The sequence below is a fragment of the Triturus cristatus genome, chromosome 6 (genome assembly GCF_964204655.1).
Source record: "Triturus cristatus chromosome 6, aTriCri1.1, whole genome shotgun sequence".
NCBI classification, from domain to species: Eukaryota; Metazoa; Chordata; class Amphibia; order Caudata; family Salamandridae; genus Triturus; species Triturus cristatus.
Window position 1 is genome coordinate 424,227,889 of NC_140589.1, and position 1,153,433 is coordinate 425,381,321.

The 1,153,433-nt window shown below is 46.9% G+C and overlaps 3 protein-coding genes across 5 annotated transcripts; all 3 read left to right on the forward strand.

The window, feature by feature from the left end:
* Positions 1–298,619: 298,619 nt before the first annotated feature.
* Positions 298,620–936,880, forward strand: AGPAT5 (1-acylglycerol-3-phosphate O-acyltransferase 5). The gene is made up of 8 exons (XM_085610831.1): positions 298,620–299,118; positions 444,084–444,153; positions 521,036–521,151; positions 553,540–553,629; positions 669,527–669,617; positions 725,750–725,911; positions 829,821–829,944; positions 930,035–936,880. Exons 1-8 carry the CDS (start codon positions 298,900–298,902, stop codon positions 930,258–930,260), a joined length of 1,098 nt encoding a protein of 365 aa, XP_085466957.1. The 5' UTR covers positions 298,620–298,899; the 3' UTR covers positions 930,261–936,880.
* On the forward strand, positions 670,200–676,170 carry LOC146817237 (uncharacterized). 3 transcript variants are annotated; one of them, XM_085610828.1, is made up of 2 exons: positions 670,200–670,967; positions 671,795–676,170. In XM_085610828.1, exon 2 carries the CDS (start codon positions 674,835–674,837, stop codon positions 676,140–676,142), a length of 1,308 nt encoding a protein of 435 aa, XP_085466954.1. In that variant the 5' UTR covers positions 670,200–670,967; positions 671,795–674,834; the 3' UTR covers positions 676,143–676,170. The 3 variants fall into 3 exon arrangements, with proteins under 3 accessions (XP_085466954.1, XP_085466956.1, XP_085466955.1); XM_085610830.1 differs by having other exon boundaries at positions 671,795–672,376; XM_085610829.1 differs by lacking the exon at positions 671,795–676,170 and adding an exon at positions 671,084–671,775.
* On the forward strand, positions 678,320–686,872 carry LOC146817238 (uncharacterized). The gene is made up of 2 exons (XM_085610827.1): positions 678,320–678,457; positions 678,722–686,872. Exon 2 carries the CDS (start codon positions 680,196–680,198, stop codon positions 684,120–684,122), a length of 3,927 nt encoding a protein of 1,308 aa, XP_085466953.1. The 5' UTR covers positions 678,320–678,457; positions 678,722–680,195; the 3' UTR covers positions 684,123–686,872.
* Positions 936,881–1,153,433: the final 216,553 nt, after the last annotated feature.

Consider the following 1,153,433-nt stretch of genomic DNA (forward strand, 5'->3'; position numbering starts at 1 on the left):
AGGAAACCTATTGTCCAGCTGTCCCCTGCTAGAATTTCGTCCAGCAGCAGGAGGGCAGACTCATTTCTGTGGCTGACAGCATCCATTTTGTGATGCCAGGGCCTGTAAAGCTGGTATCGGGTGTATCAGTGCTGTTATATTTCTACCTCTAGTAGGGTGAAATCATAGCTCCCACACCAGTTACTAGTGTTGAGGTATGATTCCAGGGTGTTTGACACCAAACACAACATGTTTCCATGCAGCCGTTTTAAAGTTAGCATTTACCGCGAGGTTATAATGCACTTAGTGTATAAGGTAGGCTGCATCACAAACAGCCCCGGAATAGAGGTCCCAAAGGCGGCCGAGGGGCTCTGCTCATGTAGTTGCACCCTCTCACATAAAACCCAGCACCCTGCCTTCAGGATTGATGAGGCCTGCCATAGGGGTGACTGATAGGTTTATATGTGCAGTGATATGGATAGATATAGTGAACCTATAACTAAGTAAGGGGTGCATGCACCACCTTACACAGGCTGCTGTAGCAGACCTGTTGTGTCATTTTGAATGGACTCCCAGGGGTGGCATAATACATCCTGCAGCCCCTGAGAGGCCTCTGGGATACCTACGCCCTCTGTATTTAGTATACCATATACTAGGGACTTAAAAGGGTACCCCAGAATCCAATCTGAACTGTACCTAAAGTACATGCAACCAATTTAGAGAGAAAACAGCTAGGCTGGGTTCCTGGATAGCAGGATCCCAGCCAGACTAAGTCGAAAACAGTCAAACATCAGCAAAAAGTGGGGGTAACTATAAGAAGCAGATCCTACTATCTTACACAACCCCCCAAACGTAAGGACATTAAACTAACCTAGACCTGTTGAGTCTTCATGTTCTAAGTGGAAATATCTGGAGAGTCCATCTGCATTTGCATGGTTACTCCCAGGTCTATGTTCCACTGTATAGTCCATCCCCTGTAGGGAAATGGACCACCTCAAAAGTTTGGGGTTTTCACCCTTCATCTGTTTTAGCCATAAGAGGGGCTTGCTTATGGTGTGTCTGAACAATGAAGTGAGTGCCAAACAAGTATGGCCTCAGCTTCTTCGGAGCCCAAACCACAGCAAAGGCCTCCCTCTCAATAGCTGACCAAAGTTTCTCTCTGGGGGTCAGCCTTCTGCTAATAAAAGCTACTGGCTGATCCGGACCCTCATCATTCAGATGTGATAACAGAGGAAAGTGGGGTTGCCCGGAGCCAGGCGGTGGCATCGGGCAATCATCCTGTACACTGGAACCCCTGTGTTGGGCCTGGACCACGTGCCCATAAGGACGGCCTCATTAAACGCAGCAAGGGCTCACAGCCAGTTGAAGCACCTCTGTCAGGAGGTTAGTCCTGGCCACCACCGTAGGAAGCTCGAGATTGAGAGCCTCGGCTGCCTGTATGACGCTCCCTCCACTGTAGCCACGGTAGGAGGATACAGCATGCCAAGCTCAGGGGAGGTGTTGAGAGCAATGGCATCCCCCAGTTCCTCTCTCCAGTCCTGTTCATCCAACTGGTCAGTCAGAGGTTCACCTGACCCCTCTCAGTCTTCCTACTAATCGTGAACAGGTGCACAAAATTGCCACTCGGCGCCGTCCCGGGGGGGAGGGAGGGGGGCAGGGGGGCAACCAGCGTCGAACACGGTAGTGGTGCAGGAGAAATTGGCACCAGTGGAGGCGTAATCAGGTCAACCGGAGCCGATCTGGGTCCAGGCCTGGATCTAAGGGGGCCCTGCGGCACCGGGGCTGGAACCGTCGGCAAAGGCCTAGGCCCCCCAACACAGTCCGCGGGGCCCGAAGGCAAGCCGCCAGGTTTGGGATGCCCAAAGATGGCCTGCGTCGCCTCGTAGAATGTACGAAGTTGGGCGGAAGTCACTCCAGGTCCCGGGAAGGGAGGGAAACACTGAGTCGACTCTTCAGGCTCCATTCGCGGAGCTGCAGGAGGGGCACCACCCGCATCCCTCGTCAGGTTGTCGACCAGTGAGGAGAAGTCGAAGAGCAGCGATGCTTCTTCGACTTCTTATGCTTCGACTCACCCGACCCCAAGTGCGAAGACTTTGAAGACTTGGACGAATGGTGGTGGCTCCGCGACCGGTCCCTCAACCTCCCTCACGACCGGGACCTCGAACGGCGTGGAGCAGACTGCCGGTGCTCAAGCAACTTTCTGGAGCGCTCCCGCAAAGCCTTGGGCTCCATCGACCAGCAGCCAGAGCATGACTTGGGGTCGTTGTCGCGCTCCAGGCAAAAGAGGCACACGCAGTGCGAATCAGTCACAGACATCATCTGATGACAGGAACCGCATGGGTTGAAGCCGGGCATCCCTCTTGCACCAGGAGTTGAAGTCTCGAAAAAGAGGTCGACAAAAGTCAAGAAAACACTCAGTGAAAAAGTGACTGGAGGTACTGCTCCTCCCGTATCTGCGCTGGCCGGCGCAGAAAAAGAAAGAACTGACGTCAGCACGAGAGGTCAGCATCTAATTAGCTGCCACAATGTCATCCCGGCGGCCACAACGCCAACGACAGACGCAAAGCCTACCAATGCCACCTTCCGACGCACAGAGGTACTGCTGGCGAAAAAGCTTTCCGGATTCAGTCTGATGCCTGGGGGTAATTCTACAGCAAGGAATCTATAACTAACGTGTTTCTTTCAGATAGTACATTTTACTTACCTGTACCAAGTCCTGCTTGGTTCTAGAAATAAAACCCAAGTATACTTTATTTTCTACTTGCACTCAGAGACAGAATGCAGAACAACTGGGTGTGTAATCAGTCCTTGAGTGAGTGAATACAATAAATGCCTAAAATGCCCTCTGGATAAGCCTAACTGTTGCCCACACTACCACAAAGAGAGCTGTTAGTACTGACCTAATTTAGCCTCAGCTATACCTTTGTGGACTCCCTGAACTCTGTATATTCTATACCAAAGTATGGTGTAGTGTGCACAGAGCCAGCTTCCTACACTTAATGCAAGAGTGAGTCTGTGGGTGGATGAAATAATGCGTGAATGCGTGACAGAGTGCATATATGATGACATTAAGTGCCTAAATTGATCAATGACTAGAGAAGACCTCTCAGTTACAAGCCAAACTTATTGAAATTGCCAAATTAAGGTGTTTTGACCAAAAGTCATCTTAACTTCATTTTAACTGTGTTTTTTTAGATGGGAGATAAAGGTGTTTTACTGCTGAATGTGTGGATCCATTTTGGGTTGGGTAGCGGTAGGTGTGGTTGATACAGAGGCATTATTGTATACATCTTGCTGGTTAACCACCCCTGTTTCCCACTGTCTGATGTCCAGAAACCACAATGTCACAGCAAATGCTGTTTCCAGAAGCTATGATATCACTTAACACTGCAATATGTGGTGGGCAAGTGCCCACAAGAGGCTGCTACCTTCTAAGGAGGAAAGATTCAAAGACATAAAAACCTCCTTTCTGGATGAAGACTTCAAAGGATTGAAGAATACCAGGAATCCAGAACCCAATAGTGGGATACTTCAGGAGGGACGAGTCAGGATCAGCAAGTGGAGGGAGCATGAAAATTTCCCACAACAAGAAACTCAAAGGATTGGATAAACTAGAAAGGAATCCAGGAATGATGAAAGAGGGAAGGAAACGGGAATGAGAGCTGAATCTGACTGCTGCTGCCTTTTAAAGATGTTCTGCAGCTAAACTCCTCAGGCAGGCTCCAGGGGATTGAAACGCAGCCCACAGCTGTGGGCTTCATGCAGCATTTCCTGAGATGTGGTAAATATGGGACCACGTAAGGTACTGTGGGTCTTTGGTGTCTTAGCGACCTGGGTGCCCAAGTCGTTGCAAGAACCTGAATGAACCCTCTTGGTGCAAAGCATTTTTCTCACGCAACCTTCGGTCATATGTATTGGTGTAATTATTAGGTCTGGGCAGAGTTCGTGGTGTTCCGCGTACAAAACAATCTGCTGCACTACGTGGAGTTCTGCAAGTGGGGTAATGCGTTTGGTCGCATCATTCGTGCTGATTTTTACCACCGGGTTTGTCCTGTGCTGGAAAATAAGAGCAAAATGCACTATGTGCAGCGTAAGAGGGCGCTGCTTCTTTCTGCTGCTCAAGTGGATGTTCTCACAGCAGGGTTGGAAAAAAGGCATGTGCTCCAATTTAGTATCAGAGTGGCAAATGAGGCCGCTCAGACCAATCCTGGTGCTGGTCTCATGTGAGAATACCATCTGGATTGGGTTGGAGACCTGTGTCCTGAGGGCGCATCCCTTTCTGGCCCAATGGCAACGAGAGGAACAGCAAGGCAGCAGTGGTAGAGGAGCCCAACAGCAGAAAAGTCTTATTTTTTTTCTTTTATATTATTTAAAACACCTTAGCGGAGGAGTCGCCAATGGTTTCAATCACATTTCAGGTTTTCTTTTGACAATAATTACCTGTAAAGGTCTTGCATGTGTGGTCTTCGTTGCATCAATAAGCCATGTCGATTAGTGGTTGATCCATGGGTTTTTGGTTATTGAGAACGGAGGCAAGATGGCGGCCGCGTAGCTGTGGTCGGCAGCAGAAGATCACAATGAGGATGCTGTCCAAGTTTTAGTTCGGTGCACACAGGGGGGGACAAGACAGTATGTAACGCGGTTCTACAAGAGGATTAAACTACCGCCAACGAAGGAATGATCCTTCTGCTTACCTGCAGCCGCTCCGAAAGACCATTTCTCCGGGCTCTGGCGTTGGTTGTTACGGCTCTCGCTTCCTGCTGCCGGCGTGCAGAGATTGCCGGTGGGCGGGGCGTCCGTGCGAAGCAGCGGAGTAGGGCGGAGATCCGCGTAGAGCTGAAGCTGAAGCTGAAGCTCAGGAGCAGAGCTAGAATCCGCGACCTGGATCCGGGCCCTAGCAATCCCTGGAACTCCATGACAAGGAGAAGAGGCTGCCAGCTGAGATCAGTTGCAATGGCCCCAAAAATAATTAATACCAAGACGGTGGCCCCTAAGAAGAAAGGAGGGGGTGAGGGGAGAACGGTGACATTGGATGGAGCTGATGTACGGCCGAAACAACAATCGCCCTCACTGTGGAAACAGCAGCTGCAGCTGGCCATTAACACACGTCAGACACGTCAGGCCACCGCCTCGATTGCAGATTTGTTTTCAAAGGGTGGAAAGGAGAAAGGGGCAAAGGAGAATTCATCGCAGGCGTCTGCTGGGGCAACACAGGAAGGTGGGGTTCAATCTGCGTTACCCACCAGATCTGCTGGCATCGAAGAAGGGGCGGATGCTGGAACTGCCCAGCAAGTTCCTGATGAAACTATGGTCAAAGCTCCTCCAGCCAGTAGCGGGCAAGTGAATAATTCTACCCAGGCAATTGCAGTAGGAAGAACACCCAAGAGTCAAGAGACCCTGGTCATCAATGTAGGTGCTAGCCCTAAGGCAGCCCAATATTTCAGCAATGGCTCTCCCCACGGGAAAGAGGGTGAGCAGCCCAAGACAGGGGTTGCCCAGGGGGATAGCAGCTATGACCCAGCTTTGAGCGAAGCAATCCCAGGTGTAATGGTGGGGGGTCAGATGGAAAAGGTCCCAAGTGAATGTTTCTTCTCAGTGTCTGGGAACGCAGAGTCGACAGACGAGGATGAACACAGCTCCTTTCTGGAAGGCAGCATGCAAGATACAGAAAGTGATCTGGAGCAGGAGCCCCCTTCCACAGCTGTCAGGCCTGCGGCAGGTCTGAAGGAGCAAGCACACTATGAGCTGAGCTGGGATCATTCATCAGCCATGCCATTGCAAGGGAGTCCTATCACGGAGGCATCTCAGATGTCGCTCCTGGAATTGATACATCAGGAAATTATCGCTCATCGGGAGGAGACTCGCCAAGACAGCAGGAAATCACAAGCTGCTATGAGGAAAATTCAGGGGGGTCGTGAGGAAGCTGTCTAAGGCGTGTACGACTCTGGGTGACAGGGTTTCGAACCTGGAGGAGAGGGTTGTCTCAACTGAGGCCGAGGCAGCAGCGGCAGTAACTAAAGTGGATGCCCATTGCTCACAGGTGGTAGATATCCAATGGAAGCTCGAGGACATGGAGAACAGACTGAGACGGAATAATCTCAGGGTCCTTGGGATCCCGGAGGGGGTTGAAGGCTCAGACATTAGAGCGTACATCATCAAGTTATTCGACTTGGCATTCCCAGAGCTATCTAGCTGGAACTGGTCCTGCGAAATTCAGAGGGTACATCGTACTCCTTTTAACGTACGGAAAAATGCAAGGGAAGGAGATAAGCCAAGGGCTATTCTAATCTTTTTTGGCAATTTCGTACTGAGGCAATTAATTGCAGAGAAGGCAAGACAGGATGCGAGGAGGTCTAGTGAGGGGGTTTCCTTCTTCGTTCGGCCAGATTTCTGCCATGCCACGGTAGAAAGGAGATGGAGACTTCGGCAGCTCATTAAACCCTTCCAGGAAAGGAAATTACAGGCTTACCTGATAAACCTTGCTCAGCTAAAGGTTATCAATGAGGGGAAGACCAACTATTTTGCTTCCGAGATAAAGGCGAAGGAGTATCTTGACTCTCTGGGCAATTAGGCTATCGCGGAACTGGCGAACTACCTGGCCATTATGTTTTGTTGGGGTATTTAGGTCTCAGTATCTTCCTTGTTACATATGTGGACTTTCCCTAGCAAGGATGTTAGGTTATAGGTTATAGGTGACGGGTGTTTCTATGATTCCTCATGGTGATCACTGCTTCACATCATATGCACAGACAAGGTCTATGTGCCTCGATTGAGGGGGTGTTGGGGAGGGTGTGGGGGGGTCCGGGAGTTGGGGGGTTGGAGGGGGTGTGGGGGGAGCGGGGTGGGGTAATGGGGTGTGGGGGGAAAAAGGGGAAAAAAATGAGATAATCTGGTGCTGTATGGTTGTATGGTGTTGTATGGAGATTGGTAGGTACGAACCCGGCTGGCTCAGAGTTGCAATCGTGTTAGTAGGGATGATGATGATGATGATGTATGAATATTTCGAGACTAACAGGGCATACAGTGGCAAGGATAATCAGAAAATTAAATAATGTCGAACATTAGGATTTGTACAGTCAATGTAAGTGGATTGAATGATTGGAAGAAACGTCAAAAGCTGGATTATTTTGTTAATTATAATGGGATTGATGTACTGTGTCTGCAAGAGACCCACCTGCCGTGGGCCAGACGGAACCTACTTTGCATTAGGGGTTTTGACCTGTTAGCCTGTACATCACAGACATCTATAACCAGGGGGGTTGCAATTCTAGGCAGATCATCATTAGGGGGGTCGAAGCGGGTTAAAAGCGATAGTCTGGGTAGGTGGGTCATTGCAGAGATGAGATTAGGATATACAATCTGTTCAATCTATGGGCCAAATTGTGATGATCCTGATGTTTTTGACTTCCTGGAAGAAGAGTTAGCTGGCTGGTCAACCCCTATGATTGTTTGTGGCGATCTGAATATATCCACTGGCTGGCATAATGTCCCTAATTACATAGGACGGAAACCAAAGGTTTTTCGGGCTATGTCCTCCCTAATGAACTCACACGGGCTAAAGTATGTTTGGGGTGAAAAGGAGCCGCAGAACCCCGGGTATACGTATTTTTCACACCCGTTTCAAAAATATTCTAAATTAGACTATTTTTTTATCTCGACATCAGAATTGAGCAGGGTCAGTATAAAGAAAGCTCCAAGAATAATCTCTGACCATAATCCGCCGATCTTATCTTGTAGAATAGATTTAGTAGCGAAAAGTCATACCAGTTGGACCTTTCAAAGAAGGCTACTATCAGACCAAAGATTTTTGGAACATATTAAAAAATGGTCAGGGGAGTTTTTCGACGCAAACCGCTATAGCACATCCAGGAACAATGTCTGGGATACTTTTAAGGCGGCTCTTAGGGGGGAAACCATTAGCTGCTCAGCGAGATTAAGGAAGGCGGACAGGGGAGAGCTAGATAAGCTTATGGGAGATTTAACTAAGGCAGAGGAATTGCATATTAGGGACATTGGGAGCGGAGAGGATGGGAAGGAGAGCCAAAGAAGTTTGGCGATTATTAAAGCCGAACTCCAAAAACTGGTTACACAGAAGGCAGTGGGGGATTATCAGGCATCAAGAGCCAAGCGGTATGAGACAGGGGAGCAGGCAGGCAGGGCACTAGCACTCCGCATCAGACAGGATAGAACGAGGACTATCATATCGAGTATACAAGAGGATGGTAAGAATTACTCGGAGTCAACAGATATCTTAAAGGTTTTTAAAAACTTCTACCAAAAACTGTACGATGAAGAGAGCCGTCAAGGACAACAAATGCCGGAGAATGGTAATAGTGGCCCAATGCTGGATGAACTATCCAGAGAAGAGTTAGATAGGGATATGACTGGAAGCGAGATTCAGGCCGCCCTACGGGAACTTGCTGCCGGTAAGGCAGCGGGTCCCGACGGAATCCCCCTGGAAGTCTACAAAAGCATCGAATCTGAGATAGCCCCTATCCTGTTGGATCTTTTTAACGGCATACTGAGCACTGGGGATATTCCAGATTCTTGGAAAGAGACCAACATAATTATCTTTCACAAGAAGGGCAAACCCAAGGAGAACCCAGGCTCTTACCGGCCTATTTCGCTCATTAATGCGGATACCAAACTTTATTCAAAAATCTGGGCCAAAAGGCTGGGGAGGGTCATCAGCGGTCTTGTCTCTCCCTGGCAGCATGGGTTTGTGCCAGGGCGTGGCACGACGGACCATACTTGCCGAGCTATAGCACTGTTTGATGCCCATGCTGCCGGGGGGGGAGAGATGGCCATGATCCTACTCGATGCGGAGAAAGCATTTGATCGCGTGGTCTGGGAGTATCTGTGGGGTATCCTCGCAAGTAGGGGATTCGGCCCCAAGGCTATGGGAGCCCTTAGAGCCATGTATAAAGATCCGGTGGCCAGGGTGTCAGTAATGGGAGAGAGATCGGAGAAAATTGTTATCAAGAGAGGAACACGTCAGGGCTGCCCCTGTTCCCCGATCCTCTTCTCACTTTATATAGACCCCCTGATTCAAAGAATATTGGGCTGCCCTCAGATTAGTCCAGTGACGGTGAATGGGTATAAAAATAAACTGCTAGCATATGCCGATGATTTGGCGGTTCTCACTACTGATCCGCAGCAGGCGATGCCTGTACTTGCAGAGCTGGCGAAGGACTTCGGCAGTAGGTCTGGGTATCTTCTAAATGAGGGGAAAACCCAGATTATCTGTACGAAGAACATTATTAAATCGGACAGCAGATATGTAGACTCAGCGGTTTATTTAGGGGTAAGAATTAACGCTTCAGTGGATAAGATTATTACAGAAAACTACTGCCCCCTTATGGGATCGATTGAAGCAGAATTAAAAAGGTTGGATGTATTACACCTCTCTCTGGTAGGGAGGGTAAACGTTCTCAAAATGTCAATGTTCCCAAAGGTCCTTTATTTGTTTCGGGCTATCCCATTACTGCTGGAGGAAAAAGTATTAAATAAGCTGGAATCAATATTCAACCGGTTTATCTGGCAATACGGGAAGACCAGGCGCTCCATGAACCTTATGTCGCTCCCGCATGAAAGGGGGGGCATGGCTCTACCAAATATTCGTTTATACCATTTATCCTGCCTACTGGCTCAAATGTCAATACTTTTTCATTCAATCCCTAGCCCGGAAGCGGCCCAGGGAAAGAGTCAGGATCCCCCATCTATTTTTGAGCTTTTATTGGGGAAGAAGGCTGTTGGGCTACTTTTAAGTGAGGTGGACCGGAGATATTATGAGAAGGCCCGGTTTAAGATTCTGGGTGGGGTTTGGGGGACTTGGAAAGCCATCCAAAAGTTGCTGGGAATCCCTAAAATCAATGCGCATCTCCTCCTCTGGAATTCTAATCTGTTCCCTCATTTGGGTATGGATAGGAACTGCCTGTTTTGGAAAGAACAGGGAATTAGAAACATAGGGGACATTATGGAGGGGGGGGGAGGTCCTCAGGTTTGAAATGATTCAGCATAAGTTTGGGATTCCGTCTAATCATTGGTTTCTGTACGGACAGTTAGTCCAAACGCTGATGGCATTTAGACCAAGGATTTCCGTAACAAGTTGCTTCCCCCTGATTGAATATTTAGGGAATGGGGGTAATAAAATCAAATTTGTTTATAACCATCTATTGGTAGGTTTGCAGGACGATTTGGAGAAAACAGAATCTGCAATTGCAGGGAAATTAGGTGATCCCGATGTGGATGTAGATCTAGCACTCGCATTAAATAAGAGACTATTTCGATCCTCTAATCTACGGGCTCAGCACTACAAAACGGTGTTTAATCTGTATTTTACTCCGGCAAAGTTGTATGTCTGGGGCCTGGTGGAGAATGATAATTGTCCTAGATGTGAAAATGGTCCTGCGGATCTAATCCACATGTTCTACCAGTGTGATAAGCTTGCTATGATATTAAGGGAAATTTCTAATTTTCTGGAGGGGCTGCTAGAATGTAGGATTGTTTTATCCCCTACCCTGATGCTGCTAGGCGTTGATAGGAAATCGGAGTTGGGCAGTGCTGCCGAAGCCTTGGTTTTTATATCTACGGCTGTGCTGCGCATTCTTATTTCAGCAGGCTGGAAAGATTCCTCCCCTCCTACCTTTCAAATGTGGATTACAAGGCTGCTTGGTATGCACAATATAGAATCATGTCTATATGAGTTAAAAGGTAAAAAATTAAGGGAATTAGGTAGGAACATCTGGGCACCACTTGCAATTTGGAGGAGCTCGAACGTCTAATTTTTGCTTCATTTATTTCTTGATCAAGTACGGTTTAGAACCAGCTTGGTTCGTATCATATGTTTCTATTATGGTTTGTCATTTATAACGTGTTTTTCTTCTTGGTTTAAAAGGAATATTTATATAATGAATTTGTATATATTTTTGTATGACACCAGTAAATCTCAAATAAAAAATAATAAAAAATAAATAAATAAATAAGCCATGTCGATAGCATGGTGTGTACTGTAATACAGCCTTATAGCCTGCTGTAGCAGGCTATACCGGCCATTAAAGGCCCGCTCCAGAGTTAAAGGCCAAGTCGAAGACAACTTTAATGTTGGTATAGCTCAGCTACGGAGGGCTATAAGAACATTCTGCCCTCTAGTGGTGGAATATTCTAACAAATAAAACAAAGGCCGCAGGGATTTAAATCCCCTCAGGCTCCATGAGTCCTTTGTTCACAGCAACAGCTCTGAACCACAGACATTGAAATGTTAGCGCTCTGGGCTTTTACCAGCCATTAGAAGCCCGCAGCACTCTATTGTTTTCAATGGTGCGCTCAACATTCCAATGCTCTAAATCTAATGTCATTAAGAACAAAGTGACCCAATAACCCACAAAGAACAAGGTAAGGTTATCAAAAAAACAATGTTCCATATAGGATTTGTTTTTTAGGTCAAGCCTAGCGCAGCGCGAATGTGCTGCTCTAGGAGAGGGCCTCTTGGAATCACTCCAGACTTTCCAGAGACTTCTCTGTGTGGGTCGGACTCCTCCCACATATTCCATTGGCCTTTGTGTGTGGCTTTCAATAATGAAAGTACGCAAATGGCCAAAGAACGGTGCATGTCCCACCTTTCCTCTAAACGTTCACTCCCATGGCCTATGGGTCTCGGAAGTGAGCAGCGGCGCGCAGGCTGGCAGCTGGTCGTGGATCAGGTGACTAATTTATAGCGCAGTCGCTTTCACTTTCGCAGCTGTGCTGGTTTCCTTTCTTCTTCCTGTGGGCGTGCCTGGCATGTTTCTCCTGACTTGTTTGTTTAATTCTAAGGGGGAGAATCTCCCTCCCCAACCCTCCTTAGTGGTAGGGGGCTTGCTTGCTGCGCTTACGCATTATCTAAATTGGTGGTACGACACACTTAGCTAGTGGCGGTTTTGGTTCCTTGTCTGGCCCTGTCACTGGAATCCAACGGTTTGCCCCAGAGCAGTCCAACAGCTCACAGCTCCTTTTGAACATGTCGCCCCTCCCAGGCAGGGAACAAGGATTTATGTATATTTTCGAAATTCCTTAAATAGTGCCTACTGCTTAACTACCATGAGACTGGCTGCCTCTCTGTGACCGTAATTGGGTACTCTTTATCGTACGTGTAACAGTTGGCGCACCAGCTTTTCCCCGCTGGTGCGCTCACGGTGGCTGGCGTGAGTGCGTGTATATAATAAAGAAAGCGGAGCTGCCGCAGCAGTCGGTGTACCACCACACACGCGAGTCGGCATCTTATTTCACCGCTGCGCGCACCTAAGCAATTACCGCGCCACACAGCGGAAGAGCAGCCCCCACCCGCACTGGAACACTGGCAACGAGGGTGGGAGGCCCAGGCATGCTTTTGGTCCACAAAGCGCGAAAAGGAGTGTAGCTGGCAGCACCGGCGCCACTGCAACCACGAGACCAGCACCTGCTCTGCTGAAACCACGAGGCTCTTCCAGACCTCTGCAGGCTCACCACACGTGCCCCACCTGGCATGGCCCCAACACTGTAGAAGCAGTTTCCTGGCGACAGATGCGACATCCCCGACGGCTCCCTGCTGCATTTGCCAGGTGGGCCACTGGTGCCACGTGCAAGAGAAGGGTGAAGCACACACACCTCAAGGAGTGCCACAGAGACACCCTGGTACCATTCCCCAGCCTGAGTGAGTACCCCACACTTATGCACACGCAGGCTTGCATGGCACTGAGTGCGGTTGCGCCACCTCCCGTGCCAGAAGACCGCCCGCCAGCAGCAAGACTTTTCGCTAAGCTGCCAACCTGCGCCCACGCCACACAAGATGGGCGATCAGGACAACGCCACCCAAGCCCCGGTGCCGGCAGTACCGCATCACCCTCCCTCTGACATACTGCCTCCTTTCAGTGAGTCAGCGGACCCTTCAACGGCCGCGACACGATGGCAGACATGGCTTGGCCGCCTAGAGAACTATTTCATCGCTATGCGCGAAAAGGATGGAGCAGTGAAACGCTCACTTCTACTCCACTATGCAGGAGAAGAGATCTACCTCCTGTTCAAGCATTTACCAGACACGGGCCCCCCCAACGATTATGCCGCGGCGGTCACGGCCCTGAACGCCCATTTTGTTCCCCAAATGAACCCTGACTTTGAGCACTTTAAACTAAGACAGGCAAAGCAACGGGAAGGCGAGTCTGTTGACGCTTTTCACGCATGGCTGAGGGAGCTAGCCACAACGCACCTCGTGGGCGACCGAGCCGCGGAAGAAATCAGAGCCCAGTTGATCCTTGGGATACGCAGCAAGACCCTACGTGGCCTCATATTAAAGCAGCCGAACATACTAATGAATGATATCCTGGTGCCAGCGAGATCCCATGACCTGTTGGCGGCGTGTGCAGAAGAGATGGACATAGCTCTGATGAGAGGACCAGAAAAGAGCGTCACGGTAAAGTCGGAAAAGGCGGACGCAGTTAGGACAAAAGACAGGACCCACAGGCCGCGAGATCGTCAGACACAGACCCCAAAGAACCGCTGTGGATACTGTGGGTACGAAGAACACCCCTCACAGTCGTGCCCGGCACAAGGGAAGACATGCACCAACTGCGGCATCGCAAATCACTTAGCATCAGTGTGCAGGAGAAAGACGCAGCGTAAAGAAGGGAACAGGCCTAAACCGATGAGACGGATGGTCCGCCAGCTGTCGCAGGTCTCGCTGACATCTCAATCTGGGAGCAAGAAAAGAGAACAGACAGCCTACCAAGAGGATGCGTCCACGTTGGACGACGAGGGAGAAACATGTCTAGTCTCGTTCACCCGAGCCCTTAACAGCAGAAGGCGACCCCAACCTCGCTGCATGGTCCAGGTCGCTGGGTCCGATGTCAATGCGGTGATAGACACTGGTGCATCGGTGACTGTGATGGGGATCCAGCAGTACAACAAGCTGAGGCCCAAATCAGAACTCAGGCCATCAAAGGGCAAGATATTCGCATACGGCAGCGACACATCGTTACCACTCAAAGGCAAGATGACTGTGCCAGTACACTCAGGAAGTGTCGAAATCCCCATCGACATCCACGTGATAAACCAAGAGGTGGACACGCTACTCAGCAGACACGCAGCCGAAGATCTGGGACTAATAATGGAAGGTGCAGATGGACCAGACGTCAGAACTGCTGAGCCAGTTCAAGGACTTATTTAAAGGGCTAGGCAAAATAAAGAGAGCCCCAATAAAGCTACATATCAACACCACCGTCCCACCGACAGCCCTAAGACACAGAAGGAACTCGTTTCCCCTCCGACCGCTGGTAGAAGAGGAACTACAAAAACTCAATGGTATAACATTTCAGTATATCATCTGCTGCGGAGATCTTCCAAAATGCTGTTAAAGAAATCCTGGTCGGGCTCCCTGGTGTCTTAAACGCGAGTGACGACATCCTCATTCACTCGAAGATGGTGGAAGAACACTACCAACACGTGAAAGCGACGCTGAAGGAACTGTCAGAACACGGGGTCACCCTTCACAAGCAGAAGTGCCTGCTGTTCCAACAGACTATTGAATTCTTCGGATACACGGTCACGCAAGAAGGCATACAGGTCGACCCACGGAAATCCAAAGCTATCAAGACAGCCGTTTCATCCCCAACCTAGCCACCCTTGCAGAACCTCTCTGAAGCCTCACTCGAGCGGACGCCATGTGAAAATGGGGTCCGGCGGAAGAAACAGCATTCCAAGCAGTCAAAAAAGTGCTCCTCGACCACACCACCCTGCGAAGGGAACTGAGATACTCGTAGACGCCAGTCCTGTGGGTCTAGGAGCAGTCCTTACACAGGAGCAAGAACCGGGGAGATGGGCTGCCCTAGCCTTTGCCAGCAAAGTGCTACGCCAACAGAGAAGCGATACTCGCAGATTGAAAGGGAAGACCTGGCAATCCGATGGGGCTGCAGACACTTTTACCTATACATCTGCGGACACCCATTCACCGTCGTCACAGACCACCGTCCCCTAGTGCCGCTTTTCAAAGGATCAGCGCCTCACCCTCCACCATGCATTGAGAGGTGGGCCATCGGGCTCCAACACTATGACATGGATGTGATCTACCGGCCTGGCACCAAGAACCCAGCCGACTTCCTATCAAGGCACCAGGACATGACCAAGGAGGAGAGGGAAGAGCAAAACAGTGATGACACAGAAGCACACTTGGACATGCTAGCAGCCCTGACGTGCCCCCGAGCGCTGACAATTGAAGAAATAATCACCGCGCCCAAAGAAGAGCCTGTGATGGTCAAAGTCCAGGACCCTATCCAAGAAGGGCTGTGGTGACAGTTCCTTCAGTCAGCAAACACGTGGTCAAGCCCAGAAAAGGAAAGTCCGGTGCACATGTGGCGAGTAAGCAACGAGCTGAGCCTCACCCAAAATGGACTTCTCCTGAGAGCGACCCGCATCGTCATTCCAGCATCCCTGCAACTGCGGGCAACACAACTAGCCCACGGAGGACACCAGGGAATGGAAAGGATGAAAGCCCGCATGAGAGAGGAGGTCTGGTTCCCAGAGATGGATACCTGGATAGAGGAACTAATCCGCAAGTGCCCATCATGCCAGATCACAAGCGGACCCGAGAGACCAGCGCCTGTCCACACCGAAGAACATGGTCAGAGCCACTGGGAGAAAGTGAGTGTGGACTTCGGAAGGTTTACGGATGGGGGAGTCACGTTGGCCCTCATTGACAGTTACTCCAAATACCCAATAGTAGAAGTGGTAACCTCAACAGCGTTCCTGCATGACGGCCCAACTCTGGAGAAAATATTTGGAATGTTCGGATGTCCGAAAGAACTCCGCAGCGACAACGGACCCCCATTCCAAGGACACGATTTTTGTGTATTCATGCACCACCATGGCATCCAGCACCGGCGCATCACCCCCCAATGGCCCCAAGCTAACGGGGAGATCGGGTGTTTCATGCGAACGATAAACAAGTCCATTCGCATTGTCGTGGCGGAACAGAGTGACCTCGAACAAGAACTCCAAAAGTTCCTACAAGAATATTGGAGCACGCCACACTGTTCAACACGCCAAGCCCCCTGGACGCTCATGTTCTCCGGCACCTGCCGAGATGGTATCCCTGTTGCCCTCGGCTGGTCTCCCCCTCCATTTGACGAGGAAGGGGCACTCAGAAGAAGAGAGAACTGTAACAACCAGGCCAGTCGGACCCAGAGAGCAGCAGTCCGCCCGCTCCAGCCAGGAGATACCGTTATCCTGAAAGACAGAAGACCGGGAGGCAAGTTCCGTACTTGCTACGAACAAGGACACTGGACAGTAATCGGCAGACAAGGAACAATGGTGACCGTCGAGAAAGGCGGAGAAAGGGTGACCCGCAACATCTGCTGGTTCAAACAGGTAGACCAACCTGTCTCCCTCCCCACCATCGAGAACCACACTGAGGAGACTGAAGGTCATCAGAGCGAGCCCTCGAGGGCCGATGATCGGCAATCCAAAGGACTCCCTGCTCCAGAGAGTCCAGGAGTCACCGAGACCAACCTAGACCTGGTCCCCACCCCAGGCACCCCGGTCCACACACCCCCAATCAGCAGAGGGGCTACCAGGTATGCGCTGAGAGCAAATCCACTGCCAAGCACCCGCCTGAGAGACTTTGCCTGCCAAGTAAGTGAACAATGAGACGTTTCATACTCCTGTCAAGGACTGAGTTTAGATGGGATGCAACAGTTGGCGCAACAGTTTTTCCCCGCCGGTCCGCATTCCGCAGCCCCGCCCCTGCGCTCACGCCGGCTGGTGTGAGCGCGTGTAGATAATAAAGAATGCGGAGCTGCCGTGGCAGTCGGTGTACCACCACACATGCGAGTCAGCGTCTTATTTCACTGCTGCGCACACCTAAGCAATTAGCGCGCCACACAGCGGCAGGGCAACCCCACCCGCACTGGAACAGTATGCAGTGAATTCCGATCCCTGTGGTTTCAGAGTATGTTGGTTTGATAAATATCACACTATTTTCCTTTTTGACTATGATCGGAGCTCAGCTGGTAGCTAGACACAAGCATTGGCAAAGCAATTCTTGTATGCGAGTTAGTGCACGTCAGTGTGTACCAACGAGCCTGTTGGCTTTGCTAATGCTTGTTTGTCCGGCAGCATAGGTGTTCCATAATGTTCCTCTCCCACTTACCATGTACGTGAGCCCCTACTTACTGCATCAGTACCCTCAATGTGAATCTGTGCTCCTGCTCAAGAGCTCGTCTACCTCTTCCCTCCCCTCCCTGAGTAGAGTACCTGAGCGCACTGCCCCAGTTCTCTCCCTGCATGACTAACCACTTATAAGGTCCCAAAGGCAAGACCTATTGGCTATGCCAATGCTTGTTATAATTCTTGCTGGCAAAATCACAACTGCACAGCAAACAAATGATGAGGTAGCCTTGAATGTCTATAATTGCTTTTTTAGTTTTATTTATAGAATAGTTGCAATATAGTTATGTAAAGGATGTTTGTATTAAAAGGTAAATAGCGTCACTCCCTTCATTTGAAATGAAGCAAAGGTCTTCCACTCATTGTTTAAACATTATATAATTTTTTACCTAAACTTTATGAGAAACATTATTTGATATATCGTTAGCATAATATACATGGTGATTCTGGATCATTAAATTCCGCAGGTTGCAGTACATGGTTCATGTTATCTATTGGAAACATTCATAATTGCAACTTACAATCTGGAAAGGGTTATGTTCACCACTATACGGACAGCTTTTTCGTTTTAACTGCTGGACACATGAAGCTTTATTCAAACTGCATTCTAGCTTTGGCGTCTTAACCTTGTGGGCAGTTATAAATAGATGCCTTCGTCTGGGATTTCCACAACCAAAAGCTCTAGCTATAAATAATTGCAAACATGTTCCCACTTTCTGTTTTCTCAAACAACGTTTGTCATTTCCTTTCGTGGAGAACCCCTGGGAACGAATGCTAGAGAAAACTCAGAAGTCGGGAATCTAGTTGATTCCGAGATATTATTTCCGGGCACAATCAAAGGAAAGCCACATTTTGAGTAGAAGTTTGCAAACAAAGGTATAGTCTATCTTTGTCAAGTGCACATAAATCATCGAGTGCACATAATATATCAAGGGCACATGAAACTCTGTGCAGTGGGATATTTGGCACTTTCCCAAATACAAGTTCCCACCATCCTCACCTTCACACTTTCGCTTCTGCCATCCTGTCGCACCCGCACTCAATACATCATACTTTTCTGTTTACTTTGGTCAAACGAGTAATAACTATCCCCATGTATTGTGTAAGAAGACACATTGAACGTGAAAGTCCCTGCACTGTCCCTGGTTCCTGTCCATTTAATTTACAAGGGCTTCTGTCCCTTCAATGTGATTAAGCATTCCTTGTTTGGGAATGCATAGGCAGAGGCGGAGGTCTGCAGTCCTTTTCAGGCCACCATCCCTGTATTTACAGCCTATCCGCGGGAGGGTGAGGGGGATGCGGTCGCAAATAGCAACCTAATTAATAGTCATCAAGCAGGTTGTTGCGACCTCCTGGGAATGGACAGTTTGCAATAGAAACTAGCCCTGGCGAAGAACGACTGATGCAATTGTTGAGAGTCTGGAACGAACTCAGCGCTCCCTCAGGCTGTCCCGTACTAGGGAGGCACGGAATAGTCATCGGTGAAAAGTCTGAGGAGGCGGGTGGCAGTGCTTGTTTATGGAGTGCACCAAGAAACTGCAAACACCCAGCTGCAAGGGAAAGTGTCACTCCCTAGATTGGAGGCAATAGTGGATGACCTTGTACCACAGTATGCAAGTCACCAGTTGCCCAGAAGCAGCTGCACCGATAACGTAAGAAACCTGTGAAGCTCCGTGGAAGGTGGTCAGCCTCCATTTTGACAGCTTCCCAGATGGGACGACCACCATTATACTAGTGGACAGCCCTTCTATATACCCCATAGTGAGGCTCATTGAATAGACTGCATTCTCAAACGTCGGCTCGGCAATGGAGGTGGTCTTGGCCCTGTCCGGCCCCCACAAGAAATCGGGACTGTCAACAGTGCACCATTTCAAGGCTCTGAAATTATAGGATTGTGCCACCGCCTTGTGTATAAGCAGGGCTTCAAGTGGGATAAAAAAAAACTGAGGGCCTCTCAAAGGGGCGTGGCCAATGTAATTAAGGGCGTGGCTTAATAACAAGCCAAAAATCTGTGATTAGTGCAATGATCCTGATGGGGGGTGCCCTTCCGCTGTGTGGTTCACGTGGGGCCCTTGCAGCACGCTGCGCAATAACGAGGCTTACACTCAGCTTTACACTTTGGAGCGAACTGCCGTGCAGCTCCGCCCATCTTTATTTATGGACGCGCTCACGCCAGACGGCGTGAGCGCAGGAGTGGCAAACTCTCGGCGCGCGCCAGCAGTAAACGCTAGTGCGCTGACCATCACATCCCATCTTAACTCAGTCCATGACTGGATCTCAAAAGTCTCATGGTTCACTTACTTGACAGGAAGTCTCTCAGGCGAGTGCTTGGCAGAGGATTCTCTCTGAGGGCGTACCTGGAGAGGCCCCCGCTGGTGGTTGAGGCAGGAACCGGGGTGCAGGGTCCTGGAGGCAGACCGGGGGCTTCACAGGTGGTGCCAGGGCTTGCCGTCGGGGGGGTTGTTCCTGGATGGTGGTCGCCCGCTTCTTGGGACTCCCCTTGACTGGCCTTGGCATCCTCGGCGTGATCCGCAGCAGCATTGGGTCTGTCCACTTGTTTGAACCACGATATGTTGAGGGTCACTGTTTCTCCCTCCTTCTCGACAGTCACCATGGTTCCTTATCTATTGACCACTGTCCAGTACCCCTGCTCGTACTGAGTCCGAAACTTTGCTCCGGGCCTCCGGTCTTTCATGATGACCGTGTCTCCTTGCTGCCACTGGCGTAAGACCGCTCTCCGAGCTTGGCTGGCGGTGTTATTGCACGTCTCTCTCCTCCTGAGGGCTCCTTCTTCGTCAAATAGCAGGGAAGACCATCCCGGCGTTGTGGGAAGACCATCTCGGCGGGTGCCATTGAACATTAGCGCCCAGGGTGTTTGGCAGGTGGAACAGTGTGGCGTGCTCAGATACTCCAGCAGGAACTTCTGCAATTCTTGTTCTGGGTTGCTTTGCTCTGCCACGGCTATGCAGAGGGTTTTGTTTATTGTTCTCATGAGATGTTCAATTTCCCCATTGGCCTGGGGCCATTGTGGGGTGATCCGCCAGTGCCGGATGCCATGGTGGTGCATGAACTCGCAGAATTTGAGTCCCCGGAATAGGGGCCCATTGTCGCTGCGGAGTTCATTCGGACATGCTGAATATCTTATCTAGGGCAGGGCCAACATGCAGGAAAGCGGTTGACTGCACGACTTCTACCACTGGGTATTTTGAGTAGCTGTCGATAAGGGCTAGTGTGACACGCCCATCAGGGAAACGCCCAAAATCCACGCTCACTTTTTCCCAGTGGTTTTGGCCGTGTTCTTCTGTGAGGATGGGTACTAGTCTCTAAGGCCCGTTCGTTAGTTGGCAGGACGGACACTTCCGGACTATCTCTTCTACTCAAGCATCCATCCCTGGGAACCAGACTTTCTCTCTCATGTGGGCCTTCATCTTCTCCACTCCCTGGTGCCTGCCGTGGCTGAGTTGCGTCGCCCATAGCTGCAGTGATGCCGGGATAACTATTCGGGGGTCCTCTGAGGAGAATGCCTCCTTGGGTGAGGCTTAGTTTGTTCCGGACTCTCCACATGTGCATCAGGTTCTCCTTCTCTGTGACCATGTGTTGGCAGACTGTAGGAATTGATGCCATAGCCCACCTTGGATGGTGTCTCGAACCTTGATCATGACTGGGTCTTGCTCAGCCGCAGTAGCCACATCTTGGAGCGTCAGTGCTCCGGGGCATGTCAGTGCCGCGATCATGTCTAGGTGGGCCTCAGTGTCCTTACTGCAGGGTTCTTCACTGCCTTCTCCGGTTGTGTCTGGGTGTCATGACAGGAGGTCAGCTGGGTTCTTGGAGCCGGGCCGGTAGACCACATCCATGTCATAGTGTTGAAGCCCAATGGCCCACCTTTCGATGCGTGGCGGTGGGTGAGGCACTGACCCTTTGAATAGCGGCACCAGTGGTTGGTGATCTGTGACTACCGTGAACGGGTGTCCCCATATGTACAGGTGGAAGTGTCTGCAGCCCCAATGGATGGCTAGGGCTTCTCTCTCGATTTGAGAGTATAGCTTCTCGGTCGGGGATAGCGCTTTGCTGGCGTATGCTAAGGCGGCCCATCGTCCCGGCTCTTGTTCCTGAGTGAGGACGGCCCCTAGGCGCACAGGGCTGGCGTCTACCTATATTTCCATTTTCTTCGTTGGGTTGAAGTACACCATCGTGGTATGGTCGAGGAGGACTTTCTTGATGACTTGGAATGCAGTCTCTTCGGCTGGACCCCACTGCCACATGGCGTCGGCCCTAGTGAGGTTTCGGAGGGGCTCTGCAAGGGTTGCCAGGTCCGGAATGAAACAGCCACAGTACGTGGCCATACCCAGGAAACTGCGCACTTCTGCCACGGAGAGTGGGGCAGCTGCGGTCTTGATGGCTTGGGATTTCCATGGATCGACTTGTATGCCTTCTTGGGTAAACGTGTATCCGAAGAATTCTATCTTTCGTTGGAACAGTAGGCATTTCTCTTTGTGGAGGGTGACTCCGTGTTCTAGGAGTCTCTCCAGCGTGGCTCTCATGTGCCTGTAGTGTTCTTCCGCTGTGTTGGAGTGAATGAGGAGGTCATCACTCACATTTAGGACGCCAGGTAATCCTACCAGGATTTCTTTGACAGCATTCTGAAATATTTTCGCGGCAGAGGATATTCCGAAATTCAGCCGTTTATACCTCTGGAGACCTAGGTGCGTGCTAAAAGTTGTTATGTAATTACCGTCTTTGGCAAGGGCTAGTTGGCGATAGCCCGCATTCAGATCCAGCTTCGAAAAAAATCAGGATACATTCAGATAAGCCACGATGTCATCCATGGTCGGCGTTATGAGGCGTTCGAGCCAAATGGGCTTGTTGGGAAGGCGCATGTCAATGCAGAGCCTGATCTTCCATGGTTGGCGAAGCTTTTCTGCAATCACCATGGGTGATACTCATGCCGTGGGCCTGGATACTTTCTCTATGACCCCTTGGTCTTCGAGTTTTTGCAATTCCTCTTCTACCAGAGGCCGTAGGTGGAACGGGATCCTCCGGTGTCGTAGGGCCATTGGCGGGACAGTTGGGTCTATGTGTAGTCGGATGGGGGCTCTTTTTATCTTCCCTAGACCCTTGAACAGGTCTTTAAACTGGCTCAGTAATTCTTCCGTCCGTTAGGCTTGTAATCTCTTGGCGAACATCACTAGACCCAGGTCTTCAGCAGCATGGCTACTGAGTAGCGTGTCCACTTCCTGGTTAATTACATGGATATCGATGGTGATCTCAATGTTTTCTGACCACACTGGCACAGTCATTTTGCCACGGAGGGGCTGTGGCAAATCGCTCCCATACGCGAAGATTTGGGCCTTCGACGGTCTGAGCTCCGGTGTGGGCCTTAGCTTGTTGTACGGCTGGACCCCCATTACTGTCACTGAGGCTCCGGTGTCGATTACCGCATAGACGTCTGTCCCTGCGATCTGTACTGTGCAGCGAGGTTGGGGTCGCCTCCGGCTCTTTAGGGCCCGGGTGAACGAGATTAGGTACGTCTCTCCTTCGTCATCCGATGTGGACTTGTCTTGTCGGTAGGCTGTCGGCTCTTTCTTCTTCCCTCCAGGGTGCGATGCTAGCGAGACCTACGACAGTTGTCGGACCATCCTTCTCATGTGTTTTGGTCGGTTCCCTTCTTTGCGCTGTGTTTTCCTTCTACATACTGACGCAAAGTGGTTCGCGATGCCGCAGTTAGTGCAGGTCTTCCCTTGCACCGCGCATGCCTGTGCAGGATGTTCTTTATATCCACAGTACCCACAGTGGTTCTTTGGGATCTGCGGCTGGCGATCTCGTGGTCTGTAGGTCTTGACTCGTGTTCGGTCTCAGTTTTCTCTGTTTTGACAGTGACGCCTTTTTCTGCCCCTCGTAGTAACGCCATGTCCATTTCCTCCGCCTGCACCCCCCGACAGATCGTGAGATCGCGCCAGTACGAGGATGTCGTTCATCAGTATGTTTCGCTGCCTAAGTATGAGGCCTTGTAGGACTTTGCTGCGTATCCCAAGGATTAGCTGGGTTCTGATCTTTTCCGCGGCTCTGTCTCCCACAAGGTGAGTGGCCGCTAGTTCCCTGAGCCGCGTGTGAAAAGCGTCTACTGACTCGCCTTCTCTTTGCTTGACCTGCCTCAGCTTGAAGCGTTCGAAGTCCGGGTTCATTTGGGGATCAAAATGGGCATTTAGGGCTGTGACTGCCACCGCGTAGTTGTCAGGGTGCCCTGTATTTGGTAGATGCTTGAACAAAAGGTAGATTTCCTCCCCTGCGTAGTGGAGTAGCAGCGAGCATTTCACTGCTCCATCCTTTTCCCTCGTGGCGATGAAGTAGTGCTCCAGGCGGCCAAGCCAGGTCTGCTGACTCACTGAACAGAGGCAGGACTCCAGAGGGAGGGTGATGGAGAGTTGCTGGCGCAGGGGCCTGGGCGGCGTCATCTTGGTCTCCCATTGTGCTAGTCGTGGGTGCTGACGTGCTGCCTAGCGAGGATGCTGGCTCCTCGTGGTGGGCCTAGGCATGCAGGTGCAAAGACACTGGGCGTTGTGTGGTCCCACGTGTGTTCTGGCGTGTGGCACTCACCAGGCTGGCGTGGGCCGATACTGTGTCCCTTTGGCATCCCCTGGGCCATTCAAGGCTTACCCTCGTAGCGTGGAGCTAATGGTCTCCTGGGTGGATGCAGAAGTAGGGGAGAACAGCTGCGTTCATTGCTGTCACCCGATAGCAGCCTATGCAGGAGCCGAGGCAATGGCAGGGATACTTGGTGTCGCCTGGTGGGGCCTGCTGCGCTCTGGAGGTGCCCTCGTGGCTCCGGGTAGACTGCAAACACCTGGCAGGGCAGGCGCAGGCGTGTGTCGCTCCGCTCCTCGTCGCCAATGTAATGATCCTGATGGGGGTGGTGCCCTCCCGCTGTGTGGTGCGCGTGGGGCCCTCGCAGCGCGCCGCGCAATAACGAGGCTTACACTCAGCTTAACACTTTGGCAATCTTTATTTATAGGTGCGCTCACGCCAGCCGGCATGAGCACAGGGGCGGCAAACTCTTGGCACGCGCCAGCGGTAAACACTGGAGCACTGACCGTCACAATTAGCATAGTGTGTCGACCGACTTGTATTTTGCTGGTTCTGTCATTGCCTCCACATATGTGATAGAACAAGTAACATCATACCTACAAGTCAGGACTATTGGCTTTGTCAATAGTTGTTAGTTGCATACGATAAATAAGCAGAAACTGTGGCTTGTATATAATATTGAAAAAGCTTCCACTTAAAGCCCTGGTGACACCAGGACAATGTTACTGCTCCTGAGTCTCAAAAAGAGAAGGGAAATCCAGAGAGAAAATAAATGACTCTCTAAAGGATTTCCCTTCCCCTACAACGCTCACCTGGCATGAGGTCACGCATGCCGTAACTTATACACTAGTGAGAGGTGAGCAGCGTGAGCACGCGCACAGCGATGTGCCTGGTGTCACTACCGTGCGGGCAGGAAAAACAAGCATTTGCAATGCAATAGGTCTCGCATTATAAAAGTGTGAGCAGTTGGTATTGCCAATAATAATGCAACACTAGCTATTGGCATTGTAAATGATAATGGCATTTATTTATGTGTTTTTTTAATAAAATAGATAAAGGCATTGTCATGAACAATGCCAATAGCTTACACTTTTGCAAATGCGAGACCTATTGCATTGCAAATGCAATAGGTCTCGCATTTATAGGAGTTTGAGCTATTGGCATTGTAAATGACAATGCTTTTTATTTAAGTTTTTTTTTTTAAAACATAAATAAAAGGCACTGTCATTTATAATGCCAATAGCTCAAACTCGTATAACTGCGAGACCTATTGCATTGCAAATGCTTGTTAGAGGGGGAGTCTTAGGCTGTGGTGCGCATGTTTGAAGTTACTGTGAGCAGCCACCTCGAAGGTGCAGGCTGCAGACTCCTCTTCTGGTGTATATGTAAACGTAGTGGGGCCGCTGCCCCTCTTTACATTATTGAAAGTTGACCATGTTTTCTGTCCCCCACATACAGATCTTCGGTGCGGTTCGCAACAATTTATCTGAAACAACCATGCTAAAAGTACATGCAAGAATCAGTTTGCTCCATGAAATGGGAACCCTGCAGCCCCAGGCAGAGAAGAATGCCTGGTCTAATTAGATGAAACGCGCAGCTCAGATTACCGCGGAACTTTGAACTCAGCCAGAGACCCAATTCTCACCTCTCTGACAATACCGTGGTATCGTCTGAATGGCTGGCGGACCAGAGATCACTTAAAAACTCTGTTCAGTCCCACTGGCAAATGCCCACAAGAGAGATACCCTGTTTGGTGTGAGAGATGCAGGCAGGAGTGGGCTTAAGTAGCAGAATGCCAGAAATGAAGACAGGGAGAAAGAGAGAGTGTGAGAAAAACACAGCGACAAAAGGAGACCCAGAGAGACTCAGTGAGAAAGAGAAACTAGGAAATTGTCAGAGAAAAGGGGAGAGGAGGAGAGGAAAACAAACAGAGAGAATGACAGAGACAGAGAGAGAGAAAATATATTAAGAGAAAGGAAGGAGGGGCACAGGGAAACTCAGAGACACAGAGTAAGAGGCAGACAGAGACAGACAGAGGGAGCGAGAGAGAAATAGGTTCAGCGATATAGAGACAGAGAAAGACTGAGATAGATATTATACATATCGAGAGAACTAGATATATATATATATAGAGAGGTGAAAAGAAACAGAGGGAGAAATAAGAAAGAGACAGAGAGGAAGGCAGAGTAGTAGAAAGAGAGATAAAGAGATGGGAACAGGGAGAGTGCAAGAGAGAGAGCGAGGCTCAAGGGAATGGGAAGAGAAATACAGAAATAGAGTAGAGCAAAGAGAGAAATAGATGAAAGAGACAGGGAGGGAGAAAGAGGGAGACACAGAGGGAAAGGGGTGAAACCGAAAGAGAAAGAGAGTCAGATAGAGAGATGGACATAGAGAAAGTGAAAGGGAGAGACTCAGAAAGACAGAGAGGTAGAACATTTCATGCAATTTGGTGTGTGCTGCTTGAAAAAACTGTTTAATCGGGAAAATAAGATTTTATCTGACTGACTCATTGTATGACTAAACCCACCCAAAGGGGAATGGCGTCAGAAGTGATTGTTCTGTCATCTTGTCAGCTCAGCATTAGGCAAAGATAAGGGTGTTTGTCCTCTACGAGAGGGTCTGGAGGTTGCACGAGTCTCTCAAAAACAACTACGGCATCTTGAATTTAAATCAGATAGCTGGGTAGACAACAGAAAATGTGCCGGGGAGGCAAGGCTATGATGTCGCTGTAGGTAATGCATGAGAAAGGGGATTGCAAGTAGTTGGGCGTTGATACACAGGAAAACAAGCATTAGCCGCATGCGCGCCTCGCGCTTAAAGTTTTTTTAAAAAACGACAAAAAAAGAAAAGCCCGGCGGAGCGTGGCGCGCGCGCTTGGGGGCGGGGGAGCGCATTCCAGGATGACACAGATGGTTTCCATCGAGTTCTGGTTCGCATGGCTGAAACAGTCTAAGTTAGAAAGGGGGAACAAAAAAAGAGAAACAGAACACACAAAATATGAAGCAAAAAAACGTACAAAGCGCACAAACAATGGGAGATGAAAAGAAATAGTACGTAGAACTAAAGATGGAAGAGAGCTTGATAAGAACAGACAATTATACCGCAAGAGGAAAGGGGTGAACACGAGACATTAATACGAAAATAGAGGAGATAAAAGAAGAAAACGACAATGATTGAAAGAAAACTGCATAAACACGAACACACTGTGGTGGATTATAAATCCTGCAGACAAAAGTCACCTTGTGCACAGTTATGCGTTCACCAAGCACGGATCTGAACTCGGTAACTCGAGAAGCACCCTAAGTGATGAAAACAGTGTGCGTAATGTCTGGCGCGTAGCTTGGTCAATACGTTTGGGTGAGGGGGGTTGGGAGCTTCTTTTCAATATAGCCTCAAATAATGTCTCAAAAACACCCGCCGCCTTGCTTTGCAGACATAGATATAAATGCGATTTACTCAGCAGCATGTACATTTTCTAGTGAAAAGAAATAGAACGTAGAACTAAAGATGGAAGAGAGCTGGATAAGAACAGACAATTATACCGCGAGAGGAAAGGGGTGAACACTAGACATTAATACGAAAATAGAGGAGATAAAAGAAGAAAACGACAATGATTGAAAGAAAACTGCATAAACACGAACACACTGTGGTGGATTATAAATCCTGCAGACAAAGTCACCTTGTGCACGGTTATGCGTTCACCAAGCACGGATCTGAACTCGGTAACTCGAGCAGCACCCTAAGTGATGAAAACAGTGTGCGTAATGTCTGGCGCGTAGCTTGGTCAATACGTTTGGGGGAGGGGGGTTGGGAGCTTCTTTTCAATATAGCCTCAAATAATGTCTCAAAAACACCCGCCGCCTTGCTTTGCAGACAGATATAAATGCGATTTACTCAGCAGCATGTACATTTTCTAGTTACTTTAAAACGTGTATGAGCACAGCAAGTCTAGAAGCAGCTAAACTATTTGTGTAGAAATCTACGGGCGTTGTCGAAATTGGTTCCTTGCTGGAAGGAAAAACGTATATAAAATTCACTCTGCAACAAGACTACAACTGAATATTAAGACTCAATGAGTAAAGGAGAGGCATTCATGGAGGGAGGAAGGGAGGCGGCCGTGCGGCCGCGAATGTGAAAGTGATCGCGATCAAACATCAAAGCGGCCGTGCGGGTGCGAAAGTGAAAGAAAACGAGTGCTTTCAGGCTGCCAAATGGTGCGCGCGCCCGGCGCACATGCACTGTATTTGGAGGCCTGAAAGCACTCGTTTGCACTTCCAAAACTCGCTTACTATAAGTCTCGCCAGAGCAGCGCTAAAGCGCTGTCTCAGGCGAGACCTAAAAACGGACCGCCTGTGCCAGGGCACAAAACAGAGCCCAATTGAGACCCGTTTCGAGACCTCCTTGACAAAACTGCCAGTGCTCTGACCCGGGTATACGACATCGAAGAATTACCCTGCAGTGGCCGCAGGCTAATGACGAGGGCTGAGAGCTTTATCCATACAGTAAATAAGGCCCTAACAATCGCTGTACATGAGGGCGTGAACCCAGAGACCAGCTTACACTGGTTCCTGGGGGAATACTGAGGCACCTCTGCATTGCACAACTCAATGCCCTCCTTGGGCTCTCATGCTGAAGGGTTACCGGTACAACAGCTCCGTACTATGCATATACCTCACTGCAGGCCCACGCACAGGCACGTTGCAAAAAACTTGTGAACATTTGCACCCACGGTTTTTAACCTGCCTCTCCATGCATCAGCCCCAAGATGCTTTCACAGGGGTCAGCAAGGGATGAGTGAGTGACTGTTCATCGGCTGTATAATACTGTGTGTGTTCTTCCCTTGGTGTTTACGAATTTTCTGCTTTCCCTCCTTACTCACATTTGGCAGTTTATTCTGAATTTACCACCTCTACTGTCCTAATAACCATTTAACTAGTAAGAGTTCGATTTCTTTGCCCTCTATGTGACCTGTACATTATATTTGGATGATAAACAGCGTCCAGATCCTCTATAGCATCCACAAGGGTAATATTTTTTTTTTTTATCGTGCCCAGACCCCCACTGTTGTAGGGTCCACAGCCTTGGGTTTGTGTCCACAGAACCGAAGTGGTATATGGGAGCAGAAGAACAAGTTACTTACCTTCGGTAACGATGTATCTGTTCCGATCCACAGGAGGTACTGTGGAGGGCTTGGACCAGGTGCCCTGCAGAACGTCTACGAGTGCCTCATTGAACTGCAGCAGAGGCTCTGTGGAGCTTGCTGACGGTCGAAGCACTTCTGTGAGGACGTTAGTCCTCACGGCTACAGCAGGCAACTCCAGCCCAAGGGCATCGGCCGCCTTGCGCAGCACCACTGAAAAAGCTGCACCTTCCTCCGAGGCCACAGTCGGAGGAGAGATGAAACCAGCGTTCGGGGAGGTGTCCAGACCACTGGCATCCCCCAGTTCGTCTGCCCAGTCCTGTGAAAGGTCGGCCTGTCTGGCCATAGGGTCCTCAGACCCCTCCCAGTCGCCCCAGTCATCCGATTCCTGATAAACAGGAGGAATAACCGGAGCCGGGCGGTAGATGAAATGCTCATGCATCGGCGTCGGATGCGGCGTCGAGCGGCGCCGGGCCCGGACCGGGGCTAAACCGGGGAACGGCGTCGTCCGGGGACGGCGCCGGGGGTAGACCGGTGTCGGCGCCGGCGGAGGAGGCGTTGTGAGGTCGACCGGTGCCGGCAGAGAACCAGGCCTGGATCCCTTGGGGACCTGCGGCGTCGGGACTGGAGTAGTCGACGGCGCCGGGGACGGGGCTGGAGCCGCCGGCTCGCGAGGTCGCCCAGTCGAGCCCGCGGGGCCCGAAGTCGCACCGGCAGGCGTCGACGGCGGAGCCAGGCCCCTCATGGCCAAGAGGAAGGTGCTGATCTCCGCCGGAGTCGCGTCAGTCCCAGGGACCGGCGGGTATGGAGACGGACGTGGATCCTGCGGCTCCGACGGAGCCACGGGGGTGGGACCACCCTGACCCTCGACCGAGTCGAGCGACCGGCGAGGGGAGTCCGAAGAGCGGTGTCGCCTCTTGGACTTCGAGTGCTTTGACTTACCCGAAGACTTCGAGCCCGACGAGCGATGGTGACTGCGGCTCCGCGACTGGTCCTTGGACCTCCTCCTGGAACGGGAACGGCGCGGAGCCGAGTGCCGAAGCTCGAGAAGCTTACGGAACCGCTCCCGCCTTGCCTTCGAGGTCAAGGCCTGACAGTCGAGGCACGACTCCGCCTCGTGGTCGGGCCCCAGGCAGTAAAGGCACCAGCGATGGTGGTCCGTCACCGACATCAGTCGATGACAGGAGTCACAGGCCTTAAAACCAGGCATCCTACCGGCACCAGAGTCTAGTCGACAGAAGACCAAAAAGAGTCAAAAAGGTTTAGTCAAAAAGTGACTAAGGGGTAAGCTCTTCCCGGATCGGCGCGGGCTGGCGCGGAAAAAAGAAGAACTGACGTCAGCGCGTGAGGGCGGCGTCTAAGTCCTCCTCCGATGTCATTCCGGCGCACGACGCCGACGACGGACGCGGAGCCGCAGATGACGCCTAGGGGTATTGCTGACGAAAAATCTTTCCGGATCCAGCCTGGCGCCTGGGGATATTCTAAGGTGAGGAATCTAACTAACGTGTTTCTTTCAGATTAAAAGAATCCCATCAAAGGGCAGGTCAACAAGACACTCGCGAATATTCTCCGGAAAGACGCTATCCCACAACCAAGTGCGGCAGCGGAGGGCCACAGAACTCGCCATAGCGCGGGGAGAGAATCAGAGACATCCAAGGCCGAACGGAGAATAAATGCAGCTAACTCCTGACCATCCAGCACATGGTGCCGCAGATCAGCGCGGGCACCTTTGTGGGAGGCGTGAGACAGAAGGGACTCCGTGGAATCCCGTAGGTTGGAGGTAGCCCTGGCCAACACACAAAGCGTGTTGAGCGTGTGCAGAGCAGCACTAGTGGAAGCGAAAATGTTACGCCCTCAGGAGTCCATCCACCGGGCCTCCCATGATGGAGGGAGCAACAATGAAGGCAAGAAAGGAAAAGCAGACTGTAAGACAGGGCCCTGGGCAGAGGGGTGGGAAAATAGTTAGACTGGATCCTGCGGGGCAGGGCAGTGGAGGAGCAGCTGAGGCACCGGATCCCCCGGAGCAAGGCGCCCCCAGAAGAGAGTTGTGGAGCGAAGCCTCAAATGGAAGAAGCGGCTCCCCTCCACCAGAGCCCAGGTGGAGAACCTCCAACAAGTGCTCCGTTGGCAGTCGAGCGACCAGGTTGCCCATTTGCAAAATGCCGGCGGCCGTGGAGATGGCCCGGACAAAGGCCACACTCGCCTCTGTAGGACGACATGGGGAAGAGGGCAACTCTTCCGTGGCCGAGGGATGCAAACTAAGCCGCCCGTGCCCTGCTGGAGGAAGAAACGGCCAGCCCCAGTAGGACGGAAGACCCATGGACGAGTGAGGGGCCTGAGGGGTCACCGCAGAAGCCTGCGGTGCAACCATCGGCAAGGCCTGTGGACACGGAGATGGCATAGAACCTCCCTTGGAAGTCGCCGGGGAAAAGGGAACAACGCGGCATCTAGTCTCCGGTGAAGAGGAGACAAGGAGACGACAATCCGCTGGAGTAGAAGGGGCATCCAGAGAAGAGTCGACGATCCGACATCGGTACGGCGCCGGGGAGTCCGCCATGGGCACCGGTGTATCCTTGATCGGCCCTGAAGTGTCCACCAGGGGTGCCGAGTCGACCACCACCACGTGCCTCATAGGAGAAAAGGGCGGGGTCGGAGCCGAAGCGGCCAATGCACATCGCCGAAAAGGCACCGGCTCGACCTCCGACAAGGCGGTACAAAAGGGGTTGGTGATGGACGGAGCATCAGAAACAATCAAACACTCACACCCAGTTCAGACATGGCCATATGCAAATCAGTCTGACCCTGTGCCTCATGGGAACAGTCCAGCCCGAACTGCCATCACCACACCCTTTTGTACCGCTTTGTTCGCCATAAGTTGGCAGGGTATGCTCAGACGTGAGTCCCTTGCTCACTTTGCCCCTGGATTCAAGCAAGCCTGGCTGAAGACGGCTGAAATGCCAGAAACCGGTCCTAGGAGGCTTGTTTCCGGTCCAGGGACGGCATGGCTTGGCAGTTCGGGCTGGACTGCTCCCATGAGGCACAGGGTCAGACTGATTTGCATATGGCCATGTCTGAACTGGGGTGGCAGAGTGGGCTAAAGAACGGTGATGGATCAAACCCAGATCTGTTTACTTGGTGTGAGTGTTTGATTGGTTCTGGTGCTCCGTCCATCACCACCCTCTTTTGTACCGCCTCGACCTCCGACAAGGCAGCCGCGTGCGCAGAGGATGGAGAGGGACTCGAGGAGGCGCCTCAGGTCCCGGACACCGCCTGTGGCGCCTCCAGGGCTGGGGGGGAAAGCCATCGGCACTGGAAAGGCATCAGCTCGGCCTCCGGTAAGACACCGCCTACCCAGAGGACCGAGGGGGACTCAGGGACATGCCGAGAGTCCCAGCGACCTCCTGCGACACCACAGGGAACCCCGCGGGGTTTTGCTGTGAGGAAGGGACGCTGTGGGTCGAAAAGGGGAACCCCGTAGGGCCATGCCTCGACAACACCACACCTCCAGCACCTGAAGCTGAACTCGTCGGCGCCGGGGGCAAAGCTGCCGGTGAGTCCTCAGAAGGCCCCGCACATGGCGAGGGATCTGCAGATGACACAGGAAGAGGAGGGGAGCCCAAAGAAGCCTGCAGAGACGTAGCATAGGCCTTCATATGGCCCGTTAGAAATGGGATTTCTGGCTGGCTAAGGCATGCGTCAAAGCCAGGCAGAAACCACCACTCTAGTCAGGGCAAGGAAGTTACAAGCCAAAGATAACCCCTGCTCACCCCCTTGGTAGCTTGGCACGAGCAGTCAGGCTTATCCCGGAGGCAGAGTGTAAAGCATTTGCGCACGCACCCAGCAACATCATCCCAGGCCCACCACAAAAGAAACTCCACACAAGTTTATATTAAAATAGCCTTTGTATTATCATAATACCTTGTAGGACCAGGGGTCACCAGGCCCTAAGGGGGTAACGTGACTCGAGCGGGTGGGCACCCGAAGGCTTAAGTGTAAAGCGACCATACAACACACACATCCCCTGAAGCAGGAAACGCATGCAATAATAGACACCACACAGTAAGTTCAATGGAAATCAGTCGGTTTTATCTAATCACGTTAGATTCAAACGTAGTTCATTAGAGTGCAATAGGCATTACCTGAATACATTAGTGTCAGATTCAAGAGCAGTTCATTATGGTTCACTTGGCAATACCTGAATGCATTAACATCAGATTCAAAAGCAATTCCTTATGGTTCAATTGGCAATACCTGAATACATTAAAGCGTCACCTGGTGATCCTGAGGAAGCGTCAAACACAGCGGTTGACCCTAGCGCTGCGCACCTCCCACTACTAGTGCCTCAAAGCAGGGCTTACGAACATAGCGCTCCACATAGCAATCTAATAACGCTTCATCGTATGGCTTGAGAACATAGCGCTACACAGGCCAACTATTAACACTTCAAAGCAGGGCTTGCAAACATAGCGCTCCACATGGCAAACTAATAGCGCTTCAGGGCAGGGCTTACGAATATAGCGCTACACAGTCAACGCATCGAACGGACGGTCCCCTTTGGCCAGGACTGGTCTTCACCCTTGATGTGGGTAGTACTCGGTAATCTATGCAAGCGGGAGGGGTTGTCCCGCGCAGTGATGCCGGAGTCTCTGTCGGGCCCAAAGGGAAGCGGACGCCAGTTGGTGCGGTGCCGCTCCCGAACGAAAGGGGGCGCACCGGATCCTGCACGGGCCTCCCCGGGGAGCAGGGCGAGTCCCAGGCCTCAGCGCGGCCGTCCACCACCCTCCCCCGGAGGTTACCTTGATCACGGAGTCCTCGGGCTGCAGCAGACACTCCGGGGCTCCCGGTCGGGCCATACGTGGCCGGGGAGCTCTGCGAGAACTCCAGGGTGCTTCTGGGGTCCGCACCCGCAGTCGCCAATGGCAGTGCGACCTGCGGGGGCGCGGCCCAGCCGACGAATCCTTCAACGGCGGGGGCGGCGTCACGCAGTCCGGCCCAGGCACGTGGGTGTGGAGGGCAGCTTCACGGCCTCCCCAGGCCTTCCGCAATCTCCCGCAGCAGGCTGCAATGGCAGCGGCGGGGCCCCGGGCTTCTCCGCGGGCCCCGATTACGGTGGAGGCAGGCTTCTTGGCCCTGGGCTGCGGCGGTGAGTGCGCCTCTGGTCCCCACGCCGGGGGGGGGGGGCAGAAATGAAGGGGGGTGACAGGCATGTCGGCGCCCAGCGCCTGGGGTAGGACTGACGGGGGATCCCAGGCCAGGTCGGGGAGCGCAGGGGTCACAGCGCTAGTACCTGGTTGATCCCCCAGCAGTCCAGCAGGGAGATTTGAGTAGTAAGTTCCAGCATTTAGTTTCAGCAGTAGTTTCAGCAATACTTTCAGCAATACTTTCAGCAATACTTTCAGCAATACTTTCAGCAATACTTTCAGCAGTCTTGGTGGCGCAGTTGGCTCTGGCGCCCATAGAAGTTCTGTTGCTTGGGGGGGCGGGTTTGAGTTGGTGACTAGTTCACTCCTAGTCAAGCTTGGCAGATGGCTCCTGGGTTCCCCTCCTGCTGGGCTAGATCAGTGGGCTAGTACAGGATCCCTCACTCACTTAAAAGGCAGCACCTAAGCCCTGTCACTTTCAGAGGCATAGGTCCCTGTCTAGGCCCTACCGCCTAAAACTCCTGCGTGGGTTCCCCAGGTCTGCGTTACTCCAACTGCCTAGAAAAAGTTCCCTCCCTCTGTTAAGTAGCCCTAGGTCAGGTGACCACCTTCTAAGGTGGCAAAAGTAAAACCCCACCTCCCTTCTAGAAGGTTCCAGCACATTCCAGGAGCTTCCCCATTCTAACTATAGGACAAAAAAGGAGGGCTGGTGTTGCAACATTGTTGTGGGGTTCCAGCCAGCTCCTGGCAGCTAGGGTGCTACTAGAAAGGCCACTCCGCAGTAGCAGGGGCCTGTGGCAGCCATCTTAGGGGAAGGGAGCACCTGCACCTTAACACTGATTGGCAATGAAAAGGCGCCCGGAGACCTAAGACCAACACAAAAATGAGGGTGGAAAAATGAGGCACGGTCAAAAATACAGGGGGAGACCACCCTAGGGCTGACAGGTCTAACATACCTCATAATAGTAAGCACATGTTATACACTGTGCCAACTGGCACTGGGCAATATTTACAAGGGATTATTTACACCTGACAGGGCCAACTGGACCACTGTCAGTACCATCACAAAGTGAACTTAGTAAATGTAGAACTTATCATAAACAGAGAACACAACCAGTAACTACTGGTAACCACTGTACTTAGCATCAGCCTGTAACATAAACCACATTATGCACAGTATCACATTAGGCGCCAAACGCATTGTACGCCAACCTCATCAGCATAAACACATTATGCAATTCCCTCACAAGTCTAAACACATTAGACCCTAACCTCCTAAGCATAACTAGATCAGGGAATAACTCTCACTAGCACAAACCTTCATATGTGAACCAACCTCATAATCAAACATATTTAGAGGTATCAATACAGGTGCATAAATCATTCTACATACATTACATTTCCTAGCACCCCACTCACATTAGAAGTCTAACGCATTAGACACTAACATCTTAATCATATCTCACATTAGGCATAATCACATGAACATAAATCACATTAGGGCCTGACGGCCTACACAACTCACAGTCCCCCCCCAGGCCAACTGGCCATCTCAAACAGGGGCTCAAAGGCCCTTTGTCCCAAGAGTCAGGGTTGCTGCCTAGGCAGCGAAGGTCAAGGGTGCGCCACTGCGCAAAACCTAAACGTTGCAGCTGCCCACTACTTGCTGGGCAGCTGTGAGCAATAGTCTGGGGGCCTAAACGGTGCAGCTGCCCACTACTTGCTGGGCAGCTGTGAGAGTTAATGAGGCATGGGCTTTCAGTAGCCCTTAAAACAATTGTGTAAATGTTGGAGCCACCTAGGCTCTAAAAATGATAGGGGCAAACGTAGGGAAGAACACGGGCTCCTCTGGCCCTTTTTACCATTGTGGCCCTTTGAAGTAAATATGCCCCCAGCGTTGGAGCGTACTGGCGCTCCAAAAAAACATATCTGCCCCCAAGTTGGAGCGGCACTCTCCAGGCGGGGCCACTCATGAACTGGTCCACCAACACTGTGCCCCGACCACACTGTGCCTTGATCAGGCACCAGCACTTGGCCTCACGGAGCCCCCCCAGCCCTTCCTCACTCACCGGGCTGCTCTCGGGGGACTCCGCTCCTCCGGCCTCCTCTTCACCCGGTCCCTCTTCCGGGACCGGACTTCCACCAGCGCTGCTCGTCTCGCTCTTCCCCCTGGGCTCCTGAGGCTCCCAGCCGCTCAAGGGAGCCCCGCTGGGACACGAGGCAACTTCTGTTTACTGGCTTGGCTTTGCCCGGTCCCCCGTCTCGGGACCGGGCCTCTCACTGTGGGGTGGGCTCCCGCCTGCAACCTGGGGACCCAGGACTCCTCTCTGCTTTTGGCCGCTACCGCGGGGCTCCCTCGAGCATCGAAGCCCCGCGTCACTCACTCTCGCCGGCCTCTTCCGGGTCGGATGCAGGCCCCGCCCATGTCACGGCGGGCCTGCCTGACTTCCGGGCTTCTCCTTCTTCGGAGGCCATGAGGGGTGGGCTCCCTCAGATACGCAACACTGCGGGATGGGCACCCACCAATTAAATAAAGATAAAGCGGGGTGGGCACCCGCGTTGGTCATAAAATAAAAGCGAAGACGCACCTGCGCAATGATAGAGAAAAATAAGCGGGGTGGGCTCCCGCCTCTCTCCCCTCCAGCAGGGGGGAATCCCACGTCGGGGTTCCCCCGCGAAAAGTTGCAGCGCCGCGCTGCAGAGCCCTCGTGCTCCCCCTCAGCTGGGCAAATCACCAGCAATAGCAAGCGCTCCTCCTCAGGATCGCATAGGCTTCATCAAGCCATGGCAAAGGAAAGGAGAAGCTAAAAACAAAAGGTCCAAGAAGTCCTGGGCATCAGGGATGGAGCACAACAGCTCCCAGCAAAGGAAAGTCCTCCAGGAATCCAGGAGCAGGGCAGGGCCCAGGGAGGCAAGATTTCCCCTGAGCCCCAGCAGCAGCACGCCCCTGGTAGATTCAAGTCCACAAACAAGAACATTTTCATGGGGTCACAGCCCCTTCTTTTATACCGCATTTTCCTTTGTTCTGCAACTGTAGGGCAAGGGGAGAACCAGATACAACCGGTTCAGGAGCACTTTGTTTTGCCCAGCTCCCCTCTCTATTCACAGGACAGACCAGGGACATCAGACGCACCACAGGAGGTGGAGCCAGCATTGGGAAGGGAAGGCCCAGCCCTATTCAGGTCCCAGGTGCAACTCCTCCCTCCCATCTACATGCAGATCTCTCCATTCACCACCGGGCAGACTCACCCTGGCTCCTGGATTTCCCCAGCCCTCTCTGCTCCTGTCAATCACAAGCCAGGCAGGCAATTCACATCACACAGCACACAGACATATCAACTTCTAGAAGTGGCACTTCCCCACCAGTCACCATAAATCTGCGCACACCATTGCGCAGTGTTAGAAGGCGACCTCAGAGGGGCCCGGAGGGGGCCCTGACTGCCCTGAGACCCACCCTCGAGCAAATCTTTATCAGATTGAAGTAGAAGGATCTTTATGATCAGCACAGCAAATATATACAAGCAGAGCGTGGGCTCTCAAAGTCTTGGAGGGAAGTAGGAGGTAGCGGGACAGTCTTTGGGGATGTGGATCAAATGCAGGAGCGTACCAGTCGCACAGCTCACAATCCTCGAGCTGGGGGATACGGTTGTCGTCGTGGGGTCCGGCGGGACCAAGAGAGTCTGTGGGAGCCGCGAGTCACTCAGCAGGGCTCGGTTACAAGTTCGGTGGTCTTACGATCTTCGAGGAGCCGCGAGTCACTCAGCAAGGCTCAAGCACAAGTTCGGAGGTCTTACGATCTTCAGGGAGCCGCGAGTCACTAAGCAGGGCTCAAGCACAAGTTCGGAGGTCTTACGGTCTTCAGGGAGCCGCGAGTCACTCAGCAGGGCTCAAGCACAAGTTCGGAGGTCGTACGATCTTCAGGGAGCCGTGAGTCACTCAGCAGGGCTCAGGTGTTCCAAGGCGAATCTGCCGGACAGTCCCAGGGCACTCCTTGTTATAGGGCGACCCCTCTTTGATGTCCGGAGCCTGTGCAGGCAGGGGTCTTGTCACCTGGGGGTCGCTTGTTGGGGGTTTCCTGCCATTGTCTTTTGATCCTTTCAGGGCCGGGTCGGGAGGAGTCCCAGACACCCAGCAGGCGTGGAGCCAGCCCTCGGGGAGGCCGGCAGGTCGATCGAAACCCACCGTCCCAGGGAAGCGCAGAGGTGTGATAGAAACTGCTCCTCCCTTTCTCATTCCAAGGGGAGCGTGATGTCCTCCAGCCGGAGTGGCGCCTCTAGGCCAGGGTCGCGCTGGGGCCGGGCGGCCATCTTGTTGCATGAAGTGGGCACGCGGGCCCGGTGTGGCCGAAGGGCAGAAGGCCACGGACGGGGAAGTCCGGGTTGGGTGCGTGCGAGTTCTGGTGGGAAGGATCGGCTAGGCCGTGGGTTTGGGGGCTGGTGTGAGGTGCAGGGGTCAGGTCTAGCTATGTTACGAGGGCCGGGTCTAACATGCGTCCCCCCCAGCTGAAAGCCGGAGAGAACTACCCATCTTCTTGGGGGTTCTCTTCGCTGAGGCGGAAGAACCGGGAGAGGCCATCGGCGTTGGCGTGGTCAGTCCCAGGGCGATGTTCCACGGTGAAATCCATCCCCTGGAGGGAGATTGACCACCGCAGTAGCTTGGGGTTTTCTCCTCGCATCTGCATGAGCCATCGCAAGGGGCGATGGTCGGTTTGGACCTTAAAATGGGTGCCGAACAAGTAAAGGGCGTAGTTTCTTGAGGGCCCAGACTACGGCGAATGCCTCTCGCTCGATGGTGCTCCATCTCTGTTCCCTGGGCAATAGCCTTCGGCTGAGGAAGGCTACGGGCTGGTCTAGGCCTTGGTCATTCACCTGGGAGAGGACTGCCCCGATGCCATGCTCGGAGGCATCAGTTTGTACCACAAATTCTTTGGAGTAGTCGGGGGCCTGGAGGACGGGGGCAGTACACATGGCCGCTTTCAGGGCCTCGAACGCCTCTTGGCAGGCAGGGGACCATTGCACCTTCTTGGGCTGCTTTTTGGACGTGAGTCCCGTGAGGGGACCGACCAGGCTGCCATAATTCCGGATGAACCTCCGGTAGTAGCCGGTGAGGCCCAGAAAGGCTCGGACCTCCGTTTGGGTAGTGGGGGGTTCCCAGGCTAGGATGGCGTCGATTTTGGGCTGTAGAGGGGCGACCTGCCCGCTTCCGACCTGGTGCCCCAGGTAGGTTACCGAACCTTGCCCAATCTGGCACTTGCTGGCTTTCACGGTGAGGCCTGCCTGGCGCAGGGCGGTCAGCACCCTCCGAAGGTGCTGGAGGTGCTCACTCCACTCAGAGCTAAAAACTGCGATATCGTCGAGATATGCGGCACTGAATTTTTCCAGCCCGGCCAGGACTCTATTTACCAGTCGCTGAAAGGTGGCCGGGGCATTTTTCATCCCGAAGGGCATCACGCGAAAGCGATAGTGCCCATCCGGGGTGGAGAAGGCGGACCGTTCCTTGGCTCCTTCTGTGAGCGCAATTTGCCAGTAGCCGCAGGTGAGATCGAAGGTGCTGAGGAACCGAGCAGCCCCGAGCCGGTCAATGAGCTCGTTGGCTCGGGGAATGGGGTGGGCATCGGCTCGGGTGACTTCATTGAGTCCCCGGTAGTCCACGCAGAAGCGGAGTTCTGGCGCGACCACGGGGGCAGCTGCTTTTGGGACCAGGACCACGGGGCTGGCCCAGGGGCTGTCCGAGGGTTCGATCACGCCGAGGGTCAACATTTTCGAGACTTCGGCTTGGATACAGGACCGGACCCGATCAGGGACTCGGTAGGCTCGGTGTCTCACTGGTGGGCTGTCCCCGGTATCCACATCATGGACTCACCAGTCGGTGACCTTGGGGACCAGGGAGAAAAGGTCCGGAAACTGCCCTAGGAGCTGGCGGCAATCCTCCCGCTGCTGGGGAGTGAGAGACGGGGAGAGGTTCACTCCCTCTACGGAGCCGTCCTTCTCTGTGGTGCACAGGAGGTCGGGGAGAGGATCTGACTCCTCCTCGGACCCATCATCAGTGGCCAGCAGGAGGCTCAGCTCCGTTCGCACAAAGTGGGGCTTGAGGCGGTTCACGTGGAGGACCCGGAGGGGGTCCCGTGGGGACTGGACGTCCACCAAGTACGTGACCTGGCTCTTCCGCTCAACCACTTTGAAGGGCCCGGTCCATTTATCCTGGAGGGCGCAGGGTTTCACGGGGGCCATGACCCATACCAGCTGGCCCGGCTGAAACTCGACCAGAGTGGCGTTCTGGTCGTACCAGCGCTTCATCTCCTCCTAACTCGCCTCCAGGTTGGCCTCGGCCATCTCTCGGAACCTTCTAGTCTGATTTCGGAGGGTCAGGACGTAACTGAACACATCTCGGGGGGTGCCTCGAGGCGCCGCCTCCCAGCCTTCCTTGACCAGGCTGAGGGGCCCCCTGACGGGGTGCCCGTAGAGTAACTCAAAGGGGCTGAACCCCAACGATTTCTGGGGAACTTCGCGGTATGCGAATAGGAGGCAGGGGAGCAGGATGTCCCACTTACGCTGGAGGGGCTCTTCCAGGCCCGCGATCATCCCCTTCAGAGTTCGGTTAAACCGCTCTACCAGGCCGTTCCCTTGGGGGTGGTACGGGGTGGTGAACTTATAGGACACCCCGCATTGTTGCCATAAGGACTTCATGTACCGGGAGATAAAGTTGGTACCGCGATCGCTCACGACCTCGCGGGGGAAACCCATGCGGGAGAAGATTCCCATCAACGCCCGGCCCACCACGGGGGCTGTGACGGTGCGCAGGGGGATGGCCTCAGGGTAACGGGTGGCATGGTCCACCAGGACGAGGATGAACCGGTGCCCTTGGGAAGTTGGGGGGTCCAGGGGCCCTACAATGTCGATCCCGACCCGCTCAAAAGGGGTACTGACGACAGGGAAGGGTTGGAGGGGAGCCTTGCTCTTCCCTCCGCTTTTTCCACTGGCCTGGCACGTGGGACAGGACTTGCAGTGGGCTCCTACATCCGCTCTCATTCTGGGCCAGTAAAAGTGGGTCACGAGGCGACTGTACGTTTTGTCCTGGCCCAAGTGGCCTGCGAGGGGGACATCGTGGGCCAAGCCCAGGAGGAGGCTTCGGAAGCGTAGGGGCACCACCAGCACCCGGCCGGACCCTAGCTCCACCGACTTCTGTTCGCTGTACAGGAGGCCATTCTCCCAATACACCCGGTGCGTCCCCGTCTGGTCGCCTGCGGCCTGGGCCTCTGCCTGTTGCCGGGGCCCGTCCAGGGAGGGACAGGTAGCCTGCTCTCGGCAGAACTCTTCTCGGGAGGGGCCCCCCTCGTGGCGCCACTGGGCTAATTCGGGCAGATTGCCGAACTCGGTGACTGGGGTGGAGTCGGAAGGTGGGGGTTCGTCACTGGCGATCGACTCTTCTGGCGGGGACATGGGGGGACCCTCGGCTAGGACCATCCTATCCTCAGGGGTCGGGGCATCGTCGACTTCCCTCAGGGGGGTCAGTCGAGCCACCATGGATCGAGTGGTGGCGCACACCCACTCAGGGAGGCCCATCATCCCTAGGTGGGTCTTGCGCTCAACTTGTCCCCAGGGGGAACTTTCCAGGTCGTTCCCCAGGAGACAATCGACGGGTTGGGAGGTTCTCACTGCAACCTTCAGTTTACCGGCCACCCCTCCCCACTCAAAGGGCACCAGGGCTACCTTACATAGGCTTTCTGTGTTGTCGGCTGAAATGACAGGACAAAAGACGTTGGGGAGGACCTGGTCTTCGTGTACTAAATGGCTAAGGACACCGGTGATGCTGGCCCCGGTGTCACGGAGGGCTTCTACTTGGTGGCCATTGATCGTGACTAGCTGCCCATACTTCTTTGTGTTAGAGGGCAGGAGGCTCCCTCTAACACAAAGGGCCATAGCGGCGGGTTCCCACTCCTTGGCCTCCTCAACCTCCTCCCCTAGGGCTACATTGGCTATCTGTCTAGCAGGGGGTGCTGCCTGGGTGGTGCGTGGGGCCATGGGGCATTCAGGGTCGTTGGCGTAATGCCCGGGCTTTGGGCAACGGAAACAAGTGATGGTTACCCGGTGCCCCCGTCTAAGGGGGGGGCCGGATACAGCTGGTGGGGGTGCCGGGAAAGGTGGAGGCTGGGACTTCGGGGGACTAGCCTGGGACTCTCTCTGCCCTCCCTGGTTTCCCCCCCCTCTCTGGCGGGGTGGTCCCTGACTGGCTCGGGGGTACCCTCCTACAGGGCCCCGGGAGACCCGGGTGTTGGTCCAGCGATCTGCCTCGACAGCCAGCTTCCTCGGGTCCGTGAGCTTGCTGTCGAGCAGATGCTGGCGCAGTTCTACAAAGCAGTTCGCAGCCAGGTGTTCCCACAACATAAGGTCGGTTAGTTCTTCCAGGGTGGTTACCTTGCTGCCCTTGATCCACCCATCGAAGGCGCGGCTGAAGAAATTCACATATTCCACCCAGGTGGTACCCGGGATCTTCCTGCAGTCCCGGAACCGCTGGCGGTACATCTCCGGGGTGAGGCCGTACCTTGTGAGGAGGGCCATTTTCATGTGTTCATAGGATGTTTGCATGGAGGTGGGTAGGTCGAGCAGGGTGTCTCACCCTTCGCTCAGGAATCGTCCCCACAACCCGGCCCCCCAATCCTTCTGTGGGACCCGATGGGAGGTCATGGCGACCTCGTAGGCCCGGAACCACTGCTGAATGTCATCATTCTTGTAATATTCTTTGACCACATCCTTGGGGATGTGGACCTTCTGTTCCGTTGGGGCGGCCGCCTCCCGGTTCCCCGGGGGCCGAGTTTCTTCGTTTCTCGCTCTCAGTTCTATTTCCTTCAGGCTGCGTTCATGTTCCAGTTGAAGTCTCTTTCCCTCGTGTTCTCGTTGGAGTTTCTTCTCTTCCAGTTCTCCTTGTACTCGCAATTGTTCTACTGCTAGCTTTTTCTCGACTAATTTCAGCTCGCCCTCGATTTTGAGTTTGGCTAATTCGAGCTCATGATGTCTACTTTTTTCTCTGTCTGCGAGTTCCTCCGGGGATAGGCCCCCGTCTGGTACGAAGCCTCGCACCTGGTTGCTGCTGCGTTCTCCTTGGGAGGGTCCAGTTTCGTCGTGGGGCTCCCCCGCCCCTTCTGGCCGGGAGGCTCCAGAATCCACCCAAGCTTTCAGTGCCTTTTGCATATCTTCTTTGGTGTTGAGACCAGTGGTAGCGATTCTGAGTTCCTTACAGAATTGTTTTAGTTCTTTGTGAGTGTACTCCTCCAGCTGTTCCACCTGGAACACGGTACTGGCGTTGTTTTCTACGAGAACCCCGGTGTTTCCTTCTGCCATCTTTGTCGGTAGTGCGTCAGCCGTTCACGGTACGATCTCTAGATTATGGACCCGAATCCCGTCGCTTGCCACCAATGTTAGAAGGCGACCTCAGAGGGGCCCGGAGGGGGCCCTGACTGCCCTGAGACCCACCCTCGAGGTATCGTAGCCGGGCACTGGCGGGAGACTCTTCAGGGGAGGAACCTCGTATCTAGGATCGCACACTCGGCACCACACGACAGAGAGACACCACACGAGGAGTTCTTACGAGCAAATCTTTATCAGATTGGAGTAGAAGGATCTTTATGATCAGCACAGCAAATATATACAAGCAGAGCGTGGGCTCTCAAAGTCTTGGAGGGGAGTAGGAGGTAGCGGGACAGTCTTTGGGGATGTGGATCAAATGCAGGAGCGTACCCGTCGCACAGCTCACAATCCTCGAGCTGGGGGATACGGTTGTCGTCGTGGAGTCCGGCGGGACCAAGAGAGTCTGTGGGAGCCGCGAGTCACTCAGCAGGGCTCGTTTACAAGTTCGGTGGTCTTACCATCTTCGAGGAGCCGCGAGTCACTCAGCAAGGCTCAAGCACAAGTTCGGAGGTCTTACGATCTTCAGGGAGCCGCGAGTCACTCAGCAGGGCTCAAGCACAAGTTCGGAGGTCTTACGATCTTCAGGGAGCCGCGAGTCACTCAGCAGGGCTCAAGCACAAGTTCGGAGGTCTTACGATCTTCAGGGAGCCGCGAGTCACTCAGCAGGGCTCAAGCACAAGTTCGGAGGTCTTACGATCTTCAGGGAGCCGCGAGTCACTCAGCAGGGCTCAGGTGTTCCAAGGCGAATCTGCCGGACAGTCCCAGGGCACTCCTTGTTATAGGGCGACCCCTCTTTGATGTCCGGAGCCTGTGCAGGCAGGGGTCTTGTCACCTGGGGGTCGCTTGTTGGGGGTTTCCTGCCATTGTCTTTTGATCCTTTCAGGGCCGGGTCGGGAGGAGTCCCAGACACCCAGCAGGCGTGGAGCCAGCCCTCGGGGAGGCCGGCAGGTCGATCGAAACCCACCGTCCCAGGGAAGCGCAGAGGTGTGATAGAAACTGCTCCTCCCTTTCTCATCCCAAGGGGAGCGTGATGTCCTCCAGCCGGAGTGGCGCCTCTAGGCCAGGGTCGTGCTGGGGCCGGGCGGCCATCTTGTTGCATGAAGTGGGCACGCGGGCCCGGTGTGGCCGAAGGGCAGAAGGCCACGGACGGGGAAGTCCGGGTTGGGTGCGTGCGAGTTCTGGTGGGAAGGATCGGCTAGGCCGTGGGTTTGGGGGCTGGTGTGAGGTGCAGGGGTCAGGTCTAGCTATGTTACGAGGGCCGGGTCTAACACGCAGCATTTATTCCCAAGAGTTCGCACATACCAAACTCGCCCCTGCACTCCTCTCACCTCAGGAACTACCACGGACACACATATCCCCAATGCATTCCTATGGGAGGGCAGGCCAGTCTCACTACATGTAACACAGAGCGCATGCACTTTACACTGGGACACAGTGCCAAAAGTGCCTATAGGCCTAAAACTACTAACACTACATAGGGAAAAAGGCCAGGATAAATGCAAAAAGTTTGGGGGTGAACCTACCAAAAGGGCCAGGTCCAACAGGCCCTTGGTGCCTCAATGCCAGGAAACGGCAGATAGGGTGGCGACGGGCGAGGGCGCACATCCCTAGAGGAACCCGCGCCCTCGGCAGAAGGAGGACAAGGCCTCGGAGGCAAGCGGCAGGACTTACCGTCGGGCGAATGATGCCCATGGGGCCTCGGCGAAGGACGATGCTGCAGCCGGAATCTGCGGCCTCGGCACTCTTCCGAGGTAGGAGACGGACGCTGTGACGAGACCGATCTGGACAAGCGGGCCGAAAGCTATTTCATCCGGCGCTCCCACTGGGACTTCAGCTTGAGATGCTGACAAGTGTCGCAGTCCGTAGAATCATGGTGCTCGGCCAAACACCACAAACAAATAGGGTGAGGGTCCGTCGCCGACATCTGACGCGCACAAGAAGCGCACGTCTTGAAACCCGAAGGCATTGCACACTGTTACCAATGCAAAGGCATTAAAAGAGGCCTGAAAACAGGTCAAGGGAATTCACTCCTGATCCGTGTTGCACGTGGAAAAGAAGGAAACTGACGTCAGTGCGCCAGGGTGGGGCTTATGTGACTTGGCTGACGTCACGCCCGCAGACAACATCGGGGCAGAGTCGCGTGGTGCCGCCCCCAGCGTGTAGAGATGCTGTGGCAAAAATTTTCTGGATCCAGTCTCACGCCTGGGGATAATTCTACGTTAAGGAATCTGCGGTTAGTAGTCTCTGTCAGATGAGTAACGACAAATCACCCCAAGACAACACCATCAAGGAGTGTCGTATCCCCTGTAAAGAGCTAAGGGCTGAGGCACAGCCAAGAGACCCCAACCCAGAGGCCTACAGAGGAGTGAGAAACCCTAAGTAATGAAAAAAGGGAGAAGATTATGTGTAGGCCCCACACTGGAATAACCAGGGTGTAGGGATGCAGAAGTACACATGAACCTACCGTCCAAATACCAGAAAAGAAGGAGTGGAGCAAATAAACAGAACAAAGCATCCTGCCAGGGAGGAAGTGAAAGAGGGCACCCGCAGAAGACAAAGCCACCCGGAGCTAGGCGAGTGCAGAAGACCAAGCTGAAGGATCCTCGCAGAATGGGGAGGAAGGGCAGGCCGTGAAGGAATCTGCAGCTAGAATCGTCTCTACCAGATACATCGTTACCGAAGGTAAGTAACTTGTACATCTGATAGAGACTACTAGCTGCAGATTCCTTAATGTAGAATAGATACCCTAGCCATACACAGAGGGGAGGAGGGTCTGAGAGAGAACCTCACCAGCTTAGAAGAACACAGGGCCCCAACAGGGGATGTGTCATGGGGACAGGAAGGTCGGCCCAGCCCCCACCAAGCAGAAGTAAGCAAGAATTTGGAGAAGGGAAGTCCAGGATACCACAAACCTACCCAAGGGTCAATGGGCATACACCAGAAAACCCGGAGGGACAGATGGCACCAAGTGAGTACCAAAGGAAGAAAAGAACCGCCCGCAAATTCAAAGGAGAAGAGGTGGAACGGAGGCAGAGCCCGCCTCAGGAGACACACACAGCGAAGGGGACAGTTAAATGGGTATCAGCCCGAGGCAGGGGACAAGGCAGGAACGGTCCCACAGCCGATAAGCGCATACGTGAGAAGGAAGACCATAACTACCAGGTGTGCGCATCAGGCAGCTGGTAAATACTAAGAAGTAGTGTGCCAAGAACAAGACGAAGACAGAGGCATGGGAACCCCAGAACAAGCCCCAGAGAAGGACCGTACCAGTGGCACAACCCAGCCCACGAAGAGAAGTGGGACGGTCCAGAAGATAAAGAGGAGGAGAACCCCCCAAGAAGCAGCCGGGGGGGGACATGAAACGACCCCCAGGAAGCGAGAAATATGTAGCACAGATCTAAAGCAGTCAACCAGAATACAGGAGAACACCAGGAATAACCTAGCTCCCCTGGAACACAAGGCAGAGGACCAGGCGAAATATCAGATAATAAGGTGGAAACACCAAGACACGACGCCGTAGACAGCATGACAAAAGTCGGTCTGAAGGAGGAAGGCAAAACGCACAGAAGCAGATATCCCGCAGGAACAAAGGGCAAAATGTACGACTGGCAAGCCCTGTAGAACTAGGATAAAAACACCATCGGATACTGAGCGGGACAGAACCTGGAGCAGCGCAAGCTGCGCTAAGGCGGAAGAAAAAAAAGAGAGACCAAGCGGTATACAGTGAAGCCAGGAAATGCAAGGAACCCGAGAAGGTATCCACACCCGCACAGATTAGGACAGAGCTATACAATAGCCTACAAGTACCCCACCTAGGGTATGACACGTCCCAAAACAAAACAGGAGAACGCCTCTTAGGGAAACCCGCAGCAGAGGTCAAGAACATAAAAGACCTGTGGGTATCACCGCAGGCGGCTTACCAATCAGTCAAAAAATACACAGATGGTCAAACCTGAGGACCTATACGGGTGCGCTAACAGCCAAAAATCACACACCACAAAAGTTGAAGGGCTGTACCCGCAGCCAAGAGTACAGAGGGGCCAACGTAAGGACCCTGAAGGCATTCCAAGCCACACACCGCACACAGACGGGCCAACTGAAACACTAGGCCCAAAGAGAAAGGTGGGATACACGCCTCCCATAAGACACCTGAGAACCGACAAGCCGAAGATTACAGAGGGGGAGGAGGACAGAGCCCCGCAAGGAGTCGTTGAATAGCGGGGTCCGCGTGGGTGTTAAATAAAAGAATCCCATCCAAAGGGAGGTAAACAAGACGCTCCCGAATATTCTCCGGAAAGACGCTATCCCGCAACCAAGCATGGCGGCGGAGGGCCACAGAAGTCGCCATAGTGTGGGCGAGAGAATCAGAGACATCCAAGGCCGAACGGAGAATAAATGCATCTAACACCTGACCATCCAGCACATGGTGCCGCAGATCAGCACTGGCACCTTGGTGGGAGGTGCGAGACAGAAGGGACTCCGCGGAATCCCATAGGTCGGAGGTAGCCCTGGCGAACACACAAAGTGTGTTGAGCACGCGCAGAGCAGCACTAGTGGAAGCGAAAATGTTACGCCCCCAGGAATCCAACCACCGGGCCTCCTGTGATGGAGGGAGCAACACTGAAGGCAAGGAAGGAAAAGCAGTCTGCAGGACAGGGCCCTGGGCAGATGGGTGAGATAAAAGGCAGACTGGATCATGCGGGGCAGGACGGTGGCGGAGCAGCTGAGGCACCAGATCCCCCATAGCAGGACACCCCCATAAGAGTGTTGTGGAGCGAAGCTTCAAATGGAAGAAGCGGCTCCCCTCCACCAGAGCCCTGGTGGAGAACCTCCAACAAGTGGTCCGTTGGGAGTGGAGTGACCAGGTTTCCCATTTGCAAAATGCCGGTAGGGCGTGGAGATGTCCCGGACAAAGGCTACACTCGGCTCCATTGGGTGTCGTGGGGGAGTGAGCAACTCTTCCGTGGGCGAAGGCTGCAAACTGAGGCGCCCATCCCCGTGCCCTGCTGGAGGAAGAAACAGCCAGCCCCTGTAGGATGGAAGACCCTTGGACAAGTGAGGGGCCTGAGGGGTCTCCGGAGAAGGCGGTGAAGCCGGCCAGGCAATCAACTGCAAGGTGCGGAAGAGCAGGTCCGGGGGCCGTGGACGCAGAGACGGTGTAGAACCCGCCCTGGAAGCCCCCAGGGAAAAGGCAACGATGCGGTGTCCAGTCTCCGGTGAAGAGGAGACAAGGACATGACAATCCTCCGGAGAGGAAGGGACATCCGGAGAAGAGTTGACGATCCGACGTCGGGCAGTCCGCCATGGGCACTAGTGTGTCCTCGAGCGGCGCCAAAGTGTCCACTAGGGGTGCCGAGTCGACCTCCACCATCACGTGCTTCATAGGAGAAAGAGGCAGGGTCGGAGCCAAAGCTGCCAATGAACGGCGCCGAAAAGGCGCCGGCTCCACCTCCCACGAGGCAGCCACCTTTGCAGAGGACTGAGAGGGACTCGGGGAGGCGCCCTGGGTCCCGGCCTCCACCCACGGCACCGCCAGGGCCAAGGAGGAAAGCCGTCGTGCCGGAAATGCGTCGGCTCGGCCTCCGGTAAGACAGCTGCCTGCCCAGAGGACCGAGGGGGGCTGTGGGACGAGCCGTGAGTCCCGGCAACCTCCTGCGACATCATAGGCAACCCCGCGGGGTTTTGCGGCGAGGCAGGGATGCTGTGGGTCGAAGAGAGGGGAACCCTGTAGGGCCGCACATTGATGACACCACACCTCCAAAACCTGAAGCCGAACTCATCGGCGCCGGGGGTTAAGCCGCCGGCGAATCCGCAGAAGGCACCGCACATGGCGAAGGATCCACGGACGTCTCAGGGAGAGGAGGGGGGCCCAAAGAAGCCTGCAGAGCCATAACGTAGGCCTTCATTTGGGCCCTTGTCTTCCCAATGCCAGGAAATGGCAGATAGGGTGGCGACGGGCGAAGGCGCACGTCCCGAGAGGAACCCGCACCCTCTGCAGAATGAGGACATGGTCTCAGTGGCAAGCTGCAGGACTTACCGGCGGGCAAGTGACGCCCATGGGGCCTCAGTGAAGGATGATGCCGCAGCCGGAAACGGCGGCTTCTGGACCCTTCCGAGGTAGGGGACCGACGCTGTGATGAGACCGATCTGGACAAGCAGACCAATACCAATTTCATCCGGCACTCCCGTCGGGACTTCGGCTTGAGATGCTGACAAGCGTCGCAGTCCGCAGAATAATGGTGCTCGATCAAACACCACAAATAGGGTGAGGGTCCGTTGCCGACATCTGACGCGTACAAGAAGCGCACGTCTTGAAACCCGAAGACATTGCACACTGTTCCCAACGCAAAGGCCTTAAAAGAGGCCTGAAAACAGGTCAAGGGAACTCACTCCGGATCTGTGTTGCACACGAAAAAGAAGGAAACTGACGTCAGCGCGCCGGGGTGGGACTTATGTGACCTCGCTGACGTCACGCCTGTGGACAATGTCAGGGCGGAGTCACGTGATGACGCCCCCCGGCGCCCAGGGATGCTGTGGCAAAAAAAATTCCAGATCCAGTCTCACGCCTGGGGATAATTCTACTTTAACGAATCTGCAGCTAGTAGTGTCTATCAGATAGGTCTGACTAGGAAGGGTTGGAGGCTGCTGCAGAGGGGGCACTGGAGGACTGGCCCACCCTGTTGGCCCCCAGACCCACGTCGCAAGGTCCCACGTGCCCGGACGCACAGAGGCTGGGTAGCTTGCTCCGGCCTGTGGCTCTGGGCTGAACATGGTAGGGCACCCTTTCAGTAGCCACGAAAGGGGTGAAAGGCAGACTACATGGGGTGTAAGGTGGTAGCAAGGCCCAGGGATCTTGCCGAAGCCCTAGAGTTCTTGAAATGCCTGAGTGCGTTGTTTACCTTGTCACCAAACAGGCGACTGCCATCAAAAGGGCATGTCCAAAAGTGTCGATGGGACATCGTCCAAAAAGCCAGTGGACCTCAGCCAGGCCTAGCATCTCAAGGCTACTGACATTGAAATTGTCCTGCCTAGCGAGTCAGTGGTGTCCAGCCCACAGCGGATGGGGAACTTTTCTGCATCCCTCCCTTCAACAAGCACACAGGAGAGTTCAGTCCGGGCCTCCTCCGGGCACTGTAGCAGCACTTGCGTGACCGAATCCTACATGGAGTGGGAATACCGGCCGAACAGACATGCGGTGTTCAACTACCACAGTCCTAAGCTGGCGGAAGAAAACATTTTCTTCCCAAGATGGTCTAGATTCTTGGATTCCCTATCTGGGAGAGCAGTAGGGAACGCACCTCTGGATGTTGAGGCTTGGACCACCAAGCTCTCAGGGGTAGGTGTTGGGAGAGGAAAAGTGGGTCACCCAGAGCCAGGCGGTGGCATCCAGCAATCATCCTATCTACAGGAGCCCATGCTGGGCTTGGACCAAGTGCCCAGTAGGATGTCTGTGAGGGCTTCGTTAAAAGGCATCAGGGGCTCTGAATGAGGCTGCCGCTGGCTGAAGCACCTTAATGAGGAGGTTAGTCCTGACCGTCACCGTAGGAAGCTCAAGGTCTAAGGCCTCATCTGCCCTACACAACACCACAGCGTAGCAAGCCCCCTCCTGAGTAGCCACGGTAGGGGGAGAAAGCATACCAGGGTCCGGTGACGTGTCAAGACCACTGGCATCACCCAACTCCTCTCTCCAGTCCGGCTCTTGTAGCTAGTCTGTTAACGGGTCCCCAGACCTATCCCAGTCCTCCTCCTCGTCGACCTCTGGCCGCCACTCAAAAGGGAATACCAGGATAGAAAATAGGCACAAAATTGTCTGTCGATGCCAGTCCAGCTACGTTTCTGAGTCGAGGGAGGGTCAGGGGCGAGGCCGGCGTTGCCACGCTTCGGTACCGGAGGAGGTGTCATGAGGTCAACCGGCACCGATCCAAATCCAGGCCTGGATACTCAGGGGCCCTTCGGCGCCGGGACCATAGCCACCGGAATCGAAGGCCTAGAGCCCCCAACCAAGTCCACGGGCCCAAAGACACGCCGACGGAATCAGGCAGAGTGGAGGGCTCCGTGAAATGTACGAAGTTGGGCAGGGGTCGCTCAGGCTCCTGGAAAGAGGGGGGAGGGACTCTGAGCCGACCGGCCAGGCTCCGCGGGCAAAGCTGCAGGACGACTATTTTCCACATCCTGCATCGCGTCTGCTGAGAGACAGGGAGAAAGCAAAGAGCGACAGAGCTTCTTCGACTTCTTGTGCTTAAACTTACCCAAAGACTTCGATGAAGAGTGGTGGTGGTGGCTCCGTGACCGGTCCTGCAACCTCCCTCTCAACCTGGACCTCGAGCGGCATGGAGCAGACTGCCAGAAGCTTTCTGGACCCTCTGCCACAAAGACTTCGGGACATGGCCTGACAGTCTGAGCACAACTTCCAGTCGTGGTCAGGCTCGGCCTCCGGTAAGACAGCTGCCTGCCCAGAGGACCGAGGGGGGCTGTGGGACGAGCCGTGAGTCCCGGCAACCTCCTGCGACATCATAGGCAACCCCGCGGGGTTTTGCGGCGAGGCAGGGATGCTGTGGGTCGAAGAGAGGGGAACCCTGTAGGGCCGCACATTGATGACACCACACCTCCAAAACCTGAAGCCGAACTCATCGGCGCCGGGGGTTAAGCCGCCGGCGAATCCGCAGAAGGCACCGCACATGGCGAAGGATCCACGGACGTCTCAGGGAGAGGAGGGGGGCCCAAAGAAGCCTGCAGAGCCATAACGTAGGCCTTCATTTGGGCCCTTGTCTTCCCAATGCCAGGAAATGGCAGATAGGGTGGCGACGGGCGAAGGCGCACGTCCCGAGAGGAACCCGCACCCTCTGCAGAATGAGGACATGGTCTCAGTGGCAAGCTGCAGGACTTACCGGCGGGCAAGTGACGCCCATGGGGCCTCAGTGAAGGATGATGCCGCAGCCGGAAACGGCGGCTTCTGGACCCTTCCGAGGTAGGGGACCGACGCTGTGATGAGACCGATCTGGACAAGCAGACCAATACCAATTTCATCCGGCACTCCCGTCGGGACTTCGGCTTGAGATGCTGACAAGCGTCGCAGTCCGCAGAATAATGGTGCTCGATCAAACACCACAAATAGGGTGAGGGTCCGTTGCCGACATCTGACGCGTACAAGAAGCGCACGTCTTGAAACCCGAAGACATTGCACACTGTTCCCAACGCAAAGGCCTTAAAAGAGGCCTGAAAACAGGTCAAGGGAACTCACTCCGGATCTGTGTTGCACACGAAAAAGAAGGAAACTGACGTCAGCGCGCCGGGGTGGGACTTATGTGACCTCGCTGACGTCACGCCTGTGGACAATGTCAGGGCGGAGTCACGTGATGACGCCCCCCGGCGCCCAGGGATGCTGTGGCAAAAAAAATTCCAGATCCAGTCTCACGCCTGGGGATAATTCTACTTTAACGAATCTGCAGCTAGTAGTGTCTATCAGATAGGTCTGACTAGGAAGGGTTGGAGGCTGCTGCAGAGGGGGCACTGGAGGACTGGCCCACCCTGTTGGCCCCCAGACCCACGTCGCAAGGTCCCACGTGCCCGGACGCACAGAGGCTGGGTAGCTTGCTCCGGCCTGTGGCTCTGGGCTGAACATGGTAGGGCACCCTTTCAGTAGCCACGAAAGGGGTGAAAGGCAGACTACATGGGGTGTAAGGTGGTAGCAAGGCCCAGGGATCTTGCCGAAGCCCTAGAGTTCTTGAAATGCCTGAGTGCGTTGTTTACCTTGTCACCAAACAGGCGACTGCCATCAAAAGGGCATGTCCAAAAGTGTCGATGGGACATCGTCCAAAAAGCCAGTGGACCTCAGCCAGGCCTAGCATCTCAAGGCTACTGACATTGAAATTGTCCTGCCTAGCGAGTCAGTGGTGTCCAGCCCACAGCGGATGGGGAACTTTTCTGCATCCCTCCCTTCAACAAGCACACAGGAGAGTTCAGTCCGGGCCTCCTCCGGGCACTGTGGCAGCACTTGCGTGACCGAATCCTACATGGAGTGGGAATACCGGCCGAACAGACATGCGGTGTTCAACTACCACAGTCCTAAGCTGGCGGAAGAAAACATTTTCTTCCCAAGATGGTCTAGCTTCTTGGATTCCCTATCTGGGAGAGCAGTAGGGAACGCACCTCTGGATGTTGAGGCTTGGACCACCAAGCTCTCAGGGGTAGGTGTTGGGAGAGGAAAAGTGGGTCACCCAGAGCCAGGCGGTGGCATCCAGCAATCATCCTATCTACAGGAGCCCATGCTGGGCTTGGACCAAGTGCCCAGTAGGATGTCTGTGAGGGCTTCGTTAAAAGGCATCAGGGGCTCTGAATGAGGCTGCCGCTGGCTGAAGCACCTTAATGAGGAGGTTAGTCCTGACCGTCACCGTAGGAAGCTCAAGGTCTAAGGCCTCATCTGCCCTACACAACACCACAGCGTAGCAAGCCCCCTCCTGAGTAGCCACGGTAGGGGGAGAAAGCATACCAGGGTCCGGTGACGTGTCAAGACCACTGGCATCACCCAACTCCTCTCTCCAGTCCGGCTCTTGTAGCTAGTCTGTTAACGGGTCCCCAGACCTATCCCAGTCCTCCTCCTCGTCGACCTCTGGCCGCCACTCAAAAGGGAATACCAGGATAGAAAATAGGCACAAAATTGTCTGTCGATGCCAGTCCAGCTACGTTTCTGAGTCGAGGGAGGGTCAGGGGCGAGGCCGGCGTCGCCACGCTTCGGTACCGGAGGAGGTGTCATGAGGTCAACCGGCACCGATCCAAATCCAGGCCTGGATACTCAGGGGCCCTTCGGCGCCGGGACCATAGCCACCGGAATCGAAGGCCTAGAGCCCCCAACCAAGTCCACGGGCCCAAAGACACGCCGACGGAATCAGGCAGAGTGGAGGGCTCCGTGAAATGTACGAAGTTGGGCAGGGGTCGCTCAGGCTCCTGGAAAGAGGGGGGAGGGACTCTGAGCCGACCGGCCAGGCTCCGCGGGCAAAGCTGCAGGACGACTATTTTCCACATCCCGCATCGCGTCTGCTGAGAGACAGGGAGAAAGCAAAGAGCGACAGAGCTTCTTCGACTTCTTGTGCTTAAACTTACCCAAAGACTTCGATGAAGAGTGGTGGTGGTGGCTCCGTGACCGGTCCTGCAACCTCCCTCTCAACCTGGACCTCGAGCGGCATGGAGCAGACTGCCAGAAGCTTTCTGGACCCTCTGCCACAAAGACTTCGGGACATGGCCTGACAGTCTGAGCACAACTTCCAGTCGTGGTCAGGCTCTGGGTGCCAGGCACCAGAGGCACATGAGGTGCGGATCCATGACAGACATCGATTTGTGACAGGAGTCACAAGGCTTGAAGCCGGTCCCAGGACGAGACATCCCTACATGCACCAGGAGACGGATGACTCGAAAAAAGAGGTTAACAAAAGTCAAAAAAGATTTAGTCAAAAAGTGATTAAGGGTACCGCTCTCCCCGGATCTTCGCTGGCTGGTGAGGAAAAAAGAAAACTGATGTCAGCGTACAAGTGCGGCGTATAAGTAGATACCGCAATGTCATGACTGAGACCACAACTCCATCGACGAACACGGAGTCGACCGACACCACCTACTGACGTGCAGGGGTACTGCACAGAAAAAATTCTACAGATCCAGTCTGATGCCTGGGGGTAATTCTAAGATAAGGAATCCATAACTAATAGTCTCTTCCGGATCTCTGGTCTGTCCACAAACATCTTCAACCACCTCGCACCAAGAGCTCTATGGCCTGTTTTGTGAAGCTGCTCGAGGTCCTCTCGCGACTCCTGTCCCTCTGGCCTGTGGGTCCAATCGAGGGTCAACTTTGCTTTTCCTGGGCTCCACTGGGTGCTCAAGGCTTGCCCCTACTCCCCTGGCTGTGGCGAGTTTCCTGGACCTTGCTGGTCCGAACTGTACACTTCTTTGACCTTCTGCGTGGGTTGCTGTTGCCAAGGCTTGTTGGTGCTCCCGCCGGACACCAACCCCTCTGCACTCGACATCCTTCAAGGGACAGCTTGCATACGGCTCCTGGTTGTCCTCAACATCACCGAGTTCTCGCTGCTGCATAGTCCAGGTCACAGTCAACTATCCTGAAGCACCCAATATCAGTGAACATTCCTCTACTGAGCCCCTGGTCACTCCCAAGTGACCCAGACTCTGTCCCCTCTGCTTTCAGGTACTCCGTCAAGAAACTATGTTTGGATTCCAACGGACATTCTTCTCCCTTCCAGCACTGGCACTTTCTCGAAGTCCTCCCTTGAGTTTGACAGCGGTTTCCGATGCCACTTCACACCAATGCACCCAGCTTCCCTGGGATAGGTAACTTGGGTACTTTAGTATCCACTGGTGGGGTGGTTCTCAGACCTTCTGTCTTCCAAGGGGTTTCTTCGGACTCCACTGAAAAGGGTCCTTAATCTCTAAAATTCCAACGCAACTTGCACATAGACTTGTACGGAGCACGTGGTTGTGTTCCCACACTGCGTATGCACTCTGTGGGGTCCCTATCTACACACCTTGGGTGGTTTCTTGGGGTCGCAGCAATTATACATCTGCTCGACATTGTCCAGACTCGAGCCGTGGTTCTTATACCAATTTCTTAGTATATGATTGTCACCTCCTGGAGCCCACTGTGTATTAGTGCTATTTACTGTCACTCCTTTGCTTAAGTCTTGTGTGCTTTGTGTATATTTCTGTGTAGGAAATACTGTAACATACTAGATAGTGTTATATAATAAATACTTTTTTTATAACTATTGTGTGGTTCTCTATTCATTTAATCTGTACAATAAGATTGCAGGCTGGTAAAACAAGCTGCTTTACACTACCTCAAGACATAGCTGTGGAGAGCAGCCTCCAGGGTACCACTTGGATAGCTTTATAAGGATGTCTGAGACCTCTTAAATCACCATAAGGGCTGACTGGACTTGTGCAAGGTGCCCACTTTAATTACTGGATATCATATACCAGGCCAGCTTCTCACAACATCCCAATCAGTTAAGTAATAGTAAAGTCAAGAATATTATGATCAACCACACCTTCAACCAAATTTGTGAGTTTCCAGTAATGCTCTAGTTCTTTTCATCTCACTATTCAGCTGGGTGGTCGGTCTACCCTGCTACCCATTTCAATACCATGATAAATGTATCCTATTGCTTGCTAGGCAACTTATTGGCCTTCGTGTCATATGACATCCTGCAGTAGCTTTCTGATGTCAGGGCATCAACTTGACCAGTTGCTCTGGGTGAAGATGACACACAGGGGGATGAGACACCAGGAATTATGCTCTGGACAACTGTATGAAATTACGACTGTAAGGCAAATAGGTGGAGTAATGGGAAAGTACTGTGAACCATTGAAAGCATTGGCTCCTTTATCAGAGTGGAATGGAGTTACAAGAACACAGAGTATCCTATACAATAATCTATCTTGACTATCAGACTTCCACATACAGAGCACAGGGAAACTCGTTAAATGAGCTTCTCTCCATGAGAAATTAATTAAATCGCTTTAACTAAAGAGGACAACTCCTCCTTCCAGCTTCAAATGCAGTAATGTCCTCTGATTACATATAGCTAGAATAAATATTTCAAGCAGGCTTTGTCAGCCTTGGAAACAAAGTCTTTGACAAACTATCAGAAGCATCATAATGTCATCCATATTGCTACCGTCTAGACAGATTATGTTTATGCTGAAGCCCCCATTACAAGGTACAGAAAACGATCAAATGCTTTGCACTGTTTAATGAAAAGCAAAATGATAATATGTGAATTTGACTTGCCATATAAAGTGATGAAGGAATCTAGAATGCTGATTTTGTTTTTTTGTCTCAGCAAAGCAGAGAAATAATCTTCTGCAACAGTGCCACTGCTGATCATTCAGTATATTCTGCAGATGCAAAAGTCCACTGTTAGTCCAATTATTAGAACTTGTATATTTTCAAACTAATGCCTACGTCTCTGAATCCTATGCCTCATTTGCTACTTCTCTGTACACAAATCTGGCACCTGTATTAGGATGTAGATCTAAATATCTGATTGTCAGCCAGGTGACAGCGTACCCTCCGCACTGCAATTCTATTAGGTTGTGGGACACCAATATCAATTAAGACATCTGATAAGTTGGGGGAGGAAGATTTATGCTACAATTAATTGGGAGTATAAAAATTAACAGATTCTAACATCTTAATTTTATCACATCCCTAACAGTTAAGTGAAGTCGAGAATATCATGATCAACCATACCTTCAACCAACTTTGTAAGTTTTAAAGCACAAGTTACTACTTGTGTAACAATATATCTGTAAGAGAGATTAGTTAGTGATTCCTAACCATAGAATATCCCACAGGTTTCAGACTGGATCCGGAAAGTTTTCGTCAGCAGTACCCATGCGCATCGTAAAGTGGCGTCGTGCGGTTCCGCGTCCGTCGTTGGCACTGTAATCGCGGAGACGACGTCACGGAGACTACTTAGGCGCCACCCATGCGCTCTGACGTCAGTTCTGTACACGACTTTCCACGCTAGGAATGCAGAGCCATGCAAGAAACTGACCACTGGTGCTATGAAACTAGGGCCCTGAAAGGGATGACCTTAACCCTAGAAATCAGTTCGCAGAACGTGGAGGATGGGTTGGGCGGTAAGGAATCTATCACTAACTAATGTCTCTTACAGATATATCGTTACACAAGTAGTAACTTGTGCATCTGAAAGAGACATGTTAGTGATAGATTCCTTACCTTAGAATAAATACCCCAGCAATACCTACCCCGGAGGTGGGTCTGAGAACCAAAATTACACCAGAAAGTCCCGGAGAACCGAACGGCCAAAGAAGCAGTCTCTCCGGACTCGGGCTGTCTAGGCAGTAGTGCTTGGTAAAAGTGTGCAGCGAGGCCCACATAGCTGCCTGACAGATGTCCTGCAAGGGAACGCCGTGTCCCAAAGCAGTAGTGGCTGCCGTTGCGCTGGTAGAATGGGCATGCATCCCCACTGGAGGCTCCTTCTAGCCAACGAGTAACAGGCTGTGATGCAGAAAATGACCCACTGAGAGATGGTCCGTTTGTGCATGGCCCGACCTTATTGGGCGCCCACGTAGCCAACCAAAAGTTGGTCAACCACCCGGAACCATTGTGTGCGCTTCAGATAGAACGAGAGCGCACATTTTGGGTCCAGACGATAAAGCCTGTCTTCTTCTTTTGAAGGATGCGGCGGAGGCGGAAAGAAGGTGGGCAAAGTGATGGTCTCCCCGATGTGGAAGGGCGTGACAACCTCGGCAAGAAAGAAGGACGAGTCCTTAAAACCACTCTGTCCGGATGAACGGAGAGAAAAGGAGGTTTAGAAGAAAGAGCCTGGAGCTCACTCACTCTTCTGGCAGAGACGATAGCTACCAGGAAAGCCGTCTTCATAGTGAAAAGACGTAAAGGACAGTTATGAAGTGGCTCAAAGGGAGCACACTTCAGATAAGTCAAAACAAGATTTAACTCCCATTGAGGCATTAGGACGGGCACGGGAGGAAACATGTGTGTAATGCCTTTCAGGAAGCGATTAACAATTGGGGACTTAAAAAGAGAAGGCTGATCTGGAAGCCGTAGAATGGCGGAAATGGCCGAGAGATAACCTTTGATAGTGCCCAGAGCAGAGCTTTGCCGGGCCAAAGAGAGAAGTAACAGAAGGACCTCGGAAAGAGGGGCAGCAAGGAAATCCACAGCCTTTGCTGTGCACCATGCAATAATTTTTTTCCCCACCTGCAGGCGTATACCATCTCAGTGGAAGGAAGTCTGGCTGCCAGAACAATGTCACAGACTTCGGAAGGAAGGTTGAACGCTGTCAACTGTCACCGCTCAACCTCCACGCATGGAGGTGGAGGCTGGACAGGTTCGGGTGGAGGACCGTCGTACGAGTTACTTATCTTCGGTAACGATGTATCTGGTAGAGACGCTGTCTAGCCGCTGATTCCTTAACTTAGAATATCCCCAGGCGTCAGACTGGATCCGGAAAAAACTTTGCAGCAGCACCTCTGCGTGCCGTGGTGACAGCGCCACACGACCCCGCCCTGACGTAGTCCACGTACGTGACATCAGCGAGGTCATATAAGTCCCTTCTGGCGCGCAGAGTTTCTTCAGAGAAACTTTTCCACAACAACGCGGAGCCACCAATAAAAAAAAACTGTGAAAGTATGGGAACAGTGTGCGATGGATGAAAATTTGTGAATGAACAAAGTGGATGGGACCACCGTCAATGACAGAATTAGACACTACCTATAGCTGTGAGAAAGAACCTCGCAAGCTAAGCGAAGACCCTTCCCAAGTGCAACAAGGGAAGAATATCTCAGACAGAAATAGACATTACTATGGAGAACAACAGGCAAAAATAGACTGTCAGTACCATGTAGAACTGTGCCGTCCAGCAAGAACGGAGCACAGAAAGACAACAGTCCACCGTAGGAATGAAGTACCAGTTACTTACCTTCGCTAACGATGTATCTGGTCGACGATTCTAGAAGCAGATTCCTTCACGTAGAATTAACCCCAGGCATGAGACTGGATCTTGAAACTTTTTTTTTTGCCACAGCATCCCTGCGTACTGGGGACAGGGCAACATCACGCGACTCCGCCCAGGCGTCGTCCGCGCATTTGACATCAGCGAGGTCACATAAGACCCGCCCCGGCGCGCCTACGTCAGTTTTCTTCTGAGAACTTTTCCGCACCACAACGCAGAACCACCAGATAAACTGTGGAAGCATGGGAACAGTGTGCGAAGAGCAGAAAAATTGCAAAGAAAGGGTGACTTACAACACCACCAGAGTAGTGCCAACACCGCAGAACCCAAGGGCAGGGAAAGAAGAAAGAGAAAGAAGAACAAGCAGAAACCTGCGCAGTCACCCTGCCAGCACATAGACAACCTTCCATCCCTGTGCCCCGGAGGCAAGAACATGCGTAAAAGTCATGGCACACGTAGGAAACCCACCCCCCCCCATCCTGAGTAAGGAATGGGACCAGTCCCAAGACAGGCACGGACAACAAACCTCCAAGCCACCCCAACCTAGAGGGCAACCACCCACAAGGGACAAGGACAAGACAAGGCCAGATGACCCTCAAGCAGAGGATAGCAATGGAAGGAAGGGAGGGGAGGGAGGACAGGGATAGAAAGCAATCCCCCCCCAAACCTGGAGTAGCCAGAGCAGCAGGGCACTGGAGCATCGGAACCCCATCTCCAAAGGAGGAATGAACCGCCCCCAGACAGAGCCACCGGTCAAGAACAAGGAAGGCACTCACTGGAGACACAGCCTCCCACCGGGAGGTGAGTACCGAAGACCAACCCAAGGGTCCTCGCAGAATAGGGGAGGAAGGGCGGGCCGTGAAGGAATCTGCGGCTAGAATCGTCTCTACCAGATACATTGTTACCAAAGGTAAGTAACTCGTACATCTGATAGAAACTACTAGCCACAGATTCCTTCACGTAGAATAGATACCCTAGCAATACCCCCTGGGAAGGAGGGTCTGCGAAAGGACCCCACCAGCCAATGCAGAACAGAGGGCCCCACAGGGGACCAGATCTGTGTACCAGGTAGAACCTCGCCCCTGCCAGGCCAAGGGAACCCCCACAAGCAGGACCCTACCGACCCCAAGGGGATGTAGGAGGGAAAGAAGGCTGAAGAGGCTTGTACACTCAAAGCAGAGGAATCAAGGACATGGACTGAGAGGCCGAAGCACCCCACTCCCCCACAAGGAAACATAGCTTCCGCCCAATGCCGAGAGGAAAAGCAGAAGAAAAAGGAAGAAGAAGCCTAGAGGGCCCAAGGAAACTAGGGAAAAGAAGGCGAACCCACTCCAGATGGAGAGCAGCCTGCCAACCAGAACAGTGCCGGCAGACAAAGCCAGAAGAACAGCCCGAGGCCCCAGGAAGACAGAGTAGGCGGCGCCCGGCAAGGGAGACACAGGATCATCCCAGACCTCAGGACAGGAGCAGGGAGAGGAGGAGATGCCCGGGCCACCAGTACGAGTGGCCGCGCACACAACCTCAGGAAGCAAAATCAACCCACCTAAACGCCATGGAGAACCGGCACCCGAAGGTGACCAGAACCCTCCAGCAGAGCGCAAGCCATATGACAGCTACCACTACCCCACATAGGGTACGTTAAGTCCCAAGATAAGGGAACCCTCTCTGGAAAAACTTCCGCAGCAGAGGAAAAAACAAAAGAGACACTGGGAAAAAAACACCCCAGCTGAAGGCTTGACAAGCAGCCCAAGCATGCAGAAGGCCCAATCTCAGGGCCAAGCCTGCGCAACAACTCCTTCAGAACCACACACAATCAAAACAAGGGCCGTCCAGCAGCCAACAATGCCAAAGTCCCAAGTAAGGACGTAAACCGCCAGAAAACACACTGCACAGCCAGAACAGCCAGCTTAGGAAGGCCCAGAATCAACCCAACTCATAAGTCACTGAGGAGGGGACGGAGGAGGAGGAGGAGGATAAGGCAGAGGAAGAGGAGAAGGACGGAGCCCTGCCAAGAGCCTTTGGATGGCAGTGTCGGCCGGGGCATGGAACAACAGGCTGCCATCAAATGGAAGGTCGATGAGTCGCTCCCGAATATTCTCAGAGAATACTTAGTCCCTAAACCAAGCATGGCGACGGAGAGCGACTGAGGAAGCCATGGCCCGGCCCAGCACCTCTGAGATGTCCAGAGCGCAGAATAAACGCGCAAGCTCCCGGCCATCCAATGCATGATGCCGTAAGTCCACCAGGCCAGACTCCTGGGAAGCTGCAGATCCCAGAGACTCAGCAGAGTCCCACAAACAGGAGGAGGCCCTAGCCAGCACACACAATGTGTTAAGGGCCCCCCAGAGCCGCGCAGGGAGGGAAACGCAGTCCGCAAAAGGTGGCTAGCGGATGAGGGGTGAAGGGAAAGAGACGCCGGGTCACATGGCGCTGGGGGGTGCCGGTGCAAAAGATGCTGAGGCACCGGGTCCCCTGAGGCAGGACGCCTCCAACCCCCGTCAAGGAAGAAAGGAGTGAACCTTCAGAGGGAAGTAAGATTTCCCTTGCACCAGAGCCCTACTGGAGGACCTCCAATAGATGGACTGCCGGAAAGTGAGCCACCGGGTCACCCATGCGCAGAATGCCCACAGCCATGGAGACTGCATGAGCGAAGGCCGCACCTGCCTCCGTAGGGCCCTGCGGTGGAGAATACATTAACAAAATGGGGTGACCCTGTGTCCCTAGGAACCTGGGTATTTGATATATAAAGAACAATGGTTCCCTTGGGTAGAAACAATGCGTACTGTGGTTAGCCGTAGTTACTTCAGCATAACATATGATTCATTTCTGAAAACCAGAACATGTCTTAAGCAAATGGGGGAAGGAACAAGAACACAGAAAAAGGGTTTTACATTAATTTATGTATCAGAATTGATAGCATTCGTTATGCGAACCAAATTACATACAACAAAAATACATTGCAGAATTTTTGCACTTCAAAATTCATACAGTGATACACAATGGTGAGATAGTAGTGCTCAGTGGTGATATAGATACACAGTGCAGTGAGGTGGTAGTGGGAGGATGTGGTTTGTTTTGGAGGGCCAAATTCAAGAAGCAGTGACAAGTACGTTAAACAAATTATATAGTTGATAGCGACTATGTCCTGCAATCTGTGCCAAAATAGATAGTCGACGTTTCAACCCTATGGGCGCTTGGTGGAGTGCCACAAGCGGGTCTTCATCAGGACTGTGGAAGAGGAAAGGCCGCCTATGGGAAGGAGTATTATAATAATGAGTGTTCAAGTTCCCATTGTTCGAAAGTAATTAAATCAAGGAATTGTATTATAGACTCACCCTAGAATTTCAAGGGCGGTCAAGGCAATTGATTGAAGGGGTTGATTTATTCTAGCAACATGTCTGTGAAAAATAAGGTATTTGTAAGTGCTAACTCAGATGTGAGTAAAACACAATAGCTTGGAATAATTCTAAAATCTTACCAACTGTGATATGAATTGCACAGAAGATCTAAAAGAAAACAAGAGAAAGGGGAAAATTAATCCCTAAGAAACCGAAAGTTGATTTGAGAGTGGTATAATCAGGGGACAATGGTAAAACTCACCAAAAAATGATTGTATTCTGGTAAAACGGAGTCCTCATGAAACACTGCTTACTGGTTGCAGACCAAGTGAGAAATGAGCTCTTAAGTACTCTAGGCCAAAGCTCCAGCTGGGAGCTTGATGATGATTGACAGGTGTGATCAAGGACAGCATCACAAGGCCTCACTGCCGAGTCAAAGGGCATTTTTATAGAACAAGGGAACCCAAAAAGGTAATTGAGGTCCTTGGGTAATCGTACAATACAAGCAACAATGATCCTCAAATGGATAGAATGATGTACAGATAAATATAGTTCAGAATCGATACTATATTCTGGAAGTCCAGCTGGACAACCGATTTAATTATTCAAATTGAAAATACATATACAATTTACAATACGTGTGGGACACAGTCCTGTATCCAGAGTAAACATTGACATTAACAAAACAAACAAGGCATTTCAGGCAAGACAAAAAATGGAGCTTTTTTAGATTATTCAGTGTGAAAAGCTTTTTCAAAACAGCGAATGCACTTTCTTAACACAATGGGATAACGTGCATGTTATTTAAAGGGGTCGACGACGTTTCGATCCTTTTAAAGGAATAACAGGATCATCATCAGGACTTAGATGTGTACATGCCTGATTGTGAACGAAATTGCCTGTACTCTTTGGAGAACGAGAACCGTACAATGACGGGGGCAGCTGCGGAGGCTCGAGAGTCTGAGCCGGGCAGAATTAATTATAAAACCAGGTTGCAGTCACACGAAGTGAGTCCTGTCGGTGAGCGACCACTGGATGATGCCAGTACGAATAATCTTCCAAGTGAAAACTGTCGATAATCGAGGTGGCGTGACAATGCACGTGATCCAGCCTGCTCCTTCGGGTTACAGTGAACCGAGTGGCTGAACTGTAGCTAAAACAATCAATCAATTAAATTCTGCCGGGTAAATGTGTGCAGACGAAGTGAAGGGAAAAATGCCGATTTGGATAGTTAAACCCGAATCGCTTTGGCGAATGTATTGGGTAAGGGAAAAATAATATACATGGTGATACTACCTTGCATGGAAACAATTGATTGATTCATAGAGGAGGGGCCTACGCAGGCAAGCAGGGTTGGGCTCCCACCATGAGCTTGATGATGATTGATACGAGTGTTCAAAGAAAACAACCAAAGTGTTTCACTAGCGCTGGGTAGGATTGATGCTGAAAATATCCAGCTGAAAGAGGCTGTAAGAAATCAATTGAACTTCTGCAAAGCAGATAAATGTATTCAGGGAAAAGCAGTATTATAAAAATACACTTCATGAATTCTGGATGTGGGTGCTGATCATGCAATCTTGCCTAAATTTAGAGGCTTAGAAAGGTATTCGGTCTCCATGAAAAAAGTGTGTTTTATGTAATGGAAACACAGTGATTCATGCAGGAGTAACAAGAATATCATGAAAGAGCACAATAAATGATAGAGACAACCGATCTAAAGCACTCCGAAAATACAATGGTATTAATAGTCATTAAATAATAATTTTTGTAAACAACGCTGTGGTTTTTGGATATGTAAAAAGAAACATTAAGTGCTAAAATCAGGTTAACATAACAAAGACATGTTATTTTAAAGGACATTCGTACTGTTGGGGGTTACCACATGTAGATGGTTGAAAACAAACAGTAAAAGTGCCCTTATGTAATGTGTGCAATTGTCCTTGAAAAGGGGGAGGGGTGGGGGGCAGGGGACTGGGGAGAACTAAAGTTGGCCCATCTGTCTCGAAGTCTCTTCTTGTTCATTGAGCCCCTCGGTTACTGAATTAAGTGAATGTATCCATTTGCACTCTTTATACCTGAGAGCTTGAACAATGGAACCACCCCTGGGACTGGGCAGTATCCTCTCAAGTATAAGCCATTTGAGACTTGTAGCTGTGTGCATTTTGTTCGAAAAATGTTCGACTAGGGGTGCTCCTGGGACATTGCATCTCACCCTGCTCATATGTTGCAGTATCCTCGTTTTTGCCTTCTCAGTTGTTTGACCCACGTAAACTTTTTCACAGGGACATATAATGGCATACACAACATTCATGCTGTTGCAATTGGTGAATGCTGGAAGTTTGTGGGTTTTGTGGTTGTGTGTAAAAGACACACCTTCGATGGTAAGGGGGCAGGCTTTGCAACTCCTGCATTTGTGATGTCCTATCAGTGGCGGTAATCCCAGCTGGTCCCTGATGTCTGGTGCTTTTGGAGTCTCCAAATAGGCTTTTACTAGATTGTCTTTCAAGTTTCTGCCCCTCTTAAAAGCAAAAACCGGTTCAGAATTGGTAGGTAGATCACTGGCAACCAAATTCCAATACTTCTTCACAATTTTCTTGATGGCATTGCTTTTGGAGTTGAAAGTGGTAACACACACCAGGCCCTTTGACGTCTTCTCCTTGTCGCCAGGTCTTAGCAGCTCATCTCGCGGACAATACCAGGCTCGTTTCCGTGCTCTCCTGAGTAATCCAAGAGGGTAACCTCTTTCTTTTAGTCGTGTGGTCAGGATATCCGTTTCCCTGAAGAAGTCCACCCTGCGTGTGCAATTCCTCCGGAGTCTCAGGTATTGCCCAAAGGGGAGGTTGTCCCTTAAATTCCGGGGGTGATGGGACTGGTATTTGAGGAGCGTATTTCTTTCAGCTCGTTTCCGGTCCAAATCACAAAAGATAAGGTCATCCTCGACTTTCAGAGTGAGGTCTAGAAAATCAATGCTGGCATTGTTTAGAAATGGTAAACTGGATATCCATAGTCCTCTGATTGACCCAGGCTAAAAACTCATCTAGTGCCATTGTTGATCCGGTCCAGACCATGATAACATCGTCCATATATTGCTTCCAGACCTCAATATTCTCCAGAAAAGGGTTGGTCAAGCTGTATAGATGTTCTTCTTCATAGGAATCCATGAAAATATTCGCTAGACTCGGTGCATATGTAGCACCCATGGCGATTCCTTTGCATTGAAAGTCAAATTGTTTAAGGAAAACAAAATAGTTCTTCCTCATGGCTATTTCCAACATGGTTGTCAATAATTCTGTAGGGATCTGTAGGGATCCAATGTGGTCTAGGGCGCCTGTCAAGCGAGTCCCTTACCACCCTTAATGCAGCTTCTTGTGGTATGGACGTATAAAGTGAGGCTATGTCCAAAGTGACCAGCCACTGGGTGTTGGCATCAAATGGCTGTCCCTCCAAGAGTTGGATCACGTGGGTCGTGTCACGCACATATGACTTGGTATCTAGTACAAAAGGCTGAAGAAAGTGATCCAGAAATTGATTCAGGGGTTCCAGGATTGAACCGCAGCCAGAAACTATCGGTCTAGCTGGTGGTTTGTTGAGGCGCTTGTGAACCTTGGGTAGAGTATAGATAGTTGGTAACCTAGGTTCCTTCTGGATGAGGAATTCTGCTTCTTGTTTGCTTAGAAATCCTTGATGTATGCCATCCTCTACCAAAGCTTGTATGAGGTTCCTGATCTCACCCGTGGGATCTCTACGGATGTGGAGATAGCTATCTTGGACACTCAGTTGTTGTTTGATTTTGTCCACATAATCAGTAGTATTCTGTACCACCACGGCGCCACCTTTGTCTGCACTCTTAATCACAATATCCCGGTTGTTGCTGAGGGATGTCAAGGAAAGTCTCTCTTCTTTCGTAATGTTATAATTGATATCGTTCTTATTCTCAATCAAGTCCATGGTTTCTTGTAGTACCACTTGTTCATATGCCAAAATTCTTTGGTTCATTAGATAGGCCGCTGGGGTAAATGTGGATGCTGGTTTGAAATGGGTGGCTGTTGGCAAAGGGTCATACGTATGTCTGTTGAAGTAGTATTTGAGTCTAATCTTCCTAAAGAATCTTTGTAACTCAAGTTTTGTCTTGAAAGCATCAGGTCGATTCGTAGGTACAAATGAAAGTCCCTTTTCAAGTAATTGTCTTTCAACTCTAGAGATCTGATGACTGGATAAATTGATGATGGGGTCCAGTTTTTCAAGTTGAGTGGGAGGGGTCGCCTTTACCATCTGTAGGTCTGTCTGCGAGTGGATATCTCTCCGTGTGTCTCTGGACCAAAACGGACCCTGGGGTTGCCCTGCTGGTTGGGCTGTGGGTTCTGGGGATTGAACTGGGGGTTGAACTGTGGATTGAATTTAATGACTATTAATACCATTGTATTTTCGGAGTGCTTTAGATCGGTTGTCTCTATCATTTATTGTGCTCTTTCATGATATTCTTGTTACTCCTGCATGAATCACTGTTTCCATTACATAAAACACACTTTTTTCATGGAGACCGAATACCTTTCTAAGCCTCTAAATTTAGGCAAGATTGCATGATCAGCACCCACATCCAGAATTCATGAAGTGTATTTTTATAATACTGCTTTTCCCTGAATACATTTATCTGCTTTGCAGAAGTTCAATTGATTTCTTACAGCCTCTTTCAGCTGGATTTTTTCAGCCTCAATCCTACCCAGCGCTAGTGAAACCCTTTGGTTGTTTTCTTTGAACACTCATGTCAATCATCATCAAGCTCATGGTGGGAGCCCAACCCAGCTTGCCTGCGTAGTCCCCTCCTCTATGAATCAATCAATTGTTTCCATGCAAGGTAGTATCACCATGAATATTCTTTTTCCCTTACCCAATACATTCGCCAAAGCGATTCAGGTTTAACTATCCAAATCGGCATTTTTCCCTTCACTTCGTCTGCACACATTTACCCGGCAGAATTTAATGGATTGATTGTTTTAGCTACAGTTCAGCTGTAGCCCTTTGACTCGGCAGTGAGGCCTTGTGATGCTGTCCTTGAACACACCTGTCAATCATCATCAAGCTCCCAGCTGGAGCTTTGGCCTAGAGTACTTAAGAGCTCCTTTCTCACTAGCTCTGCAACCAGTAAGCAGTGTTTCGTGAGGACTCCGTTTTACCAGAATACAATCATTTTTTGGTGAGTTTTACCATTGTCCCCTGATTATACCACTCTCAAATCAACTTTCGGTTTCTTAGGGATTAATTTTCCCCTTTATCTTGTTTTCCTTTAGATCTTCTGTGCAATACATATCACAGTTGGTAAGATTTTAGAATTATTCCAAGCTATTGTGTTTTACTCACATCTGAGTTAGCACTTACAAATACCTTATTTTTCACAGACATGTTGCTAGAATAAACCAACCCCTTCAATCAATTGCCTTGACCGCCCTTGAAATTCTAGGGTGAGTCTATAATACAATTCCTTGATTTAATTACTTTCGAACAATGGGAACTTGAACACTCATTCTTATAATACTCCTTCCCATAGGCGGCCTTTCCTCCTCCACAGTCCTGATGAAGACCCGCTTGTGACACTCCACCAAGCGCCCATAGGGTTGAAACGTTGACGATCTATTTTGGCACAGATTGCAGGACATAGTCGCTATCAACTATATAATTTGTTTAACGTACTTGTCACTGCTTCTTGAATTTGGCCCTCCAAAACAAACCACATCCCCCCACTACCACCTCACTGCACTGTGTATCTATATCACCACTGAGCACTACTATCTCACCATTGTGTATCACTGTATGAACTTTGAAGTGCAAAAATTCTGCAATGTATTTTTGTTGTATGTAATTTGGTTCGCATAACGAATGCTATCAATTCTGATACATAAATTAATGTAAAACCCTTTTTCTGTGTTCTTGTTCCTTCCCCCATTTGCTTAAGAAATATTCTGGCTTTCAGAAATGTATCATATGTTATGCTGAAGTAACTATGGCTAACCGCAATATGCATTGTTTCTACCCAAGGGAACCATTGTTCTTTATATACCTGCGGTGGAGAAAGCAGCTCCTCAATGAGCGACAGCTGCAAACTAAGGCAGCTGTCCCTGAGGCCAAGCGAACACCTCTGCCTCAGGAAGGGCAGGGAGCCACCCTTCAACGCCGGTGAAAAAGACACCACACAGCGACCAGTCTCCGGGGAAGATGACACCAATATACAGCCTGCCTCCTGAGAAGGTGCGTCCGAAGACTAATCCGCGGTATGACCCCTGCGTGGAGCCGTATAGTCCGCTGCTTGAGGTAGGACATCGGCACCAGCTGGCAACACCGGACAAGGTACCTCCAAGTCACGCCACACCGGGGACCGGAGCGGAGACCGGAGTAGAGCTTGAGCCGCACCGGCCCCAGGGCGGCGCCGGAGTGATGCCGACCCAACCCCCACCAAGGCAGCCACCTGCGTGGGGGAACGAGATGGGCCTGGGGAGTGGCACAAAGCCCTCCGCCAGCCGCGGCCCAGAATGAGGCGAAGATCGCTCGGCAACCCATGTGGCGGCACCAGGGACGATTCAACCTCCGACTCGCCCTCTGATGAGGCAGCCGCCTGTGGGGAGGGACGAGAGGGGCCCGGAGAGGGATGAGGGGTCTTCCCTTGGCCTCGAACGGGAGCGGGACGAGGAGGGTCCACCGACCCCTGGGGCTCCGTACGGTCTAGCTGCTGCCGGCGCCGTAGCAGCGTCACCTTGGCCTTAGACAGGACCACCTTGTAAAAGGACCGAGAGGGGCTCCGGGATGCGACCCGAGCCCCGGCGACCTCCCGCAACACCACAGGGACCCCTGTGGGAGTTTACGGCAAGGCAGAGACGCCGTGGTCTGAAGGAGGTGCCCCAGAGGAGACGCACCCCAACAGTACCACATCCTCCAAGCCTGGATCCAAACCAGTCAGTGCCGGAGCCACTGGCGGCACCACAGAGGGCCCTGCACAGAGCGAGGGATCCGCCGACACCCCAGGAGGGGAAGGAGGAGGAGACGCCAGCAAGGCCTGCAAAGCTGCCGCGTATGTCTCCATTTGGACTCTCGACGCCCCAAAACCGGGAAACAGCGGATAGGACGACACGCGGGGCCGCATCACCTGCGGAGAGTCCATGCCCCCGGTAGGCCGGAAACCAGCCCCTGGGGACAAACTACGACACTTACCCACCGGGGAGCGACGCTCACGTGACATCGGAGAAGGGCAAGGACGACGACCACAGCCGTATCTGAAGCCGTCCGCCGAAGCAGACCGAGGGGAGGAAGTCGACCTGGAGAGACGCGCCGAGAGAAGTTTCATCCAGCGCTCCCGCCACGACTTCGGCTTCAACTGTTGGCACGCCGTACAATCTGTGGTGCCGTGATCCTCCCACAAACACCACATACAAATGAGGTGAGGGTCGTTAGATGACATAAGATGCACACAAGACGTGCAAGTCTTAAAGCCCGAAGGCATTCGCACACTGTTCCACCAAGAGAAATGGAAGAAAAAAGTGGGCCCTAATAGGCCCGTAGCAAGGATCGGATCCGTGTTGCACGCGGAAAAGGAAAAAACTGACATAGGTGCGCCAGGGCGGGTCTTATGTGACCTCGCTGACGTCACGTGCGCGACAACACCTGGGCGAAGTCGTGTGATGTCGCCCCATCCCCGGCGCGCAGGGATGCTGTGGCAAAAAAAAAAAAGTTTCCGGATCCAGTCTCACGCCTGCGGAGAATTCTACGTGTAGGAATCTGCAGCTAGTAGTCTCCATCAGATAAGTCTAGCACCGCTCTATGGGATTGGAGGTCTGAAACAGAGGCGAACAGAGCCCCCAAGAAGACTACCGTAGAGGAGCCCAGAACCCTGAGCCAACAGAGAAGGTGGAAAGACAGCAGGAGAAGAAGAAAATGAAGAGAAATCTCCTGGTGAAGGACAATGGAAAAGGCCTAATTTTACAGATATGTGGTAAATATTTCGTTACTGGTACTATTTTTTATGCGGTAAAGTCTTAGTGAGAATAACTCAGTAAAAATAAGAGGCAGAATCCGTGGTATTAGAGGTTTTAAAAGGCTTTATTCCTATACAAAGGAATACAATTCGAATTGTAGGCATTCTATTCCATCACCACGAAAGTTCAGGAAGGAAGGGCATATATTATTGACAGATAAGCAGTTTTATAGAAAATGCATTACAGTGAAACAGATGCAAGAGGCGTAACAGCTGATAATACAGATAAACTGTGCATACGTAACTAATAGAGGCGTATTCATGGGTGTAACTAAAATACGTCATTAAACATGATGTCACAAGTGGGTGGATCCACAGAAGAATCCTGCAATGTCAGCAGAAATATTTGGCAGAGATGCGCGCGCAGCCGCATGACGTGTGATTGACGTGCAACTAGAAGGTGAAGGGGACTTGACATTTAGCTCTACATGTGGAGACAGAAGTCTGGGGGTTATGTCAACCTAATCCCAAATCATATCTAATATCCTATATTTAAAGAACTGTGTTATCCAAAAGGAAAGGTCTCTAGGATAGAATCTATTCTATACTGACTGTTAGTGCGTGTACAAGCGTCTAAGTGTCTACACTAGATGCGAGGGGGTAGGAATATTCCATGGTAACGGGGCTATGAATTACTTGCATGAGGACAGCGAGGCCTGGCCCCTTTGCACGGTAGCTGGAGGAATGTTTACCTAAACTGCTAGACAGGAATGCATCGGATGAGGAACGGAGTAGATAATCTTGAAGGTGAAATACAGTTTTTGGCAGGCAATATGCTGGATCAGGCACCGTTAGCCGCGCAGGGAGTAGGACAAAGTTCATGGATACAGATGCAGGCTCAGACTGGAGCTTTCAGAGGCAGAAGGCAGGAAAAGGCTTGATGACAGAATTCAGGGCCTACTCGCCTGAATCTGTAAAATGTGGAAAGTGAACCACATAAAGTCGGTGGCCTTTCATACTTAGGAATGGAATATCTGACCCATTCATGGCGGATCTGAAAGAGGACATGTTGACGGTGGACGCACATATATTTGCGTCTTCAAAACTGGAGCAGGAGGGAACATACATGTACTTATAGCATGTACATGGAGCCGTTGGGGTCTACGATAGGGGACATAACTGATCACAAAATTCATATTTCCTCATTCCCTCCTTGTCCCCTACGGACCCTCAGGAGATATCGATCTTCATCAATCCATCGATCTGTTCATATAGCATCATTTGTTCTTCTTTCTTCTTCCGGGATCTTGAATGAAAACGTGGATGTGGGATACACGATGTGGCACACAGACCACAAATCGCTGGCCCGCATTGTAGACATAAGCAGCAACTGAATAGTATGAGAAAGCCAATACCTAGGAAGGATAGAATTCTCCATCCCCAGGCTGACAACACGCCCCAGAACCAACCGGACCAAGTCCAGGTGCCTGGACTCTGGTGTATCTGGCTTATATCTTATGAAGGCGGGTTATGGCTTTATATACTGACGGCGAATTTTCTGGTATGAAAATGCAGCAACTTGATCCGATGACCCTACAAGCTCCGCCCCTATCGGCCAGGATGACGTCAAGGACAAGACGATTTTGAAGCACAACAATCCGCATAGCAGACTGCTCTTCTGTTAAATTGCCTAAGGCGGAAATAGTCTCATTCACTACTGCTTCAAGGGTTCTGGTTAATCTACGTATCAGCTTACTATTAGTGACTGTACCTATATAGGGAAAGAATCCTTTATTGAAATCTGTGTATTTTTCCCATGCTGTTTCAGTGTAATCGACAATTGGGAGATCTCTCTGCTGTCTATTGTGTACTAAATGGGTATTTCTATGATAATCAGGAGGAGCTAGGAAAACAGGTGGCAGAAGGAATGCTATGTAACAAGTACCATCCCAATCTAGAGGTAGACATATATATGCGGTCTGGCCACATATGAAGTAAGAATGATGGGAAGCTCTAAATGTAGACTTGCCTTGATCACTGAATTTTATTACAGTGGTGCATTTACTATGGCCCATGTGTATGGAACCATTCTTTCTTATACATAATTCCCCTTTTACTGGGAATACTGACATGGCGGGCAAGATTGGTGTAGCTTCAGATTCAACGTTCAGGATCATGAGGTTAAGTGTAAAATTACCTAATCCATATACTTCATTTTCTAGATCAGTTCCTGTTCTTTTGGGGAGTCCCTCCTTGTTAGGGTAGCAGACTTTAAGTAAAACTAGGTTCAGGTTTCCCCAAACCCAGTTGTCTTGATAAACTGCGGAATTTGAATCTAGGGAATTAATCAAACTAAACCATGCTCCACAGGAGCCATTGTGTGTGAACGGATATGGAAAGAGGGGCAAAACTCCCTTATAGTTTTGATAGGGAGGGAGTCGGCCACATATCCAACAATTTGTGGCATTGCTGGTCTGATGGGAATGATGTAACATACTAATGAATGTGTTGTTGCGCAGCGCAAATCTATATGACAACTCATGCGGAGGTAATTCGCTAAAAGAATGCTCTGCAGTTACATTGTAAGCACGCTTAAGAATAGGGTAATACATATGCAATAGTATGCTAAAAATAATGATCAGAAGACTTAGAAAAAACAAAATTAAGAATGTTACTGTGCAGTGACTACGAAGTGATTTACAATACGCATGCTTTTTCAGCTGCATTCGCTGATTTCTTTCTCTATTCCGGTCTAGAGGATACATGTCAGAAACACATTCAACCGATTCACCTTGGAGAGGACTTAAACAATCAAATTGTCTGACTTGCTAGACCTTAGTTTTAGTTTGTAAAGTTCTGGTTTTGTTAATTCAGCCAAGGGAAGCTTTGAGTCTGTCTGTGAGGGAATACAGGGTTGAGTATTCACACTGGATGGTAGTCCATAAAATTTCTTGATATGACTCGAGTGCAACCACCCTTTGCGACCCTCAATCTTCACGGCAGTCCTTGTAGTCAGTAGAAACAACTTAGGCGACTTCCACCTAGGATCCACTTGGGTCTTCCGGTCGAAATTCCTGACCAAAACCAGGTCACCAGGAACCACGTCATGGGGCTTCACCTCAGTATTATCGGGAAAAGCTGCGGTTACCTGTGAACGACAAGATTGTAGTGCAGACATCAAGGAAGCCAGGTAATCTGTCAGCATATTACAGTCAACATCAGTTATTTTGCGAGGTATAGGCGTCCCCCACATATTTGGTGGTCTACCGAAGATCACCTCGTACGGGGATAGCCCAGTTCGAGAATGTGCTACCATTCTCATGTAAAAGAGCGCAACTGGTAAGGCTACTATCCAGTCGACACCTTTTTCCCTACATATTTTGGACAATCTAATTTTCAGAGTTTGATTATGGCGTTCCACGAGACCTGCTGCCTCAGGATGTCGGACACAGTGGAATTTCCATTGGTAGCCTAGCAAAAGGGAAACGTGTTTCATTAGTTCGGATGAGAACGGCTGGCCGTTATCTGAGTAGACAACACGTGGTAAACCGTACCGTGGGAAGAATTCTCGAACTAACTGTTTGGCAGTAGTCGGAGCAGTGTAATCTGAAACCGGGTATGCTTCTGTCCAACGGGAAAGAGCACAGACAACTACGAGAGCATATTTGAATCCTCGACATCGTTCCATCTGGATATAATCCATCTGGAGGACTTCAAAAGCATGATTAGGAGGTTGAAATCCACCCTGCTCTATGGGGATGCTTTTACCTGGATTAAACTGACAACATATCATACAGGTACGAACTTTTTGTTTAGCTGCTGCTCGCAAGTGTTTGTTGAACCAAATGTGTTGAATGCTGTCTAGCATAGCTTTTTCTCCTAGGTGCGCTGGACTATGTATTGTGTTAATGATGACTTGAACCATAGAGTCGGGAAGAAACCATATAGATTTTTCCTTCGTCATCCATCCTTGATCCGTTTGGATCCCTCCTAATTCAGTCCATTTCTTTATTTCTTCTGGTGTAGCATGTGTCTGTATGTCAATTACATCAAGGGCGGGATCCTTAACTGTCATGCAATGTGTTAGTGTCGGAACTATTGTCTTTGTCATGTCAGTTGTGAGAGTCTGATTCTGAGCAGTCTGTTTAGCTGTTCTGTCAGCTAGGTCATTACCCTGAGAAATGATATCGGTAACTTTTGTATGGGCTTTGCATTTCATAATCGATATTGCAGTGGGTAGATGAATCGCGTCTAATAGGGTTTGAATGAGGGGTCCGTGCTGGATGTGGGCACCGTGAGAAGTTAAATAACCTCTCTCTTGCCACAGTACGCCGAAGTCATGGACGACTCCGAATGCATAACGTGAATCTGTGTATATGTTGACTTTCTTATTTTTGGCTTGAATACAGGCTTGTGTCAGAGCGATGAGCTCTGCTGCTTGAGCTGACAAAGTGTTAATACGATATGTTTCAATGACTTCAGTGTCTGTTGTGACTGCGTAAGCAGCCACTAACTCTCCTGTACTTGTTCTCATACATGACCCATCTACATACAATGTCAAGTCTGGATCTGACAAAGGGATATCTGTCAAGTCTTGTCTGGGTTTCGTCGTGATAGTAATGACTTCGACACAATCATGTGCCAATGGATCTGTTCCGCCCACTGGTAACAGTGTGGCAGGATTTAACGTATTGCAACGTCTGATTTCTGTGTGGCTGAAACAATGTCAGTTCGTAACCGGTGAGTCTCGCTATAGTCAAGTGTTGTGTTTGTGTGCGGTTCAAGAGAACCTCTACTGCATGTGGTACTTGTACTGTCAATTGATGTCCTAACACTATGGCATCGCTTTGTCTGATTGCTAAAGCTGTTGCTGCCACCGATTTCAGGCACGCAGGAAGAGCCTGAGCTACTGGATCTAATGTACTGGAGAAATAAGCACATGGTTTGTGTGATCCTGCTTGTTCCTGAGTGAGTACTGACAAGGCAGTACCTTCGCGTTCTGTAACAAAGAGTGTAAACTGTTTACTGTAACATGGTGTTGCTAAAACAGGTGCTTGGCATAAAGCTTTCTTTAAACTTTCAAAGGCGTGTGTATGTTCTTGAGTCCAAGGGAGGACAGTCGATGTGGCTGCCTCCTGTGTTGTCAACTGGATGAGTGGTTTTGCTAGAAATGCATATTGAGGGATCCACTGCCTACAGTATGAAGTGAGGCCTATGAAAGCCCGCACCTCCTTTTGTGTCTTGGGTGGTGGCATGTTAGCGATTAACTGGATGCGGTCGAGTGTAAGCTGCCTTCCCTCCTTGGACAGCGAGTGCCCAAGGTAAACAACTCGCTGGACACAGAATTGCAGCTTAGAAGGGGACACCTTGTGTCCCTTGTTAGCCAAAAATTTTAAAACCGTCAGTGACGCTGTTTCACATTCATGTTCGCTTCGGGCGGTGATCAGCAGATCATCGACATATTGAAGCAAGGCAGTGTTAACTGGCATGTGGATACTGTCAAGTTCTCGTTTCAGTGCTTGGCTATAGATGCTGGGGCTTTCTGTAAATCCTTGAGGTGCGCGTGTGAATTTAAAACTTCGTCCATTTAAACTGAATCCGAACAAATATTGACTTTCCGGATCGATTGGGACACTAAAGAAAGCATTCTTGAGATCAATTACAGTGAAGAACGTTGCTTCTGAGTCAATAGCTGTTAGTAATGAAGAGATATCTGGGACCACGGGGTATTGTGGTACAATACATTTATTTAATTCGTGCAGATCAATAACTAATCGATATACTGGTGGTGCTTTTGGATCCGTTCTTTTAAGAATCGGAATTATCGGGGAATTACATACATTGGAGTCGGTTTCGACAACCACTCCTTGTGCAATGAGCTCGTCAATAATTTGCAGTAAAGCCACAACAGCATCGGGTGGTAACTTGTATTGTCGCATTCGTGGTAGTATTACTCCTGTTTTTAGTGTGACACGATATGGTGTAATATTCATGCAACCAACATCAGTGGGGCCTTGTGCCCATAAATGTGTAGGTAAATTCTGCAGTCGGTGATCCATGTCTCTGGACACGTAGTGACCTTTAAAGTCACGTAAAAATAGTCGTACTCCTTCCGGAGAACAACATATTATAGCTCCTAGAGCTTTCAATGTTTTTATACCTAACAAGTTTTCTGGACATGATTTAGTAAGCAATAAATCTGTAGTACGTGTCAATGGACCAATCGTAAGTGGAAGAGGTTGTGTTACGTCATTTATTATAGGTTTTCCTGAGAATCCAAGGGAAATATTCTGTGAGCCTGAGAGGGGTGCCCCTGGAACTTCACTGCGTCTTATAGTTGTTCTGCTTGCCCCTGTATCAAGTAAAAACTTTCTGTCTTCCCCTAATAGTTCACTATGTACATAAGGTCCCTCTTGGTCTACAGGAACCTCAAAAAGGGGTAAGCCAACTTCCCTCTCTAGGCTATCTCATGAGTATCGCTGATAATCGGGATAATCTGCTTGTGCATACTGATACATCTGTTGTGTTGTTGCTTGTGTTGCAGCCATAGGCTGCGCTTGTGGTGGTGCTATGGTCTGTTGTGGAGCTCCCTGTTGTGGAGCTAGTTGTTGCGGAGCTAACCTAGGTTGTGCATGCTGAGGAATTTGTTGTTGATTCTGATCCTGTCTAGGTGGACGTGGTCTCTCCTGGGTTCTACCTGTAGCAATATTATGTTTCAGGACTGGACAATCGTGTATATAATGACCTTGTTGTTTACAATAGTTACATGTCCCTTTCGTAGGACCTGCGGAATTACCCTTTTGATGACCATCAGCTGGAACTGACTGTGCAACAAGCATTTTCATTTTTGTATCTTTCATACGTCTTTGTTCGTGTTCTTGTTCTTCTCTAATTCTATTGTGATGATATTGTAACATCTGTAACATCTGTGATGGGGTGTTACCTTGCCAGGTACTTTCGAATTTCAATACTCTATTCTTAACTTGTAGCAGAGAATTTTCAACTAATTTTGTCACGAACAGATGTGGATATGACTCACTACTCGCTTTTATACCACTATTTATACCAAAACATTTTTCAAATCGGGAATAGAAATCACTAGTGTCTTCATCTGGTTTTTGTTTACAGGCTGATATTGCACCCCAGTCTTCCTTTTTCGTAGTTAATAAACGTGGCAGTACCTGTACTAGTAGTCCTGCTAGTGCTGTAGTCTTTTCCCCAAGTCCTGCTCCTGCAGCTCGGGCCCTTTCTTCGTTTTCTAATGCTGTCCAATCTATCTTTTGGTCTCCCACCTCCCATTCCTTTTCTTTGAGTTTCTCATAAACACCGGCGGGTAATAGGACTTTTAATATTTTTATAATATCGGGGTAGGTATACTCTCCCATGAGTAACATGTCTTTTATCTCGCGGTGGAAACCTGCTGGGTCCTTGTCATGGCTGGGTACTACTTTCTTCATTTCTAATAATTCCAGTTTAGTTATAGGCGTGTACACAAATACGCGTGTAAAGTTATTACCGTCACCTCTGATTGGGTGTACTTCGCGTAACGGGTTCTGTCTATCTATGTGATACATTTTTCTTCCTATGATGGGAACTGGAACGTGTTCTGGGCATACGAAATTTAAATATTGGTTTCGGAATTCTAGAATTTCTTTGATCAAATCAGTGCTTGACCCTCTCCATATGTTCGTGAGTAGTTCTGTCAATATGTCAGGTAAGGGTCCTGGATCGGAGTGTTGACTTTTATATAATATAAGGAGGTGTTGAATCATGTATATACTAGCTAAACGCTGTTCGTATGGGTCAAGATTCAGAAACGTGTGTGCAAGTACATCATCATTGTATTCGCTGGGACTGTCAGCCCATTGTACTGCTGACCTGGCTAATTCTTATTCGTCCATGGAATCGAGCATATGGTACCCTCTTCGATCTCGGAGTATTTTATCAGCGGCTTGGAATAGGTGTTCGGGGGATTTTGTATTTAACATAGGATTTGGAAAATGTCTATTATATTCTGGACGTATTGGACGTATCGGGTCGTTAAAGTCTCTAGTATTATTATGGGGTCTTCCTCTACCTACATAAGCTATTGTTTCGACTTGTTCTGATTCTTGCTCCTCCTCCTCTTCTGATTCTACTCTGTCTGTTTCTCGTCTTTCTTTATGTATTCGTTCTACTTCCTTGCGGATCTTTCGACTCATGGCGATTATACACGCCTGTCTATCGTGTTTCTCTTCTGATATGTTCTGACCCCATTTGACAAGTCTTTGCATGGTATCGTGATCTGCCCCGGGCCTGTCTTGATTCCTAATTACACAATTTACGAAAAAACGTAGTAGTTGTCTTTGGACATCCACTTTCTGATATTCCATAGCTTCGTTAATACTTTCTGGACCTCGCCCTGTTTGGACAAAGCGATATATTTCGTCTAGGTGTTCACCCATTCCTGGTATCGTCATTAAATATAATGTAGCTCGTCTTATACGTAGTGATGATATGAGCAATTTATCCTGTCTACCTGGTACTGGGTCGTATCTACAATCCACAAGCTGTTCTTTAAACATGTCGGATGTCGCTAATTGGGGTGTACGTTGGAGTGCTAAATCTCTAAGGGTCTGTTTATTTCGCGGCGGGGTGGCAAACATGTCTGTCGTACCTCCGGTAGCACCGTCTGAGGTGCTAGGCACGAAAGGATTCGTTGGGCGTAGGATAGAGATTGTAGATGTAGGAAAAACTGCAGAAACGGACGGACCTGTGGGAACTTGTGTAGGAGTTTGTAGTTGCGGGGATACAGACGGATGCTCTTGGTGTTGAACACCATCGGCAAGCGGTATGTGCGGTATGGCATTAGCATACTCGGGAGCTACGTCATCTAAATAGGAGGAAAGGAAAACGTCCTTTGCTGTTTTGGGATGTGTTTTGGGATGTGCTTTTATCGGGAGTAATGGAGGAGTTAAATCTTTTGGTATTTCCGGGGTAGCCTTAGGTAACCCTTCGGCCAGAAGAGGATACATACCATTCATAAGAGTGTTTCTTTGTCTATCTACTTGTTCTGAGTTTACTCGGGTACCTTCCTCAAGTAATAGATTTTCTCGGGTTTTATTTGAATTCTCTCTACCTTTCTCGTCCTGTCTGAGTGCTTTTTCTGTACGTCTATATGATTCTTTACGCCATAATTCAATGGCATCTTTCTGTGACTGTCTGGCTTTCTTTTTCCATAATTCTTCTTCTACTCTCATGATGCAATCTGCATCCCAGGTTCCCGCTGCGGGCCATCTCTGACTCTCTGGTAATTCTTTGGTGTAGTCCACCCATAAATCAAGAAATAATACGGCATCTAGACCATGCTTATGATACATAAAGTATCCTGGAGTATCCCTAGGTGGAATGGGAACAGCTTCTTCGAGTACACCTTTTCTAGTTTTGATCTGTCTTAGTTTCGAAAAGAGCGGCATTTTTAGATTTTGTTTCTAGAACACACTTTATACGATGAACACAATAATGAACAGTCATTCACACCACAATGTATAGAACGTATTAAAACATTTAACATTTAACAGTTTTAACGAACAATGATAACTAATAGAAAACTAGTTACTGACATAATACTGACACTAGATAATATTTATTTATATGCAAGACATACTATATATACTGCTAAACAGTACAGATACACTGCTGAAACAGTGCAGACCGGACTTGTGTACCCAAACCCGTCTTGACCGGCACAGACTATGTGCACGTTAAATGCCTCCCCGGTAATGGTACTCACCGGGTAGCTCGGAACGGAAGGCCTCGGAACGGAACTGAAACTGGACCGGACTGGACTCGACTCGACTGGACTCGGAACTTCGGAACCTGGTGGGCCTCTGTATACCTCGGATCTTGCTCTCTCAGCTAGGCTCTGGTCGGGATACTTCGCACTTCTCACCGCCTCGTCTGGGTGTTGATCGCAGCCTCAGTCACCCCCGCTCGGCCGGAGGGAGATACAGGAAATCCTGCGGGTACGCGTAGTTGTCCGTTCAGCTGTGGCAGGAGACCGGGCCTGCAATGCACCGCCGGCGCGTGAGATGAGAAAGTGTCCCTGTTCGGGCGCCAATTTATGTGGTAAATATTTCGTTACCGGTACTATTTTTTATGCGGTAAAGTCTTAGTGAGAATAACTCAGTAAAAATAAGAGGCAGAATCCGTGGTATTAGAGGTTTTAAAAGGCTTTATTCCTATACAAAGGAATACAATTCGAATTGTAGGCATTCTATTCCATCACCACGAAAGTTAAGGAAGGAAGGGCATATATTATTGACAGATAAGCAGTTTTATAGAAAATGCATTACAGTGAAACAGATGCAAGAGGCGTAACAGCTGATAATACAGATAAACTGTGCATACGTAACTAATAGAGGCGTATTCATGGGTGTAACTAAAATACGTCATTAAACATGATGTCACAAGTGGGTGGATCCACAGAAGAATCCTGCAATGTCAGCAGAAATATTTGGCAGAGATGCGCGCGCAGCCGCATGACGTGTGATTGACGTGCAACTAGAAGGTGAAGGGGACTTGACATTTAGCTCTACATGTGGAGACAGAAGTCTGGGGGTTATGTCAACCTAATCCCAAATCATATCTAATATCCTATGTTTAAAGAACTGTGTTATCCAAAAGGAAAGGTCTCTAGGATAGAATCTATTCTATACTGACTGTTAGTGCGTGTACAAGCGTCTAAGTGTCTACACTAGATGCGAGGGGGTAGGAATATTCCATGGTAACGGGGCTATGAATCACTTGCATGAGGACAGCGAGGCCTGGCCCCTTTGCACGGTAGCTGGAGGAATGTTTACCTAAACTGCTAGACAGGAATGCATCGGATGAGGAACGGAGTAGATAATCTTGAAGGTGAAATACAGTTTTTGGCAGGCAATATGCTGGATCAGGCACCGTTAGCCGCGCAGGGAGTAGGACAAAGTTCATGGATACAGATGCAGGCTCAGACTGGAGCTTTCAGAGGCAGAAGGCAGGAAAAGGCTTGATGACAGAATTCAGGGCCTACTCGCCTGAATCTGTAAAATGTGGAAAGTGAACCACATAAAGTCGGTGGCCTTTCATACTTAGGAATGGAATATCTGACCCATTCATGGCGGATCTGAAAGAGGACATGTTGACGGTGGACGCACATATATTTGCGTCTTCAAAACTGGAGCAGGAGGGAACATACATGTACTTATAGCATGTACATGGAGCCGTTGGGGTCTACGATAGGGGACATAACTGATCACAAAATTCATATTTCCTCAGATAAGAAACCCTGGAGAGGGAGCCAACGGTATTATTGTGACAGAAACCCCTGAGAGGGAGTCAGTGGGTATTATGGGAAGCCTCAAAGGGACGCAACAATGTGAGCACCCATGAGAGAAAAAAAGAATGCCAACTGTAACTGGGGGGCCAGCGGACCCCACTTGGCAAGGTCCTCGCAGAACGGTGAGGCTGGGTGGGCGTTAAGGAATCTGTGGCTAGACAACGTCTCTACCAGATACATCATTGCCGAAGGTAAGTAACTCGTACATCTGATAGACATCTAGCCGCAGATTCCTCAACTTAGAATAGATACCACAGCCATACCCCAAACAGTTGGTGGGTCTGCGACAGACAGAAACCGCCAAGCATCCGATCCGGGAAAAGAGTGATGGATAAAGGGGAGGGGGGAGGGGAGGCTGTGGCGGAACAGCCATACAACAACCAAACCGCCCGGAAGAGCAGAATTAACAGGATAGCAGATACCCTAAAAATGTCAGAATGGCGCTACACCATACCGGTATTAAAAAATGACAGGTAGAATGGTATGAGCCCCATACCAGAGCAAAGAAGAGAGAGAGAGGAAGCAAGACCACTCTCCGCGTAATGGCGCACGATGAGGACAGCAACCCAAGCTCGAAAAGAACCGAAAGAGATGCAACCAGGGCCTAACAGACTAGCCTATAGAAGGAAGGCTGAAGGAGCCCATGCCAAGAGCCCCAAAGGCAAGAGCTAGAATCTGAGCAATGCGTTTGAAACAGCTGGCGGGACAATTAACACGCCAAGAGCACATTCAATCCCAAAATGGGAAAATAGGGGCGAATAGCATCAAGTTTAAACCCGCTGAAGCAGGTAGAAACACGCAGCAGGCAAAACGGCCACAGAGACCTTAAAGTGGCTTACACAAGAAGCATAAGAGTGCCTGACCGGGCAGTATGAAGCCAACGTGAGAAACAACCCACAATATAGACTTGCAGGCAGTAGCACATCCGACGGATGTGGCCAAAAACACGAAGGTAACCAATCGTGGAAAGAGCCTCAGAATCCATGACCAAACACTCTAGAAAAGACATACAGTGTTGAACATTAAAAAAAAAGAAGCATTTGTCAAATTGGGAAATCTCCTTAGGAAGCGGAAGCAAGGAGGAACCTATGGGCAGCTTGCAACAACTCAGAAAAGCTCCCACACACATGGAGATATCGGCTTTACCTTGCAGCCTCGAAAAGAGGTGGCGACGTAGGAAAAGGAATTACAAGGCAAGCGGCACGCATACATAAATGTATAAACATATAAATATGTAGAGACAGAACAAGCCAGGAGCCTGAACATGTCCATACCGGTACATACCTAGTACAGTAAGGGCAGGTAGGAGCTGCTTCTGAAGTGGAGATCAAACAACCTCCCAAGGAGGTGGAACAGGCAGAATGACCATGGTGTAAGAAGATGGCACCGGGAAAAACAGAGCACCGTATAACGGACCACCAAGCGACGCATGGAACCCACAGAATCTCCAGGCCCAGGTGAGATAAGCAATGCTATATAATAGCATGCAAGTACCCCACATGGAGTATGCATACCCTAAACAACGGGTACCACCTCTTAAGGCAATAAGCCAAGCTAAAAGATCGCAGTAATGAACTGAACCCATGTACATGAGTTCCGAGCCATATGACATTACCGAGCTGAGCCACCGGCTCAATACCACAGTCAGAGGATCAGACACAGCAATCTGTGGAACACGGCCAGAGCAGGCCAACAGGCTCTCAAAGCAAAATGCATCCAAGGGATGCAAATAAAAGGGTAATCACCCTTGACTACAGAAAAAGACGACGCAAGGCTCACCGCCCATGTTAAACACAGAGCTCATCTAAAGGATGCAAAATGAAAAAGTACCACCACAGAAGATAGGCCTAAGAAGACCTAAGTGGGAGGACGAAAGCACGCAAGGAGCCGGTGAACCGCCGACTAGGCATGAGCATCAAACAGCAAAACCCCATCAAAGGGTAAGTCAACCAGTCGCTCCCAGATATTATCCGGGGAAGACACTATCACGCAACCAAGTGTGATGCCTTAAGGCAACAGGGCTCGCCATAGCACGTCCCAAAGAATCCGAAGTATCTAAGGCTGAGAGGATTGTGATTTGGCAAGGTCGCGGCCATCCCAGAGAAGGAGATCAACCCGAGCACCTTCAGAGGTGGCTGAAAGTAAAGACTCTGCGGAGTCCCACAGGACAGAGGTAGCCTGCGCCAAAACACACATAGTATTTAAGGATCATGGGGCCGCACTAGTGGAGGCAAAGACGTTCCTGCCCCATGACTCTAGCCATCTGGACTCCCGGGAGGGAGGAAGCGTTAGAGGGGGCAGGGAGGGGAAAGCAGTCTGCAACACAAACCCTTGCACATCAGGATGTACAAAAAGACAAACAGGATCATGCGGAGCTGGACGATGGCGGTGCAAAACTGAACGAGCCACGGGGTCACCTGAAGCAGGCCGGACCCAGGTACCTAAAAGGGTATCATAAAGGGAAGCCTCAAAGGGTAGAAGCGGCTCCACATTTCCAGACCCCCGATGAAGGACCTCAAGCAAGGGGTCGACATACAAGGGGGCAGAAGGGGGTTGCATGCTTAAAATTTGGGTGGCCAATGAGACCACCCTCAAAAAAGCCGCACCGGCCTCGGTAGCCCTCTGTGGAGGAGACAACAACTCATCAGTGGGGGAGGGTTGTAAACTGACCCTCCTCAGACAGTGAGGGTGCGACCAATGTTCCACAGAAGGGAGTCCCATTGAAGAATGAGGATCCTGATGTTGCTCCTGGGGAGGCGAAGAGCCTGCCGGAACTGGGAGCTCCCGAGGAAGCTCAACAAACTCCAAGTGGGGCACAGGCAACAGTACATCTGGTGATGGTGATCGAGAAGACGGCGCCAAACTCCCTCCCGAAGCCTCTGGAGAAGAGTCCATAATTTTGCACCGACACGGCGCTGAAGCGACGCGCGTCAGTGCCAACATAAGTATCATTATACGCCGACACGGCTGACTCGGCGCCGTCCGGCACCGAGACTATGATAAGCTCCCCTTCCGAGGAAGGAGCAGATGCCGAAGCCGGCGAGGCAGGCTTTCGGCGCCGGCCCGTCACCGACTCCACCTTATCCATGCTAGGCTCCAACTCCAGGGAAAGGAGCGGGGGCGGAGCCGAGGAGGCGAGCCTGACCGGGAGCTTGGGGTGTGCTCAGGGCAGGGCTATGAGAATCGGCAACCACCTGCGGTGCCGCAGGAAGCCCAGTGGGGCTATGCGGCATGGCGGAGCCGTCGTGGGTCGTAGAGGGGGACTCCGGTTGGCCGCGCCTGAACGACTCCACGTGGACCGTAGAGGGGGGTGAACCCACCGGCGAGTCCGTCAGAGAACCCACAAGAAACAGAGGCCGCGAGGACGCCCCAGGGACGGGAGATGGCCCAAGGAAGGCCTGCAAGGCTGCGGCATTTGCCGCCATTTGGGCCCCGAGTTGCCCCCACACCCGGAAAGGGTGGGTAGGTCGACTGCTGGGAGCACACATCCGGAATGTTCCGGGAACTAGAGCTCCTGACAACAGAAGAAGGGGAGGTCGAAGACCTTGGCGACAAGCGCCTCGACTTACCAAGTGGTGAACGGCGGCCCCGAATCCCGGAGGGCAAACGACGGCGGGACCGGACAGTAGAGGGACCTGCCATTGAAGAAGCGGGGGGCGAGATGACTCCAACCTGGATAGCCGCGCCGAGAGAAGCTTCATACGGCGCTCGCGCCGAGACTTGGGCTTCAGGTCTTGGCATGCCTCGCAGTCTGTGGAGTCATTGTGCTCGCCCAGACACCACATACAAATAAGATGCGGGTCTGAAGGCATCGCACACTGTTCCCCGACGCGAAGGCTTGAAAACAGGTCAGAGGAACCGCTCACTCCAGATCCGCGTTGCACCCGGAAAAGAAGGAAACTGATGTCAGTGCGCCGGGAGGGACTTATATGACCTCGCTGATGTCACGTATGTAGACGACGTCATGGCGGCGTCGTGTGGCGCTGTCCACCGGTGCGCAGAGGTGCTGCTGCAAAGCTTTTTCCGGATCCAGTCTGATGCCTGGGGATATTTTAAGTTAAGGAACCTGCGGCTAGATGTCTCTATCAGATACCTGTTGCTGCAACAGAAGATCATCCCGAAGAGGCAGTCGAATCGGGGGAGCGATCGCCATGCTGAGTCGCACGGGATACCAGTATCTTCATGCCCAATCCGGAGCCACAAGGATGACTTTGGCCCGGTTGCGCCGAATCTACCTCAGCACTTTGGGCAGAAGTGGTATAGGCGAAAAGGCGTACATCAGACCGCAGCTCCACTCGTGATGAAAAGCGTCGCCAGGCGAGTGCCGCCTCGGAAATTTCAACACGCAGAATTGATAACATTGCACATTCTCTTAGATGGCAAAGAGATCTAACCAAGGCTCTCCCCACTGTAGAAAGAGGCTGTGTGCCACCTTCATGCACTAGAGGCCGAGTTCGTCCGGTCTGGTGTTTATAGTACCTGTCAGGTGGTGAATGCCTTGATGTTCCAGCCATGTCCAGAGGCGGAGAGCCTCCGGACATAGGTTCCATGACACCACCTCGCCCAGTTTGTTGCAATACCACATGGCGGTGGTGTTGTCTGAACACCTGCACTACACTTCCCCGGACAGAGGAACGGGCCAATGACCCAATCGCGATACGTGAGCCACCATTGCAATTGACGAGCAGCGCACTCCGAGATCTGGACGTGATCGGCCAGGTTGCCCTGATGCTGTGCCCACTGGAACTTCAGGTCCCACTGCAGAGCCCGCATATGCCACCTGGCATGGTGCACAAGCAGGATACAGGAGGCCAATAGGCCCAGGAACCAGAAGGTCATCCTGACTGAAGCCCGGGATGGAGGCCGAAAGATTGGAATCATAGCCTGAATATCCTGGGCTCGCTGTGCGGGAGGATAAACCTGAAACTGCGTCGAATCCAGAACCGCTCCGATGAAGGGGAGCATCTGAGAGGAACTCAGGTGCGACTTCGGCAGTATGATGGAGAACCCCAGCAAAAGCAGGAGGTCCTTCAACAACCAGTCATCGAGATAGGTGGAAGACTGGAACCCCTGAGCTGCGCAGATGGGCTGCGACCACCGCTATCCCTTTCGTGAATACCTGAGGGGCACTGGTAAGGCAGAAGGGGAGCACGGCAAACTGAAAGTGCTCTAGGCCTACCATGAACCGCAGGGAATGCCGGTGGGCCGGCAGGACGGGGATATGAAAATATGCGTCCTGCAAGTGCAACGCTATGATCCAGTCTCCAGGGTCGAGGGCAGCCAAGACCTGAGCCAGAGTCAACATCTTGAACTGCTCCTTCCGGAGGAAGCCAGTGACGTTCCTGTGGTCCAAGATGGGACGCAGGCCCCATGTGTCCTCCTTGGGGACCAGAAAGTAGTGGGAATAACAACTATGTCCCACTTCTGGACCAGGAACACGCTCAATGACCCCCTTGGCCAGGATGGCCGTGACTTCTTGCTGGAGAAGCGCAAAAAGGCAGCGGTCCCTGCGGCGCAAATGGGCCAGAGCCGTCAGCGGAGGTCACTGCGGTGGCGGTCCAAAGCCGACGGCGGAGGTCCCTGTGGTGCTGGGGCCGGAGTCGCCGGCAGCGGAGCCGGCTGCACGGGAGGGCCCTCAACGGGGACTGTGGGGCCTGAAGGCGCGCCGGCTGGAACCAGATGCAAGGGAGGGCCCTCAACTGGGACCACGGGGCCCAAAGGCGAGCCGGCAGGAGCACGAGGTCTGAAGAGGCGGTTCATGGCTGTAAGAAATTCTTGCACCTGTGCAGGAGTCCCCAACGGACCCGGATAAGGTGGGTAGGTCGCGGGACTCACAGGCTCCAAAGGAGCCGCAGGGGTGGTACCCCCGGTCCCCTCGTCCGCGTCCGATGACCGATGAGGGGACATCAGAGAACGGAATCGCTTCTTCGACTTTTTCTTATGACGTCTCTAACCCAAATCTGAGTGGGAAGACGTCGATCCCGGGGAGCGATGACCATGGCTCCGCAAGCGATTTCCCGAGCGACCCCTGGACCTTGAACGGCACAGAGACTACTGCCGGGCCTCCTGTATCTTACGGGACCGCCCCCGCAAGGGCTTAGGAGTGATGGCCAGACAGTCAGAACAGGACCACGAGTCATGGTCGCGCTCCAGACATCAGAGACAGACACCATGGGGGTCGGCCACTGACATCGTACGGCGACAGGCCCCGCAGGATTCAAATTCAGACATCTCTACATGGCACCAGGAGTCAAAGACTCAAAAATGGAAGACATAGTCTCAAAAGCTTAGTCAAAAGCGACTAGGGCACATGCTCTAACCGGATCTGCGCTTGCTGACGTGGAAAAAAAAAAGAACTGACGTCAGCGCGCATGGGTGGAGCCTAAGTAGTTTACATGAAGTCATCTCGGCGCTTACGAAGCCAGCGATGGACGCGGAGCTGCACAACTCCACCTTCTGACGCGCAGGGGTACTGCTGGCAAAAACTTTCCATGTCCAGTCTGATGCCTGGGGATATTCTAAGGTAAGGAATCTATCACTAACGTGTCTCTTTCAGATTAATGCCCTAGTTCTTTTCATCTCACTATTCAGCTGGGTGGTCTGACTACCCTGCTACCCATTTCAATACCATGATAAATATATCCTATTGCTTGCTAGGCAACTGATTGGCCTTCATGTCAGATGACATCCTGCGATAGCTTTAGGATGTCAGGGCACCAACTTGACCATTTGCCCTGGGTGAAGATGACACAGGAAGATGAGACATCAGGAATTATGCTCTAGACAACTATATAAAATTATGACTGTAAGGCAAGTAGGTGGAGTAATGGGGAAGTACTCTGAACCATTGAAAGCATTGGCACCTTTATAAGAGTGGAATGGAGTTACAAGAACACAGAGTATCCTGTTCAACAATCTATCTTGACTATTAGACTTCTACATACAGAGCACAGGGAAACTGGTTAAATGAGCTTCTCTAAATGAGAAAGTAATTAAATCGATTTAACTGAAGACAACAACTCCTTCCAGCCTCAAAGGCAATAATATCCTCTGATGATATATAGCTAGAACAAATATTTAAAGCAGGCTTTGTCAGCCTTGGAAACACATTCTTTGATAAACTATCAGAAGCACCATAATGTCATCCATATTGCGACCATCTAGACAGATTATGTTTATGCTGAAGACCCTATTACAAGGTACAGAGGACAATCAGATGCTTTGCACTTTTTAATGAAAAGCAAAATGATAAAATGTGAGTTTGATTTCCCATATAAATTGATGAAGGAATTTAGAATGCAGATGTATTTATTGTCTCAGCAAAGCAGAGAAATAATCTTCTGCAACAGTGCCACTGCTGATCATTCAGTATATTCTGCAGATGGAAAAGTCCACTGTTAGTCCAATTATTAGAACTTGTATATTTTCAAACAAATGCAATACAACAAAATACAGATTTTTATAAAGCGTTAATAATCAGTACCATGGCACCTAAACTGTTGAGAATCCACAGCTCCCTAAAATTTTTAATCTCAATTTTTATTTTCAACCTAGCCTACATCTCTCAATCCTATTCCTTCTTTGCTACTACTCTCTACACGAATCTGACACCTATTTTAGGATGTAGATCTAAAGTTTTGATTGTCAGCCAGGTGACAGCGTACCCTCCCCACTGCAATTCTATTGGGTTGTAGTACACCAATATCAATTATAACAACTGATAAAATGGGGAGGAAGGTTTATGCTACACTTAGGGGTCCATTAGGATGTAGGGTGGTGTGGGACCACAGCCGCGCTGGCGGTGCGGAAAAATGCCTTTTTCCGCCCGCTAGCAGCGGACATCACGTCCGCCATATTAGTATGGTCAAACATAGGCCAATTCCCGACTGCCGCGGTGCGACGCGCGCCGCCTTCAAAGTGCGCCCACCACCGCGGCAGTGGGAGCCAATGGAGACCCTGCGCCGTGCGGAATGATGTCCGCCCGGTCCACAAATTAGGATGACTCAAGCAAGCAGACGCACCGCAGCGGAGACACCACCCAACCAGAGACAGCGGTAACTCGACAGCGGAGCGTGAAACGAGAGTCCCGATCCACACCACCCGGACACAACCGCAATGGACCCAGCTCTACATGTCCTTCTGGTGCTGTACCTGCTACATCACCAGGAACTCATCGACACATAACACAACACAACCCACGGCCTGACACAGGGTCCGAATCCCCTAGGGGGAACAGGGATACATGCCCAAGGGCACCCGCACATCACCCACCTGCCACAAATTCACCCCGCTGCATCCTGGACACACAGCTACCGCCACCATGCAGCAATGTCCCGGTCACGTCACCGCAGCGGCGAACACAAGCAAATACATGCACAATGCAGAAAGCAGGGCCAGTGCCAGGCATGGGCAGGGCACAAAGACCACGGGGCCACACCCACACACTAGCACACCCCATGAAGGCCCATGGCATGTGCCCCCCCTGTACACCCCATGCACAACAACAAGCCAGGGCAATACATACCCTGCACCACACAACAAACAATCATGGAGACACACAATGCAGGAGTGGCTGCACAGAAACACACAGCACAGTAGCACAGGGTCAGGGAAAACACACACTACACCACACTCAGGGAAAAAGCAATGAGGGCAAGCAACAAATGAACACACACAAGGAATCAACATCCAAATGGACACACAGCCTGCACAGTCACACATACATATCACAGACTGACACACACACACACACCCCACATGCCAACAGCAATGGAGCGCAACAAATAGGGAAACCAAAGTGGGCTGCACACAAATGGAATGCCATGGAGACACACAACAAGCATGTGTACATCAAATCAATAAGGAACAGAGCACAACACCCTCACACCATCAAAGCACACATGGCTGGCACAGTCAGTGAAATCAAACCACAGGCAGCTCAGTGCAACCACACAGGGAGACAGCAAGGCAAACCATGTATAGGCACAAGGATGAAAGGAAGGCCCTGAACTCAAACTGGGAACAGCCACACATACATACAACTACTTCACAGGAATACACAAGCAGCACTATACACAGGGACCATCTACACACCTCAGGACTGACAAACATCAGAAAGAATCTACACACATACCCCCCTCACACCAGCAGCTCACAACACCAGTGCCAAACATACTGAAGGCTGCCAATACTGGAGAGGCAATACACACAACCACAGACCCTGGGCTCAGCCACAAACATCACACAGTGTGAGACTGGCCGCGTGGCGTGGGCCCTCCCGACCAGCAAGTCACACTACAAACACGCCGAACCTCGTGAGCACGGCCTTCCGGCTTCCGTGGACCAACATCCCGAGGGCCGACCAGATCCCCAACACGCATGCCCGGCCGATGGAGAACGAAACCCCCACCCCAAACCAGACCGAGAGGCGCCGACCCTGTCACACCTCTGGTCTCTCCCCCGAAGGAGGTTTCGATCGACCACCAGGCCCCCGGTGAGCGGGCGCCTCGCCTGCTGGTTGTCTGGAGTCCCTCCCAGACCCACCTGAACAGATCAAAGGGCCGAGCGACAGGAAACCCCGACACACCGCCCCCCAGGCACCAGACCCCTCTCCGCGAGGACTCCGGACTTCAAAGAGGAGGGGGGAGTATAACAAGGGGTGCTGAAGGGACGAGAGGCAGAGAAGACCTGGACTGACGAGAGCCTGCTGACCTGGTCACGGCTCGATCACTCACCGAACAGAAGAACGCTACCCGAACTCTGAACCACCTGAGCCCTGCTGACGCTGTCGCGGCTCCCCGAACTCTGAACCATCTGAGCCCTGCTGACGCTGTCGCGGCTCCCCGAACTCTGAACCATCTGAGCCCTGCTGACGCCGTCGCGGCTCCCCGAACTCTGAACCACCTGAGCCCTGCTTACGCCATCGCGGCTCCCCGAATTCCGAACCATCTGAGCCCTGTTGACGCCGTCGTGGCTCCCTGAACTACGACCCTCCGGTGCCTGCTGAGTGACTCGCGGCCCGCTCCTCCAAGAGAATCGGCAGAGATTGTCGAGAGAAGCAACATCCCCTCAGCTCGAGGATTGAGAGCTGTGCGCCGGATACCTCGCAGAGACACTGACTGAAAGACTGTCCCGCTACCCCTTTTCTCTCATCACGAGATCGCTGCCGCTTGTGGCATTAATTTTGCACCTGCCTGCCGGATCATAAAGATCCCTGACAACTACCGATAAAAGCTTATTGCCTTATAACGACCTACTGTGTGGTGTCCCTCTATCCGAAGAGAGAGTAAGCGCAGCGCGTGCGATCCTAGGTGCGAGACCCTTCCAGGAAGGGCCTCCCTGCTCTTGCTCGGCCTAATTCTGGGAAAGGTGGGCCTCAGGGTGGTCGGGAACTCATTCCGCAGCCCCCCCGGGGAACGCCTTCCAACACACAGACACACACACACAGTGATGCCACCACAAATGTGGAAACAAATACAACAGACAAACACATAACCCAACTGAAACACACAGAGCCACAACAACAACAGACATGCCCTGTTCAGCTAAACTGGGGAAAGGCAATGGGAGCACAGACACAACAGGAGTGCACAACCTCATCACTCAGGAACAATGCACAGACAACATCCCACAACACACACACGTGCACCATCACAGAACACAGCAAACAAACAGATGCACAGGCAGAACAATCACATAGCACAACATCATGGGATGCACAACAGGCAATCACAAGGCAACATACGCACAGCACAGCAAGCACAACAAGCTGTGTGTGCACACCAAGCATACCAGACACACACAGACATCAGTGACAGAACAGCAACCCACACAACACCATACAGCACAACATACAGACATCAGCACACCCAGGAAGGGAAGCAATAACACAAACAACACACATACATCCAACACAACACCCAATAGATGCACAAGTCTGGGACACAAAGGTGGAAACAACTTGACCACAGGACTGGGCAGCACACACAGCTGAACTGCATAGCAGCAACCATGACTGACAAACAGCACCAGAACATAACACATGACCCATTGGGGAAATGCACATTGACCCTGGACAAAGTACTGCACCACAAAGCACAGTGGCACAAATGAAGTCATGGGGAGGCACACACACATACAAACCAAGGGGACAGCTCACACCAAAGTGAAGTGTACTGCATGTCAGTAGGGGACATGGCAGGAGTGTACCATACACAAAGAAAGGGAGTGCAGACCCACAATGGGTAGGCAGCTGAAGCACAGATAGGGGAAGGCATGACAACGCACACAACATGTCACTCTGGAGGAAAGAAGGCACCATGGGACAGCAAGGCATGACCACAATGGCAGTGTGGAGCAGCAGGTCTGCACAGACCCCACAAACAGCCACCAGACACAGGGATGTGCAACAAAACACTGAATTGCCAGTTACACCCTCTGCATACTCACAAGTGACAAAAACAAGTAGGGGTCAGACAGAACTGCAAGGACACACCAACACACTGCACAGTGCACAACATACAGCTCACACATGGGAATACAACCACATCCACAGGGATGAACAATCAAAACAACAGGCACACAACTCCTGGGTGACATGTGTGTAGTGGACATTGCAGAGGCATGCACACATCAACACTCCCCACGAACTCACCCCCTTCACACTGCACAATATCTGGCCATCCAAGAGCACACATGGAAAGTAAGCCATGGGACTACGATGACTGGCCATCACAAGATGACCACACACATACACCACTGGGCACACATATAGGAAGAACACACACATGATGACCCTGGACAGCTTGCCTGCAATACTGTGTGCAGAAACCCACCCTGTGCTGGCAGTGCCCCCCAACCTGACATGTGTACAAAAGAGCCAACATGAACTAATCAAGTAAATGACTACTGCTAAACATTCGAAATTGACACCATTGCCACCACAAGTATCTGGGCCAAGAAGAACTGAAGACCCTGTCACCCCTGAAACAAAGAGGGCAAGTGAGCCCAAACATTAAACATTTTGAAGTGCCACACAGACCATGTGGCACAGTAAACCATTTACACACAGCAAAATAACTTTATTCAGTAAGGACACTGACAAAATAGACAACTGGAGCAACTGTTTTTATTCACAAATTGCACGGATAGGCACCATGAGAAGAGTAAGGCACAAAATGTAGAGCATGTCCATGAGAAGCTGCACAGGCAAGGGCAAAACAGCAGTGAACAACAAGGCCAGTGGGCAGGGCAGAGTGCAGAGTATGTCCATGAGAAGCTGCACAGGCAAGGGCAAAACAGCAGTGAACAACAAGGCCAGAGGGAAGGGCAGAGTGCAGAGTATGTCCATGAGAAGCTGCATAGGCAAGGGCAAAACAGCAGTGAACAAGGCCAGTGGGCAGTGCAGTGTGTGTCCATGATAAGCTGCACAGGCAAGGGCAAAATAGCAGTGAACAACAAGGCCAGTGGGCAGTGCAGAACATGTCCATGAGAAGCTGCACAGGGAATGTGTGCGACTGTATCTTTCCATGGCCAGCAACACAGTCAGTGGGCAACAATGTGCAGTACAGGCCCTCCTGTGTGAGACACAGGTGTGTGAGGGTGACTTCCACTCAGACTTGGCTGTCAGGCAGACTGGGAGCTGGCAGTGCCTCGGGGACTGACTGGGCACTTAAAGGGGGAGAGAGCGGAACAGCTGAGGTAGAGCGATCAGTGTTTTGGCAGGCTGGAGGGCTGCTTGGACCAGGTGGTGTAGTGGCACATGGAGGTGGAGTCATGCAGACGGGAGTCACGGTGTGGCTGGGAGATTGAGGAGGGGTGCCCACTTGGGGATCCTAAATGGCTTGACTGACTGTGGATCAATGGGAAGTGGTGTGGGCACAACAGGCACACTCACCAACACTGCTGCAGCAGGTGCAGGTGCTGGCAGCCCCTCTGGTGATGTGCTGAACCCAGCGGAACACTTTGCCTTGCTTCGTCTCTGCCCCCCCTTCCCCTGTTTACTAGGTGTCACCCCTACAGTCCCCTCTGGGCCCTACTTCAACGGGCTTGGAATGGTGGTTGGTGATACTGCCTTTGAGCCCTTCCCAGGTGTACCCTTGACATGCACCACCTCCTTGGTGGGCACAGACACTGTACGATGAGGGGCAGGAGAGTCCTTGGATGGGGATGGCACTGAGGCATGTGTGCCTGAGGTCTGCTGCTTTGCTAATTGTCCCCTGGTGTCACCTGACGGGCTTTTCTCCCTGCGCTCTGGGGTGCCTTTGGTCTTCTGTGGGGATGGTGTCTGCGCACAGGACCGCTTGGGTTGTTGCTGCTGTGTGCTCCGTGTGCTGTATCGTGACTTTGATGAATGTGGACCGTGGTCACTATCGTCAGACGTGGCCACTGCCTGGGTGGTGGACAAAGGGACTGGAGCTGGACTGTGAGAATGTGCCTGTTGCAGGGCAGACGTCACTGTTGATGACAAAGCCTGGACTGCCCGGTGCAGCCCACCCATGTTGGAATGTATGCCCTCCATGAAAGCAACCACCTGGGCCAATTTCTTGTTGTGGTCAATGAAGGCATTTAGGAGAGCTGTCTGGCCTACACACAGCTGGCGCAAAAGGTCCACAGACTCAGCACTGATGGCAGCAGGGCGGACAGGGGCAGAAGTGCCAGGGGTGAAGGACACTCTTCCCCTCTTACTGAGGCGGACATGGGCAGCACCAGAGGAAGTGGCTGGGAGGGTGGGCAATGGCCGCTGTGTGGTGGAAGTCGATCCAGAGTCCCCGTTCCCTGTGCCCTCTGACATGGATGCATCCCCGCTGGCATCGGATGATGTGGTGCTTTGCGTCTCAGGCTGGGACTCCTCCAGCAGACTCCTGTCCCCCTCTGATGCGCTGGTGACATCTGTGTCACTGGGCTCCTGGGCAGTTGTGGTGCTAGTTTCACCCCCACTGGTGTCCGTCTCGTATCCTTCAGTAACCACAGGTGATGCTGCACGGGTGAGAGATGTAGGGTCAGGTCAGTGGCAAAAACAGAACAAACATATGCAAGCAATGCATGACAAAATTTGAGCAAATCTACATGTTGCACACCACCCTGTGCAATCACATCATGCCAACTCACTACATAGACTCAAGCAGTGCATGGAAACTGGAAACTCAGGCATGAGTGAGCCATGTGATGACCACACAGCACAACACCCTGCTTGTGGCTCTGTTCAAACAGACACAACTAGTTCTGAGCACACCTAGGGACATGGTGGGGGCACACTACTTGTTGCCAATGACAGAACTGCAAAGAACAGGAGGGGACAACACAGACCCAGACTACAACATGACAGCCCACAATGGACATTAGCCCAATCCACCCACCATGTCGTACCTTGGGGGCAATAGAATGCTGCACATTGCTGTAAGATATCTAGCCCTCCCCAATATGGGTGCATGCAATGGACGCATTGATGTACGCACAGTCAGAGTGGGCACACTGCCGTCCCCTCCCATGGGATTCCCAAGACTACACCAATGCAGAAGAAACCTGAAGAGCACAACTCAGAATGTAATGTGAAGGCACAGCTTCCAAATCAACTTTGTAAGTACAGGTAGGGCAAATGCATGCCAAAGGCACCCAGGTCAGCAGCCACTTACATGCCACAGCATCACACTCCCAACATCACAGAGGACAGCGCTGGCACAGGCTCTGTACACATGCAGCCACTCCCATCCAAAGTCAGACTCCCCAAATGCTCACCCCTGGCTTGCTGCTGATGCGACTTCAAACGTGCATCCAGCTCAGGCTGTGTCACTGCCAAGATATGCCCCATTAGTGGTGTCATGCTGCGCTGTGCCAGACGCCCAGTGCGAGGAAGCAGCCCCAGGGTCATCTCCGCCACATTCTTTGCCAGCTGGCTGATGTCATCCCATCTATTGTGGCAGTGTGTGCGCCGTCGGTTTGAGACCCCCAGGGCTTGCACCTTCGCTGCAATGGCCCTCCACACGGCCTTACGCAGGTGTACCTTGAGCTGCAGGCATGGGAGACAAGAGGGAGAAATGATCAGGTATACAGTAGCAAGATACAACCAAATCACATATCCAACGATAGATTAATCAGAGACTATTGTACAGCCCACATGTGACCCCTGCATGGGAAAAGCGGATGTTAAAGCATGCAGGTGTGAGGGGGAAACACAGTCCCTGCACATCTCACACATGCAGGATGCCAGCACTGAAACCTGAGTGCCCACATCTCCAGTCAATTGTTGGGTTGAGCAACACATACATCACATATCAACCTGTGTTTGGGGGGTGACCCACTGTGTCCAAGACTGTGCAGCCCTCAATGTCCCTGCCCTGTGAATAGATAACTGTGTCATGGATGTCACATTGAGGGACATGATCTTACAAATAAAAAATGCCCTTCACAAGGGTGGTTGTGTGCAATCTACAGTGCTGAGATGGGCCACAGCTGGAGTGCAATGTGAAAAGACTGATGTCATACTCTGTAAGTGAAGTGATGTGTCTTTGTAGACGGGGACTGCTGTCCAGCTGGACTCACACTGAGATGGACAACAGGGGCACACACAGCCATCCAGCCAAGCAATCACTGTCCTGACTACAGCATGAACACCCTTCTGTGTCACTGTATGGCTCACAACACAGGTCACGCATACTTACAAGTGCAGGGAGGTAAAGCTGTGGCAATGGGTACACACCCTCCCACTGGAGACAGCATGTCAAGCAGTGCATTACACTACCCCACACTCCCAGGTACATACTGCATTAGTCTACTACATGTGTGGCCCCCCTGCCCTACCACAACACTGATTAAGACTCACCACGACATTTGGGGCACCATATAGCCTTGGGTACTGTGTGAACACCTCGTCCACCAGGACCTCCAGCTCCTCGTTCGTGAAGGGACTGGCACGGATCTTCTCTGTCCTTGCCATCACTGTGGACGTGAGACAACAGCAGGGGATTTTGGTGGCGAGGGTCCCCAGGCAGCAGTCCCTGGAGGCGGCAGCAGCAGGTGAGGGGTGTCAGGCAGCAGTCCCTGGAGGCAGCAGCAGCAGGTGAGGAGTGTCAGGCAGCAGTCCCTGGAGGCAGCAGCGGGTGAGGGGTCTCAGGCAGCAGGCTCCGTGAGCAGTGGCAATGTGAGGCTCACTCCCACATATATAGCCCCCTGGGGTCGTTTCAAAGGTGCCAAGCTGCAGCAATTGGTGGTCCATGTCTGCCTCTTTCAAATGCATCCAATGACCGCCTCAGCGGTGGCGGAGCCCGCCTACTGCGACCTTCAAAATTGCATCGTGGCACCGCTATCGAGCTTTGCATTGGCTCTAGGGCGAGCTCCATGGCGGTGTAACACCGCTGGGGCCCGGGGTGCGCTACCGCAATTTTAGTGGCGGAGCATGACAACCGCCATTTCCACATGTCTCCATGCCTATGAATACTGCACTGGTGTGAATGGGGGTGCTGGTGACACACCACCGGTGCCAGGCGGTAGCTACCGCGATATGGGTGCCATGCAATGGCGATGTCCATCTGTCACACATCAACAGTGCATAGTGCCAACATGTTCAATGGCACATCATTGTGCACACTATGCCAATGTTCAATTTACTCCACTGATGGCTACACATGCCATGTTTGTGTGTGTGTAACGTACATTTGTCTGTACCCACTCATATGTCACTTGAGGATTTGATGTTGGTGTAGGCAGGACAGTGTAGTCCTGGACTGTACAATGTGTACACATGTCAATGTGTTGAGGTCCAGTGACAATCACAGCAATGCTCTTTTCGATGAATGTTGATCTACTTAACATTGCCTCTAATGTCTGCTCATGAACACATTCATCATTCCAGCGCCGACTGTGGTCATTGTGTGGTGGATGTGTGCCAGGTTGTAATGACGCATCAAGGTGTGACCGGTACAGCAGCTGGGTAGGAGGCAGTGGTTTTGATTAGTTACACATATGCTGGATGCTAGACTCCCAGGCGTGCACATGTGTACTGTGGCCATATCCCTATGTGCATTCACATAGCCAAAGGTGGTGTTTGAGGTACTTGTCTTGTGTAAGTTGACACGTGTGCCCTTTATGTAGCTGAAGGTGTCCCTCCATGTAAGCTGGTCTGTTAGTCACTCTAGATGTCAGTCATTGTTGTTGTTGTGTCATCCAGAACGTGACATGCCGTGCACATCTCTTGGTGTATTGTATTGACATATGTCTACTATCAACTCCAATAGGAGGAGGCCAAATTTGATTTGTCACTTGACGGTGCTGGAGGACATGGAGGATGTTGCGATCATACGTAAATGCTGCCTGGACAGAGCCACCCTGAAGACCCTTTGTGATCTGTTGGAGCCCCACCTGCAGCCACGCAGGACATATCCAACAGCTTTCACCCCTACTTATAAGGTGATGGCAGTCTTGCATTTTTGTGCCACAGGATCATTCCAGGAGACTGTGGCCAGCACTGGTGGGATGCCACAACCGATGTTCAGCATGGTGCTGCGTGATGAACTGTCCGCCATGATGCTATACAAGGACAGATACATCCATTTCCCCAGGGGTGCTGAATTGCCAGCTGTGAAGGGAGACTTCCATCCCCTTGGACACATCCCCAATGTTGTTGGGGCCATTGATTGCACCCATATCGCTCGTGCCACCACAGGCAAGTGAGCACATTTACCGCAATCGTAAGCATTACCACTCCATCAATGTGCAGATGGTATGCCTGACAGATATGACCATCTCGCAGGTGTGTGCCAAATTCCCAGGCTCGGCCCACGACTCCTACATCCTGAGGAACAGCATAGTGCCCCAGCTGATGGCTAATCTTATTCCAAAGCGTGCATGGATTGTGGGTGAGTATGCCTAGTCGTGTGGCGTGCTGTGTGTGTAACCTGCTCCCCTGAGACTCTGCGACATTGCAATGTCTATTTGTGTTTGTTATACCTAGATGACTCTGCATATCCCAGCCGTCCCTGGTTGCTGAGCCCAATGCGGAATCCCAGGTCCCCGGCTGAAGTCCGCTACAATGAGGCCCATAGGAGGACACGTCGTGTAGTGGAGCGCACTTTTGGCCTGCTCAAGTCACGTTTCGGTGCCTGGACAAGACCGGAGGTGCACTGGCATACTCATCCGGGAAGGTGTGTCAGATTGTTGTTGCATGCTGCATGCTCCACAACCTAGCCATTCGCAGGGAGATTCCCCTGCTCCTGGATGATGGTGAGGACCCAAGGCCCCAGCCTGCAAACCAAGCCATGTCCAGTGATGAGGACAGTGGAGAGGAGGAAGGAGTTGACCTGCGTGAACAGCTCATCACCCTTCACTTGACGGTGGGTGGCAATATGCAACATACCCATTGTCTGATGAGATTGCTGTTGTCGTGAAGGGGCATGTGAGAATTGTAGCATCAGCCAGTTGTAGGCTCAGTGGTGGTTGGAAATGTTTCTAGTTAAGAAGGGGGACCCCGAGGGAGGAGCCTAGCGCGCAACCAAGATGGCCGCGTAGGTGCGAGGCTCCCGAGGACCTCCGCGACCTCCTGAATTAATCCTGGCGATATCCTGTCCTTGTTGAGGGGACTGTGTTGGGGAACCGGAGCTGAGGCGCCACCCGTTTTTTGGGCTCGAATCGGACCCCGAACGCCGGTGGGAGCATCGATCGAAGGTTGCGGCCTTCTCCTCGCCGGCCCCCCGGATTGGAGTAGTGGGGCGATCCGGGGACAAAGTGAATAACAGCGGCGAGCGGGGCTGGGCGACTGGCGTACCCCGCACTTTCACTTTCGCTTTTGCGCCCTCCTAGCTCTCAAGCCGGGTCGGGCTGCGGAGCGGGGTGCGGTGGTGTGGCCTTGTCCAGGAGCCCGGCTGACCCGCCGGCGGTGGGTTGACCCGCGGTTCGGTGGTCGCCCCTGTCCCCCCCCTGGCACCCGTGACTTGGTATAGCGGCCCGTTTGGGGAGCTTGGCACGACGGTGGAAGAGCCAGCATGTCCACCAAACAAGATGGCGACCGGGCGAAGGTGAAGACGACCCGCCGTGGCACGGCGCACCAGGCCAACAGTATGGACCGCTACACGCTTCAGAAGGGTTCTCCGGAGACATCGCGTGCATCCCCGGTGGGCCCGACGGAGGCATCTGCTCATCCGGTGGATCTGACCCTCCGGGACGTCATGGGCGCCATCGCAGAGATGAAGGCCTCGGTGGACCAGCGTTTCGACACCTTAGCGCAGAAAATAGACTCGGTCCTCGTGGATGTGAGCCTTGTGAGGGCAGACTTGTCCAAAACAAACGACCGAGTCGACTCCCTGGCCCACACCACAACGAGCCTCACGACAGACGTGGTGGCCCTCCAGAAGGAGGTGCGCCGGCTTGGCCAGGCGAGCGCCCTGATGGACCGGCGATTGGAGGACTCCGAGGGTCGGGCCCGGAGGAATAATGTCCGTATTGTGGGGGTGCCGGAGGGACGAGAGGCGGAGGCGGCGGATCTTTTCGTGGAAGATTTGATCCTGACCCATCTCCAGCCCCGGGGGCTGAGTAAGCTTTTTGCGGTGGAGCGTGCTCACCGGGTCCCCGGGGGCAGACCTAAGACTGGTGCCCCGCCGCGGCCGCTCATTGCCCGGATTTTTAATTTTCGGGACAGAGATGCTATCCTCCAGACCTCCAGGCAACAGGGACCGGTCAAGCTTGACAACATGGAGGTACATTTCTACCCAGACTTTACTCCGGCGGTCCAGAAGCAGCGACAGAGCTTTCTTGGTGTTAAACGTCGCCTAAGGGACCTGAACCTCAAGTACTCAATGCTCTTTCCGGCCAAGCTGAGGGTAGAGGTGGATGGTCGCACGCACTTCTTCGACCGGCCCGAGGCGGCTGGGGACTGGCTGGACACTCTGCCTGGAGATCGGGGCCGGGGGGGCGGGGGGGGCGCGGCTGGCGAGGAGGGCCCGCCGGATCAGAATTGAGGGGTGACTGAATAGGCCTTGCTCTGGACGTTGTTCCTTCACCATTTATTGATTGCGTATGTTCCCCTCCTATGGAGGTCGCGTGGGGTCTGTTGGGGGCTTCCCTCCTCCTCTGGGGGACTAGTTAGTATTTTAGCTATGGGGCGACAGGCACACTGCACTTTGGGGGGGCTGTCTGGGCTCATGCAGGGGTGCAGGGAGGGGGGAGTTCTGTTGGGACCGGGGGGTGGGGGGGGTGTGTTGTTTGTTAGCACCGCAGGGCAAACCCGCTACTATGTTGTTGTTTTTAGGATGCTCGATGGGGGACGACCGATTGATTCGACGTATGATGGGGGGTAGGGATTTGACTGTGTTGTCATGGAATGTTAACGGCCTGGGGGATAGGATTAAGCGTGGTGTGGTCCTGCAGTACTTAAAACGTATTTCACCAGATGTTGTCTTCCTGCAGGAGACGCACCTTATAGGTAACTCCTTTCATGCAATGAATCGGCGGGGATATCGTTTGGTGGCCCATTCCGGCTTCACCTCGGGCTCGCGGGGGTGGGTATTATGATCAAGAACTCGCTCCCGTTGGAGATTGATGAGGTGCGCCATGATGAGAGGGGACGCTACACGGTTCTGGTGGGAAGAATGGAGGGTAGAGTGTTTATCTTTATATCAGTGTACGTCCCGCCTGGGTTACAAGCCACCACATTCGCGGACCTGGGGCGCCTCCTTCTGGACCTTCCGAGTGGCCTGCTGGTGGTTGGAGGGGACTTTAATGCGGTAGCCTCTGGGTCTATGGATCGCCATCCCCCTAGGGACCTCCCCCGGGCACAGGCGTGGCTGCCCGGCCTTCTGGACACGCTGGGCCTGGTGGATTGCTGGCGATTAAAGCATCCCGCATTGCGACAGTACACCTTCCACTCGGGTGCCCATGGTAGCCTCTCGCGGCTTGATTACATCCTTGTCCCGGCGGCCCATGCAGGGAGGGTGGGGGAGGTGCGCCATCTAGCGCGGGGTATCTCAGACCACTCCCCATTGTTGTTGCATTTCGATGTCTTCCCGAGGGGGGATGGCAGGGTGGCCCCAATCAATGCATGGTATTTGCGCGACCCCACCATTCGTGCCGCTTTGATCAAATCCTTACAGCGATATTTCGACGAGAATGTGGGGTCGGTCTCTTCGGCCATCTCCATTTGGGAGGCTTTCAAGGTAGTCCTTAGAGGGGAGGCCCTCTCCTTTATCTCCCATGCCCGGCGGCTCGAGCGGGAGGAGGTGACCCGGGTAGAGGCCGAGATTGCAGAACTGGAGGGTGACCTGGGGAGCGGGGTAACAGACGCCAAGTTGCATGTTCTACACCTAAAGCAGGCGGCCTATCGGGCCCTCGTCACGGAGGCGGCCAGGGGCCTCAGTAGAGAGCAGCAGGGGCGATTGTATGATGTGGGTGATAAGGCTGGCAAATTGATTGCGTGGTTGGATAAGAGGGAGAGAGCGAGCCGCGTGGTGCCTTTGATTGAGAGTGTTGATGGTGCATGTGTCACCGAGCCGGAAGCCATTGTCTCCTGCTTCGCGGATTATTTCCGCGAAGTCTACTCCCCGGTTTCCCCCTGCTCGGAGGAAGATTCCCATGCCCTGCTTCGGGACATCGCACTGCCCTCCCTAGCGGTGGAGGACAGGGACTCGCTGGACGCCCCTCCCACCTCGGACGAAATTGCCTTGGCTATTCGCTCGGTTGCATCCGGCAAGGCCATGGGCCCCAATGGTATTCCCATCGAGCTCTATAAGCTACGCCCGGATGTGTTGGCGCCCCACCTGCGCGCGATGTTCCTGGCGGCCCACTCGCAGGGTTCCCTCCCGCCGGACCAGCGTCTGGCCACAATTGTGGTGATCCACAAGGAGGGGAAGCCCCGTGAACGGGTCACATCCTATAGGCCGATTTCGCTTTTGAACGCGGAGCCCAAAATCCTTGCCAAGGTGTTGGCCAACCGGTTGGTTGGCGTGGTGGGCGACTTGGTCCACCAAGACCAATCTGGCTTTATACCGCACCGCAACACGGCGCTCAATCTGCGGCGCTTGCACGGGGTGCTCGCGCGTGTCCCGTTTGTGCGGGAGCCGGCCATCTTGGCGTCCTTGGACGCCACCATGGCGTTTGATACGCTTGAATGGCCATACATCTGGGCGATGCTGGCGAAATTCGGGTTCGGCCCGGGTTTCATTAGCTGGGTCAAATTACTATATTCGGGCCCATTGGCGCAGGTGGTGGTGAATGGGCGAGTCTCGGCCCCATTCGCGCTGGGGAGGGGTACACGACAGGGTTGCCCCCTGTCGCCTCTCCTGTTTGCCCTGGCCCTGGAGCCCCTGGCGGAGTGGCTGAGGTGGCACCCTTCTATCCGTGGTCTCCGCTGGACCCCCGAGCATGAGGACCGTGTGTCCCTCTATGCTGACGACATCCTTCTGTATCTCGCCTCCCCGCGTAAATCACTGATCGTCCTGGTTGATGTTTTGCGCTCATTCGGTCGCAACTCAGGCCTGGTCATCAACTGGGCGAAATCCTGTGTCTATGTGCTTTCCGGGGAGGCTCCGGCCCTACCACGGGACTGTCCGATCCAGATTGCCTCCCAAGGTTTTCGGTACCTGGGTATCTATATCACACTTGACCCGGAGGCCCGCTATGAGCGGAATTTGCTACCCCCCCTCCAGCGCTTGAAGGAGGACGTGGTGCGCTGGCGGCGTCTGCCACTCTCGCCGCTCGGCCGAGCGGCTTTGTTCAAAATGATGTCCCTGCCGCGATTCCTCTACGCCCTCCAGAATACTATGGACTTGGTCCCGGCACGCTATTTCCGTGAGGTGGAGGGCCTCCAGCGGCGCCTGTTCTGGGACGGGAGGCCGCGCATTGCTCTGGCTAAATTGACGCTCCCGTGGTACGATGGGGGGATCGCCCTCCCGGACATTAAACGGTATTACTGGGCCTCCCAACTAGCTGCAATTAATCATGGCCTTTATGGGCCCGCCTTGAACCCGGCATTTGAGATGGATAAGATGCTCCTACCCGGTGGCGATTACAATCGCGCGCTCTACTCTGGCGCGCCCGACTCCCGTTTGACGGGACCGACGCGTGTCATGGTGCGTGTCTGGCACGCGGCTAATGCAGCTATGGGGTGGAAGGACCGTTTGACCCGGGCGTCACCGCTGTATGCGTCTGAGAGGTTGGGCTCCCTGTGGACGTCGAAGGGCTTCGAGAAGTGGGACACGATCGGAATCAGCACGGTGGGAGATCTCTGGACGAGGGGGGGATTCAAAACTTTTGAGACGCTGCAGGCGGAGTTTCAGCTGCAGGGCAGTGAGTACTTTCGGTACCTACAAGTCCGCCATGCGCTGGGCTCCGTCTTCCCGGATGTCGCATCCATTCCGGAGTCTTCCCCCCTGGAGGACAGAGTGCTAGATGGCCATGTCCCGGACAGCACGATCTCCCTCATATACAAAAAACTGATTAACGATAGATCGTGCCTGCTGACTAGTCTCCGCGAGGCTTGGGTTGCCGACGGGCTGGAGCTGGACGACGAGGATTGGATTTCCGCGGTGGCCTCTCCGAAAGAGGTGGCCATCCCGGCTTGCCTTCGTTTCGTCCAGCTCAAGATCCTTCACCGGGTTTACGTGACGGGGCCAAGGCTTCTGCGTATGGGTTTTGCTGGTGACGGAATGTGTAAGCGTGGCTGTGGTGCGTTGGCGACTTTCATGCATATATTGTGGGAGTGCCCGAAGGTGGAGCGATTCTGGCGTGGTGTGCATGAGGTCCTGCGTGTGGTTACGCGTGTCGCGCTGCTGCCTGAAGCGAGGAGATGCTTGCTGAATTTATGGGAACCGAATGACTATTCGGTCCCGCAGACGCGGTGGGTGACTCTGGGATACATGATAGCCAAGCGTGATATTGCTCAATTGTGGGGATCCCAGAGGCCCCCTGCGGTGTCGGCCTGGAAAGAGCATATGGATTGGTGTATGTTTCGTGAAAAGGTGGTGTATGTGGCGAGGGGTAAGCCTGGGGCGTGGGTGAAACTCTGGGGCCCCTGGAACGCCTACCGCGGGGGTATTTGTGAGCCACCACTGCTACCGGCTGCCTCGCCTGCTCCGTCTCCCTAGACGGCCCCCCTCCCTCGGCCGCGGGCGCGCGGTCCCCCAGTCCCTGATCTACTCCCATTCCCCTCCTCAGAGTTCTACTGCTGGTTTGGATCCCCCACTTATGGAGCACGTGCTGTCACTTTGGATCGCGGGTTGCCTTGCGGGTGTGGTTTTTTGGTGTTGTTTTGTTTCAAGAAAAGGGAACCGTACTGTGGGCTTGGAGCTGTGTGGCCTGCACCATTGATTACTCCTGTTTCACTGCTCTGCACTGCCGAGAGACTTTTACTGTATGTATGCAATATGCTTTTGTCATTCTAGCGGCCGGCCGGGTGGTTGTAGGCCCATACCTGTAACTTTTACAACCTGCAATAAACGGTTTCAAAAAAAAAAAAAAAAAAAAAAAAGAAGGGGGACCCCAAAGGACAGATAGAGGGCGGGAAAGGTGGGGTATGAAAATCAAAATGAATCAAGAAAAGAAACCCACCCTCACACATATATGGAAGGGCCTACAACATAGGTCCCTCTGTCAAAGACACTAAATACGAACTGAAACCACAATCTGACTTGCATAAAGAATTAAACAGAACAAAGAGTTAGACAATATGACTGGATGCAAAAATATACATTTCTGATTTATTTTATTCTTTTTTAGTTTACATATAATACAAAGTTTATATAAGCGGATGCTTTTTGTACTTTTTTTTAAATTTGAAAACAATTAATGCCATTCAACGAATGGGAAAAACAATACACAGTATTGATATATCAGAAATAGCAACATGTACCGCTCAACATTCAACACACACATACCCACAATCATTCATCACAACTCAATTAACATAAAACAGTAGGAGTGGCAAAATTCCAATGCGATGGTTGTATGGGCGGGTGGTTGTTTTCCGCTTCCATGGCGGTCTGGGTGTTTTCCCGTCCTACATCCTAATGGACCTTAGTTGGGCATATAAAAATTATTAACAGATACTAACATTCTAACATCCTAATTTTAGCACATCCCTAACATAAGTGAAGTTGAGAATCTCGCGATCAACCACTCCTTCACACAAATTTGTAAGTTTTAATAACGGCCTAGTTCTTTTCATCTCACTATTCAGCTGGGTGGTCCGTCTACCCTGCTACCCATTTTAATACCATGATAAATGTATCCTATTGCTTGCTAGGCAACTGATTGGAAATAATCTTCTGCAACTGTGCCACTGCTGGTCATTCAGTACATTCTGCAGATGGAAAAGTCCGCTGTTAGTCCAATTATTAGAATTTGTATATTTTCAAACTAATGCAATACAACATAATAAAGATTTTTATAAAGCTTTAATAATCAGTACCATGGCACCTAAACTGTTGAGAATCCACAGCTCACTAAAACTTTTTATCTCAATTTTTATTTTCAATCTAGCCCTCTTGTAGATGTAAAGATTTGATTGTCAGCCAGGTGACAGCGTACCCTCGGCACTCCAATTCTATTAGGTTGTGGTACACCAATATCAATTATAACATCTGATAAGATGGGGAGGAAGGTTTATGCTACAGTTAGTGGTCGATTCCGATCTGGGTCTGACGGCTCTCGGAAAGCTGTTCGTAGCCTTACCTTGCGACCGACACGTACCCGTAGCCGGTCCGTCCTGTTGATGAAGTACGATGCGCATAACTGCCAAAAACCCGACCGACATGTAGGCTGTGATTCAAGCTTCAGTCTCTGTCCGAGCCGTAACTCCTAACGCCGAACCGAGTCGCCCGGAAGCAGTATCCATAGCAGTTTCCGCCCTGACAAGTACGATGCATACTTCCTACGCGCCGGACGGGTCTCCACGTACGGCACGTCACAGCATCCGGAAAAGAAGCACATCAGCTACGATTTGCGACACAACTCAATCCATGGCTATGAGGCGGACCAGCTTGCAACGGGTACGAGACGGAGCAACAAGCAGCGTGTACGAGACAAACACATCATGAATTCCATTGCGCATGTAATACCAGTACTCTACATCTATGACCGGATCAGGAACAGATGCGGACGACGCAGACGGTAAGTCAGACACCTACCACACAAACAAACAACACGTACCCGCAAAATGGCACACACACACAGGGGCTCTGTCGGACTCGGCCCTTCTGGCAGGTTCACCCCTGAAACTTTTTGCTTTTTACTGTGACCTGGTGTTAGTGATTTTTGGCTTCTGCGCACTTTACCACTGTGTCCCAGGGTAAAGTGCGTGCGTGTAGTGAGGTTGGCCTGTCCTCCCATAGGAATGCATGGGGGAATGTATGTGTCCCTGGTAGTTCCTGATGCGTGGGGAGTGCAGGTGCGAGTTTGGTATGTGCGGACTCGTGTGATGAAATGCTGCGCGATGATGTGTGCGGCGTCAATGTACCTAGTGTAGAAGTGCCACTTCTAGAAGTTGGCATTTCTGTGTGCAGTGTGAGATGAGTGCCTTGTCTGGCGATTGGCTGGCTGAGGTCATGTGATGGGCTAGGGAATCCCCAGAGTCAGGAGGAGTCATCCAGTGGTGAATGGGGAGATCAGCAGCCAGATGGGTGGGAGGAGTGCACCTGGGACCTGAATAGGGCTGGGCTTTCCCCCACACAATGCTGGCTCCGCCCCCTGTGGTGCGACTGATGACCCTGGCCTGTTCTGTGAATGGGGAGAGGGGCTGAGCAAAACAAAGTGCTCAGGAACCAGTTGTAACTGGTTCGCCCCTTCCCTGCACCTTGAGACAAAGGAACTTGTGTATAAGAAGGGGCTGTGACCCCGTGTAAAATGCTCTTTGCTGATCCTAACTGGGGGGCCTGTTGCTGCTGCTGGGCGCCAGGAGAGACCGCCACTGGGGACTGCCTCCCTGCCTGGAGGGCCCTGTGAGCTAGCCCCTGGGCCCAGCCCTTGCCCCCCTGCCGCCTAGAAAACTTTGTTCCTGGACTTTTTGCCTCCAGCACCCTGGGAGCGCTTTTGTATACTTTACTAGGGCGCTTGTTTAACCGCCGAGGAAGAAGCGCATCCCGTGGCTGCCGCAGCACGAAGTGGCCGGTTTCCCTGAGCAAATCCCGACGTGGGGATTGCTCTGAGTGAGGAGAGCTACGCGGGAGCCCACCCCCCATTGTGTGCTGTTTTTATATCCCTAGCGGGTGCCCACCCAGCCAGGGACTTTGTGCCATTTTAATACCCTTAGCGGGTGCCCACCCCGCCCGGGGACTTTATGTAGTAATAACTCGAGGGAGCCTACCCCTCAGTTGCCCTGTTTCACCGCTGCCGGCCCGAGCCATCACGAACGCAGAAAACCCGGAAGTCAGGCAGCCTTGGAAGGGACGGGGGCGTGGCCCAGCACAGGAAGCGGACTGGAGCCTACCCTGCGCTCCTGCAACGAAGAGACAGTAGCAGGAAGCAGTCCGGCCGCCTCGCCGGGTCCAGAGCGAAGTCCCGGTCCCGAGACGAGTGACCGGGGGAAGCCAGGCGGAGAAGAGAGCCCCGCGCACACACCGGAGGAGGCGTCCCCCGCAGCGAGGAGGCCCCCGCGTCAGTCTGGTGAGTGGGGGCTCTCGCCTGCAGGGTGACCGGGGCCAGCATTGTTTGCTTTAGGGCGCTAGTGCGCTCCAACGTACGGGGGCATATTTGCTTAAGAGCCTAGAAGGCTCCAACGTACGGGGGCATATTTGCTTAAGAGCCTAGAAGGCTCCAACGAAGGGGGGCAATAATAATCACGAGCCCAGTGAGGCTCCAGCTACGGGGGCATTTTCGTTGTGGTGATAAGAGCGGCCCCGGAAGGCAGCGGGCCGCTCCAACGTTGTCCCGGGGCATATTTGTTAAAGAGCCCACGAGGCTCCACGTGACTGGGGCACATTTCTTTTTCATTTGATCATCTAGAGCCCACGAGGCTCCAACGTGGTCCCAGGGCATATTTGTGTTCTAGAGCCCACGAGGCTCCCACGTTGTTTTGGGGCATTCCAGAGCCCAGAGAGGGCTCAAAAGGCACAGTGGTGCCCAGGCTCATTTCCCCAGCTGCCCAGCACTTAGTGGGCAGCTGCAACGTTTAGGTTGTGGCCCTTTGCGCTTTGCCTTGACTGCGTGCGCAGTCCAGCCCTGACTCTATGGACAAAGGGCGTTTGAGCCCCTGAGAGGCCAAGTTGGCCTGCGGACGGTTTCCCTGTGTTGTGCCCTCCCCTAGGGTGCATGGTTATTTTAACGTGTATACTTTTGCGCCTGCGCAATGCCTTTATGCTATTTTCATTCCTAAACTGTGTTTATGCATTGGAGATTGTTTTTCCTAGTATAGATTATACTAGTGTGTTCAGGGTTCCCTGCGTGATGTGTACCTAAGGTGTTTTAGCTGTTGCCAGTGGTAACTGGTTGTACGCTACATTTATTATTTGTTCTACATGTCTACATTTACAATTTGGTGATTTGTGAGAATTCTGACAGTAGTCCATGTGGCCCTGTCTAATGTAGATAATTCCCCTGTAAATTCTGCCCGTGCCAGTGGCACATTGTAAAGTGTGTATTTATTATCTAATGTGTTTGGTATAATACAAAGGCTATTTTTATATATAACCTTGTGTGGAGTTTCCTTTGTGGTGGGCCTTGGGTGTTGTTGCTGGGTGCGCGCGCAAACGCTTTACACATTGTCTCCGAGATAAGCCTGACTGCTCGTGCCAAGCTACCAAGGGGGTGAGCAGGGGTTATCTTTGGCGTGTACCTCCCCAGCCCTGACTAGAGTGGTGGCTTCTGCCTGGCTTTGGCGCAAGCCATAGCCAACCAGAAATCCCATTTCTAACAGGATCCATATCCTGGCCACTAACAACAGGCCACCATAGGGGTTGTATGGCCAGCACCACTACCACCCCCACCCATAGGGCTCATGTTGACCATCACTACTGCCACCCCCACCCATAGGGGACCTGTTGCCCAGCACTACTGCCAACCCCACCCATAGGGACTATGTTGCCCAGCACGCCTGCCACCCCCACCCATAGGGGACCTGTTGCCCATCACTACTGCTACCCCCACCCATAGGGCTCATGTTGCCCATCACTACTGCCACCACCACCCATAGGGCTGTTGCCCAGCACTACTGCCACCCCCACCCATAGGGCTCATGTTGCCCATCAATCCTGCCACCCCCATCCAGAGGGCTCATGGTGCCCAGCACTCCTGCGACCCCCACCCATAGTGCTTATGTTGCCCAGCACTCCTGCCACCCCCACCCATAGGGACTATGTTGCCCAGCACTCCTGCCTCCCCCACCCTTAGGGGACCTGTTGCCCATCACTACTGCCACCCCCACTCATAGGGCTTATGTTGCCCATCACTACTGCCACCCCCACTCATAGGGAACCTGTTGCCCTGCACTACTGCCACCCCCACCCCTAGGGACTATGTTGCCCAGCACTCCTGCCACCCCCACCCATAGGGGACCTGTTGCCCATCCCTACTGCCAACCCCACCCATAGGGTCTATGTTGCCCATCACTACTGCCACCCCCACTCATAGGGGACCTGTTGCCCAGCACTACTGCCACCCCCACCCATAGGGACTATGTTGCCCAGCACACCTGCCACCCCCACCCATCGGGGACCTGTTGCCCATCACTACTGCTACCCCCACCCATAGGGCTCATGTTGCACATCACTACTGCCACCCCCACCCATAGGGCTGTAGCCCAGCACTACTGCCACCCCCACCCATAGGGCTCATGTTGCCCATCAATCCTGCCACCCCCACCCATAGAGCTCATGTTGCCCAGCACTCCTGCCACCCCCACCCATAGTGCTTATGTTGCCCAGCACTCCTGCCACCCCCACCCATAGGGACTATGTTGCCCAGCACTGCTACCTCCCCCACTCATAGGGGACCTGTTGCCCAGCACTCCTGCCACCCCCACCCATAGGGACTAGGTTGCCCAGCACTCCTGCCACCCCCACCCATAGGGGACCTGTTGCCCAGCACTACTGCCACCCCCACCCCTAGGGCTTATGTTGCCCATCACTACTGTCACTCCCACTCATAGGGGACCTGTTGACCAGCCCTACTGCCACCCCCACCCATAGGGCTCATGTTGCCCATCACTACTGCCACCCCCACCCATAGGGCTCATGTTGCCCATCACTACTGCCACCCCCACCCATAGGTACTATGTTGCCCAGCACTCCTGCCACCCCCACCCATAGGGCTCATGTTGCCCATCACTACTGCCACCCCCACCCATAGGGCTTATGTTGCCCAGCACTCCTGCCAACCCCGCCCATAGGGACTATGTTGCCCAGCACTCCTGCCACCCCCGCCCATAGGGGACATGTTGCTCATCACTACTGCCACCCCCACTCATAGGGCTTATGTTGCCCATCACTACTGCCACCCCCACTCATAGGGCTTATGTTGCCCATCACTACTGCCACCCCCACTCATAGGGCTTATGTTGCCCATCACTACTGCCACCCCCACTCATAGGGGACCTGTTGCCCAGCACTACTGCCACCCCCACCCCTAGGGACTATGTTGCCCAGCACTCCTGCCACCCCCACCCATAGGGGACCTGTTGCCCATCACTCCTGCCACCCCCACCCATAGGGCTCATGTTGCCCATCTGTACTTGCACCCCCACCCATAGGGGACCTGTTGCCCATCACTACTGCCACCCCCACTCATAGGGCTTATGTTGCCCATCACTACTGCCACCCCCACTCATAGGGAACCTGTTGCCCTGCACTACTGCCACCCCCACCCCTAGGGACTATGTTGCCCAGCACTCCTGCCACCCCCACCCATAGGGGACCTGTTGCCCATCCCTACTGCCAACCCCACCCATAGGGTCTATGTTGCCCATCACTACTGCCACCCCCACTCATAGGGGACCTGTTGCCCAGCACTACTGCCACCCCCACCCATAGGGACTATGTTGCCCAGCACACCTGCAACCCCCACCCATCGGGGACCTGTTGCCCATCACTACTGCTACCCCCACCCATAGGGCTCATGTTGCACATCACTACTGCCACCCCCACCCATAGGGCTGTAGCCCAGCACTACTGCCACCCCCACCCATAGGGCTCATGTTGCCCATCAATCCTGCCACCCCCACCCATAGAGCTCATGTTGCCCAGCACTCCTGCCAACCCCACCCATAGTGCTTATGTTGCCCAGCACTCCTGCCACCCCCACCCATAGGGACTATGTTGCCCAGCACTGCTACCTCCCCCACTCATAGGGGACCTGTTGCCCAGCACTCCTGCCACCCCCACCCATAGGGGACCTGTTGCCCAGCACTACTGCCACCCCCACCCCTAGGGCTTATGTTGCCCATCACTACTGCCACTCCCACTCATAGGGGACCTGTTGACCAGCACTACTGCCACCCCCACCCATAGGGCTCATGTTGCCCATCACTACTGCCACCCCCACCCATAGGGCTCATGTTGCCCATCACTACTGCCACCCCCACCCATAGGGCTTATGTTGCCCAGCAATCCTGCCACCCCCACCCATAGGTACTATGTTGCCCAGCACTCCTGCCACCCCCACCCATAGGGCTCATGTTGCCCATCACTACTGCCACCCCCACCCATAGGGCTTATGTTGCCCAGCACTCCTGCCAACCCCGCCCATAGGGACTATGTTGCCCAGCACTCCTGCCACCCCGCCCATAGGGGACATGTTGCTCATCACTACTGCCACCCCCACTCATAGGGCTTATGTTGCCCATCACTACTGCCACCCCCACTCATAGGGCTTATGTTGCCCATCACTACTGCCACCCCCACTCATAGGGGACCTGTTGCCCAGCACTACTGCCACCCCCACCCCTAGGGACTATGTTGCCCAGCACTCCTGCCACCCCCACCCATAGGGGACCTGTTGCCCATCACTCCTGCCACCCCCACCCATAGGGCTCATGTTGCCCATCAGTACTTGCACCCCCACCCATAGGGGACCTGTTGCCCATCACTAATGCCACCCCCACTCATAGGATGTGTGATGCGCCACACATCCATCATACACCAACACCATGTAAGTCAGCAAAATACATCCCCCCTAACATCATGACAACAGTGTGTAGTCTATGACAAATGCCCACAACAGTGATCATGACTTCGAACATACAATGTAACTACCATCACATGTGTGACCAAAAAATGAGTGTGGCCTACACAAGGCAAGCATCACTAGCACTGTGGCAATATAAAAATAACACCTCCTCACTGTGTAGAACAAAAGTTAAGTGTGGGGTTCCAAACTGCAGCAGATTTTGAGCATTGTGGTGATGGGGTCTAAAACCCCCCTCATCACAGTGACCAAAAGATAAGTGTCATCATGGACAAAGCTGCAAATGCCAAACAGCATGTATGATTCCCGGTCCCAACACATGAAACACTTTTGGGCCAAAGTAGTGGTTGTGTCCCATACCCACAGAGATGTGGTGAGGCTAACAGTGCTGTGATAACCTAACATACTCCCGGCCATGTACAGACAAGCACCACCCATGGGGGCGGACAATGCATACACTGTACAATGACACAAAAGCAGAAGTGACCATCACAAAGCATACACACATCTCAAAAATAGACACCCAAATAAAACAACCTGTGTAGACTGTAGGTGTCAGGTCACAAACTCCCATTGTATGCCAGCAATGGCACCTAACAACCAGGATGAATTTGCAGAATGACGTGATATGACTCACAGGGACAGCAGGGTAAATCACAAACACAACATCCAGACAATGGGCCACAACAGCAAAACCAATGCACTGGTGCAGATGCACAAACAGGCAACCTCACACTGCACATCTGACACAACATGTGTGTGTGTGTCTCAGTATCCCCAGGCAACTACGCAACACATGAGGGGGGCTGAACCACAGTGACACAGATGTGGACACAGTACCATATAAAAGTAACCCATCAATGGGCCCCCCTTAGTGGGCAATCAGGCATTGTGAGATGAGAGGGAGCACAAAAGACATGTGGCAAGCTGGAATGAACACAAATTAACACAGCAAGAGACTGACACACAACAGCACTACCAGACATTGGGGTGACACAAGCATGCATGACACCACTGTGCTGACAAAGGTAGATGTCGTACATACTGAGAAACCCAGACATGTGTCCTGTGCTACAAACGTACATCACACCTACACAAACACATATCACTCTGCATGGCCCATCATCCATGGACAAACGGGAGCTAGGGGCACATCCATGGAAACATTTACATCAGTCCACCCTCAACACCACACACCCTGAACTGCACCAATGTGCATCTGTGAAGCTCACATGGACAGGTGACATTGCACCCATGACAAACACAGTAATTTTGGGAGGAACTAAGGTGCACAGACTCATCACACAAGGACAGTTCACAACCCTGGTGAATGACAGACATACTGCACAGTATGCAGTACATGGCCATGACATCAAAGCTCACGTAGCCTGCGGAATACCTGCCATAGTCCCAGGACAATGCAGAAACCAAGAAGAACCACAAGGCACACATGCTGACACCTGCAAACATTGCAGCCCTGAACCGGACAAGTGGTAGCAGTCACACACACATACACGTCTCCAACACTGAAAGGTACCACCTAGGGACAACCACAGGATTTTGCGAACAAACAAGTGCCTTGGGGAACCCCGACTTTGTCCCATCTGCGTTTGACATCATCATCACCACCACTCAGAACTGACAAATCCTAATGATGAAACACCAATTAACAGTAGTGTGTCATGCACCCACACATCTGGTAACCAATGGCAAAGTTGTGGGATGAACACAGTACCACTCAGCAAGCATCAACAAAAGGAACATATAAAGGGAACACTGCCTGTGTATGAAAAGTGATGTGGACACACACACATGCTCACACAACACACACCATGGGCCCAGGCAATGTCACGGAACAACACACTTACCTGAGGGGGCTCAACTCCTGTGTAAACTCAGCTGTGCCAAACATAGTCCCAGCAGGTCTCAGTCATGTCAGCAGAACACTTGGTCACTCAGCCATCAGTTACCACACAATGAAGACTCTGGTCACAACAGCCTGGGTACGGGAGTCTCCCTTAAGTCATCTGCACATACTCAATACATATGTCCAGCAAGTTGCACAGAGGACCCAGTTGCTCCTACACCAATGATGCCCACACCTGTAGATCCAGTGGAGATGCGCCCACAGTCAGGGAAATAGACAAATTGGACAATGGGAAGCATATCATATGTGCATGTGTGCAAGCCACAGATGTGACCATGCAAATGAAATGTTCAAAGAGATGTTCACAAATTGTTCATCATGACACACCCAGTTAGCTGCAAAGGATGACATGGATACCGACCAGAATAGGATACATATCTCATGGACCACACAGAGTACCTCACATCAACACCTCAGTATTCAACATTTGAAATCCAGCATTACAACTGCAAGGTCATGGTAAACATCCTCAACATAATGTACAGCTAAATCAAATTCACAAGGATAAAGAAAAAAGCTTTATTCAGCAGATGAAAAATTAAACGTCTGTTCAAAACAAAGGCCAATGGCCAGTCCATTATCAAATGGCAAGACGTGAACTTGAGTGACAACTGTCACACGTTGCTTGCCTGCACTGCTAAGGACAGGGTACATCCCCTCGGAGTGGCATACATGGGGGCAGGGCAGGCACCGCAGGGACAGGATCAGGGCGCAACAGAAGGAGGCAGTGAAGGGGTGGTGGATGCAGGCGAGACACTAGCAACTGCAGTGGAGCTGACTGAAGTAGTGGGTGCAGTCACAACTGTGGGGCACAACTCAGATAGGGTGGGTGCCAGCACAACTTGAGTGGGCAGGTCAGATGGAGTGGATTGGGTCCCCACTGCAGTGCCCAAGTCAGATGGGGTGGTCATGGACTCCACTGCAGTGCCTAACTCAATGTGAGCAGAATGGGGTTCAGGTGAGGTCGGCAGGACAGAGGGGGGGGCAGGGGGGGAGAGACTCGGTCCCCACATCAGTGGCACTAACCGTCTGACCGGGGGTGGAAGAGCAAGTGGTAGGGGGGAGGGCCTCAGCATTTTGGGGATGGTGTATCTGTGGGTGGGGGAACCTGGGGCAGGGTGTGGTAAGGGGAACCTTTGGTGTGGTGGCCTGGGGGATGGAGGATGGAGACTTCGCCGTGGAGCTGCAGGGTGGGGTCTTGCGTCTTGCTCTTCTGGCTCCAGGGGGACTTTCGGGTGGGGGCCTCAGTCTGACTGCATCTGGGGGAGGGTGTCCGGGTGTGAGGGGCACTCCCCTCTGTGTGTGGGGACTTCCTCTTCCCCTTGTAATCTGGATCTGCTGGGTCGGTAGGGAAGAGGCCAAGGTCACAGAGGAAGAGCTTCTGTGGAGATGGGGTTGCAGGTGAGGCAAGGGAACAGTGCTGGGAGGGAGAGGTATCAGAGGACTGCGGAGTGGTTGTCGATGACTGTCTGCAAACCATCCCATGTGAGTGTATCAGTCCCCTGCGCTTGCTTGTGTGCACGTCTAGACCTTGTTTTGGGTGTTTGTGTGCTGCCCGTGTCTATGGCTTTGTGAGAATGTGCAGGTGTGTGTGTGCGCTTGGGACAGGTAGGGTGCTAGGAATCGTGAGTGGTGCAGGGATTGGAGGGGTGCGGGACTGTTGGAGGAGGGACACTGCTGCCGTCAGGGAGGAGGCCATCGACTGATTGGTCCTCTGTAGGGCAGACATGCCCGATGAAATGCCCTCCATGAATGACACCAGTTGCGTTAACAGACTGGTGTGTGCATGGAGGACACTCAGCATTGATGTCTGCCTTACATGGATCTGTCTAAGTAAGTCCACAGACTCCTCACTCAGGGCAGCAGGGGACACAGGGGCAGGGGGTGCGGTGCCTGGCACAAAGGAGACATGCTCCCGAACACGGGAGCCTCCACGGACCTCTGGGATGGGAGCCGATGGGAGGGTGGTGATGGTGGTGGTGGTGGTGGTGGCGGTGGTGGCGGCAGGGACAGCATCACTAGCTGGGGTTTGGTGGCTGCTGACACCCGCCTCCACAAGGGAGTAATCCTCAGAGCTGCTGTGGCCCTCAGCTGGGGTGGATGGTGCTGAGGACTCCACGGTGTGGCCCCACTCGACCTCCATGCCACTGGGTCCCCCCACTCCTCTACTTCTGTCCCAGTCAGGCTCTGTGGCTCCTCCTGGTCCGTGGAGCTGTCCCCTCCTGTGGCCATGGATGTATCTGGATAGAAATAGAAAGAAAGAGAACAACATCAGTCACCTGCACTGACTGCACACACCACAGTGAGTACATCACAGGGCAAGGCCTGGCATCATCAGCTGAACACTGCTCAAAGTGCTCACACTGTTTAGAATAAGCCAATTGTCAGTCTCACCATGGACCATGGCACACATATCCCTCCTGGACTTGCACATGCATGTTGAATGCTAATACCCCAATGTGCCGACATGCACCACCCACACATTTTTTGGACATGCAAGTGAACATGTAGGAGTATGTCACTATACAGACAGCACATCTCTTGCCACTGACTCAGTACAGGTGTTCAGATGAAGGGATGGCCAGAGACTCATTTCACATGCTTGTGATGCATGCCAGCAACACACACTATGATGTTCTCATGTCCTGATAGTCAATGCAACAATGGGGTGCATGGAGCACACTTGAACACAATGCAGGATCACTCATAGCAAGTGTTAGATGGACCGGGAGGGTCGGCCGAGGACAAGGGGAGAGGTCTCCGGGGAGAGCCGTCTCCAGCGATCGTACAGATGAATAACTTCCCCCCCCACAGATATACACCACACAAGGATAAGATTTAGCGTTCTTTATAGGTGATTTCTTAAGGTACGATGAAATGGTACAAGGAGGTCTGGACTCAGGGGTCCCCTCGATTCGAGTCTCTTGGTTTGGGGAAAAGGGGGTAGCGGGACAGTCTGGTTACCAGTCTGGTAGCTGAGATGGTATGGTGGGTAGCTCACAATCCTCGAGCTCGGTGTTCTAGCTTGGACTGGCCGCGGCAGCGCCAGCAGGTCCCGGTGAAGATGGTCGTTACACGGTCCGCGGCAGCACCAGCAGGTCCCGGTGAAGATGGTCGTTACACGGTCCGCGGCAGCGCCAGCAGGTCCCGGTGGAGATGGTCGTTACACGGTCCGCGGCAGCGCCAGCAGGTCCCGATGAAGGTGGTCGTTACAACGGTCCGCGGCAGCGCCAGCAGGTCCCGACGAGGATGGATGTTGCAGAAGGCCGCGGCAGCGCCAGCAGGCAGGACGATAGTTCACAAGGCAGGGCTACGGCAGCGCCAGTAGTCCGTCAAGGATGAGTTCTCTCGGTGTCTCTCGACTCCAGGATACAACTGCCTTCCTGCTCTGGAGCTGCCCTAGTTATAGGTCTGGCGCCCTTTGATGTCCGGACCCTCGCACTTGGAGGTCGGGGGGTCCGGGATGAGGGAGTCCAGACACCCAGCAGGGGGTGGAGCCAGCGCCTGGGGGAGCTGGAGGGTGATCGGCACCTGGCGGGGGAGAGCCCTCGACGCTTCTTTCTCCCATTGACCTGCCAAGTGGTCCGTTCACCTCCTGGGTGGATGGTGGTGCCGGGATGTCGGGGCCAGCCAGGCCCAGGGTTAGGGTCGGGCTGAGGCCGCGCGGCCTCGTGGCGCATCGTCCAAGATGGCGGCTGATCCGGCCGGGGGAGCCGGTAGTGGTTCGGCCCCATGATACATGGATGTCCGGGGGCAGGAGTTCCGTTGGGAGACGGGGTGCGGGTTGCCCTTGGGGGTAACACCTGGGAGTCCGGGGTTTGGGCCCTGTCGTGCGGGGAGGGAGCAAGCCCTTCATGTGGCCTGTCCAACAGCAAGTTAAATGCCATGGCACTGGCATGCCTGGAAAGTCAGTCAACACTGTCTCCTGTCACAGGGGCAGGGCATCCAGACAACAACAGTATGCACTGTGTCACAATTATAGCTCAGGGGTAAAGCAAACTCTGCAGCTGACATGTGCACTTGCCCATCCCCTGCAAACAACATATCCCGGACCCAGAAGACCCCTCATCATACAAATCAGACATATGAATCTCTGCGAACACAACTCCCTGTACATCAGCACATCACAGTCTGCTGTGCATGTAACCCAGCTGCCTGAAGTGCACAGTTGCATACACCATTGTGCGCTGTCAAATGATCACACACCTATATGTCCCACAGGTCTTGTCTCTCATCGTCACATCTCAGATGTCCTGCTGACCCTCAAACTCATTAAAACCCCAGATGTACGTAACAGGAAGCCACACCACAATGACACAGAGGCAGACACCTGGAGGCACATGTCACTAAGCACAACCTGTAAGTAGATACATAGGAGTGGGATTACAGAGTGTTTGTAAATGCTCTTGAGTAGGCATGACTGCCCAGGTCTACGTGAAACAGTGTGTGGTCCTGGACAGTAGTCAGGTGGCTAAGCAAGTGTGACATACGTTATATACGTACTCCTGAGGCCCACAAATTGGAGTCCCCTGCTGCATGGGTTTGTTTGAAATACCCCAGCCACATGTGGAGACTCAGACCAGCAATTGGAACACATATCAAGGGCACACACGTCAGATCTCAGGCATTGGGTAAACAATTGACCCACCCATGAAATACACAACAGAGTCACAGGAACAGATACTGTCCGGAAGCTGAAGAATAGCTGACTGCAGGGACACAGTGCCCAAGTGACACAAGCAACAGACTGTAGGGGCCACACTTGCGGATCAGATGAGGAGGGTGCATCACACAATTGAGGGTCCTGAGCATTGGACTACAAGACCTACATAATGTGGAAGTGTGACCAGGCCAAAAGACTGCAATTAGCATGTCAGACATAGTAAACAGATTAGGCATGGACTTACTCCCTCCTTGCTGCTGTCTGGCCTTCAGCTGCCTATCCAGGTCCGGGAAGACCACCGCCTGTAACCGGAGCATGTGGGGGGTCAGGGTCCGGTGTCCACCCCTCCTGCGAGGAGGTGACAGCTTCAGCTGGACCCTTGTGATCCTCCGGGTCCAGCCCCAAAGGTCCTGCCACCTCTTCTGGCAGTTGTGGATCCGGCGCTTGTAGACCCCCCTGAACGAACTGCCCGGGCGATGGTCAGCCATATCTCCTGATTCTGGTGGGCATCAACCTGTGAGGATGACAAAGTTAAGTACATTAACACACATGCCCCATATTTGTGCAGCACACATTTGGATATACATGTCATCATCACAAAGGGAAATGAGTTACGAAGGTAGTGCACCCATGGGGAAGGACAAATGACCTGCCTGTTTGACATGTTAACAATGCCTGGGAAGTTTAAGCTTTCACAAATGCACTTTAGCTGCAGAACACCTGTTCATTACATGTACCTACACACTTTGGGGGATGAAAGTACTCAGTAAGTATGATTGCCACTGGTGTACACACTGCTAGTCAGACAACATGCACAATTAGGAAGGCAGTGGACTGCATACTCACCTGCTCCCCTGGTTTCCCCATACAGCTTGCTGTACTGTGGAAGGAGCCCACCCAGAAGAGCCTGGTTCTCCTCCTCAGTGAAGGCTGGGGCCCTCTCCAGAGTACGTGCCATAGCAGAAGCCAAAGGATGCAGGGACAGCAGCAGTGGTAGCAAGGATGTGGTTTAGTAGCATGTAGTGCAGGCAAGTGAGCTCCCTGGGGTCCAGCCAGCCTTATATCTGTGCTGCAGAGGCAGACTCTGTGCCATGTGTCCCCAGCGATAGGTCCAACACGGTTGCATTCTATGAATCTGGCCAATCCATGGAAATGTACGACTCGTACACGTCTTCCGCATAGTTCAAATCCTCACCTTCATAAAACCCTAGTAATTGCAACATTGTTGTAGGCATGCAACTGAATTTCCAGCGCACAACTCGTACAAGTTTTGAATCGGCATCAGTCTCCCTGACAGTCCAGAGCCAATGGGTGCGCACGGCTCGGTCAACTGACTGTACAACGCGTATTTTGAAAATACACATGCACCCGTCTCCATACTATCCAATGGCCAATGCGTACGCCTGTCTCGGAACATGCCGACGCGCATGCATGATAGTCACCTGCGTCGGACCTCATTGCAGTCAATGGCAAAGCGTACGCACGGCTCGGTCATGAACCGTGCATTGCGTACGCATTGTCACCCGCGTTGGACCTCATTGCAGTCAATAGCAAAGCGTACGCACGGCTTGGTCATGAACTGTGCAATGCGTACGCATTGTCACCCGTGTCGTAGCTCATTGGTGTGACTTTTTGACGGCTTCAACACACGATTACTTGCCAGGGACACATGTGCACACCTACCACACTACAGCATTGGCCACACAGTGTCGCATGGCATGAAAGGCTGCATTCCCTGTGTGTTGGGGGGGCAACATTTGATTTGTTGTGTGGCACTTTTGTTCTGCCACTCCCAGTCTGTGCACGTGTTCATGGGGGCAGAATCCTTTGTGTGTTGTGCACATTACCAATGTAATGTGCAACTGTACAGTTATGGGCATGAGTCATGGACACAGTTGCAGGTTGGATATGTTTAGGACATGTCACATACACCCCGAGTCCTGGGGGTGATGGCATGTACGTCACAGTGAGACCTGTAGCCACAATTCTGATGTGCACCCACAGTCTGTGTGCATGTTGTGTCTCAGATGTGGATGATCAAATGTGCCCAATGGGAGACAGTCTCCACATCCATGTGGTATATGCAGCAACCTTGATGGGGTGTGTGTGTGTGTCTAAGAGATGTCCATGTAGGGCCTGCAGAGACAACAGTGGCCACTACCTGTGGGACTCACACATGCCTTGTGGCATGTACGTGATACGCCATGTCAGGGTAGTGTCGATTGGCAATACAGGGACCCTGGGTATCTGCATGGCAACGATCTGTGATGCCTGGGAGACATCAGGCCTCACTTGTCACTGTGGTGTGTTTGTAACGTCACAGCAGTACATAGGTCGGGTGACACAGCCAGATGATTGGCCATTGCACTACATGGGACTCATGTGGACATGTGGAATTGAGATGTGAGGTGATGGTCATGTAGGTGACATATGTGTCCATGCCCAACAGCACACACCTCAGTACATTGTGTAATGTCATGATGTATCATGTGATATTGAGCCTGGTCATGGCCACATAGGTGGATGAACCGACAATCTTCCTTTGTGCATCTCTGTTCTGCAGGGCACCAGCTGTCCATCAACCGTTCCCAGACTTTGAAACCATGCAGGAACGCGACTGCATCCGACGGTACCGCTTCACCAGACCACTGATTGAGGAGTTGGCGGAGCAGTTGGCGTCACATCTGCTACCTGGCCAGACATACCCTACAGCACTGACCTCAGAGGTGAAGGTGATGGCAGCCTTCCAGTACACTGTGGCTACTGCTGGTGGTATGTCGCAAACTATGTTTAGTCATCTGCTACGTGATGTCTTGGAGGGGATGTTGCATTTCCTTGACCTGTACATCAAGTTCCCTAGCCCAGCTCAACTCCCTGAAATAAAGGATGCCTTTTATACACTGGGGAGGATGCCGAACATCATCGGATCTATTGATGGGACACATGTGGCCCTGATACCACCACAGGCAGATGAGCAGGCATACCGGAAAAGGAAACATTTCCACTCTATCAATGCTCTGGTGGTATGTCTTGCAGACATGTGTATCACACTGTGTGCACGGTTCCCCGGTTCTGTGCACGATGACTACATAATGAGGAGTAGTCGCATTGCAACGCTGATGTCACAGATGCCAGACCAGCGTGCCTGGCTTGTCGGTGTGTACTGACTGTTTACCATTGTGTGTGTTTGGCAATGTTGTATTCCGCACTCCTACAAAACTCAGCTAATTGTTCAATTGTTTGTGTGTAGGTGACTCCAGATACCCCAACATGCCGTGGTTGCTGACACCCCTCAGGAACCCTGTGACACCAGCCGAGATGCACTACAATGAGGCACATGGTCGGAGCAGGAGGGTGACTGAGCGGACATTTGGCCTCCTGAAAAGGCGCTTTCGCTGCCTGGACAAGACCGGAGGGGCCCTCCCATATGACCCTGCAAAGGTGTGCAAAATTATCCTTGTATGCTGCATGCTACACAACATGGAAGTGCGGAAGAAGGTGCCTCTCATCCAGGATGACGATGACCGACCTCCGCCACCTGTGGAGGATCCCGGCCTGGGCCACGATGCCAGTGATGATGAAGATGAGGGTAACGTCCGCACACGCTCATCAACAACTTCTTCATCTGAATGTGAGTTTACAGGGTTGTTATGTCAATGTATGGAGTTAGCCTGAAATGTGTTGTGGCTGCTCGGTTGCTGTCTGAGTGTGTCTGTGTGCCACTTGACTGGATAGCGTGCAGTGATGTGTCCATTGAGGTGGTCTGTACTCCACAATAGGTAGTACTGCTAACTTGTTTCTGTGTAGGTTTCTTGTGACATGTTTTGTGCATGTGTATTGCATTTTGCAAAGACCTTAAAACCTGGCTCTTCTCTCAATAACAACTGCGATGCGTAATCATTAACTCTACTGGCGCCGGGAGACCCCTTGTGGGTAGCTGCGCGCCCTATAAATTCAATTACAAATACAAATACAAATTTCTCTCCTATTCTGCTGTGCTTTTGACTGTGTCTTGTGTCTGTCCTTCCCAGGGTACTTTGCCTGTTTGGTCAACACTGACCCCCAACACCCAGAATCCAACACCAGTGTGCGAGTAGTCAATTGCCATCAAGTGATGTGCCACACACCCCTGGACTTCAATTCTCAGACACTCTGTGACCGTGTGTCCACCATAACATACAATTGCCTTGCAACTATTTTAGAATAAACATGTTGCTGATGTGTAATGAACCTGTGCTATGCTTTGTTAGGTGCATTGTCTGTCTTCCCACATCGGAGTGACATTTGCTTACCTCACCTGTGGACTTGTTACCACTGACTGTGAATAAGTGTTGTGTCTGCATACCAATGTGTTTCAGGTCAACATCATTGTGTGGGATGAGTAACATGGCCATGGTGAGTATGTGTTGTGTTGCCATAGTGGAGTGTCTCCCTCACATGTGTCACATCACCATGACTCACCTAACGGTGGTCACATTGTTGTAGTATTTGGCATGCATTGTGTTTAGCAGATCAACATCTTCATGACACATGACAAGTTGGAATCACAACAGAGGCAAGTATGGTGTACTGGTGAGTTTATTTTCGAACATGTGTGAGGAAAGTGCACAGGATGGTGGGTGCTGTACATTGGGTTTTGAATCCAAAGTTCACAGTAGAGTTGGAAGTGTTGGTAGATGAAATGTCCAGAGTAAAGTCCACAGTCATCTGCTACATTGGACCAACATGAGCCCTCCATGTCATGTGGGCAAGTTGTGTGCGATTGGACAAGGTGAACGGTTTGCACACAAGGAACATTGTCCAGAACAGGTTTAGAGGCCCTGGGGGATGTGCAGGGACATTGGCGTCTCACAAGTCCTTCTTCGGACGACCCCTCTTCTTCTTGGGTGGGGGATCCTCAGGTGCAGGCTTCTGCAGTGCAGGGGACTCTCCGCCAGAGTCCTCCTCCCTCCCTGTGGCACTGGCAGATGGTGTAGCAACAGATGTTGTGGCCACACAGGTAGGTGTGGACATGTTTGTGGTGATCTGGCGGAGGCATTGGAGTATGTCCTGATGCACCGCAGTAAGGGCATCCCACTTTGCCTCCATGCGGGCATGGTAGGCAGCCTGCTCCTGTTGTATGTCCTTGAGGATCCCCACTACCTGGTCAAATCCTCTGGTGCTATCCTGGTACGCATCTATGATGCGTGGAGTTGGGGGGTCATTATGCAGTCCAGACCCCTCTGCAAGGCGCGCCCTCTGCCTCCCACCCCTCCCAGCTCCCCTATCCACACGGGCAGGACCAGCCGCGGCATGCACAGGTGACACTGGGACCCCTTGGGTGGTGTTGGCTGCAGCTTCCGGGGGGTCCTGTGTCCCTGTGCTGTGGGTGTTCTGTGGCCTTGGTCTGGCCATGTTGGCAGGGGTGCCCTGTCTGTTTCCAGATGCTGGAGGCATGGGTACAGGGGGTGCAGATGTTGGTGCTGCTGGTGCTGCATGATGACTCACATCGGAGGTGCCAGGTTGTTCTTCGTCATCCGAAGAGGACAGAGACAGAGTCAACCCATAGAGCTGAGTGTCCACCAGAGTCTGGGACTGGGAATCCTCTTCATTTGGTGCTGTGTCCCTAGCACCACCTTTGTTTGGAAGAGACACACAATGTAAGTTATGTTTCTACAGGCATCAATTGTTCACAAACATGACATATTCTACTGTATAACGGATGCCTGCCTGTACACTGCTTTGTTCCGGGTTGTCACGGACAGAGATTGATGTACATGTCGAAGTTTGTGCATGCTCAGCTCATGGATAGATTTGTCTGTACATGACCATTACAACTCAAGGGCCATCACATTGCTGATACAGGTGTGTCATCCCTGTACACATGTGAGATTTAACAAGGACATACATGCTATTCCACTTGGGATATGTTGTACTATTGGGGCATGTGTGGTAGCAGAGTTTGCTAGTCTGTGTGCCACATTGGTGTATTAGTACGTCCCGGTCACAGTCCGGTATGCCTGTGATCTCTTTGGAGAAAGTGTTTTTTTTCCAGTGTCCCTAGTTCCCATCTCATTTCATACAAGTGATGATGACACCATCGTTAATGAATCTGGTGCTGAGTTTTGTACGTGCATATGTGATTTGACTTGTGAATGTTCTCCATGGTGACATGGATTGGGTACAGTAGCACTCTGGCTTTTCAATGCTCATGACAGTGAGGGCTGGTGGTGTGTGTGTTGCAGTTTGGCTGCTGTGAGTAGCATGTCTCCTCCAATGCTGTCCAGGTTTGACCTTGTATCTACAGTGTCTATGTCAGTGAGTGGTGTGTTGTGTGAAGGATGCCTATGTTTCAGCACGATGTAGGAGTGGGATGCAGCGCACAACAGCACCGAGTGTGAACGCAAACATGCTATGGTGTCGGCTAGATTGGTGTGTCCATTCCAATCACTGTCAGATGTCCCCTGTCAATGATGTATATGTGAGTTCCTGTGTGTTTTGTGGAATGTACCATATATGGGTCTCCACATTTGTCATCTGCAAGACACCTCCCCTGCCCGGCCAGGGGGAACCCCTGGACACTGCATCCCCAGACAAGGATTTAGAACATATGGTTGCAATGGCTGTGTTCTTCGACCGGGTTTTGTTTGGCCAGTGCATATGTGTGATCGTCAGCCACATCATTCCTCAGGCCCAGTGTCCGACATCTTATCAGTCCATTCCCACTCCCTGTGAGGTGAGCATGGTTCAGTGTGAGCTTGCTGGGCCATGTGGGTGGGTGGGGATTGTCTGTGACTGAAACTCCCATCATGCTCTTGGCTACACCCCCTTCCCAGCATGCCCATACTTCCTTCCTCTTGACTCTGCTTCCCTGTGAGGGAGTGTGACAGCAATGGCAAGATAGCTGACTGTGAAATCCTGGTGTTTGTTTGGCTACAAGTCCAAAGAGAGCCCCTGTGCTTCACACAGCAGCACCCAGTACAGGGTATCTTTTGCTGATATTTCACTAAGGTGTGGGTCAATGCATTCTACCCGGTGAGTTGGGTGGAGTTTGTGTTGGGGGGGTGTCTCCACATGCTGGTAAGTATGGTCAGAGCGGTCAGTCCTCCTTCCCACGCGTACAGACATCCCACCATGAAACCCGCTTCCATTGGAGGGCGTGCAAGTTGTCTTTCAGGATGTCAGTCAGTGGTGGCCTGCTTCTGATTTGCACACAACCCCTAACCAGGGCCTTGTGCTCCCCACAGCAGGACCCTGCCAATGTCAGCTATCTTGTCAGTCATGTTCTACTCCCTGTGATGTGGGCTTGTTTCAGAGAGGTCTTGATGGGCCAATTTTGAGGAGGAGCATTATCTGTGACTACAAACCCCATCATGCTTTTGGATATACTCACTTCACCTGCATACCCACTATTCCTTCCTGTCAGTCAGCTGCACTGTGAGGTAGTGTGTTTGTGGTGGCAGACTGACAGTGTTTATTTGGCTTTGTGCCACTGCCTTGCTCTATTTGTTGCCAGGTTTGTACATGTCATGAAACAGTTCCAAGTCACTATGAGATAGCAGGTATTGTGTTTGTCTGACTAGCATACACATCTTGGGATGATTATGTATTGGTTACTGTTGCTTTGCTTACGTTGCATGGTTTCACTGTCCCCTTGCCACACAATATTGAGTATGTTGTTTGTGTACTCACCAGGCTCTGGTATGTCTGTTAGACCATGGACGCTCTCTGGTGGTAGGATGTCCCGCACATTCTCCTCCCAGGTCCTGAAGTAGACTGGTTTGGCAGGAGGGCCACTGCCGGTGCGCTGACTCAAGGTGTGATCTTTCTCGAGGAGTTTCTTGACCCTCCTGCGCACGTCACACCACCTGTTCTGGATATTGTCCTTTGTGCGCAATGTTGGTGCTTGTGCATTCACCTTGTCAACAATCCTCGCCCACATCTTGGTTTTCTGTGACATGGGAGTCCTTTGGACCAATGTATCAAACAAACGTGGCTCTACTCTGATGATCTTGTCTACCAGCACTTCTAACTCATCATCTATGAACTTTGGATTCTTCTTTGGGGGCATGGTGGTGGTGGTGAGTGATGTGCGTGTGAGGGTGCAAGTGAGGGTGGGTTAGTGTTGGTTTAGCTAGCTGTATGTGTGGGTGCTTTTGATGAGGTGCTAATGATGTGTGAGTTGTGTGATGGGTGAGTTGTGAGTGTGTCTGGGGTTGCTGTGTGATGGTGTTTGCTGTTGGCTGTGTCTCCTATTTGCAAAGGATCATGGTAGTGATTGATGTTCTTTATATAGGTGCACTTGTGGGTGTGTCTTTGTCCCAGGTTTTTTGGGGGGATATTTATTGGCTTTGTCATTGCTTGTTTGGTCCTTTTTTCCTTTGGGTTTTCTAGGCATGGAGGAGACATTCATCTGATGGGAACGGACGTTGGCTCGTGCACGCTTCTCCACCTCGTTCACGCTGACTTTCTTCTGTGTTTTATACGCGTCGGTCACAGTGATCTCTATTACTTGTGGGCCCTGTTTTCTGTGCATGTCGGTCATGCGGCTTGGGCTCCATGCGAGTCGGTCTGGGATTACACGCATTGCATCGTACTGCGCAGATCGGACATCGCGGGTACGTGTCGGTCGGGTTCATTCCGGGTTCGTGTCGGTTTTCCAGCCGGATCACTATTTTCCATATGGCTCGGTCGTACGGCTTGTTTTCCCTACGTGTCGGTTGTAATTCACACGCGTTGCATCGTACTGCACAGGTCGTATGGCGCCAGTCCGTGTCGGTCGGTCTCCGGTCTGGGTCCATGTCGGTCGGTACGTTTTGCGGCCGGAATCGGAATAGGCCCCTTGGTTGGGAGTATATATTTTTTTAACAGATTCTAACATTCTAACATCCTAATTTTAGCACATCCCTAACAGTTAAGTGAAGTCGAGAATATCACTATCAACCACTCCTTCAGACAAGTTTGTATGTTTTAATAACGGCCTAGTCCTTTTCATCTCACTATTCAGCTGGGTGGTCCGTCTACCCTGCTACCCATTTTAATAACATGATAAATGTATCCTATTGCTTGCTAGGCAACTGATTGGCCCTCATGTCAGATCACATCCTGCGGTAGCTTTAGGATGTCAGGGCACCAACTTGACCATTTGCCCTGGGTGAAGATGACACAGGAGGATGAGACATCAGGAATTATGCTCTGGACAACTATATGAAATTAGACTGCAAGGCAAGTAGGTGGAGTAATGGGAAAGTACTCTGAATCATTGAAAGCATTGGCTCCTTTACCAGAGTGGAATGGAGTTACAAGAACACAGAGTATCCTGTACAACAGACTATCTTGACTAGGAGACTTCTACAAACAGAGCGCAGGGTAACTGGTTAAATGAGCTTCTCTCCATGAGAAAGTAATTAAATCGATTTAACTGTAGAATGCAGATTTGTATTTGTTTTGTCTCAGCAAAGCAGAGAAATAATCTTCTGCAACAGTGCCACTGCTGGTCATTCAGTATATTCTGCAGATGGAAAAGTCCACTGTTAGTCCAATTGTTAGAACTTGTATATTTTCAAACTAATGCAATACAACAAAATACAGATTTTTATAAAGCGTTAATAATCAGTACCATGGTACCTAAACTGTTGAGAATACACAGCTCACTAACATTTTTGATCTCAATTTTTATTTTCAACCTTGATTACATCTCTCAATCCTATGCCTCCTTTGGTACTACTCTCTACACGAATCTGGCACCTATTTAAGGATGTAGATCTAAGGATTTTATTGTCAGCCAGGTGACTGCGTACCCTCCGCACTGCAATTCTATTAGGTTTTATTACAAAAATATCAATTATAACATCTGTTAAGATGGGGAGGAAGGTTTATGCTACAGTCAGTTGGGAGTATAAAAATTATTAACAGATGCTAACATTCTAACATCCTAATTTTAGCACATCCCTAACAGTGAAGAGAAGTCAAGAATATCACGATCAACCACTCCTTCAAACAAATTTGTACGTTTTAATAACGGCCTAGTTCTTTTCATCTCACTATTCAGCTGGGTGGTCCGTCTACCCTGCTACCCATTTTATTAACATGATAAATGTATCCTATTGCTTGCTAGGCAACTGATTGGCCCTCATGTCAGATGACATCCTGCGGTAGCTTGAGGATGTCAGGGCACCAACTTGACCATTTGCCCTGGGTGAAGATGACACAGGAGGATGAGACATCAGGAATTATGCTCTAGACAACTATATGAAATTATGACTGTAAGGCAAGTAGGTGGAGTAGTGGAGTAATGGTAACGTACTCTGAACCATTGAAAGCATTGGCTCCTTTATCAGAGTGGAATGGAGTTACAAGAACACAGAGTATCGTGTACAACAATCTATGTTGACCATCAGACTTCCACATACAGAGTGCAGAGAAACTAGCTTAATGAGCTTCTCTCCATGAGAAAGTAAGCACATTGCTTTAACTGAAGACGACAACTCCTCCTTCCAGCCTCAAAAGCAGTAATGTCCTCTGATGACATATAGCTAGAACAAATATTTAAAGCAGGCCTTTCCAGCCTTGGAAACAAAGTCTTTTATAAACTATCAGGAGCACCATAATGTCATCCATATTGCTATCGTCTGGACAGATTATGTTTATGCTGAAGACAACCTGAAATGGCCAAAACCAAGGTTTGCGAATAAGAGGACAAGAAACCTGAAAGACCTTCTGGTACATATTCGACCTGCACTTAAGGTGAAAACAGAAAGCATTACTACAGCTTGGAACCTGAGCCGATCACAGGACACTATCCATGCAGTTCCTGCGTAGTCTGCAAAATAACGACTGCAACAAAAACCCTGTCTTTATCTGATAATTTAGTATGGACACAGCAATAACATACTAATTGAAATTCCACGCACGTGAGCTACATGATCACGTGCCCATGTGGGCTCAGATACATTCGGATGACGTGTCAAAAATTAAAACTGCGGATAGGAGAACATAAAAGTAACATCATATGTAAAAAAGCAACGACCAAAATGAGCAAACATTACATAGACTCCAACGATACAGTTGAGGACCTTCACTGGACAATCAGAGATGCTAACCAACAAAAATCAGAATGCAGAACGTCTTTTGTTTGAGAAAGAACAGCGTTGGGTTCACCGTTTAAAAACTAATGTGCACGGACTGAAAGACGACATACCGTGGCACCAGTTTGACAATATTCCCTGTCTAAATTCCCATAATTTAAAATTAGCCTATTTACAAGCGACTAAATACATTCTCTAAATAGGCTAAAATACAGATTCAGGTGTATTTAGAAAACTCACTAATTAATCGCAACCAAAAGAATGAGTGCACTGAACTTTTAAGCCACACCTTAGTCACTTAAATGAATCACTATGTCACAAAATCATTAATTATATACTGTTCATACTAATGTTTAAGATCCGCAAATTAATTTTTTAAATTTCTCAATATTATATTTGCGCGCAAATACGATATATTACACCAATAAAACTTTGACACCATGTCGCGAAAACACTCACTGAACACAAGTCATGGAGTATTTTTTCTATGTCTATTGAGACAATGAAACAAAAGAAGGCTCCAAGAACAACCTGCACCACCCGAGGACAGAGCAAACACAAGCAGAGAACATCCCACGCTGCAGGTGAGAGAAGACGCCGAAGGACCGCGCTTGACATAATCAAAGTAAGGCCTTTATTAAATACTGTTTTCCCTTTACAGCAAGCTGGGACATACTTGCAGAGCCCCGAAGATGCCATAACAAGTGTCTTTACAGTGCTCGCCTTCATAGTCTTGCAGCAGCGGTTGGACCTTGCCCAGCTTACTCTGGAGGAGCGTACACTCCGGCTGTGCTGGAACAGGTGCCAGAGGAGGGATGCGATAACTCGCCCCTATGCCCCGGAGATCCCTTTGGGAATGTGTACGGCGTTCCCGCATGGGGGCGATTGGTCTGGGCTGGCCGTTTGGGAGGAGCTGGGCATGCAGATGGTGGGCGATTTATTCAGAGAGGGGGTGCTGCTGCCCTTCCAGGACTTGCAGGACTCTTACGGGCTTCCACGTGGGGACTTTTTACTCCACGTGGCCCTGGTAGCGAGCCTCCAGAGACATTGGAATATGGGGCTCTCGGAGCCGCCGATCGCTGCAGGTTGCCAATATGTAGTGATGGCGGCGGGGACGTCCAAGGCCATTACTTGTCTCTACCGCAGACTATCGACGGAAGGCCTGCCGCCCCTTGCCGCCTTGAGGGGTAAGTGGGAATTGGACCTTGAGAAACCGATCCCCGAGACTACATGGACCACGCTGGTGCGGCGGGCCTGGAAGGGAACACGCAATGCCCGGTTTCAGCTGGTTCAATTTTTTTACGTTGCACAGGGCGTATTTGACGCCGCTTAAGATATTGCAATATTTTGGGGGTGCGCACTCTCAATGCCCGCGGTGCGGGGGAGAGGGTGCTGATTTTCGTCACATGTTTTGGTCCTGTGCCCAGTTGGGTGACTATTGGGCAGAGGTTATGGATTGCCTGAATCAGGTGACGGACCGCATTATTGGCCCGGAACTGGGGGCCTGCTTGCTACTTTGGTTTCCCCACACCCGCCGGACGAAGGTTACTAGCAAGTTTTACGACTTAGGGTTGATTATGGCCAAGAGGGAACTGACTATGCACTGGAAGTCCCGAGCAGGGCCTAGCTTCTTGCGGTGGAGGGCGGCGTTTGCGCGATGGGCGGGGGCAGAGGGTACGCTCCGGTTGCAATTAGCCCTTCGGAGGGATGACGAGAAGGCGCTGGCGACGGCCCGAGCGTGGGAGGCGCTGGTGGTGGAACTTCAGGGGCTGATGTCTGACGCCGAGAGAGAGGGGGACACCTCTGACAGGCAGGAGGAGGCGTTGACCGGGGAGTAGGAGGGGAGCAGTGGCGAGCACTGGAAGCAAGAACGTGGCTAGGCATGAGGGAAAGCCTTGGTTCCCTAGAGGAGGTTGAGCACCCGTGCATGATTTATTGTAGGGGAGGGGCACATCAGGAGAGGGGAAGGCGGAGGGGGGCACACTGACATGGGGTGGGGAGGGAGGGGGGGGGGCCCGCATGTGATGGATGATTATTCTCCTGGATATTGGATGGCAACGATGTATGTAAAGTATCCCTTTTGGAGGGGGGGGGGGGTAGCGGGGCTTGTATTGAGTTGATGCTATGAAAACAGTAAAAAATGTTTCAGAAAAAAATAAACAAGTGTCTTTACAGGTAAACCAGCAACTGCATTGGGGTCTCTTTCCTGAGCCATAATCGGCACCTCTTTAAGAACCCAACTTAGTTATTCACGAGGACTATGCCTCACTACTTTACGTGGCAATATGGATTAAGAAGTACTCTTACGACTATAATCTAAACTAATATTATGAGACCTTACGTGCCTTACAACCAACACACGACCATCGGAAGTAATACCATAATTTCTATGATGTGTATTTGAATAACTAAATGCACCAGATGGCATAAAATATGAGCCTTAATTTTCTTACTATTCTTATAATATTCTGAATGTAAAGATGAAAACCTGGAATGTATCATAGAGACGTACTGACTTTTTCTCCCCTCCTCCCTTTTTTCTCAAATTACAGGTACTGTTGACCTAATCCTCACAGCGGGCTAATATTTACTCAGCTGAGAAGTGCAATAGAAATTGTAATTGCACAGATGTACTCTCTCTGGTCCTGAAGGAAGCCCCCTAGACCCGGCTGGGCAAACGGGGCTGAAACATGTCGACCGTATAAATGGACATTTTCAGTGTGTCAGACATAGTAACATGGTCTAAAAGCACACGCTCACCATTTTAATTTCTTTAAACTCCCACCCACCGATAAATATTTTCACTCAAGTGATGATGTTTGAAAAATGTTAATTACCTTACCACAATCATTTTTGTAACTTTTTTTGTCTCTGGACACTACTGTGAATACCAGTGTTTAACCTCCGGGTGGAGGTCAGCATACCCAACAAACCCTATGACTAGGCTGTCACGCTACGTATAGACGGAGAACCAAGATATACCGCCCCTTTCCATTTCCAGTTACATACGTGTATGAGGGTATTTAAGAAGGAACCACTAACTAACAAACCCTGGTAGAGTGGTTATAAGTGATCCCATTCCCCTATTGATTTTTTTCATGACTTTTGGAACTTGAATAGATCGCTTCCCTTCCCTCTCCCTCCCCTTTACATGATTGAATCAATGTTGAAGACCCCACTACCAGGTACAGAGGACGATCAGATGCTTTGCACTTTTTTAATGAAAAGCAAAATGATAAAAAGTGAGTTTGACTTACCATATAAATTGATGAAGAAATGTAGAATGCTGATTTTTCTTTTTTTTGACTCAGCAAAGCAGATAATCTTCTGCAACAGTGCCACTGCTGTTCATTCAGTATATTTTGCAGATGCAAAAGTCCAATGTTAGTCCAATTATTAGAACTTGTATATTTTCAAACTATTACAATGCAACAAAATACTGATTTTTATAAAGCGTTAATAATCAGTACCATGGCGCCTAAACTGTTGAGAATCCACAGCTCACTAAAATTTTAATCTCAATTTTTATTTTCAACCTAGCCTACATCTCTCGAACCTATGCCTCATTTGCTACTACTCTCTACACAAATCTGGTACCTATATTTGGATGGAGATCTAAAGGCCTGATTGTCAGCAAAGTGACAGCGTACCCTTCACACTGCAATTCTATTAGGCTGTGGTCCACCAATATCAATTAAGATATCTGATAAGTTGGGGTGAGGAAGGTTTATGCTACAGTTAGTTGGAAGCTTAAAAATAAATTATGAACAACAGATTCTAACATGTGGAAAAGTAGGTCGCACACTGCTCGTCACACCAGCAAGTTGCGACCTACTTTTCCTCAATTTAAACGGCTTCCTTAAGCTAACGGGCTGACGAGCCTTGAGTCTGCACCTGCGCGCCAGGAGAGGTACTTGACCTGCTTTTAATTACATTTGGCAGTCCACACGGCACCCCTTTACACTGACCTGCTCCCTGCTGACGAGAGGCAACTACCTCGAAACACGTGTCCAGGGATGGCTAACGCAACACATACTGTTCTATTTACATTTTGTGGCATAGGCGTACCCGCCGTCGCCACTACATTTCCCACAGTCCTTTGGGGCAACTTGCTGGTGTGACGAGCAGTGTGCGACCTACTTTTCCTCAATTTAAACGGCTTCCTTAAGCTAACGGGCTGACGAGCCTTGAGTCTGCACCTGCGCGCCAGGAGAGGTACTTGACCTGCTTTTAATTACATTTGGCAGTCCACACGCCACCCCTTTACACTGACCTGCTCCCTGCTGACGAGAGGCAACTACCTCGAAACACGTGTCCAGGGATGGCTAACGCAACACATACTGTTCTATTTACATTTTGTGGCATAGGCGTACCCGCCGTCGCCACTACATTTCCCACAGTCCTTTGGGGCAACTTGCTGGTGTGACGAGCAGTGTGCGACCTACTTTTCCTCAATTTAAACGGCTTCCTTAAGCTAACGGGCTGACGAGCCTTGAGTCTGCACCTGCTCGCCAGGAGAGGTACTTGACCTGCTTTTAATTACATTTGGCAGTCCACACGGCACCCCTTTACACTGACCTGCTCCCTGCTGACGAGAGGCAACTACCTCGAAACACGTGTCCAGGGATGGCTAACGCAACACATACTGTTCTATTTACATTTTGTGGCATAGGCGTACCCGCCGTCGCCACTACATTTCCCACAGTCCTTTGGGGCAACTTGCTGGTGTGACGAGCAGTGTGCGACCTACTTTTCCTCAATTTAAACGGCTTCCTTAAGCTAACGGGCTGACGAGCCTTGAGTCTGCACCTGCGCGCCAGGAGAGGTACTTGACCTGCTTTTAATTACATTTGGCAGTCCACACGGCACCCCTTTACACTGACCTGCTCCCTGCTGACGAGAGGCAACTACCTCGAAACACGTGTCCAGGGATGGCTAACGCAACACATACTGTTCTATTTACATTTTGTGGCATAGGCGTACCCGCCGTCGCCACTACATTTCCCACAGTCCTTTGGGGCAACTTGCTGGTGTGACGAGCAGTGTGCGACCTACTTTTCCTCAATTTAAACGGCATCCTTAAGCTAACGGGCTGACGAGCCTTGAGTCTGCACCTGCGCGCCAGGAGAGGTACTTGACCTGCTTTTAATTACATTTGGCAGTCCACACGGCACCCCTTTACACTGACCTGCTCCCTGCTGACGAGAGGCAACTACCTCGAAACACGTGTCCAGGGATGGCTAACGCAACACATACTGTTCTATTTACATTTTGTGGCATAGGCGTACCCGCCGTCGCCACTACATTTCCCACAGTCCTTTGGGGCAACTTGCTGGTGTGACGAGCAGTGTGCGACCTACTTTTCCTCAATTTAAACGGCTTCCTTAAGCTAACGGGCTGACGAGCCTTGAGTCTGCACCTGCGCACCAGGAGAGGTACTTGACCTGCTTTTAATTACATTTGGCAGTCCACACGGCACCCCTTTACACTGACCTGCTCCCTGCTGACGAGAGGCAACTACCTCGAAACACGTGTCCAGGGATGGCTAACGCAACACATACTGTTCTATTTACATTTTGTGGCATAGGCGTACCCGCCGTCGCCACTACATTTCCCACAGTCCTTTGGGGCAACTTGCTGGTGTGACGAGCAGTGTGCGACCTACTTTTCCTCAATTTAAACGGCTTCCTTAAGCTAACGGGCTGACGAGCCTTGAGTCTGCACCTGCGCGCCAGGAGAGGTACTTGACCTGCTTTTAATTACATTTGGCAGTCCACACGGCACCCCTTTACACTGACCTGCTCCCTGCTGACGAGAGGCAACTACCTCGAAACACGTGTCCAGGGATGGCTAACGCAACACATACTGTTCTATTTACATTTTGTGGCATAGGCGTACCCGCCGTCGCCACTACATTTCCCACAGTCCTTTGGGGCAACTTGCTGGTGTGACGAGCAGTGTGCGACCTACTTTTCCTCAATTTAAACGGCTTCCTTAAGCTAACGGGCTGACGAGCCTTGAGTCTGCACATGCGCGCCAGGAGAGGTACTTGACCTGCTTTTAATTACATTTGGCAGTCCACACGGCACCCCTTTACACTGACCTGCTCCCTGCTGACGAGAGGCAACTACCTCGAAACACGTGTCCAGGGATGGCTAACGCAACACATACTGTTCTATTTACATTTTGTGGCATAGGCGTACCCGCCGTCGCCACTACATTTCCCACAGTCCTTTGGGGCAACTTGCTGGTGTGACGAGCAGTGTGCGACCTACTTTTCCTCAATTTAAACGGCTTCCTTAAGCTAACGGGCTGACGAGCCTTGAGTCTGCACCTGCGCGCCAGGAGAGGTACTTGACCTGCTTTTAATTACATTTGGCAGTCCACACGGCACCCCTTTACACTGACCTGCTCCCTGCTGACGAGACGCAACTACCTCGAAACACGTGTCCAGGGATGGCTAACGCAACACATACTGTTCTATTTGCATTTTGTGGCATAGGCGTACCCGCCGTCGCCACTACATTTCCCACAGTCCTTTGGGGCAACTTGCTGGTGTGACGAGCAGTGTGCGACCTACTTTTCCTCAATTTAAACGGCTTCCTTAAGCTAACGGGCTGACGAGCCTTGAGTCTGCACCTGCGCGCCAGGAGAGGTACTTGACCTGCTTTTAATTACATTTGGCAGTCCACACGGCACCCCTTTACACTGACCTGCTCCCTGCTGACGAGACGCAACTACCTCGAAACACGTGTCCAGGGATGGCTAACGCAACACATACTGTTCTATTTGCATTTTGTGGCATAGGCGTACCCGCCGTCGCCACTACATTTCCCACAGTCCTTTGGGGCAACTTGCTGGTGTGACGAGCAGTGTGCGACCTACTTTTCCTCAATTTAAACGGCTTCCTTAAGCTAACGGGCTGACGAGCCTTGAGTCTGCACCTGCGCGCCAGGAGAGGTACTTGACCTGCTTTTAATTACATTTGGCAGTCCACACGGCACCCCTTTACACTGACCTGCTCCCTGCTGACGAGAGGCAACTACCTCGAAACACGTGTCCAGGGATGGCTAACGCAACACATACTGTTCTATTTACATTTTGTGGCATAGGCGTACCCGCCGTCGCCACTACATTTCCCACAGTCCTTTGGGGCAACTTGCTGGTGTGACGAGCAGTGTGCGACCTACTTTTCCTCAATTTAAACGGCTTCCTTAAGCTAACGGGCTGACGAGCCTTGAGTCTGCACCTGCGTGCCAGGAGAGGTACTTGACCTGCTTTTAATTACATTTGGCAGTCCACACGGCACCCCTTTACACTGACCTGCTCCCTGCTGACGAGAGGCAACTACCTCGAAACACGTGTCCAGGGATGGCTAACGCAAAACATACTGTTCTATTTACATTTTGTGGCATAGGCTTACCCGCCGTCGCCACTACATTTCCCACAGTCCTTTGGTGCAACTTGCTGGTGTGACGAGCAGTGTGCGACCTACTTTTCCTCAATTTAAACGGCTTCCTTAAGCTAACGGGCTGACGAGCCTCGAGTCTGCACCTGCGCGCCAGGAGAGGTACTTGACCTGCTTTTAATTACATTTGGCAGTCCACACGGCACCCCTTTACACTGACCTGCTCCCTGCTGACGAGAGGCAACTACCTCGAAACACGTGTCCAGGGATGGCTAACGCAACACATACTGTTCTATTTACATTTTGTGGCATAGGCGTACCCGCCGTCGCCACTACATTTCCCACAGTCCTTTGGGGCAACTTGCTGGTGTGACTAGCAGTGTGCGACCTACTTTTCCTCAATTTAAACGGCTTCCTTAAGCTAACGGGCTGACGAGCCTTGAGTCTGCACCTGCGCGCCAGGAGAGGTACTTGACCTGCTTTTAATTACATTTGGCAGTCCACACGGCACCCCTTTACACTGACCTGCTCCCTGCTGACGAGAGGCAACTACCTCGAAACACGTGTCATGGGATGGCTAACGCAACACATACTGTTCTATTTACATTTTGTGGCATAGGCGTACCCGCCGTCGCCACTACATTTCCCACAGTCCTTTGGGGCAACTTGCTGGTGTGACGAGCAGTGTGCGACCTACTTTTCCTCAATTTAAACGGCTTCCTTAAGCTAACGGGCTGACGAGCCTTGAGTCTGCACCTGCGCGCCAGGAAAGGTACTTGACCTGCTTTTAATTACATTTGGCAGTCCACACGGCACCCCTTTACACTGATCTGCTCCCTGCTGACGAGAGGCAACTACCTCGAAACACGTGTCCAGGGATGGCTAACGCAACACATACTGTTCTATTTACATTTTGTGGCATAGGCGTACCCGCCGTCGCCACTACATTTCCCACAGTCCTTTGGGGCAACTTGCTGGTGTGACGAGCAGTGTGCGACCTACTTTTCCTCAATTTAAACGGCTTCCTTAAGCTAACGGGCTGACGAGCCTTGAGTCTGCACCTGCGCGCCAGGAGAGGTATGTGAGAAGTTGGCCTGATATGTAGTGCTCACTATTCTAGTGATCACTGTGTATCATTCCAAACGACCCTTATTGATGATTGGTTGTAAGTCAACCTTATAGACCAGCTATCCTAGTAGCGTGGATACGACCAGTTTTAGGCTAAACTATAGAGGGCGTGTTAAGCCAGCTGTTTTACCACCACAGTTACCCCTTGAACACCACGTGAAAGGACACCACACAAGTTGTTATGAAAATAAAGGATATTTATTTATAACAAGACTACCCTGGCTCTTTATGAGTCAGTGAGCTAAGCACACTACAAAACTCTTACGAAAATACTTCAAGTTGCACAATTTACACAAATGCCCGAGGGGCACAAGAAACAATCTACACTACCAGTGAAATGCGAATGGTTAGTCTGGAGTTACTGATTCCGGAGTGATCCGATCAGTGGGACTAAACGAAAAAGGAACTGGACACTTGTAGAGCGAACCTGCGATGGAGCACCGAAATGCTCGAGTTACCTAGCCCAGAGGCTGCGGCTGCGGGAGGTTCGGCAAGATGTCGGGAGTCCTCGTTGTAGTCTCAGGAGCCTGAAAGAAGAAGTTGCTGGCAGGCGACCAGTGACGATGTTCAGCGCGATCCAAGCCTGGATCGGGGATGAAGGAAACCTGAAAGCAGAGGGGACTCAGTTCTCAATCGCTAGCCAGCGATCGTGTGGGCACCAGGAGGGTACCGGCTGAAGTCACCTCGACCAGGTGAGTGGATGACGTCGGACTCGGCTGTTCCTCGGACCAGGAGGCGCGGCGGCGACCAGGATGGAGGGCGAGCTGTCCCACGAAGGTGTCTGCTGTCGATGATGCTGGGCCCAGGAGTGGGGCAGCAGGTCTTGGCAGTGGCGAGCCTACGCGGTGGAGTCAAGATGGCGTCTGGAGTGGACCAGGAGGGTCCGTGGTACTCCTCTGTTGAAGGGGAGCAAGAGCCAGTCTGGAGCAACCAGACTAGTGATGAGACAATCGTGGTGCGTCGTGAAGAGGGACACAAGCCGGTCGGCAAGTGGTCGGACAACGTGGTGAACAGCAAGGAGCGGAAGGGCCCCCACGCAGATCTCGTGGATGCTGGGGAGGCAGACTTCGGTGCTGGAGCTGCTCAGGGTTAGGGCTTCTCAAACCCTAGGTGCACTCACTCGAGGGTCCCTCGGTGGGCGTGCTAGATAAGCGTCGTGCAGGTTCTGAAGATGGCCGGTCCCGCAGGTCTCGTCACACCTACGACTCTCAGCTGGGCTGATGATGTAGGTAGAGGTCAGAGATGGCAGGGAACTCGGGTCTCGTCGAGCTGGGCAGTCTTGATCCGTAGAAGAGACTTACAGCAAACCGCAAGCGCTTAGGTGGTGCCTGCTGGTGCAGGGTGGCTACTCCTTAGCCACAAGGGAGAGTCTTCAGAAATAGTCAAGAGTTCCTTTCGTGGAAAGTAGTTCAAGATTCAGAATTATCCAATTTGGGAAGGGGACTCGCTCCTACCTTTATTCTAAGAAAAGGGGCTGGCCCGTGACTAGGTCCTACCTATGGGTGGGGCCAGGAGGGGGGTGGTGACACCCCTATCCTTTGTCCGGCTTCGCCCCGGCTCAGGGGCAGGGTTGCCCCCGAAACTGGTTTGAGCCGGGCTATGCACAGTGAGCACCGGGGTGCCACTTGCAATCACCTTCCTTTCAGCCCTGCCTACCTGGGATACACAAACCCTGTCTGGGATGGTGCTAACACCGCCCTCGACAGGAAACCCTTTGTCCAAGCTCCCCTCGCTGGAAGGTCTCCCAGCAGCAGGAGGTCAGACTTGTGTCTGGTGGCAGCATCCATTTTGTGATGCTGAGGCTTGAGTCAACTTTAACCGGGGTTCAAGGTTACTTCCATGTCGTGCCCCTCTAAAAGGGGGGAATGCTAACCCCGTCGCCAGGACTGGCGAGGGGTTCGTATTCCAATTCGTATGACACCTTACTCGACATGTGTAGGTGATGCGATGCCAAAGTTAGCAAATAACCGCAAGGATTATAATGCATTTTAAAGTAGTTGGCCCGCGTCACCATGGAGCGGCTATTAGGACTTGGTTCCGCAAGCCGTCGACGGGCTCAGCTCGTGCCAGAGCACCGTCCCACATGATTCCCTGCACTCTGCCTTCAGGACTGATAAGGCCTGCCATAGGAGTGACTGATAGGAATCCATGTGTCCATTTTAGGGTTAGGTGTAGGAATACTACACCTACAGCAACGGGTGATTACACCACTTTGCCCCAGCTGTCGTGCAGCCAGTTGTGTCAGATTTGGGCGGCCATCCAGGGGTGGCATAATACATGCTGCAGCCCCTGGTAGGCCCTGGGTACACCGATGCCCTGGATACCTGTGGTATGCTGAGACAGGGACTGACAAGGCGGCCCAGTTCCAATTAGTGGATGCACCTAATGTACATGTGTGTTAATTTCGAGAGAGAACAGCTAAGCTGTGGGTCTGATTGGCAGGCCCACAGCCAGGGAAAGTCGTAAACCAATGAAGCAAAAGCAAAAAATCTGGGTGATCATAGGATTGCAGACCCTACTCTCCTACAAGGTACTTGACCTGCTTTTAATTACATTTGGCAGTCCACACGGCACCCCTTTACACTGACCTGCTCCCTGCTGACGAGAGGCAACTACCTCGAAACACGTGTCCAGGGATGGCTAACGCAACACATACTGTTCTATTTACATTTTGTGGCATAGGCGTACCCGCCGTCGCCACTACATTTCCCACAGTCCTTTGGGGCAACTTGCTGGTGTGACGAGCAGTGTGCGACCTACTTTTCCTCAATTTAAATGGCTTCCTTAAGCTAACGGGCTGACGAGCCTTGAGTCTGCACCTGCGCGCCAGGAGAGGTACTTGACCTGCTTTTAATTACATTTGGCAGTCCACACGGCACCCCTTTACACTGACCTGCTCCCTGCTGACGAGAGGCAACTACCTCGAAACACGTGTCCAGGGATGGCTAACGCAACACATACTGTTCTATTTACATTTTGTGGCATAGGCGTACCCGCCGTCGCCACTACATTTCCCACAGTCCTTTAGGGCAACTTGCTGGTGTGAAGAGCAGTGTGCGACCTACTTTTCCTCAACAGATTCTAACATCTTAATTTGAGCACATCCCTAACAGTTAAGTAAAGTTGAGAATATTATGATCAACCACACCTTCAACCAAATTTGTATGTTTCAAATAATGCCCTAGTTCTTTTCATCTCACTGTTCAGCTGTGTGGTCTGTCTACCTTGCTACCCATTTCAATACCATTATAAATGTATCCGTTTGCTTGCTAGGCAACTGATTGGCCCTCATGTCAGATGACATCCTGCGGCAGCTTTATGATGTCAGGGCACCAACTTGACCAATTGCCCTGGGTGAAGAATTGTTTAGGATAATCTGGGTTCTTGTAACTCCATCCCATTTACAAACGGAGCCCAATGGTTCAGGATACTTTCCCATTACACTTACTACTTGCCTTACAGTCATAATTTGATATAGTTGTCTAGAGCATAATTCCGGGTGTCTCATCCTCCTGTGTGTCATCATCTAGAGTATTAAAGTCCCACAAACAGAGTGCCGGAGAACAAGTTAAATGAGCTTCCCTCCATGATAAAGTAAGTGAATTGATCTAGAACTCATTCTTCCAGCCTCAAAGTCAGTAATTTCTTCTGATGACATATTGCTAGCACAAGTATCTAAAGCAGCCTTTCTCAGCCTAGGAGGCAGTGTAGGAAGCTGGCACTGTATATACAATACCAAAGTAAGGTATAGTGTGCAAAGAGTCCAGGGAGTCCCCAGAGGTATAGTAGAGGCTAAATTAGTTAAGTACTAACAGCTCTCTTCGTCGTAGTGTGGGCGAGCAGTTAGGCCTATCAGGTGGGTTTTTAAGCATTTATTGTATTCACTCAATCAAGGACTGATTATACACACAGACAATATCCAGACCAATTAGGTAAGTATAAAATAAAGGTATACTTAAGCTCTTAATTTTAGAACCAAGCAGACTTGGTACAGGGAGGTAGAATATACTTGCAATTGTAAAACTTTATAAGGTAAAGGAATTGGGAAAGTATTTGCAATTGTTACATGTTTGTAAATGCTTTAAAAACAGTTTAAAGCACATAGAAATTACTTTTGGATTACATGGACTACTCGGGTGGTATGCCTAGATACCGCAAGGTGGACCCTACAATACAGGGTAAGTAAGACTTTTTCAGATTTGCAATATAGTTACTTTTTTTTCCTATACAAAAGTTCAAGTCAACCGTTAAAATATTTTTAGGAACAATACATCACAACATTGGTTACTATGGGCTAAAGAAGGTTATATGTTGGCAGATTAGTAAATGACTTGCAAGAAAGGTTTTTGGGGGATAGAACTGAGGTACCCTAAAGTTCAGGTAGGCACTCAAATTGCACTACCAGCGGCACTAAGGCAGCTGTGTGCAGAGGCCAGGAGCCCAATGTTAACCAGTGGGGGTAAGGAGAGCCTTCAGTCACAGGCTGCTTACGAGCAGGCCACTTGGCTGGGGCAACAAATCTCCTGGGGTTAAGATCAGCACTGCAGGAACCAACAATCAGCACAGGACCTGCCCCACTAGTGGCACAGGGGCTGCCGGCTGTAAGCTGCCAAGGTGACATTAGGGACCCTGTGAATTCCAATTGAGCTCTTCGGTTCGGCAAAGATGCTCCAGGTTCAGGCAGGGAGGCTTCCTGAAGGAGACCGCCAGATGGAGAGGTACTTTGGGTTCTTGGGGGATGGCTGGACACAGTCTGTTCAGCCACCCAAGGCCGTAGGGCGTTGGGTGCAGGGGTGTCTTTCGGCATCAGGTTCTTCTTAGCAGCTCCAGTTGCGGTCAGTGGGAACCCTTCAGGTTGATGTTGCAGGCATCTGCTTGAAGCTGGAAAAGGTCGGGGGATCACGAGATCCCCGGTCAGGATCACTGGAGAGAACGCCTTGCGGTGTTGGGCCACTCGTACTCAAGCCCTGAGCATCGGGTTCATAGTGGTGCAAAATCGCGGAGTTGTCTGGAACCAGATGTGGGTGAGTCTTTGTTGAGCAAATCTGGTGCTCAGGGAGACAGTCTACAAGGTGAGTGTAGGGCAGGTCCTCCAGGCTCTGGGGGCTGCTGGCTATTAGACATGCCAGGGTTTCACTGAAGTCAGGTCTGAGTCAGGACAAGCTGGTAGGGCTGGGGCCAAAGCAGTTGGTGTCTTCTTCCTAGGTGAGCATGGCTCATCAGTCCTCCTTTCTTCCTCAAATCTTATGCAGCAAGGTTCAAGGATGCCCTAAATACAAACTTTAAGGACGTTCAAGGGGTGTGTAGGTTGGGACCAATGGGTCCCTTACTTAGGGTGGGTACACCCTCTATTATGCCACCCTCAAGGGGGAGGGAGGCGTGAGCCTCTTCCTAATTGGCTGGGTCCCCTCATCTTCAAGATGGAGGTGACTGGTGTGTGCTTGACCTCGCCTCCCCCACCTGAGGGGTGAGGTTGGCAAAGGTGGGCACACCTCTCCTCCTAACTTGGTTTTCCCGTCAATTCTCCTGCCTAAAGTGGGGGGGGCAGAACCGGCGGGAGCCAGTTGCTGGAGGCAGCGTCAGCTTGCAACGGTAGCCAGCCTTTGTAGCTTCCCCTTTGTGAATGCAGCCCATTCTGTACCCAGAGAGTGGAGGCTCTCTACTAAGGGGTCCAAAATCAGAAGCAAAATAAAGGACAGATCGGCACAGCAAGCCCCAGTGATGGGTAACTGTCAGAAGCCATTTGGTGACTGTACCACTAATTTTAATGTTAAAGACCTTGCTCACATGTTGCAGATTATGATTGAGTTTGTGGTTGATAAATGTAGAGACAAATGCATGGGTAAACTCTAATCAACTAAGCGAACTTAAACAATTTATTGCATTTCTGGGCAAGAGGGCTAAATTGTGAGGGAGCTGGCATTATGCCTGGCAGGCACACACAACCTACCCAAAAGTTGCCCTCCTTCATGTTCCACCAATCTGGTAGGCAATCGGGCTCACCCAGTAAACCAGTTCACAAGCTTTGGTACTCATAGGTATCCGGAGACACTGGTGCTTCCCAAGGGTCCAAATGGTGGGACTGGAGAGGCCTCCTTTGGGAGGGGAGGACAATAGCAAAAAATAGCAATGATGGCACCACTTCCAAATTTGTTTCACTCAATCTTCCTCACTTTGGCCCCTTACTCACTGGAGTCCCTACAACAAGAAAATGGCTTCAGGGAAGATTACCACACCCTAAGGAACAGAGTGACCCACTGGTTGTGCCTCCTGGGCAATGAAGGCCACCCTCCGGGAAACAGGCTCATTATGGCTAGGTGGGTTGACAGGGATAAAACGTCTCCCAAAATCTCTGTTGGGGACTGTCAATTCATTTTGACAGTTTTGATTGTCAGGGCATTGCCCCCACAGTTTTAACCTTGCCACTTTGATGGCCAGTGCTTACCCCTGTTCTTTTTTGTTTTTTAATCAGCATTCTATCACCCCAATGTCGTTACAACCTAGTCAGAGCTCTACATGCTACCAGAATAGTAATAAGGCAATCTGGGGCCAATGTGTTCACAATAAAAATGACAAATAGGTTAGAAGCTTTGGGCACGGATGCATTAGATTGGCTCTCGACCCTCAGATGCAATTACCCTGGTTCAGTACAGCCAGTATTAAGGTCAGATAGAATGTCATCTGAGTTTTCAAAATCTGGGGTTTTGTTGTCTGAGGTCCATGGTACCCCTGATATGGGGTATAATGTGTCTCCTAATGTTAGTCCTGAGGGGGTGGGAGCATTGAATAGCAATGAAGTAATTCTGCCTATTGTTATGACAGGTAGCTGCACATTATTTAATGCTAGCATGGTTTCTGGAGTACTCAGTCTAGCTTCCTGGAATTTGGGTGGAGTAAGGAGTAAAAGAATTCCACCCAGGCTGGCTTGCATATCTTAAAACATTTGGGTTCCTTTTTTTGTGGATGTTTAAAAGTCCTTTTGGATCCTGCTGTAACCTCTACAAGGGGACTGCCTAAAGGTGGTCTGCTAACCCTTGTCTCTGTCATCCGATTGAAAGGTTGAGCAATTGGTTACAACTTCTCCCAACGTGCAAGCCATTTCATAATCTTCAACAGTAGTTGGTGGCTTTATGCCACTGAATTTTTATAACTCAACCAATGGTTCCACCTTTTGAGATATTCTTTTGGCACTCAGGGCCTAACTATTGGATATTGAACACAAGGATGATGTTAGCGCTGATTTTATTCTAGTGGGATGCTTTAACGTACACCATTGCCTACGCTCTTTCACCTTGTGTAATCATACCGTACAATGAGGACATTTTACATCTAGAGCAGAGCCAGATTATTTGAACAACATCTTGGTTGAGTTTAATGTGGAATGTGTCAGGACCAAAACATTCCCAAATCATAATGGTAATTTTTCCCTGACTTTTTAACATATGGAACAAATTCCACACTAGATTTTATCATTGGCATCGCCTCATTGTGGAATCGGCTAGGCTCTTTTGGTGCAAGTATCGCTGCTTTTAGCCATCATTATTGTATTTTTGTTGACATTAGTAGCTTGTTTGCACCCTTGCACAAAATATCACATTTCAGTTGGATGTCAAAGTAACAGATCAGGAAACAAGATTAAAATGGTAAAGAAGTGTCCCCAAAGACTCTTTCAAGAGCTAAGTAGTTCAAAAGGCAAGGAATTCGAATTATGCCTGGGAGACCTGCCTGAGTGCATATCCGGGGATCCAAGTGGATTTGAGACCCAGATTATCTCTTACTCATAAAAAAAGACTAACAATTTTATAGCGAAATGGTTTAATAAAGACTGCACCTATTCCCACATTTCACAGGAGAAAAAGATTGAGCATCGAGGGCATTTACGGCTCAGAGGACGGTGCTGGTACGAATGAGCCCTTAACCATAGCTTCAGTAGCAGAGTAGTTTAACATTCGAAGTGAAGGTGGTCGAGTTAGCTACCGAATGTATGACAAGCCATAAAGCCTTTTGCCGGAATCCCGCAACCTGTTTAAGATTTTAACCAGTTTATGGGCCCCGATTTTAGCCCTTAGCCTGGTAATTTGTAAGAGGTTACCACACTCTTGGTCCGAGTCTATCATTATTCCTGTCTACATGAAGGGTTTCAGAGATTTCCCCAGCTGTTATAGGCCTATTTCTTCGATAGTCTCGGTCGTGAAGGTAATGGGCAGGGGGATCCTTGAAAGGGCCATGATTTGGGCTGAGTATCGGTCTACCTTATCTGACTTGCAGTGTGGTTTTCGACCAGCTTTGGGGACCTGCAATCAGTGTCTAAATTTATATATGCTGGTCAATGAATATACAGTTGCCAAACCAGGTTCACTTTTTTTTAATGCATATATGGACTTATCCTCCGCCTTCGACAAGGTAAACAGATCTAAATTGTGGCAGCTTTTGTTGGATATGGGTATGGACACATGTTAGATCCATGGAACTTCAAGTGGTTGAAAATGGATTCTGTAGGTGCTTACTAGCAGTTGCCGCCTCTACCCCGGCGCATATGGTTCACGAAGAGTTAGGGCTATCGTTCTTGTCGGACATTTTTGCCATACGCCCTTTGATTACTTAGCGGACATCTGAGTACAAAATAAAAACCACTTTGATAAAGAGATAATTAAGCATTGTTTGGAGCTCGACAGGGGGAGATCAGTTAGTTGGCTGAAGTATACCAGGGACACATTTGTCAAACAAGGAAGACCAGCGCCGAATCACCACTTTCCACAACAAAGGCAGATATTGTATGGACCCGGGACAAGTTTCTGTTGTGGAGGAAAACAGAGGGAGACAATTGAGTTTAAGAAACCTTTGGTTTGTCGACACGCTTTGATTGTAACTGGTCCTGCCACTGAACCATACATGCTTAGTAGTCAACGTTCACCATTGCTTTCTCCTCACCAGATTCAGGTTTAATCAGTATCATATGCTGTTGGCATACCCAAATCCTGTTGCATGGAGTGGAAAGCTACTTCCCTGTGATAATCTTTTCCCACAGAATCTCTTACACTTGATTGTTTCTGCAGTCTTTGAGATCCCTTTTAATGCCTCTATTGACATTTTTGCATTTTTTACAGGTTAAGCCCACCCTCATGTTTTTACAGCTACTTTTAAATGTTTGCTCAACCTACAGTGATGCTCGTTTTCTTGCCTAATCACTTCGGGTGAAAAGCTTGCTGGAAAGTGTGAAGAATCCCATTTTAGTGTCTCTCTTACCTGACTTTTTCACAATGCACATTATGTTACTGCTTTAGTTAGTATCATTTTTTACTGCTTTTAAATAGATTAATTGACCAATCTTAACCATTGCCTGTATATTGTCACAATAACCTATGTAATGTAGGCTATTTTTTCATGCAACTATTGTCTCATGTAGACCAAATAAAGTAATTCTTGACTTAGGTGCTATAGGTTCCATGGATTAACTGACCAATCCCAGTTTAGACACCTTATCATTGTCCTCTATTATAACAAGGTCTACAAAGGGATGGCTGAGGCCCTACTGCACGATCCACCTTCTCCACCTTTGCAGATTCTCCTGCTAAGTTGGAACATTGCAGGAATAAAGGGTAAATTAGGGAACCCTGATTAGGGCATCTTAGTTAATCACAACATCTGTCTATTTCAGGAAACATGGGCACTAAAGCACATGAATAGATGTAGCTACAGAAGTTTTAATGTCCCAGCAATTAAATCAAGAACTGGGTGCCCTTCTGGAGACCTATTAGTTTTGGTTAGAGCAGCCCTATCCTATTTTATCATGCTCCTCTACCTGGATTCCCCTGATGTCAAAGGGTTATGATTTGTTCAGGGAACAATTCACCACCCCTCATGATTGTCAGTATCTTTAATAGGTGCAGTGGCTATAGACAGGAATCCAAACTGCTGCAACTGGACAGAGTATTAGATGAGCATGCAGGCACTCACAATGTGCTTGTAGCAGGGGACTTCAGTCTTACTTTTGAGCCAAAAAGTTTGGAAAGCTACTTGTCTAGAGACAAGAACCCGACATGGGGGCCCCCGGACATAGCCCCCTCTAAAAAGGGGCTTTTTTTCAAGAGCAGTGCTGCAGCGTGTGGATCTCACCATCACTTATGGCATACAGGCACGTAATGGGTACCTTCTCTCAGACAAACTCTGATTAGTTGGCCTGCTATGTGCTGTCCACTAATTAAAGTGGTTGGTTACCACCAACAGGGGCAGCCCAAAGACCTGAACCTGGGGCCAAATAAAGACTAGAATCCTAACAAAGGTTCAAGTTAAATCTCATATGTAATGTAATATACAAAGTAACACTACCAAAGAATTAAACCGAAAAATGTTAAAATCAAGAACAAAAACTGAAAAGAAAAGAAAAAGGAAAAGAGTAAAGTAATATGACAAAATTACAGGAATTATTTTAACAAAACAAATTGGAAACTAACAAAAGTGCCTAAAAACTTTTAAACAAGCACTACCCCTACACAGATTCAATTCTATATATGTAGAAAAAATGTATTAAGACAATGATAATAGCAACAGTAAACAATGATGGCGCTCAACAAGTTACCCAACCATAAAGACAATATACCGTGTAAACATAAAAAGGTGGCCGAGGAAAGAATACATTTATGTGGTTTGAACAAGACAAAAACACATAGCAGAAAGGAGTCCTCTTCAATCCAGGCCACATGTAGGCGTCAACAGCGTTTCAACCATATTAGAATTGGATGGTCATCAGGACAAACAATAAATACCAGAGCGTCCAATTGGAAATTCAATAGAAGTCTATGGATGATAAATCCGCAGCATGGAAATAAATGAATTCCAAAACTCCTAATCAGGGTGCTTCAATCTAGAGATACTAACGCAAGTTGAGCAGAATTCTAACCAAAGAGGCCAGGGATCGCTCAATGCAGCCAAGGGGATGGTTTAATGTTCAGTGCAAAAAAGGCAAAGATAAACCTTCAAGTTATAAAAAGGGGGGGGGGGAGAAGACATCCAAGCTATAAAGTTGTTTATGCGAGTTACCTGGCTAGTATAAGAGCTGCAAACATGGGAGGACGATATGTGGGCTGATTTACTAGACGCCGCTGTAAATAATGACCACAAGAGGTTCTGGTCCTTGGTCTGTAGGTGTTAAAGAAGACCAAGAAATCCTGCAGCAACATCTGTCCTACCCTGTGACTGGTTGGCACATTTTGGGAGCTTGTACTCCCCCCATCTCTGTACTGGAGGGCTTCTCTGGGCACAGGGGCGCCCCTAGTACAAGGAGCTAGATTCCTCCCCACCCCCCAGAAATCTTCTCCCTTGAGCAAACTGAATAAACGATGGTCTCTTTGAATCCCGGGAAGGCCCCCGGTCTTGACAAAGTCCCCAGATCTCTTTAAAACTGACACAAGGGGTTGGGTGCCCTATAATAATGTGGTCTCCAATGCCATTTCAGCATAAGGGGCAATTGCCCAATCCTGGAAAGTGACAGCGATTGTACCAATCTTTTAAAAAGGGGGACCCTAGTGTGCCCTCTAACTACCACCCTATCAGCTTATTAGACAATCTCCAAAACATCTTCTGCAAGCAGATCCTTCAGCGGTTGTTGGAGTAGTCTGAAGACCAGCAGATTCTTACAGGTCTTCAGGCAGGATAGTGCCGTTGACCAGGCCTTCCGGTTCCTCCTGGTCAAATGGAAGTTGTGGACCTTGCAAAGGGCAATATTTACATGGTGATCATTGACTTGTACGCTGCATTCGATTTGGTACCCAGAATGAAGTTATGGGAGGTGCTTATGGTGACTCCACCGGACCACCTCCAATTGATTAGATTACTCCACTAGGGGAATTTTACCAAAGTAATGTGTGGCATGAGAGGACAACTAACTGAAGCCTTTCCTGTAAACCAAGGTGTACGCCTGCGATGTGTCCTTGCCCATACTCTCCTTTCTCTATAAATTCACAACTGCATTTCTTATCTATCAAACTGTGTCAATGATTCCCCTACCTTGGCGGGAACAAAAGAAAATCTCAGGCCTCCTTTTTGGGGATGGCATGCTATTGTCCAAAACCAGGAGGAGTCTGCAAAATCTGATCAATAGTTTTAATGAGTATTGCAGAGAGTCTGGTCTTGAAATCAACACCTCCAAGACCAAATATATGACTTACACCCAGAATGGCAGGGCGAGAGGGGTTATCAAGGTGGGACATGAAGTACTGAAAAGAGTCTAGGTGTCGATTATTTGAGCATCAGGTTAGACTAGTACTGAACCTGGGACTCGCAGATTTTAAAGAGCACCCTAATTGTGAAGCAAAGGGCTGCGGCCATGCAAAAGTTTTCTAAAAAAAAGCAGTATGGCACCTGGTATGACCAACAGTGGAAATCTAGAAGGCCCAAGTTAGGTGGTCTTCCCTCTACGGGGTGGAAATATGCAGCCATTACAACACCAGTGCCCTGAGCATAGCAGAAAAAAAATGTCTTAGAAGCCATGGGGCCTAGGGAAGGGCATGCCACTAGATCTGTTCCGCTTGGATGTGGGGATCCATGAGATATGGTCACTGAAGGCGTTAAGAACCTCACTGTATTGGAATCTAATCTGGAGCACTGATGGGATTGCATCATCTCAAGGAAGACTGGCAGGATGTCATTTATGGCCAATGGGATGGGGGGGGGAGAAAAAAAAATCAGATGGCTAGGCGCGTTCAAGAAGGGATAGATGAATGTGGGTTTAGGGTAATTCCAGGGTGAGCCACAGTCCACCTAGAGAGGGGATGGCAACCTAGTCAGAAGAAATGGCAAAAGAGAGAGACATTAGGTGAGGGACCATTCACCCTCAGTAGGAAGTTTAACAAGAGCCTTTCTTCATCAAATCTGTGTGAAAAGCTGTGGAATTCCTGAGTCTTACCCTCCCGGCATGTGCTCTGTTCCGCCAATTAAGTATGGATCACTCCCTGCAGCAACCTTTACCATCAACTGGAGGAAGAGGACTCCGGAATTGGACTGCTGTTTTTATTGCAAAAATGCATGTGAAAGTGGTGAGCATGTTCTGTTTTCTGTCCCCTCTATGCAAAATCAAGGTCCAAATGGATTGTTCCCATGTGCAGATCCCTTAGCCTATCAACTAGAGAAGGATAAAGAGTATTTAAAGCAACACCTCCTCTACTGTGGCAGTTTCTAAATTTTTGCACACAGCTTGGTTAATTAGATATAAAGAGCTAGACACTGCATACATTATGCTCCGGGTGTCCTTTCTGCTTTATGTGATTGTAATTGTCTGGTAATTTTTTATGCAATTCTTTTTTAAACATTTATCGGCTTAATCATTTTTGAGGTTGCAATTGTTTTAAATAGGTTTATGGATTTATTTTTGATGATGGAATATAACGTTTTGAACCATCAATAAACAAAAGTGTGCATATTATATGCTCTAAATTCCTGTGCCAAGAGTTAATGACAAAGCATTACCCTTGGATGCAAAATGGGAGAGAGAGATAAAACCATGTAGTGGCTAAATAAACCTCAAAATCTGTGGCGAATCCCTGCTTCGCTGCATGACAAAACCTTGTGATCTAACACAAATATTTGATTTCAGCAAACCCCTGTTTTCTTCATTACCACAAATAACAGCAACTTGAAGTACCACCGTACAAAATCCTCTTGTGTGTTTCAATAGGCTATAATGTTGTGCCATGTTTTAAAGTAATCTAGGTCACATATAAGGTACTCATGACCACCAACTTGCCTCTGATTTACTAGCGGCATTGTCATCAGAGTGGTGGAATTAGGACAGCAAAATCATATTTAAAAATTATCACTTTAAATAGATGCTTCTCAATTTAGTGATACAATGTGATGTACTAAGGTGAGAGGCTTCCGCATGAGAAACACACTTGTATTAATTATAAAAACACTTTATTTATTTTTTACTTATTTTTATTGAACAATAGTCAGCTTTAACATACATGGCCCTATGCTTACAACAGGTTGTATGTAGTTTCATTAGTGTACACATTCTGTTAAACAAGACTCGATCATGCTTTATTGGGCAGAATCTCCCGATCATGGAGCCCACCCCCCCTAACTGCCCAGTGTCTCCCCAGACCCCCTATAGTCTACCCATCGTTGCCAGACTTTTTCCCATTTCTTGGGGCATCCCCAGCTATCATAAATTGTCTTTTCTGCCGCACAGCACCAGTCCATGTCTCGTTTCCACTGAGAGACTTTGGGCGGCTGGCTCGCCCCCTATGCCCCAGCAACATAACTTTTACCAACCATGGCAGCTACCTGTAACAAAATCTGCTGATATTTGGGCCAATTCAGTTCTCCAGACACACACAATAAATGCTATCTAGCATCCAAAGTTATTTCCTGTTCCCACACCTGACATGATGCGGACCACCCTTATCCACTATGTTTGTATAACCGGGCAATCCCACAGGATATGAAAAAATGTTCCCTTCTGAGTAGACCCCCTCTGGCACTCCTCGGTCGAAATACGCCCTAATCTGAACATAAGGATGCTGGTGCAGTAGGATCTAGGCAATATTCGCAATTGTACTAGACGAAACCGAGCCCTAATTGCCACCTCCCTGGGACTTTACACTCCTTCCTCCCAGTCATACACTTTTATTTTTACATGATGTTTGCTGCATGATTTACATGTCAAGCAGTTGAACATGTCCATGGCTCGGTTTGTCTATGCGCTCCTAGAGCCATGCCAGAACCTTGGATTGGCTACTGTTAAACATGGGCCTTTTGACAGGTTTATATCCAAACTTATTGCCTTTTGCCTCTTATTTTTCTGACCCTATTTTTAGAATTCTGAGCACTTTACCACCGTATAAATTATAGGATTGGTTATCCATGATTGGCATATTTGATTTACTGGTAAGTCCCTAGTAGAGTGCACAGTGTGTGCCAGCACCTGTAACTCAAATGCTAATAGTGGGCTTTCAGCACTGGTTGTTCCACCCATATTAAGTTACATCAGATTGGTCGCACACTGCTACACCTACCAGTCGTGTTCCCCCAATGAAAATGGTCCCTGAAGGTCAGCGTCGGCGGATACACCTATGCTCAAGAGTGCGTGCAAGTATGCGTGGCGTGTGCCATCCCTGGACACGTGTTTCGAGGTAGTTGCCTCTCGTCAGCAGGGAGTAGGAAAATGAGAGTGGGGTTGCTGTGTAAGCTGCTAAAAACATAATCAGGTCTAGTACCTCTCTTAGCGCGCAGGTGCGTAACCATGAGTCCGTCGACTCCACCGGCTCAAGGGAGCCTGAATATAAAGTTACATCAGATTGGTCGCACACTGCTACACCTACCAGTCGTGTTCCCCCAATGAAAATGGTCCCTGAAGGTCAGCGTCGGCGGATACACCTATGCTCAAGAGTGCGTGCAAGTATGCGTGGCGTGTGCCATCCCTGGACACGTGTTTCGAGGTAGTTGCCTCTCGTCAGCAGGGAGTAGGAAAATGAGAGTGGGGTTGCTGTGTAAGCTGCTAAAAACATAATCAGGTCTAGTACCTCTCTTAGCGCGCAGGTGCGTAACCATGAGTCCGTCGACTCCACCGGCTCAAGGGAGCCTGAATATAAAGTTACATCAGATTGGTCGCACACTGCTACACCTACCAGTCGTGTTCCCCCAATGAAAATGGTCCCTGAAGGTCAGCGTCGGCGGATACACCTATGCTCAAGAGTGCGTGCAAGTATGCGTGGCGTGTGCCATCCCTGGACACGTGTTTCGAGGTAGTTGCCTCTCGTCAGCAGGGAGTAGGAAAATGAGAGTGGGGTTGCTGTGTAAGCTGCTAAAAACATAATCAGGTCTAGTACCTCTCTTAGCGCGCAGGTGCGTAACCATGAGTCCGTCGACTCCACCGGCTCAAGGGAGCCTGAATATAAAGTTACATCAGATTGGTCGCACACTGCTACACCTACCAGTCGTGTTCCCCCAATGAAAATGGTCCCTGAAGGTCAGCGTCGGCGGATACACCTATGCTCAAGAGTGCGTGCAAGTATGCGTGGCGTGTGCCATCCCTCGACACGTGTTTCGAGGTAGTTGCCTCTCGTCAGCAGGGAGTAGGAAAATGAGAGTGGGGTTGCTGTGTAAGCTGCTAAAAACATAATCAGGTCTAGTACCTCTCTTAGCGCGCAGGTGCGTAACCATGAGTCCGTCGACTCCACCGGCTCAAGGGAGCCTGAATATAAAGTTACATCAGATTGGTCGCACACTGCTACACCTACCAGTCGTGTTCCCCCAATGAAAATGGTCCCTGAAGGTCAGCGTCGGCGGATACACCTATGCTCAAGAGTGCGTGCAAGTATGTTCTTTATACATCGTGGCATAGGCGTACTCGCCGTCGCCACTACATTTACCACAGTTCCTTGGGGCAACTTGCTGGTGTGACGAGCAGTGTGCGACCTACCTTTGCACAATTTATTACGGCTCCCTTGAGCCAACGGGCTGACGAGCCTTGGATCTGCACCTGCGCGCCATGAGAGGTACTTGACCTGTTTTAATTACATTTTGGCAGTCCACGCGGCACCCCTTACACTGACCTGCTCCCTGCTGACGAGAGGCAACTACCTCGAAACACGTGTCCAGGGATGGCTAATGCAACACATACTGTTCTTTATACATCGTGGCATAGGCGTACTCGCCGTCGCCACGACATTTACCACAGTTCCTTGGGGCAACTTGCTGGTGTGACGAGCAGTGTGCGACCTACCTTTGCACAATTTATTACGGCTCCCTTGAGCCAACGGGCTGACGAGCCTTGGATCTGCACCTGCGCGCCATGAGAGGTACTTGACCTGTTTTAATTACATTTTGGCAGTCCACGCGGCACCCCTTACACTGACCTGCTCCCTGCTGACGAGAGGCAACTACCTCGAAACACGTGTCCAGGGATGGCTAATGCAACACATACTGTTCTTTATACATCGTGGCATAGGCGTACTCGCCGTCGCCACTACATTTACCACAGTTCCTTGGGGCAACTTGCTGGTGTGACGAGCAGTGTGCGACCTACCTTTGCACAATTTATTACGGCTCCCTTGAGCCAACGGGCTGACGAGCCTTGGATCTGCACCTGCGCGCCATGAGAGGTACTTGACCTGTTTTAATTACATTTTGGCAGTCCACGCGGCACCCCTTACACTGACCTGCTCCCTGCTGACGAGAGGCAACTACCTCGAAACACGTGTCCAGGGATGGCTAATGCAACACATACTGTTCTTTATACATCGTGGCATAGGCGTACTCGCCGTCGCCACTACATTTACCACAGTTCCTTGGGGCAACTTGCTGGTGTGACGAGCAGTGTGCGACCTACCTTTGCACAATTTATTACGGCTCCCTTGAGCCAACGGGCTGACGAGCCTTGGATCTGCACCTGCGCGCCATGAGAGGTACTTGACCTGTTTTAATTACATTTTGGCAGTCCACGCGGCACCCCTTACACTGACCTGCTCCCTGCTGACGAGAGGCAACTACCTCGAAACACGTGTCCAGGGATGGCTAATGCAACACATACTGTTCTTTATACATCGTGGCATAGGCGTACTCGCCGTCGCCACTACATTTACCACAGTTCCTTGGGGCAACTTGCTGGTGTGACGAGCAGTGTGCGACCTACCTTTGCACAATTTATTACGGCTCCCTTGAGCCAACGGGCTGACGAGCCTTGGATCTGCACCTGCGCGCCATGAGAGGTACTTGACCTGTTTTAATTACATTTTGGCAGTCCACGCGGCACCCCTTACACTGACCTGCTCCCTGCTGACGAGAGGCAACTACCTCGAAACACGTGTCCAGGGATGGCTAATGCAACACATACTGTTCTTTATACATCGTGGCATAGGCGTACTCGCCGTCGCCACTACATTTACCACAGTTCCTTGGGGCAACTTGCTGGTGTGACGAGCAGTGTGCGACCTACCTTTGCACAATTTATTACGGCTCCCTTGAGCCAACGGGCTGACGAGCCTTGGATCTGCACCTGCGCGCCATGAGAGGTACTTGACCTGTTTTAATTACATTTTGGCAGTCCACGCGGCACCCCTTACACTGACCTGCTCCCTGCTGACGAGAGGCAACTACCTCGAAACACGTGTCCAGGGATGGCTAATGCAACACATACTGTTCTTTATACATCGTGGCATAGGCGTACTCGCCGTCGCCACTACATTTACCACAGTTCCTTGGGGCAACTTGCTGGTGTGACGAGCAGTGTGCGACCTACCTTTGCACAATTTATTACGGCTCCCTTGAGCCAACGGGCTGACGAGCCTTGGATCTGCACCTGCGCGCCATGAGAGGTACTTGACCTGTTTTAATTACATTTTGGCAGTCCACGCGGCACCCCTTACACTGACCTGCTCCCTGCTGACGAGAGGCAACTACCTCGAAACACGTGTCCAGGGATGGCTAATGCAACACATACTGTTCTTTATACATCGTGGCATAGGCGTACTCGCCGTCGCCACTACATTTACCACAGTTCCTTGGGGCAACTTGCTGGTGTGACGAGCAGTGTGCGACCTACCTTTGCACAATTTATTACGGCTCCCTTGAGCCAACGGGCTGACGAGCCTTGGATCTGCACCTGCGCGCCATGAGAGGTACTTGACCTGTTTTAATTACATTTTGGCAGTCCACGCGGCACCCCTTACACTGACCTGCTCCCTGCTGACGAGAGGCAACTACCTCGAAACACGTGTCCAGGGATGGCTAATGCAACACATACTGTTCTTTATACATCGTGGCATAGGCGTACTCGCCGTCGCCACTACATTTACCACAGTTCCTTGGGGCAACTTGCTGGTGTGACGAGCAGTGTGCGACCTACCTTTGCACAATTTATTACGGCTCCCTTGAGCCAACGGGCTGACGAGCCTTGGATCTGCACCTGCGCGCCATGAGAGGTACTTGACCTGTTTTAATTACATTTTGGCAGTCCACGCGGCACCCCTTACACTGACCTGCTCCCTGCTGACGAGAGGCAACTACCTCGAAACACGTGTCCAGGGATGGCTAATGCAACACATACTGTTCTTTATACATCGTGGCATAGGCGTACTCGCCGTCGCCACTACATTTACCACAGTTCCTTGGGGCAACTTGCTGGTGTGACGAGCAGTGTGCGACCTACCTTTGCACAGTTCCACCCATATTAGTATCCCTGTAAATTTATCTCAGACCTGCCTCTGCGGTGTCTGCGCGCGCATTTGTAAACTGCCATGTTGACCTGGCAAGTGCACCCACTTGCCAGGCCCAAACCGTCCCTTTCCTTTCTTTACTTGTAAGGCACCACATGGTAGGCCAAAGGTACTCCCATGGGCAGGATGTAGTGTATGTGAAAGGTAAGACATGTACTGGTGTGTGTGACATGTCTTGAAAGTGAAATACTGTGCATTTCGTTTTTCACTATTGAAAGGCTATCTGTCCCGTAGGCTTATCATTGGGGCTGCGCTCTAACATTTTACACGTGTAGTGTTCAATGGGGACAAGATAGGAAAATTGAGTTTATGCTCTCTGAACTCGGAATTTAATAACGCACCTTTTGGTAAAGGTGGTTTTTAACTTCTTTGTTTGGAAATGCCACTTTTAGAAACTTTGCCTCTGGATTCAAGCTAGCCTGGCTAATGGGGGCTGTTAGCCCGATACCGGTCCCAGGATGCTAATTTCCGGTCTAGGTAAGACATGGATTAGCAGTTCGGGCTGGACTGGTCCCATGAGGCACAGGGTCAAGACTGATTTTCATATAGCTGTGTCTGAACTGGGGTGGTGAAGTGAGCTAAAGAACGGTGATGGATTCAACCCAGATCTGTGACGGGGGTGAGTGTCTGAAAAGTTTCAGTGCTCCTTCAATCATCTCCTTGTTTGCTTTGTTCACTTTTAGCAAGTGGGCATTTTCTTGCTTTACCATCCCATGTGCCTCTGGCTGTTTGTGTATGCAGCATCTGGTGTTTGAGTGACAGGAGCTGGGTATGTGCATTCACTCTAGACAGTCACTAGGGGGGTTGAAGGATGTCCTGCTTTGCCTGGTTGTCTCAACACTGGGCTACATAGATCTGGTCTGCTTTTAGAGTTGTGGGAGGTGTTTTGCTTGCACCTGAATAGGCAGTCTCCTTTTTCACAATGCGGTCTCTGCCCCCTGTGGTCATGCTGCACCAGGGAGGACAGGACTGGGTTCAGAGAGATTACAGCAAAGAGAACAATGACAAAATGGGATTGCCTCAAAAACCCCAGGACTTTAGATTACTTCAAGGAACAAAAGGACCCTGCCAAGAAGAGCGGAAAGACTGAGGAGCACTGCCTTTTCTGAGTGAGGGGTGGGTTGGCTTGCAAGTGCTGCTTCAGTCTGTGGTGGAGGAAAAGGATTGACTCTCTTTACCCTGTTGTAGTATCCTGCTTGTGAAGAACTCTCCAAGGGCTTGTATGTACTGGCCTCCTGTTTCAGAAGACTCTGGGACATCAAAGTTTTCATTGTGCTATGCTCTATTTTTGAATTTCTGTTGCTTCACAAGATCTGGTGGCTTTTGTGCTGCTGGGGGGTTCTGTGCTTTTCCAGAAATCACAAGCTCTTTATTCTATAGATCGGCGCATTGGGAGCTCTGACCCTGCCCCTTGATGTATCTCGCACCTGGTGAGTGAATCCCGCCTTGTAACAGGAAAGTGAGGTTGGAGCACTTCTACTGTAGAGGAGCAGCTGGGATCAGCAGGCATTGGGCATGCTTTGTTTTCCAGTTTGGGGGCCAACAACAGCTGTGGGTGGTGCGAGAGGTTCTGCTTCCCCACAGTGCTTGCACAGGAATCTCGGCACGTTAGTCAGAAAGCAGAGCCCTTAAGTCCGGGAAGCTGCGCTGGGCCGGAAGATACAGCCCCACCCCCCGCCCAAGGAAAATACAACAGAATTCTGGTAAATGCAGACAAAGCCGCACACAAAGCAGTTGCCGAAACAACGTCCGGGTGGGGGATGTGCTGCCCCTAAAGGGAGACAGCACTGAGGATCACCTTTCCCCACTGGGGCCCCGAAGAGAAAAGCAGAGAAGCTCCACTGCCATCCTGCTGGCCGTGTGTTGCCGCCAGGAGCCCTGCGGGGCTCAGGGACAGACTGACTACCCATGCCCGACCTGGTAGGCAGCTGCGCCGCAATCTCGCAGGCAGCTGCTGGTAAAAGTGGATCGCGAGGACAGGGCGAGGTAACTCGCATGGTCCAGAGACATCCCTGGGCTCACATGTTCACCTAGGCTATCTCTTGTAAGAAGGGGGGTGGAGGGAAGACACTGGTTCTGCAGTGGCCATATAGGAGTGATCCAGTGATGAGGCCCCTGTTCCTGAACTACTCATCTCCGATGAGCGTTAAGGGAGGAATCACCATAATGCCAATATTAGGCTCGCAGGTGTTCCTGGGGCCTACATTCCGGGCTCGATTTACATGGAGGCTTCCTGGCCCGGATGATGATTCATGGGGGTTATGGCATCCCGTGCCCAGGTGGAATGTTCTATGTCGTTATAATCCTTGTGAGGGCAAAACAAAAAGTATCCATTTTAGGACCGGCGCATTATGTGCAGTAACGTTTTTGCCAATGTTTTCCTGACTTGTGCAATTAAGTAAGAAGTATTTCGTTTATTGTACTAATGGTGATATAGGCATAATGTGTTATAACATGGGCAATATATATGTCTATTTGTTAGTGCCCTACTTGCGATATTATGACAATTGCCTAGTTGGCAAAGTGAATTAAGTGATTGTGGTCTAATGTGTTTTTGGTATTTTTGATAGAACCTTATGTAGAGTTCCTAATTGTGGTGTATGTTGTGTCACTGGTGTGTGTGTGTTGCGCAAACACTTTATACATTGCCTCTGAGATAAGCCTGACTGCTCTGCCAAGCTACCAAGGGGATGAGCAGGGGTTATCTTGTGTGAGTAACTCCCTTGTCCTGACTAGAGTTGTGGGTTCTGCCTGACTTAGGTGCATACCCGAGCCAACCAGAAGCCCCATTTCTAACAGCTACTTATTACTTTTTTGGTTCACCTAACTAAAAAAATGTATGTATGTCCTCCAGATGAGGAGGAGATATAAATAGTGATTGGATCCTGTAAGATCATAGAGTAATATGTATAACAAGTAGTAGTAGAATAAGTAGTAGTAATCTATGCCCGAGGCAAAAAGGCTGGTTCCAATGGGTGTGGAGAAATGTGTGCTCTCATTAACACTAATCGATCTTTTAAAGCTGCCTTGTGGCTGTAAACTTGGTTTCTATAACAAGAACAAATCCTATGGATCTGGTCACTTTTGTTTCTCAAATCTTTTAACAAACAGATTTTCCAATTCTAAAATGATATGACCACCAACTCTTCTGCCTTCCCACATTACATATGGGTGTTCTTCAATAGCGACCGGGCAGTACTTTTCGCTTGCCACATCAGGGCTGGTGCTGGCCAGCTACCCATTTCAATTTCTTCACAGCATCCTTTGCAACAAACAACAGTGCATACTTCCACAAAGATTACAAAGTGTTTTCATTGTATAGGGTCACCCATTGAAAAGTGGGTGTATTGAGTTTGACCACATTCAAGATGTGTGGTAATACATAAAACCAGTTAGCAAGTGGGGGTGGACACTTATTGAAAAGGATGCTGAGGGCATAGATGTACATGTAAGTGTAAATATATAAATATGTGGAAAACGCATTCCAACAGGCCTAAAGATAGATTCAGGAACTGGAATACATGTTCAATTAAAGTGACTCATACTTTAAACAAATTACAAAGTGTAAAATGAACGTCAAATTACTGTAAATTAATAAAACTAACGAAATGTGGTGCAAATACACTGCTAAAAGCTCAATATTGTGCCATCAAATTTCACAGTGTCACTGAATTTCTTTGTCTATGCCGCAATATTCTGGTAGGTCTGTTTAATCATAGACTCATTGCACTGGCCATTTCACCACATAGCCTCAACAAGTACCACCAAGGTAAAAAGTTACACAAAGCTTTAATGTTGCACATACGCAGCAACATTTACATTGTGTCAACATGGAGCATGTAGCAAATTTCATCTATCACCGTCATATAAAAGACTTTAAATATAAAAAGCAATACACAGCTTAACCACCACAATACATAACATAAAACCCACAAATACATATAAAATATTAAAAACAAATTGGAGAACCCCACAGAACAGTACTGTTAGACCTGGCACCATTGGCGTGGGTTTTCTCTGCATTTGTGCCTTTGCCGCCTGTGTTTTTGCTGTGCATTAGACTTCGTTTTTGCTGGTCTATGTGCTTTGGGCACTTTGCCACTGCTGTTCAGTGCCAAAGTGCAAGTCCTCCCTTTGTAAAGTATTGTTATGGATTAGTTATTCCCCGATTGGCATATTTGATTCACTAGTCAGTCCCTAGTACAGTGCACTGTGTGTGTCCAGGGCCTGTAAATCAAATGCTGCTAGTGGGCTTGCAGCACTGATTGTGCCACCCACAAAAGCAACCTGTAAATGTAACTCAGACCTGCCATTGCAGAGCCTTTGGGCAGTCAAGGGCTGCCATGTCCACTTGGCAAGTGCACCCTCTTGCCAGGCCCTAACCTTCCCTTTTCTTACTTGTTAGTCACCACTAGGGTAGGCCCAAAGTACCCCTGTGGGCAGGATGCAGTGTATGTAAAAGGTAGGACATGCCCTGGTGTGTGTGGCATGTCCTGATAGTAAAATGCTGCCAATTTAGTTTTTCACTATTGTAAGGCTACCTGCTCCTATACAATCAAATAGGGAGTTTGCTGATAACATCTTATATACATAACTAGCCCTAGGAACAATGTAGGGAAATTAAGTTTAGTATGCCTGAACTCAGAATGTTAAAATGCATCTTTTAGTTAAGGTGAGGTTTACATTCTGTATTTAAAAATACCACTTTTAGAAAGTATGTATTTTCTTGCTTAGCCATCCAGTGTGCCTCTGCTAGGATGTGTATTGACTGTGTCTTTGGAGTGACAGGGGCTGGGGATGAGTGAGCAGTGGCTCCAGAGAGTCTGATGGGTCAGGGCTGGGCTGAAAATACCTGGGCTGCATTTACAGTAGGGGCAGATTTCCTTTCACCTGAATGGGCTTGGTCTGCCGGACACAGTGCGGAGTCTACTTCCTGCCAGGAAGCTGCACCAGAGAGGGCAGAACTGGTTTTGACTGAGCACAGGGCTTCTCTGCCACCAGTGAACACAGGATTTTGCTGTATAAAAAGAGGGGCCCAGACTTTTAGATCACTTCTAGGAAATCAAGAGGAACCTTTACCAAGGAGAAGAGCTGAAGAAACTGGAGGAGGAGTGCTGCCCCTTTGCTGTGTGCTGTCTGGGGTTGGCCTGCAGTGGCTGTTTCTGCCAAGGAAAGGAGAAGGACGTTGCTGTGTGCTGTGTCCCCTGCTTGAGGAAGATCTCCAACAGCTTGAAGTGGAGCTTGCCCCCTGTTCACTAAGTCTCAGGAACGGAGAGCGCTAGGTGGCGCTAGCCAAGATGGCCGCACCGCGGTGAGGCTCCTGGATGGTGGACCCCTCCCATCCGCCCGGCGTCCGATCTAGCTGTCCTGGCTGCACTCTGTCGACTGTCGCCTGGTGCTGGGCTGCCACCCTACCCTCGATGCAAATTCTGGCTGGATCGGAGCCGTGGGGACCGAGATACGCTGTTCGGAGGCGGCGCCGCTGAACGGGACGCGCCCGGCTGGTTCCTCGCCCGGTGGTGCCTTCTACCAGCGCCCGCGGCGCAACACGAGGGGTAAAGGCCGCGAAGCTGCCTGCGGCCGGCCTGTGGTTGGGGGCGCCGGCGGCGTGGAGCCGGTGCCCGTCTTCAGCCTCGGGTGAGTTGGGGGGGGCGGTGGAGGCTGAGCGCCCCCCCGGAGGTGACACGGGGTGCTCCCTGGGTTCTCGGCGGTGGAGCCTGTCCGACGGGCGGATCGGCCCGAGCTGCGCAGACCCACCTGAGGCGATCGCCCCCTTCCTGCGCTGCAGCCCACGGACTGGCGCCACCTGTGCAGCGGCTTCCTACTGGCCCCCCTGCCCTCCAGCCTCGGGAGCCCGACGGGGGATCCGCTGCTGTTGGGGGGATCCCCGAGGCTGCGCTGTCCTGCTTGACCCTGGGGCCGGCCTCCGGGCGTGAGGCCACAACATCAGCCTGCCACCCACGGCGACGGCCTGTGAGGGACGCTGGGCCGGACTGCTCTCGCCCTACGCCAGTGCCTGAGAGGTATTGCCCCCCTCCCATCAACCGGACATCCTTAGTGGAGGCTTGTGGAGACGCCGCGCCGGACTGCTCCGATTCGGCGTCAGTGCCTGGATTGTGTTGCCCCCCCCCTTTTTCTTGCCCCTTGGACATCTGGCCCGGCGCGGTCACCCACGGCGCTGTGTTTGGGCTGACGGGGGCTCCCTCTGACCCCTGCGCCGAAGGGGAGACCAGCTGCTGGCCTTGAACCGGGGTGGCTGCGGTGCTCCCCCATCGACTGGGTCGGCCCTGCCAACGGGGGCGGGAGGCGGCAGTTCAGCGGCCCGTGTGCTGCGACTCGGCTAGTGGCCCATCGGGCGCTGCCAACAGTGCGGGGCCTGCAGCGGGGCGGTGGCGCCTTGGCCCTGATCCGGCGGGTGAAGCCCGGGTCGCATTCGCCGCCCTCCATTGACGGGGACAGGACGTGCTCCCTGGGCCCAATATGGGCAAGGAAAAAGGCCCCAGGCCGCCGGCGGCGTCCCATCAGACGAAGATTGACCGCTTTGCGAGCTCGGAGCCGCCGGGCGCAGGCGGGGGGGAGGCGCCGCCCCAGAATAAGGACTTGGCTACCATCCTCCAGGCCATCGATGCCTCCCGCACCTCTTTGGAGGGGATGGTTGGGGAAGTGAAGGTGGACGTTACTCTCCTGCGGCAAGACCTCCGCAATGCCACGGCCCGCATCACGGAAACGGAGTCCCGGATCTCCACGGCGGAGGATGACATTCGCCTCCTACAGGACCAGGTACGGGAGCTCACGACCCACTCCAAAGAACTGCATAGACGGGCGGAGGATGCCGAAAATCGCGCCCGCCGCAACAACCTTCGCCTGGTGGGCTTTCCGGAGGGGGTCGAGTCAGGCCGAGCGGACGACTTCCTGGAAGCATGGTTTAAGTCCTGGATGCCGGCGGCCGGCTTGTCTACCTGGTTCGTGGTGGAGAGGGCGCACCGGTCGATGGCGGCCAAACCTCCGGTGGGAGCCCCCCCGCGCCCCTTCATTCTTCGGATCCTCAATTTTCGGGATCGAGACGCTATCCTGCGGGAGGCACGAGTGAGCGGCCCTTTGACTTTTAAGAATCACACCATCATGATCTTCCCGGACTACACCCGGGAGGTCCAGGAACAACGCCGCTCCTACACGGAGGTTAAGCAAAAGCTGCGCTCCCTGGGCCTCCAGTACCAGCTCCAGTTCCCGGCCCGCCTGCGCATCGTCTTCCAGGGTAAGACACTGTTCTTCGACACCCCCAGGGCAGCCTGGGCCTGGCTTACCGAGGAACAACCTCTGCGCCAACCCGGTGTGGTGTCGGCCACCACTGGACCCCGGGACCGCAGCGCGGTTGGGCCCCAGCTACCACGGCGCAGGAAGCGCACGCGCTCCCGGCAACGATGCGGCGCAGCGGTGGTCAAGACCCGATCCGCGAGTGTCTCTGGCGGACTGGTGAGGGACTCCTCTGCTTCGTCCGGTGCCTCCTCTCAAGCGGCTGGGGGGTCCCGGCACCGACTGTCGCCTGGGCCGGAGGGGTCTCTTACCCCTCTTAACGCACACATTGACCTGTCAGACCTCTCCCGCAGCCCCGCTATATGACTTTCTGTTTGATTCCCATATCCAGGGGGGGCGGCGACCTTGCCTGGTGGTGGGGGGCTCTCCAGTCTCGCACTCCCCTGTAGCAGCCTAGGACAAGACATTGGAATCCGTACTCCAGGAGGGGTCCACCTTGCTCTTTATACCCGAGCGACCAAGCTTGGGGTCTTGTGACTGTTGGTTCTGTTCGGGCGACAGATGCTTCCGTTCTCGAAGTGTAGGGTGGGGGGTTGGGGTTTGGGGGTTGTTGGTTGTTCCTCCTTGTGAGAATGTTCTTTTTGGTTTGGGTTTGTTTTTCACTGAGCCTCTCATGCTGCACCACACCGCGCGTGTCGTCTCACCACTTCATGCAGCCACACATGCACGCTCCGCCGTCGCTCACCTTCTGCCGCCGTCCGCTGCCTTCCCCTAACGTGGGGTCCGTGGTCCCCCGGGGCCCGCGTGCTCCTTGCCCACTCTTACACACACCCGCGTCATGGGGTGCCTTCCCGGCGTCCCCTGGCTTTCTCGTCCCCAGTGCGCTCCCTTCCCGCCGCCGTCATGGATGACCTAGCTCCCAAAGCCCAGGTGCGCATCCTGTACTGGAATGTGAATGGATTGCTAGACAGGCTTAAGCGCACCGCCGTCCTTAAATATGCCCAGCGCGCGGGAGCGGACGTGCTCCTACTTCAGGAAACCCATCTGCTCGACGAGAAATGTCCCTTTCTGGCGCGCTTCGGGTATGACCGGGTGTGGCATTCCGGGTTCTCGCGCGGGTCGCGGGGGGTCGCCGTCCTGATGCGCCGTTCACTCCCTTTTGTGTCGACTCGGGTGATACATGACCCCCACGGGAGGGGGATCACCGTTAGCGGCCTGCTTGAGGGCCGGCCGCTCCACCTCTTGTCGCTTTATGCGCCGCCCTCCGGTCTGTCTCCAACATTATCTCAGGTCGCGTCCTGGCTGGCGACTCTTCCGCCGGGCACTATCGTTATTGGGGGAGATTTCAATGCCGTTTCTGCCCCACAGCTCGACTCCTCGGGTCCGGTCTCAGACTCCCGCACCGTGAGGGCGAGGCAACTGGCGAGTTGGGCGGAGGCACAGGGCCTGTGCGACGTATGGCGGCTCTGGCACGCGCGGCAATATACTCACACGTCGGCTGCACATCACACCCACGCACGCATTGACGCGATCTTTGTCCCCCCCGCCGACTGTGTAGGCATCCAGGACATTCGCATCCTCCCTAGGGGGATATCGGATCATTCTCCGCTCCTGCTAGGCCTGGGCCCCCCTCCCCGTGCGGCCCGCCAGATGTGGCGCTTCAACGCATGGTTCCTCCAGGACGGGACGCTCCGTAAGGAGGTGGGGTCCGCATTGGTGCATTACTTTGGTGACAATGACGGGTCGGTCTCCTCGGCGGGTACCCTTTGGGAGGCTTGCAAGGCCACAGTTAGGGGAGCCGCGAAGGCACATGTGGTAAAGTATCGCCAGACGCAGTTGCGGCAGCTTACCGTCTGTGAGGCCCGGGCGCTGCGCCTTGAACAAACTATTTCCGACTCTGGTGATCCGGCCGAGACCCGGCAGCTGCGACTCCTGCGTGAGGAGATTCGCCAACGGTCGCTTGACGCAGCCAAGCTCCTCTGGCACTCCTCAGTGGCGAGGGTATTACGGATGGGGCGATAAGAATGGTGCACTTCTGCATCGGTTGGCCACTTACCCCAGGGCATCTCGCATCATCCCGGCGGTGACCGACTCCGGTGGCGCGCTCCAGTCTTCCTCCGTGGCTATAGCAGATGCCTTTGCTCAGTACTATTCCCAGCTGTACCAAGCCCGGGCGTCGGACCTGTCCCTGGCCTCCCTGCTTGCCCCTAGCGACGTACGACTTCCCCGACTTCGGTCGGGTGATTGGGAGAGTCTGGAGGGGCCCATTTCTCCTGAGGAGATCGGGGACGCGATAGGGCGCACGTCCGCCGGGAAGACCCCAGGCCCGGACGGCTTCCCCCAGGAGTTTTATGCCACCTACAGGGACCATCTGGTCCCAAGGTTGGGTGCCCTCTATGCGGAGGCGGTCAAGAGAGGCTCCTTCCCTCCGGAGGCTGACATAGCCACGATTGTGGCTCTGCCCAAGTCCACACCGCCGCCCACTGACAGGTCGGCCTATCGACCTATCTCCCTTATCAACACCGATATCAAGCTTTACGCAGCGGTCCTGGCCCAGCGGCTCCGGCCCTTTTTGTCGTGCTTGGTGCACCCGGACCAGTGCGGCTTCATGCCGGACCGAGGCACTCGCCACTGTCTCCGTCGCCTTCATGTGGCCTTGGCGCACCGTCATCGCATATCTCCTTATCTCGCCCTCCTGCTTGCCGATTTCGAGAAAGCCTTCGACTCGGTGGGGTGGCCCTACCTGTTCGATGTCCTGACTCACATGGGTTTCGGCCCCAAGTTTGCTGCAATGGTGCGGGTCCTTTATGCGCGTCCCCGCGCCAGGGTGTTGGTTAACGGGGCACTGTCGAGGCCGTTTCGGATCGGCCGGGGTACGCGGCAGGGGTGTCCTCTCTCGCCCCTTCTCTTTGCGCTAGCCATGGAGCCCCTTGCTGCCCTGATCCGAGCGGACCTGCTCCTTCGGGGCTGGGAATGGCCGGGCCTCGCGGCAGACAAAATCGCCCTCTACGCCGATGACGTCCTATTGTATCTTGGTGACCCGGCGCGCTCGGGTCCCCGTGCACTCCACATCTTGGGCCGCTTTGCTCGCGCCTCTGGCCTCCGCTTGAACTCGCGAAAATCGGTCCTTGTGCCTCTGCACCCCTCCCGGGAGTGTTTTGACTGGCAGGACACTATTCCCCTCCGCCGGTTGTCCTTTAAATACCTGGGCATCTGGGTCTCCCTTTTCCCGGAATTGAGCTGGGCACTCAACGTTACCCCCCTGGTCAAAAAAGCCAAAGCGGATCTGGCGCGCTGGCAATCCCTCCCGCTCAATCCGCTGGGGAAGGTGGCACTCTACAAGATGATGATTCTCCCCCGGTTCCTCTATGTATTGCAAAACACGCCTGTGTTCTTTCCAAGGCCGTGGTTTCGCGAACTGGATGGGATGGCCACCAGATTTCTCTGGGGCGGGGGCAGGCCACGGTTGGCCCTGTCCATATGTCGCCTGCCCACCTTTGATGGGGGGCTAGGCATGACCAACCTTTATCTTTAGTACTTGGCCACCCGCCTTCTGGTCCTTCATGATTGGTTCGGGGGGGGGTGGTCTGATCCGGCCTACAGAGTGGAATTGGAAGACCTGGGTTTCTCCAGTATTCAGGATCCAACTGCGACACACTATACACACGTACACTCCGCTGGACATTAGGCTGCCGGACCACAGCCCCCCGGAGGCTCAGGTTGTGCTGGGTAACCTGGGGAGGGGGGGTATATCCAGGATATATCGCTCTCTCATTAACAATACCCCCGCCCCCGGGAAGGGCTGAAGGAGCGCTGGGAGGAGTGGGTGGGTCCTCTGGACGAGAGCGATTGGCGGGACACCCTTATGGCCCCCAGGCTGGTGACGGCCTCCGCCAAACTGAGGCTTATTCAAATTGACTACCTCCACACGGCCTACCTCACGCCGGCCCGCCTGTGCCGTGCGGGCCTCTCAACCGACGCCGCCTGCCCCCGCTGTGGCTTCGACCTGGCCGATTTCATCCATATGGTGTGGTCTTGCCCGGAGCTGGGGGGATACTGGAGGGGCATAGAAGCCGACCTCACGGAGGTCTTGGGGTGGGAAGTGCCCCATGACCCTAAGCACACCCTACTGGGCATCACTGACGGCCTAGACGGCACACGAGCTGAGAAACTGTTTCTCACAACAGCATTGATGGTGGCAAAAAGGGATATTGCAGCGGCCTGGAAACAAACACAACCGCCTAGTTTGGCCAGGTGGAGCGCGGGGGTGGACTGGTGTGCGGCACAGGAGCGGACTTTATACCAGGCGCGGGGCTGTCACAAAAAGTACCGAAGGGTCTGGGGGAAGTGGTTAGGCAATGTATTATAGACAAGTGGTCCGGGGCGGGAGGGCGGGGGGGGGGGGGGTGTCCGGGAGGGGGGCGGAGGGGTGGCGCGCTCTCAAGTGGTGCTATTGTATGTTGACAGTTCGACAGGCTCACTGTTTTTCTGTTGTATCAAGTAAACTAATAAAAACTTGTTTATCAAAAAAAAAAAAAGTCTCAGGAACACAAAGACCTCGCCAAGCTTCTGTAACCACTAGTTTCAGTTGCCTGGAGAAGAAAAGGGTAAACAACTGTCACCAAGTCAGTCGCAGGATTCCGTGTCCTGAAGGCCCCGTAGAGACCACCGCCTCGTTTCGCAACGCAACCCTGGTCTCACCGACTCAGCGAATGTGCCACTGCTTGCACTACGTCCTGTGGGCATCACACTCACACCGCTTCGCTACATGCTGCACTGATGTCATCGACTCCATCACTGCCCGACTTGAACATCGGCCAGCTCCGTCGCCGCATCGTGACCTGCCATTACCGCATTGAGCACCGTCTCATCCTGCAATGCAAGTGTTGGTCTCACTGACTCCATTAACAAGACGCTGCCTGCACCAAGCCGTGAGGACACCCCACGCTGCAACGCTTCCATCTCACATCGCAACCACGACGGTTGCCCTGGATCGGCTGTACCATCGTGTCGGCCGCAACAACAAAAGGTACTGTCTCAAAGTCTGTTGGCGCTTTAGCTAACCTGTATCGATGCGGTTAGCTGGAATTGTTAGACTATCGGATTCCGTATCGCGGTCACCCCGGACGCAGCTAAGAGTCGGAGTAACTGTAGTTTCATGTTTTTACTGCAATTTAAAGGTTATTTTGCACAATAAATATTTATGTTGGATTTTTGCTGTTTTGGTCTTGTTGGCTTAGATAAAGTTAGCTTATTTTTCTAAACTGCTGTGGTGTCCATTTGTAGTGTTTTCACCGTGTTACGGTATGCATGCACAGATGCTTTACACACTGCCTCTAAGATAAGCCTGAGCAGGGGTTATTTTAGGAGTGTATCCCCTTTACACTGACTAGGAAGAAATGTCCCTACTTGGACAAAGTTGCAAACCTCTGCCAACTAGAGACCCCCATTTCTAACAAGTACTAATATATGTGTTGCATTTGCTGATCTGATATATATAGATATATAGGTATATATTAAACACAAGTCCTTATGGAGTAGATATTCTTAATATACGGAGGAACCTAGTCAAAGGTTTTAAGGCCATGGGTCCCCACAGAGAACTTTGCAGGGGTCTCCTCTAGTTCTGTTACGCCACTGTCTGCTTCCTACTCTTTCCACCTCTCTAGGACCATACTTTCTATTCCAGCCTGTCGGACATCCCTTTTTCTGCTCCTCCCACCCCTTGTGTGCCTCTTTCAAATGCTTTTACCTCGGTTGTGCATTGAGAGGGTAGCGCCGGCTCGCTGACTGCCGATAATGCACAAAGCCTCCCAAACACTTCCTGAACATTTTCACCTGGGTCCCAGATGCATCAGCTGTAAGATTAGCTTGTTGTCGCTGCATTACACTTCTAAGCAAGAACAGACACAGAATGATGAATAGATCGTGAAATGTAAAATGAAAGGCAAAATGAAAGGGGAACCTCAATGCAAAGAGGGAGACAGAGAAATTGGTAGCACTCAATAACTAACCCGTTTCACCAACCTCTATATAAAACAACTGCTTTAAAACAATTATAGAATTGCCTTCACAGGGCAAAGGAAGTGGGGTTGAACTTAGGATGGTAGGACACGCCCTTCTTAGATGAGAACTTAAATGAACCTCTGTAGTCCCTATGATGGCTATGAGTTGGGTGGACTAAGGCTGACTAACCTGTAGCAGATCGTGTTAATAGATGTTTGCCCTTCAGCTCTCCCTTAGTTCTAGCGCCACAACACTTCCACAAAGGCATTCTTGGCACTGTAGCAAGCTTAAAAACACAATCGATTTTGGGGAATACAACATTTTGTGAACAAAAAGTGACTGGAATTAGGTTTTATGAACAAGGAAGCGTGGGAGTTATCGGTAAGAATGCAGTGGGTATGAAGAGAGCACTACACTCTGTGGTAGAGATAAGAAAAGAGGATTGAAAAAAATGACAGTAGGTGGAGCAAAACCGGGGCACATAGACGAGGATGAGTACAGAGGAAGGAGTCTGGGAGCACAGAGGAAACAGGAGTATGGTATATGGAACAAGCCTAGGGCCGCAGCAAATGTGTAGACTGAAGCCACAGAAGAGAGGCTGCGAACCCAGAGAAATAATGGTAACTTCTAAACTCCAGTGCTGGTTTGCTTATTTATAAACAGAGTCCTGGCCATTACATTTGACGTTCCATTAGCAGCATACTTCATTGCTGCTGAAATCATTACTTACGGTCAGTATCTTATCTGAGGCCTGCAGTACTGCTGCAACACACGACATTCTTGTTTCTGTCAAAATTCTAGAGTTGCAAGATTTTGCAACCTGTCCCAAGTCCAAAGCTGTCAGAGTTAAAGCCCAAATTCAGCTCAACACAGACTAGTATCAGCCCAAAAACCAGCCTGAAGTTGCAACCCTCAAAGCAAAAATAGCCTTCAGGAAACATTCTGATCATAATTCTAATTTCTTTTCAATATAGGTATAATGGGAGATTCAATGGGCACCTACGCACGTCTGCATTCATGTCCAAATTCTATTAATTCATGATTTTGAAGATTGGTCCCCTCTATGACCTAACTGGCACTTCCGGCACCACAAATCGCAGCCTGAAAGCAGTACGAGTTTCTCATAGTGCCTGCCAGTGTACCATTAAGGGGTTTGGACTACATCCACATCCAATCCTTGCCCTCTCCACGCACACACACACAGAATGGCAGTCAAATGTAAATTGCACCCATGCAGCTTGACGCTGACTCGCAGTGATTTTCATATGAACATCTTCCTGGACATAGTGAGTCTAGGGCTATGGGACCTGCTTTCCTCTCAACATCCTTCTGAAATCCCCTGTCTGCATACCTCATGCTACTGCTTCCCTCTTCTGGACCACCATTTCACTCTGTTCTTTATGTATACACCCTTTCACTAGATAAGAATAGGATTGGGACCCAACCAGTTCCTGCAGCAAATGTAGACCTGGATCTGGGCCAGCATCAGTAAAATATGATGAATATGTCCATTGTAAAGTGCTGATACTAGGACTCATTCAGCAATACCCACAACCTGTTTGCTTTCCTTTCAAAGCAGCAACTTGTAGAGCAGGGGAGTTCTTATTGTCACTTCCAGCAGGACCAACATAAAGATCGCTTAAAAGGCCTTCAGCCTTCCTTTTGCTGGCATCTCCTCCGGGCTGGGAGTTATCTGGAGCCTAAAATCTAGATGCCAATGCAATGAAGAGAAAAAAGAACTAGTCTTGTTATCACTTCACAAGTGCTTAACAGAAACTATGCTTTGAAGGCACGTTTTTGAGTTTGTTCAATCCCTGTATATAAGAGATAGCCATGAAGAACGTCAAATGTATCTCCAAATTCCAAATGAATTTGATAGTTTGAAACATTTGGTTCATCGTCAAAACATACATACGAACATTGCCATTCCATTAGAAACAGACAACAGTACAATTTAAAATACAAAAGAATACAATAAAATGGATCCCTATATTTAAAAAATGTGAAAACACATAAACCCCCTGAAATAACTGCCACTGTACATTCAATTGCCCCAACAATGTAAAACCTACAAACAGCAGCCACCTCACCCACTGATCTCAACCACGCATCGCAGACTTGGGCAACCCTGGGGATCACGCTGGCAAAACAGAATATTGCACAACACTGGGGGGTGCCCACTGCCCTGCTGCACCAGCACTGGTGTCAAGACTTAGATAGGGCGATGGTGGCAGAGCGGACGGTATACACTCACAGAGGCTGTCCCCATAAATGGGCACGAATATGGGGCAGATGGAACACATTCCGAGGCAATATATGCCCCCCCCCCCCCAGCTGAGGCTTCAGAACCCTGACTTAAGCAATTAAACTGCACGCCCTGCCGCAGGAAGGAACACATAGGAGGCTTTGAAGTCATATTTGTTACTGTACTGCTATGAAGGTTGGGGCACATTACAAACTTGCATTTACTGTCAAGCTTCATGATACCTTGTCAATTGTATAATGTGAGATTACTAATAACATCTGCTGTCAGTAACTCTGTTTTGGTAAAAATAAATATTTCCCCCCCAAAAAAACAGCAGCCACCTCCACATGTATCATTTTATGAGAAATGACAGTAGCATTAATTTAAATAGTACTTTTTATTTAATTTCTTTTGTAGTGCTACTCATCCCTGGACGAGGCTGTAAGAGTGCTTTATGTCTCACACACATGATGCAATAAATCATGAAAGTGTGTAAATTAATGTTCAAGGAATGTAATCAAAGACAATGAGGGTTACAAGGTGTAGGAGTCACATATCATCCACACTGGTACTCGTTATATGTTTAGAGTGTTTAGTCTGAAGAAATAGAATATGCGAAATGAACACATAATGCAGCAATTAGCCTTAGTAGTAAGTCAGAATACCATTCCTCCTCAAACTAAAAGTGACATGTCCCACGCCCTAGAAAGTGAACTAAAAGTGAAAGGTGCTATGCCCTAGAAATGAACTAAAAGTGACAGGTCCCAACACTTGCCCCAAAGGGGGCAGGATGTCATGGGGGCTGTCTGTTTTGGAGACCACAGCCTACCACAACCCAATGATGACCTGTGTCATAGTTGTGATGTAGATATGTACGCCTCTTTTAGGGGCTGCTTAGAATACACTTAAGGCGTCCTCAAGAGCCGTGTACAGCAAGCAAGAGCCTGAATACAGAAAGTGGACCATATCAATATGAAGAGATACAGCCCAATCATCAAATGGATCCCGCTGAAGGGTGGAGACTCCACGCTCTATGATTATAATTGGAACATATCAGAGAGCATGGACGAGAATGCTCAACAGGCAGCTCCAAAAGATATGGGCTGCGACGTCACTGGTTTTGACATGGACTTGTGCCGTCGTATGGAAGGGCTTAGTCTCAAGGACTGGCCTCACCTGATGGCACGGATTAAGGTTGATAACAGCGACAGTAAGGGCTCTACTAGCGGCTAAGTGCCTACTGGAGGAAACTTTTTCGAGATGGAGGAGAATGAAGAAGTTGTAGCGCCTCCTAACTCACCAGTCTATGAAGATACGGCTTCTATGGAGGAAGCAGTTCCCGAGACTGTTGTTGTGCAACAGCCGGGTACAAGCTCCGAAGACTGTTGTGTATCTATGGACATCAGTGACTAGAGACTTCAGTGGCACCGCTGAGGGCTACGAAAATGCTGAGGTTAGTAAAAAACATTATAAACAGTTAACGTGTATAATGGTGTATTTTATTTTTAACTAATGGGTTGTCTTTCTCCTTTTGAACTGTAGAACGCACCCTCAAAAAGAACAGGTGCAGAGGGCCAGCCATCAAAAGTGAATGACCTAAATTTCTACTGTCTGTGGTGTTTAAAGCAGACAAAGTTCCACATGCCAAAATGAAGATGGCCACAGGAATTGTGTCAGTGCATCTAGGAGCTGCGCCTGTGAAAATGCAACTCCAGCGGTGCACCAAGATGCTCTGTTGTCTGTTAAAGGTTTTGCTGTAGCAGTTGTACTAGCATGTGTCAAACGTGACTATTACATCTTTTGTTATGGACATCAAATGAAGGATCCTCAACAAACGGCGCATGAATGCCTAAGTGACTCATATAGAGCAAGAACAATCTGTTATATATGTAGTTTGTTAGACTCCTACAAGGTGTATAAACTGCTAAGGGTTGTGTATGGGCTGTCCTCTGAAAAGAAAAATGTACACCCTGATATGATGAACACATTGTCGATGGCACTCAATGAGATCCAATACGCCAGTGACCCAAGCTCAAAACTACAGGGTATGCCAGGGCTGTGTACGGGCTTTGATACAAAGATGATAAAAAGGCTTTCAGAAAGGTGTATATGTAATATGTATTTAAAAATTAGAAGAACAGGTTCTTTAGCCCCCAGAAGACTGTTTTAACCCCTTCGATGCTCATGACGGAACGGTTCCGTCATGAGCATCGGTTGGGCTGTGCTCATGACGGAACCGTTCCGTCATGAGCACAGCCCCCGGGGGAAGCGCTGGCGCTCCCCCCCTGGGGCATCGATCGTGCCCCTACAGAGGGGGATGGCAGCGGAAGAGATTCTGCTGCTACCCCCGAGCCCCCCCACGCTTCCTGAGGACGTCAGCGCGCACAGCGCGCGCCAACGTAATCAGGAAGTGTTGGGCGCGCTGGAATTCATTTCTTCCAGCGCGTCCAACGGATCAGGTAGGTGTTTGGCAGGGGGGGGCGGAATTGCGAGGCCTTGAGGCATCGGGGGAGAGGAAAGAGTATTTCCTCTCCCCTGATGTCTCAATGCTGGGCATTCCTGCTCCACGATCGCGCACAGCGTCGCGATCGTGGAGCAGTGATGCCCCACTAGACACCAGGGATGTCTTTTTCATAATTTAGGAAGCGATCCCTTGGGCAAGGGTCGCTTCCTTGGCTGCCAAATTATTTCGAAGACTTTTCTGCCCCCCCTGGGGGCAGATCGGTCGTCTTTCTGCCCCAGGGGTGGCAGAAAAGCCCACTAGACACCAGGGATGTCTTTTTCCTAATTTAGGAAGCGACCCCTTGGGCAAGGGTCGCTTCCTTTGGGGCATAAATAATGGGAAGACTTTTCTGCCCCCCCTGGGGGCAGATCGGTCATCTTTCTGTCCGTTTCTGCTCCCAGGGGGGCAGAAAAGCCCACTAGACACCAGGGATGTATTTTTCTGCATGAGGAAGTGACCCCTTGGCAAAAACTGTTTGCATTTGTGCTCGATGTGTATTTTGTTGTCTTGTGAGTAATTTGTTTGTTTTTTTCTTCTTTCTAGTTGGATATCGTTCGTTTTTGCTGTGTCACTGCAGAGTAGGTTCTGGTGAGTGTAGCTGTCTCTTGTAATTGAATTCTATTGTTTTTGAGTACATTGATCATTGTGATAAAGGTACACATTTCTTTACTTACTTGGTTTGCACATTGTTGGTTGTTGTTGACTTGTTTGTGCAGTCTTCAATCTTAGTAAGTATAATGGCTAGCCGCAAGATTACTGCTCAGCAGGTTGTTGGTTTGCTGTTTGAGTCTTCCTCTGATATTGGTTCAGAGACTGACTCTGCATCTGAGGGAGAGGAGGCAGGGGACGATTCTGGCAGTGATTTGTCGCTCCGTATGGAGTCATCGGATGATGAAGATACTCTTAGTGCGGATGAAGTGCTTGTGGTAGAGGAGTAGACTGATGTGCCGATAGTGCGGCAAGAGGCATCTGGGCTGCAGCCTGGGGCTGCAAGGCTTCCCGTTGGTGTAGTGCGGCAAGAGGCATCTGGGCTGCAGGCTGGGGCTGCATGGCTTCCCTTTGAAAGTGATGACCTCTGGGTTGCCCCTGGCATGGTGCAGCTGGCATTGCCAGAGTTTACTGGTGTTCCAGGGTCTAGAGTGAATACTGAAAACTTTTTGCTGGTAATTTTTTTTAGTTGTTTATGGACGATGTGTTTTTGGCAGAGATTGTTGAGCAGACTAATTTGTATGCCGAACAGTTTTTGAGGGACAACAGTGCCAGACTTAGGCCCTACTCTAGAGCTACCCGGTGGACTCCCACAAATGTTGAAGAGATGAAGAAGTTCTTGGGTTTAACCCTTTTGATGGGCTTGCTAAGGAAGCCATCAATGTCTTCATATTGGTCTAGCAGTCCCTTGATGGCAACGTCTATTTTTCCGGCAGTCATGAGTCGTGACAGGTATTTGCTTCTGCTTCGGATGATGCATTTTGTTGATAATGGTTTAGCGTTGCCACGAGATCACCCTGATTGTGACCGTCTTTTTAAGATTAGGCCTGTCCTTGATCACTTTGTTGATCGATTTTCAGAGATTTATGCCCCTGGGAAAGAAATTGCAGTGGATGAGTCTTTGGTGTTGATCAAGGGCCGCTTGGTTTTTAGGCAATACATTCCTAGTAAGAGGGCACGCTATGGAATAAAGCTGTATATGCTGTGTGACAGTAGGACTGGATATGCGTCTAATTTCAGGGTGTACACCGGTAAGGAATCTAGGATTAACCTCCCTGGTTGTCCGTCCACTTTTGGAGTGACTGAGAAACTTGTTTGGGAACTTGGTAGAGGATTTTTCAACAAAGGCCACCATTTATATGTAGATAACTTCTACACTGGTGTGCGGTTGTTCAGGGAATTGGCCAAAGTGGACACTTTTGCTTGTGGCACAATCCGCTCTAACCGTAAAGGTTTCCCGAAAGAACTTGTTTGTCAAAAGCTTGTGCGGGGACAGTGCAGTGCGTTGCGTTGCCAGGAGCTTCTTGCTGTGAAGTTTTCAGACAGGAGAGATGTCTACATGCTGACTACCATCCATGATGAAAGCACTGCACCTGTGACTTTTTGGGGTCAGGTCGCTGAAGCGCGCAAACCTGTGTGCATTTTAGACTATAATAGGCACATGGGTGGTGTTGACAGAGTAGATTGGAACCTTACACTGCTCTTCGTAAGGCTTACATTTGGTACAAGAAGTTGGCTATCCATCTTTTCCACTTGGCAATGTTTAATGCTTTTGTTGTGTTCCAGGATTCTTGCCCTGAGTCAAAGATTACTTTTGCTAAGTTTCAGGAGTCTGTAATAGGCAGCCTTGTTGTAGTGGAACAGGCAAGTGTTCCTAGAGTTGGAGTGGTGGAGGATGTTGCTAGATTGAAAGATCGCCACTTTCCAGATCACATTCCTCCCACACCCTCAAAAGATTTTCCCAGTAGGAGATGTAGAGTCTGTTGGCGAAGAGGTACGCGGAAGGAGAGTCGTATGTACTGCCCCGACTGTCCTTCTCATCCTGCACTGTGTCTTCCTGCTTGTTTTAGAGTGTACCACACGCGAAAGAATTATTGGGAGCATTCATGAGTGGTAAAGTGAACTGCCTGGTCTGTATTCTTTGGATAATTTGATTCTGTTTCAAGGTTGGTGTTAGTGCAATGTATTTAGTTGCTGATTTTCTGTTAGAAGATTTGTATCTATTTGCGATTTGTTTGTGTTTTTTTATTTTTTTCTAAAAAAATCCTAAATGTGATGGCGGTGTATGTAGGCTTGTGCTTGGCTGTTGGTGTGTGTGGACTGGCACTTGGTTGGTGGTGTGCGTGGAATGGTGCTTGGCTGGCGGTGAGCGTGGACTGGCGGTGTGCATGGACTGGCGGTGTGCGTGGACTGGTGCGTGGCTGGTGGTGTGCCTGGACTGGAGCTTGGCTGGCGGTGTGCGTGGAATGGTGCTTGTCTGGCGGTGTGCGTGGACTGGTACTTGGCTGGTGGTGTGCATGGACTGGTGGTGTGTGCGGACTGGTGCTTGGCTGGTGGTGTGTGCAGACTGGTGCTTGGCTGGTGGTGTCCGTGGACTGGAGCTTGGCTGGTGGTGTGCGTGGACTGGAGCTTGGCTGGCGGTGTGCGTGGAATGGTGCTTGGCTGGCGGTGTGCGTGGACTGGTACTTGGCTGGCGGTGTGCGTGGACTGGTGGTGTGTGCGGACTGGTGCTTGGCTGGAGGTGTCAGTGGACTGGAGCTTGGCTGGCGGTGTGCGTGGATTGGCGATTGGCTGCCGGTGTGCCTGGACTAGCGATTGGCTGGCGGTGTGCCTGGACTGGCGCTTGGCTGGCGGTGTGCCTGGACTGGCGCTTGGCTGGCGGTGTGCGTGGACTGGCACTCTGCTAGCTGTGTGTGTGGACTGGCGCTCTGCTAGCGGTGTGTGTGGACTGGAGCTCGGCTGGCTGTGTGTGAGTAGTGACTTTCTGCTGGTCACTACACACACTGCTAGCTGAGTGCCACTCCACGCAATCCATCAGCATGGGTAGTTGCTGTGTCTGGATTGTGGGCGTGTGAAAGTGATGGGCCCTTGAATGGCGCTGTGTGCTGGTGTGAGTTTTGTTATGTGATGGTGTACTGCTCGATTTTCCCGGCCCTATTGTGTTGATGGGTGATTAGGGTGACTTCAGTCTCTCTACCATTCAAGCCTAAGGGTTAGAGTAGTGAATGAAGTCTATTTACTAGGCACTTCGACATGATCCTGTGTTCTTCCCCATAGATTAGGGCTTGCACACATATCCTAGGGGATAGATTCGTTAGTATTAGGAATAACCTGCCCTGTAGTGAGGGTATTTCATGGAGCCGTGCTGAATTCAGGCCTGGTAGGCCTCAAACGGGGGAGACTCCATCTTTCTTTCTGCTCCGGCAGCTTGAGGTGCTTCTAGGTTAAAGGGGATGTTTTAGTTATGAGGTGTTATTCGCTTGGAGAGAACCGGCTCAGACCGGCCCTTATCGAAGGATTGTATTTTTCTTCATGCCGAAGACGCTACATCAGGCCGGCCGGCTGGGAAAGTGTCCTTGGCACGGGGAGGTACAAGAATTTGGTGGGCGGCAGGTTACGGGCCGGAATTTTCCATGAGGAAATGCACCTCTATATTAGTAAAAGTCTGAGGCAGTTACGAGGCACTTACTTCAGTCCGTAGGCGGCATCTAGCCGTTAGCAGTAAAGCTACTACTTATTCCAGGGAAGACAGATGACAAACTTGAAGGCGGAGAAAAACCGAGAGACAGATACTCTTGCCAGAGAGGAGAGAGTAGCCGATGAGGAAGAGGTCCCAGTGACTCGGAGAAGGGAGCTACGGAGGTGTGATCTCCAGGCGAGCCGAGGCACAGACGAGAAGGGAACCTAGATGACCATTGAGTGCAGGCTACACACGACTAAGGTGATGTCGACCCCTTTCTTATTAGAGTGTACAACCTAATCTTTCACTTTTCTTTGCAGGTTATGTGTTACACAGTAATGTTATGTGATTGCGTATATAATAAATAATAAAGTATTCAGTTTGTAGTGAATCAACATGTGCTGCGTGTTCTTGTATAAGAGGGTAGCCTATTCTTCTAGTCAGCTGTGACTTGACATGAACAGATCAGATACTGATCAGGTAAGTGGTAACTGAATAAGGGAGAGAGGAACCCCTCGAACCAGAGAACAGGTTGTGCTCAAATTGGCAGTTCTTGTGTGATCTGGTAAATAGTAGAACTGATTCCCCTGCTGTATGTTATGGTAATCATAGGATGAACTTGTGCTGAGGCTGCCGTCTGGGTAGGAAGTCCTGGGTCCGTCTGGGACCGCGAGGCTGAGGCTGCCGTCTGGGTAGGAAGTCCTGGGTCCGTCTGGGACCGCGAGGCTGAGGCTGCCGTCTGGGTAGGAAGTCCTGGGTCCGTCTGGGACCGCGAGGCTGAGGCTGCCGTCTGGGTAGGAAGTCCTGGGTCCATTTGGGACCGCGAGACTGAGGCTGCCGTCTGGGTAGGAAGTCCTGGGTCCGTCTGGGACCGCGAGGCTGAGGCTGCCGTCTGGGTAGGAAGTCCTGGGTCCGTTTGGGACCGCGAGGCTGAGGCTGCCGTCTGGGTAGGAAGTCCTGGGTCCGTCTGGGACCGCGAGGCTGAGGCTGCCGTCTGGGTAGGAAGTCCTGGGTCCGTCTGGGACCGCGAGGCTGAGGCTGCCGTCTGGGTAGGAAGTCCTGGGTCCGTCTGGGATCGCGAGGCCGCCACTCGTATTATAAAAGGTCTAGATATATATATATATATATTAGGAATTCCCTGTCCTTAGGTGGTATATATCGGTGGTCACTTGTTGTGAATAGGCCCTAGGGAGAGGGTAACGTTCTGGCTGGGTTAGAGAGGCTCTGATGAGCGGGTTCTATCTGATCCGAAAACCCAAGCAGAACATTTGGCGTCACGAACCGTTTTCGAAACCTGTGTGCGTCGTGTTGTCTCGTGTTTGCTTTCGGCGTGTGCGTGGTTTTGTTTGTATATTATTTGTGGTATAATTGTGTGTATAGTTTTTCTTCTTCTTTCTTTTCTTTTTCTTTCTTTTCTTCTTTCTTTTTCACGATGTTTTCTAGAAAGTCAAAATCTACTTTTAAGTTGCCCGTTGATATTCCCGGATGGGATTCAACGCCTTATGAAGCCTTAGCCCGTGAGTGGGCTGATTCTACTGGTTTGAGTGAGAATTGGAATTCTTCTTTGGAGCTGGTGGAGCCGGCTAATGTGATTACTTGTTTACAGAAGGCACCCATCTCGAAGGGTGAGGAGATTCCCATTTTGGGGCGCAGAGGTTGGATTGTTCTGTCTGCGTACAGGATTCTGCATGAGAGGTTGTTGAAGTTACAGATATCTCTTAAGGATGTGGAAGCGCACTTTGTTGAGATTCAGAATTCTCATACTTTGTTGCGGTGTCAAAATAAGTTGCTTGCTGACAAACTTGAGACTTACCAGACTATTGCCGAGAGGGCGGCTGTGCGAATTGCCCGTTATAAATACAAGAATCGGCGTGGTCGGGTTTCGACGCGAAAGGTGCGTCTGGTCGTGGCGAAAGCCGGACTGGATTGGAATCCTGATGAATGGGATGGTAATATCTGGAATTCGAGTGATTCTTGTTCCTCGGGTGAGGAATCTGTCAAGCGCGAGTCCTCCCGCTCCCGCCATGATTGTAAGCCTGCTTCTCGCACCCCTGATGGTGCACCCCGTGATTGCGCTCGTCCTTCGAGTGGGGTTGATGCTTCTTCCACTGATTGTTCCTCTACGTGTACTGGTCGAGCTCCTTGTGATGCTCATCCCGCGGTCTCGGTGCATCCAGTTTTTCGTCGGAAATTGCAGCAGTCTCCCGCTGCTCTGCAGGGTGTTTCTTTAGACTCTTTAGAGGACTTTACTCAACAGGAAATTAGTGATATTTTGCAGCGATTTCGGCAGCGAGCTGGTGAGACCTTACTCACATGGATGGTGCGCCTTTATGAACTGGGCGCTGCTGGCATTATGTTAGATAATGGCGATTGTTTGAAGTTTTGTTCCTTGAGTTCGGATTCTACTGTACAGGATCATTTTCGTAACTATAATGGTGGTGGTCAAATTTCTTTACTTCAATTGGCGACTGAGGGTTGTAATATAAAGTACCCTACTGAGTCTGATTGGCCTGTGAATGACAAACCGTGGTATACTTTGCGCGACGCTGCACAACGTCTCAAAGAGGAGGTGATGAAAACAGCAATTTTTCTGGGTACTGCTGACAGGTTGCTTGATGGTTCGTTGACATCTTCTGTGCGGTATCGTATTATTCGTTCTTCCCCTGTTGCTTATAAGCAGGTCATGATGACTTTATTGATTAATCAAACTGGTAACGTGTTATCTACGGTACTGGAATCGGTACGCCAACTCGGTGAGTTAGGCGAGTGGTTTAAACCTGAACGTCAGTCTCGGCCTGACACTCGTACTCCTGGTGACAATAAACTTACTAGACGTGATATCTTTTCTGGTCTTCTGGCCGATGGTGTGCGGAGGGAGGACATTGACGGTGAGACTACTGCTCGTTTGTGGGAGTTGTTTCGCAAACGTGGCTTGGATCGGAAGGAGGGTGCCCGGCGTGTTCGGATGTCTGAGTGTGATCGTGGTGGTTCTGACGGTAGCGGTGATGACGACCGCCGTGGGCGCTCTGTTCGTCGTGATGACCGACGTTATGTACGTGATATGTCCCCCCGTCGAGAGAGAGACAGAGAGAGAGAAGAGGAAAGAGAGAGGGGAAAAATGATTATATTTACAGCAGACGTAGAGATGATAGGGATCAATCCCCTGAGTTGAGGAGGAGAGAGGATCGTCATAATTTGGCCGATCGAAACCAGCTGTGTACTGCAGAAGACACGAATCCATTTCGTACTGGGAATGGATATGAACAGGAGGTACCGATACCTAAGAAACGTGAGAGTCTTTATCCTGATTTATCCTGGTACACAGAATGCAGTAAACATGACTAGGAAATAGGTCAAGCTCCAGTACACAGATGGGCTCACAGAGATAATAGACCCTATGTAGATATTGAAATTTATTGGAGACATCGTAATATCCAAAGGGCCCGAGCATTGGTAGATACAGGAGCGGAGGCCACTCTTATTCATGGAAAATCAAAGAAGTTTAAAGGTCAGCCTTTTACAATTACCGGATTAGGTGGAAAGGAAACTCCCGCAGTTCAAACCTTACTTGAAATGAGAATAGGTAGAATCCCTAGAAAAGAATACTCTGTACTAGTGGTGCCTCTCTTGGAATTCATAATTGGAATTGATATTTTGAAAGGAATGACTTTGCATTTAGATGATGGATGTTACCAATTTGGAACTACGCATTATATATCGTCCAGGCCTATACGGGTTGGTCGTTTACGAATGCCCCCCATAAAAGTTCCTCAGGCGACGAAAGTGGTTTGTCAGAAGCAGTATCGTATTCCAGGTGGTCATGAGGAGATTAGTACCACTATTCAGGAGTTGGTGGATGCAGGTGTTATAGCCCCAGTTACTTCTGCTTGGAATAATCCTGTTTGGCCTGTACGTAAGAGTGATAATTCTTGGCGTATGACTGTTGATTATCGAGAATTGAACAAACACACACCCTCTTTGACCGTTGCAGTACCGGATGTCATTACTCTACTTGAAAGAATCCAAAAACATCCAGGTACATGGTATGCGTCAATTGATATTGCTAATGCTTTCTTTTCGATTCCGATTGCCCCTGAGTGTCAGGAACAGTTCAGTTTTACGTGGAATGGGCGTCAGATGACGTTTAGAAGTCTTCCTCAGGGCTATGTGCATAGCCCTACGATATGTCACCGGCTGGTGGCAGAGCATTTGGCTGAGGTACCGGTTCATCCGCAAGTCCAGATGTGTCATTATATTGATGATGTTTTGATCCAAGGCGAAACACAAGAGGAAGTTCAGACCCAATTGGACAGAGTCATTGGGTGCCTGCGTGAGAAAGGTTGGGAAATCAATCCGGATAAACTACAAGGCCCGTCCCAGGCTGTAAAATTTTTGGGTATTAATTGGCATGAAGGGCACCGTGAAGTGATCCCTCAGGTTAAACAGAAAATTCTTGATTTTGCAGTTCCAAGGAATAGGAAAGAAGCCCAAAGCTTCATTGGTTTATTTGGTTTTTGGCGTCAGCATATTCCTCATTTGAGTCAAATATTGGCCCCCTTGTACCGTGTCACCCGTAAAAAGAATGCATTTGATTGGGATAAACCACAGCAAGATGCGTTCAACCTAGCAAAAGAGGCAATTCAACATGCTTTGGATTTATGGCCAGTACGTGATGGTGAGGTAGATTTGAATGTGTCTGTACAGGGCCTTTATGCGAATTGGAGTTTGTGGCAGAAGCAAGGCAGGAGTAGAGTGCCGTTGGGTTTCTGGACCAAAAAGTTACCTGATGCTGGTGAGCGTTATACACCTTTTGAGAAACAGTTACTTGCATGTTATTGGGCTCTGGTGGATACCGAGCAATTGACTTTGGGACATGATATAGTTTTGCGACCTGAGATTCCTATTATGCAGTGGGTTATGAGTTCGCCGAAAACTCACCGAATTGGACACGCTCAAGAGGCGAGTGTGATTAAATGGAAATGGTATATACAAGACAGGGCACGTGTGGGACAAAAAGGAGTTGCATCTTTACATGAGCAGGTGGCGCGAGCGCCATCGACTGAGACTGAGAGTGTATGTTCCGTACCTTTAGTACAGGAGTCTCCTGTCAAGTGGGGTAGACCTTTTGATGATTTGTCCGCGGAGGACAGGAACCATGTCTGGTTTACGGATGGTTCAGCAAGGTTCATAGGGCCGAAACGGCACTGGAAAGCGGTGTCCTATAATCCGATCACACGAAAACTGCTGAGCACAACTGGTGAAGGTAAGAGCAGTCAATATGCTGAACTGTATGCTGTTTATCAAGTCCTGAAACAAGAATTACCCGGCACATGTCATATTTTCACCGACTCTTGGTCTACTGCCAATGGACTGGCAGTTTGGTTACCGACTTGGCATTCCCATAATTGGGAATTGCATTCAAAACAGTTGTGGGGAAAAGAATTATGGCAGGAGATTTGGGAGATGCTCCCACAGAGTACTGTTACAATCTTCCATGTGGATGCTCACACCCCTATAGATTCTCTTGACAAATTTTTTCATAACATTGCAGATGAGAAATCTAAAATTGCTGAGGCAGTGGTGGACAGGCAGGATTCTGATATTGCGGGATTGGCGAAATGGGCCCACCAGAAGGCAGGACATTTCGGAGAGAAAGCCACTAGCAGGTGGGCTGCTGATCGAGGAATTTATATTCCCTTAGATTTGATCAAGAATGTTATTTTACATTGTCCCATTTGTCAGCATATCAGACAGCGCAAAGTGCCCCAAATTGTTAAAGGTCATTTACATCGCGGGAAACTGCCCGCTCAAATTTGGCAAATTGATTACATCGGTCCACTTCCCATGAGTAGGAATTGTCAATATGTTTGCACTATTGTTGATACATACAGTGGCCTGTTGGTAGCCCTTCCCTGTAAGCAAGCTACCCAATTGAATACCATTAAAACATTGAAATTGATTATCATGTATTATGGTGTGCCATTCCAAATTCAATCTGATAATGCATCCCATTTTCGTGGAAGATTGGTACAGGAATTCTGTGTGGAAAACAATATTGACTGGGTGTTTCATGTCCCATACTATCCACAGGCCTCGGGTCTTGTGGAGAGATTGAATGGTCTGCTGAAGGGGCAGCTGCGTAAATTAACTGATGACAAATATAAGAATTGGCGAGACTTTTTGTCCCAAGCGCTATTAATTTTGAATAATCGTCCTTTTCTAAATGCTGAATCTCCACTTATGCGTTTGTTCCCCCCGAATGCTAATGCACAGCCAAATGAAATCAGAGAGACTGTGATGTACTGGGAGATTACTCCCGGAGCTTTGGCTCCATGTAGAGCGACCCCAGGGTCGGCAGGTTTAGACTTGCATGCCATGGATGACACCGTTATAAAAGGTAAAGATCGGGTCATCATCGCGACCGGTGTTGGTGTTCATATACCACCCGGGTATTTTGGATTAATCGCCCCTAGATCGGGGCTGGCTGTAAAAGGCATTCAGGTACTTGGAGGGGTCATTGACAGTGATTATCAGGGAGAGATTAAGGTGCTCCTGCTAAATAGCAGTGAGGCTGATTTGCTGATCCATCGAACTGACCGAGTGGCTCAATTACTCATAATGCCTGTCTTCAGTGGTGGGATGGTAAAAGGCACTGCCCCAACTTTGCTAACTGTACGAGGCCAGAAAGGTTTTGGCTCCACAGATAACCCTGGGGCCAGGGTTTGGGTGCAGTCGCCTAAGACTCCCCCTGAACAGGCAGAGGTCATCGCCACCGGTCATGATAACACCATTTTAGTTATGAGACCAGGGAAAGATAGCTGGGAAGCGGTCCCGGCTGACAAATGTTACTTACGAGAATGATTAATGCCTGTATTTGATTCTCTTTCAGATCATTCTTTGGACTGTTGCTGCAGGATGTGTCGTCGCCGGACTATTTTCAGGTTGGTTCGACGAGAGAGGAGGACTCCCGTCAACCCCGGATGAGCTACGCGCCCGAGTGTCGCGTTCCCTCGCTGCGTGGGATTCGTCATCAAACTTTTGGACCCTACTGGCGAAAAGGGTGACCGATGCCCCTCACTTTTGTTTGATGCCGATGAGATCTGTACACGACATCTTAGCGACCTGTCTGGTTGCTGTCCCTGCTTCGCTGGAAACTCTAACTAATATTTTTAACATCTCAAAGGCTCGCCCCAATGTTCTTCTGGGCGATTTTGCCACCCATGCGTATTGCCCCTTATGTACTGAACTACCGGACCAGATACCCCCCGTCCAGTCCCAAATAGTTACCTATAATATCACACAAGGAGATATGTGTTTTTTCCTTACATGTAATCCTAGTGCAATTTCTGAATGTCTACGTCTGAAATTGAAAGGTGCTACTTCCTTCACCTTTCATGAGCGAACTTTGTGCTTTCAAAGGACACCGAAAACATGTGCTTCGGTCCTGAACAATATGACTTGCAAGAGTTTGGTAGTTACCCCTAGTCATTATCGCACGATGCTGCTACCTGCCGGATGGCTTTTCTCATGTGGTAATACTTCTTGGCCATATGTCCCCGCAAATATTTCTGGTGGCCCCTGTGCCATTACGAGACTCAGCTTACTGATGTTCTCGTCACATCCGAATGCCAATTCTCGTGTGATTCGAGATACAGTGATGTTACAGGAGGATTGTGACTCATCTTTGCATTTATATTCCAAGTCTGAATACCTTAGCCTGGCTATTTCAATTATTGGTGTTCCTGCTTTGGCGGTTTATAATGCTAAATCTATTGAGAAAATGGCCTGCTGGATGGTAAAATCCATTAATCATACTTCTACAGTCCTATCTGACATGCTGTTAGACGCCCAGGGTGAACGGAGAGCCATCTTGCAAAATCGAGCGGCCATTGATTATCTTTTGCTTAAACATGGACACGACTGCTCCGATTTTGAGGGTCTTTGTTGTCTGATCATACACAATCTATTCGCGCTCACATTGACAGGCTACATGACTTGACGGAGGAAGTTAGAAAACACATTGACCAGGGCTGGTTTGACTGGCTCTTTAATTGGTTACCTGACCTGTATCTGTTACGTCGAATATTAGGAGGTATTCTAATTACCATCGCTGTTTTGATTTCTATTTGTTGCTTTATTCAGTGTATTCCTTCACTACTTCAATTTTGCACATTTGGTACTAGACATAGATCAGTTAGCTTTGTTTCATATTATTCCTCCACAGATGTTAGTTCTGTTTAATGAATGTATAATAGACTGAAGTCAAGGGTGAAATGTACTGCTCGATTTTCCCGGCCCTATTGTGTTGATGGGTGATTAGGGTGACTTCAGTCTCTCTACCATTCAAGCCTAAGGGTTAGAGTAGTGAATGAAGTCTATTTACTAGGCACTTCGACATGATCCTGTGTTCTTCCCCATAGATTAGGGCTTGCACACATATCCTAGGGGATAGATTCGTTAGTATTAGGGATAACCTGCCCTGTAGTGAGGGTATTTCATGGAGCCGTGCTGAATTCAGGCCTGGTAGGCCTCAAACGGGGGAGACTCCATCTTTCTTTCTGCTCTGGCAGCTTGAGATGCTTCTAGGTTAAAGGGGATGTTTTAGTTATGAGGTGTTATTCGCTTGGAGAGAACCGGCTCAGACCGGCCCTTATCGAAGGATTGTATTTTTCTTCATGCCGAAGACGCTACATCAGGCCGGCCGGCTGGGAAAGTGTCCTTGGCACGGGGAGGTACAAGAATTTGGTGGGCGGCAGGTTACGGGCCGGAATTTTCCATGAGGAAATGCACCTCTATATTAGTAAAAGTCTGAGGCAGTTACGAGGCACTTACTTCAGTCCGTAGGCGGCATCTAGCCGTTAGCAGTAAAGCTACTACTTATTCCAGGGAAGACAGATGACAAACTTGAAGGCGGAGAAAAACCGAGAGACAGATACTCTTCTAGCAGAATTGCCAGAGAGGAGAGAGTAGCCGATGAGGAAGAGGTCCCAGTGACTCGGAGAAGGGAGCTACGGAGGTGTGATCTCCAGGCGAGCCGAGGCACAGACGAGAAGGGAACCTAGATGACCATTGAGTGCAGGCTACACACGACTAAGGTGATGTCGACCCCTTTCTTATTAGAGTGTACAACCTAATCTTTCACTTTTCTTTGCAGGTTATGTGTTACACAGTAATGTTATGTGATTGCGTATATAATAAATAATAAAGTATTCAGTTTGTAGTGAATCAACATGTGCTGCGTGTTCTTGTATAAGAGGGTAGCCTATTCTTCTAGTCAGCTGTGACTTGACATGAACAGATGTTAACCCTGATCAGGTAAGTGGTAACTGAATAAGGGAGAGGGGAACCCCTCGAACCAGAGAACAGGTTGTGCTCAAATTGGCAGTTCTTGTGTGATCTGGTAAATAGTAGAACTGATTCCCCTGCTGTATGTTATGGTAATCATAGGATGAACTTGTGCTGAGGCTGCCGTCTGGGTAGGAAGTCCTGGGCCCGTCTTGGACCGCGAGGCTGAGGCTGCCGTCTGGGTAGGAAGTCCTGGGTCCGTCTGGGACCGCGAGGCTGAGGCTGCCGTCTGGGTAGGAAGTCCTGGGTCCGTCTGGGACCGCGAGGCTGAGGCTGCCGTCTGGGTAGGAAGTCCTGGGTCCGTTTGGGACCGCGAGACTGAGGCTGCCGTCTGGGTAGGAAGTCCTGGGTCCGTCTGGGACCGCGAGGCTGAGGCTGCCGTCTGGGTAGGAAGTCCTGGGTCCGTTTGGGACCGCGAGGCTGAGGCTGCCGTCTGGGTAGGAAGTCCTGGGTCCGTCTGGGACCGCGAGGCTGAGGCTGCCGTCTGGGTAGGAAGTCCTGGGTCCGTTTGGGACCGCGAGACTGAGGCTGCCGTCTGGGTAGGAAGTCCTGGGTCCGTTTGGGACCGCGAGACTGAGGCTGCCGTCTGGGTAGGAAGTCCTGGGTCCGTCTGGGACCGCGAGGCTGAGGCTGCCGTCTGGGTAGGAAGTCCTGGGTCCGTCTGGGACCGCGAGGCTGAGGCTGCCGTCTGGGTAGGAAGTCCTGGGTCCGTCTGGGATCGCGAGGCCGCCACTCGTATTATAAAAGGTCTAGATATATATATATATATATATATATTAGGAATTCCCTGTCCTTAGGTGGTATATATCGGTGGTCACTTGTTGTGAATAGGCCCTAGGGAGAGGGTAACGTTCTGGCTGGGTTAGAGAGGCTCTGATGAGCGGGTTCTATCTGATCCGAAAACCCAAGCAGAACAGATGGGCCCGCGGCTGGCGGTGTGAATGGTTTTGTATGTCTCACACGTATGAAAGGTGTATGAATGGCCTGTAAAGAGGTTGGTGCCTTGTCGTGGCTTTACAGCTCACGAGCTGTGAGTCAATGGTTCAGTTTCTCGCCCTTTCAATTATTACCAGTGCATTTCATGTTTTGTGAAATCACTTGCTAATACAATTGTATCTACTGAACCATCACTCACCCTCGTGCCAAATCCAACCAGTATGTGTATGTGCTTGCGGATTAGATGGCTGTGCAGTAATATTTGTCTTTCTGAAGCAGGGTGTACCTTGTCCCTTTTTGGTGAATTTTGTACTGTGTTGCTTTTGTACCTGGTGGTGCGAATGGTCTTGTTTGTATCATGTATGAAAGGTGTGTAAATGGCCTGTAAAGTGGTTGGTGCCTTGACGTGGCTTTACAGCTCACGAGCTGCGAGTCATTGGTTTGGTTTTTTGTGAATTTAATTATTGACAGTGCATTTCATTTTTGTGAAATCTCTAGTTAATAAAATTTAATACACTGAACCATGACTCGCCCTCGTGCCAAATCCAACCAGTATGTGTGTGTGTTTGAGGAACAGGTGGTTGTGCAGCACTGTTTGTCTTTAGTTTCTCTGCCAAGGTACACTTTCCATGTAAGAATAACCCACCAACTGTAGATATTTTGGAAAACCCATGGGAGTTCATGGTGATGTCTCTCTTGTGAATTCCCAAAAAAAATTCTATCCCCAATGTCCTGCAAACCTCAAAATGTCTGCCACATTTTCTTTGCAATTTTACTCCAAAATTCTCACGCTGTAGGAACAATAGTTAATCTGGTTTTGCAAGGGGGGTCACTTTGGTTTTTGACCCGGTGCTCGGCAGCCATCTAGGGAAACCTACCAAACCCACACATTTCTGAAAAATAGACACCCGGCGGCTTCCAGGGAGGTATGGCTTGCGTGGATCCCCCAACGTTTCCTTACCCAGAATCCCCTGCAAACCTCAATTTTAGCTGAAAAAATCACTTTTTTCACACATTTTGGGGTGGGAAAGTTGTGGCATCACCGGGCTCACACAAATTTACCACCACCCAGTGTTCCCCCAGGTCTCCCGGTAAAAATGGTGCCTCACTTGTGTGGGAGGCCCAAGTACCCGCGGCAGGCAAGGGCCCAAAACGTAGTGAGGTGACATCAAAATGGCCTATCACAAAACCACCTGGTTTTGCAAGGGGGGTCACTTTGGTTTTTGACCCGGTGCTCGGCGGCCATCTAGGGAAACCTACCAAACCCATGCATTTCTGAAAACTAGACACCCGGCGGCTTCCAGGGAGGTATGGCTTGCGTGGATCACCCAACGTTTCCTTACCCAGAATCCCCTGCAAACCTCAATTTCAGCTGAAAAAAACACTTTTTTCACACATTTTGGGGTGGGAAAGTTGTGGCATCACCGGGCTCACACAAATTTACCACCACCCAGTGTTCCCCCAGGTCTCCCGGTAAAAATGGTGCCTCACTTGTGTGGGAGGCCCAAGTACCCGCGGCAGGCAAGGGCCCAAAACGTAGTGAGGCGACATCAAAATGGCCGATCGCAAAACCACCTGGTTTTGCAAGGGGGGTCACTTTGGTTTTTGACCCGGTGCTCGGCGGCCATCTAGGGAAACCTACCAAACCCACGCATTTCTGAAAACTAGACACCCGGCGGCTTCCAGGGAGGTATGTCTTGCGTGGATCCCCCAACGTTTCCTTACCCAGAATACCCTGCAAACCTCAATTTTAGCTGAAAAAAATCACTTTTTTCACACATTTTGGGGTGGGAAAGTTGTGGCATTACCGGGCTCACACAAATCTACCACCACCCAGCGTTCCCCCACGTCTCCCGGTAAAAATGGTGCCTCACTTGTGTGGGAGGCCCAAGTACCAGCGGCAGGCAAGGGCCCAAAACATAGTGAGGCGACATCAAAATGGCCTATCGCAAAACCACCTGGTTTTGCAAGGGGGGTCACTTGGGTTTTTGGCCCGGTGCTTGGCGGCCATCTAGGGAAACCTACCAAACCCACGCATTTCTGAAAACTAGTAAGGAAACGTTGGGGGATCCACGCAAGCCATACCTCCCTGGAAGCCGCCGGGTGTCTAGTTTTCAGAAATGCGTGGGTTTGGTAGGTTTCCCTAGATGGCCGCCGAGCACCGGGTCAGAAACCAAAGTGACCCCCCTTGCAAAACCAGGTGGTTTTGTGATAGGCCATTTTGATGTCACCTCACTTCGTTTTGGGCCCTTGCCTGCCGCGGGTACTTGGGCCTCCCACACAAGTGAGGCACCATTTTTACCGGGAGACCAGGGGGAACGCTGGGTGGTGGTAAATTTGTGTGAGCCCGGTAATGCCACAACTTTCCCACCCCAAAATGTGTGAAAAAAGTGATTTTTTCTGCTAAAATTGAGGTTTGCAGGGGATTCTGGGTAAGGAAACTTTGGGGAATCCACGCAAGCCATACCTCCCTGGAAGCCGCCGGGTGTCTAGTTTTCAGAAATGCGTGGGTTTGGTAGGTTTCCCTAGATGGCCGCCGAGCACCGGGCCAAAAACCAAAGTGACCCCCCCTTGCAAAACCAGGTAGTTTTGTGATAGGCCACTTTGATGTCGTCTCACTACGTTTTGGGCCCTTGCCTGCCGCGGGTACTTGGGCCTCCCACACAAGTGAGGCACCATTTTTACCGGGACACCTGGGGGAACGCTGGGTGGTGGTAGATTTGTGTGAGCCCGGTGATACCACAACTTTCCCACCCCAAAATGTGTAAAAAAAGTGATTTTTTCAGCTAAAATTGAGGTTTGCAGGGGATTCTGGGTAAGGAAACGTTGGGGGATCCACGCAAGCCATACCTCCCTTGAAGCCGCCGGGTATCTATTTTTCAGAAATGCGTGGGTTTGGTAGGTTTCCCTAGATGGCCGCCGAGCACCGGGCCAAAAACCCAAGTGACCCCCCTTGCAAAACCAGGTGGTTTTGCGATAGGCCATTTTGATGTCGCCTCACTACGTTTTGGGCCCTTGCCTGCCGTGGGTACTTGGGCCTCCCACACAAGTGAGGCACCATTTTTACCAAGAGACCTGGGGGAACACTGGGTGGTGGTAAATTTGTGTGAGCCCGGTGATGCCACAACTTTCCCACCTCAAAATGTGTGAAAAAAGTGTTTTTTTCTGCCAAAATTGAGGTTTGCAGGGGATTCTGGGTAAGGAAACGTTGGGGGATACATGCAAGTCATACCTCCCTGGAAGCCGCCGGGTGTCTAGTTTTCAGAAATGCATGGGTTTGGTAGGTTTCCCTAGATGGCCGCTGAGCACAGAGCCAAAAACCAAAGTGACCCCCCTTGCAAAACCAGGTGGTTTTGCAATAGGCCACTTTGATGTCGCCTCACTACGTTTTGGGCCCTTGCCTGCCGCGGGTACTTGGGCCTCCCACACAAGTGAGGCACCATTTTTACCGGGACACCTGGGGGAACGCTGGATGGTGGTAGATTTGTGTGAGCCCGGTGATGCCACAACTTTCCCACCCCAAAATGTGTGAAAAAAGTGATTTTTTTCAGCTAAAATTGAGGTTTGCAGGGGATTTTGGGTAAGGAAACTTTGGGGGATGCACGCAAGCCATACCTCCCTGAAAGCCGCCGGGTGTCTAGTTTTCAGAAATGCGTGGGTTTGGTAGTTTTCCCTAGATGGCCGCCGAGCACCGGGCGAAAAAACCCAAGTGACCCCCCCTTGCAAAACCAGGTGGTTTTGCGGTAGGCCATTTTGATGTCGCCTCACTACGTTTTGGGCCCTTGCCTGCCGTGGGTACTTGGGCCTCCCACACAAGTGAGGCACCATTTTTACCAAGAGACCTGGGGGAACACTGGGTGGTGGTAAATTTGTGTGAGCCCGGTGATGCCACAACTTTCCCACCTCAAAATGTGTGAAAAAAGTGTTTTTTTCTGCCAAAATTGAGGTTTGCAGGGGATTCTGGGTAAGGAAACGTTGGGGGATACATGCAAGTCATACCTCCCTGGAAGCCGCCGGGTGTCTAGTTTTCAGAAATGCATGGGTTTGGTAGGTTTCCCTAGATGGCCGCTGAGCACAGAGCCAAAAACCAAAGTGACCCCCCTTGCAAAACCAGGTGGTTTTGCAATAGGCCACTTTGATGTCGCCTCACTACGTTTTGGGCCCTTGCCTGCCGCGGGTACTTGGGCCTCCCACACAAGTGAGGCACCATTTTTACCGGGACACCTGGGGGAACGCTGGGTGGTGGTAGATTTGTGTGAGCCCGGTGATGCCACAACTTTCCCACCCCAAAATGTGTGAAAAAAGTGATTTTTTTCAGCTAAAATTGAGGTTTGCAGGGGATTTTGGGTAAGGAAACTTTGGGGGATGCACGCAAGCCATACCTCCCTGAAAGCCGCCGGGTGTCTAGTTTTCAGAAATGCGTGGGTTTGGTAGTTTTCCCTAGATGGCCGCCGAGCACCGGGCGAAAAAACCCAAGTGACCCCCCCTTGCAAAACCAGGTGGTTTTGCGGTAGGCCATTTTGATGTCGCCTCACTACGTTTTGGGCCCTTGCCTGCCGCGGGTACTTGGGCCTCCCACACAAGTGAGGCACCATTTTTACCGGGAGACCTGGGGGAACGCTGGGTGATGGTAAATTTGTGTGAGCCCGGTTATGCCACAACTTTCCCACCCCAAAATGTGTGAAGAAAGTGATTTTTTCTGCTAAAATTGAGGTTTGCAGGGGATTCTGGGTAAGGAAACGTTGGGGGATCCATGCAAGCCATACCTCCCTGGAAGCCGCCGGGTGTCTAGTTTTCAGAAATGCATGGGTTTGGTAGGTTTCCCTAGATGGCCGCCGAGCACCAGGCCAGAAACCCAAGTGACCCCCCTTGCAAAACCAGGTGGTTTTGCGATAGGCCATTTTGATGTCGTCTCACTACGTTTTGGGCCCTTGCCTGCCGCGGGTACTTGGGCCTCCCACACAAGTGAGGCACCATTTTTACCGGGAGACCTGGGGGAACGCTGGGTGGTGGTAAATTTGTGTGAGCCCGGTGATGCCACAACTTTTCAACCCCAAAATGTGTGAAAAAAAGTGATTTTTTCAGCAAAAATTTAGGTTTGCAGGGGATTCTGGGTAAGGAAACGTTGGGGGATCCACGCAAGCCATACCTCCCTGGAAGCCGCCGGGTGTCTAGTTTTCAGAAATGCGTGGGTTTGGTAGGTTTCCCTAGGTGCCGGCAGAGCTAGGGTTCAAAAACTACAGCTCGTCACTTTGCCAAAAAAGGGTCATTTTTCACTGCAAAATTGAGGTGTGACCACGTTGCGTTTTGCGCCGTTTCCTGTCGCGGGCACTATGCCGACCCGCACAAGTGAGGTACCATTTTTCTCGTAGGACTTTGGGGAACGCGGGGTGGGTGGAAATTTGTGGATCCACGCAGATTCCAGAACTTTCCATCACAGAAATGTGGAGAAAATGTGTTTTTTTGTCAATTTTTTACGTTTGCAAGGGATTCTGGGTAGCAGACCATGGTGGGAGGCACTCAAGTCACCCCATCCTGGATTCCCCTGGGTGTCTAGTTTTCAAAAATGTATAGGTTTGCTAGGTTTCCCTAGGTGCCGGCAGGGCTAGGGTTCAAAAACTACAGCTAGTCACTTTGCCAAAAAAGGGTCATTTTTCACAGCAAAATTGAGGTGTGACCACGTTGCGTTTTGCGCCGTTTCCTGTCGCGGGCACTATGCCGACCCGCACAAGTGAGGTACCATTTTTCTCGTAGGACTTTGGGGAACGCGGGGTGGGTGGAAATTTGTGGATCCACGTAGATTCCAGAACTTTCCATCACAGAAATGTGGAGAAAATGTGTTTTTTTGTCAATTTTTTACGTTTGCAAGGAATTCTGGGTAACAGACCCTGGTGGGAGGCACTCAAGTCACCCCATCCTGGATTCCCCTGGGTGTCTAGTTTTCAAAAATGTATAGGTTTGCTAGGTTTCCCTAGGTGCCGGCAGGGCTAGGGTTCAAAAACTACAGCTAGTCACTTTGCCAAAAAAGGGTCATTTTTCACTGCAAAATTGAGGTGTGACCACGTTGCGTTTTGCGCCGTTTACTGTTGCGGGCACTATGCTGACCCGCACAAGTGAGGTACCATTTTTCTCGTAGGACTTTGGGGACTTTGGGGAACGCGGGGTGGGTGGAAATTTGTGGATCCACGCAGATTCAAGAACTTTCCATCACAGAAATATCGGGAAAATGTGTTTTTTTTCGTCAATTTTTTACGTTTGCAAGGGATTCTGGGTAGCAGACCATGGTGGGAGGCAGTCAAGTCACCCCATCCTGGATTCCCCTGGGTGTCTAGTTTTCAAAAATGTATAGGTTTGCTAGGTTTCCCTAGGTGCCGGCAGGGCTAGGGTTCAAAAACTACAGCTAGTCACTTTGCCAAAAAAGGGTCATTTTTCACAGCAAAATTGAGGTGTGACCACGTTGCGTTTTGCGCCGTTTCCTGTCGCGGGCACTATGCCGACCCGCACAAGTGAGGTACCATTTTTCTCGTAGGACTTTGGGGAACGCGGGGTGGGTGGAAATTTGTGGATCCACGCAGATTCCAGAACTTTCCATCACAGAAATGTGGAGAAAATGTGTTTTTTTGTCAATTTTTTACGTTTGCAAGGGATTCTGGGTAACAGACCCTGGTGGGAGGCACTCAAGTCACCCCATCCTGGATTCCCCTGGGTGTCTAGTTTTCAAAAATGTATAGGTTTGCTAGGTTTCCCTAGGTGCCGGCAGGGCTAGGGTTCAAAAACTACAGCTAGTCACTTTGCCAAAAAAGGGTCATTTTTCACTGCAAAATTGAGGTGTGACCACGTTGCGTTTTGCGCCGTTTCCTGTCGCGGCCACTATGCCGACCCGCACAAGTGAGGTACCATTTTTCTTGTAGGACTTTGGGGAACGCGGGGTGGGTGGAAATTTGTGGATCCACGCAGATTCCAGAACTTTCCAACACAGAAATGTGGTGAAAATGTGTTTTTTTTGTAAAATGTTTACGTTTGCAAGGGATTCTGGGTAACAGACCATGGTGGGAGGCAGTCAAGTCACCCCATCCTGGATTCCCCTGGGTGTCTAGTTTTCAAAAATGTATAGGTTTGCTAGGTTTCCCTAGGTGCCGGCAGGGCTAGGGTTCAAAAACTACAGCTCGTCACTTTGCCAAAAAAGGGTCATTTTTCACTGCAAAATTGAGGTGTGACCACGTTGCGTTTTGTGCCGTTTCCTGTCGCGAGCACTAGGCCGACCCGCACAAGTGAGGTACCATTTTTCTCGTAGGACTTTGGGGAACGCGGGGTGGGTGGAAATTGGTTATTTTGGACACAGTTTTAAGTTTGCAATGGATTCTGGGTAACAGAACCTGGTGAGAGCCAGTCAAGTCACCCCATCCGGGATTCCCCTCGGTGTCTAGTTTTAAAAAATGTACAGGTTTGCTAGGTTTGCCTACGTGCCAACTGCGCTAGGGCCCAAAATCCACAGGTATGCACATCGCTAAAAAAAAGCCGGAGCCCAGTGGGCTTTCTGCCGCCCTGGGGGGAAATCGGGGAAGGGGGTTTCATCCCGATATGCCCCTCGGAAGGTGTGTCTGGAGTCTTTTACAAGGAAGAGTTACAAATGGTACCGAACTATCCGCATAAGGTGTATAGGGTTGAAAAGGTTCTCAAAGGAAAGGTAGCGGGGCTAACAGACAAGCATTTGTCGGGTGGCGAGAGAAATTGAACAGTTGGGTGTTGGCCAGCTCTCTAAAGGGTGTGTGAGTTTGGGGCGGTCTAAAGCTCAAAATAAGATGGAGACAGTGCCCTTTTATATTACCCTCCCGTCCAACGATTCCAAGGACATGTTCCCCGACAACAAGCTTTCTAATTACACCGTGAAATTGGCTAACCAAGTGGACCTGAAAGGAAAGGGGATTGGGAAGTAGCCCTAGCAGAAATCCAATATACCCGCAGGTTTCTCATACGGATACTACCCAACCATTACAAGTGTCATCAAAGCCATCAGCAAATCCATATCCAACATTGACACCTTTGCGAATATTCATCTAATGCTAGATAATGTTGTTAGAAGGAAGGTCTTTCTGAAAGCCCCTGGTCGCAATATAACGTTTAACTGCTCTGGTAAATGGAGAAGGGTTTTAGGCACAGTGCAACATGCGAGAAGTCCTGTTGAACCAGACTGCTCATTTCCTGATATTAACGGAGGCTTCTATACACTCTACATGTACAGCGATATTGCAGAGGTGTAGCGGATTGGGGATAGTAATTCACCTTTGTTAAGATGGGACCATGTGAAAGGCGAAAATACGATGGTCAGTATTCAAATTAACAAGCCCAACTTCGCAGTTTCTAAAAACCATTTTGACACTATTTCAATTATGATCTTTGATGACCAGTCTGCGCTGGTGGCCTTTAAATACAGGAAAGTTACAGGGACTATTAAAACAACAGCATGGGGGTCGTGAAAACATACGGTGATCCATCTATGTACAGGTACTATTACAGAAACCAGGCTGGCTATGGAGGGCCAACATACTTTCAAGGGTCCCCCGTAATTTACGGGGCCAGCTTAGGAGGTTTCTTTTGTAGTTTGCTTAGAAGAGCTATACCAATCTTTTGAAGAGGTTATGAGATTGCAAAGCCACATGTTAAAGCTGCGGCTACAAACATAGCCCAAGAGGTGATTGGGTCTGTCACATCAGCTGTCGCAGAGCGCATGAACAAGCAGCCACAAGAAGGAGGGGGGCTGGTATACAGACACCGCATAAGTGTTAAAAAGAAACGTCGTGCTTCGAGTCGTAAGGGACCACCAGCCCCTATAAAAAAAAAAAGAAGTTCTTCAAAAGGCGATCACAAAAGAAGAACCCCAAGACGGAAGAGAGCTACGAAGAAGCTGAGAAACGTCTCTAAAGTAAATAATTTCTAAAGCAACGCAAACTAAAGCATGGCCATTGTGCATCGGGCGAGTGCACCAAATCAGAGTTAGACTTTTTTACTCTAAAACCTACGCAGACCAGTAACGAAAACAGCTTTTGGATGGAGGCATCACCTTTAGCTGCTTTGACGCCGTTGGCCCTGCTAGAGTTTTTTGTGTCGGGGTCCACAGATATGTATCTGGATCTCAACAACCCGATGCTGCATCTTATGTGTAAAATCGTAAAAGCGGATGGTTCCAACATGGCAGCAGATGCTAAAGTGGCGATGATCGCTTACCCCCTAGCAACCATGTTTTATCAGGTGGACATCACCCTGGGCAATCGTCTCATCACACAGAGCGATAACATGTATGCCTACAGAGCCTACCTTGAGAGCATTCTAAATTACAGTAGCGAAGCCCTTGACATACAGCTTTCAGCCGGGCTCTTTCACAAGGACACGTACGCCCACTTTGAAGTCAAGGAGCTGGACGGTGACAATCAGGGTTTCGGAAAAAGAGCGGTGTTTGCAGCAGGCAGTCGCCACTTTGACCTCCTGGGACGCATACATTCAGACCTCTTCTTCCAAGATAAACTTCTCGTCAATGGAATTGATCTTAAGAACAGGCTTACCGGCAACAAGTACTCATTCTGCCTCATCAGCAGGGATGTGGAGCAGTACAAGCTGGACATACTATCCGCAAGCCTGTTTGTAAAGAGAGTGAAAGTGTCCGAGCGTCAGACTAGCTCACACTGACTAGCTCACACCGACACTTTGCAAATATCAAAGGCCAAGTACGCAGTGGAAAGAGTAGCCCTGAAGGTATTCAGCATCCCTGCAGGTGCCCGACTAACCCAGCAGCAGAATTTATTTCTGGGACAACTACCCGAACCTATTACCCTTGGGTTTGTGGACAATATAGCTTTTAGCCACGCCTACACCTCAAACCCCTTCCATTTCAAGCACCACGACATCAACTATGCTGCGCTGGTCCATGAGGGCTCTGTGATTCCTACAAAACCCTACACGCTCAGTTTTGGAACCTACAACTTTATCAGGAAATATCTGGGTCTGGTTTCAATAACAGGGAAGCAGCTAAGGGACTGCGGGGTAGTCGTGTCAAGAGAAGGCTATGGAGACAGATACACACTGTGCGCATTCGATCTGACCCCTGACATGGAAGACAGCAATCATTATAACTTGGTCAAAAACAGAATTCTAAAAAAGTGAAATACATTTTAGTAACCCCCCTGCCTGTGAATGTGAACATGGTCGTATTCTCTGTATTCGACAGCGTCATTCAGGTAAACCACGCCAGACAGATTCTGTTCGACTATCTTTAAAACATTGTGAAATGGACACTGTGCAGATAAGGGAGTTCTTAAGCAGACAAAAACGCTAGGAAATACTTTTTAGGTGTTTTCCCTAGCGATGGGTTACCAGCTGAAATAGGGGCAGAAAGACCCCAAACCCTGGTCTTTAACACAGATCCGCATTACAAGGCCGGAACACATTGGGCTGCCCTGTTTATGGATAGTGACAAGATTACAGTGTTCGACAGTACTGCAGAGTTCCCTGAACACAGCATCTATACAAAGCCCATATTCAAATATGTGAAAAAAACTGCAGTGAGGGCGGAGTATAACAAGATGAGGAGCCAGGATTCGCTAGCAATCACATGCGGTGAATATTGTATACATTTTATTAGTAAAATGTCAGAGGGTATGACGTTTAGAAATTTCTTAAATCTATATTCGAATGATCTTGTTAACAATGACCGTATAGTTGTGAAATATATCAAAGAAAACACAGGTGCTATGGTCCGTTCTGTTAAAACGAAATACCCCATATGTCAAAATTGTAAGGTCGTGTAGCGGCTGCCTGATAAATGATTGTCTAAAATATAGGAATTATAAAACCCAAATACGGCCTGTGTATTTTTATTCTGATACATACAACATAATTACAGTAGATGACCGAGAAAGAATGAAAAGTTCAAAGTTTTTATTACAAACATTTTTGCAGGGAAAGGTATTACAGTGATGAACTTGATAAAGAAATATAAGATGAATAAAATCAGACATTTTTTAGCAGGTGTATAACTATACATGGTACAATTATTCAAAAAGTCTAGAGAAACATTAGTTTGTAATCCATGAGGGGGGTTTGGCCAGTGGCTTTTTTCAAGGTACAGATATCGTAACTGGTGTGGTCCAAGCAGGGGATAGCCGCGGAATGGCTGGGGGGTGACGTCAGCATGGGTCCCTTCAGAATTTCAAGTAGGCGCCGATGGTCGCCATTACCCATGAGCGTTGTAGGGATATTGAGTTCAGCAGTGGCTCGCAGAAACTGCTCCCAACCTCTAGGAGCATTTTGGCTTGTTAAGGGTCTGGCATGCGCAAGACCTTTTACTAGATCGTACATGTGTGATCCAACAATCGGCTGCCCTTGTAGAGGAATTTGCCCCGCTCATTCCACGCCCTTAGGTCTTTAGAAGCTGCAAGCTTACTCAACATCTGTGCCGCCCCTCAGTACCTTGGACTTATTAGGTCTCGCCTACACAGCGCGCATGCGCTGCATAGGAAAAAGACCTTTAGCAATCGCTACACTTTTGCAAACAAAAACGTGCACGCGTTGCATTGCTTTCAATAGCAACGTGTGCACGTTTGGCGATTCCCTTGCAGGAGCGAGCACAGGTGATTTTAAAGCTCACTCCTGCAAGGGAAAGGTCTCGGGAAGTTTTTACATCGCGTACGTCACGCCGTTTGCACACTGATTGGCTGCTTCGTTCTTGAATCCCACCCGCAGAGGAGGCAGTCTTTCTCCTCAGTCGGCACCCTTGTTATGTCTGTGTGCCATATTCGTTGGGAGTGCTCATGTGAAACACTGCTAACCGCGCTCTGGCGGGGAAATGAAAAATGTTTACAGGCGCTGGTAATACAATTATTCACGGTGATAAACGTACCAGTATGGCTGCTGTTGTCTTCGCTGACGGCCACCGCCTTCTGCTGCGTGGTCTCGTCGGTGGAGGTGTCCTCTGGGTGTGCTTGTTTTCAGTCACCACCAGCCCTTCCTGTTATTTCTGGAAGTTAATTTTGAACTGCAAGAAAAAGAAACAAAAGAAAGCATGTGGACGACAAATGGCAGCAAACTGAGACCGCCACGACCAGGGTCGCCCATCTTTAGAGGACAGGCTCGGAAATGTAACCTAATTCTGAGCTCCCGGGGGCAAAAACCTACAGGGAGAAGTTAGCACTTCTTTTTATACTCATTGACTACATTGTGTGTGGTGCCTTTACATTTGATTGTGAATACTTTCTGATAAGTGCCGGTACTCGCAAATTAAAAGTATTACGTTTTTCTTGAGAAGTGCAGGTACTCACTCTCAAAATAAAGTGCCGGCACGTTTAAAGCACTGGATACTCTCCCAGAAGGAGCACACCTCTGTACTTCGGGGCTTCAAATTTACAAAACATTTTGCACTCCTATGTGGCACCGAGGTGCCTTTAAAAAAAAAAAAAAAAAAAAAGAACATTTACGTCTCTAAATCTGCTGCTCTGCCACTTTCATAGCGCCCGCGCATACCCGACATGCATTTTGTAACACCCACCCACGCACCCCCACAGCCACCCGATCATGCCCATCCTCCCCAACTGCACATCCTCTCCAGCCCATTGCTCCACTCCCGCTGCTATACGAAACCTGCACACGCAGCCCCCACCCGAAGGACCGCGTTCCCTTAGAACGCCTACAACATCCCTCGCCACCCCACCAAAACGAAATACTCCAATTCAACCATACCCAAATCTTTCCCTGTCCTCACCCGCCCTACAAGGCCCGGGTAGAGGAGTGCACTCACTCCCCCTCTCGAGGCCCCGCCTTTGCTACTCCGCATGTCCCACCTGCTGGTAGTGTCCCACACCGTGCCCGTTGTCCCAATCCCATCGGCCTCAGAAGGATGAAAGGCCGAGGGCATGACGACCGAGTCCCTAACCCCCACCCATGACTTGAGCAGCTTCCTGCATCCTCTCCTTAAGCATGAGATCTACACCAAAACCAGCAATCCTGGAGGGCAAAGGACCGACGACTCCCTCCCCCCCCCCCCCGTTCCACCGGTGTGTCCCACAGTGATCCGGGCTGCCCCATCCCAAGTCCACGCCTTCCATCAACTCCAGGACACGTCTGTCTGCTCACAGAAGCCTGCTATGGCGAGTACAGTGTATCAACCGCAATGAGGCCGTGGCAGCCTCAAAGTGCCTCCCTTCCAGGTGAGTGCAATGGTTTAGCGCCTAGAAGCCATGAGGCTTTGCAAGCGCTGCCCCATCGGAGGGGGGGTTGACCGAGCCAACACAGTGCTATTGTTTCTGGTTAATGAACCCAGGGCCGGAGGCTATCCGAGTTCTATTCGTGGTGCACGCTGAGACCCTCCCCAGAGAGAGACCGAGAAAGCCTCTATGTGCTGCCCTGCCAGGTGAGGGCCAGGAAGCACCACCAACACTCTGCGGTGCCTGTTGAAGCAACCCCTCCCCCACACAGACCAGATTGAGGAACCAGCCCAGTCGCTGATAGCCAGCCCCCCCTCCCCGTGTTCTCCTTATCTTCAAATTCCTTCTCCTGGCCGACCACGCTCCAACTTGTACCTAAACCTTAATGCTGCCCCTTCCCCCACTGTGGTGCTCTTACGTCTCTCTCTAACCCTGGCCACCCGCACCCTCCCCAGCGAGCCTCCAGCCGTCCGAGAAACCGTCTCCAAAAATCGGCGGGAGGGTGCTACTTCTATCCGACATGGTGCCGCTATCCCCTGCGTGCCACCCCTGTGTGCTAATGACTCCTGGTATTGTAGGAATGGCGCCAACTCATTAATTCTGGGAGCCACGCCCCCTGTAGTGCCTGGCATCGCAACTCCCCATGCCCCCCCACCAGATGTGAGGGAACACCCAATGGATCCATGGCATGCCCCACCCTGTCCTCCTTATCTTAAATTCTTCCTCCTGGGCTGGCTAATACCACCCCCCCCTCCATTAACTTTAACGTGCCTGTCTCCCCCATAACCCGACTCCAGTATTGCTGCGCTTTTACCTGAGGACCCATTGGGTCACACATGGTCAAGAGCCTTTTTAAGGTACTCAGAGGAGATTAATTACTCTGCCCAGGATCAAAGGATGTTGAACCACGCCAAGATCCAAACCGAATTCCCCCGCTCCAAACTCGGCAGCTGTGAGCATGAGCTCCCTCCCCTATTGCCTACTGTTTTCTCACGTTATACCTTGTACCCACGAGCCCCATTTACGAGCATCCAGCAGCCCGAGACACCGTTACCCTTCCCAAGCGTTATCCCCGAGCCCAAGCCTTCCTGCTCAGGGGGGGTGAACATTCCCCACCTCCATCCCACATTTGTACCCAATCAATCAATCAATCAGGGTACTTGTAAAGCGCGCTACTTACCCATGAGGGTCTCAAGGCGCTGAGGGGGGGGGGGGACTCATATAACCTCACTGTAGTCTTCCTCATTCCTTCTGCCACACTTCATCCCTCACAGATTGTAACCTATTAGTGGACTGAGTCATGCAACTATCCATCGCCTCTGAATGGTACTTGCAACTTCACTATGCCATCTCCCAGCATTTGTGCGCAACCCAATAGTGCCTACCTTCTGTAATTCACCTCACTGTGCCTATTCCAATCCCCCTGTTGCCTACCAAAACTCTAGGCTTGTGGCAAGCACCACAACTCTCGCACTCCACTCCTCAAGGATGTGCTCTTCCCCACCCATTGTCTCAGTCTTGCTGTCGGATGACTTTGCACAGGTGGTAGTGCAGTCCTCAAGCTTTGGTATAGCCAATAGGTCTCACCTTTGGGACCTTATAAATATTTAGCCATGCAACACTTGATGTTGTTGCACCAAGGATATTGTGCTGGATAACTAAACACTTACAAGGTCCCAACTATTGGCTATGCCAATGCTGGGTTTTTTAAGAGGTCATCAACAAAGATATCGGAGGGTGGTGCGGGTCCCTGAGGCGGCTGTTGTGGTTGCTGCAGGGTTTGCTGGTTGTTGTTCAGAGTCTGGGGCATATAGAGTTAGATTATTTTTTTCTGTATTCCATTGTTTGTAATAATCTCAAAAAATGTTTTAGGTTGCTGGTGTAAAGGTTTGCTTTGCAATATGGATCTAGATCAGTCCGGTTCCGTATTTCTTTAATTTCAGCATCCAGCCTCAGAGTCTCATTTTTCCTTATATCCCAGGCATTGTCCGTAGATGGGCCCAAATGTTCCAGCTGATTTCTAGGCACCAAATACATCATTGAGGAATGCTCCATCACTGCCTTTAGAGCATACTTGTAATTAGGGGTATAGTTGTGCCCAACAGCTAACCTATAAACCCACCAGACTGTTTTACCAGTTTTCTTAGTTATGAGGGACGCCTTTTTATTACTGAGCTTCTTGATAAGGTGTCGCTTCTTCAGCACCTTTAACTGGCGCTTTGACATGGGACGTTACCTTTTAGGGGGTTTAGGGCTATTTCTGAAATGGCAGCCACTAAATCATCTAAAGCCGAGCACAGGATGGCCTTTGTGTTGGGGGCTGGCTGTAACCAGCAGTTTTAGGAGAGCTAAACTATGCCGCAAGCGGACAGACCTAGTTACCACCTTATATTATAAGATCTTGATTGTAAATGTCACTAAAGCGCGTTCAATGCTTCTTTTTAGAGGCTCTGGGCTTTGCCTTAGGTGTGTAAGCGATGGGGGATCAGGGGGTAAAATATCAGCCCTGAGCCTGTAGTCTTCTTGAGTATTACTTTTTAAGTCAACCAGCAAATAGCCGTGGGGTTTTGCAGTAGCGTCGTTAAAGGCCTCCATGAAAAAAGTGTTTTTCCAGGGTACATCTGTTTAGCTATGATGGATATTTGTTGTTTGTCACCGGGGGTTTAAATAAAATGAGGTATGAGGCATTGAGAGCTAAAGAACGACTGTTCTTATCCTTGTAAAACTGGTTCGACACGATGTAGCATATGCTTAGATTGCGATGGTGTGAATATGGAGTAAAAGCTTTCTCTAGGTAGGATGATCCCCCACCTTTGCGCACAAGTTCATCTACAATTACAAGGTTTGGCGGTAGTAGCTCATCATCGAGATTATCAGGTATACCTTCTATAAACCTGATATGAGGAAACATTTGGATAGTTCAATATACAGATCTTGCCAGCAAGAATAAAGCCACACAATGTTGTTGGGTGTTTGGGATAAAGCCTCTGCAGCATTTTCTAAGAGCTTTTTTATAAAGTAGCTTTTACCACACTTTGAGGGACCTGCTAAAACGCAGGAGAATGGATGCTGTAATCGGGTGTCAATAGTGTACGAGTCAGTTTCTCTAATGGGACTAATAGCCATACGGCAGTGTTTTATAGTCTTCGGTCAGGACCCTTTTATCAAACACAACGCTCAAGGTTTTATGTAGGGGCCAAGTTGTAATTTTCCACTTCTTTTTGGATCTGACTATGCCGGGCTGAGTAACAACTATGGTTTTATCATTTGCATGGTCGTCCGATGAAGAGTATCCGTGCACCAGATCCTTCAGACTGTCAAAATTGATTTTTAGGGTATTGCTGACATTTAATGTTATACCTTTGACCTTCATACATACTTTGTTGTTTGTTTTGTAAGAATAGGTCTACGGTCCGGATGAGGCGAATTAGACTATATACTCATCCTTATCAAGGTCACTGGTCAAATTACCTAGATAATATCCAAGAGGAGGGTCTTCATCCCCTGGTTTACTCACAAAAATAATTGAGTCGGTGTCATGATATAAACACCCGTCCTGGAGTTTATCCATAATCCCATAAAGCTTTAAACGAGCGTGAGTGGTAATGAAGCATGCTTTGAAGATGTTTATGTTGTTACACGTTGTGGGGTACTCTTTTGTGTATTTCTAGCACAAAGCCACGGACTCGTCATCAATAACCTCACGGCTTGACACCTCGTAACAAGAGGCAAAAAGGTACTTAAACAGCTCATCAGGATATGTTATGATGGTCATATTTGACATGTTTGTATGCTGTGTGACTTTGCCCCATAACGAGTTCATACAGAGCTTGGCTAACTGTCGTCTGTCAGGGTTGACCGCCATCAGACGGGGTCATAAGCGTATGCCCTTGTGAGTGTAGTAGTCATCGATGTATTTTTGCTTTGCATCCTGGCTAGTACACAATTTGGGATATCCTGAGGCCTCCTGTTTGTCTCTGAGAAACAAATTAATATACAGGGAAAAGAGGAGTGCTGTGGTCCTCTTAAAATGCCACACTTTATGCACTCCACCGAGCCTGTAGCCTTTCTCTAAGGCCGCCTGGACCTCTATGTTACACCATGTCCCTGTGAGCATCCTTTGTTCTTCAGTGTGTGTACACACACTGACCTCTTTACTCACAGCACATGTTCGACAGAGGGGAAACATTAGCTTACCGTCGACTTTGTATGGTAGCATCGGAAAGTAAAGATGCCTTGGAGGGTAGATTTGGCATTTACCTAACCCCAAGTATTCGGATATGGGTTTAAAATATCTATATATATGATGGTGGGGTGACCCAAGGGGTATACCTTCATCTTGTTCACAAAGGGGTAGAGACTAGTGAAATTGTTGTGGTTTATTTTCTCACCTTCACCAGTGGCCCTATACAGCTGTATAGAATTTGTACGCCCCCCAAATAAGGCATCATGGGGCTCCAGAGGCTCTGGTAAATCACACCTCTTAAGGAAAGAGCAGAGTTTCGTATCGGATGTTAGCATATCTAACCACTCATGCTCCCAAAAGGCCCTCATTGCAAAGCCACATTTTTCAACATACTAGGCCTTCATCAGAGTACGTCTGTGTAAGTGTTCAAATTTGGCATGCAGCAGTCTGTTAAACTTGTGGCGTTTGTAACACTGAGGGCAGCCGTGGTAAAATCAGCCATTGTATTCAAAGGCCGTTGACACTCCCTAATTACAGCGTACCCATCCAGGTAATAGGGACCCAGGCGGTATTCACCACCCTGTAAGGTGTGTTGAATATGTAGGTCTTCCTTCTCAGAGACGTACATGAGCCATTGGATAGAGTGGGTTGAATAACGTTTCTGTTTACAGTTATAGAGGTCTAGCGGAACTAGAGCAATACTTTTCGGTCTTAAAAACATGTGTTTGTAAATGGACGTACACATGGAAGCCAAAGTGATATTTTGAAAAGGGTCTATGTATTCAACTGTCTTTGTCATTGGAGGGGTCTTGAACTTCAAAACCCTTATGTTCTTAGTCATAGACACCACAACATCTCTGAAGAGGTCGCAGGCTTTTCGTAGGATCATAACATCAGCCTGATAATAAGCTTTCAACTCTGTTTGAAAATGAAACTCCTTTTCACCGTTTTCATCGTACCATTGTAGAAAGCTCTCTCTCACCAGGCATCATATACTTAGCCCCATAGCTGTCGGTAGGTAGCATGGGCCCCACATAATTCTGGTTCACCCAGGTGTTAAAAAAAGTGTGGAAAATAACCTTTACATCCTGGAAAACCAAAGGCTTTTGGCAGCTTGCTCAATTTCACGGGTAGGAAATTCAGGGTGTCTATGAACCTTATTTGTAACTGGCCAGCCGTTAACAACATCAGCTTGGAACCCTAAGTGACGAGTTCTACTTGTACCTTTACACGAATCATATTTTGGAAAATAAAGAATGAGTCATGCTTTTGAGTTATGGGCCAGTATGGTACATACCCTTTGAATTTGGTTTGATTTAAAGTGTTAAAGAAATCACCAACGCACGCTTGCCCTTCAAACTCCCAGCTGTCATCAGAAGTTAGATGGTGTGCATAAGTATAGTTAGGTTGGTGCACCCCATCTCCTGTGTACACTCTATATCAAACACTATGTAGTCTTCGGTTTTGGTCTGGTGCCTCCCTATAATCATGTAGCACCTGTGTATAGTTCCTGCCCTAAAAGGAGTATGACACTTTGGGCATTTCATGCCTTTGCATTTGTGATCACATACCTGCAATACTCATGGCAATCCATTTTAGGGATGCATTTAACAGCTTTGTTGTGTATGCTCAAGCGTCCCTTTGACACATCTTACAATGCATTTCACACTGATGATTTTCCTTAGTGTTGTAGATGTGATCGCAGTGGGTGCACACATACTTGGCTCCTAGAAAACATTTAAGATTCACTATCCGTAAAAGTGATTTTCGTGGTGGAGGACATATAAGGACTTGTTTTCACACGTTCCCCGGTTGTAAAGTACTTCCAAGAACCGTTGTGATAAAGAACTTTCACCGTAACTGCGAAATAGTTCTCAAAAAGACCTATGTCGCTAAAGCCGACCATGCGGTCTGGAGGTATTTCAAGCACCTCATGGGCTTCAGCCGCTCTAGACATGACAGCATCTGGGGTTTTGCAAACCTCCAGCAACCCCACTATGCTGGTCACCAGACAGGTGTTGGCTAGTCCATTCTTAAAGTTGAGCAGCCAACGTTGTTTCTTACCAATGATCTTGCTGTACAGCACACTCTTTAAAGGCCTGGAAACACCCCCCTCACGACCCCGTACAATGAGGGCTAGGATGCTGAAAGTACCATAGGCGACTAGTTCCACCTTACTCTGTAAAAGCTTCAAGAGGTTTTCTAGAAATTCCACAGCGTCAAAGACATCGCAGGACCTTTGTTTGGTGAACAATGGACTGTCAAGGCCCTGGAAGCATAGCTGGAAGAAATTGTTAGGACCCACATTGTGTAACAACCTTTCTATACGCGTTTGCACAGCCTGATGCATGGCTAAAACCGCATGATCAGAGGACCTTATGTGGTGTAGGTTAACAAACCTAAATTCCTCATAGTGTTCTGTAGCGCTAAATCTCTCTACAGTAAGACTAACTTCAAACGCTCTCTAAAAACACAGGCTCTGAATCCTGAGCTTGAGGAATTGGGCTTGCTAAACTCTCTGCTGCATCATTTTGGGGGTTCGGACTTAACCCCGACCCTGGTGTATTTTTAAGCTGCCGTGTAGCGCATATTCTGGCTTTCGTTAGTTTACTTATTAGAAGCCGCCGCTGCTTAGAGCTATTAATCCACATTTGTTGTTTACTGGACCACCCTTTTTTAGGCAACAGCCCCCAGACGATTTGTAAAGTCAGGTTTGTACTTGTAGTACGAGTTACTTACCTTCAGTAACGATGTATCTGGTAGAGACGTTGTCTAGCCGTAGATTCCTTAACTTAGAATTATCCCCAGGCGTCAGACTGGATCCGGAATTTATTTTTGCAGCAGCACCTCTGCGCGCCGGGGTATGGCTCCACATGACCCCGCCCTGACGTCGTCCACGGACGTGACATCAGCGAGGTCCCATAAGTCCCTCCCGGCGCGCTGACGTCAGTTTTCTTCAGAGAAACTTTTCCGCGGCACAACGCCGAGCCACCAACAAAACTGTGAAAGTATGGGAGCAGTGTGCCAAGAAGGGAAAATCTGTAAAAACAAAAATCGGATGATGCATAACATCATCATAAAGGACAGGGTCAGACACTGTATACCAAGAGACCAAGAAGTAACGGCAAAGCAACGCTCTGAGAAACAACCCTGCGAAGCGGAGACCCTCCCCAAAGGTTAAGTAACAAGGGAAGAATATCCCGAGAGACAACAGAAAGACTGCCACTACAACGCAGAACTGTGCCGGCCAACAAGGGTGGAGCACAGGAAGAACAACAATCCACTGCGAGATGACATTACAAGGAATGGCGCTTTCTCATGTAGAGTTAGAAAGGCCGAGACACAGCCCAACAGATCCCAAGGAAGGCGACTGCAGCGGAGACAAGAAACCCTAAACCGAAGTAGGAGGCGGGAGGGAAAGAATAGGAGAAGACCCCACACTGGAAGGACCAGAGGAAACAAAGACCGAGAAAGGGAAAAAATAATTCCCCTGTGAAGGCGAAGCGAAAAGCGCCGCTCCACCGGAAGAGAAGCCACCCAGAGGGAGGCGGCTGTAGAAGGCAAAGTCTGAGAGGCTCGCACCAACTTGAGCACTCTGGATGGAGACCAGCTCCAACTGAAAGGAGGCAAGGTGGAGAATCCCACCTGTAAAGGTACTCGCAGAACGGGGAGGATGGGTGGGCGTTGAGAAATCTGCGGCTAAACAACGTCCCTACCAGATACATCATTACGAAGGTAAGTAACTCGTACATCTGATAGAGACATCTAGCCGCAGATTCCTTAACTTAGAATAGATACCACAGCCATACCCCAAGGGGGGAGGTGGGTCGGTGACAGAACAACAAAAAGTGCAAGAGAGCACGGAGCCGGCGACAGTGTGATGGACAATAAGGAAAGCTGTGGCGGAGCAGCCAATCAGCAGACCAAGCAGCTCGGTAGAGCAAAAGACAACGGAAGTCAAAGGCACCACAAGACCCGAAGGGCGCGAGACCACACCCGTGTGAATACGGGATGGAATAACAGCACTAGGCCATATCCCAGAATGGAAGAGAGAGTTCATAATGAAGGAAGGAAGGAAGGAAGAAGAACTACTCCCAGTGCCCAATGGTGCGCTAAGTTGGCACCAACCAAAAACTAAAGGACAATATGGAGTGACATAATTAGAGCCTACCCGGTGGGCCTACGCAAGGGAGGCTGGACAGGCAGCAGCCAGGAGGCGAAGGGCAAGAGGCAGGAACCGAGCAACGTCCCAGAAGCACAGGCGTGAAAAATAAGACACGCCGAGGGCAAAACTCAGTCACAAGAAAATTTAGTTAAGACGAGTACGGGACTGCCCTACAAGGCAACTGGAAGGCCAAGGGGAAGAACGCACCCAAAGGGAAACAGAGATGCAGGGTGCAGCACACAGGACGACCCTCAGAAGAGGAACTGTCCCGCAGGCACACCAGACACTGATAAGGGTGACACCCGAAGGAAAAGAATACACATCTGAAGGGTGTCATCCGAGGCACCGAAGGTGCCTATAGGCACTGTGAATAAGTGCACGCAGAGCTGTGGAGAACAACATCAGATCCCCGGAACCACCTCCTCCGACTGGGAGGAGAAATGCACCTCCACAGAAGAGAGGGACTGTTTAGTACATGAACAGGACAGACAAGACCCCCTAGAAGAAGAGCATCCAGAAGAGGAGGCTAACCCCAGGGAGTGGAAGCATGGGAACCGTTGTTGCCGAAGCAGCATGAATAGGCACCGAAGGGTACTATAAAACGTGCAAAGGAAAACGCCGCTGTGCAGAAGGACGGCAAACCTGAATACAAGGCACCCACCGTGCAGAACGACGGCAAACCAGAGTACAAGGCACCCAACTGCTCCCTCAAAAACGGGGATACTGGACCTCGACAGATAGGTGAAGACGTATAAAAAGGGTACCCATTGGTCAGTAACGTCCTACAGGGGGTCGATAAGCAGGGGAACTGAAGGGGGCTGCATACGCAGAATGCGGGCAGCCATGGAAACAACCCTCGTAAACGCCAAACCAGCCTCAGTAGCCCTCCAAGGAAGGGATAGTAACTCATGCGTGAGCGAGGGCTGTAAGCTGAGCCGCCCACTCCAAGGGGATTATCCGGTGAACGGAGGATTAGATCAATGTCCAAAGGGGGGAAACCCCATGGACGAATGAGGGTCCTGAAGGGGCTCGTGAGGAGGCGGAGAATCCGCTGGAGCCACAAATTCCAAGGGAGGAAGAGGCAAGGACGGATCCGGCATTGACGGACGTCGGGGTGACGTCGAACCGCCTCCGGAGAGGAGTCAATGATCCGGCGTCGAGGCGGCGTCAGGGCGTCCTCGGTCGGCACCGACTCGGCCTCGTCAAGCGCCGAATCGGCCTCAACCACAACAGGCTCCGGTTCCGAAGTAAGGAACCGAGCCGGAGCGGCAAGTCTACAGTGCCGGACCGGTGCCGGCTCGGCCTCCGAAGAGACAGCCACCTGTCCGGAGGGCCGAGGGGGACTCGGAGACAAGCTGCGAGTACCAGCAACCACCTGCGATGCCACAGGGAGCCCCACTGTACTATGTGGTGCGGTAGGGGTGTTACGGGCCGAAGAGGGCACCCGGACGATGCCATACCTCCATCATCCCTAGAGGCAAGGGGCTCAGTCAGAGCCGGGGGCGAACCCACCGGCATGCCCACCGGAGACCCCTCACGCAGCGGAGGGTCCGAGGCCGCCCCAGGGACAGGAGGAGACCCAAGAGAGGCCTGCAGGGTGGCGGCATACGCCACGATTGGAGTCAGAGTCGCCCCCATGCCAGAAAATGGCAGATAGGGGAGGGCCGACTCTCGGGGGCTCTTTAGGGGACGCCATGGGCCTAGTCACGCCTGTATAACATCTATGTCTGTCGCTGCCGATTAACATGTCTGTAGGATTATACTTTTACACAGCTCAACCCTTTGCAGGATCTTCAGCTGTGCATCCGTCATGACTGTCACCTCTTCCCCCATTACCCAGTTTGAAGGTAGCGACGTTCACCTGTTTTAGTTTTTGGAACGCCAACTGTTTATCTTTCACCAGAGTCCCTAGTACCTCTTTTGGGTCTACAGAATCATATTGTGGAGGATTAGGGATGAACACAAGGATGTTTTGTACATTACCCTGAAGTACCTCTGGGGTCATTCTCAGATGGTCCTCCACAATGCCATTCTGTAACGTGGGGCCTGTAGGGATCAAAGCAATAGGGCCCCAATGTGAACATCTTGGGGATCCCATGGCTGGTTCCTCACTAGACACGACATCCAAACTTATTTGGGCAGTCGGTCCATCCTATACAGCTATCTGGGTATGTTGAGGTTGGTGATGGGGGTTTACACTGGACAAGGAGCTGGTTCGGTTGTACGCTCCTGGTGGGGTGATAGGAGACATAGGGTATGGGGAATTTAAATGCCGATCAAAATACTCAATGGACCCGGAAATGTAAGACTCGTCAGTTATGCTCAGGTGTGTCTAGCCATCGCCTGCAACCCTCCAGCCACCACATTAGAAGACCCTCTGTGCACGGCTTCTGTGGGTCTGTCAATAGTGTTCACCAACTCTGCCAGGGCCTTGAGAGACCCTAGGCCAGTGGTATAAGTTGTTTCTATGGGTTGATCAATTACAAGAGGTGAGTTCCTATGCCAATAAAGAATGATTATAGATGGCTTTGGGGGGTGGCCTCTGGGGGAGCGCCTCTACAGGAGCCCTCAGCTTTTTTGAAAGTGCTTCAGGTTGTGGGAAGGGGGCTGTGGTGTAACAGGCTTATTTAAGTTCCCTTTTACGAGAAACTCAGGGACCCCTTGCTGCTTCTTAAGATTTTTCCTTGAGAGGCGATTCACTTTTGGGGGTTGGGAGTTGCACCAGATCTTCTGCAACAGCCGTCGTAGCCAATGGCCCTTTAGAGCTCAGGGGAGTAATGGGTTCATTCAATGGTGTAACAACCTTTTTTAATTCGAGATCTAAAGGCGCCGTTTGGGGTTCTTGGACCATCTGCCTCTTCTTGAGGTTTAAAGGAGTTGTTTGGCACTCTGGGACCACCTGCTTCTTCTTCGGGAGGTTTAAAGGAGCTATTTGGCACTCAGGGACCACTCGCTTCTTTTTATGGTTCAAAGGAACGGATTGGCGCTCTGGGACCACCTGCTTCTTCTTAAGGGCTGGTCCTCCTCGAGAGTCTCCCTCCCTGTGCAGAATAGGCATTCCTGTAGGAGTGTTCAACAGGCTGGAGGGTGGCTTGACTTGACATTTCATGTCTGTGCCGGTTCTCTGCTGGATGTGTGCATAGTAAGAGCATAGTTTGTCCTGGCGTACACGCCTACTCACACATTTTGCTATAGGCTTGATGTTCTGGACTGTCTTTGTGATGTCGCTTAACAGAGCCATTATCTTCTTAGCCATACAGGACTTCTCCAGTGCGCTTTTGAGTGGCTCCTAGATTGTAACAAATATATATATCAGAACAAAATAAATAAGGAACCCGTATAAACTGCTTACACTAACCACAGATACACTGATGGGCTATAACTTCTACACAATGTTATAGACCCACTACTACAATTTGGTGGTCCTTTCTGTTTGAGAGAATAAAACCTGAGAGTTTTTTTACACCCTTTTGAAAAGAAAAAAAAAATCATCACACACTTGTTAGAGATCTTTTCCAAGCTCCTTTTTTTGGCACAGGTCCAACTTCAGATGCTGAAACCTTCCTTTTCAGGGCCCTTTTTTTGCTCGCTGAGCTGGCTCTTGCACAACTGAGCCATCCGGGCACGACTCCATGGACCCTGTAAAAAATGGATAAAAAAGTCACATTGGCAGTATAAACCATGCCTTAGCAGTCCCTTCTGAGGAGACCTCCTACAGTTCACAGCTGTGCTTTTTGGACTAACACAGCGTAAGTCAGACAGTTTAAAGAACACGGGCATTTTTGATTTACCTGTAATAACTGTGTTTTAGAAGTTGTGCGCGTGGTCTTGACACTCCAGAAACCATTGTAGAACGTCAACCGCAAGTTGTAGTTCGGTGTCATAACCTGTAAAATCATACATGCAGGGGAACACCATTAGAAAAGCAGAGTTTGAGACACCAGTGTACAAAAACTACGCAGAACTACAGAACGCTAAATCCCTATATCTTGCTGAAAGGTAAGCAGGTCTTCGTCACTGTTATTTCCTGGAGTTCCTGTGGTAGGGTAGATCAAACAGGGGCGGTTTTAAAACTAACGCTCATAAACATGGCATTACTACTTGGAAACTAAGAAAACGCAAATTCCTATTACATAGTGACATACAGCCATACATATGACAGATTCAAATCAACGTCTAGGAAAATGTTACATAAGCCAGAGGTGTATGATTTGTAACAACAGGTCGGAACCACTGGTACACAACCGGGTTAGAGTTTGGAGAAGCATAAACGCACAATTGAAAGTGGTACCACATCGCTGCTGATACATTTTAATAATTAATTTTGATTTCTACCCACAAGCCCCACCTTATGTACAACAATAATCTACGTTCTAATCTATACTATACATTGGGCAAGATGTTCTTTAAAGCCCTTAAATAACAGCAGTACTATGGCAGGGGTTTTATCTTATAAACTGCATGTAACAAAGGGATATCTGCTTACTATGCACTAAATGTACTTTGTAGTCTACAGGGTACACATTTCTATGTAGCTGGCATATTAACCCTCTGTGTTAATTTTATGAACCGTCAAAAGCAGCCACTAGACAAAATCACATATTTCAGCCCCCAAAGAACATTAATCATAGGAGTTATTTCGACATTTATTTCTTTATTCTTTCTTTGCCTGGAAGCTGGGGCAACAATGATGTTGGCAGCAATCATAATAAAAAATAAACATCACCCCGCAATCCGGTGCCCCTTGAAAGGCACCATCCGGCTTATAGGTGCAGGGAGAGGGTGAGCTACAGCATGAGAACACTCTTCCCCCTCTCCCTGCACAGCTGTATGCTGCCCTTCACTTTTCTTTTTTCTTTAACATTTTTATTTTACTTTATTTATAGCCAGGGGCTCTGCTTACAAGGTCCCTGCCTGAAAGAGGCCCAATAGTCTCTACTTGAGACTCCCTTTTGGGAGCTCCCCATCATGCACTGCCCCTGAATCAAGGCAGTCATTGTCCTCTCTGCAAGGAAGCCTTTGGCAGTGTTGCAAAGGCTGGTCCCGCCCCGCCCGTGATGTCATCATTGGGGGGGGGACACCCCTGATGTCACGGAAGGGGCGTGACCGGTCTTTGCAACACTGTGGAAGGCTTCCCTGCAACCAGGATGTCGCCATCATGACCCTCGTGGGTCCACGGAAGAGCCTCCAGCTGCCCCCAGCCCACAGAGAAGTACCCTAAGTAAGCGGACTCTGTGGGCCTCATTTATTACACCGGGGGCCTCAAGCCCCAGGCCTCACATAGCCCAAGAGCCCGCCCGGATCTCAGAGGGCTCTGGGGATGCCCCCAGCATGTTTGCCCTCACACCAGACCCGGCCACACGCCCCCAGAGCAGCGCCCATGGTAAGCGGGCTCTTGGGGGCTTATTTATTACATATTGGTGACTCAAGTCCCAGACCACCCAGAGCCCTCACTGTCCGCACAGGGCTCTGGGGAAGCCTAAGCAAGCTGCCACCGGACCCGCCCACACATGGCCGCAGAGCGCTGCCCAGAACACTACGGGCTCTGGGGCTTGTATTTAAAAATCAGTTGGAGCCCGCAGGGACAGCCCGAACCCCGCCGTACTGATGCCATCACGACTCCACGTGTGTCCCCCAACAGCATAGCCGCAAACTACCGCCGCTCATGACCCTGTCAACCTAGAAGACCGTTTGAATAAAACGGCCTCTGAGGTCTTAATTGACCAGCACCACAGCCAAACCTTGGACACACCCCCAGAGCACCGCACTATGGAAAAGGGTTTGGGTCAGAACCAACAGCTTCGGGCCTCTCCATCCCTTGCAGCCCACACCATATACCAGGACAATCCCCAGAGACCTGCAATGGGTATGCGGGTTCTGCGGACGACTACATCAATTTCACCCTGCGGAACCCACCCATCACCAAACCGTCAATGCGGGCTCTGAGGGGTTCGATAATGACTGCCCCTTAGGACCATTCCACACAGCACCGCATTCCCCCAGAGCACAGACCGTGGACACTGGTCTCTGGGGGCATGAAAACATGCTTTGGGCCATTGGTCCCCAACTAAGGCCCAACCAACACTGCGCCTGCAATCGCCACCCAGAGCACAAGCCATGGGCATCAGTCTCTGGAGGGCTAAAACACCTATTTTATGACACTGGACGTGACCCTCAGACCCCCGAGCCAAGCATGGGCTACAGCGGGCTCTGAGGTAGGCCTAGGCATAACGGTGACATTGTGCCCCATGCTAGGGGAGGTTCAAACATTGGCCCTCAGACCCCGAGCACCACATGCCTTAAGAGGACTCTGGGGCCCTACATAGGTCACCATCCCCACCGACAAGGCACCAGCCAGCTCCTCAACCCCCAGGGCACAGCATGGCTGAACCGGGGCTCTGGAGAAGAATGGCCAGAGGCAAATGCCCCACACACCCTGAACATGGTATCCCCAGGCCCCCAAACCAGAGCCCACCGCTATGGAGGATGGTTCTGTGTCAGAAACCTCTGCATTGGGCCCTTGGCCCCATCGTGACCACTTTGGGCCTCCAGCATAAGACGCTGTACAAACGTATCTGAGTCACAACCTGTACCAGAATCAGTTCAGGACCAACGTGGCCAGACCTTGGCCCCCAAATCACCTGAGAACCTTGCAACATCCAGCCCCCCACACAGGACACAATCGTGTGAGTACTTAAACCATTGTTTTTATTGATATTTTTTGTTGTTGTATATTTTGGCATGCTCTGGAACCCTTTAAACCACAGAGGTTCATGTAAAAAAAAAAATCTAGGCTCTTTAAATTCTTAATGGTGCAGCCCTGTGTATTCTCAAAATCAACAGTGTGATACGCCTTAAATATCTGTCCACACAGCTCTACACCTTATTGAAAACAAAGACTGCAGCCCTGGGGCCATCTCTTAGAACAAGCCACATTATTCATATTAAATAACAGCCCCAGGCCTCAAACTCAATTTAAAACCTAAAACTTACAAAGACATCACCTCAAGGCCTCTAACAACATTCAACTTAAGCAACATACCCTAATGCTTTAAACATTTAAAATATCAAGGCGGCATACATTTAAAGCAACCACATTGTTCACATTAAATACAAGCCCCCATTGTATTAAGTGACATTTAAAACTACAACAATATTCTAACCCAATGCCTCTAAAAATATTCACATTAAGCAGCAGACCACACCACATTAAATATTAATTAAAACATCAAGGATCTAATCCTACATAACACTAAGTACCTTTTAAAACTACAACATTGTTCACATGCATTCCCCCAATACTTTAAATAGGACCTCAAATCCTTAAGACTGCAGCAATGTGCCACCCCTATTTATTTACCACCCCTATTTACCTCTATTAGAGTACAGCATGCAATATCATTCGGTGCCATGTTTTTGTGCTCCATTCTTTTTCTCTTTACGTTCCTGTGGTAGGCCTGTGCAGCAGACCATACAAACACATAGTTCCAAAGGGGGTTTTGAATGTTTGTGCTGGAGCCCTAAAGTATGCTTTTTATACTTGTCACGGCATGCTGATTAGAAGCCCCGCACAGTTTGTGGAGGGGAGGGCTTAGAAAGCTGCTAATCAAGCCTGAACACTGTCGTGAGGGGCTAGGCCCAAGAAATGTGTTTGTAGGCCTTGCTGAGTCAACACTCCCCTGGCTGCTGAGACTGACAGGATTATAGCATGCCTAGTGTTTTCCTTCCATGCGTTATCAGGTTTCTGATTATCCTGGGGAAGTTTGGGACCGGCCTGAAGCTTATTTTTTCATTTCGCAGTCTTGCTCTGCTCACGACTGTTGTCACTTTATCATCTGACATCTGCTAATCATGACCGAGCCCTGTCTGGAAAGCTAGAAGCAGCTTCTTAGTTTGAAGTTTTTGACTTTGCAGCATCGGCTTGTGTGTTGGGGTGCATGATTTATTTCCTGCCTGTCATGTTATCCTGTTTCACATTCTCCTGGGAAGTTTGGGCCAAGCACAGGCTTGGTTTTTCCCTCTTCTCAACACAGCTCTGCTCACCAATTTTGTCACTTTATCAATTTGACATCTGCTAATCATGACCGAAACCTGCCGGAAAAGCTGCTCTTTCGCAGATGTTTTAACTTCACGGGGGCGCTAGAGTGCGCCAGACCAACATGGCCGCACATCCGTGAGGCTCTCGCCAGCCGGGCGATTCATTGATCCTCCAGCCCATCCGCACGCATGGAAACCCACATCTGACTGTTACTTACGATACAGTCTTAGTCAGAGCACACTCGCTGAAATTTTTGGGCCGGTCTGTCCGTAGGATCGGGAGATAGAGGCGGTACTCCCTCCCGCGGGCGAAGCTACGGACCATCCTGAGAGACAATAACGGGGTGCGTGAGCACGCAAAGCCGAGGACTCGCCGTGGTCGGAAGGCCGCGAAATATAGACAGCGGCAGCCGGACTACATGCGGGACATCGTGAACCCTGACACGAAGACGACGTGGCGATGCACCCTGAATGGAGGTGAGGTGGAGGCGGGCGTGAGTGGGACTTTCAAGCTTAGGCCGAGAAAAACCCACAGGGGTGGGGGCGAGTATCCCGCACTGCCATCACGAGACGCGGCCTCCGAGGGGTGGAGATGTGGTGATCCCCTATCGGCGCAGGCTGTGGCCGCTGAGTCCCAATCCTCCTCTGGCTTCTGGTAACGCAGAGCCCATTCTCGGGGTAAAAGTGCGGATGACCTGCCTTGGTTCAGACGGGAGGAGAAGACTTCATTAGGTGGAGGCCTGCAATCCGAAGAATCGCACCCATAACTCGCCGGAGATTGCCCACTCGATAATTAAGACTGGAGAAGACTACGCTGTGCGCCCAGAGTGGCGACGAGGTGGAGGCGGACGTGGGAAGAACTTTGCAGGCTCGGGCCTAGGGCACCCTCAGAGGTAGTGGGGAGGCTCCCGCACTACCATTACACAGCGAGGCACACGAAGGGGTGAAGAGGGGGTGATCCCCCCATCGGCGCTGGCTGGGCCGTGGTCGCTAAGTCCCGTCTAGTCCCGGAGCTTGGGGCAACGTAGAGACTGCCATCGGGAAAAGTGCAGATAATTTACCTCAATACTGACGCGAGGAAGTGTCTCATTCAGGTGGAGGACATAGGTGCTACGAATAGCCGGAGGTCGCCCCCTTGATCGTCGAGGTCATCCGCCTAGTATATAGCGCAGGTCGACGTCCCTGGGCGGTGGGGAGAAGCACTGGGCGGGCCGCTTACCGCACCCCGTTGTAAGGCTCTTGCTGATCCTGCGGGGCGGTTGGGCGGCGAGGGCGCTATGTGCTTGATCTCCTTTGCTGGAGCCTGCCCCGCATACATTACCAACATGGGGAAAACAGACGCTAAGCAATCCAAGCTCCCCTTTGAATCCCACAAGAAAAAGCCCCGTGCCCCGCCGCCGGAGGATTGTGACTGATGGGGGTGATGGCGCAGAGGTGGATTGGAAAGCGCTCCTGCTCAATATGCAAACTAGTCTCACCTCCATAGACTCTAAGCTTGACAATATGTCTAAACGCCTGGACTCTGTGGTGCATCTCCTTGATCAACAGGAGGACAGAGTGAAGGAAGCGGAGCAGAGGATTTCTGGGCTAGAGGATGGGGCGACGGCCACTGCTATTGGCTGGTCAGCTATTGGCTGACCTTTTTGGCACGGAGGCTTTCTCCCAACAACTAGTGGTGGAACGGGCCCACCGCTCCCTGGGCCCTCGCCCCATCCTTGGAGCCCCCCTAGACCTGTCATCATCCGCTTCCTGAACTATAGAGACCGTGATACCCTACTACGCCTTGCCTGGGTGAAACAACCGGTCCAATTCGAGAACACCACGCTCTCCTTCTACCCTGACTTCACGCAGTCAGTGCAGGATGCGTGGCGTAAGTTTGTGTCAGTTAAGAAACGACTTCTCCAGAGTGGCATCCAATACTCTATGATATATCCGGCTAGGCTACGAATAGTCCACCAGGGCAAGCAGCACATATTCCAAGATCCATCTCAAGTGGAACACTTTCTAAAGGACAATAAACGACCTCAAGACGCTACTCGGTCTCCCTCGGGGGGCCCGTTCCCGCTCGCCTGCCTCTGCTCTGGACTGATGGGGGGGTTTCATTACCATTTCTATATTTTTCATGTATGGCCTTTTCCTTAATCCTATCTTACGATATGTCTTATCGTTAATGACATAGACTGCTCTACACATTGGTTTAAATTGCTTGCCTAAAAGTCATTAGGTTTCAATGATTTCAGGGTTTCCGTGATGTTGTTTAGCACAAGTTCGCCCTGGCACGCCCCTCCCCTTCCCTCGTATGCCGCTAGTTACTAAACCGAGCTTGCAGCGGGTGTAATACCGGGGGAGTTGGAAGGCGGGTCTGGACCCCTTGTGTTCCCCAAATGGGTGTACCCCAACAGGGTGATGATTTGGTATTTTGGGTTTGTACAGGGTGGGAAAGATGCCCGGCATGATTGGGATGTCGATGTGGGTGGGTGGGGATGTTCTCAGGGAATTGTTTATGTTTTGGTTAAATGTGGAACGGGTATTGTCGCAAAGCATAGAGCTGAACTACCCCCTGACAATTTCCGGGAAAAAGTAGCAACAGGACAGGTATTTGACAGAGCCCACGTTGAACAATTACTCTCTTATTGGAGATATGAGTCACGCTAGAAATGTGGATATTAACGCGGGGGACTGATCTCCGCTATCACTTGGAACGTTAGGGGATTGGGTGACCCAAGGAAGCGCAGACAGATAGTGGGTTCGTTGGATAGACTGAATGTGCATATAGTATTTTTACAGGAGACCCACATGGACCCCCAGCGCAGGGGTAGCTTCGCTGCTAGATGGGCGGCGCATTCGGTCTTTGCAACGTACTTGTCTTATGCGAGAGGTACTGCTATCCTGATAAAAAGGAATATCCCCTATACCCCTTTGGGAGATGCGGCCGACCGGGAGGGACGGTATTGTTTAACTTGGGGAAGAATTGGCAATGAAACTATCACATTGGCCTGCTCTTATGGTCCTAATTGCGACAACCCCAGCAGCTTCATTGCGCTCTGGAACAAGATCCGAGACATAGGATCGACATTCCTGATATGGGGAGGAGACTTTAACGCAGTTCTTAACCCAGTCTTAGATAGATCCAACCCCTCTGCACATCATTACACAAACACGCATAGATATCTGCGAGACATATGCGACATTCAGGACGTCATAGACACTTGGCGGCACTTACACCCGACGCTGACAGAGGGCACACATTGGAATACAGCACACGCCTCCTGGGCTAGATTGGACTACATCTTAATATCTCGGGGGCTGGCCCCATCTCTGGCTGCAGTACAGCACGTGGGTCGCACGTTCTCCGATCATTCCCCAGTAATTGCCGGGTTCCGTTTACAGGACATAATGGGGAAACCACCTGCATGGCGACTACAACCCAACATTTTACTCGACGAACTATTCCGTACTGAATTGGGACAAGACATTGAGGACTTTCTTTTACACAATAAGGGGTCGGTGGAGCGGGTGGCAACTATGTGGGAGGCGCTGAAGGTCACAGTGCGAGGTATTTGTATCTCCAAGAGCTCAGGTGTACTGCGGGCATTGCGTAACACATTACATGCACTGGAGAGCACACTGCACTCACTGGAAACTCGATCGCACTACGCTACCAACGCGGATGCACAACTTCAATACCGAATAGCATTGACTGACTATAACTCCTTTGCAGGATCTTCAGCTGTGCATCCGTCATGACTGTCACCTCTTCCCCCATTACCCAGTTTGAAGGTAGCGACGTTCACCTGTTTTAGTTTTTGGAACGCCAACTGTTTATCTTTCACCAGAGTCCCTAGTACCTCTTTTGGGTCTACAGAATCATATTGTGGAGGATTAGGGATGAACACAAGGATGTTTTGTACATTACCCTGAAGTACCTCTGGGGTCCTTCTCAGATGGTCCTCCACAATGCCATTCTGTAACGTGGGGCCTGTAGGGATCAAAGCAATAGGGCCCCAATGTGAACATCTTGGGGATCCCATGGCTGGTTCCTCACTAGACACGACATCCAAACTTATTTGGGCAGTCGGTCCATCCTATACAGCTATCTGGGTATGTTGAGGTTGGTGATGGGGGGTTTACACTGGACAAGGAGCTGGTTCGGTTGTACGCTCCTGGTGGGGTGATAGGAGACATAGGGTATGGGGAATTTAAATGCCGATCAAAATACTCAATGGACCCGGAAATGTAAGACTCGTCAGTTATGCTCAGGTGTGTCTAGCCATCGCCTGCAACCCTCCAGCCACCACATTAGAAGACCCTCTGTGCACGGCTTCTGTGGGTCTGTCAATAGTGTTCACCAACTCTGCCAGGGCCTTGAGAGACCCTAGGCCAGTGGTATAAGTTGTTTCTATGGGTTGATCAATTACAAGAGGTGAGTTCCTATGCCAATAAAGAATGATTATAGATGGCTTTGGGGGGGTGGCCTCTGGGGGAGCGCCTCTACAGGAGCCCTCAGCTTTTTTGAAAGTGCTTCAGGTTGTGGGAAGGGGGCTGTGGTGTAACGGGCTTATTTAAGTTCCCTTTTACGAGAAACTCAGGGACCCCTTGCTGCTTCTTAAGATTTTTCCTTGAGAGGCGATTCACTTTTGGGGGTTGGGAGTTGCACCAGATCTTCTGCAACAGCCGTCGTAGCCAATGGCCCTTTAGAGCTCAGGGGAGTAATGGGTTCATTCAATGGTGTAACAACCTTTTTTAATTCGAGATCTAAAGGCGCCGTTTGGGGTTCTTGGACCATCTGCCTCTTCTTGAGGTTTAAAGGAGTTGTTTGGCACTCTGGGACCACCTGCTTCTTCTTCGGGAGGTTTAAAGGAGCTATTTGGCACTCAGGGACCACTCGCTTCTTTTTATGGTTCAAAGGAACGGATTGGCGCTCTGGGACCACCTGCTTCTTCTTAAGGGCTGGTCCTCCTCGAGAGTCTCCCTCCCTGTGCAGAATAGGCATTCCTGTAGGAGTGTTCAACAGGCTGGAGGGTGGCTTGACTTGACATTTCATGTCTGTGCCGGTTCTCTGCTGGATGTGTGCATAGTAAGAGCATAGTTTGTCCTGGCGTACACGCCTACTCACACATTTTGCTATAGGCTTGATGTTCTGGACTGTCTTTGTGATGTCGCTTAACAGAGCCATTATCTTCTTAGCCATACAGGACTTCTCCAGTGCGCTTTTGAGTGGCTCCTAGATTGTAACAAATATATATATCAGAACAAAATAAATAAGGAACCCGTATAAACTGCTTACACTAACCACAGATACACTGATGGGCTATAACTTCTACACAATGTTATAGACCCACTACTACAATTTGGTGGTCCTTTCTGTTTGAGAGAATAAAACCTGAGAGTTTTTTTACACCCTTTTGAAAAGAAAAAAAAATCATCACACACTTGTTAGAGATCTTTTCCAAGCTCCTTTTTTTGGCACAGGTCCAACTTCAGATGCTGAAACCTTCCTTTTCAGGGCCCTTTTTTTGCTCGCTGAGCTGGCTCTTGCACAACTGAGCCATCCGGGCACGACTCCATGGACCCTGTAAAAAATGGATAAAAAAGTCACATTGGCAGTATAAACCATGCCTTAGCAGTCCCTTCTGAGGAGACCTCCTACAGTTCACAGCTGTGCTTTTTGGACTAACACAGCGTAAGTCAGACAGTTTAAAGAACACGGGCATTTTTGATTTACCTGTAATAACTGTGTTTTAGAAGTTGTGCGCGTGGTCTTGACACTCCAGAAACCATTGTAGAACGTCAACCGCAAGTTGTAGTTCGGTGTCATAACCTGTAAAATCATACATGCAGGGGAACACCATTAGAAAAGCAGAGTTTGAGACACCAGTGTACAAAAACTACGCAGAACTACAGAACGCTAAATCCCTATATCTTGCTGAAAGGTAAGCAGGTCTTCGTCACTGTTATTTCCTGGAGTTCCTGTGGTAGGGTAGATCAAACAGGGGCGGTTTTAAAACTAACGCTCATAAACATGGCATTACTACTTGGAAACTAAGAAAACGCAAATTCCTATTACATAGTGACATACAGCCATACATATGACAGATTCAAATCAACGTCTAGGAAAATGTTACATAAGCCAGAGGTGTATGATTTGTAACAACAGGTCGGAACCACTGGTACACAACCGGGTTAGAGTTTGGAGAAGCATAAACGCACAATTGAAAGTGGTACCACATCGCTGCTGATACATTTTAATAATTAATTTTGATTTCTACCCACAAGCCCCACCTTATGTACAACAATAATCTACGTTCTAATCTATACTATACATTGGGCAAGATGTTCTTTAAAGCCCTTAAATAACAGCAGTACTATGGCAGGGGTTTTATCTTATAAACTGCATGTAACAAAGGGATATCTGCTTACTATGCACTAAATGTACTTTGTAGTCTACAGGGTACACATTTCTATGTAGCTGGCATATTAACCCTCTGTGTTAATTTTATGAACCGTCAAAAGCAGCCACTAGACAAAATCACATATTTCAGCCCCCAAAGAACATTAATCATAGGAGTTATTTCGACATTTATTTCTTTATTCTTTCTTTGCCTGGAAGCTGGGGCAACAATGATGTTGGCAGCAATCATAATAAAAAATAAACATCACCCCGCAATCCGGTGCCCCTTGAAAGGCACCATCCGGCTTATAGGTGCAGGGAGAGGGTGAGCTACAGCATGAGAACACTCTTCCCCCTCTCCCTGCACAGCTGTATGCTGCCCTTCACTTTTCTTTTTTCTTTAACATTTTTATTTTACTTTATTTATAGCCAGGGGCTCTGCTTACAAGGTCCCTGCCTGAAAGAGGCCCAATAGTCTCTACTTGAGACTCCCTTTTGGGAGCTCCCCATCATGCACTGCCCCTGAATCAAGGCAGTCATTGTCCTCTCTGCAAGGAAGCCTTTGGCAGTGTTGCAAAGGCTGGTCCCGCCCCGCCTGTGATGTCATCATTGAGGGGGGGACACCCCTGATGTCACGGAAGGGGCGTGACCGGTCTTTGCAACACTGTGGAAGGCTTCCCTGCAACCAGGATGTCGCCATCATGACCCTCGTGGGTCCACAGAAGAGCCTCCAGCTGCCCCCAGCCCACAGAGAAGTACCCTAAGTAAGCGGACTCTGTGGGCCTCATTTATTACACCGGGGGCCTCAAGCCCCAGGCCTCACATAGCCCAAGAGCCCGCCCGGATCTCAGAGGGCTCTGGGGATGCCCCCAGCATGTTTGCCCTCACACCAGACCCGGCCACACGCCCCCAGAGCAGCGCCCATGGTAAGCGGGCTCTTGGGGGCTTATTTATTACATATTGGTGACTCAAGTCCCAGACCACCCAGAGCCCTCACTGTCCGCACAGGGCTCTGGGGAAGCCTAAGCAAGCTGCCACCGGACCCGCCCACACATGGCCGCAGAGCGCTGCCCAGAACACTACGGGCTCTGGGGCTTGTATTTAAAAATCAGTTGGAGCCCGCAGGGACAGCCCGAACCCCGCCGTACTGATGCCATCACGACTCCACGTGTGTCCCCCAACAGCATAGCCGCAAACTACCGCCGCTCATGACCCTGTCAACCTAGAAGACCGTTTGAATAAAACGGACTCTGAGGTCTTAATTGACCAGCACCACAGCCAAACCTTGGACACACCCCCAGAGCACCGCACTATGGAAAAGGGTTTGGGTCAGAACCAACAGCTTCGGGCCTCTCCATCCCTTGCAGCCCACACCATATACCAGGACAATCCCCAGAGACCTGCAATGGGTATGCGGGTTCTGCGGACGACTACATCAATTTCACCCTGCGGAACCCACCCATCACCAAACCGTCAATGCGGGCTCTGAGGGGTTCGATAATGACTGCCCCTTAGGACCATTCCACACAGCACCGCATTCCCCCAGAGCACAGACCGTGGACACTGGTCTCTGGGGGCATGAAAACATGCTTTGGGCCATTGGTCCCCAACTAAGGCCCAACCAACACTGCGCCTGCAATCGCCACCCAGAGCACAAGCCATGGGCATCAGTCTCTGGAGGGCTAAAACACCTATTTTATGACACTGGACGTGACCCTCAGACCCCCGAGCCAAGCATGGGCTACAGCGGGCTCTGAGGTAGGCCTAGGCATAACGGTGACATTGTGCCCCATGCTAGGGGAGGTTCAAACATTGGCCCTCAGACCCCGAGCACCACATGCCTTAAGAGGACTCTGGGGCCCTACATAGGTCACCATCCCCACCGACAAGGCACCAGCCAGCTCCTCAACCCCCAGGGCACAGCATGGCTGAACCGGGGCTCTGGAGAAGAATGGCCAGAGGCAAATGCCCCACACACCCTGAACATGGTATCCCCAGGCCCCCAAACCAGAGCCCACCGCTATGGAGGATGGTTCTGTGTCAGAAACCTCTACATTGGGCCCTTGGCCCCATCGTGACCACTTTGGGCCTCCAGCATAAGACGCTGTACAAACGTATCTGAGTCACAACCTGTACCAGAATCAGTTCAGGACCAACGTGGCCAGACCTTGGCCCCCAAATCACCTGAGAACCTTGCAACATCCAGCCCCCCACACAGGACACAATCGTGTGAGTACTTAAACCATTGTTTTTATTGATATTTTTTGTTGTTGTATATTTTGGCATGCTCTGGAACCCTTTAAACCACAGAGGTTCATGTAAAAAAAAAAATCTAGGCTCTTTAAATTCTTAATGGTGCAGCCCTGTGTATTCTCAAAATCAACAGTGTGATACGCCTTAAATATCTGTCCACACAGCTCTACACCTTATTGAAAACAAAGACTGCAGCCCTGGGGCCATCTCTTAGAACAAGCCACATTATTCATATTAAATAACAGCCCCAGGCCTCAAACTCAATTTAAAACCTAAAACTTACAAAGACATCACCTCAAGGCCTCTAACAACATTCAACTTAAGCAACATACCCTAATGCTTTAAACATTTAAAATATCAAGGCGGCATACATTTAAAGCAACCACATTGTTCACATTAAATACAAGCCCCCATTGTATTAAGTGACATTTAAAACTACAACAATATTCTAACCCAATGCCTCTAAAAATATTCACATTAAGCAGCAGACCACACCACATTAAATATTAATTAAAACATCAAGGATCTAATCCTACATAACACTAAGTACCTTTTAAAACTACAACATTGTTCACATGCATTCCCCCAATACTTTAAATAGGACCTCAAATCCTTAAGACTGCAGCAATGTGCCACCCCTATTTATTTACCACCCCTATTTACCTCTATTAGAGTACAGCATGCAATATCATTCGGTGCCATGTTTTTGTGCTCCATTCTTTTTCTCTTTACGTTCCTGTGGTAGGCCTGTGCAGCAGACCATACAAACACATAGTTCCAAAGGGGGTTTTGAATGTTTGTGCTGGAGCCCTAAAGTATGCTTTTTATACTTGTCACGGCATGCTGATTAGAAGCCCCGCACAGTTTGTGGAGGGGAGGGCTTAGAAAGCTGCTAATCAAGCCTGAACACTGTCGTGAGGGGCTAGGCCCAAGAAATGTGTTTGTAGGCCTTGCTGAGTCAACACTCCCCTGGCTGCTGAGACTGACAGGATTATAGCATGCCTAGTGTTTTCCTTCCATGCGTTATCAGGTTTCTGATTATCCTGGGGAAGTTTGGGACCGGCCTGAAGCTTATTTTTTCATTTCGCAGTCTTGCTCTGCTCACGACTGTTGTCACTTTATCATCTGACATCTGCTAATCATGACCGAGCCCTGTCTGGAAAGCTAGAAGCAGCTTCTTAGTTTGAAGTTTTTGACTTTGCAGCATCGGCTTGTGTGTTGGGGTGCATGATTTATTTCCTGCCTGTCATGTTATCCTGTTTCACATTCTCCTGGGAAGTTTGGGCCAAGCACAGGCTTGGTTTTTCCCTCTTCTCAACACAGCTCTGCTCACCAATTTTGTCACTTTATCAATTTGACATCTGCTAATCATGACCGAAACCTGCCGGAAAAGCTGCTCTTTCGCAGATGTTTTAACTTCACGGGGGCGCTAGAGTGCGCCAGACCAACATGGCCGCACATCCGTGAGGCTCTCGCCAGCCGGGCGATTCATTGATCCTCCAGCCCATCCGCACGCATGGAAACCCACATCTGACTGTTACTTACGATACAGTCTTAGTCAGAGCACACTCGCTGAAATTTTTGGGCCGGTCTGTCCGTAGGATCGGGAGATAGAGGCGGTACTCCCTCCCGCGGGCGAAGCTACGGACCATCCTGAGAGACAATAACGGGGTGCGTGAGCACGCAAAGCCGAGGACTCGCCGTGGTCGGAAGGCCGCGAAATATAGACAGCAGCAGCCGGACTACATGCGGGACATCGTGAACCCTGACACGAAGACGACGTGGCGATGCACCCTGAATGGAGGTGAGGTGGAGGCGGGCGTGAGTGGGACTTTCAAGCTTAGGCCGAGAAAAACCCACAGGGGTGGGGGCGAGTATCCCGCACTGCCATCACGAGACGCGGCCTCCGAGGGGTGGAGATGTGGTGATCCCCTATCGGCGCAGGCTGTGGCCGCTGAGTCCCAATCCTCCTCTGGCTTCTGGTAACGCAGAGCCCATTCTCGGGGTAAAAGTGCGGATGACCTGCCTTGGTTCAGACGGGAGGAGAAGACTTCATTAGGTGGAGGCCTGCAATCCGAAGAATCGCACCCATAACTCGCCGGAGATTGCCCACTCGATAATTAAGACTGGAGAAGACTACGCTGTGCGCCCAGAGTGGCGACGAGGTGGAGGCGGACGTGGGAAGAACTTTGCAGGCTCGGGCCTAGGGCACCCTCAGAGGTAGTGGGGAGGCTCCCGCACTACCATTACACAGCGAGGCACACGAAGGGGTGAAGAGGGGGTGATCCCCCCATCGGCGCTGGCTGGGCCGTGGTCGCTAAGTCCCGTCTAGTCCCGGAGCTTGGGGCAACGTAGAGACTGCCATCGGGAAAAGTGCAGATAATTTACCTCAATACTGACGCGAGGAAGTGTCTCATTCAGGTGGAGGACATAGGTGCTACGAATAGCCGGAGGTCGCCCCCTTGATCGTCGAGGTCATCCGCCTAGTATATAGCGCAGGTCGACGTCCCTGGGCGGTGGGGAGAAGCACTGGGCGGGCCGCTTACCGCACCCCGTTGTAAGGCTCTTGCTGATCCTGCGGGGCGGTTGGACGGCGAGGGCGCTATGTGCTTGATCTCCTTTGCTGGAGCCTGCCCCGCATACATTACCAACATGGGGAAAACAGACGCTAAGCAATCCAAGCTCCCCTTTGAATCCCACAAGAAAAAGCCCCGTGCCCCGCCGCCGGAGGATTGTGACTGATGGGGGTGATGGCGCAGAGGTGGATTGGAAAGCGCTCCTGCTCAATATGCAAACTAGTCTCACCTCCATAGACTCTAAGCTTGACAATATGTCTAAACGCCTGGACTCTGTGGTGCATCTCCTTGATCAACAGGAGGACAGAGTGAAGGAAGCGGAGCAGAGGATTTCTGGGCTAGAGGATGGGGCGACGGCCACTGCTATTGGCTGGTCAGCTATTGGCTGACCTTTTTGGCACGGAGGCTTTCTCCCAACAACTAGTGGTGGAACGGGCCCACCGCTCCCTGGGCCCTCGCCCCATCCTTGGAGCCCCCCTAGACCTGTCATCATCCGCTTCCTGAACTATAGAGACCGTGATACCCTACTACGCCTTGCCTGGGTGAAACAACCGGTCCAATTTGAGAACACCACGCTCTCCTTCTACCCTGACTTCACGCAGTCAGTGCAGGATGTGTGGCGTAAGTTTGTGTCAGTTAAGAAACGACTTCTCCAGAGTGGCATCCAATACTCTATGATATATCCGGCTAGGCTACGAATAGTCCACCAGGGCAAGCAGCACATATTCCAAGATCCATCTCAAGTGGAACACTTTCTAAAGGACAATAAACGACCTCAAGACGCTACTCGGTCTCCCTCGGGGGGCCCGTTCCCGCTCGCCTGCCTCTGCTCTGGACTGATGGGGGGGTTTCATTACCATTTCTATATTTTTCATGTATGGCCTTTTCCTTAATCCTATCTTACGATATGTCTTATCGTTAATGACATAGACTGCTCTACACATTGGTTTAAATTGCTTGCCTAAAAGTCATTAGGTTTCAATGATTTCAGGGTTTCCGTGATGTTGTTTAGCACAAGTTCGCCCTGGCACGCCCCTCCCCTTCCCTCGTATGCCGCTAGTTACTAAACCGAGCTTGCAGCGGGTGTAATACCGGGGGAGTTGGAAGGCGGGTCTGGACCCCTTGTGTCCCCCAAATGGGTGTACCCCAACAGGGTGATGATTTGGTATTTTGGGTTTGTACAGGGTGGGAAAGATGCCCGGCATGATTGGGATGTCGATGTGGGTGGGTGGGGATGTTCTCAGGGAATTGTTTATGTTTTGGTTAAATGTGGAACGGGTATTGTCGCAAAGCATAGAGCTGAACTACCCCCTGACAATTTCCGGGAAAAAGTAGCAACAGGACAGGTATTTGACAGAGCCCACGTTGAACAATTACTCTCTTATTGGAGATATGAGTCACGCTAGAAATGTGGATATTAACGCGGGGGACTGATCTCCGCTATCACTTGGAACGTTAGGGGATTGGGTGACCCAAGGAAGCGCAGACAGATAGTGGGTTCGTTGGATAGACTGAATGTGCATATAGTATTTTTACAGGAGACCCACATGGACCCCCAGCTCAGGGGTAGCTTCGCTGCTAGATGGGCGGCGCATTCGGTCTTTGCAACGTACTTGTCTTATGCGAGAGGTACTGCTATCCTGATAAAAAGGAATATCCCCTATACCCCTTTGGGAGATGCGGCCGACCGGGAGGGACGGTATTGTTTAACTTGGGGAAGAATTGGCAATGAAACTATCACATTGGCCTGCTCTTATGGTCCTAATTGCGACAACCCCAGCAGCTTCATTGCGCTCTGGAACAAGATCCGAGACATAGGATCGACATTCCTGATATGGGGAGGAGACTTTAACGCAGTTCTTAACCCAGTCTTAGATAGATCCAACCCCTCTGCACATCATTACACAAACACGCATAGATATCTGCGAGACATATGCGACATTCAGGACGTCATAGACACTTGGCGGCACTTACACCCGACGCTGACAGAGGGCACACATTGGAATACAGCACACGCCTCCTGGGCTAGATTGGACTACATCTTAATATCTCGGGGGCTGGCCCCATCTCTGGCTGCAGTACAGCACGTGGGTCGCACGTTCTCCGATCATTCCCCAGTAATTGCCGGGTTCCGTTTACAGGACATAATGGGGAAACCACCTGCATGGCGACTACAACCCAACATTTTACTCGACGAACTATTCCGTACTGAATTGGGACAAGACATTGAGGACTTTCTTTTACACAATAAGGGGTCGGTGGAGCGGGTGGCAACTATGTGGGAGGCGCTGAAGGTCACAGTGCGAGGTATTTGTATCTCCAAGAGCTCAGGTGTACTGCGGGCATTGCGTAACACATTACATGCACTGGAGAGCACACTGCACTCACTGGAAACTCGATCGCACTACGCTACCAACGCGGATGCACAACTTCAATACCGAATAGCATTGACTGACTATAACTCCACTGACGAAAGGGAGGTTAACTTCCGCAGTAAATACTTCAGGGCCAGGGCCTACGGTGAGGGAGAACGCCCCGGGAGGTTCCTGGCGGGAGTCGTGAGGCCCCCATCAACGTTCAAATTTTGTCTTGGAGCTGGAGAGTGACGTAGGGGAACCCCTGCGTGACACACAATCGATCATGGCCGCTTTCACTACACACTATGCAACACTCTATACCACTACCAGGGTGGATGCTCTGGAAATGGATGACTATCTGAGGGAGCTCACTTTGGGATGGCTGCCAGACTATCAAAGAGAATTCTTGGCAGCGCCCATTGGACTGGATGAAATTAAAGACGCAATAGGGCAGATGGCACCCTGGAAAGCTACCGGTTTAGACGGTCTGCCCATGGATTTTTATAAGGCTTATGTGGACATACTGGCGCCGGTGCTTCGAGAGGTCTTCCTGGAGGCACATGAGTCCGGGACACTCCCACCGTCAATGCAGGAGGCTTTAATCACCTCTCTGCTGAAACCTGGAAAACCGCCTCAATATTGCGATTCTTATCGCCCCCTTTCACTAATCAACTGCGATGCTAAGATACTGACTAAGGTGCTGGCTAATCGTCTGCAGTTGTTGCTAGAGGGACTGGTGTTATCTGATAAAGCGGGATTTATTCCCGGCAGGGCTACCTCACACAACCTTCGTACCCTTTTCTCGATATTGCAAAATGTCGACCCTGACTTACCAATGGTGGCGGTCTTTTTAGACGCCATTAAAGCCTTTGACTCATTGGAATGGGACTATCTCCTTTGCATCCTACGAAACATGGGACTGCCAATAGGCTTTATGAAGTGGATCGCCATCCTTTATCATAAACCTGTGGCTAGAGTCGTTGTGAACGGCCGGATATCTGAGGCCTTTGGGATATCGAGGGGCACTCGCCAGGGGTGCCCCCTATCTCCTCTGTTATTTGCCCTGGCAATGGAACCGTTGGCAGCCAGGCTACGGCAACACCATAGAGACAAAGCTCTGCGTTGCCTCCAGAGGCAAGTTCTGATCTCCCTCTACGCAGATGACATTACACTTTACATTCGAGATCCCTCTGTCAACCTTAACCCTATTTTGAGGGAATTCATCCGCTTTGCTGGTATGTCAGGTGTTCACATCAACTGGGGAAAATCCACTATCTTCCCACTTACAACGGCAGTACTGCCCTTCCCCCTTGTTTATCCTTTGCAATGGTGCGATAGTGAGGTCAGATATCTGGGCATAATGCTCTCTCGTAATCGCAAGGAACTAATGCGGTTGAACTATGGCCGTGCAATTGACCATATTCAAACCTGCGTGACCAGATGGATCACGCTACCTCTCTCCATGGCAGGCCAAGCACCCCTCATTAAGATGGTCATTCTTTCAAAGCTCCTTTACCTATTTCTGAATGTCCCATATCATCCGGGCAAGTCCTTTTTTAAACTCTTGCGTTCTGAACTTATTCGGCTGGTTTGGGGTGGGAAGCGACCCCGTTTGAGCTGGGACATTTTGACTCGTCCATTCGCCCAGGGAGGTTTTGGTTTACCGGAGTTTGAACTATATTATTACAGTGCTCAGGCCCACTATGTCCATTATTGGATCCATCCCCCCCCCCTTTATGCCCCAGGTAGTGGTAGAACATTGGCTGGCAGATCCCATCCCGCTGGAAGGGGCATTATTTAGTGAACCCGAGACACAGGCTGCATATCAAACCACTGTCTCCAGCTCAGTTCTAGCCTGGCGACATATTGCGCAAAAAGCCCAGACGACGCTGGTGTATTTCCCATTGCTCCCACTGGCGTATCACCCTCTACTACCTCTGTTGCAGGAACAATTATTTAAAAATGTAATGACCAAACTTAACATTAAGACGTGGGGGGATCTTTATCAGGAAGGACGCTTTCGTTCAATGGCACACATGTTTGGTGACCTGACACCTACTCCCATGGACACGTTTCTGTATATTCGGCTACGTAGTGGGATTCAGGCAGTGACAGAGGCATTCCCTGACGAACCACCCACTTTGGATCCACTACATCAGTTGCTCAAAGCTGACACTCCTGCACATGCGGTCTCTAAACTATATCACTCACTGCGCACCACACTCGGTCCAGAGCCTTGCAAAGCGCGCTTTGGCGCTTTTGCTGCTAACAGACTGAGCAGATCTCCTCCAGTAGTAGATTCAGGATTATTCATTATAAATTCTTACATAGACTCTACTACACCCCAGCCCAAATGTGCAGGATTGGTCTCCGAGGGGGATAACCTCTGTTGGCGCTGTCGCGCGTCGGCGGCGGACTTTTTACATCTAGCTTGGGGATGCCAGGAGGTTGCTAATTATTGGCAGCAGGTGTATTCTGGCCTTTCTGAGATGATAGACACCCCTCTGAATCTATCTCTGACACAGGCACTATTGGGTTACACGAATACAATCAGGAGACCGTACCGTAGATTTACAACAGTTGCCTTTCTATTAGCAAAGAGACGAGTGGCATGTAGATGGGGGAGGGGCAGGGCCCCCAAATTCAAAGAGTGGATACAGGACATGGTACACTGTCAGGACACACTGCTCCAATACGCGGAGCTTCTACCTACCGCCTCCAGACCGGTGGATATCTGGGGTCCTCTAAAGAATTACCTGTTGTCACACCCCATCGCACAAAAGGACGTCACTGGAGATGCTAGTACAGGATCCACAACATAGTCCTAGTTGGGGGCACGATGGGTGGTGCAACGTGCTTTGACAGATATATGACTTGGGCTGGGTGGGAGTGTTGTGCTATCACACCCATTTCAACACGTTCGAGGTACTGTGGATTTTTTTTGGGCACGTTTGTAATGTTCTTAACAAACAAGGGGGTGTTATTTATTCTGCAGGTTATTTCTGAGCGCTCTCTTTATTAACGTTCTCGTGTAAGCTTGAATATATCAGAAGCGGTGCCACAGGAGAGGGAAAAATACCCCTAAACCCTCTAGTGGTGGGCCACAGGCCCACTTGTACAAACAGGATACAAACTGTGCACACGTTAAGTTCAGTGTATAATGCGTAATAGCATATTATTTCAAAATCATTCAATAAACAAAGCAACTGAAGAAAGCGAGGGACCACAGGATACAATTCTAAATTCAGTCTTTCTGTTTATGTGGAGTTTAGATATTCCAGCCAGCCAACACGTGTTTCGTCAAGGGGCACAAAACCCCAGACTTCTTCAGGGCTGGTGAGAAAACATACATAAAGTACGTATCACAACAGGTACAATTTGTATAACACTTCAAACATGCAAACCCTTAAGTGTCCAACAATAAATGGTAGGGAAAGTCACCAGTTAAAACGTAATTAAACCCTAATAGGAAATCAATTGTGTTGGGTTGTAATGAGAACCCAGTCTGTAAATCACAGTAAAGTTGAACGGAAGTTTGAAGAATCTTGACAAAAAAACGAGAAAAGTGTGCAAGGTCCGGCATGCATAAAGTTGCAAAACTACAAAATACGTTGGAGTCACGAAGTGAGAATCGGAATACAAATATCAGGATGTGTTTATGTGAATAAAGCTTGTGTAGACCAGTCGTATACTATGAAAGTGAGAAGAAGCACCCTATATCACTGTGCCTCTACTATAAATCACAAAGTGAAAAGGTTATAAGCTACTTGAAATGCCCCACATAGAAGAGTAAACGTGCGAGCGGTTTATATAACCCCTACCTTCTATATATGTGGCGAATATATCAGACCTGTGAGTATAGGAGAAAATCAAATAGGCATAAAAACACACATAACCCTAGGTATCAGATACCGTTGCATGAAAAACTGTATATCCGTGTCACCAGAGTATAATTCTACAGCCAGGCTTACCTCAAACCTGGTGATAATTCCGACCCAGTAGGTCTTAACAATAAGCGGACCGGGAATGTTCTAAGATGAAAGTGTAGAGAACAATTGCTCCGAAAGATACGGCCGTCCAAGTAATGCCGATTTAAGTCACTTCGAATCTGTAAAAAATATATAATTTACATGTACCCACTCAGTCGTGAACTAAACTGCCTAAGAAGTGTATCAAGACAGGTGACCATGTAAAATGAAGGCTAAATCTTACCTAAGACGAGTACATCAAAGAATCACAGCCTGATTCTCTCCGCGTGTGGTTGTGTGTTTGCACCGTGCGCATACCCGGAATGCGCACGGTGCAAACACACAACCACACAGGTCTGATATGTTCGCCACATATATAGAAGGTAGGGGTTATATAAACCGCTCGCACGTTTACTCTTCTATGTGGGGCATTTCAAGTAGCTTATAACCTTTTCACTTCGTGATTTATAGTAGAGGCACAGTGATATAAGGTGCTTCTTCTCACTTTCATAGTATACGACTGGTCTACACAAGCTTTATTCACATAAACACATCCTGATATTTGTATTCCGATTCTCACTTCGTGACTCCAACGTATTTTGTAGTATTGCAACTTTATGCATGCCGGACCTTGCACACTTTTCTCGGTTTTTTGTCAAGATTCTTCAAACTTCCGTTCAACTTTACTGTGATTTACAGACTGGGTTCTCATTACAACCCAACACATTTGATTTCCTATTAGGGTTTAATTACGTTTTAACTGGTGACTTTCCCTACCATTTATTGTTGGACACTTAAGGGTTTGCATGTTTGAAGTGTTATACAAATTGTACCTGTTGTGATACGTACTTTATGTATGTTTTCTCACCAGCCCTCAAGAAGTCTGGGGTTTTGTGCCCCTTGACGAAACACGTGTTGGCTGGCTGGAATATCTAAACTCCACATAAACAGAAAGACTGAATTTAATCTTGTATCCTGTGGTCCCTCGCTTTCTTCAGTTGCTTTGTTTATTGAATGATTTTGAAATAATATGCTATTACGCATTATACACTGAACTTAACGTGTGCACAGTTTGTATCACGTTTGTAATGTTGTCACCAGTGGGGACTTTTGGTACAGCCCGGGAGAACTAGGATCGGGCGAGACGGGTTGCCCTAATATTGTCGTACCCCTCCCCCTACACTGCTGGCAAAATGTAAAAATGTGACCTTTCTCCTCTTTCTTACTGTGCCCGGAATGGGCTAATATTATGATTTCGAGGCACTGTCAACTTGTGATATGCTAAGTGATGCTATTGTACCCTGTGATATCAGCCTATGCAAAACTTGTACATGTTGATCGGAACAAAAAAACACATAAATAAAGGTTAAAAAAAAAAAAAATGTTTTAACTTCACGACTTGTGATCCTTACATGGGTTTCCCACTCTAACATTTTAACAGCTGCAACCCTTTTTGAGGCCTGTCGTGGATAGTTTGATGCCGGCACCTTTGTCAGGGAGGCAGTTCAAATTGACATAGCTGCTTCTAAAGAAAGATACTTTCTTTTTTTGAAAACCTCTGCGCAGCAAACACTAGTGTTAGGCAGCCACAAAGCCATGGGGGTTGGGGAACTTGGGATGTCTGATTATTTATAGCTGAAGTTATTTTGCAGGCTTTGATACTGTGAGCGTCTCCAAAGTGCTCAGAATCGCTATTCTTTGTTATAACATCTTTCAGTTGATTGTGAGCCAAGACATGTAACTGGTCATTGAAAAGCTGTAAACCTTATCTGGAATTTCATAGTTCTGTAGATGAATTGAGAAACAACCAAAAGCAACGTCAGAGTACCACAGAATCTAAAAGGAGGCCTAGCTTCAGAAAACGCTGCGAGGTCATGGAAGCAATAATAAAGCATTAGACAAATCAGGTAACCTATATGGTGCACAGTGAAGGCAATTTAAAGCCCGACCTTAGACAGGGCCCCAGGACTCTGCCTATGTGCAGAAGGCGGTTTCCTATACAGATGTACTTTCCCGATCCACGTTCCCGCTGTCGCCATTTTTTTTGATAAACAAGTTTTATTGGATTTTAAAACACTGCAAGAGAAACATTGAGCCTGACAAATCACCACTTCACAATTGCACGGAGGAAAATCACACCCCCACCCGAAGCCTCGCCCCCCGCCCCCACCCCCCCAAAACACCCAATCAGAGTACATTGCCCAACCATTTCCCCCATACCCTACGGTATTTCTTGGGGCAGCCCCTCGCCTGATAGAGAGTCCGCTCCTGGGCCGCACACCAGTCCACACCAGTACTCCATTTGGCCAAAGTAGGCGGCTGTGGATGTTTCCATGCCGCTGCAATATCTCTTTTTGCCACCATTAACGCTGTCATAAGGAACAGCTTCTCTGCACGGGTGCCCTGTAGACCATCAGTGATGCCCAGAAGGGTGTGTCGAGGATCGTGTGGCACCTCCCAGCCCAACACCTCTGTGAGATCAGCCTCTATACCTCTCCAGTAATCCCCCAGGCCCGGACAGGACCACACCATATGGATGAAGTCGGCCGGGTCAAAACCATAGCGGGGGCAAGATGCATCAGCAGAGAGGCCCGCGCGGTGTAAACTCGCCGGTGTGAGGTAGGCAATGTGGAGATAGTAGACTTGAATCAGCCGCAGTTTGGCGGAGGCCGTCACCAGCTGGGCGGCCATAAGGGCATCCCGCCAGTCCACCTCATCCAGGGGTCCCACCCACTCCTCCCACCTCCCCCTCAAGTCGCTCCAAGTCGCGGGGGTATTGTTGACAAGAGAACGGTGTATACGGGAAATACCCCCCCTCCCTAGGTTACCCAGCAAGACCTGAGCCTCCGGGAGACTATGGTCGGGCAACCGAACATCCAGAGGAGTATAGATGCGTATGGCGTGGCGCAGTTGGAGATACTTATAAAATTGAGATGAGTGAAGGGAGAAGCGTGCCTGCAGTTCCGCGTATGAGCACATGCGTCCCCCCCGCCAGACGTCCCACAGCTGGGAGATGCCGAGCAGGTCCCATGATCGAAAACCGTCCAGGGCAGCAACGTCCCGTAACCACGTCCCGTGCCAAAGGGGAGTGGCGTGCGTCAGCCGCCCGGTCCACCGGGTATGGCGAAGCGCCGCTCGCCAGGCCAAGAAGATCACCCTAGTGATGCCGGGGCAAGAAGCGGGGATGGGAGCGCCATACAGGCGATCCAAAATGCAGGGGAAACCCAAGTCAGCTAATTCCACCCTGTAGGCCGGGTCGGACCATCCCCCTCCGAACCAATCATGAATGACCAGAAGGCGAGTGGCCAAATAGTAGAGGTAGAGATTAGTCATACCGAGCCCTCCATCAAAGGTGGGCAGGCGACACGTCGACAGGGCCAGCCGCGGTCTCCCACCACCCCAGAGAAATCGAGTCGCCAACCCGTCCAGCTCACGGAACCAAGGCCTCGGAAAGGACACGGGAGTGTTTTGTAATACATAGAGGAACCGGGGGAGAACCATCATTTTGTAGAGTGCCACCCTCCCCAGCGGGTTGAGCGGGAGCGATTGCCAGCGCCCCAGATCCGCCTTGGCCTTCTTGACCAGGAGGGCCACGTTAAGGGCCCAGCTCAGCTCTGGGAGCAGGGAGACCCAAATACCCAGGTATTTGAAGGACAGTCGGCGGAGGGGAATCCGGTCCTGCCAGTCGAAGCATTCCCGAGAGGGGTGCAGAGGCACAAGGACCGACTTGTGCGGGTTTAAATAAAGGCCAGACGCACGGCCAAAAAGGCCCAGGATATGGAGTGCCCGGGAGCCAGATCGGGCCGGATCACTAAGGTCCAACAAAACATCGTCCGCGTAAAGGGCAATTCTGTCCGGCGCAAGACCTGGCCACTCCCAGCCCCGAAGTCCCGCTGTCGCCATTATAGGGCGAACATACCCAGATAATTTACATGACAGCTGTACCCGGCGCTTGACCCCAGCTGTTCAAGACTTGTCTGCCAGTCGAAAATAGGTAAAAGTAAAAAAAAAAAAAAAAAAGAAGGAAGCATTCGACATGCAATAGGTCTCATTTTTTTGAGTTAGAGCTATTGGCGTTTTAATTTGTAAAGTCTTTTACCCTGGTGTTATGGAGTGGATGTATGTGGTTTAGCCCCTTCGCTGCTAGGCCTTTCCCCCCCCTGTGCTAAGCCTTTTTTGGGCTATTTGGGGTAGTGCGCGCTTCGGCCCCTGTAACTTTTTGACCACAAAAGGCATCCACGCCAAATTTGCGTCCTTTTCTTCCAACATCATGAAGATTCTAAAGGTACCCAGGGTTTGTGGATTCCCCTGGAGGGGACCCAGAAATTAGCCAAAACACAGCTAAATGTATGGGGAAAAAAGTGCTGCAAATGAAAGTCTGGTTTTTTCCCTGCAAATGGTATCGAAAAAGGGTTTGTTGGGCTCAATCACAATTTTCCCAGCTTTTAGGGAATGACAGACTTTTTGTCAGAAAACCAAAAAGTTTTACACAGTTGTGGCATTTTTCTGGCACATAGCAAAAATAGGCTATTTTTTGTGCTGTCAACCTCCTTCCAGTTAATTGTAGAAATGGGTATGAAAGCAATAATGGATCCTAGAAAGCTATACTTTTTAGAAAAGTAGACAATTATGAATTCAGCAAGGGGTCATTTGTGTAGATCCTTCAAGGTTTCTTTATAGAAACTAACAGTTAAATATAGGAAAAATTGAAAATTATTTGAAAAAAAAACAGCCATGTGTGTCAACGTTTTCATCTGTAACTTCTTCTAATTATGACAGCTCTTTGAAAGAAATATACCGTTGCATCCGCGGGACCTTACTGGTAATGGGGATATATAGGACTTGTAGGTTCACCAAGAACCCGACGAACCCAGAGCCAAAAACTGAGCAGTGACTCGCAATGGTTTATTATATACCGGGTATATAGCAATTTTTCTGGGAAAATGTATACATGGAAAAATCGGTATGAAAGACACCTATGTAATTCTGAAATGGGAACAAAATATAGAGTTTAGAAACGGTAGATATTTGCACATTTCCGAAATTGGAAATACTCATACTGGCATGGGAATTATCGGTCATTTTTCAAAATGACTTTTTTACACATTGTCTTTCATTTGGAAGGCAGAAATGCTTCGAAAGTCAATAGGTATTAACAGTTGCTTTACAAATCTCAATTACGCCAAGTCTCCCGATAAAAATGGTACCTCACTTGTGTGGGTAGGCATAGTGCCCACGACAGGAAACGGCTCATAACGCAACGTGAACACACCACATTTTCACGATGAAAAATTGCCCATTTTTTGCAAAGTGCCTAGCTGTGGTTTTGGAACCCTAGCTCTGCCGGCACTTAGGGAAACCTAGCAGATTCCAGCACTTTCCCACACAGAAATTTGAGAAAAAAGTGCTTTTTTTAGCGAAATTTGAGGTTTGCATGGGATTCTGGGTAGGAAAATGTTGGGGGACCCACACAAGCCATACCTCGCTGGACTCCCCTGGGTGTCTAGTTTCTAGAAATGTGTGGCTTTGGGAGGTTTCCCTAGATGGCCGCCGAGCCCCAGGCCAAAACCTCATGGGACCCCCCTTGCAAAACCAGGTTGGTTTGTGATAGGTAATTTTGATGTCGCATCAATAGGTTTTGGGCCCTTCCCTGCCGCGGGTACTTGGCTCACCCACACAAGTGAGGTATCATTTCTATTGGGATACTTGGTGAAATGCTGGGGGTTGGAAATTTGTTGTTACTTTCTGCAGCGTGAAAATTGGAGCACAATAATGCAAGGAAAATGTGACAGTCACATTTTAAGGTTTGAAGGACATTGTGGGTAAGATAACTTGTTGGGATCCACAAGAGAGACATCACCATGTATTCCCATGGGTGTTTAGTTTACGACAAAATCCCCAGTTGGTAGGTTATTCTTAGATGGAATGTACACCTTGGCCGAGAGTCTAAGAAGACAAGGATTACTGCACAGCCATCTATTCCTCAAGCACACACACATACTGGTTGGATTTGGCACGAGGGCGAGGGATGGTTCAGTATATAAAATTTTATTAACAAGAGATTTCAAAAAATGAAATGCACTGTCAATAATTGAAAGGACGAGGAGGAGCCTAGCGCGCAACCAAGATGGCCGCGTAGGCTTACGGCTCTCGAGGGCCTCCGCATCCTCCCACGTCTATCCTGACTAAATCCTGATAAATTTGACGGGCTTTTGCTGATGCATTCGCGCTGAGGTGCCACCCGTTTTCCAAATTCAGATCGGACGCCGGGAACCCGAATGGTTGCCCTCCGAAGTTTGCGGCCTGCTATTGCCTAGGTCCCGATCTTGAGTTGGTGAGGTGCCCGGGTATGAAGTGAACAACAGCGGCATGCTGGGCTTGACTTGCCACGTACCCCGCACTTTCACTTTCGTTTTCAAGTCTGTTTTTTGAGATCAGCTGAGGGACCTTGGTGTTTCAGAGGAGCGCGGACGGAGGAGTGTCTGGCCTGATTTTCGGACTATACACGGACTTCCTGTCTGCGATTGCAGTGTTCGATTGACTTAGCCAACTGGTCCCTGTCCCTGGCGCTGGCGGGTGCCAACCTTGGTGGCCTCCGGACGATGGCGGCGAGACTAGACGGAGACAAGTCGAAACCCAAGTCAACCCGGAGGGGATCCTATACTCAGGCCAACAACATGGATCGTTATGCGCAGCTAAAGGGATCCCCCAGTGGCTTGCATAAATCGCCTGAGAGGTCTAAAGAGGTCTCGGGCCCATCGTCAGAATTGACCCTGCAGGACGTCATGGGTGCCATTGAGGAGATGAAGGCTGCTGTAGGTCAGCGGTTTGATACCCTGGCTCTTAAATTGGACGCGGTCCTGATCGATGTGAATTTGGTCAGGGCAGACCTGTCCAAAACCAACGAGCGGGTCGACTCCTTGACTCAAGCGGCGTCGAGCCTAACTGTGGATGTGGCCGCCCTGCAGACGGAGGTCCGTAGGTTGCGGCTTGCCAATGACCAGACGGATCGTCGACTTGAGGACTCTGAAAGCAGGGCTAGACGGAACAATGTTCGTATCATCGGAGTGCCGGAAAGATCGGAGGAATCTGCTGCTGATCTTTTTGTGGAGGATCTGGTGATCAATCGTCTCGCGCCCAAGGGATTGAGCAAGTTCTTTGCGGTGGAGCGGGCCCACAGGATTCCGGGTGGTGCGCCCAAAGTGGGTGCTCCCCCGCGGCCTATAATCGCCCGACTTTTTAACTTTCGGGATAGAGATGCTATCCTTCAGGCTTCGAGGGTGGCCGGGCCGCTGAAGTTTGAGAACTCCAATGTCAGCTTTTATCCGGACTTCACGCAAGCGGTCCAGAAACAACGGCTGGGATTTTTGGGTGTCAAACGGCGCTCGAGGGACATGGAGCTGAAATATGCGATGTTATTCCCGGCGAGGTTGCGGGTTGAGTTCCAGGGTCGTTCCCACTTTTTTGACCGGCCGGAGGCGGTTGGAGACTGGTTGGATGCCCTGCCGCGGGGACAGGATCGAGACAGTCGGACGGCGGAGAGCAGACGGGATGTGGTGGAGCAGGACTAGAACTTGGTTCCTGGCGATGGACTAGACTGGCGATGTTTTGTACCTTGGCTCAATTGCACTCTAATTTGGCACACCGTGCCCTTCAAATGCCTGGGGGTTGTGGGGAGCTTATTGGGGTCTTTTCCTCCTTTTGGGGTTCTTTTTGTGGTATATGTTAGGGCGACAGGCACACTGCAAGTTGGGGGGGGCTGTTTGGGCTCAAGCAGGGGTGCAGGGAGGGGGGAGTTGTGGTTCTGGGACTGTGGGGGAGGGGGGTTGTTGGGGATTGTTGTTTTTTTGTTTTGCAAGGCAATGTGAAGTTTTCTGCTGACTTCTCCGGGTTGTGCTCTCCGGGATGTGGGTATCATGTGCGGGAGTGGGATGGGGGGTAGGGGATTGAGAATCCTTTCGTGGAATGTGAATGGACTGGGGGACAGGATCAAGCGCGGGGTGGTGTTGCAGTTCTTGAAGCGGATTTCGCCCGACATTGTTTTCCTGCAGGAGACACATTTGATTGAGAACTCCTTCCAGGCCCTAAATAGGAGGGGCTATCGCCTTGCCGCTCACTCTGGTTTCACTTCTGGCTCTAGGGGAGTGGGCATTCTGGTTAGGGCCTCTCTCCCGTTGGAAGTGGACGAGGTGCTTCACGATGATAGGGGGCGATATGTGGCACTGGTGGGGAGATGGGAGGGCCGGACTATTTAGCTCGTGGCTGTGTATGTGCCCCCGGGGTTACAGACGGCTACATTTGCTGATTTGGGACGTTTGGTCCTGGGACTCCCTGGGGGGGTTCAGGTGTTGGGTGGTGACTTTAATGCCGTTGTCTCCGGGTTGGAGGACCGTCACCCCCCCAGGGATCTCCCTAGGGCTCAGGCCTGGTTGGGGGGTTTTTTGGACACTTTGGGACTTGTAGATTGCTGGAGATTGATGCACCCGGGACAGGCGCAATATACCTTTCACTCGGGGGCCCATGGGAGTCTCTCGAGACTTGACTACATGCTTATGCCGGCAATCCAAGCTGGGATGATTGGGGAGGTGCGTCATTTAGCCCGAGGTATTTCTGACCATTCCCCTATATGGTTGCAGCTGAGGGTTGTCCCTGGAGCAGAGGGGAGAGTGGCACCCATTAGCCCCTGGTATCTTCGTAACCCTAAGATCCGCGCAGAGCTGGTCAAGTCCACTGATCACTACTTCACTGATAATGTGGGGTCGGTGTCGTCGGCCGTCTCCCTATGGGAGGCTTATAAAGTGGTGGTCAGGGGGCAGGCCTTGTCCCTTATCTCCCATACTAAGAGGTGCGAGAGAGCAGAGGTGGTTCGCCTGGTAGCTGAAATAGCTGAAATGGAGGAGGACTTGGAGCGTGGAGTTACTGATGAGAAATTGCATGTTCTCAGCCTCAAACAATCAGATTATAGAGCGCTAGTCACGGAAGCTGCTAAAGGGATGAGTAGAGAGCAGCAAGGGCGACTGTATGATGTGGGGGATAAGGCCGGAAAGCTGATTGCTTGGTTGGATAAGAAAGAGAGAGCTAGCAGGGTGGTGCCCGTCGTTGAGAGGAGGGATGGAGTGCGTGTGACTGACCCGGTTGAGATCGTTGACTGCTTCGCGGCTCATTTCCGCGGGGTATACTCTCCGGTTTCTGTGCGTTCGGAGGAGGATTCTCATCGGTTGCTTAGAGACATTGCATTGCCAACCCTATCGGAGGCTGATGCAGTTTTGATGGAGGCGAAGTTGTCGTCAGATGAGATCGCTTTGGCCACTTGCTCGATTGCATCGGGTAAAGCGGTGGGTCCTAATGGTCTTCCCATCGAACTATATAAGTTGCGTCCCGATAAGATAGCGCCGTATCTTCGAGACATGTTTTTGGCGGCACGTGCGGCGGGCTTCCTCCCCCCTGACCAACGCCTCGCCACCATAGTTGTGATACACAAAGAGGGGAAGCCGCGAGATCGCTGCGCCTCCTATAGGCCCATTTCGCTGTTGAACGCAGAACCCAAAATTCTGGCTAAGGTGTTGGCTAACCGACTGGTTCGGGTCGTGGGCGACTTGATTCATCAGGATCAGTCCGGTTTTATACCCCATCGGAATACCGCTCTAAATTTGAGGCGGTTGCACGGCGTGCTTGCTAGAGCGGAATTTATACGTGAGCCGGCCATCTTGGCATCTTTAGATGCTACTTTGGCGTTCGACACTTTGGAGTGGCCATATATTTGGGCCGTGTTGGCGAAATTTGGGTTCGGCCCTGAGTTTATTGGTTGGGTAAAATTACTATATGCTGACCCACAGGCTCAGGTGGTGGTGAATGGTAGGGTGTCGGCTCCCTTCGCACTGGGGAGAGGTACGCGGCAGGGATGTCCGTTATCACCCCTTCTCTTTGCACTTTCTTTGGAGCCTCTCGCCGCCTGGTTGCGTTGGGAGCCGTCGTTGCGAGGCATTAGATGGACGCCGGAGTTCGAAGACCGTGTCTCCCTTTACGCGGATGACATCCTTCTGTATCTCACTTCTCCCCGACAGTCGCTAATTGTATTGGTGGACGTACTGAATTCCTTTGGCCGCAACTCCGGCCTGGTCATCAACTGGGCCAAGTCGTGCGTCTACGTCCTCTCTGGGGATGCCCCCCTCCTGCCGCGGGATTGCCCTGTTCAGATTGCTACCCTGGGGTTCAAATATTTGGGAATCTTTATCTCACTGGACCCCGCGGTCCGCTATGAACGAAACCTTCTCCCTCCCCTCCAGCGATTGAAGGCCGACGTCGCAAGATGGCGACGACTTCCACTTTCGCCGCTCGGACGGGCGGCATTGTTTAAAATGATGTCGCTGCCTCACTTTTTGTACGCTTTGCAAAATACTCTTGATGTCGTGCCGGCCCGTTATTTCCGGGAGGTGGAGGGTCTTCAGCGCCAACTGTTTTGGGACGGGCGGCCGCGGATTGCTCTTGCCAAGTTGACGCTCCCTTGGTACGATGGGGGGGTCGCCCTCCCCGATATTAAACGATACTATTGGGCGTCTCAGTTGGCGGCGGTGAACCACGGGATATATGGTCCTGCCTTAAACCCGGCCTTCGAGATGGATAAATTCCTGCTCCCGGGTGGGGACTATAATAGGGCGCTGTACTCGGTGACCCCGGACACGCGGTTGACGGGACCCACGCGGGTGGCGGTACGTGTGTGGCACGCGGCGAATGCTGCGATGGGGTGGAGGGATCGCTTGACTCGGGCGACGCCGTTGTATGCCTCTGGGCGGTTGGGCTGTTTGTGGAGATCGAAAGGCTTTGAGAAATGGGATATGATTGGTATATGTAAGGTGGGTGATCTGTGGGCGAAGGGATCTTTCAAAACGTTTGAAATGCTCAAAATTGAATATAAATTAAACGATAGAGAGTACTTCCGGTATGCTCAAGTCTACCATGCGCTGTGTTCGGTTTTTCCGGACGCTGCTGCTATCCCCGAGTATTCCCCACTGGAGGATAGAGTGTTGGATGGCTACGTGCCCGACAGCACTATTTCCCTGATTTATAAGAAACTCATTAATGATCGTGCGGACTTGCTGCTCCGTCTGAGGGAGGCATGGACGGGCGATGGCTTGGAACTTGATGATGAGGACTGGGTATCGGCGGTGGCCTCCCCGAAAGAGGTGGCGATCCCGGCCCGCTTACGGTTTGTACAGCTGAAGATCCTTCATAGAGTGTATGTCACGGGGCCCGGTTTGCTGCGTATGGGTTATTCAATGGATGGACTGTGTAAGCGTGGATGTGGCCTGCCGGGCACCTTTCTTCATATCTTGTGGGAATGTTCGGAGGTTGTGCGATTTTGGAACGGTGTCCACACCGTTATGGAGGAGGTCACGCGCGTTGCCCTGTTGCCAGAGGCTAGGAGGTGTTTGTTGAATGTTTGGGAGCCGAATGATTGTACTGCGGCACAGACGCAGTGGGTGACCTTGGGGTACATGGTGGCTAAGCGTAACATTGCACAGTTATGGGGCTCCCCGAGGCCGCCCACGGACGAGGTATGGAAGGAGAATATGGACTGGTGTATGTTTAGGGAAAAGACGGTGTATGTGGCGAGAGGCAAGCCAGGGAAATGGACTAGGGTATGGGGTCCATGGAATTTATATCGAGGACGTATCTGCACCCCGCCTCTGCCATTAGAGGTCGATATTGCTTTGACCCCCTAGCCACGCATTCTGCGGGAGGGTGTGAGGTGTGTTCCACGCTTTGTTTTCCCGTTGCCCCCCTCTACCGCTTCCGGACAAGAACTGCTTTGGACACTGTATGTTATTCCCCGTCCTGGGAAGAGCACGCTGCTATTTCGGACTCTCATTGCCTTGAGTGTGTTTAATATTTAATAAAAAATGAAACTGTTGTTTTCAATTGCTCCTGGCCTATGGCCACGGCCTGTTATATGTGCTTACGAACTGCCGGGCGCTTTGCCTCTGGTTCATTTGAATGTGTGGCGTTACACTGCGGGCCCTCGGGCTCTATAGCGGCCGGCCCTGGTGGTTGTAGGCCCTTGTCTGTATTTTATTGTGTGCTAACGGTTTCTAATAAAAAAATTTTTTTTAAAAAAAATAATTGAAAGGACAAAAAACTGAACCAGTGACTCGCAATTTGTGAGCTGTAAAACCACGTCAAGGCCCCCAACCGCTTTACAGGCCATTTTACGCACCTTTCATACGTGATACACACATTACCATTCACACCACCAGGAACGAAACCAACATTATTATTATTATTATTTTATTTATTTCATTTCTAAAGCGCTACAGCTACCCAACAAGGGTTTCCCGGCGCTGATGATTCCGTGCATTGAGAAAATCAGGATTTTTAGATGTTAAACAGCCAGGTTTTTAAGGCTTTCCTGAATTTCAGGTGATTCGTTTCCTGCCTAAGAATCAATGGAAGAGTATTCCAGAGGGAGGGTCCCAGGTATGAAAAAGATTTGCCGCCCATTCTCGCCAGCCTGATTTTAGGGATCACAAATTGGTTGGCTGTAGCTGAACGAAGGGTGCGGGATGGACGGTAGGGCTGAATAAGGTTTTGAAGATATTTGGGTGCCTTGTTGATTGAGATCCTATGCATAAGACATAAGGATTTAAATTTTACCCGATTCTCGATTTTCAGCCAGTGCAATTCGCGGATATACTTGGTGGTAGGTGTGGAGATGGGAATTTTCCACAGCAATCTTGCGGCGGCATTTTGCACTGTCTGTAGTCGTCGGGTTATGGCCTTGTTGGCCCCTAGATAAAGCACGTTGGCGTAATCGAGCCTGGAGGTTATCAAAGCATTGATGACCGATTTTTGGGTGTTTTTGGGTAACATCCAACAGATTTTCTTCAGCCACTTTAGAATCGCAAAGCAAGTGGATGATGTCTTAGTAGCTTGCTGATTAAGACTTAATGATTCATCAATGATGACTCCGAGATTGCGTGCTGATTTGACTGGGACCGGGGGTGTGCCCATCACATCAGGTCAGTGCTGGGGTCCCCAGAGTTCTTTGTTTTTGCCCAAAACAAGTAACTCTGTTTTTTCAATATCTTTGCAAAGGTAGGTAGCAAAGAGATAGGCCTAAAGTTGGATGGCAAGTTGGGGTCAGTTCCAGCTTTTTTCAGTAGAGGGTGGATCATTGCATGTTTCCATTCCTTTGGAACGATTTCTTCCTGTAGCGATTTATTAAGAAGGTTGGTAATTGTCCCTAGGGTTTTATCATTTAATTTTTTCAGGATAGAACACGGTAATGGATCGTTTGGTGAGCCAGATTTGATGGAATTCAAAAGTTTTCGAACCAAGTCTAAATCAAGCAACGGCCATTTATCTAAAATGGCTGGTGGTGTTACATCAAGTGGGGATATATAGGAGGACATCTCTGTTTTCATGGGAGTAATGGGGACTGAAGTGTTGGTTTCAGGGCCAATATTAATAGAAGGAGGGGTTGCTCTGGACTCGGCAATTTCCTTTGTAGTTTGTTCTATACCCTGATAGATTTTGTCGACTTTTTCTACAAAAAAAGTTGCAAGGGCATCACATTGTAATTTGTTTAACTCTGGGGGAGATTGTAATGTAAGGGAACCAGTTAGTTCTCTTACAGTTTTAAAAAGTGTTTTGGACTGACATAGGGCTTCAGTGATTTTCGTGCAGGCATGTTCAGCTTTGGTTTTGGCACAGAGCCTCTGATAATTTGAGAGTTTATGTTTATAGGCCAATTTGGACTCAGGGCAATCGGATTTCCTCCAATGACGTTCTGCAGTTTTGCATATACTTTTTTCTTGTTTCAAGGCCTCAGTGAACCATGGAGCAGGGGGACGGTGGGAATTTTGTTTTAATATAGTTTTAGGCAAAGTGGAGTCGATGGCTTGCAGGAGCCAAGTTTGGACTGATGTAGAAAACTCTTGTACTGTTGATTTTGTACAGGGGAGATGGCCCTCGAGAAAGAAGTTAAGTTTTTCTATATCGAGTTTTTTCCATTTCCTGATTAATTGTATAGGAATTGGTGTTCTCATCCCATTATAGTTTTTTACAAGAAGGGAAAATTTAATCAGGAAGTGGTCAGACCAAGGCACAGGAATGGCCGTGGGTTTCGATATGTCGTTTAGGTTGGAGAGGATAGGATCCAACAAATGACCGGCTCTATGTGTAGGGCCAGAGTTCTTTAAGGTCAGGTTGAGGGATGCAAGATCCGTTTTGAAATCATTCACTATTGGGCAATCATCTTTCTCCAAGTGTAAATTCATGTCTCCTAGAATAGTGAAGTTAGCCATTTTCATAGTTAGGGGTCCAAGAAGTTCTACAAGATGAGATATCCATTTCGAGGCAGATCCCGGTGGCCTATAAATGAGTGCTCCCGAGAAAGTAAAGTTCGGTGTGAGTGAAAGTTTATAAATTGCGCCTTCACAGCCCTCACATGGGAGTTTAGTAAATTCGCAATTATAGCGTTTTTTAAAAATGATTGCTATTCCTCCTCCTGGTGGTTTTTCTCGATCAAGTCTAACAATTGCATAAGTTTCAGGGAGTGCCATAGCTAAATCTGGTCCAGAGCTGTCTTGAAGCCATGTTTCAGTTAAAAAGACAGCATCTGGAACCTCGTCCAAGAGTAAATTGAAGACTTCAGTTCTATGCTTAGGTAGTGAGCGACAATTAATGCTAAGAAATAGAAACTGTTCTGAAGGCATCTTGTTATTGTTTATAGGGTTTCTAACCTGTAAGGCTTTAATTTGTACATGGTTGGTGGATAAATGACAGCATTGGCATGTAGTTTTCTGTAAATAAGGATCTATTGTCCTGCAAGCAGGATCTCGAGAGGGTCGAAGGGCTAGTAAACATTCCGAAGAGTAATTTAGGCGTAAGTGGCTGATCGTGTCACTTTGTGCCTCAGTTATAGGGGGGCATGTAACTAAATCCTTGATACCTGAATGGAGAGGTGCCATGGTGCGTGGCGCGTCCGAGGCGCGGACGGGCGCAGACGGGCTGACTCTGGCGTGACTCCGGCGCTAACGCGGAGGATATCCGTATCCTTTTGTAGTAAAGGCTAGAGCGCTCAACCAGCTCCGCCTCCCACAAAGATGTCTGCCGTGAGGGAGCGCTACTGCCCTTCTGCTCGGTAAAACAGCCCTAAAATCGGCTATTACTGGCGGCAAGTGCGCGGGGAGTAATTAGCAGGGGTGGGGTAAGTGCTAGAGTAATTCCAAAGTGATTTACGCAATTTGTGATTTTATAAAAATATCGGCGTCTAAAATATGCAGCTCGTGTTGTAATGCAAAGCGTTTGTAGTCAGCGACAATTGCACACACAGCGAAAGTCATACAATGGGCACAACAGTTAAAATTCTACCTCCCGGCTCAAGCCTCAGGAGGGGTCCAAGATTATAGCAGGTAGCACCAGTGTCAGCGCATAGAATCTCGCGACTGAAGTCACTGGCCTCCTTTTGTAGTAAAGGCTAGAGCGCTCAACCAGCTCCGCCTCCCACAAAGATGTCTGCCGTGAGGGAGCGCTACTGCCCTTCTGCTCGGTAAAACAGCCCTAAAATCGGCTATTACTGGCGGCAAGTGCGCGGGGAGTAATTAGCAGGGGTGGGGTAAGTGCTAGAGTAATTCCAAAGTGATTTACGCAATTTGTGATTTTATAAAAATATCGGCGTCTAAAATATGCAGCTCGTGTTGTAATGCAAAGCGTTTGTAGTCAGCGACAATTGCACACACAGCGAAAGTCATACAATGGGCACAACAGTTAAAATTCTACCTCCCGGCTCAAGCCTCAGGAGGGGTCCAAGATTATAGCAGGTAGCACCAGTGTCAGCGCATAGAATCTCGCGACTGAAGTCACTGGCCTCCTTTTGTAGTAAAGGCTAGAGCGCTCAACCAGCTCCGCCTCCCACAAAGATGTCTGCCGTGAGGGAGCGCTACTGCCCTTCTGCTCGGTAAAACAGCCCTAAAATCGGCTATTACTGGCGGCAAGTGCGCGGGGAGTAATTAGCAGGGGTGGGGTAAGTGCTAGAGTAATTCCAAAGTGATTTACGCAATTTGTGATTTTATCAAAATATCGGCGTCTAAAATATGCAGCTCGTGTTGTAATGCAAAGCGTTTATAGTCAGCGACAATTGCACACACAGCGAAAGTCATACAATGGGCACAACAGTTAAAATTCTACCTCCCGGCTCAAGCCTCAGGAGGGGTCCAAGATTATAGCAGGTAGCACCAGTGTCAGCGCATAGAATCTCGCGACTGAAGTCACTGGCCTCCTTTTGTAGTAAAGGCTAGAGCGCTCAACCAGCTCCGCCTCCCACAAAGATGTCTGCCGTGAGGGAGCGCTACTGCCCTTCTGCTCGGTAAAACAGCCCTAAAATCGGCTATTACTGGCGGCAAGTGCGCGGGGAGTAATTAGCAGGGGTGGGGTAAGTGCTAGAGTAATTCCAAAGTGATTTACGCAATTTGTGATTTTATAAAAATATCGGCGTCTAAAATATGCAGCTCGTGTTGTAATGCAAAGCGTTTGTAGTCAGCGACAATTGCACACACAGCGAAAGTCATACAATGGGCACAACAGTTAAAATTCTACCTCCCGGCTCAAGCCTCAGGAGGGGTCCAAGATTATAGCAGGTAGCACCAGTGTCAGCGCATAGAACATTACACCAGTCACAAAAAAGGACAAGGTACACCCTGCTTGAAAAAGACAGAAAAGACAAATATTTCGGTGCAACCACCTATTCTTCAAGTACACAGACATACTGGTTGGACTTGGCACGAGGGTGAGCGGTGGTTCAGTATATACACTTGTATTAACCAGAGATTTCACAAAATTTAAATGCACTGTTAATAATTGAAAGGACGAGAAACTGAACCATTGACTCACAGCTCGTGAGCTGTAAAGCCACAAGTCACCAACTGCTTTACAGGCCATTCATACACCTTTCATACGTGTGACATACAAACCATTCACACCGCCAGCCGCAGGCCCAGCACATTACAACACTCACACCAGCAGACAGAGCCATTCAAGGGCCCATCACTTTCACACGCCCACATTCCTGACACAGCAACCACACCAGCTCAAGGATTGTGTGGAGTGGCGTTTAGCTAGCAGTGTGTGTAGTGACCAGCAGCAAGTCACTACTCACACACTGCCAGCCAAGCACCCGTCCACACACACCGCCAGCCAAGCGCCAGTCCACACACACCGCCAGCCAAGTGCCAGTCCACACACACCGCCAGCCAAGCGCCAGTCCACACATACCGCCAGCCAAGCGCCAATCCACACACACCGCCAGCCAAGCGCCAGTCCACGCACACCGCCAGCCAAGCACCAGTCCACGCACACCGCCGGCCAAGCACCAGTCCACGCACATGTCTTTTTTAAACAAGAAAGAAAACACAAACCAATTGCAACTAAATACAGAAATATAACTACAAAAACTACAGCAGTAACTAAAGACATCATTCTATTGGCAAACGTTAAACTGAACTAAATAAAACCATACAGAACAGGCAAAACACTATTGGACTAACGGTTGCTCCCAAAAACTCTTTTGAGTGGGATACAATCTGAAACATGTGGGCACACACAGCCCAGGATTTGAAGGACAATCGGCACAGTGCATACGACTCCTTTCGCACACCCCTTCGCAAGCAGACTCTACATCTCTTACAAGGATTATTTTTTGGGGGCGTGGGAGAAATTAAATCAGGAAAGTGGGGATCTTTCAATCTAGCCACATCCTCCACCACTCCTACTCTAGGAACACTTGCCTGTTCCACAACAACAAGGCTGCCTATCACAGACTCCTGAAACTGAACAAAAGTCATCTTTGACGCAGGAGAACACTCCTTGTACACAAAAAAGCATTGAAAGGGGCTAAATTGAAGAGATGGATGGCCAACTTCTTATACCAAATGTAAGCCTTACGAATAGCAGTGTAAGGTTCCAACCTCTGATCTACTCTATCGACACCACCCATGTGCTTATTGTAGTCTAAAATGCACACAGGTATGAACACTTCACCAAGCTGACCCCAAACAGTCACAGGTGAAGTACTCTCATCATGCATGGTAGTCAGCATGTACACATCCCTCCTGTCCACAAATTTCACAGCTAGCAGTTCCTCACTACGCAAGGCACTGCACTGTCCCCTCTGAAGCTTTTTGCAAACAAGCTCTTTTGGGTAACCTTTACGGTTAGAGCGGATTGTGCCACAAGCAAAAGTGACCACTTTGAACAATACCTTAAACAATTGCACAGCAGTGTAGAAGTTATCAAGGTACAAATGGTGGCCTCTGTTAAACAGTCCTTTAGCAAGATCCCACACAATTTTCTCTGAAACTCCAAAAGTCGACGGACAACCAGGGCTGTCAATAGTGGAATCCCTACCAGTGTACACACGGAAATTAAAGACATATCCTGTCCTACTCTCAGACAACATATACATCTTAATTCCATAACGTGCCCTCTTGCTAGGTGTCACGGCGGCCGGGGAATCCTCTCCTCAGGATGACGCTGATGCTTTAATGGGGTCCACCTCCCATTCTTCCCCAGTCCGGAGAACGTGTTATACACAAGGACTAAGGAGACAGGTGGGCGAGGGAAGGAAGGGAAGGAGCAGCTGGGAGAGGGACCTGGAATGAGACAAGCACACCATTAACAACACGTTATTCGTGACCCCCCCGTTTACCTCCCCACCACTCGCTTTGTCGTTTTCTCACCTGCTACCTTCCCCGCCCTTATGGAGGAAGGCCCCCCAGCCTGAGAAGGCGAGTAGCCTAGTTAAACAATGGCACTGGCTTACGGCCTTAGGTCCAGGGCTGGCCTTAGTTGCAGGCTCAGTTGGTCGTGGTAGCGCGACCCCTCTGGGAGCAAAGGTCAGCACTTCCAACTCAGTGCTTAATGCTCCAGAGCGCGAATCAGGGTCAACAAAGGAAACAAACGGAAGACGCCTCCCTGAAGGCAAAGACAATAGTACTCACAGTCTCGAAGGGCTGTGAACCGAGTGGGCGCTGCGACTCTAAGCCCGGAACTCCTTGGGCAGAGGAGCGCACCTGTTCGCGCTCCTACTCTGAACCAGGAACTCCGTGGGCAGAGGAGCGCTCGTGTTCGCGCTGCGACTCTGGACCCGGGGCTCCGTGGGCAGAGGAGCGCCGGAGGTTCTTCTGGGAGTCTGGAGCGTTGAAGGCGGAGGTCTCTGGGGCGTCCTTCTAGCGTCGGGGGTAGCCGGCGAGGTTTTCACCTTCGCGCTTCTACTCTGGACCCAACCAGACGTGGGCAGAGGAGCGCCGGGGGTTTCCGCTGGAGAATGGACCGCTGCGGGCTGCTGTCTCCCTGGAGTCTTCCTCGCGTCGGGCGGTTTGCAAGGTTCTCTTTGCTGGGGCACAGGGTTCCTGGATGGAACGGCGAGGGCAAGGTCGTGGATACAGGACCGGAGCAAAGCGTCAGCATAAGTGTATGCGGAGCTGGCAGGAATCATCGGCACCGCTCGTTGTTCGGGAGCGGCTTTATCCCTTGTCGCGCCCGGCGCCGGTCACGTGGGGCGTGATCCGCCGGGAGGTCTGGGAAATGGAGTTCCCATAGAGGCCGTTTGTTGTGAGGGGCGCTTGTGGTGCGCGAGCAGCGCGTTGCCGGTTCTCGCCACCTGACAGTACACCCCTCTCCCCTCCGGCACTAGCGCTGAGAGCAGCACCGGGCTTGCCGGGGCAGCGGCGGTGAAAAGCGGCCACCAGGCGGGAAGCGTGGATCGCTGCAGCCGGTTCCCAAGAATGTTCCTCCGGCCCATACCCCTTCCATGCCGAGAGATACCACACCCGGCCCCTCACCAGCTTGGAATCAAGTACCCTCTCCACCTCGTACTCCTGCTCCTGTTGTACCCATACAGGAGAAGGGACTCTCTTCATAGGACAATGTGAGGGTTTGAGCAAAGAGACGTGGAACACGAGGTGTATGCGCATGTGCTCCGGGAGGCGGAGTCGCACGGCCACGGGGTTACCGTGACGGACCACCGAATAGGGACCTATGAACTTGGGGTTGAACACACTGGGTTTCCTGAAGGTGAGGTTTCGTGTGGACAACCAGACTTTGTCCCCCTTGTGATACATGGGATTGGGTCGGCGGTGCTTATCCGCCTGTGTTTTGTACCTCTCTTTTGCACGGCGAAGGTTTTCGCGGGCAGCAGAGAGGGTCGAGCGTATCTGTGCAAGCCGGTGTTGGAGATCAGGCAGAGCGATGCGAGAGTGTGGGAGCAAAAAAGGGGTGAAACGAGGGTGAAACCCAGAAGAGAGGTAGAAGGGAGTGTGTTGCGTGGATGCATGGACGGTGCTATTATATGCTATCTCAGCTACCCATAGCCAGTCCACCCAGGCCTCAGAGGCTTTGACCACATAGCAATGGAGGTACTGCTTCAGGGTTTGGTTGAAGCGCTCTGTTTGTCCATCGGACTGGGGGTGGAAGCTTGTGGACAGGGATGATTGAATGCCCAACTCGGTGCACCAGACCTTCCAAAAGCGGGCGGTGAATTGGGACCCTCTGTCCGACACGATCTCCCGGGGCAGGCCGTGTAGCCTTACGATGTCTCTTAACATGAGTCTGGCCAAGGCACCCGCCGTGGGTACCTGCTTGCACGCTATGAAATGCCCCATCTTGGTGAGGTAATCGATGACGACCACGATAGCCGTGCAGTTTTGGTCTTTTGGTAGTCTGACTATAAAGTCGACGGAGATCTTTTCCCACGGATTCGTAGGGGTTGATAGAGGAAGCAGGAGACCTTGTTTTTTGCTGTGATCGGTCTTCATCTGTGCGCATATGGAGCAGTTCTTGACCCAGCGCAAGACATCCGGCCGGACCGACGGCCACCAGAACTGTCGCAGGACCTTTTCTAGAGTCTTGGTGCCCCCCCATATGACCGGCGCTAGGGGCTTCGTGCCACCAGCTGAACACGAGTCTTCGGAGGTGGAGAGAGGGGACCAGAACCCAGGATCCGCTCATCGGGAGTGCTTGATGTATTCACCACTCCCTGTGGCTGCGCAACCAGGACGACCAAGCGAAAGTTTTGATGCCTCGTTTTACTCCGTCTAGGAACGATTCTGTTTCCACTCTTCCCACCACGTTATCGGGGGCTACAATAGAGCGTTCTGGGTCGGTTGAAGGAAGACCGGCCATCCCCTGTCGGCACAAGGTGTCCGCCTTTTGGTTCCGTGTTCCAGGTCGGAACGTGACGAGGAAGTGGTACTCGGCAAAGAATAGCATCCAAGGTTGTTGTCTGGGAGTGAGATGCCGGGCAGACCTCAAGAACTGGAGGTTGCGGTGGTCGGTGTAGACTGTCACTTGGTGTTGGGCTCCCATCAGCCAGTGTCTCCATTCCAGGAAGGCTTCCCGTATGGCCAGTAGCTCTTTCTCGGCGATGGTGTAGTTCTTTTCGGCGGGGTTCAGTTTTCTGGACAGGTAGGCCACAGGATGGAGCTGGCCGGTGTCGGGATGCCGCTGGGATAGAACCGCCCCTACTGCGATATCAGAGGCGTCTGCCTCTACGATGAACGGGAGCTCGGGTTTCGCGTGGCGTAGGACAGGGGCAGTAGTGAAGGCTGTCTTGAGGTGTTCGTACGCCTTCTGTGCCTCGAGACCCCAGGAAAACTGAACCCCTTTTCGGGTCAAGCGTGTGAGCGGTGCCACCAAGGGGGAGAAGTGGTGGATGAACCGCCGGTAGAAGTTAGAGAAACCGAGGAAACTTTGAATGTCTTTGACGGTTCGGAGTGGAGGCCACTTCACCACGGCTTGCACTTTACGGTCCGACATGACTTGGCCGGCTGGGGTTAGAAGAACGCCCAGGAATTCCACCGTAGTCACGTGGAACTCACACTTAGTGAGCTTACAGTACAAGCGATGTTCCCGTAGGGCTTGCAAGACTTGTCTCACGTGGACAACGTGTTCCTTCGGGGTGGACGAAAAGATAAGGATGTCGTCGATATATACTATGACGAACTTGTCCAGGAAGTCTCTCAAGGCCTCGTTGAGGAAGAACTGGAAGGCGGCCGGGGCGTTGCAGAGTCCGAAGGGCATAACAAGGTATTCGAACAACCCATACCGCGTCTTGAAGGCCGTCTTCCATTCGCCCCCCTCTCTCATCCGATCTAGGTGGTACGCCCCACGTAGGTCCAGCTTGGTGTACAAGGCCGCCTCCCGGACCTGTTCGAGTAGCACCGGGATCAACGGCAAGGGGTACTGGTTCTTGATCGTTACTGCGTTGAGCGCGCGATAGTCAATGCAGCAGCGCAACTCACCGTTGGCTTTCGGGATGAAGAAGAGTGGAGAGGCCGCGGGCAACCGGGAGGGGCGTATGAATCCCAACGCGAGGTACGTGTCCAGGTACTCTCGGAGGTGACTTGTTTCGGGGACCGTGAGAGCATAAACACAGCAACAAGGGATGACTGCTCCAGGTTCCAGGTCGATGCGGCAGTCGTAGGCCCGATGGGGTGGCAACTCCTCGGCCTTCTGTTTGTCGAAGACATCCGAGTAGGGTCTATACCAGGCCGGAAGAACCACTTCTTTCTCCGCTGCCGTGGCGATGCGTTGCAGAACGGTCAACGGAGGGATTGGCGACGACTCGGCCACTGTGCAATGTTGTTGGCAAAAGATGGAACGAAAGCATAAGGTATTCGCGGACCACCCTATGGTTGGTTCGTGTTTTCTCAACCAGGGTAGCCCCAAAATGAGTTTGCACCGGGGAGCGGTGATAATGTTCAAGGCCAGCCATTCGCCGTGGGTTTCGCCTATGGTCATCCAGAGGGCCGGCGTGACGTAGCGGATGGGCCCTGAGTCCAACTCCTTGCCGTCTACCGCATAGACGAGTTCCGGCGTGTGTTTGGTTAGAAGAGTGACCCCCAACCTCTGGGCTTCTGCTCCATTCAAAAAGCAGCCTGTGGCTCCGGAATCTATCATAGCTCGTATGGACCGGATGGTGTGGTCTATCTCCACTTGGAGCGTAAGGAAGAAGTGATCCGGTTCTGCCTCCGCGTCGGCCTCCACAGAAGGGATGGAGTGGTAGCTTGAAGGCATCCCTTCGTGGTCCTTCAAGCCCGCGCGTTTCCCACCTCCCCATCTCCTGTCACTGCTGCGGCTTGCCCAGCACGAGGCCTCCCGACCTTGGGTCGAACGGGGCATTCTCGGAGATAGTGGCCTTTTTTGCCACAGTACAGGCAGAGGCCCTACTTTCTGCGGTAATCTCTCTCGCTCAGCGTTAGGGACGCTCTTACCGCCCCTATGTCCATGGGCTCGGGCCGAGCCGATCCGTGTTCTGGTGCTCGCATCAGATCGGATGATGGAGGGGGTCTGTCCCTTCTCCTGTGGTCCCCTTTTCTCTCTCGGAGGCGGTATTCCAACCGTGAGGCAAGTTCCACCATCGCGGCACAAGTACGTGGTTGCGGGTCTACTTGGGCGATGACGTCCTTCAGTTCCTCCGTCAAACCCCTATAGAAGATAGCCGATTGTTTCGACTCTGGCCAGTCCGTTTCGGCCACCAGTCTCCGGAAACTGTTGAGATACCCTAGGAAATCGGATCTACTTTGTTTGAGGTCGAGAAGATCGCGGTCCGCGGAGAAGGTGTCTGCTCATCGATCGAAGGTCTTTTCGAACTCCTCGCGGAACGTATCCCAATCATAGAGCAGGGCGTCGTCCCTCCTAACGATAGGGACCGCCCATTGAGCCGCATCTCCGGTCAGGTAGGAAATGAGGAACGCCACCCTGGACTGGTTGGTAGTGAACAGCTTGGGTTTGCAGTGAAAGTGTAAAAGTATTTGCGTCATGAAGACCGGCACCTTCTGTATGTCCCCATGGAACCACTTGGGAGGGGCCAGGGGAACGTGCGCAGGCATCTCAACCACTACTTGGGGCGCTGGGGCAGGCCCGATGGGCCCGGCATCAAAGGGATTTCTTTGGAGCCGGTCCATCCGGGAGTGTAATGCCGCAGTTTCCTGACGGGACGCAGCCAGCTCTCCCTGGACAACGTCCAGGGCTGCCAGCACATCCTCTAAGGTGGCCATCCCCTAGGTCAGCGCAATCGGGAGGAGCGTTAATCCGTGGGCCGATGATTCTGTCACGGCGGCCGGGGAATCCTCTCCTCAGGATGACGCTGATGCTTTAATGGGGTCCACCTCCCATCCGTCCCCAGTCCGGAGAACGTGTTATACACACGGACTAAGGAGACAGGTGGGCGAGGGAAGGAAGGGAAGGAGCAGCTGGGAGAGGGACCTGGAATGAGACAAGCACACCATTAACAACATGTTATTCGTGACCCCCCCCGTTTACCTCCTCACCACTTTCTTTGTTGTTTTCTCACCCGCTACCTTCCCCGCCCTTATGGAGGAAGGCCCCCTAGCCTGAGAAGGCGAGTAGCCTAGTTAAACAATGGCAATGGCTTACGGCCTTAGGTCCAGGGCTGGCCTTAGTGGCAGGTTCAGTTGGTCGTGGTAGCGCGACCCCTCTGGGAGCAAAGGTCAGCACTTCCAACTCAGTGCTTAATGCTCCAGAGCGCGAATCAGGGTCAACAAAGGAAACAAACGGAAGACGCCTCCCTGAAGGCAAAGACAATAGTACTCACAGTCTCGAAGGGCTGTGAACCGAGTGGGCGCTGCAACTCTAAGCCCGGAACTCCTTGGGCAGAGGAGCGCACCTGTTCGCGCCCCTACTCTGAACCCGGTACTCCGTGGGCAGAGGAGCGCTCGTGTTCACGCTGCGACTCTGGACCCGGGGCTCCGTGGGCAAAGGAGCGCCGGAGGTTCTTCTGGGAGTCTGGAGCGTTTAAGGCGGAGGTCTCTGGGGCGTCCTTCTAGCGTCGGGGGTAGCCGGCGAGGTTTTCACCTTCGCGCTTCTACTCTGGACCCAACCAGACGTGGGCAGAGGAGCGCCGGGGGTTTCCGCTGGAGAATGGACCGCTGCGGGTTGCTGTCTCCCTGGAGTCTTCCTCACGTCGGGGCGGTTTGCAAGGTTCTCTTTGCTGGGGCACAGGGTTCCTGGATGGAACGGCGAGGGCAAGGTCGTGGATACAGGACCGGAGCAAAGCGTCAGCATAAGTGTATGCGGAGCTGGCAGGAATCATCGGCACCGCTCGTTGTTCGGGAGCGGCTTTATCCCTTGTCGCGCCCGGCGCCGGTCACGTGGGGCGTGATCCGCCGGGAGGTCTGGGAAATGGAGTTCCCATAGAGGCAGTTTGTTGTGAGGGGCGCTTGTGGTGCGCGAGCAGCGCGTTGCCGGTTCTCGCCACCTGACACTAGGAATGTACTGCCTAAAAACCAAACGGCCCTTGAACAGGACCAAAGTCTCATCAACAGATATTTCTTTGCCTGGAGTATAGATCTCTGAAAATCGATCTACAAAGTGATCAAGAACAGGCCGAATCTTAAAAAGACGGTCACAGTCAGGGTGATCTTGTGGCAACGCCAAAGCATTATCAACAAAATGCAGCATCCGAAGCAAAAGTAAATACCTATCATGACTCATAATTTCAGGAAATATGGCCGTTGTCATCAAGGGACTGGTAGACCAATATGAAGCCAGGGACGGCTTCCTTATCAAGCCCATCAGAGAAGTCAAAACCCAAAACTTCTTCATCTCATCCAGATTTGTGGGAGTCCACCGGGTAGCTCTAGAGCGGGGCCTAAGTCTGGCACTGTTGTCCCTCAAAACATGTTCAGCATACAAATTAGTCTGCTCAACAAACTCACCCAAAATATATCATTCATGAACAACTGAAAAAACTGTATAGGCAAAAAAAATTCACAATTCACTCTGCATCACCACTAGAGGCAGGCACCATGTTTGGATCAACCCAGAGTCCAGCACTTCCAGTTGGAAGCTTAGCAGCCTCAGGCTGCAATCAATCCAGATGCCTCTTGCACCATTGGCACAGCAGTGTCCTCCTCTAAAACAGGTACTTCATCCGCACTGAGAGTATCTTCATCATCCGATGACTCCATGTGAAGAGAAAACTCACTGCCTGAATCTTCCCCCCTCCCTCCTCTCCCTCAGACGCACTGTCAGTCTCATAATCCTGCTCAGAGGAAGATTCAAGAAGCATACCAACCACCTGCTGAGCAGTCATTCTACGGCTAGCCATAATGCTTACTAATAACGGTAACTTCTCAAACAAGTCAACAACAACAAACCCTTAGTAAAAAAAAAAGAAATAAACAAATGTAGCTTCATCACAAAGACCTATGTACTCGAACACTATACCACTCACTTGCCAGAAGCAGCTAGACTCACGACCACCTACTCTGCACAGACACAGTGAGGACCAACAGTATCCCACTAAAAAATAAAAATAAAAATTACACATAAGACAACGCAAAACACAGCGCAAAGAATTTCATGCACAAAACACTAACTAAATATGCGACTATTATGACACCACTTACAAAAAAATTCATCCATGCATAACAATAATACTGATTTGGAGTAAATACAACAAAAATATTATTGTTACCAAAAAAATGCAAATACGCAAAACTGCAGAACAACCACTGCCAAAACCGCGAACAGGAACCAAAAGCTTTACACTAGAATAAAAAGGAGAAAAAAAAAACATTACAATCACATATGCAAATAATGCACCAGTCCACACACAATCCATCAACCAAGCTAAGGGGTAGGTGGGCCTAAGAGTATAAATAAAATACTCACCCCCATAAAAGGGGAGCAAGCCTTGCACAAGAGGCCAATCCCCAACACCAAAATTTAAAAAACCTGGTGTCTAGTGGCTTCTGCCCTTGGGGGCAGATGCGCATAAAAACATACTGCCGATTTGCCACCCAAAGAGGGCAGAAATGGCCCCAATCATTCTCCCATAAAGGGGAGCTACCCTTGCCCAAGGGGCCGCTCCCCAACATAACAAAAAAAATCCATGGTGGCCTAGTGGCCATATAAAAAAAAAAAAACACCGTTCTGCTGATCTGCCTCCCAAAGAGAGCAGAAATAGACAAATTAATGCTCCCCAAAGGGGAAACAAATGGTGAGATCTGGCCCCCTAGGGGGATGCAGACAGCCAAAAACATTGCCCCCAAGGGTGATTGACCCTTGCCCAAGGGGCCACTCACCACAAAATAATCCCTGGTGGTCTAGTGGACCACTAAATATATAAACATGGCGAGATCTGCCCCCCCCCCCCGGGGGCAGCCAGCCAAACACAATGCCCCCAAGGGGAGCAACCCTTGCCCAAGGGGCCACTCCCCATAAATGTACCCCTGGTGGTCTAGTAGGCCACTTTAATTTAAAAATAATGGCGTAATCTGCCCCCTAGGGGGGGCAGACACAGCCAAAACATATTGCCCCCGCCGGCCGTCCCACGCACGGAAAGCGTTAAGTAGAATTATGTGGGTTGGATTGGAATGGTTAGTTGTGTAATTGTGTGGCGTGGATTTTTATGTGTAGTGGATTTGTGTACTGTAAATGTGTGTCATGGTGTGCAATTGAATTATGTGTATAGTTATGTGCTGTAGAGCATAGTGTTGTAGAGTAAATGTGTGTATAGTGGTATAGAGTGGCGCTGCGCATATTGGAGTGGTGCAGATTGTAAAAGGGTGGCTTAGAGTGGTGTAGTATAGAGTGTAGTGGCGTAGAATAGATTGTTTTAGAGGAGAGTGATGTGGTATAGAGTGGAATGTTAAAGAGTAGAGAGGATTGGCATAGAGTTCAGTGCCATAGAGTAAGTAGTATGGAGTGGCATATAGCGGAGTGGTACAAAGTACAGTGGAGTGACCTATCCTGGAGTTATATATATAGATTGCAGTGGAAAAGAGTGCAGTTGTGTATGGTAGAGGGGGGGTAGAGAGCATTAGCATACAGTATAGTGGGCCATAGTAGATTAGAGAGGCGTGGAGTGGTGCATGTTGGAGTGCAGAAGGGTAGAATAGAGTGGCACAGAGTGCAGTGTAATATAGTGCAGGAATGCACAGTAGATTAGAGTAGTATGGAGTGTAGTGGTATAGAGTGTGGTGGCGTAGTGCATGGATAAGCACTGCATTTAACAGTAAGAACCAGTTAGTAACTATGTGCTGTTGGTACTGTCCAAGTACTATTTCAGTGGAAAAGTAGAGTGCAGTGTTATATGGTACAATAGCAGTTCGAACTAAATTAACGTTTAATAAGTATTGGTGTTTTCTTTCATTGCAATATTGTTCAGAGGAGAATAACTGAAATGAGTTTACTCTGCAGAACTAGCTTCTGATTAGTCGTTCAAAGGATGTCCCTTTCTGTATCACATTCTAGAGATGGTCCTTAGTAGTAAGTTGGTAATACTTTCAAAATATCTCCACTGAATGGGATGTGGCACAGTGCTCAATATTGCCTACTGATAACCGTTATGACCAAATTCGATGCAGATGGGGTGGCTTAACCTGCAACCTTTAATAAGGAGGCTCTGAGTGCGTCCGTGAGTGGTATGCATGGTTAGTGAGTGAAGGCGTGGTGCGGAGTATCGGTAAGAGTGCTTGATGAAGCCTGCGTAGTGTAGTCAATGGTAATGGCAGTAACTGGACAGCACGAGGCAGAACTACTCTGGCACCAAGATGTTGTGTTGGTCGTCCAAGTGCTTGCCATAACAGAGGATTCATTTGTAGAGACATCCAACGGAGTGCAACAGTAGTCTGAGATTAACTTCAAGACACACTCGCATCTCTGAATTGTCACAGCTAGCAGTTCAGGAATAGACATTTCCAGAGCTTTTCGAATTGCCAGATGGCTATCAAGTTTTGTGATCCTGAAGTAGAGTTGAGAGGGAGAGTTTGACGGTGTTGATGTAAGCTTCTGTGACACGCAGTCTACATTCACAGCCTGCCCAGGCTGCCAGCCAGGGCCACTGGAATTATGAGATTTTGCGACTGCATCGATTTTTGAATAAATTAGATTTCAATCAATCAGCGCACTTACATTTAACCGGCAGGTTCGTAGAAATTCTAAATCAAGCCTTTCATCAGCCAACAGCTCTTCACTCTATCCCCATAGTTCTATACCAATCCCTCAAACTGGATACACTCGGTACAATTTAGAGCTTCTATCAAGAACGCACGCCTCGTTCACACGTCAAAGTATCTTGTCCTGGTTAAATGTAAAAGGCAACTCAGTTTAAATCAGATGAAAAACACCCCATCTAGCATGCGGTTATGGGTCAGTCCTTGCAGGATTGAATTAAAAGGTCAACATTTGTGAACAACCAAACCGCCGGTCTCCTGATGGCAAGAGCCATCAGCCGAATAATCATGCGAAGGATGAACTGCTGCATCGCAGCTGATTAGCGGCCGAACGCTATTTCATCACGTCACAATGCATTTAATCCAAACCCATACTGTTCAAAATTGCACCCGACGACGCCACACACGGAAGTAAAAAAAAACGGAGATGTATATACCAAAGCGAAGCGGCTACATTTACCGGACGTAATATAGTAAGGCACAGCATGCATTATGCAGAATTATATTGAGTTACATTGAAAAATTGAGCGAGGTTTGTTTGAAACAAAGTCATTTTGAAGAAACCTCCCCCCACCCCACCAAGGAATTTACTACAATTTTTTTTTTTAAAAAACTCTAAGCCTCGCCTGTGGCAGCTAGGGCACATAACGTTGCTGACAAACAGTTAGAGCGATGTTGTATACATGACTCTCAGAGCTTCATTAGAATGTAGCACAGTCAGGACACAAACAGTTGGAAAAAGTGACCGTACACATCCAGACCGTACTACAATGCCGCATGAACCCACCTAAATCTGTCCAAACTGTCACTGATACGGCAACTACGTTTACGAAAGGTAACGAAAAGAAAAGCACACACCTAGCGTGCGTTTATTAACCACCCCTACCTAATTAGTGCTTAATTTACAAGCAGCCTGTGTGAAGTGAACCAGGCAGCGTCTGAAAATGCATGCACTCCCGCGTAGGAGCTCCGAAAGATTTCAACATTTTAATGCGCACGTTTAGTTCATATAATCTCTTGCATGAAAACGGTAATTTTACTACAAAACTATCTTCAGTCATTTAAAACCAAAATGGTAATTCAAGGAGACAAATGCCCAAATGTTTAAAGCCAAAAATGTTTTTATTAAAGTCAGGATGTAAAAATGTCGAACACAGCCGAAGTCGTTTTGTAGTTTAACAATCAGAATGCACCTCACGCGACTGTTTGATAAAACTAAGATACTGTCCGAGTTAAACAACCAAAGCTGCCTTTTGCTGCGAAAGAATAATTTAGATGTAAGTATCACAAAGCTGTGTTCCGCCATTTAAGGCCGAATGTCAGCTGTTCAAAAGATACAAAGGTAATCAAAAACGGAAAACAGCAATGTTAGAACATCACCGCCCAAATTGAGAAACATTGTCCTCCAATAACCGGAATGCACCGCACGTGCCTTTCCTGTGGGGCAAACATGTAACTAACTACCTCTCACCCTAAAAATATGATGCCTTGGCAACAGGAATGCACCTCACAATAATCTGTAGAGCAAACATATAATCAGAGTGAAATACTCAAATATCGGTTTTGGTTACAGGGATAAATAATCTATCACAGTAATAAATTGCACAATCTCCAAACAAGAATGTAGGACATGCGTACAGTGTGCTCAATGAATCAGGAAGCTTGTTGAGCTCTCAGATGGAGGCTGCAGCAGCCCTAGAAAGGCAGGGACCCTGATGCTAGGGTGTTCGTATCAAAAGGAGGAGGGAGGGAGAGGCAGCTACAGCCAAAACAGACCTCGGTCTTTGAATGCATAGCAAATGTGGCAAGATACGACCAAGATGGCAGCCCTGCTTATAATAGAGCTCTGTAAACTACAAGCACTGTTCTCCAGGGCCCCATCTTAAAGAAAGAAGTATTGCTCACAAGCTCTGAGTAACAACACATGTAAAAGGGAAGCCCTTGAAAACTGGCAGAGCTGTTTTAGCCCATATCCTAAATATAGCATGTATCGCAGAGACAGAGCAAGCGCTGCCTAAACGAGACCCAATAAGTGTAAACGTTTTAGCAGTGCCCACTTTCCCAGGTAATGGGCTTCGAGGGGAGACTTAGAAATCTGCAGCCTTTGTGCTCACCTCGCGCATGAAGAGCATCCAGGGTGGGGTGCGGTGACCGGCCTCCCCATCCCCCCACAGTGTACGTGGTCTGATTGGCTGACTATGGAGAAGAACAAGTACTGAAGCACCAGGAAGGGGGGAAGGGGGCGTCCTTAGTGACCAAAGAAGATTTGTTTCCAGCAGTTTTATACATCGCGTGTCACTGGGTCCCAAACTACCAGCGCATGGAGTTACCAGGTGGGCAGCAGTGAAGAGGGGCTCTGCAGGGCCCCAGGAAGTTTACGAGCCCAAAGGGGCTTGGAGGGTCGAGTCTGTGGATGGACGTACCACTGGGCACCTTGTATCTGGGACAGAGGCGGAACAAATGTCCCTGCAGCTCCTGCGGTGCTGGCGGGTCCACAACCCTTCAAGGGCCTCCCAAAACTTCAGCCTCCCCCAATTCATCCCAAGGCCAGTGTAAATCTGTAAGATATGGGGTACTCGGGAGCCCCTCGTCACATTTCTGCAGGGGGCCTCATCATTTTGTCTTACACCACTGATCTGGGAATGATGAACACTAGTGCCTACACAAGAAGATATACCATGTATCCTAGACTATGAATCTGGAGGCGCATTATATAGCTGTGCACTGACAGACAGTGAAACTGATAGCCAGGGCCAACTCCTCCATGTGAGCAGAGGAGTGTCGCCCCACTGCTTTCTCACAGTGCGAGAAGCAGAAACATAACATGGTATTATAAACATGGGGACCTCTACTAACATCTTAACCCTCTCATTAATAATAAATGCCGCACTTGCACTAAAACAGCCCCTGTACTTGTGCTTTATTGATTATAGCTCAGCGTTCGATCATATAAATAGAAACTTACTTTGGCAAAAACTAAAAAGGTTGAACATCCCATCTCTACTTTTAAAACAGCTATTCCTCCGACACAGCAACACCTGGGTGCAAGTAACACTGGGCACAGGAGATCACCCAACAAAAAAGATTCCCACGACCTCCGGTCTGAAACAGGGCTGCGTGCTAGCCCCAACACTTTTTAATCTCTTTATGGCAGAGTTATCGCCACGCTGAACGAAAGCAACTCGCATGCTCCAAAGCTTGGTGGATTGCATCTATCAAATCTGTTCTAAGCGGATGACCTTGTGCTCATTAGCCGGACACCTATTGGCCTACAGCGCTTGCTCGACACTACATCCCGAAATTCAAAGGTCAATAAACTTAGAAAATCAAGAAAAAAAAAGCCATTAGCTTGAACACACGCAAAACAAAGTCATACCACCACTGGCATCTGGCAACAAGCAAGCTGGAAGCCGTACAAGAGTATAAATACCTGGGAGTTATCATCGATAACAAAGGGAACTTCACCTCTCAACCTGAAGCCGTAAAAAAAAGGAGGATAATGACAGCCGTGGCACTAAGAAGCCTAAAAAACGAATATCTCGGACTCATGCTTCTCCCCACTAATCAGGGTGATCCAGGCGAAACTCATACCACCTATAACCTATGGAAGTGAAGCCATGAGAGAGAGGGATGCTGAAACATTGGACGGCACCACAGCAAGAGCATTGTGAACGATTTATGGGCTACCAAGACACACATCCCCTGCACAATTGAGAATAGAGTTTGGGATACAGAGACAAGAGCTGGCCCGTAAAGGAGCATATATCAAAAGCTGGTACAAAATCAGAAAGGGAGAGCCAGAAACACTAAACACATATTTATGGGAAGAACTGCAAGCTAAAGAGGCATGTCCAGCCGGACGTTATCTGGAAAGCTCACTCGAACAACTAGGCCTACGACATCTATGGGAGACATCGGGGACATACACAAGTTTAAAAAAACATACCTGACGACACTGTTAAAAAAGAATCCCTGATACAAGACAAAGCTACATTGTCAAAGCGAGCACACGGCTGGTTCACCATACAGTCATACAGCAAAGCCTCACCCTAAACATACCTTCTCACCGGCTTTTCCAAACCCACCAAAGAGAAGTTCCTGAGACACCGCCTAGGAATATTACCATCCACGCACCACCTGCCAAGTGGCTACGCCCACCGAAGCCTGTAACCTGTCGTCTCTGTGGGGCAGAGGAGGAGGATATTCTGCACCTCGTAACCATCTGTAGGGAACTACTATGTGAGCACTGGCCCCTACTCAGACCACTCTTCAATAAGAAAAACATAGGGACCTGCAGACAAGCAGTGCTGGCAAGCTTCTTCGGTGAGGACGTCCAATTGAGCTGCTGCTTGGGAAAATTTCTAACCGCTGTGGAGACAAGAATTAAAAGACAAACTAGTCGACAAATGGTTGCTTAAACGACATGATCAAACAATCCTAAAAGTGATCTCGCACAGAAGGGGCAATCATAAAAATGCAATAGCTGAGTTTTAACTGCAACTATCGATCTCTAGCTACACTAGAAGGCCCTTGGATGCCCCAATGCCGTGCCCACAATAGAACCATGCTCACTTCGTATTCTTTGAATTGAACGACCCCAACAGCAATCTTGGGCAGACGAGGTCTCTAAAAACATTGCAACCGATGATCTACGGGTTTTACTCACATCGGATATTCCTCTAGCTACGATTTTTGCACACAAAGTCTGCACTTTATTCTATTTGGCACATAGAATCTGCACTTTATCTTCCCCCCCCAAGCCAGGGACTTGGACCCGATCAAGCCATAAACCAACAAAAAAAAAGGAATTAAATCTCTGGGTCTCAACTTCGCTGGAAACCCTTCCATTTGCGATCATGGAACTTGCACTTTATTCCCATCCGGATCTACGACTTTGCACACAGAACTGGCATCTGATCTCCCTCCAGTCAGGGACTTTGACCCATTATACACGAGTTATGTTACTCCGAAAATTTTAATCAATCTCTTTTTGAAATTATATGTGAACTAAAGTGCACGCAAAATCAGATAATCTTACTCCCTGCCTAAATTGCATATGTTTTTTTTAAATGTAAACTGTTGCAATGATTTTAACTAATCACACGAATAAAGGATTATCTTATCCATCCATTTTATGTTTCTGCTTCTCGCACTGCGAGAAAGCAGAAGGGTTTGGTTGGGGGGCGGATGGTCCTGCTGTAGGGCAGGGAAGAAGTGGCTTGCCCACTCTGAAGGCACAGACTGTTTGGTACCAGTCATACGCACTCCCCCTTTGCATGCAGCCTACATGTAGAAAATGGCCTCCCCATAGACGCCTGTGTGGTCAGTGTCCCAGCTAATCACAATGCTGCCATTGCAGCATTGTGATTGGCTTAGGGAGAGGAGGGAGGCTGCCTGCGGCTGCTTCGTGTTGCAGAGGACGACGCAGACGGACGATAGGGACCAGGCCGGTGAAGGGATGTTTACTTTTTTTTTTTAATTAACAAAATAAAAGTTATCTACCCCCAGTGCGACCCCGTCCCTGCGCGACACCCCCCCCCATCCGCGAGTCATACCGGCCGCGTCTGCTGATGGCTCATCATATAGCTGTGCAGGTCAATGCAGTGATACTGAAGGCGGATTATATAGCAGTGCACTTCTAAACAGTGAAACTGAAGGCACATTGTATAGCTGTGCAGGTCAGTGCAGCAATACTGGGGGTGCATTATATAGATGTGCAGGTCAATGCAGTGATACTGGAGGCACATTATATAACTGTGCGCTTCCAGACAGTGAAACTGAAGGCACACTATATAGCTGTGCAGGTCAATGCAGTGATACTGGAGGTGCATTATATAGCTGTGGAGATCAGTTCAGTGATACTGGAGGCACATTATATAGCTGTGGAGATCAGTGCAGTGCTACTGGAGGCGTATTGCATAATCACGCAGGTCAATACAGTGAAACTGAAGGCACATTATACAGCTGTGCAGATCAGAGCGGTGACACTGAAGGGGCATTATATAGATGTGCATGTCAGTGCAGCGAAACTGAAGGTGCATTAGATAGCTGTGGAAGGCAGTGCAGTAATAATGGAGGCCCATTATATAGCAGTGCAGGTCAATGCAGTGATACTGGATGTGCATTGCATAGACGTGCAGGTCAGTGCAGGAAAACTGAATTAGCATTCTATAACTGCTTTTGTGAGCCAACGAAACTAAAGGAGTATTGTCTTACTGCACAGTCAATGCAGTAGACCTGGAGGCACGTAATATCATCATGGAGGTCAATGAAGTGAAGTGAAGCAGTATTATACAAATGCATAATGCGACTGAATGAAACTGAAAGAGTATTGACTAACCAGAAAAAGTGAAAATTGTGGCGCATTATCTAATCATGCAGGTCAATGTAGTGAAACTGAAGTTGTATTATATAGCTGTGCAGGTCAATGCAGTGAAACTAAAGCCACATTACATAACTGCATAAGGCGAGTCAATGAAACTGAAGGAGTATTGTCTAACTGCACAGAAGATACAATGAAACGGGAGGCGCATTATATAATTGCGCAGGTCAATGCAGTGAAACTGAAGCAGCACTATATAACTGTTTTAAGTCAATGCAGGGACACTGAAGTTGCATTTAACAACTGCACAGGTCATTCCTGTGACACAGAAGACACATTATATAACTGCATAACACAACTCAATAAAACCGAAGAAGTATTTTCTAACTTCATGGATGATGCTGTAAAACTGGAGGCACATTATAGAACTGCATAAGGTGACTGAAACCTGAAGGAGTATTGTTTAACTGATATGTTTAGTGTTGTATGTGCTTCTCCCATTCTCTACTTTTGTTTTACACTATTTGTGATTTGTCTAGCACTGTTTTTAATATTTCAATGTACACCAATGGTTTAACTGATAGTATAGTGATCTGCATTTCGGGATCATTTGAATTCTTGTTTATTAAACAGAAAAGAATGGATTGTTTTTGTGATATACCTTATTAAATGTGTAAAGGTTTCCATATTGTGGTGGTATTGGGTACCGCTGTGTATCAGTTTGTGAGGTAACTATCCTAACTATCCTGACCTAATCTAGAAGTACTTATACTTACCGCCACCTCCATCTTCTTTTTGCTTTCCAAGCCTCCGGGTGACACTCTCCTGGATAAAGACGACCCATAAGGAGAGAGCAGAAGGAAGACATTAAAAGGGACTCTTTCTTACTAAATATATCAAGAGATAATTATCCTGAAATAAAATATGCCAACATTAAGAAACACATTCAGCCTCCTTGCTTCTTTTTCTGATCATCCTTCCCACAATCGCATTTATACACAAATGTAGAAATTAGTTTTGCACCGACGGGAAAAATACAGCTGGTAGTGGAGAGAGCTGCAGTGAAAGAAAGATCATTAGCTCAGGGAAAACACATAATTGTCGTGACCCCGATTCCAGCCTTAGACTGTCACACAGGCCAGTGCCCCTAACACAAAAGCTTTACATCCAAGATGGATACAGTGAGCCAATTCATTAACAGCAACAGATGTATATTATGTATTTGACTCTACATTACAGACACAAGCATGCGTACAATATGAACTGGATTATACTCTACCCAGTGAAAGAATGCCTCTAGATCATTATGACTTTGTAATTTATACTGATGGGTCTGCCCAGCCTGAAGTTGGTACTAAACACCAATACTCAGTCACTGGCACAACTGTTAAGGGTAAAATGAGGAATGGAGAATTGCAACCTTTTAAAACATTTGTGCAGTCACTAGGTGATTGCACTGCACAGCTAGCTGAACTAAAATCTCTAATCCTGGCACTTGAGAAAACGGACCCTAAATTCCCTACGCTTATAGTGTGTGATTTCTATTATTGTGTCCGGTCTTACAATGAGTGTCTACACTACTGGAGCCAGAATGGATTCAGAGATTGCAAGCTTAAAATGCTATGGGGACAAGTGGTGTAGCTTAAAAACAGTTTGCTACGGGCTCTTGTTATTCACACATACAGCCACCAATGTGTAGGAATATTCATGCAGGCAAATCACTGGCTGATGAAGCCACAAAGGAAACACTGCAAACTGCTACAGTAGCTGCAGTGACTCATTCTAACACAAGACTAGATGGAGACATTATGAAGGCTGTCACGGCCTCGAGCTGTGGCATTCTCATGCGGAAAGATTTTCCAGCAAAATACTCCTACCTGTTAAGTGTGCAAAACATTTCATTTGCTCATCTTCCAGAGGGGGGTTAGAGTATTTCCTAAATCAGACTATAGGTTAGAATTAGTTCTACCAGTGCATGAGGGTCTAGCATCTGTTCATGCGTGGGTGGCAGCTACAATTTCAATCTTGCTGCACCGTTACTGGTAGCCAGGTCTAACAAACAGACAATCCTTAAATGACCTTAAATGTGACATTTGTCAACATATAAAGGTTTCCACCACAGCTCACTCACCACAGAAACCTCTCTTGATCTCAAACATGCCTCTCGCTTGTTTTTATTGGGAACACAGCTGGCACATACACTCTGATGGGTCTTATAAATACATCATGTTAGAAATGGATTCCTGCTCTTGATTCCTATGGGTATGGCCACAGCGATCGGCTGATGCTCAAACTATTATAAAGGACTTGCCAGTGCTCATCAGCACATATGCAGTAGCCGCATTCCATTTGGACCAAAGCCTAGCGCATGCCTCTAAGGCTTACCGGGATACCATAGGAACATTGGGTGTGACTATGCACTATTCCTCGCCCTACCATCCTGAGGGAAATGCTGCAGTGGAATGGAAAAACCTTGACTTAAAGCAGTCTTTAACAGCCAGAGTATTAGGTTCAGGTCGCGGTTGGGTCCACTATCTATATGGGGTACAGAGAGCGTGAAACAATTTGCCAAGAAGATACTTGGGTGGTCGGACTCCTCGTGAAGTCCTGTTCGGGATTAAGATGTGGGTTCTAGACCTTGACAGCCCTAGTACCGTGGCGGCAGAAACGCCTTTTGATATCAGTGAACGTTTGGCTGTCTTACAGGAACTGAACAATGCCGAGATGAGTAAAGCAAAGCAATGAGCTACAGAAACGTTTTGCCACTGGCGAAGTGCAGGCAGTAAAAGATACAAGGTTGATGGACGGAATGCAGAACAAATCAAAACATTTACCCCCAGTCAAGAGATCTAGGTTAAATCCATCACTCTTTTGCTCACCATGCCACCTCAGTTTAGACCTGGCCATATGCAAATCAGTCTTGACCCTGTGCCTCATGGGGACAGGCCAGCCCGAACTGCCAAGCCAGGTCCTCCTTGGACTGGAAACAAGCATCCTAGGACCGGTTTCGTGGTACCAACAACTCCTGTCTGGATTTCAAAGATTGGTGATCTGGTTCAGGAGAAAATTGTGGACAAGAAGGAGTTTGGGCCATCTTACAGAGCGCTTGTGCCTGTTCTGACTATTGAAGGTACCAGACCTGTACTTTTACTGCTTCTTGCTGGTAGCAAACACAAGAGATTTGCTTCTATCAATCAAATCAAACCACACTATTTGTCCTGTTCTACATAGTAGGCTACGAGGGATCATGGGTAGTTACCTGCCTCCTCTTACTACCATACAGGAAATCCCAATACAAGCTTTAACAAACATCGAAGTTTCTTCTCCCCGGCTGGGGACAGCTGACACTTTAGGTTAACTACATCCAGTTACATTCACCAAAACTATACAATCATCATGTGTGAATTCACAAATTTCAAAACTATAAGCAAACAATGAACTTGTTTATTATACCACACCATTGAAGTTATCTACCAATTCTATACAGCTCCACAAGCCTCCTATGTTTGCACAAACTGCCTCAGGTTACTTTGTCAACATTAACGACTTGTCCTTGTATTCGTCAGACCCACCACCAGAGCATGGAACACATGCATTGTTAATTTGGCTTAAAAATAATTTTTTATCCCATCCTGGATATACATTTGGATTAAACTTTTGTTGCTTATCCTCTTTCTTTGGATTGGGTTTGTGATAGTATTATCTTGCTTCTGAGTGGCTACTATCTCCAGAACGCTCTGCTGCTGAACTGGTAAACGAGGTCTTAAAGCCTCATTCTTCATCATACATAGTGCGAAGAGACCTGCCCTTGTGAACATTTCAGCAGTTCCGGTTCATGATGGAATTGTTTCGGATAAGGTACCTTATTATATATTTGGACCAACAGAGATTTTACAAGTCCCATTTGTGTTTAGACTAGCCATTAGTGATGTTATTACTCCTGACAGCATCTCTGATGATTGGTACATTCATACAGTGAAGCAAACACATGATGATTTAGAGCATTAAACTGTTTGTTAAAGTGCGTAAATTTATACTGGTAAATCTAATTTTGATGAAATGTTATGTTTTCACCATTATGGACACCATTATGCACATAAAGAATGTGCTCCATGTGCAGTATTTGATTACACACAATAGGAACACTGCCCTACACCACCAGTGGGAAGCTCCAAGACATTTGCACTGACTTTGCATATTTTCTGGTTATAACCCCGTAGACTCAGAGTCCTATTACTAAAGCTTCCCCCTTCCCCGGCAAAGAAACATATGCTAACTGGCACAATGCTCATTTATGTGGCACCTTTCATTTCCCAGTTGTTGATACAAGGGTATGACTTTGGAAATATAATATTTATTTAAAACCTATCTGTGGAACTAAAGATTGCCAAGTTCAGGGCAATGAAGCTTTGTGTGGAGTACGTCTCATACCAAAACAAATTATTTTTCTGAACAAAACTGTGCAGCAAAGTCGTGTCTTGGTCTGGCCAAGATAAACTATATGATTTCACTGAATATTCTCACATTTGCACATTTTGAGAATTGGCAGAAATTCACAAACTACACAGAGGATATATTCAACAACATTCTTAGAAATAGTACATACATTTCTTAACGTTGAAGTCCAGAGGGATGGCTAGTGTGGTCAATAGATATTAATTGATGTCAGATCCTAGAAAGTCACGTCAAAAGCACTTTTTGTTTGCAAGATACAATGAAGTGTGGAAGGTTTCACAGAAGGAAGCTGCTGAGCGGATATGTGAAATTGACAGAGCAAATTTAGAATAGGCTCTAACGGTAGTTGACAATGGTATGACTACATTATCCACTAGGATTCTCTAAGTAACACTGTGTCATCAGCTACTCACATCTTACAGAGTGACATGTCCCTTTTACAAATAGACACACGCAGCTTAGGTCTATCATGATACTAAGCTGGAATTCACAAACTTTACACAATGGTTGCATTCCATGGAAGCATTTAAATGCCACAAGTTTATTTTTGCCATACAATTTGACAAGACTACAGAAAACCATGGCCAGGAACCGTGCGACATACATGGTGTTACACATAGAAAAATTACCATTCACTGTAGCAGAGACACCATAAGCTGATTGGATAATACATGGGTTTATTTCTCTGCCGATTTCAACTTTTCACTTTAAGAACTGCTTACAACACTATCAAGTAGGCATATATGAAGCGCTAAGGGAGGGATTTGTACATGAGGCATGGGTCCTACTTTACACATACAGATGTAGAAATGGTGACAATTCATGTTTTCTTATCTGTAAAGACTGGGAGAACACTTTAGGCCATTTTTTCGTTTGCAGGGAAGTCATACTTCACGGAGCATGTTATGCGTCCAAGGCAAACTTGTCTGAAAGGTTCCCCAGCTGCTGTAATTTATTCGGCTTTCAATCTACTTTCAAATGGGAGTTATTTGATTTTGAATGACCAAGGTTGCTAGGAGATGAACCAGGGAGTGCCATATCTGGTGATGGCCTCTACGGTCATGACCTGTTGTACACAAGGGCTTTTTCAACCTGTTACTGTTAGGGAAGTGACAATTTGGCCTTCAATTTCAATCTCAAATGTGAACTTTGATGGTTTAAGCAGAATGAAGCCTTATTGTTCCAGAAGGAACTTGCCTTAACAGCTGCACAGCAGATGTTAGATCATCAAGTTGCAAGGTCTTCTTCTGAGATACAGTCGTTACTACGCACTAACCTCCAACACCATTTCAGAGACCTTGGGCACTGCATTTTTTATGCCTTGCGTATTGCAGGTGTAGTACACTTTTTTTAAATGATGGGCTTCAGGTTTGTCAGTGCCTTCCAGACTGTCTTCGGAGTGAGTCCATCTTTCATACACTCCGTACTTGGAAGCCTTTTTGGAGGCTTACCAATTATCCTGTTCCTCGTGGTCAGAATATTGGCTTTATTTTATCTGCTGCACAATGGCTGTTCACACGGCCAATTGAGGATAGCACTGCCACATGTGCTGCTGTGTCATGAAAGGATGATACAGCATTTTGGTGCACCCTTGCTTCAGGAACTCAGTGTCAACTGGCGCTTGTCCTTTCAGCTTATCTTGTTACATTGCGTGCAGTCTGTGTTCCACAATGTTTTGAAATGCAAATTGCAATATTGCTTTTATATGCAGTCTTATCTTGCATTTATTTTACATTAACTGTTAAATACAATTTGGCTTTCTTTATGCTTTTAATATTAAAGAGCACAATGCTTTTAAGATTTTAGGTTTAATGATATATTTGAACTTATATTTTAGCACATTTTAGGAAGCATTTTGTCACTCTGTGTCCAAGCAGTGGGTTGTGTGTGGTTACATTGGACCCGCGCAGAGAACACCACCAATTCACATGTTCATGTTTAAAGTTGACATCTTTATTGAAGGATAACTCTTGACACACATTTGCCTGCACACCCATATGGGATAATACTCTCTGAAATGGATTATTTCACATTTAAACTTCTTTGTGCACATAATATCGGTGCCTTGAACATTCTGTACCAGGTCTAAGACCACAGCGCAAAATGTTGATGTTTGTTGTTGTCCACTCAGCTACACCTCTGCAAGGGTAGAATCAATAATGATGGCCTGACCAGAGCTCCTGCATGGTAACAAGGGTGAAATGTTATTATAAAAGCTACATCAATCCTTTTTTTTAGGGGGAGGAGCATTTGGCTGGCACTGTTGAGGTCATTTCATGCCGGAATTCTAGCCCAGCTGAATCCTGAAGGATGATGGCCTGCTCTACACCGAGACAGGCTCCCAGATTAAATATACCCACAGGTAAATGAGAAGTTAGATCACCTCAAGGTATTCTGGCAGATTTGCAACCACTATGCCCATTAGGCTAGGAAGCGCTAGATAGGAGTATAAATACAATTATATGTAAGCATTTAATCAATGTAACAGCACAATGGTTGAACTATTTATCTTCTTTACCATTCTTATAATGCTGTATTTATCTTCTTTACCATTCTCATAATGCTGATTACTCTGCTTTGTTTTCTTCTATTAATCATTGCAGCACACGTATTTTACACAAGAATCATACTGCTTCAATAAATGTTTGAAATGCCAATTTGAGAATTTCTTGTGTCTCCCTTTGGGCTTACATGAGTTACTAGCGAAAGGGTCAGATCTGTTGCCACGTTTTCCTTGGGGAGTCAGGGTTGTCATGTTCTGAGGTTGCACGTACTATCCGGTACAATGTAAGGTTAGAGGGCCAGATGGTACACTATGAGCTAGCCAGGACTACGACCAACATACCCCGATGGTGTACATGGACACAGTCCTGCACGATTTTGACGTTTATGTTGTCCAAACGCAGTCTTACTGAAGTAGTGTAAACCGTACGACTCAGTGGAAAGTATTGGCAAAGCAAACAGATCTAGCTTTAATTTGCTTAAGCATGAAATACAGACATGCACAAATGCAATTTGCGTATGTTAGCACTTTAAAAACCAGACATAAAGGCAAGATGTGATCTCATATTGGATCTGAGGATGTCTCTAACTCCATTGTGTAAAGTGATAGCATGTGGCTTGAAGTAATAGCGGCAGCCTCTAACACTCCCTGCCCTTCCTCCCAAAGATCATGTTGAGTTGTACCCCTGCTATATGATGTAGCAGGGCATAAGAAAATTGTGGATGTGTTACATGCAAGTAATGGCTAGTTGCATGCAACGGGTTGGGAGTGTTTCTTACTCGCGCCCTCGCGGGTGCCTTGGTATTGTTATCATATGAATCTTTGCATCCCGCAAACGCCGTTCCATGTTCTGCAGGTCCCGTTGCTGAATCGGTTGTTTGTAACGCCATTCAGCAACTGAGCTGTGGGCATGGAGGTTGCTTGAAGATGGACTCACTTCATGAACTTCAGTATATCGAATAAAATAAACAGCTATAAAGTGACTTGCTTGTCCTTGGATTTATTCTACACTGTAACATCCTTTTGGCAACAGGATTTCAATCTAACCTTTTCTTTTTACTTTGTTTTCTACCGGAGCCCACCTCGTCTGATGCCCTGAGCGTCAATTTATTTTCCCACAGATATCCTTACAATTTTTTTTTATTTTTTATAAACAATTTTTTATTAAGCAAAAGAAAAAAGACATGGTACATTACTTGGGTAATTTGGTATATGAGTCCACTGTTAAAACATGGCAAATACAACTTATACAGTACAATTTGAGTACAGTCCACCACCCTGCCACCCCATACAAGTGTGATTAACATATCTGTTAGGTCGCAGTCCGCACCCGGGCACTTAATCATTCGCAATAAAGAGTCCCCTTCCTTTCGTTGACTTTCAATAGAGCAAGCATGACGCTCACATCAGGGCGGGTGTATGTCTTCAAATCCGGAGACTTCCAGCAAGAGGCTTCGATCTCGCCTTAGCTCGATGGTTGGGGATACACACAAGTCACCTCTGTATTTGTTCCACCTCCCCCACTTATGATCCCATTTTTTGGGGCACCCTCTGTGCTTGAAAACGTCTTTTTTGGCAATCATTGCCCTGTCCATGTCAATAGCCCAATCCCTCCGGCATGGGGCCGTCTCTACTCATTTCTGCGCAATATTTCGTTTCGCGAGTGACCACCCAGTTGAAGCCCAAGGTTGTTCTGCTTGTGTAAGATCCTATCCTTACAATTTGAAGCTCTTTAGTAGCTTAGTACACGTCCCGAACTTTGCGAGGACTGGACTACTGCCTGGATTATTCACTCCTGGCTAAAATGAGTGAGTCTAACTCATTACCTCCTAAGCGCTTTTCTCACTTCCTTCTTCCTTTCAGGAGCCTAGGCACGCGATTTTCTAGCAGCGGTCTTTTTAACCCTTGTCTCTATCAGGGCTCCACCTCTACCCCCTATCCTTTTTTAGTAAACTACCTGTCTCTCTTGGTCCACCGAGTATACCGAGCCCTCCATATGTATCCTTCTTTCCCCAGCACTGCAACTGAACTAATGTAACCTGGTCCTGATGATGTCCTAAAACTTTTTCAGGCCGGAACGCCGTCGAGTCCCACAGTGGAACTTTTGGCGCCCCTCCCTACGGATACCTTACACATTTAAAATTGATTCCCCTTGTCATTTGTTGTCGCGGTATCATGAACATTAAAATCGTGGTTTTATCTCACTTGTTGTTGCGCCCATCATTCTCACTATTCATACCACGTCATGTGTCACTTGCGCCGTCACCACACTTCACAAGCACTTGTGCACAGTATTTTGTTGGTTACATGCCATTGAATGTAACGCAGTGCTACTGACTCATGTGCTTGAACATATGAAGTTAATATGTCCAACATGTTTAAGACATGAAATATATTTTGCATTTATTTGATTTGTTTTCCTGGTTTCTTTCCTTTTTGGATTAAATCCTGTCTAAGTAACTGTGTCATTACACACATATATACCTGCCCCTTGAAACAATACCCTTGAGACATTATTGTTTGTTACAGATTATTCTCTTTAGGGTTTATGGGCTACCTCCTATAGTCTGTTACTGTCTCTTCCTAATTGGAGGCAGAGCGGACCAGCTATTCCATGCCGCTTGCCCCATTGGCCGATACGCATGAGGATTACCCTGCACCTCAGTGGCTAGAAACCCCGATTGTATGTACGAAGGCGGAGCATCTACAAGCCATTTACGCGTGTGCTGCATTTGGCTTTCTTCAGTTTTTTTTTTACACACATGCAGCTACAGATTTGCTCGCCTCACTAAATTATTCACCATTTACCTTCCGATGCCACAGTGGGTGATGTATAATGTATGACTGTGTGAGCATTGTGATTTTCACGCTTTTTTTCTATTCTTATGGTGTGCATGCTTGGATACACAACTTTCATCAAGAATTTTCAGTCACCTAACCTCTTTGATACATCAATTTAAGTTTCCTGTTACTAATTAATTTTCCATTCCGTTCTCACTAATGTCTGGAGGAAGTAATTCGCACCAACAACCTCCAAAGTTTCTAGACAGTCCTGGGAATCCCAAATTGGAATGGAAACATAGGTTCAAAGTGTTTAAAAACTACTTAGTGGCTATTGATGGTGTGGAATACAGTTCAGCAAGGAAACAAGCCATATTATACAGTTGTTTGGGCAACAAAGGGCAAAAAGTCTTTGACAATCTACCTGTGATTCCTGCTCCTGGAGGCAAGGCTGCTGGTGATGCCTGGGATGTTTTTGTGGAAGCTGAGAAAAGACTAGAAAAACAATTGACTGCTGAGCCCAATGTTGTGTTAGAGTTTTTTTTTATTGTATTCCAGGAAACAATCATCTGAAGAGAGCATTGAACAATATGTGGCTAGTTTGCGTATTTTAGCCAGTACTTGTTGTTTTGAGAACGCTAGTGACCAGTACTTAAGGGATCAAATTGTACTTAATTGCCATTCAAAAAAGTAAAAGAGCACCTTCTATGTTGCACTAACCCTACCCTGGAACAAACTGTTGAAATTGCTCAAGGCATAGAACGCTCTGTTTTCTCCGTTAAAGCTTTAACTCATGCTTCCCCTGCATCTAGTATTGCAAACAATGCAAACAGTACAGAAGTGAATTCAGTAAAGAATATTAGAATAAATAAGGTTAACAAACCTAATGCTTGTTACAGATGTGGCTCTTATAACCACCTAGGTAACAATACAAGTTGTCCTGCTATGGGAAAAAGGTGCAATAAATGTAGAAAGATAAGTCATTCTATGAAGGTATGCAGGAGTTCTGTCTCTAATACAGTTAGAGTGAGTTACCTGCCTGATGTCTGTCAGCATGTTACCTATGAAAGTGATGAACGTGTCAACAATGTTAACATTTTAACTTTTTTAAATTTATTTATTTTGAAGTTTTCACTGACAAATGCAGGCAATCGACATCAGTTACAATTATGTTGAGAAACATAAAGATCAACATAATATATATCAGCAAGGTATTTTGTAAACAGTACAATAAACTATAGGACAAAACCATATTGACATGACCCAATTTATACAACAAACATCAATTAGCAGACTTATGGCATGCCAACTGACTTAGTGTTGGATGCTTGTGAAGTATGTGCGTCAGGTGCAGGGTGTATGGCCCGTTCCCGGAGCCAAATAATAAAGGGCTCCCATATGTCTTTAGGGCGGGATGCCATTGGCATAAGATCCCAGTACTGCGTTAGTTGTTCCTGGCAGTATGTGATGTCTTGTAGCCATTCAGTAATTCGTGGACGCCTAGCGGCCCCCCAATATATGGCAATACGTCTCTTGGCTAAGAAAAGCATCATGGCGGTAAGTCGGCGGGCTGCTTTTGGAGTGCCCTCCACAAACCCAAGAAGTGCAGTCAAAGGGGAGTAGTCCAATATTTGTCCGGTAACTGCCTGTATAGTTGCATAAACCTCCTCCTAGAAATCAGAATGTGCGGGACATTCCCAAGCAACGTGCAGAAATGCTGCAGCCTCTCGCCCACATTTCCAACAACGAGAGTCAGGTCGCAGTTTAAGTTTAAACAAGTGCAAAGGTGTACCATAATAACGGTGTAGGAATTTAAAGTGTATGAGGCGTAATTTATAGTTCGGGGAGAGGTATTGAGTTTGCGTGCAACAGAACGCCCACTGGTCGCCCGTAGGTATACCATCTAATTCCATCCTCCACTGATCAAGGGCCTGCAGAGCAGACCAAGGAGTATCAGCTTGCGTGAGAATGTAAAGCCTGGAGACCAGTTTGCGGGAGGATGGCGTCGTCAGCAGATTATGCAAGGGTTTCATGGTGGGTGAAGTCGTAGGGAAGGAGGGATGCCTTACAGGTGGTTTTCAGTTGGTGGTAGGGGAGCTTAATTAGCAATGGTAGCTGTGCACCATCTGGGCCTAACGGAGACTCTATAAAAGCATCTTGTGGGTAAAGGTCTCCCAATGTTGTCAGGCCCAATTTACATGCCATGCCTATAGCTCCAGCATCTTGTAAACATGGAAAGTGTGGGTGATATGCAAATGGCACCACTGGTGCGTATAATAGGGGATTGGTTGTTCTCCTCAAATCCTCCCATGCCCAACGTAAAGTGTCCCCGTATTAATTTCTTTGTTGTTTCCGCGATAGGGATGGTAGGCAGCTGCATGTAGCGGGATGGGTTCTGCTATGTCCCGTTCAGTAGCTACATGGGGCTGGAATGGTATGGGATAAACCCAATAATGCACATATTGCACCTGGGCACTTAGGGCATAGAGCTCAAAATCTGGTGCACCGAGACCGCCCTTTGTAAGTGGTCTGGTCAGTAGTTCCCAATTCACTTGTGGCTGACGTCTGGCCCAAACTATCTCAATCGCTAAAGAGCTCAGAGCATTGAAGAAGGCGGGAAAGAGTGGTATTTGAATATTAGCAAATAAATAGAGTAGTTTAGGGAGGACAATCATTTTTAAAATGGCAATCCTGCCAGCTATTGTTAGAGTTAAGGCGGCCCAACGTTTAGTCTTATCTCCCAACCAGTTTATAAACCTCCCATAATTGAGACTCCAGATTTGGGACATGTCTCTACTGAGCCACACCCCTAAATATTTCACTGCATCATCTGCCCATAGTAATAGAAACGTCAGGTCAACATTCAATGGGGCATCAGTAAGTGGTAAGAGAGGTTTTGGACCAGTTTATGTGTATACCAGACATTCCACCAAAGCGCAGCACCTCACCTAACAATGTGTTTAAATTATCTTCAGGTTTTCGAACATAAAGCATGATGTCGTCCGCATACATGGAGACTAATAGGTTCCTATCCGTAAACACCAGGCCGCAGGATGAGTGGTTTTGAAGAAGTCTGGCGGCCAATGGCTCCATTGCCACCATGAATAGCAGCGGCGACAGGGGACAACCCTGTCGAGTACCTCGAGTGATTGGGAAGGGATCGGAAATCAGTCCATTTACACGTACTCGTGCTGTTAGTTTAGTGTATAGGAGCTTTAACAATTTTACGAAATTCAGGCTAAAGCCTATTCTTGGTAGGATAGTAAATAAAAAGGGCCATTCCAAGCTGTCAAATGCCTTAGTGGCGTCCAAAAAAGCCACGACAGTCGGAAGGGTTGGTTCAATTTGGTGTAGCACAGTGAAAAAAGTACGTAAGTTATGGGCGGTAGAGCGACCTGGGATAAAACCCGATTGGTCCGGTCTAGCTAACAAGGGCATGAGAGGCTGCAATCTATTTGCTATTAACTTAGCTAACATTTTAGCATCAACATTTATTAACGAGAGAGGCCTGTAAGAACCGCATTTCATCTCTGCCTTCCCTGGTTTTAATAAAGCTATAATGACTGCGTCTCTCATCGTTGCAGGAAGTTTGCCTTGCACCAATGATTCCTGATAAACATCCAATAGATAGGGTGCTAGCAGCACGTCAGCGTATGTCTTATAGAACAAAACAGTGAGGCCATCTAGTCCAGGGGCTTTGCCACTGGCCAGGCTCCTAATCACCTGTGTGATATCCTCGACGGTGAAAGGTTCATCCAGGTACATTCTATGGTCAGAGCTCAGCCAAAGTAATTCTACGGAGTCAAGGAACACGGTTAAGTCAGGGTTAGGCGCATGTTGTGTGGCCGTGTAGAGGTCAGTATAAAATGCAGTTAGGTGTCTGTGTGTGGCTTCTTGCCCAGTGATGAATGTGAAGTCACTGCCAATTAATTCGGTAATAAAGGTGGGGTTGTATCCTGTTTGAACATATTAGCCAGGGTCCTGCCAGGCCTATCACCTTCCCCATATTTTCGTACCTTTGCATGTTTCCCTAGGAACTTGGTTTTTTTTTGGCTTCGTGCTCAAAAGAAGATATATTATTGCGTATTTTGAGCAAGTAGCTTGGTGTTGCCGGTGGCAAAATATTGTTGTTCCAGGGAATGTATCTCGCCCTCAAGTTTGGTCAGTGTTTGGCAGATCGATTTATGTACTCCAGACTGCTTAGAGATGCAAGCACCCTGCAGCACCACCCTAAAGGCCTCCCAGAGTACAGAAGGAGACTCCACCGAGCCCAAGTTGGATGTAAAAAAGTTGGTAATTTCTAACCTGATCTCTTTCTCTAAAGGCTGCATCTAGAAGAGCATGTGGGGGTAGGCACCAGCTAAATGCTGGTGGAGATGTGTGTGGTATCCTCCATACAAGCAGTACTGGGTTGTGGTCGGATAAAGCATGTGGTAGTTGCTCCACTTCAGTGGTCCAGGACGCTATGTCATGAGTTACAAGTCAATAGTCTATTCTAGACCAGGCGTTGCGAAAAGAAGTCACACAAGTGCCCTCTCGAGCCTTCGGGTGTCTATTACGCCATATGTCTAGCAGTTCAGAATCTGATAAAAGTTTGTTTATCTGCTGCGTTGCACCATGATGTGGATTGCGGGGGGCACCCAGTCTATCACATTCATTGTTTAAAACTACATTGAAATCGCCACCCCAGATAATAGTGCCCCCACTAATTGCCATGATCTTAGCCCATAGATTTAGAAAAAAGGCAGGGTCGTCTATATTGGGACCATAAACTGCTGCCAGCGTTAGGTGTGTGGTCATTAACTTCCCAGTCAGTATCACAAATCGCCCATCGTGATCAACATGTATCTGGTCTGTAGTCCATCCCAGGCCTCTACGTATTAATATCGCAACACCCCTGGCATAGTTGGAATAAGGGGTTGAATACATTTCAATGTTTATTGCGCAATTTAGGGTCGGTTGCACACCTTAAATGAGTTTCTTGTAAGAAAAAAATGTCAATGTGGTATCTGCGGAGATAGTTGTGTACCAGTCTCGACTTTTTAAAATCATTAAGTCCCCTAATGTTCCAGGTAAGGAACTTAGCGTCCGTCATGGTGGAGTATTGATGCGCCAAGGGGGCCATGTAAGAATGGGTAAAGAGGTAAAGAACGGTCAACTTTAGGATCTGTAAAAGTGGTATCTAATGTCACTATTTGTAAGTATATATCAATGAATGTTGTCATCAATTCATTAAAAAATACCTTTATGTCGATCTGCCTATGCGAATACACTGCAACATGTATATTTGTGTCTGTAAAGTTTTGTACCCCCTCCCACTTCAACCTCCCAAATAGTTTGAGTATTCAATCCCCCCACCCACCCTCTAGAAATACTATCCCCAAATCTAGAACATCGAAACATGGGAGATCTCCCGTAGGGTCTGGGTTGGCAGGAAATCAAAAGAAAAGGAGAGTTAAGGCTCGTGATCCCGCTCCTGTTGGCACCTATCACATTTAAATCAAGTCCCTCTTAGGCATATCTTAGTTAGGAAAATCGCCATATGAAGAATGGACATCAGCCAGCAGCCATAGCATGCACATAAGATATAAACACTAGACATAAATATAATGTCATCAGAAAACATCAATGAAACAAAGTTTGGGAGGTGCAAGTGTCTAGGAGTGACCCCGGACTGGGGATTGGGGAATAAAAGTGGATACTGCAAGGTCAGTCGTTATCACTCATATTGGGGTCTGCATTGGAGTGAAGGGGCGAAAGCAAGGGCGGACAGATATGTTTAGTGAATTTCAGAGCTGATTTGGCATCTGTAAAGAAATGGGATTGTCCATCATGAGTTATTTATAACTTCGCCGGGTATAGCATGGCATATGGGATAGATGCCTCGGCAAGTAGTCTTTTAGTTGTCACAAACTCTCGGCGAGCCACCTGTACAGTAGTTGTATAGTCCGGGAAGAATGAGAGCTTATTACCTAGTGCACAATAGGACTGCATGTTCTGGCTTCTCGAAGAATGGCATCTCTGTCACCATAGTTCAATAGGCGTGCAATAATTGGTCTCGGTTGCGTCCCCGAAGCCGGGCGGGGGGCAAGGGACCTGTGGGCGCTCTCAACCGTCATAACCGAGGACAGCACCGAGCCAAAGAGTTTGCGAAGTAGGCTGTCGATATAGGGCTCCATCTTCGGTATAGCGGTGGACTCCAGCAGAATTCGGAGGGTATTGCATCGCGAACGTGCCTCTAAATCCTCGTTCTTGGCTTTTATCACATCTACGGCTTTTTTCATGTTGAATAGTTGAGTTCTCGTTTCAGAGTGGGAGTCGTGTGTATCTGAGAGCTGATTTTCAAGAGAGTTGAGCCTGGTCTCATGGACATCCACATTTTTCTTCACGCTATGTAAGCCAGAGGTAAGTGCATCTATCTTAGACTCTATAGTTTTAAGACTGGCGCGAACATCAAGCATTATAGCACGCAAATCATCCTCCTGTAGCTCAGCCCCATCTCCAGAATCCTGCATGCTCTCGGCCCCAGACGGCGCCTCCATGGTGTGGGTCTGTCTTTTACTCTCAAACGGTATTTTGGGCTGCTTAGGATCTGTCTTGCCCATTTCTGAATAGTAAGCAAGCTGACACAGGTGATCTACGGAGCAATAAACGGATCGCGACAGGGACAAAAAAACACAATGGTGACCAGTCCAGCAAGGAACGTGGGCTTTTGTGGTCTGTCGCACCGTTTTAGTACTCCCTTACTACAATTGGGCAACACACATATAAACACGTAGCTGGAGGTTAGGATCACATGCGGTTTATGACAGAATGTCTCTATGGACCAGATCGCAGGGGAGTCAGACAGATCTTCCGGTGGGTCCAAGTGCCTATGTTGTTGGCGCAGAAGTTAAGGACCGATCATGGTCGTGCTGCAGTAAAGTCCAGGAGACCAGGACCGCAGGCCCTTTAGCTGCACAGCGGTCTCCACTATCCGGATGTGAGCCACTGGTTTATGGGATCTTAAGAGACCAGTTAAATCTAGTCAGAAAGGTCTTTATGTCCAGAATGCACCAACTATAGTATGTGGCCTGGTGTGGTAGTTAGCAGTCGACCCTGGAACAGTATCTGGCTCAGAAGGGCTCCCGAGACGCAACACGGGCAAAGCAAGGAGGGAAGGCCCCACATGGAGGGCCCCACGAGCCCCAGAGACCAGAACCGGCCCCACCAATCCAGCCACACTGAACCCGTAGTTAACGGGAGAGTAGCACGGTATGGCAAGGCCCACCCCAGCCCACGCGATCCCCCTAGGGAAGTAACTCCCCCCGAGCAACACAGAATCACGGGTACACCGCTCGTCAAAGGGCCCCCAGGGGTCCAGCCGCGTGTTCCCAACAGCACAAATGAAGGTTACATAGTGTAGGCTCACTAGGCCGGGCCCAATGACGATCCCCCAACACGGGCACACCCCCGATCCTGCTTACCGCTATGGCTCTTGACGGCTGTTCCTTCACTCCACTCGTATCTCAGCAGCACTGGCCGATCCGATGAAGCAAATACAGTAGCGTTGGATTGACTGTTCTGCGTTTAATGAGCCTATTGTTGGTTCGCAGCTCCGTCTCATGCATCACACCCGGCTGCCTCTCCGCTCACCGGGATACAGAGTAAAGTATGAGGGCAATGAGGCCAGTCTACTGCCACGATGTAATGCAGATGTAGAGTCGGCAGGCCGGAAGGACCAGTGGCCGCTTGTAGTGATTTCATTATTACTTGCACGTCATTGTTGTATGCACGAGATGATCGCAGCGCATGCAGTCTTCAACTAGGCTCTTGCGTGCGACCATCTCATGTGTCAACATGTTTATGGTTAAATGCATGTCCGCCCTCTGCGACGTTCACTGCAACCGGTTCTCCTAGCAACTGTCAGTTTGTGCTGAGATCTGTGGTAGCCGGACGTCGTGGTCGTGGGTGAATTCATTCATGAAATAAAACCTTTTCTACTTTCCATTGGCTACCTGGATCAATTCCACTTTTACATATTGGCGATGATTGGAAAATCACCCACCTACCATTCCCTTCAACTTCTCTTTTCGGAGCGTTTCCAACGAAAATTGGTTGTCTGACAAATCAGAACGGAAAATGGATTCATCAGACGTGATTAGAGACAGAGTGCAGAACACCCAAGAAAAGATGAAGAGCCATTTTGATTTTAACAAACACTTTAGTGGAGATTTATTGAAACCTGGCGATTGGGTATTAATTTAGAAACCCAAGAAGGTGGCGAAAGGTTCTTCTAAGTTTTCGTCTCCAGTTCAAGTTGGCAAGGTATCTAAAGGTTCAGCCTTCTTAATTAACAAAGGGTGGTGGAACAAAAGAAATTTAGTCCTGGTTTCCAATCCTCAAGTTGATATCATTTCCAACCGTCATGGGTTAAATGCACGTCATTCTGAATCCTACAATTGGGTACAAGACGTGGTCCCAGCGAAATCTCAAAATATGGCAACTTTGGTTACACCTACTTCTCTTGCTCGTCAATCACAGTCTGAAGTGGTCTCTACATCTGCACATTTGTGTGATGAAGGGGCAGCAAGGTGTGGGAAGAACATTACTCGCACTAGGAGGCTACCGAGTAAATACAAAGATTATATTTTGGAATGATTAAATGTTTAGGCTAGAAATACTTACCCCTTAATGAAAAAAAAAAATACTTTGCTTATTATGAGTTCACCGTCACTATATATATATATATATATATATATATATACACACATATATATGGATTGTTACTGTGATTGATATGTAAGTCTTGATTTCAATTGTTAAGGGGAAAGATGTTGTAGTGATTTCATTATTACTTGCACGTCATTGTTGTATGCACGAGATGATCGCAGCGCATGCAGTCTTCAACGAGGCTCTTGCGTGCGACCATCTCGTGTGTCAACATGTTTATGGTTAAATGCATGTCCGCGCTCTGCGACGTTCACTGCCACCGGTTCTCCTAGCAACTGTCAGTTTGTGCTGGGATCTGTGGTAGCCGGACGTCGTGGTCGTGGGTGAATTCATTCATGAAATAAACCCTTTTCCACTTTCCATTGGCTACCTGGATCAATTCCACTTTTACACCACTCGCCGATCACGGCAGCACCGCCACCGCATGGCCGCAGCTTGGCCCCCGACCAGACCGCACCCTCACACTTTAGGATCCAATGCAAGGCACACGATCAACTCAGCCAGTCCACGGCCATGCCTCAAGGTAGGTATGGGATTGACGGTCTGGTAATGCTTGCAGCTGTCTGTCGATCGCAGTAGCTCCGCACCTCTCAACCGCGGCCCCAGCCTCTGACTAGGCCGCGCAGGTCGCAGTCGCCATCTTTCCGTCAGCCGGCCCGGCCGTCACTCGGCACACTGATTAGGAGGCTTCCGAAGAAGCGCCGCCGCCAGGGTTGTGACAGACGAACGCCGCCAATGTCCGCCCCCAGGGGCTTAGTTTTGAAAGCGCCGGGAACCCGTTAAAAGGATGTTAATGAAGGATATTTAGGTCCGGTCTGGAGAGCCCCTTCACCAGTCGGCCATTCTGCAGCATGCCGAAGCCACACCCCAACATTTTAACTTTAAAAGCTACATTTTCTAATGGCAATACGTCCGTACTTAAACAAGATGCTGCAAATATTGCTAGAAAAAAGTGTCCATTTTGCTAAGTCTGCATAGGTACAGTGAGCTTACAAATTATGGTGGCTCGGGTTCACCAGTAACTATGCTTTCGGAAGAAACCTTCAAATTGCTTTGGAGTAATAAGGTTCTAGAAACTCCTGATATCAAAGCTGTAGCCTATGGGGAATCTGAAATCCTTACTAAGGGGTACTTTGTGGATGTCCAAGAATTTTCTGGCAGATCTATTTCCACAAAAATCTATGTAGCCGTAAATGGACGTGATATCCTGGGCTTTATAGACTAGGGGAGGCTTGGCATTGTTCAAAGACCGGGTACCACCGTGCCTGTTATGATTGTGGAGAGTGTTCCCTCTGAGATTGACAAAATTCTGCAAAAGTATCCTGAAGTATTTTCTGACAGCATTGGTATGGTTAAGGATTTCGAACATGAGATTGTGTTGAAACCAGGTGCTGTTCCGGTTAAACATAAATTCAGAGATGTTCCCCTTTCAATTAGGCATGATCTGAGATAGCATTTAGGTCAGTTATGTGCAAAAAATAATAGAACTAGTCAATGCTGCTGAGTGGGCCAGTGCTGTCGTTATCGGTAAACAAAAAGATGGAAATATGTGTTTATGTGCAGATTTACGCGCTCTAAACAAAAATATTTTATTTGATTGCTATCCCGTTCCTAAAACTAATGAGTTAATTTCTTCCCTGGATGGGGCTACTATCTTCAGCAATATTGATCTCAGAGCTGTGTACCATCAGGTCAGACTTAAAAAAAAAACTCAAGCTCTTTGCACTTTCATCACACCCTTTGGAAATCTAAAAAATGTATGGTTGCCGTTCGGTATTGCATCGGCAGCAAGCGCATTTCAAAAGCTGATGTTTCTTTGTTCAAAGATGTGCAGGGCTTTTGACTTTCCAAGAAGATATTCTCATTTTTGCCAAGGACATCTGTGAACACAACTGCATCTTGGATAAAGTGTTGAAAAAATTGTCCGTAGTCCCGGGAGACCGAAATAGGTGCAAGACGGGTGACGATCTGAAACTAAAGTTTGACAGAGGAGCGCATTCCTCCCGAGCCCCGAGCAGCGAACAAGCTCAGCCATAGTGTCTTTTTTTGCTTCGGTGTCCGTAAGTAAGCAGACACCCGGTCCACACACCTTAGCGAGTGTGTAGGTACAAAAAATGTTTTCACTTTTCACGTGGCACTACTCACTTTGCCACTCACCACTTTCAGTGGTCCTGAAGAAAGCCCCACGTAGATTACCTTGTGGGCTGAAACATGTAGACCCACCACACATACAACTATAAGATAATTATTTATTTTCTAGTTGCGTCACGTATAATGTTTTAACCATATCCTGAGCCGCCAGTAATAAAATTAGAATGGCAAGGATTCTCAAGAGGTATTTTTAATCCACATCACATCACACTTTTGCACCACACCAGCTCCGCTGTAATCAGGCGTCGTAGCACAACCGGGGGGCATTCGGCCACCCGGTTGGGACCCCAATGATGACGCATGACACCAACCAGGTTGGTGTGTGAGGGGTCTTTTAACTAACCAAGTGGGTTCCCAAACACTGCCTTGCAGTGATCGTACCACACATACTTGGGTTCGTCCACCATTGATTAAACATACAAGTTGACAGAAAGGAAACATAGGTCTATGAACAGAGAAGCACATCGCTAAATTCAAAACCTATGTTCGGGGCACACCTTTCACCTTATGCACACATCACAAGCCTCTCATGTATTTAATTGGAGAGAAAGGAACTTCTTGTGCTTCTTCCAGGCTCATCAGAATGTTATCTTAATTACAAGAGAATAACTTCGATGTCATGTATATACCTGGTGTACCAACTCCAGGGCTGATTGCCTATCTAGATTGCCTACTCCTATGGAAGGAGCTCAAGACATTGACTTATTTGAGAATGAATGCATTGTAGCAAACGTGGATGTGGTGCAGCAATGCAAAGGGACAATAACTGAAACAGAATGGGTCCTGTAACAATGATGCTATTTTGGGACGGGTGAAGGAATTTATTCAACGGGGTTGGCCTCACGTTTAGAACCTTAAGGGGGGGACCTGTTTGTGTTTTGCCCGCTAGCTGACCAACTTACTGTTGAAAATTACATTCTTATTAGGGGTGACAAAAATGTTGCTCCCAGTCAGTGTGGGACCAAAATTCTTGTGTCAGGCCACAAAGGTCATTTGGGAGCCACCTCTAGCAAGAAAATTTGTGTTATTTTTGGTGGCCTTACGTGGACTCTGATGTGGATAAATTTGTAGACAATTGTCAGGAGTGCATTTTATCTGATGAACACTGAAGGGCTCAAGATACCCATTTGGTCACTATACCCCTACTCCAAGGTCCCTGGCGCAAACTAGCACTTGACATAGCTGGTCTGGTAGGGTCCCTACCCTTTGATAACAAGTATGTGATTATTGTCATTGATTACTTTTCAAAATGGATATTCTATGTCTCTGGGCAGGAAACATCCACACAAGAAGTTATCAAATTTTGTAACTGAATTTTTGCCTTAGAAGGGTATGCAGAGGAACTTGTCACAGACAACTGGTATCCAAAACTATGGAATCCTTTTTAAGGAATTAAACACTGCAATATTCCTCTGTATTCGCCTTGCTCTAATGGAGCTGTTGAGTGGGTCAAAAGATTAATTAAGGAAGGTATTTAAACTGCCCTCACATGCAACAAAGGCGTAGCCATATTTCTCCAAGACAAAATTTGGGCATACCATAATACACCACATGGTGTCACTGGTGTTTCTCCTTTTGCACTATTACGTGGCAGACAAGCTCACACTGGCTTGTGTCCCTTGTAAAGCACCTAATAGATTAAGTGGGGCAGTGACCCTAAAAGATGTAGAAACTAGAGTTCAAAAGTCACAATTGAAAACCAAAATATGACAGTAAAAAGGAACATTTGTGCTCCACATATTGAGATTAGGTCATGGGTCATGTTGAAGAACATGAAACCTTGATGATCTAAAGTGGAATTCAATTTCAATGGCCCTTTCAAAGTTACTAAGGTTGTTCGCTCACCCGTACTATTGGAGGATGGGCGATGGTGGGCCATAAAAAACTTGGTTTTATTGAGTGAATTTCATAGCAAGGTTGTTAGGAGTCATTTGCAGCAACCTCATGTTTCACTGATTGGGGTGATGTTCATTCTGATGTTCAACTGCCTCAATCTGAAGATTTTAGTAATCAACAAACTGCAGATCCGTGTTTTGGTTCCCATGTGAGCCCAAGGGTGATTGGTGGCTCTGTAAAACCATCCCTTGCAAACGAATGTATCACCACTAAAAGTGGCAGAATGTCTAAAAAAAAACTATGTATTTACAGGATTTTACCAATTAATGTATTTTTTTGTTTTTGTTGAGAAAGGGAAGATGTGTTACATGCTAGTAATGGCAAGTTGCACACGACTTGTTAGCGCGTGTTTCTTACTTGCGCCTCTGCGGGCGCCTTGTTATTATCATATAAATCTTTGCATCCCACAAACGCTGGTGTTTCTCCTTTTGCACCCGATCCTGTTGCTGGATCGGTTGTTTTTAACGCCATTCAGCAACGGAGTGGCGGGCATGGAGGTTGTTTGAGGATGGGCTCACTTCATGACATGGACTTCAGTATAACGAATAAAATAAAGACCTACAAAGCTTCCTTCTTGTCCTTGGCTTTATTCTACACTGTAAAAGAATGACACAATAACAGACCAATTGAGTATGAAGCGTGCTGGCTGAAAGCCCTGTAGGTATGAAGATTATATGTATAATTTCAATCAAATCAAAAGATATTGCCTAACACAAGACCAATTGGTTTTGTCTGTGCTTGATGAATGATACAATTGTTACCACCCTCCCCATTGCCGCCTTCGGTTAGAACCCTGACGGTAAAGTCTATTCGGCTATTAGCATAGCCTATGATAGATGACGAAATGAATGGCCAAAGCTGCCGACTTTAGAACTGAGGAAACCAAGTTCGAGCCTCGGCGTCTGCTCAGCACCATCTGATTCTGGGCAAATTACTTGATCTCCCCACGCCTACCCAAAAAAACATGAATATGTCCTTGTGTTATGTAACCGGTGCTCTTATAAAAAGCTAACGATACCGTCGAGTTCGCGCTGTATAAATCCGCAAACAAAAAAATTTATGGACATTTCAAACTAGACCGCATAATTGTAAAATTGACCGGAAGCGCAACCATCTTAGGTGTGGCTTAAACCAGCAGTGTCCTGCGGGTTGAATCCTCTTCTGGTACATGAGAAGCCTGTACCCACACCCAACATGTCTGCCACTTACAGTCTCGCCTATGATGAAGCCGTCCAGCATGGCCGCCAGGACGTATACACTGTGACACACCCCCACTGGCTGACAGCCGTAACAGGGGTCATGCTGCCTGCCTGCCAGCCTAAGGCTGCGTTAAACCCGGCACGCGCAGGAAGACAGAGGGCGGGACTTGGACCCTGACTCTACCGGCAGCTTGTGCTGTCTCACCTCACTTGCCATCGGAGGCTGCCCATACTTTGCAGTGGCACCATGCTGCTGTCCCTGGTGTTGCACACCTATTCCTTGCGCTACCTGCTTCCAACTGCCGTGATGATGGGCTCGGCGCCCACATACTTGCTGGCTTGGGGGGTCTGGCGCGTTCTTTCTTGCATGCTGCCCGCCCGCATATACCACCAAGTGGATGACCGTCTCTACACCCTGTACCAAAGCATGGTGCTCTTTTTCTTCGAGAACTACACCGGCGTGCAGGTGAGTTCTGCCACACCCACCCGGCTCAATCATTGCGCACACCCACTATGGCACAGGACAAGTGTATCCAGCTTGGCACAGCGCACGTCCATCCTAGTAGGAACCAATACACCCCAAGCTACTTTTATTTAGATCCCGCTCTCCCGCTCATATAACTAATTATAGGGAACTTTCAAGGCCATGTTTAATTAGGTGAGAGTGCTGTTCTTACTCTCATCCCTCCCTCCTCCTAACTCAAGCTCTCTCAGCAGCACGTGGGGACGCGTGTGCTTCTTCCGGTGCTTAAGGCCCATTCTTATATCCCCCCCACTGAAGGTCATGTAGCTGCTGTACAAGAGCACATTGCGTTTTCTGCACGCTGGTTGCAGGGAAACCATGAGAGACACAAATTGTATCGCAGTAGCATAATTCATTAAGTAGTGAAAACACAGCTGTTTAGTGCTGAGTGTTGCATTTGCCGGACGTTATATTTAGGGGTGGAGTAAGTGTTGGAAGCTAGCAAATGACGATTTTCTTAGATCTTGTTTGGGGTACAGGGTACCCAGCGAAAGCTAAAATGCACAATGTCTCGAAATTAATTGGAGGGCTTTCTCTGCGTAAATAGACAGTGGCTGGCCTAGGTAGTAAGTAGGTAGCTGTCAATATAGCGTGAACCACATTTTGGGTTGGCATTTTTGACTTTCTATTACCTAGTGCTTATAGGATTTTTTAATTGATCCTTTAATACTGGTATACTTTTGTGATTTACTTCGAATGCTTTTTCATTACACAGTTTATTATTTATTAATTTGCTGATGCAGTGTAGCAGATACGTTGACTAAATGAGATTGACAGTTTTTTTTTAATAGTTTGTGGAATATAACCAGGACTATACGCCCAGTGTTGCCTTACTCTGTCTGCGTCGAGTATGAATACGAAAATTGATGAGTGGTGACTATTATCTAGCTCCTTGATGGAACAACGAATTTAAATGTTCTCAGCAGACTGGTGGTCTCTCCCCATGGCGCAAGCACGGCACACCTCCAACTCTAAGATTATGGGTATGGTCTTGGAGTATTAATAGTACCTGAACATGCTGATGAATGGATTATGTCTGCGCTGTTCACCCGAGACCTAAAGCTTGCTGTTCTGATGGAAGACTCCTCACATGTTGTAATGCCTGGTTGCCACTGCTAGAAGATGTCACACTTTGTGTGTTTTATTTTATTTTTTTACCAACTATGAAGCTCAACATTACCTCCTCGTCCAGTCTTCCTCGCCACAGTATTCACATATGAGCCTCAGGCTCCACACAGAACTCCAAGTTAAATTAAAAGAGCAGCGCTCTAGTCTCCCCTCCCTCCCTCCTCCAAAATGGCCCCCAGTGTCTTCAGACAATCCCATAAAGGGATACATAGCAAACATCACGACCTGATGGACCAGGGGGAGGATGTTTCTTCTACCCTGGCTATAATGGAGCAACAAGTTCGGTTGCTTTCGGATCCGGTTGGGGGTCGCCTCAGTTTCTTCCTGGAATTTCATTGTGCTGTTTCTTCGTTGCGCGTTCCTGGATGTAGACAAGGGTTCCTTTCCACGCTTTTTGAAGGTGGGGTGCTACTCTGGGGGATTCAACGACTCAGGGGGTTTGGCCTCAGTCGGTTTTGTCATGTTCCTCCAACTACAAGGAGCTGAAAGCCGTCCTTCTGGGTTTGTTGGATTTCTCGAATCTGGTTCAGGGTCACCATGTGCAAATTCGAACGGACAATCAAGTGGTGATGTCATATATAAACCATCAGGGTGGGTGCAGGGTTCAATCCCTCAGTTGCCTCAGCCGTCGGATTTGTTGTTGGGCGGAGTTGAATCTGGAGTCCCTATCTGCCATTTATCTTCCTGGCGTGGAGAACACTGTGGCGGATTGTCTGAGCCGGGTGTTTCCCTCCATGGGCTCTTTGTCCCTGACACATGTGATGTTCAGGAGGTTGCAGCGGATGTTTGGTTGTCCGATTGTCGACCTCTTTGCTTCCCAGGACAATTTCAAGATCCGTTGCTTTTGCACAATTATGCCTTGCCGGGATGCATGGAGGGTGGATGCCCTGTCGTTTCCTTGGCCGAAGGGTCTATTGTATGCATTTCCTCCTGTTCCCCTGATTCCGGCGGTCTTGCAGAAGGTCAAGAGGGAGGGGTCCTTTGTACTTCTCATTGCTCCGGGTTGGATGCGTCGCCCTTGGTATCCCCTGATGTTGGAATTAGCTGTGTCTCCGGGGTGGGCCTTGCCATTCAGTCCTTATCCTCTGTTGGGTCCTCTTCTTCCTCTGCCTGTGTTCCGTTCTTTGGGTCTGCGGGCCTGGCTCTTGAAAGGGATTCGTTGATGCGAACTGGCTGTTCATTGACTGTGGCTGGGGTCATTCAACGATCCAGGAGACCTTCTACTCTTAAATCCTATGCAAAACACTGGGATAATTTTGTTTCTTGGTGTCTGGGTCGCGATCTGTCTGTGGCTTCTTTGGATCCGGCTCGCATTTTGGATTTTTTGAATGATGGATTTGTGCTGGGCTTGGCCATTTCAACTCTTCGGGCTCAGTGGGCTGCGATCCAGGCGTTCCATGTCCTCCCTTTAATTTCTGTTTCGCCTTTGGTTGCTAGACTTTTTAAGTCTCCATCTTTCCAACGCCCCCGTCCTATTATGTGTCCTCCACCTTGGGACCTGCCTTTGGTTTTGCGCTCCTTGCAGTTGGCTCCCTTCGAGCCTTTGGAGTCGGTGGAGTTGAAGTTTTTAACACTCAAGGTGGTGTTTCTTGTGGCGATTGCTTCTGCCAGACGTATGGGTGAGTTGGGTGCTTTCCTCCGTTCTGCTCCCTTTTTGTTGGTTTTGGCGGACAGGGTGGTGTTGCGCCCTCATCCAGCGTTCATTCCGAAAGTGGATTCTTATTTTCACAGGTCTTCTGAGGTGGTGCTTCCATGTCTTTGTCCTGATCCTTCCTCGGATGAGCAATCCCTGTTGCACCTCTTGGATGTTCGTCGTGCTTTATTGATATATTTGTTACGCACGTCTTCATTTTGCAAAGTGGACAACTTGTTTGTCAATTATGGTTTGTCACGTCAGGGTCTGAAACCCTCCCTCTCGACGATCAGTCGATGGATTAAGGAGGCCATTTTGTTGGCGTATGCTTCGGTTTCTGAAGTTCCCTCCCTTCCTGTTCAGGGACGTTCCACCCGCTCTGTTGCGGTGTCTTGGGCCTCCTTCAAAGGGGTGTCCATGGAGGATGTTTGCCGGGCTGCTCCTTGGTCTTCACCTCATACATTCATGTCCCATTACCGCCTCCAGGTTGGGGGTGGGGGTTCTGTTTCATTTGCATCTTCTGTTCTGACTGCGGGGATGCCTTGAGAGGTGTCTTTGATTACTGTACCTCTGTTTATTAAATTTTGTTTTTCACTGGTTTTTGGTGTGGTCTTTTCCTTACATGAAGCTGTTTGCTTTGGTATCGGCTCATATGTGAATACTGTGGCGAGGAAGACTGGACGAGGAGGTAATGCCCCGATTACTTACCGGTAATCTTCATTACTCCGAGTCCTAGTCTTCCTCGCCACAGTATAGTTTCCCTTCCCTCCCGGCCCTGGTGGTGGCTTCATGTCTGCGGCTTTGTGTATCAGGTCGTGATGTTTGCTATGTATCCCTTTATGGGATTGGCTGAAGACACTGGGGGCCATATTGGAGGAGGGAGGGGAGACTAGAGCGCTGCTCTTTTAATTTAACTTGGAGTTCTGTGTGGAGCCTGAGGCTCATATGTGAATACTGTGGCGAGGAAGACTAGGACTCGGAGTAATGAAGATTACCGGTAAGTAATCGGGGCAATAGGTAACACCCGTGACATAGGTAGTTGACCATGTTCTGTTAAAAATTCTCTTGTTGATGGGTTTTGATTGAGTGAACTGTGGTAACCGTGAGATGTAAAGGCTCTTAGTCAAGGTGAAGAGAAAATTATAGACAAACCGTTGCCTAAGCAAAGCCATTGAAAAAAAGGTGTTCATTTGCACCTACAAAATAAAGCGTAGAATGTGGTGTGCACTGGTGGAAGAGCTATACTCTCAAAACTTAAAGTGTCACTTACTGCCAGATGGGCAGTCCTGTCCTTGAAGAGTACGCAGGGGCAGGAGAATGTCTGAGGTATTGTTCGTTAATGTCTTCCTCGACATAGTGTAAGTAAAGGCTGTAAATTATGCTGACATCATTCATTGACCGATACCAGGCAATTGGTGAGTGCCATGTGTAACTGGAATGTATCTCTCTATTCTGCAAACATAGTGTTGCAACCGTGTCTTGCGGGAAAACAAACACACCTCCCACATCTCAGCATGTGTATTGTGGGATGAACCTAAAGTTGTACAAATATGGCGAGTATTTGTCACACCTGAATCTATAATAGGGTTATACAAATACTGTGACACACCATGAAGTTAGCAAGGAGAAATAAAACGGTACAGCATCCACATCTTTGCTCGGAGTTGAAAATTCCTTGTGCTTTTAGGGCTGGGGCAGGATCACGCAGGCTTGTTCCTCTGCAAATCCTGTTGGAAGGGGAAGGAGAAACGCTTCCTTTGTGGCTGGATTCCACTGCATTGTGCAAGCCGGTTGCTTGCTCTGAAAGGGCAGAGCAGGGTCGCACTGGTGGTTGGATACTGCTGGTCTTCTACTGCGAGCTCTGACTCCAGTGGACAGGGCAGGGTTGTGGTGGTCCACTCCAGTCCCTTGTGGTCCCGACGATCGGATTTCCTCAGTGGCTGGCACAATGATCTTTTTGCTGGTCTGGCGAAGCTGATGGATATCCAGAGAGAAAATGTCTCTTTAAAGGATCCCCTTCCTGCCTCAGCACTCACCTGGTGTCACGTCACCCCCCAACTGCTCAATTAATGAAAAGTGAGCATGCATACATCTTTTTCACACTAGTCCGCATGCTCACTTTAAAGCTACCTTTCGTGAAAAAACCGGAGTGTGTGTGCCAGGGCACAAAAACAGAGGCCGATGGTGATCCGTTTCGATGCCCCCTTTTAACAAGCATTTGTAATGCAATAGGTCTCGCATTTACGCGAGTTTAAGCTATTGACATTGTAAATGACAATGCTTTTTATTTATGTTTCAAAAACATAGTTAGTGTGATTTACTTGTATTTATACATCTTTGTGGTGTCATGGGATTTGTCCCGTTGGCTTTTGTTTGGGAAGTCATGACTAAGGGTGATATCCTTGTTACACACATTACTCTTACACATATTTCTAGGTGTTGCTCCACAGCGATTATAATCGCTATTTTTAGTTCTTAATATGCTTTTAGATTTATACCTGCTGCTCTATAATAGTGTCCGATTCTTCCCATATCTTAGGATATTAGACAATTTGCTCACATAGGACCATGGGACTTTTTCTTTTTCATTTTCTGGCACTTATTTTTTTCTCTTCATTTTTTTATTTTAGTTTTGTCCAGACGGATTACTTTTGTTAACAACATTTTTCTGTGGAACTATACTGTTATAGTCTTAACTAATGATGACTATACGCATCGCTTACACAGTCCGGAAATTGGTATGTCTACATCCTTATGGTTTTTCATAGCTCTTTCTTTCCTATTCATATTATGCTTCCTTTCTGGATCTCATCTATATGATGTACATCCTGTTAATATAGATCATTATTCATACTTTTACTTTCTTATCATTCGTAATATATTATTCTCCTATATTCAAGCCATTGTGGTCTTTTCTCTTATCACATCATTCTCTTATCTTAGGATATTTGTGACCAAGCATGCTTAGTCTTGACTTTCTTGTTTTATATACTTTTTTGCTTCGGATTCTATGGTTCTCGGTGTTTTCCATTCTTCTTTCCTTTCTTTTCACAAACCTTGGGTTTTTCCGCTTTGCACTTCTATAATTATTCACATCACTTTTGAACCCTTATGGAAGCCTTATTCCTAACAAGGCCATATATTCTCGCCTTGTCTAGCTCTATGTCTGTCATTTTGTTATTGTCTTTACAAGACTTATGTATCTTGGACTGTACAGCCTTTTTATACAGATGTACTTGTTTGAATTGTCTTTTTTAAATATCTTATATAGAACTTTTTTGCATGTCTCCATCTTACAGCCTTGAAAAAGTCGTTGTACTCACTATGTACAGACAAAACACGTGTTGGCTATTCTTTCTTATACCACATGCATTGAAGAACATTAAAAATCATCAACTTTATTGGAATCTAGTTGGATCGTCATTTCATCATCACTAAAATTTTGTGAATATCCTGCAAAGTTACATATGAACTTTGGACATCTTTTGCATTTGAATAACAGTTATAATACTGCTACTGGTCTGTAATGTATATGGAGTACAAATGACCTAGCTTGTTACACACGGGAGTGCTGCCTAAGCCAAATCTTTTTGGACAGAATCACAGGATGTTGAGCCCATACCTAGACTCGAACCTGGTTTCACATCTCCAAATGCGGCAACTCTGGCCGTTAGGCCACATCCTGTCCCCCCACTGGCAAGAGTGGGGCTAGCATTCCTTTGATGGTTCATGTGCCTTGTGCAGGTTAAGCTGCTCTGTTGCCAGTTCTTTTTGATGTGAAGTAGTGAGCTGTTGACAGATCAGGGAGTTCATGGTGACTTGAGTGTGCATTTTATGTGAGGTAGGCCTCTGGTAAAAGGTATTGTGGTGGTCCTTCTACACCCACGGGGTTTAAAAGTGCTATCTTGCACTTAAATGTGCCAAGATGGGTTTGTGTTGACATACAAACAGTAGGTAACACGATTGAGTCCAAAAACGTTCTGCAGTGATGGTTTGAACAGCTCTTCCAGGTAACACATGGCCCTCGTGTTTGCTATGTCAGGTCGAGAGTGATTGTTTGGGTAGCACGAGGGCACGTCCTAAAACAATTGTGTGGCTACTAATTAGCTTATGTAATTATATCATATGCAGTGACCTGTGGAAAGTGCCACAAGAAGTGGTGATGCAACCCTTTACTGTCCCTTATGTAAAAGGAATTAACCTACTTTACAGCCAAAGCTGTTAGAACGTAGATACTATACGTATAAGAATGTAAATATATGTATAAAATGTGTGCAAATCTAAATCAAACCTACACTCATTTGATATCTGAACGCAAAGCTGTGAACGTTTTTAAAAACTAGTCTATATAGTCAAGGATTTATGCGTTTTTATCACTGTCATGTAATTTAATGATGCTGGTAACACAGATGATACAACATTAATGCTGTATTTAATTTGGTCCTGTGGTTGCCGATACATTTTTTTGAGGAATAGGAATTTTGAATGTTTTTCCCACAAGAAGTCACGATCCTGAGTAAACAAATGTCTCTGGCCTGGTGCTGCCTATCTTTATCCCATTGGAGGATTGTCCAGGCCCTGGAATTTGGCAGACTATATCAAGGGATGGGGGACAAGTCATTGGTGCCCCTTTTATTATTATGAAACACACCCAAATCTCATACTGGTGCAGCCCAAAATATTTTGCAGGCACACCAGACATTGGAGAGTGGGATTAAGGGAGATTAGGGAGAGAAGTAGGTGGACAAATGAAAGGGGAGAAAAGGTGTTTCAGAGAGAAAAAAAGGAGAGAAACCTGGACAAAGGAGAGACGAAAGAGAGAACAACATATGGACAGTGGAGAAGAGAGCAAGAAGGAGATGCAAGGATGGGTAAATGGAGGGAGAAAGAGAGAGGGCTCGACGAGAAAAGAGAAGAAGAGCAAGCAAAAAAAGGAGACGGCGGAGCGAGTGAGTGGCCGGGACGTGTGGGCGAGGAGAGAGGCGCGCGCGCTTGGGAGAGCAGTCTGCTCATTTTCAAGCACTGCACTCATGCTTGTGGCGCGCCCATGCTCGCTCCCGCAAGATGGATGCCGCCACAAGCACAAGTGTGTGCTTGAAAATGAGCAGAGCGACGGCTAAAGGCCCTCCTAATCAGCGCATGCGCGCTGCGTAGGCGAGACCTAAAAACTGTTGGTGCTCAGCACCGGCAGTACCTTGCCCACTTAAAGCCCTGGAAGCTGGGAAGAAATACATTTTCACATATGTTCATAAATTCTGTTAAAAAGTAGGGCAAGCTTACCTTTCTAGTTATGGATATACGTTTTTACTAGATTAAACGATAACAATTGAATGTGCAGGAAGCCAAATGCTTACCAACAGCCCTTCATTATTAATATTATAATTTTTATTATTTAGCATTTGTAGAGCGCATAGCTACCCGGAGGCATCCCAACTCTAGCAGCCAAGCAAGGGATGCAGGATTACCTTGTCAAGGAGAGTAATGGGTTATAGGAAAGAGTGTTGGAAAAGCCAAGTCATGAGAAGTTTTCGGAAGGGAAAATGATGGGGTTCCATCCCGAGGTGTAAGGGCATTGTGTTCCAGAGTCTGGCCATGTTAGAAATGGGATTTCTGGCTAGCTGAGACTTGCGCCAAAGCGGGGCAGAAACCACCACTTTAGTCAGGATAAGGGAGTTACACGTCTAAAATAACCCCATCTCACCCCCTTGGTAGCTTGGCACGAGCAGCCAGGCTAATCTTAGAGGCAGTGTGTAAAGCATTTGCACATAACCAACAGTAATACAGCGTACGCACTACAAAAGGACACCACACCAGTTTAGAAAAATATCCACTATTTTTATATAATTAAAACAAGACCAAAAACGATGATAACTCCACAATACTATACTTAAAAGTTCACAGTTCAAAAACTACGTTGATTAAAAAGAGTTCCTTGGGTGGATAGCTCCGTCCGGGCTTCCATGGCGTAGTGAGCACACAAATCTGAAAACAGTTCTGGCTGACCACGGGGTCGCGGCCAACTACGGTGTCGGGAAGACCCGCAAACAGTACCTTTCAGAGATGCAGGGCGATGGGGTCCTTGAAGTCACTTGCGTTGCAGTTCGAGCTCCTCCATGATGGGATCAGGAGCGCTGGTGCCAACAGGCATCGGGTGCTGCGGTGCGAAGTGCAGCGGTTCGGCGTGCAGTGCCCCCAGGTCACGGTGCGAGCAGTGGCTGGGTGGCGGCATCAGAGGGCGTCGTCGGTGAGACCAGGGTTGTGGTGCGAGATGGAGGCAGTGCTCGTCACGGTGCTAGCAGGTCATGGTGAAAGCAGCGGCATTGTCGTTGCTGGAGCGCTGTCGTCGGCTGACGAACTGGAGTCGATGACACCGGCATCGGTGGGCCAAGGCTGCGGTGTGGGATGAGGGCGGTGCATAGTATAACTTACCAGCGGTGCCCCCGAACCAAGGTGCAAGCAGCGGCGCCGATTTTGGCGGAAGGTGGCGGCATCAGGAAGGCCACGGCGTTGTAGTGTAGCAAGGCGGTGCAGAGTGTGGGCCCACAGGTCGCGGTGTAAGCAGCAGCTTGGTGATGGCGTCAGTAGGCGTCCTCAGTGAGACCAGGGTCGCAGTGTGGTGGCGGTGCCCCCTGCGGTGCCAAAGCTTCGGCATGAAGCAAGGCGGTGCAGAGTGCGGTGCCCACAGGTCGCGGTGCGAGCAGCGGCTTGGTGATGGCATCAGCAGGTGTCCTCGGTGAGACCAGGGTTGCATTGCGGCGGTGCCTTCAGAGGACGGGTTCGGCAGGGTCGTCATAGACGTCATTGAGTGGCGTTCTTTGGGTTGCAGCACAAAACACACAGTCCCCCGTGCTGCGGGTCGAAGAACCTGAAGTCTTAGCTGTTCCTGAGACTTGTGAACAAGGGGCAAGCTCTACCTCAATACCTTGGAGAGTCTCACCAATTCGGTTGCAGAAAGTCCAGTCCAGGCCTTTCACTGCCCACGACAGAAGCAGCCACTGCAGGTCAGCACAGCAAAGCACGCAGCGAAGCGGTCGTTCCTCTTAGCAGTTTCTTCGGCGCTTCTCCAGTCTTCTTGATCCAGGTGAGTTCTAATATTCAGGGGTCTGGGACCCAGCATTTGTAAACAAAAATCCTTTGATCTGCCAGGCAGAGGGTGTTGGTGTCCGGCCAGAACCAGTTGGGCCTTCTCTGGCGTGAATTCCTGGCAGGAGGTGGAGATTCCTTTGTCAGAGGCAGACCAGGCCCTTTGAGGTACAAGGAAATTCCTCCCCCATCCCAGCCCTGGTCTAATCAGCCCTTTCCTGACCTATCCAGACGATCTGGAGCCCCTCCAGTCCCCCAGCCTTCTGTCCTCCAAAACCCAGACAGGCAATCCAGATTCCAATAGAGGCATACGGGATGACCAAGCAAAATAATACCCACTTTCTAAAAGTGGCCTCTATGAACTCAGAATAAAAAGGGCACCCTCGCTAAAGGCTGCGTCTTTAGATGCTGAGTTCAGGCATACCAAACTTCATTCACTTATACCTTTTTCGGGCTACGTACGTGGGTGGCACAATCCGTGCTGCAGGCCCACGAGTAGCGGTTGACTCACAAGCCCCGGAACCTGCAGTGCCCTTTACTCGGGACTGACCAGTAAGTCACACATCCAATCAGAACACAATTTACCACAGGAGCACCAGCGCTTTACCGCCGATCAGCAGTGCGAAAAGCACGCAGAAACGTTATACCAGCAAAAACAGAGTCAAAACCGGGAGGGCAGAAAGCAAAAAACTCGGGAAACATGCCAAAAGATGCCAAGTCTAACACACGTCCCCTCCAGCTGAAAGTAGGGGGAACTACCCACACTCCTGGGAGTTCTCACTAAGGCGGAAGAACCGGGACAGGCCATCTGCGTCGGCCTGTTCTGTCCCCAGACTGTGTTCTTTTCTACCGTGAAGTCCATTCCCTGTAGGGAGATGGACCACCTCAGCAGTTTTGGATTCTCCCTCCTCATCTACATTAACCACCTGAGGGGCCTGTGGTCAGTCTGAACCCGGAAGTGAGTCCCAAACAGGTAGGGCTTCAGCTTCTTCAGTAACCAGACCACAGCGAAAGCTTCCCTTTCTATGGCACTCCACCTCTGCTCCCTGGGGAGTAGCCTCCTGCTAAGGAAGACTACCGGCTGGTCCAGGCCCTCTTCGTTCAGTTGTGAGAGCACCGCTCTCACTCCATGCTCTGATGCGTTGGTCTGCACGACATATTCTTTGGAGAAGTCGGGGGCATTGAGCACGGGGGCCGTGCACATGGCAGCCTTCAGGGTATCAAACGCCCTCTGGCAGGGCTCAGTCCAGATCACCTTTTTCGGCTGCTTTGTGGAAGTCAGCTCAGTTAAGGGGGCCACGATGGTGCCATACCCCTTAACAAACCTCCAGTAGTATCCGGTGAGTCCTAAGAAGGCACACACCTCTGTCTGGGTCTTGGGGGAGGGGGGGGGGGGGGCTCCCAAGCCAGAATGGTGTCGATCTTGGGCTGTAGGGGCGCCACCTTGCCGCTCCCTACCTGGTGTCCCAAGTACACCACCGACCCCTGCCCGATCTGGCACTTACTGGCCTTAATCGTGAGGCCTGCCGTCTGCAGCACCCTCAACACTTCCCTGAGGTGCTTCAGATGTTCGTCCGACTGGAGCTGGACACTGTGATGTCGTCCAGGTAGGCGGCGCTGAATTCCTCCAGCCCGGCCAACACCTGGTTGACCAACCTCTGAAACGTGGCACGGGCATTCTTCAAGCCGAAGGGCATCACACGGAACTGGTAATGCCCGTCCGGGGTCGAGAATGCAGATCTTTCTTTGGCCCCCTCGGTTAGGGCGATCTGCCAGTACCCTGATGTTAAATCGAACATACTCCGGGATCTGGCCGCTCCCAACCGGTCGATGAGCTGATCGGCTAGGGGGATGGGGTGTGCATCAGTCCGCGTGACGGCAATGAGCCCCCGATAGACTATAGTTTGGACATAGGACTGAGGTCAATATGTCTCTATCGAGTACATTAAACTTAATTACTTGTGTGTACCAGCTAACTCAGAGTTCACTAGAAACTTCTCGAATAAACAAGAAGGAATTAGTTTCTGACAACCGCATAAACATGACAACTTTGTTTCCCTTAGAATTGGAACAATCTCAGAATCGTGGAAACCATAGATAACAGTTTCACTCAGTCAATCGTGCATGCTTAGTTTCTACAGATTTACACAGAAATAGTTAGACGGGCGTTTCAATAAAAAGGGTTTATTGAACAGTCTTATTTCTCATGCAAGAGATATGAACTGCTATAATCGTAAGACAGAATGCTAAGTAAAATATGTACAGCGTTAGCAGTAAGATAAAATAATACTGCAATAGCATGGTGTGTAGCTATGACAGATATTCATAAAATACATACATAAATAACACAGGCTAAAATGTTAATACTCATCTGATGCTTCTAGCTAGTTCTACCTCAGTGTACTTAACCTAAGTGTAGTACGAGGTAAAGTAGTAGGTGCTGTTTGTCTATAGTCTAGTTTAGCTATAGCTGCCAAGATTTGCCAAAAGTCCCTCTAGGTTCTAGTCCGCTCCATACCTTAGAATGAGTGAGGTTGGAATCTCTTTCTGAGTCTTGATCTCTAACACCCCGCAAGAGGAGTCAGAAACACTGGAGCTGGATTCTCTGCGAGGAGGATGACCGCGTCTGGTCAGTGCGTCAGGCAGGGACTTGACTTCCTTCCAAACTTGCCGTGGTGAGGCGCGTCGTGCAAGTATGCAGTCGAACCGTGGTTTGCCATGGTAAGTGAAGATATATTTATACCTTGAAGGTGTTTAGGAATGCCAGTATTGATGTAAAAGTCGGGCAGAAGAACGTCATGAATGAACCCCTAAGGATTAGATGTTCATGCATAATAAATGAGTTCTTGGAGAAATCAATATCCAAGCAAGGGGAAGTCCTAAAGGCTTAAGAGTCTGGTTTTCCAAGAACTCGTTGTGACGTAGATGAACGGATGTAAGTGACCATGCCTGTATTTGGGTAGCATGGATAATGCCTAAATAAGGGTAGGAATTCTCGGCCTAAATATGGGCAATGCGAATGGTGCCTAAATAAGGACATAAATCGGGAAACCTATATACGGTATCTAAATCGACACACAACACCCACTCCACTTTCGTATGAACGACATTACTAAATCCTAAACATGCTAAACATATCTAAAAGATAGCTACATATGGATGGCTAAGAACATGTTTAAATAAACATGCATAAAAACTGTTGCCATGCATAAAAATGCACTGGTGCTGTACATATCAAAGCAATGTTTCATTCTAAGCATATATTTACATTGAATGCTAAATGAATGAACATACATATATACGTTATGAAATGGCTCGTAAATACAGAAGAAAAAAGCCGAAACCATTTCATCTCAAGTTACATAAATCAATTGTGTTTGACAAGGTGACATATAGTCTCTAAAAGATTTCCGTTCTTTATGAATAGTTCTACTATAAGAAGATTACTGTGCCATAAAAAGAATAAATTACAATTTGGAGGAAAACAAACCCATTAATCTTAGGAAAAAGTTCCAAGTTTAGTCTTTGTTTTGAAAAATGAAGGCCAAATTCAAAGTCTTCCCGGTACACTGTGTGCTGAATCAAAAGTCAGTGTATAAGGATGGAGAAAACATGAAATCTTCTAATCCTGTAGACAAAAAGTCGTCTACTGTTGTAGTTGAGAGTTGGATTACCTCGTTTAGAAGACTAACCGCACATAGATGTGAAGCATCGCCTTCAGCATTGGTCGCATGTGCAATGTTCGTATCGGATGTTACCTGCGTGCCTGTTGTTTCCTCTCTTACCTCAGCAGTAGCAATTTGCGTCTGTGAGATCTCAATGAATGCCGTCATCAGGATTGGTAGCTGCTGGGGGACAGCACACAGCATGGGCCGTTACAGGGTCCAGCAGAGTATCGATATCCATAGGCATGACTGATGGGAGTGTTAGACAGATGTCTAGCATGCATTCTTCACCGCAAAGCAGGCAGCGTAGAACAGTTAAGATGCAAACTTGCCAAATTGGTCTGAATGACAGAAACCATGTGGTATTTAATTCTCTTAGACGAGGTAAACCCAAAATTTGGACAATGCGCTCACGACACTTCATTTCCAATAGAGATCTCTCTTTGGTGCTCGGAGTGACGCTGATGATTTGGCTTGCCATATCGGAGCAGTAGGAGCAAAAATAGGATCCCTGCAACAAGTCCAAAAAGTAGTGGCAGTCAGCCAAACACAGAGTGCACAAAGTTGGGAATTATTCTGAGGACTGCTTGAAAAGGTGCTAACAGTCCTGAACACACGGTCTTAAATACATGTACAATACCGCTTATATCAGACATGTTTAAGATACGTTCCTACATTTCTGAGAAATGTATAGGGCAGTTTATATTCAAAAGGGCATGTATCTCGGCAGAAGTCCTTGCGACTTGTAGATCATAGGTTTCTTTGGCTGAGGTCAGTGGCACAGTTTGTTGTAAAAGAATGGCTTTCATTCTGCTCAGAGTATCAATTCGTATAGAAGAGATGTTCAGTGAAGGCCATGGAGGCGACTCCCTGACTGTCTAATTGTGGAAACAAGACTTGCATGCAGCAAGTGACCCTGGATGTAACCGTTACTAGATACGGGATACCTGGCAACATGCCACAGCAGCTGTGATCATTCAACATGAGGTAACTACCATTCGAAAGTAGTCCAAACATTGGATTAATCACTGCAGCTGGTGAGCCTTGCAGGTGACAGGATAAGTTCGTAGTGGAACCATCGCAGGCCCCGTGTTAATTAATACCCTGACAAAGGAGAGAACCGCTTAGTGCGTTTTCATACTTTGTACCGCTAAGAAACACTTCACGCCCCCCACTCCAACATCTGTGTGTAAGGTAAATCCCAAGATGTCTTGATGTATTCTTTACCCAACCTTTCATATTTGCCTGCTGCTATATGTTTTAGGCAATATTGAAAATGGAAAGTTGTAACAGGCAGAGTAATTTTACCATGTATAATCCCCTCAGTAGCTGGTTTTTCTGCCACCGTGAATGGTAATTTTCCCAGTTTTTCAATGCTCAGCACCGTATAGTCTGCTCCCCTTTGGGCCAGTTTGATCTGTTTATCAGTGAGATTGAATTCTGAAAACAGTGACCTAGTGTTGATTAAACGCCAAGGCACATATCCTGCACACAAGTTTTGAAGCGTCCAGCCTAATAGCATGATAGAACGTAGCTGAGGCTGACCATGTTACAACATGACCAAGTCTTTTTCCATGATGTCTATGGCTGAAGACACAATGCTGTCCAATGAATATATCCTGGACGACAGAGTCGTTAACCCATTGTCTACTACAGAGAGAGATTTCTCTAAATTAATACGATCAATTTCTCGTATTCGTTCTGCTGTCTCTGCTTGGATAATCTTCCATATTTCATTATAAGCAGCGTAAATACCAGCATATATGAAACGTTTTTGACGTGGTTTTCTTGGTCCTAGCAAGAATTCCCTAAGGTCTGCGCCTTCTTAAAGTAAAGATAAGTGTTGTTTTACATCCTGCAGTGTAGCTTCCTGTAGCCAATCAAGGCAGAGTTTCCCTACACTGTTTGTTGTTTCTACCCATGGATGCTGTCTTTGAACATAGCGTGGGTCTGGCCTATTGATAGTGAAACCCGGTGTTTTGTTCAGGAGTCGATCTTGACAGTTGTTTATGTCTGTGGGCCAGATCACCCATTTTTTCCATTCTGGATCTGATCTGTTGTGATACAAAATATTATGTACGTCTGCCTCCCCCCGTGTAGTGCTATTGCTTGCAGGTATAGGTATTGTCGGTGTGTTCATGTCTTTGATCTTGGCTAACCCAAGGCATGACGTTTTTTGGACAGTGTCATTCAAAAAACGTAATTTGCTCATGGATGATACAGGCTCTAAACAAAGCTTCTACCCCCTGCACTTGCCAATCTTTTGTGCCCCAGACAGATTTTGTCTCAATGTTGGCTTTCCAAAAGTCAAAACCCTGTCTAGACAGTTGGGCAATAAAGGCTGCAGAATAAATCTGTTTCGTATTGGTCAACATATTTTTCGTTCCTGTCTTGTTCCCATTCTTAAAATAAAACAATTCTGGATTTGATAAGTTGAACCCCGAAAAATATGGAAATTTCATTGCAAATGTTTTTGCGCTACCCTTTGGAGGTGTAGGACAATGTTCCCATTGGTTATACGTAAATACATTTCTAGGTGATGCAGTTTTATGCAAGAAATGATGACCATAGTGGTTATAACCATACATTTGTTCATAGTCTGATGAACCGTCTAAATATTCATGATTTGTGAATACTGCAGATATTTCTAGACCAGACATCATGTTATTAACCGTCCCGAAGTCCCAATCATCAGAAAAGGTACTAGAGGCAATAAAGTCACTTAATGAAACTTTAAAGAAGTGTGGAATCCTCAAATGTTCCAACGGGCCAAATAATTCATATTCAGTTCTGTCCCAAACTGTACCATCTGGTATAGGAACAGCTGTGATGTTCACTGCTGACAAGTCTCTTGCTTCACGATGGGATGATTTGTGTGGCTGGAGAAGTAAGTTCACTCTTTTACTTGCTGTGTCCATTTGAATAGATCTTCCATTTATCGGCATACCCAGAATTATTACCAGAGCTAACCAAAGTAGAAAGAAGAATATTCCCAAAACAATCCATAGTTCAATCCATGGTGAAACCAGATAAGTCTTTTTCAGGAGATGAAAAAAGTCTGTTGCTTGTTCTTTGAAAGTTCTTTGTGCTGGCGTCGTTTTAGGTTAGCTGGGATCCTCAGAAAACATATCAAAGTTCATGAAATAGCCAGAGGCTGTTCCGTCAATGGTTGGAATCGGATCAGGATTCGATGAAATCGCTGGAACCAGTTGATCACTTGTTACTTCGTTGTAGACATGTAGACATGTTTATCAGGACGAACTGTTATTTGGGTTTCAAGAGGGACGAGTTCCATAGCTTTGTTGCTTAGTCCTTTATTTCTCACTGTAGAATCTTCAAAGGTGATAAGTCTCTCAGTTTGAACCTCTTGGATTGTAGTCAGCTGAGTGCGTCTGCTACCTTGTCGGAGTCCACTTGGCCTACTGTTTAGTATCGGCCACCTAGTGTGGTTTGATCAGGTCGATGGACACAAATCTTTTCTCCTTTTTACCAGCAAGGGGCGGCAGTAGTACTGTTCTTGATCCGTGGATTGCTAGGACAGGTACTGGTTGTCTGTATGAAGGCCCAAATTCCTTCTTGTTCGCGATCTTTTCTCTGACTAAATCACCAAGCTTTGGGATCCAGACAGGCCTTGCTGGGACGGTTGGTTTTTCCCCAGTGGTGGTTGGCTTCAGGAACACGTTGCTTTGTTTCGATCTTAGTTCATTTAAGTCCTGTAAAACAGCCAAACGATCTTTGATATCAAACTTTTTATTTTCCACCACTGTGCCTTTCATGTCAAGGTCCGGAATCAACATTCTAGTTCCAAACAGGACTTCATATGGAGTGACACCCCCTAGAGAACTTCTTGGCAAATTGTTTAATGAGCGTTGGACCCCATAAAGATGTTTGGCCCACCCATCACCCGAAACTAATACCCTAGCTGTTATAGACTGCTTTATGTCTCGATTTTTTTCTTTCCAAAACAGAATTTCTCTCAGGATGGAGTGGAGAAAAATACCGCAATGCTACGCCCAAACTGGCCATGGCTTTTTTGTAAGCTCGCGAGCTAAATGCAGGACCCTGGTCAGAATGTAGTGTGCCAAATGCGTATGTGCCGCTAAAGACTCGCAAATCTTTTATAACAGTTCAAGCGTCAGCCGAGCGCTGAGGCCACATCCAAAGGATCCTTGATTTAGTATTTCTGGGACTGCATTCATCCACAGGGATGGCTGCATGTAGATAGTCTAATGCTGTCTAACAATGGTGTCTGTACTGGGCTGGCTACGTTGTAGACAGGTGCCTGGTGGTGTTCTGTACTGTGATCTCTATTGCAGTCTATGCATTCATTGATGAAAGTGGGAATCAGTTTATTCATCCCTGGCCACCAGTACATCTCTTTCAGTTTTAAAATTGTTTTAGAGATCCCCTCATGTGTCAGACCCTCTCCCAGATGTGCTTCGTAAATCAAAGCTGCTCTTTGTTCCATGTTTGGTATTACCCTATCCCCCACTCCAGGGATTCGAGCAAACGGAACGCTGTCCGCATCAATTATATATGAGTATTTGAGTGGAAACGTTTTAGGTAACGCTGCACCGCTTGTTTTGCATGAAGCATTGACAGCCAGTATTATTTCACTGTCTATTTTCGTTTTTGAACGAGGGATTGCAGCTATGGAAGCCGTTTGCACAGCCCCTTTCGCGGCTTCATCAACCAATGAATTCCCTTCAACGTGAACGCCATCAGGTTGATGACTCAGCGTGTGTATCACGTGAGTCTTTTGTAGTCCGTTTCACAACTACTTGTTCCCAAAGCGTTTTATGCTTGATTGTGCCACCTTTTGCATCTTTGAAACCATTTTGAAGCCAATTCTGTAAATATTCAGTGTATGATTGAACACAATAAAAAGAATCGCACACTATGAGTGTGGGGAATTTGCGATCCGTATTTTCAAGTGCCATTTTAAATGCTAGTAGTTCAGCTCGCTGAGATGTACAATCTCTTAGTGATTGCGTTTTTGTGACCATTGGTCTGAATTTGCCATCGAGCATACGACCTTTAACGATCGCGCATGCTGCGCTATGTTTGCTTACCCCCACGTAGCGGGTTGTGCAGATCCGGCATTCTAAATTATAAATTCGTACTGGTCAAGAGGGAGAATTTCAGTAGGCAGAGGAATTTCATGTTCGTATTGCAGAAATGCTTGTGTTTTCAAATAAGGATCAAACACATATTCAACATCAGTTGCAGCAAGAGAATTAACCCATTGTATCCATCTTGGATGTAAAGGTTTTGCATTCGGAATACTCGCTTTTGTAACTACCTCTAAGGCTGGTACAGGGGTTACGACCATAATGCGTCTCCCCTGTGCTAGGGCTCTTTCTTTTGCTACAGTGGTTTTAACTGCTGTCAGAATTTTTTCTGTTGATGTGAATTTCATTTCTGCTTGCGTATACAAATGTGATTTGTATGCAATTGCTACTTTTTCACATTCGTTAAATGTTAAGTAGGTGAATCCGCTTTGACCCGGAATGATTCAGATCACTAAGTTGCGTACGTTTACGCGTGTTTGTAAGTGTTTTGTTGGTCATATGTCAGCTTGAAGTGAACGCAGGATATCTGTATGTTCCTGTGTCCAATGTGTGATTTTAAAATCGGGTGTGATTAGTTCTTAGAGAGGTTTAACCCTTTCTTATTTATTTATTTAGAAAGTTTTATAGAGCGCGAACAAGATCCTAAACGGATATCAGAGCGCTATACAATCAATAAAGGTTACTATACAACAAATAAATGTTACACATAGCACATACACAGAGCATCTTGTGTAGGCAGAGCAATAATCAACCTGAGGAAAAAACAAAAAGTCTAGTTGCTTAGATGTTCTATTATGACCGTCTTGTTAGGGACACGGATGTGATTGGAACCCAGATGTCTATAGTCTATAGTTAGGTGAATTTGGCCATGAGTATCGATTTTACCTCCCTTTTGAAAGAAGCAGCGGAGGGGTTAAGTCTGGTTTCAGGAGGTAAGGCATTCCAGATTCTGGGTGCCATCCCGGAGAAGGATCTGTTATATGTTTTCTTCTTGTGGAACCTTTGTGGTTTCAGTAGTAGGTTATCCGCACTTCTTGAAGGTCTGATCCCGCCAGAGATAGTCAGTTTCTGTGCCAGATATGTGGGTGCATTATGATGCACGGCTTTGTGTGTCATACACGCTATTTTCAGATGAATTCTGGCTTCAAGGGGTAGCCAGATCAGGGATTGAAGATCCGGGGTGATGTGGGAGTTTCTTTTGGAGCCAGTGATGAGTCTAGCTGCCGAATTGATAGAGGCTCTTAATGGTGCAGTTGATACTTTGGGAAGGCCACAAAGAGAGATAATACCGTATTCCAGTCTTGGTATGACTAGTGCTTGTACTGCCTGTTTGAAGTCGTTGGGTGGTAGGAAAGGTTTAAGTTTCCTTAGTGTATTTATCTGGAAGTTTGCTCCCTTTGTAGCAATGCTGATGTGTTTTTGCATATTGAGGTTACAGTCGAGAGTAATTCCGAGTGATTTCGCTGAGTCCACGATGGTAGGTTGAACTTTGAGTGCTGTAAGATGTTTAATCCACTCTTGTATTATGGGGACTTGGGCAGGTGGAGCTATAAGGAGGAATTCTGTTTTTAGGGCATTCAGTTTGAGATGATTTTCTGCTAGCCAAGTTTGTGTATTCCTAAGCGATAGGTTAAGTGATTTGATGTCTTCTAAGGAGTGGATCTTGAGGTATAGTTGTGTGTCATCGGCGTACATGTGATATTGTACGTTCGATGCTTGCAGAACTTCGGTGAGTGGTTCCATGAAGAGATTAAACAGCGTTGGGGAGAGTGAGGAACCTTGTGGGACACCTAAAGTAACTGGTACTGGTTTGGAGAGGGAGTTATTGACCTTGAATTGTTGTGTCCGATTATGGAGAAATGAGGTAAACCAGTTTAGCACTGCACCTGAGAATCCCATTCTGTGTTCCAGGAGGTCTAACAGGTTCTCGTGTTTTATCGTATTAAAGGCTGAGGATAGGTCTAATAGAATGAGTAAGCAGGCTCCATTTTGATCCAGGATTTGTAGTGCATCATCAATTATATGAGTCATGGCTGATTCAGTGCTATGACCTGTTCGGAAGCCTGATTGGTGCTTGTTAAGGAGGTCACAGTGATCAATATGCCTCGTCAGTTGGAGGTGAACAATAATTTGGCCAAGGTAGGGATGTTGGTAATGGGGCGGTAGTTGTTTAGGTCCATAGGGTCGGCCGTGGGCTTCTTTATGACGGGTGATACCTGCCCAGCTTTAAGGGTGTCTGGGATGCAGCCTTGTTGAAGTGAGCTGTTTATGATCTTGGTCCAGATCGGTAGAAGCAGAGGAGTAAGGTCTTTGACAGCATTAGCAGGGAGGGGATCGACGAAGTGGTTGGCAGGGTTCAGGGCACTGAGTATTTTGCCTATGTTTTCTTCAGAATAGGTGGTAAAGGAAGACCAGGTTGCGTCATTTTTTAGGTCAGGCTTTGAAGGGGTTAGGTGTGAAGCAGTTGGAAATGCTGGGGTATTTGTGTGTGGTCTCGCGTGTAGGGTTAGGTCAGTTAGGAGATCCTTTTTGATGGTGTCCGTCTTCTGGGTGAAGTAGACGGCGAAATCTTCACAGTTTGGTTGCGGACATGATGAGTCTTGTGGGCATTGTGGTGCCTCCTTGGATTGGGTTTTGATCAATTCAAAAAGTTTTTTGGGGCGGTTTCTTGCTTGGTCTAGTTGGAAGCTGAAGAAGTCGGCTTTGGTGCGCTTGATTTTACGGTAATATGCATTTCTCTTTGTCCTAAGGATCTTGAGGTGGTTTGCGGATGGGACAGATCTCCATGTGCGCTCAGATGTTCTGAGCGACCGTCTGTCTTCATTAAGTGTTCCATTGTACCAGGGCTTTGAGTCTTGATACTCTCTTTAGTTGAAGAGGTGCGACCTCATCTATTATCGATGTCATGGCGTAGAGGTAGTGATTGGTGAGATCATGGACTTCGGAAGTTCCTGCGGGGGGCCGGAGTAGGTTGTAGCTGGGGGCTGGCAAAGTGTTAGGCTTGATCTTATTCAGGTCTCTTTTCCATATTTTAGGTCGTGTGGGTTGCGCCGAGTTAAGTTTCACCATTTCCTTGATGTAGAAATTAATGATATGATGATCTGACCAGTCGCAGGGTTCGATCGACTGGATCTGAATGGAATCGGTTTTAGAGATTATTAAGTCCAGAATAGATCCTTTGTTGTGTGTAGGGCTGCTACATAATTGGGTCAGGTCTAGGTCTTCTAGGAAGATTTTGAGACTATTCACCACAGTATCATTGTGATCGTTCCAGTGAAGATTGAAGTCTCCCAGGAATATTTGGGTGTTTAGTCGCCCCATATTTGTTGTTACCATATCCATGAAATGTTCAGTGAAGGCTAGGTCGTCACCCGGTGGATGATAGATGATGTGTATGGAACATAATGGCTTACCATAGTTGGTGATGTCAAGGCATAATGTTAAGAACTGCGTAGTTTAGAATGTATGTTCTTCCAAAATTTAGGAAACCTAGAATTGACTAAGTTTTTCATTGTTTTTGGAGGCTGCAGCAGCGCACACTTTTCTAAAAAGTTGGCTGCCTGGCTTTTGCCTTCACTTGATAGTTCATATCCTAGGAAAAGGACGTTGAGATTGTCAATTTTTGATTTTTTTTTTTTTATTGAATTTATAACCTTCAGAGGTGAAGCCCAGTATAATGGTATTCACCCTGTTCAAGTGCTGGTTCAGGTCATCGTCTGTCAGATAGATATCATCGACATATGACAATGCCTCGTCATCATAAATTTGTAGTAACTCTGTTACTCTTGCTGAGAATAACCCTGGACTATTCTTGAATCCCTGAGGGAGACGACAGAATTGACGCTGGGTCCCCATTATTGAGAAAGCTGTCAAGTACCTACTTTCAGGTGCTATGTTTTGACAAAAGAAACCGTTAGAAATATCTAATGTGGTTTTATATTATTTCCGCACAATGTTATTCATTAATGCTGTACTATGTTAATTTTGTACTGCAAATGTTTTACAACAAGAGTTTAAGTGTCTGTAATCCCAAAACTAGACGATATGTACTGTCCGGTTTGGAAACAGGAAACAAAGGATTGCTCATTTATGAGGTGCATGTTTCAATCATGTTTAAGATCTCCCTGACCTGTTTTTTTTAGCTTCTTGCTTAATTGGATACTGCCTTTGTGCCGTTGGTTGTTTTTTTTTTTTTTTTTAACTGGATCTTATGGGGAGGTGAGTCCTCATCCCATCCTACATGATTTTTGTATAATGCTGGTGCTTGGGCCACTGACCATTTCCTGGCATAAGTATATTTTAAATGTACTGGAACATGGTTGGAGAAGGCTGGCATAATGATGTCTTCGCCATGTGGGCACTCTCTGACAAATTCTGGTGGCCAGTCCCGTTCTGCTAGATGTATGTCATAACCTCTTGAAAGATGCTCCCAAAAGAGTGCTTTCACTTTTCTTGGTATGCCTCCCTCCATCCTGAGTGTTATTTCATATAACCTATGTGGAGACCTAACCCTGGTGTCTACAGTCTCAACTTGAATGTCCTCATTCAAGTCCACTGTCTCCAGAAGTCCCTTCAGGTTCTGGCGAGCTATTGTTACTCCTGCTGCGCTGTCCAACATTGTCTGAGCCCATTCTCCGTTCTTGAGTTGTGTTCTCAGGATCCTCGGCATGTCTTCTCTTCAGACCTGCTCCCTTCTTGGAGAATGGAGGTTTCGGTTTGTTTTTTCTGAACATGTTGATCGTCTTTGGACTGCACGCTTTCTTCTTTTCGATCTGACCGTCCTCGTCTTTCGGATGTCTGTGACAATATCTGAAAGGTACGAGAGGAATGTGTATTCGTATCTTGATACCTGTCAGGTTTTCTCAAATTATCCCTATTCCTTAGGTTATACCTCCTTTCAGAGGGTTCCTTTTGAGGAGGCCTACCTCGGGATTGAGAATCTTTCTCTTTTAAATGTTGTTTGTTATTTTCCCACTTTTTTTTAGAAGAGGTAGGATTGTTTTTAGTAAAGGCCTTTTCAGAACCTTTAGACAGTTGTGGTTTAACTGTGTAATTGTAACGCCCTGAACGTCTCAGGATCGTTTAACAGACACGATAATGAGAACGCAACCACTTGTGAAGGTTTAGTTATTTTAATTAAGGCAAAAATAATACAAGGAATAAACAAAGGTTATAGGCACTGGAATCCTCCAGGCTAAGTACGTTACCAGCCCACAGCACGGATGGTCCTAACCGTCCTCTGCATATACGCCGATCCCGGCGTATGCCAACAGAGGGCAGAAATGAAATGGCCGACAATGCCAATCGGTAGGCTGTGAGGGGCACGAAGAGTGTTGGGGAGAATCGAGGAGTCAGGGAAACACCCAGCCGGGGTCTCTACCTGAAGGGAGCAGCCGCTCAACCTCTTCCTCAGACTGCACCGGGACGCGGAGTCACCTCCTGGTGATGCGTCACCGATACCCCAATCACAAGCAAGAAGACTGAACCGAGAGCAGCCGCTCGATCGATCCCGTGGACTTCCGAGTCTGTAACGCGGCAAACACCTCCTGGTGTGCGTTACAGCTGGCAGTCCCTGTATCTCTGGTCGGGCTGGGAGTTACGACTCCAACCAGCAAAAGCGCCACTGCGCTTTGACTCAGCCGAGTCAAAAAGCGAAGCTCAATGGTTATCCGGTAGAGCTTCCGGGTCCTTCACAGGTGACGATGGGGCAAGACACGGCCCAGGGAGTAACGACTCGACCTACCTCCGTTCTTGCCTTACTGGAGCACCACTCCGGAACACTGCTCTTCACTAAGCAGGTACGTCGGTGTAAACACAATATCCGACCGCGTTGTACCTCCCGGTTCCTCCCTTTATAGGGCGTGTTTTCCTTGAGTTATGTAACAGCTCTCCTGTTTACATAAGGGCGTGTTTTCCTTGAGTTATGTAACAGCTCTCCTGTTTACATAAGGGCGTGTTTTCCTTGAGTTATGTAACAGCTCTCCTGTTTACATAAGGGCGTGTTTTCCTTGAGTTATGTAACAGCTCTCCTGTTTACATAACCTCTCAACCGCTAAGCATCCTGGGAGATGTAGTCCGTTTTCGCTGGTTACCGTTTTCCTCCCCTCGCATGACAGGAATTCTTGACAGTAATTCTATTAAATTTTGTATCTTATTGAAGCAATGTAAGATGTAGAATTACTTAATATCCGGATGAGGTGTGTAGCTGGCTAAAATCGGCCATGTTGCTCCTGGTCTAAACCAGAGATCATGCTCCTGGTATGTGAGTGGAATTTCAATATCCTCGAAAGGAATATATTTCTCAGGTGGTTCATCGTCTTTGTAGAAGTGAAACGTTTTAGTTACTGGATTTGATTCTGGGAATACCATCCATGAACAGAATACCTCTGTCTGGTGAGATTCATGTGCCTCTATCACAAAACTGCTCTACCACCTCTTGGTGTTAGGCCATGTTTTAGAGTGATGGCTCTCCTTAAATTTGGATGAATGTTTATAAAACCCTCATCGGTTTTATTTAAACCTGTATTATTAAAACCTGCTACGACTTGGTCAGCTGCAGCCTCTGTATCAGGCATTTTGTTTAATGAAAAATGTAGAACAAGTTTCAAGGAAACAAAGATAAGGTGCACAATATTTTGGAACATTTTATCCTTCAACGTTGAACGAACCAAACCGCTAATACATAGGATTTTTGTCCTACTCAGCTATGGCGGATATTATCCCTACCTACTCCAGACGTCTTATGGAGTATTAGGTGTAGGGGTCTCTGAGAAAAGCACGACTGAGTTACTTCAGTATCTAGCGTTAAATTAGTGCCTTACCAAACCGTTGGGCGCCATTTAGTGTAGTTCCTATATTCCTGATAGGCCCTGCGCATTGGAATAATATACATTATAGTTTTGACATGGGACTGAGGTCGATATGTCTCTGAGTACATTAAACTTAATTACTTGTGTGTGCCAGCTAACTCAGAGTTCATTAGAAACTTCTTGAATAAACAAGAAGGAATTAGTTTCTGACAACCGCATAAACATGACAACTTTGTTTCCCTTAGAATCGGAACAGTCTCAGAATCGTGGAAACAATAGATAACCGCTTCACTCAGTCAATCGTGCATGCTTCGTTTCTACAGAGTTACACAGAAATAGATAGACTGGCGTTTCAATAAAAAGGGTTTATTGAACAGTCTTATTTCTCGTGCAAGAGATATGAACTGCTACCATCGTAAGACAGAATGCGAAGTAAAATATGTACAGCGTTAGCAGTAAGATAAAATAATACTGCAATTGCATGGTGTGTAGCTATGACAGATATTCATAAAATACATACATAAATAACACAGGCTAAAATGTTAATACTCATCTGATGCTTCTAGCTAGTTCTACCCCAGTGTACCTAACCTAAGTGTAGTATGAGGTAAAGAAGTAGGTGCTGTTTGTCTAGAGTCTAGTTTAGTTATAGTTGCCAAGATTTGCCAAAAGTCCCTCTAGGTTCTAGTCCACTCCATACCTTAGAATGAGCGAGGTTGGAATCTCTTTCTGAGTCTTGATCTCTAACACCCCGCAAGGGGAGTCAGAAACTCTGGAGCTGGATACTCTGCAGGGAGGATGACGGCGTCGGTCAGTGCGTCAGACGGGGACTTGACTTCCTTCCGAACTTGCCGTGGCGAGCCGCGTCGTGCAAGTATGCAGTAAGTGAAGTTATATTTATACCCTGAAGCTGTTTGGAATGCCAGTATTGACGTCAAAGTCGGGCAGAAGAATGTCATGAATGAACCCCTAAGGAATAGATGTTCATTCATAATAAATGAGTTCTTGGAGAAATCAATATCCAAGCAAGGGGAAGTCCTAAAGGCTTAAGAGTCTGGTTTTCTAAGAACTCGTTGTGATGTAGATGAACGGATGTAGGTGGCCATGCCTGTATTTGGGTTGCATGGATAATGCCTAAATAAGGGTAGGATTTCTCTGCCTAAATATGGGCAATGCGAATTGTGCCTATATAAGGACATAAATCAGGAAAGCTAAATACGGTATCTATATCGAAACACAACAGCTCAACCACCCCTAACACCAACATCTTTGAGACCTCCTCTTTGATGCTGGCCTTGACCCGGTGAGCCAACTGGTAAATCTTATGTTTCACCGGGGGGCTGTCGCCAGTATCCACGTTGTGGGTACACCAGTGAGTAACACCTGGGGTCAAGGAGCACCGTGGGGCAAACTGCTCCAAAAACTGGCGACACTTGCTCTGTTGCTCCGCGGTCAGGGCCAGGGAGAGGGTCACACCCTCCACCGATCCATCCCCCTCTTGGGCGGACAGGAGGTCTGGGAAGGACTCACTCTCCGCTTCCTCTCCATCGCCAAGAGCATGCTCACTTCGGACCTCTCGAAGTGGGGTTTGAGGCGGATCACGTGGAGGACCCATAACGGGTTCCGGGGAGCCTGCAAATCCACCAGGTAGGTGACCTCACTTTTGCGCTCCGCCACCTCAAAGGGCCCCGTTCACTTGTCCTGCAAGGCACAAGGTTCCACAGGGGCCATAACCCACACTTTCTGTCCAGGTTCAAACTCTACCAGAGTGGCATTCTGGTCATACCACCTCCTCATTTCTTCCTGGCTGGCCTCGAGGTTCGCCTGATCGAGTTTCCTGAAGCGGGCCGTTTGGTTGCGGAAGTCCAGCATGTAGCTGAACACATCCTGGGGTGTCTTCTTGGGAGCGACCTCCCAGCCCTTCTTCACCAAGCTGAGCGGTCCTCGCACGGGGTGACCGTACAGGAGCTTGAAGGGGCTGAACCTGAGAGACTTCTGGGGTACCTCCCTGTACGCCAATAGCAGGCATGGTAAGAGGACGTCCCACTTACGTCTCGTGGGTTCAGTGAGACCCTTGATCATGCCCTTTAAGGTCTGGTTGAACCTTTCTACCAGACCGTTACATTGGGGGTGGTAAGCAGTGGTGAACTTGTACATAACACCACACTCCTTCCACAGGGATGTCATATACTTCGATATGAAGTTGGTTCCCCTGTCACAAACCACCTCTCTGGGGAACCCCACGCTGGAAAAGATCCCTATTAACGCCTGGCCCACCACTGGCGTAGTCATTGTCCTGAGAGGGATTGCCTTCGGGTACCGGGTGGCATGGTCCACCAAGACCAGGATGTACCTGTTGCCCATGGCTGTCGTGGAATCCAGTGGCCCCACGATGTCCATCCCTACTCTTTCAAAGGGTGTCCCCACCACGGGGAATGGTAGGAGAGGCGCTTTGACCTTCCTCCCACTCTTGCCACTTGTTTGGCAAGACCAACAATGCGCATCCGACTTCCTTCGCATTTGAGGCCAGAAAAAGTGGGTGACAAGCCGGTCAAAGGTCTTGTCCTGCCCCAAATGTCCTGCCAAAGGCACGTCGTGAGCCAGACCCAGTAGGAAGGTCCGGAAGCGCTGGGGTGCCACCAGCACACGGGCTGATCCAGGTTCCGCGACCTTGGGCTCGCTGTACAGGAGATCATTCTCCCAATAGATCCAATGTGATCCGGACTGATCACCAGCCGCCTGGGCTGCGGCCTGCTGCCGTAGACCCTCCAGAGAAGGGCACTCCTTCTGCTCCCGGCAGAACTCCTCCCTGGTGGGACCCCCTTCTTGCTGCCACTGGGTCAGCTCAGAGATGTCCCCCAGTTCGGCTACCTGCTCCCCTTTAGGCACCGGAGCGTCCGCCTCGAGGTCCGCCTCCTGCTGGGCCATGGGAACCTCAGGGGCCGGTTTCCCGCACCCCTTGCCCTTTCTCGTGGCTGGGTCCTGGGCCACTGTCTCAAGCTCCGGATCCCTCTGATCACCCTCTCGGGCCACCATCGACCGAGTGGACACACATGCCCACTCTGGCAACCCAAACATCTCCAAGTGGGACCTGAGCTCAACATCCTTCCATAAGGACTGCTCTAGGTAGTTATCGAGCAGACAGTCGACAGGCATGGAAGGGCTCACAACTACCCTCAGTGGACCTGAGACCCCCCCCACCCACTCGAAGGGAACCTGCGCCACCCGACACTGGCGCTCTGCATTGTCGACGGCTATCACCTGGTGGAATGCCCCGGGGACTACCTGCGTCTCAGGGACCAGGTGACACTGAACTGAGGTCACACTGGCTCCGGTATCCCTGAGAGCCTCTACCCTTTTCCCGTTGATGGTCACCCAGGTGCTGTATTTCTTTGTGTTGGGGGGCACCTGGGCTCCAGGGACCATCTCACTGTCCCCTAGTGAGACGAGGGTCATTTCGGCGGGGTCCCCACCCTCCTTTTGGGATTCCTCCTCCTCCTCCCCAAGCGCTACGCTGACCAACACTTTGGACGGCCCACCGGTGGGGACTGTATCCCCTTTGGGCACCTGGGGTCTCCCGTCATGTGCCCCGCCTGATCTCATGCAAAACACTTGCGGGGCCGGTCTCGGCAGGCTTTCTTGTCGAGGCCCCTTGCTTTTTATCTCTGGGGGGGATGGGAACCTTTACCCTGGGTGTTATTTTGGGGCCCTTTCGAGAGCTCCTGTGTTTTACCTTTGTCCCCCCCCCACTCTTCGGCTGGGGACCCTGCCCACCTTTGGCTGAGTCTCCCCCGAACGCTTTCTTGTGCCTCCATAGCAAGCTTCCTGGGGTCAGTTAGCTTACTATTTACTAGGTGCTGGCACAGATCTGCAAAACATAGACTGGACAGGTGCTCCCACGGAATCAAATTGTAGAGCCCCCTAAAATCTGTCACATTGCTGCCCTTCACCCAGCCATCCAATGATGGACAAAACCCATCCACACATTCCAGCCACGTGTTGGCATCAGATTTCTTCCAGGACCTAAACTGATCTCGGAAATCCGGCGTCCACACTGGACTTGGCTTGACTCACAAAATTTTACTTAGGGGCAGGTGGCAATTGACTCTGAAGATCTATACCCTGTTGCGAATGACTCATTAACACCTCATTCTGCGTCTGTGGATTTAAATTTTGATTCGGGCCATTATTAACTTGTACGACTTTACACTCGTTCTTCCAATGCCTCAACTTCCCGCACTCATGACAGGGAAACCTTTTCTTTGCCTCTTCTGGTTCAACCTTCCCCGTGGGTTTCCCCCATTATTGTCACCTTGACCTTGTGCTCTTCCTTGATTTCTGACTGTTTATTCAATTGAAGCTCCTGCTGTTCAGCTAATTTTACTTGAGCCCACATTACTTTTTCTTCTAAGGCTTTTCGTTTGTTATCAATTTCATCCACACAATATTTGGCATATTTAAAAAATTTCATCAATGGGTTTTGATTGCCAACACAGCATGTGCTGCCTAATCGTTTGTGGAACTTTTCAATATTGTTTAAGATTTCTCCTCCCCTAAAGCTATTAGCAGCCCGTTCGTCCCCAGTGAGGTTTGGGCTAACCAGATGGCCTATTTCTTCTATGACAAGATCAAGATTATCCAATACTCTTTTGCGGCTCAACTACCAGTAGTAGGAGGGGACAGAGATCTGCCCTGTCCTAGCAGTTGATACATAGGCCCCGCTCTTACTCAGTTCCCCCCCATATCACTGGATAAATCCCTGGCACCGACGAAAGCCCTCAAATCCGGTTCACCCTCCGACCACTGTCCGGCCAAAATTCTGGCCGCCATTGCGGAGGTAATTAATCCAGCAGTTAATGTAATTTTGAATACTGCGCTCCAGACGGGAGAAATGCCTAAGAACTGGAAAAATGCCCAAATCCTTCATTTAAAAAAAACAAAAAAAACCTACGTCTGATCCCTCGGTGGCCAGTAATTATAGGCCGATATCTTTATTACCATATTTCTCTAAAGTTCTGGAGAGCTATATCAATTCGGTGACCACGGACTATGTTGAGGCCAACCATCTCCTTCACCCAAGCCAATCTGGCTTTAGAGCCAATTTCAGCACGGAGACTGCCCTCCTGGAAGTTGTGGAAACTATTAAAATCACTTTGGACAAGGGGGGCAGGGCAGCTCTGGTGCTGCTGGATTTCTCCACGGCCTTCGACACCGTGCCCCACAGTAGACTTTTACGAAGGCTCCAAGAGGGCGGGATCGTAGGCACGGTGTTGAGATGGTTTAATCCGTTTCTGAACAACTGCCAGCAAACTCTTTGGTGCCCGCCTTTCTCGGCACCCATTTCCACTATGAATGTGTGGGTCCCTCAGGGCTCAATTCTTAGCCCCACATTGTTCAATGTTTATATGGCGCCTCTAGCGCGTCTTTCAGAGAACTATGGGGCTAAGATAGTGTCATATGCTGATTACACACAACTGCTGTTCACCTGGGAGAAGAGCTCAGAATTTAACAGTAAGGAAATAAACACATGCTTATCAGAGGTTTTCCACTGGCTCAGGAAAAACCAACTGAAGTGCAACTCTGAGAAGTCCGAGATGATGATTTTCGGCTCCTGGTCCTGTGATCTATGGCATCATTGGTGGCCACAAGACTTGTCTCCTCCCACTGCAGCCGTTCAGACTGTAAAAAACTCTAGGCGTCAAATTCGATGACTCTCTCTCAATGAAGGCCCAAATTCAATCAGTGGCTAGGACCTGTTTTGGGATGCTGAGGATGTTGAGGAACTTTCTGCCTCTTCTCCCCGTCTCCCACCGGAAGACGATAGTCCAAGCTCTGGTGGTGTTGAGATTGGACTATGCAAATGCCCTGTATCTTGGCCTTCCTGAATTTTTACTTGGCCGCCCTCAGGTGATCCAAAATGTTGAGGCCAGAGCTATTCTCTTGGCAGGGCCGAGAACTCATTCTACACCCCTCCTGGCCTTCCTGCATTGGCTACCTATTAGGAAACGGATCGCCTTTAAATCACTAGTGCTGGTCTTTAAGGCCTTTCATAAAATAGGTGCCCCATATCTTGGGGATAGACTGCAACACTATATTCCATGTCGAACTCTGAGGTCATCCACCCAGTCACTAATCATTACCCCACGTATCCTGCTCTCTCGGAGGGGTGGCAGATCTTTCCAAGTGGTGGCTTCTCGCCTCTGGAATGGCCTGCCACTCGCATTGAGGAAATCCCAGGATCTCCTCACTTTCAGAAGGAAATTAAAAACTTGGTTATTCCAACAGCAGCCTTAAACTGGAGTACTTTGGCTCAGTGTTGCGGGTCTTTTGTCTTGAGCGCCGGGACAATCCCGGGAGTAGCCGTGCGCTTAATAAATACCTGTTAACATAACATATATCCAATCTTAACCCTGTCACAAATCGATACACAAAATGAGTCATTTCCTTGTTTTCTAAACTTTCAAACCCACTATACTGTTTGAACAACTGTAAAAGACGTTCGTAGTAGGTATGTACAGACTCGTTCTTTTCTTGTGTTTTCGGGGGAATTTTAATCTTCAGAAAAGTGATTACTTGAGGATATTTTTTCATTACATCTTCTGACGGGGCTCCTGTCTTTGAATCTCTTGGATATTCCTCACTAGGCGTATCTATAGTAATTTTACACTCTGTCCACAAATCCTCAGGTATTACTATGTCAAACAGACCATCCAGATCTTTGAACAAAACCTTTGAAACTTTCACAAACCTCTCAACTTGTCTGTACCACTCCACTGGTTTCTCTCAATTTTGGGAAATCATTCGTAAATGACAAAATTTCCTGTCTAGTCCATGGTACATGTACGTGCCCCCCTCCGGGTACTTCCCTCATCGTAAACAACCTCTCAGCCTTTTCTGTTTCTCTCATGGCATATTCAGATGTCGATCGATTTACCTGTGCTTCTTCCTTTATCTTTGCCCACCTAACTTTCCACCTTTCAAGATCTCCCCATTTTTGTAGCAGAAATAACTCCCTGATCTGTAATTTTCTTCCAGACACATTCATGTTTTCCAAATCCTTATCAGAAAATTCTGCTCTATATAGTTTCTGCAACATCTTTGACTTCCCTATGTCAATTCCCATTTCAGATGCCAGATTTGTCAGTTTTTCTGGAATGTTTTTGTGTTTCGTGCAATGCTTCTACAAATGAACAGTAACTCTTCTTCACTGTATGTGTTTAATCTGTCTAGACCCACATTTCCAGCAACCATTTCTTCCAATTCTACTCGTAATTTAAAAATGTCTAATAATTTAGGCTGTGACTTTGGTTTCTCTATATCTTCTGGGGTTACTATTGTGGCACTTCTAGTTGCTGTTGAGGTTTCTAGTCTAACTTCCTTCGAACAACTGGGCAAATTTCTCTTCGGGGTTTCCATTATTGGCTCTTTTATGGGCAAATCCATTAATGATATTACCGATTCACATTCACTTGCTTGGTCATCTACTATCATTAGTCTTTTCTAGGTTCTATGCTTGGGGTAGACATTACAGGAACTTTAGAACAGCTTGACTTTTCACCATACAATGGGTCTACTGGACCTATGGGTACTGGTATGGTCAATGCATCAGGATGTATATTCATCTGAGTTATTTTCTGGATCAGTTCATCTTTATTCTTATTTATTGCTTCCCTTTCTTTTTCTTGAACTACCCTGTTGACGGAGTCATGTACTATTTGTGGAACCAAAGGTGTTCTTACCATTGGGGCACTAGGGGTCATTCTATCAAATCCTTCATTATACAGTGGAGGACTTTTCATCGATACGTCTTCTAAATACCCTTCTTATGCTTCTCCGCTATCTATCATGGTCAAGTGCTTGTTTTTTTCTGTACGTTTACCTCCCGTCTGTTCTTCTGATGTTAACACAGGATATAAACCTTCTGCCACCATGGCCTGTCTCCATTGTTTCATTTGACTATCTCTAGTCTCTCGGGGAAATATCGGACAATATTTGCTTAAGGTCCTGTTACTTTGTGGTCTATCACTTTCAAAGGCTTCCATTTCCCATTCTTCTAAAACCTGATACTGAGTCAATCTGGGTCTGGGTTCTAATTCATTCATCCGTGTTCTTAAATTGTAAATTTTTCTTCCATTAAAGCTTCTGTACTCAGGAAAGGCTAATATTCCATTATCTTTTGTGTATTCTGCCCAATTTTCTAACCATACACAGGTATGATAGCCTCTCTCCACCATCATGTATGATGCAGGCGTATTTGGAGGAGGAATAAGAATCCCTTCTGTACTCTTAATGGGTTTTTCCTTTATAAAGTAATTAACCTTTTGCATAAATGAAATTTTTCTTGTTTCTCCGTACATTGCGTGCTTGTGCTTATTAAGGCACTGTTCGTAAGCAAACCCTATAAATCTTCTATCTGGACGAGTCCCTGTTAATGTTGGATCGTACATGCAAACTCCACTATCTATTATTATTCTTGGGACTTCTATTTTGATGACCAATCAGACGCTTGCTTTAATCTAATAATTCTCCAATACTAGTGCGTTTACTAGTCTGAAGACCAATCAACTTCTACGCTGTTTGCTTTTTCTGTGACGTCAGTATCACTCCTTACTACTGACCCTTCCTTTACAATTTCGCATCAACTACACGCCCGCTGTTTCAACCAATCCCAGCGCGGCTCTCGTGACGTTAGTGCAGCACCCTCAACTAACTCCTCCTTTACAAGGAAATGCGAAAACTTTTCTCATAAATTTCACACAAATTTCATTAATTTACAACGTATAAACATTCGCTATTGTGTCTGACCCACTAATTCAAAGAATAGTAAAATTTCATACACTACGAGTAAAACCTTTCCGCTTACTCTTCACACAAGCATCAGAGAACCTGCTACTCCTTCAGTATTACCCTTTCTAGGTAATATAATACCAACATTTCACCAGCGAACTCCTCGCCACCAATTATTCTCTCTAACATACAAGAAATGAATCCCTAACTCAGTGCTTCTAGTCCTGCGTAACTTTCAGCACTTTCTCGATCCAGTCCAATAACCTCACTGCTGTGTGGCTTCCATTTACCACCCGCTATTCAATATTCCCGGGAATTTCCAGACAACATAAAACAATACATAACGGGTTTTGGTTAAAACATAAATCAATAATACAAAATTTCAAATACAATCCTCACCTAACTAACTATACTAACCATGCCTCTGCTGCCAAGTAAAACTGATGCAGCGGAGTTTACCAGCTCTACACGTACATACACACAACACTCATTTTGAGCCCATATACATTCATGAGCTAGCAAATATCCGCTGGACATCAATTTTGATTTACCTTAGGGAACCTTTACATCAGTATTCTTACCAATCCTGTCTCCTAAGTAAATGTACGTTGTCGAAAGATCTAGTAGTAGATTAGAATAGGGAGGAAATGATAATAGTAATAACAATGCATTTAACTTTTATTCAAAGAACGACAGACTAAGAAGGAGTTTCAAAGATCTATCTGAATTAACAAATTTGTGAGTCAAATCAAAATAAAAGTAGATACACCACAATCCTCCATCAGGTAAAAGTAGTACTGTTACCTTATAATTCAATTCACTTTAATAAAATTCTTGTGATGGCAGTACCTGAGGGGAGAAGGAATAGAGAACAAATACGTAACACAACCCCACAAAGCTATATTTACCTAGAATGGTATGAGGACCTAGACATCGGAGTATCAAGGATTCAGGACAGGTTCAGGACCGGGAAGGTGACCTCTTCCAGTGTAACGCCAGTGTTACACCCCTCTCTGGTGCTAATCTCTCGGGCTTGTCCGGACCCCTTCCTAGATGTGCCTCCTCGGTTGTTCCGCGATCTTCCATAGTGTTGGATTCTTCAATCCGATTGCAACAAAATCGAGCAGCATCCCAGCATAGCATCGGCATCAAGTAGGTTAAGTGTGTCTAACTAACTAGAACTCACCTCTGTTATACCAATTCAAATGTATGATCCACCCCCAAATGTTTCAATTTTATGTACACCCCTCATTTTGATTGGGCCAGGCAGTGGGGTGAGGACATCGCACCATACTAAGTGCAATAACATTCTTTAGTTCTATTGTCTAATTCCCCGCCCCTTAATTTTAATACCCTCAAGCTTTATTCCCACAAGCACTTCATATGTGGATCGATAAATCTGTAATACAATGTTTCGTCTTCTTCCTCTCATAGGGTCAGAAGTTGATCTTCTCATGTCCTTGCTGGGCACATGGATTGGCAGCCATTCAATGACTTCATTGGTTTCAGAACAAGAAGGTTTCACGCATGCGTAGTTGCCGCAAGGAAAACGGGGACATTGGTCACCCTCCAAGGCCCAAATACGAGCTATTAATAAAGTCAGAGAAGAACATGTTAGAATACAAAATTAAATTAATTCACTGCATACCACTTACTTCTACTCTAACCCCATTTACTTAATATATCCTTTGTATTAATGGCTTAGTAAAACTTGCATAGGTTAGTTTCAGCACGGCATGTGCGGTAAAGCGAAAGTTTCGAGCAGCCATGTTAGAAGCTATTGCGCAGCTGCAAAGATTTCCCACCAAGCGACAGGAGACGTCATACTACGTAGATGTAGTAGACGCATGCGCAGAAGAAATCCCCCGTTGGTGGCTATTTTAAGGACACTCGGGTTACTCATTAGTAAAGCACATAGAAAAGCTTCCCCTAGATACAATATGTAAAATGTGATGCAAAGTTAGTACTCACAAACAGGTTGGTTATAATGTTACAGGTTATTTGAGAGGATTGCATATGAGCAAGTTTCTTTTTCCACGAAACCTTGCTCCCTCAGTAGGAAGCTTGTACAATTTTGATTTCAGTTTGGTAGTGCTTTATTGCTTCCCTATATTTTTGTTTACTCAGGCTATTATAGTCTGTCCTCCAGTTCCTCTCCAGTTTTTTACATGCCTTTTTGAGTAAACTTAGTTTGGGAGAGTACCAGGGGGACTGTTTCTCTCTTAGTTTATGGCATGATTTAGCTGGAGCGATCCGTTTCAGTGCAGCCTCAATCCAGCTAGTAAAGTTTTCTGCAGCTGCGGTTACATTTTGGTTGTTTTTGGGTTTAGGATTTTCAAGAAAGGAGATCAAGTCATCTATAGGGAGTTTGTTCCAGTGCCGGTCTTTCTTATTAGTGATCTTAGTGGCCTGAGGTTGGGAAGGGAATTAATATAGAAAGGGATCAGGAAATGATCAGACCAGGGCAGGGGAATGGGATCACCCACCGATAAATTGTTGTTATTGTTGAAAACTGGGTCTAGTGTATGACCTTGTTTTTGTGTAGGGCCTGTAACTTTTTGAAGAAGTTGTATCGCTAATAGGTCTTGCGTAAGGTCTGAGGCCTCGGCCTTATTAAGGTCATCAAAGTGTAGGTTGAGATCCCCAAGAAGAAGAATATTGGGGGATGCTCCCACCAACATGGCTGCTACCTCAGGGAGTGATTTGAGGAATTGTCCACCAGCACCAGGCGGGCGGTAAATGAGAACTCCGGAAAAGGAGAGGATGGCGGATAGCGAGATGGTAAAAAAAATACTCAGTCCGTGATAATATTGGGTTCGACCCGACATTTAAGAGAGCTTTTATATATTATTACAATACCTCCACCTTTCTTTTTATTGCGATCTTTCGACTGGATGCAATAGCTACTAGGGAGTGTTTGCACCAGGTCTGGTTCGGATTCTGTGTGAAGCCAGGTTTCGGTCGAGAAAAGTACATCTGGGGCCTCCTCTTCCAAGAGCAACTTCAGCTCAAGGGAGTGTTTAGGAAGGGATCGACAGTTTAAAAGAAACATTTTGAGTATGTGGGGGGGGGGGGGGGGGGGGCTGAGGTTCTAGTGGAGTCTCTGAAGGCAAGCAGAGGCTGAATGTTCAATGGATACATTGCTACTCCTCACTATGTGGAGGCATCGAGTAACCGCTTTTCTCTTTGCAGGGGTTTCTTAACTTTAATAATTGGGCACGCGAATATGCTATTCTACCTATGCTTTACTATATAATGGATGGTAATCTTGGCTCGAGTATGAGGTTCTTGGGTAAATGAAAATTCAGCACCATTATTGGGTGAATGAAACAAACAGTCTCCTATACAGAACAGGTATTGTTTCCAATTCAGTAAGGTAATGAATAGTATGAGCAATTCTTGTGAGTCTGGTTGTTATCAAGCGCTGTGTTCTCAAGAAACCATGTTTACAGCCCTATTCTTTTCTGTTACATTTTTCAGATCTGCCATCTAAAAATATATATAATGTGAGGAGGGGGTGTGGCTTCATCTTGAGTACTTCCTGACAAGCACTCCTGACCCCCCCCCGCCAAGTCTTTCCTTCCCAAAAAATAAAAGGCTGCTCAGGCTGCAGGCGACGTCCTGGGTATTTTCACACACTTTAATGGACATTGGCTGCTCAGAGCCTCCAAAGATAGGCTGGAAGCACACTCATTGCAGGGAGTTCGAGCATGCCTACCCTGCCACTGCCTTCTCACCAGGTTACCGTATGAAGAGGAGCTGATATCATGTGACACACTGTGGCACCATATGTGTTGGCAGGAAGATGCTGGCATCAGGTGTTTCAGGCAATGAAAACAATTCATTACTATAACCCCCAGAGCACATTAGAGCAGTGGTTCCCAAACCTTTTCGACCCGCGGCTCCCTTGACCCATTGGCCATTGCCCGTGGCTCCCCACCGTTATTTTTTTGGGAGAGCAGGTGGGATGTAAGCCCGGCCTCGGTAGTACTTGCGTTTATTCTCCCTGAAAATAATTGGGATGAAGCTGAGGAAGGGATTCTAATCCTATACGCAGGGCGTTTCATATTACTAAGGTGGGGCCTCTAATAAAATATTCCTAGTTACACTTCTTTGCCCATACCATTTTTATAGTACCTTCTCAAACTTTTTTATCCCACTTACAGTGCTAGATAGCACCCCTATGCATGTAGGCCCAATTGCCAAAGTGTTTCTGCGCTTGAAGAATATTTGTATGCACTTCCATTTCTACCCATATCATGCGTGCCAACAGACCTCTCTCAGCAGGGTGACTCACGATTTTGTAAACCACATACAGCTTTATTTTTGCTGTCTCCTCCCTAAAATTGCCTCAAAATCAATGCAAGTAAAATACGTTCTTCAGATTTTTTTTTTAAACGTCCCTCTTTCTTGCTTCCAAATGTTGGCATTATGCCATATATGGTGTTTTACTTCCCTGTACTCAAGGAGAGAGCCGGCCTGTTTGGAAATGTGTGTGTACTAAAAGAAATGCGTACTAGAAGTACCTTTTGATTCAAGTACAAATGTCAATACTTAATAATAATTAGTGTGTTTAATAGACAGGACAACCGTACTTTTCTGATAAATTGCTTTTGTGTAAAATGTATTTGGAAAAAACAAAACTATTAACGAGTCTAAGAAAAAAAATCTGGCATTTTCTGCCTTCTTTGGGAGTGTTGGAACGTGGAGATCCAGTGAAATATGGAGCTCATCTCCCTCAACTTGCCATCAATTAAGCACTATGTTTACAGTTGTAGGCATGTCACTCACAAATCATCGACATCATGCGTTTAAGTCTAATTAGTTTAACTGAAGCCAACAGACCCTTCAACATTAAATGCATGAAAGTGTTTGGTGCGCGGCTCCCCTGGCTAGGTTTGGTGGCTCCCCAGGGAGCCACGGCGCACAGTTTGGGAACTACTGCATTAGGGTGTCAGATCAAAGCTCTGGACTGAAATCCTAGGGCCTGATGCATAGTTTGCCAGAGAGTGTTCTTTGATGCAAACGTGAGGTGATACCCTGCAGCCCAACCCTTCGGTCTGCCTAAGTCTGTTGCTTCTCAAGTGGACCTTTTGTTTCAAATGGCTGTGGCCCCTGCTGGCACGGCTATCATAAAACCACCTCTAATGATTCGACAGAGTAGTGGCTGTCAGAGTAAGGACACCAGACCACCCCCTATCTTAAGTAGACAGTTGTATATAGATATATATTTTCTGTCCGCTGACCGGTATAAGCTCAAGGCAATCAACAGAAAAAATGACAAGGATTGTCAAAGCCAGTGGTTTTTAGCCATGCTGCACAGCATCGCTGAAGTTGAAAAACCCACCCAAAAAAACCTTTTATGCATACACCTGCGTCATTTTGTAGGTATGCATGTGCGTGTCTTCAAAATGATACAGGAACCTTTTTTAGGTCTCGCCTGGAGAACACAGCGCGAAAGCGCTGTCGCCAGCGAGATCTATTGTTGCTGACTTGCCTCGGAAGTGGGACAGAAGATGGGCACGCGCAAGGCTTTTGGCGGAATTGAACCTGTGTACACGCACGTGAACACGCACGTCCACACACGCGATATGCACATCTCCTGTCCCCCTTCTGACCACATGCCAGCCCCGTTGGAGTGGCCTGCTGCAAGACTGGGCCGCTCAAAATGCCAAAAGGACACTTTGCCAAAAGGACACTGTGCCTCAATCAGGCACCAACAAGAGCCCCCCAGCCCTTCTTCACTCACTGGGCTGCTCTTCTGGGGGGGCTCCTCCTTGCGGCTGCAGCACTTCTCTTGCGGGGTTTCCCTGCACTCCAGGGAGCCCCGCGCTGCCGTGGGCAGCCTCGGCCGCCAGTCTTCACCCGGGCCCCCTCCTGGGACCCGGGGCTTCTCTCCACTCCGGCTCTCCTTTCAGCATGGGAGCCCCGCGTTAGCATGGCACACCGGTTTCTGTTTTTGCTGGAGCAGGCCCCGCCCACGTCCCCGGGCAAGGGCACCTGACTTCCGGTTTGTTAGCGTCCGGGACTGAAGACTAGAAGTTAACAAGCATTTTCAATGCCATAGGTCTCGCATTGACGCGAGTTTGAACTATAGACATTTGCAAATAATAATGCCTTTTATTTTTGTTTTCTTTTTTAAAACATAAATAAAAGGCATTGTTATTTACAATGTCAATAGCTCAAACTCGCGTCAATGCGAGACCTATTGCATTGCAAATGCTTGTTTCTTTTTAGTTACCAATCTCAGTTGGTTTGGTAACAAACAAAAAAAGAAAATGCACAAAGGGGACTTGGACAGAAGCAACATGGGAGAGGGCAGAAGCAGCATAGCTGCGCGGACATTGAAGCAACTCTGAGGCAGTTGGGGGTAAAGTCTAAGCAACACTGCCAGGGTGGGTGGCGCCTAGGCAAATGAGGAGGAGAGCGGGAGAGAAGCAAAACCATCACAGGACTTAGAAGCATCACAGGAAGGGTGGAAGGGACTTAAAAGCAATACAGGAGAGCGAAGCAGAAGCAACAAAGGGTTGGGATAAAAGCCACATGGATGACATGAGATAGTGGAACAAACCGTGGGAGAGAGAAGAAGGGCACAGGTGAGGGTACCATGACCGCGTAGTAACCACGCAATGCCACAACGCTAGTCGTTACATCGACTTGCGGTAGATGGCGTGCTAACATTAGAAATAGTATAGTTTACTATTCCAACACCTTCCCTACTGTTATGTTGATTGGAGTTGGAATAGTAAATTAGACATTTCTAATGTCGGCGCACAATCTACTGCAAGTCAATGTAACGACGTGCGTAGTAATAGAATTGCGGTCGTTGCCACGCGGTCATGGTAACGACCGCGTTGTAATGGCACGCGGAGTAATGGCTCGTGATGTAACCAGTCCTATTCGCTCTAAAACACATGAAGAGCTTGCTGTAAATAAACAAAGTAGAACTTGAAAAGTAAGCAGTGGAAGAAGAAATGCCAGCCAGTCAAAAGAATGGTAAAGAGGAAATGCTCCATGGGTGGGGTAAACAAAAATTGACAAGCTGGGACATGAATATGGGGCAACCCAGTAAACCAAAGTGCTGGGTAGGGCAATAAATAAGTAAAGGCAGTCTCTGTGGGGGAAGTATAGCCCTTGACTTCTGTGGCAATATTTAAACATACCTTCACTAATAAGTTTAAACCAAATGAGTGACAGGGCACTTGTGCAAACTCATTAGATATTCCCTCTTTGTACATAGAAAGAACAATTTCCAAATTCGGTGCTTCAAAGGAATAGGGCTGCCACTATTGCCCACATATATGGGCTGAAGTCATCCAGTCCTTAAACAGTTCAACACAATTTCCTGAGTACCAACAAGTGTAAAGATGAAGTATGTCCAATTTCTCTTATTTCCAATTGTATTTATTTCTTCAGAATTCTTCTGTTTCACAAGTTCTTATCTTCAAATATAGCCTTCAGATATAGCCAACACGTGACTTCATCAGGGCTTCTAAAATCCACAAAATATATCAAATCGTCAATATTTCCTTAATTATCTATCTTCTTTCCCAATGGTGAGGACTAAACCACGTATTGTTCAGCCTCTTCTATCGGAAAGTACTCCATGCCTCGTTCCTACTAAGGTTAGAGACACAATGAACACATTTATTCAGTAATCTGCAAACATAAAAAAAAGTCTTGTTATCAGCTAGAACTCAATTTCTTGACTTTTGAGAAACAATCTTAAGACGTGATGCTCCTATTGATGTGGTGGCGCAGTGAAAGTGACAAAGTGAATGAATGGTGCGCAAGTGCTATACAAAATGCTGGTATATGCATGTGGTTGATGAGGACATTTGGATGTAAAACAAACACTCACAATGGGAGTGTTGAAATCCTAAATCAATTTAAAACAACAGTTCACTGTAGTATTTGTTGGCGTTTCAACCTGCAATACACACTTTTTTAGGGGAGGGTCCTCATCAGAATGGAAAATATACAGAGGAGACACCAGTGGATAGCGGTAGGCCTGGGCGGTAAATTTCGTTCCGCTCGCGGAATTTGCGATATTTTGACATTTTCGCGTTCCGCAGAGAGCGCGAATATGTCAAAACTTTCGCAATCTGCCACGAAACGGAAGTATTTTTCTTGTTCGCGCTTTAAAAATGCAATCTCGCGCGCGGGGTCGCAACTTACCGGGTTCCTGCGTTCGCCGACGAGTTTTCCTATCCGTTAGCGTGCGCCACGAGATGTTGGTAGCCGGTCGCGCTATCCCGCGAGAGTTTGCGATCGCGAACACGTCATTCGACCCGGAACAGGAAATAAGCATCGCGAGCAAGATGGCCGCGCCCATTAACGACAGCATGGGCACGTTGGAGATATATTTCCCCGCGAGCACGCAAAAACACATCGCGAACGGGCGGGAAAAGCAATCTCTGCATCTTCGTGAAAGTTCCACGTACTCGCGGAAATTTTGCAAATTCCGCCCACCTCTAGATAGCGGCATTAAATTTGCACAATCAGGGACGTGCATATCGATCTTTTAGGGAAGAATCATCCTAGCTCGCACTGGAATTAGCAAGCAGAGAGGATAAGTAACCAACACTTGTCAGATGATCTGTATGGTTAGTTGTGAACAAGTTAGCCTAAAAAGGGATCTGGTGCAATGTCACCGGATTGCCCTTTCAGGCAATAATGTAATTATAGTGCACTTTGTGTGAAATTTGGCCAGTCATATGTCTGATGTTTACACTCGTATTATGTTACAACTTAGAATTTGTAAAGCGAGGATGGAAGCATCTGACATCCGTTAGTTCCTCACTGCCAACTGATTAGTGGCAAAGGCTTTGCGCGTTCTCTAGCTGGAGATTCTCTGGTGCCGGGCCTGGTGTTGTGACATAACATGAGTTAAGAATTAATACAGTGGACTGTCTTTTTGAATTGATTTAGGATTTCAACACCCTTTAATGGAGTACTGGTTTTAAATCCAAATATCCTTATCAGCCACATGTATATATCTGCTTTTTGTATAGCACTTGTGCACCATTCACTCACTTTCTTACCTCAGTGCTCCACCACACCAATAGGAACACTCTGTTTTAAGATTTTCTCAAATGTCAAGAAATTGAGTTCCTGCTTATAGCAAGACTTTTTTATGTTTGTGAATTACTGAATACAATTGTTAATCGCATCTCTTATCTTATTAGTAAAGGTGTCTGTAACTATTGCCGCGAAAGTCACGGGCTACACCCCCGCCACCCTATTATTTATGAATAAGAAGCAGGCAAATGAGTGACAGGAAGGCTAACCAATGATAATCAATAGGCGGGTGCCAAACTCCTCTGTTTTTGGTAATCCACAGTATGTCTGGAGAAACTCTCCGGGTGTGGGGACATTATTTTTTCTTTTCTTTTTAGAAACCCATTCCTGCTTTGGAAGTTTGTTTCTAAAAAAAAATAAAAAGCTTTAGTGCTCTGCCGTAGGAAACATGGCGGAGTTACACCAAAAATTTTGGTGGTGACTCCTGTGAATGCACAGAGCTCAAAACAGGTCTGGCGTGGTCTCCAGATATGGGGGCTTGGAATCTGAGTAGGATGACAGAAGTAATGACCTTCACTACCCTAATGGAGAGTGGCTGGCTAGCCCACCTGCCATAACTTAAGCTAGGCCCTTTGTGTCTTGTTGACAAAAGTAGGTGACAACCCCTTGTGATACACGAACTGGATCCTTAGCTCTCCAACACCCATTTGTGTAGTGGACGTTACTATGGGTTGCTTTCATTCTTCTTGTTTTCAGATTCCACACTTGAAGAGTTGCATAGAGAAAAGAAGAACAAGGCATTTTCACAATAACTGACCTCCCGTGCACACGCTTTAAAAAACATATTCTTCTCTCCTTATACCAGCACAATGGGCCAAGGGCAGGATAACTTCCTCACTACTGACCCATCACCTGTGCCTGCCGGTATGACAGCTAGGAATTGTAGGTTTGTATAATAAAAATAAAAAAATTGTATGAACAGATAAAACGAGGTAGGTTTAAAATCTGCCCATTAGCAAGTCGCTAAAAATGCCTTGGTATGATTACCAACGAGGTTAAAGAGCTTCTCGGACAATACGTTTTTCACATTCAAAAGCTCAAACTAAATAATTTACACTCACCTTTCGTTATAACCTTATTGGTAATTATTTTAATGCAATGGCAGGTATGACTTATCTTATGATAGTTACAGTAGGAGTGTAGTTAAATCTATGTAATACAATAAACAATTACCTCTTGGACCATTGATATTCTGTTCTTTTAACTCAGCAGGTCCTCTATTAATACCTGAAAGTGTGTTTATGTTAATAAACTTTGTTTACTTTTTTCTTTTTCTGTACAAAGGTGTGAGTCAACATGCAAACCTTATTCTGGGTAGTTCAGAACAGGGAAACTCTTGGCCTCAGTGTGAGGGGTGCCGACGCGTTTCGACCTTCGTGTGGGGACCATGTGGGTTTTCAGAAGGTCTTCCTCAGGGCTGATAGGTTCTGTGTAGGACATTCATGAATTCCATCTGCTGAAGAAAGCTGTAATTGTGCTTGTACTATTGTTTTTGTCACGAGAAAGAACACAAACAAAAAGAAAAAGCAAAAAATACATTTCATGATAAGATGAATTATGTGTTTTGTTTTTAGAGAATAATGTTTGCATGTTGGCTCTCACCTTTGTACACAAAATGAAAAATGTAAATAAAGTTTATTAACATAAACACACTTGCAGATATTAATAGAGGACCTGCTGAGTTAAAAGAATAGAATATCGATGGTCCAAGAGGTAATTGTTCATTGTATTGCCTAACAGATTCCAGCCTCTTTGGTCCTTAACATAATCATTCCCCTTTTTTGAAACGATAAATCTATGTAAACACTCGTTTTCAACAAGGTATGAAACACTACTACTTTAAAAGGACAATTGTGAGTTCATGCACTTCAGAATGGTAGAGTGGCGATTTGGCATTTTGAAAGTTCAGGCTACTTGGGTACTGTACACATTTTATAAGTGCCATTCTAACACACCTTGGGTTATTAAATTGAGTTACATGAGAAATCTCCACTTAACTGGGGTTCTCAAGTAAAACAGAGACTGTGTGGAGGAGTCTGTGGTGGGTTCTGATTTTGTAGATATGATGGGCCCTTCAGAAAGCATTCTATGAGCTGAAAACGTGGTTGCATACTAGTTGGAACTCTATGGCAAGAAGCTATTGGAGGAGAGTTCCATTGCAGACGTGAAACCTTCATCTCTAGTAGTCACAGAAGCTGATGTCACACAATAGATGCCTGAGTAAGCCCTTGTGAGCACCTGACCCCAACAGAAACATCTTGAAACTAGACTTTCTTTAGGCACCAGCCTTGTTTCCACTGCACTTATGCATTCTATACTTAAGAATAATTATATCTTCCAGTAAAGATAGTACACTCCAGGCACTTTTTAAGAAAAACATCTGTAGAGGTCAAGCTATTATAGATCAATCGCCTTGCTAGATTATTAAGGCAGATGATTACTCAAACATACTTAGCCTCGCAGGGACTGGGCAGAGATTGTGAAGTAGTTCTCTATTAAACTGGATTTCAGCTAGGATTCTGTACTTTTACAATACATTAATGCTTTATATTTTGGAGTCAGTAGCACTGGACCCAAATAAGTTACATTTTAAAGTTTTTATAGTGCAACCTTTTTTAGATTGTGCCGCCACTTGTGGACTAAATTGTTAAAACTGGGCAGTGAAAATGTGCTATTGAAACTGTTGCTTATACCTGTTGTTGCATATCCTTGGGGATGTTGGGTAGCTGTAACTATTTAAATCTTGGCTTAGATCGGCCTCATACCAGGCTGTCTTTTAGCACCTATATTATTTAATTTGTTCACCTCTGATTTGTTAGGTCAATTAGAGAGGCAGTTTTGTACCTGCCACACTTTAGGGTTTTGGCTTTAAGTAACCTAATGTAGATAAACAATACACTTGTCTTACACCAAACTCTTATTTGTCTACAGTATGTGTAGTCTGGATTTAGAGGAGTACAATTGTCGAAATAAGCTGCTTATTATCATGAGGACTATGCGGTTAATGACTGTTTATCGCAGATGTAGAGCAAATTTAATGCAGGGATTGTTATTGTGTTCTAATGAATGTAAAACAACTGAAATAGCATCTTCATCCACTAAACTTTGTTGCAATGTAATACAACAATAGACATGTGGACATTTTTTATCATGTCTGTATTAATTAACTAAACATACATTAAGTATTTTAGTGAACACTGGTACGTTTGAACAGTGCTGCCTTAACTTGATTATTGTATTCACTATACGTTATAACACATTCATTTCAAATCCAAACCGTGCCTAATGAATAAGAACAGTACACAACTCGGTCAACCTAACGCAGATGTAGTTAATCAATATACAATCCTTTTAAATATGCCCCCTTGCATGGGTGTTAAGTGTCCATCAGTCCAATGTCAACGGCTCAATCCCTTGTCCTAATTGCACCCAAATACTGAAAAGTGGAGAACTTACATTGTCAGGCACATTTCATTCAAACTTCACCAACAATCAAATTAGGGCCTATTTATGAGTGTTATTAGTAGTAAATATAAATATGTATGAGAGCCCCAGTAATTTGATTGTCATTAACTTGATCAAACACTACAATATGTCAGTACAACCATTCACTTACCTAATGTGAAACATCAACATAATTGTTCACGTTCAAACTCTGTTTATCAAAACGTCTGCCAAAGTGTACTGTTGTCTAACATGCTAAACTTTACAGTGAGCGTACACCCTATTGATATATTTGGCAAGGAAAGAAGTTACATTTTTATGGGAGTTTTGTATTGTGTGTTGACACCTTCTATTGTTGAGGAATGTTTTGTGCTAATATGAGTGATTAGAATATTATATTTGTTAGTGAGATAGGACTTTTCATTCTTGTAAGTTACTGTCATAAGGATAAACAACATAAAACTTCTGAAGTAGTTAAGACACTTTATTGGAGCATTCTGACATTTCCTCAACAGGCAAGCAACTACTTGCAGCAACCATTAAGAATATGGAATGCCTTACAAAACGTAACAAACTTAATCACACATACTTAAGTAAGGACAACACTGTGATACTACGTAATATGGAACTTTACAAAACATTCTAATTCTACCTACCACATATCTTCCTTCCTTATAATGAAAATGAAATAAAATGTTAAAAAGTGAACAAATTAAAGAAATAACCTAATAATTAAAACGTGACAAAATCTTGACTCTTCTTTAGAAACTTAATATTCTTTTCTTGAACACTTGCTGATGCAAAAATATCACTTGAAGAAAATGTCACGTTCTCTTGTTGCTTATTAACATTACAATCATTAGACTCACTAGTCAAATTAGGCTGATTGGAATGATCCAGTTGCACGCAAAGTTCATGAGGAGCACAGTCATTGTTCAGTTTAGCCAGTCTGGCAGTATTCCAACAAGAATTGTTAAGTAAGGCAGATATCTTGCCCAACTTCACAATCTCCCACACTTTGGAAAACTTTGAACAACCCTTTTGAAAATGACCTGGCAATTTGATCTTGACTTTATCCCCAACCTGAATTTTAATGGTTTAGGATTCACCAACAATTTGCACCTAGCCTTTTTTAGCTCACTATTGCTGTTGACAGTGTCATACATTTCCTTGATATTGCAAACCTTCCTTTTGGAAAACATCCACTTGGGATGTGGAAATATGGATTTTCCTGGTCAGTTATGTCCCCTATCTTGGACCCCAACGGTTCTATGTGCATGTCGCAAGTACACGTATGTTCCCTCCAGTTCCAGTATTGATGACACAAACACATGCGTGTACACCGTCAACATGTCCTCTGCCAGATCCGCCATGAATAGGCCGGATATTCCATTCTTAAATATGAAAGGCCACCGGCTTTATATGGTTCACTTATGCCACTTTTCAGTCCAGGCAAGTAGGCCCTGATTCTGTCATCAAACTCTTCTTGCCTTCTGCCTCTAAAAGCTCCAGCCCGAGCCTGCATCTGTGACCATGAACTTTGTCTCATTCTCTGCGCTGCTCACGAAGCCTGACATCAGCTTACTCTCTGCCAAGAACTGTATTTCACCTTCGAATTATCTGCTTCCCCCTCAGCCGATGCATTCCTGCCTAGTAGTTTAAGTAAACACTCTTCCAGTTACCAAGCAAAGAGACCCATCTTCTCTGTCCTCATGCAAGTAATTCATAGCCTTGTTACCATGGAATATTCCTACCCCCTCGCATTCAGTGTAGACACTTAGACGCTTGTACACGCACAGTCAGTATAGAATAGATTCTGTCCGAGAGTCTTCCTTTTTGGATAACCTAGTTCTTTAAACATAGGATGTTAGATATGATTTGGGATTAGGTTGACTTGACCTCCCAGACTTCTCGTCTCCACATATAGAGCTAAATGTCAAGTCCCCGTCACCCCCTAGTTACACGTCAATTACACGTCAGACTGCTGCGCGCGCATCCTTGCCAAGTATTATCTTATAGATCCACCTATACATGACATCACAACCAATCATGTTTCTTTTTACTCATTATTACACCCATTTTCGGTTACGCAAACCAAACGTCAAATGTCCTTATCAATTGTTACGCCTACTGTATTCACTTCATTATAATGTATGTATTATAAAAGTTACTGCTTGTCAATAAAGTATGTACTTCACTTCCTGAACCCCCGTGGTGATGGAACTTGAGGCATCCGATTATAATCGCTTATTGAAATAAAGCCCATTCCGAACCTCTAATATCACGGATTCTGCCTCTCATTTTACTGAGCTATTTTATAATGTTTCTGTACCAAATTCAGTCCCGGTAAAGGAGAAATATTTACCACATGATGGCGCCCGAATAGGGACACTTTCTCATCTCGCCCGGTCTCCTGCCACAGCTGGACGGACAATAACGCGTACCAGCAGGATTTCCTGTATCTCCCTCCGGTCAAGCGGGGGCGACTGAGACTGCAATCAACACCCAGACGAGGCGGTGAGAAGTGCGAAGTATCCCGACCAGAGCCTAGCTGAGAGAGCAAGATCCGAGGTATACAGAGACCCACCAGTCCGAAGTCAAGCCCAGTGTCCGACGAGTCGAGTCGAGTCGAGTCCGGTCCGGTTCAAGTTCAAGTTACTGAGGCCTTCTGTTTCCGAAGCTACCCGGTGAGTACCATTGCTGGGGAGGCATTTCTGACGTGCACATAGGTTGTGCCGGTCAAGACGGGTTTGGGTACACAAATCCGGTCTGCACTGTTTTAGCAGTGTATCTGTACTGTTTAGCAGTATATCAAGTATTCCGAAGTATTCCGAAGTGTCTAGTTATTGTCTAGTTATTGTCGAGAATTAAGCTTGGTGATTAGTTATGCAGACGATCATCATTGTTGTTTCAGTTAATGGTTTAATGTTAAATGTTTAAAGTGTTTAAGTATGTTCTGAATATCGTGGTATGAATGACTGTTCATTATCGTGTTTATTGTATTAAGTCTGTTCAAATTCAAGTATCAGGTCAAAATCAAGTATAAGGTCAGTTCTCAATATGCCGCTCTTTTCGAAATTAAGACAGATCACTACCAGAAAAGGGGTTCTCGAAGAAGCCGTCCCTATTCCTCCTAGGGACACTCCAGGGCACTTTATGTATCACAAACATGGCTTAGACGCTATATTATTTCTTGATTTATGGGTAGACTATACCAAGGGATTACCAGAAAGTCAAAGGTGGCCCACAGCGGGGACCTGGGATGCAGAGTGCATCATGAAAGTCGAGGAAGAGTTATGGAAAAGAAAAGTCAGACAGTCCCAGAAAGACGCCGTTGAATTATGGCGTAAAGAATCACATAGACGAACAGAAAAAGCACGTAGACAGGAGGAGAAGAGTAAAGAGAATTCCAATAAAGTTCGAGAGAATCTATTAATTGAGGAAGGTATCCGAGTAAAATCAGAACAAGTAGACAGACAAAGAAATGCCCTTATGAATGGTATGTATCCTCTCCTGGCCGAAGGATTACCTAAGGCTACTCCAGAGACACCAAAAGACTTGCCAACCCCATTGTTCCCAATAAAGGTACATCCTAAGGGGCATCCTAGAACCGCAGAAGATGTTTTTCTTTCCTCATATTTAGATGACGCAGCTCCCGAGTATGCTAACTCTGCCCTACATAGACCGCATACCAGGGAGGTTCAACGCCAAGATCCAGTACCCGTATCCCTGCAGCAACAAATCGAGTCACAAGTTCCGGCAAGCACATCTGTTTCTGTACCCGCTCCTACAGCTACTTCTATGGCTGTGTCCACACCTGTAGTTGCTGTGTCACGTTCGACGAATCCTTTTACACCCGACGCCCCAGATGGGGCCGCGGGAGGAGCTACCAATGTCTTTTCTACGCCACCCAGAATAAATAAACTTACTTTTCAAGAGTCAGCGCATTCACGTACACCCAAACTCCTTAGTACCCGTACGCTTAAGGAACTTCTTATAGACTGTAGATATGACCCGGTGCCTGGAAAGGAGGACGAAATGACCCTAGCATCATTGCGTATCAGACGAGCCGCAGTGTATTTAGCGAAGTTACCAGGAATGACTGCGCATCTAGATAATATATATCATTTTGTCCAAACAGGGCGAGATCCAGAATGTATTTACAGAGCTATGGAATACCAGAAAGTAGAGATACAGGGGGAACTGTTACGTTTCCTCATAAACTGTGTGATCAGAAATCAAGACCGACCGGGGGTAGACCCGGAAGCCATGAAAATTCTTACAAGATGGAGCCAGAATATATCGGAAGGGAGACATGATAAACAAAACTGTATAATAGCCATGTGCCGAAAGATCCGTAAAGAAATAGAACGCCTACACGAAGAGCGATTAGAGGTAGACGAGTTCGAACAAAACGAGGAAGAAGGGTCAGGACTGCCCACAGGACAGTCGGACACCATAGCCTATGTAGGTAGAGGAAGATCTTGTAATAGGAGTAAGACTAGATATCACACTGACTCAATACATCCGATATGTCCAGATAATAACAGAAATTTTCAAATACCTATAATTAACATAAGGTCTAACGAGCATTCGTTCCAAACCGCCGACAAACTACTACAAGAACGAAGGGGTTATCATTTCCTCGATTCTATGGATGAACAAGATTTAGCCAGGGCAGCTGTCCATTGGGTGGACAGTCCCGGAAAATATAGTGATGATACAGTAGTACGCACATTTTTGAATCTTACCCCAGATGAACAAAGGTTAGCTGGGATTTATATGATTCAACAACTCATTATACTATATCGGAGTCAGCATTCGGACCCTGGTCCCTTGCCTGACATACTGACTGAATTACTTATGAATAAATGGAGAGGTCCAGGTACTGAATTAATTAAAGAAATCCTAGAATCAAGAAAGCAGTATATTCTTTTTGTATGTTCAGAACATGTTCCATTGTCTGTCAAGGAAAGAACTACGTATCACATAGATAGACAGAATCCCTTACGAGAAGTGCACCCAATAAAGGGTGAGGACAACGAGTTTAAACGCGTATTTGTATATACGCCTATATCGAAAATAGAATTGTTAGAAATGAAGAAAGTAGTACCCAGTCATGACAAGGACCCAGCGGGGTTTCACCGAGAAATTAAAGACATGTTACTCATGGGAGAATATACCTACCCCGACATTATGACAATATTAAAGGTGTTGATGCCTGCTGGCATTTATGAGAAACTCAAGGAAAAAGAGTGGGAGGTAGGTGATCAAAAGATAGAATGGTCAGCATTAGAAGCAGAAGAAAGGGCCCGAGGTCCAGGTTCGGGGCTTGGGGACAAAACTAAGGCATTACCAGGACTACTAGTACAGGTACTGCCACGTTTATTAACTACGAAAAAGGAAGATTGGGGTACAATTTCAGCCTGTAAACAGAAGCAAGACGAAGACACTAGTGATTACTATGCCCGTTTTGAAAAATGTTTTGGTATAAATAGTGGCATAAAAGCAAGTAGCGAATCATACCCACATCTGTTTGTAACAAAATTAGTAGAAAATGCTCTGCCCCCAGTAAAGAATAGAGTATTAAAATTCGAGAGTACCTGGCAAGGTAACACTCCAACACAAATGTTACAAATGTTACAGTACCACCACAATAGAATTAAAGAGGAACAAGAACATGAACACAGACGCATGAAAGACACAAAAATGAAAATGCTAGTTTCCCAGACAGTTCCAGCTGAAGGACATAAAAAGGGTATGACACATTCCGATTCAGCAGGACCTGTAAAGGGGACATGCAATTATTGTAAAAAGCCAGGCCATTACGTACACGATTGTCCAGTTTTAAAACATAATATCGCCATAGGTAAAACACAAGAAAGATCACGGCCACTAAGACAAGATCGGAATGAACAAGGAGCTATGCAGCATGCCCAGGCCATGCCAGCCTCACAACAGCCAATACAGTTTGTGCCAGCTGCACCACCGTTGCCTGCTGCTGCCACACAGACGACAACACGACAAATGTATCAGACCGCACAGTATGAATATCCCGAGTATCAGCGTTACGCATGAACAAGCCTAGAGAGGGAAGTTGACTTACCCCTTATCGAGATTCCTGTAGATCAAGAAGGACCTTATGTACATAGTAAATTATTAGGTCAAGATAGAAAATTTTTACTCGATACAGGGGCAAGTCGAACAACTATAAAACGTAGTGAAGTTCCAGGGGCACCCCTCTCAGGCTCACAGAATATTTCCCTTGGTTTTTCAGGAAAACCTATTGTTAATGAAGTGTCACAGCCTTTGCCACTTACGATAGGACCTCTGACCCGAACTACAGATTTACTGCTTACTAAATCATGTCCAGAAAACTTGTTAGGAATAAAAACGTTGAAAGCCCTAGGAGCCATAATATGTTGTTCTCCGGAAGGAGTAAGGTTGTTTTTACGTGATTTTAAAGGTCACTATGTATCTAGAGACATGGATCCCCGACTGCAGACTTTACCTACACACCTATGGGCACAAGGCCCTACTGATGTTGGTTGCATGAATATTACACCATATCGAGTCACACTAAAGGCAGGAGTGGTGCTACCACGAATGCGACAATACAAGTTACCACCAGATGCTGTAGTGGCTTTACTACAAATCATTGACGAGCTCATTGCCCAAGGAGTAGTTGTGGAAACAGACTCCAATATATGTAATTCACCGATAATACCGATTCTTAAACGAACAGATCCTACAGCGCCGCCAGTATATCGATTGGTTATTGATCTGCGCGAATTAAACAAATGCATTGTGCCACAATTCCCTGTGGTCCCAGATATCTCGTCATTACTGACAGCCATTGATTCCGAAGCGACATTCTTTACTGTAATTGATCTCAAAAACGCCTTTTTCAGCGTCCCAATAGATCAGGAAAGCCAATATTTGTTCGGATTTAGTTTAAATGGGCGTAGCTTTAAATTCACACGCGCACCTCAAGGATTTACAGAAAGCCCCAGCATCTATAGCCAAGCACTGAAACGAGAACTTGACAGTATCCACATACCAGTCAACACTGCTTTGCTTCAATATGTCGATGATCTGCTGATTACCGCAAGAAGCGAACCTGAATGTGAGAAAGCATCACTGACAGTTTTACAATTTCTGGCCGAAAAAGGGCACAAGGTGTCCCCTTCTAAGCTGCAATTCTGTGTCCAGCAAGTTGTTTATCTTGGACACTCGCTGGACAAGGAGGGAAGGCAGCTTACACCCGACCGTATTCAGTTAATAGCTAACATGCCAATACCCAAGACACAAAAGGAGGTACGGGCTTTCATAGGCCTCACTTCATATTGTAGGCAGTGGATCCCTCAGTATGCATTTCTAGCAAAACCACTCATTCAATTGACAACACAGGAGGCAGCCACATCGACTGTTCTCCCTTGGACTCAGGAACACACACAAGCTTTTGAAAGCCTAAAGAAAGCTTTATGTCAAGCACCCGTTTTAGCAACGCCATGTTACAAAAAACAGTTTACACTCTTTGTTACAGAACGCGAAGGTACTGCTTTGTCAGTACTCACACAGGATCAAGCAGGAGCACACAAACCATGTGCCTATTTCTCTAGTACATTAGATCCCGTAGCTCAGGCTCTGCCTGCGTGCCTAAAATCAGTAGCAGCGACAGCTTTAGCAATCAGACAAAGCGATGCCATAGTGTTAGGACATCCATTGACAGTTCAAGTACCCCACGCAGTAGAGGTTCTTGTAAATAGAACGCAAACACAACACTTGACTATAGCGCGACTTACAGGATATGAACTTACATTGTTTCAGCCACATATAGAAATAAGACGCTGTAACACATTGAATCCGGCCACACTTTTGCCAGTAACCGGAACAGACCCACTAGCCCATAACTGTATTGAAGTTATTACTGTAACGACAAAACCCAGACAAGACTTGACCGATGTTCCATTGTCAGATCCAGACTTGACATTTTATGTCGATGGTTCATGCATGAGAACAAGTACAGGAGAGTTAGTAGCCGCTTATGCAGTCACAACAGATACTGAAGTCATTGAAACTAATCGTATAAATACTTTGTCAGCTCAAGCCGCAGAGCTCATCGCTCTGACGCAAGCCTGTATTCAAGCCACGAATAAAAAAGTCAACATATACACTGATTCACGTTATGCATTCGGAGTTGTACATGACTTCGGCGTGCTGTGGCGAGAGAGAGGTTATTTAACTTCCCACGGTGCCCACATTCAGCACGGACCCCTCATTCACGCATTATTAAATGCAATACATCTACCCACTGAAATATCAATTATGAAATGTAAGGCCCATACGAAGGTTACTGATATCATTTCCCAAGGCAATGATCTAGCCGACAGAACAGCTAAACTGACTGCTCAAGCTCAGACCCCCGACATGACAAAGACAATAGTCCCGACACCGACACATTGTATGACCGTTAAAGATCCTACTCTTGACGTAATTGACATACAGACACATGCTACACCAGACGAAATAAAGAAATGGACCGAGTTAGGAGGGATCCAAACGGACCAAGGATGGATGATGAAGGAAAGGTCTGTATGGTTCCTTCCTGATTCAATGGTCCAAGTCGTAATTAACACTATACATAGTCCGGCACATCTAGGAGAAAAAGCTATGCTAGACAGCATTCAACACATTTGGTTCAATAAACATTTACGAGCAGCAGCAAAACAAAAGGTCCGTACCTGTATGATCTGTTGCCAGTTCAACCCAGGAAAAAGTGTTCCCGTAGAACAGGGTGGATTTCATCCTCCTGATCACCCTTTTGAAGTCCTACAGATGGATTATATCCAGATGGAACGATGTCGAGGATTCAAATATGTTCTCGTAGTTGTCTGCGCTCTGTCCCGTTGGACAGAGGCGTACCCGGTTTCAGATTACACGGCCCCGACTACTGCCAAACAGTTGGTTCGAGAATTCTTCCCACGATACGGTTTACCACGTGTTGTCTACTCAGATAACGGCCAGCCGTTCTCATCCGAATTAATGAAACACGTTTCACTTCTGCTAGGATATCAGTGGAAATTCCACTGTGTCCGACATCCCGAGGCAGCAGGTCTCGTAGAAAGACATAATCAGACACTGAAAATCAGACTGTCCAAAATATGCAGAGAGAAAGGGGTCGACTGGATAGTAGCATTACCAGTTGCACTTTTTTATATGAGAATGGTAGCACACTCTAGAACAGGGCTATCCCCGTATGAGGTGATCTTCGGTAGACCACCGAATATGTGGGGGACGCCTATACCACGCAAAATAACTGATATTGACTGTATTATGCTGACAGATTACTTGGCTTCCTTGATGTCTGCACTACAATCTTCTCGTTCACAGGTAGCTGCAGCCTTTCCCGACAACACTGAGGTGAAACCCCATGACGTGGTTCCGGGGGATCTTGTCTTTGTGAGAAATTTCGACCGAAAGACTCAACTGGAGCCCAGGTGGAAAGCACCCAAGTTGGTCCTGTTGACCACAAGAACAGCCGTGAAGATCGAGGGCCGCAAGGGCTGGATTCATTCAAGCCACATCAAGAAATGTCATGGACTATCTTCGGATATAGACATTGTGCCCTGCACTCCCTCACAGACTGATACAAAGCTTCCTTTTGTTGAACCGAACAAATCTGAAAATTACAAACTAAAGCTTAGGCCCACCAAGTCGAGCAATTTGATTGTTTAAGTCCTCTCCAAGGTGAAGCGGTTGAATTGTCTCTGACATGTATCCCTTGGACCTGAGTAGAGAAAATACCCGAAAAATGTTGAAACGACAGGCGTATTGTAAATCACTGCGTAGCCACTGCATAGTGACATTATTAATTTTGTTTTTATTGAGTCTTTTAATAATTATTACAAGTATGTTGTTGCACATATATTACCCTATTTCTAGACATGTTTATAATGTTGCTGCTGAACATTCTTTTAGTGACTTACCTCCGCATGAATTGTCTTATAGACTTGCGCTGCGCAATAACACTTTCATTAGTATGTTACATCATTCCCATCAGACTAGTAACGCCACCAATTGTTGGGTGTGTGGCCGACTCCCTCCCTACCAGAATTATGAAGGAGTCCTGCCTTTCTTTCCACATCCATTTACACATAATGGCTCCTGTGGAGCATGGTTTAGTTTAATTAATTCCATAGACTCAGACACAGCAGTTTACCAAGACCATTGGATATGGGGAAACCTGAACCTAGTTTTATTCAAAGTCTGTTACCCTGACAAGGAGGGTCGCCCCAAAGGAACAGGAACTGATCTAGAAAATGAAGTATATGGATTAGGTAATTTTACACCTAATCTCATGATTCTAAATGTCGTATCCGAAGTTGAGCTAGTCTTACCCACCATGTCAGTATTCCCAGCAAAAGGTGAATTATGTGTAAGAAAGGTTGGTTCCATACATATGGGCCACAGTCAATGCACTACTACCGTAGAATTCAGTGACCAAGGCAAATCTTCATTCAGAGCTTCTCGCCACTCCTACTTTATATGTGGTCAGACTGCATATATGCGTCTACCCCTAGATTGGGATGGTACCTGCTACATTGCATTCCTTTTGCCACCTGTTTTCCTAGCTCCTCCTGATTATTACAGAAATATTCATTTAGTACACAACAGAAAACGGAGAGCTCTCCCCATTGTCGATTACACTGAGACGGCATGGGACAAGTATGTAGATTTTAATAAAGGCATCTTTCCCTATATAGGTACTGTTACTAATAGTAAGCTGATACGTAGATTAACTAGAACCCTTGAAGCAGTAGTGAATGAGACTATTTCCGCCTTAGGCAATTTAACGGAAGAGCAGTCTGCTATGCGGATTGTTGTGCTTCAAAATCGTCTTGTCCTTGACGTCATCCTGGCTGATAGGGGCGGAGCTTGTAGGGTCATCGGATCAAGCTGTTGCGTATTCATACCAGAAAATTCGCCATCTGTATATAAAGCCATCACTCGCCTTCATAAGATTGTAAGCCAGATACACCAGAACCCAGGCACTTGGACTTGGTCCAGTTGGTTTTGGAATGCGGTATCAGCCTGGGGATGGAGAGTTCTATCCTTCCTAGGTATTGGCCTTCTCATACTATTCAGTTGCTGTCTATGTCTACAATGTGGACCAGCGATTTGTGGTCTGTGTGCCACATCGTGTATCCCACATCAAGATTTTCATTCAAGATCCCGGAAGAAGAAAGAAGAACAAATGATGCTATATGAACAGATCAATGGATTGATGAAGATTGATATCTCTTGAAGGGCAAGTAGGGGACAAGGAGGGAATGTGGAAATATGGATTTTCCTGGTCAGTTATGTCCCCTATCTTGGACCCCAACGGTTCTATGTGCATGTCGCAAGTACACGTATGTTCCCTCCAGTTCCAGTATTGATGACACAAACACATGCGTGTACACCGTCAACATGTCCTCTGCCAGATCCGCCATGAATAGGCCGGATATTCCATTCTTAAATATGAAAGGCCACCGGCTTTATATGGTTCACTTATGCCACTTTTCAGTCCAGGCAAGTAGGCCCTGATTCTGTCATCAAACTCTTCTTGCCTTCTGCCTCTAAAAGCTCCAGCCCGAGCCTGCATCTGTGACCATGAACTTTGTCTCATTCTCTGCGCTGCTCACGAAGCCTGACATCAGCTTACTCTCTGCCAAGAACTGTATTTCACCTTCGAATTATCTGCTTCCCCCTCAGCCGATGCATTCCTGCCTAGTAGTTTAAGTAAACACTCTTCCAGTTACCAAGCAAAGAGACCCATCTTCTCTGTCCTCATGCAAGTAATTCATAGCCTTGTTACCATGGAATATTCCTACCCCCTCGCATTCAGTGTAGACACTTAGACGCTTGTACACGCACAGTCAGTATAGAATAGATTCTGTCCGAGAGTCTTCCTTTTTGGATAACGTAGTTCTTTAAACATAGGATGTTAGATATGATTTGGGATTAGGTTGACTTGACCTCCCAGACTTCTCGTCTCCACATATAGAGCTAAATGTCAAGTCCCCGTCACCCCCTAGTTACACGTCAATTACACGTCAGACTGCTGCGCGCGCATCCTTGCCAAGTATTATCTTATAGATCCACCTATACATGACATCACAACCAATCATGTTTCTTTTTACTCATTATTACACCCATTTTCGGTTACGCAAACCAAACGTCAAATGTCCTTATCAATTGTTACGCCTACTGTATTCACTTCATTATAATGTATGTAATATAAAAGTTACTGCTTGTCAATAAAGTATGTACTTCACTTCCTGAACCCCCGTGGTGATGGAACTTGAGGCATCCGATTATAATCGCTTATTGAAATAAAGCCCATTCCGAACCTCTAATATCACGGATTCTGCCTCTCATTTTACTGAGCTATTTTATAATGTTTCTGTACCAAATTCAGTCCCGGTAAAGGAGAAATATTTACCACAGGGATCCAATTGTTGTCTGGGCCTCCTTCCTTTTAAAAGCATAAATGGTGAAAAATTAGTTGTGCAATGTGGTGTGCAATGATAAGACCACACTAAATCTGACACACGTTAACTGAATGCCTTCTACCAAAGTTTATTTACTTCTTTCTACCAAACCATTCATGTTTGGAGGATATAAAGCAGTTTTATATGCTTAATACCAGTGTTTTCAAAATAACCAACTGCTTTGGTAGATGTAAATTGTGGGTCGTTCTCAGAAACAATGATATCGGGTAAGCACTTCTTTTTAAAATCATCCTGAAGGAAATCTATGACAGATTCAGCATTAGGTTGGGAAATCCATTTAAACTCTACCCAGCTTGAAAAATAGTCCATTAAAACTAAAATATAGATCTTTCCTGAGACAATACCGTCATAGGGTCCTAACACATCAATACCTAATTTGGACCAAGGAACTTATGGAATGGTGACTTGAACCTGAGAACAAATGTAATAACGTTGCTGTCCATGTAAGGCCACCAGAAAAGTTCTCGAAATGCCCCAAATGAACAATGGAAATAATTAATTTCCGCCTGATGCCTGCAGATGGAACAACACATTCCTGTTTGATAATTACATTTTCCAAAAACAAATCGTCTGACTTGCCAAAATACTTGGTGCTCTTTGGATGAATGTTTTTCTGACGTCCATCCCTTCACAAAAAACACTTTAATTTCATTTTGCACAGCATCAGAATGGCTGTCCGCAATCCATTCTTCTTTGGTCAAAACATGACCAACCGATAAAACGACATCTTGCATTGTAGCCACAACACATTCTTTCTGAAACTGCTCATCTGTAGAAAGTTGAACAACTCCTGCCAACCTGGATAGACAATCTGCTTTCGTGTTCTAAAAACTAGGTAACTATATAATTGTAAAATTGTATTCATACAATTTGTGTATCAGCCTTACCAATCTGGGAGAAGCTGTCCCCATTCTGTGTTTAGATAGTAAAGAAATCAGGGGTTTGTGATCTATCTTCAAATGGAAAAGCATCCCCCACATAAGCATTTTTTAAATGTTCAACTGACAAAGTGCTTTCTAAAGCCTCTCTTTCAATAGTTGAATACCTAGATTTAGCAACAGACTAAGGTCTTGATGCAAAAGCAATAGTTTGCTCAATTCTTTCTCTAACTTGAGAATAGACAGCTCCCAAACCAGTACCACTAGCATCGTCTGTGATTACATTCACATCATTATGTCGAAAAGGAGACATAGGTTTTGACAACATTATACCTTCCTTCAAGTTGTTGAAAACCCTAGTATGTTCCTCACACCAAACAATTTGCTTTCCCTTTTTAAGTAATAGCCATAAAGGGTGTACAATATCAGAAAAGTTGTTAACAAATCTTGCATAATACTCGTATAGTCCCAAATATGATTTAAGTTGTTCCTTGTAAACCGGAATCTGCATATTATGAAATGATTCTAACACATTTTTCTTGGGATAAATGCCATTGATGTTAATGGTATATCCTAAATACTCTACCTTCTGAAACAGGAATTAGATTTTAGCCAAACAAATCGTCATATTTGTTTCCATTAAAATTGATAAGACTTTAAGGATACAAAAGTGTTGATCCTCAGATTCAGAAAATACGAAAATGTCATCCTGAAAAGCCACTACCCCTTCAACATCCCTGGAGAGACAAAACATCTGCTTCTGGGATACTGATGTGGCAGAGGCAAGTCCAAAAGGCATTCTGATATACCTAAACGCACCATCAGTGGTAATGAACGTGGTTATATGTCTGGAATCTTCTGTCAACTCGACTTGATAAGCCGCCCTTCGATCATTGGTACAAAAATATTTTGCCCCATCTAACTTGGCCAATAACTCATTTACCTTAGACAAAGGATGACAATTCACTAGGGTTTGTTTATTAACTGACCTCAAATCCGAATATACACGAAGCTCGCCCCTCAGACATAATGGTATATGGGGATCCTTTTAACTTTCTGTCCTCAATAGTGATTTCGCACATGGGTGGTACATACAGTTCAGTATTTACATCAATACTTTTGACCTCACTGCTGGCAACCATATGAGCTTCTTTAACTGTTGCATTAGATTCTATATTACCTATGTTATGAGTGTCTCCGAACACCTCCTCTGGTACTATACCATCACACTCAACTTGTTCTCTAAAGCACAACCACAACATTCTCAGAGATAGGCGACTCCTTCATCTTTACATCATGTACACTAGATACCCTTTTCACAGAATTTTAACAAATTGTGCCAAAATGTCCTAACTTTCCGCACTTAAAACACTCTACCTTTGGCTGGATAAAACTCAAATTCAGCAGCATGTGTTTTTGAACAGCAACGCATACATTAAGATCTATTAGTAGAAGTAACCTTAACAAAAGGTTTACTATTCTTATTTATAAATCCCACTGCGTTGTTGGCACTTTTTAGAGAAACCGCTGCCAAAGAAGTGCTATCTCCATTAATAGTTTTAAATGAACTCATGGAACGCTCAACACTCTTGGCAATGTCAAATGCTTCCTGTAACATTGGATTCTGCTGATGAAGGAGTTGCTCTTGTTTTTTTTATTAGAACAAATAATAATGATCTGGTTTGTAATATATGTATTACCTGTGCCCTAAATGCACAATCTGCTCCAAGAATATGAAGTGCAGAAACATAAGAATCAACAGATTCTTCCAGTAACTGATGTCTGGTGTAGAAATTATATCTTTTTATAATAATATGGGCATCTTCCTTAAACCTTTTCTTGAGATGATCTAAAGCTTCTGAAAAACAGTCATAATTATCTGCTCTACACCATGTGGTGGCATAAGTGGTGGTAAACGTTCAAAAACATCTTCAGTATCTGTAACCATTAAGTTTAGCAAAAGGGCCCTTGTCCTGGAAGCTGGAAAGGTATTGACATTAATTGCTAATAAGTAATCATTAAAATGCTGTTGCCATTTCTCCCATTTCATAGATGGCTGATTAGGGCTATTAAAAAATAGAGGTGGTGCATTTCTACATGTTACCGACATATTTAAAACAAAATGAAATCCTCTATGCTTGAAAAACGAATGCTGCACCTTTTTCTTTATAAATGCACAAAAAGAATTGAAGTATCGCTGTAGGAGTGCTGGAATCAATGAAAATGTTGCGTATCATATGTTGAACGCTAACAAAGCTCACCATAAAGTACACAAAACACTCAGTTTGGTTTGCGTATCACCGCTCACTTCAGATAACTGGCAACAAAATTATGGTGTGCACATTGCAGTGGTGAACGCACAAAACACTTAGTTTGATGTGTGCATCACCATGTTGCTTCTCATACACCAACAGTACCTCTACGACGGAAGTTGTCCCTTGCTGGTGGAGAAGGCTCGTCCACTCACAAGATGCAGAAAGCCTCGCTAAAGATGGCGCCTCCAAAAAGACTAAAACTACAAAGCTCTTGCTTCAGCGCAGCAACAGGAAAGTTACTGATGTCACTACAAACCAACAGAAGCTGTACTTGTTTTCTCTGACGTCTCCCTTGGATCCCCAGTGTCTGCAGCTCTCCGTTATCAGTGGTCCAGGCGTACTCAAATTAAATGCGCTGAGTTTTGTTGAGGAAATCCAAGTGGCTTGTAACTACTCTACTAGTCATTCATGCACTCGTCACACACCGTAAACGCCTCAAAGTCCAAATGAGATAAATCTGGATGCTCCCTCTGAGTTCTTTTATGCTCATCCAGCCCGTCACCAAAATATGTTGTAAGGATTAACGATATAAAACGTATAAAGTAGTTAAGACACTTTATTGGAGCATCCCGATGTCTCCTCCACATACAAGCAACTACTCGCAGCACCCATTAAGAATATGGAATGCCGTGCAAAACATAACAATCTGAATCACGTGCACACAGGTAAGGAACAACGCTGTAATACTACGTAATATGGAACTTTACAAAATATTATAATTCTACATACCACAGTTACAGGGGTGTCTTTTCTAAGGCCAGGCCATTGTGTTAGCTAGAAATGTGTTCGGTAGATGAGAGAGGATGTCCGGTGCTGCAACTAGAGGTTAGTTAGCACACAGTTCAGATTTTCCGGGAATCCCCTGTCCTCCTTTCTGTGATTGCCCTCAGATTGCATACCTCCTCAACTGGCAGTATGTAGCAGGGTCAGGTTGTGAAATCTGTTATTTCGCTCCCACTGTTCTTCGCTCCTATCCCTATCTCTGTGTGCTGGCTTTGTCTGTTTGGTGTTATTATATTGTTAACTGTTATTTCATTACGGACCGGGCCGAAGTGTCCGCTGTTCTCCTCCATTTCTCCGCAGACTGTCATACAATATCATATCAAACTCAAAGCCTTACTTCAGCAACTAAATTTGCAATTGTTTTCTAAAGAGTAGTTTTTTTGTTTGTTGTTATAAAGGTTGGAATGAGAGCATGCTAGAACCATTGGTCATAGACTCGTAGAACCCTACCTCCAGTCTTCAGATTCCTGAACTCCAGTTGGTTAATCTGATTTCTTTTAGGTATTTAGGTCTGTAAATATTCTGTGTCTGAGCTCCAATAGACCTATTGGGTGATGCTAAAGATTTTTAATGTAATTATTGGCTCAACTTCAAACCAGTTGTGATCTTTTAAGACAGATTACATGTGGCCGCAACCTTTTCAGTTTGTGGCTCAGCCCAGCTATATTAGTCTGGCAAACATAGTAGACTGGAGCGATTGGGGGTGACTGGTGTGGAATTTATTGACATTTAAAAAAAAAAAAATCAATCAGGATCATCCGGTTTCTAATTAGTTCCAGTTTATGGCTGGTTGCGTTGATGTGTGGTTTTGGAGAGTTAATTTATTTTGGGTTAAGAAGGTAATGTCTGAGGCATAATTATGCCAAGGCTTTTTGCTGTTGTTTTAGGTTTGGCGCAAACAGCTGTAACGACCTGACAAAACATTTGAAATCAATATATAATTGTAATGCACATAGAAGGTAAAGCCCTTGCATTTTCCAGTTGGCATTCATATTTTGTTTCAGCCCACATTATTATTATTATAGAGGCTTTTGTAGCGCGCTCTGTTACTAAAAAGTATAGTATCCTGGCGCGAAAGAAAAGGGAGACCGATCATATTACAAGCGGAGTTAGAGAGACATCCATTATGTAGTGATGTTAAAAAGGTGGGTTTTTAGGCCTTTCCTGAACGTCATGATGGATGGGGATGTTCTCAAGTGAAGCGGAAGGGTATTCCAAGCTCTCGCTGCTCTGACAGAGATGGATTGACCGCCGAGCCTGCTATATTTAAACTTTGGCACAGTCATTTGGTGGAGGTTGCTTGATCTAAGAGGGCGATTGGGAACATAAAGGGAAAATCTTTTCCTCAAATATGCTGGACCCGTTTGATGAAGTGCTCGGTATGCTAGCACGAGGATCTTAAATAAGATCCTTTGAGCAACTGGGAGCCAATGAAGATCTCTAAGGGGTTGGCGGACACTAGATCTTCTGGGTATGTTGAACAGCCTAACCGCGGCATTCTGAATGACCTGGAGGCGGTGGATCAAATAGGCTGGGAGTCCGCAGTAGAGGGCATTCGCATAATCCAATCTGGATAGTATAAGAGCGCGAATGACCGTCTCCTTGGCCTCTCTTGGGAGCAGAGGGAGAAATCTGCGCAGGGTTTTGAGGGTGGAAAAGCAGATTCCAGTAAGTTTTTTCAGGTGGTCCTCAAACCTGAGATTGTTATTAAACCAGACTCCTAAATTTTTTGCAGGTCCACCAATAGATTTGGGACATGGGAGATCGGTGGGCCAGAGGGAGTCGCTAAAGTTATCTGGAAAGGAGCCATACAGCAAGATTTCCGATTTACTCTCATTGCATTTAAGCTGGGCACACGCCAGCCAGCGGAAAACCGATGATAAACAGAATTGGACCCTCGACGTGTCCGAGTTGTTTTTGGGCCAGGTAAACAGAAGCTGAGTATCATCGGCATAAGCCATAATTTTGGCTCCTAGCTGTTCCGCAAGATAAATGAGGGGGGTCATATATATATTAAAAAGCAGGGGGCTTAGAGTGGACCCCTGTGGGACACCAGTAGAGAGTTTTTTGGGAGAGGAGGAGAAAGGTGGCATCCATACTTGCTGGGACCTGTTATCCAAGAAAGATGATAACCAGCCAAGAGCAGAGCCAGTTATGCCTATGGCTGCTAGTCTGGTGAGTAAGAGGGAGTGAGGGACCGTATCGAAGGCGGCAGAGAGGTCCAATAAGATCAGAACCGCTCTGCCACCTCCGTCCAGACATTCCCGAATGGCCTCAGAAACCTCGACTAGAGCCGTCTCTGTGCTGAAAGCAGCTCTGAAGCCTGATTGCGCAGGGTGAAGAGCTTGAGAGCTTTCCACAAATTTGTCTAACTGTGTGAATGCAACTTTTTCACATATCTTTGCCAGGGCCGGCAGTAATGATATGGGCCGAAAATTAGCAGGGGCCTTCGGGTCTAGGCCATTTTTTTTAAGAAGTGGAAGCAGTTTGGCCTGCTTCCAGCATGCCGGAACAGTGGCGGTGGAGAGAGAGAGGTTGACAATATGTGTCACCTCTTGGCCAACTGTATTAGCCAGGCCCGCAAGGACTCTGGCCGGGCAGGGGTCAGCGGGGGATCCTGATTGTAAAGTGGCCAGAATTTTAACAACCTCTGTTGTATCCACTGGAGTGAAGAGGGTAAACTGGTCCGTATAGATGGGCATAATGGGGGAAGGAATAGTCATTGAAGCTGGAAAATTGTTACATACAGTAAGCAAGTCATCTTGGATTTTTGTAATTTTGTCCACAAAAAACACAGAGAGTTCTTCACACCATTTTTCCGAAGAGGCTAGGAGAGGTTGAGTGGCGCAAGGGGAAACAAAGCTTTTGACAATAGCAAAGATTTCCCTGCTACTGTTGTTGGCCGTGGTTATGCGTCCGTTGTAGTATAAACTTTTTGCTGATTTAATTGCTGCATAATACCTCTTTTGAGCCGTTCTTAGTTCTTTCTTGGCCTCAGGGAGATAGGCTTGTCTCCAACGTCTTTCAAGTTTTTTACAACCTGATTTAAGATCGCGGAGAGTATTAGAGAACCACGGCTTAGAAGGGGTGGAGCGCACTCTACAGACACGACCTATTTTAGTTGAAGAAGCAACGCCGCCTTCAATCCATGAGTTGAATGAGCTAACGGCTGACTCAATTTCGGAGGGAAGTGTGGGGCGAGAGGAGTCAAGCTGATCACAGAGCATAGCTATGTTAATTTTCTGTGTGTGAGCAGCGGAGTGATTGGACTCAGTGGGGCGGGACAGGGGCCAGGTGAACCTTATCAGCATATGGTCAGACCAGCCATTTGGTGATAGAAGTATCAGTCGTGATGTATGGCATATTGTTTGTTTACGTGTAGGACTCTGCAAGGCAATAGACTGCACCACTGGAATATCAGCCGAAGTGTTGGACAGGTCTAAATTGGCTATTCTGGAGGTCATGAAAATCTTTGGGCGGAAGGCAGTAGGGGTGGAGGCATGAGGGATCATTTTTGAATTTCTCTCTTGTTCCCCAGCCTGGCATCTCCCCATGGGTTGATGCGACAATGATGCATGCTAATCCGTCAGACAGTGAATCTCTTTTGTCTCTGTAATCATAAGTCTACCAACCGCCTGTGGTGTCGGGCAATTGTCCGACTCCACTCTTGTGCCAAGTCTCAGCACTGTGGTCAGTCACTATGAGCATTGGTGGGGCCCAGGGCAAATGCAGACCTTTCACTGACTTGCTCTTTGTTCACTTTGACACCATGTATACACTGGTCGTGCTTATGTCAGACTATAAAAGGATACAGAGTTAGAGGTGGGCAAGCCTACAAATTAACGGGGAGAGCAGATCCAAGTCTGGCTCGTTTCTTAGAGCCCGTTTACGAGCTGAGTCCTGAAAATATTACAACAAACGTCAAGTAAAAATGTGATACTCTTCAAAATTCAAGACCACTTCTTTCTTCAACATGTGGCACTGAGAAGAACTTATTAAAAGTGATAGTTTTGTACAACTGGTAGTCTGAACTCACATATTTGAAAGTGCTTTTATACGCGATAATGAAGAAAAAAGAGTTTTGGTGAAATTAAATATTTGCCTAGGATCACCCAATTTAAGTGGGTAAGCAGCAGTTTATCCAGGGTTTCTGGTTTGATTGTACACATCCGCCTGTAAATGGCTATCTATTTGTCTTTCCTTCTATTATGGCTTCGTTTTTATCTCAGTGCAGTGTTTAAACATAGGCAAGCTCTACCCAAAGGCCAAGCACTGAACATGAGCACACCTTACATTATACAAGCTCACATGCATTGTTTATAGGCATGGGAGATTAAGTGAATTGCCTAGAATCACAGGATGTTGAGCCGACGCTGAGATCCTAATCTGGTTTCCCATTTCCACCTTGGCAGCTCTGACCGTAACGCCACATCCTCGGTAGAGGGAGGGTGGCAGACAGAAGCCACAGAAAGCTCAACTCGTTATGGGCTCGAGGTTCCAACAGGACCTAGAACCAAGCTTCAGGAGCTGTCAGAGGCTCGCCCACCTCTATGCAGGGTCTATAAGACAGCACTGTATCGGATGCTGTGCAGCAGCATATTAAAACAATGCATTCACCTCAACCACCATAGCATGAACTCATTGTTTTAAAGTGGTGGTGCTGAGTCTCGGCTGTAGTCATACTTGCACCGCTGCGCACAGTTCAGCTGGCTGAGTCATGGGCTGGTAGTGGTGCACATGTGCATGCTCCACAGTTAGGCTTCAGTCTTGACAGTGACAGACTGCCTACGCACAGACGAGTGCACTTTCAGTGTGCATGTGTTGACTAGAGGAGACAGACCAGATGGTGAAGAGTTAGATGCAAATACACAAATGCGCTATTACTAAGTGATGGTGCAAATCTGATATGTACTGTGGGTTAATTAGTGATGGTACAAATCTGACCATGCATTAATGATTGCTGAGTGGTATGGCAATTCTGAACATACATAATAGTGGTAATTATTCAAATATATGGGTCAAATGAGGCTAAGTCTCGACACATTGTAGGCACTCTTGACTTAATGTTGTGCATCCCCGGTTTAATATTCATGGTTATAATTCTTTATAAATCATTGGTATTTTTGGAACCATGGCGCCCATCCTTCGTGCAATGCTTGCACTGGACATATTGGTATTCTTCGTATTTTTATAACATTATTACTATGGGTGACTGAAGACTCCGCGCGGTCGGCTACTAAACGTGATCTACTGCACATGCTATGGACTGCGTTGATGGTGGATTTACATACTGACATAGCACCTGCCCCACATGCAGCTGGTTAACCAGAGGTATAGACGAGAAGCAGTTGGGAACACATGATGCAGAGCCTATTACTTAGGTAGGCATTACCGGCATATACCATCCCGGTAGTAAATAGCAGATTATATGATGTTTTAGGGAGATACGCTATCGGGTGGAGCAACATAATGAACTACATTCATCTATATACTGCACATGTCTCAAGAGAGATGACAAAATGCTCACATATTAATGCTGTTTCTAACACAGAAAGAAGCATGTATTATATTACCTAATAGCCACAAATAAAATGTATGTTATAAAGTGTTACCTTGCAGAAAAAACGTTTGAATCTGTTGGTAAATTAAACTGTAAAAGTAGCACCTGCTGATGTGCACCAACTATAATTAGTATATGTGTGTCACCACTATATCATTTTAGCGTGTAGCACGCTGTGCCACATTGGTCAATTTGCATATAGAGTAGAGTGCTGTAGAGTAGCTTAGAGCGTCATGGAGTGGTGTAGAGCAGAGTAGAGTGGAGGAGAGGGTGATGAGTAGAGTGACATAGGGCGAGTAGATTGTCATAAAGTGGAGTGGCATAGAGTAGAGTTGTGTAGGAGAGTGGAATGCGATAGTGTGGAGTATAGTGTTTTGCGGAGTGGCATAGATTGGTGTGGCGTAGAGTGGAGTAGTGTCATATAATAGAGTGGAGTTAAGTGGCACGGAGTGGTGTACAGGAAGTTACATAGAGCATGTGGAGTAGAGTTGAATGGAGTAGAGCGTCATAGAGTGGAGTATCGCGTAGTGTTGACTAGAGTGAAGTGGCGTAAACTACAGTGGGGCACAGTAGATTGACATACAGTGCATTGGTTTTGAGTAAAGTGGTGTAAAGTCAATTGGTGTATAGTGCAGTGAAGTAGAGTGGTGTGGAGTAGATTGCAGTAGAGTGGAGTATACTGCAGTGGTGTAGAGTGCAGTGACACAGAATAGATTGTATCACAGTACAGTGAAGTGGCGTAGAGTGGAGTAATGCAGAGTAGAGGAGTGTAGTGGCGTAGAGTTATGAAGAGTTGAGCGGTGCAGAGTAGAGTGCAGTGCCATTGAATGCTGCTTACCACAGCTGCCACCAAAGGTCCCTTTCCTAAGTGTGCTCTATTGTTTATTATGCTAATAGTCAATAATATATCATGCACTATTCGTATAGTGAAAAATGGGTGTAAAATAAGGAATGTGGATCGGCCTTTGTGTTCTTGGCACTGATTTTGCCACTTCTGAGGCCAGGCGTTGCTAGGGGCAAGTCGAGAGTCGGAGCTGCGACCCTTAAATGCCGATCACGTGTGTTTGATAGTCGCTTTTGGGACTTTTTTAGTCTGTGACACATGATTCGAGGGGGCATTGTTTTGCCTCTCAGTGGTCCTACCTTGAGAGTGCATACATTACCTCCGTGTTATATTAACAAGCATGGAGGAGTGCACTTAAATCATTTCCACTACAAACCAATTATACATTTGTGTTGGGTTGTGTAATAGTGCTCCTCCATGGACTATGCATGTGACAAGACAGGAGACTGTTGAATCCTACAAACGAATCAGATCTCAAACGGTTCACAAAAGGGGAGCACAGATGGTGGTCAGTAAAGTTAGCACTCTAATGGAGTGCAAATATTGCAAGTCGGGTGGTTTATATTGTATTCTTCTGCCACTATTGTCCTGTGAGCAGCTTTTTCTGTTTTACTAAAATCCAGTGCAGATGGAGAGAGAGCGATCTGGGAGAAACTGCTGCTGTGGATGCTCTATTATAAACTGCCCTAGTATGTAGAAAAGGAATAACCAAAAGTTTGTTTACAAAAAACTAATTCAATCTATATTTCGAACATTGTGGAAGATTAGTCTCACAAAACATATACTATGTTTTGTATATATGTGGAGTGAATCTACCCGAGAGACACCAGAGTGCTATACAGGATCATAGGCAAAGATTCAATAAGCAAGTGATTGGAGAGGTATCTGGGTTCAGAAGCAGAAAAGCACTGTTAACGCATTGTGATGTAGTGTGCTTCGGAGTTTTATCATCCAGTGTCTGCTACATTTTTGCAGAGGTGGGGCAGTCCTTATGGATATGCAGGTGTTTCCCAGATCCTGGGTGTATAAATGGTGATAGTCTATAGTCTTTTTTTTTTTTTAAAACACTTCCTTGCCTCCAGTCTGGTGTCTTAGCTGCAGGCCTGTTGAGAGCCATCAGAGACGGCGAGTATTGATCCTGTGATGGTGGTCGTGATGACCTTGTAAATTATGCCTCTGATTTTGAAATGACCTGAACAGGCAAGAGGAGCCAGAGGAGTTCCATCAGGATATTGGTCAATATAGTGGTATTTCTTTGGGTCCTAGATGAGATGTGGAACGGGATGTACAGAGCTCTTAAGGGAACCAGTGTAAGTTCTTGGAGGACTTGGAGCATGTCTTGCCACCGTCCAGAAGCTAGAATGAGGAATGAATTCCAAGGAACCGTGTACCATTCTCCAAAGCAGTCTGCTGTGAACTCTGTCTTTACGTTCTCTGGAGTCCAAGGTCCATTGGCGTTTGCTTATTTGTCTTTTGCAAACAGTCCCAGCCAAACTATCTCCATCTATGTATTGTTGACTCAACGTGTTTTATCTGCTGCACTGTAGACAATTGTATGAAAGGCAAGTCCTTTCTTTCCCAGATAGAATTGTGCATTAGATGTGGGAATCACATGCATGAGTAATGTATAGTTGAAAACAAAAAGTTGATAATAAAAATATTTCTCTCACGAGACATTTGCATAACACGAACACACAATCCTAAGTAAAAGAACGTGGCAATTTAAAAAATCACAAATAAGTGAAAATCGTATAATAAAGTATTGTCTATGTTGCATTCATTGTGTTCTTGTAACAGAGCTAAAAGCACCAGAGGTCATACATGGGTCATGAGTTAGGGGTTACATAGGTGATAAAATACGCCCGTCCTCCTATGCTCAGAATACAAAGGGACATCGGTGGTGGGTAGATCAGGCCAGGTTAAAGAATGTAAAACATACTGGCCTAAAATATTGCTAATGCCTAGGTCTAGACCCTACAAGCCATTACATCTTGGCACCTGTAGGTGCCGTTTCGTCATTTTGGACCATACATAATCTGGCCTTGCTTGAGCAGTTTGCTTTCTGGGGTAAGTGTGCCAAGATATACAATTGTGTGTCTGTTGGGAGCGCCATGCTTCTCATTCGTCACTTTTCTTGTTTTCATTCTTGTGGTACATGGTACGTGGAGCTTGGCGTAATGCCTACCAGGTGGAGGGTGGTAGTTCTGCTTGGGGACGTTTCGGGCTTCTGAGTTAGGTTGGGAATTTGGTGGTCGGGCACAGTATTAGTCCTCCTTACTCCTGCGAGCTTCCATGGCGTCTTGAGCTTAAGAGATTTAATTTCTCCCCATCCAAGATAGTGGCCTGTCAATACTCTCTTACCTTGTCTGCTCAAACCATCATGGTAGCAACAGCTACCTGTGGTCGTCTTTTTCCTACCAGGTCTAATTAAGGGTATATAGGGGAGGAGGATTACAGGAATTGTTGAATCGCAATGTCTTCTTGATTCTGTGCATGCTTGTAGTTTAGTTTTACTTGTTCCATTCCAACTAGTATGTCCCTGTACTTCTGTCGGTGTTTTTTTGCCCTCTCTATTGAGCTGAGTTTTACTTTGGAGGTTTTTGATGCCATTTACTTTTCCTCCACCCAAAGTGGTTTCTTTCAAAAGGCATCCTTTGAAGTCTATCTCTGTCATTGGGGTGGCTGCGGGAAGGGATCAAAGGGACCACCCTTTCTCCAGGGTCTAGATCTCTTTGATACAGACACGCCCGACACAACCAGCGATTGACAGTGCATTCTGCAGCTAATGGTGTTAAAACATCCTGGGGCCGTATTATGAAAGTTCCCCAGTGGTGCAACGGGCGTTTGCGCCCACTTTGCATGCCCTCAGGGCTCTTTGGCATTACAGAAGGCCACAGACGCTTGTGCGGCCCCTTCTGTAATACCAAAAGCCCTGCCGCACCTAAAGCGCCAGCGCAATCTTCAGAGGGCATTCCCTCATTTGCATGGGAGCGTGGCTCATGCAAATGAGGTAATCCCTTTGCCTATGCCTGCACCGTATTACAGACATGGGTGCAGAGGCAAAGAAGCTCTCAGGATGTGCACTGACTGTGTCCCACATAAAAGGTGTCACACTGTCTTTGAACCCCCTGAAAGCAACCCTCCCGAGGGGGAAACGGGGGTCCCATGGACCCCCAGACATCCTCTTGCAGGTGGGTGCAGTCATTCAATGCACCCGCCTGCAAGGAGATCTCTAATCCCACTTAAAAGTGCAGGCTTGTTGCCGCCTGCACAGCGAAACATTGAGTAGCTGCTTCATAGCCACCCCGTATTTCACTTAAATGCGCTGCCCCCAGGGCAGCACGAGTTTGCAGCTGCCCTGGGGCACCGCATTCTATGTAATAGGGTGCACTTTCTCTGTTGGCGCCCGACGCACCTGTTTTAAGGTTCGCCAGCCGCAAATAGGGAAAGTGCCCCCTAAGATAATATGGCCCCTGTTGGCCAAATCTATCTTTCAGTTTGGGACTCCCTTCCGATTACGGAAATCCCTGGTATGGACTTTGATTCGGACTGAACAGGAGTAAGTTACATTAATTGTCTCGACTCTTCACGAAAGGATCAGCTACTCTGTCACTTGTCTGCGAACCCCATAACAGTGGTAATGAGTATCGCTTAAAAGCGGTTTCACCCACTCCAGTATTCTTATCATTGAATAATTAGTAGCCCGTTCAGCTCATGCCAGCATGAACCAAATAAGATTTTTTTTTTAAAGAAAAGTTTGTTACTATTTTGAAAGGTCATAAGGTTTCCGTTAAGATTATTTCATTATTTGTGGGAGAACGTGCGGCAGAGTCATCAGTGTGTCTTTTTTTGTCAGGTGCCCAGCAAATATGCAGCCCCTTTTATTTTCCCTAAGACTTTAGGCAAAATACATCTTGAAACTCGTCTTAAAGGACTCATACCGTGTACATGTCTCTGATAGGACAGATTATATAAATAGACTGGAAAAATCCCGCGCAAAGGTTTGTGTCTGAACAAATTAATATGGCGGTTTAAAAATATATTTGACCCCAGTTATTTGAGTTTGTTGAAAACATGCTAGAACATTATTTGAAAATCGGCTTTCATTTTACGTTTTAAAGGAAGTCCCATCACTATGTCATATAATTCCAACAATTTAATAGATCAGTAAACCTGCAGCATGACATTAAGTGCAAATCAGATAGACTGAGACCGTCTCTTCAGCATATGTACGTGACTTAATAGAAATATGGTGGGTAGAAATGTTTTATCTTTAACTCTTTAGTTTGAGGATACATCCGTTGGAACGTTTTGCAGGCGTTGGGAAACGAGAACATTTTGTAGAGCAACTTTGTATGTATGGACAGATTAACTTGGAATAAAAGGCCAGTTTTGGGAAAAGAGTGAAATATAATGTATTTTAAGGATAGCGTAAATGTGTAATAGAAGTAAAATCTTTCTATAATGGTAATTACTTAAAGTCAGGGGCGGTGGGTGAGATTTTAAAGTGGTGGGGCGCAAACGAATTAGCATACAGCACCGTAGCGAGCGAGCGCAGCGAGCGAGCCCGAACCCCAAAAGCGTGGTTTGGGGTGGTTACCCCCCCCAAGAAAATTTTGAAAAAAAAGAAGAAAAATCGTGCATTTTCAAGCAAATTTGAGAAAGCAGGAAGGTTAATAAAGCAATTGTGAAAGTGCAGTTATTACATTAATAGATGGCATAACATAGGTAGCTGCCCAGGGCGCCAGACTTTCAGGGGACCACTGATAGAGCCAACTCTTTTCTGCAGAGAGCCTTGTCCTGATGACCGTGAATAATTATTAAATAGATTTTTTTTAAATATCGTTTTCCTTTAATATATTTGTTAATGTGATTGATGTATGATTTTCTATTACAACATTTTCAGAGAAAGTGTATGTTTGTGCTTCATGCAACATCTATAAAAAGTTGCTTTTAGATCAAAACAGGTCCTGAGATATGAGAAATGGCAGGGTGTCACGGAGACTACTTTCAGCAATATCAGTGAGCTGCTGCTGCTGTGTTACAATACTGAAAACCCAAGTCACTGTCCTTGAATATTAGATGTAAACGAAACACATGTGGAGTTTGGACGATTTTGCCGGTACACTGACAGTGACCTGGCCAAAGAGGGCAAGAAAGAGCTAATATTGGATCATAAATTCAAAGGGTTCCGAATAGGTGCCCCCAAAATACGTTTGACACAAGGCCGCCAAATCCCTTAAGATGTCCATGAACCAAGCAACCATTCCCATTGTAAACCGTTGCTTAAGAGCAGTGTGGGCAGTCCCTAGATAAGACACCCCAGGTACCTGAACATTTGAGATATGTTGAGTGACCGAGGTGGCCTCCACTGCTCTCGCTATCTCAGCGCATCACCTTTACACCCAAATGAGCAGTCTCCAACTACACGCACAGTAGATCACATGCACGCGAACTTTGAACTGTCATGGACAAGGGTATTTCTCAGCACTCAGTGCGTCCCAGGCACGGCTGCCCCACCACTCGGAGGCCCATCCAGCTCACTCGCTGCTCTCCATGAAAATGATGCTTGTAACCGCTGCTCTGCATCAGGGCTGCCCAACTTAACACGCATCTGCATACAACGAACCTCTGTGGACTTGATCAACATGTTCATGGGTTATTCTGAAAAATCACGCTGAAACGTCCCTCCTGAAACCACTTTGGACACCCTTGCCTAGAACTCTAATCTCATCCTACTACTCGGTAGCGGCTTCCTATAAAGAATGAATATAAAAAAATAAACAGTACACACCCGTAAGACTACACTCTCTCTCCTGGGCCCAAATGTACTAAGGTTTTGCGTAGGCGTTCTTTGAAGAAAAGCAGTGCAAACGGGCGCTGTCGTCGACTATATGCTTTAAAGCCCTGTGGGCGCTCGTGCAAAACTATGCACATGTGGGCCGTAGTGTTAACTCTTGGAGCTGCTGCAGGCCAACATCTGCCAACCTCTTTACCATTCCAGGAATGCAGAAAGTTGCATGCGTATGGGAAGCGCGGGGGACGTTTTCATCTACAGCATTCCCCGTACAGTGTTTTTACCGACTCGTCTTTAACATACATGGAATAATATTGCTATCTATGGAGCACGCACGCTAGTTTTGAAAGACAATTTACTTCTTTAAAAAAAATCTGGAGATTACAGCGTAGAGCGGAGGGAATGTAAGCAGCATTAAGGTGAGTGCTTGAAATGGAAACCTATTAAATATCAAATTTGGATATATCTTGGAAATTCATCCATTTTTCTCCAAACATCAGCTCACGAGTTCTGAAATTACATACATTTTTGTGTAAAGTACACATGTATTATTTCGACCAAGTAACAGCTTTAAATTCTGTAAATTGTGCAGCACAGAGGAGGGCTACTTACAGGTAGGAGGAGAGCTACCGGTAACTCACTGGCTACTATTTGGACAAGCCTGGTGCGGTGGAATCACAGTACAACAGAAAGCTGAGTTTAGTGAGTGTTTTAGCGAGAAACAGTATTTTTCCTCTCATATAGCTGTTCATTTTCATTCTTGCAGTCCTGTACTTGCCATTATAAATGCAGGACTACAAGTCCCACAATGCAACGAGGTGTGTATGCTTTGAAGCTAGGACAGTCTGCAACCCTCTCACATCACAGGGCATAGACTAAATGTCTTGCTCTCCTAAAGTGTACTTCTCAAGCTACCCATGAGTGTGCATGGAAGGGATAGGTTATAAAAATATAAAGCATATGCATTATAGTGGTCGGAAATGTACATTAGTTGCACTAGCGCATTCCAAAATGTAGAAAAAGAACTTCACGTAATGTCTGGCCAGTGAACAGAAGATATTGACAAGGGCTGTCTTTTTTATAAATTATGGTTCAACCTCCGAAGCACTTCTCTTACAGACTGGGCGCTTAACGTGTTTGCACTTTATCCACTTTAGAGAATACACAGTTGCCAAAACAGCGCCCAGAGAAAAACCCGGACCAGGCAACAGGATATGTGATGCATTTAACGCTGGAATGTAAACACTTCATTTGAAAAAAAAGTAGGCTGCAGGTGCTGCTTGGGCAAATAAAGCGATTGCATTTTAATGATAAAATGCAAGCAATGTTCCTGATGTGTTCTTCAGTCCCTGTATACAAGAGATATGATTTGATTTGATTTGATTTGATTTTAGGTTTTCTAGAGCGCGCAGCTACCCTAGGGCATCCCGGCGCTAAAAAGACCACGGTACTGAGGGAAGGAAAGGACAGGAAGACTAGCTTAAGGGAAAAGTAGGGTTTTTAGACGTTTCCTGAACCTGAGGTGGTTGTGTTCTTGCCTCAGGGAGAGAGGAAGGGCGTTCCACAGTCTAGGAGCATTATAGGAGAACAGGCGACCGCCTGTTCTGGCCTTCCTAACTCTAGGGACATTAGCGAGGGAAAGAGAGTTAGATCTTAATTGTCGACTTGAATGTTGTTGAGTCACGAGTGTCCTAAGAATGGGAGGGCCTTCGTTGTGCAACATTCTATGCGTAATGCACAGGGTCTTAAATTTGACCCTCTCCTTTACTGGCAACCAGTGCAGGCTTCTGAGAGCTGGTTTGGCCGAATTCCTCGCTGGGGTTCCTGTGAGGATTCTAGCCGCCGCATTCTGTGCGCATTGAAGTCTTTGGACAACCGAGCCTGGGGCCCCCAGATACAGGACATTTCCATAGTCCAGTCTGGAGTTCACAAGCCCCTGCATCAGGAGTTTCCTTGACTGGAGCGGGAGTAGATGTAAAATCTTTCGAGCCATCTTTATCAGGCCGAAACAAGTTCCCGCCGTTTTCCTCGCCTGAGTTTTGAAACTTAGATCCTGATCAAGCCATATCCCTAAGCTCTTGACTTCGGTTTTGGGAATTGGTGGCGTTCCCATGCATGGTGGCCAAGGGAGGGATATGGGGATTTTGTTAGAGGTTCCCAAGAGGAGAATTTCAGATTTCTCCCCATTCAGTTTTAACCTGGATTCGCACATCCATTGATGCACCTTCTCCAGGCAACTGCTCAGATTGGACAAGGCGTTGTCTGGTTGGTTAAGGGAGACGACGAGCTGAGTGTCGTCAGCATACATTATTGATTTAATGCCGAATGGCTTGACAACATCCTCAAGGGGAGCCATGTAGACATTAAAAAGTGTGGGGCTCAGGGAGGATCCCTGAGGCACACCGCACTTGAGAGACTGAGCATTAGAGACGGAATAGCCGTCAACAACTTGAAAGGACCTGTCTTTGAGAAAGGATGAGATCCAGGCCAAAGCGGAATCCGCCACTCCCATCAGACCAAGGCGCTGGACAAGGGTTGCATGGTCCACCGTGTCGAGGCGGCACTCAGGTCGAGGAGGATCACTGCCACTGATCCTCCTGCGTCCATTATGCCCCTGGCTTCTTCGACCACGGCTAACAATGCGGGGTCAGTCCCTTGTCCAGGTCTAAAGCCTGTCTGGGACATGCGGAGAAGATGATTGGTCTCTAAAAAAGCCGAAAGTTGTTGGTTTGCTACTCGTTCGGCTATTTTACTCATAGCCGGTAGCAATGAGATCGGTCTAAAATTAGAAGGATCTGTGGGATCTAATTGCGGTTTTTTTATGAGAGCCTTGACTGTGGCTTTTTTCCAGTTCGCCGGGACTATACCAGTTTTAAGGGAAGCGTTGATCAGTTTGGTAAAAAGGGGGGCAATAGTGGGAGCAACTAGCTTCAATTTACTAATGGGAGCTGGGTCTGATGGGGAGCCACTTTTGATTTTCTGTAGAACGTTAAGAAACGTTTCAATGGAGATTTGGGAGAAAAAGGTTAATCTCGGGGTGTCTTGAGGGGGAGAGGAACCAAAGCCTGTTTGTGCGGTAGAAGGAGCTGGAAGGGAGCTCAGTATTTTAGCAATTTTTGCCGAAAAGAAATCTGCCATTTGATTACATTTTGCCCCATCCAAGTCTGAGGATGATGGAGGGTCTTGTATTTTGGTGAGGAGTTTCACTATTCGGTAGGTCTCTTTCGCGGAATTAGCAGCTGAGGCTATTTGCTCCTCAAAGTAGGAGGCCTGCGCGGTTTTTAATGCGTTTTTATAAAACCTAATATGGGTTCTATAGTCGTTTTTATCAGCTGTGTTCCAGTTCTTTCTCCATTGGCGTTCAAGCCTTTTGCCCTTCCTTCTTATTTCGCGTAGTTCTTCAGAGAACCATGGTAATTTGGACGATTTCCTACTGGATGGGAGAGTTTTAAATGGTAGGACTGAGTCAAGGGAGTCATTTATCCAGTTATGAAGTTGGATTTCAGCTGACGAGGGGTTAGGGTCTACTATAGGCAGAGTGGAAGTCAGAGCGTGATCCCATAGGATTGTGTCCAATTTTTTCCAGGGACGAGAAGGGACTCGGAGAAGGGGGGTGTCAGGCGGTTTACCTGGAAGTTGAAGTTTAAAAGGGACCAAAAAGTGGTCTGACCAGGGAAGGGGCAGAGGGGTTTGTACGGAGAGTTTGGAAAGGTTGGAAAAGATGGGGTCCAGTAGCCGTCCTTTCGTATGGGTGGGTTCATTGTTGAGAAGTTGAAGATTAAGGGAAGCCAAATCGGCTTGTAAGTCAGTGGCGAGTTTGTTGCCTTGATCATTGAAGTGGAGGTTTAAGTCTCCGAGGATTGTGAAGTTTGGGGTCACACAGGCAAAAGAAGAGATGGCGTCCATGAGTGAGTCTATGAAACACCCTACCTGTCCCGGAGGTCGGTAGATTAGGGCCCCAGAAAGTGTCGTAGCTGGCGGCAAGTGAAGGGAGAACAGAACATTTTCACTATCTAAAATGGGGCTATCTTTAAACTGGCATGAGAAATTGTCACGATAAATAATCGCAATACCCCCTCCAATACCCTTTGGTCTATTAAGGGTTTTAATGAGGTATCCGGGGGGAAGTGCTTGATTGATGTCCGGATCCGTGCTAGGGGAGAGCCAAGTTTCTGTTAAGAACAGGACGTCTAAGTCCGACTCTGATAAAAGTAGGTGAATTTCTGTCTGGTGCTTTGGGAGTGACCTGCAGTTAAGCAGGGCCATCTCAATATGTACTGGTTCGGGTTGGGGGGATGGGGACAATCTGTAGTCGCAGTTTGGGCAGCCAGTAGGATTGGTTTCCAGAGTGATAGTTCCATTACACCTGGTGTTTAATGGTTTCCTGAGCTGGTACAGAGTATCTAGTGAATAGTTCAATCGAGGGCAGGTGTGACCAGCCTGGGGTATGGGCTCAGGGCTCGGTCTGGCGCGGACGGGCGCAGACGGGCTTACCTTAGGCGCGCCTTCGGCGCGCCATCGGCGCGCCCGCTGCGCTCGTCCGCTGCGCTTCCTGGCGAGGCACATAATTTATAATGGGGAGAAGAGGCGTCACGGGGGCGTGGCCACCTGAGGTGGGCGTGTCTCTCGTCGCGCCTCGCCCTCGAGAATGGCGGTGGGAGAGTGACAAGCGTTGCAGCGATGAGATCGCTGTTCGTGGACTGCAGAGTGCAAGAAGTGAGCATTTAAAACACAGAGTATCACACACAAGAGATTTTAAAAGAAGTTTCTCAATCACTCCCGGCTTCCGCCTCAGGAGTCTCGTGGGTCTTAGTGTCGCGCTTTCCAGCTGCGCGCACTATTTATACTGTTATCAGGGGGCGTGGCCACCTGAGGTGGGCGTGTCTCTCGTCGCGCCTCGCCCTCGAGAATGGCGGTGGGAGAGTGATAAGCGTTGCAGCGATGAGATCGCTGTTCGTGGACTGCAGAGTGCAAGAAGTGAGTATTTAAAACACAGAGTATCACACACAAGAGATTTTAAAAGAAGATATGCATGCACTGTAAGAATGCCAATGTGCTGGTCTGTTCCACTATTTACACAAATAATTTAAATACAACAGTTTTGTTTTCTTTCTTTCATAGGCTACTCATCCCAATGCAGGGTGTCCGAATGCTCTACATCCCAAGTAAACAAACATTATACATTGACAGTACATCATGTGCGTAAATCAATGTACAGCAGGTGTTACATAAAGTGAGGGTTACAAGCTGTAGGAGTTACATGCCCTTCGTAGCTCACTGTCCTATATTAGAATCATATATACAAAACGAAAAAATAGGTCATAAAAACACAAAGAAATTAATAAAAACCCTGGCAGTGAAAGGGCCGAGAATGCTACTCACACGACATACCGAGCAACAATTTGTTGAAAACGCATTTATCGAATGACTAGTACATCTAGCATTATCGTGTCCTTATCTTGTTTGTTGCATTTATTTTAAGACATGTCAACTTTAATGTCAACGCCTGTTTTTTTTGGATCGTATTGGTGACTGGACCAAAAATAATTCTAGGGAGAATGAAAAAACAAACCATTCAAATAACGTGTTAAGTAAAATGGAAAACAACACAGATCAGGAATGTGCTAAATAATAAACGGCACGCGACGCCAATACAGTCAAACTACTGTATTCCTTCTCACACAAGATCATTAACTGTCTCCCCACATCGGCGCAAAGCACAGGGTAGCATTCTACCAAGTTCTATATATAAGCGACAGACAAAAACAACAAAAAACGTGTTCCTGTCCACTTAGGAAGCACAGTGCATTAAATACCGTCGATTTCGCATGATACATTTACTAAGCACATGATTCATAAAAACTCCACTGAACAATGTAAGGGTAGCGACTAAGTAATAAACGTGAATTACTGGCCAGCGTAAGGGGGAACCTGGCAAAATATGACAAAGCCTAGAGAGGGGTACAGCTCAAACAGGGCGTAAAAAAAAGTCAGACATTCGCTTCTTAGGGACGGGCGAGCAAAGTCCATAACAAAAAAAATAAAATAAATGATGCGTTCGGCTTCAGAGGGGAAGCATCGGTGAGGCGTTTAGTGTCAATTAGGTTAACGTTTATTTAAAGGATTGCAGGGGCAGACGCCGGAAAAGGCAACCATTTGGAGGTTACGATGCGACAGAACGCTCTGACCCAGCTAGGTAAATAGTATAATCCCCAACAGTAGCAGGATGTGCATCAGATCTGCAAGACGAGTTAAGTCTACTAAAATTCGTGAATCAAGCAAGAATGACATAAGCCTCCCCCAAATCCCACAAGCAGTCCACCAGGAGTGACCAGAAGCGGAATCCATCCAGCTCTTCTTGTCCACTTCCCAATCAGCTCCACCACTTACTAGCGCTAAGGCACCCTAATTCACAATATTTTCCAACTAACAAAGGTCAGTGACTTAGGTACTCAATGCTGGCGTCTGTGAGAAGCCTGCAGTGCACAGTTTAATGTCACACTTCGAAACCTATTGCAGAATTCAGTCATTAACAATCCGGTCTTCTACAGTGGTGCGAAACGACAAATCTGATGTAGTGAACGCTGTATAAAAAAATATTCAAATTACAATAAACATTTTTGGATAGCGCTCGTGGCCCTGCTGGGCAGTAAATAACAGAAGAAGGCCCTTTTGAACCAGTCTGGTGTACACTTTAGCCAGCACTGTTAGTGATGAGGGAGTTTTCACGAATGGTTGATAGAAAGACGAGTCAATATCATGAGGATTGATCGATTACCTTTTTTCTACAGAAGAGCCATCTGGTTGCCAGGATAGGTCACTAAACCCACTGTGCACCCTAAGGAATAGAAACTGAGTGACCAGCTTTTGGCTTTCTCATTGTCGGGTGTCATCGCACCTTTTATAGTTTGCGTTTGAAGTCAGGGTTCCGTAAGTGGTACTCACGCTGAAGCCATTAACTTCCGGGAGTATGTTCTCCCCATGTGACAAAAAGACCACCCATTCATTCAGTGTGGCACTGGATAACAAGATAGTTACCAGATGACTCCCCGTAGATATGACACCATGGGCCTGGTGTATCCTTAGGGAATAGGGAACTATTCAGGAAGCGGGGTAGGATTCCACCGCGCCTCCTCAGAAACCAGTTTTGGTGAGGAGCCTCCGCTCCGAGTTTTTCCTAAGGGACCCTCATTAGATGACCAGTTTGGATAAGGGGCACCATGAAACGCGGACTATTTTTTTGGGGGGGAATTTTCATGTTAGGAACATTACTGAGTAGATTAGGGTCTGCCTACTCTCCTGACTAAATGCGTTGACCTCTCTGGCACTTCTGGGCATGAAATAATTTTACCAACATGCACTCCATTTTCAAAAGTTTTTTTTTCTCTTACGTTTTAAAGGTGTGCGATTCAGCTTGTGTGCGCCGTGTCTGAAAAACACATAGACATATACTAAATAAATGAATGCTCGGTGTGGAAAACCGCTCCCTAGCTGCTGGTCGCACTGAACATCAAAACACGATGGTTTTTCTTCTAGTTTTCTCCAGTAGATTTTCTTCATCTCCAATGCTTTTACTTTTTAATAAATCACGCTTTTATCCATCAGTTGCGGCTCGTGGGATGTCGTGGGGGGGGGGGGTGGGTATCGCGGAGGTGGGGAGGGGGGAGTTTTGAATTAAAATTAAAAAATCCTACCTGAGCAGGTCGGTCCGCTACCTCGGGTCCGTTGGCGCAAAGGCGCCTACACTCGGGAACAGCCACTGTGACGCACACATCACTGACTGCTTGCAAGTGGGCGTGCAAAACCCTCTCAGCCAATCCTGGCGCTGCTGGCAGCGCCAGGATTGGCTGGGGCACGTTTTACACTCCGCCCGCCTGCCCATTAGGAGACCAAGGTTTGAGCCTTTGCTCAACCCTCGCTCTCCTAATAGGCATCCGCCAGAACTGCAAACACAAGTGCGCATGACTGGGCACGGTGCGAAAATTCGTCCTCCGTCCCCACTCATGCGCACTTGTGCATTGTGCTGCTCCATGCCCCTGGTGACGGTCTGACTGCATGTCAGTCAACATGACGCCGGACCGCCCACGGGTGGTCTGACGTCATGCTGACTGACATAATTGTCAGTTGTTCTCAGCCGCGGGTCCAATGGCAGGCGGGGCTACGCCCCTACGCCCCAATGGACGCACCGCGGCTGCTTAAAGTGGGGAAATGCACCAAGTGAAATGCTAAACTCTGCGTTTTATGAATCTGCAGTAAACACAATGAAAGCCTCAATGAAATGTATGTACTTGCGCAATTTAAATTTAAAAGTGGAAAATGTCACTTAAAAATAGGAGAAGACCTCCTGTTGCTTTGTTAAATGTATCTTGATATCACTATAGTACATTTGGAAAATGAATTAATAATATAATTTAATATTTAGCGAAGTGGGACCATGTTTCTGTTTTTAAAAAAAAAAGGTAGATTTGCATAGGTCTATTTTATGGTCTAAAGGCTTAGCGTGTCAAGGGATGTTTCCTGTTCTGTGTCTCTGGGGAAATGCGTTGGTATATAAGGGAAAGAGAAAGCCATCAACAGCCAACTCACCACATTCATCGAAGAGCCCAACATCCTCGACTCCTCCCAATCCGGCTTCAGAAAAAAACAGACGCCATCCGTACCTTACTGGACAAAGGAGAAACAGCAGCCCTCATCCTCATCGACCTCTCAGCGGCGTTCGACACAGTCTCTCACCGCACCCTAATACGCAGACTCCACGATGCAGGGAACCAAGACAAGGCCCTCGACTGGATCCGCTCCTTCCTCATCGGCAGAACGCAGCGGGTCAGACTCCTCCTCCCCCCCCGTTCCTCTCAGACCCTACACCTACCACCTGCGGAGTCCCCCAGGGGTCCTCCCTCAGCCCTACGCTCTTCAACATCTACATGGCTCCGCTCGCCCCCATCGTCAGAACCTACAGACTCAATATTGTGACATACGCATACGACACCCAACTCATCCTCTCCCTATCCAGCGATCCCAACACCGCCAGACACAACTTTCGAGAAGGCATGGAAGCCGTCGCCAAATGGATGAAAAACAGCTGCCTACAACTAAACCAACAAAACGGAAGTACTCATCATGGGCCCAAACCCAGATGCCTGGAATAACGCCTGGAATTACACCTGGTGGCCCCCCGCCCTCGGAAGCCCGGCTACCCCCACGGACCACACACACAACCTGGGATTCATCCTGGACTCAGAGCTCAAAATGGACCGCCAGATCATCTCCGTCTCGCCCTCCTGCTTCCACACCCTCCGTCTCCTACGTAAGACCTTCAAATGAATCCCCCTCGAACACAGAAAGACCGTCACTCACGCCCTGGTCACCAGCAGGCTCGACTACGGCAATGCACTCTATGCCGGAATAAACAAAAACCTCACCCGCAAGCTACAGAACATCCAAAACGCCACTGCATGACTGGTCCTCAACCTGCCAAGTCACTGCCAAATCTCCCAGCACCTACGAGCACTCCACTAGCTCCCCATCGAAGCTAGAGTCACCTTCAAGATGCTAACCCACGCACACAAGGCCCTCCACGACACCGGACCAGCATACCTGAACAGCCGACTCAAATTTCATACACCCCAAAGGACCCTACGATCAACCCAGCTCTCCTACGCAGTGGTCCCCCCACACCTGAAAGGCCAGATCGGGAGGCGCTCCTTCTCCTTCCTCACGGCCAGAGCCTGCAACGACCTTCCGCTCCACCTCAGACAGATAACATCGCTCCACATCTTTGCAAGAAACCTCAAAACCTGGCTCTTCGACATACCCCCTCCTTGATGGACTGGAACCTGTGAACCCCCCCACATCCCCAGCGCTTTGAGACCCTTACGGGTGAGTAGTCGTGCTTAACAATCGCCTGATTTGATTTGAGGACCATAGATCGAGCACCTGTCAGCGCTTTTGTTATCAACGATGCAGTAGGCGTCAGTGGATTGGATATGGAGAGTTTGACCTGTTTAATGCAAAGGCAGTATTGCCTTGTCTGTATTGTAATGTGGGGTTGTTTAGGATACTACACAGTGCAGTTGGGGTGCGCCTAGAAGAGTTCCAATAAGCTTATATTCCTCATGGTGTGAGTGTACTGTAGTAAGTACTCCACACAAGTTGCTGTGTAACAATTGTTTTTTACCAAGGTACAGAGCAGAGCCATTAGGGTCTGTCCAGTCTCCTTCAACTGCCCCCCAGAATCTCCACACAGCGTTCGAATCAGAACCCATTTACAAAGAATAATAACACGGGGTGACACATGCCCATAAACAAGCCAAAAAACACCCCCTTCTTGTAAAATAAAAATCTATTTAATTTAACATCACTAAACATACACCCTTCTTGTTTATATAAGTTTGATATCTTGTCATCTTGTTTTTGTTCTAGAACAAATTATAATTCTACATACCTAACCTATTTAACCCTATATCAGACAAAAGTAAAAAGGAAGGGATAAAAGAAAAGAGAAAAAAAAATAACAAACACAACAGATAAAAACGAACTACCTTTATGAATATAATCCTCTAACCACTTTGGTGGTGTCTTTGTTTCTACCACGTTCACCTAATCCTGCACGCACAAGGAAGTGATGCATCAATAGCTTGCATTTGTTCAATTCCTTCCTCAGGTACTTCCCTGGTGCCACCTGCATTAAGTGGTAATCCACCTGCGAAGGGAATTTGCCGGGGAATGGTTTACCACTGTCCCTGAATTTCCACTCAAATTTACTTGAGTACCCCTGTCTTGTCTTCAATAGTGTCCTCTGCATCCAACCAAGCAAATACCTTCTCTTCTCTGTCCTCCTTCCATTCCTTAATGTTCCTCAATACTACTTACTAGCTTAAACTCCCATACTCTACCATTACTTAGTCTGACTGCATTGTGCAGCACTTCCATTACTTTTTCTGGTTTGTAGAATTTGTTGTCTCCTTTAGTTATAAACCCAGGTTTCTTTATATGGACTAAATCTCCAACCTAAGCACACACCGGTTTGGTACTATTCCTAATATTATAGTAATGTTTACTCTTAAGATTTCCCTTCACCATTGTGTCATTGACTGTTTCCACTGACCATTGTTTGAAGCATGAACCAAACACCACCCTGGGTTGTACTTGGTTCTTGGATTCCTACCCCTTATTATCAACAAGCATTCGTAAATGCATTAGGTATCCCCTATGTGATTAATAATAAGCTTTTTCTTTGTTGTAAATTGTAGTTTGCTGAGTAGTTGTACAATATAAGTTATCGAAAGTCTTTTAAAGTGTTATGACTTGTTTATGAACAAAAAGGCAATATATTGTGCTGTTACTAGTGATATTATAAAGTGGGGGGATTAGGTAGGTCGCTCCCAGGCCACCGCGCTGCCCCTCTGTGTGCCGCTGGTTTGATTTAGCTCCGCTTTCCGGTTCCTGCCTGTTGCCCTGTTTCTTGCCCTGTCCCGGAGTCCTGATCCCTGTCCCGAATTCCTTTCCCTGTTGCCTGGTTCCCGCTCCCTTCGCCCGCCTCCCGCTCTCCCATCTCAGTTTCCCACCGCTGCTCCCCTGCGGCCCCGCCCCCGAACATCCCATTGGCCACCTCACTCCCGCCTCCCAGCTGCTCCTCCCTCCCCCTACCCCTCTTATGGAGGCCGCGCAGCGGCAAGGAGAGCGGACCTTGCCTCGCTAGGTCGCTCCCCAGCCACTACGCTGCCCCTCTGTGTGCTGCTGGTGCGATTTAGCTCCGCTTTCCGTTTCCTACCTGTTGCCCTGTTTCTTGCCCTGTCCCTGAGCGCAGCAAATAATCCCCCATATATTTACCTGCTCCCTGCTGACGAGAGGCAATTACCTCGAAACACGTGTCCAGGGATGGCATTAAGTGACACACTCGTGGCATAGGCGTACTCACCGCTGCCACTACATTATCCAGAGTTCTTTGGGGCTATTTGCTGGTATGACGAGCAGTGTGCGTCCCACTACGTTTCTGTTACACGGACTACCATTTGGTGAGCATAAGACAGTACACGGTTTTCTCCTCCACCTGCAGCTCGTTGAGTTTGCTAGCAGTTAACATCACACATTAATCACTGTGTTCACTTGACTTGGGTCGCTATGTTGGATAGGTTAGTATCTCTTCCGGACTGTTCTTTGGCGTTTTTCAAGTGGTGTGTAGGAGAGTGGCATCGACTGCATAGTTGCCCCCAACTTTTTGCTGATGTTTTGACTGCTTTCTGACTCTAGCCAGGCTATGGCCCTGCTATCCAGGACCCCAGCCTATCTACTTTCTCTCTAAACTGATGTGAGTACTTTAGGTACATACCAATTGGATACTGAGGACACCCTCTGAGCCCTTGTAGATGGTACCCTAGGTACCCAGGGCATGGGTCCCTCAGAGGCCTACCAGGGGCTGCAGCACTTATTGTGCCACCCCTGGGGACAGCCATACAAACTGACACCACCAGACCACTACTGTAGTCTGGGTAAGGTGGTGCTTGCACCCCTTAGAGGGATATAGGTATCCTGTATCCCACTTAACAACACATATATCCTCATAGGTCACCCCTAAGGCAGGCCTTGCTAATCCTACAAGGCAGGGTGCTGAGATATGTGTGAGGGGGAACCCCTACCTGAGTAGGGCCCCTCTGCAACCTTCGTTAAAACTATTGCTGGGTTGTTTGTAGTGCAGCCATACCATATACTCTTAACCGCATCATAAGTAATCGCGATAGCGTGATAACTTGAGAGTGGCTGCACAGAACCATGTCTTGTTTGGTGTCAAACATCATGGAATCATACCCCCAATCCAGCCATGGGAGTGAGGGCATGATTTCCCCCTGCTAGAGGGGTGATATGGTAAAAGCGGCAGATTTTAGACACCAATTCAAAAGTGCACACGTAGTACAAAATGGATGCTACCCGCCACCCACACGACTCTGGCTGCCTGTTGCTGGGCAGAACTCCAGCCACGGCAGCTGGACAACAGGGATCTTGTTGCAGGGAGGTGTTCCCACCTCCCCAGACAGACTATGTGGATTAGAACTGGGTGGGTGCACCATCGGATGTCTTTCAGACTTGCACGTAGGCTTCTCCAGTGCCTACTTCTGCATACACTGCCTCGAACCGGTTCAGGGGCATCCTGTCCCCTGCCCAGGTGGGAAAACACACAAAGGGGAGAGGGTGTAGCCACCCTTTCCCGCCTGAACTCTCATTGGTGGGCTCTGATTCAGACACTCCCCTAATCTCTGGATAAAGGTGGGTGCAGGGTCCCCAGGGCCTCAGATTAATCTTTGACTTCAAAGACTTGGACCTTCGACGAGCTCCCGCACAGCTGAATGAAGAAATCTCCCTTGGGGTAAAGGAGTTACCCCCCTGCTTGGCAGGCACCCGAAACACTGCAAGTGATCCGGTTGGAACTCCGCTGCTCCTACGGACATCGAAGACTTCTACCTACCCTGAGGTGGGTTTCCAAGCATCCCAGAGGCCAGTGAGTGTGCACAGCAAAGCTCAGCACCGTGGACCCCGTGGGTGCCGAGATCCCCAATACCCCAGGACACCGGCCACCTCTTGCACAGCATACGACCCCGACCAGTGGGGAAGTTGTGCTTTGGCCCATCCTTGAGCCAACCTCTCAGCATTACTTGTGCCAAAGGACGACGCTCCAGCCCGCTCCGGCGATCTGTGGGCTCATCTTTACGCACTCCAAATTGCCGCCTCAAGTGGTCCTTTGTCTCTCGACTGGTGGGCCCTAGCGGACGTCAATCTTTACTTTAAAGGGCTCCCCTGGTTGCTCCAGGCCTGCTCTACCGTCTCGTCGCTGGGGATCTCGCTCAGACCTCGTGGGTCTGCACCGTAGCTGTTTCGTGATCCTTGCGTGGGTTGCGGTTGCCAAGGCTTAGTGGATCCAATCCGGACACTAACACCGCAGCGGCCTTCATCCTTCGTGGGACAGTCGCCCTCCAGAAGCTGGCCTTCCTTGAAGCCTCCTGGAACCCGTGGCTGTTGATCCAAGCTACCCGTTTTCAACCTGGAAGCACCCGACATTGAAGGGCTCTTTCTCCTGAGCTCCCTGGTCACTGGCTAGTGACCCAGACTCTGTCCCCACTGCTTTCAGGTCCTTTCCTTCAAGATCTACATCTTCAATCTGCACGACATCGACGACGCTTCACGCCAGCAGCAGTTCTTCACCTTTTTCCATTGAAAACGAGATCGCGACCCGACATCAAACGACCTATGCACCCGGCTTCACTGGGGCAGGCAACAGTGGTACCTCGGTACTGTCGTGGGTGTGGGCCCTCCGAAAGCTTAACTCTAAGCTCCTGAACTTGAACTCCTGCTAGAAGTGTCCAGATTCTTGTAATTTCCAACCGCGACATTTCCCATAGGGTTTAATAGAGATCCCGACTGTAGTTTAAACACTGCACCCATCTCCCGTGGGTCCCCTTCCTCACTACCTTGGGTGGTTTCGTAAGGGGCCAGCGACCCTAAGTGCCCTAGGCACTGTCTGCAGAACTGTTGTGGTTCTTATACCACTTTTTTAATATATGGTTTGGTTCCCCCCTGGGGCCCTGTGATTCCAGTGCTATTTGTTGTTTTTTAAATCCTTTATTGAATTTACCTCCAGCCTCACAAGAGACTAGTGGGATTTGTTCTTAGAATAAATACATATATTTTGAATATATACCTGTGTGGACTACTCTTTCATTTGGTCATTCAAGAGGTTATCCATGGTAAAACAATAAGCTTAACACTCCTTCAAGACTTAGCCTGAAGGCTGCTTTCCACAGCTACCACTAGGATAGCTTTCTTTAAAGGTTGTCTTTTAAGCTATCACCTTAAGAGTCGAATTGGACTGGTGCAAGGTGTCCCCTATAACTAGTGGACAGCATATGCCAGGCCAACTTCTCACATGGGGACTTTCACTTTTCACCTTGGACAGAACATTGCATATAGGAGTAATTTAACAAGCTTTTCCACTCTTTCTTCTTTGTTTTGGTGAACGGTTGGGAGTTCAGACATGATGTCATACTAGGTAATCAGTTCATATCAAACAAGGTAATGATCAGACACCCCTTTACTTGAGGCATGTTGGGTAATGTTGACCCTGATGGATATAAAATATGATGAGATAGCTATTCGAGCATAACAAATTGTTCTTTGTTTTAGGTTGGCCCCTGAAGAAGGAACGGTGACGTCCCGAAATGCATCGGGCATTTATGAACCATTGTGTATTATTTCACGGATTGATTTTTGTATCATTTAGCGACTGAAATGAGGATTGTGCATATATTTTCATTTATTTGTTGAACATTGTACAAACTGTATTGTTCTACGAATTGTTAAATGTATTTCCATTTTCATTATCATTTAATCTTGATATAAATTGTGGTGAACCAATGGTTGCAAATTGTTTGTTTTGAGAGGTAGTCTCGTATGAGACGTGGGTCCCAGTACCCAGTGAAGTGTGCACAACACTATCAAGTTCACATACTTGTAGCAGTTTTTCAATTCACCCACACTTGGTTGACAGCAAGTGTAGTGTTGTAGCACCATAGTTCAAATAGGTTTAAATTACAAGTACAGGAGTGCTCCTCCTACCCTTCAATTAATCTGAGAGGGGACACCTGTTGAGCACCAGTGTTTCTAGTGCTTACTTAAGTTGTGTTGGTTGGATGGTGGCAGACTGATGAAGATAGCGATGTCTTTGTTGGTTACTAGAGCCAACACAATTGTAGGCAGGTTAGTGGAACAAGTAGAATAATAGACAGCAACACCTTGGTTTGGCCCAAGGAAATGACGGATGGAGCGCTGAAACTTTTCAGACACAGATCTTGGTTGAATCTATCATTGTTCTTTAGCTCACTTCGCCACCCCAGTTCAGACCCAGCCATATGCAAATCAGTCTTGACCCTGCTCCCTTATGTGAACAGTCTAGACTAAACTGCCAAGCCAGATCTTCCCTGGACTGGAAACAAGCATCCTGGGTCTGTTTTCGGGATAACACTCCTCTTCAGCCAGGATAGCTTGAATCCAGTGGCAAAGTGAGCAAGGGACCCACGTCTGGGCATACCCTGCCAACGTAGGGCAAACAAAGCAAACACAAGGAGGTGATGGACGGAGCGCTGAAACCTTTCAGACACTCGCCACCAGTCACAGATCTGGGTTGAATCATCATTGTTCTTTAGCTCACTTCACCACCCCAGTTCAGACCCACCCACATGCAAATCAGTCTTGACCCTGTGCCTCATGGTAATAGTCCAGACCGAACTGCCAAGCTAGATCTTCCCTGGACAACAAACAAGAATTCCTGGGACCGGTGTTTGGGTAAAACCCCTCATCAGCCAGGCTAGCTTGAATCCAGTGGCAAAGTGAGTGTTCTTTTTGCATTTATCACCCGGAGTTGGATGGGTATGCCCAGATGTGGGTCCCATGCTCTTCATGTCACTGGAGTCCAGCTAGCCTGGCTGATGAGAGGTGAAACCCTGAATCCGGTCCTAGGATGCGTGTTTCCAGTTCAGGGAGGATCTGGCCTGGCAGTTCGGGCTGGACTGTTCCCATTGGGCGCAGGGTAAAGACTGATTTGCATATGGCTGGGTTCAAACTGGAATGGCATGAGGAGCAAAAAAATGATGGATTTAGGCCCAGATTGCTGTACTGGGTCGAATGTATGACATGTTCTGCATTCTGTCCATCAATTGTTCTTTTTGCAGCGACACCTTGGTTACCTGGATAAAACAAAAGTTTTTAGGGTGTATGATTTAATCCTCACGATCTGTTTTGTGGCAGAAGGAGGTGGTCCAGCACAGAAGGCGACAGAAGATGGGTGTCTAGTAGTGTGAATGAGATCCTGTTGAGATTGTTTGATTTGGAAGAGAAGAGCAATACAATATATTTTGCCATCTGTTTTCGTGGTGGCTCGAACTCAGTTGTAGCATGAGGGATGAATAAATATCCCAGGTGTTTAAGCTTCTGTTAACGGTATTCAAATTCTTGTGTCATAAGTGCCCATTTAAGATTGGTACTGTGTCGCACCTATTTTTAAACATTTTTAAACCTTAATATGTGATACTGCTTTGCCAATTTAAAGTCCAGTGGAATGGTCTTCTATGTATATTGTTACATAAATTAACTTAACAGAACGTTTGTCCTTTTTTTTGGATTGCAGATTTGTGATTTCGGGTCTTCTGGCCAAGATGTGCGAACATTTTTTGAGGGCTTGTTATTATAGCATGATGAAAAGAGCTAGCTGTTGCAGAGCAGCAATGGATTTTATTTTTGTTTTGGCTTAACGTTGTTTATATATTCCCTGACATTGAGGATGTGGTTAGCTTTGATGAGGAATTTGTTCAAATTTGTGTCCTTGGCATTCACTACAATTTATAGTTCCATTCGGGGATTTAAGGAGGCATCTTACTAAAACAGTTTGCCTCTTCTGTACTTATCTTTTAGAGACGTCCTCAGAAGGTTAGGCAAGGCCAAATAATGGCGATTTTTATAAAAACGATTAAGGACATAGCCTTTCTTGTCTCAGATGTAATTTCCTGTTGATGCGTATTGCAGTTAACTTTTAATTGTATTTCCCTTTCGACATTTTTTAGAATTGTACAATGTCTGTGAAAAAAATAATTTTGATTAAGGGATTTTAAAGGAGTCTAAAAAGCCAAGCTTACATACAACTTGGCACCATACCAAAAATAAGACGTCCTTTAATCTCACCCAAGAACAAACCTTATTAAACTTGTACTTTGCTAATAGGATGTATGTTGCTTTGTTGAATGGAATGATGTCCTAATCCTTAAATTAGATTGCGTCTCTGATTCAAGCAGAAACGAACTCTTTTATTCAGGCCCTATCTCTATCTCGTCATGCTCTGAGGCCTGGCACTGTGTCACAGCTACAAGGAATGAGATCTGTCACCGCTCCCAGGCACCCCACCCTTATCTATTTGCTGCAGGCCTTGCCCTCAGGCCTGTCGTTCTATATTAACCCCATAGTGGTTAATTTGTGCCACAATCCCATTTCTAAGTAGTTATAAGTTCATGTTATCATGGTGTCTGAATGCAGGTAATTTATTTTGCTGCACATCACAAGAAAAACTGCGCTTAATCTATAATGTGCAGTTTCAGTATCTACTTGTTCCCCTGGTATAAGTGTCCTTTTTGAGAGGTCGAATTGGTACTCCTGCTATAAAAAGGCTTTAGCAGAAGAGTAAAAGGCCGTAAAATAAAATAGGTAAAAAAAAGACTGCTTATCTGGAAGGTTGAGTACAGCGAGTCGTCCCCCCCCCCCCCCCCCACCCCCCCACTTTCGTTTAGAAAGAAACTGATAAAACCCCCTTTGTATTGTAAACACTAAATAGAACAATTGATAAAAGTTAGGAGAGAGGTGTCTGTGCCTATTTGTCGTTAATAGTATCCGGGATGATAAATTCCCAAAAGATTTTAGTTTTCCAATAGAATATGCTGTGTTTATTTTTTTAAAGAAAAATCCAATGAAAAATAGAATAGCGACACGTGTTTTGCCCGTGAGGCTAGCAGGCCTAGGGCTTTCTCTAGGCAAAAAGGAGTAATATATGCTGTTTATTACTATTGTTACATATGGGGCGGGGACAAGACTCAGGAAAGAGGAAGCCAGCTGTATGGTTTATGCCATATTGTTTTTTCAAGTGTTCAGTCTAAGCGCAGGTGCTTAACCAGAACCAGAGAACAATCACATTGCACAGGTCCACAGTGTCAGTGAAGATCATGTGTGTAAAGATTCAGGGTCATTCCGCTCAACTATGGTAAGAGCTTGGGAATTGACCTTTGCACCACAGTAGTAAATGTGTGAATCTGCATTTATTACCACACTTGTATCAAATTACTGCCACTTGCATGCATGCATTATATTTATATATATATATATTTAGAGAGAGAAAGATTTTCCCTGCTCGCTGTGTCCCTTCTTGCCAGCACAGCCACCCCCCCCCCTTTGTTTAGCCCTTATCTGTCCCAAATTCTAATGACTAGTGTCATTTGTATCGGCCTTCTCAGTGCAAATAGCTATATAATTTGCTATTTTATTTACTAAACATGTGTTCACTCGGGCGTTAGCTATACGGCATGGTGTTGCCTATTCTTGTTAATTTGATTAAAAATGTAGTAGGTCCTGCCCATTGCACACTAAGTCTCCCTCTCGCTCAGACAGTAAGAAACCAAAATAATTGCCAGATATAGGGTGCAGTTTGTTTTTATCTTAAGAACCAGTCAACTTCTAATGATTATAAGGAAGTTTTTTTCTTCTTTCTCATGTTGTCCCATAAAACGCTTTTCGTACTCCTTTATATCGATCAGTGAGTGTTACTTTTTAGCAGTTTGAGGGCAAAACTGTTGTGTGTGTTTTGCCTGGTTTGTGATGATAGCGGAGAGCTACCTCCTACAGAAAAGATTAACTATTTAAAGAGCTGTAGCTAGCAGAGGCTTGTGTGTCAACACATGGTGGCAACTGTGATTTACTGTTCCCAAGAGATTAAGCAAAGACGTGCCATATAATTAATGGTAATAATTGTATCGTGTGCACCTGCTTGTTCCCAACAGTGTTTTTCACGCTAGGGAGTCTTATTAGTATACATTGGGCCTTTCTTGTCGCGTTCACTTTTTGTTACCAAGGTGAGGACTTTTTCAGTGTGAATTGAATTCTTTTAAAGAAAATGTAGGTTTACAAAGAAGAAAGCATCATGCTACTATCTATTCATAGGAATTAATTGCGGCGTCAATTTCGATATTTTACCTCACACATTTCTACTAAGAATAAAGCAAAATGTAACAATATAATGCAGATGAAATATGTCCATGTTCTTGTGAGGGCCGTTAATGTATAGATTTATATGCAGCTGACTTAAAACTTCGTGGTAAAAATAACATAAAAAAGAAACTGCTGCATTCTATAATTTTTTTGGGTTCTCGAATAGAAGATAGAAAGTCCCGCCTCCCAGATCATGGTTCTCCTTACATTTGCTTTTAGTACATCCCATACCACTCTGGGGTCTAGATCACCAGTGTTGTTAAATTGTGAGATACTCCTGTGTAGTTTTATGAACCTTGTGTGGGGTCACTGGATTTAAGAGGGAGTTATTTAAGTTTCAAACGGTCACAAGTTTACACCCTAGAAATCCCCAGCTACTTATGCTCAACTTGTACTGGACCGTGATCTGATACGGTTTGGGGTCACTGCTCTACCTCCCAAATTTTTTATAGTATTCTTTGATCTACAAACAAATAGTTGATGCATGCATAGGTCTGATGTCCTGCAGAAAAGTGAGAATAGTCTGTCTTCACAGGATGTCTTTGGTACCAAATTTCGAGCAGGCCCAAGTCACTAAAAGTTTTGCCAGATGCTCACGGGGCCGACGTTGTCCTACCCATTGATGTGATTGGTCTAGTGGGGGGTGCTTCATACAATTAAAGTTCTCCCCAATTACTACAATGTGTATGCAGAATCCTGCATCAGTGGGGTGAGGAATTTCTCCTGACATGTTTTGTGTATAGCTAGGGGCTGTGGTGAAGGGAACCCAATCTAACACACCTGTAATGATCCATTAACCTCGTTTATCAACTTTGGAGTAGAATTGCTATGCCAGCTGTCTCGGTTGGCGCAGCTGTGAAGTATTGTGTCGGGAAATGTCTAGATCCTGGTCTGTGTTGGTGCTTTCTTAACAGGTGAGTCTCCAGAAGAAGACCAATATTTGCACCTAATCTTGTGAGTTCCCTCAGGATGCTTAGGCCCTTGGTAGGATTGTTCAGACCCCTGAAATTCAATGTTTATATTGACAATAGCGTGTTTCTATATATCACTTCCTCTCATTGCTGGGGTATTGCCAAAGGGAAAGGGATATATGTAAATGGTGGTAGTGTCTGTTCATCTCTCAACTAAACCCGGACCAAAATTAACAAAGGATAACTAAGTAACTGCGGATTAAGGGTTTAATCAACTAAGTATTTTAATTCAGTCACAAGAGTAGGGCATATTGGGTAAAACCCGCTTACAAAGGGGAGTCATTCCCATCACCATCCCTCCTCTGCTACTAGCAGGACTGTTCAAAACAGTAAATAGGAAGTGTATCAGCCCTGTTGACTCCCACCATCTGAGCCCCACCCGGTCCCTTTCTCCCTTACTGGCCCCATACATAACATATTCCCTACGATTGGTGCCGCAGGAGCCCTTAGAGTCGTATCTCCAGTGTCAGGCGTACTAGTTGGCCCAGGTTGAGACTGGGCTGGGAGAACCCAGATCCCTCAGAGAAAGGCTGTAGATGAGTCAGCACACTTTTCGTGCGGGAAACATTGTTTACAACGCATGCGATACATCGCATGCCATTACAACGCGGTCGTTACAACGACCGCGTTGTTACATTGCAAACCATTGCTGTAGGGGGCAGAAAATGTTGGATTTAAAATCCAACACCTTCCCTACTCTTGTACAGACTGGAGTTGGAATAGTAAATTATACTATTCCAACAGCTGGCGCCCCCTACAGCAAGTCGTTGAAACGACTTGCGTTATAATGGTATGCGATGTAACAACGCTGTCGTTGTAATGACCGCGTTTTAATGGCATGCGATGTATCGCATGCGTTGTAACATGGCCTATTCTTTTCTTGCCAGCTATGATTTCTTCTCTCCATGGTTTAGAGTTTCCCTGCTAGTTAGTTTCTATTCTCCAGGATTCTGTGGTTTTCCTCATGCTGGTGAGCCCTGCTGGGGTTTGAGATTTGTGCTGGTTGACTAGTCCCAACAAGAAGTAAGCCTCCTACAGGGAAGCATAAGAGTCTTTACCTACCCATGATAAGATCATCCCGATTGGGTGGACCAATCTGTACTTGATGTTTCTGGACTTTAGCAGTTTTGTGATGGGGTTGAAGACCTATACTTGGCAAGTATGACAAAGGAACAGACTTGCAATAGCTGTACAAGTGTACCGCTGAACAAGATGCCCCCCTCCCCCCCAACCCCCAAGATCAGGCCATGATAATGCCGTTTTCTTCACAGAAGAGGACTGTTAGTACTCCAGGCACCGTACCTTTATTACCTTGTTGTTGGAATATTCTGTGTATTAGATTCAGTTTAATCGGAATTTGATCTGCTCTTTCTAGAATGGCTTCAAACAAGTTCTGAACTTTGGCTGTGACTGGTTCTTGAGGTCTTCACATTTCTCCTGTAAAAATGATGTGCTGTTTCTCGAGTGCAATCATACTTTTTAGCCAGCTCATGAAGGCCCTTTTCCACTTATGTGACATGGCACCCAATTTCCATCATGTCTCTTCTCATTTCTTGCAAAGTGCTGCATAAGTCTGTTTTAATGCTGTTTTTTTGGTTTAATCTCTTGGAATGCCTGTAGGAGGAAGTCTCTGGTGATAGTCTGGTCTGGGTCCATACCCTGTCTGGCACCCCCTTCATGAACTGCCTCCTTTTTCTTTGCAGGCCTCATGGGCTTTGGCTTGATGCAGCATGTCTTTGATCAGAGCAACTTTTTTGGCCTTTCCAACCTCCATATCTAGAGTTGGAGGGCGTGTAGTATTAAGACTTTTCCAATCGAGAATGGCCTTGAGTCGTCATCACTCTGTGACCAGTCGCTGTCCCCCTGCTTGTCACAGGTGCTTAGGCATGGAAAATGAGTTGGGGTGCTCCTGCTCCTATATCCGCTCAATGCATCTTAATATTTGTATAAATGAGAGACGGCGTGGCTTCACCTTTCCCCTCACTGACTTAGTTCAAATACTTCCACAGTCAAAGTGTAGCGTGGGGGGCTCCTGGGCTTATGGTGGACAGGGGGGCACATATCACCTTCTCTAGTGCGGTTCCCAATTCACTTGAACAGTCTGTGTCCCGGAAGGGCCCCCACTGGAATGTTGAGGCCGCATAAAGCTTCTAAGGGTGGTCCAAAATTCATGCAAATATTTATTAGGATTGGCAGGCCCGTGCGTTAGGGGACAGTCATTACTTTCTCTGCTCCCCTGGGGCATATGCAGGGAGTTTGCAAAATGCTGATGGCGAGCACGGCAGGTGACCCCACCCTGTATAAATATCTCTGGTGCCCTCTGCAAGCTAGATGGAGCTGCATGTTGCCAATAGTAAGTGGCTTCACAGGCTCACCAACCCCTGTCAGATCAAACAGATCAGTTCATGAAAAGATAAATGCGTGGGCAAGTTCGGAGTGCAAGATGCTCTTGGAAGTAAGGTTTGTCTTGGCCGGTAGACGAGCCATCTCCAAACAAGTGCAGCCTTTGCTTGTGCCCCACAAGCAGGTTGGGCCCCCAATAGTCCTACTAGTGTGCCACGGGGCAGCCCCCTGCCTGTCGGACCACCCCACAGCTTCCTTCATGCTGGTGCTGCAGCGCTGGAGCCCGCTATCTTGAATTTACTGCAGAAGGCAACTCCTGCCTGATGGGGTCAGAACAGCCCAACCTGGTGAATCGTCGTCCCCCTCCTAAAGTATGGAGGGCTGGATGTCGCATACAGACTGTTTCTTGCCCCAGACCGGTTGCCATGCTTCTGATTGGCAGGAATTCAGGGCCCGAGCTTGGAGCTGTGGGGCGGACGCCCACCATTTTTAGCCCCCATGCACAGCCCAAATGAGTGCTTAAAATGGGTAGGCCTTTCTAATTGAACATACCAGTTTTTTGCCATTAAAAAGGTCAGTTTAAAGCACGAATACTACGTATTGTCTGTATATTTCCATCGACAAGCAGTGACTATCACTGCATCACACAGAGGGTCTAACTTCTTCCTTTTACTTGTAGGTGAATCCTTTGCCAAAGTTTTACTTCCCAAGTTGGTAAGCGGGATTCAGTTAACAAATTTCTGTCTGCTCTAGTACCCATCACTTTGTCCCTGTTGTAGCTTTAAAGGTAGCCCTGTAAACTGTATGGGTTCATGGACACGTGCTTGTTCACATCAAACAAGGTGAATATGGCTGTGCTTATTTACTCCATTTCTGGTTGTCTTTCCATCTACTGTCATTAAGACAAAGGTTTATTATGGTGTGAATTGACGCACAGTCTGACATAGGTTTGGAAGTTATAATTGTATTTATATTATGAAAGATGTGGGGTCTGATACAGCATCAACGGTGCTGTATTTAAGGGCCAATTTCTAAATGTTCGATGTTTGTGCTTTCAGGCGCTGAATCCTAGCTATTGTGTTTTTATCATCTAATGTGTTGGTTAGTAAATTAATGGTCTGCTCCCAGATCTAGGCAACATCCAATGGGATGTTGAAATTAAAAAAAACTTTCTGAATCATTCCAATAATGAGAGTTCCTGACAGGTGTCAAGAACCCAAGGTTTATCAATTACTTTGTGGCATGATTCTACCGAGAGTTCACAGCTAAGGTGCACATAAAATATATGGAATTGCAGCAATGTCCCACTAGTATCCGATAATATCCAATTTGCCCTATATCCCTTAAGTTAAATCTAACACTAAATCACAAGCATCTCCCACTCCATTGAGGTCAGTAACATCAAGCATCTAAATGGACAATGCTGGCACACCTACCCCCAACTCGAAGAAGTCCTTGATCATTTGGATGACATGCTAAGGAGCATGTCATCCAAATGAATGAGTATGTCAAGGTCTATAGTCTACCATGTCCTATCCGGGTATGCGGATTGCGAAGTGCCACTCGTTGCTTTTAATGTCAAGCACTCAGCAATGGCACATATTCCAGTCCAGTCAGTGGTTCTAAGCTGGTATAAATGTTCACATTGTAGCCACACTTTGTGAGAAAGAAAGCAAGATCAGGCACCCTGCAGCTATAGCCGGTAACACCAGGGCATACGAGTAATCCCAGCAAATACATTTCAGGTCAGTATAAAGGCACCCTGTGTTATGGGATGTTTTTGAAAGACTTGCCACTTCTCTGCTCCCCTCTGTACCCTTTCTCTGAACCGTCCTGTCATGTTCCCTTTCCATTGGTCACAATCACTATACAATGCAGGATCTGTATTGCAAGTATTGATTCATATAAGGGGGAAATTGCACTCTTACCAGTGGCCGGTCCTCAGTAGTTCATGATGGTTGAAAAATCCAGAGACCAGGTCTTTCGTTATACAACATGGCATCCTCTTATACATGATAGAAGGTTTTGTTCCCTGTCAGGTAGATGGCTCAATCAGATAGCTTCCTGTGTATGTGACAGGCAGGCTAGGGCAAAAACTAGGGCCAACAAAGGACATCTATGTCTGGTGCCTTGGCCAGTCTGCCAACGGCCTTAAATTACTATTCCAATGCGGACATGTGCCACATGAGACATATCCAGCCAACAGTTCCAGGTCAAGATGCATAGCTGGCAGTACCATTTACAGGTAGGCTAAAACTAATGTGTTGGAGCCCGCCTTCATATTTGGGGAGGCACCTGAAGCCAATAGGTAATCAGTCAGCATCTTAAACAGGTAGAAAAGGCATCATATATATGAGGATTATACAAATGCGAAGACCAAGCACAACACCAATAGTAACAGCTGACCAATGAAGGTCAGTAATGTATTTAACTACAAAAGTGCAACATAGATAGAATCAATCCATATGACAAGAGCATCAAGAAGTTAATTAATATCCCGCAGTGTTGACACGTAGTTGCAGTACATAGACAGCCGACACGTGTTTCGTCGTAGAACGACTTTCTCAAGGCTGTTGGTAAAGCAAATGCAACAGATTTTTTTTTTTTTTTTTTTTTTTTTGAAACCGTTTATTACAAATCTCAATAATATACAATTATGGGCCCACAACCTTCCGGCCGGCCGCTTGGAATGGCAGAAACATATGGCATACGTTCATAGAACCCTTGGCATTACAAAGGAGCATGAGCAGGAGTCATCAACATCATGGGCCACAGCCATAATACGTCACAGTGCGGTTTCATTTTATACAAACAACAAAAAAACAAACCAACACCCACAAGGCTACCCTACAGTCGAAAGTAACAGCACGTGCTCCCCAAAGGGGAACCCCAACTATTAGAGGAGTCCAAAGAGGGGAAGGGAAACAGAGCGAGGACTGGGGGAACCTGTGCCCGGGGCTAGGGGAAGGGGTCAGCTAAGGGGACGGGGCTGGTGAGGCAGCAGGCAGCAATGGTGGCGCGCAAATACTCCCACGGTAGGCGTTCCAGGGGCCCCACACTTTCACCCATGTCGCAGGCTTACCCCTCGCCACATACACCACTTTTTCTCGAAACATGCACCAATCCATGTGCTCTTTCCAGGCCGACACCGTCGGGGGGTTCTGGGATCCCCACAGTTGCGCAATGTCACGCTTAGCAATCATATATCCCAGAGTCACCCACCACGTTTGCGGAGCCGAGTAGTCAGTTGGTTCCCACACATTCAACAGGCATCTCCTCGCTTCCGGCAGCAGCGCAACACGCGTAACCACTCTCAGGACCTCGTGCACACCGCGCCAGAATCGCTCCACCCTCGGGCATTCCCATAAAATATGCAGGAAGGTCGCCACGGCACCACAACCACGCTTACACAATCCATCCACAGTGTAGCCCATGCGCAGAAGCCTTGGCCCCGTCATGTAGACCCGGTGGAGTATCTTGAGCTGGACGAAGCGAAGGCGAGCCGGTATGGCCACCTCCTTCGGAGAGGCCACCGCGGAGATCCAGTCCTCATCGTCCAATTCCAGACCGTCAGCAACCCAAGCCTCGCGAAGGCCAATCAGCAAGCCCGATCGATCATTAATCAGTTTTTTATAAATAAGGGAGATCGTACTATCTGGAACGTGGCCATCTAGCACTCTATCCTCCAGGGGGGAAGACTCCGGGATGGAGGCGACGTCTGGGAAGACGGAGCCCAGTGCATGACGGATCTGCAGGTATCGAAAGTATTCACTACCCTGCAACTGAAACTCCGTCTGCAGCATCTCGAATGTTTTAAATCCTCCCCTCGACCAGAGATCCCCCACTTTACTGATGCCTATCATGTCCCATTTCGCGAAGCCCTTCGAGGTCCAGAGAGAGCCCAGCTTCTCAGACGCATACAGCGGTGACGCCCGGGTCAAACGGTCCTTCCACCCCATAGCTGCATTAGCCGCATGCCATACTCTGATCATGACACGCGTAGGTCCCGTCAAGCGAGCATCGGGCGCGCCAGAGTAGAGCGCTCGATTGTAGTCGCCACCGGGCAGTAGCATCTTGTCCATCTCAAACGCCGGGTTCAAGGCGGGCCCATAGAGGCCATGGTTAATTGCAGCTAGCTGGGAGGCCCAGTAATACCGTTTAATGTCCGGGAGGGCAATCCCCCCGTCATACCATGGGAGCGTCAATTTCGCCAGGGCAATGCGCGGCCTCCCGTCCCAGAACAGGCGGCGCTGTAAACTCTCCACCTCACGGAAGTAGCGCGCCGGGACTGGATCCATAGTGTTCTGGAGAGCGTATAAGAAACGTGGCAACGACATCATCTTAAACAACGCCGCCCGGCCGAGCGGCGAAAGCGGCAGGCGCCGCCAGCGCACGACGTCCTCCTTCAAGCGCTGGAGAGGGGGAAGCAAGTTCCGCTCGTAGCGAGCCTCTGGGTCCAGAGTAATGTAGACACCCAGGTATCGAAACCCCTGAGAGGCAATCTGAATCGGACAACCCCGCGGAAGGACAGGAGCCTCCCCAGAGAGCACATACACGCATGATTTAGCCCAGTTGATGACAAGGCCTGAGTTCCGGCCGAATGAACGTAAAACATCAACCAGGACTATGAGTGACTTACGTGGGGAGGCTAGGTACAAAAGGATGTCGTCAGCGTATAGGGACACACGGTCCTCATACTCGGGGGTCCAACGGAGACCACGGATGGAGGGGTGCCACCGCAGCCACTCCGCCAGGGGCTCCAAGGCCAGCGCAAACAGGAGCGGCGACAAGGGGCAGCCCTGTCGCGTGCCCCGGCCCAGCTCGAATGGGGCCGAAACTCTTCCATTCACCACCACCTGCGCCAATGGGCCCGAATACAACAGTTTGACCCAACTGATGAAGCCCGGGCCGAATCCAAACTTCGCCAGCATCGCCCAAATGTATGGCCACTCAAGCGTGTCAAACGCCATAGTGGCGTCTAAGGACGCCAAAATGGCCGGCTCCCGCACGAATGGGACACGTGCGAGCACCCCGTGCAAGCGCCGCAGATTAAGGGCTGTGTTGCGATGGGGGATAAAGCCGGACTGGTCTTGGTGGACCAGGTCGCCCACCACGCCGACCAGCCGATTGGCCAGCACCTTGGCGAGAATTTTGGGCTCCGCATTCAAAAGCGAGATAGGCCGATAGGATGTGACCCGGTCCCGAGGCCTCCCCTCCTTGTGGATCACCACGATAGTAGCCAGACGCTGGTCCGGCGGGAGGGAGCCCAGCGAGTGGGCCGCCAGGAACATCGCGCGGAGGTGGGGCGCCAGTACATCTGGTCGCAACTTATATAACTCGATAGGGATGCCATTTGGGCCCATGGCCTTGCCAGAGGCAACCGAACGTATGGCGAGGGCAATTTCGTCGGATGTAGGGGCGGCATCCAGCGACACCCTGTCCTCCTCCGAGAGGGAAGGCAGCGCGATATCCCTAAGCAGGGAATGGGAGTCCTCCTCCGAGCAAGGAGAGACCGGAGAATACACCTCGCGGAAATAATCCGCGAAACAGGAGACCATTTCTTCTGGCTCGGTGACAGTCACACCATCCGTCCTCTCAATCAGCGGGACCACACGATTCACTCTCTCCTTTTTATCCAACCACGCTATCAGTTTGCCCGCCTTATCACCCACATCATACAGTCGCCCCTGCTGCTCCCTACTGAGGCCCCTGGCCGCCTCCGTAACGAGGGCCCTGTAGGCCGCCTGCTTAAGTTGTAGGACATGCAGTGCAGCATCCGTCACTCCGCCCTCTAAATCACCCTCCAATTCAGCAATTTCGGCCTCCACCCGGGTAACCTCCTCCCGCTCGCGCCTCCGGGCATGGGAAATGAGGGACAGGGCCTCTCCTCTGAGAACTGTCTTGAAGGCTTCCCACAAGGAGATAGCCGAAGGGATGGACCCCACATTCTCATCAAAGTATCGCTGCAGGGATTTAATCACAGCAGCGCGAATAGTGGGGTCGCGCAGGTACCAGGCATTGATGGGAACTACCCTGCCCTTACCCCTCGGAAGGACATCAAAATGGAACAGGAGCGGGGAGTGATCTGAAATACCCCGCGCCAGATGGCGCACCTCCCCCACACTCCCAGCATAGGCCGCCGGGACAAGGACATGATCAAGCCGTGAGAGGCTACCATGTGCCCCCGAGTGGAAAGTGTACTGCTGCTGCGTGGGATGTTTTAAGCGCCAGCAGTCCACCAATCCCAGTGTATCCAAGAGGCCAGGTAGCCACGCCTGGGCCCGGGGGAGGTCCCTAGGGGGGTGACGATCCAGAGTCCCAGAAACCACCGCATTGAAGTCCCCCCCCCAACCACCAGGAGTCCCCCCGGAAGGCCCAGGAGGAGGCGCCCCAGGTCTGCAAAAGTGGTCGCCTGCAACCCCGGTGGGACGTATACCGATACAAAAACCACCACTTTGCCTTCCATTCTCCCCACTAAAACAGCATAGCGCCCCCTATCATCATGGCGCACCTCATCAATTTCCAACGGGAGCGAGTTCTTCACCATAATGCCCACACCCCGTGAGCCCGACGTGAAGCCCGAGTGGGCCACCAAACGATAGCCACGCCGATTCATGGCACAGAAAGAGTTTCCAATAAGGTGTGTCTCCTGCAGGAAGACTACATCGGGTGAGATTCGTTTCAAATACTGCAGGACCACACCTCGCTTGATCCTATCCCCCAGTCCATTAACGTTCCAAGACAACAAAGTCAACTCCCTACCCCCCATAACACGTAGGAGCCATCAATCGTCCCCCGGAGAGCACCTTAAAAACAATACAGAAAAGGGTTTGCCTTGTGGTAAAAACGAACAACAACACCCCACCCCAACTCCCCCCCCCCCCCCAACAGAACTCCCCCCTCCCTGCACCCCTGCATGAGCCCAAACAGCCCCCCCAAAGTGCAGTGTGCCTGTCGCCCCATAGATGGTGAAACTAACTAAGCCCCCAGAGGAGGAGGGAGAACCCCCAAGAGACCCCACACGACCTCCACAGGAGGAGACTTACTCACACAGGTAAACAGTCTAAAGTGACATCAATTTTGTCCAGAGCGAGGCATAATATTAGGCCCTCAGTCCTGATCCGGCAGGCCCTCTCCCCCCACCGCTCCCCCCCCACCCCCCCCCCCGATCCCGATCCCCAGGCAAAGTATCTAACCAGTCCCCGGCTGCTTCGGGACGATCAAAGAAGTGCGTACGGCCATCCAACTCCACCCGCAGCCTAGCCGGGAAAAGCATAGCGTACTTGAGATTTAGGTCCCGTAGACGACGTTTGACTCCGAGAAAGCTTAGTCTCTGCTTTTGGACCGCTGGGGTGAAGTCAGGATAAAAATTTATATCCATATTGTCGAGTCTGACCGGCCCCTGTAGTCTGGAGGATTGCAGGATAGCGTCTCTGTCTCGGAAGTTGAAAATCCGGGCGATGAGAGGCCTCGGGGGGGCTCCGGGCTTAGGCCTTCCCCCGGGAACCCTGTGGGCCCGCTCCACCGCGAAGAATTTACTCAGTCCCCGGGGCTGGAGGTGGGTAAGAATCAAGTCCTCCACGAATAGATCCGCCGCCGCCTCCTCCCGTCCCTCAGGCACCCCGAGAATACGGACATTGTTCCTCCGGGCCCGACCCTCAGAATCCTCCAGGCGACGATCCATCAGCGCGCTCGCCTGGCCAAGCCGGCGGACCTCCTTTTGGAGGGCTGCCACATCCGTCGTGAGGCCCGATGTGGTGTGGGCCAACGAATCAACCCGGTCATTAGTCTTGGATAAATCGGCCCTTACCAGGCCAACATCCACAAGGACCGAGTCGATTTTCTGCGCCAGTGTATCAAAGCGCTGGTCCACCGAGGCCTTCATCTCGGCGATGGCGCCCATCACGTCTCGCAGGGTCAGGTCCGCGGGCAGAGCAGGAGCATCAGTCGGGCCCTCAGGGGACCTACGCGGCACCTCGGGAGATCCCTTCTGGAGGGTGTAGCGGTCCATGCTGTTAGACTGGGGGACTGCGCCACGTCGGGTCGATTTCACCTTTGCCCGATCTCCATCTTGCTTTGTGGACATGGTTCCAGTCCCACGGCCGTGCCAGGCACGTCGTAAAGGGCGGGCAAGCCGGTTCCCGGGATCCGGGGGGGGGGGGGTCACCACAGGGTCACGGGGCAAGTCACAGCCGGCGGGCCGGCAGGGCACCCCAACGGGGCCACACTACCTCACAGTGCCCCGCAACCCAACCTCGCCGAAACAGCAAGGAGGGCGCAAAAGCGAAAGTGAAAGTGCGGGGTACGCGAGCCGCCGCGCCCAGCCCGCCGCTGTTGTTGACTTCGCCTCCGGATCACCCCACAACTCCTATCCGGGGTCCGGCGTGGAGCAGGCCGGAAATCTCAAACGGCGCTACCGCCGGAGTCCGAGGTCCAATTTGGAAGCGGAAAGCAGGTGCCACCTCAGCTCTGGCTCACCAACACAGTCCCCTCATCTAGGACAGGATATTGTCAGGATATATGTAGGAGGTCGCGGAGGTCCTCGGGAGCCTCGCACCTACGCGGCCATCTTAGTTGCGCGCTAGGCTCCTCCCCCACAAAAATGCAACAGATTTGATGGTTGTATATGACAACACAAAAATAGATTCTAGCTACATCCTATCAGTGTTTTAAAAAACTGAAGTGTCAAAATCATATCACTGCATATCTGATACTGATGCCTGTGTTGCCCTCACCCTAAAACCAATGAAGTCCATCACCTCTCTACTAGAGGGCAATCTTAAGAGATGGAGAGAATTAGGTCTCATTAATGAACAGGAGTACAAATATCTGTTTACTTCGAATCTGGTAGCACCATGTATGTACATTCTACCGAAAATGTATAAACCAGGAGTCTTTCCTCTTGGTAGACCGATAATTTCAGGCATCGGTTCCCCCACAGAACACATCTCAGAGTATATTGATAAATTCTTACAACCTTTCGTCAGAAACTTGCCATCGTTTATTTTAGACACAAAGGATCTACTTAACCAACTTAGCAACTTCAATGGGACAAAGGACTGTTGTTTTGTGACTCTAGACATCAGTTCTCTCTTTACCTCTATTCCCATTAGCATGGGCAGTCGAATACTATCTGGCCAAAAGAGATGCCTCCCTGTGGGAACATACGTCGATGTTACTACACATGATTACTTTGGTCCTAGAGAACAATGTTTTTGTACATAATGGTACCTGGTATAGACAACATCGAGGAGCCATGGGATCAAAATTTTCTCCCTCTTAAGCCAATCTGTTAGTAGGCTGGATGGAAAAAATGTTCATCTGGTCTAAGTGTCCAGAATTACTAATGAATCAAGTAATTTATTGGGGTCGTTATATAGTTGACGTGTTAATATGGGCGGGCGACATTGCATCTCTCCATGAGTTTGCTCTTTTCTCAATTCTAACACATACAACGTTCAATTTACTTACCATCTACATAAGGAAGAGATTCGTTTTCTTGGCCTTAAATTGTACATCAAGGATGGTCCCATCTTGTCTGCATTACACAGAAAACCAACTGCATGTAACTCTGTGCTGCATGCAGATACCTCACATCCTAGTTCTCAAGTACACTCCATACCATTCGGGGAATTTACAAGGTTAAGGCGTAACTGTAGCGAAGATGTAATATATGCGAAAGAACTACATGAAACGATGACTAGATTCAAAACGAGAGGCTATGATGAGAAAATATTGGCGAAAGCTGAGAAAAAAAGCACTTGATTTGAATCGCAGACAGTTGCTTACTTCTAAACCAAAGACTGAGAAGAAGAGCAAACATAAAGAGAACGTTTCTGTGGTTACCACCTACAACTCAGCCAGCAACATCTTTTACAAAATTTTACACAAACATTGGCACGTCCTAAGGTTGGATTCTGACATCAATAAGGTTATTAATGAGAAGCCCAACATCATTTATAAGCGAGGTCAAACTCTGAGAAACCTTCTCAGTCCGAGCTTTTACAATCCCATGCACCATGGAAGGGGTGCTACATGGTTAGGCACACCACCGCTTGGGTTCTATAAATGTGGGTTTTGTTCTGTCTGCTCTAATGCCTTAGACAAGACTAAGAGCTTTAGGTTCAATACACCGACTGAGCATCGGATTAAGTCTTTCATGAATTGTAACACCACATTCATGGTACATTGCATTGTCTGTGTATGTAAGGAAATTTAAGTGGGCAGTACCAGTGAAAGAAAGGATACAGGAACACCTACGGGCCATTAGAAACGGAAATACAAGCTATCCGTTAGCAGTGCATTTCAATGCTGTACATGGTCCAGCTGAAATATTCAGTGTTGAATTCCATGGGCTCAAGGTAATTATTGATAATCCAAGAGGGGGGACAAAGTCATACAATTACGTAAACTAGAGGCATCTTGGATCTGTAAATTGAGAACAGTAGATCAGGGTCTGAACATTGATAGAGAAATGTACGTATTTCTTAGGGACTGAGTCCCTTGTGAAGACTACCTGTACTGTTCTTAATCTACACAACTGTGTGTTCTAACAAGACTGCTGCCTCATGCACATTGTGGATCAAGGGCTAATAACTTAATATCATGGTGGACTTTAATATTGTACATTTAGATCAATGAGTGATACACTTGGATTTTACATGTTTATTATGTGCTTGTATGTATTACATTGAATATCCCATTTCTATTTAAATGAATCGGCTTTTCTCCTGGTCAAGGTCAGGATGTAAGGCCAGTGTTCCATAACCTGTTTAAAGCATGTTCTCATGTGTCACATGTGCTACTTACAGGATTACTTACTGTGCTTTTATGGACCAATGCCTCATTTGTATTACTTTGTAACTAAACTGTTGTTGGTTAGTGCCAGTGTTTCGCAGATCCAATTGTTGGCTTAACCTGTGCTTATGTTTTTTCCTTGCTGTTTTTTGTGTTCTTAACTTGAAGTTTCAAGCATCACTGGGACTTTCTATCTCCTTAGCTGGTGTTTGTGTTTCTTCCTTGTTTCTTTGTGATTTTATTGAAGTTTCAAATATCACCTGTGATGTAATACCCAAGGTCTATATTAATCACTACATTTATACTGTCTCGCTGGGGCTTTCTATCTCCTCCTAGCCTATAAGCACCACCTACATTATTATCAGTTCCTAGGTCCTAGACGGTGTAGGAACTATATCTAGACTCTCAGATGGGAACGTGAGGATATACATTTTTCTGTGTGGACCGCAAAGTTGGTATGGTCTGTTCAAATTTTCTCTCCTCTAGGAGTGTCTATTTTACATATATCCGATACACGTAACTTTGGCTCTTTTCTGGGAGTATCTAGAAGATTATTGGCTTCTGACTTGAATTGCGACTCCATACGGTTGGATATTTGCATGCTTTACTATAAATCAGAATCCACGCATATGATATGAGCCGAATTTCTTGATGCTTACTCATTAGTTCATATTAAACTTGGAACTACAATTATGGCCATAACGATAGGATGAAGTGATTAGCAGGTCATGTGATACGTCGTCACGCTTCCAGACGTTAGTGAATACACGTCCGGTTACTTATATGGCGCATTTGCGGGGAACAACTGCACCTACTGTTCATTTCGGGAGATGGACCTCGAACCTTGCGGGTAAGCCTAATGGAATTGTGAACTTTGATTGCGCTCTAGTCCTAGTGGGGTTGCGTGCTAACTGGTGTCTTGCACATAGGACTAAACTATTTTTCTACTGTCCTGATAGATGTCGGGACAAGATGGAGAAGTAATACGGGAGCCATAGACAGTGGGCCAGACAATACTTCCTTAGCCCGTCCTGGTTGCACAGAACCCCTCCGACCCCACCGCTATCGTTAATATGCGCGGTGGGGTCGGAGGGGTTCTGTGCAACCAGGACGTGCTAAGTACGTATCATTGTCTGGCCCACTGTGTCTTCGACTTCCTTCTTTAAACGCCACTTCAGTAAGATGCTACTTGGGCGACGCACCTCCAGGACCAAAGTTCAACTGCATTGATTGCCTTTATGGTTGCCTTTCAGGTTATTGCTCCACTACTACTTTATCGAGTATACCGTACATTCGTTCTCGAACCGACTTTGTGTGACATTTCCACATCTAATCGTCATTTCTGATTAACTTTGGTGGTATTTCAGTGCAACCCAAGCATCTGAATCCAACAGTTTGTTTTTGGCCTGTGCTTGGGACTAGTTGTGCCCTTTTAATACTGGTTATTAATAGATCTACACCATAATTATTCAATTTGTGAAGGTAAAACATCATTCGTTGCACTATATTATGTGGCTCGTCGTTCGGCCATACCAGTATCAACGATAGATTTGACCTTTTTTAGCCTTAAAAAAGTCTCAATACCTACTTGTACAGACGAAACACGTGTTGGCTGCTTTGTTTGCTGGAAATTAATTTTGAAAAGAAAATCAATTAATGAAACGTTTTCGACGATAATGATCTTGTGAAAGGCCCTTCATGTCCTATATACTGGTTATGAGAAGTTACAGAGCTGTATGGACTCAATAATGGGCTCACAGAACACTAAATGCTCATAACAAAGATTGATTTATGTGATCATCTTGAATACACAACTGGTGTGCTGTATTAGGTTTTTCTTTTTGCTAACAATTGATAATGGTTTGTGCCAAGATTATGTGTTGTGCTAGCATTATTTGTATTATACCTAGCAGACCACTGTAAAATCCAACTACATTCTCACTCCTTCTCACCCACAATGGGGAGTTCCCACATCCCCAATCTCCGTCATGCATATGACCGTATAATCTTATATAGGCTTAGGCCTAGAGAGGAAACTAGCGTGGGGGGCTCCTGGGCTTATGGTGGACAGGGGGGCACATATCACCTTCTCTAGTGCGGTTCCCAATTCACTTGAACAGTCTGTGTCCCGGAAGGGCCCCCACTGGAATGTTGAGGCCGCATAAAGCTTCTAAGGGTGGTCCAAAATTCATGCAAATATTTATTAGGATTGGCAGGCCCGTGCGTTAGGGGACAGTCATTACTTTCTCTGCTCCCCTGGGGCATATGCAGGGAGTTTGCAAAATGCTGATGGCGAGCACGGCAGGTGACCCCACCCTGTATAAATATCTCTGGTGCCCTCTGCAAGCTAGATGGAGCTGCATGTTGCCAATAGTAAGTGGCTTCACAGGCTCACCAACCCCTGTCAGATCAAACAGATCAGTTCATGAAAAGATAAATGCGTGGGCAAGTTCGGAGTGCAAGATGCTCTTGGAAGTAAGGTTTGTCTTGGCCGGTAGACGAGCCATCTCCAAACAAGTGCAGCCTTTGCTTGTGCCCCACAAGCAGGTTGGGCCCCCAATAGTCCTACAAGTGTGCCACGGGGCAGCCCCCTGCCTGTCGGACCACCCCACAGCTTCCTTCATGCTGGTGCTGCAGCGCTGGAGCCCGCTATCTTGAATTTACTGCACAAGGCAACTCCTGCCTGATGGGGTCAGAACAGCCCAACCTGGTGAATCGTCGTCCCCCTCCTAAAGTATGGAGGGCTGGATGTCGCATACAGACTGTTTCTTGCCCCAGACCGGTTGCCATGCTTCTGATTGGCAGGAATTCAGGGCCCGAGCTTGGAGCTGTGGGGCGGACGCCCACCATTTTTAGCCCCCATGCACAGCCCAAATGAGTGCTTAAAATGGGTAGGCCTTTCTAATTGAACATACCAGTTTTTTGCCATTAAAAAGGTCAGTTTAAAGCACGAATACTACGTATTGTCTGTATATTTCCATCGACAAGCAGTGACTATCACTGCATCACACAGAGGGTCTAACTTCTTCCTTTTACTTGTAGGTGAATCCTTTGCCAAAGTTTTACTTCCCAAGTTGGTAAGCGGGATTCAGTTAACAAATTTCTGTCTGCTCTAGTACCCATCACTTTGTCCCTGTTGTAGCTTTAAAGGTAGCCCTGTAAACTGTATGGGTTCATGGACACGTGCTTGTTCACATCAAACAAGGTGAATATGGCTGTGCTTATTTACTCCATTTCTGGTTGTCTTTCCATCTACTGTCATTAAGACAAAGGTTTATTATGGTGTGAATTGACGCACAGTCTGACATAGGTTTGGAAGTTATAATTGTATTTATATTATGAAAGATGTGGGGTCTGATACAGCATCAACTGTGCTGTATTTAAGGGCCAATTTCTAAATGTTCGATGTTTGTGCTTTCAGGCGCTGAATCCTAGCTATTGTGTTTTTATCATCTAATGTGTTGGTTAGTAAATTAATGGTCTGCTCCCAGATCTAGGCAACATCCAATGGGATGTTGAAATTAAAAAAAACTTTCTGAATCATTCCAATAATGAGAGTTCCTGACAGGTGTCAAGAACCCAAGGTTTATCAATTACTTTGTGGCATGATTCTACCGAGAGTTCACAGCTAAGGTGCACATAAAATATATGGAATTGCAGCAATGTCCCACTAGTATCCGATAATATCCAATTTGCCCTATATCCCTTAAGTTAAATCTAACACTAAATCACAAGCATCTCCCACTCCATTGAGGTCAGTAACATCAAGCATCTAAATGGACAATGCTGGCACACCTACCCCCAACTCGAAGAAGTCCTTGATCATTTGGATGACATGCTAAGGAGCATGTCATCCAAATGAATGAGTATGTCAAGGTCTATAGTCTACCATGTCCTATCCGGGTATGCGGATTGCGAAGTGCCACTCGTTGCTTTTAATGTCAAGCACTCAGCAATGGCACATATTCCAGTCCAGTCAGTGGTTCTAAGCTGGTATAAATGTTCACATTGTAGCCACACTTTGTGAGAAAGAAAGCAAGATCAGGCACCCTGCAGCTATAGCCGGTAACACCAGGGCATACGAGTAATCCCAGCAAATACATTTCAGGTCAGTATAAAGGCACCCTGTGTTATGGGATGTTTTTGAAAGACTTGCCACTTCTCTGCTCCCCTCTGTACCCTTTCTCTGAACCGTCCTGTCATGTTCCCTTTCCATTGGTCACAATCACTATACAATGCAGGATCTGTATTGCAAGTATTGATTCATATAAGGGGGAAATTGCACTCTTACCAGTGGCCGGTCCTCAGTAGTTCATGATGGTTGAAAAATCCAGAGACCAGGTCTTTTGTTATACAACATGGCATCCTCTTATACATGATAGAAGGTTTTGTTCCCTGTCAGGTAGATGGCTCAATCAGATAGCTTCCTGTGTATGTGACAGGCAGGCTAGGGCAAAAACTAGGGCCAACAAAGGACATCTATGTCTGGTGCCTTGGCCAGTCTGCCAACGGCCTTAAATTACTATTCCAATGCGGACATGTGCCACATGAGACATATCCAGCCAACAGTTCCAGGTCAAGATGCATAGCTGGCAGTACCATTTACAGGTAGGCTAAAACTAATGTGTTGGAGCCCGCCTTCATATTTGGGGAGGCACCTGAAGCCAATAGGTAATCAGTCAGCATCTTAAACAGGTAGAAAAGGCATCATATATATGAGGATTATACAAATGCGAAGACCAAGCACAACACCAATAGTAACAGCTGACCAATGAAGGTCAGTAATGTATTTAACTACAAAAGTGCAACATAGATAGAATCAATCCATATGACAAGAGCATCAAGAAGTTAATTAATATCCCGCAGTGTTGACACGTAGTTGCAGTACATAGACAGCCGACACGTGTTTCGTCGTAGAACGACTTTCTCAAGGCTGTTGGTAAAGCAAATGCAACAGATTTTTTTTTTTTTTTTTTTTTGAAACCGTTTATTACAAATCTCAATAATATACAATTATGGGCCCACAACCTTCCGGCCGGCCGCTAGGAATGGCAGAAACATATGGCATACGTTCATAGAACCCTTGGCATTACAAAGGAGCATAAGCAGGAGTCATCAACATCATGGGCCACAGCCATAATACGTCACAGTGCGGTTTCATTTTATACAAACAACAAAAAAACAAACCAACACCCACAAGGCTACCCTACAGTCGAAAGTAACAGCACGTGCTCCCCAAAGGGGAACCCCAACTATTAGAGGAGTCCAAAGAGGGGAAGGGAAACAGAGCGAGGACTGGGGGAACCTGTGCCCGGGGCTAGGGGAAGGGGTCAGCTAAGGGGACGGGGCTGGTGAGGCAGCAGGCAGCAATGGTGGCGCGCAAATACTCCCACGGTAGGCGTTCCAGGGGCCCCACACTTTCACCCATGTCGCAGGCTTACCCCTCGCCACATACACCACTTTTTCTCGAAACATGCACCAATCCATGTGCTCTTTCCAGGCCGACACCGTCGGGGGGTTCTGGGATCCCCACAGTTGCGCAATGTCACGCTTAGCAATCATATATCCCAGAGTCACCCACCACGTTTGCGGAGCCGAGTAGTCAGTTGGTTCCCACACATTCAACAGGCATCTCCTCGCTTCCGGCAGCAGCGCAACACGCGTAACCACTCTCAGGACCTCGTGCACACCGCGCCAGAATCGCTCCACCCTCGGGCATTCCCATAAAATATGCAGGAAGGTCGCCACGGCACCACAACCACGCTTACACAATCCATCCACAGTGTAGCCCATGCGCAGAAGCCTTGGCCCCGTCATGTAGACCCGGTGGAGTATCTTGAGCTGGACGAAGCGAAGGCGAGCCGGTATGGCCACCTCCTTCGGAGAGGCCACCGCGGAGATCCAGTCCTCATCGTCCAATTCCAGACCGTCAGCAACCCAAGCCTCGCGAAGGCCAATCAGCAAGCCCGATCGATCATTAATCAGTTTTTTATAAATAAGGGAGATCGTACTATCTGGAACGTGGCCATCTAGCACTCTATCCTCCAGGGGGGAAGACTCCGGGATGGAGGCGACGTCTGGGAAGACGGAGCCCAGTGCATGACGGATCTGCAGGTATCGAAAGTATTCACTACCCTGCAACTGAAACTCCGTCTGCAGCATCTCGAATGTTTTAAATCCTCCCCTCGACCAGAGATCCCCCACTTTACTGATGCCTATCATGTCCCATTTCGCGAAGCCCTTCGAGGTCCAGAGAGAGCCCAGCTTCTCAGACGCATACAGCGGTGACGCCCGGGTCAAACGGTCCTTCCACCCCATAGCTGCATTAGCCGCATGCCATACTCTGATCATGACACGCGTAGGTCCCGTCAAGCGAGCATCGGGCGCGCCAGAGTAGAGCGCTCGATTGTAGTCGCCACCGGGCAGTAGCATCTTGTCCATCTCAAACGCCGGGTTCAAGGCGGGCCCATAGAGGCCATGGTTAATTGCAGCTAGCTGGGAGGCCCAGTAATACCGTTTAATGTCCGGGAGGGCAATCCCCCCGTCATACCATGGGAGCGTCAATTTCGCCAGGGCAATGCGCGGCCTCCCGTCCCAGAACAGGCGGCGCTGTAAACTCTCCACCTCACGGAAGTAGCGCGCCGGGACTGGATCCATAGTGTTCTGGAGAGCGTATAAGAAACGTGGCAATGACATCATCTTAAACAACGCCGCCCGGCCGAGCGGCGAAAGCGGCAGGCGCCGCCAGCGCACGACGTCCTCCTTCAAGCGCTGGAGAGGGGGAAGCAAGTTCCGCTCGTAGCGAGCCTCTGGGTCCAGAGTAATGTAGACACCCAGGTATCGAAACCCCTGAGAGGCAATCTGAATCGGACAACCCCGCGGAAGGACAGGAGCCTCCCCAGAGAGCACATACACGCATGATTTAGCCCAGTTGATGACAAGGCCTGAGTTCCGGCCGAATGAACGTAAAACATCAACCAGGACTATGAGTGACTTACGTGGGGAGGCTAGGTACAAAAGGATGTCGTCAGCGTATAGGGACACACGGTCCTCATACTCGGGGGTCCAACGGAGACCACGGATGGAGGGGTGCCACCGCAGCCACTCCGCCAGGGGTTCCAAGGCCAGCGCAAACAGGAGCGGCGACAAGGGGCAGCCCTGTCGCGTGCCCCGGCCCAGCTCGAATGGGGCCGAAACTCTTCCATTCACCACCACCTGCGCCAATGGGCCCGAATACAACAGTTTGACCCAACTGATGAAGCCCGGGCCGAATCCAAACTTCGCCAGCATCGCCCAAATGTATGGCCACTCAAGCGTGTCAAACGCCATAGTGGCGTCTAAGGACGCCAAAATGGCCGGCTCCCGCACGAATGGGACACGTGCGAGCACCCCGTGCAAGCGCCGCAGATTAAGGGCTGTGTTGCGATGGGGGATAAAGCCGGACTGGTCTTGGTGGACCAGGTCGCCCACCACGCCGACCAGCCGATTGGCCAGCACCTTGGCGAGAATTTTGGGCTCCGCATTCAAAAGCGAGATAGGCCGATAGGATGTGACCCGGTCCCGAGGCCTCCCCTCCTTGTGGATCACCACGATAGTAGCCAGACGCTGGTCCGGCGGGAGGGAGCCCAGCGAGTGGGCCGCCAGGAACATCGCGCGGAGGTGGGGCGCCAGTACATCTGGTCGCAACTTATATAACTCGATAGGGATGCCATTTGGGCCCATGGCCTTGCCAGAGGCAACCGAACGTATGGCGAGGGCAATTTCGTCGGATGTAGGGGCGGCATCCAGCGACACCCTGTCCTCCTCCGAGAGGGAAGGCAGCGCGATATCCCTAAGCAGGGAATGGGAGTCCTCCTCCGAGCAAGGAGAGACCGGAGAATACACCTCGCGGAAATAATCCGCGAAACAGGAGACCATTTCTTCTGGCTCGGTGACAGTCACACCATCCGTCCTCTCAATCAGCGGGACCACACGATTCACTCTCTCCTTTTTATCCAACCACGCTATCAGTTTGCCCGCCTTATCACCCACATCATACAGTCGCCCCTGCTGCTCCCTACTGAGGCCCCTGGCCGCCTCCGTAACGAGGGCCCTTTAGGCCGCCTGCTTAAGTTGTAGGACATGCAGTGCAGCATCCGTCACTCCGCCCTCTAAATCACCCTCCAATTCAGCAATTTCGGCCTCCACCCGGGTAACCTCCTCCCGCTCGCGCCTCCGGGCATGGGAAATGAGGGACAGGGCCTCTCCTCTGAGAACTGTCTTGAAGGCTTCCCACAAGGAGATAGCCGAAGGGATGGACCCCACATTCTCATCAAAGTATCGCTGCAGGGATTTAATCACAGCAGCGCGAATAGTGGGGTCGCGCAGGTACCAGGCATTGATGGGAACTACCCTGCCCTTACCCCTCGGAAGGACATCAAAATGGAACAGGAGCGGGGAGTGATCTGAAATACCCCGCGCCAGATGGCGCACCTCCCCCACACTCCCAGCATAGGCCGCCGGGACAAGGACATGATCAAGCCGTGAGAGGCTACCATGTGCCCCCGAGTGGAAAGTGTACTGCTGCTGCGTGGGATGTTTTAAGCGCCAGCAGTCCACCAATCCCAGTGTATCCAAGAGGCCAGGTAGCCACGCCTGGGCCCGGGGGAGGTCCCTAGGGGGGTGACGATCCAGAGTCCCAGAAACCACCGCATTGAAGTCCCCCCCCAACCACCAGGAGTCCCCCCGGAAGGCCCAGGAGGAGGCGCCCCAGGTCTGCAAAAGTGGTCGCCTGCAACCCCGGTGGGACGTATACCGATACAAAAACCACCACTTTGCCTTCCATTCTCCCCACTAAAACAGCATAGCGCCCCCTATCATCATGGCGCACCTCATCAATTTCCAACGGGAGCGAGTTCTTCACCATAATGCCCACACCCCGTGAGCCCGACGTGAAGCCCGAGTGGGCCACCAAACGATAGCCACGCCGATTCATGGCACAGAAAGAGTTTCCAATAAGGTGTGTCTCCTGCAGGAAGACTACATCGGGTGAGATTCGTTTCAAATACTGCAGGACCACACCTCGCTTGATCCTATCCCCCAGTCCATTAACGTTCCAAGACAACAAAGTCAACTCCCTACCCCCCATAACACGTAGGAGCCATCAATCGTCCCCCGGAGAGCACCTTAAAAACAATACAGAAAAGGGTTTGCCTTGTGGTAAAAACGAACAACAACACCCCACCCCAACTCCCCCCCCCCCCCCCCAACAGAAGTCCCCCCTCCCTGCACCCCTGCATGAGCCCAAACAGCCCCCCCAAAGTGCAGTGTGCCTGTCGCCCCATAGATGGTGAAACTAACTAAGCCCCCAGAGGAGGAGGGAGAACCCCCAAGAGACCCCACACGACCTCCACAGGAGGAGACTTACTCACACAGGTAAACAGTCTAAAGTGACATCAATTTTGTCCAGAGCGAGGCATAATATTAGGCCCTCAGTCCTGATCCGGCAGGCCCTCTCCCCCCACCGCTCCCCCCCCCACCCCCCCCCCCGATCCCGATCCCCAGGCAAAGTATCTAACCAGTCCCCGGCTGCTTCGGGACGATCAAAGAAGTGCGTACGGCCATCCAACTCCACCCGCAGCCTAGCCGGGAAAAGCATAGCGTACTTGAGATTTAGGTCCCGTAGACGACGTTTGACTCCGAGAAAGCTTAGTCTCTGCTTTTGGACCGCTGGGGTGAAGTCAGGATAAAAATTTATATCCATATTGTCGAGTCTGACCGGCCCCTGTAGTCTGGAGGATTGCAGGATAGCGTCTCTGTCTCGGAAGTTGAAAATCCGGGCGATGAGAGGCCTCGGGGGGGCTCCGGGCTTAGGCCTTCCCCCGGGAACCCTGTGGGCCCGCTCCACCGCGAAGAATTTACTCAGTCCCCGGGGCTGGAGGTGGGTAAGAATCAAGTCCTCCACGAATAGATCCGCCGCCGCCTCCTCCCGTCACTCAGGCACCCCGAGAATACGGACATTGTTCCTCCGGGCCCGACCCTCAGAATCCTCCAGGCGACGATCCATCAGCGCGCTCGCCTGGCCAAGCCGGCGCACCTCCTTTTGGAGGGCTGCCACATCCGTCGTGAGGCCCGATGTGGTGTGGGCCAACGAATCAACCCGGTCATTAGTCTTGGATAAATCGGCCCTTACCAGGCCAACATCCACAAGGACCGAGTCGATTTTCTGCGCCAGTGTATCAAAGCGCTGGTCCACCGAGGCCTTCATCTCGGCGATGGCGCCCATCACGTCTCGCAGGGTCAGGTCCGCGGGCAGAGCAGGAGCATCAGTCGGGCCCTCAGGGGACCTACGCGGCACCTCGGGAGATCCCTTCTGGAGGGTGTAGCGGTCCATGCTGTTAGACTGGGGGACTGCGCCACGTCGGGTCGATTTCACCTTTGCCCGATCTCCATCTTGCTTTGTGGACATGGTTCCAGTCCCACGGCCGTGCCAGGCACGTCGTAAAGGGCGGGCAAGCCGGTTCCCGGGATCCGGGGGGGGGGGGGTCACCACAGGGTCACGGGGCAAGTCACAGCCGGCGGGCCGGCAGGGCACCCCAACGGGGCCACACTACCTCACAGTGCCCCGCAACCCAACCTCGCCGAAACAGCAAGGAGGGCGCAAAAGCGAAAGTGAAAGTGCGGGGTACGCGAGCCGCCGCGCCCAGCCCGCCGCTGTTGTTGACTTCGCCTCCGGATCACCCCACAACTCCTATCCGGGGTCCGGCGTGGAGCAGGCCGGAAATCTCAAACGGCGCTACCGCCGGAGTCCGAGGTCCAATTTGGAAGCGGAAAGCAGGTGCCACCTCAGCTCTGGCTCACCAACACAGTCCCCTCATCTAGGACAGGATATTGTCAGGATATATGTAGGAGGTCGCGGAGGTCCTCGGGAGCCTCGCACCTACGCGGCCATCTTAGTTGCGCGCTAGGCTCCTCCCCCACAAAAATGCAACAGATTTGATGGTTGTATATGACAACACAAAAATAGATTCTAGCTACATCCTATCAGTGTTTTAAAAAACTGAAGTGTCAAAATCATATCACTGCATATCTGATACTGATGCCTGTGTTGCCCTCACCCTAAAACCAATGAAGTCCATCACCTCTCTACTAGAGGGCAATCTTAAGAGATGGAGAGAATTAGGTCTCATTAATGAACAGGAGTACAAATATCTGTTTACTTCGAATCTGGTAGCACCATGTATGTACATTCTACCGAAAATGTATAAACCAGGAGTCTTTCCTCTTGGTAGACCGATAATTTCAGGCATCGGTTCCCCCACAGAACACATCTCAGAGTATATTGATAAATTCTTACAACCTTTCGTCAGAAACTTGCCATCGTTTATTTTAGACACAAAGGATCTACTTAACCAACTTAGCAACTTCAATGGGACAAAGGACTGTTGTTTTGTGACTCTAGACATCAGTTCTCTCTTTACCTCTATTCCCATTAGCATGGGCAGTCGAATACTATCTGGCCAAAAGAGATGCCTCCCTGTGGGAACATACGTCGATGTTACTACACATGATTACTTTGGTCCTAGAGAACAATGTTTTTGTACATAATGGTACCTGGTATAGACAACATCGAGGAGCCATGGGATCAAAATTTTCTCCCTCTTAAGCCAATCTGTTAGTAGGCTGGATGGAAAAAATGTTCATCTGGTCTAAGTGTCCAGAATTACTAATGAATCAAGTAATTTATTGGGGTCGTTATATAGTTGACGTGTTAATATGGGCGGGCGACATTGCATCTCTCCATGAGTTTGCTCTTTTCTCAATTCTAACACATACAACGTTCAATTTACTTACCATCTACATAAGGAAGAGATTCGTTTTCTTGGCCTTAAATTGTACATCAAGGATGGTCCCATCTTGTCTGCATTACACAGAAAACCAACTGCATGTAACTCTGTGCTGCATGCAGATACCTCACATCCTAGTTCTCAAGTACACTCCATACCATTCGGGGAATTTACAAGGTTAAGGCGTAACTGTAGCGAAGATGTAATATATGCGAAAGAACTACATGAAACGATGACTAGATTCAAAACGAGAGGCTATGATGAGAAAATATTGGCGAAAGCTGAGAAAAAAAGCACTTGATTTGAATCGCAGACAGTTGCTTACTTCTAAACCAAAGACTGAGAAGAAGAGCAAACATAAAGAGAACGTTTCTGTGGTTACCACCTACAACTCAGCCAGCAACATCTTTTACAAAATTTTACACAAACATTGGCACGTCCTAAGGTTGGATTCTGACATCAATAAGGTTATTAATGAGAAGCCCAACATCATTTATAAGCGAGGTCAAACTCTGAGAAACCTTCTCAGTCCGAGCTTTTACAATCCCATGCACCATGGAAGGGGTGCTACATGGTTAGGCACACCACCGCTTGGGTTCTATAAATGTGGGTTTTGTTCTGTCTGCTCTAATGCCTTAGACAAGACTAAGAGCTTTAGGTTCAATACACCGACTGAGCATCGGATTAAGTCTTTCATGAATTGTAACACCACATTCATGGTACATTGCATTGTCTGTGTATGTAAGGAAATTTAAGTGGGCAGTACCAGTGAAAGAAAGGATACAGGAACACCTACGGGCCATTAGAAACGGAAATACAAGCTATCCGTTAGCAGTGCATTTCAATGCTGTACATGGTCCAGCTGAAATATTCAGTGTTGAATTCCATGGGCTCAAGGTAATTATTGATAATCCAAGAGGGGGGACAAAGTCATACAATTACGTAAACTAGAGGCATCTTGGATCTGTAAATTGAGAACAGTAGATCAGGGTCTGAACATTGATAGAGAAATGTACGTATTTCTTAGGGACTGAGTCCCTTGTGAAGACTACCTGTACTGTTCTTAATCTACACAACTGTGTGTTCTAACAAGACTGCTGCCTCATGCACATTGTGGATCAAGGGCTAATAACTTAATATCATGGTGGACTTTAATATTGTACATTTAGATCAATGAGTGATACACTTGGATTTTACATGTTTATTATGTGCTTGTATGTATTACATTGAATATCCCATTTCTATTTAAATGAATCGGCTTTTCTCCTGGTCAAGGTCAGGATGTAAGGCCAGTGTTCCATAACCTGTTTAAAGCATGTTCTCATGTGTCACATGTGCTACTTACAGGATTACTTACTGTGCTTTTATGGACCAATGCCTCATTTGTATTACTTTGTAACTAAACTGTTGTTGGTTAGTGCCAGTGTTTCACAGATCCAATTGTTGGCTTAACCTGTGCTTATGTTTTTTCCTTGCTGTTTTTTGTGTTCTTAACTTGAAGTTTCAAGCATCACTGGGACTTTCTATCTCCTTAGCTGGTGTTTGTGTTTCTTCCTTGTTTCTTTGTGATTTTATTGAAGTTTCAAATATCACCTGTGATGTAATACCCAAGGTCTATATTAATCACTACATTTATACTGTCTCGCTGGGGCTTTCTATCTCCTCCTAGCCTATAAGCACCACCTACATTATTATCAGTTCCTAGGTCCTAGACGGTGTAGGAACTATATCTAGACTCTCAGATGGGAACGTGAGGATATACATTTTTCTGTGTGGACCGCAAAGTTGGTATGGTCTGTTCAAATTTTCTCTCCTCTAGGAGTGTCTATTTTACATATATCCGATACACGTAACTTTGGCTCTTTTCTGGGAGTATCTAGAAGATTATTGGCTTCTGACTTGAATTGCGACTCCATACGGTTGGATATTTGCATGCTTTACTATAAATCAGAATCCACGCATATGATATGAGCCGAATTTCTTGATGCTTACTCATTAGTTCATATTAAACTTGGAACTACAATTATGGCCATAACGATAGGATGAAGTGATTAGCAGGTCATGTGATACGTCGTCACGCTTCCAGACGTTAGTGAATACACGTCCGGTTACTTATATGGCGCATTTGCGGGGAACAACTGCACCTACTGTTCATTTCGGGAGATGGACCTCGAACCTTGCGGGTAAGCCTAATGGAATTGTGAACTTTGATTGCGCTCTAGTCCTAGTGGGGTTGCGTGCTAACTGGTGTCTTGCACATAGGACTAAACTATTTTTCTACTGTCCTGATAGATGTCGGGACAAGATGGAGAAGTAATACGGGAGCCATAGACAGTGGGCCAGACAATACTTCCTTAGCCCGTCCTGGTTGCACAGAACCCCTCCGACCCCACCGCTATCGTTAATATGCGCGGTGGGGTCGGAGGGGTTCTGTGCAACCAGGACGTGCTAAGTACGTATCATTGTCTGGCCCACTGTGTCTTCGACTTCCTTCTTTAAACGCCACTTCAGTAAGATGCTACTTGGGCGACGCACCTCCAGGACCAAAGTTCAACTGCATTGATTGCCTTTATGGTTGCCTTTCAGGTTATTGCTCCACTACTACTTTATCGAGTATACCGTACATTCGTTCTCGAACCGACTTTGTGTGACATTTCCACATCTAATCGTCATTTCTGATTAACTTTGGTGGTATTTCAGTGCAACCCAAGCATCTGAATCCAACAGTTTGTTTTTGGCCTGTGCTTGGGACTAGTTGTGCCCTTTTAATACTGGTTATTAATAGATCTACACCATAATTATTCAATTTGTGAAGGTAAAACATCATTCGTTGCACTATATTATGTGGCTCGTCGTTCGGCCATACCAGTATCAACGATAGATTTGACCTTTTTTAGCCTTAAAAAAGTCTCAATACCTACTTGTACAGACGAAACACGTGTTGGCTGCTTTGTTTGCTGGAAATTAATTTTGAAAAGAAAATCAATTAATGAAACGTTTTCGACGATAATGATCTTGTGAAAGGCCCTTCATGTCCTATATACTGGTTATGAGAAGTTACAGAGCTGTATGGACTCAATAATGGGCTCACAGAACACTAAATGCTCATAACAAAGATTGATTTATGTGATCATCTTGAATACACAACTGGTGTGCTGTATTAGGTTTTTCTTTTTGCTAACAATTGATAATGGTTTGTGCCAAGATTATGTGTTGTGCTAGCATTATTTGTATTATACCTAGCAGACCACTGTAAAATCCAACTACATTCTCACTCCTTCTCACCCACAATGGGGAGTTCCCACATCCCCAATCTCCGTCATGCATATGACCGTATAATCTTATATAGGCTTAGGCCTAGAGAGGAAACTAGCGTGGGGGGCTCCTGGGCTTATGGTGGACAGGGGGGCACATATCACCTTCTCTAGTGCGGTTCCCAATTCACTTGAACAGTCTGTGTCCCGGAAGGGCCCCCACTGGAATGTTGAGGCCGCATAAAGCTTCTAAGGGTGGTCCAAAATTCATGCAAATATTTATTAGGATTGGCAGGCCCGTGCGTTAGGGGACAGTCATTACTTTCTCTGCTCCCCTGGGGCATATGCAGGGAGTTTGCAAAATGCTGATGGCGAGCACGGCAGGTGACCCCACCCTGTATAAATATCTCTGGTGCCCTCTGCAAGCTAGATGGAGCTGCATGTTGCCAATAGTAAGTGGCTTCACAGGCTCACCAACCCCTGTCAGATCAAACAGATCAGTTCATGAAAAGATAAATGCGTGGGCAAGTTCGGAGTGCAAGATGCTCTTGGAAGTAAGGTTTGTCTTGGCCGGTAGACGAGCCATCTCCAAACAAGTGCAGCCTTTGCTTGTGCCCCACAAGCAGGTTGGGCCCCCAATAGTCCTACAAGTGTGCCACGGGGCAGCCCCCTGCCTGTCGGACCACCCCACAGCTTCCTTCATGCTGGTGCTGCAGCGCTGGAGCCCGCTATCTTGAATTTACTGCACAAGGCAACTCCTGCCTGATGGGGTCAGAACAGCCCAACCTGGTGAATCGTCGTCCCCCTCCTAAAGTATGGAGGGCTGGATGTCGCATACAGACTGTTTCTTGCCCCAGACCGGTTGCCATGCTTCTGATTGGCAGGAATTCAGGGCCCGAGCTTGGAGCTGTGGGGCGGACGCCCACCATTTTTAGCCCCCATGCACAGCCCAAATGAGTGCTTAAAATGGGTAGGCCTTTCTAATTGAACATACCAGTTTTTTGCCATTAAAAAGGTCAGTTTAAAGCACGAATACTACGTATTGTCTGTATATTTCCATCGACAAGCAGTGACTATCACTGCATCACACAGAGGGTCTAACTTCTTCCTTTTACTTGTAGGTGAATCCTTTGCCAAAGTTTTACTTCCCAAGTTGGTAAGCGGGATTCAGTTAACAAATTTCTGTCTGCTCTAGTACCCATCACTTTGTCCCTGTTGTAGCTTTAAAGGTAGCCCTGTAAACTGTATGGGTTCATGGACACGTGCTTGTTCACATCAAACAAGGTGAATATGGCTGTGCTTATTTACTCCATTTCTGGTTGTCTTTCCATCTACTGTCATTAAGACAAAGGTTTATTATGGTGTGAATTGACGCACAGTCTGACATAGGTTTGGAAGTTATAATTGTATTTATATTATGAAAGATGTGGGGTCTGATACAGCATCAACTGTGCTGTATTTAAGGGCCAATTTCTAAATGTTCGATGTTTGTGCTTTCAGGCGCTGAATCCTAGCTATTGTGTTTTTATCATCTAATGTGTTGGTTAGTAAATTAATGGTCTGCTCCCAGATCTAGGCAACATCCAATGGGATGTTGAAATTAAAAAAAACTTTCTGAATCATTCCAATAATGAGAGTTCCTGACAGGTGTCAAGAACCCAAGGTTTATCAATTACTTTGTGGCATGATTCTACCGAGAGTTCACAGCTAAGGTGCACATAAAATATATGGAATTGCAGCAATGTCCCACTAGTATCCGATAATATCCAATTTGCCCTATATCCCTTAAGTTAAATCTAACACTAAATCACAAGCATCTCCCACTCCATTGAGGTCAGTAACATCAAGCATCTAAATGGACAATGCTGGCACACCTACCCCCAACTCGAAGAAGTCCTTGATCATTTGGATGACATGCTAAGGAGCATGTCATCCAAATGAATGAGTATGTCAAGGTCTATAGTCTACCATGTCCTATCCGGGTATGCGGATTGCGAAGTGCCACTCGTTGCTTTTAATGTCAAGCACTCAGCAATGGCACATATTCCAGTCCAGTCAGTGGTTCTAAGCTGGTATAAATGTTCACATTGTAGCCACACTTTGTGAGAAAGAAAGCAAGATCAGGCACCCTGCAGCTATAGCCGGTAACACCAGGGCATACGAGTAATCCCAGCAAATACATTTCAGGTCAGTATAAAGGCACCCTGTGTTATGGGATGTTTTTGAAAGACTTGCCACTTCTCTGCTCCCCTCTGTACCCTTTCTCTGAACCGTCCTGTCATGTTCCCTTTCCATTGGTCACAATCACTATACAATGCAGGATCTGTATTGCAAGTATTGATTCATATAAGGGGGAAATTGCACTCTTACCAGTGGCCGGTCCTCAGTAGTTCATGATGGTTGAAAAATCCAGAGACCAGGTCTTTTGTTATACAACATGGCATCCTCTTATACATGATAGAAGGTTTTGTTCCCTGTCAGGTAGATGGCTCAATCAGATAGCTTCCTGTGTATGTGACAGGCAGGCTAGGGCAAAAACTAGGGCCAACAAAGGACATCTATGTCTGGTGCCTTGGCCAGTCTGCCAACGGCCTTAAATTACTATTCCAATGCGGACATGTGCCACATGAGACATATCCAGCCAACAGTTCCAGGTCAAGATGCATAGCTGGCAGTACCATTTACAGGTAGGCTAAAACTAATGTGTTGGAGCCCGCCTTCATATTTGGGGAGGCACCTGAAGCCAATAGGTAATCAGTCAGCATCTTAAACAGGTAGAAAAGGCATCATATATATGAGGATTATACAAATGCGAAGACCAAGCACAACACCAATAGTAACAGCTGACCAATGAAGGTCAGTAATGTATTTAACTACAAAAGTGCAACATAGATAGAATCAATCCATATGACAAGAGCATCAAGAAGTTAATTAATATCCCGCAGTGTTGACACGTAGTTGCAGTACATAGACAGCCGACACGTGTTTCGTCGTAGAACGACTTTCTCAAGGCTGTTGGTAAAGCAAATGCAACAGATTTTTTTTTTTTTTTTTTTTTGAAACCGTTTATTACAAATCTCAATAATATACAATTATGGGCCCACAACCTTCCGGCCGGCCGCTAGGAATGGCAGAAACATATGGCATACGTTCATAGAACCCTTGGCATTACAAAGGAGCATAAGCAGGAGTCATCAACATCATGGGCCACAGCCATAATACGTCACAGTGCGGTTTCATTTTATACAAACAACAAAAAAACAAACCAACACCCACAAGGCTACCCTACAGTCGAAAGTAACAGCACGTGCTCCCCAAAGGGGAACCCCAACTATTAGAGGAGTCCAAAGAGGGGAAGGGAAACAGAGCGAGGACTGGGGGAACCTGTGCCCGGGGCTAGGGGAAGGGGTCAGCTAAGGGGACGGGGCTGGTGAGGCAGCAGGCAGCAATGGTGGCGCGCAAATACTCCCACGGTAGGCGTTCCAGGGGCCCCACACTTTCACCCATGTCGCAGGCTTACCCCTCGCCACATACACCACTTTTTCTCGAAACATGCACCAATCCATGTGCTCTTTCCAGGCCGACACCGTCGGGGGGTTCTGGGATCCCCACAGTTGCGCAATGTCACGCTTAGCAATCATATATCCCAGAGTCACCCACCACGTTTGCGGAGCCGAGTAGTCAGTTGGTTCCCACACATTCAACAGGCATCTCCTCGCTTCCGGCAGCAGCGCAACACGCGTAACCACTCTCAGGACCTCGTGCACACCGCGCCAGAATCGCTCCACCCTCGGGCATTCCCATAAAATATGCAGGAAGGTCGCCACGGCACCACAACCACGCTTACACAATCCATCCACAGTGTAGCCCATGCGCAGAAGCCTTGGCCCCGTCATGTAGACCCGGTGGAGTATCTTGAGCTGGACGAAGCGAAGGCGAGCCGGTATGGCCACCTCCTTCGGAGAGGCCACCGCGGAGATCCAGTCCTCATCGTCCAATTCCAGACCGTCAGCAACCCAAGCCTCGCGAAGGCCAATCAGCAAGCCCGATCGATCATTAATCAGTTTTTTATAAATAAGGGAGATCGTACTATCTGGAACGTGGCCATCTAGCACTCTATCCTCCAGGGGGGAAGACTCCGGGATGGAGGCGACGTCTGGGAAGACGGAGCCCAGTGCATGACGGATCTGCAGGTATCGAAAGTATTCACTACCCTGCAACTGAAACTCCGTCTGCAGCATCTCGAATGTTTTAAATCCTCCCCTCGACCAGAGATCCCCCACTTTACTGATGCCTATCATGTCCCATTTCGCGAAGCCCTTCGAGGTCCAGAGAGAGCCCAGCTTCTCAGACGCATACAGCGGTGACGCCCGGGTCAAACGGTCCTTCCACCCCATAGCTGCATTAGCCGCATGCCATACTCTGATCATGACACGCGTAGGTCCCGTCAAGCGAGCATCGGGCGCGCCAGAGTAGAGCGCTCGATTGTAGTCGCCACCGGGCAGTAGCATCTTGTCCATCTCAAACGCCGGGTTCAAGGCGGGCCCATAGAGGCCATGGTTAATTGCAGCTAGCTGGGAGGCCCAGTAATACCGTTTAATGTCCGGGAGGGCAATCCCCCCGTCATACCATGGGAGCGTCAATTTCGCCAGGGCAATGCGCGGCCTCCCGTCCCAGAACAGGCGGCGCTGTAAACTCTCCACCTCACGGAAGTAGCGCGCCGGGACTGGATCCATAGTGTTCTGGAGAGCGTATAAGAAACGTGGCAATGACATCATCTTAAACAACGCCGCCCGGCCGAGCGGCGAAAGCGGCAGGCGCCGCCAGCGCACGACGTCCTCCTTCAAGCGCTGGAGAGGGGGAAGCAAGTTCCGCTCGTAGCGAGCCTCTGGGTCCAGAGTAATGTAGACACCCAGGTATCGAAACCCCTGAGAGGCAATCTGAATCGGACAACCCCGCGGAAGGACAGGAGCCTCCCCAGAGAGCACATACACGCATGATTTAGCCCAGTTGATGACAAGGCCTGAGTTCCGGCCGAATGAACGTAAAACATCAACCAGGACTATGAGTGACTTACGTGGGGAGGCTAGGTACAAAAGGATGTCGTCAGCGTATAGGGACACACGGTCCTCATACTCGGGGGTCCAACGGAGACCACGGATGGAGGGGTGCCACCGCAGCCACTCCGCCAGGGGTTCCAAGGCCAGCGCAAACAGGAGCGGCGACAAGGGGCAGCCCTGTCGCGTGCCCCGGCCCAGCTCGAATGGGGCCGAAACTCTTCCATTCACCACCACCTGCGCCAATGGGCCCGAATACAACAGTTTGACCCAACTGATGAAGCCCGGGCCGAATCCAAACTTCGCCAGCATCGCCCAAATGTATGGCCACTCAAGCGTGTCAAACGCCATAGTGGCGTCTAAGGACGCCAAAATGGCCGGCTCCCGCACGAATGGGACACGTGCGAGCACCCCGTGCAAGCGCCGCAGATTAAGGGCTGTGTTGCGATGGGGGATAAAGCCGGACTGGTCTTGGTGGACCAGGTCGCCCACCACGCCGACCAGCCGATTGGCCAGCACCTTGGCGAGAATTTTGGGCTCCGCATTCAAAAGCGAGATAGGCCGATAGGATGTGACCCGGTCCCGAGGCCTCCCCTCCTTGTGGATCACCACGATAGTAGCCAGACGCTGGTCCGGCGGGAGGGAGCCCAGCGAGTGGGCCGCCAGGAACATCGCGCGGAGGTGGGGCGCCAGTACATCTGGTCGCAACTTATATAACTCGATAGGGATGCCATTTGGGCCCATGGCCTTGCCAGAGGCAACCGAACGTATGGCGAGGGCAATTTCGTCGGATGTAGGGGCGGCATCCAGCGACACCCTGTCCTCCTCCGAGAGGGAAGGCAGCGCGATATCCCTAAGCAGGGAATGGGAGTCCTCCTCCGAGCAAGGAGAGACCGGAGAATACACCTCGCGGAAATAATCCGCGAAACAGGAGACCATTTCTTCTGGCTCGGTGACAGTCACACCATCCGTCCTCTCAATCAGCGGGACCACACGATTCACTCTCTCCTTTTTATCCAACCACGCTATCAGTTTGCCCGCCTTATCACCCACATCATACAGTCGCCCCTGCTGCTCCCTACTGAGGCCCCTGGCCGCCTCCGTAACGAGGGCCCTGTAGGCCGCCTGCTTAAGTTGTAGGACATGCAGTGCAGCATCCGTCACTCCGCCCTCTAAATCACCCTCCAATTCAGCAATTTCGGCCTCCACCCGGGTAACCTCCTCCCGCTCGCGCCTCCGGGCATGGGAAATGAGGGACAGGGCCTCTCCTCTGAGAACTGTCTTGAAGGCTTCCCACAAGGAGATAGCCGAAGGGATGGACCCCACATTCTCATCAAAGTATCGCTGCAGGGATTTAATCACAGCAGCGCGAATAGTGGGGTCGCGCAGGTACCAGGCATTGATGGGAACTACCCTGCCCTTACCCCTCGGAAGGACATCAAAATGGAACAGGAGCGGGGAGTGATCTGAAATACCCCGCGCCAGATGGCGCACCTCCCCCACACTCCCAGCATAGGCCGCCGGGACAAGGACATGATCAAGCCGTGAGAGGCTACCATGTGCCCCCGAGTGGAAAGTGTACTGCTGCTGCGTGGGATGTTTTAAGCGCCAGCAGTCCACCAATCCCAGTGTATCCAAGAGGCCAGGTAGCCACGCCTGGGCCCGGGGGAGGTCCCTAGGGGGGTGACGATCCAGAGTCCCAGAAACCACCGCATTGAAGTCCCCCCCCAACCACCAGGAGTCCCCCCGGAAGGCCCAGGAGGAGGCGCCCCAGGTCTGCAAAAGTGGTCGCCTGCAACCCCGGTGGGACGTATACCGATACAAAAACCACCACTTTGCCTTCCATTCTCCCCACTAAAACAGCATAGCGCCCCCTATCATCATGGCGCACCTCATCAATTTCCAACGGGAGCGAGTTCTTCACCATAATGCCCACACCCCGTGAGCCCGACGTGAAGCCCGAGTGGGCCACCAAACGATAGCCACGCCGATTCATGGCACAGAAAGAGTTTCCAATAAGGTGTGTCTCCTGCAGGAAGACTACATCGGGTGAGATTCGTTTCAAATACTGCAGGACCACACCTCGCTTGATCCTATCCCCCAGTCCATTAACGTTCCAAGACAACAAAGTCAACTCCCTACCCCCCATAACACGTAGGAGCCATCAATCGTCCCCCGGAGAGCACCTTAAAAACAATACAGAAAAGGGTTTGCCTTGTGGTAAAAACGAACAACAACACCCCACCCCAACTCCCCCCCCCCCCCCAACAGAACTCCCCCCTCCCTGCACCCCTGCATGAGCCCAAACAGCCCCCCCAAAGTGCAGTGTGCCTGTCGCCCCATAGATGGTGAAACTAACTAAGCCCCCAGAGGAGGAGGGAGAACCCCCAAGAGACCCCACACGACCTCCACAGGAGGAGACTTACTCACACAGGTAAACAGTCTAAACTGACATCAATTTTGTCCAGAGCGAGGCATAATATTAGGCCCTCAGTCCTGATCCGGCAGGCCCTCTCCCCCCACCGCTCCCCCCCCACCCTCCCCCCGATCCCGATCCCCAGGCAAAGTATCTAACCAGTCCCCGGCTGCTTCGGGACGATCAAAGAAGTGCGTACGGCCATCCAACTCCACCCGCAGCCTAGCCGGGAAAAGCATAGCGTACTTGAGATTTAGGTCCCGTAGACGACGTTTGACTCCGAGAAAGCTTAGTCTCTGCTTTTGGACCGCTGGGGTGAAGTCAGGATAAAAATTTATATCCATATTGTCGAGTCTGACCGGCCCCTGTAGTCTGGAGGATTGCAGGATAGCGTCTCTGTCTCGGAAGTTGAAAATCCGGGCGATGAGAGGCCTCGGGGGGGCTCCGGGCTTAGGCCTTCCCCCGGGAACCCTGTGGGCCCGCTCCACCGCGAAGAATTTACTCAGTCCCCGGGGCTGGAGGTGGGTAAGAATCAAGTCCTCCACGAATAGATCCGCCGCCGCCTCCTCCCGTCCCTCAGGCACCCCGAGAATACGGACATTGTTCCTCCGGGCCCGACCCTCAGAATCCTCCAGGCGACGATCCATCAGCGAGCACGCCTGGCCAAGCCGGCGCACCTCCTTTTGGAGGGCTGCCACATCCGTCGTGAGGCCCGATGTGGTGTGGGCCAACGAATCAACCCGGTCATTAGTCTTGGATAAATCGGCCCTTACCAGGCCAACATCCACAAGGACCGAGTCGATTTTCTGCGCCAGTGTATCAAAGCGCTGGTCCACCGAGGCCTTCATCTCGGCGATGGCGCCCATCACGTCTCGCAGGGTCAGGTCCGCGGGCAGAGCAGGAGCATCAGTCGGGCCCTCAGGGGACCTACGCGGCACCTCGGGAGATCCCTTCTGGAGGGTGTAGCGGTCCATGCTGTTAGACTGGGGGACTGCGCCACGTCGGGTCGATTTCACCTTTGCCCGATCTCCATCTTGCTTTGTGGACATGGTTCCAGTCCCACGGCCGTGCCAGGCACGTCGTAAAGGGCGGGCAAGCCGGTTCCCGGGATCCGGGGGGGGGGGGGGTCACCACAGGGTCACGGGGCAAGTCACAGCCGGCGGGCCGGCAGGGCACCCCAACGGGGCCACACTACCTCACAGTGCCCCGCAACCCAACCTCGCCGAAACAGCAAGGAGGGCGCAAAAGCGAAAGTGAAAGTGCGGGGTACGCGAGCCGCCGCGCCCAGCCCGCCGCTGTTGTTGACTTCGCCTCCGGATCACCCCACAACTCCAATCCGGGGTCCGGCGTGGAGCAGGCCGGAAATCTCAAACGGCGCTACCGCCGGAGTCCGAGGTCCAATTTGGAAGCGGAAAGCAGGTGCCACCTCAGCTCTGGCTCACCAACACAGTCCCCTCATCTAGGACAGGATATTGTCAGGATATATGTAGGAGGTCGCGGAGGTCCTCGGGAGCCTCGCACCTACGCGGCCATCTTGGTTGCGCGCTAGGCTCCTCCCCCACAAAAATGCAACAGATTTGATGGTTGTATATGACAACACAAAAATAGATTCTAGCTACATCCTATCAGTGTTTTAAAAAACTGAAGTGTCAAAATCATATCACTGCATATCTGATACTGATGCCTGTGTTGCCCTCACCCTAAAACCAATGAAGTCCATCACCTCTCTACTAGAGGGCAATCTTAAGAGATGGAGAGAATTAGGTCTCATTAATGAACAGGAGTACAAATATCTGTTTACTTCGAATCTGGTAGCACCATGTATGTACATTCTACCGAAAATGTATAAACCAGGAGTCTTTCCTCTTGGTAGACCGATAATTTCAGGCATCGGTTCCCCCACAGAACACATTTCAGAGTATATTGATAAATTCTTACAACCTTTCGTCAGAAACTTGCCATCGTTTATTTTAGACACAAAGGATCTACTTAACCAACTTAGCAACTTCAATGGGACAAAGGACTGTTGTTTTGTGACTCTAGACATCAGTTCTCTCTTTACCTCTATTCCCATTAGCATGGGCATGGAAGCAGTCGAATACTATCTGGCCAAAAGAGATGCCTCCCTGTGGGAACATACGTCGATGTTACTACACATGATTACTTTGGTCCTAGAGAACAATGTTTTTGTACATAATGGTACCTGGTATAGACAACATCGAGGAGCCATGGGATCAAAAGTTTCTCCCTCTTAAGCCAATCTGTTAGTAGGCTGGATGGAAAAAATGTTCATCTGGTCTAAGTGTCCAGAATTACTAATGAATCAAGTAATTTATTGGGGTCGTTATATAGTTGACGTGTTAATATGGGCGGGCGACATTGCATCTCTCCATGAGTTTGCTCTTTTCTCAATTCTAACACATACAACGTTCAATTTACTTACCATCTACATAAGGAAGAGATTCGTTTTCTTGGCCTTAAATTGTACATCAAGGATGGTCCCATCCTGTCTGCATTACACAGAAAACCAACTGCATGTAACTCTGTGCTGCATGCAGATACCTCACATCCTAGTTCTCAAGTACACTCCATACCATTCGGGGAATTTACAAGGTTAAGGCGTAACTGTAGCGAAGATGTAATATATGCGAAAGAACTACATGAAACGATGACTAGATTCAAAACGAGAGGCTATGATGAGAAAATATTGGCGAAAGCTGAGAAAAAAAGCACTTGATTTGAATCGCAGACAGTTGCTTACTTCTAAACCAAAGACTGAGAAGAAGAGCAAACATAAAGAGAACGTTTCTGTGGTTACCACCTACAACTCAGCCAGCAACATCTTTTACAAAATTTTACACAAACATTGGCACGTCCTAAGGTTGGATTCTGACATCAATAAGGTTATTAATGAGAAGCCCAACATCATTTATAAGCGAGGTCAAACTCTGAGAAACCTTCTCAGTCCGAGCTTTTACAATCCCATGCACCATGGAAGGGGTGCTACATGGTTAGGCACACCACCGCTTGGGTTCTATAAATGTGGGTTTTGTTCTGTCTGCTCTAATGCCTTAGACAAGACTAAGAGCTTTAGGTTCAATACACCGACTGAGCATCGGATTAAGTCTTTCATGAATTGTAACACCACATTCATGGTACATTGCATTGTCTGCGTATGTAAGGAAATTTAAGTGGGCAGTACCAGTGAAAGAAAGGATACAGGAACACCTACGGGCCATTAGAAACGGAAATACAAGCTATCCGTTAGCAGTGCATTTCAATGCTGTACATGGTCCAGCTGAAATATTCAGTGTTGAATTCCATGGGCTCAAGGTAATTATTGATAATCCAAGAGGGGGGACAAAGTCATACAATTACGTAAACTAGAGGCATCTTGGATCTGTAAATTGAGAACAGTAGATCAGGGTCTGAACATTGATAGAGAAATGTACGTATTTCTTAGGGACTGAGTCCCTTGTGAAGACTACCTGTACTGTTCTTAATCTACACAACTGTGTGTTCTAACAAGACTGCTGCCTCATGCACATTGTGGATCAAGGGCTAATAACTTAATATCATGGTGGACTTTAATATTGTACATTTAGATCAATGAGTGATACACTTGGATTTTACATGTTTATTATGTGCTTGTATGTATTACATTGAATATCCCATTTCTATTTAAATGAATCGGCTTTTCTCCTGGTCAAGGTCAGGATGTAAGGCCAGTGTTCCATAACCTGTTTAAAGCATGTTCTCATGTGTCACATGTGCTACTTACAGGATTACTTACTGTGCTTTTATGGACCAATGCCTCATTTGTATTACTTTGTAACTAAACTGTTGTTGGTTAGTGCCAGTGTTTCGCAGATCCAATTGTTGGCTTAACCTGTGCTTATGTTTTTTCCTTGCTGTTTTTTGTGTTCTTAACTTGAAGTTTCAAGCATCACTGGGACTTTCTATCTCCTTAGCTGGTGTTTGTGTTTCTTCCTTGTTTCTTTGTGATTTTATTGAAGTTTCAAATATCACCTGTGATGTAATACCCAAGGTCTATATTAATCACTACATTTATACTGTCTCGCTGGGGCTTTCTATCTCCTCCTAGCCTATAAGCACCACCTACATTATTATCAGTTCCTAGGTCCTAGACGGTGTAGGAACTATATCTAGACTCTCAGATGGGAACGTGAGGATATACATTTTTCTGTGTGGACCGCAAAGTTGGTATGGTCTGTTCAAATTTTCTCTCCTCTAGGAGTGTCTATTTTACATATATCCGATACACGTAACTTTGGCTCTTTTCTGGGAGTATCTAGAAGATTATTGGCTTCTGACTTGAATTGCGACTCCATACGGTTGGATATTTGCATGCTTTACTATAAATCAGAATCCACGCATATGATATGAGCCGAATTTCTTGATGCTTACTCATTAGTTCATATTAAACTTGGAACTACAATTATGGCCATAACGATAGGATGAAGTGATTAGCAGGTCATGTGATACGTCGTCACGCTTCCAGACGTTAGTGAATACACGTCCGGTTACTTATATGGCGCATTTGCGGGGAACAACTGCACCTACTGTTCATTTCGGGAGATGGACCTCGAACCTTGCGGGTAAGCCTAATGGAATTGTGAACTTTGATTGCGCTCTAGTCCTAGTGGGGTTGCGTGCTAACTGGTGTCTTGCACATAGGACTAAACTATTTTTCTACTGTCCTGATAGATGTCGGGACAAGATGGAGAAGTAATACGGGAGCCATAGACAGTGGGCCAGACAATACTTCCTTAGCCCGTCCTGGTTGCACAGAACCCCTCCGACCCCACCGCTATCGTTAATATGCGCGGTGGGGTCGGAGGGGTTCTGTGCAACCAGGACGTGCTAAGTACGTATCATTGTCTGGCCCACTGTGTCTTCGACTTCCTTCTTTAAACGCCACTTCAGTAAGATGCTACTTGGGCGACGCACTTCCAGGACCAAAGTTCAACTGCATTGATTGCCTTTATGGTTGCCTTTCAGGTTATTGCTCCACTACTACTTTATCGAGTATACCGTACATTCGTTCTCGAACCGACTTTGTGTGACATTTCCACATCTAATCGTCATTTCTGATTAACTTTGGTGGTATTTCAGTGCAACCCAAGCATCTGAATCCAACAGTTTGTTTTTGGCCTGTGCTTGGGACTAGTTGTGCCCTTTTAATACTGGTTATTAATAGATCTACACCATAATTATTCAATTTGTGAAGGTAAAACATCATTCGTTGCACTACATTATGTGGCTCGTCGTTCGGCCATACCAGTATCAACGATAGATTTGACCTTTTTTAGCCTTAAAAAAGTCTCAATACCTACTTGTACAGACGAAACACGTGTTGGCTGCTTTGTTTGCTGGAAATTAATTTTGAAAAGAAAATCAATTAATGAAACGTTTTCGACGATAATGATCTTGTGAAAGGCCCTTCATGTCCTATATACTGGTTATGAGAAGTTACAGAGCTGTATGGACTCAATAATGGGCTCACAGAACACTAAATGCTCATAACAAAGATTGATTTATGTGATCATCTTGAATACACAACTGGTGTGCTGTATTAGGTTTTTCTTTTTGCTAACAATTGATAATGGTTTGTGCCAAGATTATGTGTTGTGCTAGCATTATTTGTATTATACCTAGCAGACCACTGTAAAATCCAACTACATTCTCACTCCTTCTCACCCACAATGGGGAGTTCCCACATCCCCAATCTCCGTCATGCATATGACCGTATAATCTTATATAGGCTTAGGCCTAGAGAGGAAACTAGCAGAATTTGATAAGTTCTACCACAAAAATTAACTGTTAATTAAGCTATTGAAGAGTAAAATGATGGCCTTTGGTAGAAAGCGTCATTGGCATGTATGGACAGTTGGCCCAACAAGGGTAGAGGAAGTCTCTCAATTTAAGTATTTGAGGATGGTTTTTAATGTCACGTTTTGGTCTCCGCACATCAATACTTTAAATTCGAAAACACTCTCTACCATAGGAGTAAAAAATGGAAATGCGATTATGGAGGGACCTCATTACAACCTATATTTGCACATTATAAAGCTATGGTCCTGACCCAATTTTTACACGGGATAGAGCTATTGGGCCCGAGTGGTTACTTAGACTGGCAAAAGGTAGAAGGTCGCAGTTTGAAAAACCTATTAACCGTGCCATGACCCCCCAGCCACTACAGCGGAAACCAATTTTAAGTTGTGGATCTCCATTACCCTTGATTGACCACTGACATTTTCAAGGATTTAAGAAAATTACTGTTGGACATGGCAACCTTATTAAAAATTGATAATGTTATAATTGCAATTCCCCATAGCCCTGTCGAAGAGAGAGATGGGCAGTGTTAGGTGCTGCAAACTCTAGAGTAAACTATCTCCGATGCTTTAGATCAAAGACTTCAGCCTTCGATTTGTGTGACTCTTGTGAAAATATTTCTGCATTGTATTAGCTACATTGTCTCCAGAACAAGCAGACGTGCAGTATAATACTAACATTTAGAATAGTGTTACATCCTCCTTATGCTGACCCTTCCCGGGTTATTTTTTTAAGAATTTGGCTGAGCAATATGGTTGTAGTTTGGAAAAGAATGCATTGAAGTCCTTATTGTATTTGATTGCCTTTACTTTTTAGCCTTGCAAAGTAAATATGTAATACTCATTTTGTTAAAATATAACTTCAATATTGTTCGTTATTAAAGTTTTATCTTCAGTGCAGTGTATGGATGGTACTTGTGCTGTGGCAAGATTTGTAATGACTTTATAGAATTTAAAACTTTGAAGGTGTGTATTTAAATGTATTTTATGATTCATGTGTATTTATTGTTTGAGACCTGTCTCGAATAAAAAAAATAAAATCTAACTGCATACAAAGGCTCTGACTATAAAGACTGGCAACAGGAAGACTTTAGGACACTCTAGATTTACACAAAAGAAGACGTATTAGAACCGAGGAGATTTTTAAGAGTGTTCCAGGTAACTGAATAAGAACAATTTAGAGTTTAATCATCTAAGGAACTGAACCTGACTAGAATCCTGTAGTTAAATGCCACTCACTCTTTTTCAACAAATTGTGGTCAAAATAGGGAATACTCGAGGGAAGGTCTTCAATATTTATCAAGTGTTCAATGAGCACCCATAACACTATAGGCATATGATAACTGGGAATCCATTGTGTAAGTTACCAGTATGAAATATTTTTCAACCGAATAATAGAGGGGTATTTGCAAAAAAAAGGGGGAGAAGCACAAAAGCAACTCCATTATTACCAATGTTACCTACCCAGTGTGCTTTTGAATGCCTCTTTTGCGATCACTAATTTTCCACAAATATCCTTACCTTTGCCTCCTCCCTGTAAAGTAAATTTAAGATCCTACATACTTTAAATCCAGTCAATGGGCCCAATGTACTTTCAAATGTGCACTTTTCTTAATTTTTCTTGTTAATGTCTTGAGTTGAACAAACAAAACCCCTTGTACATTTGTCTTTTGTTCCTATCTTTTTTAACTTGTGCAAGATGGGCATTACATTAAAAAGTACCATATATCCATATCCAAGTTTAACCCATGTAACTTGCCCAGTGTGCCACTTGTTGTAACAAACATTTGTGTAAATTTGCATTTAATTCACATCCAGTTTTGACCTTTGTTTCAGGCCCAAACATCTTTAAAATGCACAATTTTTCTTGTGATGTTTTCGTATTTTCTTTTGGTAGAACTCATAAATTTTGTTTATAAAGTTATTTGGATCCTGTTTACTTATGACCAGTGTTTTCTATTTAGTGCGTTCTAAGTAGACTTTTTGCCAGTTAGCTAACCGTCCCTGTATGAGAACTCCCACCAGCCCTGAAAAATTGAGTGGAAAGAAGAACACTTGTGCAGGTCCAAGGGGCTTTAATTTTCCTAACGCATAAATGTTAAAATCCCAGCCACCATTGTCTTCAGAATTCACGTTTAACCTGTCGTACTGGAACAGTTTGTTCTAAAATTTCCCAATGTTGCGGCAAAATCCTTGGTTAGAACATCTTAGTCCCATGCAGAATTTTCAGGTAAGCCCAACGCCTTTCTATCATCGATGGCTCAGTCAGTTGAGAATTCCTTGCTACTGCCTGCTTGAAGATCTTTGCCTTCCAGCATTACCCAATTCGATGGGAAATAATGCAGGAGAGTGATGCCTGTTGCCGTCCAACCCTCTCCCGCCCCCCACGCACACTTTGACCCCCCCCCCCCCCTACAATTTCAAATCTCAGTCACAGTTTACAACCTGGGACATGTCAATCTACCTCAAGAGTCTCCAAAATGCCACTGCAGACTTGCATTTTGCGAGGTTATCAAACCTCTGTAAACATGGTCAGAAGATATTGTTGAACACTTGAATTGTAATGCATTTTTAAAATACAATTTCAGTCCTTTCTACAACTGATGAGAAGTGATGAGTTCTGCATTTCAAACCTGTGGGTAGTCATTTTATTGTGTTTCTTTCTGCATACAATACACATCTTTGTTAATACTTCGGTAGTAATGCTTTGTATGAAGTTTTTAAAACAAGATCATTTAATAGGATATAGATTTTGTAGTATCCTGCATTTGTAATTTATTTTACACCTCCTGCTCAGCCAGTACCTGTGCTCTATGCTCAATAGAATGTTGGAGTCATGATGTGCCTCGGAATGCTGGGACACAGAGAGGTGAAGTGACAGTTGAGCATGGACTGAGCAGTAGACAGGCTGCTCCTGGTGGCTCTCCTTCACAACTAAGCTACTTGTTGTTCTGAACTATTCAACATGTTACCTGTTTGAATAAATTCTCATTGCAACCTTCCTGCGTGGACCTCCTTACTACATTTATTTGGCGACGAGCTGACTAAGAACCTACGTGTTACATCTGCTCTTCAGAGACCGGCCAAAGAAAAGAGGACCTGAAAACAACGGAATTACAGCCTACATATGATGAGCAACAAAAAATATACGAGGAGGTATCCACAGAAACATGAAGGAGAAATATGTGTGTTCTTCACAGAACCACAATGAGGACAACAAAGAAGAAACCAGTTTTACACACTACGCCGTTCAGCCGCACCAGTGTCCTCACCATCAGACAGCCCTAGCCCTGGCGTGATGTGCTCATCTACTCTACATTATTTGGACATTGGATTTACCACTACAGTCTGTAGTACGTCTTCTACAACTCTGTCACCTGTCTATTCCACTACTATTTCAAAACAGTGGTAAGAGGGTGTGGTCGTGGAAGGTCTGTCTCCATTCTACATTAAGCTGTATAGGAGTTTCCAGTGTCTGACTAGGAACTGTGTGGCTTAACGCTGTTGGATTGCGATTCCTGCACTGTGTGATCCTGTTCATTTTGTGCTCATCTATATTTCGCATGTTAGACTTTGGTGTTCATCCACTGCTTGTATCTTCCAGCACATCAACTTTACAGACAGAAAATTCATCTCAGTCCCACTGGTGCATTCCCAAATACACTTTCCAACGACCCTGAGTAATACAACTACAATGTGGCATATAATGGAGTCATGTTGCTGCCTACGCTGTGTGATCCTCACCACCTCCCGGGTTATGGTATCACTTTGGTTGCAGTGTTTTGTCAAGACAAATCTCTTCATGTTTTCCTTTCTGTTGTGTGCTCAACGTTTTGATGACCAAGGGACTATCCTACCACATCTGTATGCCAAGTTTCGTTTTGCTTCAGCCTACTATGTGGTACTTTTACTGGTGCGGGACTTTGCTGTTGAGTCAGCTTTTATTCGTGCCGTTTTTATGCCTGCCTATTATGTGTCTGTGTCGACAAGTGAGGGGACTGTAACGGTGAGTCATTTATTTACACTTCTCAGTTTCTCTCACCAGACATCTTGCTGTCATGTCCGTTTAACCATTCCTTGTGTTAGATCACAGTTTGGCAGTTGCGTACCGTATTCAACCTGTGAGGGGAGCTTACGCTTCTTACCTCACTGTTGGTACCGTGCGAATCTACTCATGGATGCTCCATGACGACACGACTCCTCATGCCATAAGAACTTATTTGATGTCACTTTTTGGCGCACCAGTGCTCCGCGAGCAATCTGGCGCGGCGTACCGTGCGTGCCACCATCTTTTGTTCACCATCCAAGCGCTTGACTATGGTGGTTCCTGTCGTGTGCCATCCATGCACACTTGATGCCGTCTGAAGTCGTCGTGGGATCCAAGTGCATTGCTGATCAGGATTACAGTATTGGCGATTCCTACCGCTTCCGGGGGCTTTCGTAGAAGTGTGGCTTGGGACTTCCGTTCTAGTTTGGGTAATCCACGTCAGCATGGGAATTCTGGCACATCCCAGTACCAAGTAATTGCCTCTTTCACGGTCGAGTGTTGAAGTCGGTATGTACATTTTGTCCATGGTCTTCGAGCCCACATGCCCTTTTGAAACTCTTATTTCAGCTGGCAGGGCATGAGGGTTACGACACACTGCGCTCCACATGCCAGTGCACGACTCTGCTACTGGACATTGTCTACACCTGACTTTCTCTGCGTAGCATCTTGCCCAAGGAACAGTTCATCCCCCCTCACTCCACCGGTTTTATCGGAGGCATCTTTTCCCTTAATATGTTATGGTCATGACATGTTTTACACCTTCTTGACCTCTTGTTTTATTTCGAATGACCACACTTTACATGCAACTTTTCTCATCATTTGGGATGGCATTGGGTTTTATCCCCATTTGATCTTACACTTTCCTACTCGGGATACTTACGGTTTTCACCCTTATACAGGTTACTGTTCCAGGGGTCACAGTCCCATTTACACAAGTACCCTTTCACAGGGCACCGTTTCATGGGTCACTGTCCCATTTACATTTACGCAGTCACCCTCACACAGGGCGTCTTATGGGTTTTAGTCCCAGCTCTACGTGGCACTACTGTTTTCCTCTACATGGGGGTTGACTTTACACGGGCTGCTATGTCATGCGTTTTTTCCCCATTCACAGTGCTCCTCACCCTTTTGTATTGGGGTAGAGGACGGTCATGGGTATTAGTCCCATTGTCTGTTATTTACTTTCTGTGTAATTTTCTATGATGTTACATTGCTGTTTTAAATACGCAAAGTTACACTCATACCTTATTTGAATTGTACCATACACATTCGCTGTTATTCTTCCTGAGTCTTTTGCCCTTCCTTTTCATCATTGTTCTTCTCGTTCTCCTATGCTCAGGAGGCGTGTGTTCCTTCTCTTCCTCTTGTGTTTGGGTATGTCTTCCGTTCTGTTCCCGTCGTCTCTTGTCCTTCTTTCCTTGCTTGCCTGCCTGGCCAGTGGGTGTGCGTAGGGGTTGTCTTTGGTATGTCTGTCTCTCTCTATTTCTTATTTCTTCTCTTTTGTCTCACTGTCTCCTTCTTTCTATTTCATTGTTTTAGAGAACGGGTTTTTTCTATTTGCATACTTACTCTTTATCTTCACCTCCTTGTCTTCTCCCATCTATCTCCTCGCTCTGCCTTGCTTGCTCTTTTCCTTGACGTTCACTCCGTCACTCCGTTGTTCCTTCCTTGCTGTCTGTCCTTTGCTCACTCTCGTTATATTTTATCATATATTGTATTTGTAATTCTGAGGGAAGGAAAAGGGATATGTAGTATCCTGCATTTGTAATGTATTTTACACCTCCTGCTCAGCCAGTGCCTGTGCTCTGTGCTCAATAGAACGTTGGAATCGTGATATACCTCGGAATGTTGGGACACAGAGAGGTGAAGTGACAGTTGAGCATGGGCTGAGCAGCAGACTGGCTGATCCTGGTGGGCTCTCCTTCACAACTCAATTGCTTGTTGTTCTGAACTATTCAACATGTTACCTGTTTGAATAAATTCTCTTTAATTACAACCTTCCTGCGTGGACCTCCTTACTACAGATTTCCTAGCCGGCCTTTCAGTTAAGAAAAGGAAGGCGACGGCCTTTCCTTTTTGAAATAAATAACCATATCGCATTAACATCGCTTTGCATCTCTATTCGAATGGCAATCGTTTACTGCATGATGCTTTCACTTTGCTACTTAAATATCTCGCCATATCAATAGAGTATTGTATTATTGCTTGTGCACAAGTGCAGTGCGGTTGTGTGCCTTCCACATGCAGTTTGCTGTATGACTTATGGGTTAGTGAATCAAATAACGCTTTAATGTGTAGTGTGACCTATTTTTTCTCTATGTACAATTCTGTGTGTCGAGAAGGAAGTTTCCATTGGGGGCCTCGGGGGGAGCAGAGCGGAGCGGTCTCCCCCCCGGGGTCATTCGCCCAAATGGTACGGCCACAGAGAGAGGTAGGCGGCGTAGGCGTAGCGTGCAGCGCGATGCGTAGGTTATATAAGGAGGTCACGGGCGCGAGCGTGGAGTGGCGCAACGCTTTTAGAAGCAGTTGGGTGGGGGAAGTTTGTTTTCTCCCACCCAAAAAAAATATATATATATATATATATATATATATATAGATAGATAGATAGATAGATAGATAGATAGATAGATAGATGAGGGGACCATGCGGGTTGGATTTGGGGAGGTGTGTCTCGCCACAGTTGGACAGGTACTCGCTCAGGCACGTAGGCAAGATGGGGGAGGGTAAATTTGGAGCGGATTTTACCCAACCCTCGTTATTGGTAAGTCGTTAAAGAAAAGGGAAGAAAAAGGATTGAAAACAAAATATGGAAATGCAAAAGTAAACATTGGTTTTGCTTGGAAAATGTACAGTTTGTTAGGCATAGTGATAATAAAATGGTTTTGGCCCAAATTGTGAAATTGTTCTAGGAAATTAAGTTGCCTGAAGTAATATGAGTTACCTCGTCCAATAAAGTGGCCTTTTCTGCTATTGAGTTACATGTGTGGTGTCCGTTATTTTGGGCGATTCATATTGCTTATGCTTCCAGTTGCTCCTATTGTTTCTTGCGTTTTCGGTGCATTTTAGTTTTTCCAATCTAAACAACAACCAATGCTCTTTTTCCCTTCTCTTTAAGGTTGTCATTTACGGAGATCTGCCAAAACACAAAGAAAATGTGGTCTATTTGTCAAACCACCAGAGCACAGGTTAGTTTTCCAGTATATTTATTCGCATACTGATCATTTCTGAATCAGATTCCCCTGTTATTGTTACATTTATCACACCATTTTTAGTTGATAGATTTTTTTTTGAAAATTAATCTGATAATTTTCACAAGTATTCCGTAAATACCAATGAACACAGTAAGCTCCAAGACCATTTTGTCCTGTCAAGGATTTCACCTAACTAAGAACATCTTTATTTTCTTATAATGTAAGAAACTCAAACCCAAGCATGGCTGTCATCAGATGCCCTAAATTCTTATCCACCACCAACATGAAAAAGAGATGATACGGTTATGTCGCAGTACCGACCCCGGGGCCAAAGTGACAACAGTCTTTAATGATCTTAAAGCTTTTAAATTGTAAAATATGTTGTACATATTTGTGACAAATCTGGACATGGAAAAGCGTTATGATAGATCACGAATGGAAGTACGAATATATTATGAAAAGTTTTCAAAAGCTACGCAAGTGTTTTCTTCCTCATCCGTTTTATTAGCATGATGTCTGTTGATTGTTCAGCATGTAATTTGAGGGATGATGATCATCGTTTCTTTGAGGCCTGCTAACAGAAATGTATATTAACAATTTAAAGTGAGCTTCTTTGCTAGGCAACGACAGTACCTGATGAATATCTTTTGAGTATTTTACATAACGCTATCAATCTGCACATGCTTACACAGCCAGACAGAGAGACCTGTTACTAAATGAAAGACGCCGCATACTGATACCACTGGGATTACTGGGACTGGAGGAGAACCCCAGGAACTGAAACAAGTGTTGCAGAGGTGGAGAGTGCACCTGGTTGGGCTCGTGCATTGATGTACGGTGCCTTTGCACTGGTCTTAGGAGATGACAGATATTTATGGAGTTTTGGGAGGAGGCAGGGGCATGTGGTGTCAACTAGACGGACATCACTGGTACTTTTATTTCCCTGTTGGTATTTGTATTGCTTAGCATTCTGTCTCTACCAGGAATTTACCTGCCTGACCGGTGGGCAGTTATGTCGAGTGTTAGAGCTCAGATCTTGGCGATTTAGCATGTCTTTGGTGTCTGAGTTTAGTGCACAGGAACACATCTCTCTGTGTGCCACTCAGACCACCCAGGAAAGCATGTAGTGCCGACCTTGAAGAGCATTGGTTGGTGTATGGAAGCCTGCAGAGAAAGAAAGATGTCAAACGTGGAGTTCTTCTCTTTGCTGCTAGATGCCTGTTCTCCAAAAAGTTGTAGATATGACACGTCTTTTTTATGATCCTTCCCAAGATGGTGGCTCTTCCATTGATTGTTGTATGAAGTTCCTTATCCGAAATGGAGCTTATCTTTTTCCTCAGATGTAATTCATTTTTTAGATCATATGTAAGAAGGCACTGTTAAGAGATGGTTGTGTCGCAATGCATTTAATTACCTATTTTTCTTCAGGTTCATTGTCTACTTATTACCATTTTGTTAGTTCCTTGATTGCCAACAACTTCATTAATTCTTCATCTTTGATCAGCTACTATACCAAGATTGCAGTGGGGGCTTTTTCCTGCCCTTTGTGGCCTTTTCCTTCTAACTTGGACACTGTTAACTGGGACACTTGATACCTTTCATTTGAGTATTAGGTGCGGGGTGGCACTGTAGCTACTAAAAGGAGTCACCTTTTCCTTGGGAAATCAAAAAAGATACTAAGATAGATCTTCAACGTATCCAGTCCTTGAAACTTAGCCGCAATGCCACCCAAACACAGTTAACTGCAAACTCCAAAGGACAAATACAACTTTTTCATCCTTAAGTCTTTGACTTCAAGATGGATGGAAGATAATGACCTGGCAGCAGCTGAGCCATCTGAGGATGTTCTAGGTAATATCGAATCGTTGTTTTATTCTGATATACATTTTTATGGCATTTTCCATAAACAACATTACATTGCTTCCATGTGAGTAACTCATAATACAATTAAACTATTAACTGTAACCATAACCTCCCTCCCCCCGGCTCTTGCACATCATAGTTTATAATCATGCACCATATACTCAATTCTGTTCATCGTGAGGAGTTGGCAGCCTTAAACAATGGTATCACCCTAGGTCCCCTTCACTCACATCATCCGCCTCGTTTCAGTGCTATCATGCAGTCTCAGCAACCCATAAAGACGTTTATATCTACGGTGGCAGCGCGTCTGGGGACTCTAAGTGGGTGAACATTGCCGGCCAAGCCTGCAAGTCGTCTGAAAGTTTATTGTCTGTGCTTGTTTTAAGCCTGTGACTCTCCTCAACATTCACCCATTCAGTCATGAGTTTCATCCAGTATTTTATGTCGGGGTGGCCGGGGACAACCTCCCTAAGGCCCACAAACGTTCAACGACCAATATATCTAGCTGCATAAAAATGTTTTGCAGAGCTCATACATGGTTCTCTGAAACACATACAGGCATCATTATCATTTTTACCAGCTTAAGCTTCCCCATCAAGGAGACATGGCGAGTGTTACAGAATTTCACTACAGGTTTCAGTCCCTCCAACAGTCTGTCTATATTTGTGGCCTCAAACTCAGCCACGCCATGAGTAAGTCTTATTCTGAGATATCTGGCCACCTTCATTTCCCACAGGAGATCTAATCGCATCAGGTCCTGTTCTCATATACAAAACAGCTGCCCCATTGGGAGCAACTTTTATTTGGATCTACTAACATGTAACCTGGATACTTCACCAAACTCATCAAGGACCGCCAACGTTATTGAAACTGAGTATATCGTGTGGTGTAAATAGAGTAACTCGTCATCCACGTATAAGGAGACCACATGGGTATTCTCTCCTATCTGCATCCCCCAGCCTTGCAGCGTCTGGTGTAATCTGCATGCCAGTTGCTCCATCGCTAAAGCGAAGAGCGGGGGTGACAGGGGCAGCCCTGTCTTGGCCCTCTGTGTGGGGTAAAGTGCAACAACACCATTCCCCCCCCACCCTCCCAACAGGGTCCCCACAGAGTAACCACACCCACCTGATGTATGTCTCTCATATACCCACTTTCTGTAAGACCTTTCAAGGAAATTTCCATGACAGGGAGTCAAACGCTTGTTCTGTGTCCAGTAGTGCTAATGAACACTGGTTCTCTGCCATGCTCTGTGCATGCACAACCAAGGACAATCTCAATAAGTTGCAGAGTCTTCCTACGAGGTAGGAACCCACACTGGTCTTCGTGAACCAGCTTATGCAGGGCATTGCAGAGCTTATTGAGAATAAATAGACCAATGTGTAAGTGGTGTTGGAGGAGATAGTGAGAGGATAAAGATGCACATTGCTAAAGTAGAGGAAGATGTGGGTACACTGGAACATCTGGTATATCTATGGAGAAGGTGATGCAAAGCTGCTTGTTGAAAGACTGTAGGTGTAAACAGTTTGAGGGATGTGTTATTTCCTTGTTGACGCACATGGTATCCAAAGTAGAAAACCTTGAAAATGCTATCGCCTCCTCACCAGTCTGAATTCTGGGGACGCCTGCCTTTGCAAGCAAAGAAGACATTACATTTTGTGAAAAAACGTTCAATTCAGATTACACAAAGGGCAGGGTCTTGTTTTTTCGCCAGCCTATATAGCAGTCTGCCTGATTTGTCAGCCCATTCGTAAATCCGATTGTGTGTGGCTAGCCAATATAATCTGAAAGGGACATCTAGCCACAGAGGGCATCGAGCTACTCCGCAGCGACTTTGTCTCCTGAATGAGATGTGAACAGAATCAATATAAGCCCTCCCCCTCTGTGATGGCATCAGTTCCTTCTTTCCGTTCTAGCAACACAGATTTGCACTGCAGTTAACCCGGCTGTTTTTTTTTGGCGACAGAGCAGTGTGCCCTTTTTCTACCCTTTTCAATGTTCTCTGTGTTCAAGCCTTGTGAGTCCTATGGACGGCAAATGTTCGCCACGGACCTTCTCTCTGTTTGCATGTGGTGTCTGGATGAGCACTATGACTCTAATGTATGCGACTCTTGTCGCCAGCTCCAACTGAAGGCACGAAGTGAACGACGCATGAAGCTCCTTGCGGCATGGATGTCACAGTCATCAAAGTCTTCTCGTCATCCTTGGTCCCTCGTACCTTATGTGCTCCACGGACCAACCTCATGTCTGCTGTAGGAGTCGTTCCCTTGGACATCATTCTCCTTCAATGTCCAGAGGTAATTCTCAGCCTTGCCAGTCGAAGTTGCGTTGCCTACTGTTGGTCCTCGTTCTGTTGGGGCTTGAGTCCACCCTGCGTCTCCCCACCTACCCTGTGGCCGAGGTGTCTTTGACCCATGTGAAACCATATTCTCAATCTCTGGAGCGTCCTTGATTGCCCATTCGACGGGTTGTCACTCGGCTTCAGGTCGACTTCCTGTTTCTAACACTTTAGCGATGCCGGTGCACAGCCCATTGATGCTACCACACTCTGCTCCTGCTTCTGGTCTGCTGACTCCGATTTTGGCTTTGGGCTCTTGCCTGCCGGCTCCAATGGTGGTGCTATTGATGCTGATTGATGCTTCTTCTGACGTCGAGGCCTCTCCCTCTGTGTCGACCAGCTTTGGTTAGGGAATCAGATGCGGCACCGATGGAGCCGTCTGTCTCAGACAGCCCTCGTCCATTTTTTCCTTCTGAGGACCATGGTTGTGGAAGTACTACGGAAGGTGTGTTGTGTACCCATGCCATTTTGGACACAGTTCCACCCCCTGTGCAGTCTAGCTGGTTACTTGACTTGGGTGACTCCAGTGGCTTAGAATCTTCCCCAGCCTCTTGTCTCCTCCTGGTTCGGCTATGGAGGAGAGTTCCACTCTGGTGGTCATGCTCAATCGAGTTTTGGTTGTACTGGATTGACAACTTCCTTCTGTGGAATTGTCAAGAAACCCTATACTTGGCGTTCTACATCCTGACCAGTGTAACGTAGAACCTGACCTTCTTCATAGTGATTGTCTTTCCGATATCCTGTTGGGTGCTTGTGCTAAACCTGGAAACGGTCTCCCTGTGGATTACTCTATTTCTCACAGGGATTGCGCGGCTTGGAGGATCCATCCTGTCTCCTTAGACATCCACCTAATCAGAGCTTTTTGGTACAGGCTGCTTTAGCCACCCAAAATATTGATTTTATCCCGCGTGTCTCTCCGGAACGAGAGGCCAGGAAATTTGATGGTTATGGTAGGTGTATTTTCTCTTCTTATAGCTCTGCCTTGTGATCTCTGAACACTTCTTGTGTCCTCGCCTACTTCTTCTACACCTTATAGGACACAGTGGGGTGCCTCTTGCCCTCCCTTCCGGAGGAAGCCCGTAATGCTCTTGTTCCGTTGGTTCGAGATGGGCAAAAAGCTGCCACACTTCGCATCTGCTGTGGTATGGATACCACAGATTCTGTTGGCCGGGTATGGCCTCTTCCAGAGCCCTACATTGGTGTGCATGGTTGCATACTCCCTGGTTTTCCGAGGCTGTGCAAACTGCTTTGCTTGATGGCGCTTCCCTTTTAGTGTGCATGCCAACTCACCTTTACACCGGTTCAGAGATAGTCATGATTGTGCAGAGTCTTAACTCTGTTGTTGTATATGGTTGTCGGGACAAATTGTTTTCCCTTGTTCCATCTCTAATCGGCCTTCATAGGGTGGAGTGCTTCTCTTCCATCTTGGGTCCAGTGTGGTGTTCCTGCTTTCTGCAGGTGCTTTTCTTCTAATTATTCTGTCAGTGATCGATATAGTTTCCAGCCCTATGGAAATTACCTTACTTTGTGGCCTTGTGGGGGCCTGTTCTACAGCTTTTTTTTGTCGAGTGATTTTTGTTCTACTGAGTGCTTACTCTATATCGGATATTCTGTTATGTTGTGCGGATGCATTATAGGCGGCTTCCCTGTTTTTCAGGAACCTTACTTTGTATGCCTTAGGAGCATCTTGTGAGCTACTAATAAACCTAGTATCCCCTATAGGGACTTAGACTATATCTTTTCTCATCTCCGTATGTCCTTATGGGTAATGATGTACCACAGGCAGGCAGACTCTTACCATTTTCTTGTGCAAGCTCTTTTTCTACTTTATTGTGTCCCTGCTGCTGTTAATCCTTAGCAGTTTGATGTTCTTTGCATCTGTTTTTACCCTTTAGGTGTTCCTTCCTACCTGATTGGGTAACAGCCACTACTGCTAGATGCCTGTTCTCCAAAAAGTTGTAGATATGACACGTCTTTTTTATGATCCTTCCCAAGATGGTGGCTCTTCCATTGATTGTTGTATGAAGTTCCTTATCCGAAATGGAGCTTATCTTTTTCCTCAGATGTAATTCATTTTTTAGATAATATGTAAGAAGGCACTGTTAAGAGATGGTTGTGTCGCAATGCATTTAATTACCTATTTTTCTTCAGGTTCATTGTCTACTTATTACCATTTTGTACCCGATTTTTTTTTTCTTTTCTCTACTTATAGCTGGTCTCCTGCCTGGATTTTTTAGTTCCTTGATTGCCAACAACTTCATTAATTCTTCATCTTTGATCAGCTACTATACCAAGATTGCAGTGGGGGCTTTTTCCTGCCCTTTGTGGCCTTTTCCTTCTAACTTGGACACTGTTAACTGGGACACTTGATACCTTTCATTTGAGTATTAGGTGCGGGGTGGCACTGTAGCTACTAAAAGGAGTCACCTTTTCCTTGGGAAATCAAAAAAGATACTAAGATAGATCTTCAAAGTATCCAGTCCTTGAAACTTAGCCGCAATGCCACCCAAACACAGTTAACTGCAAACTCCAAAGGACAAATACAACTTTTTCATCCTTAAGTCTTTGACTTCAAGATGGATGGAAGATAATGACCTGGCAGCAGCTGAGCCATCTGAGGATGTTCTAGGTAATATCGAATCGTTGTTTTATTCTGATATACATTTTTATGGCATTTTCCATAAACAACATTACATTGCTTCCATGTGAGTAACTCATAATACAATTAAACTATTAACTGTAACCATAACCTCCCTCCCCCCGGCTCTTGCGCATCATAGTTTATAATCATGCACCATATACTCAATTCTGTTCATCGTGAGGAGTTGGCAGCCTTAAACAATGGTATCACCCTAGGTCCCCTTCACTCACATCATCCGCCTCGCCTCAGTGCTATCATGCAGTCTCAGCAACCCATAAAGACGTTTATATCTACGGTGGCAGCGCGTCTGGGGACTCTAAGTGGGTGAACATTGCCGGCCAAGCCTGCAAGTCGTCTGAAAGTTTATTGTCTGTGCTTGTTTTAAGCCTGTGACTCTCCTCAACATTCAGCCATGTCTTTCATCCAGTATTTTATGTCGGGGTGGCCGGCGACAACCTCCCTAAGGCCCACAGGGGCAGTTTTTATACATATCTGCCATTGCACCCCTGTAAAAGCTGTTGTATCTGCTATTCTTTTCAGTTCTATTCCCATGGGACCCAGGTCCCTTGGTTGTTGGATCCATGTCTTGGTATCTTTCTTTCACAGCAGGATAGATTTTGTTTCTTTCCTGAATCTTCCTTTCTCTTCGTAGGTAGAGATACTGTGTTGTTCCTCAGAGCTCTGTATGTCACTCCTGCCTTTTGTGGCGTAGTTTTTCTATCTGGTAGACTACTTTCTCCATTTTCTCCCTCCCTCTTGGAGAGGTTCCATCCCCCCTTTTTTGGTTGGGGTGTTTCATTTCTTTCTCTTTGGGCATATCCTATCTTCTGTCAGACTATGTATGTCTGCGGCTTATGCACGGTCCTCAAATGTTGGGGGCTTTCTTTCCCTTCCTGGGGGTTGTTCCCCTTGTACTCTGTACTCTCAGTTTTTGTCTAGAGCTTTACTTTATTTTATTACCCGTTTCTCGAGTTTCCATGGAGCGTAGGAAAGGTTTCCGACCTGTTTCTCAAGCATCCATGAGTTGGACAATGTGTGATTGTGTACATCAACTATGTGTGGCCTTTAGTCTCTGCCAGCTCTTTTGTTTCACCCTGGCCAGCCGTCTCCTCCTTCTTCCTCATGGAGGACTCACACCTGCTGTTTATTCTTTGTTTCACCTGTTATCACCTGCTGGCACCTTTCCTCAGCCGGTGGCATTCGTTCTTGGACGGTTGCCCTTGTTTTCCTGTAGTGGACAGTACGCTCTCCACTTCCTACTCTTAAGTGGCATTGTGTTGATGTTTTCCAGCCTTATCTTTCTTTCTCCACCTCAGTTACTGTCAAAACTTTTTTACAACGGTAGGATGTATCATCTCTGTCCCCCTTTGATTATCTCTGTTCATGGAGTAACCTTCGTTCCTCCACTCCGCGTCCTCCTGCTCACTGACGAAGGACATGAGTTACCTTCAGTGGAGTGCATATACGTTTGCTACTCTGTATGACTTGTGTCTCTACGGGAATTTCTATGTTTTTTTCTATGCATATTTATCCTTGTATACATTTATCTTTGGATGTATATGTATCTGCATGTATATACCCATCTCTTGTAGATGTCTTTTAGTGTGTGTGTGTGTGGGTGTGTGTGGGTGTGTGTGTGTGGGTGTGTGTGTGTGGGTGTGTGTGTGTGGGGGTGTGTGTGGGGGTGTGTGTGGGGGTGTGTGAGTGTGTGTGGGTGTAGTTGTGTGTGGGTGTAGTTGTGTGTGGGTGTGTGTGTGTGGTTGTAGTTGTGTGTGGTTGTAGTTGTGTGTGGTTGTGTCAGTCAGTCAGTCCTTTTATACGGTGTACATCACTGCATTTTACCTACACCCTTCTTGATGACCTGTTCAGCATTCTTGCTTGCACTTGTCTGTTTCCTTCCTTCTCTTCAGTGAGCATGTCCGTTTTTTTCATAGGATGTCTTGTATACCTTCAAGGTTCTCAATGTAAGACTGGTTTTCTTCACTGTGCTTGTTGTTTCCTAGCGATGCTCTTCAGCATTCATTCTTCTCTTTCTGTTTTCTCTATCATTCTGGCATTGGAGGTTTATTTTTTCGAAATCGGTCTCTCGGAATAGTTTCTTCGACGGTTGGTGGATTACTTTTATCCATTGCATGTGTTGCTGCAGCTGAGCACTCTGTGTATGCTCCTTCCATTTGGGTTTGAGTCTGGACTATTGTCCTTGGTCCCTTTGCATTCCACGATCTTCGGTTGAATTCTCTTTTGTGACTGCCTCTTTAGTGGTTCTATACTGTGTTCTTACAGTCTTATGGCTTTCTACTCCCTATGGGCTTCTAAGAGATCAGTCATCTCTTGCTTCACCTATCATTTTCAGATAGTCTGGTCCCTTTCTATCTTTTGGACCGGCTTCTCCTATTTGGGGAACTTTGGTGAGGTCAGTTTGCAGCCCTCTTCCAAGAATGGTATTGCTTGGGTATCTGATTTTAAGATAAAGAATCCAGCTATATGTCTCGATCAGATGGAAAGTTTACTTACCTTCGGTAATGCCTTTTCTGGTGGAGACAGGATCTAGCTGCAGATTCCTTATCGACCCACTCATCCTCCCCGCTCTGCGAACTGAGGGCCCTGTTGTCTCCAAGACCCCCTTTTTAGGTCTCGCCTTGGCAGCGCATGCATGCGCTGTCTCAGCGAGATATAAAGTAATCTCTATGTTGGCTTACACTTAATGTAATCTGTTTTTCCACTTGCTATTGGTTTACTTGTGGTAGTGTTGTTGTTATCTCCCTTTCTGTTGGCTGTTGGTCATTTGCTAACTTTCGTGTAGCCCCGATACAGCGGCGCCTAACTACATTGTTAGTTTGCTCTGCTTGCACTTCTTTTAATTGAAGTGCAGTGTGCCATCTGTTTTTCACGCTGTAGCCTTCCTTTGTAATTGGAGACTTTTGAGCACGCTGGCTAGTTTTTGCTGTGTGATTCCTACACTCCTCCCCCCCACTGTCTCTGCTTTCACTCCCCCTCGGTCACAGAGGGGGGTTGTGCTGCTGTATGAGGCATTTTTATCAGTGCAGATCTCTTTCATGAGCGCCGCGCTGGTTCTGCTTTCATTCTTGTATTTATTTACCCTGCTCCTCCACCCCACCACTCTCCCGCCCCCCGCCATTTCAATCAATCAGGGGCTCCAGCTTATACTTGCATCACAGCGGAGCCACGTGGAGAGGAACGGAGGGCTGTGCAGGTAGTCTCCCATGCCCTCGCTATAAGGCTGAAGAGCTGCCAGCAGAGACCGGTGTCCCTGCCTCGCCCGTTGCTGAAATTCACCGCTCGCAGCGCTTGTTAATCAGTGTCGTCTTCCACACAAAGTAATTGTTTCTCAGAAGCACGCTCAATTGCCCTGACAAAACCATCTAATTTTGCTCCGTATCCGCTCGTAAAGATCTGTAATCAGATCACCCTGAAGTACAAAGCCAGCGGGGCTGTGATCCGTCAGTATATCAGATACGGGGTGTCAGAACTTGCAGACAAACTCGTTCATTAAATATATAAAACTGTCAGTGGAGTGGTAACATTTGTGTTTTGTTTTTTTTCTCCTAAGGTACGCCTGTATTTCAGGGCAAAGGACTTAAAAAGGCGTTGACATGGTACATGGCTTGTGGTAAATGTCTGCAAAGACGGGAGGTGTAGGCGAGTTTGTGAAGCTTTGCCCAGTGTAACCCCCTCTCTAAAGCACTTTCTGCTGCACTGGCATCGGCAAATTAATCAAACTTCAGGCACTCTCGGATCCAACCAATCACGCAGAGCCTCCCCATCCAATAATCCAATCAGCAGACCATTATTTAATTCGAGTCTTTCAAGCCAGGAATGTAATTCTTACAGATAGTTTATTTTTCTTGTTTTAAGAGGGCAAGGGAGTACCAATTTAAAACCTGCAAATGACATACCAGTGTGAGACTTCCCAGTCTGCTGTGGAAAAAAATCAAGCTGGATACTGAATGAAATAAGCATTTGCAATGCAATAGTTCTCGCATTTACGCGAGTTTGAGCTATTGACATTGCAAATAACAATGCCTTTTATTTTTGTTTTTGTTTTTGAAACGTAAATAAAAGGCATTGTCATTTACAATGCCAGTAGCTTAAACTCGCGTCAATGCGAGACCTATTGCAATGCAAATGCTTGTTGCATACTACTACTGGTCGTATATTCTGTACTTGTAGATACAGGTTTGTCCTTTTCAGGCACTCTGTTTCCAGAGACTGTTTCTCTAAGTGACTCAGCACTGTTGTAGCGAAAATAGTCACACAAAAAAAACTTAAGTCAGCACCTTTGGGGTGGGGGTGGGGGGGGGGCTTATATGAACTCTGACATCACATTTGGGAGATGACATCACTGTGGAGTTGCTTGATGCCCTCTACCGACAAGCAGAGGTAGCTGCTGGGAAAATTCTCAATCCAGTCTGGGGCCTGTGGAGGCATCTAAGATAAGGAATCTGCAGCTAGGTCCTGTCTCCACCAGCTTAAGCGTTACCAAAGGTAAGTTACTTGTCCTTCTTGCCTTCCTTAGTCAAAGTTGTTGATGTTTCTCTATTATGGTGTTCAGCAACTGAAGCACCTGGTCTTCTCATAAGCACACAGCTCTGCATTCAAGATCTTGAATTTTGTGTCCGAATTTGGTGATAGTCCTACTCTCTTACAGTTTTGCCCCCACTAGTAGAGCCTTTATATGGCCCCAGATTTCTGTCTCGAAGGCTTCCCAAATATTGATTCCCTTTTCCATCAAATTAATATTAATGTGAAAATAGTACTCCATCTCTTCCCTGAGTCTGTCTTCTTTGAGCCACCAGGCATTGAAATGTCATCCTCTGTACTTCAACAGGGGACCAGCCCTATATGTAAGTTAAACCGGAGAGTGGTTCAGTAATCTCAGGGACGAATGTAAGCCCCTCTTCACACCCCTCTTCCCCCATGCAGTTGCTGGCAGGAAATAGTAAGGTATATTAGTCTAAGTAGGAGAAAGAGGAGTGCAAGTGGGAGAATAATGTTAATCATAGGCTACTGTGGATCAGCTACTTTTGTCATTGACCAGCAAGGTTGTCCATCATTGTTGTTCTCAGCCCAGAGCATCTCATGGATGTGACTTGTTTCAAAAAGAGTCGAAACATGTTGGCTGTAATTTATGATTATTTTTCCCCAACGTCAGCCGCTTTAATATCAGTGGTAAAATCAGTACACAGTCGCTCTGGTCACAGACCAGGGTTCATGGGCTGATACTAGAATGTCCTCCAGTTCTTCCCACTCTACGTGCCTTTCTTTTCCCATTTGATTTTAATCTCTTTCTTCTGCTCTATCCTTTTCTTTTTTGCAGAATTTTATATAGCACGAACTTGACCCGAAGGTATCGGGTAGCAGAGCGCTTTACATGAGTACTAGTTGCGTTACATGAGGACACATTCATTTTTCTTAAGCACGGAGAGATTACGTGATTTGCCCAGAACACAGGATGTTCAGCGCCGTTGCCGAGACTCTAACCCGGTTCGCCAGATTCGAGGTCGACCGCCCTAGCCGTTAAGCCAACTCCTCTCCCATTATTTTTCTTAGTTCTTATATTTATTTACCCTCCCTTTTGCTACTTCTATGTTCTTATTATAGTTTACCCTCTGTTTCTTTCTTCCATCTTTTTCCTTTCCCTGGCTCCTCTCTTACCTCCTCACCTCATTTTCCATGGTCACCTCAGGCTAGGTACCCAATTCCTACCCTGTTTAGTGCTTTTTTTATCTACCTTTGTATCTCCCTCTTCCCCTTATCCTTGTTCTTTGTTCCTTTTGCCACCTTTGCTTGTTCCTAGCCCATCTTTCTTTTTCTTCTTGTCTCCTCTACCCTATATCCCCTTTCTCACAGCAACACCTCTTTAATTAACTTCTTCTTTCTATCCCTTTCTCTTTTTTACGATGACCTCTTTCTCTTCTTTTTCTTTCCTTTTATTGACACATGTAAATGACGGTAGAGCTATTGTACTCATGTGGAAAAACAGAACATCTAGGGACCATGAAGAGTTTGAGAATAATGAAAAGATTGGAAACTGTACTCTCAATGGCCAAAAGGCGTCGGGTAGGGAGAATACTGGGAAAAAGGCAAGGTTAAGCTTGGTAATTAAACAAAGGGTAGCAAATGCAGTATTGGATGGGGCTTGCAGTCCTTATCTGCTATTGTCTTTCTGTTGTGCTCAATGAAATATGTCTGGGTTCTGTATAGCCCTCATAGCGATGTTTGTAGAATCAAAGACGACACCATTCAAGTTACAGGTCATGAGCCATTTACTGTGATCTCATTGTCATGTTTGAAGTCATGTGATGTAATTTGCTGTGATCCTTGTTATACAAAGTAGCATGTTTGAAAACTGGAACCTCTTTTGGGTCTAAAATGTTGCAAAATCCATTATAGCCTCATAGTAGGCTGTTGCATAGTGTGGTATGTGTGGATGAGGAAAGTTCAAGGTGAGATCAAGAAATGGAGAGATGTTAAATTGTCTGGGTAAGACATTGCAGATTTTATATAAGATTGTACTCTTTTGGAAATCGACCAAACCTCTGACAGAGCTAAAATAAAGGGAGGAAATTCTGCAGTTTGTCAGAGCTAAAACAATTTATTATAAGCACTCAAAGCATGGGGTGGGAGAGACTTTTACTGCACGAATTTGGGATACCCTACTTCTGCAGTATCGCAATTAATTGCAGATGATTATGTAAAGAAACCTATTGATCGGGTTAGGGCAGTTCCCTGAGTATCAGCTTTACCAGCATGATGATATATATAAAGTAGCCTCTGACTAATATTTTAATTGAATTACCTAACACATCAGTTTAATAATAACTGTGCACACAGCTGGCCTTGGTATATAGGACAAAAACAGAATACACTAGCTCATCTGGTTCTCCAACACATAATATGTGTAGTGGAAATAAGTAACTGGAAAAGGTTTCATAGATCTGAATATCCATCACATCATTTAATAGTTATTTATTCAGTATATATTTTGTTGTGTTTAAACTTTGGAACATACCTCCCCAATCTTGTCCTATGCATATGTAGACAAGGCTGCGCATACAAAATGATATTCTTGATGATGACCCCATTATAAAATTCAGTAAGAAATGTGTAAAAGAAAATATTTGGCAACCGTGCATAAACCTCAAGATAGACTAGACCGACAACTACTAAATGGCATTAAGCTCTATGAATTATATCAACTATAGTAAATGTAATAGTTGTCCAGTAGAGAATTTTTTTATGTGACAAGAGGAAGAGCCTTTGGGCAATGCCTGAAGAGAGAATTCTTATTAAGAGGCCACTGCAGGGAATTTGGTTTTTTTTTTTCTGTATCTACAACTTCTACCTATGACTCTTGGCCGTTTCTGTACATGCTTTTTTGATGGAGAGAAGATTGTTATTTAATGACTGGACTGCAGCTTTGTCTTGCCTAGCTTCTTCAGAGAGTGTAACGTTCACCAGTAGAAAGTACAGAATTTCTTTGGATTTTAATTGGAAGCATTATTTGTAGTTTTAGGATTTAAAAATATCAGCAGTTCCTACAAAACTAACATTATTAACCTTACTATTAGAATTATATTTCTATTAATACATTTCATAACCATCAGCCACCAATAAGGGATATTCCCTATACTTTTTCATGCACTGTCTGTTATCGTTGTTTACAGTTCATATTTTTCACTTATCCTCTCTGTGTAATTTGACTAATTATTGTTTGAGGAATAATTGTACCTCTTCAGGGCAAACTCTCAAAGTAAATACATTAACCCGAGCTCAACCCCCTGGCTGGTAGCTATGTCACAGAGCAGACATGCTCAACGTAGGGCAATGTGTAATGTATTTATGCAATATCAAAGCAGTAATAAATTCAAAATGTTAAACTTAAAAATCCCAAACGACAAAAAAATTAATAAGGGGAGACGGAGATTTAAAAAACAAAAAGTTTTAAGTAGAAATAACTCCAAAAAAAGGACCTATGATAGTCAATGGTCATGGTAGACTTGGGATCCAGGTACAGTTTCTCACTAACAGCAATGGAGACCTGATCGGATACAACAAGTGGATTGGTCCTGGTGAATATCTGGCAGTGAGACCATTTTAAAACATCCCTTTAGTCAGGAGGAAAAGTTTTAAAAAGGTTCCAAACTTTCTTCTGGTGCCCAAATAACCACAGGAGTACACTTCTCTAGTCCCCGAGGACTTCAGGAGAAGCTCTTAGATGCTCACCGAGTGTCGAGCGAGGCCAACAGAAGGATAAAGTCCAGGTCTAGTTGCCATTGGCCCACTGGGTAGTTCCAGGAAAAGGCCTCCTGCAGCTTGTTGTCTCCTTGTAGCCACACAGGTCAGCCAACTGACCCTTGGAATCCATCCACCTCTTTGTCCGGGGTACAAGAGAAAGCAGTTCCAATCTTTCAGAGCTCCTCTTGAGTCACAGACAGTAAGTCCAGTCCTGTCCTGATCTTACGCAGGTCCAGAAAGTATTCTGAAATAGGTGTCTGGAGGTGCCACATTTTTATGCCTGACTCCAGCTCTTAGGTGAGGATATTTCCTGTAGCCAACCCGAACCTTTTTTACAGTAGTTTGTGTTTGCCTTACTGCAAATAGGCCCACATTTTTCTTGTGTCAGGGCATTTTCAAGATGGTTAAAGTCTCGGGCCACTCTAAACTTTGCTCTGAGGGTTTCGGATATGTGTCGGAGTGCCCAAAAGAAATCATCAGTGTCCTCTCCGATCTAATACTAAAATACAGTTTGAAGCAGGCACTGTACCCACAACACACCTAACAAGCATTGGCATAGACAATAGGTCTCGCTTTTGGGACCTTATGTGTTTAGCCATGCAATACTGGATGTTGTTTAATCAAGGATATTGTGCTGGATAACTAAACACTTAGAATGTCCGAAAGGCGAGACCTATTGGCTATGCATTGGGGGGCCTTATAAGTGTTTAGGTAGGGCTATTGACTTTGCCAATGTTTCTACGCTGTGCTGTAGAGAAGTGTGGCTGCTGTACAGCATGCTGAGAAGTTGTAATTAAAAAGTGTAAAAAGCACTGAGTGATGCTGTGCTGGCCCTGAGTGATGCTGTGCTGGCCCTGAGTGATGCTGTGCTGGCCCTGAGTGATGCTGTGCTGGCCCTGAGTGATGCTGTGCTGGCCCTGAGTGATGCTGTGCTGGCCCTGAGTGATGCTGTGCTGGCCCTGAGTGATGCTGTGGTGGCGCTGAGTGATGCTGTGGTGGCACTGAGTGATGCTGTGGTGGCGCTGAGTGATGCTGTGGTGGCGCTGAGTGATGTGGTGGCGCTGAGTGACGCTGTGGTGGCGCTGAGTGACGCTGTGGTGGCGCTGAGTGACGCTGTGGTGGCGTAGTGTTGCTGTGGTGGTGCTGAGTGATGCTGTTGTGGCCCTGAGCGATATTGTTGTAGCCTTGAGTGACGCTGTGATAGTGCTGTGTGTTGCTGTTGTGGCGCTGAATGATGCTGTGGTTCTGTTGAGTAATGCTGATGCATATGTGTAGGAGATCAGAAATTACTTGCAATTTATGTGACAATAACCACTGCTTTGATTTTTTTTTTTTTTTTTTTAATGTTTCGATTTCCTTTGTAACGTTCCACTCCCAGAAATACCTAAACTCCCAAACCTCACCTTAAATTTATGTATGTGATAATTCTGACATACTGGCAGAATTTGCACACTCGTAAGGGTACGTTATAAAAGTAAAATTCAGCTAAACCTGATTCTCTGATTTCAATTTGGGGTTTTAAAATCGATACATTTCTTACTTGATGCATGAATTCGACTTTGTTTGGTAAAACAATGCATGGATCGGGCCGTCTTTCTTAAGAAATTGTCTAAATATGTTTGTACATGTTTCAAAAAGTTATACAGGGACTAGGTTTTAGTTAAAAATCTGTCAGTTTTAAAGTCTTTATAAGCAATAGATGTGTGATGCATTTTTTGCAATGGGTTCATAGTCCGTTTCCTACATTTATGCCCGGATGCAACAATCCTTGTGCAAAATGAGCTTGTACACAATCTAGCGGGCTGTCGAGCCCCCACCGCCCAGCCTGCCAGGAGTGGCCCAGACAGCGAGTGTGCTGGGGGGGCGGAGGGCAGAAGAGCAGGAAGCCTCTTATCGCTCACAGACTGTCAGACTGAGAGCCGTCACCCCGTCATAAATCCGTGTACTCTAAATACGCCTCGTGAAAGGAGCCGGGACAAGGCCGAGAGGTCCGAGTGAAAGACAGCAGGCCAGAGAACGGAGGCGAGAAAGAGGGTGGAATGAGGGAAGACGAGGGGAAGGATGGACAGGAAGAGGGGAGGTGGAAGAAGTGGAGCGAGGGAATATTGAACATAGGAAAGAAGGTGGTATACGAGAGGGAAACAATTTGAAATAAGCAAGGTGGAGACCCATTTTTCTGGTAAATCTGGCAGAATTTAAATCATCAGTAGAGAGGCAGCGCCTATTTCATGAAAATAGTTGCTTCCTACTGACATCTGTGTACTCTGCAGATCACAAGTTCGAATCTAATTCCCAGCCTTTCAAAAACAACAAATGTAGTACTATTCAAATGTGTAATACTAATAATCTCTTCAGCGCTCAGAGGCAGCTAGAGTGTGGTATGAAAAGTTAAATAAAAACTGCATATTATCATTAATTAAATAAATCAGCAGATTTTGATTGGCAAGAAAGACAGCGTGCGTTTCTTGCCAGGTGAATACCATGGTGTCCCTGTTGCTGGTGCCACACGTCTCCGAACCACTGGGAGAATGTTAGCTTAGACACACCGTGCCCTCCAGTACCTCATCGCATCAGTACTGGTTACCTGGCTGTCTCGGAAACACTCTGCGCGGGTCAGCTAGGGACAGTTATCCTGGTAAAAGACACGCTCTGTGGTGAGGGACGGGGAGGGAGTTGAACAAGCGCGGCCGGGCTTATGCATTGGCCGCACGGCCGTGAAAGTAATAGCGAGCGATAGATAGGAAAGCCAGAATGGTGGCTGCGCGCATGCACGCACGCGTATCTGTAAGCTTGAGGCCAGCAAAAGCTTGTGTTAGCACTTTGAAACCCCAGTTACTAAATGTCTAACAGACCGCGCATGCGTTGGCTCAGGCGAGACCTAAAAAAGGGGAGCGTTAGGCTTCCAAATTGTTAAACTAAAGCTCTATATCATCATGGAGAAGCTCAGCACGACTTGCGTCTCTTGTGACCGGGACTGTGGGTCTGCAAATCTCCCTGTTAAGTGAGGAGACATCACCTAGGAGAATCAAGAACACTCGCCCCGGGGCCTGGAGGAATAGTGTCTACCTGAGCCTAGATCAAAGGACCCTGTGGGGAGAAGGAGATCGCTTAGAGGGAGTGCAGTCCAATGAGGATCCTGCCAAATGAATCATGGGAGCGGAGTATGAGATTCTGACCGTTTGGGACCAGCGCACCAATCAATCCATATGCGCTGTTCGTCACCCCCATTTACAAGGTGGCGGCAGCAGAAAAGTCTAAGTCTCATCACTCTGGTGCCAGCTAGGACGAGAGAAGGGCTATCGCTCTGTGCATCAACATGACCTAAAGACGGATATCACCTTATCTGTGGTGCTCACAACCCCCATATGCCGTGTGAGGGCCAGAGTGAAGATTGAGGCTGTCCCCCAGGTGCATTACTGGAACAAGAGGGCTACTGCCCTGTGCAGTACTGTGACCTGAAGCGTCCGTCGCTCTGCGTGCTGCTGTTTGTGACCCCCTCCGACTGCTGGGAGGGGGCTGTGGAAAATGAAAGGGCCTTTGCCCTGGAACAGCGTGCATCTGAGAAGCAGTGGGTTGTGACCGCAGAAAGAGCAACTATTTAACTACCTGAATCCAGGAGCACGCATGAGCTGCCACCGGACTTCGGCAGACTTACCGTGTGATCAGAGGAGTCGTGGATGCCTGCCACTCCAACCGCAGCATCGCCAGGCCGAGATGTGCGCCCGATCTCCGCACTGCCACTAGCAAGAGTGGGAAGGACTGAATACCGGGCCTGTGGGGAAACTTGTGTCGGGATTCAGTGTTCCAGACCAGTCCGACCAATATCCACGGGAGCGAAGAGAATGTCTAACCACTCCCGCTGGGTATATCCACCTCTAGTATCCTACACTCACAGAGGGAGGAATGATATCCTCAGGGAGTGGAGAGACAATAAGAACCACCATGAAGTCAGGGAGCAAGAAGGACCACAGGCAGGGTAAACCTACATGAAAGAAACAGAGGAAATATAAATCTCAGAAAAAGGAAGGAAACAGATAAGCTTTGTAAGTAAGCAGATATACAAGTGTTAAGGCATATGCTTTCCCAAACTCACCACGATACCTTCAGCTGAGAGGCATTAAGCAGGTCTCTCTAATTCATTGGGGAGCGAGAAGGGAGTACGGTGGACTCGAGGGGAAGTCGTGCTCCTCAACAAGGCTTGTAGAATAAGTCCTCCTCACTTAGATCCTCAGTCCTCGGAGGAAAGAAGAAAGTTCACAAGAGAATCCACCCAAAATGAAACAGGAGCTCTTTCCGTAGATCTAAGGAATTTTCCCCATTAAAAGTGAGCGAGGTCTATAAGCATACAAAAAAAAAAAGAAAAGAATGTTCTCGCACAATCCGTAGTTTGTCTACCCCTGCTTTCTAATAGCAATCAAGCTATAATGTTCTCGTGGCCCAGAGGATCTTTGATTTGAGAGCACCTGTGCGTTTAATTGGAGTTCGTTTCTGAGAACTAAAGGGTGAAGCGACTCCACGTTTCCAAAGTACCGAGTACGAACGAGCTCGTCCAACTGAAGAGCTGATCTGCAGATAACACACACTATCCCACTTGGTGATAATGAGCGGGTCTAGCTTCTATCAGAAATGCCCTCTTAGTCAGTGTGAGTCGCCCTAAATAACACAAAATCAACTATTCGCACTACTTCGTGCTTTTCCTTTCTGTCCGTAGGAGCGTGGGGGTATGACGCGAAGAGCCAGACTGCAGCGCGTCCTCGCGTTGCTGGAAGTTGGCCGGGGATGAAACTGGGAAGCCGATGGCAGAGCTTCCTCGCGTTGCAGGGAGTTGGGCGGTGATGAAACGGGAAAGCTGATGGCAGCGCGTCCTCGTGTTGCAGGGAGTTGGGCGATGATAAAACGGGAAAGCCGATGGCAGAACTTCCTCGCGTTGCAGGGAATTGGGCGGTGATGAAACGGAAAAGCCGATGGCAGCGCGTCCTTGCGTTGCAGGGAGTTGGGTGGTAAGGGAAAAAGGATAAGAAGATTGCAGCGCGTCCTCGCACTGCAAAAGTGTTCGCCAGATCCAGGAAGAGAAGGCAATAATAGGAGGGTTCTTCGGGAGAGTAGGAGATTCTCCTAAGAAGAGTCCAAGTAGGAAACTTTCAAGTTCGAACAGGTCACAAAGGGGGCGTGGTTCTACCAATTGAAGTAAGCCAAGCACCTGCTAACGGGCGTTGACTGCCTTTATACCAGAAGTCAGCTGACCGGTATTCAGTGCACCATGGGAAAGCATTTAGGATGATAACCCTCACAATGCATTATGGGAGAGGTAGTTCTGTGAGAGTTGGGAATAGAGAGGGATGAGATACAGGAAACCTGGCGGTTGACAACTTGCTGTGATTAAAGTGTCATCGCATGGGACACTTTGACTTTCTCAAAGCCATTGTGGAACTTCTAAGACTTGAACTCACTAGCATGGCCTAGCTTGGATGTCTCCTTACGTGAAAGGGGAATAACAATATCCCTTAGACAAAAGGTGGGACTTGAGAGTAGACCCGGGTAACACAAGCGTGTCATATACTTTGTGTGCGTGCGTATAAAAGTACTACAGAGTTAATCCCACTGCAGTAAACTCTTTTTAATGTTGCATTGTTTTACTCTCACAGTGCTAGAACCACGATGTTGCAGTTTCCTTCGAGCGTAGCCTAAAGTTCCTGGATATCTCCCTGTATATGGGTTCAGCCGTTACTTCATGCTTTGAACCCCTGAGCATCCTCTAAACTCCTTAAGCCCTGCATCAAAAATGTACCTTGACTTGAAACTTAAGACTGTTGCCTCTCCTTTTCCCCCCCTTTCAAATGACTCCCTCCTTAAAGTCCTTCCTCTGCATGCCTCCTTTGAGTACATTGATCTTTAAGACCTATGCATGTTTCCCTTTCTGTTATTGTATTTCTGCAAATTGTCCATAACACATATCGAGGATCACAACCTCTGAATTGTCAATAGCCATGCCCATACCAACTTGAAATGCCTACTCTCCTCTAGTCCATCTAATAATCCTGCTGTTAGAAGGGCTAGCCTCAGGGAAGAACAGAATATGTACCTGACCACCCTGCGCCCCACCCTTCCGGGAGAAGTAGCCGAGCACTGGCCGTAGACCCCCTCAGGGCTGGGTCTCGTACCTAGGATCGTACGCGCTGATTTAGCACCAGGCAACACAAAGACACCACACCGTGGATTCTGGAGTACGTATGCTTTATCTAGAAATATCAGGATCTTTATGATCCGCAGAGGTGTATGTACAAGTAGAGCAAGGGCTCACAAAGTCTCGGTTGGGGTAGGGGTAGCGGGACAGTCTTAGGATCTGGGTCAATGCGGGAGCGTATCCGGTGCACGGCTCTCAATCCTCGAGCCGGGGGATACGAGACGATCTTTGGGGCCCAGCCGGACCAGAATGTCTCTTGAGTGTGTCCAAATCTGCAGGGCTCGAGTCCGGGTGTTGGAGGTCGGACAATCTTCCAGGAGCCGCGAGTCGCTCCGCAGGGCTCAGAGTTCTCTAGGGTGCAAGGTGAGCCGCGACCACGTCAGCAGGGCTCGGATGTTTTTAGGCAAAAGTCCGTCTCTGCCAGGGGGAGCCGCAACGCTGTCTGCAGGGCTCACCGAGGTTCCAAGAGTTCCGTCGGATTTTGGGAGGATGTTCTTCAGCCGTGACCACGTCAGCAGGGCTCGTTTCGTTCCAGGATTCAACTGCTGAGGGTCCCAGGGCACCCCTTGTTATAGGTCGACTCCTCTTTGATGTCCGGAGTCCTGACGGGCAGGGGTCTTAGCGCCTGGGGGTCGTTTGTTGGGGGTTCCTGCCACGCGGCCCTTTGATCCTTTCAAAGCAGGGTCGGGAGGGATCCCAGACACGCGGCAGGCGTGGAGCCAGCCTTCAGGGTGGCCGGAGGGCCGATCGAAACTATCTCTTGGGAGGAGGCCAGGTGTGAATGAAACTACTCCTCCCTCTCCTGCTTACCAGGAGCTCTCTCTCCCCCCAGCCTGCATGGCGCGGCTAGGCCGGGGTTGCGCTTGGGTCGAGGGCGGCCATCTGGGGTGCTGGGCCGGGTCACTGGAGGCCGCAAGGCCGATGGAAGGGGAAGGGTGCCCGGTGTCGGGAAGATGGAGGGGAGGACGTGGGTAACCCCGGGTTCTGGGTCGGTTAGGCTACGTTAGTCAGGGTCGTGTGGGGTGTAGAGGTTAGTCTGGTGTCGCTACGGGTCTGGATGGGCCACGCCACGAGGCCGGGTCCAACACCTGCCAACCATCTGCATGAACTCACATTTCCCCCACTAAAGATTACACCCATCTCCTATTAATTAAATTTACCACAAAATGGAGGAAAAGCACGGAATGGTTTCCTTGAGAGCACAAGACTAATTCTAAAAACCAAAAATAACAAAAAAGCACTGAATTAACCACTAACCCCGTGTTTACGAGCAATTAAATGCTTGTGCTTTAACACTTTTATCAGACGTAGTAAGTACTATTTAAATGACATGACACTTTGTTATAAGTGAGATTTATGAAAGAAAGGCAACATAACATACCAAACATATATACCTCCCAGGCTTACAGAGGTTCGTAAAGTAAAACATTTGCATATTTTAGTTTATTTTTGGGTCAGCTAGTGAAGTCAAAAAACAACAAAAGAGTTCACTTTCCTTGAGAGAGGAGAAGTCGAAAAAAGAATCACAATGGATTCTTTAGAAAGCCCTCACTCACCAACCTGGTTGGTGACATGCTTCATCATCAGGCCCCACCAGGAAGGTTTAAAACCCTCCCCGGTGTGCTTCAATGCCAGAATTACTGCGAAGCATATTATTTTGTGTTTGAGTGATCAAGTGATGTGAGATCAAAGTGACTAGGTTGTGTCTGAAAGTATTTTATTCGTAGGCCAACCCAGCACGGTTAAAAAAGGAAGCGGGCGGTAGAAAAGCTGGATAGATATTTCAGCTATGCCACGCTCTGTGTGGTCAACATGTTTCTACCTATCTGGGTACAAACTAGCTAGGCATTCATCAGGACCAGTCTGACGACCCCGGTGGTATGAGCGCGCTAAGGCTCACCCAGACCTGGTGGTCATAGTGTGAAAAAAACAGGAAAAAAGTGTTCGCCACCCAACAGCTATCTGAAAAGGAAGCAGACACAGACAAACACATATATATATATATATATCCGTGACAATTATGGTTTTGAAAGGTGAGAAAGGGAGATGAGGGAAGCAACTGCCTCCCTTTGGAGATTCTGGACTGTCGTGTAAGATAGGCCAATGAGGAGCAGCAACATGGATTGTGAATGTTGCTTTTTACATGCAAATCATGTGGCTTTGTGTGCTGAAAATAAGAATATGAAGAAATGCACTTTGAATATGAACTCGTGTTTGTGGTGCAGTCACACTATTTAGTTTTATTTAAATGCGCACCACAATACAGAGTTGGAACAATAATTATGGTGCATGCTGGTATATGCAGGAAAATGTTGAGCCACGTGACATAACAGTTCAAATACTGCAAGCAATCCTACTCACCTGTGACCGCTGAAACGCGTAAGGACTTTAAATTGCTGCCTTCTCCCAGAGGAATAAATGCATTGATGGAATCCAGTATCGGGCTTCTGTGTTTCCTTTTGTGTGTGCACGTCGTGCTTTAACAGGTCTCTCCATTCCCGTAAACAGAAGCCGGCCTGCAGGGTTGGGGGCCCCCTTCGTAGGAAATCTCTAAATTCTATTTTGAATAACTTTGGCGCCGGTTGACGAATCCTCGCGAAATTTTCAAAACTAATGGGGCGCTCCGTTCAGCTCCTACCCTGAAAGTCTCGGGGTGATTCATAAAGCGGGGGCCGAGAAAAAGGGGGGTCCCAAAACTCGTTTTCCCCATGCATTTTTCCATAGGACCTTTAGACACAGCTACAGCCCGAACGGCTGAACAGAATTACTTGAAATTTGGCAGAGAGGTAGCCATAAGGTCAAGGAAGTGCCTTTTGCAGGTCTGGTGTAAATCTGTTCAGTATTTCCTGAGAAAATGGCATTTAAAAGCATATCAATATCTATACGCGCGCACCGTGCGCGCACCCTGCCGCACAGCGCAATTCTGATTGGTTGTTAGATGTCGGTAAACATTAGAATCGGTCGAAACCAGGAAGTGTCGGCCGCCATTTTGTCTCTCGCAGTCTGAGGGGGTGAAAAAACAAAGGTGGAGAACGTGAAAAGGGGGCAGAGTGGACAGTTCCTGACCCCCTAGCCTTGGTCAGGTGATCACAGAAGGACCCCCAAGGGTGAAAAAAATTTTTTTTTTTTTTTTTTAAACTCGCGAGGTGTCTAAATCATCCATTTAGACACTTATATACCCATTTATTCTTCCATCGACCTTGAGATATACATATATAAAACATATTTAATTTTCAGAAAAACACACATTCACTGGATGATGTCATCAGAGATGTCATTTGAGATGTCATCAGTGATGTCATGAGTGATGTCACTGACCATGTCATGAGTGATGTAATATGTGACGTCATCAGCAGTGCATTGCGGGCGCGCGAGTTATAGTTAGCTGAACTAACTATAACGGGGGAATTTCAATGGTTTTGTACAAGTGAAAAGTCCAGCTAACTATAACACCCCTCAAACCTATGGTTTTTTCAGTGAATTTCTGAGGTTTTTTAAATGCTAATTCCTAACTATAACGTGCCTGAAACCTATGGTTTTTTCTGTGAATTTCAAAGGTTTTTTAAATGCTAATTTCTAACTATGCCTACAGAGATAGGACATGTGAAGAAAGAAGAAAAAATGCACAGAAAGAAAAAAAAGAAGTGCAGAAAGAAGCAACAGAAGTCCTCAAAGACGAAGAAAAGTGCAGGAAGAAGGATAACGTGCAGAAAGAACAAAAAGAAGAGCAGAAAGAAGCCTTGTTGCAAAATCATCCTGTACCTCAACTTTTTCAGACGGATACTGGTGGTAACTGAGTCTGACTAACCAGTCCTAGAGCCAGTGCTATGTTAAAAGACACTTAGAATACAGTGAAAACACCTACATACACTAGGGAACATTATGCGTTGGGGTCCCCCTGTGATTAGCATGACCTCCTCTGTAAGCCCCTAGTATATAATAGGGCAGGGGGATTAAAACTACCTCTTAAAACAGGCCACAGGGCGTTTTTGCACACGTTAACTCAGGCCCCGTCCCCTCCCTTCACCACTGTGTAAACACGCCCTGTGTCCGTTTTTAGTTGGGAGATTAAGTTCATTTGAATCCTGAGGGTCCCTAGGGTCCAACTAGCCCACTAGGTACCTCCAGTAAGTGCCACAGAGCTGCGTTGCAGAGAGGTGTAAAAAGTGGCACGGCCTGGACCACCTCTCTGCAATGCAGCTCAGTGGCGCTTACTGGAAGCACTTGGTGGGCTAGTTAGCCCCCAGGGGCCCTCAGTATTGAAGGAAAATTATATCCCCAATTTAAAACGTGCCATAGTGCGTGTTTGCACACGTCACCTCAGGCCCCGTCCCCTCCCTTCACCACTGTGTAAACGCGCCCTGTGGCTGTTTTAAGTTGAGAGATTAAGTCCCCTTGAATCCTAAGGGTCCCTAGGGTCAAACTAGACCACTAGGTACCTCCAGTAAGCGCCACAGAGCTGCGTTGCAGAGAGGTGTAAAAAGGGGCTTGACCTCAGAACACCTGTCTGCAGCGCAGCTCCCTGGTGCATACTGGAGATGCCTGTTGGGCTAGTTGGCCCTCAGGGACCCTCAGTATTGAAGAGGAATTAATTCCCCAACTTACAACTCGCCAGGGGGCGCGTTTGCAGAGTGCTGCAAGGAGGGGGCGTGGCCTCCGGCACGATGCCAGTCTTTTATTTATTTTAATTTTTTAAGAAGGGGGCTGTGTGGTTCCCCTTCTTATTCTAATTTATTGGCCCTGATGACCCCATCCCCCAGGGCCTGTCTCCTAATTATATTTTTTTGACCCCAATCCCCAGGGCCGGCCACTGTTTATTATTTTTTAAAAATATATATTTATAGACACACCTAGGACATGCTGGACATACCTATCACCATGACGATTTGCGTGATATTCATTAAAAGGCGACAATGCATACAATGAATCCACGTGAAATGTATTTACACCACTAGTGAAGCTCTGACATGTCTGATGCCCTACCGTGCCTAATCCCGGTAGACACCCTTGTCGTTTATTTATACAAACATGGGTAGCTATTGACGGGCACATTTAATACACATGCACACCAAGCCATTCAAAGGGGATTCGACATAAATTCGACAAACTATGCAAGAAACCCCCCTCGCGGTTAATAAAACACACATCCACTGCCGGATGTGTAATACTTTTTATTTTACTCTCTGGAAAGGGGACGAACATCACTTGAGAGTCACAGCGTGCTCCTGGCAGAGCCCAATGCTGTGTTACACTCACCATTGCCTGCTGAGTGCCACACACCTCTATGTTGTATTCCACTAGCTAGTGCATATGCTATGACACTCTCTAGCCCATGTCCACTGTAACACCACCCCGTGAATATGTCATGCCACACTTGTCTTCGCACGGGTTATATTGCCCCATCTAACGTGCCTTCCTCGATGCCTATGTTATAACGCACAGTGCTATGCCATACATATTACAATCTGGGATCCATATCTTTGTCACAGTGCATATGCAACGTTACACTCCCCAGCACATATTTATATTACAACTTTAGAGACTAGTTAGGTTACACAACACTGCCCTGTGCATATTACACTCCAAGGCGCATATCGCATAGCACGCGCTAGTGCCTGTGCTATCTCGCGCTCTCCAATGAATCTGTCATTGCGCACAATGTATTGCATATTATATTTCACGCCCGGTTCATCTTATATCACACTTTTTGGTGCATAGTTTATACCATACACTATATCTAGTTTTCATTTTCAATCGTGCTCTCAGGACTATGTTCTATATAACACTGTGTTCACCTACCCTTTTCACGGGCATTACATTTTGCGATAGGGGGTGGAGGGTCAGGGGGTGTTTCTGCCAAGTGAGCCCGGAGTCTCAGTCACAAACGTCCTCTTCTTCCTGAATAAAAGTGAGATTATGCTGCATACTTGTTCATATTTTAAGTAGTTCGCACAGACACACGTTTTAAAAACAATAAAGTTCCTAATACCCGCCTTCTCTGAACAGTTAGCTTGCTGCCCCATCCCCCTCCTCCCTATCCTCTGTTGTGTGAATCCATGGACTAGCCTCCTCCCTCCTGCCATGCATGGTCTGATGTGCTGCCACTGCCCTCAATTTAGTATGATGTACCAGTCCACTCCTCCTGCCCTCCATTGCCCAATTCTATGCCCCATCATTGACCTCCTGCTTAAACTCTGTGCTTAGCTTGCTGCCCCTATTCTCCTTCCCCCTGCCCTCCGATGTCTTTGTGCATGCCCCTGCTCCATCCTTTTTGCCCACCATGTTCCATGGACCTGCCACTCCTATCTACTCTGAGTGTTCTGTTGAGCTGCCACTCCCCTCCCACCTGCCTAGCATTGTCAGATGACTGTAACCTGTCCCTGCCACCTCCACCCTGCCTGTCCACATGCCATGCCCCTATCCTCTTCCTCCTGTCCTACATGGTCCATTGTACTGCCACACCCTTCTGCCCTCCCTGGTCTGTTGTGCTGCAACTGCTCCTCCTGCCTGCCCCGTGCGGTCTGTTGTGAGGCCCCTTCCCCTGAACTTTCTTGTCTGTGCACAGGTCCTGACCCTCCCTTCTATCCTCCATCGTCCTTTGTGCATGCCCCTGCACCCTCCTTCTTGCCCATCATAGCCATTGTGCTACCACTAACCCTCCCACTTGCCATGCATGGTCTTCTGTGCTGCCATGGCCCCTCCCACCTTCCCTCCATGGTCTGTGTGTATGCCATCACAGTCTCACTGTTGCTCTTCATGGTGTGTCTTGCTTCTAGTGCCCATCCTGCCTGACCTCCATGGCTATCTTGCTGCTCCTGCCCTGCCCCCTTGCCCCCAGCCCTCTGTTTACATGTGCAGACCCCTACTCCCTCCCTCCTGGCTTGTCTGTTCCATTGTAATGCCCCTGATCCATCCCTCCTGCCCTTTATGGTCTGTTATGCTGCAGCTTTCTCTCCTGTCTGTCCATTATGGTCCTGCCTCTTGCCCCTCTGTTCTCTGTTGTCCATGTGTATGGTCCTGTCCCCTCTCTCTTGCTTTCTATGGATTGTTGTGCTGCACTCCCGTCCCGCATGCCCTGTGTAGTGTATTGTGCTGCTGCAAACTCTGATGCCTGCCCTGCAGGGTCAGTTTGGTGCACCTCTCCATGTCCCTCCTGTCCTCTGTTATCCAAGTCCATGTCCCTACCCCATTTCCTTCCATGATCCAATGTACCATACTTGCGAACATTTTGAACTTGGTAAGAGGGAGATTTTGAAAAAAAACTGGGGTATTGATTTTCCCCTTTGAGTTACATTGAAAAAGAGGAGATTGTAGACAGGAGACAGATAAAATAAAGCCAATTTGAGCTTAAAAACATTGGACGTTTCCTGGCTGAATCGGGTCTGTTGGCATGTATGGTTGTACTACCATTGCCTCTTCCTTCTGCCCACAATGGTCTATTACATTGCCACAGCCTCTCTTGCAAGTCCTGTATTGTTGGTTTGTTGCCCCTGCCCCCCTTTCCACTGCCCTTCATAGTCTGTTGTGCTGCCACGGCCCTTCCTGCCTGCTCAGTGTGGTTAAATTGTTGCCTTTGCACCCTCCTACCTGCCTTCAATTTTCAAAGACCGTGCCCCTGGCCTCTGCCTCTCAACAGTATCCTAATGAACAACTAGATTGCTAACATTCTATATTTATTACAAAAGTGTGGAACGCCTGACGTCATCTTGATGTAATCAAAACTGTAATACCTAGAGCATTTCCTTTAGAAATTACATATATGAGAGGGTCTTATTGGCATCAAAATTATGGTTAGTGCTCTAAAAGACTAAAATAAGGACATATTTTCTGAGTTTTCAAATAGTGAGAAAGCACTTTTAAATTATTTGTTACCTTTATGTTTTTTTATCCAGTTGATCACTTGATTAAATGTTGCACTTAGGGGAGAGGATGTGGTGTTACTTCCAGAACTGCAGACTTTGCAACTGGGGAACCAGGTTGTAGTTTCTGCTTCAGCTCGACATTCTGTGATTCTGGTCAAATCACTTAGTCTCCCCTTGTCTACAACCAAAATGAATTTGTTCTTGTGTGATGTAACCAATGCTCATGTAAAGCACTCCAATACCTGACAAGTCTGCACTATATAACACTGCAAAAACACAAAATAATAAGTGTTTTGCACACTTCTGTCATTGGGCTATATTTGGGCTACATCTGGGTGATTTTGGGCTACATTTGGGCTCTTTTGTCTCCGGTGGCCATCTTGGGAGATTTATTTGTTATGAAGTTTCCTAATTTCCTCATTTACTGCAGTCTCCTCAGTAGGAAATACTTTCAGTTTTTTACTTTGATTCCAAAGGCATTCAGATGTGTCACACATTTGCCATAAATTCAGAATGTCAGCACTCTTTTTGCTCATTAGATCACTGTAGTAAAGCTACTGCTCACCAGGGAAAACTGCTGCTGGTATTGAAAGTGCATGTTTCAGTCTGCATGTAAGAATTTTTTAATGAAATAAAAGAGGATTTGAGAAGTCACTCAAAATGTGCCCTAATTTTTCTTTCTGCAGCACTAATCATACTTTTTATGGAAAAATGAACCCCCTCATTTTGTTCCTTTTTAAATTAAATGTTTTAAGAGTTACCACTTTAATCCAAGCAAGATGGCTTCAGGTGTGCCATACGTTTATCATAAGTAGGACTGTTAGCGCTCTAGTTGTTCTTTGGAACACTCTGGGAAGCTGCAGTAGAACACAAAGGAATCAACTGACAGTCTCTGCCCTTGTTGGATGTACATGTTTTACTGAGAATGTCAGACTTCATTCTCACATGACTGAGAAAGATAATGTGAATTTACAGAAAATAAGCTCTCAGTTTAGCTTATAGATCACCTTCCAAACCTCCGTGGGAAAAGCATGAGAAAATATTTTTCTCTCAATCATGATATCCCAGCAGAAGGCTTTTTCACATGGTGAAATCACCTTAGAACATACCACAATTCCTAAAATGAGTATGGTACCATCAACAAATGATTTATAATGTAACTAAAGTCTTAAAACCTTCTATTAACTGCAATGCTTTTTAATGAGGTGCTATCATGTATATTGGTCCCAAGATGGCTGCCAACACTTCTTGGATGAAGTGCTGACAGCCAATCAGATCTCAGGATGAGATGTGTGGTTAGGCTCCGCCCACATATATATACGATTTTACTTTTGGTTTTCTCAGGAACTACTGAACAGATTGACACCAGACCTGCAAAAGGCACATCCCTGACCTGAGGACTACCTCTCTGCCAAATTTCAAGTAATTCTGTTCAGCCGTTCGGGCTGTACCCTGGACTAAAGGTCCCTATGGAAAATTGCATGGGGAAAACGCGTTTTGGGACCCCTCTTTTTTCTCAGCCCCCGCTTGACGAATCCCCCCGAGACTTTCAGGGTAGGAACGGAGCGCCCCACCTATTTTGAAAATTTCGCGAGGATTCGTCAACCGGCGCCAAAGTTATTCCAAATAGAATGTTGCGGATTTCCTTTGGAAACACGGTCCTAACTATAACTATCTACTGGCGACCGCCAGTAGATAATATATATACACACACACACACAGTATGTACAAGCGGTTAAGCACTTCATTTTACATGTGTCTGCTTGTCAGCAGAAAATTCAAAACAGTGGATCTCCTCTCTATTGGTGCATTCAAAGGAGTAGTCACGGTACTATGGTGCAGTAGCTTGCGTATTCTATGGATGTGTCCTTCTATTGTAAGGTTTCAACGTGAGTGGTTTGTGGCAAAAAAAGAAGGAACACTCCGTGTGGGGAGGTACCTTGTGACAGTAGCGGAACCAAGACCTGCACGCCTGCTCTGGCGTCGTATGGTATAAGTGCATGTTTGGCGCACAGGAATAAGTAGTGACTTTCACCACCCCTACACGTGTGACGTGGCAAAAGGTGATGCCTGGGATAGAGATACGAGAGAACTGACGCTTACATGTGGCGTGATCACTAATCACCCCATGGGTCTCGGGAGAGGGTGATGACTGAATAGGATAGGATGGGTTATGATAGGATAGCCACTTGTAAAGTGCGAACGAATTTCCGAAGCGTCTTGGCGCTGGTAGGTAGAGAGACAGCCCCATCTTAACACCGGGTCACATCAAACAGCTGTGTTTTTAAAAGTTTTCTGAAAACTTGATGACTGTCTATAAGTCTCAGAAGACCAGGAAGCTTATTTCAGAGAGTGACAGCATGGAAAGAAAATGCTCTGCCGCCCCATCTGGCTTTCCTAACACGGTTTAACTTGAGAAGGCATTGAGAGGAAGACCTGATTTCCCTGACCTGGGGAGTAAGGGATAAAGAGCTTTTGAACCCCCTTGGCTCCCCCCCCCCCCCCCAAACACCGCCTTGTGTACTAGGCATAAAGCCTTAAACTCTATGCGCTGCTGGACTGGAAGCCAGTGAAGTGCCCTGATTCCCTCCGCCACAGACTGATCTCTAGGAATGTCCAGCAAGAGTCTTGCTGCCGCATTCTGCAGAACCTGCAGTCTCCTCATCAACGTCTTGTTTATTCCTAATAGTAGAGCATTACAGTAGTCCACTCTGGACAGCACTAAGGCCACCACTACATTCCTGTGAAGCTCATATTTAATAAAAGGGAAGATCTTCCGCAATATCCTTATTAGATAGGAGCAGGATGAAGCAAGATTACTGACATGTGCAGAAAAATTAAGCTGGTTGTCAAAAGCCACTCCCAGGTTTCTGACCTTCCGCACGGGACAGGGGCATTCACCGGCCTTTTCTGGCCACCAAGAACCGCTCCACACGGAATTTCCCTGGCCAAACTCTATTATCTCAGTTTTCTCCGTGTTGATTTTGAGACAATTCTCTTGCATCCAGCTCATGATTTCTGACAGGCAACTATGGAACTCAATAGCCGTGTCATTGGCTTGTTCCCCAGCAGACACAATGAGCTGGGAATCATCGACGTAGAAGATAATCGTGAAGCCGTGAGCCCTAATCAGCTTGGCCAAGGGGGCTACATAGATGTTAAAAAGCGTGGGAGATAAGGCGGAGCCCTGCGGCACTCCACATGGTAGGTGGAAGGGGTCAGACTGTAGACCCCCCCCAAGACAGGCTCTGCTCCCTGCCCTCCAAAAAAGAGGTCAGTAAGGCCAAAGCAGTTCCTTGGACCCCAAACTCCTGGAGCCTCTGGAGCAGTATCGTATGATTCACGGTGTCGAAGGCGGCCGAGAGGTCCAACATCACCAGGACCGCCCGACCACCCCCGTCCACTATAGTGCGAACATTTTCTGCAGCCAGTAGAAGTGCTGACTCTGTGGAGTGCTGGGCACGGAATCCGTGCTGAGACACGTCAAGCAACTCATGGGCCATCAGATATGCTGTCAGGGAGAGATTTAGCTCCCTCTCCAGAATCTTAGCCGCCATGGGCAGTGCGGCAATTGGCCGGAAGTTTTTTAAAACAAGGGGGTCTAATGTAGTGTTTTTTTAGCAGAGGCTTGATTATTGCTCTCTTACAACTTGAGGGGTAACAACCGGATTGTATGGCTGTGTTGATTAGCTGAGATAACTCCTCCGCAATCACCTCGGCAGCAAGATGAAAAACTGATGGCGGGCACGGATCTAAGGGTGATCCTGAGGTGACTGAAATGATTAACCTACGAGTTTCCTCCACCGTGATGGGGGCAAACTCACTAAGACCAGTAAAGCCCCTAAAGCCAAGTACCTGCCTCTGGCCGCTTGACTCTAAACTAGGAGACACGCTACTAAACTGATTGTAAATATCTTGGACCTTCTCCTGGAAGTATACCGCTAACTTGGCAGGTTTCCAGGTCCGGGCGATAGGTATTGTCCTGAGGAGTTTTAGCCAGAGCTGTAATGGTCTTAAAAAGCTCCTTAGCCGAGTTGCCCACCTCACTAATTTTAGTGGCAAAATAGGCACTTTTAGCTGCCACTATTGCTTGTCTGTAAGCTGTGAGCGTGCAATTATAATGGGCTTTGCCCTCAACACTATAATCTCTTCTCCACAGCCGCTCAGCTCTCCGACATGTACCCTTCAGGCTCTTGAGTTCATTGTTATACCACGGCGCAGATAGTTTAGTTCTCCTGGAAACCAGCGGCTTCTGAGGAGCTACTATCTGTACCGCGGCTGCTAGCCAGTCCTTGAAGAGTATTGCCGCCTCCGTGATGTCTTCAGTGTAGGAGTGGCGTGATCCTCTCAGGATAGGGAGGAGCTTATCAGCGGTCACCTGAGACCATGGTCTGATCATATGTTTTTCTGCCCTATAACCTAAGGGAATGGACGATATACCAGTCCTGACAGTAAAAGTCACTGCCATATGGTCTGACCATGGAAATGGCATAATAGTGGCCACCTCCAGGTCCATATTATTAATAAAAATGCCGTCTAAGGAGTGTCCCAAGCTATGAGTGGGGCTCAAGACTACTTGATTAAAATCGAGTGCAGCTAGGTTCTCAATTAGTGCCGCCACCTCTGACTGCTCCACGCGTTCTAAATGATAATTAAAATCACCTAGGATCATAAAAGGATGGTGTTCCATCCGAGATTCTAGAAAGTGCATAAGCATTGCCGGGAACGTAGATTTAGGGCCAGGTGGACGATAAACTAAAATTCCTTGGAATTTGTATATATTGCCTACATAAATAGTAAAAGACATTGCTTCTGCGGGGAGGTCCAGATGCGTCTCCACACGAATTTTCAACCGTCTTGAGTGGACAACTGCTATTCCCCTTCCTTTCTTGTCCCATCTATCCTGTGGAGAGACAACGTATCCACTGGGTTTAGCAATATTCCAGTCCGGGCCAGATGTGTGGTCTGTCCAGGTTTCGGTTAAAAAAATTAAATCATACACCCCATTCTCAATCAAATTGTGAACTTGGTAACTATGTTTGTGGAGCGACCGAACGTTCACCAAAACACATCTTAATGTTTGGGGCGGCAAAGCCCTCCTCGTAGGAGGGGGCATTGCTCCCTTAGCTGCCTCTCCCCCTTGACGCCTGTCAGAGAGGGACCACCCACCAGCCTCCTTGCGATACTCCCGAAGCTGGGCCTCACAGTCCATACAGGCTCTTGTCCCAAAAACCGTCTGACAGAGCTCCCAAACATGGGGCCTACAAAGGGAGCTGTTCAAAGCTAACAGCTCCCCTCTGCTATATGAATATCGATACAGAGGGGCAGGGGTCCTGGCGCTGGGCGTGGATCGGGCGCGGACGGGCGCAGACGGGCTTGCCTTTGGCGTGCCACCGGCACGCCCGCTGCGCGCGCCCGCTGCGTGGCCGTCCCAGCGCCATTTTTAAGTTAAGGATCATCACGCCCCCAGCTGACGCGTCGAGCCCAGGTGCAATGCGCGCCCGCCTACAGCCGGGTCCGCTTGGGTCGACCGTCAGAGAACTTAGCGGTGAAAAATGGGCGAAAGAACCTTCGCGGTAAGCCCAGTGTGTGCAGATAAGCAATGTGCAAGAAGAGTAATGACCGCAATATTTAAAAAATCGGCAATGTTAATTCCCACAATATATAAAATCGGCAATGTTGATTCCCACAATGTTTAAAAATCGGCAATATTAATTCAAAAAGTGCAGGCCGCAATTGTATGTCTACATTAGAAATACATTAAAAACATTAGAACACTTAGACATTAGAATAGGCACACCCTGTAAAAAAACAAGTACGCGGTCAGACAGAGCGGAGCTCATCCCTTTCCTGCTAGTTACTTATCTGTATGTGGCGTTGGAAGATCAGGATTCCCTCACGTCAGCGCAGTCCAGCACCCTCTTGGTACCTGTGATCTGCCTCAATTACTGGACCCTGTCGATGCCGAGGTGACTGTGAAACTGCCCTTAAATATGAAGAGGCACTGATTCAGTGCTGCTTGCAGTGGGCGCGAGTGCTCTCAGCGTCCGCGCGCTCGCGTGAATGCGTCCTCACGCGTCTCATTCCTAGCCAATAGCATTGTGGTATCAAGGCCATATGATCGCGGATGTCAGCGGAAAGCTGGTATGCTAACCGATTGACGTGCTCAGTTTTTGATACTTGAAAAACCTAGCTTTATTGGCAAATAATCTCCATATTCCTATGTGGTAGGATAGAGATGTGGTAAAAGTGGGTGGGGTCGGAGGGGAGAAAAGGCAGGAAACAACGTGTCGGAGACAGGACTAGAATAGGAGTGTGGTGGTCATTACACATGTTGAACTAAGTTGTATTTCGTGAACACATACATGTGGGCATAAAAGTTACTAAGGTAAGCTCGAAATGCTGCCTCATAGTTGAGTGACTGGTGGGCCCTCAGTACGGTATTTCTGAGATCTAAGAAGGGCTCAACGTAGTATGATGGACATCACCTATCATAGGTAATATTTACATAAAAGGTTGTTTAGTCAGTGAAGGGCAATGGTGGTTAGCTATTCACAAGGGGTAGATAATATCCACGAGTGGTTGAGTCAAGGAGTAAACCACGGGTAGGACAGGTACAAGGGTTGGGTGGCCCTAGTGTCCAACTATCTATTGAGTACAGTGCCCCAAGGAACGTTATCATTGAGCCCACACCTGTCAGTGCCCAGGCGATAGACCAATCTCTGTTCTTTCTCGAACAAGGCCTGGTGGATATTGCGGCCTGTGTGCACCTGTTCAATCAGAGAAGGTTTGACTTGAATGTAATGTTCACTGAGTTTAGTCGTGATTCTACCACACCGGACGTTACTCCTGTGTTCACACATGCGCTGTTTGACCTTGCGTGTGGTCATCCCCACATAATTCAAACCGCACGGACAGGTGATTAAGTAGACAACGTTAGTTGAGTTACAATTTGTGTGGGAGAGTTGTGACCATGTTTTTCCAGGTTCAAGTTAGAGTGTTTTAGTGTGTTTCATCATATGGCATACACTGCAGCTGGAGCAAGGATAGTGGCCAATTATTTTCGGTAAACCCCAGGATGTGGTAATGGATGGCGGTCCCAGTGGTTGCTGTACCCTGGGTCGTGTGTGCACCAGTGAATCCCTGAGGCTGCGGCCTTTTTTAAAGAGAATAGCAGTTTTTCCCATCTCCCGTCGTTGCAGGTGACAATGCTTCAATGTTTATTTATCATCCTCTTCACTGTGTTGGATGCAGTGCTGTAAGTGGTGACGCAGGTCAGTGGGATTCCGTTCAATTCCTTGGGGGTGTCTTGCGTGACATGCGTGACATCTGTGCTTCCCTGGGGACTACTAAGTTTGGTGACAAGATGTGAGCGGTCCGTTATGCTCCCAGCCAGGCACAACTTCAATAACAGGAATTGCCGATTGTCTTGACTGTATCGCATGTTTGAGTCTCTGGTACTGATGGGGGAAAGTTGCTGATTCATTCCAATTTGTATTCTGTATTAGCAGCGTGGAGTATCGTCCTAAAGAATGGCTTCACATCTCAGACAGTGTACTTGCCTTTTTATCTTCTCCATACCGGGGACAGGAATAAAATGTGTAGGATCCACCAAAAGGTAGTTTTAACAATTTTGTTTTCCCTCTGCAGTCCATTTATTCATACAACCACACCTATCCCTACAGAGGACCCGCTTCTGTTTTCCCAATACCTCAAGTTCGCAGTACCACTTGTGGAGTCAGTGTGAGGAGCAGCCCTGTGATAAAGCAGCCAGGGTGAGGGGGGTCTTCCGACCTTTCAATTGAAACAGCCAACAAACCGACATCTGTCTCCTTGACAGTCGTGACCAAGTGTACTCGTTATTAAGAAGTCGTGGTCCTTCGTCATTGCATTAAAATAGCGAACAGAACCGGATTCCTTTCCAGAGGTATACCTCTCTATGCCAGCAATAGCATGCATGGGTAGCAATCGCTGTTCGAGCTTGGTCGACTTTAAAACGTTGTGGCTCAAACTTCAGTATAGATCGGGGCCCGTTGGGTTCGACTTACTGGAACTAAATAGCCGTCAACCAATGACTTACTCCAATCGTTTCTTCCATGCACTCTGCATTAACGTAATTTGAAAATTGTTGAGAGCGATGTTTCTTAAGTACACTACCCATACGTAAAAAGTCTCCTAAAATCAGTTTCTCTAACGTGGATTACTTTGCATCTATGCACAAACGTTAAGAGCTGCAACAGTTACGTTTTTTCAGCGGTTCCCTATAACTCAGATGAACTATCCGAAAGGTCCAAGTTGACAAGTTATTAAACTGTGTTGAAAGACGACAAAGCCATTCAAAGATGGCTGCCAAAATCCACCGTCCAGCCATTCGCATTCTCCGACATCCCGGCAGTCTGGTTACAATCGGGCATGAAAAATTGTTGACTGTGAGCTAATGATATAAACCAGCGAGGACTAGCAAACCGGTTTTGATTTGTCTCTAGTCAGCCTTTAGTTCAGTGTGTCAGCTGCACTCTGGAGCAATCATCTAACCATCCTCTTCAAGTTGAAAGCACATCACTTCCTTTCTCACGTAGCACTAGTTAGGGCGGCGCTTGATGACCAATAGGAATCCCACATGGCAAAAGAGGGGCCGGTCAAGCACCCACTTTACGTCACCCGCCACTAGATGTCCTCGAATAGGATGCCTGTATTAGCCTTTTGACTGACATCATAGCCACGCCTCCCAAGGGGTGGAGAATCGCCGTGCACGAACGCGGTTGTAGCCGTCTGGGCAGTCAATTACGTTGCTGCTGGTTACTTTAATCACTGCAAGTCAGAGCCAGAGTTTAAAAAACAAGCGCGGGCGCCTCGTGCTGAAAGGAGGCAGCAGGGGGGAGGGAAGAGAGGAGGGGGCCTGCGCTTCCCTTGCGGGAGCGAGAAAACATATGTTGCCTGCGGGAGCTAGCAAACATATGCTGCCAAAGCTCGCTCCCGCAAGGGAATCGCCACACGTGCACGCGTTGCCATTGAAGGAAATGTAATGCGTGCATGTTTTTGGCCATAAAGCTGTGCCGATGACTAAAGGTCTTTTGCCTACGCTACGCAACGCATGCGTGCTGCGTAGGCGAGACCTAAAAACAGACTTTGGTAGGGCAAAAGCATGGTCCTTCGGCAACCAGACAGGGGAGCAACAAGATTTGTCTTTGCATCCTGTTCTTTCTCTCTCTATCAAGTGCGCCAAGCTGTTACATGTGACTCAATAGACCTGTCAAGCAAAATTATGACAGTGTGGTGTCACAGGGTGTCCACAGCCCCACTCTGAATATTCTTTGGAGTTGAGAGGAGTCATCTCTGCCCACAGTTGGATTATTGTATGCTGCTGGAGGTATTTCACACTTCATTAACAACCTATTCAAGGCTGAGCAAAGGTTGGGAGAAGCTGAAGAGCTAATATTTATTAGTTACCAGGAACGTCAGACATGGAAATGACAACATTCTAAAATCTTATTTTCCTTACAGACAGACGTCACCACTGAATTGGAATATTAATAACCATTATAAACAATGGTTCCGTTTTTGTTTCTAGCTTGTCCCATTCCCAAGACAGTGTTATTACTAGTACCCTCGTTTTCTACATATTGCAGCTAGGCCAGCCACAGTGAAAATAGCATTTAGGGCCTCGTCACTATAGGGACATGGAAGCATTAATTTTCCACTCTTTTAAATACCATGCACCCTACCTTGTGAGAGCTAATGCTTACATGGAGGTGACATACTAATATGTAAAAGGAAAATCTTAACTTATCAAAAAGGGTTATTTTATCCGGTCACACAGAAGGTTTTACACTGCAGCATTCAGGCTACATTGGTTAACCTGAATTAATTTTTTGTCCCACTAGTAGATTGTTTAAGTGCTGCAGGCTACAGGTCACCGTTAACTTTTCATGCCATAGATTTACTTCTGCACCATATACTATGGCCATATAAAAAATGTTAAATATGCCAATCGGGATTAGCTAGTTCCTCCATGTTTTAGGGTTCAGAGCACACACACAGGGCACAAAACAGCAGTGCCCCCTTGAGCATTTTACAACCAGCAATTGGTGACCAAGAAGGCGGGAGAGTAGGTTGCGCTTTTCGCTCCTTCACCAAGCAGGCCCTCATCTGCAATTATCAGCGGTGAACCAAGACCTTGTACGAGTACTGGCCCCCCCTCCTGGACAGCAGAGTAATCTAGGGACGACGAGGGGACCGTGCGGCTCAGTGGAAACGTTCTGTCTGTCTGCTGTGATGCCTGGAGCGATGTGCTGGGTGACACCTAAAATGGCGGCAGCCTAGTTGACGCAACCTCGGCACCACCACAAGACTCCTCTTCATATCGCCCCATGGATTCAAGAGGATGGCGGCCAACATCCCTTCTGGCTGCCTCCTGCCTCTCTTCAGGTACCTGCAGAGGCCCTCCTGAGATTGGGGTCTCCCGGAGGAGGGTGGTGTCTTGGGGTCTTGTGGGGCAGGACCTGGGCTGGCACATGACCCCTGTACTGCTTCAGGAACCCTTAGGCACACACGCAGGATGCTGAAGACCGCGATGGGGACCCCAGAGGTCTTTATGGTCCCCTGATGCCGTGACTCTCCTATCTTTATTATGCAGAGTCTGCGAACTCTGAGGGTATGAAGCTGGAGGGCTGGCTGCCCACACCACTCCAGTAAATCTGGAGCCCCAAGTCCTGAGCACTAACTGACGCCTCTACCCCAGTGACAGAGGAAGGCCCTGCAGTAGCTGCAGTACAGCACTCACATCCCAGCGGTCCAGAGGAGCAACGTGCTTGCTAATGCCCATGCCTCCAATAAACTGCAACCCCAATTCAGCGCCCGCTTTTACCTTGCACCATTTGAGACTCACCTGTGGCCTGGCGACCACTGGCCAGCAACCGAGGAACCCGAGCTACTAGATGGCGTCTACCCTGCAATGTGAACTCTGGCAAATGCTCTCTACCTAGGGTGGCTGGGAGAGGCCTTCACGGGCTCCCACCAGCACAACTACTCCCCCCCCATGCTACAGCAACTGGGGGCCTTCAAGGCGTATATGAGAAAAGAGCTTTCTGCTCACTTTGTCTTAGTGCGCCTGAAGGCCTGAGGACTGCTAATTGCCCACCGTTGCATGCCTGCTGACAAGAAGGTCTCATCGCCCTGAGTGAACTTTGTTATAGTGGCTAAGAGGTAAGGAGTAACACGGAACTCTGGGTGTGTGGTCCGCCAGCTGACGGGGCGCCACGCGGATAAGGCATTTCCGGCCCCAGAAAACTCACTCAGCGCGAAGTTCCTGCCTCGGTCCATGACACCTGGACACCCCTGGCCCTGAAAGTATCAGTGGACCGTGCTGCCCCCAGCCTTTCCTGATGCCCCCTGCCTATGAGGGAACATTCCAGTGGAGCCCCAGCGAAGTCGCCGAATTCATTGGCCCCAGCACATAAAACGACCTCTCTAACATGACCGCAGCAAAAAATAAGCACATCCAATCGGTGATTGACATGCTCACCCGCTCTATTCTGGCTGCCGTCAAAGAACTGTCCTAGTCCTCCCAGCAGTCCGAATTTTAAGAGGCCTTTGACACGGACCTTGTGCCGGTGACCTGGGCCTTCTTGGCTTCCCTTTTCGACTCCTTGAAAACAGACATCCAAGACCTCAAAAACTACCTCTCTCAAGACGTAAGTGAGCTTCGCCAGGACTTGCCCAGAGTCTAAGAGAGGGCTTCTATCCTAGAGGACAACAAAACTGAGAAGTGAAGAGGTGGGAGATGCTGCACCAGAAGATCATCTGCCTAGAAATCATCCGTCTCCCCAAGCAATACCTATGACCTCAGCCAGAGTACCTCAAGAATAGATCTTGGTGCAACAATATCCATCTCAGAGGGGCTCTGTGGACTCGGAAGGCTTGGACATCCAAGAATATAGCCAGGCATTATTCTGCTCCACTGGGAGGGGGACACAGTCCTATGGCTGGACAGAGTACACCGGGTCGGCCAATCAAGGGGCCCCAATGCCAGACCGCCAGATATGCTAGCCTGTATGCATGACTTTCAAACTAAAGGGGACATTCTGAAGAAATCCCAGGCCAAACAACCCATCCACTTCTGCGGCCATTCTTTTGGTCTCTTCCAAGAAATCTCTCTCCTTGCTCTTCAGCACCGCAGGGTTTTCTTTTTTTTTTTTTTTTTTTAAACCGTTTATTACAAACCTCAAAAAATATACAAAGATGGGCCTACAACCTTCCGGCCGGCCGCTAGCAGACAAAAGGAGCATATGATACACATTGTAGAGCGTGTGTTGCGGCTGAGGAAGATGCACAGGAGTTAGCAGCGTTGATAGCCACACCATCCGGACCCCACTGTACGGTTTCATTTTAAACTGAAAGAACAACCAGAAAAACAAACCCACAAGGCAATCCACAATCAGAAATAGCAGCATGTGCTCCCCTGAGAGGGGGACCCTACCAGTCCATAGGAGTATCAAGAAGGGGAAGAGATCAGGACTAGGGCTGGGTAAACTCAATGCCCGGAACAAGGAAGATGGGTCGGCTAAGGGGATGGGGCCGGCGACGGATCGGGCAATAACGGCGGAGCACAGATTCCCCCGCGGTAGGCGTTCCAGGGACCCATACTTTCACCCATGTCCCAGGCTTACCTCTCGCCACATACACCACCTTTTCCCGAAACATGCACCAATCCATATGTTCCTTCCAGGCCGAGACAGTCGGGGACCTCTGGGATCCCCACAGTTGAGCAATATCACGCTTGGCCACCATATATCCCAGAGTCACCCACCACGTCTGTGGCGTCGAGTAGTCGGTAGGTTCCCACACATTCAACAGGCATCTCCTCGCTTCGGGTAGCAGCACCACATGCGTAACCACACGCAGGACCTCATGCACACCACGCCAGAATCGCTCCACCTCCGGGCATTCCCACAATATATGCAGAAAGGTCCCCAAAGCGCCACACCCACGCTTACACAACCCGTCCACAGCATAGCCCATACGCAGGAGCCTTGGCCCCGTCATGTAGACTCTGTGGAGTATCTTGAGCTGGACGAAGCGAAGGCGGGCCGGTATGGCCACCTCTTTCGGGGAGGCCACCGCAGAGGCCCAGTCCTCGTCGTCCAGCTCCAGTCCATCGGCAACCCAAGCCTCACGAAGGGCAGTCAGCAATCCCGAGCGGTCATTGATCAGTTTTTTGTAGATCAGTGAGATCGTGCTGTCCGGAACGTGTCCATCCAGCACTCTATCCTCCAGGGGGGAATGCTCCGGGATGGATGCAACGTCCGGGAAGACGGAGCCCAGTGCATGACGGATCTGCAAATACCGAAAGTACTCCCTGTCATGCAACTGGAATTCCGTCTGCAGCATCTCGAACGTTTTAAATCCTCCCCTCGTCCAGAGATCCCCCACTTTGCTGATGCCTATCATGTCCCACTTCTCGAAGCCCTTCGAGGTCCACAGGGAGCCCAACTGCTCGGACGTGTATAGTGGTGATGCCCGGGTCAGACGGTCCTTCCACCCCATCGCCACATTAGCCGCGTGCCACACTCGCACCATGACACGCGTGGGGCCGGTTAGGAGAGCTTCGGGCGCGCTGGAGTAGAGCGCTCGATTATAGTCCCCACCCGGGAGTAATATCTTATCCATTTCGAATGCCGGGTTTAAGGCGGGCCCGTACAGGCCGTGATTAATCGCAGCCAGCTGGGAGGCCCAATAGTACCGTTTGATATCCGGGAGGGCAATCCCTCCATCATACCATGGGAGCATCAGCTTCGCCAGGGCGATACGCGGCCTCCCGTCCCAGAACAGGCGGCGCTGCAAACTCTCCACCTCACGGAAGTAGCGCGCTGGGACGAGGTCCATAGTATTCTGCAAAGCGTACAGGAAACGCGGCAGAGACATCATCTTAAACAATGCCGCCCGGCCGAGCGGCGAAAGCGGCAAGCGCCGCCAGCGCGTGACATCTTCCCTCAGGCGCTGGAGGGGGGGAAGCAAGTTCCGATCATACCGGGCCTCCGGGTCCAGAGTAATGAAGACACCCAGGTACCGAAATCCCTGCGGGGCGATCTGGATCGGACAGCCCCGCGGGAGAATAGGAGCCTCCCCAGAGAGAACATACACGCACGATTTAGCCCAGTTGATGACAAGGCCGGAGTTACGACCAAATGAATGCAAAACATCAACCAGTACTATCAGTGATTTATGTGGGGAAGCTAGGTACAAGAGGATGTCATCAGCGTATAGGGATACGCGGTCCTCATACTCGGGGGTCCAACGGAGACCACGGATGGAAGGTTCCCACCGCAGCCACTCCGCCAGGGGCTCCAAGGCAAGCGCAAAAAGGAGCGGCGATAAGGGGCAGCCCTGCCGCGTGCCCCGGCCCAGCTCGAACGGAGCCGATACTCTACCGTTCACCACCACCTGCGCCAATGGGCCCGAATACAGCAATTTGACCCAACTGATGAACCCTGCGCCAAAGCCAAACTTCGCAAGCATCGTCCAGATGTATGGCCATTCAAGCGTGTCAAACGCCATGGTGGCGTCCAAGGACGCCAAAATGGCCGGCTCCCGTATGTACTGAACACGTGCGAGCACCCCATGCAAACGCCGCAAGTTAAGGGCCGTGTTACGATGGGGAATAAAGCCGGACTGATCCTGGTGAACCAGGTCGCCCACCACGCCGACCAGCCGATTGGCCAGGACCTTAGCGAGAATTTTGGGCTCCGCGTTCAGTAGCGAAATGGGCCGATAGGATGTAACCCGGTCCCGAGGTCTCCCCTCCTTGTGGATAACCACGATTGTAGCCAGACGCTGGTCCAGCGGGAGGGAGCCCACCGAGTGAGCCTCCAGGAACATCGATCGGAGATGTGGTGCCAGCGTATCCGGTCGCAACTTGTACAACTCGATGGGGAGACCATTAGGACCCATGGCCTTGCCGGAAGCGACCGAACGTATGGCGAGGGCGATTTCGTCGGAGGTTGGAGCGGCGTCCAACGACACTCTGTCCTCCTCCGAAAGGTGAAGGAAGCGCGATATCCCGGAGCAGGGCACGGGAATCCTCTTCAGAGCGGGAAGACACCGGGGAATACACCCCACGGAAATAATCCGCGAAGCAGGAGACAATTTCTTCCGGCTCAGTAACACACACACCGTCCGTTTTCTCAATCAGCGGGACTACACGACTCGCTCTCTCCTTTTTGTCCAACCACGCAATCAATTTACCAGCCTTATCACCCACATCATACAGTCTCCCCTGTTGCTCTCTACTGAGGCCCCTGGCCGCCTCCGTGACGAGGGCCCTATAGGCCGCTTGCTTGAGTTGGAGAACATGTAATACGGCATCCGTCACCCCACATTCTAGATTACCCTCCAACTCGGCTATCTCAGCTTCCACCCGGGTCACCTCCTCCCGCTCGCGCCTCCGGGTGTGGGAAATAAGGGACAGGGCCTCTCCTCGTAGTACTGTCTTGAATGCCTCCCACAGTGAGACAGCCGAAGGCACGGACCCCACATTCTCGTCAAAATAGCGCTGGAGGGATTTAATCAATTCAGCGCGAATGGTGGGGTCGCGCAGGTACCAGGGATTGATCGGGACCACCCTACCCTCACCCCTCGGAAAAAGATCCAGGTGTAACAGGAGCGGGGAATGGTCCGAGATACCCCGTGCCAAATGGCGCACCTCTCCCACCCTCCCAACATAGGCCGCTGGGACCAGGACATAATCTAGTCGTGAGAGACTACCATGGGCCCCCGAATGGAAGGTATACTGTAGCTGCGTGGGATGTTTTAAACGCCAGCAATCCACCAATCCCAAAGTGTCCAATAGGCCAGATAGCCACGCTTGGGCCCGGGGGAGGTCCCTAGGGGGGTGACGATCCACAGTCCCGGAAACCACCGCATTAAAATCCCCCCCCACCACCAGAATCCCCCCCGGAAGGCCAAGGAGGAGGCGCCCCAGGTCCGCAAAGGTAGTCGACTGCAGCCCCGGCGGGACGTATACTGACACAAAAACGACCACTTTGCCCTCCATCCTTCCCACCAAGACCGTGTAACGTCCCCTGTCGTCATGGAGCACCTCATCAATCTCCAACGGGAGCGAGTTCTTAACCATGATGCCCACACCCCTTGAGCCAGACGTGAAGCCCGAATGGGCCACTAGGCGATAGCCACGCCGATTCATGGCGCAGAAGGAGTTGCCAATGAGGTGTGTCTCCTGCAGAAAAACTACATCGGGCGAGATTCGCTTCAAGAACTGCAGGACCACACCACGTTTAATCCTGTCCCCCAGTCCATTCACGTTCCAGGACAACAGAGTTAGTTCCCTACCCCCCATCATAGACAGAAGCCACCATTTGTCCCCCCGAGAGCACTATAGAGCTAACACAATGATACTTTTGCCTTGTGGTAAGAACGAACAACACCCCCCCCCATCCCTGCCCACCCGCCCCAACAAAACTCCCCCCTCCCTGCACCCCTGCATGAGCCCGAACAGCCCCCCCAACGTGCAGTGTGCCTGTCACCCCATATATATAGTAAAAACTAGCTAAACCCCCTAGAGGAGGAAGGAGAACCCCCAGTAGACCCCACACAACCTCCATAGGAGGGGAAATTATACAGACAGACGCTTAATCGAGAGTGGCATCATTTTTGTCCAGAGTGAAGCCCAATATTACCCCCTCAGTCCCGATCCAGTGTGCCGTCTCCCCCCGCCGCCCCCCCCCCGCCCCCTCGATCACGATCCCCGGACAGAGTATCCAGCCAGTCTCCGGCGGCTTCGGGACGATCAAAAAAGTGCGTGCGACCCTCTACCTCCACTCGCAGCTTGGCTGGGAAGAGCATAGCGTATTTAAGGTTCAGGTCCCGAAGACGGCGCTTGACGCCTAGGAAGCTCAGTCTCTGCTTCTGGACCGCTGGGGTGAAATCAGGGTAAAAGTTCACCTCCATATTGTCAAGCTTAACCGGCCCATGCAGTCTGGAGGCCTGCAGGATAGCGTCTCTGTCCCGAAAGTTGAAAATCCGGGCAATGAGAGGTCGCGGAGGGGCTCCGACCTTCGGCCTTCCCCCGGGAACCCTGTGGGCCCGCTCCACCGCGAAGAATTTACTCAGCCCCCGTGGCTGGAGATGGGTAGTGATCAGGTCCTCCACAAATAGGTCCGCCGCCTCTTCCTCCCGTCCCTCGGGCACCCCGATGATGCGGATATTGTTCCTCCGGGCCCGACTCTCGGAGTCCTCCAGGCGCCGATCCATAAGCGCGCTCGCCTGACTAAGCCGGCGCACCTCTGTCTGTAGTGCCGCCACCTCAGTAGTAAGGCCCGACGCGGTGTGGGCCAAAGAATCAACTCGGTCGTTGGTCTTGGAAAGATCGGCCCTCACCAGGCCAACATCCACGAGGACCGAGTCGATCTTCTGTGCCAGTGTGTCGAACCGCTGGCCCACCGAGGCCTTCATCTCGGCAATGGCGCCCATGACATCCCGCAGAGTCAGATCCGTGGGCAGGTCCGGGGCATCAGGAGGGTCTTCAGGGGATTTGTGCGGTCCGCCGAGAGATCCCTTCTGGAGGGTATAGCGGTCCATACTGTTGGCCTGATGGGTGGTGCCACGCCGAGTCGACTTGGTCTTTGCCCGGTCTCCATCTTGTTTCGTGGCCATGGCCACCAGTCTCCCGGTCGCACCAGCCACGTCGTGAAGGGCAGGCAATCCGGGCCACAAGCTCCGGGGGGGGCCACCCCAGATCGGCGGGGTGGGTCACAGCCGGCGGGCAGGCCGAGTCTCCCAGCGAGACCACACCAACACAAAGAGCCCCGCGACCCAACCCTGCAGAGACGGCAAGGGGGTGCGAAAGCGAAAGTGCGGGGTACGCGACTCGCCAGGCCCGGCCCGCCGCTGTTGTTCACTTTGTCACTGGGTCACCCCTCAGCGCAAATCCGGAGTCTGGCGAGGAGAAGGCCGCAGACTTCAATCGGTGCTCACTCCGGTGTCCGAGGTCCGATTTGACAACGGGAAACGGGTGCCACCTCAGCTCAGGCTCACCAACACAGTCCCCTGATCCGAGACAGGATAAATTCAGGATAGTCGTAGGAGGTTGCGGAGGTCACCGGGAGCCTCGCACCTACGCGGCCATCTTGGTTGCGCGCTAGGGACGATCAAAAAAGTGCGTGCGACCCTCTACCTCCACTCGCAGCTTGGCTGGGAAGAGCATAGCGTATTTAAGGTTCAGGTCCCGAAGACGGCGCTTGACGCCTAGGAAGCTCAGTCTCTGCTTCTGGACCGCTGGGGTGAAATCAGGGTAAAAGTTCACCTCCATATTGTCAAGCTTAACCGGCCCATGCAGTCTGGAGGCCTGCAGGATAGCGTCTCTGTCCCGAAAGTTGAAAATCCGGGCAATGAGAGGTCGCGGAGGGGCTCCGACCTTCGGCCTTCCCCCGGGAACCCTGTGGGCCCGCTCCACCGCGAAGAATTTACTCAGCCCCCGTGGCTGGAGATGGGTAGTGATCAGGTCCTCCACAAATAGGTCCGCCGCCTCTTCCTCCCGTCCCTCGGGCACCCCGATGATGCGGATATTGTTCCTCCGGGCCCGACTCTCGGAGTCCTCCAGGCGCCGATCCATAAGCGCGCTCGCCTGACTAAGCCGGCGCACCTCTGTCTGTAGTGCCGCCACCTCAGTAGTAAGGCCCGACGCGGTGTGGGCCAAAGAATCAACTCGGTCGTTGGTCTTGGAAAGATCGGCCCTCACCAGGCCAACATCCACGAGGACCGAGTCGATCTTCTGTGCCAGTGTGTCGAACCGCTGGCCCACCGAGGCCTTCATCTCGGCAATGGCGCCCATGACATCCCGCAGAGTCAGATCCGTGGGCAGGTCCGGGGCATCAGGAGGGTCTTCAGGGGATTTGTGCGGTCCGCCGAGAGATCCCTTCTGGAGGGTATAGCGGTCCATACTGTTGGCCTGATGGGTGGTGCCACGCCGAGTCGACTTGGTCTTTGCCCGGTCTCCATCTTGTTTCGTGGCCATGGCCACCAGTCTCCCGGTCGCACCAGCCACGTCGTGAAGGGCAGGCAATCCGGGCCACAAGCTCCGGGGGGGGCCACCCCAGATCGGCGGGGTGGGTCACAGCCGGCGGGCAGGCCGAGTCTCCCAGCGAGACCACACCAACACAAAGAGCCCCGCGACCCAACCCTGCAGAGACGGCAAGGGGGTGCGAAAGCGAAAGTGCGGGGTACGCGACTCGCCAGGCCCGGCCCGCCGCTGTTGTTCACTTTGTCACTGGGTCACCCCTCAGCGCAAATCCGGGGTCTGGCGAGGAGAAGGCCGCAGACTTCAATCGGTGCTCACTCCGGTGTCCGAGGTCCGATTTGACAACGGGAAACGGGTGCCACCTCAGCTCAGGCTCACCAACACAGTCCCCTGATCCGAGACAGGATAAATTCAGGATAGTCGTAGGAGGTTGCGGAGGTCCCCGGGAGCCTCGCACCTACGCGGCCATCTTGGTTGCGCGCTAGGCTCCTCCACCCACCGCTGGGTTTTCAAGCCAATTACAGACTTTCTGTACTGTAGGAGGTGTTCCACAGCTGGGGGCACCCTTTCAGGCTGCTCGTTCGATGGAAGGACTGGCTCCATCAGCTAAAAACACTAAAGAATGCCTGCTGCATCCTCAATCTACCGGATAACTCATCCTGACAGAATGCTGGAAAACGCAACAAGCATTGGCATAGCCAATAGGTCTCGCTTTTGGGACCTTCCAAGTATTTAGTTATGCAGCACAATATCCTTGGTGCAACCACATCAACTGTTGCGTGGCTAAACACTTATAAGGTCCCAAAGGCGAGACCTATTGGCTATGCCAATGCTTGGTGTGGTGTGTGTGGTGTGTGGTTGTGTGTGTGGGTGCGGTTGTGGGTGCAGGTGTGGTTGTGGATGTGTGGTTGTGTGTGGCTATGTGTGTGTGTGTGGGTGCGGGTGTGGTTGTGGGTGTGTGGATGTGTGGTTGGGTGTGGTTGTGGGTGTGTGTGGATGTGTGGTTGTGTGTGTGGTTGTGTGTGTGGTTGGGTGTGGTTGTGGGTGGTTGTGGATGTGTGGGTGTGGTGTGTGTGTGTGGATGTGTGGTTGTGGTTGTGTGTGTGGATGTGTGGTTGGGTGTGGTTGTGGATATGTGGTTGTGTGTGTGGATGTGTGGTTGGGTGTGGTTGTGGGTGCAGGTGTGATTGTGGGTGTGTGTGTGGATGTGTGGTTGGGTGTGGGTTTGTGTGTGGATGTGTGGTTGGGTGTGGTTGTGTGTGTGGTTGTGTGTGTGGTTGGGTGTGTGGTTGTGGGTGGTGGGTGTGGATGTGTGTGTGGATGGGTGTGGTTGTGTGTGGTTGTGTGTGTGTGGTTGTGTGTGTGTGGTTGTGTGTGTGTGTGTGGTTGTGGTTGTGTGTGGGTGGTGTGGGTGTGTGTGGATGTCGGTGGTGTGTGTGTGGGTGCGGTTCTGGGTGTGTGTGGTGGTTCTGGGTGCGGTTGTGGGTGTGTGTGGTTGTGTGTGTGTGTGGTTGTGTGTGGGTGGTTGTGTGTGGGTGGTTGTGTGTGGGTGGTTGTGGGTGGTTGTGTGTGGGTGCGGGTGTGGTTGCGGGTGTGGTTGCAGGTGTGGGTGTGGTTGTGGGTGTGGTTGTGTGTGGATGTGGTGGTGTTGGGTATGTGGTTGTGTGTGTGTGGGTTTCGGTTGTGGGTGCGGTTGCGGGTGTGGTCGTGGTGGGTGTGTGGATGTGTGGGTGTGGTGGTGGGTGTGGTTGGGTGTGGGTGGTTGGGTGTTGGGTGGTTTGGTGTGTGTGGTTGTATGGTTGTGTGTTGTGTGCAGTTGGGTTTGGTTGTGTGTGTGTGGTTGTGTGTGTGGTTGTGGGGGGTGTGTGTGGTTGCAGTTGTGGGTGCATTTGTGGGGGTATGTGTGGGTGCGGTTGTGGGGGTGTGTGTGTGGGTGCGGTTGTGGGGGTGTGGGTGCGGTTGTGGGTGGGTGTGTGGGTGCGGTTGCGGGTGGGTGTGGGTGCGGTTGCGGGTGGGTGTGGGGTTGTGTGTGTGGGTGCGGTTGTGGGGGTGTGTGTGTGGGTGCGGTTGTGGGGGTGTGGGTGCGGTTGTGGGTGGGTGTGTGGGTGCGGTTGCGGGTGGGTGTGGGGTTGTGTGTGTGGGTGTGGGGTTGTGTGTGTGTGTGTGTGGTTGTGGGTTTGTGTGTGGTTGGGTGTGGATGTGTGTGGTTGCGGGTGTGGATGTGTGGAGGTGTGGATGTGTGGTTGGGTGTGGATGTGTCGTGTGTGGTTGGGTGTGGATGTGTGTGGTTGGGTGTGGATGTGTGTGGGTGCGTGTGGATGTGTGTGGGTGCAGTTGTGTGTGGGGTTGGGTGTGGGTGCAGGTGTGGGTGTGGGTGTGGGTGTGGGTGTGGTTGTGGGTGGAGTGTGTGGGTGGGTGTGGTTGTGTGGTTGTGGATGTGGTTGTGGTGGTTGTGGTTGTGTGGTTGTGGTTGTGGTTGTGTGAGTGTGGTTGTGTGTGGGGTTGGGTGTGGTGTGTGTGGTTGTGGGGTTGGGTGTGTGTGGTGTTGTGGGTGTGGTGTGGGTATGGTTGTGGGTATGGTGTGTGTGTGTGTGGGTGTGGTTGTGTTTGTGGTTTTGTGTGTGGTTTTGTGTGTGGGTATGGTTGTGTGTGTGGTGGTGTGGTTGTGTGTGCAGGCGTGGTTGTGGGTGTGTGGTTGTTGTGGTTGGTTGGGTGTGTGTGTGGGGTTGTGTGTGTGTGTGTGGTTATGTGTGTGGTTGTGGTTGTGTGTGTGACAGTAATACTAAAAGCATATCAAAATAAATGAACACAAACATCGAGTTTGTGGAAAGAGAAAGCACATTGTGAGTCAAACGGGCGCAGCAAAGCATTAACACAACAAGATGTTCTTTGATGTTCTTTGAACAAGAACATCAAAGGGGCACCGCGAAAGTGATCGCGGTGAAAGTGATCGCGGACGCTTAATGAGCATGATGAGGTTTGCCATATGGTGCCTCTGCTCCTAAGCGCGCACCCGCACACATGCACTGTAGCTCTAGGCTGGCCATGGTAGCATTTTTTGAGCCCTCACTAAAAGTCTCGCCAGACCAGCGCATGAGCTGGGTCAGGCGAGACCTAAAAAGCATCCTTGACCTAGCCCTGAAGAGTGTGAGTAGGAACCCCAGGCGGTACTGGACAGTCTGGCATTCCAGGACTGCCAAGGCTGCATCATGAGTCGTAACCCCACTTTAAAATTGGACTCAGGCGGCTTAAAATGAGCTTGGTCACCTCAAATTCCTTATGGCCTGTGGCGGCAGAGGACTAATTGATCGCTTCTGAGTCCCATCTGCCCTCACCCAGCTCAACTGCAATTCTCAATGGACATTTGAGGTTTATAGTTGACTTGTTGGTATTTTTTGGGGTATTTTTTTGTTGCTGTTTTTACTCCTTAAGGCCCAGTGGTCTGCTGCTAGTGTCAAGTGGCATTCCGAGACAATGGGCATCTCACCAGCGTGCAATGCTGCCACCCCACCCCCTGGCACTGATGTTGGACATTCCAATAGGATCTCTTACTCTGGTACACCTTGGTAGAAATCAAGGTAACAAGTCTCAATGTCTGAAGCCTTAACAATCCTACCACATCAGCAGCTTTCCTGTCACTCCTAGAACGTTCAGGCAGTGACATATGCCTTTTTACAAGAGACCCACCTGCTCCCTAAAGAAGTACCTAAAATGCAATCTCATTGGTTCCTTCGCCAACTCTGGTCCTCGACCTCTACAAAACGGAGGTGTGTGGGTGATCGTGTTTTCTAGAGGCTTTAAGGGTAAGATCCTCACTAAGGTCAGCGAGCTTAAAGAATGCCTCCTGGCATACTGATTCCGTTTGAGTTCATTCCATGTTACGCTGGCTAATATTTATGTACTCTCAAAAACAAAGAGAGGGTGAGGGACTATCACTCTTGTTCCCCCAGATTAAATCAATTAAACAACAAAAGAGTGACAAGGGGATAGGGAGCAAAAAAGAGGCACGGGCAAAAACCAAAAATATTTGTTAAAAGAACCCTCACTCACCAACCTAGTTGGTGACATGCTTCATCATCGGGTTCCCACCAGAGAGGCCGAATGCCTCTCTGGTGTGCTGCGACGCCTGTGTTACAGCGGAGCGGGTTTCTGGTTGTGAAGGGGAGTGAGATTAAAAGGTAAATGATTTTAACCAATGGCAAGTTTATTCTTGGCAAATCAAAAACCGATAAAAACGTGAATTGGGCAAGGTCTGGCCAGTGATGTTGACCAGGGCTCGACCAATTTTTAGGTCGACATGTTTCTGCTTATGGTGCCTAATCGGCTAAGCTTTCATCAGGACCAAGGGAGTCCCCACGGCGGTATGCACACTCTAAGGCGCACCCTAACCTGTGGAGATCAAATGGTAAAACTCACGGTTTTACCCGGGAGCCTCCTATATATCCGGGGCTCAGAAAGTTTATGCTGTTGTTGTAACTAACATCATGGGTCCGGGAGGGGGGTAGTGGGCTATAGTATTTCCATGCTCGCACACTCCCGCGATCAACCTCGATCTGTCCTCCTCGGCCCGGATCCGACAAACTTTCTGAGCCCCGGATATATAGGAGGCTCCCGGGTAAAACCGTGAGTTTTACCATTTGATCTCCACAGGTTAGGGTGCGCCTTAGAGTGTGCATACCGCCGTGGGGACTCCCTTGGTCCTGATGAAAGCTTAGCCGATTAGGCACCATAAGCAGAAACATGTCGACCTAAAAATTGGTCAAGCCCTGGTCAACATCACTGGCCAGACCTTGCCCAATTCACGTTTTTATCGGTTTTTGATTTGCCAAGAATAAACTTGCCATTGGTTAAAATCATTTACCTTTTAATCTCACTCCCCTTCACAACCAGAAACCCGCTCCGCTGTAACACAGGCGTCGCAGCACACCAGAGAGGCATTCGGCCTCTCTGGTGGGAACCCGATGATGAAGCATGTCACCAACTAGGTTGGTGAGTGAGGGTTCTTTTAACAAATATTTTTGGTTTTTGCCCGTGCCTCTTTTTTGCTCCCTATCCCCTTGTCACTCTTTTGTTGTTTAATTAATATTTATGTACCCAATGAGCGCCAAGAAATCTGTATTATATTATTAGGTAATATATTACGATAGGCGCCCTTGCAGCAGTAATCCACTCCTCTGACACTGCTGTAGTGATCAGTGGGGATCTCTGAAGGCCCTCGTTTACGACACCAACATTGCCCGCAGGTCACTCTCTGATCATTCCCTCTCTCCCTCTTAGTTAGACTTGATTCATACCAGACTGGCCATTGTTCTGACGCCACAGAAATTACCTGCTTCAATCTCAACCCACAGTTGAAGCGCTGCACAGGGTGATCCCCAGAATAACGACAATGGGGAAACAACTCTGGCTTCCATCTGGGAGGCTTTGAAATTAGCTGTCCGACACTGTAGATATTTAAGACCAAATCACTAGTCTTAAATATTATCCACATATTGTTTTTAAACATACCCTGGGCCACTGGGAATAAAGTATTTACCATTACGAAACCCCAGAGGTATTTTTAATTCACATCACTTCATCACATTGACAAATAAACCAAAACACCAACTCCACTGTAACCAGGTGTCGTAGCACAGCTGGGTAGCATTCGGCTACTCGGCTGGGAACCTGATGATGAAGCATGACACCAACCAGGTTGGTATGTGAGGGTTCTTATAACAAACCCTTGTGGTGCCAGGCACTACAGTGTCGGACAGCTATCTAGCTTGGGTCCATCCAAGTTGTTTTCTGATACTATTACCTAGGGACAGGGACGGTCCCATAACGGTCCTAACTCTCTATTTTGTTCTTCCTAGGCTTTGAAGTTAGTCATATGAAGAGGATTCATAGCTATTTCAGCAGCAAATTACTGCAGTTGGAAAGAGAAACACAAAAGTTTAGAACTGAATGTCATAGAACGTGAGGTCATTCAGAGGCCTCTAGAAAATGAAGGCAATTGGAAACGACTTGACTACTCCTTAAGTGCCTAGATTTGGATAGAGCAGAATATGCCATGGCACGTCTCAAACATAAATTCCACTTTGGGAGCAACCGTTGTGGTAGGATGCTAGCGCACCACTTACAGGCCAAAATTCACATGGATTCTCTCCACTCAATCCGAACTGGTCCAACTACAGAAGTTCACACTAACTCACAAATCGTCGATGCCTTCCAAAACTTCAACATTACACTATTTACAGCAGCTGACAATATAGGCTTTGAACCATCAGAATAACTAGAGGAACTTAATCTTGCGCCCTCACACAACATGATTCAGAAGGGTTAGATATGCCCATATGAATTGAGGAGGTGATTTTATCTATTGCTAAATCTGAGGAAATTCCCTGGGCCAGGTGGCTTTTCGTGACAATTTTACAAAGTCTTCTGTCAGGACTGGGCCAAATTGCTCACATGGCTCTACAACTCATTTTTAGACTCCTGTTATCTCACAGATACTATGTTTGAAACTTCCATCTCTGTTTTTGCAACGCCTGACAAGGACCCTTCCATATGTAGGTTCTTATAGACCCATCTTTCTTCTGAATATTGATGCCAAACTATTTACTAGCATCCTGGGCCATCGTCTCAACCCTCAAATACCCGGCTTGGTTGAGCTAGACCAATTGAGCTTCATCCCCACCCACCAATGTGGTAACAACACCAATTATACACTTCATAGACAAGATTCAAAGATCCGAGAAAGTCTCTCCTCTCTATCAATGCAAAGAAGGTGTTTGACAGAGTTCATTGGCTGTACCCATTCGAAACCCTCAAGCGTTTTGGTATTGGGGACAAATTTTGTAAATGGGTCCGCTGCGTCCATCATGCCCCTTTGGCAGCTGTGAGAGTTAATGGTGTGATGTCCCAACCCTTCCCAATACAAAGATGTCCGCTCTCTTCTCTTCTATTCGCTTTATAAATGGAGCTCCTAGCACTTAGAATGAGAGTTTCTGGAATACCTTTTTGCGAGGACCATCACCGTATTAGCCTCTACGCCGACAATGTAATCCTAGCTATCACTGGCCTGGTTACCTCCCTACCTGCTTTTGTGACAGAACTCCAGGCTTTTGGAAATGTCTCTGGGTTCAAAGTTAACCTGCAAAAATCCCAAATTCTAAATTTCTCGATAGCCCCACCTCGAGGTCTATCTTTGCTGTTTGTTCCCCTTCGAATGGGCCAAAGAATCCATACTCTACCTTCCCATTCAACTGGCTTGTTATGTTTCTAAAACTGTGACAATCGACTACACGGCCCTCTCATCTCAAATACTTGCAGACCTATCCATGTGGCATCGCCTACGCCGCTTATGGTTGGGCAGAATATCAACTCTCAAAATGACAATCCTCCCATGCATTCTTTACCTTTTTCAGACCCTTCCTTTAGCCCCACCGCCTCACACACTGTGCTCCCTACAACTAGAACTTAACAAATTTGTCTGGGATGGGAAGAAGCGCCGCCTCCACAAGCACCTAATATACCGACCTGCGCAAGATGACGGACTCGCTGTGCCCTTCTTGGCACGCTATTATCAGGAACTAGTCATTTCACTAGGTTTCGCGTCTTAGTGAAATGAAGCTGACTGGCCTCAGAGAAACATTGGTGCTTCATGGACCAGGCCGTAGCAGGCTCTCACATATGGAAAGAGCCTTGGCTACTCCATAAGCACTGGGTCTGGGGGCTGTATTCTTTGCCAATGACTTGCTCAGTCTTAAGGGTTTGGGACGCTGTAGCGAGTGGGGCCAGCTTGACCTCCTTCCCCTCTCTCATGACCCCCATTTTATCGAACTGAATTTCACCCCTGGGATGCAGCCGGACTGGTTCCGATGCTGGCAGACATGTGGGTTGCATGTCTGATTCCTAAGGGATCATTCCATTTGAACAGCTGGAATCTGATTATTCCCTGTAAGAGGTAGATAGTATCCACTACTTCCAAGTGCAGCGCTGGGTTATGCACCCTCAGTCAGACCCCACACTGAGAGTCCCCTTACACCTTTTGAAAAATGTCTATTCCTCAAAAAGGCAGACAAATTTCTTATCACAGAGCTATACCCCCTAATAAGTACGGGGACACCATCACTTAAAACTGCAGGGCAGAACAGATGAAAAACTGAACTAGGCAGGACTCTGTGCAAAAGATTGGGAGGACATCTACTACAGAGTCAGGCACACAGCCCATAACCTGGCAAGCACCGAAACGGCCTATAAGATAGCATCCTATTGGTGCTCGACCCCAGCAGGAATCTACGCATGGAACGGTCAAACGAATGCTGGAGAAGCTGTGGGGGTACGGGCACATTGTTACACCTTCCATGGCACTTCCTGAAACTAGATCGCTATTGGCAGAATATTTTAGATGACATAGATACTGCCTCCAACACTACAATACTGAGATTCACGGCTACACTTCTTAGGGCTTCCTAACTCTCTTACATACACCCTTCACTCCCTGAAAGGGAGACAAATGGCACTACCATTAGGCGCTGCCCACCAAGTAATCCTGTCCTTATGGGGAACTGACCACATCCCCAGCTACACTGCATGCCTTCACAAATTGTGGTTTATATCAGGGATGGAAAAGCAGTCTCTTGCTGCTGACCTGAAAACCGACTCCTGTGCTAACCTTTGGGCACCATTAAATCACATCCTCTCTTGTGAGCTTAACTAACCTGCTCAGCTTACCTTAGATTGCTACGCCTTATTCCGATGCCACCCCAACGGATCACCCTGACCCTACTTATCTCTTCCATGGCCACGCCTTCCTCGCTGCCCACCACATAACCTACCTAGCAACCACTTTGGACCATACTAGCCACATCTTTCAAAGGAGATTGGGAGAGGGGAGTTTTTTGTTCGGTGTATTTGTATTTCCTCTATTGAAAATGCTTTAGCGACGCTACCAACCTCCAGGTTGTAGGTTGACAGCTGCATTGATCAGGCTTCATGTATTCTTCTTTTACGCTGCCGGCCCACTAGGTTACAGGCGAACAGCTCTGTACGTTCATGTGAAGCTATGGCTATGAATAAATAGAATTGATCCATAAACCTAGCAATAAAGTAAAGTCCAGCAAAAGGCAAAACATCTTTGACTATGCAGAAAAAGATGATTTCCTACACTCTCCCATATCCTGTTCAATCTCCCCCTATGTCTGGCCTGTTTGTTACTAGTTGAATAGCGTTCACAACTTTATAATTTATAAAAAAATATCAAGGTGTGAAAGCTATTTATTTTCTTTCCTTTTACCCCTATACTTTGCTGAAGAAAAACAGTGTGGGCTGTGTACACTATGACCTTGTTAGAGTAACATGTCTGTTTGACCAATGTCAATCTTGCATATTCATTTCATTCGGCACACCTATTAAACATAGTTTTTTTTCAAAAGAAGTGTGTGGCTAGTGTTGGGACGGAAATTTCCTGTGCATGGTGTATAGTTGTGCCAACTACCCTGCATGCCCAATTGCTAATATGTGGTAACCTGACTTCTTGATTTTTGGTCCCAGACTCATGTGATGGTCTGGGCCTATCTTGACAAAGGTCTCGCCCTGGACCTGGAAGGGCTTAACAAATTGCGCCTTCAGTAGTGGTAGAGAACTACTGTCCCTGGCACAGGTTCATGCGAGTAGCTTTGTGGTGGCAGCATACTGTATATTTCTTTTTTTGTTGTTGTGATTTTAGAATGACCAGGGCTTTTTACCTGAGTATCTTCATCATCGAAGTGTGAGCGCACTAGACCACTTGTATAAATGTACCCTGCTAACGATTGTCCCGGAATCCTAGTGCTAAGATCCCAAATGCATGGATGAATATGTATTGTGTGAGAGACGCATGTTACCCACTTCGTGAGTGTCTGAGTGAGCCAGAGTAGCACAGGCCTGTGGGTTCCATCTTGAAAGCCTCTGGCTTGTTCATGTGCACAAGATGGAGGTAAGGGTGCTTCTCCAAACAGTGGAAATTTTAATGCTAACATTTCTGAGGCTGGAGAGAGTGAACCCAGATATTGAAATGGGGTAAGAAATCAAAGGCTTCCTCTTATATTTTGTGAATTCCTGGTGATTCAGAGAACTGCTGATTAGTGTACCTGAAACTACTATTTGGTGAATGGTAGAGGTGAAGGATGGAACTGCAGTTCCTAGTGTGCAAGGTCCTTTAAGAAGAAGTCTGCCCTTGAAAGCATGACATAAAAGTATGTATGGGGGACTGACCTAAACCAGTTCTGAAAGTATGGTCAGACAATGCACTTCCCCTGTCTGCCATTCTTGTATAAGAGTGGGAGTTTTTGGACTCTTGTATAATAACTTGCAGGTAAAGTAAAATAAGAGAATTGGGGTGGTGGGGGGGGGGATCCCATAGGGAAGAAGTAGTTTAGGATGACCACTGAGTCCGCTACATGTGGTAAAAGTAATTCCACATCAACGCTTCAGTTCTTTCCAAGGTTCAAAAGTGCTTGTGCACATCAAGCCTGAGCTGATGGTGTAAGAGTGAGTGAAAGAAAATCTGAATAAAAGGTTCTGGCTGAAGCCAGCTCAGTACCTGCAAAGCTTTAATGATCACAAGCAAACAGATGTCGTACAATTTGAGATTTGGATTAATGGAGTAATCCAGTATTGTAATAAGTGAGTGAGAGAGAGACAGAAGCCAAGGATTGTCTACCGCTCTACCATCAGGTTAGAGAGTGACTCATAGAGGAATGCTTTTTCCCTCTGGTATGTTGACAATGAGGGAAGGTACTCTGGGGCGCGAGGGTAGGATTGTGGGGAGGGGGGTTCTCTTACACTTAACCTACTTGGTGTGGACATCTGGGAGAGGATCCTGAGTCTCTTAAGCACACTCCCCTAAACACAGTGGGGTTTGTTCTGGGTGCAAGTATCTTTGGGAGAAGGGTACGTGCCATGAATGATATAGGAGCTCATTGAGCTGTGGTTGAGAAGGAAATATATCAGATCCAAGTAACTTCTTCCTGGTACCATTTGAAAAAGCTTAGTAGCCAGTGGAGTGGACATGGAGTATCCGATTGCCCAAGTTGAGGTGGGAATGAATGGCATGTAGGGGTGAGAAAAAAATCAAGGTGCTGGATGTCTCTTGTGCAGTGACTTGATTGCCCCTGGTTCTCTACCAGGACGAAAAGCCTGCATGGCTTGGACCACATCAGCTGTGTTTACCAGGGCTTACCAGGGCTCATGCGGCATGTCCGTCTCAGGGGAGAGCCTTAGACTATTCCTGGATTTGCAGAGACCAGCACAAGGTTGTCAGTGGATTAGGACAGACTCAGAAAGAAGTCATCACAACATTTACTGCCCCTGCTCCAGATGAAGAGGAGAGTGAGATACCAAAAACGGACCAGATATTAGAGTCGGGGTAGCTGCTAGAGCTACAGGGGTTGTGTCAAGAATTCCTGTCATACAAGGGAAACACGCCCTTATGTAAACAGGAGAGCTGTTACATAACTCAAGGGAAACACGCCCTTATGTAAACAGGAGAGCTGTTACATAACTCAAGGGAAACACGCCCTTATGTAAACAGGAGAGCTGTTACATAACTCAAGGAAAACACGCCCTATAAAGGGAGGAACCGGGAGGTACAAGGCTGTCGGATATTGTGTTTACACCGACGTACCTGCTTCGTGAAGAGCAGTGTTCCGGAGTGGTGCTCCAGTAAGGCAAGAACGGAGGTAGGTCGAGTCGTTACTCCCTGGGCCGTGTCTTGCCCCATCGTCACCTGTGAAGGACCCGGAAGCTCTACCGGTCAACCATTGAGCTTCGCTTTTTGACTCGGCTGAGTCCAAGCGCAGTGGCGCTTTTGCTGGTTGGAGTCGTAACTCCCAGCCCGACCAGAGACACAGGGACTGCCAGCTGTAACGCACACCAGGAGGTGTTTGCCGCGTTACAGACTCGGAAGTCCACAGGATCGATCAAGCGGCTGCTCTCGGTTCAGTCTTCTTGCTTGTGATTGGGGTATCGGTGACGCATCACCAGGAGGTGACTCCGCGTCCCGGTGCAGTCTGAGGAAGAGGTTGAGCGGCTGCTCCCTTCAGGTAGAGACCCCGGCTGGGTGTTTCCCTGACTCCTCGATTCTCCCCAACACTCTTCGTGCCCCTCACAGCCTACCGATTGGCATTGTCGGCCATTTCATTTCTGCCCTCTGTTGGCATACGCCGGGATCGGCGTATATGCAGAGGACGGTTAGGACCATCCGTGCTGTGGGCTGGTAACGTACTTAGCCTGGAGGATTCCAGTGACTATAACTTTTGTTTGTTCTTTGTATTTTATTTGCCTTCATTAAAAGAACTAACCCTTCACAAGTGGTTGCGTCCTCATTGTCGTGTCTGTTAAACGATCCTGAGACGTTCAGGGCGTTACAAAATATCCGACCTTAATAACACTAACTGTCTCCCGGTCGATAACAGACATGGCAACACTTGATGATGTGCTGGCTGCTTTAGCGGCCATACAAGTTGAAGTGGCTGCCTCTAGGCAAGAAACAGCCGATGTAAAAGCCAGACTGGATGCTATCCAATTGGACCCGCTCACGCCCAGCACCTCCCTCACGAACCAGACCCCTGCGGTAGTAGTGGAAATGCCGGTAGCCATCCCCTTGGCAACACCAGAGAGGTACAGTGGGGATCCTAACACAGTGCAGGTATTCCTCACACAAGTGGCGCTACATTTATCGTGCAAACCAAAGGCGTTCCCCACGAGTCAGGCTCGTGTGGCTTTCCTTATATCCTATTTGGCTGGAAACGCGGCACAATGGGCCGTACCTCTGGTGAGCAGGGACGACCCCCTCTTATGTGATTGGGGTGCTTTTCGCGAGGAATTCCTGAAGGTATTCGACAGAAGGGCTGACTCGTACACGGCGGACCGTGAAATGCTTGAGTTGAGACAGGGATCCAACGACCTGGTGCAGTATCTCAACGCGTTCCGAAGGCTGGTTGCGGAAACCAAGTGGCCTGTTGCTAAACAGACGGCGCTCTTCCATCAAGGGCTGTGCGATGAGCTCAAGGACGCCGTGGCTCATATTGACCCTCAACCCAAGACATGTGAGGGCCTTATCAACCTGGTATTACGGCTGGAACATAGGCTAAGTGAAAGAAAGGGGGATCATGGGAGAAAAGGAAAATCCCTTCCATCCTATGTGACGGTGGGAAGTCCTGAAACTTCCACCGCATCCAAGGGAGAACCCATGGACATCAGCGCAATACGAGCGAGCCTCACAGCCACGGAGAAAGAGTCACGCCGTAAACAAGGATTGTGCCTATATTGTGGCAAAAAAGGCCACTACGTACGTGAATGCCCTGCCAAACCGAAGACGTCACGTTATCGGGCCAACCGGTCGGTAACAGCCGTGGTGGACATACCGGCGGAAAACTAGAGGACTCCACGACCAGAGAAGGGGCATCTCGGAGTCACTCATCCATCCCTTCACTTTCCAACTCGGTCACTAAGGGACAACGACACCTGTTTATCACGGTGCACGTGGGAGTGCATGACCAGTGGATACCCGTTGTGGCCATGGTGGATTCAGGGGCCACTGGCATGTTTATGGACCACAACGAGGCATGCAGGCTAGGGCTAGTGCTTCTTCCCAAAGCAGTACCCGAAGACGTCTATGCGGTAGACGGAAGGCGATTGGTGACGGGGCCCATCGGACAGCACACGGGGGTCCTTCCGATGAGATATGGGAGGAAACATTTGGAACAAATCGATTTTAACATCATCCGAGCGCCCCAATATGGCGTCATATTGGGATTGCCGTGGCTACAGAAACACAACCCCTTTGTGGATTGGCCAACACATCGCATCGAAATGACGTCACCGTATTGCATCCTGCATTGTGGAATAAGAACGGAATCCCTTGACGCAGATGAGAGCGGGAGTCAGACGGTGGCTACAGCGGCAGAAAAAGATGTGGCTCTCCCCCAGGCTTATCACAGTTTTGAGGATGTATTTGATGAGGTGAAGGCGGAAGTGCTACCACCACATAGACAGTTTGACTGCCAGATCGACCTGGTGCCAGGGGCCAGCGTTCCCAGCGGCAGGCTGTATGCCCTGACGGAGCCTGAAAACGTGCATCTCCGGGGGTACCTGGATAAACTCCTCAAGCTAGGATTCATCCGCCCGTCCAAGTCTCCGGCCGCCTCGCCACTCTTCTTCATCCCGAAGGCTAATGGGGAGCTGAGAGCCTGTGTGGACTTTAGGGCATTGAATGCGATAACCATAAAAAATCGGTACCCCTTGCCTCTCATCAGTGTACTTCTGGAACAGGTCAAGAAAGCTCGTATCTACACCAAGTTGGATTTGAAAGGGGCATACCATCTGGTGCGCATGAGGGACGGAGACGAGTGGAAGACCGCCTTTAAGACCAGGTTCGGCCTTTTTGAGTACCTCGTCATGCCGTTCGGTCTGTGCAACGCCCCGGCAGCCTTTCAGTACTTTTTGAATGAGGTATTCAGAGAGGAGTTGGATATCTACGTGGTCGTATATATCGACGACATCCTCATCTATTCGTCCAGTGTGGAGGAGCACGTACACCACGTCAAAGCTGTGCTCCAAAAGCTGAGGGAAAACATGCTGTTTTGTAAACTCAGCAAGTGTGACTTCCACGTCACATCCGTGGAATTCCTCGGAGTGATGCTGAGTCCAGAGGGACAGGAGATGGCAGAACGAAAGATCAAGGCGGTGAAAGAATGGCCGGTGCCCCAAAGCGTGAAGGACGTCCAAAGTTTCATTGGCTTCGCCAACTTTTACAGGCGGTTTATAGATGGATTTTCAGGAGTGGTGGCCCCAATCACACAGCTACTGAGGAAGTCCAAGGAGTTTGTCTGGTCCCCTGAAGCGAACAAAGCCTTTGAGGCCCTGAAAAGTGCCTTTGGTAAGGCGCCGGTGTTGGCTCACCCCGATCCGGATCTCCCCTACGTGGTGGAAGCGGACGCGTCGGATGTGGCGCTGGGGGCTATCTTGTCCCGACGCAACCACGACACAGGGGTGCTTCATCCCGTTGCGTACATGTCCCGCAAACTCAACGACGCCGAACGCAACTACCATATTGCGGAGAAGGAGCTTCTCGCAATCAAGGACGCCTTCACCGAATGGAGGCATTGGTTGATGGGGGCAAGACATGTGGTATCGGTGTACACGGACCATCGGAACCTACAGTTCATGACGGCCACTAGACACCTTTCTCCCAGGCAGCTGCGGTGGATGATCTTCTTTGCGGGGTTCAACTTCCGCATCACATATCGGCCGGGGACGGAAAACCGGAAGGCGGACGCCCTGTCCCGTCAATCTGCAGTTAAGGAACCATTGCCTGCAACCGAGCGTTCCATCATTTCCCCGAGGATGGTATTGGGGGTTATCCAACCGGATACTTTCCTGAGGGGAATAAAGAGAGGGATCAGGTCATTCGCATGGCGGAGGTGGCTCCTCAGTCACAGAGAATGGCAGCTGAAGGACGGGATACCCCTGAAGGGCAGGTGCCTATTGATACCCACGCCTAGGCTAAGGAAACCAGCATTCATCTGGTGCCATGACTCTCCATGCGCAGGTCATTTGGGCTTTGAAAAAACGGTGGCTAGCATGGGACGGCATTTCTGGTGGCCAACCATGAGAGTGGATGTCAGGAGGTGGGGACAGGAGTGTCCTACATGTGCTACCATGAAGGCCGACCATGGCCGAACCCAAGGGCTCTTACATCCACTTCCGACCCCGGATAGACCATGGGATAGCATATCACTGGACTTCGTGGTGGGCCTACCGGTAGACCAGGGGATGACGGCAATACTGGTGGTGGTGGATTACTTGACGAAAATGGGGCACTTCATCCCCTGCAAGAGAGTCCCTACGGCCGGGGAATTGGCGTCACTACTCCTAAAGAATGTGGTACGACTGCATGGATTACCTGGGGTGATCGTGTCGGACCGGGGGTCGCAGTTTACTGCGCAATTCTGGAAGACTTGGTGCACTGCGCTGCATGTTAAGACCGCCCTGTCCACCAGCTACCACCCTCAAACGGACGGCCAAACCGAGCGCCTGAACCAAACGCTCAAACAGTATCTGCGATGTTTTGTGGACCAGGGCAGGGAAGAATGGGTCGACTTGCTATGGGTTGCAGAGATAGCCTATAACAACGCCACTCACAGCTCCACACAGTCATCTCCGTTCTATAGCAACTATGGCCAACATCCCAGGTTCTTGCCATTTCTACATCCGTTCAGAGAGGACAGGATTCCCGCCACAGCGGACAGGGTGGCACACATAAAAGACACGTTGATGCGCTCAAGGGCTGTCCTAATAGAGGCCAAGAGAAGATACAAGGCTGCGGCAGATAGGAAGAGAAGGCCCGGGCCACTGTACCGCACTGGAGACTACGTCTGGATATCCACAAGAAACATGAGGTTTCGAAAGAACCGTGTGTTCCATCCCAAGTACATGGGCCCCTATCGAATTACCAAGTGTATGGGTCCCGTGAACGTGAAGGTGTGCTTGCCCCAGTCATTGCGGATACACCCTGTCTTTCATGTATCATTGCTCAAACCAGCACCCTCCAAGCCGTCTGGGACACCTAGGCCGGTATGCGTGGAGTCGGAGGTGGAGTATGAAGTGTCGGGCATACGGGCGTCCAAATGGCGCAGGGGGAAGCTGTGGTACCTGGTTGCGTGGAAAGGCTATGGCCCGGAGGAGCATTCATGGGAACCGGCTGAAGGGGTTCATGCTCCGCGCTTGGTCTCCTTGTTCCATCGGCGTTTTCCTGCCAGCGCTGGACCCGTGGGGAGCCGCTGAGAGGGAGGATGTACTGTCAAGAATTCCTGTCATACAAGGGAAACACGCCCTTATGTAAACAGGAGAGCTGTTACATAACTCAAGGGAAACACGCCCTTATGTAAACAGGAGAGCTGTTACATAACTCAAGGGAAACACGCCCTTATGTAAACAGGAGAGCTGTTACATAACTCAAGGGAAACACGCCCTTATGTAAACAGGAGAGCTGTTACATAACTCAAGGAAAACACGCCCTATAAAGGGAGGAACCGGGAGGTACAAGGCTGTCGGATATTGTGTTTACACCGACGTACCTGCTTCGTGAAGAGCAGTGTTCCGGAGTGGTGCTCCAGTAAGGCAAGAACGGAGGTAGGTCGAGTCGTTACTCCCTGGGCCGTGTCTTGCCCCATCGTCACCTGTGAAGGACCCGGAAGCTCTACCGGTCAACCATTGAGCTTCGCTTTTTGACTCGGCTGAGTCCAAGCGCAGTGGCGCTTTTGCTGGTTGGAGTCGTAACTCCCAGCCCGACCAGAGACACAGGGACTGCCAGCTGTAACGCACACCAGGAGGTGTTTGCCGCGTTACAGACTCGGAAGTCCACAGGATCGATCGAGCGGCTGCTCTCGGTTCAGTCTTCTTGCTTGTGATTGGGGTATCGGTGACGCATCACCAGGAGGTGACTCCGCGTCCCGGTGCAGTCTGAGGAAGAGGTTGAGCGGCTGCTCCCTTCAGGTAGAGACCCCGGCTGGGTGTTTCCCTGACTCCTCGATTCTCCCCAACACTCTTCGTGCCCCTCACAGCCTACCGATTGGCATTGTCGGCCATTTCATTTCTGCCCTCTGTTGGCATACGCCGGGATCGGCGTATATGCAGAGGACGGTTAGGACCATCCGTGCTGTGGGCTGGTAACGTACTTAGCCTGGAGGATTCCAGTGACTATAACTTTTGTTTGTTCTTTGTATTTTATTTGCCTTCATTAAAAGAACTAACCCTTCACAAGTGGTTGCGTCCTCATTGTCGTGTCTGTTAAACGATCGTGAGACGTTCAGGGTGTTACAGGTTGTTAGTTGCTGAAGGACCTACCCGGGAGACATTCCGCAAGGTATAGGTTGAGTGTCCTACTCTTGTGGGGCTTAAGAAGTTAGACCAGGAGCAGATCAGCCAAAGTGTGGTGTTCCATTTGAGCAAGAGGGTTTAGACATCAAAGGTCTATTTGACCCACCATCCACATAAGGCAACAAGTATATTTTGGTTGTGCTGGATCATGCCACCAGGAATCCCAAAGCAGTACCTCTGAAGAACAGGACTGCAAAGGTGGTAGCTAGGATTGAATTTCCTAAGGCAATGTTTTCCAACCGGGGAGCCAACTTAATCTCCTCTTCCAAGACAGAGATGTGGGATCAAGCCGGTATGACCTATCACTTCTCTGCGGCGTACCATCTGCAAACTGGTGGGCTAGTGAAGAGGTTTAGGAAGACCCGTAATAGCATGATGGAAACTCTACCAGTAAGCCTCTGGAGGAAGTTGGACCTTCCTTTGCCATGCCTTTTGGTAGCTTACTGGGAGATTCCACAGAAGAACATATGATTGAGCCTGTTTGGACACCGAGTACAGGGACCACTCACTTTGATTAGCTAAGTGTGGAAAGGAACTCTTAGGTCACCTTGGGATTACATGGTGGGGTAAGCAATTGGCCGCAGGAAGTTGAAAGCGCATTATGAGTCTGGTGAAGCAAAACAATATGGCTAGCCAAGACCCGTTGAAGGAATGGTGTGGCTAGGAAGTGACACTAAGCAAGGTGGTCAGAAGGTGTTGGTGCTGAAAAGCCACCTGTGCTTTGGAGGATAAGTGGTGTGAGCCATACAAGTCAATGCAGAAAGTGTCTGATGCGAATTACTTCCTGGACACGGATGTCACAGGGGAGCACAGGAGGGTATTCCACGTGAACCGGCTGAAACCTTACTACCCTAGAGCTTACGGTTGTGGCAGAGGTAGTTGAAGAAGATGGTGAGCCTCTTTCCGTCTTGTTGCATAGTGAAATGAGAGATGGGTCTGTGTAAGGGTGTTACATAACTCAAGGAAAACACGCCCTATAAAGGGAGGAACCGGGAGGTACAAGGCTGTCGGATATTGTGTTTACACCGACGTACCTGCTTCGTGAAGAGCAGTGTTCCGGAGTGGTGCTCCAGTAAGGCAAGAACGGAGGTAGGTCGAGTCGTTACTCCCTGGGCCGTGTCTTGCCCCATCGTCACCTGTGAAGGACCCGGAAGCTCTACCGGTCAACCATTGAGCTTCGCTTTTTGACTCGGCTGAGTCCAAGCGCAGTGGCGCTTTTGCTGGTTGGAGTCGTAACTCCCAGCCCGACCAGAGACACAGGGACTGCCAGCTGTAACGCACACCAGGAGGTGTTTGCCGCGTTACAGACTCGGAAGTCCACAGGATCGATCGAGCGGCTGCTCTCGGTTCAGTCTTCTTGCTTGTGATTGGGGTATCGGTGACGCATCACCAGGAGGTGACTCCGCGTCCCGGTGCAGTCTGAGGAAGAGGTTGAGCGGCTGCTCCCTTCAGGTAGAGACCCCGGCTGGGTGTTTCCCTGACTCCTCGATTCTCCCCAACACTCTTCGTGCCCCTCACAGCCTACCGATTGGCATTGTCGGCCATTTCATTTCTGCCCTCTGTTGGCATACGCCGGGATCGGCGTATATGCAGAGGACGGTTAGGACCATCCGTGCTGTGGGCTGGTAACGTACTTAGCCTGGAGGATTCCAGTGACTATAACTTTTGTTTGTTCTTTGTAATTTATTTGCCTTCATTAAAAGAACTAACCCTTCACAAGTGGTTGCGTCCTCATTGTCGTGTCTGTTAAACGATCCTGAGACGTTCAGGGCGTTACAAAATATCCGACCTTAATAACACTAACTGTCTCCCGGTCGATAACAGACATGGCAACACTTGATGATGTGCTGGCTGCTTTAGCGGCCATGCAAGTTGAAGTGGCTGCCTCTAGGCAAGAAACAGCCGATGTAAAAGCCAGACTGGATGCTATCCAATTGGACCCGCTCACGCCCAGCACCTCCCTCACGAACCAGACCCCTGCGGTAGTAGTGGAAATGCCGGTAGCCATCCCCTTGGCAACACCAGAGAGGTACAGTGGGGATCCTAACAGAGTGCAGGTATTCCTCACACAAGTGGCGCTACATTTATCGTGCAAACCAAAGGCGTTCCCCACGAGTCAGGCTCGTGTGGCTTTCCTTATATCCTATTTGGCTGGAAACGCGGCACAATGGGCCGTACCTCTGGTGAGCAGGGACGACCCCCTCTTATGTGATTGGGGTGCTTTTCGCGAGGAATTCCTGAAGGTATTCGACAGAAGGGCTGACTCGTACACGGCGGACCGTGAAATGCTTGAGTTGAGACAGGGATCCAACGACCTGGTGCAGTATCTCAACGCGTTCCGAAGGCTGGTTGCGGAAACCAAGTGGCCTGTTGCTAAACAGACGGCGCTCTTCCATCAAGGGCTGTGCGATGAGCTCAAGGACGCCGTGGCTCATATTGACCCTCAACCCAAGACATGTGAGGGCCTTATCAACCTGGTATTACGGCTGGAACATAGGCTAAGTGAAAGAAAGGGGGATCATGGGAGAAAAGGAAAATCCCTTCCATCCTATGTGACGGTGGGAAGTCCTGAAACTTCCACCGCATCCAAGGGAGAACCCATGGACATCAGCGCAATACGAGCGAGCCTCACAGCCACGGAGAAAGAGTCACGCCGTAAACAAGGATTGTGCCTATATTGTGGCAAAAAAGGCCACTACGTACGTGAATGCCCTGCCAAACCGAAGACGTCACGTTATCGGGCCAACCGGTCGGTAACAGCCGTGGTGGACATACCGGCGGAAAACTAGAGGACTCCACGACCAGAGAAGGGGCATCTCGGAGTCACTCATCCATCCCTTCACTTTCCAACTCGGTCACTAAGGGACAACGACACCTGTTTATCACGGTGCACGTGGGAGTGCATGACCAGTGGATACCCGTTGTGGCCATGGTGGATTCAGGGGCCACTGGCATGTTTATGGACCACAACGAGGCATGCAGGCTAGGGCTAGTGCTTCTTCCCAAAGCAGTACCCGAAGACGTCTATGCGGTAGACGGAAGGCGATTGGTGACGGGGCCCATCGGACAGCACACGGGGGTCCTTCCGATGAGATATGGGAGGAAACATTTGGAACAAATCGATTTTAACATCATCCGAGCGCCCCAATATGGCGTCATATTGGGATTGCCGTGGCTACAGAAACACAACCCCTTTGTGGATTGGCCAACACATCGCATCGAAATGACGTCACCGTATTGCATCCTGCATTGTGGAATAAGAACGGAATCCCTTGACGCAGATGAGAGCGGGAGTCAGACGGTGGCTACAGCGGCAGAAAAAGATGTGGCTCTCCCCCAGGCTTATCACAGTTTTGAGGATGTATTTGATGAGGTGAAGGCGGAAGTGCTACCACCACATAGACAGTTTGACTGCCAGATCGACCTGGTGCCAGGGGCCAGCGTTCCCAGCGGCAGGCTGTATGCCCTGACGGAGCCTGAAAACGTGCATCTCCGGGGGTACCTGGATAAACTCCTCAAGCTAGGATTCATCCGCCCGTCCAAGTCTCCGGCCGCCTCGCCACTCTTCTTCATCCCGAAGGCTAATGGGGAGCTGAGAGCCTGTGTGGACTTTAGGGCATTGAATGCGATAACCATAAAAAATCGGTACCCCTTGCCTCTCATCAGTGTACTTCTGGAACAGGTCAAGAAAGCTCGTATCTACACCAAGTTGGATTTGAAAGGGGCATACCATCTGGTGCGCATGAGGGACGGAGACGAGTGGAAGACCGCCTTTAAGACCAGGTTCGGCCTTTTTGAGTACCTCGTCATGCCGTTCGGTCTGTGCAACGCCCCGGCAGCCTTTCAGTACTTTTTGAATGAGGTATTCAGAGAGGAGTTGGATATCTACGTGGTCGTATATATCGACGACATCCTCATCTATTCGTCCAGTGTGGAGGAGCACGTACACCACGTCAAAGCTGTGCTCCAAAAGCTGAGGGAAAACATGCTGTTTTGTAAACTCAGCAAGTGTGACTTCCACGTCACATCCGTGGAATTCCTCGGAGTGATGCTGAGTCCAGAGGGACAGGAGATGGCAGAACGAAAGATCAAGGCGGTGAAAGAATGGCCGGTGCCCCAAAGCGTGAAGGACGTCCAAAGTTTCATTGGCTTCGCCAACTTTTACAGGCGGTTTATAGATGGATTTTCAGGAGTGGTGGCCCCAATCACACAGCTACTGAGGAAGTCCAAGGAGTTTGTCTGGTCCCCTGAAGCGAACAAAGCCTTTGAGGCCCTGAAAAGTGCCTTTGGTAAGGCGCCGGTGTTGGCTCACCCCGATCCGGATCTCCCCTACGTGGTGGAAGCGGACGCGTCGGATGTGGCGCTGGGGGCTATCTTGTCCCGACGCAACCACGACACAGGGGTGCTTCATCCCGTTGCGTACATGTCCCGCAAACTCAACGACGCCGAACGCAACTACCATATTGCGGAGAAGGAGCTTCTCGCAATCAAGGACGCCTTCACCGAATGGAGGCATTGGTTGATGGGGGCAAGACATGTGGTATCGGTGTACACGGACCATCGGAACCTACAGTTCATGACGGCCACTAGACACCTTTCTCCCAGGCAGCTGCGGTGGATGATCTTCTTTGCGGGGTTCAACTTCCGCATCACATATCGGCCGGGGACGGAAAACCGGAAGGCGGACGCCCTGTCCCGTCAATCTGCAGTTAAGGAACCATTGCCTGCAACCGAGCGTTCCATCATTTCCCCGAGGATGGTATTGGGGGTTATCCAACCGGATACTTTCCTGAGGGGAATAAAGAGAGGGATCAGGTCATTCGCATGGCGGAGGTGGCTCCTCAGTCACAGAGAATGGCAGCTGAAGGACGGGATACCCCTGAAGGGCAGGTGCCTATTGATACCCACGCCTAGGCTAAGGAAACCAGCATTCATCTGGTGCCATGACTCTCCATGCGCAGGTCATTTGGGCTTTGAAAAAACGGTGGCTAGCATGGGACGGCATTTCTGGTGGCCAACCATGAGAGTGGATGTCAGGAGGTGGGGACAGGAGTGTCCTACATGTGCTACCATGAAGGCCGACCATGGCCGAACCCAAGGGCTCTTACATCCACTTCCGACCCCGGATAGACCATGGGATAGCATATCACTGGACTTCGTGGTGGGCCTACCGGTAGACCAGGGGATGACGGCAATACTGGTGGTGGTGGATTACTTGACGAAAATGGGGCACTTCATCCCCTGCAAGAGAGTCCCTACGGCCGGGGAATTGGCGTCACTACTCCTAAAGAATGTGGTACGACTGCATGGATTACCTGGGGTGATCGTGTCGGACCGGGGGTCGCAGTTTACTGCGCAATTCTGGAAGACTTGGTGCACTGCGCTGCATGTTAAGACCGCCCTGTCCACCAGCTACCACCCTCAAACGGACGGCCATACCGAGCGCCTGAACCAAACGCTCAAACAGTATCTGCGATGTTTTGTGGACCAGGGCAGGGAAGAATGGGTCGACTTGCTATGGGTTGCAGAGATAGCCTATAACAACGCCACTCACAGCTCCACACAGTCATCTCCGTTCTATAGCAACTATGGCCAACATCCCAGGTTCTTGCCATTTCTACATCCGTTCAGAGAGGACAGGATTCCCGCCACAGCGGACAGGGTGGCACACATAAAAGACACGTTGATGCGCTCAAGGGCTGTCCTAATAGAGGCCAAGAGAAGATACAAGGCTGCGGCAGATAGGAAGAGAAGGCCCGGGCCACTGTACCGCACTGGAGACTACGTCTGGATATCCACAAGAAACATGAGGTTTCGAAAGAACAGTGTGTTCCATCCCAAGTACATGGGCCCCTATCGAATTACCAAGTGTATGGGTCCCGTGAACGTGAAGGTGTGCTTGCCCCAGTCATTGCGGATACACCCTGTCTTTCATGTATCATTGCTCAAACCAGCACCCTCCAAGCCGTCTGGGACACCTAGGCCGGTATGCGTGGAGTCGGAGGTGGAGTATGAAGTGTCGGGCATACGGGCGTCCAAATGGCGCAGGGGGAAGCTGTGGTACCTGGTTGCGTGGAAAGGCTATGGCCCGGAGGAGCATTCATGGGAACCGGCTGAAGGGGTTCATGCTCCGCGCTTGGTCTCCTTGTTCCATCGGCGTTTTCCTGCCAGCGCTGGACCCGTGGGGAGCCGCTGAGAGGGAGGATGTACTGTCAAGAATTCCTGTCATACAAGGGAAACACGCCCTTATGTAAACAGGAGAGCTGTTACATAACTCAAGGGAAACACGCCCTTATGTAAACAGGAGAGCTGTTACATAACTCAAGGGAAACACGCCCTTATGTAAACAGGAGAGCTGTTACATAACTCAAGGGAAACACGCCCTTATGTAAACAGGAGAGCTGTTACATAACTCAAGGAAAACACGCCCTATAAAGGGAGGAACCGGGAGGTACAAGGCTGTCGGATATTGTGTTTACACCGACGTACCTGCTTCGTGAAGAGCAGTGTTCCGGAGTGGTGCTCCAGTAAGGCAAGAACGGAGGTAGGTCGAGTCGTTACTCCCTGGGCCGTGTCTTGCCCCATCGTCACCTGTGAAGGACCCGGAAGCTCTACCGGTCAACCATTGAGCTTCGCTTTTTGACTCGGCTGAGTCCAAGCGCAGTGGCGCTTTTGCTGGTTGGAGTCGTAACTCCCAGCCCGACCAGAGACACAGGGACTGCCAGCTGTAACGCACACCAGGAGGTGTTTGCCGCGTTACAGACTCGGAAGTCCACAGGATCGATCGAGCGGCTGCTCTCGGTTCAGTCTTCTTGCTTGTGATTGGGGTATCGGTGACGCATCACCAGGAGGTGACTCCGCGTCCCGGTGCAGTCTGAGGAAGAGGTTGAGCGGCTGCTCCCTTCAGGTAGAGACCCCGGCTGGGTGTTTCCCTGACTCCTCGATTCTCCCCAACACTCTTCGTGCCCCTCACAGCCTACCGATTGGCATTGTCGGCCATTTCATTTCTGCCCTCTGTTGGCATACGCCGGGATCGGCGTATATGCAGAGGACGGTTAGGACCATCCGTGCTGTGGGCTGGTAACGTACTTAGCCTGGAGGATTCCAGTGACTATAACTTTTGTTTGTTCTTTGTATTTTATTTGCCTTCATTAAAAGAACTAACCCTTCACAAGTGGTTGCGTCCTCATTGTCGTGTCTGTTAAACGATCCTGAGACGTTCAGGGCGTTACAAAGGGACACAGATTGTGGAGTTTAGAAATTCATGAGAGGACCTCGTAATGCACCTAGCAGTAGTGATGTTCATTATACATGGCTTAGGATTGACCAGCAATACAGCCTAGTGCCAAGTAGAGCAGGCCACTGTAGTCTAATGAAGTACTGGGAATTTTAAGCCCAGCGGTGCAGGGGAACACACCCTATGACTTCGCGTTCTTCCTGTTTCAGACCTACAGAAACACAGAGTCTTCTGGGTGAAGTCAAAGATCAGTTTATTGGCTGCAGACCAATTACAGGTATCCTAGAAGTACAACAGCGTGTATGTTCTCAGGAGACTGCTTAAAGTTATAGAAACGGGCTTCTCCTTAAATACAAAATATCATGCTTCAGGCACACATTCCTTGGTTTACGATCTGGCCATATAAATGTATACATTACAAACAAAAAGGCAGTCATGATGACCATCCCACATTCCAGTTAAGCCAGCCCACAATTATTTACCCAGCATGGCTCAGATCCCACATCAGATATCGATAGGCCCCAATAAACACGAGCATCTCCTGTTTGGAAAACAAGCCATAAAGCAGGAACAGTCAGGTGTGAAAGAGATTAGCTGGAGGCTCGTGTGGGATGAAAAGGCTTTATGGTGTGTCAAGCCCTGATGCTAATCACAGGTGGAGCGAAGGACGGGGAGCTCGTGAGACCGGACTGACCTGGGGCAGCGGGGCCAAGCTGCCCAGGTCACAGAGAAGTCAAAGGAAGGCACATGTGCTCTAAAGGCCCGTATTTGCTCGTAATATGTAGCCTATGTGAGGGCAACCATAAGATGGCCACCGCTCTAAGATGGAACCCACGTAGTGATGTATAATAACGTATACACAGTGCATTCATAGCTAGAACGTTATACAAGCACTTGTACATACCGCATTGACCATTCGCGGTTTGCTAATACTGGGATAGACAGGGGTAGGGCCGTGCCTCCTACGCGGTCCCAAATTTCAATGTACCACACTACCGTGAACATCCGGTAGGGAAGGTATGTGTAGATTTGCTTATTTGAAGCAAAACTCCAGTCTGTGTAGTAGTTTGATATGCCTGCTATCAAGACTGAAGTGGGAGATGCAAAAGTTACGACAGGAACATTGTTGCTAGCTATGGGGCTACAGTGAGCCCATTGGCTATATTGACATCCAAGAAACCGCCCACAAAACTGATGGCTTTTTAGGAACTTATTGAGAGCACTAAGCAGTGCACCTGCACTGAAAGCACCTCACTAAGTCAATCCTTGTACAGACTGTTGCCTCAGACAAACAAGTTGAAACAGTACTTGCTGGGCTCGATGACTAGAGGAGAGAGCACTCAGTGGTCTTTATTAGTCGTAGACTACTTCCTAGGGTACGGAAGTGGTAAGCCTTTAAGGAGGAGTGTTTTGCCATGGATTGGCCTTTGAGAAGGTTCCAACTATATCTCTTTGGTACTAATTTCGTGTTCCACAAAAGCCATAAGCCACTCAAATGGTTTATGGCCACAAAGGGTGAGAATCCAGAGTTACTGGGATGTTCAATCTCTTTGCAAGGCTTAGAGTTCACAGTAGAGAAATCATAACTCTAGAATGACCTATGGTAATACTTTCACACCTGTTTTGCAGATGTGACAACTTTACTTCAATGGTGGAGTAAGGTTCCAAGTTATCTGCTCTGAAAAGGGCATCTTTTGAGACAGGAATGTCTCTTGCATGGTGTAGAGTTGTGTCCCCCTCCCAACTACTAATAACATCCATCCTGGTTTCTGTATTTTTAGGCCCAGTGTCGTACTAATGTAGCGTTTGCACCAAGGCGTGCCTTTGTCAAGAGTCTGGTCCTAGTTGAATGAACTGATGGCAACATTTTTTTCTTCCTCCTTAAGCTTTTAAAAAGCCCTAGTTTTGCATTTCATAAAATAGCGAAACATGTGTTGGCTGTTCAGATGCTGCAATAAACAAAGAGTGATTTATTGTGTATAAAACAGAGGAATTGCTATTTCTGTTGCATAAATGTGGTACCAGTAACTAATGAAGAGGAAACTGTTACACAATTTATTGTAAAGACCAATAGAGTTTAATACATTTATGTTTACTAGGAGTCTAGAAGACAGACTGTGAAGGAAACCTAAAAGGATAACCAAACCATACCAGTTCAGAAAGTGCAGAGAATCCACGTCTCTCTGCCATTCCTATATGAGTGGGAGCTGTTGACCCACTTGTTCCAGATTCTTTCTGACCTAGGATGGGGTGCAACAAAGAATAAACAGAGGGCTTCTGCGCAACCTGAGGTGATGTTTGCCTCACCGCTGGCTTCCCAGAGCAGAGAGGTCATCATTTGAAGTGTGATCTGACGGTAGAATGGCCTATCTTTTCCTGGAAAAACCTGATGAGTCCGGCTGGAGCAAAATGGAAGGAGCGTGAGATCCCACAGGAGGAGCTGGCTGCTGGTGTGGACAGAAGTAGTTTACCCTGATGCTGTGGTCCATCCACAAGAGACTTGACACAACCATCACTGGTGTGCACTCAACCAAGAGTTGGTCATGTAACCCAGTGCAGGACCTCCAGGACTTCAAAAGTTTTCCCCCAGTGGCTCTCGTTAATATTCACTGCAGTCTGTTCTGGGGATTGTAGGATGGGAGTACATTCTTCGACAGTTGAAAGGGTACTCACTGAATACCTGGGTTTAAAGTCCTTTTAATTTGACTCATCAAAGTAAGCTATAATGTCCGCTTAACAAAACTTTTGTTAATGATCTTCTCAAGAGAAACTCACAGCACCTTCCAAACTTAACAATCAATTTCACTCTTTGCAAGTGTGAATGCTGGGAGAAGACCCAACTAAGGAAAACATTAATATTCAGACTAGCTATACTCCCCACCTTTTCAGTCAAATATCTCTGTGACAGAAATAACCTTGAAATAGTGCCTCTCAGGCATTACATTAGGGTTCAAACCGATAGAATAGTTAGATTGTTCATTTCCAAAAGTCTCCTTAAATCTATTCATTTTGGTTAGTGGGTTCATTTGTCTTGAGCTTATACCTGGTATCTCTCTATATGAAGGAAGGATACTACTGTTGTGTTTTTAAGATGAGGTAACTGGCATGACACCCACATTTTCTGTAAACCACAATTCTCAAACATTCTCAAAGTCATTCTGTGTTGAAATAGTCTACCTGTAATTACTTGTGGGTCATGTACTCATGGAGATATCTTCATGTGAAATAACTTGACACTCATCCTGGTGTACTTGCCTGTATTGTACACCTTCTTGGAGACAGTCTTTAGTTTTTCTTCAGTATGCTCTAACATTGTATGCTAGAGTGACCAAAAAAGGTATGTGTTTTTAAGGATACATCAAATTGCTTTGTTTACCTTATTTTTTTTAAATTACACTATGAAGTGGTCATCAATATGAGTCTATAAGAGCAACATCTCACCCATGGGCTCACTGTTATTTTGCAGATAAACTGATTCCATTGTTGTTGAAGAGTATAAATATTTGAATATTGGTTTAATTGGGCCTTCTCTTCTTTTTATATTTGTCTAAACAGTTGACTGGATTATTGCGGATATGTTGGCAATTAGACAGAATTCTCTCGGCCATGTACGATACGTCTTGAAGGATGGATTAAAATTTCTGCCCTTGTATGGGTGGTATTTTTCCCAGGTAATTTTACCTTTTGCTCATTTATACATTTTTAAGCTTGTAACAGACGTACAGCTTTGTTATTTTTTTATGCTTTCTAGTTTTCATGTCTCCACTAGAAACAGATACGAAATTAAAAAAAATTAAGTTAACAATTCCCTTAGTCTGAAACTCCCTCTTGGCTCATAAACATCGAATTTCATCTTGCAGGAACCCCTGCAAGAAATGTAAAGGAGGTAAAATTAGAGTGAACCAAAGTTACTAATGATAAAAACTCCAAACCAGAGTTATTCCATATTAAACTCTTGTTTCAAAACTCACTAATTTGTGTCTCTTGAGCAACAGAGGCAATCCATTACACTAAAGTGGGACCTGAGTAATTGACTATAATGGAAAGCAGTGGTTCTTCTAGCATTCACTTTCTATGATGTATGAATCAATAGACTGAATATGACTCACAGCAATGAATATAATATTAATATCAATTGTTTTTGGATGCATTCAGTTCATTACTTTTTTAATTACTCTCAGTGAATCCTAGAGGAACAAATATTTCCCATAATAACCCCCACATCTTCCCCTGCACAGTCCAGGCAACATAAATTATTCTATTTATATATGAGCCACTTGAAGGCTATTTGGAGAGGATCTCCCTTTTATTATCGTCATTTGTTTAATCAAACACTTTAACATTGCAGAAAGTCACAATATTTACAAGACAGAGCACACATCCTTTGACATACCCTCATCAACATGTCCCCTTTACTTTCTTTCTTTTATGGCTGCCTTTTGTGGTCACCATGTCTTCTTTCTGTCACCCTAAGCCTCTGTATTTCCTCCTTGACCCCCAGATCTTTTCATTCTTTCGACACCCCCTTCCTTCATTTACATACACCAGTTCAAATTCACATACCATTTCTTTAATGTTGGAGGTCTCGTCTCTTGGCTTCACCATTTCCTAATAATTTCTCTATCTGCAATTATTAATCCTATGTTCCTCAAGCTTGTGTGCATACATAAAGAGTGGATTGTTGCCACACATGCTAGTAGTAATAATGTTGCGTAATTTCTAGTTCATTGTTGAGGAAGGTGCTGATCCAATCCCAGAATTCACTTAATCTTGTGCCTGCCACATTGTCTTAAGCAGAATCCCTATTTTCCCACAATCTCTAAGGCACGCTTATAATGTCACCTTAACCAGTTTTATCAGCTTAGTTCAAATTTAAGACACTGTATGGAGTAGTGTAGGTTACACCAACCCCAACCCTGTTCTAATTGCTACCACTTGTCGTTTTTGTATGACTGCCTATTTCATGTAATTTGTCTCTTTGACAAACATCTATGATCTTCATCTTAAAGAGAGAGGACCTAGCGTGGTGTTGATTAGGGTCTAATCTAAACTCTCAATATTGAATTTTTTCGATAGCCTTTCAGTCAATTTCCCATGCTTTAAAATGCTGCCATCTAGAATCTGAGTAGCCCTTGGGTATGATATGAGCCCACTGTCGAGCTCCACCCCTAATTAATTATGGAGGGTCGATGGGCAGGCAATGGAGACTCTTGAACTTTAAATCTCAGTCAAGACCATTACGAAAACCTGCACAACAAGACTTTTCCAATTCTTAGTATTTGTACATTTATTCAAATAGTAACATTATAAAATGCAAAATCCATAAGTCAATGGAATTAGCATAAGACCAAAAACATAAAGCAATAATGCAATAAACCTTTAGGAAATCAAACAAGCTCATATAGTAATCAATTAAATTAATAGTCAATAGGCCTAAATGCTGAAAGGATTACGAACATCTAGCCCTCTTGAAGCAACAGGCAACAAAGTCTGAAATTAGAATATCTAGCTCCTCCCCCAAAGACATCCTTTTATAAAGTTCTGCACATTTAAAACACACATTCCTAAAATGGGCTGTACCAGGAATGTTTGTTGTACTACACCAGTCACCTGTTAAATTCAAAATAACTCCTATTCGCACATTATTTTTATTGGTTGTTAAATATATTATTTGTTGCACAGAAGTAAATGTGCAAAACCATGAGAAACTAAGAACTGTTTCTGCACATTCATAACATAGGAGGTTTACCTCATAGTCTTGCAGTGTTGTGACGCAAGTAATTCTTTGCTAAGAAAGCTAACTATAAGTTACATTTCCACACAAGGACAGAGACCAGGTATGCAGCTGAATTTTGTTAATTTTATTAAAACACATGAACATGTGCAGCTCATGCACAACAAGTAAACATCCAGTTTTCTGTAGTGTAATAAGCACTCTTGCTAATGCAGACTAGTTACGCTAGCTAAACCAAATTTACAGTAGCCACTATTTTCCAATAAAATATTTTCCTTCAACAATTCTCCCCGATAATTGTTTTATTGTCATATTCACATTATAATATCTCCATCATCTTTCTTGATTTTATTGCTCTTTCTTTTACACTCCCATGTTTTTGTACATTTCAGACTTCTGTTCATCCAAACCAATCTAGTTCCTTTGTCTCATCGCGTGCTTCTTCTTGCTATTACATCTAAAATCCCTAACAAAAACAAAATCACACAATTTGAACATTAGAACAACAGTCATTAACAGCATAACTTGTATTACTGTTAAAACAATTATCTTTGTTGGTTTATCTTTTTCTATCCCATTTATCCATAAACCTATTTTTCCCAGATCCCAGGTTCTCCTAGTGGATGAAGTTAGTTCACAATGTTCTTAAGGGCTGGCCCTGATCCTCTCTGTAGGGTCTCTGCAGATTTTTGCCTTCCTCTACCTTCCTTTGCTGAACCCGTGTTTTGGGACTTTTAGGAGTATGTGTACTTTTTCCCCTTCTAAATAGTGGTAAAGTGCTTGAGCACTCTCCCTAAAACCTGCTAAAATTGGCCTACACCTGATTGGTACATCTAATTTACTTATAAGTCCCTAGTACATGGTACTACAGGGCCTGAGTGAGCTGCAACACTCGTTGTGCCACCGACTAAACTTGCTGGTAATTCACGTCTCTGGCCTGTCGCTGCAGGCTGTAGTGTAGTTTTGAACTACAATGTCAATCCCGCAAAAAAACCATATGGCAGAGCCTAAGCCTTCCTTTTTTTAAATACTTATTAGTCTTCCCTAAGGTATGCCCTAAAGGCTCATTGAGGAGGGTGCATGATATTTAAAAAGTAGGGCATGTGTACATATGCTTTACATGTCCTGGCAGAGAAAAGTCCTTAATTCGTTTTTCGCAGCTGTGAGGTTAGCTTCCCCACAGATGCTGGGTTCCCGTATTAAACTTTTTAAGTGATCACTTCAGTTTAGGATCAGATAGATAAATGCTGTTTACACTCAAATGAATTGTAATTCAAAATCGTCTTCAATGATCAAATCGGATTTTAAGTTAATGTTTTGTAAAGTTGAAATTATTCTGCCTAGACCATCTGTGTCTTTCTACCAGTGTCCAAAGTCACATGACCATGAATAGCTCTCCTGTTGTGGGCTGTGTATTCTTTCCAGACATGGAGATAAAGAAGGCCTAGGTGAGAGAGGAGCTGTTCTTTCTGAGAGGATGGCCGAGGAGGACCTGTACCCTGACAGGGGTGCACGTCAGAAGTCCCTGTCTGCAACACACAATAATGAACTGGACATCTGGCTTGGCCTTACCTTTGTCACCCCAGACAGCTTGGAGCCAGGACAGGGGAAGGGGAATCACTGACCAGAACCAGTTTTGAGGGTCGGTTAGGGAATTTCCCCATAGAAAGGCTGGCCCCGGGTATAAATATGGCATCTTCAGAACCTCTCATCAGACCAGTCTTGGGCCTGTGGAAGATTCAGAAGAACCACTGCCCTACTGTCCAAAGAAGGAAGTTTCGACCTGCTTGCTTCAACCCAGATTCTCCAGAAGGTACTAGAAGCATCAGTTGGCTGACCTGTTTGGGCCACAGGGAAAAACAGCAAGCTTCTTCCCAGCTGACCAGACCAACAGGGACAGACCTGATAGCCTCTGCTGCCACTGTGGGAATGATTCCTCACCCTCTAAGTGCTGTCCTCAAGGTACTAGACCCTTAACTGGAGTCAGTGTGTACTCCTCCCTGCACACTCGATGGCTCATTGGATCCGACGCAATATCTCACAGCTCCTGATTGGCAACTTCACTGGAACCAAAGCATTACAGCTTATATAGATGCAGGATCTTGCATTGCAGCATCTCGCAGCTCCTAATCGGTGGCTCACTGGAACCGGTGGAGCGCAGGACCTTGCATTGCAGAGCCACGTTGACCCTGCATCAAGGACAAAAAGGTACTACACCAAGCGGGTCAAATATTGTTCTGTAGCTATTAAATTTTACTCCTATTTTTCTACAGTGGTTTGGGATTTGTCTTGTGTTGTGTTTTCACCTTATTTCTGTTTGAGTGCTGCATAAATGCTGAACACATTACCTCTAATTAAGCTGGCTGATTTTATGCTAAGCTACCGGAGGATTAAGCACAGGTTTTTTTAATGAGTTTAGTGGTTCACCCTGCCAAGGGTTGGCCCCATCCATCTCAACTAATAAATCAATTTCTTAAAGTAAGGCAGTCAATGTATCTGTTAATACACTCACTATTATCTGGACAATGCATGCAATACTGAGGTTTTAAATCACGTCGGACACCTCTCTTTACACAAAAGCATATCTAAAGCCATTCTGTTCTGAATCGTCCTAGATGTAATCACAAATATTTCTTCAATAATCTTCGCTAAAGCTCCTGTTGTGTTATCTGCTAATCACTGTACTAAAGTTGACAATTTCAAATGTTGTTTGCATCATTCAAAGCACCACTTAAAGGAGGAATCAAAACACCAAACACATCTAATACTTGTTGACCTATATATTTTTTTCACTCCTATTATGCACATCACTCTTAAACTATTCACATGATGGATATTAGGGAATAGTAAAGCTAAATAACATAAACCTGTCCATCCTTTCGGAAGGGTAAAATAAGTCGTCTTGCTGCAGATTAGATCAATGCTTCTAAATATAAGGTGAACACTACCTTACATATAGACCCCCCATGTACATTGTAATTATGAACGCATACACTATTGCCTTCCATAACTAGTTTCTCATACTCAGTTTCATTCACACCAGACACAAACACCCTTCATTGTTTTTCCACATTCTAAGACTAGGATGTATTTGTGAATTTGTTATCGCAGTCTCTTCCCTCGAATAAAATATAATTTCTTCTGAACTTCGCAGTTTATCTGTTGATCTTTTCCTCTTAAATTCTCTAATAAATTCACGCTCAACTTAAGTCAGTCTATGCACATTCTGTATGCTATTGCTCCCATTGTTAGTACTATGAAACTTTAAAAAAGTCTAAAGTGCAAATGTTTTAAGTCGTCTTCGCATACATAAATGCTCTATTATAACATCTTAGTCTGTTAGCTTCTTCTAAACAATTCAGTTGCATTACAGGCAAAAATCATATGGAATAGTATATGGAACAGAACAGACTATAGTTTAAAGGTAATTGCATACAAGTCATACCTTCAATTTAATCATCTCTCTAATTTCTGAACAATTTGATGTTCTAACCCATGATTTTAGTAATGTTCCTAAACATTTACTTATAGTATTGTTTGAGAGATACCAACCAGGAGGATATGTATACACTAACACACCAATAGATACAGCCAAAATAAGAATTATTAAAATTATTTGTAAAGCCATGCAAGTCCTCTCCTTTTTATTGAAGACCTTTTCTTCAATCCTTTTGATCAATGTCCTTTAAACTGTGAAAATATGACTTTTCAAAAAGTAATCCATAATCCATGTAATCTATAGTTGGCCTTCAAAAATGAAAACCACAAAAATTCGATTCTAAAGCGAAAGACTTCAGTCATTCAAAAATTCAGAGCAACTAATTACTTCATCGGGAAACTTATATAGCATTGATCATAATTTGTCATTGCACTTCACAGTGGCTCTTCGGTATTTTCAAATAAACATCAAAGATCTCTCAAATCAATGTCTCATCTAATTCGATCTTCATTAGATACACTCATTATGGAGCTGTATACTTCTTATTTGGCACACTCTCTCATGTTGTTGTTCTTGTTGCACTACCTGTTGCAAAATTTCCAGATGATGATTATCCAGAGCTCAGTTCAGGTTCTTTATCAGCACTTTCTTTCATTACTTTAGCTGATTTTGCATCACTTTTCACATATCTGCTTTCCACCGCTCTGCTTCTGTCTCTAGCGCTTTCAGGAAGGCCAGCTGGAATCAATCTTCCATCTTCATTTCCTTAATCTGCTAGAGTTTCAACCGCTTGGTTTGCTTGAGTTTCCTTTATTTGATTACCTCCTCATTCCCTTGATTACCCCCTTGCATGACCTCTGCAACAATCTCTCTTAATTCTTCGGCAGCAAAATCACCGCCGTTTACAGAAACTTCAGCCTGCAACTGAACCATACAGACTTTCTCAAACGCCTCTCGATCTTAAGCAAAGAACTAACGCTAACCACGTGGCCAGTGATCTCCGCATAACCGCCATCACCATGAAGTCCATCCACTCTAGGGCCTTTGGGCCCTTGACTCACCACGCCTGCCCCAGAGGACTGCAACCCATCAGCACCATGCTCCCACCAATTCTGAATGCCTCCACCTCTTCCGCCACCTTCCCCGATGCTTGGAAACACGCAACTGTCTTCCCATTGTTGACGAAATCCTCCGCGGCCCTTCAGCGCTTGCCACTTACAGACCGATCTCCCTGCTACTATTCACTGCCAAGGTCTTAGAGAAAATCTTCAACAGACACCTCACTGAATACCTCAATGCACATCAACTACTTGATACCATTTAGTCTGGTTTCAGACCCAACCACAGCATGGAAACTGCCCTCTGCACTGCCATGGATAACATCCAAGTGACTGTATAGAGGAGCTACGTTAGCACTCATCCTTCTGAACATCTCTTCAGCCTTTGACATAGTCTCCCACCCCATCCTCATCCAACGCCTACACGGCATCATATCTGCTTCTAGACTGGAAGCTGTCAACGTACACCTCGGAAACCCTTGTCCTAATCTGCGGAGTTCCGCTAGGATCCTCCCTGAGCCCGACCCTCAACGCATACATGGTCCCTCTATACGGCATGCTCCACTCTCATTATATCAAGTCCTCTCCTACGCCAATGACACACAAGTCATTATCTCCCTCACAGTGAAGACTCCCATGCCTGCATGACCGAAATCGCCCACTGGATGTAGACCAACTGTCTAAAGCTAAACACAGACAAGACCTAAATCGTGATAGTCAGGAAGAGCACATCACCGTGGGACTCCACCTGATGGCCATCTGTGCTAGGACCGACACCACCCCCATCACTCACGCCAAGAGCCTCTGGATCACCATCCATAGCCGAGTCGACATGGCCACCCACATCAATGCCATCACCACCTCATACTTCCATACCCTGAAGATTGAGGAAGATTTTCAAATCGTTCTCGATCAGCACCCTAAAAACCATAGGATCCGTCCCAGTTACGAGCAGGCTGGACTATTAGAACACCCTCTATACCGGGATCACCCAAAATCTCACCAGAAGGCTGCAGACCATTCAGAACTTGGTGACCAAAATCACTCTCAACTTGCCAAGCCACACTCGCATCACGCCACACCTGAAGGATCTCCACTGACTGCCCTTTCACAAACCAGCACAATTCAAACTCCTCAACCACACTGTCAAGGAACTACATAACACTGGCCCAGCATACCTCAGCAATCACTTCTGCTTTCACAAACCTTCTAGACGCCTCCTCTCGTCCGTACTCCTACTTGTGCATATGGAAAACCTGATCTGGCAGTTGAGCCTTCTCCTACAACGCTTCTGAAGCATAGAATGGCTTGCCACTACATATAAGAGCCTCCTCCTCACTTCTGGAATTTCACAAGAAGCTGAAGACCTGGCTTTTCGAGCTGTCCCCCTATGCCGTAGGTGTGCTTAGACTCACACCTGCTCAGTGCCAGTAAATCCTCCTGGGTAATAGCATACTCTACAAATCTGCATACCATAACAACATAACACTTTCTTGAGCTTGATTTTGTCTTCCCTCTGGATCCACATAGCAAACTTGATTTTGACTTTGTGAGTCAGTTGTTTGTCTCGCCATTTATTCATCAGCAGCACACATTCTCATGGTTTGAGATGCATGGAGCCAATATGGCACATCTCCACACTTGACAGCCGTATTCGTCACCAGTATCACCTGATGTGGGCTTTTCCACCTTCAAGACGGGGTTTTCTCTCATGCATTTTGTTGGGGACCAATTTGACTAGCTGCAGATCGGGACACATTTCTGTACTTACAGAAAGTATAGCAAGTTGAACCTGGTTAGGGAGAGTGCCTACTGTATCAGCTAAGCACCTGCAGTAGTCCAAGATTAAATCATCCGTATTATTCACAGGAGCTGCAGAATGTATTCCAGAATTCTCATGTCCCTTCCTATTAACACTTTGTGGATACTCAACTTTGTGCTTTTGTTTGGAGTACCTATAATGCTTAGTAATTCCGAGGTAAGTGCATCTTGCCATGTCAGAGAATGCCTTGTCTTTCAAACTTCCTTTGTCCCTCTCCACCGCACCTGATGCTTCCAATTGATAACTACAGTGCAACTTCTGAACAATGTTTAATGCAGAACACAAAATCTTCATGATGTAATTCTTAAAACGTGTTCCCTTGTCTGTCTCAATCGAAGTTGGATTTCCAAATCTAGGTATCAACTCACTTAGGTCATTTTGAAAGCAGGCACATAATTACTCAAATATATCTCGGTCATTAAATGGTGGCATTTCTACAAAATCAACATATAAACTTGTGAAGGATCCAGCAGTCTTTCCTTCAGGCCTCACTGTTACACACGTTTTCTTTCCCATATTGTATTAGTGGCATACTATGCATCTCAGACACAAATCTGGTACAGTATTTCTTATATAAGCATTAAACCAGTATATCTGGAAAAGCTTCACCATCCCTTGTTTAGTTTAGTCCATGCATCAATCTCTCCATATGCAGTAGGAGTGAATCTGGCAAGACAAGCGGTCCATCAGTGTATCACCACAAATTATCTTGCTCTAATTTGCAACCTGCCTTTTCCCATTTTTTATTCTCTTCTTCTATCGTCTCATTATGTACATTTCTTAACTGGTCAAGTGTTTGCACCACGACGCACGTAAACACATTTGCATTTTCTACAGATTTTGAATTTGTATTGGTTTTCATTCATGGTGTAGTACTCAATATAGTACAAAACCTAGCAACCTCGTTAGCAAATTTGTTGCTAATTTTAATCATGTCACTACCATTTTATGGGCTTCACATTTACAGCAGCTATCTTCTTTAGTAATTTCAAAACCTAGAGCCAATCATAAATACATGGTCCTTTTCGAATTGCTGTCCCAGCAGAAGTCCTGAAACCCTGCTATTGCCAAATGTATGCACCCCTCCAAAACAATACTGACTATCAGTGCAGAGTGTAATACTCCATGTATTTGCTATGCAGTAAGCTCTAGTAAACGCAATCAATCAGCCACGTGTGCTGCAATTACACTGTACAAGTATGATGCTTCTGTAATGCATGTCAATATGCAAGCAGCATATGCTGCTAATAAAATTCCTTGAACATCTCTCAAACATGAGTATCCACAAATAAAACCAAATAAGTACAATCGAGTGATACATCTTGAATATGGGGTCTTGGCTTGGTACATACTTATGTTACATCAGTGCAATCATGAGCAACATGTTTCACTTTGTCATTGCTTCCATCTCTCGATAGTAAGAGTAGCTGCATTCAGTAGTTCACTTTCAATTGATCTCTATTCAAATGTCTGAGACGTACATAAAATTACATAAAAGTGCCAAAGATCATCATAAAAATGCTTTCCATAAGATTCAAAATCACAATATGCCAACTACGATGTGCAAAATGCAAGATTAAAGTGGAAAGATTTTCTTTTTTTTTTTAAATCACTGGTTTCCAGCTGTACATAACAGATGTAAGGAGATATACTCTAAAATAGATATTCTCCGCACTTAACGTTGCAGAAAACTGAGAGCAACTGTGCATTGTGCAAATATTTGCTTTAAAAAAAAAACTGGTACTAAAATGTGCTTTGTCAAATTAATCTCAAATTTACATTTGTCAGAGATTGAGTCGACACATTATCGCATGGGCAAATACAGGTGCTAAATTATTGCTGTGTAGCCCTAATGGGAAGCTAAGCAACCGATGACAAATAGCTGCTTTAAATCAGAGATACCTTTCCTATTGTCCTGATATGGTCTGGAAGTAAGGTTCCAAACCTAAACAGGTTTTAAGAGGGACATAGTGCCTAACCGTAATATTGTGAGCACATAGGACCTAACCGTATTCTTGTGTTTTTACCTTTGCAATACGACACCTTTCAAAGAACAGTTGCTTGGCCATGTTGTTGCCAAACAGCTGATGATGTGTCCAAGAGCAAGGGCTGCCCTATCCCATTAAAACATTGTTGTGCATAGGCAAACCTTGGTATTTTATGTCCATTTTCACAAGAAAGACAGTCCTTAATTATGGATTGATTTAGTGTTGCTTCAGGATTGCAACACTAAATCAGGATTACTTCAGGATTGAGCCAGACCGATATCCACATAGAAATTGGTCTCCATTATACAAAGTCTTTTATATCTGAGAGACCTAGCTCCTCGTTGCATAAACATTAAGAGGTATAGGGTTGCACAGCAAGGAGAAGTTTACAAAATCTATTCTCTTTCACCTGGAGTGCAGAACAGTTAGCATGCCCACACACCCCGCACTATAAGCTGATGTGGAAATACACTGAGTCTTGTACATTCCAGCAAAGGTGATATAGGTGTATCCCCACTTGGTCATGGCATGTTTAGTATAGTACCTACAGATGGAGTCATTTTTAAGTTGATGATTGTGAATGTTAGGTGTCCAGCTCACAGAGGAAACAAAAGTACCCAAAAATAAGGGAAGCTGTTTACTCGCTGTGGTCTATGATTGCCAACAGCAAGCATGCTCATTTTCACGCGTTTGGGACTTCTGGCCATAAAGTGTGTTTTTGCAAAGTTCTTAACCAAGTCGAGGTCAGCCATGAACTGGATAAAAGTGTTGTAAGAGTGCAGTGCTCGACGAGTACGGGCCATAAGTACTACGTGGGTGGGTACCTTGTTGATCATGAGAACATCGGAGCAAGCCTCAACTAGTGTTGAGTTTAGATCATTTATAGAGAGAACAAAGAGGAGTGGTGCAAGGATGCACCCCTGTCGTATCTCCTTTGATGGGAAAAATGAGTCCCATGACTCATCACAAGCTCCAAATCTGACCTTGGCTGTGAGGTTCTGATATAGAACAGACATGTAAAAATGTACTAAGGCCAGGGCAAGGCCCAAATCGAATCGGGACATGTAAAGTTTGAAGTGATTAATGCTTACATCAAATCCATTTATGCCATGTGCAGTGGGTAGAGCCTTGCTATGGTATATTTTCCAGCTATTCAATTTAGGTTTAAGCACGGCTCCATTGTACCTAGTTTTGCCCTAAATCCATACTGACAGCAATTTATGATATTTTTTCCCTTAGCCCATTTCTGTGGTCTATTTTGAATTTTTCTGCCAATTATTTTTACTGCAGGATCTATGAGAGAATTTGATCAAAAGCACTTTGACTCAGAGTGATTCCCCCTTTTTAACTTTTAGCACTATTAAGGAAGTTGACCAAGAACTGGATAACAGATCAGGGACAAGACTGTTAAAAACATTTGTCCAGACAGGCGCCCACAGAAATGTGTGTTTTACAAGGTATATAGGCATCCCATCAGGACCTGGGACCTTGTTGGTAGGACTCTCTCATACGGCATCCAATACTTATGATAACTCAATTATAAGCTTATTGCTTCTATCAGGACCATTGCAAAGGGCACTTAGTTGATAACAGTCTGAGGGAGTGCAATAAATGCCCTTAAAGTGGGATACTCACTCATTGCCTGTGATGTGACTGCTTAAATGGTTCCCAAGTAAGGTGCTCGTTTTAATGGTATTTATTGAACAGCAAACTACTTTTTGATCTTTTCTATTGGATGAAAGTAGCAGACCATCCCAATTCACATCATTAAGATCCATTTTCCTCCTATTTATTTACTGTTTATACCAAGATCGTGTGGTTGCAACTTCTGTAGCATCCCTAGGACTAAAAGATAATGGCTTTACACAACCATCTATCAGCATGGGAGCATGCAGTGTCAAACCAGCGTGGCTTGGCAAATGCTTTGGACAAAGGTTTTACTAAGCATGAATGAATACTATTATAAATATTTACAAATTCATTAGCTGCGTGGAAGCTCTATCTGTAAGGCTTACTAAAAAATCATATAAATTACTTAGGACTTTAGTAGCCAGAAATAGGCTAGCGCTGGGCAGATTCCGAACAATTCTAAGCCTGTCGCTTTGTCGTTCGGGCTAAGGTTTGTGTTTGGCGGTCCATGGTTGCAATTGGAAAGAAAAATGAGGCCACTAAGGGATCATATTCACTGTAAATCACATCCAGAATTTCCTCGTGATTAAAATAGTCAAGTAAACCCTGTGACAAATATAGTCAATTACTGAGGCACAGGCTCTCCCATGAAAAGTTGGGATTCCTTCGTCACATATTTCCCAATTCCTTGCCCCTGTGATCCCTGTAATTGGTAATAGGATTAATGTATTGTAATCCAGAATGGAAGATGTTACCCAGTACTTTGGCTTTAAAGTATCCCCAGAGAATAATATCAGTGTGTTTTAAAGGACTTGCTATTTTCACTCATTAGGTCCTCCATAAAGCTGCACAGTGAGCTAAAGTTCTCTTTGGTGGCACACCCAAACTCATTGTTAATTTATACTCGTTTAATTTGTTATAACAATGTGCTGTCCCTTTAAATACACAATCTGAATTGCATCACTCCCAGTTGAATTGCATCACTGCCAGTTTCTAACACAGTTACTGAAACCTTTAGGTGCAGACTAACCCTAGTTGACAAACCACCCTTAGCACACCCATATCTAGCAGGGATAGCAGGTGCAGAATAGCATTCATACCCATTAGAAAATAAAGGCGAGGATTCCCAAATCTCCTGAGAGTGGAGTATGTCATGATTGTTCATACTCCTCTAGGCTCGACATTTAGGTTGTTGCAACTTGGACTTAATACCAGCTACATTCTAGCTCATGATGGTAGGAAATTCATCAGTCTCCGGGGTAGCTAACTGATCCTATAGGGCCAGGTCCTGTGATATTGGCAGTTATCATAATACTGTTTTTTCCAGAATCGGGTACAAGTCAATCATTGAGCATTACCTTAGACATTGTTTCATAACTATTCTGTAGTGTTACACTGTTGTGTACCCTGTGGCGATAATCATGTGTGAATCTAAATGGGACCAGGGTTGGGAGCTACTACAAGCAACCTGGGGTGAATGTTTGTAGAAATTGGCCAATGGTTTTACGGTGTTGACACTCTGTGAAGCAGCTTTATCGACACAGAAGGTTAATAGATTTCTTACACTTAAAGTTGATAACAATTCAACCACAAGTAAAAAAAAGTCTAGGGGATCCTATCGTACCCACACTTCTAGTCAAGAGAATCTGATTTCCATAAAGTGTTAAAGCCCCTCTTAGCTGAGAGCCAGTGTAACACTGTATGTGTAAGTACTTTCCCTTGATTCTTTTCTCAACTGAGGGACGCTGGCTAAGATTAAGACATAGGGGAATGCTGATGGTGGCAAACTAAGTGTTACACCCCTGCGGGCGGGTTCTAGATGTATATTCCTGGATAGGGCCTGTTCTGTGTGTCAACTTCCTGACTAGTGATGCAAGGGTTCCTAGTTGAGCTAATTGAAAGACTTTTGCATTGTAGGGGAGAGAGGACCGACTGAGTTATTAGACCCTTACTAGGAACACTGGATGTTAACAATGAGATACCTGGCATAGCAGCATACATCTGACGACTAGGCTGCTGAAAATGACGGAGAACCGTGCTGCAGTTCCATTGACGCATCTGTGGAACTTGTAGTGCTAGTACCGGTTCTGGCAAGTAAATGAGACTCGATGTGCTCTAATCTCTTCATAATTGGTAGCAGTTGTTCTTTTTTTAATCATACTGAGCCTAAAGCAACGTTTATCCAGCAACAAATAGTCAATGCTGTCCCATATAGATATGGGCACCATTTGTGTCACATTCTGCTCCATTGAATTAGCACCCCTTTTTTCCACTTAGCCGGTCGGGGCATTGCCAGCATTTTTATCTGTCTTCACTGTTCCTACAAGTATGGTGCCATTGTCTAGCAGCAGTATCTGTTCTGAGAGAGCAATTCTGTTGACACCCACCCCCATAGTTCTCTTAAATTCTATCAGTGGTGGCAATGCTACATGTGGTAATAGTAGCTTGAGCTTGCTTGTGCTTCCCCATTGTTAAGTGTCTTTGAAGGGTCTTGTGAGGGTCTGATAGAGTGGATAGAGCTGCCCAGCCTCCTCTAGGTTCGGATGGGTGCAGACTGGTAAGCATCTGGTTTTAATAGCGCGATGAGCAGAGGGAGCGGGAGTAACCCACTTCCTTTGCACCCTCCACACACAGGAAGAACTCTCGGATTTACAGTCACGCTCCCGAGCGAGTTTCACTTATGTTGATTGATGCATTTTGAGTTGCCAGTATCAATTGCTCATATTCAGTCAATCCACTGTTTGTTATATGCTGGGTTTGTATGCATGTGAAGTGTTTTTAATGAATGAGGCACTAACACGTTTGACGTGGAACTCAAAACAGTTGAATAACTCTGCTCAATGGCAGTGGCTGTCGCTGGTATGAATTTTACATCCAGGCAATGCAGAAGCAACTGGATCTGGAGTTCCAGAAAAATAAGCAGAAAGTCTCTTTGCATTGCAATGCTATTGTTCAAGAACAAGAAGTGAGCACCCTTCTTTATCATGACAGAATAAATAAAACTCTTTTATTTTTTATAACCAGGTATTCCTAAAGCAGGGACCAACCACAAAGCAAGTCTTACATCCAGGAAGGTTTTCATAGGTTTATTATTCCATCACTATGAGTCAATCTCTGTAATGGTTTTGCAATCAAAGAAAAGTTGGGAAATCCTTGGCAATAGTTGCCAGCCATCCCAAGAAACAGCCTCACGTTTCTCTGTGTTATTGATGGATTTATTTTCAGAAAAACAGAGATGCGATCCTTGGTCACCTTTTTGAATTTGGTGTCCCAGAGAAGTAACTTCTGCCTAACAATACTGCAACTTTGTGGGAGAAACCATATGCCCATTATCATCCAAATGATTCAGTAATGCAATGGTTGACAACTCGCAGCGCTTTCGTGTTTGAAACAATCATCAATGTATAGCTCCAAAACTGACCCGCATGGAAATTGTAAACATTCCAAATCTGTTTTAAGCTCTTGGAAATAGAAGGGCTCTGTATTCCCATATAAAACTTCTTTCCCAAACCAGTATCTTATGTTTAAATCTGAACACAAAATGATACCTACTGGCTATCCGCATTTAGAGGATTAGAGAAAAATTGGGAACACAAATCCATCGCTGTGAACCATTCTGCTGGAATTTGAAACAAAATTACAGCTGGATTCGATACCACGGAACAACATGGCGCTACAATCTCATTCATTTTTCCTAAATCTTGAACTAGTCTCATTTACGTTTAGGCTGTTTTTAAACCCACTATAGGCAAGTTACATTGGCTCATAAAATATTATTTTAGAACACCCCGCACAGGTGTAATCACTTCCTCAGCTGTACTAGAAAGCCTGTATTAGATAGTGTGTGGATACACAGCATCTGGCTTTACATTATTCTGCACTGACTTGGCACTTTTTATGTCCCTAACCTCTTTTCCAATAAAAATCCAAAAATGTGTGTTCACTGTGTCTCTTATCTGAAGGCAAGTCCTCATCTGCGAGAACCAGGACTGTACCATTTCTCACTTCTTGCAAATTCATCTTCAAATCAAAATTAGAGTGTCTATGTCTGGGACAAATTACACCCCTTGTAATCTCTGGGGTATCTCTTTCTGGGCCTTTCCCTGAATCAATTACAGAGTAGCTTGTTACGCATACGAACACTCGGTGGGGACTAGAGATAGAAAATAAATGTCAAGAGTTTTGTCCCATTAATGGTGTCTGTAACGCTCAGAATTACACAATTGGTATTGTACAGACCCCAAGTATGGGGCATCTGGCTTCCAGGTGCGGGAAGGCCAAGGTTTATCCAGCTGTCGCGCGACTCAGATTGGGGTTTGAGCCGACTGCAGAGAGTCGGCAATGTATCTCTACGGTACCCATAAGGATTTGATTGCTCTCTAGTTGCCTCAGGCGTCAAGTGCGGTTGCAACTCAGCAGCGGCCATCACTTCCTTGGCGCTGCATGAGGAGCACTGAAATGTGCACCTGCTGTGAAGGGAAATGAGTAGTTAGGAAAACCTGAACGTGATATAGTCCAATGTAAGGTTAATACTGTTGAAATAAAAATATAAATGTGGAGACAACAGAACACTTAACTGATGACTTCTGAAACTTCGAAGAAAGAGGGGGCATGAAGACTGATGAAGGCCTTTTATGTTGTTCCTAAGACTATGATTGGTTATGAGTTTTGCATCACTTTCCCGATGGTGACTGGAAAGGTAGTTTGATAATGTTAATAGAGCTGCTGGTGTTAATAAAGCAAAAAGAGAAAAACATAATCCTTGCTTCCGGGTCCTGACATAGACTCCTCAGTTCTGTCTGTACAGATTGTTTCCAAGATAAGATACATTTACCAAGTAGTAATGCAATATCTGGTTAAAGATAAGACAGCCTATAAACATATTGCAGCTACATATGGACTACTTAATCCTATATACAGGATGGCCGATTAAGTTTCTTTATCCCCCCAGGTTCCTAACTATACCCAGGTCCCATCCTTAATTCTTGTCTATGTTTGTAGGATCCTCTGCAGTCCGTTTATTACTATCCAGTTAGCGATTCCATCCACTGTTTCTTGTCTCGAGAAATCAGCAGGCCCATGGTTCCTCTCCCTTTACTTCTCCCCCCCCCCCACCCCTGTGATAGGTGGGTATCCTGACTGGGAAGTTGAGGCCATATTAGAATAAGGATGAGACATAGCCCACTGTAGTATTTACTGGCATTGAAGCCTTCGAGAGAGCATAGGAACTGACTTCTGTTGAACATGCCCCCTGGCTTGTATCTGTGTTCTGTAGGAAATTCGCCCAGCAAACCAGGGCCAAACCATAATTCTGGGGGCGGGAGGGGGGTTACCATCCGGTCTCTGGCTCAGGGTGGGACTTGATAGAGAAAATTACAGACGCGAAGACTACTCCCTAAGCACCACAAGTTCTGTTACTCTCTATATACTATCCATTCAACACCAGATTATACATGCATAACTGATAAGATGAACAGAGCAGAGGGAGACCCAGCCTTTGGCAGCTGGCCAATAAGAGACCTTAGGGTGGGTCAGTACAAAAGGGAAGTTGATGCAGTACACTTTTGCATGGCAATACTTTATAAGTTGCACTTTGTTTTTCGCTCATTCTTAGTTTGCCACCAACTCTGTATTACTGCTCATTTATTTCCCTCCATCTTGATCCCATCAGGTTTCGCCCTTCAGGCAGTCACTCTGTCTGTACTGTTACCTTTTTTGGATTCTTTCTCTTGACTTCTGAATTATAGGTTCTTTAGTGTCCTGGGTCTTTGGGGTTCCATGGAGTTCCATGCCGGTACTCTGGTTGAGCTCCTTAATACATGCCATCGCCAGGAGGCTGGTGAGTTATTTCACTATAATGTTTTTTAAATAAATCTGTTTTTATTGTTTAGCAGAGTTTACAGCTTACAGACCGGCATCAGTCATCAATTAACATCGACCATACCACAAAGCATTAGGCAAGAACAGATGAGCAGTACCGTGGAACAGGAGAACCCCCCCCCCCCCCCTCCCTCCCGGCATACAGTGGTGTCAGTGACGATGTGGTGGCAATTCGAACCATGATACGGTACACAGCATCATGCTTTGGTAATATAGGCCCAGTGTTACGGTGCACAGAATCTTCAGGATACATGTAGGTACAGATAGTAAAAATAGAACATGAAAAGGGGCAGAACTTCGAGAACCCCCAATAACCAAGAACAGCAGCAAAGTCCGACATCTAAACGTACATCCCGCATTGTCTCCCCGTCGCTTCCGTCCCCTCACCCCCCGGCATCTCCCAGGTGGGCATCACCTCGCAGGAAACCCAGTACTGCCCACTCTGAGTACCAGATGGTACACACCCATCTATGTGGCGAGTAAATGATCCACGTTAGCCTACTCAGCAATCTCCGGGGAAGCACCACCCACATGAACAGGATGTCTCTCTGCAGTGTCCACCCCCCCCCCCCCCCCCCCCCCATCCGTGTCCAGGCCTGTAAGAGACCTTCCCATTGTGTCGTAATAGGCGTCTTCCGGAGTCCCAGTGTTTCCTCTCGCAGGAGAGCTATGCCTTCCACCTTGGCCCACGCCTCGAGCGAATATCACCATGCCCGTGTGTGCGGCGGGTCCGGCGCCTTCCAGAGATTAGTGAGTAGCCGTTTAGCCACCACCAACCCCAAGTCGAGAAAGTGGGAGGTAACTTTCGTGGATGGCGTTCTGCGGAAGAGGTGCAGTAGGTAAACGGGCCACTCAAATGGTATGGTTCGACCTGTGCATGTATGTAGCGCCTCTTGTATTGACTCCCAGTATGGGCGTAGCTTGTGGCAGCTCCACAGCATGTGTACTAGCCCGGCTCCTAGCTCCGCGCAGCGGGGGCAGACCGTGTCAGTACGATGAAAGTATCTATTGATAATTTCGGGCGTGAGGTATGCCCTGTGAAGTATAAACCGCTGTATTTGGCGGAACCGCATGTTTCAGGGAATACGTGTTGGAGTCTGTAGCATCTTGCCCCATTCCTTATCCTCTAGTGGCCTCGCTAGGTCCGTCTCCCATTTGCGGCGGAGCGGTTCCAGGCTGATCCCTGCGTGTGTGCGTAGGGAGGCCGCAAACCACCGAATCAAGTGCCTGCCCCGCCCTATGACGTGGAGATACTGTATGGTGAGGTGTTGGCTCGGTTCCTCCTTCTTGTCCCCCATCTAACAGTCAATGTTGTAATCAGGGAACGGTGTCTGAGGAATTGCCCAGGTGGCAGGCCCATCTCTTCGACCAGGAATTCATACGTCATGAGGGTGCCGTCCCAATAGAGGTCGCCCAGAGTCTGTTTGTTCGCTTCGTGCCACTCCACCAGTTCAGAAGTGGTGAGCGCCCCCAGCCCGCTGGGGGAGCACTCCAGTGGTATGGCTGGATCGTAGGGAACCAGAGTTCTAGTAAGGTAGAGACTGCGGTGGTAGCATTTATAGGCCACTACCATGAGGAGTGGCGTCGGCGGTGAGGCTTTCATTGCGGGGTGAAAGAGTTTGGTAATGTCAGCTAAAGATAGGGGAGGTGCTGTGGTTGCAGTGTCGTCAAGGCCTCTGCCTGCTAGCCAGCAGGCTAGCCATTGTAGCTGCGCTGCCAGATAATGTTCAAAGCACGGCGCAGCCTGGCCTCCCTCATCGGTGGACAAGTACAGCTTGGGCAGAGCCATCCTATGACGCGCATTACCCCAGATGAAATCCCGGATCGACTGCGTGAGTGTGGTGAAGAAGGCCACCGGGATGTATATTGGTAGTTCGGCAAAGTAGTACAGGAGGCGGGGGAGTAGCACCATCTTGGATAAGGCTACCCTGCCGGTGACTGTGTGGAAGCGTGTTCCAAAAACGCATTTGGGACTTAATCGCTGATACAGACCTCAATGAGGTCCGCCGGCTGGTGATTTATGTGAACTCCTAAGTATCGGAAAGTGTCCGCTTTCCACTGTACATGCATGCCATCCAGGATATAGCCTGGATCTGGGATATCCCCGCCGAACGCATAAAGGCAGGACTTGGTGGCGTTCACCCTAAGGCCCGTGAGAGCGGGGAAGTCGAGCAGTATGCGCTTGATATTGGCCGGGATGTTACTTACATCTCTGACGAACACCATGAGGTCATCCGCGTACAGCGACACCTGATGCGTCGCGTCTCCTAAGGGGATGCCGTCTCCAAGTGTTGTACGCAGCGCCGCAGCTAGGGGCTCAATTGCCAGCGCAAACAGGAGGGGCGAGAGCGGGCACCCCTACCTGGTGCCCCTGCAAACTGGTATTGAGGCAGAGATGTAGGGCCCAGTTTTCACCCTCACTGTGGGACTCTTGTACAAGAGTGCAACCATCTGGAGAAACCCCGGGCCCAGTTCGTAGCGCATCAGCACCGCCACGAGATATCCCCACTCCAGACAGTCAAAGGCTTTTTCAAGGTCCAGTACAAGACAACCCGCCCTAGGCAACCTTTGTACACTATCCAATGCCACCCTAAAGAACCGCCGCAAGTTCAGTGAGGTACTGCGCTTGGGTACAAAGCTGTTCTGGTCGCTGTGCACCAGCTTAGGTACGGGGGCCGTCAAGCGACTCTAGGTGTTCTTAGGGGACCGTGGTCAGGCGGGCAGTTTCCAGGAACCTGTCCAGCTCTGGCCCGGAGCAGCATCCCGCGGAGCGGTACAGCTGCGCATAATGGTCGGACATCACCTGGTGTATCTCACGCTGCGTGTATACCTGTGGCCCCTCGGGCATGCGTATGGCTCCAATCGGAGCGTGGGCGTTTTCTTGCTTGAGCAGCCAAGCCAACAAGCTACCCGCCCTGTCGTCTTTGGCATGAGTGCGTGCCGTGTGGGCTGTGTAATTGTAGCAACGTAGGCGCTCCATGAGGTCTGCATGCTGCACCGGGAGGCGTGCCAGATGAGTGGAGTGGCGGCCATCGCCATCCCATTCCTATTTGAGTAATTGTGATTCGAGGCGGGTGAGTGACAGCGCCAAGTATTTACCTATGTTCCACGTTGCACCAAGGCAGTGGCCCCTGATAGCCGTTTTATGGGCATCCCACTCCACCAGTGCGCTACTCGCCGTCCCATCATTCAGTTCAAAATACTCCAGTATAGCCGTCCCCAGGGATGCACGAAAGTCCGGATGCTCTAGCGCGGCCGGTTGGAGACGCCATGTGGGGACAGGAGGGCGTCCGGGGTCCCAGGTCAGCCGCAGCTTCAGGGGATTGTGATCAGAATGTGTCCGCCCCAAATACTCAGCATCTTCAACCAGCGGGGTCAGTGTTTGGGAGCCCACCACCCTGTCCAATCGCCCATGAAGGTCGTGTACTGCGGAGTAATAAGAATAGATAAGGGCATCAGGATGTAGGCAACGCCACACATCAAGCAACGCCCAGTGCGAAAGCCATCCTGCGAGGGCCTATGAGTTATTTCACTATCATTATCTGCTCCAACTATTCTACAGCGTATTCGAACGTATTGTTTTCGTCTATTTAAAGCTTTGTGTTTGCTGTTGTGCTTTTCATCTAACGAACATGACTGCTGTATGAAATACCAAGACTGCTCCAGTGTCTCTCCCCCTATCCGTACCCCAGTCTCCCCCTATCCATTCCCCAGTCTTCCCCTGTCTGTGCCCCAGTCTTCCTTTATCCGATCCCCAATCTTCCTCTATACGTTCCCCAGTCTTCCCCTATACGTTCCCTAGTCTTCAATTGAGGACTGTAGCATTCCTACTGTACTTTAGACTAGGGAAATTGAAGGCTGGGAGTGGGACTGACGAGGAATTTGATTGGTAGTTCCATGAGTCAAACACCAGACACAAACATTTTTTAATAATCACCCTCCTAGAAATGGTGAGTGCCCTTACAGGGCGTTGGGCTGACAACTTATATCTTAGTTGGAATGCAATGAAGATTAGCTCTGCTCTATAGCCTTTTTAGAAATAAGTATGTCTTCAGTCGTACAAAATATAAATTCAGGTCGTTTGGCAGGTCACATAATTATAGAGGGAGTCGGTTGGAAAATAAGAAATTGGAATTAGCAAGTGTCTGAATACTGTCACTTCGGATTAATTTTTGAGAAGAACCGAAGTTAAAATGAACAATTAAAATTAACTTTAGTATATCATAAAGAAGCCGCTGGAACAAGGAGATGCAACATTAAACTCATCAAAAATAAAAAATCAGGATTGCCTATGAGCATTAATCTGAAGACTTTAAAAACTCAGCAAACACAAGGAGATGATAGACGGGGCGCTGAAACGTTTTTAGACGCTCGCCCCCAGTCACAGATCTGGCTTGAATCCATCATCGTTCTTTAGCTCACTTTGCCACCCCAGTTCAGACACAGCTATATGCAAATCAGTCTTGACCCTGTGCCTCATGGGAACAGTCCAGCCCGAACTGCCAAGCCGTGCCTTCCCTGGACCGGAAACCAGCATCCTGGGACCGGTTTTGGGCTAACAGCCCTCTTCAGCCAGGCTAGCTTGAATCCCGTGGCAAAGTGAGCAAGGGACCCACGTCTGGGCATACCATGCCAACTTAGGGCAAACAAAGCAAACACAAGAAGATGAAGGATGGAGCGCTGAAACTTTTCAGACACTCACTCCCAGTCACAGATCTGGGTTGAATCCATCATTGTTCTTTAGCTCACTTTGCCACCCCAGTTCAGACACAGCTATATGCAAATCAGTCTTGACCCTGTGCCTCATGGGAACAGTCCAGCCCAGTTGGCACATAGGAATAGTCAAAGTATTGAGTAAACACTTTAATCTATAACTTTTGACCTGTACCAACTACAGACTCCTTTTCAAGAGTTTATTTTTTATTTTATAAAAATCCAAGGTAGCAGTCAGATTGTTATTAAACATCTGGGAAATGTAACTTTTACAAAGTTCCCTTTACCCTGCCTGAAGCTGCTGGAGGCTAATTTACATTAGCTGTCCAGCAACAGTTGAGCCTAATACTTGGTCTAAATTAGGTGTGAAAGAGATATAAAATTCCTCCCAGGTGCTACACCATAAATTGATCTAAATAAGCAAAGATGATTACTTTCAACTCTGCAGAATTTGCAAGATGGGGGCTGTGGGTTTCCTTTTGACACCAGTGTTAAAGTCTGGCTGACAGGTCTGTTTGGTGCACTTGAAAGGTAGAGAACCGGATGTCCGGATAATTCTTGTGTATCCCCTGCTTCTGCCCTACCAGACGTCTGTCTTCTAGTTTGTTGTGGGTACAGAGCCTGTCTCAAACTGGATTTTAGTGTTAGATGTTGGATGATTACCGTAGTACACTCCCCTACACACCCACAATCCTGAGAGCCCTAGTGTAGTGTGGCCTGAGACTTTTGCCATCTTGAAAATGCTCTGACACAAGCCATGTTTGTCCAGTTTAAAGTAAGGCAAGCAGAAACCTCTGAAAACTTGGATCATTTTGCTTCTGGGAACTCTTACCCCATTGGTTAGGGATTACCCAGGAGTCACCCACACCCACTAATTAGTACTAGGATTAAATGTGATATCTCCAGGAACCCTCTTCAGAAACTTTCTGGACCTACAGAAGAACAGAAGAGGACTGGACCTGCTGTCTGCGACCTGTGAGAAGCTTTGAAGTACTGGACCTGTTCCCTCTCACACCCTGGACAACAAGTGGACTCCAAGTGGTCAGTTGACAGATCTCTAGTGTAACTACAGGGGCACAAAAGGCCTTTTCCTTCTGATTCCCAGCTAACTAGTGGAACCTGGTCTTTACTGGTGGCTTCTGCCTGGCAAACTGGGAGTCTCAAGGTGCCCCTCCCATTTCCCTAACCCCCACCAAGATCCTAGGGAGCCTTAGAAGTGCACTCCTGTAGTTACTTGGTCGCCAGAAAAAAAGTTTGATAACTTTAAAAAACATTGTTACAAAGCCAAGAGGATCTACAGTGAAAAGTACCTGACCGGCAGTTCCACTGAATCAGATTAAATATCAGAGTCATCCCACTGGCAGACTCCAGCATCTCTTGAAAAACCAGACAAAGACCCTTTCTGTTTTGGGATTTGGAGCCCACATTGCAGGGTACTAATATATAAAGATAGGATTAACTAAATATTTTTTATTAAAATGCTCTCTCCGTATTAAAACCCTAAAGCTGTTTCACTCTGTAGGCCTTGCTTGACTTTTTCCTAAATTGGCTTAGTAAGTTAAAATCTTTATTTCCCATCATCTTGCGGAGATGCTGGAAGAATGCTTCAAAGTAATTTCCTACTTGATTTAAAAAAAAAAAAGATTTAATGTTCAAATCCGAGATTTTACAATTTTAAATGGAAAAGAAACATTGTAAACATGAATTTAATGCTGCTTAAGCCAGAACTGGCTTTAAACCAATTCTCCAACTTATTACACCTTCAGAGCTGGAATACCCCTTCTTGGTTGGGAGAGTTAATGTCTTTGACTTAGAGGATAGTAGCCTGCCTCTGAGCCCAAGAAGGGCAAATGGGTGTTGCAGACCACTTAGAAGGGGTTAGTTAGTTATTAGTGGACAGGGGCAGTTGGCAGAAAAAAGGGCAGCTTTAACACTACCTCTACTGACTTGGAGATGCTAAGGCGGGCTTCTCATTCAGTATTCGGACACTCCCAGACAGCCTGACTCCATTACAGTAAGGGAGAGAACCAGGTGGCCTCTGTGAGATTTAGAGAGGTCATCTAAATAGGGGCAGAGAAACTGTAGAAAAGCCTGCTTGATGGCAGCAAGGTTCTGTCATCTCGAAACATCATGAAACTAGAGCGTCTGGATAAATACAGTGCTGCAAAGGGATGTTAAGGGACTGTGGGAAAATAGTTAGGATAGGGTGTAGACTTCCTCCAATCACTGGCTAGTGCTGAGATTAAATCGGGCACCTCACCCTCTGCCTCCTCAGAACCTTCTGGGGATGTTGGAAGTCTCCATCTGAAGAGGGCCCTTCTGTGGGAAGAAGACTCCTGACTCATACTGGAAGAAGAAGATAACCTACTAAAGGACTCAGAGATTCCTGACTTCTGCTGCCTCCCACAGACTGGAAACGCTTGACATAAAATGCAGTAGGATCCCAGACTCTATGAAAGGGAATTTGCTGGTGAGAGACATGGTGCGTAGAGGTCTGCCGGCTACGGCTCCCAGCCTTGCCCCGCTAAAGGATTTCAACTTTTAAAAAAACTAAGTCCGAAGGTAAAGCTTTGAACTTGGTAGTTCCAAAATTAAAGCAAGGGAATTGCTAGAACGTTGGGAGTGAGTGAGTAGTCAATGATTTTACAACTATAAAACTAGGAATGTTGTTTAACTCATAGTGGGAGATGGTACTTAAAACACCATGGCTGTCATAGGCAGTTGTATGGATGATATGTTTCACATAAAATGCCTCCGGAATACATTGTAAAATTATTCAAATGTAAAGCAAGTTATAGAGTCCCCATAATAACTCTTTCAGGAGTAACACTTAAGCTGGATTATTAGTTGGAGAGTTTAGCTACCTGGTAGTAATCTCATTTGATTGAGTATGGTGTGAATGCTTTATTGAAGCACTTTCTGACTAGTGACACAAATTCAATCGATATAAGAATAAGTTAAAATTTATTTTTTTATAAATGAATGCAAGCCAAAATTTGCTGGTGGTGGTGGAACAAGTGATGCTCCTTTCTTATGATCTTGGATTGGTAGAATGTGGATTATTTCTTTCAAAGGGGAGTGATTCATTTTTGGGGCGGGGGGGTGGCGGGGCTGCATGTAGAGGGGTTAAACGGAGGCAGAGCAGCATCGAAACGAGATAGAAATGAAAAGAGATGGAAAAGCTAGTTCTGCGTCAAACTGTTAATGCATTAAGAAATGTTGTAAACCTTGTATTTCTGAACCTCTTTTGATGCAGAGATACAGGCGTGCTTACAGCTGCATATGTGTATAAGGCATCTGGTATATACTTCTTTTCAAAATTGGATCCTGCTGCTTCTTGGTAGCCAGGACTGGAAACTCATAAGCAGCTTGGAGAAAGCTAGAACGTTTTTCCTTTATACAAAGTTAATAGAGAAAAAATAAATCAGGCATTGTACCTTTACATCTAGCAATGTACCTTCACACGTATGTAACATAATTGCAAGAACATGCATATTAAAAATATATGCGTTTATTTGACTATAGTGGCAAAGCAATACAATATTCGGTAAACATTCATTCGAATTAAAAATAACTAGTTCCAATCAGTACTTAAATGTATAGTGCATGAGTAGTCTGCCAAAGCCCACTTTATAGAAAACCTAGATTAAGGGCCTAATTTAGATGTTGGCGGGTGGTTATTCCGTCATAACGGTGACAGCTATCCCCTCTGTCGAAATGTGTAATTTATAATTTGGCGGATGGGATATCCGTAACCGTTGTGATGGAGTAATCCATCGTCCAAGATCTAAATCAGCCCCTAAATCCTGATTGAGTCGAGTGTCTCAACAATCATTAGTTAAAGGAGAATCCTTTAGAGAGCCAGGATGTTTTTGAGCATGAACCCTTGCTTAAATAGTGCCGTTAATCATAGCAAGAAGGGCTTTAAGCAACCGAAATGGTAGCTGTAATACATGCACAGAAGCAAGAGCTACTTCTGGTGTATATGGAAGAGTTTCCATCAGTTTGTAAAACAGCTGGGCAGCCATTTTGATACTTCAGATACTGTGGCAGAAGCTCCTTACTTCCTTGACCTTCTGGTCTGAATCCTTCTCACTCATGCCACCTTAGCCTATGACTGAAGATGGTTAATTGCATCCTTTTTGAGCAGAGACTAGCCATTTTTAAATCTTAATGAGAAAAGGACTGCCACTTCACCCCACCTACTAGCAGATGAGCACAACTATTCGCAGTGGGAGACAGCCCACTGTGTACGTCAATACTTGTTTCTTTAAATGAAGACACCATGCGACACCTAGACTTCTCATTACCCATACACGTTGCTGTATAATGCTTTTGTGGCAAAGAGAGTCTAGTATAAGGGCTACTGTCTCAGCCCCTATCCTAGAGTTGATTTATTTTTTCATCTTAATTTCTAGTCAGCAAATACAAATGAAGTGAGCACATCCTCCCGAAAAAGGGGTATCACAAGGAGAGCCTCCCTGATTCCACAATTCACTCTTACCGTAAAGCATTTACATTTGCCACAGATAATCATACTGCAGAATATACAATTCCATCTACACATAGGAAGCCAATAATGGGGCACATCCCAACCTCACAAGCTGACCGGATCAATTGTTTTACCAGCACCAGGAAAACTGTCTGTCTTAATAACTTAAAAATTAAATTATGATACTAGGTGGTGCAGATTATAAAGGCTGGTGCATCCCACTTCCCTTTAAACATCACAAAAGCACACCCATTTCACACAAATACATTGATATCATTAATGGACAATTGGAAGGCCATGAAGTATGATTCCAATGAGATGTAGAGCTCAGTGTGTCTTTTCAAATACAGTGTGCAACCAGTTTTCTAAAAATATATTGGACAATATTAAACAATCTGTCTTAGAAAAACGGAAGTATCGACAAAGAATTTAGTTTTTATAGTGTCTGGGACAACTATTTAGACTTTTAAGATGGTCTTAATGTTATCTTTTTTGTTTAATGCTGCTGGAGCACTTTCTTTTTTACTTCAATGTTGCGACTTTACTCCCATCTTGTCACCAACTGTACATCTAACTCTCTATCGTTGGTAAAAATATGTTTGTTATATATTTTTTTATGAGAAACCTATTTGATTTATTTTGAGATTGAAATATTTAACATGGCCCATAAGGCCTACATACAACAGCAAAATTACAGAAAATAACGCAAAGAAACAATCAAACACCTGCTCTCTGCTACCCGCTCCGCGCTCATTCCATCATTCAAACACAAATGATGCCCAAATAGTAGATTGGTCATCTCACACCTGCACCCTCCATACTGTATGGATAAATATACCTTCCCCCGCACCACATCGAAGACAGGACAGGAAGGCAATCACTACCGTCCAATCATTGTTCTCCAACGTCCCACATCAGCCTCCCAGGCCACACAAAAGATACCAAATGCATCAGGTAGGTTGGAGACAAGCATCTGGTAGATTTGTGCGACTTTGTGGTTACCTAGTTCACCAATGAGTAGTTTCTCCTCTAATGGATTAAATTCTGGAAGATCAGATATGGTGGTACAGTAGGGGGATCAGCGCGTCGCTGAGCTCAAGATACTGTTGAAACTGGCTCCGGTCGAGCTGGTACTCAGCCTGCAGGGTCGTTTGTTTACATTCTTAGACCTTTTAGAATTATATTGAATCTATTATCTTGACTGTTAGTTTTTACATCAGACTTCATGTAAGACATGCCATACACCTTTCCTGCACTTAATATTTATGATGTAACTAAAACTATTAACGAAAGTTAATAGATAACTGAGATGCATACGCGGGGTTGGTGCTATGAAGCTTTCTTGCTTTTAATTTGCTCCACAAGCAGAGTGCTGCTATAGTTTTGGGTCGAGCCTACCAGACTAAGCAAGTGGTCTAGTTGTAAAAGACCTGTTGCCAGCTTACCAAAATCAAAGCCTGCCCATTACTTACTATTGGTTGGCTTTATTGTCACTCGTTTGCTTTCTTCTTTTTCAGTGGCTTGCCCATCTTGTTTTTTTCCCTCCTGTTGAGTGTACCGGATTACTTTTTCATTTGCTTAAGCACTCCACATGGGTGCCTGTGTTCCAGCGATCTCCCTCATATGCTTCTCCCCACCCTCACTTTGTTGGTCTCTCTTGTCCATTTGCTTCTCTCCTCCACACTCCCATGCTGCTCTGTCATTTTTTGTGGTAAAGCAAACTACAAGTGCATACATTTTTCAGATGTTTCCCTTGTATGCTTCTGTCCCCTGTCCCCGTCCCGCACCATGTTGCCCTCTCTCTCTTGTCTGCTCGCTTTCCCCCCTGCACTACGCTCTCTCGTCTGTGTTTCTGTGGTGTTCTCTTCCTATTTTGCTTTCCCCCACCCAGCACTCCATTTGCTGCTTTTCCTTGTTCTCTCCTACACCCACTCCTCCATTACTACCCACCCCACCAACACCTTTTATTTAATTTTTTTTGTCAGTTTTGCACTAAATCTGTTTTTTTTTGTTCTTGATCCATGTGGCTTCTGCTGTCATGGACTGGGGGGAAAAACTAAAGCAAATGGTGCTTGCGTCATTCCATTGGTGTGCACATGTGTTCTGACACATGCACAAGTCAGTGGAACAGTAATTGCTGTGTGAGGAACACACATCTGCTTTGATGATGGAAAAATAATGAAATTGTTCTGCAAGATTTAACATTGCAGTGCTTGAGGTTTGTGTGACAGAAGTAAAGAACCACAGTAATGGAGATGTCTTATGCTTTGAATTTGTGGACTCTGATACCTAATAAATTATAACAAAATTGTTTGAAATGTTTTGGCCACATATTCTTCATGATCTGTGAATTGTTCAGCCAGCTGGATTTGTCTTATTTTCCTTTTGTCTTTTTTATGCTATCCATACTTTCTCTAATTGCTTGGTATTATACTGTGTGACTACATGAGCACAGAGCACTTTTCTGAAATTCTGTTGTTGAATTAATTATGTCTTTAACACTCACTCAATGGGTTAAGCTCTCAATTCCTTTAAAGTGTGACATCTAGACCTAGCCCAGAATGCATCATTTTGCCCTCGCCCGTCATGGCAGAACCCTTCTCTTTGTGTGTGGAGGTCCCCAGCCCATGCTAAAAGTTTGGCTACCTGGGGGCTGCAAGCTTTGGCAGTGCCTCCCTCTCTCTGTCCCTGATGCCAGCCTATCTGCAAAAACAAAAGAGCAGCCCCTGTTGTGTGTCCCTTCAAAAGTGGCTTCCCCTTTGAAAATCACCTTTTGGACTCACACCCTGTTTGGCTTTTCTGCCAGGGATAGGTCACACCTCTTCTAATGGCAGGCCCTTTGTGTTTACTGAAAGTATTTCACACCTCCCCCCAGGAGGGTAGAAGGCTGTCTCATGGCCAGCAACCGTTAAGTCATTGGAAACTTTGATCAATTAAGTGGCAACTTTCTAAAGTTGCTTTTTGTGGAAAAATTAGATTTGACCATCAAGGCAGGGTTTAGTGCAATGAATCCTTTGATACCTTGAAGTGTCATATTTAATAGTCGCATTCAGAGGTTAGCACTTCTGAGTTGTCAGCGTGTAACCCTATACTCACCAATGGGGCTACTAGAACTCCACAGGAAAAATGACAATGTAGGATTTTTACTTTCCGGACATGTAAAGTTAGAAAACACCTGCGTACCTCTTTAATATCATGCACTCTGCCCTTAGGGCTCAAAAGGCCTGGTTTAGCGGTGACTTATAAATACTAAAAATAAAGGTTTGGGCTTTGCCATTGTTTTAATGACAAATTGAGGTAGCAGTAGATAAACTGCTCTGCCATCCAGCAATAGCATGCTGGGAGTCATGCTTTGCTTTGTCACTCGTGGTGACACATTAAGTGCTGCAGTCCATGAGAGAGACTTTATTTGCAGGCTCTGGGTATTTCTGGTACTATATACTAGGGACTTATAAGTAAGTTCACCTATGCCAATTGTGGGTGAACCAATCAGACCTATACCTTTTAAGGGTAAGAGAACTGGCACTGAGACCTGCTTGACAGGGCTCAATGGACTTTAAGATATAACATAAGGTATTTTGCTGTAACAAGACCTGTACGTCTTGAACTATGTGATTACCTAGATGGCCCCTTTCTGAACTTTTCTTCAAAGTCATAAAAAGTACTACCATACACTGTGGAGGAAAACTTCAAATATTGTGCTTGGCAAATCGGCTATGGGATCTACACAACAGCATTTTGAGTACTATCAAAATTATGACTAAACCAAATGGTATTAACCTACACATTTATAACGGTCTTTTCCTCCCTGAAGAACCAAATTAATTCATTACCAGATCTAACACCTTCTCAAAACCTCCCCATCATGCCGACACCTGCAAGCCTTCAAACTGCTCCTCAGTTGTCACCTATGAACTTGACACTCTGGTAGTTTTACCTCCGGTTAAATGACCACTGCTCCATTCTTTAGGCACGTCCCCACACACCATCTCCAAACAAACATCATAGCCAGAGCTTGTGCATGACACCAATTCAGTCAGTACTAAATGCTCCTTCACAGCAGATTGTAGTATTCCATGTCTCACAGAGACTTGGTTTAACTCGGTCACTCAACCCATAATTGACGCCCTACTCCCACAAGGCTATTGTATTCTAAACAAGGGCAGGCCTGAAATGATGGGTGGGGAGCAGATGTGATGTACAAAATACACCTACACTGCTCCATCATCACCTACCTAGAACTGAAACTACAGCGATCCCAGCATTATTTTCGCCACTGACGTTGCACTCTAAACTCAGTTGGACTGGAATGAATCTTAGCTGTGTTCAGCAGCTACTATAGAAGTACCTCAGTCTTCAATCTTCGTAAATATAAATGCAGGTCAAATCGCAAATAGCAGTAGTTAGTTGGAAGACAAGAAATTGAGATAAACTAGTGTGCTTCCGGCACTTGGGATTAATATCTGAGGTGGACCTAAGATGGTAGGAATAATGCAGATTCACTTGAGGGCCTATCACTAATCTGGTCCAAGAAGGAAAATATTCAGGATTGACTGTGGGTATATTAATCCAAAGACTCTAAAAACTCTGCTGCAACATAAAATACGAATGAAAATACTTCCTAACATGTGTTGACTCTGAAATCGCAACAAAATATCCGACCACAGCCAACAACGGTGAGCTATCACTATGTCCCTTTGGCGTACCCCCCACCATTCCCCCTTACTCTATGCTTGTCTCTTTCTGTATGCCTGCTTGTTAATTAGGAGAGCTGAAACCTCTCCAGCCTCACGTATTAAATCATTTATGCCAGTTATCGAGTTGTGAAGACAAGGTTTGTGCAGCACCCCGAGGTTAGGTGTTCTGACCTCCTGGAGCAGTTTATTAGTGCACTGAGTTTCTGTCACCAGGACCTTGCTGAGATCAGCCCTCCCCGATACAGAAGGAAACCAACCGGAAGGGGGGACTTTTTCGTGAGTGTCCTCTACCTTGGAACTCCAAGTCTGAATCAGACCGCCTTGCTGAAGGCATTCTCGCTTTCAGGAATCTATTAAAGAACATTTATTCTGCTGAACAGCCACTTAGCGCGCTCAGCTTTCTTTCTTGTGCCGAAATGGCTATGGTTAAACGCTGCACGTTTTCAAATTAGATAGACGGAAACGTGCCCTTCCTAAAAAAAAAGGCCGTCCGTGCCTTTGCATACACCTAGTCTGCCACCACCTGTGAGATGCAGCACCATATATTCAGATGTTCCCTTTTGAATTCAGTTTAATCAGTTTCTTTTTTTTCCATTTGTATTTTCAGCACGGAGGAATCTATGTAAAGCGGAGTGCTAATTTTAATGAAAAAGCGATGAGAAGGAAGCTGTTGGGGCAGGTGGATGCAAAGGTTCCGGTAAGATCTGCCGAATAATTTCTCTTTAAATTGCTGAGCACGTGTTGACATAGTTATATCCAAGTGACTTCCTTTTTGCCACCACTCCGCTGCAAAAATATTTTAAGGATCTGGCAGTTGTAAAATATAGCTGTTTTTTTGGGATCCTTTGTTTGTTTTTTCTTTTTCTAAAAAAAGTTTTGAATTTGTATAAAATACATATTGCCAAATTATTTTTTCCCCCTGTCGACGCCTTTTAACTTATCACTTAGCAACTAAAATTCAGCAAAACACAAATATGTCTTGCCTTAATGCAGGGAAATGTGTGCTCGAGTTAATGTGAACTACGGCAGAGAATATGAATATGGCCTGTGAAAGTCGTATAGTAGAGGCTTAAATTAACACATAAACCCATCTCTCCTAGACGCCTAGAAGATTAATCGTTCATCTTGCCAGTGGCAAGTCAAAGGCGAACAAGCTGGTCTGCTACAAAGAAGTATCTCTTGATAGCTTTCTATTTGAAGAGTCGTGGTTCCTGCCAAATGACTTTTCCCATGACTCTGTCTCCGCGGCTCGCTCGAGCTGTCGCTGGAATAACTGCGTCTTTATTTGCACTTAATGTTCCAGTGTGGTTCTTTGATTTGTATCTTTTTGGCCCTGTTCGATATGTCTTTGAAACGCCTTCATACTTTTGCATATGCATTTCTGATGAAGGTTATTTGTATTTTGCCATTCATAATCATCTTAGTACAAAAAGTCCAAGAGTTCCCTTGTTGTTTTATTAGGTTAATTAATACACGCACTTTCAATTGTCAAACGCACTTTCAATTGTCAATTAGTAGGATGTTTTTTTATAGAAACCCTTTATTCGTTTTGTTTTTGTTTTTTACAACATTCAGATAAAACGAATGCTCTACAGGTCATAGGATCACTCACCACCTGTTCCCGAACAGTAATACGTTCCCAAATGCACTCAAGCACATGGACCCCCATGTACAGCGATTATCACTTTGGTTCTCCACTAACCTTCTAGTCCATGATAGCCCCACCATTTTTTCCATATTTTATTGTACTTCTGGGGGCCGTCTCTTGCCTCATAAATCGTTTCTTCTAGCTTGCCACACCAGCCCATGCCTCTCGTCCATGCTTCTACTGAGGGGGGCTGTGGAGGATGCCCAATTACGTGCTGTATCCCTTTTAGCTATTACCGTGTCCAAGCCAATCAGCGCTCTGTCCCTGCCTGGATCTCCCCATGAGGCCCAGTAGTGTAATGTGCAAGTGCAGTTAGATGTGGGACCCCATGACATTTAAAATAGTGACCCAATAAGCGTGCATCACTGGGCATTTCCATACCACATGGGAAAAGTCCCTCATAGGATCTTGGCACCCGTAGCAGGCTGGGGAATCGGGCAGTGCCTGGCCTTCGTTATCGATGGGGGTGTAAGTACTCAAGTTGTTTTAGAGGGAGTCTGCTTGAAATCATTAGGGTCCGATTGGACATGCAGCCATCTCTCGTCTGCCTCAAGTTCTCCAACACAGATTACTCATTTTTCTTTTAGGTCATCTATGGTTACAGGAGAGTGCACTACCAGTGACTTAAACTTTTGGAACACCCCTCCTTTGCCCAGATGGCCCTTGGCTACCTTGCATTCTAGAATAGACATACGTCAGCCATTGCCAGCCCACCATCATATGTCGCTCAAATACATTTCCCAAGAGCCAGTGCTTTAAATGGGAAAAAATAAGTGTAGGTACTCATCAAAAGGAGCAGTGGGCGGATTTTAGGGTGGGCACAAGGGCGGTACTAAGGTGGAACAAGGGGCGGGTTCACTTTTTGACCTTGCAAGGTTGTATGCACAAAATCTGCATGCATTTTTGGAAAGTCAGATGTTTCTGTCCATTACTTATCTAAATAATAACAATATGTATGGCACTTACTAATAAGTGTTTAGTACTACCCAAAGTAACCTTTTTTTTTTTTTGCAACCTTAAGATAAGAAAAGATTGAGGAAAATTAGAGAGGTTCTAAATATATGCCTACTTGTTTTTCAGAAAGGTCCTTGCTGCAGGGTCATAACTCACTAGGCTATATTACAAGGATGTTAACTTTTGACCTGCAGGTAACACAAGGCTCGATGCAACAAGAACAGTAATCAACTAAGCTATCTACACAACAAATCTGTGATTTATATGTTGCATGCTGTGCTTTCCAGCAGACACATTGATCCTCCATGCAATTTTATGGTATGTTGAACCTTTGATTAGAATGTACACAGATCTTTCTAGCAAGTGCATTAACCTCCAGCGTTATCCACGTTCTTGTTACTTATGATGCCCCGAGCTCACTTACTTAAGGGAAGGACCTCATCTTTCTGGTTCTCACGACTGGTGAATGCGCACCTGCAAAAAGCGAGGAATTCATTGGGCACTCTTTTCATTCTCGCCACCAGTGGGTGTTTCTGTCAAACCTGGAAACTAGAGTTTCTTTCGAAGAGACATACTTTGTATAACTTTAGTGAGCAGCATATTCTCTCTCTTTCTCCCGGTTACTGGAGGAGAAATACTGACACACAGACACTAGCGATAGTGCTGTTGGTGGCTCAGCCTTTCAACATTCCATTTTATGTGGTTGAAAAGGAGTGGTGGAAGGAGTAACCACACTGCAAATGTGATATCAGAAAGAATAAAGTATCTACTTGGCTGATCTGGCTGCTCTATTTGTAATAATAAATATACATCATGATCCCACGTGTGCTAATAATTTATATTATATGCCTTATATACTTACTATACTAAATGTCAAATGCATTCTTGCATTTGTTTATTACATAAATATTAAAAAGAAAAGGAACAGGCTTTTCAAATCACATAAATGGCAAGATGGTCTTTCTGAAGGGAGATATGACCAATGACATACAGTCCTGGTTAGGAGATGGGGCTTATTAGAAATTAAATATGTTTTCTGTGCTTGTACCATGTAACTTGTACAGACGACCAACTGGGAGAGCAAAATAAATTAAAAATGTATGTTTTCCTGCTTTTGGCATTCGATCACAGTGTGCAATAAATTCCAACCATGAATGTGAATAACACGCACATACCTAGCCATGCAACACATTTACTGGCTTTTTATAAAAATACAGCTGTGTACATCCATGTGGCATGTAGGCCAAGGTAGTTTAACACTGGCTGCAAACATCTGTTTAAAGAGCATTTAACATTTTTCACTGGACTTACCGTATGTCCAAGGTCGACAAAATAGGGATCAGCGAGTTTGGTAACAAGATCCCTTCTTATTTATACATGCAAGTAGGCAATTCAGATGTGTGGCGATCGTGAAAGCATTAGCGAACATCCTTTTTTTCTGTCCACAAAATATTCAATCCTGAACTGTGCGTCCCACCGCCACCCATTAGATTTTACAGCCCCCTCGCAGCCCCACTGAGAAAGATCAGTGGATAGGCTAACACCTCTGCTGCCACACCCCTGCTCTCATCACTTACAAAGTGGCTTAGTCTGTGTCCTGGTGACAAGAGCGCCTGTGATTAATTCCGTGCAGTGCTGCTGTGGTATCAGTTGAGTGATGAAAAGCGCTGCCTGGGTTAAAGTCGGGCCCCCATGAGTACCAGTACTCTCTTTGTCTAGGAAAAGTGCCGGTACTCCGTATCGGTGAGTACCGGTCCATTTAAAGCACTGCCAATGGCCATTCTCGGAGCCTTACAAGCCCATATACATTTGCATCCCATGGCTTGCATAGCATAAACCATGCCCAAGGGATCAATAAGGGGTAGTTTTGTAGGACGTAAAGTAGTTTTGGGAGAGACATCAGTTTCAAAAGGGTAATCCAATTAGTAGGGTGTTTCTCAAAGTAGTGTAAAAAGATATTCATGACTTTTGTAAAGGAAAACAATTCTAAGGAAGTTTGTGGTGATTGTTTCCTTAATTGAAGCTGATACAAAACTTTACATGATTGCGGCGTCGATTACTGTCTGACGTCTAGAGTGGACAGATTTATTGTAACAAAACGACTTTGTGCTTGTTCAGTCAGCTGGGTAACTTCAACCGTGATCTGCTGACACTACACCTCAGCCAACCTATAGACGAGCTCTGATTGTAGCCAGGCACAGTCTGAAATTCTGCTTTGGTTCGAACAAAAAACACACGGTGCTCAAATGTGGGTACAGAATTAATTAAAAGTTAGTAGAATACATCCAACTTTATAAAACCTTATCTGACAATGAGGTTCAGTGCCATCCCAAATTCTGTTACAGGCGTTTTAGTGAGCTATATTTAGATGAAAAAACATTTCTGTCATGTTTTTCTGGAGGGAACACCTATAGCGTACCAATAAGTAGTACAGATTGCATTTCCACACTTAACAACCTATTGTCCAATATTAGTGATAGTCTTGTAAATTGGAGTGTAGCGGCCTGAGAGGGTATTGTTCCTTACTTTGAATCTTTGTCGAGAGAGGTGGCTCTGCAGCGCCCTTCTTCAAACTAAATGGACTCTACCACGCAGAGGGAATCTGATGTTCTCTTTGTAAACCCCCCCCATTTTCTAAATCGTTTCTGGTGTTATCTAGATCGGACTTTTCCAACTATTAGTTCTCCAGCTACCTGTGAGTAGCTCTCTGTATGCAGCCTGGCATGCCAAATTAGAAACTCTTGCTTGGATGAAATAATGCCAAAATTAGTTATTTTCAGAACTAGCAATATGATGTTTGGAGAAAGATGGCTGAATTTCCAAAGTATTGTAAAGCCGGTATTTGAGTGATTAATTATGTGACATTATGGCGAGTTATAAGTAATAATATTACCTTGGTGCCACGAGCATTGCAGCAATGGCTAAGTATTACCCACATAAAGGCATTCAGTTCAGTTCAGTAATCTTTATTGGGTTTAAAAAAACATAAAAGATACAAAGTAAAAACAAGTAGACATTCAGAGAAGGGAAATACCACAAATTCAGTAATCATTTCTTTAAGCAGTCATTATGTATATATTTTTTTAAATGTTCGTTCTGCTTGAAAACCAATCTCTTAGACAGTTCAAAATTTAGTAAAACAAATGAATAATCTTCAAAATCAAACATTTAAGACGTTAAAATCTTTTTTTTTAAACTTCCCGGCGGGGTATTGGGTTACTAAATGCTAGAAAAATATATATATATATTTTTTTTTTTTTACAAAAACCTCATTGTTGGGGTCTCGACATGGCAAAAGTGATACGAAAACAGCATACTGCTCCTATATAGTTCACATACTCTGTCAAAGCTAAAGGATAAAAAAACACAGAGTACAAGTGCTAGTGCTATAAAGTGCCTGAGATGTTTATAGTTCCTTAATGTTACAAACTAGCCTCTGTGCTGCAAATAATAAATAACGAAGCTCTCATTGTTTAGATGTTGACCTGGTTAAAGTGCAAATGCCGTAGTGTGCAAAAAACTGCATGTTACTCCTATGTTGTTCAGATACTCTCTATCAGAGAAAGCTAAAGCTATAAAATGCCAAAGATGTTTAGGTTTCCTTGATATTCCAGATTTTCCTCTGCTTAGCAGTGACTAACCACTAGGAATTAGAAAGAGTGCACATGCAAGTACGTACATGCTAGGGCCTCGTTACATGATGCTATGTTAAAATTAGAAAGGCATTCTAAATTGACAAAGCTTTTTTTGCGTTACTGCTGGCAACCCTGCCTGATGCAGTGACGTGATTACTGCTGATAATCTTGCATATGGTGGCCTCTCATATATTCTTCTCTGATGTGGTCATAATTATAACACTAATATTATTAGAAGCTCGGGATAATATCGTTGAACATAGGTAGCTCTTGTAGCAGAAAAGTTTGGAGACTTCTGATATAGATGTGCTTGAAAAGTGTTAGCAGCAAGAGGAGGTAGGGAGCTTAATTTGGTCTGAGTAGCTTAGTTTACCACCTTCTAGCTACATCCGGTCTTCAATAAATAACTTATTTGACGCCATTAACTCTGAGGTATCCAGACACCTCTTACATATCCTTAAATATCCACCTAAAAGAAGGTGGTGAGCGGTGGAGTACCAGCAACAGAAAAGACAAACGTTTTTAGGCTCTTCCTAAACTTTTTCCTACAATTGGTTCTCCGCTCAATTGGAAGATCGTTCTATAATTTTACTTCAATAGCTTGCAACAGTTTTTCTGTCATATTTTTTTTCTATTCAACTTTTTATCTTTAAATCTTATAAAGCGTCCTGGCATCTAAGATTCAACCTGAGTCTCCAATGATCCACATCCAGTCGAGCATGACTTTTTTACCACTAGGACCGCTGTCCACACACATACACCTAGACGCTTGATCTAGACCTTAGACTGTGCCAGGCATTGTCGATATCAGGTGTCCATCATAGAAGCATGCCACTACTTGGACCCTCCAAAGGTTAGCTGTCGGCAAGGGCAAAGATGTCGGGTGACTATCTGCCACCACTCTCTCAGTCTCTCTCTGATGGATTGTCAGATCTACGAGCAGCTGCCTGACCTGGGACTAACCTGTGCGAGCTGCTTTGTGCTTGCTGCCGGATGTACTATGGAGGCTTTCGTCCGCGATTCCCCACCGCCGTCTCTTCACATTTGGATTTGACAAGCAGTCGCTGAGCTATTGTGGGAGCCCTAGATCTCGAGCTATGGTGGCCGGAGGGAAGAAGTCGGCAAAAATGTACACCGCAAGGATTTCCGGGTGCGGCCTGGGGAGTCCATTGGTGAAATGGCAGACTCCCGGCAGCGTAGCAGAGCAGGCAAGATGAAGAAAGACATTACTTCAAAGAAAACTGCAGCCAAAACAATGAGACAGGTAGCGGAAGAACTAACTCAACCCACTGTTTCCTCTATGATTTCTCACATGACTGTGGACAATCAGAAGGATAGTGTCTCAATAGAGGTGGGGGGAGCCAGGAAGTTAGAAGAAGTGAAAAACGGTGGGAATGAGAAGGGTAAAGGAGAAGTGGCACAAGGGGGGGGCTGATGGTGCTTGGGGCAGACAGTGCAGATATTGCAAAAACTCCTGAAACTGCTCCTGCCTCTGCTTTTGAGGACATAACTGTAGGAAAAGATCCAGGCGAGATTATTAGAGTAAATCAGGCAATCACGATGGCGCCCTTGGCACAAACAAGCAATGCAGAGTTACCTTGAACGGTGAAAGCTGGGGCTATGAGTTGGAACACACCGGCGAATAATGGAACCTCTAAAGTCCCACGGTCTGCCAGGGGGGAGTTGTTGCCTGAATTGCCAGGAGAAAATTTTGTTTCGCAAACAGAAGACTCTTACTCTACGGATCAGGGAAACATGCTCACAAGTACCGACTCCCTCTCGGACGCCGGCAGTAAATCGTCTGATGATGAGGCTCTTTAACACAGAGGAAGAAATCCGCGGGAAAAAAGAAAAGAAGGGAAAGCGACAGCCTAATTAAGAGCACTGATAAACAACTTAAATGGGACTATTCTGACACTCAACTGAGATCTTTTGAAGGAGGGGATGGACGAGCTGCAAAAGGAAAGATCAAAAGAAGATACACAGCCGCTAGAACCTTCATTGATGGACATCTTTAGTTCCATAAAGCAAGTACAAGAAGATACCAGGAAAAAAGGGCGAAGAGCAAGAGTTTCCACCAAAAAGGTTCAAGCTAGGCTGCGCAGACTAAATAAGACGTGGTGAAATTGCAGAGCGCCTGACATCGGTGGAAACACGTACATGGTATCTTGTGGTAGCGGTTGAGTCGCTGAAACAACAAAGTACTGGACATGGGGCGATCATCTCAGATGTTATGTCCAAAATGGAGGAGCAAGAAAACCGCCAGCACAGAAATAATCAGCACTTTTTGGGGACACCGGAGGGTGTGGAAGGCTCTAATCCTAGAAGTTATATGGTGAATCTTCTGAAAAATGCCTTTCCTGAGCAATCAGACTGGGAATCAGAAATTCGGCGAGCTCATCAGTTCCCATTAATGTTGATAAAACAACAATAACAGCAAGAGAGACCGCGAGCAATGGTGGTATTGTTTGGAAATATTCTTCTGAGACAGTTGATATACGAACAAGCTCGACCGAATACCCCAAAATCCGGAAGCGGTGTCACATTCTTTGTTAAACCGGATTTCGCTCATGCTACAGTGATGCAGCGCTTGCGATTACTACAGCTGTTCTCTCCCTTCCAAAAAATAGGGTTGCTTCAAAACCCAGCGAGACGGTAAATCAAATACAAGGGATCTATACGCAGCTTTACTTCAGAGATTCCAGCCCAGGAATACCTGGAAGAACTAAAAAAAAAAAAAGGATAAAGGGGGGGGGGGGGACCTTCCAGGGCTAGCCTAATTGAGGGTTGAAGCAGTTGACTCTATAGAATGTACCTTTAATGCTCTAGAGAGAGACTGCGGGGCAGCATGACAAACGTACATTGCTCAGGCTATGCCTCATTGCCTGTTTTTGTGGGGGATGCAGGGGACAAGATGGCTTACACAAGGGGGGGTGTGGAGGGAGCAAGACCGGAAAAAATCATCGTAGGGATGGGAGTGCTGGAATACGATCTGGCTTATCTTGGCGGGTTCTTGAATGCTAAGGGCACAAGAAGGATTTAATAGAATTCAATGACCAGTAAAGTACGGATAGCAATGTTAAATATTTGTGGGATAAAGGATTAAAAAGAAAAAGTCAAATGATAGTGCAGGGACAACAATTACTACAAGCAGACATAGTCTGCCTGCAAGAGATTCATCTCGAGGATAAGCAGAAGGCCCTGCTATAAAATCTGGGCTATGGCATAGTAGGGGGCGACCACTCAAGGGACCCGCATCCGGGGGGGTTGCAATCCTAACTTCAACAAAAAGATAGTGTCCCCGAGTTCGGGTGGATGCAATGGGACAATGGGTCATGGCAGAATGTAGAGCTCCAGGGTTTCCTTGTTTCACATTATGCTCTCTATATGGTAGCAATATTGATGGCCCTTCCCTGCTAGATTGGATAACTAACGTATTGTCACATTGGCAACTCCCATTGTATAATGTGGTGATCTTAATATTAACTTTTTTTTCACGATGTAGCGCGAACTTGACCTGGAATCGGGTATCAGAGCGCTTTGCATAGCACCAGTTGCGTTGCATGAGGACACATTCATTTGTGTTAGGCATGGGGAGATTAAGTGATTTGCCCAGAATCACAGGATGTAAAGCGTCATTGCCGAGATTTGAACCCAGGTCCCCAGATTCGAGGCACACATCCCCAGATTCGAGGTTGACCGCCCTAGCCGTTAGGCCAACTCCTCTCCCCACTTGAAAGGTGACTGGGGACATGTCCAAAGATATACGGGAAAGAAATCCAAAGTGTATCAATCCCTGTGTAACTTGTGTCAAACTCATTGTTTGCGTGATGTATGGGCTGAAAAGAGACCACCAGAGCATGGATTTACATTCTATTCTGCCCCTCACCAAAAATATGTGAGATTGGAATATTTTCTGGTCTCATCTCTGGTTACACAGAAGAGTATGATTGACTATTTCCCCAGATTTTTATCCGACCACAACCCTCTAGTATTAGAGATAAAGGGCGTTGCCTCTAGGGAAAGAACTACCTCCTGGACCTTTGAGAGGGCACTATTGGTGGATGTAAAATATATAAATCATATGAAAATGTGGATACCAGACTTTTTGGAAAGAAATGTGCGATTAGCCTTGCTGGACTTAGTCTGGGATACGCTAAAGGCTGGGATTCGGGGAGAGACACTTCAATTTGCGAGCAGGAAGAGAAACAAGGATAGGAGTAATATACGGGCGGCACAAGAAATTCTATCCCAGGCAGAATGCAAATTGATTGCAGCGCTACAATCGAATATTGGGGTAAGCGAGGCTCAAACGGAAGCCACGATTGCCAAAGCCACAATAGGGGAGAAATTGATGAAAAAATTAATAGATAAAACAATAGCAAGGCGAGAGGAAATGTACGAGTACAGTGAAAGGGTGGGTCATTTGCTTGCAGTAAAAAACAGACATGAACACACACATAAGGAAATCAAGTCTGTGAGGGATCCAGTGATGGGCCTGGTGTCGGAAGATGGGGAGGTTAGAAATGTCTTTTATAACTTTTATCAATCCTTGTATGCGGAGGAGGTAGGAAGCAGACATGAAGATCTAATATGTAGCTATTTGGAAGATGAAGAAGGGGAGATATTATCCCAGGAGGAGAGGGAGCAACTAGACGTCCCAATAACGTGGGATAAAATCCGGGGGGCAATATTAAAATTACCTAGTGGGAAAGCTGCATATATTTCACAAGCGGCTAAAAGAGATTATGACAAGTGTTTGTTCAGGTCTCGCAAGGAGCAGCTACACCAGCCTCCTGGGCTTCTGCCAAAATCTTATTATTCCCAAAGAAAAATAAACTTCTAAACGAGCTAGGGTATTACCGCCAATAACACTTCTAAATGGGGATGTTATATATTCAAAAGTCTTCTGCCTGTCACAGGTTCTCCACCAGATTGCATCCATGGGGCTGCATGGTTTCATCCCCGGCAGAGTCACTATAGAGCACATAAGAAAGATTATCATCCTATTTGATGCCAGACTGGTGTCAGGAGACCCTATGGCTGCAATGTTTTTAGATGCTGAAAAGCATTTGATAGGGTCTTCTGGCAGTTTCTCAGCTTATCAATGCTTAATAAAAGCATAGGGTTGAAGTTTGTCGGAGCAATAAAAGCACTATATAGGCAGCCTGTGGCTAAAGTCCATATAAATGGGGAAGTGACAAAAGCTCTGAAAATATCAAGAGGAACGCGACAAGGCTATTCCTGTTCACCTCTCCTTTTCGCATTCTATATCGACCCATTCTTGAAGTATTTGGAAAGGACAGTGGACATCCCCCCTCTAGTTATGTTTGGGCAGGAAAATAAGGTGCTGGCCTATGCCGACGATGTAGCTCTAGTTTCCTCTCACCCAGACAAGGCGATCAAGGCAATTGAAGAAGCAGCGCAGAGATAAGGAGAGCTATCGGGGTATGCCCTGAACAGGGATAAGACACAGTTTATAATCAACGAATATGTATTGTCGGCAGATCATAGAGTAGTTAGAAAGGCGGCATATGTGGGGGTCATGATAAGCCCTGATTTGGATGCGGTGGTAAAAGAAAATGTAGACCCTTGCGCCAGCGAGATCCAAAAGGCCCTCACAAGGGTGGACAATCTTCACCTAACAGTGATAGGGAGGTGCAATCTGATTAAAATGGTACATTTCCCCAAAATACTTTATTTTTTCAGAGCAATCCCCCTGATCTTCTCGAATTACTGGTTGAAGAAGTTTGAAAGGATGTTCTCACAATTCATTTAGGCATATGCAAGACCAAGAAGAGCTTTTAAGTTCTTGACCCTACCCCGGGAAAGCGGTGGGCTTGCACTACCCAACCAAAAATTGTATTGGTAGGCGGCTTCTTTGATGCAATATACAATTCTGCTGGGTAGGGAGTATAGTGGGGACGAATATAGAGATAGGTCTTCCTTCAAATTATTGATTGGCCCAGATGCCCGGGGTTGTCTCTGGCGACACCTGGAGTATGGATTTTATAAGCGGGTCCGTTTTGAGACTCTGACCACGGCATTTAAGGTATGGACCTCCGTACGCCGGCTAAACTTTTATACCCCGCTGGGACAAAATAAAAATTTGCCAGAGATATTTAACGACGCCTACTTTCATAAGTGATCATATACCTCGCATTGGGAACTTGTATAAAATGTTGAGTGAACACATGAAGGAGGATAAGTAAAACTGTTCAAACAAATGGTAAGCAAGTCTACATATCTCCGATTCAACTTTTCAAAAGGTTTTCTCCAATACACTCACGACCCTGATGCCAGCTAACCTTCAATCCGAGTATTTTAAAACCTGCTTTGAGATTTATTATACACCCTATCGAGTAGTAAAATGGGGTGTGGGGAAGAGGGTATATTGTCCTCGCTGAGCGCTTTATAAGACAGATTTATTACACATATTTGCTACCTGTAAAGAGCTTGGGTCATTAATTAAATTAATGACTTTCTAAAGAATAGTCTGCTCATACATGTTGAGGTAACTCCCCAGGTAATAATGCTGGGTATTTCGAACTTAAGAGAACAGGATGGGGGGCCTGATTTGTATAGCAATGGCAGTGTATAGATTGTGTATTGCATCAGCGTGGCTAGATCCTACGCCCCCCACAGTGGCTCACTCGATTTATTAGGGATAGATTTAGAGAAAGCTAAATATAGGCGAAAGGATCAGAGAGGTAAAAAGAAAGGGTTATGAATTTGGAAAGACCTGGCCAAATGGGCGGAACACCCGGATATTTGAATTCGCACTAGTTTGTCGCAACGGTAGCGGCAGGAACAGACACAGATTGTCAGCCCTAGTAGATTGTTATTTGGGTTTTACTTGGTACTAATGGACTTCTTTTCTAAGCCCCTTTGATAAAAGACCAGCAGGACTATATAATTGAAAAATGCACGTTCTAAATGTACTAGCACTAGCACTTTCCTGTCGTCTCTATCTCGTTTGTATATATCGCACTATTACTCGCTGTATTTGCTTATTCATGAAGCTCCGAAAGAGGATGTGTAAACACCCCTTACGTATAGTTTTGTAATGTATTGAATTTGTCGGGCCGGGTAGGGAGGGGAGGGTTGGCGTATGGGGGATAAAAAAAATAGGGGGGAAAATTAGGAATTCTCTTACGCTTTTTATGAATTAACGATGAAATAAGAATACAAATTTATTTAAAAAAAATACACAAGGCTAGCTGTCGGAGGGCAAAGGAAGTCATGCCTACCAAAAAGATAATCGCAAAAACTTCCCTTTCTAGAATCAACTTCTTGATAAAAGGAACTCACTAATGGCACAGTCTACCATGCTAAGTCCTCTTTCAGAGCATGTGGGCTTACTAGAATCCTATTAAACAAGGGCACCTTTTACATGCCCCCTCCTTGAACCCTGTAGGACATCCTCCTGTGTCCTGGGGAGCCCACCGCTGGGACACCATAGGAAACCTATATCTGGCCCCACCTGGTGGGGGTGATGCAGCGTGGAATGTCAAATCCTCCCTTTGTCACAGACCAAATATCACACTAGCACATTCACTCAATACATTCATTGGTGGGGCCCATAGCACCAACACTTACACAATTCTGATCTGTTCTTATGGGAGAGATGAGTGTTCCAAACGCTGACATGAAAGGAATACCTTTTGACCTAAAGAACCTATTTTACATAAACATACATTGAATACCTTTATTAAACTCTGAACCTAGAGATATTCCCTCCATTTAGTCGATGGATCAAATTAGTTGTTTTAGGTAGTTGATAACTCAATTCTTCTATTTATTTTCAATCTCAGTCTAATCTCTTCAATAAACAGCCCAACACATTTGTTTGTTAATCAATACTTTGTTTATCTAATTAATTGTAAAATTTAATAAATCATTAATCAAACCACGGAACATCATATTTACCTAATCTGGCTATTAGTCGTCCTCTAAGTCAATCAAGTTGTGAAAATCTTTAATTCATCAAAATCGGTAGCAATTCAGTCTGTCAAAGATTCAGGGAAACAGCTGTCCAGCAGTGTCACCGTCCTCTCCGTCAGCATAACGTCAGGAAAGAAACCATCAGTTCGCACGTGTGAAAAGTCAGTCGAAGTCTAAATCCAAAGAAAACGTCCACTCACTATTCTACCATCTTTTATAATAAATTTAATGTCAAAATGTAACAAAAATCAGTTTTAGGCAGTCCTGATTGGTGGGATTGGGGTCGTTCGGTGAAGTTCTCACATAGTCTATTTGGTTAGGTCATCACACTTGCTGGTTCCGGTTTAAGAGACAGTCCTTTGTTTAAAGTTCTGGCAATTCTCCCATTGTGACTTTGATGGGTACATCTTGCATGAGGTCAGGACGAGGCCACTGTTGCTCGCGGTGGCGCAGGCGCACTTCACCCGAAACCTCGTGGAATGGTGATTAGTCTTGTCAAGTCAAAAGTCGGCCATCTTGATGTAGGCCTAATTGGTCAACTTAAGCAAAACAAACACAAAACGTAATTAAAACATGGAAATAACAATTAAAATGTTTAACCCTCACTAATTCCCCTATGTGTATGTAATTATCTAGCATAATAGCAACATTCAAAGCGTTTATATTCACCCAACGATGTCATCTGGTGCGACTTACAATTACGTCACAAAAGCAACATATATCATGCAATATTCTAATTTTCTAGCATTAGTATGTGTACGTATATTAGTTCACAAATTATTTTAGCCATGCAAATCCCACGTGTAATTCATTCATTAATATGATTGATTAGATATCACTTCAAACAGATTAATATTATTACAATTAATAGATTATTCAGATTAATATGAATCATGCAGAAATGGGGGGGGGGGGGTATACAAAATGTTGTACTACCCGCTCCATCAATCCCCCCCATCACCACACCATCAACATTTTGTATCTCTTTTATGGAATTTCAAAGTGATTTCTTGCTTTTATTCATAATTCAGTTTCCCCTGTTTCTTCTCTTTTTGCTGATTTATACATATTCTCCTTAACTTCCTCCAATTCTATCTCTTCAAATTCTCTCTTGTTTCTTATCTTTTCTCCTTAAATTTTCTCTTTTTAACTTTTTCTGATTTTTATTCTTTTTACGACAGATACACCCTAATCTTATTATTAATACTATGAAAATCACACATGTTAATGGAAATAATATTTTACCTAAAAAGGTACTACCTAAGTTTACTAAGAAATCTTTAATAGCTTATATTTTCTTTCCAATCTTCTCCCAAACACCTTCAACCTCCAGTGGTGCAATTTCGTCATGCAGTTCTGTAATATTTTTAATATAAATTTTCAAATGTTTACTTTCGTCAGGAATGTAAGTACAACAATGTTGAACTTTCAGCATTCCACAGACTCCACCCTCTTTTGCCAATATTATATCAAGGGCAAGTCGATTTTGCATTACCATGGCACGCATGGCAACCATTTCAGTGTTTACCAATAAAAATCCTCCAGCGGTGCTTGTTGACAAGCGATCCACTACTGTTGAAAGCCTTCTAATTTTGTTTGCATTCAGAGATATTCTCACTGCTGGTATCAATGCTCCAAAAATGTCACCCACAATTTCTGACCAAGATTCTCTCTTACTACGTGCGAAATAACTACCTAATCTATGTACACCATCTTCTCCTCTATCCATATGAAATCTTCGGGAAAACCAGGCCTACATAACATGTGCCATACCAATGGTCTGGCAAACGATAATATGCCCTGTTCCCACAAATGAAATATAACCCAGGAAAAACTGCATCTTTTCCACCTTTAAATCCCTATCCACCCATGATTCGGTATGTATCATGGCACTCACTATTACCTACAAAATAATTATCATATGCAGTTTGATTCCTTCTAATACACAATTTCTCTTTCTGAGGCCAATCTAAAGCCATAGTTGGACTAGCTTCCCCTTTCAAGTGTTTTTCCATTTCTACATCCCAGACTGTCTTTTCCACTTTCCCTTCAGATGCCTTTCTTTGCATTTTCAGTCTCCTCTCCTCCTCAACCATATTTAAAAAAGTATTTTCCTCTTTCTTTAAACTGCAAGTGAAATTGTTTTTAAATATATATTCTAAGGTTAATTCTTTAGTCTCTAAGAAAAATTCAACTAATACCTTTGCAGGTTTTACCTTGTTTAGCTTGTTAATTGATGGTACTTGTGAAAGTATAGTATCAACATCTGAAAAATAATACTCTAATTTCCCTGTTTGATAAAATAAACTAGCTATTACACTACATGTTATTCCATATGTTACTGGAAGGTGGTGATAGGTCACTCCCTCCGATACAGAGGCAGGTAACTGCATACAAACGTAGCAGTCCCTTACGTCCATTGTCTTTACATATTCATACAGCAATTTTGAAAACGCATTATTAGAAAAATCAGTTATAGACCTGTCTTTATGTAAATAGTTTTTATCTATTCTAGTCGGAACTATCTTTTGAATCTTTTCTATATTAGTTTTGTTTTCACTATGTCCTTCTATTGTATCTATAGTAACCTTAAATGAGATCAGGAGAGCAAGTATACTCCACAGAAGCATTAGTAATCCTGACTTAGCCTCTTCTACTTCACAACTAGTTTTCTAACCCAAGGCTCTAAGCACCTACTTGGTTCTACCAGTTTTCGTCTTTTTCCCGTATTTTATTGTCTTTCCATTCGTAGTTTTCTTATCTCATTCAGTTTGGCATTTCATCATCTTTCACCTTTCCTTCGTGATCTGAATACAAAATGTCCTGAACATCCGCTTCTTCTCCAATATCGGACACGATAACTCTCAGGTTTTCCGATTCTTCGTCCTCCTCTACCACTTCTGGTACAATCACCTCTGGATTTCCTTGGCTATCCGCCTCTTCTTTTACTTCAGGCAGGGCCACATACGTCCATTCTGGTGATTTATACTTCTGGTTAGGTTTTCTTGTTCTTTTGCTTTCTTTAATTACAATGGTTTCTTCGTCATTTTGATTTCTCCTGACTCGTCACTTCATTCACCTGTTCAGCCCTTGGTGAATTTTCTCGTGTCAGTCGATATCTTTATTTTTTTATTTTATTCGGCCAAACGTTGTCCTTTGCTGCTCTTTTCAATTTACTTCCTTTATTGTTCTTTTCAGTTCTCCAAGCTCTCTTTCTTAGAACTCGACCTTCAGGTATTTCATCTTCGCTTTCCTCTGACTCTGTTTCAACTTGCTTTTTACTCTCAACAGTTTCTTTTTCCACCACTGCTTTTGTTTTCCCTACTTCTGTCCCTCCTCGAATCTCCGACACGCAATCTTTCTGCTGACTACTTGTCCCTGCCTCTAACTGGATGTTGGAGTTCCCTACACCTCCTCGGGGGTCTTCCGAAATAATCTTTCCCTCTCTCTCTGTATCTGGCACCTGTCCATCTAAATGTGTTGTTTCAGGTGGAATTTCTCTCAATCTTTCATCTGGAACTTCTTTTTCATTAATTTCTTTTATTGTCTCTTCACTGTCTTTTTGATTGGTCTTTCCTTGTTTTTTCCTAGAACATTGCGCTCCTTGTTCGGTCTCTGAGTCTGAACTGGTATCAGAAATCTGTAACCTTCTTCTCAGGGAAATACTTCTGGGAACAAATGTTAGACTTTGTTCTGTTTTCCCCCTTTTAGGGGTTTCTTTTGTTTTTGGCTCTCCGTCATCCCACTCAGTACTGGATTCTGATTCATCAAAATACTCTTTTTCTGTGCTGTCCACTGGGTTTGGAATTCTCAATGTATGACTTGAATGGATCCAGTTTTTCAATCCAGTACACTTTACAGCTGTTGTTGTGGTCAAGATGACTTGTCTTGGTTTTCCCCACCTTGGAACCAAACAGTTTCTTCTTCTGTGAACTTTTATCCTTACCCAGTCCCCTGGGCTCAGATCTTGGGCTGGCTTCTTTTCAAGGTCTGTGGCATCTGCTCCAACCTGATGAAACACAGATTGAACTGCGTCAGCCAGGCTTTTACAGTATTCCAACACCATGTCATCAGTTATAGTCATCTGCTTGTTGACTGGTATAAACACGTGTCGCATGGCTCGTCCCATGATGATTTCATGGGGGCTTAACCCTGTAGTTCTATCTGGAATTGATCTAATAGTCATGAGCACCAGAGGCAAGACATCAGGCCATTTCATACCTGTGGCTAAACACATTTTCCCTATCCTGTTTTTGATAGTACCATTCATCTGTTCCACCACACCAGCAGCCTTTGGTCGGTAGGCACAATGTAGTTTTTGTCGTACATTCAATGCTTCACAAATGAGTTTTATGATCTCATTATGGAAATGTCCTCCTCGGTCTGATTCATTTATCACTGGGAACCCAAATCTAGGGATAAATTCCCTCAAAAGTAATTTTGCCACTGTCATCCCATCATTTCTTCTTGTTGGAAATGCATCTACCCATCTAGAAAACAGGCAGACCATAACCAAAACATACCTCAACCTGTTACAGGGAGGCATCTCAATGAAATCCACCTGCATTCTAGTAAAAGGCCCTCCTTCTCGACCTATTGTTCCTAGACTCACTGCTGTCTTTCTTCCTGGATTGTATTGCTGACATATTAGGCATCTCTGACAAAGACTTTCTGCTACAAGTATGAATTGTGCATTGTACCAGGTTTGTTTAAATGACCTGATCATGGCATCTCTTCCTATGTGTCCCTGACCATGATACATCCGTGCCATGGCAGACATCATGCTATCAGGCATAACAGGTCTTCTATCCCGATAGACCCACACATGATCCTTCTCTCTTGGTGCACATCCGGCTTTTACCCACTGCTTCATTTCCTCATCTCCTGCCTCTTCCTGTAATTGTCTTACTTCTTCCCATGTTCCCATAATGTTAGTAAACATCAAGGAGCAAGAAATCACCTCTCTTTCCTTAGCCCGATTAATGGAATTCTGATTTCGTGCACAGTATTGTGCCATGTCATTTGCGTATTTATTGCCAGTGGCGATATAATCACCACTTTGACTATGGGCAGCACACTTCACAACAGCCAATTGCCTAGGCAGCTGTATCGCCTCAAGCAATTTTCCAGCCACTTCAGCATTCTTAATGGTAGTTCCACTAGATGTCAAAAATCCTCTCTGCAGCCATATCTGACCGAAGTCATGTACGACTCCGAAGCCATACTGGCTGTCAGTTATCACAGTCACTCTCACACTTTTCCCAATCTTGCATGCTCTCGTCAAAGCAACAAGTTCAGCTACTTGGGCCAATTTTACTCCTTTCAGATAGGATGCTTCCATCACTGCTGCAACCGTGCATACTGCATATGCTGCACTTAACACTTCATCATCTGTTCTCAAACAAGACCCATCTACAAACATAACAAAATCATTTTCTGGTAAAGGTACATCTTTTATATCAGGTCGTGGTTTTGTACAGAAATCAAGTACATCCAGGCAGTCATGATCTGCTTCATCTCTGACTTCCACAGTCTCAGCATCAGGCACCAATGTTGAAGGATTCACATTCAAGCATCTCACAAGACTTACATTTGTTGCACCTATTATGACCTTTTCATACTTTGTCAGCCGACTATGTGTCATATACTGAATGCGACTCCTTGTTAAAAGGATTGCCACATCCTGAGGTACAAACACTTTCACAGGATATCCCATCACAATTCCCTCACTCTGTTCCAAACTCCGGCATGTAGCAGCTACTGCTTTCAAACACCCAGGTAAGGCTACAGCTACTGGGTCCAGCATTGATGAAAAATATGCAATTGGTCTCCTCAGTTTTCCATGCTTCTGTATTAGCACAGAGAGTGCACATCCATTTCTCTCACTGCAGTACAACTCAAACTCTTTCTCGTGGTCAGGCATACCTAATGCAGGTGCTTCACACAGCCCATCTCTCAATCGTTTAAAAGCTGCCAATTCTTTCTTGTTCAAATCAATGGGATCCCTCACATCGCTTCTCGTCAGTCGTACCAAAGGTTTTGCGATCAACGAAAAGTTGCTGATCCATTGACGACAATATCCAACCATTTCCAGAAACATTCTCACCTCTCTTTGGGTCATGGGTGCTCTCATTACTTTTATGATCCTGATTCTGTCTATCGTTATCTTTCTCAGTCCTTTTTCAATGTTGTGTCCTAAATATTGTACTTCTTTCTTGCAAAATTGTAATTTTGATGGTGACACTTTAAGTCCTCCATCTGCCAAATGATTCAGTAAAGCTATAGTGTCTAGCTCACAAGCTTTACGGGTTTTCGACGCCACAAGAAGGTCATCGATATACTGAACTAACACTGAATTTTCGGGCATTTCTAGACTTTCCAAAGACTTCTTCAATAGCTGATTAAATATTGAGGGGCTTTCTGTATACCCCTGTGGAATTCGGCACCAAGCCAAAATACGCTCGCCGAAACGCAAAAATGTGCTGGCTGTCATGGTGCAATGGGATGGAAAAGAAAGCATGGCATAGATCAATCACTGTATACCATTCTGCGTCATGGGGAATCTGATATAAAATCACAGATGGATTCGGTACAATGGGACAGCATGACACAACGATTTTGTTTATCTTTCTCAGATCTTGTACTATCCTGAACTTCCAACTAGGCTTTTTCAGTCCCATTATTGTTGAATTACATGGACTACTCATTATTTCTCTCAAGATTCCTTGTCTTATCATTTTCTCAATCACAGGAGTTACTCCTTCAATTATTTCAGGTGTCAATTTATATTGAGGGACATTTGGATAACTTACTCCTTCCTTCTCTGTTATTTTTACTGGATCTACATTTCTCATTAATCCTACATCTTCTCCTGTGAAATCCCAAACTTCTGCTTTTACAGACTGTTTCAATTCTTTAGGTAATTCATCAGGGTTAAATACAGCATAGGTTTCAGTAACCTCTTTTTCCCTGTTTGCCATTGTCATTTTATACAACACATCTTCATCCGGGGTCTCAAATGCTATCCCATCCGGGGTACAAAATATAGTGCAGTTCATTTTGCACAACAAATCCCTACCTAATAAATTCACAGGACTGGTATCGCACACGACAAAGCTGTGCATTTCAGAAAATTTCCCTATGCTAACTTTCACCGGCTCTGTAAGGTAAGTTTTAATCTGCCTGTTGGATACACCAACTACTTGGATCGTTTCATCCGAGAGAGGAAGGTTCTTAACATCAGCTGATCTAACAGTTGATCGAGTAGCACCAGTATCAACTAGGAAAGTAATACTTTCATTATTAATCTTTCCATCTACAAATGGGCCTGTCTGGTCTACTTCTAGAGTTGCGCCAAGTACGCACTCTTCTTCCTCCCTTCGGCGCCATCAATAACCCTCTTCTGAATCACTCTCATCGCGTTGTAGCCAATACTGCGAAACAGCGCTAGCGCGTGGCAGCTTATTTACCTGTTCTTCATTGTAGAATCCCGTTTCGTGACTAAATTTCTGGGAGTTTTTGCTCTGTGGTAAAGGTGGTTTTGGGACCTGATTCTGTTGTGTACAACCTGCTGCTGTCGCTGTGGTTGACCACTCACCTCATTCTGCACCTGTGGATTCAATGATGGATTTTCATTGTTAGTACTTGGGGGAAATTTACACTCTGATTTCCAATGCCCTATTCTACCGCAATTATGACCTGGGAATTTCTTTTTAGCTTCCTCTATATTTCCTTTACCTTTCCCAGGACTGAACTTTTGTCTTGATCCTGTATTATTCGCTTGTTCCGCTAATTGAGCTTCCTGCCTCTCTGCTACCTTTACCTGTGCCCACATAGCCTTTTCTTTTAATTTTCGTTGCTTTGCTTCAATCTCATCATTAAAACATTTGGCATGTCTCAATACTTCGTCGATTTTCTTATTTTGCCAATCTACAGTAAGTTGTTTTATCATTTCACTAATTTCTGGACGTAGACCATGTACAAATCTGTATACAAAATGACTTCAATCCTTTTCACTCAGATTTTCATCGCCACTAAACTGTTTAAAGGCCAAGATCAGTCTTTCATAATATGCATGTACTGACTCTTTGCTTTCCTGATGTGTTCTGTCAATTTTCACCCAATCTGTCTCTTTAGGAGGAACCTTGTTTTTCAGAAACGCATTAACCTGTTCGTATTTCTTCATTACCTCGGGGTCTGGAGCCCCTGTTTTTGGATCCCTAGGGTATTCTTGTGTTGGCCAATTTATCATGAGCTTGCACTCTGTCCATAAATCTGCTGGTACTATTATGTCAAATAGGCTATTCAGGTCAATCCATAATACTTTAGACAACTTCACAAATCTGTCTACCTGCCTATACCACTCGACAGGCTTTTCGCGTAGTCGAGGGAAATCATTTGTAAAGGACAAAATATCTTGTCTTGTCCATGGGACATGCACATATCCTCCTCCTGGAATCTCTCTCATAGGGCATTCTGTTGCTACCTTTTCTTTTTCTCTTACAGGGAATGCTGCAAATGTTTTATCTGAGGCATCATCTCGTTTTCGGTACCACCTGCTTCTCCATTTATCCACATCTCCCCATTTTCTCAATAAGATAATTATTTCCTTAATCTGACTTAACCGTCCCGTGGTGTTCAAGTTTTCAATATCTTTTTCAGTGAAATCTATATGATATGGTTTCTGCAAAGCCTTTACCTTTTCAATATCTATACCCATTTAATTTGCTACTTCTTCTAGCCGTTCATGCAGATTTTTCGCTCTCCATGTCACACTTTTGCACAAAAATCGTAATTCCTCATCTTGGTAAGTTTTTAATTTCTCTGTGGGGATAGTTCCTACTATTAACTCTTCTAATACCATTCGTAATTTGGCCACATCTATTGATTGGGATTCTTTGTCTTTTCTCTGCAAGCTTCTCAACCATTCACTTAATTCTTCTGTAGATGTTCCTACTGTCTTCTCTACATTACCTCGTTCTGAATCCTTTTGTGTTTCTAATATTGACTCCACTGTCGTTATACGTTTTTCAGTAAAATGTTGGCCTATAAACGGGTTGTTTGAAACATTTGATTCGCTCATACTTATTGTCTGTCTCCATGGATTTTCATTTTGGCTCGGTTTTGGCTGCTCAACCTGTTTATTGCTTTTATAAGGTACCGTTAAACAATGTTCGCTATCCTTCTGTTTATCAAAAATAGGCATTACTGTACCTATTGTCACTGGAACTGTTTTGGCTTCCAGATTTTTAGTCAATTCTCTTATCTTCTCTGTTAATTCTAAGGTTGTCTTCGCTAATTCTGCTGAATTTTCACCATTTATTCTACTTTCTGACTTCCTCTCTACCTCTCTAATGGAATTATTTTTCTCTAAATCTTGGGACGCTGGTTCTGACTTTATGATTCGTAAAGTTTCTTTCATTGGGGCACTTGGTGTTAATATTTAGGGTTCTGGTCGATACGGAGGTGGATTTTTATAAAACATGTCATCCAGTAAATCTTCCTCTGTTTCATTCACTCCATACCCTCTCGATTCCTTTTTTTCTGTACATTTTTTTCCTCCATTATCCTCTGCAGTTCTTACGGGAAACAACCCTTCAATCATACTTACATTCCGCCACCTTCTCATTCGATCATCATGATTCTCATGTCCGTATGGTCTACCAAACATGTACCTATACCTTCCGCCACTCCTCTGTCTCTCTCGGTCATGCATCTCATCTTCCCATTCTGTCAATGCTTCAAACTGTGTCGGTCTAGGTCTCTGTTCTAGATTCATCATTTTCTCTCTTAAAGTTCTCAGAACTGCTAAATTAAATGAACCATGTTCTGGGAAAGCCAAGACTCCGTCGTCTCTAGTGTACTTTACCTAATTGTCTAACCAAATACAAGTGTGATATCCATATTTCGCAACCATTAAGGATGCGGGCGTTTTTGGTGGAGGAAGTAATTGTCCTTCCCTAGTCACAATCGGTTTGTCCTTTTTAAACCACTTCTTAATTCTCCCGAACCAGGACTTTTTCTCCTTTTCTGGTGGATCGTAATACATCTTTTCTGTCTTCTCGTGTATCACTAGTCTCTCCTCTTGACTGTATCGTTATTCCGACTAATCGTAGCGCGACTCACACTAACGCACCAATCTGGAGCGTCTATGTCACCTTTGCAATTCTCCAATCCCTGCGCGACTCACACTAACGCACCAATCAGGAGCATCTACGTCACCCTGTGACTCTCCACTCCTAGCGCGGCGTACACTAACGCACCAGTCAGGAGCGTTTTAAGTTTCCAACTGACTGGCCAATCCCAGCGCGGTCTTTCTGACGTCAGCAGCCGCTGCCGCAGCTCCTGCTCCTGTCTACCCCTCCTTTACAAAATTCACTCGGTAAGTTTTGTTTCAAATTTACAATTCTGTTAGTAACAACGCAAAAACACCACCATTGTCCATTTTGCTAACCAATGAATAGCAAAAGACCTGTCTCACAAGAATTCCGTCTTTCCCGAGAGCAGCGCTTACCTATGCCCTACTACGGAATTGTTACTTCCGTTGATAAAGTAGCACATCCCTCTACCTTACCCTTCTAACAAGCATTAGCTAACTGTTTCTCCAGAATTAAGACACCTAGTTGGAGACCTAATGCTCCTGAGAAATAAAACTAGAGTTTCGCAATTAACTAGTATGCCTTTTCATTCACACACTTTCACACGGAAAATGTAGTTCATTCACACAGAATTCTGTCTTTCCCGACAACAGCGAACCGTCTGTCCTTTTACAGAATTATGACACTCGTTAACAGAGTAGCACTTTCCTCTACTCTGTCCTTCTAACAAGCTTAGAGAACACCTGCTACATTTCCAGTGATAAGCGTTATCAGAGTACCTCCTGGCCTCCTGGTACCTAAGACCAAAATTTCACAGGTAACCTCCGCTATCATACACACTTCTTTTGTACAGAAAATGTCTCTAATGGCAACACACAACGATGCTACCAAACCAAATCCAGACAATGCGTCGTGCAACTCCAATCGTCTCACGTTTCCCCGTGTGCCTTCAGGGCAACAACAATTCCGTCTTTCCCGAGAACAGCGCTTACCTCTGCTCTACTACGGAACCATTACAAACTTCCGACTTCCTACATCCCAGAAGCCGTGCAAACAACATAGAACTCGACGCGACTCAACATAGAGTGTTAATACATAACCCAATACAAATCAATAATCAATGTACAAGCAATAATCATCAAACCAAAACAATAATAACCATCATACTGCTACCAGAAAAACTGATGCAGCGTGGACTGTCAAATCCTCCCTTTGTCACAGACCAAATATCACACTAGCACATTCACTCAATACATTCATTGGTGGGGCCCATAACCCCAACACTTAAACAATTCTGATCTGTTCTTATGGAAGAGATGAGTGTTCCAAACGCTGACATGAAAGGAATACCTTTTGACCTAAAGAACCTATTTTACATAAACATACATTGAATACCTTTTTTAAACTCTGAGCCTCGAGATATTCCCTCCATTTAGTCGATGGATCAGATTAGTTGTTTTAGGTAGTTGATAACTCAATTCTTCTATTTATTTTCAATCTCAATCTAATCTCTTCAATAAACAGCCCAATACATTTGTTTGTTAATCAATACTTTGTTTATCTAATTAATTGCAAAATTTAATAAATCATTAATCAAACCACGGAACATCGTATTTACCTAATCTGGCTATTAGTCGTCCTCTAAGTCTATCAAGTCGTGAAAATCTTTAATTCATCAAAATGGGTAGCAAGTCAGTCTGTCAAAGATTCAGGGAAACAGCTGTCCAGCAGTGTCACCGTCCTCTCCGTCAGCATAACGTCAGGAAAGAAACCATCAGTTCGCACGTGTGAAAAGTCGAAGTCTAAATCCAAAAAAAACGTCAACTCACTATTCTACCATCTTTTATAATAAATTTAATGTCAAGATGTAACAAAAATCAGTTTTAGGCAGTCCTGATTGGTGGGTTTGGGGGTCGTTCGGTGAAGTTCTCACATAGTCTATTTGGTTAGATCATCACACTTGCTGGTTCCGGTTTAAGAGACAGTCCTTTGTTTAAAGTTCTGGCAATCCTCACATTGTGACTTTGATGGGTACATCTTGCATGGGGTCAGGACGAGGCCACTGTTGCTCGCGGTGGCGCAGGCGCACTTCACCCGAAACCTCGTGGAATGGTGACTAGTCTTGTCAAGTCAAAAGTCGGCCATCTTAATGTAGGCCCAATTGGTCAACTTAAGCAAAACAAACACAAAACGTAATTAAAACATGGAAATAACGATTACAATGTTTAACCCTCACTAATTCTCCTATGTAATTATCTAGCATCATAGCAACATTCAAAGCGTTTATATTCACCCAACGATTTCATCTGGTGCGACTTACAATTACGTCACAAAAGCAACATATATCATGAAATATTCTAATTTTCTAGCATTAGTATGCGTACGTATATTAGTTTATAAATTATTTTAGCCATGCAAATGCAAATCCCACATGTAATTCATTCATTAATATGATTGATTAGATATCACTTCAAACAGATTAATATTATTACAATTAATAGATTATTCAGATTAATATGAATCATGCAGAAATGGGGGGGGGTATATAAAATTTTGTACTACCCGCTCCATCAGGGGCATTTTTTAAAGCTCCTGCTGGGTTAGAGCAGACATGCCTTCACTGCCCACAGAATCTCAGGCAGGGAAGGCATATCTGCTGTCGCTCTTTAAAATGCTCCCATGGGGTGAGGACAGACTTTTGTTTCCCTTTCTGTACTCCTAACTATAACTCGCTCCCTCACCATGCACTGCTAATTACCCCACATATTACATTGCTCATGACGTCTTCTTTGACATCATTGATAATATCACAGCAGCATTTGGAATTAATATGAGAGAACTGTGCAGGGCGGGGAGGTTGGTAGAAGTAAAAGGAGGTGAAGGCTTTTTTGGATTCTGGGGTAGGTAGTGTTCAAAAGGAGGTACTTTTTTACGGTTCAGGTGCATGTAGAGGTACAGGAAGGTAAAATGCTTTTAGGGTTCAGGTGAGGGTAGAGGTAAAGTGAAGTAAGGGGTTTACAGAGGTGAGGGTCAATAAAAGGCAAAGTGAGGTAAGGTTTTAGAAAAAGAATGGGATCTCCCCAAGTAAAAAAAAGTTTGTGTGTGTATATAGATCTATCTCTATATATAGATATATCTATATATACTCCATATGCAAGTTGCTCTCACTTGGAAGCGCCACACGTTGCGTGTCAAATTCTTTATTGGCAGGCTGCAAATACACAAGCAGGTAAGTTTCGGCAATTCCTCCGTTCTTTAAACTTTCGTGCCATACGCGTTTCTGGACCAAACGTCCCTTGTTCACTGGCTGAGTTCGGGGGGGGGGGAAAGTCAGGTGGGCAATCAATGACGCTGAACTCAGTGTGTCTTTAAGTCCTGCCTTAGTGGGCGTGAACAGTAGGTGCATTCTGGTGTTTTGAGTCTTAAATCCATAATGAAAGCCACCTTGTGTCCCTCCCACCAGATTGTATTCCCAGGTGGATGTAGCTCAAAACAAAGTCCCGCTTGCATTTTGCCTCCCGTACCTTCAATGAAACATGCAACTCCTTTGTCACCACTTCCATCATCGGTGCCGTGGACCCGCTTGGTTCGCGGGGTGGCGTTTCCGCGGCCAGAGCAGGCCGCTAATATTCCATATGCAAGTTGCTCTCACTTGGAAGCACCACACGTTGCGTGTCAAATTCTTTATTGGCAGGCTGCAAATACACAAGCAGGTAAGTTTCGGCAATTCCTCCGTTCTTTAAACTTTCGTGCCATACGCGTTTCTGGACCAAACGTCCCTTGTTCACTGGCTGAGTTCGTGGGGGGGAAAAGTCAGGTGGGCAATCAATGACGCTGAACTCACAGCGTGTCTTTAAGTCCTGCCTTAGTGGGCGTGAACAGTAGGTGCATTCTGGTGTTTTGAGTCTTAAATCCATAATGAAAGCCACCTTGTGTCCCTCTCACCAGATTGTATTCCCAGATGGATGTAGCTCAAAACAAAGTCCCGCTTGCATTTTGACTCCCGTACCTTCAGTGAAACCAAGCGGGTCCACGGCACCGATGATGGAAGTGGTGACAAAGGAGTTGCATGTTTCATTGAAGGTACGGGAGGCAAAATGCAAGCGGGACTTTGTTTTGAGCTACATCCATCTGGGAATACAATCTGGTGGGAGGGACACAAGGTGGCTTTCATTATGGATTTAAGACTCAAAACACCAGAATGCACCTACTGTTTACGCCCACTAAGGCAGGACTTAAAGACACGCTGTGAGTTCAGCGTCATTGATTGCCCACCTGACTTTCCCCCCCACGAACTCAGCCAGTGAACAAGGGACGTTTGGTCCAGAAACGCGTATGGCACGAAAGTTTAAAGAACGGAGGAATTGCCGAAACCTACCTGCTTGTGTATTTGCAGCCTGCCAATAAAGAATTTGACACGCAACGTGTGGCGCTTCCAAGTGAGAGCAACTTGCATATGGAATATCTATATATACATATATATTTATATATATATATAAATAATACATGTATATTTTATATATAAAATATATATGTATGTATGTCCCAAAAGAAACTGCATGTTGCTGTGGGCTCCTGATCAGCTACACTGAGCGCTGGGTAAAACCAAAAAACACGACTCTTTCATAATGTAAGAAAGTCAGTGTACAGAGAGTAGTTGTTATGCAAGTTTTTAATCCACAAGTGGAAAAGAACATGTCAACTCGTTTTGGTGTTTGCACGTTTTTGTCACTGCCCTCCTTGTCAGTTTCACAGTGTATATATTTAAAAGATCTGTGCTAACATAACAATAAACAAAGAAAACAGACTAAGTCCGTATGGGCGCTAATTACCGCCATCTTGTAGGGCTTTATACATATATTATGCCATGAAGCACTACTGCTGTAGCTTTCATATAATGTTATTGGCTTTGAACGTGCTATCATAAAGTTTCAGTCATTTATAAAGCCGAAAACTGCAGTTTCTCAAAAGCAAATGTTTAAAAACACATGCAAACAACTTTTGTGGAGTGCTGTGACTTTCTTACATTGCAGAAGAGCCGTTTCTTTCTTTATTTTTATATATATTTTAGATTGAGAAAGGCAGTTGTACTGCTGAAACGCGTCACACGCCAGATATATGCAAAAGTATTTTTTCAGCAGAAAAACAGGATTCGTTTTGACCTCACACAGGACAGGGTCTTGGTCACATGACCTTTACTTTCATTGTCGAGTTTTTTTAAAGGAAAATTGAGTGTCAGGCAGCACGCAACAGTTAATTAACATAAAGAAAAGACTTGTGTTCTGATCATGTGTACTAAATTCTTTTTATAGAGTCACAGACTTTAAAAAGTAATTTCAATTTAAACTGAATTAGGCTGTGGGCTATTGACATATTTATGCTATTTGTGGAAATCAGTTGAGTATCACAATTTCATACAATTACATAAATGAATTCATTATTAATTGTTGTCAACCTGGATATAGTTTGTTGTGGTGTTCGGCAGGTTGATAGTCCGTGTATTGAGTTAAAAACAATTAAGGTATAGTACCCCAGGATTATTCATGTTCTTTGTCAAATTTCACTGTTTGCATATGTCCACAGTTATTGTTTACCATGATGAGAAATATACTGCTGTAGTAGCTTGATCAATTTACCAAATCATTTTGACAATCATTAGGCCCTTTGGATATTCAATACATTGTCCTACCACTGTAGACAATTCTTTGTAAGAAGAGGTGATTGTTGCGCAGAACAGCCCCGTTCTCCGATGCTGTTTAACTCCGTATAGGTGGCTACTCTCGAGGTTAATGTCTTGTGGTCCTGTAATCAAACAGAAATATATATAAATTCTGACCAGTTGGACATCACTTTTCAGTATAAAATATATGAATCGTTCTCAAAATTCACAGATACAGACGTTCAGTCAATAACTATACATTAACAGATAAATATCAAATCAATCTTTCCCAAAAATGTAAATTCAATTATATGTAATATCATTAAAATTATTTTCTCAAACAGAGTCAAGAGCACGTTTACATAGTTCATTATTCCTTCCTTGCAAGAAAATGGAAGCAGCTTGTAGGATCAATCTTTTTTTTTTTTTTTTTTTTTTTTTTTTTTGAAACCGTTTATTACAAGACTCAAAAAATTATACAAGTATGGGCCTACAACCTTCCGGCCGGCCGCTAGCAATAAAAGGAGCATACGGTATACATTTATAAAACACATGGTGCTGCGGCCGAGCATTTACAGGAGATAACATCGTTGCGTGCCACACTTTTAGACCCCATTATACGGTTCCATTTTAAATTTAAAGAACAACAAACACAAACAAACCCACAAGGCAATCCTCAATCGGAATAGCAACACGTGCTCCCCTAGAGGGGGGATTCTAGCCATCCATAGGAATCTCAAGAGGGGGGGAGAGATCAGAACTAGGGTTGGGGACACCTAATGCCCAGGTACCGGGGGGATGAGTTGGCTAAGGGGACGGGGCCGGCGACGGATCAGGCAATAGGGGTGGAGCACAGATTCCCCCGCGATAGGCGTTCCAGGGGCCCCACACTTTCACCCATGTCGCAGGCTTACCTCTCGCCACATACACCACCTTTTCCCGAAACATGCACCAATCCATATGTTCCTTCCAGGCCGAGATAGTCGGGGGGCTCTGGGATCCCCACAGCTGGGCAATATCACGCTTGGCAACCATATACCCCAGAGTCACCCACCACGTCTGCGGCACCGAGTAATCGGTAGGCTCCCACACATTCAACAGGCATCTCCTCGCTTCGGGCAACAGCGCCACATGCGTGATCACTCGCAGCACCTCATGCACACCTCGCCAGAACCCCTCCACTCGCGGGCACTCCCAAAGGAAATGCAAAAAAGTCCCCAGCGCACCACACCCACGCTTACACAAACAGTCCTCAGCATAGCCCATACGCAGGAGCTTTGGCCCCGTCATGTAGACCCTGTGGAGTATCTTGAGCTGGACGAAACGAAGGCGAGCCGGTATGGCCACCTCTTTCGGGGAGGCCACCGCGGAGATCCAGGCCTCGTCGTCCAGCTCCAGCCCATCGGCTACCCAAGCCTCACGAAGGGCAGTCAGCAAGTCTGAGCGATCGTTGATCAGTTTTTTGTAGATCAGTGAGATCGTGCTGTCAGGGACGTGTCCATCCAGCACTCTATCCTCCAGGGGGGAGCACTCCGGGATGGAGGCAACGTCCGGAAAGACGGAGCCCAGCGCATGCCGGACCTGCAAGTACCGAAAGTACTCGCTGCCCTGCAACTGAAATTCCGTCTGCAGCATCTCGAACGTTTTAAATCCTCCCCTCGTCCAGAGATCCCCCACTTTGCTGATGCCTATTAAATCCCACTTCTCAAAGCCCTTCGAGGTCCACAAGGAGCCCAACCGCTCAGACGCGTATAGTGGTGACGCCCGGGTCAAACGGTCCTTCCACCCCATTGCAGCATTGGCCGCGTGCCACACTCGCACCATGACACGCGTGGGGCCCGTCAGGCGAGCGTCGGGCGCGCTAGAGTAGAGCGCTAGATTATAGTCACCACCTGGAAGTAGCATCCTATCCATTTCAAACGCCGGGTTTAAGGCTGGCCCATATAGGCCCTGATTAATTGCAGCTAGCTGGGAGGCCCAATAATACCGTTTAATATCCGGGAGGGCAATCCCCCCATCATACCAGGGGAGCGTCAGCTTAGCCAGGGCAATACGTGGCCTCCCGTCCCAGAACAGGCGGCGCTGCAAACTCTCCACTTCGCGGAAGTAGCGCGCTGGGACGAGGTCCATCGTGTTCTGCAACGCGTATAGGAAACGCGGCAACGACATCATTTTAAACAATGCCGCCCGGCCGAGCGGCGAGAGCGGCAAACGCCGCCAGCGCGCGACATCCTCTTTCAGACGCTGGAGGGGGGGAAGCAAGTTCCGATCATACCGAGCCTCCGGGTCCAGAGTAATGAAGACACCCAGGTACCTAAATCCCTGCGGGGCGACCTGGATCGGACAGCCCCGCGGGAGGATAGGAGCCTCCCCAGAGAGAACATACACACACGATTTAGCCCAGTTGATGACCAGACCGGAGTTACGACCGAATGAATGCAGAACATCAACTAGTACTATGAGTGATTTACGTGGGGAAGCTAGGTACAAGAGGATGTCATCAGCGTATAGGGATACGCGGTCCTCATACTCGGGGGTCCAGCGGAGACCACGGATGGAAGGCTCCCACCGCAGCCACTCCGCCAGGGGCTCCAAGGCAAGTGCAAAGAGGAGCGGCGATAAGGGGCAGCCCTGTCGAGTGCCCCGGCCCAGCTCAAACGGAGCCGATACTCTTCCGTTCACCACCACCTGCGCCAATGGGCCCGAATATAGCAATTTGACCCAACTGATGAACCCTGGGCCAAATCCAAACTTCGCAAGCATCGCCCAGATATATGGCCATTCAAGCGTGTCAAACGCCATGATGGCGTCTAAGGACGCCAAAATGGCCGGCTCCCGTATGAACGGGGCACGTGCGAGCACACCGTGCAAACGCCGCAGATTAAGGGCTGTGTTGCGATGAGGAATAAAGCCAGACTGGTCCTGATGGACCAAATCGCCCACCACGCCGACCAGCCGATTGGCCAGTACCTTAGCGAGAATCTTGGGCTCCGCATTCAGCAGCGAAATGGGCCGATAGGATGTAACCCGGTCCCGAGGTCTCCCCTCCTTGTGGATGACCACGATTGTAGCCAGACGCTGGTCCGGCGGGAGGGAGCCCACCGAGTGTGCCGCCAGGAACATAGCCCGGAGGTGGGGTGCCAGCGTATCCGGTCGTAACTTATACAACTCGATAGGGAGACCATTCGGACCCATGGCCTTGCCGGAAGCGACCGAGCGTATGGCGAGGGCGATCTCGTCGGAGGTGGGAGCGGCGTCCAACGACACTCTGTCCTCCCCGGAAAGGGACGGCAGCGCGATATCACTGAGCAGGGCAAGGGAATCCTCTTCCGAGCAGGGAGACACCGGGGAATACACCCCATGGAAATAATCCGCGAAGCAGGAGACAATTTCTTCTGGCTCAGTCACACACACACCATCCGTTTTCTCAATTAGCGGTACCACACGATTCGCTCTCTCTTTTTTGTCCAACCACGCTATAAGTTTACCAGCCTTATCACCCACATCATACAGACGCCCCTGTTGCTCTCTACTGAGGCCCCTGGCCGCCTCCGTGACGAGGGCCCTGTAGGCCGCCTGCTTGAGTTGGAGGACATGTAATGCAGCATCCGTCACCCCACCTTCTAAATGCCCCTCCAACTCGGCTATTTCAGCCTCCATCCGGGTCACCTCCTCCCGCTCGCGCCTCCGGGCATGGGAGATAAGGGATAGGGCCTCCCCTCGGAGTACTGTCTTGAAGGCCTCCCATAGCGGTATGGCCGAAGGCACAGACCCCACATTCTCATCAAAATATCGCTGAAGGGATTTAATCAATGCAGCGCGAATGGAGGGGTCGCGCAGGTACCAAGGATTGATTGGGACCACCCTACCCTCACCCCTCGGAAAGACATCAAAGTGCAGTAGGAGCGGGGAGTGGTCCGAAATACCCCGTGGCAAATGGCGTACCTCTCCCACCCTCCCAACATAGGCCGCCGGGACAAGGACATAGTCTAGTCGTGAGAGACTACCATGGGCTCCCGAGTGGAAAGTATACTGCAGCTGCGCGGGGTGTTTTAAACGCCAGCAGTCCACTAATCCAAATGTATCTAAGAGGCCGGGTAGCCACGCCTGTGCCTGGGGGAGGTCCCTAGGGGGGTGACGATCCAAAGATCCAGATACCACCGCATTGAAATCCCCCCCCACAACTAAAAGCCCCCCCGGAAGGCCAAGGAGAATGCGCCCAAGGTCCGCAAAGGTGGTCGACTGCAGCCCCGGTGGGATGTATACTGACACAAAGACAACCACTTTGCCCTCCAGTCTTCCCACCAAGACCGTATAACGTCCCCTATCATCGTGGAGCACCTCATCAATCTCCAGCGGGAGCGAGTTCTTCACCATGATGCCCACACCCCGTGAGCCGGACGTAAAGCCCGAGTGAGCCACTAGGCGATAGCCACGCCGATTCATGGCGCAGAAGGAGTTACCAATGAGGTGTGTCTCCTGCAGAAAGACTACATCAGGCGAGATTCGCTTCAAAAACTGCAGGACCACACCCCGTTTGATCCTGTCCCCCAGTCCATTCACATTCCAGGATAACAAAGTTAGTTCCCTACCCCCCATCATATACAAAAGCCATCATTCGTACCCCGGAGAGCACTTTAAAACCAACACAATAATACGTTTGCCTTGTGATAAAAACGAACAACACCCCATCCCTACCCACCCACCCCAACAGAACTCCCCCCTCCCTGCACCCCTGCATGAGCCCAAACAGCCCCCCCAACGTGCAGTGTGCCTGTTGCCCCATATGTAGTTAGACTAACTAAACCCCCTAGAGGAGGAGGGAGAACCCCCAAGAGACCCAACACAACCTCCATAGGAGGGGAACTTACAAAAAACTGACGCAGAATCAAAAGTGGCATCATTTTCGTCCAGAGTGAGGCCCATTATGAGACCCTCAGTCCTGATCCAGCGTGCCGTCTCCCCCCGCCCCACCGCCCCCCCCGATCACGATCCCCGGGCAGAGTATCCAGCCAGTCCCCGGCCGCCTCGGGACGATCAAAGAAATGCGTGCGACCATCCACCTCCACACGCAGCTTGGCCGGGAAAAGCATGGCATATTTGAGGTTTAGGTCCCGAAGACGGCGTTTGACACCTAGGAAGCTCAGTCTCTGCTTCTGGACCGCTGGGGTGAAATCAGGATAGAAATTAACCTCCATATTGTCAAGCTTGACCGGTCCATGCAGTCTGGAGGTTTGCAGGATAGCGTCTCTATCCCGAAAATTGAAAATCCGGGCGATGAGAGGTCTCGGAGGGGCTCCGACATTCGGCCTTCCCCCGGGAACCCTGTGAGCCCTCTCCACAGCGAAGAATTTGCTCAGCCCCCGTGGCTGGAGATGGGTAGCAATCAGGTCCTCCACAAAAAGATCCGCCGCCGCCTCCTCGCGTCCCTCGGGCACCCCGATAATGCGGATGTTGTTCCTCCGTGCCCGACTCTCGGAGTCCTCCAGGCGTCGATCCATTAGCGCCGTCGCCCGACTAAGCCGGCGCACCTCTGTTTGCAAGGCCGCCACATCTGTCGTTAGGCCCGATGCGGTGTGGGCCAAAGACTCTACTCGGTCATTGGTTTTGGAAAGATCGGCCCTCACCAGGCCAACATCCACGAGGACCGAGTCAATCTTCTGCGCCAGTGTATCAAACCGCTGGCCCACCGAGGCCTTCATCTCGGCAATGGCGCCCATAACATCTCGCAGAGTCAAATCTGCGGGCAGGTCTGGGGCATCAGGAGGGCTCTCAGGGGACTTGCGCGGTCCATCGGGCGATCCCTTCTGGAGGGTATAGCGGTCCATACTGTTGGCTTGATGGACGGCGCCGCGCCGGGTCGATTTGGTCTTTGCCCGGTCTCCATCTTGTTTCGTGGCCATGGCCACCAGTCTCCCAGTCGCACCAGCCACGTCGTGTAGGGCAGGAAAGCAGACACGAGCTCCGGGGGGGCCCCCTCAGGGCAGCGGGGTGGATCACAGCCCGCAGGCAGGCAGGGTCTCCCAGCAAGGCCACACCACACCAACACCAAGGGCTCCGCGACCCAACCTCGCAGAGACGACAAGGTGGTGCGAAAGCGAAAGTGCGGGGCACGCGAGTCGCCAGGCCCTGCCTGCCGCTGTTGTTCACTTTGTCACTGGATCACCCCACAGCGCAAATCCGGGGTCCGGCGAGGGGAAGGCCGCACACTTCAATCGGTGCTCACTCCGGTGTCCGAGGTCCGATTCGGAAGCGGGAAACGGGTGCCACCTCAGCTCAGGTTCACCAACCTAGTCCCCTCATCCAGGGCAGGATAATGTCAGGATAATCGTAGGAGGTCGCGGAGGTCCTCGGGAGCCTCGCACCTACGCGGCCATCTTGGTTGCGCGCTAGGCTCCTCCCCTGTAGGATCAATCTTGAGTCTAATTTGAGTAAAGCTGATAAGCGGTTGCCTCCTCTTTGATGTTTGGGGAATGTGTCTAGGCCAAAGTATTTTGCCTGTGTCTCCATTGTGTGTTTCGTAGAAATGTTTGGCAGTGCTGTAACTGTAATCTTTGTTCGTGATTGCTCTCCAGTGTTCTAGAATTCGCTTTTTTACTGGGAAAGTAGTGGAACCTATATACCATTTGCCACATGGACAGATTATGGCATATTCAACCAAATCTGTACCGCAGTTGATTAATTTGTGGATTTGCCATTTTTTGTTTATTCTCTGAAAAGTGACTTCTTGAACATTTTTGCTATGTTTCACGCTTTCATCAGCCAAAACACGAAAACCATTTTTCTGTCTCAGCCAGTTGGTGTCTTGTGGATGTACCTACATGTCTTTTAAAGAGAGATTTTTTATGATCTGTGACAGATGGAGCTATCCCGATTTTATCTTTTAGTATGTGATCTTGTCTCAATATGTCTCCCCTGCATTTCAAAATCTGTCTAAATGTACTTGTTTATAAACCTGATGGGACCACCTTCCCCATCTCTGTTTTTCTTGGGGGTTGAAAAAAGACATCCTCCCCTTTCATCATTTCGGCTCTCCAGTTAGCTTGTTGTAAAGCTCTATGGGGATAGTGTCCTGCTTTCAGTCTACCAATCATCTCTTTTTGTGTTTTTTGATAGGTCTCCTCTGAACTGCAGTTTCTCTTAGCTTGAAGGATTTCACTATATTGAATGGTCCATCTCAAGCTGAGTGGGCGGCAGCTGCCTGCTTTTTAAAATTAATTCCCTGCTGTTTCTCTCCTGTATATTTCAGAGGTCTGGACCCCGTTTGCTACTGTCCGCTTGAGATCTAGAAATTCAATGTTTTTTGGGCTTTCGCTGCATGGTGAATCTCAGATTCATGTCATTGTCGTTTAGTTTTGTAATAAAAGTTTTTAGATCAGATTTACCGCCCTCCCATGCAAAGAAAACATCAATGTATCCGAGACAAATATTGACATTCTCAGTCCATTGTTCCAGTTCATCACTCCAGAGCACCTACTTTTCACACCAGACCACCTTTCGATTGGCATATCTTGTTCAAACCATTCATTTTCAAACATAAAAACATGTCAATAAGACAAATCTCGATCGTTTTTTAAGATCATATGTGTGTGCTCTAACAAATGTCTGCTTTGAGAAAATACCTACATGCCTCCAATCCAGCTGCATGTCTTATACTAGTGTACAGACTTCCCAGGTCAAGGTACACCATCCAATGCTCCCCCTCCCCCCCCCGTGAAAGCTTTCCACTTTCTGTAGGAAATCTTTCTTGTCTCTTACATGAGTTAAGATTTTTTGACACGGGTGAAATGGAAATGATCCACAATGATTGAAGTGTTTTCGAATAGTCTATTCTTTGGAGATACAATAGGACATCCGGGGGGCTCTGTCATGCTCTTGTGTACTTTTGGGAGTAAGTAAAATATGGGTGTCATCAGTGTTTCATTCCTTAAGAATTGCCGTTCATCCCATTGAGGAGCTGTCTGTCAAACCAACACTGAATCGGGTCGAAATATCTCTGTTGTAGACTAATTAAATATGATTTGTGTACTCTGCTCTAACATGTAGTATCATTAAGTTGTCTATGTGCCTCACAAATGTACTTAGTCCTACTCAATAAGACTACATTCCCTCCTTTATTGGAGGGTGTAATGATGAGATTCTCATCTTTTTATAATGTAGTGACCGCCTCTCACTGGTTGATTTTTAGCAATATTTCATCTAGGGGGTGCCTGCTTTACAAGGTTCAGTATGTCATGTGCTACTGTTTCACAGAAGAGGTCAATGTGATCTTTAGCTATTTGTGATATATTTAGAGGACGCCCTAAATCTAGTTTCAGTTCCCTCTCCCACATAAATACAAAATGTTTTTGGAAGTTCTTTCAAGTGGCCTGGGTCAAAAGGGTCACGTTTCTACTGAGGCGCACCGTAGTTCCGGATTGCTGATGTCATGTAGTAAGCGTAGTGGTTCAATATCCTAATTGACAAGTGTGACCTATGTTTAGCATGTGTTTCTCGTGTATGGTGTTCTGTTTTCCTTCTTTGTTATAATGCATGTACTTTTTTAACAGTTTCAATTTTCACACAAATATATAGAGATCTATTTGTCTGTGCATAATTAAGTGTCATATCAGGACAAAATGATAACCCCAATTTTAAAACATGTCCTTCACTTTCCAAAATGACTCTATCTGAAAGATTTATTACTGTTAGTTGTTGTGTGGTGTCTACCATTATTGTTTCTTCACTCCCTGGCCACTTGTTTCTATACCAGTACTGCAGCTTTATTCTCCGTTGTCGTCGTCTTTGGTTTTGCCTTTTGTACCTCTTCCTCCTTCTTTGGTTTCCCTCTGAGGGAGTGTTTGTAGTTTATTTGTAAGAGGGGAAATTCCTCGGAAAAAGACATTGCTTCAGGGGGATTAGAGGATGCACTGTTTAGGGAGTCTTGGTCTGAGCTTAAGTCTGATCCGAATTCCCATCTTCCTTTGTCCATTATTCCCATTGCTTTATCCTTTCGCTCAGTCACTCCTAGCTTTATCAAATCTCGGTCATCGTCTGGGAATTTCCGTTGTTTCCTTGAAATCACTTCTTTCCTGTGAGTGTCTTGATCTTATCAACTGTTTTTAGTACCTTCTTAGCTTCCTCTTGGTCTTCTTCTTTTTTGAGATCATGCTTTTCATTCTGAATTTGAAGCATGAGTTCCTTGTGTTCGTCTCATGCATTCTTAATGAGAATCTCTAACATTCTTCTTGAGCAGGCATTCATGTTGTCTGCCCATTCCTTGAGAAATTGAGGCTTGTGGCTGGCCAGTGTTGGTTTGATAAATATACGCAATCCCCTTAAACGCAGTTTCATTCCAAGTATTTTTGTTCAGAAGAAGAAATATATATTACCTACTGGCGGTCGCCTGTAGTTAATGTATAGTTTGGACCTAGTTTCTATAGGAAAAGCATTTTTTTCATGTGCGAATATCTTTGGCGTCTTTTGATGAATCCTCGCAAAGTTTTCAAAACCAGTTTGCCACTCACTTCAGCTGCTGCCTTGACATTTTAGGGTGATCCATCAAGTGGGGGTCGAGTAAAGGGCCCGGTCCCAAGACGTGTTTTCCCAATTTTAATTTCCATATGGACTTCGCCCGAACTGCTGAACGGAATTACACCAAATTTGGCAGAAAGGTAGATGTTGGTCCAAGGAAGTGCCTTTTTATAATTTGGTGTAAATCCGTTCAGTACTCGTGGAGTTATTGAAAAAACATTTCAATTGTGTGTATATTTAGGGATGCGGAGGACCCACGACCCATCCCGACCTCATGCTGAGATCTGATTGGCTGCCAACACTTCAAAACAGGAAGTACTGACAACCATCTTGGGACTTGGTTTGAGACGAGTCTCAGAAAAAAACATTTAAAAAAAAGGAAGAAAAGGGGGCAGGGTCAGAATACCCTGATCCCCTAGGCCTCTTGGGGCCCCGCAGGTCCCAAAAATATTTTTTTTGTTTAATTTTTGTCTAGAGCCGCGTTGAATCTGCGTCTCCCGATGTAAATAAAAAATTAAGCGTGGGTTCCCGCGCTTCTGTAGTAATCTGCCTCCGGGTAGGCCAGGTTCTGGGGGCATTTTCAAAATGGAAGGGGGGCTCACAGCCCCCTCCCCTTCCTTGGGCTTTTTAATGCCCTGGGGACCACCACCTCCCTAGGGATTATTTATTTTTTGATGGAGGGCTCTCAGACCCCCGGGGCCGCCGCCTGCCATGGGCCACATTGCAGAAACAAATCAGGAGGCTCGTGGACTTGCCCCGTGGACTACCACTTCCCTGTGGCTTATTTATTTTTAAATGTGTGGGCTCTCGGAACCACCGGGGCCTTGGGGAACACCACCTCCTCAGTGTCAACTTCTATTTGTAAAGATAGGCAGGGGCTGCAAGGCCCCCCTGAGGGACTGCCACCCCTCAGGGCCAGCTCCTACTATGTCCCAGGATGCCTTACCGCTCCTGCAACACCACAGCAAATGCCCTGCTTCCAGCAAGTGAGAGCATTAAAAGTCCTCTTGCTTGCTGGAAGTGGAGCATAATTTATTTCACACACAGGAGCTGCCTTTCCAGCAGCTCCCTATGTCTGAAAGCAGCGCCACCTCCTGCAGGAGGCTGGAAGCCGGCAGGGACTGCAGGGGCCTTCAGGCTCTCCCCGCGGTCCCAGGGGAGACTGGGTGCTCTGATGCCATCCAGAAGAAATGCTCAGGCCCCAGGGCCAAATTTTCCCCGGACCTGAGTTATCTATAACGTACGCCCCCGCAATGCACTGCATATGACCTCGCATTTTATATCACTCATATAATAATAATGGTCCAGGGGACACCTGCATACTCCTTCCATTGTTTTTCCTGCCTGATTTATTTCTTTTTTTTCCCTTTTTTATTTTTAAGACCGCGCCTCCTGTTCCCTTATAGAAAACAATGTTGACACCCATGAAATGTGAATGAAAGCACAGAGGTCCTCTGTCCTTTCCAGGCCTCTATACAGCAGGCAGTCAAAGGTGGTCACAAATTCTGACCTGCCACGTTAAGGAGGAGACTTTGCAACTTTTTCTGAAGATCCACTTTGTGATGTTACTGATCAGTACACCAGTTGCATTGTAAAGTGCTGCGCAGGGCTCAAAGTCATTCTGTGATTTGCACCACTGTTTGCTTCCAGTAGTCAAGGCCACTGGAACTTTGTGGCAAGAGAGGACCTAATTATGCTTCAAGAAAAGGCAAATTATGCTGTATAATGCAGCACTTTTGGACAGAATTATTTAATCTCTTTCACACGTTAACACTGTTAGGGCAAAAGGTTTTGTGGTCTTTAGTACCTGTTTGAAACCCAAATACGGCAACAGTCAACAGAAAGGTGACCCATCAACCTATGGAAAGTTCCTTCCACAAAAAGTGTTACCCGTTTTTAATAACTTTTGATACGTTTGAGCTAGAAACAAATGTATTTTGTTAAAATATGCAGAATATGCAGCAGAGGATGGGTTATGTGCAAACCTATAGTTATGCAGCAAACGCTGTGGCTGTAAAATCGAATAATTCTAATGGCCCTGGCAATAATACATAAAGCCCTTGGTTGTGAGAGGCTGCAGACATTAAGTGACACATTCTGAAAATGTCCATGCGATAGACTTACAAATGTTTTGACTCTCTTTGCAAGTAATGCTCCATTGCCTCGTCTTTGAATCTAAAGGAAAATGGGTTCAAGTACAAGAGCTAATGCCAGTTATATAAGCAGGGTTGACTGCTTTCTTACAGTTCCTTCTATTACTACACAATTCTGCACTTTCACAAATATAAGATGTGCTTTGAATGAAGGGCTCTTAATCACAAAGTATGGGTATGTTCCCAGTTTTTCCTCGTTCTGTCCCCACTCATTTCCAGTGTCCTGCTTCCTGACATTTTGTTAATGTGATACTTTCCCAGTTTTTATCATTTCTAAATCTGCCAGCATGTAGGCATTTGAAATCCCAGTCAAAATAGCTGACTTGAATGTTAATCTTACATTCCTAAACATCCAACACATCGTACAGCTGCTATCCCCAGGGTGCCGTATTTCTAACTAAAATGCAGTAGCCAAAGAAATGAAGCTATCTGAATTCACACTAGAGCTTTGTGATTTATGATCATAAATCCAGCAGTGATTAGATAAAGTTGTTTAGAGGAATAAAATATCTTCCATTGTTTTTATTTAACACCTTGTGAGACAGCGTATGGGGATTCCGCAGACAACAATTTGTTTGGGTCCGGGAAGCACAACTATTTTCTGTCCTTTTCCTCGTCTTGCAGTTTATTCCCCTAAACCGGTCTCCTAGTGGAATAAGGGTTAAGCCACTGCAGAAGACGTTACTGTAAGCAAGAACAGAGCTTACTCCGGAATGGTTTTTGAACAGACCAGAATTAGTGTTTGTTGGTCTTGCTAAACAACAAATATAATGGTCAAAAGTGATTGTGTTTGCCCGCCTTACCTACCACTGTAGAGCATTCAACGGTTTGGGTCCCCAATGCTTTCTTTAATGATCAATACATAGTACTATCTCACCTGTTCTGGAGCTTTAGTTGATATTAGGTGGCATGGTGCAAGTTAAGGCTTCCAAGAGATGGAGGTTTATATGCACCTGACTTTGAAATGTACTATTTAGCAGGAGAGCGTAAGTGAAGTGGGCAGAAGGGGCACAGGTAGCAGAAATAGGATTTGCTAATGCACTTTTTGAAAAGGCCATGGGGAAACATGCGAAGACCAAGTATCTGCCTTATTTATTAAAAACGGCAACATGAAGCTGGAGGCGTGCTTTATTAAAGACTTAATTGACCTCAAGATATGTACCTGTACTTCTCTTATTTAGACCCCCCAAGACTTATGGTTATTTAACCACAGTACGCTCACGTCTTTGGACATGAGTAACATTAAAAACTATAACCAAGATGGGCAACCTTTCCCTAGTTGAGCTATCTAAGACCCCTTGTTATTTTACTGCAGCACTACCATATGTTTGGACAAGAGTAAGATCACAAACCATGGGGAGTTGCTATACAGATGCAAGTTCAAATCAATTGTGATTGAGAACGAAGGGCTACCGAGAGCTGATTACTTGCAATAGAGCAAGTTAAGGAGCACATTCCAAAAGGATCTGAGAATGGAACCACCAACACACAGTTCTCCAGTTAGTATACAGTTTGAGGTGTGGTAAACGGTTAGTAACATAGTTATTTTCTGCTCCTAATAATGTGCTAAAATAAACGTAAATGCCTTAAATGGAATTTGGGAAATCAGTTTTGGCAAAAGATGGAGACTTGTTTTAAGATCCATACACCTAGTCCAATGCATGTTTCAAATATACACAGTTTAACTTTTTGCATAGATCATGCATGACACCCAGAAGACTCAATTCAATAGAGACTTTATTCGTTTATATTTCACACCATAAAAGTGCACATATATACAATACGATTAAAAACATTATTCATACTATTACAATAATTCATAGTCACATACAAGAATCATATTACACGTAGCCCATTGCCAATAACTTGATCCAGATACAGGTAAAGTGCAGATAGTAAGTACAACATCATTGGTCTAGGCAATTCCTTAATTTGACGGTTAATTTTAAAAATTCTTTAACCTGTAAGACACTATCGCTGTACAAAAGTTGCAAATAGAAAAAGGCCGGTTTGATTTGGTTAAAATTAAGTTTCCTTAAGAGTGCAACAAGATAACGTTTGCGGGGATATTCATAAAACCTACATAAAAACATAAAATGCAGCATATCCTGAGGAGACTTCCCGTCGCAGCCACAGGGTGCTGTAACCTTATTAAAAATGTCTGACTTCGGTCGAATTCAAAGATGATGGAAGATGTCAAATCTAAACCTAGTCAACAAGAATTTCTCATGAGAGGTGAGATTACTCATTAAATATGGCTCCATGCTTTCACAAGTTTTTAACATCACATATTTCCTAATTCTTGATTTCATAAGCTCCTCACTTTCCCTTTGAGCCAACTTGTCCTTATAGAAGGCTTGTTTGATTGCTGTTATATCCCCGTTTACAATTCCGCTAGGATTTTCAAACAAATTCAGACGGCCTAGCCTAGAAAAGCAGGATTTCAGATATTTTAACCAGGGGACACGCATGTGTTTGTCCTGGGATACAAGATCTCTTACAATCAAATGGGTAAGAGGTATGTCCTGATTTATCCACAGTTTCACCCAGCAAATCAGTGGCCGTAAGGAAAAAATATCACTTAAATACTGGATTCCCAGTTCTTCATGTACTGTCAAGTTGGGTGTACTAGTGGGGACACAAAGTAGACGTTTTAGGAAATTGTTTTCAACAACCTGCAACTGTTCTCCAGCCACATATCCCCAAAGTTCGCTACCATATGCAGCTGTAGCAACAGATTTGGCATTGTAAAGCTTAATCGTTGCGTTAATTGGCTTCTTACCCAGTTTTGTCGCAAAGTGAAAAACAGAAACATTAGCCCTTGTCAGTTCACCTTTCTTTTTGACCAGGTGTGGATCTCAGTTAAGCTTGGTATCAAACAGGACACCAAGATATGAGAATGTTTCTGTGACTGGTATTGGGACATCATCCAATTTAAAAATAAAATTCTTTTTGGGTTTATGGCCAATATGCATTATGCATGATTTGGAGTTGTTGACCAATAGATTTCGATCAGACATAAAAATGTTAAAAGCGCCTGGAGTCCCTTCTCCGTTCTCGAAATTAAAACCGCATCATCTGCGTATAAAAGAACTGGAATACCCCGCCTGCCGACTCTAGGACAGTCTGCCTGTACATACTGTAGATAATCATCTAAATCATTAATATACAAATTAAAAAGGAAGGGGGCAAGAATGCAGCCCTGACGCACTCCCTTCTTTATGTCGAAATTACCAGTGGCGTCCCCATTTACAGAATATCTGACGTTAGCACTGGTATTACTGTGCATATCCACCAGAAAGTCGACTATCCCAGGATCCACACCTTTCTCCCTCATGGACCTCCACAGCCCCCCCCTGTTAACACAGTCGAAGGCTGAAGAAAGGTCCATGAAGGCCAGATGGACAGTTCCCCTCTGTACAGTGGTATATTTGCTCAATACAAGGAAGAGGTTAAGGCACTGGGTTATGGTGGAGCGCCCCCCACAGAAACCATACTGAGAAATCGACATGATGTTATTTTCAGTCGCCCAGCATGTTATTCTCTGTAGTAGAATTCTCCCCATAATTTTGACCATGGAGTCAATTAATGAGATTGGCCGGTAGCAGTGAGGACTGCCCTTATCTCCTTTTTTTAAAACTGGAACAATCGTTGATAGTCCCCAGGAGATAGGACAGCCCACTTTGGCAGCTGCATTAAATACTGCAGCCAGGATGGGCGCCCAAAAGTGTGGATCAGACTTATACAAGTCTGGGGGGATCCCATCAGGCCCTGGGGCTTTTCTAGCAGTAAGTCCTTCAATGGCCACCATAACTTCACCATTAGTAAACCTAATAGCACCTCCCCTAGCATCAAGCAATTTCTCAGTTGTAACAGGTAACCCAGAAGAGTATAATTGTTTGAAGTGAAATTCCCACTCTTCCTTGGTAATACAACAGTCCAGACCGTTACCCGGGTCTTCTACCAGAAATGGTTTTTTAATTATTGTCCAAAATCTGGTGCTGGATTTTAAGGTAGAGGGATCAAGTAACTCATTCCACGCTTCTACTCTTAGCGACTCCTTATGGGATTTAAGAATGGACTTATATTCTCTACGGCACAGTTTGACATTTTCCTGCACTCTCGGAGTAGCTGCCAGTGCTAGCCTGAGGTTACGAGCAGCTTTGGAGCAATCATGATTGAACCATCTTGGCCCACATTTTTCCACACTCATCTTTGCAGGAGCCGACATCAGTTCTGACACCTTCTCCGACAGATTTTGATAAGCAGTGAGAACCCGTCGTGGTTCTACCCCTACCTGGGTGCAGTTCACAATATCCTCCGTACATGTGTCTACAATGTTTTTATACAGTAAATCTGGAGTCACCATTGACCATTTGAGTCGCCGCCTCCCATCTATGGTGCCCAGCCTCCCGGAATTACATATCTGTCTTTCCTTAGTGAACCAAGGTCCCTTCAGACGGATTGTTAAAGGATTATGGTCACTGAATTCGCTTGGGACAATATCAAACGAATCTAAAAACGGTAGCAGTGTCGCTGACAGCAGCATGTGATCAATAAAGGTGCCCCTCCCATGCCCCTTAAAGGTTGGGGTATCAAAACATTTAAATGGATCCCTGAGTGTCATGGCCAGGGAGAGGTCCAGGTTATCAAGGAGAGCATTGCATAGTTCCCCAGCCATTGTGTGATCCAGGTGGAGTCCCTCCATACGCTCACAACTTAAATCATTTATGCATTTGTGCAGAGGGTCTCCACACAAGTGGACATTTAGATCCCCCACAATCATGAGGTTGTGATTGAAATCATTTAGAGAGGAAATGAGAAAGGCATGCAGGACAGATACGGAATTAGATACTGAAGTGACACTGGCAGCATTATAAAAATTCACTAAACATACTCGGCAGTGTTCCCCATTTATAACCAAACCCATCATACCAGGATCATTTGCATCAATTCTACTGATTTTACAGGTAACAAGGATAGAAACGAAAATCACCAGTCCACCCTTAGGTCTGCCTCTTAATGATGGTGTGGCCGGGACATAGAAGGCCTTGTACGCTTCTAGAAAAAGATCACATTCAACCAGCCATGTCTCTTGTAGGCAGATAACTTTAAATTGCTTAATGTAGTTGACCCAGTTTATGTCTGCCATTTTTGCAGCCAACCCCGCAATGTTCCACGAGACAACATTGCTACCACAGTTTTTATCCTGTGAGTTCAGGATAGGTACAAGTTCATCTGAGATTGAGATGCCCTGACCCACAGGGATCTCATGTCAATCACACATGTCCAGGCCAGATAGAAGGTCGTACCTGTTCTGTGTGTTGATGTTAAACCCGGAATAAGGTTGGGCCAAAAAATTAGGTCTATTCTGTGTATTGGTAACGTTTCCAAATCCCCTCGGGTTAACAATATTATACTGAGAGCGGGTGTCCATGGCCTGGATCTGAGTTTCAGCCACTGCACTAAACAACCTTTGTTGGGGAGAATTATGACAGAGATGGGCATAGAATTTGAATATAAAAACATTTATTAAGCGCACGTATACCATGCGGTTTCATGGCGCTTTAAGTGATGCAGTAGCGGTCAGCAGTAGGGGTAGACAGTGTAAGCTTGCTCAAATAGCAGGGTTTTAAGATCTTTCCGAAACTGTGTATATGAAGGAGAAGTTCGGAGAGCAGGAGGGAGAGAATTCCAGAAAAGCGGGGCGAGGACAGCAAATTTCGCTCCGCCAGATTTCTTTTTCTTGAAACGAGGAATGGTCAGAAAAGCCCTATGGGCAGAGCGGAGTTCACGACCTGGGAGGTACGGTTTTATGGCGGCGCAAATGAACTCGGGGGCTGTACCTGATCTAGCCTGAAAAGTGAGGCAACCCAGTTTGAAAAGGGCACGCTCCCTCACCGGGAGCCAATGCAAAGCTTTAAGCAGGGGAGTGGCACGATGGTATTTGGGTAAGCCATAGATCAAACGAGCCGCTTGATTCTGAATGAGCTGCAAGCGATGGAACGCATATGCTGGAGCTCCATTGTAAATGATGTTACCATAATCAACTCTCGACAGTACCATGGCCAGCACAATAATTTTTAAAGCAGGAAGGGAAAAAAAGCGGGATACTTTCCTAATTAGTCTCAGAGAAAAGAAACAAGCAGAAACCACTGAACCCACATGTGAGTGGATAGAGAGTTGTGTGTTAAGAAAAATCCCAAGAGTTTTGACCTTGGAGACAGGAAGAGGGGGAGCACCAAGTGACAAGGGCCAGTGGGCGGAGGTCCATGGACTGCAACCACCTCCGGTCAGGACTAGCTCAGTCTTGTCCGGATTGAGTTTGAGGTGGTTGCAGTTCATCCAGTCCTGAATGAATGTCATTACAGTCTGAACATTGGAAGCAGATGAGGGGGAGTTAGAGAGATTGAAGATTAGCTGGAGATCATCGGCGTAGTTAAACACCGTGACCTCCATCTGCTGTAACGAAAAAATGAGGGGATAAATGTATAAATTAAATAGAAGTGGGGAAAGTGATGAGCCTTGAGGGACTCCGCACTCCACCTTACGAAAGTCAGCGGTGAAATTGGCCAAATGGACGGCTTGGGCCCTCCCTGTGAGGAAGGACTCAATCCACGAGAAGGCAGGACCTTCTATGCCCGCCGCCCTGACACGGTTGAGAAGAATGGAGTGATCCACCGTGTCAAAGGCGGCGGACAGATCTAATAAAATCAAGGCTTGCGGAAGGTTGGTGTCAATGCCTTCACGTAGCACGTCCATTACCGAGATCACCACTTTCTCGGTGGAGTGCAATGGGCGAAAGCCGGCTTGACGGGGGGAAAGACAGTGATTGATTTCAACATGAGTGCTTAAGGTGGTTGTGACGTGAGTTTCCAAAATTTTTGCTAGGTAAGGCAATAGGGATATGGGACGGTAGTTGGAGGGGGAGGAAGGATCAGCGTCAGATTTTTTAATAATAGGTATTACAACCGCTGATTTGTGTATGCCAGGAACGTTTCCTTTCTTTAACGAGTCATTGAGGAGGGTCAAAGGGGGAGTGGGGGAGGATAAATAGATTTCCCTGAGGATATGGGCGGGGGCAAAATCTAAGGGAGAACCGGATTTGACTCGGTGAAGTAATGAGAAGAAGGTGTCCTCAGTTAATGGTGGAATAAGATTAAGTTTGGGGACAGCGGGGGGAGGGGAAGGATTGACGAATGCAAGGGAGGGTGGTGGAATATTAAGTTTAATTTTGACTACTTTATCAATAAAAAACTCATTGAGCGAGTTACAGAGGGACTGAGAGGGGGGAATGGTAGCCGTGGTTCTACTGGATAATGCTAGTTCATGGACCGCGGTAAAAATTTCCTTTGAGCGAGACTCAGCTGCCATAATCCTGCTAGTATAGAATTCAGTTTTAGCCGCCAGAATACCCGCTTTATAAGTTTTTAAAACAGACAAATATATAGTCTTTAGCTCTGGGCTATAGTTTTTCCTCCAGGCTCGCTCGGCTCTTCTAGCTGCTAGTTTCTGTTCTTTTAGCTCTGAAGTGAACCATCGATTGGCTGCATGGGCCCGCTTAACAGTGAGTCGCCTCATGGGGGCGAATTAGTCGCCCGCCAAAGTCAGCCAATTATCAATGGCGGCCAGTTGCGACGTAGCAGTGAGATCTGTAAGGTCGGGAGCGGTTTTGGCCAAGGTTGAACAAAAGGAGGGCATGTCCGTTTTACCCCATTTCCTGACCCAAATGTTTTTAGGAAGTGGAGGTTTGACCAGCGCGGTCAGTGCAAGGGAGAAGGAAATAATAGAATGGTCGGACCAGGAACACGGGGAAATTATGGGGGATGTGGATGGAATATTGAACGCCCAGATTTGATCCAACATGTGACTGTGGGTATGTGTGGAGCCATGAGTGAGCAGTGAGAAGTTCAAGGAAATCATAAAGTCTGTAAATTCTTTGGATTGAGGGCTCTCAGCAGGTTCATTGGGCCAAAAGTTTAGGTCCCCTAGCACTAGTACCGATGAATTGTTAACCACCAAGGTGGCTAAGAGAGCCTGAATGCTAGGGAGAAAGGATGGGGTTGGCTGGGGAGGACGGTAAATTAAGACAAAAGTGAATGGTACCTGGTGGAGAGTTGAACGAGCTACTAGGTAATCTACCTCAGGAATGGGTAAGGAGGGGAGAATCTGGAAGCAGAAGTCTGTCCGGGCTATTAAGGCTACTCCGCCACCCCGCTTGCCCTCAGGCCGATCTGCTCGAATGGCAGAGTATGATGGAGGCAATGCGGCTAGTACATTGGGTAGGGAGTCTGCCTTAAACCAGGTCTCCGTTAAGAATATGAGGTTTGGGTTGTGGGTGTCAATATAGTCAAATAGCTCGTATTGGTGACTAACCGCAGACCTGATGTTTAAGAGTATTGCTGAAGTATTGCAAATTGGTGCTGGGGGGGCTGAAGGGGGCAAGATGGTACAAGATGGTGTATTAGATAAAGGAACTAATGGTGGAATGATACTAGGAGGACAGTAAGGTGGGGAAGAGCATAAATCAAGCTGTCTCAGGTGGGTACTGATCAACGGGTCAACCGCTCCAGGGACCCAGTATGAGAGTAATAACGCTGACGAGTATGTAAGTAGACAGGTAGCCTTTCGTGCCCCTGGCCCCGGTCGGCCGCGGACGGGCGCAGACGGGCTTAACTCTGGCGCAACTCCGGCGCGCCTACGTCGCGCCCGCTGCGCTCGTCCGCTGCGCTGACACATGCTGCACGATTAAGTAGGGGCGGGGCGGTGGAGGAGGGGCAGGGCTAGGAAGGAAGGCAGCCCGATCTAAGATGGCGCCCGTTGCTGCTAGGAGCCCGCAAATACACCAACCCGCCCTGGCAGCCCACCTCTGAAACCGCAAAAGGTAAGAGACCTGCACAAACTTTGAAGATAAGTTAAAAGCAGTAAAATACGATACAAATGTACATCGCCTGCGCTAGTAATCAGCGGGGGCGGAGAACAGGGTGATCGCGACCAGCAATCCAAGCTTTAACCAGCAAGCCCACTGCCACCGGGCTACTGGCAAACACGGTAGGAGGACAGGTCAAGGCTCTTAAGTAGGGGCGGGGCGGTGGAGGAGGGGCAGGGCTAGGAAGGAAGGCAGCCCGATCTAAGATGGCGCCCGTTGCTGCTAGGAGCCCGCAAATACACCAACCCACCCTGGCAGCCCACCTCTGAAACCGCAAAAGGTAAGAGACCTGCACAAACTTTGAAGATAAGTTAAAAGCAGTAAAATACGATACAAATGTACATCGCCTGCGCTAGTAATCAGCGGGGGCGGAGAACAGGGTGATCGCGACCAGCAATCCAAGCTTTAACCAGCAAGCCCACTGCCACCGGGCTACTGGCAAACACGGTAGGAGGACAGGTCAAGGCTCTTAAGTAGGGGCGGGGCGGTGGAGGAGGGGCAGGGCTAGGAAGGAAGGCAGCCCGATCTAAGATGGCGCCCGTTGCTGCTAGGAGCCCGCAAATACACCAACCCACCCTGGCAGCCCACCTCTGAAACCGCAAAAGGTAAGAGACCTGCACAAACTTTGAAGATAAGTTAAAAGCAGTAAAATACGATACAAATGTACATCGCCTGCGCTAGTAATCAGCGGGGGCGGAGAACAGGGTGATCGCGACCAGCAATCCAAGCGTTAACCAGCAAGCCCACTGCCACCGGGCTACTGGCAAACACGGTAGGAGGACAGGTCAAGGCCCTTAAGTAGGGGCGGGGCGGTGGAGGAGGGGCAGGGCTAGGAAGGAAGGCAGCCCGATCTAAGATGGCGCCCGTTGCTGCTAGGAGCCCGCAAATACACCAACCCGCCCTGGCAGCCCACCTCTGAAACCGCAAAAGGTAAGAGACCTGCACAAACTTTGAAGATAAGTTAAAAGCAGTAAAATACGATACAAATGTACATCGCCTGCGCTAGTAATCAGCGGAGGCGGAGAACAGGGTGATCGCGACCAGCAATCCAAGCGTTAACCAGCAAGCCCACTGCCACCGGGCTACTGGCAAACACGGTAGGAGGACAGGTCAAGGCTCTTAAGTAGGGGCGGGGCGGTGGAGGAGGGGCAGGGCTAGGAAGGAAGGCAGCCCGATCTAAGATGGCGCCCGTTGCTGCTAGGAGCCCGCAAATACACCAACCCGCCCTGGCAGCCCACCTCTGAAACCGCAAAAGGTAAGAGACCTGCACAAACTTTGAAGATAAGTTAAAAGCAGTAAAATACGATACAAATGTACATCGCCTGCGCTAGTAATCAGCGGGGGCGGAGAACAGGGTGATCGCGACCAGCAATCCAAGCGTTAACCAGCAAGCCCACTGCCACCGGGCTACTGGCAAACACGGTAGGAGGACAGGTCAAGGCTCTTAAGTAGGGGCGGTGGAGGAGGGGCAGGGCTAGGAAGGAAGGCAGCCCGATCTAAGATGGCGCCCGTTGCTGCTAGGAGCCCGCAAATACACCAACCCGCCCTGGCAGCCCACCTCTGAAACCGCAAAAGGTAAGAGACCTGCACAAACTTTGAAGATAAGTTAAAAGCAGTAAAATACGATACAAATGTACATCGCCTGCGCTAGTAATCAGCGGGGGCGGAGAACAGGGTGATCGCGACCAGCAATCCAAGCGTTAACCAGCAAGCCCACTGCCACCGGGCTACTGGCAAACACGGTAGGAGGACAGGTCAAGGCTCTTAAGTAGGGGCGGGGCGGTGGAGGAGGGGCAGGGCTAGGAAGGAAGGCAGCCCGATCTAAGATGGCGCCCCTTGCTGCTAGGAGCCCGCAAATACACCAACCCGCCCTGGCAGCCCACCTCTGAAACCGCAAAAGGTAAGAGACCTGCACAAACTTTGAAGATAAGTTAAAAGCAGTAAAATACGATACAAATGTACATCGCCTGCGCTAGTAATCAGCGGGGGCGGAGAACAGGGTGATCGCGACCAGCAATCCAAGCTTTAACCAGCAAGCCCACTGCCACCGGGCTACTGGCAAACACGGTAGGAGGACAGGTCAAGGCTCTTAAGTAGGGGCGGGGCGGTGGAGGAGGGGCAGGGCTAGGTAGGAAGGCAGCCCGATCTAAGATGGCGCCCGTTGCTGCTAGGAGCCCGCAAATACACCAACCCGCCCTGGCAGCCCACCTCTGAACCCGCAAAAGGTAAGCGACCTTCACAAACTTTGAAGATAAGTTAAAAGCAGTAAAATACGATACAAATGTACATCGCCTGCGCTAGTAATCAGCGGGGGCGGAGAACAGGGTGATCGCGACCAGCAATCCAAGCGTTAACCAGCAAGCCCACTGCCACCGGGCTACTGGCAAACATAGAAGTACCCCAGAGGTCGGACACATATACTGCTCTCATTATATATCAGTGACAAAGCTCTTAAGAGAGCGGTGGCCACATGTTGGGGATGTTTGAAGTTCACAACAATGCAGTCTCCGCTTCCCATTTTTTTCGATGGGCCCACCCAAGTCACCCGCCTGACTGCCACTATCTGATCAAAATATGCAATTGGAAAGCCACAGTTTTTATAAGCCATGACACTGTTTTGTTTTTAAGTGAGGCGTGAGACTCGTCATAGGGTGAGGCAGGATGAGTACCGCAGAGTGGGACATTAGTTAGAACTACCACAAATGGCGCACAGTCGGGCGGTAGGTTAAGATAGCGTTTACTCCTGTGCGACCTACTATCTGTTCCCTGTCTTGAAACAGGGTTAGATTGAATCTGTGGATCCATTGTTATTTGAGTGGCTGGTGTGGTTGCTTTTATTGGAACCCTGCTCACGGTGGTAGGTACTGCCATCGTATTAATGGAATTTGACTGCATTTTTCCCCGCACCATCCCTGCCTGTCTGCCTTCCCCAGGGTTATCCCTTAATCCAGTAACTGCAGCCTGGTATGAAGATACCAGGCCACCAAGCCTGGACACCTCAGCTGTTAGAGTGTCTATCTTGGTGGTTAAAGGTCTGATAGCCTCCTCTACCTTAGATTCCAATTTAGACTCGAGGTTTTTTATGAGGGCAACCAGTTGTACAATATTAGCATTTAAGTTATTCTCCTTGTTTCCGGTAAACACAAAGGGATTATTAAGTGGGACATTAACAATAGCAGAATCTACAGCAGTAGTTTTTTTCTTCTGTTTCCCACCCCCTTTTATCTGTGTTCGCCTACAGTTGCGTACCGGCCTTATAGCTGGCGGAACTTCCTCCAAATCCTCACTGGATGTATCTTGGTGTTCTACATGGACCTCAGTCCTTACCACAATCGGTGTGACCGGGTTTTCTCTAGCAGCACCATTGACGCTGGCCTCTCCCTCAGCGTCCATCGCTATCAGAGGCGGCGTCTCAACCAGTGCTGTTGCAGGGGGCCCTTTCCCTAGAGATGCCCGACGTTCACTGTTGATCTGAGTGACTTTTTTTACCATGTAATTGTCAATAGTGCTATGGCCCGTAGCAGTTTTTCCATTTTTAGCCTTAGACATCCTAAATAGAAACAATACGTGTTTAAGTTGCAATGCGACTATACATATATGTTAAAAAGAATTAAAGTCTCACTTGTTACTTAAAAAAGAGGGATCAGTTCACGAAAACCAGGGTCTCGGGCCCAGCCCAGTCTCTTCAGGCCTCTGAGGGCCACAGAGGGCCCGCCCTTGTCCCGGGCTTCGCCCGGGCTCGTCCCCGCGCGCGTTCCGCGATGCGCGTAGCTTTTGGTCAATTTATTCCACCTGGCATGGGCGGGACAAGGAGGCGGCTTCAGGCCCTGGAGGATTCTGGTCAGTGTAGTCTACCAGAAGACTCAAACACAATGCCCTCCTCATGCCCTATATGTACGCAGGTCAAAGCGGGGTTTTATCACAAGCAGCTGCCCTAGGCTAGAGCTGTTTAGGGAGAGGATTGCGGAGTTCACAGTGCCAGGGCACTCAGTCGCTGCTGAGCCCAACGGTGGAGGTTGAGTCCTTTTACTCCTGATGTCTCAGGGCCTGACGTACTATGGATTCTGAGCAACTGGGCCAAGTACCCCTTCTGCGCTTGACAATGGGTTTGGGCCGAGCAGTCCAAGGCACCCTCGGGTTGAGGCGTTGGTTACAGAATAGTGAACACAGGCTTGCAACTCAAAATGTGCGCAGCAGCATCAATAAATTGTTGTCCAGCCAAATATTCACTTCTCCGGAAAAAAAGTAGGATTTAATTCTATCGTTAACCACACAAAGGAAAAATGCAGTATTCACAAACAATTACACAATCCTTCCCAACGGTCAGGACGCTAGTGTTTCTTTTGCTTTTCCCTGTCCCCCTCACTCCATGTGTTAGGAGATCGTTGTTACTCTCCATTCGCTATTGGTAACATCCAGGGTATGCCCCTTTAGTAATCAAATTCTTGAGTCCACCTCAACTCTAACTTAAAGTCAATAGTGTTCCAGCGCTATTGCACGAAATTAGCAGCAAGATCCCTCAGCTGACAGGCCCAAAACCAGTCTTGGCCACATGAGCAAGTGTGAGTGGTTGCGAGTTTGAGTGCTCCCCGTCCACAGGAGCTTGCTGCAGCCAAGTTCAGATAGGCCGGCTGCACGTAGCCCAGACAGATGCACTCAGCAGATGCAGAGTCTCTTACTTGCAGGTAAGTGTTAGTTTGTCTCCCGATGGGGAGCGGCTAAAACAATCCTGTCTTGGCTCCCTCACCTGGGTGATGGTGCTCCCACTGCATCCTCACTTCTCTGGCGGGGGCAGAACAAGGCTCAGCCCTTGGTGCTCCAGATGATCCCTTCTGACATACGTGGGCACTGTTAGTCGCTGTCCACTGCCTTCAGCCTAATCAGCATGGTAAAAGTCTCCATGATACCACACAAGGCTAAATGCACAGTAGCCCTGACAACTGTCCTGCACATGGGCAACGACCCAATAGGTGCAGCAACCATTTCCTCATACCCCGCACAGGGAGTCCACTCAACAGTACTCCCCACTGAATCTCGCTCCCTCCAGTACTCTTCCCTCACAGGGCACACTAATCTTGAGAAGCAGACAGCGCTGGTGCTCCAGGGCTGGTGGTCCTGAATTCTCTGTGTGATGCCCTCTAACTAGCAGGCCCTGTCCCCCAGTCCTGGTCACACTCTGAAGTCTTGCAGAGCCTTTCCAGACACCAAATGTGTTTTAGGGTCTTAGTCTCTGAAGTTTCATGTTGGGGTTTTGCTTCATTTGAAGTGTCCGCACCTCTGCTCCCTCTTCTCTTGAAAAGCTGTCTGTCACAGCAGGAGTGTCTCCAAAGCTGATTGTCCCACAACACAGTGCATGTGAATGACTAGAGTTCACACTTTGATGTCAGCTGCAGTGATATGTGCATCAAAAGGTTAGCCCTGGCCCTTAGCCTTACTCTTTAGGATTCTCTTACCAGCCCCATCTCTTTCCTGAGATGTGCCCAGGACCCTACCTTGTGGCCTCTTACTGAATGAAAGAGCACCCTTTGAAGATTACAGCAGAGGCGTAGCAGTCCCCTCCACAGCGTGTGTCCCTTCCAGCTTACAGGAATGCAGCAATACAACAATCTGTCTTGGGGTGGGGTGGGGGGGCCCTCTAAATCCTTTCAATGTTTCACCACACACGCAGGCCTGGGTCTCCCAAAATGGAACCCAGGGCACTCCATGTATTGTCCATCTAGAGGCCCACATACATCTAACGCATGTACACATCATACATGCACGGCACAGTACTGTATCCTCCATGTACTATACCACTCATAAGCACACATACATCCAGTATATGCATTTAACGTGGATGTACTACGTCCTTCAGGTATTGTATCACTCACACGTACACATTCACCCAGTGCACGCATTGATCATGTACACACTACACCTTACCGCATTATCCTTGTATTGTACCCTTTCCAGGCACACATACACCCAGCGCAGACACACCACCTCTGCACTGTGCATCACTTTTTTTTTATCAAACTGATGTAGGCCAAGGAAAAGTTAAGCACTCAGCAACAGAACTTTAAAAGTGAGGGAGCCTGTAGGTCTCAATCCACTGACACAGCTTAAAAAGGACCTGTTCACTCCTGCTTATCACTACACAGCATGCTGCCACCACTGCACTTGTGCTGCTTAATATAATGTGATATTTATAAAGCGCATACTTTCACTCCGGAAGGAGCATCCTGGCGCTGTACAGATAGAGAAGAGCTTAGCAGAGAAATATAAAAAAAACCTAGATGAGGGCTTGACAGAATTCATCTGATGTTCCGAAGATCCAGGTCTTTAGGGCCTTCCTAAACTGCATTTCAATTTCTATAGATCTCAATTTATTTGGCATTAGATTCCAAGCTTTTACCCCTAACATGGCGGCCGATTTCCCTCCCTGCGTTTTAAGTTTGAAACCAGGTGGGTTGAGGAGGTTTGCTGACGAAGATCTAAGTAGCCTCGTTGTAGTGTATGCTGTAAATCTTGCTGAAAGATAAACTGGACCAAGTCGGCGGGTAGCTCTAAAGGTGGTAACAAGGAGTTTAAATAAAATTCTCTTATGTAGCGAAAGCCAATGAAGAGATTTCAGAGCTGCTGAGGCGGAGGCCCTACGAGGAAGTTTTAAGACCAATCGGGTTGCTGCATGCTGCACTACCTGTAGCTTCTTCAGGGTTGATTTGTTGGCACCTGCCAGGAGGTTGTTCCAATAGTCTAGGTGCGAAAGTATCAATGCCACCGCGACTGTTTAGCTAGCTGAGAGGGGGATAAGATCAAATAATGTTTTTAATAGGCCAAAGCAGGTCGCAGCCACCCTGAGTGCATGGGGTTTAAAAGAGAGAGAGGAGTCGAACAAAACTCCCAGATTTTTAGCCACTCCCACTGTGGATGGAGGGGCTACCACATCCTCAGGCCTTAGGTTGAAAGGGATTGTCTTTTCCTATCAGCAGGATTTCTGTCTTTCATTTTGATGCCAGTGTTATTGGTCTGTTGTATGTACCTTTTAAGTTTATTCTTCTACAAGAAAATAAAAATTTGATTATCAAAAAAGGATTTCTGTCTTGTCTGTATTGCATCGGAGGTGGTTGTTTTTCATCCATTTGATGACCTCCGTAAGGCAAGGTTTAAAATTTTCTTCTGCGTCTGTGGAATTTTTGTCAAGGGACAGGATCAGCTGCGTATCATCAGCATAAGATGTTCTCTCAATCCCAAATGATGAAATAAGGGAAATAAACGGAGCCATGTATATGTTGAACAGAAGTGGACTGAGTGAGGAGCCCTGTAGGACTCCTGCAGTAATAGGGCGTTCTGAAGACAGGAAGGGGCCGAGAGAGACCGCTTGCCTCCGGTTGGTCAGGAAGGACTTGATCCAGGCCAGTGCAGTGTCCGAAATGCCGCAAGATTTTAGTCTGGCCAAGAGTATGCCGTGTGAGATGGTATCAAAGGCAGCAGACAAATCAAGCAGAATCAGCACTTCTTTCCTGCCATTATTTTTTTTTTTTTTTTTTTTTTTTTTTAAGGTTTTCAAAAAAAATTTTTTATCGAGAAAGAAATCAGTAAAGGATAGAAACAAGGAGATTCGAGTCCGCGAGTCGGCTTCATACACTGGAGAGCAGCAGCATCATTAAAACAGCCATAGAAAATCTCATACCGTAAGGCGATGCAGTTAGATAACAGGATCATCACAGTAGTAAATACGCACCCCCTAAAAGCCGCCCCCACTCAATCCACCCCACACCCGGACCCCGAATCGAAACAAGTATAGCGCAGAGACATGAAAGAAAGAGGCCCATAGAACTAAAAAGAAACGGTAAATTACCCCCCCACCCTACACCAATGCGGAGGCTATGGCCTGCCCCCCCCCCAGCATAGTGCCTGTCGCCCAATGAACCCGAAATATAGACGAGAGAGAAAGTAGGAATAGAGTAAAGAAACTAAGAGAAGAAAGAAGAAAGGAGGCGGGGAGGAGCCCACGTATCCTCGGAGCGCCCGACACCACCGGCCAACCAAGCTTCCACACACTGAAACCCCACTACACCCAAAGGCGGTCGTGTGAAGATAGCATGTAACAACAAGGAAATGAAGGCAGACAGATCGCGACGAGTGCGCACAACATATGCAAACAATTCCAGTCCCAGTCCAGCCCGTCCGTGAAACTATGATGATAGAAAGTAATCTAGCCCTGGCCCGATCGCGGGCTTACGATTAGACCCGCCCCCTCGTGAATGCCCCGCATCCCGAACAGACAAAGACAATATGGCCGCTTGGAAGAAGATGGAGAAGTAGAGTCACAAAATGGCCGCCGATCATCTATTGAGGTCCCCTTGCACACCATATAAAATCCAGACCTGGCTTGTAAAGTACATGAGTTCCACATAAAAGGAGCCGTAGGCCACCGTGAACGGTTCCTCGAGGTCGTCAGGTGTAGTTCAGCTGGAAGGTCCTGCGGGCACGGTGAGGCAGGCAACAACAAAGCAGGCAGCAATGACCGGGGAAACAAAGTATCCGCCATTGAGCGGGAGAGCGACTGATCCTGAGCGCCGGGAAAGCCAAACGCAGACACCAGTGGAGCACCGCTACACCCAGTCGTTACTTCCCCGCAGGAGGACCACAGCACTGGCAGACTCACGTCTTGTTGATCACAAACGGGGCGCTCACGACCCGCAGCAGACAGTGTAGAGTCGAACCGCTCACTCAGCGTTTGCAAGCCGACACACAATTGCAGACGAAAGTCCCGCAGGGCAGCCAGAACGGAGCCGTATGTCAGCGGAAGCTGCGCCCCCACAGCGGCAGCAATCCGGGACGGCACTGGGGAGCCGGAGTCTGGTAGAGGGAGGGCGAAGCGGGCAGCGGGCGAGACCGGAACATCACCCCCCAGCAGCGAGCAGGCAATCAGCGCCATGTTTTACCGCTGAACGGTACCGTGGCCAGGGGGGGGATCGTGACAAGGAGGCAATTCCCAACAGGTCTGCGCCGCAACAGGTGAAAGCCAACAGTCGCTTCCCCTCCCTCGGGCTCTCTTGCAGCCGACTAGACCATAGAAGAAGGGGGTCTGCAGCCTTCCACAGCGTGGTCCACAGAGCGGGGCAGGAGACCCGTCACGCCGGGGCTTACCCTCTAGCTCCAGCCCGTCAGGTGCAGGGTGCAGGAGGTGTCCGGGCGTCTCTCCCCCGGCTCCCCCGGCGGCCGTCCGTGGCGTGAGGCGGGATCGGGACCTCGGGGCTCAGATTTGCACCAGCGGGTCCGGTGACTGCGACGCTTCCAGGGGGCCGGCCGAGGCCACAGTAGAGCAGGGGTCCAGTGCGGGGAACAAAGGCACCAAGAACTCCGGCATCCGGGCGGGCTAAGACTTCGGGAAAGCGGCGGCGCAGTCAGCGCATCGTCGCACGCGTTGGACCTCGAAAATCGGCAAGGATAGGAATCAGGATGATAGTCCGAGGCCAAGGGCCGACGGAGCCGGGCGCTCAAGCGACTGCTCCGGTCGCCATCTTGGCTCCTCCTCCCTGCCATTATTTTTGATGAATTTCAAAGTGTCTGTTATCTCAAGCAGTGCAGATTGTGTGGAGTGTTTGGGGCAGAAACCTGACCGGCGAGGGTGGAAGGTCTGAGTGGTTTCACAAAAGTTTAAGAGCTCCTTATAGACCATTCTTTCTGGGTTTTTTGCCCAAAAAGTGGCAGCAGGGATATTGGCCGAAGATTGGAGAAATTGGATGAGTCTACATTTTGTTGTTTTTTCTTTAGTGGCTTCACTATAGCAAGTTTCCACTCGTCAGGCACCATGCCGGAGCCAAGAGAGGAGTTCACAACGTGGTTAATCATTGTATTAACTATATCCATGATTTGGTGTAATATCACAGGGGGGCACGCATCCAGTGGTGAACCTGATTTACAGGCTAAAATTGCGGCGTGTGTAAGCAGAAGGGTGACAGGTTGAAAGGCTTGTAAGGAGGGCCTATTGTGCATATGATCAAAATCGTAATCATTGAACGAGTTCATGTGAACGAAATGCTTTTGGATATTCTTAATCTTGTCCTCAAAGTATATCGCAATATCATTGCAGAGGGTCTGAGAGGGGAGAAATTCTGAGTGTAACGCTTTGGGGTCAGTAAAAGATTTTACGATTGAGAATATCTCTTTTTGATTGTGCTTAGCAATAGCTATTCTTTTGGAAAAATACTCTTTTTTTTTTTTTCTTTTTTTTTTTCCGCTAATTTGATAGCAGTATGATATTGTTTCCTGTATATCTTAAAAACTTGCAAATCGACTGACTTGTAGCCCCTTCTCTATCTACGTTCTAGCGTTCTAGTTGTTTGCAGTATAGGTGCTGCTTTGCTAAATCTTTGTAAACCACAGGTCATTATGCAATTTTGCTTTGTCCCCTCTAGTAGCGTGTTTAGGCAGGATTAATTCCTTACTTATAGCTGTCATCCATGTGTGGAAAAGGTGAGAATCCTCTATGGGATCACCAGAGAAAGTTGGCTTATTTTCTTGGGCAATTTTGTGCAGATTGAGGTTGGAAGCTAACAGATGCCGTTTGCGCCTGGGCACCGCCATCGGAGTTTTCTTAGCTGCCTGTACTGTAAGGAGTGAGGTGAAGTTGGAACAAACTCCTGGTAAAGGCGGTAGGCTTACACCATTATGCATGCAGCGCTTTGGGCACTCCTCCCGGTCCAACAATACCACAATCAATGAGCCTATATGTCATGGCGCACACGCGTTATCAATGTTTGCCTATGACAACACAGATCAGCATTAAGGCTCCAGACATCACTACAGTTGGGTACTCTGGACAGGTATGCACGTCTATTACTATGCAGAGGACTTTCCCGTACCAACATGGAACATTTGGAAATGGTCCTAGAGAAAGAAGTAATACTGAAGTAACGTTGAAAATGAAGGTTAACAAGTGAAGTGAAGTATATGAGTAACGGCACTGATACATATCAGGTGGGTAATGCATCGTTTAACTGGATTTACTGAGGTATAAACCTGATTCTAAATACCTGATTCTTTGATACTTATATACTGTACTATCTAGCTGTAACATAGTTCACCATGAACAATCATGACACAACGGCTTAAAAGATAAATCTAATATTCTAAATGACCCTTAACAGATTTGTCATTTGTCAAATTAAACACCGTGCCAAAAACACCTTGCGCTGTTAAGTGTGAACAGCGTTTAAGCGGTTTTGTAATCCAACAAGTTAATAATTAAATGGTGGCAAACAACAAAGTGAAGGAGTGCAGTGATGAGTTTAAGTGGTGAAGAGTGTATGCTGAGGTACAATAAAGATATGAATTCAATTCTCAGAAAACATTAAAGTTTGAATACAGTAGATCAACTAAAGTTTCCTAGCAATTTGTAACTAAAATGTTGACAGAATTTAAACCCTACAAACAAAATAGACAGGGACTTCCTCAGTACTGCATTTTTTATGAATTATTGGAGCCACGAACCACAAAAATGGTCAGGTCAGGGGAAGCATCCATCGCCATTAAAAAAAACAAATCGGGCCGTCTAAATCATATGAATAAGCATTGCATCAAGTAGTGGGTCTCTAACATTCAGCCAGGTCACCAAGATCCAGAAACAGCAAGTTCTATTGAACAGTCAAGCCTCATTGCAGCATATATATATATGTTTGAACACAAGACTTTTAATCTCAGTTTACCAGAAGAAGTACCTATTATATGATGCTAAACTTTACTGGTGAGTCTCAACAATCAGAATTTCTGTTAAGCACAAAATATTGAAGCATATTATGTAAGGAAATAACAGGAATCATGTTAAGAACATATTTGCATAAAAATTAGAAGATGTGTATAGAAGTTGAAGGGTAGTCACAAATCTAAAACATAAAAAGAAAATGAAATTTTGGTTGAAGAGAATCAGTGTAATGTAAAAGAAAGAAATGCAAAAGCAAAATAAAGTCCATAACAAATCAAAGTCTAATATAGAATTAACACAGAAAAGCAGAAGAAAGTAAAAAGACACAACATGAACGAATAAAGGCAGACCAGTTGAAAGGTAGATTGAGGCAATCTGCCTCCATACCTGTGATTTAGTTACTTTTGTGATCACTAGGTGGTAGGGTAAAAGGAAATGCAGTAATTTATAAATTCCTACTTACCTACAAGAAGACCCCCCTCGTGAGATGAGCATCCCTTTACTTTTAAAATAACAAAAAACACTCACAAAAAGAGCTTGATATGTGTTCCAAGTGGAGGAGGAGGGAAGTGTCTGAAGACTAGGACAAGGTAGAGAGGATTAAAGTGATGAGATTACCTGTAATTAGCGGTTTGTTTCCTAATCTTCCTTGCTACATGGATGTACCCAAGCATCATGCTTCTGCATTGACCTAGCTGTAATAAAAGTACACTCTCAATCATTGTACCTGATACAACAGAGAGGATAAGCCAAGCAACAGCTCCACAAAATTCCATAGTCTGCCAAGTGTGTCGGGAGGAGGACCAATAGCTTGAACTTGAAAAAATAGAAAGGAAGAGGATGCAGTTCAGGAATCTTTTGTGCAACAAATTATTTGAACCGAAAACAGTAAATGAGAGTAGCAAAAGAAAAACCCAGGACCCACGCTATCCTAATACAGTAACCAAGAATGGTCTAGAACAAGACAGATCACTGGAACACTAGCCATGATACTGTCTACATGCTAAGTTTCAAGTCTCTTGGTCAGGTGTAGATCCTGTGCTGCACCGTTAGGAGGAAAGTCATATCCCTTTGAGTACAGCGGGTCCAAGTCAAACAGCAAGCACAAGAGAGAGAACTGTTGTTGTTTCAGGAAAGGAAGATGCCTCCAATGAGAAGATAGAAAAAAGACTGACATTTTGCCCCAGAATACTAAAATAGAGTACACAACATCATGAAACTAATCTCACCCAGTACCTAAATTACAGGCAAGGGGAATCAGGAAGCAATTAAAAACAAGTACGTTCAGGAGAGGACTGAAACTGGTTCAGATTCAATTGTTCGTGTTTCCCAATGTTTTAGCACTACATGCTAAAAGAGAGCAGCAATATCTTCACCAACACAGAGAAGAGAAAATATACTGACTGATGCAACACAGTGCAAGACATTAAAGCATGCTACATATTGTATGCCACCTACAGTTCAAAGCAAGTGAATGAGTTTGAGAGTGACCTGAGCCAGCCTTCAGTAAAATGCAAAGTCAACATCTTTATGTACAAAATTGTTTATTGAGCAAATGTTCAAGAAACAACTGTTCACTCTGTTGGGGCCATGTAGTCTCCAGACAAATGGTAATCCATACTAAATTTGTATCGACACCCTTGGGTGATAGGTCCCCCAAACATTTTGCCTTTACCCCTCTTATCTTGGTGAATTTCTATTAGTTGGTTCTAGGACTCTGTGCACTTTATTACTGCTAACCAGTGCTAAAGTGCATGTACTTTTTCCTTAAAACATGATAAAATTGGCCTATACCTAATTGTCACATAAATTTACTACTTATTCCCTAATAAATGATACCACACATACCCAGGGCCTGTAACTTAAATGCTACCTATGGACCTGCAGCAGATCTTGTGGAATCCACTAAAATAGCACTTTAAGACATGTCTCAGGCCAGCCACTGCAGCATGCAGTGCAGTTAAACTGCCATTTTGGCCTGCCAAAATACACCCTTTACCATGCTTTTGCCTTCCTTTTTAATACTAAAGTTCACACCTAAGGAAGGGTCTAAAAGCTCGTAGGGCAGGTTACTTGGTATTTAAAAAGCACTTTTGTAAGATCTACCTCTCCCATAGACTATCACTGGGTTACTTTATTACATGTAATAAAGTGCAACTTCAGGATTGGGAGCAGGCAGGAACATACTTCTTGGACACGTTTGAATTGTAATTTAAAATCCTCTTTAAAGGTAGAGTTGGATTTTATGTCACAATTTTATAAATGCCCCTTTTAGAAAGTTAACAATATCACAAAATAAAATCATTGGGGGTGACTTTTCAAACACTCACCCCCCCAGTAACAGATCTGGGTTTAATCCATCGTTATTTTGCTCACCACGTCACCCCTGTTTGGACCCAGCCATATGCAAATCAGTCTTGACCCTGCTCCCCATGGGAAAAGTCCGGCCCGAACTGCCAGGGAGGTCCTCCCAGAACAGGAAATGAGCATCCAGTGAACGGTTTCTGGGTTTCACACCTCATCAGCCAAGCTAGCTCGAATCCAGTGGTGCAGCGAGCAAGGGACCCAAGTCTGTGGGCATACCCTTAGCCACTTAGGGTGCACATTGCAACATCACAAAATTAAATGATGGGCAGAGTAATGAAACTTTCCAAACACTCGCCCCTAGTCACAGATCTGGGTTTAATGCCTCATTATTTTGCTTACCATGTCACTCCAGTTAGAACCCAGCTATATGCAAATCAATATTGACCCTGCTCCCCATGGGAACAGTTCAGCCCGATTTGCCAGGCTAGGTCTTCCCTGGACTGGAAACAAGCATCCTGGGATCCGTTTCGGTGTATCACCCCCTCATCAGCCAGACTAGTTTGAATCCAGGTTTGAATCCAGGGACAACCTGAAACCGGTCTCAGGATGCTTGTTTCCGGTCCAGGGAGGAGATGGCATGGTAGTTCGGGCTGGACTATTCTCATGGGGAAGCAGGGTCGGGACTAATTTGCACATGGCTGGGTCCAAACTGGGGTGGCATGGCGAGCAAAAGAACAATGTATTTTACCCAGATCTCTTGACTGAGGTGAGTGTTTGAAATGTTTCAGCACTCTATCCATCATTTTGTTGTATTTGCCCTTTTAGAAAGTAGTCATTTCCATGTCCAAACCTACAGTGTGTTTCTGACCGTGTTAAGGCAACATGACTGTGACTGTCTCTTCTGTGATGGGTTGCATAATCCTCCCTGACATGGGTACAAAAGGGACTTGGGTGTAACAGGAGGGGTCATCGTGACCGGAGGGCTGGGGGAGGAGTTGTACCCAGTCCTGAATCACACTTCTAAGACCTGGACTACAAAACTTTTCCAAAGGATCCGGAAACTAGCCATTTGTTACCTCAGACAATTGAGAGCCAAACGCAGGATGGGCAGGGGAGTAGGCCAGATGGTGTACCACACACAAAGGCTAGCACTGGGGATAAATAAATTACAATTTATGACCCTAAACGAGATCTCTTTTGAACTTGTGGGAAGACTCACAAGAATGACTGCCATGCTGCTTGAAGGACTGCACTGCTGCTGATGGAAGAAGAAAAACTCGACCATATTCTTAAACCCTGGACCACCAGAGGGGTAGCTGGCTGACCTCCTGTGTGAACTACAGGGACACAACAAGCTGTAGACCCCTGCAACTTTTCTGCCTGCTGCTGGTCCATGCTGTATGGCGTTCTAGCCCCCAAGTTTTGACCCTCACCTACCCCACAGGTCTTTGATCCTTGATGTGATACTGCAGTGTTCTCCTACCAAACCCTGGGACTTAGAACATTTTACAGCAGAGAGCAGATAGGAGGACAGGAGGCTGGTGGGATTGGCCTTGCCGCAGCTCCTGATTTTTTTCTTCTCTGTAGCTCAAATCCCTTTCTGCGGGAACTCTCGGTGATGGTTTACCTTGTGGAGCCCTCTTTGGCTGTAGCCTCGTCCCACTGGAGTATTTCGAGCTCCAGAAAAACCTCTAAATACAAAGGTAGAGGTCTTCACCAGGCTCGACGGTGACCAGCACCCAATCAACGGCAACCTCCTCTGCCTTAAAATTCAACTTTTCCTGCTCTATGCTTTTCGCACAATCATCGACTGCTTCGCCGATACTCCGTCGACAACTTCCTCTCGGCTACAGCCTGCTGCTTGGCCTTGACCTGGCCTCTCCCTTCTCCAGAAAATCTTCGGGATGTCTTTTAAGTCCGAAAGTAACTCTTGGCCGGGGTGAACCTGCTGACTATCACACCACCGCATTCGGGCCTTAACTTGTGACTTTGTCTCAACGATCAGTTACCCACATTTGGCTCTGTTTTCACTAAAAACGTAAACACATAATTCCAGTTCTACTGATTGGATTTAATTCATTTTGGTGTCATGTTATTCATTAACATACTCTCTATTTTTTCTAAATAGTTGTATGATTAGGTCGTGCCTAGCGCAGCGCTCATGCGGTGCTCTGAGGAGGCCTCTTGGAATCACTCCAGACTTTCTCGAAACTTGTCCATGTGGTTTTTCAACTTCCACACATTCTATTGGCCTTTTTGTGTGGCTTTCAAAAATGAAAGCACACAATTGGCCTAAGGCGGGTGCATGTCCCACCATTTCTGTATATGTTCACTCCCACGGCATCAAGCTGTCTGGAGTGAGCAGCAGCGCTCAGGGTGCCAGCTGCATTCCTCGTCGTGGATCATTAAACACCGCGCGGTCGCTTTCAGTTTAGCGGCCGCGCTTGTTTTTTTCACTTTCCCCCCTCTCCTCTCTGACCATGCCTCCCTCCTCACCTTCCGCCCCCGCAGCCTCTCGACCTTCTCCAGCAGTTTCACATCCTTATTCTCTCACTTCCACCTCTTTTCTCGGTTTGATTTCCCTTTACAACTTCAATTAATGCCCCCATATGCCTTCCCCTCACCCTCATTCCCCCTTCCCACTCATGTTAACTCAGTCTTTACTTCCGCTCACAAATTCCTATCTCGGCTCTGCCTTGCCCCCCCTCAGCTTCCCTCTATCCCCCTAAGTTCTCTCTCACCCCCCACAGCCGTAAAGGCTTTCCTCGCCCACTTCTCAACCTCTAACTTCCCCTCCCACATCGCTTCTACGAAACCACTCCGCTCTACCCTTTTACCCCTCCCCCTGAAAATGTATTCTAACTCCCTGCCACACATTCCCTCACCGCACTCACTTTTGCTGCCCTCCCGTACTCATTTGCCCCCGACCCTCCAATTCTTTGCTTGAGTCCTATCTTGCCTCCATAACCCTCACTGGATCCCCATCTCACTTCCACGCCCCTCCCCTCGTGCATTTACCCCCTCCTTTTACTACCGCCCCATCCTCACCTCCCTACTTCGCCTCCCTCATTCCTCATCTCCTCTTTTACCACCTCCCCACATCCTTCATAGCCACACCAATTCCTTCACTCACCTTCACCCTCTTTACTCTCCATTGCCTGTTCCACCAGCCATCAATCACCCCTTCTTGCCCTCGTTCATCCCCAGCTCTCTTCCACTAAGATAAACTCATCCCTTTCTCCCCCATCATACTAACTTACTCCACGCCCACTCATTCCTTCACCCAGTCTGTGTTGTACGTGCTCCGCGTTTACCTTGTATTGTGTGCTTAACTCTGTGTACACTCTTCTACTGGTACTTGATTTACGTGTACCCGGATGTTTCTATGTCTTTTCACTCTTTTTAAACGCGCTGCCACCACCTGATTCACTTCCATATCTACCTTGTATAATGTACGTGTACTCTGTGCTGTGTGGCAGTCGTGTTGGCGTGCTTTTTGTTCTGCATGTTTTCTGTGCAATATACTACTACCTTGTGTTTCGTGCCCTGCCTTGTTCTGTGGTCTCGGTGCTGTACATCTACCGCCGTCTTACCTGTGTTTTACATGCTCCCTTTCTACCCCGCGCTTTGCGTACACTAAGCTCTAAGTATGTATTGCCACAACAGGGCCCTACTGTTAACTCTGCTATGCACATATTTTACAACATATTGCCATGTGTTCCGTGTGTGGTGTATATTCTGTGTTCTGCACTTACTCTGTGGCATACACACATGCACTCTTCTCAACTTATACCATGTTTCCTGTGTTTTACATATATTTGTGCTCACTGCAGGGGACTGTGTTCAACCTCATGGTCACGGATCCAAATCCCAGCAAATTCACTCATTCTTTCATCCTTTCTGAGGTCAAGAAAATGTGTGCTATTGAGTTGGGTAACCAATAGACGTATGCTATTCAGCGCCTAGATGCCCCTTTGCGGGTGAAAGTGTGCTTTGCAAATACACGTTATGTTATGTTACTATGATGAACTGCCCCCACCTAACAATAAAAACTATAACAAAAAGCAACAGGCAGGGAAAAATTGACAGCATTGCATAAACAAAAAAACTAGAACACCTTTTTGGTGTTAATTCGGTTTTTTAATAGGGTACTTCAGTTGTATATAATGTTTTCTAGGTTTTATATACAAGGTGACAAAAATGGTTCTAACACTTTTTTTATTATAACTTATAACTTTTAAACATGCTGCACAACATTCACAATGCTCTACAACACATATTAAAAACGTTAACCAAGCCAATAGCTCTGTCTAAACATTTAGAAGGCCCAAAGGTGAGACCTATTGGCTATGCCAATGCTTGGTTTTCTTGTGTTTTCACTTTATTACTGTTTGTGTGCTACATAAATACTTTACAGATTGCCGCTAAGTTAAGCATGACTGTGTTTGTGCCAAGCCATTAGAGGGTTAAGCACAGGTTAATTTAGTGACTTTTTGTGGTTCACCCTGGATAGGATTGTGTTTATTATTTAAGTATGGCTTCCACTCCTCTCAACTAACAACCCAATGTCCTATAACTGTCACGAGTGAATTAGCAAATATACTTAGATTACTCCAGTGGTACCTCAAAGCCTCCTCTGGGGGCCAGAGCATCATGTCCTTGGCATTCCTCTAATGAATGGTACTGCGAGCAAAGTGTCAATGGAAAAATTAAAACCAAAGCCTGTGAACCAAGGGCCAGATGAACAAAGCATTTGTACAGTTGTAAACATTTTGATTCGGAGTTTACGACCACAAAAATGCTATTTTTAATGTACTGATCCAATTTTAAGTTTGGACACTTTAACCGACTCCTAAAATGGGACTGCGACCCCACGCTGATTAGGTATTTGAAAGTAGTGTGTTGTAGGAAGTCCCTTCCAAATACCGAATTAGTATGACCGACATCAGTGTCTCAAAACATAGAAAATTGACTGACTCCAGAGTTGGGATTATAAGCCATTTCAAAAAGTAAGGGTGTGACCTTGGGAACTCATCCCATTTGTGAACATTAAAAAAGAAAAGTTTGTTAGACCATAGGGTACCGCTGCCTAATTTTAAACCAACATTTGCAATGCAATATGTCTTGCATTTGCGAGAGTTAGAGCTGTTGGCGTTGCAAATGACAGTGTATTTTACCTGTGTGTTTTGGTTTGGAGTGCAGTGGACTTTGGGACCTTATAAGTGTTTAGCGATGCAGTATATTATCCTGGGTGCTGTGCCACCAGGGATTGAATTACATACAGTGGGTCATGTAGTCTGATTCAGTAATACATGCTTGCCCCTAGAAACATTTATGGACACATTCCAAGGCTTTTTAACGCGCAAACAGAAAGTGCCTTGATACAAGTGAACAGCACTATAACATTTTGTGTGAGACTGCATAACAAGAGTATTGAACAACCTGAACTTAGCATCCGGGACAGGGTATGCTCAACACAATAAGATGAAAGATTTAACACACCTCGCGCTGAAAACTATGCACTGAATTTTGAAGCATAATTGTTTGAAGAGTGCATGAACTTGATCTATCTGAGTTCATGGACTGCCACCGTTTACTGCGTTGTATTGCAGTCTCAAAATACATTTAACTGTATTACCCTGTCTACACTTTAAATGAGGCCCCGCAATGTCTAACTGAAATGTGACTCCTATGGCTCCCTCCCCAGCTGTAGAGGCCATAAAACAATAAAATATACACTTGCCTTTCCCTGTGTTTGGCAAACACCATAAAAGCAGGCCATCTGCTGAAAGTGCTGCTGCTGACTCAGCCTCTCAACTGGGAGCTATAAATACGCTTTTGCAGGGGGACAACATTTTTTGCATTATTGCAAAATAATGAAATGCACCCATAACATTGTTATTTAAGAGTTAGCGTGCACAAGACTAATTGAGAAATCTTAACGCGCAACAATACAATTTTAGTTATAAGCTATCTTCACATGTTTTAGTAACTGTTGGATCCCAACGCAAACGTTTTTTAAAATAAAAATAAAAAAATTGGAAATAAAAGTCAACAATATATGCCAGATGTTTGGACCATACACGCTCCCATTACTTCAACTCTCTTCCGAAAAAAACTTGGGTGGTATGGAGCGCGCTATCATTGTAGGAATAAAACAATTTAAAACGACCTACGAAAAAAAGTGTAGCCTAACAAAGTATGAAGGTATTATACTTCCTCCTAGACCTCTCTGCGGCATTCGACACGGTCTGCCACCGCACCCTAGTACGGCGCCTCAGCAACATCGGAATCCAGGACAAGGCGCTGGACTGGATCATCTCCTTCCTCGACGGAAGAACACAGAGAGTCCGCCTACCACCGTACAAGTCAGAGGCCTCCGAAGTCACCTGCGGCGTCCCTCAAGGATCATCTCTGAGCACCACCCTCTTCAACGTCTACATGAGCCCCCTCGCGGCCATCGTACGCAAACACAACCTCAGCATAATCTCCTACGCCGACGACACCCAACTGATCCTCTCCCTGACCAACGACCCCGCCGCCGCCAGATCCAACCTGCACGAAGGAATGAAAGAGGTAGCCGAGTGGATGACGACCAGCCGCCTGAAACTGAACTCGGACAAGACGGAGGTCCTCATCCTGGGCTCCTCACCCTCCGCCTGGGACGACTCCTGGTGGCCTCCCGCCCTGGGCACCGCACCCAAACCGACAGACCATGCACGCAACCTGGGCTTCCTCCTGGACTCCTCCCTCTCCATGACCAGGCAAGTCAACAACGTCTCCTCGGCGTGCTTCAACATCCTACGCATGCTACGGAAGATCTTCTGGTGGATCCCCACCGAGACCAGGAAGACCGTCACCCAGGCCCTCGTCACCAGCCGACTGGACTACGGCAACGCCCTCTACGCCGGTACCACCGCCAAGCTCCAGAAGAGACTCCAGCGGATCCAGAACGCCTCAGCCAGACTCATCCTCGACATCCCACGAACCAGCCACATCTCCGGACATCTGAGAGACCTTCACTGGCTCCCCGTCAACAAAAGAATCACCTTCCGGCTCCTCACCCACGCACACAAAGCCCTACACGACCAAGGCCCGAGCTACCTCAACAGCCGAGTCAACTTCCACGCTCCCAAACGCCACCTCCGATCAGCCAACCACGCCCTCGCCGCCGTCCCCCGCATCCGAAGAGCGACTACAGGAGGAAGGTCCTTCTCCTACCTGGCCGCCAAGACCTGGAACTCCCTCCCTACCGACCTGCGCCTGACCCAAGACCACCTCTCCTTCAGGAAGAAGCTGAAGACCTGGCTGTTCGAGCAGTAGCGGCACCCCCCCCCCCTCCCCCCCCCCCAGCGCCTTGAGACCCTACGGGTATGTAGCGCGCTTTGCAAGTGTCACTGATTGATTGATTGATTGATTGATTTTACACAAGTATTATTTACACTAAGTAATATTTATAATGGGCTATTAAAGTATTCATGTTACCTGAAAAAGCAAATGGATTTGGCTCAGCATTAAAAATATAACCTGGGTAGTATGTGAGGCATGGCCATGAATCTAAGCAGATTTTAGTAGGAAATAATGTAATTGTGTGCTCAGAGAAGTTTTGTGTCTTTATCATGCCACGTGATCGGATTTCTCTTGGGAACGAGATGCACCATATCAAGAGAAAAATTGATGTATGCTCACCATATGTGTGGATGATATATGCTTGTATTTTGGGATATGTGGTTAGCAGGTTTTTGAAAAGGATGTTTTCCAGTTGCACAGTAAACTAAAAGCTACAAGCATGGCTAAGCACCCCTATGCTCTGCATGGTGCCTGCTAGGAGATGCTACCCTTCCCCCAGGTGCTTGCAGCAGTGCCCACACTGGACGGGGCATTACCTTCTTAAAGCTTGAGGGGCTGAAGATTGCCCTCAAATTGGTGACATTCAGGGGACCTGGGGGATGCGTAAGAGAGAAGAGAAGCAAAGGGGGCGAGGGGGGGTGAAGGTTAAGCGGTGGCAGGGTGAAGGGGGAAGAGGTAAGACATGGAGAAAGTGACTTGTGAAAGAAAGGGGAGGGAAAGGGTAGAAGAAGGAAGAAAAGAGTGAAAGGAAGTAAGAGACACGTCAATGGAAGATGGAAAAAAGGTGTTAGAAATAAGTGAGCTGCCTAGGCGTGAACTAACATGTCATGTTAAAGGTTAGGACATACAGCGTACAGGACACGCAATATCTTACGATAAGTAAAGAGTCAGGGCGTATCAGCTGAATGCACTATGTTCTAAGACTACATGTAACAAAAGAAGACTAACAGTGGAGTCTCATTTGCACTGACAGGCAACTGTACCGGCATTGAGTTGTGCTGTGTGGTAAAGAAAGAACCTGTAATATATAATGTTGTCACATTGCATTCGGGGGCCCGGGAGGGTGCTGGCTTCTGTACCAGGCAAAATATCTAAAAAGACAGACGGGGAAAAGATTTGTTGCATTCCAAATCAGAAAGTAAATGGATGAGGAAATTTACCAAAACTGAGACTTTACCTATTGCAGTCTCCAGATTGCAGTCCGATGCGGTCCTTCGAATCGTCAGAGTGTTTTTCCAGCAGTTATACGAAAATGCGAGGCGGGAGGCAACAGAAGTGGGAGTGGTCGGGTGCAGCCGCCATATTGAGAGTGTTTGTTAGATGCATACACTGTGAAATGATAAGCATTCTGTGAGATGCGGCAGGTGTGTAGGGTAAGGCGCGGCTGACTGATTATCCTGAAGCAATGATTAACCAAGGTTTGTGCTCTAGCCAGTGGGCTTGTCATGTTATGAGGGCCATCTTTCATATGGGTCGTTAGGGGGGATGATGAACCAGGCAATGGGCATTGAACCGATCTGAAAATAGACTGTGTAATGATAGAGAGACCCATGTTATAGCTGGGACATAACAGGGTAAAAGAGTAACCAGAAGGGAGCCATATAACGCCATGAGGTCCGGAGCCTAATAAGCTCAGTTTGTGTGGTGCAGGGGGCCCATGTGCAGGTCCTGCACTAGTATGCCTGCTGCGCTTCATGAAACATGAAGCGTGGCATCTGTGATGAATGCACCGTGCTCACTTTAAGCGTGGCGGCTGTGCTGATAAAAGATACACAGCCGGACACGTACCCACAGAAGTGCCCGTAGTAAAAAAACTTTAATAAAAAAACTTTAAGGCACTACTGCCATATTTAAAAATAAAGTGCAACGTTGTGGCCTGCCCCACTGGAAATACTAACATGTTAATATAAACCAAGCAGGAGGCAGCTGCGGCCAGGGAGAGCTATTAAAGATCAGCCATTCAGACTTATGAGGAGAAGGAGCAAGCGTGGGCACGAGCAGTTCCTGAGCCTAAACAAGCAAAAAGAAAGAGTGCTCAGAGAGTAATAAATAATATGACGAGTTAGACCACATGTAGCAGGGGCATTCCTCATGGGAGGTTACAAAAGTAAAAAAAGGAGTGAATACGGAGCATATTTACCAATGACAAGCAGCCATTTACGAAGGACAATAAAAGGAGCCAATTCGAAAGATTGGTGTCGCTTAATGCCCATATTCTAGATACAGCATGTCTCAATGAGACCGTGCATGCGCTGCCTAGGCAAGGCCTAAAAAGGTTAAAAAAAAAAAAAGTTGTTTAAACACAGCGGAAAACAAGCTGCATCTTATCTGAGTGAGTTGCATTTAGCGACCTTTAACATAAACTTTTATGAGGTACATCAGATTGCGACCCACTTCAAATCGGAATTTTACAAACAGACCATTTTATGTATAGGTTGATTTGATAAATTCTTTACTCATCTCAAACATACAGGTTGAAAATTGCAATCAGTTTTTTGTGACCAGAACTTTTTCCATCTGTCCTCAAGCGCTTTATTTAAAATGATAGTGGAGTCTTGACTTGTCATCAAAAGCTAATCATGCTGAGAATAGGAGCACAAAAAATCCTTGATTCCTCTTTATTAGGAGCCTTATTCTCAGCAGTAGATGTGTGACCAAGGAATTGATTAGAGGCTTCAATAAAGCTAAGCAATCCAGTAAAACATATTACCTTAATGTAAATGCATGGAAACTGAGGAATGGCCATTACCTGGCCACAAAGTAAGCACTAATATCTACAAGGTGAATGCTATAGCCAAATCTACAGTGAACCATTGTGGTAGATCCAAATTGAAATTCTACTATCCAAACTTCCTGCCTTCCCTCCATCCCGTTCTGCGTTTCATCTCCCTCCCACATCTCTCTCCCACACTTATGCTTCCACCCAGTGTGTCCCCCAGTTTCTGTCATGCCACCCTCCTATTCTCACCCATCCTCTCTCATCTCTACTCTATTGGTTTCAGTTTACCGTACTGTCTCAACCCTGATGACTGTTTTACGATAACTCAAGATCTGTCTCAACTTTTCCCTTTCCCTATAAAACATCTTGATGCCCATCAATAGATTGGCGCTGTAGAAAATTGTAAAATAAATAATATCTCAATGAATGTGTAACGTTAAGAAGCTGAAGACATTGAGGACCCACTTGGAGTTGCTGCTTATTCAGTTGAAGATGGTGCAGGTGAAAGAAATAACTGGTACCTTGCTATATATACCTTACAGTACGCCGAATCCTGCGGGTGAGGTGTTAGATTTCTGAAAGGGTTCAGTAGTTTGTTTTCCTGTCAAGGTAAGAGACCTTCTTTCCTGTCATGCAGAGCCTGTGTGCTCCTGGGATGTACAGACTGAATGGCACCGCCATTCTTTGTTGTAACACTCGTCTCCCAGAGGAGGGGTGTGTGTACCAATAAAGGGGCCAGAGTGCCAAGGTAGAGGTCCAGTGATGGAAAGAAGATGGAGACTGGTACTTAAAAATCCCATTTGGGGAAAAAAGTCAGAGCCTTTTAGTACAGAACGGGTATATAAGGAACAAAATCCCATCGGTCCCGGAGATGACACCAAACTGACAGGAGGTGTCCTGACCAAAGATCTTTTATCTCTCTTACAGAGAGAAGGGGAACTAAACTCCAATGATACCTGAGACGGAATTAGAGACTGTAATATATTCCTAATCGCTGGGCGAGTATTCTGTCAAGGAACGAGAGACAGTAATATATATATTGCTGAGAGAGAACTGTATCAAGGGAGTGGAGGCTATAACATCTTGATTGTTGGCAGAGTTCTTACCAGGGGAACAGAGGCTATAAAAACATTAATGACCATTGTGAATAATTTTTGCAAACAATATTAACACACCTTATGTATGTGTTACTAAGAAAGGCAATATATTGTGCTGTTACTGGAGGTACTATAAACCGTGGAAGTTAGCTAAAGGGTGGAGGACAATGAAAAAAAACATTGCCTCAGACAAGTACGCTTAAAAATGGTGCAGCTTTGGGGAGATGAGGTAAAAGGAAGAACCAACCAAGCTTGGCACAATTGATGTGCAGGCATCGCTGTGCAGGCAAAACCTAAAAAAAATGTATGCTAACACAAGGATATTAAATAAGACATCTGACGAACAAAAAACATGCAGCCAACAAAAGTATTCAGTTTTTAAAACATTAACCAATATGGCGGCTTCTCATGGGAGCCTGAAACTAGCAAAACATTGAAATCCAGTGCACGTTCTCTTATGTCTAGACATGGTGCAGCAATGCACTTAGGGAATCGCAATATTAAGAATGCATGGCATAGGCAAAGATAAAACTTCACGCCTTGTACCTGCTGACCCAGGTGGGTAAATGATAACATGTATTAACAGGAAAATATGTGCCACTGGCAGTATTAGGATTCCAGCCGGTGAAGTGCTGCTCTATTGACCAGAGCACTCACACGTGGGTCATCTCGGCTGCAGTGAGCACATTTTGGGCGCACATCGGATATAGCCAGAGCTTTAAAAGAAATGCTCTACGAACAAATTAAATCAGTTGCATGTCACTGCCATAATAACTTCCCCGCCCGTCTGCCTTTGCAGGACACAGAATTAATAAATCAGTGGCACTCTTTAATAAAAAGCTACCAAGGGATTTAAGTTCACGATTCAATAACGTCCTCAGACCAGTCCTTAAGAATGCCATGACGACAACATGTCAGGGAAACGAACAGCTAAGCATTTGATGCACCCATCAGCAGTAGCGATATTTACTTCCATATAATGAAAATATTACAGCGCTATGGCGCTGCTAATGGCAGGAAACATTTTGCTCAGGCAGCAAAGCCTCTAACCTAAGGAATAAGGATAAAGCTATACTCTTGGAAGTATTTCTCTCATTGCAGACTGCCAAAACAGCGAACACTTGAGCATGTTATTAAATGTATAGAATAAAGAGGCAGCCGCATCTTTCGCCTAAGCGGGCTAAATGTTTTGTGGGTAAAGTGCACGCACATAAAGGCTCGGTATCTCTGTTAATACAAAGACAAAACAAAGAGTGATGCGTGATGTGGTCGCTCCTTCTCTCTGCAGAAAAGAAAGAACTGATCAACGAGAATCAACAGTGGGGGTGGAGGTGTCTATTATGCACACTTCATCAAATAAACAGACATATACAACTGAAAATCAGTGAGCACTAAACACAGCAGCCTTTGTAACTTCAAGCCCCGTGTTAGCCAGCCAGTGAGCACAATGCCATGCAGTCTGCCTTATTTACAACATATCAAGTCCCCCCGTTCCATACGCCAAGCACTCACTTTCCCTACGGCACACTGTTACATCCTGCTCTTCCTCCCTCTTTGTCCCTCCTTAGTGTTAGTGTCTGCTTGTCTATGTCATGTCTCTGTGATGTCATCCATGATTCTACCTGTTGCTGTTCAAGGGATTTATCAGTTACCTAGAGGCTGAGCCAGCACGTGTTTCGTCTTTTGCTGTTACAGTAACAGCAGACTTTGTCAGGGCTAATCAAGCAATGAATGATATTGCTGTTGTGCAAAGTGGGATAAAGCAGTATTTCTCATAAGCACCCACTGCCTAGTATGTAGCACTTGGCGTCAGTTCTGTAGGAGCGTACTCGGCACAACAGCAATCTCATACATCGCTTGATTAGCCCTGAGGAAGTCTTCTGTTACTGTACCACCAAACGGCGAAACGGGTGATGGTGAGGGTAGAATGGAGTAATGGAAGAGTACTTGTTGAAACCACAACACCAACTATTGATTGCCTGAGTGCTCTGAGAATCTCCTCTCAAATTCCTGTTGCGTAGTCCAGCACACTGGACTATGGCAACTCACTTGATGCAAGAATACCAGTCCACCTCCTCCAAAGACTCCAGATCATCCAGAACTCTGCCACCAACTCATACTGGACCTCCCTCGATGTACCCACATCACTTCCCACATGAGGCAGCTGCACTGGTTCCTGGTCCAGAAACACACGCATTTAAGGCTATGACAACTCTAGACCCGCCTACCTCAACTGCCGCCTCTACCTCCATCAACCCTCCAGACACCTTTGCTGTGCTTCTCTCGGACAAGTTCCCCCCGCATACGCAGAAGCAAGGCGGGAGGCTGATCCTTCTCCCAAGTTGCGGCTAAGTCCTAGAATGACCTCCCTCTCCACATTGGTACCTCCACGTCACTGCTGGAATTCTGAAAGAAGCTGAAAACCTGGCTCTTTGACTAGCACTGTAGTCCCTCCACAGACCACTGTTAGACTCAGTTTTCACCTGCCTAGTGCCTGGATACTCTCACGGGTGGTAAGCCGCGTTCTACAAAGCCACTAACAAAACACCGCAGACAGCACTCAACACTGTTATGAGTTCAGGCCTCCAGTACAACAGCTGATGGCATTCTAGTTGTTCTCAGAACACAAAGCCAGGAGCGCAGCGCCGCAGCCAGGTCTGTGCCTAAAGCCATCATGAGGCACCCATGTGGATTTTCCAACACCTGCAGAGAAATACCTCCAGCTTAAGTTGTGCGTTGAACCTCTAATTTTCTTATGTATCATGTAGAACATTATGAATTAAGACCGTTCCAAGATGGATTGTTTATATTGGATCTCACAGGAATTAGGTCTATGGCACTGGGACTGTTTGGTGCCACAGGGCTTTGTTCCTGAACAAAGCTTAAATTAAAGTATTTGCTGCCAGATACATCCTGCTACAACAATTGGCGACAAGAACACCTGGTAGGCAAGGAAAAGGACTTGTGCACTAAAGAAATGGTATTATGTTTGACTTTTCAACCTCAACTATGTGAGAAGTTGGCCTGATATGTAGTGCTCACTATTCTAGTGATCACTGTGTATCATTCCAAACGACCCTTATTGATGATTGGTTGTAAGTCAACCTTATAGACCAGCTATCCTAGTAGCGTGGATACGAGCAGTCTTTAGGCTAAACTCTAGAGGGCGTGTTAAGCCAGCTGTTCACCATCACATATACCCCTTGAACACCAAGTGAAAGGACACCACACAAGCTGTTATGAAAATAAAGGATATTTATTTATAACAAGACTACCCTGGCTCTTTATGAGTCAGGGAGCTAAGCACACTACAAAACTCTTATGAAAATACTTCTGGTTGCACAATTTACACAAGTGCCCGGAGGGCACGAAACCATATACACTGCAAGTGGAATGGGAAAGGTTAGATAGTTTAAAGTTACTGATTCCGGAGGAATCCGATCAGTGGGACTAAACGAAAAAGGAATTGGACACTTGTAGAGTGAACCTACGATGGAGCACCGAGATGCTCGAGTTACCTAGCCCAGAGGCTGCGGCTGCGTGGGGTTCAGCAAGATGTCGGGAGTCCTCGTTGTAGTCTCAGGAGCCTGAAAGAAGAAGTTGCTGGCAGGCGACCAGTGTCGATGTTCAGAGAGATCCAAGCCTGGATCGGTGATGAAGGAAACCTGAAAGCAGAGGGGACTCAGTTCTCAACCGCTAGCCAGCGATCGTGTGGGTACCAGGAAGGTACCGGCTGAAGTCACCTCGACCAGGTGAGTGGATGACGTCGGACTCGGCTGTTCCTTGGACCAGGAGGCGCGGCGGCGACCAGGAGGGAGGGCGAGCTGTCCCACGAAGGTGTCTGCTGTCGATGATGCTGGGCCCAGGAATGGGGCAGCAGGTCTTGGCAGTGGCAAACCCACGCGGTGGAGTCAAGATGGCGTCGGGAGTGGACCAGGAGGGTCCGAGGTACTCCTCTGTTGAAGGGGAGCAAGAGCCCGTCTGGAGCAACCAGACCAGTGATGGAAGTCTGTCGTCGTGCGTCGTGAAGAGGGCCACAAGCCGGTCGGCGAGTGGTCGGACAACGCGGTGAGCAGCAAGGAGCAGAAGGGCCCCCACGCAGATCTCGTGGATGCTGGGGAGGCAGACTTCGGTGCTGGAGCCGCTCAGGGTTAGGGCTTCTCAAACCCTAGGTGCACTCACTCGAGGGTCTCTCGGTGGGCGTGCTAGATAAGCGTCGTGCAGGTTCTGAAGATGGCCGGCCCCGCAGGTCTCGTCACACCTACGAATCTCAGCTGAGCTGATGATGTAGGTAGAGGTCAGAGATGGCAGGGAACCCGGGTCTCGTCGAGCTGGGCAGTCTTGATCCGTGGGAGAGACGTGCAGCAAACCGCAAGCGCTTAGGTGGTGCCTGTTGGTGCAGGGTGGCTACTCCTTAGCCACAAGGGAGAGTCTTCAGAAATAGTCAAGAGTTCCTTTCGTGGAAAGTAGTTCAAGATTCAGAATTATCCAATTTGGGAAGGGGACTCGCTCCTACCTTTATTCTAAGAAAAGGGGCTGGCCCGTGACTAGGTCCTACCTATGGGTGGGGCCAGGAGGGGGGTGGTTACACCCCTATCCTTTGTCCGGTTTCGCCCCAGCTCAGGGGCAGGGTTGCCCCCGAAACTGGTTTGAGCCGGGCTATGCACAGTGAGCACCGGGGTGCTACTTGCAATCACCTTCCTTTCAGCCCTGCCTACCTGGGATACACAAACCCTGTCTGGGATGGTGCTAACACCGCCCTTGGCAGGAAACCCTTTGTCCAAGCTCCCCTCGCTGGAAGGTCTCCCAGCAGCAGGAGGTCAGACTTGTGTCTGGTGGCAGCATCCATTTTGTGATGCTGAGGCTTGAGTCAACTTTTAACCGGGGTTCAAGGTTACTTCCATGACGTGTCCCTCTAGAAGGGTGGAATGCTAACCCCGTCGCCAGAACTGGCGAGGGGTTCGTATTCCAATTCGTATGACACCTTACTCGACATGTTTGGGTGATGCGATGCCAAAGTTAGCAAATAACCGCGAGGATTATAATGCACTTTAAGGAAGTTGGCCCGCGTCACCATGGAACGGCTATTAGGATTTGGTTCCGCAAGCAGTCGACGGGCTCAGCTCGCGCCAGAGCACCATCTCACATGATTCCCAGCACTCTGCCTTCAGGATTGATAAGGCCTGCCATAGGAGTGACTGACAGGAATCCATGCGTCCATTTTAGGGTTAGGTATAGGAATACTACACCTACAGCAACGGGTGATTACACCACCTTGCCCCAGCTGTCGTGCAGCCAGTTGTGTCAGATTTGGGCGGCCATCCAGGGGTGGCACAATACATGCTGCAGCCCCTGGTAGGCCCTGGGTACACCGATGCCCTGGATACCTGTGGTATGCTGATACAGGGACTGATAAGGCGGCCCAGTTCCAATTAGTGGATGCACCTAATGTACATGTGTGTTAATTTCGAGAGAGAACAGCTAGGCTGTGGGTCTGATTGGCAGGCCCGCAGCCGGGGAAAGTCGTAAACCAATGAAGCAAAAGCAAAAAAATCTGGGTGATCATAGGATTGCAGACCCTACTCTCCTACAAACTATAACTACACTTTGCTGAAATTAACGTCCGCCACCCTGCTGCGCATTTCAGCTCCTCACTCACAACCCGCTCGCAGTCCAAACTACTTAGGTTTCCTTCAGCTTCTCTCACACTCACGCTCTGCCGCATGAACTGCTGTTCACTCTCAGCCACTCTGCAGCATGACAACGTGATCGGCTCTTCACAGTCTGCATGAACCTTCTCATTTTCTCTGCACCTAGATAACTCCTCTAAATGAACTTAAAAAACAAAAACAAAAAGTGACTGAAAGTGAATCACTAACCTTGGAAACTTTTTATTAATGACTCTCCGCTCTCCTTATACCGAGCCTGCTGCTCCTCTCACAAGCTAACAGAAACTGACATCCTCACATCTCTTGCGCTCTTTTTTTAATAACAAATATCATTGATTTTGTAACACAACTTAAACAATAACAAATATACCTCAGTCCTTAAGGGCCCACTGTAGTAGTAATGTAATTGATTGGTTTTACTATATTCCTTTGTAGCACATGTTATCAGAATGCTATATATGTAATTTAGAATGTGTTGCTTTGAATGTACGATATGGAGTCTTCCTTGGTTCGAGGTTCGATGGGCTGAGTCAGTTGCTGATCGGACTTCGAGCTGAGGAGGCGCTCCTTGTGGTGGGTGAAGCTCTTTGGAATAAACTACTTACTTTTAACTATATGAAGTCTCATGAGTAATGACTAAGTGAACCATTACACCCACGTTCAAGCACAGGGCATCACACAGGGAAACAATCCGTGCCACAGAAACAAAATGTATTCCCTCTCCAGTGACATGCGAATACACTTAAGAACAGAAAGAGCAAGCCCCCCTCATGTATCACACTTCGCAGTCTGTGAGACCCCTAAATCTTGTCCAGGGCCCCATATTCCCTCATTTTACCCTGTGCCTTGAACACCAACTGCTCTATCACCGTACAGTTATCGATGCCTGTAATAAAGTACTTCTGCACCAGTTCGTTGTACTTTCAATTCATTAACAGAAAATCCCAGCACACAAGACACAGCTACCTTTGCGTTGAGCTTTTTCCCAAGATTCCACCAATCTCGTCATCGCATTCTAGAATGTGATGACATAGGACCCCACAGGCCTATGACATAAAACACCAGACATCTCCCATCTTTAGAATAAATACAATTCTATCTTCTAGAAACAGCAATGCTATCTAAAGGCATACACTATTACAATAAATCGCTACCGCATAAGGAATTAAAGAACATCTAAGTCCGTTCATAGCAGTAAAAATAGTGTTCAATAAGATGTAAACTGTAATAGTTGTTCTACCGCATAAATACCTGGAAGTAGTTCTACCCCACAATATAGTCTTCCCATCTTTTCGGATGTGGCAAGGCTCGCCCACTCCTTGAGGTTCGTTCACATACTTCAGATGATATACTGTCATCTGCTCTTTACATTATCTTCTAGATTCACATCCATCAACCACTGTCTGTTATTCCTTCTCACTCATTTCCAGTATCCTCCGTTCCCATTCTCACCTCTTGCACTTTGTTCACATTTAGCTAAAATGCCAAACTTTTCCATCTCCAAGTGTAGCTTATTATAGATTGTAATCAATTTAAAGGGCCCTATAAATTTACTGCACCCTTTATCCATCTTCCTCTGGCGTTTCACCTTCTTATAATCATCAACAAACAATTTAACTTCTTTTACACCATTTTCCTGATCGTAATTTTTTTTGTACCATTGCTGCGACTTATTGATATTCTCATTGACTTTTCCCCATGAGACTTGTTTTGTCTATCTTTCTTCTACCAAGCCTGCGTATCCTTTGTAATCGGATCTCTCCCCCTCAAAATTTTAAAAGGTGATAATCCTGTCACAGTGAGTTTTTTATAGTAAGTCCAAATTAATGTATTACATTTCAAATTTTCCAGTTTTTAGTTGCCAATTGTATGCTGCCCATTTACACACTATTAAAGCACTATTAAAGCACTCCACAGCGCCATTTCCTGCTGCATGATTTAAGGAAGTATGCCTCCATATAATGTTTAAAACATTCTGCAATTCTTTTGAAATACATTAATGCCTAGTATCACTTAATAAAATGTTCAGTACTCCTTCTTGATGGAACCAATCATTAAAAAATTTGACAATTGTAGAGGAATCCACTTTCCCACTCACCTTTTACTTCAGGCCATTTAGAGAATAAATCAACCAAAACAATGATCTATTTGGCAACTCCACTTTGATCTTGCACAGGTCCCAAAATGTCTATCCTTAAAAATTCCCAAGGACTATTGGGGCACTACAGTGAAGACAAAGAAGGTCTGCAAGTGTTTAAACCTTTATCTGCATTCAGGCACTCTGTACATTCGCGCTTCAACCTTCTTGTCACACCTTGCCCACCAATAATGTAACTTGGTTTTTATTTTACTTTTGACAATAACTAAATGCCCTTCATGAGATATTCCTAAAACCTTTCCTCTTAGCCTTAACAGTGGTACCACTTTCATTCCTTTTCGAAGGAATCCATCTTCTTCCCAGGATAACAAATTACGCATCTCCCAGAAGGGTCCTATGTCCTTATCCAAAACATTTTTCTCTGGCGAACCATTCAGCATGTCATCCTTAATTCAACACAAAATTGTATCCCCAGTGCATACATTCATCCATTGTTCTTTGGTGGTGAAATCAGTTTTTTTTCCTTCAATGTCTGCCACAAATGCATCATCCAACCATTCAGTTTTTGAACCGCTCACTTCAAGTGGGGCTCTTCTTAAAAAATCAGCAAACCTGTTCTTGGATGCAGGTAAATATTGCACCTTGTATGTATAATCTAACAACCTTAGAGACAAAGGGGCTAATCTAGGCATAGTCTTCTCCAACCCTTCACTTGTGAGCATTTTAGTGAGAGGTTTGTTATCTGTGTGGACAAAATGTTTTTTTAACCCCAGACATATTGCCATATTTCTCTATACCCCCACACACACAATAACATCTCTATTGTATATAATGTTTCCTCAACTTGTGCTATGGATCTCGAAGCACATGATATGGTATTCTCTTTGTTATCCTCACCAACTTGTGACAGGACTACTCCTAATCCTCACACACTTGCATTCATAGTTATAAAGGTTGTGGCTTTGGCGTCAAACCCATATAATGGTAATTCACAACAAATGTCAGTTTTTTATACTGTCAAAATAATTTTGTAAAATGGTATTCCATTCAAATTCATATTTTTTTTTTAAAGTAATTGCCAAATTACAAATTTTGTCTGCAAACTTTTTCACCAATTTGGCATAAAATGCAGCTAATCCCGGAAAGGATCTTACATCATCCTTGGAAGTGGGCGTGGGAGTGTTCCGAATAACATTTACAGCAAAACAACATTTTGTGATCTCTACACTTAACCCCTTATAAATCAACACAGTTAATACATCTCTGACTCTTCGGTCATGTTCTTACCTACTCTTCCCCATGATCAGGATATTACCTTGGAAGAACATAACCATTTGATGATAGTTAATCAGCTGATACATTAGGCGTTGGAAAATTGCTGCCGCAGATGCCAACCCGAACGGCATGCGTTTGTACTGCTAACACCCAAATGTTATAAACGCAGTCTCATGTTTACTTTTGGGATGGAGAAGTACTTGGTGGTACACTGATGCTAGATCTAGGGAAGTAAACCATTTGGCACTATTTGTCATCCCCAGCATTTCATTAATGTAAGGCAATGAAAATTTGTCTGATATTTTGATTTAGACTACCCAAAACAATACATAGCCTCACCGTTCCATTAGCTCTACATGCAACTACAAGGGGTGCCGACTATTCACTCACCTCAGTGCTCTGTGTTGCCTTCCCTCTTCAACTTGTCTAATTCTTCCTTAACTTCAGTCTTTATACGAAATTATATGTTTTGTACTCTGTGAGTGGTTGGTATATTGTCCTCCTTCAATCTAATTTTATGTAGAAACCCTTCTTATTCCCTAACATGCCCTGAAAACACTTCAGGATATTCTTCCTTAATTTGTTGCATAAAGAAATCCTTATTATCTAACAATAAAGCCTGTTTTCAGCTGTTAGGATCTAGTATGATACATAATTTCCTCTGGTCCTTCCACCCTAAAATCGATGGTCCCTTCTCAGCTACATACATGTTCCCCACTGCTTCTCTCCCTTTATATTCAAATGTATCTACTGTATACCCAGCCATGGATATAGGTTCTCCTGTAAAACATTCCGGATGAATGTCAGTTGGGATGAATTCATCTCCTAATGACTACTTGAACTTCTCATCCCATAGTAACCGGTTCACAATTGTGTATGGGGACCCTGAATTTGCTGCGATCTCTAGAGTGACACCACCCAAAGTAATAAAGCATATAGGTTTGGACCTGGTAGTACTAGCACTTTCATTTCACTGCACAAAACACAATTTATATCCTCATTCTTCTCGCTATCAGTAGACAAACTTTGCTCAGTTAAAATTTTTACAGTAGCAGCAGGATTTTCTTATCTTTTTATAACACAATTTGGCAAATTGTCCTAATAAGCCACAAAATTAACATATTTGTTCCATTGCTGGACAACGTCTATCTTTCTCAAAGTGTTTGTTGCTACCACATCAGTAGCATAAATTCCTGTTGTCTCGTCCTCCTTTCTCCTGTTAGTAATTTTTTTCACTATTAACTTTTTGCTCTCCCTTTTTTCGTATAGGATGTTCCAACTTTACACACACTCTCTCTTTTTTTCCCTGCAATATTTCCATCCACTTTCACACATCTTTTTGATAATTCTGCCTTTTTACGTATGACAATTGCTTCCTTAAGATTTAAATCACCATGAGCCCAAAGGAGCTCCTGAACATTTGTGTCATTAGTACTCATCACTATTTGATCTCTAATCAGGTAAATTTGAAGATTGCTAAATCTGCACAAAATAGCCAGTTTTATTAAATCCGCAACATACTCCTCAATTGACTCCTGTGTACCTTGCTTCTTCTGGAAAAATTGAACCAGTCTATAGAGATGCAAGCGGAAGGTGTGACGTGATTATCAATATCTTCTATTGCATTTTTAAATAAATCACTCTCTGATGGTGCATGAGATTTTTTTATGCATTTGTTCATAAACTCTCAATCCTTCGGTGCCTGGTGTCTGTAACAATATTCTTTTTCTTCTATTAGGTGGTAATTCTTCCCAAAGGTCATCTTCTATAGTTGTTGGAATGAAAATGTTTCTGTTACCTTTGCTTGCGCATTATTCTATGTAAATTAGCATTTGCGGCACCATTTTATGTTTGGCCGCCATTTTGAAGCATGATCAAAACTAATGTTTGTCTCTCTGAAAAACGGCTTCTGGTGAGTTTCATTTCTCCAAGGCCTTGCTTTGCTAATGAATACACTGTTCTTATTAGCGCATACCTTTCCCCACTAGATAGAGGCCTTCTCCCACTTGTTTAGTGGCGGGCACGGACAGAGTGACCTTGGGTAGGAGATAGTGTGTGCCCAGCCTCAGAGTCTAAACCTATCCTACTGTACTTCTTTGTTTAGCTGCATCTGCCTTGAAAATTCCATTATGGGCGTGCCTTCATTGGTTCTGAATTGTACATAATGTATCTCCATGTTTATTGATGTCAGTCCCTCTGCAGCACTCTTAAGAGACTGGGCAGAGCGGGCTCCGCTCGAGTGTATCTGAATAAACACATATTGGTTTGTATTCTCTACTGTCTGGACGACTCCTTATTTGGTATGGAAGGCCGAAAGGTGGTCGTGGAGTGACTCGGATGACCCTAAGCGGGGCCCTTCCTTCAGTTGGCTCCTGAACAGGGACTTCTTCGGGTGAGTGACCCATCCCCTCCCGCAGACTGGTGGGGAGGTCAGGGCCATCGTTGGGTTGGACGGATGGTTCAGGGATCCCTGCATGAGAGAGTTCCTGTACTCGCAACTGCCCCTACTGTCCCGTCGGACAGTGCCTCGCCCAGTGGTTATCCCGACTGGAGTCCTGAATGGCGAAACCCTTGGATCTGACCGTTTGGTCTGAAGAGTCGGCAGTGGACAATACATTTGTTTGACCTGCATATATCAGGTGAGTTTGTTTTGGTTGATTTTGGATATGGTATTATTTTGGTTTGTATTTGATACGGTCTGAGGACCGTCTTTGGGATCAAAGCACTTGCATTTGCTTTGCCAGGCAAAATAACGAATTTGGATCTCTTTTGAAAATGCCTGGAATTAGTCCATTCTTGGTTTCTAGTTGTCGTTGTTGTTCTGCAGATGCTCGATTGGAATAAGCTCAGCCGGCACTCCTAATTTTGATATGTATGTGAAACATGGTATTGGCCCTATTATGTTTAGTACATTATGGCACAAATATACTAGGGACAATGCCGAGTTGCAGTGGCTGTTGACGGGCACTTTTGGTGAACAAAAAATAGTTTTTTTACAGAAAAACTTGTTTGCGGAAAAAGTATCCAGTCTATGTTTGTCCCTCTTTGAATGTGGCAGAAGGAGGCTAAACAGACGATTAAAGATGGAAAAGGAGACACAAAAGGGGAGAATGTAAACATTGACTCAGAAAGCTGTCGCACATGATGGGGAGAAACAAGAGATCGGGATTGAACGTGAAGATAGGAGGTTTTGATTTCATATTGATAAATCTTATGTGGCCCAAGAAAAAAATGATACTTTCGTGGAGGAGTTATTAGATAATAGACCCCCACCCCTGTGTGCCCCACAAAAGATATATCCTCCTGTTTCATCGCCCTCACAGTCGCCTGTTACTGTTGCTTCCACTGTCTCTGTTTCTGTATCTACTGCTGCTTTTTCGACTGCCGTGGCATCAGCTCCTTCTCTTCTTTCTCTTCCTTGCCGTCCTAAGCAACTGTTAGCACCCCCCTCACGCCCATTGTTTCAGCATCTTTCTCGCCAGCTTTTTCTCCTGTGACGCAGCCCTCCGCATCATTGGTAACTGTCACTCCGGTTGCCTCTCCTGCCCGGGTTTTCCATCCTCCGGTTTCCTTGAGTGATGGGGCGCTTGTAAGCGGGTTTGAAGACTGAGATTGGTTAAAGTTTAAAGAGCGCATGGGTCCGTATGTGCGATCTGAAGTGGGAGATGCAGAGAAAACGGTAATGGCGAACCAGGCTGCGCAGTGGGCCCGAAACCCCATTTATGGTGTGGAATGTTTATTTATTTTTTTCATTGGGTTTTTATTGCTTACAGAACAAAACAAGAATTTACAGAACAGCCTAGTTCACAGTATTCCTCTTTAGTCAGCTTATACAGACCAGTCATTGTACACATTTGTGATACATCATATTTCTTAAGAAAAAAAAACTCTTACTATGTTTGGCACAACACATATTATATAATTTATACGGTAACAGACACCAACATTTCTGGATGAGACCTCAGATGTTCTGTCAGCGGTGAACCAATAATCTTTCGGTCTAGAGGCTATCGGTAGTTCTTCCTCATATGTTTTTAAAGTGTCCCTACAATATACTAGGTTAGTTAACCACTGCTTCCTATTAGGTGACCTCTTACTATCCCAGTACATGGACACCCGTCTCTTGGCCATCAGTAAGGCTATAACACATAGCTTACGTTTCATAGATTTTAATTTTTCCACTATGCCCAGCAGGCATATTTTCGCCAAGCAGACTACTTTTATTTTTAAGATGCTGCTTAAGGTTGCTGTTACATCCTCCCAATATTGGCTTATTTTTGCACAGTGCCATGCTAAGTGCATGAAATCGACATTATCTGTACCACATCTGCGGCATTTGGCATCTGTTCTCAGTCCACATTTTTGTAACTTGAGTGGGGTGTGGTATGTTTGGTGTATATACTTGTGGATAATTCTCAGATTGCCATTTGGTGTCAATACGGATATTAGTGTACAGCTGCTGTGCCACTCCTCCTCACTTAAAGGCATCTCTAACTGGACCTCCAGATGTGTGGAATGTGATGAAAGATTATGAGCTCTTTGTACAACAGCATGCCCTTAAGCATGCTGTTGTACTGCTACTCTGATTAGTCTTTGGGAGCACTACTTCAAAGATGCAGCAGCTCAGATTTGATATGCTATTAAAGACCGTGTATATGTTAGTAATATGGAGCCTGGTCAAGTTTTCGATAGCGTTACGACATTGATTGCTTATAGGGGAAGGCTGCTTGAGAAAAGCCCCACTACGGTGTCTCAGTTTCTGATGAGAGCTGTGCATCCTATATATCACCTGGAGATACCCGAAGTAACAGATGGTCGTGGTAATGTTACTCGAGCGGCAGTGGCGGCCAGGTTTCAGGAGCAATAGGTTTATACTTGGTGGAAAAGAAGTGAAGTTTTGTCTCATAAGACCCAATTACCCGACACTAGGAAAAATCCTACTGCATATTATAAAGAATTGACTGAAGCTCCTTCTTCAATAGTAATGACACTAGCAGATATTGAAATGTTCTCTGGTTTATAGGTTCCAGTTAATATTTGGAGGCAAGTGTACGCACAAGATCATGTTGTGGAACTGTGTGGTACATGGGATCAAATCAAGGTATGGTTTCAGGAAAGAGCCCGATAATGAGCCTAGGTCAGAGATACTTGCTTTGCCAGGCTGCTTTATCACAAATATGCATTCTCTTATTCCACCGAGGAAGGTTTATTGGGACAAGTTAACGGCTTGTTGCCAAAAGAAAGATGAGTGTGTCTGTTTTTTTCACACGGTTTGAAGATGTGTTTCTGGACTATAGTGGGCAGGATTTGTCGATTGCGGGAGATGTCCGGTTGTTTGTTAATAGATTTGTTTCCAATTTGCTTCCGGAGGTTGCGGCTCGATTGCAGGCTTCTGAAAGCACTTGGTCCACCTCTTCCCCTTCCGTTATTTTGAATATGGCGCAGTCTTATGAGCACAAAGAAAAAGAGGACCAGGAGAGGGTGGAGAAGAAGCACAAGGATTTGAAGACAAAGGTCTTGTTGCAGCAGGTATCTAGAGGGAATGTTAGAGGACGTGGTGGTTTGGCCCGACAGCTTCCATGCACTAGCAGGCAGCCGATTATTACTAAGGAGGAGGGATGCTGGCGTAACGAATATCCCATGTTATTGCAGAAGGTGTCAGTCCGTAGAGGACGAGGTTCTCGTGGACGGGGTTGTGGCACTGGTGGGGTGGACAGGGCCACTGGGTCGTTCTGATAATTACTTTTTTTTTTAAGTTCAATTTATTTTATTGAAAAGAAAACAAGGTGACCATACAGAGTATATGTTATAAATATTGTAACATCACATTCCAATTTTGCATTTGCGAAAGAAAGGAATTGGACTAATAATACAAAGGCAAATGATAAAAGAGAACCGTGTATACTGAGTGAAACAGATATACATATAATATAGGAAATATGAAATAAAATAAATAATGGAACTACTAGGGAAGTCAGGGTGGTTTGGGGACCTCCTGTTGAGACGGTCTTGGTAAAGAAAATTTCTTGGCACTACCATCAATAAATGTTATAACTGGGGACCACAAGTCAACACGTTTTTTAGCCAGTTGAGGTGGGTATACAAAGGGAGTGTCTAACCTATGATTATGGCAAACAGTGTACCACCAAACTCTGTATGAAATCTTCGAAAAGTCCTTCCAGTTAGCGGTAATTTGTTGAAACACAATCGCTAGTAACAAATCAATAATATTAACGTTGAGTGAGACCTCGTTCCAGATAGAAGACTACCCAAAAAGATATGAGTAACCGAAAAAGGGAATGTAGTATTGTATATCAAATTAACTTGTGACCATACTTGCTTCCAAAAAGTATGTACTTGTGGACAAAAGAACAACATATGAAACAAGTCTGCATTGGGGAAGAGCAGGTCCAACAAGTGTCTGTATTAGTTGAAAAACATGTATCATAAAATGGTTGGCGTAAATAAAAGTCTATTATAAACAAAAAAATAGTGTTTGTGTGGTATTTGCTGCTCTAGAGGTCTTGCGTAGTTTGGACCAAATGCCTTTCCATAGTACAATTGGCAAACATACATCTAAATCTCTTTCCCATGCCTCTTCAATTTCTGTTTTCTGTCTATCAGTGTCAATGCCTTGTAAATGTTTGTAAACAGTAGCAGCTGTGGGTTTGGACATTAACAAAGTATGAAGTCTTAAAGAGGGATCTGAGATGTTGGAGAAAGCTGGTGTAACAGGGAGATGGGAATAAGTTTCCAATACAGCTTGTTTAAGAGTATTGTATATATGAATAAAGGAAGTCGGTAAGTTGAATGTCTGCATAAGCATGGTAAAAGGCAAAAATTCTGAATTTAAGATTAATTGATGAATCCATATCAAACCTCTGTCTCTCCAAGTCCTCCAATAAAAGGGTTTATTATGAATCAATAAATCTTTATTATGCCAAATTGTGGAATTCAAAAAGGTATCTTTAGAAGCAAGAAGAGAAAGGGTAGGTAAGTCAAGTATTTTGGAAGTATGTTTTAGACCAGGAGTGGAAATGCATTGTGGTTTATGTGAGAAAGAATGATATTCACAAAAGGAGTAAGGAGACCTAAAGAGACGTTCAATTGAAGTCCAGAGAGGACACTCATCTGCAGAATCAAGCAACCACAGAGAGGCCTGACGTAGTAAAAAAGCCTTATGATAAGCCTGGAAATCTGGGAATTTAACTCTACCCTCTGTTTTAGGACGAATCAGTTTTGACAAAGACATACCAGATTTCTTATTATTCCATAAGAAAGAAGATAAAATGGAGTTAATTTTTTTATAGATTTTGAAGGAATGGGAATTGGGATATTCGAAATAGTATATAATATTATGGGTGACAACATCATCTTTATGGTATCCAAGCGGCCCCACCAGGACAAATGAAGGGGATGCCATTTAGAGGTCAGATCTGAAATCTTTTGAAGGCATTTAGTCATACATAAAGGAACCGTTTCTGAGATTGAGGGGGTAAAGTGTAAACCTAAATATTTAATATGATTCGGACTCCATTTAAATTGAGAAGCTTGAAAATGTGAACTAAAAGTATGTTTTGTTAGTGGTAAAATTTTGCATTTATCATGGTTTCATTTGTATCCGGAAATAAGTGAATAAGATTCTACATCTGCTAAAAAAGCTGGTATTGATTCTTCTGGTTTGGATAAAAATAGGAGAATGTCGTCCGCATAAGCTGCAAGTTTTACATGGACATTTGATGTTTGGAAACCGTAAATGTTCGTATTTTGACGTAATTTGGATAAGAATGGTTCTAAAACCAGGTTAAAAAGAAAAGGAGAAAGAGGGCAACCTTGACGTACCGCTCTGCGTAAGTCAGAAAATGAGATCAGGCCATTAGCACAAATTGCTGCACGGGTTTAGAATAGAGAATGGACAATACATTTATGAAGTTGGGGCCAAAACCATACCATTTAAGGGTATAAAATAAATATTTCCACTCAACCCTGTCAAAAGCTTTTTCGGTGTCAAGTGCAATAGCCGCCAAAGGATGATAAAGACGAGAAAATTTGGATAGGACATCAATAAAGAGCTGTGTGTTGTCTGTAACGACTCGCCCCTTGACAAATCCAGATTGTTCCTTACCTAGTAATTTTGGGAGGTATGAGTCCAGACGTATGGCTAAGGCTTTGGAGAAAATTTTATAATCAATATTGACCAGCGAAATTGGTCTATAGTTTTTGCAGTATTTGGAGTCTTTACCTTCTTTAGGGATAAGACAGATGTGGGCTTCAGAAAATGATCTAGAAGAGTTTTTTGAGGTGCAAAAGAAAGTTATAAGTGAATGTAGTTTGGGTATTAGAAGCGAAGAAAAATGGGCGTAAAATTCAACAGTAAAGCCATCCGCGCGGGGTGCTTTATCTTTTTTGAGAATCTGAAGGGCTTTTAAGAGTTCATGCTGGGAAAGGTCCGATTCTAAGGGGGAAAAATCTAAAAGGGTTTGTGAAGGTTTTTGAATGTTAGAAAAGAATTGTGAAAGCAGATGATCTGTAGGTTGGGTTTCTGAAGAATATAAAGATTTGTAAAAGAGAGAATTCATGTAAAATTTCGGCATCTTTGAATTTTAAAACTGAGTGTTCATCAAAGACAGATTCGATGTTTAGTCTGTTTTGGCAGATCTTTAATTAATTTGCTAAAATTATACCTGCTTTGTTTTTACCACCATAAAATTTCGCGCTAGATTTTAATTAAATAAAGTGAAGCGTCTTCTGTCGATTTTTTTTTTTTTTTTTTTTTTTTTTTTTTTTTTTTTTTTTTGTTGAACTCCAACTTGGCATTAATGAGGGCTCTCAAACAACCTTCTGAATGTGATGTGTAATATGAATGTTCCAATGCCTTATAATCCTGAAGAAGATCTTTAGTTAACTTGCGTGCAACCTTTCGTTTCTTTGCTACATATACTAAAATAAAACCTCTAGCTGAAGCCTTAAAGGCATCCCAAATGATTGCAGGAGAGAGGTAATCTGAGTTATTCCTTTCAAAATACTCCATGGAAAATGAAGCAAAAGCCGTGGTGAATTTGGAGTCTTAAGAGGAGTGCATTATTGAAACGCCATCGTTTGGGAGCTGTATTTTTGGGAAGAATATCAAAACCAATGGAAACTGGTACATGATCTGAAAAAAGAATAGGGCCAATTTCTGCATGAGTAAGGGATTGTGAGATGTTATGAGATACAACAATATAGTAAATTCTTGATTGGGTATGGTGGTTAGAGGAATAAAAGGAATATTCCCTTGTAGTTGGGTTACATAGGCGCCAAGTGTCAAGCAATTTATGCTGCTGTATAGTGTGAGTAAAGGATTTTTGTGATTTGTTGGGTACGAAGGACACTTTGGAATTCCTGTCTAAAAAAAGGATCAAACACCTGGTTACAGTCTCCGGCTAAAATAAAGTTATCTTCAATACATTGAGAAATACGTTTTGCCAAGGCAGACCAAAATGAAGCATCTCCTCCTATAGGTGCATAAACATTAAGGAGAGAAATTAGAACGCCTTTTAATGATAATTTAACAATGAGCCACCTCCCTTCATCATCTGATTCTTGTGATAACAATGAAATTGGTAAAGATTTACGACATAGTATCACCACTCTGTTTCGTTTACCATCACCTGGAGAGAAATAAGCCTCACCCACCCAGCCCCTTTTCAATTTTAGAGAGTCAATATCTGTAAGGTGGGTTTCCTGTAAAAAAACAATGTCAGCATTCAATTTAGCCAAGTGTGATAACATTCTTTGTCTCTTAATAGGAGAATTTAGACCCCTAATGTTCCATGAGATTAACTTGAAGTGACCTGAGAAGTAAAAATGGAATGACCAAAACATTAAAAAGTAACAGTCCAATTCAATAAGATAAAGAATACAACAAAAAAATGATCCAAACTTACGGCATACAAGCCCAATCCATTGCAAAGAAAGTTGTATAGTTATGAAAAAAATTGAAAAAAGAAGAGAAAGTTGAAGAGCATTAGGCCAGTAAAAAACAAAGAAAATAAGGTAGCAGAGATAAGAAAGAGTGAAATAAGCAAATACATAATAATCCAGGCCTAAAACACCAAAATGTAATTTGCTACAGAAATGTAGGTTTGTATTTGAAGAGATGCTAAAAAGAGAGAAAAGTAAAAAAGAGTACATAACGTAGAGAAAGAGAGGCAACAGAGAAGCAAGTGTAAAGATAAAAAAAGAGAACGGTCAAATGGAAGAAAATACATGCAAAGAATAGATGGCAAAAGAACAGAGTAGAACAGTATAGCATGATGTACAGAACAGGAAATGCATGGAAACTGTTTATGGTTGTAACAACAGAGATACTTATAAATATGAACAAATAGGAGAGAATGAAAACATTGGTGGCACCATCATGAGAAAAAATGCGAATACAAAAGACAAGACCTAGAGCAAAGAGTAAAATGATTACTGTATCGATGACGATAGAAGTATAGAGAAAGTGTGAACAAAAACAAGAGTGATATGAGAAGACCGTCCCAAAAGAAAGACTAAACAAGAAAAGGAGAAAAGGCATGTAATGCAATATACAGAACAAAAAACAAACCGAAGAAGAAACCCGTAAAAGAGGGAAATGAAGATGGGTAAGAGAACAAAGGTCACCTTAATAGTAATAAAGGAAGAACTGTAGGACAAAACCAGAAATATAAGACAAAACAAGAAACCTACTTACATTGAGGGAACATGAAAGCGAGGGTAGGTGGAACCACTTGGAATAAGCAGGACCGGAACATCCAAGGAAGGGACAAGTCACACGATGAACAACGCTGTTTAGGCGAGGGACAAAGGAAAAGAAAAACAAGAGAATACATGAACTCGGTAAGGCATATAACATTAATATATGAATAAAACACAAACTTAAAAAAACATTAAGGGTAAGTAACCGCAACCCTGGATCAAAAAACTATAAGGAACCCTAGAGGAATCCTAACCATTCAATCAATAAAGAACCTGCAAACAAAATAAGGTAAAATCAAACATACAGAACATATAAAGTCAAGTGCCGTGCGAGGAAGAAGGTCTGGAAGAATCCATTTGACTCAACTTGTTTGAGTTGATGAAACTTCGCAGTCGGACAGGATCTTCAAAAGAGGACGTTTTGTTATTGAATGTAACTTTAAATATGCAGGGGTGGAAGAGACCATATCTTGCTCCCATAGCACGAAGATCTAATCTCATGTCGAGGAAGGCCTTGCTGCTGTAGCTCTTGAGTAATCCTGCGCAAAAAATAATGTAGACCCAGACCATGAAATCCGCTGAGTAACTTTAGCAGCTGCTAAAACTTTCAGGAGATCTGTGTATTCTAAAAAATAAAGAATAACACCTCTGGGCCTTTGCGAAGAAGAGGTACTGCTAGAAATTCTGCCCAGATCTATGAGCGCGTTGGATATTCAAAGTGGTGTCCTCTGGCATGTGTAGAACTTTGGGAATAAAAGATTTGAAAAAGGAGAAAGGGTCTGATCCTTTGACCCCTTCATTCAAACCATAAATACATAAGTTGTTCCTCCTGTTACGATTTTCTAAGTCCTCAACCTGTTTTTGGAGTGTTGAGACTTGCGACTGTACAAAAGAAACAGTTTTGGAAGTTTCGTCCAAGGCTGAGAGCTTATGTTCCATAGCTGAGATTCTGGTGTCAAGTTGTGACCAACTGTCAGAGTATTTGCAATTTAGAGCTGGTTTCCTCCATAAAGGGTCTAAGAGCGCTTATTTCCTGCAACAGTAGATCCATGGAAACTGAGGAATCTGATCCTGTTTTAGGCGTTTTACGTTCGTTTTTCCTGGTGCAGAACGTGTTTGATCCATTATACCACTGTCGTCTTCAGACTCCAGAGATCGAGAAGTCTCCAACTTTGAGAGCTCTGAGAACAGCTTCGAATTTTTAATAAAAATACGTTTTGATTTAGGTGCTGTAAAAGAAGACCCTTTCGTTCTACCCATCAATTATTGAGCCAATCAACTAAAAGACTCATAAACATTAGAGTATTCAATGAGAGAACTTGGGAAATGCGTCAGGTGATGAGAGGAAATTGCGGGCTAAATTGCAGCTCAGGGAAGGCCTGACATCCTCATGTAATGCCCAAACACCTCAATCACCAATGTGAACGATAATGCCGCAATTGGTATTCAAATTCACCTCATACTGAGTATGGAAGCAATCCAATTACAATACCTATGCTAGTATTATCAGAGAGGTGAGGAACAACCTTGAGAAACTATATATAAAAAACAAATGCCCATAATGTCATGTTTGCCTTTACCTCCTTAGTCGTTCACTGAGGAAAACCCAGATGACATCTAAAATGGTGCCTGTAATCACCTCCGGTAAAAAGAAAAAGGTTTTCGTAGAAGATAGTTACAGCAAAAATACAAGTAAAAATGTAGAAAACCCAGTGATAAAGTTCCAATTTGAAAGTTAATAGATATTGTTGAAGTTAGGAGATTGTCATCCGCCATGAGGATGTGTGAGCACTGCCGTTGCGCATTCCAAAAACAAAATGGCTGCCGCGATATCGCGAACCCGCCTCTAGGCCTAATTCTATAAATATTGCATGTCCTCCGTAGTTAAACGCATGAAAATGTGCGCATTCAGGTCAGGGGCGCCTTACATACCGGTGCCTCTCCTGCCCTTGGTGCTATTCAGCATTTGTGCTCGCTGTCTCTGCCTCGCGTCCGGAGCCCTACGAGAATGCCGCCATATCCTCTGGGCGCCAAGCAACGCCCCCATAATAATTACTTTTGATGACCCTCGGGCGGTCAATACTATCATGGTGATTATGACACAGATGAGGTGACAGGAATGTCTTATAGCTAGGACAGCCAGGGACAGAGTGAGGGACCAGTTCCGATACCTGTAGATAAGCCCGGTCCTTACGTTACTGCGGATTTGCATGGCTCAATTTTGGAATTTTTGGTGGATACAGGTGCAACGAACCTTTGGTCCCTGGGGCGGCTCTGTCTGGCCATAATAATGTTTTGGAAGGTTTTTCTGGTGTACCTGTTGTAAGCCCCATTTCAAGACCACTTTCATTGACTATTGGTCCTTTCACTGTGGATTCGCCATTCTTATTGACATCTAATTGTGGAGAAAACTTGATGGGTTTAGATTTGCTGAAAAAATTGCATGCTACGATTATTTGCTCCTCGGCAGGTGCTTACATGACAATAGGTCCGGATGTGGTACGCGCTGTACAGTGTCTGTCCAAAGATGCATCCCTGCCTGTTGAATATAAAGATATGCCACCCACTTTGTGGGCAACAGGTGACACAGATGTGGGACTGTTACAGATACCACCGGTTTCGATCCAAGTTAAAGACAATGCTATTTTGCCTCCTATCCCTCAGTATAAAATACCGCAGTCAGGAGAGTGAGCCTTATTGCAAATTGTTCAGGAATTGATTGAGAAAGGTGTGGTTGAGGAGACGACTGCGAATATTTGTAATAGTCCTATTCTTCCCATTCGTAAAAGGACACCTTCGGGTTCCTCTGATGATCATGAAGATGTTTATCGCTTTGTGAATGATTTGCGCGAAATTATTAAAATAGTAGTTCCCCATTTTCCTGTGGACCCTGACATTACTTCTCTTTTGACAATGATTCTTTCCACTGCCAAATTCTTTTCTGTCATTGACTTGAAAAATGCATTCTTCAGGGTTCCTATCCATCTATACAGCAGGTATTTGTTCGGTTTTACACTAGCTGGCAGAAGCTTTAGATTCTGTCGAGCTCCTCAGAGACTCCAAGTATCTAAAGTCAAGCTTTAAAGACCCAATTGGATTCCCTTATGCTTCCTACAGGTAATGTATAGCTCTAGTATGTTGATGATCTCCTTATCACTTCTGACACAGAACAAAGTTACAGGGACAGTACAGTTAAATTGTTGTTGCCTTTGGCACAGCACGGACATAAAGTTTCCCTTTCCAAATTTCAGTATTGTCGACAGGAGGTCACCTATTTAGGTCACCTACTGTCGAAGGAGTATAGGAGATTGACTCCTGAGCGCATCAGTACCATTGTTTAAATGCCCATCCCCACAGACTCATAAAGATGTGCGTGCTTTTATAGGTATCACCTTCCTACTGCAGGCAGTGGATACCTAACTACTCCTTACTAACCAAACCCCTGCTTGCACTAACCACTAAAGATGTGCATGAGCCCCTTCCTTGGGCACCTGAATGTCAGCAGTCTTTTGAGCAATTAAAAGCTGTGCTTTGTTTGGCTCCTGTGCTTGGGACTCCCAACCAATGGCAAGCCGTTTGTGTTGTACGTCCACTAGACAGCTGGTTGTGTGCTTTCTGTTTTAACACAAAAATTGGGAGCTAAGCAATGGCAGTGTTCTTATTTGTCTGCTGTTCTTGACCCTGAAGCAAGAGCCCTCCCGAGCTGTCTAAGAGCTGTCGCGGCTGTGGCCATCTCTATAAGACAATCAGCTGGACTCATACTTGATACTGATCTCATAGTCATGGTACCTCATGCTGTGGATACACTTTTGAATAAGACTAAGACACAGCACTTCACCAATGCTCATCTGACGGGTTATGAACTAACATTGTTCGCCAGACACACCACGAACAAAAGATGTGCCACTCTGAATCCAGCCACGTTACTGCCCCTACCTTCTGAAAATGATGAAATTGAGAACCCGGATTGTATCTTCGTGATGGAAGAAGAGACGAAAGGGCGGGTAGACTTGACTGATGTTCCCTTATCTGAACCACAAGGGGAACTATATGTCGATGGCTCTTGTTTCAAACTACCAGATGGCACTACAACTGCTGCTTATGCTTTCACCACATTGCGTACAGTCGTAGAGAAATCACAAGTCCATTATCAGTCAACCCAAGCAGCTGAGTTAGCCGCCCTTATTCGAGCTTGTGAATTGAGCGAGGGACTGGTTGTCAATATTTATACTGACAGCCAGTATGTCTTTGGGGTCGCGCACAATTTTGGGCGACTCTGGGCAGAGAGAGGGTTCCTTACTTCCCATGGCGCAAAGATCCAACATGGTCCCCTTATATTGAGGCTTTTGTCTGCTTTGACACTCCCTAAGAAGTTGGCAATAGTGAAGTGTAGCGCCCATAGAAAAGTTACTTGCGATGTAGGTAGAAGGAATGCTTTTGCTGACCAGACAGCTAAGAAAATGGCCTGGGCTAAAAAGAAGAGAATGTTTGTAGCAGGCCCCGCTAGGTGGGTGCCTGAAGTTACTATGTTTGAAGATACGCTTGAGAATGTGAAGGAGATACAAAGTGAGGTCAAAATAGAAGAATTAGCAATATGGCAAGAAAGTACAGCACAATTGAACGATGAGGGATGTTGGATTGATAAGTCAGGGAAACAGAGATGGATGTTGCCAGATGTATATGTTCTTCCTGTGGTCACAATGGCCCATGGCCCAGCCCATAACAGCGCTAAAGGTATTTGTAAGTTGTTAGACCCGGTATGGCAAAATTACAATATTCCTAAGATATTCACATTTAGTGAAGTACTGTATGGTATGCATGATGCACAATCCTGGAAAAGGTACCCCTACACCACCGCACAACAATTTGGAGACTCTGAAGGGTCTACTACCCTTTTGGGGCCCCATAGCTAATAGCCTTCAAGTTTGTCAGTTAACAAAAGTTGTTGAGGGGGTTATCAATACAACTGCTGGAATAATGACAAATATCACTGCGGAGCTCGAGGCTACGAGATTAGTCACTTTGCAAAACCGGATGGTGCTAGACGTTATACTTGCAGATAGGGGAGGGACCTGTCGCGTCATTGGCAGCAGCTGTTGTGTATATATACCTGATCACGCTCCCAATGTTTATTCAGCTATACGAAGATTACATAGAATATCGGCTGAAATACACCAAGAAGTAGGCACTTGGATGCTGTCGGGCTGGTTTTGGAACACACTAACATCCTGGGTTTGGAAGATCTCATTTCCTTGGCTGTGGTGGCCGGTATCTCCTTTAGATGTTGCCTCTGCATACGTCTCCCAACTTGTGGCTCCTATTGTGTCAATAGCCTAACTCTCTAACAGAAAATATCAATTCATGATACTAATGCCGCAATTATGATACAAAAGGATATTGATGATTTGATGCAGATTGATGAAGGTATTTTTGAGACTACATCTTTCCATTCAGCCTCCATCCCTGATATTAAATATATGAACTGCTCCTAATACTGATGATTCTTTTTCCTCAAATTTTATATTTCCTTTGGTCATTTCCTAAAATAGTTAGCTCATGCTAAAAGGAGGGTCTGTTGGAATGAAAATGTTTGTTACCTTTGCTTGCACATTATTTTATGTAAGTTAGCATTCACGGCACCATTTTATGTTTGCCTGCCATTTTGAACCATGATCGAAACTAATGTCTGTCTGTCTGAAAAACGGTTTCGGGTGAGTTTCATTTCTCCAAGGCCTTGCTTTGCTGATGAATACACTGTTCTTATTAGCGCTTACCTTTCCCACTAGATGGAGGCCTTCTCCCACTAGTCTAGTGGCGGGCACGGACAGAGGGACCTCGGGTAGGAGATAGTGTGTGCCGGGCCTCGAAACCTACCCTACTGTACTTCTTTGTTTAGCTGCATCTGCCTGAAAAATTCCATTATGGGCGTGCCTTCATTGGTTCTGAATTGTACATAATGTAACTCCATGTTTGCTGATGTCATCCCTCTACAGCACTCCTAAGAGACTGAGCAGGCCGGGCTCCGCTCGAGTGTATCTGAATAAACATATGTTGGTTTGTATTCTCTACTGTCTGACCGACTCCTCATGTGGTATGGAAGGCTGAGAGGTGGTCGCGAGTGACCCGGGGGACCCTAAGCAGGCCACTTCCTTCATAGTGGCAATGTAATTTAAAAAATAAGCTTTCCGTAGTTGCCACTTCATAACCGGTTCCCCTGGCACAGGCAAAAATGGCTGTGGAGGTGTCAATGTTTGACTGTGCACACATGGTTTCTACAAATCATGCTGCTTATTCAGTTATTTAATCTTGCAGTCACCCGTAGCGCTTTTGATTTATTCAGAATACTCTTTATTATTATTAATAAAAATAAATACCTTTGTAATGTGTCAGTACTTCCTCTTCACTGTGGTGAAATAATCATTTTAGCACACTAGTTTTAAAAGCTACAAATGGCGCTGCATTACTTATTCTACCATGCGTCTGTGCGTTCCTCTGTAGGGTCAATCATGTGCAAAGTATTCTGTGGTGGGTTATTCAAGACTTGCTCAGAATGCTCAGAAACCACCTGCATGTGATGCATGAGCCGTGAGTAAGGCAAATAACCATTATTCACTATTTTAAAATGTTCAAGGTTATGTGGCTTCCAGATGCCATTAACCTGACTGATTGTACTCATAAACACGCCGCATTGATGATAGCCTGCGTAATCCGATAGATGTCTAATTTCTGCAAGTTTACTCCATTACATTCTTAATTCTTCAAACGCCTGAGCGTCGGAGTCCTTTTTATTGATCTGAAAGTTCCGTTTGTAACGTGGGTTCACTGGGGTCTTCCATAACTCATCGCCATTCTGGTATAAAGTACTCCTGCACTGGTTTGTTGTACTTTCCAATTTATTAACAGAAACCCTAGCATACGGAGCAAAACCACCTTTGCCTTTTTCCCAAGACTCCAACAATACATTCCAATCCCCTATCATCTCATTCTGTAACATACAGAATGCAATGACATAGGACCCCACATACCTATAACGTAAAACATCACACTGCCCTTAAACCATTTGTGAAGCGGCGGTTCCTGTACAGCTCTCCATTGGCTAGCCTAGTCCCTCTTGCCCACCAAGTAAGCTGTGGCAATAAGGGGGCGTGTGGCTCAGGACTCCCCAAGTTTGTCCATGATTCAAAACAGTACAACTTTGGGGTCAAGAGCTAAAGGCATCCCCACCACTCGCCCAATCCGTCGGTTGACCTTATTCCAATGCCACTGGGCTATCCACAGTATGTGATTAAGGTAGCCTGGAGAGTGTCAACATCAGAGACACTCCAGACTCCGCTGCATGCCCCATACGCCATATACATGACTGGGAATAGTAGATACAGTGAAAATACTTAAACTGGATTAGGCAAAAGCGCATAGAGCTAGCCAGCATTCTAGGGGTCATTTTCACCTCAACCCACTCCTCATCATCAAGGGCCCTCATGTCCTCAGGGCCTTGAGGGTGTCTGGCATGTTGGCAACTAGAGATTTATACAAATGCAAAATGCTGCCCTTGCTCAGGTCATCAGTTACTAGTTAACATTCTAGAGAGTTAAATTCCGGGAGGGTGCCAATCTCTCCTTGTAACCTTCCGAAACATGGTGCAGAAGGAGGTACCTATAGAAGTCAGAAAATCGCAAATGGAACCCAGCCACCAGCTCTTGGAATGACCACACATGCCCCTTCTACCAGGCGTCCCCAATGTAGAGATACCACTGAGGTTCCAAGAACGAAACCCTACAAAGCCTGCCATCTCCGAAAACCATATCCCATGCCAGTGGGGAATTGCCCCGGTAAGGGTACCATGCCATTTCATTTGGCGGAGGGCCACATACCAGCACCAAATAGGGACCTGGGTGAAGACTGGCAGTGAGCAGGGGTGACCTACCAAACATCAAAGGAAGTAGACCATATAGGTGCAGCAGTTACAGCAGCAACCTGTGAGCGGGTTTCCCTCGTTCCGCTCGGAACCGTCAATAATATTGACCAGCTGTGAGGCCCTATAGCATTATTTAACATCCGCCTACCCTAACTCTGTCTCAAACTGAGAGAACTGACACTTCTCAAAAGACACAATGTGTGTTTTTTCCACTCTCAAACTGGTGATATGTGACTGCAAGTCAGTTAAGAAAGTAGTTGGTAACAGGTGGGGATAATGCTGTAGAACATGCAAGACACAAGGGAGGGACAGCATCTTAAAGAGTGCACCACTTTCTGCTATTGAGGGAGGCGGCCTGGACCATTCCCCCATGTCCCATTGTGACCTGTCCAGCAGTGGGGCAACGTTGAGTTCCCAATACCTCTGTGAGTGAGAACCAAAGTCATGCCTAAGTAGTAGAAGCTATCGTCCGTCACCCACAAATGAGGATCTACCCTCCCTCCCCCCACAGACCACCTCGCCCCGTACAAGCACCAGCCTCAACTTCCACCAATTAACGCTGTGCCCTGACGCCTCCCTTTAAATCTTCGGGATTACCATAAGTCGTGGTATAGTGTCCTTGGGTCTCTGAAGAAGAGAGGGGGCATATCTTCCTCACACAGGCAGACACAATCCTTCACTCCTCCATTCCATACAAAGCCACTAAGCTCCAAAGAGGCTCCATCACTAGGGCGAACAACAAAGGGGAAGCAGGCATCTCTGCCACGTGACCCTTTCAATATAAAATCTTTGAGAGGGCTCCGTTTATGCAGACCTGGGCCCACAAATCCGTATACAGTAGGGATACCCATCTCCAAAACCAGGGTCCAAAACACATTTTTCGTAGGACCGCTAAGAGATAAGGCATATGCACCATATCAAAAGCCTGTTCTATATTGACCAGGAGATGCGCAACGCCACCCGGCGATTCTTCAGAGTAGGATATTTCCAAGTGTAGGCGGCGGAGACAATGCCTAGTGCTGCTGCCCTACATAAAGCAGTTCTGATCAGCATGTACTACCGATCTTATCACCTTGGTCAGGCGCGTAGCAAACACTTTGGCTAGAATTTTCACATTTAAGTTGATTAATGGGATGGGGCGATATGACCCGCTGTCCTCCCCGGACTTGTCAGTGTTAATAATGACAGTGATAGTCACTCCCTGGAGGTCCTGGGGGAGCCTCTCATGAGTATAGGCATCCTCGTGCAGCACTAGCAGATGCAGGATTAATAAGGAGGATTATCTCCTATATAGCTCTAGTTGAAACCCTTTAGGTCCTGGGGCTTTCCTAGAGGGCATCGAGGAGTCACCTGTTGTGTTTCCTCTGCAGTAAGTGGAAGATCGAGGTCTCTGCTCTCCGAGGGTGAAAGCATTCATAAGGGTAGGTCATAAATGATGGGCTTGTCTTGCTCTGGGTTGGTGGGTTCCTGGCTGGGAGGCAAATCCCCTCACCAGGAGGTTCGACACTCCCCCGTCAGTGTCATGCCCAATGCAGTCTGCAGCTCGGCCACCAGATCACACACCAGTTGGCCATTACCAGCCAGTATATCAGCACGCCCACCATGTTTCCATCTTGGAAGCCCATCCCTGGCGGCAAAGCCAGCTCAGTTTCGCTGAGTCTAAAAGCTTGTGTTGAAGGTCTAAGCAAGCCTGGCTAAGCCTACATTGCATTGACTGACTGTGAGGAGAAGCCCTGAGCCAACCACTCAAGGCCCCCAATTCCCTCCTCTACACAAAGCAGCTCCCCCTCCTTAAGCCTGGTGTTCCTACCTGTGAATAGGAAACTCGTCCTCAGAGGATTGTTTTAAACACCTCCAAGAGGGAAGGTGGGGGGGGGGGGGAGGCAGTTTCTTTATTAAATTCTAAATATTCGGTAATGGTATCCCTGCTTCCTTCCGCTAAGTCAACATACTCGTACCACCACGCATTGAATCACCCCAGTCTCCGCTCGCCCCAACGTCTACCCTTGACCGCCAACAATACCGGTTAATGATCGGAGAGGATATGGAACTGTGTTACAAACCCAGTGTCGGAGCCAGAGAGCAAGAAATAATCCAGTTTGGAGGAGGTGCCATGGGTAGGGGACTTGTGTGAACTGCTGCTTGATGCAGTGATGTAGCCGCCAAGCATCCACCAGCCGCAGTGTGTCAGCCCAGGACCTAAGGCGAGAGTCACGCTCAGCTTCTGAGGAGAGATGTACACACTCCCCAGTGTCCGCACCAGACCCTCGAGAGTCCTGTGCATAACCACAAACTGCCCCAGGGTTGTCTGCATGTACCTCGCACACCACCGTTGGAAACATGTAGCCTGAGTGGTAAGCTAAATGACCACACGTCATGTGGCCTGAGCAGTAGACTTCCGAATATCCAAACCTCCCCAGAAAGGAACAGTTGGTCCACAGGAACTTCGTTTCTTGGAGCATGAGAACAGCTGGATGGTGCCGTGTGGCATACGCCCCTGCTTAATCTTGTCATTAAGGCTGTTCACATTCCAGGTGACTAACGTGTATACCCCTATGGGATCTGCCACTGTTTCCATGACCATTGTAGCTGATGATGGAAGAAGGAATATGTAAGAGGGAACTGAATTGGGCCTCACGCTTCGAATATGTGGACCAAAACGGCCCTCATACAAATTAAATATCCCAAATGGGGCCCGCAACCAGCGGAAGCTACACACCCTTCCCACCACCCTCTCTAGACTTCCGCCTCCCTTGAAGCATCAGTCGCTCAACTGAACACTCAATCATAACTCCATAAACACACAGGACAATACCAGGGGATAGGGCTCCTACGGACCACGGTCAGTTACTTCAGTTAAACACGCTGTGCCTCCTTCTGTTCCTCCTGGTGAGCCGTGGCAACTGTCTCTAGGGAGTGCCAGCCAACTCCTTACGGGGAGGGGTGGGTGACACATATTCCCCTGGCCAGAAGACTGGGTGCACCTCCACCCGAGCTCAGACACTCTCCGCGGTATCAAAGAACAGCGTGCAGTTGTTGTGTATTACTTTGAGTCCTGCTGGAAATTGCAGCATGTATTTTTTCTGCATGGCCCTAAGCTTCTCATTGACAGCTTGAAAAGTGTGTTATTGCTGCTGAACCTTTAAAGTGTATTCCAGGGATGAGCAAGACCTTTGACTCCATACAAAATTGCACCTTACCCAGCATCCGGCCTCCCTGACAACTGTCGACAAAGTTGAGGATTTGGGCGATGATCAGTCTTGAGGGATGCATTGGGGGCAGCCTGGCGGCAAGAAACCTATATGCTCGCTCCACTACAAAATAACTTGATGGTGACTCCTAAGGAATCCACGAGCGAATCCAGTCTGCAACAAAGGCAGTGGGCCGGGGCCCCTCAGCCCTCTCCGGAACCTCCACTATACGGATGTTGTACCTTCAAGACCGGTCCTCTTCTTCCTCAGCCTCTCCTCCGCCTCCAAGACCCTCTCAACAGTGTTGCGGAGATCCTGGTGGGGCACGGCCAGGTCTATACTAAGTTCCCCTATCTTGCCCTCCAGTGATGATTGGGAGTCATAAATGGAATCAAGAAGGGAGTCTGATAGTGGCACCAACCGGCGGAATCCCATCTCTTGCCTCACTCCTGCCTGCAGCAGGTCTGGTTAACTTGTCTATTCTCCCCTGTGCGGGGGCTGCCGCCTTGTCTCTGCCAGTCACCTCACTAGATCACCCCGTCCAGCTATGGGCAACTGTGAGGGTCTGGTGGCAGTCGTCGGGGCCTCAACCACCCAACCTGACCTCCAGGCACCAAGGGACTCCCCCACCACAAGGCCCCTGTCTAGTGCAAAGTCCTCACCTCATGTCCACCTGTGCAAGCCAACCGCTGTCCTCACCTCCACAGGCCTCTACAGCATCCGTTCACCCACCAGATCCATGCTGCTGAGCCGATGCAGTAAACCAGGCGGAGCTGCCAATCCACAGCCACCATCAAAGTCAGGCCTTCCCAGGGATACTGCCTGACTTTCCTTATTGGGCCACCACCAGGGGGCCGCAGCAACCCCGCCAACCAGGGCTCCTCAGGCTGCCCCGTTTCAGGGCCAGGGCCCTCTGCCGTACCTCCTCTTGCTGCAGTGGTCTCACCTTCACGCTGCCTGGCACTGCTGCGTTACTCACGGTGGGGGGACCACCAACACCGCACAGCCCCAAGCTCTCCAGGCCCCCGGCTTCTGACAGGGTCTGCTGCTGGCTTCCTCCTCGCCACAGGCGTTCACCACTGCGTGGCCTTCCTGGCGTGGACCGGCACCCTCACTTCACTGTCACCCCTAGTGTGGACCTTCTGGGCCAGAATGGGGATCAACACCCTCCTGAGGGACAGAGGGACCCAGTGCAGGCAGGCTCATAGCTTCGTATGCAAATGGGAGTTACAGGGAGCCGGTGACAGAGCTCAGAACTATGTGGCTGCCATTTTGTCCGCTAGCCACGCATCCCCAAACTTCTTGCTCTCTTAAGGTACATGTTGTCTTCCATGCTTCCACACCATCTGGTGGAAAATGATATTACACAAATTTAAACTGTTGTGCATATGTCTGGATTATAATGTCCACATTACTACATCAAAGCGGTATGGATATGGGCCCAAGCTCTAAGTTTTTTAGCACAACCCGGTCCTCTGCCAATAGAATGGGGAGGCTTGATTAAGTATTTTCAAAAACTATTCAGCAGCATTAGACAGTTTGGATTTTCCAGCTTCAAGGACAAAGTCATTATTATTAAGTGCACAAAAAAAAGGGCAGCACTTCCACCAGTATTGGATGTGCAAGGCAATGAAATTCAAGATGAATGAAAAGTAGTCATAATGCATCTTGAAAAGAGATTTGCCAAATCCATTAATGTAGCAGTGTACCATACGGAAATTCTATACGCATTGCAAAAGTCAATTGAAACAATAAATGAGTTTGTTTTCAGACTCGGTAATTGGTAGTAAAGTATCAGTTTGGAAATTGGACAGATGAACTCTCTCTGAAAGACACTTTTGCAGTTGCTGAAGTAGTTGAAGAATCAGAAAAGTGGATGAAAGAAATGCAAAGTAAATAAATCAAGAAAACTGAATATGACAAATTTCCATATAAGTTTCAAACTTAAGGCAAACATGAACAATGGTCCTGTAACTAGGTATGGGGTTAAACCTTGCAATAGATGTGGAAGCATTTTTCATGCTGTTGATTGACAATCGGTTTTGTGATTGAAAAGGAGTGTTGAAGTTGCAACCATGGAGGATATTCACAAGGATGCACAGAAGTGGGCGCAAAAAAGAGTTTTTGTTATTGAAGAAATCAACAAAGAAAACAATCTAATAGTTATGAGAGTGGATGTCGTGAGAATTCTCAATGAAGAAGAAACAGACCTATGGCTTCATTTCGGATAGGAGGACAACATATTACTGGTAGACTCAGGCTCTTAGTACACCATAATTTAAGTGCGCCTCTTTGAAGCAACGTCCAGTCCAAGAGACATCAATCCCAAAGGATACCATGGTTCAACTATCGATGTGGTGGAGTACAAGTGGGCACAAATTTTCATGACCAAGAGAATTCTTTTTTAAAGTGTATGAGGCTAAAAGTGGGCCACTAATTTTGGGGTAGATACACCAATATAATTTGGAGATAATTATAAATCCTTGAAGGCCTGATCAAGTGATGACAGTTGAGAATATGGACTTGGAGGATATTTTGCAAAGGTTCGTGAAAGTGTTTAAAGACAATCTGGATGAGACAAAGGAACATTTACAAAATTAAATAGAGAAAAGGTGCAATTCAGTGAAACAAGTAGCAAGGAGAATATTGCTAGTAATCAGAAGCGAAGTAATGGAGTTAGTAAAACAAATGATAGAAAAATGATTCATTAAAGTGGTGGAAGTAGCTGAATGAATGTCACCAGTTGTCACCACGGAAAAATCAGATGGGAACATAGGGTTCTGTGTGGACCATCACAATTTCGATGAGAATGTGTTTGCAGATTGCTTTCCACTACCAAATATAAAATGGTCTTCTCTAAATTAGACTTGAGCATTGTTCACTACCAAATCAAATGGCATCTGGAATAAAAAAAATTAACAACTTTTATAACAACTAAAGGGGTCTACCACTTTACACAGCTGACATTTGGGTTGTCTTTGGTAGCCAGTGTTTTTCAAAGGTCAACTATCAATGTTTTGACTGGTCTTAAAATTGTAAGATTTTTCCACAATGCCAGGTTGACATATTGCTTCTTCGAGAGTCAGTACAACACAATGAGGCCTTGCAAAACAATTTTATGCTGGTTAGGTACTTCAGGTTTGCTCTTGGGGGGTGGGAACTGCAAAGTTTTAGAATTTGAAGTAAAATATTTGGGATATCTGAATATCTGGGGATGGCGTCGGTCTTGAATCGAATTTTGTTAATGCTGTGGTCTCTGAATCAGAAGAAACTCAGGTCATTTATGAATTTAGTCAAATACTATGCCAAATTTGTGCTTGATTTTTCAGGCAAGACTGAGTTTGAGAATACTATTGAGAAAAGAGAAAATTTTTGGGGTGAACAGCAGCAACAGAACACGTTTCACGAGGTAAAAACAGACCTCACTGGAGCAAGGTCTTATCACTTTTCAATTTAGGTTTGAAAACTACAGTCACTGTGGCTGCCAGTGGGGTGGGTATGGGAGCTGTTCTCACATAAATACGTGGAGGAGCTGAAAAGAAAGTCACTTCTGCATACTTACACTTGTCACGAAGGTTCCCCAGCAATTCAATGGTTTAAGAACCACCTCTTTTTTTGCTATTTCTGGGTTTGCTCATTCCACCAAAAATCTTAGTTACCAAGGCTGTCCATAGGCCACTATGTGTGTAACCGCTAATCCAGCGTTGTGGGAATTGCAGGATTTCATTGGCTGTTAGTGGTGAGTTGACTAAACCCTGAAGTTGTTTAAGTATTTAAGGCAGTACAGTTAAGGCAGTCTTCTGGAAGCCATACAAAATCTACTGGAGGATATTCATTTTAAGTTCGGCAATTCTACCCAGCCACACAAATAGTTTCATATGTCAGCGGTGAAAGCATTTCTTATTGTTCTTTATAAGTGCAGTGTGAGTTCAGCTTGACTACTTGGTTGGTTGTGTGCCCAGTGCGGATTCATGGTATTTTATTGATTGTGAATCAGGCTGTGGAGGCCGTCTGCTTTTTGTGTGTGTGGATGTAGCAGTAGTGCTTTCTAATTCGTGAGATTGATTTTGAAATTAGAAACTGCTCCAAAGGTGTCAGACTATTCCAATACAGATAGAATTTACCTTTGGGGGATCTCTCAACGACAGCATGACATCGTCAACCAAAATAGTTTGCCTAAAAAGGATCTTGCCAATCAGTCCTCACGTTGGTAGAATCTTGTACGTTTCTCAATATGCAACAATTCATTACTTACGACGCTCACATGGCAGGCTATATTTTGGACTTCACTTTCTATAATCTCCCCATTTCTATTGATGAGGGGGATCCCTCTCCTTTGGTCCGAGCATTATCCTGTTTGCTTTACTTGGGATTGCAGGCACTTGTGGAGCAAATTGACTACAAAGAAAAAGGTGATGGGTAGGGCATGGAGAAAAGTTAATCCTTCAGATTTGACAAACTAGTAGAGAGCTCTAGGCTTATCTTTGCTGGCAATATTGACAGCAATGCTGAGTTGTTCAACACTTGGCTACAGAAGACCGTTTATTCTCTGGCTCCCTTGAAAAAGATTACCTTACCTCCAAGTGAAGTAGTCCTTTTCCCCCAGTTTACCTGCGAACTTTGGGTCGTAAGAAACACAGTAAACAATTGGAGAGGAAATGGTTATCAGATTATAGCCCTGCTGATAATGAATGCTATAAAGTAGCTCTGAAGGCCTATCCTAAAGGAATAAAAAAGACTTAATGCGCTTTTTGCTCTTAGCATATTGCAGAGGCAAAAAGATCCTCTATCCGAAAGCCTGTACTCCCACAATTGCAACATCTCAGGATTTGTGTGAAGTTTTTCTTTTTTTGAGGATAAGATTCTCAAGATTCATGCAGGGTTACTTTCTTCTTCAAGCCTATGTGTCCCCCTCCAGCGGTTGTGGAGCAGGTCCTAGCCCTTCCCTTGATGTGTTTGTTGAACAAATGTGGACCTTTTTCCATTGCTCTAACACAGCAGGCCCTGCTGAGGTGTAAATCTGTGTCACTTAGTTACCCTTGCCCTCACCACCCACTCTGTTGGCCACTTCCGCAAAGACCTCAGTCCCTATCCTTAATCAACTTTTTAACTCCTTGCTTGAGTCAGCAGTAGTTTCTTCCTGTTAGAAAAAGACCCTTTTAAAAAACAAAACACATCTGCCAGTTCTTTAATTTGGTTTAATTACGCCCCATCTCTCTGCTCCCTACCATATCTCAAATGCTGGACATACTGGATATTACCCAGTTTTCCACTTATCTGTAGGAACACAATCGTCTGCATCCTACTCAGTCAGGCTTTCACCCACAGCATTTTACACAAACAGTCCTTGAGGGTGTTTAAGTGATTATGTTTGTTCTTGGTGGATCTGTCAGTGGCATATGATACTGTCTCCCATGCCATCTTTCTTTAGCTCATGTCACATTTAGGCATTAAAGGCAAGGCTTTTTGAAAGGAAGAGAGCAAGAATTTGGCTTGCTCCCTATGGCTCTTCCAGCAATGGGCTAACTTTTGGGGTGCCACAAGGCTCCTCCCACAGCCCTACAATATTTTATATCTACATGCCACCTTAGCAAAACTCATGAATCTTATGGGTTGGTGACCATTTCATATTTCGACGATACCAGTTGCTTATCACTTTTGACCCCGTTTCCAGTAGCAGGGGCAGAAACTTTAACTTGTGTCTGTTTGATGTCTTGTGCACAAGCCATGTGCAGTGCAATTCAGACAAAACCGAGATTCTTCTGTTTGGTGAAATGAGAAAACACTGGCTATCCTCGTGCTGGTCTCCGGGTCTCCACCTTCTAACCACACCTACCTCAGTCTGTAGCAGTGGTCTTTAAACTTTTTATGCTGCAGCCCACCCCAGTGAAAATAAAAAATCACTGGGGCCTCCCTCAAATGTTTCACAATTCTATGGCACTGTCAATGTATAAATATGTCTAGACTTATTTAAACACTGCAGTTAAGTTCTGTTACCGTTTTAAAAATGCAATCGAATACATGCTTGTCAAACATACTATTCTGGTCAGATATACCTTAATAAGATGTACACTTATCCACAGTGTGATTATTAGAAATGGGGTGGGGATTTTACAGAATATTTGGAGTCCCTTTCCTTTTGACACCTTAAATGGCAAAAGATGTTAGTGATGGCCCATTACTGCCACTCATTTTTTCCTGCTGAAACCAAAGCACTTTTATATCACCATAATGCTTCTTTTAAGCAGAGCCCGGTGCCCACCCTATATCACTTGAGGCTACCCTATGTGGGGCCATCACCCCAGTTTGAAGACCCCTGGTCTAAAGGAATCTTAAAGTAAGACTTGATGATAAGCTTTCCTTTCACTCAGCTTCTGTCTGTGACCGGGTCCTGCTTTGCCTTACTCCATGCTTTTGGAATGTTCTTTGGTTTCCTCCCCATAACAGTTTGTAGTACAGAAGTCCATACCTTGATAACATCTCGACTGGACTATGTTCACATCATATATCTAAGCCTCCCATAGAGATGGACCAGGAAGCTTCAAGTGGTTCAGAATGCCACTGCTTGCCTAATCTTGGGCATCTCTAAGAGGTGGACTGTTTCCCATGAACTTGATTGCCTCTCTATAATGAAAAGGATTCTTTTCAATGCTCTTAAGTGCTCTACAAGTATGGTCTGTTATTCAACCAAAAGAACTGTGCACTTCCTTAAGCCCAGACCACTGGGATCAACCTCTGCTTTGTTGATTGATGTCCTGAGATTCCAAAGAAGGGCAGGTGTTCCTTCTTGGTCATTGCACGTAAACAGTGGATCCTGCTTCCACTCCGATAGCAGGCGATTTATCAGGAATCAGGATGAGCTAGCATGGAGGCATGTGGGCATTCCTCTGCAGGTGTACTCCATGCAGTAGCTATGAGCTTTTGAAAGCTTCCATTCATTAATTCACCCCTTCAATGTAATCTTTGTCTTATTACATTAGCAAACAACTTCACTGTCAAATGTAAGTGGCGAGAGGGGATACTTCTGTCCGGTCCCATACTTCCACTTTGAAATTACTTTGAAAGTGCACAGACATCATGGAGCTACAGCAGAGTCAGCTACAGTCAACCTTAAATTATCTTCTAGTTTGACTAGAGGGAGTTCCATAGTTTGGCTCCAAATACTCACAAAGCCTATCCCCCACAGTACGCTCTGGTGAACCATGGAACTTGCAGCTGTAATAGTATTCTTGACCAAAAGGTCCTGATTTGCACGAGATGATACAACTTCCCAAATTAATTTCTGCCCGGGAAATAAACATTCTAAATTAATAATGCACAGGATTGCCTATGAAGTAGAGGGCCATACAAGTGTCCAGTAAAGACGAAAGCACAGCCTTTGTTCCAGGCCTCAGGAAAAAGCCAACAAGAAATAAGTCAAGGATATTATAAGCTTCTACTTGGACCTGTTTAGCAGTATGGGCCATAGGGAGAAACATAGATTGCCCCAAGCTTGAGTGATGAGAGTATCTGGGCTGGTTTTCTTTAGTCGTAGAGTCACCACGTGCAGTCCCAGAATAAAGGCATCTGGTTGAAGAGTATGAGGCATTAATAATGTTAGTGAAAGCAGGATCAGTGTCAAATGCCAGACACCTTAAAAGCTGAGATTGGATAAAGGTCATCAGAAGAACCGGACGTGAGTTTATGCGGCTCTTTGCTAACTTCTATTCCCAAAGCAAGTGGCGGGGAGGCAATTTGGACAATTGCATTCTGACTGGGCCAATTCTATTACTAAATCTTGTTGTTTCTGATTGTCCTGTATAACATTCTAGATCTGGTTAATTTCCTTGGAGAATTTTAGTGGTAGATCATTTCCAAAGGTCATGAGATGAATGTGCTGTTGTATTTGTGCAAAGGGTGGAGAGAGCCCAAAGGATTTTACTAGAATATATTTTCCACAAGAAATTTGAAGCAAAAAGAATTAGCAGTTCTAAAAGGAGGACTTGACATTGATTAAAAAAGGGCTTATAGCACTTGAGTTGGGGTCTCTACTGAGCCATAGATTCCTCAGAATGGTTCAAGCACCATTGCCGATCCACCCCTGCTAACTCTTTTAGAATACACTCCAACTTCAAGCCTGAATGTTCTAAAAATATTAATTTCCTAGAGGCTGCAGAGAAGTCTAAACTTCTTGGGGATTCCATGACTTCAGATTTTGTCAACTTGGGTAATTTCCAAAAGACGGTTGGAGCGCCAATGGGTCAGAGACATAGAATCGGTCAGGGTCCCTAGGATGTATTACACTACCTTGATGGTACATTGAAAGGGGATGTCTTTTAATGAATTGCAAGATGTCAATACTGATGCCTGTTACTTTCCTTTCCTGTGTTGCCAGCTTCCTATAACTGAATGACAATTGTATCAGCCACACAGGGGCGGAGGTGGCCAGTATTATTTAATATTTGGGAAACAGGCCTTTACCATAGATCATTGTCTGCAAGCAAGCACTCCCTTGTTTACAACAGAGTCATAAACATTCAACTGTTGTAATGCAGATCTTCAACCAGCAGTGAACTGATGAGATTAAATGATTGCTTTTCTATCCACAAGTGTATAAAATATCTTGAAACTCGAGGGTGGTTCTCCACTCCAAATCATATCAGCATTGCACCAGATGTTGTGCATTATAAATGAGCATGTGTATCAGTTGAAACTGGTGCAAATTGATTGTAAGTCTGTAAAAGTCAAATGATCCAAAACAAGTTCCTCAATGTGAAATTTTACGAGTCAAATTTGGAGACACCCTACGTAAAGTAAAATGGATAGTCTCTAGACTGCATTGGGTGAGTTTGCCTTCTTGTGACAGATTTTGGAATTACCCATCTGAATTAATGGCCCACCAGATTACATTTCAAGGCAAATCAGCGTGATTAAGGGTAAAAACAGTGAGTTAAATATGCTAGATGTTACCGTAGGCACAAATGCCAAACTGAGCCCAGATTTAAGTAAGAATGATGCACCCCTTTAGAGCTGTTGTTGGTTCTAGCCATAAAAACGATCATGAGAAATTCGAAGAGTGCATATAGTTGGCAATTAATTCATGGTGAGTAGGAGTTTGTTCTGAGAGAAGGGCACATAACCTGTTTGACAGCGGGGATTTCACGAACACCAAGAGACATTATTGGGTGCAGAGTGATGCTAAGCTTCAAACATCTAAACCACTATGAATACACATTATCGGCATGGTAGTCCTGAGATCCCCATGTTTGTAACCTTGTCACTTGCAGCTCAACGTTGAGCTTCTTTATGCACATAAAATAATGCAAATTAGCTCTCTTAGAAATGTACATCATTAGCACTACATGTATTTTGTTTGTTTTAAGCTGTTAGTTTAATTACCATCTAAATATATTGTCCCACAACTTAGAAAGTTTGTGATGGTGCCATTAGACTTGGTTCAAAATGTCCAATCAGTTGACAGTTAAATGAAAAAATACTGTGTTTTATTTCTCCTTCATTCATTTTACTTCTAGTACTGTTGTGTTTTGCATATTGGCATAATGTTTGCAAGAAGTTTGTTCTAATGGAACCCCACTAAGCTTAATCCTTTTTCAGATGCTTGTAAAGCTCGTGTGTCATGCTTGATACATGTGGCAAATATCCCTAATTTTAAGAAATCATTAAGAACTTATTAGTCAAAAAGAAAATTGAAGGTACAATTAGAAATGTTTGTCATAGAGCTCTCTATTTTTAAGGAAAGCTTTATAAAACGTACCAAACCTTCATGTGAATGGGACTGTATTAAAAAGCATGGTTCTAGATTCAAACTATTGCCAAAATCTGTTGTTAGCATAATAATGTTGTATTTTCAGACATGGCTATTAAACACACACTTTTCATCTTCAAATGTCTTTTGATGTCACGTAGCACAGCTATGATTAAAGACACTTTCTGCCATGTGCAAGAGGGAAAAGTAATCATTTTAAATAATAATTATCCAGATCAATCAAAATAACTTGGAACCGGGGGGTTTTCTTTTATCCTACAGATGTATCTTGTGATTTTTCCAGAAGGAACTCGTTACAATCCTGAGCTACCAAAAGTCATTGCCGATAGTCAAGCGTTTGCCAAGAAGGAAGGTAAGTTGGATCTTTCAAATATGTATTACCGTACATTATCTAGTGGAACATGTGTATGGCATGAACTCCGTCATTATGTGGGGAACAATTGTCTAAATAAGCAAAAAATTTAGAATGCAACTTCTTTTTAAAAAGCTCTGGATCGTGGGCTGCTTCAACAGATGAGTTCAATCAAGTTATAGAAACCAACTGCTTAGAGTTGTTCTCCTTATAAAGTTGTACAGATATAATATAAGTAGTATAGGTTGTATACTACTCGTCACCATGTATTTTTTGACAGGTGGCCACGCCCCTTTGACCACGCCCCTTTGGTCCGTGTGTCTATATTGGACGCGTTCCAAGTCTGATTTTAATCGGGGTTTTAATCGGTCCTTATAACGTATTGATAAGATTATAGCATTTTATTGTTTTATAGGTCGTTATTTTGTGAATCATGGCTTATAAAATGATACGGCGATGAAATAAAAAAAAAAAATAAAAAAAAAAGCGTATAAAACGATAAGTTAGGATTTGTGAATCATGGCTTATAAAATGATACGGCGATGAAATAAAAAAAAAAAATAAAAAAAAAAAAGCGTATAAAACGATAAGTTAGGATTTGTGAATCAAGGCTTATAAAATGATACGGCGATGAAATCATAAAGCGTATAAAACGATAAGTTAGGAATTGTGAATCAAGGCTTATAAAATGATACTGCGATGAAATCAAAAACGTATGAATCGACCACGCATGCAGGAGGGTTGCTAAGAAGTGGGGGTAGTGTGAAATACGAGTCTACAAACATACCGCGGGGCGTGTCTAGTATGTTCACAGAGGATATAAGCCAGCATTCCGAGGACCGTGTGTTAAGAAACCCCCGCTTTTTGCCGACAAAGAAAAGCTCGAGCTTTAAGACAACTTTGAGAATGTCTTGCTCTAGCGTGGAAGCGGGACCCCTTGGAGAAACTATAACAGCGATGCTGAAGGAAGCGGCAAATGCTGCAGACGACGCTGCAGAACTCGACGATAGTGATAAGGAAAATTGCGCGCCAACAACGCCTGCGGGTACTACGTCGGAGATGTCGTCGGCGATGCTGAATAAAAAGCCCGAGACAGACGTCGAGGCATCGGCTATGCCGAATATAAAGCCCGAGACCGGAGCCTGCGAAGAGGCGGTTGGTGGCGTTGCTAAAATGGCGAGCAATACCTCCGATGCTACAGACGGCGGTGGAAGAGCGGAACCAAGTGAAGATGACGAGGGTATTGACCTGCAAGAGCCTGAACCCGAGGACTCCAGCGACTGTACAGAGATGGATTCCGGAGAAGAATCTGTAAACGAAACAGAAAAGTGCGAAGTTGGAAAACGAAAAGTAAGTACGAACCGCAATTTTTCGGCAAATCCTCTGGGGTGTTTAAGAGTGTGATGATGAGGCGTGTAGTTGTGAGGAAGGCTGAGGTCGAAAAACCCCTTTTTTCTTTTTATCAGCAAAAGAGAGGAGGAGGAGCCCCAGGCGACAAAACCGCTAGCACGACTATGGAAGTCACACAGCCATCGCTACGTTTTTCATGTCTCTGCTGCTCAAGACAGAAAAAACTTGCCGTAACGCATAAAAACTGCAGCTGTAAGCGCTTAGACGCAATTGTACAATTTTGTCGTGGTGAAAGTTGGAGCACGGATCGATATCGCGGACTTTTGACAGCGATAGCCGCGATCATAAAATTGTGCTTAAAGGCGGGGTGGTACGACGAATGCGAAGGTTGTAAAATTGACGACCCGAGTCAGTTGCATCACGACTGTCTCACGACGGGTGATGAATATGAAGACAGTTTGATACGGAAACTATGTTACAAGCTGGACCCCTATAAGATTATGGCGACGTTGGGGGCGGTCTATGGCTTGAAAGAAATGTCAGTACCCGAAGATTGTAGTAAGATGATTGCGAATGTTTTAAAGTATATTAAGAGAGTACAGTCCCCATCAGAGCATGTGAAAAGTATGTATGAAGCGGGTGATGAAGACATACGCTTGATAATGAAACAGCATTTGAGAAGGAAGAATTACCGTAGATATTTTAAGATCAAGTATCTTTACAGGAGTTTAAAACCGAGGAACATGACATTTCTTAATGTAGAGTAAATGAAAACATGATGATCTTCGCGATTGCTACTATTATGTATGTGTGTTTTTCCGTTGCAGGAAAGTGTGTTTCGACACATGGTTGAGATCGGCGTGCGACCGAGCGTTAGATGCCTGGAAGACGCTTTTTATTTTCTGATCAGAGCAAAGATGGCGTACCCCAAACCAGTGTTTCGCCCGACCGCGCTATGTCGTAACAAGCGATGTGAAATCATCGAAGAGCTTGAAAAAGAACTGGGTCAGAAACCTAGAGGCTTTTACGACGTTGAAAAGAGCAAAATCTTCTTGGGCGCTGACGACGTGCTCGAAGATTGCATCGACAATTATATCAGGCGGACATTTTGCACCCTAGGAACTACTCTGAATAAGAAACAGTTTTTCAATTTCATGAATACAATATCTGATTTGTTTTGTCGAGCCTTCTTGAAGGGGCGTGGGGAGGATGTAAGAAGACTGGTACCGTTCATAGCTAGCAAAATCCAAATATTGATTCTACGTCACGAGTTTTTGAGAGCATTGTGTTAAATATCTATGTTTTTATCGTTATTATCGTTTATAGCGCTGTACATTCCTATATTACCAGTTTAAATCATACACTGTTTAATTCGTGTGTTATTAAATAATCTACTATTGTAAAATAAACCGGCTTCTAGTTCTGATTATTTGATAAAGAAAAATAATAAAACAAAAGTGAATTAATAGAATAGGGGGGCGGGAGTAGGGGTTGCGGTATTTTAGTTCAAGAAGCGCTACGATGCAGAAGCTTTTCAAAAGAGTTTATTACAACCCCTCGAAAGTTGGTAGTTTTGGCGGTGTAGAAGCCTTGTACAAGGAGAGCAAAATCCACAACGACGGTGTTAAAAGAACACAGGTACGCGACTGGTTATCGGGCGAAGATGCCTACACGCTACATAAGGGGTCGAGAAAGCGCTTTCAAAGACGGCGTGTGATAGTCAGCGGCTTAAATCATCAATGGCAAGCGGACCTTCTAGACGTCCGTGAACATGCCGCGGTTAATGATGGTGTAAAATTTATATTAACGGTGATAGACATACTGTCAAAGTATGCATTCGCCGTTGGCCTGAAGGAAAAATCGGGGAGCTCGGTCACAAAAGCCTTTGATTACATTTTCAGCAGCGGGAGAATTCCTAAAAAGTTACAAACAGATAGAGGAAAAGAGTTTGAAAACAAGACGCTAAAAGCTCTGCTGAACAAGTATGGTGTAAAACATTTTGTTACAAACAACGAAGTGAAGGCGGCGATTGTAGAAAGATTCAACAGAACTCTCAAGGCACGAATTTGGCGGTATTTTACAGCGTACAACACATTTCGTTATATAGATCGTTTACAAGATTTTATTGAAAGTTACAATCATAGCTATCATAGAACCATTAAGACGTCCCCTGTAGAAGTATCCCCGCAAAATGAGTTGAAAATTTGGAGAACTGTGTACGGGTCCGTGTTCACCAACAACCCTGTTTCAAAAAACACGCTCAAAAAAGGTGATCATGTTAGGGTATCTAGATGCAAGGGGGTATTTCAAAAGGGGTATGAGCAGACTTTTACAGATGAGATCTTTGTGATAGACAAGATTTCCAAGCATTCAGGCGTTACAGTTTTTAACTTAAAAGACTATGCTGGGGAGGAGGTCGAAGGGTGTTTTTACAAAGAAGAGCTGCAAAAAATAAAACAGGATCAAGATCGTGTGTACCGTATTGAGAACGTTTTGGCAAAGAAGGGGCACGGGGCACAAAGACAGTGCCTAGTTAAATGGCGGGGATGGCCTGATAAATTTAATAGTTGGGTCTCTGAGAGTGAATTAAAGGATATACAAAGTCTACAACAGCGGATATAGGCATTTAGGTACCGCGGAAGCGCCATGGAGGTCGGACCTTTTTATCTGACGCTCCCGAGTAACGCGTCTTTGGACACTTTCCCTAATAACAAAATTTCAAATTTTACGGTGAAACTAGCAAAACCTATTCATCTACAAGGAGATTGGGAGGTGGCCCTAACAGAAATTCAGTACCCGCACACGTGGGACACTTTTGAAACAGAGGATGTTAGATTTACGGTGGTACGCAAGAAGGAAAGCGCCCACGAACTTTCTTTCCCACCGGGGCACTATGACAACATACGAGACATTGTAGAAGTAATGAATAAATCCATTGGTAACATATCGGAACTTGTTGACCTTAGATTAACGTATGAACCACGACTTCGAAAAGTGCAGTTGAGGAATGCTCAAGACTACGGTATTTTGGTGCGTGAAAAACTGGGGAGAGTGTTGGGGCTGACGCCTAACGTTCACCACTCTTCATCAGCGGGGAAAGCCTACACGGATGTACACGGCGGATTTTATATGATGTTTGTATACTGCGACGTGATAGAGCATCAGAGAGTGGGGGATAGCTACGTGCCTCTCCTCCGGTGCGTGGAAATCACAGGCAAGAATAATAGCATGATAAACATCATTTACACCAAAAGAGATTATGTACCGATCAGCAAAAAACATTTTCACACAATAACTTTGGAACTGAAGGACGATTTGAACACTAATATAAGATTTAAAGTGGGTAAAGTCATAGCGAAGCTTCATTTCAGGCCGCGACGTGGTGAAGTGTACTAGAATAATGATTTTACCTGAAAATTACGGCGACGCGTCGCTCTATAGGGATTACTATAGAGCACAAGCCGGCTCAGGCCTCCCGGGGTTCCACGGGGCACCTATTATGTACGGGGCGGGTGTTGGCGGTATATTCAGAAGCCTTTTCAGAAAAGCAGTACCGCTTTTAAGAAGAGGGTTCCAGTTGGTAAAACCGCACGTGAAAACCGCTGCAGCAAATATTGCCCGAGACGTCGCAGGGCACGTTTCGGGGGCGGTGATGAAAAAGTTTACCAAAACGGGTCAAGAAGGCTCAGGTTTAATCTATCTCGAAAGAGGAAGGAAGAGAAAAAGGGGTGTATCACTAAGGGGGCCGCCCGCGTTCCTTCAAAGCGTTGTGAAGCGCCGGCGACCGGCTCAAAAGAGTTCGCTTAAGACCCGGAGAAGACACGGAAAAAAACGAGTCTCTAAGGGCAACATATTTTAAATCGGACCATGGCCTCCGTCCCTTGCGGTTCCCAGGAATGCACAAAGTCAGAGTTGGACCTATTCCAAGTACCACCAACGCAAACCAGCATTGAAAGTTCTCTATATGTCGAAGTACCGCCACTTTCAGCCCTGTCAGACACAGCCCCCTTAGAGTTCTTCATAGCTCGGTCGGATGACTACCTGGACCTTTCAGCTACCCTGATTTATCTGTCGTGCAAAATTACTAACGCAGACGGATCCGATTTGGACGCCGCAGCCCGAGTGGCGTTTTCTCCATACCCCATAGCCTCACTTTTTAACCAACTGGATGTGAGCCTCGGCGACCGGCTCATCAGCCAGTCAAACAACACGTATCCATACAGGGCTTATCTCGAAACGGTACTTAATTATGGGGACCCCACTTTAAAACGCCAACTTTCTGCAGGTCTCTTCTACAGAGACACCGCTGGAGAGCACGAGGACACGACTTTAAACGGTGCTAACGCGGGATTTAAGAGCAGAGCTAGCTTTACAGCCCGAAGTCGTAAAGTGGAACTGATTGGGCAATTACACTGCGATTTATTTTTCCAAGACAAATTAATGCTTAACGGTCTAGATGTGAAGATTAAACTGATTCGAAATAAAGACACTTTTTGCTTAATGAGCGGCGACGCAGAAAATTACAAAGTGCATATCTTAGCGGCGTCACTATTTGTGAAACGTGTCAAAGTGAGCCCGGTGGTGCGTTTAGCTCACGCCGAGACTCTGTTAACCAGTAATGCCAAGTACCCCATCGAAAGAGTGGAGCTCAAAGTGTTCAGCATCCCAGCCGGTGCGCTACTATCGAATACTGAGAATATTTTTTTCGGATTTTTGCCAAGAACTGTAATAGTAGCGCTGGTCGATAACGCAGCATTTAGCGGTGAATATGGCAGAAACCCCTTTAATTTCAAGCATTATAATATATCTCACAGCAGCCTCTCCGTAGACGGCCAAGCTATACCGGCAAAACCATACACGCCGTCATTTGGAACTGGGGGTGTGGCTAGAGAATATTTGGGTGTGCTGCAAGTTGCTGGGAAGTACGCATCAGACCGACCCTTCTTTGTGGATCGTGTAGAGTATTCGAAAGGCTATTCTATGCTGGCTTTCGATCTATGCCCTGACAACGACGTGGGTGGCGGCCATTTTTCGATACAAAAATCAGGCAATGTACGTCTGGAGCTCCGTTTTAGCGCCGCTCTACCGTCTACTATAAACCTTCTGATTTACGCTGTCTTTCAGAATGTTATACAGATTAACCATAGGCGAGAGGTGCTAATCGACTATATGTGATGAATACGTGGCAACTGGAACGTTTTCTCGCCAAAGACGAGATGGCAAAACATTCATTTTTAGGTGTATTCGCAGCTGACACTCTACCAATGTATCTGGGTAATCGCCAGCGACCGCTTCATTTAATAGTCAATACAGACGGTAAAGATCAAAGGGGTCGACACTGGTTAGCAATATTTCTAACAGAAAAGGACTCTGAGTTTTTTGACTCCTATGGCGTGCCACCAAACAGTTATCTGTACCCCAATACCATATGGCAATTTTTAAAAAGAAACACTTCAGGCCTAATAACATTTCATGAAAACCAGATTCAGGATGATGTATCATTTACCTGCGGGGCACATTGTTTGTTTTATTTATTTCATAGATGCCGTGGTGTAGACTTTGAAAGCATTTTAAAAATGTATTCAGCTGATTTGAAGGCAAATGATGCTCTAGTAACAAGGTTTGTGTTGAGGCAATTACGCAGATTGAAAAGAGGCCGTGTAAATAACAGACCGATGCAAAATTGTATTTCATTCACTGATAATATACATGTTTACAGTGTTTATGATAACTAGCAGACATCCACAAGGTCTATTTTACGCTCTCATTGGACTTTTAAAATCATATTTGTACCGAACATTTTTACTCTGTGATATAAAATGTATCTAAATAAATTGCATGAAAAAAGCCCTTAACTTTACGTGTCGGTCTGACTTTTTTCAGCACCTAGATGCCACGTTAATGCACCGTGGTTTATATTCATCCTGAAATGCTTAGACAGGCTATTGTCCGCATATGGTGCCTGGTGTGCTGTCGAGGTTTGCAAAAAATCTGAATAAAAAAAGGGGGGCCTAACTTTACGTGTCGGTCTGACTTTTTTCAGCACCTAGCTGCCACGTTAATGCACCGCTGTTTATATTCATCCTGAAATGCTTAGACAGGCTATTGTCCGCATATGGTGCCTAGTGTGCTGTCTAGGTTTGCAAAAAATATGGATAAAAAAAGGGGGGCCTAACTTTACGTGGCGGTCTGACTTTTTTCAGCACCTTGCTGCCACGTTAATGCACAGCTGTTTATATTCAACCTGAAATGCTTAGTGGATTATACCGTTTAATTCTCGACACACGAAGACATACGTGGTATTGTGAGTTGTGGCGGGAAACTGTCGGGTTTTGGGTATAAAAACGTGAGGTCTGCAAGAACATTCAGGCTGGAGCTCTCAGGAAAGCTACGACGCTCCAACCAACGGCGCTGGTGACACCTTCATTCTCCCACCACATCGGGCGCTTGAAAAGCTGAAGCCCCTGAAAGATTTCACCACCTGATGACTGAGCACCGTTTCCATTTATGAACATGTCTGAGGACCAAGAATTGTTGGTAAGAAGATTGTTTTATGTTTTTTATATAATCCTCTAGCTCTTTTTGAAGTTGCGCTTCTATTAGCGTCATCTCTCAAAGGTTAAATGCTTTTTTATCAGGGATGTAAGCTTTTTTTCCGGCTCAGACTGTCACACTAAGACGAATTAGACCGAAGTCCCGGGCAATGTTCTAACATGTGGTTCTAATTAAGTCTTTCGCTCCTCTGTCAAAAGGTTTTAAGCAATAGATAAAATTAGGTGAAACTCGGGGTGTTTTGAATTAACTGTAACTGCTAGTCAGGAACCGTGAAAGATGCATAAAAAAAAAAAGTGTGTGTGTGTGTGTGTGTGTGTTTGCGTTTTGTTTTTTTTTTTGTTTTGCCGGACCCCGTCTGAAATGCTCTAGCATGTGGTTCTAATTCAGTTTTTCACGTCGTCGTCAAAAGACTTTTAGTACTGTTACAGCAGCTGGCATTTTAAGCAATAGGAAATATGACATGACTCTCGGTGTGTTTAGATTTTGCACATGCTCTTACCTCAAAGACTATCTGCTCATTGATCCGTGTTTTTAAGTCAAGGACTAGTCCGCCTCCTTGCTTTACAGATCATGATTTAATAACGCTCGAGGTCTTAAATAATGTCACTATATAGCCTGGGGCCAGCGAGCCGGGGTTGAGCTGCGGCTTGAAAAGCAGCTAATTTGACAACTAAGGTCTGGGTCTATTTCTGCGGTCGTGTGTGTGTGTGTGTGTGTGTGTGTGTGTACTTTTGTTTGCATGAGCTTGTAAATACGTATAGCGGTGCTTTCAAGTAATTTAATTTAAACCGATATAGGAAATGTGTTACAGCTGTTTGCATTTTTGTCTTCGCAGGAAGTGGCCGAGGCGGCAGACGCACTTTTATTCGACACTGCGCTTGAAGGCCCTAATCCTATCGCAGCCAGTCAAATTTGCGGCTTCAGCGCGCATGCTGGTAAGAATTAATTCTCTTTTCTACTGGTAGTATGTTCTACCATAGACCATGCTGATGTGCGCGTGCTTGTGCGTGTGTGTGTGTGTGTGTGTGTGTGTGTGTGTGTGTGTGTGTGCTTGTGTGTGTGTGTGTGTGTGTGTGTGTGTGTGTGTGTGTGCGTGCTTGCGCTGCCACTCTCAGTCTAGTTGTAGCACTGATGACTATTGAGGACTCTTCCGACTGTTCATTGCTTGAATTAAAATTGTGTTTTTTGCTCTTACTTAGATAAAACTGATGATGCAATCTCCATCCAACACGTGCAGCAATCAAATACACAACAACCGGTTGTACAAAGGAGTTCAAGGTTGCCGCCTGACGATCTGAAAAGCAAAGGTCAGAAGCGTAAAGAAGCGAGGCGGCGAGGGCCACCACAAACATTGCAGGGTGGTTTTGGGGGGAGTACTGTTGGGGGGCCTGCATTGCATGAGTTTCCACCGGTGTCTGTAAATGGTGGCGGTTTGAGAAAGAGACACTCTGGCTGTAAAGAAAAGGGTGATCAAAAGCGCAATAGGAAAGCGAATGCTAATGATAACAATTCTGCTACTCTACAGACCTTCCAGGTTTCGAATTCAAACACGCCTACCCCTGGTTGCGTTCTCCCCAGCCGAAATTCAGAACAGATTCTAGGTGTCACAACGCACCCTTGCAGCGATACTCCGGTATTAGTGCACCCCCCACCTACTCCTACCCCCAAGTCTCACTCTCAACCATCAAAGAACTTGCATGCGCAACCAGCAAACGCCATTATTCCCCCCGATGAACAAGAAATAATTTCGCTGCTTGACGATGATGACTGTTGGGGGGAAAACGCGAATGTACCCGTTCAACAAAACAGATCAAAAGCAGGGCCAGCTGTACACAGCGAATGCTCCAAGAACCCACGCTCACAAGGGGGGTGTCACACAGATGTTACAATAGGAGGAGGACCCGCCATCACCAGTCCCCCAGTAAGGTTCGCACCAGGTGCTATTCACCATAATTTAAAGACTGAAATTGCCCACAGTGCTGCAGCAAACGGGGCGTCCGCAGCGGCGCTACAAGCTCCTAGACATAACCCCACACCACCCCTAAACATTACCGCAGTAACATCAGCATGCCACGATATTTTACCTTTAATAACAAACCTTAGGGGAAGCACTCTTAACACAGCATCTATCTGCGAAGCTATTATTTTTGCTTTAAGTAATCGTGATACAGTAGCTCAGATACAAGCCATTGAACGCATCAAAGCTGGCATCGTACGTATACAGCAAAATTTAGAGAAATCACTTTCAGCTGCTTTAGTAACTGCTCAAAATCAGCTCGAGTCCTCTGTCTCCTCGCGCGCCATAGATGATGTCCTAAGTGTCAAAAAATCACTTAACGTTGAGATAAAGACACCACTTGACCCCCGCAGTGGGGCTGCTGCTGCTGCTGTTAAAGCTTCACTTCCCAGCGACGCGGCTGTACTTCAGGCAATTTACGCCATTTTTCCCCTAATAAATACCCTAGAAGGATTAGGCTTGAACTCTGCACCCGTCAGTTCATCCGTTTTTAATGTTCTACGTGTACAGGAAGCTTCCGGACATATCGGCGGCATAACAGATGTCAAACTAGCAGTAGAGGACGTGATCCAAAATACTCAGACTTCGCTCGCATCTATTTTAGCAGATGCCCAAGCCAACCTTGATTCCTTGAGTCTCGACTCGGGAAACTGATAATGACCCCCAAAGAGCATAGGTCGCCGAGAAGGTCTGAAACTACAGTCGCCAAACGTAAAGAGAAATGGTTAGCCGCTAAAGTAGTCAGAAATCGGTTAGCCAAAAACCTAAAAAGAGCCAAAAACCATTTGAGAAATATACGCCGTAATATTCAAAGCAACAATGGGTATTTACCACCGAGCCCCACGCAGTTAGAGCAAACACCTCAGAGAACAGCTGTCGCTTGCGATAATTCTAGCATCAGTAACAACCCTGCGCCGGTGTTTTTAGAAAGCGTGCGACAATATCAAAGAGTTATCAAAAAATTTAGAGCTATAGAATTTTATGAAGAATTTCGTTTTGTCAATCTTCATCTCATAGATTCTATTAGACTGGCCCTAGAAGCGGTTATTAACTCTATCCAACTGCTGCTGGACCAAATGGCCCCAGACATAGGCCCCAACGATTATGTACAAATTCGCCTGAGCGGCGGTGGTCTGGCTAACTCTTTTTACACTCGCAGGCTACCGCATCACGACCTAGATGCCTCAGATTTCTTAAACAAAATTGTTGACATGATGAATAGCAATGCAGAGATTCTGGGGTCACAAAGTTTAACACTTGTTGTGACTGTGATAAAAAGTAGGGGCGGCGGTGCCAGACGGGCTCTAAATTCTGTATTGTTTACTAAGATCATTCAAAAGAAACGTCGATGGTTGATTGATTTGAAACACACAGCTGGAAATTTGTGCCTGGCGGGGTGTTTGGCAGGGTTATTGGCTCACGGTCAATCTACGGATAGAACGTTGACAGAGCAGGCACAGTTAATGCACGATGCCCTAAACATCCCCCCAGATACGGATGTCTCTTTGCAAGACATAGAAGCATTTGAAAATTACTTGGGTGTGACGATTAAAGTATTATATCACGAAGGCGGCTGGCGTTATTTCACCAGCGGTACCGCCAACAAATCTAAAATTCTGTTTGTTCTTTTACATGAAAGCCATTTTTACGGTGTGAAAGATATAAAAAAATTCCTCGGCGCTAGGTATTACTGCGAATATTGCCATTCGGCCTATACCCACAAATACAATCACTCGTGCGCAGACTTCTGCAAAGCGTGCGTTACGAACGATTGCCATGACATTGCCAACGATCTCCAAAGGTGTCCGCGGTGTCGACTGTTTTGTCGTTCTTCGGAGTGTTTAGAGCGTCATCGTGCTTTAGCCGTGGCGGGGGAGGTGAGCTGTCTCAGCAAAAAGTTGTGTGATTCGTGCGGTCTCTACGGCCCCGAAAGTCATGAATGCGAAGGCCTTGAATGCGGTGTCTGTAAAGCCCGGGTGTTTTCATTTGATTCACATCTCTGCTTTATGAGCAGACTCAAACCGCCGACCAAAACAAATGATTATATATTCTACGATATGGAGTGCCGTCAGGAAAATATCATTCACGAGCCAAATTATATTTTTGCCAGACATATTAATGGTGAGCCTACTTGGGAGTTTTCAGGTCCTACATGCGTCAATGATTTTATCAACACATTCATTACACCCCGATTTCAAAACTATAGTTTTCTCGCACATTTCTCTAAAGGATATGACTGTTATTTTGTAGTGAAAGCTCTAGTGCTTGAAAAGGTGGCAATGTCACTGATCACTCAGGGAGGAAAGCTCATGTGCGTTACAACCAAAGTACTCAATATCAGGTTTATAGACTCTATAAACTTTTTGCCCATGAAACTCAGTAAACTTCCACAGGCAATGGGTTTCCAAGAGTCTAAAGGGTATTTCCCGCATTACTTTAACACTTTGCAGAACCAAAAATACGTTGGTGCTATGCCCTCAGCAGAATTTTACGGTGTAAACTATATGTCACCCTCTGAGAAAACAGAATTTGTGTCCTGGTATGAATCGAACAAAGATCGGGAGTTTGATTTCCAGAAGGAGCTGTCTCATTACTGCCAACAAGATGTGAACATTTTAAGAGAGGCGTGTATCCGCTTTAGAGAAGGCGTCATTGCCATGTCTAGCAAGCAAATCTTGGTGAACCCGGGTCAGGCCAATGAGTATGCCTATGTTGACTTCATCGACCCCTTTCAGTACATCACTTTAGCTTCAGTCTGCTTGGCGATGTTCAGATTTTGTTTTTTAAAACCTTACACATTAGCGTTGCTACCTCGTGATAATTATCACAGACAGCAAAAGAGATTCTCAACACCCGCTATTCAATGGTTGATGTATTTGGAATACAGTGAAAAAATCACCATCCGTCACGCTTTGAGGGGCGGGGAGCTTAAAATTGGGTCCTATTTTTTAGATGGTTATGCCAATATTGACGGGGTCCCTACTGCCTTTGAATTTAATGGTTGCTTTTTTCACGGCTGTCCAATTTGTTACGCCGGAAACGATTTTAACAAGATGACCGGTTGTACATATGGTCAGTTGCTTAACCGCACAACTATTAAACAGGAGTTTTTAAAAAGACGCGGCTTCAACGTCAGAAGTATTTGGGAACACGCGTGGCGTGAGCAGTTAACATGTAATCTAGATCTGCAGACTTTTATCAAGGATCGTGACTTACCCGAGCCCTTGAAACCGCGTGATTCTCTCTACGGAGGACGAACCAACGCCGTTACTCTTTATCGAAAGGCCTCTGGTGATGAAAAGATTTTTTACTATGATTTTACCAGCTTATACCCCTTTGTTAACAAGACAAAAGTCTACCCTGTGGGACATCCTAAGATCCTTTATAAAGATTTTGGAGCCCCTCAAATGTATTTCGGTCTAATCAGATGTAGAATTCGTCCGCCTAGAGGACTTTTTTTCCCGGTGCTTCCTTACAGATTCGAGGGAAAACTATTATTTACCCTGTGCCGCTCCTGCACAGAAGCCAGACAGACCTTCCGGTGTGATCACTCTGATGACGAACGTGCTCTGACCGGCACCTGGTGCACTGTAGAAGTGAATGTAGCTCTGAAAAAAGGCTATGTGATAGATCGCATTTATGAGATATGGCATTTTGAAAATGTTTCTAGTGATCTGTTTACCGACTACATCAACTTGCACCTTAGAGACAAGCAAGAAGCTTCGGGTTACCCCCAGTGGTGTAGTGATAATGCCGAGAAACAGAAGTACCGGAGGGAATATTTTCAGAAAGAGGGTATTCGATTGCGCTCTAATAAAATCCATGTGAACCCCACTAAAAGACAGATTGCTAAACTGTTTCTCAACTCTCTATGGGGAAAACTGGGGCAGAGAGAAGACCGCTCAGAAACTACTCTAGTGACAGAGCCGGATGAATTTGATCAGTACTTTTTTACTTCCTACTGCGAGGTGTCATCTTGCGAGTTCATAGATGATGATACCGCTTGTGTGTGTTGGCGGTATACCAAAGAACATTACCCGCCTTCATGCAACGCTAACATATTTATTGCCAGTTTCACCACCGCTTATGCTAGATTGGAGTTGTACAAGCTCCTGGAGTTGCTTCAAGACCGCTGTCTTTACCACGACACAGACTCTGTGATTTTTGTGAGCAAAAAGGGCGATGTTAACCCTCCGGTGGGTGACTATCTGGGGGAACTCACTAGCGAAACACCTCCCGATGAACACATCACAGAGTTTGTTTCAGCCGGCCCCAAAACCTACGGTTACCGCTTATCAGGCGGTAAAATCTGCTTGAAGGTGAAGGGGATCACCCTCAATGTTCAGAACCGCGAAAAAGTAAATTTTCAAAACTTAAAAGAGCTGGTCACTCAATATGCCAAGCACGCCGAAAGAGGTGAATGTGTTCCAGAAGATGAAAGCTTAGTAGTGCAGCACCCCTGCATTGTGAGAATTAAAAAACGTTGGGATATTGAGACACGCCCGCTTCGCAAAACGTTGAGGGTTGTATATGATAAGCGCGTTCTTAAAGAGGACTATAAAACCCTGCCCTACGGCTTTTAAGAGTTATGCAGCCTCTGTGTAAACACGGGGCTAGCGAGAAAAAGGACTTTCCGCTTTTGGTGTGTATAGTTTATTAGAGGTTGTTTAAAGTATGGATATTAGATTGCAACATCCGTTCTCATGCATCCTCGCAGGTCCTTCCAATTCTGGTAAAAGTTACTTTGTAAAAAAACTTTTGGAAAATGCGCATCAAATGCTGACCCAGCCACCCACCAACGTAGTGTGGGCCTATTCCTGTTGGCAGCGGCTCTATCAAGAACTCGCGCTAAAGCTTCCACACCTCAAATTTGTCGAGGGGCTCCCCGCCGCCTTAAATGATGACATTTTATTTCCACCCTCTAGTGTTAATATGTTAATTGTAGATGATCTAATGGCCTCTGCTTGTGACAGCGGTGAAATTGAAAAAGCTTTTACTCAGTATGTTCACCATCGTAATCTTAGCATTTTATACATTGTGCAAAACGTCTTCTGCCAAGGTAAGAGCTCACGAACCATCGCTCTGAACACCAAGTACATGGTGCTTTTCAAAAACCCCCGAGACAAGCTTCAAATAACGACTCTAGCCAGACAGATGTACCCGGGTCGCTCTAGTTTCTTTCTAGAAGCCTTTGAGGACGCCACTCAGAGCCCCTATGGGTATCTTTTTGTAGATTTAAACGCCGGCACGCCGGAGGATTACAGATTAAGGACCGGGCTTTTCCCACCGGATCTTCCTGTTGCTTATACTCTAAAAAAGTCCTACCCGGCTATAAAAAGAAGATAAATAAAAAGCAGCGCTCCAGTTTAGAGCTCCAACACACTCATGACCATGTCCAGCCGGATAGCGCGCAATCTAGCTCTTTTAAGACTGTTGGTTTCATCATCCCCACAACAAAGGAAAGCTCTTCTATGCTCCGCGTCTGACGATTTAGTAGCAGCGATATCGGAGATAGCCCTAAATACCTTGAAGGGCAATGTCCCTTTGAGTCCTCAACAGATCCGAGTGCTTAAAAAGAAAAGTAATCTTGTTAAAAAACTGAGCAATAAGAGGATCTCTATTAAAACAAAAAAAAGTCTTGTCAAGCAGTCTGGGGGCTTCATAGGATCGCTGCTAGGCATTGCTATCCCGCTTCTCTCGGGCCTGCTGCGCCGCCGGTGATGGCTCACATTGAAAAAATGTATCTCGTTCCTAAACATCAGCTAGACAGAATGCGGAGTCCCCCAAGCGCCGATACCGACATTAGAAAATCAGCCACGGATCTGTTGGACGCTGAGATGCGCGAAATTCTTCATCGTAGTGATTTACCGGTGCACGAGAAAGCTAAGCTTTATACCGCTATCCTTCAAAAGTATCTGAACTTTGTCCATCATGGTAAAATGGAAAAAGAGGGCCTGACTTTATTCATGCCTGAAAGTCAAGAGCCACCCGTTTCACCGGTCAGAGAGCCAGAATCACACGCCTTTAATCTAGTTAATGAAATCCTTGACAACGTTAACCCCCGGCACAAAAAGAAAGCAGAATTACTTCTTAATAAAATTCATCAAAATAAAGACATCGCTTTCTGGAATGATAAGGGGGAACTTCTTTATAAAGGTAATGTTATACGTGGTTCAAACCTGCATGATTTGATCAGAGGCGCCACCCAAACACACTCTTTTGCAAATAATAAAGCGCCTGTCGGTTGGGATGCCTTCATGCAGAGCCTAGCAGAACTGAACATTCCGACATCGGTGCTAGGAAATGGTGGTCATCGTATCCACTTAGAAGATTTAAAGAACAACGCCGTTGCACCATTTGTTATCCCTTCTCCCCCCGCATCACCATTTTCACTGACCCCTCGAAGAGCACCGACGCTTGCCCTCCGTGATACCGCTGACAATGCTCACGAACCCGTAACAACACACGGCCAAGCACTCCCGCCAAAAAAAAGAAAACACTTCGCGAGATTGCCATGGTTGTCTGTTTAGCACCCGTGACTTATAATAGAGACCTATGCTTTTTACTGGGTAACTAAATATTTTTTTATGTAAATACCTCATCTGTATCACAACATATAGTTTTTGTATAATTTTATGCCCGGTGGCCATACTGCGTATTACTGGTTGATGTTAATACGCTATGGTTTCTTGATTTTTATGTACATCATTTTGTTTTCAGTGTTGATACTGTGATTTATATGCCAAGGTGCATAATGTATTTGCTAACTACGGCTACCTCATTATTCAACTATAAGCTTAAATATGTGAATTCTATATTTATATATGTATTATCGCTATCCGTGATTATTATAAGTTAACAACGATAAGCTGTGATTCCTCTTTTAAAAAATTTATGTAACTTCCGCATATTTGATGTCTGCTGTTGATACTGTGATTCATATGTCTTGGTTTATAATGTATTTGAGAACTACCGCTACCTCACTATTCAACTATAAGCTTGACTATGTGTTTTCTATACTTTACAAATGTTTTATAGCTATCTGTGATTATTACCGGGTACCAAAAATATGCTGTGATTCCTTTTTTAATGTAACTTCCGCAGATTTTATGTGTGCTGTTGATACTGTGATTTATATGCAATGGTGCATATTATATTTGATAACTACCTCTACCTCATTATTCAACTATAAGCTTGATTTTCTTTTTTTTTTCTATTGTCACTAAATGCTGTCAGTATATGTAATTCCATATAATGAAACTGTAATTACATAAAATGTGATTTTCTGTTATGTAAAAAATGGTTTCAATTAAATTGTAAATATTGACCCAAAATAAAACTTCTCCGAGCTTTCATTTTACATTTAATAAAAGCAATTTGTTCTAAAACGCGTTATTATTCTTTTCAATAATGTGATGATGGGAAATGTATAAAATATCATTTTAATTCGTAGCTGCACCCCATATATCCGATTACTGAGCCCCCATAAACACGCCTAAAGCAAGACATGCCCGGGCATGCCTGGTCGATTTATACGTACTGAGTCCCCCATAAACATGCCTAAAGCAAGACATGCCCGGGCATGCCTGGTTGTTTTACACGCTTTATGATTTCATCGCCGTATCATTTTATAAGCCTTGATTCACAAATCCTAACTTATCGTTTTATACGCTTTTTGATTTCATCGCCGTATCATTTTATAAGCCATGATTCACAAAATAACGACCTATAAAACAATAAAATGCTATAATCTTATCAATACGTTATAAGGACCGATTAAAACCCCGATTAAAATCAGACTTGGAACGCGTCCAATATAGACACACGGACCAAAGGGGCGTGGTCAAAGGGGCGTGGCCACCTGTCAAAAAATACATGGTGACGAGTAGTATACAACCTATACTACTAATATAGTTAATTACAGGGCCGTTTTTCACCAAGGAGTTCCGACAGTCATCAATTAGACAACAAGAGTGAAGCTCGAGTTTTCTATAATGTCACTCAGAACTCAGAGGTGAAAAATATCCCAGTAATTTACGTTTTAACCATCTGTAATTGTATTTTTTGTATGGCCCTCAAAATCACCTGACCCAGTTTTCAACTGCTACAAATGGGCAGAGGAGGAATGGGGGAGTCATATGAAACATGGCCCCGGTGCCATGTCCAAGAAGGAAGAAAAAAACATCGGGCCTCCTGTCACCCACCCTCATCACTCTCTTTGCCCTTTCCTCCAGAAGTTGTGCTTTCTGGTTTCCAGAGCTGTACTTGCAGGTTCTTCGAGAGCCCAACTAGAGCTGACTGAAATTCCTTTATGATGTAGCAACAGTTCGTGACTGCCTTTGTTAACAACTGTTGCTACTTCATAGTAATGAGTGACTGGATCTGAATCCAGTTATTCACCAGAGCCTTCATAGCATTGCTATTTCAGGTTTCAATTTAAAGTAAAGGGCCACTTTGCACGAATTTGTGTGGTAGGGAGCTGTTACTTCTCCCACATGGACATTATTACAATATTGCAACAGCAGTGTTAAGTGGTAAATGTATCTTCATTTTCAGAAGAATTTTGTACAGTACATTAGCTAATTTTAGCAAGTTTATGTAAGTAATAATTGATTGTTTAGATTTCTGAAAATTTACAATAATGCATACCAATTAAAACCATACATAACCATTTCTAAAGATGATCATAATAAAACCAAGAACATTAAAATGTCACTTATCGTTGTCACTTATAGACGTGAAAAAAAAATCTAATCTTAAAAAAATCCAAGCATACAATGTACTAAATATACTGAAAAAAGCAGCTTTTCTGAACTGTGGTCACTCTTGTGTCCCATTTGTCTATTTCAGGTTCTGCAGTCATGAGTTTGTGTTTGAGTCATCTAGTGAAGATATAGAGTGCAAAAACAGTCCATTTTATATTGATTAGGTGGTCATGAAGGATTATTATTAGTTGTTTCAAATGCACTTCTGTTAAAGACATATACTTAATCACACCCCTAGTTGTTTTTCACTCAAAACAAAATTTGGTTGCATTCCATAACATCTGAACAACTGTTTTAAGTATGTTTTCTGAACGTCAAGAAATTTAAGACATGCATAGAACATGTTGAATAGTTTCTTTGCTGACAGCTAAAAGACGAAAAAGCGACACATGTTCTGTTTTATTTCATGAAACCTCGAATAATGCAAGTGGGATGTAGAGAAGAAGGAATCTTAATCTTTTTTTCAGTACTGGATTTAGCAGTAAATCCAAATCGATTTTCATATGAGTGCATGAGTTTTTTAAATAACTGTTTTTAAATTCTGAACATTTCTCCTGATCTGCTTTAAACTAACCTAAATGTTTTGCTTGTTTGATCAAATATTTACGGTTCAAACGATACATGTTTGCGAGGCTGTTTAGTGGTAGGTTAAACCTGATGTCTTGACACTATCTTTTTTTACTTCTGGAGGTAAGTATTTCTGTCTTTATCATATCATTTACTGAATTTTCATGAGATGATACACAATTGCTTATGTAATTCAGAAGATTTTTATTACACTGTGAATAATTTGACAGTAAACCCAATTCTAGTTGCAGTCTCGCATGTGGAGTAGATTGCCGAGCACTGAGTAACTTTCTTACACCGTTGTACTAAACGATGTCTAATTTTGTTAAAAATTGGGTGTTCGTTATAATGGAACTATATGACACTATTTAGGATTTGATGGTGGAGCCAATGACATCTCCTGCATGCTTAATAGCATATTGTTTAATTGCACTTATTAAGTTTTGGAATTAATTATCTAATTTGTTAATGTGCTGTGACAAATGTATTGTTTTGTGTCATTCTACTCTGTGATAGTTATACATTTTCACAAGATCAATTTTTCGTCTATCGATCATCCAATAAAAAATGGCTTCGATTTCCCAGAGCATATGATATGGGTTTGATCATAATTAATTTTTTAGATAATGTGGGTGATTATACTCTGGGAAACAAGATAATTGCAGTTGAAGATGTGTGTTTTTTGAGAATAGGGCCAAATCATCTGCATAGACGAGGGATGGTACTTTAATAGTGACAGAGTTTCAGAAATCTCCCTTCTTTTTGTTTAAGGTCACATGATATAATTAAAATAATGAAATATTGCTACAAGCACCCTTGTTTAAGTCCGTTAGATGGTTTGATTTGGGGCGTCAGACCTCTTCCATCACTCAATTTATCCTGAACACATATTTCTGAGTGTAACTCAATTATTAGATTTAAGTGTTTGGTCTATCTATTTGGAAGCAAGTTTCGACAAAAGTTTGTTGCGATCTACTCTGTCGAAAGCCTTGGAATAATAAATAAAACATGCATGTAATTGTATCTTTATTGTATAATATATTGTTGACAAGGCAGCTGATAGCAATGATATTATTCATGGTTGAGTAATTGATTTTAAACCCTGTTTGAGGTTTAATTAACTAGTGACTGACCACCCACTCTGACAGTTTTTTAAGTAAAGGTTTAGCACACATTTTTCCAACCGTTTCTAATAATGCTGTCATACGAAAATTGTTTGATTCTGATTTAGAACCACATTTATACAGCGGTTGTAAACTAGATCCTTTTCAGGATGATGGTATATTCCTAGTTGAGAGAATAGCTTTGAACACAGAGGTTAAACTACAGCCCAATTTGCTGCTCTTTTCTTTATTATAGCATTCGAAACCCCGTTGGGACTAGGGGCATGTGAAGTTTTTGTTTCTGCTATCAAAATACTGATTTCATCTGTTGTAGTTTTAATAGGTAAAGCTTGATAGTGGAAAATATGGGAACTTGCTTGATTGGTGGTTGGGCAGTAGAACCATAAAGTTGTCTGGGATAATTTCCCACTTATATGGTTTATATGATAATTCACTAACTTATGTTTCCCATGTTTCGTACAACTTATACTTTCTCAGGTAAACTGTGTGATTTTTGTTGTTGACAATATGAAGGTCAAACCTGTGCAAGACTGATTCTACACAGACCATCAGGATATGTTGGCCTTAGTCTTGCTAGCTCACTGTGCACCATCTGCACCCCTAACCTGATAAGGTAACAGGTGGAATTTGCAACCTCAGAACATGACAACCCTGACTCTCCAAGGAATGTGTGGTAACAGATCTAGAACCCTTTTGTTTGGTAACTCATGCGTACCCAAAGAGATACACAAGAAATACACAACATGGCATTTTAATATTTATTGAAGCATTATGATTCCTGTGTAAAATAAGTTTAAATAGAAGGAAACAGAACAGTGTGATCAGCATTACGAGAATGGTGAAGAAGATGAACAATTCAGCCATTGTGCTGTTACAGAGAATATATGCCCGCCTATAAGTACTGTTATACTTCATACTCCTACCCAGCGCATCCTATCCTAGTGTGCCAAGTATGGGTGAATCTGCCAGAATCCCTGTTGGGTGATCTAACTTCCCCGTTACCTGTGAGTATGTGTCATTAGGGAGACCATGGTCGTGGAGAGCTGGGCTTCATCCCTCGCAGGAGGTAAACAGGAATCAGCTGGGCTGGAATTCCAGCATGGGGCGACCTCACCATACCAGTGAACTGCTCCTCTAACTGAACAAAGGACTGATATTGTTTATATAGTAAACATCACCCATTCCGAAGTCCCAGCCAGGCTGACATTATTGATTCTACCCTGACAATGCTGTTTCTGAGTGAACAATAATAAACATCATCATCTTGCACAGTGAACTTTAGATTTCATACAGAATGTTCAAGGCTCTGATGATGTGCCACTGAAGATGTGTAAATGTAAGCAAAGTTATTTCATGGAACATTATCTGTACAAGCACGCAAGCAAAAGTGTGTCAACGTTAAAGAAAAGATGTCAAGTTTAAACAGGAGCATGTAAAATGGTGGTGTTCCTGCTTGGGCCTAAATATGACCTCTGACACATGATGACCGAAATGTGTTAATGACCACAACTTCAGTAAGTTCTTAGTTAATGTAGATTCCTGGAGTTTAGTCGTTAATTGCTGTTGTTGCTCGTGTTTTAACTCTCTGAATTTCTTTATGTAATTTGTGTATTTCCTTGTACTTTCAAATGTTGCTTGTTTTTTTCTTATTTCAAAGCCTTTCTTATTATCTGCCTATAGGATAGCTTTAGTGTATAAACTGTCAAAATCCAATAATTTGGAAATGTAGATTTCTTATTGGGGCTCGTCACTACTTTTAAAAGGAATTCAAAGATTTCTAAGATCAGCACATCTATTCCTCCACTTTTAATTTGCAGCTGGAATCTAAGGTGGTATCCCTTTGTAGATTTAATTTAAGCAGTTTCACAAAGTTCTTCTGTGTTTGCTAATTGGCAATTTCATTTGATTGTCCTAGCAGTGATCTCATATATTTGACTCCTCAGTTTCGTGTTTGGTCAATTCCTATGGAGCATAGCAAATTGCTTAACAAATACCAAACTGAGGAGTTATCAGTTCAGGTTTGTATGTAGGGCATGTTGGTTTAAATGTGAAAGCTTGTATGTATGAGAACACCTCAGATTAGGTGGATACTTGGTGTATACACCTTAAGTTCCCAAACAGAATTTTTTAAAGGGATTATAGTTTAGGTCCTGAAAAAATCAGCTTTGCTGTACTTTAGTCACTCTTGTGTCGATTTCAGTTTCTGCAATCTGTGAGTTTGGTATTGGTTATATTAACCAGTGGATTTGGGGCTAGAGCATCCTTGATAGAAGTGTTCAATTGTGATTGGGTTCCATGTTCTTTAGTGATTTGAGCTGATTGTAAATGTTTTGAGTTATGAATGTTTTGTTCTTCAAAAATGGCAAATAATTTTTGTTTAGAAGGTCTCTCTGGAATTTATTAATGTTGTTTGTCTTTACCTTTTTATTTAATATCCTTCGCTTTTTTTAAATCTTCTTTTACGCATGTACGGTTGAAAACCTGTGGTATGATCAACTGTAGTCGGCAGCCATTACTGAAAATACGACAAGTTCAATTTAGTAACTTAATTAAAAGTTATTATTGGGTCAGTAGTAAAGGTTGAAGTGTCTCCCTGGCATTCTTGTGGAAGATAATTGCTAACCCTTTGATCCGACTGGACACTTTTCTTAGCCAAAGATTGGATGGAAGTAGTGACAACACTATTTCTGTTGATATCCAGCTGTTGATCGTGCGCTATTATTGATCTGTCGGTACAAAAGGGGGTGGTGATGGACGGAGCATCAGAACCAATCAAACACTCACACCCAGTCAACAGATCTGAGTTTGATCCATCACCGTTCTTTAGCCCACTCTGCCACCCCAGTTCAGACATGGCCATATGCAAATCAGTCTGACCCTGTGCCTCATGGGAACAGTCCAGCCCGAACTGCCAAGCCATGCCTTCCCTGGACCGGAAACAAGCTTCCTCCTAGGACCGGTTTCTGGCATTTCAGCCGTCTTCAGCTATTGATCTGTCAGCATCAATGTCTTCCGACGAAACCCCATTTTGACTGTGTTTGAGAATAAAGTTTAAACAAACGGCGATCTTTTGTGACATAGTGCAAGAGGTCAACAAAGCCATCAACTCAAAATAAATTATGAATTCTTGTTTTAGTTGTAGCTGGTATATTAATTAATGATTGGAATTGCTTGACCTTGTTAGCATTTATTTAATCTCATTTGAGATTTCGTTGAGAATAACAGTTTGATTAGTTAATGTGAATGATTGATTACGCATTGCATCTGGAATCGTTGTTAAGGTGCCACTGACAGCACCCATAGCTGTGAGAACTGGGTAGCTAGTGGGCGTTTTGTCAGGTATTTGATCACTCAAAGGATCCCTTTGTGAACTAGCTAGTAGTTGGTTCAAATTCATCAGAAGAAATCTAATCAAAGGAGTAGTGCAAGGTGTACGAAGTGGAAATTTCATTATTAACTGAAATTTTTCCCTCTCATATATCAAGTCTGCTTCTTCAGCACCATTTAATAATTGATCTGACTGCGTGTCGAATAACGGCATTATGTGACTAGATGTGTTTATATGAGCTGCGACAGAGATCAAATCTTTTTTTAATTAATAGCTGTTACTGATTCAACATCTGGAGTGAGGGTACTTGCATTGAGACTGGCTGTAAACAGTTGAAGAGCATCCTCTGTTGAATAGTTTTTCAAGGACTTGACTATTATCTGCTCAGTATAATTGTGCCACTCGGGGCTTATGTAGAAAAGATTTTATGACTGGATCGTAAGGAAAATGACCTGTTGGCTATAAGGCCATACTAAAAATCTAATGAAAATTACAGAGGAGCATATTCTTTCATCTCTTGTAGAAATAGAGACTTTCTTTAGATACCAAAGATTTGGTTCAGAACTCAAACTCAAAACAAGGGCTCTAACTCAACCAACCTAGACTGCTCGCAAGGCCGGTCCAGCCATGTCCCCAACTACCCCAAGAACGTAACCCAGGCAGCCTGCTATGCCCTCCAAAATCTACTTGCTGAGCTATTTTCCAAAGCCCCCTACACAGAATCACTGGCAGGGCCGGACTGGGAACCAAAACCGGCTCTGGCAAAGTGCTTGGCTGTCCCCCCCTGGGGTTGGGGGTGCGGCCGAGCTCTTTGCCAGGGCCGGTTTCCGGCCGATTTTGTTACAGGGCCGATTTTGCAGCTATGCTGCAAAAAATGGCCCTGTAACAAAACCGGCCCCCAGGTGCCCAAAACCGGCCCCCACCCTTGCGGCACACCGGGGGATTGTCCCATGCCCGCTACGGCCAGTCCTGCCCTGATCACTGGTAGTCGGAGCAGACCCTGTCTATATAAAGGAACTGCCCTAGTCTCAGTACAATGGAGGCCAATGCAATTGATCTTTCCCACCCGGCTTATGAGTGCAAGAAGTGACCTGCAGTGGGATGTGCCTCGGCACTGGGCTGGACCATGTCAAGGTCCAGCTCCAGATGCCAGCCTCCAGCCCTACTAGGCCCCCTGTGGGTCAGCAGGCTACCCCACAGACTGCACATAAGTGGCTGTGGTGCTGGCCCTGGCCTTATCTGCAAAAGCTGGAGGGGCCCACTGCGGACACCTGCCTGGGAAACTGGGTTGCATGAGGTCAGGTTTCATTTCCCAGTGTGGTGTTAAAACCGCCTGATTACAGCTGACAGAAATGCCAGAAAAGTGGGTGTGGGCTGAGCGGCAGAGGAGACCAGGAATCACAGGACAACAGAGTAATGCCAGCCATGTGCACTCTGCCGCAATGTACCCGGTTGTGCGGTAGTCAACATAAAGGAAGGAGCAATCCAACACCAAATATACAAGAGATTCTTTTCTAATAGCCAGTGTACTATTATATATGATCTATTTTTATAGCCTTAGATGTGCATGAATCGATTAGGTACATCTTTCCTTATCGGTATATTTCAGCTCTTATTTGTCCTCCTTTCTTTCTGAAGGTGGCACACACTGATATGTATCCAGGTTTTCTTAGTCCTCTGGCACCTTTGGTGCTTAGTAGAGCTCATTTTAAGATTGATGTTCAAAATGCTAATGTACAACAAAGTTCACATTTGTCCCTTTTGAGAAAGGTCATCGTTTTGATTGATTCTTCTGCTTTTTGGATGTCATTATGTCTCTGTGCACTATTACACTACCATCGTTTGTGACGGTGTATGTGCTATGTCCCTTTAAACTCAGGTTAAGAGTTTTTTTACTTCCTGTTCATGTATTAAACCACTAAAACCATGGTAGGTGGGAGCAACAAATGCACAAGTGGTGCAATCGTAAGGGGGCTATTCTCAAAGGTAATTTGCACTTGTGAATAATTTACACATGTAATGTACTCTTAAACTTCTGAGTAAATTTTAGTAGTTTTGGCTGTGCACAAAATCAGAGTATAAGCTAATCCAAAGTGTAGATTTACACGTCTCCACCTCCTGAAAATTGGTGGAGCCAAACTCACAATTGTAAGTTGCCACTGGGGTGGTGGTCTCCTTCTGGTATACTATAGGAAACTTTTCCCTAGACTTTGCCATACAGAGATCTCCGCTACAACTGCAGAGACAATATAAAATGTTTATTAAATTAGGAACATTTTACTGAACATATTTTTATGTTCAAATTAATTAACATAACAATTTATCTCTTTTTAATGTAGAAAAAAAATACAGAATGAAATCTTTAATTAATTTAAATATATTAAATAAAATATTAAATAAAATTACAATTATTTTGATGAAGTCAAAAAAAAATCCCACTTAAAGTAAAACAATTTTTTATTATGCATTAATAATTGGAAGAATTGTGTATCCAATTAATCAAAAGTGGGTAATTTGTTTTATTAAAATGCAATCGTACATTAATCTTTATATTAGGAAAAAGTTAAAATAGTTTATAATTATATAATGCATATGTATTTTTAGAAAACAAATTCTAATCATTAGATTATAAACATTTATTAAAATGTTGTGGCTTTTTAAAATGGCTTAATTTAACATTCCCTATGGGGTTGTATTTTAAGCCCCAATCTGCTTTATTTTCTATTGGTGGGTTTTGCAGTGCCTGTGGTTGACTGTGGTGCTATATTTACTTCAGCTCTGAGCCAGAGTAATTTACTTCTATTTTTGGTCCCTATTCAGTTGTAGTACTTTTAGAAGTGCAATTTGGGAATAGTATTTGGCTTACTCTTTTGTGGGTGGGTGCTTGTGCCTGCTTAAACCCCTCCCTAACCTGGAAGGAGAGCACCAAGCATGATCTTAGTTAGTTACACTGAACTACTGTCCCTGTTGTGGGTTTAGTACAGAAAGCGGTGGTAGCAGCATAGTGTGTTTTGAGAATTCTAATTTGACCAGACTTTTTTGTTGGAGTCACTGCTGTGGAGGCCAACAGGCCCACTCATTTAAAGTTCCACCTCTGTGTGCTTACACACTCCTTTGCGCTAACATCTTGAGTGTGTATTAAGTGTGTTGATGGTGTGTAGGCTTAGTGATGCATACATGGGGATTGTGAGTGAACCAAGGTAATGGAGGCCAGTGGAATCTATTTAGGATAGCTCTGGCCTGGCATTGCTCAAAGTGGAGGCGTGTACTGTTCTCCCAGATACTGCAAGTGTATTGCTAACATTCCTGTAGCTAGAGGGAGGAGATCTAGGCACTGAAATGAGGGAAGGGATACAGGTCTCCATTTGATATTCCAAAAGGCCTTATGGTACCAAGGAGCTGCTGATTTGTCTTCCTGAAATTACCATTTGGTGGGTGATAGTGGTGAGAAATGGTACTGCAGGCTCTATTGCGAAAGGTGAGGGAGCCTTTAAATGAGGCCTACCCCTACATTTTCCCCCAGGACTCCTTCAGTTTAGTTTATGACAGCTAGGTGCAGATACCTCACACATCTGTTGTGAGGAACATCAGTTGAGAAAAGGGCTGTGTCTGGAGATTAGCATGGAAAGGAAACTTGAAAGAAGAATCACCCTGAACCCGTTCTACAGTTTGACAGTTGTTTATAAAAGTAGGACCCTCCACTAGTTGTTCCAGTTCCAAGTCATCTGTGACCAAGAATGGGAATACTCTGCTGTGCCACAGCCTTTCATAGGTATTTTAAGTATATATATATATATATTTTAAACTACCCAATAAGCTCCATAACTGGAACTTAAAAAGTAATACACTAGTCATCAAACTATAAAACATTTAAACAAATAAAAACAATTCAAGCATTTTAAGAAATAGCATATTAATCAGTTAATCTAAATGAATATATATATATATATATTATAAACTACCCACCCAATATCCAAGCAAACCCCACAACACAAAATGTAATAAACCTTTATACAATAAATTAACTAAAATATTTTGGAAAAAAACAACAAATTAATCAACTTAAAATAAATAATTATTTAAAAGTTCTGTCCACCTAATGCAACAACTAGAGATAAAAACTTTTTTTTTTAATTACAAAGGTATTAAACCTCTAAACATGTAAAAGATAACATAGTTTGCAAATTAACATAAATTAATATTTAAGTAAAACAAAATTGCTACACTCCCCCAGTAAACCCAACAACATGATAAAAATATAAATGTTGATATTAAGCCACATGTTAAAAAAGCATATCTGGAGCATTGCATAAATAACTGCTTAGATACGGTCCAAAAGATACAAAGCATTGTAAACTATGCTCAAGTTTCAACAACTCCTGGCTTAGAGCCTTAATTGGGATGGCTCATATCCCCTACCCATTCTTACTGGCTTACCCTTTTCAGACTAAGTACTTTGCACTTTAAATTTGCATCTTCTGCAACGGGCCCCTGGACACAAGACCTACCCTTCTGCCGGTGTGACAGTGGCTCAATGCAAAGCAATAGCCACTTATTAGGTCTCGCCTGATACAGCGCATGCGCTGGTCTGGCCGAGACATTGTGTACGGGTTTTTAAAGTGCTGCCTGTGGCCTAAAGCTTGCGTGCACATGAGCGTGCACGCGCGCAGCCGCCATGTGTCTTTCCTTCGCAGTGCTTGATCGCGATGCGATCACTTTCGCGGGCCGAGCGGCCATGTCACTTTCACAGCCGCACGGCCAATGCTTGTTTACATTTTCCCTCTTCTAGACAGCAGAGGGCACTGTGGCCGCGTGCAACATGCGAAAGCTGTTATGCTTTTGAGCTCTTCTCATTTATATAATGCTGTACCGTGAAAATTCAACTTCAGTATAATTACTGTTCGAGGCTCAGCTTTATGCCAGCAACATAAACTCTTAATTTCAGACGTTGCGTCTCGGTAAGCAATATGGGAAACGAACGTGATGCTTGAAATGTAAAAGCTGTATTTCGAGGATAAATATTAATACTTTGGGAAGCATCATAGGGAAAAAAAAACAGGTTCATTGGCGTGACTGTGATTCTGTGTCTTTCTAGTATTGGCACAGAGGGGCTTGGATAGGTATTGGCATACTTGGAAAACAAGCGAATACATCACATACTAAATGTCTCCAGCATCCCCAATATGTTCTATTTTTTTTTTTTTCATAAAGGAAGTGGGTATACTGTTTATTCTTGGTTCTGATCTCCGTTCACATTGCCTCAGTGAACTAACCTGCGAGGTCTTGGGAGGTGAAGTAGATCCATCCACTGTGTTATTGGTATCTTTATCAATGGGCTCCTTCCTATTCACTTTTTAGTGAGGTGCAAGGACTATAAACCTCCGTCATTGCCTTCTCTGCTACGTTGGTACCATGTATTTGATGGCTCTCTGGTTTTACAACTCAAGTGTTTTTCATTGCCCGTATTTTAGTTTAGTTTTGTGTATATGAGCGAGGCTGAACCCTGCAACACACAAACAGTTGTCAATATAAGAGTTTAATTTGTTGTTTCCAATGTGCTTCCTGTAGTGCAACTGCTACAACTATCCTGTACTGTCAACGGCTACAACTGTCTTGTAGTGTGGCATACGGCCTTCTAGACATGCATGGCTCGCTCGTTCACTAGACTCTTGACCCCAAAATGCAGGACTAGTTTGACCCCTCTCATTCAGCGACAATAACCTTTTAGAGCTATCTCTGATGGAATTCGGTGGCAGTGTTCATTATGTGACAACACCAAGCTTCACATTGTTTATAAACTGGATTCTTTTTTTTTTTTTTTTTTTTTTGAAACCGTTTATTGCAATCTCAAGAATATACAAGTATGGGCCTACAACCTTCCGGCCGGCCGCTAGAATGACAGGAGAATATGACATACGTTCAAAAACACTTGGCGTTGCAGAGAAGCAAAATCAGGAGGTATCAACGTCGTGGGCCACATCACTCTGACCCTACAATACGGTTTCATTTTATACAAACAACACGAAAAACCACACCCGCAAGGCAACCCGCAATCGAAAGTAACAGCACGTGCTCCCCGAATGGGGGATCCCAGCCATCCACAGGAGTCTAAAGAGGGGAAGGGGAACAGATCGAGGACTGGGGGAACCCTGTGCCCGGGGCTGGGGAGAGGAGTCAGCTAAGGGGACGGAGCTGGTGAGGCAGCAGGCAGCAGTGGTGGCGCGCAGATACCCCCTCGGTAGGCGTTCCAGGGGCCCCATACCTTCACCCATGTCCCAGGCTTACCCCTCGCCACATACACCACCTTTTCTCGGAACATGCACCAATCCATGTGTTCTTTCCAGGCCGACACCGCCGGGGGCCTCTGGGATCCCCACAGTTGGGCAATGTCACGCTTAGCTATCATATATCCCAGAGTCACCCATCGTGTCTGCGGAACCGAGTAGTCAGTTGGTTCCCACACATTCAGCAGGCATCTCCTCGCTTCAGGCAGCAGCACAACATGCGTAACCACTCGCAGGACCTCATGCACACCATGCCAGAATCGCTCCACCTTCGGGCATTCCCACAAAATATGCAAAAAAGTCGCCAAAGCACCACACCCACGCTTACACAACCCATCTTCAGCATAGCCCATACGCAGAAGCCTTGGCCCCGTCATGTAAACCCGGTGGAGTATCTTAAGCTGGACGAAGCGAAGGCGAGCCGGTATGGCCACCTCCTTCGGAGAGGCCACCGCGGAAATCCTCGTCATCCAACTCCAGCCCATCGGCAACCCAAGCCTCGCGGAGGCCAGTCAGCAAGCCCGAGCGGTCATTAATCAATTTTTTGTAAATAAGGGAGATCGTGCTGTCCGGAACGTGGCCATCCAGCACTCTATCCTCCAGGGGGGAAGACTCCGGGATGGAGGCGACGTCTGGGAAGACGGAGCCCAGTGCGTGACGGACCTGCAAGTACCGAAAGTATTCACTGCCCTGCAGCTGAAACTCCGTCTGCAGCGTCTCAAATGTTTTAAATCCCCCCCTCGTCCAGAGATCCCCCACTTTACTGATGCCTATCGTGTCCCACTTCTCGAAGCCCTTCGAGGTCCACAGGGAGCCCAACCTCTCAGACGCGTACAACGGTGATGCCCGGGTCAAACGGTCCTTCCACCCCATAGCTGCGTTAGCCGCGTGCCATACTCGCACCATGACACGCGTAGGTCCCGTCAGGCGGGGGCCGGGCGCGCCAGAGTAGAGCGCTCGATTGTAGTCGCCACCGGGCAGGAGCATCTTGTCCATTTCAAATGCCGGGTTTAAGGCGGGCCCGTAGAGGCCATGATTAATTGCAGCTAGCTGGGAGGCCCAGTAATACCGTTTAATATCCGGGAGGGCGATCCCCCCGTCGTACCATGGGAGCGTCAACTTCGCCAGGGCAATACGCGGCCTCCCGTCCCAGAACAGGCGGCACTGTAGACTCTCCACCTCACGGAAGTAGCGCGCCGGGACTAAGTCCATAGTGTTCTGGAGAGCGTACAGGAAGCGTGGCAACGACATCATCTTAAACAACGCCGCCCGGCCGAGCGGCGAAAGCGGCAGGCGCCGCCAGCGCGCGACGTCCTCCTTCAAGCGCTGGAGGGGGGGAAGCAAATTCCGCTCGTAGCGGGCCTCCGGGTCCAGAGTAATATAGACACCCAGGTACCGAAACCCCCGAGAGGCAATCTGGATCGGACAGCCCCGCGGGAGGACGGGAGCCTCCCCGGAAAGCACGTACACACATGATTTAGCCCAGTTGATGACAAGGCCTGAGTTGCGGCCGAATGAGCGCAAAACATCAACCAGGACAATCAGTGATTTACGCGGGGAGGCTAGGTACAAAAGGATATCGTCAGCGTATAGGGACACGCGGTCCTCAAACTCGGGGGTCCAACGGAGACCACGGATGGAAGGGTGCCACCTTAGCCACTCCGCCAGGGGTTCCAAGGCCAGCGCAAACAGGAGCGGCGACAAGGGGCAGCCCTGTCGCGTGCCCCGTCCCAGCTCGAATGGGACCGACACTCTTCCATTCACCACCACCTGCGCCAAGGGGCCCGAATACAACAATTTGACCCAGCTGATGAACCCCGGGCCAAACCCAAACTTCGCCAGCATCGCCCAAATGTATGGCCACTCGAGCGTGTCAAACGCCATGGTGGCGTCTAAGGACGCCAATATGGCCGGCTCCCGCACAAACGGGACACGCGCGAGCACCCCGTGCAAGCGCCGCAGATTGAGTGCCGTGTTGCGATGGGGAATAAAGCCGGACTGGTCTTGGTGGACCAGATCGCCCACCACGCCGACCAGCCGGTTGGCTAGCACCTTGGCGAGGATTTTGGGCTCCGTATTCAAGAGCGAGATAGGCCGATAGGATGTAACCCGGTCCCGGGGTCTCCCTTCCTTGTGGATCACCACGATTGTAGCCAGACGCTGGTCCGGCGGGAGGGAGCCCAGCGAGTGGGCCGCCAGGAACATCGCGCGGAGATGGGGTGCCAGTACATCCGGTCGCAGCTTATACAACTCGATAGGGATGCCGTTCGGGCCCATGGCCTTGCCGGATGCGACCGAGCGTATGGCGAGGGCAATTTCGTCGGAGGTGGGAGCGGCATCTAACGACACCCTGTCCTCCACCGAAAGGGAAGGCAGCGCGATATCCCTAAGCAGGGCATGGGAATCCTCCTCCGAGCAGGGAGAAACCGGGGAATACACATCGCGGAAATAATCCGCGAAACAAGAGACAATGTCTTCTGGCTCGGTGACACGCACACCATCCATCCTCTCAATCAGCGGGACCACACGACTCGCTCTCTCCTTCTTATCCAACCACGCAAGCAGTTTACCAGCCTTATCACCCACATCATACAGTCGCCCCTGTTGCTCTCTACTGAGGCCCCTGGCCGCCTCCGTGACGAGGGCCCTGTAGGCCGCCTGCTTAAGTTGTAGGACATGTAGTGCAGCATCCGTCACCCCACTCTCTAGATCACCCTCCAATTCAGCAATTTCGGCCTCCACCCGGGTCACCTCCTCCTGCTCGCGCCTCCGGGCATGGGAGATAAAGGAGAGGGCCTCCCCTCTAAGAACTGTCTTGAAGGCTTCCCACAGGGAGATAGCCGAAGGGACGGACCCCACATTCTCATCAAAATACCGCTGCAAGGATTTAATCAAATCAGCGCGAATAGTGGGGTCGCGCAGGTACCAGGCATTGATTGGAGCTACCCTGCCCTCCCCCCTCGGGAAGACATCAAAGTGTAACAGGAGCGGGGAGTGATCTGAAATACCCCGCGACAAATGGCGCACCTCTCCTACCCTCCCAACATAGGCCGCAGGGACAAGGACATAATCAAGCCGTGAGAGGCTACCATGGGCACCCGAGTGGAAAGTGTACTGCAGCTGCGTGGGATGTTTTAAGCGCCAGCAGTCCACCAATCCCAGTGTGTCTAAGAAGCCGGACAGCCACGCCTGTGCCCGGGGGAGGTCCCTAGGGGGGTGACGATCCACGGTCCCAGAAACCACCGCATTGAAGTCCCCCCCAACCACCAGAAGCCCCCCCGGAAGGTCAAGGAGGAGGCGCCCCAGGTCTGCAAAAGTGGTAGACTGTAACCCCGGTGGGACGTACACTGATACAAAGACAACTACTTTGCCCTCCATTCTCCCCACCAAGACAGTGTAGCGTCCCCTCTCATCATGGCGCACCTCGTCTATTTCCAACGGGAGCGAGTCCCACCCCCCGTGAGCCCGACGTGAAGCCCGAGTGGGCCACCAAACGATAGCCACGCCGATTCATGGCACAAAAAGAATTACCAATAAGGTGTGTCTCCTGCAGAAAGACTACATCTGGCGAGATTCGTTTCAGATACTGCAGGACCACACCTCGCTTGATCCTATCCCCCAGTCCATTAACGTTCCAAGACAACAACGTCAGGTCCCTACTCCCCATCACATACAGAAGCCATCATTCGTCCCCCCGAGAGCACCTTAAAAACACCAATACAAGAAAGGGTTTGCCTTGCGGTAAAAACGAACAACACCCCACCCCAACCCACCCATCCCAACAAAACTCCCCCCTCCCTGCACCCCTGCATGAGCCCAAACAGCCCCCCCAAAGTGCAGTGTGCCTGTCGCCCCATAGATGATTAAACTAACTAGTCCCCCAGAGGAGGAGGAAGAGACCCCGCGCGACCTCCACAGGAGGGGAACTTACACGAACAGTCAAAAGTGACGATAATGTTGTCCAGAGCGAGGCCTACTATTAGTCCCTCAGTCCTGATCCGGCGAGCCCTCCCCTCCAACCGCGCCCCCCCCACCCCCCCGGCCCCGATCCCCGGACAAAGTGTCCAACCAGTCCCCGGCCGCTTCGGGACGATCAAAAAAGTGCGTGCGGCCATCCACCTCCACCCGCAACTTAGCTGGAAAAAGCATCGCATACTTGAGGTTCAGGTCCCGTAGACGACGTTTGACTCCGAGAAAGCTCAGTCTCTGCTTTTGGACCGCTGGGGTGAAATCAGGATAGAAGTTTACGTCCATATTGTCGAGTCTGACCGGTCCTTGTAGCCTAGAAGTCTGCAGGATAGCGTCTCTGTCCCGAAAGTTGAAAATCCGGGCAATGAGAGGCCTCGGAGGGGCTCCGGCCTTAGGTCTTCCTCCGGGAACCCTGTGGGCACGTTCCACCGCAAAGAATTTACTCAGCCCCCGGGGCTGGAGATGGGTGAGAATCAGGTCCTCCACAAACAGGTCCGCCGCCGCCTCCTCACGTCCCTCCGGCACCCCAACAATGCGGACATTGTTCCTCCGGGCCCGACCCTCGGAATCCTCCAGTCGACGATCCATCAGGGCGCTCGCCTGGCCAAGCCGGCGCACCTCCTTTTGGAGGGCCGCAACATCCGTTGTGAGGCCCGAGGTGGTGTGAGCCAAAGAATCGACCCGGTCATTGGTCTTGGATAGATCGGCCCTCACCAGGCCAACATCCACGAGGACCGAGTCAATCTTCTGCGCCAGTGTGTCAAAGCGCTGGTCCACCGAGGCCTTCATCTCGGCGATGGCGCCCATGACATCTCGTAGGGTCAGATCCGCGGGCAGAGCAGGAGCATCAGTCGGTCCCTCAGGGGACCTACGCGGCACCTCGGGAGATCCCTTCTGGAGAGTGTAGCGGTCCATGTTGTTGGACTGATGGGCTGCGCCACGGCGGGTCGATTTCACCTTTGCCCGGTCGCCATCTTGCTTTGTGGACATGGTTTCAGTCCCCAAATCGTGCCAATCACCTCGGAAAGGGCCGACAAACCAATTCACCGGCTCCGGGGGGGGGGCAACCACAGGTCCACAGGACGGATCACAGCCGGCGGGCCGGCAGGGCACCCCAACGAGGCCACACCACCGCACACCGCCCCGCAACCCAACCTCGCCTAGGCAGCAAGGAGGGTGCAAAAGCGAAAGTGAAAGTGCGGGGTACGCGAGTCGCCCAGCCCTGCCCGCCGCTGTTGTTCACTTTGTCTCCGGATCGCCCCACAACTCCAATCCGGGGGGCCGGCGTGGAGAAGGCCGCAACCCTCAATCGGTGCTCCCGCCGGTGTCCGAGGTCCAATTTGGAAGCGGAAAACGGGTGACACCTCAGCTCGGGCTCACCAACACAGTCCCCTCATCTAGGACAGGGTATTGTCAGGATTTATGTAGGAGGTCACGGAGGTCCTCGGGAGCCTCGCACCTACGCGGCCATCTTGGTTGCGCGCTAGGCTCCTCCTCATAAACTGGATTCTTGCACTTCTGCCCCAACCTTCTACGTAGCCATTACCTGCTGGATTTCCCAGCCCTTTCAGCTAAACCGTGCCCGGAACAAAAATAGAGCCATCAAAAATACAGCAGTAAAATGTTTTACAGTAAGACCACTTCCCCAGCCAGATGAGTGTTTGAAAGCGAGTCTCACTTCTAGAACATTCCGTTTGTTTTATCAAATTCAAGGATCACACCACTAATGCAGGTGGCATATCCTTCAACCCATATTAGCTCTGTCTAGTTTGGTAGATTATCCTGAATCCCCTCTTCTGCCATAGGTTTCATATTGACTATAGGGTGCATTTTGGAGGCAAAGAGCATACTGGGAACCAGTGTGCCTCATTGGCGAAAGCACCACCTTTAGACAAACGTAGGTAAAATCCTTAGATATTTTATTGCTATATCATTGACAGGGACCTCCACAAGTTCCAATAAATGTATTACTCCCTTCAGAAACATCTCCATCCACTTCCACACTGTTTTGCACACATTCATATAGCTCATCATCGTTGCAAATTTTACACTTTGACCACTGTTATCTCCATCGGCTTGAAGAGGTTTTTGTTTACCTTGATAGATGAATATTTATATTTTTCCACTGCATTCAGAAACTTCCATCTCTCTTACCACCATCTGCACTGTTTGTCCTTCCACTGTTAACTCTTTCTTTGGCCTTTTGTCCAACCAAATTTATCCCTCTGTCCCTTTCCTACTGATTGATTCCTTACCAGTGATCTTTTAGTCTGTACTGATTTACCACTTCTTATGCACTCTGCACAGTCTCTCAGTACCCCTCTACTTCCTTGTCCAGTTATGGCTACTAGTTAGTAGCATGAACGCTGATTCGTTTTGATCATTCTTAGATGCACCCAATGAGACTCCTCAAACAGTCCACCCATTTCTTCCGTTGTCACCATTCATTTATTCCTGAGTAACAGTTATTCCATTAATCTGAATTCCTCCTTCACCTTCCAGAAACCTGAATCATGGTCTCCTCTGTGTGGTCTAAATGGAAAAAGTGATTCCTTGTCATTTGAACAAATTGAGAGAATGTGACGTCCACAATGAATGACATGACCAAAATCACACCAATCATCTAAATAAATCGAAGATAAAATGATCACAAAGGCAATCTGAAGCCTTTGTGGTAAGTAAATAGACGTTTCAACACCAAGAAATTATGTTAACGGGATCAGAACAGAAATCAAACTGGACATAGCATCCTATGTCATTAGGTAAAAGACGAAATATACCCTTCTGAGAGTGAATGGCCAGAGTAAATAACAAAGCACATAGTATATAGATAGTGCAGGCCGTCACTGTCTAGGAGAGTGCAAAGAAAAAATCAACAAGTTGCTCAGCACTGCTACGTCAACCCTTAGCTCTGTGGATGAGTGGCAGTATGTGTAGGCCGTTCTTGCTTGATTCATGTGCACACTTTTTAGGTCTCGCAGAGTCCGCGTGCATGCGCTGCTCGGAGAGACTTTAGTAGGTGAGTTTTCAAAGTGCTGCTGGCCGGTGACAAGCTTGCGTTGACGCGAGCGTGCATGCGCGAACCGCCAGCCTTCAGCAGCACTTTGAAAACTCACCTACTAAAGTCTCTCCGAGCAGCGCATACGCGCTGACTCAGCGAGACCTTTTAATGCGCGTTACGCCAGCGATGCTTCCGTAAAGCAGCTCGCCTCTTCGGGGACGCAGCTTCCCAGCAAGTAATAAAAGCAGCTTGTTTGCTGTGATTCGGCCCAGATGTTAAGGATACCTTAGGTAAAGTGGCAGCAGTGCCCTGATGCCTTTCATTCTCCCTGACTTTGTTTGCTTCAGTCTGCCAGTCTCTCTCTCTTTCATTGGCATGCCCTTGTCTGCCCGTCAGAAATGGATTGTTTATAGTGTGTAGCTGTTGTGTCACTTTTCAGTATTGTGGTTATCTGGTAAAAGATGTACGTTATGGTGCTCTGTACATGCCTTATCACCCTTTTACTTGACACATTTTTGTGTCAGTGCTTCCTTGCCCTCACATGCCTTTATCCTGTTGAAACATCCATGTACTCGTGCCCAGATATGTCAGTGCGCTCTCCTCGCCACAGGCCCGGGAGGGAGCTGCACAGTTTCTAAATCACTGAATGGACACAATGAAAGAGTTTTAAGAACATTTGTCGTTTCTTAACACCCTACACTGAGAAAGCTAGAATGCAGCCAGGATATATTGTACTAAACGTGAGGCCCGGCTGAAGATCCATTTGTGGACTATAAAGAATTGAAGAGGAGACAACAAGCACATCACTTCTTTGTACAATAGACAGTAACACAACACACCAGTGCCAGGCGTCTTTCCTGGGTTGCATCTTCTCAGTCAATCACTTTGGGAATGATGTTGGTGTTCCCTGATACCCAGTGAAAGGGTGCGGGATTGTGCAAAGTGAAGTCTTTTGAAGGTCTTGAAATTGTTGAGTCATGTTAAGTATTGGGTGTTTTACTACTAAACATTGAGTGTTGCATAAAGCTTAGAAACTGATGTTATTGAACATAATTCTTGTTCTCATAGGGTTAGTCAACTGAATAAAGCTTACAAAAACAGCATGGATCATTCTCACAAGAGTAAGAGTAACAAGCATTGGCATAGCCAATAGGTCTCGCCTTTGGGACCTTATAAGTGCTTCGCCATGCAACAGTTGATGTTGTTGCACCAAGGATATTGTGTTGCATAACTAAATACTTCTAAGGTCCCAAAAGCGAGACCTATTGGCTATGCAAATGTTTGTTTTTGGTTTGCCACTTGTACCAGGAGCCAAGACGCCGCTTCTTGACGCCTCTTCTACACAAGGCTAATGTGACACTGTACAAGGGAGGGCTTTTGTTTATGCAGGCACTAGGTTCACTTGAAGTCTGCTTTGCCATACTCAATTTTTATAAAATCAGAATTTCAAATTAGGAGGTGTTATGAAACTTAAGTCATTTTCCTTCCGCTCTGTCTGAATTTGTACCCAGAAATGCTTTTTAATCTCATAAAATGTTATGAATTTAACTGAACATTCTTGATTTTATTTGGATCCACGATATGGGTTTTATATACTTTTATTTTTAAAATCTGTGGTCTGGTTTTGTGTGCTTTTATGGCCTCTGGCCGAATAAAGTTTATCTTGACTTGAATATATAATTTCCCAACTAATATCCCAGCAACCCCAACATGTCATAAACAATTATACAAATAAATATATCCAACAGTAAACCCAACAACCCGATAAGAATATAAATGATGATCATTTTACAGTAACACTTTTAATAAATAAAAAATAAAACCATGCAATAAAATACCATAAGGAAAGAAACAAATATTGAAGTCAAAAATATTAAATATTTCGGTATAATAGGATGGTTAAAAATAAATAACAATATACTTATTGTTGATATTTTGGTCCATAATAATTTTGTAGTCATATTTTAAACACCATATTATGGTCAAACTATATTATTGAATCTGTGATAGATGGAATACCAGGCTTACTGCTGCATTTATTTCTGATTGATACTTATACCTGCAGATCCTTCACCTTTTGAAGATCCCAAGGCACAGACTGGATCTGGAAACTTTTCATTGCTCTTCCATGCCTTTAGGTGCCCAAAACACTGTTGCGGCCACTCCGAAGATTCAGAGCAACCTATTATCCAAAGTAAACAGTAGTAGTTAGATGTTTGCCAGAAGCATCGTTTTTTTCACCTGCAGACACGGAAGATCTGTACAAAGCTGCTGAACCCACAAGAGTCCCTACCAAGGTAGAGGAAGTTGACTTTTGAGAAGCCTCCTCCACCTCCAAAGCATAAGAGACATAAGGACAGGGGCACTAACTACCCCTGTTCCTGCTCCACCACCTCCTATTTAACCATCACTTCCTCCACCACCTCATGCCCCAGCTCCTTTATATTCGCCATAGGGGCGCCACACTCTTCTGACGGAGAGGGCATCCCACTTTATTCTGCAGATCCTTATGACACACCCTATGATCTTGAGCTCAGAGATGATGTGTGAATCAGCTATAATGTTGATCCCCTGAGTGATATGGACCCGGACCTGCATTGAGGGTAGCTTTTTACCCCTGATGACATCACTGCATACAACAAGGTCATACACAGAGCAGCCACATATCAAAGTTGATATGCATATTGTCCAGGAAGATGATGAAGACCAAGAATGCCCTCTGTGACATACCAAAATCTTAAGTAGCATACATTTTAAAGAGAGAATTAGATATGATCCAACCCGCATATTTTGTCAATCCTTTGTCGGCAATTTTCTCAGTAATCTTAGGCTGCAAAAGTAGCTTTGCTTCTTTACATCCCCAACTTTGGAGACTTCCTCCGGCGATGTCGGGAGACACAATTGCATGGAGGTCGTGACGACAGTAGTGTCTCTAGACCTACACCAAGGCAGACAGCCTCAGTCTATGTCAACTTGATTATAAATAGTGGTTAATACATGCATTTAACTGGTGTCTGATTTTGAATATCTAGGTATCGGAATGACACCCAACCTGAGCTGGCCACCCCAAATGGAACAGTCTCATTTAGTGCTCACCGAGCAGACTGCAAATATAGCAAAGGTCCATCGTAAGACTGTCTACCAAAGGGTTGCCCCAGCCCTTGAGATCTAAAATGTCAAGGCTATTAGGCCTGTTATTTATGGTTCTGAATTAGGGGGCTCCTCTAAATCAATCAGTCCTGATATGATGGAACATAGTTTTTTGAGGACCGTATTTTCTCTTCCCATGAGTACTCCTTTTACACCCCTATATCTGAATCTTACCCAGTGAAAGGTGCCACATAAAATTGAATGCAGATTGTTAATTTTTTTGGTACTGGTTGTGGACCACTGCTGAATTTGAATCCTATCGTGATGGTGCCAGAAATCTTATGACCCCATCGTGTGTAGAGAAGATGCTGTGGTTTTGCACCTTAAAATCGCTTCTGCTGAAGTTGGGTCAAGTCATTTATTGGTCCTCTCCCGAGCTGTTGTGTGCCCTTTCCAGAGACCAGATTAAAACATGTATTGGGAGGCTGTAGCTACTTTGGCTATGAGCAAAGGCAGCCTCACAATGTCCTTTATTGATTTTAAACCTTCTTTGTGTTATGAGGCAACCATTGACAAAATTGTACCAACTCTAGCTCGTAAACTATACCTGCAGTTTAGATATGGCACCCTCCCAATTAAAGCCATTAGAGCAAAATGGCATGACCAGAGGGAGGGAGATGACCATTGCCTGGCATGCACAGAGGATAATGTAATGCTGGAACACATGCTGATTTTCTGATCTTAGTACAGTAGGCTTCGGGTCAAGTGGATTGTGCCCCTTTACAGGAATCTAGGCACCACAAGTCACTCTGTTACCTTTAGAATCCTGAAAACAAGTACAAGTAGATTAGTGTCTTTGGTGTGGCAACATTCCTATGTCCTTCTGGATTAGGCGTACCAAGTGCCAATGAAATCATGTGGTTGTGGGGTCGTTGGGACCCCATTCCGCATATGGTATCTACTATTGGGACAAAGGCTTCGTATTTCTAACCCCAAACCTATTTGTTTTATATGTCATGTGAAGATTGTTTTAGCAAGCTATTAACTAACTCGTAGATTGCGGCTTTTAGTCTGTAGGAAGCATTCCTTCTTTTTATCATTAACATTCATACTTTTTCGATTTGGTATTTTTTAATGTCAACTGCAGGTTTGTTTTTATTTATGTATTTTGTATCTTCATGTTCTTTTTTGTGCTTTGAGGATCTTTGTGATCGAAATAAGGTATTTGTAGGATATGGTATAAATAGTGATGTCTCCACTTATCATCTTTGCACAGTGGGTTACCCCTCAGGTTGATCTGTTTGGTACCTGCAGCAAAACACATTTCCCACAGTTCTGTGCCTTCCGGTATCTGCCTCAAGGAGCCTTGTGGTTTGCGTTTTGGTTGGAGTGGAGTTTTCCTCTTCACTGTGGCTTTCCTCCCATACGCAATTCCTTGGGTTCTGAAGAAACGTTGCCATGACCAGGCCCAAGTTTCTCTCATTGCACCGGGTTGGCCAAGAAGGTTGTGGTATGCAGACCTTCTGCATCTCTCCCCCCTGTGTTCCACCTCTTTTACTGGGAAAATGGAGTGGACCTTCTCTCTCAGTTGGAGGGGTCAAGTGCTGCACCTCAACTTCCACAGGCTCCTTATACCTATTTGCTAAGTGGTAGTTCTCATTCTATCTGCTCATCGCCATTCCACCAAGGAGGTACACTCGCTTGATGTTTTCGAAACAATGTGAATACCTTAAAAATCCAATTGTCTGACATCCTCCATTGTAGGAAGGCGGAATCTGACTGCATGGTTACCCACACTTTTTGCTTGGTTTTTGCTGGTTTTCGACTTAGTTTGACTGGGATCCTGCTAATCAGGACCCTAGTCTATCTGCTTTCTCCCTAAATTGGTTGTTTGTTCATGTACTTTAGGTACACTCCAGATTGGATTCTGGGGTACCCTTATAAGTCCCTAATTTATGGTATACTATATACCCAGGGCATAGGTACCCCAGAGGCCTCTCAGGGTCTGCAGCATGTATTATGCCACCCCTGGGAGACCATTCAAAATGACACAACAGGTCTGCTACAGCACCCCTTATTTAGATATAGGTTCACTATATCTATCCTTATCACTGCACATATAAACCTATCAGTCACCCCTATGGCAGGCCTTATCAATTCTGAAGGCAGGGTGCTGGGATTTATGTGAGAGGGTGCCCATGCATGAGCAGAGCCCCTCTGCAGCTTTCAGAACCTATATTCCAGGGTTGTTTGTGATGCAGCCAACCATATACTCTTAAGTGCATTATAACCTCGCAGTAAATGCTAACTTTAAAACAGCTGCATGGAAACATGTCGTGTTTGGTGTCAAACACCTTGGAATCATACCTCCAGTAACTGGTGTGGGAGGTATGATTCTACCCTACTAGAGGAAGAAATATGACCGCACTGGTACACCCGGTACCAACTTCACAGACCCTTGCATCACAAAATGGATGTTGCCAGCCACAGACCCGAGTCTGCCCTCCTGCTGCTGGACGAAACTCCGGCAGGGGAGGCTGGACAATAGGTTTCCTGTCTCAGGGAGGTGTAACCACCTCCCAGACAGGCTTTAGGGTATTGGGGCTGGGTGGATGCACTCTGAGTGCTTTGATGTCTGCACTGGGGGCACATTTGGTGTCCCTGTGCATAGTCCAGCCCAAACTGGTTGTATGGGCCATCAGCCTCTGCTCTGGCGTGAAACTGGACAAAGGACATGGGTGTAGCCACCGCTCTGTCCTGACCCTCCCATAGGTAGGTCCTCAGAGTTTGTTCCACCCCTTCCTTGGATATAAAGTAGGAAACCCTGGCTACAGGATTTTAGATTTAGCTGGACGAAACTCTGCTCCAGAAACCAAGTACTTCAACTATCTACACTACGTTGGATGACCGAAGAATCTCCCTTGGAGTAAAGGAGTTACTCCCAAGCAAGGCGGGCACCTGAAACGCATCCGACCGGTTTGCATTTACGCAGCTCCTGATGAACTCCGAAGATTTTGCAACACAGGAGGTGGGTTCCCAAGCTTCCCCTAGGCCTACCAGTGCTCTCAGCAAACCTGAGACACCCGCAGCCCTCGTGGGGACTGTGCAACCCATACCCCTGGACAACGTGCACATTTGCAGCAGCATATGCTTTTTGGCGATCCCTGATGCTGTGCTTTGGGCTACTTGTAGTCCAGACCCTGAGCAGTGATTCCACTGAAGCTTACCGGCCTACACTCCACTACTGTTCCGTGGGCTGGTATTTTGTGATTCCTCTCGAGGTCCTTTCGCGATCCCTGGTCCGTCGACCTGTAGGTCCCTGAGAAGGGAACTTTAACTTTCAGTAGGCTTTCCTGGTTGCTCCAGATGTGCCCTGACTCTCCATCGCTTTGGTAGTTCCCAGAACCTTGCTGGTCCTAACCGAAGCATCTTTTCTCTAACCGCGTGGGTTGCAGTTGCCAAGGCTTGTTGTTCTCCAATCCAGACACTGACCCCACCAGCACTCGACATCCTTCGTGGGACAGCTAGCCTGCGGACTTTGGTCGTCGTCGACATCTCCTGGTACCTGTGGCTGCAGAGTCAAGCTTCACCTCATCTCACCTGAAACACCTGACATCGGTGGGCATTCGTCTACCGAGCCCCTGGTCACCCTGAAGTGACCCAGATTCTGTCCCCTCTGCTTTCAGGTTCTTCTCAGCTCCGATCCAGGCTTGGATCACACCGGACACTTCTCATCTTCCCGGCAGGAGCACTTTGCAGCATCACGTCATTGAAAACGACGAAGATTCCCGACACCATTTGACACCTATGCACCCAGCTTCCCTGGGTTAGGTAACACGAGTTCTCCGGTCCTCACATGGGTGCTGGCCTTAGAACCTTCTAAGTTTGAAAGGGTTTGCTCAAAGTCCTCTCCTAAGTGTCCTTAATCTTTAAAATTCCAACCGCAGCTTTCACAGAGGATTGTACGGAGCTCGCGGCTTTGTTCTCACACTTCACTCGTCCCCCGTGGGTCCCCTGTGTCCCTACTTTGGGTGGTTCCTTGGGGTCCTAGCGATTCTACGTGCTCTAGGCACTGTGTCTAGTCAAGTTGTGGTTGTTATACCACTTTCTTAATAAATGGTTTGGTCTCCCCCGGGGCCCACTATGTATTGTGCTATTTACTGTTGTTCTAGTGCTTTAATATTGTGTATCTTGTGCTCTAATCTCATAAAGAGGTTAGTAGAGAGTGTTTAGTAATACATACATATATTTTTTCTATATCTTGTGTGGTTCTCCTTTCATTTGGTCATTCAGAAGGTTATAATCTGGTAAACCAAGCTGCTTTACATTCCTTCGAGACTTAGCCCGAAGGCTGCTCTCCATAGCTACCACTAGGATAGCTTTCAATAAAGGTTGTCTTTAACCTAATCATCAATAAGGGTCGTTTGGACTGGTGCAAGGTGCCCACTATAACTAGTGAACAGCATATACCAGGCCAACTTCTCACACTCCTGTTTGCCTTATCAATAGCCCAGCAAGGTTGTGCAGTGGGGGACTGTCAACGGATACCTATCAGCCTTGTCGGCGTTCCTCTCCCTTCGGTACCAGCCATCCTTATTTAAGTCGCCATTGTGTTGTGTTATCATTTGTCTGACATGTTTCCCCCACTCCATTTGTTATGCATACCTCATTAGACCCTAAATGATGTGCTTGTGTCGAGGGTTGCTGAGGATGAGTCTGGCGGCGGTGTTCTGTACCATCTGGAGCTTGCTGAGTAGAGACTTGTTGATGCCGGCGTAGAGGGTGTTTCCGTAGTCCAGTCTTCTGGTTATGAGTGCGTGGGTGACTATCTTGCCCGACTCTGGGGGGGATCCATTTGAAAGTCTTACAGAGGATGCAGAGGGTGTTGAAATGTCTGGAAGCGACGGCATTGAACTGTAGGTTAATGGAGAGGGAGGAGTCGAGCACGATGCCGAGGTTTCTGGTGTGGTCTGTTGGGGTCGGAGGGCTGCCGAGGGCAGTGGGCCACCAGGTGGTGGTCCATCCTTATGGGGTGGATCCTAGGACGAGGACTTTCATCTTCTATGACTCGAGCTTTAGGCAGCTGTTGCTCATCCAGGATGCGACGTCCTGCATTCCTTCCTGAAAGTTGAGTCTGGTGGTGGTGGGGTCCTTGGCAAGGGCGAGGATGAGCAGGGTGTTGTCGGCGTAGGATACTATGCTGAGGCCATGCTGTCTGACGATGTTGGCGAGGGGGTTCATGTAGATGTTGAAGAGGGTTAGGCTGAGAGATGATCCCTGGGGTACTTCGCAGTTGATTTCCATGTGTTCGGAGAGGTAGGGTGGCAGTCTGATCCTTTGGCTTCTGCCAGTGAGGAACGAGCAGATCCAGTCGAGGGCTGTCCCCTGTATGCCGGGGTTGTGTAGTCTGGTGGCGAGTGTGCGATGGGAGACGGTGTTGAAAGATGCTGACTGGTCGAGTAGGATCAGTGCTGCAGTGTGGCCTAGGTCGAGGAGAGTGTTGATATAGTCTGTGGCGGCGAGTAGAGCGGTCTCTGTGCTGTGGTTGCTGCGGAATCCAGATTGAGAGGGGTCGAGGGTGGAGTTGGCTCCAGTGTCCAGGCGGAAATGGTGGGCTGGCTGGTGTTGGGGGGCTGGATGGTTGCGGAGTCAGATGTTTGGTCGTTAATGTTGTCATAGAGGTTTTTGATCTTCAGGTGAAAGTAGGATCCGAGCTTGTTGCAGAGGTCCTGGGAGAGGGTGATGTCCGTAGTTTCGCTGGGGGGTTTGATGAATTCCTGGATAAAGCTGAAGAGTTCTTTGGAGTTGCTGGAGTTGGCGAGGATTTTGTTGTGGATGAAGGTTCTTTTGGTGGTTCTGATGTGTTGGTGGTTAAGTCATGGCGTTTTTGTAGGCGGTGTGGTTTTCAGGAGTCTTGCTGTTTCTCCAGTTCTTCTTGAGGCGTCTGCAGGTACGTCTGGCTTCTTGCAGGTCGGTGTTGAACCAGGTGGCTTTCCTGGGGTGCTGTCTGTCAGAGTTGCGTAGCGGGCAAGCTTGTTTGTGCAGTTGGAGACCCATGAAATTCCCTGGCGGCGAGGTTGACGTCGGTTGCAGCGGTGTGGGTGTTGCATTGAGGGTGGAGATGAGCTGCTCCTCGGTGACTGCTCCAGTTCCTTCGCTGAGGGCGCGGAGCGGGTTTGGGCGGCTTGGGTTTGTCGACGAGGAAGTGTATGCAGTGGTGGTCAGTCCATGGGGGTTGCGTGGTGTGGCTGAAATGGATGCTGTTTCCTCCTGCGAAGATGGGGGTTGAGGGTGTGTCCTGCCTTTTGGCCGGGTGTGGTGACGAGTTGTTTCAGTCCGATATTGGCGAGGTTTTCCCGGAGGGTGGTGGAGTTGGGGTCGCTGGGGTTGTCGAGGTGGGAGTTCAGGTCTCTGATGAGTATGTAGTCCATGGAGGCGATGGTGTGGAGCGCGATTAGGTCAGTGATGGTGTTGGTGAAGAGGGCCCTGGGGCCAGGGAGTCCGTAGGTGAGGGTGCTGCGGAGTGTGGAGTTGGGGCTGGTCTGGACCTGGAAGTGCAGGTGTTCGGTGGCAGGAAAGGTTTCGCTCGAGGTGGAGGGAGTTTTTGTGCGCAATGGGGAGTCCTCCTCCCGCGTGGTTGGGGCGGTCCTTCCTCTGGATCTTGTATCCGTCCGGGATGGCGATGGCGATGTCGGGGGCGGAGGAGGCGTTGGTCCAGGTTTCTGTAAAGATGGTGACGTAGGATGAGAAGGTGTCTAGGAGGTTCCAGATCTCTACAGTGCTTCTGTGCATGGAGTGCACGTTGAGGAGGATGCATCTTGGGGTGTCAGCGTTGTTGGCGGGGTGGTGGTGAATGTCTGGCGGCAGTGGCAGCAGGAGAACTGGCCGTGGGTCATGTTCGGTGTGGAATGCTGGCCGTCGTTTTTTTTGGGGTTGAGTGTGAGGAGGGCGGCTGAGTCGTAGTGGTGGATGGTCGGAGGTCCAGGGTCCCTGGCGCTGGTCGTGGTCCGGTTGCAGACGAGCTTGCCTTAGGCGCGCCCGCCATTAAATAGGGGATGGGGAGGGAGAGCGCAGCTGGGTGGCAGAAAGGGGGAAGGGGCCGCGGGGCAAGGGTGTGAGTATTTTAGGTATTTTAGGACTTTGAAAACAGTTGAGTCACACAAGTGACCTTTCCACCGGGTATTGCACCAAATTAACTTTGCCCGTCACTTCCCGGGGAAGTTGGTCATGATACCAGCCATTTATGAAGATGCAGAATTCAATATCATTTTAAATTGGTGGGTAGCCACAGAGGAAATGACGAAAGACTTTACATACTGGAGCAAACTATAATTTACCCCCCTTAGAAGGGTAGCACAGTGCAAAATGATTATTCTCCTGAAAATTCTTTATATCCTGCAAAATGTCCCATCGGAGATCCCCAGTGCTTTTTCAAAAGGCTACATGTAATGGCACCTTCAGTCCTGTGGGCTGTAAAGCTCCTGAGGATTGTATTTACCACATGCACCCTGTCGGTATTTGAAAGCATATTAGGAATGGTGGACCACTCAACTAGTCAATATAGATGGCAGGTTCTCCAAACATAGGGACCATCCAACCTTTTCACTCTAGATTGCTCTGTTAAAAGGTAGGCATCTCCAAAGACTTCTATATTCCACATGGTTGTACTATTCCTACGACTCTCCCAGCAATGACCAGGGTGGCTCTCGACTGCTAGAATAAGGCCCTTCGCTGGATAGATTGTTGGGGCCAGATGACAAAAGAAACTTCACTGTGGCATAGCATTTGGCTCTGACAATCCACCTCAGTGATGAGATTTGGGAAATTGAGAGATGGCGCGGAGTGAGACCACATGTAACCATTTGCAACATTACAGTAGAAATTTAAGCTTCTCTAAGTCCAAAATCTACTCAATTGAGGCATACCCTTTGAGTCCATCGGTCAGAGGCAGGGATACCTTTGTGACAATAACACCTTAGAGTCCAAAATCACAGTAAACCGATTGCGAAAAAGAGACGTATCAAGACATTATCGCTCCTTAGTGTCCAATGTCCCAGGCATGTTTTTCAAATTGAGTTCTAGGTTGGAGGAAAACCTGAGCCCTTTGGACAAGTCAGAATGGTGAGATGCACAAATGGTGCCAAAGGAGCTGAACATGTTTTCAAAATTGTGTTTGATCCAACTAAATTACTAAAACATAGGACATATTCCACCCCACACTGTGTGGAGCATGAGAAGGATTTCTTCACCGGGGTGTCCTAGGTGTGCCTCCGAAACAGGCACTTCTTTCATATGGTATGACATATTGGCAGAATATACTTCAGTTATTGTCATAGATTTTGGATAAGTGTCAAAGTGAGACTGCTTGGAATGTTTGGAGAATTGGTTGGCAACCAAGAAGAACACACACTGATAGGGTTGGTACTCTCATTGCTAAAAGAGGCACCTCTGCTCTGGATTTTAATAAAAGCCCCACAGTTACATGAATGGACAAAGGGCCTGGACTTCTGTTCCTGGATAAAGGAGCCGATATAGCAGGACAGATGTCATCAAGGGGCCTAGGTAGAATTACTTTCATATTTATGCTTCTTAATTACTTTGACATGTTCAATATGTGATGTGTATACCATACAAAAGATGTATTATGCTATAGACAGTCTCATTCTCTTTCATTTCAGTCTTGACCAAAATATGTCAATATCAAGAATTTTATTAAAAACAGGCTTCATCTCCCCCCCATCATTTTTGCAGTCCATGCTAGATTCAAGGTAGCCACCCACGACGCAGTCTATTCATTCAACCAACACATTGCCAGGAAGACCAAGATGCTTGGTTCCAACTCTCCCTCTTGAAAAAATCAAAAGAGGTTTTCTCACGGAAGTTATCTGGATAAGCCTTCTCTCATTTGGGAAGAGGAAGTGTCTTGCTCACGTTCTCCCTGATACCACACTAGCACCTCTGAAAAGTACCCAACACACAGCAGCATATCTCAGCAGCGGCTCAAAAAAATTAGAGCGCAGTAAATTTAAAGCCCCCCCTTTACTAGTTCGGACCATCTTCAAGACCAACTGCTTCACTGATAAGGACCTCAACAACAGGATCACAGCTTACCTGGCAGACAAACTAGCCAGGTCTGGGGGGGACATCTCCAGTCCAGAAGCTGAGACATCACAGAACTGAAGAGAAAACATAGCAAGAAGTCAATAACCAGTAGTAACGCCTTCTTCGTGCATGCTCGCAGGATTTGGAACACAAATATACTTTTATCTCCTATTTTAATTTGTGACTATCGCTCTGCAATTGCAAAAAAAGGAAGTGTAATTAATCAATGTTTGTTACCAAAAATAGTGAATTTATTGCAAACTGATTTGTTAAATTGATTAACTTTTGGTTCTTTTCTCTTCGAAGAGACCATCCCAATAACAAAAATAGGTACTGTATTAGCCCCTTCAAAATAAGTATTGTCAGTAGGGCTCACCTTTTTAATGAGGCGCAGATCAAATGGTTTTGCCAACATTGTTTACATTACATAAAGTTAGTTTTAAAAAAATATATATCACAATAACCACTTGTGTGCCAGCATGCATGTGCACACACGGAGAGCCATTTAGGAATACTTTGATAATATTCCAACAAGATTGCCACCCTTGCATAAGCACCCTTGTGCCCACAGGGGTGGTCTTCTTTGAGTACTTCCTGTAGGAAGGAGAAACTATGGATACCTGTACATGAACATGCTGAGTGATGCACAAAGGGTTTTTAATTTACCATTGTTACATTTTTAAAAGGATTATGTAAACATAAACTTTTGAAAGTACAAGTTTGGGCCAACTTACCAATTCTGAGCTGAAGGGACAGATCCATATATCTCCCTCAACTTACCTGGAGAAAAATGTAAAGTGGGCACGCAATAATTCCTGGGACTGTCGGACATATTTATTGTTAAGAATTCAGGCAAGCTTTTGCCACACACACATTCTCACACACACCACTCGCACACCAACCACACACACCATCCACACACTACACACACGTTCCATACTTACTTTTTGAAGGCTTTATTGTAAGCAAATTTAGTGCAGAATAAGTTGAACACAATAATTGCACAACTCAGTAAAAGCATATTGAGAGCATAAGCATGAAATCAGGAGACATATTATACACAGTGTATTTTTTAAGAATCCCCACATGCCAAATTTATTAGCATCATATGTTAGACATATTGGCAATAATGAGGCTTTAAGTATTTCAGTAGAATCAGCACACTTTAGAACCTGAACTGCTTCAGTCAGCATACAAGAAAATGTTGAAAAAGATATGAAGGCACCTCCTTTTAGGACCACTTGAGGGGTTGCCAAACCCAGAAAGGAATCCAATATATTACTTTATTTTCTTGTAATGAAAAACATAGGAGGGCTGGCTTTATCTTAAATCCCTACTACCTTAGCCAGTGCTGGTCAAGTTGAAGCTATGACTAAGTGTGCTCAGTGGACATTCATTGTGCCATCGTCCATGTACTCACCCGAGCCAAATTCAAGATCTACTTTACTTTTATGATGGAAAGTCAACTCATCCAGTACACGGCACTACTATTAACTTAGTCCTGTCTCTCATGTCTTCACCAAGAGCTTATCCCTGGTGGAGCCCTTGCTGCTGCATCTGATGGACCATAGCTTCCCGTATCAAGATGGCTGTCTCGTTAGAACTGTGAATGGAGAGAGCATAGTCTGGACTACACATGATCCTTGGACCCTTTTACAAACTTGGATTTTAAGTGAACTTTTCCAACTCCTCCTTCCAAGACCATTCAGTTCATAAACGCATTTCAAGATTGCAGGCTGACCAAAGCGTTTCCCTCCCCAGAAAGTATGACCATAATTTCCCAAGTAGTGTTTAAATTTATGACCTTTGAGGCGGTGGTTATCAGTCAATCAATCAATCAGTCATTTGTAAAGCGCACTACATACCAGCGAGGGTCTCAAGGCGCTGGGGGAGCTGGGGCGCGCTACTGATCGAACAGCCAGGTCTTGAGTGTCCTCCTGAAGGGCAGCAGGTCTTGGAGCTGTCGTAGGCTCAGTGGGAGGGTGTTCCATGTCTTGGCGGCGAGGTGGGAGAAGGATCTCCTGCCGGTGGTTGTTCTTCGGGTGTGCGGGACAGTGGCTAGTGAGAGGTCGGCGGAGCGTAGCTGGTGGTTGGGGATGTAGAAGGAGAGTCGTCTGTTGAGGTAGGCTGGGCCGGTCTTTGTTGAGTGCCTTGTGTGCGTAGATGAGGAGCTTGAAGGATATCCTCTTGTTGACGGGGAGCCAATGCAGGTTTCTCAGGTGGGGGGTGATGTGGCCGTGGCATGGTACTTCGAAGATCAGTCGTGCCGAGGCGATTTGGATGCGTTGTAGTAGTTTGTTGAGCTTGGTCGGGGCTCCCGCGTAGAGGGCGTTTCCGTAGTCGAGTCTGCTGCTGACGAGGGCCTTTGTACGGGTGGTTAGAGAGGCTCTGCAATATTATTTTGAAGAGAATTGGGGGTCCATTGGTATGATGTATACGGAATGGGAGGCTATGAAGGTTGTCATTAGGGGGGGTCTGTATGAAGACAGCCTATGGAGTGCATCGGCAGCTCTTAGCGGACATAGACTCTCTAGAGAAGCGCTTGAAGATCTTGGAGGATACGCTGCATCAGACCCCGGAGAATAGAGATGAGTGGGGGAGGGTTCAGGAAGAGCAGGTCGATGCCTGGTCCCGCCTAGAGAAGTACAGGTACACTACGTATAGGCAGAGACTACACGCAGAGGGGGACAGAGACGGAACACGCTCCGGTCATACAGCTTCGGGACAGTAGCGGAGCATTGCTGCACACACAGGAGGCGATTTTCCAAGCATTCGCAACACACCTGAAACACACATGTTCGTCGGTACTCCACGATGAACCTCATGCATTTCAAGACTTTTTTGCAGGTATACAGTTTCCCACACTCAGTGAGGACGAGGCGGAGGCCCTGGGGGTGCCTCCTACTAAGGAGGAACTGCTGACGCAAATACGGCAGCTGAAAAATGGGAAATGCCCCGGAAGTGACGGTCTTCCGACTGAGTTCTACAAGACCTTTGCCGTTGAGTTGGGGGACCGCCTTCTTGAAGTGTACACAGAGGCCCTAGAGAAGGGGACCCTTCCCAAATCTATGATGGAGGCACTGGTCTCCATGATCCTTAAACCAGACAGGGATCCACATTCCCCGGGCTCCTACAGGCCCATATCCCTCTTAAATATTGACGTGAAGGTGTTAAGCGGTGTGCTAGCGGCCAGACTCTTGCCATATATGACCCAGCTGGTACATCCCGACCAGTCTGGATTTATTCCCACTCGAAATACCACCCACAACCTGCGTAGACTTGCACTCCCATGCCATGCACCGGATCTTGAGCAGTTTGACTGGGCTTTGTCTTTTGGATATTCGGCAGGCCTTCAATACTGTTGAGTGGGAGTATATGTTGTGGGTTCTCGCCCAGATGTGAGTAGGAAACGACTATATGCGATGGTTGAGGCTGTTTTATTGTAACCCTACAGCTCGAATCCGCCTCCGGAATCAGGTGTCGGATTAGCTGGAGCTCCAGCGCGGTACGCGACCGGGTTGCCCCCTGTCGCCGCTCCTTTTCGCTCCAGTGATGGAGCCGCTGGTGATAGTCCTTAGACGACGAATGGAGGGCCGGGGCGTACGACTAGGTGCGTCGGTGCATGTTGTTTCTATGTATGCAGACAATACAATGGTATATCTCAGACACCCAGAAACAGGGGTCCCGGAGCTTCTACGGGAACTTACCTGTTTCGGTATGATCTCTGGACTCTGCCTTAACCCGGGGAAGTCTAAATTTTTCCCCATGGGGTGCGGGACTAGAGGCTTTGCCGGTAGTGGGAATGAGCTGTGTCAATGATATGGTCCGCTACCTCGGGGTCCAGCTGGCACACACGCCAGATGCATACCATCAACATAATGTGGGAAAATGCATAGAGGGGGTTCAAAACTCCATTAGGTTCTGGCGAGATCTTCCGCTGTCACTGATGGGGCGGATTGCCCTGATAAAAAGGGTGGTTCTCCCACAATGCCTTTATACCCTGCAGAACTCTCTCTATCACATCCCATGGATGTACTTTAAACGTCTAGATCGACTATTGTTGGACCGCCTGTGGGGTTCCAAACGAAAACGAGTGAAGTTACACACTTTGCAGAGAACATGGGAGCACGGGGGGCTAGAGATACCCAGATTCATACACTACTACATAGTGACACAACTACAGCATGCGACACACTGGCTAGACAAAAGCGATAATTGGGAGAAGCGTCTGTTGGAGGGTACATACGGGGAGACCCCTCTCCCGGAGCTCCTCATTATGGGATCACGAGCCCCGGCGCACCTCACTATTATGCAGGTGGCCATTATATGGGAATATGCAGTAAAAACAGTACTGAAGAGAGGGCCGTACGCCCCGAAGGCCCCATTATGGGCAGTGGCGCCGTTTAAGAAATTAACTCACCATATGCCCATCACTCGGTGGACAGCAGGAGGGTGTGCCACTATGGGGGACTTGTATGTGGATCGACATTTCCTCACACGAGGAGAGACTGTGTCGTCGTTTGACCTGGGTCGAGGCCAATACCTCCAGTATGCCAAGATCTCGGCGACTGCGAGGGAGATATGGCCATCATTCCCGGAAGAGCCACCCATCACCATTACTTTCAGGACCGTCGTCATGATGGCTGGAGGCCGTAGATTAGTGTCACATATATACAAGACGTTGAGGGAGCATCTGGCTGTAGACCCATTAGCAGTGCAGGGCAGATGGGACGGCTTACTTGACGCGTCTTTGAAGCAGAGTGGGGTAGGGTGCACGCAGAGGTTAAACAGATCAGCTCGAATGTAAGATTTAGGCTAACTCAATTCAATATAGTGTATCAACTATATCAAACTCCACACACATTACATAAAATGTGTCCGGACAGTTCCTCACAATGCCCCAATTGCGGTTCAACTGACGCTAAATTTCTACATATGACCTGGGACTGCCCAAGGGTGACCCCATTCTGGGAGGCAGTCGTAGAACACTTGAAACACGAAACGGGGTGGTCGATTCAGCACTCCGGCCAACTGATGCTCCTGGGACTAATACCAAGGCCCAAGTGCAAAAGCTTACGAGGCGATTTCTACAGCTGGGGCTAGTGTTAGCAAAAAGACGGCTAGCAATTAGCTGGATGAGCGCACAGCCACCAACAATAAAAAACGGGACTAAAGATTTGGTGGAATGAGCTACAGCGGAATTGATTCGCATGCGACAAGTCCGGAAGGACGAGAAATTAGAAGATGTGAGAGCATGGCAGGGTATGATAACAGAGGTCCCGCTGGAGGAAGAGAAGGAGGGTTCCCTTTCGCAGCTCACGGGGGGAGGGGGGGGGGGGGGAGGACACAAATTGTCCGCCAGGGACTGGAGGACTGTGATACCGTATAGATTACCGCGGGCTGGTGAGCCCACGGATGGGCTGGAACTAATAACAACTTTGAGGCACATGATGAACGGGTGGTGTATATCCAGGTGACCCAAGGGGGGAGAGGGGGGGTTTGTTTACAGTTAAATTATTTAGATACGTTTTTGAATATTGTTCGTCTTTATTCCAATGTAGCAGGAAATAGGCAGCACAGGATGAATGGTCGAATGGGATCCTTAATAATACGAAGTGTACAGTTGTGTTTCCCTTAATGTTTTTTTTGTTTTCTTTTTCTCTGTTAGATATGAGGACAGGCTGCTAATTATACTTGCTACACACTGTAATGGTTTGTGAATGAAAATTCAATAAAAAATTTAAAAAAATTGCATCAAACAATGTTATGCTATTTTTGAAGTCCATTTGGATAGAGTATCAGGGCACACTGCTCCAGTGCTAAACCGGGGGGAGCAGTGGCATCTCCAGGCATCAGGCATGCTCATATGCCGGCCATCTCCATGAGCTACTTCACACCTATACTGCCAAGCACGGCTGTTAAAGCTCCTTCCCAGAGTGATGCTGCACTGAGGAGGGAGCTGTCGCCCACCTGTTTGCCTTTCTCGTCCTCTCCCGTTTCACGTTCTCAGAGAAATCGACCCACAGGGAAATGGGGAGAGACAGAAAGTAAGGATCTGATAAAGGACCTTTATGGGGACTCAGTTTCTTTTGATCCTTAGGCTCATTCCCTCGGTCTATTCCCTCGCCACAACTCCTCGGGCATTGGTCAGTCTGTCCACAACAATTTGCTGATTTTTAAATAAAGTAACTGGTGGGAGTGCGCGTATGTGTAGGGAAGGAGGCGTGGCACATGGCTCCCAGATACATATACATTACCTATGCACAAAGCTCTGCACTAATATCATAGATTCAGTTTATGCCCAATAGTTGGTGGAGGGATAGTGAAAAGGTTTGTTATTGGAAGCAGCCTACAGACCAACAGCAATGGAGACGCCATAAAGGTGTTCTATCCTTGGTAAATATAGTGCCATAATCGCCCCAGATGGCCTTAGCATGACGGTTATTTATTCCCGCGTATCATTCACACCATGGTATGTGTACGAGTTGCACCATGGCTTAGGCATGCTGGGTGTCTGCAAGCAGGACTGGATACCTTTACATTGTAAATATACTTAGTTTGGCACACCTGCGGCGTGGGCATGGTATAATCAAGGCTCAGGCTGCCTGTGCTCTCACCACTTTAACAATCTGGTGCTGTTAGAAGCCACCTCTTTAGAGACTGAAAACCAGGGCACATGGAGTTTGTTAAATGGCAAGGTCGTCGCACCCCGGACTACTTCCTGTAGAAAGATTTTACACTTGTACAGTATTGATATGAACCATTCTTCGACCTGTGAGTGTCACCCCAAGGTACCTCCACCAGCAGTGAGTGTTACCTCTCCCTGGACCCATGCTGTATGACTCTTCGTCCAGTGGGGAGCGTATTGCCACTTGATTTTCTGCGTTTTTGGATTCTTGTAACTCTAAGGGAATACGATTGATTTCAGATTGTATTTTTTTTCCAGATTCACGTTGTTAAAATCATAATTTCCTTTCCAGGGCTTGCCGTCCTGAAGCATGTGCTCACACCCCGCATAAAAGCTACTCATGTTGCGATTGATGCAATGCAGGAATATTTGGATGCAGTCTACGACGTCACGGTAGCGTATGAGGGCACGCTGGACTCGAAAGGAAATCGAAAAGAAGCTCCTTCCATGACGGGTAGGATTTGCAGCATTGTGATTGAGTACATTACCTACATTTTTTTTAAAGCAAATATGTTTACATTTTCAAGGTGTACACTTTATCATTTCATAAAGTAATAAACTACAGCTAAAAATGCCTGCTGTGGCAATATATTTTTACCGATAATGACTATACTTTAAAAAATACTTTATATCGTATTTTAATAAGAAAAGCCTAAAATAACGTATTGCCAAAATGCCAATCAGTAGGGCCCGCTACATTCTCAAGAGCTTCATGATATCTTGTGACATCATGAATGTGGCATAGCACAGTTGGAATAGTCCTGGATAGGCTAGCTACTTACAATAAGTAATCTTTCATCCATGCTTTCGACTAAGTAACATTAACCGTCCTGTCACCCTGTCGGTCACAACCAATCCATCGACCCCAGATCGTCCCAGATATTTATGCTATCTCTGCAACAGAGCCCCTTTCACCTCCATGCTTGAGCACAAGTCTGCTATCTTTGACACCTCGCAGCTACCACACAGCCTGGCTAGCTCTCTTGCCGCTCTAAGGGCTCATAGGAGCCTAGCATATTTGCAGATATTTTCATCCCCAATTCTCACCAGTATGAGTTTTGCTTTCAGGTGTACAAGAAGCCCTGTAACTGCCATCAGTTTCTCCCTCACTCATCCTAGAAATCTTGTATCATGTACAAAGCTTAGTAAAATGCCCCATCAGTTAGTGTCTCTGACACAAATTGCTCGGTGTGGCAAACTTCACTGGCTGTGAGCATGCATAATAAAACCTCTGTAGTATTTTTATATTTTACCAGTCGACACCCAGAACAGAGTGCCACCTCCCTATTATACATCGGTGCTTCATCCCAATCTGTCATCAATTTCACCTAGATCCTCCCTCCGTCTCTTTCGTAGGCGTTCTTCACTTTAGGGAACACGATTGATAAGGGTTTTTATAGATCTGATATGGTCGCTATCCCCAATGGTTCAGCTAATACCCTATTTTCTATGGAATGGAACAGTCTTGTATCATTGCAGTTGGGCTGCAGAATAATAGCTTTCAAAGTTAGGGGCCCCCAGACCTCCCCTAACAACCGGAAGACACAGATTGGCCAGTGCCACTCTTCATCGACCAGTGCTCCAAAGGTGTTCCCCCATGAAAGTGTCCAGTACCTGAAAGTACATACAGCTTAAAATATTGTATTGTATTGTAATTGCATTTATATAGTGCTTACTACCCCTGACGAGGCGTCAAAGCGCTTTTCCAGCAAGTAGTACGCTACTCCAGAACTCATAAAGGATTAGTGGTGCATTAGTAGAGTGAAATAGGAAATTAATTTGAGTGGTAGACATGTTAGTCTGTTATTTGAATTGAAAGGATAGTGGAGGGATAGTAGAGAGAAGGATTTAGTTTTTTTTTTTTGAGCTCATAGCAATAGGAGGAGGTTTGGGATGAGTAAAAGCGAGATGGAGGGGGACGAGTCCGAGAGAAGGGTTTAGAAAGGCTTGTTTGGGAGATCTGAATAGTAAAGAGGTATGAGATGATGCAAGGAGGGATAGAGTAGGGAAGAGTCTAGAAAGGGTGATTTTGGGGATCATAGTAGTGGTATGGGGTTTGGGATAAACGAGAGTGGAGTTAGAGGATAGATTGATAGAGGTATAGGGTGAGAAATAGGGTAGTGCATTGGATATCTTGAATTAGAAGAACAATAATAAATATATAGATACACAAGTACATGGAAGGTGTATAGATGCATAAGGAAGGTAGTATATGTAGATTAAAGATGCATTTAGGAAACTCTGCCTTTTAAGTGTTGTTGTACTTTAAATTATTATTTTTGTATAATTCAATAGTGAAGCAATTGTAGATAAATAGTTGTGATAAAAGATTTATTTATGCAGTCACGTATATACATTTTAAAAACATAGAATAATATAACTATCAATAATATGTACATTTGTTAAGCGGAACTTATGAATATCTGTATTTTTATAAACTATTATTATACACGTTCATACAAAGCAATACAGAAATATAGGTACATATATATATAGTGCAAATAAATGCTTACTTACAGAGGTATATGGCAGGTTCACAAAATAACATAGACGAAGTAGCCTAACAATTGTGGATATTCTAGTGCTCCACATAATGAAAAGTGTCATCCTCCTCCAAAGTGTCACCTGTGCTCTGAGAGAAGTCCTTGCCCTCACAGGGTAACCTTCAAATATGTCCAGCAGAGAATGATGTATTTGTATACTGAGGTAGTTGAAGGAGTGGCATTACAACTTGGTTAAACCTCCACTGAGGTTCTTGTCGAAGGTGAACATAGCCGGGCATGGTAGGAATAGACATGATTTAGCCCTGCTATCAAAGGGGCCGGAGGCTGCTCCAACTACCTCAAGAGCACAAACGATTCTGGAATGGTAGTGTTTTATGTCTCTGAGGAAAAGCATGACATTGTCTGCGTAAAGTAATATTGTGTGTGTTGTACCCAATATAGGAATACCCCAGTCCTAACTCTCAGCTTTCATCTAGACTGCAAGTGGTCCCAAGGTCAGCACCAATAGGAGGGGAAAAAGATGGCAACCCTGCCAATGGCAGCTGCTGCTTAACAGGGGTGGCGGGCGGGGGATGAAAAAAAACCGAATCCCTTACCTGCCGGCCTCCTCATCTTGGTCGTCTTTAGTCATCGACTCCTAGAAGCAGGAAGCACACAGGCTTCCAAGCTCCCCTAGCTAATCATGATGCTGCTGTCAAAAGCATGACAGCAGCGTCATGATTGGTCTGAGTGCTGTGATTCAGCGCTCAGACCGGGACTGGGAGCATGTGCATGTTCTCCACCCAGGCTGTGCAATACAGCTGGGTAGAGAAAATGCTAAGTCTGCATGACTGTTTGGCCGGCCCAAGACGGCCGGCCAAACCATCATGCGCACTTTGAGAGACCACCACTCCTCCCCCTGATCTGGCCAGCCCAGTCCCGCCCACATCTAAGCCAGTATGGAAATATAGAATAATAATGACATTGCATTAATATCATTTTATTTTTCCTTTTTGAACTGCTCACAGACCAGTAGGGCAATGATCCTCCGCCTTAGCGGAGAAGCCACCACTGAGCCCTACCTAGTTCCTCTACCAACCTTAAAACTGGTTGAATTTGATTTGCTGAGATGAACCCATATCACAAGATCAGCATAAAATCAGCTTCTTATCCTCATAATTCCACATCCCAAATTTTAATCTGGCCAGTACTTCAAAAAGGTATTGCCCTGCATGTGTGCCAGAAGCCTTCTCCAAATCCAAGACCGGAGAGGGTCGCATGGCCACATGGTCTGTAATGCTTCCATAACACTGTAAAGCCTTCTGATGTTGAGAGATTTACCGCAGTTCCGGACAAATATGTTTTAGTTCAAAATTATTTTTTTAGGGTGCCAGATTGTCAAGCATATTGGCGACAAGCTGTAGCGATCTGTCAGGTGCTGTGCTATATAATTTGCAATAGAACCTGAAAAGAATCTGCGTGTTGTACTGCTGTCAATGCCTTGTCTCGTTATTGATTACACAAGCTAACAGGCAGCCAGATTTATCATTATCCGAGTGAGCACATGCAGTATAAGCCATATAATCTAAACAATTCAGTTTTTCATGCAGCCTAGCTTCTGTTTCTCGCAACTCCTGTAGGGGCTTCCGTGCGAACCGGTTAATAACGAGCTGAAGCTCCATTTCAATGTAAGAAGACTCCACATTGGCCAATTCTTTCTCCAGTATTCTCCAGCTGCCTGCAGCTTCCTGAGTACAGTGGCCCTGGACCACCACCTTAAGCGCCTCCTTTCACAGACCCTGGATGAGCCGGACCATCATTATTGGTCATGCATTTGGGAAGCGAGAGTTTCACGCAAAGTGAAATCCTCCTACAATGAAACCTGGAGATGCAAGTTCAGTGTAGTTTGGAGGGCCATTTCCCATTAAAAAAAAAAAAAAAAAAGCAGCTGGGAAATGTGATTGGAAATGTCCCAGCCTAGTTAGTCAGAGGATGATACTTGGGAATGAGGGCTATAGAAAAGACTATTCTGTCCAGCTGGACATCTAAATTGTAGGTGGTCGAGAAGGAGTAAAGCCATGAAGCAGGCTTATATAGACACCACACATCTGTCAGCAGCCAATAGGAAAGCAGTGGTGAATGGCCAGAGTACACAAGAGAGGTGCGTGAGATCTTTCAAGCAATAGAACCAGGACCGCTTTGACTTCCCCTCCCAGCACCCATAAGATAAGTGTCCATTGTGTCAGGTGGGAAGTCAACTGGTGTATGAAAGCCTGCTTTTCTTCGTGCGGGTGGTAGATACTCTCAATGACTATTGGTTCCCCATCCAGTAGAACAGACCTACCCTTCGTTTTAGCTATTACTGTGTTTGCTACAAAGGGGAGTGCCCCATCTCTTATCCACATTAAAGTGCCTCTAGCGTGTGTGGAGAAAATCAGTAGTAAAGTTGTCCTGCCAGCACTTTTGGAGTTTCACTCCTTCACCTGCGATTATATGGGATTCTTGCAAAAGGGCTAGCTGCACAGTCCTGTACTGCAGAAGGGAATGGATGTTGTATTGCTTTGTCGGATTTTGCATCCCCCTGATGTTCCTTGTCAATATGTTATAACTCCTGTGTTCATGCCACGGAAAATGCTGTGGTTTAGGCAGCTCTGCCCGAACAAGATCCCTCGGTCTATACTCCCAACCCCATTGGAGCCATATCTTTCTACTAATAACTTCACCCACTGCGATCTCAGGCCTTGACATGGCATTTGAAATTAATTACAAACAGAAACTAAAGGAATCGCAAGATTGGATGGAAAACAGCTACCCTACCTATAACTTCTTGAGAAGTAAAGAAGATGGCCAGGTCTTAATTGTCATCTGGAGAGCTCGTATCAGACACTTTTAACTGTGGCAATGTTCTGACCAGAGTACCAAGCGACCGGAGGTCCTAGGCAATGGAATGCAATGCAGACCAATGGTCTGGGAGTGGCTTACAGAGTCACATCAGTCCAGTCCGGATTATTATAGAAGATAGAGCAAGGGGTCTCCCACCGGTGCAACACCGAACCCTAAGGGAAAGCAGCATTAGGGAAGAAGCATCATCATCCGAATGTTCAGAGGTAGAAGCCACTGCCTCTCTTACTGGGCCCTGAAAGAAGGCTGCTGCCACCAGTGCAGGTTTCCGTCCTTCTTGTGCTGCTTCTTGTGACGGAATCACCGTGGGGGATTTCATTCCATGTCTTTGGTTTCTAGTGCATCATAGACAGCAAGTCTCCAACATTAGCAACAGTTTTTCTCCCCAGTAGGGAAGGGAGTCGTAGGCCATACCAGGACTGCAACATGCTGCTTCCAGTAGCAAACTTTGAAACCGCTTTAGTGAACTTTGCACATTGCTACTCTGTGTGTGTTTTTCCATAGGCGCAGCAGCTTCAGCCTGGTCTTACAGTCCTAGACCTAAGCTTGAGGAGAGCAGCAATGGTGAGTTCTGTCCCTAACCTGTTTTCTCTATTAGGCTGTGCAGATAAATGTCTGCACACCTTTCAAACAATTATGTGGCACTGATTAATAGGCCAATAGTCACCTAAAGCTGGGGGCACTGACTGGAAGCCAGGAATCGGTAGAAAGTAGCGCCACCTCAAAAATCGGGTCACCAAGCCAGTCAGACCAAGACATTTTTCCAGGTCTTTTATTCTAGAAGTTCTACAACTGGCGGTAAATATAGATGTGATATGGATTGGCAGTTCTTAGGGCAGACATCTCAAGTGGAGGAGTGATAGTGTTGGGATGAACGGAGCTTGCACCGTAGGCCAAACCAGCATATTCCATCTACTGTACCTTGCAGGTTTGTTTTGTCCCTATCCTTCCATTCAGCTACAGGGTCTCTGAGGTACAGGCACTTTTCCAACCTGAAAGCGAAGCTCCATTTTGTGCTGCAGTTTTCTTATCTTGAAAAAGGGCATTGACTTTGAGTGTACATGTTCACTCAAACATCACACCTACACAGCAATATGGCACAGACTTGAAGGAGAACAATACCTCAGTTATAGGGGATTAAATAGATTTTCCAAATAAAGGTCATTGTTCCCCTGCTTTAGGGTACACGGAGTGTCTCTAGTGGACCCCACAATGTCATAGGAAAGTTGAAAAAGTACAGAATGGCACAACCGTTTGCGCAATATGGGGGTTTTTAAGTGTCCATCGCCACTTCAAATCATCATAAGGTTTGATTACTTCCTTAGAACTCAAGCCTTCCGGAAAGGTGAGGGGGTTGTATTTTGGAATAGGACGAATCTAGGGCAGGACAGGTGTAGCGTTAGAAATAGGCGTTGAAACATTTCTTCCTTGAAGGACTGGTCAAAGCCTGTTATTTGTTTGCTATGGACTAGTTCACTTAAGATGTGAACAGCACCAGCTTTAGATTTATCTTCCTAAAGCCAGTAGAGTGAGAAGCCTTGTAGAAAAGGAAAGTTGATTGCCAATATTGATCCGGCTCTAAACCACATTTAAACCTCTAGCCAGAAAAGTAGTGCAAACCATGCAGTGGTTCTGCTTCCCTGTACCAAGCTGAAAATTGCCCAACATATCTTATTGTAAAGTCCCACACACATGCGTTGGAGGCAAGAGGCAAATGACCTAGTAGCAAATTTAGCGAATGTTTTAATCATTATAGAAAATTCCTTAGCTATTTTGTGTATCTGCTGATTGCTCGCAACTCATCATTCCTTCTGAAGATTTGGACTTGCAGAGCTCCCTTAACTAGAGAGAGCTTCTTCACACTGAGCCATAGTATGCCACAATGCATCTGTGCTTCAGCTGTTCGTGCCTCTACAGTAAGTGGATATTTTTTCAGACTAGCATTTAATTGTTGATTCTGTAAGGGCTTTCATATGGCACTTTTTGCAAGATTCAGAAAGAGTGTTGCACAACCAAGCGTAACCTGGAAGCGTAAAAAGTTGCTTTTACTGGCACAAGTCACATCTTGTTTAAAGAATCAAAATGTGTGTATTAATACACAAGCTTGTTACTGCTGCAGATTTGCACTACTAAGTTTCAAGTTAGTGGACTCAGGGTGTTCACAAGTTACTGGCAGGTGGTGGTCACTGGGAAGGTACAGTATGCCGACAAACTAAAAGCTTTTGGAGTATTCACAAGCCTTCCCAAGAGGGTTTCGCACCTATTTTACACATCTAAAGATGTGTTAGTGTTTGAATTGAGTATGAAGGTATCGACACCCATCCCCCCACGTTTTAAGGTGATACAGAGAGGAAGTAAGGCTTTATCCCCTGGAAAATGTCTTCAGGTGGAAAAGAGAAGAGGGTATGTAAATTTGAAGTAACTGCAAACCATCAAATTTCCATTAGCAAATAATATGCCTGTCCAGAGTGTGGTGTGCACGTGGAAATATATTATTTTCATATATTTCTCAATACGTGTGCTTCTGAAATATATGTGGATGATGTGGATGAACTGACATTGCTTGTATCTCTTTGCCTACTAATGAAACTTGTGCTGTAGATGTTATCTCTGCTGTTTCAGCTGCATTGTTTTTAATCCTAACAATTGTGAGGTAAGTAACGGTGAACAGGGTTCATCAAGTAGCAAAATGTACTCTAAAAATTGTGTATGTGATTTTGAAGAATATTTTCAGATATGGCTTAGCAACACTTCCATATCATTAAGTCTTAAAATCGATTGGAAGAATTTCAAGTCTCTTATGAACTTTCTCTGAAAGTGACTGCTATAATCAGAACAGTCTTAGTTAGATTCACAACATAATGTACACAAGACAACACTCCCTGAAATAGCCCAAGTAGTTTTCATGTATTAGTCTGTTTTGAGAGCTTGAAGAGTAGTTGTCTTTTCTGAACATGTAATTTTATGTCTCGACTAGGCAGCGCATGTGCTGTATCTACGATATGGGCTTTCAGCACACCCATCAGTTTTCATTTGTTCATTCATGTGACTTTGCAAGATTCCTTTGTGTTTGTTGGTGAACAGTTTACATTTGTCCCTCCTTTTGCTGTTTTGATCACGCCCTGGAAATTGGCCCCGTTACATGGTTCATTTGATTATAAGCCATATGTTTAGTTTCGGCGCACTACATTTTCTTTTGCTTCTGCTTGTTTGGCTTTCCAAACACGCTCAACTGAGGGCTGCAAAGCATGTCCTTATCTTTGGTTTTACGAGTGCTATGTTGTTTTTCATCCTATAACCACCACTGCATCAGTTCACCTGCGCAGCCCTTCCACAGCACCTTGAACTCAGCACGAACGCCAGCGCAATGCTAATACTGCATCCCTCCGCACCACCTCAGTATCAGTCAGCACCACCTCTGCACAAGCACACCACCACTTCAGCACCCCGTCACTCAACAACACGTCACCACCAGCATAAGCACTACCTCAGCATAAGTGCAGCACCATCTCAGCACACCAACTCCACATCAGCACAGCACCACCACCTCCGCTCCAGTGCACCAGCGCCGCCCCACAACAGCACCAGTGCAGCACCACTTCAGCATGAACACAGCACCACCTAAGCACTAGTGCAGCACCAACTCTGCATCACTGAGCACCACCAAAGCATCACTTGGCACTACCTCAGCATTAGTCAGCACCTCCTCAGTATTACTCTGCACAAGCACTCCACCAGGTCAGTATCACTCAATCCCACCTCGGCACCAGTGCAGTATGAGCACTGTATCAGCGCAGCACCATCTCCGCATCCGTGCAGCACAACCTCTGCATCAGCACACCACTACCTCAGCATTAGCATGCCACCACCTCAGCATTAGCATGCCACCACCTCAGCACACCCCCACCTGAGCATCAGCAAAGCACCAGCGCAACACCACCTCGGTGCCAGCACAGCACCACCACATCTGCACAGCACCATCTCAGCATCAGCACAGCACCACCTCTGCATCAGTGTACCTCAGCACCAGTGCAGCTCCACCTGAGCACCAGCACCACCACAGCATCACTCAGCGCCATCACAGCATCACTCAGCACCAGCGCAGCATCTCCTCAGCATCAATGAACACCACCGCACCCGCACCTCAGCACCACCGCTGCCCTACCACATCACCTTGAACTCCGCACCAACGCATCACCACTTCAGCATTAACACAGCACCACCTCAGCGCCAACTCTGCAGCACTCAGCGCCACCTCCGCATCAGTCAGCAGCACCTGAGCACCACCTCCGCACAGCACGCCACCACTTCATCACCCCGTCAGTATCACTCAACACGTCCGCACCAGCATCAGCGCAGCACCACCTCCGCATCAGTGCAGCACAACTTCAGCATTAGCATGCCACCACCTCAATACCCCCTACCTGATCATCAGCACAGCTCACCTCAGCAGCAACGCAGCACCACCTTAGACTCAGCATCACCTCCGCACAGATCCACCTTGGCACCAGCTCAGCTCCACCTGACACCAGCGCAGCACCACCGCCAGCAGAGCATAACTCCGCATCACCATCACTCAGCGCTACCACAGCATCACTCAGCACCAGCGAAGCATCTGATCAGCATCACTCAACACACACCGCACTTCAGCATCAGCACAGCACCACCACTGCAATAGTGCACTAGCGCAACCCTACCACAGCACCTTGAACTCAGCACCCACGCACCACCACTTTAGCATTAACACAGCGCCACCCTGCACCATCTCTGCACCACCTGAGAACCACCTCCGCAGAAGCACACCACCACTCCGTCAGTATCACTCAACAGCATGTCAGCACCAGCATCACCATCAGCGCAGCATCACCTAAGCATCAGTGCAGCTCCACCTCAGTATCAGCACAGCATCATCTCAGCACAGCACCTTCACCTCATCAGTGCAACGCAGCACCACTTCAGTATCAACACGGCACAGCATCACCTCAGCAAAGCACTGCCACAAAAATAGGTAGGTAGAAGGAACATACTTTTAGTGGTTTGTTCTGCATCTGGATAACCAAGAACGTAATCCTCTTTGATCATGGGGTAATATACCAGACTTTGTATTTTCTGTGAACATCGCTTAATGGCATTGTGGCTGTAAGGAAGCATGTTTTTTAAGGAATTACCCCAGGCAGCTGTTTCGGTCTTTAGTCTTCTTAGGCTTTCATAATTTTCAGGGCCTCCCAAAACTCCTTCATACTCAGGAAGGGGAGCCTTAAAAGTGTCTTGGTTTTCACTGGATGGAGCAGAGGTTGGCAGTTCCTCAAACAAATGGTTCTTGTGTTGAAGGGTTTGTGCTACATAGAATTTCAATCAAAAACGACAAAAGCCTCTGCAAATTTTAAGGTGCTCGTGACTATTTTCCCATTCAGGTTTTTCATCTGGGCAGTTACTCTAGCATCCATCTGGCAGTTATCCAGCAAGCAAAGCGACTTGCCCGATTTTTCTTTGATATAGACACTGTCCTGTGAAGCTTGTTATAGATTGTGTGCCATATCAAGTGCAAGTATGTGCCATATCAAGTGCAAGTATGTGCAACTTGAAGTTGCCTTTTGGTACCTTAGTACTTGCGGTTCCTTGGGTCTAGACCTCTTCTCACTCTAGCTTTAGTGCCGTCCCTTCCAATTCCACTCCTTTTGTCTATAGTGTGCTATATAGGATCCCTCAGATCAGTGTTTTGTATGCCTCCTATCATGTGCTCTGCTTTGCCACTGAACCAGTATTTAATTGGAAATAGATTTTGGCTTCTTCTCAAAGGAATTTTAAGAACTTCCCTTGTACAAGCCAACCCATGTTTATTCACAAAATCCCCCATGACTCCCTGTGTGCATTCCCAAGGGTCGGTATCACCATAGAATTGTGTGAGATTCCACAAGGGAGACTGTTTGCCCCACAGTCTTTATATAAGTTGGCAATAGGCAAGAAAAGACTGTAAATAAAAATATCAGAGATTTATGTGCTACATAGTAGAATGTGTATGAAGTTTCGTCTGGTGCAATTTTCACCAGACATTACATAGTCCCATAGAATTTACGCAGTTCGCAAGCAAGTATGTGTGAAGCTCATGTGGCATGTCTGTGTTCCCTTTTGTAGTTAAAATCCTAGAGGAGATGTGGCTTAACAGCCTGAGCTGCTGACTTTGGCACTGGGGAACCAGGTTACGAGTCCTGGCATCTACTTAACATCCTGTGATTCTGGGCTAATCACTGAATCTCTGTGCCTAAAAAATGTAATCTGGTGCTCATGTGAATAGTTCTGATGCCTTTGGGCCAACTTTGCCCTATATAAAACTGCAAAAGTAACCCAACGATGTATGTCAGCTAGCAATGTGCCCAGTGCTATCAGTGTCTCCATTGTGTAGAGCTGAGGCCTAGATGCTTATGAGGACCAAGGGTGACCCTCGAGAAGGCTTGATATCAGCACAAAATGGGCCATTTTGTCTGCATTTACTTTAGATACTTTGAGTGGGAATTCCTTCTAACGTATAACTCGGACTCCTTGGGATCCCCTGGTGAATCCTGCATGAAAGGCTGTAAAACCCATACTAACTCCAAAAGGGCCATTTTGATGGATGCTTCTAACTGCAGACTTCTCGCCTTGTGAATAATCCACAGGCATCGGACTGGAACGAAAAACCATTGAAGTGGTACTCCTGCATGTGAATTGGGTACGTCATGCGGCTAGTGGCTACCTGGTTCTCCTCTGTAAGTGAAGAGAGGAGCTGCATATAAGCATCACCCAAGCATGCTGACTTCAGTTCCTTTCTTTCAACGCCTTTGGATGCGGATTCTGAACTTCTCCTTTGTCTTCAAGACCCAATTTTGTCAACATTTTTCCAGTGTGCAAAGGAAAATGTCACCCCCTAACCTAACAATGTCGGGACTGTCTTAAATAGATGTCTGTGACAGACCCTTACAAAGTATGTCTTTGGTGCCTGGGGTCAGAGAATGACTCCAGGACCCGTGATGACTTTGCCCAGATAATCCCAAAGGCCATGCGGGACCGCAAGGCTAAATTTTGTTGCCAAACACAAAAATACTTCATGTTGCAGCCTGTCAAAGTCCAAAGGAAGGCTTCATGAGCAGATCATCATCTCATTCGAAGTCTTCAGGTAAGTCCACGAAAAACTATAAGAAGTCAAATCTGGAATCAGACCCTTCCTGCCACTGTCAGACTCAAGAGAGGGTGTCCTCGTGCCTGCTGGTTTTGTTCCTGATCTCTATTGGATCATATTGAGAGTGTAGTCCCGGAGCACCCCAAGTTTCTGGGTCCATCAGTGACGATGCAGCAAGTAGAAGCCTTCAGAGAGACCATGTTGCGTACGCCTCCCATATAGAAGTTGTCCGCATAAAGGTTATAAACTTTATGAAGGAGTGATTGGGCAAGCTTACATAAAATCTTTGCTGTAACTCCTAGGGTGGAAGGGCAACCTACAGGATTTACAGTGCAATCCTTGCCTGTGTACACATTCAAGCTGTAAACATAATAAGTAGATCTCTCACACAGCATGTACATTTTGATACCATAATGAGCTCTTTTGCTCGTTATATACTGCCTGAATAGCAGCCACCCTTTGTAAAGGGTGGCTGCTATTCAGACGCCCATACAGACGCTTAAGGCTGCTCCTGAGCGGTCGTTTTTACTGGAAACGCTATTTTAGACTTTTTAACAAATAAGCCTTCAATTGTGTGTAGTATTTCCCCTTGTGTCCGCCCCCCCCCTCGAGTTATTTCTTGCACACCTAGGGGTCGATAATTATTGTTAGGACACGCCAGCAGCTCTAAATCATTTTTCCCCGCTTCCCAGGTGTTGCTTGGCCGTTTTTCGAGGCTAAGTCACCGGGTCCTGGGTTGTTGGTTTTGGCGGCCATCTTGGGTTGGGCGCTATTGAACAAGCGCTCTACTCGCTCTATTTAAACGGCCAGTCATGCCTCCGCGCAGCGGACGCGGACGGCGGATGCGCCGGAGGTTCGCCAGAGGTGAGCCCATCTTTGCCCATCCGTGACCATCCGAGGCCTGGGGCCAGAACCCCTGGCCAGATTGTGGTTTACTCAAGGGCCGATCTATTACAACTTAATTTGGGCAAGTCCCTTCCGGAGCCGGCTACCCTACACCGGCTGGGCTGCGAGGGTCTGCTTATGTCACCTAGAGGCGCCAGAGGGCGCCAGCGCACGCCCAACATACATACCCTGAGCTACGGTCTACTGAATACTCGCTCTCTGCAGAGCCATAGGTTAGAGGTTTTTACACTCCTGGAAGACGGGGAGTTAGATGTCCTCGCGCTTACTGAAACATGGCTGGAGGACTGCTCAGCGCCCGACTTGGTGGCGGCCCTCCCAGATAACTATTTGGCTATTCATTTTAACAGGGAGGGAGCTAAGAGAGGAGGAGGAGTAGCCCTTCTTTATAAATCATGCCTCCGTGCCAATAGGTTCCTCTGCGAAACCCTTGGAGGAGCTGAGGTTATGGGGGTTAAGCTCAGGAGGGGAGCAGTCTGTGTGGTGTGCCTGGTGGTTTATCGGCCACCTTGGACTTCGCCTGACTTCCCTATCCTCTTTGTAAGATTGGTCCAGGACCTGTGTACAAGATACGATAAACTGGTGATTGTTGGAGACTTCAATTATCACTGGGAAAAGTCCCCTAAAGAAGGACAAGCATTACAGATCGAGGAGGCGATCTCCTCCTTAGGTCTCATCCAACAGGTTAAGGGACCAACACATGAGAAAGGTCATGTGCTCGACCTAGTCTGGACCACCATGCCAGCTCAGGGTATCACGGAAATTCTTCCTTGTGCTTGGTCTGATCATTTTTTAATTAAGGGTAGACTCACATTGAGGGGCCCCCTGTCCAAACCTGAGGAGGGCTGGAAAACGGCCCGCAAATGGAGAAACCTTGATGAGGAAAAACTGGTCCACCTCTTAGAACATCATCCCTCAGACATAGAGCAGGATGCCAACATTGATGCTCTATGCAGACATCTTCAGCATAAACTGGGGAGTGCCATTGATGTGGTGGCACCTCTCCGCAGGATGAAGAAGGTGGCGAGAGGAGCCGGGGCGCCTTGGTATAATGATTCCCTTAGAGAGATGAAACGCGGGGTGAGGAAGAAAGAACGGGCATGGCGTAAAAAGTATGACGCTATCTCCAAACAAGAATATACCTCATCCTTAGCCCAGTACAAACTAGCCATACAATCAAGGAAGGCTGTTTTCTTTGAGGAAAGAATAACTACTGCTAGAAATCCGCAAAAAGAAATCTTCCGGGTCCTGGCGGAGCTCAGGGTGAACAAGGAGCAAAGTCCTGAGTTCACCCAGGAGGAGTGTCAGAGGTTCCAGGATTTCTTCGTAAAGAAGATATCCGACATCTTGGATGAAATTGCAGAAACTGCACCCCTCGAATGTCCGCACATACCGGACCTCACTGGCCCGCTAAACATTCCACCTCTAGCTGAGCTATCCCTTATTTCCAAACAGGAATTACTTAAAATCACAGGCCGAGTCAAATCAGGCTCCTTGGTGGACCCCTGCCCGCCTGACATATTCAAGATGGCAATGCCAGGAATAGAGGAGGAGGTTCTGCACCTATTGAACACCTCTCTCCGGACAGGACAGATCCCTTCAGCTTTTAAAGAGGCTCGCCTGATCCCTTTATTGAAGAAACCTGGAGCAGACACAAAATGTCTGAAAAATTTTCGGCCCATCTCCCAGTTGCCTTTCTTGGCCAAGGTAATTGAGCAGCATGTGTTAGCTCTATTATCGGGCCATCTAGAGAGTAACAACCTGTTGGAGACCAATCAGGCAGGGTTCCGTGCTAATCACAGCACGGAACTAGTTATGCTATCCATTTTGGATGAGCTAAGGATGCGAGCTGATGTAAAAACACCGAGCGCCCTGGTACTATTGGATCTCTCCGCGGCGTTTGACACCGTGTGCCATAAACAGCTTCTGTCGCGGTTGAGATCCTTTGGCGTCGTGGGTACAGCACATGCATGGCTCTCTTCATTTCTGCAGGGTAGGACACAACGAGTACAGCTGGGGGATCTACTTTCTATCCCTGCTCCGATCACCTGCGGGGTCCCCCAGGGATCTGCCTTGTCTCCACTACTTTTCAACATCTACCTGCAACCACTAATTGCTCTCCTGAATAGGATGGACTGCCTAGTGTACAACTATGCCGATGACACCCAGATAATCATCCGGCTGGATGATGGTCCAGGAGCTCCCACCAGGCTACAGGACATATTGAAAACCACAGTTAATTGGATGTCCGAGAACTCCTTAAAAGTCAACCCGGATAAAACGGAAGTATTACCCATTTCCATCTCGGGTAACCCTTGGAGTGATAAATTTTGGCCAATGGAGCTGGGTGTACTCCCAAAGCCGGCAGTTGCAGTCAAAAGCCTAGGCCTATATGTGGATAATAAATTATCCATGGAAAAACAAGTTACCACCGTAGTAGGCACCAGTATAGGCTTGTTAAGACAACTTAGGAAGATCGCGGCCCTACTCTCATTCTCTACCTTGAGACACGTGGTCTCAGCCACAATTTTGGCTAGGCTGGACTACGGGAACTCCCTCTATTTAGGTTTGCCACAGCGGCTGCTGGACAAACTACAGGGAGTCATGAACGATGCAGCTAGGTTGATATTTAAAAAACCCAGAAATGCCCATGCCTCTCCCCTGATGCAGGAGTTACACTGGCTACCAGTTCGCCAGAGAATTGTCTTCAAAGGGATGTGCATTGCTCACAAGGCTTTGCATGGTAAAGCACCAAAATACCTAAAATCCCGACTATCCCCTTACATACCGGGTAGGACTTTGCGTTCGTCGGACGCCACCCTTCTGTCTCAGCCCCGCTTTAAATTGACCACGGTGGGGGGCCGTGCTTTCTCCAACACAATCCCAGCCCTATGGAACAAATTGGATCCAGAGCTCAGGAAGGAGAGTAATTTACTTTCCTTCAGAAAAAAATTAAAAACCGTACTATTCAAACAAGCATGGAGCAGACCTTAGGTGTACAGCTGGTTTCAAGTGAATATAACATCTATCACGTAAATATGGTCAGACAGCGCTTAGAGACCCCTGTGGTTATAACGCGCCATACAAATTAAATAAATAAATAAATAAATAAATAAAGGATCAAGGACTCCTCAATGGCTATATTCTTTTCAGGAGTTTAAATCTCTGGAAACCATGTAGACAAAAGTTTCACAACCCGAATTATGGACAACTTATCATGGTTTGGATGGTCCCAGGGCAATGAAGCAGAATTATCATTGAAATGCAGCATACGCTGCAATAGCAAAAAACAATCTCCGTTCATGAGCTGTGCAAAGCTGGGTGTTAGCCAAACCGTGTGAGTAGACCAGTAGGACTGTACGCTTGTTGTGTGCACTGCGCCTGTTTTGGGGTTGTGGCCCAAAATTTTCTTCAGCTCCTCAAGTGAAGTAGGAGTTAATCGATGTGCACTAGAATGAGGCCTAAGAGTGTCTCCATGCTCCCTCATTAACTGTTCGGCAGGCAAATTTGTTTGGTGCGCAATTTCCTCAAGGAAGTCAGCATCCAAAAAGAGATGAATGTAGTCAATTTGCAAATAAATTGCTACGTCGACTCTATGTCCAGTATCTGCAATGAACCGGGGAAGTGTGAGACTTCACTAAATCAGGGGGCTGACAAGATAGCACTCAGTCTGTGCTTGCCGCCTATTGTGCCTGCTCTCTGGCCTGGGGCTGCCCTGCTACTGTCTTTTGGCAGCACAGATTGTGCTTGCGAAGAGACATCACAACTTCTATGACCATGTTCCTCAGCATCACTGGAGGAAGAGTTGTCAGATAGAACTGACTCAAAAATCGCTTCCAAATTGTGCCCCATTTTCTTCTCCCTCAGATGCAATCTCAGTGTCTTATCCTGCCTCATAGCTGTCCTCCATAACTCAAGTTAGGGCCTGGGCAGCATTCATCCACCAAGACTCGATCTCTGCTGACTGTCTAAAAACCTATCTGAAACCTTCCTTCAAAGGCACTTGAACCTACGTAGAAGGCAGATGCATGGTTCTAAATGAGTGGGTCGGTGTGTCTGTGAATTGTGTGTGACAAACTGTAAAATCTCTTCGTTTACCAATGGGTGTGTTTGTGATAAAGTGTAAAAGCCAAAAGGCAGAACAAATACAGGTATTCAGAACTCTGGCAGCTTTGCCAAGGCCACTAAAAAAAAAGAAGCAAAAACATTATTATATCAACATGCCACATACGCAATACCACAACATACTTCATGGGACTAATGGGGTGACGCAGCACGTAAGGTTGCTGTACTGCGTCACCTAGGTAGAGCAGAACTGCACCATATCTTCAAGGAAATGATGTAGTTCTGCTCTCAATGTTCTGGTGCACTGTGTGCTGTCTTGCACCAACGCAGGCACCCTTGCACTGTAGTGCAAGGGTGTTTGAGCTATGGCCACGATAGTTTTTGTGTAGAAAGTGGCCTCTTCCTTTACGGTACGTTTAAAACCAAGGGCGGATCCAAAAGAATACCCATGCACCATCTCTGGAACACCTCCATGAGACAAATGCATTGTGATTTTGTCCTTTTTACAAAGCAATATGAATAGCCATTTGTGGAAGCACCCCTCCCAACAACAGAAAATAATGGACGCCATTTCTTTTTCCCTGGGGAAAACATACAAGTAAAATATTAATTTGCCCCCCAGAGGGATCAGCCGATTTTCTCAAATAGGGTCCACCCCCCAAAAACACAAACAGCATTTTGTTTTCACCTGGGGGTGGTTCATTTTCAACACCCCGGGGAAAGCATAGATTTTAAATATTTGATTTCAGCCCCATAGGTGTCGGCCAAAATCTCGGGAAGGGGCGCTGACTAACCCCCTCAACCCCCCTCCCAAAAAAATTAGAAAATATCTGAAGATTATTAGTCTGCTCATGGACTGTGGCATGACTCCGATTCACAAACAAGAGAGTGGTTGAGGAAGGCATCGCTTGCAAAAGGGAGAGACTACACTTTACAAGGATGGCTCCCTAAACCCTAAGAAGGCTGTTTTCGACCTGAATTCCCCACTGGAACAGTAGAGACCACACCTGCTGCTCCTCGTTGCTCCAGTGGCATCAGCGCACCTACCAGCATGCCGACGTCACAGGCCCTAGGTAAATGTATTTCCATTTACTAGGGACGTATACCTACATTAATTGGAACATTCAAGTGTATTCCAATTTTACCATGTTTAAGAGGGAGAAAACAAGAACTTTGCACACTTAACCAGCGATAGAGACCTTAAAGCCTACGAAAAGTGGCTCGTCAAATGAAGGCAAAAATCTGAAGTGACCCTGCGTATAAGGCCAGGACCAACAGCAAGCCTCACTCTGTTGATCAAGGAGTACTTAGGAAAATTGGGCCAGAAGATAAGTTACAGCAATAGCCAAAGTGGAGTCACTAACGTGTGGGCATGCTGGAGACAGTGAAAGCAGTTCTTTCTCAGCTCTGTAGGCAAGAGAGCAGACACTGGATTGAGAGTGGAGGCAGGTATGGCCTACTTCGCTTTAGATGGTGAAAGTGGTGTGTGCTTTTATGTTTGTAAATTTAAATGTTTCTCTGTGCATTTGTGTGTTATCCATGTTTTGTGTAAGTTGCTAGTCTTGTGCCCGTCCTTGAACACACTGTATCACTCTGGACAATATTCCTAGTGTTAGAGAACATTAAATTTATGTTGTGACCCCAGTATAAGGGGTTCATGTCTGGCCCAATTGCTACTATTCCTGGCATTATTTTGGCACTAATAATGATAATACTTGACATATGTAGGGCACTCTTGGACTAATAATGGCAAGTATACTTGCCCTATTGTGTGAGTATGCTTGGCATAGTTGTGGCTATCTATCACATCATTGTGACCAACCGCAAAATATTAATCTCGTTGACTACCATGATTTGGTGGTTTTTAGCATTATCGTAGGCAGTCATGGGACAGTTGTAGCCCTGACCTAATGATGGGCATCCTTGACATACTGCAGGCATCTTTGGTATTAAGGTTGGCATCCTTGGCATATGTTGGGAATACCTAGGGGCTGGAGCAAAATCTGTCAATTTAATGCATTTGTACCAGGTAAATCTGGAGCTGAAATTGGGGGATCATGCATGCAAACTGATTTTTGAGACAAGAGGAGATTTATTCTTGTTATTATTTCTGTTGTTTCATTACTCATGTGATGCATTTTATATTGATAAAGCTTTTCTTAACCTGCCTTATGCATTGTGGTGGTTCGTGTTCTAAGATAATAGGTTTTTAAATATCAACCAGCAAAATATTGTTTCCAGAATATCAACCATCAAAATATTCTTAAGATAAGTTTGATTTTACTTATATTCTTAGTTCTACATCTGTTTATCTTAAAACTGTATGTATCATTAAGGTACATGGATGAAGAGTTAAGAATAATATACACACACACACACACACACACATTGTTAGAAAAGGGACTCCGGGTTGGCTGGGGTATGCACCCTGACCAGGCAGGAACCACCTCTCTAGCCATGGTAAGCTAGATGCACAGTAAAATATAACCTGTGCTCACCCTCTGGTAGCTTGACACAGAGCAGTCAGGCTTATCTAAAGAGGCTATGTATGTGTGCCCCACATATACACACACAGTAACACACCACAAAAGCACTCCACACATTTTTAGAAAAATAGAGCATATTTATCTGAGTAAAAGAAGATCAAAACGACAAAAATCCAATCCGTAGAAGTCGAGATATGATTTTTTTAAAGATTAAGGGCGAGATGAACAACCCACTAATTTGCAACTCGCAAATTGCGTTGCATTTGCGACTCGCGATTTGCAACTCGCAAATTGTGATGTATAACAGTGTATCATTGAGTCGCAAATTGCATGCCTCGTGAATATTAATGAGGCTGTCGCAATTTGCGACCCCATTAGGAATAGCTAGCACTCCCAGGGATGGTGGCCTGCTGGGGTCAGCAGACCACCATGTCTGGGACTGCTTTTAAATAAAGCAGTCTTATTTTTTTTATAATGCTGCCCATTTTCCTTAAAGAAAAACATGATGCATTTAAAAAAAAAAATCAGTTTCATTCTTTTAAGAGCAGGCAGTGGTCCCAGGGACTGCTCTTAAAAATATTTTCTCACATATTCGCATAGGGTAAGTGGTCGGTTGCGAGTGGTTTACCACTATTTGAAGTAGGTGGTAAACTGCGAGTGTTTTACAGCCACAAATGTGGTCTTAAAACAACTGTACATGGCATTGTGACTCGCTAGTTGGAAGGGACGCCCCTTCCTAATAGCGAAAGTCGCAAATGCTATTTTGCGAGTCAGTGTCTCGAAAAATAGCATTTGTACATGCCATTACCCTTTTTTGCGGTCGCAAACGGGAGGATCTTCTGTTTGCAGCCGCAAAAAAGGGTCGTACATCTGGCCCTAAATGCAAAAACAGTGCTTAGAAGTGAGTAGTGTTTAGAGTGTTTATTGAGGTTGCGCCGGAACCAGTGCAAATCCAAAGTTCAGGCCAACTGAAATGGAGGGAAGGCTGGCTACAGAACCAGCGCAGTGCTTGCTGAGGAAGCACCTTGAATGGAAGAAAGTGTCAACACTGAGGGCACACTGCATCAATACAGTCGGCTTACTGTTTTGTCGTCCAGCTTCTCCGAGGTTAAGGCAATGCGTTGTCGCCCTGCACAGGCTGTAGAACCACTGTCGTCGAACAGCCTCTGCGGCGACGGTGATGCATCCATTCCAATCAGTGCAAAGGTAGCAATGCGTCAGTTTTGTTGCAAAACAGCAGCAGAACCCACTTCTGAGCCCAGAACTTGGAGAGGACACACCAAGCAAGGGCAGGATTCACAGAAGGTGGAGTCCAGCAGAATTGCAGAAAGTCTTTTGTATCCCTGAGAGTTCAGAAAATAGGAGGCAATCTCTTGGAGATTACTTGGAGGGAATGTCAGAGTCCAGCTCTCCTTCATTCGAGTCAGGGAGTAGAAGGCATCGGAGAAACGAGCAGAAAGCAGTCCTTCCAGAAAAGCAGTCCAGTTGAGTCCTTTAAACCGCATTCTTTCTGACAGAGGTTCAGTTCAAGATCTAAAAGTGTCTTATTTTAGAGGGTCAGAGACCCAGTACTTAACACCCAAAGTGCCTTTTATGTAGGTGACTTCAAAGCAGCTCACTGGAGTGCATAAGGATCCCTTTCATCCCAGTCCTGTCTGGCAGTCTATCTGTGAAGGGGTAAATAAATGGTTTGTGTGTGGACAGGACCCTACCTATTGAAGTGTGTCAGCCCCTTCCACTCTTCCATGCTCAGGAAAAGCCATCAGAATGCAAATGAGTGCTCTGAATGCAGATGAGCCTCACCTTCCTGTGTTTGTGACTCTTTTGAGGGAATGCACAAAGTGTATCTGTCACCCTCCAGCACTCAGTTTGCCCTGATGCATCATAATATATGCAGTGCATGATAACACTTTATTTGGTGTCAGGCTTTAGTTTTTCACCCTTTTTGGTGCATCCAGTGCTGTGTATCTCTAGACACGTGTTTCAGGATAATTGTCCTTCTTCAGTGAAGGTTCACACTTATTTGGGGGTGCTGGAGATGCTGCCCAAAGTCTTCTCAGGGCTCAGTACCACTCAATACATCTTGTCACCTACCCCATACGTGTATTGGAGACAGGCTGTCGGTCACATAGAGCAGTAAGTGCAGGGAAACGTCCACTTTCTAAAAGTGGAATTTCTAAAATAATAATGGTAAATCCAACTTGCAGCTTAAAAGTGTATTAAGGAAATCCCAATACTGGCCTATGAGAGGGGTTGGCCTCCGAGCAATGAAAAATGAAATAGGTTATTTGTCACTACCAGGAAACGCCAAACATAAAATTACATATCCTACCTTTTACTTACATGGCATCCTGCCCTTAGGGTTACTTTGGGCCTACCTTTGGGGTGAATTATATGTAATAAAAGGGAAGTTTAAGCCTCGACAAGTGGTTTTAAATGGCAAGTCATAGTGACAGTAAACTGCACACACAGGCACTGCAATGGCAGGCCTGATACAGGTTTGAAAGGCTACCGCTATAGGTGGCACAATCGGTGCAGGTGCCCACTAGCAGCATTTGAAGTGAAGGCCCTGGGTATATGGTATACTACTTTAATAGGGACTTACCAGTACAACAAATATGCCAGTCAGGTATACACCAATGTCATGTTTAGGGGAGAAGCACAAGCACTTTAGCACTGGTTAGCAGTGCTCAGAGTCCAAAGACCAACAAAAAGAGTCAGCAGAAATGGGAGGCAAAAGGCAAAAAGTCTGGGGAATGACCACTCTAATGATGGCAGGTCTATAACTAACACACACACACACCCAAGCCGCCCCCCTACACCCCCCCCAGTAGCAGTGGCCACTGGGTAGTTATAGTTAGGATCGTGTTTCCATAGGAAATGCATTTTTTGTGTTGCTAATAACGTTGGTCCTGTTTGACAAATCACCACAAAACTTTCCCAAAACGTACTAGGTTTTGACTATTTTCTGCGTGGAATTTACGTCCAGTGAGGGCCGAGACAAATGAGATTCCAAAACTCATGTTATTCATTCATTTTTCCATAAGAACATCAGACACTGCTGCAGCCCAAACCGCTGAAAAGATTTACACCAAATTTGAATGAAAGCTAGCTGTTGGTCCAGAAAGAGTGCTTTTATTGTTTTGGTGGTAATCTTTTCAGTAGGTTTGGAGCTATTAAGGTCCCAAAAATGTTATATATCACACCGTAGAGGATCCGTGGAGCCGACTTATCTCAAACTGAGATCTGATCGGCTTCCCACCACCTTAACCAGGAAGTGATCGCAGCCATCTTAGGACTCTGGAGTCAGTGTAGAGTCCTAAATAAAACTTCCTAAATGTGACATACGGTGGCAGGGTAGGGATACCCTGACCCCCTAGGCCTGGTGGTGGGGTCCCAGAGGGATGCCGCCTTGGGCCAAAAACCATTTTAAGAAAAGAAAATCTGTGACAAAATAAAGAAAAATGAAAAAAGAAGCCCGGGCTCCTGCACTTCTTTTTAAAAACACCTGGGGTGGGCCATGGCCTGGGTTGATGATGCATATTTTTGTTTTGTGCGGAGGGGGCGTGTGGCTCGCCTCCCTGAGCCATTATAGGCCCCGGGGAACCCAACTCCGGAGCCAAAATGTGCCATACAGGGGATAGGCCCCCCTACCCAAGACTTCAAAGTCCCTTGGGACTCCATTTCCCGGGATAGATTAACTTTTTGAAAGGGAGGGGGCCTGTCCTGCTACCCCTTCCTGAGCCTTTAATGGCCCTGGGGATCCTATCCCCCAGGGCCGGGTCACTTGCAGTGTCCCGGGACGCCGATCCTAGGGACACAGCGGCTTCCGTGGCAACAAAGGCATGGGCAGGAAAAATTGTGCTTGCTTCTATCAGGTGGGGGGATTTAAAAAATTTCCGCCAAACGGGAGCAAACACAAAGTCTGTCCGGCAGACAGGTGCTTTAAAAATGCTCCCGCGAGCTGGGAGCAGATTTTTGATCAGTTTACCAGCCTTATTGATGCCGGGAGGGAAACAGTTTAAGATATTATTCAGACTCTCCGGACAAAAGCATTGCCGGCTCTGGCAGCACGCAGGAAGCTGGCTGGGGCAACGGGGGTCCTGGGCTTTCCAACGTTGTACATGGTGGAGGCGCACCAGGGCTCCCACCTTAAAATAATAGGCTTGAAATAGGGCCAATTCTATGCCGCTTGGCAAAGGCTCAACTCTCCACCGCACATGACCGAAGGCCCTGCCTAGTGTGCGGTTGGCTGCCTTGGGGGAGGGGGTGCGGATTAGCCACATTTTCTAGCCACAAGCAAATCCTTGTGGCTAACCCCCCAACGTGCATGGCCAATGGTTGTGTTCAATGAGGGGTTGGCTGCATGTGGGGGGTTGGTTGCAGGCCATGCAGGCAACCTCCTGCAGCGCACTGCTTGGCCATGAGCAGTGTGGGTTTGGAATTACATTTGATAGTAAAATATTACTTTACGTTAAAATAACCCTTGAAATTCATAAGGAAAAAAAAAAGTTTAAAGTAATGTTCCAGTTAGGTGAAATGTTTAGTAACCACATAATGTTTTAAACTCTAAAAATCACAGAAATTCACCAGTTATAGTTATCCCAATTAACTATAACTCCAGCCCAAAGGTAACTATAATTTGCACCCTTGCGTGCACTGTTAATTACCTTAGTGAGAGGCTGGTTCAGTATATGATGTACACTTATGTAAGTGGACACCTTGCACTGATCCAGGCAACCCTTATGGGTATTTTAGTGGTCTTTAGACAACCTTAGAAAGCTCTCTAAGTGGTAGCTGTGGAGAGCAGCCGTCAGGCTTAGTCTAGAAGGAGTGTTAAGCAGCTTGTTTTACCAGAACACAATCTTATATGTATAAATTAAGTTTACAAGAACCAAACCGTGTATTTATAAAAATATGTATTTATTATAAGACACTCACACATACAGATATCTTCTAGCCGGATATGTACACAATGCACACAATACTTTGCAATAGAAACAGGTAAGTAGCACAGAACACAGTGGACACCAGGGGGGGACCAAACCATATACTAAAATTGTGGTATGTGAACCACGACTCGAGTCAAGACAATAGTCAGAGGACATAGAAGAGCTGGTGACCTAAGGAACCACCCAAGGTGAGTATCTAGGACCCCCACGGAGGTCATGTGCAGTGTGGGAACACGACCACGATCTCCCTACAAATGAATGTTTAAGTCGCGGTAGCAATTTTAAAGAAGGACCCTTCCCAGTGGACCCTGAAGAACCCCTGTGGAAGACGGAAGGTTGGAGAGCCACCCCACCCATGGAAACCAGGATACCTGCCCCAGGAGAGCCTGGGGCATAGGTGTGAAGTGGCATCGGAAACCACCGTCGAACCCAATGGAGGACTTCAGGAAGATGCTGCTGCTGGAGAAGGTGGAAGTGTCTGGTGGAACCCAAAGGTGGAGTCGAGAAGGACCTGAAAGCAGAGGGGACAAAGTTTATGCCACTTGGAAGTGACCAGGAGGCACGAAAGACGCATGCCCACCAATGTCGGGTGTTGTAAGAGAGTTGACAGTGCCCTTGGAACTGCAGCTGTGCGGGCCAGGCGACGCTGTGGTAGACAAGGAGTCGTTCACAAGCTGTTGAGAGTTGAGGGGCCGGTGTCAGGCGGGAGCACCAACAAGCCTTGGCAACTACAAACAACGTTGAAGTAGAAGAATGTGCAATGTCGGTACCAACAAGGTCCAGGAGACTCACCACAAGCAGGGAAGTCAAGGCAGGCCTCGAGCAATCAGGGGAGCCCAAAAGATTTCAAAGTTACCCTCAAGAGGACCCGCAAGCCGAAGGCACTGGAGTCGCAGAGGACCTCAAGCAGCTCACCAAACATGCAGGTCTACGTGCAAGTGATGCGTTAAGGATGAAAATATTGGTTGCTGGAGATTCTTGAGGTTGATGATACTTGGAGCTCAAAGATCTTGGTGGAAGGAAGCCAACAAGCCTTTGCAACTGCAAGTCAATGTGGTGTACAGGGGTTCAATTCCTGCGGCTCCGACAAGGGATACTGGCCTCAAACTTGGTGAGAGGACAGGGCAGTCCTCAAGGGATGTGGAGAACCATCACCTGTGTTGCTGAGCCTTTCAGAGTCCGTAGTCCAGGATCAGCAGACCGGTCAGCTTGGTTGAGATGCCTGTAGGGAAGCGACTCCTTCACTTCAAGGGAGATTCCTTCAGGTGTCTTGGATGTCCATAGGCCCTAAACGGGTTCCTATATGATGCACAGCCGCGTACGTTGCAGCAGACGATCAGGAGCAGCAGGAGTCTTTGCGGTTGCAGCCTTGATGCCCAAAGCGAAGTCCAGCGTGCCCGGACGGTCAAAGTTTAAGTGGCGTCTGAATTGTATCCTGTCCCATGATGGATCTAGGGGCCCACTCACAGGTAAGCCCTTAAATACCCTAATGAAAGGGTTCGGATGATACATGGGTCCCTCCCTAAGAAGAAGCTGGACAAGGGGGAGGATACCCCCCTATCCTTTGTCTAGTTTCTCGCTAGAGCGAGAGCCAACGACTCCCTGAACTGGTTTGAGCTGGACTATGCATGGAGGGCACCAAAATGTGCCCTGCACTCAGACTATGTGGCGCTGGCAAGCATTCCCACCCTGCCCCAATACACTAAACCCGGTCTGGGAGCAGGTCACACCTCCTTGTGACAGTATGGTATGCCTATTGTTCTGCCTTCCCCTGCTTGAGTTTGGCCCAGCAGCATGAGTGCAGAATTGTGTCTCTGGTCCGCAGCAGCCAAGTTGTGCTGTCCGGGTCTAGAAGACTGGTACCTTGAGCACTAAGGGCCTAACGGAGGGCCTTTAAAGTACTTGGAATCATACCTCCCACATCGTAAATGGTGTGGGGCTATGATTCCAACATGTTTGATACCAAACATGACACGGCGTGTTACAGCCAGTTTTGAGATGGACATCGTGTGATGACGTGGTGCCCCTCTATATGTTATATGGCTGTCTCACAACCTGGGAGAATGGACTCGAACGCTGTAGGGGTGTCCCGATCATGCAGGGGCACCCTCACATTCAGAACCAAGCACCCTGCCTTCAGGATTGAAAAGGCCTGATGTAGGGGTGACTTACAGGTTTTAAGTGCAGTGACCTTAGATATAGCGAAACCTATATCTTTCGTAAGTGGTGCCTCTGGGGTAACTATGCCCTGGGTACCTTAGTACCATATACTAGGGACTGATATCGGTACCCCAGTATTCAATCTGGGATGGACCCAAGTACTTACCATAATAATTTTGGGGAGAAAGCATAGAGACTGGAGTCCTGATTAGCAGGATCCCAGTCAGACTGGTCATAAACAGCATTACATCAAGCAAAAAGTGGGGGTAACCATTGAAGCAAATCCTACTTTCCTACAACCCCACATATTACATCCCTCATGGCATCATTGATATTACTGCAACATTTGCAATGACATTGATAAGATAACTGTGCATGGGGGCACGAGTTATTGTTAATTGAGATAAATATAACTGGGGAATGTCTGTGGTTTTTAGAGTTTAAAACATTACGTTGGTACTGAACATTTCACATAACTATAACGTTAATTTAACTGTTTTTTTTCAGTGAATTTCTAGGGCTTTTTTTACATAAACTAATATTTTATTACCATATGTTATTCATATATATATATGTATTATTTTTACAATAGTGGGCTTATAACTACAGGAATGATTAATGCACTGGCACCTTATTTACATGTTTACATTGATATTTTCATCTAATGCTCATGGGATTGCTTGCAATTCTCAATGCACTAACAAATATCAGTTATGCTGCAATGACGTATTTTTTTTACAATTTTGTATAATATTGCATATTGTATGATTCTGTAAGTTATTTCAGTTATTTTTCAACTATTAGAAATGTTACCGACATATAGTCTGTCTTTTATTTTCTCCCACGGTGTTTTATCTGTGTTGAAAGGCAGTTGAGCACCTTCCCTGCCTTGTTTTGTTATTTAAATTGCTTTTAGATCACAAGACACGTCATGTGATCAAGCTCGCGTGATGCGAGCGAAACGCGTCATGGCAGGTACTATGCCTGATCATTTGGCGGTGATTGTCGACCAATAAAAGTTTCACTGCTTTCTGCATCATCCTGATGTCTTTGTGATTTGTGCTGAGTACGCTGAGTTCCGTGCCTGTGGTTTCCTGGAGTTCTTGCCGGGCCAGGATTTGGAGTATATATATATATATATATATATATATATATATATATATATATATCAATTTCCTTTTGCAAGAAAAATAGGGTCGCACTCAAGTTCGTGTCGATTAATTTATTCTTAAATCATTTGTAGGTCAGCAAAAAAAGCCACACAGGTCCCAACCAATGCGTTTCGTTATTTGCAAAATACCTTGTTCACGGTCGACCGAATTAATCGACACGAACTGGAGTGCGACCCTATTTTTCTTGCAAAAGGAAATTGTGGCATGTTTAGCGGTTTTGGTTCAAACCGCGAGGGTGACGCACCTTTTTGAAGCGCCTAACAAACCGGACCTCCGAACCGTTGTGGGAAATCATATATATATATATATACACATATATTCACTGAAAAAACCATAGGTTTCAGGGGTGTTATAGTTAGCTGGACATTTCACTCGTACAAAACCATTGATATAACTCCGTTATAGTAACTCGCGCGCCCGCAATCCACTGTTGATGATGTCACATATTACATCATTCATGACCTGGTAAGTGACATCACTGATGACATCTCAAATGACATCACTGATTACATCATCCACGTGACAATCGGATACGCCTCATCATACACTAGTATAACCTTTCATCACTCACTGTAAAATACAGAGTACCATATTTGAATCCATTGACACACCAATACAAGTTTCTAAAAACCCACTCAGTGATTCCTAGATCTACACACACACATCTAATCACTTACCTATAGATTCTCTCATACATGCTGTCAATGATCAATAGAACACTATCAAATATACTTATACATTACACACCAGCACACATCCTATTCACTTATACAGTCATCCTACTCACTTATGCAAACAATGGATCATACTTGCATTTATTCAGCTACACACTTATACAAACACCACTTCATTTATTCATATAGATAGTAACTCATACTTAGTGTGTTATAAAATCACTATTACAAGTATACAGTTATCCATACAATCACTGAGTCCTATGTATACTTATTTATATACAACAACTGTCACATACACTGACTTTTATTTTTCTAGTTTGTTGGACATGTACCATTGAGAGATATATTTGCTCATCACCACACCCGTAAAGATATTCACTCACCCAAACAACTGTTATAACATGTAGTCTTAACCTCCTATACCTACTGAATCAACTATTCACACATCTTTGGTCACAGACCCCCCCACCGAACCACACACACATTCACTCTCCCATACAAATACTCAGTTAACTAATCAATAACTAATATAGACTTTCACATAGCTAGTAACCAACTGATGCAGCAGTTTACACAACAACTGACAGTGATACAGATATTCACACAGTTTAGTCACTATCCAATATATTTAGTGAGACACTATAAATTAGTCAAGTAAACAGTCAATCACACTGCTACTAAATCCTTCATCCAGATATTTATATTTATATATCCACTCATTCTTCAATGCAGATTGCTATATATATATATAATACATATATAAATATCGAACCAAACCACATTCACTGGATGATGTCATCTATATTTTACAGTGAGTGATGAAAGGTTATACTAGTGTATGATGAGGTGTATCTGGTTGTCACATGGATGATGGCATCAGTGATGTCATTTGAGATGTCATCAGTCATGTCATCAGTCATGTCACTGACCATGTCATGAATGATGTAATATGTGACATCATCAGCAGTGGATTGCGGGTGCGCGAGTTATAGTTAGCAGAACTAACTATAACGGAGGAATTTCAATGGTTTTGTACGAGTGACATGTCCAGCTAACTATAACGCCCCTGAAAGCTATGATTTTTTCAGTGAATTTCTAAGGTTTTTTAAATGCTAATTCCTAGCTATATATATATCCAAATAGACTCCTTCCCATTCAGCCAGTCTTCACAGGGCAGAAAGAAAAAGCGTGGACCACCGTGGCTCATCAGCTGTAGTTTATTCAAACTCCCAAAACAGTGCCGATGTCGATATAGGTGTATAAGTATATTTGATAGTGTTCTATTGATCATTGACAGCATGTATGATTGAATCTATAGGTAAGTGATTAGATGTGTGTGTAGATCTAGGAATCACTGAGTCGGTTTTTAGAAACTTGTATTGGTGTGTCAATGGATTCAAATATGGTACTCTGTATTTTACAGTGAGTGATGAAAGGTTATACTAGTGTATGATGAGGTGTATCTGGTTGTCACGTGGATGATGCCATCAGTGATGTCATCAGTGATGTCATTTGAGATGTCATCAGTGATGTCATCAGTGATGTCACTGACCATGTCATGAATTATGTAATATGTGACATCAGCAGTGGATTGCGGGCGCGCGAGATATAGTTAGTACAACTAACTATATTGGAGGAATTTGAATGGTTTTGTACGAGTGAAATGTCCAGCTAACTATAACACCCCTGAAACCTATGTTTTTTTCAGTGAATTTCAAAGATTTCTTAAATGCCAATTTTTTAATGTAATAATAGTTATATTTATTTTTTTGATACTGATTTTCTACATTTTTTTAACTATTTATTTTTACATATTTTATTTTCTAAATTACATGATATATTTTTAATATAAATGGATTTTTTTTAAATATTGAAACTCTAATATATATTTTTTTCATATTTAAAAAAATATATATTTATATTATTTTCTTGGTTTTTGTTCAAATTTTTTTGGGGAGTCGCGCCCCCAAAGCGTACCTTTCTTGATCGCTGCACGGAACCTAGCCGCCATTTTAGGATTGTTGTGTAGGATTCGTGTAGGATGTGCGATGGGTGCGTATTGTCGTGCGCGATCGCTATGCGACCGGTACGCGACTCCAGGCGCATACGCGACACATACGTATTACTTTACGAAACGCTCACGCGCTTGTGTGTGATGTCATATACGTGTTTGACGCGTTAGGAGTCGCGCACCCAGCGCGTGCACACCAGGGGGCCACGCTGAGCACCGCGCTGGGTACGCGACTCCTAATTTGCCCGTAATTTTTTTTTTAGCACCTATCACTAATTTCTAGTCTTCCCGGGGACCCCATCCCCTGGGTCCTATATACAACATTGGGGACCATGGGGGAAGCCCCAATTCCCACACGGTCCCAGCTGGCTCCCTGCGTCCTTCAGGAGCCGGCATTGCTTTTCCACACGGGGAGCTGCTAACATGCAGCTCCCGGTGTGGAAAAGCAATATGGTTTGCATTTTGAAAGAGAGAGCAGATATCCCTGCTCTCTCTTTCAAAATCCAAACCAAGTTTGCTATGACAGGGCGGGAGCCGGCCCTGGGGGGTGGCGGTCCCCAGGGCCATCGACTGCTCCAGGAGCAGGGGCCACACGGCCCCCTCCAACAAGATAAAAAGCCCCGGGGGTGGTTGTCCCCGGGTCTTGGGGGGGTTCTTTGAGCCCCCCCACCCATTTGTTTTAAAAGCCCTGGGGGGTAGAGGTCCCCTGGGCTGGGGGGCCCTTTAAGCCCCCCCACCCATTTATTTTGTAGCCCCGGGGGGTGGCGATCCCCGGGGCTGGGGGGCCCCACTGGGCCCGCATCAAATTTAATATTTCTGCACCCGGGATTTGCCCCCCCGGGGGCTAATTATTAAAGAAGCGTGTGAGCCCGCGCTTCATTTTTTTTTTTTACGGCAGGATCCGCGCACCCAGCGTGCATTTTACAGTTTTAAAAAAACAACCTGGGAGTCCTTGTGGGACCCTCTAAGCAGGTCTAGAGGGTCAGGGTATTTCTACCCTGACCCATTTATACGTTTTGCACACTTGATCCACTGATTTCTTGAGCCTCGCTTCTACTGAGGCACAAAATGGCTGCAAACACTTCCTGGTTTGGAGTGCTTACAGCCAGTTGACAGCCAATTAGCATGCAGCTCGTGATCGGGAGGGTGCGCGCTGGGTGCGCATAGGGTGTGCGGATCCTCCGAGGCCATAGATATATTTATATGATTTTACTTTTGATTTTCTCAGCAACTACTGAACGGATTTATACCATTTAACCAAAAGGCACGAGTGTGAACCAAGGGCTACCTCTTTTCCAAATTTGGTGTAATTCCATTCAGCAGTTTGGGCTGCAGCTGCGATTAAAGGTTCCTATGGAAAATTTCATGGGGGAAAACACATTTTGGGACCTCCCTTTTTTCTCGGCCCCCGCTTGACGAATAACCCCGAGACTTTCAGGATAGGAGCGGACCGGAGCGCCCCACCAGTTTTGAAAATTTCGCAAAGATTCGTCAACCGGGGCCAAAGTTATTCCAAATAGAATGTTGTGGATTTCCTATGGATGATAGGTCCTAACTATAACTAACTACTGGCGACCGCCAGTAGGTGATATACATAGATATATATGTATATAGTAATGAAATTATATTATTCAGTATTCTGGTTATGATATTTTGGCATGATGATTATTTTTCAATTGATACTGTGACATATATCTGTGTTGACACTATTAGTAACTCTGAAAAATGTGGTCACTACTGTGATTGTATTTAATGTGGTTGCTAGTGAAATAGTGGTCAAAGCCATTAGGAGCTTAAGACTAGTTTCTTTGATCAAAAGTAGATCTCATTATTGAAAAAGTTTAAGACCCTTGACCTACATAGTTGAGGGTGCTTGTTAAAATGGGTTATGGCAGGTCTTTGGTGGGTGCCTCGGTTTGAGGGTTTGTATCAATGATTGTTGGGCCCTTCCAATGAGGAATCATGGCAAGAGATCTTCTGATGTGTTACATGAATTTAGGCAGGTACTAAGGAAATGCTCCGCTCAAGGCACATCTGCTCTTTCCAGGATGCCCTCAAACCTTAAGTCGTTTCTTTGGGCTCTACCTTCTGCATGTTCTGTTCTTTACTCTAGTGCTTGTGAGCATGCATAGTTCGGAAGAGCGACTTTTGTCCTCCATGATTTATTCAGTAGTGTTATAAAATCCTGTTTTAACAGGTAGACATTACGTTCAGATGTCATCAGCTTTGACCTACAGATGCTTTCTAGAGTCTTTTATGGCCTATAAGATATCTTCCGCAGATGATGCCCTGTTCTCTTCAGTTGTGGTCATACTAGTGCAGTTTTGTGTCAGTCTTGCAGTGGGGGGGGGCTTCATTTACTGCTCAGTCCTATATTAAAGTGTGTAAATGTGCCTTTTAATGAGCACACCGGTGCAGGGGTCACCCTTCTCTGTCCACGGGTCCGTAGACCAATAAAATAGAGATTGGCACTGAAGCTGGAATTCAAATACCAAGTTTACTAATCACTCATGAGTGGGACTACGTCCACACAGCACTCTCAAGTGCTGCCTGAGGTAGTACAGTGAAGTCACAGAACACAGACCTTATATATAGCTTTTTCTGCACTGATAAGCATGTGGATACAAATAGAAGATACAGGCCTACACAGGAATAATTACCAACAAACATGGGCAGATGGGAGATCACTTAGTCAGCAAAGTGGGAGGGGAGCAGAAGTGCTTATGGCAGCAGTAAGAGATTGACAGTTGAGTCTGAGACCAGGTGTTCTGGCAGCTACAAATTCTTAGCATGCTTATTGCTTTTAGCTGAGTCAGGAAGTCAACTAAAATAGACAGCACAGGCAGGGAAAGACGAGCAGCAGAGGATGGGAGAATTACAAAGCCAACAAAATGGATGCCACAACCAAAATGGCTTCAGCTTATGCTAACGGAAATTATTGCAGATTTCCACAGACAAACCTTTTAGCATATGCTGAAGACCTCTTCCTATACTTTTGAAGGAATACAAAAAATATCACTGCCACATACCCAGCAGTTAGTAACATTCGTAGCATTGTGTGTATGGTGCAACATTTGAATGAAAGTGTTATTGAGGTAGGACATTCTGTGCTTCTACTCATGATAAGGAAGAGTAAAATAATGATGTTCAATGGGGACAGGAGTAGTAGCAGTCCATAGATTTCGGACAGGAGCTACTACCTCTACAATCCATGTTACTATAGCAACAGTAACAGTCAAAATAAGTCCAGTAGCAATTATTGTTCTTTTGCTACAAACTCTTGCTGCAGTTGGTTTCTTCTCCTTAGGCATATTCATTTTGTTGACAAACAACAAAGCAGAGGGTGCCCTAAGGTCCTGGGCAGGCATTGATTTCTTCACTAACATTGAGACGAATAGTCACTAAAAGACTACCCCCCTTTGAAGTCAGTCTTTAACCACCCAGGACAATGGCTCAAACAGTCTTTTTCAGCAACAAAGTGTCTTTCTTCCTGGGTCGCAGCTGATGTCTGGTGACGTGGCTTGTCCTTTCTCAGTGACCAGGATATCGCGGTGATCTGCCAACGCAGCTGGGCTCACTAGGTCTTGCAACACTTTTCAACAGTGTGTCACATGGACCCAGTTCTTACGGTTCATCACTCGAACTGGAGTCCTGGTAGCATATAGTACCTGCTCCGGTCCTCGCCACCTCGGTGCTAGGGAGCTGGTCCTCTGGAAGGACTTGATTACCACGTAATCACCAGGACGCAAGCAGTGGACCTCACCTTGCGACCTGTCTGGAAGAGTCTCCCGAACCTGTTGATAAATAGAAGACAAACTGTCAGTCAACTGAGACAAATAGTCATTCATCAATACATAGGGTACATCATGTATAGGGCGTGGCTTAGGAATCCCCCAAATATTCATTGGCCTTCCGAAAACCACCTCATACGGTGTGAGGCCAGATCGTGTATGTGGTATTGATCTAATGGATAGCAATGCTAAAGGCAGTGCATCAGGCCATTTCAAAGATGTGGGAGCCTGTATCTTGGCCAATTTTAATTTTAGGGTGGAGTAGTAACGTTCCACTAGCCCTGCTGATTGTGGGTGAAAAGCAGCATGAAACCTCTGCTTAATTCCCAAACCTTTCATGAGATAATCAACAACTTGCCCAATAAAATGGGGTCCGTTGTCACTCCACAAAACTCGACAAATGCTGAATCGGGAGGGGGGGAAACTCCTTTAGGAGCACCTTTGCTGTCGTAAGAGCTGTATTATCTTTCGTAGCGTACGCCTCCACCCATTTACTAAAGGCACAAACCACTACCAAGACATAATTTAGGTTGTTACAACGCTCAAACTGGATGTAGTCCATTTGCAGGACCTCAAAAGGTGCAGTAGGTATTGCAAACCCTCCTGTTGTAGTTAGTGTTTCCTTTCCAGGATTATACTGGAGACAGATCAGACAGGGCTGGACTATTTTCTTTGCCATATCGACAATCTCTGGATGATCCCAAACTTGCATAATTTGCTTTGATATTGAGGATGCTCCAACATGTGCTGGCCCATGTGCAATGTGAATCATAGGGTGTAAATAGGCTGTGGGTAACTTCCATTTGGTTATTTCTTTATTCCTCCAACAACCCTCATCATCCAATGCTCCCTCCTTGTACCATTGGTCTAATTCATCAACAGAGGCAGATTGTTGTATATCCAGGACCTCTTGCCTGGCATCATGCCAACGTTCAGCCTGTGATTTAACTACATACATAGATATGGTACTTCGCTGCATTGCGGTCTCCCGAGCTGTGTAATCCGCAAAGGCATTGCCTGCTCCTATTTTATCGGTCACTTTCTTATGTGCGCTACATTTAACAATTGCCACTTTCTTAGGGTAGGTCAAGGCAGGTAGGAGATTATGTACTAGTTCCCCATGCACTATTTGTGTCCCATGTGAAGTGAGAAAGCCTCTTTCTTACCATAGCTGCCCGAAGTTATGAGCCACGCCGAAGGCGCATTGACTATCAGTGTAAATGTTAACAGGCAAATCTGTACTAAGCTCACATGCTCTTGTCAGTGCTATCAACTCGGCTGCTTGAGCTGACTTCTGTGGAATACGAGCTGTCTCAACTACTGTCTGAAGTGTTGTAATTGCATAAGCAGCAGATGTAGTGCCATCAGACAACTTCTAGTAGGATCCATCAACCCACAATTCACCATCAACACTAGAAGGCGGTGTATCTTGTAGGTCAACACGACCCTTTGTGTGCTTCAGTAAGGGATATACAATCATGTAGTTCTTCTGACTGAGACTGGGTAGCTAGAAGTGGCAATAATGTAGCAGGATTTAGAGTCAAATCTCTTTCCAACGTGATATGAGGGGCCAAAAGTGTCAATTCATATCCTGTCAAGCAAGCACTAGTCAGATGCTGTGTCTTTGTTTGATTTAGCAAGACATCAACTGAATGAGCTACTAACACAAACAATCTATGTGACAAGACTATTCCCTCACTCTGACGTATGGACAAGGCTGCTGCCGCTCGAAAACAACCAGGCAGCGCGCGGGCAACTGGTTCTAGGACAGCTGAAAAATATGCACAAGGATGTTGTTTATCACCGTATGTCTGTGTTAAAACCGAGAGGGCACAACCTTCCCTCTCGTGTACGTAGTGTGAAAGTCTTAGTGTAGTCTGGAGTTCCTAATACTGGTGCAGAACAAAGAGCTTGACTTAGCTGTTGGAAGGCATTCTGTCATTCAGTAGTCCATGGAAGAGGCATGGGAGAGGCTTCGGAGTGTCTTTAGTCTAAAGGGCCAACAAGGGTTTAATAATGTATGAAAAGCTAGGGATCCACTGCCTACAGAAAGAAGTAAGACCAATCAATGCACGGATGTCCTTCTGAGTATGGGGCACTGGTGTGTCTAAAATGGTCTTAATGCTATCTGGTGTGAGTGCACGTCCCTCCTTAGATAGGAGGTGACCTAAATAGGTAACCTGCTGTCTACAAAATTGCAATTTCTTCTGAGAGACTTTGTGATGATGAGAAGCAAGAAATTATAATAATGACAGTGTTCCTTCTTTACACTGTTAAGGGGTATCGGCAGCCAACAAGATGTTATTGACATATTGAATAAGAGCCACCCCTTTCGGCACAGGAAAAGAATCAGGCTGCCTTTTCAATGCTTGACTATAAATGCTAGGACTCTCTGTATACCCTTGTGGAGCTCTACAGAATCTGTATGATCTATTATTCAAAGTGAAGCCGAACAAATAACGGCTATCAAGGTGAATAGGTATTGAAAAAAATGCATTTTTCAAATCAATGGCACTAAAGGTAGTGGCAGTAGGAGGAACCGTAGTAAGAAGTGTCGTGATGTCAGACACTACCGGGTAGTGGGGCACCCCAATTTTGTTAACCTCTCGTTAATCAATCTGTAAAGTTTAGTATCCGTGTCTCTTTTCAAAATGGGAAGGATAGGGCTATTACAAATGTTATAAGGGACTTCTTCCACAAACCCCATCTTGATCAAATCTTGAACAATGTACGTCAATGCTTCCTCGACTTCCTGAGATATTTTATATTGGGGCAGTCGAGGGAATGAAGCACCTTCCTTCACTTGAATATGCACTGGTGGAATAACCATTTGTCCCACATCGGTATCTGATGTAGCCCATAAAGTACTAGGTAACGATGCCAGAGCAATATCTTCTTTAATGAGACAAGACCTGTCAACCATTGGATAGTTATCATTTAAAATAACACGCACACCTTCTAGGGAACAACGTATTGTAGCACGAAAATGTCTAAGCATATCTATACCCACAATATTAACCGGCGTGGTAGGGGAAAGCAAAAATGGACATGCTGCAGTGAATTTATCAAGACTAAATGCAAGTGGCTGTGACAGTGGGCTAGATGTAGGTGTCCCATCGAATCCTATCGATGTTATCGTTGCGCCGGACAGGGGAGCCCTGGGAACCAATTTGTTAGACAGAGCACTACGAGTAGCTCCTGTATCAATCTTCTGGGACCTCAACCAGTTCCTCACCCCATCCTAGGCATTCCTATGCATAATCAGAATCCCCAAGACCATTAGCCGAATAATCCACATTTGAAATTGATTTAGTCTATCAAAAGTATTAGAATAATTTGGCTCATGTTCAACTGCCTCAAACCTGGGACGAGTTACTATTCCTCCCCTAATTCCTGAATTCCCTGGGCGTCCTCTCATACTTCCTCTACCCCATTGATACTGCTGACCCTGCAAAAGGGGGCACTCAGAACGCCAATGTCCAATCTCTTTACTGATCAGAAGACAAAGCTGATCGAGAGAAAGGGGGTACACCAGGGGTATATACTGCACGTCCGCCTCTACCACCACCTTTGAATGGTGGACCATATACTTGAGCCAACATAACCTTCATTTTTAACCCCTTTACCCTCTGATCCTCTTTGCCTTTTGCTTCCAATTCCTGACGCTCATAATACAGGGCCATAGTCAAAAGGGAGACTGGGGAAGACTTAGTCCATGAACTCTCGCTGGCCTTTAGGCGACTAGCTATTTCTGGCAACATGTTAGCGACAAATTTGTCGACGAACAGGCGCTTACCCGTGTCATCTGTCAATGACTGTCCACTAAAATCATGAAATGTCTCTTCAAATCGTGTTAAGAAATCAGAAACTGACTCATCCGCTTTCTGTTTACTAAACGCTAACGTTGTCCAAACTATTTTCTTAGGGGGTATGAGAGTTTTAAACTTAGTTACAATAGCTTTGGGAAGATCTAATATCTCCTGTTGTGTCTTCTGCGCAGGCTCTCTAGCCGCATCTATTTCTTCTAAATGCACCCAAGTATCACCATATGCTACATTATCATCTATTTTCCAAATTGTTATCCACATATCAGGGGGCAAAATAAGTCCAAAAAACATATCAATATCTGGCAAGGTTATAGTGCAGGAGCTAATGGCACCTTCCATTTCTTCATAGAAAGTGGCCAGATTTTTCCACGGGTCAGGCAAAGCAGCCTTAAGAGCTCTAACATCTACTCTACTCCAAGGAGTATAGACCCAATTATAGACAAAATATCCCTTTGCATCATTTGAATCTTTATCAGCACTTGTTCCCGTACCCTTCGGAGGAACATACAAAGGTGCAGCTTCATGCATCGGTTTTACAGTAACTACAGTATCTCTAGGGTCATTGTCTGTCCCCAAAACTTCTTCTTTCTGCACTGGGGTCTGAACTGTTAGTGCAGTTTTAACTTTACCAGCTGATTTTTGCTCTGCCTTTAAACGTAGTGTATCATGTCCTAATTTAACTACACGCCTAATTAAATCAGGTATATTTGACAAAAGGAAAGTTCCATCACTTAATATTTTATAATCAGAATTAATATAATTGGGCTCTAAGTTTTTAGAAACTTTTCTAAAACCAAGTATTCCCTCCCAGGTGAATTTCTCTGCAAAATATAACTGCTCTAAATCCTTCCACTGCTGAACCATCGCTACAAGGTATGGGGCAGAAGTAGTCTCATGAGCTTCTTTGCGAGCAGTGGATCTGATAGTGGCTTTTTCGTCCGCCGTCAAATTAAAGCGAGTCTGCCACCCATCTTGCTTATCTAAGTCTTTATCATCTGAAGAAAGATGTTCTTCTTCAGAAAGATCATTCTCAGGGGCAGAGGGAAACTTATACGGGGGCAGAGGTCGATCTAACAAGATGGAATCATCCTGAGGTTTATTAAGTATAGGATAAATGGGGCGCCTAACAGGGTACCGGCCAGTTACCTCTAAATGACGCTCCTTTTCCTTTTTTTCTTTTATTGCCTTCAGCTCTTTATTTTTTAATTCCAATGCTTTTTGATATATCGTTTTTCGCAGTTCGTTTTCTGCTATAGCTTCTTCGTCCCTCACTCTCTCTCGCACTTCTTTCACCCACATTCGTACACAATCAAACATATCTTGTCGGCTTTTTCTCTTGAATAAACACTGCTCTACATATTGAATCTTTTTAAAGTCAAATGACCCATTCACAGGCCATCGTAAATCAGGATCCTTTTTCGTAAATTTGTTCCACAGTGTACTATACATTATGGAAGAAATACCGTATTTGACATAAATATGTCTATTAGGTGTCCCCTCTGGGGGAGCCGGCTGACTTCTTTCTAAATCCGTTTTGGTACGACCAAGACAGCAACACAGCCTACGGCGTGTGCTGGAAACAGGCATGCTACCAATTTTTTTTTTAAATATTACTTTTCAAAATATTCAAAAGTAGAGAAAAATCTCCACATTACCTGCCTTTATAATTTTTTTGCAAAAAAAATAAATCGAACAAACAAAACCAGAATCTTGGCCAAGCAAACAAGAGTGTCACTTCAGCGACCTTACCAAACAAGAGTCTCCAACCTTCAACTGCCAATCTCTTGGGCGACCTAATGGTCACTGCAAAATTAACGCCAAAGGATACCTCAGTCGGGACCGGCCAACACCTGGAGGGTCAAATCAAGAAAACCTGAAAAATCACTTCTGCTGCAAAGACAAGGGTCTCCTCATGCAGGATATCTCCTCTATTCCGTCAAGACCACTCCTTAGGACGGTCGCGTCTCTGATGAGGACCCACGTGCCGGGCGCCAATTGTGTAAATCTGCCTTTTAATGAGCACACCGGTGCATGGGTCAACCTTCTCTGTCCACGGATCCGTAGACCAACAAAACCGAGATTGGCACTGAAGCTGGAATTCAAATAACAAGCTTATTAATCAATCATGAGTGGGACTACGTCCACACAGCACTCAAGTGCTGCCTGAGGTAGTACATTAAAGTCACAGAACACAGGCCTTATATACAGCTTTTTCTGCACTGGTAAGCATGTGGATACAAATAGCAGGTACAGGCCTACACAGGAATAGTTACCAACAAACATGGGCAGATGGGAGATCACTTAGTCAGCAAAGTGGGAGGGGGAGCAGGAGTGCTTATGGCAGCAGTAAGTTATTGACAGTTGAGTCTGAGACCAGGTGTTCTGGCAGCTACAAACTCTTAGCATGCATATTGCTTTTAGCTGTGTCAGGAAGTCAACTAAAATAGACACCACAGGCAGGGGAAAAGAAGAGCAGCAGAGGATGGGAGAAATACAAAGCCAACAAAATGGATGCCACAACCAAGATGGCTTCAGCTTATGCTAACAGAAATTATTCCAGATTTCCACAAAAGCATGCCCAGACGTATTATTCTTAGATGGTGGCTCTGTGAGTAAGCCTTCACATTAGTCCCCAACACCACACCTGTCACAGCCCATCTGTTCACGGATTACTACTGTATTTCAACTCAAGGAAGGGAATAAAGGCTGGTGGAGAAGTAAGACAGACTGGGGTGACCACAATAAATTGGTTAGCTCCTTTAGGCCTGTGAAATAATTACCACTTTGCTCCTCCAAGATAGGCACAGTTTCACCCTGCCCCCTCACAGCCCCTGCCCAGTAGAGACGACTGCATAGGAGCCGTAAGCTGCTGAAGGTCCCAGGTGTGTATTTCTCCCAGCAGTTCTCAGTGCCTGCTGCCATAACACCTGGCTCATCCCCGGTAGTTTTTGTAAGCTTTCTTTGTGAAGATGAAGCCCTGTAGTACTGTCTTATAGCCTGGAGGTCGCCTTCCACTGGTGCATATATTAACCATGTTCCAGCAGTGCCTCTGATGAGTAGGAAAAATGTGGTCTTTAGTATCTCTCCATAGTTGGGTGGTTGAAGTGCAGCATGCTCTTTTTATCAACTTCCTAGCTGGAGGCCCTGAGGCACCTGTCAGTCCTTCCCCAGCTGGAGCACTGAGCAGGTTCCACTGGAGCCATTTACTGTTGCTGCAGTGTCCACAGGGTGCCACTTGCTTCTTTCCTCATGAGGTGCACTTCTCCAGCACCTCTGCTGACTGGGCAGTGATGTAGTAAGACCCCACTATATCCCGCTGATCCAGGCGATTGGAGTGCAGCGCAGTCCATTGGTAGGCTCTCAAGACTGCCACCAGGCCATGATGTCTTCGGCCAATTGGGCGTTCCCCTGGGTTCTCGTAGGTTCCTGCACCTAATCAGCAGCCACTTTCTTTCCCGAAGTACTTGATCTTCTCACAGGCCGCCACTACTTTCCTTCACCAGCGTGGATGCGATCGGATTCCTGAGTATTGTCATATTGTCAGCTGTGTGTTCTTACTCCTTAGGTACCAAAATCCATACCAACCTAGTTTATTTCTTATCTTAGATGTCTGGTTTCTCCTTTTAGCATAAGTGCTCCACCATAGCTTCAGTGTGATGATTGGGACGAGGGTCGGGCAGGAGACACCCTTACATTGCATCTGCCATCCTTGCCAGCTAGCCTTAACATATATAATTTGCCTCCACATAACATGAGAACTGGTGTTTTAGTCTCACATTTTTGGAAGATATTTAATTTGCCTAGGTACGGGAGATTTGCTCTCCATTTAGCATTAGACAGCGATTCAGAATACTTGATTAGACAGCAGATAAATATTATGAGCTATATTGTTTAATATAAGTTAAATGTGAATTTATTTAGAAGCACATATTTCATCTAAAACTACTATGTTCTTCTGAATATTGTCTTTTGTTATCTTATCAACCATTTGATTTATAGGAATTGTTACTATTGCTTTATCTAGTGTCTAGTTCAATAATATTTATGCTTCCAGTCAAGCGTAATAAATGATTCTGTGTATAGGGAATTGAGACGGATTAAGTAGGTTAATCAGCTGTTGGCTCTGAGTTAACACTTAAGAGCAGATAGAACTTCTGCACATAAATTTTCTAAAAAATATATATAGCTGTTTTAACTTAATTAAATCCTTTTTTATGATTTAAGCTGATGTGAAACCAAGGTTCATGGGAGTGCCACAGAACTCTCAAGAATGTACTGATATAATCCAGCTGTCATTGCACATTGGTAGACAACTTTATAATTAGTCTCTCCACATTCTTCCAGCAATGGGTTTCCTCTTAGAGACTACATTAGTTGTGTCAAAATCACTTATCATTGATAACAAAGCATATTCAGCACTTTTTAAGTAAATATTTGAGTTTTTTTGGCTCATAGTAAACTGAAAAAAAAAATGCAGTTTACATTATTATTCAAGACGATAATATATATTAGTATTTTGATAGATGATTGCACAACTAACAGTGAGCTATGATAACATTGGAAAAAAACACCTTACCTACATCAACCAAATTAAGCCATCTCAAAACCAAAGTATTCCCACTAACATCCCCAAATTGTTTGACCTTTATTGTTTATGTTAACCCTTTAATATTCTATTTTTCCATGTAAATGCACCGGTACATTCCGTCTATATGGCGGACATGAGATGTGCCCACCCAGTCTCCCTTGAATTCCAGTAGGCTAGTTTTGTGAAGAGCTCCACAGGGCTACGCAGCTCTTGTGCCAAGGTGAATACTATTAACTACCAATAGAGACTAACCTCCTGACAGTTAATGCCACATAAAATAAATTGCATTCATCTGCCATGCGTCTCATACAGGTTGATGTTTGGGTCTCATTTTCATCAATCGTATAGGCATGTAGTAGTACCTATTTAGAACCTTAAACTGAGATCCCTGTGAGGTCCCATTGTCAGAACCTAAATAGTGCTACCACTTGTGAATGCCAAATCCCCTGCCACAATGGTGTTACGTGCAGTAGCTTACCCCACCAACTGTTCGAGCTCTGTGCCTCTATCTAACAGTTCAGTGCCACTCTCGTAGGAAGCGGAAGGGCATTAGAAGTGTGTGGACTGTGAAGAAAGCTTCTCAATGCAGATCCCTCAAATAGATCCCATTTGTTGGATCGTATGTGTAGCTAATAATTTGTGACTGCCAGTGGTGCATCCAGTAGTAAAAGTGCATGTTAGCCATATCTAGACCTCCATCTCATGCGGATCACATGAACTTCTCCTAAAACATTTGTGTGGGTTTGCCACACAATATGAAGACACATACATCAGCTTTCACTAAGGTGAAAGAGCAATCTACAATCTCATATAAATAATTCTAGAGGACATGGAGGCATTTTGAAAATGCTTTTCAGTACTTTATTGATCAAATCAGACTAGGTATACGACTAAGTAACACACTCATGCAGGAGACATTGCTGCTGTCTAGGAGCAGTTTGACTAAAGGTCCTAATAATATGTTTAATTGCTGTTGTAAAACTGATAAACATAAGTGCATTTTTTTACAGTAATAGTATTTGTGTGATATGCCCTTCCCCTTCCACTCATTTGATCTAATCCATTGACACAACTGTTCTTTCTGTACCTTCCTTTGATCCACCCAGACTCTGCTGATACACTTAACTTCTTCCTCAATGCCCCTCGACTGGGGCTTTGTTGACACATATGCCCCACACTGTTGTATGTATGCATGTCTGTATGTTTGTGTATCCTGCTGTACTTAAAGAAATGTAATTGCCTTAGATATGCCTATGTCTTAGTCACTCTTATTCATATAAATGGCTGAAGTATTCATAACTCAGCTGCTATATCATATGGTTTTAATTACCTCATACATATTTTTAACCATTGATCTATGTCCCGCCTTTGTTCCTATGTGGCAAAATGTTACTTTTGCAAAATAAAATAAACGGTATATATAGGAAGGACCCCATTAAATTCTATGGAGGAATTTTGTTTTTCTGATTGATACTTCTAAGCACAGATTCCTCACCTTTAGAATTTTCCCTAGAGGCCAGACTGGATCTGTAAACTTTTCAGAACCTTCTGCGAGTCTTTGATCTTTTCCCTCTGAATGCATTCCTATCGAAGGATAGTTCCAGAACGTTCAGGTTGACCCAGAATATATTTACCCTGGATCAGGGTGACTGGATTAAAGCCTTGGGCCTGCCGGTTGTGTATTTTCATACACCTGTCCTGCAGTCCCACTGACCTTACCTGTGGCTCAGTTTGGGCAAGGAGGTGATTGCACCTCTGAGGCTTCTTGCTCTGTTAGCTTCTTGCATCCTTTATTTTTTTTTTAACTGGTTTTTTTTTGTTTAAAAAAATGGACATGGCATAAGCATACAAGCAAAGCAATAGCTTACCATGATGAGACGACCATGCACTAACATATGCAAGTTTTGCAGAAATGGTCACATGGTGCGGCAGTGTAGAAAAACAAAGTAAGCAAGGAGGCAAAACCCATTCTTACAAATAAGCGTAAGTGTTGAAGAAGGATACAGTGTAATCCGCTTTTGCCATACAGTCTTTAATAGGTAATCAAACTTAAAACTAAATTAACATCCAGTAAAATCAACTATTTCCTCGAGGGCAGATAGAAGGTCGCTTGGGCCATACTGTCAGTAGGAAGTTATAGGAAGCAAGAGTCCACATCTGCGCTTCGAACAAATACTGTCAAAGAATGGGTGTGTGTGTGTAGGGGAATGGGAATTGGTAGAGGGGGAGGGAAGAGGGCCAGGTAGTGCAGGCCCTCTGATTTGTCCAGTGCATGGTGTATGTAAGGAGGTGGCATGGAGTGGCTGACCACTAGGTAGCAGGTTATTAAGTAGAAGGGGAAGGCTCCTATATGAATCTAGCGAGCTTCTTGGGACTGGTCTGCAATTGATAATAGTCACGTAGGGGTTGCCAAATATATTTTTTTCTGGAGGTTGGAAAGGTGCATATAGTTTAGTGGTAGTGTCCCAGTGCGTCATGCTGGTGATCCTGTTAGCAGTGGGTGGCAGGCACTTACCCCAGTGCATTTCAACTTCACGTTTGGCCATGAGGAGTGCCATAGCGGTAAACAGAGTGCTTTTGCAAAGATCTAGTACACAGCCCAACAGGGCAAGCACTGGATCTGCATCCAGATAAGTCTCCAGCATTTGGGATAACTTGGAAAAGATTGCAACTCAGTAATGTGCTACATATCTACAGGCCGAAGCCATGTGGAGAAAATATTCTCCAGGGGTGTGGCATTTAGGACAATCTGAGGAGCTCGATTGGTCATATTTGTGTTGGTCAGTAGGAGTTATGTAAGCGCGTCGCAACCCATATCTTATCTGTAATGGTCCTCCCCTGGTCCTGTTCCCATTAGGATCTGAGTTTTTCATCATGAGCTGGGAGCAATGCAACAGTAGCTCGATACAGTTTGATGCAAGTTGTACCTAATCATAAACATGGATCACTAACGGGGGGGGTGGTGGTGAACTCATCCAGTGCGATTGGCTAAGTCAATATGGTAGACAGAAAGGCATTATTGATGCGGTGCATGTTAAAACGGGCCGTGAGTGTAGCATCATTGAAGCATGTGTATGAGTGTGTTGGTGCATGTCATGTTGAGACCGTATCGTGACAAAGTGTGCTGGCCTAATGCACCAGGTTAATGGGTCTGTTTTGTGGCGGTAGTTATAGTAAAGTGTTCCGATTTGGACCAATTGATCCGAGGACCAGAATGGATCCCAAATTGTGCCATTTGGGGCAGAATTGGGGTGAGGTTCCCTTCCAGGCTTCGGATGAAGAGTAAGATGTCACCTGCATAGAGGAAGATGAGCAGGGGGCCAATTTTAAATTGAAAGCCGCGGTGTAGGTTGTGCATATGGAGATGACGGACCAGTCGATCCATTGCTATTATGAAAAGCAAGGGTGACAGTGGGCAGCTCTGACAGGTACCCCTCGTTATGGGAAATGGAGCCGTGATTGTGCCATTGACTCTGAGGCGGGCTGTGTATACAAGAGATTTATCAAGGAGGAAAAACCAAGGGGCACGCCCAATTAACACACTGCAAAAAGGCCACTCCAAGGAGTCTAATGCCTTCTCGGCGTCTAAGAGAGCTATCGCGGTGGGGACATCTGGAGAGATTCTGTGAAGTACTGAGAAGCCTGTTCGCATATTCAACGATGTAGAGCGGTAGGAAACAAATCCTGATTGTGAAGGGGAAATGATTTGTTCCATTAGTAATGAAAGACTGTTGGAGAGAACTTTTGTCAATATTTTACTATCCAAATTGAGAGGTGACAATGACCTATAAGAACCACAGTGTAAGGAATACTTACAGGGTTTCGAAAAGAGGGTTATTACAGTGTCACGCTTAGCGGGTGGCAAAGTGCCCGTTTGGAGGGATTCCACATAAACCGCGAGCAGGCGCAGTGCAAGTATAAGTTTAAGATGTTTATAGAATTTGCCTGTATAGCCATCAAGACCATGGACCTTGGAGCCTTCTGGGGAGTCTATGGCTTGTTTGATTTCTTCACAGGATAATAGTTCACTAAGGAATTGACGTTGGGGATTAGAGAGCCAAATCATAGCCATCTCATCAAGCTATGCCATTTGGTTTGTGGTGCCCCCGATAGGCAAGAATTGTAAATGCGATTGTAATACTGGAGCATGGTGTCTAGTACACGCTCATTGAAGGTAATCCGTGTGCCCCTGTCAAAGCTCAGCGATGTATTGGTTGCCCCTCTGGGGGTGAAGAAGACGGGCTAGAGTATGCGCAGGGCATTCGCCCTCACTATATCTGTGTGCTCAAACATGTTTACCAAGGTAAAGGACATCTCTCTCAGCCAAATCACAGTACTCCGTCATTAGGGAATCTCTGACTTGTGGGCAGGGTTTGCCAGTACTAAGTGTTGTCCAAAGAGCTAGACTAGCCAGTTCCCTTGAGGCGCTCGAGGCCCCCACGTATGTCCCTGAGTACCCTGGAATGCTTGGAGATGTAGATACCCCTGATGTAGGCTTTGAACAACTCGCAAAGGGTGGCGTAGAAGACCACTGTGCCGTCATAGTCTAAAATATTTCAGAACTGCTGTACGCAGGGCAGAATGGAATAGTTTTAATTGCAATGCCAAGGTAGGGAAGCACCACTGTCTCTCCTGATCGCCACCAAAAGGAACGGTAAAGAGGGCTAATACTGGAGAGGGATCTTATAGTGTGCAAGAAAGATGCTGTGTGGAAAGCAACTATGGACGGGGGGGGGGGGGTAGTAGGCAATAGTCAATGCTTGACCATGTATTGTGATGGGCCGAGTAATGAGTGAAGCCTGAGTGAAGCCCAGGTTTGAGGCGCTTTTTAGGCACCAAGCATCACGCAATATGTGTTTATCGCACATGTCATTAACTACATGGAGTGATTGCTGTTTAGTGGTCCGTGAAGGTGTGATGGAATCAACGGTAGGGTCCATTAGGAGATTAAAATCTCCAGCCACAATAAGGTTGTCAAAATCCAAACGTCCAATTTGGGCGGAGTGGGACAGAAAAAAAACTGGGGACTCTACATTAGAAGCGTAGATGTTGGCCAAATGTTCAGAGGGTCCCGCTAGAATACCAGCAACTAGGACAAACTTGCCATCACCATCTGCAACAGTAGTGATGTGTCTAAATGGTACATTTTTATGAACAAATGTGCAAACTTCTCTAGAATAGGAACTATAGTTAGAAAAGAGACAGTGTGAGCCCCATGGGGATTCATACATGTGTACCCTCCCAGGAGGAAGATGCTATGCGTGTGCCATGACGTGCAAGATATTACAGAACCGGTTTGCCCTTGTAGGAATCATTGAGACACCTGATATTCTAGGATAGGAGCGAACGAGGGAGGTAGTTCGTCTCAGGAGGGTGTGTACGGACCATGAAATATGGCTATTGGAATAGGGGAAATAAGGATGGGTACCGACCAGTGTGCCAATACTAGTAATCAGGAAAACAACAAGTAGTAATAACAAACCTTCTCAATAACCCCCCACCACCCTTCTCCCACACCAGGCATGGTAAGGCCCAGTACTGACCCACAGAAATAACCCCAAAAACATAAGACAACAATACAGTAAACCCAGTTATGTGTACCCCTAGTGGGTAGCAGTGCTACAGCGGTTAGCTATGCAAGATAGGATCAGTATGTGAAGTGATGAGTCGGATCCAGTGTCTGTTGTGTAAAATCTGAAAAATGCAAATGGACATGACCATAATAAGTATGAAGCGGCGTCCGCGGACAACTGTGCAGAACGGAGGGCGGATGAGAAATATTCACAGCTGGCAGGGGAAGGGATCAGCACTGGCGCTGGAATGAATGTCTGGAGGGGACCTTTCCGTATTGGAGCAACGGGATGAGGAGCGTTCACCCGAATGCTGTTTACAGAAGGCCTGCACCGCAGCTGGGGTGTCAAAGAAATGTGGCATACTGATGACCTCGAGCCCGAGGTGTGCTGGGTATAGCATACGATAACAAAATCCCAGTTTTCAAAGCATGGGCTTAATGTTTGTAAAGTTCCAGTTCACCTCCTGGACCACAGCGGTAAAATCAGGGAGCAAGGAGATGGTAGAGCCCTGGTATTGAAGGGACCTTGTTCTAGGGTTTGGCGTAGGGCAACATCACGGTCCCTAAGGTTTAGTAGGCGGGCAATTATAGGTTTAGGGGGCAGCCAGGATTAGGGCGTGGACCTAGTGAGAAATGTGCTCATTCCACCACGAACATGGAGGTAAATTGCTGGTTTCCAAACAGATCGTCCAAAATCCCTTTGACAAAGCGATCGAGGCTGCCAGTATTGGTAGTTTCAGGTACCTCCAATATGCATAGATTGTTGTTCCTGCCCCTCACCTCCAGATCTTCGTTTTTGATAGCCAGGGATTTGAGTAACTTTTCCATTCTTTCCAATTGCTTCATAGAATGTGCACTGTCGGCCTCCACGTCCGATTCTCTTACCTCGGTGGCCTCCAGTCGATTTTTGTGGCAGTCGAGACATTCGCCCATGGTGTCCAGTCTCCTGACCAGTGTATCAAACTGGTCATCAATGACCCTAAAACCTGCTCGGAGTTCAGCCATGATTGCGTCTGTGCCAGTCAGCTGGTCTGGCCCAGCCCCGCATGTGACACCACTGTCCTCCATCGGAGGGGGTTGTGTGGCTTCCGAGAGTTTTGACTTCTCGAAATTGAGACTTCTCTGTTTAGAGTCTCTACGAACAATAGCCTGTAGAGTGAAGGTGGGGGGAGACTGACCCCAGGGGACGGATGGAGTGTTGGGCACCGGTGATCACGGGAGAACCAGTAGTGCTGGGCAGTGTGTGGAAATGTCTTGGAGCTGGTGGCGATGCTGAGGGAGGTTGAACGATGGAGGTCTCCCAACTGGGTGAGGAGAGAGAAGAAATGTGTCCCAGGTGAAACTGTGAGCACTCCCAAGAGTCTACAGTAGAGAAGCAGGCCATCCGAATGCGACCGCTCTTGAGAGGGATGGTAAGTCGCACAATAAAGTTGCTGGCCTCCAACAGGTTGTATGTTACTGTCACCGCTACAAGGCACAAGGTGAGACACTTGTGCTGGAAAGCGTCCCAGGGATGCAGATGGCAGCTTAAAGGTATACAGTTTCTGAGCAGCAGCTGTGGGGCAAAAAAGCAGAGTCAAGTACAAGGCCCTGGGGGGAGGGGGATGCGAGCCGCCAGGTGAAAGAACATGAGCTGTCGCAGAAGCCAAATCAGTGAGGGAGGCGCTTTGTAGCAGAACAGGCGTGGGTGCCAGGGATTGGCGCTGTAACTAGAGGCAGCTTTAATAGGATATCAAAGCGGCAACAAGGCCTGCAGCGGTCAGTCTTGGAGCTAAGTAAAGATGGCGGGGGCTCATAAGGTCACGGAGAGGGAATGATGGAGCTGCACATGCAGGCCCAGTCCTCCAGTGTAACAATGACATGAGACCCCTGAGTGCTGCGCAATGGCTAATATCTGCGCCATCGACGACTACAAACAAGCGGGCCCAATCCCTCAGTGTAGATTTAGTGGCTAGACACTATCCCCAAGCCGTGGTACAGAAAGCTTACAGGAGAGCAAGAAATAACAATAGGGAGTGCCTCCTGGAACACCATGGACAGGCCCCTTGTGATGCGATCACCTGTGTCATATCTTTCATACCCCAGTCTAACCATGCTGGTGAATTTAGCATCCGTAGACACACACCCGAGTGGTTGTGGTCTGGGACAATTTACAGTACTCTTTCGAGTCTCCACCAGCCGATCGCCAATTACTGTGTAACTTGGTGGAAACCGACAGAGGAAGTCACGTCTCCCACTCCCCATCATAACGAAGTTGGCGGCGTTTAGTTAATCATTTAGTCTCCAACCGGCTGGTGGAGACTCAAGGAATTCTGTACATTGTCCCAGACCACAACCGGTGTGTGTCTACGGATGCTGAATTCACCCGGTTCCCTTACTATTCATTCCATAGGAATCCTCTTTGATTTATTTCAGCTGTCAACCATTGCTCACCTATCCTTTGTCCTGATGAAGACCCGCCCTTGACGCATGTCCAGCTGCGCTAGTCCTTAGGGTCGAAATGTCGACGTTGCAGTCACGCTAGTCTACGCAGTTGAACAGGCCCCAACACAAAGTCATTCTTGTGTCGTGTATTCATGCATTGAAAACAATGGACAGCATTACATTACTATTGTTGCTCCTAAGTATTGCTCATTTGTATAATATATGTATAGCAAATTTTTCACATATCGCCACAAAGTCACTTTTTGCACTTTAATCACTTTATTACCCTATTTTGTATTGGTTTATTGACAGCCTTGTTCAGTAATTTATGTACAATACAAAACATTTTGTTTGACTAAAAAATAAATGTCCCTGTGGTGTGTTTAAACAGTCCAGTTTGGTTCTCCAGTAGGGACGTTGAACCTTGCATAACAATCATAGTTACTTCACAAAAAATCATATATTGTGAATACAGTGATTTTACTTGTACAAAGCAATTGACACCTTCCCGACAGAACCATTTCTTTATATATCCTTCATGTCCTGCCAGCAGATGGGAGTGGGCGTAAAACAATATCTGCTCATGGAAATCCCGAGGCACCAATAACTGTGGCTCCTCATTGATCCCACCAACTCGATAGCGGAGCCCCTTGACTATCTGGAAGGAGGGATATACTGGGGTCGGAGTGGTGACTGGGGTGCGGGCCTGTTGCCATGCCCACGCTAGGGTAGAATCGTTGGTTTGAGCCCACCTGAAGTCCCTATCATTCTGCCATGGTTCCTGTGTGAGTAGGGCCCCTGAGATACACATTTTGGCATTGGTCGACGTGACTTGTCCCTCCCGTACCTTGCCCAGGAACAGAGAAATAAATTTGGGGTTATCCGTACCCAGGACTAAACTCTCAGGGAGGTTAGAAAGAACTCCGACTGTTACTACTGAAAGGGACCCCCCTGGGCACATGAGAGCAACCTCATGTGCCCCCAAGGGGAGATACTGTTCGGGTCTGACTAGTTCACTTCCGATCACTGACTGTCTCTAGCCAGAATCAAGGAGAGCGGTGACTGGGTCCCCGTTAAGCTGCAGACTTACGTAGAAACATGCTCCCATTTCCTCTGTATACAGTAGGTTCCTTGGGACATAGCTTACATCCACTGGTTCCTCAGTCCTTTTTCTGGGGCAGGCCCGGGCTATGTGGCCCTAATCCCTACACTCAAAACATTGAGGGCCCCCTTGAGGTTGCTGTATCAGGTCTGGGTATCCGTACTTTCTCAGGCAATTTTATCTCCGCATATGCCGTGACTCTGCATGTTTTTATAACGATGCAAACTTAACGAAAAATGCATCTAAACATGAGAAAGTACTTTTACAACGCAGTTTTTAACTTCGTTTGCTTTTTCCACGAAAATAAAAGCATATAAATGCATTTTTTTCAATTTGCCCACTGAACGAATACAAGTATAATGCACTCTACATCTACATTTTCAATAGTTATTTTTGTTAAAAAAAAAAAAAATTATTTGCATTATTTCCAACCTTACTTTTTTACTCTCTATCTCTCTATATCAGTTATTGAATAGAAAATCAAACTTACCTTCCCGCAGATCCCTCCTCCATTCGTTCCCGTTTAACTCACTTGGGGCCTCATGTAGGTAGCGAAATACCGGTCGGTAACGGCCGATTTTCGGTAAATATGCCGTTACCGACCGGTATCCAGACAAGTGAGATGTAGGAGTCCAAAAACCACTTTTCGGTAAATATGAGGCGGTAAATACCGATTCATAGTTACCGAATTCTAAAATACCGATTCATATTTACCGAATACATAATTAACGAATCGGTAAATATGAAGTGGTAAATATGAAGTGGTAAAAATTTAAAATGACATGTAGGAGCAGTCGGTAATTAAGAAATCCAGGAAAATCGGTAAATAAGAGTCGGTAATTAACACGGATTGAAAGCAGGTGGTAACCATCAACAATGCACATAAGCAATCCCAAAATGCAACAGCGTGGACAACATGGCCGCCATGTACGTCATTGCAAGGCGCCTACGTCTACAGGCAGCAGGACTGAGGGTGTGGCGACGGGAGGAACAAATCTACAGACAGCGCATCACACTACTCCAGCTGACTGATGCAGAGATACATGAGAGGTACAGGCTACACCCCGAAACCATCATGGACCTGATAAGGGACCTGCACCCACTCCTGGACCAGCCAACAAGAAGAGCGCACGCCATACCACCACATGTGCAGGTGCTCTGCAGCCTACATCTACTGGCATCCAGCAGTTATCAGGTGGTGATAGCTGCGGTGGGTGGTGTATCCCAGAGTTGCCTGTCCCGTTTCTTCAGGAAGTTCCTGGATGCCATGATGCAGAGAATGCACCACTACATAAGCTTCCCAAACACACAGGCTGCACTGCAGAAAACAAAAACAGACTTTTATCACATGGCACAGTTCCCCCATGTCATCGGCTGTATAGATGGTACACACATCCCAATCTGTCCACCAGCTGATACAGAGCACATCTACAGGAACAGGAAGTCCACCCACTCCATCAATGTGCAGGTGATCTGTGATGCAGGGAACATCATCACAGATATTGTTGCAAAGTTTCCTGGGAGCACCCACGACTCTTACATCTTCCAGAATAGTGGGATCTACACACGACTGAGTGCCGGAGAATTCGGAGAGGGATACCTGCTGGGTAAGTAACAGTGACGCCCCTTGAAACCTGCAAATCAGAGTGTATAGAGGCATGTAACTGATGGTTCCCTTTTACTCATCCAGGCGACAGTGCATATGCATGCCGTTCATTCATCCTCACTCCCTACCTACACCCAGCAACCCAGAGTGAGAGACGATACAACGTGGCCCACAAAACAACACGCAATGTGGTGGAGCGCACGTTTGGACTACTGAAGAGCAGGTTCCGCTGCCTCCACAAGAGCGGAGGCGCACGCCAGTACAAACCCATCACCTGCTGCAAGATTATTGCCACTTGTGCAATGCTGCACAACCTTGCCACGAAAAAAGGTACAGATGTGGAACTAACATATTTTGAGGACAACGAGGATGAGTCAGGCCAGCCAGAGGGCAGCGCAGCTAGAGTGCCAACTGCAATCGATGGGAGAGAGAGACGGGCAGAGATCACATGCAACTATTTCTGAGTAAGTGAGGGGACACAGCGAGTTGTGAGAAGTCATGACGTAGTTTAATGTGGCACCACGCCATGAACACATGAACAGGCCAATCTGGCAATATACCATCTATACAAGGAGTATGTCCAGGGTTACGTCACCCAATGGGAAGTGGCTAAGCAGGGCCACATCAATGTTTGCGCATACGCGCTGCAGTGGTGGATTGCACGGCCTGTGCATCCTCACTAGAGCCAACCCCAAGCCGCCTGCTGCTCCTGCGTGCTTCGGGGACGGGGGGTGTGATGCTGCTGCTGGTGTCGATGCTCTCCGCAGCATCCCCTGCAGCAGTTGTCGACGCCTGACTAGTCAATAGCACCCCTAGTGCACTTGTCACCTGCACCATCCCCCGAGACAGGTCGCTGCAGCACTGTGTTAGGCCCTCCTGCATCGTCACAGAGCGCCGGCAAAGTAGGGAAGTCGCAGTTGCCAGACGGTTGAGTGCCCTGCTGGTAGTGTCCCTTCTCTGGCGTTCCCGGCGCCGTGCTTCGATGTCAGCATCTAATTTGCTGCACAACTGCTGGATTGACTGGGACATGTCCCGAATGCCCGCAGCCATGCCGCCAATGTTTGTGTCCATGTTGACTAAGCTTGTCTTCATCACCCGCATGTGCCTCTGGACTGACATAACTGCCTTTGATTGCAGGCGCTGTTGCTTCAACATTTGGCCCTCGAGCCCCAAGAAGACACCATGGCCGTCAGTGGGTGCTGGTGGACTCTGGACACGCGACCTGCGGCGCCCTCTTGCTCCCGTCTGTGCTGCCTGTGAGGTGTGGGGCACAGTGGGATGGCTCCCTTCCTGGGGCCCGGTGCGGTCTTCTGGGCCCATGCTGTCGTCTGACGAGGTGTCGAAGGCTCGTAGCCTGGCTGCTGGACGCCTCCTCATTCTCACACCTGCAAGCGGAGATGTGGCCGGTGATTCGAACATGAGTGGCGATGCTGGCTGTGGTTGTGGTGATGCTGGCTCTCGGTGAGGTGATGCTGGCTCTCGGTGAGGTGATGCTGGCTCTGTGTGCGGCGAGGCTGGCTGTGTTGGTGGTGCGGCTGCAAGTGGGCCTGCTCCCTGGTCTGAACTCGTGCTGGCTAGAGGTGATTTTTGTGGCCGGTGTGCCGTCTCCCCTGCAGCATGCCCTGTACTGCATGATGTCACATCTGTGGACAGAAAAACAACATTGGCTCAGTGTCCCCGAAGGGCTGCATTGCAAGCGTCACAATAAATCATTTCACATTCCAATCTGTCCTCTGTCTCCTTGTGCCTCGAGTGCGTGACATGCCTTGTTGCCCTGTGACATTTACGTCATGGTTAGTGTTGCCCTGACTACATCTCCCGGAATGCAATGCCTGTCTGCACTGACACGTGTGGACTGCAGTGTGATTCTCGTTTCACAATGGGGAATGTGGGATAGGGGTAGGGGAGGCTACATTGCTGTGCTTTCGTCTTACCTTGGTGTGTTGCGGCTCTGGCAGAGCTGTCGGCGTCCCCAAGACCCACGACGCTCTCTTGCTCGATTGTGGCCGCCACCAGCTCCTCCAGTTCGGTGAGGGCAGGTGCCCTGTTGGTTCCACCTCCGGTCTGGCTGGCCTCCTTCTGGATGTCGCCCATCTTCCTCTTGGTCACAATCCTCAGGTCATACCAGCGCTTTTTGAGGACCTCAATGTCCCTGTGGGTCACTCCCACAGCATTGACCTGCGCCTGGATGGCCAGCCATATGTTGCGCTTTTCGGCCTCAGGCACTTGCAGGGATTGCCTCCCAAACAGCTTCTGGTGCTGCTTCACCACCTCCTCCACCAGCACCTGGAGTTCCTTGGGGCTGAATTTGAGCTTCCTCCTCCTTTCCCCTCCGTCTTTCTGTGTTCTCTGGCTGGACATGCTGTTCGTTTCCCGCTCGCACATGCAACTGCTCCCTGCCTCTCCTCTGCACTCCAAGCCTCTCCAGGGTCGGCTAATTATGTACACCTGCCTGGGTGTGGCCACTTCGGCTAATTGTGTACACCTGCCTGGGTGTGGGCAGTTCCTGGTTGGGTGGGCTGTCGTTGCACAGGATTAGCTGTTTCGTCAAGTCATGTGATGTTATTTACCGAATCCGTACATACCGATTCGGTATTTTCCGATTCGGTAGATACCACCTCGGTATTTTCGGATTCGGTAGATACCACCTCGGTATTTTCCGAATCGGTAATTATCACCTCGGTATTTACCGAATCGGTGAATTCCGATTCGTATTTACCGAATGTTACCGAATCGGTAACTGTTACCGAATTTTTACCTACATATAACTTACTGATTCTAATTTACCGATTCGGTACGGCTCGGTATTTAAGAACCGGTAAAATTTATTTACCTACATGAGGTCCCACGTAATGTAAAATTATTTTAAAAAGGATTACCGCTTTCCTTAAAAATAATACTAAAGATAAAAATGAGACTAATTCTAGCATCAATAGCCTACGCTTACCTTCGAAACTGCTTCATCATGGGTATTATTCTGCAGCCTCTCAACATCCTTTGAACATCGCGCCGTCCATTTTTTCAATAAAAAGTAAGTTTCTTCAATTTAATTCCGCATGGAGAGGGACATCAATGTTTTCATTGTCTCGTGTACAACTTCACCCTCGAGTGTCGAGTATGCAGTGCAGGTCAGCAATTGACAGTAAGTCTCCATTTTATTTTTCAAATGCTTTAATTTTCCAACTTTTTTTCTGCACACTTTTTTTTATAAAAAATATATCTCTCCATAATATATCTTTAAATCTTTTAATTTATCTTAAAAATGCCTTTATTTTGTTGCTTTGTCACATTTTCGTTGTCATAGTATTTGCGTGGTGAAAGTATGCGGAGTGAATGTATTTGTGGGATGAAAGTATTTGCGGAGTGAAAGTATGCAGGGTTAAAGTCTTCGTTATAACGAATTCGTTGTGAAGGAAGTTTACCTTTTTCAGGTACCCAAAAGGATCCACGGGGTGGGCATGGGAAAAGGACGCAGCCATATCCACTGCTTGTTCAGGTGTCAGGTTTGCATGTTGCCTGAGCCAACGTTGCGTGGGGTATGGAAGAGCCTCAATAAACTGTTCGAGATAAATGGAGTTCATAATCTCTTCCTTACTCCGATCCATAGGCTTCAGCCATTTGTCTGCGGCCATTTAAAGCTTAAAGTACAACGTTTTTGGGTTGTTGCCAGTAGCCCCCTTCTCCTTCCTAAACCTCATTCTGTAAGTTTCGGCATCCATACCCAGATGATCTAGGATGACCGCTTTTACCTCCTCGTAGGGTGTCATGCCTCCCGAATTGGCAACTTGGTAGGCCGCCTGGGCCTCGCCTGACAGCAGTGGAGTGAGGAAGAAAAGCCACTTGGCGACTGCCATCCTGATGCCCTTGCGGCTCTCTCGAAATTCAACAGAAAAGCGTCTGGGTCCACCCCAGGGACGTATTTCTGTAGGGACACTGTGGGGGCAGAGGAAAAACTCCTGCCGAGCTTGTGCCTACCACTGCCCGGGGCCGCTTCCTCACCCGCTTTCTGCATGGCATCCAATTGGCCTTTCATAATGTCCTTAAACATGTCTCGATCTGCCTGGGCGGAGTTCATTCCACAGTCCACTCCAGCTTCTTCTGGCCCTCCACAATATGTTGGATCAGGGCCTCCATTTTGGACACACAATGGTCCTCTTATGCCCACATTCTCCACCACGTGTCAGTAGCAGAAGGTACCACACGTACAATAATGGGTTTGAATGCTTCGGGATACTTTATTTAGCCCCAATTTAAACATGCAGGGAATTAGCAATCCTAACTAGGTAGTCCGCCGGCGTCTTCTTCAGGGGATTAGACTCTCCTCCTTGGCGCTCACACTCCTCGGTTTCACTCAGAAAACAAAAAGAAAGGAACCAATATTAGAGCTGGATATAACTAGCCTATAGGAACAGGGAGTGAGGAGGCACGCACCCGGTTGTAAGGGAGTGTGAGGGAAGGGGGGGAACCGACACCAGGGAAGAGAGGCGAGGAGGGCAGTGTGCGGGGCCTCGCAGAACAGTTCAGCCTACTCTCGCACTGTCCCCGACCTCAGCGGTGGCCCTGAGCTTCCCCTCCCGACTCCTCGAATCCTGGCATGCACCTGTTAAAGCCATTTCCCTCCAGGGCCGTGGCCGGGCGCCGCGTCCTCCGGTTGTTCTCCTCTGCTTTCGGTCTCCTTGCCGCCGACTCGTCTCTTCCTCGCATCTTCGGCACTCCGGGCGTCCTCAGCTTCCACCTTACGGTCGTGGACACACCTCTCGCTGGCCTCTCCCGTTTATCCTGGCAGAGGCTGTAGTCGTCCGTCCTCTTGGGGGTGTGGCTTCCTTAGTCCACGGTAAATTTAAAGGGCCAGTCCGGGGAGGTGTAATGGTGAACCCCGTCTCCCAGGTTGAAGTCTGCATCAGGCAACTGGAAGGGAGAGACAGAGCCGGTTTGTTGCGGGGGTGATTCAGGACTCGGCTTAGGACTCTGGGCCAATAGGTTCCGACAGGCTATCTGCTTCCCTTGCCTAGATTACAAAGGGTAAGTGAGCGAATTTGGTACGCCCAATAGGACATATGCAGCAAGCCTAGGAAGTTCCGTGTCTAGATATTTGTCAACATCGTCAAGTATGTGCGTCCAGTAAGTCTGGAGAGGTTCGCATTCCCACAGAAGGTGAACCAGTGTGCCCCTCTTCCCACACCCTCTCCAACAGTCAGTGCACTGTGTAGCGTCAGCCTGGTGTAGTCGCGCCGGGGTATAGTACTAGTAGTAGACAAGCTTAGTGAATGTTTCCGTTAGGCCGACATGTGTTGCTGTGTGGCGCGCCCTATGGCATTCACCCTCCCCCTCCTTGGAACTAAGGCTCTGCCCAAGGTCTCTCGCCCAGCGTGCTCGCCCGGCGTGATAAGTGTGGGCATATATCTGGACAAGAGCATCTTATACAAAACCGAGATCAACTTCTTGTCCGAAAACCGTGTGATGAGCCACCGCTCATAGTGGGTGAGAAGCCTAGTCGCCTGTGTTCGGTTACCAGGGTGCATAGCCCAGTGTTGCATCCATTCAGATTCTGGAAGGTTGTAATCGGCCCTGAGTTGCGAGAAGGGGATAATATCACCCTTGTCAAATAATGGGCCTAAGGCTCAGCAGCCAGCTTCTCTCCACAGCGGGAAGGACTGCGGGCCCATCCCAGGGCTAAAGTCCGATTATCAAAGAGGGATGTGAGCGGGGAAGGGCGAAGAGCAAGGGCGACAAGGGGCCCCCCTGTCTGGTACCTCTACTTATAGGGAATGGGGTGGACGTGTGACCGTTAATTCGTACTGTAGCTGTAGGGAAGCGGAAACAATTAATGTGCGTCTGCATTTTATCTCCTATATCTGATAGAGACATCTAGCCGCAGATTCCTTAACTTAGAATATCCCCAGGCATCAGACTGGATCCGGAAAATTCTTTGCAGCAGCACCTCAGCGCGTCGGGGGATGGTGCCACACGACCCCCCCCCCTAACGTCGTCCACGTACGTGACGTCAGCGGGGTCATATAAGTCCCTCCCGGTGCACTGAGGCCAGTTTTCTTCTTTTCGGCGTGCAACGCGGATCCGGAGTAAGCGGTTCCTGGCCTGTTTTCAGTCCCCCTTTGACGCTTCACGTCTGGAATAGTGTGCGATGCCTTCGGGCTTTAAAACCTGTACCTCCTGTTCGCGGCAAATGTCCGCGACAGACCTACATCTAATCTGTATGTGGTGTTTGGGTGAACACCACGACTCGACAGATTGTGACGCCTGCCAACACCAAGCCGAAGTCACAGCGGGAGCTCCGGATGAAGCTCCTTTCAGCTCGACTGTCCAGGTCGGAGTCGTCTCGTCCTCCTTCCTCCTCATCACCGGCAGGCCCCTCTGGTTTCCAGTTGCGGTGTCGCTCGCCCTCTGGGGCCCGAAGACGTCGTTCACCCCTTCTGGGTAAGTCGCGACGCATGTTGCCGAGGTCCACGACCTCACTTCCGCCTGTTGTCGGGGGCACTAGTTCTTGGAGCCCTCCGGACGTGCGCCCCCGGGAGCCGCCCATCCCCTATCTGCCCTATCAGGGCGCGGGGGCAACTCGGACCCCAATGGAGGCCTATGCCGCGGCTCTGCAGTCCTCCCTTGGGTCCGCTCCTGTCCCTGAGGCGTCCTCGGGGCCTCCGCTACTTGCGGAGTCTCCGACCGACTCGCCAGTGGGTTCGCCCCCGGCGCCAATTAGGCCCTTGTCCCCCAGGGACGAAGGAGATATGGTGTCGTCAGGGTGCGACCCAGCTGGGTCCCCCTCTACGACCCATAGCATCCCTGCTGCTCCGCATAGTCCTGTGGGGCTCCCTGTGGCGTCGCAGGTGGTTGCTGGTGCTCAAAGCCTTGCTACGGGCACACCTCTGGCCTCCGGACAGGCGGACGCCTGCCTGGAGCCGAGGTCAGTGCCGTTCTGGCACCGAACACTCGTGTCCTCAGGGAGCGGCCCAGTGGGGTCCCCCTTTACGACCCATAGCACCCCTGCCGTGCCGCATAGTCCTGCGGGGCTCCCTGTGGCGTCGCAGGTGGCTGCTTGTGCTCAAAGCCTTGCTTCGAGCTCACCTCGGCCTTCTGGACGGGCAGCCGCCTGCCCGGAGCCAAGGTACGCACCGTTCCGGCGCTGAAAACTCACTTCCCCGGTTCAGACTCTGCTTCGTACTTCGGAGTTGGAGCCTGTTGTGGTTGAGTCGGCGCCGGAGGCTTGCCTCCCCGGCTCCGACGCCATCCTCTTCTTCGGAAGCGGGGCTTGTCGTGGTGGACGTGGTATCGGCACCGGATGGAGCCGACTTGGCGCCGGATGGAGCCGACTCGGCGCCAGATGAGGCAGGGTCGGTGCCGACCGGAGTCATTCTGGCGCCGCGTCGGCGCCGGGCTGTAGACTCTTCTCTGGAAGCTTCTGGGGAGAGTTTGGCGTTGCCTTCACGTTTGGCTACGCCGGATCTATTCTTGCCTGTGCCCCCCTTAGAATTTGTGGACCGGCAGGATCCCCGCCTTCTCAGATGCCCCATTAGGACCCCTATTTGTCAATGGGGACCCTTCCTTTGGGCATTGGTCACACCCTCAGTGAATTGGTAGACTCCGTTTACAGCCCTCGCCTACAGATGAGTTGCTTTCCCCTCCTCGGAGGGCTACCGAGACCGGTGCGGTGTATCTTCGAGTTGTCTCCTTAGCCACTCATGTTCTAGACATGCAGCCCCCTTCGGTCCCCTTGCCTGTGGACTCTCTGCTTGTTGTCCTTCACCAGGGGTCCAGAAATGTGGAGCCGCTTCTGCCTTTTGAAGCTTCTCTTTATGACACCCTTTTGGGCACCTGGGCTCGGCCGGCGAACGGTGATCTGGTGGCTCGTTCTGCCTTGCACCGCCACCGGCCTGCTCCACATGATCCAGTTTGCTTATTTATTCACCCAGATGTGCAGGGGTTTGTTTTGCACACTGCCCTCCCTTTCTTGCCTCAGGTAATGCTTCCTCCCTCCAGGGATTCCAGATGGCTTGAGTCGTGGGGTCGTAACATCTTCGCCTCCACTAGTGCTGCCCTTCGTTCACTAAATACAGTGTGTGTCTTGGCTCGGGCTACCTCTGCATTGTGGGACTCTGTAGAGTCTCTTTTTTCGGACACCTCTGAAGGCGCTCGTGTTGACCTCCTTCATCTTCTTCGTGATGGCCGTGACCTTGCTGAATTCACGATCCGCTCGGCCTTGGATGCTGCCGATTCCTTAGGCCGGGCTATGGCCGGTTCAGTTGCCTTGAGGCGCCATGCTTGGTTGCGGGATAGCGTCTTCCCGGAGATTATCCAGGAGCGACTTGTTGTTCTACCCTTTCATGGGGTTTTATTGTTTGATGCCCACACCGAATTGGCTGTTCGGTGTCTCCTTGCGGGCTTTCACCCTCTGCCTAAAGCTTAAATTTCCCAGGTCTTCTTTTCGCATGTTCTAAGGTGGTTACCCTTTCATTTAGCATCCTTTAGATGCCTTATGCGTTTTCAGCTGGCAATAAGCCTACTGTGGCAGTGTTCCACTGGTTGTTGCGTCTGGCCTCAAGACTGTGGTTTGCCCTAAGAGGTGCTCCCCGTTGTTTGGGGTGTCCATACTCCAAGTGAGGTACTCGTATGCTATTATATAGCTCTGCTTTGTTATGTGGACCTAGAGATCCTTTGGGCTCTATGCGTCCCCTGGTGCTCTTATCTTGCTGTTGTACGGTGTTCGATATTGTGACTTGGCGCAATCATCTTGCTTATATGCGTTGTTCTCCTCCTTGGGAGATTTTAATGGTGTTCTTCACACTTAGAATGCGGATTCCAGCTGCCATTAAAGCACTAGGAGTGCTCCTATACCACCCGTGTTTCATGGTCGCCGCTCGTTTACCCTTCTCTGAGATATATATATATATATAATCTACTGGCGGTCGCCAGTAGATAGTTATAGTTAGGACCGTGTTTCCATAGGAAATCCGCAACATTCTATTTTGAATAACTTTGGCGCCGATTGACGAATCCTCGCGAAATTTTCAAAATAGGTGGGGCGCTCCACTCCTTCCCTGAAAGTCTCGGGGGGATTCGTCAAGCGGGGGCTGAGAAAAAGGGGGGGTCCCAAAACGCGTTTTTCCCATGCATTTTTCCATAGGACCTTTAGTCCAAGCTGCAGCCCGAACGGCTGAACAGAATTACTTGAAATTTGGCAGAGAGGTAGTCCTCAGGTCAGGGATATGCCTTTTGCAGGTCTGGTGTAAATCTGTTCAGTATTTCCTGAGAAAATAGCATTTAAATCAATATATATATCTATAGGCGCGCTCCGAGCGCGTACCGTAAGCTTACCGTACGCGCACGCTGCCGTGCGCGAGCGCGATTCTGATTGGTTGTTAGATCTTAGTAAACAATTCGAATCGGTCGAAACCAGGAAGTGTCGGCCGCCATTTTGTCTCTCGCAGTCTGAGGGGGTGAAAAACAAAGGTGGATAACGTGAAAAGGGGGCAGGCTGGACAGTTCCTGACCCCCTAGCCTTGGTCAGGGGGTCCCAGAAGGACCCCCAAGGGGAAAAATGTATTTTAATTTTTTTACAAAAAATCGGAGTGCGCGTAGCGTACGCGCACGGTAGAAACGGAAAAATTCCGCGAACTACGTAACGTGGGCGCGCGTTGCGCACCGCGCGCCCACAGCGCGTGCACGGTACGCGCACGGTGAAAAAACTTTAAAAAAATAAATAAATACATAAATTAGCATTTAAAAAAACGTACAAATTCACTGAAAAAACCATAGGTTTCACACACGTTATAGTTAGGAATTAGCATTTAAAAAACCTTGCAAATTCACTTAAAAAACCATAGGTTTCACACATGTTATAGTTAGCTGGGCATTTCACTCGTGAAAAACCATTGAAATTTCCACGTTCTAGTTAGTGCAGGCAACTATAACTCACGGGACCGCAATCCTCTGTTGATGCTAATACTGTATTTAGACACTTATTTACCCATGTCTTCTTCCATTAATTTTTAGCTATACATATATTACAAATATTTTTTTTTCAGAAAAACACATATGTCATCAGTGATGTAATATCTGACGTCATCAGCAGAGGATTGCGGTCGCGTGAGTTATAGTTGCCTGCACTAACTATAACGTGGAAATTTCAATGGTTTTTCACGAGTGAAATGCCCAGCTAACTATAACATGTGTGAAACCTATGGTTTTTTAAGTGAATATATATATATATATATATATATATATATATATCAAAGCTCCAACTTCCTCCAGTCGCAAAGGAAATAGGCACTCACGGGAGACGCTTAGAAGATGTTTTTATTCCGGTATAGCAAACAGATGCGTTTCGGCGAATTGCCTTCCTCGGTGTTTGCTCACAGACCGGGAGGTCGCCATTTTAAGTGCATGCAAAAACTGTCATCGTGTTACATCAATCATAGAAAGCGGACTTGCACAATAGCAAATAAACGTCCGCCATTGCTAAATTTGCAATAGTAACTTGTTCGAATACATATCAAATCACAACCGAAGTTGTAAAATAAATTTGAAAACAAGTTATATACATGTTCCCACGCACTATGGCTATTTAACAAAATTACGCCATGTATTGGCTGCGGCATCCAGGTAACCGCACCACAGACGGATTAACAAATCACTCTAAAAAGCCCGTCATAAATAGACAGACAGGGCTACAGTTGTAAATCATTGCTTAGATTATGTTCATACTGTATGAAGGTACCTTCCAGCTAGAATGCCCTGGGTCTCAATTCCGATTGGAAAGTGACCAGGCACACAGACAACTAGAATCATCAAGAAATTCATTACCTGCAGCACCCCCTATGTAGTGTACTGCCTAATATGTCCCTGTAATCTATGGTACATAGGAAGTACCATACACCCATTGAAGATCAGGGTATTGGAACATCAAAGGGCAATTGCTAATAAAGACACGGCAAGTCCGCTTTCTATGATTGATGTAACACGATGACAGTTTTTGCATGCACTTAAAATGGCGACCCCCCGGTCTGTGAGCAAACACTGAGGAAGGCAATTCGCCGAAACGCGTCTGTTTGCTATACCGGAATAAAAACATCTTCTAAGCGTCTCCCGTGAGTGCCTATTTCCTTTGCGACTGGAGGAAGTTGGAGCTTTGATTTTTTGTGGAGTGCATCGCCACATTGAGGGCACCCACCCGTGAGTGAATTCCCGATTTGAAAGGTGCAATTGGAGCTGATATATATATATATATATATATATATATATATATATATATATATATATATATATATATATATATATATATATTGTATATGTGTGTATATGCATGTTACCTTGGGTACTCTTTTTCCAACATCTCCACCTCTCTTCGCTGCTACAAAGTCAAGTCCTATATCTCCATGATGGTGGCATCTAGATCCCAGAGGGGGGAGACCTGTCAATCATGAGCCCCTGTAGAACAAAGCCTTGGGCAGGGCCCTACAAGGGACCACACTCCACGCCAGCGCAAAAACAAAGCAGCAGTAGCACCCCATGGACCGAGGGCTTCCCTGAAATAAGAAAGAAAGAGGGAGAGTGCGTAAAGAGAAGGATGAAGTAAAGACCCCCAAAACATGAAACAAAAAGAACAGGGCGTAACAAGCGCAGAAAAGAGTCTGAAATTCGACCATTAGTCCATCATCCAAGGATGAGCACAGGAAGAATCCGTTGCGTTATCGTGTGGCCTATGTCAGCCCAGACCCCCTCCCCCCAGCATCAAAGGAAGGATACACCTTAATAACCAGGCTCAGTCATGTGGTTGACGTTGTTCAGGGCTTCTGGCAGGGCCTCAAGGGCGGCCTGTTGCTCCTTCTCGACCACCATTGGATCCAGTCAATGGATGTGGCGTCGTCTTCGCTGCTGTCTCCATTTTGGTCGACCATCGTTGGACCCCTGATCTGGGCGCTCTCCTTCGTCCGTATCCTCCGGGATGGTGATCCCCCCCAACAGTTTTATGGCTTCAGACAGGAAACGGAGATGGTACAACTTGCCATCGTGCCAGAATACGAGGCGGAACGGGTCCCCCCACGATTAGGGGATATTGCGTTGGCGCAGGGCCTCTGTGATGGGCCGGAACATCTTGCGTTTTTGTAGTGTGATAGCGGCAAGATCTTGGTAGAGGATGGGCGTCTGGTTGTGGAAGGAGATCGGTTGGAGCGAGAGGGCTTTGCGCAAGATTTCTTCCTTGGTGAGGAAGTCCTGGACACAGACCAAGATATCCGCCGGGGGGTGCCCTTGCCGCCCTGGGTGGGCCCACTCTGTGTGCGCGGTCCAACTTAAGATCAGTGTCCAGTGGATTGCTCAGGATATGGTTGGAAAGCTCTCGCACATATTTAAAGATGTCACCAGCTTCTGCGTTGGTGCCCACCCCTAATGTTGTGGCGACGGGAGCGGTTTTCGAGGTCCTCCAAGTGAGACTGAACGTCTACCTGTTGCTTGTGTATTCGGATTACCTCCTGGCCGCCAGTTCGGTGTCCCGGGCACCGCTCCTGCCCTCCAGGGTCGCCACCCTCTCCCCTATGTCATCCACATCCTTGCGAATGTCCTTGATCTCCGCCGTGAGATCACGCTTCACAGTCTGGAGGTCATCTCGCAAGGCAGCGAACAGGGATTCCAAAAAGGCCTGTGTCACCAGCGCGTCTGCTGAGTCCGTCATCTGCGCCACCGCGCCCGGCTGCCCGGGACCCACGGACCCTCCTCTTGTGCCTTGGCAATCAAGTGCTTAAGTGATTTTTCTCTTGTGGCTGATTTGTCCTTTCTGCCCCTGGTGGATGTCATACTCTGCACACCCCGTGCCACCGGCACCAGCAGCCACGGATTAGGCTATGGGAAAAGTCACTGCGGCACAGCGTCAGCCAGTTCAGCGGTCCCACACCTCTTCCCAAGTGCTGGCTGTGTGAGCACCGACAGCAAACCTCTCTCGGTGTGGGATATTTCATCCGCCGACGGTCCGCTGGGCCCCCAGCAGGGCACCCGGGGCATCCTTGCTATCCAAGCCCAGGGAAGGTCGTGCCACAGCACAATAGGAGCCAGAAGAAAGCAGGGGATCAAGGCCGGTAGCCTGTCATCCATGCACTGCCACCTCTGACGAAATGGCAGAGTTGTGTGTAGGGGAAATCTAGGCTAGGCCAACACAGGGGCCCAACTGCAGCCACCAAGTGCAGGGCTCCTTCGGCGGAACGATTCCCGTCCCCACACGCCCAACACTGGGGGGCCACCAAGTAACGTTGTCAGTGCCGGACAGCTGGCCACCTCTCTGAATCCAACAGCAGGTGAACCTGGCCAGCAAGCCCCCCAAAGCAAGCCCAAACGAGATCCCCTTTCGTGGGCCCAGGGCAGAATGCACGACTAGAGGCCCAGGGTCCAGGTGTGTCCGCCGCGTGGCACAGTGCAGCCTGAATGCTTCCAGCAGGCCCCGGGCTGTTAAAGCCGCAGCAGGAGACCAGGGTGGTAGTACGACCCGCAGCGGCAGCTCCTCAATTCGCTCCGTGAGGCTGAAGGCCGTAGCGCCTCCAGATGGCCCACTTCACTCTCTGCTGCCCCCGGAGCACATGCGTGGGGTCGCTGTTTGCTCCGGTTCCCACAGAGAAGGCCGCTGCTCCACCCAAAATGGCTCCCAGTGTTGCGCTGCTGCCCGCCAACGCCACCGCTCGCTGATCTGGTGCGACGGGGAATGCCTCCGGGACCAGCCGGCGTGTCAGGAAAAGATTCCTTTTCGTGGGCACACGACTGGGGGCTCGGGTCTAGGTAAGTCGGCCGCGTGGCCCAGCGCGGCACGAGTGCTTCCGACAGGCCCCAGGGAGTCAGAGCCGAAGCAGGGGACGGGGGTGGTAGTATGACTCACCGCAGCAGTTCCACAGGTCGCTCCGCGAGGCCAAAGGCCGAAGTGCATCCTGACGGCCGTCTCCACTCTCCGCTGGCCCCAGAGCACCCGTGTGGGGTCGTTATGCGCTCCGGTTCCCACAGGAGAGGCCTCTGCACCTCTTAAGCTGGCGCCCAGTGCTCTGCCGCCGGCCCCCACCACCACTGCTCGCTGATCTGGTGTAGCGAGAAACGCCTCCAGATTCAGCCAGCGTCGCAGGCAAATTGATGCCTCTCCGTGGACGGCAACCCAGGACCCTAGCTCCCACCGTCACGGTTGTGCCGTCCGCCGCTGTACGCCACCACTCCGGCGCCCGGGCCTAGCTTGGGCCGGGGGCACGGAGCGCAGTCACGAAGACCCAGGGAGCCGCTCCCGGTGTGTTGCTGAGTGTGCCTGGGTGCTGTGGGTAGCAATTCAGCCGTCACCCATGCAATTCAAGGCCAAAGGCCGGTGCTATAAGTTGGCGGGCAGAGGAGAGAAGGCAAAGCACGTCCTAGCTCTCCTCCATCTTGGCCACGCCCCCCCCCCCCCCCAGTACTTTGCATTTTTGAGAAAAACACGCACCCTCTATGCGCGCCGACCCTTTGATTTTTGTTCTCTTTATGTCTTCATGTGACCGGCTGTTCTTCCCTCTCCACTGAGTGAGTATCTTAGACATCATGGTTGGGATCTTACTCTATCCCCTAATCGGTGAGTCCTCTTTCAGTATTGGTAGGAACACTTGCCAGGGGACACTGCAGCGGCGGAAGCTCTCTACCCGCCCCTGCAGGACGATCCCATAGCCCTGGGCACATGACTGTACCATGGTTCTGCCACATACCATGCATGATCAATTATTAAATATGTCTGCATGTCTTTGAATATTTACCACAGGTTTGGAGCTTAACCTATGTTTTTAAGCTCAAGTCTTGCTACCATGCCCAGTCTAGGGCTTTACACCTCCTTCAACCTGTTGTGATTGTGATCATTTACCCCTGTTATTTTACCTGTCTTTTTCCCTCTAGGTGTTTGCCAGAAGGAAGACTTGTTTTTTTAACACACACTTCCACTTTTACTTTGGACTATGACACGAGTCCAGATCCATCTCTTAGCCCATCTTTTTGGACTGTCCCCACTAGAGTAGATGAGGATCCCCTGTTTCTGAAGAAATACGATAGAACCTACTGGATTCTCAGGCATGAAACATGTCGACCAATTCCACCTTTCACACATCGCTTTGAGCTGCTGCAGGTATAATTTTCCTCGCCAGCCACGACTTTGACAGTCGTTTGTTTTTAAGCATAGCAGCAATATGCAGCAAATAAAATTGTTTTTGGAATCCCCTAGCTATTTTTACGTCGCACCTTTTTCCTCCCACTTCTGCTCACCATACACACGCGCCGCACCTCTTTTTGGCTTCACGTCAGCAACCAGAGAAGACCTCCGTCAAAGAGCCCCCCGCCTGGCCCATTAGGCATTGCAGCGCCAGCCCAAGGAGGAGCTGCCCTATGATGAAGCATGACACCCCTTAGGGTGTGTGAGGGCCCTTGCTCCTTATTGGAGCTATCCCACTCCCAGTCCACTTTCTACACCTAAAACACCCAGCTTCTTCTCTGTCTTCCCCTTCCTCTCCCTGCCCTGCCTAGGAACTGAATACCTCTGTTCTTACCTGGTGGCTTTACCACCACAGCCCAGATAAATAAGAGGGTTCGTGGAAGGAGGTTCCCCCACATGCATCAGTTTTCCATTAGGTGGGCACGGGTGTAGGCAGACCGCGGACCGTGGTCTGTGAGAGGCCGACAGCCCCGTCGGCTCTCTCCAGTGACCAGTGCCTCCGCCCGGGCCAGGGTCAGGATATTACATATGTTCCAGGCGTAGCTGCGGCAGTATAAGCATAAGTTGTAGAGAGAGGCCTAGCAGCACGCCACTCCAGGGCTCACATCTCCCTTTACTGCCGAATCACCCTCTAACATGCCCAGAGGCCGTCAAGGTTCAGATGACGATGGATGGCAGCATGAAACCTGTTTTGGTGTTAGATCTTCAGCATCCGTCGTACCTTCATCGCCGTGCAGCCATGTTGGTCAGCGGGTTGCATTCTTCTTGACGACTACCCCAGGTGTCTTGTGAAGACTCTGCATTAGAATCTGAAGTCCGAGTGGATCCAGCACCAAATGTCAGGGCAGACGAGCTCAGCCTGCGGTGCCTGGTGGATCAGGAAGGGCGTCTGTATCTGAAGGTGGCAGAGGGCATCTTCCGACAATTGGGGTACCCATGACTAGATCTTTTTGCCACTTGTCAAACGCATAGTGTCACAACGTTTGCATATTGGGGTTCCCATGAAAGCTTTGCATACTGGCTGGAGTGAAGCACAGCACTCCTATATGCCTTCCAGCATTTGTCCCTCCTGTCCTGAGTCCTGAAGTTCAGGAGAGACGTGGCCCAAGTCATTCTAGTCCCTCCAGATTGGGCCAGGGGAAAATAGTATCTTTATTTGGACTAACTTTCCTCCCTTCCCTATTCGTATCATACCAGACCGTATAACTAGGCCAGTGGCCTTATTGTCTGTCCTCACCTTTCGCATCCTGAGTTTCTCAGCCATCGATCACCCCAACATATCTTTATCCCACTAAGTCACTAAGAGGCCCCTAGGGTGCAGCCATTTGTTCGATGTGCATCTCCTAGCTAGCATTAGTTCAAGAAAGCAACCTTGCATTGGACCTCTTATTCCTAGGTTTGGGAATAATCCCTAGAAGACACCGATTTATCTAAAGTCAGGTTTATTACTGTCCTCAAGCTAGTTAATGTTTCCCCAGTAATTAAGTAATTTCGCACATGACCAGGTCAGATCTAACAAAGTGGCCTTACACTCCCCACATCTTGGACATGCAGAGGATTTATATGATATTCCTCTTTTGACGATACAGGTGTTAAGTCTGTGTAGTGTAGGTAATTAAAATCTATCAACTTAAAGAGTGCATTGCTAGACACCTGACGTATTGGGGCATGTGTAATCTTCCATTCAGTATCAATTAATAGTACGTCCAAGTCATCATCCCATAACTGCCTGTTCACTAAGTATTTCTCTAGCCTGTTTTGTTTTAGGGTTTTAGAAATAAAGGAAACTATCTCACAACACTGTCACATCTCCAGCAACGCTGTCAGGGCGGCAGACTTGTCCGGAGGCCTTGGGAACTCTGGCCATACCTTCCTGAAAGTCCTGACCAGCTTTGTATACTGCAGAAACTGTCCAGGTCATACACAAAACACTACCTGGGTGTCCACTAATTAATTGTACTCTTGAGGCGTGGCCAAGGAGGCAAACATGGTGGTCGCACCCTAACGAGGCTCTGCAGGAAAACCCCCGTGATCCGTCGTAGATCCGAACAACATGACACTTGTGAGGTCCCTGAGTGCGGTGTGGCAGCACTCCCAACTCACAGTGGCCTTCCTGGCAGATCCCAGGGCCTGATACAGCTCTTAGGCCTGTGGAAGACCTCTGCTGCCGTGTGGGGTGAGACAAGGCATGGCCTGGAGACCCCCCTCCCCGTGGGGCTGCCTCTGTGATCACAATTGATGTGGCAGCATCTCTCGGTGCAGCGAGCAACGCACTGGAGACCGCCCGGAGGTGACCCGATGCCTGGAGGGGCCTGCTGCGACACAGATGAGCCGAAATACCTCTGAGGAAGGCTTTCTGCTGTGCAGCTGTTGCCCGGACGTTCCTCGCCCTAACTAGAGGCTTGCCTGTCCTGCCTCTCGGGGCTCGGCCATCCTTCTGAGTAATTCAGTGGAGGCCCCGGTGAGCCCAGAGCACCGTGTTCCCGCGAGGAGGTGCGGCCCACTGACTCGGATCCCATCTAACTGCTGCGGCACGGCCGCAGGCCCACCTTCTCCTGCACTGGGGCCTGACCCCGATTGAGCAGTACCACTGCGGGAGCTGGGGCGGGAGCCCCCCTTTTTCGACTGAGGTCCGGGGCCAATCCGGGCCCAAGAGGCGGGCAGCTTGCTGTGCGGTTGCTTTCTGGACGTCGTTCACCATCGTAAGGGGGAGCTGCATACCCATGACCTTATCTCTGGGCTGGCCCCTGCCCCGACCGCCTGTAAATACCCGTAAAAGTCCTTGTGGGCAACAGCCTCGCGTGGAGGCTGGACCTCCAGAGCTTGCCTTCCAGCTTGCACCAGGAATGGTGCCACCTGCTTGCTATCGCCTGCAATGCAGCCCATACTACCCACTGAGACCAGAACCCCACTGCAGCCCACGCAAATCTCTCTTGGGCGGATCTTGTGGTTCTCCCTTGCCAAAACTGGAGACCTCCTGGGGAGACCTGAGGCACACACCACCTACATCCACGGACTTCCTGCGGTGCCACATCCAGTACCATCCCTTCCCACCTCCGACTGGAGTGCTGCTTGTAATTGGTCGGGCCCCTTGGGGGTCATAGCCCATCCCGGCAGCTGCGGCTCTGGTCTCTTCTCTGGGGAACATCTGTAATTCTGGGCCCCTACAGACGGGAACACTATATTCCAAGCCAATAGACATGGGCGCAACCATACCCCGGTCTTTTCTTGACTTCATCCCCCTTCCTCGGTTGCCTCCCTCTGAGGCCCACCTGCTGAACGAGCCTGTTACAGCAGAAGAGATTGAAGAAGCTCGGTCCGGTGTGACACCGGGTCAAACCCCAAGCCCAGATGACTTTCCCATAGAATACTACACTGCATTCTGGGAGACGCTTACCTTTTGTCTTTCTAGCAAGAAGTCTGTCTCGTGGGATCCTTCCCACTGGAGCTAGACTTAGCCGTATAGTGGGGATACTTGACGCAGCCTCCCTCCACCTCGCTTGCGGATTATTTCCCGATATCGCTCCTCAAGTGCGAAGTTAAAAGTTTTGCAGCAGTTCTGGCAAATAGGCTCAAGCGAGTCCTGATTGGGCTGGTGCAACCGGATCAATGTGGTTTTATGCCATCCCGGAGCAGGAGACACTGTATTCGCCGGCTGCATGTGGCCCTGGCTCACCGTCATCGATTGCAACCTGATCTAGCCTTGCTCCTTATAGACTTTGAGAAGGCCTTCAACATGGTGAACTGGAGCTACCTCAAGTTGGTGCTGATCTGCACCGACATTGGGCCAAGATTCCGAAGCATGGTGCGGATTCTTTATTCTAATCCCACCGCTCGGGTCCCTTTAAACGGAGTCCTCTCTGACGTTTTCCCCATAGAACAAGGAACCAGACCGGGTTGGCCCCTGTCTCCCCTCCTCTTTGCCTTAGCAATGGAGCCTCTGACCGAACTCCTTCGTGCAGACCCCCAATACACCGGTTGGGTGTGGGGCACAAGCCATGAGGATCGCATTGCACGTTATGCGGATGATGTCCTACTTTATCTTGCTCATCCAGCTGGGAGTGGAGCCTGATGTCTCCTGCTACTTGACCAATTTGAATGTGCCTTCAGATGAACCCCTCTACGCTCTACGTCGGAACTGGTCCCCCTGGCACCCTCTAGGGACTGCTTTGACTGGCAAATGACAAATCCTCTACGTCTGCTCAATTTAAATATCTGGGCATATGGATCGCTTTGCACCCCAAGCTCTCTTTCGGCCCTTAATCTCCAGCCCTGGTATGGAAAACCAAGTCAGACCTCATTAAGTGGTATGCCCTTCCCTCATCGTCCTGGGGTGCATAGCCCTTTACAAAATGATGATCCTCCCGCGCTTCCTTTGTTTTTTTTTAATTTACCACTTAATTTACCCCAGACATGGTTCTTGGCCCTAGACGATACCGCTAAAACATTTTTGTGGCTGGGCTCGCAGCAACCCATTGCCTTTTTGCGCTGTAAACTGGGACCCGATGATGGAGGCCTGGGCATGACCAATCTCTGTCTCTATTATTTGTTCTCCCATCTCCTTGTCCTCAATGACAGGTGGAATCAGACCAATCCCCATTAAACCAATTGTCTGGAACTCTCACTGTTGGGCGTTCCCTATCTCCAAGCCATGCTCTATGGGTCACCAATCTCTCTCTTGAAGCCACTGGTGACCCGGTGGTGTTCCATGCGTCAATGGCGGCCCGTCGACATGTACACTGGGAGGCCACGCTTACGCAGCAGACACCACTCTGGCATGGCACCTGGTTGAAGGAAGTGGCTGCTCTCAGCGGATTCCGCTCCTGAGACCTCATCGGTATTGCAAGATTGAGCGATATGTTCAGGGACGCATATGCGTTCCTTTCAAGACCTTCGGCAGGCATACAGCCTTACACACACGCAATTTTATAAATATCTCCAACTCAGATGGCCTCAACGTTCACTCACTCCCCTCTGATAATCTCCCGGATTTTAGCCCCCTAGAAGGTAAGCTACTAATGGGGCACTTATGCCGCGGCAGGATTTTTCAGATCTATTGCACTCATCATCAACTCCTCTAGTTCACTGGATCATCTTAGGACCCGCTGGGAGGGTTGGATGGACCCCATAGAGGATGAGGATTGGCAGGATGCCCTGATGGCCCCTTGTGAGCTTACCACCTCCTCCATACTGCAACTCAATCAGAACAACTAACTCTACTTGGTGTACCTCCCCCCACTTCGCCTGCACCAGGCAGGTTTATGCCACACTTCCGCATGTCCTTGGTGTGGAGCCAATCAGGTTGACTATTACCATATGGTGTTGACCTACGTGGTGGTGCTCCAATACTGGGAAAGGATGACCCGGAGTTGTCAGAGGTGCTGGGATGGGAGATTCCTATTTCTCTGCTGTTGGTTCTCCTTGGGATATTTTAGGGCTCTGGGGGCACTAGGGCTGAGAGGGCATTCCTGGGTACGGCACTTCTGGTGGCTAAATAGGACATTGCCGCGTGATGATGGCTCCTGGATTGCCAGCCCTATTGAGGTGGAGACGGGGTGTAGACTGGTGTGTGCAGCAGGAGCGTGTGGTCTTTGAATCCCACATCTGTCCCCAGAAACATGGTCGGGTGTGGGGGAAATGGCTGGGGCAGTTAGTTTAACCAGATGTAGATTTGTGCTGGTGGATACTCTGTATGTTTACTGCCTTCTTACTACCGGACGTTTTGCCTTGCACGGACTGTTTACCCTTTTAAGTTATTTATCTGGTGTGTGCCATGTACCCCATTTCACCAGCTCAGCTGGTTTAAACTTCAATAAAGTTTGTTTATTACAAAACAAATGGGTACTGTTCCCCGGGTAAAGATCTCAGAGGGTGCAGCAACCTCTCTCTCTCTCTCCATCCTGCCACAAACAAGTCGTAGCTTATGTTTTGAAATGGCTGTAGACACCATATCTCTAAAAAATCAGAAAGGAGCATGTCTCAGAAGCCTCTTGACTGTGGATTCCAATAAAGTTGGTGCACATTATGATGGTTGGCTTTAGCACACTCCCACCCCTCATACGTATTGGCAGAGGCTATCCTCCCACCATCTCTCAAAACAATCTTTTTTCCCAACTATCTGCATCTTCACACCATTTTGCTGAATGTTGGAACTGCGCACCCATGTAATTTTGCTCCATGTCAGGTAGGCGCAGGTCACTCTCCTTCCTTTCTGTCACTTTTAAGTGTCTATACTAGTCATTCTCTGCTTTTCTTCCCCACCAAAACTATGGAGATCAACAGACTGTCTAACTCATTAAATGATGACCCTGAAATATCGCATAGTGGGGTAGATTTGTTTTTTTGCCACTGCTATTCTGCCGTTCATGGACAGGGGAAGGGCTTCCTGAGTCTGAGTCCGAGTCTCTGGAGCACTTTGCCCTACCAGGAGCCTGAAAGACATTCTCTATGCCACATCTGATTGTGCATCTTGAAGTTAACCTTATCTAGCACATCGCATGCCACAGCGGCTTCTCATCTAATCTTCACTAAAACTTTCCTGGCTTCAGAATGCAGCACTTCCTGTCTCTGACTGGGCAACCCTCACTTCACATTGTTCAAGGGCCAGATAAATCCACTGGCTGATACAGTACACCTTGCTCTTACATTTGCCATTCTATACCACTTTTATTAGATTCCATTCATAGACTCTAGTTTGTCGTGTGCCAATTGTTCATGTATCTATTACCTAACGTATGTCGGTTGAGCCTGAGTTTTATTGTATTCGGTCACAATGGGCAAATGAGCAGAGAGTAATCTGCCTAGGTATTGAGCCATCTGTATTCTAGCAGCCAAGCTCCTACTTAACAACACATGATCAAGTCTGTTAGATGTTTTGAGGGAGAAGCTTAGATGGGTATGTTTCTACTCTCATATCAACCACACAGTTGAAATCTTTCACACGTATTTTTGGGGTGTCTATGTAAGGTGTAGCCAATTCAAGTAATGTGCAGAATTTCTTTTTATAATCCGTAGTGGGTGCATAGACATTTATCAGGTCTATGCCGTCTAATAGGCTGTAAACCACTCTGCATCTGCCTCCTATATCTCCTCTGGTGCCACGATGCATGAAAGGGACACCCAGGGCCGTCTAGATGGGCAGCCCTGTGCATTTGAGGAATATATAGAATAGTCTAATTGCCTTCTCTGTTTTTTTTTTTCCCAGACCATATTCTCAACCTCATCAGTCAAATGTGCCTCCTGTAGAAACACAGTTTTTACAGCCTGGTTTCTCAAATATATATGCACTCTATATTGTTTAACATATACATTCCCATGACTTACTCAGATGAGGAGAGTGAAAGCCTACCTTTCACTCTCCTCATCTGAGTAGGTCATGGGTTCCATGTCGTTTTGCATGTCCATTTGCAATGTACCATCTTCCCAAATGACAATTCTCCCTCCACTATAAGTAGGCCTTCTCGCTCTGGGTTGTCTGCTGGATTTCTCAATGTACGACGCATATTCCTCTGATTACGCTCCATTGTTTGGTGTGGTTGCGGTCCAGCTCCTATTTCCAACCAGTGCCACACCTCAAGGGGGTCTGTACAAAAGTGAACTGCCCATTGCGTAAGACTCCTAATTTAGCAGGCAACAGAAGCTTATATTTTAGATTCATTGCCCTAAGCTTCTGATTCACTTCAAAGAAGAATTTCCTAATTCTTTGCACCTTTTGAGTATAGACTTTTGAAGATTCTTAATATCCAGTCCGCAAATGTTGGATCTCATAGTCATCTGGCATGCTTCTTCACCTTCTTGCCTGGTACCTCATGCATCGTCACTGACCCCTGCAGTCCGCCCCAGCCGCCATCTCTGCAGTTTCTCATCTGCATTTGTTTAATCAATATCTAGGAACTCAGTCACCATACCACAGCCATACCTGTGGGCCCAAATCCAGACTAGTTCATAGTGCCTTACTTGATCTCCTAACCTTTCCAGAGAAACAAGTAAATTGGCAAACCAGAACACAACACTCTAACCCCGTTTGAGGATCGCGATAGCAGGCTATCACCTTTCGTTCTCTCACTCATGTATCCACAATAAACAAAAAAGAGAAATGAAGGAAGCTTACAATATTTATTGAAACAATCGTGCTCTATTTTGTAATAAATGCACTGCAATTAAGACATATACAGGTCAAAAATATGATTATCGTAATCAACGGACTGTACACTATGAAAAGTCCTGTCATATTGAAAGACAGAAAATGGAAACGGTTTTATATTATAGATCCCTGGGATAAGTGGGGGACCCCATACCTGTCATACATAAGTAGTTCTACATCTCAGGCAGTAGAGCTCTCTCTCGTCTCTGGACCTTTGCTCTGCAAGAATGTGTCCTCTCCTGTATTATGTCTAAGTGTTAAAGTCCAACTACAGAAAAAACAGAGCGCAGAGTTTTTCGACCTTTTTTTAAAAATGTTCTGTGTGAATCCCAGCAGAAGAACTAAATAACATAACATGTGCAGCATGTTTGAAAAATAAATGTGTAGTACAAAACAAGTGTGTTCTTTTGTAGCATGTATAAAGCGCTGGCTATTATGTACAGTTAGGCTAACATAAGGGACTTCTAGGAGGTGCATGATACCCTCCTTTGGTAGGGACAGTGACGCAACGACTAAATATTAAAAAGAAAATAGACAATAAGCATATTATATGAAATATTTATAATCTGAAAACAATTGAACAAAAAATAACAGAAGAGATGTCAATTTTGAAAAGGTTGCAGAATTTAAGGTGTCGGAGGTATCCATAATGTCACTCGCAAATTCAAAGGCCTGCGAATCCATAACCGATTCAGTCTGTGAAGACGACGATTGGTTCACAGCCCATTTAATAAGTTCCAGGGAGTAGACATAATCCCCGGTCTCAGCTAATGCTCAGAAAGTTGCTGGGCAACCTGCATCTGTGTTATGAGAGCCAGTATTTAGTGAACCATGTGCTGATGCACACATCTCCTTGGTCAGGAGTGGCTCATAGTGTAAGGATCTTACCAGGAACCAATTCTGCAGGGGCGCCACGGAGTCTCAATGAAGATGTTGCAAGGTCCCAACCTTCCACCACCACCTAGTGCCTCTATCGAACCCTAGAGCACACAGGTAATAGGGGAAAGAGGGGAAACAAAACAAGGAAAAGGGGGAAACAATCCCTGGAGCTGCCGTCTTCACCCTCTCTGTATATCAGGGGAACTGTGGATCTGAAAGAGTACAAAAGGACAGAAGGATTATCCAAAGGAATGTGAAAATGAAGCTTGTAATCAATTGGAGTGTCCTCTACTAGTATATACCTAGCTCTCAGAACATGATGACTGCTAAGGAGATGCTGCAGAAGTAGACAGGATAGACACAGAGGCGGCTGAAGTAAGGAAAGCGTAAAGCCTTACGGAGTCCCTTCTTTTCTGTAATTAGTGTAATGTTCCTAAAACATAAAATTAAAAAGTAGATATTGCTGAGATAATCACTTGATTACCCCTAGATCCCAATACCCAGTTACCGACTTCTCATACAAGGAATAGTCCGTCGTCCATCGCTGTATCTGGGTCCCACGGATAGGCTAGAAGAGTTCTTCACCTTGGCCCATGATATGACAGGAATTGTGTTGCAGCGAGTTCCAGGGGTATTTAGGGAAAGCGTGGATAAGCTCGTCCGGCACTCTGACTCCAGCAAGACGGGCAGAGTACTCTTTGTCAGTCCATAGGAGTACTTGGGAGGTTGGAGGCGGGGGTAGAGACACCCGGCCGGCCCACTGGACAATATCCGGTAAGGCGGGCGGAGCGCTCCACAACCCACGTAAGCCTCAAATCAAAGAGCATTGAGGTATTTAAGCAATACCGGGCGTGTAGGAACTACAAGGTAAACAATAGCGGGGATTCCCGAAAACAACAGAGCTCTGAAATAATTAGCTGGAAGTAAGTTTAGCCAGCTAAATCACGCAAAATCCTCCCCAACCACAAAGGTTTAGCGGAGCAGAACGCCAAAAAGACACAGGGAGTCGGAATCCAAAAACAGGAAGCAGGAAACAGGAAGTTGAAAGAACAGCCTGCGGGGCAACACTAGAACCCGAAACCTCGAGACTACCGGACGTCAGGCTTTTCTACTGGCCTGATGCTATCGCGCATGCGCGATAGCTAGTCACCATGGTGGATTCGATGTCGGTATCTTGCGTTTGTTTTCGGCAATCATGACACATAGTTTGCGTAGTGAAGAAGCTGTATGCCTAAAGGACAACTCTGAAAATGGGTCGCTACTGGACTCATCAGCAGGTCAATGTGCATTGGAGCAGGTGTCTGCAAAGCCAAGGAAATATCCAGTGCCCTTTTGAAGAACCTTTCAGAACACGGGTGGCACATAGTTAAACCAGACAGGTCAGGATGACAGTGACCAATCAAGGTCCAGTTCCTGAAGCAATAAGGTTCCGAAGAGTTGAAGGATGCGCTCACGACACAGCTGGAGTGGTGGGAGTTCCAGTGGGCTTGCAAATCAAATGGAACATCCATGGTGGGGAAGCAAAAATAGAATCAAAATGCTGCAAATGAGGAATAACACAGGCGTGAATCTGCTGAACACACTGGAAAAAAGGGAATGAATGAAAGCTAGTATTACTCCACGATTGCTTGGAAAGAACTGACTAAGCCAGAGCCCACTTTCTTAAAGTGTGCAGTGCTGGTGGTATGTGATCCATTAAAAATAAGATGAACTAATTTGCCAAAATGTAATGGGAGGTTAGTGTTTAACAAGGAATGTATCTCACCGGATGTCCTTGCCACCTGAAATTCAAACATTTCTCTAGCATGAGAGCTACTTCCTTTTGAAACAAAAGGGCTTTGAGTCTGCTTAGCTTGTTAAAATTTGCCTTCTATGTTGGAATAGAAGGCAATAACAGGCTATCCATAACCCCTGGCGTGGGGAAGCATGTTTTTGCAGCAGGTAATAACCTGGGAAACGGTCAAAATGTAGGGGGTTCCAACTCGCATTCCGCAGCAGTCTTGATCAATAAGCATTAAATAAATTCAATTTGAAAAGACAGTGATAAGTGGGAGTATTACCGGAGCTGGTATTCCTTTTAAATAGCAGGCCAAATTTGCTACTGAAGCATTGCATATGCCGTGAATAGTCACGTGTTTGCCAACAAGTGAATATCCGATAGAAGAGTCCCATTATTCTCCAGTAAGGAAGACTTCCTTATTAACACGTTCACAACAATAGGAAAATGGGAGTGACCATAATACATGAATGAAGCTGCCCCCTAGGGATTCATGTCTACCGACTGGAAAATGTTTTATGCAGACTGTGAATTGAAATGTTGAAATCAATAAAGCAATTACACTGTGTATTAACCAGACAGCTGAAGGTGTCTCGGCTATAGTAAATGGAAGCTGTTCTAACTTCTCGAAGTGCAACATTGTATAGGGTGCATCTTTCTTGACCATGAGCTGTTTATGGGTCAGATTAACGGGCAAGAAGAGGTTACTAGCAAAATTAGATAGCACCAGGGTACGTGCCCATTCTAAGTGTTTGCATTGTCCTACCTAAATTGAATGATAGATCTAAGCTGGCTTTGCCTATGATACAATGTCGATGGGTCGCTTTGCATAATATTAATAACAGATGGCACAATGTAATCCAGATTATAAATGCATGAAGACACTGTATTAATACTATAATCAACAACAGCAAGTACTTTATCCAAATTATCTTGATCAATTTGTCCTAAGCACGCGGCAGCTTCCATTTGTGACAATTTCCAAATTTCATTATATGTAGCATAAATAAATCTTTTAGAATGTGAGATTTAGGGCCTAGTAAAACAAAATCTGATAAATCCATGTATTCGGATAGAAGAGAAAGATGTTGTTTCACTGCAGACAGTGTGGACACATCTTTCCCACCGAATAGGTGGTAATAATACCCGAATGTTGTGAGTTTGAATATTGGGGGTCGGGTCTGCTTGCCTTGAACCCTGGTATGGATTTCAGAAACTAGCATGGCAACCATTTGTGTTCACTGGCTACAATAACCACTCATGAGGATCTGAAAGTGTGGAATTAATGTACCACTCTGTAACATACTATTGAATTGTTATTCAATGTAAATTGTCGAATTCTACCAATTTTCAAAGCGGGCAATTGAGGGAATAATTGTGACGTTCATTCATATGTTTGATTTTAGCTAGTCCCAAACATTTAGTCTGCTGGACGGTGTTGTTCAGGAAGATCATTTGTGTTGGGATTAAACGGGCTCTAAACAAAGTTTCTGTCCCCTTAACTTGCCACGGTTTGGTACCCCAAATCGATTTTATTTCAAGTGTGTCCTTCCAATATTCATAGCCTTAAATGGCCAATTCAGTAACCAAGGAAGCAGTATATATTGGCTTATTTCATGTAAGCATATATTTCTTTGGTGGTGTAGAGAATAATGTGATGCTTGGTCTGATGTATTATATCCTGAAAAATACGTGAATTTTTCATTGTGTTTTAGAACTCCCTTCCGATGAACTTGGGCAATGTTCCCATTGTGTATAATTAAGAATGGTGTGTTGGACTGTGGCTCGATGTAGAAAATGATGTCTGAAATGATAACAGAATATTTCCCCATAATTAGCAGAATTCATGTACAGGTCCTCTGACTCCAAAACAGTATAATACTCTTTCAACATCCCAATCATCTGAATGTAACCCAGGTACTACTACTTTACCCGTAGAAACCTTAAACAGATATGGTATCTGCAAGATTTCCTTAGGACTGAATATATTGAAAGGAACTTTATCCCAAACAATTCCATCAGTTACTGGACTGGCAGAACGAGGGTCAAGTCTATCTTTAACTTATGTGAAGAGTGGGGGGCTGACACCCTATCTACCAGTTCTGTAGCGCAGCGTCCTGCAAGATAGTGGCCATTAGTCAGCAAGAAGAAAACAGTCCTAAATCTAATCCACAGGAATAAAAAAAACAAGAAAAGTGTAATCCAAACGTATATCTAAGGTGCGACCAGATAAGTGGGTTTCAGCTATGAAATTAAAACACAGATCCTTATTGGAGGAGTGTCAAAAGCAGAGCTGTCCCAGATAAAATCATCTTGATCCATACAATACCCAGAAGCAGTTAGTTGAAAAACTGGTGGCTCTGGTTCTTCAATAGGACTCGTAAAATACAAAAGAGGTGGATCCACCGATGGATGACCTTCATAAATGACATCAGTTGCAGAAGACGCTGTTGTAACAGCAGAACTCACTTAAGTCATGGTGCTGGTTGCGGTTGCAGGGATTAGTTATAGTGCAGTCCCCCACAGCTGGGGAGAAACAACTTTGGTATTGCTCACCCAACTGCAAAGGGATATCCTGTGTGGTAGTGAGAGGACTTGGGGAACTATCAAGAACTCCTTGTGACCTGCTGTGTAGAATAGGCCACATGGTGTAATTTGATATGATCAATGGAGAAAAAATGATTGTCTTTAGAACCAGGCAGTGAGGTGGCAAGATAACTGATCTTGTGTCTTGTATGCCAAGCACTAGAGCCGGTGCTCACCACGATGGGCTGAACTCTTTTTTCACGAGCAAGATCCCCAACATTTGGAATCCAGCGGGAAGGTTCTGGTTTTTCCTCCGTTCTCAAAGATGTCTTCAAATGTTCATTGGATTGGGTGTCACAAAACGTTTATAGATCCTGTAAGACAGCTCAACGATTATCTACGTTAAAGGGCGTGGAAGCCACCACAATGTCTGAACTGTCAAGATCTGGAACATATATTTTGATGCCAAAAAGTACCTTGTATGGGGTCCGCCCACCCAGACATCTTTTAGGGAGGTTATTAACAGCCCTCTGAACCCCGTGGAGGTGATGGATCCAGCTTTGCCCAGTGCCTAATACTCTAGCTGTTAAAGACTGTTTTAAGTCACGTTTCATTGTTTCCCCAACAGAATTGCCCCAGGGCCAGTATGGAGAAGAATAATGCACCTGTACACCTAGGGATGCCATAGAATCCCGTTACATTTTTAAAGCGAAAACCGGGCCTTGGTCCAAGTGGATCGTACTGCATGCATGGGTCCTGATAAAGACTTGCAGGTCTTTAATGATTGTTAGTCGAGCACCTTAGCTAAACCCAGAGGAACCTGGAGCAAGAATCAACTGCAACTAGGATAAAGTTAAACAGCGCGTCTCAAATATGGGGACTGATATGATCCAAATAAATGCAGCCGAAAGGTTTGTTAGAAATTAACAGGTATCTCCACAGTGGATGGGCCACGGCGGAAGCCTTCGTTTGTTAACAAATGTCACAACAAAGGACATATTTTTTGGCCTGTTGATGTAAGCCTTGCCACCAATAGCATTGCTGTAACAGCGAAATTGTGGCTGCCAAATCTGTGTGTGCAGAAGCTATTCCTTCTTGCACTGCTATCATTAAAGCTAGTCTGCAGTTGTGGTTGAGAATCAATCGATCACTGTGAGAAGTTGGCCTGGCATATGCTGGTGACTAGTTATAGTGGCCACCTTGCACCAGTCCAATTCGACTCTTATGGTAGATAGATAGGTTTAAGAGAACCTTTTAAAGAAAGCTATCCTAGTGGTAGCTGTGGAGAGCAGCCTTCAGGCTAAGTCTCTGAGGAATGTAAAGCAGCTTGTTTTACCTTATAATCTCTTGAATTACCAAATGAAAAGACACCACACAGGTATATATGTCAAATATATATGTATTTATTTCTAGACACACTCTACTAATCTCTTTATGAGATTAGAAGCCAGGTAAACATTCGAATGTCAACAGTTCTCAGTAAATTAAGCACAAATATGGCTGGAGCCCTAGGGGCGTACCAGACCATATACGAACAAAATGGTTTAACAAAGTCGACTTGCAAAATGACAAATCCTAGGGCCTTGGGAATCGCTGGGGCTTCACTGCTGCAGTGTTAGCAGGTAAGTAACAAGCCCACGGGTGACGCGTGCAGTGTCTAAACACAGCCGCGGGTTTCCTATAGGTTACAATGGGGCAAGTCGCGGTTTGTATTTTAAAGTTTTAGGGCACTTCGAAGAAGTCAACAAGCAAGCCACTTACAGGGTAAGTATTTCGAGGGCCAACACACACTTGGGCACCGGAGTGCACGAGTTACCTCACCCAGGGAAGCCGGGTGCATAGGTGTCTTTTGGTGTCGGGTCGCGATGGTGTTTTCAATGGAGACCAATGAAGACTTGCTGCTTGAGACGACTGACGAGGTGTCCACTGGAATCCGAAGGTGGATTGAAGATGAAGAGGACCTGAAAATTGAAGGGACAGTGTTCAAAGTCACTTGCCAGTGACCGGTGGCCAGCAAGATGGATGACCACAGATGTCGCGCCGCTTCAGGTCGTCGATGGTGTTTTGTCTCTTCGCTCACGAGGTCCAGGAGGGATCGACGATGACCAGCAGCTGGATTCGGAGTGTCCCACGACGTCTGCAGCTGATGACGGTGTCGGCAACCGGATTGGAGCCAACAAGCCTTGGCAACTGCAAGTCTCGTGTGAACAGATGCAGACCAGCAAGGTCTGATGGACTTACCCAGCGAGGGTAAGTGAGGGCAGGCCCGGAGCAACCAGGAGAGCCCTTTGAATCGTTGAGTCTTCAGGGGACCCACTAGCCAACGGGCAAGTGATCGCGAAGACGCCGCCACAGGAAAAGTTTCACAGGAGCCCACGGTCACTCGGGACAGGGTAGGCCGCTGATCTTTGGAACAAGACCTGCTGGGGACTTGGGCCACAAATAGTCCAAAGCACAAGTTCGTAGAACGTTGTTTAGGGTTTGCACTCGAAATCAGTGCACGGTTCCCAGGTATTGCAGTTCCTCGTCACTCGTGGGGTCCAGATGCCACAGCTTCGCTGGGGACTCAAAATGGCCGTCGAAAGGTCAGGAAATCCGCTTCTGGGGCCGCAGGGACTTTGGACTCCGGCGGGAGCGGTGAAGTTTGCAACCGTTGATTGAGGTTATAGGTGCCTGCCAAGCAGGGGAGTCACTCCTTGACTCCAAGGGAGATTCTTCAGTCTTCCAAAGATAGTGGAACGTCGAAGGGCCAGGATTCTTCTTTGTAGAGCGTCGTCCAGGGTAATCTGAATTGCATGGGCAATGCTTGCTATCTTATAGTGAAGATAGGGGAGGGACTAGCTCTATGACCACTCCTCTAGAAGGGTCAGGGTAGTGGGTGGTTACACCCACTTCCCTTTGTCCAGTTTCGCGCCAGAGCAGGGGCAGGTAGCCCCTGAACCGGTTTGAGCTGGCATATGCACAGAGGAGCCTACTGCTCCCCCAGTGCAGGACTTCAAAGCACTCTAAGGGTGCACCCACCCAGCCCCAATACACTAAATCCTGTCTGGGAGGTGGTGACACCTCCCTGTGACAGGATGCCTTTTGCTGGGCTTCCTCCACTGCGAGTTTCAGTCAGCAGCAGGAGGGCAGCCCAGTGTCTGTGCTGGTGGCATCCATTTTGTGATGCCAGGGCTCTTGGAGATTTCTACCGTTTAGTACAGTGGGTACATGTCATCCCCTCTAGAAGGGTGGGATCATTCTCCCACACCAGTTACTGGTGTGGGGGTATAATTCCAAGTTGTTTGACACCAACTTGGCCTCCTGCTGCTGACTGAAACACGACATGTTTTGATGCAGTCATTCCAAAGTTACCATTTACCGCGAGGTTATAATGCACTTAAGAGTATATGGTGTAACCGCATCCACAAACGGCAGCAGAGAATAGACTCTGCCAGCTGCAGAGGGGTCCTGCTCATGCAGAAGCACCCCCTCACATAGTAAACCAAGCACCCTGCCCTCAGGATTGATAGGGCCTGCAATAGGGGTGGCTGATAGGTTTATATGTGTGTGTATGGTGAGATATAGGAACCTATACCTCAGTGAGGAGTGCTAACACTACCTCACACAGGCTGCAGTAGCAGGCCTGTGGTGTCAGATTGAGAATGCTTCCCAGGGGTGGCATAATACATGCTGCAGCCCCTGGTAGGCCTGTGAAGTACCAATGCCCTAGGTACCTAAGGTACCATATACTAGGGGCTCATAAGGTACCACAGTATCCAATCACTAGTGCATCTAATATGCACACCAAGTTGTTTAGAGAGATCAGTGAGACTGGGGCCCTGATTAGCAGGGACCCAGCCAGACTATAGCCAGAAACCAGTGTATACATCAGAAAAAAAAAGTGGGGGCAACATAAGTGCAGATCCGACTCTCCTACAATCACTAACTCCTGGAAAAGTTACAAAAGGAATATTTTGTTCACTCAAGTGGTAGATGTATCTGCATGAAATGCCTTGGGTAAGGGGGTGCCGTCTTTATTTTCATTGGCGGCAGCCAAAATTCCAGAGTCTATTCTAGTTTTAGAACGTTTTAGAACAGTTGTGACTGCAGATTTGGCTGCTTCATCAGCCAGTGAATTCCCTACAATGTGTGTTCCCACACGCTGATGACTCAAAGTGTGAGTAGCATGAGCCCGTGGCAACCTATCTTTGATGTCTGCCACCCTAACCGAAAGCACTTTTTGTTCGGTTGTGTTGCCTTTAGAATCTTTGAATCCATTCTGTCGCCATTATTGTAAATTATCATTACAGGATTGTACACAGTAATACAAATCACACACTTAAAGTGTGGGTAATTAAGGATTTGTATGTTTGAGTGCAAGAAATGAAGCCTTCAGTTCTGCCAACTGCGCAGTACAGTCCCCCAGGGACTGTGAGAGTATTTTGTAGTTGGAACTTTACCTCCAACATCACACCAATAACAGTGGCACATGCTGTTGAATAATGTTGTTTGGAACCTAAAGCAGGTTGGACTGAACCATCAGTGCAAATAATATATTTATACTGATCTAGAGTTGATACAGAAGTCGGCATTGGATAAACATGCTCATACTCCAAAAATCTTGTGTCTTTAAGGATGGATCAAAGACAACATACATAGCTTGTTGCTCGAATTTGAATTTACCTTGAAAAAACGAAGACAAGAGGCGTTTGGCAAAACAGGAACAGTTGGTTTAATTAAACACTGTGGGCAGGAGTATAGCCTCCAGAAACAGGTCTGAGGACTGATCAAAGTACAATCCTTTTGAGCACCTTTATATCCATTACTTGGAATTTCATAAAACAAATTGTAGATTCTGTTTAGGGAGAGGTATGTGGGCCTAGTCATGGACCATAAATTACTCCCACCTGATGAGAAATGCGGGTGGGTCTCGATCTTGTTTGGATACAATGATGGCCAGTGGGTAACATGTCCAGATGTCCGGAATGGGGAGTGCGTGATGACAGCATGTGCTCTGTGTGCTCTGTCCTGATTGGCTGAGTGTTCCTAACTTCATGTGGCATCTAACTTTATGATGTTTGTGGGAACGCGCATCCCTCTAGCCATGTGCGTTTCATTGGGGCCAATCTCCCTGGACCATTGTGGTGTCGCCTATCTGTGGGACTAATCTGGGTTTTTCCTGTTTGCACATTTGTTCTGCTGGTTATATGCCACCCCACCTGTGATCTGTCAATCAGTTGCCTCAGGTCTAGGTCGCAGGGCCTGCCTGACCGCTTATTTCTGACTCTGGGTTGATGGAGAGGTCATCTCGGGTGAATTCAACAACTGTGATTAGATTTCATTCTTATGCACACATGTATCATTACGTTCAACGACATCAATAATAACATTCTCATAAGGATGTTGCCCATTGTATCCACCTAGGATGGAGGGCTCTTGCGTTGGGAACGCTTGCCTTTGTGACAGCCTCTAAGGCTGACAAGTGAGTGACAACAATGATGCGTTTCCCTTGTGCAAGTGGCCTTTCTGTAAGGAGAGCCAAATGCACTGCAGTCAGTATTTTTTCCAGTGGAAGCAAAACGCATTTCCACTTCGGAATATCAATGCGATTTATATGCTAGCGGCACTGTTGTACCTTCATTAAAAGCAATATAAGTAAATCCAGTTGCACCCAGTATATTCTGGATGACTAGGTTCGTAGTATTTACACGTGTATGTAAGTGACGTGTGGCAAGCAGGTCAGATTGTAATGATCTGAATGTATATGTGTGTTCTGATGTCCAGCGTGTAACGGCAAAATTAGGATGAATTAATTCATAAAATGCTTTGTGCATTATCTGGTACGTATGTTCTTCCAAAATTAAGAAATCCTAGCACGGATTGTAATTTCTAAAATGTATTTGGAGGTTGCAATTGTGCATATTCTCAATAAAATGAGGGGCAAGGCTCTTTCCCTCATGTTTAAGTTCATATTCTAAGAATAGGACACTTAAAAAGCTATATCAGATTTATTAAGGTTGAACTTCTAGCCAAGTTCAGCAAATCCCAATATTATGAGGTCTACTGTGGCTAACTGTGTGTTTAGTTAATCATCCGTAAGGTAGATATCAACCACATAGTAAAATGCGTCTGGGTCAATATTGTGTAGAATTGACATGACGTGTGCTGCAAATTGTCCTGGGCTGTTCATATAGCCCAAAGGGAGCTTTGCGTAGTTCATTTAAAAACCAAGGCCTGAAACTGCGGCCCAATGTATTGCAAAAGTGCGTATATGACTTTTTAAATGTCTATAGTCTAAGACTGTACAATATGAATGATCCAGTTTCAAAACGGGAAAAAGTAGATTATTCATCTGAGAGACACAGGGTTTGACTACTCCCTGGTACTCCAATTGAGAGAGTATTTCTTTAACAAGTACTTTAGCATCCTGGTCCGTTAAGGTATTACATTATGAAGACAGTCCCCATCCCATCCAACATTATTGAGATATAATGCAGGGGCTAGTGCAAGAGCCCATTCTGCTGCATAAGCTTGTTTTACTTGGTCAGGCACAAAAGCACAAACGGAGGGATGTATTACAGCCTCACCCTGTGTGAATGTTTGTATAAACTAGGGGGGCCAAACGACCTCCACTAGAAGAATGTCATGAGACAAAATTAGAATTTCCCAGAATATTGTTTTAATGATGCGCGGTATATCACTCTCAATATGTCTAGATTGTATAAACTACCCAGAGGGGCTACGTGGCTGTCTGGGGTCTCAACTGTAATAATGGTACCAGTTGCTTTCGCTACCAGAAACTCCTGGAGATTCCGGCTCACTGTGGTAAGTTGTACCACGCTGTGGAGGAAAGTCACCACCCAACTCCTGTTCAGGAGGAGGGTTCTCCGTGTCTGGGGCATATTTAGTAGTTATAACCGCTACTTTCTTTTTCAGAAAAGGGGCTTTTATATGTTTTTCCTCCTTTTTGATCATTATGTCAGACGAGCGTTGTGTCTCCCTTTTCAGTTTCACATACTCTTCTTCTCTGCGTTCAAAATGCCCTCCTCTGTTGTACTGCTTATCAGAGACAATTCCTGAAAGGAGCAAAGAGAATGTGTATCAGGAACCTGTCTTCACAAAAATCATACCGCCTCTCAGAGGAATCCGGGGGGTGGAGGACTTCCGCAAGGTTTACCTTTCTGTGGTGGTTCAGATTTATCCCATGGTTTTCTAACAGATTCATGGGATAACTTGGATTTCTTGTCAGTACTAGGCCTGCCATGAGCTGCTATTGTAGGTCTGGTTCCCAAATTATTGTGTCCTCAGAATGTATACAAATCAGCAATAATTAAAGGCAACTCGCGTTTACGATCGGCGCCTGCAAACGCTGTGAGCCACTGGCATATAGCCAGAGATGCTGCCTCACCTTTAATGTTTGGCAGAATCATTGCGAACACTACGGGAGAATTTCCCATTAGTTTCATCCCCAAATCCAGGGCAGCAACTGCCCTGTGTCGCTCTGGTTTTGTTTTAAAACCTCTAGTAAGACGGATATGGAGAGAGGGCCTTGACTGATCATATAAACAGCAGAGAACACTGTCCCCCAGATGTTAGTCTCCAATAGCGGGAGCCATTCCATGGAGTAAGCACATAGTCAAGGTGAAACACAGCTTCAAGTTGATCTACTTTTTGTGCGATCCAAAATTGAATTTCCTCCTGATTAGTGTTTTTTTTGCCCATAACTGAATGAACAATTACAGGAATGATTGTAGGCACTGCAGGCAACTGGCCTTGGCCAGGCAGGCCAACCCTCGCTGACTGTGCTAGCAAGGTGCGCTAAACATCTATATAAGACTACCAGAGCTTTGTAAAAAGCCCGTGTTTATAGAAGGTTAAGAGCCACCATATTAAGATAAAGCTTGAATCCAGCTAGAGACTGCCAGGTCGCTCGGTCATTACTGAGGGGACCTATGCGCACAGGTGTAGCTATGTGTGAGAGGGCACCAAGGAACCAGGTATGGTGTTCCAGTAAGAAAGTGGTATTTCCAAGAGCGCAGAAGGTCTATATAGATTTGGGGCTGCAGGTGTTGTGTATGTATGGAATGTGTTAGTATTTGCTTCCACAGCTGGAAAATCGACCCAAGAATAAAAGACTTCAAAGCAGTAAGCAGGATCCGCTTCTACTACAAAAATAAAAGCACCAACCTGATTAGTAAGTCCATGTTGCGTTACGTGTGCAAGGACAGCAGGTCTGCAATTTAAAGGAATAACAATAGCTGTGGTACATCCATAAGTAAAACAGTAATGGAAACAAAGTGCAACACAAAATATGGGTTTGATCCTTTGAAAATGTCAGGCTTGAAAAACCAACAGTAAAAGGTACTTCATAAAAACTGTGGAGGATTAACCCCAAACACCACAGACGTCTCTGGTGGTAGGTGTAAGGGATTGTGGATACTCAGAAGCACTACTCAGAGACCTGTGAATAAGTACCAGGCCAAACGTGGGTCTCTAGTTGGCAAGGGTTTGCACCTTTGTCCAAGTAGTGACCCTTCCTTCTAGTCCGGATAAGGGAGTTACACTCCTAAAATAACCACTGCTCACCCCCTTGGTAGCTTGGCACGAGCAGTCAGGTTTATCTTAGAGGCAGTGTTTAAAGCATTTGCACATAACCAACAGTAATATAGTGAAAACACTACAAACTGAAACCACACCAGTTTTAGAAAAATATCCAATATTTTATATACTTAAAACAGGACCAAAATCATAAAATTCCACAATACAGTACTTAGAAATCTTCAGTTATCAAAATAGACTTGAAATCTAGTTCCTTGAAGTCGATAGCTCCATCTGGGGCTATCATGGCGTCGTAAACAACAAATCCAAACAGTTCTGGCTGACCACAGTGTCGCGGTCCAGCTACAGTGTCGGGAAGACCCGCAAAATAGTACCTTTAGGAATGCAGGGCGTTAGCGACCTCTCGTTGAGCCCCGAAAGTACGGCGTCCGCATGCGTTGGTTCCGGAGGTCAGTGCAGGAGTTGTTGGGCCCTGGAAATCACACGTGTTGCAGATTGAACACCTTGCAGTTGAAGTCGGGAGTGCCGGCGTCAGCAGGCGTCGGGGCTGCGGTGCCAAGTGCAGCGGTTCAGCGTGTGGAGCCCTCAGGTCGCAGTGCAGGCAGCGGCTCGGTGGCGGTCATCCAGCGGCGCCGGTGAGACCAGGGCTGCGGTGCGAAGTGATGCGGTGCTCGTCACAGTGCTGGCAGGTTATGGTGCAAGCAGTGGCGTCGTAGTTGTGGAAGGTCTGTCGTCGGCTGACGAACTGGAGTAGATGGCGTCGGTAGGCCAAGTCTGCGCTGCGGGATGAGGGCGGTGCATCGTGTAGCTTATGAGCGGTGCCCTCGAACCACGGTGCAAGCAGCGGCGTCTATGTCGGTGTGGAGCGGCAGTGTCGGGGATACCAAGGCAACGGTGTGAAGCGAGGTGGTGCAGAGTGCATTGCCCACAGGTCGCGGTGCAAGCAGCGGCTCGGTGGCGGCGTCAGGTGGCGACATCGGTGAGACCAGGGTTGGGGTGCGGCATTGCAGCTGTTCCCTCTGCGGTGCCTTCAGAGCACGGCATTGGCAGCGGCGTCGGGCTGCTTTTCTTCTGTTGCAGCACAAAACACTCAGTCCCCAGTGTTGATGGCAGAAGAACTTGAAGTCTTTGCTATTCCTGAGACTTCTTGAGCAGGGGGCAAGCTCTATCTCAAGCCCTTGGAGAAACTCACAAAAGAAATTGCAGAAAGTTCTGTCCAGTCCTTTCCCTGCACAAGACAGAAGCAGCCACTGCAGGCCAACACAGCAAAGTGGTAGTCTCTCCTCACAGCTTCTCCAGCTCTCCTTCTTGGCAGACTTCTTGGTTCAATAAGAGTTCTAAAGTTTAGGTGTTTGGGCCCCACATTTTATAGCTCAAATTCCTTTGTTCTCTCAGGCAGAGAGTTTCTGTGCTTAGTCTAAACCAGTTTGGTCCTCTCTGGCCCAGCTTCCCAGCAGGAGGCGGAGACAGCATTGTTCAAGGCAGATGGGGCCTATTCAGGTGCTATTGAAAACTCCTCCCACTAATCTGAATGCAGCCCAGGTCTATTCAGCCCAGCCCTGACTCATCCAGACTCTCTGGAGCCACTGCACATCCCAAGCCCCTGTCACTCCAAAGCCAGACAGTCAATACACATCGGAGCAGAGGCACACAGGATGGCTAAGCAAGAAAATACCTTTCTAAAAGTAGTATTTTCAAACACAGAATGTAAAAATCGCCTTTACTAAAAGATGCATCTTTAGATTCTGAGTTCAGGCTTACTAAACTTTATTTTCCTATCTGGTCCCAGTGGGAAGATATATTTATAAAATGTTAAAAATTAACTCCCAGGCTTTCCTATGGGACAGATAGCCTTTCCATAGTGAAAAACAAAATGCATTGTAATTCACTACCAGGACATGTCACACACGCCAATACATGGCCTACCTTTAATATACACAGCATCCTGCCCATCCTGCCCACAGGGGTACCTTGGGCCTATCCTAGGGGTGACTAATATATAGGAAAAGGGAAGATTAGGAACTGGCAAGTGGGTACACTTGCCAAGTCGACATGGCAGTTACAGACTTCCCACAGGGTCTGAAATTGCTGGCCAGTGTTGTTACATTTACAGGCTGCTTGTGTGGTGGGCACAACCAGTGCTGCAAGCCCACTAGCAGCATTTGATGTGCAAGCCCTGGGCACACACGGTGCACTGTACTATGGACTGCCTAGTAAATCAAACCAGCCAATCGTGGAAACACCAGTCCTTAATACAATTTACACAGGGAGCATATGCACTTTAGCACTGAATAGCGGTCCAGGGAAGGCAGGGCTTGGCAGTTCGGGCTGGACTGTTCCCATGAGGCACAGGGTCAGACTGATTTGCATATGGCCATGTCTGAACTGGGGTGGCAGAGTGGGCTAAAGAACAGTGATGGATCAAACCCAGATCTGTTGACTGGGTGTGAGTGTTTGATTGGTTCTGATGCTCCGTCCATCACCACCTCCTTCTGTACCGCTTAGCAGTGGAAAGTATCCAGAGTCCTAAAACCACCAACAACAGCAGGTCAAGAAAAAATAGAAGGAAGAAGCAAAAGGTTTGGACATAACCCTGCAAAAAGGGCCATCTCCAACACACCATGTTGCAGGGATTCTGCTTAGGAACAGAACTAGGCCTGGGACCACAGAACATCAGTATGTAGGGACTCCGTCACCATACCACATCAGAACCTATGGGCCCAAATCCAGACTAGGTTATTAGTGCCTTTCATTCTCTGCTAACCTTTCCAGAGAAGTGCAAAAAGAACTATTTATGGACGGAATGCAGAACAAATCAAAACATTCACCCCCAGTCAAGAGATCTGGGTTAAATCCATCATTATTTTGCTCACCATGCCACCCCAGTTTAGACCTGGCCATATGCAAATCAGTCTTGACCCTGTGCCTCATGGGAACAGTCCAGCCCGAACTGCCAAGCCAGGTCCCCCTGGACCGGAAACAAGCATCCTAGGACCGGTTTCGGGGTATCATCCCTCTTCAGCCAGGATAGCTTGATTCAAGTGGCATGAGAGCACGGGACTCACGTCTGAGCATACCCGTCCCACTCGGGGTGACAAATGCAAAAAGAAATATTGATGGACGGAATGCAGAACAAATCAAAACATTCACCCCAGTCAAGAGATCTGGGTTAAATCCATCATTATTTTGCTCACCATGCCACCCCAGTTTAGACCTGGCCATATGCAAATCAGTCTTGACCCTGGTCCTCATGGGAACAGTCCAGCCCGAACTGCCAAGCCAGGTCCTCCCTGGACCGGAAACAAGCATCCTAGGACCGGTTTCGGGGTTTCACCCCTCTTCAGCCAGGATAGCTTGATTCCAGTGGCATGGAGAGCACGCGACTCACGTCTGAGCATACCCGTCCCACTCTGGGTGACAAATGCAAAAAGAACTATTGATGGACGGAATGCAGTCCGTCCATCAATTGTGTGCCTTTTGCTTTCTCAACCTTTCCAGAGAAACAAGTAAATTGGCACCCCAGAACACACTCTAGACCCTCTCAGAGATGGCGGTATCAGGCCATCACCTTTCGTTCTCACTCATAAGTATTTGCAGGAAACAGAAAAGAGACACGAAGAAAGATTACAATATTTATTGAAACTCGTGCTCTATTTTGTAATAACTGTGCTGTAATTAAGACATACAGGTGGAAAATGTTATTATCATAATCAACAGACGGTACGCTATAAAAAGCCCTGTCATGTTGAAAGACAGATCTGCCTGAGTCTACCCTCACTATGGAAACAGCTTTGTTATATATCCCTGGGATTAGTTGGGGAACCCATACATGGCATACATAAGTAGTTCTGCAACTCAGGCAGTGGAGCTCTCTCTCGTCTCGGGACCTTTGCTCTGCGAGAATGAGTCCTCTGTTTTCAAAAAGGCAAGTCCCAGCTTATATGATAAGACTTGCATGTTCAAAACAGCAGCTGGGTTACTCTATTATGTCTAAGTGTTAGTGTCCGACTACAGAGAAAATAGAGCACAGTGTTTTTCAAACTTATATGAAATGATCTGTTTGAATCCCAGCAGTAGAACTAAATACAAAAACATGTGCACCCTTTTTGAAAAATAAATGCGTAGCACAAAACAAGTGTGTTCTTTTGTAACGTGTGCATAGCAAATGCTGGCTTCCATGTGCAGTTAGGCTAATGTAAGGCAGAAAACACACTGGGCCTCTAGGAAATACACGACCCGTTCATAAGCTTTTTACGAGAGAGGGGCAGCCTCTCTCACACTCTCCACAGAGCTTCACAAGTAGTCCTCTATATACCCTTGTATCAGGCATACTCCTCAACTATGCCACACTGTAAATCCTCATCTCTAAGGCCCAGGAAGCCGCTGATTTCCCCCCCCCTCCCCCCTTCTTTTTAAGTGTGGTCTACAACAGAACATGTGCTGCATGTGCCACCACCTCTCGAGAGATACTGTATTCAACAAGGGGCTTGTAGCCCACCCATTGCTTACCATTCATTGGCTTCTTTGCCACTCATATTTAGTGCCAGTGTATGCATTCTTCACTTCCATCTTTCAGCTGTAGCATGGACCTTTCAGCTATAGCATGGATCAAGTACTGATTGCTTCAGCTTGATTGCTGTCCTTCCGCTGATTGCGCTGTCATTGAGGTACTTCTTTATTTGTTGTTCTTCCCTTGTCGTCTTTGTCCTTGTCGTCTTTGTCCCTGATAACGTTTCTCCAGCTCCTCACAGGAACAAGCATTGGCATAGCCAATAGATGTCGCCTTTGAATCTTATAAGTGTTTAGCCATGCAACAGTTGATGTTGTTGCACCAAGGATATTGTGCTGGATAACTAAACACTTATAAGGTCACAAAGGCGAGACCTATTGTCTATGCCAATGCTTGTTTATCCTAGGGGCTCAGAACTCTGTAGGACACTGGTGAAGTTACATAGAGCTTCAGCCTACTACATGTTATCTTGTCAAACCATGCCTGTTGGTCCTTTTGTTTTTTTAACCTTTGAGCCTACGGGTTTCCTCCAGGTGTAAATAAGCAAGGTGTCTTTTAATTCTTTGTAAAATGTTTATATCTTTGAGTGTTGTGGTACCGTAAAACCTGAAAATTATACTGCAGTACCTCTGGGACAGTGAAACGACATCTCTGGCTAATGTCATTGTTTTGATGTATTCTCAAGACCTTTCCGCCCTCTTACTGCTGTTAGGGAGTGGCACTTAAAAGTATTCACAGCCTCTCTGTTCTCTGATGGCTTTTTTTTGTACTTGCCTAATTTTTGGGGATTCATCCAAGAACACAAAAATTACATCTGCAGGAGAACACGGATAATGACGCTCACAGGAACACCAGGAGGAGGCACAGACCTCACCACAGTACATTGTTTGGGATTTCTCTCTATTCCTGCAGGAGAAAAGGGTTTTGGTGAACCGGATTACATGCAACCTACCACTAGGATGTTTCCCTAGATACTGGAAAAAAGTACTCATTTGGAACATCAAGAATGCTGAAACATCTCGCTGCATGGTACATCTCTCAGTTGAATGCAGCGAAAAGGATTTGTCAAGAGGATGACGTTGCCTCAGCATCATCGGCTCTAAGGCAGTGTCTCCCACCTGGGGATTCTCTTTCTGCTCATGTTTTATAGAGAAATCATGTTTTATAGAGAAATCATTACAATCATTACAATCATTACAATCGTTTTGCATTGCCTATAACGTTATGGACTTTGAACAATTTGTACAAAACTTGGTAGATTCTCAGGATGTTTAAATTGCTCTTGATATTTCTAAAATGTGTGCGGATTAGTCAAGGGGAGGCACCATAAATGGGAGAGTGGGTCAAAAAGTGTTTTATCATTAATAAATATGGTATCATTGGTGAATCTACATGACATTTGGCAGACATTTATTATGTTTAGCCTCGGTGGGTATGGCAAGTTTCCTGCAGATCCTTAAAGTTGTTAGTCAAAGTTGAAAGGGGGTGCAAAAATATTTTCATATGCTAAAAGCTTTGGTGCACTCGGGTTATTAAAATGAAATTGGCTGTCAAAAAATCATCTATTTGTTAATAACTTTGTTGCATATTTATGTATCTGCACAACACTTGGCAGACACTTGAACTGTTAATTTTACACTTGATATTTGAAGTTTAATGCAAATTTGTTAAGGGAGGCGGACACTTAATGAGTAGTCAAACATGCAATGATTCCTATTTTAACTTCCATAAGAATCTTAGTTTCCACTACAAAACAAAACCTGAATGGACTTGCACCAAACTTAGTTTGAAACGCGTACTTTACTCAGGAAAGTGGCTTCGCTTGGTGCAAATCCATTCTGTAGGTTTTGAGAACTAAAAGGTATAAAAATTTGGTGATGGGCTTGAAAGGAATAAACATCTGAGATATCTGGACCATTAGTCACTGGACAGTCCTTAAACCTAGGTACGCAGACTGTCTGCGGGCCTAAATTTAAAAGTAAATAGCAACTGATTGCACAAAGAAGCTTTTTGCTCCCGTCCTGCACTATGGGTCTTTGATAGCAAAGATTGGCCTGCATACCCCAAAACAGGGCCTACCAAGCCTTAAAAACATTAAGTAATAAAGGCATGTCCTAGGCCCGGCCATATGGCCACCTTGTGGAGCAGGGGTTAGCCATCCAAGGATGGTTATGTCCAGAGTATATCCAAAGGCAAGGTCAAGCAGCCAAATACTGGTGCACAGGTCCTTCAGCCCCACAAGTACAGGCTAACATCCACTATGTATATTCTTAGACCCCCCACATAGCCCATATTCTCCCACCCCTTTACCCTTGCCCCTCTTGTCAGATCTTGTTGAAACCTGAAATCCCTGAATTCGGCTTAACTTGCTTACAGCCTGTCAACTATCATGCAGATGCATTAACCAGTGCCAAAGTTATTAGCAAATGAACACTTCTACTGTGTCGCAGCTTGGCAGATATGGATGAAACGAAATATATTAAGGGTAAGCTAAACATGCTAAGGTTCTGCCAAAAGTCTTACTTGTCTGTGATAACAGCACCAAACATATTACCATATCAGGGATATTTTGACCTTCCCCTCCCTCTTTAACTCCCCCCGCTCCTTCTCAGTTCTACCTGGTACCTTCGCTTCCTGCACTGGGCTTCGCATTTTAAAAGTCAGTCAGATGTTATGCCGATTCCTTAACCACTCCAAAGTTATCAGCAAATAAAAGCCTAGCCACCCACAACTTTAACTGTGCCAGAGACTGTGTTGAATGCCACCAAGGGGTTGAGCAGGATGAGAGCTGCGGTTTCTCTTTTGTTCATGATGGACCAGAGGTCGTCTGTTGTTGCCAGGAGGGGGGTTTGCATGCTGTGGTTACTGTGGATCCCTGACTGGGTGGAGTCAAGGAGTTGGTGCTGTACTAGATGGGCAGAGATTTGTCTGTTGATCTTTCTCCAGGACTTTGGATGTTAAAGGAAAAAAACAAAATGGTTTTGTAGTTACTGAGTTCTTTCAGGTTTGCCAAGGATTGCTTCAGGAGAGCTGTGACTTCTGCGTGTTCCCAGCTATCCGGGAAGGTTCCACTAAGGATGAAGGACTTTGATGATGGTGGTGAAGGTGGCATTGCTCCGTTTTCTTCCCAGGTTGTAAATATGGTGAGGGCAGGGGTCAGTAGGGGATCTAGAATGAATGGTCTGAATAATTTCTGCGGTGTCTTCTGTGGTGAATAGGTTGATGGTTGGTACTCTTGGTGATGGTGGGTGGTTGCGTTATGATGTCTTCTGCGCTGGGTTCTGGTACAAAGTTGGTGTAGATCTTGAGTATTTTCTTCGAGAAGAAGTCTCAGAAGTTGTCACAGAGATCCTGTGAGGGGGTAATGGTGTTGGTGGCTGTCGTTGGATTGGTGAAATCTCTGACTATGTTGAAAAGTTCTTTTATGCAGTTGGAGCAGGATTCTAGTCTTAGGCCGAGGGCCCTTTTCCTGGCTTTTTTTGATCTGCGCCTGGTACCTTTTGAGTGTGAATTTGAAGATGGCTCTAGAATTGTTATCTTGGGTGTTCTACATCTCCTTTCTAGTTGTTCACAATAGAGCTTGGAGTCTCTCAGGTCTTCTGTGTGCTAGTATGCTTGAGCGCAAGTTCTTGTTTTCCTGATTTTCTTCAGGGGAGTCAAGGTGTTAGTGCAGTCTGCGATCCAGTTTGTGAATCTGATTAGGTTGTTCTGCAGGTAGTCTGTGAGGATAGGCAGGTTGCAGTGCTGACTGATGTTGAAGGTAACTTCAGATTGCTGGAGTTGGGCGCATTGCTATAGAAGTGTACGATGGAGCGGTCCGTCCATGTAAGCGAGGTGAGCTGACTGAAGGTGATCTTGTTGCCGGCTGGGAAGACCAGGTCGAGGGTGAGCCCAGGAATGTGAGTTGGGCCTTTAATGAGCTGTGTAGTCCAATGTTGTCAAAGCTCTAGAAAGGTTGTTGATGGTGTGATCTGTTGGGCCATTGAGATGGAGATGGAGCTGGAGGTTGAGGTCGCTGAGCAGTAAGAAATCTTTGGATCTGATGGAGATGGGTGTGATGAAGTCGGTGAGGTGGTTACTGAAGGTGATGCATGGTCCTGAAGGTTATTAGGCGTGGGTGCTTGAGTGGCTGATATGTAGTCAGAAAGGCCTGTGTTCCATGAAAGCAGTGGATTCGTCCGTTTAGAGTAGTGCTGGTGATGGTGTCTTTGTGGATGATAGCGAGACCTCCTCCTGGGCTTGTGATGCCGGTCTCTGCGGATGGCCTTGGTGATGGCGGTAGTGGATGACGAGTTGAGCCAGGTTTGGGTGAGAAAAGGATGTCTGGGTAGTGCGTTCAGATAAGGTCCCAGATCTCTGTGGCCTGTTTTCAGAGGGATCTGGTGTTGTGGCAGTGGGTGGTGGAGGAGTGACACTGCAAGAGAAGCAGCAGTGAGCGCATGAGAAAGGTCCACCATGCAATGAGGTGTGAAGCGGGGGCAGCAGTCATGTCTGCATCTGGTGTTCAGTGCTAGCAAGTCGGATGAAGTGTAGCAGTGGTGGTCGGATGGATCAGGGTCCGTGGCGTGGCCAGGTGCAGGCGGACTTGTCTTTGGCGCACCAGCGGCTGCCATTAAGTAGGTCCTAGGAAGAGGAGAAGTGGGAGGGGGGCGGGGCTAGGGAGGGGCATGAATCCGCAGGTGGGTAAGGCATGAGGAAAACAAGGGAGAACAGGGTAGGTGAGGATGGAGGTGGGAAGGCGTAGGGATCCCTGGAGCCAGGGGAGAAGCAGGGGTGAAAGGAGGAGAAACACAGAACAAGCATTGGCATAGCCAATAGGTCTCGCCTTTGGGACCTTATAAGTGTTTAGCCATGCAACAGTTGCATAACTAAATACTTATAAGGTCCCAAAAGCGAGACCTATTGGCTATGCAAAGCGGCCCTGCGGCCGCGAAAGTGAAAGTGATCGTCATCATGATCAAACATCAATGCGGCCGCGAAAGTAATCGTGATAAAGCGCGGAGCGCGCGCCCGTGCACATGCACTGTAGCTCTAGGCTGGCCTGGTAGCACTTTTTGGAGCCCTCTCAATAAGTCTCGCCAGACCAGTGCATGCGCTGGGTCAGGCGAGACCTAAAAAGCAGTCTCTGAAATGAGTCAAGGCAACAAAACTGGCACAAAAACCTGGCAACAAAACGGGCATAAAGATGAGAAAGAGCACCAAAACAGGCACAAAAGACAAAGCACAGGTCAAAGCACAGAGCGGTCAGAATGACGAATAAGCGAGAGCATGAAAAGAGTGAGTGAGAGCAAGAGGACGGCAGAGGGGGAGAGGAGGAGCGCAGTGAGGTGGGGCCTTGAGGCAGACGGCCAGGTCGTCAAGGACCTTAGACTGGTCGAAGGACCAGTCTATGGTAAGTGCGAGCTGGGGCCTAGGCGAAAATCTGAAATGTGTTGAGCGCAACATGAACTAGATATACTTAATATAGATTACAAGTGTAAATATGTATAGACTGTGTGCATATTGTTGTATGCAATATTAGGTAAAGTGGGAAACCAGTAATTAGGGCATCTAATAGCGTCTAGAATGATGATAGATAGTATAGCTCATAGAGATCTTCGGGTAAGAGTTTAAATGCCTAGTCCAAGCAGGCTGAAGCATTGAAATCTGGATGAGGCACAGATTATGGTTAAGGATTAACAAAAAGGTTAAAGACAGCTTATCTCCGATTGTAAGAGGGAATGTATCTGGCCAGTGTTTTATAGGTAAAGAAGGGCAGTGGTAAGGATGTCTTTAAAAATTAAATACAGTAGTTTGTAGAGTGACTGACATTTAAATGACTGCTAACCTGCTTGGTTTCGGTAATGTGAGGTGGGAGTATGCCTGTGAAGATTAAAGCAGATCTGTGTGGCAACGTTTATAACTGGTGGAGGGGACTTTGACTCTGCTAGCGAGTACTGGATGCAACCAATAAGAAACTGTTCACAGTAGTTGGTTCTGCTAATTATGCTACTTACAAGTTACGAGGCTATTGATAAGTTCTGTGATGTCAATAGGAAGTTGAGGCCGCATTTTACAGATGTTAAGTGTTTGCAACCAAAAGACAACCATACAGCAGTAAATGTGGTGGATATGAGTTAATGCAGCTTTATGTTGGATTTAAAGAGCATGCAGAGGTTTCTAGTAGCAAGAGTGGAGTAATAATATACGGGCGAAGGTGGAAATGTCCAGATTAAAAGGATGTTACTAAAGCTGATTGTTCAGGTGAGTTAATAAATGGGTATCGGCCAGTTGTGGATTACAATTAGACATTCTGAGACCCCGGGCGTATAGCTGGAGTGAAGGAAGGGACAGAATAATATCTCTAGTGTTATCAGCATACATGGGGTGGGAAAAGACGAGACAAGAGGAGATTATGCCCTAAAGTGATGTAGTGTAAACTGAGAAAAAGAGGGACTGAGAACTAAGCAATGGGGACGCTCACAAGTAAATGTGTTGGAGCGGAGATTAGAGGATTCCAGGTGAAGAAGAACGAGAGATCAGAGATGAAACATAAGTGCGATTTCAGAGCACTAAAACAGATCTAAAACATTTTTTGTGGATATTTGTGGTTTTTAGCTCAACATTTTTTTTATTATTAAAACCCGTATAAAAAATTATGATATTTGGGATAGGAGGTAAATTGTTAATCTATTCTTGGAAATGCAATTCTTGGATGTAACCTGTTCCTTTGGGTGATTTGTATTGTCTGTGGATGAAGTTTCACGAAAAATCTGATTCTTTTATGGTAGGATGAATTGTGGTAATATGGTTAACTGGGAGTTCGGCCCGATTTTAGTTATTGATCTTACATGTTTGTACATCGTATTCATTGTGCTTTGTTTAAAGACTAAGGTCTAAAAAAACATATATTTCACTTACTGGGTCCCCTGCGAGGCGGAACTAAAGGAACGATAATTAGTGGTTTGGAATGCTGCTAAGTCAAAAATAATAAAGATGATGATGTGGATAATTTGGTAGTATGTTTTTAAGCAGCTGTATTAAAATTGTGGGTTGGAAACATTGTGTGTTGTGACAAGATTGAAGTGAGTGTTCACACTGGCGATGCCATTATGGGAGACAAAGCGACTAGGAATGTTGGGAAGGACAAAGGGATTTCGTGGCTGGGATCAAATAGGCATTTCCAAAGTGGGGGACTTGTGGCAGCGAGGTGAGGTAGTTACCTTTGCTCATCTTCAGGCCACTTATGACATGGCCCAGACAGAATTCTTCCGATACCTGCAGGTCAGACATGCGCTGCAGTCCCTAATACCACCAGGTACGATGCCTGAAGAGGCCTCTCCACTGGGGGATCGACTCCTGACGGACCACCTCCGCTAAAGGGCAATCTCATTGACATACAAGAAAATAGTTAATAACCGGAAGGACCCTATGGTAGCGCTTAAGGTTAAGTGGGAACACGAACTTGGAGAGATTGATGAGGCGGACTGGCGGGAGGCACTAGCCTTCGCCAGAGTAGCTGCAATCCCATCAAGACTGTGACTAGTCCAATTAAAAATCCTGCACCGTACATGCTACACTTGGCAACTCCTACATAAAATACGTCGGGCGGACACACCGCTCTGTCTCCGTCAGTGCGGGGAGGAGGGCACATTTTACCACACCATCTGGCTATGCCCTAAAATAACACAGTACTGGATGGCGGTAATGCGAACGTTGTCCCAGGTCACACAGATCGGAACACTCCCAAGCCCGAGATGTTGCCTGCTCAATATCTGGGAACCTACAGATTTAAATGTGGTGGCTCAAGACTGGGTAACTTTGGGCATGACGATAGCCAAGCGTAACATTGCCCAGCGCTGGGGATCCAGAAACTGCCCCACACTTGATCAATGGTGCAAAGACATGGATACGGCAATGGTGGCGGAAAAGTCAGTATATATCCACCGGAGGTGTCCCAAAAAGTGGGAAAGGGTTTGGGGTGGCTGGAACAATTATCGTGGGAATATCTGTGAGCCCCCCCACCCGCCCGATGAATCGGACTCAGATGCCAGTGGCTCAGCAGATTAGAAGGGACACACATATAGGGGGCGTGGATGATGGGACCGTAAGGCTGCCAGAGATGGAACGAAAAAGAGGGCACTATAAGATGTACTGTAATGCTAATGTTGATGCCGAAACACTTCAGTTCATATGTCATACGGAAGTAATATTGATGTCATGCTTTGCAAGATGTTTAATAAAAAGATTATACAAAAAAAAAAAGATTGAAGTGAGTGGTTGAAGGGATGTTAAGTAGGTCAGCATTCTGGAGAAAAGGGCAAAGACCTTTTATGCTCTAGGGCTCAATGGGTCGGACAACGATGTAGGGGGAGTGAAGACAGGACAGGGTACAATGATGAAGAGTGTAGCTTGAGTGGACATTATATTAGAGATTTTAGAGATAACGCAGAATCCGAGGTGGAGAAACCGGCATTATTTCCATCCAGAGGAGGGAGAGTAGAGATATATTTTGGGAACATGTAATTTAGGGTGGAATTGCAGAGAGGTAGTGAGGTATTTGAATATAGCGATTTGGTTGGGCGAAAGACCACTTTAAAGAGTACAGTAGGTAACAATGACCTTGTGCTCCTCTAAATATGTGTTGGGTTTTGTTTGCTGCCATTTATGGAAGAGGGGTACAAATACGACTCTTAAAGATCTTTACTCAGATGCTTAGCCAATCAAGGTATTTTACTGTTTTTTATGAAAAATATTTTTATGTAAATTGTATGAACAAGCACACATAACCATACAGATTTATTTTGAGTACTATAATTACGGATCACAGCAGGAATATGAATGTCTGAAAAGAAGCTATTTTTACAGATTGATTTCAAACAAGTTGTACAGTACATTTTCTAATCTTGCAACCTTTGCTTTTTTGATAGAATTTCTGTGCAAGGAATGCCCAAAGATTCATATACTTGTAGAGCGTATAGACCGGAAAGAGATTCCAGGAGAACAAGTATTTATGCGAAGATGGCTTCACGGACGGTTTGAGATCAAGGATGAGTGAGTGGCAGTGATATAATTTAATATCATTTGCAGAATTTGTTAATGCAGTCTTAATGCTGTGCCGACTTGTCCAGGAAAACTGATGCTTATCTGTTTAGTTTGAGAGTATTAATTGAATGTAGTTGGAGGTTTTGGGTAAGGGTGGAGGGAATGGAAATGTATCCATTAGGAAACTAAGAAAGAACAAAATGTGCCAGTTTTGTTATGGAAAGATTACCTGCGGCCACCTTGAAATAAGTGAAACTATTTAAAAATTAAATTCAGTGCCTAGAATGCATCATTGGAGGCTAAATGCTTTTTTTTAACCTTTATTTTCATTGTCAAAAACAGTTGGCAGCAGTATATTATTGTAAAATATCAGTGATCAGGTTGACTACACAGGGGCAACATGTTCACTTAGGAAGTATTATACCAGAACTCCATTCGGAAAGGGGGCTTCAGGAAGCCGTCACATTCTGACATCGCTAAGACAGTCCTATTCATTCACCTTCATCCTCTTCTGCACTCGCGTCAGAACTAATATCCTCCACGGGGTCAGTGTTTACTACCGGTTTTAAAACGGCATTACTGAGCTCCCTCCAATCACTCAGGTCCTCTACCAATTTGTCATCTCTCCTATTTAATTTCATGTGTAACTCTTCAGTCAGGGCCCATTCCAGAACATCTCATGGCCAGTATTCCACAGTGGGGAAGGGATGTCCCATCCAAGTAATGGCCACTCTACGTTGAGCTAACACGAAGGCCAAGTGCAAGAACTTATAAGCCATCTCACTCTTCTTTGGTCTTCTCATGTGCCCCAATAAACAAGATGGTGCAGTGTTGTCTATATGGATCCTATGCAGTTCTAACACCACCTATGTCCAGTAGCCCCGAACCTCAGGGCACCACCATGCTAAGTGTATACAGGCAGCACTACTGGCACCACATCGTGGACAGTCATCAGATCTGAATCGGTTTATGTGGTGAAGTGTCTTTAGGGTCACATAAGTTCTATGAAGGAAATTATAATTAATCAATTTAAACCGGACATTGCAAGACACTGTGCGTGTAAGCACAGCAATAGCTGTCCACTCACTGTCCACCAATGGGATTCCAAGTTCTGTATCCCATGCTACACGTGATTTAGGTAATGGACCAAACAAATCTGTCTCATGGCCCTGTATAGGTGGGTTATTAGGTGGTGTCCTGCGCCCAGGTCCGTTCTACGTCTAGTGGGGCAGCTGGCTATGCGGGCCAAGTCGTCCTGGCAATATCAGCCAGTCCAGCATAGTGTAAATATTGTCCCTGTCCTAGTGTAAAAAGTCATAGGCCTGTTCATATGTAATGAAGAACTCGCCTGTGTATACGTGTCCCAAGGTCTCACACACACCCTCCTGCCAGGCTTGGAAGGACATATGTTTCATCATTTGATGAACAGGGGCTAATATTCAGATGGGGAGTTCCCAATGAAAAGGGGCATGATTCAGTATTATTTTGATGCACTGTTGCCATATGTGTGCAATATGACGCACTATGTATGGTTGGTCCCTGCCGACTCCCTCCATTAGGGCCACAAATAGGTGTTCTACTGTCACCAACCCGCTAGTAAGCGCTGTTCCCAGTTACCTCCATCATCAAGCCACCTTGGCCACATGTTGTAGGTGTGCAGCCTAATAGTACAGGTCAAATTCAGGTACCTCAAGGTCTCCCTCCTCATATTGCTGGGACGGCGTACGTAAAGCCACTCTACTTCATCAACCTGCCCATAGCAACGAGATAAGTGCTGACTGTAGTCATTTAAAAAACATCTTGGGTATGGGACACGGTAAGTTCTGCAGCACGTATAGGCATCGGGGTAGCACCAACATCTTAGATACTGCAAGTCTGCCCATCAATGATAATGGCGGAGTATGCCAGGAAAACAGTTGACTTCCACAGTGTATCAATAACTCGATCCATATTTAAATGGGCTACCTGAGCGTCAATGTGTGACACTTGTATATCTAAATAACGAAATTGGGCCAGTTCCCAACACAGACCAAGACTCTTGAGTCGATCTAGTGAAGGGGTGGCCAGTTTCGCTCAGGGAAATATTAAAGATTTGGCTTGATTAAGCCTAAGATCTAACAAGTCTCCGAAGTCATCCAGAAGTTTCAACAGCCTAGGTAGTGCATCTTGTGGTGAGGCTATATAAAAAAATAGGGTGTCATCTGCATACAAGATCACGTGGTGGTCACCCTAATACCACAGTTCAATCAATAAAACTTTATTTGGTCGAATATACGACCATCAAAGCTCAGAGAAAACACAATTTATATACAGCGGAGTTTAAAAACCTAAGACATGCTATTAAATATCAGTTGAAATCAAAAATCTCACATTGCCAGTATAAATTCATAGTACATAAGTGTTTCTCTGGCTGACCAATATATAATAAGAGAACAGTAAAAATACAATTAAACATCAAAACAAATCGTGAGACTTCACAACACCAATGTAACTTCATGATGGGTATCTTTTTCTCAGTCTCAAGGCCTAAATTATGAAATTAAAAACGCTCGTCTCGTGGTGAGGCTTTATAAAAAAAAGAGCGTAATCTGCATACAATGTGGCTAGTGTTCCCCACCCTAGTACCACAGTTATCCAACTCCTGTCATGCCCAGATTCCTAAGGGTTCTATTGCGAAGGCAAATACTAGTGGCAACAGGGGGCATCCCTGCTGCATTCCTCGCCCTATTAGCCACGTGTCGGGGGTGGGGGCTAAATGTTTAGGTAATAGGTCATGGAAAGTGATTTGTAGACCTGCTGCAGGAACCACTTTTCCAGCACCTGGGCATGTCAGACCCAATCTTTTTTGTAGAGACTAAACATATATTGTGAAACTCATACTTCACACTCTTTCATGCTGGTCAGCATGTCATTATGCTCTAGATTAAAATTCAGTAATGCCAGATAATAGGGACTTTTGGGGACGTAGGATCAGTACTAGGATAAAAGGTCGCAATTCAAAACATATATGGCCAACTATAAATATTTTTTCAATTATTTTATAGGATTTTTACAAGTTAATTGCTCGGTATAATGGATAAACAATGGACGAAATGACAGACGGGAAATTGCCTATGTATCATGGCATGGAATGCTAACGGATTATGAGACTAAATTGAATGGAGGGGTTGTTTCCCAGGGAATTAATTGATGTAATCCAATAATGGTGCTATTCCAGGAAACGCACCTGTTTGGGAATTAATATTAAGTTGTGTGACGAAGCCAATACGTTTTATTAGTACACAACGGAGTTAGGTGAGTGTCGCATGGAGTGGCACTAAACATTACTGTTATCAGTGAATATATCTCGAACTGGCATCAAAGTGAAAATATGGATGAGTTGAGTGGGTTACGATAGAAACCGCAGACGCAATATATATCCTTGGCAGGGACTTTAGTTATCTCATAGGCATGGACAATGTCAATTCAGGGAGGAAAATGTGGACTATCAGCCAGAGCTCCTGAATTTGGAATTGGGTGAATCAGATTTGAGAAACATTGTTGGGTCAACATTCTACGATTCAGGGCAAATCACGTCATCTTCCCGTGCTTTAAATGAATATGACCTTGTGTGTCCTGTAATCTGTAACTCCTGTAACACGCTCGAATGCCCTTGGACATAGTTTGCACTGTGTTGTATAAAACTGCAAAAAAGTGGTCTGAGTATGAAACAGCGTAGCATTGCTTGCTGAACTTTTCTACTTGGACATCATTTTCTAGCTTTTAGAAATTAAAGTACACCTGTAATGCTGCACTCTTGCAGTTTACCAGGAGAAATTTTTATGAATTCCTTTTTTTGTATAGGCGAATTTATTTTATTTTTGTACAGGCAAATTTCTTTTTGTTTTTGCATAGGCGCTGGTCTTCAGACCTTATCTTCTCCCAAGGGAGAATGTTTTCCTTGGACAATCCCCTCACCTACACCCCAACAACTTTTGGGGGACTTTCATTACCTTCAGACCAATGGCAGGAAAAGGTTGGTCTGTTTGTGAATATCCACAAATTGGCTGTGGCAGCTCACAGAATTTCAAGGTTGCACACGCCTTAAATCTCCTCAGCTTTTGCCTAGGATTCACTCCCACATAATAAACAATCCTGTGGCAGTGTTAAGTGGGCTTAGGAGGACTTACTGGTGCTCGGTCATCTTTTCTGAAGCTAGCAGTTGTGAACCCTACCATTTACACTTGAGAAACTAAGTAACAAACACATACAGCTTTGAGAATTGGGCCTAGAGTGCATGATCTACTGGACTAGCAAAATTCACACAGGGCCCTTCCTTGGTTTTAGAGCCTTGTAAAGACTCAGACATGGACATTACCCTTTTGAACTAGGGTGCGCATAATACGTTCTTCTGGTTAACTGCTACCTTTTCCCTGGGCTAAAGACATGCCTATCGAAAAAAGTAGAATATCTGGTGATGGAAATCTGCCACTCCTTCTTGATGATAACATTAGAAAGACCTGGCAGATTATCAAATAATGTGAGAGCTCATTCACAAAGGGATTTAAAAATATTTGAAGTAATGCAATAGGAGTACTACTTCATGTACTCATGAATGCCATTGCAAATTGTCCCCAAAATGTCCAATTCCTTATTACTAGAAGCTCAATGAGAGCTCATTTGTTTCTGTTTGTGCCAGTCGCATATAAATACTCCCTGAAAGTTATCATTTTAGAAGTTTTGGGCCAGTTCACAAAGGCATTTAAGAATATGTGAGTAGAACTACAAGGATACTACTAAACACACTCATAAATGTCTTTGCTAATTAACCTCTATTGAGATTAAAATGCATGCAAATTGAAGGACTTTGGTACGGTGGACTACTTTCTGAAAATCATGACTTTGTACTTCCTGGAGCACGAGGGTTCACTGCAATCGAATCCTGTCGTGTGGGATGCTTTTAAGACTGTTGATATTTGTGTTGCACACTCCATGTCAAGACCTAAGTTAAACAGACAAAGGGAAAATGTTAATGACTGAAAAGGATATAGTGAAATCTACCGACCCCATTTTTGATGACTATCGAGTCATTGGCAATGGAATCAGGAGGGGATCCACTTGTCAGGGGATTCAGATGGAGGAATTGAAGTGTAAGTACCTTGGTCTCTTGTCTGGCACTAAGACATCTCACAAACTTAGAGGAATTACCAGTGCAAAAGTCACTAAAAGGAGTAGCTTCTATCTTGAGTTAGTTTATCAAACCTGCATGAATTAAGGCTTCTTGGTAGTTGTCTTGCTCCTAAACTGCTCTAGCAGGTTCATGCTTTTCTGTCTATTCGAGTGTTCCACAAAGTATTTCACAGGTTAAGATACCTTTGTGACTGCTCTTTGAGTTTCAAATCAATGCCAGAGGCACAAGAGAAACCTCTGACATAATTCTCACTCATCTAAGGAGCATCATCTCATTATCTTGTAAGTGTGAGAAGCTCATTGATCAATCTGTTATATTGTTTTTGAAACCCTGAAAACCACTGGTTCTTAACCTGTGGTCCAGAATTCCCTAGGGCTCTGTAAATACTTTTATGGGGGTCCACGACTGCTCAGAATATTAAATAATATGAATGAACTGTATAATAATAAAGTTGCAAAATGTAAATTTGAAAATTGTAAAACTTAATGTAAATGTGAAGGAATTTAAAATTGGAAGCTAAAATTTAATTTAGTATCCTCGGATTTATTTGTGAAAGCAATACAAATGCATTTAACAGAATATATAATGGATGATGAGCGACTTCAGTTGAATTTTAAAATGACCCATCCTTCCTGGTAAATTACATTTTTGGAGTATTTTAAATATTTTTTGTGAATTAAATATTTCATCATTTGTGTATTTCTTGGATGAATGCTTGTTTCTGTATTTTTTGTGTATTGTTTTGCAGCTCAAACAATTGAAAATGCTTAGCAGGGGTCCATGCTTTCCAATAATGAATAATTGGGGGGTCCCTCGATTGCAATACTGAATCAGTACTCCAGATGACTGACTGTTCCCAGTTCAGCCATCAAAAGGACATTTTATGGAAATGTCCACATGCCCATTCGATTAGATGGACACATTTTCAATGGGATTTTGTTATTAGCGCAGTCTTGTTAGCTCATTTTTTTCAGTGCATATGACTTGGAATTTTTACTACCCATTAATTCTGCTACATGAGATGGGGAAGTGCAAGCCTTTAAAGATGCAACTTTAACAAACTGTGTTCACAGACCGATTTACCACATCACTGATTCTAAAATGCTTCTTCTAGTTAGGTATGGGCTTGAAGGTAATACTGAAGAGGTGTAAACTGGCATTATGGTGATAAAAGGAACTCTGATGACACAGATATGTTTATAAAAAATAATGCATGTGACAAAATTAAAACTTTATTGATAGTCAATTTCATGCATCCCCGGAATGGTGTGAATGTCACCATTTTCAATCAGGATTTAAAAATAATTCTATAAGATGAGCATCATGGTCTTCTTAATGCCTTTTGCACTTGGCCCTCTGCAGGTTCAACTCCAAACTTTCTGCCTTCACCCCTTCTGTTTTCTGAATTGATTTTTGTTAGCATTAGAACTCTGGGCACTTTACCACTGCTAAGCAGCGCTAAAGTGCATGTGCACTTTCCCTAAAACATGGTACAATTGCCCAACACCTGTTTGGCACATTTATTTACTTGTAAGTCCCTAGTAAACAGTACTATATATACACCCAAGACCTGTAAATTAAATGCTACGAGTCGGACTGCAGCACTCATTGTATTGCAGCCCGTAGTGCAGTTTTAATCTGCCATTTCGACCTGGCAAAATAAACCTTTTGCCAGGGCTAAATCTTCCTTATTAAGGCATATTAGACGCCTCTAAGGTAAGCCTAAAACATGGGGACTTGCAAAAATTTTCACAGGGGCTAAAAGTTGTGGTCTTTGATGTGACCGAAGGCTGCATTGATGCCATTGGGGTGCAGTCAGGCTGGAGTTGGGGGTTTGGGGAGGCATTGGTTGTAAGGTGGGTGTAGGGGAAGCAAAGCATATACATCTAGTTGCTGAATTGTACAATGTGAAAACAGAAAACCTGGCATTAATCCCCAGCTTCCCCACTTTACCGAATTCTGTGATCCTAGGCAATGGTTTTATTTCACTCTCCCTCCTTTTTCTTCATTATCACATATAAAGGGATCTCGAGATGCATGACTTTGGTATTGGTGCTATACAAAACCTTCTCTTGTGTTTGATTGAATAAACTATAATGTTTTACTTGTATAATAGGAACGCAGTTCCCCCAAAGAGTGCACATAACAACTAACTTGCCTCTTTAGTTTGCTATTGCCATTGTCAGGATGGGAGGGAAGAATTAATGTTTCTAAATTCATGTCTGAAAACCATCACTTTTAAAATAATACTTCTCAATACACTGATATTATCTGCTTTACCAAAGTGGAAAGATCTGCATGTTAATTAAATACACTTTTTGAATTCAAGAGACTTTATCATATTTTTACACTTTTGCTGCTTTAAAAATTACAATGCTCATAAAGTTAAGTTGTGCAAGACTTAATAGTTACTTCCTTTCTTTGGAACCTTTAAATAAACGCTTGCCTGTTAATTTAACATATTTTTTATTGTTTGTATCTTTCTAGTAAACAGCAGCCAAGTGCTGCTGTACACCGGGGAGGGGGGGGGGGGGGGGGGGTGGTGGTATGTAAAGGTCAGGAGGGCCGCATGCGACCCCCTGACCGTACTTTTGCTATCAATGTGCTAAAGAGTCATAGGGCAGGGTACCTTGGATTTAAAAAGTATGACATGTGGGTTTGTGTTTTATATAGCCTGTTTTTGAAAAACATTTAAAGTCAATTTGCACTACTGTAATGCCAACTATTTATTGGGAGCCATTACAGATGTCTCGTTAGACTTCAATGAATTGTAGTTTAAAATAGTCTTTAATGGGAAAGTCAGATGTTGGGTCACAATTCTGAAAATGCCACTTTTAGAAATTTTCCATTTTCTTGTCCTAATCAATTGTGCCTTCTGCCAGTGTCCTGGCGCTTATGACTGTGAACAGTTCTGCTGTTGGGCTTTGTGTATTCCTCACAGATAGCCATGCTACGAGGATGGCTGTGGGGAGGTGCTGTTTCCTGCTGCACCTGCACTTCAAAGGGGCTTGCCTTTTGTCACCACGGACTTCATGGAGTCTTGACAAGCAAAGAGAGAACTTTTCAGAACCAGACGTGAGGGTAATATAGGGAATCTCCACACTTTAAAGGATGGCACCAGGTATAAATATCAGACCTCCCGAGTCAATTGTAAGTACATTTCTGGACTTGTAGACAATACAGCAGGTCTGCCTTGCTTCCCAGAAGATAGCCCTGCTGCTTGGGCCTTTCTTACTCCCCAGAGGACTGCCCTGCTACTTGATGACTGCCTTGAACCCTAGAGGGCTGCCCTGCTGCTTGAGGAATTTCCTGTGCTTTAAGAAGGAAGTCTGGTCCTGCTTTCTCCATCCCAGGCTAACCTGAGTGCCTTCAAGGATCAGTTGGCTGACCTCCTGTCTGAGCTTCAGGGGCACAAGCTCCAGAGGTCTCCTTGCAAATGGGCCTGCCTGAGCCTTGCTTGCCTCTGCTGAGATGAGTTCCTGTTCCCCCAGAGATGCCTCTCCAGGTCCCTTTGCTAGAATCAGTTGAGCGCCTCCTGCGAAGACAAGTGAAATCCTGAAGTTTTGGGCTTTTTGCAACTATGAACGGGTCCGTTCAAACTGAGACGCTGCTGCCCGCGACAACCACCGACGTGAAGCTCCGGATTAATCAGACTACTCGTGCTACAGCAACTGATAGTGACAACTGGCAACTTGAGATGTGTATTTCGCGCTGCAACAACAGCCCGTGGTGACTGCCAAATCGAAGCTCTAGCAATGACCGTCTGCCTCGCCAGATTGGCTTTTGGCGCTGCAGCAACGACCATCCGTGATGTTCTCCCTGCTCCTCGTGAGCTCCTTAACCTTGAACTGAACTATTTGTGCCAGACCTTTAGAAGGTAACTAATCTGGTTCATGTATCCTGCCTGCACTTCATCACAGTTTCCCTCGGTCTAGCACGACCAGATGACTGCAAGCTCTAAATCTACCTAAATCTTTAAAATTACATATCTCCGGTTCTAGTGATTGGATCTTTTTCATTCTGGTATTATTTGAATCTTTAAATTTCACTCTGTTTTTCTAAATTGGTCAGGGACTTTTCTTCTGTTGTGTTTTTACTTTGTTACTCTTTGTGTGCTGAAGAAATCATTTACACATTGCCTCTAATATAAGCCTGACTGTTTTTGTGGCAAGCTACCCGAGGGTTAAGCACAAGCTCATTTAGCACTTTTGTGGTTTTGAGGTTGTTGCCAAAAGGAGGTTCCCCCCCCACCATCCACCCCCACCATCCACCCCATCTCCCCTCCCCAACCAGTAACCCAATTTCTTACGCTGATATTCAGTGGTAGAGTCCAGTACCTATGTTTGTGGAGTGCCACTCAGTGATTTTGAGAAGTATAGACTGAAGTTCAGGGACAGCCAGAAGCTGCCTCACCAGTTCTGGGTGTATTGTGTAATCCAAGGCACTGAATGGTTGGGTGAATGGCAGTGAGGTGAGTGATTACACTGGGCTGTACAAATTGGTTGCCAGAGAGCACATATTATGGAGTTGTTTTTCAGAGCTACACCAACACTTAATAGATAGCAAGCTCACTACTCCTAGGGAGCTTGCCAAGGAGGAGGACCGCAGGAGAAGGTACCTTGGAGTGACTCCAAGAAGGCTGGATCAGGCCCCCCAGCAGAGGTGAGGGAGAGGTCCAGAGTGTCACACACAATTCCCAGAGTAAGGTTGGGGAGGGAAAGGGTTACCATGGCCCTTCTGAGAAACAGGGGTTAGGTTCTGGTGGGCAGTAGCCCAGGGGGGCCCATTTCCAACCCCGTTGCTTTGAGTATTCCCAGTTAGACCACAAGCAGGGAGACTCTGTGAGAAGTTGGCCTGGTATACGCTGTCCATTAGTTATAGTGGGCACCCTGTACCGGTCCAAACAACCCCTTATTGGCTATAGGTTAAAGACAACCTTTATTGAAAGCTATCCTAGTGGTAGCTATGGAGAGCAGCCTTCAGGCTAAGTCTTGAAGGAATGTAAAGCAGCTTGTTTTACCAGTCTATAATCTCTTGAGTGCCTAAATGAAAGACAACCACACCATGTATATATATAAAATATATATTTATTTCTAAACACACCCTCCTAGACTATTTGAGGCTAGAGGTCAAAACACATAAGTTACACTTAAAATGGGACAGTAATAATCACAAATACACGTCAGGCCCAAGGGGGAGCCAAACCATATACTAAAATAGTGGTATGAGAACCACGACTGAACTAGACACAAGGCCTAGAGCCTGTAGAATCGCTGGGACCTCAAGGAACCACCCACGGTAGTGACACAGGGGACCCACGGTGGGCGTGTGCAGTGTGTGAACACAGCCGCGAGCTCCCGTTAGCTTCTATGGGGAAAGTCGCGGTTATATTTTTACGGTTTAAATCTTTTATTGATATTTCAAAACACAGTGAAAAACGCCCGCCAAAGAAATTATCAGCACCCTTTGCATGCAAAATAAGTGGCCAAACCCCTTACCCCTATGACGGTATTCGAAGCTGGGATGCAGATAGCGAGGGCAGGTGACCTCTCTGAATTCCGAGGACAACAGCGCCAGAAAGGGTTTCCACAGCTCCCTGTATTTGGAGCCCGCCCCCCCCCCTGACCCCTCCCCCCCCCCTACACCCCCCCTCAGCCTGCGTTAGCGTAAGCTTTTCCATGCCGAGGACATGCCACAACCTGTGTAACCAGCCTGTGAAAGTTGGAATAATGGGGGTGCGCCTGTGAATAAGTATGTTCTGTGTTGCGGAGCCTAGTGCTATGGCTATCTGTCGCCCCCTACGCAACCTAAGCGGGTAGGTCAGAGAGTTTGGAAGGCCCAACAATATATATGCCGGGAAGCGCGGTATCGTTGTGTGAAAGTGCTTGTCCACCTCGTCCAACACCTGGGACCAATAGGGCTGGATGTGTTCACACTCTCAGAGCAAATGGGTCAGGGTACCTATCCGGTCGCAACCCCTCCAGCACTTCGCATCCCTCTTTGGGTCCATAGCGTGCAGACGCGCCGGGGTGTAATACCAGTACGTCGCGATCTTTGTGAGTGTGTCGGTGAGTCCCATATGGTAGGCTGAATGTCTGGCCCTATAACAAATACCCTCCCACTCCTTGTGTGTCAGAGTTCTGCCCAACTCCCCCTCCCATCGTGTCCTACCCGGGTTAGAAGTATGTGTAAAGCGAACCTGCAGCATCCTATACAGATCGATGATAAGCTGTTTGTCCGATGTGCGCGTTACAAGCCATCGTTCATACCGGGAAAGCCTTCGGTCTGCAGATGGGCGAACCTGCTCGGCGAGCGCCCAGTGTCGGACCTGTAGGTAGCGAAGCCGTTCGTCTGCGTCGTACATGTGGTATAGAAAACGGCATCCGGACGGTTTCAATGCCGTTTTCCATCTGCCGAAGGCTACAGAATACATCTCCGGGGCAAACTCCGGATTATAGAACAGGGGAGTAAGCGGGGAGGGGAAGGTAGTGAGCTCGTGGAGTGTGTTAACCCGGTCCCATATCTCCAGAGTTACACGGGTGATGTAGGAAGCGTAGAGGTTAGGAGGTCTATGCTGTTTGCGGAGAAAGGGAATTTCCTGCAGGGGTCGTGCTGCTACCGCCTGGTCCTGAAACAGCCAGTGCTTCTCCGACTCCCAGCGGCTCCATTCCACCAGGTGACGTAACTGGGTGGCCCGGAAATAGAGCTGGAGATCAGGAATCCCGAGGCCGCCACTGTCAGGTGGGAGAGTGGACAACAACCGCTTCATGCGCGGCTTTCGCCCATTCCAAATAAACTGGGCCAGCTCTGATTGTGTCTGCTGTATCCATCCGGTAGGTGGGTACAGAGGAATGGTGCGGAAGAGGTACAGGATCTGCGGCAGTATGGTCATCTTGACCGCCGCAATTTTGCCCAACCAAGAGAGAGGGTAATACTTCCACTGCCCGAGTTACCGATGAATCTTCCGGCGCAAGGCCGCATAGTTGAGAGCCACCACCCTTGGAAGCGTAGAGGCCAACTGAATCCCCAAGTATGGAACCGATTCCTCTGCCCACTGAATGGGGAGCGAGCTCCGCAAGTACTCCCGAGTGGGTGATGACAGGGAGAGATCAAGGGCTAACGACTTTTCCGTGTTCACCTTGAACCCAGCGACCTGCGCAAAGGTGTCCAAGTCCGCCAAGCAGGCCGGCAGTGCCTCACGCGGGTTAGATAGGGACAGCAACACATCATCCGCGTATAGGCTGATGGTGTGCACATACCCCCCAAACTTAATCCCAGAAACCGCTGGATTTTACCTGATCTTCTGGGCGAGGGGTTCCATGTAAGCGGCAAAAAGCAGTGGCGATAGCGGACACTCATGCCTCGCCCTATAGGAAAGCTGGAGGACGTGTGGCCGTTCACCCGAACCGCAGCCAACGGGAGCCTGTAGCAATTAAAGATATGAGTACGAAATTTCTCTCCCAATCCCAAACGTATCAACACCTGCTCCAGATAGGGCCAATGAACGCGATCAAACGCCTTTTCAGCGTCGATCGTGAGCAGCAAGTATTCTCCCGTCGTGCGCGATTCCTTTTCCACCAGGTGCAGAACCCGTTTCGTGTTGTTAGGTGCTTGACACCCTGGGATAAACCCTGCCTGGTCTGGCTCAATAAGACCAGGCATACAGGGTGCTAGTCGACTGGCCAGAATTCCCGTATACAGCTTAAGATCGATGTTTAACAGCGAGATGGGACGGTACGCCCCACAACGGGTCTGGTCTTTCCCCGACTTAGGGATAACTACTACAAAAGCCCCCAAAAGGTCCGAAGGCATCGCCCCCACGGCCGAGAAGGAATTGAAGAGCTGGGTGAGGACGGGTGCTAGCAAACCTCAGAACGTCTTATAAAAAATAGCAGTGAAACCATCCGGCCCCGGGGCCTTCGCCAGTTTCAACCGGGAGATGGCCGCAACTACCTCCTCCGGGCGAATATCGCGGTCCAGCTGGTCTGCCTTGGACTTGGGCAAGGTTGGGAGCGTTACCGAATCTAGAAAAGCGGCTCCATTATCAGGTGTTAACCGGGAGCCAGTGTACAGGTTGGCATAAAAGTCTCGGAATGCCTCAGCTATGTCCCTGTCCTCCGTGACCCGCTCGCCATCCTCTTTACAAATCTCACGTATCCCCTGACGTTTTTGGACCTCCCGCAACTTATGAGCGAGAAGGCGCCCGCACCTGTCCCACCCGGTATAGTAGGCATGTCTCAATCGCAGGGCCGCAAACTCCGCCCGGTCTTGATCGAGAGCCGCTAGTTGCTGCCGCACTGCTCGGAGCTGGCGCCACACTCTGGGGGCTCCAGTCCTCTGATAGATGTGCTCCAGTTCCCTAGTTTTTTGGGTGAGTTCATCCCGCTTACTTTTACGTCCAAAGTTTTCAGCAGCCGAGATAGCAATAAACTCTCCCCTTAGGACTGCCTTCAGCGCCGCCCATTGCATCGCTAATGTTGTGTCAGTGTTGGCATTGTGCGAGAGAAAATCAATGATGGACCGTCGTATCTGCGCTACAACATCGTCCCGGTGTAGCAGAGCATCCCGGAGGCGCCACACCCTGTCAGGCCGCACTACTGGGGGTAGGGTCAACATGGTAAGCACCGGCGCATGGTCAGACAGGGAAGCCACCCCAATCTCAGTCCCTGCGGCCATCGCCCTGACCGAAGAGGAGGCCAGGAGATAGTCCAGCCGAGCATATGTCTTGTGCGCATGAGAATAATAAGAAAATTCCTGGCTACGCGGATGGAAGCTGCGCCAGAAATCACACAATCCCAAATCGTGAAGACGAGCAAGTCCCGCCGCTGAAAGCGCGCCAGTCTGGTTTGTGCGTTGGGAAGATCTGTCACGAACGTTATCAAACACAAGATTCAGATCCCCACCCAGGAGAATATTGTGATCCCTTGTGGCTGTAACCTCTGTGAGAGCGGACTGCAAAAATCGATCCTCACCTTCGTTAGGGGCGTAAATAGAGCCAATGGTGAAGGTCAAGGCACCGAGCGCAAATCTATAGGCTAATAACCGACCTCTGATTTCCGCCTCCTTCTGCAGAACTTCCCCCCCTAAACCGCTGTGCCACTAGGATCGCCACCCCCGCAGACTTAGAGGGGCCAGAGGAGAAGAGCTGTGTCGGGAACTTTCGAGAACGGAGCCGGTGACAATCTTGAGCCAAGCGATGAGTCTCCTGGAGGAGACATATGTCAGCCTGCGAGTTCTCTAAGCACGACAGAACAGCTCTGCTTTTTACTGGGTTATTTAGACCCCGAACATTGAGAGTTAGTACTTTAAGCCTATGCAGGGGAATTCACGTTATCCAGAAAACCCAGGAATTGCTAATCAGGCAGCCCATCACTGGAGGGGGGAACGAACCCTGAGCGAACGGTGTGAGTTCCCAGCACCAATGAGGCCGCGTCAACTCCTTACGACGATGGACGTGGAACCCTATACCCCCCCTAACCAAATTCCCCCCCCACCCTACCCAACAACCCCAACATCTGAGCAAGAAAAATCAGACACAAGTATCCTTCACCTTCCGGTGAATGGTGAGTCAGTGACGTGAGGTCGAGTACCACAATAAGAAGGCCACCCTCCTGCCGACAGCCGGCATCAGGACCAGAGAACCGAACAGTCTGGAAGCTCAGCCGAGATCAGCCGGATGGGGATTTGTTCAAACCCGCGGAGACCGTCTCCAGAGCTGCTTGTTGGCCCCTGAGAATCTCCGCCGCCGGTGGTTTCTTGGCGCGCCACCGACGTCCCTGCTGGCGCCACCCGTGCCTATTGTCCTTTGCCTCCCCGGGGGAGCCATCATCTCCACTGCCCTCTGTCGGTAGCTCCACCCCTAACAATTGAGCCACCTCTGACAAAGAGCGTAACTGGTATAGCGTGCTATCGATGCGGAACACCAAGCGGAAGGGGTGGCTCCAGCTGTACGAAATGTTGCGCTGCTGAAGATGCGCTGTGATAGGCTTGAAGAGTCTACGCTTATGGAGCGTGAGTGCAGAGAGGTCCTGATAAAGGACTGGCGCATGGTCGCGGAACACCACTGGATGTTTTTGACGGGCCCTGCGCAATATGTCCTCCTTGGTGCGGTAATCTTGTATGCACACCAAAATGTCAGATGGGGAGGCAGTCGGGGGTCTAGGAGGTCCCACTCTATGCGCCCGATCGATACGTAGTTCCGTTTCCGGTGGTCTATCTAATATGTGATTAAAGAGTTCCTTCGTAAAGTTGAACAGATCTTTCGAATCATTCAGTCATCTTCACTCCCCTTATTCGTATGTTGTGGCGCCGGGACCGATTTTCCAGGACTTCCACGTGGGTCTGGAGGTCGACCTGCTGGTCATGGATCCAGATAATCTCCTGTTGCAGCGCCGCCAGTTTCGTGTCGCGCCCATCGCTTTTGCCTTCTAACTCAGCAACCCTCTCCCCGATACTGTCCACATCTTTGCGAACTTCTTTAAGCTCCGTCGTGAACTCCTTCTGTAGGTTTTGAATGTCCGCTCTCAGGGCCGCGAACCTGGATTCCAGGAAGGACTTTGTGATTTGCTCAGCTCCCTCCGCCTGCGCGGGCGGAGGACGGGTCGCACTTGTCGCCATGACGTCAGGCGGGGAGCTGTCCTGTACTTTTGCGAACAAATCCTTCAAGGTCTTGTCTTTACGACCCTTAGGGGGAACCATAACTTGTCTCCGGCCAGGCTAACATGAACCCCAGCGAACGCCGTCTTCTGGATCTCTGCTACTCCCTGCGCTGCTGGCGCCATAGACGAGGAACAGCACTCCACCCGTGCCGCCGTCCACCTCCGACGTCCCGCTGATCACTGCCAGCTCCTCCACCCCTGGGCCCCGGTCCCTCAGAATCCCTGACTCGTCACTAGCTCAAATGTCACCAGTGTCCAAAGTAGGGGGGGGGCTCCCCTCCATGCTGCTGCGTGCCCTCCGCCTCAACCCCGTGAGGCTTGGTGTTCCCCTGGGCAGCGCCTCGATGTCCGGCTGCGTGCTTGTCCCCCTGGGCCCTCAGCTCGCCGTCCTCCTCTGCAACCGGTGTCGCGGCTACCTCCGGAGTGCGTCCCTTGTGTGGCCCCCGTACCTCCGTTCTCGTTGGCTCCGCTCCAAGCTTCGGCCACCCCTCAGTGCCCTGGCCACCCAAATCCAAAGCCCTGCTGGGCCGCCGTCCTCCGGGGTGGTGTGAGCGTTTTGCAACAAGGTCACTCCAGAACGTCGTCCAGCCTCATCCCGCGCCAGCCAACCGGATGGCTTGATTGGCGGCGCTCCCTGCATGCGAGGATCGGAGCTCAAACAGTCCCAAGGCTCCTCAGCTAGCCCCACCTGGCAAGGCCACGCAGCCTTCCTCCGATCCCCCTTGGGCCTCCTAGCCCATCCAGTAGTCGGTGAGGCCCAGTCTCCGGCAAGCAGCAACGCACTGCAGGTTTGAGGACCAGCTGCCTCTGCTGTTGCCCCTCCCCGCCGGGGCCCAGATGTCTGCCGAGCCGTCTAGGGAGTCTCAAGTGGTGCCCCCACTAACCTGTCGGCCGCGTCCGCTGGTCTCCTCCGGCCCAGCACCGGTCAATCACCGCCAGTTTGGGAGCCCGGCGGCCCCCCTTTCTCTTTGGCTCCGTTCCTCACCTGGAAGCGGCGCTAAACTGACCTCCAGGCCCACCGGCAGTGCCGCTCTCACCAGCAATGGGCGGGGACTCTAGGGTCTGCTGCCATCAGCCACACTCGGTCTGTCCAGCACCACTGGTGTCGCCCGGCCTCCTTCCCGTCTGCCGTGGGGCGCGATCTCCACCACTCCGCCCGCAGGGCTCCGTCGTCCAACAGCGCTCCACCACTCGGCTCTCTGTCCCACCGGTCTCCACCGCTGGGCCCCCCTCAGGCACGCCACGACGCCGTGTACTTCAGCCGTGGGACATCCACCTCTCCGCAGGCCTCGCCCTGACTGCCACGAGGCACGCGCGACGTCTGTCCGCTGCTTGCTGCCGCCACTTCCTGCTTACGGCAGCTCGGTGGCTCCGCTCCAGATCCCCGGATCATCGTGATCGCCTCAGGGCGCTAGGGAAGCGGTACCCCCATCCGCGGCCGCTGCGCGGCTGCCACATCACTCTAGGCCCCAGCGGAGGAGGCCTCGCCGGGCCTCCACTCCGGCACCGCACGTCAGCGCCGCTCCGCCGCAGAGCTCGGGAGGCGAGCCCCCCCCCCACCCCTGGCCCCACCGCCACTCTGGCCGGCCTCCTGCTCACATCCGACTCTCTGTGGCTCCCCGGCCAAGCTCAGCTAGCGCATATATACGGCCCGGGGGCCGGTGCTTCAAACGGCCGCCGGCGGGAGCTTCAAGGCAGCACGTACATTTACCCCGCCATCTTGGCCACGCCCCCCGAGGTTAGATTTTTAAAGATTAGGGACACTTAGAATTGAGTCAGGACCAAACCCTTTGGGACTTGGGAAGTTCTAGGGTCAACATCCACGGGAGCACCGGAGTACTCGTGTTACCTCACCCAGGGAAGCTGGGTGCATAGGTGTCAAATGGTGTTGGGTCGCGTCGTCGATTTCAATGGGAGCTGGCGAAGAAGTGCTGCTGCCGGGAAGATGCCAAGTGTCCGAAGGGATCCAAGCCTGGATCAAAGATGAGAAGAACCTGAAAGCAGAGGGGACAGTCTGGGTCGCTAGCCAGTGAGCCAGTGACCAGGAAGGCGATAGGCAGATGCCCACCGATGTCGGGTGATTTCAAGTGAAGAGGGTGAAGCTTGACTCTTCAGCCAGGAGGCGTCGAGGACGACCAGGAGCTGGATTCGAGCTGTCCCCCGAAGGATGTCGAGTGCTGCAGTGTCGGCCTGCCTGAGCCTTGCTTGCCTCTGCTGAGATGAGTTCCTGTTCCCCCAGAGATGCCTCTCCAGGTCCCTTTGCTAGAATCAGTTGAGCGCCTCCTGCGAAGACAAGTGAAATCCTGAAGTTTTGGGCTTTTTGCAACTATGAACGGGTCCGTTCAAACTGAGACGCTGCTGCCCGCGACAACCACCGACGTGAAGCTCCGGATTAATCAGACTACTCGTGCTACAGCAACTGATAGTGACAACTGGCAACTTGAGATGTGTATTTCGCGCTGCAACAACAGCCCGTGGTGACTGCCAAATCGAAGCTCTAGCAATGACCGTCTGCCTCGCCAGATTGGCTTTTGGCGCTGCAGCAACGACCATCCGTGATGTTCTCCCTGCTCCTCGTGAGCTCCTTAACCTTGAACTGAACTATTTGTGCCAGACCTTTAGAAGGTAACTAATCTGGTTCATGTATCCTGCCTGCACTTCATCACAGTTTCCCTCGGTCTAGCACGACCAGATGACTGCAAGCTCTAAATCTACCTAAATCTTTAAAATTACATATCTCCGGTTCTAGTGATTGGATCTTTTTCATTCTGGTATTATTTGAATCTTTAAATTTCACTCTGTTTTTCTAAATTGGTCAGGGACTTTTCTTCTGTTGTGTTTTTACTTTGTTACTCTTTGTGTGCTGAAGAAATCATTTACACATTGCCTCTAATATAAGCCTGACTGTTTTTGTGGCAAGCTACCCGAGGGTTAAGCACAAGCTCATTTAGCACTTTTGTGGTTTTGGGGTTGTTGCCAAAAGGAGGTTCCCCCCCCACCATCCACCCCCACCATCCACCCCATCTCCCCTCCCCAACCAGTAACCCAATTTCTTACGCTGATATTCAGTGGTAGAGTCCAGTACCTATGTTTGTGGAGTGCCACTCAGTGATTTTGAGAAGTATAGACTGAAGTTCAGGGACAGCCAGAAGCTGCCTCACCAGTTCTGGGTGTATTGTGTAATCCAAGGCACTGAATGGTTGGGTGAATGGCAGTGAGGTGAGTGATTACACTGGGCTGTACAAATTGGTTGCCAGAGAGCACATATTATGGAGTTGTTTTTCAGAGCTACACCAACACTTAATAGATAGCAAGCTCACTACTCCTAGGGAGCTTGCCAAGGAGGAGGACCGCAGGAGAAGGTACCTTGGAGTGACTCCAAGAAGGCTGGATCAGGCCCCCCAGCAGAGGTGAGGGAGAGGTCCAGAGTGTCACACACAATTCCCAGAGTAAGGTTGGGGAGGGAAAGGGTTACCATGGCCCTTCTGAGAAACAGGGGTTAGGTTCTGGTGGGCAGTAGCCCAGGGGGGCCCATTTCCAACCCCGTTGCTTTGAGTATTCCCAGTTAGACCACAAGCAGGGAGACTCTGTGAGAAGTTGGCCTGGTATACGCTGTCCATTAGTTATAGTGGGCACCCTGTACCGGTCCAAACAACCCCTTATTGGCTATAGGTTAAAGACAACCTTTATTGAAAGCTATCCTAGTGGTAGCTATGGAGAGCAGCCTTCAGGCTAAGTCTTGAAGGAATGTAAAGCAGCTTGTTTTACCAGTCTATAATCTCTTGAGTGCCTAAATGAAAGACAACCACACCATGTATATATATAAAATATATATTTATTTCTAAACACACCCTCCTAGACTCTTTGAGGCTAGAGGTCAAAACACATAAGTTACACTTAAAATGGGACAGTAATAATCACAAATACACGTCAGGCCCAAGGGGGAGCCAAACCATATACTAAAATAGTGGTATGAGAACCACGACTGAACTAGACACAAGGCCTAGAGCCTGTAGAATCGCTGGGACCTCAAGGAACCACCCACGGTAGTGACACAGGGGACCCACGGTGGGCGTGTGCAGTGTGTGAACACAGCCGCGAGCTCCCGTTAGCTTCTATGGGGAAAGTCGCGGTTATATTTTTACGGTTTAAATCTTTTATTGATATTTCAAAACACAGTGAAAAACGCCCGCCAAAGAAATTATCAGCACCCTTTGCATGCAAAATAAGTGGCCAAACCCCTTACCCCTATGACGGTATTCGAAGCTGGGATGCAGATAGCGAGGGCAGGTGACCTCTCTGAATTCCGAGGACAACAGCGCCAGAAAGGGTTTCCACAGCTCCCTGTATTTGGAGCCCGCCCCCCCCCCTGACCCCTCCCCCCCCCTACCCCCCCCCCTCAGCCTGCGTTAGCGTAAGCTTTTCCATGCCGAGGACATGCCACAACCTGTGTAACCAGCCTGTGAAAGTTGGAATAATGGGGGTGCGCCTGTGAATAAGTATGTTCTGTGTTGCGGAGCCTAGTGCTATGGCTATCTGTCGCCCCCTACGCAACCTAAGCGGGTAGGTCAGAGAGTTTGGAAGGCCCAACAATATATATGCCGGGAAGCGCGGTATCGTTGTGTGAAAGTGCTTGTCCACCTCGTCCAACACCTGGGACCAATAGGGCTGGATGTGTTCACACTCTCAGAGCAAATGGGTCAGGGTACCTATCCGGTCGCAACCCCTCCAGCACTTCGCATCCCTCTTTGGGTCCATAGCGTGCAGACGCGCCGGGGTGTAATACCAGTACGTCGCGATCTTTGTGAGTGTGTCGGTGAGTCCCATATGGTAGGCTGAATGTCTGGCCCTATAACAAATACCCTCCCACTCCTTGTGTGTCAGAGTTCTGCCCAACTCCCCCTCCCATCGTGTCCTACCCGGGTTAGAAGTATGTGTAAAGCGAACCTGCAGCATCCTATACAGATCGATGATAAGCTGTTTGTCCGATGTGCGCGTTACAAGCCATCGTTCATACCGGGAAAGCCTTCGGTCTGCAGATGGGCGAACCTGCTCGGCGAGCGCCCAGTGTCGGACCTGTAGGTAGCGAAGCCGTTCGTCTGCGTCGTACATGTGGTATAGAAAACGGCATCCGGACGGTTTCAATGCCGTTTTCCATCTGCCGAAGGCTACAGAATACATCTCCGGGGCAAACTCCGGATTATAGAACAGGGGAGTAAGCGGGGAGGGGAAGGTAGTGAGCTCGTGGAGTGTGTTAACCCGGTCCCATATCTCCAGAGTTACACGGGTGATGTAGGAAGCGTAGAGGTTAGGAGGTCTATGCTGTTTGCAGAGAAAGGGAATTTCCTGCAGGGGTCGTGCTGCTACCGCCTGGTCCTGAAACAGCCAGTGCTTCTCCGACTCCCAGCGGCTCCATTCCACCATGTGACGTAACTGGGTGGCCCGGAAATAGAGCTGGAGATCAGGAATCCCGAGGCCGCCACTGTCAGGTGGGAGAGTGGACAACAACCGCTTCATGCGCGGCTTTCGCCCATTCCAAATAAACTGGGCCAGCTCTTATTGTGTCTGCTGTATCCATCCGGTAGGTGGGTACAGAGGAATGGTGCGGAAGAGGTACAGGATCTGCGGCAGTATGGTCATCTTGACCGCCGCAATTTTGCCCAACCAAGAGAGAGGGTAATACTTCCACTGCCCGAGTTACCGATGAATCTTCCGGCGCAAGGCCGCATAGTTGAGAGCCACCACCCTTGGAAGCGTAGAGGCCAACTGAATCCCCAAGTATGGAACCGATTCCTCTGCCCACTGAATGGGGAGCGAGCTCCGCAAGTACTCCCGAGTGGGTGATGACAGGGAGAGATCAAGGGCTAACGACTTTTCCGTGTTCACCTTGAACCCAGCGACCTGCGCAAAGGTGTCCAAGTCCGCCAAGCAGGCCGGCAGTGCCTCACGCGGGTTAGATAGGGACAGCAACACATCATCCGCGTATAGGCTGATGGTGTGCACATACCCCCCAAACTTAATCCCAGAAACCGCTGGATTTTACCTGATCTTCTGGGCGAGGGGTTCCATGTAAGCGGCAAAAAGCAGTGGCGATAGCGGACACTCATGCCTCGCCCTATAGGAAAGCTGGAGGACGTGTGGCCGTTCACCCGAACCGCAGCCAACGGGAGCCTGTAGCAATTAAAGATATGAGTACGAAATTTCTCTCCCAATCCCAAACGTATCAACACCTGCTCCAGATAGGGCCAATGAACGCGATCAAACGCCTTTTCAGCGTCGATCGTGAGCAGCAAGTATTCTCCCGTCGTGCGCGATTCCTTTTCCACCAGGTGCAGAACCCGTTTCGTGTTGTTAGGTGCTTGACACCCTGGGATAAACCCTGCCTGGTCTGGCTCAATAAGACCAGGCATACAGGGTGCTAGTCGACTGGCCAGAATTCCCGTATACAGCTTAAGATCGATGTTTAACAGCGAGATGGGACGGTACGCACCACAACGGGTCTGGTCTTTCCCCGACTTAGGGATAACTACTACAAAAGCCCCCAAAAGGTCCGAAGGCATCGCCCCCACGGCCGAGAAGGAATTGAAGAGCTGGGTGAGGACGGGTGCTAGCAAACCTCAGAACGTCTTATAAAAAATAGCAGTGAAACCATCCGGCCCCGGGGCCTTCGCCAGTTTCAACCGGGAGATGGCCGCAACTACCTCCTCTGGGCGAATATCGCGGTCCAGCTGGTCTGCCTTGGACTTGGGCAAGGTTGGGAGCGTTACCGAATCTAGAAAAGCGGCTCCATTATCAGGTGTTAACCGGGAGCCAGCGTACAGGTTGGCATAAAAGTCTCGGAATGCCTCAGCTATGTCCCTGTCCTCCGTGACCCGCTCGCCATCCTCTTTACAAATCTCACGTATCCCCTGACGTTTTTGGACCTCCCGCAACTTATGAGCGAGAAGGCGCCCGCACCTGTCCCACCCGGTATAGTAGGCATGTCTCAATCGCAGGGCCGCAAACTCCGCCCGGTCTTGATCAAGAGCCGCTAGTTGCTGCCGCACTGCTCGGAGCTGGCGCCACACTCTGGGGGCTCCAGTCCTCTGATAGATGTGCTCCAGTTCCCTAGTTTTTTGGGTGAGTTCATCCCGCTTACTTTTACGTCCAAAGTTTTCAGCAGCCGAGATAGCAATAAACTCTCCCCTTAGGACTGCCTTCAGCGCCGCCCATTGCATCGCTAATGTTGTGTCAGTGTTGGCATTGTGCGAGAGAAAATCAATGATGGACCGTCGTATCTGCGCTACAACATCGTCCCGGTGTAGCAGAGCATCCCGGAGGCGCCACACCCTGTCAGGCCGCACTACTGGGGGTAGGGTCAACATGGTAAGCACCGGCGCATGGTCAGACAGGGAAGCCACCCCAATCTCAGTCCCTGCGGCCATCGCCCTGACCGAAGAGGAGGCCAGGAGATAGTCCAGCCGAGCATATGTCTTGTGCGCATGAGAATAATAAGAAAATTCCTGGCTACGCGGATGGAAGCTGCGCCAGAAATCACACAATCCCAAATCGTGAAGACGAGCAAGTCCCGCCGCTGAAAGCGCGCCAGTCTGGTTTGTGCGTTGGGAAGATCTGTCACGAACGTTATCAAACACAAGATTCAGATCCCCACCCAGGAGAATATTGTGATCCCTTGTGGCTGTAACCTCTGTGAGAGCGGACTGCAAAAATCGATCCTCACCTTCGTTAGGGGCGTAAATAGAGCCAATGGTGAAGGTCAAGGCACCGAGCGCAAATCTATAGGCTAATAACCGACCTCTGATTTCCGCCTCCTTCTGCAGAACTTCCCCCCCTAAACCGCTGTGCCACTAGGATCGCCACCCCCGCAGACTTAGAGGGGCCAGAGGAGAAGAGCTGTGTCGGGAACTTTCGAGAACGGAGCCGGTGACAATCTTGAGCCAAGCGATGAGTCTCCTGGAGGAGACATATGTCAGCCTGCGAGTTCTCTAAGCACGACAGAACAGCTCTGCTTTTTACTGGGTTATTTAGACCCCGAACATTGAGAGTTAGTACTTTAAGCCTATGCAGGGGAATTCACGTTATCCAGAAAACCCAGGAATTGCTAATCAGGCAGCCCATCACTGGAGGGGGGAACGAACCCTGAGAGAACGGTGTGAGTTCCCAGCACCAATGAGGCCGCGTCAACTCCTTACGACGATGGACGTGGAACCCTATACCCCCCCTAACCAAATTCCCCCCCCACCCTACCCAACAACCCCAACATCTGAGCAAGAAAAATCAGACACAAGTATCCTTCACCTTCCGGTGAATGGTGAGTCAGTGACGTGAGGTCGAGTACCACAATAAGAAGGCCACCCGACAGCCGGCATCAGGACCAGAGAACCGAACAGTCTGGAAGCTCAGCCGAGATCAGCCGGATGGGGATTTGTTCAAACCCGCGGAGACCGTCTCCAGAGCTGCTTGTTGGCCCCTGAGAATCTCCGCCGCCGGTGGTTTCTTGGCGCGCCGCCGACGTCCCTGCTGGCGCCACCCGTGCCTATTGTCCTTTGCCTCCCCGGGGGAGCCATCATCTCCACTGCCCTCTGTCGGTAGCTCCACCCCTAACAATTGAGCCACCTCTGACAAAGAGCGTAACTGGTATAGCGTGCTATCGATGCGGAACACCAAGCGGAAGGGGTGGCTCCAGCTGTACGAAATGTTGCGCTGCTGAAGATGCGCTGTGATAGGCTTGAAGAGTCTACGCTTATGGAGCGTGAGTGCAGAGAGGTCCTGATAAAGGACTGGCGCATGGTCGCGGAACACCACTGGATGTTTTTGACGGGCCCTGCGCAATATGTCCTCCTTGGTGCGGTAATCTTGTATGCACACCAAAATGTCAGATGGGGAGGCAGTCGGGGGTCTAGGAGGTCCCACTCTATGCGCCCGATCGATACGTAGTTCCGTTTCCGGTGGTCTATCTAATATGTGATTAAAGAGTTCCTTCGTAAAGTTGAACAGATCTTTCGAATCATTCAGTCATCTTCACTCCCCTTATTCGTATGTTGTGGCGCCGGGACCGATTTTCCAGGACTTCCACGTGGGTCTGGAGGTCGACCTGCTGGTCATGGATCCAGATAATCTCCTGTTGCAGCGCCGCCAGTTTCGTGTCGCGCCCATCGCTTTTGCCTTCTAACTCAGCAACCCTCTCCCCGATACTGTCCACATCTTTGCGAACTTCTTTAAGCTCCGTCGTGAACTCCTTCTGTAGGTTTTGAATGTCCGCTCTCAGGGCCGCGAACCTGGATTCCAGGAAGGACTTTGTGATTTGCTCAGCTCCCTCCGCCTGCGCGGGCGGAGGACGGGTCGCACTTGTCGCCATGTCGTCAGGCGGGGAGCTGTCCTGTACTTTTGCGAACAAATCCTTCAAGGTCTTGTCTTTACGACCCTTAGGGGGAACCATAACTTGTCTCCGGCCAGGCTAACATGAACCCCAGCGAACGCCGTCTTCTGGATCTCTGCTACTCCCTGCGCTGCTGGCGCCATAGACGAGGAACAGCACTCCACCCGTGCCGCCGTCCACCTCCGACGTCCCGCTGATCACTGCCAGCTCCTCCACCCCTGGGCCCCGGTCCCTCAGAATCCCTGACTCGTCACTAGCTCAAATGTCACCAGGGTCCAAAGTAGGGGGGGGGCTCCCCTCCATGCTGCTGCGTGCCCTCCGCCTCAACCCCGTGAGGCTTGGTGTTCCCCTGGGCAGCGCCTCGATGTCCGGCTGCGTGCTTGTCCCCCTGGGCCCTCAGCTCGCCGTCCTCCTCTGCAACCGGTGTCGCGGCTACCTCCGGAGTGCGTCCCTTGTGTGGCCCCCGTACCTCCGTTCTCGTTGGCTCCGCTCCAAGCTTCGGCCACCCCTCAGTGCCCTGGCCACCCAAATCCAAAGCCCTGCTGGGCCGCCGTCCTCCGGGGTGGTGTGAGCGTTTTGCAACAAGGTCACTCCAGAACGTCGTCCAGCCTCATCCCGCGCCAGCCAACCGGATGGCTTGATTGGCGGCGCTCCCTGCATGCGAGGATCGGAGCTCAAACAGTCCCAAGGCTCCTCAGCTAGCCCCACCTGGCAAGGCCACGCAGCCTTCCTCCGATCCCCCTTGGGCCTCCTAGCCCATCCAGTAGTCGGTGAGGCCCAGTCTCCGGCAAGCAGCAACGCACTGCAGGTTTGAGGACCAGCTGCCTCTGCTGTTGCCCCTCCCCGCCGGGGCCCAGATGTCTGCCGAGCCGTCTAGGGAGTCTCAAGTGGTGCCGCCACTAACCTGTCGGCCGCGTCCGCTGGTCTCCTCCGGCCCAGCACCGGTCAATCACCGCCAGTTTGGGAGCCCGGCAGCCCCCCTTTCTCTTTGGCTCCGTTCCTCACCTGGAAGCGGCGCTAAACTGACCTCCAGGCCCACCGGCAGTGCCGCTCTCACCAGCAATGGGCGGGGACTCTAGGGTCTGCTGCCATCAGCCACACTCGGTCTGTCCAGCACCACTGGTGTCGCCCGGCCTCCTTCCCGTCTGCCGTGGGGCGCGATCTCCACCACTCCGCCCGCAGGGCTCCGTCGTCCAACAGCGCTCCACCACTCGGCTCTCTGTCCCACCGGTCTCCACCGCTGGGCCCCCCTCAGGCACGCCACGACGCCGTGTTCTTCAGCCGTGGGACATCCACCTCTCCGCAGGCCTCGCCCTGACTGCCACGAGGCACGCGCGACGTCTGTCCGCTGCTTGCTGCCGCCACTTCCTGCTTACGGCAGCTCGGTGGCTCCGCTCCAGATCCCCGGATCATCGTGATCGCCTCAGGGCGCTAGGGAAGCGGTACCCCCATCCGCGGCCGCTGCGCGGCTGCCACATCACTCTAGGCCCCAGCGGAGGAGGCCTCGCCGGGCCTCCACTCCGGCACCGCACGTCAGCGCCGCTCCGCCGCAGAGCTCGGGAGGCGAGCCCCCCCCCCCCCCCCCCCCCCCTGGCCCCACCGCCACTCTGGCCGGCCTCCTGCTCACATCCGACTCTCTGTGGCTCCCCGGCCAAGCTCAGCTAGCGCATATATACGGCCCGGGGGCCGGTGCTTCAAACGGCCGCCGGCGGGAGCTTCAAGGCAGCACGTACATTTACCCCGCCATCTTGGCCACGCCCCCCGAGGTTAGATTTTTAAAGATTAGGGACACTTAGAATTGAGTCAGGACCAAACCCTTTGGGACTTGGGAAGTTCTAGGGTCAACATCCACGGGAGCACCGGAGTACTCGTGTTACCTCACCCAGGGAAGCTGGGTGCATAGGTGTCAAATGGTGTTGGGTCGCGTCGTCGATTTCAATGGGAGCTGGCGAAGAAGTGCTGCTGCCGGGAAGATGCCAAGTGTCCGAAGGGATCCAAGCCTGGATCAAAGATGAGAAGAACCTGAAAGCAGAGGGGACAGTCTGGGTCGCTAGCCAGTGAGCCAGTGACCAGGAAGGCGATAGGCAGATGCCCACCGATGTCGGGTGATTTCAAGTGAAGAGGGTGAAGCTTGACTCTTCAGCCAGGAGGCGTCGAGGACGACCAGGAGCTGGATTCGAGCTGTCCCCCGAAGGATGTCGAGTGCTGCAGTGTCGGTGCCCAGATTGGACACAATAAGCCTTGGCAACAGCAACCCACGCAGAAACGAGAAAGATTCTTCGGTGCAGACCAGCAAGGTCTGAGAGACTCGCCACTTGGTAGGGAGTCGGGGCACGTCTGGAGCAACCAGGGAAGCCCAAGGAAATTCAAAGTTACCCCCTCAGGGACCTACCAGTTGACGGACCAGGGATCGCGAAGGGACCTCGAGGCGAAACACAAAATGGCAGCCCAGGGGTCACTCGGGGTGACTAGGCCGAAAATCTTCGGTGGATTCTGTGCTCGAGGTGGGGGCTACAAGTCAGCCCAAGCACGACTTCAGGAGACGTCGAGAAGTCAAGGCACTTGCAAAAGTGCATGGTGACCAGGAGTTCCGGTTCCACGTTACTCACGAGGGCTGCGGGTCTCAGCTTTGCTGGGGACTTGGGTCGACCTCTGAGATGTCTGAAAATCCTCTTCCTGGGCTGCAAATACTTCGGAGTCCGGCGGGAGCTTCGGAAATGCAGACCGGCAAACTGCTTTGTTGGTGCCTGCCATGCAGGGGAGTCACTCCTTGACCCCAAGGGAGATTTCTTCAATCCTCTAGTCTGGAGTAGAGCGTTGAAGTTCCAGGATTCAGCTCCAGAGCTTCGTCCAGGGATATCTAAAATTCTGGTTACAGAGGTTCCTTACTTATATACTTAAGGAAGGGGTTGGACTAGCTCTGGGGACCCACCTATGGGAGTGTTTGGAAAGAGGGGTGGCTATACCCATTTCCTTTTTCCAGTTTCGCGCTAGAGCAGGGGCTGGAAGCCCCTGAACCGGTTTGAGCTGGACTATGCACAGGGACACCAAATGTGCCCCCAGTGTAGGACTTCAAAGCACTCTAAGAGTGCTCCCACCCAGCCCCAATACACATAAGCCTGTCTGGGAGGTGGTTACACCTCACAGTGACGGGCAACCTATTGTTCAGGCCTCCCCTGCCGGAGTTTCGGTCAGCAGCAGGAGGCTAGACCCGTGTCTGTGGCTGCAGCATCCATTTTGTGATGCCAGGGCTCTATTAAGTTTCTACCGGGTATACCAGTGGGTACATGTCTCTCCCTCTAGAAGGGTGGAATTCTACCTCCGCCGCCAGAACTGGCGGGGGGGGGGAGGGTAGGATTCCAAAGTGTTTGAAACCAAACACAACATGTTTCTGTGCAGCCATCCCAAAGTTAGCATTTACCGCAAGGTTATAATGCACTGAAGAGTATATGGTCAGGCTGCACTACAAACGGCATCAGAGAAGGGTCTCTGAATGCTGCAGAGGGGCTCTGCTCATGCAGGGGCACCCTCTCACATAAGAACCAAGCACTCTGCCTTCAGGATTGATAAGGCCTGCCATAGGAGTGACTTATAGGTTTATATGTGTGTATATATGTAGTGATATAGGTAACCTATATCACAGTAAGGGGTGCATGCACCACCATACCCAGGCTGCAGTAGCAGACCTGTGGTGTCATTTTGGGTGGCTTTCCAGGGGTAGCATAATACATGCGTCAGCCCCTGGTAGGCCTCTGGGGTACCTATGCCCTGGGTACATAGTGTACCATATACTAGGGACTCACAAGGGTACCTCAGGAACCAATCTGTGATGTACCTAATGTACATGGAATCAATCTTAGAGAGAAAGCAGACAGGCTGGGGACCTGCCAAACTAAGTCAAAAACCATCAAAACACTAGGATAAAAAGTGGGGGCAACCATGCAGTCAGATTCCCCCTTCCTACATAACCCCCCCCCCCCCCCCCCCAACGAAAGGAGATGAGGCTAACCTTGTCCAGTTGAGTCTTTATTGCCTAAGTGGCCATATAAGGAAGTTCCTGCACCAGCATGGTTACCCCTGGTCTTATGGTCCACTAAGTGATCCCTCACCCTAAGGGTATGAGAGGGTCTCCACCATGGGGAATCACTACCTGTGGTGTGTTTTGGTAAAGGAAAAGGCTGGTGAGGTGTCTGAGTAGAGCAGTGAGGCCCTAATAAAGTTGGTCTCAGCTTCCTCAGATCACTGGTCACCAGGTATGCCTCTTTCCATGACTGAGTTGCACTTTGCTCTAGGGGTCAACCTTTGGCTGTCTACAGCTGGGTGTTGGATCCCTTTCGGTGGAACACTGGAGGGACATGGCAGGTTTGGAACCTTTTGATCCCAGGTTTGCCCTTGCCCAACAGAGTCCTTCTGGGGGAGGTCCCTACACAAAGGTATGGGGGATCCCTCAGTGTGTTGAGGAATTTTCACCTGGCTAGGGCTACTAGACTGGGTGCCTCTAATCTGCTGATGAGGGGATTCCTCTCGACAAGGGGGCCCTGTATGGTCCCATGACCTCTGCAAACCTGGGCTGACTGAGGCAGGTTGCCTGCTCCAGACTGGGTACCACCTTGGAAGGGTCCCCTGCCATCAGAGGTGTTGCCAGGACAGGCCTGACTACCTCTGGGGCAGTTCCTTCACTAGGGGTAGGATCAGTTCCCTGAGGAGGCTGACCCTTACCTAAAGTCTGGGGGGATGAAGACTTTTTTCAACCCTTATACTCTCTTGTGGAGGAGTGTGGGTCATTCTTTCAGGCACCATCACTCCAAAAGTTTCCTGGGGTGGGGCTGTGGCCATCACAGCCCCCTTAACTTTTTCAGGGATGCCCAGCATTCTGAGATGGGCTTGGTGTTCAACTTCAGCCCAGGCTGAAATGTCCAGGCCATTGCCCATCAGGCAATCTACAGGTAAGTTTGGGGACACTGCCACTCTCTTGGGGCCTGTGTCCCCTCCCCAGCTGAGATTGACTATGGCCATGTGGTGATCTGTTCTGACACCATCAATGTTGGTCACCTGGTATTTAAACTCAGGTAAAAGCTGCTTAGGGGGGACTAGTTTCCCTGTCACCATGGTGACACTAGCCCCTGTGTCGCTGAGTGCCACAGATTTCTAACCATTAATCAGTGGCTCTAATCTGTACCTGCCCAATGCATTGGGACCTCTGGTAAAAGTGGCAAATCCTATACCACCATCAGAGTCAGAGGAGTCAGATGAGGAGGCCCTTCTTAAATTAGGGCCTACCTCTGTTCCACTTGCAAAAGCACCTAACTTTTTGGGTGCACTACTCCCAACTGGGGGATTACTACTGGTAGTACCAGGAGGGATGGTAGTGTTAGTTGGCGGAACATTATCCTTATTGCCAGCCTTGGGGCAACTGAGATCTGTTTTCCAGTGTCCAGGCTTTTTACAGACATGGCAATAGGGTTTGTTTTCAGGGGAGGAAGGAGTTTTGGACCCACCCTCAGAAGGGGACTTTTGGGGCTCTGTAGTGGACTTGTCCTTAGACTTATCCCCACCTTTCTCTTGGGACTTGGTAGAATCTTTCTTCTGGTCACCACCCTGATTCTTAGGCCTTACCCTGGTTCTGACCCATTTGTCTGCCTTATTTACCAATTCTTGGGGAGAGGTCAGATCAGAGTCCACCAGGTACTGGTGTAAAAGCTGTTTTTGACAATTATTAAGGATCTGCTCCCTCATAATCAAATTGTACAATCCTTGAAAGTCATGCACTTTGCTGCCATGTATCCAACCTTCCAGAGCCTTAGCACAATTTACAAAGTCAACCCAGTCTTGAGTCTGAGCGTTTTGGGTGTCTCTGAACTTCAACCTATACTGTTCAGTGGTTAGGCCAAACCCATCAATTAGAGCACTCTTCAAGACCTTGTAATTGTCAGCATCCTCTTCTCTAACAGTGAGTAACGTATCTCTACCTTTGTCTGCAAAGGAGAGCCATAAGATTGCTGACCACTGCTCCTGGGGGACCATTTGAACTTTACAGGCCCTTTCCAGTGCAGTTTTCCATTTGTGGATGTCATCCCCACTCTGGTAGGGAGGGACAATCTTATTCAGGTTTCTATGGTCATAATACCTCTCCCTATCTCTAGGGATGTTGCTGCCATCATGGGACTCTAGTCCCAACTTTTTCCTATCTCTGTAGAGCTCTAGGGCCTCCTTATCCAGGGCTACCTGCCTCTTTCTGATTTCCAGCTGAGCTTCCTCATACTTAAGCAGTCTCTCCCTCCTCTCCTGAGAGGTTTCCCTCCTATGAGAGGAAATAGAGGTCCCTATGGATGAGCCAGAATGGGTTAGACTCCACTGAGGGAGATCTTGACCTTCTATGCCCACTACCAACTCTTCCAGGAGGGACAAAGAGGGGCCCATTGTGGCCCTCTCCATCACCTTCTAGGGGAATTGGGTTTTCCAGGTCCAGATCATTGTCATCTGCCTGGCCAGCATCAGAGGTCGGGTCATGGGGAGTTTCATCCCTAGGCCCTTCCTCATGTGCTGTCCCACCCACTCTGCCTACCCCTTCAGATCCTATAGATCTGCTGAGATCATCCAGCCTGAGCATCTCTATGAGATGCTGGGTGGTTGGACTTTTGCCTGTCTTCAGTTTCCTAGCTGTGCATAATGCTGTCAGTTCCAAGAATGGGAGGTTATCTTACTTGGAAACTAGAAGCCCATTGGCTTCTGGCAGGGACCCACTGGTTCCTGGCCTTGAAGACATTACTAGTGAGGTGTGGTGTATTGCACTACCTACTCTAGTGTGGCCTACTAAACCCCTCTTGAGTTGTAGAAAGGGTGTGCTAAGCCCTTAACACACAACTTTAAATTCATTAGAACTTACTGTATTCTAAAGCTTGTATTATATGTACCTAGGGTACCTTTAGTGGTTTTCAGTTAGTCACTCAATTGAGATTATCTGGTAAAACAATAGCAAGCTGCAATCCCACCGCTGCCACCAATGTGAGAAGTTGGCCTGGTATATGCTGTCCATTAGTTATAGTGGGCACCCTGTACCAGTCCAAACAACCTCTTATTGGTTATAGGTTAAAGACCACCTTTATTGAAAGCGATCCTAGTGGTAGCTATGGAGAGCAGCCTTCAGGCTAAGTCTTGAAGGAATGTAAAGCAGCTTGTTTTACCAGTCTATAATCTCTTGAGTGCCTAAAGGAAGACAACCACACCAGGTATATATATAAAATATATGTATTTATTTCTAAACACACCCTCCTAGACTCTTTATGAGGCTAGAGGTCAAAACACATAAGTTACACTTCAAATCGAACAGTAATAAGCACAAATACACTTCAGGCCCTAGGGGAGAGCCAAACCATATACTCAAATAGTGGTATAAGAACCACGACTTAACTAGACACAAGGCCTAGAGCCTGTAATATCGCTGGGACCCCAAGGAACCACCCAAGGTAGTGACACAGGGAACCCACGGGGGCCGTGTGCAGTGTGTGAACAGAGCTGCGAGCTCCCATTAGCTTCTATGGGGAAAGTCGCTGTTAGATTTTTAAAGATTAGGGATACTTAAAATTGAGTCAGGACCAAACCCTTTGGGACTTAGGAAGTGCTAGGGTCAACATCCACGGGAGCACCGGAGTACTCGTGTTACCTCACCCAGGGAAGCCGGGTGCATAGGTGTCAAATGCTGTCGGGTCACGTTGTCGATTTCAATGGGAGCTGACGAAGAAGTGCTGCTGCCGGGAAGATGCGAAGTGGCCGAAGGGATCCAAGCCTGGATTGAAGATGAGAAGAACCTGAAAGCAGAGGGGATATAGTCTGGGTCGCTAGCCAGTGACCAGGAAGGCGATAGGCAGATGCCCACCGATGTCGGGTGATTTCAGGTGAAGAGGGTGAAGCTTGACTCTTCAGCCACGAGGACCAGGAGGCGTCGAGGACAACCAGGAGCCGGATTCGCGCTGTCCCACGAAGGATGTCGAGTGCTGCAGCGTCGGTGCCCGGATTGCACACAAAAAGCCTTGGCAACAGCAACCCACGCAGAAACTAGAAAGATTCTTCGGTGCAGACCAGCAAGGTCTGAGGGACTCGCCACTTGGTAGGGAGTTGGGGCACGTCTGGAGCAACCGGGGAAGCCCAAGGAAATTCAAAGGTACCCCATCAGGGACCCACCAGTCGACGGACCAGGTATCGCAAAGGGACCTCGAGACGAAACACAAAATGGCGGCCCACGGGTCACTCGGGGTGACTAGGCTGACAATCTTCGGTGGATTCTGTGCTCGAGGTGGGGGCTACAAGTCAGCCCAAGCACGACTTCAGGAGACGTCAAGAAGTCAATGCACTTGCAAAAGTGCACGGTGACCAGGAGTTCGGTTCCACGTTACTCACGAGGACTGCGGGTCTCAGCTTTGCTGTGGACTCTGGTCGGCCTCTGAGATGTCTGGAAATCCTCTTCCTAGGCTGCAAATACTTCGGAGTCCGGCAGGAGCTTCGGAAATGCAGACCGGCAAATTGCTTCGTTGGTGCCTGCCAAGCAGGGGAGTCCCTCCTTGACCTCAAGGGAGATTTCTTCAGTCCTCTAGTCTTGAGTAGAGTGTCAAAGTTCCAGGATTCAGCTTCAGAGTTTAGTCCAGGGATATCTAAAATTCTGGTTACAGAGGTTCCTTACTTATACCTAAGAAAGGGGTTGGACTAGCTCTGGGGACCCACCTATGGGAGGGTTTGTTAAGAGGGGTGGCTACACCCATTTCCTTTGTCCAGTTTCGCGCCAGAGCAGGGGCTGGAAGCCCCTGAACCGGTTTGAGCTGGACTATGCACAGGGACACCAAATGGGCCCCCAGTGCAGGACTTCAAAACACTCAGAGAGTGCTCCCACCCAGCCCCAGTACACATAAGCCTGTCTGGGAGGTGGTTATACCTCCCTGAGACAGGCAACCTATTGTTCAGGCCTCCCCTGCCGGAGTTTCAGTCAGCAGCAGGGGGCCAGACCAGTGTCTGTGGCTGCAGCATCCATTTTGTGATGCCAGGGCTCTATTAAGTTTCTACCGGGTATACCAGTGGGTACATGTCTCTCTCTCTAGAAGGGTGGAATTCTACCCCCGCCGCCAGAACTGGCGGGGGGGGGGGGGTGGGAGTAGGATTCCAAAGTGTTTGACACCAAACACGACATGTTTCTGTGCAGCCATCCCAAAGTTAGCATTTACCGCGAGGTTATAATGCACTTAAGAGTATATGGTCAAGATGCACTACAAACAGCATCAGAGAAGGGTCTCCGAACGCTGCAGAGGGGCTCTGCTCATGCAGAGGTACCCTCTCACATAAGAACCAAGCACTCTGCCTTCAGGATTGATAAGGCCTGCCATAGGAGTGGCTTATAGGTTTATAGGTGTGTATATATGTAGTGATATAGGTAACCTATATCACAGTAAGGGGTGCATGCACCACCTTAGCCAGGCTGCAGTAGCAGACATGTGGTGTCATTTTGGGTGGCTTTCCAGGGGTGGCATAATACATGCTTCAGCCCCTGGTAGGCCTCTGGGGTACCTATGCCCTGGGTACATTGTGTACCATATAATAGGGACTCCCAAGGGTACCTCAGGATCCAATCTGTGATGTACCTAATGTACATGGAATCAATTTTAGAGAGAAAGCAGATAGGCTGGGTACCTGAATAGCATGTTTCCAGCCAAACTAAGTCAAAAAACATCAAAACACCAGGAAACAAAATGGGGGCAACCATGTAGTCAGATTCCACCTTCCTACAGACTCTGTCTGTCACAAGAAACCATCCACTAGTGGGAACTCTACAGGGGTGGCCAGTGTTGCCTTAAGGGGAAGTAGTCCCCCTAGAGCAGAGGGTAGAAAATTCCCTAGTCTCCTTTAGTTGAGAGACTCAGAGGGTAGGCTTTTGATCCCTAAGGATGGGAGTCGCCACTTCCCTTAGATCACAGTAAATGGGATCCCTGCCATTGCTCTGAGAGATACCGGTGCCAGCTAGACCATGTTGTAGTGGAAAGGGCTGGTTTCTCCAGATCAGTAAAGGCTAGGACAAGTGTGTAGGGTAAGGCAGGCCCTAGGGCAGGACTGTCTGCCCTAGGGCTCTGGTATACCTGGAATGAGATGGGAAAGTGGCTCTGAGGAGGGTCTGGACTGTATTCTGGTAAATGAGTTCCCACCGGTGTCAGAAGACCCGGGGGGTTGGCTGCCCATGGCGCCCTGAAAACTCACATTTCTGGGGGTATGAATCCTAAAAAGAGATTATGGAGGTCCGGATGGAGGGGCAGGCGGTGAAGACAGTCCACAATGGGAGGAACAGTGAATCAGGGGTTGCCAGCTCTGAGAACCAGGTACCCACAGACAGACCCTGGTGAGGCTGCTTCTGACCAGTAGGTGTTCCCTGCACTGTCACAAAGACAGAGGGACAGAGACCTGCACCAGCCACACCCCAGCATAAAACAGACCGAGTTTTTCTCGCTTGGAAGGTTTCGCCCTGGAAGTTCTGCCTTGCCAGGCACCTACTTAGCCACAAAGTACACATCCTGGTCTGAAGGCATAGAGAGTGGAAGCAGGGTGCCTTACACCCGGGACTGGTGCCTGTCACTCTGGGAAACCTCAGAAGTCAGGGATACCTCAAGAGCAGTTAGAGACCTCCTTGCCAGCCCCAAGGTTGGAAGTGAGGCTCCCTAAGGCCTCAGCTTGCAGCCTTCACCTGGCAGTGGATGATCTGGACCCTGGTTTGCACTGCCAGCTGTCAGTGGCCTCTGTTGGTTGCTATCCTTATAAGTTTTCCTTGGGTTGGGGACAGAAGTCTGATCCAAGAGGCACAATGGGACACATCAGCTTGTTGGCTATGGGGGTACTGTCTGCATCTATGAGCAAATTAAAATTAGAATTCTCACACATGGAGGCCACAGGTGTGGAGAAGGGTTACCCATGGGTCACTCTAGTGGCTCAGGAGACTCCTTGACAGAGGGTTCTAGCTGGGTTCGGAGTTGCATAGAACTGACCAGTGCCACCGCAGTAGAGGCCCATTGTCCATGGTCTATCAGCTAAGCAGGTAAGCCTATCAAGGTATTGATTCCTCTAACCTAGCTTTTAGCTGGAGGGGGTAATGTTGGATTAGGCCCTCTTTGCAGGTTCACCCCAAACTTTTTGCCTTCACCCCTTCTGTTTTCTGAGTTTGTTTTTGTTTGCATTAGGACTCTGTGCACTTTGCCACTACTAACCAGTACAAACATGCTTCTGCTCTCACCCTAAAACATTGTAAAATTCACCTACAGTTGATTGGTACAGTTCATTTACTTATATTTCCCCCCTAGTATATGGTACTATCACTCATTAAAGTAGCACTTTAAAACCTGTCTCTGGCCTGCTATTGCATTGCAGCCTGTAGTGCCGCTTTAAGCTGGCATTTCGAGTTAGCAAATAAAAACCTTTTTTTATCACTATCAAAGGAGAGAGAGAGAGAGGACTAGGTAGCTAGTCTGTATCCCTGGGGTTTATATGTGAGATCAAAAAGGACTGGCCTATTTGTGAATTTGCATAGACTCAAGACTGTAAGGCAGGGTAAAAACCATTTTGTTTGTTCATGAAGCCCTCACCCACCAACCTAGTTGGTGGCATGCTTCATCATCGGGCCCACCCAGTGACACCGAGTGTGTCCCGGGTGTGCTTCAACGCCTGGATACAGCGGAGCAGGTATGTATCTGAGTGTGCAGTGTAGTGACGTGAAGGTGACGATTTAAAAGCTGTGCAGGGATCCCAGTACCCAAGGGTAAATTATATTTTAATAACTGGGTCACTGCTAGCATTAAAAAAGGCTGTTGGAGGTAATGGACATCCAACAGCCTTTCCGCTGTATCCAGGCGTCGCAGCACACCCGGGACACACTCTGTGTCACTGGGTGGGCCCGATGATGAAGCATGCCACCAACTAGGTTGGTGGGTGAGGGCTTCATGAACAAACAAAATGGTTTGTACCCTGCCTTACAGTCTTGAGTCTATGTAAATTCACAAATAGGCTAATAAAAACCTTTGCCAGACCTAAACCTTCCTTGTGTTTTCAACCAAAATAATCCATCACAAGAGCAGTACAGGGTATGCAAAGTGATAAATTTCCATAAACATCAAAGCATGATACTTCCACTGTACCGAGGATCAGCAACACAAAAGGAATTAGAAGGGTGGAAGGGAGAGGGGAACACATCACAGCAAAAAAGCAAGGTAGGAGAGTAGGCAGGAGGAAGGTCGGCATGGTGGCAAAGCCTTCATAGTGGCACAACCAGAATCAAGGGAGCACACGCATACATGCCCCCATTCTGGTGCCAGCAGGCCCTCTCAGGCCCCTATCACTGGAGTTTTCTCCGCATTCTCAGGAGCACTCGCTGTTTCCCAGTCTGCCCTAGCACACAGATATGCTTCTAATGAGGACCAACTATCCTTAGGCGGGCGTGCACTGGCATCAGTTTCCAGTACTTGTTCAATTGCTCTTGATAGAATGCCCCGTCCTGAATCCAGTCTGTGGTTCGCGGCGCTGCACGCCTGCCTCACCTCATTGGCACTCCTCGCTTAGCGAGTAAAAGAAGCATCATTGTTAGCCTCACCCACTCCGGTGGCACATCTTTCACATAACTGCCACACGCAGAAAGCACTCAATCGGATTTCCTGTAATAGTCACCAGTGTCTCAAAGTGTGTCCCAGAAATTCCTAACATCTGGGCAATCCTATTCTAGGTGCAGTAAGTTAGCAAAGGTTGTCACGCAGCACACACAGCAGGCATCAATCAGTCCACCTCTATGTAGTGTCTCCTGCGTGCAATAGAACCTATGTAGATACTTGAAATGTATAAGATGCAGGCGGTAGTTAGGGGACAGCGCGCGCGTGCCTGAGCGCCAGCTTATAATCGTGTAATCAGTCTGCTAGGCAAAGGAGAGACAAGCATCATCTCAAGAACCTGAAAAACGGGTGGGGCGTCCGGAAAGGAATCATGAGTAGCATCACATGGTGCTATGTGACAGTGTCCAAAGCAGGGATCTGGGCCCCTGAAAGTACTAACTGTGAATCCACAAATTGACCATCCATTTTTTTTTGTAAAATATGTTTGATTAACCTTGCACAATACTTCCGGAATACTTCAGTCAGGAGCTTCCGCTCACATATCAGTACCCTAATATACAATACTCCTTGTACACTCAAGTCTGTTTGTGATCCATGGTTTACAGTCAATGTTGTCCTTACACATTAGAACATCCTGCAACATACCGCCCACTAACTGTACCATCTTCTTTTCATTGCAAGATGCAACGTAACAGCGCTAATAACAGTGAGTCCACTCAGAAGTTCCATACCTCAAGAAGAGCAAATTGACCATCCATGGTGAAGAGAAGCAGGGGGTGCCCAGTGAATGGCACCCATGGGGCAAATAAATGGTCCAGCTTTGCTCTCCGTCTGACCACCTGCCAAGCCCATACCATACACGGCACAGTATCCGTTTGCACCTGTGGTCTCCTGGGAGTCCCAAACAGCGCCATCGGTAGAGGGCAGGGTGCCGACAAGTCCTGTTCAGGGGCCGTATGGGTTGGGAACTGCGTGGGGAAGAGCCAGTATGTGCCTGGGTGCAATAATAATAAAGGTTCACTCCTGGGGCCCCTAGTCAGCACTGTTCAAAAGGCAGTGTCATAACCTCCCAGGCGATCCGGGGCTGCCCCAGCCCACGCAAGTGACCCCAAGCGGGATTGCAGTTGGTGTTGAAAACAGAGCACCAATGGTAGACATAATTGATGAATAAATAAAGAAAATTGGGGTAGAATCATCATCTTGGCAATAGCCAGCCATCCAGTCAGTGAGAGAGTGGGAGACCACCCCAGCACTCCACGCGGTCGTCCAACCACATCATCAACCGCCCGTAATTATCACTCCAGAGGTTATTAACATCCGTATCCCGAGGTATTTTACCGGGCCGTCTGCCCATTCAATCGGGCATTCAGAGGTGAATTTCTCAGTCGCATCTGTTAAGGAAAAGAGGGTAGACTTTGATCAGTTGATCGTAACCCTGGACGGGCCCCTGAACCTTGTAAATTTCCTGATCAGAGGGTCGAGGTTGGATTGTGGGTCCCTGACATAGAGCGTCACGTCATCCACGTACAGTGAAACAGTGATGCTACAGGGCATAAACACTAGGCAGACAGGCCGCCAGCGGCTCCATGGCTCGTGCAAATAATATTGGCGATAGGGCGCTCCCTTGCCAGAACCCCCTAGCCACTGGGAAGGAAGGAGTAATCGTCCCATTAACCCGCAAGCTGCCTGTCGGCTAAGCACACAGCAACCCAATCACCCGTCGGAAGCGAGAGCTCGCAGCAAGATGTGACAAAATGGGTGGAAAGATAGGACCATTCAAGCGAGTCAGACGCCTTCATGGCTTCTAAAAACACCACTGCTGACCTCATGGTTGGCTCAGTAGTATGAAGGAGGGCGAAAAAAGTACCCTGGTTGTGGGACATGGACCTGCCCGGGGCGAATCCTGATTGGTCTGGGCTTATTATGGTCGGGAGCAGGGGGAGCAGTCTCGAAGCTACCAGTTTAGCTAAAATGATTGTCCAGATTTATTATTGATAGCGGGCAATAAGCATCACAACATCTGGGGTCCGTACCGGGCTTGAGATTCGTCACGATCAGTTCCTCTCTTAGAGATTGGGGGGAACCTGTAGCAACTCATCCTCATACATGGCGAGGAGGTGCGGCGCCAGCAGAGGGGCGTATTCCTTGTAAAAAGTTGCCGTCAGGCTTTCCAGCCCGAGGCCTTATCAGCCAGCATGACACTTATGACCTGACATACCTCCTCTACTGAGAAAGGCTTGTTAAGATATTTCCTGTGGCCATCCTCTAGCCATTACATTTGGATAGAGTCACAGTATCCCGCAAGGTCAGGGGTAGTCGTAGGCTGCTGCGATTGGTGAAGCATGAAGAAGAAATCAACCATTGTACCTTGCACCGCCTCAGTACCAACGTACTCATGGGAGTGTTTGTCTCGGAGTTCTACGGTGTAAGTGCTAGCCCAGGGTTTACGCAGCATATGTGTTAATGTCTTACCCGCTCTATCCCCATTGCTGTATTTCCGCACCCGAGATTCCCTCCCAAGAAAATTGACCTCCCAGTGCGCCATATTCTCCTCTTCCATCAGTTTACCTCGGATGGATGCCAATACCGTCATGCTACAATCTGAGATTTATTGGAGTTATAGATCTCTAATTTCCCTCTTAAGACGCGTCGGCTCACCCAGCAGCGTTCGCAGCACCCCTGCTTGTTTTGCAATACATGCGCCTTTGACCATTACCTTGAACGCCTCCCAAAGGGTGGAAGGCGCTATCTCCAGTATTCAAAGTATTCTGTTATCCCAGTTCTGATGTCCTCTCTAAACACATGCATGGTCTTGCAGCATATTTGGTGGGAGCCGCCAGGTGAATGCACGCAAAGGACCTTCCGTAAACACAAGCTCAAGCAGGACTGGGGTATGATCGGATAACGTCCTAGAAAGATTGGTCCATGCATCGACGTCTAGCAACACCAGCCAATAGTCAATGAGGGACCAACTGCCGTGTGCCGTCCCTATACAGGTGCCCTCTGGCTCGTTTGGATGACTAGAGCGCCATAAATCTGCATGGTCAAAGTCCTCTGTAATCGTGTGCAACTGCACTGTTGCCAGTGAGTGTGGTCCCCTAGTGTTGCTAAAACTGTCTGCCCCATGATCTAAGACAACATTAAGCCCCCCTACCCTCCCCCACAGCACGACCCTAGGTCCCAGGGAGCTAGTAATGCACCACACCTCTGCAAAAACAGAGGATTATCTATGTTTGGCCCATAGACTGCTAGTAACTTGACCGGTTGGTTATGTAGTATCCCAGCAACTATCACCTAACGCCACTGTGGATCACCAGGGAAGGCCCCTAGATACGAGAACCGCCATGCCACCCCCATATTTGGAATAGTGTTCTACGTGTTCTCCATTCCAGCCCGCCCTCAACCTCCCTAGGTTGCTCTGCGTGAGATGTAGTTCCTGTAGTAGCCAAATATCTACTGTATTATTATTATTATTGACTTTTGTACCGCGCACGGTTACCGTGAGGCATCCCAGCGCTTATAGAAACCCAGAGCAGGCTACTAATAGAAAACAGAGAAGCTACAATTATTCTGGGAACAGATACGTTTTCAGATGTTTCCGGAATCTAAGAAGGTTAGGTTCGGACCGCAGAGAGAATGGGAGGGAGTTCCAGGCGAGCGCTGTATGGATAGAAAAACTCCTGCCCCCTGAACGGGCTCTCCTGATTCTCTTAGTCTGAAGGAGATGTTGATTGTCAGAGCGTAAAGCTCTGGTGGACTTATAAGGGCGGATCATATCCTTCAGAATAGCTGGTCCTTTCCCCTGTATGCTTTTATGAGCAGTACACAGGGCCTTGAAGGTAACTCTCTCTTTAACAGGGAGCCAATGGAGCGCTTTTAAAGCAGGTCTGGCTGACTGCCTGGCCGGAACATTCCACAGCAGTCTTGCTGCTGCGTTCTGCACTTGTTGCAGGATCTTAAACGTTGACTCTGGTGCTCCAAGAAAGAGCGCGTTACTGTAGTCCAGGCGTGAGATGATTAATCCTTGGACTAACAGTTTCCGGGAGAGTTCTGGTAACAGGGGGAGAACCTTCCGGGCCGACCGGAGCATTCCATAACAAACGCCCGCGATCTTCTTGGCGTGTGTCCTAAAGGACAAGTCAGGCTCCAGCCAGACCCCCAGGCTCTTGATCTCTTTTTTTGGGTCAGGCGGGGTGCCCATGCAGTTGGGCCAGCTGCTAGGTGAGAGGGCAAAGCTTGAGTGACCCAAGATCATCAGCTCAGTTTTTGAGCCATTCAGTTTGAGCGATGACCTGGACATCCAATCAAACACATCTCTTAAGCAGGCATGGAGTGTCTCAGGCTGTTTCTCCAGCTGTGTAAGACTCACCACTAGCTGGGTGTCATCCGCATAGCTAATGGTCTTAAAGCCAAACGGAGACACCACACCCTCCAAGGGTGCCATATACACGTTAAATAACGTGGGGCTAAGGGATGAGCCCTGTGGCACCCCGCAGTGGAGTGGGAGGGGAGGGGATTTTGCATTTCCTTCCCAGACCTCGAAGGTACGCCCTTTCAGAAAGGAGGCCAACCATTCCAGGGCCACTCCTGTGACACCCGACTCAGCTAGACGTTGTATCAACACCCCATGGTTAACGGTATCGAAGGCCGCACTGAGGTCCAGGAGGATCACTGCCACTGATCCCCCTGCATCCAAAGTGTTTCTGGCCTCCTCTACCACTGCTAGCAGCGCCGTGTCCGTACCATGGCCTGGTCGAAATCCCGTTTGGGAGTCCCTCAACCGGCCATTCTCCTCAAGAAAGTTTGATAACCGAAGGTTAGCCAGCCTCTCGGCAATCTTACTCACTCCTGGAAGTAGGGAGATGGGCCTAAAATTGGCCAAGTTCTGCGGGTCCAAGCCTGGCTTCTTCAGAAGCGCTTTGACAACCGCACTTTTCCAGTCAGGTGGCACTGTCCCCTGAATGAACGAGAGATTAATCAGATTAGTCAGGGGCTCTCCTATCGTCAGGGCGGCCTGCTTAAGGTACCGCATCGGGACAGGGTCCCGAGGTGAGCCACTTTTCATGCTCCCGAGGACCTTCAGTACTTCATCTGTAGATACAGGGCCGAATGACGTCAGTCGATTTTCCGGCATGCTGAAGTCCTCAGAGGGGGGCGATGTTCCCAGGACCGAGGGGAGAGAACTAATAATAATGTCAATTTTATTTTTGAAGTAGGTGGCTAATTCCAGACATTTTTCCTGTGGTCTAACATAGACAGGAGTAGGCTCAGGTGGTTTAAGAAGCTCCTTCATCACTAAGAAAGCTTCCCTGGATGAGGACGCAGCATGGTTTACTCTCTCCTCATAGAAGGAGGCCTTAGCAGTGCGTATTGCACGTTTGTATATTCTAAGTTCGATACGATATTTTTCCCTGCTATCTATCTCCGGGCACCTTCTCCATAATCTCTCCGCACGTTTGCAGTTCTGTCTCAGGGTTCTGAGCTCTGGGGTATACCAAGGGGCAGACCTCATTCTCTTATCCCTAATGAGCATCTTCTTGAGGGGAAGGACGTGGTCCAGTGCGTTGGTCAACCAGTTCCTCACTATAACATCTGCAGTCACCGGGTCGCAGCCCTTCTCAGGCTGAGTGCCCTCCAGACGGGCATTCCAAGTGTCTACCGGGAGCCTTGACCATGCCCTATCTATTCTAAATTCCCTGAGTGGGAGCGTATCCTCACGCTTAATCTCCCAATTAGCCATGATCAGTAAGTGGTCAGACCAAGGAAGAGCGAGGGGAGGCATGACGGATATACCCGCCATGTTCGAAAAGATGGGGTCAAGAAGATGGCCTTTGACATGAGTGGCCCCAGTATTTATTAGTTTCATCTGCAGAGCGCTCAGCTCGCTCGACAGATTGGTAGCCCTAGGGTCAATATCTTAATCGAAATGGCAATTGAGATCTCCTAACAGGATGAAGTTGGATGCGGCCGCAGCCAGCAGGGTAGTAGTTTCCATAAGTGACGATGTGAAATCACCCATGTTTCCAGGGGGCCGGTAGACTAGGAGTCCCGTCAACGTGTGGGTAGGGGAAAATTGAAGCGAGAATTGGCAGCTCTCACAATCCTTGACCCCTGCCTGACGTGCCTTGCAACTCAGTGACTCCCTGTATAAAATAGCCAGACCACCCCCTCTCCCTGTGCCTCTGTCAAGATGGTAGATCAGGTAACCCGGTGCCAACGCTATCACCGCATCCGGACCCGAGGTGTCAGATAGCCAAGTCTCAGTCAGAAACAAGGCATCAACCTTGTGGTCCAGTAGTAGGGAGTTAATCTCTGTAGCGTGGCAGGGGAGTGATCTGCAATTAAGCAGAGCAAACCGACACAAGGTGGTGGGGATGGCATCTTCTACATCCAGATGGCAAACTCTACACCCCCTAAAGCGCTTACCGTCTTTGGCAACATAGCAGCATTTATCATATTTCGGTGTTCGGTAGGATAGAAGCTCGTCCTTTGTATACCTGATCGTGATGGAGTGCTGGGGACTCACGTCAGACATGGCTACTGGCCCTGGACCCGGTTGGGCCCGGACGGGCACAGACGGGCTTAACTCTGGCGAAACTCCGGCGCAAGTCCGGCGCGTCCGCTGCTTGCGTCCGCTGCGCGGAGCTATAAGGGACTGTTAATATAGGGCGACTAGACCGCTCGGCGAATGTGCCCCCACCTAAGATGGCGGCCAAAACTAGATCGAGCCCGGGGCCGGTCTAAACCCAGCACCCAGCGATCAGGGACAGATGGAAATAATTTCACTGCCTAACGAGGGTAGGAGCGAATCACAAAAACAATTTTAAAAGCGATTTAAAAGTCCGATTTTTTTCCTCCTAAAAAGTAATTCTAAATGCAGGGGGGAGCGGGGAGCGGACACAAGGGATAAATCACGCACAATTCTTTAAAAATAAAGCAGCAACTGAGCGCACGACTAGCAGCCTCTCAATAATTCTAAATCCCTGGTCTGGTCACTAAGCCCTCCTTATATAGGGCGACTAGACCGCTCGGCGAATGTGCCCCCACCTAAGATGGCGGCCAAAACTAGATCGAGCCCGGGGCCGGTCTAAACCCAGCACCCAGCGATCAGGGACAGATGGAAATAATTTCACTGCCTAACGAGGGTAGGAGCGAATCACAAAAACAATTTTAAAAGCGATTTAAAAGTCCGATTTTTTTCCTCCTAAAAAGTAATTCTAAATGCAGGGGGGAGCGGGGAGCGGACACAAGGGATAAATCACGCACAATTCTTTAAAAATAAAGCAGCAACTGAGCGCACGACTAGCAGCCTCTCAATAATTCTAAATCCCTGGTCTGGTCACTAAGCCCTCCTTATATAGGGCGACTAGACCGCTCGGCGAATGTGCCCCCACCTAAGATGGCGGCCAAAACTAGATCGAGCCCGGGGCCGGTCTAAACCCAGCACCCAGCGATCAGGGACAGATGGAAATAATTTCACTGCCTAACGAGGGTAGGAGCGAATCACAAAAACAATTTTAAAAGCGATTTAAAAGTCCGATTTTTTTCCTCCTAAAAAGTAATTCTAAATGCAGGGGCAAGTAAGCAAGGGCATGCCATGTCTTGTGTCGCTCATTTAGGCCGTGGACATTCCAGGTCAGGAGTCTGACCACGTGCTTGTGTGGAACAGTCTACCCTGCAGTGTTATCTCGATGAAGTACTATATACCAATCGTGCATGCGGACCCCCAACTGCTGGCGGGTCATGCCTCGTGTGTGTGCTGGGTGTACATCAGGAAGAGGTAAGGTAAGGAAATGAGCAGCCAAGAGACTGCGACAAACGGCATCCAACAAACATTCCCCCCCTCCTCTCACTTTGGCCCATCAATCGGTCCGAAATCCATAAACCCTGCCATTGTAAAACACCCAACAGTAAATTTGTAGGAATTCCCAGGAACGCATCCTGTGTGGGGGATTTAGGGGCCCGGCACTCTTCCCGTCTTTGACGAGCTGGGTGGCTGACGACCCTAATAACAAGGGGCATCAGGTTCCTTAGGAAAGTACATCAACAATGGAAGCCATCAGGCACTCCAGTACATTCCCTTTTCCCCTTCCCGGCTGGATGGGATAGTCTTTCAGGCTGCCGGGCATCCCAATATTGTTCCCCCCCCTTGCAACTGTGGCATCAGAGGTGACTCAAGTTCTGGTGATGTCTACTGAGGTTGAGTCTGGGGGAGCAACTGCCCTTGTATCAACAGTGGGGAATCTGGTCCAGCTTTGGATGGGGGACCTCTTCCAATCATCTAGTCCTGATTGCAATCAGTGGCAATCTTGAGCTAATCATTGGCGCTAAGATGTTTTGTGTTCTCTCCTCGAGCAGCAGGTGGAGAGCACCCCCCTCTAAGCGGGATCGACTTGACAAACTTGGGGTCTGTGAAATAGTGGGTCTTCCCTTGGTGCAGGATCCTAAATTTTGCAGGTTATAATGGAGTATTTGTCTTCAGCTCGCTGTAGGCTACGTTTCACTCGTAGGAAGTCCCTCCTGGACGTCTGGACCGCTAATGTGAAGTCCAGGTAAATGGATATTTCATTGTTTTGATACACGAGCGGCCATCTCTCACTAGCTAAGCTGAGGACCACATCGCAGTCTTGATAGTTCAATAGGTGGACTATTATCGGGAGAGCGGGGATGCACGGGTGTTAGCTGACCAAGAGACCTGTCGGTCTTCTCCACCGAAAACATAGTGGAGAGGGTCCAGCCACAAAGGAGCCGAAAAATGCCCTCCATGTAGTCTTCCATTCTTTCCATTGCGGTTGGTTCAGACACTCCCAGTATCCGGATGTTATTTCTTCTCAAGCACGCCTCTAAGTATTTGTTTTTGTTGTGGATCACTTTTGAGGACTTTCTCCATATACAATAGTTTTATCCTATCCAGAGACTGGCCATCCTCCATATCTGAGATGCAACGTTCAAGCTGCTCAACCAGAGCATCATGCTTGTCGACCTTTTCTTTGAGGCAGTCAAACATGTCCTTTAATATATACATTCTCGTGTCTATGGCTGTAAAGCTCTGCTTCAGATCCAAAAACATGACTTTGATATCCAGCATGGGGGGTATCCACAGCGAGGTCCATCCTGCAGGTCTGTCGTGTGTTCTGAAAGATCAATTTAGCCTGCTTGGCCCATCGTCCATTCAACAGATAGCTGTGGCAAGCGGCTTCACCAACCTTGCTGGTGGACTGGTACACCTCCGGCAGCAGATCATGCCATGTACCCGCCCCCTCCCCATGAAATGGTCGTCTGGGGGTTACGAGCAAACCTGTGCGTGCTGCCTCTAATTTGTGTTGCTCTCCCTCAATGTCTGCATACATGGAGAGGTAGTTCCTAATGGCGTAAGTGCCACTCACGGGGCACTCTCCAGAGCCCTGGGGGCACGAGCGGGCCAGAGCCCGGGAAGGTGTCATCTTAGCAGGCCAAAGCGCCAGAAACCCGTTTGACTGCGGCCCTCATGCAGTCCGACCAGTAGGTGCAGTAAGGGTCTGAGTCTGGACAGGCTCACCATGGACTTCTACCATCGTGTTTTGCCTGACAGCATTTTAGCTGGCGTACGCTGTGTATTTTTAAATTGCGCTTTATTATATCGCGCTGCTGCTGCTCTTGCGATATTTGTTATTGCATCTAGCATCCGTGGGGACAGCAAGCGGGGGTTTTAGATTAGGCTCACCTGCACCTTAAATTGTGCCTTCACCCGCATTTTGCGGGACTCAGTCAGTGGGGTCGGGGTGCTTCGTGCTTCGTCCGCCATCTTGGGTAGGGCTGAGGCTTGGATATTCGCAGCGCCATTTTGGGTGGGGCTAGAGGCTCTAGCAGCCGGAAGCCCGCGCATTGGAGAGCTTATTTAAATCGCTCTCTTTCAACTCTCCTTAGACTTATACCATCGTGTTTTGCCTGACAGCATTTTAGCTGGCGTACGCTGTGTATTTTTAAATTGCGCTTTATTATATCGCGCTGCTGCTGCTCTTGCGATATTTGTTATTGCATCTAGCATCCGTGGGGACAGCAAGCGGGGGTTTTAGATTAGGCTCACCTGCACCTTAAATTGTGCCTTCACCCGCATTTTGCGGGACTCAGTCAGTGGGGTCGGGGTGCTTCGTGCTTCGTCCGCCATCTTGGGTAGGGCTGAGGCTTGGATATTCGCAGCGCCATTTTGGGTGGGGCTAGAGGCTCTAGCAGCCGGAAGCCCGCGCATTGGAGAGCTTATTTAAATCGCTCTCTTTCAACTCTCCTTAGACTTCTACCATCGTGTTTTGCCTGACAGCATTTTAGCTGGCGTACGCTGTGTATTTTTAAATTGCGCTTTATTATATCGCGCTGCTGCTGCTCTTGCAATATTTGTTATTGCATCTAGCATCTGTGGGGACAGCAAGCGGGGGTTTTAGATTAGGCTCACCTGCACCTTAAATTGTGCCTTCACCCGCATTTTGCGGGACTCAGTCAGTGGGGTCGGGGTGCTTCGTGCTTCGTCCGCCATCTTGGGTAGGGCTGAGGCTTGGATATTCGCAGCGCCATTTTGGGTGGGGCTAGAGGCTCTAGCAGCCGGAAGCCCGCGCATTGGAGAGCTTATTTAAATCGCTCTCTTTCAACTCTCCTTAGACTTCTACCATCGTGTTTTGCCTGACAGCATTTTAGCTGGCGTACGCTGTGTATTTTTAAATTGCGCTTTATTATATCGCGCTGCTGCTGCTCTTGCGATATTTGTTATTGCATCTAGCATCTGTGGGGACAGCAAGCGGGGGTTTTAGATTAGGCTCACCTGCACCTTAAATTGTGCCTTCACCCGCATTTTGCGGGACTCAGTCAGTGGGGTCGGGGTGCTTCGTGCTTCGTCCGCCATCTTGGGTAGGGCTGAGGCTTGGATATTCGCAGCGCCATTTTGGGTGGGGCTAGAGGCTCTAGCAGCCGGAAGCCCGCGCATTGGAGAGCTTATTTAAATCGCTCTCTTTCAACTCTCCTTAGACTTCTACCATCGTGTTTTGCCTGACAGCATTTTAGCTGGCGTACGCTGTGTATTTTTAAATTGCGCTTTATTATATCGCGCTGCTGCTGCTCTTGCGATATTTGTTATTGCATCTAGCATCTGTGGGGACAGCAAGCGGGGGTTTTAGATTAGGCTCACCTGCACCTTAAATTGTGCCTTCACCCGCATTTTGCGGGACTCAGTCAGTGGGGTCGGGGTGCTTCGTGCTTCGTCCGCCATCTTGGGTAGGGCTGAGGCTTGGATATTCGCAGCGCCATTTTGGGTGGGGCTAGAGGCTCTAGCAGCCGGAAGCCCGCGCGGCGTAATACTATTAATAGGTATGGGAAAGCAGGCGCGCAGCGGATGCGCGCAGCGGTCGCGCCGTAGTTGCGCCGGAGGTGCGCCAGAGGTAAGCCCGTTTGCGCCCGTTCGCGTCCCGGGCGCATTAGGGGCGCCTCTGGCCACTCAGCTGGTCGACAACCATGAGGATGTCAACAAGTTATCATACCGCACGGGGGACGTGGCTCAACATCGACCGTGTCCTTCTGCGGCCAAAAATCTTTCCTGCGGTCTACTGAACGTTCTCTTGTGAAGCACCATGCCGAGATAGCCCTGCTATTGGAGTCCTTACAATTGGACATACTATTCGTAACGGAAACATGGGCCACGGCGGACAGTGGATTGGAACTCGGTTGGGCTTGCCCACCGGGCTATCTGATCAGACATGTACCTCGTACCTCTGGTAGGGGAGGTGGAGTAGGCTACATCTTTAAAGACTCGATTTCCCTGGTGGAGCTAGCAGTTAGGGAAGTAATGGGGTTTGAGCTTATGGGCTTTTCCATTATGTCCCAGGGTGGCTCGTTGATCACAGGGTTGCTATGTTATAGGCCTCCCTCCTCGACCACAACCTCTCTTCAGCCATTGATTGATTTAATCTACGATCTTTCAAACTCCCATGCTAAAGTTTTAATACTGGGAGACTTTAACCTCTGGCCGTCCGGCCCTCAAGACCTGGCCTATAGAGAGCTCTGCCAATCGTGCGGTAATATTCAACTTACACAGCTGATTTTATCACCTACGCACGTTAAGGGACACGTGTTAGATCTGATCTTTGTGAGCCGGAGGTGGTGGTGGTGAAAGAGATTTTGGAGCAGGATTGGACAGATCATTTTCTGATCACTATGTCCATTGGCCTACCCGGGCCGTTAAAATCAACTACCACAAGTGGCTTTAAATTTAAGCGCCAATGGGCCCGACTGCTTAGAGAGCCAACTCGCCCTATTCTACTGCCTAGGGGTTTTCAGGTGGAGGACAGTGTAGATAAGAGCTACGCTGCACTCTGTCAGCAAATCTCGACATCCCTAGACGAATTGGTTCCTCTGCGGAGGGTGAGGGAGAGACCTAGAGCGACTAATGCCTGGTTTAACGACGATCTGAGACAGCATAAGATCCGCTGCAAACAGGCTGAGCGTACTTGGAGGAAAGGATACAAGGAGTTGGACAGGGTAGCGTACAGAGTGGCCTTACAGGTATATAAGAATCAGCTGAGAAGTGCTAAGGCAAAGTTCTTAGAAGATACCTTGGATAGGGCCACAAATAAATCGCAAACCCTGTTCAAGCTGGTCAACAATTTATCTAATCCGTCCTGTACAGCTCCCGCTATTCCGGCCTCTCAGGACCTGTGCGATTCTTTGGCCGCTGCATTTGAGGAGAAAATAAGAACAATCTTGAATGGACTCTCAGTGCCCGGACAACTGGGGTCACCGTTACCTCCTTCACTGGAACCTCTTCGCTATTCGGTATCGCTCCGGGATAACAACAAGGTGGATACTTTTTGTTTACCTTGCTTTCCCATTCCTACATTGGAGGAGTTTGATTCATTGGCCAATGGAGTGTCCTCGGGCTCACCACTGGATCCAATGCCTCATAAGATCTGGAAGGCATTTCAGGATGAGCTGTTCCCTCCACTTCACTCCATTTGCTGTCAGTCACTGATGACGGCGACAGTTCCAGTTAGCTGGAAAGTGGCAATAGTAACTCCACTATTAAAAGAGGCTTCCTTAGATCCATCTTGTCCAGCTAATTATAGGCCCATCTCGCTTCTACCTTTTGTAATAAAGGTCCTTGAGAGATGGGTCACAAAAGCCTTGTCCAACTATCTGGAATTAAACTCCTGCCTGGATATAGCTCAGTATGGCTTTAGGCCGGCACATGGCACTGAGACCGCATTGGTCACCGTGTTAGATGATCTGCGAACGCGTGTCGACAGGGGCAGGTCAGTCTTTCTGGTACTGCTGGACATGTCGGCCGCGTTTGACACGGTTGATCATGCGGTTCTCTTGGAGCGTCTCCATAGTGCGGGTGTAACCAGTCTAGCTTTAGATTGGTTAACGTCCTATCTCAGTGACAGACAGCAAGCAGTGGCTTTACCACCTTTTCAATCAGCCACTCGACAGGTGAATCAGGGAGTTCCTCAAGGGTCGGCGATTAGTCCGATCCTGTTTAATTTATATCTTCGACCCCTTATAGCACTGATTAAGTCATTCGGCATATCAGTCATCAATTATGCCGATGACACTCAACTGATTTTTTCATTTGAGGGTAGTGAGTCGGTTTCGAAAGACACCTTTCATCGCTGCATGTCGGCCACAGCTGAATGGCTGCGAACCAACTCACTCCAGTTTAATGGGGCCAAAACAGAGGTTCTCCATTGCTCTCCTGATCGCCTCCCCCGGGCGCTGCCTGATGATTTTTGGCCACCTTCCATTCCTGGCTCTGTGGCAGGAGCTAAATCGGCCCGTAATTTAGGAGTGGTATTCGAACCGGACCTACAGTTGGATGGTTCAGTTAACAAGACCGCAGCGACTTGTATGGGCCTGCTCCGTGCCCTACGCAAAATTTTGCCTATTCTCCCCCAAGGTTTTAGAGCAGAGGTGGTGCGGAGTATTATACTCAGTAGATTAGACTACTGCAACGCATTGCTCCTAGGAGCTCCTAAAAAATTGATCCTTAGGTTGCAGAGGATCCAGAACATGGCGGCAAAACTGGCTTTATCGCGCCCACGCTCTGCTTCCTCCTCTGCAGCTCTAGCTGATCTACATTGGCTGCCGATACAACAGAGGATCGCGTTTAAGGCGGCATGTCTTGTATTTAAGGCGCTGCATGGACTTGGACCAATCCCACTCCAGGGCCTGTTTTCCTGGTACCAAGCTGCCCGGCCTTTGAGATCCTCATCGGCGTTTCTGGTGCGGATCCCAAGGATCACTAGAGTCAGGATAGGTGGCCGAGCTTTTAGCCACACAGCCGCCTCATTATGGAATTCCCTTCCGCTAGTGCTGAGGGGTAAGCAAGATCTGACTTCCTTCAAAAGGGACCTTAAGACCTATCTGTTCCCTAGGGCAATGTAAACATTCTTCCGATGGTTTAAATGGGGTCTCAGCGCCAGGATACCCTTGGGGTGACAGATGCGCTTAATAAGAACCAAATACATACATACATACATACATGGACCCATCAGTGGGGAGCGCCGCCCCCCCCCCCCCCTTAATCCTGAGGAGGTCTGCAATAGGAGGGCCAACAGTCCAACGGGGTTGGCAATAGTTGGTTTCCCAACCGGAAATCACCGCCACTGGGCCACTTCTTGCAAAATAGAATAGCAAGCAGGGCCAGTAGAAGTCCGCACCACCGGCAGGGAACTGCGTCCTGTTCCAATGCGGTTGTCCCACGCAAATCAGGGGTAGCCTCAGTCTGACATGTTGGGCCCAATTGCCAGGTAACCGCAATGAGTAGATCGGCAGCCTGTGTGGCCAGGTCCTGCAGTGCTGAGGAGCTCTAACCTAGGCAGGCAACAGAACACCGGGGCCTACTTAGTGCACGGCTTCCCCGGGTCTCTCTGTGGCCCCGTAGACCCGCTCAGTCCCGACCTTAATGTTCACCTCCCCACCGGGCTGTCCCACTTCCGCCAGAGCCCACCCAGCAATGTCAAATATTTTTGTAAAGTGCACAAATCACCAAAAAGGTCTCAGGGCGCTAGCAGCCAAGACAAATAAGACGGACAGTCACTGAAATGCTCGAGTACCTAAATTTATTGTGAAAAAAGCCAGGTCTTCAGCTTTCTTCGAAAGAGTAAATGGTCCGTTATGGATAGCAGCTCCAATGGAAGTTTATTCTAAAGCAAAGGGGCTAAATATGAAAAAGATCGGCCCCCATTGCGGACCGTCCAAATGCGTGGTTGAGCAAGAAGAAATCTGGTGCTGGACCGCAAAGAACGGCCTGGAACATACCATTGAAGTTTTTTTGCCAGATATAGTGGACCAGTTGCATGCATTATCTTATGGGTGAGGCTTAGGATTTTAAAACGCCCTCTTTGGCGAACCGAAAGCCAATGCAGAGTTTTTAGAGTAGGGGCAGAAGGAGAGCGGGAAGGGAGATTGAGAACAAGTCTGGCGGCTGTGTTATGAAGGATTTGAAGCTTGGAAAGTAAATCTTGATTATGTGCAGTGAACAGGGCATTACCATAATCCAGGCGACTAATAATGAGACCCTGGACCAAAGGTTTCCCAGCTTCCATGGGTAACCATTTAAAGATCTTTCTTAGCATGCGCATAATCCCAAAACAAGTTCCAAGCACTTGGTTTATATGAGCATTCAAGGACAAAGAATTGTCAATTATAATACCCAAGTTGCGGACTGCTAGCTTGGGCGAGGGACAAGTGCTCAGCTCTAACGGCCACCAATCACAAGTCCAAAGCTGTTCCGCTTTCCCGAATAGAATAACCTCCGTCTTACCGCCATTCAACTGGAGCATATTTAGGTTCATCCAGTCATTGATCCGAATCATACAGCTCTTAAAAACGGGCTTGAACGTCAACTTGGTCAGAGTCACAGGTAACTAGCAGCTGGTTATCATCGGCGTAAGATAATGTTTCAAAGCCATAAGACCTGATAATATCAGCTAAAGGTGTTAAATAAACGATGAACAGCATAGGGCTAAGAATAGAGCCCTGAGGAATCCCGACTGTTACTGGATACGTACAGGAGACAATCTCATCCACAGAAACCATAGTGAAACGATCTGCCAGGTAACTCTCGAACCAATCCAAGGCCTTCCCTCTGATGCCCACCTCCCACAGACGATGTTTGAAATACTGTGGGAGATGGTGTTGAATGCTGCAGACCGATCCAAAAGGACCAAGATTGCAGATTCTTGATGGTCCAATGCTAGCCTGATGTTGTCCACTACTTCAATAACTGCGGTCTCAGTGCTGTGGGCAGCACGGAAGCCAGATTGAGAGGGATCAAGGAGCCTGTGGGTCTCAAGATGGGCAGTGAAACGTTTGTTGACTAGGTACTCCAGTACCTTCCCAAAATAGGGAAGCAACGAGATAGGGCGGTAATTTGCGGGCGCGCTAGGGTCGGCTAGGGTTTTTTTAAGGATGGGCTTAACCTGTGCAAGTTTCCATCTCCGTGGGACCGTGGCTTGGTTCAGTGACAGGTTAAAAATAGTGGTTAGAGCATCCGCAAACAGTGGTAAAATTTTAGCACAGGAGCAAGGGGGAAAGATGTCGGCTGGAGAACCAGATTTGATCCTTCTTAGACTTTCAATAACTTCAGTTTTTGTTATGGGTTCAAACTCTGTTAATAAGGGGGCCTTGTCTAATTCTAACGAGGAAATGAATTCATTCACATTAGTGATATGGCAACCATGATCATCAGCCTGAGAAGGAAATGAGGCATATATTGTCTTGATTTTGTTATCAAAAAACACAAAAGCAGATCTGTAACAAAATCGGCCAAAAACAGGCCCTGGCAAAGAGCTTGGTGGCTCCCCCAACCCCCGGGAGGCTGGCCGAGAACTTTGCCAGGGCCGGTTTTAGTTCCCAGTCCGGCGTGGGTGGGGGGGGATATTACTCCATCATCCCACAATCTCCACAGTGGGTGGTATTACTGCACCATCCCACAAACACAAAACAGTGGTAGAGCTAAATGGCTTCTACTGTTGATGTCATCTCAAGCAACATCCCGGTAACACACAAGATCAACTCTAGAACTCAACCCTTAACGCACTCGACTTAATCTCCAGATAAAAAGTGTTCAGAGACACCTGAACATTGTACAACTAACTAAAATAAGAAAATAAACAGATCCACTGCCACAACATCTGCCCTAATACAGAGTACAGTAACACACCCACTTTACTAAACCCTGAACAAGAAGGTGGGGGCACAAAACCAGAATGTCAATCCGAACACCTTTAAACACAAAGGACACTCTCATCCCATACCCATACGTAAAATCTAAAACATGTATTTGAAGTATGGATGTTGCATTAACTTTGCCAAGCATAGTCATAGACAAAGTGTAGAGGTTTGCCAGGGTACCCAGGCTGCACTCCAACACAAACCCTGCAATTGAGTGGTTACTCCTCCAAATGACAGCAGCAAATGACAGCAGCAGAAATGTTGCTCCGCCCACATACCCTCAAGTCAAGTCTGCTGCCTTACTGAAATTAAACATCCAATGTAAATGGAAAACATGCTTGAGGGACTTGCCGCTTTGACAGTCTCCCTTCCAAATGTTTTAGCATAAGTACTTCAAAGTGGTACAGCACACAAACTCGTGATGAGCAGTGAAACAACGTCTCACAGAAAGTCTTGACAAACTGCTTAATGCGCACCCTTGAAGATCTCCACGGTAACGCTGAGGGAGAAAGGGGACACCGACGTCTCTACATACCAGACTTTTCCCGCTAATGGAGAGCGTCACTCGGATGAAAGTGCAAAGCATTTTCGATCAAAGATGACGATACGCAGACGACGGTGCGCTGGATGGCTCACGGCGCATCTGTGCTTGAAAGCTTCCCAAAGCAGCTCAGGGAGCTGCATAGCAACCAAGATGTCGACAAATAGACTGCACGCGACAAAACACTAAAGTAAGAATGTGCGTGCATTAATTGACTCGTGCCTCTTTTTGAATATAAACGACAGCAGTTTTCAGTGCATCCACGCCCAGCGTTCAGCAACCAGCAATCAGCCGAGGTGAGGACACGGTCCGCAGCCGCAGGCCCCTGCTCGGAGCCGGCAGCCGCAGTATTGCCCAGCATTCAGCCCACTACGAGGAACGCTTTTCTGCCGCGGCTTCTGTGGCTCCCGCTTGCATTGTCCCGCGCCCGCTCGCTCTAGTCCCGACCTCCGCCCTCATTAGCGGTTGGCGTGGTCGTGGAATATCGAGCTGATTGCGGTGCTTTGCGGCGGCGGTGCTTGTAGCGGTGCGTGCGGAGGGCCCCCATCCTAGTGACTCTCGTGACCCCCCTGTGGCTCGGGGCACGGCGGCAGTCCAATCCATCCTCTCCTCCTGACCCCTGCCTTCCATCTACCACCCTAGTCCTCCTCCCCTTACCCTCAGCAGCAGCTATTGCGAAGCTGTGATCAGGGCGGCGGTGGTGTGGCGAGGTGGGGCGAGGCAAGGGCGAAGGGACTGGAGCCGAGGAGCTTCAGTCGAGTCCCGGCAGAAGATCTGGGAGGCGAGACACAGCGGGACCGTCGGACATCGAGAGACAGCAGAGCGGAGACTGCAGACGTGCAGATATATAGAGGAGCAGCGGATTTAAGACATCCAGGGGGGAAATGGCAGCCGCAACTACAATGGTGGAACAGTAAGTGGGTGCCAGTGATCTTGAGAGAAGTGAGTGAGGAGTGAGTCCAGCTGATTAGGGGCGAGCCCGATTGCCGTTAGACTACAGCGTGTCTCCACAGAGGGGGTCCGCCCAGAACAAGCGTCTCCGGCAATACAGCCAAAGCACCCTGCAGGCCCCACAAGCCCTCTCCTTGCCCAGCCCTAGCTTTCTACTGATCATCCCTAAAGACTCATAAAAGACCCATAAAAGACTGCCAGCTAAAACTCATCTGCAATTTAAAAATCAAAATCAAAATAATTCTAATAAACGGACATCAGCACCGGTTCTGGCACTGTGACCAACATATAGGAAGGACCTTAAGGACAAGAAAAAGGATTAGGACAAGAAAAGGACAAGAAAAAACTATAAAAAAAACTCGTCACAGTCAGTGTCATAGTCATAGTGAATCAGTAGCCGCTTACGCCAAGCCAAGCCAGGCCATCCATCGAGGAGCTCGCAGCCATCCTGACTGCGCAGGGCTCTAGAAAATCGATCACCCAAGAGCCATCCAAGAGTCATCAAGAGCAACCAGGCGTTGGCAGGCAGGCTCTTAACAACAAATAACAAAAAATAACCTACAAAATAAAAACAATTTTTTCTCCAAACCAATAAATCTACAAATAACTAATCTACTGGAGAGAAAAAACTAGCAAAATCACCAAAATTCAGCGGAACAAGGAAATAATTAAAAACGTGTACAACAAAGCCACAGCAAAAAACGAAACCAAGGGTTCTTATTAACCCAATCAATCAATTAACTAACTCATTAATCAACCTTACTTACTTACTTCAATATCTAGCTAGACAAAACCCAAAGACAAAGACAAAGCCTCCGCCGTTCATTAGCGGATCGGTAAGGCTACAGAGCTTCGCAGAAAGGAATTGTCGTTATCTTTGAAATATCTCTTCATTAACTGTTTTTAAAGGCTGGTTGGGACAAAATGTATTGAATCGGTTTTATTTGCATTGAAAGTATTTCTGTAATCTTTAAACATAGCGTTTTTGCACATGTGACATTGTTTGCACTATTGCTAAAGGAACAGAGTGGGAATTGAAAACGGGGGGTAGGGCCGGGATCAGACGCCTGAATCAGAACTGACCAACACAAGGTGGCAAACAGATGATAACAGGCGGGATCAAGTTGATTTAGGGCAACTAGGGGGCAAATTGGCTTCCCATCTGTCTCGTCACGCCTACTTGCACCCAGCGGCGCAACAGAAGGAGTCGAACAAGGCGCCTAAAGGAGCAAACATCACCGAAAGCAGCTGAGCACTCCAGCGTCGGTAAGAAAATCCAGACAGGAAAATCAGTTAAACCAGCCAAAAACATCAATACATAAGGCAACTAAGCAACATCAAAGCGACATCAAGCACTGACACATACAGACATACACCAAGCAATTAATCAATCAAACAAGAAATAATAAAGGAACAAACAGACAAACAAGTCAAACCAGTCAAACCAGTTAATCCAGTTAATTCAGTCAAACAGCAGCATCATCATTCCAATCATTATTCAATCAACCAAAAATCATACAAAGTAAACAAGCAGTAATAAGTGTTAATATACACCAAGCAAGCAGTGCTATCGACCGCTTAAGCAAGCTAACAAGCAAGCAGACAATTGCGACTCAATCGCTAGCGCCAGAGCTACAACAAACTCCTTTAAGATCGCCATGATGTCAGGGAAAGTCAGGAAAGCGACAAACAACGTCCCAGCAAAAAGGCGCGGTAACAGCAAACCTAAGTCCCCAAATGGTACAAATAACTTGCTGCTGACGCAGGAGCCATCTCCATCTTCATTAGAAAATTTGATTACTGAAGAGATCGACTCGGAAACCCAGAGCAGACTAGCAATAAAGGGCCATCAACCAAAAATCGATACAATCTTTTCATTTTTGAAAGATCCGGGCTCGCTCCTAAGTACCTCAATTGGCAGCCTCAAGGGACTACCTGCCCCCATGGAACCCGAGGGGAGCAGTCAAAACATCGCACCGGTAGGTGAAATCAGTGAAAACAGTAAAAGAACAGAGAAAAATGAAGAAAGTAAAATCTCAAAAAACCCAACACAAGACGTCACGACACATGAGAAAAGCATAAGCGCGGGAGCAGGGCTAATCCAAGGAAGCAGGGGTGAGGGCGAGGCCAACGGGGAATTGAGAACACACACACACAGGGAAAGCCCCAATCAAGCCAAAGCCAAAATGACGGATACTGGCGCCGATGGCAGCACGGAAAACTGCAAAGTCATTAACAGCACCACAAATAAAAGTAGTTACCCGCTTGAGGCAAAGATAGCAATCAGGCCAATATCGAAGCCACCAACCACAACAACAGGGGCCGAGCAAAACAATCAAGAACACACCAATAACGGAAAATCAGTCCTACCCAGTTATTTTGAATCACTAATCTCAACACAGCCACCGACAAAGGACTTTAACGCTCTAGACCAACTAAGAGCAACATCAGGACCCAAACTCAGCAACCCGATGACAGCAATCGAAACAGCCCAGGCCCTAGCCCCAGCCCAAGCTCCAGCTCCAGCTCAAGCTCCAGCTCAAGCTCCAGCTCAGGCGACTCAATCAAACCAATCTCACGATTCAGCGGAGGACGGGATAGAATTAGGAAAATCGCCAAAAAGAGAACATATAGAAGATACAGACAAGACAGAAGTGAAAGATCTTGAGCAAGACCAATCGGACACTTCCAAACTTGAAAATACCCCCCTGCTAACAACAGAGGAGTGGGAGGGACTAGTAGCATCATACCTCCCAGTTATCCCTCAAGAGGAAGACACCAGACAAGAACCTGAAACTCCACAAATTATAGAAGAGCTTTCAAAAGGCCCGGAGATTCTATGGTCAACCTTGTTAAACACCCTACAGTTATCAATAAAGGCAATGCAGTACCATTCGGACAAAATGGACATGCAACTATCCCTCCTAAACTTCTTAGCCATTCATGTAGCCAACATCGACAACAAGTTGGCAGACATGAATGGCATGATCAAAAAGGTTCAAGCAGAAACAAAGATAATGCAGCCGAGTTGCGCATGCTACACAATCGTGGACAAACTTACAACGATCCCACAATTACTGGGGGGCATCCTGTCGGACCTAAAAAAGTTTACTGATAACACAAAAAAAGAAGCCAACCCAGGTACTGCGAACGCACCAACAATCCCACTCCTTAGCCAGCAAAGTGAACAGTCAGGGAGCTTAAACCTGGCAGATAGGGCACACGATCCCAGCAGTGTTAAGAACGGGGGAGACCCAAACAGTCTAAACAGCATGGAAAAAACTAAAAACGAATCCTATGCTGCTGTTGCAGGGAACGTCCCAAAGAAGCCCGCAGAAAAACAAACAAGGGATAGCCTTGAGCAACTGACCACCCAGCCCAGCCGTAAGTTGGGGCAACAGGGATAGGCTCTAGATATCACTATTCACCAAAGTCCTCACGGTCAAAGCATGGGGAAAGGAAGGCCGGAAACACCCAGGGATCAAAACAAAAGAGGACGAAAACAAAAAAGGAAAGGGAGAAACAAGATCAGCAATATAAAAGCATTCTTCAAAGTAGTAACTTCGACAACAGAACCAAAAAAAAAAGAAGATGCAGAAAGAGACAGTCCAATAGCAACCAAAATAACACCACCGGCAAAGGAAACCGCACAAATAGTACAAAGTTCGAACTCCAATTGCATAGGCGAGGGTACGAACAGCCATTACCAAACAGAAACTACTCACCGAAAAATTAAACATAACAAAGGAACAAAATTGGCAGATTGTACGGATCCCTTAAAAACTAAAAGTCTGGGATCGTCGTTAGTCGGAAGCAAGGGAGCCCCTCCGACACAGGGATCGATGCCAATAGAAGAAACGGAGGATTGAGACGTGTGGGTAGAAGAGCCATCATGCGGACAGAGTCCCGACGGGCCACAGGTCAAACCAGCCATAGAAGAACCTAAACAACGGGACGATAGGCAGGAGGGAGCTGAAAGTGGTACAATTCTATTTATCCCGGACTATAAGTCAAGAGGCAGAGGGGACATCCTCAATCGAGGCAATATTCTACGCTTATTATCCACCATCGGCAACCTGAGGGAAATCAGCACAAACGACCTAGAATCTGTGCAGTTTGCGCATTATAACCACCTGTCTGACCATGAGGCCACTATAACAACATGGGCCACGCAGGAAACAGCGGAACGAATTATGGAGACGGAACCGTGCTTCCAAGCATCGGGGATACGCCTAAAAAGACAGGGAATAATAGGGTATCCAGACCCATTAAGTCAGGCACACAATGAGAGAGATTATTGCAGCCTCCAAAACAAACAAAAAACAGCTAAAACGGAAAGCGTCCTGAAGGGGGCTCGAAGCTCTTCAATTTCACAAATAGACATCAACCCATTTAGCCCAAGGCAAGCCCAAGGCTCATCTGGCCAAAAGGATTGGAATTGGATAGCAAGGACCATCAATTCAAGGGCCTCGAAGACATGACAAAACACGCAACGAAAAACCACAACAAAACATCAATTAAGAATATGTGAATGGAATATAAATGGCGTCGGGAACAATGTTGATGACACTCAGCTTTTACTCTACCTTCAAAAATTTGACAATCGCTCTTCAAGAAACCTGGTCAGATAAACCGCATCAATTACAGGGCTTTAAAGCATACCATCTACCTGCCATAAGAAAGGCCAAATACGGCCACTTAAAAGGAGGCCAAACGATAGACACTTCAATCAAGACCATCAATGAATTAAAGAATAAAGACGCTATACAGTCAGGCAATAACAGCATAAAAATAATAGAGCTGGACCTAGGGAGAAAAGACAAAAACCAAAAGTTAATCCTGCTAAATGTATATTTGCATCCTCGCGAGAAAAAAGCTGGGATGAAACTACTGATAGGAGAAGTAACAAAAATACTGTCAGAGGGAACGACATCTAACCTCATAGTAACTGTGGACTTCAACATGTACCTCGGAGAGCCACAGACTAGGGATCCACTGTTAGAAGAGCAGTTTCTGGCATGGGGCATACCACAACAGGAAGCAAGCAAATGGGGCAAACATAACAGGCTGTCAATGGACAGCCTAAAGGATTTAGAACATCTCAACCTTGTAGCTTTACATGGACGCTTCACTAACGATAGCCCCCCGGCAGTAACCTTTCACAATCAGAATGTAAGTTCAACCATAGACTTTACATTCTCATCTCTACAATGCTTCGGCAAAGTTTCGGATTTCCGAATAGGATTAATGACAGTTAGCGACCACTTACCGCAAGAGATTACCCTTAACACTCAAGGGGCAGCGGTAACTCTGCCAGCAGTAAACCTGGGAGCATCACTTTCCGTCATACATAAAAGAATAAAATGTAATACGCATAATCTGGAAGGCTTTGAGAAGGAAGCGAGAAAATTGTGGGAAATAAGCACTGCGATTCAGACAGACAACATAAGCGGATGGGAGCTATTTACCAGCAGCCTTGGGACCGCACACACAAAGAAATCAAAGCTCCACACAATAACGGAAGCTAAAAACCAACAAAGCCGCAAAAAGTGCTCGCAAATATTGGTAGGTCAAGACAAGCTAATAAAACAAAACATCAATCTAAAGCTCCTTAAAAGAAATATTAACAAACTACTGAGGCAATTACATCGAGAAGGACCAGATAACGCTGTCCAAAAGGAACTGCTAAAACTTAAAAACCTCAAAAAGAAACTGATCTGGAACTTAAAAAGGGAAGCAGAGGATGAGTTATGGGCCAAGTTACTCCACGACGCTAAGGGAAATAACACCAGCGGAAGATTCTGGAAAATGGTTAATAATCTGCAGACCCCAAGCAGACCCAGTATCAACTCATCTTACTGAAGAAGTTTGGTATGATATCCTTTTGCTCCACTTCAACATGGTTCCAAAAAACACCACGACGAGGCCACCAGATTCTGACAAACACCTTAAGTTGCACCTCAACAGCGGAGACAACCACATTGATCTTCACAGGAAAACAAATCATAAGCAGGATAGCGAAAGGTAAGACAGAGGGAGCGCCAGGCCCCAATGGAATCCCGCCCATTCTGTACAAACAAAACCCGGATTACTGGGCAGCGGCGCTAGATCCACTGTACAAACAGATTATAGAAACCAAACCTGACTCATGGAAAGGCTCAATAATAGCCCCAATTCATAAGAGAGGCAACAAAAACGATCCGAAAAATTACAGACTGATTGCCTTAATTGACAACGAGGCCAAATATTACGCTGGCCTACTACTAGAAGAGCTTACAGACTGGGCGAATGAAAACGCCGTGATTCCCATTACCCAGACAGGATTTCGGAAACATATGGGAACAACGACAAACATTCTGGCTTTATCACTTCTAATAGATTTTGTCAAACTCGCCAACCTGCCTCTTTTCGTATGCTTCATCGATTATACTTCAGCTTTCGACAACATCAACAGGAAGCTACTATGGGAAAAGCTGGCCAACAGCAAAATACCACCATCCCTACTAGCTCAACTGATGCTTTTACATACGGATTCGTGGATACAAATTAAGCTGGGAGCAGGTGACTGCCTGTCAAGGAAAATACGGACGACCAAGGGCCTCAAACAAGGGTGTTTGCTAGCTCCAACCCTTTTTTACATCTTCATGTCAGATCTTTCACAGAAGCTAGACGAATGTAACGCACATGCTCCAAACCTAGGAGGACTTAACCTCTCGAACTTGATGTACGCAGACGACATCGTGCTCATTAGCCGTACGCCGATAGGGCTACAACGTCTAATCGAAACAACATCCAATTATTCGGCAACGAATGGTCTCAGTATTAATCTGTCAAAAACAAAAGCTATGAGAATAAACGCAAAGACGTGTTCACCCAAGTTTTGCTGGCAAATAAGTGGTGTAACTCTTGAAACTGTGGAGGAATATAAATATCTGGGCGTAATTATTGACAGAAAAGGGTCATTCCAACCACAGAAAGAAGCAATACAAAGGAGAGGTACCACTATAGCGGTCGCACTGAGGAATCTCAAAAAGAAAACTGCTGGCCGAAGCTTTACGCCACTACTACAAGTGATTAAAGCAAAATTAACACCGGCCATCACTTATGGGAGCGAATGCCTCCGAGGGAGGGACGCGCAGACACTGGACAAAATAACAGCAAGGGCAATGCGAATGATATTTAATCTACCTAATTATACCTCGCAGGCCCAAATAAGGCTTGAATTTGGCCTAAGGAATCAAAGAATAGAAAGAATGGGTGTTTACGCCAAAATCTGGCACAAAATACAGGGAGCCGATGTCTCAACCTTGAACTTCCATCTCTGGAAGGAGCTAGAAAATAAAAACAAAAGTGCAGCTGCAAATTATCTAAAGCACTCAATAGACTCCTTGAAATTACAAGAAACCTGGAAGAGCATTGGTCCTCATAATACCTTCAAACGACTAGTAAACAAATCTGTAAAGATAATTTCGCTAGTGGAAGACAAAGCAACACTAGCTAACAGGGCTCATGGCTGGATTGTCATCCAAGATTACACGAGCAGCACCTGCCAAAGCTACCTAGGAGTCGGTTACACACGGATTACAAAGGAGAAGTTCTTACGACTAAGGATGGGGATCCTTCCGTCTCAACACCATCTGCCCCCATGGAAACGAACCCAAACGACAACAAGATGTCAGCTATGTGGGGACCCAAAAGAGGACATCCTTCATCTAATTTGCATTTGTAAAGGACTGGCAAAGGAGCGTAGACTCCATTTAAAACCAGCTCTAAAGAAACTGGGAATAAGAACATGTCGGCAGGCGCTCAAAGCATGCTTTGACGGGAAAAACATTCAACTAATAAGTCATATCGTCAAATTTATGGAAAAAGCGGAAAAAAAGCAGGAAGCTAGAAGGGTGAGACTGGACGAAGTAAACCCATAAAACATTTGAGCCCAATTGCCCAATTTGGTAATGTCAAGGAATAACTCCCGCTATGTAAAACCTCGTAAGAAATGGTGGTGTTGCTTAAAATTGCCCCAAGAATCTGCAGGTGTGAACATTTTAATACAGACAATTTGGGCACATAACGTCTCATTTCTATCTGCCTCTCCGACAGTGACAAAAATGCTTAATTCTTTTATTTTTTAGAATGCACCTTCTTAACCTTATGAAATTTCGCTAGAAGTTTTCTTCTCTTTTTTTAATGAAATTTTAACAAACTTATTATAAAAACTGTATTTTAAGGTTGTTTACACGTAATATATGTAGCTGATTGCAATGGTTTTAATTTACTGAGCAATAATAAAGAAGACAGCAGTTGAACCGCCATCGTAGCCTCACCACAGTGGCAACATGGCTGCTCCACCAAAGTCCTTCAAAGCGCCACAAGTAGAAGTTAGTTAAATGCCGCCAGCAGTAACAGCTTGTATTTTCTCACAATCACCTCTGTCGCCCTTTCAAATGCCGCATAACCTATCCGCAAGAGTTTCTCATTTTCTCTGGTCTCAACATCCCATTCTTTTATGCTCTCCTTCGCAGCAATTCTGTGCCTGTAATTGACACCATCCATCTGCACTTTAGATTCCTTATGAAACTTCAGCACTTTGATCTGCTTCTAGTGTGCGAACAACATTTCCAGCACACGCAAAATGACCCAGCAGCCCATATCCTCATACACTGCTGGCAGGGAGGCACATAGGTGAAAGTTGGGAGTATCTCAGCTGTAAAGCGCCCATGATGGTGTATTAGGTTCCAGCATGCCCTGGCTGTTAGGCTGTCCTGTATAATGGGACATTCGTGGGGCTTGAGAGCAGACTGTCTTTCTGTGCACTTCAAGTTTCCAAGGGTCCTTAAAATTTCCTCTTTAACTAGTTTTCATGTAGGTTCAGATCTGAGTGTTTCCTCTCTCAGTCCACTTGCACACGTATGTTTCTCTTAAAAATCGACGCCAACATTTTTTGTAAATAAGGACGCCTTGTAGTCCATGTATATTAAGAAGGTTGATTTATTGAGATAGATGTTAGGATGAAGAGGCCCACCAGGAGCAGCCTTCCTGCTGCTCAGCCCATCCTCCAACAGCCACCTCACATGCCAACACCACCACCACTGTCACGCTGGCTGAGCAACAGGTATAACAAAAGCATCTGCTGCTTCCTTGCGTAAACATTTATCTGTACATTTTGGCTTCATGAGTGATGGCCAACAGGCCAAGTAGGCACTACCAGGACCTGGTACCTCTGTGCTGTATTAACTGGAAGCTAGCTTCTGAAACCCCCAGAAAAGACTTTAAATCCCAGATATCAAAGAATGCTAGAGACACACACTATCTACAACCTTCTGTCAGGTGGATGGGAGGGCTACAAGCATAAATATTCTTTCCTCCTTAGGGTGCAGTGAGCTGTGCTCTGAGAGTGGATCAACCAGGGAAATGTAGATTGTGAAACGAATCTCATCACCGAAGACCCCGGACCGAATCAAGCAAAAAACGTCCACATTTTCTGCAGCCAAGATTTTCAGTAAAGTTACCTAGTTCGAGTTTCAAGGACAATTGTCCTGGGGGAAAAAACCTATCGGAGTCCCTTTCACCCTGGAAAAGCAACCTCACAGAGGCCTTGTCATGTTTTGCTCATCGCACTTTCTCCTAAACCACTAACAAGGCCACTCATAGTTTTTCTGGGCCAAGGTTAAAAGAAAATCTCCACATCCCACGTCACATCTTTTTTTTCTTACAACTGTGTATGTGCGTGCGTGCAGCAGCACTGTTCTGAGGTGGGTCTTCCATTAATATTTTTTTTTAACTGTGTTACGGGTACGTTTCGCAGAGAAACTTTACCTTGAAGGTGGGAAACACTTTGTAAGCCTGTCCTGGATCCTTTGGGAAGCTTTACCTTTGAAGAAGCAAGCTGCCCTCATCAGCCAGGGGAGATTAGGTGTAAAGGTAGGGGTGACCAGCATGCAGAAATGTTACTGGCCTCTTTGTTGAGCCTTGCGGCTAAATTCTAGGCAGATGATATCTACTAATGTAAAACACGAATACACAGTACAAATGATAAAATTTAATGATTACATTGATTGTGTCGTATTGTATTTACATATATGTTATGAAATTGGAGCTTTTTCCAAAAGAAGTTAGCGAATTCGTTTTTTAATTCCTTTCACTTTTAATCAAGTCTTTGGAACCTGTTGTAGGAAACAATCTCATTTTAGACATAAGTTGGCAAATAGCTCCTCCAGTTCTCTATCCCATAATAGAGGTTGGGTTTTTTGTGCACCTGTGCAAACATTTGTGAACCCACCATTTACCTTTCACTCACCAATATGGCAGGGATGGCAACTTTAAAGCAACTACATGTTTTTCAGAGCAGCGTACAATGCAAAGCGATGACGTTCCTCACAACTACATTAAGCAATCAAATCACTAAAATGTTACTAGAGAAGTCGTTTGCTCAGCAAAATGTCTGCAGTGTAGCTGCACACCCATCAGACCACAGCTGCTGTCTTCTTAAGTGCTCGAGAAATACAGCATGGAACACGTGTTATTTCAGTTTAGCATGACTAACCTAAGTATCGGTGTTTTAAAAAAAGATGTTTGGAGCTTAAAACAACGCGGTGTGCCCTCGAATGTAGCAAAATATGAGGATTATTATGCATTGTGCTGACCCTCTGAATTTGTTGGCATCTTCCACAGCGTTCTGAGATGACAGCAATTCCTTATCTCGGTTCTCTCAGACTTTGCCTCATCAGTTGAGGTTCTTATTTTGGACGCTGTATCAGACATTAGGACGGCGAAGAGGTGTTCCTATGCCGTGTTTATAAGAGCAGCACGTCTCACTGAAGCAGAAATTCTCTTAAGGGATTCATGCTAGGCTTTGTGAGCTGCACAAGAGCAGTATCAACGTACAAGGAGGACCTGTCAGCTGCCATCTTCTCTTGTCCCCTTCCTGATCTTTCTTCTAGTTCTTCACTCTCAACCTTTGAATGCGATAACCTTTTCACTGCTAAAATCGATCTGTGCTGTTAACTTTTCAGCTGCAAAGTTGTTTTCTCCAGGTCTGCAGCCACTGCTCCCATTTCTTCCTTAAATAAGCCAACCCTTTGGCAGCTACCTCTGATAATGTGGTCTGCAACAATATGTACTCGGAGGCCTCATATCCAGCCCCTATTAATAAAGGTGAGATCTCATTTTCATCACCAAGGGTTCAACAGACAATACAAAATGAAGAGCAGAGGGGGCAGCCAAGCTTACTTCTCTATAAATAAATAAAAAATGAAGGGTCCTGAAAATTCCATTAAGCAACACCCCACTTCTGGGCCTTCTGTAACCTGCCATGAACATTTCGACAAATATTTTAGTCCAATATCTTTTCAGTGGGTGAGGTCAGCAGTGTTGATTTACGTCTTTTCTTTCTTGTGCTTTTTTTTTTTAATTAGGTGAGCTGCCATGTGAAATATCTCCCATCACAAACCCCACTTTGTCCTCGGGTATGAGTACTACCTGGGACAATCTGTTAACCAGCGCTCTCACATATATATTGCAGTCATCTTCAACAGCACTAGATCTAAACGAGGAGCGCCATAGGGCACTGTAACCCTTGCATTGCCTCCCCAGGTGCTGCCTTTTGTCTTAAGGCGGCAAGTCTATCCTCCAGACGATTGTCGTTACTGGAATTTTGTCCAACACAAGACTGGAGTTTATTGCCCCATCCGTCACCAACCCAGTCAGGCAGTCTGATGGGAAAATCGTGTCTATCCTACAGTGCATGAAGTGCACTGTCGAATTTAATGCGTTGTCTAATCCTTTGGGTCGAGGGCTCTCCATGCATCCATTGTTATGAAACTTTATTTATAATAATATTTTGTAATATAAACTGGAAAGATTTGCAATTTTAAAGGACTACTGTCTTTATATTAGTGTCTACTGTGGCGTTAATCTTGGTAATCTGCATATATTGAGCCTTACTGTATCCTTGTATGTCAAATGTATCTCCTTTAGGATAACTATTTTCGCTTTGTACGATAGTAGGAAGTAATTAATCCTTGGCTGCTCTGCCGCAGAGTCTAGTCCAAAGTTAAATGCCAGAACTATGAACGCTTAATTAATCCGCTTGTTCTTCTGGGTACAACTGTGCTAGCATGAAACCAGAAGCACACCCAGCTTTCCCACCTGTCTCACTTTTCAGACATTTTACAAGAATAACTAAAACAAACACCACCAATAAAAAAACGATATAGATGAAGTCTGCAGCATATTCTGCAGCCAGCTTCACTATTGTGCCAATTCCATCAGCCCATGCCAAATGCCCGCAGTCAACAAGCAGGTAATGCAAGCCTGTCCGACTATAAATGCATTAATGGCACTTTTTTCATGGAACGCGAAATAGTTTTCTTTCTATTCTCCCATATTATCACCATGAGGCCTCCATTGCAGGCTGTCTCTTGAGTAACCACATCTACTTGAGTGCTGTCTTCTGTTGAACTCCTTAGATGGGAGGGGCTTTGTGTCTCAGAGAGGTACTTCTCAAGGTTCTTTTCTAGCCCCCCATTTACCGAGATAATCTTGGACCTGTATTCCCTCGGGCAGTGAAGTGTGATCACAAGGTCTGATCTCTAAGCTGTGTCTGCCACTTTATTTAGCTTCACGTTGTTGCACTTGAATCTGTTCTAGAGATCATCACATTTCAAAATGAGGAGGTTCGTCAGCACTTAAAGTGCCTTGAATCTGCTTGTTACAGCCTCATGTTTTCTTGAGAAATCCTCGACTTTCTCTTCATTTTTCAGTATCTTAGTACTGATCTAGTCAACATCCACCCACGCAAGAAATCCTTTACAGTCCTTCAATTTCTTTTTTTCAATCCTCTTACCATTCTTTTTGGAAGTCTTGAAAACATGTTGGAAGTTCTCCATTGTGATGGTAGTGGCATCCTTTCTTACTACCATCTTCCAACTATTACTGCTTGTGAGGCCATGTTGCTTTTCTGTACAAAAGTCAGCTTCTTACAAACTGTGGAATCCTATATCTATATAGGGCCTTGAGCTTATTCCACGTGCTTCATCCAGCTGGACTGTCAGGTGTACCTAGTTCCTCATATTCTCAGATGGTCACCATGTAACCTTGGCACTGAACTTTAGTGTCTGATTCTTCTTTTGTGTATCCATTGCAGTGGAAAGGTTTTTAAGTGAGGCCTGGGATCTGCACACATAAGGTGCTCCCAGTGTCACAAGTAGGAGCTTTTAAGGCACCTCATATGGTTCCTAATTGTTCTCTCAATCATTTTTGTTTCAGGCAGGTGTGCCCCATGTATGGTGCTGCTGTTACTGCCTTACTCTTTGTTCTCCTCTTTGGGAGCAGCAGATATCTCTTTCCTCAGGCTCTCTCCAACTAGTAAGGACGTATGTGGTTGGCAATTTCGAGCCCACAGGCCCCGGTCTCCCTTGAGTTCCAGGGCCTTCTGCCTATCTTCTTGTGGGCCTAGAAGAGGACTTTGACCTACTGTGCTATGTCTTCTGGTTGCAGCTTCTCTGCAACGGCTGCTGTCATCAGTCCAGTGCTGCTGGTAGGGTTGACACCATTTTGGCCCACTGGATCTTTAAGGCACCTGTCTTCTTTTTGTGTCTGCTCAGATGATTTACAGTTCGCAAACCCGGATGTAAGATCAGTTTTCGCTTGCTCCCTAAATCACGCCTTAAAGACAGATTGTGTCAATATTGTACAAAGATTACATCAGCCGCGCAGAAGGCAAACTGAAAAGGCAAAGCCAGAGCCTGAGAAAAATGTGACTGTCATCTAGTAATGCTCTGCATGTCCCTCAATTTAACGCTTTTACTCATGTTTTATTGAAAAAAACATCTTCTCAACTTGCATTGCAATATGTTTATGTCCGGCAGTCTGACCATAGCCGTCTCCCATTTTAGCAGCAGGACAGAAAGAGCCACTATGTAAGTGTTCACTCGGGAACCCATTGAGAACCTGAAGGCCATATGGGACAGCGAGGGCAAACTCAACGTCTTAAATCACAAGAAGACGGCACACCCCTACCGGTCGAAGTTCAAACGAAGGTTCGGTTCCTAAAGTTGTTCCCATGGCAGATCATTGTCACTTTCAAAGTCTTCAGGTAAGTTGAAAATAAAGCGCAAGAAATCCAAGCAGGAATCGGTACCTTTCCACCACTCTCAATCTCCAGAGAGGGAAGTTGGACATCTACTTGCCGCCAGGTCTTGCTACCAATCTCCATCTCAGCTGATTCAGAGTATGGTTCCGATGCCTATCTGATCTCCAGGCCCTTCAGCAATATTGCAGCAGGTATAGACTTTCAGGGAACCATGCTGCGTATATGTGGCACTATACCAGCTCCCTCTAGCGTGCCTACAGGCCCCAAGGATCCACAGGGGCCTCTAGTCGGACTTCTGACAGATGCTCAGCCTTCCTCACCATCTGTGCACCATGAACTCTCATCAAGTTCAGGACCGGCTTTGGTGCAGACTCTGGTTCCAGCATCATCCCCTGCACTGTTTTTTTTTTTTGCATCCATGCCGACGCCAAATGAGGATGCACAGTCCATAGTGCTATCCAATTCCAAAATAAATTCACCTCGCTCTCAACCAAAGTCACACTCGGCACCAACCTATGCACAGCCCCTTGACAAGCCTTCAGATCCAAAACTTTACCCTTACCACATTATAGGGCTCATCATTTACATAATCGCGAATTCGGACCACAATAATTATTATGACAATTCTGTTCCCCAATAGGACAAGGAAAACTGGTATGAGCAGCTTCAGATGCCAGTGGGCTGGACACTTTACCTGATACTGGTCTTCTAGCCCCCTAGGTCCTGCAACAGAGGAAAGCGCTTCTTTTGCTGTGGTTATGCGATGAGTGTCTGAGGGTTTATATTTACAACTACCATCCATGGAAGTGAAAACTAATGCACTGATGGAAGTCTCGCAAGCTGGTCAGGCTCCCACAGAGCTACCATTACCTTTTATTGAGGCCCCTACAGACACTCATCAGGGCATTCTGGACCAGGACCTATTCAGGCTTACTTGTTAATAGAAAGGTTGCTCGTTTCCATCTCCCTGCACCAGGCAACCCTCCCTTCTTTGCATAACAGCTGATGCCTGAGAGTCTGGTGATACAGGCATCCACCAGCAAATTTAGTACTAATGTCTTCCAAATTACTCCACCTGATTATTATTTAAAATGCATTGAAACTTTTGGCAAACTCCTTTTTTTTTTCTCCACAATCCTTGCCCCAAGATCGGTAAATGCCGTCTGTCTCTGTTTTATGGTCACCCTTACTCAAACCATTCAGGATGGCTGCAGTGCAGCACAATTTGTAATGCTATCCGGACTGGACACAACAGATTGTTGCGGACATTAAATGGGTACCAGTGTGGCTCTTCGGTACCACTCCTGGATGAGGTCTACGGGCTTCTTGGGGACGTCCTGACATCCTTAATGGATTTGCCATTTGACGCTCTTGCCTTTTCAGCAACCTAGGGGACTCTGCCTCGGAACATTTCAATGAGAGCAGAGCCATAGTGTATTCTTTGAGCCTTTCTGATCCCACTAGGTGATTCCATCAGCAATATCACCCTCTCTGTGGCTACTGTAGAGGTGTCCCATTTCACCAATGCCACAACTCCCCTCCCACTTAGTGTTCCCTAGCCGGCACACAGTCGCTCTGTTGGAGGAAAGATCTGATATTTCCTCCAAGGATAGTAGGCCATCATGACAGACAAGTGGGTGCTCCAAGTTGTCAATCGGAGCTATACTCGCGCTTTCCTTTCTACACCTTTGCACCTTTCACATTCTGACAGAGGATCATCTGTCCATCTTACTGCAGAATGTGCAGAACCTTTTGACCAAAGGGTCCTTAGAGATGGTTCCAGCGCCAGAGGTAGGACGTGGATGTTACTCCCGCTACATCCTTGTGCTAAAGAGGGATGGAGTTTTTCACCTCCATGCTTTCCTGTGGAAGGACGCATTCAAGTTGCTAAAGCTAGCCCAGGTCCTGTGTGCCATAGCCTTGGAGACCTGATGATGGCCGATGGGCCTGCAGGATGTTTTTATCCACATCCCTGTCCTGCAGACCCACGGCCACTACTGGTGGTTTACTGTGAGTCAGGACAGGAGCATTTTTAGTTTGCAGTGCTCACCTTTGACCTCACGGGTATTTGGAGGTCGTGAGAACTGGTGTTTCCCTATCTTGATGACTGACTGTTGAAGGCCGGCATACAACAGGCAGTTGTTAACCAGCTCCAAATGATGGTGAACCTACTAACATCATTAGGGTTCACTATCAACATGCCAAAGTCACACAGGACTCCTTGCCAGACTCTCCTGTTCATCAGAGTTATTTTGGATGTGATTCGGTTTCATGCATTTTCCATGGAGGGTAGAGTCCATGACATTCAAACTATAATCTCAATGTTTTGACCTTCGTCCTGAATCTCAGGTCGGATGATTCTGAGGCTCGAGGGGTTTTTGGCATCTGGCAAAATACACCAGATGGCACCTGCGAGCTCTGCAGTAGGACGTCATATCCTAGTGGGCACAACATCAGGTAACTCTGTCTGACTATCCAGATTTCTTCAGAGAATGCAAAAGATCTGCAGTGGTGGCTAGTGGACTGCTGTAGGGTCAGTGGCAGACTCGTCTTCTTACCCCACCCAAAGTTTATTGTGATAACAAGGGCATCACTACTGAGTTGTGAAGGCCATCTAAGAAAGGTCGAGATCGGAGGTCTTTGGTTTCCGGCAGAGACTCAACTCCACATCAGTTTGTTGGCGTTGAAGGCCTTCCTATCCTCCATGAAAGGAAGACTGGTGCAGGGGCTCACAGACCGCACAACTGACATGTGGTACAGCAACAAGCGGGGTGGAGCCCTGGGTCATGTGCCAGGAGGCCCTGCACCTCTAGTTGTGGCTGGACTGCTAAGGTATTTCTCTGATGGTGATCTACCTGGAGGAATCTTAAATGTCGGTGCGGATGAACCAAAGTGCCTAGCAGATCATTAATGGCAACTGCAGCCGATGGCTGCAAAGGGCATCTTTCAGCTATGGGGAGAACCCTGGCTCGATCTTTCTGTCACCTCAGAGAATGCACATTGTCAGCACTTTTGCTTGAGTTCCCAAAACAGTTCTCTCTCAAAGACGCCTTCGGTCAAGAGAGGAGATCAGGATTTCTGTATACCTTTCTGCCACTGCCTCTAATACCCTGCGTTCTAAAGAAGATCAGGAACAACCGGGCTCTCAACTGGGCCAGAAGAGTGTGATACCCAGAACTCCAATAAAGTTGCTGCTTCAGGAGGATCTTCTGTCACAGCAGCTGGGCAGGGTACTGCACCCAAGCCTGCACAATTTGCATCGCCATGCTTGGCGATTGAGTGGTGTCAGTAGAACTCCTTTGTTCTTCCCCCTGAGATCAGGAATGTCATTTTGGCTGCAATACATCCTTCCACAAGGTCAGTGTACGCCAGTCGTTTGGACAGATTTGTGCAGCATCACCCAAACTGGCCCATTACAGGCAAAGTTGTCTGAAGTTTCATTGTTTGTTTTGTCTCTAGCCAAGCACAGCTTTGCTTTGGGCACTGTTAAGGGTTATTATTAAGGGTTATTTATCTGCTTTTTTGTGGTTGCCAACTCAACCTTTATTATTTAAATCATCTGTTGTGATGAGATTTTTTAAAGGTTGACCGCATTTGTTTCCACTAAACCCCTCCGGTATACCTCAGTGGAGCTGAACTAGTCCTCACTTTCTTGATGGGCACCCTACTTTTGAGCCATTGCACAGTTGTCCCTTGACTTCTGACCTTGAAGACAGTCTTTCTCAACACTTGAAAATGTATATATGTCCCGCACACTGTTTTCGTTCAAGTTTATCGTAGGATATTCCGTTGGGGGGAGCTATCCTGGAGTACGCTTCATCCTCGGAGTGCCTAAATAATATCCATGAAGTTGCTGATGTTCATAATATCAGTCCCGGGATGCTCACGCCATGTAAGGAGGAGGATGATGATCATCGTGAATCAACTTCATTCAAGACTTCACCACGTTTAATTGTGAAATCTTCATTTTATTGTTCGTTTGTATGAATTATGAAACCAGTGATTTCCAATATTCAAATGCATGTATTATGCTCAATCGCCTTTGATACAGCATGTTAAAATCCCAGTTTCTTGTGAAAAATGCAAAAATGCAAAATATGTAACCCAATGCATTTCGGGCAACTGCTGCCCTTCGTCAGGGTTTCATATCTGTGAAGTTAAAAATCAAAAAAGTGCTGTTACAATAATGCATGAGCTTTTACGCAACTAACATTAATCACCTATATATTCATGTAGGTACCCGATGTTAATGCTCCCAAGAATAACGCTTTCCCGCTAAAAAAGTATTCAAAACGTTATTAGAATTTACCCCCTAATGGACTGGTCTGTCACATCACCCCGAAGGGATTACCAACCATCTAAAACTCTAACATTAATCTTCCGTGTGCGATGCCGCCTTTTGCCTTTAACTAATGCAGAAACACTAACGTACCTCTGATCTTTCTTAATCAAATGCGAACGCTGCACCTTCCGCCTGTTTTGTAAAGCTGATATTCCTTTTACCCTTCCACGTGATACGATCGTTTTATAACCCTCGTCATGACCACACCCACCTGAGTGGCTATTTGACTAAACTCGTCAATGTTAACTTCCCAAGCATACAACTCCCATAATTCCCTTTTTACTGCTTGTTTGTGAATGTGCTCACATGCTTGCTGTTCACTAGCCCACAACGGTAACCATAAGTTTAAATAACCCGCCCTTCATTGGATGGTTAATCAAATGAGTTAAAAGGGGCCTGTTAACCATAACATGAATATGGTACTGTCATGTGACTGGGCAAGTGCACCCGCTTGCCAGTCCCTAAACCTTCCCTTAACTTCATATTAGTCGCCCCTATGGTAGGCCCAAAGGCAGGGTGCATTGTAAGCATAAGGTAGGACAAGCCCTGATGTGTGTGGCATGTCCTAATAGTGAATTATAGCCATTTTCGTTTTTCACTATTGTAAGGCTACCTGTTCCCATAGGCCAGAATGGGCTGTCAGAATTGTTACATCCTATGATCCTAACAGACCCAGGGAACATGGTAGAAATTCGAGTTTAGTATGCCTGAACTCAGAATAATAGACTACATCTTTTAGTAAAGGTTATTTTAATATTCTGTGTTTGCAAATACCACTTTTAGAAAGTTGATATTTGCTTGCCTAACCATTTCAGCCTGCCTCTGCTATGATGTGTATCTGCCTGTCTGGTTTGTGTGAGTGACAAGGCTGGGGAAACCCAGAGGGGCAGGGCTAGGTCGCCTGGTGGTGAATAGAGAGATTGACATCCAGATGGGTGGGAGGAGTGCACCTGGACTCTGAATAGGGCTGTGCTCTGCCACCCCAATGCTGGCTCCACCTCCCGTGGAGCGGCTGATGTCTGCCCTGCACCCTGAATAGAAAGTCAGAGTCATGTCAACAAAGTGCTCAGGAACTGGTTTGGACTGGGCAAAGGCCCCTCTACCCCAGAGGAACAAAGGAATTGGGGTATAAGTATTGGGACCCTGCTCCCAAGAAATTAGATCCTGCTTGACAAGAAGAACCTCTGCCTGAGGAGAAGGAACTGGGAAAGCTGTAAGGAGGAGTACTGTCCCTGACCAGGGGGATTGGCCTGCAGTGGTTGCCTTGCTGCTGAAGGAGAGGAGAAAGACTACAAAAGACTTTATTTCAACTTGTGCTTAAAAAGATCTCCAAGGGCTTGGAATAGAGCTTGCCTCCTGCTGAAGTCTCAGGAACAACAGACTTCACCCCCCAGCTCCCCAGAGTTCTTTGGAAGTGCCTGCTGCTGTTGTTGGGCCTTCTGAGGGACTGCGTGTCGCAAGGAGCTGGAAGCGCGACTCAAGGAGGAGAAGCGTGCCGCCGTCGGAGCTGTTGTCGTCGCATCTCGTAAAGTGTGTCGCCGCTGCAGCATTGCATCAAGCGGAAGCGTCTCGCATCATCCAGGAAGTTTCTCGCAACGCCGAAGAAGCGTGTCGCCATCGTAGCTGACGCATCGCACCACATCAAGAGAAGAGTCTTGCATCGAGGAAGAAGCGTGTCGCCATCGCAGCCATCGTAGCTGTCGCATTGCACCGCATCAAGAAAAGCGCCTCGCATCCACGGAGAAGCGTGCCGCCATCGGAACTGCTGTCGTCGCATCGCGTAGAGGGGTGTCGCCGCTGCAACATCGCATCGAGCAGAAGCGTCTTGCAAACGTCGGAGAAGAGTGCCGCTGCCAAGGCCGCTGTTGTCGCATCGCGTGAAGGGTGACGCCACTGCAGCTGACGCGTCGAGTCTTCTCGCAACATCGGAGAAGCGCAACGCATCTGGAAGATCTTCACGTCTTTATTTCTTTGCACTAAAAACTTCATCGCATCAACATCGTTGCAACACTTTCGTTGCCCTGCGTGTCGCATCTAAAAGGTACATTGACTTAAAGTGTCGCATTTAAGAACTTAAGAGAACTAAGCAAAATTCTACCATCTAAAGTAACAGTATTGTGTATTTTTGTCGTTTAATTGTCTTGTGGTAACTCTATATAAAGAATCCTTATTTTTAATATTAAACCTGTGTGGTGTCCATTTGTAGTGTTGTCACTTGGTTACTGTATGTGTTCACAAATGCTTTACACACTGCCTCTGAGATAAGCCTGTCTGCTCGTGCCAAACTGCCAAGGGGTTGTAGGGGTTATTTTAGGAGTGTACCCCCTTACCCTGACTAGAGGAAAGGTTCCCTGCTTGACACAAGTAGCTACCTGTGCCAACCAGAGAACCCGGATTCTAACACAGATGGATTATCTAACAGCAGATTACGCACACACCCACTCTTCTATCTCCTCACTCTGTGAACTGGACTTCTTTTCCTTTTAAAAAAGATTGCAAATCTAGATATCTGCACACTGGTCATGCCAATCTGCTAATGGACTGCTGGTTCCATCTGATGCCTTGTGGGCCTACTCGTTAATGGTTACCTTACTTCTGTCTTTGAACTTATCTTATTGTTTCTCCACAGGAGTGCCATCATGGGAAAGAATGACGCGATACAACTGGGAGAAACAAACCTAGACACATTAAGTTGATTAAATCTCTTCGGGGAGGACAGGAACAGTCCAGTGTGTTCAGGCAGACATCCAAAACCCTGAATCCTCTGTCTAGAAAATATTCTCAGTGTCACTAATATAAGGCCCACACTAGAACAAAAATTCAGTTCCATAAATATTGACCTGAACCTTCTATTCAAGACCTTAGGAAGAAAACCAAGTAGAAGTCACTAAGCTGAAACTGAGGGAGGTCGTAGTGAAAAAGAAGCTGATGAAAGCAACTGTACAATCCCTCATAGATGACTCTCAATACTTGCTCCTCAGGGCTAGTAATGTAGAGGGGTGCTCTCACAAGAAGAATATCCACTCTGTTGGATTCCAAACCTCCAGAAGAGGCAGTCAATTTAGGGTATCCTATCATTATCCATGAGGTATTTTGGATCACTCGCCAGTTGAAGTGACTCTAGGAGGTCCCATGAAGGATTTTTCCCTACCCCCGAAAATTGACCCATGGTACCTGAAAGGCGAGAAGATTAGAGGACAGCTTAAAGAAGGTGCGGAGCAGTATTTCACAGAGAATGTTGGCTCGCTTGAGTCCGCATGTGTGGTCTGGAAGGCTTTTAAGGTGGTTTTGCGAGGTCGGGCTCAGGCATTGATCAGGGGGAGAAAAAGGAACATAGATTAGCTTGCTCTGCGATTGAAGAAGAGATTACGCAACTGCAGGCAAGGGTGGTAATCGATGGTAAGGTTAGTTTGAAGCATCAACTACGTTTCAGACAGAACGATGTGAGAGCCCTGGCAGAGCAGGTGGCCTGGAAACATGCATTGGCGTCACAGCATCGCCTTTACGATATTGGGGACTAGACAGGCAAACTCTTAGCTTGGCTTGCGAAACGGGATATGGGTCGCTCCTGGAACCTTGAGATGAGAGATAAGTCAGGTACACCCCAGACCAATAGTTCTGCCATAATTCTGCCATTGCAGACTCTTTTGCTGAGTATTAGGAAGAACTCTATAAATCCACAGGGGTCCAGTCCCTGGCTGACTGTGCTGACCTTTTGCGGGATCTGCTCATGCTTAATAAGGAAGACAGAGGCATTAGAGGCTGATCTAATGGATGGTGAGCTCATGATGGCGGTGCGGGACCTTCAGTCTCTCAGGGCGCCCAGACCTAATGGCCTGCCCTTAGAACTGTTTAAAAAGGATGCTGAGTAAGGTGGCACTGCATATGTTAGCTATGTTCAGTGGGACAAGGGAAGAGGGGAGTCTTTCCCGGACCAGAGGACTGCCTTGATAGGGGTCATCTGCTAAAAGGGTAAGCCCCCAATGGAGTGTGAGTCATATCGACCCATTTCCTTACTTAATGTTGATGTTAAAGTGTTGGCTAAGATTCTGGCGTACAGGTTATGATCAGAAATTACAAAACACTTTTATCCAGACAACGCAGGTTTTAAGCCTCACAGGAGTACTCAATTAAATCTGCACCGTCTTTTTGGGGTGATGCATGTGACGGGAACCCAGAATCTAGATGCAGCAGTGGGAATGTCGTTAGACGCGAGGATGTCTTTTGATAGTATGGAATGGAACTATTGAGTTTGGGTTTGGGCCAAACTACTGTGACTGGGTTTGGATTCTGTACCATCAGCCGTTAGCGAGGGTGCAGGTTAACGGAGTGGTGTCTCGGGTTTTTCCCCTGCAGAAGGGTACAAGGCAGGGGTGCCCTCTCTTCCCGATGCTTTTTACCCTGGCCCTTGAGCCGCTTGTCGCCTGGATACAGCAGGACCCATTGGTGAGAGGAGTGAGCTGTGAAGGAGACTTGGAGGAGCGTATATTGCTATACGCAGATGACATAGTGCTATACCTGACCAAATCAACCTCCTCATTCACAGGGTGTTGCACTTATTTGGTCTCTTCAGTAGGCGGGTGGAGAAGTAAGACTCCCCCGATCCTGCCAGGTGCAGCTCTGTGTGGGAGGCTTCCAAGATATTGGGATGTATATTTATAGAGACCCCCGGGACTTTTTCAACAAAAATCTCCTGCCACAGCTGGAGAGACTGATGGAGGATGTGAAACATTGGGGTACACTTCCATTATCCCTGCTGGGAAAGGCGGCATTTTATAAAATGATGACTTTGCCCTGAATGCTCTGTGTGCTCCAAAATACGCCTTACCAAGTCCCGAAGGGCTTCTTCCTGAAGATTGAGGATGAAGTTCGCACATTATTGTGGCAGGGCGGAGCGCCGCATATAGCACTTGGCCAGCTGCAACGGGGGGGTCTATGAGGGCGGATTGGTGATCCCAGACATTTCCAATTATTACTGGGCGACTCAGCTCCTCATTATAAACAAATGGGTCTTTGCGGATCGTCAGGAACCACCATATCGACTTGATAGGCAGGTTATGGGGATAAGGAGCCATGGGGCACTCCTCTACCACAGGAAGAAGGATAAGGGGCTAGCACAGCATATGCAGGTGGTAATCAGGACATGGCGAGAGGCTAAGGGATTTTCGGGGTGGAGGGGGCGATTATCGACCATGACCACCTTATGGTGCTGTGACTTGCTCAGTGAGGTAGGTGGGCTACGGGGCTTCTCCAACTGGAAGCTACTGGGAACAGAAAATTTGGGGGATGTTTGGCGTGATCAGGCATATATTCCATTCGAAACACTAGGTCAAGACTATGAGCTACACGATAAGGAGAGTTATAGGTATCTCCAGCTGGGGCACGCCCTTGTAAGGCACAAATGAGAGGGAGACCAGTTGCCAGATTCCTCCCCCTGAAAGATCACCTGCTGACTGACCATATACCTGGCAAGGCCATAGCCATAATACATCGCAAACTGGTCAAATATTCACCTGGTTCATTGGTGACATTAGGGAGGTCTGGGCGGAGGACATACGTGGCAGAGACGATGATGATTAGCAAGAGGCCCTGCAGAGTCCTCGTGAAGTGGTCATTCGGGTATGCCTGCGGGGCTGTTGCGGGGAGGGTACCTTCTTCTATATTCCTTGAGGGTGTCAAGTGATATAAATGTACTGGAATGGGGTGACGCGGACAGTGGCGGCGGTTCTGGCCCTGGAGGTCCCTATGGACGCGAAATGGCTCTTGTTGATGATTTCGGGGGAGTCAGCATGGCCCAAGTATCAAACAATGGAGTTGGCATTAGTGGCGGGTGTGGCCAAAGGGAATAAAGCAAGGGCCTGGGGTTTAGCGGCTCCACCTTAACTCTGTGACTAGAAATCAGACTTAGACTGGTGCCTGAGGGCAGAAAAGATAGTCCACCAAAGCAGGGGCTTCCGAAGAGGTGGGAGAAGATCTGGGATCATGGCAGGCATACAGGGGGGCTCTGACAGGGTCTGTTCTGGTGAGGGAAGGCCCTGACATCGTTGATGGGGAGAGAGGGTGCAGGATTTGGGTTTTGTTGATGGGCTGTAAAATGGCCCTTGTTGTCCCGATTATTCTACTGCTTTGCAAGGTTGGTCTCTGTCATTTGTCATGTTGGTGTTATGCTATTTGACATGGACTGATGTAATTTCTTAATAGCATGTTTGCAATAAAAAGAATAAAACATTTTTAAAAAGGTCTAGGACCTTGAGGATGGCTAAGACGTACAGGATCATCACAGCAAAAGGGAGAATGATGTCCTTCTCACACGATGGAAGCCCTTGTGGTCATTGTGTGGGGAAGCCATTGGGATCCTCAGTTGACATCACTACAGCTGGATCAGGTAACATATTTCACTGCTATGACTAATTCTCACCCTCATCCTCCAAGGGACTGACCAGTGATCATGGATCTCTTTGAGGCAGGCTGGCACATAACCTGAGGTTCCTCCTGACTGCGCCCGGTATGAATGTGGAGTGATGTATGTGCTTGGTCTGAATGTGGAGTGACGTGCAACCATGCTATGTCTCTGTGATCTTTTCATCTTTCCACTTATTTTCTTTGGGATAGAGTTCTCCCTAGAAGACATCTGAGACACTCTGAGCATACTGTAACTCTTTGTGATGAAGGCCCTTTCGAGGCGGTTTGCTGGGTTGTACCAAGAATCGTACCCTTTGAGGGTGTTATGACTGCATGTTCAGCCAGACTTTTCCAAAATGCCCAAATCACTTTTTATGTTTCTTTAGTTTCATCTTATTGTTATCTTTAATGTAATGTTGGGTGAAGAGGCGCTTTGTGCCTAACACACACCAGTGTCATGTGAGGATGTACCATGGGTTGAGGTGAAAAAGTGGATTGCACTGCTTTTTCCTGTTGAACTCTGTGCTGTAGGCTAGGAGTGTTGGGATGGATGTGAAGTTATGTGCTGTGTTTGCTTTTAGCAAAGCAAAGGCAATGCTGGTGCCTCTTCACTCCAGAGTATTACAACTTGGAAAGTTAATTGTCAACATAGCAAAACATGAGGAGATTTCTCAATTTCTGAATAGGCACAGTCTAGGTTTGGGGCCTTATTTAGATCCTGGCAGGGTGTACTTCGTTCTGCTATTGCATAAGATGGATGCACTAGTGCCCATGGTGCTTCTCAGCCTGTAATATTTAGAGATCTGTCTGTCTGTCTAGTGGAGAGGTCTGTGCCTTTAAAGGAGCTGCCACCTCTGCGACTCCTCTAGAAGCACTGTAGCTTTGCTATGCAGGTGCCATATCCATGGCTCCAGCACAGCGGAGTTTTTTGTTTTACAAGCACAAGTGTTTTGTAAAACAAAAAACAAATGCCACTGAGATGCTGGAGGTTTTCTCCCAGCATATGGTGTAATTTGTGTTTCCCTGTTCAGAACCACCAAGCTTTTCACGAATATGAAAAAAGTACATCAGAACTTCTACTATAAATTGGGTGGATGGTCTTAAGGTACTTTGATCGATGGCCTGATGTCAGTTGGGCAAATGTTTCTACTAGTAGAGTAAGCGGAGGTTCCTCCAGCAGACCAGTAAGTCTGATTGACGGTATGCTAGCCAACCTGAAGTTTGAAGGCCCGGGTACTGCACCATGTTTTGAGGGGAATCCATTGTCTGCCAAACTCATATTAAGGGCCCTTGTTTTGTTCCAGATCCACCTTCTGGAACATTGTTAGAAATGGGGGTCTCTAGTCAGCAGAGGTAGGTACCTTTGACCAAATAGGGACCCTTGCTTCTAGTCAGGGTAAGGGGGATACACAATTTAGATAGCCCCTACTCACCCCCTTGGTAGCTTGGCACGAGCAGACAGGCTTATCCCAAAGGCAATGTGTAAAGTATTTGTACCAGCACTCACAGTAACACAGTGAAAACACCACAAATGGACACCACAACAGTTTAGAAAAATAAAATATCTTTATCTAAACTAAACAAGACCAAAACGACAAAAATCCAACATACAGAAACTCAGTAGAATGTCTTTAGAAAGGTTGTTGCAAAAATAAACTTGTAGATGATGAAATGCGACACTTTACTCACAAAGTACCTGGGATGCGTAACGCAAAACAAACAAAAGGGGGCGCAGCGAAGGCGATGCGTCGGTTCTTCCTGCGCTCCGGTTCCAATGCGACAAGATGTCGCCTGGATGCGTTGCGACGATCCGGTGCGATGCGACAAAATGGCGTCTTTGTTGCGATGCGACAATGTAGAGGTGATGCGTACATGCCCGACGGCCGTGCGGCGAACTCGTGATTTCCTGGGCTGCGACAGGCCCTGCGACACACTTCTCTGGTGATTCAGCGGTGATCAGCAGCAGCGCACTTCCTCAGCAATGCGACGGCCCTGCGACACACTTCTCCGGTGATGCGACGGCACCCTCTGTGCGGCGGCACGCTTCTCCGGTGATGCGACGGGGAACAGTGGTGACACGCTTCCTCGATGATGCGACAGCGGCGGCTGCGGCGGCATCATGCTTCTCTCTTGTTGCGTCGGGCTTCCAGCTCCCCACAGCAAAAAGGCCTCACACACAGTTTCAGGCCATCCTGGCAGACTGGAACTCCCAGCAAGGAAGTTCAGGGAAGCTGGGGGTGCAGTCCTTTTGTGCCTGGGACTTCAGAAACAGGAGGCCAGCCCTTCTCAGGCCCTTGGAGACTTTTCTTCAGATGGACACAGCAAAGTCCATTGGTCCTCTCCTCAGTAGAAACAGCAAACTGCAGGCCAACCCCAGACACACAGCAAGGGCAGTACTTCTCCTCAGTCTCTTCAGCTGATCTTCTTTGGCAGGGATTCCTCTTGATCACAAAGTAGTGTAACTTTCAGGGGTTTCAGCTCTCATATTTTTCCCCCAAAGTCTTTGTTCTCTATGTTTGAGGGGTCCTGAACCCAGTCCAAACCAGTTCTGGGTGCACTCTGCCAGTGCACAATTTCTTCTTTTGTGAGTGTGGGCCAGGGCCATCAGACACACTGCAGGAGGTGGAACCAGCATTGTGGAAGGCAGGCACAGCCCTATTCAGGCCCAAGTGCTACTCCTCCCACCACTCCAAATGCAGATAGGTCTATTCAGCCTAGTGCTGACTCACCCAGACTCCTGGAGCCACCCCAGCCCTGTCACTTTCAAACCAGACAGTCAATCCACAAACAGGCAGAGGCACACAAAGGTTGAGCAAGAAAATAGCCACTTTCTAAAAGTGCTATTTTCAAACACAGAATTTAAAAACCATCCTTCCTAAAAGATGTGTTATTAAATTCTGAGTTCAGGGATTCCAGATTCCAAATTTCTATATTGCTCCTATGGGAAGATATGCAGGTAAACATGTTACAGCATTCCCCCTTCTGGCCTATGGGCAAGATAGCCTTTCAATAGTAAAAAACGAAATTGGCAGTATTTCACTATCAGGACATGTTACCCACACTAGTACATGTCCTACCTTTCACATAGACTGCACCCTGCCCAGGATGGTACCTTGGGCCTACCATAGAGGTGCCCAATGTGTAAGAAAAGGGATGGGTCAGGCCTGGCAAATGGGTACACTGTCCTGGTCAAAAGGGCAGTTAACAAACTGCGCACAGGCACTGCAGTGGCAGACCTGAGACCTCTTTACAGCGCTACTCCTGTGGGTGGCACTATCAGTGCTGCAAGCCCACTAGTAGCATTTGAATTATCAGCCCTGGTACACTCAGTGCACTTTACTAGGGACCTACTGGTAAAACAAATAAGCCAATCATGGATAACCAATAACAATTTACACAGGGAGCACTTGCACTTTGGCACTGATCAGTAGTGGCAAAGTGCCCAAAGCATCTAAACCAGCAAAAACGAAATCCAGCACAGTGTCAAAAATACAGGAGGTAGAGGCAAAAAGTCAGGGGAAACCACGCCAAGGATGCAGGTCTAATAAACATGATTGTCAATTTATTGTCAGGGAGATTACTCTTTACTTGCAGACTATGGCTTTATGAGCAGCTTGAGGGTGTGCCATGTATGTGCATAAGGAGGTATGCTTTGCATTTCCCAAATGATAGCTAGACCCTGCAAGGTGCTGTTGGAAATGGGGGGCCTCTAGTTGGCAGTGGTATGCACCTTGTCTAAGTAGAGACCCTTCCTTCTAGTCTGGGTTAGTGAGTTACACACCAAAGAAAGCCCCAACTCACCCCCTTGCGAGCTTGGCATGAGCAGTCAGGCCTATCTCAGAGGCAATGTGTAAAGCATTTGGACATAAAACACACAGTAACACAGCGAAAACACTACAAATGGACACCACACCAGTTTGAAAAATAACCTATCTTTATCTAATCCAAACAAGACCATAACAACAAGCCCTAGTTCTTGCTTTTAAGGCTCTACATGGGCTGGGGGCCCACTATATCCGCAAAAGAGTCCTACATTACACTCCGAGCAGATGACTTAGATCAGCACAACAACATCTGATTGTGACGCCTACCTCTTGCAGAGCCCGTTGCGGTGGTCGCTCATTTCAAGTGCAAGCTGCCCGTGCATAAAATTTCTTACCATTACCACTCAGGCAGGGCACGACCTTGCTGGCCTTTTGGAAACAGCTGAAAACTTGATGTTCCAACAACTACCTTAAATGAACAGGCCCTCGCTGGACGCGGAGTTTGTTAGATCATCCATCTCTCCTGTCTTAGCGCCGGGACACTCTGTTGAGTAGCTGTGCGCTCTATAAATCCTTGCTTAACATAACATAACATCGAACATACATAAGCACAGATATCACTTTTTAAAGGTTTAAGCAAGTTAGTCTATAGAATTTAATGGATGCATTGGTATTAGCACAAAGTACCTTTGATGTAGCAAAATCTGAGATGAGAAACAGCCGCAGAGGAGGGAAGTGTCAGAAAATACAAGCAATGAGTTTATTCTTGATTCCCAGGTGAATGGAAGTGTCTGTTCTGCTGCACTCAGGAGAAGAGTTGCATTGATTCCTTACTGCGTGGAGAAACGATGCATCGAATTCCGTACACGGAGCCTCGGCTCCTTACTTTGAAGCTCCCAGCAGCATCTGCCTTAACATTCTATACCAAGCAAGATATACACAGAACTATGGAACGTAGAACAGGTACAAGATTCTACATATTAAATACATTCTACATGTTGATTACTCATTTACTACAGTGGACTAGCGGAACACCCTGTTGAAGAGGGTCATTTGGACCTCTGTGGATTTGTTCTGTCATAGGTGCCCCAGCTGTAGAACCGTTAGGCTCTTACTGGGCACACAGACACCCCAAAAGTGGTAGAAGTCTTGGGTGTCTGGGCATTTGCAGGTAAGGAGAAATGGTATGGGGCAAGAACTTTGGGAAACTACTGCAATGAGGGCAAAATGCAATGAAGATACCTGTTCATTAAACCACCATGATTGGCAGACCACGTCCAGGCCCCTACCGTCAAACTGCTGGTAATGTGGAGGAAGTCACAGTGCCAGATGCTCTGAAAGGCAACAAGAAAACCTCTAGAAAACACTTTGAACTTCTGGGGGGGTCAAAAAGGACCTGGAAAACAGCCCCTGATGGATGGATTTTGCCAACCAAAGGTCATTGCCCCAAAGCCTGTTCAAAATTGCCAAGCTTGGCTGAATTTGTTGCTCATGTGTGACATTATCATTGCTGCGAAGCCACATAGTCCAGGGGTTTCTGAGGCAGTGAATAAATCCCAGGTGAGATAAATAATTTTTTTAGAAGCTCTCCCACTCTGTTTTCGGGAATCCCCATTAGAGGTGAGGATGCCATGTGTTGGCCAGCTGAACCTGTGACTACCAACTACGACTGTATCCCCCACCCATAGAGCCTTCTAGGTGACAAGTGCTTCTATTTCCTACTCTTCCTTTCTCCGCATGCTGAGGAAGAAGTGTTAGGAGTGCAGGACGGTGACTTTCACTCCTGAAAAGAGTACTGGTTAGAGGGAAAGCAAAGAGGACTGTATGACTCCCTGTAACCTTTCACGCAGTCTTCCATGTGTCCCCCTGCCTGACAGAAGAGTGGTACGATTTACCAGCCAAGCCAAGGCCGCATCAACATCAGTATCTCGGAAAAAATGAGTGCCTCATGAGCCCTGGAGCATTACAAATGTGCATATTGTTCTGCGATCCTGTAGGGCCCACCTGAAGCAATGGTGAACCCTCACAAGCCCACCTACATGGGGAGAGAAAAATGCCATTCTAAGTCTCTCAGGATGGAGAATTAGTGACCCCGGCGGACACTGTCAATCTATTTAAAGGGCTGACATATTGTTTTGCTATGTGACAGATAGACCGTGATAGTTTTCAGTCCTTAGAGGTTGCTAGGCAACCTGTAGTAAGATTTTAAAAAAATGCTGCTTCTTAGTGAAATGTTTGTTTGAGTTATGTCGAAGTTATGTTGGACTGCCAATGTTTGATATAGTCACATATTGAGGTATTTCCATTTTAGGGGTTAACGTATGCTGGTGTACAATTGGTTCATGGTGCCTAAGAAGTATAGGGTCTTGTCAGGGTTTAGGGTTATAATTGCTGTAGGAAGGTGGAATATGACTGGATGGTTGCACCCACTTTTTTCCTGGTGTTTGAATGGTTTTTGACTAGTCTGGCTGGGATCCTGCTATCCAGGACCCCAGCCTATCTGCTTACTCCCTTAAATGACTGGTGTGCATATTAGATGCACTAGTGATTGGATACTGTGGTCCCTTATGAGCCCCTAGTATATGGTACCTTAGGTACCAAGGGCATAGGTACTTCACAGGCCTACCAGGGGCTGAAGCATGTATTATGCCACCCCTGGGTAGCAGACTAAATCTGACACCACAGGCCTGCTACTGCAGCCTGGGTGAGGTAGCGTTAGCACTCCTCACAGAGGTATAGGTTCCTATATCTCACCATACACACACATATAAACCTATCAGCCACCCCTATGGCAGGCCCTATCAATCCTGAGGGCAGGGTGCTTGGTTTACAATGTGAGGGGGTGCCTCTGCCTGAGCAGGGCCCCTCTGCAGCTGGCAGGGTCTATTCCTTGTGGCTGTTTGTGGATGCGGTTAAACCATATACTCTTAAGTGCATTATAACCTACCGGTAAATGCTAACTTTGGAATGACTGCATCAAAACATGTCGTGTTTGGTGTCAAACAACTTGGAATCGTACCCCCACACCAGTAACTGGTGTGGGAGTATGATCCCACCCTTCTAGAGGGAACGACATGTACCTACTGTGGTAACACGGTAGAAATCTGAAAGAGCCCTGGCATCACAAAATGGATGCCACCAGCACAGACACTGGGCTGCCCTCCTGCTGCTGACTGAAACTCGCAGTGGAGGAGGCCCAACAATAGGCATCCTGTCACAGGGAGTAGTCACTACCTTCCAGACAGGATTTAGTGTATTGGGGCTGGGTGGGTGCACTCTTGTAGTGCTTTGAAGTCCTGCACTGGGGGAGCAGTAGGCTCCTCTGTGCATATGCCAGCTCAAATCGGTTCAGGAGCTACGTGTCCCTGCTCTGGCACGAAACTGGACAAAGGGAAGTGGGTGTAACCACCCACTCCCCTGACCCTCCCAGAGGAGTGGTCCTAGAGCTAGTCTCTCCCCTATCTTCAGTATAAGATAGGAAACCTTGCCATTGCAAAGCAGATAACCCTGGACGACGCGCTACAAAGAAGAATCCTGGCCCTTCGACGTTCCACTACCTTTGGAAGACAGAAGAATCTCCCTTGGAGTCAAGGAGTGACTCCCCTGCTTGGCAGGCACCAAAAACTCTAATCAACGGTCGCAAATTTTCCTGCTCCCGCCGGAGTCCGAAGTCCCTGCAGCCCCGGAAGTGGATTTCCTGACTTCTCGACGGCCATTGTGAGTCCCCAGCAGAGCTGAGGCGAGTGGATCCCACGAGTGACGAGGAACAGCAGTAACCGGGTACCGTGCTCTATTGTCAGGTGCAACCCCTTCACGACGTTCTACGAACTTGTGCATTGGACCATTTGTGGCCCAAGCCTCCAGCAGGTTTTGCAGCTAAAATCAGAGGCCTACCCCGTCCCGAGTGACTGTGGGCTCCTGTGAAGCATTTCCTCAAGAGGCGTCTTCGCGATCCCTTGCCCGTTGGCTTGTGGGTCCCCCGAAGACTTTCTTATCGACTCTCAAAGGGCTCCCCTGGTTGCTCCAGGTCTGGCCTCACTCACCCTCGCTGGGTGAGTCCCTCAGACCTTGCTGGTCTGCACCATTGACTAAATTCACTTTCCACGAGACTTGCTGTTGCCAAGGCTTGTTGGCTCCAATCCGGTTGCCGACACCGCAGTCAGCTGCAGACGTCGTGGGACACTCCAAATCCAGCTGCTGGTCATCGTCTATCTCTCCTGGACCTCGTGAGCGAAGAGTCAAAACACCCTTGATCACCTGAAAGCACCAGACTTCCGTGGACATCCATCTTCCTGGCCCCGGGTCACTGGCAAGTGACTGTGAACACTGTCCCTTCAATTTTCAGGTCATCTGCATCTTGAATCCAGCCTTGGATTCCACCGGACACTTCTTCAGTCTTTGCAAGCAGCAAATCTTCTTTGGTCTCCATAGAAAACAGCGACGCAACCCAACACCAAAAGACACCTATGCACCTGGCTTCCCTGGGTGAGGTAACTCGTGCACTCCGGTGCCCTAGTGTGTGTTGGCCCTCGAATTACTTGCGTTGTAAGTGGCTTGCTTGTAGACTTCCTCGAAGTACCCTAAAACTTTAAAAATCAAACCGCGACTTGCTCCATTGTAATCAATAGGGAACCCGCGGCTGTGTTCTCACACTGCATGCGTCTCCCGTGGGTCTGTTACTTACCTGCTTTTACTGCATTAGTGAAGCCCCAGCGATTCTACAGGTCCTAGGCCCTGTCATTCTGCAAGTCGACTTTCCTAAACCTCTTTTTTAGTATATGGTCTGGTACGCCCCTAGGGCCCCAGCCATATTTGTGCTTAACTTATTGTGAAACGTTGATATTTGAATGTGTTCCTGGCTTCTAATCTCATAAAGAGATTAGTAGAGTGTGTCTAGAAATAAATACATATATATTTGATATATATACCTGTGTGGTGTCCTTTCATTTGGTAATTCAAGAGATTATAAGGTAAAACAAGCTGCTTTACATTCCTCTGAGACTTAGCCTGAAGGCTGCTCTCCACAGCTACCACTAGGATAGCTTTCTTTCAAAGGTTGTCTTAAACCTATCTACCATAATAGTGGAATTGGACTGGTGCAAGGTGGCCACTATAACTAATGACCAGCATATGCCAGGCCAACTTCTCACAGTTGCCCATTGTGACATTTCTTTAGGATACATGATTTTCACCCCATGTTATTAGTGAAGCCCTCTTACAAGGGTTTCCAGTTGGTATTTCCAATTGTGTGCATAGTATTTAGCAGTGTGTGTATTAAAGTACTTTTTCTTTTTAAAAGAAAATGCACTGACTGGGAAAAAATATTGAGTGTTATTTTATGTGTTGCTGAGTTCCGCGTTTTTATTACACAGAACTTTCCTTGGTCAGGCTTGGCTGCTGTGCTTCGCTACCCTGAGAGTCAAGTGTTGTACTTGGTCCTCTGTTTGAGAGACTGCAGTACAGGCATCTCAGGACAGTAAAGGTAAATGACCAAAGCTTCTAATGGCAGTAGGACCTCCAGCTCCGGATTTCGCACATGGCCGAATCGACTATCCTACCTCTACTTGCTGCCACACTGAAGATGATAGGTTTTATCATACGATCTCATAACTCTCAATGGTACTGGAGTGAAAGTAATTCCAATTCAAAATGTGTCTATTTTAGGTTCCAAGGAAAGCTTGCTTTTCAGACATCCAAAACATTCTTAAATAGGTTGGCCAGAAAGAATATAGCTCACTAATGGGTAGTGAACTTATCTCCAGTTTAAAAGGTTGGAGAATGGCCATGGACAGCGGCATGGCCTAGGAAAAATGGATCTGCGAAGGTCTTGGCTTCCCAAAGAAGTGTAAAAAAAGAAAGTTGTCTCCTTGGATGGATGCCTGATTACTTTGATGAGTGAATATTGATTGGGGTTTGCTTGGAATTAAGTTAAGTGATGGGAAAAGCAAAGCATTGTGCAAATACTCAAAGCAGTAATAACCATTAGTCGCCCCTAGAACATCTCAGCCTTAAGGCAGACCTTAACAAGTTACTAACACAAAGTGTGTGAGCATTAGGTAAAAGCTGTAAAAAACAGTAAGGCAACACGAACCTGTCTAAACCCCAGATCTTTTAAAAGCCCTTTAAGAAACGTTCTTCTAGGGTACGAGAAATATTTACAAAAAAAGATAAAATGGAAGGTATCCTGTGGAGACCTAGAGTCGCAGCCCAGGCACCTCTATCAACTGTGTGTGGAACAAAGCCTAAAGGAGAAGCCAGTAAATGGTAAATTCGATTCAGTCTAAAACGGGTGATTAAAAATCTGTCATGCATACTTGATAAAATGGATAAATAGGGCTCCATACTTTGCACTGACTTTACCAAAATATGAGCTCTTATCAAAGGTTTTCTGAGTTCATGTGCCTTGTGGTGAGCAGCCCCGTGTTTAAAAAACAACTCTTTGATGGTGATCTTATCCAGAAGTTTTATTATATCATATCTGGTGAACATCTCTGGTCTTTCTAGGGCAGTGAAGGTATCCTTTATATACTTTAGCCAGGGTATTTTGAGTGCGTGGTCAAGGGAGAGGCATTCCTGAATTACAAGTCTCTTAAATCCTGCATCCTCATTTGTCCAAATCTTCACCCAGCATAACAAGGGTTTAACAGCAACTTAGTCTGTGATGTGCTCAGTCCCTAGTTCCTCATGAATGGAATACGAGGAGGTGCTTGGTGGGACTCGCAAAATAAGTCTTAAATATTTTTTTTCCTGCAATTTGGAGTTTGCTTGCCACCCTCATCCCAGAAACCTCACTGCCATATAAAGCTTTGGAAATACAATAAGAGTTATATAGTTTTGAAATTATCTCTGGTGACCAAGTTCCCAATCTATAGGCATAATTTGCAATTGCTCCTGTAGATCTTGTCATTTCTGTAAGCTTCCCTTCTTGTAGGTTTTTGAAGTTGAGTTTCTCATCTGATGATATGCCCAGGTAAGAGAAGGCAGGAACTTTAGCTAAGTTATGTGAACAAAGTCTATTACCCTATTTACATACTTCCATAACATAAGATTTAGATCGAAGGATCTGTAAACCCCTTGGAGTGCATGAGATAAGAACCGCATAGCCTGCGTATAATAGAACAGGGACCAGCCTAACCCCTATCCAGGGAGTATCAGCCTTAAGGGTCGTCAGGGAAGCACCTAGGCCATTAATATATAACGTAAACAAAAAAGGGGCTAATATACAACCTTACCTGACTCCGCTTAAACATTTTAAGGGATCAGTGGTGTTCCCATCCTAGGTGTATCTGATTACGGCAGAGGTATTGGAGTGTAAAGACATTAACACATTAATTATCGCCACATCAACCCCCAAATCCCCAAGTAATTTCCATAGCTTACTACGGTTTAAAAGCCGCTGTCAGGCGCATAAAACCCAGGAACATCGCACCTGGTTTGGCTAGTGTATATTTTGCCATTAGAAGGTAAAGGTTGAGTCACCGGTCTGTGTTGGATTTTCCGACCCGAAATCCATACTGCACCTTCGAGATTATTCAATTGGCATCTGCCCAATCTGACAGCCTATTAAGGAGGACCCACCCCAGAACTTTCACTGTGGCGTCTATGGGCGATATAAGACGGTAACAATGTGGGCTGTTCCTGTCTCCCTTCTTAAAGATTGGCACGATAATGGTGGAGGACCAAGAGGTGGGGATAGATGATGAAGCTGCCACATTTAGAATCCTGGTTAAGAGTGGAGCACATATATCTGGATTGTGACAAAAAAGATCAGGGAAATCCCGCCAGGGCCTTATTCCGGGACAATGCTTCAATTCCTACTCTGACTTCCGCCCAAGTGAAACTAATATGTTTCACCCTATAGAGGGAAATTGGGTTCTGTGAATTAGAGCTACTAGAGCCATGATTGTAAACTGCTTCAAAGTGTTCCTTCCATATAAATGCGGGATATGACAAAGCACTGGTGTATCCGGGTCTGAAAAAACAAGGGTTATTAATGACCTTCCAAAAAACAGTACTATCCCTTTGTTTACATGCCTCTTCTAATTCTTTCCAAGCTAGTTTTTGCAACTGACATTTGCGCCCCTTTACCACCTGATTGTAGGTATTACGTCAGGCCCCCAGCCGGGCTCAGTCATGCAGAATCTGCTTCAAGATCATCTTCAGGTCTCTAAGCGCCCGGGAGCACTAAGTTCCAAACCATCTTGGGGCTAAGGCACGGGAAGAAGCTACCCGGACTGTTTGCAGAGCGTTGATTGAATTAGCAAGAACAGTGAATGCCTGATTGGTTTCTTCCCCCGAGGCTTGCGGATCCGAATAGGTCAAAATCTCCTGCTGGCTATTGCTGAACAAAGATCTTTTAAAATTAGGAATGTCCACTTGTGACCAACTTAAACGCCTTCCTTGGTCTATGACAGAAATCGTGCCCCCAGTTATTCTTCCCGATGCAGGCTGTCACCCTGAAACTTCAAGTTCCAGAGTCAGAGGGTCGTGGTTACTGAATGGGCTGTGCTGGATATTAAAAAATGATATAACCCTCCTCAAGGAGGATGACATAAAAATAAAATCAATGATTGTTGAGGAGCCCCTAACTTTATATGTCAGGGGAGGAAGAATTTGGGGTAATAGCATGCAAGTCTATTGTGTATTATAAACCATTGTTATAAGGAGGGCATCCACATCCCGCCCATGAGTGGTATGTCCCATGTGCAGTCCCTCCCTAAAAGAGCAGATAGGTGAATCTTGGGGGTTCACAGCTAAGTTGGGACACAGATGACAATTAAAATCTCCAACTAGGAGTAGTTGAGCCTGCATCAAACCTTCCCCCTGTGACTGCTCAAGATACCCTCTTAGCTCTGCATTGCTTGCCGACCCATGATGTTGCCGTTTTGCACTATAAAAATTGATTAGAACAAATATGTACAATTTACTCATTAAAGTGAGCCCTTGGGTGACTAGAGAATCGCAAGCCAGGGGCTTTATAATGCCTTGAAGCTTCAGGTCTACAAATTTAATTAGACCCCCCCCCCCTTTCTCACCCAGAGCTAGAACCCTCTGCCGGACTCAAACATTTTATATCCTTCCAGAAAGAAGGTATTTTCAGGCTCCCACATTTCCTGTAAACAGATTACATGAAAATGCCTGATAAAACCAAGCCACTGTTCATCTGCGAAATTTGTAGTAAGTCCTGCCACATTCCAAGAGAGAATATTTAAATTAGTGCCACTGACCCGGGTCTGTATATACGGTGTGGCAGAAGAGCCCCCTCGGGCTGTTAATCCCACTGCTACTTGTATACCAAGAACTAGAGTGGGAATCTATGCTTCCAGCCGATTTTCCCTCGCCATTATTGAGGGGCGTTTCACAGTCATCACTCCTGCCCTCACCCTCTCGCTGTCAATCCATCTCGTTGAGATCTCTCAGGAGAGCAAAACGGTTAAGTGACTATGATGCATCCTCTGGGAGAGGAACACCCAATTCCGGGTGTGTATAGTTACACGAGAGTTTAGAGCGAATATGGGGCCTGTAAAAAAAAAAAAAATCATAAAAAAACGTGGCAATGGTTTTATGTCTCAGTCGAGAAACGATGGATGTGCGGCATGGTACAGAAACTTACGAACTAGTTCCGGAAATCTGAGCGTAATTACCACGCAGTCACCATCAAATATTTTCCTTGAGTGCCCAATCCAATGGACCCGCCTAGCCATCAGATTATGCCCATAATCTGCCATAATAAATTTAGCGTGTTTGCTCAACCAATAAGTCGCCTTATTAATTAATTGGGCAGTAGACTCGTCCCTAAAGGCGCTGGGATCTGGTACACCTGCCAGGACCACTGTGTAGGGGCAGCAAGCTGATGGGAGATCTAATACTGGTAAACCATTGGTGTTTTGGGCCGATGAGTTGTCTGCATTGTCTATACATTGCTGTAGGGGAGGGCATTGCACCAGGCTACTTTGAGGGTTAGATACTGGGTGAAATGGAGGGACAAAGCCTTGTGCCACGGGCTCTGAAGCACTAGCCGGCACTATAGGGGTCTAAGCAGCAAAGTGGACCTCTGGAAGGGGAATTGTGGGTGGTATCACGTGTGGTTTTAAGGTGGATTTCTGAAAGGCCTGGGTGAGGGAAACCATTGCTTTTTCAGTTCTACCAAGTGCAACATTGGATTCTGTCAAGGCTTTGGTAATTTCACTACAAAATGTAGACTGCAAGCCTGACAATACTTCCGCTATGTTTTGCTTCAGGAGACCCCCAAATTCTTCAGTGCCCACACCCTCCCCAGACTTCACAGTTTCTGCTTTCTTGGTTGTTCTGTCCAAACTTCTTGGATGCCCTGGCGGGGGGGGGCATTTAAGTCTGCCTTTTGAGGAACGATGTTAAGGCCCCTATTGTGCATATTGCGCCCTGGTGTAGCTTTACTCTGGCCAGTAGGCACAGTGCCTTCCTGAGGTTGGCCCATAGCTCCAATCAGTGATTTGTCAATAGGGATATCTGTTACTGAGAACGATTGTTTCGCTGGCGTAGGAAGCAAAACTCCACCTATGTCCAAGGAGAGATGCCTCTCTGCCCTGTCTATTTCTTGTGTGATTGGGCCCACTGCTTTGGCAAGGAACGAGTCAATAGTACAATGTTTGGGGCCCAGGGGGGGCTTACAGGACCTGCTTTCCTCTTCCCTGTATTGCCTTAATTATCATAATTAACTTGGAGCACCTCTCACTTGCAAAGGCAGATGATAAAAGGAAACAACAACGTCAATATCACAGATACCGACCAGGTACTCAAATGAAGTTGATTGATGTCCTTGTTCAACAAAATATCTGTGGGTACTTTGTGCTGTGTTGAGTGATGTTGAGACGGCAGGGTCAGCACCAAGGCCGTCGAGTCAAAGGACCTAGGGACGGGCTTAGATGGGCCCGCCCCTGGCTCGGGCGCATCCGCACGCGTCCAGTGCTTGTGGATGCCCCGACCACCTTTAATGCTCCTCCTGGCGCTGGTGACGTTGGCGGCTGTGTAGAAGCAGCTAGGCAGGCTGGAGGCTGTGGTCCTGCACCTCCCCCATCCCCCCCTGCCAAGCAGAAAATAACAAAGACGGGCTCCTGCACCACGGGAGACCCAACCACCTTTAATGTGCCTCCTGGCTCTGGTGAGGTTGGTTGGTGATGGTGGTGTCGTAGTAGCCGCTAGGCAGGCTGGAAGATGTGACCCTGCACCTCCCGCTAAGCAGAAAAATTAAGCCGGCCAGCTTTAACGCACCTCCTGGTGCTCGTGATGTTGGATGGTGACGGCAGCATTGTAGAAGCCGCTAGGCAGGCTGGAGGCTGTGGTCCTGCAGCCCCCGCCAAGCAGGAAACAAAGACGGGCTCCAGCGCTGCAGGAGCCCCGACCACCTTTAATGCGCCTCCTGGCGCTGGTGACGGTGGCATTGTAGAAGCCACTAGGCAGGCTGGAGGCTGTGGTCCTGCACGCCCCGCCAAGCAGGAAACAACAAAGACGGGCCCCGACTAGCTTTAATGCGCCTCCTGGCGCTGGTGACGTTGACTGGTGACGGCGGTGTCGTGAAAGCTGCTAGGCAGGCTGGAGGCTGTGGTCCTGCACCCACAGCCAAGCAGGAAACAACAAAGACAGGCTCCTGCACTGCGGGAGCCCAGACCACCTTTATTGTGCTTCCTGCCACCCGTGACGTTGGCTGGTGACGTTTACGGTGGCATAGAAGCCGTTTAGGCAGGCTGTAGTCCTGTGTAGGAAAGTCGGATCTGCTTCTTATGGTTACCCCCACTTTTTATGCTAAATGTGATACTGTTTTTGACTAGTCAGACTGGGATCCTGCTAATCAGGACCCCAGTCAATCTGCTTTCTCCCTAAACTGTTATGTCATGTACTTAGGTACACTCCAGATTGGATACTGGGGTACTCTTGTCAGTCTCTAGTATATGGTACCCATGTACCCAGGGCATAGGTACCCCAGAGGCCTCCCATGGGCTGAAGTATGTATTATGCTACCCATGAGAGGCCATGCAAAATGGAACTACAGGCCTGCCATTTCAGCCTGTGTAAGCACCACTTACTTAAGATATTGGTTTACTATATCTAAGGGTCACTACGCTTAAAACCTATGTCACCCCTATAGCAAGCCTTAACAATCCTGAAGGCAGGGTGCTTGGTTCTAAGTGAGAGAGTGCCACTGCATGAGCAGGACACCTTTGCAGCCCACAGAGTCCCATCTCCCAGGTTGTTAGTGCAGCAGCCATTTACAACATATAGAGTAGCATTATGCGTCAGCGTGATGACCAACTCTAAAACGGCTGAAAGTAACCCTATTATGTTTGGTGTCAAACATTGTGGAATCATACCCCCCTCCCCTCCCCCACCGGTAAACGATGTGGGAGGTATGATTCCACCCCTCAGAAGCAAGCTTTGTTGGGTCCCTCGTGTTCCCAGTACCAGTCTTCTAGTGCCGGGCAGCACAAAATGGTTGCTGCTGACCAGAGACACATTTCTGCCCTCCTGCTGCTGAGCCAAACTCGAGCAGGGGAAGGCACAACAATAGGCATCCTATCACATGCAGGTGTGACCACCTCCCAGACAGGATTTAGTGCATTAGGGCTGGGTGAGTGCGCTTGCTAGCGACCGAAAGTCTGCATGAGGGGCACATTTGGTGTCCCTGTGCATAGTCCAGTTCAAACCAGTCCTGGGAGCTGGTGGCTCCTTCTCTGGTGAGAAACTGGACAAAGGACATGGGAGTAACCGCCCCACTGTCCAGACCCTCCCCTGGGAGGGTCCCCTGAATCTGTCCAACCCTCTCCCGTAGGTACAAAAGGGCTTACCTGGCTGTAGGACCCTAGATTTGACGTGGGCAAGATTCTGAACAAGAAACCACTGAACCTCGACCGTCTGGACACTCTGGACTTCGCTAGACTTCGTTTGGGCCCGAATTCGTATCCCTCTCAGTCTGAAGCATCGTCTGTGCCTATGCAACATACAGGCTCCGTGCAGGACCTGTGGAGCATCAAGGACAACCAAAAGTATCTCCCTTGGAGGGAAGGAGTCACTCCGCTGCAACCGCAGGCATCACATCACGACTGACCGATCTGCTGCTTGTGAGCTCCTACGGACTCCGAAGGCTCCAGCAACACAGGAGGTGGGTTTCTATGTCCCTCGAGGTCCGAGCTGCCCTCTTACCAAGTTTGAGGCCAGAATCCCTCTTGGGGGCTGCAATACCCGTACCCCTGTGCACTGCGTTAATTTGCAAGTGCATGTGCTTGTTGGCGTTTCCCGAGCAAGTGCATTGGGCTACGTGTAGCCCCAACCTCTGGCACCATTTCCTACCAAGAACTCCGGCCGCCTCGCACCGAGTGCTCCGTGGGCTGCTGTTTGGTGACATCGCTCACTATACTCTCACGACTCCTGTGCCTCCGGCCTGTGAGTCCACTTGAGGGTCAACTTTGCTTTTCTTGGGTTCCCCTGGTTGCTTCAGGCCTGCCCTGACTCCCTGTGTTTGGTGAGTCTCCTGGACCTTGCTGGTCCTAACCGTAACCTTCTTTGACCTTCTGCGTGGGTTGCCGTTGCCAAGGCTTGTTGGTGCTCCTGCTGGACACCGACCCCTCAGCACTCGACATCCTTCGTGGGACAGCTCGTATCCGGCTCCTGGTCATCCTTGACGTCTACTGGTCCCCATGGATGCAGAGTCCAGAACTCCCTCAACGCACCTGAAGCACCCGACATCAGTGGACATTCGTCCACCGAGCCCCTGGTCACTCCTGAGACAGAAACTTTTCTTCCTTCCAGCAGCGGCTCTTCTTCGAAGTCCTCCATTGAGTTTGATGGCGGTTTCCGACACCACTTCAGACCTATGCACCCGGCTTCCCTGGGATAGGTAACTCTGGTACTACAATATCCACAGGTGGGGTGGCTCTCCAGCCCCCTAACTTCCACAGGGTTTCTTTGAAGTCCACTGGGAAGGGTCCTTAAACTTTAAAACTTCAACCGCGACGTCCCCATAGAATTGTACGGAGCACGCGGTCGGGTTCCTACTTACTCACGTTGGGTGGTTCCTTGGGGTCTCAGCGATTCTACATCCTCTAGACACTGTCCTGACTCGAGGTGTAGTTCTTATACCACTATTTTAGTATATGGTTTGGTCTCCCCCTGGAGCCCACTCTGTATTAGTGCTATTTACTATTGTTTCTGTGCTACAGTATTGTGTGCTTTGTGAGTATCTTCGTGTAGAAGATACTGTGTCGTACTACAGAATGTTATATCAATAAATACATATTTTCATAACTACTTTGTGGTTCTCTTTTCATTGAACCAATACTATAAGGTTGCATTCTGGTAAAACACGCTTCTTAATATTCCTTCAAGACTAAGCCTGAAGGCTGCTCTCCACAGCTACCACTTGAATAGCTTTCTAAGGTTATCTTTGACCTCTTAAATCACCAGAAGGATTGGTGCAAGGTGCCCACTTTAATTAGTTGACAGCTTATATCCGGCCATCTTCTCACATCCTGCACCTCCAACCAAACAGGAAACAACAAAGACGGGCTCAATATTCTACCAGCACTAACAGGTAAATGAAACTATATATGTTTTTTTTTATGTAGAATTACACTTAGATTTTTTTCCTTTTACTGTATTGAAATCTGTGATAGAATATACATCTTCTTAGTGCAACAGATAAAAAGAAAGAACTGCGTTACTCAGACCGCCTATAAATGGGGGCTCCTGGGCTCAGAGGCCTAAGTGGCCCACTGAACCCGGATTGTTGCTGTAGTTCAGTCTCCTAGCAACAGAGCTCATTACCCTCGCGTGCCCTAGGGCCCATGGCACCAAACAACGCCACTGATATGTAACATGATCCGAATGCCAATATAAAGTGATCAATAAGTCAGAGGTCAGTGTTGAATATCGGAGAGTGAAAGCCAATTATGATGGATAATAAGGTGTTTCCCTGTGTGGCTTAAACTTGTTTTCTTGTACTTACCTAGGTTACTGGCCCAGTTCTATGAGTCGTCGGATCCGGAAAGAAGAAGCCGCTTCCCTCAGAAGTGCGTCCATTCAAAGCTGAGTCTAAAGAAGACCTTTCCATCCTTACTGTTCCTGGGAGGCCTGACCGCTACCATGCTGCTGACGGAGTCTGGGCGGAAACTTTATGTAAAGACGTGGATCTATGGAACGTTAATTGGATGCTTGTGGGTCAGCGTCAAAGCGTAGAAGACACCCTTGGTGCCTTGCCGTCGTCCGGCACGTCACACCAGAACATACACCCAGCGTATCCATGAACTAAAGCCTTACTATTAAACGAACTTTGGTCGAAGTACTGTAGTGTGTATGACTAGAGCATATTTGTGATTGATCATGGTCAAATATGTATCATTTTACATATTTGCTCTTGATTTTACTGTATGATTGAGGAAAAACACAGTAATATATGCATTGCTCTCCCAATGAAATCTTTTTTTTATTGCCAACAGATGGTTAATGAAATAAGTGTCAACCTAAATCTAACTCAGTTATATGGCCCTGTGAATGTATTCAAGAAAGTAATCAGGCTATGCGTGTGTGTTCTTGTACCTTATTAACAACATTGCTACTCTTAACAGACCTGTTTTCTACCCTCGCAGACATTTTTTCCTTCCCTGTCAAAATGTTGTGCTAGAGTTATATTATTTCCCAGCTTGCAGAGCGACAGTAGCGCTTGTATGTTATAGCTCCTGCAGCGGATGGCCAAAGGGGCGGGTTAATAAGCCATGGACTGTGATGTTTTTGTGAGAGGAAAAGATGTATATTGGGTACATGTAATTTTCATTGTATTTTTTGCCGGTTCAAGATTTGATACTTTACTTTTTTTTTCTCTTTTCGCAGCAGCAACAGCTCAGTTAAGGAGCTGGCCAAGGCAACATGCAAAAAAGACCATCTTTTGGGTAACCTGGTGTAGATTAAAAGGATTAAGGTTTTAGGTAAAAAGGCAGTGTAAGGTATTTGTCATCTGACCTTCACAAGGATTACATCTGTGCCATATACATCACATTTATTTCACTTATTTGCTCAAGTCGCAATTATTTTGAAAGCAAATTGGTGTTTTGAATCGAACACTAGTCCTAGTTTTGTGATTTTTTTTTTTTTTTATTTTAATTTTTTTGGCGAATTGCTCTAAACACAATGTGCGTGCCTTTTTGATTTTTGTTGGCTACTCAAACATAGTTTTTATTGCCCATTTTGACAGTGTTGCGTGGACTTTCTTCCACAGTCATTTTAGGAACACTTGATATATATACTGAGTTCAGTATAACATTAATTATTGCGCAATCGCTTGAATGAAACCATGGCAGAGATGCTGTGTTATGTCCGGCAATGCTCCAACAGGAAAACCTTGCACTTGCATTGCTGCACGCATAGCGTTCCATTGCATTGATTTTGAACAAGAGTTTAACTTTCCGATGGAATGGGCATTTTACAGAGCCTCAAAAGTTATATATAAAATAAAAATATTTACAGTTAGGTGCTTTTAGAAGTGATCTCTTTTCTTGAACACAGTTCACAAGAGACCCAAAATATAAACTTTTCTCCTGAAGTATATGCATATCCCCGCATCATTCACTTATAAAAATATGAGACACATCGGCATTCCTGTGGCATACCAAATTCCCTCTGTGCTCTAAAAAGTATCTCACCGATTTTCACGTGCATGAAAATTCTACAGTAACATTTTATCCCCCCCAAAAAATATATATATGTGCAGCAGCGGCTGCTACCGAACTGGGGAGGGGGAAATAAAAACATAAAAGCACTTATCTTGGTACTGCCGGCTAGCCGCCACCTCTCCTTCATCCTGTTCTCCAGCAGCAGGAAGCACACAGGCTCCCAGAATCCCCTAGCCAATCACAACGCTACATTACAGCAGCATGGTGATTAGTCTGAGCGCCGTGGTTGGGCGCTCAGACGGGGGTTGCGAGACTGTGCATGTTCTCCACCCAGGCTGTGCAATACAGCCTGGTGGAAAACATGCTAAGTGCGCATGACTGTTTTGCCGGCCCAAGATGGCTGGCCAAACTGTCATGCGCACTTAGAAAGAGTCTACCACTCGTTCCCCAGCTCAGAAAAGCTCAGCCCTGCCCCACGCCCAACCAACTAAGCCAGTACGGTAACATAAAATGATAATAACATTACATTATTATAATTTTATTTTTCCTTTTTTGAACTGCTCAGTAAGCAGTGGGGCGACGCTTCTCAGCCTTAGCGGAGGAGCCGGCGCTGTATATGTGTAAGCAAGACAACTAGTTTGAGGCCTCAGGTTGGTTGACTGATCCACGTAGTTAATGTTGCACGACCTAGCTGTTCTCAGTGTCCATCATCTTGGAGCATAAAACAGAAATGTGCCAGTGGCATAACATAGGCCCCTGTGGCCCCCGCGTTGCGCGAGGCCCCCGAGCTGCAGGGGCCCCCTCAGCACAGTACTCTGGCCTGAGAACTCCTGATTTAATTCGGAGGGGGCCCGTCAAGTTATGTTACGCCACTGGAGTGCGTATCTCACCTTTCCCACAAAAATGGTGTATTGTCTGTTGCAGTCAGAATTCCTGATAGGGGATGAAAGACTTTTCTGGGCCTTTGTGTATTGAATCAGGACTTGAACATAAGTTATTTTGCCTGTAACTCGTCAGAGTTGAATGTCTGTCTGTGGGAACAAGTTAATTTTATTCAGCCCTTCTTTGGATTGCACAGGCAAAAAGAATTGTCCAATATTGTGAACATTTGAATTGGTAAATAAGAAACTGGCTACATTTCTGTTTAACTGTTATGTGCCTCTCCCTATTCAGTACCACTCCTTTTAATATTCATGAAAATTGCAAACCGTTCGTTCGCAGCAAGTAATTGTGGCTCAAGGTCATCCCTTTCAGATATTTTTTAACTTTTTCCAGGTCCTCCATTAGTTTATACAGATTTAGTTTTCAAGAGTTTCTCATGTTTAGCCTCAGAAGGCCTGCTTACGCTAAATAAAAATGACTGGCCTCTGATTAAATGGTACATCCCAGTGCCAGTTGTCTATAGTGCCTGCTTATTCTCAGCTCCTTTGAACAACTGGCGAGATTTGCTCTCCACATGGTAAGATTACCAAAGATCAACTTACTCAACCGCCTGAGAAGGACTAGGAATACCCCCTTGTCATTCCTATTTCTTGTTGAGGAAGTGATTGGTAGAAAGCCTCGATTTCGAGTTTATGGAGACGTGATTGATGGTGGTCTTCTTTCAAGCCATTGTGAGTCCCTTCAGCATCAGAATGAAACATCAAATATGTCACTATTTCTAAAGTCATAAGCACTAACGTCACTTATCTGCCTGTGGAACTGGCTTCACTGTGTAGGTACTGAGGCCAATGCCTTCTCCATTTTGTTTGCTGAATGCAAATCCTCTTATCTGTATTGGATTTGCCTCAACCAGATCACCCCTACAGTGGCTAATTTTATTCCAACTTCCACATGACCATTTCGTATTTCTGTCTTTCAAATCAACCTCTGCTGTCATAAACAAGTTATTAGTTTCTTCAGTGATTACGTGGCTCCGGAGCGTATTTTTTGCCTACGGACGTTTCGCCTCTTGCCCTGCAGCGCCTAATTAAACAGCGCTGCAAATGGAGGTGGCCAAATGCCCGTGGGCAGGGTCGGGATGGTAGCGGAGAAACTCCCTTTAAAAAAACAACAAAAAAGTACATTTTCCGCGGGGCTAACACAGCATCATGAGTGTGTCTTGTTTGCCTCACAGTGAAATGTGTGAAATGTCTGCAAATCCTTGCCTTGGGACTTATACCAGAACACAAATAACTTTGCACATCGTAAAACTTCTGAATGGAAATCGGAGTGTGAGAAACCCTCAGTTGCATCAGATCTTTGGATGCAAGTTCCGATCAGGCATGGTCATCTTAGATTTTTCTTCTCTATTCCTTGAAATGTGCTCCATTGCATCTTCTGCCATTGATGAATATCTGCCATTGATGCATCTTTCTAAGAGAAAGAAAAATGTGTGCCAAGACCTGTTGTCTGAAGTGCCTGGGATCTAAGAGCACTTGACGCAGTGGCATGCTTTGCCACTCTCTCTCGGATCATTGAACAAGCTACTAGAGTAGCCTTCCATTAATGATTGTGTTGCTTTACAGAACCTTAAGGTCTTCTGGAAATGAGGGATGCATCAACACCCTGAGGAAACTCCTTGGTTTTCAGATGCTCTCTTCAAAAGTACTCCTAAGTTGAACTTACTCGACTGATATAGACACAAGCACAAATCCAAGCAGTGTGATCCAGCCACACACATCTGCTACCAGACTGGAGAGATGTTGGTTCCAGATTCTTGACTGGTTGCTGTTGTTGGTGCCCACATGATCAAAGACTGGATGTCTGGTGATTTTCCTTGCCCCTTCAGTTCTGATAATCATTCTGACTGCCCACACCAGTTAGCCTGATATAGGGTACGAGGTTGTTTCTTTAGTCCCATAGATGTCACATTTAATGGGTCAGACCCTCACACTAATAGAACAAGTGCCCAGATTGTGAGGCACAGGAGAAATCGAAAATACTATACGGGCCCCCGTAATTCATCTGGGATATTTTGTGGGCAAAAAGGAGGTAGGTAGGCTGTAGTCCTGGTTTAGTTCATACTGGAACCGTGAGATGCCATACATTTGAATTTTAAGAGTTTGGTCCCAGTGGTGACCCCTTGAATAGCGGCTGCTCGTTTCATCTTCCAAGATTGCTGGCTCAGCCAGGACTTAGGCATGCCCCATGACGCCTTCTTTTCGTATTATGACTCCCACCACCAAAGCAGTCATTGATTAGTGCATCATGGCTCCCTGGACCCATCAGCAATGCTCGTCCTGTTTTTAGCCTATGTTCTCTGCATCACCATCATTCTTGGATTATCTTAAACTTGTGCCTTTGCAACTGCTCTGTTGTTTTCACAACTTGTGTTCTCTCCATATTCTTCCCACAGGATATTTGACATAGACCACAAGTAGGAGGGTGGACCAGAACAGAAGACGATTTAAAAAAGAAATGTTTTCATGCCTCCTCCAAATAGCATGGGGGTTTGTAAAGGGTGATGTTGCAGGCCCTCTTTTTCCCTGAGATATGTATCATTAGACCAGTTCTGCGTTCAAATCATCCGAAAGATCTGATATATTCCTGAAGGTGGCATGGTAGCACTAGATGCACAATTTGTTTAAGGTCAAATAGCACGTGCAGTTAGCACTTGGGAAAATATTGTCTAACTTGAAGTCCTGTTTTGGGTGCAAATTGCAATTTGCATCAGAAAAGGAATTAGCGCCATAGTTGTAATCAGGGCATTCGGCTTTAGAGTATATCGTTTTTTGCCATGGTTTGCAGGAAAGAATTCCTGATATGTTGAGTCTACACTTCTCATTGCTGCAGTACCTTTTGCCTTCAGCTTCACAATTGAATTCTCCGAACGTGTTCTGTTATTAGTTGTTGAACTGTAAATTCAACCTTGTGTAGTTGTCTGCCCGAGGCTCTGCTACAATAGGTCAGCAGATGAAGGCCAGGAATTCTGGGAATTTGCTTTGGTTCCCACGTGAAGACATCGGGTTTTGCAGACATGTCTACTCTGTAAAAGGTACAACTCTGAAGTTTCTGCTGACTGACAAAAATGCTTGTGTATTCCTTGCAGGTGCATATTACTTGCACACCCTGCAGGCTGTGGAGTTGCAAGTCTAGAGCGTCACTCGGTGCAGCAAGACACGCTGGCGATGCGAGCACCAAAGAACGCGCTGCCATCCATTGAATGATTGTTTCATCTGCCAACGAATGTCAACATCACTTGCTACTGAAGCGAGGTAACTGTGCAGTGTCACGTTTATGGAACTGACCTGTGGCAACGTAACACATTTCAGTCCACGGGCCTCTCGCAGCATTGTGCTCCTCATCGCAACAGCAGTGCATTCACAAAGCCCATCGTTTGCCAATCCGTATTTATCGCCTGCCGCTGAAACGCGCGGTGGGCAGCGACGGCCATCTCTGAAGCTGTCCTCTTTAACGCACTGCTTCTGCAGTATGACTAAGTAAAATGGACGCAGTGCCAACCTCTCTGAATGTGGCATTAATTCCCTTTTCTGCAACCATAATTTTGCGTTTTTACTCAAGATCTTTTTTTGCACATTTTCCATATATGGCATTAAGTAAACTCCTCTTACCTTTCGTGTTCCAGTCCGTGGCAGCGAAGATTATACACGCAGTGGCGACTCTGCAGTTAGACTGTTACTATTTGAGATAATCCTGTGTTTTGCCAAAGTTAGTTGGACACATCAAACGGAGTGCTGCAAAAAATATTAATTACAAAGTAAAGCATTTGAGGCAAAGTGAGAATAGAGAGAGCGCGGCAAACAGAAGTACAAGAAATGAAACGTGATGTTTCATTTATGTTGCAGGTTACGCTAGGGGTGTTAGTGTTACAATAAAATATATCCGAAACAATATATATAGATACATATATACTTTTTTATGTTACACATCGTAATCCTTTCACTATCTCCTTATATTTAACATGTCGATGTTTTTACTTTGTTTAAAGCTTGATTTACTTTTGATTCCTATGCACTGATATTAATTGGTACAGGTCAGAGGAAGGCCTGTCATGGTGTATTGCACGGCTGACTGTCTGCTCTAAATAAAGTCTCTTCTAGTGTGAAAGTATATTATGTAATCTTGTGTGGGTGGCTGTGCTACCGCGGATTACAATTCAGTTGTTTTACTCTGAACTGCAATCGCTCTGCATGTTTTTTTTATGCCTTTCAGCATTTCTGATAAAGAAATTAAAGGGATGTAATCTTTTGTTTCTTGGCAGTAGTGAGTTTCTTGCTTTATTGTTTTTGAATATTTAAATATGTTTTTCAGTATCTAAGAGAAGGGTGACTTGAAAATGGAACCACAGAGCACAGGGTCCAGCAAAAAAGAAATATATACTGTTGCAGGGATTCTGCTTATGCACAGAAGTATGCACAGGAAACCAGGACCTCAGTGAATTGTGGTGTACCAAAAACTCACCCCAGAACCCCTTATCCGACCAGCATCAGTGTCCCATTCGTTATCCGAGGTTTATCTCGGCGGTCCCAATGTATAGACAACCCAGAACAAGCGAATTAGGGTATTCTCAGGAATGGTGGGAATCAGAAATACCTGTTTGTAATTATTCTCATATCAGTCCACAACAGAATAAACAAAGACACTGTAAAGTTTAAAGAGTTTATTTTATAAACCTCGTGTCCTAAGATGCAGTACTTTGGCTAACATAAGCAGACAAATGATTAAGATCAAAACCATCAGCATAGTTACAATACCATAGAATATGAAAGGAGTAATCATACTAAAATGACAGTGGATATCAGCCACCTTCCTTTCGCTAATAAACTAATATTATTATTATTAGACTAATAAAAGGTCTCTAGGCTTGAATGGGGAACCCCATACCGTAAAGATCAGCTTAGTGGGATCACATCACAGGATCAGCTAGACTCTGCTCCTGGGAAAGCTCTTCCTCCGAATGTAATGCAAAACATGCAACACGGCAATATTAAAAGCACCCGACTTTCAGGTATTTGCAGCTGCGTGCGTGTTATGGCTAAATAGTGGGCCGATCAACCTGAACCCAACAACGTGCACCGTCTAGCGACACAGACTGTTTCTTTACACAATGTTCAGACCAAGGTCGCTGCTCACTGTTTGGGATGTGAACAACAGACAGTTCTCATTTGAAGCAAAGTCGAGCAAGCATTTCTTAATAAAAGTTTGAAGAAAAAAAACAAAGAAAAAATAAAAACGATTGGGAAAAAAAACCATTTAAAGGAAAAAAAAACCCACCATTGAAGGATGTATGACGAAATGAAGGGGCAAAAAAGTCAATCCATCAATGTATAAGCACAATAAGTTGCAACAGCTTCCAAGAGGAAATCATTGGAACGTTCTGCAAAATGATCTGCCATCCAGTTCAGCAAGGGGAAGGAACACACTTGTTCCTCGACGACCGGAGCTTCCAGCACCATTCGAGGGCAACCGGTGTGTTCTTCAAGATAACTTCTCGCTAGGAATTCAGCTGCAGCCGTTCCGATGTCCCAATTCCCGAGGACTCCATGCGCTGCTCCACAGGCCATAATCCTGGCGCCAGAACAGTCCAACTCATGAGCCACTAAGGGGCTCATCAGCCGATCATGATCCGGGGCAGGAGACACCGAGTTTGACAGGCACAAATCCAGAGCCCATTGGAATGGACAATCTAGGCAATGAAAGACAGGCTGCACACAAGTAAAGTAGGGAAACCGGAATGATAATCCATAGGCTATGCTTAAAGTCGCCAGTGGTAAAGTGCCATAGTATTCAAGCATCCGGTTACGAAGATGGAGCAGCCGGGACATGCTGTCGTGTGACGCAAGTCGTGCAGCCATAGCGTAGTACGCAGATCAACAAAAGCACCCCAGCTACGAGGGCGAGAAGCAAAGGGAGACCTCCGAAGACGCTGGAAAAAATAGAATGAAAAAATACTGGGATCACACCAAAAATAGTTTGAAAGGAGGTCAAGAGGCCGGAGCCCACAATTTTAAAAAAATGAGCCAGGCCACTTGTTGACGAGGCATTAAAGATAGTCTGAATCAGGGCCCCAAAATGAAGTGGGAGATCAGTATTCAAAAGCGCTTGCACCTCGGTGCGCGTGTTTGCTACGTGAAGGACAAATGTTTCCCTGGACGAAGTCAACGCAACTTCTTTTTGAGACAATAGAGCCCTTATTCTGCTCATCTTATTGAACTCTGCTTTCAAGGTTGGAATGGAAGGCCAGATGGATACATCGAGCCGTCCATGCGGGGGCGGGAAAAGGACGTTATTACAGCAAACTACTCTGTGATACAGTCACTAAGTAGGGAATTCCCACTAACATCCCACAGCAAGCTTCATTATTTAATAGCAAATAACTACCGTTAGCACGCAGCGTAAAAGACGGTGTTATAACTGGCACAGGGATCCCTTTCAGGACGCAAGCTAAATTCGGAGCGTGCACATTACATGCACCATACAATTGAATGTGCCTACACACGACAGAGTGATCCGGCGTGGAAGTGCACTCTTCACCTTTCAAGTAAACCTCTTGTCCATCCCTCACGCATCTGTACGTGAATGGGAGGGACCAAACTTCGTGCAGGAAGGCAGTACCTAGTTGTTCATATCTGCCAAGGGCATAATGTTTCATGCACGAACTGAACTTAAACAGGGGGAATGGTAATGTGATCAACCCATGTATAATCCACACAGCGGAGTTTAATTCGGCAACAGAGAAAGGTAAAGGTTCTAACTTTTCAATGTGCAGCAATGAGTATGTTGCATCTTTCATGGACATGAACTGTTGTTTCGCAGTTAAATTAAAAGGAATGAACAAAGATGAAGTATTCATGTAATCCCAAGGGACCTTCCCAGCCTTTAACGTTTGCAATGTCCATGCAAACTGCATAATGGAACGTAGTTGATTCTGACCATGATACAAAACAGACAAATCATCCTGCACAATGTCTACCACAGATGAAACAATATTATCTAAGGTAAAAATTCTGGAAGACAGGGTATTAATGCTATTATCTATTACAGCCAATACCTTTTCCATATTGGCTTGATCAATAGCTTGTAATCTGGATGCAGCCTCAATCCGTGATAGCTTCCAAACTTCGTTGTAAATAGCATATACCTATCTTTTGGACCTGCCAACCGCAGGACCTTTAACAAAATCATTCAAATCTATTTTGTCGTTCAATTGTGATAAATGAAGTTTAACAGATGCTAAGGTGCAATGTTGCAGCCAAGATTGGCATAACTTCCCTACTGAGTAGGTAGTTAGTGTGAGAAGATTCAAATCGGGGGTCCACACGAACTTGTGTATACCCCGGTGTTAAATCCAGAAACCGATGTTGACAGGAATCTGAGCTCGTTTGCCACACTAACCATCCTTCCGGATTCAATTCAGAAATATTGAAGGATGTGTTGGAAATGTATGACTGCAACGTAGCAAGGGACAGATCTGTATGATTATCCCAATTAGGATAAGCACCCAGACCCGGAGTGGAGGGAGAATTTAATTTTTTAGAGGTAGCCAATCCAAAACAGGTGGTCTGAAAAATTGACGAATTTAAAAATAACATGTGGTTCGGGATGAGGCAGGCACGATGCAAAGCTTCTGTTCCCTGTACCTGCCACGATTTAGAACCCCAAACCGATTTAAGATCGATAGTAGCTTTCCACAGATCATATCCTCCAATTGCCAACTTGTCCATAAAGGACTTGGAATACAACAATTTGGTGCGTGTCAGTCTAACTTTAGAAGCAGACTCGGCCGCAACCTTAAAATAAAAGGAGGCCGGATTCGACACACTGAAATCAGAAAAATATGTGAATGTGTCCACTAACGTGGTGGAGCTGCCCAGCCTAGGGGCTGGACAGTGTTCCCATTGTGTATAATTTACGAAATTTCTAAACGTATTTGCTTTGTGTAGGAAATGTGTGCCATAATGTTGATAGCAGAATTGCTCATCATAATTGGCAGTATCTAAATACAAATCTTCAGCATCAAATGCAGCATAATATTTCAGATCAGTAAACAGTGCTTCTATTGCTTGCACATCCCAATCATCTGAGTGGATGTTCTGCTTAACTACATCACCCATAGAAACACGAAATACATTTGGCACATTGATTACTTCAGTGGGGCCATGAATATGAAATTTTACAGCATCCCAAGCGATCCCATCACGTACAGGCCAGGCAGTAATGTTCACAAAAGTCTGGTCCCTTTTCATGATATGTGATGAGGAGTGGGAGGCCAAAGTTCCATCAATTAGTCGAATTGTAGAGCGTTCTTTCGGGTAGTGTGCATTGATAAGTCTAAAAAACACTACCACAAAGCCATTGGACATAAACAAAAAAATACATATGAGCACCAGCCAAATGTAAGTCCAAGGGGGAATTAAAAAATGTCTTTTGAACCAGGCCACAAAAATCGAAACTTTGGACGGGGCTATGGAAGTCATTGAATTAGTGTCAAAAGAGTATCGTGACTGGGTAACTGTGGTGGATTGTAAAACAGGCAATGAAACATCCGCAGGATAGGCATACTCAATATCTTCAGGTAGACCACCAGGTGTCGGTGGCAATAAAGGACCAGTAACTGTATGCATCTCAACGGCAACATCAGGCAAGGTGTCAGAAGCTGGGGCCAGAACAGAATTTCTCAGCATCGAAGGGCAAGAAACTGTCGGAGTCATACTAAGAAGAATCGGCCACTTGCTGTAGCTTGACATTGTCAATTGAGATGTACCTGTTATCCTTTCGACCAGGAAGTGGGGGTAAAATGACTGTACGTGTACCCTGTACTCCAAGCACCGGAACTGGTGCACGATAAGAGGGGCCGAACTCCTTCTTGTTCTCCACCTTCTCACGGACCAGATCACCAACTCGAGGTAGCCAGCCGACTACCGGAATCTGAAGGGCAGCACCAGATGTGGAGGGTACGTGTTCCTTCGCTAGACTGTCTCTGGCTTCTTGAAGATTCTGCAATACAGCACAGTGATCATCTATGTCAAAGGGTGCGGCTGACGCCGCCATGGCTAGACCATCAAGGTCCGGGACAAACATTCGTATGCCAAAGAGCATCATGTATGGGGTCCGCCCACCCAGAGACCTTCTAGGAAGATTATTAAGTGCAGGTTGCACGTCATATAAGTGGGCAAGCCAGTTCCGGCCAGTACCTAAAACCCTGGCTGTCAAAGATTGCTTTAAGTCACGGTTCATTCGCTCCACTACACTATTACCCTCAGGTCGGTATGGAGACGAAAATTTGACTTGGACCCCCAAATTTCTCATGGCTTCTTTGTACGCCTTAGAGGCGAACGCAGGGCCCTCATCAGAATGAAAGGTACCACATGCAAAACTTCCAACAAAGACACGCAAATCCTCGATGACAGTACAGGCATCAGCACTCCTTTGTGGCCACACCCACAGAAAACGTGTGCACGAATCCACTGCAACCAAGATGTATTTGTACGCAGTATCATAGGTAAATGGACCGCAATGATCTAGATAAATACACCCCAGTGGTTTATTAGATATGTACCACTGAGTTTGTGGTGGGCGCGCAGCAGTTGAAGGTTTTATCTGCTGGCAAATGTCACAATTAAGAACATAAGCTTGCGCTTGTTTATATAAACCGCACCACCAGTAACGTTGTTGTAACAGAGATACAGTAGCTGCAACGCCGGCATGCGCGGACGCCATGCCCTCGTGAGCTGCTAATATCAAAGATGGTCTGCAGTCCGCGTTGGGAATCAATCTGTCACCAACATCATTAATCCTCACTAATGAGACGTTATCAGGACTTAAGCGATAATGGTAACGAGAAGGGAAACCTCTTGGATATTTTGTTCCCTTCTCTGTAGCAGCAATAGCTGCCAAGATGTCATCATCGATCTTACTTTTGGATCTTGTAACTGCTGCTACTAAGTATGTCAGCCAGGCCGTTGGTGACCAAGAGTGTGAATTACATTCACGAGAGGCAGATGTTCTTTAAGTTCTGCCACTCGAACCCAAAGCGTTTTATGCTTAATCGTGCTACCTTTGGAATCATGGTAGTCATTCCGAGACCAAAAATGTAGATTGTCGTTGTACGATTGGACACAATAAAATGAGTCACTCACTATAAGAGTAGTGACTCGGACATCAGCAAACTCTAGTGCAAGCACCAGAGCACGAAGCTCCGCCAACTGTGCGGTACAATCACCCAATGACTGCGTATGCACGACATCGGAATGGAATTCACCATTCATGAAAGTACCGACCACAATTGCGCAGGCAGCTGAATAGGCGTGCTTCGATCCAGTAGCCGGTTGCGCAGAACCGTCAGTGTAAATGACACAATGGTAATCCTCGAGCGGGCGCAAAGACAGAGGAGCTGGATGATCGAATTCATACTGTAAAAACTCCTGAGTCTGAAGAGCCGCGTCAAAGATATATGTGACGTCAGGCGATGTCAAGGAAGTGGCCCATTGTATCCACCTTGGATGCAAAGCCTTAGAATTAGGTACACTTGCTTTCATCACCGCCTCAAGGGCAGGATATGGTGTTACCACCAACATGCGTTTACCTTGCGATAGCGCTCGCTCTTTCAGAATCGCCATCTGTACTGCCGTCAGAACTTTTTTGACAGCGGAAAACCGCAGTTCAGCCGAAGTGTACAAGTGTGATTTGTAGGCAATGGGGACGGTGTCGCCCTCATTGAACGTTAAGTATGTGAAACCCACTGCGCCTGGCACAATTCTTATTACCAGGTTGGTGTTATCACGCGTCAGTAAGTATTTTGAAGCAAGAAGATCAGCTTGCAATGATTGCAATATAGCTGAATGCTCTGGCAGCCAACATGATTTGGAAAAAGTAGGTTGTACCAAGGCATAAAGCGGCTTGATACGCTGGACATAATCAGGAATGTACGTGCGACTGAAATTCAGAAAGCCCAGCAGAGATTGTAATTTCTTCAGTGTCGTGGGAGCACGTAGGCATGCGCATTTCTCTAGGAAGTGCGGAGCCAATCCTCGACCTTCATTGTTGAGTTCGTATCCCAAGAACAACACTGTATATTCCGCAATGTGAGACTTCGCAAAGTTGAATTTGTAACCGAAGTCTGCAAACAAAACAATAATGCGATCGACGCGACGGAGATGCGGTCCCAACTCGTCATCTGTGAGATAAATATCATCCACATACGAGTACGCATCAGGGTCTATGCTCTCTAACAGAGAGACCACGCGAGCGGCGAAGACACCAGGGCTGTTTTTATAGCCCATCGGTAATCTTTTGAAATGTTTTTGTTTGCCACCCGAGGTAAATGCCGTCCACTCATAACTAAGAGAGGACAGGTTATGGCTGTAAAAGCCATTGGAAATGTCAAGTGTGGTTTTAAACCGTTTTCTCACGAGACTATCAACGAGAGCCGAACTGTGGGTATTCTGTACTGCGCATGTCCGGCAATGAGAGTTTAAATGTCGGTAATCCAAAACTAGACGGTACGACCCGTCAGGCTTCGTCACAGTGAATAAAGGATTATTCATTGGTGACACACAGGTTTCAATTACACCTTGATATTCCAATTGTTCAAGGATGGCCGCGACGTGAGGTCTTGCCTCGCGACACATGGGATATTGGGGTTGTGGCTGGGGCGTGGACGGCAACGGAATTTCATGGCCGGGGGACAATTTATCCTAGCCTACCTGATTACGATACAGCGCAGGTGCAAGCACCAGAGCCCACTCCTCGGCGAACTTTTTAGCTTGGTCCTTTGGCACTGTGTGCGCGAAGGACCGGAGGATTACCTCCTCCCCTCTAGGAGCATCTAAAATGAAAGCCGGGGGGCCAATCTGCCTCTGCCAATAGAATATCATATGAAGTGGTCAGATTATCCCAAAAAATCCCTTTTATCGTACGTTGTATGTCACCTTCAATCAAAAGGACTATATTATATAGTCTATATGGGGAAGCCACTCTAGTGTCAGCAGTTTCCACAGTTATGAACGTATCAGTTGCTGTCGCCACCAGATATGGACGCAGTGCTTGTCGCACTACTGTAACTTCCGCCGCGCTGTCAAGCAGCGTTAGTGTCCATGTCAGGTTCTGAAGCTGCATCCGCACCATCTGTGGCATAACTCGCTGTTAGCGCAGCAACTTTCTTCTTCTGAAACGGGGGTCGTTGACGTGCAGACTCGTCCTGCTTGCCTTTGCCGTCAGTCTGGCGGGGTTGCTCACGACTTTGGGCACCCCTTCCTTTCCCACGGTCTCCGCCACCGGATTGTGAAGCCGATGTTTCCTGTGAAGAACGAGGAGAGCGTTGTTCAGAAACCTGAAATCTATCAGATGACTTAATACGAGATCGATCTCGCAGATCATATGTGCGTTCGCTGGACGACTGCACTGGCGAGGCAGGACGAGACCCCTGTTTCTGTTGCTGCTTCCCCTGTTTCTTTGCTCGCCAACTTTGTTTAGGAAAAATTGGGCGTTCGTCTTTAGTCGACGAGCTCACCTTATTTTGCTGTACTATATCAGGAATTACGGCTGGTTTAACACCCAATGCACTACGGGCCACTTGCCTATAGGCTTGCGCAATTATTTTTGCGAACTCCTTGGGCTTGTCGTGTTCTTCCACGCTGTCCAGCTGATTTAGTACTTGGAACTGCATGGCATCGCCTTTGAGGTTGCCCATTACCATGGAAGCCACCACATCGAACACTCCGACAAGCCTCATTCCTAATTCAACAGCAGCCTCCGCACTGTGGTTCTCTTGAACACATTTGATGACGGAGGGTAGTACCGACATAGACAGAGTGCCGAAGCACTTCGAGTAGGTCACGGCAAAGACCTTGCCCCAGTTGTGCAATCAGCCATATCTGGGACTAAGTCTTTCGGCAAACTAATGGTGAGTATCCTGTGTTTCTCCACAGGAGTGGTATGCGGAAAAACCACCTCCAGTTGGTCAAATTTCTCAGCAAGCAAATAAGGAAAATCATCCTTACTTTGGGGGCGCTTGCCCATTACCGAATTAACCATAACAGGACTAATAACCACCGCGTGGTGGTCCGTTGGCTGTCCCGCAACAGCAGGTGCCCCCACCTGTACGTTGCGTGACACGTACTGCACTAAAGCCCTATGAACTGTAATCAGGGCTGTGTGTAGTACCCGCAACTCAGCCACCGCCACTGTAAGATAGCGGGGATGAGGCGCAAAGCCGGCCAGCACCGGCTATGTGGCCCCTGCAATAGACAACGGGCCCATTCTTGCCAGTGCAACCGCATGGGGAAGGGCACCATTAAACCAAATGGTATGCTGCCAGGCAGAGATTGGAATTTCTTGTGTCCTATACGGGGTATAGACCGTAGGTAGCTGTGTGTGAGTAAAGGAATGAAACGTATCATCGTCATCCACCGCCGGAAAAGTCACCCAAGAGTAGAACAACTCGTACGGGTAAGACGCATCAGCGCTCACCACAAAAATTACAGCCATACCATCATCAGGCACCCCATACGTCGTCAAATGACGGCGTAGAGGTGCACGACTATGCACGGCTATCTCGACCGCCATTAGGACACACTCTAGAGTATCAACGATATCAATTGTAGCACTGGGGTTCAGTAAAAATAACCTTTTTAATGATCAAGCTTGAAAGAACCTATTAGTCGAAACCCAGGTAGGTTAAGCCCTCACTCCCGTCAACCGGAAACCAGAGTGAGGGTGTTGTGGACTAATGCAAGCACTACTAAGGCGTTTCAAATCAATAGACCAAACGTTAGGTGCGCCATGTTGCAGGGATTCTGCTTATGCACAGAACTATGCACAGGAAACCAGGACCTCAGTGAATTGTGGTGTACCAAAAACTCACCTCAGAACCCAGAACCCCTTATCCGACCAGCATCAGTGTCCCATTCGTTATCCAAGGTTTATCTCGGCGGTCCCAATGTATAGACAACCCAGAACAAGCGACTTAGGGTATTCTCAGGAATGGTGGGAATCAGAAATACCTGTTCGTAATTATTCTCATATCAGTCCACAACAGAATAAACAAAGACATGGTAAAGTTTAAAGAGTTTATTTTATAAACCTCGTGTCCTAAGATGCAGTACTTTGGCTAACATAAGCAGACAAATGATTAAAATCAAAACCATCAACATAGTTACAATACCATAGAATATGAAAGGAGTAATCATACTAAAATGACAGTGGATATCAGCCACCTTCCTTTCGCTAATAAACTAATATTATTATTATTAGACTAATAAAAGGTCTCTAGGCTTGAATGGGGAACCCCATACAGTAAAGATCAGCTTAGTGGGATCACATCACAGGATCAGCTAGACTCTGCTCCTGGGAAAGCTCTTCCTCCGAATGTAATGCAAAACATGCAACACGGTAATATTAAAAGCACCCGACTTTCAGGTATTTGCAGCTGCGTGCGTGTTATGGCTAAATAGTGGGCCGATCAACCTGAACCCAACAACATGCACCGTCTAGCGACCCAGACTGTTTCTGTACACAATGTTCAGACCAAGGTCGCTGCTCACTGTTTGGGATGTGAACATCAGACAGTTCTCATGCGAAGCAAAGTCGAGCAAGCATTTCTTAATTAATAACGTGTAACTACAGTGTCGTGTGCAAAAGCAGCAAAAGCGGCAAGATGGCTCTCTAACATCTAACGCGGTTGTGCTAACTTAGCATTGTACGTATATAGATAGCAATCTTCACTACAATAAAGAACACCTTTCTTTCTTCTGGATCACACAAATAGTGCAATGATAAAGTATTCATGGAACCAAAGACAAAATAAATATACCTTATGTTTTGGGCAGAACTGTGTTTGTCTGAGCAATTTTCAACACCTCATGTTGTATTACAATGGGACCGCCACATAAATACATTATGTGAACATGGTAAAGTAATTAATGGGTATTTTGGTTTATTTTCCACATAAAATTAGATATATAATTAACGACACAAGTATAATTGCATTTTATAACATTAACCGGTTTCTAAAAATTACTACATGAAACAACGATTTTCCTCTTTAGAATTAATTAAGGCATAATACTCAGTCTGCCCACTAACCTTCATCAATAAACATTACACGGCCATACCAAAAATATGTGCAGTTTAATCAGAAGAGTAATTCTGTTTCTAACACTCTTGCATCAAGGATCTTCACAATCTTTGGTTCATAGGATATCCTTGAAGGTACCAACCTGTTCATAGATTTTAGTTAACCCCTCTCTTGACATGAAGGGCCTGATTCACAAAGGTAAACTTAGACCAAACGTCTTAAGTTTAAACCTGAAGTTTAAGTTTGGACCTAAAGTCTAGCTTTACTAGTGTTGATAATGTACTACTGGTTAAACTAGATATGCATTATTGGAACGCCACAGTAAGTGTAATGATATGGACGATTTAAAAATGCATGATAATAATACTGTCTAAAGTGTACTGAAATATTGTAAAATTGTATAACCTCCAAACTTTAAAAATGAATAAAAACACATTTAAACAAAAAAAGTCTAACTTTACTACTACTAAAGTTAGACTTTTGGTCTAAGCATAGACCAAAAGTCTAACTTAGACCAAAAGTCTAACTATACTACTAAAAAAGTTAGACTTTTGGTCTAAGTTAGAATTTTGCTCTAAACTTAGACCAAAAGTCTAACTTTAGTAGTAGTAAAGTTAGACTTTTTGTCTAAGCTTAGACCAAAAGTCTAACTTTAGTAGTAATGATGTTAGACTTTTTTGATCTAAACTTAGACTTTTGGTCTAAGTTTACTTTTGTGAATTAGGCCCCTCATATTTAAGCCTTATTTCAGATTAAGTCAGAGAGTAAGTTGGTTTTATGTCAGTGCTGACCATTGACACATACAGCATACATATTTTTGACTTGCTTTCGGTAATCAACTGCTCACTAAACTCAGTGTTCATATAGTAGCATTTTTTTTTTACATATTAGGGTTGTCTTCCTCGAGGAATATGGAATTACAATTGACGCAAGTAACTTTTCTACAAAAAATAGATATGCAGCTATTTATTTTTGCCCCCTTTGCCTAATGAGCATTACCTATGTCTGGCCCGTTAAAAAGTCTACATCCCCTGTAGCTGTTGTGAAGTACAACACTGAAATGGGGATGAGTTATAATCGCTGAGACGAGTCTAGGTTAAGTTCCATTCTGATGGCTTCCACTGATATCATGGTAAGGAGATGTAGAGATCTTCTAAGGACCGTTGATTCTCACACATCAGTGGAGAGTGTGCTATAGGGAAGCCCAGTGTAATTGTAGATACTGGTTTCATTTAATAAACTTTGCATAGGGGCATAAATATTAAACGGATAAATGGCATTTACAGCGATTACAATTCTGTTTTTTTCCAATTCATGCCGGGTCACAAAAATACTTGTGGTTGGCTTCCCACTATAGTTTGACTCTAACTTTGTGCCAAACCTTTTTTGATTAGTATTGCAGAAGCAAATGACCTGAGAGTTTAGCCATCTATGAATTATGCCAGGTTTATTCACAGACAATATTCAGCACTCTTTGCGACCGATAGGAGTCTAGCCAATAAAACAATACCGTCTGCATAGCAGATGTTCCCTACTGGGGATGCACCCCACTTTGCAGTGCTATTAGACAGCAGTAGCACAAGAACCCTTCCTTGTCACATGCCTTTGTTGCAATTAACTTGACTACTTAGACTCGAGTGGTGGAAACTCCTCTGCACAAAGACGCCAACCCTGAAACAAAGCTCTGTCTAGCTATGGTGATCGGTGCTCTAGTGTATTATACAACATCGACATACCCTTACAAAAGTCAATGTGGGTGAATTTTAGTGGATCTATTAGACATACTCACTGAATACTCAATGATATAGTTTATTAATATCCAATCAAATATCTTATTCCGGGGGCTTAACATGTCTAGAATGCTGTAATTTCAGGGGGACCATCTACAGCCCTTTTTAGGTTGAGCCTGGGCAGCGCATGCGTTGCTCTGTGAAGCATGCTGTATTCGGAGTATAGAGGTGAAGCTCCGCCCACTCTCCGCCCATATTTTTCAATGGCTTGTGTCATTGTCCTTCGTAAATGCTAGCTTCTGATACGTTAATAGGCCTGGTAGTCCCTCCTTAGTACCTCCTTGCCTTCATTTGTAACCTCCCATAGCGATACCCCCTGTTATCTTGTGTTCTTTCTCGGTAGGCTTTAATTACAGCCTCCGAGCACTATTTTGTTCAATGCTTTTCTCTGCCTGCTTGCGGGACATGCTCTTTCGTACTGCTTCATTTTTTTTTTTTTATAGCACGGCACGCCACAGTGGCAGCTGCACATTTGGTTTATTTGCAGCGCTGAACGCGACAGCATGTTTTTTCCGCTATTTTTTTACTTTTGTATGTAAAAGCACCCCATGCGGTGCTTTCATGCAAGTGGAGGCCATGCCCCTTTCTTTAGATGAGCCGCATCTAAGGAAAGGGGCATGGTGGCCATTAAAGTGAAAGCGATTCACGGGGCGCTTTTGCAAACAACCATTTGCAATGCAATGCAAGACCTATTACATTGCAAATGCTTGTTACTAGTAGGTACAAATAGTGCACTGGGCCACTTGTTGGGATAATTGCCATTGGCCGTAACTTTTGTACTACCAATCACACTAGACCCCACCACACTAGAGTTAGTGAATTGTTGGCACAGCCATCGGGGCCAACAGCATTGGATAGTTTATTGGCCTGATGACGTAAAACATTTAATTGTTCTCAATATTCACCTGAATTTGATCAACTTTTCATGCTTAGTTTGCTGTTATAGAGGTACCACAAAGTTAAGTGTTCACCCCTGTCGATCATGAAAAAGACACGTTAGAAGTTCTTTATTCTATTGTATTTAAGAATGCCAAGTACTGAGGACCAGTTTTTTCCAACGAGCCAAAACTTTTTCCTACTTATTACATTTATATATTGTTTTGCTAGTTTTTGAACACCAAGAAAAATCTTTGGCCAACATATACTTGGTTCCCATGCTTCAGCGGACTATATGCAGTAGATCATGGTAAGTGGAGAAAGTAGGCTTGTTTGTAAAGGCCCAGAGTTATCAAGTGCCTTCTGTGAGTTTTATTTAGAAATATTTGCTGGAGTCTTCTACTCTCAGCCACAAATTCATCTGCAGCAAGAGCAGGCAAGCAAGACTTTTTTGAACAAGAGAATAAATGTGTGGTACAATTGTTTTTGGTTAGTGGTTTGAATAAAGAATTCTAGGTCTTATACGGATAAGCAACTCAAATGTATTGGGGAAGGTGGTTGCTAATCTCCACAGATGCGGAAGTTCAGACGGAGCCCCAACATTTTGTGAAGCAAAGTTGTAGTTATCGGACCCAATATATGGTTCCCAAGGCACAGAGGAGTTACTGAGCCACAACTGTGGGGATTAATAAGGTTATCACTTATATTCCAAGGCCTACTATGGACACTGATTACTGAGTACAAAGTAGACCTCTTTGGGACATGACTCTTATGTAACCAACTTGAATAGTACACTTATTCAGAGCGGTGGTTTGGGGTTAGAGACTCTGAACTCCAAAATCAACACATTCAATAAAGGATTGTCCAGTCAGTCAATGCTTAGACATTATACTTAGACTTTAGAAAAAGATAAAGTACTTTATCATAGCTACTACTGGTTTTGGCACAATAATATGGTTAAGGGACATAGATCTACTAATGCAGTTCTACAGGTGCTAAATTGCTAACCAGGGAAAACGTGAGGGGCCTAGGCTTGCAGTGTGAGGACTAAACAGCTTCCTGTTTTTAGGACCCATAGGGTATGTTTTTTGTGTCTTGATTTAGTGGCTTTCTTTGGCTAAAGATAATGTCTGCAGTTTCACTTGGGCTTGAGGGAAGTCAGGGTCACAGTTCTAGCCACTATGCTGCTGTGTGACACTGATAAGGTTCCCATCCTCAAGTTAAAGTCTGTTTCAACCCTCGCAGGCAGCTGTTGTTGGGTGTCTGCAGCCATGCAGAAGGGGAGTAGCAGCAGCTCCAACGTGGTTCAAGGCCATAACAAAAGATCTTATCCAAACATAAGTGCACTGTCCCTCAAAGATGTTGAGGCAATTTTACAGGAGTTTGAAGGGTGACTGAAAGTTGCTCACATGAGCTTAAACCCTGGAATTCCTGGCATAGAGCGAGAGGTCAATGGTAATGGGGTGCACTAGTCAGCACAGTTGGGTTGCAGCACCAACTGCAGATAGCAGTTTTTCATATCATTTTGCACCACATGCTTTTTTGCAAAGTTGAGTTGGATGTGACCGCACTTTTCAATGCTCCTGCAGTGTCAAGCCATTGGGCAATGCTGGCCACTGCTCCGATGCTTTGAAGTAAGGGAGAGTGGTGAGAAACATCCCAAGGCCCAATTTGAATAATCCAGGACACGTGACAGAGGCAGGAAGTTCAACACAGCTCCAGGAAGCTCCTGCTTTGTTCTTGGTATTAGTTGCCAGTTTCGTCAGTGGGTTCCAAGCCTCACATCTGTCACACATCTGCAGCTGGGCATTTTCCCCTGGAAAGATGTCTTCAGGGGTACCTTTAGCAGACTGGCCAGACTCCTTTATCAAGGCAGACGCACAGCTTCTTCTAGTAGATAGTTGCAGACTTATTCAAGTGATGTCTCGTCACATCAGCCCCGAATCTCAGACTTTTATCAAACACCCTGCGGTGTGTCACCTACACCAGATATTCACAAAATATACAGACATGAATTGTTAGTTTCACATTTGTTGTTCTGGAACTGATTCCAGTGGAAACACATTTGTTGCATCAGGTGATGGTAGGCAGCAGGAGATAGCGATGGTGTTCTACCTTGGGAGAAACAACCCACAATACAAACAGGAGAGAAAATGGATAGGCTCTGACAAAGGCTAATGCTGCTCTTCAGAGGAGACCTCTATCTCTATCCACCCTTCTTCTAATCTAATGATTATTCTGGGAAGGAACAAATGTATTTCTCTGCAACGTGCCACTTCTGCAGATTTCCATTCTCCCACACTTCAGAGATGTAATCACGCAAACCCCACATTCAGTATTAGTCTTGCAGGCTACCGCCAAACTCCATTTTGCACAGCATGCTTGTAGTGGCAATCCATTTACTGTCATACATTGTGCACACTTTTCTGGCTCATAATGCCATCTTCTTATACCACACATGTGCTAACCAGGCCCTGAGAGAGGGGGTGGCCAGTACGCCATTCAACTAGTTCAAAGAACAGAGAAAAAGACCTGCTCTGTACGCATCATTAAAAAACACACCCCTCATGCAGTTCTTCATTGGTCCCTGTAGTTCATCCAGGCCCCCCCAGAGCACTCCACCAGGATTGAGCAAATATTGGGAGGTTAGGAATGTGATGTATGAGTTTGTCATCATAAATAATGCTGTAGAATATGATGATCGGGGATGTAAAATGTTGAGGGCAAAGGGACAGTTACAGCAGTTGGAACGTGATTGCCAACCTGTGTAGATGCTGAATAAAACCTCATACCTGATTACAGTCTGAAATCTGATTTTTCCATGTGGTCGGCACCCCCAATTCAACTGCCGTATTTGTCCCTTTCCACTCACATTATAAACGCCCGTCATCACATTCTACAGCATTACATATAACCAACAATACCACACTTCTGCCTGTCTGAAATATAAACATTAAAATATGTAGAAACATATTGATAAAAAATAATCTTGAACAAAATAAAATGTTTCAATTAATTTAACTTCCTCAACATATAAACTTGCCTTTTTAAAATTATCTTTTGTATACTCTGTAAATTGAATGAAACATAATATTAGGATATTTATATTGACAGATACATATACAGTTACAACCACGAGGCATTCATTTATATAATCCTGCTATTAAGATGGTGGTTTATGTACTCATGAACTCATCCTTCTTATTCAATCATCATTTCGTAAGTCCACATCGGTAGTAAAATATCGATTATACATATCAGAATCTTGAACATTAATAGGTGAAAACTTCACGGTTTTAATTCCAAATTCTTCCATGATTTGTTGTCACCGCATTCTTATATACTTTAGTAACTTTCAAAATGCATGAAAACTTTGAATTCCTTTCTTCTCCACAAGGAACCTTTATTTTTACACTGTCACCCACTTTAATCGCCAGTGATAAAGAAATCGCGACCTTCTTTTCATCAAAATATCTTTATTATTTCGTTTTTCTTCCTCTTTCACTCTCCAAATGCCTAAACCATTAAATCTGATACCTTCATTCCAATCCATCTAACCTGGATTTAACTTGATGCCAGGTAACCAACACTTGAATAATTCAAATTTTGACTTCCCAGTAGAAGAAGTAGACTTTAGGCTGTAAAGCAATCTTGCAGATTTTTTTCTTCAATCCAAACAAATAGCTCTAGCCAATTGTATACTTTCTTTTAATGTTTTGTTCATTCTTTCAACTATACCATTTGTTTCTGCGAACCATGGGTATTTGCATAACTTTCAAAACCTTGTCACTGATATTACATTCAACACATTCTCTTACCATACGCTGAACTTGTATGTCAAACCCTGGCCACCAGAAAACATTCCTGATTCTCTTTAGTTTTCACAATACACATGTCCTTCATGGGCAAGCTTCAGAAAATTTCATGCATACCTTGAGGCACAACCAATCTTGTTCCTTTAAACAGGATTTCTTAATTCACTACGAGTTCATCCTTTAACATCCTCCATGTTTTGTCTACCTGGTCAGATTTTCCAGACTTTATTGATTCTAAAATTTTGATTAAAACCGGATCTAGGCACAATTCTGCCTTCCAAACATCTGTGTAATTCCAAAGCAACCTTGCACACTTTATTATCCTCTTACACATACTCATCACCCTTCTCGACTTCTTCTCTCTCACCAACTAACCTAGATAAACAGTCTGCAGAAACATTAAGTTTACCAGATAAATGCTCCACCTTGAAATTATACAATTGTAGAGCTATTATCTGTTCCTTACTCTGGCAGAGATGGCATTCAAACGTTTCCTGAAACAAATGTCCTTTAACAGCTTGTGATATGTGCTCACAATTAAGTCTGTCCCCCAAATTAAATTCTCAAACTTCCTTACCCAGAAAATTGCAAAAGCTTCTCTTTCTATAATGCAGTAATTACCAGTGCAAACCTATAGAAAATCTAGAAGCACAGGGTATCAACTGTTCAGAACATGTATTTTTTGCACTAGAGCTATACCCACACCTTTTGCACTAGTATCTGTCGCAACACTTGTTTCTGCTCCAGGTGTAAACGCTCAAACAGCAGGACATTCTTTAGCATTTGCTTTGTGCCCAAGGTTACCACAACCAAAACAGTCCCCAACAAAATCATTTTTCTCTTTACCATTCACACCTTTCCTTTTAAATGAATCCCTTTTAGATCCACTCACCACCTCTGTCACAGCAACTTCCTGCTTGTTTTCATTCTCTTTGCCTTTCTTAATTTTCTCCACACATTTCATCATAAGCTCCACTCTTAGCTACAACAATTAGTTTATCCAAGGGAGGCTCATCTTGCCTCCATAACTCTCCCTTATCTCGTCACTGAAACACTTCAGAAGAAACGGATCCTGAATCATTTATTCAATCAATCCACCAAATGTGCTGTTACCAGCTAATTTTCTCAAACAAGTAATATACTCTTCTGCACACTCATCACAGCCTTTAGCTCTTAATCCAAACGGATACCTTTTACATATTGTGCGTGTTGTTTGTAAATAATGCAAGTCTAGTTTTTGTAAACCTATTTCATATTCATTTGAATGTATCATTTCTTCTTGCGCGAAATCGGGTAACTCTCCAAAACATGGTACCCCAATGAAGAAGCAATGAAAAATATCTTTCTACACTCTCCCCACATTATCATAAGCTCACCAGGAGTTGGTTTAAAACAAAATGAAGGAGTCAGTCTGCATTTTAATATTTTCCTTATACTACAACCAAAAACCTAAATTATTAAGAAAACAATCTATATATTACGGGAAATGCTGCGAAGTACAAAAACCTGCCAATTATCTTTTCTTTCTACCTTTTCAAAGAGCCAAAGTCATCCGGTGTGCACATCACCAATGTATTCTGCTGAACATGCACACTATTAGTTACCTAGTGTGCATATAACTGATGTACACTCCAATGTTATTGAAACATTTTCAATTTTCTCACTGTGTTCCGTACAAGAACTATCCGCTGTGCATAGGACCATTGTCCTTCTGGACATGCACACTGTTTCCCACCTTTCACATGTCACAGGATTTCCACCACTTTATTAATGTCACTGCAGTTTCGTTGACAGTAATACTTCACTCCACTCCCAAGTTCCACCAGCTTTCACCAATTCCATTTTCCTCACAATTACTATTTACCATTGACTGACCACATTTCCAAAATGGCCTCCACATTTTATCATGGTGCGTCAATTTCAGTAGGCGGTTGAGCTTGTTTTCCCAGTTAAAACACACCTTCCCAGTGTTCAAATATGGCTGCTGCACTTGACAGTTCCTAATTCTCTTTCTGTAGGCAATAGAGCATACTCTTCCATCAGCTCTGGGTAACTTGATCCAGGCTTCTCAAACAATGCTTCCACATGTCAGCAAAAGACTTTGCTACTTCCAGTCTACTTGCCTTGTACATCAATTTTCTCAATAATGTTACGCTTGAGCAATCACCACATTTGTCACCACAATTCTTCCACGATTGTTACCATAGCAGGTCCATGTAGAATTACGTTTTTCCACTGCTCATAGCCAAATTGTGGTGTAGAGTCACATGGAAAAATCAGCCTTCAGACTATAATCGGGTATGAGGTTTTATTCAGCATCTACACAGGTTGACACTCACGTTCCAACTGCTGTAACTGTCCCTTTGCCCTCAACATTTTACATCCCCATCATCCTATTCTACAGCATTATTTGTGACCACAAAACCATACATCACATTCCTAACCTCCCAATATTTGCTCAATCCTGGTGGAGTGCTCTGGAGGGGGGGGGGGGGGGGGGGGGGGGTTGGTGAACTACAGGCACCAATGAAGAACTGCATGAGGGTGGCCCATGGCCAGGGAGCTTGTGGCTTAGGTTATTTACTAACACCTCGGGGCAACAACTGCCTAGTGGGAATGTGCACTGTGAACGTTGCTATGTATTTGTATACGCTGAACCACCACTGTGTTTATTGTACTGTTTTTATGGAAGCATATATTTCATGGTTAATAAGAAGAATTAAAAAAAAGAATCCTGGTGGAGTACAGCCCATGTCAGGCACGTCTCACTGGAACAGCCAGACCAAAAGCATCATATTGGCAGCCTAAGTCTTGCTGCCCTATACCTAGCCCAACTCTTAACAAGCATTTGAAATGCAATAGGTCTCGCAGTTACGTGAGTTTAAGCTGTTGTCATTGTAAATTACAATGCCTTTTATTTATTTTTTTAAAAAGAAAACAAAAATAAAAGGCATTGTTATTTGCAATGCCAATAGCTCAAACTCGCGTCAATGCAAGACCTATTGCATTGTATATGCTTGTTATTATAACTGTTAGCAATTTATCATCAAATATTTATACATGCATTCCTGAACATTTGATATAATTAGCATTCACATGTGCACACTACTTCACGTTAGAATGTGTATACACGATTGTGGTCACTAGTCTTCTGTTGGTGTTTATTCTTCTAAACTTTCCACGGGTCTTGATGGGTTAACTTTTTTTCATATCTATTGTCACCTGTTATCACAGCTCGCACGTTTTGGTTGGTTTAACTCCGATCATGCATACATACTGCCTTGCATTTCATGACTTCACAAGGTTGAATGAGGTTATCCTGTGGAATCTTTCTCCAGGTAACACACGGCACATAAATCTGGATTCCTATTCGTAGGCAGCGTCGCCCACCGCAGGCACCATTAAGTATTGATGTTCTGCTTCTTATGTTTGTTCTTTGCAGTTAACATTGAGTATGCGGGCACATTGTTTTAAGTGGGCTCCGTTGTTACGAGGATGTGTCCGTACAGCACCACATGCCTCGTGCTGCCACCACAGGTACTGAGTCTCACGTGCATCCTTCAGATTGCAATTTCATGACACCACGAGCATCACGGAGTTTTAAAAGACAGCATTTTATTATTGCAGGCTTGCGGTTTAGCATTTAATGAACGCACTCCATATTGAAGGGGATCGTGAACCCAGTTTAGGTGTTGATAGGGAGTACAATCACTGTTACATACCCAACTGTAATGATGAAAGATAAGGACGCAATCTCCAGATGTATGAATAAGGCTTTATTCATTTAACTCCACCCAACACACACGGAGCGTCCTCCCAGGCAGGCGATGAACGGCAACTGTCCTACCGACATCGAATCCCCGCCCGCGGACACTCCATGCATCCGACTACATTCAAACAAACACAAACTACATCGCCCGCTAACCGCGCGATGCTACACAAGTCCACCACTACACCACCTTCCCCCTTTTAAAAACACAAAACAAAATGTATTTAACATTTACAGTAAAATCCTAATATCTAATAAAACCCTCAAATTTCTTGGGTAATTTCAGTGTCCGACCCCTAGAGGTACAGGCACTAGAATTATGACATGATGTGGAAGAAACAGATTGGGTGTTAATGACTGACCCATGCTCAACACTTTGTGTTAAAACAGGTGGAACCGAACCCGCGGCTTCCTTCCCTGAATCTAACCACTGTTCCCACTCTGAATCATCTTCCACTTTCTTGTGATTATCGTGTATGATCTCCGCTTGGCGCGGAGAAACTTTAACTAGATGCCTTTTATTCCACCAACCTTTGTTACCTACAAAAGCAGCCCCCTTACTGACTTTAAGCACCTGTTCAGGAGTAAGAAATGTCGATTCCCCTTTCCTTACAAAGTTTGGGTTCTTGATCAACACCCAATCTCCAACCAGCACATCCATGCAATGCAAGTTACATTTTTTATCAAACACATTTTTCATCACGACCTGTTTTGACTTTACCCTCTCCGCAATTTCATTAAAGTTGACCTTATTTTCACCAGAAATCTTCTGTAGCCAAGAAGGAAAAAGAACAGTGTGTGCTTCTCTACCCCTTAATAAAGTGAAAGGAGCTACGCCAGTGGTACAATGTGGGGAAGTATTGTAATTCCAAATCTTTTGTTCAACAAAGGATGTCACATCTATCCCAGAAGCAAGTGCGGATTGAATGCCCTCTTTCAGAACCTTATTACCACGCTCAACCAACCCGTTGGATGTAGGGGAATATAATGCAACCTTCAAATGTTTGACATCGGAATCCTTTAAAAATGAACACATTCTCTCTGAAACGAAGTGTGTGCCATTATCGGTAACTATCGTTTTCGGAAAACCCTCCAAATGAAAAATTTTCCTCAAAAAATTGATAGTTGCATCAGTGTCCGGAGATGCCACAAAACTATGATACATCCATTTTGAAAAATAGTCTACCGCTAAATCACATACCTTTCGTCTCGATTAAGAATAGAATAAGGACCTGAAAAATCAAGACCAATTTTTTCCCACGGACTACCTGGAAACTCTGTGGGGTGTAGAGGAGATTTGATGGTGCGCCAATGCTTGTCTGACAGCAAACAGACGGAACAGCAATTAATCATCTTTTTGACTTGGGTATCTAATGATGGCCACCAGTAATGCTGCTTGATTTTCATTATGGTTTTAGTCACCCCTAAATGTCCCAGATGCGCCTCGTTGATAATTGAGGGCCGAAGGGAGGTCGGAGGAACAAATTTGTCACCGCGCCGAACAATCTTATTTTCCACCGAAAGTTCAGCAGCAACCTGAGCAAACACACGCAATTCCCCAGACAAGCACCTAGCATCAGGCCAAGAATGAGAGGAATACTCTACCACTTTCTGTAAAACCAAATCTTTTTCGCTCGCAGAACTCCAATCGGATTCAGATAGAGCAGACTTATATTCTTGAATTGCGTCCACAATAGCTACGCATTCAATCTCTTAAGGGACCGAATCTTCGTCATCATCTTTGTGCATTAATAATCTAGACAAACAGTCAGCACGAAAATTCTTACCGCCCTGTATGTACTTGATCTCAAAACAAAACTCTTGTAGTTTGGATACCAATCTCATTAATCTCGCCGACATGCTAGGTGAATTTACTTTACTAAAAATGTAAACGAGCGGTTTATGGTCCGTAACCAACTCAAACTTACGTCCCCAAATATACATTCTGAACTTGTGAACAGCCCATACGCATGCCAGTGCCTCCCTCTCGATGGTACTGTACTGTTGCTCAAACGATTTCAAGGAACGCGAGGCAAACGCTACAGTCTGTTCTTGACCCTCTACTTTCTGACTGAGAATTGCCCCGAGCCCATGGATACTAGCATCTACTGTTATACAAGAGAGACAGTCATCTCTGAAAGCGTGTAACGCCTGAGCTGCCACCACCATTTTTTTTACATCTTCAAAACACTTGTCTAACTCAGTAGACCAATTGAAACTCTGTCCCTTCCTAAGCAGTGTGCGCAAAGGTTCTACAGCTTGGGCATAGCAAGGTACGAACCTAGCATAATATTCAGCTAGCCCAAGAAAGGAACGTAAGGCATCCTTGTCTAAAGGAGGCTTAGCGTCCTCAATAGCTCTGATTACAGAGAACTTGGGTTTAATTCCAAAACTTGATATGGAGTGACCCAAATAATCCAGTTCCTGTACGGCGAATTTGCACTTGTCCGCACGGACGGTCATGTTTCTAGACTTCAGGATAGAAAGTACTCTCCTCAAAATGACATTATGGTCATTCACAGATTTTGCGAAAATTAAAATGTCGTCCAAGTAAGCTTGAACTCCCTCAACGTTACGAAAAAGGGTATCCATAAGCTTCTGGAAAACGCTGCCAGCGGAGACAAGACCGAACGGTAAACGTAAGAACTTGAATGCCCCGAATGGGGTGACGAAAGTTGTTAGCTCTTGCGAGTCTTTCGTCAACGCTACCTGATGGTACGCCGATCTTAAATCTCTCAATGAAAACCATCTGGCCCCCCCCGAGATTCGCTAACAACTCGTGAATCTTCGGCAGTGGGTGGCAATCCACAATAACATTTTTATTTAGCGCGCGCAAGTCGGCACAGAGTCTAATCTCGCCGGATTTCTTGCGTGCTACCACAATGGGAGCCACCCACTGTGAAGAGTCGGTAGCCTCAATAATCCCTTGATCACATAGGTTTTGTAAAGTATGCTTCAATTCGTCCTTGACACTCAAAGGAACAGAGCGTACTTTATGCGTGACTGGCTGGGCACCGGGAACTAATCTGATGTGATGTTCAAATCCTTTGACCAAACCCACTTTCTCGTTAAAAACCTCTTTAAACTCAGAAATTATTTTTTCTACTTGTACGTTCTCATGTATAGTGACAGGACACTCTAAACTACATACTGGCAGATCATCCACCTTAATTGGATTCTCATCCCCTGGGACTAAATATAGTCCCATCCGTGCTAAGTCTTTCCACCCAATGATGTTTTTCCCTTTCTCAGCAACGTAGATTTTAGTCTCGGTTTCTCTCCCGAGACATTGTACAGTGCCCGTAAAATACCCAATCATATTAATATCTTTTTCCCCAAATGCCTTGGGATTTACGTCGGACTGTAGTAATTTAACCTGTCTTGTCCACAATTCGTAGAAAGTTGTGTCCCTTAAAATCGTAATGGGTGATCCTGAATCGGCCATTACCTGCAATGGGACACTATCAATAATAGCAGAACATAAAGGACCTTTTATACTGTTAAGTCCATTATCACAATCAAGTGTAACAATTACATTACTTAGCGAATTGCTGCATGTATCTATCTCATTGTCGATACTGTTCACATTGAGTGACCTTCGGGCATTCCTGCACACACCCTGGAAATGACCAACTTTTTTACAAATAACACAGCGTTTACCTATGGCAGGGCAACTTGGAGAATTACCTATGTGGAACTTGGACCCACATCTGTAACAGAACAATTGTTTCTTTTGAATGAATTTTACATTTCTATTTTTGACATTTATGGTACAAATAGGATTTTCTTGTTCTGCCTCAGCGGATGACACAACATTCATGCCGGTTTTAGCTGTTTCTAGCATGACTTTACTTGAGATCACGGAACGCTCGATACTCAGAGCTAATTCAGTAACCTCCGATAAAGAAGGATTTTTACAACCCAGAATTCTTTCCCTGATCTTTCGTGAAACACAATTAAAAACAAATTGGTCCCTGATGTAATTGTCAGTGAGTGATCCAAAACCACAAGTAGTAGCCAAAACCCTTAGTGCTGAAATGTATTCTTCGACCTTCTCTTCCTCTCCCTGTTTCCTTTTGTAGAATTTATGACGCTCCAACATAATATTTGGCTCATCAGAAAACTGTTTTTTTAACCGAGCGACGGCTTCTACATATACGTTCCATTCGTTGTCCCCAGAACTGGATGCCGGAGCAGGAACAGGGTCATTACTATCGAAAATCCTTTGTGCAGCTTGACCCAAACATCCGAAGAGTAAAGCAAATTTACGTGCAGGTGAATACTCTGTTGCATCAATGGCTACCAAATGATTTTCGAATAGTCTGTACCATTCTGACCAAATAATTGGTGGGCACCCTGGTTTTCTGAGGAAAGGAGGGGGTTGTGTTATCAACTGAACATTGGCCATCATAGAAAACAACCAATTTACGGAGACAAATATGTGTACCAGAACTTGTTCTGTAACAAAAGAAGGTACGTTGTTCCTAAAATGGGTCATAGAACAGATGGGGAATAAAGTGCTATGTGCAAGGCCCACTAAAAATACAGGTAATCCTGCTGATTTAATAATGCAGGAAAATTGTTTCCTTTGGAACTAGGGCCCTCACACACCCAGCCAGCAGGTGTCATGCTTCATCATTGGGCCTGCTCCTCGTCGGGTCGGCGCTGCAATACCCGACGGGCACCCAATGTGGGGCTCTTTGGCGGAGATCTTTTGTTCCATGCCATATGGTGTCGTGGGGGTGAGGGACCTATAACGTGTAGATGTGATGTGTTAGTGAGTGCAAAGGTTAAAACAGGTTAGGAAGTCCAATAACCCTTTAATGACTAGATTGTCCTCTATACCTGTGGGTAAATGTTTTTTCCCGAGGTCTCTTCATGTGATAGGTAGGTGATGCCACCTGATCACTATGTGTAGATAGTATTCACTATGGTCCTGAAGAATTGCCACTGATCCCCCTGGCAATTAGGCATGAAACATGTTGACCTTGATAGTAAGAGTAGGGCGCTAAACATTTTTTTTGTGATCCACTATGGTCACATAGCTGCCACACACTCTCTATTTTTAATCAGGCAGGGAGCCCAATACAAAAAACTGGTTCACATTGGACTTCCTAACCTGTTTTAAGCGCGCCAGACAGGAGATGTGCACGCGTATGGTCTTCCACACGCGTGCAGATGTCCTGTCCCCCTTCGCCCTCCAAACCAACAACAATAGGTTTCGCCAAGGCGAGCAGTGCATGCGATGCGTCGCTAGGCGAGACCTAAAAACCTCACATTGGGCTGTCATGAGCCCTGGTGTCCATGGTAGGCACTCCCGTAGGTCTCTATCACCGTTTCTTCCTACAAAGTATTGATTATTGAGAGGGAGCAGGGAGTCATGCCTGTATCTGCTTTTCTCCTGGAAAGGGATCTGAGAAAATAACCTACACCAGCACAGGGAATGAACTCCGTCCAGAAACTGGAGCAATTGCCCAAATGATCACTTGCCACTGACAGAGGGCCATATCTTGATCAGCTCCTCACTCTTTGAAAACAGCAGCACTTGCCGCAGTCAGTTCCCCTATCCCTCACTAGCAACAGACAGCAGAGTTAGCGTTCATCTTTGGCACAGCAATCCTTGGTCGCTTGTTCAGTGCAGAAAGCACAGAGATCCTTTACTTGTAAATGATCACAGAGCTACCCCACACCAGACAAAAACAGCAAAGCGAGTCACTTCTGGTTACAGACTACAGAGATCAGGCTGCATCTGCTTATCAACCCTTTGTTAGATCTTTAACTGCCTGTGTCATTATGTGTCTCTCGTTAAACCTACCTATTCTGTTTGTCTCTCTACATCCATCTTTCTATTAATCTAAGCTTTAGCTTCCTTAGGTGGTTTAAAGCCTTCATACTCCAACCCATCCTACAGGGCACCACATAGAGATAATCCATTAACTGAACTGACTGATTAAATTGGGCGTGGTGGGTTTGCAAGATCTCTTCTGCTCCATAAAAAAAACAATTGTATTGAAAACCTTCATCTTATCACGTTACCTAAACTTATGCAGTCCATGTGAAATGCCATCCTCTCCAGCACTTAGATAGGGCTACAGTTGCGGGCATGAGTCGGCCCATGAAAATGTAATTTGGCAAGTAATTGGCAATTGTGCCATAAAATCTCCCATGTCGTTTAGAGAATTTACCTGATCTTAAAAAGATCTAGGGTTACAAGATAGAGAAACGGATGCCTGGAGGCAATGTTACAGAGGGACACAATGGCAAATTAATTGCAGACTATAAATTAAAAGACATACTCTAGAGTTCCTCCAACCTTATTAGAATCAACTTAAAAGGGACCAAGTAATGCAATTAGCCTCTTGCACTTGAGAGATGTCTAGGAAAATACAGTTGTTTCCTGTATAGCACACTTTCTGCGGGGACCATAAACAGATGGAAAAATGGACACAAGTTAGGCAGAAGAACAAATTACCTGCCCCCTCACAGCAATACATACCGCACAGCCAACCTTAAAAATACCTCAACCTCGCATAAGTTTGACCAGGTGGTTGCAGTGACCTACCAACCTCCTGCCCTCTTTGTAAGGCAACTGCATGGAACATCAAACATAGCACCTCTCTCACACTGGAGATAGTCTGTCGGATAACAGCTGCACTGAGGACTATCCGTAAACACAACCACATATGTATCTGTTTGCAAAGAAAAGTTTTAAGGGACCAAGTAAATGTCAGCTTTGCTCTACATAATGACCACATAACATGTCTTAACTAGTCATTTTTTTAGATGAACACATCTACAATTTAAGACGAGTCACCACCAAAACTTAACAGCCTCTTCTATTGCAGTGGCCAACTTCTTGACCTAGGACAATCAAAAATGGTAAATGAAATCCAAATATGATGAGTGCATGAATGTAATTGTGTTATGCTTTTTGTTTATTCATTTGGGTTGTTGTACCATGGGAGCTTTTCAACAGACTTGGGTTTGTATTCACCTTCAAGGCAAGGGTGGGGCAATTGATCACCAGGCTAAAACACGAGGAAAGTATAATAAATCTATAAAACTACAATGAATACATTATTTAATGAATGCAATTTCGGACATAGGGGAAAATATACATTTTACATCCCAGTAAAACTTAACTACATACTGAAAACAATTGTTTGCTACACATTCCCAGAACAGTATCATGTCAGTTGTATACCACTTTCTATATCTCTTACCTTTCTAAAGCACTTTGCAGTGTTTGAGTAAGTAGCTACTCCACTTTTTAGGCATAATTAGTAGAGATATGCATGTAGAGTTCTTTATCTGGGAACAGCTTTGTTGTCGTGCTTTAGTCTCAGAGGTGTGTGCCAAATTAGCTGCAGCAAATTTGCACTGAAGCATGGTTTGCAGCAAGGAGCTGTGTGATGAATCTGAGGACCAGGGCTTGGATAACCGTGATAGTGCTCTTAGGTCCACCCAGAAGTAGTGATGGCGCAACCTAGGGTTAGCCAGAGACACTGCAGTGGTGGGGCTTAGACGTCAACCTAGAAGCAGAGATGGCATGGCACAACCCAAGGGATTATATGGCACAATAAATTAAGCACAGATTCTAAAGTAGCTGGTTTATGGAGTCAGGCCAGAGTCGGTGATTGCACAGGTCAATAACCAGAGACATCACAATAGCAAGGCTTGGTGTTCTTGAGTGCAGCTGCGGGCAGTGGCACACAACCCACAGGGGACACACAAGTAGAAGTGAAAGCAAAAGTCCAGTTGCAGCAAGTATAAGCCAGTTAAGAAAATGAGTTGGAGGAAAGAGGCATGGTATTGAGGAAGGAGGGGCACAAGCTGTGATCCTATGCCTCTTCCAGGCTAAATCAGGGAAGGTTTATTAGGAAGGTGCCTTTAGCCTCTCTGCGTCTACCTGGATGCCATTGAAATAGAGGTTAAAAAGGCTTAGGTGTATGAAGGGGAGGTGTTGTAAAAGATCATGTGGCACAGGGAGAGCTGACAAGAGGCTGGTGGGAGGAGGAGGAGAAGCTGGTGAGCCTTAGGTCTTAACTGAATCCAATGCCATATTTCAGTCCATTTAAAGCACAAGCCCTCATTCAATTATCAAAGCACCCTACAAAGCCGGAAGATAGGTTATTTGGGCACAAAAGGCAGCAGATAGACAACAAAGTGCATGTGTTAATTTTTTTTTTTTTTTTTTTTTTTAATATTTTTATTGCAGGAATCCGTAAATCGTTACATAACCGGCCAACATTATATATCACGCCCGATCAATGAGACGCAACCCTCCGTTCCCCCACCGTAAGTTACTTACACAGCCATTCAGCCCACAACCCTAGGGTCGGGCGGCGAAATTCAATGGGGGCTCAGGAGGCTGTCGAAGCTGGCCCGGAGAACCCGCTGTCCGTCATCTGCTTTTCCAAACAAACCCATAAACCCAAAATAACACCCCTCTCTTAAAACACCCCAAACCCAGGTAAACCCTCCCCCTCCCCCCGCCATCAGCGCGCGGCACCAACCGCCACAGGATCTCCAAAAGGACCCACGGGGAAAGCAATAGATCTGAAAAGTGCAATCGTCTATCGGGACTCAGGGCGAGCCTCTTCCTCAAGCTCAGAGTCGCTGGGGGCGCCATAATCCCTAAGGGCCTGCACCAACATCTCCCATTCCAGCGCTGCCTCCTGTGCCTTCTCATTACGCTGCCTCCAAGCTAGCTGGTATCTGAGCGTACTCTCCCCCGCCGCCCACTTCAAAAATTCGCTGCGCCACCGGCTTCCCGTCGGACCAGCTCGTGCCTTCCAGTTCCTGGTCACCTCCCGTTTAGCAAGGAGTAGCCCCAGATCAATGAACTTGCTAGAAATTTTATTTTTGGGGGTATGAGGGAACCAGTGCAGGAGACCCACCGCCGCGTCAAGCGATAAAGATCTCCCCGTCGTCTCGTCCAGGGTCTTCCCCACTTCCTCCCAATAGGATGACAATCCCGGGCAGGCCCACAGCATATGGAGGAGGTCCGCCTCCTGGGCCGGGCACCTGGGGCATTCCGCCGAAGTCGTACCAAAATATCGCCTGATTTTCACCGGGGTCAAATAGGCTCTATGGAGCACGTAGTAGTGGACCAATTGAAAGCGGGCGTGGCGTGTGCCCTTCCAGGCCCTCCGCACTAGCTGGGCCCAGGTCGTCTCCGGGATCTCCCTGCCAATGTCCTCCTCCCAGCGGTTTCTCAAAGTGGTGAGGGGAGCCATCCCCTCATTGATCAGTCTGCCGTAAAGGCAAGTGACCGCCTTCACCGTGCCCGCAGACATCATCACGTATTGGCATACTGGGGATAAAGGGGGTTCCTCCTGCCCGCGTCTCCAGTGCGCCTGGATCGCTCGAACAAGGGCCGAGTGCAGCAAAAAGTCGCCGCGGGGAATCCCGAAGCGCTCGATGAGCTCCTGGAAGGGCAAGAGCGACCCGTCCTCGTATAGATCCCCGATTAGCTGCAAACCGGCGTCCTCCCAGGTCGCCAGCCGCGACCAATCACCCCCATGGGGCAGAGCCGTTAGCATCCCCAGCGGTATTTCGGGCGCGTACGGTGTTCGCAGGTGGCCCCGGGCGTGAGCTCGGTTCCAGCACAGGCGGATAGTCCGCTCCTCCATCGACAAGTCCTGCAAGGCCAACCGTTGTCTCATCGCTATGAAGGAGAGAACATGCCTGGCCATGCCCGTTCCCCTCTTTTCTTCGGGGCCCCGGAACTCCCGGGCGATCTCCTGGGTGAGGGCCTGGAGCTGCGCCGCTAAATAATACTTTTCGAAGTCCGGCACCGCAAGCCCACCCTCCTCCTTCGGCCTCAGTAGGGTCTTGAGGGCCACCCGCCGGCGGCCCGAACCCCAAAGGAATCCGACAATCATGGATCGTAAAAGTCGAAACGTGGTCGGTGGGACCCAGATCGGTAGTGTCCGGAAATAATATAGCAACCGGGGGAGCGCCACCATTTTAAGCAAAGCAATCCTCCCAGCCACCGAGAGCGGTAGCGTGGCCCAAAAGCCCATACTGCCTCGAAGTGCTCGAATGCCCCGGGCAATGTTCCCATCCAGGAGGCCAGAAGGTTCATGATAGACATACACCCCTAGATACTTAAAGCAGTCGGGTTCCCATCTAATCTCCCTACTCAGAGTAGGGGTAGGGGTGCCCCTGCGGACCGGGAAAAGACAGGTCTTAGTCCAATTCACTCGGAGGCCCGAGACCTCCCCAAACTCCGTGAGCGCCGTCGCAGCCCCATGTAGGGCATCTAGCGGGTCTTCTAGGAAGAGCAACAGGTCGTCTGCATACAGTGAGATGTAATGCGGGCCCGAAGGAGTCCACAGGCCCGTGTAATGGGCTCCCGATCGGAGATGCAGCGCAAGAGGTTCCACCGCCAGCGCAAAGAGCAGTGGGGATAACGAGCATCCCTGCCTCGTGCCTCGTTCCACCGGATATTGTGAGGAAATCAGCGGTCCCGCCCGAACCCTGGCTGACGCCGAGGCGTACAGAACCCTGGTCCACCTGATGAAGCCCTCCCCGAGGCCGAACCTCCGCAACACAGTACAAAGGTAGTCCCATTCCAGGCTATCAAAAGCCTTCTCTAAATCCACTGAGAGGACAACCGGGCACGGGGCGTCCACAAGCGGTTCCCCTAGCAAGCGGAACAACCGGCGAATATTCATGGTCGTGTTACGCCTGGGGATAAAGCCAGCCTGGTCCTCATGTACCAAGGAGCTCATGTGGCCGAGCAGCCTCGAGGCCAGGATGCTGCTCAGTATTTTATAATCCACCGTCAGCATCGATAAGGGACGGTACGACCCCGGATCGGAGGAATCCCTTCCAGGCTTGAGGAGCGGGACCACCAATGCCTCACACATCGAGCCTGGGAGACGCCCAAGCCTCTTCGCCTCCCTGTATACTACCAACAATCTAGGGGCTAGGAGATCGGCATAGGCCGCATAGAACTCCACAGGAAGACCGTCCAGGCCCGGGGTCTTATTTCTCGCCATCTTTTTGATGGCGCTACGGATCTCTCCCAATTCTATGTCGGACCCCAAGGCTTTCGCCACGTCCCGCTCCATTGTTCGGATCTCTAAAGGCCGCAAATAGTTATCGAGCAGGTCAGGGTCTCGGACCGAGCGACTGCGGTATAAGCGCTCGTAATATTGCCGGTAGCAGCTCAGAATCGCAGGCTGGGTGTACACCTGGGTTCCGTCTGCCCTGCGCATGGACGTCGTCAGTGAGGACTGCCGCGTAGGGTTGGCCAGCCATGCCAACAGCGCGCTCGACCTATCCCCCTCTGCGATGGACCGAACCGTATAGGCCTTATAGTCAAAACAGCGGAGCCGTTCGACCTCCGCCGCCACCGCCTCCTTCGCCTCCGCCGTGCGCGCCTGCAATTCGGGGCGACAAAGTGCATGTGTTAATGTTGGTTGTATGACACAACCACACAGTCTTTACGACGACTGCGCCAGTACAATGCATGCCTTTACAACGAATTTCGTTGTAAAGGCATGATTTGTAAAGGTATATATGTGCTACAGATGCCTACCCAGCCCTTCTTGCCCTGAGCCCTAAAATTCGGCCCTCCTGCATTGTAATCCACCCGCCCCAGCCCTATTGACTACCCCTTCCCCTACCCTGAGCCCTAAAACCCGGCCCCCCTAGCCCAAAAATACTACCCGAACCCAAAACCCCGCCCTGAGCCTTGAAAACTGCCCCAGCCCTGAAAACGGCTGCATCCCTCTCTTGCTCTGAGCCTTAAAATATGGCCCACTGCCCTAAAAAGTGCCCCCGCCCTGGGGAACAGCCTTTACAACGAGGTTTTACCATGCTGTACCTTTACCATGCATTTTTTACGATGCATGGTTTTAGAATGCATATTCTTTTACAATGTATGCCTTTACCACGTATTTAAGATACGTTTTGGGGGGTCTCTCCCCACAAATACATTGTTATATATATAAACAATGCGTGACAAAGGCAAATGTTGTAAAAGCATATGCGTTCTAAATAAATGCGGGGTGAAAAATGCGTAGTAAAGGCATGCAGAATATTTCCCTGTGTTGTTCCATCATACAACCCCCACCCTTAGCAGTAAAATTTATTGCTATTCAGAAGACTGCATTTATGACGCTTCGTTTTTAAAATCCTAAATAAGAACTGTGAAAATTGCTAAAGAGTTTTATTTTTAAACAGAAACAGTTGAAATTTGTGTTTTAGCAAGGTATGTAAGCCTAGATATATTAAGGGAATATTCATTAGCTGAAAATAGGTATATTAATTGTATCTTGCTAAAGGTGATACGCCCGTACATTTTAAAATGTTTCTTTTGAGCATAACTAAATTATAATTAACAGTCTTTGAATATGTTCAGTGGAAATGTCATAATGAGTTTCTTTCACATTTATGAAGCCCTTACATTGCCTTAAAAAAACTTTCATGAATTAATATCCTTGCTTTAAACTGGTGTTGTAGACTTTTTTGTTCCTCCAAGATTCATAAGGCTAACTGTTTCTAACTATGGAGTTAAACATTTTTATTTACCTGTCCTGTCCTATGCATCCTCCATGCTGGTGGCTTTCACCTCTGCACCTCCCATCTTAAAAAAAGAAAATACAGAACCTACCATTCAAAACGAGCTTCTCTGTGCAACGGTGCACACTACAAGGGACTTTGAAGCAGCTTTGGGATATATAAACCCTGTACGAAATTACCATCTTTTGTGTGGCATCACCCTAGATTTTTGCCCTATTTGTTTTGCTGGCTTTTGCTGCTAGAATTCTGTGCGCTTTACCTCTCTTAAGCAAGTGCCTGTGCTCCCCCTTTAAACATGGTTAAATTGGCTTATTCATGAGTGCCACATTTAGCTTGTGTGTAAATCCCTGGTGTTTGGTGTAGAAAATTCACACAAGGGACTGGAAGTTAAATGCCACTGGTATACAGCAGCACAGATTGTGCCCCCCACTACAGTGGCACTGTGAACCTGACTACTTGCACTACTCAATGTAGCCTAGCTGCTGCAATGTAAAAAAAAAAAAAAAAGAACCTGCAGTGCAACATGTTAAAACATCCCTTCTGAAAGGTAACTCTCTCCCTTACAAATATCAGTAAGTCACCCTGTGTAGCCCACAAGGCAGGGTGGATGATTTCTAAAAGTGGGAAAGGTAACATTTTAATATTATCACGTCTCTACAGTGACAAGGACCAAAAATGTATTTTTACTGTGCCAGGCCTAACTGTCCATAGAAAACCAGAATGCAGATTCAGATTAAAATAATTCCATATCTCAGGTATGGGAGAAGTTATAAAAATATTAAACCACTAGTTTAACAGTTATTACAAATCCATTTCAATAGTGAAGTCATATCTATATTAAATATTAAAGAAAAGTTACATTTATAAAGTTCCCCTTTTCCTGTCTGACTTTCAATTGGCTAATTGACATTAGCCTTTGCCAACTACCAGCCAGTTCGCAGCCTTGAATTAGATGTGAACGAGGTGTGAAATTCCTCCCAGGAGCTACACAGTAGGTTTATCTGAATGGGCAGGGATGACTCCTCTGATCTCAGCAGAATATTCAGGGTGGAGGCTGTATGCATCCTGTTGGCACCACAGTGTTAAATCCTGCCTGACAGAACTGGTTGAGCCACATGTAACACTGGCGCACATGAAAGGGAGAAAACAGATGGCAGGACATTTCCTCTGTATCCCCAGTCTAGGTGCTGCAGGATCCTGCCTTTGTTCTACCTGACTTCTGTCTCCTAGTTTGTTGTGGATGCAAGGCCTGCTTCAAGCTGGATTTTAGTTCTAGTGATTGCTGTAGTTAACTCTCCTAAACACCCACAACCTTCAGAGCTCACGGTTAATGCAGCTGGTGACTTTTACCATGTTGAAAATGCTCTCGCACATGGAATTTTGTGCCTGTTTACTGTAAAGCAAACAGGAACTATTGAAACAGTGGGTTGGGTTATTGCCCCTCCCCCGGGTACTTTTACCCCAATGATTAGGGAGTGCCCATTAGTCATCCCCACCAACTAGCTCAAGAGCGTTTGCTGTACCTATCTCCTGCCAGTATCTGACCTGTGGTTCCATGGCAGCAGCTATTCAGTGTCAACCTGCACAGAGAGAATTTTCACCTGAAAGAAAGTGACAAAGTCTCTTGTGAATTAGGACTTGGAAATTCTATCTTGGACTTTCATACTTGTCAGTGGGACCAATCCACTTGTTGCATCTGACCAGAGCGCCATCGTGGTTGGCCTCAAATTGCTTGTAGGTCCGGGTCAACAGCAAGTGTTGACTATCATAAGCGTTTTGCATGTTGCGCTTTTTGGCGCTATTTCTATTTAAAAAATAAAAAATTAACTTTATTGTATTTTGTCATTTTTTTATTTTGTGTAATTTTTTTTTATTGTTTTCACAACAGTTAGAACAAAAGGACATCGAGACAGACCTTGTACAGGAATCTTATGACAAATTCCCACCCAAATGCACAATTCCTCAACCCAGCCCACTTCCAATGCAGTAAGAAGGACCACGCTTCCCCCTCTCCCCGTCCCCCCCCAGACCAACCTAACCTTCCGAATCAGAGGAGTCCCCATCAGACACGGGCGGCGGATCACATATTCCTCCCCTGTACCTGTTCCATGCCCCCCAAATCTTGGCCCACTTGCGAGGGCAGCCCCGCCTGACGAACACTGACCGCTCAGCAAACATGGCTGCATCCATCTCTCTCCGCCACACCGACAGCGACGGCGTCTCCGCCGCTCCCCACCTCTGGGCTATATTTCGTTTGGCCGTCATGATCCCCAGCGTCACCCAGCCCTGCGCCTGACGATCAAGATCATTGGGTTCCCACACATTCAGCAAACAGCGCCGGGGCTCCGGAAGCAGCGATATCCTGCACACCTGTGACATTGTACGCAACACCCGTTTCCAGAACACCTGAAGAATGGGGCACTCCCAGACAGTGTGGTAAAAGGTTCCCTCCTCCCCACAACCCCGCAGGCAGAAGGGGTGAGTCGCTCTACCCATCTTGTGTAGCAAGCATCTGGTGAAGTACGAGCGATGCAAAATGCGGAGCTGCACCAGCCGCAGCCGTGAAGATATACCCGCCTCACGCGGCAAGGCCAGCGCCTCATGCCACTCCGGATCATCAAAGTCACCGATCTCTGCCGCCCACCGTTCCCTCAGGAGCCCCAAAGGGTCTGGCAAGTTGTTGATCAGTTTACGATACGTGAAGGACGTAGCCTTCTTTGGCATGTACTCCGTCAACAGTCTATCCTCCAACGGGGACGCCTCCGGAACCTGGGCGCCAGGAGTCAATTGCGCCAGCAGTGCATGCTTCATCTGGAGGTATCGAAACCATTCTGAGGGAGCCAGCTCGTATTACTGTTGTAGACATGCGAACTGGACGACCGCCCCTTTTTGCCACACGTCGCCTACCACCGAGATTCCGATATTGTCCCAAGCATCGAACCCTTTGCTATCCCTCAAGCGGCTCAGCTGCTTGGCGTCCCAAAGGGGCGTGAGTTGAGTCAAGACCCCCCGCCATCCCAACCTGGCCTGTGCAGCATGCCAGATAACTACAGTCTGCTTAAGGGGGCCAATCAGCTGCGGGGCCCGTCGGGCATCGTATAGAGGGGACAGCATACCCTTCTCCCCCAACACCTCCCTGTCCGCCTTAAATGCAGGATCAGACTGAGGCACATGAAGCCACTGGTTGATCACCTTAAGCTGCGCCGCCCAGTAGTAGAGTTTGATATCCGGGAGCGCCAGGCCCCCATCGTACCATCCACGAATCAATTTTGATTGCGCAATGCGCGCCGGTTTATTGCCCCAGAGTAAGCGGGAAACAAGCGCTGCTATCGTGCGGAAGTGGGTCGGAGGCACAGGGTACGGAGTGTTCTCCAACACATAGAGAAACCGCGGCAGGGCCATCATCTTGAAGAGCGCCTCCCTCCCCACCAGGGTCAAAGGCAACGCTCCCCAGTGCTGCACATCGCGCCTGAGGCGGTCCACTTGAGGGCCTAAATTACGCTTAAAAAACTCCACTTGATCCATCGTCACCTGCACCCCTATATTTGAACGACCCCTCCACCACCTGTAGCCGGCACCCTGCCGGAAGCCGCGGAGGGGGGCCCCGTAGCACCAGGAGGACCGATTTCGACCAGTTTATGGTGTAGCCAGATGCCCGGCCGAATATATCGCAGATGTTCAGCAACGTCAAAATGGAGCATCTAGGGGAAGCCAGGTAAAGCAGTATGTCATCCGCATAGAGGGAGACTCAGTCCTCCCAGTCGGCGGACCACCGAAGGCACCTCATCCCGGGCTCCCACCGTATCCAAGCCGCGAGGGGCTCGAGCACTAGGGCAAAAAGCAGTGGCGACAGTGGGCAGCCCTGACGCGTGCCACGCGTCAGAGGAAAGTCCTCCGACATGTGTCCGTTGGCCGCAACATGGGCCTGCGGTTTAGTGTAGAGGAGCCGGACCCAGGCACAGAATTTCGGTCCAAACCCTAGGTGCACCAGCACCGCAAAGAGAAAGGGCCATTCCACCATGTCGAACGCCATGCGCGCGTCAAGGGAGAGAATGACAGCCGGTTCACGCAACCGCTCCACCCGGGCCAGCACTCCATGCAGCCGCCTCAGATTGTGGGACGTACTTCTCCCGGGCATAAAACCCGACTGATCCGGGTGCACTATGTCAGCTAAGTATGGTGTGAGCCGGAGGGCCAACAATTTCGCAAGGATCTTGGCCTCTGCGATGATCAGCGAGATGGGACGATAAGAGGTACATTGGTCTGGGGGCTTACCCGGTTTCGGTATCACCACGATAGTGGCCGTCCGTTGGTCAACGGGGAGCTCTCCCATCTGCAAGCTGTGCGTAAACATGTTTAGCAAGTGCGGGGCCAACGTCTCCGGCAGCCGCTGATAAAGTTCTATCGGGACACCATTTGGCCCCAACGCCTTTCCGGGTTGTAATGCGCTAATAGCCGCCTGTAGCTCCTCCACCGTGAGCTCAGCCTCAAGAGTCTCCCGGGCCTCCGGTGAGAGCTTGGGCATCTGCAAGTCCTGGATATAAGTCAGTGCCATCTCCTCTGACATGGAGGAGGTGGAGGAGTACACTCCCCGAAAGTGCTCCGCCAGGGCGCGCACTATGGCTCGTGGGTCCGTCGTAGTCAGCCCGTCTGCAGTGTCCAGCTGCGCAATGCTTCGGGAGCCGTCGTCACGTCTGTCAAGCCACGCGAGCAGCCTTCCGGTTTTATCGCCTACATCGTAGACTGTGTGCCTCGAGGCCTCTAGGCGCTGTAGGACACGCTCGGTCAGGTGCTCCTTGTATTTCGTCTGCACCACATGCAGGGCGCTCGAGGCTTCACGGGAAGGGGCCGCGGCCTGGCGGGCCTCCGCCGCCTGGAGTTCAAGCTCCAGCGACCTCAATTCCGCCACCTGTTCGCACTTATACGCTGCGACGTCTGCCATCACCCGGCCTCGCACCACCGTCTTATACGCCTCCCAAAGAATCATAGGGGAGTCGACCGAGGCGGCATTTTCATGAAAGTATAATTTCGACGCTTGCGCTAGTGACTTACCAATCCCCGGCAAGCGCATGTAGCTGGGGCGTATCGGATAGATGCGGCGACGCATCATGTGGTAGCTAGTGTATTGCAAAAGGATCGGGGAGTGATCTGAGATACCCCTGGGTCTAATATCAATACTTTCAATATTTTGGAGGCAACCCGGGGAGCCCAGAAAGTAATCAATGCGGGTTAGACTATCGTGCACCGCGGAGTGGTACGTGTAGCACTGCGCCGTCGGGTGATGCCGCCGCCAAAGATCTGTGAACCCGATTGCCGCCGCAAAGCTCGCAAGGCGGGACACCCCCCCCACCCCGCCCACGAGGGGGAGACCGGTCAACGAGGTCATTCATCACCGCATTAAAGTCGCCCCCCAAGAGCACCTCTCCCTCCCGTAGTGCAAGCAGAAATTCGCTAAGCGCCGGGAATGCCACAGCATGCAGCCCGGGTGGGATATAGACAGACACTATATTGAGGGACCTCCCCTCCCACTGAGTGTGAGCCGCCGCGAAGCGCCCGGCCCCGTCCGTGTGCACACTGAGCACGCTGAGGTGGGACTGTTTGCGCAGCAGTATGCCTACCCCCCGGGACCCCGAGGTGATTTTCAGAGTGCACCACCATCTTGTACCCCCACCTGTTCAGCGCTTTAGTAGTGGTGCCAGTGAGATGGGTCTCCTGAAGTAAGACCACCGCCGGGGCACATCGCTTGATACTATGCAAAACCAGGCCTCGCTTGATCTTGTCTCCCAATCCCCGCACATTCCACGTAAGCAGAGAGAGGGGCTGCACCGGGGTCAGAACGGCGTCAGGGGATGTGTCATGTGTCGAGCCAGGCATTATGGTGGCTGGAAGACGGGACGGAGCCGGATATGAGTATTTTGTCATTTTTGATGTCATTTTGTTTATTACACTTTATTTTCCTAATTCAGTTTAGAATTTTTATTGCTTGGTGTTTTTAATTTCTTACAGTTTTGGTACTTCATAAATACTTTACACATTGCCCCAAGTTAAACGTGTTTGCTCTGTGCTATAGCTATCAGTGGGTTGAGCTCAAGTTAATTCAGTGACTTTGAGGGTTCACTCTGACAAAAGCTGTGATTAGTCCTTCACGTTGGCAGTCACCCACCCCAAATAAGAATCCAATTTCTTACAAACCATATAGCCCTACAGATCCCATGTAACAGCCAATGAAGGTACAATGTAGGTGTCAGTTACAGACTGAGATTCTATGTGCTCCATACTGAGGTCATCCAAACTCTTCATCTCATCTACACTCTTGGGGTGATTACTGCTCATAGCTCTGGCGGGTTTCAAGCAGTTTTTCTTAGATTCTCCAGATTAGCTTTCTTTTCACATCCCACACCAGATTATCATTCCTGTGGTACGAAAGACCCTCAACACCCTTCTCTATCACTCTAATTCCTTAATAGGGCTAATATAGGGTGGCCAAGCTCCAGCTGGCGATTTCCCAAGCATCAAACCCCCAGCGCCATTGCTCCAATTCCTAAAATATATTGTCAAAATCCAAGATCCTGATCATGCTGCTCCTTCAGACTTCAAATTCCTGACGGCGACAGGCATCAAAAGGATTTGACGCGGGACCTTCTCATTCTCATTCATGGTATCATTAAAGGGTGCTCTGGCAATGTTCAGTCTTCATGATGTGATATTCAGTGCTCTGGTCCCTAATTCACAAAGGAACGAATCCAGCATTTAAGGAGTGCATGTATGCTCAAAGGAGTCTTGGCGCTAGGAATGAGATGTAGAAAAACGCACATAAGACGGTCCTGTCTGTAAGTCGACCAAAAAAACTAGTGGGTTTCAAGAGATTTATCTAACTTTAGTGTATGTAATTCGTAGTTTTACAGTGAGAGGCCAATGGCTTTCAGGTGAGTGGGAGCCAGGATGAAAAAAGCCATCCACCACAGCGGGCATGCCAGTGGTAACATTAGGATATGGCCATTTGCTAGGGTACTGGAATTATGCAATGTCTGCATTTGCTGCGTTTTCCACATAAATATGGATTTGCTGCATTAGCCACATCCTCTGCAGACTTTAACAAAAAAAAATGTTTCTAGCCCAAACAGATAAAAAGTTGTTTGAAATGTGGCGACACGTGCTGCCATGCAGTTGAAGACCCTTTGCCAAGGTTGGTCGCATTTCTGTTGCTTATTGCTGTAATTGGGGTCACGTTGGTATTAATTACGTGGACCCTTTTCCATATAGTGTTAACATTTGTAAATATGACAAAATAATGAGGTTATACCATCAGAAAATGTGCCGCATTAGTCTGAATAATTTGCATTTTTTTGCTGTATAATTTAGTCATTCCTGCCACATAATTTGATCCTCCGCTGCTGCATACTTCCAGTGGGACTGGCCAGAGCTTAGCACCAGTTCAAGAACAACAGGAGCAAATTTGCAGGCGTTAAATCGTTCACATTATAACCATCAAGGACAGCAGTTAGCCCTTCGAGCGTCCTCCAGCATAAAGCAGGTGGCAAATGAATTACTTTGCATAACTTTTTAAAAAACTATTTAAAGATATCGAAATTAAACACCAGGTTGCTAAAAGAATGTAGAAGCAAATACGGTTGCAAAAAAGAAATTAAGAAAATAGTTTAAAAATATCAACCCATTAAGCTGGCACAATACAATCAAACACCCATCGTAAACAACTATAACAATCACATCCTACAAATGACACTTTAAGAATTACAAAAACACACAGATACTCACAACTATCAGCCTGAAAGCACATGTCCTAGGTTATTTCTGGCTCTATGTCAAATTCCTGTGCTGTACAACATGTGTTGCTGCTGGTGGAAGAGAACGAAGGCTCAACCTTCCAAACGGCAGTACCAGCCCCTAGGCATGGGAGATGGCCCAGGATGGCATGGGTCCTAAAGGAAATAATGCCATATTCTCTCACCCGCTCTCTCATAGCAGTACCACATCCTGAAATAAGAGCCTGGGGTTCCATCACAGCATGCTATTTAAGCATCCTCGGGTGAAAACCTTCACTGTAGTAGCCTAGCAAAGGCAAGCTAACTGAATGCCGTAGGCATCAGCTTCGGCATCCCGAGAAGAGTTGCTGCTCAAACACTGACATATAATCTCTCAGAAGGCAGAGCACCTGAGAAATGAAGGAAGGTGTAACTATCAGTCCCAGCTGTCCCCATCTTCCTTTTCAGCATATGTGACTGTGGCCTCAAGCGGAGATATCAGCTCCTGCTCCACTAGGATTCAAAAGGCCTTTTATCCCACCCGACTACCTCTAAATTTGAACACCCCAACAGTCCCAGTTTCCATCGACAGACTGACAGGTATGCATGCCCTCAAACAAGAACCCTCATGCCATAATTCAGTTTCCCCTCTGTCTTTCTCTTTCAATATCCGTCTATGCCACCTTGAATGTTCTGCTTTTACCTTCGTATCCGGCCAACTGGATGCCTATGTGCTTTAAAATTGACTATCACTGTGCCACAAATGCCACCTGAATCCAAGACACACCACACAAACATCCAGTCAGAACACAATAGACAGATCTCCCCACACACATCCAACAAATTTCCAATATGCTATCATCTACTGCTTTTTGACATTTTACCCAACAATACTTATTATTTTACATCTTTGCAATTGCACTTATATGCCTTTATGAAACAGAAAAGGCTAGCTAGATCAAAGCACACCCTAATGCATACAACATTGCACCTAGGTTCACCATTCACCAATTGGGCATCATATTTGCCATTTCTGATTTGATTGGGCACCCATTGACCCATTTCTTTTCCTTGTAGCCCTTCAATGGCGCGGAGGGGGCACTTGCAACTTGATTCTCCTATTCTTTTTGTTACTTATTTTTTATTTGCTGTTTACTGAGTTCTTTATACTCCTTATTTGGGGGTGCATAACAGCATTTTGTTCTTTGTTTTATCTTTCTTATCTTAACTATCTAACTTGCTAGTTTTTTGCTTTTGTGTACTTCCTTCCCCTGGCTGGTAGAGTGAGGGTGGAGCCAGTCAAGGATTCCCAGATTCCTGCATAGAGCTGAGCACCAGGAGTTATAAAATAGTAGCTGCACTTGGAACACAGTTGATTCACTTCTTAAGTTCTCTGCCTTAGCAGTTTGGCTTTCTGCTCCCATTTCCTTTACTCATAGTCCCTTTGAGGGGTGCTTGCACCTCGAGCCTTCCAGTCTCCAGTGGTGACTGATGACATATGAAAGTGGTGGGGCTTAAAACCCATCCCTAACTTTTAAGTATCAAGCAACCACTGCATTTTTGTTTACTTTCGCCTTGTCATAACTATTATGTGGCAAATCTATTGATGGTCATGGCCTGGCTCCTAGAGCCACCCCTAACCCCTAGCTCGTTACTCCCAAATCATTTACCAGCTTGGACAAATTTATAAAGGAGGGAATATTTAACCATGAGGTTTCTGAAATAAAGACAATTTAGCAAATCTATTTTGTGACTGCAAGCATAGCTCCCGCCATTGAGATGAGCAACGTGAAAAGGGTCCATTTTATGAAAATAAACTCCACTGCACGTCAACGACACCTACTTCCTCGCTAAATGATTAGTTAAGCAGCAACCACTGATGAAATCCATGCAACAAAATTTCAACTTGTTTTCTCCAGTCCCTTATACCCTGGTGGTATAGATTTATTGCCCACATTCCCCACACTATTAATCGCCCACAATTTAGTGTGTTAAATACCTACTTTTAAATCAGTCCATTCCTACAGGGATACCTATGGGTAGTGTATGTTGTTAGTATTTAAATGATTACATGAAACTTCCCATATAAATGTTAAATACCCAGTCAGTGTAGGACAGCCAAGGCAAACCAAACCAATCCTGAAGCTGCTCTCGTGCTGTTTTCAGCATGAGAGAAGCACCAGGATTGGTTTGAGCAGGCTAACCAAGTGCCAGGTGCCGGTGCCTGCAGTCCCCCCCCCCCCCCGGCACTTTAACACCGCTGGGATTGGTGCAGTCTGAAGTGTGCATGTCTGGCTGGCTGTGGCAAGACAGCTGGCCTATCCAACATGTGCACTCCGTACTGGCAGTTTCATAAGTCATTCTGCTGCTACCATCAGCCCTGCCCCCGCCCTCACAGTCTGACACTCGCGATAGAACAGCATCGGCCAATGGCACATCATATAACTTATATGATGTGCCGCCACCAGCACTATAAAAAATGGGAATGCCCATTATTCACAGGTATCTGCGGTACGACGGTCCTCCCCCCCCCCCCTTTAGGAGGAACCGCCACTGCCAATCTTTTTTTTTGATATATTATTCTTTTCTCAGGTTCTTGTGTTCCTCATTGACTGTAAATAAACAGAGTCCCCTAGGTCCAAGTTGAGAAGAAGGAAAAGAGTGCTGTAGTATCCCTTTTACAGGACGGTTTCCCTAACCCACCCGAAGGTGGCATGCTACAACAGAGGGAACCTCCTTGCAGTGCGGGCTACGACCCCCTCTCTGAGAGGGAGGAGCTCAGGGATGTTTTATTTGTCAATAGAGGTATTCTTAAACCTTTTGATGAGCTAGGTGTGGGGGTGTGACAGAAAGTGATGTGAGATAAAACTAACTCTCAGGTATGACGAGTGAAATTTATTGGGGCATCCTGAGGTTAGGATTAAAAAGAAAGCTATGGCAGGGGGTATTCAACCTGTCATAGACCAGTGAAGGTGGACATGTTTCAGCCTAAAACCCTCCGCAGAGGTATGGTGTCCTTCATAAGGACCAAAGTAAAAAGGTGAGTCTGGGGTCAGTATCCCAAAACACAAAAAACTGAAATAACAAGATATAAAAACCCGTGATTGAAGTGATATTTACTCAAGCGTAAGAACCCTGGTGGCTGTATTGCATGTAAAGAGATAATGTGTTAAATTATAACAAAACATATAGGACCGCACTCTCAAAATATCAATAACACCAAAGTGTAGTCTTCAGAAGGCGACGTTAGTAAACCCTTTTAACTTCCCTTCGTTATCAAAATGTTCTGCAATGCCTAAATATATGTTGGCTGCAAAAAAAGTTTACCCGATGCTTTGGGTAGCTAGGCGACACCTTAACCTCAGCACGAGTACTCGAGGTGGCAACCAAGTCCTGTTTAGGAAGTATATAAAAGGGATTCAATCATCAAGGCGTGCTTAAATTATGTACACAGTATAAGCATTTGACTCAATTCACAAAAGTGTATCTATAAAAGTCGGTCAACACAGTTGGAGAAGAACAAACTATTCTGTGGTATTAGGTGAGCAGAATAGTGTGTGTCAATATTCATGGTTCCTTTTGTGTAACATGTAAGTAATTGGACAGTACCTTTACATGAAACAACTGCGGACAGTCTGTAAAATGAATGCATCCAAAACGTTGGTGAAGTCCTTGGTGGGGTAATAATATATACCATGTGTATGTCTTTGTTAATGCATGGCATATATGGCGTTATGCGTGTGCCCTTTAAAAAAAAGTTTGAGTGGGGGGAAAGATATTCAGCGCTGAATAGTGACACACACACTATTCTGCTCACCTAATACTTTGTTTTATCGTTATTATTTTAACTATTCAATTTGGTAGATTCTTTGCTTTTCTTCACTTGCTTTCTCCTGGCCACCTGTTCACAGCATAGTCAGTGAAGTCATTTCTGAGGTCGTTATGTGGAGCTGAGCACTGGCAGTCATAAAATGGAGACTACATAGAGGACTTTCCACTGGTGCATGGAATGCACACCGAGAGCAAGCCCAACCATTGCCATCGACCAGCTATGCGGTCTACCAACCTTCACCGTTCAATTACTAAGATGAGTCTCTTCTTTCATGATTCTCACCTGATCACAAGCTCCACTGTAAAATTGCAGGAGGGTGGGGTGTCTGGGAAGGGGATCGGGTTTAATAACGTACCACTCTTCTGAAATGTCTCCTCTAATTTTCCTTCCATTACATCATCCATTGCTAAACATCTCCCGTATCTGAAAAGCAGGGTTGTGTAAGGTTGAATCCACAGTAAAAAAAAGAGCATTTATTAATGCGCATATTTGCCGCAGTGACCGTTAGATGCTTTTCTTTCTCAAAGACCTGGTTTTCTGAAAACCGTGGCCCCATATTAGAGGATTTTGCCTGCCAGGTTACAAGATTCTTTGCCATGATAGAGTAGGAGAACGTAGATGTGGCCTAGCAATTATATTAAATGAATAAATACTAATTACTACAAAAACGTAATAAAGTCACTTTACTTACTTATGCATACCATCCCTCCTGGGATATAGGGCATAAACCGGGACACTCCAGCCATCTCTATCTCTGGGCTTTTCTTTCAATCTGACTCCAGGTGTAACCCATCACCTTGCAGACAGCCTCAAGGCCTCAGCAACCGGTGTTTCTTGGCCTTCCTCTTTTCCTGTTCCTTTTTCTTTTCCCTTAAGGGTTCCAGGTAAGGGCTTGCCTGGTGGTGTTTATTGCGGGTTTGCAGAGGGTGTGACCTATCCAGATGGCTGCGTTAGGTCATTATTGCTTATGGTGTTTGGCCAGCGGATTTGGAGGATTTTCCTCATACAGGTGTTGATGAAGATGTGGACTTTGTTGGTGGTGGTCTCTGCTGCTCTCCATGTTTCTGCTCCATACAGTAGTACAGATTTTACCCTAGTGTTAAAAAGCCTGATCTTAGGTTGCAGTGTTAGGTCCTTGGAGCTCTAGGTCTTTTGTAGCTGAATGAAGACAGTCCTTTCTTTGCTGATTCTTGCCTTGATGTCTTTGCTGCCCTTCTTGTCTATGAAACTGCCCAGGGATGTGAAGGCTTCAACCTCTTCTAGCGCATCGCAGCTGTGCTGGCCATGTTGGCTTTCAAGATCTTGTTTTTCCTGATGTGGATGTTGAGGCCACGTTGTGTGTTGAGGCTGCCACATTGTCTGTCTTCTCTTAGTTCAGTGTATTTTATACCACTGCAAAGTCCCCAAATGCGGTGGGAGCTATTAAGATCCCCATACAGCTCTTCCCATAAAGAGTTGAAAAGCAAGTTTAGACAAACATTGTTCTTCTGGATTTCCTGGTTCAAGCCATGATCCCTGATAAGTTACATGCCATAACCTAATGGCACATATCACTCTTATAGGATATATTTCCTTTGTATGTATTGCACAATTTCCCTCCCCTTTTGCAACTGATGCTTAGCCATAGTCAGTGCATGTTTTCAAGGTAATGACATGCAGTGCATCGTCTTAGGAAATATATGTGTCTATATTCCACAGCCGTCTTTTGCTTGATATGACTTTTAAATAAATACATGTGCAGACATTACACAGCAGAACTGTCATTGATGGATCTGCTTGCTAGTCTGTGGGCTGCAAGATGATGATGATAATAATTTATATTTATAAAGCGCAAACACATCACCCCTTTAAGGGTTTCAAGGAGCTGGGGGTCGTCGGGGAGATTAAGTGAGCTATTGCCTAGAGTCACATGAGGCTGAGCAGAGCCGGTGCTGGGGTCGAACCATATGCTCCGCGCTCCGCGTCAGCCGCTCTGACTGCTGCCCACACCTGTCCGCAAGATAAGATTTTTTTAAGTCAAGGAATTTAAATGAAGGCAAAGGGCCAAGTCGAATTATAGATGACATTGCCATGTCTGTTTTGTATTTATGAATGCAAGTAAATAATATTAAGCAACAGTACTGGTTTCCCTGTAAACTTACAAGAATTAAGGAACAATGCCTGATTATGAGGAGTACTACAAGACCGACTAACAAATCGGTGGAACAACACTGACAAAGTCAATCAAATAGTCTAGACAAACGTCACGTGTGCACGGGTTTACAGCAGGGCAGTATGAACACATTGAGAAAACACACAATACTCCCAAACCTATAAAGGAAGTAGGCAGCGAAGGACCGAGTGGCACATATGAGTGGACGGCTCTCTCTAATTAAGTTATAGTCTTCCAACAGAGCCACCATCTACAACACTCTTCTTGCGATAAACCCATCTAACCACTTCAACGACCCACTACCAACTCCTATCTGCAAAGAAATAAAAGCTGCCATCCTACCCTTATGGTCTAAGATTGTTAATGCTTGAATATTGCAAGGCACTATCGCCAACTGTCTAAAAGCAGCGCAGGCATCCCCCATTCTAACAAAATAAAAACCTAACGCAGACAGCTCTGATCTGAATAACTTCCATCCTATCTCCAACATGCCCACGCTGGCGAAACACTGAATCTGCACTCACTTACATCATAGATGACATTTTAAAATTTCTAGACTAAAATGAATCATGCCTCCTGATTCTCCTCAACCTATCTTCTGCCTTCGACACTGTCAACAACATCAAACTACTATCCACTCTAGGACATAGGATGGGCCTATCAGGGTCGGTATTGCAATGATTTACTTCTTTCCTCCACAACAGATCCCAAAGAGTCAAGCTGAATCAATCCCTATCTCAGCCCTCTACAGTAACTATGGGGGTTCCACAAGGTCCACCCTTTCACACATACTCTTCAATCTATTCTTGGAACCATTAGCAAATGTTTTGAACTCCGCAAACATTATTTTTCATATGTATGCAGATGACACTCAACTTTATCTGAAAATCACCTTCCCTGAAGACTTCATCTCACTCAACTCCATCCTGATGAACACTCAAAACTGACTCATTGACAAGTACCTCATGCTCAACATTACTTGGCCCCACTAAGGGCTTCCATTAATGCCATAGCCAGATTGATTACTGGGACAAAAAGAAATGATCACATGTCCCCAGCCCTAAAATCCCTAAACTGGCTGCCATTCGATGCAAGAATACAGATAAAGATTGCTTACATGACCCACAAAGTCCTTTATTTCAAGAACCCCATTTATCTGGCTCAAAAACTAGAATTATTAGGGGGTTTCAGACCATCACAAAGTGCAAGTTCAATGCGCCTGAAACCACAGATTGTCCACAAAATGAGAATGAGTAACAGAGCCTTCTCAGATTTGGAACTCTCTTCCTCCAGAAGTCCGTCAAATCTCTTCCACCGCTTCTTTAAAAAAAGAAGTGAAAAAAGTCCTAATGCTCAAGTTTCTGCCCTAAAGGCCTTGGCTCCTCTGCTTCATTACTGCCCTCTATTCGGATGCCTTGATTGACTATTACATGGTTATTTACCTGTGAATAACATTGTTAGCATACTATGCACATATATGTATCGAATGTTCGTCTCCTGTTACTTTATTCATCCCTCGTTACTTTATTCGTCCGACCCTAAATGTGCAGCACTACGATACCCGCAGGGGTCATGTTCGCACCTTCCACATATATGTAATTAATGTTCTCTTGCCACTATTGTATCCTACCTACCCAAATTGTGAAGTGCTCCGATACCCTCCTGGGTCATGTTTGCGCTATACAAAACTTTATAAATAAAAAACGGAGTTTTAATTGTCCTTTTGTTATTTTCCCGGGTTAGGCCCATGTAACGAAGCAGCTTATTTCTTACATTGTCCTCACAAATAACATTTCAAAGCTGTGACCTTTTGCATATATTTACATGCACGACAATGTTGATTAGTTTTTCTGAAACTTAACTTGTTTTACTAGTTTCACACAACATTATCACAATGCTCTGAACATCACGTACAAGGTTTTGTTCCTTACTACTTACAAATGGCATCACTATCTTCATCCACGGGACGACAGGGCTTTCTATATATCCAGAATATCACTAATCTATGCCTACATCACAAGGCTGCTTTCTGTTATAAAAGATGAGCATCCCAATAGATTGGTAGAGGAGGTACATCCACTGACATTGAGGGTCCATGCATGCTGAGAAATCACCACACAGCCGTCTGACATCTTGTGAGAGGTGTCCAGTTCATGACCAAGACTGGGTCCTTCACTCTATCCCATCGGGTAATGGGGTTGGATCATCCCTTGGGGGATTCTTGGCACTACACCTACATACACTCTAGATCCACTTAGAGTAGGGTTTGCATAGTAGTAGTATGCCAGATTACTGACTGGTTTATATGCCTGCATATATACAATGTTTAGCACCATGGTAGAACTATATCTACTATTTACGCTCTTAGTGCTTGTAATCACGTTTATCTGCTTCTGTCTACTAATCATTGCAGCACACGTATTTTATGCAAGAATAACATTGGTTCAATAAATATTATTGAAAATGTCCCACTGTGTTTTCCCTGTATATTTCTCTGAGAATAAGTGAGCACAAGTGACTGAACGAAAGGTTCTCTACCGTTTCCACGATTCCTGAGGAATCAGGGTTATCATGTTCAGTGGTTGCCCGAAACCATTCACTACCTTGGTAGATTAGGGGGCTTACGGTGGCACTGTGAGCTCGCTGGTCCATTCGCCCACATATCCTGCGGGGGTGTCTGTAATCCGTCTTGACAGTAAGCCCTTAGTTTATGTTGTCTGAACAATGCGCAGGTCCTACGGATTGGTAGGAACTACACAACACTTTCAGACCCTCTCTCTACATTGACATCAACGTCTGACGAGCGATGAGCTATATGTCGGAAATGCGAGGACTCTCCTGTAATTGACTTCCCAAGACATTGAGCAGTCACCATGTGTCCTTTGCTGTTCACAGCATGAAAGGGCTCCGCATCGAAGGGCGCATCACAGTTTCATTTTCTAGACTGACGGGCAAGCACTCGATCTCATCTAGTGAAAATTACGTATTTTGCATGTTGGCGCCTGTCTGCATAGGCCTTCATTTTTCTTTTGCGATCCAAGTCTGTTATACAGGCTTCTTCCTCATTACTTGATCTTCTGTTGGTCCATTGAGGTAACTTGGTCGTCATGGCTCTCCAGAACATTAAGATTGCAGGGCTTTCACCTGTGGTAGAGTGAGGGGTTGAACGGTAAGCTTAAAGAGTAGGATTCAAGACAGTTTTAAGGTCGAGCTTTTCCAATACAGCATGCTGAACAGCTTTCTTAAGGGTATTCATGAAACGTTCGACAAGGCATTAGCCAAAGAGGTGTGCTTTTCTCATGCTTCAATTAAGATGACTCAAAAAGTCTCTGAATTCTCGACTGTTGAAAGGTGGGCCTTTTCCAGATTTGAAGATCGCAGGAACACTCCATGTCGCAAAGATGCCGTCTAATCTCTCGATGACTCTTTCTTGAGTGATAGATGAGAGATCTTCTATCAATGTAAAACAGGAGTATTGCTCGACAATCACCATCAAGTGATGTCCATTGTCAAGAAGACCGAAGAAGTCAATGGCAATTATTTCCCATATATGCTTCGGCAACTCAATCATGTTTAAGGTGTGTTCAGTGGTTTTTGATGAAAGACAGTTGCATAGATGACAGGCCTTCAATTGTCTTTCAGCTCTCTCGAGATGAGGAAACCAGACTTGGTCTCAGAGAGCGCATTTTGTGGTAACGATTGCACGATGTCCTTCATGGACCACTGTAATTATCTATTGTCGAAGACTCTCCAGAGTAAAAATCCTTGAACCTCTCAGAATAATGCCTTTTTGAGTAATGGATAGTGTATCTTTCACATTTCCAAACTTCTTATATATACTGTCACTGGTAGTAGGTTGGGTATGGCGGTTCCAAGACTGATGCACAAAATTGTCTTTTAGTTTAAACATGTTACTATCTTGACTCATGGCAGTGACAATTTATTCCAGCAAAATGGTAGCTGATGTGCTTAATTTCACGATGAAATGTATGTAGACTTCAGTCATCTTGGAAGGGGTACCAATGCACTGTAGAGGCTCTCATGAGAAGTAATCAATAGGGTTTTGATCTTTCCCTGGAAGGCACATGATTGTGTAGTTGTATTCTTGTAATCGTAGACCCCAATGTTCAGTGAGAGGAGGCATTTTGACCTTTAGATTGCCAAAGATGGTCAACAATGCTTGATGATCTGTCATAAGCATAAAAGGATTTCCATATAATAGTACATGGAAATGTTCACAAGCCCACAACCAGCAGCGGCTCCTGTATAAGGGCGTAGGGGCTGCGTCCCCTTTCCTTTCATAGCTTCTTGTAAACAAGGTTAAGTACATAAATACAATTCAAAGTAGCGAAGATTATATTAATAGGTAGTTTTGCGAAATTACGAGGCATGCCCGGTTGCCCCTCCGTGATGATGTGCACGATTCAGCACTAGGAGGGCTTAACCATGCACAGCCCGGGTATTTCCTCAAAGCGCCGTGACGTCACCTTAGTTTCTCCACCTTCTTCTGGAGCGTCCTTTTAAAACAGCCTGGGGCGTCTAGCTTTCAAGCCCGGGCTGTAAGAGTTTGGATGCCACTCAATACCAGCTACCCCCACCCTTCAGTATCTCGCCACTGGGTGAGGTGGAGCCAGCAAGGTTCACAGACCACACCTCACCCCGTGACGAGATGTGAAAGAGTGGGTTTAGGAAGCATGCGAAAGGCGCCACAGACAAAGCTATTTCGTCAGCCTGTGGCGTCAAGTCAGGCTTGAGTTCTGGTGTTTACGGCCAGCCCAGCACGTGCCCTTTCATACTTAGCGCTGCATATTTAGCAGTTTGGCTTTCTGCTCCCATTTCCTTTACTCATAGTCCCTTTGAGGGGTGCTTGCACCTCGAGCCTTCCAGTCTCCAGTGGTGACTGGTGACATATGAAAGTGGTGGGGCTTAAAACCCATCCCTAACTTTTAAGTATCAAGCAACCACTGCATTTTTGTTTACTTTCGCCTTGTCATAACTATTATGTGGCAAATCTATTGATGGTCATGGCCTGGCTCCTAGAGCCACCCCCAACCCCTAGCTCGTTACTCCCAAATCATTTACCAGCTTGGACAAATTTATAAAGGAGGGAATATTTAACCATGAGATTTCTGAAATAAAGCCAATTTAGCAAATCTATTTTGTGACTGCAAGCATAGCTCCCGCCATTGAGATGAGCAACGTGAAAAGGGTCCATTTTATGAAAATAAACTCCACTGCACGTCAACGACACCTACTTCCTCGCTAAATGATTAGTTAAGCAGCAACCGCTGATGAAATCCATGCAACAAAATTTCAACTTGTTTTCTCCAGTCCCTTATACCCTGGTGGTATAGATTCATTGCCCACATTCCCCACACTATTAATCGCCCACAATTTAGTGTGTTAAATACCTACTTTTAAATCAGTCCATTCCTACAGGGATACCTATGGGTAGTGTATGTTGTTAGTATTTAAATGATTACATGAAACTTCCCATATAAATGTTAAATACCCAGTCAGTGTAGGACAGCCAAGGCAAACCAAACCAATCCTGAAGCTGCTCTCGTGCTGTTGTCAGCATGAGAGAAGCACCAGGATTGGTTTGAGCAGGCTAACCGAGTGCCAGGTGCCGGTGCCTGCAGTCCCCCCCCCCCCCGGCACTTTAACACCGCTGGGATTGGTGCAGTCTGAAGTGTGCATGTCTGGCTGGCTGTGGCAAGACAGCTGGCCTATCCAACATGTGCACTCCGTACTGGCAGTTTCATAAGTCATTCTGCTGCTACCATCAGCCCTGCCCCCGCCCTCACAGTCTGACACTCGCGATAGAACAGCATCGGCCGATGGCACATCATATAACTTATATGATGTGCCGCCACCAGCACTATAAAAAATGGGAATGCCCATTATTCACAGGTATCTGCAGTACGACGGTCCTCCTCCCCCCCCCCCCCCCTTTAGGAGGAACCGCCACTGCCAATTTATTTTTTTGATATATTTTTCTTTTCTCAGGTTCTTGTGTTCCTCATTGACTGTATATAAACAGAGTCCCCTAGGTCTAAGTTGAGAAGAAGGAAAAGAGTGCTGTAGTATCCCTTTTACAGGACGGTTTCCCTAACCCACCCGAAGGTGGCATGCTACAACAGAGGGAACCTCCTTGCAGTGCGGGCTACGACCCCCTCTCTGAGAGGGAGGAGCTCAGGGATGTTTTATTTGTCAATAGAGGTATTCTTAAACCTTTTGATGAGCTAGGTGTGGGGGTGTGACAGAAAGTGATGTGAGATAAAACTAACTCTCAGGTATGACGAGTGAAATTTATTGGGGCATCCTGAGGTTAGGATTAAAAAGAAAGCTATGGCAGGGGGTATTCAACCTGTCATAGACCAGTGAAGGTGGACATGTTTCAGCCTAAAACCCTCCGCAGAGGTATGGTGTCCTTCATAAGGACCAAAGTAAAAAGGTGAGTCTGGGGTCAGTATCCCAAAACACAAAAAACTGAAATAACAAGATATAAAAACCCGTGATTGAAGTGATATTTACTCAAGCGTAAGAACCCTGGTGGCTGTATTGCATGTAAAGAGATAATGTGTTAAATTATAACAAAACATATAGGACCGCACTTTCAAAATATCAATAACACCAAAGTGTAGTCTTCAGAAGGCGACGTTAGTAAACCCTTTTAACTTCCCTTCGTTATCAAAATGTTCTGCAATGCCTAAATATATGTTGGCTGCAAAAAAAGTTTACCCGATGCTTTGGGTAGCTAGGCGACACCTTAACCTCAGCACGAGTACTCGAGGTGGCAACCAAGTCCTGTTTAGGAAGTATATAAAAAGGGATTCAATCATCAAGGCGTGCTTAAATTATGTACACAGTATAAGCATTTGACTCAATTCACAAAAGTGTATCTATAAAAGTCGGTCAACACAGTTGGAGAAGAACAAACTATTCTGTGGTATTAGGTGAGCAGAATAGTGTGTGTCAATATTCATGGTTCCTTTTGTGTAACATGTAAGTAATTGGACAGTACCTTTACATGAAACAACTGCGGACAGTCTGTAAAATGAATGCATCCAAAACGTTGGTGAAGTCCTTGGTGGGGTAATAATATATACCATGTGTATGTCTTTGTTAATGCATGGCATATATGGCGTTATGCGTGTGCCCTTTAAAAAAAAGTTTGAGTGGGGGGAAAGATATTCAGCGCTGAATAGTGACACACACACTATTCTGCTCACCTAATACTTTGTTTTATCGTTATTATTTTAACTATTCAATTTGGTAGATTCTTTGCTTTTCTTCACTTGCTTTCTCCTGGCCACCTGTTCACAGCATAGTCAGTGAAGTCATTTCTGAGGTCGTTACGTGGAGCTGAGCACTGGCAGTCATAAAATGGAGACTACATAGAGGACTTTCCACTGGTGCATGGAATGCACACCGAGAGCAAGCCCAACCATTGCCATCGACCAGCTATGCGGTCTACCAACCTTCACCGTTCAATTACTAAGATGAGTCTCTTCTTTCATGATTCTCACCTGATCACAAGCTCCACTGTAAAATTGCAGGAGGGTGGGGTGTCTGGGAAGGGGATCGGGTTTAATAACGTACCACTCTTCTGAAATGTCTCCTCTAATTTTCATTCCATACATCATCCATTGCTAAACATCTCCCGTATCTGAAAAGCAGGGTTGTGTAAGGTTGAATCCACAGTAAAAAAAAGAGCATTTATTAATGCGCATATTTGCCGCAGTGACCGTTAGATGCTTTTCTTTCTCAAAGGCCTGGTTTTCTGAAAACCGTGGCCCCATATTAGAGGATTTTGCCTGCCAGGTTACAAGATTCTTTGCCATGATAGAGTAGGAGAACGTAGATGTGGCCTAGCAATTATATTAAATGAATAAATACTAATTACTACAAAAACGTAATAAAGTCACTTTACTTATGCATACCATCCCTCCTGGGATATAGGGCATAAACTGGGACACTCCAGCCATCTCTATCTCTGGGCTTTTCTTTCAATCTGACTCCAGGTGTAACCCATCACCTTGCAGACAGCCTCAAGGCCTCAGCAACCGGTGTTTCTTGGCCTTCCTCTTTTCCTGTTCCTTTTTCTTTTCCCTTAAGGGTTCCAGGTAAGGGCTTGCCTGGTGGTGTTTATTGCGGGTTTGCAGAGGGTGTGACCTATCCAGATGGCTGCGTTAGGTCATTATTGCTGATGGTGTTTGGCCAGCGGATTTGGAGGATTTTCCTCATACAGGTGTTGATGAAGATGTGGACTTTGTTGGTGGTGGTCTCTGCTGCTCTCCATGTTTCTGCTCCATACAGTAGTACAGATTTTACCCTAGTGTTAAAAAGCCTAATCTTAGGTTGCAGTGTTAGGTCCTTGGAGCTCTAGGTCTTTTGTAGCTGAATGAAGACAGTCCTTTCTTTGCTGATTCTTGCCTTGATGTCTTTGCTGCCCTTCTTGTCTATGAAACTGCCCAGGGATGTGAAGGCTTCAACCTCTTCTAGCGCATAGCAGCTGTGCTGGCCATGTTGGCTTTCAAGATCTTGTTTTTCCTGATGTGGATGTTGAGGCCACGTTGTGTGTTGAGGCTGCCACATTGTCTGTCTTCTCTTAGTGCAGTGTATTTTATACCACTGCAAAGTCCCCAAATGCGGTGGGAGCTATTAAGATCCCCATACAGCTCTTCCCATAAAGAGTTGAAAAGCAAGTTTAGACAAACATTGTTCTTCTGGATTTCCTGGTTCAAGCCATGATCCCTGATAAGTTACATGCCATAGCCTAATGGCACATATCACTCTTATAGGATATATTTCCTTTGTATGTATTGCACAATTTCCCTCCCCTTTTGCAACTGATGCTTAGCCATAGTCAGAGCATGTTTTCAAGGTAATGACATGCAGTGCATCGTCTTAGGAAATATATGTGTCTATATTCCACAGCCGTCTTTTGCTTGATATGACTTTTAAATAAATACATGTGCAGACATTACACAGCAGAACTGTCATTGATGGATCTGCTTGCTAGTCTGTGGGCTGCAAGATGATGATGATAATAATTTATATTTATAAAGCGCAAACACATCACCCCTTTAAGGGTTTCAAGGAGCTGGGGGTCGTCGGGGAGATTAAGTGAGCTATTGCCTAGAGTCACATGAGGCTGAGCAGAGCCGGTGCTGGGGTCTAACCATATGCTCCGCGCTCCGCGTCAGCCGCTCTGACTGCTGCCCACACCTGTCCGCAAGATAAGATTTTTTTAAGTCAAGGAATTTAAATGAAGGCAAAGGGCCAAGTCGAATTATAGATGACATTGCCATGTCTGTTTTGTATTTATGAATGCAAGTAAATAATATTAAGCAACAGTACTGGTTTCCCTGTAAACTTACAAGAATTAAGGAACAATGCCTGATTATGAGGAGTACTACAAGACCGACTAACAAATCGGTGGAACAACACTGACAAAGTCAATCAAATAGTCTAGACAAACGTCACGTGTGCACGGGTTTACAGCAGGGCAGTATGAACACATTGAGAAAACACACAATACTCCCAAACCTATAAAGGAAGTAGGCAGCGAAGGACCGAGTGGCACATATGAGTGGACGGCTCTCTCTAATTAAGTTATAGTCTTCCAACAGAGCCACCATCTACAACACTCTTCTTGCGATAAACCCATCTAACCACTTCAACGACCCACTACCAACTCCTATCTGCAAAGAAATAAAAGCTGCCATCCTACCCTTATGGTCTAAGATTGTTAATGCTTGAATATTGCAAGGCACTATCGCCAACTGTCTAAAAGCAGCGCAGGCATCCCCCATTCTAACAAAAAAAAAACCTAACGCAGACAGCTCTGATCTGAATAACTTCCATCCTATCTCCAACATGCCCACGCTGGCGAAACACTGAATCTGCACTCACTTACATCATAGATGACATTTTAAAATTTCTAGACTAAAATGAATCATGCCTCCTGATTCTCCTCAACCTATCTTCTGCCTTCGACACTGTCAACAACATCAAACTACTATCCACTCTAGGACATAGGATGGGCCTATCAGGGTCGGTATTGCAATGATTTACTTCTTTCCTCCACAACAGATCCCAAAGAGTCAAGCTGAATCAATCCCTATCTCAGCCCTCTACAGTAACTATGGGGGTTCCACAAGGTCCACCCTTTCACACATACTCTTCAATCTATTCTTGGAACCATTAGCAAATGTTTTGAACTCCGCAAACATTATTTTTCATATGTATGCAGATGACACTCAACTTTATCTGAAAATCACCTTCCCTGAAGACTTCATCTCACTCAACTCCATCCTGATGAACACTCAAAACTGACTCATTGACAAGTACCTCATGCTCAACATTACTTGGCCCCACTAAGGGCTTCCATTAATGCCATAGCCAGATTGATTACTGGGACAAAAAGAAATGATCACATGTCCCCAGCCCTAAAATCCCTAAACTGGCTGCCATTCGATGCAAGAATACAGATAAAGATTGCTTACATGACCCACAAAGTCCTTTATTTCAAGAACCCCATTTATCTGGCTCAAAAACTAGAATTATTAGGGGGTTTCAGACCATCACAAAGTGCAAGTTCAATGCGCCTGAAACCACAGATTGTCCACAAAATGAGAATGAGTAACAGAGCCTTCTCAGATTTGGAACTCTCTTCCTCCAGAAGTCCGTCAAATCTCTTCCACCGCTTCTTTAAAAAAAGAAGTGAAAAAAGTCCTAATGCTCAAGTTTCTGCCCTAAAGGCCTTGGCTCCTCTGCTTCATTACTGCCCTCTATTCGGATGCCTTGATTGACTATTACATGGTTATTTACCTGTGAATAACATTGTTAGCATACTATGCACATATATGTATCGAATGTTCGTCTCCTGTTACTTTATTCATCCCTCGTTACTTTATTCGTCCGACCCTAAATGTGCAGCACTACGATACCCGCAGGGGTCATGTTCGCACCTTCCACATATATGTAATTAATGTTCTCTTGCCACTATTGTATCCTACCTACCCAAATTGTGAAGTGCTCCGATACCCTCCTGGGTCATGTTTGCGCTATACAAAACTTTATAAATAAAAAACGGAGTTTTAATTGTCCTTTTGTTATTTTCCCGGGTTAGGCCCATGTAACGAAGCAGCTTATTTCTTACATTGTCCTCACAAATAACATTTCAAAGCTGTGACCTTTTGCATATATTTACATGCACGACAATGTTGATTAGTTTTTCTGAAACTTAACTTGTTTTACTAGTTTCACACAACATTATCACAATGCTCTGAACATCACGTACAAGGTTTTGTTCCTTACTACTTACAAATGGCATCACTATCTTCATCCACGGGACGACAGGGCTTTCTATATATCCAGAATATCATTAATCTATGCCTACATCACAAGGCTGCTTTCTGTTATAAAAGATGAGCATCCCAATAGATTGGTAGAGGAGGTACATCCACTGACATTGAGGGTCCATGCATGCTGAGAAATCACCACACAGCCGTCTGACATCTTGTGAGAGGTGTCCAGTTCATGACCAAGACTGGGTCCTTCACTCTATCCCATCGGGTAATGGGGTTGGATCATCCCTTGGGGGATTCTTGGCACTACACCTACATACACTCTAGATCCACTTAGAGTAGGGTTTGCATAGTAGTAGTATGCCAGATTACTGACTGGTTTATATGCCTGCATATATACAATGTTTAGCACCATGGTAGAACTATATCTACTATTTACGCTCTTAGTGCTTGTAATCACGTTTATCTGCTTCTGTCTAATAATCATTGCAGCACACGTATTTTATGCAAGAATAACATTGGTTCAATAAATATTATTGAAAATGTCCCACTGTGTTTTCCCTGTATATTTCTCTGAGAATAAGTGAGCACAAGTGACTGAACGAAAGGTTCTCTACCGTTTCCACGATTCCTGAGGAATCAGGGTTATCATGTTCAGTGGTTGCCCGAAACCATTCACTACCTTGGTAGATTAGGGGGCTTACGGTGGCACTGTGAGCTCGCTGGTCCATTCGCCCACATATCCTGCGGGGGTGTCTGTAATCCGTCTTGACAGTAAGCCCTTAGTTTATGTTGTCTGAACAATGCGCAGGTCCTACGGATTGGTAGGAACTACACAACACTTTCAGACCCTCTCTCTACATTGACATCAACGTCTGACGAGCGATGAGCTATATGTCGGAAATGCGAGGACTCTCCTGTAATTGACTTCCCAAGACATTGAGCAGTCACCATGTGTCCTTTGCTGTTCACAGCATGAAAGGGCTCCGCATCGAAGGGCGCATCACAGTTTCATTTTCTAGACTGACGGGCAAGCACTCGATCTCGTCTAGTGAAAATTACGTATTTTGCATGTTGGCGCCTGTCTGCATAGGCCTTCATTTTTCTTTTGCGATCCAAGTCTGTTATACAGGCTTCTTCCTCATTACTTGATCTTCTGTTGGTCCATTGAGGTAACTTGGTCGTCATGGCTCTCCAGAACATTAAGATTGCAGGGCTTTCACCTGTGGTAGAGTGAGGGGTTGAACGGTAAGCTTAAAGAGTAGGATTCAAGACAGTTTTAAGGTCGAGCTTTTCCAATACAGCATGCTGAACAGCTTTCTTAAGGGTATTCATGAAACGTTCGACAAGGCATTAGCCAAAGAGGTGTGCTTTTCTAATGCTTCAATTAAGATGACTCAAAAAGTCTCTGAATTCTCGACTGTTGAAAGGTGGGCCTTTTCCAGATTTGAAGATCGCAGGAACACTCCATGTCGCAAAGATGCCGTCTAATCTCTCGATGACTCTTTCTTGAGTGATAGATGAGAGATCTTCTATCAATGTAAAACAGGAGTATTGCTCGACAATCACCATCAAGTGATGTCCATTGTCAAGAAGACCGAAGAAGTCAATGGCAATTATTTCCCATATATGCTTCGGCAACTCAATCATGTTTAAGGTGTGTTCAGTGGTTTTTGATGAAAGACAGTTGCATAGATGACAGGCCTTCAATTGTCTTTCAGCTCTCTCGAGATGAGGAAACCAGACTTGGTCTCAGAGAGCTCATTTTGTGGTAACGATTGCACGATGTCCTTCATGGACCACTGTAATTATCTATTGTCGAAGACTCTCCAGAGTAAAAATCCTTGAACCTCTCAGAATAATGCCTTTTTGAGTAATGGATAGTGTATCTTTCACATTTCCAAACTTCTTATATATACTGTCACTGGTAGTAGGTTGGGTATGGCGGTTCCAAGACTGATGCACAAAATTGTCTTTTAGTTTAAACATGTTACTATCTTGACTCATGGCAGTGACAATTTATTCCAGCAAAATGGTAGCTGATGTGCTTAATTTCACGATGAAATGTATGTAGACTTCAGTCATCTTGGAAGGGGTACCAATGCACTGTAGAGGCTCTCATGAGAAGTAATCAATAGGGTTTTGATCTTTCCCTGGAAGGCACATGATTGTGTAGTTGTATTCTTGTAATCGTAGACCCCAATGTTCAGTGAGAGGCATTTTGACCTTTAGATTGCCAAAGATGGTCAACAATGCTTGATGATCTGTCATAAGCATAAAAGGATTTCCATATAATAGTACATGGAAATGTTCACAAGCCCACAACCAGCAGCGGCTCCTGTATAAGGGCGTAGGGGCTGCGTCCCCTTTCCTTTCATAGCTTCTTGTAAACAAGGTTAAGTACATAAATACAATTCAAAGTAGCGAAGATTATATTAATAGGTAGTTTTGCGAAATTACGAGGCATGCCCGGTTGCCCCTCCGTGATGATGTGCACGATTCAGCACTAGGAGGGCTTAACCATGCACAGCCCGGGTATTTCCTCAAAGCACCGTGATGTCACCTTAGTTTCTCCACCTTCTTCTGGAGCGTCCTTTTAAAACAGCCTGGGGCGTCTAGCTTTCAAGCCCGGGCTGTAAGAGTTTGGATGCCACTCAATACCAGCTACCCCCACCCTTCAGTATCTCGCCACTGGGTGAGGTGGAGCCAGCAAGGTTCACAGACCACACCTCACCCCGTGACGAGATGTGAAAGAGTGGGTTTAGGAAGCATGCGAAAGGCGCCACAGACAAAGCTATTTCGTCAGCCTGTGGCGTCAAGTCAGGCTTGAGTTCTGGTGTTTACGGCCAGCCCAGCACGTGCCCTTTCATACTTAGCGCTGCATATTTAGCAGTTTGGCTTTCTGCTCCCATTTCCTTTACTCATAGTCCCTTTGAGGGGTGCTTGCACCTCGAGCCTTCCAGTCTCCAGTGGTGACTGGTGACATATGAAAGTGGCGGGGCTTAAAACCCATCCCTAACTTTTAAGTATCAAGCAACCACTGCATTTTTGTTTACTTTCGCCTTGTCATAACTATTATGTGGCAAATCTATTGATGGTCATGGCCTGGCTCCTAGAGCCACCCCCAACCCCTAGCTCGTTACTCCCAAATCATTTACCAGCTTGGACAAATTTATAAAGGAGGGAATATTTAACCATGAGATTTCTGAAATAAAGCCAATTTAGCAAATCTATTTTGTGACTGCAAGCATAGCTCCCGCCATTGAGATGAGCAACGTGAAAAGGGTCCATTTTATGAAAATAAACTCCACTGCACGTCAACGACACCTACTTCCTCGCTAAATGATTAGTTAAGCAGCGACCGCTGATGAAATCCATGCAACAAAATTTCAACTTGTTTTCTCCAGTCCCTTATACCCTGGTGGTATAGATTTATTGCCCACATTCCCCACACTATTAATCGCCCACAATTTAGTGTGTTAAATACCTACTTTTAAATCAGTCCATTCCTACAGGGATACCTATGGGTAGTGTATGTTGTTAGTATTTAAATGATTACATGAAACTTCCCATATAAATGTTAAATACCCAGTCAGTGTAGGACAGCCAAGGCAAACCAAACCAATCCTGAAGCTGCTCTCGTGCTGTTTTCAGCATGAGAGAAGCACCAGGAATGGTTTGAGCAGGCTAACCGAGTGCCAGGTGCCGGTGCCTGCAGTCCCCCCCCCCCGGCACTTTAACACCGCTGGGATTGGTGCAGTCTGAAGTGTGCATGTCTGGCTGGCTGTGGCAAGACAGCTGGCCTATCCAACATGTGCACTCCGTACTGGCAGTTTCATAAGTCATTCTGCTGCTACCATCAGCCCTGCCCCCGCCCTCACAGTCTGACACTCGCGATAGAACAGCATCGGCCGATGGCACATCATATAACTTATATGATGTGCCGCCACCAGCACTATAAAAAATGGGAATGCCCATTATTCACAGGTATCTGCGGTACGACGGTCCTCCTCCCCCCCCCCCTTTAGGAGGAACCGCCACTGCCAATTTATTTTTTTGATATATTTTTCTTTTCTCAGGTTCTTGTGTTCCTCATTGACTGTATATAAACAGAGTCCCCTAGGTCTAAGTTGAGAAGAAGGAAAAGAGTGCTGTAGTATCCCTTTTACAGGACGGTTTCCCTAACCCACCCGAAGGTGGCATGCTACAACAGAGGGAACCTCCTTGCAGTGCGGGCTACGACCCCCTCTCTGAGAGGGAGGAGCTCAGGGATGTTTTATTTGTCAATAGAGGTATTCTTAAACCTTTTGATGAGCTAGGTGTGGGGGTGTGACAGAAAGTGATGTGAGATAAAACTAACTCTCAGGTATGACGAGTGAAATTTATTGGGGCATCCTGAGGTTAGGATTAAAAAGAAAGCTATGGCAGGGGGTATTCAACCTGTCATAGACCAGTGAAGGTGGACATGTTTCAGCCTAAAACCCTCCGCAGAGGTATGGTGTCCTTCATAAGGACCAAAGTAAAAAGGTGAGTCTGGGGTCAGTATCCCAAAACACAAAAAACTGAAATAACAAGATATAAAAACCCGTGATTGAAGTGATATTTACTCAAGCGTAAGAACCCTGGTGGCTGTATTGCATGTAAAGAGATAATGTGTTAAATTATAGCAAAACATATAGGACCGCACTCTCAAAATATCAATAACACCAAAGTGTAGTCTTCAGAAGGCGACGTTAGTAAACCCTTTTAACTTCCCTTCGTTATCAAAATGTTCTGCAATGCCTAAATATATGTTGGCTGCAAAAAAAGTTTACCCGATGCTTTGGGTAGCTAGGCGACACCTTAACCTCAGCACGAGTACTCGAGGTGGCAACCAAGTCCTGTTTAGGAAGTATATAAAAGGGATTCAATCATCAAGGCGTGCTTAAATTATGTACACAGTATAAGCATTTGACTCAATTCACAAAAGTGTATCTATAAAAGTCGGTCAACACAGTTGGAGAAGAACAAACTATTCTGTGGTATTAGGTGAGCAGAATAGTGTGTGTCAATATTCATGGTTCCTTTTGTGTAACATGTAAGTAATTGGACAGTACCTTTACATGAAACAACTGCGGACAGTCTGTAAAATGAATGCATCCAAAACGTTGGTGAAGTCCTTGGTGGGGTAATAATATATACCATGTGTATGTCTTTGTTAATGCATGGCATATATGGCGTTATGCGTGTGCCCTTTAAAAAAAAGTTTGAGTGGGGGGAAAGATATTCAGCGCTGAATAGTGACACACACACTATTCTGCTCACCTAATACTTTGTTTTATCGTTATTATTTTAACTATTCAATTTGGTAGATTCTTTGCTTTTCTTCACTTGCTTTCTCCTGGCCACCTGTTCACAGCATAGTCAGTGAAGTCATTTCTGAGGTCGTTACGTGGAGCTGAGCACTGGCAGTCATAAAATGGAGACTACATAGAGGACTTTCCACTGGTGCATGGAATGCACACCGAGAGCAAGCCCAACCATTGCCATCGACCAGCTATGCGGTCTACCAACCTTCACCGTTCAATTACTAAGATGAGTCTCTTCTTTCATGATTCTCACCTGATCACAAGCTCCACTGTAAAATTGCAGGAGGGTGGGGTGTCTGGGAAGGGGATCGGGTTTAATAACGTACCACTCTTCTGAAATGTCTCCTCTAATTTTCATTCCATACATCATCCATTGCTAAACATCTCCCGTATCTGAAAAGCAGGGTTGTGTAAGGTTGAATCCACAGTAAAAAAAAGAGCATGTATTAATGCGCATATTTGCCGCAGTGACCGTTAGATGCTTTTCTTTCTCAAAGACCTGGTTTTCTGAAAACCGTGGCCCCATATTAGAGGATTTTGCCTGCCAGGTTACAAGATTCTTTGCCATGATAGAGTAGGAGAACGTAGATGTGGCCTAGCAATTATATTAAATGAATAAATACTAATTACTACAAAAACGTAATAAAGTCACTTTACTTACTTATGCATACCATCCCTCCTGGGATATAGGGCATAAACCGGGACACTCCAGCCATCTCTATCTCTGGGCTTTTCTTTCAATCTGACTCCAGGTGTAACCCATCACCTTGCAGACAGCCTCAAGGCCTCAGCAACCGGTGTTTCTTGGCCTTCCTCTTTTCCTGTTCCTTTTTCTTTTCCCTTAAGGGTTCCAGGTAAGGGCTTGCCTGGTGGTGTTTATTGCGGGTTTGCAGAGGGTGTGACCTATCCAGATGGCTGCGTTAGGTCATTATTGCTGATGGTGTTTGGCCAGCGGATTTGGAGGATTTTCCTCATACAGGTGTTGATGAAGATGTGGACTTTGTTGGTGGTGGTCTCTGCTGCTCTCCATGTTTCTGCTCCATACAGTAGTACAGATTTTACCCTAGTGTTAAAAAGCCTGATCTTAGGTTGCAGTGTTAGGTCCTTGGAGCTCTAGGTCTTTTGTAGCTGAATGAAGACAGTCCTTTCTTTGCTGATTCTTGCCTTGATGTCTTTGCTGCCCTTCTTGTCTATGAAACTGCCCAGGGATGTGAAGGCTTCAACCTCTTCTAGCGCATCGCAGCTGTGCTGGCCATGTTGGCTTTCAAGATCTTGTTTTTCCTGATGTGGATGTTGAGGCCACGTTGTGTGTTGAGGCTGCCACATTGTCTGTCTTCTCTTAGTGCAGTGTATTTTATACCACTGCAAAGTCCCCAAATGCGGTGGGAGCTATTAAGATCCCCATACAGCTCTTCCCATAAAGAGTTGAAAAGCAAGTTTAGACAAACATTGTTCTTCTGGATTTCCTGGTTCAAGCCATGATCCCTGATAAGTTACATGCCATAACCTAATGGCACATATCACTCTTATAGGATATATTTCCTTTGTATGTATTGCACAATTTCCCTCCCCTTTTGCAACTGATGCTTAGCCATAGTCAGTGCATGTTTTCAAGGTAATGACATGCAGTGCATCGTCTTAGGAAATATATGTGTCTATATTCCACAGCCGTCTTTTGCTTGATATGACTTTTAAATAAATACATGTGCAGACATTACACAGCAGAACTGTCATTGATGGATCTGCTTGCTAGGCTGTGGGCTGCAAGATGATGATGATAATAATTTATATTTATAAAGCGCAAACACATCACCCCTTTAAGGGTTTCAAGTAGCTGGGGGTCGTCGGGGAGATTAAGTGAGCTATTGCCTAGAGTCACATGAGGCTGAGCAGAGCCGGTGCTGGGGTCGAACCATATGCTCCGCGCTCCGCGTCAGCCGCTCTGACTGCTGCCCACACCTGTCCGCAAGATAAGATTTTTTTAAGTCAAGGAATTTAAATGAAGGCAAAGGGCCAAGTCGAATTATAGATGACATTGCCATGTCTGTTTTGTATTTATGAATGCAAGTAAATAATATTAAGCAACAGTACTGGTTTCCCTGTAAACTTACAAGAATTAAGGAACAATGCCTGATTATGAGGAGTACTACAAGACCGACTAACAAATCGGTGGAACAACACTGACAAAGTCAATCAAATAGTCTAGACAAACGTCACATGTGCACGGGTTTACAGCAGGGCAGTATGAACACATTGAGAAAACACACAATACTCCCAAACCTATAAAGGAAGTAGGCAGCGAAGGACCGAGTGGCACATATGAGTGGACGGCTCTCTCTCATTAAGTTATAGTCTTCCAACAGAGCCACCATCTACAACACTCTTCTTGCGATAAACCCATCTAACCACTTCAACGACCCACTACCAACTCCTATCTGCAAAGAAATAAAAGCTGCCATCCTACCCTTATGGTCTAAGATTGTTAATGCTTGAATATTGCAAGGCACTATCGCCAACTGTCTAAAAGCAGCGCAGGCATCCCCCATTCTAAAAAAAAAAAAACCTAACGCAGACAGCTCTGATCTGAATAACTTCCATCCTATCTCCAACATGCCCACGCTGGCGAAACACTGAATCTGCACTCACTTACATCATAGATGACATTTTAAAATTTCTAGACTAAAATGAATCATGCCTCCTGATTCTCCTCAACCTATCTTCTGCCTTCGACACTGTCAACAACATCAAACTACTATCCACTCTAGGACATAGGATGGGCCTATCAGGGTCGGTATTGCAATGATTTACTTCTTTCCTCCACAACAGATCCCAAAGAGTCAAGCTGAATCAATCCCTATCTCAGCCCTCTACAGTAACTATGGGGGTTCCACAAGGTCCACCCTTTCACACATACTCTTCAATCTATTCTTGGAACCATTAGCAAATGTTTTGAACTCCGCAAACATTATTTTTCATATGTATGCAGATGACACTCAACTTTATCTGAAAATCACCTTCCCTGAAGACTTCATCTCACTCAACTCTATCCTGATGAACACTCAAAACTGACTCATTGACAAGTACCTCATGCTCAACATTACTTGGCCCCACTAAGGGCTTCCATTAATGCCATAGCCAGATTGATTACTGGGACAAAAAGAAATGATCACATGTCCCCAGCCCTAAAATCCCTAAACTGGCTGCCATTCGATGCAAGAATACAGATAAAGATTGCTTACATGACCCACAAAGTCCTTTATTTCAAGAACCCCATTTATCTGGCTCAAAAACTAGAATTATTAGGGGGTTTCAGACCATCACAAAGTGCAAGTTCAATGCGCCTGAAACCACAGATTGTCCACAAAATGAGAATGAGTAACAGAGCCTTCTCAGATTTGGAACTCTCTTCCTCCAGAAGTCCGTCAAATCTCTTCCACCGCTTCTTTAAAAAAAGAAGTGAAAAAAGTCCTAATGCTCAAGTTTCTGCCCTAAAGGCCTTGGCTCCTCTGCTTCATTACTGCCCTCTATTCGGATGCCTTGATTGACTATTACATGGTTATTTACCTGTGAATAACATTGTTAGCATACTATGCACATATATGTATCGAATGTTCGTCTCCTGTTACTTTATTCATCCCTCGTTACTTTATTCGTCCGACCCTAAATGTGCAGCACTACGATACCCGCAGGGGTCATGTTCGCACCTTCCACATATATGTAATTAATGTTCTCTTGCCACTATTGTATCCTACCTACCCAAATTGTGAAGTGCTCCGATACCCTCCTGGGTCATGTTTGCGCTATACAAAACTTTATAAATAAAAAACGGAGTTTTAATTGTCCTTTTGTTATTTTCCCGGGTTAGGCCCATGTAACGAAGCAGCTTATTTCTTACATTGTCCTCACAAATAACATTTCAAAGCTGTGACCTTTTGCATATATTTACATGCACGACAATGTTGATTAGTTTTTCTGAAACTTAACTTGTTTTACTAGTTTCACACAACATTATCACAATGCTCTGAACATCACGTACAAGGTTTTGTTCCTTACTACTTACAAATGGCATCACTATCTTCATCCACGGGACGACAGGGCTTTCTATATATCCAGAATATCACTAATCTATGCCTACATCACAAGGCTGCTTTCTGTTATAAAAGATGAGCATCCCAATAGATTGGTAGAGGAGGTACATCCACTGACATTGAGGGTCCATGCATGCTGAGAAATCACCACACAGCCGTCTGACATCTTGTGAGAGGTGTCCAGTTCATGACCAAGACTGGGTCCTTCACTCTATCCCATCGGGTAATGGGGTTGGATCATCCCTTGGGGGATTCTTGGCACTACACCTACATACACTCTAGATCCACTTAGAGTAGGGTTTGCATAGTAGTAGTATGCCAGATTACTGACTGGTTTATATGCCTGCATATATACAATGTTTAGCACCATGGTAGAACTATATCTACTATTTACGCTCTTAGTGCTTGTAATCACGTTTATCTGCTTCTGTCTAATAATCATTGCAGCACACGTATTTTATGCAAGAATAACATTGGTTCAATAAATATTATTGAAAATGTCCCACTGTGTTTTCCCTGTATATTTCTCTGAGAATAAGTGAGCACAAGTGACTGAACGAAAGGTTCTCTACCGTTTCCACGATTCCTGAGGAATCAGGGTTATCATGTTCAGTGGTTGCCCGAAACCATTCACTACCTTGGTAGATTAGGGGGCTTACGGTGGCACTGTGAGCTCGCTGGTCCATTCGCCCACATATCCTGCGGGGGTGTCTGTAATCCGTCTTGACAGTAAGCCCTTAGTTTATGTTGTCTGAACAATGCGCAGGTCCTACGGATTGGTAGGAACTACACAACACTTTCAGACCCTCTCTCTACATTGACATCAACGTCTGACGAGCGATGAGCTATATGTCGGAAATGCGAGGACTCTCCTGTAATTGACTTCCCAAGACATTGAGCAGTCACCATGTGTCCTTTGCTGTTCACAGCATGAAAGGGCTCCGCATCGAAGGGCGCATCACAGTTTCATTTTCTAGACTGACGGGCAAGCACTCGATCTCGTCTAGTGAAAATTACGTATTTTGCATGTTGGCGCCTGTCTGCATAGGCCTTCATTTTTCTTTTGCGATCCAAGTCTGTTATACAGGCTTCTTCCTCATTACTTGATCTTCTGTTGGTCCATTGAGGTAACTTGGTCGTCATGGCTCTCCAGAACATTAAGATTGCAGGGCTTTCACCTGTGGTAGAGTGAGGGGTTGAACGGTAAGCTTAAAGAGTAGGATTCAAGACAGTTTTAAGGTCGAGCTTTTCCAATACAGCATGCTGAACAGCTTTCTTAAGGGTATTCATGAAACGTTCGACAAGGCATTAGCCAAAGAGGTGTGCTTTTCTAATGCTTCAATTAAGATGACTCAAAAAGTCTCTGAATTCTCGACTGTTGAAAGGTGGGCCTTTTCCAGATTTGAAGATCGCAGGAACACTCCATGTCGCAAAGATGCCGTCTAATCTCTCGATGACTCTTTCTTGAGTGATAGATGAGAGATCTTCTATCAATGTAAAACAGGAGTATTGCTCGACAATCACCATCAAGTGATGTCCATTGTCAAGAAGACCGAAGAAGTCAATGGCAATTATTTCCCATATATGCTTCGGCAACTCAATCATGTTTAAGGTGTGTTCAGTGGTTTTTGATGAAAGACAGTTGCATAGATGACAGGCCTTCAATTGTCTTTCAGCTCTCTCGAGATGAGGAAACCAGACTTGGTCTCAGAGAGCTCATTTTGTGGTAACGATTGCACGATGTCCTTCATGGACCACTGTAATTATCTATTGTCGAAGACTCTCCAGAGTAAAAATCCTTGAACCTCTCAGAATAATGCCTTTTTGAGTAATGGATAGTGTATCTTTCACATTTCCAAACTTCTTATATATACTGTCACTGGTAGTAGGTTGGGTATGGCGGTTCCAAGACTGATGCACAAAATTGTCTTTTAGTTTAAACATGTTACTATCTTGACTCATGGCAGTGACAATTTATTCCAGCAAAATGGTAGCTGATGTGCTTAATTTCACGATGAAATGTATGTAGACTTCAGTCATCTTGGAAGGGGTACCAATGCACTGTAGAGGCTCTCATGAGAAGTAATCAATAGGGTTTTGATCTTTCCCTGGAAGGCACATGATTGTGTAGTTGTATTCTTGTAATCGTAGACCCCAATGTTCAGTGAGAGGAGGCATTTTGACCTTTAGATTGCCAAAGATGGTCAACAATGCTTGATGATCTGTCATAAGCATAAAAGGATTTCCATATAATAGTACATGGAAATGTTCACAAGCCCACAACCAGCAGCGGCTCCTGTATAAGGGCGTAGGGGCTGCGTCCCCTTTCCTTTCATAGCTTCTTGTAAACAAGGTTAAGTACATAAATACAATTCAAAGTAGCGAAGATTATATTAATAGGTAGTTTTGCGAAATTACGAGGCATGCCCGGTTGCCCCTCCGTGATGATGTGCACGATTCAGCACTAGGAGGGCTTAACCATGCACAGCCCGGGTATTTCCTCAAAGCGCCGTGACGTCACCTTAGTTTCTCCACCTTCTTCTGGAGCGTCCTTTTAAAACAGCCTGGGGCGTCTAGCTTTCAAGCCCGGGCTGTAAGAGTTTGGATGCCACTCAATACCAGCTACCCCCACCCTTCAGTATCTCGCCACTGGGTGAGGTGGAGCCAGCAAGGTTCACAGACCACACCTCACCCCGTGACGAGATGTGAAAGAGTGGGTTTAGGAAGCATGCGAAAGGCGCCACAGACAAAGCTATTTCGTCAGCCTGTGGCGTCAAGTCAGGCTTGAGTTCTGGTGTTTACGGCCAGCCCAGCACGTGCCCTTTCATACTTAGCGCTGCATATTTAGCAGTTTGGCTTTCTGCTCCCATTTCCTTTACTCATAGTCCCTTTGAGGGGTGCTTGCACCTCGAGCCTTCCAGTCTCCAGTGGTGACTGGTGACATATGAAAGTGGCGGGGCTTAAAACCCATCCCTAACTTTTAAGTATCAAGCAACCACTGCATTTTTGTTTACTTTCGCCTTGTCATAACTATTATGTGGCAAATCTATTGATGGTCATGGCCTGGCTCCTAGAGCCACCCCCAACCCCTAGCTCGTTACTCCCAAATCATTTACCAGCTTGGACAAATTTATAAAGGAGGGAATATTTAACCATGAGATTTCTGAAATAAAGCCAATTTAGCAAATCTATTTTGTGACTGCAAGCATAGCTCCCGCCATTGAGATGAGCAACGTGAAAAGGGTCCATTTTATGAAAATAAACTCCACTGCACGTCAACGACACCTACTTCCTCGCTAAATGATTAGTTAAGCAGCGACCGCTGATGAAATCCATGCAACAAAATTTCAACTTGTTTTCTCCAGTCCCTTATACCCTGGTGGTATAGATTTATTGCCCACATTACCCACACTATTAATCGCCCACAATTTAGTGTGTTAAATACCTACTTTTAAATCAGTCCATTCCTACAGGTATACCTATGGGTAGTGTATGTTGTTAGTATTTAAATGATTACATGAAACTTCCCATATAAATGTTAAATACCCAGTCAGTGTAGGACAGCCAAGGCAAACCAAACCAATCCTGAAGCTGCTCTCGTGCTGTTTTCAGCATGAGAGAAGCACCAGGAATGGTTTGAGCAGGCTAACCGAGTGCCAGGTGCCGGTGCCTGCAGTCCCCCCCCCCCCCGGCACTTTAACACCGCTGGGATTGGTGCAGTCTGAAGTGTGCATGTCTGGCTGGCTGTGGCAAGACAGCTGGCCTATCCAACATGTGCACTCCGTACTGGCAGTTTCATAAGTCATTCTGCTGCTACCATCAGCCCTGCCCCCGCCCTCACAGTCTGACACTCGCGATAGAACAGCATCGGCCGATGGCACATCATATAACTTATATGATGTGCCGCCACCAGCACTATAAAAAATGGGAATGCCCATTATTCACAGGTATCTGCGGTACGACGGTCCTCCTCCCCCCCCCCCCCCCCTTTAGGAGGAACCGCCACTGCCAATTTATTTTTTTGATATATTTTTCTTTTCTCAGGTTCTTGTGTTCCTCATTGACTGTATATAAACAGAGTCCCCTAGGTCTAAGTTGAGAAGAAGGAAAAGAGTGCTGTAGTATCCCTTTTACAGGACGGTTTCCCTAACCCACCCGAAGGTGGCATGCTACAACAGAGGGAACCTCCTTGCAGTGCGGGCTACGACCCCCTCTCTGAGAGGGAGGAGCTCAGGGATGTTTTATTTGTCAATAGAGGTATTCTTAAACCTTTTGATGAGCTAGGTGTGGGGGTGTGACAGAAAGTGATGTGAGATAAAACTAACTCTCAGGTATGACGAGTGAAATTTATTGGGGCATCCTGAGGTTAGGATTAAAAAGAAAGCTATGGCAGGGGGTATTCAACCTGTCATAGACCAGTGAAGGTGGACATGTTTCAGCCTAAAACCCTCCGCAGAGGTATGGTGTCCTTCATAAGGACCAAAGTAAAAAGGTGAGTCTGGGGTCAGTATCCCAAAACACAAAAAACTGAAATAACAAGATATAAAAACCCGTGATTGAAGTGATATTTACTCAAGCGTAAGAACCCTGGTGGCTGTATTGCATGTAAAGAGATAATGTGTTAAATTATAACAAAACATATAGGACCGCACTCTCAAAATATCAATAACACCAAAGTGTAGTCTTCAGAAGGCGACGTTAGTAAACCCTTTTAACTTCCCTTCGTTATCAAAATGTTCTGCAATGCCTAAATATATGTTGGCTGCAAAAAAAGTTTACCCGATGCTTTGGGTAGCTAGGCGACACCTTAACCTCAGCACGAGTACTCGAGGTGGCAACCAAGTCCTGTTTAGGAAGTATATAAAAGGGATTCAATCATCAAGGCGTGCTTAAATTATGTACACAGTATAAGCATTTGACTCAATTCACAAAAGTGTATCTATAAAAGTCGGTCAACACAGTTGGAGAAGAACAAACTATTCTGTGGTATTAGGTGAGCAGAATAGTGTGTGTCAATATTCATGGTTCCTTTTGTGTAACATGTAAGTAATTGGACAGTACCTTTACATGAAACAACTGCGGACAGTCTGTAAAATGAATGCATCCAAAACGTTGGTGAAGTCCTTGGTGGGGTAATAATATATACCATGTGTATGTCTTTGTTAATGCATGGCATATATGGCGTTATGCGTGTGCCCTTTAAAAAAAAGTTTGAGTGGGGGGAAAGATATTCAGCGCTGAATAGTGACACACACACTATTCTGCTCACCTAATACTTTGTTTTATCGTTATTATTTTAACTATTCAATTTGGTAGATTCTTTGCTTTTCTTCACTTGCTTTCTCCTGGCCACCTGTTCACAGCATAGTCAGTGAAGTCATTTCTGAGGTCGTTACGTGGAGCTGAGCACTGGCAGTCATAAAATGGAGACTACATAGAGGACTTTCCACTGGTGCATGGAATGCACACCGAGAGCAAGCCCAACCATTGCCATCGACCAGCTATGCGGTCTACCAACCTTCACCGTTCAATTACTAAGATGAGTCTCTTCTTTCATGATTCTCACCTGATCACAAGCTCCACTGTAAAATTGCAGGAGGGTGGGGTGTCTGGGAAGGGGATCGGGTTTAATAACGTACCACTCTTCTGAAATGTCTCCTCTAATTTTCATTCCATACATCATCCATTGCTAAACATCTCCCGTATCTGAAAAGCAGGGTTGTGTAAGGTTGAATCCACAGTAAAAAAAAGAGCATGTATTAATGCGCATATTTGCCGCAGTGACCGTTAGATGCTTTTCTTTCTCAAAGACCTGGTTTTCTGAAAACCGTGGCCCCATATTAGAGGATTTTGCCTGCCAGGTTACAAGATTCTTTGCCATGATAGAGTAGGAGAACGTAGATGTGGCCTAGCAATTATATTAAATGAATAAATACTAATTACTACAAAAACGTAATAAAGTCACTTTACTTACTTATGCATACCATCCCTCCTGGGATATAGGGCATAAACCGGGACACTCCAGCCATCTCTATCTCTGGGCTTTTCTTTCAATCTGACTCCAGGTGTAACCCATCACCTTGCAGACAGCCTCAAGGCCTCAGCAACCGGTGTTTCTTGGCCTTCCTCTTTTCCTGTTCCTTTTTCTTTTCCCTTAAGGGTTCCAGGTAAGGGCTTGCCTGGTGGTGTTTATTGCGGGTTTGCAGAGGGTGTGACCTATCCAGATGGCTGCGTTAGGTCATTATTGCTGATGGTGTTTGGCCAGCGGATTTGGAGGATTTTCCTCATACAGGTGTTGATGAAGATGTGGACTTTGTTGGTGGTGGTCTCTGCTGCTCTCCATGTTTCTGCTCCATACAGTAGTACAGATTTTACCCTAGTGTTAAAAAGCCTGATCTTAGGTTGCAGTGTTAGGTCCTTGGAGCTCTAGGTCTTTTGTAGCTGAATGAAGACAGTCCTTTCTTTGCTGATTCTTGCCTTGATGTCTTTGCTGCCCTTCTTGTCTATGAAACTGCCCAGGGATGTGAAGGCTTCAACCTCTTCTAGCGCATCGCAGCTGTGCTGGCCATGTTGGCTTTCAAGATCTTGTTTTTCCTGATGTGGATGTTGAGGCCACGTTGTGTGTTGAGGCTGCCACATTGTCTGTCTTCTCTTAGTGCAGTGTATTTTATACCACTGCAAAGTCCCCAAATGCGGTGGGAGCTATTAAGATCCCCATACAGCTCTTCCCATAAAGAGTTGAAAAGCAAGTTTAGACAAACATTGTTCTTCTGGATTTCCTGGTTCAAGCCATGATCCCTGATAAGTTACATGCCATAACCTAATGGCACATATCACTCTTATAGGATATATTTCCTTTGTATGTATTGCACAATTTCCCTCCCCTTTTGCAACTGATGCTTAGCCATAGTCAGTGCATGTTTTCAAGGTAATGACATGCAGTGCATCGTCTTAGGAAATATATGTGTCTATATTCCACAGCCGTTTTTTGCTTGATATGACTTTTAAATAAATACATGTGCAGACATTACACAGCAGAACTGTCATTGATGGATCTGCTTGCTAGGCTGTGGGCTGCAAGATGATGATGATAATAATTTATATTTATAAAGCGCAAACACATCACCCCTTTAAGGGTTTCAAGTAGCTGGGGGTCGTCGGGGAGATTAAGTGAGCTATTGCCTAGAGTCACATGAGGCTGAGCAGAGCCGGTGCTGGGGTCGAACCATATGCTCCGCGCTCCGCGTCAGCCGCTCTGACTGCTGCCCACACCTGTCTGCAAGATAAGATTTTTTTAAGTCAAGGAATTTAAATGAAGGCAAAGGGCCAAGTCGAATTATAGATGACATTGCCATGTCTGTTTTGTATTTATGAATGCAAGTAAATAATATTAAGCAACAGTACTGGTTTCCATGTAAACTTACAAGAATTAAGGAACAATGCCTGATTATGAGGAGTACTACAAGACCGACTAACAAATCGGTGGAACAACACTGACAAAGTCAATCAAATAGTCTAGACAAACGTCACATGTGCACGGGTTTACAGCAGGGCAGTATGAACACATTGAGAAAACACACAATACTCCCAAACCTATAAAGGAAGTAGGCAGCGAAGGACCGAGTGGCACATATGAGTGGACGGCTCTCTCTCATTAAGTTATAGTCTTCCAACAGAGCCACCATCTACAACACTCTTCTTGCGATAAACCCATCTAACCACTTCAACGACCCACTACCAACTCCTATCTGCAAAGAAATAAAAGCTGCCATCCTACCCTTATGGTCTAAGATTGTTAATGCTTGAATATTGCAAGGCACTATCGCCAACTGTCTAAAAGCAGCGCAGGCATCCCCCATTCTAAAAAAAAAAAAACCTAACGCAGACAGCTCTGATCTGAATAACTTCCATCCTATCTCCAACATGCCCACGCTGGCGAAACACTGAATCTGCACTCACTTACATCATAGATGACATTTTAAAATTTCTAGACTAAAATGAATCATGCCTCCTGATTCTCCTCAACCTATCTTCTGCCTTCGACACTGTCAACAACATCAAACTACTATCCACTCTAGGACATAGGATGGGCCTATCAGGGTCGGTATTGCAATGATTTACTTCTTTCCTCCACAACAGATCCCAAAGAGTCAAGCTGAATCAATCCCTATCTCAGCCCTCTACAGTAACTATGGGGGTTCCACAAGGTCCACCCTTTCACACATACTCTTCAATCTATTCTTGGAACCATTAGCAAATGTTTTGAACTCCGCAAACATTATTTTTCATATGTATGCAGATGACACTCAACTTTATCTGAAAATCACCTTCCCTGAAGACTTCATCTCACTCAACTCCATCCTGATGAACACTCAAAACTGACTCATTGACAAGTACCTCATGCTCAACATTACTTGGCCCCACTAAGGGCTTCCATTAATGCCATAGCCAGATTGATTACTGGGACAAAAAGAAATGATCACATGTCCCCAGCCCTAAAATCCCTAAACTGGCTGCCATTCGATGCAAGAATACAGATAAAGATTGCTTACATGACCCACAAAGTCCTTTATTTCAAGAACCCCATTTATCTGGCTCAAAAACTAGAATTATTAGGGGGTTTCAGACCATCACAAAGTGCAAGTTCAATGCGCCTGAAACCACAGATTGTCCACAAAATGAGAATGAGTAACAGAGCCTTCTCAGATTTGGAACTCTCTTCCTCCAGAAGTCCGTCAAATCTCTTCCACCGCTTCTTTAAAAAAAGAAGTGAAAAAAGTCCTAATGCTCAAGTTTCTGCCCTAAAGGCCTTGGCTCCTCTGCTTCATTACTGCCCTCTATTCGGATGCCTTGATTGACTATTACATGGTTATTTACCTGTGAATAACATTGTTAGCATACTATGCACATATATGTATCGAATGTTCGTCTCCTGTTACTTTATTCATCCCTCGTTACTTTATTCGTCCGACCCTAAATGTGCAGCACTACGATACCCGCAGGGGTCATGTTCGCACCTTCCACATATATGTAATTAATGTTCTCTTGCCACTATTGTATCCTACCTACCCAAATTGTGAAGTGCTCCGATACCCTCCTGGGTCATGTTTGCGCTATACAAAACTTTATAAATAAAAAACGGAGTTTTAATTGTCCTTTTGTTATTTTCCCGGGTTAGGCCCATGTAACGAAGCAGCTTATTTCTTACATTGTCCTCACAAATAACATTTCAAAGCTGTGACCTTTTGCATATATTTACATGCACGACAATGTTGATTAGTTTTTCTGAAACTTAACTTGTTTTACTAGTTTCACACAACATTATCACAATGCTCTGAACATCACGTACAAGGTTTTGTTCCTTACTACTTACAAATGGCATCACTATCTTCATCCACGGGACGACAGGGCTTTCTATATATCCAGAATATCACTAATCTATGCCTACATCACAAGGCTGCTTTCTGTTATAAAAGATGAGCATCCCAATAGATTGGTAGAGGAGGTACATCCACTGACATTGAGGGTCCATGCATGCTGAGAAATCACCACACAGCCGTCTGACATCTTGTGAGAGGTGTCCAGTTCATGACCAAGACTGGGTCCTTCACTCTATCCCATCGGGTAATGGGGTTGGATCATCCCTTGGGGGATTCTTGGCACTACACCTACATACACTCTAGATCCACTTAGAGTAGGGTTTGCATAGTAGTAGTATGCCAGATTACTGACTGGTTTATATGCCTGCATATATACAATGTTTAGCACCATGGTAGAACTATATCTACTATTTACGCTCTTAGTGCTTGTAATCACGTTTATCTGCTTCTGTCTACTAATCATTGCAGCACACGTATTTTATGCAAGAATAACATTGGTTCAATAAATATTATTGAAAATGTCCCACTGTGTTTTCCCTGTATATTTCTCTGAGAATAAGTGAGCACAAGTGACTGAACGAAAGGTTCTCTACCGTTTCCACGATTCCTGAGGAATCAGGGTTATCATGTTCAGTGGTTGCCCGAAACCATTCACTACCTTGGTAGATTAGGGGGCTTACGGTGGCACTGTGAGCTCGCTGGTCCATTCGCCCACATATCCTGCGGGGGTGTCTGTAATCCGTCTTGACAGTAAGCCCTTAGTTTATGTTGTCTGAACAATGCGCAGGTCCTACGGATTGGTAGGAACTACACAACACTTTCAGACCCTCTCTCTACATTGACATCAACGTCTGACGAGCGATGAGCTATATGTCGGAAATGCGAGGACTCTCCTGTAATTGACTTCCCAAGACATTGAGCAGTCACCATGTGTCCTTTGCTGTTCACAGCATGAAAGGGCTCCGCATCGAAGGGCGCATCACAGTTTCATTTTCTAGACTGACGGGCAAGCACTCGATCTCGTCTAGTGAAAATTACGTATTTTGCATGTTGGCGCCTGTCTGCATAGGCCTTCATTTTTCTTTTGCGATCCAAGTCTGTTATACAGGCTTCTTCCTCATTACTTGATCTTCTGTTGGTCCATTGAGGTAACTTGGTCGTCATGGCTCTCCAGAACATTAAGATTGCAGGGCTTTCACCTGTGGTAGAGTGAGGGGTTGAACGGTAAGCTTAAAGAGTAGGATTCAAGACAGTTTTAAGGTCGAGCTTTTCCAATACAGCATGCTGAACAGCTTTCTTAAGGGTATTCATGAAACGTTCGACAAGGCATTAGCCAAAGAGGTGTGCTTTTCTAATGCTTCAATTAAGATGACTCAAAAAGTTTCTGAATTCTCGACTGTTGAAAGGTGGGCCTTTTCCAGATTTGAAGATCGCAGGAACACTCCATGTCGCAAAGATGCCGTCTAATCTCTCGATGACTCTTTCTTGAGTGATAGATGAGAGATCTTCTATCAATGTAAAACAGGAGTATTGCTCGACAATCACCATCAAGTGATGTCCATTGTCAAGAAGACCGAAGAAGTCAATGGCAATTATTTCCCATATATGCTTCGGCAACTCAATCATGTTTAAGGTGTGTTCAGTGGTTTTTGATGAAAGACAGTTGCATAGATGACAGGCCTTCAATTGTCTTTCAGCTCTCTCGAGATGAGGAAACCAGACTTGGTCTCAGAGAGCGCATTTTGTGGTAACGATTGCACGATGTCCTTCATGGACCACTGTAATTATCTATTGTCGAAGACTCTCCAGAGTAAAAATCCTTGAACCTCTCAGAATAATGCCTTTTTGAGTAATGGATAGTGTATCTTTCACATTTCCAAACTTCTTATATATACTGTCACTGGTAGTAGGTTGGGTATGGCGGTTCCAAGACTGATGCACAAAATTGTCTTTTAGTTTAAACATGTTACTATCTTGACTCATGGCAGTGACAATTTATTCCAGCAAAATGGTAGCTGATGTGCTTAATTTCACGATGAAATGTATGTAGACTTCAGTCATCTTGGAAGGGGTACCAATGCACTGTAGAGGCTCTCATGAGAAGTAATCAATAGGGTTTTGATCTTTCCCTGGAAGGCACATGATTGTGTAGTTGTATTCTTGTAATCGTAGACCCCAATGTTCAGTGAGAGGAGGCATTTTGACCTTTAGATTGCCAAAGATGGTCAACAATGCTTGATGATCTGTCATAAGCATAAAAGGATTTCCATATAATAGTACATGGAAATGTTCACAAGCCCACAACCAGCAGCGGCTCCTGTATAAGGGCGTAGGGGCTGCGTCCCCTTTCCTTTCATAGCTTCTTGTAAACAAGGTTAAGTACATAAATACAATTCAAAGTAGCGAAGATTATATTAATAGGTAGTTTTGCGAAATTACGAGGCATGCCCGGTTGCCCCTCCGTGATGATGTGCACGATTCAGCACTAGGAGGGCTTAACCATGCACAGCCCGGGTATTTCCTCAAAGCACCGTGATGTCACCTTAGTTTCTCCACCTTCTTCTGGAGCGTCCTTTTAAAACAGCCTGGGGCGTCTAGCTTTCAAGCCCGGGCTGTAAGAGTTTGGATGCCACTCAATACCAGCTACCCCCACCCTTCAGTATCTCGCCACTGGGTGAGGTGGAGCCAGCAAGGTTCACAGACCACACCTCACCCCGTGACGAGATGTGAAAGAGTGGGTTTAGGAAGCATGCGAAAGGCGCCACAGACAAAGCTATTTCGTCAGCCTGTGGCGTCAAGTCAGGCTTGAGTTCTGGTGTTTACGGCCAGCCCAGCACGTGCCCTTTCATACTTAGCGCTGCATATTTAGCAGTTTGGCTTTCTGCTCCCATTTCCTTTACTCATAGTCCCTTTGAGGGGTGCTTGCACCTCGAGCCTTCCAGTCTCCAGTGGTGACTGGTGACATATGAAAGTGGCGGGGCTTAAAACCCATCCCTAACTTTTAAGTATCAAGCAACCACTGCATTTTTGTTTACTTTCGCCTTGTCATAACTATTATGTGGCAAATCTATTGATGGTCATGGCCTGGCTCCTAGAGCCACCCCCAACCCCTAGCTCGTTACTCCCAAATCATTTACCAGCTTGGACAAATTTATAAAGGAGGGAATATTTAACCATGAGATTTCTGAAATAAAGCCAATTTAGCAAATCTATTTTGTGACTGCAAGCATAGCTCCCGCCATTGAGATGAGCAACGTGAAAAGGGTCCATTTTATGAAAATAAACTCCACTGCACGTCAACGACACCTACTTCCTCGCTAAATGATTAGTTAAGCAGCGACCGCTGATGAAATCCATGCAACAAAATTTCAACTTGTTTTCTCCAGTCCCTTATACCCTGGTGGTATAGATTTATTGCCCACATTCCCCACACTATTAATCGCCCACAATTTAGTGTGTTAAATACCTACTTTTAAATCAGTCCATTCCTACAGGGATACCTATGGGTAGTGTATGTTGTTAGTATTTAAATGATTACATGAAACTTCCCATATAAATGTTAAATACCCAGTCAGTGTAGGACAGCCAAGGCAAACCAAACCAATCCTGAAGCTGCTCTCGTGCTGTTTTCAGCATGAGAGAAGCACCAGGAATGGTTTGAGCAGGCTAACCGAGTGCCAGGTGCCGGTGCCTGCAGTCCCCCCCCCCCGGCACTTTAACACCGCTGGGATTGGTGCAGTCTGAAGTGTGCATGTCTGGCTGGCTGTGGCAAGACAGCTGGCCTATCCAACATGTGCACTCCGTACTGGCAGTTTCATAAGTCATTCTGCTGCTACCATCAGCCCTGCCCCCGCCCTCACAGTCTGACACTCGCGATAGAACAGCATCGGCCGATGGCACATCATATAACTTATATGATGTGCCGCCACCAGCACTATAAAAAATGGGAATGCCCATTATTCACAGGTATCTGCGGTACGACGGTCCTCCTCCCCCCCCCCTTTAGGAGGAACCGCCACTGCCAATTTATTTTTTTGATATATTTTTCTTTTCTCAGGTTCTTGTGTTCCTCATTGACTGTATATAAACAGAGTCCCCTAGGTCTAAGTTGAGAAGAAGGAAAAGAGTGCTGTAGTATCCCTTTTACAGGACGGTTTCCCTAACCCACCCGAAGGTGGCATGCTACAACAGAGGGAACCTCCTTGCAGTGCGGGCTACGACCCCCTCTCTGAGAGGGAGGAGCTCAGGGATGTTTTATTTGTCAATAGAGGTATTCTTAAACCTTTTGATGAGCTAGGTGTGGGGGTGTGACAGAAAGTGATGTGAGATAAAATTAACTCTCAGGTATGACGAGTGAAATTTATTGGGGCATCCTGAGGTTAGGATTAAAAAGAAAGCTATGGCAGGGGGTATTCAACCTGTCATAGACCAGTGAAGGTGGACATGTTTCAGCCTAAAACCCTCCGCAGAGGTATGGTGTCCTTCATAAGGACCAAAGTAAAAAGGTGAGTCTGGGGTCAGTATCCCAAAACACAAAAAACTGAAATAACAAGATATAAAAACCCGTGATTGAAGTGATATTTACTCAAGCGTAAGAACCCTGGTGGCTGTATTGCATGTAAAGAGATAATGTGTTAAATTATAACAAAACATATAGGACCGCACTCTCAAAATATCAATAACACCAAAGTGTAGTCTTCAGAAGGCGACGTTAGTAAACCCTTTTAACTTCCCTTCGTTATCAAAATGTTCTGCAATGCCTAAATATATGTTGGCTGCAAAAAAAGTTTACCCGATGCTTTGGGTAGCTAGGCGACACCTTAACCTCAGCACGAGTACTCGAGGTGGCAACCAAGTCCTGTTTAGGAAGTATATAAAAGGGATTCAATCATCAAGGCGTGCTTAAATTATGTACACAGTATAAGCATTTGACTCAATTCACAAAAGTGTATCTATAAAAGTCGGTCAACACAGTTGGAGAAGAACAAACTATTCTGTGGTATTAGGTGAGCAGAATAGTGTGTGTCAATATTCATGGTTCCTTTTGTGTAACATGTAAGTAATTGGACAGTACCTTTACATGAAACAACTGCGGACAGTCTGTAAAATGAATGCATCCAAAACGTTGGTGAAGTCCTTGGTGGGGTAATAATATATACCATGTGTATGTCTTTGTTAATGCATGGCATATATGGCGTTATGCGTGTGCCCTTTAAAAAAAAGTTTGAGTGGGGGGAAAGATATTCAGCGCTGAATAGTGACACACACACTATTCTGCTCACCTAATACTTTGTTTTATCGTTATTATTTTAACTATTCAATTTGGTAGATTCTTTGCTTTTCTTCACTTGCTTTCTCCTGGCCACCTGTTCACAGCATAGTCAGTGAAGTCATTTCTGAGGTCGTTACGTGGAGCTGAGCACTGGCAGTCATAAAATGGAGACTACATAGAGGACTTTCCACTGGTGCATGGAATGCACACCGAGAGCAAGCCCAACCATTGCCATCGACCAGCTATGCGGTCTACCAACCTTCACCGTTCAATTACTAAGATGAGTCTCTTCTTTCATGATTCTCACCTGATCACAAGCTCCACTGTAAAATTGCAGGAGGGTGGGGTGTCTGGGAAGGGGATCGGGTTTAATAACGTACCACTCTTCTGAAATGTCTCCTCTAATTTTCATTCCATACATCATCCATTGCTAAACATCTCCCGTATCTGAAAAGCAGGGTTGTGTAAGGTTGAATCCACAGTAAAAAAAAGAGCATGTATTAATGCGCATATTTGCCGCAGTGACCGTTAGATGCTTTTCTTTCTCAAAGACCTGGTTTTCTGAAAACCGTGGCCCCATATTAGAGGATTTTGCCTGCCAGGTTACAAGATTCTTTGCCATGATAGAGTAGGAGAACGTAGATGTGGCCTAGCAATTATATTAAATGAATAAATACTAATTACTACAAAAACGTAATAAAGTCACTTTACTTACTTATGCATACCATCCCTCCTGGGATATAGGGCATAAACCGGGACACTCCAGCCATCTCTATCTCTGGGCTTTTCTTTCAATCTGACTCCAGGTGTAACCCATCACCTTGCAGACAGCCTCAAGGCCTCAGCAACCGGTGTTTCTTGGCCTTCCTCTTTTCCTGTTCCTTTTTCTTTTCCCTTAAGGGTTCCAGGTAAGGGCTTGCCTGGTGGTGTTTATTGCGGGTTTGCAGAGGGTGTGACCTATCCAGATGGCTGCGTTAGGTCATTATTGCTGATGGTGTTTGGCCAGCGGATTTGGAGGATTTTCCTCATACAGGTGTTGATGAAGATGTGGACTTTGTTGGTGGTGGTCTCTGCTGCTCTCCATGTTTCTGCTCCATACAGTAGTACAGATTTTACCCTAGTGTTAAAAAGCCTGATCTTAGGTTGCAGTGTTAGGTCCTTGGAGCTCTAGGTCTTTTGTAGCTGAATGAAGACAGTCCTTTCTTTGCTGATTCTTGCCTTGATGTCTTTGCTGCCCTTCTTGTCTATGAAACTGCCCAGGGATGTGAAGGCTTCAACCTCTTCTAGCGCATCGCAGCTGTGCTGGCCATGTTGGCTTTCAAGATCTTGTTTTTCCTGATGTGGATGTTGAGGCCACGTTGTGTGTTGAGGCTGCCACATTGTCTGTCTTCTCTTAGTGCAGTGTATTTTATACCACTGCAAAGTCCCCAAATGCGGTGGGAGCTATTAAGATCCCCATACAGCTCTTCCCATAAAGAGTTGAAAAGCAAGTTTAGACAAACATTGTTCTTCTGGATTTCCTGGTTCAAGCCATGATCCCTGATAAGTTACATGCCATAACCTAATGGCACATATCACTCTTATAGGATATATTTCCTTTGTATGTATTGCACAATTTCCCTCCCCTTTTGCAACTGATGCTTAGCCATAGTCAGTGCATGTTTTCAAGGTAATGACATGCAGTGCATCGTCTTAGGAAATATATGTGTCTATATTCCACAGCCGTTTTTTGCTTGATATGACTTTTAAATAAATACATGTGCAGACATTACACAGCAGAACTGTCATTGATGGATCTGCTTGCTAGGCTGTGGGCTGCAAGATGATGATGATAATAATTTATATTTATAAAGCGCAAACACATCACCCCTTTAAGGGTTTCAAGTAGCTGGGGGTCGTCGGGGAGATTAAGTGAGCTATTGCCTAGAGTCACATGAGGCTGAGCAGAGCCGGTGCTGGGGTCGAACCATATGCTCCGCGCTCCGCGTCAGCCGCTCTGACTGCTGCCCACACCTGTCTGCAAGATAAGATTTTTTTAAGTCAAGGAATTTAAATGAAGGCAAAGGGCCAAGTCGAATTATAGATGACATTGCCATGTCTGTTTTGTATTTATGAATGCAAGTAAATAATATTAAGCAACAGTACTGGTTTCCATGTAAACTTACAAGAATTAAGGAACAATGCCTGATTATGAGGAGTACTACAAGACCGACTAACAAATCGGTGGAACAACACTGACAAAGTCAATCAAATAGTCTAGACAAACGTCACATGTGCACGGGTTTACAGCAGGGCAGTATGAACACATTGAGAAAACACACAATACTCCCAAACCTATAAAGGAAGTAGGCAGCGAAGGACCGAGTGGCACATATGAGTGGACGGCTCTCTCTCATTAAGTTATAGTCTTCCAACAGAGCCACCATCTACAACACTCTTCTTGCGATAAACCCATCTAACCACTTCAACGACCCACTACCAACTCCTATCTGCAAAGAAATAAAAGCTGCCATCCTACCCTTATGGTCTAAGATTGTTAATGCTTGAATATTGCAAGGCACTATCGCCAACTGTCTAAAAGCAGCGCAGGCATCCCCCATTCTAAAAAAAAAAAAACCTAACGCAGACAGCTCTGATCTGAATAACTTCCATCCTATCTCCAACATGCCCACGCTGGCGAAACACTGAATCTGCACTCACTTACATCATAGATGACATTTTAAAATTTCTAGACTAAAATGAATCATGCCTCCTGATTCTCCTCAACCTATCTTCTGCCTTCGACACTGTCAACAACATCAAACTACTATCCACTCTAGGACATAGGATGGGCCTATCAGGGTCGGTATTGCAATGATTTACTTCTTTCCTCCACAACAGATCCCAAAGAGTCAAGCTGAATCAATCCCTATCTCAGCCCTCTACAGTAACTATGGGGGTTCCACAAGGTCCACCCTTTCACACATACTCTTCAATCTATTCTTGGAACCATTAGCAAATGTTTTGAACTCCGCAAACATTATTTTTCATATGTATGCAGATGACACTCAACTTTATCTGAAAATCACCTTCCCTGAAGACTTCATCTCACTCAACTCCATCCTGATGAACACTCAAAACTGACTCATTGACAAGTACCTCATGCTCAACATTACTTGGCCCCACTAAGGGCTTCCATTAATGCCATAGCCAGATTGATTACTGGGACAAAAAGAAATGATCACATGTCCCCAGCCCTAAAATCCCTAAACTGGCTGCCATTCGATGCAAGAATACAGATAAAGATTGCTTACATGACCCACAAAGTCCTTTATTTCAAGAACCCCATTTATCTGGCTCAAAAACTAGAATTATTAGGGGGTTTCAGACCATCACAAAGTGCAAGTTCAATGCGCCTGAAACCACAGATTGTCCACAAAATGAGAATGAGTAACAGAGCCTTCTCAGATTTGGAACTCTCTTCCTCCAGAAGTCCGTCAAATCTCTTCCACCGCTTCTTTAAAAAAAGAAGTGAAAAAAGTCCTAATGCTCAAGTTTCTGCCCTAAAGGCCTTGGCTCCTCTGCTTCATTACTGCCCTCTATTCGGATGCCTTGATTGACTATTACATGGTTATTTACCTGTGAATAACATTGTTAGCATACTATGCACATATATGTATCGAATGTTCGTCTCCTGTTACTTTATTCATCCCTCGTTACTTTATTCGTCCGACCCTAAATGTGCAGCACTACGATACCCGCAGGGGTCATGTTCGCACCTTCCACATATATGTAATTAATGTTCTCTTGCCACTATTGTATCCTACCTACCCAAATTGTGAAGTGCTCCGATACCCTCCTGGGTCATGTTTGCGCTATACAAAACTTTATAAATAAAAAACGGAGTTTTAATTGTCCTTTTGTTATTTTCCCGGGTTAGGCCCATGTAACGAAGCAGCTTATTTCTTACATTGTCCTCACAAATAACATTTCAAAGCTGTGACCTTTTGCATATATTTACATGCACGACAATGTTGATTAGTTTTTCTGAAACTTAACTTGTTTTACTAGTTTCACACAACATTATCACAATGCTCTGAACATCACGTACAAGGTTTTGTTCCTTACTACTTACAAATGGCATCACTATCTTCATCCACGGGACGACAGGGCTTTCTATATATCCAGAATATCACTAATCTATGCCTACATCACAAGGCTGCTTTCTGTTATAAAAGATGAGCATCCCAATAGATTGGTAGAGGAGGTACATCCACTGACATTGAGGGTCCATGCATGCTGAGAAATCACCACACAGCCGTCTGACATCTTGTGAGAGGTGTCCAGTTCATGACCAAGACTGGGTCCTTCACTCTATCCCATCGGGTAATGGGGTTGGATCATCCCTTGGGGGATTCTTGGCACTACACCTACATACACTCTAGATCCACTTAGAGTAGGGTTTGCATAGTAGTAGTATGCCAGATTACTGACTGGTTTATATGCCTGCATATATACAATGTTTAGCACCATGGTAGAACTATATCTACTATTTACGCTCTTAGTGCTTGTAATCACGTTTATCTGCTTCTGTCTACTAATCATTGCAGCACACGTATTTTATGCAAGAATAACATTGGTTCAATAAATATTATTGAAAATGTCCCACTGTGTTTTCCCTGTATATTTCTCTGAGAATAAGTGAGCACAAGTGACTGAACGAAAGGTTCTCTACCGTTTCCACGATTCCTGAGGAATCAGGGTTATCATGTTCAGTGGTTGCCCGAAACCATTCACTACCTTGGTAGATTAGGGGGCTTACGGTGGCACTGTGAGCTCGCTGGTCCATTCGCCCACATATCCTGCGGGGGTGTCTGTAATCCGTCTTGACAGTAAGCCCTTAGTTTATGTTGTCTGAACAATGCGCAGGTCCTACGGATTGGTAGGAACTACACAACACTTTCAGACCCTCTCTCTACATTGACATCAACGTCTGACGAGCGATGAGCTATATGTCGGAAATGCGAGGACTCTCCTGTAATTGACTTCCCAAGACATTGAGCAGTCACCATGTGTCCTTTGCTGTTCACAGCATGAAAGGGCTCCGCATCGAAGGGCGCATCACAGTTTCATTTTCTAGACTGACGGGCAAGCACTCGATCTCGTCTAGTGAAAATTACGTATTTTGCATGTTGGCGCCTGTCTGCATAGGCCTTCATTTTTCTTTTGCGATCCAAGTCTGTTATACAGGCTTCTTCCTCATTACTTGATCTTCTGTTGGTCCATTGAGGTAACTTGGTCGTCATGGCTCTCCAGAACATTAAGATTGCAGGGCTTTCACCTGTGGTAGAGTGAGGGGTTGAACGGTAAGCTTAAAGAGTAGGATTCAAGACAGTTTTAAGGTCGAGCTTTTCCAATACAGCATGCTGAACAGCTTTCTTAAGGGTATTCATGAAACGTTCGACAAGGCATTAGCCAAAGAGGTGTGCTTTTCTAATGCTTCAATTAAGATGACTCAAAAAGTCTCTGAATTCTCGACTGTTGAAAGGTGGGCCTTTTCCAGATTTGAAGATCGCAGGAACACTCCATGTCGCAAAGATGCCGTCTAATCTCTCGATGACTCTTTCTTGAGTGATAGATGAGAGATCTTCTATCAATGTAAAACAGGAGTATTGCTCGACAATCACCATCAAGTGATGTCCATTGTCAAGAAGACCGAAGAAGTCAATGGCAATTATTTCCCATATATGCTTCGGCAACTCAATCATGTTTAAGGTGTGTTCAGTGGTTTTTGATGAAAGACAGTTGCATAGATGACAGGCCTTCAATTGTCTTTCAGCTCTCTCGAGATGAGGAAACCAGACTTGGTCTCAGAGAGCGCATTTTGTGGTAACGATTGCACGATGTCCTTCATGGACCACTGTAATTATCTATTGTCGAAGACTCTCCAGAGTAAAAATCCTTGAACCTCTCAGAATAATGCCTTTTTGAGTAATGGATAGTGTATCTTTCACATTTCCAAACTTCTTATATATACTGTCACTGGTAGTAGGTTGGGTATGGCGGTTCCAAGACTGATGCACAAAATTGTCTTTTAGTTTAAACATGTTACTATCTTGACTCATGGCAGTGACAATTTATTCCAGCAAAATGGTAGCTGATGTGCTTAATTTCACGATGAAATGTATGTAGACTTCAGTCATCTTGGAAGGGGTACCAATGCACTGTAGAGGCTCTCATGAGAAGTAATCAATAGGGTTTTGATCTTTCCCTGGAAGGCACATGATTGTGTAGTTGTATTCTTGTAATCGTAGACCCCAATGTTCAGTGAGAGGAGGCATTTTGACCTTTAGATTGCCAAAGATGGTCAACAATGCTTGATGATCTGTCATAAGCATAAAAGGATTTCCATATAATAGTACATGGAAATGTTCACAAGCCCACAACCAGCAGCGGCTCCTGTATAAGGGCGTAGGGGCTGCGTCCCCTTTCCTTTCATAGCTTCTTGTAAACAAGGTTAAGTACATAAATACAATTCAAAGTAGCGAAGATTATATTAATAGGTAGTTTTGCGAAATTACGAGGCATGCCCGGTTGCCCCTCCGTGATGATGTGCACGATTCAGCACTAGGAGGGCTTAACCATGCACAGCCCGGGTATTTCCTCAAAGCACCGTGATGTCACCTTAGTTTCTCCACCTTCTTCTGGAGCGTCCTTTTAAAACAGCCTGGGGCGTCTAGCTTTCAAGCCCGGGCTGTAAGAGTTTGGATGCCACTCAATACCAGCTACCCCCACCCTTCAGTATCTCGCCACTGGGTGAGGTGGAGCCAGCAAGGTTCACAGACCACACCTCACCCCGTGACGAGATGTGAAAGAGTGGGTTTAGGAAGCATGCGAAAGGCGCCACAGACAAAGCTATTTCGTCAGCCTGTGGCGTCAAGTCAGGCTTGAGTTCTGGTGTTTACGGCCAGCCCAGCACGTGCCCTTTCATACTTAGCGCTGCATATTTAGCAGTTTGGCTTTCTGCTCCCATTTCCTTTACTCATAGTCCCTTTGAGGGGTGCTTGCGCCTCGAGCCTTCCAGTCTCCAGTGGTGACTGGTGACATATGAAAGTGGCGGGGCTTAAAACCCATCCCTAACTTTTAAGTATCAAGCAACCACTGCATTTTTGTTTACTTTCGCCTTGTCATAACTATTATGTGGCAAATCTATTGATGGTCATGGCCTGGCTCCTAGAGCCACCCCCAACCCCTAGCTCGTTACTCCCAAATCATTTACCAGCTTGGACAAATTTATAAAGGAGGGAATATTTAACCATGAGATTTCTGAAATAAAGCCAATTTAGCAAATCTATTTTGTGACTGCAAGCATAGCTCCCGCCATTGAGATGAGCAACGTGAAAAGGGTCCATTTTATGAAAATAAACTCCACTGCACGTCAACGACACCTACTTCCTCGCTAAATGATTAGTTAAGCAGCGACCGCTGATGAAATCCATGCAACAAAATTTCAACTTGTTTTCTCCAGTCCCTTATACCCTGGTGGTATAGATTTATTGCCCACATTCCCCACACTATTAATCGCCCACAATTTAGTGTGTTAAATACCTACTTTTAAATCAGTCCATTCCTACAGGGATACCTATGGGTAGTGTATGTTGTTAGTATTTAAATGATTACATGAAACTTCCCATATAAATGTTAAATACCCAGTCAGTGTAGGACAGCCAAGGCAAACCAAACCAATCCTGAAGCTGCTCTCGTGCTGTTTTCAGCATGAGAGAAGCACCAGGAATGGTTTGAGCAGGCTAACCGAGTGCCAGGTGCCGGTGCCTGCAGTCCCCCCCCCCCGGCACTTTAACACCGCTGGGATTGGTGCAGTCTGAAGTGTGCATGTCTGGCTGGCTGTGGCAAGACAGCTGGCCTATCCAACATGTGCACTCCGTACTGGCAGTTTCATAAGTCATTCTGCTGCTACCATCAGCCCTGCCCCCGCCCTCACAGTCTGACACTCGCGATAGAACAGCATCGGCCGATGGCACATCATATAACTTATATGATGTGCCGCCACCAGCACTATAAAAAATGGGAATGCCCATTATTCACAGGTATCTGCGGTACGACGGTCCTCCTCCCCCCCCCCCTTTAGGAGGAACCGCCACTGCCAATTTATTTTTTTGATATATTTTTCTTTTCTCAGGTTCTTGTGTTCCTCATTGACTGTATATAAACAGAGTCCCCTAGGTCTAAGTTGAGAAGAAGGAAAAGAGTGCTGTAGTATCCCTTTTACAGGACGGTTTCCCTAACCCACCCGAAGGTGGCATGCTACAACAGAGGGAACCTCCTTGCAGTGCGGGCTACGACCCCCTCTCTGAGAGGGAGGAGCTCAGGGATGTTTTATTTGTCAATAGAGGTATTCTTAAACCTTTTGATGAGCTAGGTGTGGGGGTGTGACAGAAAGTGATGTGAGATAAAACTAACTCTCAGGTATGACGAGTGAAATTTATTGGGGCATCCTGAGGTTAGGATTAAAAAGAAAGCTATGGCAGGGGGTATTCAACCTGTCATAGACCAGTGAAGGTGGACATGTTTCAGCCTAAAACCCTCCGCAGAGGTATGGTGTCCTTCATAAGGACCAAAGTAAAAAGGTGAGTCTGGGGTCAGTATCCCAAAACACAAAAAACTGAAATAACAAGATATAAAAACCCGTGATTGAAGTGATATTTACTCAAGCGTAAGAACCCTGGTGGCTGTATTGCATGTAAAGAGATAATGTGTTAAATTATAACAAAACATATAGGACCGCACTCTCAAAATATCAATAACACCAAAGTGTAGTCTTCAGAAGGCGACGTTAGTAAACCCTTTTAACTTCCCTTCGTTATCAAAATGTTCTGCAATGCCTAAATATATGTTGGCTGCAAAAAAAGTTTACCCGATGCTTTGGGTAGCTAGGCGACACCTTAACCTCAGCACGAGTACTCGAGGTGGCAACCAAGTCCTGTTTAGGAAGTATATAAAAGGGATTCAATCATCAAGGCGTGCTTAAATTATGTACACAGTATAAGCATTTGACTCAATTCACAAAAGTGTATCTATAAAAGTCGGTCAACACAGTTGGAGAAGAACAAACTATTCTGTGGTATTAGGTGAGCAGAATAGTGTGTGTCAATATTCATGGTTCCTTTTGTGTAACATGTAAGTAATTGGACAGTACCTTTACATGAAACAACTGCGGACAGTCTGTAAAATGAATGCATCCAAAACGTTGGTGAAGTCCTTGGTGGGGTAATAATATATACCATGTGTATGTCTTTGTTAATGCATGGCATATATGGCGTTATGCGTGTGCCCTTTAAAAAAAAGTTTGAGTGGGGGGAAAGATATTCAGCGCTGAATAGTGACACACACACTATTCTGCTCACCTAATACTTTGTTTTATCGTTATTATTTTAACTATTCAATTTGGTAGATTCTTTGCTTTTCTTCACTTGCTTTCTCCTGGCCACCTGTTCACAGCATAGTCAGTGAAGTCATTTCTGAGGTCGTTACGTGGAGCTGAGCACTGGCAGTCATAAAATGGAGACTACATAGAGGACTTTCCACTGGTGCATGGAATGCACACCGAGAGCAAGCCCAACCATTGCCATCGACCAGCTATGCGGTCTACCAACCTTCACCGTTCAATTACTAAGATGAGTCTCTTCTTTCATGATTCTCACCTGATCACAAGCTCCACTGTAAAATTGCAGGAGGGTGGGGTGTCTGGGAAGGGGATCGGGTTTAATAACGTACCACTCTTCTGAAATGTCTCCTCTAATTTTCATTCCATACATCATCCATTGCTAAACATCTCCCGTATCTGAAAAGCAGGGTTGTGTAAGGTTGAATCCACAGTAAAAAAAAGAGCATGTATTAATGCGCATATTTGCCGCAGTGACCGTTAGATGCTTTTCTTTCTCAAAGACCTGGTTTTCTGAAAACCGTGGCCCCATATTAGAGGATTTTGCCTGCCAGGTTACAAGATTCTTTGCCATGATAGAGTAGGAGAACGTAGATGTGGCCTAGCAATTATATTAAATGAATAAATACTAATTACTACAAAAACGTAATAAAGTCACTTTACTTACTTATGCATACCATCCCTCCTGGGATATAGGGCATAAACCGGGACACTCCAGCCATCTCTATCTCTGGGCTTTTCTTTCAATCTGACTCCAGGTGTAACCCATCACCTTGCAGACAGCCTCAAGGCCTCAGCAACCGGTGTTTCTTGGCCTTCCTCTTTTCCTGTTCCTTTTTCTTTTCCCTTAAGGGTTCCAGGTAAGGGCTTGCCTGGTGGTGTTTATTGCGGGTTTGCAGAGGGTGTGACCTATCCAGATGGCTGCGTTAGGTCATTATTGCTGATGGTGTTTGGCCAGCGGATTTGGAGGATTTTCCTCATACAGGTGTTGATGAAGATGTGGACTTTGTTGGTGGTGGTCTCTGCTGCTCTCCATGTTTCTGCTCCATACAGTAGTACAGATTTTACCCTAGTGTTAAAAAGCCTGATCTTAGGTTGCAGTGTTAGGTCCTTGGAGCTCTAGGTCTTTTGTAGCTGAATGAAGACAGTCCTTTCTTTGCTGATTCTTGCCTTGATGTCTTTGCTGCCCTTCTTGTCTATGAAACTGCCCAGGGATGTGAAGGCTTCAACCTCTTCTAGCGCATCGCAGCTGTGCTGGCCATGTTGGCTTTCAAGATCTTGTTTTTCCTGATGTGGATGTTGAGGCCACGTTGTGTGTTGAGGCTGCCACATTGTCTGTCTTCTCTTAGTGCAGTGTATTTTATACCACTGCAAAGTCCCCAAATGCGGTGGGAGCTATTAAGATCCCCATACAGCTCTTCCCATAAAGAGTTGAAAAGCAAGTTTAGACAAACATTGTTCTTCTGGATTTCCTGGTTCAAGCCATGATCCCTGATAAGTTACATGCCATAACCTAATGGCACATATCACTCTTATAGGATATATTTCCTTTGTATGTATTGCACAATTTCCCTCCCCTTTTGCAACTGATGCTTAGCCATAGTCAGTGCATGTTTTCAAGGTAATGACATGCAGTGCATCGTCTTAGGAAATATATGTGTCTATATTCCACAGCCGTCTTTTGCTTGATATGACTTTTAAATAAATACATGTGCAGACATTACACAGCAGAACTGTCATTGATGGATCTGCTTGCTAGGCTGTGGGCTGCAAGATGATGATGATAATAATTTATATTTATAAAGCGCAAACACATCACCCCTTTAAGGGTTTCAAGTAGCTGGGGGTCGTCGGGGAGATTAAGTGAGCTATTGCCTAGAGTCACATGAGGCTGAGCAGAGCCGGTGCTGGGGTCGAACCATATGCTCCGCGCTCCGCGTCAGCCGCTCTGACTGCTGCCCACACCTGTCCGCAAGATAAGATTTTTTTAAGTCAAGGAATTTAAATGAAGGCAAAGGGCCAAGTCGAATTATAGATGACATTGCCATGTCTGTTTTGTATTTATGAATGCAAGTAAATAATATTAAGCAACAGTACTGGTTTCCCTGTAAACTTACAAGAATTAAGGAACAATGCCTGATTATGAGGAGTACTACAAGACCGACTAACAAATCGGTGGAACAACACTGACAAAGTCAATCAAATAGTCTAGACAAACGTCACATGTGCACGGGTTTACAGCAGGGCAGTATGAACACATTGAGAAAACACACAATACTCCCAAACCTATAAAGGAAGTAGGCAGCGAAGGACCGAGTGGCACATATGAGTGGACGGCTCTCTCTCATTAAGTTATAGTCTTCCAACAGAGCCACCATCTACAACACTCTTCTTGCGATAAACCCATCTAACCACTTCAACGACCCACTACCAACTCCTATCTGCAAAGAAATAAAAGCTGCCATCCTACCCTTATGGTCTAAGATTGTTAATGCTTGAATATTGCAAGGCACTATCGCCAACTGTCTAAAAGCAGCGCAGGCATCCCCCATTCTAAAAAAAAAAAAACCTAACGCAGACAGCTCTGATCTGAATAACTTCCATCCTATCTCCAACATGCCCACGCTGGCGAAACACTGAATCTGCACTCACTTACATCATAGATGACATTTTAAAATTTCTAGACTAAAATGAATCATGCCTCCTGATTCTCCTCAACCTATCTTCTGCCTTCGACACTGTCAACAACATCAAACTACTATCCACTCTAGGACATAGGATGGGCCTATCAGGGTCGGTATTGCAATGATTTACTTCTTTCCTCCACAACAGATCCCAAAGAGTCAAGCTGAATCAATCCCTATCTCAGCCCTCTACAGTAACTATGGGGGTTCCACAAGGTCCACCCTTTCACACATACTCTTCAATCTATTCTTGGAACCATTAGCAAATGTTTTGAACTCCGCAAACATTATTTTTCATATGTATGCAGATGACACTCAACTTTATCTGAAAATCACCTTCCCTGAAGACTTCATCTCACTCAACTCTATCCTGATGAACACTCAAAACTGACTCATTGACAAGTACCTCATGCTCAACATTACTTGGCCCCACTAAGGGCTTCCATTAATGCCATAGCCAGATTGATTACTGGGACAAAAAGAAATGATCACATGTCCCCAGCCCTAAAATCCCTAAACTGGCTGCCATTCGATGCAAGAATACAGATAAAGATTGCTTACATGACCCACAAAGTCCTTTATTTCAAGAACCCCATTTATCTGGCTCAAAAACTAGAATTATTAGGGGGTTTCAGACCATCACAAAGTGCAAGTTCAATGCGCCTGAAACCACAGATTGTCCACAAAATGAGAATGAGTAACAGAGCCTTCTCAGATTTGGAACTCTCTTCCTCCAGAAGTCCGTCAAATCTCTTCCACCGCTTCTTTAAAAAAAGAAGTGAAAAAAGTCCTAATGCTCAAGTTTCTGCCCTAAAGGCCTTGGCTCCTCTGCTTCATTACTGCCCTCTATTCGGATGCCTTGATTGACTATTACATGGTTATTTACCTGTGAATAACATTGTTAGCATACTATGCACATATATGTATCGAATGTTCGTCTCCTGTTACTTTATTCATCCGTCGTTACTTTATTCGTCCGACCCTAAATGTGCAGCACTACGATACCCGCAGGGGTCATGTTCGCACCTTCCACATATATGTAATTAATGTTCTCTTGCCACTATTGTATCCTACCTACCCAAATTGTGAAGTGCTCCGATACCCTCCTGGGTCATGTTTGCGCTATACAAAACTTTATAAATAAAAAACGGAGTTTTAATTGTCCTTTTGTTATTTTCCCGGGTTAGGCCCATGTAACGAAGCAGCTTATTTCTTACATTGTCCTCACAAATAACATTTCAAAGCTGTGACCTTTTGCATATATTTACATGCACGACAATGTTGATTAGTTTTTCTGAAACTTAACTTGTTTTACTAGTTTCACACAACATTATCACAATGCTCTGAACATCACGTACAAGGTTTTGTTCCTTACTACTTACAAATGGCATCACTATCTTCATCCACGGGACGACAGGGCTTTCTATATATCCAGAATATCACTAATCTATGCCTACATCACAAGGCTGCTTTCTGTTATAAAAGATGAGCATCCCAATAGATTGGTAGAGGAGGTACATCCACTGACATTGAGGGTCCATGCATGCTGAGAAATCACCACACAGCCGTCTGACATCTTGTGAGAGGTGTCCAGTTCATGACCAAGACTGGGTCCTTCACTCTATCCCATCGGGTAATGGGGTTGGATCATCCCTTGGGGGATTCTTGGCACTACACCTACATACACTCTAGATCCACTTAGAGTAGGGTTTGCATAGTAGTAGTATGCCAGATTACTGACTGGTTTATATGCCTGCATATATACAATGTTTAGCACCATGGTAGAACTATATCTACTATTTACGCTCTTAGTGCTTGTAATCACGTTTATCTGCTTCTGTCTAATAATCATTGCAGCACACGTATTTTATGCAAGAATAACATTGGTTCAATAAATATTATTGAAAATGTCCCACTGTGTTTTCCCTGTATATTTCTCTGAGAATAAGTGAGCACAAGTGACTGAACGAAAGGTTCTCTACCGTTTCCACGATTCCTGAGGAATCAGGGTTATCATGTTCAGTGGTTGCCCGAAACCATTCACTACCTTGGTAGATTAGGGGGCTTACGGTGGCACTGTGAGCTCGCTGGTCCATTCGCCCACATATCCTGCGGGGGTGTCTGTAATCCGTCTTGACAGTAAGCCCTTAGTTTATGTTGTCTGAACAATGCGCAGGTCCTACGGATTGGTAGGAACTACACAACACTTTCAGACCCTCTCTCTACATTGACATCAACGTCTGACGAGCGATGAGCTATATGTCGGAAATGCGAGGACTCTCCTGTAATTGACTTCCCAAGACATTGAGCAGTCACCATGTGTCCTTTGCTGTTCACAGCATGAAAGGGCTCCGCATCGAAGGGCGCATCACAGTTTCATTTTCTAGACTGACGGGCAAGCACTCGATCTCGTCTAGTGAAAATTACGTATTTTGCATGTTGGCGCCTGTCTGCATAGGCCTTCATTTTTCTTTTGCGATCCAAGTCTGTTATACAGGCTTCTTCCTCATTACTTGATCTTCTGTTGGTCCATTGAGGTAACTTGGTCGTCATGGCTCTCCAGAACATTAAGATTGCAGGGCTTTCACCTGTGGTAGAGTGAGGGGTTGAACGGTAAGCTTAAAGAGTAGGATTCAAGACAGTTTTAAGGTCGAGCTTTTCCAATACAGCATGCTGAACAGCTTTCTTAAGGGTATTCATGAAACGTTCGACAAGGCATTAGCCAAAGAGGTGTGCTTTTCTAATGCTTCAATTAAGATGACTCAAAAAGTCTCTGAATTCTCGACTGTTGAAAGGTGGGCCTTTTCCAGATTTGAAGATCGCAGGAACACTCCATGTCGCAAAGATGCCGTCTAATCTCTCGATGACTCTTTCTTGAGTGATAGATGAGAGATCTTCTATCAATGTAAAACAGGAGTATTGCTCGACAATCACCATCAAGTGATGTCCATTGTCAAGAAGACCGAAGAAGTCAATGGCAATTATTTCCCATATATGCTTCGGCAACTCAATCATGTTTAAGGTGTGTTCAGTGGTTTTTGATGAAAGACAGTTGCATAGATGACAGGCCTTCAATTGTCTTTCAGCTCTCTCGAGATGAGGAAACCAGACTTGGTCTCAGAGAGCTCATTTTGTGGTAACGATTGCACGATGTCCTTCATGGACCACTGTAATTATCTATTGTCGAAGACTCTCCAGAGTAAAAATCCTTGAACCTCTCAGAATAATGCCTTTTTGAGTAATGGATAGTGTATCTTTCACATTTCCAAACTTCTTATATATACTGTCACTGGTAGTAGGTTGGGTATGGCGGTTCCAAGACTGATGCACAAAATTGTCTTTTAGTTTAAACATGTTACTATCTTGACTCATGGCAGTGACAATTTATTCCAGCAAAATGGTAGCTGATGTGCTTAATTTCACGATGAAATGTATGTAGACTTCAGTCATCTTGGAAGGGGTACCAATGCACTGTAGAGGCTCTCATGAGAAGTAATCAATAGGGTTTTGATCTTTCCCTGGAAGGCACATGATTGTGTAGTTGTATTCTTGTAATCGTAGACCCCAATGTTCAGTGAGAGGAGGCATTTTGACCTTTAGATTGCCAAAGATGGTCAACAATGCTTGATGATCTGTCATAAGCATAAAAGGATTTCCATATAATAGTACATGGAAATGTTCACAAGCCCACAACCAGCAGCGGCTCCTGTATAAGGGCGTAGGGGCTGCGTCCCCTTTCCTTTCATAGCTTCTTGTAAACAAGGTTAAGTACATAAATACAATTCAAAGTAGCGAAGATTATATTAATAGGTAGTTTTGCGAAATTACGAGGCATGCCCGGTTGCCCCTCCGTGATGATGTGCACGATTCAGCACTAGGAGGGCTTAACCATGCACAGCCCGGGTATTTCCTCAAAGCGCCGTGACGTCACCTTAGTTTCTCCACCTTCTTCTGGAGCGTCCTTTTAAAACAGCCTGGGGCGTCTAGCTTTCAAGCCCGGGCTGTAAGAGTTTGGATGCCACTCAATACCAGCTACCCCCACCCTTCAGTATCTCGCCACTGGGTGAGGTGGAGCCAGCAAGGTTCACAGACCACACCTCACCCCGTGACGAGATGTGAAAGAGTGGGTTTAGGAAGCATGCGAAAGGCGCCACAGACAAAGCTATTTCGTCAGCCTGTGGCGTCAAGTCAGGCTTGAGTTCTGGTGTTTACGGCCAGCCCAGCACGTGCCCTTTCATACTTAGCGCTGCATATTTAGCAGTTTGGCTTTCTGCTCCCATTTCCTTTACTCATAGTCCCTTTGAGGGGTGCTTGCACCTCGAGCCTTCCAGTCTCCAGTGGTGACTGGTGACATATGAAAGTGGCGGGGCTTAAAACCCATCCCTAACTTTTAAGTATCAAGCAACCACTGCATTTTTGTTTACTTTCGCCTTGTCATAACTATTATGTGGCAAATCTATTGATGGTCATGGCCTGGCTCCTAGAGCCACCCCCAACCCCTAGCTCGTTACTCCCAAATCATTTACCAGCTTGGACAAATTTATAAAGGAGGGAATATTTAACCATGAGATTTCTGAAATAAAGCCAATTTAGCAAATCTATTTTGTGACTGCAAGCATAGCTCCCGCCATTGAGATGAGCAACGTGAAAAGGGTCCATTTTATGAAAATAAACTCCACTGCACGTCAACGACACCTACTTCCTCGCTAAATGATTAGTTAAGCAGCGACCGCTGATGAAATCCATGCAACAAAATTTCAACTTGTTTTCTCCAGTCCCTTATACCCTGGTGGTATAGATTTATTGCCCACATTACCCACACTATTAATCGCCCACAATTTAGTGTGTTAAATACCTACTTTTAAATCAGTCCATTCCTACAGGTATACCTATGGGTAGTGTATGTTGTTAGTATTTAAATGATTACATGAAACTTCCCATATAAATGTTAAATACCCAGTCAGTGTAGGACAGCCAAGGCAAACCAAACCAATCCTGAAGCTGCTCTCGTGCTGTTTTCAGCATGAGAGAAGCACCAGGAATGGTTTGAGCAGGCTAACCGAGTGCCAGGTGCCGGTGCCTGCAGTCCCCCCCCCCCCGGCACTTTAACACCGCTGGGATTGGTGCAGTCTGAAGTGTGCATGTCTGGCTGGCTGTGGCAAGACAGCTGGCCTATCCAACATGTGCACTCCGTACTGGCAGTTTCATAAGTCATTCTGCTGCTACCATCAGCCCTGCCCCCGCCCTCACAGTCTGACACTCGCGATAGAACAGCATCGGCCGATGGCACATCATATAACTTATATGATGTGCCGCCACCAGCACTATAAAAAATGGGAATGCCCATTATTCACAGGTATCTGCGGTACGACGGTCCTCCTCCCCCCCCCCCCCCTTTAGGAGGAACCGCCACTGCCAATTTATTTTTTTGATATATTTTTCTTTTCTCAGGTTCTTGTGTTCCTCATTGACTGTATATAAACAGAGTCCCCTAGGTCTAAGTTGAGAAGAAGGAAAAGAGTGCTGTAGTATCCCTTTTACAGGACGGTTTCCCTAACCCACCCGAAGGTGGCATGCTACAACAGAGGGAACCTCCTTGCAGTGCGGGCTACGACCCCCTCTCTGAGAGGGAGGAGCTCAGGGATGTTTTATTTGTCAATAGAGGTATTCTTAAACCTTTTGATGAGCTAGGTGTGGGGGTGTGACAGAAAGTGATGTGAGATAAAACTAACTCTCAGGTATGACGAGTGAAATTTATTGGGGCATCCTGAGGTTAGGATTAAAAAGAAAGCTATGGCAGGGGGTATTCAACCTGTCATAGACCAGTGAAGGTGGACATGTTTCAGCCTAAAACCCTCCGCAGAGGTATGGTGTCCTTCATAAGGACCAAAGTAAAAAGGTGAGTCTGGGGTCAGTATCCCAAAACACAAAAAACTGAAATAACAAGATATAAAAACCCGTGATTGAAGTGATATTTACTCAAGCGTAAGAACCCTGGTGGCTGTATTGCATGTAAAGAGATAATGTGTTAAATTATAACAAAACATATAGGACCGCACTCTCAAAATATCAATAACACCAAAGTGTAGTCTTCAGAAGGCGACGTTAGTAAACCCTTTTAACTTCCCTTCGTTATCAAAATGTTCTGCAATGCCTAAATATATGTTGGCTGCAAAAAAAGTTTACCCGATGCTTTGGGTAGCTAGGCGACACCTTAACCTCAGCACGAGTACTCGAGGTGGCAACCAAGTCCTGTTTAGGAAGTATATAAAAGGGATTCAATCATCAAGGCGTGCTTAAATTATGTACACAGTATAAGCATTTGACTCAATTCACAAAAGTGTATCTATAAAAGTCGGTCAACACAGTTGGAGAAGAACAAACTATTCTGTGGTATTAGGTGAGCAGAATAGTGTGTGTCAATATTCATGGTTCCTTTTGTGTAACATGTAAGTAATTGGACAGTACCTTTACATGAAACAACTGCGGACAGTCTGTAAAATGAATGCATCCAAAACGTTGGTGAAGTCCTTGGTGGGGTAATAATATATACCATGTGTATGTCTTTGTTAATGCATGGCATATATGGCGTTATGCGTGTGCCCTTTAAAAAAAAGTTTGAGTGGGGGGAAAGATATTCAGCGCTGAATAGTGACACACACACTATTCTGCTCACCTAATACTTTGTTTTATCGTTATTATTTTAACTATTCAATTTGGTAGATTCTTTGCTTTTCTTCACTTGCTTTCTCCTGGCCACCTGTTCACAGCATAGTCAGTGAAGTCATTTCTGAGGTCGTTACGTGGAGCTGAGCACTGGCAGTCATAAAATGGAGACTACATAGAGGACTTTCCACTGGTGCATGGAATGCACACCGAGAGCAAGCCCAACCATTGCCATCGACCAGCTATGCGGTCTACCAACCTTCACCGTTCAATTACTAAGATGAGTCTCTTCTTTCATGATTCTCACCTGATCACAAGCTCCACTGTAAAATTGCAGGAGGGTGGGGTGTCTGGGAAGGGGATCGGGTTTAATAACGTACCACTCTTCTGAAATGTCTCCTCTAATTTTCATTCCATACATCATCCATTGCTAAACATCTCCCGTATCTGAAAAGCAGGGTTGTGTAAGGTTGAATCCACAGTAAAAAAAAGAGCATGTATTAATGCGCATATTTGCCGCAGTGACCGTTAGATGCTTTTCTTTCTCAAAGACCTGGTTTTCTGAAAACCGTGGCCCCATATTAGAGGATTTTGCCTGCCAGGTTACAAGATTCTTTGCCATGATAGAGTAGGAGAACGTAGATGTGGCCTAGCAATTATATTAAATGAATAAATACTAATTACTACAAAAACGTAATAAAGTCACTTTACTTACTTATGCATACCATCCCTCCTGGGATATAGGGCATAAACCGGGACACTCCAGCCATCTCTATCTCTGGGCTTTTCTTTCAATCTGACTCCAGGTGTAACCCATCACCTTGCAGACAGCCTCAAGGCCTCAGCAACCGGTGTTTCTTGGCCTTCCTCTTTTCCTGTTCCTTTTTCTTTTCCCTTAAGGGTTCCAGGTAAGGGCTTGCCTGGTGGTGTTTATTGCGGGTTTGCAGAGGGTGTGACCTATCCAGATGGCTGCGTTAGGTCATTATTGCTGATGGTGTTTGGCCAGCGGATTTGGAGGATTTTCCTCATACAGGTGTTGATGAAGATGTGGACTTTGTTGGTGGTGGTCTCTGCTGCTCTCCATGTTTCTGCTCCATACAGTAGTACAGATTTTACCCTAGTGTTAAAAAGCCTGATCTTAGGTTGCAGTGTTAGGTCCTTGGAGCTCTAGGTCTTTTGTAGCTGAATGAAGACAGTCCTTTCTTTGCTGATTCTTGCCTTGATGTCTTTGCTGCCCTTCTTGTCTATGAAACTGCCCAGGGATGTGAAGGCTTCAACCTCTTCTAGCGCATCGCAGCTGTGCTGGCCATGTTGGCTTTCAAGATCTTGTTTTTCCTGATGTGGATGTTGAGGCCACGTTGTGTGTTGAGGCTGCCACATTGTCTGTCTTCTCTTAGTGCAGTGTATTTTATACCACTGCAAAGTCCCCAAATGCGGTGGGAGCTATTAAGATCCCCATACAGCTCTTCCCATAAAGAGTTGAAAAGCAAGTTTAGACAAACATTGTTCTTCTGGATTTCCTGGTTCAAGCCATGATCCCTGATAAGTTACATGCCATAACCTAATGGCACATATCACTCTTATAGGATATATTTCCTTTGTATGTATTGCACAATTTCCCTCCCCTTTTGCAACTGATGCTTAGCCATAGTCAGTGCATGTTTTCAAGGTAATGACATGCAGTGCATCGTCTTAGGAAATATATGTGTCTATATTCCACAGCCGTTTTTTGCTTGATATGACTTTTAAATAAATACATGTGCAGACATTACACAGCAGAACTGTCATTGATGGATCTGCTTGCTAGGCTGTGGGCTGCAAGATGATGATGATAATAATTTATATTTATAAAGCGCAAACACATCACCCCTTTAAGGGTTTCAAGTAGCTGGGGGTCGTCGGGGAGATTAAGTGAGCTATTGCCTAGAGTCACATGAGGCTGAGCAGAGCCGGTGCTGGGGTCGAACCATATGCTCCGCGCTCCGCGTCAGCCGCTCTGACTGCTGCCCACACCTGTCTGCAAGATAAGATTTTTTTAAGTCAAGGAATTTAAATGAAGGCAAAGGGCCAAGTCGAATTATAGATGACATTGCCATGTCTGTTTTGTATTTATGAATGCAAGTAAATAATATTAAGCAACAGTACTGGTTTCCATGTAAACTTACAAGAATTAAGGAACAATGCCTGATTATGAGGAGTACTACAAGACCGACTAACAAATCGGTGGAACAACACTGACAAAGTCAATCAAATAGTCTAGACAAACGTCACATGTGCACGGGTTTACAGCAGGGCAGTATGAACACATTGAGAAAACACACAATACTCCCAAACCTATAAAGGAAGTAGGCAGCGAAGGACCGAGTGGCACATATGAGTGGACGGCTCTCTCTCATTAAGTTATAGTCTTCCAACAGAGCCACCATCTACAACACTCTTCTTGCGATAAACCCATCTAACCACTTCAACGACCCACTACCAACTCCTATCTGCAAAGAAATAAAAGCTGCCATCCTACCCTTATGGTCTAAGATTGTTAATGCTTGAATATTGCAAGGCACTATCGCCAACTGTCTAAAAGCAGCGCAGGCATCCCCCATTCTAAAAAAAAAAAAACCTAACGCAGACAGCTCTGATCTGAATAACTTCCATCCTATCTCCAACATGCCCACGCTGGCGAAACACTGAATCTGCACTCACTTACATCATAGATGACATTTTAAAATTTCTAGACTAAAATGAATCATGCCTCCTGATTCTCCTCAACCTATCTTCTGCCTTCGACACTGTCAACAACATCAAACTACTATCCACTCTAGGACATAGGATGGGCCTATCAGGGTCGGTATTGCAATGATTTACTTCTTTCCTCCACAACAGATCCCAAAGAGTCAAGCTGAATCAATCCCTATCTCAGCCCTCTACAGTAACTATGGGGGTTCCACAAGGTCCACCCTTTCACACATACTCTTCAATCTATTCTTGGAACCATTAGCAAATGTTTTGAACTCCGCAAACATTATTTTTCATATGTATGCAGATGACACTCAACTTTATCTGAAAATCACCTTCCCTGAAGACTTCATCTCACTCAACTCCATCCTGATGAACACTCAAAACTGACTCATTGACAAGTACCTCATGCTCAACATTACTTGGCCCCACTAAGGGCTTCCATTAATGCCATAGCCAGATTGATTACTGGGACAAAAAGAAATGATCACATGTCCCCAGCCCTAAAATCCCTAAACTGGCTGCCATTCGATGCAAGAATACAGATAAAGATTGCTTACATGACCCACAAAGTCCTTTATTTCAAGAACCCCATTTATCTGGCTCAAAAACTAGAATTATTAGGGGGTTTCAGACCATCACAAAGTGCAAGTTCAATGCGCCTGAAACCACAGATTGTCCACAAAATGAGAATGAGTAACAGAGCCTTCTCAGATTTGGAACTCTCTTCCTCCAGAAGTCCGTCAAATCTCTTCCACCGCTTCTTTAAAAAAAGAAGTGAAAAAAGTCCTAATGCTCAAGTTTCTGCCCTAAAGGCCTTGGCTCCTCTGCTTCATTACTGCCCTCTATTCGGATGCCTTGATTGACTATTACATGGTTATTTACCTGTGAATAACATTGTTAGCATACTATGCACATATATGTATCGAATGTTCGTCTCCTGTTACTTTATTCATCCCTCGTTACTTTATTCGTCCGACCCTAAATGTGCAGCACTACGATACCCGCAGGGGTCATGTTCGCACCTTCCACATATATGTAATTAATGTTCTCTTGCCACTATTGTATCCTACCTACCCAAATTGTGAAGTGCTCCGATACCCTCCTGGGTCATGTTTGCGCTATACAAAACTTTATAAATAAAAAACGGAGTTTTAATTGTCCTTTTGTTATTTTCCCGGGTTAGGCCCATGTAACGAAGCAGCTTATTTCTTACATTGTCCTCACAAATAACATTTCAAAGCTGTGACCTTTTGCATATATTTACATGCACGACAATGTTGATTAGTTTTTCTGAAACTTAACTTGTTTTACTAGTTTCACACAACATTATCACAATGCTCTGAACATCACGTACAAGGTTTTGTTCCTTACTACTTACAAATGGCATCACTATCTTCATCCACGGGACGACAGGGCTTTCTATATATCCAGAATATCACTAATCTATGCCTACATCACAAGGCTGCTTTCTGTTATAAAAGATGAGCATCCCAATAGATTGGTAGAGGAGGTACATCCACTGACATTGAGGGTCCATGCATGCTGAGAAATCACCACACAGCCGTCTGACATCTTGTGAGAGGTGTCCAGTTCATGACCAAGACTGGGTCCTTCACTCTATCACATCGGGTAATGGGGTTGGATCATCCCTTGGGGGATTCTTGGCACTACACCTACATACACTCTAGATCCACTTAGAGTAGGGTTTGCATAGTAGTAGTATGCCAGATTACTGACTGGTTTATATGCCTGCATATATACAATGTTTAGCACCATGGTAGAACTATATCTACTATTTACGCTCTTAGTGCTTGTAATCACGTTTATCTGCTTCTGTCTACTAATCATTGCAGCACACGTATTTTATGCAAGAATAACATTGGTTCAATAAATATTATTGAAAATGTCCCACTGTGTTTTCCCTGTATATTTCTCTGAGAATAAGTGAGCACAAGTGACTGAACGAAAGGTTCTCTACCGTTTCCACGATTCCTGAGGAATCAGGGTTATCATGTTCAGTGGTTGCCCGAAACCATTCACTACCTTGGTAGATTAGGGGGCTTACGGTGGCACTGTGAGCTCGCTGGTCCATTCGCCCACATATCCTGCGGGGGTGTCTGTAATCCGTCTTGACAGTAAGCCCTTAGTTTATGTTGTCTGAACAATGCGCAGGTCCTACGGATTGGTAGGAACTACACAACACTTTCAGACCCTCTCTCTACATTGACATCAACGTCTGACGAGCGATGAGCTATATGTCGGAAATGCGAGGACTCTCCTGTAATTGACTTCCCAAGACATTGAGCAGTCACCATGTGTCCTTTGCTGTTCACAGCATGAAAGGGCTCCGCATCGAAGGGCGCATCACAGTTTCATTTTCTAGACTGACGGGCAAGCACTCGATCTCGTCTAGTGAAAATTACGTATTTTGCATGTTGGCGCCTGTCTGCATAGGCCTTCATTTTTCTTTTGCGATCCAAGTCTGTTATACAGGCTTCTTCCTCATTACTTGATCTTCTGTTGGTCCATTGAGGTAACTTGGTCGTCATGGCTCTCCAGAACATTAAGATTGCAGGGCTTTCACCTGTGGTAGAGTGAGGGGTTGAACGGTAAGCTTAAAGAGTAGGATTCAAGACAGTTTTAAGGTCGAGCTTTTCCAATACAGCATGCTGAACAGCTTTCTTAAGGGTATTCATGAAACGTTCGACAAGGCATTAGCCAAAGAGGTGTGCTTTTCTAATGCTTCAATTAAGATGACTCAAAAAGTCTCTGAATTCTCGACTGTTGAAAGGTGGGCCTTTTCCAGATTTGAAGATCGCAGGAACACTCCATGTCGCAAAGATGCCGTCTAATCTCTCGATGACTCTTTCTTGAGTGATAGATGAGAGATCTTCTATCAATGTAAAACAGGAGTATTGCTCGACAATCACCATCAAGTGATGTCCATTGTCAAGAAGACCGAAGAAGTCAATGGCAATTATTTCCCATATATGCTTCGGCAACTCAATCATGTTTAAGGTGTGTTCAGTGGTTTTTGATGAAAGACAGTTGCATAGATGACAGGCCTTCAATTGTCTTTCAGCTCTCTCGAGATGAGGAAACCAGACTTGGTCTCAGAGAGCGCATTTTGTGGTAACGATTGCACGATGTCCTTCATGGACCACTGTAATTATCTATTGTCGAAGACTCTCCAGAGTAAAAATCCTTGAACCTCTCAGAATAATGCCTTTTTGAGTAATGGATAGTGTATCTTTCACATTTCCAAACTTCTTATATATACTGTCACTGGTAGTAGGTTGGGTATGGCGGTTCCAAGACTGATGCACAAAATTGTCTTTTAGTTTAAACATGTTACTATCTTGACTCATGGCAGTGACAATTTATTCCAGCAAAATGGTAGCTGATGTGCTTAATTTCACGATGAAATGTATGTAGACTTCAGTCATCTTGGAAGGGGTACCAATGCACTGTAGAGGCTCTCATGAGAAGTAATCAATAGGGTTTTGATCTTTCCCTGGAAGGCACATGATTGTGTAGTTGTATTCTTGTAATCGTAGACCCCAATGTTCAGTGAGAGGAGGCATTTTGACCTTTAGATTGCCAAAGATGGTCAACAATGCTTGATGATCTGTCATAAGCATAAAAGGATTTCCATATAATAGTACATGGAAATGTTCACAAGCCCACAACCAGCAGCGGCTCCTGTATAAGGGCGTAGGGGCTGCGTCCCCTTTCCTTTCATAGCTTCTTGTAAACAAGGTTAAGTACATAAATACAATTCAAAGTAGCGAAGATTATATTAATAGGTAGTTTTGCGAAATTACGAGGCATGCCCGGTTGCCCCTCCGTGATGATGTGCACGATTCAGCACTAGGAGGGCTTAACCATGCACAGCCCGGGTATTTCCTCAAAGCACCGTGATGTCACCTTAGTTTCTCCACCTTCTTCTGGAGCGTCCTTTTAAAACAGCCTGGGGCGTCTAGCTTTCAAGCCCGGGCTGTAAGAGTTTGGATGCCACTCAATACCAGCTACCCCCACCCTTCAGTATCTCGCCACTGGGTGAGGTGGAGCCAGCAAGGTTCACAGACCACACCTCACCCCGTGACGAGATGTGAAAGAGTGGGTTTAGGAAGCATGCGAAAGGCGCCACAGACAAAGCTATTTCGTCAGCCTGTGGCGTCAAGTCAGGCTTGAGTTCTGGTGTTTACGGCCAGCCCAGCACGTGCCCTTTCATACTTAGCGCTGCATATTTAGCAGTTTGGCTTTCTGCTCCCATTTCCTTTACTCATAGTCCCTTTGAGGGGTGCTTGCACCTCGAGCCTTCCAGTCTCCAGTGGTGACTGGTGACATATGAAAGTGGCGGGGCTTAAAACCCATCCCTAACTTTTAAGTATCAAGCAACCACTGCATTTTTGTTTACTTTCGCCTTGTCATAACTATTATGTGGCAAATCTATTGATGGTCATGGCCTGGCTCCTAGAGCCACCCCCAACCCCTAGCTCGTTACTCCCAAATCATTTACCAGCTTGGACAAATTTATAAAGGAGGGAATATTTAACCATGAGATTTCTGAAATAAAGCCAATTTAGCAAATCTATTTTGTGACTGCAAGCATAGCTCCCGCCATTGAGATGAGCAACGTGAAAAGGGTCCATTTTATGAAAATAAACTCCACTGCACGTCAACGACACCTACTTCCTCGCTAAATGATTAGTTAAGCAGCGACCGCTGATGAAATCCATGCAACAAAATTTCAACTTGTTTTCTCCAGTCCCTTATACCCTGGTGGTATAGATTTATTGCCCACATTCCCCACACTATTAATCGCCCACAATTTAGTGTGTTAAATACCTACTTTTAAATCAGTCCATTCCTACAGGGATACCTATGGGTAGTGTATGTTGTTAGTATTTAAATGATTACATGAAACTTCCCATATAAATGTTAAATACCCAGTCAGTGTAGGACAGCCAAGGCAAACCAAACCAATCCTGAAGCTGCTCTCGTGCTGTTTTCAGCATGAGAGAAGCACCAGGAATGGTTTGAGCAGGCTAACCGAGTGCCAGGTGCCGGTGCCTGCAGTCCCCCCCCCCCGGCACTTTAACACCGCTGGGATTGGTGCAGTCTGAAGTGTGCATGTCTGGCTGGCTGTGGCAAGACAGCTGGCCTATCCAACATGTGCACTCCGTACTGGCAGTTTCATAAGTCATTCTGCTGCTACCATCAGCCCTGCCCCCGCCCTCACAGTCTGACACTCGCGATAGAACAGCATCGGCCGATGGCACATCATATAACTTATATGATGTGCCGCCACCAGCACTATAAAAAATGGGAATGCCCATTATTCACAGGTATCTGCGGTACGACGGTCCTCCTCCCCCCCCCCCCCTTTAGGAGGAACCGCCACTGCCAATTTATTTTTTTGATATATTTTTCTTTTCTCAGGTTCTTGTGTTCCTCATTGACTGTATATAAACAGAGTCCCCTAGGTCTAAGTTGAGAAGAAGGAAAAGAGTGCTGTAGTATCCCTTTTACAGGACGGTTTCCCTAACCCACCCGAAGGTGGCATGCTACAACAGAGGGAACCTCCTTGCAGTGCGGGCTACGACCCCCTCTCTGAGAGGGAGGAGCTCAGGGATGTTTTATTTGTCAATAGAGGTATTCTTAAACCTTTTGATGAGCTAGGTGTGGGGGTGTGACAGAAAGTGATGTGAGATAAAACTAACTCTCAGGTATGACGAGTGAAATTTATTGGGGCATCCTGAGGTTAGGATTAAAAAGAAAGCTATGGCAGGGGGTATTCAACCTGTCATAGACCAGTGAAGGTGGACATGTTTCAGCCTAAAACCCTCCGCAGAGGTATGGTGTCCTTCATAAGGACCAAAGTAAAAAGGTGAGTCTGGGGTCAGTATCCCAAAACACAAAAAACTGAAATAACAAGATATAAAAACCCGTGATTGAAGTGATATTTACTCAAGCGTAAGAACCCTGGTGGCTGTATTGCATGTAAAGAGATAATGTGTTAAATTATAACAAAACATATAGGACCGCACTCTCAAAATATCAATAACACCAAAGTGTAGTCTTCAGAAGGCGACGTTAGTAAACCCTTTTAACTTCCCTTCGTTATCAAAATGTTCTGCAATGCCTAAATATATGTTGGCTGCAAAAAAAGTTTACCCGATGCTTTGGGTAGCTAGGCGACACCTTAACCTCAGCACGAGTACTCGAGGTGGCAACCAAGTCCTGTTTAGGAAGTATATAAAAGGGATTCAATCATCAAGGCGTGCTTAAATTATGTACACAGTATAAGCATTTGACTCAATTCACAAAAGTGTATCTATAAAAGTCGGTCAACACAGTTGGAGAAGAACAAACTATTCTGTGGTATTAGGTGAGCAGAATAGTGTGTGTCAATATTCATGGTTCCTTTTGTGTAACATGTAAGTAATTGGACAGTACCTTTACATGAAACAACTGCGGACAGTCTGTAAAATGAATGCATCCAAAACGTTGGTGAAGTCCTTGGTGGGGTAATAATATATACCATGTGTATGTCTTTGTTAATGCATGGCATATATGGCGTTATGGGTGTGCCCTTTAAAAAAAAGTTTGAGTGGGGGGAAAGATATTCAGCGCTGAATAGTGACACACACACTATTCTGCTCACCTAATACTTTGTTTTATCGTTATTATTTTAACTATTCAATTTGGTAGATTCTTTGCTTTTCTTCACTTGCTTTCTCCTGGCCACCTGTTCACAGCATAGTCAGTGAAGTCATTTCTGAGGTCGTTACGTGGAGCTGAGCACTGGCAGTCATAAAATGGAGACTACATAGAGGACTTTCCACTGGTGCATGGAATGCACACCGAGAGCAAGCCCAACCATTGCCATCGACCAGCTATGCGGTCTACCAACCTTCACCGTTCAATTACTAAGATGAGTCTCTTCTTTCATGATTCTCACCTGATCACAAGCTCCACTGTAAAATTGCAGGAGGGTGGGGTGTCTGGGAAGGGGATCGGGTTTAATAACGTACCACTCTTCTGAAATGTCTCCTCTAATTTTCATTCCATACATCATCCATTGCTAAACATCTCCCGTATCTGAAAAGCAGGGTTGTGTAAGGTTGAATCCACAGTAAAAAAAAGAGCATGTATTAATGCGCATATTTGCCGCAGTGACCGTTAGATGCTTTTCTTTCTCAAAGACCTGGTTTTCTGAAAACCGTGGCCCCATATTAGAGGATTTTGCCTGCCAGGTTACAAGATTCTTTGCCATGATAGAGTAGGAGAACGTAGATGTGGCCTAGCAATTATATTAAATGAATAAATACTAATTACTACAAAAACGTAATAAAGTCACTTTACTTACTTATGCATACCATCCCTCCTGGGATATAGGGCATAAACCGGGACACTCCAGCCATCTCTATCTCTGGGCTTTTCTTTCAATCTGACTCCAGGTGTAACCCATCACCTTGCAGACAGCCTCAAGGCCTCAGCAACCGGTGTTTCTTGGCCTTCCTCTTTTCCTGTTCCTTTTTCTTTTCCCTTAAGGGTTCCAGGTAAGGGCTTGCCTGGTGGTGTTTATTGCGGGTTTGCAGAGGGTGTGACCTATCCAGATGGCTGCGTTAGGTCATTATTGCTGATGGTGTTTGGCCAGCGGATTTGGAGGATTTTCCTCATACAGGTGTTGATGAAGATGTGGACTTTGTTGGTGGTGGTCTCTGCTGCTCTCCATGTTTCTGCTCCATACAGTAGTACAGATTTTACCCTAGTGTTAAAAAGCCTGATCTTAGGTTGCAGTGTTAGGTCCTTGGAGCTCTAGGTCTTTTGTAGCTGAATGAAGACAGTCCTTTCTTTGCTGATTCTTGCCTTGATGTCTTTGCTGCCCTTCTTGTCTATGAAACTGCCCAGGGATGTGAAGGCTTCAACCTCTTCTAGCGCATCGCAGCTGTGCTGGCCATGTTGGCTTTCAAGATCTTGTTTTTCCTGATGTGGATGTTGAGGCCACGTTGTGTGTTGAGGCTGCCACATTGTCTGTCTTCTCTTAGTGCAGTGTATTTTATACCACTGCAAAGTCCCCAAATGCGGTGGGAGCTATTAAGATCCCCATACAGCTCTTCCCATAAAGAGTTGAAAAGCAAGTTTAGACAAACATTGTTCTTCTGGATTTCCTGGTTCAAGCCATGATCCCTGATAAGTTACATGCCATAACCTAATGGCACATATCACTCTTATAGGATATATTTCCTTTGTATGTATTGCACAATTTCCCTCCCCTTTTGCAACTGATGCTTAGCCATAGTCAGTGCATGTTTTCAAGGTAATGACATGCAGTGCATCGTCTTAGGAAATATATGTGTCTATATTCCACAGCCGTCTTTTGCTTGATATGACTTTTAAATAAATACATGTGCAGACATTACACAGCAGAACTGTCATTGATGGATCTGCTTGCTAGGCTGTGGGCTGCAAGATGATGATGATAATAATTTATATTTATAAAGCGCAAACACATCACCCCTTTAAGGGTTTCAAGTAGCTGGGGGTCGTCGGGGAGATTAAGTGAGCTATTGCCTAGAGTCACATGAGGCTGAGCAGAGCCGGTGCTGGGGTCGAACCATATGCTCCGCGCTCCGCGTCAGCCGCTCTGACTGCTGCCCACACCTGTCCGCAAGATAAGATTTTTTTAAGTCAAGGAATTTAAATGAAGGCAAAGGGCCAAGTCGAATTATAGATGACATTGCCATGTCTGTTTTGTATTTATGAATGCAAGTAAATAATATTAAGCAACAGTACTGGTTTCCCTGTAAACTTACAAGAATTAAGGAACAATGCCTGATTATGAGGAGTACTACAAGACCGACTAACAAATCGGTGGAACAACACTGACAAAGTCAATCAAATAGTCTAGACAAACGTCACATGTGCACGGGTTTACAGCAGGGCAGTATGAACACATTGAGAAAACACACAATACTCCCAAACCTATAAAGGAAGTAGGCAGCGAAGGACCGAGTGGCACATATGAGTGGACGGCTCTCTCTCATTAAGTTATAGTCTTCCAACAGAGCCACCATCTACAACACTCTTCTTGCGATAAACCCATCTAACCACTTCAACGACCCACTGCCAACTCCTATCTGCAAAGAAATAAAAGCTGCCATCCTACCCTTATGGTCTAAGATTGTTAATGCTTGAATATTGCAAGGCACTATCGCCAACTGTCTAAAAGCAGCGCAGGCATCCCCCATTCTAAAAAAAAAAAAACCTAACGCAGACAGCTCTGATCTGAATAACTTCCATCCTATCTCCAACATGCCCACGCTGGCGAAACACTGAATCTTTACTCACTTACATCATAGATGACATTTTAAAATTTCTAGACTAAAATGAATCATGCCTCCTGATTCTCCTCAACCTATCTTCTGCCTTCGACACTGTCAACAACATCAAACTACTATCCACTCTAGGACATAGGATGGGCCTATCAGGGTCGGTATTGCAATGATTTACTTCTTTCCTCCACAACAGATCCCAAAGAGTCAAGCTGAATCAATCCCTATCTCAGCCCTCTACAGTAACTATGGGGGTTCCACAAGGTCCACCCTTTCACACATACTCTTCAATCTATTCTTGGAACCATTAGCAAATGTTTTGAACTCCGCAAACATTATTTTTCATATGTATGCAGATGACACTCAACTTTATCTGAAAATCACCTTCCCTGAAGACTTCATCTCACTCAACTCCATCCTGATGAACACTCAAAACTGACTCATTGACAAGTACCTCATGCTCAACATTACTTGGCCCCACTAAGGGCTTCCATTAATGCCATAGCCAGATTGATTACTGGGACAAAAAGAAATGATCACATGTCCCCAGCCCTAAAATCCCTAAACTGGCTGCCATTCGATGCAAGAATACAGATAAAGATTGCTTACATGACCCACAAAGTCCTTTATTTCAAGAACCCCATTTATCTGGCTCAAAAACTAGAATTATTAGGGGGTTTCAGACCATCACAAAGTGCAAGTTCAATGCGCCTGAAACCACAGATTGTCCACAAAATGAGAATGAGTAACAGAGCCTTCTCAGATTTGGAACTCTCTTCCTCCAGAAGTCCGTCAAATCTCTTCCACCGCTTCTTTAAAAAAAGAAGTGAAAAAAGTCCTAATGCTCAAGTTTCTGCCCTAAAGGCCTTGGCTCCTCTGCTTCATTACTGCCCTCTATTCGGATGCCTTGATTGACTATTACATGGTTATTTACCTGTGAATAACATTGTTAGCATACTATGCACATATATGTATCGAATGTTCGTCTCCTGTTACTTTATTCATCCCTCGTTACTTTATTCGTCCGACCCTAAATGTGCAGCACTACGATACCCGCAGGGGTCATGTTCGCACCTTCCACATATATGTAATTAATGTTCTCTTGCCACTATTGTATCCTACCTACCCAAATTGTGAAGTGCTCCGATACCCTCCTGGGTCATGTTTGCGCTATACAAAACTTTATAAATAAAAAACGGAGTTTTAATTGTCCTTTTGTTATTTTCCCGGGTTATGCCCATGTAACGAAGCAGCTTATTTCTTACATTGTCCTCACAAATAACATTTCAAAGCTGTGACCTTTTGCATATATTTACATGCACGACAATGTTGATTAGTTTTTCTGAAACTTAACTTGTTTTACTAGTTTCACACAACATTATCACAATGCTCTGAACATCACGTACAAGGTTTTGTTCCTTACTACTTACAAATGGCATCACTATCTTCATCCACGGGACGACAGGGCTTTCTATATATCCAGAATATCACTAATCTATGCCTACATCACAAGGCTGCTTTCTGTTATAAAAGATGAGCATCCCAATAGATTGGTAGAGGAGGTACATCCACTGACATTGAGGGTCCATGCATGCTGAGAAATCACCACACAGCCGTCTGACATCTTGTGAGAGGTGTCCAGTTCATGACCAAGACTGGGTCCTTCACTCTATCCCATCGGGTAATGGGGTTGGATCATCCCTTGGGGGATTCTTGGCACTACACCTACATACACTCTAGATCCACTTAGAGTAGGGTTTGCATAGTAGTAGTATGCCAGATTACTGACTGGTTTATATGCCTGCATATATACAATGTTTAGCACCATGGTAGAACTATATCTACTATTTACGCTCTTAGTGCTTGTAATCACGTTTATCTGCTTCTGTCTACTAATCATTGCAGCACACGTATTTTATGCAAGAATAACATTGGTTCAATAAATATTATTGAAAATGTCCCACTGTGTTTTCCCTGTATATTTCTCTGAGAATAAGTGAGCACAAGTGACTGAACGAAAGGTTCTCTACCGTTTCCACGATTCCTGAGGAATCAGGGTTATCATGTTCAGTGGTTGCCCGAAACCATTCACTACCTTGGTAGATTAGGGGGCTTACGGTGGCACTGTGAGCTCGCTGGTCCATTCGCCCACATATCCTGCGGGGGTGTCTGTAATCCGTCTTGACAGTAAGCCCTTAGTTTATGTTGTCTGAACAATGCGCAGGTCCTACGGATTGGTAGGAACTACACAACACTTTCAGACCCTCTCTCTACATTGACATCAACGTCTGACGAGCGATGAGCTATATGTCGGAAATGCGAGGACTCTCCTGTAATTGACTTCCCAAGACATTGAGCAGTCACCATGTGTCCTTTGCTGTTCACAGCATGAAAGGGCTCCGCATCGAAGGGCGCATCACAGTTTCATTTTCTAGACTGACGGGCAAGCACTCGATCTCGTCTAGTGAAAATTACGTATTTTGCATGTTGGCGCCTGTCTGCATAGGCCTTCATTTTTCTTTTGCGATCCAAGTCTGTTATACAGGCTTCTTCCTCATTACTTGATCTTCTGTTGGTCCATTGAGGTAACTTGGTCGTCGTGGCTCTCCAGAACATTAAGATTGCAGGGCTTTCACCTGTGGTAGAGTGAGGGGTTGAACGGTAAGCTTAAAGAGTAGGATTCAAGACAGTTTTAAGGTCGAGCTTTTCCAATACAGCATGCTGAACAGCTTTCTTAAGGGTATTCATGAAACGTTCGACAAGGCATTAGCCAAAGAGGTGTGCTTTTCTAATGCTTCAATTAAGATGACTCAAAAAGTCTCTGAATTCTCGACTGTTGAAAGGTGGGCCTTTTCCAGATTTGAAGATCGCAGGAACACTCCATGTCGCAAAGATGCCGTCTAATCTCTCGATGACTCTTTCTTGAGTGATAGATGAGAGATCTTCTATCAATGTAAAACAGGAGTATTGCTCGACAATCACCATCAAGTGATGTCCATTGTCAAGAAGACCGAAGAAGTCAATGGCAATTATTTCCCATATATGCTTCGGCAACTCAATCATGTTTAAGGTGTGTTCAGTGGTTTTTGATGAAAGACAGTTGCATAGATGACAGGCCTTCAATTGTCTTTCAGCTCTCTCGAGATGAGGAAACCAGACTTGGTCTCAGAGAGCTCATTTTGTGGTAACGATTGCACGATGTCCTTCATGGACCACTGTAATTATCTATTGTCGAAGACTCTCCAGAGTAAAAATCCTTGAACCTCTCAGAATAATGCCTTTTTGAGTAATGGATAGTGTATCTTTCACATTTCCAAACTTCTTATATATACTGTCACTGGTAGTAGGTTGGGTATGGCGGTTCCAAGACTGATGCACAAAATTGTCTTTTAGTTTAAACATGTTACTATCTTGACTCATGGCAGTGACAATTTATTCCAGCAAAATGGTAGCTGATGTGCTTAATTTCACGATGAAATGTATGTAGACTTCAGTCATCTTGGAAGGGGTACCAATGCACTGTAGAGGCTCTCATGAGAAGTAATCAATAGGGTTTTGATCTTTCCCTGGAAGGCACATGATTGTGTAGTTGTATTCTTGTAATCGTAGACCCCAATGTTCAGTGAGAGGAGGCATTTTGACCTTTAGATTGCCAAAGATGGTCAACAATGCTTGATGATCTGTCATAAGCATAAAAGGATTTCCATATAATAGTACATGGAAATGTTCACAAGCCCACAACCAGCAGCGGCTCCTGTATAAGGGCGTAGGGGCTGCGTCCCCTTTCCTTTCATAGCTTCTTGTAAACAAGGTTAAGTACATAAATACAATTCAAAGTAGCGAAGATTATATTAATAGGTAGTTTTGCGAAATTACGAGGCATGCCCGGTTGCCCCTCCGTGATGATGTGCACGATTCAGCACTAGGAGGGCTTAACCATGCACAGTCCGGGTATTTCCTCAAAGCGCCGTGACGTCACCTTAGTTTCTCCACCTTCTTCTGGAGCGTCCTTTTAAAACAGCCTGGGGCGTCTAGCTTTCAAGCCCGGGCTGTAAGAGTTTGGATGCCACTCAATACCAGCTACCCCCACCCTTCAGTATCTCGCCACTGGGTGAGGTGGAGCCAGCAAGGTTCACAGACCACACCTCACCCCGTGACGAGATGTGAAAGAGTGGGTTTAGGAAGCATGCGAAAGGCGCCACAGACAAAGCTATTTCGTCAGCCTGTGGCGTCAAGTCAGGCTTGAGTTCTGGTGTTTACGGCCAGCCCAGCACGTGCCCTTTCATACTTAGCGCTGCATATTTAGCAGTTTGGCTTTCTGCTCCCATTTCCTTTACTCATAGTCCCTTTGAGGGGTGCTTGCACCTCGAGCCTTCCAGTCTCCAGTGGTGACTGGTGACATATGAAAGTGGTGGGGCTTAAAACCCATCCCTAACTTTTAAGTATCAAGCAACCACTGCATTTTTGTTTACTTTCGCCTTGTCATAACTATTATGTGGCAAATCTATTGATGGTCATGGCCTGGCTCCTAGAGCCACCCCCAACCCCTAGCTCGTTACTCCCAAATCATTTACCAGCTTGGACAAATTTATAAAGGAGGGAATATTTAACCATGAGATTTCTGAAATAAAGCCAATTTAGCAAATCTATTTTGTGACTGCAAGCATAGCTCCCGCCATTGAGATGAGCAACGTGAAAAGGGTCCATTTTATGAAAATAAACTCCACTGCACGTCAACGACACCTACTTCCTCGCTAAATGATTAGTTAAGCAGCGACCGCTGATGAAATCCATGCAACAAAATTTCAACTTGTTTTCTCCAGTCCCTTATACCCTGGTGGTATAGATTTATTGCCCACATTCCCCACACTATTAATCGCCCACAATTTAGTGTGTTAAATACCTACTTTTAAATCAGTCCATTCCTACAGGGATACCTATGGGTAGTGTATGTTGTTAGTATTTAAATGATTACATGAAACTTCCCATATAAATGTTAAATACCCAGTCAGTGTAGGACAGCCAAGGCAAACCAAACCAATCCTGAAGCTGCTCTCGTGCTGTTTTCAGCATGAGAGAAGCACCAGGAATGGTTTGAGCAGGCTAACCGAGTGCCAGGTGCCGGTGCCTGCAGTCCCCCCCCCGGCACTTTAACACCGCTGGGATTGGTGCAGTCTGAAGTGTGCATGTCTGGCTGGCTGTGGCAAGACAGCTGGCCTATCCAACATGTGCACTCCGTACTGGCAGTTTCATAAGTCATTCTGCTGCTACCATCAGCCCTGCCCCCGCCCTCACAGTCTGACACTCGCGATAGAACAGCATCGGCCGATGGCACATCATATAACTTATATGATGTGCCGCCACCAGCACTATAAAAAATGGGAATGCCCATTATTCACAGGTATCTGCGGTACGACGGTCCTCCTCCCCCCCCCCCCCCCCTTTAGGAGGAACCGCCACTGCCAATTTTTTTTTTTGATATATTTTTCTTTTCTCAGGTTCTTGTGTTCCTCATTGACTGTATATAAACAGAGTCCCCTAGGTCTAAGTTGAGAAGAAGGAAAAGAGTGCTGTAGTATCCCTTTTACAGGACGGTTTCCCTAACCCACCCGAAGGTGGCATGCTACAACAGAGGGAACCTCCTTGCAGTGCGGGCTACGACCCCCTCTCTGAGAGGGAGGAGCTCAGGGATGTTTTATTTGTCAATAGAGGTATTCTTAAACCTTTTGATGAGCTAGGTGTGGGGGTGTGACAGAAAGTGATGTGAGATAAAACTAACTCTCAGGTATGACGAGTGAAATTTATTGGGGCATCCTGAGGTTAGGATTAAAAAGAAAGCTATGGCAGGGGGTATTCAACCTGTCATAGACCAGTGAAGGTGGACATGTTTCAGCCTAAAACCCTCCGCAGAGGTATGGTGTCCTTCATAAGGACCAAAGTAAAAAGGTGAGTCTGGGGTCAGTATCCCAAAACACAAAAAACTGAAATAACAAGATATAAAAACCCGTGATTTAAGTGATATTTACTCAAGCGTAAGAACCCTGGTGGCTGTATTGCATGTAAAGAGATAATGTGTTAAATTATAACAAAACATATAGGACCGCACTCTCAAAATATCAATAACACCAAAGTGTAGTCTTCAGAAGGCGACGTTAGTAAACCCTTTTAACTTCCCTTCGTTATCAAAATGTTCTGCAATGCCTAAATATATGTTGGCTGCAAAAAAAGTTTACCCGATGCTTTGGGTAGCTAGGCGACACCTTAACCTCAGCACGAGTACTCGAGGTGGCAACCAAGTCCTGTTTAGGAAGTATATAAAAGGGATTCAATCATCAAGGCGTGCTTAAATTATGTACACAGTATAAGCATTTGACTCAATTCACAAAAGTGTATCTATAAAAGTCGGTCAACACAGTTGGAGAAGAACAAACTATTCTGTGGTATTAGGTGAGCAGAATAGTGTGTGTCAATATTCATGGTTCCTTTTGTGTAACATGTAAGTAATTGGACAGTACCTTTACATGAAACAACTGCGGACAGTCTGTAAAATGAATGCATCCAAAACGTTGGTGAAGTCCTTGGTGGGGTAATAATATATACCATGTGTATGTCTTTGTTAATGCATGGCATATATGGCGTTATGGGTGTGCCCTTTAAAAAAAAGTTTGAGTGGGGGGAAAGATATTCAGCGCTGAATAGTGACACACACACTATTCTGCTCACCTAATACTTTGTTTTATCGTTATTATTTTAACTATTCAATTTGGTAGATTCTTTGCTTTTCTTCACTTGCTTTCTCCTGGCCACCTGTTCACAGCATAGTCAGTGAAGTCATTTCTGAGGTCGTTACGTGGAGCTGAGCACTGGCAGTCATAAAATGGAGACTACATAGAGGACTTTCCACTGGTGCATGGAATGCACACCGAGAGCAAGCCCAACCATTGCCATCGACCAGCTATGCGGTCTACCAACCTTCACCGTTCAATTACTAAGATGAGTCTCTTCTTTCATGATTCTCACCTGATCACAAGCTCCACTGTAAAATTGCAGGAGGGTGGGGTGTCTGGGAAGGGGATCGGGTTTAATAACGTACCACTCTTCTGAAATGTCTCCTCTAATTTTCATTCCATACATCATCCATTGCTAAACATCTCCCGTATCTGAAAAGCAGGGTTGTGTAAGGTTGAATCCACAGTAAAAAAAAAGAGCATTTATTAATGCGCATATTTGCCGCAGTGACCGTTAGATGCTTTTCTTTCTCAAAGACCTGGTTTTCTGAAAACCGTGGCCCCATATTAGAGGATTTTGCCTGCCAGGTTACAAGATTCTTTGCCATGATAGAGTAGGAGAACGTAGATGTGGCCTAGCAATTATATTAAATGAATAAATACTAATTACTACAAAAACGTAATAAAGTCACTTTACTTACTTATGCATACCATCCCTCCTGGGATATAGGGCATAAACCGGGACACTCCAGCCATCTCTATCTCTGGGCTTTTCTTTCAATCTGACTCCAGGTGTAACCCATCACCTTGCAGACAGCCTCAAGTCCTCAGCAACCGGTGTTTCTTGGCCTTCCTCTTTTCCTGTTCCTTTTTCTTTTCCCTTAAGGGTTCCAGGTAAGGGCTTGCCTGGTGGTGTTTATTGCGGGTTTGCAGAGGGTGTGACCTATCCAGATGGCTGCGTTAGGTCATTATTGCTGATGGTGTTTGGCCAGCGGATTTGGAGGATTTTCCTCATACAGGTGTTGATGAAGATGTGGACTTTGTTGGTGGTGGTCTCTGCTGCTCTCCATGTTTCTGCTCCATACAGTAGTACAGATTTTACCCTAGTGTTAAAAAGCCTGATCTTAGGTTGCAGTGTTAGGTCCTTGGAGCTCTAGGTCTTTTGTAGCTGAATGAAGACAGTCCTTTCTTTGCTGATTCTTGCCTTGATGTCTTTGCTGCCCTTCTTGTCTATGAAACTGCCCAGGGATGTGAAGGCTTCAACCTCTTCTAGCGCATCGCAGCTGTGCTGGCCATGTTAGCTTTCAAGATCTTGTTTTTCCTGATGTGGATGTTGAGGCCACGTTGTGTGTTGAGGCTGCCACATTGTCTGTCTTCTCTTAGTGCAGTGTATTTTATACCACTGCAAAGTCCCCAAATGCGGTGGGAGCTATTAAGATCCCCATACAGCTCTTCCCATAAAGAGTTGAAAAGCAAGTTTAGACAAACATTGTTCTTCTGGATTTCCTGGTTCAAGCCATGATCCCTGATAAGTTACATGCCATAACCTAATGGCACATATCACTCTTATAGGATATATTTCCTTTGTATGTATTGCACAATTTCCCTCCCCTTTTGCAACTGATGCTTAGCCATAGTCAGTGCATGTTTTCAAGGTAATGACATGCAGTGCATCGTCTTAGGAAATATATGTGTCTATATTCCACAGCCGTCTTTTGCTTGATATGACTTTTAAATAAATACATGTGCAGACATTACACAGCAGAACTGTCATTGATGGATCTGCTTGCTAGTCTGTGGGCTGCAAGATGATGATGATAATAATTTATATTTATAAAGCGCAAACACATCACCCCTTTAAGGGTTTCAAGGAGCTGGGGGTCGTCGGGGAGATTAAGTGAGCTATTGCCTAGAGTCACATGAGGCTGAGCAGAGCCGGTGCTGGGGTCGAACCATATGCTCCGCGTCAGCCGCTCTGACTGCTGCCCACACCTGTCCGCAAGATAAGATTTTTTTAAGTCAAGGAATTTAAATGAAGGCGAAGGGCCAAGTCGAATTATAGATGACATTGCCATGTCTGTTTTGTATTTATGAATGCAAGTAAATAATATTAAGCAACAGTACTGGTTTCCCTGTAAACTTACAAGAATTAAGGAACAATGCCTGATTATGAGGAGTACTACCAGACCGACTAACAAATCGGTGGAACAACACTGACAAAGTCAATCAAATAGTCTAGACAAACGTCACGTGTGCACGGGTTTACAGCAGGGCAGTATGAACACATTGAGAAAACACACAATACTCCCAAACCTATAAAGGAAGTAGGCAGCGAAGGACCGAGTGGCACATATGAGTGGACGGCTCTCTCTCATTAAGTTATAGTCTTCCAACAGAGCCACCATCTACAACACTCTTCTTGCGATAAACCCATCTAACCACTTCAACGACCCACTACCAACTCCTATCTGCAAAGAAATAAAAGCTGCCATCCTACCCTTATGGTCTAAGATTGTTAATGCTTGAATATTGCAAGGCACTATCGCCAACTGTCTAAAAGCAGCGCAGGCATCCCCCATTCTAAAAAAAAAAAAAACCTAACGCAGACAGCTCTGATCTGAATAACTTCCATCCTATCTCCAACATGCCCACGCTGGCGAAACACTGAATCTGCACTCACTTACATCATAGATGACATTTTAAAATTTCTAGACTAAAATGAATCATGCCTCCTGATTCTCCTCAACCTATCTTCTGCCTTCGACACTGTCAACAACATCAAACTACTATCCACTCTAGGACATAGGATGGGCCTATCAGGGTCGGTATTGCAATGATTTACTTCTTTCCTCCACAACAGATCCCAAAGAGTCAAGCTGAATCAATCCCTATCTCAGCCCTCTACAGTAACTATGGGGGTTCCACAAGGTCCACCCTTTCACACATACTCTTCAATCTATTCTTGGAACCATTAGCAAATGTTTTGAACTCCGCAAACATTATTTTTCATATGTATGCAGATGACACTCAACTTTATCTGAAAATCACCTTCCCTGAAGACTTCATCTCACTCAACTCCATCCTGATGAACACTCAAAACTGACTCATTGACAAGTACCTCATGCTCAACATTACTTGGCCCCACTAAGGGCTTCCATTAATGCCATAGCCAGATTGATTACTGGGACAAAAAGAAATGATCACATGTCCCCGGCCCTAAAATCCCTAAACTGGCTGCCATTCGATGCAAGAATACAGATAAAGATTGCTTACATGACCCACAAAGTCCTTTATTTCAAGAACCCTATTTATCTGGCTCAAAAACTAGAATTATTAGGGGGTTTCAGACCATCACAAAGTGCAAGTTCAATGCGCCTGAAACCACAGATTGTCCACAAAATGAGAATGAGTAACAGAGCCTTCTCAGATTTGGAACTCTCTTCCTCCAGAAGTCCGTCAAATCTCTTCCACCGCTTCTTTAAAAAAAGAAGTGAAAAAAGTCCTAATGCTCAAGTTTCTGCCCTAAAGGCCTTGGCTCCTCTGCTTCATTACTGCCCTCTATTCGGATGCCTTGATTGACTATTACATGGTTATTTACCTGTGAATAACATTGTTAGCATACTATGCACATATATGTATCGAATGTTCGTCTCCTGTTACTTTATTCATCCCTCGTTACTTTATTCGTCCGACCCTAAATGTGCAGCACTACGATACCCGCAGGGGTCATGTTCGCACCTTCCACATATATGTAATTAATGTTCTCTTGCCACTATTGTATCCTACCTACCCAAATTGTGAAGTGCTCCGATACCCTCCTGGGTCATGTTTGCGCTATACAAAACTTTATAAATAAAAAACTGAGTTTTAATTGTCCTTTTGTTATTTTCCCGGGTTAGGCCCATGTAACGAAGCAGCTTATTTCTTACATTGTCCTCACAAATAACATTTCAAAGCTGTGACCTTTTGCATATATTTACATGCACGACAATGTTGATTAGTTTTTCTGAAACTTAACTTGTTTTACTAGTTTCACACAACATTATCACAATGCTCTGAACATCACGTACAAGGTTTTGTTCCTTACTACTTACAAATGGCATCACTATCTTCATCCACGGGACGACAGGGCTTTCTATATATCCAGAATATCACTAATCTATGCCTACATCACAAGGCTGCTTTCTGTTATAAAAGATGAGCATCCCAATAGATTGGTAGAGGAGGTACATCCACTGACATTGAGGGTCCATGCATGCTGAGAAATCCCCACACAGCCGTCTGACATCTTGTGAGAGGTGTCCAGTTCATGACCAAGGCTGGGTCCTTCACTCTATCCCATCGGGTAATGGGGTTGGATCATCCCTTGGGGGATTCTTGGCACTACACCTACATACACTCTAGATCCACTTAGAGTAGGGTTTGCATAGTAGTAGTATGCCAGATTACTGACTGGTTTATATGCCTGCATATATACAATGTTTAGCACCATGGTAGAACTATATCTACTATTTACGCTCTTAGTGCTTGTAATCACGTTTATCTGCTTCTGTCTACTAATCATTGCAGCACACGTATTTTATGCAAGAATAACATTGGTTCAATAAATATTATTGAAAATGTCCCACTGTGTTTTCCCTGTATATTTCTCTGAGAATAAGTGAGCACAAGTGACTGAACGAAAGGTTCTCTACCGTTTCCACGATTCCTGAGGAATCAGGGTTATCATGTTCAGTGGTTGCCCGAAACCATTCACTACCTTGGTAGATTAGGGGGCTTACGGTGGCACTGTGAGCTCGCTGGTCCATTCGCCCACATATCCTGCGGGGGTGTCTGTAATCCGTCTTGACAGTAAGCCCTTAGTTTATGTTGTCTGAACAATGCGCAGGTCCTACGGATTGGTAGGAACTACACAACACTTTCAGACCCTCTCTCTACATTGACATCAACGTCTGACGAGCGATGAGCTATATGTCGGAAATGCGAGGACTCTCCTGTAATTGACTTCCCAAGACATTGAGCAGTCACCATGTGTCCTTTGATGTTCACAGCATGAAAGGGCTCCGCATCGAAGGGCGCATCACAGTTTCATTTTCTTGACTGACGGGCAAGCACTCGATCTCCTCTAGTGAAAATTACGTATTTTGCATGTTGGCGCCTGTCTGCATAGGCCTTCATTTTTCTTTTGCGATCCAAGTCTGTTATACAGGCTTCTTCCTCATTACTTGATCTTCTGTTGGTCCATTGAGGTAACTTGGTCGTCATGGCTCTCCAGAACATTAAGATTGCAGGGCTTTCACCTGTGGTAGAGTGAGGGGTTGAACGGTAAGCTTAAAGAGTAGGATTCAAGACAGTTTTAAGGTCGAGCTTTTCCAATACAGCATGCTGAACAGCTTTCTTAAGGGTATTCATGAAACGTTCGACAAGGCATTAGCCAAAGAGGTGTGCTTTTCTCATGCTTCAATTAAGATGACTCAAAAGGTCTCTGAATTCTCGACTGTTGAAAGGTGGGCCTTTTCCAGATTTGAAGATCGCAGGAACACTCCATGTCGCAAAGATGCCGTCTAATCTCTCGATGACTCTTTCTTGAGTGATAGATGAGAGATCTTCTATCAATGTAAAACAGGAGTATTGCTCGACAATCACCATCAAGTGATGTCCATTGTCAAGAAGACCGAAGAAGTCAATGGCAATTATTTCCCATATATGCTTCGGCAACTCAATCATGTTTAAGGTGTGTTCAGTGGTTTTTGATGAAAGACAGTTGCATAGATGACAGGCCTTCAATTGTCTTTCAGCTCTCTCGAGATGAGGAAACCAGACTTGGTCTCAGAGAGCTCATTTTGTGGTAACGATTGCACGATGTCCTTCATGGACCACTGTAATTATCTATTGTCGAAGACTCTCCAGAGTAAAAATCCTTGAACCTCTCAGAATAATGCCTTTTTGAGTAATGGATAGTGTATCTTTCACATTTCCAAACTTCTTATATATACTGTCACTGGTAGTAGGTTGGGTATGGCGGTTCCAAGACTGATGCACAAAATTGTCTTTTAGTTTAAACATGTTACTATCTTGACTCATGGCAGTGACAATTTATTCCAGCAAAATGGTAGCTGATGTGCTTAATTTCACGATGAAATGTATGTAGACTTCAGTCATCTTGGAAGGGGTACCAATGCACTGTAGATGCTCTCATGAGAAGTAATCAACAGGGTTTTGATCTTTCCCTGGAAGGCACATGATTGTGTAGTTGTATTCTTGTAATCGTAGACCCCAATGTTCAGTGAGAGGAGGCATTTTGACCTTTAGATTGCCAAAGATGGTCAACAATGCTTGATGATCTGTCATAAGCATAAAAGGATTTCCATATAATAGTACATGGAAATGTTCACAAGCCCACAACCAGCAGCGGCTCCTGTATAAGGGCGTAGGGGCTGCGTCCCCTTTCCTTTCATAGCTTCTTGTAAACAAGGTTAAGTACATAAATACAATTCAAAGTAGCGAAGATTATATTAATAGGTAGTTTTGCGAAATTACGAGGCATGCCCGGTTGCCCCTCCGTGATGATGTGCACGATTCAGCACTAGGAGGGCTTAACCATGCACAGCCCGGGTATTTCCTCAAAGCGCCGTGACGTCACCTTAGTTTCTCCACCTTCTTCTGGAGCGTCCTTTTAAAACAGCCTGGGGCGTCTAGCTTTCAAGCCCGGGCTGTAAGAGTTTGGATGCCACTCAATACCAGCTACCCCCACCCTTCAGTATCTCGCCACTGGGTGAGGTGGAGCCAGCAAGGTTCACAGACCACACCTCACCCCGTGACGAGATGTGAAAGAGTGGGTTTAGGAAGCATGCGAAAGGCGCCACAGACAAAGCTATTTCGTCAGTCTGTGGCGTCAAGTCAGGCTTGAGTTCTGGTGTTTACGGCCAGCCCAGCACGTGCCCTTTCATACTTAGCGCTGCATATTTGAGAAATGAGAATCCATTCGATCCTGCACTGTGAGCTGCCTGAGCACCATAAATAACGTAGGCAAATAAATGTGGGAGCTGCATCACATAAGGAATGGAACGTACAGCCAGACAGACAGTGCAAGAATCACAGCACGTTGAGGAGAGTTTCACTTGTGAAGCAGGAAAGGCCCTGGAAATATTATCATACAGGTAGGAATACGATCACTAAGTAGAACAGGTTTGTCTGAGGTGAGAAATGTCCAAACCTGCATTCTGGACGTCTTGGTTTAGTGAAGTAAATCAGGCATGAAACAGGTTTTCATCTTTATACCACACCACAAAAAAAGTTGTAAAGTTTGGAAATATTAATAAAGGTGTGGTGTATAGACTGTGGAACTGGGGAGCCTCGTTAGGGTCTTGGGGTCAGCTTAATTAACATTCTGTGATTCTGGGCTAATCACTTAGTCACCCCTACCTAAAAAAACGAATACAAATGTGCTTGTGTAACATAACTGGTGCTCATGTAAAGGACCATAAAACCCTTTGGGTAAAGCTCCTACTAAATAAAAGTTAAAAACTGTAAAAAAAGAAATCCTGATGAGTGTGAGGTAATATTAGGTTTTCAGGTAAAATGACCGGATCAGCAGCATCCTCAAAAAAACTGCACAAATAAGCTGGAGAAAAAAAGTCAAAATCTATTCCTTTCTAACTGCTGTGCTGTCTTCTCTGCAGCACAGATGGGGTCTTTACAAAGCTACTTACTGCTACAACTACATATGGTTCTTTTAACTCCCTTGCACATCAAATGTGCTTAATGTTTTGGCAGTAGACATTACTAGATGTAATCTGCAGGAAGAATAAAACAATCACTAACAATGCCACTTAGTGTAGCTTTTTTATTAATGAAATTGCTGGGGACTCAATGAGTGATGTTTGGTGTATGAGTGTGAATGGGTGAGTAATTGAATGTGGGGGTTGACTGTGTGGATAGGTAAATGTGACGACTGGTTATATGAATTGGTTGAATGACCATAGGAAGCTTGATGCGGATGGGTGAATATGAGTGAGTAAGTGAAGAATGTAAGGTGGGAGAAAGTGAAATAATTGTTGGATGTGGGTAGGTAGGTAGGAGAATGCTCTTAAGTGAGTAGTTGAGTGAGTAACTGGGTGCATTACTGTGAGAATGATAAGGTGGATAGACGAAAGCTTGTTAAAACACCATGAGTTGACTGAAATTCAACCTGCTGCCTTCAATAACCTATTTAAATAACAGAAAATATAATAGTGAGTGGGAATGGCAATGTGAATTAGGTGAATGAGTGGAAGTGTAGTTAGATGAGAATGCATGATTGAGTGAGTGAACAAGTATGAGTGGGTGCACAGCAGAATGGGTGTGTGTAGTATATGTCTCAGAGGGGAAATGAGGGTGTATGGGTAGATGGATGAATGTGAGTTGATGAGAAATTGTGATGATCATACGTTGGTAATACTGGTGAAGGTTTGAATGAAATCTGGTCAGTCTCCAGCCTCTTGACTCTTAGCTGGGTCTGAAGGCTCATTGGACTAATGCATCCACTAAGCCTTCTGACAAGGCTGATGATCTCCACTCAACCTTTCACCCACTCTAGTTCGATAAAAGAAAACTATTGAGTTGTGTAAAAAGTGTGTTCACCCTCTCTTCCCAAACACACTTTCCCTGAGAAAACCAGGCATCAGGTTGCTCACTATGCTAAATTGTTTAGCGCAATCCTGTCTATGGACTTCTGCCTCACCACTTTTTGCAGCCACCAGCAGCCACTGCCCACAACACTGCTAAACTTTCTTTCTCGGGGTGTGAATAAACACGTTCAGTTTGGAACAAACTTCTGCTTGCATATGCCACAATATGTCTTCGAGCATTTGAGTGTCTGCTGGGTTGTGCAAGTATTGCACCTAAACCAACTGGGCTAGTGTCAACAACAACCTCGTTATGAAGCTTTGGATCAAACTATGCCATTTCAGTAACATTCTCAATAGCTTGTTTGATTTTCTTTAAGTTTTGCTCACATTCATGTGACCAGTAAAATGAAACATTTTGTTTTGTCAAGTCTCTCAACAGAGCACTTACAGTGGCCAAGTCTTGTATGTATCTAGAACAGTAACTGGCCATGCCAAGGAAGTACCATAGCATGCAAACATCTTGTAGGGCACTGGCAGTTGACAACGCTTGCACTTTAACTGGAACAGGTGTCATACCCCCATCAGAAAAGATTTAGCCAAATAATTTTAGCTTTGTCTTATGGAACTCACATTTCTCAGCATTTAAAGGTAAAACTGCATCAACAAGTAAACGACACACTTGCGTGAGAGCTTTTTTTTTTTATTTAATTTATTCAGTGTTTTATATAGCACACACATGACCCCATTGGGTATTACATTCAGACAAAAATAGCAAGTAATACAAATTTAACAAGTTTATTGAGCATATGTGTCTAGCTGGTTACAAAGATAGGCTCTCAGAGATAAGTTGTATTGGTTCAAGATGCTTCTTCATGTGCTTTATCATGTTCTTTCTGTGTAGCTCCGAAAACCAATATGTCATCACCATAATTGACAGGCTGTATGATACTTTGAATGAAATCTTGAAAAAGCTGATGACACACCAAAAAATAGGGCCTGATTTAGATCTTGGTGGACAATTTACTACATCACAAGGGTGATGGATATCCTGTCCGCAAAATATAAATCCCATTATATCCTATGGGATTTATATTTTGGCTGGTGGGATATCCGTCACCGTTGTGACGGAGTAACCCATCCACCAAGATCTAAATCAGGCCCTTAGTCTTTTATATCAGAACAGACAAATATGTGTAGAAAAGGTTGCAATGTACCTACAATTCTCGAGTTCCAGCTGATGATGTCCTTTATTAAAATCAAGGCGAGAGAAGACCTTCGCACCATTCAATTGTGTTCTCATGTCGTCAGTGTGCGGACCTGGATGTAGTTCTCTTTCAATTGCCCTGTTTGCATGATGCATATCAACACAGATTTGTACAGCTCCTTCACTGTTCGTTTTGGGTACTAACACTGTGGGAGTAACGCATGGCATTGGACCAGTGGAACTCTCAATGATATCATGTTTGAGTAGGGATTCAAGTTAACAGCTTCCTGTAAATGAAATGCAATTTGTCTGTATCTTTTGAGAAATAGGAGGAACGTCCTCATTAATGTGTAATTGCACTTTCATTGTCTTGAGTTTTCCTAACCCATGAAGCAATGAGGGGTACTGACTTACTATGTTGTGATGAGGATTCATGTTATAGTTCACAGATATCAGTCCAGTATCAGCAACTGTACTGAAACTGAGTAAACAGGCACTTGATGCTGTACCTTGAAGCACATGAATGGTTGCTTGTACCTTTATTTTCTTGTGTTTTCTTGTTGCTATAAATGAACCTTGGCTGTTTAATGGTGTTGATGCAGCCCATGTATACATATTTTCTGTGGCATAAGTCTCCTTGGGCATAATGTTTATCGACACACCACTGTCGTTAATAAAAAGATACTGAGCAATTGTTTACTTTTAGCGTAATCTTTGGACAATGTTTGAATAACTTTGGGACTTTTTCATGTCGACTTTTCTTTGACCTTTATTTTTCTTCACATATGGCGAGCCCAACATGCACAAATTTGTCTTAGTTAAACATCAACATTGATCAACCATCTTCTTCACTTTCACTTGATATTGATACTGAAGAACTTTTTGACGATGATTTAGATGACAATCGACTTCTTTTGGTGTTGATTTGCCTCAACTGGTGTAGTCGCTTGGCCTTGTGGGCGTGTGTCAAACATTGCTTCTGAAATGATCGGGCAGCTATTTTGTTTTCGGGCCATGATACACTTTCTTTTTTCTTCGCTTTGCAAACTGTTATAAAATGGTTCTCCTTCCCACAGCCTTTGCAAATCTGTCCAATGGCGGGACATTCACCTTATTTTTCCTTGGAGACATCACTCTGTGTTCTTCTGCCTTGTGCTTTTGCTTACTAAATTTGTTCACGACTGACTCACTCTGGACACCGCCAGCTTCCATGTCAGCAGCTTGTCAATCGGCACGCTCTTCAACTCTGGCAGCCATGAGAATTCGCTCCAGACTAAGAGTTTCTATCCGCATTTGTCATCTGAATAAATCTGATAGGCAACTGTCAATAACACTGAAACGTTTAGCTTCCTCAGTATTAAATTAATTGAACTTACAGTGTTTGATGAGCGTAACCAGTCTCTTAACAAATTTGTCGATGGTTTCACCAGCTTTCTGTCGTTCTCAACTGAAAATGTACCTTTTGTAATCTACATTTGGCATTGGATTAATTTGATATTCAAGGTTTCTTAATTTGACTGCATCTGATTTTGTCAGCTCACTGCATTTTCTTTATGACTTCTTTTACACAGGGCCAAGACTGATTTGCAAATGTCTGGGTCCAAACTGGGGTGACGTGGCAAGAAAATTAACAATGGATTAAACCCAGGTCTGTCACTGGGGTGAGTGTTTGAAAAGTTTCAACACTTAGTCCATAATCTTTTTTTTTTGATGTTGCTACGTGCATCCTAAATGGCTAAGGGTATGCCCAGATGTGGGTCCCTTGCTCACTGAGCCACTGGATTCAAGCTAGCCAGGCTGATGAGGGGTGATACTCTGAAACCGGTCCCAGGATGCTTGTTTCCGGTCAAGGGAGGGCCTGGCAGTTCGGGTTGGATTGTTCCCACGGGAGCTGGGTCAAGACTGATTTGCATATGTCTGGGTCAAAACTGGGGTGACTTGGCAAGCAAAATAACGATGGTTTAAACCCAGATTTGTGACTGGGGTTGAGTGTTTGAAAAGTTTCAACACCCCGGCCATCATTTAATTTTGGGATTATGTTCTTTTACACCATCACCAGCAAGATTCTTAAGGTATTTTATAATCTTCTTGTTATTTGTTTCTAGTGATGCATCAATGAATTCATTAAATGTCTCTATCCAAGTAGTCCATCAGTTGCCAATATTGTACTTTTTGGCGGTATCTAATGGCGGTAGGGGTTTTAGGAAGGCGGTGGCATTGTAACCATTCACGAGATAGGCTGATACTGAGAGTGGAGTTCTATCCAACATCATCTGCGGTCGACTAGGACCCGCTTCATACATGTCATTTCTAAGGCCCTGTGCTGTGCTGGCCTCTGGGTCATCTTGGACAGTCTGTGGAACTTTGACCTCCCTCTTTTATGGAGATCTTTGGAGTTGTTCTGAGCCACCACCTGGCAGTTCTGGTGGTGTGCCGCTTTGTGTATGAATGGCTCCTCAAGCACAACCTCAGGCACTTACTCTGGGGGCTTCTTCACGCAATGCTGTGGTATGATGACCCGGTTTAATCAGTTCTGGTAAGCAGATTACCTTTTCTTGTATCAGAATCACTTTGCTTTTAGGCGTCTCTTTGTCCTGTCTGACACCTGCTTGATCTCTGCCTTAGAGGGCTTCTGATCTTAGCATTATCTTGCAATTTGCTTCTCTTTCAAAACCTGGTTGTATCTGCCTTTAACGTTATCACTCCATATGCTGTATAGCTTTGGGTTGTGTAGTAGAATATTACCTCTCTTTATGGTCTTACCGGTAGGTTCTTGGCCAACGATGTATAGACTTCTCAGTGAAGCATTCGTTATATTCAAATATTTCACAATAGCTGTAACCGCAAACTCAACATTCTAAACCTGCATTGACTTCACTACACTCTACCACTTACATCACAGTTGTACTGAGTCTACCAGGAGCCAAAAGGGTTCTGTCATTGCTAACTCACACAACACTACAGCCGATGGTGAATTTTCTGCTAAAACCTCACTGTAGGTACTGTCCAGGAATGCTGGCAGGAAATAGATATCCGTTTACTGCTACACTTAAGTACAGGACAGAATAGGGGCATGATGGGTGACTGCATGCTAAATAGAAGTTGAGAGCTATTTAAGATAAGGTGTGTCACACGGTCATGGAGGCGGAATGCGTTGATCATTCCGACTTTGTTTCCATGATGTTGTAGGGTATCTCCACCTATGTGACATAGAGGTATCAGGGTTCTAATGCAAGGAAGTGACTAATCCCCTGGTCAATATTTAAACTATGAAATACAGCAATATTCAGGGTTCAGTAGGCTCCTCAGGTCCCAGTGCCACTCCATCTGCTGCACCAATGGAAGCTATGCCCCTACATAGAGTCACTTTAAATAAAGAAAATAAGGTTAACATTTTGAGAAGTGAAAGTGGGGAGGTCACTGGAAAGGAAAAAAAAAACATTGTTCCCACATTGAGGTCACTTAGAACCTTGGCATACATGCGTGTCACTGTTCTCTCTGCCCAGTTTTTGTGTGCTATGTAAACTTACTTGGCATGAGTAGTGTTTGAGCATCCAAGAATGATTCACTTCTTTGTGAGAATCCACTGGCCCTTATTTACATGGCAGGATGAAGGTCTAGAAGAATCTATTGTGGTCTGTCATATTTTCCCAGCGTAAAGCAGTCATAGCAGCTGCGTCTCCTGGGTTGCTATAACTTGACACATAATCAGCCATCGAGATGTGTAAAATAGTATGCACATTGTTATTTTGAGAACAATGGGGTGGAAGTAAGTGAGTGTGTGAACTAGAGACGTGGCTATTAAGAACACAAAATTCCGTACATTTTTTGTAGGCCTTTCACCTATAGGTAACTGCCTGTAAAATATAATGCACACATTTTAAACCCTTAACTGCTGATGGTTTTCCAACCTGTGCTGAGCCCAATTTGGGATACTTTGCGCTTACACTTCCATAATCTTTTTTTCCCTCGTAAGGTATTCAAGTCAACTTTGCGTTTTTTTTCTTCAACGTCCTAGGGTTCTAAGTGTGTACAGGATTTGTAGATGCCCCTGTGCATGAGCAGCCCCCTTTTAAAAAAAATGTATTTGGTAGGGCTGTAGAACCATTGCAATTCTGCAGAGGGGGCCAAACTGAGTGATACGGTGGATCAGCGGAACCCCGAAATTGCAAACAAAAAATATTTCTAAAATGGGCCCATGGGGGTCTCTTTGGAATCCCCACATGAAGCTCAGGGAGTCCGGGTACCCCTGCCTTGCCCCCTTATATCAAAATTAATATTATTTTCTAGGAATCTAGACCGAACCCACAAGTCCTAAGATGGTGGCTGCAACTTTTCCATCAGGTTGCGACCAGCCAAACACAATGCCTTTGCGAATACACTGCAGTTAGTCATGGCAGCCAATCAGAGCATAGCAGGTTCTGCTGATCCTCAGAGAAGGATCCATGGTGGATCCGAGTCTCTATTTGAAAACATTTTGAACCTTAGTTTTTAGAACACTACTTAACAGATTTACATCATGTCACAAACAGCACTCTTTTTAGAGCAAGATATTGCTTTTTGCCAAATTTGGTGTAATTCCCTTCAGCTGTTTCTGTGGTATGACTGTTCAATTTTCCTATGGAAAACGGCAAATGTGGAAGGACCCCTGATTCCCTGGGACCCGACATCCTATTTAAAGGGTAATGGGCGTGTGGCCCCTCTCACTAAGCAGTTTACGGCCCTAGGATATGGGATCCCATCCCCCGGGGCCCAGCATCATATTGAAATGCGAAGGGGTGCATGCCCCCCTGAGCCCCTTACGCCCCTGTGGACCGTATGCCCTGGCTTCATAATGAAAGGGGAGGTGCTCACAAGGCCCTCCTTCCCGAGTCTCTTAAAGCCCCGAAGACCCCATCCCTCAGGGCCACCTCCACTGTAGTGTCCCGGGTGGAACCCACCACCTGGACACAGTTTCCCTGCCCGCAAGAGCACGTGATAGGAAACCTTTTCTGCCCCCACCTAGTGAGAGCTGCAGATTTATTTCCCTCCCACGTTCTTGCAGGCAGGGAAACTTAGATTGGCTCCCACCGGTAGAGATGCAGGAGTCATGGGCTCCCCCCTGCAGTGCCCAAACACAATGTATAATATGGGTGTCTCGGGTGGGCACTGGGACAGCCACAACAATATCAAAAAATATTTTAAAGAATTAAACATAATATTATTTTAAATATTGATAATATTTTTACAAAGTGAATACTAAATGAGCGTCAGGAGCAGCTAATTTGCATTGCTCCTTAATGGAGCGCCATATAATGCCCTGAGAGGGCTACTTACATTTGTTTTAGCTTGTTGTCCCAAGAAGAGGCAGGGGCAGCACAAAAACATTTTTCTTTAATGTTGGGGTGGGTGGGGTGCAGGGAGTGCAGGCTCCTTCCCAGCAGCATTAACAAAAAAACAGTGTCTCCTTGGCCATTAAATCCATGACCCCAGGAGAATTTACCAAATGTTTGAAAAACACACACACCAGTAACTCTACACGCTTCAGCTGGAATGCGAGGCCATCGTGTGGTTAATTTTATGACTGCATTTTGTGGGCTTAAAAATGTTAGAAGAAAGACGCATAGTCAAGTTGCTAATATTTTTTTATTAAAACGTTATTAAACATTTTTATAATAATCACTGCTAATAAACATTATATTGTGTGAATTACTGTTGGTGAGTTTTGGACAAAGATGATAGATATGCTTTATATATATATTGATATACTCAGTCCTTGATAAATTCAAGAGGCCCTCTTTTTATATATTTGTGTTGTGACTCTTTGACAAAGTCAGTAAGTTTGCTTGAGAGTGGCCAGAACCTACAACACTAACAGCATGCTGCACATGCCAGAAGGCCACGCACAGCAGCAGGTAGGGTGCCGAAGTCCATTCGTGACGGGGGGCTTGCCGGCCCAAGGGCATTGGATGCAGGGCCTGATGTGAGTGGCATGCGGTTGGTTTCGTGTATGGTCATAAAATATTATTTTACATAAAAAATAAACTAGAAAGTCACAGAAAAACAAAGGTTGAAGTGACATCATAGTTAGGAATTGTAACCATATCTTACATTAAAAAAAATAACATAGGAAGTCACTAAATAAAACAAAGGTTAAAGTAACATTATAGTTAGGTGAAAATTTCAGAAACAACGTAATTTTTTAAGCTAAAAAAAAAACACTCAAAATCACCAGTTATAGTTATCTCAAGTAATAATTCATCCCTTAAAGTAACTATATCTCACACCCTTGCAATGCACTTCTTATGACCTCACATGTTAAAACACTCAGGACGTATTTAGTGACATCATTGATAGCATTACTGATGACAACTAAACTGACATCATTGATGACAACACTGTGCATATAGTTATATGTGTGTATTACACAGTGGCAGTCACCACTGTGTAGTTATGGTATTGTGTTTGAGGATCTCTTTCCTCTAAAACAGTATTTTTTGATTTGCCAATAACTTTTGACCCGTGGATGGATCTGCATGAAATTTGGCAAGTTTTGTCAGTAATGTCCAACATGACATTAGTATATTCCATACAGGGGAAAAAATACTGGTTTCCCCGTTTTAGCTCCAAGAGGAACAACGACACCAACTCCACCACCCTGATCGACAACCTCGCCAACCTCGGACTCAGACAACTCGTCACAACGCCCACCCACTCCGCCGGCCACACGCTTGACCCCATCTTCTCCGCAAGCTCCCACGTCACCTTCAGCCACACCAGTGAACTCCACTGGACCGCCCATTGCTGCATCCACTTCACCTTCCAGAAACCCACCACGCACCACCGAACCCAACAGATCCCCCGCCGCAGCTGGAGCAAAATCACTGAAGACCAGCTAAACACCACCCTCGCCCGAAGCCCAGCTGCTGACCCCGACACTGCCGCCAGCAACCTCAGGCGTTAGATCGATGACTGCACCAACACTCTCGCCCCGATCAAGAAACCCTCCAACAGACGCACCAACAAGAATGCCAGCTGGTTCACCCCAGGCCTCCAAGCAAACATGCCGAAATCTAGAGAAGAAATGGCACCGCGAACAGACAACGGAGAGCCACACAGCCCACAAGAACTCCATCCGCAGACACCATCACCTCATCAGATCCGCCAAAAGGGCCTCCTTCAAGGACCGCCTCGACAACAACGCACACAACAGCAAAGAGCTCTTCAACATCGTGAAGGAACTCTCCAACCCCAGCTCCAACACCAACGACATCCCACCATCGCAAGACCTGTGCGACTCCCTTGCCACCTTCTTCCATCACAAGATCGCAGAAATCCACGACAGCTTCAACAACCTGACCGCCCGACAGCCACTGACACCTCAGACCACACAGCCACCCCCCACATCGATCGCCTGCTCACCTGGACCAACATAAATGACGACGACACCATCAAAATCATGAATACCATCCACTCCGGCTCTCCGTCAGACCCAAACCCACACCACATCTTCATCAGAGCTAGTGCCACCATCGCACCCCATCTCTGCAAGGCCATCAACATCTACTTCGAGACTGCGACCTTCCCGGAGAGCTGGAAGGACGCCGAGATCAATGCCTTACTCAAGAAACCCAAGGCGGACCCGAGGGACCTCAAGAACTTCCGGCCCTGCTCCCGTTCCCGGCGAAGGTCATCGAGAAGACCGTCAACAGACAGCTAACCCGCTACCTCGAGGAGAACAACATCCTGGACCCGTCCCAGTCTGGGTTCCGCAGCAACCACGGTACCGAAACTGCCCTCATCGCCGCCACCGATGACATCAGGGTCCTGCTGGACAACGGCGAAACCGCGGTCCTCATCCTCCTGGACCTATCAGCCGCCTTCGACACTGTCTGCAACCGCACCCTACGCACACGCCTCCACAACGCAGGGATCCTAGACAAGGCTCTGGAATGGACCACCTCCTTCCTCGCGACAGAACCCAGAGCGTCCACCTTCCACCTTTCCGTTCCGAAGCCTCCGAGATCATCTGCGGTGTACCCCAAGGATCATCCCTCGGCCCGACATTGTTCAACGTCTACATGGCACTGCTCGCCCGACTGCACGACCTCAACATCATCTTACGCCGACGACACCCAGCTGATCCTCTCCCTCACCATGGACCCCCTCACCACCAAAACCAACCTCCATGAAGGAATGAAAGCCGTCGCCGAGTGGATGAAGAACAGACGTCTGAAGCTGAACTCGGACAAGACGGAGGTCCTCATCCTCGGCTCCACCCCCTCAGCCTGGGACGACTCCTGGTGGCCAACCGCACTAGGAGAAGCACCGACACCCACCGACCACGCACGCAACCTGGGGTTTACCCTCGACTCAACACTCTCCATGGCCAAGCAAGTCAACGCCGTCTCGTCCTCCTGCTTCAACACCCTCCGCATGCTGCGCAAGATCTACAGGTGGATCCCCACCAAAACAAGAAAAACGGTCACCCAGGCCCTCGTCAGCAGCAGGCTGGACTACGGAAGCGCCCTCTACGCAGGAACCTCGGCCAAACTCCTGAAATGACTACAACGCATACAGAATGCCTCTGCACGCCTGATCCTCGACATCCCTCGCCACATCACACCCCACCTGAGAGACCTGCACTGGCTTCCCGTCAACAACAGGATCACCTTCAAGCTTACCCACGCACACAAGGCACTCCACAACACCGGACCAGCATACCTCAACAGACGACTCATCTTCTACACCCCGAACTGCCAGCTCCGCTCCGCCGACCTTGCCACCGTCCCCCCGCATCCGTAGAGCAACCACCGGTGGCAGATCGTTCTCCCACCTCGCCGCCAAGACCTAGAACTCCCTCTCCATCCTCCTATGGCACACCCAGGACCTACTAACCTTCAGGAGGCTACTCAAGACCTGGCTATTCGAGCAGTAGCAGCACCCCGCCCCCCCAGCGCCTTGAGACCCTCACGGATGAGTAGTGCGCTTTACAAATGTTCTGATTGATTGATTGATTGATTGATTGATTGATTGATTTGCTCTCACCTACAACAAAAAACACTAAACAGATCTACAACAAAATTAGAACTTTAAGCAAAAAGTGTGCTTTTATTGGTTTGGTGTAAATCTCTTCAGTAGTGTTTGCGATATATGCATTTAAAAGAAGTTGCTTGGAAGGCTTTTATGGGTTACCGATTTTGTTGTTGTGCCACATACAATAGTATTTCAGAAAATCGTAATTTCGGTCAATCACATTTGATTTTTTTCTCTAATGTGATTAGCTGACGAGGGACATTTATATTTTTTCCGATCACATTTGAATTTTTCTCAAATATGATTAGCTGTTGAAGTTAATTTATATTTTTTCAGCCATGTTGAAAATTATGAGCTTTTTTTTTTTTTAAACAGTCGGGGTTGGCTGACGAATGCCATGCCTTGTGGTGGTGGTCACTCACAGAGGGTTGGCCACTGCAGCCAACCTGTTAGTAGGTATTGGTCACCTGTGGATGGTTGGGCACTGGGCCGGACTGTAGGTTAGGCCTTGCATCCAGCTCCTGTTGCACACAGCTTTAACCCCTTCGATGCTGCGCAGATTCCGCCGCTGTGCTGACGGAATCTTGCGCGGGCGTGGTCATGACGGAATGGTTCCGTCATGAGCACAGCTCAACCGTGGGTCATGACGGAACCATTCCGTCATGAGCACCGAAGGGGTTAAGCTATGTGCAGTGGGGGTTGGACGTAGGGCCATTCCAAAGACCTGGCCTTGCGGCCAGCCCTCGCTATGCAGCTGAAGGCCATGATCAGTGTAAGTTAGTCGCTCACAGAGGCTCTGGTCCTTTGTATAACCCCCGCTCTGCATAACCAAAGGCAAATAATCGATACCTCTTGATGGTTATGATAAGTTGGGTGCAAGCTTTCTCAGTATTTTTTAAATCCACAAGCAACTAAAGAGGTGCACACTCCAATAGCAGTACACCACTCCTTATTCATTTAGGATGGACAAAGTTTACAAGTCTCAACTCTCTCAGATGCCTTATTCACAACCAATGTTACTAGTCCATCGTTCATTTTAATACACAAGTGATAGAAATCGAAAAAAACGTCTGTGCTTATATGAACTCCAATTTAATTGAATATGAAAATTATCCATCTAACGTAATTCAACCTATTTTTTATACATATCAATTAAAAATGTGTTACTATAAAGCCCAGAGACATCGACTTGTCTCTTAGTGGCGATTTCTTCACAAAGGACCACCCGTCCACTGCGAGTTGTGCAGGAAACAATAAAAGGGCAATGAAAAGATTTCATTGCCATTTTATTTTTCCAATGTGCACACTTCAGCAACCAGCCTACCCGAGCGTGACATGTCCTCTGCTGCCGATTGGCAGCACAGAGGACTGAGGCAGTGGCTGGCCAGACTTCAAAGTGCGCATGTCACTTTGGCCCGCTGTCTTGCCTGGCCAAAGTGACATGCGTACTTTGACGCTCTCCACCCAGCTGTCTGGAGCCCAAGCAAGGCCTGAAGGAGCTACAGCTAGCCCACTCTATCTTATCCTGGCGCTTCTCTCATGCATAAGAGTAGCGCCAGGTTTAGTTAAGGGAATTGGCTAGGCCTATGCTGCAGGAGAGAAGACTATCGGTACTGGAGCGAGGATGTGGAGCTAGATAAGTGACTTATTTTCTTTTTGCATTGCTGTTTTTTGTTTGTGTATGTATGTAAACTGCCCTGCATGCAAATTCTGTATATTTCGTTTCTGACAGCCATGAGGCTCGGAGAATTTTGTAGATCAGTGGGGAGAGAGCATTAGAAAGATGTGGGAGCACTGGAAACAGTTTCGTTTAGCACTTGAGAGGATTTTAGCTTGGGCACTTTGAGGCATATCCTTTAAGCACGGCACCCGAATAGCTAATGTCCTCTTTCTGCTGCCAGTCGCGCGCTGCTGAAGCTCCCATGGTTCATATCCGCACCTCTTTTTCTCTGGAGGTTGGTCAGTGTCTGCTTTTTGGGTTGCGTCAGCGTGTCTGTCTGTACCGGTTTCATGCATTCTGTGTCCTGTAGTGAGTCAATAGACACTCTATGTTTCTGAGTGCTGCATTGGCAGACGGGGAGGCAGTACCTTGAGCCTTGTGTTGTAATGAGATTGTGTACTAGTTAACTTCACGTACCTTGACTTTGTGTCACCAGGATGCTTACATTACATGGTCCGAATTGCCTTCAGCCCTGAGTCAGGTCATGATAGGAGAATGGTGTTCACTGTGTGCAGCCTTTGACCTGTCTGCGTCCAGCACAGGTTCCAGGCTTGCAGCTGTTGTATCTTTTCGTTTCGCTCTCTGACAGCTGTTGTGCGGCTTTACATCAGAGTAACTCCTCAGCTCGGATAATAATGGTTTTTATGGTTATGCGCTGTTGTGCCTATGTTATGCCGATGCATGTCGTAGGCGCGTGCTTCCTGTTGCACTTGCACGGTTATTGTTGACTGTCCTTCGTAGACAGGGCCGTTTCTAGGTGTTTTGCCGCCCTAGGCGGGAATTGAAAAATGCCGCCCCCTCCCTTTTACTACCAGCACTCTCTCCCCCTGTCATCCAGGTGTTGGGGAATAGAAGCCTGCTTTGGTGCCTCTCTAGCTAGTCTGGACTGTCAAATCCGTATGAAAGATTTCATCCCACATACTACACCTTTCACTCATTCTCCCACCTCTCCAGGTTCGCTTCGAGCCACGCTCGAACACCGTCCAGCGCTCAGCTGGTCATACGTCTACCTTCTCAGATGGTCTAAGCCCACGCTCTGCATACCACCACCCTTACAAAACTTCCCTTGCTTTACAAAGACAGTTTTCTATACCACATTCTTAAACACTCACAAATTATTCTTGTGAGATCAATATATGAAACACCTTCCAGGGAATTATGTTCCTCTATCTGACGTAGCTGTGTCCGTACCGGTTGTCCCGGGGTCATCTTTGGTAGAACTGAAAACAATATGAAGTTCAGTGACGTCATCAGACCCCTGCTGCCTGCTACCTGTCCTGAAGGCCTGGCTGATGATCTGTGACTGACAAACAATGTCTTACATCAAAGGGAAGAGAGTGGATTGACAACAGCAGAAGAGACGGGCCTTCACAGCAGGGTACCGCGATCACATTGTTACTTTGATGCACACTGTACCATCCCATCCGTTGATACATACATTGCATTGTGCTTGTTGTCAAACACCAGTTAGCTCACGGCCCTGGCCCTCTCCCGTCTCCAGCCAAGCCCACAGCGCTGTTAGGTCAGACATCTCTGCAGCCCCCGATGGAACTGCCGCCCTCTCACCTTCATGTGATTTGCGCAGTCATGAGGAGATGTCTCTTAACAGCCAGAGCTCTCCACTACCTTTGAAAAATTAATCCAACCTTGTGTAATGTAGTCCCTGGTGCTCGTGTAAAGCGCTGTAATGCCCTTGACCCAAGTTTGCGCTCTATAAAACTGCAACAGCAAAAAAGACTTGGATATATTTACTGGGGTTCTGGTGGTCTCCTTTCTCACTGCTCAGAGTTTTCTTCAGTTATAAATTGTTTCAGTTTAACGGACTCGTGGGAGCTTTGCACACGTGGGAATACAAAATATGTGATTTGGACACCTGGTGAGATTGTTTAATGGCGTGCGTGTCAGAGTCTAGTCCCAAAGCATGCACTGCCTGCCCCTGAAGCCCTGCCCTTTGCTTTGCTAACAGGCCGTGAAAACTTGTGAACGCTTGTGAGCTGCTGTGACTTGTACCTCTTAATTCCATCTGCTTGTTTTGTCTCAATTTACTCCCGAAGTGTCTATCAACTGGTCCAACGCATGATACACATTTCCAATAGCAGACAACAACTTAAATGCAACGGTTTGTAAAGTGCCCCCTCCCACGCATATGATGTTGTTTGCCGCCCTCCCCCTTTTGCTGCCCTAGGTGGCCGCCTAGGCTTGCCTAATGGTAGAAACGGCCCTGTTCGTAGAGCACACAATCTACCTTTACTTGGACATCGCAGTGACTTTCGTTAGTCAGAGGTTTGACCTTCCAAGCAATTTCATCACAGACAAGAATAATTAGTTTTTTTGGAGCTTCCATTAGGGGGAATTTGTTAATTTCAATGAGTTCTGATGTTTTTGGATGGGTAAGACTAGAGGGTTGGGCCAGATTGCTTCTGTTTTTCATAAGTCGCCACAGGTGCCCAGCGGCGGGTTGCCCGCTTCACCACTCCCCATAGCAGGCAGCCACCACTGTTGTCTCCAATAAGTGAGTGCTCAGTTTCCTAGACGGTTGGATCAGGGTGACCAACCTTACGTAAATTTCATGGACCGTCCGTAATTTCGACCTCCCGTACGTTGTCCATGAGGATCCCTTTTACGGACGCCTTTTGTCTGCAATTGTGGGCCTTGCAGGGAACAGAGCTGTTCTCCTATGAGAGGCCACAGCTCCCTGACAGGGCCGCCTCGCACTCATCCTCTGAGCACAAGAAGAGCCCCACCCCGCCCATGCTGATTGCCACATACAGAATGACAATGGTCCAGTTCGGGGGTGTTACAGCATGTGGAGAGCCTCTTCCTGCGTGGTCTAGGGCCGGGCATTCTGTTGGGGTTAGATGGAAGAAATGTACAAATCAAAAAGAAGTGGTTATAGTTCTTACACAGTCTCATCATTGCAGATCTGATGCATTTTTATTATTATATCAAATAAAGCCATAGGTGCAGTTTTTTTATTTATTTTATGCAACTAACATCCATTGACACAGCCTGTAGTCATGGCTTGTTGTAGATCTAATATTACTGGATGCAAGGATAGAAACAGCAAAATACCATTCAGGCTTCACATAATGCTCAGCACATATTTTCAGTTAAGGTGTTTTAAGCCACGCCCTTAATTACATCAGACACGCCCCTTGGAGAGACGCAAGTTTTTTCATCCTACTTAAAGCCCTGAAAACACCTCCTGTCCTGGCACTGTGCATCATGCATGACTCATGACTTCTAGGTTTCCGATTGCCTATGTGCAGGGTCATCGTGAACCCTTGCTTTTAGGAACTACAGCGAGGGTGAAGTTCTTGGTGGGCCTCTTCTGTCTGCAACTGGATGTGTGGGTGGATGGGTGAAGGGTGAATGGAAGGATGGGTGGCTAAGTGAAAGGGGAATGGAGAGAGAAAGGGAGGATGGATGGATGAGTGATAGCATGGAAGAATGATTGACAGAATGGATGGGTAAATGGATGAGTGAAAAGAAAAATGTAAGGATGGATGAGTAAAACAATGCATATATGAGTGGAAGGGAGGATGGAGAGCTGGAAGAAAGGGTGAATGGGTGGATGGATGAGTAAGTGAAAGGTTGGCTTTATGGGTGAAAGGGTAAATGATTGGATGGATAAGTGAATGGATGGATGGGTGTAAGAGTGGATGGATGAGTGAAAGGATGGCTTGGGTGTAAGAATGGATGGATGAGTGAAAGGGTGGATGAAGGGATGGATGAGGGAAATGATGGATGGAAGGATAGATGAAGGATAGGTGTGCAAATTATTGAAAAGGTTTTGATATGGATGGGCACACAGATGGAAGGACATAATGAATGGTGAAAGACTGAATGATGGATGAAAGAATTAATAGATGACATTTTGAGTGACACCCAACTGCTACTTGAATGTTACACTGGTAATTGTAAATGTTTGCATGCTTTGTTTTAGGTGTAAGGTTTTAGGGAGAGCCTCATGGTGCCATGAGCTGTGCTTGAGATGTATATTGTGTTTGTAGCAAAAGGCAAGGCGTAAAATATAAACTATGTAATAGTGTATCGACAGTGCATTCTTTAAGAAAGTTGCAGTGAAAAGCACCTTTGTGACGTCCATCAGCTTGTGCATCCGTCAGAAAAGCCCCCATAAGCAAAGTCAGATGCTATATTTTAAGCTCTAGTTGCTGAAACACCCATAATGCGTTCCATATCGTGGGTTCAACACAGCAATCCTCCCTTTAGTTCACCAATGCGTGCCGCTTTACATCTCACAATGGCACTCAGATACGAGATGCTAGTAACAAAGTCTATCCAAGCAGATCTTCATGACCACTTCTCCCACCAAACAGGCCTGCTCAGGACCATGAGTTGTAAACAAAATATCAGACTGGACAACCTAGTGCATTAACAATATAAATAGATTATTATCATATGGATTACTACAAAAAGATCTGCACAGTTGCTCGAAGCTGCACGCATACCGAAAAAAAAATGAGGGGCACGATTGTCTCACCTAACTTATTTTTACTTGTGGTTGTCTATTTACTTACTTTTATACTATCGCGCAACTTCCTCTGATGTGTCTGTAAAACGAGCCTTTTATCCCGAAGTTTTGTCCTGAAGTTTGACCTTCTATCCTGAATTTTGACCCTCTGTCCTGAATTTTTACATTTACCGTCCTGAATTTGCACCCATGCCAGTTGGTTACCCTAGGCTGGATAGGTTATATCTTGCAGAAGAAGATCACTGATTCACTATCTTACTCTGGTTTGCAAATGGCAAGGATGTTGAGCTTCAAGTTTGATAGCCCTGTTGATGTGCAGCACCATGTGACTTCTATTGAATCTCCCAAAACCTTTGAAGCGGGTAGTAAAATGGCCCAAAACACATGGCTCACAGCTTTTGATAAAATGTGATGTGCTACAACTATATCATTGCTAAAAAAAACAAAAACAAAAAAAAAGCCACAACATCTCTTTCGCAGCGGATGTTCTCTGTCACTGCAATCACTTTCTATGCTAATTTACCTGTTTCCTACTAGGGATTTTACACTTTAATGAAATGTGATCACTGATCAGCTATGACGAAATTAGAGACACGCTGTGTATTGCACGTTGTGTCATTGCCCAATTGTAAGCGAACATCAGCAAGTCTTTTCACATTATAAGCAATTAGAACATTGGAATGTGGAGCACTCCGTTCAATACAATGGAGTGCTCCGTGCTTCTACGGGCTGGTAAAGGCCCGTAGAGCAACAGTCCAATGTTTTTTTAACTAAGGCCTCTGGAGCCCGAGGGGATTACAATGCCCTTGGGCTCGAGAGGCCTTTGTTTTATTTGTTAGAACATTCTGCCCTCTAGTGGCAGAATGTTCTTATAGCCCTTCGTAGCTGGGCTATACCGGTTATTAAGGTCCCACTTCCTTTTTAAAGGCCCTCGCCTTCGGCTCTTGCCTTTAACACTGGGGCGGGCCTTTAATAGCCGGTATAGCACGCTACGGCGGGCTACAAGGCTATATTAAATGTTTAAAGAGGTCCATGGCTTTGGTCATCCACGTGACTTTGTCATGTTGGGTAGAAATAATTGTTACATTGTCCCCACCTTTGTCTCACTCCTCTGGAAGCATCTTAAACAGCGAGCACTAACGAAATACAATGTGTCAAGGAGTCTTTCCTGACATGAAGGGGGTGTGGGGGAGGGAGGCCGCACGGGGCCCTGGAGGGTATGGTGGGTTCACTCTCAGTGGGCGATTAGAATGCTTCTATATTTTGTGTTTATTTATTTTAAACGATGCAATAGATGATATGCAGCATGCTTGGTGTGCGCAGGTAATTACCCACGCATCACCTGTTTTAAGAGGGAGAAATGAAGCAGTTACCGCTTGAGCACCCAGATTTTCCATGGTATTCACAAACGTCGTAGAGTGAGATTGTTGCTGCTGTTTGTAAAGCCTATTCTTGACGCTAGATGCGCAGCCAACATCAAAATAGCTGCCATGTGTATGTGCATGAATAGTTAACGTGAAGGAGAGAGTCAGCCTAGTGGGCCTGGTCAGGTTCACCCTCCTTGTGCCTCAGGTAGCCGACGGACACCATCTCACTGGCATGGGCCACCACACGTACCTGGGTAGGAACTGGGTCACCTGCTGTTGGCATATGGAGAGCTGGGGCAAGGAATCCAAAGTCACTGCACATGCAATAGTGCTGCAAAACACAGCCAACAGATCCCAATTCACTGTAGTCCTGGGCACACCACTGATCGCAGGCCCAGCTCGAATGGCAGACCTGTGAAATGGGCAAGGTGGGCTGCCATACGGCATGCAGCTCTTCAAGATGGCCACATCATAGTACAGCAAATGGATGGATAGCTCCTATAATATGGGCGTGATCAAGCATCTCTGCTCAAACTAACATTCCACGTGCAGATTGAGTGCAGCACCAGTCTGTCAAACCAGATGAGCACCGCATCTCTTTACCACCGTCCAATTCAGAGGACAGACTGTCTTTTAGTCTAAATCACACATCAGTGCACTGTAGGTTGTGATACCTTTTATTTCACTGAGAACGGGGGCGCCACTGAGCCATGCTTCAGGCGTGCATCTGTTTCTCTGAAGAACAGTAATTTGTGGATGTCATGTCATGTTTGTATTTCTGTAGCGGGTGCATCAATAGGAATCGCAACCTTCAGTATACAGGCTTTCTTCATGTATGGACGCGGGTATTCAAAATGCTGCCTGAATTTAAATTGCATTGTTATCCAACCAGCTTTGCCAGGGTCATAACTGCTGCATAAAGTTCTTTCTGTTTTGCATAAAAGCATATGATTCATGTCTGCTGAGGAATAGTGTATGTTTCTTTCCCAAGGCCTTATTATCTGAAAGTCTTAAGTATACAATTCTTAAAATGCCATAAATATGCATGAATAGCTCAGAGCAGTGCATTCACATCCATATGCACATTAATATTTAAGTACAAAATTGTATTTCGAAGGCCTATTAATATTTAACAGAATCAGTAAAACGAGAAATTAATGTGTCCGAGCACAGTAAAGAAATTAAGAGTTCTCCATCAGCGTCTGTTAACCTTGGGGTGTTGACACAATGGAGAACGGAATCAGCGATCTGTAAAGACGGAAAGGCCGATTGATAACACAAACATGACCATGCGGCCGGGTCCTCGGGGTGTTTAGATTACCTTCAGTGGTGCCAGGTGTGTATTTTACAGCCCCGAGGATGCTCAGCTGCTGCTGTTTTCCGACCGGTGTGAAAAACTTCCTAAATTGCTATTTCCCTAAACGTGCGAATATCCGGAATCAATGGAGCGACTACAACGTATATATGGGTTTTGACACTTTTAAGACATATTTTCCACGCAATTAAATAAAGATTCTATGGTGCCCCTTATAATTTTTACCATGATCCTTTGTCATATTAGAGAAGAAAGGATGTCGCAAATAATGACAGCTAATGCATCAATTACTTAGAGGTAATTGCATTACTCTGAGTCCTGCTCTCTCGCTCCCATCACTTACTTATTGAGGCATCCCTGACTCACCAGACTCCCATACCATGTGACTGCAATGCGTGGAGTATATCTAGCCCCCACACCCCTCCAACCTCCTGTAATATGACATAGACCGAAACCATACCAAAAAGGTTGGCCTGGACTACCAGGGAGGGAGGGAGGGAGGGACGTAAGTAATGGAAGCGAGGGAGTAGGACTCAGAGTAATGCAATTACCGGTAACTAATTGATGCATTACCTCATCGTCCCTGTTATGATTGCCAGGAGGTTCCGCAGGAGCGTCAGGAATCCGGAGAGAATACCTCAGCCTTCCCCTGTGGCCTTCCGACTCTATCAGACTCTAGAGTAACGGATGGCACACCAGGGAAAAACAGGGAAACAAAACAAGGAAAGGCGGGAATACTTCTAGTAGGGATGAGGGCTCCACGTCTGGGACAGGTAAGACTGGATGCAGCTGTAGGAAAAGAGGGGTTAAATAAAGCCTTCACATTCGTAATGCTTCCCTGATATTCAAATGAAACCCCTTGTCACACATACCATCATGAGGTTAGTTCTATGCGGGTAGTGGATAAATAGAATAGTGTCAATGTAGAAGGTCCTGCACAACAGAAGAATACGGAATTAGAAAGGGGTTTTCATCACACTTGTAAACCACACACTAGTAATGTATACCACTTACCCCCACTATGCTACGGTAGAACTGAGAGCGTATTTGGTATAAATCTGCCTCGGGAAACGGTGTTTGTTCTGTACCTATGCGTGGAATAATCAGCCACAGGAGTATGAGCAGTAAGTAGCCCCCTTAATAACACAATATCATGGCAAACATAGATCTATATATATAGACAGGGGCAGCGCAAAGCGCTGTTACCGTAATTCTGACGTGAAGAGCCTATAATGCCAAGTGGTTCACGCAAGTATCCCAGAGTAATCTCCAGACAAAGACACTTGTAGGACTGCGGGGCACCCCGGCTGTGCCAGGCAAGGAGCACTCAGGTGGGACCCCGCAAACAGCGAGGATAGGACTAAGCACGAGATGATAATGCAGGGGGAGAAACGAACTGAGAAAAAACAATAAGGAAACAAAATAGAAGGGGAAGAAGCACGAGGCTAGGTTTCATACGCCTCCTTTTTCCCCAGTTCAGAGCGTATGGCCAGAGCTCTGCCCGGCTGGATGTAATCGCCGAAATCCCAGGTGAAACACCCGGTGGAAGAAGCCTTCAAAGGAACACCGAAATCTGCTTCGGTCACAATCTCCCGATGGAGCGGGGAGATTCAAGGAATGTGTACCGCACACGAAGTGGACTAAAAAGCCCTACGGGATTGTGCATCAGCGTTGGAATCGCTAGCGAGTCAAACTCTCCCTCCGGTACTGAGAACGCTCAGTGAAACCGGAAGAATATCAAACGGAAGTCAGGCACAAGCGGAACGGACGGAAATGGGGCCAAGAGCTAGAACGCTAAGCGCGTTCGTGAGCGTTTACGCTCCTTTTATACTCGTACTGTCACGGGGCAGGACTACGGGGCATGACAGTCCCTCCCTCGCTTCCATCCCTTACTTATTGAGATGTACAAAACCAAACAGGACAACCAAATCAGGTATGCACAAAACAAGGTTTACTAACAAACACAGACCACAAGGAATCACCACTATTCAGGAACCATAGTGGAAAGAACCTTGTACCCAAAAACCTCAGTATGGTCAACCACCTGGCCAATCCTGTAATGAGAGGCGCAAAAGTCAACGGCGAAGCCCAGGTGGCAGCACGGCAAATCTCTGAAATGGAAGTCCCCTAGATCTCCGCACAAGACGCCGCCATGGACCGAGTGGAACAACCCTGAACCCCCAAGGGAGAAAGGTGCCCCATTGCCTTGTAAGCCAGAGAAATCAGAGACCGAACCCAACGACTCAAAGAAGAAGTGGAAGTAGGCAAACCCACAGTCCCAAAATTCACAAAAAGGGAATCAGAAAGACGAATAGGAGCGACCTGCTACAAATAGATCAAGAGAGCCCTCCGGTCATCCAGCGAGTGTAGCCACACTTCCGAATCTGAGGAAGGGGAATCAAAAAAGGAAGGAAGGGTCAATTCCTGATCCCTATGGAACTGATTATCCACCTTAGGACAAAATGAAAGAATCCGCCTCAAAATGATCCTGTCCTCAAAAACCCTACAAAAAGGGTGTTTGGAATACAAAGCACCCAGCTCACTCAGGCAGCGAGCGGAGGAAATGGCCACCAAAAAGAAGGTCTTAAAGGACAAGAGACATAGGTCCGCAGAAATCAAGGGCTCAAAGTGAGGCGACATCAAAGCCTCCAAGACCAGAGACAGATCCCAAGAGGGAAAGTACCGCCGAGGGGCAGGGAGAACATTGCGCAACCCCTTGAAAAGGCACCCAATCAAACCATCAGGATCCGAGAGATTGTCCCAAGAGCTCCGGAAAGCCTTAATTGCAGCCCACTGCAGACGAAGGGAGGAAACCTTCAAACCCAACGCAGCTCCATCCTGGAGAAACAACATCACCTCAAACAAAGTAGAGGAAGTAGGATCTAAACCCTTGTCATGACACCATCTACCGAAAGAACGCCAGTGCCTCAGGTAAGACTTGTTGGTCGAAGAGCGCCTAGCCGCCTGCAGAGTAGAGGTCAAAACAGCCAGAAACCCCTTACGCAGCAGACCTAAGCATTCAACCTCCAGGCAGCCAAGCGCATCCTGGCCAGAACATCCTGCTGCAACACAGGGAACAACAAGGGGGACGGTGACAGAGGCAGCAACCACTCCACCTCTGACCTCATCTCTACTAGGAGAGGAGATCAGGAGGCACGAGGCGAGGCCAAGCCAGAGCCACCATAATCACAGGTGCCCGCAAGGACCGGACCCGCAGAGGGAACCGAAGAAGAAGGGGAAAAGGAGGAACGGCATACAGAAGCCCGCAAGGCCAAGGGCAGGAGAGAGCATCCACTGCCCAGGCCGAACACTGGCGACTGCGGGAGCAAAACCGGGCCACTTTGGCATTGCCCACACTCGCAAAGAGGTCACCACCGGAACACCCCGGCGCACTGTCAGATCCACAAACAACTCATGACAGAGGCAGAAATCCACAGAGGACAGGATGGCCCTGCTGAGAGCATCCGCCAGGGAATTGGACACCCCCTAAATATGAATCGCCGAGAGCACCAACAGATGGGACTCAGCCCAACTGAACAACTGCACCGCTACCAGATCCAGAAACGAGGACCTGGTCCCCCCCTGCCTGTTCACATAAACCATGGCCGTGACGTTGTCCGTCCTGATCAGAACAACTAAACCCTGCAGAAACTGGGAGAAGGCCCTCAGAGCCGAACGGACAGCCTCCAACTCCCTCCAATTCGAAGACCTCCCGCTCTGTGAGTGGGACCAGAAGCCCCTGGTCCGATGATACCCCAGCCTGGCCCCCCACTCCGAGAGGCTGGCATCCGTGGTGACCAAGGGTGCCGGTGGAGAGAGAGAGACCCCAGGCAGTAGCTGACCCCGAACCAGCCACCAAACCCGGATCCTCCCTGATCTGAGGGGACACCGAAATCGGAGAAGAGATGGGGAGACAATGGAGGAGACCAATGCACCAGAATGTGAGCCATCAGCGCGTGCAAATGAAACCGGGCCCATTGAACCAGAAAAACCGTGGCAGTTAGATCCCCTTGCACCTGGAGCCAAAGAGCCACCACCCAGACCGGGCCGGACAGAAGAGACAGAATGTGAGATTGGATTTTGACCACCCCAGCAGAGTAACCACCCCCAAATCTGTATGAAATCGAGCCCCAATAAAGAGACTATCTTGGGACAGAACAAGGAAGGATTTTGCCACATTGATAAGAAAGCTGTGCTCCCTCAAAACGGCCAGAACCACCCTTGCGTGACTGAGAGCCAACTGGAACAAGGGAGCATGAACCAACCAATCGTCCAAGTAGGCATGGAGAAAAATCCCCTAATTGTGAATCAAGGCCACTAACTGAGCCAGAAGCTTGGTGAAGCCCCAAGGTGCGGACTTCAGCCCAAATGGAAAAACTGCAAACCGGAAGTGGGAGTCGCCTATCTCAAAACGCAGAAACCTCTGATGCTCCCGAGCCAAGGGAACATACAGATAGGTGTCCTGCAGATTGATAGACGTCAGGAAGTCCTGGAACCCCACCAACGGGATAATGGACTGCAAAGTCACCATCTTGAAGTGAATTGTCCGAACCCAACCATTCACCTTCTTGAGGTCCAGAACTGGCCGGAACCTCCCTGACACCTTCTGAACCAGAAACAAAATGGAATAGAAACCCAGTCCTCACTGTGCCAGGGGGACCAGCATGATCGCCTTCTTTGCCAGAAGATCCCGAACTCCCTCCAGAAGCGCCCTCCTTTTCTCCAGAGCCCTGGGGATAGAAGTACGAATGGTGGCCCAGTCTGGTGGAAGAGAGACAAAGTCAATTAGATAACCGCTCCTGACAATACTCAAAGCCCAGTGATCCCTCACATCCAGACTCCATGCCTTCAGAAAAAACAACAGCCTCCCGCCCACAGACCTCGGGGCCGTCTCCCCATCGTTTTCAGGACTTCCGCTTGAAGAAATCCGACCGACCCTTGGGACCCGCCAGGGAAGGCGCCTTCTTGGGCTTGAACTTAGACCAATGGTCTGTAATGTGCTTGGAGGACTGACGGAAAGAATGGAAAGAAGAAGCGGAAGAAGGAGGATTCCAGAAGCGACGAGAGTGAGAAGGCAAAGCCTTCCCCTTGTAAGGCAGAACATGTTTACGATCCTTGAAGGCCTTTGTGATCATACTGTCCAGCTGCTCACCAAACAGCATCTTGCCATCCAAGGGAATTTTAAGGAGAGAGGACTTCTCTGAATAATCCGCCTTCCAGTCTTGCATCTACAGATTCCTAAGAGCCAGGACCAAGGAACCAGAAGCCATGGCAAAAGACTTAAGAACATCAGAAAAGACGTCAGCCATGAGCTTGGCCTGCTGCTCCATGTGGACAAGCACGTCAGAGCAGTCCGTCTCCTCCTGAGTAGCCGTGGCAAGCTTCTCAAAGTCAGATACCAAGGACTGAGCCGCATTAGCAGAGTACACGCCAGCCCGCAATGTCAAATTACCAGCAGAGAAAGCCTTCTTCAGAGCACCGTCCACTTTCTTATCATTTGCATCCGCAGGGGAACACTCCCCAGGATTGATCGCCGTATGACCAATCTGATTGGCCAGCATGTCATCCACCTTCACAGTGTGTGGAAGAGAGTCCTCACCTTCCTCCAGCGAGTATAGATTCTGCAAAAAGTGAGGAATTGAGGAGCGCTCCTGATCGCGCCACTCCCTAGAAATCAAGTCCTTGATGCGACCATGAAAAAGCATAGCAAACACAGGGGTGAAAACCCCAAGTTCTCCCGAATGTGTTGAAGAATCGCAGGAACCTCCTCCCTATGAACAAACTTTCCTGTAGAGGTAGAAGGCCGGTCAGCCTCTGAAGCCGAACAGTCCTCAGAGGGCGATTTCACCGGACTCACCACAGAACGAGAAGCCCTGCACTTAGCCAGGACCCTGGCGACCAGAGCACGAGCCACAGCAGCCTCAATCATATCCGGCACCTCAGAAGCCGACAGTAGGGCTGAAGAATCCCCGGACCCTTGGACCTACTCCAGCGAGCCAGAATGGGCTCATCATTGTCAGAAGAGGAGGATAGCACATGCCTGCGCTTGGTAGTACGCTATCCCACCATAATTACACATCGACAGAAGTACAGTGGACAGATACCCTAAATAGGGATTCTCCAAAAAAGATGGACCACCCAGAAACAGGCATAAAAACTGGGAAGAAACCCTAGAATACCAATCAAAAATGAGCCAAAGTAGAGAAAAAAGCAAACTCAATCAGCAAATAACACGATAGAAAATAGAAATGATAAAAAACGGCCTTTCTCGAGGCCCTTACTGGATACAGGGACCAGAAACCGCCAGCCAAGGATCCCTGCAGTCCCCACTGCTGCCGCTTCCCTTTCCGGCCTTCAACCTGGAAAGACAACCCCAGCAGTATAGGGCTGGTGACTCCGTCAGTCGGACCTAGCCTGCTCTGCCACCAAGAGCGCACCGTGACTCCAGACGCGTTGAGGGAAGGCACTGCGTTGCCCAGGCCGGCACCGCCACGCCCCGCAGGCAGACAAAAACGGAGGACAAGACCTCCCACGAAGCCCAGCAACTGAAGACTCAGACGTTGAAGTACGCTCGTCTCAACAGGTGAGACACAGGAAAAACAGGAGGTTGGATTGGGGTGGGGGCTGAATATACTCCATGCGTTGGAGTCACGTGATATGGGTGTCTGGTGAGGCAGGGATGCCTCAATAAGTAAGGGATGGAAGCTAAGGAGGGACGATGAGGTAATGCTAGTAGTGTCTTTTGGTACTTGACGTAAAAAAAAAAACCCTAGAAATTCACTGAAAAAAACAAAAATCAAAGTGATGTTCTAGTAATCATAGCTTGTGCCCAAGCTAAGCACATTGTTGGCAAAGATGTCATTTCAGATGCCATCAGTGATGTTATCAATGATGTCATTGAACATGTCATGAGTGATATAATATATGCAGTTGTAAGCAGTGCAAGGCGAGGGCGCAATATATGGTTACTCCAGTTAACTTTAACTGGTGAATTTCAGTGTTTTTGAGTTTAAAATGTTACGTTTAAACTGAATTTTAAACCTAACTCTAACGTCACTTTAACCTTTGTTTTTTGTGAATGTCTAGTTTTAAAAAAAACGTAAAGTAAGATTATATTAGCATATGTAATTATGGCAACCTCCGCCAGACCATGTGCCCACCCCCGTGGGTGGCCAAACCTCTGCCACACAGGGCCTTTGGCTGTGCGTGGCTTGGGGTAGGCCGAAGGGCTTAGCTTGCAGCCAAGCTCTGCGGCCAAACGCCACTGCCGGCCAACAACCTCGCCAGCCATCCCCCTCCGTGCATAGCCTTCCACTGTGCACAGTGTGGAGTTGGCCACAGGATCTGGCCTGTCTCAATGAACACCCGCCCTAATAGTTTTGTTTTTCGAAATTGTTTCTCAATCCTGTGGGACTCTCAAAGAAATTTAAGGGGGTCACGCAGGCTCCCGCAAGAGTCACATGGGATCACAGCAATCCAAAATGTTTCCCGTGCCCTGTAAAGTCAGTAACATTTATTTTCATGTTGTGGCCAGGCCATCAGAGCAGAAACCCTAGCAGCAAGGTGGCCAACAAGGAAAAAAAGCCCCTTGGCCAATCAAATTGCTGTATTATATTAAGTTGTGTTCCAACGGGGCTCCCATGAACCCAACTGTCCAGATATCTATACATTTTGAACCTTACTTTTTCAAAATCTACTGATTTATATCAAATCACAAATATCACCCTTTCTGGGCAATGATATAGATTTCTGCAGAATTTGGTGTAATTCCATTAAGCCATTTTGGCTGTAGCAGTGTATGAAATTCCCTAAGGAAATTGCATGGGGAATTTGCGTTTTGGGACCCACCTTTATCTCGGCCCCCCCACGTGAAACATCACCTCAAAACTTTCTAGAAAGGAGCTGAGGGGGATGAACTTTTTGTTTGGAACGTTTTGTGAAGATTCGTCAGATGGCGCCAAAGTTATTAGCAAACCCAAAAATCTGTTTCCTATCCATTTCCTATGGCATGCTTTATAGGATATCTTCTTGGTCTTGCTGATCATGATGCAGAATCCAGTATACAAGAAAAGCAAAATCTTGAGTGACACCATATTTAAGTTTACAAGAGAATTTTTCAAATGATGCCTAGTATCAGGTGATGTGTTCTCTTCTTAATATCTAAGTTAAATCAGAATGATGATGAAGTTAATGCAAGTGAAGCTCATGGATCAATGTATGTGATATTCATGTTTATTTGGGTTCACTCCATCCTCTTGTGCTCAAAAGGTACATTACATGTATTTTATTGTTTTAGTATGAAAAGCCTCAATAGTGAAAATGTAACCTCAGAATCTGTTTAACATCAAATCTGCCTGAAGACCTGATCCTGCTGCAGTTACAGGTTCATGGACCATTTTGTGTTTCTCCTTCTCTGTTTGCTCACTACACGAGGGCATGCACAGAAGGAGTTGGGTTTAGGGAAGAGCAGAGTTCATCCACAATAAAGGCTGGGTTGCAATAATAAAGCCTTGAGCACTGGTTAAATGTACAATATTCTACAAAAGCACAGGAGATCTTTAAGGTCACATTGTGTTTAGATCATGCATGAGGCAAGACTATAGATGGTGAAATGGGCAAAATGAATGGATATTGCTGGCCTAATCAAATGTTACAATGTAAGTATGTGCTGAAATACTGAGATGCAAATCTAAACATAAAATAAGATCCTCTTTGGTATTGTATAATAATCCATCTTTTTGCACGGTTCTTCCATGTTTTTAATTGGAGAGCTGACACATTTGGTCCTCTGGTCAGTAAGAGCTGCTTAACACCTCTAACAGCATATGCTCTACCCCTAAAGCATCGTAACTGATTGGGAAACACCAATTGGCATATTTGGTTTCTAGGAAAATGTCCACAGTAAAAATGGATAACAATTGCACAGCAGGCATAAAACTCAAATACCCAGTGCTGGAAGCAGTATGGCCTTATGTTGCCCTCAGTGTTCCACCTTAATATCCTGTCAAGAATATTGTTGGTCAATAATATTGTAGGAGAAATAGTGTAATGTATAATATCATGGGACGAATGCAAGAATATCATTCTTCTTTCTTAGTTAAAAATATTAATGTAAATTGGGAAGTTGGGACAACAAGAACACAAGACCCACAATGCACCTTGCCAAATCCTTAAAATTCAACTGAACGCTGTCTAGCTAGGTTCTTCTTGGTGGAGATGATGCAGGTGGAGCTCTTTTGACCTGTTGCTTTCAGGGAGTCCACTCCTTCACCTTTAAGAGCAAGGCAAAGTCCTTTTTGGGCTGAAGGCCAAAGTGTGCAGCAGGCGCAGGTATTATGAATACAGTTGTCTCTTGTACAGTCCAAGGGTCTAGCAGGGCAGTTCTTCTTGTAGTTTCAAGGCAGGGATATAAGTTTCTAGGCAGCTCTCCTATATTTATCCAGTGTTCTTCGGTGACAAGCAAGGTGGCACCCAATGGGGTATAGGGTGCCACCCTCAGGTATGAGACCTTCCTCCAAAGTGTGGCATATTCTTGTCCCAGAAAGGACTATTCTTTTAAAACAAAAAATGGAGAAACTCTCTCCTGAAGGTTAATATCTGGCTATGTCAACCCACTGGCTTGGCTAAGCTTCCCTAACACTCCCCCCTCCAGCCCCTCTGCTAATTCAATTACTGGAGCTCCTATCTGGCTGGGGGTGCAGGATGTGGGGGTAAGTCTTTTTCCTGTCCTGTCATTCCCTCTTTGAAGACCAGTTTGGCTACACCACCCCCAACCTGCCTTTTGCTCTGCAGCTGCAGAAGTCCTCCCACCAGATGTCCTTTTTCTCTATGCAGGCCACCTCACACCACGTCAGAGCAGTTTGGCTTAGCCTGTCAAAGGCTAGCCAATCAGGAGAGGCTGCTGGAAGGTTTTTGGGTCATCAGAAAAGCACGCTGTATACCTTTTTTCTGTGATAATTATAATAAATCTAACCTTGGCAAGTTGTTGGATCTATTCTATCATTGAAGTCTTTGAATTGTATTTATAGCTCACTCCTATCAATAGTTATACTTTATTAAAGTATTCCTATGTTAGCCTATGGATCCCTTGTGCTACAATGAGGAAAAACAAAATTGGCACTTTTTCCCCTCACCAGGCCATATAAAACATCTTTTAAAATGTCCCTGCTTCTAGTTACAAGGCATCCTACCTATGGGGCACTTAGGGGGGAACTTAGGGGTGACTTGTATGTACAAATATGGTACTTTAAGACTTTGGAAGTACCTTTAATTCCAAAGTCGAATTTGCATATCATGTATTTGAAATGCAGCCTGCAAAGCAGGTCTGCCTTTAAAATGACAGCAGGTTACACAGCAGTGCATACTTAAGCGAATTAAACCTGCAGGACCTCTAAACCTACACGCCCTATCATATACTAGGGGCTTTCACATAGGTTGTCAGTACCAATCAGTGGTGTAACAAAGGCACCCACAGTGTGGTGGGCCCCCGAGCGCCAGGGGGCCCCGGCAAGCCCAGTACCCTGGCCTGAGAGCTCCAAATTTCGTTACATTACTAGTACCAATTCTAATTATACCTAATTCCATTGTACTTTTAATCAGAGCACAGGCCCTGGGTCTGTTTAGCAGAGCCCAGGGCACAATCAGAATCAGAAAACCAACATCTAGCAGTCACAAATGGGAACAAAAAGTAGGGGACACTGCAAAAAGCATTGGTTTCTCACACGTCAATATATGTAAACTTTCATACATTAGCAAAACATGTTAAATATAATAAGTAGGGTTATGACAAAGCTCAGTATGAACACATGACCAGACTGTACATGTGCACCTATGTACCAAAACTAATATGCACTTACTTACCATCTCTCTGCTGCTGCAACTCTTTCAGCTGAGCTCGGCGGGTCATCCAGACAGCTTTAAGGAGCCCTCGGTACAGTGGAGTAATGCCAGGGTTCTGGGTATGAGGCTGAAAGGATAATCCCATAATATTCTGGGTCTTAATATGGACCAAACGATGAATGCTTTCCCCGCCGGGTGTGGATACCTACTGCACTGCAACATATAGCGATGTCCTGTCAGATTTGGGCCTGTGCTGCATTGCTCATTTGTGTATCCCGTGCCCTATAAAGCTGAGGGTATTTGTCAACGATCCCTTCAATGATGATGTTCAGTTCAATATCGGAAAAAGGGGGGGGGCAACCTCGTCAAGTCCCTCAGCCATGTTGGGAGCAAGATTGTGCATAAGAACAGCAGAATGGAGGAGTAAATTGCCTGGAGACGATGATGGCGCATTTTGGAAACAAAATGGCTGACTTCCTGCATGCCATTTTCTGTTTGCAGTATGTGGAGATCTCTGACCAAATGCAGAGTCTCTGTCTTGAGAGCAGACCCTCTATCCCACGTGCGGAGGACCACTTCCACACACAGGGCAGAGGCACCGCATGTGGGAGGGAGCCACCATACATGTACTAAAAAATCTTCAAATGTGAGACACGAACAAAATCAAAGCTAGGATGGCTTGTGTACATAAGATTTGTGTGTTTAGTTATAATTTCAGAATGTTTGTCCTAAACCACGAGTGAAGTATGTGAGATATTGTGGTTGAATGTTGGGCTTGATAAATGCTACAATGCTTTTACAGTCAACTTTCTTTTAACTTGAGCATAGCTTGTAAGTTGGTAACATTATGCAAAGTAAGCAGAGTAGCCTCAGCATGGTATATATAGACAGTATGTTAGAGACTATCCAACTACATAAATACAATAACTAAATGAGCAGCTCAAAAGAAAAAATATTTACAAGCCCAGCTTTCATCTGCATTTACTGACCTCTGCTCTTGACCCCACCCCAGGTCTCTGGATGTGGCCGTAGATCAGAGTCAACATCAATATGCAAGTCCTGTCGCACATGACTTCTAGGGAGTACTCTAGCACTCTGCCCTGTATGGTCAAAACATCAGAATTGTAACTTGAGGACCACAAAAGTGCATTCAATACTGGCTTGTGTACTTATTAGGTCCTATTGCACTTCTGCTGAGTTACTGTGGTTGTACATCTGTAGGGGGTGAGAAGATGGGGAGAGAGAGCATACCCAGCATCTCCTACAAAATGAAAGTGTTTATATCAGAAAGGGACGTCTATTGTAATTGTACTATATCATGCCTACCTACATGCTGTGTATGTCAGGGTAGTGTGTGCATAATATGTTGTAATGATTATTGATTAGGTTTGAGACGCCACCCCCAGATACACATGTAGGCCCAGTGGGAGATGTTGCTACTTACCAATAAGCCACATATCACCGAAATCCCCAGGAACCATATGACGTGCAAGAGATGACTGTTGGAAAATGTAACTGTTGTGTGTTCTTCCAGGAAAGGCAGTGTACACATTAGTGAAGTAGCCCCTGGCACTGCAGACATTGTTCACATTGATGGAGTGGCAGCAGTTCCTGTTGTGGAAAACGTGTGCTTTGTAATGAGGTGGCTGAAGTATCATGTGGGTACAGTCAATGGCACTTAGCACTCAAAGGAAATGAGAAACAGAATAACATTACCTTGACAAATTTTCCCTTCCCACAAGTGGCTATTTTCTTTTCTCTGAGTTTTATATAGCACAAACTTGACCTGAAGGTATCAGAGTGCAATACATGAGCACCAGTTGCGTTACATAAGTACACATTTATTTTGTGGTTAAGTGATTTGCCTAGAATCACAGGATGTTGAGCGTTGTTGCCGAGACTCGAACCCGGTTCCCCAGATTTGAGGTTGACTGCCCTAGCCCTTAGGCCACATCCTCTCCCAAGGCTATGGCATGGCACTAAAATGGTGCAATCTTCTGCTTATGCATCTCACTATCTGATACAAGCATCAGGACTGGCTTGCCTGTGAGATGACAAAGTTGTCATAGGAGACCCTCTGTAAGATCCAGTAGTCATGTAATGGAGCACAGCCAGTATTTTGACATAGGATTGGATGGCCTGGGAGTGGGCTGTAGGTAAATCCAGCTCCTGCTCCTAGTCCACAACCATGTCTATGATCACATCATGTAAGAAGCGGTATCCTGCAATGACAGCTTCACTTGACACACCAAAGAGTTGATCCTTGCCTGTAAACCATTTGTCCTCCTCCTTATAAAAAGGGGCAAACCTACAAAGACTTTCAGCTACATAGTGAAGGTAGGAAAAGAGGTTTGATGTGTGGGTGCCTTTCTTATGTGGGTAGCCTGTCTGTGATCGGCTGTTACTGAAATGAGTTTCATCTGGACTTGGGTGGTGGAGTTGAGAACAATTACTTATTTTATATTACCAGGCGTTTGGGAATCCTTGTACTGTACCACTCCAGAATTTGGTTGTGCTGAATAATGGCAAAGCTGTACAAACAAAATTATTTCAGGTTCAAACATTGAACAGCCTTTTAGTTGCAGAACCTTGCTCCATTTTTTAGTTCTACATATAAAATTTATATATAAATTTATATATAAAATTATTTTACATTATAATTTTTTTTATCCTCATTCGCCACCAATTTCACTTCACTCTGCACCCAAGATGTCTGTACCATACTCAGCAAGCTGGGAGAAGGTAGGCATTTAGAGATGGAGACCCGCCTACAGGTGCCAGAACCTACTTGGGTGCTAATGAAGGACCAGCTGAGATAACTCTTCTACCAAGCTCCAGAAGCTGGGCAACCCTCGCCATAAAGTTGGAAATAAATGGCATGGTCCGAAGAGTATTGAGGCAGCATAATCATAGGACTCAGGAAAAAAAAATCACACACTTCCTGAGCCCAATCTAAGTTGAAAAAGATCCCAAAATGCTAACTTCGTCTTACTACAAGATCTAGCAAGATCGAGCTTAGAGACCGCCACAACTGAGGACAGCTAGTCTGAGAAGGTAGGAGGGGAAGATTCTGTCCATCTTTTACAAATTTCTCTCCTGGCCAGCAAGATGAGATAGAAAAGCAGTGATCTGGAAGGGCCTGTTACTTCATCTGTAAATCCGAAGATGACCAGGGATAAGTCAATATGGATAGGACAGCTCAAAACTCTTGCCAGAAAACAGCCGACTTTGTCCCAAAAAATCTCCAGAGCGGGACATTCTTTGAACATATGAGTGTCAGAAGCTGTGGTCAGCCCACATTTCTTGCAACAGACCGGAGGGCCAGTAGAAATTTTAGAAAGCTTTAGTGGGGAGAAGTAGGCCTTATGAATAGTAAACAGGTGGTTTCTCTTCAACCATGCAGGCTTTACCGTCTCGTATAGGGTCTTCCACGAACTCTGCCAACGATGATCGCAATTTTGTGCAGGTAAGACACCTCCCCACAATTAGTCAGCGAGCATAAATTCGCCATCCACAGAATCAGCTATGGCTTGATACTAAAATGAGACCTACCTTCTCCCACAGGGCTTGGCCACCGACTGATGTTAAAGAAAGCTGCCATTCCCTACAGGGTTCTTTTGATCTAGTTTTGATTGGACCCAGCTTTTCAACTGGAGATGTTTAAACCTGGAGAGGTCTTTTCCGACTTTATCTTTAAGTTGATCCCATGAGATAAGAGTGCCGTCGGGGACCAAAACCTCCCAAACCCCTAGACCCGCTTCTCTCATGGGTATTGCCAACCCATCCCTTAAACACTCGGGGGTACCAGGAGAATCCCAAAGGGGAGACAAGCTGGAAAAATAACTAAGTCAGGTCACTCCCCTAAGTTTCACCCAGGTTTTAACAAATCCTTGTAGGACCTTCAGCTTGATCTTTTTAAAATAAATTTGGGTCCCTGAATTTGAACAGAAAATCCTCTTCAGCAAGATTGGCGCCTCTAAGCATAGCTGAGAACATAGCCCCTGCTATTAACCGGCAATTTCAGCAGCATACGCGAATGAGTGAGTTGGAAGGCCCAAGCATAAAACTGGAAATCAGGCAAGGCTAGGCCACCCTTCTCTCTCCTCCGCCTCAACTTCTTCCAGGCTATTCTTGGTGATTTGTATGCCCACACAAATGAGTTTATATCTCGCTGTAATTTATCAATGGCAGATTTTTCAAAGTGGAGGGGGATACAGTTAAAAAGAAAGGTAACCTTAGGGAGTATTGACATCTTAACCAGGTTAACCCTACCTAAGATGGATAGTGGAAGCAGGGCCCAAGATTTCAGCAGCCTCTGACATTCCTTGGCCACCCCAGCTAGATTGGTCTCAGCGATCTTGAACAACATTAATCCCCAAGTATCTCATTTTAGGGCTAATCTGATGCTGGTGCTGGTGCTGTGTCCCTTCAAGATTCCAAACCATGATTTCTGTCTTTGCAGCATTGATCTCATAGCTTGAAACCAGGCCGAACTGCTGTGCCTGACTGATCACTGCTGGAAAAGCTGTTAACAAATTGGCTGACATAATTAAGATATCGTCAGCATACAGGGCGACCTACCTCTCCCACTCTCCAAATTTGAATGACTGAATATTGGGGTCGTCCCTGAGCCGTTGAGCAAATGGCTCAATATATAAGTCAATAAGGAGAGGGGAGAGTGGGCAGCCCTGCCTTGTCCCCCTCGAGATTTTGAAAGGCTCAGTGATGTTACCATTCACAAAGAGTCTGGCCGTTGGATTCTGGTAGATCAGCTGCACCGATCGAACGAATTTTGGCCCCAAGTTGAATTTCCCCAAAACTTCGGCCAGGTAGATCCAGTTAATCCTATCAAACGCTTTAGTAGCGTCGAGGGTCATTGCTGCTAAAGGTAGAGAATACGCGAACACCAGATCAATGGCCCCAATGAAATCGTAAGTGAGGTCCGATAACTGCCGTCCCCAGACAAAGCCCTTCTGGCCCAGATGGAGAATATTCCCCGCCACACGTCCCAACCTGGCCACCAGAATTGAAGCGAAGATCTTATAGTCCGCATTCAAAAGTGAAATTGGCCTGTATGGCCCACAACATGAGGGGACTGTCCCGGGTTTCAAAGTCAGAATAATTATGGCGTCATTCCATGAAGCAGGGAGCTTTGACCCCTCTTGTAATATCTGGTTGAAGAGTGTTGTCAGGGTAGGGACAATCTTATCACTCATTGATCGATAAATCTCTACTGGGAGCCCATTGGGACCCGCAGCTTTCCCGTTCTTAGTGTGATATAGCTTCCCTGACCTTCGCTTGGGTGACTTCCCGGTCTAACTGTTGCTGCTGTTCAAAATTCAAGGAGGGAAGAGGGATATTCTCGAGCCAACTCTGAACATTGGAGTCCACCACCCTTTTATCCTCGCAATAGATGTTTTGAAAGAAGGTCTGAAAGGTATTGCAGATTTCCTCATCCGAGGAAAAAGAGTGGTATCTCCACTGATGATTTCTTTAATGTGGTTCCTGACCCGATCTAATTTGGATTTCCATGCAAGGAGTTTCCCTGATCCTTCTCCATACTCGAAGTGGGCGATCTTGCTAGCTTCCCATCTTCGAGTAAGCCTGGTGTATAGGACACTCTCCAACTCGCCCTTCAAGTTGTCAAACTTAACCTGACGATCCCGTTGGGTTTCAGGGGGAGCCTGACAGATTAAATCAGCCTCCGCAACCTTAAGCTTGGCTTCTAATGATGAGACCTCATCTTTATTTCTTTTATTCCTAAAGCTTAACCTGCTTGTGATTTGACCCCGCAGGTAAGCTTTTAGAGAATCCCAAACTACTGATATAGGCGCCGAATCTAAGTTAACGCCCCCAAAAAATTCTATTACCTTAGATAAAAGGAAATCTCCTCTTCCTCCAGTAAAAGGGTACGGTCAAAGGACCATGACCTGGAGAGGCTGGGTTTTGGACAATCTAACCCCAGCAAAATACCAGAGTGATCCGAAAGATGTGATGCCAAGGAAGAGATCTCCTTTACTCTTCCTCTTTAACAATAGACTAACCAGCACATAATCTATTCTAGATGTATGCCGATACTTAAAATTCCTGAACGAGACTCCTAACTGCTGACCAGATCTTTCTCTCCACATATCCGAAAGGGCGAATTGCTTCATAGCTCCCAATAAAAATTCCCATGATTTAGACGGGACCATGGCTCTATTATTTGATGACTTATCTAGTAGAGGATTCAGAACAATATTAAAATCGCCTGCTAGAACTACTGGATCAGGGAGATCTACCAAGTGAAGAAAAATAGTCTTGAGGAAGGAAGGGTCATCTTGGGTAGGCCCATAGTAGCCAACCAGGGTGAGATGGAACCCCATAATAACAGCTTTCATGATGACCCATCTGCCACCAGGGTCCACTAACTGAAACAGGATTCGTGCTCTGGCTGAGTTCTTGAAAAGAATGAAAACCCCTCTAATATCAGCTGACTGGCTAGTGCAGGCATATGGACCAACCCATTTTTTATTTTTTAAAAGAGCGGCGACCTCCACATTAAGATGTGTTTCCTGGAGAACAATGACCTGCGCAGGGGAGTCCCCGAGGTATTGCAAGATCTTATCTCTCCTTGGTCAAGTGCGTAGGCCATTGACATTCCAGGACAAAATCTGGAAAGAGCTCATGGTGGATCAAACCGGGAAAATCAAGGGGACCAGCACCAGCACAGAAAATCAACCCCACAGCCAGCAAAGTTCCATAAGAATTCCAGAATTGTTACTCCCAGAAATATGATTGGTACTATTAAGAAAAGGAGAATGAGGAAATTTGTATTACATTTTTTACCTTGCAACACCTCCCAACCCCCCCATGCCCCCGCCCACCACCCGTGGAGAACCCCTACCCTAAAAATCTGGACAACTGGAGTCCAGAAACTGCATCCCGGAGGTCCCTGTCCCCACCACCTGAAAGAAAAAAGTAGATAAGAAAAAAGAAGGGAAAAAAAAAAAGGCGGCCTTCCAGCCCCAGATAGCAATTTCCATTTAAATTTGGACTTAAGGTGTCTAACCACAGAACTACACTCTATTAGTAATATATATATATTACCCACTGGCGGTCGCCAGTAGGTAGTTATAGTTTAGACCTATTATCAATAGGAAATCCGCAACATTCTATTTGGAATAACTTTGGCGCCGGTTGACGAATCTTCGCGAAATTTTCAAAACTGGTGGGGCGCTCCGGTCCGCTCCTATCCTGAAAGTCTCGGGGTTATTCGTCAAGCGGGGGCCGAGAAAAAAGGGGCATCCAAAAACATGTTTTCCCCATGCAATTTTCCATAGGAACCGTTAATCGCAGCTACAGCCCGAACTGCTGAACGGAATTTCACCAAATTTGGCAAAAAGGTAGCTCTTGGTTCAGAGTCGTGCCTTTTGGTTAAATGGTGTAAATCCATTCAGTAGTTCCTGAGAAAATCTAAAGTAAAATCATAGATATATCTATGGGCGCGGTGGATCCGCGCATCCGGCCGAGCACGAGCTGTATGCTAATTGGCTGTCAACACTCCAAACCAGGAAGTGTTGGCAGCCATCTTGTGCCTCGGTAGAACCGAGGCACAAGAAAACAGAAGAAAAAACGCGCAGAACGCAAAAAGGGGGCAGGGTAGAAACACCCTGACCCCCTAGGCCTGCTCAGGGGGTCCCACAAGGACCCCCATGCCCCCCCCCAAATTGGCAAAATCCGCGCTGGGTGCGCAGATCCTGCCGATGGAAAAAAAAAAAAGCGTGGTCTCCCGCGCTTCTTTGTTAATTAGCCCCCGGGGGCCAAGTCCCGGGGCTTTATTCATAATATAGGCAGGGGTCTCTTGGCCCCTCCGCAGCCTCGGAGACTGCCACCCTCCGGGGCTTCTTTAAATTAGGTTTGGGGGGCTCTCAGGCCCCTCCAGCCCCGCGGACTGCCACCCCCGGGCCTTCTTAAAATTAGTTGAGGGGGGCTCTCAGGCCCCCCCAGCCCTGGGGACCGCCACCTCCGGGGCTTTATTTAAAAAAAAAAATACCCTGTGTGGGGGGGCTCAAGCCCCCCCACACGCCCCAGGGACCGCCACTTCCCCGGGGCACTAAAGATTCAATTTGGGGGGTCCGTGACGGACCGCCCCGCCCTGGGGACCACCACCCCCGGGGCTTTGTAAAATATGCGAGGGAGGCCGCGCGGACCCCTCCTGGAGCCTTGTAGAGGCCCTGGGGACCGCCACCCCCCAGGGCCGGCTCCTGCAGTGTCCCGGGGTGCTCACCCCCGGGACACTGTAGTTTGCTATGGCAGGGCGGGAGCCTCACGACTCCCACCCTGTCATTGCAAACTGATTTGCTATTTGGAAGAGAGAGCAGGAAACCTGCTCTCTCTTCCAAATAGCAAAGCAGATTGCTTTTCCACAGGGGGAGCAGCATGTTAGCTGCTCCCCATGTGGAAAAGCAATGCCGGTTCCCGCAGGATGCGGGGAGACGGCTGGGACCATCGGGGGATTGGGGAGCCCCACACGGCCCCCAACGGAGAGGGCCAGCCCCGGGGGATGGGGTCCCCGGGGCTATTAGTGGCCCGGGAGGGGGGGCCAAGCTGCCCCCCTCCTCAAATTGAAAAATATATATATATATTTTTAAAAAACAAAGGCCGGTTGCAGAGTGTTGTAAAAAGGGGCGTGGCCTGTGAACGCCTCTCTGAAACGCAGCTCCCTGGCGCATACTGGAGGTACCTGGTGAGCTAGTGGGCCCCCAGGGGACCTCAGGATTGAAGAGGAATTAATTCCCCAACTTAAAACGCGCCACAGGGCGTGTTTGCAGACATATCACCTCAGGCACCTCCCCCTTCCTTCACCATTGTGCAAACGCGCCCTGTGGTGCATTTTAAGTTGAGGAATTAATTCCTCTTCAATCTTGAGGGTCCCTGGGGGCCAACTAGCCCACAAGGTACCTCCAGTAACACCATTACACAGCAACCACAGACACACTCACAACTCACCCATCACACAACTCACACACCATCAGCACCTCATCCAAAAGCACACACACATACAGCCAGCAAAACCAACACTAACCCACCCTCACTTGCACCCTGATGCACACACATCCCTCACCACCCCCCCCCCCATCACCATGCCCCCAAAGAAGAATCCAAAGTTCACAGATATTGAGTTAAAAGTGCTGGTAGACAGGGTCATCAGTGTAGAGCCACATTTGTTTGGTACATTGGTCCAAAGGACCCCCATGTCACAGAAAACCAAGATGTGGGCGAGGATTGAGGACAAGGTGAACGCTCAAGCATCAGCAAGGCGCACAAAGGACGATATCCAGAACAGGTGGTATGACGTGCGCAGGAGTGTCAAGAAACTCATCGAAAAAGATCACGCCCTGAGTCAGTGCACCGGCGGTGGCCCTCCTGCCAAACCAGTCTACTTCAGGACCTGGGAGGAGAAGGTGCGGGACATCCTACCACCAGAGAGCGTCCAGGGTCTAACAGACATACCAGAGCCTGGTGAGTACACAAACAACACACCCCAGATTGTGTGGCAAGGGGACAGTGCAAGCAAAGCTACAGTAACCAATAGATAATCATCCCAAGATGTGTATGCCAGACAGGCAAACACAGTACCTGCCATCTCATAGTGACTTGGAACTGTGTCATGACATGCACCAACCTACAAACAAATAGAGCAAGGCAGTGGCACAAAGCTAAAGAAACACTGCCAGACAGTTTGCCACCACAAACACACTACCTCACAGTGCAGCTGACTGACAGGAAGGAATAGTGGGGATGCAGGTGAAGTGAGTGTATCCAAAAGCGTGATGGGATTTGTAGTCACAGATAATGCTCCCCCTCCTGATTGGCCCTTCAAGACCTCTCTGAAACATGCCCACATCACAGGGAGTGGAAAATGACTGACAAGATGGCTGACACAGGGTCCTGCTGTGGGGAGCATAAGGCCCTGGTAGGGCTTGTGTGCAAATCAGAAGCAGGACACCACTGACTGACATCCTGAAAGACAACTTGCACACCCTACAATGGAAGCACGTTTTATGGTGGGATGTCTGGCCGGGTGGCATGTAGGACTGACAGCTCTAACCATACTTACCAGCATGTGGAGACACCCCCCCCTCAACACAAACTCCACACAACTCACCGGGTAGAATGCATTGACAATCCACACCCACCCACATGGCCCAGCAAGCATACACTGAACCATGCTCGCCTCACAGGGAGTGGGAAGGGACTGACAAGATGTCTGACACTGGGATCTGTTGTGGGGAGCACAAGGCCCTGCTGGGAAATGGGCAACAACAATATCAAACTCTGTCCGTGACAAGCTGGAAAAAATCAGTGTGCAGGCAGGCATCTGTTCGTACAGTAGAAAATGTCATGTTTGTGAACCATTGATGCCTGTAGAAACATAACTTACATTGTGTGTCTCTTCCAAACACAGGTGCTGCTGGGGTCCCAGCACCAAATAAAGAGGATTTCCAGTCCCAGACTCTGGTGGACACAGCTCTCTGGTTTGACTCTGTCTCTGTCCTCTTCGGATCACGACGACCAACCTGGCCCCGCCGGTGTGAGTCATCATGCAGCACCAGCAGCATAAACATCTGCACCCCCTATACCTATGCCTCCAGCATCTGGAAACCGACAGGGCACCCCCGCCAACACGGACAGACCAAGGCCACTGATCACACCCACAGCACAGGGACACAGGACCCCCGGAAGCTACAGCAAACACCACCAGCAACACCACCCAAGGGGTCCCAGTGTCACCTGTGCGTCCTGCCGCTGGTCTTGCCCGTGTGGATAGGGGTGCTGGGAGGCAGAGGGCGCGCCTTGCAGAGGGGTCTGGACTGCATGATGACCCCCAACTGGCATGCATCCTAGATGCATACCAGGATAGCACCGGAGGATTTCGCCAGGTAGTGGGGATCCTCAAGGACATGCAACAGGAGCAGGCTGCCCACCATGCCCTCATGGAGGCAAAGTGGGATGCCCTTACTGCGGTGCATCGGGACATACTCCAATGCCTCCACCAGATCAACACAAACCTGTCCACACCTCCCTGTGTGGCCACAATATCTGTTGCAACACCATCTGCCAGCGCCACAGGGAGGAAGGAGGACTCTGGCGGAGAGTCCCCTGCACTGCAGAGGCCTGCACCTGAGGATTCCCCTCCCAAGAAGAAGAGGGGACGTCTGAAGAAGGACATGTGAGAGGCAGATCTCCCAGCACATCCCCCAGGGCCTCTAAACCTGTTCTGGACAATGTTCTTTGTGCGCAACACGTTCACCTTGTTCAATCGCACACAACTCGCCCACATGACATGGAGGGTTCATGTTGGTCCAATGTAGCAGATGACTGTGGACTTTACTCTGGACATTTCATCTACCAGCGCTTCCAACTCTAATGTGAACTTTGGATTCCAAAACCAATGTAGAGCACCCACCATCCTGTGCACTTTCCTCACACATGTTCGAAAATAAACTCACCAATATACCATACTTGCCTCTGTTGTGATTCCAACATGTCATGTGTCATGGAGATGTCGATCTGCTACACAACACAGTGCATGCCAAATACTGCAACAATGTGACCAACGTTAGGTGAGTCATGGTGATGTGACACATGTGAGGGAGACACACCACTATGGCAACACAACACATACTCACCAGGGCCATGTTACTCATCCCACACAATGATGTTGACCTGAAACACATAGGTATGCCCAAACACAACACCTATCCACAGTCATTGGTAACAAGTCCACAGGTGAGGTAAGCAAATGTCACTCAGCTGTGGGAAGACAGACAACGCACCTAACAAAGCATAGCACAGGTTCATTACACATCAGCAACATGTTTATTCAAAAATAGTTGCAAGGCAATTGTACGTTACGGTGGACACACGGTCACAGAGTGTCTGAGAATTGTAGTCCAGGGGTGTGTGGCACATCACTTGATGTCAATTGACTACTCCCACACTGGTTTCGGATTCTGGGTGTTGGGGGTCAGAGTTGACCAAACAGGCAAATTACCCTGTGAAGGACAGACACAAGACACAGTCAAAAGCACAGCAGAACAGGAGAGAATTGCAATACACATGCACAAAACATGTCACAAGAAACCTACACAAAAACAAGTTAGCAGTACTACCCTATTGTGGAGTACACATCACCTGAATGGACACATCACTGCACGCATCCAGTCAAGTGGCACACAGACACACTCATACAGCAACAGAGCAGCCACAACACATTCCAGGCTATCTCCATACATTGACATAACAACCCTGGAAACTCACATTCAGGTGAAGAAGTTGTTGATGAGCTGTGAGCGGACGTCACCCTCATCCTCATCATCACTGGCATCGTGGCCCAGGCCGGGATCCTCCACAGGTGCCGGAGGTTGGTCATCGTCATCCTGGATGAGAGGCACCTTCTTCCGCACTGCCATGTTGTGTAGCATGCAGCATACAAGGATTATTTTGCACACCTTTGCAGGCTCATATGGGAGGGCCCCTCCGGTCTTGTCCAGGCAGCGAAAGCGGCTTTTCAGGAGGCCGAATGTCCGCTCAATCACCCTCCTGCTCCTAACATGTGCCTCATTGTAGCGCATCTCGGCTGGTGTCACAGGGTTCCCGAGGGGTGTCAGCAACCACGGCATGTTGGGGTATCCGGAGTCACCTACACACACACAAATGAACAAGTAGCTGAGATTTTTAGGAGTGCGGAATATAACATTGACAAACACACACAATGATAAACAGTCAGTACACACCGACAAGCCAGGCACGCTGAGCTGACATCTGTGACATCAGCGTTGCAATGCGACTACTCCTCATTATGTAGGCATCGTGCGCAGAACCAGGGAACCGTGCACACACATGTCTGCAAGACATACCACCAGAGCATTGATCGAATGGAAATGTTTCCTGTTACGGTATGCCTGCTCATGTGCCTGTGGTGGTATCAGGGCCACATGTGTCCCATCAATAGATCTGATGACGTTCGGCATCCTCCCCAGTGTATAAAAGGCATCCTTTATTTCTGGGAGTTCAGTTGGGCTAGGGAACCTCGATGTACAGGTCAAGGAAATGCAACATCCCCTCCAAACCATAGCGTAGCACACGACTAAACATAGTTTGCGATATCCCACCTGCTGTAGCCACAGTGTACTGGAAGGTACCAGTAGCAAAGAAGTGCAGGGCTGCCATCACCTTCACCTCTGGGTTCAGTGCTGTAGGGTATATCTGGCCAGGTAGCAGATGTGGCGCCAACTGCTCCGCCAACTCCTCAATCAGTGGCCTGGTGAAGCGGTACCGTCGGATGCAGTCGTGTTCCTGCATGGTTTCAAGGTCTGGGAACGGTCGATGGACAGCTGGTGCCCTGCAGAACAGAGATGAACAAAGGAAGATTGTCGGTTCATCCACCAATGTGGCCATGACCAGGCTCAATATCACATGATACATCATGACATTACACAATGTACTGAGGTGTGTGCTTTTGGGCATGGACACATATGTCACCTACATAACCATCACCTCACATCTCAATTCCACATGTCCACATGAGTCCCATGTAGTGCAATGGCCAATCATCTGGCTGTGTCATCCGACCTATGTACTGATGTGACGTTACAAACAAACACCACAGTGACAAGTGAGGCCTGATGTCTTCCAGGCATCACAGATCTTTGCCATGCAGATACCCAGGGTCCCTGTATTGCCACATCGACACTGGCATGGATATGGCGTATCACGGTCACACCACAAGGCAAGCGTGAGTCCCACAGGTAGTGGCCACTGTTGTCCCTGCAGGCCTTACATGAACGTCTCTTAGACACACACACACCATCAAGGTTGATGCATATACCACATGGATGTGGAGACTATCTCCTATTGGGCACATTTTAGCAGACACATCTGAGACACAACATGCACACAGACTGTGGGTGCACATCTGAATTGTGGCTACAGGTCTCACTGTGACATACATGCCATCACCCCCAGGACTCAGGGTGTATGTGACATGTCCTAAACATATCCAACCTGCAACTGTGTCCGTGACTCATGCCCATTACTATACACTTGCACATCACAGTGGTAATGTGCACAACACACAAAGGATTCTGCCCCCATGTACACGTGCACAGCCTGGGAGTGGCTGAACAAAAGTGCCACCCAACAAACGAAATGTGCCCCCCCCAACACACAGGGAATGCAGCCTTACATGCCATGGGACACTGTGTGGCCAATGCTGTAGTGTGGTAGGTGTGCACAGGTGTCCCTGGCAAGTAATTGTGTTTTGAATTCGTCGAATAGTCACACCAATGAGGTCCGATGCGGGTGACAATGCGTACGCATTGCACGGTTCATGACCGAGCCGGTTCATGACCGAGCGCTTTTCCATTGACTGCAATGAGATCCGAAGCGGGTGACAATGCGTACGCATTGCACGGTTCATGACCGAGCCGTGCGTACGCTTTGCCATTGACTGCAATGAGGTCCGACGCGGGTGAAAATGCGTACGCAGTGCACGGTTCATGACCGAGCCGTGCGTACGCTTTGCCATTGACTGCAATGAGGTCCAACGCGGGTGACAATGCGTACGCATTGCACAGTTCATGACCGAGCCATGTGTACGCTTTGCCATTGACTGCAATGAGGTCCAACGCGGGTGACAATGCGTACGCATTGCACAGTTCATGACCGAGCCGTGCGTACGCTTTGCCATTGACTGCAATGAGACCCGACGCGGGTGACTATTATGCATGCGCGTCGGGCAGGCATGGTCCGAGACAGGCGTACGCCTTGGCCATTGAATCATATGGAGACGGGTGCATGTGTATTTTCAAAAATATGCGTTGTACAGTCAGTTGACCGAGCCGGGTGCACCCATTAGCTCTGGACTGTCATGGAGACGGATGCGGATTCAAAACTTATACGAGTTGTGCGCTGGAAATTCAGTTGGATGCCTACAACAATGTTGCAATTCCTAGTGTTTCATGAAGGTGAAGATTTGAACGATGCGGAAGGCGTGTACGAGTCGTACATTCCCATGGATTGGCCAGATTCATAGAATGCAACAGTGTTGGACATATCACTTGGGACACATGGCACAGATTCTGCCTCTGCAGCACAGATATAAGGCTGGCTGGCCCTCAGGGAGCTCACTTGCCTGCACTACATGCTCCTGGACCACATCCCTGCTACCACTGCTGCTGTCTCTGCATCCTCTGGCTCCTGCTATGGCACATACTCTGGAGAGGGCCCCAGCCTTCACTGAGGAGGAGAACCAGGCCCTGCTGGATGGGCTCCTTCCACAGTACAGCAAGCTGTATGGGAAACCAGGGGAGCAGGTGAGTGTGCAGTCCACTGCCTTCCTAATTGTGCATGTTGTCTAATTAGCTGTACTAGCAGTGTGTACACCAGTGGCAAACATTCTCACTGACTACTTTCATCCCCCAAAGTGTATAGGTACATGTAGTGAACAGGTGTTCTGCTGCTAAAGTGCATTAGTGCAAGCTTAAACTTCCCAGGCATTTCGATCGGTGGGGGTCTACACGTGCCGGATCCGCAACTGCCAGAAGAGGTGGCAGGACCTTCGGGGCTGGACCCGGAGGATCGCTAGAATCCAGCTGAAGCTGTCACCTCCACGCATGAGGGGCGGACACCGGACCCTGACCCCCCACATGCTCCGGATCCTGGCGGTGGTCTTCCCGGACTTGAATAGGCAGCTGAAGGCCAGACAGCAGCAAGAAGGGGGTAAGTCCAGGCCTAATCTGTGTACTATGTCTGACATGCTAATTGCAGTCTTTTGGCCTGGTCACACTTCCACATTACGTAGGTCTTGTAGTCCAGGACTCATGTCCATCAATTGTGTGATGCACCCTCCTCATCTGATCCACAGGTGTGGCCCCTACAGTCTGTTGCTTGTGTCACTAGGGCACTGTGTCCCTACAGTCAGCTATGCTTCAGCTACCGGACAGCATCTGTTCCGTGACTCTGTTGTGTGTTTCATGGGTGGTTCAAGTGTTTACCCAATGCCTGGGATCTGTCATGTGATCTGTGTGTGCCCTTGATATGTGTTCCAATTGCTGCTCTGACTCGCCATATGTGGCTGGGGTATTTCAAACAAAACCATGCAGCAGGGGACTCCAATTTGTGGGCCTCAGGAGTATGTATATCAAGTGTGTCACACTTGCTTAGCCACCTGACAACTGTCCAGGGCCAAACACTGTTTCACGTAGACCTGGGCAGTCATGCCTCCTCAAGGGCATTTAGAAACACTCTGTAATCCCACTCCTGTGTATCAATTTACAGGTTGTGCTTAGTGACATGTGCCTTCAAGTGTCTGCCTCTGTGTCATTATGGTGTGGCTTCCTGTTGCATACAACTGGGGTGTCCATGATTTTGAGGGTCAGCAGGACATCTGAGATGTGACTGTGAGAGACAAGACCGGTGTGACATATAGGTGTGTGATCATCTGACAGCGCACAATGGTGTATGCAATTGTGTACTTCAGGCAGCTGGGTTACATGCACGGCAGACTGTGATGTGCTAATGTACAGGGAGTTGTGTTTGCAGAGACTGATATGTCTGATTTGCATGATGTGGGGTCTTCTGGGTCAGGGATATGTTGTTTGCAGGGGATGGGCAAATGCACTTGTCATCTGCAGAGTTAGCTTTACCCCTGAGCTATGATTGTGACACAGTGCATGCTGTTGTTGTCTGGATGCCCTGCCCCTGTGACAGGAGACAGTGTTGACTGACTTTCCAGGCATGCCATTGCCATGGCATTTAACTTGCTATGAGTGATCCTGCATTGTGTTCAAATGTGCTCCATGCTCCCCATTGTGGCATTGACTATCAGGACATGAGAACATCATAGTGTGTGTTGCTGGCATGCATCACAAGCATGTGAAATGAGTCTCTGCCCATCCCGTCATCCGGACACCTGTACTGAGTCAGTGGCAAGAGATGTGCTGTGTGTATAGTGACATACTCCTACATGTTCACTTGCATGTCCAACTGATGGTGCATGTCGGGACATTGGGGTATTAGCATCCAACATGCAACAGACATATGGGTGCAAGTCAAGGAGGGATATGTGTGCCATGGTTGATGTTGAGAATGACAATTGGCTTATTCTAAATAGTGTTGGCACTTTGAGCAGTGTTCAGCTGATGATGTTAGGGCTTGCCCCGTGATGTGATGTACTCACTGTGGTGTGTGCAGTTAGTGCAGGTGACTGATGTTGTTCTCTTTCTTCCTATTCCTATCCAGATACATCCACGGCCATAGGAGGGGACAGCTCCATGGACCAGGAGGAGCCAAGAGCCTGACTGGGACAGAAGGAGAGGAGTCGGGGGGGGACCCAGTGGCACGGAGGGCAAGTGGAGCCACACCGAGTCGTCAGCACCATTCCCCCCAGCTGAGGGCCACAGCAGCTCTGAGGATGACTCCCTTGTGGAGGCGGGTGTCAGCAGCCATCAAACCCCAGCTAGTGAGGCTGTCCCCGTCACCGCCCCCACCACCACCACCATCACCACCCTCCCATCGGCTCCCATCCCAGAGGTCCGTGGAGGCTCCCGTGTTCAGGGGCATGTCTCCTTTGTGCCAGGCACCGCACCCCCTGTCCCTGTGTCCCCTGCTGCCCTGAGTGAGGAGTCTGTGGACTTACTTAGACAGATCCATGTAGGGCAGACATCGATGCTGAGTGTCCTCCATGCACACACCACTCTGTTGACGCAACTGGTGTCGTTCATGGAGGGCATTTCATCGGGCATGTCTGCTCAACAGAGAACCAATCAGTCCGTGGCCTCCTCTCTGACGGCAGCAGTGTCCCTCCTCCAACAGTCCCGCACCCCTCCTACCCCTGCACCACCCACGACTCTTAGCAGCCTACCTGTCCCAAGCACACACATACCTGCACATTCTCACAAAGCCACAGACACGGGCAGCACCCAAACACCCAAACCAAGGGCTAGACGTGCACACAAGCAAGCGAAGGGGACTGATACCACACTCACAGGGGCTGGTTTGCAGACACACACACAGTCATCCACAACCACTCTCCAGTCCTCCGAAACCTCTCCCTCCCAGCCCCCTTCCCTTGCCTCACCTGCAACCCCATCTCCACAGAAGCTCTTCCTCTGTGAACTTGGCCTCTTCCCCACCGACCCAGCTGATCCAGATTACAAGGGGAAGAGGAAGTCCCCACACACAGAGGGGAGTGCCTCTCACACCCAGACACCCTCTCCTAGGCGCAGTCAGAATGAGGCCCCCACCCGCAAGTCCCCCCTAGGCCGGAAGAGCAAGACCCCACCGCCACCACGCAGCTCCAAGGCAAAGTCTCCATTCTCCATCCCCCAGGCCACCACTCCAGAGGTTTCCCTGCCACACCCTGCCCCGGGTTCCCCCACCCACAGATACACCACCCCCAAAATGCTGAGGCCCTCTCCCCCTACCACTTGCTCCTCCACACCCAGTCAGACGGTTAGTGCCACTGATGTGGGGACCTTGTCCCCCCTCTATCCTGCCGACCTCACCTGCACCCCATTCCTCTCACATGGATTTAGGCATTGCAGTGGAGTCCACGACCACCCCGTCTGACTTGGGCACTGCAGTGGGGACCCAATCCACTCCATCTGACCTGCCCACTGAAGGTGTGCCGGCACCCACCCCATCTGACTTGTGCCCCACAGTTGTTACTGCACCCACCACTTCAGTCAGCTCCACTGCAGTTGCAAGTGACTCTCCTGCATCCACCACCCCTTCATTGCCTCCTTCTGCTGTGCCCTGATCCTGCCCCTGCAGTGCCTGGCATGCCCCCATGTATGCCCCTCTGAGGTGATGTCCCCTGTCCTTCCAGTGCAGGCAAGCAACGTGTGACAGTTGTCACTTAAGTTCACTCCTTGTAATTTGATAATGGACTGGCCAATGGCCTTTTGTTTGAACGGACGTTTAAATTTTCATATGCTGAATAAAGCTTTTTTCTTTATCCTTGTGAACTTGACCTAGCTGTACATTAGGTTGATGATGTTTAGCATGCCCTTGCACCTGTAATGCTTGGTTTCCAATGTTGAATACTGAGGTGTTGATGTGAGGTACTCCATGTGGTCCATGAGATATGTATCCTATTCTGGTCGGTATTCATGTCATCCTTTGCAGCTAACTGGGTGTGTTATGATCAACAATTTGTGGACATCTCTGTTAACATTTCATTTGCATGGTCACATCTGTGGCTTGCACCCATGCACATATGATGTGCTTCCCATTGTCCAATTTGTCTATTTCCCTGACTTTGGGCGCATCTCCACTGGACCTACATGTGTGGGCATCATTGGTATATTGGCCCATGTTGTGTGGGCATGTGTGTGTGTGTCCACATCCCTTTTCATACACAGGCAGTGTTCCCTTGATATGTTCCTGTTGTTTATGCTTGCTGAGTGGTACTGTGTTCATCCCACAACTTTGCCATGGGCTACCAGATGTGTGGGTGCATGACACACTACTGTTAATTGGTGTTTCATCATTGGGATTTTTCAGTTCTGAGTTGTGGTGATGTTGTCAGATGCAGATGGGACACAGTCAGGGGTCCTCAAGGCACTTGTTAGTTCGCAATATCATGTAGTTGTCCCTAGGTGCTACCTTTCAGTGATTGAGACATGTGTATGTGTGTGTGACTGCTCCCACTTGTCGGGTTCAGGGCTGCAATGTTTGCAGGTGTCAGCATGTGTGCTTTGTGGTTCTCCTTGGCTTCTGCATTGTCCGGGGACTGTGGGAGGTATTCTGAAGGTTACGTGGGCTTTGACATCATGGCCAGGTACCACATACTGTGCAGTATGTCTGTCATTCACCAGGGTTGTGAACTGTCCTTGTGTGATGAGTCTGTGCACCTTAGTTCCTCCCAACATTCCTGTGTTTGTCATGGGTGCATGTGCAATGTCACCTGTCCATGTGGGCTTCACAGATGCACATTGTTGCAGTTCAGTGTGTGTGGTGTTGAGGGAGGACTGATGTAAATGTTTGCATGGATGGGCCCCTAGCTCCTGTTTGTCCATGGATGACTGGCCATGCTGAGTGATTTGTGTTTGTGTAGATGTGATGTACGTTTGTGGCACAGGACACATGTCTGTTTTTCACAGTTTGTAAGACATCTACCTTTGTCATCACAGTGGAGGTGTCATGCATGCTTGTGTCACCCCAATGTCTGGTCCCTGGGGGTAGTGCTGTTATGTGTCATTCTCTTGCTGTGTTAGTTTGTATTCATTCCAGCTTGTGTCACATGTGTCTGTTGTGCTCCCTCTCATCTCACAATGCCTGATTGCCCACTAAGGGTGTCCCAATGATGGTTTACTTTTGTATGGCACTGTGTCCACATCTGTGTCACTGTGGTTCAGCCCCCCTCATGTGTTGTGTAGTTGCCTGGGGATACTGAGACACACTCACACACATGTTGTCAGATGTGCAGTGTGAGGTTGCCTGTTTGTGTTTATACATCTGCATCAGTGCATTGCTGTTGTGGGCCATTGTCTGGATGCTGTTTCTGTGATTTTCCCTGATGTCCCTGTGAGTCATATCACATCATTCTGCACATTCATCCTGGTTGTTAGGTGCCATTGCTGGCATGGAATGGGAGTTTGTGACCTGACACCTACAGTCTACACAGGTTGTTTTGATTAGTGTGTCTATTTTCGAGATGTGTGTATGCTTTGTGATGGTCACTTCTGCTCTTGTGTCATTGTACACTGTATGCATTGTCAGCCCCCATGTGTGGTGCTTGTCTGCACATGGCTGAGAGTATGTTTTGTTTTCACTGCACTGTTAGCCTCACCACATCTCTGTGGGTATGGGACACAACCACTAGTTTGCCCCAAAAGTGTTTCATGTGCTGGGAGCAGCAATCATACATGCTGTTTGGCATTTGCAGCTTTGACCATGATGACACTTACCTTTTGGTCACTGTGATGAGGGGGGTCAATGCTCGACATTTGCTGCAGTTTGGAACCCCACACTTAACTTTTGTTCTACACAGTGAGGGGGTGTTATTTTTACATTGACACAGTGCTATAGTGATGCTTACCTTGTGAAGGCCACACTCATTTGTTGGTCACACATGTGGTGTTAGTTACATTGTATGTTCAAAGTCATAATCACTGTTGTGGGCATTTGTCACAGACTACACACTGTTGTCATGATGTTAGGGGGGATGTATTTTGCTGACATACCTAATGTTGGAGTATGATGGATGTGTGGCGCATCACCCATCCTATGGGTGGGGGTGGCAGGGGTGATGGGCAACATAAGCCCTATGTGTGGGGGTGGCTGGGGTGATGGGCAACATAAGCCCTATGGGTGGGGGTGGCAGTAGTGATGGACGACATAAGCCCTATGGGTGGGGGTGCCAGTAGTGATGGGCAACAGGTCCCCCCATGAGTGGGGGTGGCAGTAGTGATGGGCAACATAAGCCATATGTGTGGGGGTGGCAGTAGTGATGGGCAACATAAGTCCTATGAGTGGGGGTGGCAGGGGTGATGGGCAACATAAGCCCTATGGGTGGGTGTGGCAGTAGTGATGGGCAACAGGACCCCTATGAGTGGGGGTGGCAGGGGTGATGGGCAACATAAGCGCTATGGGTGGGGGTGGCAGTAGTGATGGGCAACATAAGCCCTATGTGTGGGGGTGGCAGTAGTGATGGGCAACATAAGCCCTATGAGTGGGGGTGGCAGGGGTGATGGGCAACAGGTCCCCCATGAGTGGGGGTGGCAGGGGTGATGGGCAACATAAGCCCTATGGGTGGGGGTGGCTGTAGTGATGAGTAACAGGTCCCCTATGAGTGGGGGTGGCAGGGGTGATGGGCAACATAAGCCCTACGGGTGGGGTGGCAGTAGTGATGTGCAACAGGTCCCCTATGAGTGGGGGTGGCAGGGGTGATGGGCAACATACGCCGTATGTGTGGGGGTGGCAGGGGTGATGGGCAACAGGTCCCCTATGAGTGGCGGTGGGAGGGGTGATGGGCAACAAAGTCCCAATGGGTGGGAGTGGCAGTAGTGATGGGCAACATGGTCCCTATGGGTGGGGGTGGCAGTAATGATGGGCAACAGGTCCCCTATGGGTGGGGGTGGTAGTGGTGCTGGCCATACAACCCCTATGGTGGCCTGTTGTTGGGGACCAGGATGTGGACCCCCTGTGTGTGTGTGTGCCATTTTGCGGGTACGTGTCGTTTGTTTGTGTGGTAGGTGTCTGACTTACCGTCTGTGCCATCCGCGTCTGTTCCTGATCCAGTCATAGATGTAGAGTACTGGTAGGACCTGCGTGATGGGATTCATGATGTGTTCATCTCATACACGCTGCTTGTTGCTCCGTCTCGTACCAGATGCAAGCTGGTCCGTTTCGTAGCCGTGGATTGAGCTGTGGCGCGAATCGTAGCTGATATGCTTTTTTTCCGAATGCATTGACGTGCCATACGTGGCGACCCGTCTGGCACGTAGGAAGTACGCATCGTACTTGTCAGGGTGGAAACTGCTATGGATACTGCTTCAGGGCGACTCGGTTCAGCGTTCGGAGTTACGGCTCGGACGGAGTATGAAGCTTGAATCACAGCCAACGTGTTGGTTGGGTTTTTGGCAGTTATGCGCATCGTACTTCATCAACATGACGGACCGACTACGGGTACGTGTCGGTCGCACGGTAAGACTACGGACAGCAAGACCCGGATCAGAATCGACCCATAAGTGTGGAGTTTTGGAACTTACAAATATTCCTCTAAAATCAGCCGAACTACGGATTCCGATTTACTCACCTGTTATCAGGAGAGACCTCAGTGCTGCATCTTTGAGCCCAGTACTGATCCTGAAAAGTAACCGTACTTACCAGTAACTTGAATTTCCTTCCATAGGCTAACATTGACTGGTTTCACTTGGAAATTCTTCTAAGTGTGGAGTTTTGGAACTTTAAAATATTCACCTAAAATCATCCAAAAAACGAATTCCGATTTACTCACCTGTTATCAGGAGAGAACCCAGTGCTGCATCTTTTAGCCCAGCACTGACCCTGAAAAGTAATTCTAACCGTACCTACCAGTAACTTATATTTCCTTCCATAGGAATCCATTGTCTGGTTTTCACCAGAAAAGTTTCTAAGTGTCGATTTTCACAAACTACAAATATTTCTTAACAATCGCCTGTATGACTTAAACGCATTCTTTCAACTGTTTACAGGAGTTGCACCAGTGCTGATTCCAGGATCCATCCCTGAGTAAGAAAAAGTAACGATAACACTACTTACCTGCTAAGTGAATTTCCTCTCATAGGATAACATTGGTGATTCTATGTGAAAATGTTTCTGTCAACTTTTAAAATACTATAATATTCCTTAAAAATCACTAGTGTAACCAAAACGCTTTTACTCAACTGTTTACAGGAGATGTCCCAGGACTGAATCTAGGATCCAGTCCTGTGGTTAGAAAAGTAATCCATAAAGTAACTAATTGCATTTATCTAGAAATTCCCATTGAGCTCAATGTTGCATTGTGTTTGAAATTGTGTTGCCCATTGCAACAACTGTAACCACTGTACTTAAAAGTCTATTGCCTATTTGAAAAGTATTTAAACTAAAGTAATTCATTCTGAGAAAGTATATTTTGTAATGCAATGTATAATGTAATTATAATGTAATTTAAAAAATAAAATATCTAAAAATAAATACTTTAAAAAAAAATGTAGTAAATCAGTATCAAAGAAATAAATATAACAATTAATACATTTAAAAATTGTCATTTACAAAACCTTTGAAATTCACTGAAAAAGCCATAGGTTTCAGACATGTTATAGTTAGGAATTAGCTTTTAAAAAACCTTCGAAATTCACTGTAAAAACCATAGGTTTCAGACATGTTATAGTTAGGAATTAGCATTTACAAAACCTTAGAAATTCACTGAAAACACCATAGGTTTCAGGGCTGTTATAGTTAGCTGGACATTTCACTCGTACAAAACCATTGAAATTCCTCTGTTATAGTTAGTTCTGCAAACTATAACTCGCGCGCCCGCAATCCATTGCTGATGATGTCACATATTACATCATTCATGACATGGTCAGTGACATCACTGATGACATCACTGATAACCTCTCAAATGACATCACTGATGACATCATCCACGTTACAATCAGATACACCTCATCATACAGTAGTATAACCTTTCATCACTCACTGTAAAATACAAAGTACCATATTTGAATCCATTGACACACCAATACAAGTTTCTAAAAACCCACTCAGTGATTCCTAGATCTACACACACATCTAATCACTTACCTATAGATTCAATCATACATGCTGTCAATGATCAATAGAACACTATCAAATATACTTATACACCTATATCGACATTACACATCAGCACACATCCTATTCACTTATGCAGTCATCCTACTCACTTATGCAAACAATGGATCATACTTACATTTACTCAGCTACACACTTATACAAACACCACTTAATGTATTCATATAGATAGTAACTCATACTTAGTGTGTTATAAAATCACAATTACAAGTATACAGTTATCCATACAGTCACACATACAATCACTGAGTCTTATGTATACTTATTTATATACAACTGTCACATACACTGCCTTTTATTTTTCTAGTTTGTTGGACTTGTACCATTGAGAGATATATTTGCTCATCACCACACTCATAAACATATTCACTCACCCAAACAAGTGTTCTAACATGTAGTCTTAACCTCATATACCTACTGAATCAACTATTCACACATCTTTGGGCAGTCACACCCCCCCCCACCGAACCACACACATATTCATTCTCCCATACAAATACTCAGTTAACTAATCAATAGGTAATATAGACTATCACATAGCTAGTAACCAACTGGTGCAGCAGTTCACACAACAACTGACAAAGTGATGCAGATATTCACACAGTTTAGTCACTATCCAATATATTTAGTGAGACACTATAAATTAGTAAAGTAAACAGTCAATCACACTGCTACTAAATCCTCCATCCAGATATTTATATTTATATATCCACTCATTCTTCAATGCAGATTCCTATATATATATAATACATATATAAATATCGAACCAAACCACATTCACTGGAAGATGTCATCAGTCATGTCATCAGTGATGTCACTGACCATGTCATGAATGATGTAATATGTGACATCATCAGCAGTGGATTGCGGGCGCGCGAGTTATAGTTAGCAGAACTAACTATAACGGAGGAATTTCAATGGTTTTGTACGAGTGACATGTCCAGCTAACTATAACAGCCTTGAAACCTATGGTTTTTTCAGTGAATATATATATATATATAAATATATATATATATATATATATATATATATATTTTTTTTTTTTTCTTTTTTTCTTTTTTTGACAACTGCTACTCCAAACCCTGGTCGCAATGCTACTACGGGTGAGGGTAATTACAGTAGCCCAGCTTAAACTAAGACCCCGATCAGGATCCTTCCTTATAAAGCCCTCTTACTGATAGAATCCAGCAACTCATCCGCCTCCTGAACTGATCTTAAGTTGTACATTTTATTATTGTACATTACTTTCAGGAAAGCGGGGAATTTCAACTGAGCTACTGCACCTAACTTTTTAAAACCATCAAGCTTCTTTCCCAGTTCCCACTGCCTATCCAGAGTATGCCTCGAAAGGTCAGAGCGAACTTCAAATGAAAAATCTTTAGTCTTCACTGACTTCATTTTCAGTGCCAAGTTGAGGCTCTTTTCTTTTAAGATATATGTGATTAGTATTTTCCTGGGTTTTGATCTATTTGGATTCTTGCGGAAGGGGTCCCTATGTACCCTCTGTACATCGAGGTTTATTGTGACTTCGGAGTCTTCAAGCTGTAGGGAATACTTAAGCAGTGAAATGATATAAGATATAAGATCTAAGATCGGATCCTTCGCTCCCTTCTGGGACATTCAGAATGCGTAGGATGTTCCTGCGTGCATTATTCTCCAAGCTCTCCAGTCTATCCTGCAAATCCGCCTCTTCTTTTTTTAGCCCTGTAATGTCTGATTTTACCATCCCGAGATCTTCTTTTATTTCACCCACGTTGTTCTCAAGGGTTACAGTTCTGGAATTCAAAAGATCTACTTTTTTCTCGAGGGATTCACAAAAGCTTCTGATTTCCCCCTGATTAACCGCAGAGACAGCAAAGCCCTTCTTTATGTCTTCTGATAACGTGGCGAAAAGTACTTCTAAGGCTGGGGGCGAAGAACCAGCTGCCTCTAGGTCCCCCCCCAGATCCGCTAATGAGATTGGCCGGTAGCGTCATCTGGGACTGTATTGAAATGCTGCTGGGCGGGCTAGAGGGACTAATCGTGGGTGCGAGGGGGTCTGAGACCATGCTGGGATCCACTTGCAGAGAACCTGAATCTATTTCTGGATCTGGTTCCATGGCTTTCTCCGGTGGGAACAAGATTGTTAAGGTACTTGACGTGTCAAGGCTATCCCTGCAGGGTCCCCCCTGTGTGGTAATATGCAAGACCACAGGTAGCACTCTAAAATATGAGCGCAGTGAAGGGGTGATCTTGCCTGCGGTACTTATAGGGATACGCTTAGACCTCCTGGGTTTAACAGATCTAGCTTTAACTTGGTGGGTTTGGAAAGCAAACAGCACGGAGCTGGAAGGTAAACTAAACGCTAGAATAGCGTATTAGGTCCGGTAGTGGGAGCGGGAACTCCGAGAGCAAGCGGCTGCTAACTCGCAGGCGCCATGTTCTCCCCTCTTTACATTATTCTTAAACATAAAAACATTTGCCCCAGCAGTGGAGTTTCCTTGTGGTAAAGTTTAGGGAAAAGGAAATATGTTTATTACACTTGGAAAATAATAAGCAAATGTTTACATTATTCTTAAACATAAAAGCATTTGCTAATTATGTTCCAAGTGTAATAAACGTATTTCCTTTTCCCTAAACTTTACCACAAGGAAACTCCACTGTTGGGGCTGAGATCTCCCTATGGTAAAATATAAGAAAAAGTGAACATGTTTTTTAAACTTGGAAAAAGTTTGTCAAAATATTTTTATGATAAATATCAATGTCAATTATTTGTATATTTTGCCGAAATGTAGAACTAAAGAAAAATATGCTAGTGCACTATTAAATTAATTTATAATGAAATCTTTAATTAATTTAAAGATTTGAAATAAAATTTGAATTCTTTTTCTAAAAATTAAATGAAAAAATACATTCAAGCCTGAAGTTAGAAATTTAACTATTTTATGCACTAATTATTATTAAAAGTGGTTTAGAATTACTTAAAGTCTGCATGCTTCTAAGCAAGATGGGTGACACTCCCCTGTCATGGGTCTCCCTTATGCAAGTGAGCGAGGTGAGCAAAATAAAGTTCAAAGATCAGTGCGAACTTTAATTGAAACTTTCGGATTGTTAACATCAGAGACATCCACTATAAAGAACTGATTCGAGTGACTTAAGGTGTGATGAGTTGGAGTAATTTACTACCATTCAGGATCCCTTTTTGGCTGTAGTAACTTTAACAACACTTTGTGAATAGAAAGGGGCTTTCTCTTTTGTGGGTGGATACCTGCCCACCCTTAAACTCCTCCCTTCACCCCTCCTTAGTGCTCCCTTTTCCTCTCCACTTTAGGATTAAGTACTCCCCATTTTCCAGGCACTCTCCTCTGAACCTCCCGCTTTTACTACTCAAATGTATACATACGTGTATGGAGACTGCAATAAGGGCAGAAACCTCCTCACAGAAAAAGATGAGAATCAGAGGTGTAAGCTTTTCATGTAGGTTTGAGAATAGCATATTGTAGAATATTTTGTAGTATCAAAAAATTTAGTACAAAATGTAGTTTGTGAAAAGGCGCTCATGATTCTTATTTATTAAGAACTTCAAGCCATTCTGTCAGCCTGCCCCAACTGCTTCTCTACCATCACTCAGAAAGATGTAATCATTGCTCACAATTGGCTCTACCGGTGTAGCATTGCATGATGCAACCACACATGCCTAAACCACTCATGCCTTAACAACTTGGTCTGAACTACGACTGCGTCTTTAACATGCATGCCTTCACAACGCATGCCTTTACAACAAATTTCGTAAAGTCATGATTGCTAAAGGCATATGCGTGGTAAATTGCATATTTCAGCCCACCTGCCCTGCGCCCTAACACCCAATACCCCAGCCCTGTAATCCATCCCGCCCTAGCCCTTAAATCTACCCTGACCCCTCATCCTAAGCCCTAATACTCGGTTCGTGCCCCAAAACTACCCAGATCCCCCCCGCCCTGAGTCCTAAAATCCTGCACCCTACCCCAGCCCTCTCACTGCCCTGAGACCTAAACCCAACCTCGTCCTGCCCTTAAAACTACCCCTTCCCCACCATCCCTGAGGCCCTAAACCCTGCGAAAAACTACCCTGACCCCAGCCCCCTTCTCTGGGCCCTAAAATGATCCCCACCCTGCCCTTTTAAAACTACCTCTTCCCCTCCCCCGAGGCCTAAAACGCTTCCCCATGCCAAAAACAACCCCGACCCAGGCCCCCCTGACCTGAGCCCTAAAACTGACCCCTCCCCTGAAAACGTCACATTCCTTCCGCCCTGAGCCCTAAAACATGGCTCCAGCCCTTAAAACTATCCCGACCCCCCCCCCTCACCGCCCTGAGCCCTAAAACCCTGCCCCCTCCCCAAAAAAATACCCCGACCCCCCCTGTAGGAAAGGTACTTTGGGATACACTATTCACCTTCTGTGGCAGGCCAGCAGAACGACTAAGGTGGAGACCAAATGTATCACTTTGCCACCATCTTGTAGTGTTCAAGATCAACAGTTTGGAACTTCCACAAACTACTTTTGGAGTGTGATTTCCTCCCAGGAGGAAACGGTGGATGAGTGCAGTCATTTCTAATGAGACACATAATAGATTTTTGATTTGCTGGACTCTAAAAGCATTTCAAGTCTTCCTGATTTTTCAATAAAATGCACTAGGACAAATTAAACTAAGTTTTGAGCAGCATATTGTCAACTTGTGGTAACCACGAAGAGGAGGGACAGGAACCATTTTTATTGTGTTCAAATATTTCTTTTGATCACCCATGTTTTTTAATTCTTTATTCTTCGGCGCAGCAATGTGCTTTGATCTGATACCATACCTCATTTGTGCATTTTGCTTTAAGACTTTATATATCAGAAATGTTATTGGAGTTCTGTATTTAAATACGTAGTTTTTCCTTTTTCTTTAGTGTCCTCTTTGTTGTTTTTCCCTCACTTCCTTCATTTTGTACTCTTTTTTTTCCTTCTGCTGAGCGGTGGTGTACCCCTTTTAGGTTTTTATTTGTGTTTTACCCCTTAAAAGTTGACATTCAAACACGAAATCCATGAACGCTTGCTTAAAAATGTGCCTGAGTGTCCCTGAGATGTCCATGCATGCCAATAGTGTTTACTGGCCTGTGTGTGGCATATAAAGTGAATTAAGTGCATTCCAAGAATGGCTGCAGCCCACACTGAGCAAGCAACATCCATAAATCAATCACGTTCTCACCTCAGGCTGACTAATTCCTGGGATTAAAACAAGTCGGTAGTGCATTAAGTGATTAACATAGAACTTGGAAACATCTTAAAGGCCATTAGCACTCGGTATCTTTTCACAACATAACATTATCCCTACAGTGCTAAATGATTTAACTGGCGTACCGTGCTTCCTCTACTGGTGTGGGTTTATATCTTACTTTTCAACTAATACTAACAATTGAAATTAAAAATATATATTTATATAATTGTTCCCATGTTTTAAGTTAGCCGTGCTACTACTTTGACAACAATATTTTATTTATTTCCATTGGACATAACCCCTGACATCAGTAGGTACCCTAGAAAAGACAACCCCTCCTCTCCTATGCACACCCCTCAACATCAGTAGATAGGATGGACTTTATGAGTCTTTTTATGTACGTGTTTTGAAAAGTGGGAAATCTGCTCACCATAGGTTTCATCTGATGATTTAGATAGATTCTTAACGTTTTCGGAGATTCTCAAAAACTCCAAAGACTACGAAAAGAAACCTACAAAATTTGAAGATTTCCATGTATGCAACTAAACGAGATGGGAGAAACCCTGTTTAATGGGTTTCTGTCAAAATGCATCTTGGCATTTGTTTTCTTTGCTTTTTCTCCATCGGGATAATTCTTTTTTTTTTTACTTATGAAGAAATCCCTTACTGTTTATCTCATGAAATATTTAAATGCTTAGGTATTTTCCCATCCAGTTTACATACTCAGACAAGTCTTCTTTTAACACAAGTCATAGATGCACAAAGTAGGTGTGGCAATGCTTTTGGGCAGGTTTGAGAATCTGCAAAGTTATTACTTTTGGGGTGTTCACTACCTTCCCAATAGTCACTATCTATCCTTTGCCTTGGATACTTTACGTTCCCACTCCTACGCGTAAACGTAGTGCTGCCTAAGTTCACTGTACTGGCACATTTTATGTAGAGGTGGGCGAGCCACAAGTTAACAGGGAGAATCGAGCTAGGGGGTCGGCTCTGGCTCCAAGAGCCCATGCACGAGCCAATTTTTGCATGTAAATCATACAAAAAAACATCAATATAGAATAGGTTAAGGTATCCTCAAAATAAAAAAGCATATTTCTTTAACACGGAGAGGCATCTCACATGTGTACATCAGATGATATCCTTGCATCGAGAAGTATTTATTAAAAGTGATAGTTTTTAAACAGAAACTGAGAAACATTCCTGCCCCTGCCCTGATGACAATCCATTAGTGAATTGGTATATGTACTCTATATGGGGCCTAGATCATTATTACACAGAGACAACATTATAGTTTGGTAAATCAAAGACAAGAGAGGCTTTTGTACAGTGTGCATCCTCAACTCAAGGTTAGTGACAAAGTATTTGTCTAGTTCAACAGTTTGGTAAAGCAGGGAAGGCGGATTGATCCCAGATTTCCCAGTTTCACGCTGTGCAATTCAACCACTTTCTGACATCAAAGGTTAATATGTTGTCTTCAATTCTTGGAGGATGAGATTAGAGGGTGGATGACAGGCAGAAAGCACATTTTATATTTGGCATTTTTACATAGCGCGAACGTTGCCACAGGCGTACAGGCACTTCGTAATAGACAAAGACTACATTACACTTTTTTTTTGTGACACAGTGAGATTTGCCAGGTGATTAGCTGGTTGTGAGGCTGAGGCTGCGGGAGTCAAACTTCGTTCTCTTTGTTACATGCTTGCTATTTGTAACTACTAAGCTACGTGGCAGCCCCTGAAAGTTTGGCCAGTTTTGTGCGCGAGGTTCCAAGAGGACCTCGAGCTGAGCCAGAGCCAAGCATCTGGCTTGAGATTTCTGTTGCTCTCCTTATTTTGAAGGTTTTATATAGCGCTGGCTAGACCCAGCGGTATCAGAGCGCTTTACAAGATAAGGATAGTATAAGGCACATAGGGTATAAAAGCATATGAAAGCTAGTGCAACAAAAATTTACAAAGTACAAACATGAGCATTATACAAAACCAGATAAATAAACAGGGTCAGGAGCTATACATTTAAGTAATGTTGAAACAGGAGAACAGGGTATATAATTACTGAACAAATATAGTGTGATAGATAAGAAATCAGGAGTAGGACACAGGTTAGGAACCCCAATAGTAATTGAGGAGGTGGGTTTTGAGGTCTTTTTTGAAACTAGAATAGGAGGGATTACAGCACAGGTTTTTTGGGAGGGCCTTCCAGATAATAGGGACATTGCCAGAGAAGGAGCGAGATTGTGTAGCTTTCTTTTTATGCAGAGGTGGGATTAGGAGTAGGGTGTTGGTGCTTCTCAGAGGTAGAGTGGAGCCCGCAGTGTGGAGTTTCTTTGAGAGGTAATGCGGAGTGTTTTGGTGGAGGACTTTATGAGTAATGCAGGCGGTTTTGTAGGCAGATCTGCCTTCGATAGGGAGCCATTTAAGAGATTTGAGAGCCGGGGATATATGATCGAAGCGTTTGCAGTCCGTGATGAGTCTGGCAGCAAGGTTGAGCACAGCTTTGATTGGAGCTAGGTGTACCTTGGGGATTCCATTAAGGATGGCATTACCATAATCAATACGTGACAGAACAAGCGACTGAACTACGAGTTTGAAATCATCGGTGGGTATGAATGGTTTGATTGTCTTGAGGTGACAGAGAGTGAAGAGGGCTCCTTTGGCAGAGTTTTTGATGTGAACATTAAGGGTTAGGGTGTTGTCGATAGTGATGCCAAGAGATTTGACGGAGTTGGACAGGGTGAGTGAGCAATTGAGTGCATTGAGGTCAGGGATCCATGATTGAACGGGTAGAGGGTTATTTTTGGGGGAGAAGAGAATGATTTCGGTTTTGTTAGGGTTGAGTTTGAGATGATTGGAATGGAACCAGGTTTGGATCTTGGTAAGGGTGTTGTTCAGGTGTAAGATGTCAGCATGAGTTTTAATCTTGTAATAGATTTGGGTGTCATCGGCGTAGAGGTGGTAATTTATGCCTGCTTGGTTAAGAATGAGGGTGAGGCGTTCCATAAAGAGGTTAAAGAGGGAGGGAGAGAGAATAGATTCTTGGGGGACTCCAAGGGAGACAGGAGTGGGGGTAGAGAGACAGTTTTTAATTTTGATTTGCTGAGTACGGTGTTGTAGATAAGAGATGAACCATTTGTAGGCGGTGCCATTAAGGCCGAAATGGGTCCTAAGCACAATTAAGTAGGGCTGAATGGTTGACTGTATTAAATGCTGCGGAGAGATCAAGAAGGATAAGTAGGCAGGTTTCGCCATTGTCAAGTGATTGATGGATGTCATCTATGACATTGAGCATTGCCGTTTCGGTGCTGTAGCCTTTTCTGAAGCCAGATTGAAAGGGGTCGAGAAGGTTGAAATTTTCTATGTGTTTGTCTAGTTGTAGTAGGACACATTTTTCAAGTACCTTTGAGAGAAGGGGGAGGTTAGTGATGGGGTGGAGATTATTTAGGTCATTGGGGTCAGCATTGGGGTTTTTGATTATGGGCGAGATTTGACCAAGCTGAAGGGAGGAGGGGACACAGCCCGTGGAGAGAGAGGTGTTGATGATTTTGGTCCAGAATGGGGTGATGATGTGCTTAAGGGCAGGGACAATGTTGGAGGGTATTTGGTCTTTTGTGTGGGAGGACGGTTTTAGATTGCCAATTATATTGAGGACTTCAAGCTCAGTGACGGGGAGAAAGTTGAGCAAGGAGGCATTGTTCTTAATTTGAGATTTAGGGGAGTTGGTTACTGGAGATGTGGAAGGTGAAAGGCCTGTGGAGTGGTGGAGGGGGTATGGAAATGGGCGGGTGAGGAGGCTCGCTGGGGAGCGGTAGGATAGAGGGCAGAGGAGAGAGTGTGTCATCTGGAAGGGGGGATGTGGAGTAGGCATTAGAGGTGAGGACAGGATTGGATTGGGAGTTGGAGGATAGTTGTGTGGGAAGGAAGGATTGGTCAATTTTGGCAATTTTTTCCGAGAAGAAGTGGGCAATTTCTTCACATCTGTCTGATGAGGCTGTCATATTTGGAGGTGCGGGGGAAGTTTGGTTTCGGATGATTTTGAAGAGTTCCCTGGGTCTGTTTTTGGCACGGTCAAGTTGAGTGCGGAAGAAGGATGCCTTTTCCTTGAGGATGTGTTTTTTGTAAGTGGATCTGGCATGTCTGAGAAATGCAAGATGGGAGGGTGAGGGATGGTGTCTCCAGGTTCTTTCCGACAGTCTGAGTGCCCGTCTCTCATTATTTATCTCTGTATTAAACCAAGAGTTTGAGGGGGTGTTTCTTTGGTTTTTGAGTTTAGGCGGGGCTAGTTGGTCAAGAATATCTGTAACAGTATTGTTAAATAGTTCAGTGAGCTCATTCGCATTTTGGGAGGCGGGAAGTTGAGCTTGGAGTTTCGATTGTAGAACTCCTGGGGGGGATGCCTTTTAGGTTTCTGGTCAATTTCTTAGGTCTGGTAGTTTTAGGGGCAGGGAGGTTTGCTGAGGTAGCAATGGTGAGCAGTATAAGGTGATGGTCGGACCAGTCAGTGGGGATGATATTGGTAACGGAGGTCAGATCATCGTTGGACAGAATGACGTCAAGTATGGATCCTTTAGTGTGAGTTGGAGATTGGCAGAGTTGTTTGAGTTCGTTGATTTCAAGACGTGTAATGAGGAGGGAGATGGTGGGGTCATTGGTATCATTCCAATGGAGGATAAGATCCCCAAGAAAGAGATCTTTTGAGTTGGATAATGCTGATTGCGCCAGTAGATCAGATAAGTCCTCAATGAAGGGCTGTGGTGGTCCCGGGGGGCGATAGATGTCGTGTAGACGAATTGGGAGGGAGTTTTGAGTTAACAGTTCTGCTTCCAGGTATTCGCATGAGGAGTAGCCTGGGTTAGTGATAAGGGAAATCTGAAGTTCCTTTTTGAAGATAATGGCTAGCCCTCCCCCAACTCTGTTAGGTCTGTCTTTCTAAGAATAGAGTATCCCGGGGGGGGGGAGAGAAGGTCAAGTATGCTCGTTGAGTGGTCATTTAGCCAGGTTTCAGTGAGGAATGCAATATCAATGGATTCACTCAGGATGGTTTCCGAGATTTCCGTGGTGTTAGGACCGCTGAGCGACAGTTAACTAGCATGCATTTCAGTGGTGTGGGGTTGGGTATAGAGGGTGGGCAAGAGTGGATCAGCAAAAGTTGAGGTGGTGGTCTGGGGGAAGTGGGGGAGGAGGGGGTTCTATTTGTCCCTATGATAACAGGGATGGGGGCATAAGGGAGTGGAGGGTTGGTGGTTGGCAAATTAGTAAGGTAGGAGTCACATAGCTCGGCGAGGTCGGACGGGGAGAGATGGTTCGAGGTGCAGAGAGGTCTATGCTTACGGCATCGGAGAGGGAGTGATCTCCAAAGGTTGTGTTTGTTATTGGGGATGTTTGAGGGAGGGAGGATGGTGGTTTTACAGTGAGGGAGGGTTCTCGTGATGTGGTACGTAGGGACATATTTACAAAAATCTAGAATTTCGATTTCCAAATAAACAATTCGGAAATCGCAACTCCTAATGTAACAAAACATATATATTTTAAATAGCGATTCCTACTGGATTGCAAATCACCCTTCCTTAATGAAATATTAATGAGATAGGTTGCGAATCATTAGTAATGATAGCTATTACAGGCATGGTGGCCACCATGTCTGTGATTGCTTTTTATTAAAGCAATATATTTCTATGTTTTTAAATGCAGCCCGTTTTAGATGTGTTTAGAAAATGAAACTTAAGTGGGACAACTGCCTGCTCATACAAAATATTTTTGTTTACATTCTCAGAGGGTAAGGAGTCCCTTGGGGCCCCCTTCCCACTTGCAAATGGTTACCACTACCTTTTAGCAGTTGGTAAAAAATAAATGTTTTGCCACCGTAAATTAGTCGCAAAACATTACTGTATACCAATTAGATTCAGTAGTTGGAAGGATCACCCTAACACTCCCCTTCAAAATACTAAATCAGTATGTATTAGCCATCTTAAATTGCAAGTGGGTAACATGTTACCGAATCGCGATTTGGGATTTATACATACCAAAATGCATTATTTAATTTGCAAATGGGGCGATTCTGCGAAGTGGCCCATTTGCGACCGCAAAAATGTTTTGTACATATGGCCCATATACCCACAGATCATGAGTCTAGAAATCACACATGCGGATGGCATTTATTCACACATAATTTCGACCATAGGTGCAAAACACGTTTGTTGATCCATGGGCCCATGGCTAGCAGGATTTCCATGCCTGGCTATAAATAATACAACTGAACTGACCAAGCAGGAAAAGTTTGCAAGTTATAGAGCACTACATTGTTGTGGCTTCACATGCTATGAAGTGTAAAAAGAAACAAAAGATCATGTATTGTTTACTTAGTCAACTTACCGGTTTATTTGCCCATGAAACAGATCCCTCAGATTGTATAGATAAATTTAAATGTGTTGAAGCACATAACACATGATAACATATAGTGAAGGCAGGAAAAAAACTTCCCAGGACCATTAAGTTTGCCACTTCCCCAACATTGTGTAGCACCCTGTTTAGTCTCAAAACTAATCAGGATGCTGCAATAGTTTGAGAAAGTGGCAGATTTGATGGTGTGATTTGTTCTTGAGCACATTTCTCTCTGGGAGCCTTCTTCATGCAATTCAAATGCCAGCTTTCATGGATGAACTGTTGTACAGGTGAGCTTTCTTCAAATTTGTCTATCACGTCACCCTGCATATGTGAGGCCAAGGATAGAGGCTGATGGCAGGTTGTTAGCTCCAGGAATATGGCTTGCTTTGGCCGGTTATTGACAAATCAATCATTCCCTGTGCATGTCACCCTCCAAGATTTATTTTTAGACTCCCTTCATAGAAACAAGATTTCATCATTTTCTAACCAATACCTACTCCCCACGGTCAACTGTAACGGTTAACACAAATATGGTGGCTCTGGCTGTATTATTTGTGTTTTCAATACCCTCATGTTTCTCATACAAAGGCATTTTTTTATTTCTCCTATATAGTCCACCACCTTCCATAACGTCTCCTTCTGCAACAAGCACTGTTCTAAAAGGTGGACTGGCCAAAGTCGACAGACCGATAGTAGAGAATAGTAAGTGTACAACATGCTATATTGTGTCATGCATTATCAAAACTATCTCTATGTATGCGTTATGCTAATTTGTTTTAATATTAAAGTAACATTCTTTGGTCAGCACGTTTTAATATTGGGTCTAATGACCAAACTAGTAGGCCACATCCTGTGTAGTCATTTCAACGTATGTATCAGAATGTTCTCTAGTTTCATGGGGAAAATGTGTAAGCGTCTCATGGCACGCACACACACACACACACACACACACACACACACACACACACACACACACACACACACACACACACACACACTTGTTGTACCCGAACATTGAATGTGTTACTTATTGTCATACCTTCAGAATGTTGGAGTTTTTATATCTCATTTCTCTATATATGCCTTTTTTCGGCTGTTGTGGTTGTTGAGGTTGCACTGGTGGTTCTGATGGAGGGTTTGTGGGTGATTCAGGTGGATTAACATCAAGGTTTGTGGGTCGTGCGGGCTTGCCAAGTAGTACTGGTGCCTCTGGAGTAATGGAGGGAGTAAAAGCAGGCCAGGCTGATGGTGGGTCCTGCTCGTTGGACACCACTGTAAGCACTTCATCTTGACCAAGAGTAACCTAATTGTCTTCTCCTTTTCGCATATGTTGTCCAAGTTCCCCATTAAACCTTCTTCCCAGGGCCTCTTCAACCACCTGGGGGGAGAGTGCGCTTGTCTTGTTTGCAGAAGGTTCCTTCTTCCCACTGGTAGTCAAATTATCTGGTGTCAACCTAGCAACAGAGAACCTTTTCCTGAGATGTCTGGCAAACTGTGTCTGCTGAAAAAGAATGCAGAAAAAAAAAAGAAACGATGAGTACGTACAATAATTTTGAACAAAAAATGTCCTTTAATTAATGCAAAGCTGGAAATTGTTGAACATTCAACTACACTTTGTCATGGTTTTGCATCATTATTTACCATTGATTTGGTGTTGTCCGAAATTTGAAAAATCTTCAGCCATGGTGCTAAAAAAATAATGCTAATGGTTCAATGGAGAAAGTATACTTTAGAAGCTAGGCACATAGATATGATTTGTTCAGGTGAGGAATTTAACCACAGGCAACAGCCCACCTAGCATGCTGTCTACCCTGATAATGTTACATAGGAAGCATTGGCTGTGCACTGAGGTTTTTACATGACAAAACAATATACAGCCTAAGGATAACTTATAGTATCCAAAACATATGAGTTTATAGTATTTCACACGTGGCAAAACAAGATCATTACATGCGTTGTAGGATGAATAACTTGTGCAATGTCAGCCTTAAATACACTTATGCTGGCAAAAATAAAATTGTACATAAGAGGATGTAACACCAGTGATCTTTAATGTATGTCAGTGTATCAGTAGGGAAGGTGTTGGGCTTAAAATCCAATGCCAGTCCTATAACGCGCCCCCTAAAGCAAGTTGTTATAATGACTAGCATGGTAAAGAAACACGTGGTAACCTCACTGTGCGAGTATTGACTGCAGAGTAAAGGCAGGTAATCGTTCTGCCTTGGGGTAAAGGATGTTTCCTGTGTTCGGTCTATACACATCTCCATTCTGCCAACATTAAATAACTTTTACATGAATTGCATTTACGACACATGAAACACAAACAAGGACATCATTTAAATACAATATAAAGACATTAAACTTGAGATATGACTGGACAACACTTTCAAAACATGTCTACACTTTTAAATATTATATACATGTTAAATTTGATGGCTTTCTGCAGCTCACATGTTACCATTTGAGAGTGGAGGGTAGACTAGGCTGTCCCAATTATCCTCCTATGCAGTGGTATCAATGGGGGGGGGGGTGTCGCAAATGCATTTTGGAGGATACTCCCTGCACATCTTATGCCTTGAGGAAAGACCAGCATTGGAGGTTCATCCAAAGCTTGCTGCACTCCTTCCCTCTGTGGAAATGGACACCCAGTGCACGGCAAAAATTGGCGATGTCTCTCCAAAGTTGGGATAACTCTGTTTTGTATGGGTCTTTAGTCTTCCATAGAGTTGATGGTATTGCTGAACGCCCCCAGAAATGTTTTCTAATTCTTCATCAGAGAAACTGGGGCCCTCTCTTCTCGTCGATCAGTAATTTTGGGGGAGCAGCAAGATAGAAAAAGTTGGTATTGAGGTGAATGGATGAAACAGAAGGCCTCCAAAAATTGCTGACTTGTTATTCGTATTAGTAATTCTTGTTGATAGTGGTAGGCAGAGATGTCCACCCTGAGCACCAGAGATTTCTGCCCTGCACAGCGATGTCTCCGTCCAACTATGGAGATTTTTTTATGCATCTGAAGACGTGTGAATTGCAATTAGGATACACTACATAATTGCCACAGCTATATTAGACAGCATTCAACCACAATTCTAATGATCTTGTTATTGTAATGCTTTACTTAATTTCTATAAAAAGATGAATGCTTTAACCACATTTTTTCTAGTTTCCTTTTATAAGGAGTTCTTTTTGAGCAGATCTTTTTAGGTCTCGCCTGGCGTTGGAGCGCGCATGCGCTTCTCGCCTGCGAGAGCTATAGTCAACAATATATTTCAGAAAGGGGCTTTAAGCCCCGCCCTTGTTTGCAATTCGTTCGCGTCAGATTTTATGGTAATCGCTGGCTCGCGATTAGCTTTCGCCCATTTCAGTTACCGCCCTGTGGACTTTTAAGATGGCCCATCCAGACAAACGCACGCCATTTTTGTTTTCCCCTGACGTCCGTTCCACCACTTCTCAGGCTCGTGTTCGCTGCATGCTCTGCTCGTGCATCGTGCTTCGGTAATTGGCTGCGGCTTGTCCTATCCCTTGAATGCAGCAATAAAGGGAGCCGGCAGAGTGCTCGCTCTTCCCCGTAAATCTCCTCCCCTACCAGGCTAAGTGCAGCAGCCTCTTCACAAAGGCACAGCCAAATGCGGTGGAGATCTTGGTTTCCTATGCTCTGCATTCCTAAATTCAATTAAGAGACAGGAGATGTGCACGCTCCCGGACAGGCGATGTGCACATCTACTTGTTTACGGCTCGTGGCGTTTCAGCACGCTTATCACAGCGCGCACCTGGCACGCTTTCACTTTCGCTTGCTTCCACTTTCTTCTACTTCATATTGTATCCGCGCAACCAAATGCTTGATTCTTATGAACTTTTGATATATTTTTTATTGCGACCTGCTATATAGGTATTTTTTATATATTTTTTGATTGTTGCTCGTATGTTGGACATGCGTGATCACAGGTGCATCTGGTGCTTACAGGGCAGCCTGTGACGGCCTCAGGATGTTTTTAGTTTATTTTCTTTTTCCCTTTCATCGTGGATGTAAACAAGGGTGCGGTGCACTCCTACATGATTCACAACTTAGGGCAAATGAAAACGGCAGTCGTGTGGCGTCTGCCTGTTTTTATCATGGGACCCAGGTTCTTTACTGTGAGCTGTTCCTTGTGTTGCCGGGGAGCAGCGTCGCCTAGGCAACCAGTCGGCTTTATCAGGATATGATTTCCTGTTTCCTGATTTTGGAAGTGATGCTGACATGCTGCATTCACTGCAGTCCTGCTTCTGGCGATATGGATGACGTCCCCTCGGAGACTGACCATCTTCGGGGGTTGCTGTATGCCCAGATCTCCTGGTTAGTTTTGCAACAGCTGTGGAGGCTGGGTTTCAGGCCCAGGAGGGATCCTTCTTTGGAGGGTGATGATGAGGACCTCAAGGGCCTCATGGTGCAGATATGGCTGAAATCTTGCAGCATGTGCATGATAATTTGGGATTTGCTTCTTCTGCTCAGACACCGGCTTATGATTACTTTTTTCCTCAAAATCAGCATGCAGAATCTTTGCCCTTGCATGCTTCCAATCATTATGTGCTTACTAATGAATTAATGGAAGGATGTTGAGAAGTCGTCTTCTCCTCGTTTTCTTTTGGAACGTTATCCTCTGGATAAGTTTGGGGAGGAGTTCCCAGCCTTTGTGAAGATTATGGCTTGATTATCCTACCAGGTTAATGTGGTTTCAGGATATGCATTGCCATCTAACACAGTGGTTAGTGTTTTGGTTAGCCCTGAGAGCGAGACACACTGGAGTAGTTACTGCAAGTGTCTGCCCAGCTGAGCAGGATAGGAGATCTGGGGTCAGCTGTCCCAGAGTCATGGCAGGGCTCACTACTGGTAGCACTACAAAACAAGCTTTTACGAGAGTTTAAGCTATTGGCATTGTAAATGACAATGTCTTTTATTTATTGGTTTTAGAAATAAAGACATAATAAAATACATTGTCAGTTACAATGCCAATAGCTCAAACTCTTGCAAATGCGAGGCCTATTGCATTGCATTGCACAGAGCAGGGGGAGGAGTGGTTTGCACTTCCTAAGTTGCCGGCCCAAACAGTCATGCTCACTTTGCATGTTCCCCACCAGGCTGCATTACACAGACTGGTAAGGAACATGCACAGGCTCCCTGTCCCTGTCTGAGCGCCGAACCATGGCACTTAGACCAATCACAATGCTGCATTGCAGCGTTGTGGTTGGCTCAGGGGAGCCTGTGTGCCTGGGTGCTTCCTGCTGGTAGCCGAGGCAGGAAGATGGAAGAGGACGGAGGAGAGGCAGCGGCCGGCCAGTCCAGGTATGTCCTTTTTTTTCATTGCTCCTCCAACCCGCTCACGGTAGCAGTCGCTACTGAAATCAGTTTCTGTGATAGGACATTTTTCACCATTAATTTCTCCTTGGGTACTTGAATCGAAAAATGTCTCTTTAATTCCAATTTGGTTGGAGCTCCACAACCGTTTGCCAAGAGTTTTTAACATTTAATATTGCAGGATTCTTATTGAGGTCTCTTTTGTTTTTGTAATTAACTTGCAGCAAATCGTTTTCAAAGTTTAGCATAGTTTTCTTTATAAGAACAGTGTTCTACTGCACACTGGAAGAAGATCTGGGTTGGGGACAGTAGTGCAGGTCAAGAGCTGGATCAAAAGTCTTGGAGAGGAATACCAAGTAAGTCAGCAGAACTCAGCTTTCTACACCTCCATCCGAGTACGAGAAAAAAATCAAATCAACTAGCACATGCATCAAGTGGGTTTAAATACCTTTTGCCTTCCAAGATGGCTGCTGTATCTTGTAGCAAGAGTTCTAAAATATGTGTATTTTATTATTATAAAGGTTGTCAAGGCTACAGGATCTAGAGCGCCCAATGCACAAGGTCTGGTGCTGGAGGACATTTATAAAAATAAACATTGTGCATTATGTTCTGGTTTCTGGGCCCGCTAAGAACCACCTCCAGAAGCTCAGGACAAGCAGGTTGCGACACAAATGGGAAGAGGTTACAGGTTTAAGGAAGTATTTATTATGGGAAACAACATTGAAAGCTTACAACAAGCATGTATACATACTTGTGTAAACTATGTGAATGATATTACTTCTATGAAAATCTGTAAATGTGAAAGAATGACTGTGAAAGTGAAGCGTATTATTAAATTGGGCTTATCATGTTTGATTCTGACACTATGTTAATGCAACTTTATCGTCTCCGGATGGTATATCAGGATGTTGTAATAGTCCACCACTCTTCATGGACAGAACACTGTCAGCCACAATAATACAGCAACCAAATTAGCATCTCAGGTGAAAAATGAGGCCACTAGTTGATCATGCAACACACCTGAATAACCTGACCTCTGTTCTCTGCTTTCCCTTGGGAATCTAGATGTAGCTGTAACTCAGGGATTATTTCTATCTGTAAGTCCTGTTGCATGGCAATGTTGTGAAACAGGCAATTATTATCATGCACACAACATCTGAGGAATACAGGTGCAAACTTCCACCACCTCCCGCACACTCCACCCACCTCACCCACCTCCTCCCTCCAACTCCCCACACACAACCTCTAAGGTACAGTCAAGACATCTGAAACGTCTTAAGGATAGTGAATGTGCATTCAATGCTGGATCACGTACGTATTTTTAAGTCGAGCATTCGAGACCTATTGTAATTTCTTATGTTGGGTTAAAGCCATTCCCCAGCTTTTGATTTGTTTGTTTTAGTGTCTCTCAAAATCCTTGCTTGCCAGTGGTCAGTCCTGCCTCTTTGTCCCTCCTTTCTCTCTTCCGTTCCTCCCATGCAGCAGGGACTAAGTACTATCTCATCACACTACAGTTCTTTGTTTGTTCTCTGGGGGACAACTTTATTTCTTTGTTTCCTGCTCTGTTTCTGTTTGCCTGTGTGTAGTTTCGGCACCATGGCTGATTACATTTAAATATAGTTTTCCTCCCTCCCACCTCCTCCTGATTCCACAGTTTTATTGTGGATACTTTTTTCGCCATGCCTCCCTCTTCGTGGTTATATTTTTTAGGCTTTTAAGCAATTTTCGCTTTCGACCGTCGTTTGGGCTTCTTTTTAGTAAGATGTTAGTTTGGGTTTGGGCTTTGTGTTACGGAGGATTGGGCTTGTTTTTTGGTAGAAGAGCAGAGCAATCCTTGGCAGCGCAAAAAGCTGGCAGTGAATGTCAGACTTTTTGGCTTTCCAGTGCTTTTTTAACATTTATTTATGCTCGGAACACTAGCGCTCGTGTTTTGAGTCACTGTGCGCTTGTTTGGTCAGCAGTTACGTAGAGATAGGTTTCTGTGGAGTACTACTGAGCGCAGGAGGCATTTCAGCCCCTCCCACTAGTTATAGTTTTCTGACCGTCCAGTCACCACTCGATTTCTTCACTCACAGGGATCCATGAAACATCCCTCTAGCAATGCCCTCAGTCCTCCGAATGGGGTTGGCAGATGTGCTTAGTGGTGTTAAGTGCCCCACAAGACTTACCTTGCTTGTGAAGCGATTCCGCAGAGACGACAGGAGCGCCCGCCCTTGTACCCACCTGACCCCCTTGGACCTAGAACCCAACAGGGATGAGATGGACGCAAGGATAGGAGCCAGAAGAGGGCGTAGAGTTGTGGTGAGTGGAATGGAGCTTGCAGGTTATCCCGAGGGCAACTGGGAAAACAAAACAATAACCTGATTGGTAAAAAAAAAACACTGTCGCCCTTTTTAAATATTCCCTAAAACACACACAAACGTTTTCCTGCCGGGACTCACCAGTGTTTCTGCAGACCACAGTATTCAGGATTCTCCAGGAGAACTTCTCCTGCGTGATGTCGTTGAGAACAAGATGTCTAATGTTAAACACAGCGCCTCTGCATGAGCACCCAGTGAACCACAAGCATAGCGCTCCTGCGTGGCCCCAAGGAACAAAGTATAGCGCTTATGCGCGGGCCCTAAAGAACAAAAGATTGCTGCGCTCCTGCGCTGACCCCAAAGAACAAAAGATGATGGCGCTCCTGCGCTGACCCCAAAGAACAAAATATGATGGCGCTCCTACGCTGACCCCAAAGAACAAAAGATGATGGCGCTCCTGCGCTGACCCCAAAGAACCAAAGATGATGGCGCTCCTGCGCTGACCCCAAAGAACCAAAGATGATGGCGCTCCTGCGCTGACCCCAAAGAACCAAAGATTGCTGCGCTCCTGCGCTGACCCCAAAGAACAAAAGATGCCAGCGCTTCAGAGCTACACCCAGGAAACAAAAGTTTAGCGCTCCAGCGCGGACGCCAAAGAAACAGGATTTTAGCGCTCCAGTGCGGACGCCAAAGAAACAGGAGTTTAGCGCTCCAGCGCGGACGCCAAAGGAACCAGAGTTTTAGCGCTCCAGCGCGGACGCCAAAGAAACAGGAGTTTAGCGCTCCTAGCGCGGATGCCAACGGAACAAGAGTTTTAGCGCTCCAGCGCGGACACCAAAGCACCCCAATGATAGCACATAAACCAACAGTTACCTGCGTAACGGTGGGTCTCGGGAAACCTCCTACGCAGTGTGAGCCTCAGAAGAATTTGAAGCACGGAGCCGGCGGGAAACGCGATGTATAAGCATTTCCCCCGGAAGTGCTTCTGTGACCCGCTGTCGGCTCAGAGGACTAGACCGGGGCTCAGCTTCCACCCGGAAGTGAGTATCCCGGCAGTATTGTGTGTGTTTAGCGGGATGTCGGGGAACGGCAAACGCCGTGAACCCGACAAGTGGCTGTGTCTTCACTTCTTATCTGCTGCATATGGGCTTGGCAGCTGTGTCTGGGTTTGCAGAGTCGCGGGCGGTGGTGTTGCTGGCGCCGCGCCTGACGCAAGCTGTTTAATTTCCTGCCTATTGCCCTGACAGAGGAAAGATTAGCAGTTTTTCATAATGAATCAAAATGTTGTTTCACGATATTAAATGCTTAATCGTACAGCTTGGCTACAGTACTGCGGGGAGTGTGGCTGGCCGGACTGACCGGGTACACTGAAGTCTTTCTCGTAGTGCAATGTACGTGTGCAATGCCTCTCAGAAACTATTCTGGAGGCGTGGGAAATGGAGACAGGTTTTAACAACATGGCTGCATAGCGAACCATCCAAATATCTCAGGTAACTAGTGTGAGCAATTCATATTTTCTGTATGTTAAAATGACAGACTTGAAAATTGAATACACTTTTTCGTCATAGTGAGTAGGCTTTGCGTACAAAATCAAATGCTCTTTTCTATAGCTGCCAAGGTTTCAGATTGCTATGTGTGACATTTTCATAAGTTTACTGTAATTACGAGTGGCATTTTGACAAGTATGAGTGACATTTTCTAGCGAGAAAAATTAAGTAATAAAGTCAAGGGAAACAAATTTCAGAAATTACACCCACTTGAGCAACTAGAAACTAAGGGGCATATTATCAAGAATGTGTAATAATCATCGCAAAAGTTACTTAACGCAACTCCCAACATCGCAGTCTATCGCGGGAATTTTACGCGTGTTAACCAGGCATTCACAACACAGCGGTACCATGCGATAGTCACCAGATAACGCGTCAACTGACAGCGATAAAATCAACGCCACGACGCAAAAATGCAAAACAAAAAAAAAGCTGCGATGAGGCTAATCGCGATACAAAAATTTGCGAAAACCAGCTACAGGCCTGCAATTCACACCCGTCAGGCGGGAACAATCACCATAAAATTGGAAAAAAAACTGACAAACAAATGCCAAACAACAGCCAAGCACAATGGATGTTGCCGGAGCAAGTACGGAGGAGAAGCAGAACCCCAAAGGCACCCCGGAAGACCAGCCTGGGACCTTGGGGTCCGGGAAGGGCACGGACAAGAAGAGTAGGAAGAAGCGCTTCAGTCCGCAGGAGAACAGGATCCTGATAACGGAGGTGGTCGATCCCCATCAACAACTGTTCATCACCGCCACTGTGTCATTGGCAGCAAAAAATGGACTATGGCAGGCCAACGTGGACAAGGTGAATGCAGTCGGAGTGCTGAAGAGGACAATGGACGAGGTCAAAAGATGCTGGAATGACGTCAAGTGCAAAACTAAGCTGAAATTCGCCAACAACCGGAAGGCAGCAATGCAGACTGGAGATGGCAGTTCTGCGTCACAGGAGGAGCTGGACGACATGGAGGAATTGGTGTCCACAGTCATCAGTGGGGAGACGGTGGCAGGAGTTGGGGGACCGGACACTGCTCAACAGGACCGGACACAACATCACCAGGGTGGAGGGGGAGGAGCCTAGCGCGCACCCAAGATGGCCGCGTAGGTGCGAGGCTCCCGAGGACCTCCGCGACCTCCTGCATAAATCCTGACCGAATCCTGTCCTAGATGAGGGGACTGTGTTTGTGAACCCGAACTGAGGTGACGCCCGTTTTCCGTTTTCAATTTGGACTTCGGACACCGGCGGGAGCACCGATTAAGGTTTGCGGCCTTCTCCACACCGGCCCCCCGTACTGGAGTTGTGGGGCGATCCGGCGACAAAGTGAATAACAGCGGCGGGCAAGGCTGGGCGACTCGCGCACCCCGCACTTTCGCTTTCGCTTTTGCGCCCTCCTTGCTGCCAGGCGAGGTAGGGTCGCGAGGCGGTGTGAGGTGGTGTGGCCTCGTTGGGGTGCCCTGCCGGCTGCGGTCCGTCCTGCGGAGCGGTGGTCGCCCCCCCCCGGAGCCCTTGAACGGGATTGTCTACCCCCCTTTTTGAGGAGATTGGCTCGATTTGGGGACCATGGCCACAAAACAAGATGGCGACCGGGCTAAGGTGAAGTCGACCCGTCGTGGCGCGGCCCATCAATCCAACAACATGGATCGCTACACCCTCCAGAAGGGGTCTCCAGAGGCGCTGCGTAGGTCCCCTACGGGCCCGACTGATGCTCCTGCTCTGCCCACGGACCTGACCCTCCGAGACGTCATGGGCGCCATCGCCGAGATGAAGGCCTCGGTGGACCAGCGCTTTGACACTCTGGCGCAGAAGATCGACTCGGTCCTCGTGAACGTGGGCCTCGTGAGAGCCGATCTGTCAAAAACAAATGACCGGGTCGATTCTTTGGCCCACTCTACCTCGGGCCTCACATCTGACGTGGCGGCCCTCCAACAGGAGGTGCGCAGGCTTGGCCAGGCGAGCGCCCTGATGCATCGTCGACTGGAGGATTCCGAGGGTCGGGCCCGGAGAAACAACGTCCGCATTATCGGGGTGCCGGAAGGACGCGAGGCAGAGGCAGCGGACCTGTTTGTGGAGGACTTGGTCCTCACCCATCTCCAGCCTCGGGGGCTGAGTAAATTCTTTGCAGTGGAGCGTGCCCACAGGGTCCCCGGGGGTAGGCCTAAGACCGGAGCCCCTCCGAGGCCTCTCATCGCCCGGATTTTCAATTTTCGGGACAGGGACGCTATCCTGCAGACTTCCAGGCTACAAGGGCCGGTCAGACTTGATAATATGGATATAAATTTCTATCCTGACTTTACTCCGGCGGTCCAAAAGCAGAGACTGAGCTTTCTCGGTGTCAAACGTCGCCTACGGGACCTGAATCTCAAATATGCGATGCTTTTTCCGGCTAAGCTGAGGGTGGAGGTGGATGGCCGCACGCACTTTTTTGATCGTCCCGAAGCGGCCGGGGACTGGCTGGACACTTTGCCCGGAGATCGGGGCCGGGGGGGTGGGGGGGGAGCGGTTGGTGGGGAGGGCCCGCCGGATCAGGACTGAGGGTCTAATGGTAGGCCCTGCTCTGGACTGTGTTATTGTCACCATTGACTGTTAGGGTAAGCTCCCCTCCTGTGGAGGTCGTGTGGGGTCTCTTGGGGGATCTCCCTCCTCCTCTGGGGGACTAGTTAGTTTTCTTTCTATGGGGCGACAGGCACACTGCACTTTGGGGGGGCTGTTTGGGCTCATGCAGGGGTGCAGGGTGGGGGGAGTTCTGTTGGGATGGGTGGGTTGGGGTGGGGTGTGGTTCGTTTCTACCGCAAGGCAAACCCTTCATTGTATTGGTGTTTTTGAAATGCTCTCGGGGGGACAAATGATGGCTTCTGTATGTGATGGGGGGTAGGGACCTGACTTTGTTGTCCTGGAACGTTAACGGACTGGGTGATAGGATTAAGCGGGGTGTGGTCCTGCAATATCTGAAACGCATTTCGCCTGATGTGGTCTTTTTGCAGGAGACACACCTCATTGGTAACTCCTTTCGTGCCATGAATCGGCGTGGCTATCGTTTGGTGGCCCACTCGGGCTTTACATCAGGCTCACGAGGGGTGGGCATTATGGTCAAGACCTCGCTCCCGCTAGAAATAGACGAGGTGCGCCATGATGAGAGGGGACGCTACACTGTCTTGGTGGGGAGAATGGAGGGCAAAGTAGTCGTCTTTGTCTCAGTGTACGTCCCACCGGGGTTACAGTCCACCACCTTTGCGGACCTGGGACGCCTCCTGCTTGACCTTCCGGGGGGCCTTCTGGTGGTTGGGGGGGACTTCAATGCTGTGGCCTCTGGGACTATGGATCGCTATCCCCCTAGGGACCTCCCCCGGGCACAAGCGTGGCTGTCTGGCCTTTTGGACACACTGGGATTGGTGGACTGTTGGCGTCTAAAGCATCCCACTCAGCTGCAATACACCTTCCATTCGGGGGCCCATGGTAGCCTTTCGCGGCTTGATCATGTCCTTGTCCCTGCGGCCTATGCCGGGAGAGTGGGGGAGGTGCGCCATCTGGCGCGGGGTATTTCAGATCATTCCCCACTCCTGTTGCACTTTGGTGTCTTCCCGAGGGGGGAGGGTAGGGTAGCTCCAATCAATGCCTGGTACCTGCGCGACCCCACGATTCGTGCGGACTTGATTAAATCCTTGCAACGGTATTTTGAGGAGAATGTGGGGTCTGTCCCGTCGGCCATCTCCCTGTGGGAGGCTTTCAAGACAGTGCTTAGAGGGGAGGCCCTCTCCTTTATTTCCCATGCCCGGAGGCGCGCCCAGGAGGAGGTGACCCGGGTGGAGGCCGAAATTACTGAACTGGAGGGTGATCTGGGGAGTGGGGCGACTGACGCTGCACTGCACGTTCTACACCTTAAGCAGGCGGCCTATAGGTCCCTCGTCACGGAGGCGGCCAGGGGCCTCAGCAGAGAGCAACAGGGGCGATTGTATGATGTGGGTGATAAGGCTGGCAAGTTGATTGCGTGGTTGGATAAGAAGGAGAGCTAGTCGTGTGGTCCCGCTGATTGAGAGAATGGATGGTGTACGTGTTACTGAGCCGGAAGGCATTGTCTCTTGCTTTGCAGATTATTTCCGTGAGGTATATTCCCCGGTTTCTCCCTGCCCGGAGGAGGATTCCCATGCCCTGCTGCGTGACATCGCGCTGCCCTCCCTCTCAATGGAGGACAGGGAGTTGATGGATGCCGCCCCCACCTCGGACGAAATTGCCCTCGCCATCCGCTCGGTCGCTTCCGGCAAGGCCATGGGCCCGAACGGCATTCCTATCGAGTTGTATAAACTGCGACCGGATGTACTGGCGCCCCACCTCCGCGCAATGTTCCTTGCGGCCCACTCGCGGGGCTCCCTCCCGCCGGACCAGCGTCTGGCTACCATCGTGGTTATCCACAAGGAGGGGAGACCGCGAGACCGGGTCACATCCTACCGGCCTATCTCGCTCTTGAACGCGAAGCCTAAAATCCTCGCCAAGGTGCTCGCCAACCGGCTGGTCGGCGTGGTGGGCGATTTGGTCCACCAAGACCAGTCCGGCTTTATTCCCCATCGCAATACGGCCCTTAATCTGCGGCGCTTGCACGGGGTGCTCGCGCGTGTTCCGTTCGTGCGGGAGCCGGCCATCTTGGCGTCCTTGGACGCCACCATGGCGTTCGACACGCTCGAATGGCCCTACATCTGGGCGATGCTGGCGAAATTTGGATTTGGCCCGGGATTCATCAGTTGGGTTAAATTGTTGTACTCGGACCCATTGGCACAGGTGGTGGTGAATGGTCGAGTCTCGGCCCCATTCGTGCTGGGACGGGGCACGCGACAGGGTTGTCCCCTGTCGCCGCTCCTTTTTGCACTGGCCTTGGAACCCCTGGCGGAGTGGCTGCGGTGGCACCCTTCTATCCGTGGTCTCCGTTGGACCCCCGAGTATGAGGACCGCGTGTCCCTCTACGCTGACGATATCCTTTTGTACTTAGCCTCCCCGCGCAAGTCACTGATTGTCCTGGTCGATGTTTTGCGCTCCTTTGGCCGTAATTCAGGCCTTGTCATCAACTGGGCTAAATCCTGTATCTATGTGCTTTCCGGGGAGGCTCCTGTCCTCCCTCGGGGCTGTCCGATCCAGATTGCCTCGCAGGGATTTCGATACCTGGGGGTCTATATTACGCTGGACCCGGTGGCCCGCTACGAGCGAAATTTGCTTCCCCCCCTCCAGCGCTTGAAGGAGACGTCGTGCGCTGGCGGCGCTTGCCGCTTTCGCCGCTCGGTCGGGCGGCGTTGTTCAAGATGATGTCATTGCCGCGCTTTCTGTACGCTCTCCAGAACACTATGGACTTGGTCCCGGCGCGCTATTTCCGTGAGGTGGAAAGCTTACAGCGCCGTCTGTTTTGGGACGGGAGGCCGCGTATAGCTCTGGCAAAATTGACGCTCCCGTGGTACGACGGAGGGATTGCCCTCCCGGATATTAAGCGGTATTACTGGGCCTCCCAGTTAGCTGCAATTAATCACGGTTTCTATGGGCCCGCCCTAAACCCGGCATTTGAAATGGACAAAATGCTCCTGCCCGGTGGCGACTACAATCGAGCGCTCTACACTAGCGTGCCCGATTCCCGCTTGACGGGACCCACGCGTGTCATGGTGCGAGTATGGCAAGCGGCCAATGCAGCTATGGGATGGAAGGACCGTTTGACCCGAGCGTCACCGTTGTATGCGTCGGAGAGGCTGGGCTCTTTGTGGACCTCGAAGGGCTTCGAGCGGTGGGACATGATAGGCATCAGTACAGTGGGAGATCTCTGGACGAGGGGAGGATTCAAAACGTTCGAGACGCTGCAGGCGGAGTTTCAGCTGCAGGGCAGTGAATACTTTCGCTACCTGCAGGTCCGTCACGCACTAGGTTCCGTCTTCCCAGACGTGGCCTCCATCCCGGAGTCCTCCCCCCTGGAGGATAGAGTGCTAGATGGCCACGTTCCGGACAGCACGATCTCCCTCATTTACAAGAAATTGATAAATGACCGCTCGGGCTTACTGACTGGTCTCCGCGAGGCTTGGGTTGCCGATGGGCTGGAGTTGGACGACGAGGACTGGACCTTCGCGGTGGCCTCTCCGAAGGAGGTGGCCATCCCGGCTCGCCTTCGCTTCGTCCAGCTTAAGATACTCCACCGGGTGTATATGACGGGGCCAAGGCTTCTGCGTATGGGCTATGCCGAGGATGGATTGTGTAAGCGTGGGTGTGGTGCTTTGGCGACTTTTTTGCACATTCTGTGGGAATGTCCGAGGGTGGAGCGATTCTGGCGTGGTGTGCATGAGGTCCTGCGAGCGGTTACGCATGTCGCGCTGTTGCCTGAAGCGAGGAGATGCTTGCTGAATGTGTGGGAACCGACCGATTACTCGGTTCCGCAGACGCGATGGGTGACTCTGGGATATATGATAGCTAAACGTGACATTGCTCAACTGTGGGGATCCCAGAGACCCCCGGCGGTGTCGGCCTGGAAAGAACACATGGATTGGTGCATGTTCCGAGAAAAGGTGGTGTATGTGGCGCGGGGTAAGCCTGGGGCATGGGTGAAGATATGGGGCCCCTGGAACGCCTACCGCGGGGGTATTTGCGAGCCGCCGTTGTTGCCTCCCGCTTCACCAGCTCCATCCCCCTAGCTGACCCCCTCCCTCAGCCCCGGACACATTGTTCTCCCAGTCCCGGATCTGTCCCCCTTCCCCTCTCTGGATTTCTTTGGATGGTTGGGGTCCCCCACTGGAGGAGCACGTGTTGTCATTTTCGATCGCGGGTTGCCTTGCGGGTGTGGTTCTATGTTGTTGTGTTGTATAAAATGAAACCGTATTGTGGGCTCAGAGTCATGTGGCCCACGTTGTTGATACCTCCTGTTTTATCGTCTCTGCAAAGTCAAGTGCCTTATTGTATATATGTCATTTGCTTCTGTCACTTTAGCGGCCGGCCGGAAGGTTGTAGGCCCATGCCTGTATATATTTGAGATTGCAATAAACGGTTTCAAAAAACAAAAAAAACCAAAAAAAAAAAAAAACAGCACCAGGGTGAGTAACGATCAGGGACTAAGTGGACAGGATGAGATGGGCACAATGGCACACATGCACAAGTAAGTAGGGCACATCTGTGGACAAATCATGTCCCAGACCCAAACTCCCACAAAGAGAACTATGTACCGAAGTATGTAAAATCTCAGTACTGTATGAGCACAGAAGTCAGAGGCACACCGCATGTAAGGGATAAGGGGCAGCCAAATCGAGCTGCAGGGGCGACTCACCACAAATGCGGCACACACACATCATGTCCACAGCAAATCAACATTGACAACGAAGTGGCACAAACCGCAACATGTTCACCACAGAACAGAGGACACAACTGGTGCCGATTGGGTGTAGATACTGGCAAATCACAAGTGGCATTGCAGGGAAATGTTATTTGAAAATGTACAAGTACAAACACAGCTGTGATGTTGTCGGAATGTCCACTGTCCCGCAGCAAATGGGCAGCCCCCCCGAAACAGCCACGATGTACACAGTCATGCAGTCTGTATGTAAACATGTACAATGCGACAACACATATGTGAACACATTGTTAAACTGCATCTCCCCTTCACATTGCAGATGGACAATCACCACCTCCTGCAGAGCAGTCCCAACCTCTCTTCTTTGATGACGAAGAGGACCACGACACCTTTGACTCCGACGCCCTCTGAGAGTTCATTGACAGTCTCAGCAGCACACCTCCAGGAGCAGGGCAGGCCAGCTGCAACAAGGAGAACCCACCCCCTGCACAGACCACACTGGAGGCAGCACCCATCACCACGGCTGCCTCCCAGGACCCCACGAAGAACACATGGCCTTCCAACGCCGTGTGTTGGGATGCCAGGAGCAGCTGGCTGAACAGGTGCGGTCGGGCAGACATACGTGGGTGTCTAAGTTCCATCAGGGACCACTCACAGTCACTAACGGACACCCACAGTCCGCTCCTTGCTCTCCAACAAACCATGGCTGACATCGATAGAGTCCTGACTGTGAGACAAGAACAACTGTCTAGTCAGAGTGGCTCCAGCGAGCACGCAAGGGAGTTGGGACTTATGCGGAGGCTCATGGAGAACATGGATCGGGCCAATGCGGAAAGAGCGGCTGACACGGCTGCACACCAGTGAGGGGTAGCTGGGTTCCACAATGACCTCAAAACCATCCTCATGGCATTGCTGCCACAAAGCCTGGCGCAGATGCATGCTGCTGCTACCACTACATCCACATCTCCGCCCCCTGAAGTGTCAGTGCCACACAGTGCGGTAGACATTCCACCTGCAGCCCCTGAGGTGTCACTGCCACACAGTGCTGGAGAGAGGCCAGCACCACCCACACGTGAGGCACATGAGACAGCAGAGGACGAAGATGCGAATGAATCTGGCTTCGTGTTAAGAAGGACGCAGTAGCATTCATCTCCGCCTCATGGCCGGTTTCAGCTTGGTTCTGCCCTCTGCATCATCACCTTCCACTGTCCGCCGGTACACTCTGCGACACTCACCTTGGACCTCGACATGGACTGCCATATTCTGATTGATCGCTAATGACCCAGCTATCAGACTACGGACTGAACTCTTCCTTTGTGCCTGTCATTCCCTGAATGACTGTAGCTGGCCCTTCACGGGCAAACATTTGAAACTGTGGTTTGCATGGTCGTGTACTGCTCTAGATGCAACACCCCACTAAATGTGCATTAAACATTCCGAATCACACAGATGTGTCGTCTCTATGGTCTTTCAAGTGTGGTAGTATGGATGAATGTGGGGTCAGTGAATTCCTCTTACATCCACGTGGCTCATGTCATTGGACTTGGGTCACAGGGTGACACATTGCCGATTGTCGTCCGTGTGGCGCCGACTCAACAACAGAGACACACACATTTGTAACTCCCTTGTCCAGCCCCATACGGAACCACGCACAGAGCCCTGGGGTGATTGTTCAAACCCTTACGCTGTACTGGCATACGCCAGGCCAGCCCACTACGCTTACGCTCCAGGGGGTGACAACAACGCCACATGTGCCCGGACTCCCCTGTAGTGATCTGCTGCTCACAGGTCTAGTTATCAGCATGCCAAGGCCACTCCCTCATGGCTAGTTTACACCCACACCACACCCATCCAGCACACGCGTCACCGCACATGTGACCCTGCCAATAAAATGGGCCGGGCGCACATGCATGACGCCATTTCCAACCTCTCCCGGGATGTATCCGTGTGGTGTGCATGTAGGCATGGGGGCCAAGGGGCCTGCAACATCACATTCCGCAGGCCCAGAGGGGACATGATGGCGTCCACACCACGATACCCAATCATAGAGGGTTCATGACTAGCGGGGCACAGACTTGGTGGCACCGGATACACTGCGGCCAGCACAGGCACACCGCCACGGGACGGTGACTTTCGGTGCACTGAGGTTGGGGGACCTTAAGTGCTGAGCGGGTGTGCAGCCTGCGATGATGCCCTGTCCCGGCGGTCTGGACGGCTCAGGTTTTATGTGCCCTGCTGTACTGCAGTGTAGACCTGAGCCAGCGGGCAGCGCGGGCCTACTGCCACATGGCGTTGCCTCGGGGATCACAGAGTTAGTGGCACCTATGAGGCTGAGCGGGAGTGCAGCCTGCGATGATGCCGGGTGTATTGGTATGTCCTCTGCCATGGAGTAATCAAGACCCAGCACCAAATGTGAGACCTGGTGGCCTGCGGAGCGGGGCTGCATGATGTGGAGGGTGCCATGCCTGCGGGCCCCAGGCTTGTGGCTTGCAGCGGCGCGTGGTGGGCCCTCTTTTCTACACCCTGGTGGCGGAAGATGAGCAGTGTGGCCTGTGTGCGCAGGGGCGAGCATGCACCGCTGGGTGGCGGGAGGGACGGGGGTGCATCTGCCTTGGTGCGCAGGGGCTTGCATGCACCGCTGGGCAGCGGGAGGGACTGGGGTGCATCTGCCGGGTGCACAGGGATGGACAGGCGATGGTGTCGTGTGCAATTGCATGTACTTTGCCATTCAGGTATCTGGACTATGTTTCAGATGACGGGTCTGTCTCAGATGTAGGACCTGGTGGACTGCACTACATACCAGCACGTGGTTGGAGACACACCGTGGCAGTAGGTGAGCAGTGTGGCCTGGGTGCGCAGTGTAGGCACTCTTTCTCCCTGTCCCTCTCTCTCTCCCCCTCTCTGTCCGTCTATCTCTCTCCCCCTCTCTGTCCATCTCTCTCTCTCCCCCTCTCTGTCCATCTATCTCTCTCTCCCCCTCTCTGTCCTTCTATCTCTCTCTTTCTCCATCTCTCCTTCACTCTCTCTCTGTCCCTTGATGTACTCAGGACACACTTTCTCATCATGGTTTTTGTCTTGCAGGCTGTGACCTACGGATTGTCCTGAGGGGAGCCGACATGTGTCTTCATTTCTGTTCTGTGTTTATTTTAATACATTTTCATTTGTTGCTTCGATGAATGTGTGATGCTCATTTTTGTGACGACACATGCATGTCACCAGATGTGATCGTGCGACATCATGCGGGTTATTTGGTATATGGTTCCGTGTGGTTGATGTGACATATCTTTGTCTGGGGGTGGGTGGGGGTGCCCAGAGTGGGGCTGGGGGGGTGGGGTCCCTGGGGTGATGGCGGTGGGTGTTGTTGCACTTTTGGGGCTCCAGGATGCATGTTCTGTGGCTCCGTGGCATCTGTTGTTCTTCAGGTTTGGCTCTGGGGTGGGCTCCCTTTTGTTATGCAGGTTGTAGTCCGACTTTGCACCAGGTCGGAGCAGGTGTTAGTTTCCTGGTGCTAATGCGCCTTATCGCATGTTTTGTGATCTTATCGCTGATGTGGCTCGTCGTTGAGAATGTTGTGGAGTGGTGTTGTCGCGGCTTTTTACTTGGGAACGCCTACTCTGCATCTCATTAGCGATAGTTGTCGGGGTCATTCTTGGCGATGTTTTTTGCGACTGCTATTGCCGGAAAAGTCATGATATGGGCTGTTTGCACCAGATTGTGAATGGGGTGGTAAGTTTATCGCAAATTTGGCTGCGTTAAGGTGCCGATAACTCGGCGATAGCTCCTTGAGAATATGGCCCTTAGTCACAACTAAAGTGCGCTAAGGGCAGGCAGCTGTAAACTGAGCAGAGCAAAGTCAGACACTACGTGACTGCACAGTTCTCAGACTCAGTACACTACAGGCTGGGGGGCGCATGCAACTCAAAATGATTGAAGCAATGCATTCATTTTATTTATTTATTTTATTGATTAAAATAGCAGTCACAGCAACTACTATAATGGTGCCGCAGGCTCAGGCAGACACACTTCAGTCATTACTTCCGCTTGGGCGAGCCCGCACTGCCGCAATTGGAGAGCCCCGTGGCCGCAACGACTCAGACCACTCTCCAGTGGCAACGATTCTCATTTCTGTCTCAGCCCGGGCCCTACATACACACTGTCTCAGCTGCTGGAGCCGGTAGGGTCGGGCCTGGTTGCGGGATCACTCTGCTTATGCGGCAGCCGGTGTTGGATGCTTGTCGCATAGTGTCCAGTAGCTGCCTGCAGCGGCTCTGCCTCTTCGGCGGTGCATATCAGACCAGCAGAGCAAAGCAGCAGCAATATTATCGGCTCTGCATACATGTCCCCCCATCGCCAACAAATATTAACAGAATGAAATTGTGGCAGCCATCTTAATCAGCATAACTTACATTTTAGTTTCATGAGACAACTACCAAAAGCTTACCCTATGCTCCATATAAGCAAAATCTCGGCACTACTTAATAAACAAAGATTCGCGTTTTAAATATACAGCGGTGTCCAAATTTAAATTCATGTACGTAATGACAAATATTTTGATGACAAAGACTCATGTCTGGACTCAGGACTCTTGTTTAAATTCTGTCTGTCCATACGCAGGCACAACCATTGGAGGCCCACCTATGCTGCTGGTCAGGGCTTTAAGTTGGCCGAGTCCTGCCGGTGCTCAGCACTGGCAGTTTTTAAAAAGCAGGTGCCGAGACGAGTACCTATCGGGCTTTCCATTTTTACCTTAAGGGAAAAAGCAAAAAAACCTTCATTCTGCAACCCGTCCGTGTCTTTGTTGTAATGTCAAAGAGACTCGTTTTTCAGTTTTATGTAGCGCAAACTTGGAGCGCTTTACATGGGCACCAGTTGCATTACACGAGGGCATATTGATTTTTAGGTCTCGCCTGACCCAGCGCATGCGATGGTCTGGCGAGACTTATTGAGAGGGCTCCAAAAAGTGCTACCAGGCCAGCCTAGAGCTACAGTGCATGTGCGCGGGCGCACGCACAGCGCTTTACTGCGATTACTTTCACTTTCGCGACCGCACGGCCGCTTTGATGTTTGATCGTGATCACGATCACTTTTGTGGCCGCTTTGCATAGCCAATAGGTCGCGCTTTTGGGACCTTATAAGTATTTAGTTATGCAACTGTTGCATGGCTAAACACTTATAAGGTCCCAAAGGCGAGACCTAT

Coding starts and splice junctions, on each gene's coding strand:
- LOC146817237 (XM_085610828.1), top strand. CDS start 674,835: ATGGCCTCCGTCCCTTGCGGTTCCCAGGAATGCACAAAGTCAGAGTTG.
- AGPAT5 (XM_085610831.1), top strand. CDS start 298,900: ATGCTGCTGTCCCTGGTGTTGCACACCTATTCCTTGCGCTACCTGCTT. Junction 553,630..669,526: donor AGGTGGATGCAAAGGTTCCG/GTAAGATCTGCC, acceptor TTTATCCTACAG/ATGTATCTTGTGATTTTTCC. Junction 829,945..930,034: donor CGGTTTGAGATCAAGGATGA/GTGAGTGGCAGT, acceptor GTACTTACCTAG/GTTACTGGCCCAGTTCTATG.
- LOC146817238 (XM_085610827.1), top strand. CDS start 680,196: ATGACCCCCAAAGAGCATAGGTCGCCGAGAAGGTCTGAAACTACAGTC.